Below are 1,153,433 nucleotides of genomic sequence, written 5' to 3'. Positions count from 1 at the left end.
GCGCGAGGTGGAGGCCGCCTCTCTGATCCGATGTCACGTGGTGTGACGTCACGGTGTCACGTTGTGTGACGTCACGGCGTCACGTGGTGTGACGTCACGGTGTCACGTGGTGTGACGTTACGGTGTCACGTGGTGTGACGTCACGGTGCCACGCGGTGTGACGTCACGGTGTCACGTGGTGTGACGTCTAGGGGTCCCACGCCGACGGCGTGAGTGGTAGCTCTAGCAATATGCTTCGCATAATAGTGAACAGGGGATTATCTGCCGGTCACGGTGATCAAAACAGGCAGCAGCATGTGCGCAGCAGGATAGAAGAGCGAACAGACGGGGCAACCTCAGCGCGAGACTCGCATACTGGTCAGCAGCGATGACGATGAAGTGCGGCAGTGCTGAATGGTCCTCATCTTCTTCCTTACAGTGGCCTAGGAGGGAAAGAGTAACAATCCTGGCGAATTACGGTGAAGAGACGGCCAGACAATTTGTACTGCTACCGTGGATTTCCTCGTCACCACGGCGGTGGCGGTCCGAGGAAGGCATGACCAGTGGAGTGGAGTAGCTCAAGTGAGATGTACGGTGACCGACTCGAAGAGGTCCAGGGTACTTGGAGTTAAATTTGCTGCGGAAAGGAACCCAAAGGCAAGCGAAGCAGTCAATGACGAACGTTGGGGCAGGCTGGTCGTGGTCTTGGTAGCCTTGGGTCTCGGAGGTAAAAGTATGGACCAGCTGAAGGGACTCCTCAGGCTTATGGGCGATCTAAGATGGAGCAGTGTACCGAGAAGCGTCACGAATGTGGGGTAAAATCGCGTCGAGGGCAGCGGCGCTTAACGGCCGTATACGAAGAGAATATAGAGAAATCTACTGTGCATTGATGGACGGCAGTTTAAGCAGAAGTTACAAACTGCAGAACCTTGTCCCTGTTGGAACCGTCAGAAGCCACGTGCGTAGCGAGTACGTACCCTAGAGTGGTGTACAATCACTTCTAGATGCCGTTTGTTTGCAGGTGGCACGTTTTGGTCGCACGGCTAACTGCTAGGCAAGCTGAGCGCATTCCCCCAATCACCTTCGACATAACGAAGCTCTATAATCTGACTGTGGCACACTGAAGCTACCTATATCCCCTAGGCGCTCTCGAAGTGGGTATTGACCCCGGGCGAAACAGTCTAAATAGGAGTAAGCGACGTCAAACCTGTCGGGCAGGATGTGCGGCGCTCTCCGTATAACGTGCTAGGCGGTCGAAGGCTACTGGCCGCGGTGGCTCATCGGTATGGTGCTCGTCTACCCAGCCGGAGTACCCGGGTTCGAACCAGACCGCGGCCGCCGCGTTTCGATGGAGGCGAAACGCAAGAAGCGTCCGTGTGCTGTGCGATGTCAGTGCACGTTAAAGATCCCCAGGTGGTCGAAATTATTCCGGAGACCTCCACTACGCATCTCTTTCTTCTTTCACTCCTACCTTCCTCCCTTCCCTTACGGCGCGGTTCAGGTGTGCGCCGAGACATGTGACACGGATGCTGCTCCGTTCCCTTTCCTCAAAACACCAGTTCACCAATTAATCTATGGCTACAATGAAATGAAATGAAATGAAATGAAATGAAATGAAATGAAATCTTTATTTGCCATCAAATACAGATGGGGGGATTGTAGAAAAAAAGCTGTCCTTGGACAGCTTGACGGGTCCACAATCCCTTATTTTGGCAGAGTGGCGGCATCACGTGACATATTCTTGATATGCAAACATATACATACATTTTTAATATGATACAGACTTAGTACTCGTAAACGAAAACAACAGAAAACAACAAAAAGAGTAGAAAACAACAGCGGAACTCACTTCTACAAATCCAAACGAAAACAACAGCAAGGCTAGACAACATTACACAGAAACCAAATACATCTGCCGGAGGTCCTTGTAAGTTGCCGTGAAAAGGTCAAAATGGACAGAATTATAATATATCAAGAGCGTTGGTATTGTGTACTTAAGGCACTGTTTCCCGTAACTTGAACGTGACATTGGTGCTGACCAATCCTCGAAGTGTCTTGTAATGTAACTTGGAGTTCTGTCCTGTAATTGGGATAGGTTACGTATATTGTTGATATTCCTGTGGATTTCTTGTTTATACACATGGCTTAAGCGATATCTATATAGATTGTGAGCTGGAATTACACCAGAGTTGCTAAAGAAAGTTGAGGTGGAAGCAGTATAAGAAGCATTATATGTGTGTCGGAGACACTTTTTCTGTATTAGGTGGATGTGTTCTATATTAGTGGATGTTGTGTTTCCCCATACTAGTTGACAATAGTTCAAGTGTGACTGAAAGAGTGAGTGATAAAGCAAACGTTTGATGTGTGTGGGAAGGATATACCTTAAACGACCTATTACACCAGTTATTTGACTTATTTTGCTTAGAACATGCTTGACGTGATTATCCCAGGACATATTTGCGGAAAAGGTGACACCCAGACATTTGAAATTCTCGACTAAAGCGATGCATCGTGAGTTTATTATAATATCTTGATGCGGAGGTATGTGCTTGTTCTTCGGCCTGAATATAATCGCTTTTGTTTTGCTTTCATTTACCTTCATTGCATTTACTCTCGACCATTCCTCTAAGGATTTTATTGCACTGTTACATTGTTCAACAAGAAGATTAATATCATTGCCAGCAAAAAAAATACTAGTGTCATCTGCATAGATAATATATTTTGCTTTAGGGTTAATAGTGACGATATCATTCAGATAGAGATTAAAAAGTAAAGGTCCTAAAATACTTCCCTGCGGCACTCCACAATTAACAGCTTTAGCTTTCGATGTAAAGGCACCTATTTTCACAACTTGAGTTCTATTGGATAGGTAGGATTTCATAAGAGCTAGTGCCTGTCCTCGCATTCCATACTTACTTAATTTTTCCAGCAAAATATTATGGTTAACTAAATCGAAGGCTTTAGAAAAGTCCACGAAAATGCCAACAGCTATTGCTTTGTTTTCAAACGCCGTTAATATATATTCTTTCTGCTCTAGCAACGCTAATTCAACTGATTTGTTTTTACGGAAACCAAACTGGTGTGGTGTTAACAGATTATGTTTTTCAATGAAATTTGCCATCCTCGAATACAAGACTTTTTCAAACACCTTTGAAAAGATCGGTAAAATAGATACCGGCCTGTAATTTCCCAGCTCATTACAATCTCCTTTTTTGTACAGAACAGTAACTTTTGCGCACTGCATTCTCGCTGGGAAAGTTGCTGATTCTAAACACATGTTAAAAATGTGGGTGAGGATGGGGGCAATAATATCAACTACATGTTTGATTGGGCGTACTTGAAAACCATCGATGTCACAACTGCTAGAGTTCTTTAAGGCTTGTATAACGGACATGATTTCATCCACTGTTACGGGCTGAAGGTATACTGTGTTGTTAATATAAGTGGAAACATATTTGCTAGCATGAGAGGATATAGAGGAAGCAGGAGCGATACTAGTGAAAAAATTGTTAAAAGCATCAGCTAGTTCTGCACCAGATAATTCTTTTCCATCAACTTGTAATTTCAATGAAGGCTTATGCGAGTGACCACGGTTAAGGATGGTGTTCAACCTCGACCATAACAGACTGTTTTGACGGCACTCAATATCCAACAAAGATGAATAATATGCTGCTCGTGCATTTCTCAACTTCTTTGTTAGCTTATTACGATACTTTTTAAATTGGACAAGATCATCTGCTGATCGCGTATGAAGGAAATGTTGATATAGCTTGTCCCTCGTTTTCATTTCACTCCGTAATTCAGGTGTAAGCCATGGTTTGCGTGTTCTTTTACTTTTTTTACGTGTTCTTGACGGGAAACTCTTGTGGTATAGTTGGGTCAGTATATCCATAAACTTATCGTACACTTCACTGGCATTTGTGAGATTACCGATCGTGTCCCATTCCACTGACAACAGGGCGTCACGAAAGGAATTCAGTGTTGTGTCTGTTATTAGTTGGTACATCACTGGTGGGGATTTTTTTCTTATTGACCTGCTTGATTCTGCACACAAGAACACTGGCAAATGATCGCTGATAGAACATGACAAAACTCCAGATTTAACATTCGGCCCCAAGGAATTGGTAATAAATAAATCCAGAGTGGACTGGCCTTCAGGTGTAATCCTGGTTGGTGTGTCAATTAAGTTAGCAAAACCATTCGATAATATGACCATATTGAAAGCATTTGATGATGGACTGTTCACACTAATGTCGACGTTGAAATCTCCACCAGCTATTAGAGGTTTAGAGTTATGATTTTGAAGCACATAAGCCAGGAACTGATCAAAGAACTGCAGAAACGCAGGCAAATCACCATTCGGTGGTCGATAGCACGCAGAAAATACATGTCTAGCAGTGCACAGGGTCAGCATTTCATAGTCTGGTGAAAGCACTGTGTAAGAATCAATGATTTGACATTCTACATCATTTGTAATGAGCAATGACACTCCGCCCCCTCGAGAGTCCGACCGGTTTAGATAGTGGGTATTATAATCAGGCAACCTAAAAACATCACATTCATTAGTGCTCCATGTCTCTGTTAACATAATAACCGAAAATTGAAAAGAGAAACCAGTAAAGAACTCCTCCAGGGATGACACCTTATTTCTGACAGAACGCGTGTTCATGTGGATACATTTTAAGGGAGATGTGAAAAAAGTTTCGACAATTTCATCTACATCATCAGGCAAGTAAAAATCCACTTCGTTATGCATCCTTCTTTTGTTGCAAAAAAAAAACAAAAAAACGCACCTTTTAAAGGTCGTCCAGCTCTCCCTTATCCCTGACGTGAATTGCATTAGCTCCGTCAGCCTTTCGAACAAGGACCTTGCCGTTCACGTACCAAACAAACTTATAGCCTTTTTCTTTTGCTGCTTCCTTTACCGACCTTAGAAGGTCCCTGTTATGCCGAGTCAAGTTTTCTTGAAAGAAAATTGCAGCGGTTTCATTCCTCAGGGCGTTTTTTTCTTAAGCCATGTGTCTCTGGTTCCCTGCTTTGTGAAACGGACAAGAATTCCCGGCACGTTGTCTTGCCTAGCGGGCAGTCGATGCACGGCTGCAACATCAGCCTCTTCAAGCTGAGGTATCTGGAGTTTATCAGCTACCTTATTTAGACAGCATATGAGTTTTTCACCCTCCACAACAGGGATTCCATGGACCTCAAGGTTCATTCGCCTACTTCGGAACTCAAGGTCGTTAACCTGACGTTGAAGTTCGGATTCAACGGCTGCATGCGCTGTCTCTTTTTCCTCCAGTTCTGCCACTCTCTTTCTTAACCCTTTGATTTCAGTATCTTGATTAGCAATCTTTTCTTGAAATTCATCGAATTTCTGCGACAGAAACTGAACTGCCTCTTCCATGCTGTTTGCTTTTTCAACTAGAGCTGGCAGGCGCTCAAGTTTTTCGTTGATTGACGCAAGAACTAAGCTTACATCAATGTCATCCTCACTGCGGCTAGACCGCGAGCCTGCGCTCTTACAAGTCACGCATTTCCAGGCTTTCTTAGCCACCTCATATTTGGATTTGTAGGTTTTTTCTTGCAAACCAGCACATTTCCCGAAGTGGTACATATATGAACACTCACTACATTTCACAGCCCCTTCATCCTGCACAGGCAGCTGACACGATAAACAAATGTCAGACATAGCAAGGAAGAATCAAGAAGAAACAAACGAAAATGAAAACCAAAAGCGAGAAAGTTCCGCAAGGCAACTGTTAAGCAATCCTATTGCATAATTTTATGGCAGTGGTAGTAGTGGCAGCAGCGACAGCGTAAAAGAAGCATTGAAGTGCAAAAGAAGCTTAGGATTACTAACCTGCAACAGCAGAGTACAAATGTTAGGCGTGCTTCCAGATGCTGCCGCCGCTGCCAAATGACCGCCGACCGGGAAACGCCCCACAATTTACAGGCTGCGATGCGTTGAACGGCGCTTGCGCAGACGGTATCCTCGCAGTCGTGAATCCAGAAGCAGAGTGCAGCCTATCGTCCGGATTTCGTCGCAGGAACACTGACGATAAAGGATGGCCGCCGGAAAATAGTGCTTCTGACGATGCCCCAGTAGGTTCGAATGCAGCACGGCTTCAACACGGCCACTGCAACAGCAGAGTACAAATGTTAGGCGTGCTTCCAGATGCTGCCGCCGCTGCCAAATCCATCGATTACTGGCACTCGAAAGCGCGAACGGTACATGGCAAATGCTGCAAAGGGATTGCCGAGCCGTAAAGTGGTGCCTTCCGTTATTAATAGCCTATACACGAGCGAAGCTACCGGCGTTGAAAATTTCGCATCCCACGCCAGTACTCATGGTGACGAAGTGGATATCAGGTTTTGAGGACGCCGGTATGAGCGCTTTCCGGTTCAGCGCGATGGCAGGCAAATATTGATACGTGGCGGCAATCCAAGGAGTAGAGCGACATGATGACCGATTAAATATGATTTGATTGGCTGCGGGCCTAGCGCGAGCGTTCTGTCCCACGCCACAGCCCGCTTCTTCGTCATCTACTTTGTAACATTACCCTGGGCCACCGAGCGATCGTCCCGATCGATTGCGTGAATTCTGAAGCATGAGCTCACGGTGAGAAAGGACAGAAGGAGAGGAAACGGTTGCCACCACGATGGATGAGATGGTCTGATGAAGAGTTGCCCCCGGAGCTTAAGGGCTAGAGGTTCGGTCGCCCAGGGCCGAAGGTCAAGGTTTATAGACTCGCCGTGCAGCTTGGGCGGGGGTGCTCTCTTGGTTCTTGTCGTCGTCGGGTCATAACGTGTCTGGTCCTGGTCGCCGTCGGGTCATATCGGGTCTGGTCCTGGCCGCCATGTCTTAAGTTCGGGGCTGGGGACGGGGCTGGGTGGAAAAGTGGCTGATTAGTTCTGGTGAAGTAGAGCTGGGGAGAGCCGGGCGGCGGAGTCCATGTCCCTTAGGCCGACGACCAAGGCGAGCAGAAAGCGGCGATGCTCCTGGGACTGAATGACGATGCACCCAGCACCTGCACCAAATGATACGTGGCGGCAAGCCAAGGAACAGAGCGTCATGATGACCGATAAAATATGATTTTAATGGCTGCGGGCCTAGCGCGAGTGCTCCGTCCCGCACCACAGCCCGCTTCTTCGTCATCTACTTCGTAACAATATTTTGGTTCGAAACGAGAGAAGGAGGAGCCTACGAAGCTTCGCCATTAATTTTTGACGGCGGTTTTGAATACTCAGTGAAAGTGCGCAGCTTAATAGGGCCAGGTAAAAATCTACGGTTACAGAAGATATGGCCTAGGCTTTTCTACCTGCAGGCACCAAAGCGACATTTTTTAAGGCTGTGTGGAAGATACTGGCGTGTGAGGCAGTCGAGGAACAGGTGCACGCGACTCAGGTGGTTTTCAAATCGGTTGAAAAGACGACGACGCCGTCCAGATAGCAAAGCAGATATACTTTAGGCCGAACAATGCGTACTCCATCATTCACTCTAACTTCACTACGGCGTTACAGCGACCGAACGGCATAACGTTCAATTCATTGATATCCTCTAGGGTGACACCGGTAGTCGGTTCGCGAGTAGCCGCAGCCATAGAAACTTGCCAAAACCTATAGTGCAAGTGTAGGAAAGAAAGAAATATTTTCTCCATTGAATCTAACGCATCGCCGGTGCGCTGGTGCGGATACAAATACCTACGCTTAATCTTCTTGTGGCGGGGATAGCCCGAGGAAACTCGTATGGACCCATCCTTCCTAAAATAAAAAACAGCAAACTACCAGGAATTGAAGGATTCCAGAATAACACCACATTGCTGCATGTCGTCGACTAGTTTAGCGATTACAAGGCGCGCAGATGGTGGCACGTGGTACGGACACTGGTGGAGAAGTAGTTGTACTCCGGTGTCGATGACGTGGTAGCGGATCGTCGTCCGGCCTTGTGATGCTTGCCTGGTGTCCACCAACGAGCGGAATTGGTACAGCAGGTCCAGATGCTGTCAGCGGAGATGCGGCTTCAGGCTGCTACCAGCAGTGCGGTGGGAATGGTCTCGATGAAGCAGATTGAAAGGCACATGACTAGAGGTCAACACGGCATCTCGGCAATCATGTGAATTATTGGCAGTATCAAGGTCAAACATGACGCTCGCAGCCAAATACGGCCAATGCACTTCCCACGAAGCAACGCTGCAGGACACGAAAAAAATTGGTTACAAGAACGACGAAGGCGCCACGGCACAGGTAAAGGAATACGAACGGCAAAGAAACCTGGCGGCGGCGGCAAAAGAGGTTGGAAGCCAAGGCAGACCTGTGTCCTCGGGGGCAGAAGGTGCAGAGAAAGTACCGAGAACAGCGCTGATGGGTGGTATAACTGTGTCCTGACTGACGAGGAGCTTGGGTGCAGAACGACGACCCGTCGCGTAAAGCATGGTATCGGGCTGCACAACACACGGTACGGAGAGTTCCATCTGAGGACTGGCACAGTAAATTACGGCCTGATGATAAGGCGCCAAACTCCCGCCCAGAATGACGTCATTAGATGAAGTGGGGATGATGCAGAATTCGATAAAGTACAGAGCAATGACCATTACAACTGGGGCTGTGCAGACAGCTGTCGTCTGTAGATACTGGGCGGTGGCGATACGTCGTCACCTCACTAAAGAAAGGATTCAGTTTTACAGCGGAAGACCTGCTAGCTTTCTATAAACCATTTAAGAGGTACAATAGCCGCTGCAACGCCTCACATGCTACGCTTTTGATGTTGAGGCGTCAACTGTGAAGCGATACTATTAATGCGCGGTTCTTTTAATCGATACTAACCCGCGGCTCTAACTCACGCCATTCACGGTCTCTAATCGAATGCAAAAAAATACACGGGTGCCTTTCGTCTCTATCGAAGCGCGGCAAGCGCGCTCGGGGTCTAACTCTGGTACTCCAGCTCAATATAAGAGAGCACTTACCACTGAACCACATGGACGGACAAAGCCCAATATTAATATGTTGTTAAACAAGCAAAGTCCATCATTTTCAGGCACATTCCATAAAGCCGCGGGCTTTCAGTATCCAAAGCCTCCGCGCGTTCCTTTACAACCCGCTACTTGCCCATGATGTTGGATAAACGAGTTGCAACCAATTATGTTTGCCGTCCATTCTGATTTCAATTCACGTTATCTCTGATGCCAATTAAACATCAGTTAGTGTTTTCTTAGCACAACGAAATTGCGAAAGCGGGTACACCGAGAATAACTTTCTTGGAGCTTCTCAGCTCTGTAGATGGATGTAGTCGGCCCCGGCGGAACACAAAACTGGGCAGCCGAATAGGGCGTCGAAGGTGAGGCAGGGATTGACGTTTTCATGCGGCGTCGGCAGTTGCTTGTGATGTGTCCAGAGGCTTTGTAAAGAACTGAAATTGTGCGACTGTCTGTTGTGCGCCATTTAAATGCAGCCAAGGGCCCGGGTCCAGCTAAACTGCAAAGGGAACGCTCCAAGGGCAAAGCATACGCACAAGGCGGTGAATGAGATGGCCGAGTCAGTGCTTTTGCAAACGACAAGGCAGCGAGAGGAGCTGGGTGAAAAAAACAGTAGGACCTCTAGCGACAAGGTGGCAATGGAACTAATTTAAATGAATGCAGTAGAACTGCCACCTGCCCGCCGCGTTACTGCTCATCGGCTCCTTGGTCGAGTGATAGCCTGCCCCCCAGAGAACCATCTATGCAAAAATTAGCCTTACGTGAGCTCGGGACGAACAACCTAGGTCTTGTATGTGTTACAACTATCGGCCGAGGAAGAAGGAAATCGGTTAATTGCTGCAGCACTGAGCCAATATTGCCGCAAGGGTTCCGCGGGATTCATGATTATATGAAAGAGAAGGGGTGTTGGTACTTTTGCAGGTGGGGCTCTCTAAGGCCATCGCGTTATACTCTTCTTGGTAGGAGAAGCGCCGTCCAGTTTTTTTAGTTATTTATTATTAGCGCAGTAGACGCTTACGCACTTAGTGAAAAAGTAACTGTCATGAATATTACGGTATAAGCTCTAAGTGTTGTCTAAAAACACAGTTTCATTGGAGAAGACAATAAGAGTCACAATGAGCTTGCCTTCACTGATGCGGACCATCCTCAGTTTCCCCTGTGGTGTATGGAAGATGAGAACAGTTTCCCCTGCCGTATGCGGAAGATTGGAAGTTGGATCGCAATACAGGCGGCTGCTGATCATCTACTCTGATTCCAGCGTTTATCCCTGTAAATAATTCCTTATACGTGAATGCGCGCCGTTGGAATATAAAAAAAAAAATCGAGAGAAACCGTACCAAGCATAAAGTTGCGCAATCTGGCTCTTACGCTTTATATGCGCTGTTTTGCATGAAAGTGCGTCTGCTGTTGCATTTTAAATTTCATGATCTTTAACCAAACCTATGTAATTTATCAAGATTGTAATATTTCTGACGACAGCAGAAGCACACAAGGGCACGTCTACTTGGCATGGTCATTCATTTTACATGATTAACAACTCACCTTCTTAACAGCTGCTTTTTGTCATGTCAGCGCACACTGAAAACAGTAATAGTTCTCCTCGAATGATTAATAATCAACTGATTGAATTATCTACCGGTAATCTTCTGATTCATATCTGAATCTGTTCGTTGAAGTTACGGTAGACAAAAATTTACATCTTATATTAATTATTTACAGTACTAGCAGACTACCGCGTACTAGTGGATACAGTCTACAGGTTCAGCATGTTTGAACATGACGCCGATTGTCCACAAAAGTGGAAGGTTCTGTATTTTTATTAACAAAGTAACACTGACGCAGGGTAATCAAATTTTGTGTGTATCTACAGATTAGAGCTTTCTAACGTCGAAAACGTTACTTTAACAAAAAATAAAATTTAATGAGGCATAAAAAGCCAAAACAAAGAAAGGAGGTGTCACGATCATCGGCTAATTTTGGGAGTAACGTTCTTGCGTCCACAGGATTTGTAGAGCAGATTTCAAGGCCTAAGTTCCACCTCATTTAACTTGAAAACTGCAATTACGCATACCTTTTCGGTGGGAAACGCCAACTTTGAATCGAATGAATACAAAAATTGAAATAGAGCTTTCTCGTTTAGATATGCGTATTTTGTAACCAGACAAGCATCGACGTACACTGAGAAGGCTTTAGGATTGATATTTAGGACAGGAAAAGTTTCGAATGAATTTCTCGCAGTGTACATCTAAAGGAGCTCCGGAAGTGGCTCTCAGTAAAGTCAGTTTGCCTGGAATGACAAAGAAGGCTGCTTGAAGAATATACTTCAGCTATAATTCTTTAATGCATTTTGCAGAACCTAAATTTTCAGAAGTAAAATTTTGAATTTGAGCGTCGTCGAGCCTTTCTGAGCGGGAGGAGGCGCGAGGGCGAAAAAGTCAACGGAAAGGCCTGGCCAACTTTCACTCGCGATAGTGAGTTCTCTGTTGCATGTAGGAGGGTACGACTTTGCTCAGGTACTCGTGACAGCAAAATGCAGTGATTGAGAGAGTTTGTGTACTCTCTTCAGAAGATGTTTGAGAGCCGCTTCAATAAAGACTTTAAAGCTTGATTAAGAAAGAGTGACTTGAATTCGAACAAGTGCTATGTGGTATCCTTCGCTTCAACTGCGTGACACGATTCCTGGCCCCTCGCGTCAGCAGCACTTATCGCCGGATATTCCTAACCACGGTGTCTCTGCTATGGTTTGCCGCAGCAACAACGGGCTATATCTTGTCAGCCCTCTGCACGGGGTCTCGGCTTGGCGCTGCCCTCTATAGGGACCGAATCGGCACTTTCTTTCAGAACACTGAGCTGGCCGCCAGAAGCTCATGCCTCAGCAGAGCCTCCCTGAACAATATTCTCTCGCGTTCTTGATAACCAACTGTATCCTTCCTGTGAGCCCCTTTGTCTCTTTTCGTCGTCATTGACCTTCGCAGGGAAATGCGCACCCCATCGATCGACGGCTGCGAGTGCCGACTCGAACAGCAAGACGACGAAGCTCGATCTCACTGATTCGTGCTACCTACAACTGGTACTGAGCTGAGATCTGCCTTAATTTTATTGGGGTTTAACTTCCCAAAGCAGCTCAGGTTATGAGGGGCGCCAGTAGTGAAGGGCTCTGGAAATTTTGACCACCTGGGGTTCTTTAACATGCACTGACATCGCACAGCACACGGACCTCTAGATTTTCGGCTCCATTGAAATTCATCCACTGCGGCCGGGATCGAAGGGACAGCGCGTTCCATTCTGCAGTGCAATAGCGGATGTGGCTCCTCTTTCAGGTGCTGGAACCGACCGCAACGCAACGGCTTCAACTCAACGCTCCTTCCTCCCTATTCTAACCTCAGCCTTTCCACTGAACTGTTCTCCACTCTGAGGGAATCCGGCGCCAGGCTCTCAAACAGATTTCACTTTTAAGACTGTGATACAACGTTCTTCACAAAGAGGATGGACGGGATGGGCCGCTTCGTCCCGAAACGGCATGTTTTAAAACCATTCATTGCGACTACTTGTTTTATTGGTGCAAAGGCAATAATCCGGTGTTTCAGAGCTTAGCAAAATCGACTATTGCCGATGTATGTCTGCATAAAATAAGATGCGGAAAATGAAATCACATCAATATCCACGACTGGGGCTCCAACCCGCGGCGCCCCGAACAGACCACTCCAAAGGTCACTGCGCGAGGCCGCTAGTCTACTGCCACAGTTTATTTATTCATGGAAATAGGGCCAGAAGGAGAGAGACAGAGGGAGTAAACATTCATTAAGAACAGAGTAACTCCCAGGATCGGGCTGGTCGGGGCACCTAGTCCAGCACTCCGCTCGCAGCAACTGACTTGCGGACCAGCTGGATGGTCCAGGCTTGCTGGTGCAGATTTGCACCGATCAGGGCCTCCTCCCACTGCTCGGGTGGCGGGTGTGGCACTACTAACGTTTTGCCCGGTTGGACTTGGCATTCTCAAGATGTATGGTAGAGCGTGGGGCTTGCTCCGCACCAAGGACAGTAACTTGGGCATTCTGTTGGGCTGATAATCTTTAAAGTGCGAAGACGTGGACGTGTAATCACATTTCGGATAAGGAGAAGCTGAGCATGCTTGCAGTAGTCTTGGGCTATGGGTACCGAAGCAGCCTAACACGCCTCGTGTTATGCTGCACCACACACTAGCGATGCTAATGATGATGTTCTCAGGCTTAATGGCACTAGCGCTCTGCATTGCGCGGCGTCGTCTTGATCAACTTCCCTCTCTTCCGTCTGGCGGCAGTGCCCGATCATCGTCTTCTACATAGCACAAATGCATGTTTTACGCACATCCTCTATAGTTTTTTTTTTCAAGCACTAAGCTTCCCCCTCACGATTCTATCGATTCCTTGACTACATTACCAGCATAACGTTGTTTAAAAGAAGACCCCACTCTTTTCATTGATTGCCACTATCCCGTCGAATGGATGTACAAACCTGCCCTTGATAAATCATTAAATGACTTTCTTTACAAAGTCCAACGACTTTTGACATTACGATCCTATGCCTTTCTCATGACTTTCTGGCGATTTTTTAATGAATTCCTAATGGCTTTGAAAAACGCATTGGCCACCGTGGTTCTAGTGTGTTCTTAATGCATGTTTTTCTAATGGTTTTTTCATGACTCCTTTATGTCCAACCTGCAGTTGCCAAATCCGATCCAAAAATGGGGTTGAGTATTGCAACATAAGAGGCAAAATAAAAAATTGAAGCCAAAAGAAAAGGAAAAAAAGTGTAGAAAAAACTGGCGGCCAAGACGGGGATTCGAAACGCCCTCCTCCAACGGCCCATCTGACCACGCTGACCACTACACCACACCACCACTTTCTTTTTTTCTTCAACATGGTATTTATTACAGTGATGTAATGTTCTATGTACATAAACTATATAAAAGCCATTATGAAAACAGTGTTAAACAATACATATTGAAAAGACCATGCACTAGAAAAGGGGCAATGCAGAGCACATCACTAATAGTGAGGGCCACTCCGGTTCGTACTCAATCTGGGCATACACGTCTCTTAGATGAACAACCATTCGACTGAAGTGATCCTTTGTAGACACAACAGGTTCACAGTGTCTGTCCATCATGCGGGTTTTCCAGAGGCTGTGCAGTCCAATCAGAAAGAACATGTCCAGGGGTTCATCAACAAATGGCAGCGCACTGAGATAGCGAACAGAATGTGGAGTCAGATTAATTGTTTTTTCTAAATGTGCGTTGCAGGATATCCCAGAAGAGTACTGTGTCTTTGCAGCTGATGAAACAATGCTCAATTGTTTCTAGTTCATCACAAAGGCGGCAATAAACGGTAGACACAAAAATGCCCTTTTTCTCTAACCATGTTCTAACGGGCAACGTACCGGTGTGTAACTTAAAGAAAAAGGTCTTTGTACATGGCGAGACTGGCATCTTACGTACTCTGTTGAGCACGTCATGCCCAGGTAAACCAAAATACAGAGAGCGGTACATGGGCGGAGGGAAGAGCATACTAATCAAATCCTTATACAACTTTTTCCTCGACACTAAAAAAAGGAACTCAGGAGAAAAACGAACAAGTAGGAAACGGACAGCCAAATACACCTCTTGCATTATGCCCCACAAACACGGACGGTCACAAACATTGGAAGACACAATGAGGTTGGGTAAAACATGAACTAAATTTGTTTGCAGGAATCAACGTACTATTGGGTGTGTAGTGTCACGGAAAAACATGAAACGTGACACTATCTGTCGGACATACAGGTGAACTAGACCAAGGCCACCAGCGCTTACAGGCCGAAAAAGGTTAACACGCCTCATGAATTCAAAAGACGAATCCCACACAAAAGTAGCGAAAACCCTGTGAAAACGCTGGATAGGAAGTCTTGCGCAATGAATAATTTGCAGTACATAATATATTTTAGTGGCGAGAAACAGATTACAGGTGGTCGCCCTGCCAAAAATTGAGAGGCCATGGGGGACAAACGTTTGAGCATAGCGCTGAAGAGTTGACACGTGGTCTTTCCAATAATGTGCGCTATGCTTATGGGCACTCAAAGGGACGCCAAGGTACTTTGGTGGCCTGCATGTCCATGTTATACCAAAGTCCTCCGTTAAACGAATAGCCTCATCGATGCTTGGCTTATCAGTACAAAAAAACGCAAGGTCATCTGCATAAGCCAATACCTTCACTTCGTGGCCCATTATTCGGAAACCATTGACAGCTCTACTTTTTATAACAGTTATGCAAAGTGGCTCCAAATATAATGCGAACAAGAGCGGAGACAGTGGACACCCTTGTTTCACCGTAGACTGAATTGGGACTTGTTGCGAGAGACAGCCATTAACAATCAAGCGCGTGGTACAGAATTTGTAACAAAGGCGTATGCCAGTAGAAAGTATTGAACCGAGATTGACGTGATTTAAAAGTGCAAAAAGAAATGAATGGCACTCTCGATCAAATACCTTTGCCAGGTCAATTCGCAGCATTGCTAATTGTTCTTGAGCGTCACTGCAATACTGCAACACCGTACGCGCTACATGTAGGTCAGATTGTATTGATCGTCCCCGCAAGCCACGTATTTGATGAGGCCCAATCAAAGTAGACATTGCAAGCTGCAGCCGATTCGACAGTACTTTAGAAAAAATCTTATAATCTACATTAGAAAGCGTGATTGGTCTGTAGCCATCTACAAATCGATGTTTTTCCTTATCCTCGGTCTTTGGTATAAAGACAATATGACTTTTCGTAAATGACTGAGGCAGAAATTCAACATCAATACTTGTCTCAAAAATTTGGAGCAGGACAGGGGCTAGAACGGATTTAAATGCCTTGCAAAATTCTCCTGAGATGCTGTCAGGCCCCGGGGTTTTCGAAAGCGGCCAATGATCAATAGCATCTTGCGATTCACCCAAGCTTAAAGAGCCACTTATTGCCTTGCACTCATCCTCATTGAGTGGTTTTATCATGGACACCAATCGCGCTATATGATCATCATCAGCAGTGCTAGACGTGGCAGCAAACAGAGAGCTATAGTGGTTTTCAAAGTCAGTAACTATGACATCTGTACTTGTGACCAGGGCACCACCACAGTAGAACTCAGAAATTTGCTTGGCAGCCACATGACGACGCTCATCTAGCAAGGCCTGTCTAGTAGGCTCCTCAGAGTGCAGAGCACGGTTGCTGCGGGATCGTAAACGGGCCGCACGATAGCGTTCTGCACCAAACTTCTGAAGGTTGCACTTAACAGCACCAATTTCCTCTGTATAGAAGCCAGGAGCCTCACATTCAAGTGCATGCAGATTATAAAGACTCTGAAGTAACCGTTTCTCCTCACCATGCTTAAGATAAGACTTCACGGAGCCGATCTCAATAGCTATGCTTCGAACTTCTATCTTAAACATCTCCCAAGCTGCAAATAATGGGACATCCATGACGAAGCAAGATTCCAAAGCGTTCATAACTCGCTGCTCAAAATGCTCATCATTTAGAAGCTCGGAATTAAGCTTCCACAGTTCCCACTGCGGCTGCAATTTGGGACGGGCGCATTCTCCAATCCGCGCAATGACCATAGCATGATCTGAAATAGAAACAGGCCTGACGTCACATGAAATGTGCCGTTTAAGGAGATCTACGGAAACGTAAATGCGATCAAGGCGTGAATGTGAGGCTCCTCTAATGTATGTGAAGGCGGATGACAATCCGGCATCAATTAAACCTGCGTTTTCGGTAATAGACAATAATATACCAGAGCTCTTATCGGCGTTTTAGTTAGGACCTGTGCGATCGCGTGGGTCGCACATACAGTTCATGTCCCCATGAAAACGTCATAACGATCACGTCCTAGGAGAGTTGCAATTGCATGAAAAAAACTGCTCGTTGAACCGGATTATTTCAAGCATACTCATTGGTAACCCTCCACGACTCGCCACAAACATGATAGTAAACCTATTGGAACTAAAAGGCCAGTAAGGATATACAGCGCATCAGGGGAGGAAATGAATCCTGTAAAAAGTCCAATTCTTTGTAAATGTCCGTTATTTGTAGCAACATTCGGCTAAAATGAGTTCTGGGCAAAACGACAGGTTCAACGTTGCGGTCTTCATGCGCACTGTGCGCTGCGCTACCTTCTTGTTTCCCAACCTAACTCGAGCTACGCTACTTCCTGCCAACGCATATATAGTCCTCCTTGAATAGGACGCTGGAGAGTGCTTGTAGAAAGGCGCCGAATCAGACAGATGCCCCCCAAACGCCCTCTAGTGCCTCCAGCATTTAAGATTCACAAACAATTGTGTACTTAATTAGCATCTTAACCACACATCAGTGACACAAGCAGCTACACCGCGCTAAAGGCTTTCGCCTCACCGCACTTTAGGTCTACAAAGTGCCCCCCCTCAATTTTTTTCTCTTTCTCTGCTCTAGACGTGATTGTCTTGTGGCATACTGCTGACGTGGAGCAAAAGCATGGTGGCGTCGCTAAAGAATTTTTTGACATATAATCCTTTCGCATCAAAATTTTTACTTGCTTCTAGTTCTCAAGCGGCCAACCGAACATAGATATGACAAAAACTGTGAATCAGCTTAAAGACGGGCTTCATTACTTAATTGCGGTGACAGAAGATCGAGTAAGCTGGCCGAGTTACGGAGGACCGAGCTCGTTTTTTTGTGAGGAAAGGTTCATAGGCACTTGATGTTGCGCCGCAGGTATTTATTGCAAAATTCGCAAGAAAAACATAACAGCCCAAAACAAATGTGAGAGGAAGCCCACACCAAAGCATAGGTTATCACAGGAAAAGCCGATTGAAACTCAAAGAAAAGGCAAAGTGTCTAGAGGATCTTTGAGGAAAACCAATCAAGAGATGATAAAAAATTGGGTCCAGCGTGCCTAGGAGCTTCAGAAGTGCTCATAGGTGGTAGGTGTCCAGGAGGCGGGAAAATGGGGGAGCTCTGGGAAGGAAGAGAAGGCGAGAAAACAAGAGGAGGAAAGGAAAAGAAGATCAATGGGTTAAAGAAAGCAAAAGGAGTTAAAAAAAGAACCGGCTTCCACCCGTAACTGAATGGTTCCACCATGTGTGCGAAGGAATCATTCAACAACTGATTGAAATCACAACAGAAACAATCCTGCCAGTTTGCATGCATCAGGCTTAGTGTGTTACTAATAAAGGAACATAAGGGGCCGAGTTCTGAAGATTAATGTCGGCGAAAACTATTCTGGTATCAACGAAAAATTGTTGTATTGCCCGAGATCTACTGTGATAAAGGACAGCAGGTAAAGGACAGAAGATCAGAGTTGAATATCACACCTGGGTTTTAGCGTGCAATGACGTTCTCAACTTCCCAATCTTTCAAAATGAGACCTGCGAAAAGTGACTGGTGAACTATTGTAGGCCTCATTTTACAGCAGTTTGATTTCAAGTGGCGTTCAAGAAGCCGCTATAAGCATTCCTGACTGTGCCACCCTCGTACGACACAGAATTTTTAGGGCCACACTCTTACCAGCAAAAGCCAGATTTTTAGCATATATTGTGCGGATAGCTAAGTTCCGGTTTATGACGCTTATCGGTCAAGTGGTCTACGGTCCCCTAAACCATTGCCAACACGGTCCCCACTTCGAGTTATTGATCAATTATCTCTCGCACTACCATAAGCTTGCCGTCCCGGTTAGCTGGTTTGGTAGAGCGACTGCGCTGGTGAAGCGGTGGTACTGGGTTCGAACCTCGGATCAGGACGAAGATTTCTTTACACTACGAAGTTTCTGAAAAAGCTGTATAACTTTCCTTTGCAGCTGTATGGCTGTGCTCGGGAGGATGTCAATGAGTAATTACTCCCTTATTATGAGGTGTGTGTTAAAAATTTTTTCTGTCATTAATTTGGTCTAATTATATGCCTCAGCAACCTAAAGCATCACGTTCCCTCCTTTCAGGTCTCTGAGAGAAGGCCGAGCTGAGTGATAGCAAAGGAATCGCTTCGCTTAGTTAATAAACTAAACTCGGAGTAACGTAGAATACAATTTACAAAATTTCAAAGACTCATGCCAGGTCCCCAGGCGCACTGAGGCACTTGTCCTGGTCGCTCGCTAAAAATAAATCTGCGCATCGGTTTTTGAAGCATTTTGGATTCCATTCGGTAGTTTTCTGTTCGGGGGCGATGTTGTACCTACACTCAACTCAGCATTCACTTGGCGGTATTGTTCAAACTGCTTTAAGATCTTCTTCTTGGCAGGAAATTCCTAGCGGACATTCTTGCGTGAAAGAAATACTTCGCAATAATGGCGTCAATTGCGGATAGCAGCTTGAAGTCCATGGTAACTTAGCTTATGTGGCTGTTGTTTGCGGAGGCTTCATAATTTTGTATGCGCAAAGAGAACAGATATTTCTTTGCCGTCGGTGACAGCGCTGATGACTTTAGTTTATTCAATTCCCCGTGATGAGTGCCAGGAAAATAGATATAACACTGCCTTGCAGTTGCGTGTGCAGCATTAGTAATAGATGCACACTACTACATATCTACTCCATACTTCCACAGGCAGTCCTATTTACATCCTATTCCTGGAAGTCCATGTGATTTCTTTTCGCAACTTTTTTCCTGATGACAAAATTGAAAGAGAAGGTGTCTCCAAGCACAGAGACACCTTATAGCGAAGGCGGCAGTTGTCTTGTGTAAAGTACTAACCAGCAAACACCTCATAGGCTTTAACGCTAATTCTACCCAGTAACATACGTTAATACATGTTCCCACTTAAATGAACACCTGGATTACAAGCGAGAGCCATAGGACCGCGCCTAGCAAGCAGCACTAGCCGCGAGGTCAAAGGAAAAGGGCTCCTGTCGGAGGGTAACAGAATTCCTTGAAATCTTTCGATATAGTTTTTTCTGGTTATCTTCGTAGCTGCACTGCTCGGCGTATTGACCCTTTGCGACCATTGCAAGGGCCATCGCAAGGGCCGCCGTCAGCGAACGCTCTAAGAGATGCCGTACTGCGCCCGTTAGCAGGCATTCAAAGCAACCTACAAAGCATGTTTTACCATGCGTATCATCATCGGCATGGCACGGCACAACGCGGGACAAATCTGCATGACTGCTTTTATGCTGTGAAAATGAACAGATTTGGGTCAAGACGCATTCTTCTGCGATATATGCTCATACCCTATCTACACGTTATATGTGCCACACAGGAAACTACGAGATGTGGTAGCTTTTCACATCGCGCAAGATATGTAATCTAGCGCTGGTGTTACGTTACTACTTATGAAGCTTAAATGTTTACTGGCGATAAATATTTCCGCACTCCTTGTTGTCAAGCTTTGGTTATCCAAAAACGATCAATGCTTAAAAAAAAAGTACGAACTCAGATGGCGACTTATGATAATGCCTGCAGTGCTATCTGCACTTCGGCGTAAAATTTTGCATGCACATATCACGCACGTTTGAAACGGAATGTTACCTGTCGCGGCTGTGGTAGAACCTGCACAGGTTTCCTACCTGGGGCGCACTGCTGTGAAATGTGAACACGGTCCATCTTGTCAGCTTGACTGTTCCTTCAGAAGTGTCGACGAACTGCGGCGCAGCCACGCACGAGCTTGACGCCTCTTCTCCCTGCCTAGCTTTTCATCCCTTAGGCTGCGCCCTACCATCGACGATGACATCCAAAGACCTGAGCAACCTGCGCCGCCTTCTGGTGCACGAGCTGACCCCAAGGTCCCTGAGATGCCTCGACGAAGTTATAGTTTCATGTTTTCCGCACTTGCAAGGGCTGGAGCAACGTAACGTAGGAAACGCAATCGCAGACGCTGTGGAAGCACACCCATTCGTGGAAATGCGCCTCTGGTTCATCGCTCGTATCCACTGTACGCTGCTTCCTACGGCCTGGATCCCAATGTGGGAATTTTACCGCCTCACTGCAGCACAGGGGCTGTATGAATGGTCTGGACTGCTCAGGAGCATGGCAAGAGGGCTGCGACATCGCCAGTCCGCCTCTAACACCACTTTTGGTCATAATGTGCGCGGAAACGCCGTGTACTGCTGCTTGATGGCGGAAGAACCGGAGTGCCTCTCAGAGGAGCACAGTGTGGTGTACGTGGTGGTCTGGCCCGGCCACCACCTGCTCGCTTATCACGCGTCAGGGAGCAATCTCAAGGGTCGAGTGGATGCCTGTCTGAGAGACTCGCTGGGCGAAAACGTCGAGTGGTTAAGGACCGTTCCTCATGGAGACGTCGAAGCTGCTTTCCGTACCACGGCCAGGATAGTGGCGGGTTTATGAACACAACAGCAAGTTAACCGGCTCCTTCAGACACCGGCAAATTCATATGCAGGTGGCCTGGCGTCCCCTTCGATATCATTCAGTATACTGCCAGGCAAGTGTCTTTTTCTTAAGATATGTTGCTTTTGTGAGAAAAGAAAATTGTTTGGGAATATGCCGGCGGTTGTTTATGGGCCGTGGTGCCTGTTTTTGTAGACGTACTTCTCCCTATGCTCGCGGCAATTTTGCCTCGAAATGAAACGAAGGCCTCCAGGGCGGAGCGTCATCATGCTTGCCATTGCGCAAAACAATTGGAGAACACGATGGCGTGCCAGGCTGTCTGCTTACGCAGCATGTTCATTCAGTCACGGGGCAGCGCCGACATGCATGAAATTTTTCGTTTAAGCAGCGTTCTGAGTAAATTAGTAGTACTCAAATGGTTTTTGGTCCACTTCCATCTTAGGAAGTGCAGAGTTGTGTTCGAAAAACGTCTGTAACAACGGATGCTAACACAACAGTGTTTTTGACGGGAACCAACGTCTACAAACGGGAATAGTATATTCCTGCATTCTGATTATGCAGTGTTCTCTTTAAGATATCATATTTAATACATTTTATTCTTACTGTGACGAATATAAGCTGGAGGGAAACACAGTTCACCGGAATATTTGGAGCGACTAGTTGGTGAAATAAGCGAGATCGAAAAATGGAAAGTCTGGTATACATCAGACGCAAGTTTCCTGGAGCCGTGCAGCTTAGTCTGATTTGCACAGGTTTTGCTCGTTAGGCTTCGGTACGTTTTTAACTGCACAATCTGCCGTGTTGCTCTAACGCTATTATGTCCCAGGCAGACAGACGTACAGGCCCACTCGGAAAATTTTTGCATGCAAGACACCAGCCAGTCTCTAATCGCTAGCTTTCTCTTGGCGTTTGGCAAATGAATTCCAGCATTCTTTCTGCTAGCATTTAAACTGACAAAGGTCACACCTGAGGCATTGCGTGGAAACACGCGAGACAGGGGACTGTTGAGCGTAGATAACAAGATGCTGAAGTTACTTTAAAAAAAAAGCTATTAGATACAGGGTGTTTTTTTGGGCAAGTCGGTTGAACAGACTGGAATAAGCGGCACTGGCAGAAGACGGACGAAGAGAGGACAAGACGAAGAGCTGCCCTTTGAAAAACAGAAAAACCTGCCACGTCGCTTTTTGACCTCATCAAATCAACTGAATCTCGGGTTGTGCTGAGTGATCGTTTCCTTTGCATTTAGATTTAACCACACAACAGCTAAGCGTCATATTTTCCTCTTTTTATGCTTACAATTGCTTTGCCCCCTTTGATTTTACCGGAATGGCTCTAAAATTTACCGATGAATGATTTTTTTTCCTTTCGCACTTACTATACTGTGTTTAGGTTCACTAGCTTTACCTAATATTAAGCTTGCTGTAAATTTTTAAATCTTCAGAGCATAACTTTTTGGGCTTCAGCGGGAAGTACAATATGTTTAAAAGTATTCTCCTTTATAACTTCATGTGCGTAGCGCAAATACCATATCACATGTTTGTCTAAACACAAAAAACCAATAGCAGGGCACAAACCGGGAAACGCCCGCACTGACTGTGCGCTTTATGTGCGCCAAAAGATGATTTAGAAAATGTAAGAATAAGCAGCGATTAACCAGAGATGATGAAACAAGATCAAGGAAGAAAAATACGTGTGCTACCTACCTCGCTGTCTACTAACGAAGCCGCACTAAAATAAGCGCGCCTTTTTATGTGGCACGTGGTTTATAAGCTCTTTGATGTTGCGACAATTTTTAAATTAAAGAACAGCTGCTTGCTGCAATGTATGCGCCAGGCGATCAGGTGTGTCAGTAAGATGGAAGATATTAACGTATGCCGCATTTTAAGTTGCAAATGCATTCCGGCCTTCGTGCTGTTGGTCATTCAGCCGGTATATATTGCGCGTGCACATGAAAGCACCAACTTATTGACCTTATCACTTTGTAATGAAAATACTCTTGTTACGTTGGAAACAGAGTGGAGGCAAAAACACAGCACTGCTGCCCTGCCGATGCGCGACACTCTTGAGTTGGTTAAAATCCGATGACCCTGTGAAAATCAGGCACACTTCTTGGGGCATTGGTTAATTTTGATAACCAGTCCCGTATTTTATAAATTATCGAAATTAATTACGAAATATTTCACACTTGATTGGCAAAGTTTATAGCTTGCTGTGATCTTATCATCTAAACCAAAATATTAAGGCGACATCTGATTACATGGCCTCTTCAATGCCACACGGAATGACAATTATTAAGAATCTTTTTCTGTGTTTTTCATTTGCAATGTCATAACTGATAACTCAACTGCACGTCGGGTGCATGCTGATTGTCTTTTAAATGGTCTCGGTACTGCCGAGAAAAGCATACAAGAAGAAGCGCGAATAAGGTTCAAGGTTGTTTACAAAGTTTCCGGAGCAGGAGTAACGCATCTCCATTGTATGCTGAATGTGTGGTAATTGCCGCCTTTTTATTTGATTTTTTCAGATATAGCACTATCGGGCGAGGACGACAACTCAGTTGAACCAACCTTCTTCTGTTAGGATTGTAAGAGGACGTTCACTAAGAAATCCAGCTTCCCAAGGCACCGCCGGGAGAGACACGGTGCGGACTGAAAGGGCCTGGTATGCTACCATCGACGCCTTATCACAGAAGACCAGGTGATTCCTTATTCCTGGAATTTCCACGCACGTCACTAGATTTTGAGCAAAAAAACGATGATTGCGTTCACGTTTTTAAACCACTGCTTTCATTTTTTTGAACGACGAGGTAAGGGGCTGAACAGCTTCATTTTATTGCAATAAAAAGAAGATCCGGTCTTAATTTGCTGTTATGACCTCTCACAAAACCCCTCTGGGTCAAGCTAATGACAAAGATGAAAACTGGATATCTAATACCAGCAAATAACCTCACCATAAATGCTCAGTCGTTTAAGGGCAGCTACGAGAAATTGATCAAAATAAATGCATCCCGGGTGCTCCATACGGAGGGATGCGAGAGTCAGCCAAGCGCGTAAAGCTTCTCCGAAGTCAATATCAGAGTTTCGTCCCTTTCACTTACTTTCGTCAATCTGGTATGTGCTTGTGACAAAACTATCTTCAGTTGGCGGTGAGGCCATCAGCACAAACAGAAGTACAGTTTAACCATGGTATGACCACTCTATTAATTCTGTCATTGCGAAGGATAAAGCTCAGTGTTTCCATTTAATTTCAGACCCTCACTGCGGAAAATTGATGAATAGATTTGAAACTAGCCGTCTCGGCATGCTAGCAAAGTTTCATCTGTGCTAAACCACAAAAAAAAAGTTAATGAACACAACGAACGAGCTGAGAGGTTGTATGTGGCGAAAGTTAAATGCCTTTAACTCTGATCTTTTGAAGCAGTGAACGAATATTTCTAAATATTTAATGCAAGCACATAATGTGCAGTCCTAGAGAGGAAACGAAAAAGGGGGAATATATTTGCAGCACTTTTCATTTCAGAATCCTATGCTGCATTGCACACAGCATTAGTAATGAAGGCAAAAATAAATCCAACTGCACAGGACCTGCGCAGCCACCTTCACAAAGCAACAGCTGTCTAGAGGTGCAATATTCGTCTACCGATTTCTTGACATCGTTTCATACGAGGTGCTGCGATTCGTAACAGTTCTGGGCGTCATGCGAAACCGAACAAATTGTCAAAAACCACATCCGGCGATAGACACCGGTGAGCACAAGGACGGCGACTCAAAAGGCTGGTTGATCGCACAGGCACAGGACTTCTGTCGTTCTCAATACAAACGTTGCCTGTCAAGATCGCCCGCGCATGCCCCGTAATGTCAGTTTCTTCCGAGATGCGTTCAGAGGATAGTTATGGCCTTTTTCTCACTTTTATCTGAATCTCAGATAGGCATCGTTCTATTTCGATAAATGTACCGAAGCAACATTTAGGTTCGTTCATTCTTCTGATTGTTTAATGCTTGTGAAGTTTCCTGCTCTTATCACATCTTTCCCAACCATAGTCAATGAAACGTTTGAACATCGGCTTAGTTTTTAGGTCCGGCAATAAAGCGCAAGATGCCTTACCTAGGCCGCGTGATGAGGTGTTTATGTTCATGCAATCAGTGACAGCAGAGTTATTTAACAAACGAATTTATTCTTTTTTTTCAGTTCTTCTTCTTGTTTGAACTTCGACCGCGGAATGTAAAATATCCCCTTGAGATTCCTGACTCGGATTTCAAATTCCACGATAATAACAACTCTTGCTAGATTATTTTTACCTGTGACGAATAAAGCTGATGCCTAATGATTCAAACCATTATAAAGGTGTTCAAGGAGTGGTGTAGCGTCTGTTCCTTTTCTCAGCATTCCGCACAAGCGCTGCTTATATTGAATGACGTGCAGCCCAAATGCGTTTGCCGAAAAGTTGTTCGACGCTGGTTTCCTTTTGTCGGTCCCACCGGCTATTTCAGCATTTATGCGTCAGCAATATGAAGAGTTTCACAGTGGAAATAAAGCGCTTGGCCGAATGTAATGACTTCTACATAAGTACACTGAGTTGACAATATTGTTACGAAGTAGATGACGAAGAAGCGGGCTGTGGAGCGGGACGGAGCGCTCGCGATAGGACCGCAGCCATTATAATCATATGCCATCGGTCATCATGTCGTTCTGTTCCTTGGCTTGCCACCACGTATCAATATCCTCAGTAGCCGCAATGTTATTCGCCTGAGCCTGAAGCCGCACACGAGCATAGTGAAGTGAGTGCCATTGGAAAACGATCCTAATTCCTTCGTTAACATTGCACTGCAAGTTTCTCGAAATAAGTATGGTAAGCCCAGCTGAGTAAGCCAATGTGCTCGGGTCAACAAGACCGCAGCGGTCGCTCGGTTGCGTAGAAGTTTGCTTAATTCCAAATGGTAAATCATGTTGACAGTGATGGAGGTTGATTTACATTCGCAAAATATCTGAATGAGTAATCGCCAGCGTATAAAATTTGAATTTGCGGATTAGATGCCTGATCATGTAGACCGTGTTTCCACTGAGAAGTCCAACACATTTATTACAGACACAGTTCTTTTATCGAGCGCTTCTCGTGTTGTTCTGCGCCCAACCCTTGAAGAAGCGGAGCATGACTGCTATGACGTCACCGCCAAGCCTGAAGAGCGGCGCTTGGCTTGGGCAGTTAAGGTCGCAGAAGACGGGAAGCGCCTTCGCCAAAATTCACTAGCTTTTTTGACGGCTCTTTTGACTACACTTTGGTATTGCTTCACTGTGGCTGATTTGCACCGGAGCGATAGGCCCGGGCTTGTCTCCGGAAACGTTATTTTTAATTTCATTTCTAATGCATTTGTCAGCTTTTGATCAGTACTGTGCCAGGCACCTAGGTTTCCCTCTTACGACTTCACTGGTAGTAATGCAGCACTGCCAACCCTTTACAACGGGCGCCGAGTAGGACATAGAAAGCGGTTAATCTTCAGCTTAGATGTGTTTGGTCAATTGGGTGTGTTACATAAGCACCACTCTATTTAAATGGTATTAATGTTAAACTCTCGCGCAGTGTAGTCAGCATGCACTGGTAAATTAATAATTATCCTCGACCCCACGTAAAGGATGTCGCTGCTCCTTCATTCTGCTCAATGATTGACTAGCACTTTACAAGTTCCACAATATAAAGATCATAATCGAAATTAAAGAATATAAATGGCAATCAAAATAACAATTTAACCTTGGAAATAATCCTCATGATCTATTTATGAGCTATAATATGTGATAAATTCGTTGCATTCATTGAAACTATTCATTCCATATTTTTGTTGTCTTCTATGCTGTTTTTCAGCCCAGTTAAAGACAGTTCATTCCTTCAGCCTGTGTATTTATGATACCTTATTTTATGAATATAATCCACACCATTAAATTTAAATACTATATTTGCAGCGAGATTTTCACTGTTCTTATTTATTGTACGACTCACAACCATAATTCTTAGCAAATTCAATGTACTGCGCACGCTACATATTGTTCGATAAAGAAAATCTATTTGTCCGAGATCGGTGTATTTTTGTCTTGTGGTCGATGGTGGATTTTTCATTCATTGCGGACTGCTATCCTGGTGCGCCGGCGAATAAATATTTCTTTCGCTGGTGAGGGGAATTCAACGCTGGACATTCACGTCGTGATGGAAACACGCAACGCGTCAGCCACACAACCTTTTTTTCTTTCTTTGCAATCAGCCACAGAACCGCTGTGGTTCTTGGTCAAAGAAGGCAAATTTAATACATAGAAGGGGGAAAAATAAAGAGGCAACAAAAAATCAATGCTTTTGCTTTATTTTTACGTCTGTCGGGCATGGTTTACAGTCACGTAGTACCCATGGAGCCCTTTGTCTTCCACTGTTACTATAGTCGGCGAGAACGAGTGCTGGAAGCACATTATAACGAATACTGCTTCGGAGCAACGAATAGATGCGCTTCAACTGCTGCGGCAATAAGCCGCTCGGCATCACCGTCAACATATATACGGCATTCAATTCAAGTGGCATCCCCAAGTCAACTCTAGATGTCGCGAACCATCACAAAAAAAAATTGGGCGGACACTTCAGCTCCGCCTGAAGGGTATGACGCGGTAGGGTCCGTGGTCTGGTCTAAGTAAACAAATAGTCCTCAGCATAGAATCGCAAGATGCCAGTATAAGTGAAAGACAACATGGCGCAGACATAAACTTCCGGTTGTTCCCCACCAATATAAACCCGCCGTCACTAGCCTCATGGAAAGCATGTCTAGGCCGCAACCAAAGGGTCCAGTGTTTGAATACCGCCGAAAAGTTCTTAAAATTTCCTTAACAAAAATATGACTTCACTGGGTTAAATAAGTTGACCTTTAATAGGCAGCAGATATGATCATTTAACTGCTTTCGCTGCACGCGTGACGTCACATTGCACGTGAGTAATGTGGGTTCTTTGAAATTCCCGTGCGAAGTAAGGCGGCTGTGATGTCATGACCCTATCGAGCAATCAGGACATTTGCGTCTCTACGCCACTGACGCCGGCTTCCCCTGCGACGCGAGCCCCTTCACGCTATCGCGTTGCAATCTGGATTTTAGGTTTCCGCGTAATTCACGTGGGGGGACAGGTAACCGAACGAGTCGCCTGAATTCATGAAGAGCTAAAAAAGCTCGAAGTAAGGATGCAGAACTCGGCAGAATGAAGAAAAGAAATTATATTACTCATCTGCTCTTATGCAGTAAGTTCCCACAAGCGCTAGGGGCATCGAAAGATTTTCACTGCCATCGTAGATGTCGGCTAGAATCCCTTAAACTGTTTCAAAAGCAACGCATGCCCTGTGCTGTTTTTTCTTGTGGGCACCTGTTGTGCTCCAGTTCTGTCACTTATCGCTGCAACGTCTAGACCACTTATTTACGCTTTCATTCCTTAAATTCAGAAAAATTCATTGTGCCTCCTGTCCTCGACTGCGATTAGTAGCATCATTTTCGTAGCATGCTAAACGCAAGTAGATAATTCTCGCTTACGTACCAGATTCGATAAAAAGAAAAAAATTGCAATGCAGCGCGGATAATAGTCAATGAGAAATAGATTTCGTTTGGGACAGTTTGGGCATTTGTAACGATACTCACTCTGTAGAAAACACTAATAGGAGACCCATGGAAAGACACGGCCATAAGGTCATGAACGAACTAAGAATTGAGGTTTTTTTTGGTGTGCGGTATGGCAAAGAAGCTAGCAGTACCGCAAACAGAGCATCTTACGACAGGTGCAACAGGTCAACATTAGATAAACGCTGATACGAAGCACTAAAAGAGGCATCTTAATTTTTTCAAGGCACTCCGACTGTCTTTATGCAGAGAATGTTAAATTTTGCGCTTGCGGACAAATTTGCTGTCGTCTATAAAATATATTGCCGCGAATGTTTGTAGTGTTTGTTTGTTCATTCTTCAAAGCTGCCGGCACGCTGCTTTAACGCTTTGTGATGCAAGCCGCGCTTAGGTTTATCTCGATTGATCATATCCAGGCGGAGCCAATTCTAAATTGTTCCACAGTGTTCTAGTAACTTTCCAAGCTTTATCTCGAAAGTTCACTTGCTTTAAAATGAGCATCACCGAGAGCGGCCGGCATTCTGTTCGACGACGACTGAGCTCGTTTCGCTTGTTGCTGCGCCAGCGCGGAGTGATTCAGTTCTTTGTGGGTATAAGTCAGCCGAAATAAAGAGTTTCGTTTAGGAGCCATTCTCGATGTTTTGCTCTTCGCCGGACTGCAGTCACCACAGCGTGACATCTGGTAGAGGTGCTGACCTGCTATCCAGCTACGATGGAACCTGGTGCAGAGCCAACTCCCGTCGAGTTTCGCCAGCCCCGTGAGCCTCCGATTTTCCGTAGAGAACCACACGAAAGTGTAAAAGACTGGCTGGACATGTAGGACCGTGTGGCGGAGATGGACGCCTGGGACGATAGCGCTAAGCATCCAAACGTTTATTTTGCATTAGACGGCCCTATTTTGCATTGGACGGCCCTATTTTGCATTGGACGGCCCTATTTAGTACGTTCACGAATTCAACACTCAAACGAGATCGTGACTGCGTATGTGGAAAATATGAAACGCCTTTTCAGGCGGGCCAAGCACGATATGAATGAAGAAAAGAACCTCTCCTTCCCTTATGTAATACCCCGCGAGGGGTCATTAAGGGCCAATAAATGATGATAATGATGATGATGATGCGTGGCGTGAAAGAGCAACTCTTTGCCGGCCTGATCCGGGATCCCCCAAAAACCATCGCTGAGTTTGTAGATGCAGACCATACAAAACATCCATTGACGCCCGGACCTGTCACTACAATCGACCACTTGAAGTGCTGACGTGAAGCCCACAGGCGGTATCCTTGAAAGCGGGCATATCTTTCGAGATCTGATACGCGAAGTTGCTCGCGAAGAACTTCGCTGACTGCTGCCATCCACAACACAAAAGACGCAGGAGACTCAGGTAGCGTCGCTCACGGACATTATCCGTGACGAAGTACAGCTGTTCATGATGAAAATTTGTGGGCGCGAACAAACAAAAGACACAGAAGAAACCACAGGACAAGCGCCTTGTCCTGTGGTTTCTTCACTGTCTTTTGTTTGTTCGCGCCCACAAATTTTCATCATGAACAACCTACAACTAGCCCAGCTTTCCATTCTGTTGAAGAAGTACAGCATGGACTTGGCTCTCCGTCACCAACGACACCAACGGAAGCTTCAGTCATGACCTACGCCGCAGCACTACGCAGTCCTCCCCCTCGACGAGACCCCCCAAGCCCTCTTCGACAGGCAGGAGGTCTACAAGAACGACGGCCCCTAGCTCTCGCACGCTCACCTTACGAGCGACGCAACGGAACTAGGAAATGCGACCAGTGGAGGACGCCCTACAACCACCTACTGTGTTTCCATTGTGGCCATGCAGGGCACATACTTCGCCACTGCGCGTACAGACTCATCGGCCTACAAGGTTTCGCTATCGACGCCCCACGACCACGGTCAGCGACCACGGGAAATCAACTACTACCTGCGCAGAGAAGAGTACGTGTCGTCAAGCCGTCTTTCCCGCTCGCCGTCGCAGTCTAACGCACGTTTTGCATCACCGGGCCGCAGCTGCGCCGCGGCTGTCCGAGGAAGTTCCTAGCCCCGTAGGGGAACTAAACAAAGCAACCTGTGGAGGTCAAGTTGCTTGCCGAAGAAACGACGAACATCCTCCAGCGACCACGCCGTATGAAGACGTCGCACCCACTGTACCACGACTTGACCACGACGCGAACCGCCTTCAAATGCACGCCGCCATCAAAAAAATCTTCGACCGCACGCCCCACCCATGATTCACATGCCCGACGAAGCTGTGACCCGACGCCGAGGACAACGTGCAACGCCATAACCAGAACATCCGTCTTGGAAGTGGTTATCGACAGCCGAAACGTCACCACTCTAGTCGACACAGGAACGTTTATTCGGTGATGAATGGGCCATTCGCTAGGAAAGTACTGACCGCTGCGACAGCCCATAAATTCGCACTGCAAGGGGCCCCTCATTGCGCCATCAGGACTATGCACAGTTGGAGTGACCCTCAAAGGACATACCTAACCCGTGACCTTGGTAGTGCTACGGTAATGTTCCCGCAAAGTGATCTTGGGGATAGATTTCCTTAATGAGCATCAAGGGATCATCGACCTACGATCGAAGCTGAGCACAATTTCAACGGACGAGACCACCCCTTCGATGAGAACTCCGGAATATAACGTTGCACATAGTGTATGCAGGAACAAGTGAGTGTCCCACACGGCTCAAGCGTCATTTTCACCGCAGGCGGTACGGAAGCCAATAACACTGAAGCATTTATCGAAGTAACATGCAATTGTTACTCGACCGAAGAATCGGCATCGCAAGAGGCATTGAACATTTCCGCAAAGGACAAGCCGAAGTACTGCTCACTAACTTCAGCGAAGAATACCCGCACCTTAACTGGGCAACGACGATTGCTTTCCTGGACGAAATATGCGGCGTACGAGACTTCTTTGCCCTCTCCGATCCATCCGTAGAAAATTCGCCGGCCTAAAAGAACTCGCACACTTTCGACATAAACCCAGACCTCCGCCGGAACAAACAAGACCAGATCCGCTATCTCCTTCGAAGCTAAAGCTTGTGCTTCTCGTCATCGGCGAAGGTTCGACAAACGCGGACTGCCAAGCATCGAATTACACCAGCACCCCCGACCACTCCGTCAGAGCCCCTACCGAATGTTGCCACGAGAACGCCAAGCCATCCGGGACCAAGTGGAAGAAATGCTTCGCGATGACGGCATCCAAACTTGAAAGAGCCCCGGGCGGCACCAGTTCTATTGCGAAAGAAGGACGGCACACTTTGATTCTCCGTTGATTACTACCGCTTGAACAACATCACAAAGAAGGACGTCTACCCCCTCCCCCCCCCCCCCCCCCATCGATGACACACTGGACCGGCTCTGCAACGCTAAGAATATCTCATCGAAGGACCTTAAGAGCGGCTTAAGACCTTAAGAAATCGCGAGAAGACCGCATACATCACTCCGGATGGCCTCTTCGAGTTCAAGGTTATGCCGTCTGGTGTGTGTTCCGCACCAGCATCATTTCAGCGAGTAATCGGTACAGTGCTGACAGGCCCTAAACAAACATCTCGCATTGGTGCTCCTGGATATGCTCGAAAACAACAGCTAACCTACGGACGCCACCCAGGAAGGTGCACTCACACACACGAGGCTGTGTGTTTTCCAGTAAGTCAGACCTACTGTCCCAAGACTGAAGTCTCTCTGCGGGATAGGTTTTTAATAAAGGATGATGACTCCGTAAGCATTAGAATCTTCCAAGGTGAATTTTATAGCAGCAACCGCTTTCATGTGCAACATTCTGGGACAAAAAAAAATTGAGAATACGAAAATTGTAAGATAATGCCATAGAAATATTCAATGAACTGTTCCGACATGTTGCAAAATCTATTTTTAGAGTGTTCCATCGATCGCGTCGAACAGTCATCACTGCCTTTAAAAACCTATGGGGAATAATTTTGAAGACAGGAAAAACTTCAATAGAAAAAATTACGAGACTGCCGTCCGGTGATCTACGAATATATTGATTGTTATAGTAAAATCTTACATTATATTGCCACGCGCCAGGCGCCAGAAAGCAGTCGCAGAGACTCAAGGCTCGAGCTGTTGGGTTGCGGCTAAGTACCAGGTAGTGCTGCGTTATTCCTTGAATTTACGCTTGATTTCTTGTGTTCTCTTCCTATTTTCCAGGGTGACTGAACGCGGGAACGTGGGCTGATGTCCACAAGCTCTCGAGGCCAGGGGAACCCCCCTGGTCAGCTTGCCTCTCCCCAGATGAGCTGCCTCTTGATTGTTTCATCCGTGGCAGAGTAAGCAGCATTCCGGTTGCTCTCGTCCCCGCGGATGAGGGCTCCATCAAGCTGAATAACCCCGAGGCTGTACAGGTAGCTCTTAAATCGACCATCCCTCATTACATGAGGATCACTGAAGTCCGGCAGTTCCGCCGTGGTGGGATAGATTGCAGATCGCCAGACCAGGCATGCGTAGCTGACCTACTAAAGAGTTCGTCGTTTGCCAATCACCCGGTGATCGCGTTCATACCTCCTCATCTGGCGTGTTCGAAAGGGTTAGTCCGTGGCGTAGACCCACGGCTAAGCGCGCCTGAGACACCAGAAAAGCTCCCTTCGGCTGGCGTGATCGCCATTCACCGATGCAGTCGTGTGGTGGACGGAACAAAGATACCGACGGAGACGGTTATAGCTACATTTGTGGGGCTGACCTGTCCATCTGAAGTTAAGGTGTGGCCTTTGGTTTTCCGTGTAGATCAATTTACATCTCAGCCCCTTCAGTGCTGTAATTGCTGCAGGTTTGGCCATAGTGCGAAGGCCTGTAAATCGACTTTCCGTTGCTGTGGGTGTGGAGAGAGCCACGACCCCGCTGGGTGGTCTTCTCAACACGAGAAATGCTGTTTGTGTGGTGGTGGACACTCAGCAAGCCATTCCAAATGCCCAGGGCGGGGTGAGAAAGTTCAAGTGCTAGAGATGATTGACAAGCGCAGGTGCTCAAGACGTGAGGCAGTTGCAGTCATCAAAGATAGGGCATCTGGCTATGCAAGTGTGGCAGCGCGGCATGCAACCATTGTTGAGTCCTCCTTGTCGCAAGCGATTGCTTCGGCGGTAGAGAAATCAATGGTGAGTGCCATGGATCGCATACTCGAAAACCTGTCCGCGTGCATTTCGCAGGTCATGGCATCCCATATGTCCACTCTATTGCAAGCTTCTATTGCCCCTCTTTGTGGCACAATCACTTCTCCATTGGCTGCACCTCCCCAAGCTTCTGTGCCCGTGACTTCCAATCCACTGAGTAAGACTCAATCACAGCCTTCGTCTATTCTTTTTCAACTAGTTATCCACATCACAGTGCGACAGAAATCTCATCTCAAGAGCGCGTTGACATGGAGACTGAGATGCGCGCTCAAAAGCGCAGTGCGTCTCCGTTAGGTGTTGCTGTTCCGTCTTGCTCTCAGAGGAAGAAAAAAAAGAATCACCCTAAATTTACACCCAAAGACAGTATTTTGAATCAGGCGGTCTCCGCTGTGGCACTTCCGGCGATATAGGGTCGTTGAAGGTGTTGCAGTGGAACTTCCGGTCAATTTTTTCTGCTTCAACAGATTTAGTTTGTTTAATCAGTAAATTAAGTCCAGATTTAATTGCTCTTCAGAAAACATGGCTCACTAAAGATTGTAGGTACAACTTACAAAATTATCGTTCTTTCAGGGTAGACCCCTGAAAGCTTGCTGTTGTTCATATTCACAAAATTTTGCTAGAAGGCAACTGTGTCATTTCAATATATAGACAGGCAGTGCGAAATTCAGGCTCTTGATCTGAATATTACTGGATATCAGCCATTCACTCTGGCTAATGTATATTTTCCAACAGGTGTGCATGACATTCGGCCTCTTGACTCGTTTTTATCTAGTTGTAGGAAACAAGTTTTAATTGTTGGAGAATTCAACTCGCATCATTTTCGTGGGGGTTTCGTGGGGGTACGCTCTTATGGGAATGGGCTTGTGTAAATAACCTCATCTGTTTGAATTCGGGTCTCCCCACATTTGTCTGCGGTCAGTCTCACTCAGCGTTGGACTTGTCATTTTCTTCCCCTGTAATAACTGTGTTCTCTTGGGCGCCAGTTGACTGTGCCTCCAATAGTGATCACCTTCCGATCAGTTTCCAAGTTATGTGCCAGTTGACCTCTCCTAACAGCACACGGCGGCAATCATAAATTACGGTATTTTTAAAACGTCCTCAAAGCAGACCTCCAGGAATTATTTCATTCCAACAGTGGAGATAATGCCATCCGCGTTTGTTCAATTTTAGATGCAGCTCGTAAAAAATCTGAGTTCTTGGTCCAAACACATAAGAGAACATCGCCATGCCTTTGGTGGAACGCAGAGTGCACTCGAGATTAGAGGCGCTGAAAGGCTGCTTCGAAGAAACTTCTCCACAATCAGTGTCCCAAAAACTGGATCGATTATAACTTCATTGCAGCTACGTTTAAGCGCACCGTATTTCGTGCAAAAGAGTTGTACGATACTGAACACTACGAATTCCTTTCAAAATCTGGTAATAGGCTTGCTTTATTCTATTACCTAAAATCCAGTAAACTAATCTCGACCTCCATGAACGCTGTCTCCCTAGTTCAGTCACCAGCTGAACTTTCTCAGTCTCTAGAAGAGATAGAGAGAGATAGGTCGGTTTACGGCTCTTCTTCCTTCTCCTGAGATATTTCTTGCCACATTGGCCGATTTCGAGGAGGTCACCCTCACTGAGCTCTCGAACACTATATCCCGCCTTCCACCCGCGGCCCCTGGCCCTGATGGTGTGACTTCTTCTATGATTAACATTTTGTTCAAGGAATCTCCCACCGACTTACTGGCACTTATAGATATATAAGTGGCGTATAGCAACGATTATCATTTTGCTTAAAAAGCAGGGAGATGGTTATGTGTTAGACAATATCAGGCCAATTTCTATAACTTCGAATCGCGTAAAATTAATTGAGAGGGTGTTGCATGGTAGAATAATGTCCGTAATTTCAGAGACTGGGTTTTTGAACCCTTGAAAGATATGTTTCAGGCCAGGATGCTCGATATGGTGTGCCCATACAGTTCTGGAGAGACGCATGCAGTTAGCTCGTCGCCCAAACCAATGCGCAGCGCTTCTTACTTTAGATGTGTCTAAGGCTTAAGATAACGTTGAGCAGAACGCTCTTGCAAACACTACAGGCAGTAGGACTTCCGAGATACTTTGTGGCTTGGGCTGCTGAATATCTTGCTGACAGGGAATTGTACTGCTTCCAGAACGGTGTTTCATCCAGCAGATTTCGACAAGCGAGAGGAGTTCCCCAAGGCGCGGTCCTCTCCCCTGTACTTTTCAACATCTAACTCAGCAGTACTCCGTGCAGTCTTAAGGTGTCCGCCTATATGTATGCTGATGACATTGCCTTTTTTGCTTCAGAGAACGACATTTCCTCTTTGTACCAGTCCTTACAGTCCTACCTGAATGTCCTGGGCGAATGGTTAGGTGACATTAATCTGTCCCTTAATGTCAATAAATGTGCTTTATTGGTTTTTCCGCTTTCTCATCCAGTTAATATCTCTATTGTTTATCAGAACCATGTAATTACTCAAGTGCAAAGTATCAAATGCCTCGGAGTAATTTATGATCCTTCACTTTCCTGGCGGGCCCATGTAGAGCACATCACTGCGAAAGGAGTCCGAGCAGTCGGTATGCTGCGCAGGCTGAGCAATGTTCGTTCTGGCATGAGAAGGCAGACGCTTCTTATGATTTATAGAATGTACGTCCGTCCAGACTTAGAGTTCGGCTGTGCTTTATTCTCTGGTGCACCGGCGTATAAACTTCGCCCCTTGATTCTCTTGGAGCGGGAGGCGTTGCGCCTCTGTTTGGGCCTTCCAAAACTTTTGGCGAATTCCGTTTTGTACCTGGAAGCGCGTATTCCATCATTGCCTTCAAGGTTTCGACTCTTAACGGTGAAAACGTTTGTAAAAATGTGTGATTCGTCGCTTCATGCCTCCAATTTGATCTTCCTTCGTCAGCCTCGGCCATTTTTCAACGAAACCTGGTCAAGTTTCCGCACCCCTAAGATTTGTTCTATGCAATCCCTCCTTGACCCCTTAAACGTCCGCATTTCGGACATCCTTCCGCTATGCGCCAATTCTTCATCTATTCAGATTGTATTCGATGACATCTTTCCTAAACATGCAGAGTTAATGCCTTTTCATTTACTGAGCGGTTTGTTACAGGATTACTTGCTCCGTTTTAAATCTCATGTGCTCATAGTGACAGACGCCTCACAGTGCGAAGAAAAGGCCGGTGTTGGCATTTTCTCCATCTCCCTTGACTGGCCATTCTCACTCCGCCTTCCCGATTACACCCCTATTTATTTGGCCGAATTTCTAGCAGTAGTCTTGGCCTTGCGCAAATTAAACAGATCTTTGTCTTCTGTTATAGTTATGACGGATTCATTATCTTTGTGTTCCTCTCTCGACGCGCCTACATCATCTCTAGCTCTACACTTACTCAAATGTTTGATTCCTCCCCACGTGTGTTCGTTGCGGTTGATCTGGGTGCCTGCGCACAGAGGAATCCATATGAATGAGGTTGCTGATACCCTGTCGAAGGCATCTCTTCAATGCCCAGTCGTATCTGTGCTTCCACCCAGCGCATATATTACTGCGGCCAGATTTCGCAGGTATCTGGTCTTGAAAGAATTCACAGCATCAGCTCTGACCTCCTCTCCCGAATTCCGGCACCTCCTTTACCCGTGGAGCAGTAAAGGATGGCGATCACGCAAGCTTGAGGTTTCCTTCACGCGTCTACGTTGTCGCGTGCCTCACTTAAACTTCTACCTTTACAGATCTGGTCTGGCGGTCTCCCCATTGTGCCCGTTCTGCGGAGAACATGAAACGATAGATCATTTTTTGCTGACCTGCCGCTGTTTCACTTCTTTACGGAGCCGCCTGCTAGAACATCCGTTACGACAGCAAGGTCTAAGTCTGTCAGCTGGGGTTGTTCAGTCTCTTGGGGCTTCCTCCCTTGGGCACAGTAACTGGAATGTGCTCTCCGCTATGCAAAACTTCCTTACAGACACTAAATGGCTGTTATTTAGAAGACAACAACCACAGCGACGGACGTGGACGTGTTCTGCTGGCTCCCCGAGTTCCCAGGCCTGGGCCTCAGCCGCAGACGTCCGGGTGACCAGACCCGGACAGCCGCCGTCAGGAGCCTCAGCCATCAGATCCAGGCGCCTTTCTCCCCGCCCAGCCGACAGCTTCTCGACACGGGCCGCCTCTGACATCTCTGCTGCATACCCAGGCTACCCGACCTGGGGGCCGTGCCGGAGCGCACAGACGCTGATTATTTTAGAAGAACTTGTTGTTGGGCTAGTTGGTAGTTATTCATCATTAAATTCAAAGGCGCCAAACCATACCGCACGCACACGCAGGAGAAGAAAGAAAGACGAGACAGAGCGCCACTCACAACTGATTTAATGTGCAGAAAAACACGTACATATATGTCACTGTCGGCCATGCGCAAGGAAGACATTCAGCTTCATGAAGATAAGCAGCGATCAAAAAACGCTTTTTCAGCCTTATACAGGTTTATCGACGTTTCACTGACGCACAAGTTGCCCCTCTTTTCGATATGGAATGCTTCTATCAGTTCCCTGGCTTTTGTCACACTACTCTTTGCCAAAATTATTTTCTACGGCAGCGTTGAGGCCGCCATGGAGAATGCCGCCAACCGGGTGTCAACAAAGGGAACCCGATACGTGCCTAAAGACTGCCCCGATGCCCAGCCCCGCCTCCTCGCTCGACGCACCGGGCTCATCACTGGGACACAAAGAAATTTAAGTGTGACTCTCCTTTTTAAGGCGAAAGCCTTTAATGTCTCATCGTTGTAAGCAGCAGTTGTCGACAGAGAATGTCACGCTTTTCAGTTGGTCGTAACGGTCGTGACGTCACAGTGCGCCAATTTCAAACGGGGCCAATTGTACTTTGGCTAGTAAGCATGCAACCAATTGAAGGGACCATATAGTGATGCTCCAAGTAAATTGGACTGAGCTTAGTTAATTGCTTAATTACCCAATTAGCCTAATTAACTTCTCTAGTCAGGCCATAAATAACTAAAACCTAGTAAGAAATTGGTCGAGCTCGGGTATCGAACCCCGGTCTTCGGAGTGCGAGACGAGCATGCTATCCACTCCGCTATGCCAGCTCGATGGTTTGGAATGAACAAAGGCACGTCTAGTGAATACGGTGTCTTCGCTCACTGCCATCCTCCTCCCTTTCCTTCCGGCGAGGTTTAGGTGTCCACCGAGATATGAGAGAGAAATACATTTCCTTTCCTCAAAAACCAATTTACCGACGAGCGAGGCGTAGAACCGAATGGGCGATGGCGTTCTATGGACTCCCTGGCAGCGTTGCAAGACGCTCTCGCGTTCTACTCTTAGAGGCGAAGCTTACCATCTTAACCATACATCAGTGACCACATTTTAGGTCAAAAAAAGTGCACCCCCCCCCCTGAATTTTGACGGGTTTCCACCGAGATATGTGAGACAGTTACTGCGTAATTTTCTTTCCTCAAATACAATTTTCATTTTCTTCATTACGGGCCATCTTCGTCTTCCTTCTTTCACTCCCACTTCCTTCGTTCCTCTACGGTGCGGTTCAGGTGTCCACCGAGATCACAGACATTTACTGCGCCATTTGCTTTCCTCAAAAGCCGTTTCGTTGAAACGGCTAGGCATCGCGCCGAACGGGTGGTGGCGTTCCGTGGACTCCCTGGCAGCGCTACAACACGCTGTCGCGTTCCACTCCTAAAGGCGAAGCTTAAGCTTAAGCTTAATTAGCAGTTAATTAGTATTCAGGCATTAATCAGTAATTAACCATTATTAGTGATTTGTCATCATTTAGTAATTAGTACTCAATTACATGTGACGCCACCAGTGCCACAGAAGCATTGAAAGTGGTGCGGAAAACGCTTTCGCCTCTAAGCACTTTAGACAGCCAAAGTACCCCCTGAATTTTTGACTCTCTTCTCGCGAGTGTTTTGTTTTCCTGTTCTTTTTCCTCCTTGTTCTCTTATCTCTTGTTTTCTTTTTCCCGTTTCGTTTCAATACTTAAAATTAGAGTCTCCTTTCCTGCAAATGCCGCCTCGTTTATTTCTTTCCTTTAACGCATGCATTTTAATGCGTAAATTCGACCTGCAGTCTTTCACTACCTCATAGAGGTACTCTAGGTGCCAGAGGGCTTCCAGAGTTGCTACTGCCTTCTGCAAGTGTAACAGTGCTGTTCTTGGCCGTGACCTGACAGCAGCTTCCAACTACAGGCTGTAAGCAGAGTCTCTAAAGCATGTGATCATGGAGCACTTGGTGTTCCACCCTATTTTTCTTAAAGCAGGACAAAGGGCCTGCTGCGCGAAAGAGTTTTTCGCTCAAATCTGCGACATAGATAAGCGGTTGCTACATTGCCACACACTAATGGCCGCGTATTGGGTGATTATCAACGCCATTGTGATATTGGTGACAACAACATTGAAAGGCAGCTAGCTCATAGGGTACAACGGGCTCGGTCTCTTGTTCTCGTGTATTGCTCATATTGAAGATGCAGTGCTCACAGTAGTGGAGTAGTGCACGGAAAAATAAGAATATGTATGAGGTAGTGCTTTTCAGCATAAGTTGTCCAGCATGCAGCATGCAGTGACGGCTGTTCTTTTCGTCATGTGTTTCTTGAAAATAAGAGGAACGTCTAATCTACGACGCAGAAAAGTATAGCTGGTTTTTAAGAACAATGAATTATGCGTTTGCAAAAAAAAATGGTGGAAAAAATGCTTGTGTCAAGCTGGTTTCCAGTACAAACCCATTTCTTGACGTCAAACCGACAGTTAACTATTTTGTGGCAGTGTTACCCTAAACATGGCGTAAGCATTTGATCTTATATTTCTTTGTTCTCAATACCCGAGCTGAGAGTATTCACGTTTGACTCTCGGAGAAAAGGTTTGTGTTAGTTTGAGTAGAGGGCTTTTGGCGGTAGTGATATTAAGTGTCACGTGAACCAACAATGAATTCTTTAGAATGTCTTGTGACACAAGTATTATTATATCTCTTGTTTCTCACATAAAAGAGACTGAAGTCATGGCGTTCATGACCAGTGGTAAACGATAAGTCTGGGGAGACTATTAGTGGTTGCAAAAGCTTAAGCGACCTGCGACCAACTGGAGGTTGCCGTATCCGGGTTTGTCTGGGCTAAGGGCTGAGGTGAGAAAAACACTCGTCATTCAGTCAAGACATTCTAATACCCAGCATGAACGAAAATGCATCCTTTTGTCTAAGCCAGACTTTCAGCTGTGGATTATTGGTTTACCTCGTTGATTTGACATTAATCGAAGACAGTCTTGAACGCAGGATTGTGTTAAATAAGTATGTGTCACATTCCGCGGTGAGAAACTACACTTGTAAGTTGGACGCAACATAATTCATTAAAAACGATATTGTCGGCTTATTTCTAAACGGTGTGCCGTCGGTATATTAAAGGGAAACACTAGTTACCACGTGTTGATGCGGCTTCGAATAACGAAACAGTGCATTCTCAGAAACATAGATATTCGTTGAAGATGCGGCTCCATCCGGACAGGTGGTCGACCAAGCTGCAACTTAAGAAAAACCATCCAAAAAGACGGGGACAAAGGAGAGACGAGGCACAAACAACGACTGGACTATCAACTGTGCTTTATTGAAAAACAGCTAGTCTCCCAGGAAACCTAACAGAGCATGCGCAGCTCAACGGCACCGCAAAACCAGCAGAAAAGACCGCGAGCTCGTAAGATAGTCAAGCTGCAGTGTCAACGGGACAAGTATCCTAATTCCTAGTATCCTAGTATCCAAACTTGTTTCGCCATTGCCGCGATTGCGGGTGCTACCCGTTGTTTTCGAATGTCACTTTTCTCGGTAGAGGCAAGGGTAAGGTTGAGCGGGAAATCCTCGAAGCATTTCACATTAGTAATCATGGAGATAACTGTATTAGCACGGCGTCTATCACGTTGATGCCGAAAGAATTAGTATACTTGTCCCGTTGACACTCCAGCTTGACTATCTTACGAGCTCGCAGTCTTTTGTGCTGGTTTTGCGGTGCCGTTGAGCTGCGCATGCTCTGTTAGGTTTCCTGGGAGACTGGCTGTTTTTCAGTAAAGCACAGTTGATAGTCCAGTCGTTGTGTTTGCCTCGTCTCGCCTTTGTCCCCGTCTTTTTGACTGGTTTTTCTTAAGTATGTACCCACTAACCCAGATTTCAACTCTTCTGCAAGCTGCAACTCTTGACGAGCTGACGTCATAAGGATGCCCTCGCGCTGCAGAAAGGAGAATTACCTAAGACTTTCTACACTGACCACAACAAACAGTCTGGCCAACGGTCTCTCCTATGGTCATGATGACTTGCATGGAAACCTTGCCGCCTTCGGCAGAAGTGGAGTCACAGAATATGGTTTACTTCCTGATGACAGACGCATATGAGACTTTCTGTGCTAACGCTAACCGGGCGGTATCGTTGTCATTCTTCCTCAGTTTGATGGAATTCAAGCATGGAATATTACTTCTTGGGTTATCGCCTATATTCTGCTTTATTGTTCTGGTCCTGGCTGACAAAGTTTGCATAAGAAATTAGTCCTTCAGCACGATTAAAGATTCAAATATGTTCCTGCTAGCAACTTTCGTGCTACATATTTTCCTATGCCTCACTTGAGACTGCGGAGCGAGTTATCCTGCTTAAGAGACTGTTTTTGGTTATCACCGCTTCTCCTATTCTCGAGCTATATGCAAAATGAGCTAATTTCCAGGCTCACCATGCGTTCTCTTCGAGATGCGACTGACACACTGCCGGAGCTCGAGGCGAAGCTGTAAAACAAAAGAATCACTCCATGCGTCATCGAAGACACGTACTTGACTGACCGTCTAGAAAGCGGCACTATATCTGACGGCGTTCATCAAACGCTCAGCTTGGCTTTCCAACTGAACCGAGACACACGGAAAGCTGGTAGTTAATCTCTGGTAAGCATATCTTGACTACGCTCGCGAAAGAGAGAGTGTCTGCTTTTCCTCTAAAAGCAAAAAAACCTCGGTTTTGAAATGAAGTTTTGGTTTTGGTTTATGCGGGGGGGGGGGGGGGGATGTTTAAAGTCATTAAACAAATCAGGCTACGAGGGACGCCGTAGTGAACGGCTCCGGAAATTTCCACCGCCTGCGGTTTTTTACCGTGCACTGGCGTCGCTCAGCACACGGGCCTCTATAATTTCGCCTCCATCGAAGTTCGACCGCTACGACTGGTGTTGAACCCGGGTCTTTCGGGTCAGCAGCCGAGAGCCATAACTACAGAGCTACCGCGGTGGCTACTGACATTGTGTTCCCTTTTTTGATATTCATTCCATTGATGCGCTTGTATTTTCTACACGAATGGTTGAGATCATGTGAGCAATGTGAAATGAAAAAAGCCTCTTTAAATAATTTCTTTCGATGTACTTTTATGGGCACTAATGTGACGTTTTACCCTTATCCAGCCACAGCAGTGCCAAGGCTTCTTCGTTGTGTCAGAATCGTGGTTGTTCTGCAAAACCTAGCTTGGGTTGACAGCACTTCGTCATCTTTTATTCGGCTTTAACTCTAATTGGGAAGATATTATTTCGTATGTCCAGATTCGCATTACCAAGAGTTTCTAAATGTGCCTATTTAATGAATCACACAAGTTCTGCGAGGACAAATGCCTTGGTTACCAAGCGAAATCATTTGTAGAAGCAAAAGGAGTAAAAGAAAATTCGAGCACGCGGGAGTTTTCCATGGCTACGAAAAGGCACGAATATACAGTATTTCACATATTTCATTATAAATCATTTGGAAGGTGCACTGACGAGTAAACAAGTTACAACAAGTAAACAAGCAAAAAGCAAAAAAAAATTGAAAGTCACCATTAAGCTGTGGGAAGCAAATGGAACTCGCAGCCCTGCTGTCGCGGAAAACGCTAATAATGAGAGGAAGGCCCTCCCCCATCATGTAGTCTTGCCTTAAATTCAACAGACAGTCTTCCCCTGCAAAGAAGTTAATTTTTTGTATACTTCTTCCACCGCGGCAGTCTTCGATCATGTTCGCAGATATTTTGTAATGTCGCTGTCGTATATGCCGTTCCGAGGACATCCAGGGTGGTCATTTTGCGCGAAATATACTTTCAATTCATTACGTGCAATTAAAATTACGGAGTGCACTCAACATTTATTAGGTACTTTGAGCCCGTAAGCTTTGTATCCTAGTGACCTCTGTGGCAAGGATCATTAAGGATTGCTTTCTTTCTAATAACACACCTACTCCTAAGCATATCCCGGCAAGGAAACCCGTACACTATACGTTCACCTTTATTCGCCAAGGAGCAACGCTGTTTCGTGTCCTATGGGTTGCATGCCTGTCTCGAAATCTAATGTCTTTGGTTCAGTTCGATGCAGGTTCCAAAGAAGTTATTTTTTATTCCTTGCTCTAGACGTGATTTTTGTACCGCATACTGTTGACGACGAGCGAAAGCATGGAGGCGTCGCTGCGAAATTTTCTGCAATGGGCGGCAACGGATGCTGGCTTTTGTGCTCACGGGATATATAATTCTTTCGCACTAAAATTTCTTCTTGCTTCTTAATCTGCTAAAGTCTAGGTAAAATTCAGAGCCGCAACCCAAACATACATGTGACAAAGGCTGTGAATAAGCTTAAACGCGGGCTTCAGTGCTTGATTGCAGAGACAGTAGGTCGAGTAAGCTGGCCGAGTTAGAGCAAGCCGAGCTTGGTTTTTCGTGAGGAACGGTTCCTAGCCACTTCATTTTGCCCTGCAGCCGATTATTGCAAAACTCGCAAGAAAAACATAACTACCCAAAACATATGTGAGAGGAAGCCCACACCAAAGCAAAGGTAATCGCCGGAAAAACGGATTGAAACTCAAAGAAAAGGCCAGGTGCCTTGAGGAACTTTAAGGAACACCAATCAAGACATGAAAAAAAAAATAGATCCAGCGTGCCCAGGAGCTTCAGAACTGTTCGTAGATGGCAGATGGCGAGCAAGAGAGAGGAATGAGATATTTGGGAAGGAAGGGAAGGCGAGGAAACAAAAGGAGGATTGCAAAAGAAGCTACATGGGCTAAAGAAACGGAACGGGTCTAAAAAAAAGACAGGCTTTCAAACGCAACCGAATGCTTCCTCCGTTTGTCCGGAGCAAGCATTCAACAGCTAATCGAAATCCCCGCGGAATCAATGTTGCCAGTCTGCATGTATCAAGGTTAGAGTGTAATTAATGCTTTGCAGTTCATTGCCTTGCTAATTCTCTCAGGACATGAACTGCAAGCATGATCAATGAGCTCGACAGGCAGAGCAGAACGATGGGGCTAAAAATTAACACGCAGAAAACCAAATTAATATTCAACAGTTTAGCAAGGGAACAGCGGTTCGCAATTAGTTGCGAGGTGTTGGAAGCAGTAAGAGAATGTGTTTACTTAGGGCAGGTAGTGACCTCTGATCCGGATCATGAGAGGGAAATAACTGTAAGAATAAGAATGGTGTGCAGCGCATATTGCAGGTTCTCTCTGATCATAAATGAGTTTAGCAATATCCCTCAAGAGAAAAGTATACAACAGTTGTATCTTACCGGTAATCACCTACGGGCAGAAACGTGGAGGCTAATAAAAAGGGTTCAGCTAAAGTTATGGACAACGCAGCGAGCTATGGAAAGAAGAATGATAGGTGCAACGTTAAGAGCTCGGATACGGGCGGAGTGGGTGAGAGAACAAACGCGGGCTAATGACATCCTAGTTGAAATCAAGAGGAAGAAATGGGCTTGGGCAGGGCATGTAATGCGAAGGCAAGGTAACCGGTGGTCTTTAAGGGTAACGGAGGGGATTCCAAAAGAAGGCAAGCGTAGGAGGAGGCGGCAAAAAATTAGATTGGCGGTTGAGATTAAGAAATTTTGCGACGATGCGGTGGCGGTAACTGGCGAAAGACAGTGTTAATTGGAGAGCTATGGGAGAGGCCTTTGCCCTGCAGTGGGCGTAATAAGGCTGATGATGATGATGATGACATAACTAATTGGGGAACACAGGGGCAGAGTTTTGAAGATTAATGCCGGCAAAAACCATTCTGGTATGAACAAAAAATTTGTTGGTTTAGTGAGATCTACTGTGAAAAAGTACAGCAGGTAGAGGACAGTAGATTACAGGAGAATTTCACACCTTGTATGTAGAGTGCAGTGACGTTTTCAACTTTCGAATCTTTCTTAATGACACCTGCGAAAAGTTACTGGCGAACTATTCTCTCATCTTTCAGCAGTTTGATATCAAGTAGCGTTGAAGCAGCCGCTATAAGCGTTGGTAACTATGTATGTATGTTTATGTATGTATGCATGCATGTATGTAAACTATGACAGAATATTTAGGGCCGCACTATTACCTGCAAAAGACAGATTCTTCGCATATATTGTGCGGATAACTTAGTTCCGGTTTATGACGTTTATCGATTAAGTGGTTTATTGCCCCTAAACCATTTTACCAACACAGTTCCCACTAAGAGTTATTGATCAATTATCTCTCGCCCTGCCATAAGCTTGCCGTCCCGGCTAGCTGAATTGGTAGAGCAACTGCTCGGGTGAAGCAGTGGTCTCGGGTATGAACCCCGGACCAGGACGAATTTTTCTTTAACTACGAAGTTTCTGAGAAAGCTTTATAGCTTTCCTATGCAGCCGTATGGCTGTGCTCGGCTTCGCCCGCGCCGAGCTCTTCTTCGCCCGAGTGCTTGCTCGCTAGTCGGTTAGCCGGCCGTTTCCGCTGGCGCTTGGACGTTGTGGCAAATATAAACCTGCCTACCTGCTTCTGTGACATTTTGGTGGAGCTTGCTGGGTACATCCCATGTCCGAAGAGCTTTTGGGTGCCTCCGAAGCCCCGCTACACACCGTGGACACACCTGGGCACAAGGCCAGCCGCCGCTTGAGAGGCTTATCCCCCGAGTGTGGGCCCCTTCTTTCCTTACCGCGAACCATGACGACTACAGAGGCAAGCCAGCCCATTCACCTTGCAGTGAGTGCCCAGCCGCTGTTCTTCCATGCTCCGCGTGTAACCACGCCGTTCCATGGCGACAAATTTGAGGATGTTGAGGACTGGTTGGCCAACTACGACCGGGTCGCTGCGTTTAATGCGTGGGACAAGGAGCGAAAATTGCGGAAAATTTATTTTTCACTTGAAGACGCCGCCAAGATGTGGTTCGAAAACCACAAGACTACCATCACCACCTGCCAAGACTGCCGACAAAAGCCGCTCAGCACATTGGGCAACGACACAAGAAAAGAGATGGCTGAACTGGCTCTACAGTCCCGAGCGCACCGGCCCAATGAGAGCGTCTTCATGTTCATAGGAGAAATGACGCGGCTTTTCTACCGCGCGCATATGTTCATGTCGGAGGCAAAGAAGGTGCGCCATCTTATGCGTGCCGTTAAAGAAGAGATCTTCGTCGGCCTTGTACGTGACCCTCCACGCACTGTGGCTCATTTTGAGAAGGAGGCGACCAGTATGGAGCGTGCCCTACAACAGCGATTCGTACAATTTGATCGTTCGGCGAACATCACTGCTGTGGACTTCCGCTTGCCGATGAACGGCAACGAGAGTGGCACCTTTCGCGAGCTTGTCCGAAGCATCGTACGTGAAGAACTGCAAAAGCTGCCCTTTCTCGAGCAACACCCGCGTGTTGGAGGCATCTCGGATGTTATACGTGAAGAGCTCCGGCAAGCAGTGGCATCAATGCCATCCCCCCAGCCGCCTGCGCCGCACGTCATGTCTTACAGCGACGTGTTGCGTACCCCTGCTCCAGCACCGCCGGCACCCTACAGGCCCGCTCCTCTCGTCCGTCCTGCACCCCGACATCCAGCTCCGGCTGATGCGCCCGACACTAGACCGCCCGTTCGCAAAGCACACGTGTGGCGCACGCCGAATAATCTACCTCTGTGCTTCCACTGCGGCGAAGCCGAACACGTACATCGCCACTGTCCATACCGTCAGATGTGCTTGCGCGGATTCTCACCGGATGCCCCTCGGCCGCGCTATGGTGAACGACCTCGGGACATCGACCAGTACCTCAGCGCCAGCGTCCCACCTGCGTGCCCACCGCGACGCCAGTCCAGGTCGCCATCGCCGCGACAGTTTTCCCCCAACCGGCGTACTTCCTTCAGGCAGTCCCCAAGTCCGCGCCGGGAAAACTGAGGACGGCGACTCTCGGAGGTAGAGCCGCCGTCGATGAGCACTACGACCAACATCCTCCATTCGCCGATTCCACCAAGCATTCCGACCTCCGACCCCCCGCACCGACCAGCAGTCCGACCACTTTCCAACTATCGCCGCAGTTTTTCTCCGACGCCCCCAATCGACGCACCGAACAACCAACGAGTCCGACGACCTCCCGACGATCACAGAAGCTTACCTTCGACGCAGAAATTCGACGCACTGAACGACCCGTCAGTCCGACGATCCGTGATACGGCGCACTTCGTCGACGGTGAGCTTCTTTCCGCTGACATACCGATCGTCGTTGACAACCACCATACGACTGCCCTTGTAGATACCGGCGCTGACTTTTGCGTTATGACTCGTGGCCTTGCTACAATCCTTCGCAAAGTCCTGACTCCTTGGCACTGCGCGCCGATAAGGATCGCCGGAGGGCATGTGCTGACGCCGCTAGGAGTGTGCTCCACCCGAGTCGAGATTCGCCACGTAACTTTCTCTTGTTGCTTTGCTGTGCTGGCGGAGTGCTCCAAGAACCTGATCCTCGGTCTTGATTTTCTTCGAGAAAACGGCGCAATCATCGACCTCTGTGACCTCATGGTGAATTTTTTTTCCGGGTATGCGATGATCATGTCACACTACCTCCACGCACCAGCATGTTTGTTACAGTGCACTGCGACAACCCTCCCGCCCTTCAAGGCCTCGCGGAAATGAATGGGAATTTATTGTTGAGCCCACAAGTCTGCGTCACTCGTGGGGTCTTTTCCTTGAGTAATAAGCGAACTGAACTGCTTTTAACGAACTTTAGCGCCGAATACCGCCATTTACCGCAATGGGCAGCCATCGCTTACTTTGATGAAGTCGGCGAGCCCTCAGCCTACTGCGCCCTATCGTTGCTCAACAGGAACCCTCCCGAGAGCACTGGCCACACAGTTCGAACTGACGTGAATCCTGGTTTGCCATTTGACCGGAAACGCCACCTACAAGCAATTCGTGACTCTTACCATGACTGCTTTGCCGTCACGTCCAAGGAGAGACAGACGTCAGTAGCAAAGCATCGCATTATAGTTGGCCCCACCGAACGCCCTATCCGCCAACGCCCCTACCGAGTGTCGACTAAGGAACGCGAGGCTATTCGGGCGCAAGTTGATGAAATGCTTCGCGATGATGTGATCCAACCGTCCACAAGCCCATGGGCCTCGCCTGTTGTGCTGGTCGCTAAAAAGGATGGAACACTCAGATTCTGCGTCGACTACAGGAGGCTCAAAAAAATTACAAAAAAAGACGTCTACCCACTGCCTCGAATCGACGACTCGTTCGACCGACTCCGCCATGCCCGATACTTTTCATCTCTCGATCTACGCAGTGGCTATTGGGAGATTGAAGTCGATGAACGTGATCGTGAAAAAACGGCGTACATTACTCCTCACGGCCTCTACAAATTTAGGGTGCTTCCCTTTGGTTGGTGCTCCGCCCCCGCGACCGTCCAAAGAATGATGGACACTGTCCTAGCCGGCCTCAAATGGCAGACGTGCCTCGTCTACCTTGACTACGTCGTCATTTTCTCTGCGACTTACGACGAGCATCTCAAGCGCTTGACGGCCGTCCTAAATGCCATCCGCGCGTCGTCATGTCGTCAGCGCCATGTCGTCAGCGCTGAGGGTATTAGCCCTGATCCAGAGAAGACGGCTGCCGTAGGTGCTTTCCCGACTCCTACTGATAAAAGTTCTGTTCGACGGTTTTTGGGCCTCCGTGGATATTACAGACGCTTTGTCCATGACTTCTCCCGGATAGCCGAACCACTTACTCGTCTAACAAAGGACGACCAACCTTTCATCTGGGCCGACGAGCAGCAAAGGGCTTTCGACGACGTTCGCACACGCCTTCAAACAACGCCCATACTTGGCCACTTCGACGAGGAGGCGGATACAGCATTGCATACCGACGCCAGTAACGTTGGCCTCCGAGCAGTTCTCGTTCAGTGGCAAGATGGTGCTGAGCGGGTCATTTCTTACGTCAGTCACACCCTCTCTCGTGCCGAAGCGAATTATTCTACTACCGAAAAGGAGTGCCTTGCAATTGTGTGGGCGGTGACAAAATTTCGGCCGTATTTGTATGGTCGGCCGTTTAGAGTGGTCAGTGATCACCACTCTCTCTGCTGGCTGGGGAACCTTAAAGATCCTTCTGGCTGGTTAGCCCGCTGGAGTCTCCGCTTGCAGGAGTTCGACGTCACTATTGTGTACAAGTCCGGCAGGAAACACTGTGACGCTGACTGTCTATCCCGAGCCCCTATACCGTGTTCTTCACTTGAAACAGATTACTCCGTTTTTCTCGGCGCTCTCACGACGCCTGATCTCGCTCAACAACAGCGAGATGACACCGAACTGCGGCCCCTCATCGATTACCTCGAGGGAACCGCCTCATCGCCACCTCGCCTTTTTACGCGTGGCCTATCGTCGTTCTGCTTGCGGGACGGCGTCCTTTACACGAAAAACTACGCTTCCACAGGCATTCAGTACCTGCTGGTGGTCCCAACGCCGCTCCGTCCCGACGTTTTGCAGGCATGCCACGACGAGCTTTCTGCCAGCCATCTCGGTTTCTCACGAACCTTGGCTCGTGTACGACAAAAGTACTACTGGCGCAAGCTTGCTGCTATTAAAAAAAATGTAAATGTAAATTGGTTTTTGAGGAAAGGAAATGGCGCAGTAACTGTCTCACATATCTCGGCGGACACCTGAACCGCGCCGTAAGGGAAGGGAGGAAGGTGGGAGTGAAAGAAGAAAGAGAGAAAGAGGTGCCGTAGTGGAGGTCTCCGGAATAATTTCGACCACCTGGGGATCTTTAACGTGCACTGACATCGCACAGCACAAGGGCGCCTCTTGCGTTTCGCCTCCATCGAAACGCGGCCGCCGCGGTCGGGTTCGAACCCGGGTACTCCGGCTCGGTAGACGAGCGCCTTACCACTGAGCCACCGCGGCGGGTTCTATTGTCCAGCGCTACGTTAAGACGTGCCGTGATTGCCAACGTCGGAAGATGCCGCCTGTCAAGCCGGCCGGCCTGCTGCAGCCTATTGTTCCTAATCGAGTACCTTTTCACCAAGTCGGTATGGACTTGCTCGGGCCGTTCCCTACGTCATCATTGGGCAACCGCTACATTATAGTCGCCACTGATTACCTCACCCGCTATTGTGAAACAAAAGCTCTTCCCAGCGGCACTTCTACTGATATTGCGAACTTTTTCATCTTTAACATAGTCCTTCGTCATGGTGCCCCTGGGGTCGTTTTAACTGACAGAGGCACTGCATTTACTTCAGCTCTAACCCAGGAAGTTATGCGGCTCAGTGGGACTTGTCATCGCAGAACAACAGCTTACCATCCTCAGACGAATGGCCTTACTGAGCGACTCAATAAGGTCATCGCCGATATGCTTTCAATGTTCGTCGACGACGACCATAAGAACTGGGACCAGGTACTACCGTATGCAACAATTGTGTATAATACCGCAGTCCAGGAAACGACCCGCTTCACCCCGTTTCGTTTGGTGTACGGTCGCGAAGCCGTTACCCTGCTGGATGCAATGTTACTGCCCGATGTCGCCCTGCCATCAGTTGCCGGCGCTGACCAATTCGTCCAGCACGCTGAGGCCGTCCATCAGCTAGCTCGAATGAGACTCCGGACGCAGCAGGTTACAGACGCTCAACGCTATAACCTTCGTCACAGGGAGGTAATTTACAACCCTGGCGATGAAGTCTGGGTGTGGGTTCCTGTTCGCCAGCGGGGTCGCTCCGAAAAGCTTCTGCGCCGCTACTTCGGCCCGTACGAAGTGCTGCGCAAACTCAGCGACGTCACCTACGAAGTGACTCCGCAAGGAACTGTTCGTACGTCCCGACGGCATACACAGTCGGAAGTCGTACACGTTGCCCGGATGAAGCCCTTCCACGCCCGCTAGGTCAAGCCTACGGTTCTGTTTGACCTCGCCACGCAGCATCGGGACGATGCTTTTTCCACCGGGAGGGGCAATGCCGCAACGCATTACTGGCGCCGCCTAGTAGTCGCGCTCAGGAGGCTGGCACGCGCTCTTCTTCGCCCGAGAGCGCACTCGCTAGTCGGTTAGCCGGCCGGGCTGTTTCCGCTGGCGCTTGGACGTTGTGGCAAATATAAACCTGCCTACCTGCTTCTGTGACAATATTGAGGGCCCGGGAAGCTTTTTGCTTTAAGCTGTTTATATGTGGCAAGAAAGTGAGCTTTTATCGAAAGTTATTCCTAGAAATTTATGCTCTTGTTTTACAGGTAATGGGGTTTGGTTTAGATTTAGTCTGAGGTCGGCCTGTAGGCCTCGTCTCAAAGAGAACCGAACCGCTACTGTTTTCTAGGGGAAAATCTAAATCCGTTTCTATCTGCCCAGGAAGCCAGTTTTTTTATTGTTAGTTGTATCTGTCGCTCACAGGTAGGTATGCTGGAAGACGTGCATGCTATTTGGAGGTCGTCTACATAAACTAAGTACATCATGGATTTTGGGATTACTTTCCCTATGGAGTTCATTTTGATGATGAATAAGGTCGTGCTGCGGATGCACCCTGGGGTACGCCAGTTTCTTGAATAAAAGTGTCGGAGAAGGTTGCGCCTAGGTGGACTCTGAACGTGCGGTTGGTTAGGAAGTCGCTCAAACAGCCCAGCATCCTGCCGCGGATACCTAGGTCCGCTAGGTCACGGAGGATACCGAACCTCCACGTGGTATCGTAAGCCTTCTCCAGGTCGAAGAGGACTCCGATGCAGTGTTGACTGTGGATGAAGGCTTCCCGGACTGTGTTCTCAAAGCGAACTAGGTGATCGGTTGTGGAACATGTCTTTTTAAACCCGAATTGGCACATATCTAAAAGTTGCCGGGACTGAAGTATTATGGTTAGTCTGATGTTTATAATGCTTTCGAATGATTTGGTTTGGTTTGATTTGGTTTTATGGGGTTTAACGTCCCAAAGCGACTAAGGCTATGAGAGACGCCGTAGTGGAGGGCTCCGGAAATTTCAACCACCTGGCGTTCTTTAACGTGCACTGACATCGCACAGTACACGGGTCTCTAGAATTTCTCCTCCAAAGAAATTCTAGCCGCCGCGGCCGGGATCGAACCCGCGTCTTTTGGGTCAGCAGCCGAGCACCATAGCCACTGAGCCACCACGGCGGCACTTTCGAATGATTTTGCTACACAACTAGTGAATGCTATTGGCCTGTAAATGGTGGGACTAGTTGGTGGTTTGCCAGGTAATAGAAGAGGAGGTGTCTCCAAGCACAGAGACACCTCACAGCGAAGGCGGCAGTTATTTGGCGTAAAGTACATAGCCACACATACGTCATAGGATTTCGCGTTAGGCACGGCATTGCGGCACGGCATTGCGGCACAGGGCACGGCGCATAGCGGGACCAATCTGCATGACTGTTTTTATGCAGCGAAAATGAGCAAGACGCATTCAACTGCGACATATGCGCACACCGTATATACCCGTATTACGTACATCACAGAAAACCACGTAATGTGGTCGCTTTTAAGATCGTGCATGATATGTAATCTAGCGCTGGTATTACGTATCTACTTGTGCAGCTGATATGGTCACTGGAGATAAATATTTTCGCACTCCTGGTTGGCAAGCTTTGATTATCTAAAAACGCTGAATACTTCAAAAAAAAGAAAAAAATTACCGACGATTACGTTACTTCCTAATGCGAAATTTGAGCGCAGCAAATAAGCTGTTTCACCTTTTCGATAGATTGAGGCAAAGAAATCGAGCAACACATGTATGCGATATCACAGATTTTTTTTTTATTTTTCACACGTATTCCTTTAACAAAGACTCCACTAACAGTTCTTGACAGTCATGAAGGAAGCTTTGTGGTCGGAGAAATAGACTGATATATGTTCGACTTGGTACACCAATGCTTGATTCTCAAAGACGAGATCTATACAAGTGCCTCGCGAGGTTGTCACAGCCGTGGGACGCGTTACGAGCGAGAGGAACGGGATGTTCTCCCGCATAAGTGTTAGGAAATTGCTGTTTGTCTTTATGTCAACATTAAAGTCCCCCACTACTAACATCGGTGTGGATCGATGGACGGTTAATGCGAGTTGCAGGAAGTGCACGACGTCTTTCGTGAGTGCGGTAGGGGCGAAGTAGGCAGCTACTACCAGCAAGCCGTTGGGCAACTTTGCGGCGCACAGTTCGGCAACTTCATGTGACGTGCCAAACATTTCGACTGGTATTGCAGAGAGACCTGTGCGCAAGTAGATAGCGACTCCCGCCGCTCTGTTGTGGTCTCTGCGAGCACCACAGCAGTATAGGAAATCTATGATTTCGAGAGGCTCTTCGGGATCCATCCAGGTTTCAGCAAAGCAAAGTACAGAGGAATGGCGCAGAATGTGATCGTGGTGTACGTCCTTGGCATGTGCGGCAAGGGAGCGTACGTTAAGAATGGGGTTGTGAATGATGAATCAAGTGCTGCCAGCGAATGACGCGTCCATTGGCTGTCTGCGTGTGTTACTGATGTGTGGTTAACATGTTAAGCTTCGCCTGTAAGAGTGGAACGCGACAGCGTCTTGCAACGCTGCCAGGGAGTCCACAGAACGCCATCGCCAGTTCGGCTGTACGCCTTGCTGGACGGTAAATTTATTTTTTGAGGAAAGGAAATGTATCTCTCTCGCATATCTGGGTGGACACCTGCACCTCGCCGTAAGGGAAAGGGGGAAGATGGGAGTGAACGAAGACGCCGTATTAGCTAGACGCGCCTTTGTTCATTCCAAACCATTCAGCTGGCATTACGGAGTGGCTAGCGTGCTCGTATCGCACTCCGGAGACCCTGGTTCGATTCCCCGACTCGACCAATTTCGTTCTCGGTTTTATTGATTTATGCGGTCTAACTAGAAAGGTTAATTAGGCTATTTCATATTTATATTCTTGTATTTCTATCCATCGTGTTCTGTCATTAACCTGTCAATTGTTGGAACTGTCTAGGATGTTCGACACAACGTATATGAAACGAGCAACGTCTTACTGAGTGGGGAAGTGCGTGGTGGTGGAGGGAGCGCGGCTTCGTACTTATCTGTTTTTTTTTTCAGCAGCGTCTCCTTCCGCGGACGCTGTTGTCGCTGCGGCGCGCGTCTTTCTTTTCTTTTCTTTTCTTTTCTTTTCTTCTGACCTCTTCATTCTCCTCTATATTAATTAGGCTAATTGATTAATTAAGCAATTAACTAAACTCAGTCCAACTTAGTTGCAGCATCACTATTCGATCCCTTTGATTGGTTGCATGGTTACTAGCCAAAGTACAATTGGCCCCATTTGAAATTCGCGCACTGTGACGTCACGAGCATTTCGACCAATTGAAAAGCGTTACATTGGGGGCGGAGCTGGTTACGAGGCCGACGCCGACGCCGACGACGACGCGAAACCCAGGAACGGACGCCAAAGAGCTGCGCTCTAAAAAGTATGAAATCACATGGCGACTTATGATAATGCCTGCAGTGCTATCTGCTCTTGGGCGTTAAATTTTACATGCTCATATTACGTACGTTTGAAACTAATGTTAGCTGTCGCGGCTGTAGTAGAACGTGCACAGGTTTCCTACCTGGGGCCCACTGCTTTGAAATCCGAACACGGACCATCTTGTGAGGGTGACTGTTCCTTCTGAAGTGTCGACGAACTGCGGCGGAGCCACGCACGAGCTGGACACCTGTTCTCCCTGCCTAGCTTTTCATCCCTTAGGCTGCGCCCTACCGCCCACGATGACATCCAAAGACTTGAGCAACCTGCGCCGCCTTCTGGTGCACGAGCTGACCCCAAGGTCCCTGAGATGCCTCGATGAAGTTATAGTTTCATGGTTTCCGCAATTGCAAGAACTGGAGCGACGCAACGTTGGAAACGCAATCGCAGACGCTGTGGAAGCACAGCAGTCGGTGGAAATGCGTCTGTGGTTCATCGCTCGTATCCACTGTACGCTGCTTCCTACGGCCTGGATCCCAATGTGGGATTTTTACAGCCTCGCTGCAGCACAGGGGCTGTATGAATGGTCTGGACTGCTCTGGACCATGGCAAGTGAGCTGCGACTTCGCAAGTCCGCCTCTAACCCCATTCTTGCTCATAATGAGCGCGGAAACGCCGTGTACAGCTGCATGATGACGGAAGAACCGGAGTGCCTCTCAGAGGAGCACAGTGCGGTGTACGTGGTGGTCTGGCCCGGCCACCACCTGCTCGCTTTCCACGCTTTAGGGAGCAATCTCAAGGGTCGAGTGGTTACCTGTCTGAGAGACTCGCTGGGCGGAAACGTCGAGTGGTTAAGGACCGTTCATCATGGAGACGTCGAAGCTGCTTTCCGTACCACGGCCAGGATAATGGCGGGTTTATGGACACCGCAACAGCACGTTGACCGCCTCCCTCAGACACCGGCAAGTTCATATGCAGGTTGCCTGGCGTCCCCTCCGATATCATTCAGTACCGAGCCAGGCAAGTGCCTTTTTCTTAAGGTACGTCGCTTTTGTGAGAAAAGAAAATTGTTTGGGAAAATGTCAGCTGCTCTTTCTGGGCCGTGGTGCCTGTTTTTGTAGACGTACTCCTCACTATGCTCGCGGGCAATTTTTCTTTAAAATGAAACGAAGGCCTACAGGGCGGAGCGTCATCATGCGTGCCATTCCGCAAAACAACTGGGGAACACGATGGCGTGCCAGGCTGTCTGCTTACGTAGCATGTTCATTCAGTCACTGGGCAGCGCCTCCATGCATGAGTTTTTTTGTGTAAGCAGCGTTCTGAGTAAATTAGTAGTGCTCAAATGTTTTTTCGTCGACTTCCAACTTACGAAGTCCAGAATTGTGTTCGAAAAACATCTGTAATAACGAATGCTAACACAACTGCGTTTTAGCACAGAACCAACGGCTACAAACGGGAATAGCATTTCCCTGGATTGCCATTACGCAGTGTTCTCTTTAAGATATCACATTTAATACATTTCATGCTTACTGTGATGAATATAACCGGGGGGGGGAACAATAGCTCACCGGAATATTTTGACAAACGAGTTGGTGAAATAAGCGAGTTTGATCAACGGAAAGTCTGGTGTACATCAGACGCAAGTTTCCTGGAGCCGTGCAGCTTAGTCTGATTTGCACAGGTTTTGCTCGTTAGCCTTCAGTACGTTTTTAACTACACCATCCGCCGTGTCGCTCTAACGCTATTATGTCCCAGGCAGACAGGCGTACAGGCCCACTCGGCATATTTTTGTGTGCAAGCAACCAGCTAGTCACTAATCGCTACCTTTCTCCTAGCGTCGCCAGTCTGGTATTAGTAACATCCATTTTGTTTAGTTTTGCAAATGGATTCGAGCATTCTTTGTGCTAGCATTTAAACTGATAAAGCTCACACCTGCGGTATTGCGCGGAAAGACGCGAGACAGGGGATTGTTGAGCGTAGATAAGATGCTGAAGTTATCTTAAGAAAAGCTGTTTGCTACAGGGTGTTTTCTTGGGCAAGTCGATTTGATATACTGGAATAAGCGGCACCGGCGGAAGACGGACGAAGAGAGGAGAAGACGAAGAGCTGCCGCTTGGAAAAATAGAAAAAGCCGCCACGTCGCTTTTTGCCCTGATCAAAGGCACTTAATCTCAGGTTGTGCTGGGCGATCGTTTGCTTCACATTTAGATTTAACCACACAGCAGCTAATGGTCACATTTTCCTCTTTTTATGCTTAGAATTGCTTTGCCCGCTTTAATTTTACGCGAATGTCCCTAAAATTTACCGAGGTGTGATTTCTTTTCTTTCGCACTAACAATACTGTGTTTAGGTTCACAAGCTTTACCTAATTATAAAGATTGCTGCTAATTTCTGAATCTTCAGAGCATCACTATTTGGGCTTCAGCAGGAAGTACAATATGTTTAAAATTATTTTCCTTACCAACCTCTCGTGCGTAGTGCAAATATCATATTACATGCCCGTCTAAACACCCAAAACCAATAGCAGGGCACAAACCGGGAAACGCCCGCACTGACTGTGCGCTCTATATGCGCCAAAAGATGATTTACAAAATGTAAGAATATTCAGCGATTAACCAGATATGATGAAACAAGGTCAAGGAAGAAAAATGCGTGTGGTACCTAGCTCGCTATCTACTAACGAAGCCGCACTAAAATAGGCGCGCCTTTTTATGGGGCACGTGGTTTGAAAACTATTAGAAGTTGCGACCATGTATAAATTAAAAAACAGATGCTTGCTGCAAAGTGTGCGCTAGGCGATCAGGTGAGTCAGAAAGATGCAACATTTTAACGTATGCCGCATTTTAAGTTGCAAATGCATTCTGGCCTTGGTACTGTTGGTCATTTAGTCGGTATGTATTGCGCACGCACATGAAAGTACCAACTTATTGACCTTATTCACATAGCATCCCCTTACAGCATACTTAACTTTGTAATGAAAATACTCTTGTGGCGTGGGAAGCAGAGTGGAGGCAAAAACTGGGCACTCCTGCCCTGCCTATGCGCTACACTCTTGTGTTGGTCAAAAACCGAAGGCCCTATGAAGTGCAGGCGCAATTCTCTACACTTTGGGTTGATCTCGATAACCTGCCCTTTATTTCCTAAATTACTTAAATTAATCTGGAAATATTTCACTCCCGATTTCCTAACTGCATAGGATAACCAGCCTGCTGAGATCTTATCATACACACGAATACATCAAGGCTATATCAGATTACATGGCCTCTCGAATGCCATAAAGGATGACAGTTATTACGGATCTGTTTCTGTGTTTTTCATTTCCAATGTTATAACGGATAACTCTACTGCGCGTCGGATGCATGCAGATTATCTTTTAAATGGCTACTGTACTGCCGAGCGAAAGCACACATGATGAAGATTGAATAAGGTTCAAGATTGGTTACAGTTTCCGGAGCAGGAGTAACGCATCTGCATTGTATGCTGAATGTGTGGTAATTGCCGCCTTTTTTATTTTTTTCTTCAGCCATAGCACCATCGAGCGAGGACGGCAACACAGTTCAACCAACCTTCTTCTGTGAGGAGTGTAAGACGACTTTTGCTAGGAAATGCAGCTTAACAAGGCACCGTCGGGAGAGACACGGAGCGGAATCAAAGGGCCTGGTATGCTACCATCAACGCATTATCACAGAATACCAGGTGATCCGTTAGAATCTCCACGCGCGTCACTAGATTTTGAGCGAAAAAACGATGTTTTGCGTTCGCGTTTTTAAACGATTGCTTTCATTTTTTACGAACGACGTGGTAAGGGCTGAGGAGCTTCATTTAATTCCGATAAAAAGAAGATCCGGTCTTAATTTGCTATTATGACCTCTAACAAAACCTCTCTCGCTCAAGCTAATGGCGAAGATGTAAACTGGATATCTAATATCAGCAAATGACCGGACCATAAATGCTCAGTCATCTAAAAGCAGCTACGAGAAATTGAATAAATAATTGCATTGCCTTCGCATTACATGCCCTGCCCAAGCCCATTTCTTCCTCTTGATTTCAACTAAGATGTAATTAACCCGCTTTTGCACCCTCACCCACTCCGCCCTTTTCCAATCTCTTAACTTTACACCTGTCATTTTCCTTTCCATAGTTCGCTGCGTTGTTCTTAACTTAAGCTGAACCCTCTTTGTTAGCCTCCATGTTTCTGCCCCATAGGTGAGTACCGGTACTATACAGCTGTTGTATGCTTTTCTCTTCAGGGATATTGGTAAGCTACCATTCATGATCTGAGAGAACCTGCCTTATGCGCTCCTCCCCATTCTTATTCTAGTGATTTCCCTCTCATGATTCGGCTCTGCGGTCACTGCCTCCCCTTAGACGACATATTCTCTTACTACTTCCAGCACCTCACTACCTATTGCGAACTGCTGTTCCCTTGCTAGGCTGTTGAACATTACTTTGGTTTTGTGCATGTTAATTCTTAGCTCCACAGTTCTGCTCTGCCTGTCTAACTGATTGATCATGCTTTGCAGTTCTTGTCCTGAGTGGCTTAGCAAGGCAATGTCATCAGCGAATCGCAAATTACTCAGGTATTCTCCATTAACTCTTATCCCCAACTCTTCCCATTCCAGTCCCCGGAATACCTCCTGTAAGCAGGCAGTGAAGAGCATTGGCGAGATCGTGTCTCCCTGCCTGACACCTTTCTGTATTGGAATTTTATTAAGGCGGAAGCCTTTAATGCCTCATCGTTGTAAGCAGGAGTTGTCGACAGAAAATGTCACGCTTTTCAATTGGTCGAAATGCTCGTGACGTCACAGTGCGCGAATTTCAAATGGGGCCAATTGTACTTTGGCTAGTAACCATGCAGCCAATCAAAGGGATCGTATAGTGATGCTCCAACTAAGTTGGACTGAGTTTAGTTAATTGCTTAATTAATCAATTAGCCTAATTAAAATAGAGGAGAATGAAGAGGTCAGAAGAAAGAGGAAAAGAAAAGAAAGACGCGCGCCGCAGCGACAACAGCGTCCGCGGAAGAAGACGCTGCTGAAAAAAAACATAAGTATGAAACCGCGTTCGCTCCACCGCCACGCACTTCCCCACTCAGTTCGACGTTGCTCGTTTCATATATGTTGTGTCGAACATCCTAGACAGTTCCAACAATTGACAGGTGAATGACAGAACACGATGGATAGAAATACAATAATATAAATATGAATTAGCCTAATTAACCTTTCTAGTTAGACCGCATAAATCAATAAAACCGAGAACGAAATTGGTCGAGTTGGGGAATCGAACCAGGGTCTCCGGAGTGCGATACGAGCACCCTAGCCACTCCGTAATGCCAGCTGAATGGTTTGGATTGAACAAAGGCGCGTCTAGCTAATACGGCGTCTTCGTTCACTCCCATCTTCCCCCTTTCCATTACGGCGAGGTGCAGGTGTCCACCCAGATATGCGAGAGAGATACATTTCCTTTCCTCAAAAAATAAATTTACCGTCCAGCAAGGCGTACAGCCGAATGGCGATGGCGTTCTGTGGACTCCCTGGCAGCGTTGCAAGACGCTGTCGCGTTCCACTCTTACAGGCGAAACTTAACATGTTAACCACACATCAGTAACACACGCAGACAGCCAATGGACGCGTCATTTGCTGGCAGCACTTGAATCATCATTCACAACCACATTCGTGACAGAATGCTGTACTAAGGCTTTCGCCTTGCACCACTTTAGTGGCCAAAGTGGCTCCTAATTTTTGCTGACTTTATGGAGAACTATAGTAGCTGTGCAATCGTTATAAATATCTTCCAATAATTTCACATAGCACTCTTCCACACCCTGATTCCGCAATGCCTGCATGACAGCTGAGGTTTCCACTGAGTCGAATGCTTTCTCGTAATCAATTAAGGCTATATATAGGGGTTGGTTATATTCTGCGCATTTCTCTATCACCTGATTGATAGTGTGAATGTGGTCTATTGTCGGGTATCCTTTACGAAAGCCTGCCTGATCCTTTGGTTGACTGAAGTCCAAGGTTGTCCTGACCCTATTAGCGATTGCCTTAGTAAATACCTTGTAGGCATCACACAGTAAGCTGATCGGTCTGTAATTCTTGAAGTCCTTGGCGTCTGCTTTCTTATGAATTAAGATAATGTTAGCGTTTTTCCAAGCTCTAGGTACGCTCAAGGTCACAAGGCATTGCATGTACAGGGTGGCTAGTTTTTCGAGCACAATCTCTCCTCCATCCTTCAACAAATCTGCCGTTATCTGGTCCTCACCAACTCCCTTCCCTCTCTGCATTGCTCCTAAGGCCTTCTTTACTTCCTCCTTCGTTACTGGCGGGATGTCCCATTGCTGTGCTCTCCTGCCTCCCTCAGTAATTTGATGATTACATTCGTTACTGTATAGATTTGTGTAGAACTCTTCGGCTAATTCAACTATCTTATCCATATTGGTGATGACTTTGCCCTGTTTGTCTTTTAGCGCATACATCTGGTTTTTACCTGCGCCCAGTTTCCTCCTCACTGATTTTAGGCTACCTCCGTTCCTTAGAGCATGCTCGATTTTCTCCATGTTAAACTTTCTTATGTCGGCTACCTTGCGCTTATTTATTAACTTCGATAGCTCTGCTAGTTCTATCCTGTCTCTGGAGTTAGACATCCTCATGCTTTGGGGTTTCTTAATCAAATCTTTAGTCTCCTGAGATAGCTTGCTGGTATTCTGTCGAACCATCCTACCACCTACTTCTACGGCGCACTCTGTACCGATAGCTGTGGGATATCAGTCATTGTTTCAACACTACGGTCGTCTTCTTCAGTTAAAGTGGAAAATCTGTTCTGCAGCGACATTCTGAATTCCTCTACCTTCGCTCTTAATGCTAACTCGTTAATAGCCTTTCGCTTCACCAATTTCCTCCGTTCCCTCTGGGGAACGTTGTAGCGACCATTCTGGGGTCGCTACAACGGACCTTACCGAGGACATCCACATCCTCTACGATGCCAGGGTGAGCACACAGTATGAAGCCTATTTCATTTTTAGTCTCACCATTGGGGCTCTTCCACATCCACTTCCTGTTTGCTCCTTTGCGGAAGAAGGTATTCATAATCCGTAAATTATTTCTACCTGCGAACTCTACTAAAAACTCTCCCCTACTGTTCCTAGAACCTATGCCATAGTCACCTACCACGTGGCCTCCAGCCTGCTTTTTACCTACCTTTCCATTAATGTCGCCCATCAGTACAGTGTACTGTGATTTTACTTTGGTCATTGCCGACCGCTGGTCCTTAAGGGTAACGGAGTGGATTCCAAGAGAAAGCAAACGTAGCAGAGGACGGCAGAAAGTAAGGTGTGCGGATGAGCTTAAGAAGTTTGCGGGGATACAGTGGCGGCAACTGACAAAGAACAGGGTTAATAGGGGAGACATGGGAGAGGCCTTTGCCCTGCAGTGGGTGTAGTCAGGCTGATGATGAATTTTCTTGCAGGTGTTCCATACGAGGGATGCGAGAGTCTGCCGAGCGTGTAGAGCTTGGCCGAATTCAATATCAGATTTTCGTCCCTGTCACTTACTTTTGTCAAGCTGGTATATGCTTGTGAGAAAACCATCTTCAGTTGACGGTGAGGCCATCACTACACACTGAAATACAGTTGAAGAACACTATGGCAATTGTTTCATTTGTCTCCTATAGACATGTTATTGCGAAGGTTAAAGCTCAGTTTTTGCATGTAATTTCACACCCTCACTGCGGAAAATTGATGCATAGATTAGAAACTACAAGTCTCCGCATGCTAGCAAAGCTTCATCTGTGCTCCAAATCAATACAAATGAACAGAACGAAAGAGCTGAACGGTTGTAAGTGATCTTGTGATGCAGTGAAAGAATATTTTCAAGTATTTAATGAAAGCACATAATGTGCAGTTCATGGAGAGGAAACAAAAGGGAGAATATATTTGCGGCATTTTTCAACAACTGAGAATTCTGTGTGGTACTATACACAGCATTGGTGACGAGAGCAAAAAAAGTAATCCAACTGCACGGGACCTGCACAACCAACTTCAGAAAGCAACAACTTTCCAGACGTGCAATATTCGTCTACCGATTTCTTGACATTGTTTCACAAGAGGTGCTGCGGTTAATAACGGTTCTGGGCGACGAGGAAAAACTGAGCAAATTGTCAAAAACCACATCCAGTAATAGACGCAGGTGAGCACAAGGAAGGCGACCCAAGAGAGTGGATGATCGCATAAGCACAGGACTTCTGTCGCTCTCTGACAAACCGTGCCTGTCAAAACCACCCACGCATGCCCAGTAATGTCAGTTTCTTCCGAGACGCGTTTTTAGAATATTTATGCCCCTTTTCTTACTTTTTATTGGACACTCAGATAGGAACCGTTCTGTTTCGGTAAATTTCAGGTGCGGCTATAAAGCGCAAGATCCCTTACCTAGGCCGCGTGATGAGATGTGTTATATTCATGCAATCACAGACAGCAGAGCCATTTAACAAACGCATTTATCCTTTTTTTCAGTTCTTCTACTAGTTTCAACTTCGCCTGCGGAATGCCAAATATCCCCTTCGGATTCGTGACTCGGATTTCTTATTCCATGATCATAACCACTTTTGCTACATTATTTTTACCTGTGACGAATAAAGCTGCTGCCTAATGATTGAAACCATTATAGAGGTGTTCAAGGAGCGGTTTAGCGTCTGTTTCTTTTCTTAGCGTTCCGCACAAGCGCTGTTTGTATTGCCTGGCGTGCAGGCCCAAGGAATTGCTCGAAAGGTTGTTCGACGCTGGTTTCCCTTTGTCGGTCCCACCGGCTATTTCAGCATTTATGCGTCAGCATTATGAGGAGTTTCACACTGGAAATAAAGCGCTTGGCCGAACGTAATGACTTCAACATAAGTACACTGAGTTGCTGAAACCCTCAGCAGCAGCAATGTTATTCGCCTGAGCCTGAAGCCGCACAGGAGCATAGCGAGGTATGTGCCATTGGAAAACGGCCCTAATTCCTTCGTTAACAATGGACTGTGGGTTTCTCGAAATAAGCCCGGCAGAGTAAGCCAATGTGCTCAGGTCACCTAGACCGCAGCGGTGGCTTGGTGGCGTGGTCATCCACCTCTCATGGTGGAGTTTCCGGGTATGATCGCCAGTGCCACTTTGTACCCATTCGCGATACCTTGGCTGCATCATTTTCCTGGCGTGCTCGGCTCCTCTGGTGTGAAACACTTGCAAAATGCGTGTTTAACCGCACCTTGAACTGGAGAAAACCCTTTGCGCCACGACGTTCTTCTTTGGCCGAAAATCTCCTTGCGTCATAAAATCATATCATCGAAAACTACCAGGGCAGCCGCGAAGGATTAGAATTTTGATTAATTGGAAATGGCAAATCATTGGGAGTGAGGCAGGTTGATTTCAATTCATAAAATGGAAATGAATCAGTAATTGCCGGCGTGTAAAATTCTAATTTGCGGATTGGGTGCCTGACCGTGTGCACCGTGTTCCACTGAGGAGAACCTAGTGCAGTTGTTACAGGCACATCTGTTTGAACGAGCCCTTCTCGTGTTGTTCTGCGCCCAACCAATGAAGAAACTGAGCATGGCTTTATGACATCACCGCCAAGCCTCAAAAGCAGCGCTTGGCATTCGCAGTGAAGGTCACAGGTGACGGGATGCGCCATCTGCAAAATTCGGTAGCTTTTCTGACGGCTGTTATGACTACACTTTTGGTATTGCTTTACTGTGGCTGATTCGAAGCAGAGCAACAGGTCCGGCTGATGGTCTGTGGAAATGTTATTCTTAATTTCATTTCCAAGGCTGTAGTCAGCTATTGCTGGTTACTGTTCGAGGCACCCAAGCTTCCCTCTTATGACTTCAATGGTAGTAATGCAGCATTGTGAACTCTTTACAACGGGCGCCGAGTAGGACATACAAAGCTGCTGATCTTCCGCTTAGATGTGTGTGGTCTATTGGTTGTACTACATAAGCACCGTTCTATTGAAATGGTATGACTGTTATACCCTTGCGCGCTGTAGCCAGCATGCACTTGTAACTGAATAATTATCCTCGACCAAACGTAAGGGATGCCACTGCTCTTGCATTCTACCAAAGGGCATCATTCACTCGCAGCTTTGCAAATGCAACAATATAAAGATCATCAGTGATATTAAAGTGTAGAAACGATATTACATATATGTGTGCGTGTGCGCGTGTGTGTGTGCGTGCGTGCCTGTGTGTGTCTGCGCGTGTGTGTGCGCGCGCGTGCGCATGTGTGCGTGCGCGTGCGAAATTGAGGAACGCTTCATTTGGTTTGGTTTTGGTTTTAGGAGGTTTAACGTCCCAAAGCGACTAAGGCTATGAGAGACGCCGTAGTGAAGGGCTCCGGAAATTTCGACCACCTGGGGCTCTTTAACGTGCACTGACATCGCACAGTACACGGGCCTCTAGAATTTCTCCTCCAAAGAAATTCAACCGCCGCGGCCGGAATCGAACCCGCGTCTTTCGGGTCAGCAGCCGAGCACCATAACCACTGAGCCACCGCGGCGGCGAACGCTTCATTTAGGTAAATATTGCGAGTCGACGTTTCGGACAAAGAATGTCCTTTTTCAAGTTTAATGTCGACTCGCAATAAATGTTTGCTTGAATGGAGCATTTCTCAATACATATATATATATATATATATATATATATATATATATATATATATATATATATATATATATAGATATATATATATATATATATATATATATATATATATATATAAGATGCGAAATTGAGAAACGCTTCCTTTATTGGGAGTCGACGTTTCGGACAGAGCCTGTCCTTTTTCAAGACTGAAGTTACATGGTTCTTGCTTCTCTTCTTAAAGGGTCTTCATCTGTACAGGTGTTCGACACCTGAGCCAAAACAAGCCGACGCTGCAGAAGGACGAACGGCTCAGGGAAGAGAAAAAAAGAAAACATTAACAAAAAATACACAAATGGGACAGGGAGTGGGGAGGGTAAATGTCGTCGCCCGCCACCCACGTATGCGGTCGCGGGGAGAAAAGAAAAAAGGAAAAAAAGGGGGAGAAAAAAAAAAGAAGAAGAGCGCGAGGGGAATATGGACAGAGAACTGAGTCCTAACACAGCGGACAGCTAGCAAAGTGTATAGAGACAAACAGTGGCCGACGCACAGCATAGATTTGAGATTGACTCAAATGTTGTCCACTTAAACGAGTAAACAAGATACAATGGAGCAAAAGGGCGGGGGAAAAAAAAAGAAAGACTTCCGCCATGTGCAACTTCTTTGGCAGGATGAGTCAAGGTGGGCAGAGTGGAATTTAACGAGACACACGTGGAGTGTACCTGCACACACCCACATAGGCAACAAAAAAAAGGAAAAGAAAAGGCCGGAAACGGAGGCGACTTTGGGGAAGAATCGTCGCGTGGGGCCACTATGGATGGCGGGGGTGCTTAGGTTCTTTGACGGCGCCGCTCACGTCAAGATGGTCGAACGGGGGAAGGTAAGAACGCTGTGGGCGATGAGGCCATCGGTGTAAGCGTATGGGAGAAAGCTTGCGAGGCCTGTCAGGCCGGCACTCCATGGTCAGTACTGGATTTGAGGGGGCTTATTGAAGACAAAGCGCCCAGGTTCTCATTAATGCCTTGGGCAATTGTTCCAAACTTATAAATAAAGTACGACTCGCGTTGCTCCCGTTCCCGGGTGTTGTTGAACCCACCCTGTAATACTGTTAATTTAAGTGCTTCAAATGGGTGTTTTTTGTCATTAATGTGTTTTGACAAGGGGAGGTTAGGTAGAGATCGGGCATGAGCGCGGTGGTTATTAAAGCGAAATCGTAGAGGGTTAACCGTCTGCCCAATGTACTGCATACTGCACACACCACATTCTAGGAGGTAGATAACGTTGGAGGAGTCACAATTAAAGTCGCCATTGATTTTCCATTTAAAACCTGAGGCTGTGCTTATCGCACAGCTGGTTGTTTGCATATGTTTGCAGACGTGGCATCTACTTTTGGCGAAGGGTCGGCAACCCAACCCAAGGTGGTTATGTGTTTTTGAGTGTACGAGAATGTTTTGAATGTTTTTCGGTCGTCTGTAGACTACGTGAGGGGGAGTAGTGAAAATTTTTGCGAGGCGCTCGCTTTGTTCGAGAATGTTGAAATGTTTTTTAAGGATTTTGTTTACGTTGGGGGGATTACCTGTGTAGGAGAGTACCAAGTTTGCCCGGTGATCTGTTTCTTCGCTGCGTCGACGTCCATCTAGTATTTCATCTCGGTTGAGTTTAGATGCCCTTTCAATTGCATCGTCGACAATGGCGGGGGGATATCTTTGCTTGGTGAGGACTTCTCGCATGCGATTGGAATTTCTCTCGAAGTCTTGATCTTGTGAGCAGATTCTTTTAAATCGGTGTGCCTGAGAGTATGGGATACTTGTTTTGGAGTGGCGAGGATGACAGCTTTGAAAGTGTAAGTATTGTTGACGGTCCGTCGGTTTTCTATATACGCTCGTGTTAAGTGAGCCTTCCGTTACCGAAATCTCGACATCTAGGAAGTTAATTGAGGTGTGGGAGTACGCGTGAGTGAACGATATGTTGGGGTGGACAAGGTTCAATTGTTCAATAAAATGTAGGAGTTCTTGCTCTGTGTCAGTCCAAATTAGAAAAATGTCATCCAAATAGCGTTTGTATAGGATGGGCTTGATGAGAGAATCTTGCAAGAATTTAGATTCAATATTATGCATGAAGATGTTGGCGTAGGCGGGGGCCATCCTTGTACCCATGGCTGTGCCATTAATTTGTAAGTAGTGTTGATCGTTGAATTCAAAGTTGTTGTAGTCGAGTACGATTTTCGCAAGTATTTCTAGAACATGTGTGGCAGGAGACTCCTCTTTTCTATCTTGTCTGTACGCTTCGGTCAGAGATCTGATGCCATCGGAATGAGGAATATTAGTGTAGAGTGAGATTACATCTAATGTTACCAGAAAGGCACCTTCCGGAAGTTTAAGGCCCGCTATTTCGCGAAGGAAATGGTTTGTGTCTCGTATGTAGGATGGGTGGGTTGTTGGAATATGCCTGATTAATGTGTCAATGTATCTGGAAATTGGTTCTGTAATCGTGCCAATGCCAGATACTATAGGGCGGCCAGGATTATCCTTTTTGTGGATTTTCGGTAGTAAGTAAAATCGACCTGGCGACGGGTGTGGTGCGATGAGGGCTTTAGATAACCTTAGGGTTATGTCCCCTTTTTGCGCAAGCTGATCCAGAGTCTCTGCTATATATTGTTGGTATTTTGGAGTTGGGTCTTTTTCAAGAAGCTGGTAGAAGCAAGTGTTAGAGAGTTGTCTCAAGCCTTCCTCAATGTATGCTTCACTATCCATTACTACTATACCGCCTCCTTTATCTGCTGGCTTTATGGTTACATCTGTCCGTCTGCTGAGAGCCTTCAATGCGTCCCGTTCTTTTTTGGACAGGTTCGGTCTCCCTGGAGTGTGGCTTTTGTAAGCGTGAATTATGTCGTTCTGGACCGCATTAATATACATATCCAAGTGTTTGTCTCTTCCCATGTTAGGAGTCCAGTGTTGGTTTGTAACGCAGAATTCTCTGCTGTCTGCACTAAGTTGGGGCCTATCACAAAAGTATTCTTTCAGTCGCAACCTTCGTGCAAAATTGTCCAAATCTTTTAAAACTGAGAATTCATTGTATTTACTTGTGGTGGGGCAGAACATAAGACCTCGAGAAAGAACTGATTTCTCGTCAATTGTTAGGGCGCTGGATGATAGATTAATAATGCTATCCTGGAAACCGGACCCAGAGCATTGTAGCAACAGGTTTATCATTAGTGGCTGCTCCCGCTCCAGAGCGTTCTGCTTGTGTTGTCGGTATTAATGTCGTTTGTGTCGTTGCGTTGAATTTGTTGTTGGGGCTTGCCGTAACAGTGGGGTGATTATTAGTAGCTACCTCCGTTTCGGATTCTTCGCGTTCAGCTGGGTTTGTCCACGCGAGGTGTGAAATCCCGTCCCTAATGAATTTTTTGCGTTTTATCTCGCGTACCTCGCGGGTTCTCTTTTCCTCAAAGAGGGTAAGTTCGGTGGCCTCAGGCGCGGTTAGGGGAATGTGTTGACGAGCACGACTCTCTTCTTTTTTCAGAGCCCCCAAGACCCTCTCAAAATGGCCAATCGTAACTCCAAACAAATCCAAAGAGGCAGATTCTAGTACACGATTCCAATTATCCTTTTCCTCATCACACAGGTTACCCATTGATGGTGTTAGTGAAATTTGTAAACCTTTTGGTGCGATTTTGGATTGCATATAGATCTTTAGGCTATGGATATGGAGTTCGTGCCTTATTCGTTTATCCACGATTTTTCTCAACTTTAAAAATTTGGAATTATTTGAGGAGGGCTGTCGGTAGGGTGAGAAAGAGAGAGTCGGCGTACTCACGCGGCCTGATTGTCAGTGTTGACGAACGCGTTGTGCGGAACCACATCGCTTTCGGAGATCGTAGCGAGACAGAGGGGTGCTTGGGATTTCCGGTCTCGAGCTGGTGTCGGCACCCATGTGGCCTTCCACCGTGGAAGGCGTTTGTCGCTGTGCCTGGTCTGGATGGCCTGAGGCTGCGCCGGGGCTTGCTGGAGTCTTCGAGCTGTTTTCGGTGGGTTTCTGTGCTGTGCTTCGGGAGGTTGGTGTATCTTGGTGGTTATCCTTGGATGGAGGTTGCTGCTGGTGGGGTCCGGAGCGTAGGACTCTTGTTAATTCGGGTCTCTCGGTGGTTCTCTTTCGTGTCGCTTCCCTGGAGGAGGTAGCGGGTATCGTGTTGCTTTCCACATTGGGAAAAGGTGGCCGCGTTGGTGTTGGAAGTAGGGCTCGGCGGTGGGTCACGGATGATGTCGTACTGTCTCCATCGCGCGAAAGCCTTGGGTGCTGTAGTGGCATCTTGGCCCGACACCCAGGTGTTCGATGCTCCTCCACCTGTCGATGCATCTGAGGTGTGGTTGGGGAGTTTTCACCTTGTCTGTCCTTTTTTGGGCGGCTGGTGAGGACCTCCGAGTAGCTAGGAGCTGCTCGATGCTCCATGGTGGGGTGAGTATACTCATCTGTTGTCATTAGATGGTCCTGCCACTCTGTCAGGCGATGCCGATGGTAGTCGAGTAGCAGGTTGTAAATCTGCCACGCCAACACCGAAACCCCACGGAAACTAGGATGCACTCCATCTGCAGCGAGTACACTGATTGGGGGAAAGACCTCCAGAGAGTGGTTAAGAAAAAACGAAGCGAACGGCCGCAGAAACCAAAGAACAAAGGGGAATTTTTAGTATTTATTTTTGTGGTGTGTATCAATGACGAATAGTACTGAATACGTGGCCGCTTAAAGATAATTAATTAGCAAAGTACAAGACAAAACAATCACATGTCGCCGGTTGGAACCGAACCCGCGAGGTCGTGGGTGCCCCTCTTTTATCACTTATCGCTGCAACGTCTAGTCCGCCTATTTACACTTTCAATCCTTAAATTCAGGAAAATTGATTGCACCTGATGTCCTCTAATGTGAGTAGTCGTATTATTTTCGCCGCATGCTAGATGCAAGTAGGAAATCTTCATTCATGTCAGATTCGATAAGAATAATAAAACATCAATGCCGCATAGAGAATATTCCCTAGGAAACAAAAAAATTCTTTTGCCACTGTTGGGGCATTTGTAACGATACTCACGCTCTAGAAAACAGTTACAGGAGACCCATGAAAAAACGGCCATAAGGTGATGAGCCAAATAAGAACTAAGGCTTGATGTCATACGCGGTTTCGACACAAGCTGCACACTGCCGGAAACTGAGAGCATCCTACCTCAGGTGCAACAGGTTAGCATTATAGAAACCCAGATACGGAGGACGAAATTAGGTAATTAAGTTTCTTAAATGCACACCGAGTGTCTTTATGCTGGAGAGCTGAAATTTCGCGCTTGCCAACAAAATTGCTTTCGTCTATAGAGCACGTTTTATCTGAATACTGCCTTGCATTCAATAAAATCGCAAACACAAGCCTGCCACGAAGTTATTCGATGCATGCTTCTGCTACCACTTCATGGCGAACGAATTTTGGACAAGATTGCTGGAAGTAGTTTCTGTCTCGATTTCAAAAGACATCGCCATATAAGAAGCTGGTGATGAAATCCTGGAGCTGGATGCATTGTCGTAATATTGGTTATGGCTTCGCTTAAGGCAGTCTGCGCACCTGTGCGCTGAATGAAGCATCCAACAGCGAAGGAAACGTGGACGAGTCTGCTTTTTGCGCAAAGACAGCTTCTTTTGCGTCTCGAAACTGCATCATATTATTCAGCACCTGGACGTGAATTTAAAGAACCGGTTGCACATCGTGCTCCTACGAACTAATATCGCGTGCAGGCATAGTATTCTTTGTATTTTGTCGACGCCATGTCAAGACATGATGCAGAGTTGCATACCGCAGATTACGGCAGATGCACTGCACCTAATGTGCAGGGAATTTATCCAGAGCTGTAAACAAACTCCCTCTGTTTCTCCAGCGGATGCTGGCACGACTATTCAGGCCTATGTGACCAATCTCTGTTATTGGTTTCTTCCCTCGTGATTATTTTTATTGCTTACTGGGTACATATAACGAATTCTGTTCCTTTATGGCCTAGTGGAAAGTTTCTGTGAAATATAGTGAACAGGGGGTTATCTGCCGGTCACGGTGATCAAAGCGGGCAGCAGCATGTGCGCAGCAGGATAGAAAAGCGAACAGACGGGGCAGCTTCAGCGTGAGACTCGCATACTGGACAGCAGTGATGACGATGAAGCGCAGCAGTGGTGAATGGTCGTCATCTTCTTCCTTGCAGTGGTCTCGGAGGGAAAGAGTAACAATCCTGGCGGATTACGGTGAAGAGACCGCCAGACCATTAGTAGTGCTACCATGGATTTCCTCGTTACCACGGCGGTGGCGGTCCGAGGAAGGCATGACCAGTGGAGTGGAGTAGTTCAAGTGAGACGTACGTTGAACGACTCGAAGAGGTCCGGGGCACTTGGAGTTAAATTTGCTGCGGAAAGGAACCCAAAGGCAAGCAAAGCACTCGATGGCGAACGTTGGAGCAGGCTGGTCGTGCTCTTGGTATCCTTGGGCTCGGAGGTAAAGGTATGGGCCAGCTGAAGGGACTCCTCAGCCTAATGGGCGCTCTAAATTGAGCAGTGTACCGAGAAGCGTCACGAATGTAGGGTAAAATCGTGTCGAGGGCAGCGGCTCTTAACGGCCATATACGAAGAGAATATAGAGAAATCTACTTTACCTTGATGGACGGTATTTTAGGCAGAAGTTAAGACCTGCAAAACCTTGTCCCTGTTGGAACTGTCAGAAGTAACGTACGTAGCGAGCACGTAGCCTAGAGTGGTGTAAAATTACTTTTAGATGCCGTTTGTTTGCAGGTGGTACGTTCTGGTCGCACGGTTAACTGCAAGGCAAGCTGAGTGCATTCCCCCAACCACCTTCGACATAACGAAGCTCTATAATCTGCCTGTGGCACACAGAAGCTACCTATATCCCCTAGGCGCTCTCGAAGTGGGTATTTACCCCGGGCGAAACAGTATAAATAGGAGTAAGTGACGTCAAACCTCTCTGGCAGGATGTGCGGCTCTCTCCGTATAACTTGCTAGGTGGTAGAAGGCTACCCGCCGCGGTGGCTCAGTGGTAAGGTGCTCGTCTACCGAGCCGGAGTACCCGGGTTCGAACCCGACTGCGGCCGCCGCGTTTCGATGGAGGCGAAACACAAGAGGCGCCCGTGTGCTGTGCACTGTCAGTGCACGTTAATGATCCCCAGGTGGTCGAAATTATCCCGGGGACCTCCACCACGCACCTCTTTCTTCTTTCGCTCTTGCCTTCCTCCCTTCCCTTACGGCGCGGTTCTGGTGTCCGCCGAGATATGTGACACAGATACTCCTCCGTTTCCTTTCCTGAAAAACTAATTCACCAATTTATCGAAGGATACACTGACCCATCGATTACTGGCACTCGAAAGCGCAAACGGTACATGGCAAATGCTGCAAAGGGATTGCCGAGCCGCAAAGTGGTGCCTTCCGTTATTAATAGCCTATACACGAGCGAAGCTAGCGGCGTTGAAAATTTCGCATCACACGCCAGTAGTCATGGTGACGAAGGGGATAAGTTTTGAAGACGCCGGCATGAGCGCTTTCCGGTTCAGTGCGATGGCAGGCAAATATTGATACGTGGCGGCAAGCCAAGGAATAGAGCGACATGATGACCGATGAAATATGATCTTAATGGCTGTCGACCTAGCGGGAGCGCTCTGTCCAGCGCCACAGCCCGCTTCTTCCTCATCTACTTCGTAACATTACCCGGGGCCACCGAGCGATCGTCCCGATTGATTGCGTGAATTCTGGCGCATTAGCCGACGATGAGGATGGTCAGAAAGGACAGAAGGAGATGAAAGGCTTGCCACCACGATGGACGAGATGGTCTGATGAAGAGTTGCCCCCGGAGCTTTGGGTCCAGCGGTCGGTCGCCCAGGGCCGAAGGTCAAGGTTTATGGACTCGCCGTGCAGCTTTGGCCGGGGGTGCTGTCTTGGTTCTTGTCGTCGTCGGGTCATAACGGGTCTGGTCCTTGTCGCCATCTGGTCATATCGGGTCTGGTCCTGGTCGCCGTGCCTTATTTTCAGGGCTGGGGGGAAAAGTGCATGGTCAGTTCTGGTCAAGTACAGCTAGGGAGAGCAGTGCGGCGGAGTCCATGTCCCTTACGCCGACGACGAAGGCGAGCAGAAAGCGGCGATGCTCCAGGGGCGGGACGACGATGCACCCAGCACCTCCACCAAATGATAAGTGGCGGCAAGAAAAGGAAAAGAGCGACGTGATGACCGATGATATATGATTTTAATGGCTGCGGGCCTAGCGCGAGCGCTCCGTCCCGCGCCACAGCCCCCTTCTTCGTCGTCTACTTCGTGACATTACCCGGGGCCACCGAGCGATCGTCCCGATCGATTGCGTGAATTCTGACGCATGAGCCGACGATGAGGATGGTCAGAAAGGATAGAAGAAGATGAGAGGCTTGCCACCACGATTAATGAGGTGGTCTGATGAAGAGTAGCCCCCGGAGCTTCAGGGCCAGTGGTCGGTCGCCCAGGGCCGAAGGTCAAGGTTTATAGAATCGCCGTGCAGCTTGGGCGGGGGTGCTGTCTTGGTTCTTGTCGTCGTCGGGTCATAACGGGTCTGGTCCTGGTCGCCGTCTGGTCATATCGGGTCTGGTCCTGGTCGCCGTGCCGTATTTTTGGGGCTGGGGGGAAAAGTGGCTGGTCAGTTCTGGTCAAGTACAGCTGGGTAGAGCAGGGCGGCGGAGTCCATGTCCCTTAGGCCGACGACCAAGGCGAGCAGAAAGCGGCGATGCTCCAGGGGCGGGACGACGATGTACCCAGCACCTCCACCAAATGATAAGTGGCGGCAAGAAAAGGAAAATAGCGACGTGATGACCGATGATATATGATTTTAATGGCTGCGGACCTAGCGCGAGAGCTCCGTCCCGCGCCACAGCCCGCGTCTTCGTCATCTACTTCGTAACAATATTTTGGGTCGAAACGAGAGAAGTAGGAGCCTACGAAGCTTCGCCGCTAATTTTTAGGTGTCGGTTTCGAATAGTCGTGAAATTGCACAACTTAATAGGGCCAGGTAAAACGTACGTTTACACACGATATGGCCGATGCTTTTCTACCTGCAGGCACCAAAGCGACATTTTTAAGGCTGAGTTGACGATATTGTCATGTGAGGCAGGCGAGGACCTGGCGCACGCGGCTCAGGTGATTTTTAAATCGGATTCAGAAGACGACGACGCCGTCCAGTTAGCAAAGCAGATATTATAATTTAGACCGCACAATGCGTAGTTCATCATTCACTCTAACTTCACTAGGACGTTACAGTGACCGAACGGCATAAATTGATACCCCCAGGGCGACACCGGTGGTCGGTTTGCGAGTAGCCGCAGTCATAGAAACTTGCCAAAACCTGGAGTGCAAAAGCACGAAAGAAAAAATTATTTGCTTCATTGAATCCAACGCATCGTTGGTGCGCTGGTGCGGATACAAATCCCTACGCTTAATCTTCTTGTGGCGGGGATAGCCCGAGGAAACCCGTATGGACCCATCCTTCTTAAAATGAAAAACAGCAAACTTCCAGGAATTGAAGGATTCCAGAATAACACCACATTGCTGCATGTCGTCGACTGGTTGGGCGATTACAAGGCGCGCGGATGGTGACACGTGGTACGGACACTGGTGGAGAAGTAGTTGTAGTCCGGTGTCGATGAGGTGGTACAGGATCGTCGACCGGCCCTGTGAAGCTTGCCTGGTGTCCACCAACGAGCGGAATTGGTACAGCAGGTCCAGATGCTGTCAGCGGAGACGCGGCTTCAGGCTGCTACCAGCAGTGCGGTGGGAATGATCTCCATGAAGCAGATTGGAAGCCACATGAGTAGGGGCCAACACGGCATCTTGGCAATCAGGTGAATTATTGGCAGTATCAAGGTCAAACATGACGCTCGCAGCCTAATACGGTCAATGCACTTCCAACGAAGCAACGCTGCAGGACACGAAAAAAGATTGGTTGCAAGAACGACGAAGGCGCCACGGCGCAGGTAAAGGATTACGAACGGCAAAGAGACCTTGCGGCGGCGGCAAAATAGGTTGGAAGCCAAAGCAGACCTGTGTCCTCGGGGGCAGAAGGTGCAGAGAGAGTACTATGAACAGGGCTACTGGGTGGTGTAATTGTGTCCTGATTGACAAGGGGCTTGGGTGCAGAACGACGACCCGTCGCGTAAAGCATGGGATGGGGCTGCACCACACACGGCACGGAGAGTTCCATTTCAGGACTGGCACAGTAAATTACGGCCTGATGATAAGGCGCCAGACTCCAGCCCAGAATGACGTCATTAGATGAAGTGGGGATGATGCAGCATTCGATAAAGTACAGAGCAATGACCATTACAACTCTGGCTGTGCATACAGCTGTCGACTGTTGATATTGGGCGTTGGCGATACGCTGCGATGGGGCTTAAAGAGGCGTCGTCACCTTACTAAAGAATGGATTCAGTTTTACAGCGGAAGACGTGCTAGCTTTCTATAACCATTTAAGAGGTACAATAGCCGCTGTAACGCCTCACATTCTACGCTTTTGATGTTGAGGCGTTAACCGTGAAGCGAGAATATTAATGCACGATACTTTTAATTAATATTAACCGGCGGCTCTAACTCACTCCATTCACCGTGTGCAATCGAATGGAAAAAAACCCACGGGTGCGTTTTGCCTCTATCCAAACGCTGCCGCAGCGTTCGGGGTCTAACTCTGGTACTCCAGCTCAGTATCAGAGAGCCCTTACCAGTGACCCACCGCGAAGGGTGGAGCCCAATGCACTATGTTGTTAAACAAGCAAATACCAACATTTTCTGGGACCTTCCGTAAAACCGCGGGCTTCCAATTTCGAAAGCCTCCAGGTGTTCTTTTACGACCCACTACATGCGCGAGATGTTGCATAAACGAGTTGCAAACAATGATGCCTGATGCCAAGCCCTAACGTCGCCTCTTTCAGTATTAGCCTACCAACTCAAATAATGAATGCCCTCAATGAAAGCAATCCCAACTAAAGCCGTCCAAAAGTACCGTTGCTTTCGAATGGCGCAAATAATGTCTTTTACAAAGTCTTCTGATAATAATAGTGAATGCCAGGAGAAGAACATTTATGAACACCGGAAGAGCTACCCAAGAATATAAACCACTAATGACGAATATATACATCCCCCTTTGTCAGCAATAGCCAGCAAGAATTAATTGGCAGGAAATCAAAAATCAACAGTCAAACAACTAAGGTCCCAAAGCATTCAACTGCTTCCTCTGCCACGTTAAGCGTAATAGCAGTTTGTTGCTGTCGGGCTTCGAGAGTAACGCTGTTCTTTGCGATGGAATTGACCGTTGTTGTGCTCTGATTTTTTTAGCGCATTATGCGCCGCTACTCTATATAAATATGCGGTTGGAGATGAAACGCGACGGCATAATTTTTTTCTAGTTGAAGCGTGACTAGTAGCTAATGAGGTATGTATTCTGCCGGTCAATGTTTTTTTCTCATCTTTACCAATTCAAATTTTTTCTGAAATGTTATTTCAGCTGAGTGAATGAATCACGTAGTTTTATGAACATTTTTGATTAAAACCTGGGTTTATAGGTTGAGTAAATGTAGTAATTTATAATTGCTGATTACCTAAGAAACCAGAGTTTTGTGAACAGTAGATCAGTATGTAGCAAAATATTGAGGCTGCTCACATTTTTATGATCAAAGATGAAAAGATTTTCGTACCGAAATTTTGGTCAATCCTGGTTCCCCAATTTAGATTTTCAGAATAAATTTATCATTAAGAGAGACATCATAGCGACGACTTGCATGTGCTCCAGACGCCCTGCTGCGCTCAGCACGAGCGACCGTTTCGCTTCAAACGATGCTGACTGCTCGTGCACGCTGCTTACTACACTAGAGAAAACCTGATCGTTTGAAAGGTATCTTCGCTCTCCTAGCCATTATATTTTCATAGTGACGGTTGTAAAATCCCCAAAACGAGGAAATTCTGATAGCAAAATAGAAAAGCATGATTATGAGGCACTGAGTGAGTTGGGGACCTATTGTGAATGAGGATAGAAAGCATCCTAAATTCACATCATGAATTTCAGCAGTTTTTAAAAGAAGCCAAGGACAGATTATTAAGCTGAGCATGTGAATTTCCTTAGCTGAGAAGTTTTGGTTTGGTTTATGGGGTTTAACGTCCCAAAGCGACTAAGGCTATGAGAGACACCGTAGTGAATGGCTCGGGAAATTTCGACCACCTGGGGTTCTTCAACCTACACTGACATCGCACAGTACACGGGCCTCTAGAATATATCCTCCACCGAAATTCGGCTCCCGACACCATGGGGTCGAAATCGACTCTTTCGCGTCAGCAGCCGAGCGCCGTAGCCACTGAGCCACCGCCGAACCCAAAAGGAAATCATTCCTTTTCTTACCCTCGACACGTCTTGCAAATTACAGTGGTTAATTGAACGTCACAATAGTATTTCACTCCGCTCGCCTGTGTTCTTCATGCTGAATGGCTCTAATATGAGATTGATGGACTTTTTCACGCTGAATGGCCCTGTGCAAATATTTTTGTTCGCTTGCAGCCGAGAAATTAATACGCGGGCCTGCGTGACTCTCTGTGTAAAAACGGTTCCTTGAGAGTTTGACGTCGTGAAAGTGGAGACGGTAAATGGAGAATGAAAATAGAGAAGGAAAAGGAAAATGGAGAAGAAAAAGCAAAACGCTTTTGCTGCGTTTTGCTTTTCCCGAAAGGCGGTAGCGTCTCAGAGGAATAGTGGGCTGTGATTAATTATAACTCGCTTTATTCGTCATTATGATCCATCGAAGTGTTTTTCTGGTGCTGTCAGCGAGCAGATTATTCAGCAGAATCCTCCTAATTCGGACCCCGATAATGCGAGAATAGTTTCGACCCCCGCCCAATTCGAATCACGGCCACATCAGCGCACATTTAAAATATATTCTACCAATGATGCGCCCATGCAGAGTGATGCGCACGGCTAGTTGCAACGTCATGCGTGGCCTGGCGCAACCGGCTTCCATGGTTGCGGCGCATGCGCTGTGCTGGCCTCCGACGACTACCCTAAATGCGCCACTGTCTACCGAGCCGGTGTACCAGGGTTCGAACCCAACCGCGGCGGCCGTGTTTCGATGGAGGCTGAACGCAAAAGGCGCCCGTGTGTTGTGCGATGTCAGTACACACTAATGATCCCCAGGTGCTCGAAATTATTCAGGAGACCTCCACTAGGGCACCCCTTTCTCTCTTTCTTCTTTCACTACCACCTTCCTCCCTTCCCTTACGACGTGGCTCAGTTGTCCACCGAGATATGCGAGGCAGATACGGCGCCACTTCCTCCCCTCAAAAACCAGTTTAACAATTTTTCTAGCTGAGTGTAGCGTTAGCTACAAAAACCGTAGCGATTAGCCACGACATCGTGTGAAGCGTTCAGTATTTGCACCTGCTCTTATCAATCCGAAAGCATTACTATACTATGTCGTCGGCTTTCTGTCATCAAAACAGTGCCCACAGCGATTTTGAGAAACTATAAAGAGATATCGTATCAAAAGTGGCGATAATCGAACGATGATGTGAGGATGCGACGCAAAAATTTTGGCCCCAATTAGATCAATAGTTAATTAGAGCCAAGAAAGTGAACAAAAGTGGGCGTGACGGGCCAGAAATGACGCGAAATTTGAATCACCGGAGGTGCGGTGCCACGTGACACAACAGGTGATGTACTACGTGATTGGTCACCGTGACCGCAAATGTGGGCGGAGCCAACGCGGGCGCAAAATTTGAATGTCCGACATGAATTCCGAGGCGAAGCGATGGGGACTTTGGAGCTAATCGAAATCTAATCAATAATAACAAATTGTAGAAACGGCAGTAATAGGTCAAGATGAATTAAGGCGCATTGGAGGGAATTGAGATAAATTAATCATAAATTAAGGTTAAATAATGTTTGTATAATATTACTTAATACATTGGAATGAATTAAAGGTGATTGTGAATAATTGGGAATTATGGTTAAATGAAATGAATCAATTTAAAATAAATTAGTTAAGTTCTCATGACTGAATAATTGTGGGTTAATGGTGTGAAAATTTTGACTTAAGATAATTAAGAGTGAATTGAAAGAAATATATGGGATTTAAATAGAACTATATAGAGAAAGCTGCATTAACTGTGGCTTAAGGTGAATTGTGTGATTCGATTGTCACACGCGACGTCACAATCGACATAGAGGCAAAGAGGAGCAACTAGATGCAAAGAGGACCAATTAGAGGCAACGAGGAGGCATCAAGGCTTTCGCATTGCACCAGAGCTGTTTCCGCAGAGCCTCCAAACGTTTTTGACATTTCGCACCGTTGCCTTCTTACCAGGACGACGATCACTTAAAGCGGGGTCCTCTCAAACAACGCAGTGTTTGACCAGAGCCCGACAACCAAAATTTTAGAACCATACTTCCATTACGTTTCGGTGTCATGGCTCGATCATTTGGTTTGGCTTGGTTTATGGGGTTTTTACGTCCCAAAGAGACTCAGGCTATGAGGGACGCCGTAGTGAAGGGCTCCGGAAATTTTTGACCACATGGAGTTCTTTAACGTGCGATGTCAGTGCATGTTAAAGTACCCCGGGTGGTCGAAATTTCCGGAGCCCTTCACTACGGCGTCTCTCATAGCCTGAGTCTCTTTGGGACGTTAAACCCCATAAACCAAACCAAACCAATCATTTAAGTATGTCGCCGCGGTGGCTCAGTGGTTATGGTACTCGGCGGCTGACCCGAAAGACGCGGGTTCGATCCCGGCCGCGGCGGTTGAATTTCTTTGGAGGAGAAATTCCAGAGGCCCGTGTACTGTGCGATGTCAGTGCAGGTTAAAGATCCCCAGGTGGTCGAAATTTCCGGAGCCCTCCACTACGGCGTCTCTCATAGCCTTAGTCGCTTTGGGACGTTAAACCCCATAAACCAACCAACCAACCATTTACGTATGACGTCTTTACTGTATGCAAAGCATTGGCTTCATACGGGATGAATAGCTCTTATTGAGACAATTTATGTGGTAAACACAAGTCGTGAGCGGTTCCGGCTAAATAAAGGAATCATGATGAAAGTTTTTTCACTTTGGGCACTATGCGGGCATTGCATCGTGCATAGAAAATAAAGCGGAATGATCATATCCAGGAAAGAATATTTGCAACAGATAAAAAGACCAATCTTTGGTTCTCATTTCGATACCGAACAAGTCTCACGATATGAGCGAGCTCCCCCAAAATGAAGTTTTGACAACAGGCGTGGAAACTTCTAAACTCGGCGTGTTTTGTTAAGGAAACAACTTCTAGTCGAAGAAAAACACAACTTACCTCATACACTTTCTATACAAGAATACTGTCCCGCATGGCCACACGAAATGGAATATCATGGAGGCTGAGCATGAGCTGCAAGCTGCACCTTGCAGTACCCTTGCTGTGAAGATTGACACAGAGACCTGGGCCCGTATTACGGAACTGTCAAATCAAAAACTCGTCAAAAACTTGTCAAAAAGCCCCGCTGTAGTCGCGCTCCTATTGGTCGGCCATGGCCGGCGGCCATGTTGCTTTCTTGCGTCATGGGTGGCTGTCGTTTACGTCACGGATATGACAGAAGTGGTGACGTTGCACACCTAATTATGCAGGCGCATTCAGCGCGACACCTTAGGCGAGGACGAAGGAAAAAGGCACAACGAGAACTGACTACGTAAAAATAGCGTTGGTGGTCGGCACTCGTCGTGTCTTCTTTCTTCGTTCTCGTGTCGGGTGTCGCGCTGAAGCGTCGCGGCGTTCAGCAGTTTATTTTTCCCGCCAAGCAGCACATAGCGCTGACGTCACGAATATCACGTCACTAAAACACGTGACTTCAACGTCGCGTTTTGGTTTTAGTTATGACGTCACTTTTTAGTTGTCCACGCATTTCGAAGACGGCGCTTGCTGCGCACCATGAGCCGCCATGTTTTGAACGTATGGGCTTCTAAGCAGCCTGCGCTACCATAGTACATCTACCTTGGCACGGCTGCAGCACAGTCACTTTGGGGGGCCGAGACACTTCTATAATGAAATTCAAAAGCACAATTAAAAACGCTATAAAAGAACAAAAACAAATTATTATTTTAATGCCACGTTTTATAAAATAGGTAAATTATTTCAGCAAAACATTACGCCGATTTTTGTAATTTTGGGCAACGCTCCTGTTGCGCCCCCTTTTGATGAGTGTGCGCTGCATTTGCAGCGCGACTTTGCAGGCCTTGTTTCGGTACCCGGCCACAGTGGCCGCGGGAGCTTACGAAGCAATTTCTTATCTCCAGCTGTCTGCTATGGCGCGCCTTGGAAAGCGTGCAAATTAAGCTCGCAGGTCTCGAAATGGCTCCTTTGGGAAGTTTTTGTCGTCCTTCCTCGGCGCTTCTCTGTCATCGTTTGGCAAGATCTGCACCCCGCTGCAGCGCTGCAGCAGTTTTACTGGTTCTATCGTGTCCTTCGGTGTACGGCCAGTGCGAAACCTTTTCCCGAGGCTTCGCGCTCATCGTTTCAAGCGCTTAGCTCTGCATTTCAAGATGAACTTGCGGCATGTGAAGAAACCTTGCTCCGTAGCACATTGTGACAGCGTGGGTTGTATCGTGGGTGTCTTACCAAGACGACACCACTTCCCTCTGGACATTCGCAGGTGAGCTCTTGCCGTTGTTGTCTGCGCTAGATATGCTTTTGTCGGGCTTTTCGCGCCTATTCATAGCTGCAGCCGTTTCATACGCACTTGGCTTCATGTTATCGGGATATTTAAGTAAACTGCAGGGCACGCACTTGCAGTCATAAGGTGTGCAAAAGACACCCATCATATGTCTTATTTATAGCTAATTTCGTGCAGCCGACTGTCACCAACGTGAACTTGATACCGGGCTCTCATGAGCAACCACGTGCCCTCTACTTGCCGCATGGTCAATTTAAAACCAACTGCGCTGCCTAACAGCTCTGAGCATGACATTAATGGGTTTTGCAGCACCGTGAAGCCAATTTGAGGATCCCCTCGCAACTGACAGTATCTAAACTCAACCATGTGTATGTGCGCCGCATTGACTGTGCCTTAACTGAATCCGGCCAGCAGTAGTTATTGCCGTTCTACGTATACATGACCGTCAATGTAGTTTTAAACTCATTTCGCTGCATCGCTCTCGTCACTCTTTGAGCACAGAAAAGCAGCTAGCCGCGTGGTATCAGGCGAGCGTAGCCGCACTCTGAGGCGCGGAGGCTTGGCACGAGCAGTTTCTGCCATAGTTATAACGTACTGCATTTAGGTGAAATGAATCATGGCGTATTGACGTTTCGAGTATATGGTATACTCATTCGCGTGCAGTTGTATAACGTGGACCCTGCATCATGTCCAGGTGAAAAACGTGGTGGGTGCAGTTCTGCCGCAACCTCAGCCTGGAGAAGACGCCGTGCCAGCTGCGTTTCTTCCAAGCAGATCGGGTTTCTTTCAAGCACATCGAACTGTCTGAGTATCTGCGGCCAGGATGGTTGCGTCTCGATGCTATGCCTACTCGAGGAAGGAGTGGCTGGCTTGAATGTCCTTGCACTTCACTTTAAACTGCACTTCATGTATGTTTTAGTTTGATTAGAATTGCTTCAAATTACTTCAGTTGGCGACAAGGAGGTCTCGATGTTGTGCGCAGGCCCTGTGTGTGGTGTAATGCTCTTGCGTTGAGCAGGTTTGTTGATGCTAAAACTTGTTTTTCACATTGTCATGCAGGTGTAAACATAGCTGCTATATTCTTTCAGTTGAAGAAATGAAATGTGAAGAGTAATCCCAGTGCGCTGCATGGTCTATGTGTTGATGCGCCTCCTTATGTCATGTCATGTTTGCCTCAATAGAAGCTGTCGTAGCATTGTTTTCTATACTTTCCAATTTCCTACCTGGCAAATATCGTGCAACTTCAAGACTTTTTCCTATCCGCGCTTTGACCATTGAGATGAATAGCCAGCTTTAAAAAACTACTGCTTGAGCTGCCTCTGAGGCCCATTTTTTGTTGCTGTGCTTTATCACTGTATTTGTTTGGTTGCTGTAATAAACCATGAATATGAAAACAATATTTGCCGTACACTGTATTGCAAACTGTGGACTTGAGCCTGTGCTTTGTGCATCATACCTTGATGTACTCCAAAGTACTAGCACCAGTATTTTCACCAAGGTTTCCACTACGAATCATGCATGCTAAGCCAGCGTCTGAAAGTGTTGTTGCCTTTCTATGCAGCCTTCTTTTCCAGTCACTTTCAATGGGTTCCAAATTGCACATTAACAACGCCGTAACTAGCAGGAACTCGAGCACATTTGACTAGCAAAGGTTGGTGCGCACTGAAAGGCAACCTTCAGGAGATACCGGTTCGAAAAATGCGGGTTCTATAAAAAGACCACTTTATAATTCGCGCCAACAGCATACGTATGCGTGACGTCATCGAAGGTCACTCATACGTAGGTTGCCCTTCAAAATGGGGGCGCTGGGGTGCCCCATGAGCCGCCATTTTTTGAACCAATGGGCGTCTATGGAGCCTTCGCTACCATGGTATATCTACCTTGGCCTAACTCCCGCTCCTTCCGCTAGGGGCGCTGACGTCACAACAGCTGTGAAAGCTGGGGCTCAACTCGTGCGCTCGCTTGCGGACGCAGCCTCCGCCGTCGGTATGCTTCGCATCCTAGGCTTCACCATAAGCTAAGCCAGGCCATTTTTTTCCCTGGGAATCAAGTAGACTTCCCCAGAAATATTTCTCTGATTAGTCTCTTGCGAAGCTTTCTTTTCCTTGTTTCTGCATGCTCATAGCCAGCGGTAGTGCACTGCACGGGCTCGGGGCGGCCCGAAAGCCCGGGGCATGATTTTTTTGCCGGGCCTGGGCCGGGCCCGGGCCTGAAGTTGCGGGCCCGGGCCGGGCTCGGGCTTAAAGCTGCGGACCCGAGCCGGCCTTGGGTCCGTAGAGAAACTGCTGGTGTCCGACTATTCATTCCCTATTGCAGAGTGAAGCACACAACTGCGGCATTGGAGCAGCGACACGGATGAGCTATGGGTTATAGTACGCGCTGAGAAAAAAACTAAGCTTCATTCATTGACTTATTTATTTCCCTATTTCCACGCCGCGGTGGCTTAACGGTAAAGTTTCTTGACTACTGAGCCGGGGAACCAGGGTTTGCTCATAGCCTCGGAGCCGCATTTCTGTTTAGGCGGCAACCAGGACAGCCATGTACTTTATAGTATCATTGCTCATTGAAGAAACCCAGGCGGTCAAAATGATCCGGAACCCTTTGCTTCGGTGTCTCTCATAACCTGACTCCCCTTGGGCCCTTAAACCCCAAAACATAGCTTTTATTTTGTAGCTACATTTATCTCACGAGAGAAAATTCACTAACTAAAGCGCGTTTGTTTTCTTTTTGATCAGCTCACCGGAACATCTCGTAAATGAAGTAGCCACAAAATCTCGCGAGAGTTTGTAAATCTCATCTCATAACCACATCTATCCCTCCTCGCTTCTTCAGCCTGGTTGTCATGACAAGTGTTTTACCCTGTAAGTTATCATATAGCTCGCGCGTTATCTTCTGCTCCACCAGTAAGAGTAAAATACAACGGGCCTTAATAGGCGATTGATCGTTCGTCATCCCAAAACATACCTATACACTATTAGAAATGCATTCGGGGAGAACGTAATAGTTTAGGACGCTTATAGTCCTCAAACACACACCGTGAAACACTAAAGCCTTTTAGCTCCTCGTTTCAGCTGAAAGGAGACCATTTCGGCTATGAGCTCAACCTGAGAGCTCGCGTTCACTAAAAAAAAATGTCATCCCACTGCTTGCTAGGCAGCTTTAATGTTTATACTTCGCGGGCGGGAAAATATAACTGATTTAAATCAAAGGGAAATGCAAAGTAGTCTATTACGCTTGTATGCAGGCCTTTTTATTTGGCTCTCGGAACTTCCGAGTTCATCTTTGCGCACCTACATGAGATAACTGTCCAAAAGGTGGGTCTGGCGAGTACTACTCTTAATCACTTCCTTCTGGGTTAAAAAGAACCAACTTTCTGCAAGCCAAACCGTGGTTTCAGAACTTTTGTCGGCCAGTTCCTTATCGGTCTAGTAGCAGTCTACTTTCTCATAGTGAGCAGTATACTTCAAGCGTTACTGTGAAACGGGCCGGGCCGGGCCCGGGCTGGGCTTCACTCCGGGATTCACGGGCCGGGCCGGGCTCGCTAGAGCAATAATTTAGCGGGCCTGGGCCGGGCCCGGGCTTGAAGCCGCGGGCCTGGGCCGGGCTCGGGCTTCAGGTCTCGGGCCCGGGCCGGGCTCGGGCCTCAGATTGAGGCCCGTGCAGTGCTCTAGCCAGCGGCATGAGGTGTTATCACTGTTTTTGCGACGCGAGACGCGCCCAGATTTATCTGAAATCTTCGATGCCGCTCGCAACTCCTTCGACGTTGTTCTATTGTAGTTGTTTTTAGCCCTTTCTCGAAATTTTCATGGCGACTTCAAATTGAGCCGTGCCAATAGAAGCGAGGATTCTGTTCCCGACGACCGCCGAGCACGCTTGCCGTCGCCTCCACCGAGTGAGCAGTTTCTTTGCGGGCCCACAAAAAAAAAAATGTTGCTCTATCCCATACAGAACGAAGAAAATGTTGTGGATTAGGCTGACTGAACTGATCAACGCTCACTTTGGAGGTTCGCTGACCGTGCTACAGGTTCAAAAGAAATGGAAAAGTTTGGAGCGTTGCTACAAGAAAACCAAAATAAAAAATAACTCGTCCGGACACACTCGGGCCACCTGCGACTATGAGAAGTAAGTATTAGTTCCGTAGCGATTCTTCGTATCGTGAGTGCTTTTGCAACATGTGCGTATAATTTGCAGTGAGTTGGCCGATGTCTTAGAGAAGCAACATCATATGACGCCAACAGTGCTTCTCACTCAAGGGCGAGCTATGGTGCAGCAGGGAGGAGAGCACGCAAGGTCGGAGTAAGTTGCCTTTTTTTGTGACATCCCGAGCAAACACTTATTTACACGTAATTTATAGGGAAGAAGGCATGCCAGAGGAGCCACTTCAGGAGGAGAGGCAAGCCGAACAAACTCCTAGGAAACGGCGCCGCAGGGACACGCCAGTGGAGTCGCTGCTGCAAATAATGAAAGATGCGGAGGCTGCAAAAGAAAAGCGCCACGCGGAGAGGATGGCCCTACTGCGGGAACTGATATCTTTCCTGAAAGAAAAATAAACACTCCCATTGCAGAACTGATGTTGCTGTTTAATTGAGTCATCAACCATGCGGAGCTTCAACACTGATGCTTTGCAATTGTTTGCCTCCGGCTCTCACAGCCTGCTGGAGTATTAATGCCAACGTCTTCACCATCGGCGTTGCCAACGTCATCGACGTGAGGGGTGTCTGAAATTTCTGCCATGGAGTCCCTGTCGGCATTGCAGATATTGTGCAGAACACAAGCACCTAGTACTATTCTGCAGCATTGCAGGATGCTCTTAGAATCAATCAGATAAAGCCTCCTGAATCTCTGCTTTAGAAGTCCGAGACTGTTTTCTATCACGACTCTTTGCTGGCTGTGGTACTTGTTGAAGTTCTTCTTCCATGAATAGAAACCAGCGCCGTTGTCTTTGTAAGGCGTCATTAGCCACGGAAGAAGGGGGTAGGCTGAGTCGCCCAGTATGTATCTGTCCCCGCATTTAGCAGTGGCTGTAGAAAAAAAGTGACTCTCCTTGAGCACGCGAGCGTCGTGTGTAGAACCGGGGAACCCTACGAAGATATCAATGAATTTGTTTCGGTCGTCGCAGATGCCCTGCAAAATAATAGATGGCCATTTTTTCCTATTGATGTAGGAAGCAGTGGAATCTTCTGGCTTCGTTATTTCAATGTGACTACCGTCAACACAACGAATAGTATTTCTAGGTCCTTTTCCTCCACTTTTAGCGAGAAAACGTGCCTTGCTGCGGGCCATCTCTTCACTGCTGGGCCAGCTGATCACCTCGGCGCTTATGGCGAAAAGAAAGTCCAACACTCGTCGAAGGCACAACACAACAGATGATTCCGTGACGTAGAAGCGATCGGCCACAGAGTTCATGCTGTTTTGATTACCGAGGTAGGTCAGGGCGATCAGAATCGTTTCTTCCGCAGAAATTTGACGTCGTCCGTTTGGAGTTTTCGGATATGAGGAAGAAATCTTGAAGCGTTCGCACAACACTTCAAAAGTTTCTCTTGATAATCTGAAAAGTTTCTTGAACTCAAACTCGAAATACCTCGACGTCACCATTTCAAAGTATCCGGTTATACGATTGTGGTCCACACGCAGCAGCTTGCACACTGCCAGGGCAAAGGCACCTTCGAACTCGTCGTCACTTTCGTCGCCGTCTACGATTTCCATAGCTATCTGCAGAATGTCAGCCATGTTCGTCTGATTCCCAGTACACAAAGCACAGTAGTCGCAGTCCCGCTTCGAACACCAGAAGGGTCGCAAACAACGCCAAAAACGCCGGTCCTGGAGCAAAGACAGCCAGCACAGGCACGTCCGGCGCACCCGTGGCCCTGTAGCAGACAACAAGGCTTGCACTTTTGGCACTTCTGCATTCGATTTGGTCGCGCCACACAGGGCGCTGGTGTCGAGCTGCACTCGCACTACTCGCACCTGCCACGAAACTTTTGTGAACTACGTGCCGAAAGTTCAGCCAAGTCGAGGAGACCATGTGAGCGCCTATAACGTAGTTCGCTCCTCCCTACGCTTTGTGTCAGTGCGTTTTTGTTCCAACGCGGCATTCCGTGAGGCCGCGGAGCGAAGCGAACCAAGCAAGCGATAGCGCAGGCCGCCCGTCCGGGCTTCAGGTGACGTCAGCCGTGTGACGCAGAGCGCAGGGCGGAGCGAATACGTCAGAGGCGCTCCCGCCACTGAGTTACGGTGTGAAGATGCCTACCAGGGTGACTTTTTCGCGCCTGGTAACGTGCGTGAAAAATTTTTAATTCAAATTGTTGTTTCTCGTTTGGACTGTTTAGAGGACGATCTCCAATTCTGCGAATACAACATACCCCCTAAAATAAAAATTAAAAAAGTTTATTCAGATATCTAGTTAATCAGCGAACTAATTAAAGCAGTTTTCCTCTTACCTGGCGCCCGCCGTTGCCTCCAGTATAACCCCAGTGCTAAAATAAATCTAAAGCAATTTACCTTTCTTTAAAAATTGTGGACCTTATGAAAAAAAACACCCGGTATAAACAAAACACGCATATGCGAGCGTACATAGTTTATTTTTCCCTAAAAATCGCATTTCATGGTCGTCTTCTATTTCCTATGGAAATACAGACAGACAACCACACATTAGATACTGCAACACTCCACCCTTTAACACTTTTGCTATCGATCGTAAGCGCCTACCAACACAAGCTTACCTCACGCAGTTTTCTTCGATTTCGTGCCAACCGCTCCTCGCAAGTTAGCTCAGCAGACACGCAGCCTTCATTGTCTTGATTCACATTTTTCTCCGCTCTTAGTTCAACCGCACAGTACCTTGATTTTCGACGCCGCGCAAAAAAATATCAAAGCGTGGAACAGCTGTTTTCATACAAAGCGGCTCGTTGACGTTTTTTACCGCCGTCAGCGCACCCCCGCGGCAGCGAAAGTTACCCATCAGCAAATTTAAAAGCCCAACTTCGTACACTTCTTGTCTTCCTTGCTATTTTTCAGCTTTTAACATGCTTTTTGGCAGAATAAAATAACAATTATTTTTATCACTGTGCATTTCTTTACTCTTTTAGCAAAAATATAGCAGACGGTCCCTCGTCGTGCAGACAAATGCCTCCAGGGAGCCGTTCTGCTGTAATTGGCTTATTCCTCGTTGCGTCAATTTTGCGTCAAGCGTCGACGTCACATCGTTTCGTCATTTTGACGTCACTGTCAATAACTTTTGACATAATTTTGACAAAGCTCCGTAATACGGTCGCTGAGTGTGGCTTGTGAGGACGGGTGGACATTCTCGTGCGGCATCTTTTGAGATCGCTCGGCTCTGGATTGCAGAAGATCGTGAAGGCAGGCATCCACTTTCCGCTATATGCTGCTCTCCACTGAGTGAACAGCTAGCCGTGGACGAGGGCAGCAAATTCCTTCAAGAAAAAAAACAAGTAGCCCACATTTTCTTCCCCAGACAGCCACAATGATTCTTCCGTCATCAAGCAAGAGTACAAGACTGTCTCCCACACGTTGATAGCATGGGCAACGCTGCAGGAGCCGGAGCAGCGTTTAATGGCATTGCCCAGACGCCTCAGCAGCGCCACACACTCATCAAGCGTCATCAGAGAATCCAGATTGTAAAATTTCCATTTCGGGATGTACTGCCGCGGAAACAGCCAACAGCGGATGAAGGCAATGCAGCACATCGCTTCTTCCTTTGGCTGGACACCTCTCACAGCCTCGCAGATTGTGCTTCGAACGTCTTGTGTCTGCAGATCTCTCACCCGGGGCAGCCATGAAACCTTAACGTCATCGAGGCATCTCAGGTCCTCTAGCGTCAACGCGTGAAGCAGTCGACGCAGTCTAGTCAGTTCTACGAATGACATCCTGGCTGATCGGCTGTCATAGAGGTGGCGATGACCTGGCCACTGATTTAAGACGCGCTGTTGCCGTGCCGCTGAGCAGCAGGTAGTCGAATTTTGCTACTCGTACAGTTCTTTTGGGTGGGTTGGCGTGTTGGAAGTTTACAGACTGCTCTTCTACCGCTTCGGCAGCTTCCTAGTGATCCAATGTCTACAAACTCGAAATCGACACCAGTCAGAGAAGATAGCGCGAATGAAGAGAACCACAGCGTTTGCGATATGGCGACCACTTCGTGGAGGTTCCGTGGTGGAACTCTAAACCATCTTAACTGTGTGACGGAACACTTTTTTTCATGGCTGAACAGTGAGGTACGAGTGGTTTCTGACTGCCGAGTGGGAAGCGCGCCGGAGTTCTATATAAGCCGAGCGGGACGGGTGCCGGCATTCTATGTAAGACAAGGGAGACGCGTGCAGCGTTCTATGCACGCCGAGTGGGACCCGTGCCGACGTTCTAAGACAAGGGAGACGCGTGCAGCGTTCTATGCACGCCGAGTGGGAGCCGTGCCGGCGTTCTAAGACAAGAGAGACGCGTGCAGCGTTGTATGCAAGCCGAGTGGGACCCGTGCCGGCATTCTAAGCTGAGCGGGACCCGTGCCGGCGTTCTATGTAAGACAAGGGAGACGCGTGCAGCGTTCTATGCAAGCCGAGTGGGACCCGTGTCTGCGTTCTATGTAAGCCGAGCGGGACGCGTGCCTGCGTTCTGCGTCAGCCTAGCACGACGCGGGCGCGCGTTTTTGAAGCGAAAAGCTTCACTAGGCTAGTCAACACTGCGCTTCGGTGAGCCGGGGGCCTGATTTGCCACTTCTGCGCATGCGCGAAACGAGCGATGTCACGGACGGCGCAGGTGGCCGCCGTCGGCGCCGCCGCCAGCGACTTCTTCGCCTGAACTTTCGCCGCCGTCACGCGCGGCTGCGCATGTGGGCCACCGCTTCTACTCCTCGCCACCGGTTGACCTTGCGCCGCAGCAGTGCGGAGTGCCCATTTCAAAAGAAGGGGATTATAAGGCACCCTTGCCCATCTATGGCGAGAGCGAGCCCGGCTTCGGCCGCTTATCTGTTTTTATGCTAGGCATACTAGCCGCACAACCGAGCTCTTCCTTGCTGCGCCGCGCGCGGCCGTGTAGCTACCACTTGACCTACATCGGCGCACCACGTGATATGACATCACAACAGCTGTGAAAGCTGGGGCTCAACTCGTGCGCTCGGTTGCGGACGCGCAGCCTCCCCCGGCGGCCTAACTCCCGCTTCTTCCGCTAGGGGCGCTGTCGTCACAACAGCTGTGAAAGTTGGGGCTCAACTCGTGCGCTCGCTTGCGGACGCGCAGCCTCCGCCGGCGGTATGCTTCGCATCCTAGGCTTAACCATAAGCTAAGCCAGGCCATTTTTTCAGCAGCGTCCGCTTCGGCGGACGCGGTTGTCGCTGCGACGCGCGTGTTTTCTTCCCTTTTTTTCTTTCTTCTCATCTTTGAACTCTCCTCTACCTGCACGTGGCAGCGGTGGTGGCTTACCTCGAGCCAGTAGGCAGGCCCGTGCAATTTCCTTTCATCCTTCTCTAAGTCACAACAACAACAACAACAGACGCGTGGAGGTGGTGACGAAGCGCGGCTACGGCCGCTTATCTGTTTTTATTGCGAAAGCAATACTGCTCGCAGTTTGAGCCCTTCAGCGTAGCACGACGGTGGACACGTTTGGCCTTTAGCGTGACCTTAGACGTGACATCATACTAGCTGCGAAAAGCCAGGGCCCCAGCTCCGCTCGTCAGTGTAGAGCGGCGGTAGACACGGCGGATGGTGAGCCTCCCGCTTCTCCCACTAGGAGCGCTGCGGTCGGAGTGACGTCATACCAGTTGTATAAACAGAGCTCTACCTCGTATATGTCCTCGCTTCGGCCAGCGCGGCTTCGGCCGCTTATGTCTTTTTTCAGCAGCGTCCGCTCCGACTATGGCTCAAAGAAACACGTCTTCTACGTCGACACTGCAGGCCCCTACCGCTCCAGGGGGAATGGTACACGGCTGCAGTCATACACGAGGGAAAACAGGTGGACGGCCCCTCGTTCAGAACGCCCAACTCAACGCATGCGCCCTTGCAGTCTCCCATTCCGACTCTAATGGTGTCTTCGACTGGTCGCTCCCACGATCCGGTTCGGATTTGGCAACGTTAGAGCCGCTCTAGCTCCGAGCGCAGAGCGAGACCGGTCAAGCCGAATGGTCAGCAAGTTTTCAGAGCGAAAGCGCAAGAAGGAGGGAAAGGACCTAACTTCCGGAATCGCCACACCGCAGTGGCGCTGCCGCTGCGGCTGGTGTCAACGACAGCAATCACACAGTCTGCACCGTCCACGCCGCCGTCGCCGCTGAACCTGTATCGCTGCACCAGCAGTTCTTCGTCTTCGGCTCGCGTCGAAAAAAAAAAAATTAGTGTCCCGTTGTACCACTCTGGATATGCCGCGGCAGCCCCCATATGTGACAGCACCACAGACGGTGTACCCAGCTTAATGATTCGTCTGCTTTGCGACATTTCCCCTCACAGAGCCACACAGCAGGGACGTTTTAACTGCGTCTAATACCTAAAGCGCCAAAACTTGCTTCTACGGATGCGTAAGAATGCCTCGCCAGACCGGTCGTGATGTGCCCTGGCTACCCTGGCTTCGCATCCGTCTCCGCGAAACGGCGGAAGTGGCTCTGTCACGTGAACACATCTCGGGGCCGCTCCGACTTTTTTCTCGGAGCGCCTCAGAGCGCTCTGAGCTGGAGGCGGGCGCTCTGAAAGAACCAGCCGAATGTAGTCAGAGCGCTTGATTTCGACCAGCCGAACGTGCGGCTGCATCTCAGAGCGCTCTAGAGCGATCTGAAACGACCAGTCGAAGACACCATAAATTCATCCTCACAGACTCTCGCGGAGCCTGTCGTAACTTTGAGCTCGGTTGGATCACTCCGCTCGCTCACCAAATTTTACACCTCAGTACTCGCGACGGCGATCCAACTCATCGCTCAGTCATATGGGTCCCCGGCCACCAAGGCATGCGAGGTAACGAAGCCGCCCGTGAGGCAGCCCGCGCACTCACTCACCGGGCACCAGGCGTCCCTTGGGAGGAGCTTAACCCAGATCACAGCCCTTTTCTTTTTTTAAAGACATTACTGAGCAATATCGGGCCGAACACCGGCGACACCCAGTTCCTATGAAAGGACTGGGTAAAGGTGGCGAACGAATTCTCCTCAGGCTCTTTACAAACACCTTGCTGTGCCCGGCGGTTCTCAAGCACTTTAATCCTTCTTTTGACGGCCGCTGCTCATTCTGTGGAGAGGTGGCCGACACCTTCCGTATGGTTTGGGCATGCAGAAAAAATCCTTCTCTACCCCCCATCACCCCTTCCCCTACCCGAGACGACTGGGAGGTGGCTCTGCTCAGCTGCCAGGAACTATCGGCCCAACAGGCCCTGGTTCGGCGGACTTGTGTAGCGGTCTCGACCAACGGGATCCCGGAATGAGGGACTCCACCTAGTATTGTAAGGGGTGAGACCCATTAGCGGCCTCTCCCCGAGCACCTGTCCGTAAAATACTAAATAAATGCTTTTCACCACCACCACCTCCGGCGGACGCAGTTGTTGCTGCGACGCGCGTCTTTTCCTTTTTCTCTTTCCTCTGATCTTTTAACTCTCTTCTATCTGCACGTGGCAGCCGTGGTGGCTTGGCTCGAGCCAGTAAGCAGGCCCGTGCAATTTCCTTTTCATTCTTCTCTCAGTCACAACAACAACGTCGGCGCCGTGGGGAGGTGGTGACGAAGCGCGGCTACGGCCGCTTTTCTGTTTTTCAGCCAGCGTCCGCTTCGGCGGTCGTGGTTGTTGCTGCGACGCGCGTCTTTTCTCTCCTTTTTATTTTTCCCCTTAGCTTTGAACTCTCCTCTATGTGCACATTGCAGCGGTGGTGGCTAGGCTGGAGCCAGTTGGCAGGCCCGTGCACTTTCCTTTTCATTCTTCTCTCAGTCGCAACAACAAGAACCGTCGGCGCAGAGGGGAGCGGTGGTGGAGCGAGCGCGGCTTCAGCCGTTTATCTGTTTTTTCAGACAGCGTCGGCTTCGGCGGACGCGGTTGTTGCTGCGACGCGCGTCTTTTCTGTTCTTTTTTTCTTTCAACTGATCTTTTAACTCTCCTCTATCTGCACGTGGCAGCGGTGGTGGGTCGGCTCGAGCCAGTAGGCAGGCCCGTCCAATTTTCTTTTCATCCTTCTCTGAGTCGCAACAACAAAAACGGCGCAGAGCGGTGGTGGACACGACGGATGTGGGCTGAAGAAACGGATGAAGTTGCGTTCGATATTTCCGCGCTTAATCAAGCTTAGCCCCTGCCAATTTTTTATTGCGAAGTCAATACTGCTTGCACTTTTCTGCCATCGATGGAGGTTCATCCTTCGCTCCGGCGCAGCTGCGGAGCGCTACCACGTGACCGCATGACGTCACGACAAGAAGAGAGCTGGGGCCCAACTCGTCTCATCGATCGAGGCTCATCCTTCGCTCCGGCGCAGCTGCGGCGTGCTAAAACGTGACCGCGTGACGTCACGACAAGAGGAGAGCTGGGGGCCCAACTCGTCTCATCGATGGAGGTTCATTAATTCAAACAATATAATTAATGAATAATTCATTAATTTTAAATATTGCCGAAGAAGAATCTATGAGTAGTGCGGAGCAATATAATCACAAGAGAAGAAAACGCCGCGCAGAAGAAACGCCGGAACAGAAAGGAGAGCAGCTTGCTGAAAGATTGCAGTATCCAGCCAAGAAGAAAGACCAGAGCATTCTGGTTATTCGAGACGGTGACATCGTAGCTCAGCGAAGTGAAGAACCAGAGATAAGAATTCGAGAAACGAAACTACCGGCAGAACCAAGCGCAGCCAGGTGTTATTGCTTTCGCAATCAGCCAGGCTTAACCAAGCTGAGCCTCTGCCAATTGTTTTAGGCAGCGTCCGCTTCGGCGGACGCGGTTGTTGCTGCGACGCGCGTTTGTTGTTTTCTTTTTCTCTTTCGTCTAATCTTTGAGCTCTCCTTATCTACACGTGGCAGTGGTGGTGGGTCGGCTCGAGCCAGTTGGCAGGCCCGTGCAATTTCCTTTTCATCCTTCTCTCAGTCGCAACAACAACAGGTTCGAACAGGCGCAGACACTCGCCATGCAAGGAGAAGAAGTAGCAACAGTCGGACGGCGCAGAAACACCTATTCAGAAGTGGTAGCTTGGAAGTTGGCTGAAGAGCAGCGAGAGCTTTCGCTTCGTGATATCCAGGCTTAAGCTTAGCTAAGCCACAGCCATTTTTCTTTCTCTGCGGCGTGCATGCACGGAACCTGTTTGCCCTTTACCCTAGCTGGTTTAAAACGAACAAGAATAAACGACATACGACCGTTGTTGTACCGACCTGGTCCCGACTATTTGCTGACCCAACCGATAGGGCTTCCGCGATGGAGAATCCTTCAATAACTTTGTATTTATGTAGATGCGGGCGCGCTCCAACAAACAGTTGTTACATGCGGGGAAGTTGATAAATAGAATATTTTCTCCTCTTTTGCCGGCGGTTTGCGCTTGAGCGACTTATCTCGAGTGGAGTGGCAAACATTTTGCTTCGTCAAAAAGAGCTAGGCGATCGGATGGCCCCTAGTGCACGACTGTTGGCGACCTCATTGGGTCACTCGACGGGACAGACTTGCGTCCTCGGGTCCTAAGTGGCCAGCACAGCCTCACACCGCCCAGGAGAAGGGATTTGTACCAGATCCGGCGCAGGCTGCTCTTCGCTACAATCCCATAAGATGTGGTCGTAAGCGGCGCGTTCCTCCAGAGGAAACATTGGGTTTCGTATTGCGAGGGGTACATGAGTGACAGTTGCGCGGGTTTCGTCAGGGAGCGCGTCTGAAGCCGTCTCCATGTGGTTTCTTGTGCTTTGGACAGCGTTTTAGCCGGAGGGGGATAAACTCCTCTGCACAAGGTGTGATGGTGGGTAATGTCATGAAAAGAGGTGATGGCGTCTCTCGTAAACACCGGATGAATAGGCGAGCTCCCTGCCCGGTTGACGAAACCTCTGCTGATTTCTCGCACCATAGGACAATACTTCTAAATTGCCCTTGTATCTTCCTGGGTAACGTCACAATATTTTCTGCCACGTCTCTGCGTCGAGTCATGAGGAAAGTTGTCCTGGTTATGCTGGTCTTGCTCTTCCCATTTTTGCTACCTTTCTGAAGCGATCATCAGCACTGGCCCTGTGGAATTCACAACTAACTTTGCAACACTGGCTTCTGTAAATGTTCACCAGCCATTTTTTTTCTGCACGTGATGTTACCGTGTCTCCTTCTAATTTTAAATATCTTTTCCTGATTAGCGAGCGGGTATTGTGATAACCGGTCACTGAAAAGTGAAAGATACTTCAGTAGTGGTTGAGAGCCAATGAGGTTATTTGTCCTTGTGACAGGTCTCTGTTTCGCATGGTTTTAAGCGTGTTTATATTTTGTGCTTAATGATGAGTACAGCTCGCTGGTGGCCCCTCAAGTTTATCAAGCTGGACTTTAGACCTTTCCGCTTTAGATACGGTAGCCTTCAACTCCTCAAAGAGTTGAGGCTGAGGCATGTAAAAGCTATAACTCCAAGTTCCCTGTGTTCTCCTCAAGCCCGCCATGCAAACTTGCGAGCTCTACGAAACAGTTACGCGTAAAAACTTCATAAATAGCTGGAAAGCTGCTGCTTCACAGCTGGAATGTAAACCTAGGGCTAACTTGGTCCTTTGTAAAATACCTGACAACCAGGATGTGATGATTCCTTGTCCCAAAAGCTGTAAAAGCTTTCATTTCGGCTTTCCTAACGAACGTATGAGAAGCGTGGGCCGGATAGAAGCTGCTAAAAAAACTGTTAGCGGTTGTGTTATTGTCACTATCGGTATTTTGAGTACAGAGAACTGAACAGTATTCTCCAGTTCTTTTTACCTTTTGTTTTTAAATTATTCACTGCCACGTTTTCTTTTTCTATGTTCTCTTTGTTGAGTTGGAAACGCTGGGTTCCTTACGCTTTGCAGCTTCCAGACCAGCGATGTATTATGAAGTATTGTGTAGTTTTCAAAATTTCAGCAACAGAAAAGAGGTTTATTTATTTATTTATTCATTTATTTATTCAGAAAAGAGGTTGGAAGTGTCCTAGCGAGCATATCGTTTCTTGCATTCGTACCGTAAAATAAAGTGGCGGTAGTGGTACACAGATGTGCACTCACTTGGCAGTTGGTGGAATCAACATCCCTGACTATCAGCCCCGGTGTGTCGAAAGGTGCAGAACTTGCGGGGTATGAATATTATATCGAAAACGCTACATAGGAGATAATAAGTCGATATTGGTTCGTCATGAATATATCACTGATTGCTCGAGGCCGTGATATGTAAAAGGAATATAAAAAACTGAATCGTTCTGGCTGTGAGCTGAACACGAACCCGCGGCGGCATAAATAGATCAGCTCCGCTAACCGCTGCATTACACGCACGCAAACATTCCGCTTGTTGAGCTCCCAGCTTCTCGCGCTGAACTTAAGCTGTTTGGTTTATGGGGTTTAACGTCCCCAAGCGACTCAGACTATCAGAGACGCCGTAGTGGAGGGCCCCGGATATTTTGAACACCTGTGGTTTTTTAACGTGCACTGACATCGCACAGCGCACGAGCCTCTAGAAATTCTACTCCAAAGAAATTCTGCCGCTGAGGCCGGGATCGAACCCGCGTCTTTTGGGTCAGCAGCCGAGCACCATAACCACTGAGCCACCGCGGCGGCGGACTTAAGTTCTCTTCATCAAGCTCCGTCCGTGTGCAAACAAGTCTGAAAGCAACAGAATGCTGAAAATTCCACATGCGAGCCCAATTTCGAACGCGTAGGCGGCTTAGTGGCAACACAGAATGGTTGGATGAATAGATGGAAGGTACGAGCGCCATGTTTGAAACGGGGTGAGGGCATTGATGCGCCATCTGACGAGTATGCTCAAATAGCCCGGAACAGAGGGAGGTTCGGACTCCGAACTTAAGTGTCAATTGCGTTAATTAACTCAGTAAAAAAAAATATGCTAACAAATTGGAGCAGGTAACTGTAGTTAAGCAACCTTCAATTTTTTTCCTGCATGCCTATTTCCGAGCAATTATGATCACTGCGAAATTTGCTTTGCATGACTGCGGTTCTCCCCTACGCACCCTGACACACATGATCGCAGCGGCACGCATCCTATGAGATTGGTGACGTGTTTCACATCTCTATGCTTAGTTCTCGAGCTGTAACTTAATACAACTGTTAGATTGCTCCATCTGGCTGTGGAAGCGTCAACGCGATACTGCGAAAAGTTCGGTTTGGTTTCATCATCATCATCATCATCATCAGCCTGACTACGCCCACTGCAGGGCGAAGGCCTCTCCCATGCCTCTCCAATTAACCCTGTCCCTCGCCAGCCGCGGCCACCATACATCCGCCCACCTAATTTTCTGCCGCCCCCTGCTACGTTTGCCTTCTCTTGGAATCCACTCCGTTACCTTTAAGAACCAGCGGTTATCTTGCCTTCGCATTACATGCCCTGCCCAAGCCCACTTCTTGCTCTTGATTTCAACTAGGATATCATTAACGCTCGCTTGTTCTCTCACCCACTCCGCCCGCTTCCGATCTCTTAACGTTACACCTATCATTTTTCTTTCCATAGCTCGCTGCGTTTTCCTTAACTTAAGCTGAACCCTCTTTGCTAGCCTCCACGTTTCTGCCCCATAGGTGAGTACCGGTAAGATACACCTGTTGTATACTTTTCTCTTGAGGGATATTGGTAAACTGCAATTCATGATCTGAGATAACCTGCCATAAGCGCTCCACCCCATTCTTATTCTTATAGTTATTTCCCTCTCATGATCTGGATCAGCTGTCACTACCTGCCCTAAATAGACATATTCTCTTACTACTTCCGGCACCTGGCTATCAACTACGAACTGCTGTTCCCTTGCTAGGCTGTTGAACATTACTTTGGTTTTCTGCATGTTAATTTTTAGCCCCACCGTGTGCCCTGCCTGTCTAATTCATTGATCATTTTGGTTTGTTTTATGGGGGTTTAACGTCGCAAAGTGACTGAGGCTATGAGGGACGGCCTAGTGAAGGGCTCCGAAAATTTCAACCAAATAGGGTTCTTTAACGTGAACTGACATCGCACAGTTAAACCTATCATTTTAATTTCCATAGCTCGCTGCGTTGTCCTTAACTTAAGCTGAACCATCTTTGTTAACCTCCACGTTTCTGCTCCATACGTGAGTGCCGGTAAGACACAACTAACGTGTACTTTCCTCTTGACGGAGATTGGTAAACTGCCGTTAGTGATGTGAGAAAACCTGCCATTTCGCTCCACCCCATTCTTATTCTTCTAGTTATTTCCCTGTCATGATGGGGATCAGCGGTCACTACCTGCCCTAAATAAACATATTCTCTCAATACTTCCAGTACCTCCCCACTAATTGCGAACTGATGTTCTCTTGCTAGACTGTTGAATATTACTTCGGTTTTCTGCATGTTAATTTTTAGCCCCATCGTTCTTCTCTGCTTGTCTAACTCATTGATTATGTTTTGCAGTTCATGTCCTGAGTGACTTAGCAAGGCAATGCCATAATCAAATCGCAGATTACTTAGGTATTCTCCATTAACTCTTATCCCCAACTGTTCCCATTACAGACTTCGGAATACCTCCTGTAAACAGGCGGTGAATAACAAAGACCAGATCGTGTCTCCCTGCTTGACACCTTTCCTTACTTTAATTTTATTGGAAACTTTATGGAGAACTATGGTAGCTGTGCATTATTATAAATATCTTCCAATATTTTCACATAACACCCTTCTACACCCTGATTCCGCATTTCCTGCGTGACTGCTGAGGTTTCTACTGAGTAGACTGCTTTCTCGTTATCAATGAACGCTATATATAGGGCCTGGTTATATTCTGCGCATTTCTCTATCACCTGAATGACAGCGTGAATATTGTCTATTGTCGAGTATCCTGTGCGAACGCCTGCCTGATCATTTGGTGGAGAGCGTCTGAGGTCGTCCTGACCATATTAGTGATTACCTTGGTAAATACCTTGCAGGCAACAGACAGTAATCTGATAAGTAATCTCCTTTCTTATGGGTGTAGATGAGTGCTTGAGTGAGCTGGAGTAGCGGCCCTCCTTATTGTCACGTAGTGGTTACTGCAATCTGGCGAAGAGGAAAAAAGCGAGAATGTCTTCAAAACGAAACTCTTTATTTGGGCTGACTTGCGCCCGCAAAGAACTGAATCATTCGGCGGCGGCGTAGCAACTAGCCTGCTCGGCGATCGTCGAACAGAATGCCCGTCGGTCTCAGCCGCGCTCTTTTTAAAGCTGATAGCGAACTCTCCGGATAAAGCTTGCAAAATTACTGGAACACTCGGGAACAACGTAGTGTCGGCTCCGCCTGGAAGCGATCAATCAAGATAAATCTAGGCGCACCTTGCATCGTAAAAAAAGCGATAAAGTGGCATGCCGGCAGTTTTGGAGAGAAAACAACCAAATACTACAAACATTCTCGCCAGTATGATGACAGCTTCAGTGACTGGGCAGTGGCTTCTAGTAGTCGCCATGCTGAAGAGAATGCATCTTTGCCGGCGTCCAGACGGTGCCACTGGATTTCGTGCGTACAATCGGCTGAAGGCAGACAAATGCAGTGGCATCGCACGGTTCTTCTATCAATGTTTTCGTTCCTCTCTCCTTATATCTGCAAGTTTTCGGTACGCTGCTCGCGTCCGTGGGATTATTAAGAAGTTTGCGGGGATAGGATGGCGGCAGCTGGGGGAGAAGAGCGTTAATTGGAGATATGTGCGAGAGGCATTTGTCTTGCAATGGGCGTCGACACACTTGTGAAGATGATGACTTATGTCAGTGCTGAGCATTGACGAGCGCGCTTCTACTGCCACATCAAGCTAATTACCTTATTATCTTTGCCGCCTCTGAAATAAAGACAACGACAGCCAGTAATGGCAAAACTTCCCATGAGATTGATGACACACGCTCCAAAATCAGCCGTTTTTGAACAAAACCAAAAAGAAGCCAAAGTATTCGAAGCAAGCATTGAAGGATCTTCGTTGTTCGTGGCTACGGACACCATTTTTGAGGTAGCTGAGTTCTAACGAAAACCCGGAGTCGTCCACCCTCAGGCCAGATTGGACCGGAAAATACGCATTTTCATTCGGTCTGGGCCGGCCCTGGGTTTTAATGTATGTGAGATTAGTCAGACTAGATGTTGAAGCCGCGGGCCAGAGCCAGGCTCGGGCGCGTACATAGCCGGGCCTGGACGAGATTGGGATGCTCGATTGTCAAGTCATGTAGAGCTGGCGCTATCTAACGACAATACTAGCCGCCATGAAGAAAGGGTAGTCATATTGCGAATCATGAACTGAACACCTTTACCGTTCTTAATTTTGCACCTGTTCTGTGCTTCCTTTGTCTGAAGAAAGAGAAACATTAGGTGTCTGGACTGGTTTAAAAATTTCTAGCAATATAAAAAAGTGGTGCAGACTAGTTGCGGCGATGCTACTTCGAAGAAAATGTAGATAGAGCTTCAGCTTAATTTTGGAACTTTTACGCTCCATCTTCCCATACTCATATACCGACATAGCATATAATGCGTTTTCATCAAATTTCTGTTTACTCTTCAGCTGTCTTTCTTCTATAATGCGAGCATGATTCCACGACGGCAGATAATAACAGGGTCCTGTATCGTGTCTGTCACTAAACGAGCCAGGTAAGTTTTTAAGACGCAAAAAGACCTGCAAAATGTTATCCGAGGCACTTCACAATAAAGATATAAGAGCATGTTACGCATCCCGCGACCACTGATATTAGGACTTTTCGTGCACGAGCAGGCATGCCGCACGTGCTTGGCACTAGCGAACAGCTTTCATGAAAGTGTTCATGACAAGACTTGCGCGTCGTCCACGATCCGCCGAACAGGCTGCGGAACTGGGTGGTGTATGTCAAAGGCTGTCTACGAGTTGAAAACTTACCAGGAATTATCTACAAGGTTTCTTACCTGAACAATAACCATGAAGAAATCGCAGACAGACGTTAAAATTCTCGGCGGGCATAAAGGGCCATCACAGCGATGTGAAGATGAAGAGTGCCGTAACGATCTCGAGGGGGCACGCGCGTGAAACTGGCAACCAGGTTTACTGGGACAACACCTGTCTATTATCCAAAGAAAGGAATCTGACGATCTGCCTTATGTTCTGGTCCCTGTTCACAAAACCATCCAAGCAAATTTAAACAAGTATGAAGGGCTCATTGCAAGCTTCTAAACATCATTATGACGTCATACTCTTCAAATATAAACTTCCCATCAGACCTGACCTGATCAACGTGAACAAGCGATGAGAAACCAATGGGATTTGAAACTACTTTTCTTTTCGACCAAGGTCGCAAACAGTTCTTCATTTCCTCAGATGACCATTGTGTGTTGCACATCGGAACCACTTAAACAAGTGATCTCGTTCGATGTCGGACGAGATAATGAAAATCTTCAGCGTAGCGAAGTCGTGTTACCTGCGACATATGTCGGTGAAACGAATGGCAGCCGCACACGCGCAGTGGCTCCGCCTGTCCCCATCCATGGCACAGCGCGTGAACAGGTCGTGTACAGAAAACCGGTGTCCGTGTCCGCTAGTACACACCCGGCATGCTAAAAACGCATCATGGCGCATGACTATTCTCTGTGCAAGCTTATGATCTGATTCGATAACTTCGGCGATATCTCTTTTCTGGCTTCGACTGCAAAGCTTCAAGGCTGCAACAACGCTCGCATTTTGACAGAGTACGACATCACCTACCTGACTTTCAAGCCACATGATGTTAAAAGATAAAGGCTGTTATCCTATTTTCCAAGGAAGCGTCACTTATGCAAAATCTTACCAGATTTTTCATATCAATGATTTTGCACATATAACTGAAGGACAACAATCGCCATCGATATTGGATACATTGTCGGTTTGAAACCACCAGTCCACTTGGAAGATACCGAAGCGGTAGCAGCGCAATCTGCAACGTTCTAACACTCCCGCCCAGTCAAGAGAACGGCAACCAGTGCAAAAGTCGATTAGTTGCTGTTCAGCACCACTGCAACAGCGCATCAAAATTTGGAGACCAGGTGATCAAACTTGGTACGACAGCTGGTCAGCCGGGATGGCTTTTGTAGAACCGTCGGGACTGCAAATTCTGCTTCACGAGGTGACGCTAGACGACCTAGGATTCCTCGATGACTGTAAGCTTTCATGGCTGCCGCGGATAAGAGGTCTCACGCCACAAGATGGTCGAAGAGCAATATGCGAAGCTGTGAGAGGTGCCAAGAAGAAGAGGGACGCGTTGTTCCGCATAGCCTCGATCCGCTCTTACCTGTTTCCGAGGAAGTACATCCAGAAATGGCAATTTTACAACCTGGAATCTGTGCCGACGTTTGATGAGTGTATGGGGCTGCTGATGTGTCTAGTCAAAGCCACTGAATCCCACTTCGGCGACGGCACCGTAGCCTGTGCTGCCAGCACGCGTGGTACTGGCGTGTACTCCTGCTTGATGGCGGAACAAGTGGATCGCCTGTCCGAGGAACAGAATGTGGTGTACGTGGTCCTTTGTACCACTCTTCCACTTCTGGCTGTTCACTCAATGGTCAAGCAGTCTCAAAACGTGCAGCACGACAACGCCCTCCCGGCATCACCAGCCACACCCAGTTGTCTCTGGCCATCGTCACCGGAAGGATACTGCGAGGTGAAGCTTGCAGCTCTTCCACAGCCTCCTGCGCATTCCGCTTCGGGTGGCCATGGGGAAGAAAATTCTTCTAGTGAGAGCGCACGAGGCAAGTTCTGTCTTAATTAATTAGAAATTGTGTCCTTTGCGAATAACTCTGAAATTTGGTTTTAACATGGCCATCGCCAGATTGTCACATCGGTGCGGCTCTCTGCATTTTATGATAGAAGTTAACCAAAGTTATCCCACTAGTCATACCTAGGTTTGTATTTTCGGTTTTCTTTTCTGAATCGGAACACGGAAGAATGGTTCCGTGTTCAGACTATACAATTAGATTCCTCTTTTTATTCGTGGCGAATGTTTTTTGCAGGGAAGATATTTCGGGCTTTTTTTTTCTATGAACGAACCAATATCCAATTGGTTTGTTTTATACTGTGTCCATTTTGGTCAGTTTATTTTTAAGCAGGAGCTGCTTATGAGCTGAACTTGCCACAAAAATGACCTGTAGAGCAATTCTTGCAGCTAGAAGGTAAACAAAGCTTGGTGGTTGGCTAGTCGGTTAGACATTCTTCGAAATAGGTTAGCGCCAAAAAAGACGAGCACTGGGCGAGAGAACGACGACTCGACACAGACGAGAGCCCTTCTGTGTCGTTTTGTCGTTCTCTCGCCTTATGTTTGTCTTTTTTGGTTCTAACCAATTTCAAAGAAGACAGCCTTACCATAAAGTAACAAAATCGTTACTAAATTATCAGGCATGCACACTGAAACGTAATGAGTCTAGTTTTAAATCATTGATTTCGCTGTTCTCGTGAAATCATGCGTTGAATTAGAAGACCAATAATTCATTGGGCGTTGTCCTGGTACCTGCGATTGGAACTACCCCGTAACCGGGGAAGAATACCTAATACACTTTCTTGCCGCTCATGCATGGCGCCACAGTTCTAGTTGTTTGTTACGGATTTTAAAGACAACCTCTTTGCATGAAATAAAAAAAATGCTTTTCGAAACGATGGCCTTTATACGGTGATAAGGTTGAGCAGGCAGTACTAGCCAAGCGTACTTCGCCTAGTTGGGAACCAAAGCACCGCTTTCTTCGAAGACGTGTCTGAATTCAGGATCTAACGCCTAAAAATGCCAACCAGGGCAACAAATTACAAACAGGCTCTTCTCTCATACCATCGCCTGGGCATTTCACGTGTGGCCTACTGTCATTGTTATTGAATAGGAAGCTAGTTCTTGGCATTCCCCTAAGGAAAGCTGACTTTCTCAGACTGTGTTTCTTTAAAATGAAGGCTCATAATGTTATCGCTGTTTCTTGTTTTAAACTGATAACGCCAACCACCGCTTGCTTGAAAATCGATACCCTTTCTGGAAACGTCACCAAATGTTTCTATTTTTTCCCATACATTCGCCACTTTCAGCCTGCACCATTTCAAATTTTATCAGCAGTGATAGTTTCGAAGTCGTAGAGTCGCGGGTAAAAAAGATTAACACACATGACGGAACACCAGAGCGCCGGAATGACAACGCGTGGCGCTGCGGTTGGCGATAAGGCTGATAACGAGATTGCCGGGCCGTTCCCACTCTACAGTATTAGGGGGGTTCAGCGGACTGTCACGGACAGCAAAATTACTGGCTGAAAGCAGTGCTATCACCTATTGTCTTTGCGAGTTCCCTTTGACAAACCATCGCGGACATAAAAAAACTGTAATAAAAAGAGGCCATCTTTGCTCATGATAGCCGAGCCAAAATAAATGCCGCAAGCACAGTCACGTAGGATCGGCACTTCAACGCTCGGGCGGTGCACGCTTGATAACGCTTACTTCATGCCGTCGCCCCTTACGCTGCAAGCATGGAACGGCCCGTTAGGCAGGTTTGCTTACCGGAGCGCCGCGTGGTGAGGTATACGAATTCTGATCGCCAATGATCTGTGCTAATATTTTTTGCTCGTGACTGTACCTTTCAAAGGTGTTTCTCTCTACTCAGGCGAAGAAAGAATTATCTCTGAATAAAATTGCGGTGTCAGATATCAAATATTAAAAGTCGTAAAACACCTAACCCTTCACATGTGGTCGAAATATCCGGAACCCTTCACTAAGGCGTCACTTACAGCCTGAGTTGCTTTGTGACGTCAATACTCATAAACCATAAACCAACGTTTCACACACTGGCTTTCTTAATAGCGGTGTTTTTTTTTTGTCGGCGGGATCTTTACGCTTCTTCGAGGCACTCTGACACATTGCTAAGAATGAATATGTCGTCTGAGTATGCTTTTGCCATGCAGCCCCTAAATACATGGTGTGGTCTCGCAATAGCATTGTCATTTTTTATGGTCAATAACAGAGTGCAAAATTCAAAGTGGTAAGGAAGGCGTGTTTTACACAGTTTTACCTCACACGCCTAGGAAGGGCAGGGTTTAGTGACAGACGCCACGTTAATAGTATGACTAATAACGTGGACTGCATTAAGGTGGGTTGATTATGCGCAAAAGTGACCGAAAGTGCACATTACGCAGGCATTGTGACGCAGTTTACTAAATACGTGCTCTTTGAACACTGCGGTTTTTATTCCTGCGCTCTTTACTACGTTAAGACCATTACTCGGCCATAATTTACAGGCCGAGGATGTCGACCGCCAGCCAGTCGAGTCAGGTGGTGATGGACAGAGAGGGTGTGTAGGGTAGGAACCCAACTGGTGATGCCGCCGGGAAATAGAAGAGGCAACGGGCCAGGTCCGCATAGATACAGGGGCAGTTCGGACAGGAATGGTTCCTATCGATAGCGATAGAGAAAGAGACGGGACGGGATAATGACTGTATTCATTTGGATGTGCCGAAGAAGGCGAGCCTCCGGCACCGTGATTGACGGATGACGGGGAAGGTAAAGGCGTTTGTCGAGGCGGAGGTCGAGGTAGACTGCCGCTGATTCAGAATAGAGGTATGTGAAAACTATGCTGGCATTATCGGGGTTCGATTTGAGGAGTGTATTGAATCGACTGCCCTCTGAAACTACCTGAACATCAATTAGGTATACCAGAAGGGCGAATTAAGCAATTTCGAATTAGAACAAAAAACACAGCTCCATTATACTTTTCCATGGTCACAGCGCCATGCAGCACAAGCATTTTGCTATTGTTTTCAAATATCTTCTCAGCTTCTCTTTCACGGCGCCAGACTGTCAAGGAACCGTTGTCGCACGGAGATAAGCAGGTCCATCTATCAGTTTCTTGACTGCAGTCACCGGACCTGCACGGAGCAAGTTGTATGAGTAGTCATGTTGGTGCCGGTGGGGAGGTTGATAATGGGAATTTTTTTAATATTACCAAATGAAGTCGAGCACAGCAATTGAAACAGCTATTTATGGACCTCATATTTCAGCGATTCAGCTTGAAAGCGCGAAGGAGCTAGGCGAGCGATGGAATAAAGACTATGGTGAATTTAATGTAACCGCGGTCATTTGCCACGCGTGTAAACGTAAGACGCGGAAATATTCTTATTCTAGCTAAGGAAATTCACTAGTTCAGATAAGTAATCAGGACCTCTGATTTTTTTGAAACCCGCTGATATTCGTGACGTGGATGAACCCAAATTCCTTTCCAATTAAGAAGGGGCCGCGAGCTCGACAATCATTACCTTTGTGCCTGGTTAACAAGTTGTTTCTTCCTGTTGTCATGGTTTCCGCACTCTCCGCAGCAGGGAGGCGTTGGTGAGTGGCGACACCACGGGGTTAACGCGAGCATCCGCAGGGACATTCCAGCAGGGGGATGATGGAGAACAATGCGTCACCACGGACCCGAGCATCCGCGCTTAGCCGTGCGTGGCATCGCTGTGTCCGGGGAAAAGGGGATCCTGGTGGTTGAGGCGATGCCGAGCGTTAGGACCTTTAACGCCCCTCGGCGGAGGCAACGCACCACTTTGGCCCAGCTTCCTGTAGACGGCACCTCCGGCCTGACCCGAGTGGGGGGAAATCGGCAGTCGCCTTTTCCTGTCCTTCCCTTTATCTTTCACTTTCCTATTTTCCTTCTCGAAAGTCTCCTGCCCTCTCCTCCTTTCTTGGTTTTTTTTCCATTTTTTCCTGGCGGCAAGGGTTAACCTTGTGTGACCAACTACCTTGAGTTGAGTCATATTGGGTTCTAGTTGAGGTGCACAGCTGGCGTAGGCAGGACTTGCATGCAAATCCCTGGCCCGTCCCTGTGTTGGGCTCTATGGTGGGCGGCTGCCACCACAGCTGAATAACAACTTTCTTTTATGGATTGCTTTTCTCAAACAAATGATCGCCCTCAGAAACGACGGCGGACCGACGTCACTGCGCAGTTCCTGCAAAAAAAAGAGATCTTCCGCAGATACCATGTTGTACATAGTGAGGTAGCCGAAAAGCAGGCAAGAATCATCTCTCCTTTCATAGTTTCCAAGTCTCTGACAGAATGACTGGACCTTGGCTACAATGTTTCGAAATTAGCCAGTGGGGATCTACTACTCCACATCAAAGACAAATCACAGTATTCCAAGCTCTCAAACATAGCAACCTTTGGAAAAGTACCCGTTTCTGTTAGTGCCCAGGATCCCTCAACACTGTCAAAGGCGAAACTCAGAACAAGACTTTCTCACCCTGACCGAAGCAGAAATGCTGGAGGGTCTCAAAGACCAGAATGCCACAGATGTGCAGCGCATAAAAATCCGAAAAGACTGCAAAGAAATTCCAACAAAGCACTTAGTTCACTCTTTTGCGTCCAGCCAACTCCCCGAAACCATTGAAATAGGTTACATGAAAATAGCAGTCAGACCATACATCCCCAATCCTCGCCGGTGTTTCAAGTGCCATAGATTTGGCCATGAATCCCAGAGTTGTAGTGGCCGCCAAACTTGTGCTAAATGTGCATCCAATGAACATAAATCCGATGTCTGTAACGCAGTGTCAATGTGCGCTAACTGTGAAGCGGACCACCCCGCGTATTCCAGGTTATGCCCATCCTGGAAGAAAGAGAAAGAGATAATAACAATCAAAACCCAAGAAAACGTAACATTCCAGGAAGAACGTAAAAGATTTGTACAAACCCAAGGAACGTTTTTGTTCACAGCAAAAACAAACTTCGCAGATGTGGTGCGAAGGGTCGGGGCATCACACGAGGCTTCGGCACCTGCCCAGGCCACACGCAGTGAGCCTGAGGCAGGGCCATCCGCGCCCCGGGCAGACGCAGCGAATGGTGTCCTGCCACTCTCGAAAGAGGGCTCGTCGGCCTTTGGTTCGGCCGCCCGCAAGGCTTCTCTCAGTCGGGAGAGGCCTCCACTTATTGCAACCGTGGGTTCTCTACGGCGCTCCAGAGCTTCCAGTGAGGCGATGGACGTAAATCCGAGCTCGCCTCCTCCGCAGCGGCGGCGGAGCTCTCTTGACCGCAAAAAGGAAAAAAATCCCAATAACTGGCCCTAAAGAAGTAGGTACCTAAGTTTCCAAAATACATCCCCAAAAATATCATAATGGCATTCCTAATACACTGGAATTGTAGGGGATTATTTAATAATTCAAATGATATCAAAGATATGTTAGCCACATTCTCACCTGTGGCCTTATGTGTACAAGAAACTAACTTAGGTCCCAAACACACAAATATACTCAGAAAACATAGTCTTCCGCCGCGACCGAGAGATGGGAAGCCGGCTCTCAGGTGGCGTTGCCGTCATAGTAAAAAATGATGTCCCAGCTCGTGAGCTTAGACTAAAAACTAAATTTGAAGCTGTAGCTTCCACATTGCTCACATACAAAACAATAACAGTCTGTTGTATATATCTTCATCCTCACGTAACAGTAACAATACAAGAACTAGAAGATCTTGTAGAGCAGCTAACAGAGCCGTATCTGGTAAATGGCGATATTAACGCACATTCATCCTTCTGGGGGAGTGAGCAAATGGGCAGGCGAGGTCAGATTGTAGAGGATTTTATTCTGAGCAATAATATTTGCCTTTTAAATTTCGATAAAACCACATACTGCTCCCCACCCACAGGAAAAATGAGCCGTCGGGATTTGTCTTTTACCTCCCCCTCTGTTTTTAGCGATTTTAAATGGTATTGTATTGACAATCCATATGGCAGTGATCGCCTCCCCATAACAATCAGTTTAATATCCACACCCCAACTCATCCCAACAAAACCCCGATGTTGGAAGCTTCCTTTAGCCAACTGGCAACTTTTTAGAGCAGAAGCCACATTAGAGAAAATAGCTTTAGAAAATCTTGACATCAATGAGATCAATGAAAAATTCACGAATTGTACTTAGCTGCCGCACATTTAGCTATTCCTCAATCCTCTGGAATAGTAAATAAAAATCAGAAATACTGGCACACAAAAGAATGTAAAGATGCAGAAACGAAACAAAACAAAGCCTGGGGCATTTTTCGGAGATATCCAACGCATTAAAATTTCACAAACTTCAAAAAAGCGCTGTATCCATCGCAGTGCCGAGAAGGCATCATGGCGAGCTTTTGTCTCTTCTATAAAGAGCTCAACGACATCAAAACAAATGTGGGAGCAGGTGCGGAAATTCACTGGAAATTTTACTCCTTTTACATTTGCAATGCTAACAACACCCGGTACTCAAACAACATTAGAAGAGCAGGCCAACATATTGGCTGAGCATTTTTCCACAGCTTCAAGCTCATCCAACTACACACACACATTCTAAAAGCACATAACAATAGTAGAAAAACAAAAACTTGCCTTCGGAACATGCATACATGAAGACTACAATCAGCTTATTACAATGCAGGAACAAAACACAGTACTAACATCTGGTAAAAAGACAACACCAGGCCCAAACAATATACCTTATGCCATGCTTGCCCACCTCTCTGAGACTGCCATAAAGGCTCACCTAAAAGTTTTCAATAAAATATGGATGAGTGGAGAAATCCCCCAAGCATGGAAAGAAGCAATTATAGTACCCTTCCTAAAACCTGGCAAACCACCGACTAGTCCCACCAGTTACAGGCCAACAGCACTCATTAGCTGTATAGCAAAATCATTCTAAAGCATTCTAAACATCAGATTAACCTTCATACTTCAGTCCCGGCAACTTTTAGATATACACCAATGCGGGTTTAGAAAGACATGTTAAACAACCGATCACCTAGTTCGCTTTGAGAACACAGTCCGGGAACCGTTCATCCACAACCAACACTGTATCGTTGGCTTCTTCGACCTGGAGAAGCTTACGATACCACGTGGAGGTTCCGTATCCTCCGTTACCTAGGGGACCTAGGTATCCGCGGCAGGATGCTGAGCTGTTTGAGCGACTTCCTGACCAACCGCACGTTCAGAGTCCGCCTAGGCGCAACCTTCTCCAACACTTTTATTCAAGAAACTGGTGTACCCCAAGGGTGCATCCTCAGCACGACCTTATTCATTATCAAAATGAACTCCATAGGAAAAGTAATACTAAACTCCATAATGTATTCAGTCTACGTAGAAGACCTTCAAATAGCATGCGCGTCTTCCAGCGCACCTACTTGTGAGCGACAGATACAAATAACAATAAATAAACTCGCTACCTGAGCAGATAGAAACGGATTTAGATTTTCTCCTCACAAAACAGTAGCGGTTCTGTTCTCTTTGAGACGAGGCCTAAGGGCCGACCCCACACTATATCTAAACCATGTCCCATTACCTGTCAAACAAGAGCATAAATTTCTAGGGGTAACTTTCGATAAAAAGCTCACTTTCTTGCCACATATAAACAGCTTAAAGAAAAAAAGCTTCCCAGGCCCTAAATGTGCTGCAAATACTGCCAAAAAAATGCTGGGGATCTGATAGGGCATGCCTGTTACATATATATCGTTCTCTCGTTCGCTCTAAGTTAGATTATAGGTCCATAGTATATGGCTCAGCAAAACCGTCGTACATAAATTGACTGGATCCTATCCACATCCTTGGTTTAAGGCTGTCTTGCGGTGTTTACAGAACATTCCCAATAGCAAGTCTGTACGTGGAAACCAATGAACCTGCCTTAGAAGATCGAAGAACTGCACTTACTTGTACATACATCCTCAAAATCCTTTCTCAGCCAATTGTCACGAAATGCCCATCCCGAATGCTCTTCAAAAACAAGCCTCACGCGATTAAGCCGTTCCTCCTGCGCTTCGAAGAAAAATGCCAAGCTCTGAACATACTAAACGAAATTAAAAGTATTGCCCCAACACACGAAGCGCTACCACCGTGGTACACTCACTCCACAGTGTGTGACGTCAAACGATCACGCTTTGGGAAAACTTGTACACCACATGACCATATAATACAAGAATATCTAGCACTACAAGAAAAATGCAGAAATTATACTGCATTTTATAGTGATGGGTCAAAAACTCAAGCTCATGTAGTAAGCGCAGTAATATAAGAAAAAAATAAAAATGCAGTACGACTGCCCTCATGTGCTACAGTTTTCACCGCTGAGTGTTATGCCATTTGTGTTGTGGTACAGAAAATAACAAATGAAAATCTCAAAAACAGCATTATTTATACAGATTCACTGAGCGTCCTTGCAGCATTAAACTCCAAAAATGCCACGGAGCCCCTGTTAGGAAGCATCATCCACATTATAGTAAAGGTCACAACACAAAAACATGTTATAAAATTCTGCTGGGTTCATAGTCACGTTGGCATTAGGGATAATGAGAGAGCCGACATGTGTGCTGCACAAGCCAGAACCATTGAAATAAAACATGTGAATTTGCCTCCTAGGGATTACATGAAGTTAGTGCATAGCAAACTATGAGCCAAAAGGCAAGCTTCTTGGGAAAACGAAGGAAACAACAAGCTGCATACTGTAAAGCCCATTTTGAAAGAATGAAAATCATGCCGCCATAAAGAGCGTTTTATCGAGGTAATTTTATGTGGTTTATGCATAGCTCACACACACATCACCCATAGCTTCTTATTAAAAAAAAAGACAAACCTGTGTGTGAAATGTGTTGTGAGGAGCTCACAGTTAATCACATTTCAATTTCTTCTTCGCATCTCAAAGATATATTACTGTATATTACAATGAACACATTCCATTTCATCCCGCATTGCTTTTAGGCGAGCAAACACTCGTCGAGTTTTCGCTTGTTTGTAAGTTTCTAAAGAAAGCTAATGTTTTAAATCTGATATAATGTAATATCTATACACTTAATATAACATTATCTAACCTTGAGTTTGGCGCATGATAGCCATAGTTGATTATGCGCCATAAAACCCCATATAACTAACACACTCACGGCACGTTTTCACGTAATGGGAAACGTCGGCAGCTAGCCGCGGCCAGTAGTACATACTTCTGGATGCGATGCAACGTGCGAGCAATCCCGAGATGCCCTGCAATCGGCTCACCATGACATGCCTGCATAACTTCTTGCCTGAGATTTCTGAGCACGACAAGAAAATGCACTGTCCTGTTGGGCGCGAAGTTCTTCTTCAGCAGGTGATTATTGTGAAAGGCGAAGAACGACAGATGACGATTTAATACTCGTGGAGGCAATGCGGTCTTGCCTTTCAGATAATCAACAAGGCATTGCAACTCAGGATCCGAGCGCTGCTGCTGCGCGAAACAGCTGGCGCTTACCGATCCTATGAAATCGTCGTCGTCTTCCTCTTCCGGTGCTGCGTCGACGGGGGCTCGCGACAAGCAGTCTGCATCGGAATGCTTGCGGCAAGATTTGTAGACTACAGTTATGTCAATTTCTTGAAGACGCAGGCTCCAACGAGCAAGGCGGCCGGATGGATCTTTCAAATTGGCTAGCCAGCACAGAGCATGGTGATCGCTCACTACCTTGAATGGTCGTCCGCATAGGTAGGGGCTAAATTTCAGCGTGGCCCAAATAATGGCGAGGCATTCTTCCTCGGCCGTCGAATAGTTGGTTTCGGCTTTCGACAGTGAACGGCTAGCCTACGCGATAACTTACTCCTGTCAACCATTTTGTTCAGAACGAGGACCGCTCCTAAGTCCGAACTGCTTGCATGGGTAAGAATTTCTTTTTCGGCATTTTCATCAGTGCCCGTGCACAGGAGGAGATACTAAGCGGCGCTTCAGCTCTTTGAAACCTTCCACCTGCGGCGTTTCCCATTTAAAAGGCACATCGGCCTTGGTAAGTTGGGTCAAACGTTCAGCGATGCGCGAAAAGTTCTTAACAAATCGCCGGTACTAAGTACACAATCCAAGGAATATGCGTATAGCTTTCTTTTCACTTGGCTGTGGAAACTCTGCGATCGCAGCGGTCTTCTCAGGATCTGAGCGATCCCCATCCTTGGTTACGACGCGACCAACGAACACCAGCTGGTCGTAGGCGAAGTGGCACTTGTACGGTTGAATTGTCATGCCTGAAGACTTGTTTCCTGCACGATCAGAAGCCTTCTGAGGTGGTCTTCAAAGCTTGAGGAGAAGACAACAACGTCATCTAATTAGACTAGACAAATTTGCCACTTCAAGCCTGCGAGCACCGTATCCATTACTCGCTGGAACGTCTCAGGGCCAGAGCGGAGGCCGAATGGCATCGCCTTGAACTCAAGGAGTCCGTCTGGTGTGATGAACGCAGTCTTGTCGCGAGCTCTCTCGTTGACTTCAATTTGCCAGTAGCCGCTCATCCGGTCCATCGATAACAAGTACTTAGCATTGCAGAGCCGATCCAATGTGTCGTCGATGCGTGAGAGGTAGTAGACATCCTTCTCCGTAATTCTGTTCAGGTGCAGCTAATCGACGCAAAAGTGAAGGGTGCCGTCTTCACTTTTCACTAGGACGACTGGTGCTGCCCAGGGGCTCCTCGATGGCTGGATGACGTCGTCACGAAGCATTACCTCAACTTGCTTGCTGAGAGCTTGGCGTTCTAGCGGCGATACGTGGTAGGGGCTCTTTCGCAATGGTCGGGCGTGCTCATCTGTGAAAATGCGATGCTTGGCAAGCCGGGTTCCCCGCACATTCGATGCTGATGAGAAGCAATCTCTGTACTTTTGAAGAATGTATTTGGTCTTGTCTGCTACGGGGTAATGCTGTGTTGATATGAAACGTGGGTTGATAGCCCTGGTCAGATGGTGGTACAGGTTGGTCAGGGAGCGAAAATATGTCTCTGATGTCTGCCAGCTCGCCGAGGAAAGCAATCGTTTTGTTTAAATGCCGGTATTCTGCGGTGATTTCGGTTAGCAGCACCTGGGCTTGGCCATTTAGGATTTGGGCGACTCCCCTCGCGACGCCCAGTCCTCGATCCAGGAGTAAATGGATGTTCCCCTCGACGACGCCTTAGGCAGTTTCGATGTCTCCAGTGCCTATGCAGGCGACGACACTCGATCGGTGTGGCACGCTCAATGCTTCGTCGATGACGTTTAAGGCAACGTGATGAGGCACAATCGTCGCAGCAGGTATGCCTTTGTCCGTGAAAACCTTGCTCGACTTAGATCGAAGGTCGTGCATCGCCCGCTGTTCATTCAGGAACTCCGTTACCAAAGTCACGTCTCTCGAACATTGCTGTAGGACCAAGAAGGTTGTAGCATATGTTCGCCCATTGACTGCAACTATCACGGTGTGAGCGTCCTGACGGCGTTATACGCTTATCGCCTACGGTGCGGATCAGCGGGCCAACCCAAGACGTTACTTTCCTGAGTCGGACAGCGAGTGGCCCGCTCATAACAGAGTAGTCAGCTCCCGGGCCGACCAAGGCAGTACCCGCGTGACCATCGACGGTATCTTCAAGGTCACTTGTTCGCGTTCTCGTATGCACGTTATCTTCGGTGTTCGATTTCGGCTCCGCCGAGTAGTGCGGCGGCGGTGGGCGTACTCCGAAGTTACTTCTCTGGGCAGCGGTAACGGTTTCAACTCTGGCCGTCCATCGTCGTCGTCGGTGTTGTTTTCGTAGTTGAGGCATGGTCTTGCGTGTTCTTCGATGGAGGATCTTTGTTCTAGAGCTTAGAAGCAACTTGGGCGGCGGTCCAATGCAGCTGGATGAGGGCTATAAGGGCTTGGGTCTCGTCGTCGAGGTGCCGAAAAGCGCACTGCTGCGTCGTAAGTCATGGCTTGGGGCTCCAGAGGCTGCGTGGTTGTCGGCGTCACACCCAAGGCCTGTTGAACCTCGTCTTGTATGACGTCAGTGAGCGATGTAAGCTGCGGCTGCGTTCCCGTTGGCAGCAATCGTCAGAGCTCTTCTCGCAAAGCTTGATATGTAACCTCCCGCAGGTTATCGTTGTTAGCGGTTCGGGCTGCTTGCTGAGAAAACGCGCCTCTTCTACGAATTTCGCGACGGTTTTTTTGTGGGTTGCGGACGAGGCCGGCAAATAGTTACTCTTTAGCTCCTCGCATGAGCAGCTTTACGTTTTCTTCTTCCTTCATGTTTCCGTCGACACACATGAAGAGGCGCTTCATCTCCTCAGTGTACACTGGAACGGTCTCGTTTGGGTGTTTTATGCGAGACTGTAGCAGCTGCTTGGCCCTCTCCTTTCTGACGACGTTTGTGTAAAGTTTCAGAAGCTGCTCCATGAAGGTAACCAGATTCTTCTGGGTGCCTCCAAGGCGAAGAAGACATAGCTAATTTCCGTGGCATCATCCCAGTTGTTAAAGTTAGTCACATGGTGCAACTGTTCCAGTTATTTTTCGGGGTTGGTGCCAGGCGAAGCGTCAAAGGTTTGTGGCTCCCGTGGCCGCTGCAGAATGATTGGATTGGACGTCTGGGGCAAGCTCATGGCCGACGCTGCTGTTTGCTTTCCCTTCCGGGTAGACTCCGGCAGAGTCCCGAACACAGGTGCGTTCCCTAGCAGACGTCGGCTTGCGCGGTGAACTGGAGTCAGGTCCTCCGCTGAATGATTCAGAGGGCTGGCGTCACGCCTTGCAGGGTGTCGCAACATGGAAGGCTAATCAGTATCTCCACCGGATGTCGCGTTGTAGTGACGGCAGTCCAGCGGTCAGGAAGACAGCAACAAGACTTGCAAACGAAATTCTTTATTTGGGCTGGCTTGCGCCCGCGAAAGAACTAAACAGCACGGCAGCGGCGTAGAAAGAGAAGTTTATTTTGTTCTGTGGTGACATAGAAAATACAAAACAAAACGGATGAACTTAATGCTCTGATGAGTCAAGCACATGCGCAGTGACGCAGCACTGAGCACGTCAGTAATGCAGTAAGAAAGCCGATACTCGACCGCCGCGCAGGACGATAAAGAATGTCGACCATTTGCGCAAGAACTCAGCCTCGCTCATTGACAGAGCGTCCACGCATGCTTGTTCAAAGAGGCGCGTGCGGAGGCGCTGCAACATTGGGAACATTGTTCTTTCCGGACGCCCATTTAAGGATGCCACTCCACGCTGCCGCCACAGAACGAACATGCCAACACACAAGCGCATATTTTGAAACACTTCGGGAGAACTAGTGCGCGCTTCCAGGCGGGTTAAAAACATGCTGACACTAATGTCCAAAAGGTGCGCGCAACTACACACTCAAACATTGCGCGCTGCAAAGTTTCAAGGAGTCCGCACTGCGGGCATCGGGCGTAGGGCGCCACGCCCCACGCCGCAAGGCGGTCTCTTGTGGGCAGGACCCGCCAGCCTCGCAGCCAGCCGAAGTCCCTGACATCTGCAGGAAGCGCAGCTGAGGTCAGTTGGCGCCAGCGTGCCCGTCTCGTTTTCTCGAGTTGTTCGCGGGTCAGCGCAGCGACCGTCAGTGCTTCACACATCCTGGAGGGCGGGGTTTCATCAACATCCAGATCGGGCACGCTGGCAGTCAACGACGCAAGTGTGCGACGCACATTAACGAAAAATGCCGGCGGCTGCTCGGCTGTAGGGCCAACCAGGTGTTGTGTAAAAAACACGTTACGCGCTGTACCCAGAAAGTATGTGAGGAGTGTTCTCCCGGGATAGTCTGGGTTGCGTACAAGATCTCGTACTCCTCGCAAGGCGAGCACATTGCGCATGGTGCGGATACAAGGTATACCAAACCCACCCATGTACGATGGAAGGCGCATGAACATTCGTGACACAAGTTCGGTTTTGCCCGCCCAAACGAAAGAGCCACAGGCCGAGGTTAGCCTGCGAGCAAACGTGCGCGGTGGGTTTGCGACGCGGGCGACAAAAAAACATGTGGCTAGGATTGTGGACTTAACTATATAGCAGCGCTCTGCCATTGAAAGGCGGAAAGTTGACGCCACCGAGAGGCGTTTCTCAGCGTTCGTGCGGAGGTTAGTCCAGGTTTCGCGGGCTACTTCTCCGCTGGCGATGAATACTACTCCCAGGACTTTCACTCCCTGCACCCACTCCACCTCGCCCGCAAGGCTCGGTGTGAAGGTGCCAAACCTTAGTGCCTTGCTTTTTCCCGTGTTCAATAGGGCCCCCGATATCTCGCTGTACTCGAGAAACAGCCGCGAAAAAGCGGCGTAGCTATCCTCGTCCTTGAGGAAAAGCGACACGTCATCGGCGTAGGCCGATACCTTGATTTGGCCCTGGCCAGGCAGAGGGAAGCCGCGTATGGATGGGCTGTCGTTAATGCGCCGGATGAGTGGATCCAGGCATAACACGAAGAATGTCGGACGGTAATTTAACGGAGTATCTTTGTTACCGGACTTAAAGACGGGAATGACCTTTCCCACTTTCCAGTCATCCGGTATGGAACCTGTAGAAAGCGACTGTGAAAACAATAACAATAAGTACATTGCAGAAATATTCTTAGTGTTGCGCAGTATGTTGGAGTTAATTTCGTCGACGCCGGCCGATGGTGAAGTTTTAAGGTGTTCAATGAGCGAGGAAATGCCGGCTTCATAAAACGCGATAGCAGGCATGCTGGACACTATATTGACTGCGGAAGTTGAAGTTGGTGGATGAGTTTCAGTAGTGAACACAGATGAAAGGCGTTATTAAAAATGTAAGCGCACTCAATGTCATCAGCTTCTTCTCCAGACTCTTTAGTTAGAGTGATGGTATGTGCCGGGTGCTCACTTATGACCTGCCAAAACTTTCTGGGATTGGAAGTCAACAATTTGGGGAGGTCGTTGTGAAGGAAAGAGTATTTTGCGTTGCGAATTGCTAATAGGTAGGTGTGTTCGGCTGTATAGTATTTTTCCCATGGGCACTCGTCGTATTGCTTTAATTTCGCCGCACGGAAAAGGCGTTTCTTTTTATTGTCGAGCCTTTTTATCGTTTTGATATACCATGGTTTCTGGCGGTCCGAGTGGAAGCTTATTATGGGGATGTGTCTATCGGTTAGTTCGCTAACCTTTTTCTTAAAACGGGACCAATTATCATTTATTGAATGATCGTGAAAAGATGCTTGAAATGTTGTGAGATATTGGTTTAATTCAAGACTAAAGGTTTCATAGATTCCTTTGTCGTAGAGGCGAATAGTTTTGCTTTGATTCTGGCGTCGTGATGGGTGGAACTCAAATGTGGCGTGGATTACTTTATGGTCGCTGATTTCGCGTAGATAAGTGATAGATTAGAGGGCTTCCGGGTAGGTAGTGAGGATTAGATCTAGGATGTTTGCAACGCGGGTCGGTTCAGATACCACTTGAGTTAAGCTGAAGTTTAGGCAGACCTCGATAAAATCATTCGCTTCCCTCTTGCCGACTGCTGTCGGTGTCTGCCAGTTGATTTCTGGAAAATTGAAGTCTCCAAAAAGAATGATATGCGCTTTTGGGTATTTCCTCGTTAACTGGCTGATCACGTCGTTAAGAATTCGAGAGAAATCGGAGTTGGTATTTCGCGCTCTATAACAAACGCCCAGGAGTACGGTTTTGGGCGCAGCGCGACAATGTAGCCGTACTATCTCAAGGTCTGATGGAATATTAATAACTGTAAACGAGAACTGATTGTTAACAGCGATGAAAACGCCTCCACCTCGAGCGGATGTGCGATCTTTGCGAAAAAGGTTAAAATTCGGTAAGTCAGCAAGAACTTCAGTATCGGTGATGCCATTAGTGAGCCATGTTTCGGTAAGTATCAGCAAGTTACTAGCAGATGAGCACACAAGATTAGAGATGATTTCGCGTTTAGGAAGAAAACTTTGTATGTTTGTGAAAATCGCCGATAAAGAGAGATAAGCCGCCGCGGTGGCTCAGCGGTTATGGTGCTCGGCTGCTGAACCAAAAGACGCGGGTTCGATCCCGGCCGCGCGGCTAGAATTTCTTTGGAGGAGAAATTCTAGAGGCCCGTGTACTGTGCTATGTCAGTGCACGTTAAAGAACCCCAGGTGGTCGAAATTTCCGGAGCCCTCCACTACGGCGTCTCTCATAGCCTTAGTCGCTTTGGGACGTTAAACCCCATAAACCAAACCAAACCGAAAAAGAGAGATTAGGCTGGGGGGTGGCAGGTACATGAGCGGCTGGGAGCTGGCGGCGCAGCAACCGCTATGGTATCTCTTTTACAGATTGCGATGGTTCGTCGAAAATATATCGTCGGGAACCGATGAACAGGGTTTTGTATCGCAAAGAGAAACGGTTAGTCTTGCTTTTGGCAGATGTAACAAGGTGTTTGCGCACATTGCGAACGCGGCGTGAAAAATCTTCACCGACGGAGTAGTCAGTGTCCTTGAATTTGCGGACATTAGCTAGAATTTCGTCCTTCGTTTTGAAAAGTGAGAATTTGGCGATTAACGGACGGCAGAAATCAGGTTCGTGGCGCCCAAGACGGTGAGTGCGGTCTATTAAGGCGGAAGCCTTTAATGCCTCATCGTTGTAAGCAGGAGCTGTCGACAGAGAATGTCACGCTTTTCAGTTGGTCGAAACGGTCGTCACGTCACAGTGCGCGAATTTCAATCGGGGCCAATTGTACTTTGGCTACTAACCATGCAACCAATTAAAGGGGTCGTATAGTGATGCTCCAAGTAAGTTTGAGTTTAGTTAATTGCTTACATAACTAATTAGTCTAATTAACCTTTCTAGTCCGACCAGATAAATAAATAAAGCCAAGTAAGAAACTGGCCGAGCTTGGGAATCGAACCCCGGTCTCCGGAGTGCGAGTCGAGCACGCTTCCACTCCGCCATGCCAGCACGATGGTTTGGAATGAACAAAGGTGCGTCTAGTGAATATGGTATCTTCGTTCAGTCCCATCTTCCTCCCTTCCCGTTACGGTGAGGTTTAGGTGTCCACCGAGATATGAGAGACAGATACATTTCCTTTCCTCAGAAACCAATTTACCGACGAGCAAGGCGTAATTGTCCGCGTTTCAGATTGGTCCGAATTGTCGTGACGTCACCGCGCGCGAATTTTGACGGGTGTCCACCGAAATATGTGAGACAGTTACTGCGCAACTTCCTTTCCTCAAATACAATTTTCGACTAGTGTCTACTCAGATATGCGAGACAGTTAATGCGTAATTTCCTTTCCTCAAATACAATTTTCATTTTCTTCATTACGGCCCCTCTTTCTTCTTTCACTCACACTTCCTCCCTTCCTGTACGGTGCGGCTCAGGTGTCCACCGAGATGATGACAGAGAATTACAGCCCCATTTCCTTTCCTCAAAAAGCGTTGCGTTCAAAGCGCATCGCGCCGAACGGGTGGTGGCGTTCCTTGGACTCTGTGGCAGCGCTACAACACGCTGTCGCGTTCCACTTCTAAAGGCGAAGCTTAAGCGTCATTAATTGGCAGTTAATTAATGCACCAACAATATGTGCAGTAAAGAATCACGTAGCAGAATGCAGCACTCAGGCTTTCGCCTTTCAGCACTTTAGCCGCTAAAGTTCCTCGTAATTTTTTGTTTTGGGGTTGAGGGTGATGTCCAAAAATTCGGAGCAATGGCGAATTAGTAGCTCTTCAGAATCGGCCCACGTTTCAGATGGGTCAGGGTTCGGAATGTTGTAGAATATGAGGTTGTTTCTTCGTGATTGGTTTTCTGCTTCGTATATGCGATCCTCGAGATCACAGAGCTCGCGAGTTGCCTGTGTGGTGTGAGTGCTTAGGCCTTCTATTTCTGTGCGTAGTGATTGTATGGTTTGGTAATGACTTTCAAGAGCGCTGATGCGACCTGCTTCGATCAGAAATAAGGTTGTCTGTTGTTAGTAACTGGTTTTTGAGGTCTGTAACTTCCGCGATTAATGTCGACTGACCGGTGGACAATTTTTTAAGTTCCGTAACTACAGTTTCGAGTGAGGCAGGGCCGAGGTTAGTCTCTATATCGCCGGACAACAAAAGCAAGGAAATAATGACATCAGAACACTCAGTGACAATGGCAAGACAGCACTGCGGGCTCGGCAGCTATATCAAAAAGTAATCACTAGATTTCTTAGCGTAAAGACAACATGGCTTACTAACCTGCCTGGCGAGGCAGAACGGGTTAAGCGACTGCATCGTGGCACAGCCACCGAGCCCACAAAGCGACGCCGGTGGCCGAAGCTGCTTAAAAGCTGCAGCGGAAGAGGATGTTGATGGCGATGGTGTTTCCAACTGTCTGTCGAGGGTGCAGTGCACTGATGAGGATCACAAGAGATGCAGAGCGTCGCCTCGCTAAAAAAGAAAGAACGCTAAAAAAATTGTCTTCGTTCGCTGTCCGTCATCAGGTGCCCCTAAGATGGGACTCTCCCCCCCAGACACACAGCAGGCGCGAAAGCAAGCTGACGGGGAGGGTACGAAAAGAGCTAAGGAGAGGGCTTGGATGGTCGGATCGGCCTCATTCGGCAGGCGTTGTAAAAATAGAGGTGGCAACGTCCCAACAAAGAATCGTGTGTGAAGCCTCAGAGTCACTCAGGTTAGCTCGGGTTACTTCGGAGGAACGTCGCGCAAGCTGCAGCCAATGGGAGGGTGACATTGAGGGAGACCCTGGCCAAACCTTTCATTGCCGCTACTAGGTTTGTACCCCACGGCGGAAACAGATCAGCTTCGCTGGCCGCTGCACCAGAGCACAATGCCGTCGCCACAGCCCATCGAGCCTTATGTTAAACAGCAGCGCACTCTCGCGCTGAGCATTGCACATCGTCGTCATCATCAACTCTCATCTGCGACGCGAACCGATCAGAAGAACTTATCTTCATTCAGAGCTTAAAGTGCAACTGCAGCAGCTTTTTGAGAATATTTTATTATTCAAGCATTAAAATCTACGTAGGCTGTAGGTAAAACATACCAAGTTTTCGTGCTTTAGCATTTAAAATAATTCCGTAAACGACGATTGAATTTCGCGCTTCTCCTCAATGCAACGGAGGAGTGCAGAAAAACTCAGCGGGACGTCACGGAAGGCATGATTTCAAATTACCGCTGTCGGCAGCCACATCCGGCCCAGACGCGTTAGACGCTGCCAAACAACGGTCGGCAGGGTTCGCCTTCGGTGGCGTTGCTTTCTTTTTTTCTTCCAACCTGGCGTCTGTGCGTTGGAAATGTACCTATACCTTCGATAACGTCATCTGCGCCCCCGACTTGGCGTTGTGCGCTGCGGAGAAGTTTCAAGGGCATCCAGATTTTAATCGGTGATTACTTCACTATTTCAAGTGCTAGCCCAAAAAGTCTTCCCATGCTTCACCCACAAGTTTCGCACATTCGACCCTCTCAAGCTCGTTGATTTCTAAAACTTATGCAGTTTCCTGTTTAACTGAGTCTGATATCGTCGCCAAAACTGCCGACGACCCAGCAAAGCAAACCGATGACTAAACACATTCTTTCGCACGTGTACTCGGTTTAGCTATGTTGGAGCCCAAACCTATTTTTTTCCATTACGAAGTTTGAGTTTGTACGGAAGGTGTGTAGGCTTCCTTTCGAACCGTATGGCAGCGCTTGGGTGAACGGACGTCAATGAGTAATATCTCCCTTATTACCACTCTGTTCTACCTCGGGGAATTAGTGTAAAATCGGACCAATGATTGCTCCCTGTTTTAAAGTCGACAGCCTTCGAGCCCGCGGTGGGGTTCGTATACTTTATTTCAGTGTTTATCTTTGCATCTGTTCTCTTGAACACTTTCAACAATCTTTCACACGCGCTATACTACGTGCTGAAAATCGCCAGGTTGCAGGATATTCCCTGTCCACTGCCAACCGCATTTTACCAACATATGGTATCGAAGCCTCCGCTACCGTGTTATGGTGCGCTGCCTTATTTCAGTATCCGGTGGGATAACATGTGAGGCCCTTAGAAGCTTAGAATATCTTTGCCATAATTTTACGTGCTAAAAAGCATCCTTAATTCTAGAAATGATAAATGTGTACAATACGTTGCTCTAGTTCTGAAATCAGGAGAAAGTTGTGGGTGTGTGCCGCAAACAAAGATTGGATTTTTACTGGGCAGTCATTTTTTCAGTGTTCGATAGTTGCTCAGCTTTTTTCTTTTTTTCACTCTCAGGGGAAGTTTACAGAGACGTGGCCACTCCTCAAGGGATTCTCTTCTGTTAAAGTTGCTTCGAGGATTTCTCTAAAATGGAAGACTTCAAACTGCACTTGCAGATGGCACATGCGCCTAAAAAGTGAGTAAGGCATTTCTTCTGACAGCAGTCATGTTCAACTACTCCCGGCAAGACGCAATTTCCGGCTTTTCCTAGAGACCACTAGAATAAATACGTACGCTACATAAAAAAGGGACGCTACTTGTCGCTCCAATTGATCCTTTCTTTCTGAGCTGAGGCCGCAATATCATTCGAAATGTCTCACGAATGTCTCACGAAATGTCTCAATAACAGAATGAACAAAAGGCAGCATTTCACAAAACAAAACACAAAAGCAAACAGGAGCTTATAAATTAACAAAGTTACAGACACATACTTATATAAAATTAATAACAGCGTCACGAAATGCAGCAGCATCAGTAATTACAGCAATATTGTGGCTGTAAATAAGTACAATTGGCAGTAAATAAACTAACGGCGTGGGCAGACAGAAACGGATTCCACTTCTCTCCTAAGAAAACAGTTGCCATAATGTTCTCTCTCAAACGAGGCCTACAAGCCAACCTACTCATACACCTGAACAAAACAAACCTACTCGTAAAATATGAACACAAATTCCTAGGCGTAACCTTTGACAAAAAACTAACTTTCCTGCCTCATTTAAATGAACTGAAAAAGAAAGCCTCCCGATCCCTTAACATATTCAAAAGTATTGTCACGAAAACATTAGGGTGCCTACAGGACATGCCTTATAAAAATTTACCGCTCTGTAGTATGCTCTAACCTTGATTATGGATGTGTAGTGTATGGGTCAGCGAGACCATCATACCTTAAACGACTGGACGCAGTACATAACTAAGGTTTGCGTCTTTCCACTGTTGCATGCAGGACGTCACCCACAAACAGTCTTCATGTAGAAACCAACGAACCATCAGTTACAGACCGAAGAACCATGTTCACATGCTCGTATATTTAAAAATCCGCTCGCTGCCCAAACATCTATATTACCCTATAGTGACAGAGTGCGCATCAAGAACACTGTTTAACAACAAACCGTAGCTATAAGGCCACTCCTCCTGCATTTTGAAGAGTTGTGCCAAAACCTCAGTGTAGTAGACACATTACCTGCCATTGCTCTAAGACGAGATCCACTGCCTCCGTGGTACAATTTTCCTCAAATCTGTGATCTCACCCTTACACAGTTTCGTAAAATGCAAGCCTCACAACAGCATATAATACAAGAATTCGTTGCGCTCGAAGAAAAATACGGTAGTTTTACAGATTTCAACAGTAACGGATCAAAAATGGATGTTTATGTAGGAAGCGCAGTGGCATGAGGGAATTCAGAGAACAGTACGACTCCCACACAGTGCATCCCTCTTCACTGCAGAAAGTTACGCAGTCGGTGTGGCCATAGAAAAAATAGTAAACGAGAACCTCCCAAGCAGCATTATTTACACGACTCCTTAAGCGTACTTACAGCTCTCCATTCTGGAAACGTAATAACTCCTTTACTTGGTGACATCATACAAAAGATATTAAGAGCCACAGCTCGAGGACAAAACATAAAACTTTCCTGAGTCCCGAGTCACTTAGGAATAAAAGGCAATGAGAGTGCAGATTTGTGTGCTGCTAAAGCTCGTGGCATGGAAATAAAAGTAGCTATACCTTTCAATGATTGTATGAAATTAGTAGAAAGGAAACCAAAGAGAAAATGGCAGTCGGCTTGGAACAGTGAAGTAATTAATAATCTACACTTGGTAAAACCCGTTTTGCGTGAATATGAGTCGTGTGTGCACAAGGAACGTTTCAAAGCAGTGATCTTATGTCGTCTCCGAATAGGCCACACGCAACTTGCGCAGAACTTCCTACTAACCAAACAAGACAAACCTGATAGCGAAGAATGCCGAGACGAACTTAAGGTTAACCATATTTAATCTCTTGTAGTAAACTTGAAAAACTGCGAAAGAAGTACTTCAGCCAATTTTATAATGAATGTATTCCTTTTCATTCAGCACTGCTCCTAGATGATAGTGCCATAGTTAACATACCTTCAATTTTTAGCTTTATAAAAGAAGCAAGCGTACTCTAAAATTTATAAATAGGTTTGGTTTGGTTTATGGGGTTTAACGTCCCAAAGCGACTAAGGCTATGAGAGACGCCGTAGTGGAGGGCTCCGGAAATTTCGACCACCTGGGGTTCTTTAACGTGCACTGACATCGCACAGTACACGGGCCTCGAATTTCTCCTCCAAAGAAATTCTAGCCGCCGCGGCCGGGATCGAACCCGCGTCTTTTGGGTCAGCAGCCGAGCACCATAACCGCTGAGCCACCGCGGCGGCCAATTTATAAATATTGAACTGCTGGCTCGCTTTATTGCATGATACACTTCAGCCCCTTTCTCAATCTCGAGAAGGAGGCTGAGGCTTTTATTTGATTGCTTGGGATCATCGACATCCTTGCCCAGCCGAGGATGGCCGTTGAGGCTGCATGACCACTTTTTTAAAGCTTTTACTATTAGCCATTCTTAAATCTCGTTTTGTCTGTTATTGCTGGGTAGTTTAACATTTTAGGCCCTATTCACCATTGATCACTCTCCACATTTTTATTAAATTCCACAGAAAAAATTTCCTATTACCTTCTGTTTGGCTCATGATGGCCCGGGACGCCGATGTGCCATTAAACTCATCACAACACAATACACGGGGAGCAAAGACAATAGCGCCAAAACAGCTTGAAGGAAGAAATGGAAGAGGTCGATTATTTACAAATCTATATATTCCGCATTCGATCCATGTATAAAGATAGTCCAACATAGAGGCGAGCGTCCGCCGCGGCAGTGTGAAGCGCTCATGATTTGAGGCTTTACCTTTTATCATGGGAAACCTTGTGGTGGCTCAGTGGCTATGGTGCTCGGCTGCTGGCCCGAAAGATGCGGGTTCGATCCCGGCCGCGGCGGCTGAATTTCTTTAGAGGAGAAATTCGAGGCCCGTGTACTGTGCGATGTCAGTGCACGTTAAAGAACCCCAGGTGGTCGAAATTTCCGGAGCCCTCCACTACGGCGTCTCTCATAGCCTTAGTCGCTTTGCGACGTTAAACCCCATAAACCAACCAACCAACCAACCTTGTGGTGGTGGTGGTGCAAACATCGTCGCGGAGGAATAGATGACCTGGCTCGTTAACTCTAGAAACTGTCTCGCAAATGTCTTACGGCGAACGTCAGTCTCTGCCTGAACTTGTTTTCAGTAATCTGCATTAGCGGGACTATGAAGTGCTGGGCAGTACACACCGATGGAACATCATCATCATCATTAGCCTAACTATGCCCACTGCAGGGCAAAGGCTTCTCTCATGTCTCTCCAATTAACCCTGTCCTTCAACAGGTGTGGCCACTGTATTCCCGCAAACTTCTTAATATCTTCCGCCCAACTAACTTTCTGCCGCCCCCTGCTAGGCTTGCCTTCTCTTGGAATCCACTCCGTTACCCTTAACGACCGGCGGTTAGCTTGGAACAGTTTATGCATATCGAATGACAATACACGTTGACTAGGTAGTATCTAGTGCATGTAATATGACAGCTGCTCCTGCCACTAGAAGCGCTTCGAACGTGTCAATGATCAATTAGTATTATTTTTCGTGAAGATATCTGCTTTCTTCAGCTTCTTAGCATGCTCAGTTCTGTGCTTTAAACCTGCGTGCGCCGCCCCAGTATGAGCGCATTGTGCATTCGTCCAGATAAAAGGGTACTGTTTGCTCATGTCATCTTGTTTTTTCTCTGAAATTTTCTTGCAGGTAAAGATGTTGTCTACATTTATAAGATGCTCCAAAAGCTAGCGTCGCAAGGAGGATGCTCTTCTAATCCCACCCTCAAGCCCCGATAATAACGATTCGAACATTGACTGGCCGTTCTGTTCTTCTCGGTCACATTCTATGTTCTGCGGATAAAGGGTTCAACGTTGAGCTGCCTTAGGATTTCTGAGCGCGAGGAAAAGCTTAACTCTGTTTACCAAGAAAGGCTTGACCGACGGGCCAAATATGGCCAAAAGATTTCATTGAGTAGTTCTTACAAGAAAGCTGCTGTTTACGAATTTTAAAAGTGGTTCCACAGCTTCGCATTTTTCATAAATCGACATTCCACATAATCTGAGCCGCAAGAACTTCGGCGGTTTCTATGTTGCGTCTGAGAACTCGCCAAGCTTGTTAGCGGTGTACAGTGCCCTCACAAAACACAAGGAACACTAACAAAATATGAGCCAGACCTGTGTTTCTCGCCTCTATTCGTCACGACACTACTTCTGGCCTCTCGAAATTTAGATGACGACTGTGACAAAACCTTTCGGATACTTTCGAGCGTTTGTATAAGACAATTTCGACTCTATGGAATGCGAGCTTTCTCGATACTACGCTGATGATCTTTTCAGCTCAATTTTATTCTATTTTACTACTGACAATGCCTTCGTAAACAGCCACACAATCACCCAACAATTGTGCGAAATGGTCTGTATATTGTGTGCAAGTGTCAAGCATTTTGATCATTGTTTTTACTCGGTTTTTGTTTCCTGATGCCGTTTCGCGGCCTTTTTTTTGTTCGCAATGGGAGGAATGTAATCTTGCTCATGCATGCTGATCTGCTGGCTCTGACCAATTCTGATTCTGATTTTCTGTGTTCGGTACTGTTCGCTTTGATATACGTGAGGTGTTGAGGTTGTTCTTAGCGATACGCAAGGAGTGTCGCCAACACTCCGTCCATTAAAATGTGCTAAACTGCTTAATGTGCGATGTCCCATGCATGTACAGGCTCTGTCAAAGTTAACTAGGCTGCAAGTTTTTCTCCTCTGTCGTATATTAAAGCTGTTACGCCAGCCCTCAAACTCTAAATGTCTGTATGGTAAGAAGAACCCCTGTTCTCACATTCAAAGAACTTTTTGATCTGATCTTTAGGGAAGCCGCGAGGGCTCTGCTATACGAATGAGAAGCAAACCATGGAGCCTGGTTACTTCAGACAACGACTGTACATTATTTTGCAGCCATTGTGGTTACAAATAGGTAGAAATTTGGTTGGTCTGTGGTTGTATCTTTAAAATTGTCCCTTTTAACTCAAACAGGCGGATTAAATTGCCCTGACGCAATTTCGGTTGTGCATTGCCATATATAGTTTTGTTTCAAGAAACCCCTAAAGTGCCTCGCCATGAGGGTAATACATAGGAGGATGGGAAAAAATCGAACACGGGGAACTGAAATGAAAAAAAAAACAAATACCTGAATAGTCTAGAAGTAACAAAGTTTGGCTGAACAACAAGAAGCAAAATGAACACAAGGAAAAAAATCAACGGAATAAACAGAACGAAAAAACAAAACTGAAACACATAACGGTGAGCAGAAGAGAACTAAAAGAAAAACTACATATCGCTTTCATTTTTTAAAAGTTCATGAAATGATCTCGTATTCGTTTCAGTGGCGATTGTGGAAGGCAGCCGGTTCTAATTAATAATGCTTTGGGGTTGAACGATTTGGCAAAAGTTTGTGTTGCAAGTGATGCGTTTGATGTGTTTTATCTTGAAAGCATGGTCACGTCGTGGAAACAGTCCTCAGTGTGAGCGAAAGAAATCGTCGTGGAGCAACGGATGATGATCAATTTTGTGGAAAAGAGTTAAGCTAGTGAGTTTGCGATGATGGGAAAGGTTGTCAAGCCCAGCACGAGCTTTTAACGTGGCGACGCTAGTAGAACGTGAGTAGTCTGAAAAATATTGGCAGTGGTTTAGCTCTGGTTAAACCTGGAGAATTGCAAAAGCAACGAAGATAAAGAGAGAGAGCGGCGATGGAGAGCGCGCGGCAGCAGCGGCGGCCGCGGCACGCTAGCTATGCGCCGCTACTACACATTCACAGCTGGCGAGCGCGGCGACGGCACGTCCTAATCACTCGCGCAGCGACTGTGGCGGCGCGCCAGCTGTGCGCCGTGTTACGTCACTGCTCCTCGATGATGCGCAGTATAGCCTTTCGTCAGCTCCGCGAAATTGCTGGGCGACTCGCGTAGTGTTGCTTTCGCAACAAAAATGGAACGAGCAGTGCGCTTCTGCGGGGATTCGATGTCCCCTTTGATGCAGGCTTGATCTGGGTGCCAAATACCTGAAGAGTACTCAATTTTAGGTCTAATTATGTAATAGAAACAATTTTCCGCACGCGTGCCGGAGCATGTTGAAGGTAACTTTTTAAGAGGCCAATTGAGCGGTCAGGAGCTGCTAGAATGAATTTAGTATCATAGTTCCAGTTTAAGTCTGACCGAAGTTAAACTGCTAGATACTTGTATTGGAAGCTGTCGCTACTGTAATGTCAATAAGAAAGTATGTGGTTAGGATACGATAAGAATTTCAAGTAAAAGATACGAGCTCTGTCTTAGAGAGATTTAGGGTTATTAGCCTCAACTGGCACCAAGTGTTAATAGAATCCTGGTGAGTTTGTAAATATTGTCGGTCAGAGCCATTTGTAATGGATCGGTACTCAACACAGTGGTTAGCAAACAGTATATTTCGGAAAAAATTGGAAATTGGCAAGTCAGTAATAAATATTAGAGCAGGGGAGCAAACGCATTCCCCTGGGTTACCCTGGATGCGGCATAGGCCATTGTAGAGTTAGCACTATTAACACAACTGAACCGAAAGCGAGATCAAAGAAGAATTTAACCCATCCTAGCACCTGAAGCTGAATATTGAGGTGCGATAGCTTAAGAAGTATTCTCAAGCTAGAAACAAAGCATCGGCTTGAATTTGGCGTATAAAACTGTAAATAAATCGTCGGTAAAATCTTGTCCGAAAACCGTGGTGATATTTAAATATGACGCTATGACCTTCGAGATAATAACTGATCTGAGCGTGTATGAAGTGTTCAATGAGCTTGGAGAACGTGCAAATCAATGAAATGGGTCTTCTAGTTAGAGTTTCAGAGCGGATGCCCGATTTGAAGGCAGGTATTACCTTGGTTACACGCCAGTTGTGAGTTATGGAGCCAGTTTATAAAGGATGGGAAAAAGTGCACTCAAGACTTCAAAATACAAAAAAATAAAAGATGATTCACATGAAAGGAAGTCATCGTCTAAGATATAATGGGTTAACGATGTTTCATTTAATGCCATTGACAATGTTCTGGAAGAGTCAATAAGCGAGCAGAGGACATCACTTTTCGCTTAAACGCTTTTGATGTTAGTACATAGGAAGTAAATGTTAATTAAAATTTCGGTCCTGGCAAGATTGGCGGTACACAATCAGAAGCATAATCACGCTGTCAATCGGTAGAAGGCTCAGATAGACGCATGGTCCGATTGCCGGCACAGTCCCAGAATAAACATCGTCATTCACATGAAGTTTATGACAATGTTCGTAGAATACCGTTATAGTCATTTATTTTCTTTTTTGCTTCTGTAGCGCAAATTCTTTTGAAGAGCGGACTGCATGTACAGCCTTTGTCAAAAGTTTAGAGCCCAGGGGGTTTGCTTCTGATCACTATTGTGGCGCTCCTGTAGGACTCATGGAAGTCCTGCGTATCAGAGGGAGCAGGACCAAAAATCTTACCTTCAGGAGATTTTGGACGCTGAGGAGGCATTACGAGCAAAGCAGTGTGGCCCAGAAGCAAACGCCCTGGGCTCTAAACTTTTGACAAAGGCTGTACCTTATTGCTTGCACTTCTCACTTCCGTTCGCTTTTTTTTTTCATGCATTGCACATTGTATATAATGTCGCTGCTGCCAAGATGGTTCACTGGCCTTGTCAAGCTGCCTTCACAACAACACGTCTGACCAAGTGTTTCAATAAAGAAAAAAAAACAGGCTTGTCCAAACAGCCATCCCGTTGACACGAAAGTGCCATGAGCAACAATATACGCATACATATATATTGAGTTCTCTTACCGTGAAGCGGTAATAGCTGTCACGCAGTGAATGTATATTACATCTCCAGTGACATATGCTGTCTTATTGGAACGTTGCATCGTTACTGGGAGCACGAATAACATTATACGGTCATGAGTTATGGACCTTCCACGTTACAGCTAGGGCTGAAATGAGCTGCATCTCTGATACTTCGGCCGAGGCAAGGGCAGAAAGTATATGGCAACTCTTTGACACGGCCACCACATCATGAGAAAGAATCGTTTAGAAAAAGCTTTCAAGAAAAACACAAAGCACTTTCTGGCCAAACATACTGGCGAACACTTAAAGGGCAACTGCATATCGTTTTTGAGAATTTCGCAATATTTAATGATTAAAAAATATATAAGCTGTAAGTGAAGAATGATAAATGTTTGTGGACTAGCATTTAAAATAGTGGCGTAATCTGCGAATTATTTTGCTCTTCTACTCACAGCATCGGAGGAGTGCGGGCAAATTGAGCGTGACGTCAAGAAACTATTATTACAAATTTACAAATAACCGCTGCCTTCAGCCACACCGTACCGCTTCTCGTCTCCCCCCCCCCCCCCCCCCCCCCCGCCCTCTTGGCTTTGATCGTTACGAAGAAGCTTGAAGGCCTTCGCAATTTAATCGGCGATTACGTCACCATTTCAAATGTTAGCGCATTGGGCCTTCGCATGATTTACCTGCAAGTTTCACACACTCGACCATTGTAAGCTCGTCGATTTCTAAAACCTATGTAGTTGCTATTTAAGCTCCGCCTTAAGGGCATGGTGTAATAGTGTTAGTCTCTTCAGCGGTTTGGGCTCATCTTTGCCAATCATTTCACCTGTACCGAAATATCGAGACAAAACACGCATGGCCTCAACAAAGCCGAATACACGTGCCTTGACAACGCACGGTTCAGTTTAACATCCCAAAGCGACTCAGGCTATTAGGAACGCCGTAGTGAAGGGCCCCGGAAATTTCAACCATCAGGGGTTCTTCAACGTGCACTGACATTGCACGGCACACGGACCTCTAGAATTTCGCCCACCTTCATTGAAATTCGATCAGCGCGGGCCGGGATCGAGCCAGCGTCTTTCGGGTCAAAGGCTGAGCGCCATAGCCACTGAGCCACCGCGGAGACTAGAAAATTATCTTGAGACCTCATTACGCATAGAGAAAACCTCTACGCATCAATGTCTTCATTCACCGAGGGAGCTTACCACATTATGCACTTCAGGAGTCCTGGGAGGTACGAAAGAATTGCATGAGCAAAGGATTTTCCAGCGTAGCTATGATCCAGGCGTGCCACGACAGCCCACGGGTGGCTCCTTTATGTGATTACGCGACCACCCTCTGCACGTGCCTTCATCTTCTTCAGGGGAGGCGCGAAAAAGAGGAAAATGAAGGTGGGGGCTCCTGACAGCCCCATACATGCAACCTGGCTCTTCGAGCGTTGTGCAATCATTGCCGACATCGGATGACACGCGTGGTTGTGAAGACGCCTTAAACACTTGGAAGCACCTCTCAGACACCGTACGTATCCGGGAGGCGGCAGCCTGGAGAGATGTAACGGGTCCAACATACGCAGCATACGTTGGGACGCTTCCGACAAACGCGCTGCCCGAAAATATCCACAAATCTGCCCACTCGTTTGATAGAATGGGGCAGCATTTACTGCAGCCGACGTTGGGCGGAAGACGCAAACATTTTAATATCGTCTCTTTTTGATTTATGCTGCTGCCAAACGGCCAATGTTCCTAAAACTACATTTCCATAGAACTCACTTCGAATGAAGCACACACAGGTTTTAGCTTGGCCTTTGGCTCACGGGGGGGGGGGGGCTTAACATCCGAAAGCGACTCAGGCTAACAGAGACGCCGTAGTCAAGGGCTCCGTACACTTCGACCGCAAGCCTTCAAGTTTGTTGCACTCCTACTTTGCAATCTAGCCTGTCTGTGTGTGTGCAAGTCCACAGCTCAGTCTGTATTCGCTCTCTGCCCTCCATCGACCTGGATAAAATTATTCTATGCACAAATGTTACCAAACCTCCTGCATTGCACATAACTTCAGCGTCAGCTGCCTCCATTGCTGCCGTAACAGGTGCTCATTGTTCATTAGCGCTCGCACACATGTACGGCCAACCCCGATGAATCATCGGGCTAAACGGACACGCGCACAAAAAAGCTACTATGCAGCAGTCTTGCATCACTTGTGTTAGGCAAATCAACCAAACGCTGACGAAGTAGAAAAAAACACATAATTACAAACTAGGAAGATGCATATTTTAGGCGAAAAGCTTTACGAAGCCAATCTCAGCTGACTTTCTAAAAAGCACACGATACATTGCTTTTGATAATATGGAAGGATTTCACTATCTACGGCGTCCCTCTTGAACGTTAACCCCCTTTCTGCGTTGCACCAACACTATTACAATCTCTTCCCGCAAAACATATCGACGGCTGCTTAACCATTCACTGCAAACGGCGGAAATGCGACAGGTGCCACACTGTGTGATATACCAAAAAGAGTTCGGTGTCGTAGCTTGTGTACAGAGTGAAGGACGTCGACTTATAGTTACAGGCTGAGTCGGGCTCGCCCGCCCTCATTCGCAAGACGGTGTTATTACTGAAAAACCAAGGGTTATTTAAAACCACTGCGCCTGTAATATGCGTGCACTCTTGTCTTCCAGGGCCAAATCTTTCGATTACCACCAGTAATCAATAAGCAGTAGGGTGTAGCGCTGGGCGAGTCGGTGCATGATTGTCGAATGAAAACCAGCGCAAAGGACGGAGACACAGAACAACGAACACAGTGCGCGGCTGGATTATCGTCCGCTTTTATTTCAGTAACGGTCCCATTTATACCCTTCATTGTCGAAACCACACATGCGCGCAAATAACAATTTCGATGAAAAATTTATTGCAGTATCAAAGATGACAGTTTCACAGAAGCCTTCTTCAATAAATGAGCCCATCGAGGAATCCTTCGTGTCTGGCGCGTCACTCACGCTAGTATTTTTGTTGGCACGCATCAACATAATGAACAAACATAACCATCATCATTATCATAGTCCTGACTTTGCCCACTGGAGGACAACGACCTCTCCCTTATCCTTACAGTTAAACTTTTCCTGGGGCCAGCAGCGGTCACCCTATCCTCTCACACTTCTTAATATCATCCGCTAACCTAACTTTCTGCCGCCCCTGCTACGCTTGCCTTCTCTTGGAATCCGTTCAGTTGCCCTTAAGGACCAGCGATTATCATTCCTCCATATTACGTGCCCTGCCCAAGCCATTTGTTCTTCTTGATTTCGATTAGGACGTCATTAACCCGTGTTTGATCCCTGACCCACTCTGCGCTCTTCTGGTCTCTTAAAGATACACATATCACTTTACTTTACATAGCTCGCTGCGCTGTCCTTAGCATAAGTTGAACCCTTTTCATAAACCTTCACGTTTCTGCCCCGTACGTGAATGCCGATAAGATACAGTTGTTATATACTTTGGTTTCCTCTTGAGGGGTATTCGTAAACAGCCATTCATGATCTGAGACAACCTGCCAAATGCGTTCTACCTATATTTTATTCTTCCAGTTATTCCGTGCTGTTTTGTGTGTTCCTCGTTGCCTACGTCCTCGTCTTTTGCGAAGTTTTAACCACTATGGTGTTATTTCGCTCTCCTGATTCAGATTGTTGTCACTATCTGTCCTCAGTAGACTTATTCCTTTACCACTTCCAGCACCAGCACAAAGGCTAGCAGTCTACAGACGGCGACGCTCGATCCGGTCTGGCGGTAACATGCCAACGGATCCCCACACCATAAGCGGAAACAAGCAGGCTCGGGAAGAGTTTTGCAAGGGACCTTTCGTTTGCAGGCACTGATGCCAGTTTAGTGGTTAATTAATTAAAAAAAAGGACGCGTCGCGGGGCTCGTTTTCTGCCTAGCGCGAGGCCCACCGCCACCTCTCCGTCAACACTGTTATGACAACGAGCACTAACGCTATTAGCCAGAAAATTAGTCGCCATGCCAATTAGCGAAAACGACACGTCATCTTCGATATGCGGCAGACAGGTGCGGCGGCATTCAAGACGCGAAGGTCACGTGCAAAGCGGAAAGGAAGAAGGCATCACGCGAACAAGGTATCCTGAATATTTTTGTGGTGTATTCCTTTCTTTTTTTGAGCCAAGCCCTAGGTTCAAGATTGTAGCCTACTTTCAGGGGGTTTGGCTACTTTGTAAATAAATAGTTCATTCGTTAATGGAAGTCTAAGGCGGGTCTCAGAACATGACCGCCCTGACGGATTTATTTATATAACATCAAAATTAAAGAAAAAGCATTTGCACGGCTGTCTAGGTAGATGCCCCGTGTTTAGCCTGTAACTTTTAGAACAACTAAGCTTTGAGTAATACATTTTATCGATAAGTACTTCAATGTAGAGTTCTATCTTTGCGTCCGAATGTGTTTCTTTAAGTAGCAGTTTGCCCAATTTATCTGTGGGACTTCTATTACTCCACCTAAAGGTGGTGGTGGTAGTGGTTTATTTAAAAAATAAAAAAGTGAAGCAAAAGAGTGTTGCCGGCCGCGGCAATTGCTATCTAATATCTTAAGCACCCGAGCTGCAGCCGGCAGAAATGAAAGGGAAAGGAAAAGGATAGTGAGGATAAGTATAGACGGGAGCGACAGCAAGGAAGGACAGGGGAGAGCTTTGTACACTATTTACAAAATACAAAAGTAATCAAGTTCGCGCCGCTCGCGCGCTAATGTCCAAGCATTGTCCGAAAATATGTGCGCGCGAGCGGCCACTGCGCACAATCACAAGAGATGTAAACTCTATGTACATAGCCGCGCGCACGTAGCGTCCTGTCTCGGACTAATCGCGCGCGCGACACACTGCACTAGCGACCGGGGTGGGGCGCCCGGCCGCGTATACCGTCCGAGGTAGCACCAACGGAGCGTTCGTGTCACGCGTGCACTACCTGGCGAAGAGCAAGCGGGAAGTCAACCCTGCCTGCTCGATGAACACACAGAGGCTCACCATTGTTCTGTCGCGGGTGCGCGCACTGCCGCGCGGCCACAGGAGCGCTTCGAGACTGTCCGGGGTGATTCCCAGCGGCCTGTAGGCCGCGAGCATCTCGCGACGCGGCACTGCAGAAACGGTACAGCGAAGGAGCATGTGCACCAATGTCTCCACTGCGCCGCAGTCAGCGCACGCGTCGCTCGACGAAAGTCCGTACCTAAAGTTTTCACTGTAGTGAATTCTGTAATGCTTACGTAACCTATAGTTTTCACTGTAGTAAATTCTGTAAATATAATTTTTTTTCACCATCTGCTCACCGATCGTCTCCTCCTTCATCACCGCCAACTCACCTCGTTTGTAAAGGTCTGAACCCTTATGAGAAAAAGAACGAATCATTTCAAATTTATTGGCGCAGTCCCGACAGTATTCGGCGCTCTACCGAAAGTAGCACGCAGCAAGAGCTTGGCAAGCAGCGGAAACAAAAAGGCGGCTGTGAAAGCTGCAGTCGAGGACCACCAGCCGAGGCGTGAAGTCCGGGCTTTGAGCTACAAGCTGCAGCAACGTTGGTGCCGGCTGAGTGGGATTTATTGCGTCTGGCCAAGGTTGACTTGGCTTGAATTGGAAACATTGAAGGAATAGGCATTCAGGATACTAGAGATGTATGCCTGAACAAAATGGGCTTGTTTTCGTCGGCGCCTAGAGTTGTGGTATTCTATCGGAAGCATCCCGAAATCCTGTGACCGGAAGAAGGGATAATTAAGGCGCCCAAGCGTCGGCATTTGTTTGGAGGGCAGGCTACTACTGCGTCCGAAGCGCAGGAGCAGCGGCAGTCTGACCTTGGTGCCGTGGCTGTGCATTATAGTGTATTCGAGAGCCTGTCTCGGCATCCGATACAAGCAAAAGTTTGAGTGGAGCGGGGCACTCACCTCTCGTTAGAGGCAGAGGGAGAGACAGACAGCACAATAGAGCAGGCTCAGCTAGAGGAGCCAGTTTCAAGGGAGTAGGAGCGCACCTGCATTTGCTAGCTGTGCGAACATAAGAAAGGAGAGTCGCGAAGCTGAAAGTGCAATACCCACACCTCGGAAGTTGCCGGCGGGCCTATAACAGCAGCACCCAAGTGAGACCGCAACCCAAGTGCAGTCCATGGCTCGCCCTACCCTCATAGAGGAAGTGCAGCTTGAGATGGTTAGATGCAGTGACTCGATTTCCGCAGCCGGAGGTAAAGCTTCCTGAGGGCGAGGAAGTGAACCGTAAGAATGGAACGATACGTAAATTATCCTGAATTCCGGAAAAACCCTTACAAAAAGGGTAATAACTTTCTTTAGAATTTATATTAACATTCTATTTACTCTAGTAACCTTCTATTAACTTTTACATTTTATCAACTGTTGTTCATACAAAGTTAGTAGAAAGTTACTTTTTTGTATGTACTCCCCACAATAGAAAGTTGCTATAAAGTAATTTTTACTTTCTGTGCACTTTTGTTAATACAAAGCTCGTGGACTGTTACTTCTTTGTATGCACTCCTGTCAATATAAGTTACTAGAAAATCTGGGTGCACTTTGACATATGGAGAGAAACAAATGAACAGACTGTATGGTGTTTGAGGTGATTAAAACTGTCTTGTTCGCATAATCGGGATGACATCTTGCCTGATTGCATGGTGGAATCTGTTGCAGCTAGTCAACAATTTCTCAGTATCGAAAAGCGACCAACATTATTCGTAGCAAATTCACTTGGAATCAAATCAGGGTATTTGAAAACGTTTTAAAACAGAAGATATATTGAATTTTATTAATTTATGTAATTTATGTACTTGTGACTAGAAATGCACTCAGAAATGAGAAAACACTTTTGGTCATGCGAATAGGTGCCTCAAATTACGTAGTGTAGGCGAACACTTCAAAGCTATTAAACAACCTTGAACACGAAACAAAACATTACATTCACATTCTCTTAGCCGATTGTATTCTATTAACATTTGTTGATAGGAAGTTCATATAATTTCCTTACAGCTTTCTATGTACTGCTGTTAATAGAAATATGCTAGACATCGACAGAACGTTTTATCATGGGAATAAATGCCTAAATTAATTAAGTACTCTAGGCTAACATGTCAAAGCAACTAAAGAAACTTTGAACACGAAACAACCATTAGCAGTCATTTTCTTAGCCTGGCATATTCTTTTAACATTTGTTGATAAGGAGTTCATACAATTTCCTTACTGCCTTCTATGTACTGCTGTAAATAGAAATATACTATAAACCGACAGAACGTTTTATCATGGAAATAAATGCCTAAATTAATAATTAAGTGCTACAGCCTAACATGTCAAAGCAACCAAAACAAACTTGAACACGTAACAAACATTAGCAGTCACATTTTCTTAACCGGCATATTCTATTAACACTTTCTGATAGGAAGTTCATACAAATTTCTTACGGCTTTATATTCTGCTGTCAATAGAAATATACTAGAAACCGAGAAAGCATTTTTGGTCATGAGAATAAATGCCTGAAATGATTAATCAAGTACTGTAGCCGACAACTTCAAAGCGGGAACTAAACCAACCTTGAAGACGAAACAAAAAATTTGCAATCACATTCTCATAGCAGAGCATAAATTGTGTTTTTTTTTAATTTCAGTTCGATTTCCTCAATGCTATCTTTACTGCTTTCGCATTTTAGAATAAGGGAAAAAAGGAAATATTAATAACAGAACATTTACCCCGAAATTCTGAAATGCGCCTTGAATTGAAGACATTTAGTGACACTTTTTGATTGTATGAAGTATTGTTCGAAAAGGTTGCCAGCGAATGAAATCATTTAGGTATCAAGTGAATGAATTCATAGAATGCTCAAGTACTATTGCCTCGCACTTCAGGGAAATTAAAAAAAAAACTTTCTTAGCAAAAAATAGGAGTGTGATATTATGTTACATAAGTACAATGTTGAGTTCGTTACAGCAAATTAATTTCAGTGATGGTTCATTCTACACGAAAACAATGCTTTCTGCTGCGTATTCGGCCTTAAATTTTGTACTCAGGCAGTCATTAAACAAAGTTAACATTTGAGAACTAACAAAGAGTTTCAGCAGAGCTGTGTAACCACTCTGCCAATTCCATAACACGTGGTGTGTCTATTGTTGAAGTCCTTGATAGGTAGTATTTTAACGTGCAGTAGTTACAGTAACTTACCTTTCGACGGTGCTAAAACACTTTAGTGTTAAGAGCGTTTCCCTCTAAGGTTTAAGAGGGATTATTGTTGCGAGCTAAAAAAAAATCAACTTTAGTATCGCATCGATGTGTTTACACTCCATTGAATGACACGTTCTCGCTAGCTCAAAAGGCGCCCAAATAATACCTCCAGCTCCAGGAGGACTCCTTCCTAAACCTCCACCACAAACACACTTTCTTCCCTTCACAATACCCTGCGCACTGCCCGCCATGCAAAAGCGCCGCGCACACTTTATGCCACTCCACCTGGGAGCGCTTAATTTAAACCCTCGCACTTCCCTCCTCCTCGAGCGACCAGGAATGGCTGATCGCACGGGATGGAAAACCCCGCCCGGAAACGGCCGCACCGCTTCGCGCTCCGTGGAAATTCTGTGTAGCGTGTGCAGGCTTACGGCTTCGAGAGCTCAAGTTGCTTCGTTCCTGAGCGGCTGTACACGCGAAATTTCGGGCAAGACAATATGAATTTTAATTTTTTTAATTGGGATGGGGGATGGGGTGTTGCCAGCCTATAACGAATGTACACCAGAAATGAAGCTCAAAAGCGATCTAGGACGCGGGTAATAAAATCGAGTTCATTTAAAGTGTCTCTTATAACCTACGCCTGGTTGTAGTTCATATTCTGAGGCCTATTCTATAAAGAGAAGCCTAGAGAAACAAAACAGGCGACAGCAGCCCGCTGTACTCAACTCCGGCAACTAGGGCTTTGCATGAGGAACGTGCACAGCAAATGGAGAACTTTAAGCCCTCATTCTTGACTTGTTACATTTTTCAATAGTGCTGAGAGACAAAGGAGCTTCCAGTATGGAAAAAGCTAGGGTGAGAGCAGCCCCCGCTTTGAGCACAGCTAAAGCACCAGCCCAGTGCCTCCTCCGCATCTTCACTTGCATCTCCTTCAACGCAAACACGGTACGAAGCTGCGGCGAGGGAAAACGTGGTGATAGCTGTATTTTGTATCTGCCCGTAATGCTATGACTTAGGAACCCGGAAAAAAAGTGTTGGGTTTTAACGTTGTCTAACCGAGTAGACGTGCAAAAGCATGTGTTCATTCTTCGCCTCTTTTTAGTGGCATCAGCGGATGCGAGGCAGAGCCGAGGACCACGACAGGCAGAGGTAAAAATCAATTAAGGTAGCACACAAAATACTACGGTAGCGAGACTGTCAGCGGGGTTCGCTCGAGCAAAGAGCGTGCAAGGTGTCCAATCGCATGATATAGACACACACAAAACAGAGGCGATGCTGCAGCGCAGGCTTCAAATTTTTGCATGTCACCCTAGAGCGGCGTGAGAAAGCTCGCTTTTGAAAGGTACACACGCGTGCACTAAACGGCATGAGCCAAGCTGTGTAGAGTACACTAAGCCACACAATATGTGAAAATAAAAACCGAAACCAGTAGCGTTTGCCAACATCATCAAAGTTCCTTATTCTGCGACGCAGTTACCGAGAACTCGGTAACTGCGCCTTAGAACTAGGTAGACACTGCAGCCGTGCAGCGGCTGCGGCTTTCCTGACCCCAGATGCGCGCCTGTAGCTTCCCGCTTTTTCCAGCTTTCGCTCGCAGCGAGTAGTCGAATTTTTTCACCTCAATTGTTATCAGTTTGCTGACTTTGTTATTGAAACAAAATATTTCGTCGTTTAATGCAGCAAGTATGTGGCAAATAGGGCTTTATCAATTCTTTTTTTAAAGCGTGTAACGTTAGGCGACATTAGTGCCATCCTTCTGTTCGCTGGTGGCGGACTGCGCGTGTCATGTTTACCGCGCGCTACAGTACCTTTTTTAGAACGCTGAAACGACTCTTTGTTGACGGGGTGCGCCGGTTGTGAAGCTCTGGGTGCCTTTCTTCAGTTTGTTTGTGTTGAATGTGCGGCCTCGTTAGTGTTGTGGTTGTGTGACTGAACGCGGAAGGTGACAGATCGCTCCTGTGCTGGGGAAGACGTTCTTACGCGCATGCAGTGCTCGAAAACTGCTCTGACGTACCGCACCCAACCACACCAATTGCGGCTGGCGACCGATGCACGATAGAAGAAGCGGCTTGCCGTGATTGCTGACGAATGTAAGTACAGAACTGGAAAATGACTTCTGCGATGCGTCCGGGGGACGCATGAGGGCTGTGAATGCATTTGGGCTGGTATTCACGTGTTGTTCGCAGTGAGGTGCAAAACGCGAGCACCACGCAATCGTTTGCAGAGAGGGTGCTCTGAGACGCTCACTTGCCAACTATACAACGTTTAACCTGCCACCTTGCGCTCTTTGAGTCAGCTCCTCGGCGGAGAAGTTATGGGATAGAATTTGGTTGGTTTGGTTTTGTGGGGTTTAACGTCCCAAAGCGACTAAGGCTATGAGAGACGCCGTAGTGGAGGGCTCCGGAAATTTCGACCTCCTGGGGTTCTTTAACGTGCACTGACATCGCACAGTACACGGGCCTCTAGAATTTCTCCTCCAAAGAAATTCTAGCCGCTGCGGCCAAGATCGAACCCGCGTCTTTTGGGTCAGCAGCCGAGCACCATAGCCACTGAGCCACCGCGGCGGCTGGATGAATTTGGTTGCACGCTGAGAACTATTGGATGGTGCTTGATTCGTTATTCCAACTGAATAGGAGCAGCGCTTGAAAAGAAGACTATAAGAACGAAAAGTGCTTGTACGGGCGTGCGTCTTTTGACTCTGCTGTCTGAGTGTTTACGGGATATGGAGCATTTCCCGTTCAACGTCGCAGTCACGTCAAGTGCTGTGGTTCTTAATGCTTCTTTTCAACGAAACGACTATTAAAAAATAGCAGAATCATTCCATTGGAGCTGAGGTAATCTCGAAATGGAAGGTTTATTGTCATTTTATTTGAATTACATGCAGTACATTAATGTCATTCCCATATTTTCAGTATGAAGCGATAAAATATAACGTGTTTAGCGAATAATATCTCTAAGAAAAGTATGACTAGCTTTGTAAACATTATTGGAGGCGTAGGCAATTAATCATTAGCCTCTACTCCTGAACACATTTGACTGAACAGCTAGAGGTGGTTATGGGATGTGGCTTCTACGATGATGTTTATGAAAGCATGGCTCTAATGCAGCTTTCTTCAAGTGCCCCCGCAGTCAAGCTTTGTAGAGCTGCTCCACCAGGTTTCATACGTCAACGAGCCAATGCTACCTCAACCTGAGGCAACAAGACCTGCTGGTGTAGCCTGTCAGCCATTGACACTGGATATCATGTACCACTTGTAAAAGGATAGGCACATGAGTGGGTATTTTTTCCTTGTATTTGCTTTTAGCCTGAATAAAATCTTCTGGTCCAGGCTCCCTATCTCTTTCATTTTGTTTTCATCTTTTGAAAGAGGGCCAAGCAAAAGGGAAAAGATGTTGCGAGCGTCATGAAAGCACTTCTCTAGTTAAGCGCATTGTGTTATAATGTATAATGCTTTCTTTATAGTTGTTTCCCTCATGCCTCTCATGCTTGGGAATCTTGACCACAGTATCTGTTTCATGACCTTTATAGAGTAGCCTAAAAGCAGCAAATAAATTTTATAGGTTTACATCAGCAGTACCTTACCTCTTACAAAGTATGGCATGTTTGAAGTGAACCAGTGGTGTGATAACTCTATGCCAGACATAGCGGAATGGGCAATGCATAATTGATTATTAGCGTTCAAGTCGAGCACTCTGCTTTAGAAGCATAGGTGTGGCTAGCATCTATAATTGATACCCTACCAGATTATGCTTGCATTATATGAAACCCTGTGAAGCTTATATGGAAGCTGTACAGAAAAAAGGTGTTCATTCGATATGTCACAAGCATTGCTGAGGTTTTTTTTCACACTCCCTTTGTCACAACTGACTGCACTGTACAGTTTAAATGAATTTGGAATTGAATATTTGTGCATTCTTATTTTTATTGATGCTGACGTTCAGGTACTGGTTGCATTACACTAGCTGAGCCTAAGTCCACAAATACTGCTGTGACCTTAACAAGACCCCTTGCTTTACTTGAACCGATGCATTTGATGTTTCCTCTTTCCCGTGCCATCAAGGTTTGCAATAAGCTGTGTAAATAACTTCTTAAAACATAGTGTCTGGCTAGTTGGTTGTGCATACTGGAAAATTGCAGCGCAGCAGTAACAAGGGCGAGACGAGAAGAATGCAAACACAAGCGCTTTATTTGCTTTCTTCCGGTCTCGTCCTTGTTACTGCGGCGCTCAGTTTTCCAGTAAATAACTTCATTTACTTTCTCGAGGTATTTATTGCTGCATTTAGTGACAGGTAATTGCTTAAAGAACAACCTAAGTATTCATTTTTATGTTCTTTACAACACTTGTTTGCTTGTTTCCCTTGTTTTCTTAGCTTAAACAGATATGAGCAGGCCTCAGCACTGGAGGGATGTGCGGCGGGACAAACAAAAAACTACCAGTCCAGCTGCTCCCTTGGGGGCACGTTGCTGTGGCTTTTATCGCTTCTAGTTCTATGCAGCTAACTTACAAGTACTGTATCCGACGCAGTGTGTGCCTTAATATTTTTATTCATTTGTTTTAGAGTGTGCCACTCTGGTGCCCTTACGAACTTGCTCACCTGTGTAATCTTTGTTCATACATTTTCCCCTAACACCTGGTATAGCTCCAAATGATTGTACATTATCTACAAGAAGGTAAATAAAATGAACAGCAGGTAAAGTAAAGTTACTTTCTCATAGCTACTTTAAGAGAAAGAAACGTATTCGTTATATTGCAATGTGTTGGTGCCACCGCTTTTGAAAACAAAAGCTGCCTGAATTTTTGTACAGACAAGTTAGAAACACGAAACAATTTTCATAATTGATGGCCTGCATGTTATCGTGACATGACTGGAATGGCTAAATATCTTTGTGGTAGCCTAATAAGCGTAACATGTTAATGTCAGTTCCTGTGAATACCATTCAGTCTTCGAATGTGGGGGCAGAATTGAACACAACAGCATGTTATAGCTTTTTCTTGTTCAAGGAAGCATTGCATTTAGCTCTAGTCTTGTGACTGTTGCTTATGCTATTACTCAGCAGCCTTATCAAACTCACTCGGAGTGCTGCATTTTAGTGCACATTTAACTGACCGTTGCTTCTCCATTCTTGATTGTAAAAGAAGTTATTATAACGGTATACCTTGAATGTTTTCTTGTGCAGTTCTCTTGCTGCTGCATTCCGCCATGGAGGAGGCTACCTGTTGGTGCACACGTCTCATCACTAGGACACTACCTCTGCCGCTGGTGATGCAGACAAGTAACGACAAGCAGGCTGCCTGATTTTGAGGACAAGTGTCAGGATAGTGCACCAATAAAGTCGCTTAAGCATTTCTGTGCTGATGTATGTTTATTAAAATCAGCACAAAGCTTGAAATCTACATCGACGTGGACATTAGCATATGTTTCGCATCCTGTTCGACTTTTAATTAACTAGTGTTTGCAGCCTTTAATGTTGGTCTTCAGATAGTGTAAGCATTTTTTCACTGTGAGGGATTATTTAGCGGTTTTGGAGAGGTATTTGTGTATGCATACAGTTTTTTTTTTCAGGTTTTTTATGTGCCTCATGGAACCTTCATGTTACAGAAGAAATTATTTCATTTCTGTGTTGTACAAGAAAGTGACCAGTATTTATATGCACCAGGTGTTTCAGGGAACACTAAGTAGTTTCCAGAAATATGGCTTTTGCTGCATAGTATAACCACTGTTAGCAGACACCAGAAAGCTGTTGAGCTGTATTTAGTAAGCTAGTCCACTAATTTCTGATAATTAACTTTTTAACTAACACAGGTTTGCAACTGGTTGCAGTTAGAGATTTTTAGCCAGTCGTTAGTAGTAGCCATATCAGTTTTTAGAATGTACAAAACATGATTACCCTCACCGCTGTGCCTCGACAAAATTTGGCTGCATCGTGCGAAAATACGTGCGCTTTTCAAAGCACACAGGGAAAGCAACCCCTCCAGTGCATGTAACTGCTACAAATCTCTAAGTGCAACTAGATGCCTAACTGATAGTTAAAAGGTTTAATAATAAGAATTAGTTAACCAGCTTACTACGCAAGACGATTCATCAGTTTTCTGGTGCCTGCCAACACTGGTAATACTATGCTGAAAAAGCCATATATTCATCTCAAAATACCTATTTTTTGAAAATTACCGAGTCTTTGCTGAAACACCTTGTATATATGTGAGAAAAACCTAACGGGTTCAAGACGTTTTCATTCGAGGGCCAGCCGTTTTCAAGTGTACTACAGCATTTGAAGCACACCGCTTTTATTTCGAATGCTGTGCTGTACTCTAAAAAGGCTGCTTCTCCAGCCTGAACGTCGTGAATTAAAACCTGTTATGTTTTTCAATTTCTTTGTGTCAATCATTGTTACCAAGAGGGAAGTGAGGGGAACTGTGCCCAAAGCTATATTCTGTTCCTCTATTGTTCTCCATAAAAGATTTTGATGGGTCATGCATGTCTTGTTGCGCTCATGTACACTTGTGCACAATAAATGTAATAATTTGCATTTTGCTGCTATCATTATTTAAGCAGTCCCGGATACTGTGTTCACAAAATGATTTTGAAGTGATAAAACATTGTTGATAAAATTGTTGTACTGTGTAGTTAACACACACTTTTCCAAACATTGATGCACGAATTATACTTTCTTCGTACTTGAGTCCTTTGAATTGAGGCCAATTGTCGGAAGACAGTTGATAGGGTGTTGGTAGACATTGTCGGTAAGGGGTTAATAGGAAGTGTATAGAAGCTGTCGATAAGGGGTTCATAGGAAATATAGAGATTTTCTACGTACTTGAGTCTTTTGGATTACGGTGGCCAATTGTCGGAAGGCGGTTGATAGGTTGATACTACAACATATAAAACATTTAAAAGACTTTCTATTCAATGTTGATAGGTTCTATTCACAATTGTCTAAAGACTTTCTAAAGAATGTTACTTAAATTTTTTTTAAGGGAAGGCGCCCGAAAGCTGGCTTGGGGGAGGAAAAGTGCAGTGCTGAGGGCACCCAACCTACCCTTAATTGGCATCTTAATAGCCATAATCATCAGAATGGCCAAGCCAAGGTAGAGTAGGGCCGTGGCGTGCTGTAACCGGGCGAGCCCCTCATGAGTCACGCAAGCGCGACAGCAACAGACAGCCTGAAAGATCGGTGGGCACCAGAAAGAAGCTGCAGCAACAAGCCAGCGCCCGCAAAACGACCCCCTCGGTCAGCCAACGAAAAACGACCCCCGCTGCCATGTTGCCGTCCACTGTGCCAAATGCAAGTGCAACCATGAAAGGGAACACGAAAGATGGTTTGAAGAAGGGCTGTTTCCTGACACAAAGATTTCGTTGCAAAAAAATGTAAGTGCGCCCCTATCTACAAAAAGACAGCAGTGCTTTTTCGCGACGAGGACAAGGTGACGCGCGAAGTCATGGAAGCGTATTTTATCCACAATCATTAATGAAAGTGCGTCAGACACCTTTCCGTGATATTGATTGACAAAGAAATAGACTGTCTTGCCAGCCACATGACATAGTGTCGTGTGACTAGGTTTTTCGTTATTTTTTGCTGCATATATTCCACGTGCTGTCTTTCAGTAAAATCAGCTGCTAGCCAGCGCTTGTCTTCTGTGTTTTCCGCCTTTGTTGCGCTGTTTCTCATAAGATGAATACTAACCAACTCGCCCAAATTTCAGCTTTACTTAATATACGTTAGTGATCCTACAGGGACTTCTTCTATTTTGCCAGTTTACATGATGGAGGAAAACCATGATATAGGCTACATTTCCTCAAGGGGCCAATCATACGAACATACCTGGATCTATAGACTAAATATTCTACACGAGTACCGATGGCTACGGGGGAGAGGCAAGTTCTCATGATGTGCATACGGGATTTCTGGCATGGCAGTGGGATTGTAGAGCATCGCATCTGGCGCATTAGGGGTCAAAGTTGGGCATTCTCCAGCCGGCGTAAACTTACTGTGTTACGACAGCCGCTGATTTGCAGTACCACAAATCAGCAGAGTTTTTCACCGTGTAGAGCATGAAGCACAACATCAGGCTTTGCGGCGTGAACATTGATTCCGTCCAGTATTATTCCTAATACCAAATTTTCAAACCAAGTGCCGAATTACCCTGTGCGGAAGTAAGGTAGCGGGGCGTCGATGTATGATTCCGGTCAACCTATTTTTGAGGAGAGTGAGGGAGACTGGCGGTAAGCTCTGGAAAGAGTATCAGGGGCCTACCCGGGTACCCAAACAACTCTATCCCTTTAGTGCCGGCATGGGTGGAAGGCGACCTGGAGCGGAAGCGTTCTCTATCAGTAAAAACAGTGTTGTAAGATGGAAAGCTGCTGATGCGCAGAGCACCCCAGCTACTCGAAGCTTTTTTAAGACCTTGAGCTCGAAATCGGATTCTGATGCCTTTGAAGCGCATGGTTTACAAGAAGATCAGAGTGCTTAAACTGTTACATTGTCGCGTCGTTTGTGGGCAACGTGACTTTTTATTTATTTATTCAATACTGCCGGCCGGGTTTACGGTAGTCAAGGCAGGAGTGGGCTCAAGACGTATACAATGCTTGGTCCGCAACTGATAGCAACAACAATCAAAATTAAAGCATATACATACGCACTGTAAATTTTCTGCAGAACAAATCAGCTTACGAGGGTTAAAGGCGTTACATTTACTTGTAACTACAGAAAGCAAAAATTGCCGACGATTACGATACTTCCTAATGCGAAATTTGAGCGCAGCACATCAGCTCCTTCAGCTTTTCAAAAAATGTAGGCAAAGAATTCGAGCAAGACGTGTGTAAAAATGCAGACAACTTGTTATTTTTCACACATATTCCTTCTTCAAGAAACACTCCACTAACAGTTCTTGATTGTCATGAAGGAAGCTTTGTGGACGGAGAAATATATGGATATATGCTCAACTTGATGCACCAAGGCCTGGTTCTCGAAGACGGGGTCTGCGCAAGTATTTCGCGAGGTTGTCACTGCTGTGGGAGCCGTTAAGAGCGAGAGGAACGGGATGGATGGATGAATGGAAACAACATTATTACACAGAAAAAAATTCTTCGAGGGTGGTCCCCTACTGGTCCAGAAGTCCACGGGCTTGTGCTTCACTTAAAGCCCGATCCACCAGCCATTTCTGGCCGGCGGGCTGAGCGGTCCGTAAAGCAGCCTCCCAGGAAGAATGAGTCGGATGGGGGATGGGGGGTACTGCCTTTGGGGAAGGACATTTCCAAAGGTAGGGGAAAAGTGTGGACCTGGGCATGCCACAGGAGTTACAATCAGAAGGAAAGGTGGGGTGAAAGCTTGAGAGACGGTGGGAGGAAATGAAGCAGCCTGTCTGTAATTGTCGCCATGTCGCGCTGGATAAGGGCGACAAGGTACTGTGAGGCGGTGGCAGTGTAATGCAGCTGAGTTTGTAGAATGGGGTGATTTGACGATATGTAGGGAGGACCCATGGGACCTCTTGCGCAGGGTTGGGTGCTTGGTCATCCGGGGTCCGGGAGGAGAGTTCTCGGGACAGCGCGTGAACGCGCTCATTACCGGGGATCGAGGCATGCCCCGGGACCCACGACAGAGTAACCGTTCGGTCGAGAGGTGGCTGGGGCAAGATTGCGATGTGCAGCCGGCGTCGCCACGCCCTTTAGGTAGTGGCGGTACGCGGCCTGGGAACCTGTGCAAATTTCGGTTACATTTTTGTCAATGGTGGAGGGGGCCAGAGCAAGTACTATGGCGGCTCCTTCCGCCTCTGCAGACGAATTAGTTTGGATAGTGGCGGCGGCCCCCACGGTGCCGTGTTCATAGGCTGCGACTGCCGTGAAATGTCCTGGTTTCGAATTTTCTGCCGCGTCGACATAAAGGATGTCGGAGCGGTTGCTGTCTGTTTTGGTGTAATAGCTCGCTCTTGCCTGCCGCCTACCCAGATGGAGGCTAGCGCTCATATTGCGCGGTAGGGGCTTCTGATATATGTGATCCTGCGTGCGCAGAAAAATCATATAAGGTGTAGGACTTGTTGGGATCGGAATGAGTGGATTGAGACGTAGCTGTCGCAGTAGGCGTTGTCCTGTTTCTGTGCGACTCAGGCGTACAAATTGGTTGGTGCGTTGAGCCTCTGCTAATTCGATCACTGTATTGTCGGTACCAGTAAGCAGGAGACTTTCGTACTAACCGTCCGTGAAAGACGTAGGGCGGAGGTGACAGCCGTGCGTATTAGGATGTCTGCCTGTTTTGTTTGGCTCTGAGTGAGTATGTGGTATGGGAGGCGGTATGTAATGCGGCTAATGATTGCTGCATTTGTCATATTGAGGGTCTCTCGTTCAGACAGCCCATGATTGCGTGCTGCCACCCGCGTGATAAGTGCAGTGACCTGTTTGGTCTATCTTTGCAAGAGCTGAAGGGTGGCGGTTGCATCCAGTGTGTTGTTAATGAGAAGACGAGATTCTTCACCTGAGGCACAATGGGCACTGTATTGCCGTACATGTTCAGCTCAATCTGGGGGTCACTGGAGAGGGGCTTCAGCTGCAGGGGTTCCGCATTATTTGGGCAGCAACGGAGGCCTGTGTTTGCTAAATGGGTGGTGGTGATGTCTATGGCAGATTGCAGGATATCCTGGGCTGTTCCAAGGGATCCTCCCGTTGTCCAGGGGGTTATATATACAGCGTATATGTCTGTGTGGAGCCCTGGGATAGTAGCAAGAGTATTTGCCAGTGGCGCTAGGGCAATGTTAAAAAGAAAAGGTGATATAACCGCCCCTTGTGGGGTACCCCGGATGGGCAAGGGGAAAAGCTGTGAGGCAATATCCCCATGGTGGAGTTTTGCAGTGCGTCCCTGAAGGAAGGCCCGTATATATTGTCATATGCGGGTGCCGCATCCCGTGCTGGCTAATGTCGTGGGCATATCCATGACTTATTGTGACGAAAGCCTTATGAATAACCAGGGCCAGTATGGCTTGCGTACCGGCTGCACATCGCTTAGAGCAAAAGAGGAAGTACGAGAAGTACGTCTTGCGCCGAGATGTTTGGGCGGAAGCTGAATTGAACGTCAGAGAAAAAGCCTGTTGTTTCTAGAAACGGTTGCAGGCGATTGAGAATAACATGCTCGAAAAGCTTGCCGACACACCTCGTTAAGGAGATGGGCCGCAAATTTTGACGGATGAGAGGTTTGCCCGGTTTTGGTATAAATCGCATGCTGGCATTGGTCCAGGCTGATGGGAGCGTCCCAGCTTGCCAGTGGTTAATAAAAAGCACCATGAGTTCCTGGAGGGAGACTTCGTCTCCCTCCAGGAACTCATGGTGCTTTTATTAACCACTGGCAAGCTGGGAGACTGGCAAGCTGGGGAGAGATCCTGGAGGGAGACTTCGTCTCCCTCCAGGATCTCACGGAGCTCTTTTCTTCCGCGTAAGTGGCAAGAAGTTTCCGCTGGTCTTTATATCTACATTAAAGTCTCCACCCACCCCGGCATGTGGCAGCGTTTCTGGTGCAACGTTGTCAATGCCAAAGCATGTAGCGCACATCGGTCACTACCGCCACGTAGCTTAAAGTACGGTTGAGGTGATCACTGTTCCAAGAGGGAAGTTATGCGCCTTCCCTCTGGTTCAGTGTCCGCCGAGATGTTTGAGACAGATACTGTGCATTTACTTTCCTCAAAAACCAATTTACAAATTTTACCGCCTGCTTTCAAAGCCCCCGCTCTATTGCTTTCGCAGCTGTGGGAGGCAGATACTGCGCATTTCCTTTCCTCGAAAACATACCGAAGACACTTTGGCAATTATAAAGTGTGCTTGGCGAAAGCCTTGTGGTAAACCCACTGCCGCTTCCCCGAACCGCTTGGCGCGGAATCACTCGGCCGCTTTGGAGGCATGCGTCTCACTGGACTGCAACGAGATGTCTGGCGAAGGAGCGGCGGTGTAGCTGCCACCGTCGACGCCCGCGCTCGTTCTGCCGCTACTGTGTGACGGCACGGTTGCTATGCACAGCTGCGCCCCCCACTGGCGCGCCGGTTGCTACGGAGGGAAGGAGGTTGTGCTTTTATTTTTCCTTTCCAAGCTCCCGCTCCTTTCCTTTCGCAGCTTAGAAGGTGTCCACTGCTGGTTACAAAGGACAACGGTGGCGGGGGCGTCGCGAAACGCAGAAACGGACGCCTAAGAGCCGCGCTCTAAAAATGCAGACATCTGAACCGTCAAAGCTTCACTAAACTTACTAGAACTGATTGCAGATAAAAATGTTTCTGGTGATGATTAGGTTAACACATCGTAAGCTAACTTGTTCCAATCGGCTAGCGCTTTTGGAAAGAAAGACAGCTTGTATACATTGGTTCTTCACTGATGTAATACTATCGTTTTGTAATGCTTGTGCCAAGTTTTTTTCGTGTTCTGTTGTACTTCATTCAAGAAGGAAAGTCTAATTTATTAGGATGATTGATGATGGCGAATAACATTTTTAAACAGCGCATTTTGTGACAAGATTCCAAGGCGGGCAAACCAGAGTGGCTGAGACGGTCAGATATCGATGCCAGTCTACCATAGACGTTGTATATGAATCGCACTGCTTTGCCTCGAACAACCTCTATACTTTTAGCAACCATTTTTGTATGCAGGTGACACACCACGTGAGCGTATTGAAGTAAGAGACGCACGGCTTAAGTACACGCGACAAGTTTTGTTTTAGTGGACGCAATGTCTTAGCCAGAGTCTTATTAGCCATAACCTTTTTGATGCCACTGAAACTATGTTTTTAATGTGAGCGTTCCAAGTTAGCTTCGAGCTGACCTTTACGTCAAAGTATTTCAATTTTTCACTTGTTCGAGACGGACATCAATAATTGTGCAAGAGTACTTATAAAACTTTTTTGGGGGGTTAATGCCATTTTTCTACACAAAACTTTCTTAAATGACATATTCTAGTTGTGGAACTACACAATCATCAAAAAAAAAGAAAAACAATGTTCTTGCAAAATGCATAGGAGAGTCAGACTTCAAGTTATTTAAATATATAATAAAAACAAGTTGTCCAAGGACTGACGCACTCCTGAAAATGCTGGAGCGATCGGAGGACTTCAATCGGAGGTCTGCAGATACTGCTGCCGGTGCGATAAGTATGAGTCAAACAACTGCAAAATTTGTTAAGTGTGTAGAACGTACTTAAGCTTCTGTAAATGTTTGCACTTTAGTATTCGGACAAAGGCTGTTTAGAAATCCAGAAAAATAGCATCTATTTTTTCCTGCCATGTCAACAGTTCAAAAGTAATCGTTGGAAGTGTATATAAGCTGTGTCACAGTCGATAACTCGCGACGAAAATCATTTCAAGCTTCAGAAAAAGAAGCGTTGTGTTCCAAATATGTGGTGATGTGTTTAAAAATGAATTGTTCCATAACTTAACTTGTAGTGCAAAACAAAGTGGCCTCTAATTAGCAGCGTGGAGCTTATCATCATATTTAGGAACAGGGAGAATATTAACCAGTTCTCTATCATTAGGGACCAAATCTTTACAGAGACTAGTACTGCAAATAACAAAGAGGAATTGCAGGCACCATTCCGCGTACCTGAAAAGAAACACATTCCAAATATCATAAACCTTGATGATTTCTCTATATCAACCTTATATTAAGGTTAAGAAAGGCGGAGAAAATGCTTTCCCCGCTTGGAGTGAGATCAGGTGCGTGAAGGCTCATTGAGATCAAATCAGCAGTCCTGTAATAACCACGCAGAACCACAGAAGAAAAATAGGCCTTAAAAGTTGCTCCATCAGTTGGCTGTCACTGACATCTACATTGTTTATTGTTAATTGGCGTTATCCTTTACTGAGATAGATGAGTCGGCAGTTTTTGCGGATTACTATAAAGGAACTTGTGTATATTTATTTCTTTGGTCTCTACGATGTGACGCCAGAGTACTCTGTACACCCTTCGACACTTTGTGGGAAAGTCGTTTTACACGGCATTTTAAGTGAATTATTTCGCGTGTTATGCATGGACTCTGGCTATAGATTTTCGTGGTCCCTGAGCGTGACCTACAAATGAATACACTTGAGCGCGGTGCTTTAAAAAACCAACCACAACTCATTCGGACTCATTGGCCGCCATTGTGCCTTGCCGCAAAACTGTCGTACTGCTGTTCGAAAAGATCCAAAATACTTTCGTCCTCAACCTTACGAAAGTTATAAAATTGTTTGATTTGCGCGTGATTGGTGGCACCATTTTGGTCTTCAAAATCACTAAATTGTGGTCAGATATACGAGGCATATTATCCACCGTAAAGCACAGCTATCAACAGCATCACAAACAAACACTAGATATAAAAGCGGGCTCATGGCTGCAGGGACCCGCGATGGTTCAATGACAACTTGTTTAAAATCAAATGAGAAAGCAGGATCAAGTTGCAAGTCAGAATGCCGGCATGAAGACGAGATGCTCAAAGATTCCCAGTTTATCTTTTCTAGATTCAAATCACCGCACAAAATGACATCAGACTATCGCTTTTGGTATTCATTCAAGTTTACGAGATCCGAATTCCGGAGCCTATAAATGACGCCAATAAAAAGCTTGTAATTGCAAGCGTGAAGCAGGATTCAGACCACTTTCAACATTGCAAAGCATCGATGAAACCTTTAGAACGGAAAGGCAGCAGCGAATAGCGGAAAGTTCATCCAGCCATCCTCGGATCTAGTTGTGCGGCTTGCTTTTTGGGTGGCCACAGGCATGGATATCGTCGACCGAGCTAGCGCAACAATAGCCATTGACGTCCCGCGTAAGCGGTTGTCGACGGAGCACCTGGACATCTATCCAATTCAACCCTCTGTCTAAAGCTTCCTCCAACCTCTGAGCCACCTCATTTTAATCCCTACTTTGCGGCTTCGGTCATGGGCGTCGGTCATTAAATTTATTTATGCAATATTCCTCATAGGTAAGCAAGGAAGATTACATGAGGGGTGGGCTGACAAATTAGTATTATTTCGCATAAATTTGCAGTGTCAAGGAGTAAAAAGTTTCTGGTGGAACTGAGTATCTCAATAACATCCGCGTCATTTTAATCCCAATTTTTTCATTGCCAACTTAGAGCATTTCGTATAGCTTTTGCGAACAGCATCTGGAGCTTCTAGCGGTGTGTGTTACTATTTCGCTGCTAATTTGTTCGGGGCTTTTAGCGGTCTTGTGATTCGTCGCAAGTCAACGAAGTGGGCCCACAGGAGAAGAGTGACCCCGGCCATCTCTAGAACACTTACGTAATTACATGGGCCACATCGCTGTGGAGTTCGAACCAGGCGAAGCAGCACTGTTAGAACACTGCTGTGCAGTAATCTCACTTTCGAGCAGGTCGCCTTCCATGGCGCAGATTACCTGCTTAACAAGACAAAGAGACAAGGACTATAGGGGCCGTGATCGAAGTGCTTGCCAAATTGAATTCAAAAGCATACTGTTTCATGTTTTCCAAAATATAACGCATCGTAATCTGCTCATTAATTCGTTTCCTTATTTGACCATGACTCTCTGGTGGACAAAGCTCACGAAACCAAACGACGCTCTGCATCCGCTCGCAATACACAGGCTATAACAGCTCTTACATTTGTTTTGTCTGTTCTATGGTGCGCTAAAAGACGTTCGACTAGGCCTGGCGTACTACATAGAGGGCATTCCTTCCGCGTCCAAGAACAGCCCCCTCATTTCTCATGATCCACGCCGCAGGAACTGGTAATGAGTGGACACAAATCCAGCACATTAATGATCTCTGAATAAGTGAGGTGTCTTTCTGGGTATGCACGTCAGCCACATCCGGTTCAGTAGTAACGACGGAGTTGTGCCAAGTCTGGGAAGATGCATTCATGGGGGTCTGACTGGAAAGACTTAGTGCGTAATTTCACTATCGAGCTCCCTTGACATGGGTCCATTTGAGGGCGGAGCTTCTTAAAGAGCTCGCGTGCCGACATGTTCTGTTGGTTGACTTTCTTCGCACTTCACGAAGGGCCTCCTCCAATCAGAAAAGGAACAAAACTGTAAATATGACGCGACTGACGGAGTACCATAGAAACAGCGTGCAGCACTTTATGAGCATACAGGCCGCATTGCTTTTGAAAGGCTAATTGCAACGTAGATTTTTGCCCGGTAGAAAGACATTTGTCTTGTACTATGCAAGCAGGGGTCGAAATACGAGAGAACGTACTGCTACTGCTAATAAGTGAGAGCGTCAGGAGTTGCTCCAAATATTTGTTCGAAAAAGAGTCGCCATAACCAATTGCTCGAAATGATCTACAAATGGACCACTAGGCCTCGTAGTTGTGGCGCTGCGGAGGCTGACTCCTCCCCGCGGAAGCCGCACGGAGCCGGCACGTATTACGTGCGTGTTTAATGACCCGTTAGGTCTTCCAATGCCTATTTCACCCACGAGCCTTTCAGTCCCCGCAGTCCGTATTCCATTCAGTCCCAATTTGACCGGCTTCAAAGTTGTCACGTGGTCCACATCCAGTGCGATGAGAGCCCTCATTGTGCGGTAAGTAGCCACGTGCACAGGTCGTCTAAGGAGCTTTTTAGATCCTTACAATAACAGTACTGGTTTTCTAGGCAGAGCAGGCATTGTCGTCGTTGTTTTTTTTATTTACTGGTGAAATTAGCAATTAGTCTAGCACAAGATAAGTTTATTTGCAAATTGCCTTCAACAGATTTTACAGTTTAAAACTGTTATGAGTTGTGCAGATCGCATGATATTTAAAATGTTAAATATAACAATATAAGTAGCGCAAAGCGCAGTTTCATCGATCTAAACACCTTCATTCAGAAAACATAAGAGACGCGGGCAGCGTTTATGTCTCATGAGCGAAAAGAAGTCATCGCTGAGAAACATTTATTTTTCTTTTGTTTCTAAGCTTCAATTGCTTTGAGCCCATTTGCAGTTTGCTTGATCACCTTGGATTGCTTATATGGTGCTTTCTCGCTGTTTGAGCTGAAGCAACATCTCCGGTGTCCCCTCAGCATCTGGAAAAAATGCATTAGAGAGTGTAATGCATCACCGGGTACAATATCAAGGTGTAATGTGTCGTACTATGTAAATTTCTCTACACGTAGACCGCTTAAAATAAAAAAATGCACTCACACCATCAACGAGTTTAAATAGTTACAGCTCTCAGTCAAGTTCGTTCCGACATGTTTAACTTTATTTCGCTCGAAGCCTCATAGGGTGTTGCAACTTTCTGCGTTGTGAGAAAGCTAATATTGAAACCCACTACAGATTAACTTGGCCCCTTGAAAGTATTTAAAAACTTGATTAGAGTTGAGGAGTCATTCGTTCAAGATTTCACTTGGCGCTCTGTACTCGCCTTTAGAATTCCGCAAAGGCATCAGTTGGTTGCGTCCAAGTTATGCCGCAAAGCTCTCAGCGGTTCTCAGGCAACTATCTGTTTTAATATACTTTCGATATTGACTGAAGAGGAGCATAGTCCATAGATAACATGCGCATAAAAATGATCGGCGCGTCAAAGCGGGCACATCCATTAAAAAGAATTTACCCTGAACTCTCGTTCTCAATGCAGGTTGAAGCAATTTAACACCTTCATTAAGAAACAACTTGTATTGTTCTAATATTTCAATCTGTCCACTTCTTGCTCAACAATGAGAATGTTCGGCTTTTGTCACGGTGTGCTTTATTTTAGTGAATGCATTTTGGGCAGTACGTTCAGCTTTTCAAGAAGCAAGTAGAATGAAGTACAATGCAGAACAATACTTGGGAGCTGCTGTTTTTGAAAGGATTTCTATATCTGTTTTTTTTTCCAGAATGGGATTTTCGAAATGAATTCACTGGAGTTCGTTGCGGCAACGATAGAATTTTTTTCTTTGGTGGGAACGGTTTCACTTATCACGGTTCTGTTAGGTTCATCTTATACTTTGCACTCGTTTAGTGTCGTGTCAGACGCATTCCGCGCAAAAACGTTTCTCTTGCAGATGAAGCCAGATAACAGCACGCCCTGAAAATTATCACCAAAATGCTTTCGCTACAACGCAGTATACAGGTTTTGTGACGCATTAGATCACGGCTCAACGCGCGCTATCGTTGCCGCCAAAGCCGTATCGCCTAGGACCATCGAGCAATTTTTGGGGCGGAATATCCTCGCAAGTCTTGTCACTGGAGAAGCGATCACTCGGAGTGGCAACATCGAATTCGTTATCTGAAATGTTTGACAAAATACAACACATTTCAGCTTCATACCTAAAGGATGTTCAGGGTCAACAGTTCAAACAGTTTTCCTTCTGGCATACTGGTCTCGATTTAATCTTTCTTTTTCCATCTTTTCTACGACAGCGGCCTTTCAACTGTGTAACAAGGCATAATCGCTTGCGGCTTGAATTCTTTTTCTTCAACAGACTGAGTGGGGACGGTGACTGACGAGGACTCATGTGAGGGACGTGTGATTGTTCGCATGATTTGATGACATTATGCAGGCACATGTATCTTATCCCAAGATCTCAGGAATGGAATAAACAAGCCGAATATTGCATCTACTTTTGTCTAGGTGTAGTTCTACTCCGGAGATAAAACACAACAAAGAAAAATTGTGAGAATAAACTTGTCGGTGTGTAGCTGCAAGTGAAGATTTATTCTCCTGACGTCAGTTTCAGTTTTCTATAAATAAGCTATTGTCTGTCTTTATGCCTACTTTATCGTGATACAGGCAGCAAAAAAATTACGGGAACAAGCCTCGGAGCGCAAGAAATCGTACAAATGACGCCGGAGTGAATGAAGTAGGGGTTAGTGCAATGCGTACGAGGCAAAGATAACGGCAGTGTGTTCCCATCACTGGCAATTTCTTCGGCAGTGATCAACCTCGATGCAATTTTCTTACATACTAGCTAAATAAAGCATGCATTGTAGACAACAAAATAATTTTTTTTTCCACAACCAGCGGAGAAATGAGAGAGACAGGAAAAAAAATAATTCATAGAATGGTTAGGCCCTCATTCCAGAAGCCCATTGGCTTTTGCCGCTGTTCTTGCACGGTTCACCAGCAAAACTCAGGTCTTTTGAATGCTACCTGTATAGCGCCGCCTACCAGTCCTCAGTTGTTGGGTTATTGATTCTTGGTATTGTTGCTTTTTTCTGGCATGCCCATACGATATGGTATAAGTTAGCCACTCTAGCGCAGAAGGCGCGATGGTAATCGAAGGAATTTGGAAACATTTAGCTGAATTTTACGATATTTATATAAGTATTCTGATGTAATTTCCTTAGAACGAGCCCTTGCACCCTGTTTAGATTTTTGTGCGGTTCGCAGCATACTTTCCCCGTTAATCTTAAATGTTGGAGTAAATCCTCAAAGCTCAATAGCGGTTCTGAAAAATTATGTTCCTGCGAATGTTAGGAGACCCAGTTAATAGCGCTCAGGCAGAGGCGTCACCACCGCCGTTTTCAGCATGCGCAGTGTCCTGAGAGTGATTTAAGGTCTATCTTTTTTAAGTTTGAGTATTCTGTTTATGCATTTGATTTTCCTTCCTCTAGTGCAGATTCGACATGCCGTCTGGTGTTCCGTAAATACAAAGGAGACCTTCCTGGACACCATCATTAAAGTAATCGCCGCCTCCTCCACCTGTGTGAGTCCCTGGCATCGAATTGATGTCCGATAAGCTAATGTCCCTTGCGCATCCGTTCATTCTGTTGTTGACATCCCTTTGACCGGTCCTGCCATGTCCACGTAAATTGCTTCTTCCATCTTGCCATAGGTTCTCCTGATGGCGCACGACCTATCCTTTCTTCTTTTGTTGAGAAATTCGGGGTGCATATTTTCAATAATGGGCTGCACCTCGATCTTGCTTCTAAGCTGGTCTTTCAATTCCTCCCTGCTCTTCCTAGACCAAATGCATGGGAGATCTAATCTTTCGAGTATATCCCTTCCTCTTCTGCTTCCTGACAGCTGTTTCTGCTGTGATATCGGATGACTGTCTACAGTATTGTGAATACCACATGGCCCATGTGTAGTAGTCTGTAATCCTGTGCTGGCCTGGATACCAAAGGTTCTTTGATATACTTTGCGTATTATGACGTCCAACTTGTTCTCACTTTTATTACATTTCATATATGGTTCTGTCTAAGACATCCTGCTGCCAATAAAAGCCTGTATTAGATTTATGGATACTTTGTTTAATTTTATATTCCATCTTTTGGTTTCATACCCTATATAATCATTCTCCCCACTTGTTCAGTTGTTCCGTGCGATCGCCTAATCACTTCCGTATTGTGGCCCTTGCCGTCATTAACAGAGCTAAGATTTTCTCAAGTTATATTTCTTGAACTTACGCTCTCCTCGCCAAAATTTTAACAGGATCAGAATTTCTTTTTTTCTTAAATATTATTCCCCAGGTAACCAGATATGCTAGGATGAGATGGCGATCTTTGAAACCGCAAGAAACGTTCGGCAGTAAATTTGGAGCCCCTAATCACACAAACGACGGCCAACGCGCCGAACAAGAAGAAGCGCACGCATCATCATATTGCCATGAATTTTTGTAGTGTTTATTTGTTCATTCTTCAAAACTGCCGGCGAGCCGCTTTATCAATTCGTTTGTGGTCGAAGAAGTGACCAGATTTATCTCTGGTGATCGCATCCAGGCGGAGCTGTTTCTACGTTGTTCCAGAATGGTCTAGTAGCTCTACAAGCTTTATCTCCAAATTTTGGAGAGGAGTAATAACCGCTAACTTGACAGGACTGGAGAACGAGAAGAGGACAGGACGAGCGGTAACTAGCAACTGAAGTTTATTGAAAAAAGACATGTTGCAGCAAAGGTTGCATCTGCACATAGCGTACAAGAACTGAGATAGTGACACGTGGAACGCACGAGATAGTTAATGAAATACATCGAAACGAACAAAAAACGAGCAAAAAAACAATGAAATGCCCATCACAGGTTTAACAGAAACCAGGTCTCTTTATCTAAAAGCGCCACGGAAGGCTCACTCACACACATATCAAGCCCAAGTTTGCGCATGTGTGCCGCTTCTAAAATCTCCCTTTCAAGCCTCGACCTGCCCCTTCCGATGATGGTGGTTTTGTTGAACTGTGGGGACCGGAAGTGCTGTCGCAGCCTATATCGTTTAGACATTGACCCGTCTGGCCAACGTATACTCTGCCGCATCGCAACGGGAACTGGTATACCACATCAGTGGCAGAGTTGACATATCTATGTTCATGCTTCGTCGTGCACGCGACCCTGAGCCTACCTTCCGCCACGCGCCCGCAGAGCTGCGATAGCTTGCAAGGGGCTGAAAAAACAATTTGAATGCCTTGCCTGCCTGCCACCCTCTTGAGATTATGGGCCATTTTGTGCACATAGGGCACAACTTCAAGCGGCCTTTAGTCCAGAGGGATCGTCTCCTCTTGGCCACGCACCTTGTTCCGCAGTTTCCACAACAGAGATTCCACCACTGCTTGGAGAACGGGTAGTGGAAAGCCTGACTGCAGCAACTTATCCACTTGGCCCTGAAAACTACCTGCAGCTTTGTGCTGGCATGGCTTCAATAGATCTGACCTCATACAGGTCATGGTTATGCCTCTCTGAATTAGTTTGGAGTGGCAGGAAGAGAAGGGTAACACGGCCTTTTTTGAACGCGGCCTGTAGGCCCAGGACACGTGGTCATTGGCGCTAAATGAAAGCTGCAAGTCTAAAAACAGAATGCACTGTTCTTGCTGTTTTTCAAGGTTGAAGTTTAAAGAATGGGCACAATGCTTGAAAACGGCAAGTACGTCCACCGCGACTGTGTCATGACGGGCTTCGTGGTCAACAATTTAAAAGGACTAAGAATCCTCCACATATCTGCAAACTTTTTCAACACCAAGGTTGGCAGCGTCAAGCTGAAGCTGAAGCCTGCGGTCAAACATAGCAAGGAAAATGTCACACAGGACCGGCGCAACGCAGGATCCAATGCAGATGCCCCCTTTCTGGGTGTACAGGTTCCCTTCAAATTTAACAAAGGTTGCGCAAAGGTAGTACCTTAGTAACTCCAAAAACTCGTCTCTGGAGACACCACAATCGCTTTGGAAAGATACAACCCCTGAAAGATCAATAAGCTCGCTGACCGCGGAAAAAAGTTCGTCGTGCGGAATGGAATAAAAGAGCTCTTCAATGTCAATCGAAATGCTGAAGTTCGCGCCGATGACGCTCTCCTGCAGCACAGCTGTCATGCTAGCCGAGCTCGCATCCTTGAAGGGATCTTCAGGACTGAGGTTGTTGAGGTGCTTCATGAGGTACCTGCTTCGGACACCCTGCCAGCTGCCTTTCTTGGTGACGATGGTTCATAGAGGGCACGAGTCTTTATGCGTCTTTGCAGAAAAGAACACAGACAGGGAATCTGCCTTAATACCTTTCACTTGGTTGTTCAGGGCTTGAGGGTCCATCTCCTCGAGCAAATTCAGTGCAGCTTGCTTGACCTTAGAGGGTTTTAGTCTCGTCACGTTGAAATTTGTGGTCACTGCCTGCTGGGCCTTCTCGCGGAACACACTTTGTGGGAGGACTGTGAAGCCGCCTTCCTTATAGGATAGGAGCAATGTAAGCTCACCCCTGCGCAAATCTTCAGTGACTCTACCCAGGAGATCCTGGCTGTGCGATTTATGAGGAAAACACCTCATTACTACATCCACACCGTCTAAATGGCAGCGCTGACGCTCTTCCTTGGGTGCCTTGTCCGCTATCCGCCGCACGAGTTCGAGCATGCCGTGCTTGCTGACTGGCGCATCCAAACAATATTTAGGCCCCCGCTCGAGTAAAGCTTGTGCCTCTTCCGTGAGGGAAGCTCCATACAAGCAGAAAACAAGGATGCCCTCTCTCCCCAACGTTCTTCGTGTTATGCCTAGATCCACTCATCCGGTGTATTAACAACAGCACATCCATACGCGGCTTCCCTCTGCCTGGCCAGGGCCAAATCAAAGTTTCGGCCTACGCCGACGACGTGTCGCTTTTCCTCAAAGAAGAGGATAGCTATGTCGCTTTTTCGCGGCTGTTTCACGAGTACAGCAAGATATCCGGGGCCCTATTGAACAGGAGGCAAAGCAAGACGCTAAGGTTTGGCACCTTCAAACCGAACCTTGCGGGCGAGGTGGAGTGGGTGCAGGGAGTGGAAGTCCTAGGAGTAGTATTCCTCGCCAGCGGATAGCCCTAGGCCGAGGTACTGTTGCGGCTTCTGCTGCCAGTAATACTTACCGTACTGTTCTTCCCCGTCTGCCTGCTGGTAAGTGGTTTCTAGCTCCGTATTTCTGCATGCGGACCTTGCTGGCCGTCCCTATCGTGCCCAGGCCTTCAGAGATGCCTTACGGGGTGTCGTTGACCTCTGTGACATCAGCTCTATCGGACAGTTTCAGATGTCTCACGTATGGATGATAACATGCAAGACAGCGTTAGCGAAAGCTAAGCTCGTGAGCACTCAGGAGTTACATGTGAAAAACCGCCGTTGTCTAGTGATTGACCCGGAACCGAAGACAGTAAAGCTCAAGATACTTTGGCTCCCTGAACATCTTGAAGATTTTTAAATTCGGGACGCCCTTCGCGCTTGCGGAACGATTACGTCCATCACAGTGGAGCACTGGAGGGTTCCAGAAATGGAGGGCATGGGCACTTTGAATCGAGATGTTGCCTTGACTCTTGCTGATGGCGTCACTGTCAACGATGTGCCTCACATTTCGACAATTTGCGGTGTACAATGTCTCGTTTTAGTGCCAGGAAGGCCACCACTGTGTCTCCGTTGCCACAAGGTTGGCCGTATACGCCCTCATTGCCGCACTCCTCGGTGTGATGATTGTCGGCGTTTCGGCCATACTACAGAGGAGTGCGTAGTGTCGTATGCTAATAAGCTACGCGGTGGCACCCGTGCCATGGACGACGCATTGCAGGAGCACTTGATGGACGCAACAGAAGTTTTGGATGCTGCTGGTGGCACGCCTGCCGTTGCGCCCATGGACTCAGCGACTACTGACCCGCTGTCTGGCCCCGTTCCTGCTGTGCAGCATGAGCCTACCCAGCCTTCACAGATGGAGCAGCTGTCTGCAGATGATGAGCGTCGATGCCTGGCGGAGCAGGATCCAGCTATATGTAGTGTCAGTGATGGCACTCTTGGCGCACGTCCCTGTGCTGTGCGTGGGCCAGACGAAGACAAGGACGACGGTGTGGCTCCGGCGCCGAGTGTCTGCACTGCTACATCTTCTGAGGCTCCTGCCAGATGTGCCACACAGCTAACAGAGTGCCAACCTGGGACTTCACTCCCCGACGGCAACTGTGATGCCGATGAGCAAATTTTAAGTGCGGCCTCGAAGCGCGGTGTGTCTCCGAGTTCTGCCTCCTCTGAGGAGGACAGTGTCCCCGCCAAGCACAAGTCCCGCCGTCGAAAGTCAAAGAATAATAAACCTCCTCGGCGCTCCAGATCAAGGAGAAAGGGCGTCAACTCTAGAGAGGTCTCACCTCCCGGAGTGATGCCCCCAGACACCGTGGATGCCTGATTGAAGCTCCAGTTAGCCACCATGGCGTCTAACCAGCAGTTGACTGTCGCAACACTCAACATATGCGGACTCCGTTCAAGGGAGAAACAGGTACAGTTCCGCCGCTTGCTTTGGGGCAATCGGCTAGACATTGTCGCTATTCAAGAAACTAAGATATAAAGTGAAGTGGATATAGATAGCCCTGCGACCTTTCCTAACAGATTACAACGTCTGTGTGTCGCACTCAGTGGGTCTTTCGGCAGGTTGCTTTCTTTTCTTAAAGAAGAGTCTACCTATTTCTGACTTTAAGTACCAGGTTGACATAGAAGGGCATCTGATATGTTGTGACTTTCGACTGCATGGCGAGTCGTGGAGGGTTATCAATGTGTATGCTTCAAATAATCCGGTGCAACGAGAAGTTTCTTTTCATGCCATTGCAACTCTCCTAGGATGTGATCGTTATGTCGTTTTCATGGGTGACTTCAACTGTGTGTGCGACCCACGCGATCGCACAGGTCCTAAGCAAAACGCCGATAAGAGCTCTGTTATATGATTGTCTATTACCGAAAACGCAGGTTTAATTGATGCCGGATTGCCATCCGCCTTACCATACATCAGAGGAGCCTCACATTCACGCCTTGATCGCATTTACGTTTCCGTAGATCTCCTTAAACGGCACATTTCATGTGATGTCAAGCCTGTTTCTTTCTCAGATCATGCTATGGTCATTGCGCGGATTGGAGAATGCGCCCGTCCCAAATTTCAGCCGCAGTGGGAACTGTTGAAGCTTAATTCCGAGATTCTAAATGATAAGCATTTTCAGCAGCCAGTGATGACAGCTTTGGAATCTTGCTTGGTCATGGATGTCCCATTATTTGCAGCTTGGGAGATGTTTAAGCTAGAAGTTCGTAGCATAGCTATTGAGATCGGCTCCGTGAAGTCTTATCTTAAGCATGGTGAGGAGAAACGGTTACTTCAGAGTCTTTATAATCTGCATGCGCTTGAATGTGAGGTTCCTGGCTTGTAGACAGGGGAAATTGGTGCTGTTAAGTGCAACCTTCAGAAGTTTGATGCAGAACGCTATCGTGCGGCCCGTGTACGATCCCGCAGCAACCGTGCTCTGCACTCTGAGGAGCCTACTAGACAGGCCTTGCTAGATGAGCGTCGTCACGTGGCTGCCAAGCGAATTTCTGAGCTCTACTGTGGTGGTGCCCTGGTCACAAGTACAGATGTCATAGTTACCGAGTTTGAAAACCACTATAGCTCTCTGTTTGCTGCCGCGTCTAGCACTGCTGATGGTGATCATGTAGCGCGATTGGCGTCCATGATTAACCCACTCAATGAGGATGAGTGCAAGGCAATAAGTGGCTCTTTAAGCTTGGGTGAATTGCAAGATGCAATTGATCAATTGCCGCTTTCGAAAACTCCGGGGTCTGACGGCCTCTCAGGAGAATTTTACAAGGCATTTAAATCCGTTCTAGCCCCTGTCCTGCTCCAAATTTTTGAGACTAGTATTGATGTTGAATTTCTGCCTCAGTCATTTACGAAAAGTCATATTGTCTTTATACCAAAAACCGAGGATAAGGAAAAACTTCGATTTGTAGATGGCTACAGACCAATCAGGCTTTCTAATGTAGATTATAAGATTTTTGCTAAAGTACTGTCAAATCGGCTGCAGCTAGCAATGTCTACTTTGATTGGGCCTCATCAAACCTGTGGCTTGCGGGGACGATCAATACAATCTAACCTACATGTAGCGCGTACGGTTTTGCAGTATTGCAGTGACGGTCAAGAACAATTAGAAATGCTGCAAATTGACCTGGCAAAGGCATTTGATCGAGTGTGCCATTCATTTAGTTTTGCACTTTTAAATCACGTCAATCTCGGTTCAATACCTTCTACTGGCATACGCCTTTGTTACAAATCCTGTACCACGCGCTTGATTGTTAATGGCTGTCTCTCGCAACCAGTCCCAATTCAGTCTTCGGTGAAACAAGGGTGCCTACTTTCTCCGCTCCTGTTCGCATTATATTTGGAGCCACTTTGCATAAGTGTTATAAACAGTAGAGCTGTCAATGGTTTCCGAATAATGGGCCACGAACTGAAGGTATTGGCTTATGCAGGTGACCTTGCGTTTTTTTGTACTGATAAGCCAAGCATCGATGAGATTATTCGTTTAACGGAGGACTTTGGTTCGGTGTCAGGAAGTCGGATTAATCGCTCTAAGAGTTGCGGTCTTTGGTTTGGTAGCTGGGGTTCGACACCTGCTGAATATGCTGGTATAACAATGACATGCAGGCCACCAAAGTACCTTGGCGTCCCTTTGAGTGCCTATAAGCATAGCGCACATTATTGGAAAGACCGCGTGTCAACTCTTCAGCGCTATGCTCAAACGTTTGTCCCCGATGGCCTCTCAATTTTTGGCAGGGCGACCGCCTGTGAACTGTTTCTCGCCACTAAAATATATTATGTGCTTCAAATTATTCATTGCGCAAGACTTCCTATCCAGCGTTTTCACAGGGTTTTCGCTACTTTTGTGTGGGATTCGTCTTTTGAATCCATGAGGCGTGATAACCTTTTTCGGCCTGTAAGCGCTGGCGGCCTTGGTCTAGTTTTCAATTTTTCAATTTCAATTTCATTTATTTTCCAGAAAATTCTGGCGGCTGCCTGGACTAAAAGCTGTAGGTATACAGCTTGACGAGGCCCAGGCAGCCGTTACAAGGCATAGGAGCAGACTTTGTTGAGAACATTGACATACACACAAAAAAATAAAACGAACACATAGTCTGGTTACAGTTTTCACAAAAAACAGGACATCCAGAAAGCACAAGATCATCAATAAATTACAATAGGGAAATACAGAAAACATCTTTGCATAAGATACAAGGGAGCAGCTGTACTTGGGCGCGAATTATACGTCAGGAATTATTTTTGAAGAAATAATTCACGCAATGCTTTCTTAGTACGGTTATTTATGTCTTTATATCTATTTAAAATTACTGGAGGATTGTGCTGTAATGCTTGGAACTTATAGTCAGTGCGAAAATGGGGAACAAACCAAGTGTCTGTGTTGCGAGTATTAACTGTGTGATCGTTCTGTTTCAATAGCGCAGTGCCTTCTATCATAGACCTAAAGGATGACGACAGATAAAATGAAAGCAACATTCGGAATTCGTACATGCTTTGAATTTTTAACACACTGAATGTTTCAAAAGCTTGCCGTGTGTGGCTTAGGTAATCAAGATTGTCAATGTGACGTATAGCTTTCTTTTGCAGAAGGTAAATTTTTTCTAGGTTGGCCTTAGTTGTTGTCAACCAGACTAATGAGCAATAGCTTATTTGCGAGACAAATAATGCATTTATATCTGTAGCTTTATTCTGCCAGGAAGGAACGCGCGGCAACGAGCAATTGCACCTGTTACCAACGAGAGGTTTTTTATTATCTTCTCAACATGCGAATCCCATGTAAGGTGTGAAGAAAAAGTTATACCTAGTATGGTGTGTTCGTGAACAATTTCAATTTCTTCACCACCACAAGTGATCTTTTTTTCTAGACGAAAATTTTTGTTTCTTGCACAAAATAACATAACTTTTGTTTTTGCAGGATTAATTTTAGTAGATTAATATCAGACCATTCATGAAGCCGATTAAGAAGTTGATTGCACTTGGTGACTAGTTCATTCACATCAGGACCAGAGAACAAAATCGTGCAGTCATCAGCGTATATAATGAATTTTAAACCTTGGTCAATGTTCACAATACTGTTTATGTAGACATTAAATAGCAGAGGGCATAGTACACTTCCCTGAGGTACGCCTCTGATTATAGGTAGTAGAGATGATTGGTGGTTTCGAATACATACACACTGTTGCCTGTCAGATAAGTAAGATTTTATTAAAGATAAAGGGTTGCCACGAATCCCATAGACTGAGAGCTTATGAGTTAGGATACTATGATCAAGGGAATCAAAAGCCTTACTAAAGTCTATGAAGAGGCCAAAGGTTATTAGTTTCATTTGTATATTATGCAGCGCGTGTTCCTTTGACCCCAATAAAGCTAGCTCAGTTGAACGTCCTTTTCTGAAGCCGAATTGTGAATCAGAAATGAGATGATTCTTCTCAAAGAATCGGTTAAAACGATAGTGCAATATCATTTCGAAACCTTTAGCAAACGTAGGTATTATTGATATTGGACGGTAATTTTTTGGTAAGTTTTTATCGTCTCCTTTATATGTAACTGACACTCTAGACTTCTTCATTGCAGCGGGAAATTCTTCCGATTCAATAGATAGGTTGAAAATATATGTAAGTGGAGCAGTTATGTACTCTAAAATATACTTAATGGGTTTAATTTGGATATTATCAACATCAAGCGCTTTACTATTGTTCAGGGACATAAACGTTCTGTACACTTGTGCCTGATCTGTTGGCTGAAGAAATATACTTTCAGCCCGTGAGTGTCCTATATCTTCGCTAGTAATGTAACTGCTAGCGTGTGCAGAAGATCCGATGAAATGTTTATTGAAAAAGTCGGCAAGAGCACGACCGGTAACTGGGTGGTTTCTATAAATCACTTGATCAGGGAGTGCATCTTTTTTATCTCTTCCTAGTGCACTATTTATTACTCTCCACGCTGCAGCTGGTTGGTGTCTATAGTTGTTTACAAAACGTTTTTCATAGTAAGCAACCTTTGCTCGTCGGAGTTCAGCATTTAATTTATTTCTGGCAGTTTTGAATTTTTTTAACGCCTCAGAACTTCGCATTTTCAGAAATGTATGAAAGAGAGCATTTTTCTGCTTTATAGCTTTTAAATGGTTATGGGTCACCCAAGGTTTTCTTATCTTTTTGATACCTTAAAGGTTTTTATTGGAAAGTGTTTGGAATAGATTTGAGAAATCATTTAAAGAACACTTAAATACGCCTCACTGGCATTCGATTTGCAATACACCGAGGACCAGTTTTGTTGGCTAATGTCATGCTGAAACGCCCTCAGGGAATCATCAGAGTTATCTCCTCAGAGGTACTTTTCACTTTCATTACAGGGTCACAAAACATAAAAATTGGGCAATGATCACTGATGTCAGATGTTACTGTGCCAGCACTGTGAATCGAGGTTTCAGAGTTAACAATAAACAAATCCAGTGCAGATGAAGCGGATAAAGTGACACAGGTTGGTGTATTAATCACGCTTATGAAACCCAGATAATGAATACGAGTTGTAAAGTCAACAACATTTGGAGTATTAAGCAAAGTATTTATATTGAAGTCTCCTCCACAAGTTAACTGAAAGTTATTGCTTCGAACATACTCCAGGAGCCGATCAAAAAATTCAATAAACGGTACCAAGTTTCCTTCAGGTGGACGATAAATAACAGTTATAATTTCCAAGTTATTTTTTACAGTGAGAACCTCATATTCATTCGTAACCTTGCAAAATTCCGGAAGAAGTTCGCACTTTGTACACAACTGTACATAAATCGCAACACCACCACCACGTCGAATTTCACGATTCATGAAAAAATTATTATACCCATCAAGATAAAGCATATCGCAGCCTTCATAGTACCAGGTTTCAGTCATCATGATTATGCTGAATTTAAAAGAAAACTGACTTAATAAAGAAATAATGTCATCATACTTTCCATGAGCAGAACGAGCATTACAGTGGAATACTGTTTTTAGAGAACGTTGCTGTGGTCGAATGCGTTGCGGTAGGACGAAGCTGTGATACTCCATTTTGATTTGATTAAAGTGTGTCTAGGCAATAGCAACAAAATCACGGATTTGACTCAATCTTTCCAAGGTCAGCCTCACAAGTTATTTGTATAGCATCCGAGGTGTCGGACTGCTTAGCAAAGATTTTCCCATCGAAAATCCACACTGACTTCCAATTGTGAGCATACTTCCTCTTTACAGCCATACCCACGAGTCTTTTCAGGGCCGGACAAAGGTGCTCATTAATGTATATTGGGGCCGTGTTTTCAATCCCAATGTCCTCATTTGTTAGACGGGCCATTTTCTCTTTCCTCAGTGCGCTATCACGTTTTACTCGAGACTTGTACTGAACAACAAGAATGCTCTTGTCAGGATTTTTAGTAGGAACTCTGTGGCAACATTCAATGTCATTTTAAAGGATTGGCTCATCAATCTTCTCTCCAATTTTAGTGACAATCTGCAACACATTCTGATCATCATGTTTCACAACACCATGAATTTCTATGTTTGTGTTTCTAGAGTATTGCTCCATGAGGACCATGCGTTTCACAAGTTCGTCTTGATTTTTCTCTAGTGACGTACACCTCGCGTGAAGCTCCCGATTCTGTTCTTCAAGCTTAACATTTTCCAAAATTTCAGCCTCAAGTTTCTTTGTTAGCTCATCTAAAGAGTCATGGGCAAAGTCAAGGCTTTTTGTCATGTTTCGTTGTTCAGTCTTTAGATCTCTGATTTCATTTCGAAGCTCTCTTTCGATACGCTCTCGTGAAGCTTTCACCTCCAGTTTGTACTCTTCCTTCATCTTGGCTAGTTCAGCCTTCAGTTCCTCTTTAAGTTTGGCTATGTCTTTCGCCATGTGATTGAAGACAAGTCAATGCAAACAGGCGCAAACACAAAATGAACAGGAACAGAGCGCACCAACTGGCAGCAGCGACGACGTCAGAAAAGCCTCTATGACCGACAGATAGTGTCACGTTTCATGTTTTTCCGTGACACTACACACCCAATAGTACGTTCATTCCTGCAAACAAATTTAGTTCATGTTTTACCCAAACTCATTGTGTCTTGAAATGTTTGTGACCGTCCGTGTTTGTGGGGCATAATGCAAGATGTGTATTTGGCTGTCCGTTTCCTACTTGTTCGTTTTTCTCCTGAGTTCCTTTGTTTAGTGTCGAGGAAAAAGTTCTATAAGGATTTGATTAGTATGCTCTCCTCTCCGCCCATGTACCGCTCTCTGTATTTTGGTTTACCTGGGCATGACGTACTCAAAAGAGTACGTAAGATGCCAGTCTCGCCGTGTACAAAGACCTTTTTCTTTAAGTTACACACCGGTACGTTGCCCGTTAGAACATGGTTTGATAAAAAGGGCATTTTTGTGTCTACCGTTAATTGCCGCCTTTGTGATGAACCAGAAAGAATTGAGCATTGTTTCATCAGTTGCAAAGATGCAGTGCTCTTCCGGGATATCCTGCAACGCACATTTAAAAAAAGAATTCATCTGACTCCACATTCTGTTCGCTATCTCACTGCGCTGCCATTTGTTGATGAACCCCTGGACATGTTCTTTCTGATTGGACTGCACAGCCTCTGGAAAACCCGCATGATGGACAGACACTGTGAACCTGTTGTGTCTACAAAGGATCACTTCAGTCGAATGGTTGTTCATCTAAGAGACGTGTATGCCCAGACTGAGTACGAACCGGAGTGGCACTCACTATTAGTGATGTTCTCTGCATTGCCCCTTTTCTAGTGCATGGTCTTTTGAATATGTATTGTTTACCACTGTTTTCATAATGGCTTGTATATAGTTCATGTACATAGAACATTACATCACTGTAATAAATACCATGTTGAAAAAAAAAGTGGTGTCGTGGTGTAGTGGTCAGCGTGATCACATGGGTTGTTGGAGGAGGGCGGTTCGAATCCACGTCTTGGCCGGTAGTTTTTTTGTACATTTTTTTTCTTTTTTTTCTTTTCGCTTCACTTTTTTATTTTGCCTCTTATTTTCCAATACTCATCCCCATATTTGGATCGGGTTTGGCAACGACAGGTAGGACATGAGAGAGTAATGAAAAAATAATCAGAAAAGCATGCATTAAGATTACACTAGAATCAGGGTGGCCAATTCGTTTTTCAAAGCCTTTAGGAATTAATTAAAAAAATCGCCAGAAAGCCATGAGAAAGGCATAGGATCCTGATGTCAAAAGTCACTGGACTTTTTAAAGAAAGCGATTAAATGGTATCTTAAGGTAGGCTTGTACGTCCATTCGACTGGATGATGGCAATCATTGAAAAGAGGAGGTCTTCTTTTACAGAACATTATGCTGGTAATGTAGACAAGGAATCGATAGAATTGTGAGGGGGAAGCTTAGTGCTTGAAAAAAAAAACTATAGAGGATGTGCGTAAAACATGGATTGGTGCTTTGTAGAAGACAATGATCGGGCACTGTCGCCAGACGGAAGAGATGGAAGTTGATGACGACGACGCCGCGCAGAGCAGAGCGCTAGTGCCATTAAGCCTGAGAACATCATAATCATCATTGCTAGTTTGTGGTGCAGTATAACACGAGGCGTGTTCGGCTGCTTCGGTAGACTATTGCACAAGGCTGGGCTTGTGAAATCGACTAAAGCACACTCAGCTTCTCCTTTTTCGAATTGTGAATACGTGTCCAAGTCTTCACACTTTACAGATTATCAGCCCGACAGAATGCCCAAGTTACTGTCCTTGGTGCGGAGCAAGCCCCACGCTCTACCATACATCTTGGGAATGCCAAGTACAACCGGGAAAAACGTTAGTAGTGCCATACGCGCCCCCGCCACACGAGCACTTGGTGGAGGCCCTGACTAGCGACAACCTGGACCAGCAAGCCTGGATCATCCAGCTAGTCCGCAAGTTAGCTGCTGCCAGCGGACCCCTGGACTAGGGTCACTGACCAGCCGGCGCCTGGGATTTGCTCTGTTTTAAATAAATATTTACTCCCTCTCTCTCTCCTTTTCGGCACTATTTTCATGCGATTGTACAGAGGAAGATGAGCAGCGGCAGCCGCCGCTCCGCTAGCGCGCGCCGCGAGATCGCTGGCTGGATGACCGAAGCTCGGACCGGCATTTTGGCTAGCTGTCGTTAAGTTATTTTCCCCGGAAATCCTGCTACAATTTGGTGGAGGTGCGGGGTACAGCCTTTGGCCAACGTCCTGGAGCTTCGCAGCAGAACCATCGCTTCAGCTATGTCCACCGACGCAAGCCAGTCATCTTCCCTTTCGCCTACGCCCGTCGTTTGCCCTGGCCCTCTCCGACAGCGGGACCAAGCCATTTTTAGCGGGTCCGATGATCACGACGTGGAGGATTTGCTTGCCTCGTACGAGCGGGTAAGCGGCCACAACCGGTGGGACGACGCCATAAAACTAAACAACGTGGTGTTTTACCTGTCGGACGTGGCCAGCCTATGGCACAAAAACCATGAAGCAGACTTTACCACCTCGTCTACCTTCAAAAGAGCCTTTTCTGACATCTTTGGGCGCCCTTCAGTACGCAAGCTGCGCGCTGAACAGCGCCTGCGAGTGCCTGCGAGCGCCTGCGAGCGCCTGCATGTCCTGCGAGTGAGAGCCCAGCTGCAGGGAGAATCGTTCACGAGTTATATCGAGGATGTCATCAACCTCTGTTCAAGGGTAGACTCGTGTATGTCCGAGGCGGACCGGATTAAGCATGTCCTGAAAGGCATCGAAACTGAAGCATTTCAGATGCTTATCGCCCGGAACCCTACCACCATTGCCGAAGTATTCAACCTGTGTCTGAGCTACGATGAGCTCCGCAAGCAGCGCATTCTGGTGCCACCACCTTCCGTGCAGTCTGACTCGCTTTCCAGCCTCGATGTGACAACCTCTCATAGCTCGCTGCTTGACCAAAAAAAAAACTGTACGTGATGAGGTGGCTCGACAGCTGTCACTTCTTCGCGGCGTGCAGGGGTCTCCCTCCAACCTGGATCCGACCCTACACACTGTGATTCGCGAGCAAGTGACCAAAGCGCTACCACCTGTTCGGCCGCCGGTTCCTGCTGCAGCGCAGCTCACATACGCCGACGCCGTCCGAAAACCAAGGGCCGAACCGTTTGTCCCGTTCTATCCTCCGACGCCGCCGCTGCTCATCTTCCACAATAAATGAACCGCGGCGATAGCCTAGTGATCTTGCGCAGTGACCTTTGGACTGGTCTGTTCGCGGTCCCGCTGGTTGGAGCCCGGTCATGGATATTGATGCAATTTCTTTTTCTGCCCCTTTTTCTATGCGGACATACATCGGCAATAGTTGATTTTGCTAGGCTCTGAACCACCGGATTGGTGCCTTTGGAAAAATAAAACAAAGTCTCAATGAATGGTTTTAAAAAATGCCGTTTCGGGACGAAGAGGCCGATACCGTCCACCCTCGTTGTGAAGAACGTTGTATCACGGTCTTAAAAGCGAAATCTCTTTGAGAGATTGGCGCCGGGTTCTCACAGAGTGGAGAACAGTTCCGTGGAAAGCCTTAGGTTAGAAGATGGAGAAAGGAGCCTTCATTTGAAAGCGTTGCCTTGCGGTCGCTTCCAGCACCTCAAAGCGGAATCATTTCTGTTATTGCACTGCAGAAAGGAAGACGCCGTCCATTCGATCCCGGCTGCGGTGGCTGAATTTCAATGGAGCCGAAAATCCAGAGGACCATGCACTGTGCGATGTCTGTGCATGTTAAAGAACCCGAGGTGGTCGAAATTTCCGGAACCCTTCACTACTGGCGCCCCTCATAGCCTGAGTCACTTTCAGACGTTCAACCCCAATAAAATTAAGGTAGAACTCAGCTCAGTACCACTTGGTTGTAGCAAGAATCGGTGAGAGCGACCTTCATCGTCTTCCTCATCGAGTCGGCACTCGCATACTTCGATCGATGGGATAAGCATTTTACTGCGAAGGACAGTGGTGACGAAAAGGAACAAAGAAGTTGACAGGAAGGGTATTGTTCTTAAGAGAATATTGTTCTGGGAGGTTTTGCTGAGCCACGATGTTTTTGCGGCCAGCTCAGTGTTCTGAAAGAAAGCGCCGCTTCTGTCCATATAGAGCGCACAGTGAAGCCGAGACCCCGTGCAGTGGGCTGAAAAGACATAGCAGTGTTGGTGCTGCAGCAGATCACAGCAGAGACATCGTGGATAGCCATATCCGCCTATACGTGCTGCTGGCTCGAAGGCAAGGAGTAGTGCGAGGCAGGTAAAAGCCACGGAGACCATATAGCACTTGTTCAAAGTCGAATAACTCTTTTTTAATCAAGCTTAAAAGTTCTTAAAACGGCTCTGAAACACCGTCTGAAGACAGTACGCAAACTCGCTAAATCACTACTTTTTGTTGTCACGAATATCTGAGCCATATAGATCCCTCCTACATACAGCAGAGAACTCGTTAGCGCAAGAAAAAGTTGGCGAGGCCTTTTCGTTGCCTTTTTCAACCTCGCGCCTTCTTCCCGCTCAAAAAGGGTAGAAGACGTTGAAATTCAAATTTTTAATTATGAAAGTTCAGCTTCTGCAAAATGCCTTAAAATTACAGCTGAATGATATTCCTCAAGCGGCCTTCTTTTCATTCCAGGCACTCTGACTTTACCGAGAGTCACTTGCAGAGCTCCTTTAGAAGTACACTGGGAGAAATTCATTTGAAAGTTTTCCTGCCGTAAATATCAATCCACTAGCCTTTTCAGTGTACGTCGATGCTTGTCTGGTTAGAAAATACGCATATCTAAACGAGAAAATTCTATTTCAATTTTTGTATTCATTCGGTTCAAAGTTGACGTTTCCCACCGAACAGATACACGTAATCGCAGCTTTCAAGTTAAATGAGGACCAGCTTAGGCCTTGAAATCCGCTCTACAAATCCTGTGGACGCAAACACTTTACTTCCAAACTTAGCCGATGATCGGGACAGCTGCTTTCTCTCTTTTGGCTTTTTATGCCTCATGAATTTTATTTTTTGTTCAATTAAAGTTTTCGAAGTTAGGAAGCTCGAATCTGTAGATACAGACCAAATTTAATTACCCTTCTTCAGTGTTGCTTTGTTAATAAAAATAAAGTACCTTCCACTTTTGTGGACACTCGGCGTAGCTTAACTATGTCACGTTGAAATATGCTGAACCTGTAGACTGTATCCAGCAGTACGCGGTTGTCTGCTAGTACTGTGAGTAATTAATATAAGATGTAAATTTTTGTCTACCGTAAATTCAACGAACAGATTCAGATATGAATCAGAAGATTACGGGCAGATAATTCAATCGGTTGATTATTAAGCATTCGGGGAGAATTAGTACTGTTTTCAGTGTGCGCTGGCATGACAAAAAGCAGCTGTTAAGAAGCTGAGTTGTTAATCATGTAAAATAAACGACCATGCCAAGTAGACATGCCCTCGTGTGCTTCTGCTGTCTTCAGAACTATTACGATCTTGATAAATTACATAGGTATGGTTAAAGATCATGAGATGTAAAATGCACCAGCAGACGCACTTTCATGGAACACAGCGCATATAAAGCGTAACAGCCAGATTGCGCAAATTTATGCTTGGTACGGTTTTTCTGGATTTTTTTTATATTGTCACGGAATCAAGGCAGGAGACACCATTCGCCAGCAGCGCTAACAGAATTGGCTCTCAGGGCGCGTGAGCCAACCCTCACCTGTTTGTCTTCTGATGCCACCTGGGGCCACCTGGTGGCATTATTCCCCCTCCTGGAAAAAAGAAAAAGATTACGGAAAACTACTACGACGCCACGAGCTAACTGAAGGAAGTAGGGGAACAACAATCGAAGGGGCAAAATGACAGGGGGAAAACGGGCCTCTACGAAAAAAAAACAAAAACCGAAACAACTGTGGAAGCGCTGTCAGTGCGTGAAAAAGGCCTTCATACGCAGTACGCGCACTACTTCTGGCTGGGGTCGACGGCGCGCACTCGGCGAAAAACCATCGGGCAGAACTTCATAAGTCACATCTGTCATGCGACGCAACACTCTGTAGGGTCCAAAGTAGCGGCATAGGAGTTTTTCCGACATGCCTGGGCGACGGACAGGGTTCCATACCCACACTTGGTCGTCTGGTTGGTACTCGACGTGGCGGTGTCGCTAGTTGTAGCGGCGTGCATCTGTGCCGTGTTGCCTCCTGATGTGCATGTTAGTGAGTTGGCGGGCTTCCTCCGCATTTTGGAGAAATTCTTCGGCGTGTGGTGCAAGCGCCCGGTCGTCATCAGTACATGGAAACATGGCAACCAACATGGTGTGCACATCGCGCCCATAAACAAGGCGAAATGGCGTAAAGTAAGTGGTTTCTTGTACGGCCGTGTTGTACGCGAAAGTCACGTATGGAAGGATTTCGTCCCAAGTCTTATTTATGCTGGACGTCTACGTACAGTCAGGGACAAAAGTCTCCGGACCATGTGTTCCACAAACGTAGCTTATAGCTCTACTATCAGACAGCGGCTGGAGACCGCACTTGTGGAGATGAAAGAACGAAAAATTAACTTTTACCGCCACAAGTGTGGTCTCCAGCCGCCGACTAATAGCAGAGCTATCGGCTTCTTTAGAGGAACTCGTGGTCCGGAGACTTTTGTCCCGGACTGTACATAGCGAGCATGTCTGCTATAGTTTTGTTGAGTCTCTCGGTGAGCCCATTGGACTGAGGGTGGTAGGCAGGTGATTGTCTTGCGATGGCTGGTATGACTCAACTTGAATACCTCGTGCATGAGCTGCGCTGTGAAAGCCGTTCCCCGATCGGTGATTACGCTGGACGGGGCGCCGCAGAACAATGCCGCAGAACAATGTCGCAGAACAATGCGATACATGAAGAACTGCACAATTTCAGACGATGTGCCACGCGGCACCGCTTTGGTTTCGGCATAGCGTGTCAGGTAGTCTGTGGCGACAATTATCCGCTTATTGCCAGCCAACGATAGGGGGAATGGGCCGAGAAGATCCATGCCGACTTGGTCAAAGGGCGTACGAGGAGGTGCAACTGGTTGGAGTAAACCCGTGGGCTTAAGGGGAGGTGTTTTGCGGCGCTGGCACTCACGGCAACCTCGGACGTAGAGGCGGATGGTGGCAGCAAGTTTTGGCCAATAATAGGCATTGCGTACTCGAGCGAGAGTGCGTATCAACCCCAAGTAACTAGAGGTGGGCTCGTCATGAGTGGCAAAGAGGATGTCGGCACGGAGGTCTGCCGGCACGACGAGGAGATAGGCGCGGTCACTGTGGCTCGAGTTTTTCTTGAACAGTATGCCATTGCGCATGCAAAAAGAGGAGAGGTTCCGCGAAAACTTCCGGGGTATGGTAGCAGTGCGGCCCTCCAATGGTCAATGACGGGTCTTAAGGTGATGTCATCTCGCGGCCTCGCCATCACGTCGGAATCGCTGACCACTCCATGGAAACGACTGTTGTCCTCTATGCTGTCATCAGTTAGGTCGAGTGGTGCGCGGGAGAGCGTGTCGGCATCTTCGTTCTTGCGTCCATATTTATAGGCTATGGTGTAGTCAAATTCCTGGAGGCGGAGGCTCCACTTGATCAAGCGGCCTGATGAGTCCCTTAGATTGGCTAGCCAGCACAAGGGATGGTGGTCTGTGACGACTTTGAAATGGCGGCCGCAGAAGTAGGGTCAAAACTTGATCGTGGCCCATACAACCGCGAGGCACTCCTTCTCCGAGGTAGAGTAGTTAATTTCGGCGCGATAAAAAACGCGACTCGCATACGCAATCACGCGTTCCACGCTATCTTGGTGTTGGACTAAGACAGCACCCAGGCCGATGTTGCTGGCGTCAATGTGGATCTCGGTGGCAGCCTCCTCATCAAAGTGAGCAAGAACAGGGCTGTTGTGCAGGCGTCAGAGTAACTCTGTGAAAGCCTCCTGTTGTTCGGTAGTCCACACGAACGGGGTATCGTCACGCGTCAAACGGGTCAGGGGTTCGGCAATTTGGGAGAAGGCGGCGATAAAGCGACGATAGTAGGCGCACAGACCAAGGAAGCGTTTCAGCGCTAGGAACCGGAAATTCGGCCACGGCGGCAGTTTTGTCGGGATCGGGTTGGACACCGGCGGCGCTCACGACGTGGCCAAGAAAGTTCAGTTGTTCGTAGCCGAAGTGGCATTTTTCAGGCTTGAGCGTTAAATTGGCCGACCAAAGGGTATCTAACACAGTCCGCAGGCGTTTAAGATGTTCGTCAAAGGTTTCGGAGAATACGACCACGTCCTCCAGGTAAACTAAACAAGTTTGCCATTTGAGACCAGCGAGAACTGTCTCTATCATTCTCTGAAACGTTGCCGGCGCTGAACAGAGGCCGAAGGGCAACGCGTTAAATTCATATAAACCGTCGGGACTAATGAAAGCTGTTTTTTCCCGGTCCCGTTCATCAACTTCAATCTGGCAGTACCCGCTCTTTAAATCAATCGAGAAAAATTACCGACGATTACGTTACTTCCTAATGCGAAATTTGAGCGCAGCAAATAAGCTGTTTCACCTTTTCGATAGTGAGCCAACCCCAGCTGCGGAGTTGGTTTCAGGGACAACGCCGCCGATGCCGACACAAACAATATGATACCCTCGCTTCCGCAGCGCTAAGAACCAGGTCTAGCCGTGGGAAAGTGGTCACGTATTCGTCGACGTGCCGGGGCCTACGTGAAATAACCGGCGCGTCGGCAACTGAAGAGCACCCTATCCGCCACACAAGAACAGGGGGGGGGGGGGACCCTTTCCTCCTCTTTCTGCATGGCGGCGACGGTGTTCTATGCAGTCACGTTATCTTGACTCTCTAGCGGCGTCAGCGGCATCCAGCGGTATCAGTCGGTCGTTATCAATCGGTCGCTGCTAGCGCTGGGGGGATGAAAGGGGGGCGGAGCTGGTTACGAGGCCGACGCCGACGACGACGCGAAACCCAGGAACGGACGCCTGTAAGGAGATAGCGCCACCCAGCGGCGTTCGTGAGGAGAAGAAGACAAAGCACGAGGAGCGCGTGCGGAGGGGAACGCGGGTCAGGTCGAAGAGGATTACGTGGGAGAGAAGAGAAGAGCGCGGTGGACGACGGACGTGGACGAGTTCTGCTGGCTCCCCGAGTTACGGGCTTGGGCCTCAGCCGCAGACGTCCGGGCCACCAGACCTGGACATCCATCGTCGAGAGCCTCAACCACCAGGCCCAGGCGCCACTCTTCTCCGACCATCCGTCAGCTGCTCCACACAGGCCGCTTCTGGCGCCTACGTGACCTTTTTCCGGGATACCAGACCTGGAAACCGTGCCGGGAGCCCACAGACGCCGACGCTGCGGTAGCGTCGCATCAACATCGACGTTGGAACGCCAAGAGACTCCCTGACTGCCCGACAACCAGCCAGTCCTCCCCGCTCGTTGCTCGAATAAGACAAGTAGTGTGAACTTTCCTCTTTGACTCTTTTTCCTGCATTTATCATAAGCACTTTGTTCTGTTCCCCCGTGTGTTTTTCCCGTGTATTGTTGCGTTGTTCTCTTGTTCCTTTCCTTTCTTCTCGCTCATATTGTAATTGGTTTCCTTTCCGTTAAAAGCCGCCTCGTTTATTGTTTGTACTTTGGTGTTTGTTGAAAATAAGACCTGCAATCATCTCTCACAGAGTCCTCACAAATTTGGCGTCCACTACGACAGGACAGGACGAGGTCGGTTTTTATCTATTCGCCTGTTGTGTTAATTTAGGAACAATATGAGCGCTTCAGATTTGGTTGCTTTGGGCGAGCGCATGGGCTTGTGCGGCGCGGAGTTACGAGCGTGGGTGGAGGACGAGCTTCGTAAGGCACGGGAAGAGAGAGCCGCTGAGCGTGAAGCTGCGAAGCAGAAATTGGAATTAGAGGCACGGAATTTAGAGGCTGAGCGTGAAGCTGCTAAGCAGAAATTGGAATTAGAGGCACGGAATTTAGAGGCTGAGCGTGAAGCTGCGAAGCAGAAATTGGATTTAGAGGCACGGAATTTAGAGACGGAGCGAGAGGCTGCGAAGGAACGCTTGGAGTTAGAGGCGCGGAACTTGCAGCTACAAATAAGGCTCATGGAGGGTGGCGCAAATCCCCCGAGTGACCGTGGAGAGCGTAGCGTCTCATCGACCAGCTCCATTAACCCGCACAGCCTCATACCACAGTTCAATGAAGCGCGGGATGACCTCGATGCCTACTTAAAGAGGTTTGAGCATGTGGCCACGGGACAGGGTTGGCCAAAAGAAAAGTGGGCAACGGCGTTGAGCTTGTGCCTTGGTGGCGAAGCACTTAGGGTCTTCGGTCGGCTCTCGCCTGAGGATTCCGTGGATTATGACAAAGCGAAGCTTGCCTTGCTTCAGAGGTTTAGGTTCACCGCGGAAGGTTACCGAGAGAAGTTTCGCCAGAGCAAGCCCCAGGATGGAGAAACGGCCTCGCAATATGCTGCCAGGTTGTTTAGCTTCTTTGACCGTTGGGTCGAGATGCGGGGAGAAGGCCGCACTTTTGAGGTGGTTCGCGAGATGGTCGTGAGCGAACAATTTCTGAACAACTGTCATTCTCGTTTAGCCCTTTTCTTACGTGAGCGGGAGGGCAAGACAGTTTCTAAGCTGGCGGAGGCTGCGGATCATTTTCTCGAGGCACAGCGGCAAAATAACTTGTTGTTCTTTAAAGAGGAGGGTGAGCACACGATAGTTAAAGCCAAGGACGAGGTTTCACGTGCACAATCCCGCCTTCGATGTTTTCTTTGCGAGAAGACTGGGCACAAGGCGTCGGATTGTCGGACAAAGCCGAAGCAATTGTATTGCACCTGGTGCCGCGAGGTAGGACATGATGCCCAGTCATGCAAAGCTAAGAGGCCAGGAGACCGTGAGGAGTCCGCCTGTTGCATGACACCTCGATATTCACATCCCGATAGCACTGCAGTGGTAACGCGCGTAGAGGGCCAGTTGGGGGAGATGGTCTGTCCTTCCAACCCGGTGGAAACTGCTATGCCCGTGGCGCACGGTGTGGTGTTCGGCCAGCATGGTTCGGTATTACGGGATACGGGCAGCACCGGTATTGTTGTGCGTGAGTCTCTTGTACCGCCAGCGGCACTAACAGGGAAAAAGGCTACATTATTCTTGGCCAATGGGACCCGTGTAGAAGTTCCGGAAGCGGAGGTGGTGATTTCTTCTCCATACTTCTCGGGTAAGGCCATCGCGCGCTGCTTGTCTACACCCTTATACGACATTATAATAGGCAATGTCCCCGGGGCTAAACCTCCATTCCCGGTTGACCCGCCAGTTCTCACTGATCAGGCAGTTTCCCTTGCCATGACGGGTGCGGTCGATGTTCCTTCCCTTATGGTGACAGCAAAGGTTTCAGAGAGTAGTAAAAGCCCCACTCTGAACACACTCCACTTGTCACGGCCGGAGTTTCGCCTCAAACAGGAAGAAGACCCGAGCTTAGAGGTGTGTCGCAGGAAGTTGGGGCAAATATTTCGTGGTAAGGGACAGACCGCCCACTCCTTTGATACTGATGACGGTGTTCTCTTCCGGACATACCAAGTGTGTCCCGGCCAGGTCGTTGAGCAAGCGGTGGTACCGAAGGGCTTACGCACGCATGTTCTTAAGTTGGCACATAAGAGTGCATTATCCGGCCATCATGGAATACGGCAAACAATAGCTAGGGTGCTCAGTGAGTTTTACTGGCCCGGTGTACACGCTGACATTAAGAGTTATGTCAGATCGTGTGACATGTGTCAGCAGACTGTGTCGAAGGCAAGGGAGAACAGAGTGAATAACATCATAGGACGGGAACATGTAAAATCATGGTGGAAACTGAGGTCGGTGTGGAGAAAACGGTTTCACAAAGGAAAACGGAAGTATTAGCCGGAAAAGTTCTCGCGACGGTGATGTGGTTTGATGGGAACAATGGAATACGGAAGAATGTAGCCCACACCTATTGTTGGAATTGTTTTTGTTTGTTCATGTTTGTTTTTGAGTGTCGGCTATCTACTTTTTATGTTTTCCGTGTTTCTTCGCCCTCTATGGACGCTTTACGTTGACTTTCCATGTGCTCTCTGTGCTGTGTGTGCGAAGGTCTGTGAACGCTTCGAACATTGACGACCGTCGTATTGTGTGTGGTGTGTAGTGTGCGCGCTGTGGTGCGGTGTTCTGTGTTGCGATCATCGAACGCGTCTGGTGTCGCTCTCCTGAAGTCGAGTTCTTTCCCTTGGAAAAAACTTCCGAAGAGGGGGCCTTCTGTAAGGAGATAGCGCCACCCAGCGGCGTTCGTGAGGAGAAGAAGACAAAGCACGAGGAGCGCGTGCGGAGGGGAACGCGGGTCAGGTCGAAGAGGATTACGTGGGAGAGAAGAGAAGAGCGCGGTGGACGACGGACGTGGACGAGTTCTGCTGGCTCCCCGAGTTACGGGCTTGGGCCTCAGCCGCAGACGTCCGGGCCACCAGACCTGGACATCCATCGTCGAGAGCCTCAACCACCAGGCCCAGGCGCCACTCTTCTCCGACCATCCGTCAGCTGCTCCACACAGGCCGCTTCTGGCGCCTACGTGACCTTTTTCCGGGATACCAGACCTGGAAACCGTGCCGGGAGCCCACAGACGCCGACGCTGCGGTAGCGTCGCATCAACATCGACGTTGGAACGCCAAGAGACTCCCTGACTGCCCGACAACCAGCCAGTCCTCCCCGCTCGTTGCTCGAATAAGACAAGTAGTGTGAACTTTCCTCTTTGACTCTTTTTCCTGCATTTATCATAAGCACTTTGTTCTGTTCCCCCGTGTGTTTTTCCCGTGTATTGTTGCGTTGTTCTCTTGTTCCTTTCCTTTCTTCTCGCTCATATTGTAATTGGTTTCCTTTCCGTTAAAAGCCGCCTCGTTTATTGTTTGTACTTTGGTGTTTGTTGAAAATAAGACCTGCAATCATCTCTCACAGAGTCCTCACAACGCCAAAGAGCTGCGCTCTAAAAATATTTGGCACGGCGAAGGCGGTCGAGCGAGTCGTCTATGCGGGGCAGTGGGTATACGTCCTTTTTAGTTGTGGTGTTCAACTTCCTGTAATCGACGCAAAAGCGCAGCGTTCCATCCTTCTTCTTAACTAAAACAACAGGCGACGACCACGGACTCTGAGATGGTCGAATAAAACCGTCATTGAGCATCTCCTTCACTTGTGTTTGGAAGGCCTCGCGTTCTTTAGGTGAAATACGGTACGGCTGTTCGCGTATGGGACGGGCATCTTCACTCGTGATGATGCGGTGTTTCGTAATGGCTGTCTGTTGAACTTTCGAAGAAACAGCGCAGTAGACGGGACCAAGAAGAAGACGAAAAGCAGGCTGTGTATTGGTGTAGTAAGGTACGGGAGCGCGGCGTTGAACCTGTGACAGCTCTGAGCTGATGTCAATGTGATCGAGAGACATGTTCGGAGATTCCACGTCTGTGCACGCAAAACATTAAGAAACATCAGCTAACTGGTCGGCGAACGCGATCGCTGTGGCGCGGCAGAGGTGCCGAAGTTCGTGGGCGAAATTGGTAACCAGTAATTGGGTCCTACCATTGCGTATGTGGACGAGGCTTCAGGCCGTACAAGTGCCATGTGTCAGAAACATTGAAATATTGCCTTCGGCGGCAGCTGTTTCTTCACGGAGCCCATCGCAGTCGACAGTAACAAATATACTGGAGCGTGGCGGGATGAAAACACTCTCGGAGGAAACGCGAAGGGCGGAGCGACATGGACGAGTGTGGGAAGTGTCATCGGTGTTGTCTGTAGAAAAAGTAACTGTGCGCTGGCGGAGATCGATGATGGCCCCATTTTCACGGAGAAAGTCAACGCCCAGGATCAGGTCACGAGAACAATCACGGAGAACCAGGCAGCTGACAACGAACGTGGAGTTGCGGATCTGGACCCGAGCTATACACTGGCCAAGCGGAGTGACGATGTGGCCGCCAGCCTTGCGGATCTGCGTGCCAGACCATGGTGTCGTAAATTTTTTGAGAAGGGCTGCCAATTTTCCGCTTAAAATGGAAAAATCAGCTCCGGTGTCCAGCAGCGCGCTAATGTTGTGACCGTCAATGAGTACAGGTATGTCGAGTGAGAACCGGTCCTCATGTTCTGAAACTGTGGGCGTCGATGTCGTCCCGTTCCCGCCAGCCGATGTTCGCGTTGAGGGGGGACTGTAGACCGCCGAGTTCCAGCGACCCCACCCCCGGAGGTCGCTGTCGTCAGTTTTCCCGGCGAGGGCTCGGCGACCGGCCTTGCGCTGGTCGTGTGAAGTGATGGCTTGCCGATGATGGTGACGGTCGGCGAGGTGACAGCCATCTTGGCTGCCGTCGCTCGGAGGGTGGCAGACGCTGCAGCGACAAGTACTCTTCAATATCGCGGGGTCTTTGACCAAATGGAGGCCTGGACGCGTCGGCGGGGAAGCCCTGCAGGCCGAGCTCACGATATGGGCACTGGCGGAATAGACGGCCGGGCTCTCCACAGTGGAAGCACAAACGCCTTCGGTCGGGGCCACGCCAGACGTCCGCCTTGCGCAGAGGTGGCCGATCATTCGGCAAGTACTGCGCCGGCTGCACGGAAGGTAGCGGGACGTGATGGTCAGGAACAAATGACGCAGATGCTGGGGCAGAGCTTAGCAGGGCCTCAGCGTATGTCGGGCGGTGGTCAGGAACAAATGACGCAGACGCTGGGGCAGGGTGTCGCATGGCCTCAGCGTATGTCGGGTGGTGGAAGTAATTCCGGTAGGGCTGAGGTTTGTCACCCAGCAACGTAGGTCTGATCACTTGCTGCCCCTCCTCGCGGATGACACTAGCAAGAGAGCCGACCGCTGTCTGTGACGCACCGCAAATTTTCTGGAGCTCTTCACGTACAATAGAGCGGACCATGTCCCGTAGGAGGTCAGGGTTGTGTCCGAATGCCGGGAAGGACTCTGTCACGGTAGCAGCAAGTACAGTCCTGTCGTATACGGTGGAACGCCTCTCGAGGACCTGATTCATTGTAACCGCCTCCATCAAAAACTCGGCGACAGTACCGAGGGGTTGCGTACGAGGCCAGCGAAGAGTTGCTCTTTGACTCCACGCATTAAGTGGCGCAGCTTTTTGTCTTCCGACATAGCAGGGTCAGCTCTCCGGAACAGCCGCGTCATGTCTTCAACATACATGCTGACAGTCTCATTGGGCATCTGTATACGGGACTGCAGAACCCGCTGAGCTCGTTCCTGACGATCCGCGCTGGTGTATGTCTCGAGCAGACGACGGCGGAGCTCATGCCATGATGTTAGAACTTCTTCACGATTCTCGTAATATGTACGAGCGCCGTCTTCCATACTGAAGAAGACACTCCGAAGCTTTACGGCGTCGTCCCACTGATTGAAATATGCGACGCGTTCAAACTGCATGAGCCAGTCTTCCACATCCTCAAGCTGACTGCCGTGGAAGGGCTTCGGTACTCGTGGATTCTGAAGGGTGTAGCAATGAGTACCTTGCATGGCTGGTCGTGCGCAAGCACCGAAGTAGAATCCAGTGGCCCGTGCTCTGGGGGTGGTAGTCCTAGGTTGCGGGGACTGACTCGGTGCACTGGTGTGTCGACCGGCAGAGGCGGGAGTTCCACAGTGCGAGGAGTTGTGTGTGACATAGGCCAGGAAAGTACCCAGCGTACTCCACCAAAAATATTTCACGGAACCAAGCCAGGAGACACCGTTCGCCAGCAGCGCTAACCGAATCAGCTCTCAAGGCGCGTGAGCCAACCCTAACCTCTTTGTCTGGATGGATGGATGGATGGATGGATGGATGGATGGATGGATGGATGGATGGATGGATGGATGGATGGATGGATGGATGGATGGATGGATGGATGGATGGATGGAGGGATGGAGGGATGGATGGACGGATGGACGGATGGACGGATGGACGGATGGACGGATGGACGGACGGACGGACGGATGGACGGACGGACGGACGGACGGACGGACGGACGGACGGACGGACGGACGGACGGACGGACGGACGGATGGACGGACGGATTGGACGGATTGGACGGATTGGACGGACGGACGGACGGACGGACGGACGGATGGACGGACGGACGGACGGATAGGAGCTAGGAGCGCCCCTTTGAAACGGGGTGGTGGCAATTCCCACCATGCTCAGCTTTTCTTTCTTTATTATTTTTTTGTTTACTCTGTTGGCAATTCTCATTATGATTCGCCATCATCTTTACCTATCGTTTCCTACAATTCTAACCTTATGCCACATCTCTGCTTTTCAGCCACCAATCCTCCAACCGCTTTTTGCTAACTTCCACTGCAGATTAATTTACCGGACCATTGTTATCTTTAAACCCTAGGGCCTCAGAAAGAGTGACTGTGCCTGCATCGACATCCGGATAGATACCATCATATTTGATTATGAGGTGTTCAATTGTTTCCTCAGATCTACCACACACTGCACATGTGTCATCTTCTTCGTTAAATTTCTTTTTGTAGCTGCGCGTTCTAGACACCCATACCTAGCTTCAGAAAGTAGGGCACTGCTTCTTGAGTTATCATATAAAAATTCTTTCTTGATCTGCCTTTTCCAGTATCGATATAGTTCTACACTTTGTTTCTTTTCCATTGAATTCATCCAATTTTTAACTCCCGCGTTTTTAACCTGTCGTTTAATGTTCTTTCTTTCTCCGTCCTTATGACCGGCATAATTACTGGTTAGTTTTCTAGTTCTTTTCCGCCACTGTGAGTCAGCGCTCTTTCTGTATAAATATTTAAATACCTTAGCTGCCCACCTGTTATCGTCCAATTTCCTCAGGCGTTCTTCATATAGCATTTTACTCTTAGCTTCCCGTGCTTCGAACGATGCCCAGCCCATATCCCCTTGTACTGCCTCGTTTGTGGTTTTGCCGTGGGCACCTAGTGTTAATCTTCCAACAGCTCTCTGATTTACGTCTAATCTCGACAGAACTTCTGCCCTTAAGCAGAGAACCGCATTGCCGAAAGTAAGTCCCGGCACCATTATTCCTTTCCAAATACCTCTTAGTACTTCATATTTGTGTACCCCCCTAGTGCCCTATGTTTCATTATCCCGGCGTCTCTTCGTCCTTTTGCCCTAAGAGCCTGTTCATGTTTTTCCGTGTATATCTGCCCTTCGTTTAGCCATATCCCGAGGTATATGTATTCGGCCACTTTGGGTATTTCGTGGCCTTGTATTGTAAGCACCTGATCAGTTGTATCGTTATAAATCATCACACCTGATTTAGTTGCGCTAAATCTGAATCCTAGAGCGTCTCCTTCGTCTCCACAGCAATTAACCAAAGTTTGTAAATCTTCCTGGCTATCTGCTAACAGTACAATATCGTCCGCATACACTAAACCCGGGAGTCGCTGCTCAACTACATTTCTGCCTGATCTGTACGACAGATTATAACCTACATTACTTTCTTCTAGCCTTCTTTCCATATTTATCACGTAAAACATGAACAGCAGCGGTGATAGAGGACAACCTTGCCTTAATCCTTTGTGCATCCCCACAGTTGTGGTACTCTTTTTCCCTTCCCATGTAATTTCAACTTCATTATCTCGGTAGATTTCCTGTAGAAAATCAATTACCTCATGACCGATACCTAAACCTTTCAATATGCTCCACAGGAGTTCGCTGTTCACGTTATCGTATACACCGCTTATGTCCAGAAAGGCTAAAAACAGAGATCTGTTTTCTGCCTTAGCTATTTCTATGCAGTGGGTAAGCACGAACAGGCTATCATCTAAGTGCCTACCCCTTCTCAACCCATTGTCAAGTTCTCCGAGTTACCGATTACCTTCTACCCATGACTGCATTTTTAAATTCACCGCCTGTATTGCCAGCCTGTACATAGCAGATGTTATCGTAATCGGACGGAAGTATTTTATGTTCATCTTATCTCCTTTCCCTTTTATAAATCAAATTTATTTTACTCTGTCTCCAGCTGTGCGGAATTTTCTGATTTGTTATGACTGTCTCCAATGCTTTTACCAGCGCTTCCTTGCTTCTTGGGCTCATGATCGGTAGCCAGTGGATGATCAGTAGCCGCCGGTATTGCGATCCAACTTCCAATCTTCCGCATACGGGAGGGGAAACTGTTCCAATCTTCCATACACCACAGGGGAAACTGAGGACGGTCCGCATCAATGAAGGTAAGCTGATTGTGACTTTTATCGTCTTCTCAAATTAAACTGCGTTTTTACACAACACTTAGTGCTCCTAACTTAATATTCATGACAGTAGCTTGCTCACTAAGTGCGTAAGCGTCCACTGCGCTAATAATAAATAACTAAAAAAACTGGACGGCGCTTCTCCTACCAAGGAGGGTATACCACAATGGCCTTAGAGACCCCCACCCGCACAAGTACCAACAACCCTTCTCTTTTATATATTCATAAATCCCGCGGAGCCCTCGCCGCACTCCTGGCTCAGTGCTGCAGCAGTTAAATGATATACCTGTTACAAATACAAGATCTAGGTTGTTCGTTCCTAGCTTCCATAAGGCTAATATTTGCATAGATGGTTCTCTGGGGGGCAGGCTATTACTCGACCAATGAGCCGATGAGCAGTAACGCGGCAGGCAGTTGGCAGTTGTACTGCATTCATTTAAAATATTTCCATTGCTACCTAGTCGCTAGTGGTCCTACAGTTTGCTTCACCCAGCTCCTCTCGCTGTCTTGTTGTTGTTTGCAGAAGCACTGTCTCGTCCATCTCACTCACCACCTTATGCGTATGCTTCGCCCTTGGAGCGTTAACTTTGCAGTTTAGCTGGACCCGGGCCCTTGGCTGCATTTAAATGGCGCACAACAGACAGTCGCATAATTTCATTTCTTTACGAAGCTCCTGGACACATCACACGCAATTGCCGACGCCACATGTCGATGTCAATCCCTGCCTCACCTTCGACGCCCTATTCGGCCGCCCAGTTTTGTGTTCCGCCGGGGCCGAAGACACCTATCTACAGAGCCGAGAAACTCCAACAAAGTTGTTTTCCGTGTACCCGTTTTCGCAGTTTCGTTGTTCTAAGTAACACTAACTGATGTTTAATTGGCATCAGAGATAACGTGAATTGACAATCAGAACGGACGGCAAACATCATTGGTTCCAACTCGTTTACCAAACATCATGGGCATGTAGCGGCTCGTAAAAGAACGCGCGGAGGCAGTCGAAAAGGAAGCCCGCCGCTTTATGCAAGATGGCTGAAGAAGATGGGGTTTGCTTGTTTAACAACATAGTCCACTGGGCTCCACCCGTCACGGTAGTTCAGTGGCAAGGGTTCTCTGATACCTGGAGCAGGAATGCGATGTGCAACCAGTGCTTTGAAATGCACGTCTAGGTGCAAAACCATATGACGTAGGCTGGAGGAGCAAAAAAAGCTGTCTTTGGGCAAAAAGAAAACTCGTCCACGTTACCGTTGCTGTTGCATGTTTCATCGGGCGCCCAGATGCGCACACTTGCTTAGCCAAAACCAATATTACGATGATGCATCCGGCTCCAGCATTTCATCACCAGCTTCTGCACATGGCAATGTGTTTCGAAATCGAGACAGCAACTAGTGCCAGTAATCTTGTGCAAAATTCCTTCGCCATGCAGCGGTAGCAGAACCATACATTACATAACATCGTGGAAGAATTGGGTTTGCGATTTCGTTCTATGTAAGGCAGTATTCAGATAAAATATTGGCGCGTGCTCATGGGAGCGCGCTGACGATGAAGACGAAGCGGGTGTGTGGTTCGGACAGCCATCTTGTGAATTCTCTGCTGTGCGCTGAACTATAGTGTACTAGAATATGGGGTAGTGTGTTCAGGGAGGACTCGCGGCTGTCGCTGTTGGTGTCGAAAGCCACGAGATGGCGCCACCAGAGCATGGGCTGTCACTGCATGCATTCCTCCCGATACGCGGCGGTGCGTTCTGTACATCGCACAGAGTATTTTTGGTCCTTTCAAAAGCCAAAACTTCAATAACATGTCCTGTAAATGTTTGTAATTGTACATGCACGACAAATAAAATTAAATGCGAGAGGACAAGTCGCACACGGAAGAAAAAAAAAAGAGCAGTGACTAGCAGACGGCCGCAAAACAGCCAAAATTGCGGAAAAGCAGCTCCAAATTATAGCTGCATTGTGTACAGGCGCAGAGAACTTACAGCGGGTACTGCTGCCGAGGAAAGTTTGAACACAAGGTTGATGAACGAACTATTGTGCATACTGCAGCGAGCAGGAAACGCGACCTCGAAATCGTGACCAATTCATGATCAGACGGCCGCGGTGGCATACTTATGAACATCGTCTGATTTTCGCATGCGGTTTTTCCTTTTCGCCCTGCCTCTCGCGACTGTTTGATGCCCTTGACAAAAAATGACAAGTAGCTAGGGTTATTGGGAAGCAACGTCGGCACGGCGTCCGGCGTCAACTCTGGTCTCCCGCGTGGCATGCGGACTCCTCCGTTTATAACGTGAACGTAATCTCTGAGAATGCACGATGGCTCGAAGTGCAGTTTTCATACCGAGTACGTTTCATCCAGGGTCTTGTCTTTCCGGTGCAAATTCCCCTCCCAGATCTTCCTGCGCGCTTCATCTTTTGGAACAGCGAAAAGCGACGGCTGCTCACCCTTAGTCCAATGGTAGCCTGTTGTGCACACAGGTGTAAAGCAGTGCCGTTGCCGCCGACGATTCGGCATTTCTTCACTGTCGGACGGCCAGCGGCAAATATAGCACGAGAAAGGGATCACATGAAAAACTTTTTGTGAGCCGCGTACCACGCAACCGCGTCAATGTACGCGTACGCGTCACTGACTAGCAGACGACAACGAAAACGCGCCTTTTCCCGACAGGCCATGGCGGCGCTGCTGAAGCATGGGCTGTCGGGTGGCATGTCGGGTGTCGACGCGCGCCGCGACACGCCAATGCATGGTGAGCGGCGGCGCCTGAACACACTACCCCATATCTAGTACACTATAGCTGAACTTCGCTGAAACTGTGATCTGTGCCGGTCCGGTCCTCGTTACATTTTTGGTGGAGGTGCTGGGTACTTTCTAAGATCTACGTGCCCCAAAGGCTGTCTATGAACACGGATTTCACTCCGATTCACCGCAGTGCGAGCCACCCACTCCAAGGTCAGTCACCAGAGTTCGGCCCGTTATCCCCTATGACCAGGGCTCCAGCCGCGACGCGCAGGACTGACGCGGCACCTATGGCTAACAACGGAAACTCAGCTGCTCATTTCCTGGTCATCCAGCTGCGAACGCCGCCGACCTTCCATGGCGAAGTGTTTGAGGACGCGGAGGACTGGTTTGACCAGTTCGAGCGCGTTGCCAGGTACAACGGCTGGGATGCGGAGCGGAAGCTGCACAATGTTTACTTCGCTCTTGACGACTCAGCGCGGACGTGGTACGAGAACCACGAGACAACGTTTCCTTCTTGGGAACGGTTCCGTAGCCAGTTGCTTGCGACCTACGTCAACACCGGCCGTCGGGAACGAGCTGAATCGGCGTTGCAGTCAAGGAACCAGCGACCCAATGAGAGCTTCGCAATGTATTATGAGGACATGACACGACTGTTCAGAAGGGCGGATCCAAACATGGCCGAGGACAAGAAAGTGCGCCACCTGATGCGCGGTATAAAAGAACTGTTCGCTGGGCTTGTGCGAAACCCACATAACACCACTTCGGAGTTTCTATCGGAGGCCACTAGCGTCGAAAAGACACTGGAACAACGCGCCCGCTATTACAATCCCGCCGTGAACACCGTAACTACTGCCGACTTTGCGCCAGCCTCCAGCGACTCCGCTGACACCCTGCGGGAGCTGGTTCGATCTATCGTCAAATAAGAGCTGCACAAAATGCACCTCACTGCCCAGTCGCAGCCGCAGTGTCCGTCGTTAGCACAAATTATCCGAGAGGAAGTGCAGCAGGCTGTCCCTGAATCTGTTTCTCCTGCTGCCCTTACACCAACGCCCCCGCGCCAGACGTACGCGTCGGTACTCCGGCAGAACTGAGACCTCACCCCTTGGTCGCAAGCCCATCTGCTTTCTAGCCGCGGCCCGCGCCTGTCCCTGTGTTGGCAGAAACGAGGCTGCGGAAGACGGACGTGTTGCGGGCACCTGACCAGCGGCCCCTTTGTTACCACTGCGGTGAGGCTGGCCATATCTTGCGGTGGTTTCCTATCGCCGAGCTGGAATTCGTGGATTTCATCCGCGAGTCCCCTGTCCGCTCAATGGCGAACGGCCCCGCGAAATTGAGGAGCACCTGTCAACGCGCTGGGATCACACTGATTTCCCTCGCCCTGACTACCGCCCACCAACCTCTACCCGCTATCGTTCACCGACTCCCCGTCCTTCGACAAGCCGTTTCAGCCGCTCACCGAGTCCTCGCCGGGGAAACTAGACCCAGCGGCCTGCGGAGGTAAGGCCGCTGACGAGCGAACAGCCGAACATCCTCCATCGCGTTCCCGACCAGACGACGGCTCTCAAACGAGGACACGTGACGATAACAAAGGATGTGCAGCTTCGGACTTACCGGTCGATATCTACGATTTAGCAGTTACGGCATTAGTTGATACGGGAGAGGACTATTCGGTTACGAGCAGCGAGCTAGCAAAGGAACTGAGGAAAGTTTTAACCGCGTGGTCTGGGCCTCAGACTCGCACAGCTGGGGGGCACCTAATCACCTCTGTTGGCCGGTGTACGGGGAGAGTTACAATGGACGGTTTTGTTTACGTTTGTGATTTTGTTCTACTTCACTGTTCGCGCGATGTCATTCTCGGCCTGGACTTTCTACAATTGCAATTGCTTGCCGACGCAAGCATTTGAAAGAGCCGACCCCGACGACTCCAGGATGCCCGCCCTGCGTATTGCTGCTGATGACGTGACGGTGCCTCCGCGGCGCAGCATGATGGTCTCCGTGCAAGGTGACTCGCCCGGTGATCGAGACGTTATGGCAGAGAGAAACGGCAGCCTTCTACTCGAGAAAGGAATCTCCGCTGCAAGAGGGCTTGTTCGCTTACGGGATCGCTCTGCGACACTCTTGATCACCAACTTCGGAACCGAGTTCCAGCCCATTGCGAAAGGAACAGCCGTCGCATACGTTACCGACTTCGTTGAGGCGGCAGAAATATGTGCTCTGGAGGTACCGTCGCCGCACGGACGCGATGCAGCAGCCGTTCTGTCTACCGTGGACATTAATCCCGGCTTGTCGGTGGGTCAGAAGCAGCGCTTGTTAGAGCTCCTTCACGATTTCGCAGAGTGCTTCGCCACGACATCAAAGGTAGGGCGCACCCCGGTAGCCAAACACCGCATCATCGACAACGAGGAGACTAGCCCCATATCCCAACACCCGTACAGAGCATCGCCGGTGGAACGGGAGGCTATACGATCCCAAGTGCAAGTAATGCTTGCAGACGACGTAGTCCAGCCATCCACGAGCCCCTGGGCTTCGCCTGTCGTATTGGTGAAGAAAAAAGATAACACCTTGCTATTCAGCGTCGATTATCGGAAGTTGAATCGTGTCACGAAACGTGACGTTTACCCCCTTCCACGTATCGACGACGCCTTGGATCGACTGCGTGACGCTAAATATTTTTCTTCACTCGACCTTAAGAATGGCTACTGGCAGATCGAAGTGGACGAAAGGGACAGAGAGAAGACAGCGTTCGTGACACCTGACGGCCTTTAAGAATTCAATGTGCTACCCTTTGGACTCTGTTCTGCGCCAGCAACCTTCTAACGCATCATGGACACCGTTCTTTCTGGACTGAAATGGCAGACATGCCTAGTGTACCTTGATGATGTTGTCATTTTAGCTCCTAGCTTCGAGGAACACCTCAACCGGCTGCGAATTGTGTTACAGGCGTTCCGTTCGGCACAGTTGACGATAAAGCCACAAAAGTGTCACTTCGGTTTCTAAGAGTTCAGTTTTCTTGGTCACGTGATAAGCGCTGAGGGACTCCGTGCTGACCCGGACAAGACAGCCGCTGTGGCACAGTTCCCGCGCCCAACCGACAAAAAGTCCGTTCGTAGGTTTCTGTTTATTCATTTACAATACCCCTAAGGGCCCTCGCGCGAGGGCATTACATAGGGGGGGGGGGGGGAGCAATACAAGCATAAAAATATGGCACAGGCATTTGAACAAAATACACGTAATAATGAATTAAAACTAGTAATGCACACAAATAACACAATAAACAACGCAGAATAAAATACTCAGTAAATGCATATAATACAACAAAAATACCAAATCTGTTAGTACATGGTTTGCTTTAACGATTGCTGAAATGATTGTAGGTTAACCTCAGGAGCTATGTGTGATGGCAAGTTATTCCAATCTATTATAGTGCGAGGAATTAATGATTTCGCGTAGAGCGATGAACGGCATGTGATGCGTTTTATTTTGTTATCGTGGTCTCGGCGAGGAAAGACTGCAGGGTGTGGCAAAAAGAAGTCGTCGTGGAGGGTGGGATGGTGATACAGTTTGTGAAGTAAGGTTAGGCGAGCGAAATGGCGTCGACAAGATAGCGGTTCCAACTCGGCACGTTGTTTTAATGCTGTGACACTGGTGAAGCGTGAATAATCTGAAAAGATGAAGCGAACAGCACGGTTTTGCAGGGATTCAAGGTTGTTAATGATGTAAGCTTCTGGGCCTCTGTGCCTATTAATGAGGTTTCGTTGAAAACTTTTCCACAAATGCCGAGCCCCTTACAATGCTTACTAGAGACAATGTATCTTTTATGTGGCACGATGGTCAGGAAGCTGCCTTCAACGAGCTACGCAGCCGCCTGCAAACTGTCCCAATACTCGCACATTTTGATGAACGAGCTGCCACTGAAATTCATACTGACGCCAGCAATGTTGGCCTCGGCGCTATTCTCGTTCAGTGGCAGGACGGCAACGAGAAAGTCATAGCGTACGCCAGCCGCTCCCTCTCGAAAGCAGAGGCAAACTATTCTACGACAAAGAAGGAATGTCTTGCGGTAGTGTGGGCGATTAGCAAGTTCCGAGCATATCTCTATGGTCGCCCGTTTTGAGCTGTAAGTGATCATCATTCGTATGCTGGCTAGCCAACCTCAAAGACCCTTCGGGACGGCTTGCGAGATGGAGCCTTCGGCTCCAGGAATACGACATCACGGTAGTGTACAAGTCCGGCCGTAAGCACAATGACGCCGATTGTTTGTCACGTGCACCTGTCGACGTTGCTCCGGCCGAAACGGAGGACGACTTCCCGTTTTTTGCTCTCGTCACGTCGTCCGACATGGCCCGGCGTCAGCGGGCTGACTCAGAGTTGCGTCCGCTCATCGAGCATCTGGAGGGCCTTAACGTCGCTGTTCCGCGTCTTTTCGTTCGAGGTTTGGGTTCCTACGGTCTCCGAGATCGCGTCCTTTACAAGAGGAACTTCGCGTATAACACGGAAACCTTTCTTCTGGTTGTTGCATCCGAACTCCGTCCAGACATCTTGCACGCCTGCCACGACGAGCCATCGGGTGGCCATTTGGGTGTTACGCGGACGTTTGCCAGCATTCGTGCGATGTATTAATGGCCAAAGTTGCTCTCATCAGCCCAGCAATATGTGAGGACCTGCCGTGACTGCCAGCGACGAAAGACACCACAGTTAAACCCGCAGGGCTTCTCCAGCGCATCCCACCGCCTACAACACCTTTACAACAAGTGGGCATGGACTTGCTGGGCCCATTTCCATTGTCTTTCTCTGGGAACAAATGGATTGTTGTGGTGACGGACTACTTAACGCGGTACGCCGAGACACAGGCGCTTCCCCACGCTAGTGCTGCATAAGTGGCTCAGTTTTTTATGACATCCATTGTCTTGCGTCACGGTGCGCCATCAGTCGTCATCACGGACCGTGGAACTGCCTTTACGGCGGCATTAATGCAATCTCTCTTCGAACTTACCCACACCAGTCACCGGAAGACAACAGCCTATCATCCCCAAACAGACGGCTTGACTGAACGCCTCAACCGGACGCTTGCAGATATGCTTGCTATGTATGTGGACGGTGAGCAGCATCGCACGTGGGCCGAAGTTCTTCCTTATGCAACCTTCGCCTATAATACGGCAGAACAGGAGACTACCCGTCTTACACCTTTCCATCTGGTCTACGGACGGTGTGTCACTGCCATGCTGGATGCTATGCTACCCGCTAGTCACAACGATGAAGACATCGGCCCCTACGCTGACGTTGACACATTCGTCCAGCGGGTTGAAGAAGCGCGCCAACTCGCAAGGTGCCGGATTCAACATCAACAACAACTCGACGCTGGTCGCTACAACCTCCGACACCACTACGTTCGGTACGAGCCCGGCGATTCTGTGTGGGTATGGACACCTGTGCGCCGCCGCGGACTCTCCGAAAAGCTCCTCCGACGCTACTTCGGTCCGTACGAGGTGGTTCGTCGTGTTAGTGATGTTACATACGAAGTTGTTCCGCGGGACACGATCTCCTTACCACGTCGGCGCCATCCGACCGAGACTGTCCACGTGGTGCGCATGAAGCCCTACCATGACAGGCTGCAACCCGCCGCTTTACCAGCTTAACAGCTCTCTGTGTTCTCTGCCCTCCGCCATCTATACCGAACATTACCTTTGCCGTCCGTGTTCGTTTCCGGCGTCGGGCCGCCGCTTTGATGGAGGGGGTGATGGCGCGTGCTCATGGGAGCGCGCCGACGATGAAGACGAAGCGTGCGTGTGTCGGTGGACGAAGACAAAGTGGGTTTGTGGTTCGGACAGCAATCTTGTGAGTTCTCTGCTGTGCGCTGAACTTCGCTGAAACTGTGATCTGTGCCGGTCCTGTCCTCGTTACAATATCCTCTATTAACGACAGCAATTTTGTCACAAGCGCGAAATTTCACCTCTTCGGAATAAAGACACTCGGTGTGCATTGAAATAATTAAGGTACCTCTTTTCGTCCACCGTATCTCCGTTTCTACAATGCTAACCTGTTGCACCTGATGTAGGATGCTCTCAGTTTGCGGTACTGTGCAATTTGTTTGCGAAACCGCGTATGAAATCAAGCCCAGTCTTAGTTGGCTCATTACCTTATGGCCGTTTTTCCATGGGTCTCCTATAAGTCTTTTCTAGAGCGTGAGTATCATACAAATGCCCCAACTGTCCCAAATATTTTTTCCCAGGTACTATACGTTGCATTGCAATTTTATTATGCCTATCGAATCTGATAGGTAAGTGAGGATTTCCTACTTGCGTATAGCATGCGACGAAAATAATATGAGAACTCTCAATCGAGGACATGAAGCGCAATCATTTTTTTTTTAATTTAAGGATTGAAAGTGTAAATAAGCGGACTATACGTTGCACCGTTAAGTGATAAAACAGGAGCACAATAGGTGCCCACTGGCAAAAAAGCGCAAGGCCTTCGTTGTTTCGAAAGCAGTTCTAGAGATTCCAGTGGACATCTACGGTGGCCGTGAAATTCTTTTGGCGTCCAGAGCGCTTGTGGGAACTGACTACATATGAGCAGATGAGTAATATCATTTCTTTTTTGTCTGTCGAGTTCTGCATCCTTATTTTGTGTTTTTTAAGCTCTTCATGAATTCAGGCGGCTCCTTCGGTTACCTTTCCTTTTCGTAAATTACGCGAAAGCGTAAAAGCCAGATTTCAACACCCTAGCCTTAAAGGGTTCGTGTCGCAGAAAAGCCGGCATCGATGGCGTAGTTACGCAAAAATTTTCAATGATCGATAGGGCCAAGACATCACCGCCACATCCCTTTGTACGACAATGGGAACTACATAACTCAGCTGGAATACGATGTCACGCGTTGAATGAAAGCAGTTAAATGAACACATGCACTGCCTCTTAAATGTCACCGCGTGTCTCAAACTATTGAACGCATTGAAGCGATATATCTTCATTAAGGAAAATGTGGAAGCTGGGAATAAACTGGAAAAGGCTGGAAATAAAACGTGCAAAGCTGCAAATAAACGAATCTAGTCACCGTACCCGTCAAAGTTAAATGTGGAATGTGCCCACACCACGAGCAAACTACTGCAAAGAATCTTTGTCATACACGCTCCCCTCTTTGTTAAGTCGGTTGGAGGAACAGTCGTTCAATCTTTTTTCTAACCCGCAATCTAAGATAAATTTTTATCGTCTTTTCTTTTTTTGAGTGTGTAGCATGTTTTTAATCTTTCCTAATGAACGTTTTTTGATGACTACTGTTTGTCTATTCTGATTCTTTTTCGAAACTTGCTGTGTGTTGAGTGACTGCTCAATGGTTGCTAATACTTGTTTGTTATTTTGTTTTGTTTTTTTAGCTGTCAAACACTTGTGCCCCTACGGTATATGTATGACTGCCAATTTGTAAGGGGCCAGGACCCGCGTCACGCCGTTGCCACGGCTTTTTGTCCTGTCGCCTCCTCTGAAAAAGGAAATAAAACAAATGAAAGAGCAGTGACATCCATTACGTATGGTCGAGGATAATTATTCATTTACGATTGCATGCTGACTACAGTGCGCAGAGTGTAACATTAATAACATTTCAATACAGTGGTGCTTATGTAGCACACACAATAGACCACACACATCTAAGCTGAAGATTAGCAGCTTTTTATGTCCTACACTGCGCCCGTTGTAAAGAGTTCGCAATGCTGCATTATTACCATTGAAGTCTTAAGAGGGAAGCTTGGGTGAATCGCACAGTAATCAGCAAAAGCTGACTACTGCCTTAGAAATGAAATTAAGAATAACATTTCCAGAGACGACAAGCCCGGGCCTATCGCTATGGTGTGAATCGGACACAGTAAATTAATACCAAAGTGTAGTCAAAACAGCCGTCAAAAAAGCCAGTGAATTTCGCAGATAGTGCATCCGGTCATCTGCGACCTTCACTGCCCAATCCAAGCGCTGCTTTTGAGGCTCGGCGGTGAAGTCATCGCAGCCATGCTCCGTTTCTTCAAGAGTTGGGCGCAGAATAACACGATAAGGGCTCGGCAAAACAGCTGTGTCTGTAATAACTGTGTTAGATTCTTCTCAGTGGCTACACGGTATACATGACCAGCCATCCAATCCGGAAATTAGTGTTTTATACGCTGGCGATTACTGATTCAGATTTTGCGAATGCGAATCAACCTCCATCATTGTCAATATGATTTGCCATTTGCAATTAAGCAAACTTCTAATCCTTCGCGGCTGCCAGGGTAGTTTTCGATAAGACAATTTTATGGCGCAAGGAGATTTGCGGCCAAGGAAGAACGTCATGGCGCAAAGAGTTTTCTCCAGTTCAAGGTGAGGTTAAACACCCATTTCACAACTGTTTCACCCCAGAGGAGCCGAGCACACCAGGAAAATGCTGCAGCCGAGGTATCGCCGATGGGTACAAAGCGGTACTGGGGATCGTACCCGGAAACTCCACTTTGAGAGCTGGATGATTACGCCACCAAGCCAACGCTGCTGTCTCGTTAACCCGAGCACATTCGCTTACTCAGCTGGGCTTACCATACTTATTTCGAGAAACTCGCAGTGCATTCTTAACGAAAGAAATAGGGCCGTTTTCCAATGGCACTGACTTCACTATTGTAGAGGGCTAGCATGCGCCATGTGTGTTTATTCCCCCCTCCCCCCTCTTTTCTTGACGGCTAAGGGAGGTGAGCTTCGCCGTTGAGCGGGCCCCAAGGAGGTCTGTGAATGCTCGCGGTATCATTAGGAGCGCCCATCTTTCTGTCTCCTGTGTCGCCGCTGCAGACCCCGGAGAGCCCCCGGCGGGGGGGGGGGGGGGGGGGGGGGCTGCGAAGTGGGCGCAAAGCGGGAGGCTGCAGTTAGCGTTCGAGGCGGGCAGCAGCCAGAGAGGGAGCGGCCGGCTCTCCTAAGCCTCCCTTTGTCCCCTTTCGGGGAAGGACGCGTGTTTCTCGCCGGGACCGCTTCGCGCCAGTGTAGAAAGAGTCATAAAAATGTCAGCACCACCACTGCATCCTACGCCGACGGCTCACAGCGTCTTGACAAACACCACTTGGGCCCCATTTAGATTCTAACGCTTCGTCGGAGGTTCGACAGCTTTTTTTTTTAAAGAGAACACTGCTAGACGAAGCGGGGTCGGGCGCATCCGGATGAATGGGGGCTGTGAGCGACGGTACAGCTGGCTGGGGTCCGGTATGGCCCCGAGGCTCGCCAACTCGGTCTCAAGAAACGGGAGCGCGCAGAAGACGCCACCGGACAGAACGAGCACAGCCACCTGCTTAATTAGGGAAAGTGACGGCCACTTGAGTTATGACCCCGCCCGGACACCGGAGGACGGCTGCTGGCTCGGAAGTCCATTGTGATCCGACTCGTATAGGAACGTGGCTCGGCGCCCTCGGATGTTGGCGGCGACGGTGCAGCTGGCCGGTGGTCGGTGGTGGCGCCAAAGCTGTAAACTTAAAACATAAACAGTTCTCAAGAAACGGGCGCACGCAGAAGACGCCGCCTGGACCCCGGGGGGCGGCTGCTGGGTCGGCAGTCCAGGGTAATCGGACACGCATGGGTCGCGGTTCGGTGCTCCCGGTTGTGGTGCGCGACAGTCGTGGCTCGCGTTTGGGTCCCATACTTGCCCCAATTCTGAGAACCGTCAAGGCCACGGGTTCTGGGGAGACCAGCGCCCGTGGAAATGTCTTTCTATGTCGTTTTTATGTGTTTTGCTTTTTATTCCTTAGGGGAGAGAGTCTGTCTAATATAGTGGAAGTGTTTTGCTATGTTGTTTTTAAGTATTTTGCTTTCCTTTCTATAGGGTAGAGAGTTTGTATAATACGGTGGAAGTGTGGGGCGTGGCACGTAACCCTGGGAGCCAATCCGTTTCTGTGTCCATTCTCGGAATGTACGATGTTTTAAGCGAAAATGATGTCCTTTTTACACTATGTATATTTGAGATAGGGTTGTGTGCCTTACATAAATTGGAGGGCGGGCCACGCGGCTAATAACCAATCGTATTAAATATTGGACACGATTGGATGCTGAAGAATGTTGGCCGGGCCTGTGTGACTTTAAAACTGGGTCCCGGAGCCCGGAAAAACGGTTCTGGGCTAGGGAGATAGATGTAGCGCATATTCGGCTAAGCCGAGTAGGGACCTCCCCTAAATGTTAGCCAGTTCCACGTTGTTGTTGTGCTCGCTGCTCAACTTATATGTATATATGTAAACTATTGTACTTAAAGCTTCACTTTATATCCCCTGCAAGTTCTCTGTTGTTGCCAAGTATTATCTTGCCAGACCTTCAGCGTTCAACAAATCAAAAGGCGTATCGGACGGGGCACCCCTGGTGCAAAGGAAGAATGGAAGGAAGAGAAAAGAACCTTTTCGCTTTGTTGAGCGAAACTTTACTACTACGCTCCTGTTCGGCTTTAGGCTCAGGCGAATAACATCGCGGCTGCTGAGAATAATGATACGTGGTGGCAAGCCAAGGAACAGAACGACATGATTACCGATGAAATATGATTTTAATGGCTGCGGTCCTAGCGCGAGCGCTCCGTCCCGCGCCACAGCCCGATTCTTCGTCATCTACTTTGTAACATTACCCAGGGCCACCGGCGATCGTCCCGATCAATTGCGTGAATCCTGAAGCATGAGCTGACGGTGAGGATGGTCAGAAAAGATAGAAGAAGATGAAAGGCTTGCCACCACGATGGATGAGATGGCCTGGTGAAGAGTTGCCCCCGCAGTATCAGGGCCAGCGGTCGGTCGCTCAGGGCCGAAGGTCAAGGTTTATAGACTCGTCGTGCAGGCTTGGGCGGGCGTGCTGTCTTGGTTCTTGTCGTCGTCGGGTCACAACGATTCCGGTGTTGGTCGCCGTCAGGTCATATCGAATCTGGTCCGGGTCGCCGTGTCTTATGTTCGGGACTGGAGACGGGCCGGGTGGGAAAAGCGGCTGCTCACTTATGGTCAAATAGAGCTGATGAAAGCCGGGCGGCAGAGTCCATGTCCCCTAGGTCGACGACCAGGGCGAGCAGAAGGCGGCGATGCTCCAGAGACCAGGATGACAATGCACCCAGCACCTCCACGAAATGATACGTGGTGGCAAGCCAAGGAGCAGAGCGACATGGTGACCGATGAAATATGATTTTAATGGCTGCGGTGCTAGCGCTAGCTCTCCGTCCCGCGCCACAGCCCGCTTCTTCGTCATCTACTTCGTAACGATATTATCAACTCAGTGCACTTATGTTGAAGTCATTACGTTCGGCCAAGCGCTTTATTTCCACTGTGACACTCTTCATATTGCTGACGCATAAATGCTGAAACAGCCGGTGGGACCGACAAAGGGAAACCAGCCTCGAACAACCTTTCGGCCAACTCATTTGGGCTGCACGTCATGCAATATATGCAGCGCTTGTGCGGAACGCTAAGAAAAGGAAAAGACGCTACACCGCTCCTTGAACACCTTTATAATGGTTTGAATCATTAGGCATCAGCTTTATTCGTCACAGGTAAAAATAATCTAGCAAGAGTTGTTATTGTCGTGGAATATGAAATCCGAGTCAGGAATCTCAAGGGGATATTTTACATTCCGCGGTCGAAGTTCGAACAAGTAGAAGAACTGAAAAAAAAGAATAAATTCGTTTGTTAGATAGCTCTGCTGTAACTGATTGCATGAACATAAAACACCTCATCAAACGGCCTAGGTAAGGCATCTTGCGCTTTATTGCCGGACCTGAAAAACTAAGCCGATGTTCAAACGTTTCACTGATTATGGTTGGGAAAGATGTGATAAGAGCGGGAAACTTCACCAGCATTAAATAATCAGAAGAATGAACGAACCTAAATGTTGCTTCGGTACGTTTATCGAAACAGAACTGTGCCTATCTGAGTGTCAGATAAAAAGTGAGAAAAAGGGCATAACTATCCTCAGAACGCGTCTTTGAAGAAACTGACAATACTGGGCATGCGCGGGCGATCTTGACAGGTAACGTTTGAACTGAGAACGACAGATGTCCTGTGCTTGTGCGATCAACCAGCCTTGTGAGTCGCCGTCCTTGTGCTATCGCCGGATGTGGTTTTTGACAATTTGTTCGGTTTTCCATCGACGCCCAGAACTGTTACGAATCGCAGAACCTCGTATGCAACGATGTCAAGAAATCGATAGACGAATATTGCACCTCTAGACAGTCGTTGCTTTGTGAAGTTGGCTACGCAGGTCCTGTGCAGTTGGATTTATTTTTTGTCCTCGTTACTAATGCTGTGTACAGTGCAACACAGAATTCTGAGTTGAAAAGTGCCGCAAATATATTCCCCCTTTTTTCGTTTCCTCTCTAGAACTGCACATTATGTCCTTCCATTAATTATTTGGAAATATTCGTTCACTGCCTCACAAGATCACAGTTAAATTCATTTAACTTTCGCCACTTACAACCATTCAGCTCGTTCGTTGTGATCATTTTTTTTTTGTTTTGTGGTGGAGCACAGATGAAACTGCTAGCATGCGGAGACGGCTAGTTAAAAATCTCGTCATCAATTTTCCGCAGTGAGGGTGTGAAATTACTTGAAAACACTGAGCTTTAACCTTCGCAATGACAGAATTAATACAGTTGTCATACCGTGGTTAAACTGTACTTCAGTTTGTGCTGACGGCCTACCGCCAACTCAAGATAGTTTTATCACAAGCACATACCAGCTTGACGAATGTAAGTGAAAAGGACGAAACTCTGATATTGACTTCGGACAAGCTCTACGCGCTTGGCCGACTCTCGCATCGCTCCGTATGGAGCACCCGCAATGCAATTATTTCGACCAATTTCTCGTAGCTGCCCTTAGATGACTGAGCATTTATGGTCAGGTTATTTGCTAGTATTAGATATCCAGTTTTCATCTTCGCCGTTAGCTTCACCGATAGAGCTTTTGTGCGAGATAATAGCTAATTAAGACCGGATCTTATTTTTATCGAAATTAAATGAAGCTGTTCAGCCCCTTCCCTCGTCGTTCGAAAACATGAAAGCAATGGTTTAAAATCCCGAACGCAATCATCGTTTTTTCGCTCAAAATCTAGTTACGCGCGTGGAGTTTCCAAGAATAACGGATCACCTGGTCTTATGTGATAATGCCTTCATGGCAGCATACCAGGCCCTTTCATTCCGCACCGTGTCCCTCCCGACGGTGCCTTGTGAAGCTCCATTTCTTATAGAACGTCGTGTTACAATCCTCACAGAAGAAGGCTGGTTCATCTGTGTTGTCTTCCTCGCCCGATACTGCTATGGCTGAAAAAATAAATAAAAAAGGCGGCAATTACCACACTTTCAGCACACAATGCAGATTCGTTACTCCTGCATGCTCCGGAAACTTTGTAAACAACCTTGAACCTTATTCGCGCTTCTTCTTGTATGCTTTTCTCGGCAGTACAGAGACCATTTGAAAGACAATCTGCATGCACCTGACGCGCAGGTGAGTTATCAGTTATAACATTGTAAATGAAAATCACAGAAACAGATTCGTAATACTTGTCATTCCGTGTGGCATAGGAGAGGCCATGTAATGAGATGTCGCCTGAATGATCTGGTGTAGATGATAAGATCTCAGCAAGTTGGTTACCCTATAAACTTTGCAAATCAAGTGTAAAATATTTCGTAATTAATTTAGGTAACTTATAAATACGGGAATGGTTATCAAAATTAACCTAAAGCGCAAAGAAGTGTGCCTGATTTTCATAAGGTCATCAGATTTTAACCAACTTAAGTGTCGCGCATCGGCAGGGCAGCAGTGCTGTGTTTTTGCCTCCACTCTTTTTCCAACGTAACAAGAGTATTTTCATTTCAAAGTGATAAGGTCAATAAGTTGGTGCTTTCATGTGCACGCGCAATATATACCGGCTGAATGGCCAACAGCACGAAGGCCAGAATGCATTTGCAACTTAAAATGCGGCATACGTTAATATCTTGCATCTTACTGACACACCTGATCGCCTGGCGCATACACTAGAGCAAGCAGCTGTTCTTTAATTTAAAAATTGTTGAAAGATCTAAGAGTTTTGAAACCACGTGCCACATAAAAAGGCGCACCTATTTTAGTGCGGCATCGTAACTAGGTGGCGAGCTAGGTACCACACGTATTTTTCTTTTTGATCTTATTTCATCATCTCTGCTTAATCGCTGCATTTTTTTGTATTTTGTAAATCATATTTTGGCTTATATAAAGCGCACAGTCAGTGCCAGCGTTTCCCGGCTTGTGTCCTGCTTTTGGTTTTTTGTGTTTAGACAGGCATGTAATATGATATCTGCACTACGCACGTGAAGTTATAAAGGACAATACTTTTAAACATGCTGTACTTCCCGCTGAAGCCCAAAAAGTTATGCTCTGAAGATTCAGAAATTTGCAGCAAGCTTAATATTAGGTAAAGATTGTGAACCTACACTCAGTATAGTTAGTGCGAAAGGAAAAAAATTCATACCTCTGTAAATTTTAGAGACATTCGCGTAAACTCAAAGGGGGCAAATCAATCCTAAGCATAAAAAGAGGAAAATGTGACGCTTAGATGTTGTGTGGTGAAATCTAAATCTAAAGGAAACGATCGCCCAGCACAACCCGAGATTCAGTGGCTTTGATCAGGTCAAAAAGCGACGTGGCGGGTTTTTCTTTTTTTCAAGCGGCAGCTCTTCGTCTTGTCCTCTCTTCGTCCGTCTCCTGCCAGTGCCGCTTATTCCAGTATGTCAAACGCACTTGCCCAAGAAAACACCCCGTACCTCAGAGCTTTTTTTTTTTTTTAAATAACTTCAGCATCTTGTTATCTACGCTGAACAGTCCTCCGTCTCGGGTCTTTCCACGCAATACCTCAGGTGCGAGCTCTGCCAGTTTAAATGCTAGCACAGAGAATGCTAGAATTCATTTGCCAAACTAAACAAAATGGCTATTACTAAGTCCAGACAGACGACGCCAAGAAAAAGCTAGCCATTAGTGACTAGCTGGTTGCTTGCGCACAAAAATTTGCCGAGTGGGCCTGTAAATCTACCTGGGACATGATAGAAAGACGCGACAGATGGTGTAGTTAAAAACGTACTGAAGGCTAACGAGCAAAACCTGTGCAAATGAGACTAAGCTGCACGGCTCCAGGAAACTTGTGTCTGATGTATATCAGACTTCCCATTCTTCGAACTCGCTTATTTCACCAACTACTCGGTCCAAATATGCCGGTGAACTGTTGTTCCCTCCAGCTTATGTTCTTCACAGTAAGACTGGAATGTATTAAATGTGATATCTTAGAGATATCACATGCATATCTTAAAGATATGCATAATCAGAATGCAGGAAAATACTATTCCCCTTTGTAGCCGTTGGTTCTCTGCTAAAACACGGTTTTTTAGCCTTCGTTTTTACAGATGTTTTTCGAACACAACTCTGCACTTCCTAAGTTGGAAGTCGACCAAAAAACATGAGTACCACTAATTTACACAGAACGGTGCTGACACGAAAAATTTCATGCATGGCGGCACTGCCCAGTGACTGATTGAACATGCTGCTTAAGCAGATAGCCTGGCACGCCATCGTGTTCTCCAATTGTTTTGCGGAGTGGCACGCATGATGACGCTCCGCCCTTGAGGCCTCCGTTTCATTTCGAGGAAAAATTGCCCGCGAACATAGTGAGGTGCACGTCTACAAAAACAGGCACCACGGCCCAGAAAGAGCCGCCGGCATTTTCCCAAAGAATTTTCTTTTCTCGCCAAAGCAACATATCTTAAGAAAAAGACACTTGCCTGGCTGGGTACTGAATGATATCGGAGGGGACGCCAGGCCACCACCATATGAATTTGCCGGTGTCTGAGGGAGCCAGTCAACGTGCTGTTATGGTGTGCATAAACCCGCCATTATCGTGGCCGTGGTACGGAAAGCAGCTTCGACGTCTCCATGATGAACGGTCCTTAACCACTCGACGTTTCCGCCCAGCGAGTCCCTCAGAGAGGTAACCACTCGACCCTTGAGATTGCTCCTTAAAGCGTGAAAAGCGAGCAGGTGGTGGCCGGGCCAAACCACAACGTACACCGCACTGTGCTCCTCCGAGAGGCACTCCGGTTCTTCCGTCATCATGCAGCAGTACACGGCGTTTCCGCGCTCATTATGAGCGTAAATGGGGTTAAAGGCGGACTGGCGAAGTCGCAGCTCACTTGCCATGGTCCTGAGCAGTCCAGACCATTCATACAGCCCCTGTGCGGCAACGAGGCTGTAAAATTCCCACATTGGGATCCAGACCATAGGAAGCAGCGTACAGTGGACACGAGCGATGAACCACAGACGCCTTTCCACCGATTGCTGTGCTTCCACAGCGTCTGCGATTGCATTTCCTACGTTGCGTCGCTCCAGCCCTTGCAAATCCGGAAACAATGAAACTATAACTTCATGGAGGCATCTCAGGGACCTTGGGGTCAGCTCTTGCACCAGAAGGCGGCGCAGGTTGCTCAGGTCTTTGGATGTCATCGTGGGCGGTAGAGCGCAGCCTAAGGGATGAAAAGCTAGGCAGGGAAAAGAGGCGTCCAGCTCGTGCGCGGCGCCGCCGTAGTTCGTCGACACTTCCGAAGGAACAGTCACGCTGACAAGATGGACTCTGTTCACATTTCACAGCAGTGACCCTCGGTAGCAAACCTGTGCAGGTTCTACTACAGCCGCGACAGCTAACATTAGTTTCAAACGTACGTAATATGTGCATGTAAAATTTAACGGCCAAGAGCAGATAGCACTGCAGGCATTATCATAAGTCGCCATGTGATTTCATACTTTTTTTTCAGGTATTGAGCGTTTTTGGATAATCAAAGCTTGTCAACCAGGAGTGCGAAAATATTTATCTCCAGTAACCATATAAGCTGCACAAGTAGTATCGTAATACCAGCGCTAGATTACATATCATGCACGATCTGAAAAGCGAACACATTACGTGGTTTTCTGTTATGTACATATTACGGGTATATACGGTGTGCGCATATGTCGCAGTTGAATGCGTCTTGCTCATTTTCACTGCATAAAAACAGTCATTCAGATTGGTCCCGCAATGCGCCGTGCCGAGTCGATGATGATACACATGGTAAAATATGTTTCGGTGGGTGCTTTGAATGCCTGCTAACGGGTGGAGTACGGCATGTCTTAGAGCGGCCGCTAGCGGCGTCCCTTGCGATGATCGCAAAGGCTCCGTGCACCGAGTAGCGCAGTTGGGAATATCAGCAGAAAAAACTATACCCGGAGACTTGAAGGAGTCTTGTCACTGTCCGACAGGGGCCCTTTTTTATTGCCGTCGCGGCTAGTGCTGCTTGCTCGGCACGGTCCAGTAGCTTTCTGTGGTAATCCAGGCGTTCATTTGTGTGGGAACCTGTACAAACGTCTGTTACTGGGTAGAATTAGCGCGAAAGGCTATGACGTATGTGTGGCTACGTACTTTACTCCAGACAACTGCCGCCTTCGCTGTGAGGTGTCTCTGTGCTTGGAGACACCTCCTCTTCTATTACCTGGCAAACCACCAACTAGTCCCACCAGTTGCAGGCGAATAGCATTCACTAGTTGTATAGCAAAATCATTCGAAAGCATTATAAACATCAGACTAACCATCATACTTCAGTCCGGGCAACTTTTAGATATGCACCAATTCGAATTTAAAAAGACATGTTCCACAACCGATCACCTTGCTCGCTTTGAGAACACAGTCCGGGAAGCGTTCATCCACAATCAACACTGCATCGGGGTCTTCTTCGACCTGGAGAAGGCTTGCGATACCACGTGGAGGTTCGGTATCCTCCGTGACCTAGCGGACCTAGGTATCCGCGGCAAGATGCTGGGCTGCTTGAGCGAGTTCCTAACCAACCGCACGTTCAGAGTCCGCCTAGGCGCAACCTTCTCCAACAATATTATTCAAGAAACTGGCGTAACCCAGAGGTGCATCCTCAGCACGACCTTATTCAACATCAAAATGAACTCCATAGGGAAAGTAATCCAAAAATCCATGATGTACAGTCGGGGACAAAAGTCTCCGGACCACGTGTTTCTCTAACGAAGCCGATAGCTCTCCTACTAGTCAGCTGCTGGAGACCACACTTGTGGAGGTAAAAGTTAAATTTTTGTACTTTCATCTCCACAAGTTCGGTCTCCAGCCGCTGTCTGATAGTAGAGCTACAAGCTTCGTTTGAGGAACACGTGGTCCGGAGACTTTTGTCCCCGACTGTACTCAGTTTATGTAGACGACCTCCAAATAGCATGTACGTCTTCCAGCATATCTACCTGTGAGCGACAGATACAAATAACAATAAATAATCTGGTTACCTGGGCAGATAGAAACGGATTTAGGTTTTCCCCTTAGAAAACAGTAGCGGTTCTGTTTTCTTTGAGAGGAGGCCTCCAGGCCGACCCCAGACTATATCTAAACCAAACACCATTACCTCTCAAACAAGAGCATAAATTTCTAGGAATAACTTTCGATAAAAAGCTCACTTTCTTGCCACATATAAACAGCTTAAAGAAAAAAGCTTCCCAGGCCCTCAATGTGCTGAAGCTACTGTCAAGAAAACGCTGTGGGTCTGATAGGGCATGCCTGTTACATATATATCGTTCTCTGGTTCGCTCTAAGTTAGACTATGGGTCCATAGTATATGGCTCAGCAAGACCGTCCTAGATAAAACGACTGGATCCTGTCCACAATCTTGGTTTAAGATTGTCTTCCGGTGCTTACAGAACTTCCCCAATAGAAAGTCTGTATGTGGAAACTAATGAAACTTCCTTACAAGATCGAAGAACTGCACTAACTTGTACATACATCCTCAAAGTCCTTTCTCAGCCCAATCATCTCTGTTACCCAATTGTCACGAAATGCTCATCCCGAATACTCTTCAACAACAAGCCTCACGCGATTAAGCCGTTGCTTTTGCGCTTCGAAGAAAAATGCCAAGCTTTGAACATACTAAATGAAATTAAATATATGCCGCCGCGGTGGCTCAGTGGCAATGGTGCTCGGCTGCTGGCCCGAAAGACGTGGGTTCGATCCCGGCCGCGGCGGCTGAATTTCTTTGGAGGAGAAATTCGAGGCCCGTGTACTGTGCGATGTCAGTGCACGTTAAGAACCCCAGGTGGTCGAAATTTCCGGAGCCCTCCACTACGGCGTCTCTCATAGCCTTAGTCGCTTTGGGACGTTAAACCCCATAATCCATAATCCAATCCAAATTAAATATATTGCCCCAGGACAGGAAGCGCTACCTCCGTGGTACACCCTCCCCACAGTGTGTGACGTCCCACTAACACGCCTCAGGAAAACCTTTACACCACACGACCATATAATGCAAGAAATATCTAGCACTAAAAGAAAATACAGAAATTATACTGCATTTTTACTGATGGGCCAAAAACTCATGCTCATGTAGGAAGCGCAGTAATACATGGAAAAAATAAAAATGGAGTACGACTGCCCTCATGTGCTACAGTTTTCACCGCATAGTGTTATGTCATTTGTGCGGCGGTACAGAAAATAACAAATGAAAACATCTAAAACAGCATCATTTATACAGATTCGCTGAGCGTCCTTACAGCATTAAACTCCAAAAATGCCACGGAGCCAGTGATAGGAAGCATCATGCACACTATAGTAAAGGTCACAACACAAAAACATGTCATAAAATTCTGCTGCGTTCCCAGTCACGTTGTCATTAGGGACAATGAGAGAGCCGACATGTATGCTGCACAAGCCAGAACCAAGGAAGTAAAACATGTGAACTTGCCTCCTAGGGATTATATGAAGTTAGTACGTAGCAAACTAAGAGTCAAATGGCAAGCTTCCTGGGAAAATGAAGGAAACAACAAGCTGCATACTGTAAAGCCCATTTTAAAAGAATGGAAATCAAGCCGCCATAGAGAGCGTTTTAACGAAGTAATTTAAGTCGTTTATGCATAGGTCACACACACATGACCCATAGCTTCTTATGTAAAAAAAAAGACAAACCTGTGTGTGAAATGTGTGGTGAGGAGCTCATAGTTAATCATATTTTAATTTCTTGTTCGCACCTCAAAGAACTTACAAAAAAAAATTTACGGTATTTTACAATGAACACATTCGATTTCATCCCGCATTGCTTTTAGGTGAGCAAACACTCAAGGTTTCACTTGTTTGCAAATTTCTAAAGAAAGCCAATGTTTTAAATCTAATACAATGTAACATCTATACACTTAATATAACATCATCTAACCTTGTGTTTTGCGCATGATAGCCATAGTTGCTTATGCGCCATAAAACCTCATATAACTAACCTCTTCTATATTTATCATCAGGAACAAAGCTGCGAAAAAAATAACATTGAAATCCAGGAAAACGATGTAAATAGGACTGCCCGTGGAAATATGGAGCAGATATAGAGTAGTGTGCATCGATTACTAATGCTGCACACACAACTGCAAGTCACTGTTATCTCTATGTTCCTGTGTTCTTGGCGCATACAAAATTATGCATCCTTCGCAGAACAGCCACATATGCTATGTTACCATGAACTTGAAGCTGCTGTCCCCATTTCACATCATTATCGTGAAGTATTTCGTTAACGCAAGAATGTGTGCTAGGAGTTCCCTGCCAAGAAGAGGATGTTAAAGCAGTTTAAACAAAACCGTGAAGTGAATGCTGAGTTGAGAGTAGGTAAAACATGGCCCTCAGACAGAAAAGTTGCGAACGTAATCCGAAATGCTTCAAAAACAAATGAGAAGAATTATATTTAACGAGGGACACGGACAAGTGCATGAATGTGCGTGGGAAGCTGCCATGAGTGTGAAATTTCCTAAATTGTATTCTACATTACTCCGAGCTTAGCTTATTAAGTAAACGAAGCGATTCCTTTGCTATCACTGAGCCCGGCATCCTATGAGAGAGTCGAAACGAGCGAGCGTGATGCTTTAGGTTGCTTAGGCAAATATTTAGACCAAATTCACGAAATACAAATAATTTTTAACATAAGCGCAACAATAAGAGAGTAATTACTCATTGTCATCCAGCCGAGCACAGCCATACGGCTACATAGGAAAGCTATAGAGCTTTCTCAGAAACTTCGTAGTTAAAGAAAAATTCGTCCTGGTCCGGGGTTCATACCCGGGACCATTGCTTCACCCGAACAGCTGCTCTACCAATTCAGCTAACCGGGACGGCAAGCTTATGGCAGGGCGAGAGATAATTGATCAATAACTCGAAGTGGGAACTTTGTTGGTAAAATGGTTTAGGTGGCCCTAAACCACTTAATCGATAAACGTCATAAACCGGAACTGAGTTATCCGCACAATATATGCGAAGAATCTGTCTTTTGCAGGTAAGAGTGCGGCCCTAAAAATTCTGTGTCGTATGAGGATGGCACAGTTTACATACATGCATGCATACATACATAAACATACATACATAGTTACGAACGCTTATAGCGGCTGCTTCAAGGCTACTTGGTATCAAACTGCTGAAAGATGAGAGAATAGTTCGCCAGTAACTTTTCGCAGGTCTCATTCAGAAAGATTCGAAAGTTGAAGACGTCACTGCACTCTACAAACAAGGTGTGAAATTCTCCTGTAATGTACTGTCCTCTACCTGCAGTCCTTTTTCACAGTAGATCTCACGAAACAAACAAATTTTTTGTTCATACCAGAATGGTTTTCGCCGGCATTCATCTTCAGAACTCTGCCTCTGTGTTCCCCAATTAGTTATATCATCATCATCATCATCAGCCTGATTACGCCCACTGCAGGGCAAAGGCCTCTCCCATATTTCTCCAAATAACACTGTCTTTCGCCAGTTTCCGCCACCGCATCCCCGCAAAATTTCTTAATCTCATCCGCCCATCTAATTTTTTGCCGCCTCCTGCTACGCTTGCCTTCTTTTGGAATCCACTCCGTTACCCTTAAAGAGCACCGGTTACCTTGCCTTCGCATTACATGCCCTGCCCAAGTCCATTTCTTCCTCTTGATTTCAACTAGGATGTCATTAGCCCGCGTTTGTTCTCTCACCCACTCCGCCCGCTTCCGAGCTCTTAACGTTGCACCTATCATTCTCCTTTCCATAGCTCGCTGCGTTGTCCTTAACTTAAGCTGAACCCTCTTTGTTAGCCTCCACATTTCTGCCCCCTAGGTGAGTACCGGTAAGATACAACTGTTGTATACTTTCCTCTTGAGGGATATTGGTAAACTGCCATTCATGATCAGAGAGAACCTGCCATATGCGTTGCACACCATTCTTATTCTTATACTTATTTCCCTCTCATGATCCGGATCAGAGGTCACTACCTGTCCCAAGTAAACAGATTCTCTTACTGCTTCCAGCACCTCACTACCAATTGCGAACTGCTGTTACCTTGCTAAACTGTTGAATATTACTTTGGTTTTCTGCGTGTTAATTTTTAGCCCCATCGTACTGCTCTGCCTGTCGAGCTCATTGATCATCCTTTGCAGTTCATGTCCTGAATGACTTAGCAAGGCAATGAACTGCAAACCATTAGTTACACACTAACCTTAATACATGCAGACTGGCAAAATTGTTTCCGCGGGGATTTCGATTACCTGTTAAATGCTTGCTTCGGACACACGGAGGAAGCATTCAGTTGCGTTTGAAAGCCTATCTTTTTTTTTAGACCGCTTCCGATTTCTCTAGCCCATGTAGCTTCTTTTACAATCCTCCTTTTGTTTCCTCGCCTTCGCTTCCTTCCCAAATATCCCATGGCTTCTCTCTTGCTGGCCACCAGCCATCTACGAGCAGTTCTGAAGCTCCTGGCCGCGCTGGATCTATTTTTTTTTTCATGTCTTGATTGGTTTCCTTTAAAGTTCCTCAAGCCACTTGGCCGTTTCTTTGAGTTTCAATCGGTTTTTCCTGCGATAACCTCTGCTTTGGTGTGGGCTTCCTCTCACATATGTTTTGGGTAGTTATGTTTTTCTTGCGAGTTTTGCAATAATCGGCTGCAGGGCAAAATGAAGTGGCTAGGAACCGTTCCTCACGAAAAACCAAGCTCGGCTTGCTCTAACTCGGCCAGCTTACTCGACCTACTGTCACTGCAATCAAGCACTGAAGCCCGGGTTTAAGCTTATTCACAGCCTTTGTCACATGTATGTTTGGGTGGCGGCTCTGAATTTTACCCAGACTTTAGCATTTAAGAGGCAAGAAGAAATTTTAATCCGAAAGAATTATATATCCCGTGAGCACAAAAGCCAGCATCCGTTGCCGCCCATTGCAGAAAATTTCTCAGCGACGCCACTATCCTTTCGCTCGCCGTCAACAGTATGCGATACAAAAATCACGTCTAGAGCAAAGAATAAAAAATAACTTCTTTGGAACCTGCACCGAATTGAACCAAAGACATTAGATTTTGAGACAGGCATGCAACCCATAGGACGAGAAACAGCGTTGCTTCTTGGCGAATAAAGGTGAATGTAGTGTACGTGTTTCCTTACCGGGATATGCTTAGGAGTAGGTGTGTTATTAGAAAGGAAGCAATCCTTAATGATCCTCGCAACAGAAGTCACTAGGAGACAATGCTTTCAGACTCAAAGTACCTAATAAATGTTAAGTGCACTCCGTAATTTTAATTGCACGCAATGAATTGAAAGTATATTTCGCGCAAAATGACCACCCTGGATGTCCTCGGAACGTCATATACGACAGCGACAAGTAGGAAATATTAGCGAACATGATCGAAGACTGCCGCGGTGGAAGAAGGATACAAAAAATTAACTTCTTTGCAGGGGAAGACTGTCTGTTGAATTTAACGCAAGACTACATGATGGGGGAGGGCCTTCCTCTCATTATTAGCGTTTTCCGCGACAGCAGGGCTGCGAGTTCCATTTGCTTCCCACAGCTTAATGGTGACTTTCATTTTTTTTTGCTTTTTGCTTGTTTACTTGTAACTTGTTCACTCGTCAGTGCACCTTTCAAATGATTTATAATGAAATATGTGAAATACTGTATATTCGTGCCTTTTCGTAGCCATAGAAAACTCCCGCGTGCTCGAATTTTCTTTTGCTCCTTTTGCTTCTACAAATGATTTCGCTTGGTAACCAAGGTATTTGTCCTCGCAGAACATGTCTGATTCAATAAATAGGCACATGTAGAAACTGTAGGTAATGCGAATCTGGACATACGAAAAAATATCTTCCCAATTAGAGTTACAGCCGAATAAAAGATTACGAAGTGCTGTCAACCCAAACTAGGTTTTGCAGAACAACCACGATTCTGACACGAGGAAGAAGCCTTGGCACTGCTGTGGCTGGATAAGGGTAAAACATCAGATTAGTGCCCATAAAAGTACATCGTAAGAAAATATTTAAAGAGGTTTTTTTTCATTTCACATTGCTCACATGATCTCAACCCTTCGTGTAGAAAATACAAGCGCATCAATGGAATCAATATCAAAAAACGGAACACAGTGTCAGTAGCCACCGCGGTAGCTCTGTAGTTATGGCTCTCGGCTGCTGAGCCGAAAGACGCGGGTTCAACCCCAGTCGTAGCGGTCGAACTTCGATGGAGGCGAAATTATAGAGGCCTGTGTGCTGAGCGAGGCCAGTGCACAGTAAACAAGCGCAGGCGGTGGAAATTTCCGGAGCCGCTCACTACGGCGTCTCTCGTAGCCTGATTTGTTTCATGACTTTAAACATCCCCCCCCCCCCCCCGTATAAACCAAAACCAAAACGTCATTTCAAAAGCGAGGTTTTTCTGCTTTTAGAGGAAAAGCAGACACTCTCATATTCGCGAGCGTAGTCAAGATATGCTCACCAGAGATTAACTACCAGCTTTCCGTGTGTCTCGGTTCAGTTGGAAAGCCAAGCTCAGTGCTTGATGAACGCCGTCAGATTTGGTGCCTCCTTCTAGACGGTCAGTCAAGTACGTGTCTTGGATGACGCATGGAGTGATTCTTTTGTTTTACAGCTTCGCCTCGAGCTCCGGCAGTGTGTCAGTCGCATCTGGAAGAGAACGCATGGTGAGACAGGAAATTAGCTCATTTCGCATATAGCTCGAGAATAAGAGAATCCCTGATAGCCAAAAACTGCCTATTAAGCAGGAAAACTTGGTCCACAGTCTCGAGTGAGGCGTAGGAAAAAATGTAGCACGAAAGATGCTAGCAGGAACATATTTGAATCTTTAATCGTGCTGAAGGACTGATTTCTTATGCAAACTTTGTCAACCGGAACCGGAAGAATAAAGCAGAATATAAGCGATAACCCAAGAAGTAATATTCCATGCTTGAATTCCATCAAACTGAGGAAGAATGACAACGGTACACTCTTAATCTGGTTCCACTTATGTTCCACATAAACTGAGTCAGCTCACCAGTTTCACTGGAACAAGGGGGATTTTATCTGGATCACGCTCAAATATGTGGAGCCATAAGAATTTTTCATTTATATTTGTTTTTCTTTATGTGGAACAGGCCGTCCCGCAGCGAACCATGCAGGTTTATGTGGAACTTGCTGGTTGTGGTGGTAACACGTTCCACATAAGATCATATGTGGTAACACGTTCCACATAAGATCTCAGAACGCACGTTTGAGAATTTTCTGCATTGCAACCTTTGTCTACACCCCGCAGTGTAATGCACTACGAGGATACTGTTATGGGTCAATGCGCTGCTATATTTGTATATACGCCACCAGAATCGTCTTCACTTTGAGTTGTGGATCGATTCGGCCTCGCTATACCATCAACAATAGCCACGGTTAGCTTCGTTGGAAGAGCGACTGTCCCGCATGTAATGGTGGCCCCAGGTTCGCTTCCTGTTCAGGACTGAATTTTTGAAGCGAAAGCTTTACTACGTCAGGTTTTCAAGAGAGCAGCGCCAGTGAGTTTATCCTTGAATTTCCCCTATTGGTTGGGAGAGGTAATGTTACCTACTGACGTCATCACAATCTGCCCACAGTGGCAGGTGGCAACAGCCCCATCGGACTGTGAGCAACCTTCTTACCGTGGTAGGTGGAGATTAAATTGATTATTGGTTTGGTATGGTTTATGGGATTAACGTCCCGAAGCGACTCAGGCTATGAGAGACGCCGTAGTGAAGGGCTCCGGAAATTTCGACCACCTGGGGTTCTTTAGCGTGCACTGACATCGCACAGTACACGAGCCTCTAGAATTTCTCCTCCAAAGAAATTCGACCGCCGCGGCCGGGATCGAACCCGCGTCTTTCGGGTCAGCAGCCGAGCACCATAACCACCAAGCCACCGCGGCGGCCTAAATTGATTATTGGCCGAGAGGCCACCTGACCTTTTAACTAACCAGCGACGCATAGTCGGAGGCTTCTCCAACTTCGGCACTGGACGCGGAGATGGTTTCAACTGAGATGGAGCGCCGAAAGACTGACTTTGTGATCAGACTCGGCGAGTGTGACGACTCGGCTACGCGTGCATTTCATCGACGCTTTACCGACAATCCGTTCGGCAGTTTGCGTGGCGTTTGTGAACGTAGCCATGCAAAGGAAGCTTCAGCTTCTCACCATGGTTAGCCAAAGTTTAAACCACAGCTAATTTTTCTTGAAGCATTACATTGTTTTGCCTATTTTTTATTATTGCTTTTGCCCCGTGCTTTCGCTGAGTGTTTTGAGGACGTCTGCCACGCGAAATCATTCAACAAGGAGCGGATCATCTGCGTTGCTTGCTTTTTCGGCAGCTCAGTGAGATAACATTAGGGTTTTAATGCATCTGCATTATATAATTACGGTGTGGGAAATCTTCTGGACCTTAATAAAAAAATGATTCACAGTAATCTATGGTCGCAGAGCTGCTTCAGACCTCTGGAAAAAGGTCTCTAAATGCGTAACGTACTTTCATGTCCGGTCACGCAACGAATCCTACTTGTGTTGTAATCTGCTCTGTTAAATTTCAAGACTATTTCACTTCCGAACATGACCAGGACAGAAATTAATAACTGTGCAAGATACTTCTAAAAATTTTTAGTTGCTTCTCACGTGAATGTTTCATTAAGATGATGAACTTTTGCAGTCTTTGAGCGTCATATTGTGCTCTAGCTTATAAACGTCTTTTCTGCACCCACGGCCACAGCACATAACAGGCCCCCTATACGCAATAAGCAGGGCATCTTGCAACTTCTCGTAACATTTTAGTATAGTATGTTAAAACATCTATTTCGTGTTTGGACTCTAAAGTGAAAGAGTTCCACATCATTGCAGCATAAAGCTTGAATATTGTACAAATCCGTTGCTGTACACATCCGTCAATGCGACCGTAGTTTTCTTTTTATTTCAAACGTATACCATGATATCCACACCTAAAGCGCAGCAGCGACCGTAAGATTGCAATGCATGACCATTACGCTCGAAGCGGCAGAAATATTAAAGAGCCACTGACGCTCTTTCCAAGATCGTGGCACTGAACCATGGTAGCGGCGTGCGCATTTAGGTGCCCGCAAAATGCTAAAACAGCCCTGTGCTACGCAGTGTTAGTGCATGTTGCTGAGCCCAGACGGCAGAAATTACTTCCGCGCCATCACAAAGTCGTCAATACCGCCCGCGCACACAGCCCGTACGGAGCTTCGTAGTATGAAGCAACTAACGTTCATGTGCATGCAACCAAACCCGCCATGACCCGCGCCGACGGCCCCGGACATGGAGGAGCCCCGGAAAAACATAACACCATAGTAAAGACAAGTTCCTCCCTTATGAGAGGACATATTTTTTTCTCGGAGCCACTAACACGACCACAGCGCCACCGCTTCGTCAACTCAGGCGCCCGCAGCGCTGATACAATATCTCTCTCGCGCGCCACTGGCGGCGAGCTCCGTTATTTTTGCGTTCATTTTGTATTCCGCACTACGCCGCGATATTTGAGTACCTTCCGCCAAGAGAGGACGCCGTCTCCTTTGGATCGGTGAAAATTGTTAAAGGTAGGCGGTTTTTTCTTATTTACTGTAAGGTTAATTAGTGGCGCATGTGTGTTTTGTGCTCCTGCAAGCTTAGTCAACAATGCAAGAGCGGGGGCTAGTTGGTGCTTCATACTGATCAATTCGCGCTACAAGGGACGTACACACGGAAACACAAACGGACGAAGCGCATACTTTCAACTAGTTTACTTGACGGAAACGTGTCGCTTTTATACAGAGTTGGATGGAACAAATGATCTACACACCAGATAATCAATTCTGCATCTGAACCGCAACCTTCACCTTCCTGTCTACAATCTGGCCAGTGGCCTTAACCAGTCTACTTCTTTACCTTCGAGAGCTACTGATGGTGTGCTGACGCAGTTTTCTATTCCACAAGTCCTGATATTGAAGGCTTCAATTATTTCACGTTCAGTTTTTGTTTTCCCGTGACCAAGTATGGTGGTGTCATCCAGGTGAGGCTTGCATCCTTCTTTTTTGGTATTGGCGTGGCCTTGGATGGCTGCGTCAATGTGATGAGGGTTCCATTTGCAATGGCGACAGTGGGAAGCCAGATTGCCAGGGTGCGTTACCTGGCGGCATGAGTTGGCGTGTTCTCTCAGTCTAGTGTTGATGCACCTACCGGTTTGTCCAATGTATCTCTTACCGCATTGGAGCGGCACGTCATAGATGACTTCCTTGTCGCATTCAACAAATCTTACTTCGTGTGCGATCTCGCACGGCGGCTTTTGTCTGTCGATGTTGTTCGTTTTTGCGCACATTCCGATAAGCTTTCTGCGGGAGGAAAATACTATCGGGATATTGTGCTTGCCTGCGATCTTCTTTAGGCCGTGCGACACCTTGTGGATATATGGTATAACGATGGGCCGAACCTTGTCCTGAGATGATTCTTCCTTTTTTGAAGCCTCAAACGTCATCCTTCTTAGTAGCTTTTCTGCCACTGAGGTCAATGATGATTTTGGATAGCCGCTTTCTTTCAGTCTGGCAACTTGAGCCTCAAGGCTTTTTTGCACCGTGTGTGCACAGGACTTCTTAGTAGCCTGTAGCATGCAGGAGAATGCGACCGATCTTTTGATGAGCTTCGAATGGCCAGAGTCGTAATGCAGGATGGCTTTTTCTCCTTTGGTTTTGTATTGCCAACAAGTGTGCAGATCGCCTTCCATTATCTCGAGGTCCAGGAATCTCATTCGTGATGCTTCGGGGAGTTCGTGCGTGAATTCCAGTCCGGCGAAGACGCGCTGGAAGGCCTCTATGATCGCTTCTGTGTCTACATCTCCTGCTTTTTCCGCAGGGAAACATAGCAGAAAATCGTCCACGTATCTGAAACACGCGACTATTCCCATGTCTTCCAGGAGAGGTTTTAAGCTCCTATTCCCTTTAGCCATGTATAGGTCAGACAGCACGGGTGCTAAGCATGAACCTATACAAATCCCGCCTCGTTGCAGGTAGCATTTCTCGTTCCAGTGAACAAACAAGAAATCTAGGTATGTCGACATCATTTCCAGAAACCCTTCGACACTAGCAGCACAAATGTTCTGGAATTTTGTGCCACCGAAACTCTCGATTGCTTCTTCTACGGCTGTCAGAGCACCGGACTTTGGAATGCTGTAATACATGTCCTTCACGTCTACTGACAGGCAGGTGACTGGTGGGCCTTCCCGTAGGATTGCGGTGATTTCGTCCGAGTTTGTAACCTTGAACGGGTCTTCTACCTGTAATTTTGACAGGTTAGTCTGAAGATACCTTGCGACTTGTTGTTGCCAGGTGCCCTTGTCCTCTACAATGAGTCGGAACGGACTGTCTTCTTTATGGGTTTTGACGGTGAAAAACGGTCTCAGCGCCGGGGTTTTACACCCTCTCACGTCTTTTTCAAGCCTCTCAAGGCTGAGGCTTGCGCAGAGGCTTGCCGCTTTTTGCTTGCTTTTTCTCATTCTCCTGTTGCCTGAGTCGATGAGCACGAAATTCTTCAGAATAGCCTCTTCTGCTTTACGTTCATGCTCTTCTCTCTTTAGAACGACGAAGGTCCCAGTCTTGTCTGAGACTTGCAGCGTAAGGTTGTTTTCTTTTAAGAACCGGACTGTCTCCTTCGGTGCGCAGTCACTCGCACGGGGTTTTGAATATGCCTTGGCGATGCCCACGCCTTCACAAATGCAACTGGCTTTAAACCGCTCAGGCACCCCCTTTGTCACATCGTGTACCATCCCCAGTAGCTGCACGAGATTTCTTTGCCTGGTTAACCTCCCTGCCTTTCCGTCCTTTTCTCTCTCTCTCTCTCTCTTTGCGTGCAATGGCATATTGAACCAGTTGTCAGGGCGATCAGGAAAATGTGATAAAGTATATATAAATTTGGTGTATTGGTTGTCCCGACACGCCTAGCTCAGTCGTCGCCTACCAATGAGCCTCAGTTGCCTCCTCCTTTGCGAATGTGATTAGGACAAATTCTCCTGAGGTCAAATTTTAGCACGGCTGAATAAGCTACTCAGGAATGCTTGTTATTTGAAGTGCACTTGATATTGCAAGGATAACTGCGTGCAATATCACTATATTATATTATATTAAATTATATTATATTATATTTTTGAAAATGAGTAAAATTTGGAAAGCTCCTGTAAATATAATGTAAGCTTTAGATTAGGTCTATTTTGTGAAATAAAGATATCTTTTTAAATATGTTTTGTTTCCTTGCCGAAGTTATGTTTAAAGGATTGTACGAAATGTAAGCGCTGAATTGATGCACTCAGCCTTTTCATATTATGGTTTTCCCCCAGTGCAAATTCATTAGCTCTCTAAGCTCGGCAAAGAAAACAAGAGAACTGCATGCAAAGAAAGTAGCTGCTGCATCTATTGTTCACAATGCGGATGTTTCTCAGCCAGCTGTTTCTCTAAATGATGCCCTGCTTGAATTGAAGGTAACAGTAGCTGTTGTGTTGTGTTGAGTTGGTTTTAATGGCGCATAAGCAGCTAAGGCTATCATGCGCCAAGCTCAGTAACAGTAGCCTTTCCTTACTTATAGCAAATGGTTTCTACCTCAGTAGTATACCTGATGCTGAAAATGCACAGCTTGAAATGGTACGCTGGTATTACAAGACCTTACAGTGACGTAAAAGGTATTGCAATGATATGCTATGTCCTTGAAACTATCATGGGATTTCAGTGCTCACAGTTTTCGGCTGCCGTGTGATTTTGCTAACAATACTCATTGGAATGAATTTTGTAAAAGTTTTTTTTTTACACTTAGGCACTACAAGATGCTGCGTTTGATGCTGGACACTTGAACTTGGCAAGAATGAAGGCCCTTCTGCATGTAACATTTGCAGCTCATAAGGCTGAGACTCCACAACAGCTGCCTGCCTACTTATTGAATGCAGACGTGGTAAGAGTATGCTATTTTGCTTTTGGTTCTTGTCAAGAATTTTGAACAAGCTTCATAGCACAATGCAACCTGCAAAACACTTCAGCACATTCCCTATGAGTAAGGATGAACTGGTAGTGATCACTTTTCTCAGTTCATGTCACTAGTTGCAGATTCCTTCATTTGTAAAGAGCTATCGCAAGTTGCATTGGAAAACAAGAATCTTACCCCCGAGCACATAAATGAATCAGCATATATGCAGTGCATTACAGAAGTGTCATCTGTACAGGTAATGATCGGCAGTATCTGGATCATTTCAGTGGCCTTACCTTTACTTATGTAAGAATAGCAAAGGTAGAGCATCGATTCTGCATTTCGCAAGTTGCCCTAGCATCTCTGCATTTGGTGTCTTGCTGTGTGAGGTCCCCATAGACTCATGAAATTGTCAATATTTTTGATATCTTTGCAAATTATGGGCAGTTTCCTTACGAAGGTCAAATAATAATTTCGGTAACATATGTGCTTAAGTTGGTGTGTTTTTTTTGCAGCTTACACTTGAAGCAGAAATTCTTTTTAAAGCAACGATGCAAGATATGGAAAGATAATAAGAGATGTCCCGCAGTCACTTCACAGGGGAGATTTTGCGGAGCTGGATGGGTATCTTCGACGAAAAAATTCTCAATTCTGTGTGATCGCGCAGGTAAGACAGCATCCTTTTGTAATTACTGCTGATAGACTTAAGCAACAATGAAAATGTATAAAATATTTAGGGTGCCTGGGCAGCATAATAGGCATTTCTGTAATACTTGGCTGAAAATGTGCAGGAACCTGTTGCGCATGTTTATTTTATTGTTTAATATAAATGATGAATTTTTCTTGACAAAAAATGTATGGAGGCTAGGATTCAGTTCTTCCACTGCTATAAAAAATAGCTATTCAAATTAGTTTTCACTGGTATACATTCGAAACAATGCAGAATAGAAATAATTATAGGCAGTGATTAATGTTTTTCATGCTTAGTAAAAATTGAGCTTAAAATCTATAGACACTTAACATTTGGATGCGTGTTTTCTTGCTTGTGGTGATGTGTGAGGCATTATTATGCATGAATTGCCACCCGGTGTTCTCCTACGACTAATAAAATAATTTATAATCGCATTTGTTTCTCGTACTGTTTCGGTTTCAACAGCCGAATTAGGACTTTGACGTCAGTGTGTGCTTGCAGGTCATGTGAGACGTGAAAAAAACTGCAATATCATCACAGCTTCCACATTTGTTGTCATTGTGGCTCTTGAAGAAGGCTGGCTTCAGCAGTGCAGTAAATCAAAACAAAGAAACAGCGACAACATGGACGTTTTTCCATGCCTCACGTGCCACAAAAGCACTTTTTGATGTTACAGCTATCGTTCAGCGGTTGAAGCCGAATTATCATGACAGAAAAAATTCAATTATAAACTATTGAGGGGCCGTAGGCTAATATTACATAGTGATTCATACATAATAGTGTCTTTCGCATCTTTGTTCAGTAATTTAAATGACCATTTATTGTTTCACATTTGAAACGATGTATCATGCAAATCATCGTTTCAAGGCAGTCAATGAATTGTTGCGTATAGCCTGTACTGATTTTGCATTAAAGGGGAGATGCAACACTGACAGGTCCGTACCAGGCCCGTGTATCATTACTGACGACGGACTGATAATGATCATCACCAGGAAGAACACCATTGCCATGGCTCCCGGCTCATCTATGGAGAGTGCTCTTATTTTGTGCCTAGCTTTCTACTTCATTTTGGAGCTTTCTTATCCGCATGCTTTTTGCGAAACTTTGGGACTAGTTCAGATATTGCCGCTGCAAAACGAAAAATTTGATAAAGGGCTGATGTCCTTCAAACTGAAGAGTCTGCTTAAAGGCCTCCGACTTATTTAGACACAGCCATTTTTGTATAGTTCATGATTTTGATAATAAGGGATTGAAGGTTTCAGATAAGCTGTAAGGTAAAGCTTAACACATCAAATATAGCTTCTTAAGAGACAGCTGTCATATTTGAAAATAAAAGCCTCAATTTCCTCCGTGTAATTAAGTATTGTATTTTTTCTGGCAGTGAAATAAAGCGTTGATGTAATGGATGCTTGGGTTCATCAACCATGAACTACAGTGCTGAAGTGCAAGCATAATATCTGTGTATTATTGCCCATTTGTCTGTGCAGGAGGCGATTTTAGGTTGCATGGTGGTGAAAGAATGGTTTTAATAACGCTCATCCCACAACCTCAAGATTTAAACTTAGGGGTGCATCAGACTCTCTTTGTATAATTTGGCTGATGGACTAGGTGTCCAACCAACAGAAATCATGACTGTATACTGTGAATTTCATGCAAGGAGTGTGGTTTAAAGGTACAGGAATATGCATATAGTATGTCTGCTCAGAATTACTTGAGAATGATTTCATTCATATCAGTTGTTTTGTGAACTTTATATTTCACCCTATAGTCTCTTGTGTGCAGCGCACTGCATGTACAATACTATTGTGAACTAATTTTGTTCATATATGGACAAAATTATTTTACTATGGTTTGTACAAACAGTGCACTGCGTGCAAGGAACTGTAGAGTGAAATATGTGGTTCACAAGATACCTGGAACAGGGTTCCAGCTATCTATATGATGCAGCGTTCCTGCTAAATTCCTGGAACGCTGTTTCAGATATATAGGTTTGGTTTGGTTTATGGGGTTTAACGTCCCAAAGCGACTAAGGCTATGAGAGACGCCGTAGTGGAGGGCTCCGGAAATTTCGACCACCTGGGGTTCTTTAACGTGCACTGACATCGCACAGTACACGGGTTGTCAGTGCACTAGGCGCAGCACTGTTCCGGCTAAAACCTCGGAAATTTGTTCCACATATTTTGGAGTATCTGGAGCATAGTTCCAGCTATATAGCTGGAACTTTTTTGCAAAAATGTTCCAGCTACTAAGTGTATCCTTAGGTGGAAGCAGACTAAGAGTGTACCGCCCGGTTAGCGTTAGCACAGAAAGTTTCATATGCGTATGTCCTCAGGAAGTAAGCCATATTCTGTGACTCTACTTCTGCCGAAGGCGGCAAGGTTTCCATGCAAGTCATCGTGACCATAGAAGAGACCGTTGGCCAGACTGTTTGTTGCCGTCGATGTAGAAAGTCTTAGTTAATTCTCCTTTCTGCAGCGCGAGGGCATTCCTTATGACGTCAGCTCGCCAAGAGTTGCAGCTTGAAGAAGACTTGAAATCTAGGTTAGTTGGTGCATACTTAAGAAAAACCAGCCAAAAAGACGACTGGACTATCAACTGTGCTTTACTGAAAAACAGCCAGTCTCCCAGGAAACCTAACAGAGCCTGCGCAGCTCAGCGGCACCGCAAAACCAGCACAAAAAATCGCGAGCTCGTAAGATTGTCAAGCTACCAGATTTCCTATAACTGGGAAATCTGGTAGCTTATGAGTGGAGTCTTATTCTCACTGAATTCGCAGCTTTGGAGAGGATAGCGCCTAGAAATCGCAGATGCTTGCAGAATAGAAAGTCATTCAGAGTGAGCAGAAAATTCATTATGAAGTTTACTCGAAAAAATTCAGGGGGCACTTTGACTGTCTGAAGTGCATAGAGGCGAAAGAATTTTCCGCACCAGTTTCGCTCTTCTGTGCCACTGGTGGCGTCACATATAATTGAGTACTAATTACTAAGTGATGACAAATCACGAATTCATGGTTAATTACTGACTAAAGCCTGAATACTAATTAAATGCTAATTAATGACGCTTAAGCTTCGCCTTTAGGAGTGGAACGCGACAGCGTGTTGTAGCGCTGCCAGGCAGTCCAGGGAACGCTACCACCCGTTCGGCGCGATGCCCTTGCCCTTTGAACGCAACGCTTTTTGAGGAAAGAAAATGGCGCTGGAATTCTCTGTCATCTCGGTGGACACCTGAACCGCAGCGTAGAGGAAGGGAGGAAGTGGGAGTGAAAGAAGAAAGACAAAGAGGGCCCGTAATGAAGGAAATGAAAATTGTATTTGAGGAAAAGAAATTACGCAGTAACTCTCACATATCTCGGTGGACACCCGTCAAAATTCAGAGGGGCACTTTTTTGACCTAAAGTGCGGTCACTGATGTGTGGTTAAGATGTTAACCTTCGCCTCTAAGAGTAGAACGCGACAGCGCCTTGCAACGCTGCCAGGGAGTCCATAGAACGCCATCGCCCATTCGGTTCTGCGCCTCGCTCGTCGGTAAATTGGTTTTTGAGGAAATGAAATGTATCTGTCTCTCATATCTTGGTGGACACCTAAACCTCGCCGGAAGAGAAGGGAGGAGGATGGGAGTGAGCGAAGACACCGTATTCACTAGAGGCGCCTGTGTTCATTCCAAACCATCGAGCTGGCATGGCATTTTTTCGCGACGTCACAGACCCGTTCTTGCGCACCGTGTGCCAAGTGAAGCTGCGACGATTGCTGCCGGAGTTTGTGGTATCCACAGAAGGGCTCTCTGGTGGAACTTTTGGTTACTACAAAGAGATTGTAGCAAGCGTTCGGTTTCTTTCGGCACGTTTTTCCACCGATTATTTGCGGAAAAGTAAAAGGAAAAAGTTGTACAATGATCTTTGTGATATTGTTTTCCCAGAGCCCATGTACAGGGCCTTTTACAGTGGAGGCCCGGGAGGGGATGTTTTAAAAAGGGTGAAGAAAATGCAGGTGCCACCAGGAGTAAAGACTTTCTTTTTTAGGTTACACACCGGGACGTTACCAGTTAAAAAGTTTCTAGAGGGAAAGGATATCTTTTTACCGTGGGGACCGAACTGCTTAATTTGTAAAAAGCCTGAAACAATAGACCATGTTTTTTTGCATTGCTGGGAAGGGGTTTATTTTTGGGACGTGTTACAAAGTACCATAAAGAAAGAGCTACCACTTGACGCGCACGGAATTTGCTATTTAAGCACTGATAATGAGGATGGGGCACCTTTTGATCTCATAATGCTCTTGGGCCTCCACTGTATATGGCGCTCCAGAATGGCAGGCTACCATTGTGACAAAGACGAACGACCGGCCCGAATTTATTTTCGGGAAAGCATGGACTGGTTTCTTGCAATCCAAAAAGCAGCTGCGGAGCCTCCCGAGTGGCTCTCAAGACTAGAGCCGTTGTGTATGTTGCGGAAATTTTAAGCTGACGAAGCCAGTCTCGTGCTGGCTGACCACGACAGTGTCGTATGTATATAATGTTATGTGTATTTTTGTTGTGCAATGTCATGAGCCAAAAGCAGGCAATAAAGAAAAAAGAAAGCTGGCATGGCGGAGTGGATAGCATGCTCGTCTCGCATTCCGAAGACTCGGGTCCAATCCCCGAGCTCGACCAATTTCCTAATCGGTTTTATTTATTTATATGGCCTGACTAGAAAAGTTAATTAGGGTAATTGGGTAATTAAGCAAGTAACTAAACTCAGTCCCACTTACTCGGAGCATCACTATACGATCCCTTCAATTGGTTGCATGGTTATTAGCCAAAGTACAGCTGGCCCCGTTTGAAATTCACGCACTGTGACGTCACGACCGTTTCGACCAATTGAAAAGCGTGACATTTCTGTCGACAACTTCTGCTTACAACGATGAGACATTAAAGGCTTCCGCCTTAATAATTAATATTTATTGCCCACGTGACCAAACGAAAAAAAAAGAAATAATGCGTCGGCCAAACCATCTCAATTTTATCTGATGTCGGCTTTGCCGGAAATGGTAAGCTATTTTCCAGGGCACAAGTTTAGGATATCTGATGAATATTCATGCTGAAAAAACGGAGAAACTGAACGGGATACAAAGCAGATGGAATATACCGCATGCGCAGATTGGAGGTGAAGGTTGTCGACGGAACTGTTGGCCTTTGGGGATTAGCATTCGCCATGCATTCCGGAGGCGCTTGGTCAGATCCTGCAGCCGCCATGCACCAACCGGATTTCAAATGGGTGCAGTGTTTTTCTTCGGTTGGTACTCGCTATTTCTGAGGAGAGATGCTTGACAAAGGATCATGGATCAAGCTCATTGATCATGGTCATTCATTCGTTGCGCCGTCAAACAAAAGAAACCGCTGATGTTCGAAGCATTCAGTGCCAGGCAGCTAATCATACGGACATCCTGTTCTCTAATGTGGCCTTGCTGTGGATTAAGTGGTTAGGTATCTTCCGGTTTCGCTGCCTTGCCTTCTAGCATACATTAGGCGTTGGTGACGCTATTAGTTACAGATTATTGGCGCACTGTGCCGTGGAAAACATGCCAAACATCGGCATCATTGAACCAAAGTGTTGTCAGTTTCCATATAGTATTGAATAAGAAACACTTTTTTGCCTTTGGGACCGAAGCCTTGTCGAGAGCGATGGGCTGTTAAGTACTCCAGTATCTTTCCAGTGACACATCAAAGCCGTGCACAGGTGCTGACACTTTAAACCGCAGCTCTCATACGCCCGTTCGTGAGTTCAGCCGCGTTGCCCACGGTGTAACTAAGCACGAGGGGAGCGCTTTCGCGTTCCCCTCGAGACCGGTTGTGCCGAGCGAACAAAAGTACCACGACCCGTTCATAGATAGCACAAAAGTTGTGCGCGCCGTAATCAACCAGCACTGCATGTGCGGAAGTAAGATAGCTAGCAGAGCAGACGTTTGTCTGCGCCGGCATGCCCATTCACGCGTTGGCTTCTCGCATCCACGCCACGCTCTGCCCCGTTGGCGGGTGTTGCTGTGAAATATGCTGAACGCCGCGTCAACCACGCCACTCACAGCACTGTGTTCCTAATACAGCAGAAACCGTCAGTTTATGAACTAAGCTTTTGTGCAGCAGAGTGAGCATACTTCCATCAATTTCTCCGGCCCCAAAACAACCTTCATGGCAATCAAAGGCTTGGAGAGAAGTATTAATGGAAAGATTGTTCATGTAAAATAAAGACTTTGTAAGTGAACCTACATGCACGTCTCAAATAGTTTACCCGAATATATCTCACAGGCAAAAAACGTGCAGAGCTGCGCTCAAATTTCGCATTAGGGAGTGTGGTAGTCTTTCTTAGAAGTTGTTTTTTGTCGTGTATCATAACAACACGACATGTTTAGATGCAGAGGGAAGAGAAGAGATATTTTGCGGTGTTTGCATAGGTCTGTAGATAATATCGTGGTTGTGACGCCGATTGCATTGGACATCCTGATTACTGTCCCCTGAACAGGAAACTTCACTGTGTCTTCGGCCGACAAAGTTAAAAAGGACACAGCAGATGATGCTTGTGCCTATCTCAGCTTTCATCGGAGTATAACGTTAAGTTTGTGGTCCATATGCCAGACTGGGTGCATTCTCCAAGGAACGTTCTCCTTTTCGCAGCGGGTGAGTATTTTGTTTTAGAGCTCTGTTCCATTTGAAAAGTGCTTCGGAGTTTGTCTTTGCCTACATAGTAATCATTATGCCAAGCATTCAAAACTGTTTCCGCTTGGCAAGAGTTGTTGACGGTTTGGTTTATAATTTATGTAGGTTTTACGTCCCAAAGCGACTGAGGATAGATGGCTGCAGTTATTCCCTTTAGGCGCTACGGTTATTTCTGCCGGCGTTTGGGCTTAGCGCTTAGCACTGTTGTCGCAGTAATAGTTATAAAGCTAACTGAGCTATAAATACTGCACGGGGTTTCTTTCGTCACGGCTGAATCAAACTCATCCCTCTTCATCTAGGCTTTATTAACCGCTTATATCGAATTTCACGGCCAGCTACATGGCGCTCAAGGGGATAACAAGGTGGGTCGCCGGACGGAGTACAGCAGCATTACAGCCCGCATTCTCTGGAAATACGTTCATATTGAAGTGATTCGACCGTCAACTTTTGCAAGCGGGACGGAGCAAAGGAGAAAGAGCTCAACTGCGGCACGGAACAGCCAATCAGAGGTGCGCGCCATGCATGACTTCACATTCGGCGCTGCCAATCAGAGAGCACTCATCCCCGCAGATGACGTCACTGGCTGCTCCCTCGAAGCTTCCGCGCTTGGGGCACAAGGAAATCCCGTCTGGCTTCGCAGTCGCAGCTAGGCGTGTTTGAACCCATTGTGAAGTGGTTTTACGTTTTCGGGTTTTTGTTGCGGCACAAAGGCTTCTAACTAGTATTTCGTCGTCGTCTGTCTGAATGCCTGAAGCCCGCTTGAAGTCAACTTCGGTAAATTAAAATGAAATAGTTCTTAGAATGAGCGGGTTTTGTACCCACAGCGCCGTGAACTAAAAAGTTCTATTGACACTGCATTAAGCAATAAAACTACGCAGAATTAAATAAAAACATGGTATTTATTACACACAAAATTTTTCTATATACATGAAGTGTATAAAAACCTTTTAAGAAACGTCCCGAAAGACATCTCAAAAAGAGACAGAAACAGAGCACAAAACGGGACGTAAGGCCAGCACATCATCGAAAGGCAGTGCCACTATGGGCTAAAGTATGTGTTCAGTCTCTTCCATCTGATGAACAATAACTTGGCAGAAATGAGATTCTGACGAAACAACTGATTCACGGTGTCAATCCCTGTTCTAGTTTGCCATTATCTTTGTAGTCAAATAAAAAATTGCAGGTCGCTTAAGCTTCGCCTTTAAGAGTGGAACACGACAGCGTATTGCAGCGCTGTCAGGGAGCCCACGGAGCGCCATAGCCCTCTCAGCGCGGCACCTTGCCCGCTGGACCAATCTAAAATTGTTTTTTTTTTGATGAAAGGAAAAGACGCAGTCACACACTCACTTATCTTGGTGGACACCCTTACAACGCATGATACATTTTTACGCAGCCTCCGTTGTAAGTCGCCGGTTTCCCCGATTTTAGGTCAGCGCTACGAATCCCTGCCGCGAGTTGGGCTCTAACTTAAACAGTAATTTATGTTGCACGAAACGCTGAATCATATGACACTATCTGGAACATTCTGCTCAGCTCTCGAGCTACAAATGCAAGCCAATTCCTTCGACCAAAAGGGGCTCAGGGAGGATGGCCCCATTCGACCAAATTTATAGGATTTAACTAGTCACTCTTCAAGCCACCGCACTATTTCAGCGCGTGCACATAAATCGATGCCGCTAACGCGTAAAGACAGAAAATCAACGCGGTAGCTTCGCAGTGCCCGGGCACAGCTGCGGTGCACGAAACCTCTGTATAGAGGAGAGCAACAGAGCGAGCCACAGCAACAAAACAGGCTTCCAACACCGCAAAAAAAAGACATTTGTTCTCCCCGCTCCGAATGCTGGAATCGTACAAACATGTTCCCACAACAGGGTCATTGATTTCTAAACGCATTGCGATGGCCACGCAGTTAGGTCGACCGTTTCAAACACAATAGTTGTGCTTTCGTACTTGCTTCTTATTTCCTTATATGCACCGCCAGCAATCTATATTTGATGGGGGACCACCAGGGGGAGCCGAGCGGAGCGGACGCGCTTCACATGGCCGCTGTGAACTTTCGCCTTTATTTTCCCACTTACCCATCATAGCGCCCTAAATTCCTACCTCAGGCTTTCGTGAAGACCCAAGAGACCTTTACGAGGACTCCTTTGTCCGTGAGTACGCTGTATTTTGCACAAGCACCTTACGAAGACCTCCGAAGCGGAGTCGCCGCACTAAGCCTAACCCCTCTTGGCGGCGCACGGCGGAGCGCGTTCCACGTTAACGCCGCCTCGGCGCGCGGCGGAGCGGCGTTCCACGTCAACGCTTCATATGGCCGACGCCGCTGCCATCCCATCCAGCCACAGCGGGTCGTGCTCGCTGTCCACGGTTTCCTGTCTCCGACGGTCGGAGCCCGCTGCGTATGGTGGGTGGTCGGGCATCCCGTGAGTGGGGCCGCACCATTGGGCAATCTCGATGCTCTCCCTGCCCTGGCCAGGCAGGCCAGTAATGGAGTCGAGATAATTGAAGGATCAGAGCAAAAAACTCGCTGTCCCCATTCCCTTCCCACGTCCCATTTCCCTTTCCGCTACTTCCCAGGGGAGGTCAGGGGAGCCTCCCCGGGCCCGCTCTCTCGGCTGTTGGTCGCTACAGTAGCTTTTCCCTTTTATTTTACTTTTCCACCCGCGGGTGGTGAAATTACAACTTGCCTACGGGCCTATTCTTTTATTTTACAATTGGATTAAGCCTGTTGTACGTATGTGGTGCAGGCAGGGGCTTATTATTTTTATTTCCTTTTCGGTTGCCCCAACCTATTTATTGTTCAGTGTCCACGGCAACGGAGGGAGTCCACGAACTTGCCGACATGGATACCCAGGACGCCATGCCCGGAATTTCTACCACCGACACAACGGAGGGGGGCCTACCGCACGGGACGCAACGAGACAGGACTGAAGCTTACCCGAAGGCGACGCGATGGTTCAGGATGATCGACGCACGCAAAAAAGCGATTCAAACCTGTAACGGGGGCAGAAGCACACACACCTGCCGAAAGATCACGACCCGCACGCCCCATCAAATTACCGAGGCTGCCGCATGATGACTACAGGGTGGTAATACGTCTGCGTGGAGGGGTGACGCTGCATAACAACTCCGGTAGGTCACTTCTTGCTGCTTTGCAATTCAAGCTCAGCCGCCAATTGACCCACGAGGCCAGAGTCAGGATCAAGCCAGAGCAAAACATCGCTATTCTGAGCACCCCAGATCCGAACCTCACTGAACAGATATGCAACATCCAAGCAACCAATCTAGGAGGAAAGGAATATTCAATGAGCGCTTATGCAGCCTCACCAGATAACTCATGTAAAGGCATCATTACCGGCGCCTTACCGATACCTTCAGAAGAGGAATTACTAAACTGCACGGAAACATATCCCCAACAAATCAACATCATTCAAGCGAGGCCTTTCGGCACCAAGGGGGCATGTCTATATACCTTTGAAGGCAAAGCAGTGCCACGGTTTGTCTACCTCAGCGGCATCGAATACAGGTGCAAACCATTCCGACCAGTGATGCAGGTTTGCGGATGCTGCCTGAAAATAGGGCACCGTGCTGACATTTGTCCCACTCCGCAGGAGAAAAGATGCTACAATTGCGGAGTACGCAATCCTCCACCAGGACATGTCGATTGCAAAAAGTACTGCATCGTCTGCGACACATCGGACCACTCCACCATTGACACGAACTGCCCGGCACGACAGAAGAACTACACCACAAGAGGGAAAAAGACAAGCAAAGCTGATGAAGCCGTAATCCGACGTCATCATTATAAAGACATTGCTGCACAGAGCCAAATGCAGAAGAACCAAAAGCCTCCCTTACAAAAATTTTTAGTAACATTCTTTAGAAAGTCTTTCGACAATTGTTAATAGAACCTATCAACATTGAATAGAAAGTCTTTTAAACGCCTTTGTACATTGTAGTAACAACCTATCAACCGTCTTCCGACAATTGGCCACCGATATCCAAAAGACTCAAGTACATAGAAAGTCTTTATACTTCCTATCATCCCCTTATCGAGTTTGTATACACTTCCTACTGACCCCTTACCGACAATGTCTACCAACACCCTATTAACGGTCTTCCGACAATTGGCCACCGTTATCCAAAAGACTCAAGTACATAGAAAGTCTTTATACTTCCTATCATCCCTTTATCGAGTTTGTATACACTTCCTACTGACCCCTTACCGACAATGTCTACCAACACCCTATTGACGGTCTTCCGACAATTGGCCACCGTTATCCAAAAGACTCAAGTACATAGAAAGTCTTTACACTTCTTATCAACCACATACCGACAATGTCTACCAACGCCCTATGAACGGTCTTCCGACAATTGGCCACCGTTATTCAAAAGACTTAAGTACGAAGAAAGTATAATTCCTACATCAACTTTTGGAAAAGTGTATGTTAACTACACAGTACAACACTTTTACCAACATAGTTTTATCACTTCAAAATCATTTTGTGAACACTATCCTGGAGTGCTTAAAGAATAATAGAAGCAAAATGCAAATTATTACATTTATTGTGCACAAGTGTACATACGCGCTACAACACATGCATGATGCATCAAAATATTTTATGGAGAACAATAGAGGAACAGAATATTGCCTTCGGCACGCTTCCCCTCAGTTCCCTCTGAGTAACAATGACTGACACACAGCAATTGAAAAACATAACAGGTTTTAATTCACGATGTTTCGGCTGGAGGACCAGCCTTTTTCGAGTATAGTATAGCATTCGAAACAAAAGCTGTGCGCTTCAAATGCTGGAGTACACTTGAAAACGACTGGCCCTCCAACCAAAACATAGTCAATTAAATCCCGTTAGGTTTTTCTTACATATATACGAGGTGTTTCAGGGAAGACTAAGTAATTTTCAAAAAACAGGTATTTTTAGATGAATGTATGGCTTTTTCAGCATAGTATTACCAGTGTTGGCAGGCACCAGAAAACTTGTGAAGAGTCTTACGTAATAAGCTTGTTAGCTAATTTTTATTAATGAACGTTTTCACTATCAGAAACTTTGTTAAAACATTAAGTTGGGCTAGTTGGTAACGGCTTGAAGGAATCATACTCTTAGCGGTAAGAACACACACAACACCAAGACACACACACACAGGACACCCGCTAGACTTCAACTATCGTTACTGGACACTTGTACGACATAAATATGTATCACTGAGCACACGCAGGTGCCTCGTCATCGGCATCAGGTCTAACTACGCCCTCCCCTCTCCTCCAAGGCATACGGTTGCGCCGATAAACAATCCCCTTTTCTGCCAATGCCAGGGAGGGAGTGCTTACACACATGTCACCCGCCTCTTGAATACGAAAGGCCTGGGAGCCGAGAAAAAAGAAAGAAAAATTATCGAAGTCTTTCGTATTCAAGAGGCGGGTGACGTGTAAGCACTCCCTCCCTGGTGTTGGCAGAAAAAGAGATTGTTTATCGGCGCAACCGTATGCCTTGCAGGAGAGGGCAGGGCGTAGTTAGACCTGTTGCGGATGACGAGGCACCTGCGTGTGCTCAGTGATACATATTTATGTTGTACAAGTGTCCAGTAAAGATAGTTGAAGTCTAGCGGGTGTCCTGTGTGTGTGTGTTTCTTACTGCTAAGAATATGATTCCTTCACTATCAGAGTTAGGCGTCTAGTTGCCATTAGAGATTTGTAGCAGTTACATGCACTGGAGGGGTTTCTTTCCCTGTGTGCTTTCAAAAGCGCATGTATTTTCGCACGATGCAGCCAAATTTTGTCGAGCCACAGCGGCGAAAGTAATCATGTTTTGTACATTCCAGAAACTGATATGGCTACTACGAACAACTGGCTAAAAGTCTCTAACTGCAACCAGTTGCAAACCTGTGTTAGGTAAAAAGTTAATTATCAGAAATTAGTTAACCAGCTTACTAAATACACCTCACCGGCTTTCTGGTGTCTGCTAACACTGGTAATATTATGCAGCAAAAGCCATATTTTTGAAAACTACTTATTCTTCCCTGAAACACCTGGTGCATATAAATACTGCTCACTTTCCTGTACAACACAGAAACGAAATAATTTCTTCTGTAACATGAAAGTTCCATGAGCCACATAACAAACCCGTGGAAAAAAACTGCATGCACCCACACACATCTCTCCAAAACAGCTAAAAAATCCCACACAGTGAAACAATGCTTACATTGTCTTAAGACCAACATTAAAGGCTGCAAACACTAGAGAATTAAAAGTCAAACAAATGCCAAACATATGCTAAATGTCCCCATGGATGTAGATATCAAGCTATGAGCTGATTTTAATAAAAATGCATCAGCACAGAAATGCTTAAGAGACTTTGTTGGTGCACTATCCTGACACTTGTCCTCAATATCAGGCAGCCTGCTTGTTGTTCATCATCATCAGCCTTACTATGCCCACTGCAGGGCAAAGGCCTCTCCCATGCCTCTCCAATTAACCCTGTCGTTACTTGTCTGCATCACCAGTGGAAGAGGTAGCGTCCTAGTGATGAGACGTGTGCACGAACAGGTAGCCTTCTCCATGGCAGAATGCAGCAGCAAGAGAACTGCACAAGAAAACATTCAAAGTATACAGTTATAGTAACTTCTAATAGAATCAAACACGGAGCAGCAACAATCAGTTAAATGTGCACTAAAATGCAGCACTCCGAGTGAGTTTGATAAGGCTGCTGAGTAATAGCATAAGCAGCAGTCACAAGACTAGAACTAAATGTAATGCGTCCTTGAACAAGAAAAAGCTATAACATGCTGTTGTGTTCAATTCTGCCCCCACATTCGAAGACTGAATGATATTCACAGGAACTGACATTAACGTGTTACACCTAATTAGGCAGGCTCGAGACAAGGCGGTAGGTGACTATAGGTTCTAGGAACAGTAGGGGAGAGTTATTAGTAGAGTTCGCAGATAGAAATAGTTTACGGATTATGAATACCTTCTTCTGCAAACGAGCAAACAGGAAGTGGACGTGGAAGAGCCCCAATGGTGAGACTAAACATGAAATAGACTTCATACTGTGTGCACACCCTGGCATCGTAGAGGATGTGGAGGTCCTCGGTAAGGTCCGTTGTAGCGACCACAGAATGGTAAGGTCTCGTGTTAGCTTAGATTTGAAGAGGGAACGGAGGAAACTGGTGAAGCGAAAGGCTATTAACGAGTTAGCATTAAGAGGGAAGGTAGAGGAATTCAGACTGTCGCTGCAAAACAGATTTTCCGCTTTAACTGAAGAAGACGACCGCAGTGTTGAAACAATGAATGATAATCTTGCAGCTATCGTTACAGAGTGCGCCGCAGAAGTAGGTGGTAGGATGGTTCGACAGGATACCAGCAAGCTATCTCAGGAGACTAAAGATCTGATTAAGAAACGCCAAAGCATGAGGACTTCTAACTCCACAGACAGGATAGAACTAGCAGATCTATCGAAGTTAATAAATAAGCGCAAGGTAGCCGACATAAGAAAGTTTAACGTGGAGAAAATCGAGCATGCTCTAAGGAACGGAGGTAGCCTAAAATCAGTGAGGAGAAAACTGGGCATAGGTAAAAACCAGATGTATGCGCTAAAAGACAAACAGGGCAATGCCATCAGCAATATGGATAAGATAGTTGAATTAGCCGAATAATTCTACACAAATCTATACAGTAGCGAATGTAATCATCAAGTTACTGAGGGAGGCAGTCGAGCACAGCAATGGGACATCCTGCCAGTAACGAAGGAGGAAGTAAAGAAAGCCTTAGGAGCAATGCAAAGAGGGAAAGCAGCTGGTGAGGATCAGGTAACAGCAGATTTGTTGAAGTATGGAGGAGAGATTGTGCTACAAAAACTAGCCACCCTGTATACGCAGTGCCTTGTGACCTCGAGAGTACCAGAAGCTTGGAAGAACGCTAACATTATCTTAATTCATAAGAAAGGAGACGTCAAGGACTTGAAGAATTACAGACCAATCAGCTTATTGTCCGTTGCCTACAAGGTATTTACTAAGGTAATCGCTAATAGAGTCAAGAAAACCTTGGACTTTAGTCAACCAAATGATCAGGCAGGCTTTCGTAAAGGATACTCGACAATAGACCACATTCACACTACCAATCAGGTGATAGAAAAATGCGCGGAATATAACCAACCCCTATATATAGCCTTCATTGATTACGAGAAAGCATTTGACTCAGTGGAAACCTCAGCTGTCATGCAGGCATTGCGGAATCAGGGTGTGGAAGAGTGTAACATTATCTTAATTCATAAGAAAGGAGACGTCAAGGACTTGAAGAATTACAGACCAATCAGCTTATTGTCCGTTGCCTACAAGGTATTTACTAAGGTAATCGCTAATAGAGTCAGGAAAACCTTGGACTTTAGTCAACCAAATGATCAGGCAGGCTTTCGTAAAGGATACTCGACAATAGACCACATTCACACTACCAATCAGGTGATAGAAAAATGCGCGGAATATAACCAACCCCAATATATATCCTTCATTGATTACGAGAAAGCATTTGACTCAGTGGAAACCTCAGCTGTCATGCAGGCATTGCGGAATCAGGGTGTGGAAGAGTGTTATGTGAAAATATTGGAAGATATTTATAACGATTGCACAGCTACTATAGTTCTCCATAAAGTCAGCAATAAAATTCCAATACGGAAAGGTGTCAGGCAGGGAGACATGATCTCGCCAATGCTCTTCAATGCCTGCTTACAGGAGGTATTCCGGGGACTGGAATGGGAACAGTTAGGGATAAGAGTTAATGGAGAATACCTGAGTAATTTGCGATTCGCTGATGACATTGCCTTGCTAAGCCACTCAGGACAAGAACTGCAAAGCATGATCAACCAGTTAGACAGGCAGAGCAGAACGGTGGGGCTAAGAATTAACATGCAGAAAACCAAAGTAATGTTCAACAGCCTAGCAAGGGAACAGCAGTTCGCAATTGGTAGCGAGGTGCTGGAAGTAGTAAGAGAATATGTCTACTTAGGGCAGGTAGTGACCGCAGATCCGGATCATGAGAGGGAAATAACTAGAAGAATAAGAATGGGGTGGAGCGCATATAGCAGATTCTCTCAGATCATGATTGGTAGCTTACCAATATCCCTGAAGAGAAAAGTATACAACAGCTGTATCCTACCGGTACTCACCTATGGGGCAGAAACGTGAAGGCTAACAAAGAGGGTTCAGCTTAAGTTAAGAACAACGCAGCGAGCTATGGAAAGGAAAATGATAGGTGTAACGTTAAGAGATCGGAAGAGGGCGGAGTGGGTGAGGGAACAAACGCGGGTTAATGACATCTTAGTTGAAATCAAGAAGAAGAAATGGGCTTGGGCAGGGCATGTAATGCGAAGGCAAGATAACCGCTGGTCCTTAAGGGTAACGGAGTGGATTCCAAGAGAAAGCAAACGCAGCAGGGGACGGCAGAAAGTTAGGTGGTCGGATGAGATTAAGAAGTTTGCGGGGATACAGTGGCGGCAAGTGACAAAGGACAGGGTTAATTGGAGAGACATGGGAGAGGCCTTTGCCCTGCAGTGGGTGTAGTCAGGCTGATGATGATGATGACCAAATTAGGCTACCACGAAGAGATATTTAGCCATTCCAGTCATATGAAGATAACATGCAGGCCATAAAATATAAAAATTATTTTGTGTGTCTGATTTGTCTGCACAACAATTCATGCAGCTTTTGTTTTCAAAAGTGATGGCACAAAGACATTGCAATATAATGCACATGTTGCTGTAGATAATGTATCATTTGGAGCTATACCAGGTGTTAGGGGAAAATGTATGAACAAAGAGTACAAAGGTGAGCAAGTTCGTCAGGGCAAGAGTGGCACACTCTAAAGCAAATGAATCAAAATATTAAGGCACACACTGCGTCAGATACAGTACTTGTAAGTAAAGCTGCATAGAACTACAAGCGATAAAAGCCTCAGAAACGTGCCCCTAAGGGAGCAGCTGGACTGGTAGTTTTTTATTTGTCCCGCAGCACATCCCTCTAGTGCTGAGGCCTGCTCGTATCTGTTTAAGTTAAGAATACAAGGGAAACAAGCAAACAAGTGTTCGAAAGAAGATAAAAATGTGCACTTAGGTTGTTCTTTAGGAAATTACCTGTCACTAATTGCAGCAATAAATACCTCGAGAAAGAAAATAAGTTATTTACACAGCTTATTACAAACCTTGATGGCACGGGAGAAAGGCAACATCAAATGCATCGGTTCAAGTAAAGCCAGGGGTCTTGTTAAGGTCACAGCAATATTTGTTGACTTAGGCTCAGCTAGTGTAATGCAATCAGTAACTGAACGTCGGCATGAATAAAAAAAACAATGTACCAATACTCAATTCCAAATGCATTTCAACTGTACAGTGCAGTCAGTTGTGACAAAGGGAGTGTGAAAGAAAACCTCAGCAATGCTCATGACATCGAATAAGCACCTTTCTTCTGTACAGCTAAAATATAAGCTTTGCAGGGTTTCATGTAATGCAAGGATAACCTGGTAAGGTATCAATTATTGATGCTAGCAACAAATATGCTTCTAAAGCAGAGTGCTCCACTTGAACGCCAATATTCAATTATGCATTGCCCGTTAGGCCATGCCTATCACATCACTGGTTCACTTCAAACATGCCATACCTTGTAAGAGGTAGGTACTGCTGAAGTAAACCTATAAAATTTATTTGCTGCTTTTAGACTGCTGTATAAAGGTCATGAAGCAGATAATTGTTTTAATTTGGTCTATATAGTGGTCAAGATTTCCAAGCACGAGAGGCATGAGGGAAAAAACTATAGAAAGCATTTCACACTATAACACAATGCACTTGACTAGGGGAGTGCTTTCATGACGCCCGCAATATCTTTTCCCTTTCTCTTGGTCCTCTTTTAAAAGAAAAAAAAACGAAAGAGAGAGGGACCCTGGACCAGAAGATTTTTGGCAGGCTAAAAAAGACAAGGAAAATATACCCACTTGTCTACCTATCCTTTTACAAGTGGCACATGCTTGATATCCAGTGTCAATGGCTGATAGGCTGAACCAGCAGGTCTTGATGTCATTTGCCTCTGGTTGAGGTAGCATTGGCTCGATGACAGATGAAAGCTCGTGCAAAAGTAGCGTGATGATACCGGTGGAGCAGCTGTACAGGGCTTGACTGCGGGTGAATTTGAAGAAAGGCTGCATTAGAGCCATGCTTTCATAAACATCACAGAAGCCACATCCCATTAAAACCTCTAGCTGTTCAGTCCAATGTGTTCATGAGTGGAGGCTAATTATTAATTACCCATGCCTCCAATAGTTAGCAAAAAAATGGTTTACAAAGCTTGTCATACTTTTCTTAAAGCTATTACTCGCGAATCACGTTATACTTTTATCGCTTCAGACTGAAAATGGGGGAATGACATAAATGTAGTGAACGTAAAAAAATAAAATGACAACAAACCTTCCATTGTGCGATTACCTCAGCTGCACTGCAATGGAATGGTTCTGCTATTTTTAATCGTCGTTTCGTTGACCAGAACTATCAAGAAACACAGCACTTGATGTGACTGCGACGTAGAACGGGCAATGCTCCTTATCCAGTAAACACTCAGGCAGCAGAATCAAAAGACGCACGCCGCTACAAGCACTTTTCGTTCTTATGGTCTCCTTTACACGCGCTGCTCCTGTTCAGTCGGAATAACGAATCAAGCAGCACCCCATAGTTCTCGGCGTGCAACCAAATTCTATCACATAACTCCTGCGCCGAGGAGCTGACGCAAACAGCGTGAGGCGGCGGGTTAAAAGTTGCATAGTTGGCAAGCGAGCGTGTCAGAACACCTTCTCTCTGCAAACGATCGCGTGGTGCCCGCATTTTGCACCTCACTGCGAACAAGACGTGAAGACCAACCCAAATGCATTCGCAGCCCTCAATCATACCCCCGACACATCGCAGAAGTCATTTTCCAGTTCTGTACTTACATTTGTCAACGTTCACGGCAAGCCGTTTTTTCTATCGGGCATCGGGCGCCGGCCGCTCTCGGCGTGGTTGCGTGCAGTACGTCAGAGCAGTTTTTGAGCACTGCGTGCGCGTAAGAACGTCTTCCGCAGCACTGGAGCCATCTGTCACCTTCCGAGTTCAGTCACACTACCACAACACTAACGAGGCCGCACATTTAACACAAACAAACTGAAGAAACGCACCCACATCACAACCGTCGCACCCCGCACCCCGCCAACAAAGAGTCGTTTCAGCGTCCTAAACAAGATAGTGTAGCGCGCGGCCAACATGAGACTCGCAATCCGCCGCCAGCGAACGGAAAGGTGGCGCTAATGTCGCCTAACTTTACACGCGTTAAAAAAAGAATTGATAAAGCCCTTTTTGCCACAAACTTGTTGCATTAAACAACAAAATATTTTGTTTCAATTACAAAGTCAGCAAATTGGAATGATTGCGGTGAAAAAATGCGACTACTCACAAGCATCTGTTTCTGGCGGCGCTGCGAACGAAAGCTTGGAAAACCGGGCAGCATGCCGGGCAGCTACAGGCGACGCATCTGGGGCCAGGAAAGCCGCAGCCGCTGCACGGCTGCACTGTCTGCTTAGTTCTAAGGCTATAACTCAGCTTCCCGTAACTGCGTCGCAGAATAAGGAATGATGATGATGTTGCCAAACGCTACTGGTTTCGGTTTTTATTTTCGCATATTGTGTGGCTTAGCGTACTCTACACAGCTTGGCTCATGCGATTTAGTGTACGTGTGTGTACCTAGGGAACACGAGCGTTCGCACGCCGCTCTAGCGTGACGCGCGAAACTTTCAAGGCTGCGCTGCAGCATCGCCTCTGTTTTCTGTGTGTTTATATCACGTCATTGGACACCTTGCACGCTCTTTGCTCGAGCGAGCCCCGCCGACAGTCGCGCTACCGTAGTCTTTTTGTGTGCTTCCTTGATTGCTTTTTGCCTCTGCCTTATGCGGTCCTCGGCTCGGCCTCACGTCCGCTGATGGCAGTAAGAAAAGGCGAAGACTGAACACATGATTTCGCGCGTCTACTCCGTATGACTACGTTAAAACCCAACACTTTATTCCAGGATTCCTTAGTCATTGCATTACGGGAAGATAGAAAATACAGCTCTCACCACGTTTTCCCTCGCCACAGCTTCGTACCGTGTTTGCGTTGAAGGAGATGCAAGTGAAGATGCGGAAGAGGCACTGCGCCTGTGTTTTAGCGGTGCTCAAAGTGGGGGCTGCTCTCACCCTAGCTTTTTCCATACTGGAAGCTCCTCTGTGGCTCAGTACTACCGAAAAATGTAACAAGTCAAGAATGAGGGCTTATAGTGCTCCAATTGCCGTGCACCTTCCTCATGCAAAGCCCTTGTTGCCGCAGTTGAGTACAGCGGGCCGCTGTTACCTGTTTTGTTTCTCTATACTTCTCTTTATAGTATCGGCCGCCGAACATGAATAAAAATTAATATTGCCTTGCCTGAAATTTCGCATGTACAGTCGCTGAGGAACGAAGCAACTTGAGTTCTCGAAGCTGTAAGCCTGCACACGTTACACAGAATTTACTCAGAGCGCGAAGCGGTGCGGCCCTTTTCGCGCGGGGTTTTTCAGTCCCGTGCGATCAGCCATTGCTGGTCGCTCGAGGTGGAGGGTAGTGCGAGGGTTTAAATTGGGCGCTCCCACGTGGAGTGGCATAGTGTACCGGGCACTTTTGCATGGCGGGCAGTGTGCAGGGAAAGTGTGCTTGCGGTGCAGGTTCAGGAAGCTGGTTATATAATTTGGGCGCCATTTGGGCTAGCGAGAACGTGTCATTCAATGAGTGTGGAAACACATCGGTGCAATGCTAAACTTGAATTTTTTTGTAGCTCGCAACAATAATCCCTCTGAAACCTCAGAGCGAAACGCTCTTAATGCTAGTGTGTTTTAGCACCATCGTACGGTATATCACTGTTCAACTGCACGTTAAAATATGACCTATCAAGAATTACAACAATATCAACACCAACGTGTTTCGAATTGGCAGAGTTGTTGTACAGCTCTGCTGAAATTCTTTGTTAGTTCTGAAATGTTAAATCTGTTTAATGACTGCCTGAGTACAGAATTTAAGGACGAATACGCAGCAGAAAGCATTGTTTTCGTGTAGAATGAGCCATCAGCGAAACTGATTCGCTGTAACGAAGTCATCATTGCGCTTATGTAACACAATATGTCACTAGCTCCTATTTTTTCTTAAAGTTCTTTTAATTTCCTTGAAGTGCAAGGCAATAATACTTGAGTATTCTATGAATTCATTCACTTTGTACCAAAATTATTTCGTTTGCTGGTAACTTTTTTCGTAGACTTTATACAATCAAAAATTGTCACTAAATGTCTTCAATTCAAGGCACGTTTCTGAATTTCGGGATAAATGTTCTGTTATGAACTTTGCCCTTTTCCCCGCACTCAAAAATGCGAAAGCAGTAAATCTAGTATTGAGAAAATTGAACTGAAATTTCTAAAAATCCACAGCGTGCTCGGCTATGGGAATGTGATTGCAAATTTTTGTTTCGTCTTCAAGGTTAGTTAAGTTGCCGGTTTGAAGTTGTCGGCTACAGTACTTGATTAATTTTGGCTTTTATTTGTTTATTCGCATCACCAAAATGCTTTCTCGATTCGTAGTATATTTTGACAGCAGTATATAAGCAGTAAGAAAATTGTATGAACTTTCTATCAACAAATGTTGATAAAATATGCCCTAAGAAAATGTGACTGCAAATGTTTGTTTCGTGTTCAAGGTTGCTTTAGTTGCATTGACATGTTAGGCTAGAGTACTTAATTAATTTAGGCATTTATTCTCATTATAAAACGTTCTGTCGGTGTCTATAGTATGTTTCTACTGACAGCAGTACATAGAAAGCAGTAAGGAAATTGTATGAACTTCCTATCAACGAATGTTAATAGAATATGCTTGGCTAAGGGAATGTGAGTGTAATGTTTGTTTCGTGTTCAAGGTTGTTTTCATAGCTTTGAAGTGTTCGACTACAGTACATGATTTGAGGCATCTATTCGCATGACCAAAAATGTTTTGTCACTTTCTAGAGTATTTCTGCTCACAGCAGTCCGTAAAGAACATAAAGTATTAAAATGGAATATATCTTCTGTTTTAAAACGTTTTCCCATATCCTGATTACATTCCAAACGCATTTGCTGCGAATAATGTTGGTCGCTTTTCGATATAGTGAAATTGTTGACTAGCTGCAACAGATTCCACCATGCAATCAGGTAAGATGTCGTCACGATTATGCGAACAAGATAGCGTTAATCACCTCGAACACCATGCAGTTTGTTCATTTACTTCTCTGAACGTGTCAAACTGCACCCAGCTTTTCTAGTAACTTTCTATTGACAGGAGTAAATACAAAGAAGTAACAGTCTACCAACATTGTATTGACAAAGGTACATAGAATGTAAAAATTATTTTCTAGTAACTTTCTATTGACAGGAGTACATACAAAGAAGTAACTTCTATCAACGTTGTATGAACAATTGTTGATAGAATGTAAAAGTTACTACAAGGTTACTAGAGTCAATAGAATGTTAATACAAATTCTAAAGAAAGTTGATATCCATTTTTGTAAGGGCTGAGCAGAAGCAAAAGAATGCACAGAAGAACAAGACTGAGCAGGAGCACAAGACTGAGCATCGGCCCAAATTTAACCAAACCCAAGCCGACCGGCCGGGAGAACTTCAAGGATATAGCAATAGCACAACACTTCCCACGAAACGGAATCAGAAAAACGGTCCATGCAAGGCACTCGCCATCCATCCAAAGAAAGCTTGGAACCAAAGCACAGAACAATGGCCACCCCTCCCACCACTGAGGAAGGAAAACCAGTGGCCACCACGGCTGCCCCAGACACCTTTGGAGCAGGCCATGAAGACCGAGACCTCAGAACCGACGGACAACCAAGATAGCAAAGACCACACGGAAAAGCGCAGTGTGGACACCGTGAACGCCGGATATAAAACTTTACAACGCGATTTCGCACAATTTCAACCCCTTCGGATGGCCAGTGGTACCGAGACAGACGCCACCGAGCCACGGGCCTGTACCTCGAAAGCCAGTTATTGCGCATCCCACATCCAGGAGACCCAGGAGACGCAGTCACTTCAAAACGCTACACCCGAGAAAGAAGCCGGCTCTGCTAAAAGCGGTGAGTTGTCCGTCCAAGCAGCCTCCACTCCCACCTCTTTTCGAAACCCTGACTCCCCTATTACACCTCAAGAGGCGGTTAAACAGTACATACGTTCCGCTGAATTTCGCTCAGAAATCACTACCATAATAAATACTATAGTTGCTGAACAACTCGGAGCGATGCAGCAACAGCTCATACTAGCCCAGGCACAGTTGATACAGTCCATGGCTGACAGGATAGAAGCTACGATTAACACACGCTTGGAAAAACATGAAGCCGGCATCAACAAGCTTTTCGAACTTGTACCGCATCAGGAATTGCCTCGCAAGCAGCGCGCAGTTGAACCCGCTGCCTGTTCTCATTCACTCTCTCCAGACCAGCAACATGGCGCAGAACAATAACACGCGAAAACGTCGGCGGCGACACCAGTCCTACACACCAGCAGAAACAATTATATGGCAATGGAACTGTCGCAGCATACGCCGAAAACAAGCACAACTAGCCGCATATAAAGCAAACTCCCCTAATCCCCCCCATGTCATCGCTCTGCAAGAGACGGAAACAAATCACATTCATATCCGCGGTTATCACACGGCAGCCCTTACACCACGTACGGCAATCCTGACACTCGCATCCATGCCGGTACTAGACCGCACACCGACAAACACGCCCGACAGCAAGGGCACTCAATATACCGCGATAGACCTCAGCTCACCAGGACACACATATGGCCTCACTATTATTAACATATACAGCTATCCTAAAGATAAAGGCAGAATTATTCCGGGTATCCTGGGCTCCTTTCGTTCCTCAAACTTTCTTGTGGTGGGTGATTTTAATGCATGTCACACGCACTGCGGATACAACTCGGATACCCACAAAGGTAACCTGATTTCTACCGCAATGGCTGATTACAACCTTAGCCTGATCACAAACCCCACCGTACCCACTCGCATTGGCACAAGCGTCACCCGCGACACCACACCCGATCTCACATGGGCCACACCGAACATAATCGTTAAATCTCACACGGTGCTCCAGGATAGCCTTGGAAGTGACCACTTTCCAGTCTCCACACTTATATCTTATGATTCCAAGATTTTCAACCCTCGTTCGCAGCTTCTCACTGACTGGGATAAATTGCGCTCATATTTGGCAACTGATTCTACAGAACCCCGTACTGTCACTGACTGGACAGACCGTCTGGTGAAGGCCATCCAGGCGAACAGCAAAAGCATTAAAAATACCCCTAAGGCACCGCAGGTTGATCCTCATCTGGCTCATCTATGGGAGGCCCGACAGGGACTTCTCAAGCGCTGGCGTCACCAGCGACACAATCGTAAATTGAGACTCCGCATAGCCGCTCTCACTCGTGAGGCAGAAGAATACGCGAACACGCTAGCCCGCGCAAACTGGGCAACCTTTTGTAACGACCTCAAGGGTACATTAAGCACTAAACGCACGTGGTCCGTCCTACGCGCTCTCTTGGATCCAACAACCACTAAATCTCAGACACAAGTAAACACACAACGTCTAATACAACTAGAGCTCCAAAAGGGCACCGACGTAATTGGCCAACTAGGGGACATTTATGTACCGACATCTCTTCAGTCGGCAGATCCACCCAATCTACCTCCACCTAACCCAGAACTTGATGCCGACATCACCTTAAACAAAGTCCGCCGAGCACTCTTTAGTATTCGCCGCTCTACGGCGCCGGGGCCGGATGGCATAACGTACAAGGCACTACTCAATCTGGACGATGTCTCCCTCCAGGAACTCACGGAGCTCTTTAATAACCACTGGCAAGCTGGGACGCTCCCATCAGCCTGGACCCATGCCAGCATGCGATTTATACCCAAACCGTGCAAAGCCCTCACTCTTCAAAATTTGCGCCCCATCCCCTTAACGAGCTGTGTCGGCAAGCTCTTCGAGCATGTCATTCTCAATCGCCTGCAACCATTCCTAGAAACAACAGGCTTTCTCTCAAACGTTCAATTCGGCTTCCGCCCAAACATCTCGGCGCAAGACGTACTTCTCGCGCTTTAAGAGTCCCTCTTTTGCACTAAGCGTCGTACAGCCTCTACGCGAGCCATACTGGCCCTGGATATCCATAAGGCTTTCGACACAATAAGCCATGACCATATCCTCACGACATTAGCCACCACGGGGTGTGGCACCCGCATATGGCAATATATTCGGGCCTTCCTTCAGGGGCGCACGGCAGACCTCCACCTTGGGGATATTGCCTCCCAGCCTTTCCCCCTGCCTAACCGGGGAACCCCACAAGGGGCGGTGCTATCACCTTTACTCTTTAACATTGCCCTAGCGCCACTGGCAAAGGCCCTTGCTGCTGTCCCAGGGCTCCACACAGCCATATACGCAGATAATATAACCCTCTGGACAACGGGAGGATCCCTTAGAACAGCCCAGGATATCCTGCAATCTGCCATAGACATCACCACCACTCATTTACCAAACACAGACCTCCGTTGCTCTCCAAATAAATCGGAACTCCTGCAGCTGAAACCCCTCCCCAGTGACCCCCCGATTGAACTGCACATGTACGGGAATCCAGTGCCCATTGTGCCTCAGGTGAAGATTCTCGGCCTTCTAATTAACAACACACTCGATGCAACCGCCACCCTTCAGCTCTTGCAGAGACAGACCAAACAGGTCGCTGCACTTATCAGGCGGGTGGCAGCACGCAATCATGGGCTGTCTGAACGCGAGACCCTCAATATGACAAATGCACTAATCATTAGCCGCATTACATACCACCTTCCATACCACATACTCACTCAGCGGCAAAGACAACAGGCAGACATCCTAATACGCACGGCTGTCACCTCTGTCTTACGTCTTCCACGGACGGTTAGCACGAAACGTCTCCTGGCCACTGGTACCCACAATACAGTGATCGAATTATTAGAGGCTGAACGCACCAGCCAATTAGTCCGCCTGAGTCGCACGGAAACAGGACAATGCCTACTGCGACAGCTACGTCTCAATCCACCAATTCCCACCCCAACAAGTCCTACACCTTACATGATTTCTCTGCGCACGCAGGATCACATATATCAGAAGCCCCTACCGTGCAATATGAGTGCTAGTCCCCATCACGGTAGGCGGCAGGCACGAGCGAGCTAGTACACCAAAACATACAGCAACCGCTCCGATATCCTTTATGTCGACGCGGCACAAAATTCTAAACCAGGATATTTCACGGCAGTCGCAGCCTATGAAGACGGCACAGTGGGGGCCGCCGCCACTATCCGAACTAATTCGCCTGCAGAGGCGGAAGGAGCCGCCATCGCACTTGCTCTAGCCCACTGCATCATTGACAAAAACATAACCGAATTTTGCACAGATTCACAGGCCGCGTACCGCCACTACCTAAAGGGCGTGGCGACTCCGGCAACACACCGTATTTTTACCTCGGCCACCTCTCTCGACCGAACGGTTACTCTGTCGTGGGTACCGGGGCATGCCTCGATCCCCGGTAATGAGCGCGTTCATGCGCTGGCCCGAGAACTCTCCTCCCGGACCCCGGAGGATCAGGCACCCAACCCTGCGCAAGAAGCCCCATCGGTCCTCTCTACATATCACCAAATTACCACATTTTACAAATTCAGCCGCATGACACTGCCACCAGCCCACAGTACCTTGTCGCCCTTATCCAGCGCCACATGGCGGCAATTACAGACAGGCTGCTTTATTTCACCCCACCGTCTCTCATGCTTTCATCCCACCTTTCCTCCTGATTGTAACACCTGTGGCGTGCCCAAATCCACACTTTTCCACTACCTTTGGGAATGTCCTTCCCCAAAGGCAGTACCCCCCATCCCAAATCCCACTCATTCTTCCTGGGAGGCTGCTTTACGGACCGCTCAGCCCGCCGGCCAGAAATGGCTAGTGGATCGGGCTTTACGTGAAGCACAAGCCCGTGGACTCCTGGACCAGTAGGGGACCACCCTGGAAGTTTGTGTGTGTGTGTGTGTAATAAAGTTGTTTCCATCCTTTCATCCATATTTGATACTGGCCGTAATTTTTAACGCCCGATAGGAAATGATGCAGGCTGAACACTGGCCAGCGTCAGAGCACTCGACACACGCCGCGCACATCGCACACAGCGCTCCATAACCCAGCTGCTTTTTTTCCTCTGTCTCTTAATCGATGCGCAGCGAACACGGTGCTGGCAAGATCACTTCTTGTACTTCCAGTAGGATGTCAAGAATATTAAGGCGAAAGCCTTTAATGCCCCATCGTTGTCGACAGAAAGTTGTCAGCAGGAGCTTCTAAGGAGAGGTGTCACATTTTTTACGGGTGTCCACCGAGATATGTGAGACAGTTATTTGCGTAATTTCATTTCCTTAAGTACAATTTTCATTTTCTTCATTGCGGCCCCTCTTTCTCTTTCTTCTTTCACTCCGACTTCCTGCCTGCCTGTACGGTGCGGTTCAGCTGTCCACCCAGATGACAGACAATTACTGCGCCATTTCCTTTCATCAAAAAGCTTTGCGTTCAAAGGGCATGGCATCGCGCCGAACGGGTGGTGGCGTTCCGTGGTCTCCCTGGCAGCGCTCTACAACACGCTGTCGCATTGCACTCCTAAAGGCGAAGCTTGAGTGTCGTTATTAGCAGTTAACTAGTATTTAGCCATTAATCAGTAAATAGTCGTAAATTAGTGATTTATCATTACTTACTAATTAGTCATTAATTATGCGTGATGTCATCCAGTGGTGACGTCACCAGTGCCACAGAGGCCTCTACGCACTTTAGACAGTCAAAGTGCCCCTTGAATTTTTTAAGCGCTCTGAAAGGTTACAAAAGCTCGCTTGTTGTGCATGACACAAAGGAACTTCGTAGCGATTTGGCAGCCCAGCGTAGGATGGCGCATGTTGCCTAGGTTTGAGGGCACGCGCGAAGCGGTACCGGTGCGAGAGTATCGCACTCTGGTCTATAGGCGAGGTGAAGAAGAAGAAGTGGACGGCCCCTTCCCGGAGCAGCAGCCGTGGCGCCTTCGGCCCGAGTCGTCGCGCCGCGTCCTGCCGCTCCGGCGGCCGGGGAGGACCGCACCAGAGACAGCAACATGGGCAACACTATGTTGTACGTGACGCGCATAACATTCTGCGTGTTCGTGGTGTTCGCCATGTGCCTGTTGGGAATGCTCTTCTACGCGCGAACCGCGGGACAGCAAAAACCCGTCGTCATCTACCAGAAAGCAGCTCCGTGTGCATCCGCCGCCGCTGTTAGGAATGCCGAAGTAAGAGCCGCATCCTCCTTAAAGCTGTCTTCCACCACCCTGACCACCCGTGCGACGTTCGCAGCGCCTCAGAAGCCCACAGAAGAGCAGCAACACCTTTTCTGCTTCTTCAACAAGTCGGCTCCAGCGAACTTCGATGTATCTAAAATTCCTGTCGGCCTCTGCACTCATCTCGTCTACAGCGCTGTCAGCATAGACTCGTCGACATTCTCAATTCGCCTAACGGACTCGGAACAAAGCAAAATCGAGCGGTTCGCCGCGTTTGGACAGCCCAGCAAGCTCCTAGTTCTAGTGGGACACTCCCGTCAAGACTGGCGCGCCTACCACGACATAGCGTCTGACCGTCACCTGGCCCGGGACTTCGGCCTCAAAGTGCGTAGCTGGCTCCAGGAGCAGACCCTGGACGGCGTGGTCATCGACTGGCCCAATGGTGGGGAACAGGGGGCCTTGACTGAAGTCGTGAGCGGGGCCAAGCGTGCCATGGGCGACGATCAGCTTCTTGCAGTTCTGTTGCCGCACGACCAGAAACGACGCCGAGCCGCGTTTGACGTCCGAGGTCTGGTAGCGCTGGCGGACTTCCTACTGTTCCGCATGTACGGCTCCCACGGCCTACAGCGCACGGAGTTCCCGATCACTGAGCAGGACGTCGCTTTGTTTCCAAAGGCCGTGCGATCGGAGACTGGCCGCGAGGAGTTCAGCAAGGCGTGCATGATTCTGCCTTTGGCGGGTTTGAAATTTCAGCGCGCGAGAGTCTCGCGGGGGCGCGGACCTCGCGACTACTCTGGTCATCTTGTCGGGAGCCTCGCCTACCGGCACCTGTGCACGGCGAACTGGACGCGAGCGCGAGCCGGCCACTACGGCTCCTCGGCCTCAAGGGGAGGAGTGTGGGTCGGATACCACGACGCAGCCCAACTGGCCGGGATCGTGCGTGTGGCGCGACGGAAACACGGGGTGCGCTGCTTCGGCCTGTGGGCGCTCGAAGACGACGACTTTCGAGGCACATGCAGCGTTACAAGATTCCCGCTACTGCGCGCGGTCGCAGACGAGTGCAAAGTGTCCAGTAAACGTTCAAGGTTACGATCGCACTAACAACGTCTTTCGAGCGTCATCACTCTATTGCTTCAAATAGTAGTTTCCAGGGCAATATTTCCAGCACTAGAAAAATTCCATCGCTTGAATACACTGCATGCAAAGAATAGATATTTATCGTACTGGATATTGTAAGCTGATACGTAACGACAGTAGCTAACGAATGCAGTGAAGGAAATCTGCCGAGCCGCTTTGAAATGTCACTGAGGAATTTGGAATTTTTGCTGGAGTGTTTAGGCCCGACTTGCGAACTGCGCTATTCGAGAGAACGCTAGTTCCAATACAGATATAGCACCAGAACAAAATTCGACTTTTTGCAACGGAAGTGAAAGGCTAAATATTCACAAATTGCAGAAGGAATTTTGTGGTGCTTTATAAAACGACTCCCTCAAAAAACCGGTCTTAAATATTGTTCGCAACTTCACCGAAAGAAACTGTCAGCGTTCTCATAGATCTCAGAGATGCTTTATAGCAGACTCTTACCGTCAACTGCAGTGGCACATAACCGACAGTTGGGGATTGGGCAGGGCGTCTTGCATATTCAAACGGAAGGGACACATTGAAGCAAATAAGGTACTCTTGGGTGAGCAGGAATACGGACAGGAACTTTTGCTTCTCTTTCCAGCAGTTGTTCGACTGCAATAAACTAATTTCGTCCCAACCGTATCCGGTAAGGTGTTACAATTTCCAATTATCAAGGAGCCGGAGTTTGTAGCTACCCTGGGTAAGCGTGAGCTGGGAAGAGTGCCTTAGTTTCACTGGGTTTCAGCGTTTTAAACAGTACGTGAATCATAAAGGTTCAGTTCCTAAAGAGGCTTTCTGGCTTCTCTGGCGATGACGAAATTTGGTCGTTTCTGAATGGATAGAATCAAACTGAGGCATGCTATTTACTGGTCATTCTTCATGTGCACTTTCTTCATGGCCCCAAAGTGGACCTGTTTCTTCCACCCATCTAGTGATGGCAGCCTGAGTGAATGTTGGTTTCGCCCTCGCCGACTGCTGCAAAGTAATATCCTGGCTTTCATAAGTGAGTTCCACGAACTTCTTGCTGACTAAAGATACAGCAGTGCTTTCATGTGCACTCAGAAACACCCAGCCGCTGAAAGTGGCCACCCGCATCGCCTTAGGAACTCCCGTGAGCGTCATTGCGTGTCAGTATATTGTCAGTCCCATATCATGTGCGCACTAGCAGCGGCGTTACCAGAACGAAGACTCGCAGCCAAACGCAATAGACAATATGAGAAAACTGCTTTTCGGTCAGATAGCACCGCGCCCACAGCTACTGGTTTCCATCTTGCTTCGGTCGAGCTTGTCGAGCTGGTGCGCCGTTTGCTGTGCGCCCTTTCGTGATACCGGTGTAGCTCTCATTAATTTTGCGAGCGGAATTGCAAAAGCCAAGCTTCAGCTGCTGCGCTGCTTGACCTGCTCATCTTTCCAAATCTAGGTCCTTTCAATAAGCGCCAAAATACTCCCACTACGTCCTTAGCTTCGCTTGAAGTTTGACGCTGATGATGGCAAGAATCCGCACTGGGAAGTCGAACCCTGTGCGGGTTTGGTTTCAATGCTCGTATTTAAGCACCGGTTCAAGCGTCGAGCTTTATCATCGCTGTTTTATTTTTAAGTAGACTCGAATTGACCTGTCAGGGTAAAAAGCGGTTATTTCGGTCTGAGTGCATAAATCTATTGACCAGCTTAGGTGGCAGTGCAAGCTTGCGTGAGCGCCAGCGCTTGCAGTTGCGCGTACTGCAGAATAGTCACATAAGACTCTCGACCAGCTAGCTAACGTCACTCCTTTACTGCGGTATGCAGTGCACATCTATGGTTTTCAAAGTGGCCGTTTCTGAGCCCGGCGTCGGTGGTCGTGTTGATTTTCGCCGCACTTTCGCCGAGGCGTACGCCTCGGCGCAGCCGTGTTTTGGCTAAGAGTCAGTTGGCGCGCATATCGCGATATTAGCAGTCAATATTGATAAGAGGAAAGCAGTGATATATGATTTAAATAGCCCAAGCAAAGGCTCAGTTTACAAAGTGATATCGTTAAAGGCTCCGTTCACCAGAAAATTCGGTGTCGGCGTTGTCGGCGTTGTGAATGAAATATCAAGAACATGGCTCTGGCTGGTGGTTCCCAGAGCGCGACCTAGGAGGCAGGTGGGCTATCTAGGTCACGTAACTTTGCGGCGCCATAATAACCTGCCCACTGGATAGCGAGAAAACTGCCCGCCGTGGCAAGTGGGTATTAAATTGATGACTGGTCGGTTTTGAAAAGCAACCTGGGCCTCACAAGACCAACCACTGGGAGCACCTACCATTGCAGGGCAGTGGCGCATCGATTAACCGCAGCAAAACTGCGCGAGTTTAGATTCATAGACTTTCATGGATCTATGAATGTAAACTAGAGAATGACCTCCCGCATATATAGGAAATAACTCATTAAGCTAACTCGTCATAACCTTAAGGCTATGCTTGGGTGTCCTCTCCAATTTTTTTTTACATTTAGTGCTTGCGATATTCTATTGAAATATATTGTGACTCCCATGAAAAGGCAATACCCATTCTGCGTGGTTGGCGTTGCTGGATAAGCCGGAGATGAGGAGAACGAAGTTGGTGGCGTCTCGTGCTCGGCAAGCGGACCCAGGTGTTTTTCGATCCTCCGTCCCGGTCTTAATAAACCACTGGGCGTAACATCTTGGTGGAAGGTGCCGGGTATTCAGGTTCCTCCGAAGACGGATCCCCAGATTCACATTCGCCGCAGTCGTCGCATTGTTGGTCTGCCGCCTTCTGTGCCAATGATGTCCCTGGACGGCGACGCTTCGAGGTCTGTGCCCAGCAGTTCGTGGCAGCATTACCGGGAGCCACAGTCATTCGCGGGTTCATCTAGCAACGACGTCGATGAATGGCTCACCCACTACCTACGGGTGAGTCGCTACAAAAAGTGGAACTCCTCCTCCTGGCTTGCGAACGTCGTGTTTTCACTAACCGACACGGCCCTAACGTGATTTGACAACCACGAGGATTCCCTCACGACTTGGGACCGCTTTGTAGAGGAGCTGAAGAAGTGCTTCGGTGATTCAGTCGCGAAGAGGAAGCGGGCTGAACAAACACTTGCGCAAAGGGCTCAGCTCCCCGGTGAAACATGCACAAAGTATATTGAGGAAATCGTGAAGCATGCAAGGTCGTCTCTCCTGCCATGACAGATGAAGACAAAGTTGGCCATTTGCTCAAAGGATTCGCCGAAGACGTCTACAAGTTTTTGATTGGAAAATAAAGTCTCGAGTCCGTGTCTGACGTCATCAAGCACTGCCGGACGTTCGAGGCGTTGAAAATGCGTCGCATCACACCGAAATTTGGACGTTTGGCCGGGGTGACGACGGTGGCAGCTGTAGACACACCATCGTCATGCGATCTGGCTTCCACAATCCGCCAGATCTTTCGCGAAGAGTTAACCAGGTCACTGGAACTCACTCGTAATTCATCAGAGCTCCCTCCTGTGTATCTCACGCGTCCTACTCCGCCAACCGACGTTAACACAGCGGACTTTGAAGATCACCGGGTACCCCGAGGGCTGCGGCCTATCAACACACCGCGATGGCCCCCGGAGCACCGGTCCGGCTTTTACCAGCCTGTGCCGGCCACATACGACGAGAACTTTCGGCCCAGTCCTTCGTATGGTGACTACTTGCCGGCGCAGCCTGCTCCCGGTCCCTCTCTTGTGTGTTACTGCTGTCGTGAAGAAGGACACATCTCCCGATTTTGTTCCCGGCGATAACCATCCCGTTACGGCTCCTCGAACTATCCTCGGCTTCCGGACTACCAACCCGGTCCTTGTCTATACCCGTCCTGCCCGCCTGATAATGGCAATTCATGGCCTGCACAAATGCGGAATCATTCGCCGGCATCGGACAGAAGTGTGACGCCGCCTTCAGCTTTCCGAACACGTCGATCTCCATCACCCCGACGCCGCTCCTCCTCGCCTCGGCCGGAAAACTGGTCGGCGCGACCGATGCGGGTGAGGTCGCTGGAAGTCTCCCGCCGGAAGTGATACCCTTGCCTGTAGTTATGTTACAGAACAAAGTGCATGTGCTAGTGGATGGTGTGCCTGTGATGGCTTTAGTGGATACCGGTGCTACTAACTCGGTTATGAGTGCTGTGTTTAAGTGCCTCCTCAGAAGAAAAGTTTTGTTTCGTTGGGACAAAATTGTCCACTTTTGTGGCGTGTGTGGTGTACCGTTGCCAGCAGTTGGAGTGTGTAGTGTTAAGGTTTCTTTGGGTGGTGAAGTCTTCAGCTCGGAAATGGTGTGCTCACCCGGTCGACGCCCGACGTTATTCTTGGCCTCGACTTTTTGCAGATGTGTGGCGCTAACGTCGACTGTCACACAGGTGAGCTCAACGTCGGCAAGAGTTCCACCACTGATCTTCTAGAAGGCTCGTGCAGTGGAGAGAGAGTGTTTTGTGTTGCCCGAGATACTGTCGTGCCTCCTTCTTCGGCTGTGTGCGTACCGGTTTCCTGCCCCGATACCGCTCTAGACGTGTTTGATGTGGCTGTGGAACCGAACCACTTGAACTGCATGAAGAAGAACATCTTGGTTCCTCGTGCCATGGTTTCCGTCATCAACGGAAGAACTGAACTGTGGACAGTGAACAGTTCGACGGAATCTGTAGTTCTGCCTGAAGGCCTGAAGCTTGTGTCATGCAGCCGATACACGCCGGTATCCGTTGCATTGGTTACCGACGCCTTGGCCGCAGCAGCACCAAAGTTTTACGACGAGTCGCAGTTGCTCCAAATGATCGACAACTCGCTTTCCACGCATGAGCGCTGTGCACTGTTGGCCATCCTCCAGCGATACTACACTGTTTTACTTTTCGCAGCCCGGCGGCCCATCTTCCATCCCCTCGTCTCGAACCCTGCACAGGGTTGACACTGGTACCACACATCCGATCCGCCAAAAGCCTTACCGAGTGTCACCGTCTGAACGCAAGGTTATCAATGACCAAGTGCAGGAGATGCTAACCAAAGGCGTTATACAAGCGTCCTCAAGTCCCTGGGCTGCTCCAGTAATTCTTGTTCGGAAGAAGGATGGATCATGGCGTTTTTGCGTGGATTACCGTCGTCTGAATGCCGTCACGAGAAAAGATTTATATCCCCTACCTCGAATCGACGATGCCATCGACTGCCTTTTTTCAGCGTCCTACTTCTCTTCTATTGATCTTCGGTCGGGATATTGGCAAATCCCCATGCATCCCGCGGACAAAGAAAAAAATTTTATTACAAATGATGGCCTTTATGATTTTAATGTGATGCCGTTTGGCCTTTGCAATGCGCCCGCCACGTTCGAGAGATTTATGGACACTATACTCCGCGGTTTGAAATGGGAAATCTGCATGTGCTACCTCGACGACGTTGTCATTTTCGGAAAGACGCTCAGTGAGCACAACGACCGTTTAGCTCTCGTTGTCGACTGTATGCGCTAAGCTGGCCTTGTGCTTAACTCTAAAAAGTGCCACTTTGGTGCACGTCAAGCGTTAGTGCTTAGACACCTCGTTTATAAAGACGGCGTCAGGCCTGATCCAGTCAAGACTGCAGCTGTCGAGTCGTTCAAGCCACCACAGTCTGTTAAAGGGCTGCGGAGTTTCTTGGGCTTATGCTCTTACTTTCGCCGCTTTATTCATCGCTTTGCGGATGTAGCTCACCCTCTGACAGGTCTACTTCAGAAAGATGTGGCTTTCGAGTGGACACCTGAGTGCGACTCCGCCTTCCGCCAACTAAAATTCCTTTTGACGTCTCACCCTACACTTCGCCACTTCGATCCCTCCGCTCCCACATAGATTCACACCGACGCCAGCGGTGTTGGCCTCGGCGCTGTTCTCGTCCAGCGATGCGACAACAAAGAGCCCGTTGTTGCGTATGCGAGTCGCTCGCTCTGCAAGCCGGAGCGCAATTATACAGTCACCGAGCAAGAATGCTTAGCCGTCGGCTTCGCCACGCAGCGTTTCCGTTCCTATCTGTACGTACGCCCGTTCACCATCGTCACCGACCATCATGCCCTCTGCTGGCTCGTTAACCTTCGTGACCCGTGCGGACGCCTTGCACGGTGGGCTCTCCGGCTACAAGAGTTCGACTACACAGTCGTCTACAAGAGTGGTCACCGTCACGCTGACGCGGACTGTCTTTCGAGGCTGCCCTTCCTGAGTCGGAGTCTAACATCGATACTTTGGACCACTGCGTCGCGTCAGTGTCACCTGTTTTTCCTGATGTCGCAACGTTCAAAGCGGAACAGCAGAAAGACTTAACCCTACAGTCTCTCCTTGCGGAGGCTAAAGACCCTTCCAACGTCAGCCACTTTTGTGTGCGAGATGGTCTTTTGTGGAAGAAAAACTATTCTTCTATGGGCCAGCGCTTTCTGCTGGTAGTTCCGAAGAGCCTGTACTCCTCTGTCTTGCAGACCATGCACGATGACCCTACATCTGGACATATTGGTTCGGCACGGACGCATCACCGTGCCCAGGCACGCTTCTATTGCCCAAAAATGCGGGCCACGACTAAGCGGTACGTCGCCAGTTGCACTCAGTGTCAACGATACAAGCGACCTACTAGCCTTGCATCCGGTCAGCTTCACCCTGTGACACCGTCTGCAGCACCGTTTGAGCAAGTGGGCATAGATCTGCTTGGCCCGTTTCCAAAGTCCTATCATGGGAACCGCTGGATAGTGGTTTGCGTCGATTACCTTACCCGGTATTGTGGAACGGCAGCTGTACCCTCGGCTACAGCGTATCATGTGTCCTCTTTTCTGCTGCGATTCATAGTTCTCCGTCATGGACCTCCAAAAGTTATCATCAGTGACCGTGGTCGGCAGTTCACCGCTGACGTCGTGGAGCAGCTTCTCCGTTCCTGCGCATCGCATTTTCGCCATTCCTCGCCTTACCATCCCCAGACGATGGGCTCACTGAGCGCACGAACCGCACGCTCACCAGCATGCTGTCAATGTATGTTGATTCAAGGCACAAGAACTGGGATAGCGTCCTGCCGTTCATCACGTATGCGTCCAATACCGCGCGCCATGAGACTACTGGCTACAGCCCCCTCTTTTTACTCTATGCTCGCCCCCCACGCTACACCCTGGACACCATAATACCATTTTCTCACGAGCTTCATGAAGATCCCTCTATCGCTGAGACACTCTGTCTCGCCGAAGAAGCCCGGTGCCTTGCCCGCCTTCGTATTCTCGCCTCCCAAGATCGGTCAAAAGCGCGCTACGATGCCCACCGCCGTCGCGTTACTTACAGCGCCGGTGATTTAGTCTTGTTTTGGCGGATTATCAGAAAGCGAGGGTTATCTCAGAAGCTGCTGTGCCACTACGATGGACCCTATGTCATTATTGACCAACTTAGCGAGCTCAATTACCGCATAGCTTGTCTCACGGCAAGCGGCCGTCGTTCAGTGCGAACCGAAGTCACTCACGTTGCCCGGCTGAAGCCGTACTATTCGCGCGGCGCTTTTTAACTCGCCCAGCGGGCTTCGGCTGCGTAGGGGGAAGTGTGACGCCCATGAAAAGGCAATACCCATTCTGCGTGGTCGGCGTTGCTGGATAAGACGAAGATGAGGAGAACGAAGTTGGTGGCTTCTCGTGCTCGGCAAGCGGACCCAGGTGTTTTTCGATCCTCCGTCCCGGTCTTAATAAACCACTTGGCGTTACAATATCTTTATTCTGCAGCAATGTGTTGCAAGGAATGCCAGAAGAAAGTTTCATAGGAAGCATGAGAGATACTGAGTTCCTCTTTACACAACAGTATTGAAGGTGGCGCGGATCCTTCGCTGCTGACATGAAGAACGTGCTTGATTAGAGAAAGCTGTTACGTTTCGCCTTCGTTGTGTGGAAGAAAACGGCGTGGCTGCAGCGGGACGCCAATTAGCCCCGAAAGGCACGTTGGTGAACGCCTGGATTACCCACGGAAGCCGCGTCCGTCTGCCCGGATGAAGTTTTGAGCGAGCGTTTCCCCACACCGCGTGCGAACGAACGTTCGAACGCATGAAATGCGCGGGAACGCCACTTGTTGACATTCCAGCGTCTGCGCGACGTGGATGGCATCTTTCTCCCTCTCCCAACACGTTACGGGGGGCGGGATCCCTCAGGAGAGAGTGTGTGATTGGTGCCACTGTCAACTTCCTTCCTCTGCAGGCCCGGCCCCCATCTAGAGAACCTAGGGAAAGAGGCCACTTTAAAAACTCGACAACGAGTACGGCCGAGAGGTCTCATCAGATGGTCTCATCATGGGCTCTCATCATGCAGCGTTTCAGCATTGACCGTCTCGTCATCAAGCTGCTTTGTAAATAATGTAAATTTAATTGTATAAAGTTTTCTCTCCTTGTCTTTTCCCGCATCCTCGTCTCCGACCTCCCTCATTCCCTCTACGGTCCGACCATGCTACCTGATCTTTAACAGAGCCTACAGCAATAGGAGCATGAACGGACTCGATACGGTGGTCAAGCTCTGTGCGCAGGCTTGAGGAGGAGGAGAAAACATTTATTGTTGCACTGTACTGAATTGCTAAAAGGAAGGTGTGGATGGTCGTTTACCTGGGTGGCAGTCAGTCCCTATTCCAGGACGCCATTGGCTGCCGCCGCTGCCCGTGCTCTCTGGACCAGGGCCCGCTGGGCCTCCAGGTCCGAGCTGGACAGGGCCGCCTCCCAGCCCTCGCTAGTTGGCTGATTTATAACTGATATATTTGTATTTAACTGGCAGGCCCACACCATGTCGTATAGGTCAGCATACTGCCCGCAGAATTTGCACCTGCCCGTGAAAGTCGGGTCTACGTGTTTTAGTACGGCGGGATTTAGGAAAGACCCGGTTTGGAGCCGTCTAAGATGGCAGCACTCTTCAGTTCTGTCGAGAACCTTTGCGGATCCCGGGAGTACCCTCCAGCAGAGGCGTAAATGGTTTGTGATATCCGCGTAAGAGAGTAGCGGAATCGGTAAGTTTGCCGCGGCAAAACCGGGGAATTGAGTGGAACCCGGGGGAAAGAACGCTCGGCCAGCCGCGTGAGCAGCCTCGTTTCCCTCAACCCCCTGGTGACCGGGCACCCATACTATCTTAACTCGCTTGCTCCCAACGCTAGACAAATGGCCTTGTCGCGGAGCCAGCTGTTGCAGCTTGGCGCAATGATAACAATACAAGACGACCTGAAGCGTTTTCAGCACACTGTCGTACATACTTTGTAGCTTAGAAATGCGTCTCTCATTCACGATAACAAAGCTCGATGGTTTACTTTTTGAATAGATTCTCATCGCAGCAGATATCAATTGTAAGAATCATGAAAACGAAAACAATGCCACCTCAGTGATATAGCATGAATTTCATCACAATGGCGCATTAACGCGCATACCATATGCAGGCGCGATCAACGAGATTAAAAAAAAAACAGTGCGTGGGACCTTGCAACAACTGCATGGTCGAAAGAGCCTTCTAGCCCATCTAAAACTAACTGAACGCATAGAAAACTGAGCAGTTATCGCCACATGGCTCTTTGAGTGCACTTATTTCATCACGGCACGAGCGATCGAGGCTTGAAGATGAATCGCACTGAATGCCGTTGGCAATGATTCTCTGCAACGAAAGCTTTCCTAAACATAGCGCATTTAGCCGCCTTCTCTTTTTCAGTCACTGATCTCAAAGTCTTTGTTTACTTTTAGCACCTGTCAGTCGCCGCCTGTGTCTTGGCCAATCCCCCGCAGTGGGTACGCGCCATTATTTTGAGGACAACAACAACAGCAACAATTTGCCACACAAATTAATGGAGCGAACTGGACTAGGCGCTTGAGCAGCACAGGCATAGATAGGGTGAAGTCATCTCAATCATCTGTTACGTTGTTCAAGTATGCGTCGACACACTAAAGGCTCCCTGAAAAGGGTGCCCCAAGTTGGCCATAGAACGCGTGCATTACCTAGAGTATAGACAGCCAAGCGTTCATGCCACGTAAAAGACCTCAAAGAGGAGCCGATTGTTTACAATATGTTTTTCAAAATTCGCGCTTCTACGCCTCGGGGCGACTAGCGGTGCGGACTTTCGCCCGAATCCGCTCGCAATGTGCCATGCAGTGCTCATTCCGACAGCAGCTGAGGGCTATCATTGGTTCACCCTGCCAACTCTTTCTGGCGTCACGCAGCTACCATGGCTGCGGCCGGAAGTTCCGCCTCTTGGGAACTGCCGCGCGTTTCGTCAGCCGGCGGAGGGGTTGAATGGGCGGGGCCGGCGGAGAGTGCCGACATTACAATTTGTAAAAGTGACGAGAGGGGAAATGCGCGGAAACGTGGAAATTCAGATTTTGACAACAGAGAACTCAGCTTCCGCAAAATGACTCACTGGAGGCGTAGCAACAAGCGTGCTCGGCGGTCGTTGAACCGAACGCCCGCCGCTCTCGGCGGTGCTCAATTCAAAGCTGATAAAGAGCTTTCGAGATAAGCCATGCAAAGTTACTACAACATTCTGAAACAACGTAGAATCGGCTCCGCCTGTAGGCGATCACTCGAGGTAAATCTGGTCGCGTCTTCCATCAAAAACATAGGAATAAAGCGGCGTGCTGGCAGCTTTGAAGAATGAAGAAACAATACAAAGATACGCGGCGATATGAAATACCGCACTGCGTGTAGCGGTTTATACGAATCCAGCAGCACGGCTTTCTTTAAGCTGCACTTTCGTCGTAGGTGGTTTCTTTAAACGTTTTGCATGGTAGTCCAGCCAGGTGGACATTGATGCGATTACTTCCATAAATACCCTAGCAAATTATTTTTATAGATAGTGAGAGCAGTTAAGCACCAGTGCCTTGGTTTCGAGTCTGAGTAGTATGTGTATAACCAGGATAAAAACCCGCAAACTAGAGTTAACGCACAAGAGAAGGAAGCAACGAGAACCTGTGGTGTCCTTTCTCGTGTGCGTCCCGTCTAGTTCACGTTGTTTTCATCAGGGTAGTATGTCGTCTTTAGTAGTCGTCAGCCTAACCGGTGGTTACGTTGCCGCGGCAACCTATCGGAGGGTAGTTATCATGCAAGGAGGGAGGTACGAAGTTAACGGAGTAATGCATAAACGGCCGGTGCTTACCTCATTAACCATCCGGGGGTGGTTACCGTGGAAGGAGAAGGAAATAGTGACAGAGGACAAATCCGCAACTGTATGATGGTTATCTGGGAAAGAGGACGGTATGGCAACAGCGTACGAAGGCGCCATCGGTCGACGGTTGTAACCGGAACTCCCGGCAGTGTAGGTACCCTGGAACGACGAGGACGGCTACGAACGAAAGTAGCCTTATTGCGAGAGCATAGTAAGGCGTAACTAGAGGAAGGCTACAACGGAAACCGTCCGATATGTGGTTACCGGGGAAGGAGGGGGGGGGGGGGGGGGGGTGGCGAAAGCGGAGAAATTCCTGACTGAAGGATGATTAACGTGGATGGTGGAGGGTATGACTAGAGCGAAAGAACGTGCAACCAGTATGTGGTTGTCGCGGTGGGTAGTTACCCTGGATGGTAGTTACCCTGGAAAGAGAAGGAGGATTGTCATGTAGTGAAGGTACGGCGAAAGGAGGAGGTTATGGCGAGAGTGTAGAAAGGCGTACCACGGTAACCATCCGAAACGTGGTTACCGCGGAAGGATGTGGAATGGTACTACGAGAGCGGACAGACGTAGCATGGTCCATATGCGGCGGCTGTTGCGAAAAACGCCACCCGTAGGGAGGATGGTTTCGAGAGCTGCGCTTCTAGAGCATCGGTCTGGAGAGGAGACCTAAATGAAAAACGACTATGTGTGGAGAACAACACAGAGCTCCTTAAAACTACAGAGATGGGAGGTAGCTCTCATATTCTATAGCATAGCAGATCGTAAAGGATACCTTAATTGGTGTCGCTGAATTTTGCGTTAACCACTGGTAACTGTCCTGTAAATGTTTTTAAAGCCCTTGGGCCTCTTCGTAAATGGTCTCTAAGCTATTTTCTACAGGAATAAATTTGAATATGCTTCGGATTTTCTTCATTTATTACTGCAGTGCTTACCTTTTGCCTCTTTTTTGTCTTGTGCTCAAAAGTTCAAGATACGTGTGCTTGGAAAACCTAAATGGTTATTTCACTACCACGTCGGCGAAGAGACGATAAAGTCGAACATTATTCTTTAAAATATGCAAGGAAAACAAGAAACAACCAAAAGGTTAAACGGATTAAGGAGGGAGAAGATAACGTGCCATAAGGCCCGATTCCGTCGCCTGACAAGGCTAAGACGGGCGGAGCTGTATACAACCAATAGGAACGCAATGCGCACAGTCACGTCGTATTCAAAATTACACCTATGCGGATTTTATGGGAATGCGCAGTGCTTGACACACGGACTAGTATTATTGAAAACCCTCAGGCGGAACGACTTTTGACCATAAAGAACATTTATGCACTACTAAATGAGCTGAAAGCTAAAAGAACGAAGAATAGAATGCTACCTCCGTGAACGCACAGGACGGTAATCAAAAATAACGTAACTAAATTTCTTCGTAAATATAAGCCGGCAGCTCCGGCTGTTATACGCTCAGGAACATGAATAGTATATATGGACGAGTCGTTCGTGTAGAAAGAGGACGATAGAACTCCTATTGCTCGCCTGACTCACGCGGCGCTCTTCCAATCGTGCACTATGGGCAACTTGGACCCGCTTTTGTAAGACATTCATGCTTCCCGTGAGGCCGTCAAAGCTATAGTTAAAATTATTTTATTAAAGAAACCCACCAACTCCTTGAAATCAAAGGAAGAATTCAGGTGATTCATGCTTTCAGTAAGAAAATACCAATACACTTCCAAAAACATTGGTTGCAATAAGACGGTCAGAACGGTTTAAAGAGGAAAGCTTAAGCCCGTACAAATCAGTTTCCGAATCCTAATGTCAGCGTTCCTTAATCTCCGCTCCATTCATCCTATTTTGTTGTCCTATTTAAGAAGGATTACTCATGCCCTGATACCCCAGAGGGCTTGCCCTATGCCTCATGATGGGATTTGAACAGGTGAGTTTCAGAAGGATAACGGCTAGAAAGTGGGCTCTTCTGTGCTGATGGTATGCCGATGGGATCTCAAGAAAACACAGGCGGTCCAGTGATGATGATGATGATGGTGTCCTCGGGCTGAATGGCACATACCCACGGCGGGGGATTGGCCAGTGTGCATAGCGGATACAAACGCACTCATGTGCAGGGAATGGAGTATATTTAAATCTAAAATTTTGGGACGCAGAGCTAGAATTTGTACAAAACAAAAAATACGGAGAAAGAAAAGTTGTGAATTCACATTCTAGCAGAGGAATCTACCAGATGAAATTATATAATCGTGAATAGAATCGAACACTGGTTTTAGGGCGCTTGGCGCTTGCCCCGAAGGATAAGAGAATCGGAAGAGATAGAGGAAGCCCAAGCCGAGCGAAGGGGATCTCCAAGTAAATTCTACGGAGAGCAGCGAGCCGCCGGCAGGAGAGGAAAAAATGTTCTATACACTCAATTTCGCCACAAGACTCACAAAGGTTGGATATCGAAAGCCCCGATCGGCATAAATAAAGATTTAGCCGCGGTATCCTGCAGCGCAAAAGGGTCATGGACACCTCACATTGCCTCCAACTGCACATCCGCACACTCCAAGGAAATGCCAGGTGTTGAGAATCCGCTGCAGCGAGGAGAGGCTCATGGCTCAAGGTGTGGAAACGCTGGAATTGCTGAAAGCGTGCTAGAGTCAAGTGAACAGTATTTGGGACGAAAGGGACAATAGGACCATCAAGGGCAGATTTTGCTAAAAAATCAGCCCTCTCATTAGAAACAATGCCACAGTGCCCAGGGACCCAGTGAAAGCGAACTTCTGAAACATGTGGAGGAATAACAAATTGAAAGGAACGGCTCATAGGAGTATCACTCGTGGTTTCGAGCGCTGCCAAAACAGAAAGGTTGTCTGAGAGTATAATAACCCGGGTGATACTGCAGGGAATCCTTCTTAAGGCCAACTCAATGGCCAGAAACTCAGCTACAAAAATAGGGGTATAGTCAGGGGCCCGAAATGAGTAGCTCCAATCAAGAGCCCTTGAGTAAATACCAATAGCGGCCTTTTCATTTTGCTGGGATGCATCTGTATAGACGGCAATATGGTTAGGAAAATTGTCTAGGTACTCCTCTATGAGCCCATTTAACATATTGGCGGGCAGGTTCTTAGCATTCCTTGGGAGGGTGTTGTCAAAGAAGACTGCCGTGTCAGCCCGCCTGTGGTTGACTAGTACTAAAGATCTCATTGATACAGAAATATTTGACAGCAGGGAGTTAGTAAACACCACCTGAGGGAGCTTATACCGAGGCCAGGGAGTACCAAAGAAGAGAGTTGGGTTCGTTGTAAATATAGGGTTAGCCAATCCAGGAACAGCCTCCAAAGACCTTAAAAATGTCCGCACAGTGATAAGCTCAAACCGGCAATTGAAATCAGGTATTCGCGCGTCCAAGTACAACACAGCATTAGCTACTGATTTAGGCAGACCTAACCAAAGGCGCAGAGCGCGTCGCTCCATAACAAACAGGGGTTCACGCTTGTACTTTGGGCACCCAGAAAAGAGAACGGAGCCGAATTCAAGGATTGGCCGTAGATATGTCTTATAAAGAAGTAGTAGAGTGTCTCGTAGCATACCCAATTTTTTGTTGCTGATCCTTACCAAGCGGACAAAGGCACGCTCACCCTTAAGCACAATGCTTCTAATGTGTGGCCGCCAGTCTAAATGCGGGTCAAATATTATACCCAAGTATTTTGTTGAATACCTTGCGGGATGAGGATAGAGTGATACGACAGAGAGATGTAAAGAGGGGTTGCTTGTGGGAAAACAAGGACGGCACACTTGTTCATATTTACAGTTAACTTTATGCTGTCTAGCCAAACTTTCAGAGCATTTAAATACTCTTGCAATAATTGGTACAGGATATGAATGTCTTTGGCAGAAGCGAAAAAAGCAATATCATCCGCATACACAAACTTTTACGGCTGGGTGAATAGGGATATCACGCATTAGTATGTTAAACAATAACGGAGAAAGAACGCAGCCTTGTGGGACACCTCTAGACCGGGCGTATGTTGTAGAAGTTAACGTACCCTTAGAACAAAAGAACGCTCTATTCTTTAAGAACTCTCCTATCCACGGAAAGAGGTACAAAGGAGGTTGTACATTAGCCAGTTTATGAAGCAAAATGCTGTGTTCAACGCTGTCGTAAGCCTATGCAATATCTAAAGTAACCAGAGCTGATACCTCATTTTGCCTCGTAGCAACCTTAATACGGGTCTTCAAGTCTATGTGCGCGGTCCAAAGTGAACACCCCCGGCGGAAGCCAATCTGAGCCTCGATAAAACCTTGAAGACTCAGAATATGACTCGTGAGTCGGCTAAAGACTACCCGCTCTACAAGCTTAACCAAATTTGATGAGAGAGCAATCGGCCGAATATTGTCGAGATCAAAACCCTTCCCCTGCTCTTTCAGCAGTAAAATAATTTTCGCTGTTTTCCAATTTTGTGGAATCCAGGCTTTTTCCAAAGACCAGTTCACAATCTGCTAGAGGTGCGGGGCAAAGTGTTGCATTAGGATTTTAAGCATGCCAACTGTTACTCCGTCAATCCCAGGGGCAGCAGATTGCAGGCAATTAACTTCAGACGCTAAATCAGATACAGATACCTTAGTGAAGTCTCCACCCAAATGAAACGGGGTTGATGGAAAGGTAGTGCGAGCTCGAAAACGCACAGCAAGGCCTTGAGCTATGGACTCTAGTTTATCTTTTCCGCCCCGAGGTGGCAATACTGTGGACTGAGAGATGTGAGAAGAGGGCAGTACATGAATACGTTCAATGAATCTATAAAGAGACTTTCGGTTGACAGGATTAGACAGATAGGTGTTCAGGCTGGCATAGTAATCATCCTTAGCCTTAGATATTGTTCTTTTAAAAGAGGCTGCAAAGAATTTGTAATTTATCCAGTTCTTTGGGCACTGGTTGTGCGTTAGACTCTTCCATGCAGCTTTCCTTTGACGATAAGCTTTTTCACAGTCGTCATTCCACTAACTGGAAGGAGTCTTATTTTCAACGCCTGACCGAACTGTAAAGACTGCTCGCCGCGAGGCGTCTAACACAGAATTTAATACTTGAGGGCCCCCGTCAGATTTATCGGAGGGGGCAACAGACGAGAGGGCCTCACCTAGGAGGTTCTTAAACAGTGTAGTATTTATAAATTTTTGTGGCGAACCAGTCGCCCTGACTGCACTGCACGCAATAGTGAAAGTGATTGGGCAGTGGTCACTGGACGTACCGCAGTCAACTGTACACCACGAAGATACCGCTGTACCATTAACTGCTAGCGTTAAATCTATAGCTGATCGAGAATTAGCGCTCGTGTAAGTTATGGCGCGACTATTGTAACAGCACACGCCGTTTGTTGACATCCAAGACCAAAGTAATTTCCCGCTAAAGTCTCATCTGAAACCCCAAATTACATGATGAGAATTGAAGTCCCCAGCTAGAACTACTCGTCTGCTGTTGCGCAGTAACGCATCGAGCACATCCGTCGTACGGACTCCTGCGGGGAAGTAGATATTCGCCACCGTAACCGGGGCGCACTGCGGAATAATGATCTCAACGGCAAGTATCTCACAATCAGGTCTCATAATTTTGTGAGACACTTTAGCACGATGATACAGTTTCGTTGAAATCAATGTTAGTAATCTCCCACCCCTGCCGTTTGGGCGATCATTTCTAAAAATGGAGAAATTTTTAATTGCAAATGGGCGATTGGGATTGAGCCACGACTCCTGTATTAAAATAATGTCTGGACTATGTTTTAGTATAAGCTGCTATAAATCGGGGAAAGAAGATGATATAGAGCGACAATTCCATTGGAGAACATATATTCCCGCCATTATTATTGCTTTAAAAACGTAGCCGCAACAGCCTCTTTCAACACATCTGTTTTCTTTGAAATTCCAGGCGAACTTTTCTTAGTCTTACCATGATGATTGTCAGATTTCGAAGGAGAAGAGGAAGCACGACGCTTCTGAGATGGAGTAGTCATTTCAACATCTGACTCACAAACGTTAGAGAGGGGGACTTGGTCAGAGTCATTTACACCCACGGACGTGGAGGCAGAAGGGGTGGTGGGCTGAATAGCAGCAGTGGCAGAGGAGGGAGGACAGGTAGACGAGTTGAGGTTACTTAAAGCCGATGAAGCAGCCTGCGCGGAAAGGACCTGGGACAAGGCATCGCTGAACGTACTGATCATGCGGTCAAGTACGCCAGCAACAGCCTTCTCCACCGCAGCAACAACGGACTTAGTTAAGGCTGCCTCCACATCAGCAGTGGTCGTGCGGGCAATACTTGCGTATGAGCACTGCCGTCTGTCAAGGCGGGCGTATGCATCAGCGCGAGAGCACCTGTCACGCTGAATAATGTCCAAGACGTTCTGCTCATCGGCACGCTTCGGGCAGGTGGGGTCGTCAGCTGTGTGATCAGAGTGGCAAAGGCAGCAGCTAAGCGACTAAGAAGTGCAAATGTCGTGTGCATGATCACCGCCACAAACGCGACAGCCCGTTGCGGACTTGCAAGATTTGGCACTGTGACCGAACCGCCAGCAATTCTTACACTGTAAAGGACGGGGCTGCAGTGGGTCTACATGGTACACAATAGGCCAAACTTTGATCTTGGACGGACAAGAGTACCGTGCAAATGTGGCAATAACCGACTCCGTTGGTGTTCGGGAGCCTCCAGCCTCTCTCCTGCAGCGGTAAGGTAAACTGAAAGGATGCCAACACCGGCGTCATGAAAGTCTGCAAGAATTTCCCCTGGTATAGCGGAAGGATCCACACCGCGGATAATTCCTTTTACGCAGGCTAGCTGCTCAGGAATGAATACCTTCACCGGTAGTGAGGCGAAAGAGGTGCACTGCAGCAAATCGGCAACGCAATCCAAGTGAGCCGATTTGCATAGAATTCCTCTCTCGCAAAATGGTCGCACCCCCGAAATCTCAAGATAGTGGCTGGTGGCTGCCTTCAGCTGCTCCTGGATCAGTCGAGAGTTTTTTATTTTAATTACACCATCTCCTACAGGGACCAGCGCCACAGGGATTAGCTTGACACCGTTCTGACTAAAAGATGTTAGCGGCAGATTTTCAGCCGGTAAACTGGCGAACCAGGTTACCGGACCTGAGCCCGGGGAAGACATAGCCATGGCGGAAAACCTGCAAAGCCTTCGAACCTACATCCAAAGGGGGAAAGACCTGACCAAATCTCCCACTCGCGGAACGGCCTCACCAAAATTTGAAGACGGCCAGAAGACGCAGAGGCAGTCCGTGGGAGAGCAGCACCAACGGGGAGGAGAGGGAACAGCAGAACTCCGTGAAGCCGTGGCACACGATGCACGGAGTCCTGCTGTTCCTGATGCACGTTAGAAATGTTCAATTCTGGAAACTGATATGGCGTTCGCTACCCGATGTGGACGTGCGCAGTAAGTAAGGACTCATTCAGATTAAAATTACGAGAAATGGTGGATAAGGCTGCAAATATTACTGACGGTGGACAACGATGGCAGATGTAGCCTACCGACATTTCGGCCAGATAATATCCTCTACTACTATCCGTATTATATCATCGACATTAATTTATGCCATAAAGTGTAACCCACTGGTACCCGATGTATAAATTAATGCACGGAAATGACACCGTGATAGACATCAACCGGTCTCGTGGCACCGGCCCCGAGACAGCACGCGCGGAAGAAGAAGAGAAGTGCATGGTTGGTGCAGCGGTTTCCACTGCTCCGATTTCTTTATTCAAGCGCTTTGAGCAAGACTAGTGCTGCCAATCTTTTATCATCGAACAAAACGAGTACAGGCATTTTGACTTCGATCGGGTGCTATGGAGTCCGTCTTAGTGGCGGGCTCAGAGGAACGATTCTCAAGGCGACAGGATACCGACGGCTGGCCGGGGCTGCGCAGGGGCGAAGACTCCGGAAAGCGTCGCAAGCAGCACAACGCGGTGACCAGAGGTGACCCCGGTCCTGACTTGTGGCCTCCAGCAGACGCCTCGCACGCTGGTCGTTGGCTCCGCTACACTTCGTTCGTGGTGGGCCTCGCCGCGGCCGCGTCCGCGAAGCTGCTCGTGACGCCCGTCGTACTTATGGACCGGATGGCAAACTGTAAGCAGGGCTGCTTCTCCCTGGACGAAGACCTGAGGCGCTCCCTGGACCGCAGCGTGCATTCGTGCGACGACTTCTACAGGTGAGAATCGAGATCTCGCCTTTGGGCTGTGTTCACCTTAAGCTAGCAAGGTGATCTCTCCACTTTTACCAACTATAGCTTAATGAGCAGGTGGTGTGAGATCAGCCTGTATAAGACGAAAACTTCTGTGCACCGAATTACGTTTCTATGCACATGTGAGTACTTACCACCGCCTTATTGCACCTGCTGTTTCTTTAGTTATGTCAAGTACCATTTTCCACGGTGGTGAAGATTTCTATTTCTTAAATTATTACCAAGGATAAAGGCCATGCGCTTATAGTTGCTTTGACATCATCCTCGGTTGAAGAAAGGAAGAAGGTGTAGATGTAGAGCATAGCGTGATAGGACGTTAAGCTTAGCCGCGCGGGCTGGCAGTTGTCCAGAGATGCTTGAAATGCTCTGATTCCTCTAAGCACGAAAACTGAGGAGGCGCTCGGACGCGGAGGACGAAACGCGGGTTCACTTATTTGTTAGTTTGCTCCTATTTTTGGCACTTTTTTGTTTCATTGTGAATGTATTATCTTTTTGTTTGATGAATTCTGCTCTATCCCGCTAGGGCGCTTTGGTTAGTCTACATTGAAATTACTGTCAGTTTTTAACTTGAAAAACAATCTTTGCTTAGCGTCTGAGTTGCGTTGTAGAAGAGGGTCCGCGTTATTTTCGAAGATATTGTGTTCTCACCGAAGCCAATAATATGTGTATGTGTCTATGTGGTCTGTACTCCTTGCGATTTTGTGACCACTCCACTCAGCCATTGCGAGAGTTTGTATTTAAGGAACATTGAGGACAAATATCTCCTGTTCTCATCCTTCCTAGAAATAGAGTATTTTCTATTTCTTTCAATGTTCACGTTTTCTCGGTAGGCAGAGACGCATTTCTTGCCTTTAAATTTGAATTCTGTATACAATCATGAACCTTACGGCTAAAAATAACTCCCTAAATAATAAACCATCGCCCTTCCTAGGAAAATGACCGTATATTCCAAAGTTATTATACAATTTTCATTCCAGCTTTGCACAGGTGAAGGCTCAAGCGGCGGTAGCGGCAACTAGTGGCGCTGTTGTAGCGAATTTCGCGCTGTTGTCGCGCATCGAGAATATATACATCGCCTTCGAGTAAGAAGTGCGTACACAATCATTATGAACTATCTTGTGCCACTCCTCTGCTAGGCTGATATCAGCCCCATTCACTCAGGCTGAGTGATCTGGACACTTTGGCTCTACAATCTGCGAACTGGCCACATAGGACAATACTGGATGAAATAACAGGGAAGACGTGTATAGATTTGTGCTCAAGAAATCTAACGGTAGACTGCATAATTCCCGATACTGTTATCGCTGGGGAAAAACATGGTAGCAGCGTCCTGAATGGTGCAACAAGCTGCACAAGCAGCTGTTGAAAACTTCAGCCTCTGTCACAGGCCTTGAGAGAGTCATAATGAAGCATGCAGGTGGCATTAATATCTGTGCGCCCGATGCGCTAGGACAAACTCGACTAACAGGTGGCGAAGTATGAAGGCTGAAGATAGGCCCAGTTTTTTTTTTTTTGCGATAGCACCACTAGGGGCATTATTCGATTTCAGGCATGCATACTTACGCACTTAGGTCCCTGAAGCCTGCTTAGTGGCAGGCAGCCCACCTGCGCACCGTGGTTGTGAGGGACCTCCCAGCTGTGTACATCGGGCACGCCTTCACCTTGTGCCATCAGAGCAAAGGTGTTTAGGCCAAAAACCTTTATGGTAGAGGCCTTCAGTTAAAATTCTTTCAGACAAAAGACCTTTACTGTTAAGATGTTCAGTGTGCAAAAGATGCAAGATACAAAAAGCTTTCAGGTCAAAGAGTGCTTTCACATTCAGAGCACAGACCTAGAGTGCCCACCATAACTAGTTTTATTGTATCGGTTTCCGCGCTTATCATTGCTAAATCGTCTTTTGTAGCGAGAGCTACACTACGCCAGCTCTTCGAGCCTTTAGCGTGGCACCACTTGAGCTCCGTGGTGGTTGGTCACGTGGTGCGGAGCAGCTGCTGCTGCCGGCGGTGCGATGCGCCGGCGAAACCGTGCTGCAACAGTTGTGCATATGCGCCGTCTCGAGTGGGAGGGGGGGGGGGGCAGTCGAGAGGAGGATAAGTGCCGCAGCTATATAAGTAGGCGACTAGGCGGAGGCACCGGGGCAATTATGGAGAGTGGAGGAGAGGACGAGCTGAGCCGCGTCACTCCAGATTTAACCAGAGCTAAACCACAGCCAATTGTCTTTTTCGAAGGAGCTGCTATGTACACGTTATTTGTTTCTCCGACGGCAAATTGCACGTCATCGCGACGAAAACAATAGCATGAATTAATAGGAGCCACAAGATGCAAACAATCTGTAAAGGAAAGCCGTTAGAACAAGAAAGAGAGCGCAGGAGAAAAAACACAGGGAGCACATAGCGATAAAGACAGCCCTTTGAGAAGTTTTAGGCAAAGAAATTGAAATAACGCTGGTTGAGCTTCCACCTTTGTAGCGCCTGGCGTTCATGACCCAAATAGAGAAGTCGAAATCAAAGTAGGCGATACCTGGTGGGGCGTTCTGAACACATCTCAGTGCTCGCGCACAGAAACACTTTAGTCATAACATACGATCCATGTGAAGTAAGCGCTATAACCGCCGAAAAGAATTCAGAAACCAATGTGCTTAGAACGCATGAGATGCGGATTAATGATTGGGACAATCGACATATAAGAAGGTGAAGGGCGTATTGTCCGGTACCATGTCATTCGTGCCAACTTATGTATGTGAACCGTTGTGCCCTACAAGGGGGATGGATTTTTGAACTTTATACCAATACCAGCAATGCGAATTCTTGTTTTGTTCACATCGAAAAAAAGGATACACGTTCAGTTAAGAGTGCGATGCCTCCTTTCTTTCTCGGACACGCAGCATAAGAAGCGCGACACAAGTAGGAAAGCGCGACTGCAGCGCCATTAGATCCAGCGGCGTTCTAAGAAGCTGCGCCAGCTATCCGGTGGTAATGGGGAGTTGAGAAACTGATTGCCCTATGCAGATATGGTTACATAGAGGGGGTGGCTCTTAGGCCAAAACAGAGGAGGAGGATCTGCAGAGGATGGTAATAGGCCGTGAAAAAGGCGCCAATCCTTGGTGATATACAGAATCATGTTTAGCATTGCACTTGAACAGTTAGATTAAGAACGTGCCCCCCCCCCCCCCCATCTCATGAAAACAAAAACTGTTTTCAGGTAACTGCAGCTTGCTTCTAAAAGGAACAAGTGGTGAGAAAATCTACATTTCATTATCAGAGAAAAACAACATGTTAAACCTTCGTTTTTATTGAAGAGACACTCTTTGACACTGGAGCACTGAAGTCTGTTGGTTTTGGCCAAATTTATTTCTTCTCACTGTGCCTTAAGTCGGTTTGAATATAAAATCCGTTTACGTCTTTCTCTCTGCAGGCACGTGTGCCACGGCTCGGACAGCGCCAAGAACCGGTATCCCGCCCCCCTGGACAAGTACCGCTCAGCTTTCAGCAGGCGGATCGTCAAAGAAATCCTCCTCCACAAGGTTCCTCTGCACTCCGCCAAGGCCAGTGGAAAAGCTGCAGGGTTCCTGTTCCGCTGTCTCAGCCAGGTGAGCTACGCGGCTATGGGCGTTTTGTTGCGAAAGCAACACTACGCTAGTCGCCGAGCCATTTCGCGGAACCAAGTCGCCGAGCCATTTCGCGGAACCAAGTCGCCGAGCCATTTCGCGGCGATACTGCGCCTGCGCAAGGAGCAGTGACATCACACGGCGCATAGCTGGCGCGCCGCCGCCGTCACTGCGCGGGTGGCTCATAGGTGCCGGTGGTAACGTCCAAACCTTTCTCCAAACAGTCCCATTGACATTACCCGAGCACGACACATTCGAAATTGAACTCCTGAAGTAGTCCCTGCTGGTTCTATCAAAGCATAGGATGTCAGGCAGGCTACTGAGTGAGTTTCGCTGTCAGTGGACCAGAACAACCGTCACTCATACTTAGGCCAGTCACTTTGCCGCGACACACTACAAATTCACCAAGAAAATACAACCGCATGTCGGTCGTGCTTCTGACAGGTTCCTGACGAAGATTTCTGAGGTGTCGGTCCTTTGTTTGCGTTTTCGTGATTACAATGCACCATCACATGTCTATTCTATGAATCTCTTGAGTAAGCGGCGTAGCGAAACCCAGATTTTGAGCTTAGATTTGAGCGCTTGTGCTCCAATTTGGTTGATTGCTTTTAGGGCAGTGTGTGCATTCTGGCACTTCATATTTATTGTATGCCAGGCTTTATATGTTCGGCCATAGGAAAACTTGAACTGGTTATGTCACTCCGAAGGATACAGGCCACGAAGCGTTCCAAACGAAGCTTTTTGATTTAAAACTTTGTTTGTGTCCTTTTAAGTTTTAGATAGATAAGACAAGTGTCTGCATTTTTTTTATTCAGCCAGGTTTTTCTGATGCGCTTTAAAAGGTGAAGGGGATCGACCACGAAAACAGTGCCTGTGAATTGTGTGCGGATGGGCATGCACTATGTCAATTGTTAATTTTGTCTTGTTTAAGCATGACATTCCCTTTCCTATTTTTATCGCTTATAGAGCTAAGTAAAGCTGTGTAGGGGGCTAGTTGGCCGTGTATACGGAGATTGGGCAGCGCTAGTTTCTAGACAAGGGAACCACACACACACAGGAACAACACGCTCGTGTCTCATGTTGTTCCTTTGTGTGTGTTGTTTCTTTGTCCAGAACCTAGCGCTCCCCAGTATCAGTATTATCGCTTATGACCACAATAACCTTGACTCCCGCTATTTCAACCCTAAAGTAACATTTTTAGAGATGCCAGGCAAGTCACCTGCCTCATTACTGAAGACTGGCAGGATGTGTGCCATATCCTTGTGCATGGGTTGAACCACAGAGTCATGAATACGTACGCAGTCTTGGAAGTTTCAAGGAAGTGGGATGCTGTGGCCGTGAGGGAACATCCTTTATAGTCAAAATATTGTGGTATATAGGTTTCACCCATCATGAGAGCTGCCGTTCACTCATGTAGTGAAAATATCTGCTTTTCTTGTTACGTACTGTAAAAATCTCTGATCCCTTAGTTCACCCTCAGGAGTAACGTTGGACTTTTTACACAGTCTTGTGAATGCACATAAATTACCCAAGATTAAAATTTGTAGAGCTGCTAACAAATTTGTATGCATGCGGGCTGGTTGTGTAGAATATGCTTGACTAAATGACATGTTCTGAGGAATACATCAATGAGCTCCCTTCATTTAGAAGCATACAAAGCTGCTCTTTTAAAAATCCCAGAGTTCCCATCTTTTCTTGAGGACGAAAGACGCGATCAGACTTTCAGCTTTTTCGCAGCGTTCAAAAGCTCACAACTGTTGCACACTTTTGAGAACAGATTACAGTCTGCGCATGTCTTCCCATCTCTTGGGAACGGCCACATCACCACCGCGTAGCCCGACTTTTCCGCAAAAAAATTAACCTTCAGTAAATTATTGACTGCTATGAAGCATTATAGTTCTTGGTGCTTTTCAGCAGCAGTGTCAGTTTTCCAACATAGTTACAGCGCGAGCGACAGGGCAAGAGAGGACGACAGAACACAGCGCAGAATTGCAACTGAAGACTTTATTGGCAAACCAGTCACTATAAATGCCCTACTGTGGCCAGAAGCCACAAGGTACAGTTGTTGCATATAAAACATCGACCCTCAAAAAGCAACCTGCTCGTGTCATCATTCACATTCAAGACAGGCTCTTTCTTTCTCTGACAAAGCTATAGAAGGCATGCTAATACATTTATTTATTTAATTTCAATTCTCTCAAGGCCCGGAGGCATTACAGAGAGAAGAGGCATTCAAAATCAGAAGTAATTTTCTTGAAATGTTCGACATCGGTGATTGTACCGATGAAGGCAGGGAGGTGGTTCCAGTCATTTGCAGTTCGAGGAATAAAGGAATTGAAGCAAAGGGTGGTTTTGCAGTGCGGGATTCTTACCTTGGAACTATGATAAGTGCGCGAGGATATATAAGATGGAGGAAGCAGCAATTGATTTCTGAGAATAGGGTTAGTATAATAAATCCGCTAGAAAAGACATAAGCGAAAATATTTGCGGCGCAAAGAAAGAGCTTGAATACCAAGGGCTGACTTTAGTGCAGATACGGTTGCTGTTCGTGAGTAATTTGAAACAATAAAGCGGGCGGCGCGGTTCTGAACTGAGTCTAAAGTGTTAGAGATATTTGATAGGATCCCAAATAGAGCATGCGTATTATAGTTTCGGTCTTCTTAACGTCCTGTACAAATGCAGCTTAATGAAACTATCTGCAGCTGTGAAGTGACGCGAGGTCATCGCGAAGTCATCGCGGAGTGGCGTTATCATCAGTGTTTCAATGATTTCTCTCGCCAACGCTTCACGGTTCCTTCCTGTAACACTTCAGCGTTGATGTAGGGGCTCGAAATGATTATATTCAGAGTCACTTTCATCTTTTCTTGCAGTCTCTGCAGTGCTTTGCACGCGCTCTGGGGTGCCAACACATGAGCCGTTTTATTCGTGTTATTTTAATCTTTCATTAAGGCATCGCCCACGTCGGCCGATGTACTTATTCCCACCGGACACTGGCAAGGAATAAATCACCCCTTCCTGGAAGGGACGAAACGTGTAGCGTGCGTCTTCGAGCAGCCTTGAGGTTGGCTCTTCAATGAATTCATTTTGCAGACTAGACTAGACAGTCGTTTAGGCGCCGAAAATAACCGCATCCTCTCCCGCACGCTTCCCAATTATCTTTATGTGGCGAGAAAGCGGTGCCGTTATGGCACGATAGCAAACTTTGTTTGTTTTTTTCATTATACTTTTGATTTTGTATGCCCTTCCTACCTGTAATGCCTCCGGGCCTAGCTTCTCTGGGAACGATCGGTTGAGTTTCGGGTGGTTGGTTGAGGTTTTTTCTCCCTGAGCCTTTGCGCTTATCGTTTTGTGGGCATCAAGAACACGGTGAGGCCGTAAGCCCGGGGTTTGTCTACCCAGTCTCCCGGCCAGGGGAGCTCCTCCTGGTCGGCATCTCTTTCCCCTGATGTCTTGCCCTTGGAGGCTTTTTTGCGCAGTGGCGTCGGCAGCATGCCTGTTGCGCTGGTGCCTAAGGATGGTGGCACCATCAAGATGACCAACCCACGAGTTGTTCGGGCTGCGCTCCAATCAGCCACTTATCATTATGAAGCCATCAGTGAGGTCCGGCAGTTTGGACGCGGCGGTATTCTCTGCAGATCCTTAGACCTCGCCTGCGTCAGAGATCTCCTAGCTTCCTCGTCTTTTGCATCTCTCCGGGTAAGCTCTGTTATCCCGCCACACTTGGCTTGTACGAGGGGCATGGTTCGAGGCGTCGACTCTTCGTTGTCTCCAGCAGAGACCCTTGATCTGCTGTCCGCAGCAGGTGTCATTCTGTGCACCGCTGTAGCCGGGATGTTGGCAACATCCGGGAGCCCACAGAATCGGTGATTGCCACCTTTGCCGGCACGTCTTGCCCCAGTGAAATCAAGGCCTGGCCTCTATTTTTTCGGGTCGACCAGCTATCGTCTAGGCCTCTGCAGTGCACCAACTGCTGGCGCTATGGCCATAGCGCCGGCAGTTGCAAATCCACCTTGCGCTGTTGTTCATGTGGAGAGAGTCATCACACGAGCACTTGCTCTGAGCAGAACGAGAAGTGCTGCCTTTGCGGTGGTGCCCACGCTGCTAATTCTTCCAACTGCCCCATCTCGTGCGCAGGAGATTCAGATCTTGGAGCTTATAGACAGGAAACGTTGTTCGCGCCGAGACGCTATATTGGAGATTAAGGAACGGGCCTACGGGTATGCAGGTGTGACTGCTGTGCAATTGCGTCAGCTGTGGAGGCGTCCATTACAATAATGGTAAAGAGAATTGCTGCAAGTGTTTCCGAATGCCTCACTAACGTCCTGGCTTCCCAGGTTACCAACGCTGTGCAGGCCAGTTTGGCTTCTCTATCGAATGTAATTCCCCCTGCTTGTGTCCGTTCTTCACTATCTGCCACATCTTAGACCAAGGAACAAACTTCTGCCCTTAACTCTGCACTTGCTTCGGGTACTTACAGTAGCGCTGGAATTATTCCGAGATGATGGCGTCTGATGCGCGGGTCCTCAGGCGCAGCGGGTCCCCGATATCTCCTTCATCTATTTCTCCGCGTTCACAGGCCAAAACAAAGAAGCAGCAGCTTGGCACTAAGCCGAAGCACACCATTTTAGAGCAGGCACTTGCTGCTGCTCTGCTTTCGAAACCATACCGTCGTTGCGAGTTCTACACTGGAACTGTCGCTCTATTCTTACAGCTTAAACAGATTTACACTGTATTTCTTCCCAGCTTAATCGGGATGTCATAATTCTTCAAGAAACGTGGCTTTCAGCCGACAAACATTTTCATTTTAAAAATTATCGTTCATTTTGTCTAGATCGCCAGTCACGAGGGGGGGGGGGAAGGGGAGGTTTGCTAACGTTATCTTCAAAACTTTGGCACAGGGCTAAGGTATTTTTTGAGCAAATGCCCCGTGACTGAGATTTTGGCATTAGACTTTGTTCTTCCTGGGCGCTCCCCATTTTCATTAGTAAATATTTATTTCCGCTATGAAGTCCAGGATACCAGACCACTAGATTCGCCTCTCGCTAGCTGTGGAAACCCAGTTCTCATGGCTGGCGATTTCAATTCACACCATGTGTCTTGGAGTTACCGCACAAATCTATGTGGAAAGCGCCTTTGGGACTGGGTTTCTGATAACAGCATTATGTGCTCAAATTCTGGATCGGCCACTTACCTTCGCGCTTAGTCTAAACCTGTTTTAGATCTTACATTCACCAGTCCTGGAATTGGCATAATGAATTGGTCGACTGTTGATTGCGGCTCCTCTAGTGACCATATACCTATTCGTTTTGATATCATATGTCATGTAACACCTGCGGCTCGTTCTTTGCGGACGCATGTAAATTATGACAAATTTCAGACGATGTTGGGCTCTGCCTTCGCGTCAGTTTCTAACATCGCCGAGGACCACCAGTCAACAAGCATATGCCTGGCTATAGACGAATGCCATAAAATGTCGGAGTTCATGGTGCGGCCCTCAGAAGGGAATTTCTCTAATCATTGGTGGAACGCAGACTGTGCGAGGGATTACAGGCGGAGGAAGGCAACATGAAAAAAGCTTCTTTATAACCAATTCCCAAATAACTAGAAAGATTATCAATTCATAGCAGCCACCTTTAAACGCACAGTTTCTCGTGTGAAAGTGAAATATGACTCTGAACATTTGATTATCTTTCAAATTCGGGCAAGCGACGGGCATTATTTGGCTTTGTACGGTCCAGAAAACAGGTCCTGCCTTCTCGTAACTTACAGTCATTAGTTATGTCACCTAAGGAAGTTATTGAGGCGGTTGAATCAATTGCCGCGGGCCTGCATAAGCGGTTCTCGTCTCTATTTATATTATGTCCTATGTTGTTTGCGCCAGTGACGCCAAATAATTATTTCGCTAAAGTTACTCTATCGGAGCTTCCTCAAGTTGTTCAGAGATTACCAGCTTCTGCTCCCGGTCCTGATGGTGTCACTTCAGAGATGCTCAAGAGTCTATTTGAGGCGTCTCCCGACTCCTTGTTACACCATGGATCCCTGCTGAGTGGAAGCTGGCCAGGGTGATCCCTTTACTTAAAAACCAGGGTGGTGGCTATGAATTGGGATTATTAGGCCTATTTCTCTAACATCAAACGTGGTAAAATTAATAGAAAGGGTGTTACTTATTCGGGTTTCTGCCTTCGTGGACCACAGAACTATTCTCAGCCCATGTCAACTAGGCTTCCGGCCATGATGTTCGATATGAAATGCACATATAGATCTTGAGAGTCGTATTCTCCTTGCTCGTCGTCAACAGCTGTATGCTGCTTTCGTTACGCTTGACGTCTCTAAAACTTACGTCAGTGTAGAGCATTCGATCCTAATACATAGGTTACAGTCCCTCCAGTTTCCAGATTAATTAGTTGCTTGGATATCTGCATTTCTCTATAACAGGGAATTTTTCTGCGTCCATAATGGGGTGCAATCCGAGAGGTACAAACAGACGAGAGGTCTTCCGCAAGGAGCTGTCCTTTCGACTCTGCTGTTTAATATTCTTCTGAGCTCCATTCCTCTGAACCTCCATGTTTACACTTCTTTGCGGACGACATTGCATTTTTTTGCGGCTGCGCCTGATATACATTCCCTCTATGATCAACTGCAATCATATTTGAGTTCTCTTGAGCACTGGTTGAGCAGTTTACACCCCACATTAAATGTTAACAAGTGCACCGTCCTTGTTTTTCCTCTACAGGATCCTGTTGTGGTCGCTCTTTCATGTAAATTTCAACCAGTACCCCAGGTTGAATCCCTTAAATACCTAGGCGTCATTTATGACGACAAACTCACCTGGCGGCCTCACATTGACCATGTTGCTGTGAAAGGGGCTCGTGCCGCAGGCATGTTACGGAGGTTATGCAGTCACAGGTGCGGTATGCGCAGGGATGCACTCCTAATGATTTGCATATTGTATGTCAGGCCAATTTTAGAATTTGGCTCTGTGTTGGTTTCAGGCTCGGCTTCATACAAACTTCGTCCTCTCATCCTTTTGGAGAGGGAGGTGCTTCGGCTGTGCCTTGGCGACCCCAAATTCGTGGCTACCAATGTGCTGTACCTTGAGGCCCGCATTCCCCCTCTCTTATTCCGATATCACTTTCTAACTGGGCAGACTTTCCTCAAAATCTTTGAATCCCATTTTCATCGTTTGCAAAGCATTTTCTGTTGCCAGCCGACCTCCTTTTTTGGTGTCCACTGGCCTCGTTTTCATACCACACGGGTTGTGTTCGTGCAAAGGCTACTTGAGCCTTTAAACGTGCAGATTTACAACATCCTTCCAGCACTAAGCAGTAGGTCCTCTTTCCACATTGTTTTCGACAACATTTTTCCTCAAAACGCGAAACTTTTACCACCCGTATTTTAAATGGACTATTAGAAGATTTTTTAAGGTTCCTACCTACAAAAATTGGAATAGAAACCGATGCCTCTCAGTGCAACGAAAAGGCAGGGGTGGGAATTTTCTGTCCGAGTTTAGACTGGTCCTTTTCCCTGCGCCTTCCGGATTTCACCCCTATTTTCCAAGCGAGTTTCTGGCAGTAGCTCTGGCTCTGCGCAAGCTTGATCCTTCTATTTCTGCAGTGGCAGTCATTACCGATTCTTTATCTTTGTGTTCGTCCCTCGCAGCGCGTGTTGACTGTCCCACTTTAAGCACTTTTTTATCGCTCCTTCCTTCGCATTTGAGCCTTGTTCACTTGATATGGGTACCCGGCCACAGCAGCGTGACTGTAAGTAAGATCGCGGATAACCTTGCGAAGCCTTCCCTAGGCGGCTCCGTGTTGCCCATTATCCCGGCTACAGCGTATATCACAGCATCTAGGTTCCGGCGACGTGCGTTATTAAGCGCGCAAGACACAGCACTTTTAATATCGGCGGAATATGAGCATCTGAAATGTTCCTGGAGCAGGAAAATTTGTGAATCTCGGCAGCTAGAAGTATCTCTGACGAGGTTGCGCTGCCGTATCCCCCCTCTAAATTTCTATCTGCGCAGATCTGGTTTGGCGTTATCTCCCTTCTGTGCATCTTGCCGTGAGCCTGAATCTATCCATCATTTTTGGCTCCATTGTCGTCGTTTCAGCTCTTTGAGAAGAAGACTGCTGGAGTTGCCCTTACAGCATCTTGGCCTTAGTTTGAGCAGCTCACTCTTGCTACCATTTCGCGCCACAACATTTGGGTTGAGCCACAGGTCTGTTTGTGACGCTGTTCGAAATTTCTTGCTGGAATCTCACCGACTGCCTTGCTAAAGCTTTCAGTATTTTCTGTTTTATGCTTCATTATTTTTCGAATTGATCCCTCTTTTCTCTCTCTTTCTCTCTCTCCAATCCAAACTCCTATAAATATATATAGTGGAATGAAGAAGATGATTCAGCACCGCCACCAACGACGACGAAGCGCTAGCGCCGCCCATGGAAGGCTCGTGCTGGAGAACTGCCGCTTGTGTGCCGGGCTCTCGCCTCGCTGGTTCCTACACGACTTGCGCCCGGGTCTTTGTCGCCAGCGCTTCAACGTGCCAATAAACCACTCTACATTTGGTGGAGGTTGCTGCGTTCACCGTTCCCCATCACCGTGGACCTTCGCAGTCGCACCATCCCGATGTCCAAGACCAGTCAACAGCCCGCCCCCCGCCGCAGGCGGTCATCTGCTCCGGTGCCGTCCGGCAGCGCGACCCCGCTGTTTTCAGCGGCTACAGCGACAAGGATGTGGAAGATTGGCTGAAATTATACGAATGGGTGAGCCGCCATAACAACTGGGATGACAGCGTCAAACTGACCAATGTTATATTCTACCTGAGCGACGTAACGAACCTGTGGTTCCGAAACCACGAGGCCGACATTCCCACCTGGGCCGTTCTAAAGAGCAGACTTGCGGAGCTTTTCAGCCGTCCCGCCGTGCGGAAACTGCGCGCTGAGCACAGCCTGCGTGTCCGAGCTCAGCACACGGACGAGACTTTCACGAGCTACATTGAAGATGTAGTTCACCTCTGCAAGCGTGTCGATCCGGCTATGTCTGAGGCTGACAAGATTAAGCACATTATGACAGGCATCGACGACGACGCTTTTCAGATGTTGTTGGCGAAGAGCCCTACCACCTTCGCCTCCGTTTATACCGTGTGCCAAAGTTCCGACGAGTTGCGCAAGCAACGTCTTTGCGCTCGTCGCCCTCCCCCGCCTTCCGACTGCATCTCCGGCCTGGGAATCAGCCACGACTTACTCGCCACCATCAATGACTTCGTGCGGGAGGAGGTCGCCCGGCAGATCTCGCTCATATCTAACCCACACCCGTCACCGCCCGTCCTCAGTCCTGAGATTCGGAATGCCATCACGCAGGAGGTCGCCGATGCACTTCCTAGTCTTCGGCAACCGGCACCCTTGGCTCCCCAAGCCGGTCTTCTCCCGATCCAGCCCACCCCAGTTGCCACCCCGTTAAGCTACGACCCTCCAGTAAGCGTGCCGCCTGCGCCCGCACCCGTGCCTCTGACGTATGCCGAGGCTGTCAGAAGACCACCGCGGCCGCAGGCCTATGCATATGTTCCTCCTGCGTTGCCTGCGCCTGTTGTTTCCCGACAGGGTTTCGCGCCCGCTGCCTTCAATCCTTAACGAACGGCTGACAACAGACCGATCTGCTACGCCTGCAATTTTCCAGGCCACGTCACTCGCCTGTGTCGACGTACTCTGCCTGCGCCTCTCCACCCCCTGCCGGACTACCGCGATACGGATCGCACCTTTCGCCCACCTTTCGAACCACCCCTTCAGGGGACCTCACCTGACCGCGCGCTTGGTCGCCAGCCCTACGTTTCCCACCGCTCGCCCTCCCCTCGCCGCCGTTCCTTGTCGCCCATGAGGCGTCGCCCGGTCCCCGCCGATTCGGAAAACTAGCAGCCGCAGTTCCTGGGGCACGAACTGCGCTATCATCGCCCTGCTTAAGTCCTTGCCTTTCACCGCCGAATCTTCTTGACGTGTTTGTAGACGGCGTCAAAACACTTGCGCTTGTGTACACTGGGGCCACCGTTTTTGTCATTAGCGAAAACTTCTCCCGTTCGCTTCGAAAAGTTACCACCCCATCTTCTGGACTCTCCCTCCGTACAGCTAGCGCCGAGCCCGTTCATCCTTCTGTCGCTTGCACAGCACGCGTAGTCATCGTCGATGTTTTCTATTTTGTCGAATTTTTAGTTCTCCGTCCAAGCTCCTATGACGTCATTCTTGGCTGGGATTTTCTATCCCGCCACAGCGCCGTCATTTACTGCGCCCGTGCGCATGTCGTCTTTTCTACGCTCTGTGATGCGCCCTCCCGCGAGCCTTCGATTCGCCGTGATGCTAAGCTTGCTGTCGTCGAGGACACTCACATTCCCCTTGACAGTGCTGTGCTTGTCCCTGTTTGCGCCGCCTCTGTTTCTGACGCCACGGTTCTCTTCACGCCTCCCCCATTCTTGCTTCTCGCCGACGCCTCTCTGTTCCTTCGCCGTCATCGGCATTCAGCACGGTGCTGCCTCCATCCTCGTCTCTAATACCTCCTTCTCTGCATTCTCCCTGCTCCGTGGCGAGTGCCTTGGCCATTTTGAAACCGCTCACTTGATCACTTCCTTGGACACCGATGTTACCTCCTCCAGTCCCGACTTCGCTGCCCTCACCCCACGTGGCGCTACTCCCGATCACCCACTGCCTTCGGACATTTTCGACCGTTCTATTGACCCCGCCCTCGACAAAGCTCAACACGCGCAGCTTCTTGCCCTGCTCAACCAGTTTCGCTCATCGTTTCACCACCAGTCCTCTTCTGTGGGCCGTGCGACCACTGTCGAGCACCACATTGAAACCGGTACCCATACTCCTTTCCGCCAGCGCCCCTACCATGTCACTTCCCGAGCGCCGCCTCACCGCTGAGCAAGTGGACGACATGCTACAACCCGAAATTATTCAGCCATCTGCCAGTCCTTGGTCCTGGTGTAGAAGAAAGATGGCTCTATACGATTTTGTGTGGACTATCGCGGGCTCAACAAAATTACGCGCAAAGACATCTACCCGCTACCCCGTATTGACGACGCCCTTGACTGCTTGCAAGGCGCCGAATTCTTCTCCTCTCTGGATCTCCGTTCCGGCTATTGGCAACTCCCGATGTCTGAGTCCGACCGTCCTAAAACGGCATTCGTTACCCCTGACGGCCTATATGAATTCACCGTAATGCCATTCGGTCTCTGTAACGCTCCCGCCACCTTCGAACGAATGATGGACAACATCTTGCGCGGCCTTAAGTGGAACATTTGTCTCTGCTATTTGGATGATGTTGTTGTGTTTTCGGCCGATTTTCCGACTCATCTCCAGCGCTCGCGCCAGATATTGAGCTGCCTCACATGTGCTGGCCTTCAACTTAACCTCAAGAAATGCCACTTTGGCGCCCGGCAACTGACAATACTCGGCCACCTCGCATCGAAAGATGGCGTCCTACCTGATCCTCACAAACTCCGTGCTGTGGCTGACTTCCCTAAACCGACCTCTACGAAACAGGTGCGCCGATTTGTGGGCTTCTGCTCCTATTTTCCGCGCTTTGTCCCTAATTTCGCCACTATCGTCGCGCCCCTTACGAAACTCCTCAATTGTTCCGCCGACCTGTCTACGTGGGACTCTCCCTGCGATGAAGCTTTTCCTGCGCTCCGTCGACTTCTTACTTCACCCCCTATTCTTCGGCACTATGAACCCAGTGCTCCTAGTGAGGTGCACACCGACGCAAGCGGAATCGGCCTCGGTGCTGTCCTGGCCCAGCGCAAGCCCAGATTTTCTGAATACGTTGTTGCGTACGCCAGCCGTGCTCTCACCAAAGCAGAGTCGAACTACACCGTGACTGAAAAGGAGTCTGGCCGTAGTGTGGGCTCTCACGAAATTTCGCCCATACTTATATGGCCGCCCGTTCACCGTCGTTACTGATCACCTCGCCTTGTGTTGGTTGGCCTCCCTCAAAGATCCCTCAGGACGCCTTGGCCGCTGGGCACTCCGTCTTCAGGAATTCGATATTACCGTAGACTACCGGTCGGGCCGCAAGCACTCCGACGCCGACGCCTTGTCACGCTCGCCACTGCCCTCTCCTGCGCCCTCTTCCCTCGTATTTGATTCCCTACTCGCGGCGCTCACTACTATGGACATGCACAATCAACAACGCCACGATCCATGGATTTCTTCCTTGCTCGATGTCCTTCGTGCACACTCTACGTCCTCCTTCCCTCGGGCACTTTGTCGCCAAGCTTCCCATTTCGCCATCTGCGACGATCTCCTGCACCGCCGCAACTATCGTCCGGACGGCCAAAAGTGGCTCCTCGTGATTCCCCGACATCTTCGGTCTGTGATATGTGCGCACTACCATGCCGACCCTCAAAGCGCTCGCGCTGGATTACTAAAAACCTACGTGCGACTAAGCCAAAGGTACTACAGGCGGGGCATGTACAACTTCGTTCGTCGCTACGTTCGCTCCTGCACAGCCTGTCAGCAGCGTAAGTCGCCACCTCGACCCTCCACTGCCCCGTTACAGCCATTACCGTGCCCGGCTCGACCTTTCGATCGTGTGGGCATCGACCTATATGGGCCGCTCCCCTTCACGACAGCCGGGAATCGATGGATTATAGTCGCCGTCGGCCATCTCACTCGGTATGCTGAGACTGCTGCCCTACCTGCGGCTACTGCTCGCGATGTCGCCTTCTTCCTTCTTCATCACTTCGTCCTGCGTCACGGCGCTCCGCGAGAACTTCTCAATGACCGCGGCCGTATTTTCTTGTCTGAAGTTGTTCGCGAGCTTCTCGATGCGTGCCGCTCAGTCCACCGTACCAGTACCGCTTACCAACCCCAAACCAACGGCCTCACCGAACGATTAAACCGTACTCTTGGGGACATGATTGCCATGTACATTAGCTCCGACAGCTCTAATTGGGATCAAGTCCCTCCGTTCGGGACGTATGCATATAACACCGCATCGATATTTAGAAAAGCCATCAAACTGGCCGGCCAGAGCCCGTTGGTGATCGTGAAGGACTTTAACGCGGCACACCAGGAATGGGGTTACGCGAGGCAAGATCCGAAGGGCAGACATCTCCTTGAGGAGTCCCAAAATCTCGGACTTACCTTGCATACCGACCCATGTGCGCCCACTAGAGTAGGTAGCAGTGTAAGTAGAGACACCGCGCCGGACCTCACCTTCAGTAAAAATGCAGGCAGGGTAGAATGGGCAAACACCAGAGAAAATCTGGGTAGTGACCACTTCATCGTAGCTACGAAGCTGGGAGAAGGAATCAAGCTACGGAAACTCAAACAGGCGAGAATAGTGGAATGGGACAGTTCCTGGAGATTCGCAGAAGCCACAAAGCTAAGGAAATTGGAGACATAGGAGACTGGGCAAAACAGCTGAGGGGAGATGCCAGGGACGCGGAAGCAGTAGCTGAAGGGGAAGATGCACCGGAGATAATGGATAGCAAGCTAATGAGCATGTGGAAGGAGAAGGAAAGGCTCGAGAAGAGACTCAAGTCTCAAAAATGGAACAAGAATTTAAGGCGTTCGTTAGCCACACACACCAAGGAAATGGAAACGTATGCTATTAAACTAAACGGGCAAAATTGGTACGCCAGGTGCGACGAAATGGAAAGGGGCATGAGCCTAGCAAAGACGTGGAATATATTGCGGCATCTCCTCGACCCGGGAAAATCTAAACAGGCAGCGAGCGCTAACCAAGTGAAAGCGAGACACGCTTTCCAGGGGACGGACAAACAGCTGATGGACAGGCTCAGGGACATTTACTAAGGGGACGCGACAGAAGTACGACAGGCAGAATATGGAGGAGCAGAAAATGAAGATCTAGACGCGAACATTACGGTAGCGGAGATCAGAGCAGCTATCGCTGAGCTAAAAAATCGCTCGGCCCCTCGCCCGGATAAAATATCCAATTTCATGCTCAGGAATCTAGACAACGACTCGATAGATGCAATTGCGCGGTACATGAACAAAGTATGGACGGAAGGTAAATTGCCAGAGGAATGGAAGCAGGCAGAGGTTGTTCTCATCCCCAAGCCGGGAAAAGAACCAACATTGGAAAACCTAAGACCGATCTCGCTAACGTCTTGCGTGGGGAAACTCATGGAGCACGTATTGCAAACGAGGTTAACGAGCTACATGGAAGATGGAAACCTATGGCCGCACGAGATGGTGGGCTTTAGACCTAAGCTCAGCACGCAGGATGTAATGCTCAGACTCAAACATGGCACTGTAGACAAGAAAGGATTAGATGCCAACGTGATCCTAGGTGTTGACCTCACGAAGGCCTTCGACAACGTCCGACACGAGGCGGTGCTCAGAGGTCTGGAGGAGGTAAACGTGGGCAAGAGAACATACGAGTACATCAACTACTTTCTCCAAGGGAGGAAGGCGGTGATTAAATTTCACCACGCAGAGTCCCCCGGCATAAGGCTGGGCAGCAATGGTAGCCCGCAAGGCGCCGTACTGTCCCCCTTCTTATTCAACATAGCAATGAGAGGTCTCCCGGCCATGCTGAACAAGATCCCTGATCTAAAATTCAGCATGTACGCGGACGACATAAACATGGGGATGAATAATGGAAGCGACGCGGAAATTGAGTTGAGTCTTCAAAGGGCAGCAGACGTAGTGGTGAAGTACGCGGCCGAAAGAGGCCTGGCGTGCTCACCGCAGAAGTCGGAGCTCTTCGTGTACAATAGCGACAGCAGGAACAAGAGAGACGTAGAAATTAAAGTGGTGGTGGGAGGACTGGAGGTGCCCAGGGTCGAGGAAATGAGGATCCTAGGCATGTTTATCAACAAGAAAGGAAAGAGGATAGGCAGGCAATGCGGTAGGCATTGGGACCGACCGGCGCACCGAGCCAGATTCACGTGATCGCCACTCGAGTCGCGGAGGCGACTGCCGCCGCCTGGGCGGGAGCATAGCGCCGATGTGGAATTGCGTCATAAAATCGTTTACAATACCAACTCGCCCAAATCGCATCCTTCATTAAAATGTACCGTCGTGCGTTTTACGCATGCTCTTTTGTACGTATGCAAAAAAAAAACGCGCGCACACGCATGCAAACGATCAAGAATTAGCGCTGGATTACCCCAGTATTATCGCACCTAATGACCCCAAACGACATACGGCAACAATATTCTAAAACAAATATTCTGGATAACCAAACTTTTGGCACGAATCCCCGCGCAATAGGTGAATGGGGCACTCAAACTACTGAACCACATTTCGCTTCGAAGGGCACTCAACGAGGCTTAGGAATGAAGCTGCTCTGGCAAAGAAAGAAAATACGCACTTTGAGAAGCATAAAATAAATGGCATCGCAGGTCGCTATTCTGCATATGGTAAAAAATAGGGCCACTCACCCAATTCCGCCATTCCTCCATGAACCCCAGGAACGTGATTGCAGTAGTCGCAACGAATAGCGCCGGACGCGGAGCTGTCCGCTGAGCACACAACGACGTAGCGTCACAGTCACATTGAGGTTCGTTGCAGCTGCTGCGCAGCGTACCCCACAGGTCCATGCTGCTTAGCGCCATTACCCCAAACAAACCACTTCAGGAACGCCACCAAAAGACGGCGTGGTTCACGAACGGTTCCAGCTCTCGGTTCCAACGGTTCCAAGAACAAAGCAGCCTCCGCAACGCTGCAACTTCCGAGCCTTCCCGCCGTCCAGACTTGCCGGCGTGCAACGATGCCAAGTGTTTGAAACAGAAGCGCCGCTTTTCGTTGGGTGAAGCGCCGGCCATCTGCGCATGCGCGTCTCACGCATACTGGAGCGGCCGTCACGCCATATTTTGAGTAGTTCTTTGCCAATTACTCGTTTCGTATAGGGGCCGCCGTTTGTACCGTGGGCGCATTACGTTTTCATTTGTTATATATATTTTCCACCAGAACTGATGCATTGGAAGTGTATGAAGAGAGCCACATGAAGGGAAATCGAATAGCGCACTCGGCGGCCCGCAAATGCGGTTACGTCCGCTGTCGCCTTTCCAGGCGCTCCCCTTCCATATGTCTGCTTTTTTTACTTCTAATTGCGACCGTTGCTATCGCGTATCGGTTCGAGGAAGATGAGAAATAGGCTCTAACCGAGTCATCGAGAAATTACACGGAATTTGAAATATTTGTTTATTGACGTTTATTCGCGCAATAAAATCGGTACAGAACATGCTTAGACAAGTAGCACGTTGGGTTTCTTTGCAAAACTCATGTTCTTCCTCCTCCTCCTCCTCATGGATAGGAATCAAAAATTCAAGATGTCTTCTCATATACAGCCGCAAAATAGTGCATTTGCATTGCATTCGCAGCCTCCTTTGGTAAATGTGAAGGCAGATATCTGATAACGCGCGATTCAATGTGGCTGCGACCTAAAACAGCTGTATCGAGCTCATGCGATAGCTTACGTTGATGTCTCCCCCTTGCGGTCGAAACCGCAGCCCCATTACATCCGAAAAGCACATTCCCACACATAAAGCAGCATACGTCCTCTATATATGAGCATATCTCCTGGCCTGACGACGCATATAGGTTACCGTGCTGCGCAAAGGTTACAGCGCAAAGTTTACTTGGCAATTTTTTCATCGTAACCTTTGAAACGGTTGACTTTTGACCGTTGTAACCTTTGGGCTCCACAAAAATAAAGAAAACATAATGAAAACATCAAAAAACGTCAATTGTAACCTTTGTGACAAAAGTTACTCACGTCCAAAAGTTACGTTATAGGTTACTGTGTTTAGAGTGTAGCGCTCGCTTGGGTCGGTACCAAGGCCACGACGATTTTAAGTGACAGCAAAACTGCAGTAGGAAACTTCGCGAAAGGAAGAATCTCGGAAGAGGCCAAACACGTCCTCGAGGCGAGGCCGATAGAACGTAACATAGAGATAATATGGATCCCAGCGCATGAGTCTATTGCAGGAAATGAGGCTGCACACGAGCTTGCCCGAGCTCTCTATCACCGGGCGGCCGCAGAGCAGCCCTCCCGCATAGACATGAAAGATAGCCTAATTTCGTACCACGAGATCACGGAACATTATCAGCTGAGCAGGAGGGTCTATCCGCCGCCCGACCGTTCCCTCGCAAAAGAGGAGGCAATTGCGTGGAGAAGATTGCAAGGGGGAAATCATATAAGCCCCTTCTGGGTATACATAACAATCTCCGAAGAGGAGAAAGACCAATATTGTATAACGTGCGGGGAGAGGGGCACTCTCGACCATGTCATATGGGAATGTGCTGGAAGCCCGGTCGCCGGGCAAAAGATAGAAGATAGAGAAGCCTGGGAGACCCTGCTGCGGAGCGAGGACCCCGCTAAGCAGCAACAAGCCATCCGCCTGGCGGCTGAGGCCGTGAAGAGACAATGTGTCTTCACCAGACCATAGTTTGCGAGGCTCCTAAGTAGGGCTCCCTTAGGCCTGCGTGCCGGGGGGTCCAAAAAGGAGTCTCATTTCGGTGGAAATAAACGTTTTGATGATGATGATGATCTCAAGCAACCACCGGCTTTTCCCATTCTTTCTTTTATTTGGGCGCGAGCTTTCCTGTCTGCTGGACATAACCCTTCCCTACAACCCCGACAGCTCAGAATATACTTCCCTTTCTGAAATTACCCGGCAGGCTGAGCAGTGCCGCAAGTTGGCTCGCTCCTTCACCGCCGAACGTCAAGGGCTCCGGAAACATGAGTCAGATCAAGACACGCCCGCTACACACTTCTCCACTGGATCATTGGTCTGTCTCTCTGTTCCGGCTGCGTCCAAATATTCGGCCAAGCACATTGGTCCGTACCGCATCTTAGAGCGTACGTCACCTTTGGACTATATCATCGAACCGGTGACACCTTCTTTGGATCACTGCCGCCGCGGTCGGGACGTCGTTCATGTCAGGCGCTCGAAGCCTTACTACAACCTCCTCGTCGTCTCCTAGCGTTGAGTCGCCAGGCTGGTTCCCTCTTTCCGCCGGGGCAGTTGGAATGAAGATGATTCAGCACCGCCACCAACGACGACGAAGCGCTAGCGCCGCCCGTGGAAGGCTCGTGCTGGAGAACTGCCGCTTGTGTGCCGGGCTCTCGCCTCGCTGGTTCCTACACGACTTGCGACCGGGTCTTCGTCGCCAGCGGTTCAACGTGCCAATAAAGCACTCTACAATATATATATATATATATATATATATATATATATATATATATATATATATATATATATATATATATATATATATAGGTTGCGAAAGCGTGAAGTACTAGACTGCTTATAAGAATATATAGCGAAGTATACGCTTCGTTAAAGGAAACATATTTATTAAACTCGACGTTTCGATCGGAACACCGATCTTCTTCAGGAGTGATTTTACATTGTGAATGCATCCCCTTTTATAGGGGCGGGCACAGAACAGGTAAGTGGGAAACACAAAGCACATAGCAGAAAAATACGCATAAAAAATTATTAGAGGCAGTGCGACCCACACACACATACACCAAAAAAAAAGATTGCGAGGAACAGGTACTCAGTAAGAAAATACAACGTCCAGATGCGGCCTCTGCTTTGTTAAGCACCACAGGCTTGCTTATTGACAGTCGTGTCCAGCTGGGAGGTGCTCGACAGGTGCGTGGCCGTGCAACAACTTTCGTAGAAAAATGCGAAAACTTGTTCCTTCTCCTGGCCGCGAGAGCAAAAAAATAAAATATGACCCTCCAACAGAGAGAGCAGACAACAGAAAAAAAAGTAGAAAAAAAAGGAAAATGAACAGAGGAAGGAAGAAACATCGAAAAAAAAGTGAAATAGGTAAAAGAAAACGTTTAAAGTAGTGCTTTTTCTTCGCACCCAGCTATAGAGCACCCACCCCTGGTTGAGGGGAAGTATTGGAAGGAATGTAAAAAAAGAAAAAAATATAAGAAAAAAAAATGTGAGCTTACATAGTAATATTAAAAAGGAAAAAATAAAAAAATAAGAAAAGAAATTGTGCGGCATTCGCGTGACCACAAGGTGAGCACACCCGGGGGGGAAACGATCGGAAGATTTTCACGAAAATGCTAATCGCATGCGGGACACTCTAAAAAAACATTACCCGTCTTCTATAATCAACGAGGCCATTAAAAAGGCAGAAGCAACTAATATTAATCATGTCATTAAGGAATCTCAGCCATCATCACAGCGCTGTAATCTGATACTAACCTTCACAAAAAATCTCCCGAATATTAACAACATCCTAAAAAACACTTTAATATCATAGAACAGAGTGACCGTCTTTCAAATATTTTCACAACGGTCCCCCAAGTAACATATATGAGACCAAAAGATCTGCAAAACCATGTTGTCCATTCGACAGTCAATAAACCGAGAGCTGTAGGTTGCACACCATGCAAAAAAAGCCGAAGTCAAGTCTGCAAACACATGGAAACCACGGCACTGGCTAAAAGCACCCATTCAAATTTCAAGCATTCTATCCGGGAAGACCTGAATTGCGATTCCAGCAACGTAGTTTACATGCTCGAGTGTGGCGACTGTCGAATGCAATACATAGGCCAAACAGACAATTCCTTCCGTTTCAGATTTAATAACCACCGCTCACATACACAATCCCTCCCCAACCTCCCTCTTTCGAAACACCTCCGCGAAAAAAGTCACGAGTTTGACAAACTAAAAGTAACAATTCTACAGAGTGGCTTCAAAAACACTCGTGAGCGCGAGCAACGAGAATCATATTTTATTTTTAAATTTAACACAGTGCAAAATGGCATTAATGAAACTTACGGCACCCTCACCTCTCTTCCGAGGTCAGAGGCCTACGAAATTAAACAAAGCAACACTGACTAAGTCGTCTGAGGTCATACCCCTTTCTGCATGCCACACCTGTGCCACACCTGTGCCGTTTCCCCCCCGGGTGTGCTCACCTTGTGGTCACGCGAATGCCGCACAATTTCTTCTTTTATTTTTTTATTTTTTCCTTTTTAATTTTCCTATTTAAGCTCACATTTTTTTTCTTATATTTTTTTTCTTTTTTTACATTCCTTCCAATACTTCCCCTCAACCAGGCGTGGGTGCACTATAGCTGGGTGCGAAGAAAAAGCACTACTTTAAAGGTTTTCTTTTACCTATTTCACTTTTTTTTCGAGGTTTCTTCCTTGCTCTGTTCATTTTCCTTTTTTTTCTGCTTTTTTTTCTGTTGTCTGCTCTGTCTGTTGGAGGGTCATATTTTATTTTTTTGCTCTCGCGGCCAGGAGAAGGAACAAGTTTTCGCATTTTTCTACGAAAGTTGTTGCACGGCCACGCACCTGTCGAGCACCTCCCAGCTGGACACGACTGTCAATAAGCAAGCCTCTGGTGCTTAACAAAGCAGAGGCCGCATCTGGACATTGTATTTTCTGACTGAGTACCTGTTCCTCGCACTCTTTTTTTTTTGTGTATGTGTGTGTGGGTCGCACTGCCTCTAATAATTTTTTATGCGTATTTTTCTGCTATGTGCTTTGTGTTTCCCACTTACCTGTTCTGTGCCGCCCCTATAAAAGGGGTTGCATTCACAATGTAAAATCACTCCTGAAGAAGATCGGTCTTCCGATCGAAACGTCGAGTTTAATATGTTTCCTTTAACGAATCGTATACTTCGATATATATATATATATATATATATATATATATATATATATATATATATATATATATATATATATATATATATAAATATATATATATATATATATATTGCCGCGAATCTTTGTAGCGTTTGTTTGTTGTGTTTATTTGTTCATGCTTCAAGGCTGCCGGCACGCCGCTTTATCGCTTCGTTTGTGATGCAAGACACGCCTAGAATTATGTCGATTGATCGCATCCAGGCGGACCCGATTCTACTTTGTGCCAGAAAGTTCTAGAACCTTCCACGCGTTATCTGGAAGGTTCGCTATCACCTTTAAAAAGAGCACGGCCGACAGCGGCGGGCATTTTGTTCAACGTCCGCCGAGCACGCTTGTTGCTACGCCGCCGCCGAGTGATTCAGTTTTTTGCGGGCGCGAGTCAGCCCGAATAAAGCGTTTCGTTTCGAAGACGTTCTCGCTGTTTTTCTGTTCGCCGTACTGCAGTCACCACTACGTGACATCTGGTGGAGGTGCTGACCTGCTATGCCCCCCAAGATGAAACTTGGTGCACAGCCAACGCCCGTCGTGCTTCGCCAGCCCCGTGAGCCACCGACTTTTCGTGGAGAACCACACGAAGATGGGGAAGACTGGCTGGACATGTACGATCGTGTAGCAGCGCTGAACGCCTAAGACGACAGCGCAAAGCTTCGTAACGTTTATTTTGCATTGGATGGCTCCGCCAGAACGTGGTTCGAAAACCATGAATCTTCCCTCACGACCTGGGCAACCTTCAAGAAGCAACTACTGGCTACGCTCACAAGCGTCGTACGCAAGGAAAGAGCGGAGATCCTGCTGCAGTCGCGATTTCAACGCCCAAACGAGACCGTGACTGCGTATGTGGAAGATATGAAACGCCTTTTCAAGCGCGCCAACCCTGACATGAACGAAGAAAAGAAACTTTCCTTCCTAATGCGAGGCGTGAAGGAGCAACTCTTCGCTGGACTGATCCGGGATCCTCCAACAACCGTCGCCGAGTTTAAAGCTGAAGCTTCAACCATCGAAAAGACCCTGAACGCCCGGACCCGGCACTACAACCGACCACTTGAAGTACTGTCGGCGAGACCCCCAGAAGATACCCCTGCAAGTGGAGGTAACCTTCGTGATCTCATACGCGAAATTGTTCGCGAAGAACTTCGCCGACTGCTGCCATTGCCAACACAGCCGAGGCAGCACACTCAGGTGGCGTCGTTCACGGACATCATCCGCGAAGAAGTACAGCATGCACTTGACTCCCCGTCACAGACAACACCAACGGAAGTTGTAGCCATGAACTACGCCGCCGCACTACGCAGTCCTGCGCCTCGACGACACCACCCAAGCCCTCTTCGACGCGCACCAGCTCTACAAGAAGGACGGCCCCAAGCTCCTGCGCGCCCACATTACGACCGACGCAACAGCTTTAGGAAATGCGACGAGTGGCGGACTCCCGACAACCACCCACTGTGTTTCCATTGTAGCCACGCCGGGCACATACTTCGCCACTGCCCGTACAGACGCATCGGGCTGCGAGGTTTCGCCATCGACGCCCCTCGACCGCTCCCCGGCCAGCGACCACAGGAAATTGACGACTACCTACGTAGAGGGGAGTACGTGTCTTCAAGCAGTTTTTCCCGCTCCCCTTCGCCGTCCACCGCACGATTTCCATCACCGGGCCGAAGCTACGCCGCGGCTTTCCGAGGAAGGTCCCCTAGCCCCCGTAGGGGAAACTAAACAAAGCAACTTGTGGAGGTCAGGTTGCTTGCCGAGGAAACGACGAAGATCCTCCAGCGACCACGCCGTATGAAGACTCCGCACCTACTACGCCGACGACGCATACAACAACCTCGAATACGACGGAAACCGCCTTCAAAACTACGCCGCCATCAAGAAAAGCACCTACCACACGCCTCACCCACGATTCACATACCCGACGAAGCCGTAACCCGACGCCGAGAACGACGTGCAACTCCAGAGCCAGGACATCCGACTTAGAAGTGGTTCTCGACGGCCGGAAAGTCACCGCTGTAGTCGACACAGGAGCCGATTATTCGGTGATGAGCGGACCATTCGCTGCGCAGCTGAGGAAAGTAACGACCGCATGGGACGGCCCACATATTCGCACCGCAGGGGGCCACCTCATTACGCCATCAGGACGATGCACAGCGCGAGTGACTCTCAAGGGACATACCTATCCGGCGACCTTCGTAGCGCTACGCCAATGTTCCCGCGAAGTGATCTTGGGCATGGATTTCCTCAATGAGCATCAGGCGATCATCGACCTGCGATCCAAGATGATCACACTTTCCACGGACGAGGCCATTCTGCCGATGAGAACTCCGGAACATCATGTTGCACTTAGTGTCCTGGAGGAACAAGTGAGTGTCCCACCCCGCTCAAGTGTCATTGTCACTGTAGGCGCCACGGAAGCGAATAACACAGAGGCCGTTATCGAGGGGAACATGCAGTTGCTTCTCGACCGAGGAATCGGCATCGCCAGAGGCATCGCACATTTCCGGAAAGGACAAGCCGAAGTACTCCTGATAAACTTCAGCGAAGAATACCTGCACGTTAAGAGAGGAACGACGATTGCTTTCCTCGACGAAATATCCGACGTACGAGACTCATTCGTCCTCTCCGATACATCCGTAGAAGATTCACCTGACCAAGAGAACTCGCCCACTTTCGCCGCCGAGGATAGAGCGAAAAGCTTTTGCGACGCTATTTCGGCCCGTACAAGGTTCTTCGTCGGCTTGGTGAATTGGACTACGAAGTCGTCCCTGACCAAATGACTGCATCCCAGCGACGCCGCGTACGACGCGAAGTAATCCATGTTGTACGCCTAAAGCCCTATCAAGCACGCTAAAGGACGCCGTGCTTCCGCATTTGGTGCTTTTTGCACACACAATCCGTTTATGATTGTTGATAGCCGCATTATGTTCTAAAGCATCTAGTCGATGCTTCTTTGAGAGGGGAGTAATGTCGCGAATCTTTGTAGCGTTTGTTTGTTGTGTTTATTTGTTCATGCTTCAAGGCTGCCGGCATGCCGCTTTATCGCTTCGTTTGTGACGCAAGACACGCCTAGAATTATCTCGATTGATCGCATCCAGGCGCACCCGATTCTACTTTGTGCCAGAAAGTTCTAGAACCTTCCACGCGTTATCTGGAAGGTTCGCTATCAGCTCTAAAAAGAGCACGGCCGACAGCGGCGGGCATTCTGTTCAACGACCGCCGAGCACGCTTGTTGCTACGCCGCCGCCGCCGAGTGATTCAGTTCTTTGCGGGCGGAAGTCAGCCCGAATAAAGCGTTTCGTTTTGAAGACGTTCTCGCTGTTTTCCTGTTCGCTGTACTGCAGTCACCACTACGTGACAATATATATATATATATATATATATATATATATATAATTATTATTTTTTTTTCTCTCCCTGCCCTTCTTGTGGTAGACTCCCCCGGTGTTGCTCTCCCGTGTGCTTTCCTTTTGCCTTTACTATGTACAGGTGAATACCAACCTTTACCACCCGATTCTTGGCCGATCCCCCAGTGTGGGTATGTGTTATTCTGTCAAAGGCTACAACAACAACATATACTGACTAATGTGCCAATAAAGGCTTTTGTTGCGAGTCAGCGCTGTGTTCTTTCGTCCTCATTTGTCTTCTCTTTCGCGCTGCAGCTATTTAGAATCGTCACCAACTCGCCCAATAGCTGGCTTTGTCACTTTTCCTCATCACCCAGGAGTCTGACTCTCGAAAGCCTTCAAAGAACGAAAGAAGTTGCTCATACGATGAAATCCTCTGCCTCTGCTTCTCTTCTCCCTATTTCCTATACATGTATAGGGTGTTTTTGTTGTACAGGAAGGGAATTATTAACACTATCATGCGTTCATGGAACAATTCAATCCATGGAACCCTGTGATGTAGTGAAGTGACCAATCTGTCTTGCATAAGTGAGGGGCCACAGAGCACAAGTGTTCAGTAACCAGCTTCACCGTTTCGCGTTAGCAAACGCAGCTCCACATACGCCTGTGCGGTGCTGAATATATACTGCTCAAAGATTTTGCTATGAGCATGTTTTCCAGCTTTAAGTGCAAGCTAATTCTTATTATATTGACGCTTGATTTACCCCTTTAGATTTACCAATCCATACTTCCAAAGAGAGTGCTTTTCAAGAAACGCATCATGAGGGTTGCCCGTTTTTACAAGTCTGCTATTCTCAGCCTTTATGCCCCACACTAAGATTGTGTTCGTCAATGGATTTCCTCGCGGTTGCACCAGCCATTTCAAGAGAGTTTCGGAAAGGAGCATGCGATGAGTGAATAGAATGTTATATGCCGGGGCTGTGTCAAGTTACAGGATTGCGGAAACGTATGAGCGGCTGCATACCTCAAAGGAAGTACCCAATAATCATAAGATAAGAGTTTGAAGAAATAGCGGGACCCGATGTCACGTCGCACGTAAGAATATGTAAATGTGCTCCATCAATCTCTCTGTGAAGATTTTCATTTTTTGGCACAGCAAACCAGCAACGTGCTTGCTAAAGATTTCCAGAGTGCAAAAAGAAAACTTGAAATTACTTCCCAAAGCTTCACAAAAGTAAAAAGTAGTTTAGTAGGGCAAAATTCTATATAGTTTACGCCACTGGATTTAACGTGCCCTAGAAAGAGGACCGCTACACAAGTTTGTAAGCAACTTCAATCTACGTTTAGGCTTCCTTCGGTTTTAAGGTCCTCGCATCCGAACATGTTTTCTACTTCAATGCAGATCGCCATCGGCAATGTCGCTCTACCGGCTGTCACCCGTTTTCAGCAGACTTTCAAGTGCGGGCCGGCACATCGCCTCATCACAAACTTCACCTGGCCTGAGACCCCGGGAGCTTCTACCATTGGGCCATCCTAGCTTCCGCTGAGTCCCACATTTATGACCGATATTGCTGCTCTCGAGAGAAACATTATGGTCCGGCGATGTGCCTGCATCTAAGACTTCGATATACACGTGATGTGATTCGAGAGGTTATCAGGACAACTTTATACTCGTTAATGTTTTCTTAATGCGCTTGTATTTTCTTTGCTGCCTCGGCCGAGTACTCGATTGCCTTGCGTGCCTTTGTCAAAACCACGTGCAGTTATCAGACAACAGTGTCAGCCTGGTTGAAGCACTGATGAAGACGTTCAAAATGGACTGCTGCCGGGAACAAAGCCGACGCCATTCTCCTTCATTTGGTGTTTGTGAAGAATGCGGCATTTATTGTGTTTTTGTAAACGAACAATACTCGGCATATTTGTCTTGTGGAGATGCTGGAGGGGACTTTTGCTTTCGATTGTTGATATCAGCCTCACGTGTTTAGCTTCCATTTTTTGTGTTTTTAATGATATCAAGTTCCTTACCATTTCGTATTTCTTGAGGTGTACCTAGGCGCAATAGCGCTTCGTAAATTCACAAGAAGATCGAGATCTTTCATTATATAGGCCTATGTACTAATTTGCTTTTCGTTACTGCTTTGAAGCTGAAATCGGTATCGCCATCAAAGTGCGTTTTTTCTCCTTCCTGAGCAACATATCGGTATATTGGTGTCTTTTTCGTTGCAGTATATTTCACTCATATAGCTCATACGGCATTTTCACCTAGACCAAATTTCGCGCTGTACTTTAGAGTCTTCCATCACAAACTGGGCGTTTATTGCAGTTTATAATAATGAAGCAAGCACCATAACTTAAACAGTGTATGATAAGGAGGCAGTGTCAGATTTTCATAAGCAGTTCGAAGTACTGGTGGAGTTGCACTGAAGTGAAGCTTTTCAACAAACTTTGTACACGGAGCCGAGCCTCTCGGATTTTAATCATGTCGTTGTTGATAGTTTTATACATGGTATGCTCTGAAGGTTCTCGGCTGGTTAGCAGGAGTGCATATAAGAATTTATCGCGTTCCTTGCTGCTATTTTAGCGACGACGCATTTTTATTTTGTTGCCTTGTGGGTCCTGTCCTTCGCTGTAATTGTTTTTAGTACTGCATACTTAAGTGCCGCTACACTCGAAATATGCTGTGCAATAAAAGGTGTTGTAGCACTTACTGGTCGGTAGTTTCTATTCATGTCACTTTTTGTACCGTAAACCAGTGGCGTCCTCCTACTTTTGTCACTCCTCATACAACTTCTTTTCAGGAAATGCAGTCGCTCGAAATAAGAAGGTATAACAATAGCTTTAAACCTCTTCAGCTGAGGTAAAACTATGATAGCTATAACGTACATATTTCCACATGAAGGGTGCCGGGCGTAGCGCGACTTTACCCCAATGTACTGCTGTTTCTTACTGGGAAAGCTTGCGACGTTAAAATACAAAATAATCCAGGAAACTAACCTCTACTCCTGCCCACATAAAAACAGCGAAAGGGTTCATGGAAAAGGGCGGGGGGGGGGGGGGGAGCTGATGAGCGGGAGCTTTGAAAGAAAAGGAAAGGCGCATAACTGGCTCGATTGGACAGTGGACTCCTTAGTCATGCTTTAAGCCACGTGGCGGTAGCGACAGATTTGTTCTGCGTGCATTGACATGGAGAACGTTGTGGCAGAAACGCGGCACTGAAGCCATTTCAATCATCTGTCATTTGAAAATATTCGATTGTTGTTACCTGACTTAGTATCACGTCACATTTCATTGTTGACAAGTGACTAGATATTAGATATGACTCCATATAACGCTTTTTTCACGTTACTTGTTATGGCGTCATGTAACATCGTTGTCAGATGACATACGTTGAGTTGTGACGTGAGATGGTGCCGTTTTCTGAAAATTTGATTTGAGTAAAGGAATTGACGCAGTAACTGTCACTCATTTCTCGGCTGGCACCCTTACTGCGCTGTAAGGGAAGGGAGAAAAGAGGAAGTCAAAGAGATGTAGTGGCGGTCTCCAGTATAACTCCCCCCTCCCTGGGGATCTTTAACGTATAGTGGCAAAGCCCAGTAGACGGGCAAATTTTCTGCTTAAAGCCGCCGTGGTGGTGGTGGTGAAAACTTTTATTTGGTGGAATATAGTTTGGGAGCCACAGAGTGGCCCCGCCACTGGGTCGGCGTCCGTAGTCCGGGAAACAGCATCACGAGGCCCCGTCTCGAGCCCGTTTCACCAGAGCCCTTTGGGACTCAAGCGAGCAGCAGTTGAGGAGGGCAGTCTCCCATGCTTCTCGGGAAGGGGTAGGGGAAGAGGGGAGGTGGGGATCTTGAGTACATGACCACACTATGTGGAAGATATCACAGGTCTCCCCACAATGTGGGCACCGCCCATCCGTGTTAGGATCGTAATGCTTGCTGATCGTAGAACCGAGTAAAGTACCTGTCTGAAGGCGCTTTAAAGTTCGCTTCTCCGGCTTACTCAGCCCCTTTGGAAGGGCCGGGAAAAGGCGGTGGTTGCCGTTATAATGTGTGATTTCCCTGAATCACAGCAGCGGCTCGTTTGTCTCCGAGCCAGAAGAGCAGGGATGAGTAGCGAGGTAAGTGAGCGCTCGGGCAGCCGTGTCAGGGCCTCATTACCTCCTAAGCCCTGGTGGCCAGGAGCCCAAATGACTTTTTTCGGTGTTGGATCAGTGACAGTCCGTCTTATAATACAAGCGGCTAAGGGCGACATCTCCCCTGCCAAGTAATGATCACGTGCTTTTCGGGTGTCCGTAATCATTCTTGAATTTGCGTTGGCGGCATCAAGCGCTATCGCTTCTTCCTCGGCTCGCATTGAATTCTGGGCTCGGAAGAAGAGTCCATCAATGTGCATTTCCTGGTGAACGACATCGGCCGTGTAAAATCCCGTGGGCGATGGCCTGCTGCGTCTACATAGTATACACCAGGTCTGAAGCCGCGTCGTCTGTCAAGAGCCCGAGCCCGCGCTTTTCTGTTTTCTTGCATTTTGGTGTCCATGTAACGGGAGAGCGTGAAGACACAGAACTGTGGAGATGACGCCACAGTTCTGGGATACGCTCCGCCTCCTCTGTAGTGCAATCGTGTTGGACGTGTAAGCGGTTTAGCAGGAAGCGTCCGTGGCTAGTCTGCATGAGCAGCGTGTATTGGTTGGCGAGGTGGGCCTCCCGCAGCTCCTGCTAAGAGTTTAGCACCTCCAATGCTTTGAGTTTGGAATTAGAGGTAGCCACCGGGAGATCCAGGGCTCGCTTAGTTTCCTAGCGGATGGTGGCGCCTATTCGGGCGTCTTCTTGCTTAGTAGTGCAAAGGTATGACACGGCGTTGAGAATCCGGCTAGTCACTAAGGAATAGACGAGCCGAAGCGCGTCCCTGCCCCGGAGACCGTCCCGCTTGTTGGAAACGCGGTGAGTCATGCGCACTACATGTTCGCATTAGTGGAGTCCGGTATGAGTCTGTGGTGAATGAACAGGCCCCGAACCCGGAGCTAATCCACCTCTCCAATAGAACCTCCTGACAGAGAGGTGTATTGCTGTCTTATCCTTTGGGTTCGCTCTGACCTGCAGAAGCTCTGTTTTTGCTCGAACACATTGGAGCCCACAGTCAAGAGCACACGCATCGACTATGGAAGCGGCCTGCTGAAGATGGTCCTCCATGTCTCCAAGGCTCCCCTCGGTGGCACAGACTGTACTGCCATCTGCATACAACGCGTGCTGAATGCCTTTCACCCAGGCCAGTTGGCTTGGGAGGCGCATCATAGCTATGTTGAATAGGAGCGGTTATAACGCCACTCCCTATCGGGTATCCGGTGTTCCGGTCATGTCAGGGCTATAACCCTCGTCCTCAATCCGAAGAAAGGACTGACGATTAGTCAGGAAATTTGTAACATACCCGTTATCCCTAGCCACAACTAATGGCGCCGGCAATAACACCGGCTTTTCTGCAACACGAGGCTCTTAACGCTCTTGCGTTAATGACCACCGCACTCATGCCATATTTCTACCCAACCTCCCCTTGTCAAAACACATTAATGAAAAAAACACCCTTTGACACATTCAAATTAAGTCTTACAGGGTGGGTTCAACACAAGCCGGGAACGGGAGCAGCGCTATTCTTACTTTATAAGTTTGGAACAGTTGGACCAGCATTAGCGAAAGCCTGAGCGTTTTGTCTGCCATCCACCTATTTCAAAACCAGTGCTGGCCTCCTGAGTACCGACCTGACATGCCTCGGCCGTTCCTCACCTTTCGAATCCTTTTCAAGCTTCCCACCATTCGCTTACACAGATGCCTTCATCCCAGACCGCAATCTTCCCTTTCCCATTTAGCCCATATTGACGAGCGCGGCGCACTCAAAGAACCCTCGCTTAAGCACGCCCTCTATTCATAGTGGCCCTATGCGACTTTTCTTCCTAAAGACACGTATGTTTCCGATTTTTTTTGTGTGGGTGCGCGCATGTGTGCGCATCTAGAGCCCACATGTGTCTAGTTAAATTTCGCTGTGCCCGTTTGACTGATCGTGCTGAAGGAGTTCCATATGGCTGAAGTACCCCGCCTTTTCCACATTTGTGTCGTTGTATTTTGTTTACTCGTTTACGAGGTATATTAGAAAAGTATCCGACCTTTGGCCGTTGAAAAAAAACTTGCATAACTGGAGCGTTGCAAACCTAGTCATCTTTAGGTGCACTGAAGAGGAATCTGAACTTGTCTTTTTGCCGCGGGAACTCGATCTACACGTTCCCAGCATTCTTAGAAACTGCGACTTAATGCCCTGTATGGCCGATTTCTCAAATTAAATCGAATTAACGGCCGGCTCCCACCCTTTTTTTTGAATTCTGCCTCGTACGGTGGGCGGAGTCGACCAACGCGTGGAGTGCCTTTCACCCAGTCCCGTGGCGGCTTGCCGCTCTGCCATCGGCGGAGTAATACGTAGTAGTCCGTAGTAGCAAATAGTCCGCCCGTATTTTTATTTCTGCGGGCTTATTTTGGGGTTATATTATCTGCGAATGAAACTATTTATTCATGGAAACCTAAAAAACAAAATAAAGCGAAAGCAAAGCCTCCACGGAGCTGGCTGAAAGGAACTTCACGCGTTGGTCGACTCCGCCCATCGTACGAGGCAGAATTCAAAAAAAAGGGCGGGAGCTGGACGTTAATTCGATTTAATAGGGAAATCGGCCATACAGGGCAATAAGTTGCAGTTTCTAAGAATGCTAGGAACGTGTAGATCGAGTTCCCGCGGCAAAAAGACAAGTTCAGAATCCTCTTCAGTGCACCTTTAAAGTAGTCTACTTGGGACTCCACACACTTCTTCCAGCGGTGCTGCCATTGTGGGAAGTATTCCGAAAAGGCCCTTTTCGTAATTGAGTTTAGCTCAGCTGTCGTTGCAGCCATAATGTTCTTCCTTGTCTGAAATCGCGCTCCTTTCAAGGGTTTTTTGATTTGGGAACCAGCCAGAAATCGCAGGGGTCATATAGGACAGTAAGGAGTCTGTTGAACTACAGGAGCCTGGTTTTTCACCAAAAAATCTGATTCGAGTGCGAGGAATGTGCAGGAGCATTGGCGCAATGGGTGCGCCAATTTCCTGTTGACCTCAGCTCCGGGTTCTTGCGCCGCACAGCATCACGTAGGCAACGGAGGACATCCCTGTAGTACTCTTTGGTCATTGTTTGACCCTGTAGAGTGCGTACTCGTGGTCTGCCCCACAGAGGGTGTCAAAGAAAGCAGTCAGCATCATTTTCACATTGCTGCGCAATTGGCGGGCCTACTTAAGTCTTGGTGACGTGGAATGCTTTCACTCTGACGACTGGGATCTGGTTTCCGGGTCGTACCTTTACACCCAAGACTCGTCACTAGTGATTATGATGTTGATGAAGTCGGGGTCACTGTTTGCGGAATCCAGAATGTCCTGTGAGACTTCAACACGAAGCTGCTTTTGCTCCACTGTGAGCAGCTTCGGCACGAATTTCGCCGCAACTCTTTCAATGGCCAAATCTTCGGTGATAATGGAATGTGCGGAGAAATTGCTCATGTCCACCTCTTCCTCAATTTCTCGGATAGTCACTCGACAGTCCCGCATCACCATAGCGTTTAGTTCGGCAATGACCTGGTCATTTTGGCATGTTGATGGCCGATTGGAGCGTGGCTCGTTCTCCACCGATGTGCGGCCATCTTTAAAACAATTGTAACACTGCTTAAACTGTGTGCTGCTCACAGCATCTTCACCGAAAGCCGCCTGAATATTTCGAATGGTTTCCACTCGGCTGTCGCCAAGTATGGCAAAATTTGTTGCAGTAGCGCTGCTCCTTTCACTCCGCCATTTTCCTTGCAATAAAAAACTGACGAGAGCACTGCACACTGCCTCACTCAAACGCTGCTTCCCAGCGACTGACGCTATCTGCAGGCGGGAAAAAATTCATGCATGCGCATGAAGGTTCAAGGTCGCCTGATGCAAGCGCGCTTTTCTCATATCCATCAAGTGTTCGCAAAAAAAATAATGCCGGATACTTTTCTAACAGACCTCGTACATCGGCAACAAGTGAGTGCATCTCAAACCCACCTTTTTTTTTCTCCCTGCGGTCACAGCAGTGAGTTGCGGGCGCAGACACTTATTCTCCCCCTTCTTCTTTCGTTTTTTTTTCATTTTTTTTAAGTCGTCCTCCTCTGCCACATGAATTGCTTGTTGTTTTGCTTGATGTGTTGAGATGCCAACCCTTTGAGTACAAAAGCAATAACCGTGTAACTTCAGTCTTGAAAGAGGAGAGGCTCTGTCCGAAACGTGGACTCGGAGTAAATGGTTACCTAAATGAAGCGGTCCTCAATTTCGCATATATATATAGGCTCTGTCCGAAACATCGACTCCCAATAAACGAAGCGTTTCTCAATTTCGCATCCTATATATATATATATATATATATATATATATATATATATATATATATATATATATATATATATATAGCAAACAAGGGAAGGGAAATGAGGGGCTCGTTATAAATATGACAGAAGCCAACAGCCACAGAAACCAAGGGACACAAGGGATTTTTTATTTTTTTTATTTTGTGGTGTTGATCAATTTACAATATTACTGAATATGTTATCGCTTAAAGCTAATTGGTTAGAAAAGCAGAAGAAAAAACAACCACATCCCACCGGCGGAATGTGGCTGTTTTTTCTTCTGCTTTTCTAACCAATTAGCTTTAATCGATAACATATTCAGTAATATTGTAAATTGATCAACACCACAAAATGAAAAATAAAAAAATCCCTTGTGTCCCTTGGTTTCTGTGGCTGTTGGCTTCTGTCATATATATATATATATATATATATATATATATATATATATATATATATATATATATATATATATATATTGTTACGGGGATGTTACGGCGGTAAGTCTGTGTTGGCGGCTGCTCTGAGATGGCCAGCACTCAGCTCAGACACCGAGGGCCCAGCTACCAACTGACAACGTCGTCGTCGTTCAGCGCACCGCCACTTCTTCGTTCACGTTCCATCGGTAACACTATCCCCCTCGGCTGAAGGCAACGTCCCGGTGCGTGTTAGGCGTGCGATGTCGATCGTGGGTGATAGGGCTTGAGGCGAGCTACATGAACGACGTCGGACTTCAGTGGAGCGGACGTCGACTTTGGGTGCAGCGGCGTGATTTCATACGTGACGTCGGTCACTGCCCGTAATACACGATAAGGACCTGTGTAGCGCGGCAGAAGTTTTTCACTGAACCCCACACGACGGGATGGGAGCCACAGCAAGACGAGGGATCCGGCAGGGTAGCGCACATCACGGTGCAGGCCATCGTAGCGGTGTTTTTGAGCCTCTTGGGAGGCGGAGAGCTTGTGAAGAGCAACCTGGCGGGCGGCGTCTGCTCGGGCGATAGCGTCATGCGCATATGTAGTGACAGGGCCGGCTGTGGGCAGCAGAGTGTCGAAGGGCAGTAAGGGGTCTCGTCCAAAGAGAAGATAGAAGGGCGAGTAACCAGCGGTATCATGGCGCGACGAGTTGTAGGCGAAGGTGACAAAAGGCAAGCTTATGTCCCAGTCCCGGTGGTCGTCGGATACGTACATGGCGAGCATGTCTGTAAGCGTGCGGTTGAGACGCTCCGTTAGGCCGTTCGTCTGAGGATGATAAGCAGTGGTGAACTTGTGACGAACGGAGCACGAACGAAGGATTTCGTCAACAACTCGGGAGAGGAAGCAGCGGCCACGGTCGGTAAGGAGTTGACGGGGAGCGCCATGGTGTAATATGACGTCGTGCAGAAGGAAGTCAGCGACGTCAGTGGCGCAGCTGGTTGGTATGGCGCGAGTGATCACGTACCGCGTGGCATAATCGGTGGCGACGGCAATCCACTTGTTCCCCGAGGAGGACTCCGGGATGGGCCCAAGTAAATCTAGCCCAACACGAGAAAACGGGTCGGTCGGGAAGGGAATCGGCTGCAGGTGTCCAGACGGCAGGACAGCGGGCTTCTTTCGGCGCTGACAGACGTCGCAAGCGGCAACGTAGCGTTGGACGGAGCGGTACAGACCAGGCCAGAAGAAACGCCGGCGCACGCGGTCGTACGTACGGGAGACACCAAGATGACCAGCCGTAGGTGCGTCATGCAGTTGTTTGAGGATAGTGGAACGTAGGTGTCGGGGAACAACGAGCAAGTGCTCAGCGCCATCAGGTCGCATGTTGCGGCGGTACAGCGTGTTTCCGTCGAGCAAAAACCGGGCCAGAGAAGTGTCGCGCCGGTCGGTGCTGACGCGGTCGATGAGAGAGGTGAGGGCGGGATCCAAGCGCTGTTCGTCGGCAATGTGGGAGAGGTCGGAGATGGAGAGGACACAGGCATCCGACTCACAGTCTGTAGAAGGAGGATCGACGGGATAGCGTGACAGGCAGTCTGCATCTTGATGAAGGCGACCGGACTTGTGAACCACGAAAAAGGTGTATTCTTGCAATCGCAATGTCCACCGGCCAAGGCGGCCAGTAGGGTCCTTGAGAGAGGAGAGCCAGCACAGGGCGTGGTGGTCGGTGATAACAGTGAATGGGCGGCCAAACAAGTATGTGCGGAATTTTCCAACGGCCCAAACAAGAGCCAGGCACTCGCGTTCTGTGATAGAGTAATTCTTCTCGGCGGAAGAAAGAAGACGGCTGGCGTACGCAATCACGCAGTGCTGGCCGCGTTGTCGCTGAGCAAGGATGGCGCCAATTCCGTGACCACTGGCATCAGTGCGAAGTTCAGTCGGGGCAGACGGGTTGAAATGGGCCAATACAGGAGGGTTAGTGAGGACGGCGATAAGGCTGGAGAATGCAGTAGCCTGATCTGGGCCCCAGGAAAAAGGAACGCCTTTCTGCAACAGATTGGTGAGAGGGCGAGCGACGGCTGCGAAGTTCGGGACGAACCGGCGAAAGTAGGAACAGAGACCGATGAAGCTGCGGACATCGCTGGGCGAGCGGGGACAGGGAAAAGCACTGACGGCACGAACTTTATCAGGGTCAGGTTGTATGCCACTCGCATTCACCAAATGGCCGAGGACTTTGAGTTCGCGGCGGCCGAAAGTACATTTTTTTTAGTTGAGTTCAAGACCTGCGCGGCGGAAAAGTGCCAAGATGGACGAAAGGCGAAGCAGGTGGGTTTCAAAAGAGGGCGAGAAAACAATTACATCATCTAAGTAACAAAGACAGGTCGTCCATTTGAAGCCCCGGAGTAACGAATCCATCTTCCGTTCAAATGTGGCAGGGGCGTTACAAAGGCCGAAGGGCATGACCTTAAATTGGTAAAGGCCATCAGGGGTGACGAAAGCTGTTTTCTCGCGGTCTCTTGCGTCAACAGAGATTTGCCAATACCCGCTACGAAGGTGACGGCAGCAGTGCTGCCATCGGCAACGCGAACGGTGGGCGAAGCGGCAGGGGTCTGAACTTTTTTGAGGCGACGGCAAAAGGATGAGCTAAGAACCGAGACTTGGGCACCAGTGTCAATGAGGGCAGAAACAGGAACACCGTCCACAAAAACGTCGAGCAGATTACAGGGCGAAGGCTGGGTCAGTAGAGGATTTTCAGGTCGGGGCACCAATGCAGCATCACCTCCGGGAGCTGCACTGGCTAGTTTCCCGCGAAGCGGCCTGCAGAGGACGGTGAGTAACTGCGGTGCGGAAGAGGTGAGCGGGAACGGTGGGCTGTCGGAGAGGGAGAGCGGCTGGTTCTGCGAGGAGGCGGTGTGGACTCGGCGCTGGGTGGGTCATTCCAAGGCGTGAAGCGACGGGGTCCATAGTCATAACGGCGGTCGACGTAGGGCAAAGGTCGGGGAGGTGCGGACCAACGGCTGCGGCAGTGGCGAGAGATGTGGCCTACGCGCGAGCACGTAAAGCAGATCGGCCGGTCGTCAGGAGTACGCCACTCATCGGGATTGCGATACCTTGTGTAACTTGGGACGAAGGTGTTGCGGGCCGTAGCAGTAGCGACCACGGGAGAGATGGGGCTCGCACTCCGTGGTTCGACGGGACGATGGCTGGAGGGCATGCCCAAGTTGGCGACCTCCTGGCGGACGACAGCTTGAATAAGGGATATTGTGGCCAGGGTGTTGTCCGACAAGGGCGCGTTGGTCGTAACAGGAGCCAGGGCCTCCAGTTCACGGCGCACGATGCGAGTCACGTTGTCGGGGTTTGAAGGCTGCCTCAGTGTCGGCAGATCCTCGCACGTGGAACTGGCAGCGGTGTTAGGCAGGCGATCAAAGCGGTGTGCAATGCGCCGGTGCTTGGCCTGCTCGAAGCGTCGACACACCTGCAGAACGGAGTCAACCGTAGAGCAGTCCCGGCATAGAAGAAGGTGGAAGGCATCGTCGGCAATGCCTTTAAGAATGTGGCCTACCTTATGGTCCTCGGTCATGTTGGGATCGACCTTTCGGCACAGTGCCAAGACGTCTTGAATGTATGTAATATATGATTCGGTGGCCGTTTGGGCGCGAGCTGAAAGTTCTTTTTTGGCAGCAAGCTGACGGCCAACTGGTTTCCCAAACAGGTCGCGGAGCTTCTGCTTGCAGGCATCCCACGTGGCAATCTCTTCTTCGTGGGTTTCGAACCACACGCGTGCGGTGCCGGCAAGATAAAATATCACATTGGCCAGCATCAGCGTGGCGTCCCACCTGTTGTGCTGGCTAACACGCTCATAGAGCGAGAGCCAGTCCTCGACATCCACGCCATCTGTACCGCAGAATGTGCCCGGGTCGCGAGGGTGGGCTACGACGACAGTTGGCGTGGCAGGCGCAGACGGAGGGGCCGGGTCGGTAGTCATCTCGCTCGTTCGGCCCGTCGTCTCGTCGGCTCGTCGGGTCGTCGGCATGTCGGCTCGAACCCGCGACCTCCACCAAAAGATGTTACGGGGATGTTACGGCGGTAAGTCTGTGTTGGCGGCTGCTCTGAGATGGCCAGCACTCAGCTCAGACACCGAGGGCCCAGCTACCAACTGACAACGTCGTCGTCGTTCAGCGCACCGCCACTTCTTCGTTCACGTTCCATCGGTAACACTATATATATATATATATATATATATATATATATATATATATATATATATATATATATATTAGTGATTTCTTGGCAGCTGATTGATTAATATCACATAGTCACCAGAAATTGAAAGACGCAAGAAGATTTTTATTTCACGACTTTTCAGATGGAGGGCCAGGTTTTTTCGAGTATGAAAAAGGCTGGCCGTCCAGCCGAAACGTCGTGAGTTAAATCCTGTTGTGTTTTTGATTTTCTCGTGACTTTATAAGAGATATTGCTACGGCATACGACCTACGCCGACCAAGAGCGCGCTGCGCTACACTTACGCTGACCAAGAGCGCGCTACGCTACACGAATAAAAGAAGAGGCGCGGGGCGTGCGCGGGGCGAGAGCGCGCGGTGCTAGCTAGAGGGGTATGGAACGAAAGAGAATCGCCGCGGCCGGTCGTGTTTTCCCGGGTCTCCTGCGTTCCTGTGCGGCTTTGCGCGTGCCCGCCATCCCGTAACATTTGGTGGCAGCGGTGGGGTCATGCCGCTCACCCGCTTCCAGAGTAACGTACCCGACGTGCCAGACGACAGGACTCTGCCACCAGCCGATGGCGCCGACGACGCAGCAGCCGGCGCAGGTAGACCGAGGCGCTCGGAGGGGCTTGGTCCTTCGCATCAGCTGGACACCGGTATTGAGCCCCTCCTGTATATAGTTACCCAGCGGATGGACGCATGGGAGGCCCGTCTGACTGCCCAGGCTAGGGAGATGTAAGCTCTGCGGCGCGACTTCCGTCACCTTGTGCCAGCCGTACCGAACACGAGTCAGGTGTCTTTGGGCGTCCCCGACAACGCTGTCTCCGGCTCTGCCGTCACTGGGCTTGTGGTTGCAGCCGCCAATAACGTGCTCGGCGCGGGTACATCATTGGACGCTGTGGAATTATCCACGTTTGACGGCACTATCTCGTGGGATGCACCACATCTAGCTGGACGGTACAGCTGCGGCGAGAGACTGGGGAGTGCAAATAAAGGCATGGATGCTCGTCGCCAATGTGGGTAGCCGCCGGACTGACCTGCTGCAGAGCGTGCCGCCCGACCTGCTGGGCTCTTACACTGTCCTGGTGGGCCTCCTCGCCGACCACTACAGTCCTCAGGTCACCCCCGTGAACAGCACCACCGCTTGCGATGCCGTCGTCAAGAGCCCGGGGAATCATGCCAGTCCCTCACCGCTGCCACTGAGCGCCTGGGTCTGCAGTCGCTACCGGGGGCGCCTCAGAACGCAGTGGCCTTGGTCGGCACCGAGGCGTTTGCCAACGCCATCCGACTCCCTGATGTGCAGCGCTTGGTCCGCTCTGGACGTCCTGAGTTCATCCGCGCCGCCATGGCGCTCGCCATCGAGGCGGAATTGACTTTGCTGATCACGCGGGGGCCGCCATCGTCTGCCGAGCGCAGCATACCGGTGGAGGCTCCTCGATTCGCAGTCCCTACAGCGGCCTCTACCCGACGCGTGCGTAGCGGCACCCGCATGACCTGCTTCCGATGCGGCCTGAGGGCACCCTACGCGAGGGATTGTGCTGGCACACTGTCGCGAATCGGGGTGGACGCGTCCCCGACTGCTGAAGGGGAACACTTTCGCGTGCAGATTCGAAGAAAGGAACAAAAAAATCTAAGAAAACAAAACGAAGCCGTGTATATATTTTTAAGGAAAGGAGCCAATAAAAGAAGCGAAAACACTTAGGAAAACACACACTAGACACTCGTAAAACAACAGATAAAAAGGAGAGAGTTCACCGGCTACAAAGCGTCCCAGGTGGTGCGGGAATGCCTTGCAGGTAGCAAAGACGCGGGTTGGCGAGTTGCGATGCGTCGCTGGCGTTGCGTTCAGGGAGGCGATGGTAGAGAGCCAAGAGATGAGGAACGGAGATGGATACGGGAGGCGCTGACGAACTCCTGTCAGTCGCCCCCAAGAACTGGGAAGTTGCAGCAGGAAAACTGTAGCCAGGTCCTGTCGACGGCGTTCCGCAAACACCGTAGGCTTGTGCAGCCCATCCAAGGAAGCCTTGGCAGCACAGACCCGAAGTCTGACGGCTGCCACCTCCACGCTTCAATGAGGTTCAATGGTCTTGCGTCATGATCCAAGGGAAGTCACTGGCAGCTCGAACCCAACGTCCGACCGCTGCCACTTCCACGCTTGAACGACCAGACTTGTGGTGCGGTTTCTTCCTTTACACATCGGTTTCCTGACACGTAGCCTCCTCGTGCCTGCCTCGCGCACACCACTCGCACGCGCACACGCGCAACGCGGGGCTGGTACGCACGGTGCTCCGATGTCCGACGCACCACTGCCGCGTTCCAAAAGTCCCTCGACAGTGTGGTGTGGACATCACATATGCCCCCCCCCCCCTTCGGAAAAGTTTTTTCGCAGAAAACACTGCCGTTGGTGCACACAACGCTTGTGTTCATGTAGTAAAGATAGAAGTTAAGTTTCGTTGAAGTCCACGAAGGCACTGTACACAGTCACATATGGAGGCACATGGAAACGCGCACACAGGGAACATGGGGTCAAACATTATACATCTCTCGAAAGACAATATAAAAACCATACGAAACATAAGGCACAAACTTTAAACACGTCTATACCATACAGATTAATATGTACACACACACCGAACAATCCATAACCGGAGAACGAAGGCAGAAGAAAAACAAACCATATGCTCTACTAGAATGCATTTGCACAGATTTACAAACACCGGATTGTAGCACTGTATGTACATTGGGCATCATCCTCCGGCAACTCACAAACGATCTCTTAGAAAATGGGCTCTTAGGACAAACGCTCTTCATACCGTTTGAGCATATTGATATGGAACAGCTTCTTACTGTGCCCCAAGTCGATCCAATACTCCACGTCATTCTTTTTGCCGGAAACTACGAATGGACCTTGCCACTGCATCAAGAGTTTATTGTGGCTACTCGGCAAAACAATGAGGGCACGATCTCCAACCTTTAAATGCCGTTTTTTGCTAGTCCTGTCATAATATCCCTTCTGATATTTTTGGGCGCACTCACAGTTTGCTCGATACGCTCTTTTAAATCAAGGATATACCCATATGTCGTCTTTGTCTCTTCCCCCAGCTGTTCCCTTGTCCAAAGCTCTCTGAGAACTGCGAGCGGTCCTCGCACATGTCGGCCAAATATGAAATCAAAAGGAGAAAACCCTAGACTTTCCTGTGCCACCTCTCTGTGTGCAAACAGAAGCGGAGCGATATAACGATCCCATGTTTTGGGCTGCTCTTGACTGAGCTTCCGCAGCATCTGCTTGAGTGTGCCATTAAATTTCTCCACCATCCCATTGTACATTGGATGGTAAGGGGTCGCGCTGAGATGTTTCACCGCCACGAGATCATTGAGCTCGCTCATCATTTCTGAAGTGAAACAGGAGCCCTGGTCACAGAGGATCTCTCTCGGAAAACCTATTCTAGCAAACATCTCCATCAACCCTTCTGCCGCGATTGCTGAATCTACCTATGGCAGAGCCACGGCATCGGGATACCGCGTGGCGAAATCGACGAGAGTGAGAATATACCTATTCCCTTTCATCGATGTGGGAGACAGCGGACCGATAAAATGGCTGAGGCTTAGCTTAGGTTAAGCCTAGTCAGATGCGAAGCATATTGTCGCCGAGTTGCATATCGAACACGCCGCTTGGCTAGACGTTCTTCACGCTCTTCATCAGTCTCTGTAGCACGCCGCAACTTTTGCTTCTCATTCCAACGAGCAGCCCTGTGTCCAGGAGGCATCTCTATCCCGTGTACGCCTAGCAGAGGCAGGCGCAGCCCCTTGTATACCGCCGCTCCAGCATCACGTGTTCACTACAGCGCACCTAGCGGCAGAAGCAGGAAACACATTGGTCGCGACGCCTCGCGCGACGGCGCGAGCTGGGGCCCCGTTTCTCCTATGTCATTACGTCACGCATCACGTGGTCCTCCTTGGTCGCGACGCCTCGCGCGACGGCGCGAGCTGGCCCCTGTTTCTCATCTGCTGTGACGTCACGCACCACGTGGTCTTCCTTGGTCACGACGCCTCGCGCGACGGCGCGAGTTGGGCCAACACCACCTAGAAGTGACGTTGCGCATCACGTGGTATGTCATGGAGGTCACGAAAGGTCAATGGTAACGACACCGCCGCGCTCGAGGAGCTGGGTTGGGCTATTTTAGTATGCTTCGCATAATATCGACAGCGACCCTATCAAAAGGAGTGTCGATAAGTGGCATGCGTCCAAACGGGGCCTTCTCTACTTTGCCCTGCGGGCACGTCCTTTGGCAGGTGTCGCACGACCTTACGTACCTTTTAATCTCCTCCTGCACTCCCGGCCAATAGAATTCTTCCAGAACTCGGTCTGTGCTCTTCTTAATGCCCTGATGTCTCGCCAAAGGGCTATCGTGGGCAAGCCTTAACACCTGCGGTCTGCGAGACTTAGGGAGTGCAACCTGTCGAACCTCTCTGCCAGAGGCGAGATGATAGAGGCGGTGCAGCAAACCCTTTTCGAGAGAATACGAGTGCGAGCTGCCGTGTTTGTCATGAAATACCTTTCCTATTTTCAGCCAACACGCCTTCAATGAACCATCCTCTCTTTGCTCTTTTTCTAACTCCTCCTTGGTGAACTGCATGGGACCGACGCTTAAAGCATTATCTTCCCTACTTTCCTTTCCAGCCAATACCACTTTTGGGCCCTCGCTCTCGCTATTTTCGCAGGATTCCTCGTCATTGGCTATACCAGGACGTAATTTAGCTACGGGCATTGATTTCTTCCAATTAGTATCTGGATTTCACGGCTCACGGGCCTCTGGTATATTTCCAATTATGACATCGTATAAGGGTGTCTCCATGCACTTCATCAGGGCCGTCCCAGTGAAATAAGGGGAAGCGATAGAGACTTCTGCCTCAGGAACTTCCAAACTACTACCATCAATGAAGAACACCGTAGATCTCGAGCCGGTGAGAGCGGAGTCAGGAACTAGAGCCCTCCGTACAACCACCGTATTGCTCCCCGTGTCCCGTAAAACACGTACGCATAGGCCACGGAGCTCTCCCTCTAAGACAGGCATGTGTTGTGCGTCTGAAAGATTTTCCCGGACAAGCCCGACCACCACCTTATCCTCAGCTGGTTCAGGCATACCTGCTATTGTGTACATCGCTTAAGGCGCAACACACTCTGGCTGAACGCAACAGGAGAACTGGTTTTGATTTTCTTGCTTCTTGAGCAAGAACTTAATTCATGTCCTGTTTTCCGGCAATAAACGCAATAGAGCTGTTTTGGCTTTGAGCGACAGTCGGCAGCCTTATGTCCTAAACGATTACAAAGGAGGCAGCTTACTGACTGTCTATTTGATGAAGCATCCTTCTCTTTCGGAACGCCAATCTCGAAAAGATCTTTGAACAAAGAGAGGTTTTGTTTACCGCTGGGCCTGTGGAAAGTTGTCTGCTGCCTTAGCCATTTTGTTCAGCGTCTTGCATTCCCTTTCCCGAAGGAAAAATTCAGGGGGCACTTTGACTGTCTAAAGTGCGTAGAGGCGAAAGCGTTTTCCGCACCACTTTCAGTGCTTCTGTGGCACTGGTGGCGTCACATGTAATTGAGTACTAATTACTAAGTGATGACAAATCACTAATTAATGGTTAATTACTGACTAATGCCTGAATACTAATTAACTGCTAATTAAGCTTAAGCTTACGCTTCGCCTTTAGGAGTGGAACGCGAAAGCGTGTTCTAGCGCTGCCAGGGAGTCCACGGAACGCCACCACCCGTTCGGCGCGATGCCTTGCCGTTTCAACGCAACGGTTTTTGAGGAAAGGAAATGCCACAGTAAATCTCTTTCATCTCGGTTGACACCTGAACCGCACCGTAGAGGAACGGAGGAAGTGGGAGTGAAAGAAGAAAGACGAAGATGGCCCGTAATGAAGAAAATGAAAATTGTATTTGAGGAAAGAAAATTACGCAGTAACTGTCTCACATATCTCAGTGGACACCCGTCAAAATTCAGGGGGGGGGGTGCACTTTTTTGACCTAAAGTGTGGTCACTGATGTGTGGTTAAGATGTTAAGCTTCGCCTCTAAGAGTGGAACGCGAGAGCGTCTTGCAACGCTGCCAGGGAGTCCATAGAACGCCATCGCCCATTCGGTTCTACGCCTCGGTCGTCGGTAAATTGTTTTGTGAGGAAAGGAAATGTATTTCTCTCTCATATCTCGGTGGACACCTAAACCTCGCCGGAAGAGAAGGGAGGAGGATGGCAGTGAGCGAAGACACCGTATTCACTAGACGTGCCTTTGTTCATTCCAAACCATCGAGCTGGCATGGCGGAGTGGATAGCATGCTCGTCTCGCGCTCCGAAGACCGGGGGTCGATTCCCGAGCTCGACCAATTTTTTACTAGGTTTTATTTATTTATATGGCCTCACTAGAGAAGTTAATTAGGCTAATTGGATAATTAAGCAATTAACTAAGCTCAGCCCCACTTATTTGGAGCATCACTATATGGTCCCTTCAATTGGTTGCATGGTTACTAGCCAAAGTACAATTGGCCCCGTTTGAAATTGGCGCACTGTGACGTCACGACCATTTCGACCAACTGAAAAGCGTGACATTCTATGTCGACAACTGCTGCTTACAACGATGAGACATTAAAGGCTTTCCTTAAAATCGCCAGACGAGTATGACAGTTCCTCATGAACTGTTCGGCCACCACAAAATCACATAAATCGTTGTACGTTGTGGCCGTTCCCGACATCTCTTCCCATCGATTGAAAAGACTGAGCAAGCGCGCTGCGTATTGCTTCCCTGTTTCTTTATCTAGCGGCTTACTTTCGCGAAACCTTTCGCGATAACCCTCTGCTGTGAACCGAAAATGTTGGAGCAGGGCTAGCTTTGCTTTATCGTAATACATTGAATCTGCTGGAGATAGTCGACCGAACACATGGATAGCCTCCCCAGTCAAACACAAACTGAGTGCTGTAGCCCATTTTCGCTTAGGCCAGCTGTGCCCTTCCGTGATACGCTCAAAGCGTTTCAGGTATGAATCCAAGTCATCCCTGCGATCGTTGAAAGGCGGGATCAACTTATAGGGGCTAACCGCTGCTGAGGGCCCCGGTGCGGCTCTCGATTACCCCCACCAGCTTCTGCGAGCCTTAATTGGAGCTGCAATCGCCGCTCTTCAGCCTCTGCAAGCGACTTTGCATGCTCGCGTTCGGCTTCAGCTTGAGCCTTCGCATGCTCGCGTTCGGCTGCACGTGCAGCGCGTTCATTCTCCTGCTCAGCGGCAACCCACGAACGCAGCTCGGAATCTCTCAACCCCATCTTTTCGCCTAATTCAACCAACTCCTTTAGCGTTGCCATCGTCTCTCTTTACAGACTCACGAAAGGAAAAAAAAACGCGGCTTCGTCCTGTCGTGCGGACGCCAAATGGTCGCGAATCGGGGTGGACGCGTCCCCGACTGCTGAAGGGGCACGCTTTCGCGTGCAGGTTCGAAGAAACGAACAAAGAAATCAAACAAAACAAAACGAAGCCGTGTTTATATTTTAAAGGAAAGGAGCCAATTAATAGAAGCGAAAACACTAAGGAAAACACACACTAGGCACGCGTAAAACACAACAGATAAAAAGGAGAGAGTTCACCGGCTACAAAGCGTCCCAGGTGATGCGGGAATGCCTTGCAGGTAGCACAGACGCGGGTTGGCAAGTTGCGATGCGTCGCTGGCGTTGCGTTTAGGGAGGCGATTTTAGAGAGCCAGGAGATGAGGAACGGAGATGGATACGGGAGACGCTGACGAACTCCTGTCAGTCGCCCCCAAGAACTGGGAAGTTGCAGGAGGAAAACTGTAGCCAGGTCCTGTCAACGGCGTTCCGCAAACACCGCAGGCTTGTGCAGCCCATCCAAGGAAGGCTTGGCAGCACAGACCCGAAGTCTGACGGCTGCCACCTCCACGCTTGAATGAGGTTCAATGGTCTTGCGTCAAGATCCAAGAGAAGTCACTGGCAGCTCGAACCCAATGTCCGACCGCTGCCACCTCCACGCTTGAACGACCAGACTTGTGGTGCGGTGTCTTCCTTTACACATCGGTTTCCTGACACGTAGCCTCCTCGTGCCTGCCTCGCGCACACCACTCGCACGCGCACACGCGCAACGCGGGGCTGGTACGCACGGTGCTCCGATGTCCGACGCACCACTGCCGCGTTCCAAAAGTCCCTCGACAGTGTGGTGTGCACATCATACCCACCGACGTCGGAAAACAATTTTGGCGGAAGTCCGGGGGCACAGCTCCGCCGAATAATGTACAACAATACACAGACTCTCATCTGCATGCGTTGCAAATAATAGCCCTGCAAGAAGTGAATATGGAGGCTAAGATCAGAGGATACTCAACACACCAAACAAATCCCTCAATATGCATCTTGGTCCACAAATCATGCACGGCAACCACTGTGGACCTTAATCTAAACAGCGACATTCAATATACCTTCATAAAACTACTGCCACAGCACAGAAACAGCAAGGGCACCTATATACTCAATATATATAGTCGCCCCAAACAGCCCCGCGTAGCCTTCGACGGGATCTTTCTTAAAGCCCTAAGAGAAGCCCAAAAGCTCCCCTAGCTGTAGTTGGTGACTGATGCTTCTAGCCCCCTATGGGGTTTCCCCAGGGAAGACGCGAAAGGCAGAAAACTAGCATCCGCCATCGCTGACATGGCCCTGACTCTACTCACGGAGCCGCAGCACCCGACGCGAGTCGGCACCAGCATAACACGGGATACTTCCCCCGACCTCACGCTCGTCCGCAATGCCCGCAACTATGAGTGGCTCAATACGGGAGAGACCCTAAGCATCGATCACTACGTGCTGCAGACCACCTTCGTAAGCAACAAGCACAGCAAACCACGAGGGCAAGCCAGAATTACAGACTGGGAGACAATCAGGAAGGACACCAAACTAGCTACATCGGAGCAAAAAACCAGCTACGAAGATTGGGCGGCTTTCATTTTCGACCTTAAAGAAAAGCTCACAATGTCCCTCGCCACCACAGAGGACAACCCAGCCTATACGTCTACACAACCTACACAACCACCTCCTACACTTCTGGGAAGCAAGACGTAGTCTTAAAAAACGGTGGAAAAAACGAAGAGACAATCGGAAACTACGACTTCGAATAGCCAAGCTTACTATTCAAGCAGACCAATACGCATGGGACCTCGCTCGCACCAATTGGCTAACGAAGGGCGAATCCCTCAAAGGCCGCCTAGACACCAAGTCTACATGGAACCTTCTGCGATGCCTAATTGACCCTCCAAAAGCGAAGAGTGAACAGCACAGAAATTTGCATCGAGCCCTACACAGCTTTCAAGGCACGGATCACGAACTCGTGGATGAACTCACGCGTCGCTATATCTGCACCGCGAGAGACCCACAACCTTACAATAAGGAGTGCCGTGGGGAACCGAACGAAGACCTAGATAGAGACTTCACTTTAGAGGAAATCATTGCAGCACTAGCAGATATGCGCCGAGGCACAGCCCCGGGACAACACAAAATTACGGTCGGACTTCTGGCCAACTACGGCACGGAAGCTCTGCAGGAACTCACGGATTACATAAACGAATGTTGGCGTACTGTCACCATTCCACCAGCATGCAAAACAGCCAATAAACACTTTATCCCCAACCTGGCAAGAAAATCAGCATCGAAAACTTGCGCCCCATTTCCCTCACGTCGTGCGCAGGCAAACTCATGGAAAAGGCATTCCACGCGCGGCTCTCCAATTATCTTGAGGACAATGAGCTACTGCCACACACGATGTTTGGATTCAGGGCACACTTGTCCACCCATGATGTGCTTCTGCAACTTAAACGCGAAGTCATTGATCCCGCACGCAGAAACAGTGACCGAGCGCTTCTAACTCTCGACCTCAACGGAGCGTTTGGCAACGTCGAGCACTCTACCATCCTAAATAACCTCCACAGCACGAACTTTGGGCAGCGAGTTTACTCATACATCTGCGATTTCGTTACGGACAGAACCGTAAACATCAGCACCGGCACAAAACAAACAACTCAAGTGAAGATGGGTATGAGAGGCACTCCGCAAGGGGCAGTACTATCCCCAGTTCTCTTTCACATTTCACTCCTAAATCTACCACCCCTTCTCAATCAGGTACAGGGCATACGCCACGCCCTGTACGCTCATGATATAACCATCTGGACAACCACGGGAAGTATGGCAACGATTGAAGAACCACTACAAACAGCGGCAACAATAATTCAAAATTATGCACGGGCGTGTGGACTAACCTGCTCTCCCGAAAAATCTGAACTCATAGTCTTCCGTCAACGCAATAATCAGGACACCATTAACATCAGCATTGACAACTCATCCATCAAGGAAGTTCAGACCCTCAAGATATTAGGTCTGTACATAAATAACAACGGCAACAACCTCCTCACCCTCCAGAAACTACGGCTCGTGAGCGAGCAAGTCGCCAGTATGATCGCCAGGATAACAACGCGGAAATCAGGGATGCGAGAAGAAGATACCCTGCGACTGGCGCAGGCTTTCGTCGTAAGCCGCGTCGTCTACGCAGCACCCTACCTCTGCCTCAAGAGGCGTGACATCTGGAACCTAGACGTCATAATCAGAACAGCCTACAAGAAGGCACTGGGCCTCCCTCATGCGACATCGACAGACCGGCTCTTACGACTGGGAGTGCACAACATGATAGATGAGCTGATAGAGGCACACCTTACGGCGCAGGTAGTACGGCCCTCCACTAGTCGGACTGGCCGACATTTTCTCGCTGATTTAAACATCAATTGCCCCCGTCAGCTAGACTCTAAAAACGACATTCCAGCCTCATGGAGAGGACAATTCAAGGCAGCTCCACTACCCAGAAATATGCACCCCGATTTTCACCAGTCAAGACGACAAGCACGAGCCGAAGCTATGGAAAGGCACTACGGGGGGCGCGAGGGCGTGTTCAATGTTGATGCTGCGGGTCCCGAGCAGGGAATGACGGCCGTCGCGGCAGTGCACCAAAACAAAACAATGGACGGACTAGTACTCGCTAGCCAGGACATACTGGCTGCGGAAGAAGTGGCGATTGCTCTAGCTGCAACACACTCCAGCTCAGAATACATTCTCACAGATTCACAAACAGCGTATCGCAATTACCTCACGGGCAGGATCGCACCGCTAGCAGCTAAAATCCTGCAAGATAGCTACACCCGTGGCTACCAACCCACACACAAGCACTTAATATGGGTACCAGGTCACCAGGGCATCCCAGGGAACGAGAGCGCACATGCCTCAGCCCGAGCATTTCTCCCCCGGGAACCCATTGCGGATGCCGTGGAACCTCCTACCCCACTACTGACCTACAACGACATACTTCAGCACTTTAGATTATCCCGTCGGGTATACCCTCCGCCGGCTAAGACACTGGACAAAGGGGATGAACTACACCTCCGAAAGCTACAGACCAACACTTACAATAACACACGAAGACTACACGCAATAGACCCGGAGTCATTTCACTCACACTACAAATTCTGCGGGGAGAAGGCGGACCTGTACGATATGGTATGCGCCTGCCAACGAAATCAGGCGGTCACTGTAAAAAACCAGCCAACGCAGGAGGGGTGGGAGGCAGCTCTGACCAGCTCGGACGAAACGAGTCAAAAAGAACTCATCGAAAGAGCGCGGACAGCAGCCTACTCCAATGGGGTTCCGGACTGAGAGCTGCACCCGCCGCTACAACCTTCTAAACAATTTCATTAAAATATTTTCACCACCACCCACACTCCTTCGTTCGCCGCTTTCCCTTCTTTCGTCGACTTCGATGAAAACTGAAGCTCCCTACGTGCTCGTCGACGCCGCCCTGCTTGACCGGTACGTAAGGGCCTTGGTCGACACCGGGGCGGCTGTCAATGCACTGGACAAATCGTTTGTTGTTAACGCGCCCCACCTGCTTCTTCCAGCCGCCAAAACCCGGCTCTTAGCTTTTAACGGCGCCCCGGTGGAGCAAGTCGGACGTGTCATCGTCAACCTGACAGCACTCGGAAAGACCATATCTACAGAGTGTGTTATCACAGGCAGTAGTCCTTGGGAGCGGGTGGTGACACCAAGCCGGAGTCGTCCTTAATTTTGCCACAACAGAACCACGGGCGAGCCGAACTCTATGTGGGCCGGGTCGGCTTAGTCGAATTTCCAGTCTCGGTGTCGCCCTGTGGCAGTCCCTGGTGTCGGCGACCAAGCGTGCCTCAGAATCTGTGCGGTACCTCGCAACGAAATGGCCACGTCGAGTGAAGCCGATCGACGTCACTACCGTGACTAGCGTACGCCGTGACTCTGCCACGGGGTGCGGCAACGTGGGTGTATGCCAATCTTGAGAGTACGATCACAGCGGACGTGCTTTTCGAACCCATCCGATGTTCAGATCCAGCCCGTAAGATGGCCTCCGCTCGAAGCCTTCTCATCATCATCATCATCATCAGCCTGACTACACCCACTGCAGGGCAAAGGCCTCTACCATGTCTCTCCAATTAACCCTGTCCTTTGTCAGTTGCCGCTACTGGTACCCCCGCAAACTTCATAATCTCATCCGCCCACATAACTTTCTGCCGTCCCCTGCTACGTTTGCTTTCTCTTGGAATCCACTCCGTTACCCTTAAGGACCAGCGGTTATCTTGCCTTCGCATTACATGCCCTGCGCAAGCCCATTTCTTCCTCTTGATTTCAACTAAGATGTCATTAACCCGCGTTTGTTCCCTCACCCACTCCGCCCTCGTGCGATCTCTTAACGTTACACCTATCATTTTCCTTTCTATAGCTCGCTGCGTTGTTCTTAACTTAAGCTGAACCCTCTTTGTTAGCCTCCACGTTTGTGCCTCATAGGTGAGTACCGGCAGGATACAGCTGTTGTATACTTTTCTCTTCAGGGATATTGGTAAGCTACCATTCATGATCTGAGAGAACCTGCCATATGCGCTCCACCCCATTCTTATTCTTCTAGTTATTTCCCTCTCATGATCCGGATCTGCTGTCATTACCTGCCCTAAGTAGACATATTCTCTTACTACTTCCAGCACCTCGCTACCAATTGCGAACTGCTGTTTGCTTGCTAGGCTGTTGAACATTACTTTGGTTTTCTGCATGTTAATTCTTAGCCCCACCGTTCTGCTCTGCCTGTCTAACTGATTGATCATGCTTTGCAGTTCTTGTCCTGAGTGGCTTAGCAAGGCAATGTCATCAGCGAATCGCAAATTACACAGGTATTCTCCTTTAACTCTTACGCCAACTGTTTCCATTCCAGTCCCCGGAATACCTCCTGTAAGCAGGCAGTGAAGAGCATTGGCGAGATTGTGTCTCCCTGCCTGACACCTTTCCGTATTTGAAGGAACGCGGGCCGGAAAGAGGGTTTTATTGATTTTAACATGGACACAAAAAGAGAAGCTGGTGCCTGAGGATGGCACCAGCAACTCCTTTTCGGAATAAAGGCGTACACTGCGCTTAAACTAGATTAGTAAAAGCTAAAAAAAGTTTGAACAATGTTACAACACACACAATTCCCAATACATATCTTATAATGGGCACGCCAGGTATCCTGAGATAAAAAGAACAATATGCTATATGGAATGATTTGTCATAATCAACGTGAGCGATAAATAATGAATACTAAAAACAAATGAAGGAGGACCAACAGAGGACGACGACAACGTTGTTCTAATATCCTTAACACAAGACAATAAGATGCAAAATTAATTCTTGGGGAACTCCTGATCATGTAACATGCAAGCCAGCGTTGCTAAGCTATGATTGGTTCTTTCTCTAAGGGATATATCTGCCCTCAATGCTATATCTACCGGAGAAAAAGGACAGCTTTTATCCGAGGTAGTCAAACCGCTGTTCAATCAGCCTTTAAGGTATTATGCTCTGAGAATCTTATTACAGATGAGTTACATCGCCGTCTTTTTGATGGCATGCCTACCCTGCATTGTGTCGTGAGGGCTCTTTCTTGACCGCAAGTGGCGAATGCGAACTTTCATTCTTGTGTTCAACCTTAGGGGGACTGCCAACCATCGCAGGGGTCAGTTCGGTAAAGTGTACAAGCTGCATTATTTGTCTCCAACCAACATCGAAGGGCCGCTGCGCCGACTGCGAAGATTGGCGCACCGTGCGTTACGGTGAGCAAGCCTGCTTGTGATCGATGAGCAGCTCGGGACATTAGGAAGCGTTATACCTTTTTCTAATGTTGGTTCCATCCGAAGGCACCGTCGGAAATTCGAATTCAGATAGCGCGAGCAGAAGTCGCAAAAGTAGAGCAGATACGAATTATCGACCTAGTTCTCCAGTCTCATGCTCACAAAGCCGATATTCTAAAGCGACTGAAGAAGCACGCGAGGTAGACACTTAGCCTCATCTGGCGGGTTGTGAAAAAACGGTGGGGATTAAAAGAATGTCGACTTGAAGTCGGCGGAAAACATGAAAATTGACGGTATAATACGTAGATGCGTCATGCGCGCTGGGCCTGCCCAAGTGTACATCCACGCAGCAACTCCTTTCGCTGTGGATGCAAAACACTTGCGTGGAACTCCCGGAACCAGTGAGCGCCTCTCAGATTGCGAGAGTGCGCGCAACCAAAACGGGCAGGACTATCGTACCTAAAGTAAGAATCAATCCGGACAGGGGCCCCACCACGAAGGCATAGGTTAAGGAGGGAATCAGCAGGTGCCTAACCGTCCCCCCTTTACCTAAGAATATGCACTCGAGCACAACAAGAGCTGAGGAGCAAAAGAGCGGAGTCCGTCAGTCTCCGGTATAGTGAGATGCCCTCGGAGCATGTACCGTATGCGAACGCCGCGGGTGGCCACGACGGACGAGCGGTAGCAGCGGTAGTAGAAAGCCGCGGAAATGTCATTACGGCTGACTCCCTATGGGCGCGCTCCGATGCAGTGGCGGAGGATGTAATCCAGGGTTTGACGGAATTCCGTCTGGTTAGGTAGTGACATAGTGGAATCTAAACTTGGGTCACTGACCACGTCAAAATGGAGTTAGTTGACGTTTCGGAACCACTACTCGTTCCTTGTTCACAAGGAACAAGGAACAAGGTTCGAAAACGTGGTTCGAGTGGTTCGAAAACGTGAACTAACCCTCTTTTTGACGCGGTCAGTGACCTAATTTTACATTCTAATAGTAGCGGAGGAAGTTGCGGTGGCATTAGTATGCGTCGGCACGGAGGTAAATTTCTACATAAGCGACTGCAAAACTGCCCTCAAAAATTTTAGTGCATCGTTCGCGGCGGCGAAGATTCTCGACCAGCGACAAACTGCCAGGAAAATTACGTTGGTCTAGACAATGGCGCGTGCCGCCGTCCCCGCCGCGGAGGCGGCTCACGAGTTAGATCGAGATTTATACCCACGGGCTAGTGAGGAACCTTTCGGGCAAGGCAGCGGTGAACGCATGACAAAATATGGGGAAATAACTGAACATAACAGATTGCAGCGTCGGCTGGCGCCCCCACCAGACCGGTTGTTAAATAATACGCTGGAAGTCGCGTGGAGACGACTCAAGACATACATGTACCCACAACCGATCCTGGCGAATCACATGTTTCCGGAAGTAAGATTAGACGAGTGCTCACACGGCGGGTTGAGAGGATCCTTCGATCATATAATCTTGGATGCCAAAATTCTCCTTAGAAGATGGTAATTAGAATCCTGGGAGACCATCCTGCGCAGGTTTGAGCCAGAGCTCCAGCTCCCCTTCGACCGACAGGCGGAATAGGCCAATAGGAAACAAATCCCCCCGGCCTGCATCTAGATCTATGCCCCCTACCTCCCGGCCTTGTGCCGAGAGGCGGGGGGGAATGCATTTGTTGGATGATAAATGTGCTTTCCTCCTCCTCCTCCTTGAGAGTGCTGTCGCAGTCTGGGATCTTAACTCCATTGCAGTGCTAAAAAAAACAGAATCTGTTTAAAATAGGGTTGCTCATTTCGTTACTAACAATTGCATGTTTGATGCCAGTGTGACCGCAGTGAAGAAAGCACTTTCATAACAAGCACTTGACACACGCCTCTCCCTATGCTGGATCGCATTGCTGTAGCAAGCGCCGGGGGGGGGGGGGGTGTTCACCGCAATCTTTATACAAAGCCGCCTGAGTTTATCTCGAACAGGAAGGAGCGCAGTTTCAAAACACGTGAAATATCTTGCCGCACCTCTGCGTACACCCGACCAAATCTTTTAACTGTCTCGGGTGGGTGTTGCATCGCTAAATGCACCTTGTAAAAGGTTCTTTCCGGCTACACCGCTGGCATATTCAGGTTGTAATTTGACGCGTGAGATGCCATTGCGTCGCTTCTTTTTGTCCGTAAAATCTTTCAGTGCAGTACCTGAGTGTTTAGATCAAAGGTATCAGAAATATTGATCGTCTGCCACTATGAAGCGCCAAAACAAGCGGCATGCGCAGATGTGGTTCTGGTCCATGTGGTCTCCTCGTCTGGGTAAACTACCACTCCTTTCATAGCAGTCAAGCCGTTTACCTAGAGTAAGCGCAAATGTGTCACCAGAACCATTGCTGAGTATTCCGCTTGGTTCGGCTCTTCGTAGTGGCAGAAAAGGAATATTTCTGATGACTTTGATCAAAACACGCATGTACTCCGCTCAAACATTGTATGAACAAAAAGGAACCACGAATTGCCATCTGACACGTCAAATTAAACCATGAATATGCCAGCGGTGTAGCCAAAAGAACCTTTTACAAGGTTCATTTCGTGATGCAACACACGAGCCAGATAAATATTTGGCCGGGTGTACCGATCGCCATTTCTTGGCGTACAATAAACCAATCCAACCGGCTAACAATATGCGTCCTTTCAGACGTTGACGACACTTTTCCAGTTCTGCTGATGAGCACTTAAAATAACCGGTAGGAAAATGGTATTCTCAAATTTGTTTTATTCTTCTTTAATTTTGATACGCACCTACTATACCACTCACCGGATATATTTTGCTGAGTAATGACCCACTCAAGTACATATTCATAAACCGGCTGTAAAATAACACCTCGTTTCAAAGTAGAAAAGTACTGGATGCGCGTTTTCGCGTTTCATTTTGGCATGAATGTACATGAAAAAATGAATGATCATATTTCAATACAAAAAAATTCACCTAATTCTGAAGCCATGTGTTATTAAACATAGTCGTCACTCAAAAAGCTTTGCTGCGTGCCACTCTTAGTCCTGCTAGGGATATATAAATCACGGTGAACAGCAGTCCACACAAGTTGAAATATTTGTTAGTATATCCAGCGGACTATAAGCTTATAACAATGGAGCAATGCGACTCCTGGGCGATGAAGAAGCAACCAATAGGAGTTGTACAAAGGATGGAAGCGGAGGTTTTCCTGAAGAGAAAGTAAAAGAGACCGTAGTTTCCTAATTAGAGACAACTAACTTATGTTCCTGTCCTTGAAATATAGCAAGTGTAAACTCTAAACGGTGTCCGCATATACAGGGACTATGTATGTTGCGTTTTTTTCCCGCTCCCTTTTCCTACGACGCTGTTATTGAAGAGCTTTCTTTGACAAATTGTGCACCGTGAGTCAGCAAGTCTGCTGGTTCTTTGCACTGTAAGCCACCTGCAACCGCATTTCTCGAAGACATGCGAACTGGCTTTCTGCTGATACAGCAACAACAAGTAGCCGTCATCACTCGTTAACCTCTAGACTGTCCTCAAGAAAAAGACGATATTTCCGCCGTCGCTGTGAAACAGCATGGTACGAAAGCGCACAGGTCAAAACGATGAAAGGTAGAGATTCATAGAGTTCAAAAAAGATTGTGTATTTTAACGGGCAAGGGCGTCTGGGGCCAAAAAGGGCAATGGCACAAGTTGTTTCCACCTTCTCAAGGACGGGTCAAAAACACATTTCCGAGCATTTCATCCTAACGAAGCAGAACATCAGAACAGAGAAAAGCTGATCCCCATTGTTTCAGTGGTGAGAACCGTGTTACATTGCAAATCCAGCGCTGCACATAACACGTGCGAGTCCACCAGAGCTCGAAAAGCGGTGCGCCGTAGCAGCACACTGACGTCACAACTCAGAACAACACTGCACAGTGAAGAAGAGTAGCAGCTCGCTAATCAAAACTGAGAATATGGAGTAATGTGATGGAAAGAAAATAAAAACAAGCGGTAAAGCTGTCAGAGAATGCTACAGGATATTATAACGGCCGCTCCCGACTGGAGTAGAGCAGCTTAACTGCCCATAACTTTTTTTTTTCTCACTAAGTAACAATCACGTGGCGTATGCTTGATGAGTGCATTATATTTCGTCGCTGTGTGTTTTTTGCCATAGGCTTCGGAACCCAGGATAAACTGTTCCCCCTTACGAAGCCTGATAAAATAAAGAATTATTAAAATACTGTTTGTGGGCCACGTCCAGTCGATTCGTGTGCATGTGAGGGTGTATTATGTCGCGTTGCGCGGAACTGTTGTTTCATATCCGCCTGTAGATTTTTGCAGCTTTCACATACCCAGACATCTCTGCGAAATTAGAGGTCTACCGGAGGCCCTGTTATCTGTCTCCGTCCGCAAAGGAGCCGGTTTCATTAGCTGGACAGCAATTTCACAAGGTCGTGCAATCCTGTAGCAATGTTCCCTGCAGAAAGACATCCAGAGGAAATTAGAGACAGCGTCAGTAGCAAACAAAACTGTTACAGCTTGTCTTTCGTACCGTTTCCGTCTAGTATATTCGGTTGTATTTTCGCGAGGACGTGCAATGCTGTTGCAATGTTCCGTGCCGACAGATATCTGGGAAAATCACTCAAAAAGGAAATCGCAAAGAAAAGTGTTCCGGTTTGTGTTCCACACAGTTTCCCTCTGTAATATTCTGCTGCGCTGTGCAGTATGTGGCGCTGTGCAGTATATTGTGCCCAAAACTTCCTCCTGCCTAATCCATTTTCTTTCTTCCTTGCTTGTTCAGAGCACCGTGCACTTAGCTCTGCTCACTACTTTGTCACTGCGTATGCTGGTCTGCATTTGTTTGATTTATTTATTTCTTTAGTTTTAGTGTAAGGTGTCCACTTACAGCCGTAGACCTTATACATTGGTGCAGTAAGAGCTATGATTGAGAAAGGAGTAATCAAGGGAATGAGAAAAGAATAAGCGGAGCAGCAGCTGCGCTGATATTTCGGAAAACTTGATGAACTATAGGGCAGCCCTAGGACACGCAATCACATGAAAAATGAATTACGTCGTGAAGAAAACTTCTGATTTATTTATTTTTTTAGTTGCGAGATACTCCTGTCTTGGAAGACCAAGCAGGTAGGAGCATACATTCACAAATTTTTCATAGCACTGCTTCAGGAGCACATTTCAAACGTGAGCTTGGTTGAAGAGAAGGCACTAAAAATGGCATCCACAAAGGCTTATCAAGAGCGCGCACGCGCGCGCATGCGCACATAAACACACACACATACTCTCTCTCTCTCTCACACACACACACACAACCAACAAACAAACACACACACACACAAACACACGCACACATAGACATTCACTCACACGCGCGCGCAAGCACACACGCACACGCACTCAAAAAGGGAACTAAATTTTGACAGGATTGTACATTGGTAACAAAGCCTTACGCGAAAAAAAGCTAGAGAAAGAAAGTTGAATACGGAGCTGCTCTTGCGCAAAAAAATCAAACTTATATCATAAAGAAACCTGAACCGTGAATCACAATCGAAGTGCAGCGGTTAAAGCACAGTATGGATTTTCCGATGAAAAACAGCAGGAGGCAGATCATTGCAGTCCGTTATAGTTCGCGACAAGAATGAAGGCTCGAACAAGTTTGTGCGCGCAGCATGGGAGAGCGAACTGTGGACGGGGCGATCCCTGGATGAACGCGATAGAAGCGGCATAATATAAGTGTTTAAAATTTTGGCGCTTTGTGTGTATGGCGAAAAAAATCCTTAGGCACGCAATATTCCTCCTGCTTTCTGGTGTTCCGATGTTATTGTTTGCGAAGACGTTTGAAATAAAAAGCGCTGCCTCATATTTATTCAATTTAAATCGAACGGCGCGCCTTTGAGCGATTTCGAACTTTTGCTTATCTTTTATGTAGTAGGAACACATACCACTGAAACGTACTCGAGTTTTGGCAAAATAAATGCTTTATATGGTGGAAAATGTAATTCCGAAGGTACCTGTTTTAACTTATGTTGTAGAAAGTCATGTTTGCATGTTGCAAAAGGGCCAGTGTAATTTATATATATAGACCACGAAAGAGTATTACCAAGTGCAATTTCTAGGCATTTATATTCCTTTACTTCCTTTACAGTGTTCCGATTAATTGGTTTGAAAAGGGATAACGACGTTTTTTTTTTATTTGTGACACTAAGCATCAATGTCTTCTTCTAGTTCAATGTCATACCCGACCTCATACACAATTCATTAATTTTTATTAATCTGCTCAATAGGTTTTTGATCATTTTTTGATCATATGCTTGTAGAGAAGGCGGTCCTCTGAAAATAAGCGGATGTTAACATAAGGATGAATTTTAGTAGTTATGTCATTACCCATATTAAGAAAATAATGGGCCCAAATACACCTCCCTAGGGAACTCCAACTACATGATCCTATACCGCAGAAACAAGACCGGCGCACTTTATAACGTTTAATATAAGGTTTAAGCTCTGCCAGTTCTGTAAGATACTCAATTATGATCGACAGAGAACATAGAGAGAGTGTATATGAAGCGCAGCAGCAAAAGACACAAAGTCTTCCGCATAGGCGTAAGTGTGAACATGGCTTTGGAGAGGAAGGGAGGTCAGTAATATATTAATCCGCACAGGAAAGACAACAGCTGCTTCCGGCATACCTCTCTTTTGTGTTTACCGCCCGAGTCATACGCTATTATGGACGTAAAAAGACTGCTATACAGAAATGCCTATATCCCATCAGCTAAATAAACGGGCAAATGAAGAGGCTGTAACCTGTGTAAAAGCAACGAGTGCCCATTACTGTTGTAATGTTTGGATACGTCTAGCCAGAGCAGTTGTACAGTTGCTGGCGCCGAGCAAAGAGAATTCAACTCTCAAGGCAGACATATGAGCCATCAAGGCTGTAAGCTGGGAAAGTTGGTGTGTCATCATTAATTAAAAGACTGAAGCATGTAGGCTAGCGCATTAGCGTTCGTCCTGTCTTCTTCTATGCGTGTGTCCTAATTACATGCGCTAGCTTTTTAATTATTGATATGAACCATCCGTTCAATAAATGCGCTTCATTTAAATTGCCTGTTTTTCCATATCGAACATCGTGGCCAGAAATCGAGTTTGGTGGGATTGAGGACTTTCTTGAGGTGCAAAAATTCTGAAAGAGCTATCAACTGTCAGCTATCCTTGGAAGCTATCAGCCTCCTTCAGAGCTTCTCTTGGTGCCAACACTAAAGAGTATAAATTTCGCAAGGCCGTCAGCTATCTTCCAGGGCGTAGAAAACCTAATAGTACACGTCGAGTTTCCGAATTTGAAAGGTAATCGAAATGCCCAGTCTGATATTGTTTTTTCTCGCGGGAAATTGTTCGTTTAAAGTGGCTGCCATAAACATATAATCAATCCAGTATTTTCTTTGGCGTTTTGCATGTGGAGAAAAAATTTTTCCGTGCCGCCTTCCTCCCCCTGTAAACCCTTGTGCAGTCCGGATTCTGCCAACAATTAGAAGTATTCCGTTTTGAACGCAGCACCAGAAAGTCCGACTTCTTACGGCATATTGCTCTATAGGCAGGTTGATTGGTGCTCCTCGGTTATGGCTAAAATTGACCCGAGGACAGAGCTCAAAGTCTTCTGAAATCGGTCATAATTTTCATCTGACCGCAAATAAGAAGTCGCAGGAATTATGCAACAGATCGTATCAACAAATTATAGCTATATAGTCAGTAGAGGTGCCGCAATTATTAGGCAACCAATTCATTGCGTCAATGCCAGGACTGGCGAATGTTTGATGCCACAAGCTTGAGTCTGGTAAATGTTGGGTACAAGTCTGGACACCTATTGTTTGTTCTTTTTTTTCATGCATAGAGAGCACAGAACAACTACAAAACAAACAATTGTAAGGGCGTTTTTTTATTAATGCACCATATCAATGCCCTTTTTGATGTCAGCCGCTAGTTTTGTAGTTAGCCTGCGCCAGCGGCATTTGAAAATGAGGCATCAGAATCCCGCCCAGGCACTGCCATGTAAGGCGAGAGCCCGGCTCGGGTCCTCCGTTTCAAAGAACGAGTCAACCGAGGACCGGTCCTACCCAGCAAAAATGCGTATATTCTGGCCCAGTTTGGCCAGAGGGGTGAGGCAGTACGGGTTTTTAATTAGGACTGAGCTTTCTCACAAAACAGAGCGCGAAGCAGCCAGCATCAAAGATTTTTCTCAGCTTGATCTGGAAACTTGTTTTTCTTTTTTATTTCATTCGAAAACAACTGAGTTTGGAAGCTATCTGATTGATCTCATGATATCCTGCCACTTCTGCCTACCGGTGCCTTTTTTTGGGAATGTCAGGGTAGTTGCAACGCAAGTCTGCTCTGACGCAAAAAAAAAAAAACAAAAAAACCTGTGCTAACTTAATGGGGTGTTTTTGGGTGAAACTAAGCGATAAAACTCTCATAAAGCAAATCGGCGAAAAAATTCACCAGCACGTTATCACAGTACTGTCCAGAGCCCTATGGTATAAACAAACCTTTCCCTATGTTTCATCTATAATACCTTAATGGAAGCCGCGTACAAGGTTAATAATTTTTTTCCCGGCAAAATACGTTGTACACATCAGCATTATGTCAGAAAGATAAATTGAGAGGCTCGGCATATCGAGAGTAGAATGAACGGGCTATTCAAAGCTGAACCATTTATGGACATTCGTATGTTTATTCAACAATGGCTAGCATATCAGTTCTTCTAGTTTCAAAAACGCAGGTATCCTCGGCGCTGCAGACCAACAAATTCTCCACATATCGCGCCAAACTGTATGAGCATAGGAGCGGCTTGCAGGCAAAGCAACCCCTCCAGTGCATGTAGCTCGTCAAAGTAGCGAAAGCTTCTCGGCCCACACTGTCGAGGGTGACTGCATTTTCGAAATTCTAACAACTCACATTATTATTATTATTATTATTATTATTATTATTATTATTATTATTATTATTATTATTATTATTATTATTATTATTATTATTATTATTATTATTATTATTACTGCCATCGAAACCTGAAGCACATGCGCTTCGGCTAGAGCTAGCTAGAAAAGAGTACGGAGAGGGAAAGAAACTGGGAGCGATTGAAAGGATAGAGGTAGGGCGGCAATGTACACTACGAGGGGGTACCCAAAAGACACCGGACTAATTTTTTGAATCGGCACAGCTTCTAGGGTACCGCGTTTTGCCGCTAGGAGCGCATAGAACGAACATTTCAGAGTCAGTAAGCCGAGTGCCGTCGCTGAAGGAGGTCAGACTAATTTAGACAGAATTTTAGAGTGACGACTGTCTTGTGTTAGTGTCGTTTTCGCAATGGCTGATTTTCGTGAACAGCGTGCGCCGGTGAAATTCTGATTCGTTCTCGGAAAAAGTGGAACGGAAACTCTTGAAATACTCAGAAAGACGTTCAAGGACGATGTTATGGGGACAACTCAAGTGTTCCTGAATTAAATCCTGAATCAAAGCAACAGCCATGCCAATGGAAAACTTCAAATTCACCTCGCCTCAAGAAAGCTCGTCAGGTGAAACCAAACCTCAAAACAATGCTGATTTGTTTTTTTCGACGCGAGAGGAATCGTCCATTCAGAATTTGTTCCGCAGGGTCAGACAGTTAACCAGGCTTTCTGCTTGGATGTTTTGAAAAGATTGGGCAACAGTGTTCGGTGGAAGCGGCCTGATTTGTGGCAGACGGGTGACTGGTTTTTCCACCATGACAATGCCCCTGCTCACACAGCCCTGTCTCTACGACAAATTTGGATCAAAAATGGCATGACCTCTGTTCCTCAACCCTCATACTCACCCGACCTTGCCCCGTGCTACCTTCTTTGTTTCCTAGAATGAAAAGACAGGTGAATGGAAAACGTTTGGCTGATGTTGCTGAGGTGAAGAAAAAAACGACGGAGGGACTGTCAAGCATAACAATAGATGAATTTAAACAATGTTTTGAAGAATGGAATTAAACATTCGACAAACGTATCATTCTAAGTGGAGAGTACTTTGAAGGATATTGAAGGTCTGTGCTGAAAATGTGAACAAATAAGTTCAAACAAAAATAAGTCCGGTTTCTTTTAGATACCCCCTCGTATATACAAATAAAAATATGCGGATATCATTATGGTGGGCCACACGCCCCTCGATAGATAAGGAGACTAACAGTAACAGTGAAATAGTTATTAGTTAACTGGAATTCTTATTAATGAGCACATCCTGGATGTATTCTGATGCGCTACACAGCTGACAATCCTATACCGAAAAAAGAAAGCGCTAACTGAAAACGCCTATTTCTAAAAAGTGCGGAACAGATTAGTTGAAACGCCGGCTTTAGCGGAAATTTCAGATGCGCTGGAATAGCGCGCACGTGAAGACATGGGCACAAAGAGAGATCCGAAAAGCGACGAAAAAAAAATGGCGACAATTACGTTACTAGATCTTTGCGTTACTGGATTACGCTCTGGACCTGTGCTGGAATCGTTTGTAATGCTTGCGTGATGTCAGCAGGCATCGTCAGCTGCGACTGCGATAGTGGATCTGTGGTCGTGTGACGCCAGTGTATAAACCTGAGTGCGATAAAAAACAGGGCTTCTTTCATCACCTGGGAACACGGTGTCTGGTTTAGGCAACCTCAGTTCTTTAGAGCATGCACGATTTTCTCCACGTTAAACTTCCTTATGAGGGCTACCTTGTGCTAATTTACTAACTTCGATAGCCCTGCTACTTCTATTCTCTCGGTGGAGTTAGACGTGATCATGCTTTGGCGTTTCATAATCAGATCTGTGCGGGGCCTCCCGCGCGGATGTTCACCTTGCTTTCTTTATCGCGCGGACGCGATCTATCGCCTGGCCTTGACATCTGAGCGCCGCCGGCGGAGTGGCGAAAGCAGGGACAGGAAGTGGCGGCCGGATAAAGCGGGACATTACTGGAGATTTTTTTCTTTTTTTTGTGTGTGGTCGTATCAGCTTTCCACAAAATTAGGTATCGTAACCGCCCCTCCCCCCCCCCCCCCAACCTCCACCCGTCTTTTTTTCTTTGCAGATTCGTCGCAGTGCCCGCGTCGTCTTGTTGACTACGTATTGGCTCACTGCGTAAAGACCATGCTTCAAATTGCGACCGTGATATGGTCGCAATTTGGTCGAAACAAAATCATTGAAAGCATTGGCAAAAAATAAAAAAAAGCAGGTAGAGCATCCACCTCACGTGCAAGAGGACCGGGGTTCGAATCCCGGAGCCTCGCAATTCTTCACCCGGTTTAACAAAAATCCGCCTGTCGATGGAATTGCATTAGCAGGAATGGAGAGTAGCCTGATCTAGGTGGCCAGAACCGACAACGCACTTCCTCACCAGAATAAGACTTGGCCACCGTGGTGTTGTATATGACCGCAACCATCTATGAACAAACCAATTAGCCCTCTGCCCTCAGTCCACAGCGGCTGCGGAGCGGCTGACCAGAGCGGTGCTGGGATATGTGACGCAATGGAGGGTGCTAATAATGTTTTGCTCCGGACAGCCCGCCATTGAAAACGGAACCTGGCAACGTTTAACGCTGCAACCATATCCAGTGAGGCTAGCTTGGCAGTGCTGTTGGTGAATTAGCTGGTATTAAATGGGACGTCATAGTACTTAGTGAGGTTAGGAGCAGAGATGAGGCCTATACGGTTAAAGGGCGGGCACGTACTGTGCCATCAGGGACCAGCAGACAGAGGAGAACCAGGTCAGGGATTCCTCATCAATCACGATATAGCTCGCAACATAGAGGAGTTTTATTGTTGAACGAGAGGGTAGCATCTATCGTAATTAGGCCTAATGAGAGGTACAAGCTGAGGGGGGTGCAGGCCTACGCGCCTACATCAAGCCGTGATTACCAGGTTGCTGAACGCTTCTATGAAGATGTGGAATCGGCAATGTGCAACGTAAAATCCCAGTACACTGTACATGGGCGGCATCAATGCAAAGGTAGGCAAGAAGTAGGCTGGAGACCAGGCGGTAGGCGACTACGCGGCAGGTTCTAGAAGTAGCAGGGGAGATTTGTTAGTAGAGTTCGAAGATAAAAATAATCTACGTGTCATCAATGCCTTCTTCCGCAAACGTGCAAACAGGAAGGGGATGTGGAAGAGCCCCAAAGGTAAGACTAAAAATGAAATAGACTGCATACTGTGCGCTCACCTGGCACCGTAGAGGATGTGAAAGTCCTCGGAAAGGTCCGTTGTAGAGACCACAGATTGGTAATGTCTCGTATTCGCATACATTTGAAGAGCGAACTGAGGAAACTAGTGAAGCGGAAGGCTATTAACTAGTTAGTGTTAAGAAGGAATGTAGAGGAGTTCAGGATTTCGCTGCAGAACTGATTTTCCACTTTAACTGAAAAAGGCGACAGTAATGTTGAATCAATGAACGATAATCTCAGAGCTATCATTACGGAGTGTGCCGCAGAAGTAGTTGGTAGGGTGATTCGACAGGATACCGGTAAGATTTCTCAGGAGACTACATATCTAATTATGAAACGCCAAAGCATGATCACGTCTAACTCCACAGACAGAATAGAACTAGCAGAGCTATCGAAGTTAATAAATCAGCACAAGGTAGCCCTCATAAGGAAGTTCAACGTGGACAAAATCGAGCAGGCTATAAAGAACGTAGGTTGCCTAAAAGCACTGAAGAAAAAAGTAGGTATAGGAAAAAACCAGATTAAAGCCCTACGAGACAAAGAGGGCAATGTCATTAGCAATCTGTGTAAGATAGTTAAAGTAGCTGAGGCGTTTCACAAAAAGCCATAGAGTAGCGAATATAATCAGAGCATTACTGAGAGAGGCAGTCGAGCACAGCAATGGGACATCCCGCTAATACCTAAGGAGGAAGTAAAGAAAGCCTTAGGAGCAATGCAAAGGGGGAAAGCAGTTGGTTAGGATTAGATAACAGCAGATTTGTTGAAGGACGCAGGAGAGATTCTGTCAGAAAAACTATCCACGCTGTATACGGAATCCCTTGTGACCTAGAGCGTACCAGGAGCCTGGAAGAGCGGTAACATTATCTTAATTCACAAGAAAGGAGACGTCAAGGACTTGAAGAATTACAGACCGATTAGCTTACTCTCAGTTGCCTATAAGGTATTTACAAAGGTAATCGCGAATAGAGTCAGGACAACCCTAGGCTTCAATCAACCAAGTGATCAGGCAGGCTTTGGTAAAGGATATTGGACAATAGATGGTATTCACGCTATGAATCAGGTGATAGAGAAAGGCGCAGAATATAACCAACCCGTATATAAAGCCTTATTTGATTACGAGAACGCATTTGACTTAGTGGAAACCTCATATGTCATGCAGGCATTGCGGAATAAGGGTGTAAAAGAGTGTTATGTGAAAATACTGGAAGATATTTGTAACGATTGCACAGCTGACAGCCCTCCATAAAGTCAGCAATAAAATTCCGATAAGTCAAGGTGTCAGGCTGGGAGACACGAACTCGCCATTGCTATTCACCGCCTCTTTACAGGAGGTATGCCGGGCCTTGAAATGGGAACAATTGGGGATAAGAATTAGTGGTGAATATCTAAGTAGTTTGCGATTCGCTAATGACATTGTTTTGGTAAGTCACTCAGGACATCAACTGCAAAGCATAATCAATGAGTTAGACGAGCAGAGCAGAAAGGTGGGGTTAAAAATTAACACGCACAAAACCAAAGTAATGTTCAACAGTATAGCAAGACAACAGCAGGTCCCAATTTGTAGCGAGGTGCTGGAAGTAGTAAGCGAATATGTCTACTTAGGCATGTAGAACCGCTGGTGCGGATATTGAGAGGGAAATTACTAATTATCACCCAACTTCACGCATATTTAGCGTGGCGTTCCCAGGCACCCTTAGAGCGTGTCGGGGTAGTGGTCTGGGACTCAAAGGAGATGCCCTCGACTCAGCGTGGTAAGCTCAGCGGAGACCAGCTACCAAGTGACAACAGGTTTTTGGTCGTTTGGTGCGCAATGTTCACCGGTCGCAAGCCAGAGAATGGGTCGGAGCTAAAGGTTCCCAAACAAAACAAACAAAGTTTATACAGCAATGAGACGGTACAGAGGATTTTACAATCAGTAGTACAAACAGGCACAAAGTGGGTCAGAAGACAATGCAACTCGTGCAAAGTTAAACTCGAGAGAGACTACAGCACAAAAGGGATATTGCACCTAAAGTGCACTAACACGAGAGAGGCAAACAAACAAAACCCAATTTGTTCTCTGGGCACTGCGACATTCGGACGACCAGAGGTTCTCGACGATGCCGTCCGCAGACTGGCCCACGCTGCCTCGCTGGACCGTGACTGTGCGAGTGGTGTTTTCCGGGGAGTCGAACGGCTGCGCTTCCCTGAACCTTAAACGGCGGCTCGGGCTAAACTGACAGCGGTCAACGTTCTTCTCATATAGGCTTAGTCCGCGTCTGTTTGTTGTACGCGCCAAAGTGGGCGCCCACATACACACAGCGTCGGCCGTGCAGTGTCCTTTTCCTTCTCGCGCCGGCAGCGCGTCCTCATTGGTAAAAAGTCGGGAGTCGCTCGAGGAGCATCTCGTAATTTCTGGCGTGGCGCCACCGCCGACGTGCGAGTGAAGACGAGGGGGACATATCTTAGCGCACGCAAGCTTATGTCCTCTCCGTCAACATCGCGTAGAAGCGACTCCGGGATTCTAGAAAAATCGACGGCATGGCTGACATTCCCTCCCCGCACGCCGTGTCGGCGAGCGGTGGTGGATGGGGACGCCACACACACAAGGCTAATCGCTCACCGCGGTTTCTTTCTTCACCGTTTTACGACCCTCGCTGGCGAGATGCGTCCGCGCAGCGCTGTTTGTTTCTTTTTGCTTCAAAAATGCGCTTAATTTTGTTACACTAAAAGAATTGCCGCCGCGGTGGTTCAGTGGCTATGGTGCTCGGCTGCTGGCCCGAAAGACGCGGGTTCGATCCCGGCCGCGGCGGCTGAATTTCTTTGGAGGAGAAATTCGAGGCCCGTGTACTGTGCGATGTCAGTGCACGTTAAAGAACCCCAGGTGGTCGAAATTTCCGGAGCCCTCCACTACGGCGTCTCTCATAGCCTTAGTCGCTTTGGGACGTTAAACCCCATAAACCAACCAAACCAACACTAAAATAATAAGAATGGCTTGGAGCGCATATGGCAGGTTCTCTCGGATCATGAATAGCAGTTTGCCAATATCCCTCAAGAGAGAAGTCTACAACAGCTATACTTTACCGGCACTCACCTATGGGGGAGAAACATGGAGGCTAACAAATAGGGTTCAGCTTAAGGTAAGGACTATGCAGCGAGGTATAGAAAGAAAAATGATAGGCCTAACGTTAAGAGACCTGAAACGGGCGGAGTCGGTGAGGCAACAAACGCGGGTTAATGACATCCTAGTCGAAATCAAAAAGGAGAAATGTGCTTGGCCGTGGTATGTAATGCGAAGGCAAGATAACCGGTGCTGCTTAGGGGTAACGGAGTGGATTCCAAGAGAAGGCAAACGTAGCGGGGAACGGTAGAAAGTTAGGTGGGCCGATGAGATCAACAAGTTTGCGGGGATACGCTGGCCGCAACTGGATGAGTTGAGGGTTGATTTGAGAGACACGGGGGAGGCCTTTGCCTTTCTAGTCTCACCATTGGGGCTCTTCCACGTCCACTTCCTGTTTGCACGTTTGCGGAAGAAGGTATTCATGATCCGTAAATAATTTTTATCTGCGAACTCTACTAACAACTCTGCCCTGCTACTTCTAGAACCTAATCATACTCGCCTACCGCCTGGTCTCCAGCTTGCTTCTTGCCTAACTTCGCATTGATGTCGCCCATTTACAGTGTACTGGGATTTTACTTGGGCATTGCCGATTCGATATCTTCATAGAAGTGTTCAGCAACCTGCTAATCATGGCTTGATGTTGGCGCGTAAGCCTGCACCGCCTTCAGCTTGTGCCTCTTATTAAGCCTAATTAGAATCGATGCCACCCTCTCGTTAATGCAATAAAACTCCTCTATATTGCAAGCTATATCGTGATTGATGACGAATCCCACACCTAGTTCTCGTCTGACTGCTAATCTACGATAGCACAGTTGGTGCCCGTCCTTTAGTACCGTATAGGTCTCATCAGTCCTCTTAACCACACTAAGCCCTGTGGCATCTCAATTAATACCAGCTAATTCCTCCAAGACCACTGCCAAGCTAGCCTCACTGGATACGGTTGTAGCGTTAAACGTTGCCAGGATCAGCTTTCAATTGCAGAATGTCCGGAGCCAGAGACTCTTAGCACCCTCTGCTGCGACATGTATCTGGCCGCTGCCTTGGTCAGTTGCTCCGCAGCCGCTGAGGACCGAGGGCCGAGGGCTAATAGGTTTGTTCATAGATGGTTGCGTCCAAGTACAACACCAGGGTGGCCATATCCTATTCTGGTGAGGAAGTGTTTTGTTGGCTCTGGCCACCGAGATCAGGCCGCATTCCATGCCTGGTTATGCAATTCCATCGACAGGCGGATTCTTTTTTAAAACTGGGTGGAGAATTGCGTGGTACCGTAATTCCAATCCCGGTCCCCTTGCATGGGAGGTGGATGCTCTACCTCCTCGTCATCGCTGCTTTTTTTTCGAACAAATTGTGAATAAAATGTTCGTCGCGATTCCACGCATGGTATTTACACAGAGAGGCAATACATAGACGACACGGCTGATACGACCACAAAAAAAAAATCTCCAGTGAAGTCCCGCTCCATCCGGCCGCCACTTCCTCTCCAGGCTATCGCCACTACTCCGGCGGCGGTCAGATATCAAACCGAGGCGACGGACGGTGTCCGCGAGATAAAGAAGGCAAGTTGAACGTCCGCGCAGGGGTGCTCAGCACGCAAAGGTTCAGCGTGTAATCGAGTTACGTAAAGATCCAGTCACGTAGTTGTCGCCCATTTTTTTTTCGTCTCTTTATTTGTCGTCTTTTGTGGCTCTCTCTATCTCTTCACGAGCTCGCTCTTCCAGCGCATCTGAAATTTCCGATAAAGCGGACGTTTCAACTAAGATGTTCCGCACTCTTTAGAAATGGGCGTTTTGAGCTAGCGCTTTATTTTTCCGGTATAGTATTGCCAGCTGTGTAGCGCATCAGAATGCATTCAAGACGTGCTCATTAATGAGCGTTCTGGTTAACTAATAAATATTTCACTGTTACTGTTAGTCTCCTTCTTTATCGAGGAGCGTGTGGCACCCCGTAAGTGATAGCCGTACACCTTTATTTGTATACAGTGTACATTGCCGCCCTACCCCTATCCTTTCTTCCTATCTCTCCCCCTTTCTTTCCCTCTCCGTGCCCTTTTCTCACTCTAGCCGTAGCGCATGGGATTCAGGTTTCGATGGCAGTTGCCGCGGTTAGGAACATCTTTTGCTTCGATTGTTATTTTTATAATAATAATAATAATAATAATAATAATAATAATAATAATAATAATAATAATAATAATAATAGTAGTAGTAGTAGTAGGAAGAAGAAGAATGTCAGTTCTTAGAATTTCGAAAATGCAGTCACCCTCGACGCTGTGGCCCGAGAACCTTTCGCTACTTTGACGAGCTACATGCACTGGGGAGGTTGCTTTGCCTGCAAGCTCCTCCTATGCGCATACATTTCGGCACGATGTGTGGAGAATTTGTTGGGCTACAGCGTCGAAGATAACTCCGTTTGGAAAAATAGAAAAACTGATATTCTACGCATTTGTGGAATAAACATAAGAATCTCCGTACATTGTTGACCTTTGACTAACCCGTTCTTTTTATTACCGAAATGCCGAGCCTCTCAATTTATCTTTCTGACAATATGCGGATGTCTACAATGCTTCTTGCTGGAAAAAAAAATATCAACCGTGTATGCGGCTTACTTTAAAGTATTATATATCAAATATGGGTAAAGATTTGTTTATACCACAGGGGTCTGGACAGTACTGTGATAGCGTGCTGGTGAATGTTTTCGCCCATTCGCGTTATTCGCAATCCGTGATGAGGATACAATGCGTACAATATTCCTTTATCTGCGCGACATGAGATAACTCTGGAAAAATTACCGAATATGGGTACATGGTTTGGTCACACAATCACAACACTATGTAGTATTGAGAGAGAGCAAATGATGCTCCTCACTTTGCCGCTCAAGGCCTCCGATGAGAGTTTTATCGCTCACATTCACCCAAAAACCCCCATTCGGTTAGCACAGGCTTTTTTTTTTGCATCAGAGCAGACTTCCGTTGCAACTACCCTGACATGCTCCAGAAAAGGCACCGAAAGCCAGCAGTGGCAGGACATCAAACGTGATAAATCAGATAGCTTCAAATTCAGTAGTTTTCGAACGAAATAAAAACGAAAAACAAGTTTCCGGATCAAGCTGAGCAAAAGTATGTGATGCTGGCTGCTTCGCACTCTCTTCTTGGAGAAAGCGCAGTCCTAATTAAAAACCCGGACTGCCTCTCCTGTCAGGCCAAACTGCTCCGGAATATACGCGTTTTTGCTGGGTAGGGCCGGTGCTCGGTCGACTCGTTCTTGAAACTGTGGGCCCGCGCCGGGCTCGCGCCTTAAATGTCCGTACCGGGACGTAATTCTGATGCCTCATTTTCGAGTGCCGCTGGCTGAGCCTAAATACAAAACTAGAGGCTGACATGAACAGGGGCAGTGATATGGTTCATTAATAAAAACGCCTTTACTATTGTTTGTTTTGTACCTGTTCTGTCCTCTGTGCATTAAAAAAGTTACACACAGTAGGTGTCCGGACTTGTACCAAAAATTTACCACACTCAGTCTGTGTCGCATCAAACTTTCGCCAGCCCTGGCATTGGCGTAAAATATTGGTTGAGTGTTAATTGCGGCACCTCTAGTGAATATACAGCTATAACGATTTGCTACCATCTGTTGCTTAATTCCAACGACTTCCTTGTTGCGGTCACATGAGAATTATGACCGATTTCAGAAGGCTTTGAGCCCTGCCCTTGCGTAAATATCAACCATCATTGAGGAGCACCAATCAACCTTTCTATAAAGTTATATGCCGTAAAAAGTCGCACTTGGTGGTGCGGCCATCAATAAGGAATACTTCTAATTGTTTGCAGAATGCGGACCGTACGAGGATTTGCAGGGGGAGGAAGGCGGTACGGAAAAGTTTTCTCCACAAGGAAAGCAAAAAAAAAAACTAGATTTACGATATGTTTATCGCAGCCATTTTAAACGCACAATTTCACGCGCGAATGAAAGACATGAGATTGGTGACGGCCTTCCTAAATTTGTACTCCCTAGTTTGGCACCAAGAGAAGCTATCAAAGAGGCTGAATCACTTGCCAAGGTAATGGAAAAGCAGCTCTCGTCTCTGCTACAATTAAGACCAATGTTGTTCGCGCCAGTGAGGCCAATTAAATTATGACCATGAAGTTCATCTATGGGAGCTTTCTTAGGTTTTACTGAGGGGGCCATCTGCTGCTCCCGGTACCTATTGCGTCATTTCGAATATGCTCAAGATTCTATTTGGTTAATATCCTGACCCTTGGTTATACCTGGTTAACTATCAGAACCGGCTTGGATTGCTTCCGAGTGGAAGTTGGCAAAGGTGATTCCTAAGTTTAAAAATCTAGGTGTAAACTCCGCTTTGAAAGTTTTAGGGCGATTTCTTTATCATCACATACGGTACAATTAATGAAAATATCCTACTAATTCCTCTTTCAGAATTTTTGCACCGCATGAAAATTCTCACTCCCTCTAAACTCGATTTCCGGCCATGATGTTCGATATGGAACGAACAGGTAATTTAAATCAAGCGCACTTATGGAGGGCATGGCTCACGTCATTAATTTTAAAGACTAGCGCATGTAATTAGGACACCCACATAGAAGAAGACAGGACGAGCGGTAATGCGCTAGTCAACACAAACGAGAGGTGTGCCGCAAAGAGCTGTCCTCTCTCCTCTGCTAGTTAATGTACCACTGAGCTGCCTTCCTTTCCAAAGCCATGTTTGCACTTGCGCCTACGCGGACGACTTTGTGTCTTTTGCTGCTGCGCCTGATATACACTCTTCTCTATGTTCTCTTTCGATCATGTTGTAACGTGGCGGCCAGCCGAAGAAGGAGGCGTGATGAACCATGAAGAAGAGATGATTTAATGGCCGCTGGCCTAGCGCGAGCGCTCCGTCCCGCGCCACTGCGAGCTTCATCGTCTTCGTCACAATATTTGTGTTCTCTAGAGAACTGGCACAGCAGCTTAAATCTTATGTTAAAGGTTAGAAAGTGCGCCGTTCTTGTTTCTGCGATATGGGATCATGTTGTTAGAGTTTCCCAGGAAGGCATTTTAGGGCCCATTCTTTCTTAAGGTATGTCGCCACCTTTTTCAATTTTTTTTTTAAATTTTGACCGTTAAATTTTTATTTCACATTTACCTTATAAAGCACCATTTTATATGATATTCAAAAGCAACAAAAAATTCAAAAAAGCCATGCTGGCATTTATTATTCACAAAAAATTGCCCAAACATGGCTGTTATGCAAACATTCATAACTGGTAAACGAAGTGCAGGAATTGCAAACTTTTTGGCACAGAGTTAGCCCCTAACCATACTGTACAACCAACTAGGATCTTTGCCATCCGATAATTGAGAAAAAAGTTATAGCAAAAATGCTAAAGAAAACAAAAAAATGTGTCATTTTTGCCTACATTCCGTGACATAAAACACGATTATATCAAAACTCACCGTTAGATTTCATTTATCCTAGTTCATTGCACAGGATAGTAACAAAGGAACGAGCGTGCAAAGTTTCCTTGAAGAATATTTATGCATTTGGAAGTTATCACTGTTTGCGCAACACGAAAGTGCGAGAAATAGAGTTTTGAGAAAAACAAGATTAAAGTTTTTCAATCCCTGTAGAAACAAGGTCATCATGCCCTGGAAGTTAAAATCGTCCAGGTTCATAGCTAGGGCCCTCCTTAGCTGACGCGAGCTCTCTTTTGGCATTTGTTGCTGCCCGTCTTTTCTTGCAGAGATGTTTCTCCTCCCCGTTGATTGACGCTGGGCCTTCATCACACGGCAATGGTCACTGGTGCAACATGCTATGAGAGTGTGGTGGCCAGATTCGATGCCTGCTTCCCTGAAAATATCTGCTGTACTTCTGCTGCCATCATTGAAGGACGAATCCGGTAGCATTCAAAGCGAAAGCGTGAAGTGCGCACAAAATAAACAACTGAGACGCTTGTAGCGTCTTGCATCCCCCTTGCGGAAATTTAAAGCAATGTTTAAAAAAAAAGAAACCTTACCAATTGCCTTTGAATATTCTTTTACATATCAGACATAAACAAAACAGAAAATTTTCAATATACGCCGCTGATTATCGCTGGGTTATCATTTTCTGTTACCAAAGCACATCAGTTTCGGTTTCAGAACTGTTCACCACCTGTTCAAAAGTTGGCTATAACTTTTGAACAAACTAAGATACGAACATTATTCTTTCTTCAAAACATTTTTGAATGTCTGGGGATTCCCTAAACATAAAAAAGAAAAAATGTCCTTTTTTACAGAAAAAAAACGATTTTTCAAAGGTGGCGACATCCCTTAAGATGTGTTAATGACATAACTACTGAAATTGATCCTTATGTTAACATCCACCTATTTGGATATGACCGCCTTCTCTATAAAAATATAACTTGTGAGAATGATAAAAAAACCTATTGAACAGTTTGACAACAATCAATTATTGGTGTACGAGGTCGGGTATGACTTTAAACGGCGAGTAAACATTGATGCTTCGTGTTACAAATAATAAAAAAAAGTCCTTTTCATACCAAGTTAATGGGAATACTGTGAATGAAGTTAAGCAATATAAATACCTAGAAAGTGCACTTACTAACATCCTTTCGTGGTCTATATATATTAAATACGCTTGCGCTTCTGCTACATGCAAACTTGACTTTCTACAACATAAGTTAAAACAGGCATCCTCGGAATTAAACCTTCCACCCTATAAAGCATTTATTTTGTGAAAACTCGGGTACGTTTGAGTGGTATGGGATCCTACTACATAAAAGACAAGCAAAAGTTGGAAATGGCTCAAAGACCCGCCGTAGGTTTTAAATTGAATAAATATGAGGCAATGCTTTCTATTTCAAAGGTACTCGCAAACATTAACATCAGAACACCAGAAGCAGGATGAGAATTGCGCGCTTAAAGGGACCATGAAAAGAATTAAAAGCCGCTTGTAAATGTTAGAAGTGATGCTCAGAAGCATTGACACCAAGTATGAGTCTTCGGAACTGAGCCGGCAATTTATTATGAATTTTTAAAAATCGTGTTTTTTAAAATTCGCGGGCCGCTTCGTGTCTTCGTAGGGAGCAATTCTGAAACCAAAATCGGGAAAACAGACGTCACTAGTCCCATGACGTCGGCAGGTCACCACACGCTGTCATTCGCTAGAGCCGCGGCAGCTTCGACGTCACGGGCACACTTCCGGTAGCGGTGAAAATCGTCTGCTCGAGCTGCCGCGCGACCCCCTCGGGCAAGTGCGAGCGAGGGCATTGCCTTCGCGCATATGGTTTTAATTTACCTCTGCCGCCTCTTTCTGTCGCGAGTTCGGGAGCCACTCGCAGTGCCTTTTTCGACCGCCCAAGATGAATACGCCTTGCTGTGTCGTCGGCTGCAAACCCAGTGACTGGCGAGGTGTTGAACTCAGGCATGTTATTCCTAGAGACGTGCGTGAGCGAGCAGCCTGGATGAAGCGCATCGGACTGCCAGCGTCGCACGCCCGCCGAAGACTCCGCGTTTGCGGTCGACACTTCGCACCTGACGCTTACTACTATAACCCAGCGCTCGTTCGACAGTCAGGCATGAATGTCAAGCACCTGAAGCTTCGACCGAAGTCGCTGCCGACACTGTTTCTTCCCGCCGGGAAGGCGAGTTTCCAGCTTACAGCGATCGGTATGAACGTTTACACGATATGATCTGCGATGGAAGATAATTTTATCTACGAGAACTTAAAAAAAGGTGCCGCATTTACTTAGGGCACAGGACGAATTCGAAGCGTTAGCTGTTGCGGAGGGCCTTGGCCTGACGGCTACGTACTGCTGCGGTTCACATTCGGCTGCTGGTTCGACATGCAGACTCGGTCCCGACCTTCTTTCACTCTCCCGTCCGTTTTACGACCGTAATACCGTATGTTCCTTGTGTTCTAAGTCGGGCAGCGCGATTTTGCGATTCCGCAGCCGGGTGTCCAACATCATTCGACAGCTAGGCTCAGTATATGCACGGTGTTTCACGCCAAGACTTGGCAGCATCGGTGTGACGGCCGAACTAGCGCACAAAAAAAATAAAACATTGTGTGAGCCGGGAACAGGTCCGGGTCCATTGTACCAACTAGCAAAGAAACCCGACGCGCGCCGCAATCCAAGAAAGCGCCGAGACTGGAGAGACGCTGCCGACGCACGCTGCTCCTCGGGAGTGCGACAACTGGAAGTTGTAAACCGAACGTCAGCGAAAGACGTATTCATGGGCGGAGCCCAGTCCCGGAGCTGTTTTCTTTATTTTTTCTTGGTGCCCCGCGCGTACGAGTTGAGGGGGGAGAGGAGGAGGGTGATTTTTAATCGCCTATAACTTCGTTGTTATTGATGCTAGCTAAAAATTCTTGCGCTGGAGTGACGAGTGATGGATTGCCTATCTTTACATAATCTCAATTAATTTGTTTCATAGTCCCTTTAAGGTTTTATTTGCCATATACACAAAGCGCCAAAATCTTACACTTATATTGATACGTGGTGGCAAGCCTAGGAAAAGGAGGACATGATGACAGATGATAATATGGTTTTGATAGCTACGGGCCTAGCGCGAGCGCTCCGTCCCGCGCCACTGCCCTCTTTTTCATCTTCGTAACATGACCCGGTCCTCCGAGCGATCGTCCCGATCGATTGCGTAAATTCTCGAATGACTATGATCACAAAGGATAGAAGGAGATGAAAGGCTTGCCACCAAGATGAACGAGATGATCTGGTGCACGGTTGTCCCCGGAGCTTCAGGTCCAGCGGTCGGTCGCCCACAGCCGAAGGTCAGGGTTTAAGGACTCGCCCGACAGCTTGGGTGGGGGTGCCGTCTTGATTCGGGTCGTCGTCGGGTCATGCATCGTCTGGTCCTGGTCGTCGTGTCTCGTGGTCGGGGCTGGGGACGGGGCGGGGGAAAGCGGCTGGTCGGTTCTGGTCAGTTCGGGCTCGGGTTGAGCCGGCGGCGGAGCCCAGGTCCCCTCGGCCAACGACGAAGGCGAGCAGAAGGCGGCGATGCTCCAGGGTCCGGGATGACGAGGAGGAACCCGCACCTCACACCAAATGATACGTGGTGGCAAGCCTAGGAAAAGGACGACATGATGACAGGTGATAATATGGTTTTAATGGCTACGGGCCTAGCGCGAGCGCTCCGTCCCGCGCCACTGCCCTCTTCATCTTCGTAACAATATTATGCCGCTTTCATCGCGTTCATCCACGCATCGCCACGTCCACAGTTCGCTCTCTCATGCCGCGCGCACATTTGGATTGGATTGGAAAACGTTTATTGTCAGCATTGAGCCCTAGTGGGCATTATACTAGGTGGCTTCGAGCCCATGGCCCTTGGCGACCTTGTGAGCCCACTCAGTGGCCCGGACTTGCGTCAACGGGTCTGAGCTGGCCAGTATAGCCTCCCACCGCTCTAGAGAAGGGACTGGTAGTAGGTCGGCCGGTGGCGGCGCCTTTTTGCAGCTCCATGAAATGTGGTCATATCCGGCTATGTCGCCGCATTGTTTGCAAGTAGCGTTGTATTGTGTTGGATACATGTGTGCTAGTCTCGACGGGCTAAAGAAGGCTCGCGTCTGGAGCCGACGCCACGTTACCTCCTGGCTTTTGTCGAGCTTATTGTCTGGTGGCGGATAGATCCTCCTTTCCAGTTTAAACTGATTGGTGTATTCGTGAAATGATATGAATGCATCTCTCGTGAAATTTGGGGACTCAACCCGGCTCACTGCTCGGCTGACATAACCTCGAGCTATACTGTGAGCCAACTCGTTTCCCCTGTTCCCCGAGTGTGCCGGCACCCATATTAGTTCCACCTCTCTTTGGCCCCAGTCTTTATGTCTTAATATTCGTACTGCCTCCTGGGAGATCATACCCCGCGAAAAATTGTTGATAGCCACCTTGGAGTCGCTAATTATGGTGACTGCTTTGGTGCTGGCCATTGCCATGGCGACAGCCGCCTCCTCCGCTGTCCCTGAGTTTTTTGTTTTGACCGAACCGGCCGTTAATGTTTCACCCGAGTCGTTCACGGCCGCGACCACAAAGGAGTCGCCTCCTTCGTATTCCGCCGCGTCTACATAGGTTGTGTATTCCGAGCCTTCGAGCTTGGCTTCAAGGGCCTTTGCTCTGGCTCTCCTCCTGCCTTCGTGAAAAGCAGGGTGCATGTTTTTTGGAAGTGGTTTAATAGTGAGTGATTTTCTAACTTTGGTCTGTAATTTTGCCTGCGCATTTCTTTCTGGAATTCTATCATGTAATCCGAGGTTGCTCAGGATCTTTCTCCCCGGGGGTGAGGTCGCAAGCCTCCTTAATTGCGCAAATATATGTGCCTCGCATAGTTCCGTGGTGGTGTTGTAGATCCCCAGTTTAAGAAGTCTTTCCGTAGGAGTGCAGTGGAGCACTCCATTGGGCAACCCCAATGCTGCTTTATATGCCTGCCTTATGATCCCATCTATTTTGTTCTGTTCCGCCAGCCCTAGCCTGAGGTAGGGAACGGCGTAAACTATTCTGCTTATCACGAAAGCCTGAACCATTCGGCAGAGATCTTTCTCTTTGACTCCCCGTCTTTTGTTAGCTATTCGCCTTATGAGCCTGGTTGTCATGTTAATTGTGGACTTAAGCCTGTTTATTGTCTCTGTGTTCTTTCTATTGTCCTGTATTATAAGTCCTAGGACCCTGATTTTGTCAACTCTGGCTACCGGAGTCTCATTTACCAGTACGCGAATGTCTCCTGCGTTGGTATCGCGTTTGCTAGCCCCCCGGATCACCAGAAGTTCGGATTTGCTTGGCGAGCATTTTAGTCCTGCCCATTCTGCGTAATCCTGGACAATATCGATCGCGTGTTGGAGATTTTGTTCTATTTCCCCATAGTTTCCTGTATGCGTCCATATTGTTATGTCATCCGCATATAGCGTATGGTTTATACCCTCGACAGTCTTCAATAGCGGCGGTAGGTTCTTCAACGCCAGGTTGAATAAGAAAGGAGAGAGCACTGATCCCTGCGGAGTTCCCTTGTCTCCCAGCTTAATAGTTTCTGACTGGATGTCTCCTAGATTTATTTCTGCGGTTCTGCCGGTTAGAAAGTCCCTTACGTAATCGTAGGTCCGCTTTCCAGGGGCAATCTCCGCGAGATTAGTTAGTATGACCTCGTGTTTGACGTTATCGAAGGCTTTATGTAGGTCTAGAGCCAGTATAGTTTTGGCGCTTCCTTTGTTGGGCGGGTCTATGATGTCTGCTTTGAGCTGGAGCATGACGTCCTGCGTGGACAACTTGCTCCTGAAGCCTAGCATCTTTTCAGGAAATACCTCCTTTTCCTCTGCGTATTCCTGGAGTCTGTTTAATATGACATGTTCCATCAGCTTCCCCAGACAGGACGTTAGCGATATCGGCCTGAGGTTGCCCAATTCAAGTTTCTTCCCAGGTTTTGGAATAAAGATTACTTTGGAATGTTTCCATTGTGAAGGTAGACTACCTCGTTTCCATATCTCATTTAGGTAATTTGTGACTGCCGTGACCGAGACTAGATCTAGGTTCCTTAGCATTTTGTTGGTTACCCCATCTGCCCCCGCTGCCGACGTGGTTCTTAGTTGACTCATTGCTCTCCATACCTCCGCTATCGAGATGTCCTCATCTAGCTGTGTGTTCTCTGCTCCTTGGTAAGCTGGAGATGAACCCCCTTTGTCTGTGTTAAGGTACCTGCTCTTCAGTTCCTCTATTAGGTCCGCGGCTGTTCCCTGGTATTTGTGAATCAATCGTTTAAGCTGGAGATGAACCCCCTTTGTCTGTGTTAAGGTACCTGCTCTTCAGTTCCTCTATTAGGTCCGCGGCTGTTCCCTGGTATTTGTGAATCAATCGTTTAAGCTGCCCTTGTGCCGCTGACTTTGTCCTGGGTCTAGTAAGTGGCGAAGAAGATGCCACGTGTTCTTGCACCCTAGCTTTCCATTCATTTCTTCGCAAATTTGTCCCCAGTGTTGACGCTGAAGCTCGTCTGTGTAGTCTTCTATCTGTTTTTCGAGTGTCGATATTCTCTTCTTTAGCCTTCTATTGTGTTTCTGTTTTTTTCCACCTCTTCAAGAGGCTCTCGTGGGCTTCCCACATGTGGGCCAGCCTCGAGTCTGTGATGTCATGTTCGGTGGTTGGGGTCTGTCTAGTGTGACTGTTTACGTCTCTTTTGAGTGTCTCAACCCATTGATTTAGATCCGATATCTCCCTCGGAGCGGTTCTGTCTGGACTTTTCGGAGGGTGTTCCAGTCTGTCAGCTTCGTTTCGCGCTGCTTCCCCTTCATCGGCCTGGTTTGTGTTTCAATCTCTATGATGTAGTGATCGCTACCCAAGGTGTGTCCTGTGTTTGACCATCTTTCACCCTCGAGGTCTTTGCCTAGCGTCAAGTCTGGGGACGTGTCTACGCTGACGCTATTGCCTATCCTCGTGGGGTCTTGCGGGTTGTTTAGTAGCGTGAGCCTTAAGTTTTGGATTTCTGTCCATAGTTTGTTTCCCTTAGGGGAGGCCGTCCGATATCCCCATGCCGGATGTGGGGCCTTGAAGTCCCCCGTGATTACTAATCCCTTCTTATAAGATAGTCTAATGGCTTTACGCAATAGGTCCGCCAGCCCTGTGCCCCGGTTTTTCGGTGAGTTATATATATACAGAATAAAGAGACTGTTGTCCCCTTTTCTGTTTGGGATTATTTCTAACATCACGTAGTCCTCGCTTGTGTTTTCGAGTGCGTGTTGTGTTGCCGTTAGATTTCTTTGCACTAGCGTGGCCGTGAACGACTTGGGTTTGTGCTCTTTTTGCACTTCTAGCGGGGTGTACGCGGCGTAGCCATTTAATTTGACCATGCCGCTTGCCTCCTGCAGCGTGATTACGTCCGGTGTGGTTTTGTTTTTTTTTAATGTATGCCTGCAGGTTCCATCTTTTGGACTGGAAGCCTCTGCAGTTCCACTGCCAGATTCTAATTTGTTGGGGAGGGGCCATGATGTCCTATAGAGGCTGCTGCTGCGGTTGCAGCGAGGGGAGGGTGTTGCCGGCAACAGGGGGAAGCCTGGCTTCTATGTTTGCTAGTTGTTCCAGAATTTGCTGGAAGCAACCCATGGTTCGTTCCCTGAACATGACGAATTCCGCCGTCAGATTGTCAGCACGTTCGGCTATTTTGTCTACCCTAGCGGTAAGGGCATCAATTCTAGCGTCTTGAGCGTCAACCCGCTTCAGTAGTGTGTTCATGTCCGACCTAACCTTGATGTGGGTTTTTGGCCAACTAGTTCGAGCCTTTATTCTTTCCGCGAACTAGAACAGACTGAAATGATCTGCCTCCTGCAGGTTTTCTTCGCAAAATCTTTAGTGTGCTTTAACCACTGCACTTCGATCTTGATGCACGCTTGAGGTTTCTTTTTTATATAATTTTTATTTTTTGCCCAAGCGCAGTTCCGTATTAAACTTTTTTACTCTGTCTTTTTTTCGTGTAAGCCTTTGTTACATACATGAATGTATATTCTTATCAAAATTTAATTCCCTTTTTGTGTGCGTGTGGCTGCTTCTCTACAACCAAGTACAAGTTTGAAATGTGCTCCTGAAAGCAGTGTTATGTAAAAATTTGTATCTCTATGCTACTACCTGCTTGGTCTTCCAAGACTGGAGTATCTCTAAACTAAAAAAAATAAATAATTCAGTAGTTTCCTTAACAACGCAGTCCATAATTCATGTGATTTCATGTTTTATGGCTGCCATATAGTTCATTAAGTTTTCCGAAATATCAGCGCACCCACTTTATTCTTTTCTCATTCCCTTCAGTACGCTTTCTCATTCACTGCTCTTACTGCACCAGTGTATACGGTCTACGGCTGTAAGTGGACGCCTCACACTAAAAATAAATAAATAAATAAAAGAAAGAAATGAACAGAAGGATAGGAAGTGACAACGTAGCGAGCAGAGCTAAGTGCACGGTGCTCTGACCAAGCAAATCAGAATGAAAACGGATTATGAAGGAGGAACTCTTCAGCAAAATGCCAAAAACCTGTGCGCAGCAGGGGCGAAGCCACATGCTGCAGAACGCAACCGAATATTCTAGACGGAAGCGGTGTGGAACACAAGCCGGTACACTTATTCGGAGTGCATTTATTCGGAGTGCATCGCTACCAACTTTGTTGTGGGGTCAGGGGACCCAGCCAGGTACAGGTATTGTACCTTTTGTCCCCGGCCCTTAGTTTTCTGTACTGAGAACTAAAATGTTAATAAACTCAAACTCAAACTCAAACTTTTCTTTGCGATTTACGTTTTCTGTGGTTTTCCCAGTTATCTGCCTGCACAGAACATTGCTACAGCATTGCACATCCTCACGAAACTGCAACCGAATATACTAGACGGAAACGGCATGAAAGACAAGCTGTAACACTTTTCTTTGTGACTGACGTTTCTCCGATTTTCTCCAGATGCATATCTGCAGGGAACATTGCTACAGGATTGCGCGCCCTTGTGAAATTGCGGTCCATCTAACGAAACCGGCTCTTTGCGGACGGAAACAGATAACTGGGCCTACGGCAGGCCTTTACATTCGCAGAGAGGCCTGGGTATGTGAAAGCTGCGAAAATCTACAGGCCGATTTAAATCAACAATACCGCGCAACGCGACTAATACACTCTCACATGAACTCGAATCGACTGGACGTTACCCACAAACAGTGTTTTAATAATGTTATCAGGCTCATCCCTCCGGAAGAGAGACCGATTTTTCCTAGCGTTTAGAAAAATATTCAGAAGCCTACATCAAAAAACACAGAGCGACCAGATATAATGCACTCATCAAGCATACGCCATGTGATTGTTACTTAGTGAGAAAAAAATGTTATAGGCAGTTGAACTGCTCTACCCCAGTCGGAAGCGGCCGTTATAATATCCTGTAGCATTCTCTGAAACATTTGCCGTTTGTTCTTATTTTATTTCTATCACATTATTGCATATTCTTAGTTTTGTCTTAGCGTGCTACTACTCTTCCTTACTGCACAGTATTGTTCTGCGTAATGACGTCAGTGCGCTGCTATGGCGCACTGCTTTTCAGACTCTGTCCGACTCGGACGCGTTACGTGCAGCGCTCGATTACCAGTGCAATCCGGTTCTCACCAGTGAAACAATGGGTATCAGCTTTTCTCTGATATGCTGTTCGGCTCCCTTAGGTTTAAATGCTAGGAAATGGGTCTTTGATCCCACCTTGAGAAGACGAAAACTACTTCAGCCATGCGGCAAAGCTTTTTTAGTGACGACTATGTTCAAGAACATATGGTTTTCGGAATTAGGTCTATTTTTTTAGCACTGAAACATGGTCACTCATTTGTTCATGTACAGTCATGCCAGAATGAAAAGCGAAAACGAGCACGCAGTACCTTTGTACTTTGCAGCGAGGTCAGAATGTTTATCAATGCGTACTCAACTGGGCCCGTTATCTGGTGAATGCTATAGTAGGTGCGTATAAAAATTAAAGAAGAAAAAAAAAAATTTGAGAATACAATTTGCTCCCGCATATTGTACGTTCGGAATTAGGTCTATTTTTTTAGCACTGAAACATGGTCACTCATTTGTTCATGTACAGTCATGCCAGAATGAAAAGCGAAAACGAGCACGCAGTACCTTTATACTTTGCAGCGAGGTCAGAATGTTTATCAATGCGTACTCAACTGGGCCCGTTATCTGGTGAATGCTATAGTAGGTGCGTATAAAAATTAAAGAAGAAAAAAATAAATTTGAGAATACAATTTGCTCCCGCATATTGTACGTGCTCATCAGCAGAACTGGAAAAGTGTCGTCAGCGGCTGGACCGACACATACTGGTAGCCGGTTGCAATGGTTTATTGTACGCCGAAAAACGACGATAGGTACGCAGTGCTGTGGCAAGCTATTTCATGTATATTGCGACTGCTCCCTTTTCTGTTCGAGATAAACTCAGGCCGCTTTATATAAAGATTGCGGTCAACAACCCCCCCCCCTTCCCCCCGGCGTTTGCTGCAGCAATGCGAGCCTGCTTAAGGAGCGGCGTGTGTAAAGTGCTCATTAAAAAAATGCTTTCTTCACTGCAGTCACACTGGCATCATACCTGAAAGTGTTAGTAACGAAATGAGCGACCCTGTTTTAAATAGATTTCGTCTTTTTTACGGCCGCAATGAATTTAAGATCCCAGACTACAACAGCACTCTCTGTGAGGAGGTCGAAAACATATTTATCATCCAACAAATGCATTCCTCCACCCCAATCGGCAGTAGGCCGGCAGGCTTATGTCTAGACGCTGGTCGGGAGGTCTTGAGTCCCGGCGGCATATTCCACCGGTCGGACGAAGCGGAGCTGGAGCTGTGAGTCCGAACTACGCAGCAGGGTGTCCCAGCATTCATTAAAATTCATATTTAGCGCCCTGCTAGGAGAATTTGGGCATTCCGAGATTATATAATAGAAGGACGCCCTTAACCCGCAGTGTTAACAATCGTCCGATCTTACCTCCGGAAACATGTGGTTCGCCAGGATCGGGTGTGGGCACATATATGTCTTGAGTCGTATCCACGCGACTGCCTGCGTATTAACAACAGGTCTGGCGGGTGTGGCAGCCAACGTTCCAATCTGTTATGTTGAGTTATTTCCCCATATTTTTCCATGCGTTCCCCGCTCCCTTGCCCGAAGGAGTCTTCACTAGCCCTCTGGTATAAACCTCGATCTAGCTCGTGAGCCGTCTCCTCGGCGGAGACGGCTTCAAGCGCCAGGGTCTAGATCAACGCAATTTTCCTCGCAGTTTATCCCTGGTCGAGAATCTTCGGCGCCGCAAACGATGCACTACAATTTTTGATGGCAGTTTTACAGTCGCTTATGTAGAAATTTACCTATTTGTCGTTGCAAAGCAATGCTACCACAACTTCCTCCGCCGCTGCATCGGAGCGCGCCCTTAGGGAGGCAGCCGTAATGAAAATTCCGCGGCCATCTACTACCGCTGCTACCGCTCGCCCGTCGTGGCCACCCGCGGTGTTCACACACGCTACCTGCCCCGAGGGCATCTCACTACACCGGAGATTAACGAACTCCGCTCTTTTGCTCCTCTGCTCTTCTTGTGCCCGGAGTGCATATTCTTAGGTAAAGGGGGGACGGTTAGGCACCTGCTGATTCCCTCCTTAACTTATGCCTTTCTGGTGGGGCCCCTGTCCGGATTGATTCCTACTGTAGCTACGATAGCCCTGCCCGTTTTTGTTGCACGCACTCTCGCAATCTGAGATGCGCTCACCGGTTGCGGCTGTTCCACTCACATGTTTTGCATCCACAGCGACAGGAGTTGCTGCGTGGATGTACACTTGGGCAGGTCCAGCGCGCGCATGACGCACTTACCTATTAAACCGTCAATTTTAATGTTTTTAGCCGACTTTAAAATCGAGATAAGGCGAAGAGTAGCTAACTCTGCAAATATGAAAGCGTGCGTGCAGGAGCTTCAGTAAATATTTTTTCTTTTAATCCCCACCCTTTGCTCCGAACCCGCCTGATGATGCTCAGTGTCTACATCGCGTGCTTCTCCAGTCGCTTTAGAAAATCGGCTTTGTGAGCGTGATACTGGAGAACTATGCCGAGAATTTGTATCTGCTCTACTTTTGCGTCTTCTGCTCGCGCTATCTGAATTCGAATTTCCGACGGTGCCTTAGGATGGAACCAACATTAGAAAAAGGTATAACGCTTCCTAATGTCACGAGCTGCTCATCGATCACAGGCACGCAGGCTCACCGTGAGGCACGGTGCGCGAATCTTCGCAGTCGGCACAGCGCTCTTTCGATGTTGGTTGGAGAGAAATAATGCTGCTTGCACATGTTATCGAACTGACCCCTGAGTCGGTTTGCAGTCCCCCTAAGGTTGAACAGAAGTCTAGAAATTCGCAATCACCGCTTGCGACCAGGAAGCAGCACACAGGACACAATTTCTACAATGAAATCGGCTACCACACCTGCACGATAGATGTGCAGTCAAAAGGACGGGAATGTAACTGATCTGTGGTTGATTTGGTTTATGGGGTTTAACGTCCCAAAGCGACTAAGGCTATGAGGGACGCCGTAGTGAAAGGCTCCGGAAATTTCGGCCACCTGGGGTTCTTTAACGTGCACTGACATCGCACAGTGCACGGGCCTCAAGGATTTCTCCTCCAAACAAATTCAACCGCCACGGCCGGGATTGAACGGGTCAGCAGCCGAACAATATAACCACTGAGCCACCGCGGTGGCCCATAACTTATCTGTAATAAGATTCCCAGAGCATAATACTTTTAAGGCTGATTGAACAGCGGTTTGACTACCTCGGTTAAAAGCTGTTCTTTTTCTCCGATAGATATAGCATACAGGGCAGACGCATGCCTTAGAGAAAGAACCAATCATAGTTTAGCAGCGCTTGCTGCATGCTACATGATCACGAGTTCCCAAAGAAGTAGTAGTGCATCTTAGTGCCTTGTGTTAAGGATATTAGAACAACGTAGTCGTCGTCCTCTGTTGGTCCTCCTCCATTTGTTTTTGGTATTTATTATTTATTGCCCACGTTGATTATGACAAAACATTCCTTATCGCATATACTTGTTCTTTTTTTATCTCAGGATGTCTGGCGTGCTCATTATATGACATGTATTGGGAATTGTCTGGTAGTAACATTGTTGTGGCTTTTTTGAGCTTTTATGTCTGTATTTTCAGCGCAGTGTCTGCCCTTATTGCGGAAAGGAGTTGCTAGAGCCGTCCTTGGGCACCAGTTTCTCTTTTTGTGTCCATGTTAATAACAATAAAAACCCTCTTTCCAGCCCTCGTACCTTGGGCAGCTTACATGTAAATGGCGCCACGCTGTCGCTATATCAGCGTGTATTTGGATACGTCCTGTGCAGTGCGAATCCGCCTCCCTGTTCGTTGTTCATCGGTCACTTGTGCTAACTTTTTGTACTCGCTCCTGTACTGATCTAGGGTTTACAGATTAATTGTGACGTCAGCATTTTTTCAGAAGGCACTACTTACTGGTCAAGGCATCTGGAGTCACCGTGAGCACGCTGAAAAGTGTCATAAAAGTTGAAAACAAATCAGGGAGGTTTTCAGCACCTTTGTCACCCTTTGACGCCCGAAATGGCACTGAATTTTACTTATTCTACAGCGTCGTGTCAACAATAGTTTAAGGCTGTCTTATATCGAACTCTCAATGAAAAAACATACAAATCACCGGACATGGTTCAGGTTTCAGTAACATGTTCATTCTACTCCCAAAAGTTTGACCCTCTCAATTTCCTTATCTAACATAATGCTGATGCCTGCGATGCCTCCCTTAAACAAAATTAAACACACAGCCTTAAACACACAGCCGCGCAGGCCCGCACGCACGCACACGCAAGCACACAGGCACACGCACACACACGTCCACACGCACGCACACACGCACGCTCACGCGTGCACACAGACGCACGCACACGCGCACACACACAGAGACAAGCACGCACGCACGTGCGCGCAAACAAACACACACACGCACACACGCACGGAAACACGCACGCACAAATCCATACAAACACACGCGCACACACGCGCGCACACACGCGCGCACACACACACGCACATCCACATGCACACGAATACACGCACACGCAAACACACACACGCACGCATCCACACGCTCGCACACACACGGACGCACAGGCGCACACACACACACACCCACACACACACACGCATGCACACACCCACACAAGGCAAGAGAACGGGAAGAACGTTCTCTTCCCGTTCATATTCATTTCTAAATGTCCATATTGAAGCATCTTTGCAGGAAGTAATAGCAACTGCGGTCTCTCCCGGGATTCAGTGAACTGGGATGTTAACACTTCAAAACCTATACACCTGATATGCATCGGTTAGAGGGATGAATTTCCTTGAAAATCTTTTAAGAGATCCCAGTAGCAGTTCGACAAGGCAAGAAAATCAATTTTATTGGTCAATTTTGTTTTGGTCACATGGAAATGCATATAAGGACAGGGTAAAGCCCGATCATTGCTTGAAGCGTGTTAATTCTTTGCATAAATAATGTTGCAAACCTAGCTTCTGTTTTCCAATAATAAATTCATCACGAGATGCCTTCGCAAGTCCTCATACCAGAATAAGAAGTTTAAGAGGGACAGAGATACCATTTTTGACAAAAATGAGATATATCTGATTATTAATAGGACATTTCGTGTCCCGATGGAGGCAATACGCAGATACGTGCGCCACTTAGGGCGGCCAGATTATATTTGACGATAAGTAGAATTTTGTAGGTTTCCTAGCGGTGGCGGGTATAACTGGCTGTCAGAAAGGTCTGGAAGAAAGGGATGCCGGAGCCGACCTTTTTTACTGCCTTCAACATATAAGCTTGAACGATATGGATCTGTAGCGCGCGTTCCTGGTCGGCGACTAGGCGGAGGAAGCACTGGCCGTTATTTCATGTCGACTGCAACCTTCCAGAAGAAAAAAGAAACAACGCAGATTCTAGTCCACTACGAAGTAACATCCCGGATGAGGCAGCATGACTCACTGCTCCTTGGCAGCAGTGGCAGCGCAGCGGACTCCACACCCTGAGCCTTCATTCCACTTTTTTTTTGCAGAATCTTGATATCATCCCTGTACAAGTCGATGCGGAAGCAAGAAAAAAAAAGCTGTTATCGGAATCGTCCTCAGTCTACTGGCTGGTGGTGTAAAAACAACCGTCGCTTCTGCGTAGTGAGACTGACGTCACCAGGATCGTCAAAGCGAATAAAAGGAGCCAGCCCGGCATAGACAAATCTCACTGGCAGCAGCACTGAGAGCGCAGCGGACTGCACACCCTGAGCCTTCATTCCATCTGTTTTGCAGGTTGGTTTGTCAGCCCTTATTTGTCAGCCCTTATATTTAGCACGTTGCACTTACCTTTTTGTTCCCTGCCAATGTCGGTATTGAGTACCCTTGAGACAGTGCGTAAGAAAGATACTTTGCTGTGCATTTTGTTCAAAATGAGCAAACAAATCAGTGATCTGAGGGAACAACTGCGGCAGGAGATAAAGGCGGCGCGCGAAACAGTTAAACGGGATTTAGGTGCGGTTATGCGAGAACTGCCCGATTATCACCGCGCTAAACTTGCTTATGTCCACTAACTTGCGTTTATTTATTAATCTCTATAGCTCTGCTATTTCTGTTCTGTCTGCGGAGTTAGACGTCGTCATGCTTTGGCGTTTCTTAACGAGACCTTCAGTCTCCTGAGACAGATTTCCGGAATCCCGTCGAGCCATTCTACCGCCTACTTCTGCGGCGCACTCCATAAAGAAAACTATGAGATTACGTTCCTTGTTTCACCATTACGGTTGCCTTCTTCAATTCAAGCGGAGAATCTTTTCTTCAGCGAAGTTTTGAATTTTCTACTTTCCCTCCTAACGCTCACTCGTTAATAGCCTTCCGCTTCACTAGTTTCCTCCGTTGCCTCTTCAAATCTAAGCTAATACGAGACCTTACCGTTATGTGGTCGCTACAACGGACCTTTCCGTGTACCTCTACATCCTCTACGGCCACAGGGTGAGCGCACAGTATGAAGTCTGTTTTCTTTTGTAGTCTGTAAATTGGAGCTCTCCCGCGTCCACTTCTTGTTTGTTCGTTCGCGGAAGAAGGTATTCATGATCCGTAAATTATTTTTATCTGCGAAGTCTACTAATAACTCTCCCCTACTATTCCTGGAGCCTATGCCAAACTCTCCTACCACCTGGTCTCCAACTTGCATCACGCCTACCTTCACACTGAAGACGCTCGTCAGTACATTGCACTGTGATTTTAATTTGGTCATTGCCGACTGTACATCTTCTTTGAAGCTTTCAACGATCTGGTTATCATGGCTTGACATACGCGCGTAGGCCTGCACCACCTTCAGGTTGTACCTGTTATTAAATCTAATTACGATATATGCCACCCTCTGGTTAAAACAGTAAAACTCCTGCATGTTGCCAGCTATATACTGATTGTTGACGAATCCCGCACCTAGCTCTCGTCTGTCTGTTAATCCACGATAGCACAGTAGGTGCCTGCCCTTTAGTACCGTATAGGCCTCATCAGTCCTCCTAACCTCACTAAGCACTCTGACATCCCAATTAATGCCCTCTAATTCCTCCAACAGCACTGCCAAGCTAGCCTCATTCTATAAGGTTCTAGCGTTAAACGTTGCCAGGTTGTTTCCAATGGCGGCCTGTCTAGAGCCAGTTATTCTTAGCACTGTTGAGCCATAGAGGTGGTCCCGTTGCGCTCGCCACCCGTTTCGTGACTGAGCGTTGCCAGCTCTCTTAGCGGTAGCGAAGACTCCGAGTCAGGCGTCGGTGAGACTAAGAAAACGCTTTATACATTATGTACAGGGCATAATATAGTTCAACATCGGCACGGGGGCTGAGAGCTACACAACGCGACTGTTCTCGCACAGCGACGATCAGCGAGACACCAGCACGTCACACCATCCGACTCCACTCGTGAGCAGCACTCGACTCACGGTGGGTCGGTCTCTCGGTCACTCCGTCACTCAGTCACACACTTCCAAGCTGCAGCGTTGGGGCTTATATAGCCTGAGTAACGGTGGCCCCTCAGAACTGGCCAATCCAAAGGCAGCACTCGACGGCAGTCCGAAAGGACCAATCAGCGATCGCGCGGGCCAACCGCTTCAAATTTTGCCGCGCGCGGAAGCGTCCGGGAGAGAAGGAAACCGGCGCCTCACTGTCTGGCTTCTTGGGACAGGTCCAGGCGTGTTGCTTGCAGATGCTTCTCCTTAGGACTCCGCTGCCGTACGGCGCAGCCTCGTGGCTTGTCAAGGGAGCGTTAGGGCGCGTGCCTTGCGGCGCAGCACCAGGGCTTCTCAAAAGGGACGCTCGTAGGAGAAAGTTAGCGGCCGGCAGAATTGGAATCCGGGTGGGTTTCCCGGCATGACAGCACCCTCCGCTGCGTCACGGGTTGCACCGCCGCCTTGGTCAGCTGCTCCGCAGTCGCTAGGGACTGAGGGCTGGGGGTTAAATGTTTTGTTCATAGAACTTTGAGCCCAAGTACTACTCCTGGGTGGCCAAATCATGTTCGGGTGAGGAAGTGTGCTGTCGGTTCTGGTCACCTAGATTAGGCCGCACCCCAGGACTGGTTATGCAATTCCATCGAAATGCGGAGTTTTTTTTTCGTTTCCTTTTTAAAAATCCGGTGGAAAAATGCGTGGCACCGGATTTCAAACCCTGGTCTTCTTGCACACGAGGCGGATGCACTACCTCTACGCCAGCGTTGGCCTATTTTCTCAGCACGTTTCCGGACCTGTCAAGCAGCTTTGGCAGCTTTGCCTGAAACCTGACCTTTCTCAAATGTATAATGCTAACGAAAAAATAAAGCACTTTTACTTTACTTACTGAGAGAAAAAAGATAGCATAAATGTAGAAACGAGAAAGCTAGACATAGGAAAAGCAAGATCTATGCGCTAAGAGACAACGAGGGCAATGTCATTAGCAATATGGTATGGATAGCTAAAGTTGCCGAAGAGTTTTACGCAAATCTATACAGTAGCAATGTAATCAGAACGTTACTGGGAGAGGCAGTAGAGGACAGCAATAGGACATCCCGCCAGTAGCGAAGCAGTAAAGAAAGCCTTAGGAGTAATATAACATATAGATGCAAAGGTTAGGAGTAATGAAAAGGAGAAAAGCAGCTGGTGAGGATCAGCTAACAGCAGCATTTTTCAAGGCCGGAGGAGAGATTGAGCTAGAAAGACTAGCAATCCTGTATTCGCAATGCCCTCGTACCAGGTGCTTGGAAGAACGCTAACATTATCTTAATTCATAACAAAGGAGAAGTCACAGTCTTGAAGGATTACAGGCTGATCAGGTAACAGCCCGTTGGCTACATGGTATTTACTAAGGTAATCGGTAATAGCGCGAGAACAACCTTAAAGTTCAATCAACGAAGTGATGAGGCAGCCATTCGTAAAGGATACTCGACAATAGATCATCTTTACGCTGTGAATCAGGTGATAGAAAAATGTCCAGAATAACCGACTGCTAAATATTGCTTTTATTGATTACAAGAAAGCATAGATTAGAAGCAGTTACAATTATTAATTTGTTGAAATTGCTTGCAGGTCTAGCAAAATACACCCATACCTATCCTAGGCGCAAGTGCGAAGAATGAATGTGAACAAATGCCATACTGGTTATAGAAATCATAAGTGAAAATTTAGGCTGTTGACAATGTTAAATGATATCTCGAAGGATGAAAATACAGATATAGAGTCTATTTCATTGAAAAACCAACGAACGAAATTTATATCGAACTAGAATGTCAGTTTGCTTTTGTTATTCTTTAGAACGATTTTATATTTTATCTTTCATTTACGTTTGCATTGCTCTTTATACCTGAGTATACCAACCGTCTCGGACGAAAGTCTATAATTTGTGCGCACTTTTGTATGTTAAGAGAACAATTTCATTCCCTATGTATCTTGCTTATTGCTGATTTCACATCCTGGACTTTTGTATGTTTCACGTTCGCTTAGTAGTTTGCTTCACACTTTTTTTCTCACTGCAGCAGTAGCTGCAGATAGTTTTTGTGTCTTTCTTTCTGTCTTTTTTCTTTTCTTTCCTATGTGATGCCTCTCTTTGCATAAGTATTGTACTACGAACCTAGTCAAGCTTTCAGCAATCTTTTTGTCCGTCCTCCAAACACCCTTGAAGTATTGAATACAGATTTTATTATGTGTGCAGTGGTTTGGGACGAAAGTTGCTTTCTCAGAAACACGCAGCCGGGCTTACCTGATCGCTTCGGTCTTGGCTAAAAGAAAACATTTCTTAAGTAATTTTTACAAGAATTTTTCTCATTGATTCATTGCCTCCCGTATTATTCGCATCTGCAATGAATATAAAACTTATTGCAGGGGTTTTCTCCATAGGGGTCTCATTTCATTACTGTTTCAGTGTGCTGGTTTCACCTGCAGTAGAGAGGAATCCAGGAGAGCACTGAATCCTTTTGAAGAATGACGCCTCCATTGGAGATGGCAGTGTTGTCGCTGGTTCTTTTGTTGATCACTATCCCAAACTGGGTTTCTTCCGAGCAAGGTAAATAATCTCGACTTTTACAAATGTGCAGTGTTAACTTGCATGAGAGTTAATTTGCAAATATTTTCTTCGGTAATATGCACCTGCATGTGAAATTGAACTTGCATGCTATTAGTAGCCGTCATTTTGATGTGAGCTTGCACAAAGGGTCATGGAGATTGCTTACGGCGGAAGAAAACATTCGTGGATATGTTCGAAATGATTTGTAATGTCGATTACGTTCATGGAGTTGCTTTCTAGCTTGTTTCATTTAATATAAGCCCTTACAGATTATTTGCACGATACAGATGCAAAGCAGTGGCTTTAAAAAGCCTAAAAGCCTTTGCGCATACGGAGACAAGAAGGCGGATGTCTTGTTTTCCGTTACTCCACTCAGGTGCGAATGCAATAAATATCCAAGTGGTAGGCTAAAAATTAGCATTTTTTTTTATTAAATGTATACTGAATACAGGTAAAATATCTCAAAGAGCGAGTTGAACAGTTCTTCATGAAATTAGGTAAGGTATTTCTTACAAAGCGCCGTCATTCAGCCCTCCAGAGAAGAATCCGCCCAATTGCGGGAGCGGTATCAATCATGTGTAATCCTTGGGGCCCCAGGATTGTGCAAAAGACGTCACTTCGTCGTGATTCAGTGTACGGTCTGCCGAGCGGCAAATGATAATGTTGATGATGATATCCTCAGGCTTAATGGTACATACCCACGGCGGGGGATTGACCAGGCAAAACAACAAAACGTGGCAGTTCTTGTCCTTCTTATCTATTGTATACCACTCAAGAAGTACAAACGTAAACAAAAAATGTGAAAGAAAGCCCGCACCAAACAAGAGGTTACCGTAGGCGAACCAAATGAAAATAAAACAACAGGGGTCAACGACCTAGAGAAAATTAAAGAAAAAGATTAAGAAAAAACAATCTTTTTGCAAAAGTCCTTCCGAGAATGCTTACTAGCTAGCTGCAGCAAATTGAGATGCAAGTTTGCAAAAACAGTGCAGCGCACTGCCACAGAAATACGTGAGTGAAAGGCAACCGCGTAACGAATTTCTATTTGGTCGCCTAACGCGATATGGTGAAACATGCTTCCTTGAATGAGACGTGCAATGTGTCCAGGGTTGTACAAGTGGTCTGAGCCCACGGCGCCCGCCTTTGGAGCAATATAGTCAGGAAACTACTGATGAATACTATGTCTGGATTGGTGACAATATAATTCCTCCTCACCATCTCTTTGTCGTGAGCTTCGGGAGGTAGTAAAGCCTTCATTACAAAGCTGTATATCAGACCCTGCTGCCTGGAAAGTTTTGACCAGCGCCTTGGCGCTCTCGCAAAAAATATTGAACACTCTGCAGTTGTATTTCTACCACGCCATAATTGCTGGCCATTGTGAAATCTACTCTAAGCAGACTTGTTCATCGAAGGGAAGATATGTACGCAGATGCATTTTGTATACGTGCCGAAGAAGAAAATTATCTCCCGTCGTTAAATTACAGAAAATATTTTTTTCGGACCATGACATAATTCTATTTAGTATGGCAACTTGAAAACGTGGTGTGCAAAGGGTAAAGTCCCACGCTTTGGAGCGCTCTCTCATGCTATTTGTACCCTGAGCCATATGCAGCAGCTCGCAAAGTTTGGTTATACCTGTCGTGAGATGCTCTATAATAAGACCGAAATGTTGCATTTGAAATGTTCATTGTGTTTTCAAGAACACAAGGATGAGGCGTTCGGTGAAGTGAACAGAATAGTAGACAGATTTACAACAACGGGGGCATATACCGGAATACTGCCGACCTACTGCGCACGCCCACTGGCAGGTCAGCGACAAGTTGGATAACCGCGCGTGCGGTGCCGGCATATGGTAAACTGGTGTACGTCTCCGCTAGGAGGGGAAAACATTTCTTGTAGCACTGTATTGAATTCAGAACGAAAGCTGTGGATGGTCGTTGACCTGGGTGGCAGTCCCTATTCCGGGACGCCATTGGCTGCCGCCGCTGCCCGTGCTCTCGGGATCAGGGCCCGCTGGGCCTCCAGTTCCGAGCTGGAAAGGGCCCCCTCTCAGCCCTCCCTAGTTGGCTGACTTATAACTGCTATATTTGTATTTAACTGGCAGGCCCACACCATGTGGTATAGGTCAGCATACTGCCCGCAGAATTTGCACCTGCCCGTGAATGTCGGCTCCACGTGTTTTAGTACGGCTGGATTTAGGAAAGACCCGGTTTGTAGCCGTCTGAGGTGGCACTCCTCGGTTCTGTCTAAACCCTTGGCAGGTCCCGGGAGAACCCTCCTGCAGAGGTATAAATGGTTCTTGATATCCGCGTAAGAGATTAGCGGAATCGGTATGATTGCCGCGGCAGAACCGGGGAATTGAGTGGAACCCTGGGGAAGAAACGCTCGGGCAGCCGCGTGAGCGGACTCGCTAGTAGTTCTCCGCTAGGCTAAATAGCTCAATTGTCAGCCACTCGTACAAATCGAAGAATGCCGAATGGCGAAACACTTAATTACAGAGGCGTAACAAAAATTGTACCCCTGGTTATAACACGCCAGGATATCTGGTATAAAAAATGAAAGTAAAAAAAAAACATGCTTACGACAACGGACTGGAAATCGAATGCTAAATACAGTGGTCTCCTGTTCTATCAAAAAAGGGAGTAAAGCATTTAAATTTTTGCTTTCTATATTTTTTACATGAATGTAAAACTGAGGAAATCATAAGATACGCTCGTACTTGTACTAAGTATGTAATATCTCCAAAACTTTCTGCACCGGCGGCTTGTCCAAAAAACGGCTCTGTGAATACTCCAATGGCTACGACATTTTATGCGTAAAGAAAACTAAGATATCTCTCTTCTATATTTAGTTACCCGAAGGAAATCCTCGTTGTCATTCACTAAAAAGTTAAGCCAAATTTATTAACTTCAAATTTAAGGTACACAGAATGCTCTAAATCCGCCGCAACCGTTTCGGCGAGGCTCGCATTACCGATATGCCTTAAAGATATTGGACTTATGCATGTTAAAGACAATTATACCCTGAATATGAAAAATCTTGGTGAATACTGTTTTCACTTTCTTATAAAAATCGTCAATAGACAGTCTATAGACTATGATTAGACAAAAAGCAATATCTATAGGAAGTCAATAGAGTCAATAAGAAGTCTATAGACTGTCTATAGACTTCTATAGATATTGCTTATGTATAATCATAGTCTGTAGACTGTCTATAGTCAAGAGTCTACTAAAAGTGTATGGCCATAAATCTATAGACTGTCAATGGACTGTCTTTGGCATTTGTATTGCCTATAGACTGTTCTCTAGGATTTGTCTGTAGACAGTCTATAGAATTCATAGACAGGAGTCTATAGACACTCTATAGACTGTCTAAAACTTTTTGTAAGGGCTCCTTGCGAGGAGAGCTCATTGAGAGTTGCTGCGTATTGTACGCAAGACCCATGCAACCACAAATGACGCTTATGTTCTAGTGTTGAAAAAATCGCACCAAATGACTAGGAAAAAACGCTCACAGTAAGCAAAAAAGAAAAGGACAAAGAAATATACCCAAGAAGCGTTCAATTGGCAGCACGCGGTCTATAGAGCACACTCTTTTACAAAGAACCGCGAATGGCTGCCAGTCCTGTACAGAAGACGCCACAATTTAGTTGAGTGCCACTAAATTTAAGATAGTCAAAAGGTAACTAGCACAAGAGTTTTGAACTAAATTGTCAAAGAAACAGCAGTAATGGGGAAGCGAGAGACAAATACAAAGTTGGCATAAGAAATAAAAGCGTAAAACATTAAAGAAAAAGGTTGAGTACCTCTATTTGCTTTTTCTCCTCTCAGCATGCTACATCCGTTATACGCGTCTCTAATGAACACTAACTTTGTCCTGCAGGGCAGTAAACTACGAAACATTCTTAAGTGCCGAAAATCAGGCGTGTGCACAAGAGGTTGTCGAATATTTACTCGTTTGCATTAGCGGATTGGAAAGAATAGTTAACTGCTCCGATTTATCCGTCCCTCGCTTCACGCACAGAGCTCCGAGGCTGCACTGGAGAAGTTTTGTAGTTGTGCAAGGTTATGCGCTCTTGATGATGATGATAATGATGTCCTCGGGCTTGAATACTTCATCAGGAGCTCCTCTTTTTCTTTCTCTATCGCGATAGAAGAGAGTGACAAGGAAGAGTCTTGCGCCGAGGAAACAATTTCTAGGTGCTACGCAAGCTATCTTGACGTACTCACGTCAACATTGTCTCTGCCTCCGGACGAGAAGTTCGTAAAGACAGCGGAGGGTGCGGATGAGCTGAGAGTGTGCAGGTGTGTATATTTGCTATTTCTTAAAACAAAATGGCACCATTTCATGAAATGACCGAGGCGACACCTATTTTTTTCCAGAGATGTGCTGCAACAGCTAAGAAAAAAGAATAGTACGCATTTCTTGGAGGTTATTGCTTAAAGCACTAGGAAAAATGTCACTTTAATCATGAAGGAATGCTAACGAGCTGTAAAACCTTCGGAACACATCAGCTAGACTGGAAATTCAGGCGATAGAGATTATATTCAGCCAATCAGCAAAAGTCATCACAAAAGATGAACTGAAATTGTATAAAAACAAAAAAAGTCATGCATGTTTGGTTGCACAAACCTAACCCATTTTCTGAAAATAATTAGCACCCTTTTTTGAAAATTTATAAGCCTCGCGTGGCTGGAAATGTGGAGCGGTCCTCGCTAGTTTAGCCCGCGAATTTCAATATTTCATTTATCATAGAGGTAGTCGAGCTCAGCCAGACATGAATTAATTCACGTTACTCTGTTTCTTTAGGACAACATCGACAGCTTCAAACAGAGTAACTTTAACTGAGTGGTGTAGTCTTCAGTAGTCTTAATGGAACCCTATGGAAGTTTAGCCTAGGATAGCATGAAAACTTTAAAAATGAGAAATCTTATACCGAGAACGCAGAAATCAACTCAAGGCGCCCACATTTTTACCTCTTGAAATTGGGGTCAGTGCTATGTTTGCCAGAAGAGATTTGAAGATGAGCTACAACTAGATATTACCCCTGAGTGAAACTTGCTCTGAAAACTGCGACAGCAATTATCGTCAAGTGGCCTCGCAAGTGTCGACAAACCAGCAGAGGCGCATTTTTAGTCCTTTTTCTCAAATTACAACTGCGGACATACTAACTCTATAGCATCTCTGTTTGCGCCAGCCTGTTTATTCAACCACGCACACGCTGGCCAATGCAGTCCAACTTAATTTTTTTTATTGCATAAATGGAAATGCTGGTGGAGACGAAATTTCAATTGATAGATTGGTAAGAGGATAGACGTGGTTGGCGATCCTAGCCCGGTAGTCGTGGGCTGTTTTTGCTGCTTGTGCTTTCTCGAGGAGCTGCTGCTGGTCGCCGAAAAATTTGAGAGAAATGGACAGTAAGGATTCCAATCTTAATTAAATTATGGCATGAAGCGGTGACCAAAAGTTCGATAAAGTTCAACGCCCAGCCCAACATGCAGGTCCAAGTGGTGTTTAGGTAATGTTTCTCTGTCCTGTCTTGCAGTTATTATTCTTTGCGGTCATATGTGTGCAAGCGGGAAAGAGACCCACACGTTTGTTTGTATAAATGCAGCAGGCGAACTATTTCTTTTGCAGCCGCCTGAAGGAAAAGTTACCTTGCCACAAGAGGATCGAGCGTTGCCCAAAAAACATTACTAAGCGATTTGCCCGGCAAGAGGAAAGCTACAGATATATTGAAGATGCCTTATGTGGTGAAAGCGTCGGGAATGGTAACAAAATTCTTCCTCCGCAATCTAGACACACTATCTCAAAATATAAAAATATTGCCTCTGTAGAAATATTTCCCCGTGTGGAAAACATCGCAATAATGGGAGCCCGGGTAAGCTCGCATCGGAAGGTTATATCTTCCTAAAAGGTTATAGAAATTGTCGAGTAATTTAGGAGATTTTAGAAAGGCTAACCATGTCCATAAATACCCGTGCTTGTGAGATGCATTTACAAGCTATATTCAAGATAAGAAAAGAGTACAGGAGCCTAACTTAAGAGCGCTGACTTCATTCCAAATCTCTGACTACTGAAGTAGCGTTTGAAACTTATAACCCGTTTCGTGAAAAAATTAAGCTTGGTGATTGTCGTCAAGGAGGACCAAGGAGGCTTCCGTACACCGGTATAAATCCTGGGCGTTTGTTGTGGAAAATTAGTAAAGTGCGATGGCACAATACACTATACTCACCTTTTGTTAAACGACGTAGCACATGAGAGTTTCTGAATTCACTGCTCAGAGAGGAGAACTAGTAGAAAAGGAATTGTGTTCCGCAAAGCAGTTCGAAAAAATCTTTAATACAGCGAAACAAAGTTGCTCAAACTGCAGACAACGGTACGGAGCCGCAACAGTACCACATACAGAAACAACATACACGGAGTTGTTCTTGCCTGCTAAATTGATCGCCAGGAAAAGTCGCATAATCTAAAGCTGCATCTCTCCCGTAATTACATTTCACTACCAGCGGTCTCAATTAACAACTTTGTGTTGAGCACAGTTATCGATGCTGGTATGGCCCCCTCGCGAGATGTAATCAGCGCCATAAACTAAACCATTACCTAACCGATTTCGAAGCGAAAGAGTCGATTCACATCATTCGTGATATACTATAGACCTTGACAGAATTGCAGAATATTTATCAAAATTCAAGTGGCAAAGTGTGTCCTTATGGAGCATTTTGAGTGCGTCCTTTTGCGCGGACAGTGTTACAAATTTCAAAAATTTACAGCACCTCACCTCCGCCCCACTACAAACTGAAGTACATAAATGCGCCGAGCAACACTGTGCTTTACAGAACAAAATCATACTCTCGGTTCTTCAACGCTGGCAAAGGGCGCACTACATGCCATAAGGGCTCTGGCTGAAACTAGTTCCTGCTTAAAATGCACCCCTAATTGTTTACCTGAGTTCAAGAACAAAACATGCGTAAGAGGATAGAAAATAAGTCGTTAGCACAATAAATAAACGCAAATCGGCTAGGGTATTTGCATACAAAGCACTGAAACGGTCGATGTGGGAGCACAACACACAAATTTGTGACTTGGTAAAAAGAGGTGAATATTAGGTTTTCCCGAGCCGAAGAGAAGTGAGGTGAAATAAAGCGTGCGATAATAAAAATGGTTCCTTTGAGACCTGATTACCATATTCCTTCTTGATATACTACCGTCACCAACGCTGAAAGTATTTTTATGGTCACCGGTTTTTGCTTAGTGGTCTTGACACAGTGCACGGCATATTGCACAGTGCGGCAACTCTGATGTCAGTGACATCGATTAAAGTCTAATTGAAATAAAACATGTTTATAGTAACGTAAGCTCAGTGGTAAAAAATTTGTATCAGTGCGTATAGTTACCTATTCTTTCCCGTTAACATGAACGAAAAGGCCAGCTAGTTAAGGACTTCATACACGTCCACGGGGCCTTGGGAGACTTTCAAGAATTGTTGCCTGTTTTCGTTTTCTAGACCGGAAAAGACGTGATGCCATAGACATAGTGGCAAAGTGCGTGGACATCGAAAAATTCGTGAAATGCAAGTTTGAATATTTGGCAAACATTCCGAATTGGAAAGAACTACCAAAGGCCATTTTGTGCAAGTAAGTGTGAATGCGTTTTCCTTTACCTTCCTGCCGTAGTGTCGTAGTACATTGTAACAAGATAGAGTTGCCGGTGAGTTGGTATTGGATCTTGAAACAACGAAGCAGCGAAACTAAAACGAAGGACCAGGGAAAGGAAAGACACGCAAAGGAAAAAGAGGCTTGTACGTGATTCTCTTTTCTCTGCTCCTTTGCTTCTCTGCTCCTTCGTTTCATGCCATGCCGCTTTTATTTCTATAATTCTTCTGAACAGCCACACATTGCTGTGCAACGTTCAGTTCTGGTGCTGTCACTCAGGCCTGAAATGCTTACAGAGCGATTAATAATAGTTTATCGGCTGAGAAATGCTATTGCTCAGGTATTGCATCATTATATAAAAAATCAAGAGGACAAGCTATGTTTCGCTTGCATATTTTTTCCCTGTCTTTTAAATCGGCCCAGAAAACTTGTAAATCTGCATCGCTGAGACGTCGGAGACACCATTTTCTTTACTCAGGGGGTAAATAATGCGTGTAATCAAATCCTGTGTTCCATCTCGAACTTTTCTCTACATAGAACGGTGATTCGAGGACAATTCTTGTCACCGTGTCGTGTATAACACCTGGAATAAAAGCTGCGTTCACATCCCCTACGTTTCGAAATGCACATGTTCATCGTTGAAGCTAATTCCTCCTTTGACAGCCTGCCCCAAATACGCGCGTAAGGTTTTACTGGCGTGCTATCCTATGTTTTCATATATGGTGGTCTTGTACAGTAACAGGTACATGCCGGTATTGCAGAGTGTATTTTAATAAAGGACGCCATATTTCAGAACCGGTCAGACTGAATGTCATTCAAGGTATTTTAAGCTTGTCGGCCGCACGCGGAAAGAAACAAGAAGGGGAAAAGAAGTGCAATTAAACCAAGAAGGAAAGCGGGTGAACTACATACTTTATTAAATATTCTATTTTTCCATCTCGATGTTCTCGCACTGTGCACATACGTACAGCCGGCCAAATCTTTAGCTGGCGTGCGTGACGGCCGCGTTTTCCGGGCTCCTGAAGCTTATCACAGAGCAAACTTGTGAAAATATCAAATTTAAGCCCAGGCTCACTAAGCCCGTGCTTATTATTGAGCTTTCCGCACGTTTGCTTCATCCCAAAGCGCAGGAGCACAGAAACAGCGGCGGTCGCGCACGCGAGCTAAAAGATTTGGCCGGCTGCACCTTGCACGCATAAAATGCGGCTGATGTAGTTAAAATGCTTTTAGCTGCTTGAGAATACAAACAGCTCCTGAAAGCGATACCAAAGAGAATAAACGAACGTCACCGAACGTCACTTGCTCTACCATCTCTCAGCTACCAGCTAACTTGCTCCACCACTAATATCAATTTCAAAAGCTCAAGTCTTCGTGAAATAAAGAGCAGGGAACAACGCACAATTCATTGCAACAAACTTCACCGAAGCGCGCAGAAGGCGCCAAGATTTAATATTTGAGGGAGCACCGAATCTCTTTTCCGACGAGGCGAAATATGTGCATCCGTCAGTGAACACAACCTAATCTTCTACACAAGACTGATACAGTATGCTTAACTATGCGCGCAAACCCGCTTCTATATACGTTGATCACATTGATTGATTGAGAAATTGTGCTATGCTTAAGCGTATTCGTTTACTGCGGGACACCTGCATTTGTATCTCATTGTATATTTGTAGAATTTGATAATACGTGCACTTTCAGCCCGCTTTTGTGACGCCAGAAATGAGTTAGACGAAGTCACTGATACGTTGGCGCGAGACGTATTATTTGGGAAAATCGTATCAGCACTGTCACATATCAAAACAGTTAAGGGACGATCATAGGTCGGATGCTAAATTTGTGCGCATGCATTCCGATTTACCCTCGATGATTGGTTTCGTGCTTTTACTGCTCACATGGCTTCACACACGCGGCAGATGTTTTTGGGGAGGGTTTCTGGTGGGCGTTGTTTCTGAAGAGAAGTTGCCTTTCCGACTGCATACCTCAATTCGATTTCGCCGTCGCTTTTTCGTTCAGCACCTGTGCGGACGTCTATGTGCGGAGCATTAGTGGAAGGTGGGGGTAGGTGGGTTGGCGGTAGTAGCGCTTCTGGAGGGAACAGTCGGGTGGATAAGGGCGAATGAAGCTTCTGGAAAGGGAAGCAGGCCGTCGCGGTCGGCTGTGAACCCAACCGCGGCAGCCGCGTTTCGATGAAGGCGAAACGCAATAGGCGCCCGTGTGCGGTGCGATGTCAGTGCGCGTTAAAGATTCCCAAGTGGTCGAAATTACTTCGGAGACCTGCACTAGGGCAGCTGTTGCTTCCTTTCTTGTTCCACTCCTACTTTTATTTCTTTATCCCTTCCCTTACGGCGCGGTTCGGGTGTCCACCGAGACATATGAAACAGTTACTGCTGCATTTACTTTCCTAAAAACCAATTTTCATTTTTTTTATACCAAGTCACAAGGCACTCTCACTGTCCACTAAAATTGGCCATCGAAATTTTCGTAGGTCCTCCAAGTGCATCACTTGCGCACGGCAGATTTCAATGATCAATCAGTGAGTAGTGATCAGTGCGTAGTCATCAGTGAGTGGTGATTTCCTGACTGGCCTTATATGTGTAGAAAAAAGCATATCAGTATATTTTCCGCAAAGGCAGCCGCCATACGCGTTATATTAAGTGGTGGAATGGATGCTGTGTCGACTTATTTTTTGTGTTTTTTTATAAAGTACGTCTATTCGCGGCAAACTCGACCTCGAGGAATGGAGCGATGTATGACTACATTTGGCAAGATGGCTTGTTTACGAAGGTGTGTCTGTCACTTGCTGCTTGAAAACGTATTGATTTTTGGCATCTCGAGAATTGAGAGGTGCTCCGTAGATAGCGATCACGTTTTTGGCATTGAGCATAGAATCCCGACGTCCTCTAATATCACCGCAAGCAATCAGATCGAAGTTGCAGCATTTAAGCGTCACAGATGAGCACAAGGTCACCGTCTGATTGAGGGCCGCTTCTACGGAGCTTTCAGAAGAAGGAAGGATGTGCCACTGTCCGGTGCGAGGCTCCGGAGAACGGAAGCACTTTAGCACCGTGTTCACTAGTTAGGAAAGGTAAAGCCCTCGGCGCTTTTGCAATTGATCAACGTGAAAGCTAAGGCGCTGCGACCACCGGAGGTCCATTGGTTTGGATTGGTTCGGTTTATCGGGTTTAACGTCCAAAAGCAACTAAGGCTATGAGAGACAGCGTAGTGAAGGGCTCCGCATATTGGGACCACCTGCAGTTGTTGCACCTGCAGTGACATCGCACAATACACGGGCGTCTAGAATTTCACCTCCATCGAAATTTGACCGCCGTGGCCGGGATCGAACCCGCGTCTTTCGGGTGACCGAGCACCATAACCACTGACAAACCGCGGCTGACGGAGGTCCATCGGCCGTAGCGCTTTCTTCAGTCCTAGCGCTTTCTTATGTGCCGCGTTCACTGCCGCTGAATTTTTCATAGCTATTAGCAGTAGGTCAAATTTTGAATCTACGCCTTATATTTTATCAGAAGAGCATATGAAGTTCTCTGCGGCGAGAAGGGAGGCCAAAAGTCCAGATTTGAATGGGGACGTCGCTTTAGCATAAGAAAAATATTTATTACAGGAGATTTTCCCTTCTGGATGGATAGAGCATATTGATTCTCAGTACATATTCACAGTTGCCTCTCTCGGCGCCTCCCACGTTTGCTATTGTCGAAGGGGCTGATCATCGAGGAAAGCTGAGAGAGCTGTGCTCTACCGTCTACAACCGCGCGTACTATGACGAGGCGAGCGTGATAAGTTATACTCTCCTTATCTGCGTCTGCTGCGCAGCCTCTTCTTTGCATGGGCGTGCATTGGGTCGATCGGGCATCATAAACTCGTCCCCGGCCGAGGACGTCCCGCAGTCTGGCTTCAGCAGGTATTTTGTTAGAAGCCCATCGATAAACACTGTGCGTTAATGCGCGATGTGGCCCATCTGGCCGGGCTGTACGTTTCGACCACATAGGTCGAAACGGATGCTGAAAGAAGGTTAGAGAAGGATAAGCTTAATGTCTTCATCGTGTCTTCATCAAATGTACAAGACAGCCATTATATTGCACCAGTTTTCCTCAAGTGAGTGTTCTTCTGACGAAACTGTTCGTTTCTTATGCAAATGCTATGGGATACAAAATGTGCTACCGAGATAGAGTGGTCAGGGACGCTGAAAAGTTTCTTTCAAAAGCATGAATCATTTCAACAGCATATAAATGACACGACTCGCCTTCACGCCACCTGAGAGGCCGCTTTGTGATGGTTGTTTTTCGTGTGTCAGTCTGCTCTATGACGGCACTGCATTCAACGTATTCGATGCCTTCATTGCAGAATTACAGAACACCCCCGTGAAGACAGATTTCAAGAAAGTAAAGTGTTGAGCTCGCCTGGTGGCCACTGGTTACACACAAAGGCGGTTCTGAAACTACGCAATCGCCAAACTCAGCTCCCTGCTGATCGGTTTAGAGGACATCCATGTTCGCAAATAGCACTCAGATAGTACATTGGTTTATTGGGGTTTAACGTCCCAAAACAACTCAGGCTATGAGGAACGCACTCAGATAGTAGAGCACAGCCACTCAGCAAGTACGAGATAAATCTGCACGACGTCCAGCAGAACGCCGTCAAAATGAATCCGAATTATTCAGCTAAACAACACCGAGAACGCCATGTGCAACACATATTTTTCCTGCTTGAATTTTGGTTTCCTAACTTCACAATAATATCTACTGTCAAGAAGGCTTAACGGCCGTTTAATAATACGCATGTCTTTACTGCCTGTCAGATTTCATGCCTAAATTACGTATAAAGCGCATCTTTTACTAAGCAGTCACTCTTGGTTCGTGTAGCCAGGCAAGATTTCACTTGAACATAGTCCATGCACTTGACATTCCACAGTGCGTGAATGTTCGCCAGTATCCCGTGGGTATTGGTTGTTGACATTGATATGGATTTGAAAACTGTGCTTTAATATGGGCAGTGATGCCTTGGAACTGAATGGTTAGTATAATTGGTCTGGAGTGGTAACTAGGTGGTAGAGGTATTTAGATGCCATAAGATGAAAATGTCATTTTTAACAATAGATAATATTTCACAATACGTTTTCCTGGGCAAGTTGAAAGTAAATCATATTGGCGACCAGTGCAAAACGGACAATGAACCAAGAGAAGACGACACGGGGGCTGTGACGACACAGCGCCCGTGTCGTCTTCTCTTTCCTTGGTCCATTGTCCGTTTTGCGCTGGTCCACAATATGAAATAACATTTCGAATTTGGTATGAACAATAGCGTGCTTAATTATTTGTTTGCTCTGGTGTTTTCGTGAGCACTATATGTTTAAGTCCCAGTGGCATTGTACTCCGTGCCGAAAATAAGAAGAGGGTCAATTATTGCGTTTGATTTGGGTGTTTGAAGCGAGAACTGTGGGTAAATCTCTTGCTCTATAAACAGAAATAAATGCACTGTGCCCATATGAGTATGCTGAATTATGGAAAACTACGAAAAGTCATTATCAGGGCAAGCCCAATAAAACTATGCTGTAGTTGTGGCTGGAAAACACGGTGTAAATATCCCAATTTGAAAGATCATCTTTCTTGAAACACTACAAAGAAGACAGGCACGCAGTCAAGAGACGTAGACACGAGAACTGACCCACGACCAAAGAGCTATCTACCGCCCACGCCTTTACTCGGCAATAGGTAATTTTAATGTGCACCTATAATCGATGTGAAGGCATGTGGTTGAAGGACTGTTAAAGTGACGGTGCATAGACTATGTGCGTGCATAGTAACCAGCGGCTGCTGTAGTGACCTCTGCTACAGACAAGAGTGGCGCGGGTGACCATTCTCAAGGGCAGGCTGCACGTAAGCAACATACTGCAGAAAGCAGGTTATTGCAGAGCCGCCGCCGTAGCTAAGCAGGTAGATCACTGCACGTGAAATTCGAATGTTTTGGTTAGGATCCCCCAGGTAGAATGTGGTTTTTTCTTTCTGATTTTTAGTCAATTTATTTCAAGAGATAAAGTAGTTACGCTGTTCTTTTTCTTATGATCATCACCTCCAATTAATAAACATAGAAAGATGCCAATTAGCACCTTCGTTTCAGGCACTGATGATTTTCTTCATATATGCCCCTAAATATGTGTTCTAAATTAATACCGATTTGCGCCTGTCAAATTGCCGGCCACAAAAAAATGAATATTTGGTAGATACTTGCATTTCCATGCTAAAAGAAGTTATATGACCACAAACTTGCAGAATGCAAGTTTTGTGAAGTTATGTGTCACATGTGGATGAAAGTGGAAATAAAAAAATTGGTGTTCCGTTGTCTTTTACCCTTTAAAATGTTCTTGGCCTTTTCGCCTTCTGTGACGATCTTCGTTTTAGGCCTGCTAAGAAAAGCACGGCTTTTCTGCAAATAGTTTGATTGTGGTCTGTGGATTAGTAGCCGCTGCCAGTGAGTGGCTGTTTCATATTTTGTTTTAGGCGTCTGTTGTTTGCTAGAGCTGTTTTTACCGCCCGAGGTGGCTGGTAGTTAATAGAGGGATGATTAGTTCAGTGATGCGTAAATGTCGTCCGCACATTTTTATCGATGAGTGCCTTCTCAGTCCTCTATACTCTATAAGCAAGAACCGACGTCTTTTTCGAGTTCCATTTTAGCCCAGACTCGCTTGCCGACTCTCGTTTTCTTTGCCGCTTATCACAGCCGTCCCAGTTCAGCTGTTCAAGTACAGACATATCTAGAGATTGGATGTGTCTGCCCATTGCTTTTCCGTATATCGTAGGGGAAATTGGCCGAGGCAGGAGCGGCCATCCTTTGGCCACCCTTTATAGAGCGAGAGTTTTACTCCTCGCAGTACAACTTCCAATTTCGATGTGTATGAGACAATGACCTTCACTTCCTCTCAAAGTCAAACCGAACTTAACTGTACGGTGGTAGTACCCAAGTACTGGCAGTGTGACCACGTGATCATATGACTGTGAACACTGAATGCCTCACCCTCACCCTTGACCTAGAGACTTGAATTGAGAGAATGGGCACATCTACAATTACCTTCAGTGCCTCGCAAGGTAAAGCAGAATTTTGCTGCCTGCTAGTATCTCCCACGCTATGGCAGTATGACCACGCGGTCATATGACTATGGCCACCTGACATTGATGTTTTACGTTGACCTTTGATTTGAGACAATGGAGACCATGCTTAACATGATTTCGCTCGTGTGACTAGGTTCTGTTGCTCTATAATAATCATTACGAAAATAATTTATTTTTTTTTATTTTTCAGTCCTGTTGACACGTACCGGTGTCTGGAAAAATCACTGAAGTTCTGGTGTTCCGTACCTCACAAGTTATTGAAACCGGCAATTGACTGGGCTTTGCAGCTCCTTGCTGGCTGCGAACCGAATCCCTAATGCCAAGCTCCTTGTGTGCACGTGCTCCTAGTGGCAGCAACAAGTGTTCTATGCTGGACGAGGGCTTCTGACCAATGCTAAAATAAATGGATGTTCATGAATGCCTTATAATAAGGAACAAGTGGTCTGGTTTTTTTTCTGCTTTTTTTACTGACTGGCAATTTGCGTAAAAAATAACTTTATTTGAATGCCGTTACTTCGCATCTGTTTTGAAAGTACAGAGGGCAAAACGCTTGTCTAGAACGCGTTCTGGGCGCGTATTGGGCTGAGCACGTGACATGTCGCCATACGTTTTGGATAAAGATCGCCTCGAAGTAAGCATATGCAGGTAAACTCACAGGATCATATCGTTATTTTTGCTTTCCTGCTCGCAGCGGCTTTAGGAGCTGTGGAACACACAGTTATGCCGTTCTAGACCTTCGTTTTGCCCTCTGTACACCACGAAGTTTCCAGCAAAGTTGAAAGGGACTTCCCAACATCAACCCTCTTTACGTATTCGGTGCTGCTTTTCTAAATTATTTCCTGGCGTGACGCAAATCCTGCGTCCATACGTTCAACTTTTAATTACGAACTCAAGAGCCGAAAGCAAGCCAGTCCATGACCCACCGGAATAGGGTGACGAAACGCAGGCTGTTGTCATGGTAAGCATGATGGCTGTTGCGCTGAGTATAAGGTAAAATACCTCCATTACTCTGCTATGAACATTGCCAATAAACAGATTTATTTTTCAGTAAAATGAATATGCTCAATGTCAGATGATCGCAAGTAATCGAAACCAAGAAACCTCGCCCATCCGTCGCTTAAATGGCTTCGCTGCGGATTCGAACCCGGGCGCAATTTATAGAAGAAAATGCTGAGTTCAAAAAATATGAAAATGCATGTTAGAGCTTGTTCTGAGTTTTACTGTTGATCTGCCTTATTTGTGGGAAAACTAGCCGAATCTACTCATTGTCGTGAAGCCGGTGGTGAAAACGCATGCTACCTTCGGTTCGAGACCTTTTGAGAGCGAAGTGTTTGAAGCGAATTCCTTAAGAGGTTGGGGCAACGTTGGTGCCATACCGACGTTGTCTCCTCGGACGAATGCGAAAAGTTCAGGAATGACGGGCCCTAGAAGGAGAAATAAAATTACTAATGCTTAGGAGTTCGTGATCACTGTCTTGCCGCTTGACAGCGCCCACTGCGCAGTTGAACTGCCCATTCCCTCACGGCGCGTTTGAAGTAATCACAGTAATATAATAATAATTGGTTATTGAGAAAAGGAAATGACACAGTATCTTCTCGCATCTCGATGTACACCTGAACCGGGCCGTAAGGGTAGGGAGGAAGCTGGGAGTGAAAGGGGGTGCCAAAGTGGAGGTTGGTTGGTTGGTAACAACTTTATTCATAGTCCTGCATAGCTTTCGCCGACGGGGCCTTAGGTCTCCCACGTGGGGACGTCGAGGCGCTGCCTTGCCGTCGCCTCGCGGGCCTGCTGGACGGCCCAGAGTAGGTCCCCGAGGCTGGGGCTGCGCAAGGCAGCGGCCAACCGCGGCGGGAGGGTTCCGGAATTAGCACCGTGAAGGCTTTTGTTACAGTCCCAGAGCATGTGAGTTAAAGTGGCTACATTGGCGTTGCAGACCTTGCATAAATTTGTCGGGTATGTACCGGGGTAAAGCCTGTGGTACAGTTCCGGGTTGGGGTACGTGAGCGTCTGCAGTTGTCTGAGGGTCACTGCGTGCGCCCTGTCCAGCTTGTCGCTGGGCGGAGGGAAGGTTCGGCGGGCCAGGCAGAGGGCCTTGGCAATTTCGTTGTAGCTGGTCAAGCAGTCTTTTGTGCTATTCCACGGACGACGGTCGCCGGCGCGGTTCGCGAGCTCGCGCGCCTTGGCGTGTGCCGTCTCGTTGCGGTTGCGATACGTCCTCGATACTTCTCCCATGTGCGCCGGGAACCATTGAATTCTGGTTTGGAATTCTACCTCCTGCTGGACTTGTCGGTTCCTCGGGCCGCTCTCTGTGAGATCCATCCTTTGGCGAAGTTTCTAACCTTCTGAAGCGAGTCGCAGAGAACCATGGTGCACGTCGGATCCGTGAGGGCGAGTGCCACCGCCGCTTCCTCCGCCTCTTCTGTGCGTTCGCACGCTACACTTGACGTTATGCGCGTTTTGCCGCACGAATCGACGACCGCAACCGCGAATGGCGAGCGTTCTGCGTATTCCGCGGCGTCAACGAACCTTGTCCCCGTATCGTCTCCGTGGCTGTGCAGGAGAGCTCTGGCCCTGGCCACTCTTCTTCCCCGGTTGTGTTCCGGGTGGACGTTTCGTGGAATCGGGTCGACTCTTAGCGTTTGTCTGATCGCGTTTGGAATGGCGACTTTCTGGCCTTGTTTCTCCGGTATAATTTCGACCACTTGGGGATCTTTAAAGTGCAACGACATCCCACAGCACAGAGGCGTCTTTAGCATACCGCCTCCATCGAAGCACATCACTGCTGTCGGGTTTGAACCCGAATGCTCCTCCTCGGTAGACGAGCGCCTTGACCACTAAGCCACCGAGGCGGGAATGTTGAAGTTTAGCTACGAGAATTGAGACTGTGACTGATCCTTCTCTTTTCGGTTTTCACTCCCTCGCCTCGAGCCTTCACCCACCGATGATCAATTTCTCTCAGGACATAATTACTATAGCTAGGGCATTAAAATATAATGTAGGGGTCTTGCGCATGTCTCCTCACCGTCACTTCTTTTGCATGCAGAGCAAGATGCGCGAATGTCTGTGAATGAATGTTGCTTTGATGGTAAAAGTCGCCTTATAAGCCTACTTACAAAATTTCACAAGGTACCTATTGCGACCTATGATTGTTCTATTCAGTTGCCCTAAAGGACCTTTTGGGCATTACATAGCGGGGCGGGGGGTACCATATAAGTTTAGAACGCGGAGAAAATACACAAACAGGCGAGCGCACACAAGGTACGTCATTGCAGGTAGATATATGCGGCTCATACAACTTTCACAGCCCCAGGAAGCACTTCAGACTGTTGACAAGTGTGACGTGGTCTGTGATGGACGCCACGTTTTCCGGGAGCTGATTCCAGTTGCGAATGGCCACGAGAAGCGGTGAGTGAAAAAACAGATTTGTGCGGGCGAAAACGGGTCCCACTTTGTGTTGGTGATACTGTGGCGGAAATACTTGATTAGCTGCTAAAACGACGCCGGGTATCAAACCACCCGGGCCTTCTGGGTGAAAGCCAGATATCCTAGCCGCTAGATATCCTCAGCCTTATCCTACTTTTTGCTCGAGAGATAGTAGGCAGCTTGTTTCTTAATACACACAGAGGAAAAAGGGAGGAAAAAGCCTCCGGCTCCTGCCAATGTTTTGACAAGAGAGCTTGTCATCGTTTTGGTAGAGCTTTCTTTATTGGAGGAAGAGAGCATGAAGTGTAAATGGTGTTAGAATGGAAGCGTGAATCTTGTCCTCGTACTATTGCATTTAAAGACAATTATCCGGTTGACTTGCATTAAAGTAAGCATGACAGCTCTACAGAAAGAAACCCGCGGTTCTGGAACATGACAGATAGCGACCGTCGGCTTGAAAGGCTGCGTCCAGCTGCGACAGGCGGTTTGATAAGACTAGCTACATTTACCTGAGAAACGAGGACGAAAAGAATTAGGGAGCACGGGAGAATGAAACAACAGCCGAACAGAAAAAGCAAATGAAAGAATAATCGAAAATAGGGCCGAGTTCGGAGTAAACTCTAAAGAACGAGATGGGGGGGCGGGGGGGGAGTGTGGAGCCCAATGTTTCAGAATTGATTCCACGAAGTGCTGGGAATAAGTTAAATGTAGAACAATAAATTAAAGAAAGACAGAAAGAAAGGTTATGAGCGAAAAGGGTGATTGAGGAGGAAATAGATCAGTTTTTCCTGAGATCAGAACTGCCTTGCAATCAAGAAGTGATCGTTCTAACCGGCAAACGATCGTCATCATGTGAAGAAGGATCCTGACAGCGCCCAGCGCAGGGCAAACGCCTCTCCCATATCTCTCCAATAACCGGATTCCGATTCAGCTGCGGCCTCCTGATATACATAACCTTACTAATCTGATCCGCCCATTTAATTTCCCGCAGCCCTCTGATACGCTTCTCTTCCCTTGGAATCTCCTTTGACATTTATGACCAACTGATGTCTTGATATTCATTACACACGCCGCCAATGCCCACTTGTTTATTTGGACCAGGGTGTCACTAAGTCTTGCTTGTTCTCTGACACACTGTGCTCTTCATGTCTCTGAACATTGCACTTATCAGATTCTTTTTCTCAGGTCGCTGCGCTGTGCTCAACTGAAGTTACACTCCTTTCATTAACTCCGGCGTTATTATTTTTATTTGTGTAATAATACAGCGAACCCTTATTTAAAGGTCATTACGGGGAAGTAAACACGAAAAACAGACGAATAAACATTACACATTGCCAATGCGTAATACTGCTTTACAAAAAGCGGAATTAACATCAATGTTCAGCTAAACGATATATAAAATAAATTAGTAAATTTCAGGTGCATGCACATCAGTAGAGAAGTGATTTTTAGATATATTGATTAATTACTTTTGAAAATTCTGCTTCACTTCTGGACTCAATCGTTTGAGCCGCCAATGTATTCCACAGCTATATTGCAGCACGAAAAAAAAAGAGCAGCAAAGGACATCAATTGGGGTCATGTATGACCGGACTGAGTTTAGATGGCTCAGGTGTGATTTCAAATTCCCTATAGGTTGTAAATATATATATATATATATATATATATATATATATATATATATATATATATATATATATATATATATATATATATATATATATATATATATATACATATATATATATATATATATATATATATATATATATGAGGTTTTCAATCTTCCCATGAAATACGTGATAGAATAATTTAATCTCTGCTTTTTACGTTTTGTTTCTATGCGCTAGACCGCATGAATTTGATGTCTGAATTACTGAAACTTCTGCTCTATATTTTAAAGTAATGAACAGCACATTGAACAATTACTTTTCACTTGACTTTATTAATACCCAAAATGTGATTATTTTAAGATACAGCTGTTATTTGCTGTTTTTCTCAAGTATGTCATATATATTTCCATTCGAAATATATGATGAATAATCGAATGCGCTCCACCCTTAATCTTCTATTTATATGACTTTCGTGGTTCGCATCTGCGTTCACTACGTGCCTTGGACAGATGTATTGCGCCGAACGCGCACCCTGTTGGCGGTTGTTAGAAATACTGACAATCATTGTCAGGTTTCGGCTTCCGTAATGTAAACAGGTAGTGCACGTCCTAGCACAGAAAGATGAGTGAAGGTAAGGATGGCTTCTTAAAACAAAATAAACAAGTTCATTAATTATGAACCTTGTTCATTCACATCAAAATCGAACTTGTATCGCTCGTATGCGCAGGCGACAGTAGTCTTGAGCACTAAGCGAAGTATTAGTAGGTTACTGAAAAATGAGGGTGCGACCGGGGTATCAATGTATGCGTACTAAATGCTAGAAATCAAACGCGCGCAAGTGAAGTGAAATTGCAATCCAAGAATCAACAATATTAGCTTCTGGAGAGAAATTACATGTGAATTTTATTGACTTTTACAAAGGACGGTCTTCACACCTTCTAGGTGATGATAACTGGGACTACTGTACAGCTTCGTCCTCCCAAAAACATTCAATTTTTCTCTGCGTGTTTCAGCTGTCTATATCGTGGTTCATTTTTTTTTTTTAGAGCTTAGCTCTTTGGCGCCCGTTTTTGCGTTTCGCGGAATCGCCGTTGTCCGTGCCAACCAGCAGTGGACACTTTAGTCGTGTTTTAGGCTGCGAAACCAATGGAGCCGTAGCTTGGAAAGCAAAGGCGCATAACTGCCCTCTTGCAAAAGACCCCTAAATCATGCTTTAACCTACGTTGCGGTAGTGACAGATGTGCGCTGCATGCGCGTACATTGACAACGTTGTGCCATTTTAAAGAGAGGAAGTGCGCCTAACTGGCTGCCTGCGTCAGTAGACGCCTGAATCGCGCTTATAGGTACGTGGGGTGATCAGAGAAAGATGCGGGCTGCAGGCATTGACAACATTGTGCCAGAAACGCGGCGCTGAAGCCATAAACCGTCGCCGTTCATTTTGTTCGTCAGTGGTGGTGAAAATGTTTTATAGAAATAGTTTAGGATTAGGAGGTTTCAGCCGAGGTTGGAGCCCTCAGTCCAGAAATTCATTGGCGTAGGGCTGCTGTCGGGGCTCGACAGATGAGTTGCTTTTGACTAGTTTTGTACGACCTGGTCAGAGCTGCCTCCCACCCCTCCTGCGTTGGCTGGTTATTAAGAGTGACAGTCTGAATTCGTTGGCAGGCTCATACCAATGGTACAGGTCCACCTTCACCACGGAGAATTTGTACTGTGAGTCAAATGACTACGGGTTTATTGCGTATTGTCTTCGCTGGTTGTTGTATGTGTTGGTATGTAGCTTTCGGAGCTGTAGTTCCTCCATTTTATCTAGTGTCTTAGCCAGCGGAGGGTAGACCCGACGGGATAATCTTAAGTTCTGAAGTATGTGGGTCTAAGTTAGTAGTGGGGTAGGAGGTTGCACGGCATCCGTACTGAGTGACCGGGGAAGAAATGCTCAGGGAGAAGCATGTGCGCTCTCGTTCCCTGGTATACCCTGGTGACCTGGTTCCCATAATAAGTGTTTTTGTGTGGGTTGGTAGCCACGGGTGTAGCTATCGTGCAGTATTTTAGCTGCTAGTGGTGCGACCCTACCCCTGAGTTAATTGCAATAAGCTGTCTGCGAATCTCTAACAATGGATTCCGAGCAAGCGTGTGTTGCCGCTAGAGCAACCGCCACTTCTTCCTCAGCCAGTATGTCCTGGCTAGCCAGTGCTAGTCCGTCCGTTGTTTTGTTTTGGTGCACTACCGCGACGGCCATCATTCCCTGCTCGAGACCCGTAGCATCGACATAAAACACACCCTCGCAGCTGCTGTAGTGCGTTTTAAAGGCTTCGGCCCGTTCTTGTCGACTTGACTGATTAGAATCGGGGTGCATATTTGTGTGTAGTGGAGATGCCTTGAATTGTCCTCTACATGAGGCTGGGATGTCGGTTTTCGTGTCTTGCTGTCGTGGGGCAATTGATGCTTGAATCACTGAGGACTTGTCGGCGAGTCCGAGTATTGGAGAGCCGTACTACCTGCGCCGGGGGGGGGGGGGGGGGGGGTGCGTCTATCAGTTCGTCTATCGTGTTGTGCACATCCAGTCATAAAATCCGGTCTGTTTATGTCGCAAAAGGGAGGCCCAAAGACTTCTTGTAGGCTGTTGTGATTATGACGTGGAGGTTTTTGATGTCACGCTTCTTGAGGCGGAGGTAGGGCGCTGTGTAGACGACGCGGCTTACGACGAGAGACTGCACCAGTCGCACAGTATCTTCTCGCATCCCTGATTTCCGCGTCGTTGTCCTGACGAGCCGTGGTTTCTAGAGTGTGGGGAGGTTTTGCTGTTGTTATTTATGTACGGACCCGCTATCCTGACGGTCTGTACTTGCTTGATGGGTGAGTTGTCAACGCGGATGTCGATGGTGTCCTGATTCAGATTTTCGGGAGAGCTCATTAGTCCACACACCCGTGCATAATTTTTAAATCTTGTTGCCGCTGTTTGTAGTTGTTCTTCATTCATTTTCTTATTGACCATGGTTCCACAGATGGTTATATCAGCATACAGGGCGTGGCGTATGCCCTGTACCTGATTGAGAACGGGCGGGAGATTTAGGAGTGCAATGTTGAAGAGAAGTGGGAATAGCGCTGCTCCTTGCGCAATACCTGTCGTGCCCACCTTTACTTACGTTGTTTGTTTTGTGCCGGTGCTGATGTTGACGCTTCTGTCCGTAACGAAATAGCAGATGTACGAGTAGGCTCACTGGCCACAGTTCCTGCTGTGGAGGTTTTTGAGGATTGTGGAGTGCTTGACGTTGTCAAACGCTCCCATGAGGTCGAGGGTTAGAAGCGCTCGGTTACTGTTTCTGTGTGCGGGATAAATGACTTAGCGTTTGAGTTCGAGTAGCACATCATGGGTGGACAAGTGTGCCTGTATTCAAACATAATGTGTGGCAGGAGGTAGTTGTCTTAGCTAGAGCGAATTGAGAAGCGGGCAGCAAGGTTCGTAACTGGGAATTATAACTTTTAGGTTAGAAGTTCTGAACTTAGGGAAGCTCTTGGTTGGAAGTTATTATCCCACCGAAGAAACGATTTCAGACTAAAGTTTTTGCCCGACATTTACAATAATAAACCATTAATTAATAAAAGCGTCTATTTAAGGCAGCCTCACTACATTTCGAGTAGAAGGGACAATACCATGAAAATTAGACGCTATAACTGCCCGATTAATATATTTAAGTATTACTTTTTTCCCAGCACAATAAGTGACTGGTACCTGCTGCCTAATGAAGTGCTTGAGAGTGAGAATTTCCAGGCCGCAATTGACAACGGAATAATCTCATTACTGACTTACTGACTGAAAAACTTAATATATAAAATATGTACAGGGAGTGAGGGGATCGGTCCTTAATGGGCCGTCCCTAACAAACGCTAGGTGGGCTGCTCATTACAGGAGCCCATTGGCTGTAGCTGCTGCTTGGGCGCGCACGACCAGGGCCTTTTGGCTCGCCAGGTCAGAGCAGCCGAGCAGGGCCGGCTCCCAGTCCTCCCGGGTAGGGTTGGGGATAGGGAGAACGTGCGGGATTTATTGGCATGCCCACACTATGTAGTAAAGGTCCGAAGACTTTTCCCTACAGGGCGGGCACTCCCCTGTGCACGCAGGGTCGAAATGTTTGATGACTGCCGGGCACAGCACTGTTTTAGTACAAAGGCGAAGGAGTAAGCGTTCCTGCGCCTTCGTAAGGCCCTTGCAGGGCTTAGGATAGATTGCATGGCCGAATTGGTAATTTTGGATGATTTCCTTGAAGGTAAAAGCCGGATTGGGGTCGGCGTCCGCATCGGGGGGAGGGGAGGGTGATGCCCGAAGAGTGAGCACGCGGGCAGCGGCGTCGAGCGCTTCGTTGCCCTCGAGACGCGTGTGCGATGGAGTCCATACTATTGTGCGGGACGCGGGAGCCCAGAGATAATTGCTGTTCTGAAGTATTCGGTATGCCAAATAGAGAATAAAGCCCATTTCGATGTTCCTGCAGGCCCCTAGCGAGTCGGTAATGACGACCCGCGAGTCCTGATCGGCGGCGGCGGGCGCGATTGCCACCTCTTCCGCATGAGTAATGTCTTGTGCTTTGAACGTAAGGCTGTTCACTGCGGTGTTTTGGTGGACGACTGCGGCCGTGTACCAACCCCCATGGTGTAGGCCGGTGGCGTCCGCTTAAAATACTCCGCGTTTGTTTCCATAGTAGCGTGCCAAGGCTCTCGCCCGCGCGAGGGGCCGGCCACTAAGGTCGTCTCGTGTCATGTTGGCCGGAAGAGGGCGTACGTGCAGGGCGTATCTCCAGATTTCGGGGATACGCACGCGCTCTTCCGTCAGTGTTGGGTGTTGGATGTGAAGTCGGGCAAGCAGGCGGCGACTCGATGGCGTCTTTGAGAGTCTTGTGTAGTGGTTTGTCAAGTGTGCTTCTCGGAGCTCCACGAAGGTGTTGACCATCCCCAGAGCCAGGAGGCGCTGGTTGGATGTGGTGACCGAAGAGGTGGACGGTACGCTTGTAAATCTTACGGAAAACCACCTCAAGGGCTCTCTCGTCACATTTGCGAAGGTGGAGGTAAGGAGTCGAGTACAAGACTCGACTGGTTGCGAATGCGTGCGCCAGTCGCAAGGCATCTTTGCACCGTAACCCACCGCGGTTATTGGAAACCAGGCGGATCATGCGGCCCACCTGGTCCCCCACCTTGAGCGGTTTGGCCAGTGTTGTGTCGACACGGCGGTGTTTATTGATAAACAGACCCTGTACCCTGATCTCAGCGTGTTCTGGGATGGGTCCTCTCGATAAGGACTGTTCGAGTTTGGTAGTGCACTTCGACGAGGGTCGAAGGTGCACAAATTCCGATTTGGCCGGGGAGCATTCAAGGCCGCAGCGGCGGGCCTAGGCGTCCACAATATCCGCCGCTTGCTGCAGGTTCACTTCAATGTCTCCTACCGATCCGTGCTTAGACCAGATGGTGATGTCGTCGGCATAGAGCGTGTGCTGTATGCCTTCGACACTTTCCAGTTGAGCTGGAAGTTTCATCATTGCCAAATTGAATAGTAGGGGTGAGAGGACCGCGCCCTGCGGGCTTCCTCTCGTACATAATTGGTAGGGGCCGTGTTGTTCATCTTGTATACGGATATACGATTGCCGGGCGGAGAAAATTGTCTAATGTACTGACACGTGTTGTGTTCACAGTTGTTTTTGGAGAGGGGCGTGAAAATGATGTCGTGTGTTGCATTGTCGAAAGCCGCCTTCAAATCGAGGGCGAGTACTACCTTGTCATTAAGGGGGTATTCGACGGGATTCAGAATTTCGCGGTCTAATTGAAGCAGGACATCCTGCAAGGACCGGTGCGGGCGGAACCCGAACGTGGTGTCAGCGAATACATTTTGGTTTTCCAACAACTCAGACAGCCTGTCTCGCACCATAGTCTCCATCAGCTTTCCCGCACAAGACGTGATGGAGATGGGGCGGAGGTTGTCCGTGTTTATGGCTTTGCAGGCTTTAGGAATGAAAGTGACCAGGGCGGTCTTCCATTCGATTGGGAGGGGTGCCTCACCTAGCCAGATCGAGTTTATGTATGCGAGGAGCGCCTCATAGGCCGGGTCGGGAAGGTTCGCAAGTAATTTCACAGTTATTTTGTCCCTTCTGGGCGCCGTTCCTCGTTTCATTTTACTCAAGGCCGCCTTCAGGTCGTGGAGCCGGAACGGTTGATCCAGTTCCGCGTTCTCGGAACCTGCATACGAGTACGCTGACCCTCGGGGGCCCTGTTGGATGCAGAGGTATTGATCGCGTAATTTACATGCTAATTGAGAGGTATCTCCACTGAAGCTGTGGATAGCCCGTTGGCAGGGTTGCCGTTGGGAATTTTTCAAAAAGAGCCAGAACTGAAGCTAAAAGTAGCCAAAAGTAGCCACGTCACCTGATCTTGGCGCCAAATTTGTAGCCAAGTAGAAAAGAACCATTATTATAAGCCACTTTTATGCGAAGCATACTACTTTAGCTACCACTTCAGCCCTTCACCGTGGTTATGCGCGCCTCCAAATCACGTGATACATGACGTCACACCACGTGACACGATGACGTCACGACAGTAGAGAAACGGGGGCCCACCTCGCGCCGTCGCTGTGGTTGTGCGCCTCCAAATCACGTGATACATGACGTCACACCACGTGACACGATGACGTCACGACAGTGGAGAAACGGGGGCCCATCTCGTGCCGTCGCTGTGGTTGTGCGCCTCCAAATTACGCGACACGATGATGCCACACCACGTGACACGATTACGCTGACACGAAATTATGCTGGCAGAGGGAGAACGATGTCATCGCACAGACGCCGGAATGTCCTCGAGCGGCATTCCCGCGCATTTCGCACGCGCGTTCACACTCGGTGTAGGTGAAACGCTCGCTCCACCGGGCAGGCGGACGCGGCTTCCGTGGCAATCCAGGCGCTCACCCAACGCGCGTCTCGGGGTTAGTCGGCGTTCCGCTGTAGCCATGCCGTTGTCTTCCCCACGACGAAGGCTTCTAGTGGTTGTATTAAAATTACCAAGTATTCAACCAAGGAAAGCCATGTATTACCAAGCCTAGCCATCAATATGCTTCGCATCTGAGTAGGCTTAACCTTAGCTAAGCCTCAGCCATTTTTTTAATGAACAATAAATAATATCATTTTGAATGAACACAAAAACACAGAGTAAATAAAGAACATGGAATTTTGGGCCTCTTGCTCGGCCTTTTTCCATTCTTCTCGAAACGTGCGCTTTGCTCTTGCGTCTTATCCCATGGTAGACGCCGGTGTCGGCAAGCCGAAGGCACTAAAACAGAAGTTTTGTCGCCTTGCGGTACACAAGTGTTATTCCACCGGTACCGTGCTGCTCGTTCCTCTCCTGGTGTCATGCCGTTCCCACGGCTGCACCTAAACGCATGGTTTCCGATGCATGATCCTAACGGAGAAAGTACTCTAGATGAGCGTTATTTTCTCGAGATGGAGCGCAGTGTCCGCGCGGCCTTTGCTTCGCCGTGCACTTGAATTAGCGTTATTTTCTCCACATGGCGCACAACGTCCTCGCGGTCTTTGCTTCGACGTGCACCCATCACCCAGAGTCCGCGCGTCTGCGCACCCGCGTCGGCGAGTTGGTATAATAGCTCTATGTGCGCACCGCCGGCGGAGAGAATATACGCGTCGAGGACGCGCGCGCGCATCAAGGCGACCGGGACAGCCACGAGGACAGCAAAGCTAGGAAATAATAGTTCTTCTTTGTTCTTGCTTACTATTGTATATGCAATTGCAAAAAAAAAATGGCTAGTAAATGCGCCAAAATAGAAGTTCAAAGTTGCCAGAAAGTAGCCAAGGAGCCAACGTGAAATTTTCACCGCCAGACGGGGTCCAAAAGTAGCCAATTTGGCGCAAAGTAGCCACCAACGGCAACCCTGCCCGTTGGCGATGTTTTTGTGTTTAGGCTCTAGTTTTAATCAGATCGATTAAGGCGCGAAAGAGACACCAAGTTCATCGGCTAGACATCTGTCTAGCGGCCGTATTGCAGCGGTCCACCCAATTCGAGTCGGCGAGCTGGGAAGCATACTCAGCCGCTCGCTCGGTGAGCTCGGCGATGCGAATTTTGAGTTTTCGATTATGTTTTTAGCGGCGCCATCTGCGGACGAGGCTGTGGCGCGCCTCCCAGAGGTGCAGGAGGTGGTTGTCCACCTCCGGCGTGACCTCTGATAGTTGAACTTGAGTTTCTACCAAACGAAGATGTTTAACCAAATCTTGTGACCACGCGTGGTAGCCTTGTTCGTGAATAGGGGCCGAATTAGTGTAGGTGTGCCGGAACTTTGTCCAGTCAGCCCATCTTAATGCCAAATTTGGCATGCCTAATCGCTCGAGTCATGGAGGCTACCCTCTCTATAATTGCTCAACCCGTCGCGCCTAACCCCGCCATTTTCGCAGAGCCGGGCCTCTTCAGGACGTATATGGTCGGCCCTCCAGATTATCCCGCCGAGTCAGTGACCTCGACGATGACGAGGACAGCTGCCCCTTCTAGGTGCTCAGCTTCAGCCTCTGGTATCTGGCTCGGGGGCAGCCTCACTTCCACCTCTCACCTCTAAATCTGAGCATGGCGGGACACCCTCGGTGTAAGCGCTCCCCCCTTTCCAAATCGGCTTCCCCCATTACGATTACTCAACGGAACTGTCGGGGGCTCCGGTCCCGTTCCAAGCGGGCCGACCTTTGGCTTTTCTTTTCAACGTCTGAGAATTTGCCAACCGTGGTTGCCCTCCAAGAGCCAGGGAAAGACGCCACACTAACAAATTATACGACGTGCCAGCAGTACCCCTCCTCTTATCTATGATTCCATAGAAAGTATACAGCCACACAGGTCGACTTAGACGTGCAACTTGAACACCCCTCTGTAATGGTGACCCTCCTCCCACTCCGCAAGAAGGACCCACCGTTGGACATACTCAGTGTATACTACAATCCTAAATTCCCGAATGTCGGTATCATTCGCGGACATCTTTAGCCGCGTGCTGAGAGTTGCGGGTCGGAACACCTTTCCTAATTGTGGGTGACTTCAACGCTCCCGCTCGCATCTGGAGTTACTGCCGTGAAAAGAAGCGGAAACGCAAGTTGGCGTAGCTTGCGTCAATGATGGGCTTCAATCTTCTCACTGGCCCCGTCCACCCAACTCGTATAGGCAACTCAACGAATAGGGATACATGTCTGGACTTGACCATCACCGCAATATTCGGTATACAAAATGGGTCAACACAGATGAAACACTCGGCAGCGACCACGGCCTCCTGAACACTACGATTAGGATACATCCTTTCGCACGATCAACAACGCAAGCACGGCTCCCAGATTGGTCCAAGTTCAGGCAAAATTATAATGCTGCCACAACCATACAAGAGCAAGGTGACCAGTCTTGGTCAGAACAATTGGTCTCTAGCCTTCGCTCCTCCGAAACTAAAATTCAGCTCTCAGAGGTGGTCTCGGATGTGAACAATCACCTGATCCGCCTCTGATGGAGCTGTCAAGTGCCACCACCGCCCCCACACGGCGGCCAGCAGAAGCAAGCCCGCTCCCATGACAAGAATGGCGCGGCCGGTTCCTGGGCCAACGCAGTCTATAATGGCAAACAGGTGAGCAGTTCAGGCGAGGTTGCCTCCTCCTCCCACCCCCTCTCCCCTCCCCCTCGCTCGGCAGCTGACGCTGAGCTGCACAGCCTTGTGGCTTCTCTCCGGGCACAAAACGAGGTGCTGCTTCCAAAATTGAAGCCTTAGAGGCTAGAACAACTTCCCCTACCCCTAGTACCCCCGACACGGACGCGCAGAACGAGACGGCGCCGACGCCGGCTCTGGAACCTTCCCTTGCCGACGCTGCCGGGGTGGCGTGGCTGCCTGCCCGTCAAAATGGATTTCCCGCCTTTAGGGGCGGCTGGCTTGTTGGAACGGTAATTTGCAATTCAGTCCCGCGAGTTCGTGGCATGTCCACCACCACAAAACCACACGCTTGGGCATACAGTCGTGAGGGGCCCGCACCCCCTCTTCTATGGGTGCCTGCTGTCCACAGAGGCCACACTTATCTTGGGTTGGGTTGGGGAAAGTGTCTGCCCGATGTTCGAAAGTTCCACACAAGCTGCAGGCCTGAATAGTGCGAAAATATGGCTGCACTGAGACGATTTCAGGGTTGTAGTGGACGTATCTAGCCTTCACTGTGCAAGCACATTTCAGCAGCGCCTTGTTTGAGTTGCCGAACTTGCAGATATCAAGCAGAGTTCCGTTCCTCCACTGCACGCAAGACTGAAGAGATTCAGACGTCTCACGGTTGACCACCGTAATGACCCCATAGCAGACGTCCTCTTCATGTTCTTTGAGATGGCCAGTGAGAGGCACATCTCCTTTGGCCGATTTGATAGAAAAGTCACCTAGAAGACAGTCTGCGACGTGAGTGTTCCAGGTGCTGGGCAAGGTTAAAATTTTTTTCTTTGCTTAAAAGGAGGCTTAACTCGGCCGCCTCACTCGCCCCGAGGGAAGCGCCGAACGCGGCGCCGAGCTCACCACATTGAAAGGCGTCCGGATGCCCAATAATTTCCGAGGCTTTATGATGATGACAAAGTGGTCTCGGTAAAATTTTGGGGAAGGCTTGGGCCTCAACTTGGTAACGGGGTCGCGGCCCTTTAGGTCGGTGTCCTTCGCCGCTTGCGAGGCAGGAGCTTGGCGGGTAGCAGCATGCTTGTCGTTAGTTGGCGTGGCGTTAGCCGCTATCTTGGCCTCTCGTCTGGAGGGGCGCTCAAGCAGACGCAGAAGATTTTCATTGCGGATCGGGTCCGCGGGTGCCGACTTGGGTTGCACAGTGACGAGAACGGTCGACCAAGACATAGCGTCCGGGTCATAGCCGCGTTGGAGAAACGTTTCTGCCATCTTGCCGACAGAAGCGGCTCCCTCGCAGCCGAAATCCGGAGTAGCCGTTGGGCTTCGGGTCGGCGCTGGAGGCCGGAAGGAAAACCCGCTTTAAAGTTTGGAAACCTGGGCTCATCGACATGAAATTAGTGTCCACGGATGCCGATGAACTTGCCTCAGCTAAAGGGTTCAAAATTGATGGCGTTCGATGATTTGAGTCGTGGGGTTTGTCAAAAAATGACGGAGACGAAGCGCCACACATCTGGCAGACACGATAAGCGAGCATCTTCTTCATTCCGCCGTCCAGGCGTGCCCCAACGCGTTCTGGCGTGGCGCTCCACGTCAATACAACAAGGCTGGCATGCACGGCCCAGTGCTGGTTCTTCGACACCTCGGCCACCAGCGTGCGGGCCACCATGGTGAGTGCACTCGAGGAGCCAGAGATGAGGCTCCGGCTGCGCATGTATGCGAAATGTGTGTTTGCGAAGCAGCGTCCGAGCGCCGCCACCATCAGCACCCACGCCGCGCTCAGTATGATTAGTCTAGACAGCGCTTGTCCTGTCGTCGCCTGTACTCTTGTATCTAGTCTTTTGTGCGCTGTTTTTCAACCATGATTAGTCTGCTGCTGACGACGGCCATGGCAAATCCAGACGCAACCAGGATTCCCAAGGCGCCAGCCTGTCGGCGCCTCCACCGAGAGTGGAGTGGGCGACCACTTCGTCGTAATGCTATTGGATGTACCTGAAGAACTCGATGTTGTAGGGGTCGCTCGGATTCCGTAGATGTTGCAGAGGGTTTTGTTGGTTTGTTCAGTACGCAGGGTGACCAGACCTTTGGGAGTCGCGGATTGAGTGTATTTGGCACGAAGCAAACGGAACGACACACACTGTCAAGCTGCCATTTTTTATTAAAACAGAGCAAAGAAAAGGTTTAAGTTTAGGTTTATTGGGGTTTAACGTCCCAAAGCAACTTAGGCTATGAGGGACGCCGTAGTGAAGAGCTCCGGAAATTTCGACCGCCTGGGGTTCTTTAAGGTGCACTGACACTGACAGAAAAGGTGAAACGGCGACGGCGCACCAAGGAATACATGGCGCCATCTCGTTACTGGCCATTACACTACTCACACTCCGCCTTAATGGTCTATCATTGCGCCCAAACTTTTGATGCCCAAACATTCACAGTGCTTGAGAGTCATTCTTCCATTTTAGGCCTTAGTGAAGAGGTCCGCAAAGTTGTTCGGCGACTCGATGTATTGGAGTTGTAACTCTTCGTCTCTTCTCTCGGGAAATAATACTTGAGGTCTATGTGTTTGCTTGTATCTGAAGCTATTTGGCTTTTCGCAAGCGCAATTGCACCCTGGCTGTCAGCCATTAAAATCTGTGGTTCGTGCTATTAAGTTTCCTCATGAAATTTGGAGCCACATTACTTCCTTTGTAGCGTGACATATTGCTAAATATTCGGCTTCGACTGTTGACAATGCAGTGGTCTGCTGCTTCTTGGTACTCCAGGAAATCGCAGTACCAGCTAGCGTGAACACGGACCCGCTGAATGACTTCCTGTCAGCCTTGTCACTAGCCCAGTCTGCGCCGCAAAAGGCTTGTATGCACTTCCGAGTTATCTGCTAGACTAGCGCATTATTCACTGTGTGTTTCACATAGCGAAGAATATATTTTTGCCATGCCAATGTTCTTCTGTGGAATGTTCATTGAACTGGCTTATGTAAGTAGTCGCAAAAGCCAAGTGCGGCCTTATTCCTCCGACGAGGTCAAGCAATGCCCCAATTACTTGCCTGTACTTGCGAGGTAGATCCTCACTTGATGGATATTGTTGTCTCCTCTTTGGTACTTGCTTCCAGGATCAAAAGGAGATGATGCTGCCGTTGCGTCTGACATGCCAAACATCTCCAGTATGTCGTTAGAGTAGGCCGTCTGGTCCCGTGTTAGTTTTCCATCTCTTTCTTTCTTCATTCGTATGGAAAGAATGTGGCTAGCCTCACCCAAGTATTGTGCATCAAATACTTGACCCAAGCCGCTCTTGAAGTCGGCAATCTCTTTCTCATCTTCTGAGATGATCAGCAAGTCATCAACGGAGACTCCTGCGATGAAGTTATTATTCTTGGTGAATTAAACACAGGGTTCTGCTTTTGATCTTGTCATCCCTTGTGACGAGCATTTTGTCCAAAGCAAAGCTCCGTTTCCTTCCACACTGTCGTAGCCCGTAAAGGCTCTTCTTCAGAAGGCAGACTTTATCCTTCTTACAGTCATTTAAAGGCTGCGGTTGTTTCATGTAGACTGTCACCTTCAGAATACCATTTAACTCTTTCCCTACCGCACCCATTGAGCAACGTTAGCCCGCTAACGATCATTTCATGCCCCGATTTCTGTTTCTGGGTATTGCAATCAATATTGCATGCAATAGGTTTTGCAGAAACAAAAATGTACTGAAACCTTCAGAAAATGGTCATTTTCCCCATGGTAGGGAAAGAGTTAAGTATGCTGCCGTGATGTCCATCTCGTGGATCTTCCAATTTCTCTCAACTGCTATGGCCAGCAGGTCCTGATGGACTTCAGCTTCACTACAGGAGATAAGGTTTCCTTGCAATCGGTAACTTTCACTTGTGAGTATCCGCGTGCAACCAACCATGATTTGTATCACTTTAGGTCACCCTTTTCGTTGTACTTCTTGCGGAACACTCACTTTCATTTTACCACTTGTCTGTCTTTCGGTCGTGGCACTAGCTGCCATGTATTGGAAGCTTCGAGGCTGTCCAGTTGATTCTGTATAGCTGCTTTCCGTTCCTCCTTGTCTGGTGCAGATATGGCTTCGTGTAGAGTTTCTGGGTTTCTTTGTCTGTTTTGCTTGCTATGCAGCAGCCGTGACAATCACTGTGGCGTGGTGTCTTGTTTGCTAGTCTTTCCGACCGTCTTAGTACCCGTGTACCACAGCCACGCTGGACAGTCGCTGCGTAGCTCCTTCCTCCTATGTAGTTGCCTCGTCTTCATCAGCTGATGAGCCAATGTCTTCAGCATTGTTGTAATCAGTGTCATTGCGATCTGAACTACCAACATCATGTGGCTCGCTCAAGCTGTCTTCAACTTGTAACGTGACTGTGCAATCAGTGTCGCTATGTGCTTCAGTCTTTATACTTGCAACTTGGGTAATATTGCGTGGGAAGCACTCTTCTTCAAAGGTAACGTACCGACTTCCAAAGAAGCGATCTTCCTTCTGGTTCCACAGCTTGTACCCTTTCACTCATTCTGGGTAGCCGACGAATATGCACTCTTCTGCTTTCGGGTCCAACTTGCTCCCATTGCCTCGTATGTTTCGAACGCTCCATGCTCTGCATCCAAACACTCTTAGGTGGCCCAGTTTCACTCCTCCCCCTGTCCACAGAGCATCTGGTGACTCTCCTCCAACCGCCTTCGATGGGCACTTATTTCTGATGTGACTTGCAGTGACAACGGCATGAGCCCCGAGCCTCTTGGTGACACTTGAATCGATGAGAAGGCACCTCATCACGTCAAGCAATGTTTGGTTCATTCTCTCTGCGCCTGCATTCTGCTCAGGCGTGCCAGGAATGGTCAGCTGGTGCCTTATGCCATGCTTGGCCAGGTACTCGTTGAACTCTTTGCTTGTGTACTCTCCTCCATTGTCACTGCGCAAGGTTTTCACCTTCGTGTTGTGCACATTTTCCGCCATGCGTCTATACTGGTCCAACCTCTCAAGCACTACGCTTTTGGCCTTCATGGTGTACACCACAGTATATCTTGAGTAGTCGTCTGTGAAGGCAACAAAGTAACTGGAGCCCCCTTTGGTAGTTGGTGTGATCTTTCTAACCACCTCTGAATGCACCAGCTCCAGTGAAATCTAAGCCCGTGTTCCCTCGCATCTTTGGTAAACTGCTTCACCTTAGCTTTCCCAGACAACATGGGGCACATTTGTCCTTCACAGGGTCTTCACTAGCTCCGCAGAGGCATCGAACAGCATCCTGGTGAAGGTGGCCTAGTCGTCTGTGCCACAAAGCTGTGTCTTTTGTCTTTGCCATCTTCTTCGACATTATTTATTATTTAACAGAGTACAGTCTTCTCGATTTGCAGTAAGAATCAGATCACCGCTGTCCTTTGGAACTTCGGCTTTGCCCCCGGCGAACGTCACGTGCAAACCACGGTCTTCAATTCTTCCGACTGCTGATAGTAGGTTGCCGTTCAACTCGCGCACATAAAGGACATCGTCTACCGTGATGAATGACTCACCACACTCTTCAGATAGTTGAATCTAGACTCTTCCTTTCTCCATGACACTCAGGGATTATTTGTTTGCAGTTTTCACTCATGACTCGCATGGCTTGAAGTCAGTGACCTTTGTCTTGTGCGATGTCACGTGATCTGTAGCACCGCTATCAATATGCCACACATGAGGAGGCGCTGATATCACATTTTTGGCACATATGGCCATCTGTGTTGCAATCTGTGACTGTGAGGAGTTTCTCCTCTTCTGGTCATCCCCTTCGTCTTGAAACTGGTTACAATATTTGCTATATGACCAAGGTTTCCACAAGGAAAGCATTGCACCTTCTTCTTTTGCGTACTTGAGGTGCATTGACGAACCTTCTCGCCCTTCCTGACAGTGAGTTGATGATGCACCTTCTCATTTGGTTGCTTGCTCTCAGTCTTTAATCGAGCTTTAGTGACCAGGGCCCTTGTCTGACTCTTTTCGTCGCCTAACCGATCTTCATCACGACGGAGCTTTCTCTTTACTTCGATCAGCAGCCTTGTCTTCACTACTTTGGTCTGGAGGATTAGTTCGTCTTGCTCAGAGTTCAGAATTACCGGTTCATATGTGTCACGAAGTCCCATTAGAATAACTAATGCAACCTCTCTATCTGTAAATGCATAGCCTGCATTTGACAACTTCCTATGCAGCACCATCAATCTTCCTAGGTAATCTTGCATTGACTCCTTTCTTCATTTTTACGTTGAAAAACACACGCATCAGCTAGAGTATATGCAAGAGTCCAAACTTTGAGTGCATTTCCTGCAGCGTATTCCAGGCTTCTTTTGCAGTTCTGCAAGTTCCGGTGTCATCCAGGTAGTTGTCCTCGACGACAAGGAACAGAAAGATCAGGGACTTGTTGTCAGTCTGCTGTTGTCAGTCTGCTCGCTCGTTTATTTCTCTATTCGAGAAAACAGGGTCGATCGCTTCCCAGCATCCCTTCTGTAGGAGAGCAGCTCTTGGCCGTATCGACCATGTGTAATAGTTATCCGATGACAACTTCGGCAGTCTAAACTCGTCTAATGCCGACATAATCGCTGATCCTCGAACGCAAGAGGGACAACGCACTTCTTCTTCGGAGCTGGTTAACAATCAGCGTACGCGAAAACGATTTGTCGATCACTTCTTCCCGAAAAATTTCGCCACTAACATCCACTGAAAAGATTGGCAGTCACTTCTTCCCGGCAATTTTGCCGTAGTCACGCCGGACGTGTCGAGGCGTCTTCCGTGCACATCCAACATGGAGCAGTCAGCAACGCCGGTGTCACGTGACGGTCCGTCTTTCTTACGAAAAAACGCACTGCTTACTTTTCTTCACGGGCACACACCACTTGTCAGTCGCTTCTTACCGACGGTTTCATGATGCTCACGCCTTTCTAAACTTCCGAAGACATCGGCACGACGTCGTGAAGGCGGTGTACCCTTATAAAAGTGGTCTATAGACTTTCTATAGACTTTTTATAGACTCTATAGCCATCCTATAGACTTTTCCTTTTGTCTATAGACAGTCTATAGAAATTCTATGGACTAAAGTCTATAGCTGCTTCAATTTCCTTTTGTCTATAGACGGTCTATAGACTCTCTATAGACTAAGGTCTATAGCCGCCTCAATTTCCTTTCGTCTATAGACTGTCTATAGACCATCTATAGACTAAGGTCTATAGCTGCCTCAATTTCCTTTCGTCTATAGACTGTCTATAGACTCTCTATAGACTAAGGTCTATAGCTGCGTCAATTTCCTTTTGTCTATAGACTGTCTATAGACACTTTATAGACTAAAGTCTATAGCTGGCTCAAATTTCCTTTTGTCTATAGACTGTCTATAGACACTTTATAGACTAAAGTCTATAGCTGGTTCAATTTCCTTTTGTCTATAGACGGTCTATAGACTCGCTATAGACTGAAGTCTATAACTACCTCCATTTCCTTTCGTCTATAGACGGTCTATAGACTCGCTATAGCCTAAGGTCTATAGCCGCCTCAATTTCCTTTTGTCTATAGACTGTCTATAGACTAAAGTCTATAATTGCTTCAATTTCCTTTCGTCTATAGACGGTCTGTAGACTCGCTATAGACTAAGGTCTATAGCCGCCTCAATTTCATTTTGTCTATAGACTGTCTATAGACTAAAGTCTATAATTGCTTCAATTTCCTTTTGTCTATAGACGGTCTATAGACTCGCTATAGACTAAGGTCTATAGCTGCTTCAATTTCCTTTTTTCTATAGACGGTCTATAGACTCTCTATAGACTACAGTCTACAACTACCTCAATTTCCTTTCGTCTATAGACTGTACACTATAGATAGTCTACTGCCTATAGACCAGTCTATAACAATCGTAATTTTATCTAACAATGTTCGATACACTGACTTTCGACTAAGTCCAGAACAATGTCAATTCATTTTTGCACTGCATGTTGAGGGGACCTGCATCTAGTGACCGCAACTATGTCGGGAGTCACCCACCTCCTTCGCTATTACGGAAATTAAAAAGTATTGCGTAAAGCCATTACAACACCCTCCTGTATATTGTTTTCAGGAGCATTGACAAGCTCCTTTTCGTTATACCGTGACGTATATTGTCAATACAATTAGATATTAATGCTAACAAGTAAGCCGAGGAAAGGCAGCCGTTCTTGAAGTAAGGGCGCCCGCAAACTGTACTACATCGAACGAATACGCTGTCCCTTAAAGGAATCGCTCTACACAATTCCATTCCATCTTTCGATCGTTACTGTCGAACGCGCTGAAATCAGACACATTTCATCAAAGGTTCTACATTTCTCTTTAAAACGTCGTGAAAATTAAGGGGAAAATACGGGTGTGAGAATTCAAGGAAGCGCCCATCCCTTAGAAACACTTTAGATTAATCTCAAAGAGCCTGGTCCTCTGTACGATTAACATCTGCCATTTCTACCTTTGCAGTTTGTATTCACGTGAATAAGTGCTGGGACGCAACAATCACAAAGCCAGTATTTTTTCGTTCCTGTCCTTGCACCTGTTGCTTCGGAGCCGATGACACGCTGATGTGGCGCATATCAGTTTTCTTAACACGAACACACGCAAAAAAGACGTTATGCTATGCAACCTTATAATTATTATTTGAGAATTGTACCACATGCTATTCGGTGGGAGATGCGGCGCGTATACCGACAAGAAGTTAGATTTCGGTTCTGTTTTCACAAAAACAATAAGATATTTAGAGGGTAGCGAAGAATTTAAGCTTATAAACCAATTGCCTTCTGTGGTCTTGGATATCAGATCAAGCTGCACACGGCAAGAGTGCGAGCGATAAAGATACGACCGTGAAATGGGTTTCTGTTTCACGTTTTACCCATTTTACCGCGAGACGGCGGAAAATCATTCGGGCTGCAAACAACCCTGTGCGTGGTTGCATCAATGGCGTTGGCGTGTTTTTCGCGGATTACGTTTTCTTCAAAATCCAGCTTCATCGTCCGCTTAAGGTAAGTCTACACGTTTATATTTTATTCATTTGGTCTCCTAAACCACTCTAAGCAGAGCTGTGTGTGCAGAACAGATTATGTGCGCAGTTACAAACGTCCTATCTTCGTTTATAAGGCGGAAGCCATCGGGTTCTCGACTAATGCCGCTTATCTCTGTCCCGCTGTCTTTACTAACGCGCGGAAAGGCAGTCTGTGCGATGCCCTTGATGATAAGCCGCTCCTCGCGAGCTGTCTACTAGATTTTTCGTGTTTCAAGGTAGATGCGCGGCCAGAAATGTCGTTTAGCCTGTGAATGACGGCCGAAATGGAACTGTGTGTTATTTAGCGCCCTGTGAGCTCAATTTACTTTGCACCTCCGAAAACGTACTTACATCCAGTCTCGTTCAGTGGTGGATTACATTTATTTTCTTATCTTTGTGTTATCGCCTGTCTGGACCATGGAGTGCTGTTCTTTTTGAGGTGTGCATTGCTTGCTACGTATGGACGCTCGCTCGGTGCGCGTCGTGGACGCCGACGTTTCAGCAAAAGTGTCTTGTAACGCTATAGACTGGAGCGCGAGACGTTTGTCAAAGTTGTATTCAAGCGGCGCTGGAGGAATGCTTGTAGTGTGATGGGTGAATAAAATTCGTTGCCGGCGCGAATGGCCGGCGTGCTCAAACACCGCGAAGAACCCACGAGCTCCATCCCATCTCCCCTTCGTTGCACACGTATGGATTCGTCCGTGTCTGTCATCAGGGCCGTTGGCCGCCGCCGCTGGCTTGCGGGCGCTTCATTTTGAAAGCTGGGTAAAGGTCGGCTCGACAAGAGGTGGCTTACATTTCGTTCCGAGTGGTTCGTTCATGAATCCCGCTCACGCGTGCACAGATTTGTAGAATACCATTTGCGCGAGAGGCAAAGTATGTGTTTACGATTTCAGACTGCTACGTTACGAAAGCGCCGATGTGACTCGCCGCTTATTTGCGCCTAAAATTAAATTAAGCTCTCGTGTTATTATAGCTGCGCCTGTTGAAGGCGTTAATTGTTTTATTGAAATACTTCCTACTTTGAGCACGTTAAATGCTTTCGCTGATTTTTCTAGCAGCGTTGGGTTAGGCTGCCTCCATGCAAGAAACACACCTCTTTACTGCGCTGTTGGAGCTGCACTTGAAGGAAAAACTAAGTGAATTTCAGGCGGTATTTTATCGTGACAGTAATTTGCTGTCTCAACCTCGCGACTGCTTTTAAAACGGCGCAGCTGCAGCCTCTGTGTGCTGTATTAGTTTTCTGAATAATGAGCGCGGCATGGAAGCGCTGCAACCCGCTTGTTTCTAAGAGCGCGCGCAGATGTACGAGTATGCTGTTCCATCTTTGTGCTTCAAGTTATAGGCGCAAATCTGTGGTGAACTGGTTGCTTCTGCCTGCTGGTTTTGTATAGCTTGTGCCCGTTTGAGTATCGGCTTACGTACACTCGGCCAAATCTTTAACTGGCTTAGGTGTTGCATCGCTAAATGCACCTGTAAAAAGGTGCCTTTTGGCTACACTGCTGGCATATTCATGTTGTAATTTGATGCGTGAGATGGCATTTCATAGTTTCTTTTTATTAATATAATGTTTCAGTGGAGTACTTGCATGTTTAGACCAAAGTTATCAGAAATATTCATCGTCTGCCGCTACGAAGAGCCGAAACAAGCAGAATACGCAGCAATGGTTATGGTGGCGCATTTGCACTAATCTGGGTAAACGACTTGTCCGCCATGAAAGAAGTGATACTTTACCCAGAGGATGAGGCCATATGGACAAGATCCATTGCTGCGTATGCCGCTTGTTTCAGCTGTTTGTAGTGGCAGACGAATGTTTCTGATAACGTTGATCTAAACACGCAAGTACTGCACTCAAACATTATATGAACAAAAAGGAACCACGAAATGACATTTCGCTCGTTAAATTACAGCATGAATATGCCAGCAGTGTAGCCGAAAGGCACCTTTTTTACAAGGTGCATTTAGCTATGCAACACCCGAGCCAGTTAAAAATTTGGCCGGGTGTACCAGGCTTAATTCACGCAGGGTATTCTGAAGCGCTTCTTCTATAGCGGTTATAAGAATAAATGCTGCAATATTCTCCTTTTTGGATCCCTGTGTAAGGTGCACTGAATCTCTGTTTTATGGAGGTGGCATTCTTAACAGCCCCTTGCGAGTCAATGCAGATATGTGGCACAATTGTTCGAAGTCTTCTGTTACAAATAGTGTAAAAGGATTGCCATGAAGAGATCAGTATTGGCTGTAACAGTATTGCCATACAGAAATCAATATCAGTACTGGATTCAGAGTAGAGTGCTCCAGGGATTAGGGGTCTTTGTTACAATGTTTTATGACGACACTTATAATCTGTCGTGTATTTACTGAAATGATTGAGCTGGCGTGGTAGCTCAGTGGCTATCATGTTCGTATGGCGACCTGAAAGATGCAGGTTCGATTCCGGCCTAGGCGGTCTCATTTTAATAGAGGCAAAATGCTAAAGGCCTGTGTACTCTGCACAGGTGACCGAAATTATTCCCCAGCCTTTCACTTTAGCGTCTCGTAGCCTGTGTCGCCTTGGGTCTTTGAACCCCATAAAACCAAACCAAAAGATCAAGGTTGCCTTTCTAGAATGGCATAGCCAGGATATGCCTTGCATTGTAAAGCACATGTGTAGAGATGGAATGGGATTTTTTTTTCAGTTCCTCTTATATTATTTTTTTTCCTTCGTGCTGTGCAGGTGAACATGCCCGGATGATTTACTGCAGACAACAGGCCACAAGAATGCTCCTGAGGAAACTACCCGGACTGTTACTTCCAACTTTTATGTTACTGTGGTGCATTCTTATGGTGCATGTATTGCATATTCCCTGCCTGGATAGCTTGGAAATAAACTAAATTTGTAAGTATATTGATTGTTTCATGTGTGAACTCTGTCTGGTGACCTTTTTCAATGATTGTGGACAGTCTATAGGCAGTCTATAGATAATGGTCTACTAATAGTTTAGTAGACAGAGGTCTATAGACTGTCTATAGACAAAGGTCTATAGCACTGCCAGGCCACACACCTATGGAATGTCTATAGACAGTCTATAGACATATGTCTACTGGACCAGTGGACTTTTGTCTGTAGACTGTCTATAGACAGTAATCTACAGGAAGTCTATGGCCATAAGTCTATAGGTCGTCTATAGTCCGTCTATAGACAAGTGTCTATAGACGGTCTATAGACAGCTCTATAGGAAATGCATGACCATAAGTCTATAGATCGTCTATAGACTGTCTGTAGACCTGTGTCTATAGACTTCCTATAGACCTATAGACTTTCAGTAGACATTTGTCTATAGACTGTCTATAGACAAAAGTCTACTAAAAGTGTATGGCCATAAATCTATAGACTGTCTATAGACCAGTCTAAAGGATTTGTCTATAGACAGTCTATAGACTTCATAGACTAAAGTCTATAGACAGTCTATGGACTGTCTATAGAAATTTTTATAAGGGTAGCTTGATGTTTTCTGCTTCAACGTGCTCCTTTTCATCACTCAATCAAGGCAATCCGTCTTTCTTCCAAAAATGCGGTCGATGCGTCGTCCTGGGCAAATAACCTGTCGGTTTGTACAGTACGCAGGGTGACCAGATCTTTGGGAGTCGCGGATTGGGTGGATTTGGCACGAAGCCAACGAAACGACGCACACTGTCAAGCTGCCATTTTTGTATTGGCACAGAGCAAAGAAAATCTGACACGGTGATGGCGCACCAACAGATACATGGCGCCATCTCGTGACTAGCCATTAAATTACTGACAGCTTTAGCGTCCGTTGGTTTCGACGTGAATGGCAATCTCTTTCGAGGCCGCTATCGAGAGACTGACGTCCGCCGTGTTCGCACAACAGTGGTCTAACTCGCTGGCGAAGAGCGGGAACGCGAGCGTGTTCGAGGGCATGGCCCCCACGGAGAATACGGCTAAGAACAGTGTACCTCTCTGTAAGTTCCCGTAGCCGAAGGCATCCGCGCAGTCAAACGCCTTGCTCGGCTGTGAACCGACCGCGACAAAGCGGGACCGGAACGTTCAGCATGGTTAGCGCGGAACAGGCCTGGCGGCTGGAGTTATCCCCGCTGGAATGCTCAAATAAAATGGCACATACCCACTACCTTGGAGTGGCATCCGTCTCATTGATCTTTATAATATCTCTTTATAATATCTTCTTTTGAATATTACTCGCAGTAGTATTATACCGCTGTTGCCAAGGGTAAGCATTGTGTGTACTCGGTGACCAAGATTTATTCCGATATTTGGGCAGCATTCCCTACCCCTAACGGGAGTGCTGGTACAGGACTGCTGCACCCTTTTTACTAAGCTTATTCATGTGTAGAATGTGCTCTGAAGCCATCGGGTTGGTGAGAGTTTTTGTGGCGCTGACCGCTGAGAATTGAAAATTGTTCGCGTATCGCCGCACATCACCCGTGTGTTATAAAACCAACGACTCTCACAGCGACTTTTTTTTCGTAGGGCCACGGTTAGAGTATTTACTTTGTTTAACGCACGACGGTGCTCTCTACTGTCACCGTAATGATCCTCGCACACGAGAGTGGGAGGAATGGCGGGAAATATTAGAGGAAGAGGAAATATTAGAGGAAATTGTATGCGGAAATATTGAAAGTATTGGTTAATTCTGCTGATATGCAGCAAACTCTTCCTTTTAAAGCGGTTCCATCGATCGCATCAGTCAAGACTGCCATAGAATACCGATGGTCAAGAATGTCACAGAATATCATTCGAGAATGTTTTTGACGACAGAAAGAACGTTATTAGAACAAAATGTAAGATAGCCGCCCGGTGATCTGCGGATATATTGACATTTATAGTGAAATCTTACATTATATGACAAAATTTTGTTCGTGAGCGCTTTCCAAATCAAAAACGTTTTTTCCAGATATGCTTCGTATGCTTGTCAAAAACATAAATTAATATTGGAGTAACGTTGCTAATGCCATGAATAAACATTTGAACACCTTAAATGAAAGTTCCTATAAAATGGCAGAGGTACTTCACAAGACCATGCACGTCAGCCAGTTGTGTGGCTGCCACCTGGCCATGAAGCATGGTAAATGATAAGAAGCCACTGCTAAAGTCCCTCCAACACCACTGGCCACCCAGTTTGTCCGATATAGTATTCATCCCCTGTGTTTTTGGGGGCAGTGCCCTTCAGCTCCTCTCTTTTAATGTCCAGTATTAGAAGAGAACATGAAAAGCCACTGGATTTCACTAAGAGCTCTTGCGAAGAGGCGCACAGCTTTTCTGGCGCTCATAGTCACAACGCAGGAAGATAACTTCTGGCCTTGTTACATTCCGAAAATTCCGCCCTAATGACAAGTGTTGAGTATTAAAGTCTAGCTTCAAAATAAATAGCCGATATCCATATTAAAGAAGGCACATTGCAGAGCGCGCGAAGCCTGCAATCATGGTTGGGTACTGCTGCAATCCTAAATCATCGGGCGCAAAACAAAGTCGTCCTCGAAAAAAAGGGCGTTTGTGTCATGTACTCATGCAATGCACTTGCGTCCCTTTACCGAGCAGCCTCTTAGTCTTTCAGCAGCACGCAGTCAGAAACTTCTCGCGAACCACGAGTTTTTCGGAAGATCAAGCAGACACATATCACAAATCACTCACGAAACACCAATAACCACGCAAATAACACCAAGGCCCCACTATTGCGCTCGGACTGCGCCCAGGTGCGCTAAGAATCGAAAACAGCGTCCCAGTAATTAGAATTGAACTGTTCCGCATAAAGTTCTACAGCTTGCTTAAAATATTGAATGTAACTGTTTTGCGTAAAGAATAGCGGCAAAATAATTTAGAAAAAAATGGTAACATATATCAGGAAGCCATCAAATATTGAAGAAATTTAACACTTGCTTTAGGCTTTAGGGGACTATGAGAGGAAGGAGAATATCCCCTAGGACATTTGCTTCCAATACATCATGCCCAACAAATGTCGCGCAAGGCAGATAAAAAATATCATGATATCAAAGAACAAGTAAAATCAAAATTCAAAGTGGAAAGCTAAAATCAGAGTATCAAAGTGAGCAAGACAAAACCATCAGACATTTTGTCTTAGACTGCCTGGAAACAGCTCGGCCTCAGCCGATACCTCTCAGTTGGCTGAAATGCGAGCTCAGATTCTTTGGCGCAGTTCAATGATGTTCCGCGCAGTCGTCCTGCAGGGTGAGGTCGGTGAAAAAAGTGTCGCTAATGCTTTGATTCGGCACACATTTTCGGCAAAAAATAAAAGATTATATCACCACTTAGGACCGCGGCTTAAGAATCGTCTTGTGCAGCAGCGTTAAGCACTACTGCTACGGTAGGCACTGGTGCGCGACGAAGTCCTCCCGGGTGACGCAATCGAACACGGCGCCGAACTCAGGCATGTTGTGCACGGGCAAGAGGCAGTTGGCGCGGGGTGACAGTGGCCTGGGCGTCTGGTCGGCGTCGCACGACAGCAGGCAGAAGCGGGCGAAGAAGGCGGCCTGCGCCTCGGCCCAGAGCTGCCGAAACCCGTGGGCGGCCGCCGCGGAGCCGAAGCTGGCCACCAGGCCGTCGTACGCCAGCCGCAGTCCCTGGACGCGGAGGAACATGTCGCGCTGCTGGTGCTCGGCACTGCCGCTCAGGTGGCGCCGCAGGCCCAGGCGGTAGAGCAGCCGCTGCAGGCACATGGCGGTCCCGTTGTACTGGTTAATCGCTTCTGGCGTCCACCAGACGTCGCTGAGTCTGCGGTGCGCCTGAAGGTAGGAAAACGTGTGTGTGTGGGGGCGAAGGGGGAGGGGGGAAGCGATTGGGGGGAACCATGCCCAGTGTTCTAAGGGTCATAAAACGTAAAGTAGAACAACGTATACAATTAACACTGGACATAACGAAGCTTGATTTGAAGAACTTCACAAAGTAACGAATAAATTTTCCTTCCCCAGCAAGTACCCATAGGGTTCAATGTTCTCATCAACGCGAAATAACGAAACTAACTTGGGCACCAAACTCGATCTAAGGAAGTTTTTCCAGGAATAAGTCAGTAAAAAAAAAGATATGATTTATATTTATTTCGCTGACAATGTCTCGGAGCTTGTCGGTAGCATAAGAGCAAGAAATTGGGGGACATTTAGTATCCTAGACAGTGCAATGCGGTAGCTTGTGGCGGGCGATGCCGCCGCAGGCGAGGACACAACAGAGGCCTTAGCTGGCGAATGTATCCACCAGCCTGTTCCCAGTGCACAAGAGGAATCGGAAGATGTGGACGATGCGGAAGACGCCGAAGCTCTCGTGCCCTTTTAACAGTTAGCTGGGGTCCACAGGGGAACCCAAGATGCAATAAAAGTGCTTCGGGGCTATGAGAACTGCATACGCCCACTGCTGTTGAAACGCACGCAGCCGAAGATTACGGTTTTCTTCGCGGCAAAATGAATTCGCTGTTCTCTCCAGAACTCTGCCACGCACAATCGATCCGCCCTGCTCTGGCGGACGCGCAGATGCGAGCTGGCGGTAAATAAGATGCCGTGGGAGCTTTTGGGTGTCACATACATTTTTAGATTTTGAAGAACCAAAAAATGCCGTTCTTTATTTTACGAATTTCCTGATATAACGAAATAATTGGAGCCTCCTCATCACTTTGTTAAATAGGGTCTGAACTGTACAACGGAGTAACAGCCTAAGTATTAAGTAAATCATGAAATTACAATAGAGACTGAAAAGATATTAATTTACATTGTGTAAAAAGTATATGGCACCTAGGTATTAGAACGTACTATGTATAATAGTATGTAAGCTACTCAGGCGCATTAACAGCTACCAATTATAAATGATATACCCTTCTTTATAAAGTTGGCTCTGCATTTAACCTGTTTTACAGCACAGCCCTTAGGCGCCTGTTCCTGAGATAAGCGGCGTGCCTCGGCGTAACCGAGCGAACGACAGAGCAAACGCAGAGCGCAGCGGAGAATGAAAGAGGGCGATAGCGGAGATATTGCGAGGAGAAAAGGGAAGGAGGAAGGAGCGGCGGAAGCGTGAAGAACAGGGAAGAACGCGCTGGTCGTTCGCTCTAGGCGAGGATCATCGGTGGAAGAACACTGTGCGCACTGCACAAGTCGAAGCTCAGAGCCGTCTCCGTATGTGTTGCCCACGGTTGCAGTACCAAAGCAGCTCCCCTCATTTAATCGCATAACCTACAAGCATAATTGTCGGCCAATTATTCACACAAGTACCGTTAAGAACAGCGGAAACTCCTTCAGAGCTTATGCAATGCCGTCGTAGGTTACAGCCATGGATAGCAGATTTATTTCAGAAAGGCTAAATAAGGTCAAACACGCGGTACCTCCTTCGAGGAAGAGGGTAGGGTTGTGCGAATAGTACTTATTTTCCCTAAATCGAATCGAATAAGAATAGTTCAGACAAAAACCGAATCGAACACGAATCGAATGTGGAGAGAATAGGACACGAATCGAATATTTTTACGAATATTCGCTACTTGCGCGAATATTCAATGAGCAATCGTGAGAAACAGCGATCACAGTTATTGCTGTATCTATTAAAAGACGCAACACTGATTACCATGACAGAGGTGGGGCACGAATTAAGTGAATAAACTTTACCATTGTCATGGTATCAGGATAGGTATCATGGTATCAGGTGTCAGGTATCAGGAACCTTTCCTGTTGATAATGGTTGATAAGAAACGAGCGCAATATCCCAGAGCATGAGATGGGCCAGAGATACGTATGACGCATGAACTCTGAGGTCAGGCATAAAGATCGGGTTTGCTGAACATGACTGGGCCTTACCTCGTCGTCAACCTCTGAGGCCCTGTATGGGGATTATGAACACCACCACTTGAAGTGGCCGCACCACGGCGCCGAACCTTCCATCCAACGCTAACTGATCGCTTGAGCATAATACGCGGCATGAAATAAGGCAGGTCTTATCGAGAAGAATTCAAAAACTTGGATTTATTCGATTCGTTTCGAATAATTTCGAACATACACCATTTCATTCGTTCGAATAACCGAATGGGAAGATATTTGAGTCAGTATTCGACACTTCTGAATATTCGCAAACCCCTAGAGTTTGGCATATCTACGCCAAGCTATCGGCATTTATCAAGCTTTGAGACGCACTCCTGTGAGAAAACCATGCGTTCAGAGACGCCGTTTGCATTTGGATTCTGAGCGTCGTAATAGTAATAATGAAGTAATTACCCATTAGCATTAACCCGAGCGCAGCCATCTGGTTGCAAAAAAAAGCTATACAGTTTCCACTGAAACATCGTAGACGAAGGAAAATTCTTCCTAGTCTGGGGTTCCAACTTGGGAGAGACCACGGCTTCACCGAAGCAGTCTATCTACCAACTGAGGTAAACAGGATTGCTAGCACTGCTAGGGCAAGAACGAATTGATCAGTAACTCAAAGTGATAAAGATGTTGGAGCAATGTTTAGGGGAGCCCACCGAGACTTACTAGATTTGTAATAAGGAAGTAATTACTCATATGCGTCCACCCATTTGCGACCAAACGGCTACAAAGCACATAATCGATTTATTTTATGGGATATGTTACCCATTGAACAAGCATTTAATTATTGAGAAAGGAGTGTTCGGAGGCCCTTGTTCCTGAGCAACACGAGTGTTTGCTCCGAATGGGTAATGTTGGCTCATTCATCGTACGAGTCGCTACTTCAACGCTCCAGGCCAACAACGCCCATTGCAGAATAAAAGCCTCTTTCACATGACACCCGCTAACTCCACAGCGCAAGCTTCGGCCGCCCTGTCTGCGAAAACTACCTAATGTCATCCACTGCCACCCCTTCGTGCGCCACCCCTTGGTACGTTTGCCGACGCGTATACTCGGCGACCAATGCGGCTACTGCTGAAAGCGTGACGAAACCACTCTGCTCATTACCGTTATTTAATGCGAGAACTGCCCGGTTGCACAATTCCATAGCCATATATGTCCGAGCCTTATTAAGGAATGCCTCCTCTGCTACCGCAACCCGCATTCTTCTTGAATACCCGGCGGACCCTCCCCCGCGGGGCTCGAAGCTGCTGACCACCTGGGAGGAATGGGCAACGCTAGTGCGCTCGACAGACCCTGTCAGGCAGAAGATCGCCACTGACCGGGCTGCCCACGTCCATGAAAGTCCATGAACTCATGATCGTAAAGTGCCGTTGGGCCGTGCGGGGACACTGAAGCCTAACTGCCAAAAATTGCTCGGTTGCATAAAATTATTTCCCCTTCATGCTTATGCTTCTAATTTTTCGATACACACCAGAACAGAAGTTCATTTGGTGAGCCTTTTTAGACAAGCAACGATGCGTTACCGTCTCTGCCGGAGAGAAGAGAACCGGCCCGACGACGTCGACGATGCTCGACTCCAGCAGTGCACCAACGGTGGCGTAGTTGAAGTAGGTCGGTACGCCCGTCGCGTACAGGTACGCTGTGGGAACAACCACGGACTGCGTTGTCCTCGAGTACGCCAACTCGCTGTGCCGCTCAAGCCGCGAGATGGCGGAGAAGGCGAACGTTGGTGGACTTCGCAGGCGCCTTTCGTGCGTCACGCTTAGTACCTTGAGGTAGAACTCGACAAAGTTCCCCTCACTCTCGCTGATGCCGCCGAAGACAGCCGGGTGTTCCTCATCCATCCACGCTGGCTTCAGCTGCGGTATTGACGACGCGGTGAGTATTGACCTAGCTGCGCATTTACTCGGCGACGGCCTCAGCAGTTGTTGGGCGGTTATGGCGCTCAGGTGATGACCCGAAATACGCGGGTTAGATCCCTGCCACGGCGATCTAATTTGGATGGAGGAGAAATTTCAGAGGTCCGTGTGCTGTGCGATGTTAGCGGACGTTAAAGAACCTCAGATTCTCGAAATATCCGGAACCCTTCGCTACGGCGCCCTCATAGCATGAGTCGTTCGGGACGTCAAACCCCGGAACTATAAAATATATTCTGCGATGGATGCATTCAAATGGCAACAAAAGCACGTTACAGAACAGTTGGTGAAGCTTTTCCTGCCCTCGAAGATGCGCACCCCAACCACTTCTAAAGTGTTAAACAATTTCTGACGACACTATTACATAGGTACGCGATGGAATTGTATGTAATAATAGGGCTTAACATCCCAAACCTGCTCATGGGTTCTGACAGACATCATAGGCAGTGTAGGGCTCCGTATTAATTTTGACCACCTGTACATCCTAAATATGCACGAACATCGCACTGCACACGGGCGTCCGTTGGCGCTGCGGAGATTGAACCCCGCGACTTTCGACTCAGCAGCCTAACTCCACAGACTCAGCACCACGGCGACGGGTAGTCATGCACCCGAATGCACATTTTGTAAACAAGAATTGCCTATCCATATCCATTGTTGCCACTTCCGGCTAGAAGCTGGAGTCCATGGCCGGGGTCGAATAGGTGTCTACCTAGAAGTAGCATCAAAAAGGATTCACGCTTCAAATTCTTCCATAATGCCGGCACTATTAAGTTTGGGACATGAATCGTTAGAAAACAGTAAAATATTAGTGGAGATTCACTGCTGCAAACCTACTCTCTGGAGCTCCACCCTTGAATAGTACGAAGCATGCGTTTCATGGAGCAACGAAACGTAGCACTCACCGACATGTCTTCAGAAACGACCGACAGCACCACTTTCTTAACCTTTTCTTCAGCATATGGACGCATTTCCTTGGGCAGCCACGTGAACATGACGGATTCTTTAGACGCTTGTTGAAGTTGGCTGTACATCGTCTCAAGCCCTTCTCGTCTTCTGCCTGACTTCAGAAGCCTGGGAGCGAGTTGCGGCCACAGGAAGGCATGCGACCTCTGCACCAGCTCTAAGCAAAAATGCGCGGTCTTTGCGCGGTCTGACGACACCTGGCTTCTGGTTAGTTCGACAGACAACACCTCGGCGTCCAAATGGAACGCTAGGTACAAGGATATGTCACCAATACTACGTTGGGTGGTAATGTTCTTGAACAGCTTTCGGATATTACCTATGCCAGATGCCAGGGCCAGGTCTGAAAGCCGCATGGCGTAGATATCCAATGGCTTGAGTACATCGTTCACTGCCGCTAGCCAGTCAGTCGCCTTTACACCAGGAACAATACCGTCCAGAAACTCCTCCAGAAGTCCATGCGCTTCTTCGCTTGGCTCTGTCCCTGTGAAATCAACAACGTCTAGATCGCGCTCGACGAGTGCATCTATTTCAAGGATTTTGGGCAGGTCTTTCGCCTGGTCTTCCATTACACTTCGAAAAATTGTCTCCAGGTGTAAGGGACCGTTAATGTACGCGGGGTCATCGGAACGCGGCTGGGGGCGCTCAAAGCGAAGCGTCTCCTATTTGGAGCGCGGCCGCTCGCGAACGCGCCAAGAAGTACGGGTGTCCACCCCGCCCCGCGGTACCTATTCGCGCACGTGCTGGCACGAATGTCTATTTGTGTTTGTTTTTATTTTGTGGTGGAGAGAGTGCTCTACCTTAAGGAAGCTGGAGGGCTGGCCATGCCCTGGATGAACCAATGGTGTTGAAACCGCAACATGATTGGAAGCTACGGAATGTGGGCCGCGCCTTTAGGGCTTTAAAACTGGGCTCCGGAGTCGCAAGCGGGGTTCTGCGCTAAGGTGAGATGCTACGCATCTTCGGCTACGCCGAGTAGGGGCCTCCCCTAGTATTAGCCAGTTCCACCTTTTTGTTGTTTTGTCCTTTGATGTGGGCCGGGCCTTTAGGGCTTTAAAACTGGGCTCCGTAGTCGCAAGCGGGGTTCTGCGCTAAGGTGAGATGCTACGCATCTTCGGCTACGCCGAGTAGGGGCCTCCCCTAGTATTAGCCAGATCCACGTTTTTGTTGTTGTTTGTCCTTTTGCCGTTTAATTTGTCTCGAGTGCCTGAACTTGTATATACAATGTAAATATTTGTATATAAATCCTCAAGTGTTAGCCTTACCCCTGCATCTCGACTCATCACGAGAGCGTCTCTGACGGGGCACCCCGGTGCGTGAGATCAAGTTTCAGTCTTCGAGTTAAACCAACAGTCTCTGGCGGGGCACCTCTGGTGCAAGGAGAGTAGAAGAACCTGAACTTTACTGGCGCAGTCGACAGGATCCTACGGCCATGGGAAGACGGCGCAGGAATAAGATTGAACGCAGGGAGAAAGGCGACGGTCAGGCAACAGCAGCGTTCGAGAAAGGACCTGCGGAGAGACGGCGGCAAGGACGCAAGGACCACAGCAGTAGTCCAGCGACGCGGGACTGCGTCCGGTCAGGGAAGCAGCGCGTCGGGAACTTGACGGTCACCGGCGGGTCGCAGCAAGTGACGACAGCGGGCACAGGACCAGCGGCGTGCGACAGCTCATCGCAGCGTCCGGTGAAAGTGGCGGTGGACTGCGACGCCAAGGAGCTGGCAATGCGGATCGACGCATCGAAACTGTGAGTTTCCTTCGTCGCATTGTTAGCGTCCCTGTGCATGTGTTCGAGCCGGTAGGACAGTTGAGGGGTACAGACGGCGGTATGGAGGGTTATCCATGCCGGCCCTCATTCGATATGAGCTACCGAGTGGAATTGGCAAAGGCGCGCTTGGCTTATTTTCAGGCCGAGCTTGCAAAAGTAAATGGAGGAAAGGCGCCGCTGTGCGAGGAAAAACCTCAGGATTTTAAGTGCGTCTTGGAGGTATTAGAAGCAAAGCGCCAGCAGCTAGCGCTGGAGCTCGCTGAGCTCGAGGAGTCTAGGAGAGCCAGTGAATCAGCCAGGGAGAACTGCTCCGAGTCCCGAGAGGTGAGGCAGCCTGTGCTGGAAGAAAAAGGATTATGCTTGTCATGCACAGGTCAGGGAAAAAGCAGTGAGGACGCTGAAAGCAATCAGCCGGTATGCAGGAACGCATCTTTGTTAGGAAAGGCCGCAAAAGGTTCAGGAAGTAAAAAGAGGATTCCTGAAAGACGCGGAAATATCACAGCTTTTCCGCCACCGCGGGCGGCTAGCAAAGAAAAAGAGCAGCCCAATTCTGATGGTCTAGGGCCAATCGAGACCAAATTGTCCGAGACCAAGCAGGAGAGTGATCTAATTCCTGCAGGCTCTATGAATGAGATTGCGATCTCTGACACGGAGCTAGTGACAGCAGAAAGCCTAACTTTGCTGGAACGGCACACTGTGTCGGTCATAAGGCATGAAGGGCCTCGTAGCGTTGCTGATGGCAAGAGCCTTTCATCCGAGCCAGAGAACGGAGGTAGGCGTGTTGCGCCGACCGGGCAGAGCGCCGCGCAATTGTCGAACGCACCCGGTGTGTGTCCGGCCAGGTCATTTGAGGACCCAGAAATGAGTGGCGACTTGCCGCAAGGCAAGCTCGGGTTAAGTGACTGCGAGGGAGCTCATGGAGCCTCGGAGTTAGACGATGCCACGAAGCCGGCAAATGCCTATCAAGCAGGGAACGGCAACGTCAGTGTTTACCTGAGCAGGAACGGGGCAAATGGCTCCAAGCGAGGTAGAGTAACAGGAGGCAGGTGCGTGGCTTTCACGGCGGAAGTCGGCGCGGGGAACAGTACGTCCCGTGCTGCAGAACGCCAAATCATGTGTGGCAAAAGTGGTCGCACTGATATGATTAGGCTGGACAGGGACTATGTTCCTCACGCAGTACGCGTTTCGAACCGGCGCGCCGGAGAAAGCTTGCCGTCAAGTGTGTCGCGTGCTGAAGTATTTGGACTTATCGAGGATCAGGACGTTGTTTTCGATCCTGGAGGGCAGCAATTTTTGAATTCTTGCCCCGCTGTGGCACCGGCCTAATGAGCGTAGTAGCCATTGGGCGTTGATCGTATCGATTGAGACGCGTGGTGGCTCGAAACGCACACAGGGACGCTCGGTGCGACTAAGGAGGCTCACGTGGCCACTTACGGACGTCTTGCGAGTGCTACTGAACGCTCAAGTTGCGAGTGTCTGTGTGTGTGTGTGTGTGTGCGTGTGTGTGTGTGTGTGTGTGTGTGTGTGTGTGTGTGTGTGTGTGTGTGTGTGTGTGTGTGTGTGTGTGTGTGTGTGTGTGTGTGTGTGTGTGTGTGTGTGTGTGTGTGTGTGTGTGTGTGTGTGTGTGTGTGTGTGTGTGTGTGTGTGCTCGTTCGCGAGCAGGACGAGGGTGTCTACTTGGAGGTGGTGAACTGGGTGCAACCCATCAACTTGGACTCCGTGTTACGGCGCACGGCAGGCATGCCACTGTGCGTATTTGAGTGTGCATTTTGCGTAATGTTGTGTTCGTGCCCGTGTGCATTTATTGTTTTTGGTTTTGTTGGTGCCAGTGCTGGTGTAGCAGCGGCATGTCACCCACAGGGTGGTTTTGTGCCCCGTACCGATCTCTTTTGTTATAATTCTAAAAGTGGCATTTGAGCCCTTTGTAGAATCTTGGGAAGGGCGTGTAAGAGATCGTTAATGTACGCGGGGTCATCGGAACGCGGCTGGGGGCGCTCAAAGCGAAGCGTCTCCTATTTGGAGCGCGGCCGCTCGGGAACGCGCCAAGAAGTACGGGTGTCCACCCCGCCCCGCGGTACCTATTCGCGCACGTGCTGGCACGAATGTCTATTTGTGTTTGTTTTTATTTTTTGGTGGAGAGAGTGCTCTACCTTACGGAAGCTGGAGGGCTGGCCATGCCCTGGATGAACCAATGGTGTTGAGACCGCAACATGATTGGAAGCTACGGAATGTGGGCCGGGCCTTTAGGGCTTTAAAACTGGGCTCCGGAGTCCCAAGCGGGGTTCTGCGCTAAGGTGAGATGCTACGCATTTTCGGCTACGCCGAGTAGGGGCCTCCCCTAGTATTAGCCAGATCCACCTTTTTGTTGTTGTTTGTCCTTTTGCCGTTTAATTTGTCTCGAGCGCCTGAACTTCTATATGCAATGTAAATATTTGTATATAAATCGTCAAGTGTTAGCCTTACCCCTGCATCTCGACTCATCACGAGAGCGTCTCTGACGGGGCACCCCGGTGCGTGAGATCAAGTTTCAGTCTTCGAGTTAAACCAACCGTCTCTGGCGGGGCTCCTCTGGTGCAAGGAGAGTAGAAGAACCTGAACTTTACTCTAGGTTTCCGCGGTGATTGCTAGTGCTCATGAGCTTCTGGTGCAGCGACCTCCCCCAAGAAAGTCGCAAGACAGCGCGGCCATCCTCGCTGAGGATTTCTAGGATCATGACTGAGTGGAGTCCAGCCAGCAGCGACATCTGTACCTGGAGCCTTACAAGTTCACGGTAGTCACGACAGCCGGCCATTTTGGTCCAGTTCAACGGCTTGCGAGCAGACTCCAGAGATTCCTTCAGCGAGGCAGTGGTCGGCTTATCGGAAACGTATCGGTGGCACAGCCGATAGACGCGACGCACCAAGCGGGTGTCTTCCGATTCATCTGGGTGAGATTTTCCAAGAAGAAATGTTTGTAAATGTAAAGCAGTGAAGAAATGTAAACAAGTTTACATCCGTGAGAGTGTTTTACACTGTAAAAGAGGGTGCTTTCTGACAAACCTGCTGAATACACGTCTGAGGTGTAATGTTAAGTAGTGGTTGTGATTGGGCTTGTTGGAACTTTATTTTCACGACGAAGGCGCGTCTAAAACCAATAAATCAAGAATAAAACACTGTGTGATTTCGCTGTCCCCGCAGACGGACATTAATAGCGACGGCTGATGATTATACTCCAACTACTGCGAGATTTCCTGAGTCTCTATTCCAAGGACCATCTCCATCTTATGACTAAAGGTTGCGCCTTCTGCAGAGCACCCAGCAGCCGGGCTATGTGCTGTGCTTTCTGTGCGAATGCCCACATGAATGACATTTTCTTGGGGCCAAAATGTAATATAACGACGATGGCGAAGCAATTATACCGAAAAAAAAATCAGTCGTCTGAGGTAATATGACGGCAGTGGTCGAGCTATTATACCTTAAAAGCTCAGCTATACAGCCGTCGTTCTAACAGCAAACTACTGCGTTACTGTTATATTACCATGAAACAACATCAAAAATCGAGAAGCATTAACAAAGAAACGCCTTGACAAAAAACACGGCATATCGCATATTAGGCGCAATTTTATTTATCATTACCAGTAATGTCCGTGCATAAGCAATTCCATTAGTCATTAGTTGATGAAATTCTCTATAAGGCGAACAAAGGAATGGAGATTTATTTATTTATTCATTTTATTTATTTATTTACCCTAAAGACCCAGAAGAGGGCATTACATAGGGGGGAATGATTAAAAGAAAGCACACATAACAAATCAACTCATAACAAATGATGGTAAATATACACAAGGCAGAGTTTGGGTAACATTTGGGTAAGTGCAGTATAACACATTGAAACCGCAAAATTCAACACGTTCAAACAAGTGAGTAATAATTAGGGCAAAATAAGTAACTAAATATACAATGGCACACAAAAGAGGCTCCAGAGCTGTTCAGCACAAAAGAAATGGCAAAGCAAAAAAAGGACCGCCAAAAAGTCACGGACACGGTAAATCATCTAGCACTCTATGATGCATTTTCCGTGTTCAAAAATGTTAGTAAAGCTGTTTGAAACGATGATAATTCAGTATGGCCGACAATGCTGGATGGATATGAGTTCCATTCATTTATTGACAAAACCAGCGGTGACTTCTGATATTTTAGTGTGCGAGCGAAACTCAGACGTACCTTATGCGCATGATCCAGGCGAGCTGAACAATGAGGTGCAGGAAAGATATGATTTCGGGAGAATGGCGTTTCACTATAGTATAAGGTGTGCAATAATGACAACCGGGCGAACTTTCTACGTGTAGCAAGAGGTTGAAGATTCATGGCTTACTTCATTGCTGATAAAATAAAAAAACAACATGATCCGACAAAGCGTTGACGCGAAACAGTTTCTTGCATCATCATGATCATCATAACCAGAATTCACTGACCATCATCATCAGCCCCACTATGCCCCACTCCATCATCACTATAAGCCCCACTAGGCTTAGGCGTCTACCGTATCTCTCCAATTAACCCTTTCCTGTCCCAGTTGACCCTTTCGTTGATCATACCGAGAACAAAATTCATTCATTAGGTTCCGGCTTGCCAGACACTGAAATTACAACGCCCTGTGGTTAAGTTCCCCTAAATTGAAGCTCCGAAATTACAGGTATATGTAATAACCTGGATTCACGAAATTTTGGCCACAATTTACACTTCCGAGATCATGTCAATCTAGTTACTGTGACTGCTAAGCAAGGGCTACACAAGAAGCCAGACGACAGCTAAGGCGAAATACATTCCATCGCACTCCAGTATTACCGCTCTGCCTCCCGTACCTTCCTCGCCCTCCTACGAGCCAAAGAGTGATGAGCCTACGCATAACATTAAGAGGGAGGCGAAAAAAAAAGGGACCCGCCCATCGAAGTTCCGATGAACGCAGCAGGCATAGGCTGTATCGGAAACGCATGCATCTTAGTTACTATATTTACATAGGTATTAGCTGTATCACTAGCCAGAAATGAAAGTATCGTAATGTCGGTATCGAAAATATATATTTAGTGTGTCATATCTATTCAGCCATACTGGATACTCAAAAAAAGTTGCGCTTGGCACCTAAGGACCTTACGTGCTGCGAATGCGAAAGAAATCTTGGAGATAACTGAAGTTGCGCAATGACCTAGCTTTAACTATTGACAATAACAGCCAAACTTACGTCATACTACTCGACTTTGCTAGAGCCTACGACTGCGTATGCCATTCTAAACTAATAGTAAAACTAAGGGGTTACATCGGTGATGGGGTACTTTTGGCTTGGATTTTAGATTTCTTGCCGCAACGTTCGCAATTCGTTTTGTATCCTAACATTCAGTCTGAAAAAGTACCAGTCACATCCGGAGTTCCTCAACGCTCTGTCCTTGGGCCACTGTTTCTTATATTTATTAACGACATTACTACCGACATTACGTGTGACATCAAACTCTTTGCAGGCGATTTATAATTTACAGAGAAATAAGAAGCCACGAAGATCATGTCATCCTTAACAGATCACTGCAAAAACTTTCGGACTGGTGTAATGACTGTCGTATATCAATTAACATGGTGATATCTGCAGTAATTGCCTTAGCTAAAAAAAGCCATCAAATGTTTTGTATAGAACCAATGCTACTCCACTGGCCTTCGTCAAAGAACACAAACACTTAAGAGTTACAGTAACTAACGATCTTGGATGGGGAAAGACATCGACAACATTACTTCAACTGCATTACGAAAGCTGTTTTTTCTTAAAAGGGGTCCTCGTCTTGCGCCAATAGAAACTAAACTTCTAGCTCATAAAAGGTTTGTTAGACCTGTTCTAGAATATGCTAACACTGTTTGGTTTCAACTAATATTTCCCGACTTGAAAGAATTCAACGTAAAGCAGTAAGGTTTATTCACAACAGGCACAAAAAAAGCTGATTCACTAACAAAACAAGCTGTAATCCCTGACTCAAAACACTATCAACAAAGGCAAAGCACGCGCCACTAAAATTTCTTTATAAGCTTCTTAATAACACTTTTAAGTTCGATTCATCAAAGTACTTTTCACTGTCACAAAAACGTGCATTAAGAAACTAGCACGCGTATACGCTGACCGAATATCCTTATCAAAGTAACATTTTCAAAGATTCTTTCTTCACGCTAGTAACAAGAGAATGAAACCATCTAGACGCATCTATAACTAATACTGATTCATTTTCATATTTTTGTTCCCATATAGAAGGCGTGTTTTAAAACTAGAGTGTTGGTTAGAAAGCTTTTCTTCATTTTTGTCTATTTCAAGGCGTATACGATGTGTTGTGCCCATGTTTACGTTATGTTTTTGAAATAGTGTGTTTTTTTTCTTTATGTTACATGTGCAAATTTGTGAAACATCTTTTCAGTTTTTCTGTGCTATGAATTGTCTACATTATAGTTGTGCTTTGCACAGCCGCTTAAAGAAATTTTATCCTTTACTATGATACATGTAATGCCAGCCTGCAAAGCTCTCAACCAGCGACTGGCAGCATTCCAAATAAATAAATGAGTAAATAAAGGCATTTACCCTAAAGGCCTTAACCATTAATACCTTTGAGCTAAAGGCCTTCGCCAAAAAGATGTTTGATCTAATCTAAAGGCTATTACCACAAAAGGCCTGGGATTCAAACGCCTTCAACCTATAGGCCTTTACCCTGACGGCCTTCACCCTAGAGGTACTCGACATAAAGATTTTTATTGCTACCATTGCAATTTATGACCCTTCTTTTCTGCAACGAGCTGCTGTTGTGGCTCAAAGATTATGTTGCTCACCTGCTTACCCAAAAGAAGCGGATTCGACCCCGGCCGTAGTCGTGGCATCTCGGTGGAGGCGAAATTCTAGAGGCTTTTGTCCTGTGTTTTGTCAATGCACGTTAAAGAGCCCCAGGTGGTCGAAACTTTCCGCAGCCTTCCAGTACGGTGTCCCTCATAGCCCGCGTCGCTTTGGAACACTAAACCTCATTAAAAATCAAACCAAAACATTCTTTAGTAATGTCCTTTATCATTCCAAAACTACTATCACTAACTGTTCCTATCGCTAACGGCTATTATTTCGCTTTGCTCTATTTCCTATGATCCCCCATCACTATCTTATGGTCCCCTGCTGACAGGATGCCACTGTTCTTAGTCAACGTCGCCTTTTTTAGCTGCTGATGAGTGCTATAATGCTTCGACATTGATAAAATGCGGCGCAGATTTTTAGGCCGCTGTCAGTAACGCCTGCAGCATTGGTTCAAGTGGTAGCGCAGAGAAAAAAATGATGGAGTGGTATTATAAAGAAACAATCCCAATGCTGTTGTCCGGGCAATGTCTTCTTTCTCCTACGTCCGTTGTTTCGAAGATAAAAGACGTACACATAGGGCTTTTCATATTCGCTGACCGAAGGAACGAGCAGACAGGGTCACCTTTGTGGTGGAAGCTACACCCCTTCGCCGCTATTTCAGGATTGCAGGAATGGGTGACTTTCATCGTCATGCTCAGAAGATGACAGAAATTTCTTCGTTTAATTTGTGAGGGTGCTATAGTTTACGCACTCTAAAACATGCAGCATTATGGGATATTCAGCGCGGGCAACGTCAAATGCATCAGCTAACGCATTCCTTTCCTTTGGAGAAGAAACGTTGCAAGCCTTAGGTCTCAAGAGGCTTAAGAGGCCACTGACTACCCTCTGGTCGAAAATACTCTCTACCTCTCTTAGAGCCAGCCACCTCTCCTTCCGTTCCCTCCCCGAGATATTTCTCTCTCGCGCCTCGCCGAGTACGCTTCGCAAGGCAAAATCACCCTTCCTTTTTTGATGTTACCCGGAAGCGTGGTGTCTGGTGGAGTGCGTCACATGTCTACGTGTTGGCCCCGCCTTGAATAGAATATTTTTCTTGGTTTTTGCTTGCTGCCCGGTCAAGTAAAAGGGGGGGGGGGGGGGAGAGAGCTGCGGGTCTCCCAAACCCTCTCTATTTTCCTCTTTGGTCTCCTTGTGGTGTTCCGTCACGTTTTTTTCTTTGTCCTTCCTTTCCCCAGTTGCTTGGGTCATGGACTAGTCGTCCGGAGCGAAGTGTCTACCGCAAAGAACCACATTCATTACCATCGTGTCAGGAAGGCCGATGCGTTGGAGCCAGACACGACTCAACTCACAACTCCTGGAAATCTGTGCCGGATCGTGGTTCGACTCTAGTCGCTGCGTGCGCATCCAACGACGAAACAGCGTGGTTGCATTTTCTCTCCACACTGAACGATCGAAAGGCGCGACCGGCTCGACCACCTACACTTGTTAGCGAGCGCATCCTTTCATACATCTGTTTGTAAACTCCAGTTAGCGAGCCACCTTTTCATTTTGTTAGGCCTCCCCATCGTTTCACGACCGGAGGGTCAGAAGCCGGGTTTGTTCGAAACACGGGGCAAAGCGCGGGCCCGGCAACCGCCTGTTTGCTTTTCTACGTGTGTGTTTATGATTTCTGTGTGTTTGTGACTTTTCTCCGCTCCAAAGCCCATGTCGTTCATTGGAGTCAAGGCGTACGCAAGATGCACGAAGGGTAAGACGTGTGTGTGCGAAGCGGTTAAGTGGACGAGCGAGGGAAAGGCTCTACTGCACTATTAATTAAAACCTTGTTTTGGGGGGCTTGCATGGAAGAAAAAAACTGAGAAGGGAGCGCGCGCGAAGAGGGCTATCTCATGATTTAATCACGGCGGGGGGCGAGCCGACTCTCTCAGTTTTACTATATTTTATAGTCTTATGACTGGGTTTCAAGGCTATCGCCGAACGCTCCCTCCGCATTTTTTTTTTTGTTGTTTCATGCTGGTTTGTAGGTATGTCCCAAAACGGAAGGCGCTGAGGAAAGCGTTGCGCAGACAACACGACGCGCAGGCTACGCCCAACCTTCTCCCCATCAGGCAGAACAATGCACCAATGGAATGCCTTTAGTGAAAGTAACCCGTAAGACGTCAAAAAGGAGCAGAATAGATGGCGGGGATTTGCTTCTGGAAGAAAAGAACGAGCGGGCTTTGATTTGAAGTTTTGCAGGTTTTCGGGGTGCACATGGCTCTAGTATTTTGCAGAAGTAATCTTCGATGCCTCATCTATGCAGTGGGTTGTTTTTCAAAAATGCCCCGACCCTGGAAAGGTACCCGTTGGTTGAAAATTGAGTGTTTTAACAATACCGCCAGGATTCTTGAGGCAACGTGGCTATACGTCACTCTTATTCGTTTGTTAAAAGAATACAACACGGCAAAATGCTACTGTGCACCTGTAGACAGGCTTCTTTGCATTTCCTCCGCTTATAGCGCGGATGCATCGAGGAGGTGTTTCGGTCCGGCGGTTCAAGAATATGCTGTTCCTTAATACCATTAAGTAAAAGTAAAACCTTCATAACAGAGGTGACGAAATATGTTTTTTCTACAAACATTTTCACCCCTGTTATTTTTTGTTAATTTCCTTCTAGCTTTCACAGCAGCATGTTTAACTTAGTTAAACGTCTGCAAAACAGTGTTCCCTTAAAGAGGGCTCGGTTTTCCGAAGCGCAAGAAACTTTCCCCTTTTATCACAGGGCGAAGGCAGAGGAAACTCAGTAAATACGGCAGTAACAGCGAAAAGCTTAAGAAAAATTTCCAAGTATATTGTTAAGTCGTCAAGTGCTCACAGAGTGGTTCGCATAAGAACTCCAGCTCCAGAATAGATTTTGTATTGCCCTTATGCAAGGGATCATTTCAACATCACGATGGCTACTGTTCATTACTAAAGTTCAAATGAAACCAGTTGCTCTAACAGTGGAGCTTAAAGAAGTCTTAGTTTAAAGGAATATAGATATCAAATTTTAGTTCAACCTCCGCTCTGCCAGCTGCGGTTACCCCATTCCCGCAAACTTATTAATCTCATCCACCCTCCCACATTCTCCCACACCCTGCTACGCTTGCCCTCTCTTGGAATCCAGTCCGTTACCCTTAACGACCATCTGTTATATTGCCTTCCCATTACATGTCCTTCCCGAGCCAATTTCGTCCTCTTTATTTCAAACAGGATGTCATTAACCAGCGTTTGCTCCCTGACCCACTCTGACCTCTTCCTGTCTTTTCACGTAGCATTTACCATTTCCCTTCCATAGGACGAAGTGTCGTCCTTCGCTTACGTTGAAACCTTTTCGTTAGCCTCCAAGTTTCTGCCCCATAGGCGAGTACCGGTAAGATTCTCTGAGGAATATTGACAAACTGTCATTCATGATCTCAGATAAGCTGCGATATGCGCTATACCCCTTTCTAATTCTTTCAGTCAGTTTGTCCTCGTGATACGTATCTGCGTTTACAACCTGCCGTAAGTTGACGTATTTCCTTAACACTTCCAGGACCTCGTTACCAGTTGTGAACTGCTGTTTCCTTCCAGGACTGTTAAAATTATTTCGCTTTTCTGCATATCAATTTTCGACACATCCTGTAAGACACGTAAAAACGTGTCTTACATGATCTCTGTTCAGATCATGTAAGACACGTAAAAACTTTCAGTATAAGCGCTGATAAGTACTTTTAATTCACAACACTTAACCAGTTTGCTTCAAGAGTTGGAATAGCATGAAACGACGAATCAGCAGCTTTACTGCCACATTTTTATCGTGTCTCGCGTGACCTAAAGGTAAAGTAGACGCCAAAGCCATTATTCGGTTGATGAAACCGAAAGAGCGTTAAGAAAAATTCAATTAATCCAATTACAAGTTATGGAGCGGCTGTAGGCGAATGCCACACAATATTCCACTTTTACTTTGTATAAAATTTCTTTTAAAGAAATTCGAGCGGTCGGAATTCGTTAACACTCTATCAGATATGGTGCTCGATATGGAATACACCAAACATTCCAGATATCAAGGAAAATTTTCAGAACTTAGGTAATCCTATAACCAGCTTTACTAATACTCGCGAATTCAATGATGTCACTAAGTATTGACGAAACATTATCGAGTAAAATATGAATATTAGTTTTTGAGGAAAGGGAGTGGCAGAGTACCTGGCACAGATATCTCAGTGGACACCTAAACCACACGGCTCAGGAATTAATTTATAAAACCGGGATCTTCGAACGCCCATCGACGTTGTACAGAACCCCAGCGGTTTCACATTTGGCCTTCGCCGAGCTGAGCCCGACATAGCTCTGATTACAATCCATGACTATGCGCTCAGCAGCCACCGCGACAGGCCAGTTTTTTTTAAGGGTTTGTGCTGTAATTTTAATAGACAAAAGAAACCTCTGTAGCTGCCTCTGTTACATTTGGCGAGCTAAATCATTTTTTTTTTCAATATACCAAACCCAAGGGTTTTTGATTCTGAGTCTTGCAGCGCTGTTCCTTTTGCATTGTCAGTAATTCAAATCTCTCGAACGTGGGAGGAAATTGCGTTTTCGAACCTCGCAAGCTTAATATTGCCAAATCAGCTATAGTAGGATACAACTTTAAAAAACAGCAGTGGCTAACACTGGGCCGCGGTCCGCGGCGTCTTTTATTACTCCGCTGGGCAATAGCAACTGTAAACGAAATCAGCTTTGTAATGTTTGACTATATCAAACAATACAAGTATCAAAATTCTAGAACTCATAATTTTTTTCACGTGATAAGCTTCTTGTTGACGTAATAAGAAACGTTTATGAGCAGCGGACTACTTTTTCGTCGTGGAGGAATTCTGTGCGCGGAGGCTGAATGTGGGTGGAGCTTCACTGCAGACTTAAGTTGTACCACACTATAGAGAGACCCACTCGGCGGCGTAGAAACAAACTCCTTGGTCTGTAAATTATTGACGAAGGCTGCACCATTCGCCCAATGGTCAACATGGAACATAAAACATGGAGGAAGACTGTTTGCCCTCACAAATCTCTCGTATTATACGGAAGTTCTTCCTGTTCTCATAGATGCCATGAAATGTTGCTGCAAAAGATGACCTCGGCTACCACCAAGGAACATTAACAAGGCTGCGGAAAGGAGGACGAAATAGGAGGACGAGGACAAAATAGGAAAGTAAAAGAAAAGAAGTGCACAGCTAATCGTGAGACCACGTGGCATGAAGAAGAGCGCCACACATCAACTCGTGACGACGTGGTCCTGCAGCGGGGTAGCGGCTAAGTACCTGGCGGTGTTGTTCTAACTTGCCCTATTTCTCTTGTTTTCTCTGCCTGCTCCTGTTAAAGGGTGATTGGGCGCGGGCGAAGGCTTGATGTTTACCTCTTCTTCCGGCCAGGGGTTTCCCCCTTAGTCAGCCTCTCTTCCTCAGGACCAGCTCCCCATTGAGGTCTTTTTTCGCAGTTGAGTAACCAGCATTCCTGTGGCTTTAGTTTCTTCAGATGGAGGCGCGATCCGTTTTAACAACCCGGAGGGTGTACTGGCGGCCCTTCAGACTACATCGCCTCACTACATGCGGATCACAGATGTGCGGCAGTTCAGCAGGGGTGGGATATTTTGCAGGTCCCCGGACAAGGATTGTGTCGCCGACCTCTTGAAGTGTACCTCCTTCGCCATCCACCCAGCGAGCGCATATATACCGCCTCATCTGGCGTGTTCCAAGGGCTTTGTCTGAGGTGTCGACTCTCGATTGAGCCCTTTGGAGACGCTTGAGAGCCTCTCCTCTGCAGGCGTCATTGCTTTCCATCGTTGCAGGAGAATAGTAGAGGGTGTCAAAATTCCTACCGAGTCTTTGATAGCCACATTTGCAGGAATAGTGTGCCCTTCCGAGATCAAAGTGTGGCCCCTGGTCTTTCGAGTGGATGCATTTAACTCTAGACCACTTCAGTGTCAGAACTGTTGGAGATTTGGTCACAGCGGCAAAGCCTACAAATCGGGCTTAGGTTGTTTGCATGCGGCGAAAGTCATGCTAGAGAGGACTGTCCCGGACAGCTAGAAAAGTCTCTGTGTGGGGGTGCCCACTCTGCCAATTCGCCAGACTGTCCTGCACGAGCTCAACAAGTTCAGGTTCTAGAGCTAATAGACAGACGCCGGAGCACGCCACGAGAAGAAGCCTTTGCCGCAGTGAAAGAGAGTGCCTCTGGTTATTCTAGTGCGGATGCCAAATGTCCACCCGTAATGGCTGCCTCTTGGTCAGAGGCAATCACAGCGGCAGTTGAAAAAGCAATGACAAATGCAATGGAAAGCATTATGCCTCTTGGTCAGAGACAATCACAGCGGCAGTTGAAAAAGCAATGACAAATCCAATGGAAAGCATTATGGAAACCGTATCCACGTGTGTATCCCAGGTCATAGCTACCCAGATGACCAATCTGCTGCAGCTCCCACCGCTCTGCTCTTGTCCTCTGTGGTTTCGAAAGCTCCTCCACCATCTGTGCTCATCAATAGCGCTCCACAGGGCCAAGGTAAATCTGAGCAACAAACTACTGCTGAAGTATCTCTCCATGACAGCGTTATAGACGCGCTCTCTGTTGAACGTGTTGACATGGTACTTGTTCTGCAAATGATCTCTTCATTTCTGCAAATGATCCTTTGAATCCTTGTCAAATTAGTTTCAAGCCGGGCTGTTCGATTTGGTGTGCTCATACTGACTTTGAGAGCCGTATTAAATTAGCTCGCAGCATAAACAGTTCGCCGCGCTAGTCACCCTGGATATCAGTGAAGCCTACGACAGCGTCGAGCACTCGGCACTGTTACACAGATTACAAGAACTTAATTTCCCAAACTATTTCGTAGCCTGGACCTCTGCTTTCTTGAGAAACCGAGAATTTTATTGCTGCCGAAATGGTGTTTCTTATACGAAATTTCGAGAGACAAGAGGTGCACCGCGAGGGTCAGTTCTTTCCCCTGTTCTTTTTAACATATTTCTAAGCTCAATTCCATACATCCATAATGTGAAAGCATACGTGTACGCCAATGACACCGCATTTTTGCCTGTGCAAGTGATATTCACTGTTTATCAAACCTTGCAGGATTACCTCATTATTCTTGACACCTGGTTAGGAGGTATTCATCTGTTCCTCAATGTGAACAAATGCACCTTGTCCGTCTTCCCGGTTTCTCATCCTGTAAACATCTGTGTTTCTTATTGAAATCACATAATTCCTCATATTCAAACAGTGAAGTATCTTAGAGTAATATGCGACTGTACTCTTTCCTGGCGGGCACATATTGAGCAAGTTTCTGTAAAAGGAGTTCGGGCCATTGGCATCCTGCGTAGGCTTCGCAGTGCGAGGTCAGGCATGTGACGGCACACACTCCTGCTGATATATAAAATGTATGTCCGCCCAATTTTGCAGTTCGGATGTGTTTCATTCTCCGCAGCTCCAGCCTATTAACTTCGTCCTCTTGTGCTCTTGGAGCGTGAGGTTTTGCACCTCTGTTTGGGACTTCCAAAATATGTAGCCAATGCTGTCCTGCACCTTAAGTTGCGAATTCCAACTTTATTAGCTAGATTTTGCCTTTTAACAGACCAAACCTTTTTAAACTTGTGCGACTCACCTCTTCACATCTCCAGTATAATATTTCTTAGTCAACCTGCAGTCTTTTCAAATGCCACCTGGTGTCGTTCGCATACTCCGCCTATATGTTTCGTGCAATCTCTCCTTGATCCCTTAAACATTCATTTCACAGATCTCCATCCAATGTATAACATCTCCTTCAGTCAAGATTGCATTTGATGACATTTTCCCACCGAAGGCACAGCTGCAGCCCTTTCCTCTTCTTCACGGTTTGTTGCAGGACCACCTAAGGCCCTTTCCTTCTCATATTCTCATTGCTACCGATGCCTCGCAGGATCGTGAAAAGGCAGGTGTGGGCACTTTTTCACCTACATTGGGATGGTCCTTTTCTCTCTGTCTTCCAGACTTCGCACCAATTTATCTCGCCGAATTATTAGCAGTAATTTTAGCCTTACGTAAATCAGATCCCACCGTTTTCCAAGTCATGGTTATGACGGACTCTCTATCTATTTGCTCTACATTATCATCACCCACTGAGTCTAGGGTATTACGCCTCTTTAAGCAGCTGATCCCGCTGCATTTAAATTCGGTGCGGTTGCTTTGGGTACCGGGGCACATGGGCATTCAATTAAATGAGGTTGCCGATTCCTTAGAAAGGGTCTCTCTCTGTGGCCCAATAATTGCTGTCCTGCCAACCTGCGCATATATAGCTGCGGTGAGGTTTCGCAGTTACACATTATTTCAGAAATTTTACCTCCGCTAAATTTTTTCCTTCACAGATCTGTTCTGGCGGTTTCTCCACTGCGCCCATTTTGTGCCGAGCCTGAGACAGTGGGTCACTACCTGCTGTTCTGCCGCCGCTTCTCTTCTTTGAGGAGGCGCCTATTAGCAATTCCGTTTCACCAGCTGCGTCTGCGTGTGTCCACTGCGGTTGTTCTTTCCTTTGGCGCTTCTTCGCTTCGACGAAGCAACAGCAGTGTGCGCTGTGCTGTTCAAAATTTTCTTCTAGAAACGCAGCGACTCTCATGCTAATTTTAATTTTATTTTATTTCTATTTTATTTTTAATCTTATTTTTCTATTCATTTTTGTTTTTCTCATTTTCAAAAATTTATTTCATTTGGGTGGCATATATTCTGGCGTCCGCGGACAGGACGTTTGGTGTTTTCTAAGCGCAGGGAACGAAGAAAGAGTCGGAAGGAGTTTACAAAGAGGTGGTAAATGAGTGTTAGCTGCAGAGTGATATTGTGAAGTGCCACCCCGAAGCGGTTAGTGACGTTCACCGTGTAGAGGTATTCGTTGCCTTGTATATACAGTTCGGTCTCCAAATATGAGCTTAAAGGAGCTAAAAGAGCTAGTAGAGGCTGGCATCTAGATGGGGATGACCTGAGCCGAACTGCGAAAATGGGTGGACCAGGAGAGAGACAGAGCTTATAAAGAAAGAGAGAAAGACATCCTGCTAGAGACGCCACTGAGAAAGCGAGGCAAAGGAAACGTGAAGAAGAGAGAGAACAGAGAAAAAGAGAGAAAGAAGCCGGAAGAGCTTTTGAACTAGAGATGGCAATCATTCAGAGGAAGCTTGCTGAAATTCGGCGTTTGAAGAACATCAGGGAGCCAGTGGAGCTTAACCACGGAGAGGCCGGGTAGAAGACTAAGGAGTCTGATTTGTTGGGAACCACGGAAGTGGTGGTAGCTAGCTCCCGAGTCAAAGCCTCGTTGTGGAACAGGCAGTTCCTATACCTTTGATTACGGAGAGTGAAGACCTGACCGGAGTGTGGATTCTTCAACAAAGTGAAAGTGTAGTTACTACCGAGGTAGCAGCAAGCAACCCAGGAGAAGGCCAACCTGTCGCTGCAGTTAGAGGGCACTTTAAGCCAGTCCCCTGAAGATCAGGAAGAAAGCTGGAGCTACAGCTAAACGACAGAGAAGTGCTGGAGTGAATATTGCTGTAGTAACCGTGAGACAGAGCGGTCAGTTGTCGAGGAGAAAGAAAACAAAGAGATAAGCAATAGCTGAGGAGAGCGCACTCAGTGAAAACCCGGAAACCATTCCAAGTGAACCCTCGAGCAGCGAGGAAGGCGACAAAATTTGTGCCTATGACGAAGCCAACGAAATTTTCGCCTCTGAGGAAGGAGTAGGTGCAGTAGAAGGAAAGCCTTTTTGTGACTGCACTGCAAGTGACCAACTGACAAGTTTAATGATGAATCAGAAGGAGAAGAATTCAAAAGGTTCTCCAATTAGTGACGAGCCGTGCTTCGAGCACTGTGCACGAAACAATGTCAAAAATAGGAAAAAAGATAACACGTCCTAACAAGAAGAAAGCTCAGTTCTCGAAGAACAAAAAGGAGCATAACTAGTGGATTCATCGCGAGAGAACAACTCGGATGACGCAATGTTCTGTAAACTGTGCTCGCCACAAAGTAGAGTTCGGAAGAAAGCAAAAAGAAAGAGAAGTGAATCGAGCACTGCCGATAGAGGTGAAATCGCACCGGACGAATCTCAGAGAAAGGTTAAGAAGTGAATGGAAAGAAACAGAACAAAGCTGAAGACAAAAGAGTCAGATGCAAGAAGAGCTGCACGAACATCGCAGAAAAGTGAGGAAGAAGGTGAGACGAACGAGCCAGTCAGCTTGTGATCTTTGTTCTTCTCGCGTCTTCTACACCGAAGAAATCCCGCTGAGGTTCGAGGATCGTGTGCCACGGCTGCACGGAGTCCTGCGGTTCCCTCTCCTCCCCGTTGGTGCTGCTGTTCCACGGCCTGCCTCTGCGTCTTCTGGCCATCTTCAAATTTTGGTGAGGCCGTTCCGCGAGTGGGGGATTTTGCCAGGTCTTTCCCCCTTTGGATGTAGGTTCGAAGGCTTTGTAGGTTTTCCGCCATGGCTATGTCTTCCCCGGGCTCAGGTCCAGTAACCTGGTTCGCCAATTTACCGGCTGAAAATCTGCCGCTAACATGTTTTAGTCAAAACGGTGTCAAGCTAATCCCTGTGGCGCTGGTCCCTGTAGGAGATGGTGCAATTAAAATAAAAAACTCTCTATTGATCCAGGAGCAGCTGAAGGCAGCCGCCAGCCACTATCTTGAGATTTCGGAGGTGCGACCATTTGGCAAAAGAGGAATTCTATGCAAATGGGCTGACTTGGATTGCGTTGCCGATTTGCTGCAGTGCACATCTTTCGCCTCACTACCGGTGAAGGTATTCATTTTCGAGCAGCTAGCCTGCGTAAAAGGCATTATCCGCGGTGTGGATCCTTCCGCTACACCAGGGGAAATTCTTGCAGACTTTCATGACACCGGTGTTGGCATCCTGTCAGTTTACCGCTGCAACAGAGAGGCTGGATGCTCTCGAACACCAACGGAGTTGGCCTGAAAAGCGGCACCCTCAACCATTTTATTTCTCTTACATCTGAATGTTTACGGGGGACAATATCATCACTTGTTTGTGTGGCACATTCAACTATTGAAGTAGCCGGGCGATGATTTTCAAATTCCCGAGGATCAGCCTGAAGAGCGCAAATAAGTTTTTGGCTGTTTACAGCAGGTAAGAGTAGATAGCTGCTTTCTTCATGGCCCTCTGTTGTTTTCAATTTTTTCTTTCTAAAGCAGTTCATTCGGCTCAAAGGATCATTTTTTGGGGGAACTGCGCAAGGTGGTTCTCCTGTCCCAACTTTCGCCGTTTTTATTTTTGCTATCTGCGGCTGCATATGCCTTGGGTATAAAAAAAAAATACTGGGTACAGCCGTCCGCTTAAGATTCCCGATCTTTGCAGATTCAGAACGGTAGTCATAGCTCAAGAACTGCAACGAGCAAACGACACTCCTGGAGGACTTTTCATTCGGAGTAAAATCTTTCCTCACTATAGCTTTAAGCCATTTTTCCTCAGAGTTTCATCAACTGGGAATTCATGGAAGCTTAAGTCAAGCTTTTTTTTGTGCTGGATTTGCAGCATGAATCGCAGAAATGTTCCATGTTCCTGAAAATGCAAGAAATTATCCATTACTTCGAAGTCCCTGATTATCAAAATAATGTTTTGTCTGAATCTAAGTGATTTGAGCAACGCGATAATACATAAACATGAGTGAAAGTAGCAGAGCCCCTTTAGCAACAACACTTGAAGACTGCGGAGCCTAGCCCCAACACCACTCAAGATCGCTTGCAGCTACAAAATGCAAAAAAAAAAGAAAAGCCATGCGTGGAAGGGCCCCGAGTATATAATTTGTCCAGCACGAGGCTAGAAAAATGCACGTCAAAAGAGAGAGCCAGCAGGGGGCACTTTCAGCCCGTCGCATAGCGAGGCCGGTAGCTACCATATTAGCATATTGGATTGAATTGGATTGGATTGCATGGGATTGGATTGGATTGGAACCACCAGCTACACTACCAGCTGAACCATGGCATAGCTACGGATATTGCTTTCGCAAGTACCGGGCTTAACCAAGATAAGCCACAGCCAATTTTTTGTTCAAGGGAAAAGAGAGATAACAAAAAGGAAGACGAGCTAGGGGCAGCGTTTAGGCAAAGCGGCAGCTCAATCGCCAGAATGGATATTTCAAGCCACGTGCAATGCGGCACATGAAGTCATGTATCAACGCAGCCTCAGCAGCGTCACGATGGTATTATGCTATAAAAAAAAACGTGCACTGCGTAAACCCGATTTAAGGATATACAGCGACGTACCATGGTTTCCTTGTGGTTTCTTCTGGCTGCCAACACATTTTAGAGCGAAGCTGACGTCAGATTGTACACGTGCACCTTCCGATGTATGCCCTTCACCAAGCCATGCCGCGAAGCCGTCGGCAGGAGTGGAAACTTCTGCCATTACGCCTTAACAATGGGGTGCGCACTGCATGGGACGGCCGGAGGTCATGATATTTAATTCGACATTCTCGTTAAATTATGCCGATGCTCAGAAAGCGCTCGTGCTGTCACCACCGTCATTGGTGCTCCATCGGAGAGCAAACTTTTTGGTTAACATCAAGCACTAGGTGCACCTCTAGCATGCAGTTCCAATTGCAATGGGTTCTTAACCCTTCCTGCCGGCCACAGAGCACAAACAAAATAAGGCTTTGTTGTACCCTGCGTGGCGGTGCGCAATTTGCATCAACAAATTATCGTTGTGAGTTGCCAACAGGGCCAACAGGAAACAAAGTTTGCGATCTGGCGCATATATACGGGCATATTATTCTATCTGGCGCATAAAAACGTATTTCCGCTTAATTTATCAATGCCTGAATAAATACTAGCAGAGAAGGAAGCTTTCACGAATTCTGCGGCCCGTAGTCGCGTCTGTTTTATAGGAATCTCTCGGCGCGTGTGACAGGGTCGCGAGCCCTTTGGCCAAGCGCCATAGAATGTAATAAAATCATGCATATCTTGCTGTGATTCAGGCAGCTACCAACAGCAGAAAGCTACCACTGTCAGCCCTCTACCCCGCGATCTTTTTGACATGCGTGTGGAAATAGCAACTTAAATTGGCAGCGGTCGTGCTTACATTCCCGTGCACGGAATGTGTTGAGTGGGAACAAAAGCAAGCGCAGCGCATGGATGGTGAAGACGTGCTAGCCATCGAGGAGACGCGCCTCGCCTGAACTACCTTCAGTCTGCAGCTGGCCGATCCTTTACCTTCTTGCCTTCTTGTGCAAGAATTTACCTTCTTGTGCAAAATTATTGCAGATGCTAGCGCACGTTAAAGTCGGCAACAAACGACACCCCACCGCAGAATTCTGCTAAGTACCGTTTCCAGTCGGCACCCTTACCTGGTCTACTACTGTCGTATATAAGCTTAACGGGTAACAATGCGCGTCAGATAACCGCAGTACAGTTTGGTAGAGGAAAAATGTCTGCAGTGATCCACAGCACACACCTACATACGTTAGGTGATGGACCGCTTCAATGACGGAAGCAAAGGACTCTAAAGACGCCTCCTACGCCCGGCGCCGGCGTGACCAGCAGTCCACCGCGCCGCGCTTTTCGGCAGAAGGCGACTGGTGTCGAGAGTTGAAGCGCGCTCGCGGCCTTCGTGCGAGGGTAAAAGAATCTGGTCTTAATCTTTTATCCTCGCACACAGACGGCAGGTGCTTCTACTCTCGACACCAGGCACTGCCTCTCGGCGTGGGCTGCGTAGGTGCCATCCAGGGGACTGTGCGTGCTAATTTCTGCGTGCCGTTTGATCGGGTCGTTAATGAGTGGTTCGAGTGAGTAGCAATGATGTACAACCACTAATGGTCGTGGCGGCACTGCGCCGTCATTGGCTGCAAGAACAACCGACGTAAACGCAAGCATCTGATGCGTGAAAACTGCTCCGAGCATTAGTGCAAGAGATGTGCGTGTATGTGCGGCGTGTACTTGTTGCAAGGATTTCCGGCTGTGCCTGAGAAGTGTGGGGAGTGCAAATCACCCTTAACTGCCCTTAACTGCAAGAGCATGATGGCCAAGCAACTCTGCATGTATAAGTGTACAGTGTATGTACTGTGTATGTAACTCTGCATGTATGAGTGTACTGCACGTACACTTGCTCATATACACAGTGCCGCTGATGCCGTTGCGTGTTTTTTCTTTATTGCAAGTCACGTTTGGTTCAAGCGATATCACATGTACAGTTGTAAATATGTGTTCATTCATTGTCAAATATGCATTCAATAAATGTCCTTCCTTCCTACCCGCTGATGCAGGTTCTAAGCTGTCCTTCAGAAAAGGGAATGCAGCACGTTCATCCGGAGAGTAAGCTCTAGCTCTCACCTACACTCAGTGCAGATGAGAGGCCTATGCAGGTGGTACTGGACCCAAGTTTCCTCGGCAGCCAGCTGCCGCAATTTCGCTCGGTGCACATTGTGAAGAGCTCGATAGAGGCAGGGCAGTTTGAAAATCCTCCGTTAAGCCTCCGCGCTTAACAGGAGTTTTTCAGAAGGGAGAACTTCGAAGCAATCATCAGAGTCTACTTACTGTTTCGTCTTCGCTCAGTGAAACCAGTGAAACTGTTGACAACGAAATGAAAACGTCTAGTTTATGCTCAGAATTAATGACCTTACCTTCGGTGAGCACTGACATGGACGAGCAGGATGGAGGAAATGGAGCTGCTGAGCCGTATTTGTTGACCATTACTTCCCCTTCTAATTCGGACTGTGAGGTAGCACCCGAGTTTGCGTCTCAGATCTGCTCACGGAACCTTCACAGTGACCAAGCACTGCTAAAAGTGGTCTGTATCTGTCTTTTCCCCCTGTTCTGCGCTTAGCTGTTGTACTGAGTTGCCCGACATTGAAGGAGTCAGCGGCTCCGGATCTGAGTGCTGTGGGTTGAAATTTGGTGTATGCATAAGAAGCTGCGTTTCAAGAATTAATACAATTGGCTCTTTATCCTTAGTTGCTGCAGCCGGCACAGCAGCTTGTGCATCATCACCCTCAGGCAGGCCAGGCAACGTACGCGCGTCTGCAGTACGCGGCCGCGGATGCATTGGATGCTGTTTTCTCAGACCTAATTTCTCGGGCTCATGTCCATCAGGTCTTACAGGTGCTGAAGCACCTGTAATTTCGTGGCGTCGGACGTCTTCACGATTCTTCTTCTCGAGCACATGCCGTGGAATCTTCTGAATCATCTGCTGCAGTCGATTTAGGATCTTGTAAATAAGCATCTTGGAATTCATAACCTACTTTATATGCATCTAGAGTAGTGCCAACTTGAACTCTGGAAGAATAATTGCTGTTGTCGTCCCGCAAAGGTCGTCCTTAAAACCATAGTTTACGTTACCATCGCCCTTGATTGCCTCCACTTCAGCATCTAGCTGTTCAGCTTCTCTATCAATGTCAGAAGCATTATCACGTTTTTGTGCGAAGATCTCAGATTCCAATTTATTGAAAATCTTCTCATCAGAGACTTGAAGTAGCGCACACAGGTTTGGAGTAGTAGGTGTTGGAGATCCCGGTGGGTTTGCTCCATGAGTATATGTATTGCACTGATTTTCATTAACAGCCTTTCTGGCTAGTTGAGTGTCAGTGACGTGGAAGACTTCGGACAGGGCTCCTGTGTCGGCAGTAGGGGCCGATGTTAAAACTGGAATAACTCGCGTTGCTCCTTGCAGATGTCATGCACGATAGAGGAGCTCAAGGTTGCAGTGCGCTCAATTTTTCTTTTAGCAAAAACTGAAGGTTTTACTATTCTGGCAGCATGAGACATATTTAATGCGGCTTAGAAAAAGCTCCGAATCCATTTAATTTGAACAATATTCCATAATTAAAGACATCAGTGAGCGCACTCGCACCTGTACTCGGGGGCGACAGATGTCTAGGAGATCTTGCTTCACGCAGAAATGTCTCGTGTTCATCGTCATGAGCTGCCGCAGCCGCTGTAATATTTTGCGCGTGAGAATCCTGAGAGACGTCAATGACTGCACGCGCATTTCTGCTAAGCGACAACTTCGACTCAGACTGATTGTTGTCTTCGTGTAAATGTCATCCTGGACCATGGAGCTCAAGAGTGCATCATGGTGGAGTTCGTTTTTCATATAAAATAGAGGTTCAGCAATCTTGTGAAACCCACAAATATTTTAAGAGTGGTAAACAAAAGCTGCCATTATATTTCAACAAATTGATTGTCATAGCTGCTGGTATCCGGCAAATATACTGATTGGTTTCTCGTCTCCCAGGGGACTGTTTTCTTCCAACTGGGTAGTGTAGCATGTCGCACACTTCCGATTGATGTCAAAGGCTACCTTCGTTACGGTCGTGCGAACGGCTGCGAAGAATGCCTTCCACAGGAGCACGCACTTTTGCACCTCTACCGTAAGTGCCGAGGTGGGACATCCCCAAGCTATGCTTGGCCTTTTGACGAACAGACCTGACAGCAGCATCGGAGTGTTTTGAGCGAGTTGGTTGCTCAAAGTGGCTGGAAATTTTTAACACAACAATTATGGACAAGAAAAGAGACACACACAGGCGCAAAGACGAACACATGGAAAATAGCGCGATTTATTAGAAATGTAATTTATCACCGCTACGTATCGAGTGGGTTGGTTTCTCATAGCGGCTGAAAATTTCGCACAGACAACAAACAAGGACAAGAACGGAGAGACACACAGGCGCAAAGATAAGCACATGAATTCATTAGAAATGTAGTTCAGCATCGCTGGGTTTTCGCCGTGTTTGTCACTCCGATTCATTAGAAATATAGTTCACGATCGCTGCGTTTTGGCCGTCTTTGTCACTCATAGTGGCTGGAAATGTTACATACAAAACAAACAGACTAGATAGGGGACCCACACAGGCGCAAGGATAGACACATGGAAAATAGCCCGATGCATTGGAAATGTAGTTGAGCGGCGACTGGCCTGAAAAAGTTATGGCGTTCCAGTCAAATACCATAACAGTGCCTGGGCTGGCATGCTGCACGATAGGAATGGTGAATTACGCATGTGTTGCGAGACTGTTGTCTTCAACAATGAAACAGTCTACATCGTCACTGCTATCAATTGTTATCGGGGATACATCTTCAACCTGGCGCGTCCGCGGTTCCTCACTGCAATCTCGAACGCCGAGTGCATCTTGTATGTCACAAGTGCCGTTATTAGGCTCACCAGAAACTTCGTACTCAGTATCCTGGTGAGAGCGCTCATTTACCTCCTCTTGGCACTGGCTGCTGCCTGCACGGGTCACACCATTTCCGTCGCGTGAAGCCCCAGCTGAACGATCTGATATTCTCATAGAAACCATATGGCTGCTCCTCTCAGGATCACTCCTGAATTCCAAACAGTCTGGCCAAAACAGGCTTCGATCCTTCCAGTTGCCGAAATGAGAAACAACGCAACCGGGCTCCTGCAGGCTTTGCGGCGCGCTCTTTTCAAAGTAAAGGCCATAAAAAGAACTGCTGTCACAGGATGAATTCTCTTCGGGGTTGTATATAATCTGCTGCGGACTTCGCGGTGGAGATGTCGAGATAGTCCTTCTTGCAGAAAATTCAATAAATATAGAAAGAAATGACTTGTCGCCACTTTCTACTGCCGCCTCAGGCTCGTCGCTATTGCTAGACTGAGCCTTCCTACTTGCCGCTCTGAGCCACTGCAAGCGTTGCGATGCGATGTCTTCAAAGTCAAGGCCATAAAAATAACTTCTCTCACAGGATGCATCCTCTTCTTGGCTGTTTATATTCTGCTGCGTAGTCGGTGCAGCAGAAGGCGAGGTCTTCCACCTTGGAGAAAATTCATCTAGAATAGCTAGTAATGACTCGTGGTCGCTTTCTGCTGCCACCCCAGGGTATTCGCTATTGCAAGAGTGAGCACTTCCCCTGGCCACTCTCCGGTACTGTACAGCATGGCTCATGTTTGAGGTTTCCGGGCTAGGCGTGTTAGGAGTCTTCAAGTGCTGCCGCTCCCCGCCTGTCGAAATGAAAGTAAAAAAACAAGCAAGTTCTTGTTAGCATAAAAATTCCGAGGACACTAAGTCTGTTTATCTGGAAGAATGCAAAATCATGTGTTTTGTGGAAAGGAAAGATTTTTGAGGAAAGGACGCAGTAGCTCTAAAATCTCTACATCGCGATAGACACCTCAACTGCGCCCTAAAGCATGCAACTGAAGGTACATAAGTCATCACACTGAACCCCTGTCGCAAGCTAGAATCCAGCTTCACATCTCGACATCTCGTTGGACACCTAAACTGCACATTTAGAAAAAATTTAGTCTCAGAAAGCATGCAATTGATAGTGCTTAAATCAATCGTCGGAACCCCTGTCGCAAGCAAGCCTCCAGGGTGATTAAAATATGGAAGCTATATGCAAAGAGAAATGCAAGGATACCACCCGGAATGCTGTATGACGGACGCATGGTCAAAATTTTGGTGAATGTATTCGGGAATTTGTGCCACCCCATTGAGGTCAACCAGTGATGACATCGCCCGGATTTCTTCGGCCGGTAGGTAGGATACAGCTGAAATATCTTTTTCTCCTGAGGGATACTGGCAAATCGCCATTCATGACTTTACAGAACCTGCGTAACCCGCTCGGCGCCTTTCTTATCCTGGGGACGGCAGACGATGTCTGCCGTCGCCAGGCCAACTGCCGTGCTCGGGAAGACTAGGATGGCAACTGCCACTCCATCCGGTCTGTCCGGTAGTGGGCAACAGCCTGGCTCCTTCTGCGGTCCCTGCTTCACGTCGGCACCAACCGGAGCACGGAGCGGCCATCGACCGAGGAATGCCTTATCGGGGACTGGCGGAGCAGCTGGCCGACCACTTCTCCAAAGCAGCCAAACCCGGCCCTAGCCTCCCGCTGCCCCCCCCCCCCCCCCCATACCCAGACAACACAATGCTGCCCTCCCGTACCTCCATGCTCTGCATGTGCGACCACGCTGTGCAACGAGCCGATCACCAACCACAAGCTCCACAGGACCCTAAACCGGTCCAAAAAGAACAGCGCTCCTGTCGCAGACGGGCTCACGTTGCAGATGTTGCGGAACTTGAATGCCCCGGAAAACGCTCGCCTCCTGGTCGTGTTCACCGACATCTGGACGAGTCGCACCTTACCGACGTGCCGTACCACAGCCTCATGGTCCTCATGCTCAAGCCCAGCTAGCCATCCAGGGAGCTCTCTTGCTACAGACCATCTCACTGACCTCCCCCGCCAGTAAGACAACAGAGAGGGCGGCCCTCTAGCGACTCACCTGGATCGGAGAGGTCGCCAGTTTCTTCCCCGAGAAGCAGACAGTGTTCCGCAGGCATCGATTCACAGCATACTGTATCGCGGACGTGGAGTCCTCCCGCTAGGACGCGAAGCATCATGGAGACGTTACCCTCTAGTCCTCCTGGACGCCGAGTCGGCATTCGACTGTCTGCTATACAGCACTATCGGGACGGAACTGCACGGGAAACCTACGACGCTTCATTACCTCCTTTTTCTCGGATCGTTTTTTGTAGGTGTGGGTAGGGGGCACCATAGCACTTTCCACCTCATCACCTCCGGGGGACCTCAGGGGATCGGTCCTCAGCCTCTTGCTGTTCAACCTGGTCATGGCAGGCCTCTCCATCTCCATCCAGCAGGGCAACCGCCACAAGGTTCTATGGTCTGTATGCGCGGATGATGTGGTTCTCTTGGTTCGAGAATGGAGGAGGCAGATCACCTCAGTGAGGCAGGCCCTCCAGCGTGCTCTCTGTGGGGTGCAGCAGTTCCTGGCGACCAAGGGCTTGTCACTAGCGGCCACGAAGTCCGAGGTCCTGTTTGTCAATCTGAGGGGAGCACGTGCCACGGCTCAAGTTGCTGCCCTCAACATCAATTGGACTAACCTCCCTTGGAAATCCTAGGTGAAGTACCTAGGCCTCAATATCGACCACCGCCTCACCTGTCTCCCTGCTGACAAGGCCCTCCTGACCCACTTGGATCCTGATGGTCGAGCAGCCCAACGCCTCCTCGCCCGATGCAACGGCTGCACCCCCACCAGGGCCATGCGACTGTTTCAGCAACGGCCACATTAGCCATCCAGCACATGTCGCCTCTTGTCCCCCTCCGGCCTACCAGCCCTAATCGCGTGGAACTCTCCCGCAGTAGATGGATTCGTCACCCACAGTCATCGCAGGCACTGGCCACCGTGGCAGATGCGGGAGCCTACCCGCTGAGCCACCTGCTGCTGCAAAGAGGCCTGATCCACATGGACCCGCTCTCCCACGTTCCAGATGGTGGGGCCCTCCCTTAGCGTCTGCACGGCAACCCCAACTCCAGGATGGGGAAGGTGTCTACAGCCCATGTAGAAACACTTGGCCCTCCCCTGGCGCGCCCGATCCTCCCTCCCCTGCTGGATATCCTGTGCCTTGATGGAGTGACCAAACGTCGCTCCCCTCCTACCACACTCCATTAGAGCACCGCAACCTTCTTGGATGAGTGCTAAGGTTCAACCCTCTTCTAAACCAACGGCTCCGTTCGACCAGCCGCTGTGCAGGCGGTAGTGACTCTGACGATGGCCCAGTCGGAGCAGACCCGGACCTGCAGGCTATCCTTCCCGGGCAGCTCCACAGAAGCTGATAGACCCTCCTGGCTCCGTTATTGTCCTGTGTGATTCTCGGCCAGCCCTCCAGTTCCTGAGCAAGCCCCACAGCTCCCAGACCTCGACCCACGTCCTTCGTGCCCAGCGTCACGCCCTTGAGGTCACCACCTGTCATACGTCTCTCCAGTGGCAACCTGGCCATGCCGGCTATCAATGCTACAAGGACGCCGACACCCTTGTGCAGTGCAGCCGACAGCAACAGGCTGCCTGTGACTACGAAATAGCCCCCACGACTTTGCCCGTCCGCTACTGAAGCAGGTGGTAAGCCACCCCGACAGGTGCATCGCTGCATACCGGCCCTTCCACAGACTTTCCGACAAGATCCCTCGCCGGGAACGACCCCTCCTGCTGCAACTGTGCATCGGCTGCTCCTGGACGCCAAAGACCAAGTTCGTCTTTGGCCTGGCACCCTCCCCTGCCTGCGCATCGTGCGGCCATGCCGGCACTTTGGGACACTTTCTGTGTGCCTGCCCAACATTTCAACTGCACCGTCGCCGTTTCTTGCAGGTTACCGGGCTCTCGAACTGTCAGCCGACACGGAGGACCAGCCTCTGTCCCCGGTTCGAACCCACCTCCCCGCCCACCGCGTCCTATTGATCTACCTCGAGGAGGCCGGCCTGGACGCCCAGCACTAGGCCTGCGGCCTCCCTGGACGTGTGCCCCCCCCCAGACCTGCGCCCCCCTAGACCTGTGAATCCTAGGACCTGGACAAGGACAGCAGCAACGAAGTCGACGCTGACTGCATCTTCCCCTCAACAACCCCTCCACAACTCCTTTCCCCCTCCTCTAGATGACAAGAGGGATCCCACAACTAAGGGTACATAACCCGCGTCCAGTATATTCTCCCAAGAATACCCCTAATAACCACCACCACCACCACAATGTCGGGCAGCCACGAATGTGGCATGTGACGCCGGATCTAGAATGCCGAGTCGGTGCTGTATCGGTCTGTCCTTTCGGTGTCTCGATTGCCTCTTCCTGGTCGCCACGCTAGCTCTTTACTCTTTCTCTCTCAACGTTTCTCTCTTTCCCGATCGGCTCACCGTTCTCTTCCTCTTGTTCTCTGCTCCTCTCCGAATACTTCGTCCGGATATTGCCATTTTCTCTTCCTGTTCCTTTCCCCCAAATCGCCGCTTCTCTTTACATCTCAGTGGTGAGGCTTCATACGGAAAGCACCAACGCCAAAATTTTTTTCGAAGTGGTGCTTCTAACGATAACACGATAAAAAAATGTAATCGTTCCTAATGATAGCTTAACGGAGGAAATGCCAAAGTGTTCAGGTGTTCTCTTTTGCCGTCAACGTAGTAATTCGAAGGACATTCCTGCAATTAAATTGCGTACCCTTCGCCATCACCAATTTACATAGAAGCACAAATAGAATCACAAGAGAAAGGCCGATATACGGCTGCCCAAACCGTTAGTTCGTGGGAGACAGACATTTGGGTCCACATCGCCGAAGATATACCATCGTTCTCTGCCAATAACCGCTTAAAACAAGGCTTTTCCGCCGACTATGGGAGCTTAAACTATGTCAGGTTGGCCGAATGCCAATTCTAGTGGTGGGCCAAGTGGATGTTCTGGGATGGCAAACTGGCAATTTTTTAGACGTAGGATAATACTGAAATTTTGGGAGGTGGGACAAGTGCCACATTTGGTGGTGAAATGTTTTGGAGATGGGCTAACTTCCAAAATTAGTGGGTCGGCCAACTGCAAAATATTTTGAGGGTGGGTCAACTCCAAAATCTTGAGAGAAAGCCAAATGCTAAATTTTGGGTGTTGGCCAAATACCAAATTCGGGAGGTGTCCAATTGCCAAATTTTATAGGCGGGTTAAAAGGCATAATTTTGGGCCATGCAAAGTGCCCTATTTTCGAGCTGGGCCAAAAGTAAAATTTTATGTGCTGGCACCTGCCAATTTTGGAAGTGCGTCAAGTGCCAGAATGTCACGGTGGCCACCAGCCAAATTTTAGGGCCAATTGGTAAATTTTTGTGATGTCGGCCAAATGGCGAATTTTGGGGGTCTTTTATAAGCTTAAATAAGCTTAAATATATCAGTGCTCTCTGATTGGTCTCTGTAGGTTCACGTGATCATGATGATGTCATGTCCAAATTGACCTATCAGGGGATTACTTTGTGGAGAAACCGGGTGGGTTTTGCAAGGCGGACCAAAGGAGAAGTGACAGCATTTTGGCAATCGCCGAGGCGGAATTTGCAGGTCACCAAGTTGTCGGGAGTGCTCAGCTACGGATGCACCCGTGCGCAAAAGTGTAGAGACCACGCGAACTGACAGAACTGCGCGCCAGCGCTTTCTCACGGCGCAGCGCCTGCTTTCGAGATATGCACAGGGTGCCTGGCCAAATAAGTTAACCCGCCTTTCTACCCACTTCTTCCAGACAGCCTTTATACACAGACAAATTGCAACCACCGCCATTCCCGTGGTCCCTGCACTTTTTCGCACGACTGTACATTGTTTGTGGTCCAAACTAGTCAGGGCAAATTTCGGGGCTGTCCCGGACTAATTTTTTTAAATGTCTCATGCCAAACTTGGAGGTCATCATCGCGTCGTGCACGGTGTATTAGGATGGACACTGATTTTGGACAAAATCGGCCAAGGTCAGTCTGTTGCTAGGATTTTCGAGGTTAAACAAAGGTGAAATCAGGCACGGAATGGTGACCAACTTTCGCGTTTAGTAGAGCTACCACTCTTAAATGCCCACTCAGTGTATAATCGCTCTGTTCACACCTACACTTGTCAAAAATCCATCCGGAGGGGCTTCAAGACAGTCGCTGCCGCGGGAACGAAAATTCAGAGGGCAGCTAAGGCTGATTAAGTGCTGGGAAGGCGAAAGCATAAGTGTGTCATCATGAGCGTTTGGCCTCGACTCCGGTTGCGCAATGGGAAATGAAACGTCCGAACATTGATCACACAAACGCTGAATCCACAAAGGTCCGAGTGAAACGACACGGTTCGAATGCCTGCCGCGAGCTAGCCTCTCAGCTAAGTAAGAAGCGTATGCTATATCGAGCGGGAAACCGTATGAAAGTACCCCAACGGTGCACAATGAAGGATCCCGTCGCAATTTTAATACCCAAATGGGTTTTTGAGGAAAGGAAAGGGCGCACAAACTGTCTCATATCTTTGTGGACACGTCAACCGCGCCTTCAGGGAACAGATAATGTAGAGGAAGCCATACAACTTAATGTGCACATGTCATCGGTTCGAATCTTTGTCGCAAGCTAGCCGCCAATTTAGCTAGAACATGTCAGCTACATGCAAAGAGAAATGGTATGACACAACCCGGAACGCTGTAGGACGAACGGTTCCTGAAACGTTTGAAACGTTTGTAGTCGGTAATTCTGCCACAACGTTGATGTTGTCCAGGGTTGCGGGGATATTTAAGCCGAATCAAATTTACATCTGTCCGAAGAGGGAGGTGGGGTCGAATCGCGGCCACGGCCGCTTTTCTGTATTTTCAGGCAGCGTCCGCTTCGGCGGACGCGGTTGTTGCTGCGACGCGCGTCCTTTCTTTTAAGGCGGAAGCCTTTAATGTCGCATCGTTGTAAGCAGCAGTTGTCGACAGAAAATGTCACGCTTTTCAATTGGTGGAAATGGTCGTGACGTCACAGTGCGCGAATTTCAAACGGGGCCAATTGTACTTTGGCTAGTAACCATGCAACCAATTGAAGGGATCGTATAATGATGCTCCAATTAAGTTGGACTGAGCTTAGTTAATTGCTTAATTACCCAATTAGCCTAATTAGCTTTACTAGTGAGGCCATATAAGTAAATAAAACCGATTAAGAAATTGGTCGAGCTCAGGAATCCAACCCCGGTCTTCGGCGTGAGAGACGAGCATGCTATCCACTCCGCCATGCCAGCTCGATGGTTTGGAATGAACAAAGGCGCGTATAGTGAATACGGTGTCTTCACTCACTCTCATCCTCCTCCATTCCCTTCCCGCGAGGTTTATTTGTCCACCGACAAATGAGAGACAGATACATTTCCTTTCCTCAAAAACCAATTTACTGACGAGCGAGGCGTAGAACCGAATGGGCCATGGCGTTCTATGGACCCCTTGGCAGCGTTGCAAGACGCTGTCGCGTTCCACTCTTAGGGGCATCAGTGACCACACTTTAGGTCAAAAAAGTGCCCCCCTGAATTTTGTGAGACAGTTACTGCGTAATTTCCTTTCCTTAAATACAATTTTCATTTTCTTCATTACGGCTCCTCTTTATCTATCTTCTTTCACTCCCACTTCCTCCCTTCCTCTACGGTGCGGTTCAGGTGTCCACCGAGATGACAGAGAATTACTGCGCCATTTCCTTTCCTCAAAAAGCGTTGCGTTCAAAGGGCAAGGCATCGCGCTGAACGGGTGGTGTTCCGTGGACTCCCGGCAGCGCTACAACGCGCTGTCGCGTTCCACTCGTAAAGGCGAAGCTTAAGCGTCGTTAATTAGCAGAAGATTAGTATTCAGGTATTAATCAGTAATTAACCATTAATTAGTGATTTTTCATCACTTAGTAATTAGTACTCAATTATATGTGACGCCACCGGTGCCACAGAAACAGGGAAGGTGGTGCGGAAAACGTTTCCGCCTCTACCCACTTTAGACAGTCAAAGTGCCCCCTCAATTTTTCATCTTTCCCTCTGATCCTTTAACTCTCTTCAATATCTGCAGGTGGCAGCGGTGGTGGCTCGGCTGGAGCCGGATGGCAGGCCCGTGCATTTTCCTTTTCATCTTTCTCTCAGATGCAACAACAACATCTGTCCGAAATTGCGGCGGTCGGCTTGCTGTGTTCATCCTACGGCTGCTTGATGTAAAAAACACTACCTAGACAGGCGTACTACCGCGGAGAACTTCAACGAACGTGTTGCTCTTGCTATGTTGCCTAGGGAATGCTATTACGGAAATGAATGAAGCTGGAAGCTCCTCTAGCTCTCGTTCTCAAACATTCATACTCGGAATGGCGATAAAGAGTTGGTTTACTCACCAAAACAGGCGCAGTCGTACTAATTCTCGCGTCTTCGTATCTCTTCGCTGGCTCCCGGGAGCCCCACGACGACTGCCTTTCAGTGAACGTTCGCAGAGTCACGTTCGATGATGATGATGATGTCCTCGGGCTGAATGCCAAGGTAATCTTCTTCTTCCTTCAGTGAGTGGACCCGTTCTAATTAGTGGCTTCCACTTCAAAAGCATGGCGGATACATAAACAGACCAAAGAAGCAATCGGAGAACGGGTCAATAGTCTTAAACGAGTTTTTGGTTGTGTCGGGCTCACCAAATTCTACCACGACTCAATAAGTCACTTTCCAGGTGACACTGCACCGTGGCGCCACCAATGTTGGTTAGTTCGGCGGCGCTGGTCGGGCCGTATTGCATACGGCGCCCGTTTTAAAATGCCGAATTCGCGTCTGTCTGGTCCTCTGTCATTAGTCACTCAGAAATACCCGCGGATTTCAAATGTCTGTAGAAAGTGACCCCGCCATTGGGTGGTAGGCGACCGGAACGCACCATTGGCTGGCATCGGCTGCGATATGCAGCCACTGGTGAGCAACATCGCTGTGAGCTGTGTCCCCAGCAGGCGAGCGGACCTGCCCGCTGGCATGACTGCGAAGTGCAGCCAACGATGAGGTCCGGTCGCTTCTACCCAATGGCCGGGTAGCTTTGCACAGACGCTTGAAAGCCGCTGGTATATCTGAGTGACCAATAACGGCGGAACAGACTGACGTGAATGGTCGTCTTAAGAAGGCCAGCTTCTGGCATACGGCCCCAGGTGCGTGTTTTGCGTGCACGTTCAACCTGAAGCCCCTAAAACTTCGTAAAGTAATGCCAACCTTTGAATAATTGCGCCCCACACAGACCCTTCCGTCCTCTATTCTCTCTCACGCTGGGTGCGGCCGTCGGGCACCTAAACGTGCACCTTCCCAGGCATGCTTTGCACGCTATTTTTGATGCATAAATAGACGTTGCTGCATTAAAATGAGAGGAGGAAGCAGAGGAGGGGAGGCGATGTGTCGCTACTTTACCACATTTTAGGGGCTTTATTTCGTTGAGCGCTGGCGTCCGTGTATAAGCTATACAAGGCGCGCCACCTATTTTTAGACAAAGGTTAAAAATATCTCCAGGCAAGATAAGTGGAGGGAAATACAACCAATTTTAGCTTGCCACTAAAGTGTTCTTGCACTTCGTTCAACTGAATAATCGAAAATTGAAAACTTTTTAGCTGCTGCGTTTCCAGTGAGAATTCTCCTGCTAAAACATACAGCGTGCCAAGAACAGATGTCTAATTCTTCACTTTGTGTATGTTATACGATTAAAAACCTTGTTTATTTTTCGTGCTGTGTGCTCTTGGTGAGTTTTTCTTGCGTTAAAAAAAAGTACGTGAAACGCCCGCGAACATGCGTTCGCGTGACACGACAGCAGCGCTCTCAAACGCAGTATTCCTGAACGAGGCCCCGTTCGAAGATGCCGCGATGGTGACTGGGAAAATACAATGAAGTAAGCGCTTACGGCAAATGTTGAAAATCACCTGTGACTTGGCGGCGTTCCGTGCGGAAAAAAAAAACGGAGTGCTAGTTCCCAGTTCCAGTCAGCAGATAGCGTTTCGTGTATGGAGTCTCACATAAGGCATCTTTTACTTGCGACGAAGGGCTTTCAGTGTGAAATTGGCGCTTTTTCTCCGGCCCGATAGACGGAACGCCCGACCGAGTGCCTAAATTTATTCAAAGCGCAGCTTCCACCTAGATTTCGAAGAAAAGGAATCGCCTTTGCTAGCTTCCACTCGGAAGGAATCCCAGCCTGTTTGACAGAATGGTTTACCTGGTATCATAAGGAGGCAGGAGGTTCCTCAAATGAATCTTCAGCACTTCTGAAGTGCCGCCATCGGTGCCGGGGAAGCAGGCGCAACGTCAGTACATCTTGACTAAGCATGGATAGATTAACGAGAGAGCCGTTATTGATTGACGTCACTGGCGCGAACACCATTGCTTTCAGTTGTAGTAGAGCCGCGAAGTGCTTTTCCAATACCTTGACAATTGATTAAACCCTCTTGATAGCTTCCCTTGGTGTGAACACTAATGAGAGTAAATTTCAACAGGCCGTGAGCTTTCTTCAAGGCCGTACAAAAGCGAATAGCACACGTCGGTTTCCCGAATTTTAAAAGGAATCGGAATGATTGGTATATTATTTATCTTTCTCACCGGTAATTGTGCGTTTAATGTGGCTGCGATGAACTTATACTCATTCCAGTTTTTTTTTGCATTTCTTGTACACAAGCTTGAAAACAATTAGAATTATTCTTTTTCGATGGCCGCTTCCGAAAGGGCGACTTTTTACGGCATTCCTCTATAGCCAGGGAGTTGCAAGATGTTTGGTGCTGCTCGGAGATATATAGAAATGTCGCAAGGGCACAGCCCAAAGTCTTCTGAAATCGGTCATAAATCAGGTGTGACCGCAACTAAGAAGCCCTAAGAATGAACGCACAGTATATCGAATACTTCCAGCTCTATGTTTACTAGAGGTGCCGCAATTAACAGTCTACCAATTCATTACACCAATGCCAGGGCAAGTGAATGTTATATGTGACACAGATTGAGTTTCATTATTGTTAGGGACAAGTCCCGAGACCTGTTTTTTGTGTTTCGCCATGCACAGGGAGCACAGAACAGATACAAAACTATAAACTGCAAAGGCGTTTAGTATTCGCTTAACTGTATCCCTGCCCTCTTTCTTCTCAGCCGCTAGTTTTATACTTAGATTGTGTTAGCTGTACTTAAAAATGAAGCATCAGAATCCCGTCCAGGCCTCGCTATCTAAGGCCCGAGCCCGCCTAGTGTCCGCGGTTTGAGGAACGAGGTCATTAAAACCCAGTGCAGGGCGAGACACCACGGAAACGCGTATTTTATGGCCCTGTATGGCCTCAGGGGCGGAGCAGTCCGAGTTTTTGTTTAGGACGGAGCTTGCCGCCAGCATAACAGGTTTTTCTTTAACCTCCGCACAACTTTTTTTTATTCCTTTCAAAAACTGCTGAATTTGTTATTATCTGATGAATCTCATTGGAGGTCCAGTCACTTCTGGCTGTCCGTGTCTTTATTTCAGGGCCACTAAGAAGTTTAAGCTCGTGATCTTTGTTTGGCAGTGGAAGAGCGTTTTTCAGACTTCAGAACTGACGTAACATCCCAGCAACGCAATGAGCATTTCGAAAACTTGCACATCAATAGAGGAAGAATCGAAGCTTGGGATTTTTAAGAAGAGCCGTGCGTGGCGCCGCATTCGTCAGCCTTCAGCCGGCTGTACGTACGGTATTCTGGGGCTCCATCTGGACGCCGGCATAGAAACATACTCTTCCGTAAGAACTGTTTTAAGCCCACTGCCCGGCCGCTGGGGTGAGGTCCTTCTTTCTCCGACGAAAATACCGCGTCAACCCCGAACAGAAGTACTCCGGTGACGAACGCCCCCCCCCCCCTTCCCCCCCCCCCCCTCCCCCCCCCCCCCCCCTCGTCGGGCGTCGGTGGTATAGTGGTTGCATAGCTGCCTTCCAAGCAGTTCACTTTGGTTCGATTCCCGGCCGACGCAGTTTTTTTTTTTAGCTTTCGCTTATATTTCGCTCTAGCTGCCCAAAAGTTTCTTTTCCTTTTCAATCCTATGTTTTCCTATGACATGTATCCAGGGATTCATTCAGTGATACGATCTAAACGTTTGTAAACTCCTGCAATTTATTTGACCGCTTAATGCGTTGCTAGTACGCTCAGCATTAGTTAATACTCTTTCGCGCCACTGCACATACAAACGAGCCTAACATAGCTAGGAGCTGCATTTATTGTTTTCTTTCATGAAAATTATGAGTTAGTGTTGTCTTTCTTGCAGTCGGCTTTCTCATAGGATGGTTTGTGCTGCGATCTTCTAGTGTTAGGGAGCGTAGTTCAAACCTCTGGCTGCTCTGTATCACTTGAAACATGCTCGTCAGATGGTGCTTCCATGCGCCCTTTTTTTTTTTGCTGTTACCACTAAACGGGCCATGCGTTCGAAACTGGGCTCGCATATATCAAGTGCCCGCGTTTTGTGGCATTCAGACTGACTTTGCGCCCAGATTGATGTTAACATCTAATGCACAGCTCGAGGAGATGGCAGTTTAACACCCGGTATGTTTTTCTGCGTGTAATGAAACGGCCAACGTAATTCAACGGTTATAGCTTGCAGCTATAACCTTTCAAAGTTCTCGCTATTCTTTAGTCATCACACGTGTTCGAGCAATCAGTGATATTTATCACGAACCGTTGCAGAGATTTCTCCGATGCGACTGTTCTTGCTATCGTATTCATACACCGCAGATTCTACATGTTTATACACAGCACAATTGATAGTCGTGTAAGTTTATTCCATCAATGGCAAAGTGCACGTCTGAATACTACTTCCGGCAATGTTTTCATGACACAAGTCTCAAGGAATCAGTTCGCTGGGCATTTTCAATCTCCTTTTTGTGAATGAAATATTTAAAAGTCCGCAAACATTTTCAACCCATCGTTGGCGCGGTTGCTCCATGACGTAAGGCACCCAACTTTGCGAGTACAACAGAGAGCACAAAGAAAACGATTCATTTCACAAAGATGAAAAAGCACTAGATAGCATCGAAGAATGCTCTCTACTAAGAGTACGGATAATGACAGCTGACAAAAATAACCACAAGCAATTTCTGCAGCGGCTCTTATCGGCCTTTGCTTCTCTTGCATCCTGTGGAAAAGACGATAAGAAACATTTTACCGTTCTCGGCTTACGGAGCACCACATTCGTGTTATGTATTTTACAAAGGAGTCAGTCAGCTGCAGGTTTACACTCCAAAAAGGAGGCTACCCCTTTCAAGCCTTTTATCAACTTTTGAGGCCCAAGCATTTCTTAGAGCCCGCAACTCTTCATGCTGGCCTATAGGTAAACAGTGATCACACAGTGATGAGGTTTACACGCCTCAAGCCTCTAATCTATCAGCAGTATAAGGGTATCAGAATATAAAGCAGAAGGCCTAAATTCCAGCTTGGTCAGCATAAGAAAAACCAGAGAACGGCTCGCATTTTTGCATTATCAAGCTTAAAGCACAAATATGATTATAAACACCCCAACAAGCAAAATATCATTCTCTTGAACAATTTTGAACTATCAGGATTTTCAGCCCCCCGGTAATCAAAATACTCCCTCGCTAGTAATGAAGAGAAGTTAAAAACGAAAGAACAACACTATAACATCTGATGCAGGACAGCGAATAGCCGATGAACACTAACTCTAGAGAATGTTGCAAAGCTAATTGTAATTGCCACAATGCCACTACTGATTAGCACTTATCAACGATAAAAACATTGGGAAGAGCATGACCTGCATAACGAGGACTACTTTCCCCACGACGAAACAGAGCGACGAAGTTTAGACTTCTGTGAAGCTGCTCGCGAATACAAAAGGATAAAGCAGAGGTACTGTCCTGTGATGCGACAAACCACCGTTTGTATACAGACAAATTACTCGCAAAATTCCGCAAGTGGCACGGCCAGCTGAAATCTGCAAGAGCCAAGGGACTACCAAATTTTTTTTACAGTGTCTACATACCAGAAAGTGATGAATGCGCGTGCTCACCTTATTGGAATAGGTTGCTCCATATAATCAATACGCATGCTGGCGACTATGAAATTAGACTCGGCTGTCTAATGGACCGGAATCTTAACTGGTGGGCACAGGTTTACGTGCCATGAAACTGCGAATGTAGGGTTGCGCTCCCAAAAACGTATAGCATTTTTAGCAGTGTTCAATACGCACATCACGAATATAGTATTTTGGTCAAAAATATCTGCGAGGAATCAGTTCGGTGTCCATGTTGTAAAGGAGGTAATTGTTCACATGCACACTGCACGCCGTTACTCATGCAAGGCTTCACAGGTTCCTCATAACTGCTTGCCCTCAGTGGAAAAAACAATTTCCTTTCGCAATTAGGAACTGTTCTACCTTGTAGGAGAAAAGTGTTCACTACGGTCAGAAGCAAAACACAAAGGTGAGAAGTAGAATGGCACCAATAGTTAAGGGTTCCTCGTAAACATGGAAATAACAATGTGAAACGAATGTGAAGGTCGCCTCTTCAAGTAGTTCCAAGGAAGTGAGTTATCCGTCAGATTGGCCACGTGAGCGGAACTTTGAGATGCTGCTACAGTGCTGCGGTTGGATTTCTCCCGATATCGGGCCAGGTGAACTCTGTGGCAAGCCGATGTTGTGGGCCGCACTTGAACGCTCGCCGGAAACGCTGCACCGCTGAAAGAGCGACGTTGCAGATGGCAATCTGGGAGGAGAATACGCGAGAGAAAAACACAGGCGTTAGTCATAGAAAACGTCCACTAAGTACATGTTCCTCAACAACGGTTACCAACCAAAACCAATTTTTAATTTTTACCAAAGGACGCGGGGAAAATTTTGGACCTGTTTCGGCGAAGGCAGAGCGCAGAAGGCATCCTCGTGCTCTGCACAGTTCGCTTTAGAGAATGCAAGATGGTCGAAATTATTCTGCTGCCCTCCACTCCAACGCAACTTTCTCTTCCATTTTCACACACTCCTTTTCCTCCCTCCTATTTTTTCACTGCAATAATACTTAAGCTGGCATCATGAAATTTCCGATCTCTCCGTAAAGAAAGCCCCTGAAGTGGTATTTTGGGTGGCGTGGCCATTACGATGTCATCAAAATTGTATGACCCAGAGTGAGCGCTCAGAGAACAGCACAAATTTTGTAATTACCTGATTGGTCATTTGAGAGATGACGTCATCAGGGTCACCTGACCCCAAATTAAGCAGATAGCATCAAAAAATTTCAATTTTTGAATGATAAATCGAAAGATAACATTAACTTGCGGCGTCGGCACAACCTATCTATGAATGCGGCACAACCGCGATCTATGAATGCGATTGAGATAGTTGGTACATCAATAACGCCACTTGATCGCCGCTACGCCAATCATAGTGCGCCGCAAACTTTCAAAATTTGCAAATGAACGCACCCGCGAAGGTACCAAGAAACCCCCCCCCCCCCCCCCCGATATCTCGAAGGCCAGCACTAAAAAAGCAATGAGGTGGATCGGCGTGCATTAGTTGCTGCATTATGGTGGAGTCGTTAGTCAGATTAATGTAATTCCAGATGGTAATTTATCAAAGGTAAGGGAATGTTCTAAGAAAGATATGACTCATGCATACCATATCAGGACAATGAAACCGGTTCCAATCGTTTTTAGGCGCGTGAAATCGCAAGAACATTAGACACTCAATGTAAGCATCATAGCAGGCAGTCTAAATGCTATCGCATTTGCTTGGTGGCAATGCTGTTAAGAAGCGCTTCACTTCCCTCACGGCGCGGATAGGTCTCCATCGAGAGTGTCACAGATGTCATGTGTCAATTAAAGCACTACACACGAACTCATAGAGGTGCACAGACAAGCATAATGCACTCGCCTAGCTTAACCTTTGACACAATGTCACATAGTTGGCACTCTCCAAAGTCGCATGCCAGCAACCAAGCTCACATTACTACTAATCCCCCGCCTCGTACACATACAGCTGCTGGTAAAACTCCATCGGAAAACCCATGCCACCGATCACTCGGCCCGCCGCATAGCCCACGCAGAAGCTCTCCACAGAGTCTACAGTTCGGAAGTCGGCGCCCGATGGTTAAAGCAGCCTGCATGGGCGAAGGCACGGCAAAGGCAGTCGCTAGAACTTTTTACTCCAACCCATCGCCACTCTTCACGGAAAACCCAGACCACGTATCGCTCGCTCGGCTTGCCTCATAGCCCCTGCAAAAAGCTCTCCACAAATAGTGCAGGTTCGAAGACGACGTCATATTGGTGAACGCAGCCTGCACAAGCGAAGACTCGGCAACGGCATTCACTAGAACTACACACTCCAACCCATCGCCACAGTTCACGGACACTCACGCCACCCATCACTCGACCGGCCTTAGCCCGTGCAAAAGCGCCCCCCAAATACTGCAGTTCGGAAGCCGACGCAGTACAGGTGGACGCAGCCTGCTTAAGCAAAAACGCGGCACTTACAGTCATTAACTCGACACTCCAACCTATCGCCACTCTCCACCTTCGTGCATCCACCCCAGAATCCTCGGGAGAGGCAGAACTAGCGCTAGTGCTTACACTAATGCCTGGTGTGTCCTTACCGATTCAAAATCTCCACTCTAAATTTTGCAAGAGGGCAAATCCGTGAGAGCGCTGTCCGCATCCTCAAACTCGCCCCTTTAATACCCCCCCCCCCCCCCCCCATGTGGAGCTTATCTGGGTACCTGCTCACTCTTGGAACCAAGGCAAAGAAGTCGCCAATGACCACGCCCGAGGTCTTATCAACCGGGCGGAGGTAGTCAAAACAACTTACAAGAACCAGGTGGGATGCCTAGTCAGGCACCACATTGGTGGTTACCGTAGCCCGAGCGCGCTGCGTTAAGGCCCTTTAGGCATCGAGGGTGCCGCGGCCGTACATGGTCGCCTCCCAGTCCTCTCAGATGGGGATTGGGATGGTGGTTAGGGATTGGCTCTGCTGGCAGATCCACACTATATGGTAGGTTGCAGACAACTCCCCACAGTGTGAGCACCGCCCGTCGAATTGGGCATCGAAATTAGAGCACTGCACGGGCCTGAATTTGAGGCCCGAGCCCGGCCCGGGCCCGCGACCTGAAGCCCAAGCCCGGCCCAGGCCCGCGGCTTCAAGCCCGGGCCCGGCCCAGGCCCGCTAAATTATCGCTCTAGTGAGCCCGGCCCGGCCCGTGAATCCCGGAGTGAAGCCCAGCCCGGGCCCGGCCCGGCCCGCTTCATAGTACCGCTTGAGGTATACTGCTCACTCTGAGCAAGTAGACTGCTACTAGACCGATAAGAAACTGGCCGACAAAGGTTCTGAGTTTGGCTTGCAGAAACTTGGTTCTTTTTGACCCAGAAGGAAGTGATTAAGAGTAGTGCTCGCCAGGCCCTCTTCTGGACACTGATCTCGTGTACGTGCGCAAAGGTAAACTCGGAAGTTCCGAGAACCAAATAAAAAGGGCTGCATACGCGCGTAATAGACTACTTTGCATTCCCCTATGATTTTAATCAGTTATATTTTGCCGCCCGCGAAGTATAAACATTAAAGCTGCCTAGCCAGCAGTGGGGTGACATTTTTTTAGTGAACGCGATCTCACAGGTTTAACTCTTAGCCGAACTAGTCGCTTTTCAGCAGAAACGAAAAGCTAAAAGGCTTGAGTATTTCACGGTGTGTGTTTTGAAGACTATAAGCGTCCTAAACTAAGATGTCCTTCCCGAATGCAATTCTAATAGTGTATAGGTATGTTTTGGGATGACGAACGATCAATGGGCGATTAATACCGGTTAAATTTTACTCTCGTTGGTGGAGCAGAAGATAACGCGCGAACCACGTCATAACTTACAGGGCAAAACACTTGTCTTGTCAACCAGGCTGAAGAAGCAAGGAGGGATAGATGTGGTTATCAGATGAGATTTACAAACTCTCGCGAGCTTTTGTGACTATTTCATTTATGAGACGTTCCGGTCAGCTGATCAAAAAGAAAACCAAACGCGCTTTAGTTTGTGAATTTTCTCACACGAGAAAAATATAGCTATAAAATGAAAGCGATGTTTTTGGGGCTTAAGGGCCCAAGGGGAGTCAGGCTGTGAGAGACAGCGAAGCAGAGAGCTCCGGATCATTTCGACCACATAGGTTTCTTCAAATAGCAATGATAATACAAAGTACATGGCTGTCATGCTTGCCTCCTAAATAGAAATGCGGCCGCCGAGGCTAGGAGCAAATCCTGGTTCCCCGGCTCAGTAATCAACACCTTATCCACTAAGCCACCGCGGTGCGGAAACAAGGAAATCAATAAGTAAATCAATAAAGCTTAGTTCTTTTCTCAGCGCGTACTATAACCCATAGCTCACCTGTGCCGCTGCTCCAATGCCGCAATTTTGTACTTCACTCTGCAATAGTGAATGAATAGTCGGACACCAGCCGTTTCTATACGGACCGAAGCCCGGCTCGGGTCCGCAGGTTTAAGCCCGAGCACGGCCCGGGCCCGGCCCAGGCCCGGCAAAACAGATCATGTCCCGGCCCGGCACGGCCCGCGGGCCGGGCCGGGCCCGGGCTTTCGGGCCGGCCCGAGCCCGTGCAGTGCACTAATCGAAATGCTTTAGAGTTCCCAAGCACAGCATGGTGTAAGCGAGCAGGCGCAGGTGTACCCGCTCGTTGGCCTTCCTCAGCACTTTGCACGGGGTGGGAAGAGTTCGGTGCGTGCATTTGTAATAATCGCATAATAAGCCACTAATGGTCGTGGCGGCACTGCGCCGTCATTGGCTGCAAAAACAACCGACGTAAACGCAAGCATCTGATGCATGAAACCTGCTCCGAGCATCAGTGCAAGAGATGTGCGTATATGTGCGGCGTGTACTTGTTGAAAAGATTTCCGGCTGTGCCTGAGAAGTGTGGGGAGTGCAAATCGCCCTTAACTACCCTTAACGGCAAGAACATCATGGCCAAGCAACTCTGCATGTATAAGTGTGCTGTCAGTTGTCTCAGGGGACACTTGCTCATATACACAGTGCCGCTGATGCCGTTGCGCGTTTTTTCGTTTATTACAGGTCATGTTTGGTTCGAGCGATATCACATGTACATTTGCAAATATGTGTTCATTCTTTGTCAAATATGCATTCAATAAATGTCCTGCCTTCCTACCCCCTGATGCAGGTTCTAAGCCGTCCTTCAGAAAAAGGAATGCAGTACGTTCATCCGGAGAGTAAGCTCTAGCTCTCACCTACACTCAGTCCAGATATCTGAGAGGCCTATGCAGGTGGTACTGGACCCAAGTTTCCTCAGCAGCCAGGGTGCACATTGTGAAGAGCTCGATAGAGGCAGGGCAGTTTGAAAATCCTCCATTAAGCCTCCGCGCTTAACAGGAGTTTTTCAGAAGGGAGAATTTCGAAGCAATCATGAGAGTCTACTTACTGTTTCATCTTCGCTCAATGAAACCAGTGAAACTGTTGACAACGAAATGAAAACGTCTAGTTTATGCCCTTCCCTTCGGTGAGCACTGACACGGACGAGCAGCACGGAGGAATTGGAGCTGCTGAGCCGTATTTGGTGACCATTACTTCCCCTTCTAATTCAGACTGTGAGGTAGCACCCGAGTTTGCGTCGCAGATGTGCTCACGGAACCTTCACAGTGACCAAGCACTGCTAAAAGTGGTCTGTGTCTGTCTTTTCGCCCTGTTCTGCGCTTAGCTGTTGTACTGAGTTGCCCGACAATGAAGGAGTCAGCGGCCCCGGATCTGAGTGCTGTGGGTTGAAATTTGGTGTATGCATAAGAAGCTGTGTTTCAAGAATTAATACAATTGGCTCTTTATCCTTAGTTGCTGCAGCCGGCGCAGCAGCTTGTGCATCATCACCCTCGGGCAGGCCAGGTAACGTACGCGCGTCTGCAGTACGCGGCCGCGGATGCATTGGATGCTGTTTTCTGAGACCTAATTTCTCGGGCTTATGTCCATCAGGTCTTATAGGTGCTAAATCACCTGTAATTTCGCGGCGTCGGACGTCTTTACGATTCTTCTTCTCGAGCACATGCCGTGGAATCTTCTGAATCAGCTGCTGCAGTCGATTTAGGATCTTGTAAATAAGCATCTTGGAATTCATAACCTACTTTATATGCATCTAGAGGAGGTACACTTGAACTCTGGAAGAATAATTGCTGTTGTCGTCCCGCAAAGGTCGTCTTTAAAACCAGTGTTTACGTTACCATGCGCCCTTGATTTCGTCCACTGCAGCATCTAGCTGTTCAGCTTCTCTATCAATGTCAGAAGCATTATCACGTTTTTGTGCGAAGATCTCAGATTCCAATTTATTGAAAATCTTCTCATCAGAGACTTCAAGTAGCGCACACAGGTCTGGAGTAGTAGCTGTTGGAGATCCCGGTGGGTTTGCTCCATGAGAATATGTATTGCACTGATTTTCATTAACAGCCTTTCTGGCTTGTTGAGTGTCAGTGACGTGGAAGACTTCGGACAGGGCTTCTGTTCCGGCAGTAGGGGCTGATGCTAAAACTGGAATAACTCGCGTTGCTCCTTGCAGATGTCATGCACGATAGAGAAGCTCAAGGTTGCAGTGCGCGCAATTTTTCTTTGAGCAAAAACTGAAGGTTTTGCTATTCTGGCAGCATGAGACATATTTAATGCGGCTTACAAAGCTCCGAATCCGTTTGTATGAAAAATATTCCATAATTAAAGACCTCAGTGAGCGCACTCGCACCTGTACTAGGGGGCGACAGATGTCTAGGAGATCTTGCTTCACGCAGAAATGTCTCGTGTTCATCGTCATGAGCTGCCGCAGCCGTTGTAATATTTTGCGCGTGAGAATCCTGAGAGACGTCAATGACTGCACGCGCATTTCTGCTAAGCGACAACTTCGACTCAGACTGATTGTGGTCTTCGTGTAAATGTCATCCTGGACCATGGAGCTCAAGAGTGCGTCATGCTGGAGTTCGTTTTCCATATAAAATTGAGGTTCAGCAATCTTGTGAAACCCCCAAATATTTTAAGGGTGGTAAACAAAAGCTGCCATTCTATTCCAACAAATTGATTCTCATAGCTGCTGGTATCCGGCAAATATACTGATTCGTTTCTCGTCTCCCAGGTGACTGTTTTCTTCCAACTGGGTAGTGTAGCATGTCGCACACTTCTAATTGATGTCAAAGGCTACCTTCGTTACGGTCATGCGAACGGCTGCGAAGAATGCCTTCCACAGGAGCACGCACTTTTGCACCTCTACCGTAAGTGGCGAGGTGGGACATCCCCAAGCTATGCTTGGCCTTTTGACGAATAGACCTGACAGCAGCATCGGAGTGTTTTGAGCGAGTTGGTTGCTCAAAGTGGCTGGAAATTTTTAACACAACAATTATGGACAAGAAAAGAGACACACACAGGCGCAAAGACGAACACATGGAAAATAGCGCGATTTATTAGAAATGTAATTTATCACCGCTACGTATCGAGAGGGTTGGTTGCTCATAGCAGCTAAAAATTTCGCACAGAACACAAACAAGGCCATGAACGGAGAGACACACAGGCGCAAAGATAAGCACATGAATTCATTAGAAATATAGTTCAGCATCGCTGGGTTTTCGCCGTGTTTGTCACTCCGATTCATTAGAAATATAGTTCAGCATCGCTGCGTTTTGGCCGTGTTTGTCACTCATAGTAGCTGGAAATGTTGCACACAAAACAAACATGGACTAGATTGGGGACCCACACGGGCGCAAGGATAGACACATGGAAAATAGCCCGATGCATTGGAAATGTAGTTGAGCGGCGGCTGGCCTGGAAAAGTTATGGCGTTCCAGTCAAATACCGTAACAGTGCCTGGGCTGGCATGCTGCACGATAGGAATGGTGAATTACGCATGTGTTGCGAGACTGTTGTCTTCAACAATGAAACAGTCTACATCGTCACTGCTATCAATTGTTATCGGGGATACATCTTCAACCTGGGGCGTCCGCGGTTCCTCACTGCAATCTCGAACGCGGAGTGCATCTTGTATGTCACAAGTGCCGTTATTAGGCTCACCAGAAACTTCGTACTCAGTATCCTGGTGAGAGCGCTCATTTACCTCCTCTTGGCACTGGCTGCTGCCTGCGCGGGTCACACCATTTCCGTCGCGTGAAGCCCCAGCTGAACGATCTGATATTCTCATAGAAACCATATGGCTGCTCCTCTTAGGATCACTCCTGAATTCCAAACAGTCTGGCCAAAACAGGCTTCAATCCTTCCAGTTGCCGAAATGAGAAACAACGCAACCGGGCTCCTGCAGGCTTTGCGGCGCGCTCTTTTCAAAGTAAAGGCCATAAGAAGAACTGCTGTCACAGGATGAATTCTCTTCGGGGTTGTATATAATCTGCTGCGGACTTCGCGCTGGAGATGTCGAGGTAGTCCTTCTTGCAGAAAATTCAATAATTATAGAAAGAAATGACTTGTCGCCACTTTCTACTGCCGCCTCAGGCTCGTCGCTATTGCTGGACTGAGCCTTTCCACTAGCCGCTCCGAGCCACTGCAAGCGTTGCGATGCGATGTCTTCAAAGTCAAGGCCATAAAAATAACTTCTCTCACAGGATGCATCCTCTTCTTGGCTGTTTATATTCTGCTGCGTAGTCGGTGCAGCAGAAGGCGAGGTCTTCCACCTTGGAGAAAATTCATGTAGAATAGCTAGTAATGACTCGTGGTCGCTTTCTGCTGCCACCCCAGGGTATTCGCTATTGCAAGAGTGAGCACTTCCCCTAGCCACTCTCCGGTACTGTACAGCATGGCTCATGTTTGAGGTTCCGGGCTAGGCGTGTTAGGAGTCTTCAAGTGCTGCCGCTCCCCGCCTGTCGAAATGAAAGTAATAAAACAAGCAAGTTCTTGTTAGCACAAAAATTCCGAGGACACTAAGTCTGCTTATCTGGAAGAATGCAAAATCATGTGTTTTGTGGAAAGGAAAGGTTTTTGAGGAAAGGGCGCAGTAGCTCTAAAATCTCTACATCGCGATAGACACCTCAACTGCGCCCTAAAGCATGCAACTGAAGGTACATAAGTCATCACACTGAACCCCTGTCGCAAGCTAGAGTCCAACTTCACATCTCGACATCTCGGTGGACACCTAAACTGCACATTTAGAAAAAATGTAGTCTCAGAAAGCATGCAATTGCTAGTGCTTAAATCAATCGTCGGAACCCCTGTCGCAAGCAAACCTCTAGGGTGATTAAAATATAGAAGCTATATGCAAAGAGAAATGCAAGGATACCACCCGGAATGCTGTATGACGGACGCTTGGTCAAAATTTTGGTGAATGTATTCGGGAATTTGTGCCACCCCATTGAGGTCAACCAGTGATGACATCGCCCGGATTTCTTCGGCCGGTAGGTAGGATACAGCTGAAATATCTTTTGCACCTGAGGGATAATGGCAAATCGCCATTCATGATCTTAGAGAACCTGCGTAACCCGCTCGTCCCCTTTCTTATCCCGGCGACGGCAGACGCTGTCTGCCGTCGCCAGGCCAATTGCCGTGCTCGGGAAGACTCGGATGGCAACTGCCACTCCATCCGGTCTGTCCGGCAATGGGTAACAGCCTCCTTCTGCAGTCCCTGCTTCAGGTCGGCACCAACCAGAGCACGGAGCGGCCATCGACCGAGGAGTGCCTTATCGGGCACTCGTGGAGCAGCTGGCCGACCACTTCTCCAAAGCAGCCAAACCCGGCCCTAGCCTCTCGCTGCCCCGCCCCCCCCCCCCCTCCCATACCCAGACAACACAATGCTGCCCTCCCGTACCTCCATGCTCTGCATGTGCGACCACGCTCTGCAACGAGCTGATCACCAACCACAAGCTCCACAGGACCCTCAACTGGTCCAAAAAGAACAGCGCTCCTGTCGCAGACGGGCTCACGTTTCAGATGTTGCGGGACTTGAATGCCCCGGAAAAAGCTCGCCTTCTGGTCGTGTTCACCGACATCTGGACGAGTCGCACCTTACCAACGTGCTGTACCACAGCCTCATGGTCCTCATGCTCAAGCCCAGCTAGCCATCCAGGGAGCTCTCTTGCTACAGACCATCTCACTGACCTCCGACGCCTGTAAGACAACAGAGTGGGCGGCCCTCTAGCGACTCACCTGGATCGCAGAGGTCGCCAGGTTCTTCCCCGAGACAGACAGGGTTCCGCAGGCATCGATTCACAGCATACTCTATCGCGGACGTGGAGTCCTCCCGCTAGGACGCGAAGCATCATGGAGACATCACCCTCTAGTCCTCCCGGACGCCGAGTCGGCATTCGATTGTCTGCTATACAGCACCATCGGGACGGAACTGCACGGGAAACCTACGACGCTTCATTACCTCCTTTTTCTCGGATCGTTTTTGTAGGTGTGGGTAGGGGGCAGCATAGCACTTTCCACCTCATCACCTCCGGGGGACCTCAGGGGATCGGTCCTCAGCCTCTTGCTGTTCAACCTGGTCATGGCAGGCCTCTCCATCTCCATCCAGCAGGGCAACCGCCACAAGGTTCTGTGGTCTGTATGCGCGGATGATGTGGTTCTCTTGGTTCGAGAATGGAGGAGGCAGATCACCTCAGCGAGGCAGGCCCTCCAGCGTGCTCTCTGTGGGGTGCAGCAGTTCCTGGCGACCACGGCCTTGTCACTAGCGGCCACGAAGTCCGAGGTCCTGTTTGTCAATCTGAGGGGAGCACGAGCCACGGCTCAAGTTGCTGCCCTCAACATCAATTGGACTAACCTGCCTTGGAAATCCTAGGTGAAGTACCTAGGCCTCAATATCGACCACCGCCTCACCTGGCTCCCTGCTGACAAGGCCCTCCTGACCCACTTGGATCGTGATGGTCGAGCATCCCAACGCCTCCTCGCCCGATGCAACGGCTGCACCCCCACCAGGGCCATACGATTGTTTCAGCAACGGCCACATTAGCCATCCAGCACATGTCGCCTCTTGTCCCCCTCTGGCCTACCCGCCCTAATCGCGTGGAACTCTCCCGCAGTAGATGGATTCGTCACCCACAGTCATCGCAGGCACTGGCCACCGTGGCAGATGCGGGAGCCTACCCGCTGAGCCCCCTGCTGCTCCAAAGAGGCCTGATGCACATGGACCCGCTCTCCCACGTTCCAGATGGTGGAGCCCTCTGTTAGCGTCTGCACGGCAACCCCAACTCCAGGATGGGGAAGGTGTCTACAGCCCATGTAGAGACACTTGGCCCTCCCCTGGGGCGCCCGATCCTCCCTCCCCTGCTGGATATCCTGTGCCTTGATGGAGTGACCAAACGTCGCTCCCCTCCTACCACACTCCATTGCAGCACCGCAACCTTCTTGGATGAGTGCTAAGGTTCAACCCTCTTCTAAACCAACGGCTCCGTTCGACCGGCCGCTGTGCAGGTGGTAGTGACTCTGACGATGGCCCAGTCGGAGCAGACCCGGACCTGCAGGCTATCCTTCCCGGGCAGCTCCACAGAAGCTGATAGACCCTCCTGGCTCTGTTATTGTCCTGTGTGATTCTCGGCCTGCCCTCCAGTTCCTGAGCAAGCCCCACAGCTCCCAGACCTCGACCCACGTCCTTCGTGCCCAGCGTCATGCCCTTGAGGTCACCACCTGTCATACGTCTCTCCACTGGCAACCTGGCCATGCCGGCTATCAATGCTACAAGGACGCCGACACCCTTGTGGAGTGCAGCCCACAGCAACGGGCTGCCTGTGACTACGAAATAGCCCCCACGACTTTGCCCGTCCGCTACTGAAGCAGGTGGTAAGCCACCCCGACAGGTGCATCGCTGCATACCGGCCCTTCTACCGACTTTCCGACAAGATCCCTCGCCGGGAACGACCCTCCTGCTGCAACTGTGCATCGGCTGCTCCTGGACGCCAAAGACCAAGTTCGTCTTGGGCCTGGCACCCTCCCCTGCCTGCGCATCGTGCGGCCATGCCGGCACTTTGGGACACTTTCTGTGTGCCTGCCCAACATTTCATCTGCACCGTCGCCGTTTCTTGCAGGTTACCGGGCTCTCGGACTGTCAGCCGACACGGAGGACCAGCTTCTGTTCCCGGCTCGAACCCACCTCCCCGCCCACCGCGTCCTATTGATCTACCTCGAGGAGACCGGCCTGGACGCCCAGCACTAGCCCTGCGGCCTCCCTAGACGTATGCCCCCCCCCCCCAGACCTGCGCCCCCCTAGGCCTGTGAATCCTAGGACCTGGACAAGGACAGCAGCAACGAAGTCGACGCTGACTGCATCTTCCCCTCAACAACCCCTCCACATCTCCTTTCCCCCTCCTCTAGATGACAAGAGGGATCCCACAACTAAGGGTACATAACCCGCGTCCAGTATATTCTCCCAAGAATACCCCTAATAGGCACCACCACCACCACCACAATGTCGGGCAGCCACGAATGTGGCATGTGACGCCGGATCTAGAATGCCGAGTCGGTGCTGTATCGGTCTGTCCTTTCGGTGTCTCGATTGCCTCTCCCTGGTCGCCACGCTAGCTCTTTACTCTTTCTCTCTCAACGTTTCTCTCTTTCCCGATCGCCTCACCGTTCTCTTCCTCTCGTTCTCTGCTCCTCTCCGAATACTTCGTCCGGATATTGCCGTTTTCTCTTCCTGTTCCTTTCCCCCAAATCGCCGCTTCTCTCCACATCTCAGTGGTGAGGCTTCATACGGAAAGCGCCAACGCCAAAATTTTTTTCGAAGTGGTGCTTCTAATGATAACACAATAAAAAAAATGGAATCGTTCCTAATGATAGCTTAAAGAAGGGAATGCCAAAGTGTTTAGGTGTTCTCTTTTGCCGTCCACGTAGTAATTAGAAGGACATTCCTGCAATTAAATTGTGTACCCTTCGCCATCACCGATTTACATAGAAACACAAATAGAAACACAAGAGAAAGGCCGATATACGGCTGCCCAAACCGTTAGTTCGTGGGAGAAGACATTCCGGTCCACATCGCCGAAGATATACCATAGTTCTCTGCCAATAACCGCTTAAAACAAGGCTTTTCCGCCGACTATGAGAGCTTAACCTATGTCAGGTTGGCCGAATGCCAATTCTAGTGGTGGGCCAAGTGGATGTTCTGGGATGGAAAACTGGCAATTTTTTAGACGTAGGATAATACTGAAATTTTGGGAGGTGGAACAAGTGCCAAATTTGGTGGTGAAATGTTTTGGAGGTGGGCTGACTTCCAAAATTAGTGGGTAGGCCAACTGCAAAATATTTTGAGGGTGGGTCAACTCCAAAATCTTGAGAGAAAGCCAAATGCTAAATTTTGGGTGTTGGCCAAATACCAAATTCGGCAGGTGTCCAATTGCCAAATTTTATAGGCGGGTTAAAAGGCATAATTTTGGGCCATGCAAAGTGCCATATTTTCGAGCTGGGCAAAAAGTAAAATTTTTGGTGCCGGCACCTGCCAATTTTGGAAGTGCGTCAAGTGCAAGAATGTCACGGTGGCCACCAGCCAAATTTTAGGCCCAATTGGTAAATTTTTGTGATGTCGGCCAAATGGCGAATTTTGGGGGTCTTTTATAAGCTTAAATAAGCTTAAATATATCAGTGCTCTCTGATTGGTCTCTGTAGGTTCACGTGATCGTGATGACGTATTGTCCAAATTGACCTATCAGGGGATTACGTTGTAGAGAAACCGGGTGGGTTTTGCAAGGCGGACCAAAGGACAAGTGACAGTATTTTGGCAATCGCCGAGGCGGAATTTGCAGGTCACCAAGTTGTCGGGCGACCTCAGCTACGGATGGACCCGTGCGCAAAAGTGGAGAGACCACGCGAACTGACAGAACTGCGCGCCAGCGCTTTCTCACGACGCAGCGCCTGCTTTCGAGATATGCACAGGGTGCCTGGCCAAATAAGTTAAGCCGCCTTTCTACCCATTTCTTCCGACAGCCTTTATACACAGACAAATTGCAATCACCGCCATTCCCGTGGTCTCTGCACTTTTGCGCACGACTGTACATTGTTTGTGGTCCAAACTAGCCAGGGCAAATTTCGGGGCTGTCCCGGACTAATTTTTTGAAATGTCTCATGCCAAACTTGGAGGTCACCATCGCGTCGTGCACGGTGTATTAGGATGGACACTGATTTTGGACAAAATCGGCCAAGGTCAGTCTGTTGCTATGATTTTCGAGGTTAAACAAAGGTGAAATCAGGCACGGAATGGTGACCGACTTTCGCGTTTAGTAGAGCTACCACTCTTAAATGCCCACTCAGTGTATAATCGCTCTGTTCACACCTACACTTGTCAAAAATCCCTCCGGAGGGGCTTCAAGACAGTCGCTGCCGCGGGAACGAAAATTCAGAGGGCTGCTAAGGCTGATTAAGTGCTGGGAAGGCGAAAGCATGAGTGTGTCATCGTGAGCGTTTGGCCTCGACTCCGGTTGCGCAATGAGAAATGAAACGTCCGAACATTGATCACACAAACGCTGAATCCACAAAGGTCCGAGTGAAACACTCGGAGACACGGTTCGAATGCCTGCCGCGAGCTAGCCTCTCAGCTGAGTAAGAAGCGTATGCTATATCGAGCGGGAAACCGTATGAAAGTACCCCAATGGTGCACAATGAACGATCCCGTCGCAATTTTAATACCCAAATGGGTTTTTGAGGAAAGGAAAGGGCGCAGAAACTGCCTTATATCTTTGTGGACACGTCAACCGCGCCTTCAGGGAACAGATAATGTAGAGGAAGCCATACAACTGAATGTGCACATGTCATCGGTTTGAATCTTTGTCGCAAGCTAGCCGCCAATTTAGCTGGAACATGTCAGCTACATGCAAAGAGAAATGGTATGACACAACCCGGAACGCTGTAGGACGAACGGTTCCTGAAACGTTTGAAACGTCTGTAGTCGGTAATTCTGTCACAACGTTGATGTTGTCCAGGGTTGCGGGGATATTTAAGGCGAATCAAATTTACATCTGTCCGAAGAGGGAGGTGGGGACGAATCGCGGCCACGGCCGCTTATCTATATTTTCAGCCAGCGTCCGCTTCGGCGGACGCGGTTGTTGCTGCGAAGCGCGTCCTTTCTTTTAAGGCGGAAGCCTTTAATGTCGCATCGTTGTAAGCAGCAGTTGTCGACAGAAAATGTCACGCTTTTCATTTGGTGGAAATGGTCGTGACGTCACAGTGCGCGAATTTCAAACGGGGCCAATAGTACTTTGGCTAGTAACCATGCAACCAATTGAAGGGATCGTATAGTGATGCTCCAATTAAGTGGGACTGAGCTTAGTTAATTGCTTAATTACCCAATTAGCCTAGTTAGCTTTACTAGTCAGGCCATATAAATAAATAAAACCGATTAAGAAATTGGTCGAGCTCAGGAATCCAACCCCGGTCTTCGGCGTGACAGACGAGCATGCTATCCACTCCGCCATGCCAGCTCGATGGTTTGGAATGAACAAAGGCGCGTCTAGTGATTACGGTGTCTTCACTCACTCTCATCCGCCTCCATTCCCTTCCCGCGAGGTTTAGGTGTCCACCGACAAATGAGAGACAGATACATTTCCTTTCCTCAAAAACCAATTTACTGACGAGCGAGGCGTAGAACCGAATGGGCGATGGCGTTCTAGGGACACCTTGGCAACGTTGCAAGACGGTGTCGCGTTCCACTCTTAGGGGCATCAGTGACCGCACTTTAGGTCAAAAAAGTGCCCCCCTGAATTTTGTGAGACAGTTACTGCGTTATTTCCTTTCCTCAAATACAATTTTCATTTTCTTCATTACGGCTCATCTTTATCGATCTTATTTCATTCCCACTTCCTCCCTTCCTCTACGGTGCGGTTCAGGTGTCCACCGAGATGACAGAAAATTACTGCGCCATTTCCTTTCCTCAAAAAGCGTTGCGTTCAAAGGGCAAGGCATCGCGCTGAACGGGTGGTGTTCCGTGGACTCCCTGGCAGCGCTACAACGCGCTGTCGCGTTCCACTCGTAAAGGCGAAGCTTAAGCGTCGTTAATTAGCAGATGATTAGTATTCAGGTATTAATCAGTAATTAACCATTAATTAGTGATTTTTCATCACTTAGTAATTAGTACTCAATTATATGTGACGCCACCGGTGCCACAGAAACAGGGAAGGTGGTGCCGAAAACGCTTCCGCCTCTACCCACTTTAGACAGTCAAAGTGCCCCCTGAATTTTTCATCATTCACTCTGATCCTTTAACTCTCTTCAATATCTGCAGGTGGCAGCGGTGGTGGCTCGGCTGGAGCCGGTTGGCAGGCCCGTGCATTTTCCTTTTCATCCTTCTCTCAGATGCAACAACATCTGTCCGAAATTGCGGCGGTCGGCTTGCTGTGTTCGTCCTACGGCTGCTTGATGTAAAAAACGCTACCTAGACAGGCATACTACCGCGGAGAACTTCAACGAACGTGTTGCTCTTGCTATGTTGCCTAGGGAATGCTATTACGGAAATGAATGAACCTGGAAGCTCCTCTAGCTCTCGTTCTCAAACATTCATACTCGGAATGGCGATAAAGAGTAGGTTTACTCACCAAAACAGGCGCAGTCGTACTAATTCTCGCGTCTTCGTATCTCTTCGCTGGCTCCCGGGAGCCCCACGACGACTGCCTTTCAGTGAACGCTCGCAGAGTCACGTTCGAAATGCCGAGGTAATCTTCTTCGTTCAGTGAGTGGACCTGTTCCAATTAGTGGCTTCCACTTCAAAAGCGTGGCGGATACATAAACAGACCAAAGAAGCAATCGGAGAACGGGTCAATAGTCTTAAACGAGTTTTTGGTTGTGTTGGCTCACCAAATTCTACCACGACTCAAGAAATCACTTTCCAGGTGACACTGCACCGTGGCGCCACCAATGTTGGTTAGTTCGGCGGCGCTGGTCGGGCCGTATTGCATACGGCGCCTGTTTTAAAATGCCGAATTCGCGTCTGTCTGGTCCTCTGTCATTAGTCACTCAGAAATACCCGCGGATTTCAAATGTCTGTAGAAAGTGACCCCGCCATTGGGTGGTAGGCGACCGGAACCCACCATTGGCTGGCACCGGCTGCGATATGCAGCCACTGGTGAGCAACATCGCTGTGAGCTGTGTCCCCAGCAGGCGAGCGGACCTGCCCACTGGCATGACTGCGAAGTGCAGCCAACGATGAGGTCCGGTCGCTTCTACCCAATGGCCGGGTAGCTTTGCACAGACGCTTGAAAGCCGCTGGTATATCTGAGTGACCAATAACGGCGGACCAGACTGACGTGAAATGGTCGTCTTAAGAAGGTCAGCTTCTGGCATACGGCCCCAGGTGCATGTTTTACGTACACGTTCAACCTGAAGCCCCTAAAACTTCGTAAAGTAATGCCAACCTTTGAATAATTGCGCCCCGCACACACCTTTCCGTCCTCTATTCTCACCCACGCTGGGTGCGGCCGTCGGGCGCCTAAACGTGCACCTTCCCAGGCATGCTTTGCACGCTATTTTTGATGCATAAATAGACGTTGATGCATTAAAATGAGAGGAGGAAGCAGAGGAGGGGAGGCGATGTGTCGCTACTTTACCACATTTTAGGGGCTTTATTTCGTTGAGCGGTGGCGTCCGTGTATAAGCTATACAAGGCGCGCCACCTATTTTTAGAGAAAGGTTAAAAATATCTCCAGGCAAGATGGGTGGAGGGAAATACAACCAATTTTAGATTGCCACTAAAGTGTTCTTGCACTTCGTTCAACTGAATAATCGAAAATTGAAAACTTTTTAGCTGCAGCGTTTCCAGCGAGAATTCTCCTGCTAAAACATACAGCGTGCCAAGAACAGATGTCTAATTCTTCACTTTTTGTATGTTATACGATTAAAAACCTCATTTATTTTTCGTGCTGTGTGCTCTTGGTGAGTTTTTCTTGCGTTAAAAAAAAAGTACGTGAAACGCCCGCGAACATGCGTTCGCGTGACACGACAGCAGCGCTCTCAAACGCAGTATTCCTGAACGTGGCCCCGTTCGAAGATGCCGCGAATGTGACTGGGAAAACACAATGAAGTAAGCGCTGACGGCAAATGTTGAAAGTCACCTGTGACTTGGCGGCGTTCCGTGCGGAAAAAAAAAATCGGAGTGCTAGTTCCCAGTTCCAGTCAGCAGATAGCGTTTCGTGTATGGAGTCTCACATAAGGCATCTTTCACTTGCGACGAAGGGCTTTCAGTGTGAAATTGGCGCTTTTTCTCCGGCCCGATAGACGGAACGCCCGACCGAGTGCCTAAATTTATTCAAAGCGCAGCTTCCACCTAGATTTCGAAGAAAAGGAATCGCCTTTGCTAGCTTCCACTCGGAAGGAATCCCAGCCTGTTTGACAGAATGGTTTACCTGGTATCATAAGGAGGCAGGAGGTTCCTCAAATGAATCTTCAGCACTTCTGAAGTGCCGCCATCGGGGCCGGGGAAGCAGGCGCAACGTCAGTACAGCTTGACTAAGCATGGATAGATTAACGAGAGAGCCGTTATTGATTGACGTCACTGGCGCGAACACCATTGCTTTCAGTTGTAGTAGAGCCGCGAAGTGCTTTTCCAATACCTTGACAATTGATTAAACCCTCTTGATAGCTTCCCTTGGTGTGAACACTAATGAGAGTAAATTTCAACAGGCCGTGAGCTTTCTTCAAGGCCGTACAAAAGCGAATAGCACACCTCGGTTTCCCGAATTTTAAAGGGAATCGGAATGATTGGTATATTATTTATCTTTCTCACCGGTAATTGTGCGTTTAATGTGGCTGCGATGAACTTATACTCATTCCAGTTTTTTTGGCATTTCTTGTACAGAAGCTTGAAAACAATTAGAATTATTCTTTTTCGATGGCCGCTTCAGAAACGGCGACTTTTTACGGCATTCCTCTATAGCCAGGGAGTTGCAAGATGTTTGGTGCTGCTCGGAGATATATAAAAATGTCGCAAGGGCACAGCCCAAAGTCTTCTGAAATCGGTCATAAATCAGCTGTGACCGCAACTAAGAAGCCCTAAGAATGAACGCACAGTATATCAAATACTTCCAGCTCTATGTTTACTAGAGGTGCCGCAATTAACAGTCTACCAATTCATTACACCAATGCCAGGGCAAGTGAATGTTATATGTGACACAGATTGAGTTTCATTATTGTTAGGGACAAGTCCCGAGACCTGTTTTTTGTGTTTCGCCATGCACAGGGAGCACAGAACAGATACAAAACTATAAACTGCAAAGGCGTTTAGTATTCGCTTGACTGTATCCCTGCCCTCTTTCTTCTCAGCCGCTAGTTTTATACTTAGATTGTGTTAGCTGTACTTAAAAATGAAGCATCAGAATCCCGTCCAACCCTCGCTATCTAAGGCCCGAGCCCGCCTAGTGTCCGCGGTTTGAGGAACGAGGCTATTAAAACCCAGTGCAGGGCGAGACACCACGGAAACGCGTATTTTATGGCCCTGTATGGCCTCAGGGGCGGAGCAGTCCGAGTTTTTGTTTAGGACGGAGCTTGCCGACAGCATAACAGGTTTTTCTTTAACCTCCGCACAACTTTTTTTTTATTCCTTTGAAAAACTGCTGAATTTGTTATGTATCTGATGAATCTCATTGGAGGTGCAGTCACTTCTGGCTGTCCGTGTCTTTATTTCAGGGCCACTAAGAAGTTTAAGCTCGTGATCTTTGTTTGGCAGTGGAAGAGCGTTTTTCAGACCTCAGAACTGACGTAACATCCCAGCAACGCAATGAGCATTTCGAAAACTTGCACATCAATAGAGGAAGAATCGAAGCTTGGGATTTTTAAGAAGAGCCGTGCGTGGCGCCGCATTCGTCTGCCTTCAGCCGGCTGTACGTACGGTATTCTGGGGCTCCATCTGGACGCCGGCATAGAAACATACTCTTCCGTAAGAACTGTTTTAAGCCCACTGCCCGGCCGCTGGGGTGAGGTCCTTCTTTCTCCGACGAAAATACCGCGTCAACCCCGAACAGAAGTACGCCGGTAACGAACGAACGCCCCCCCCCCCCCCCCCCCCTCGTCGGGCGTCGGTGGTATAGTGGTTGCATAGCTGCCTTCCAAGCAGTTCACTTTGGTTCGATTCCCGGCCGACGCAGTTTTTTTTTTTAGCTTTCGCTTATATTTCGCTCTAGAGAGAGAGAGAGAGAGAGAGAACAACTTTTCTTTAGAAAGCCTGCAGAGTCGGTTAGGCTCCCTCCAAGCAGGGAGGACAAGCTTTTGAGGTCTCCTTGAGGTCTTGTTACGTCCCTCGCGACTTCCGCGGGTTCGAGAGGGCCGCCGCCCCCTTCCTGGGGGTGCCGCCCCCCTCTCCTCGGTTTCGCTCTAGCTGCCCAAAAGTTTCTTTTCCTTTTCAATCCTATGTGTTTCCTATGACATGTATCCAGGGATTCATTCAGTGATACGATCTAAACGTTTGTAAACTCCTGCAATTTATTTGACCGCTTAATGCGTTGCTAGTACGCTCAGCATTAGTTAATACTCTTTCGCGCCACTGCACATACAAACGAGCCTAACATAGCTAGGAGCTGCATTTACTGTTTTCTTTCATGAAAATTATGAGTTAGTGTTGTCTTTCTTGCAGTCGGCTTTCTCATGGATTGGTTTGTGCTGCGATCTTCTAGTGTTAGGGAGCGTAGTTCAAACCTCGGGCTGCTCTGTATCACTTGAGACATGCTCGTCAGATGGTGCTTCCATGCGCCCTTTTTTTTTTGCTGTTACCACTAAACGGGCCATGCGTTCGAAACTGGGCTCGCATATATCAAGTGCCCGCGTTTTGTGGCATTCAGACTTACTTTGCGCACAGATTGATGTTAACATCTAATGCACAGCTCGAGGAGATGGCAGTTTAACACCCGGCATGTTTTTCTGCGTGTAATGAAACGGCCAACGTAATTCAACGGTTATAGCTTGCAGCTATAACCTTTCAAAGTTCTCGCTATTCTTTAGACATCACACGTGTTCGAGCAATCAGTGATATTTATCACGAACCGTTGCAGAGATTTCTCCGATGTGACTGTTCTTGCTATCGTATTCATACACCGCAGGATCTATATGTTTATACACAGCACAATTGATAGTCGTGTAAGTTTATTCCATCAATGGCAAAGTGCACGTCTGAATACAACTTCCGGCAATGTTTTCATGACACAAGTCTCAAGGAATCAGTTCGCGGGCATTTCCAATCTCCTTTTTGTGAATGAAATATTTAAAAGTCCGCAAAAATTTGCAACCCATCGTTGGCGCGGTTGCTCCATGACGTAAGGCACCCAACTTTGCGAGTACAACAGAGAGCACAAAGAAAACGATTCATTTCACAAAGATGAAAAAGCACTTGACAGCATCGAAGAATGCTCTCTACTAAGAGTACGGATAATGACAGCAGACAAAAATAACCACAAGCAATTTCTGCAGCGGCTCTTATAGGCCTTTGCTTCTCTTGCATCCTGTGGAAAAGCCGATAAGAAACATTTTACCGTTCTCGGCTTACGGAGCACCACATTCGTGTTATGTATTTTACAAAGGAGTCAGTCAGCTGCAGGTTTACACTCCAAAAAGGAGGCTACCCCTTTCAAGCCTTTTATCAACTTTTGAGGCCCAAGCATTTCTTACAGCCCGCAACTCTTCATGCTGGCCTATAGGTAAACAGTGATCACACAGTGATGAGGTTCACACACCTCAAGCCTCAAATCTATCAGCAGTATATGGGTATCAGAATATAAAGCAGAAGGCCTAAATTCCAGCTTGGTCAGCATAGGAAAAACCAGAGAACGGCTCGCATTTTTGCACTATCAAGCTTAAAGCACAAATATGATTATAAACACCCCAACAAGCAAAATATCATTCTCTTAAACAATTTTGAACTATCAGGATTTTCAGCCGCCGGTAATCAAAATACTCCCTCGCTAGTAATGAAGAGAAGTTAAAAACGAAAGAACAACACTATAACATCTGATGCAGGACAGCGAATAGCCGATGAACATTAACTCTAGAGAATGTTGCAAAGCTAATTGTAATTGCCACAATGCCACTACTGATTAGCACTTATCAACGATAAAAACATTGGGAAGAGCATGACCTGCATAACGAGGACACTTTCCTCACGACGAAACAGAGCGACGAAGTTTAGACTTCTGTGAAGCTGCTCGCGAACACAAAAGGATTTAATCAGAGGTACTGTCCTGTGATGCGACAAACCACCGTTTGTATACAGAGAAATTACTCGCAAAATTCCGCAAGTGACACGGCCAGCTGAAATCTGCAAGAGCCAAGGGACTACCAAATTTTCTTTACAGTGTCTACATACCAGAAAGTGATGAATGCGCGTGCTCACCTTATTGGAATAGGTTGCTGCATATAATCAATACGCATGCTGGCGACTATGAAAATAGACTCGGCTGTCTAATGGTCCGGAATCTTAACTGGCGGGCACAGTTTTACGTGCCATGAAACTGCGAATGTAAGGTTTCGCTCTCAAAAACGTATAGCATTTTTAGCAGTGTTCAATACGCACATCAAAAATATAGTGTTTTGGTCAAAAATATCTGCAAGGAATGACTTCGGTGTCCATCTTGTAAAGGAGGTAATTGTTCACATGCACACTGCACGCCGTTACTCATGCAAGGCTTCACAGGTTCCTCATAACTGCTTGCCCTCAGTGGAAAAAACAATTTCCTTTCGCAATTAGGAACTGTTGTACCTTGTAGGAGAAAAGTGTTCAGTATGGTCACAAACGAAACACAAAGGTGAGAAGTAGAATGGCACCAATGACTAAGTGGTCCTCGTAAACATGGCAATAAAAATGTGAAATAAATTTGAAGGTCCCCTCTTCAAGTAGGTCCAAGGAAGTGATCCGTCAGATTGGCCACGTGAGCGGAACTTTGAGATGCTGCTACAGTGCTGCGGTTGGATTTTTCCCGATATCGGGCCAGGTGAACTCTGTGGCAAGCCGATGTTGTGGGCCGCACTTGAGTGCTCGCCGCAAACGCTGCACCGCTGAAAGAGCGACGTTGCAGATGGCAATCTAGGAGGAGGACAGGCGAGAGAAAAACACAGGCGTTAGTCATAGGAAACGTCCACTAAGTACATGTTTCTCAACAACGGTTACCAACCAAAACCAATTTTTAATTTTTACCAAAGGACGCGGGGGAAATTTTGGACCTGTTTCGGCGAAGGCAGAGCGCAGAAGGCATCCTCGTGCTCTGCACAGTGCGCTTTAGAGAATGCAAGATGGTCGATATTATTCTGCTGCCTTCCACTCCAACGCAACTTTCTCTTCCATTTTCCCACGCTCCTTTTCCTCCCTCCTATTTTTTCAGTGCAATAATACTTAAGCTGGCATCATGAAATTTCCGATCTCTCCGTAAAGAAAGCCCCTGAAGTGTTATTTTGGGTGGCGTGGCCATTACGAAGTCATCAAAATTGTATGACCCAGAGTGAGCACTCAGAGAACAGCACAAATTTTGAAATTACCTGATTGGTCATTTGAGAGATGACGTCATCAGGGTCACCTGACCTCAAAGGAAGCAGATAGCATCGAAATATTTCAATTTTTGAATGATTCATCGAAAGATAACATTAACTTGCGGCGTCGGCACAACCTATCTATGAATGTGGCACAACCACGATCTATGAATGCGATTGAGGTAGTTGGTACATCAATAACGCCACCTGATCGCCGCTACGCCAATCATAGTGCGCCGCAAACTTTCAAAATTTGCAAATGAACGCACCCGCGAAAGTACCAAGAAACCTCCCCGATATCTCTAAGGCCAGCACTAAAAAAACAATGAGGTGAATCGGCGTGGATTAGTTGCTGCATTATGGTGGAGTCGTTAGTCAGATTAATGTAATTCCGGATGGTAATTTATGAAAGGTAAGGGAATGTTCTAAGAAAGATATGACTCATGCATACCATATCAGGGCAATGAAACCGCTTCCTACCGTTTTTAGGCGCGTGAAATCGCAAGAACATTAGACACTCAATGTAAGCATCATAGCAGGCAGTCTAAATGCTATCGCATTTGCTTGGTGGCAATGCTGTTAAGAAGCGCTTCACTTCCCTCACGGCGCGGATAGGTCTCCATCGAGAGTGTCACAGATGTCATGTGTCAATTAAAGCACTACACACGAACTCATAGAGGTGCACAGACAAGCATAATGCACTCGCCTAGCTTAACCTTTGACACAATGTCACATAGTTGGCACTCTCCAAAGTCGCATGCCAGCAACCAAGCTCACATTACTACTAATCCCCCGCCTCGTACACATACAGCTGCTGGTAAAACTCCATCAGAAAACTTATGCCACCGATCACTCGGCCCGCCGCATAGCCCACGCAGAAGCTCTCCACAGAGTCTAAAGTTCGGAAGTCGGCGCCCGATGGTTAAAGCAGCCGGCATGGGCGAAGGCACGGCAAAGGCAGTCGCTAGAACGCTTTACTCCAACCCATCGGCACTCTTCACGGAAAAGCCACACCACGTATCGCTCGCTCGGCTTGCCTCATAGCCCCTGCAAAAAGCTCTCCACAAATAGTGCAGGTCCGAAGACGACGCCATATTGGTGAACGCAGCCTGCACAAGCGAAGACTCGGCAGCGGCATTCACTAGAACTACACACTCCAACCCATCGCCACAGTTCACGGACGCTCATGCCACCCATCACTCGACCGGCCTTAGCCCGTGCAAAAGCGCCCCCCAAATACTGCAGTTCGGAAGCCGACACAGTACAGGTGGACGCAGCCTGCTTAAGCAAAAACGCGGCACTTACAGTCATTAACTCCACAGTCCAAACTATCGCCACTCTCCACCTTCGTGCATCCACCCCAGAATCCTCGGGAGAGGCAGCATTAGCGCTTGTGCTTACACTAATGCCTGGTGTGTCCTTACCGATTCAAAATCTCCACTCTAAATTTTGCAAGAGGGCAAATCCGTGAGAGCGCTGTCCGCATCCTCAAACTCGCCCCTTTAATACCCCCCCCCCCCCCCCATGTGGAGCTTATCTGGGTACCTGCTCACTCTTGGAACCAAGGCAACGAAGTCGCCAATGACCACGCCCGAGGTCTTATCAACCGGGCGGAGGTAATCAAAACAACTTACAAGAACTAGGTGGGATGCCTAGTCAGGCACCACATTGGTGGTTACCGTAGCCCGAGCGCGCTGCGTTAAGGCCCTTTAGGCATCGAGGGTGCCGCGGCCGTACATGGTCGCCTCCCAGTCCTCTCAGATGGGGATTGGGATGGTGGTTAGGGATTGGCTCTGCTGGCAGATCCACACTATATGGTAGGTTTCAGACAACTCCCCACAGTGTGAGCACCGCCCGTCGAATTGGGCATCGAAATGCTTTAGAGTTGCCAAGCACAGCATGGTGTAAGCGAGCAGGCGCAGGTGTACCCGCTCGTTGGCCTTCCTCAGCACTTTGCACGGGGTGGGAAGAGTTCGGTGCGTGAATTTGTAATAATCGCATAATAAGCCACTAATGGTCGTGGCGGCACTGCGCCGTCATTGGCTGCAAGAACAACCGACGTAAACGCAAGCATCTGATGCATGAAAACTGCTCCGAGCATCAGTGCAAGAGATGTGCGTATATGTGCGGCGTGTACTTGTTGAAAAGATTTCCGGCTGTGCCTGAGAAGTGTGGGCAGTGCAAATCGCCCTTAACTACCCTTAACGGCAAGAACATCATGGCCAAGCAAATCTGCATGTGTAAGTGTGCTGTCAGTTGTCTCAGGGGACACTTGCTGATATACACAGTGCCGCTGATGCCGTTGCGCGTTTTTTCGTTTATTACAGGTCATGTTTGGTTCGAGCAATATCACATGTACATTTGCAAATATGTGTTCATTCACTGTCAAATATGCATTCAATAAATGTCCTGCCTTCCTACCCCCTTGTCACTGTCTGTCTAGGACGCGAGTCAGAAAACCAGAGAGGTGTACGTCTCCAAAAACAATGTTTACTGCAACGATCAAGATCAACTACAAAACTAAAAAAAGCAGAGGTTACATAACATAGATGAACATGCAACAATCAGGCAGAGTTCCCACACGCAGGTGGTTTCTAAGAACAACGTCAAATAATTCTAATTAGAGTCTTTTGAGTCCATGTAGCAATCGAATGAAGGATAATGAAAACAGTCCAATCGGTACTTAAGGTGGATGAGGAATGTCGCTAGAGGAGACCTCGCCGGGGCCTGCGGTGCGTAGCCGTAGGAGCGTCACGACGGTCCGGATCGTTGCCGGGATGCGTCGGCCTGGGAGGGCAGCCTCAGAGCGTGTTTCCTTCACCAGCGTCAAAACTCGAGTCCCTTTGTCTACCCTCGGGGCGGCCGCACGGAGGGGACGCCGTGGCATACCGACCTCCTCGCCCCGCGGGTGCGTTGCGCCCATGTATCTTCGCGGCCGTGGTTTCACACGCACTTGCGGTCCCCAAAGCCGCGCGCCCACGCCGTCTGGTTTTCTTCGGTCTCCGTGTAAACGATTATTGCTTCCGCGCAAACGCGCGCACTTTGCACCGTCTGCTTCGCTCTTTCCCCGTGGCTACGTCGGTTTCGTCCGCTGCGTGCCACAGTTTCTATCTTCTTTTCCTTTCTTGGCGGGGCGTCTCGCACTCAGCCGTGACAAGTACCCCCCCACTTAAGAGTTTTCCTACGAAGGAAAACTGCTCACTCGCGTAATATGCACAAACACGCACACACAAAAGTCACAAGAAACCGCACAGTTCACACAGTATGCACACAAAGAACAGCAAAGCACGAACATATATAGATACTTCTTTCCTGCGGATATATATGCATGCTAAACACGCTGAAAGCCACCCTTAGTTCAGCCTACTAAGGAAGTCTGCTCCCAAGTTTTCTCTTCCTTTTATGTATTCGATATGGAACTCGTACTCCTGGAGTGTTAAGCTCCATCTCATCAATCTTCCGTTCGACCATTTGGTTTTTGTCAAACACTGTAGGGGCTGGTGGTCTGTTTGCACCCTGAAATACGTTCCATACAGGTACAAATGAAACTTCTTTATTGCCCACACAAGTGCTAAACACTCCTTTTCTACAGTCGAGTAGTTTTGTTCGCATGCACTGAGCCTCTTGCTAGCATAGGCCACAGGGTGAAGTATTCCGTCTTCCTCCTGCATCAGCACTGCGCCTAGGGCTGTCCCTGATGCGTCTGTGCGTAAAACAAATTCTTTGTTTACATTAGGGGCCAGCAAGACGGGCGGTTGCGCCATTCTTTCTTTAAGCTTGTTGAATGCTTCCTGCTGTCGGTAACTCCAGTTTACTGTATTTGGTGCCCCTTTCTTTGTCGTCTCCACCAGTGGGAGAGCTATGTCTGCATAATGTGGAATGAATTCTCTGTAGAATCCAGTTAATCCCAAAAAGGACTGCACCTGCTTTTTGGTTGTCGGCCTTGGTGCCGCCTGGATTTTCTCTACATCTGGCTTCGTCGCTATCCGCCCCATTCCTATCTCGTGTCCTAGAAAGGATACCGATTCAAATCCGACCTCGCACTTTGTGGGGTTCACCGTCAGGTTTGCTTCACGAAGTCTCTCAAACAGGGTTTCAAGCGCCATCAAATGTTCCTCCCACGTGTCTGTGGCCACCAGAATGTCGTCTATGTAGTGGTGTACATCATGAAGACCACCCAGTACCAGTCTCATTAGCTTTGTGAACGTGGCCGCTGCAGTCTTCAGGCCAAATGGCATGAATCGAAACTGAAATAGGCCGTTAGCGCATGAGAAGGCTGTTTTTTCCTTGGAACCCTCCTCCATAGGTATCTGCCAATACCCTTTCGCGAGGTCGAACTTCGAGAAAAATTTCTTTTGTGCGACGCTCGCAAACACCACGTCAATTCTTGGAATGGGCTCACTATCGGGGATTAAGACGTTGTTGAGCCGCCTGAAGTCGACACACAGTCGATTGGAGCCATCTGTCTTCTTGACGACTACGAGGGGTGAGTTATAGGCGGACTCCGTGCGCTCAATTATGCCCAGTCTAAGCATTTCGTCTACTTCTTTCTCGACTGTCTTATGTGTAACCAGTGGCAAAGGGTACTGCCTGACGTGTATAGGCTGCTCAGTGGTCAGGCGCAGCTTGCACTCAAGAACCTTCGTCTTTCCAGGCAGGTCTGAGAAAACGGTGTCGTATCGTTCGAGAAGACGCTTGAGTTGCGCCGTCTTTTCTACTTCTAGGGCTGGGTTAATCACCGCGTCCTCTGGTCCCGATGTCTTCCTTGCATTGAAAGTGGGCACTTCCTCTCCATCCGGCTCTTCACTGATGACCATGCAGGCGATCATCTGGTCGGCATTAGGGCTCCTTTCTTCATATCTCTTCAGCATATTTATGTGGAAGATCTTCTTGTTTCCGTTCACTAGCAGCTCGTAGTCTACTTCATTCTTCTTCCTTGTTACTGGAAATGGACCTTTCCACTGCATAGTGAGCTTGTTCTTGTCACTCGGCAGCAGGATCAAGGCCTTTTCACCTGGCTTTAGCTGTCGATTCACCGACTTGCGGTTATAAAATTTCCTGTACTTCTCCTTGGCAGCATCAAGGTTGCGGTGCGCAATCTCGCATGTTTTATCCAACCTCTCTCTCAGCTCCAGCACGTAAGTATACGTGGTTTTCTGTTCGGCTTCCAATTCCTTATTTGACCAAAGCTCTCGAAGGATAGTCAGTGGTCCTCTGACGGCTCTGCCGTACAGCATTTCGAATGGCGAGAAGCCCAAACTTGACTGTGGAACCTCTCGGTATGCAAATAGCAGTGCTGGAAGGTAACGATCCCAATCAGCAGGTCTTTCCTGGCACATTTTCTTCAACATGTGCTTGATGGTCCCGTTGAAGCGTTCAACCAAGCCATTACACATCGGGTGGTATGGGGTTGTCAGCAGCTGCTTCACTGACAGGAGACGACTTATTTCCTTCATTAAATCTGAAGTGAAATTTGATCCCCGGTCCGTGAGCATCTCTTTCGGTACTCCGTACCGCGAGAACATTTCAAGCAGCGCTTCTGCGACTTCGACTGTGTCAATAGATTTTAGCGCGATGGCTTCTGGATATCTTGTCGCCACGTCCACCAGGGTGATGATGTAGCGATTTCCTTTCCTCGATGCAGGAGCTATGGGTCCAATAATATCGACTGCCACTCTCTGGAATGGCATTTCAATGGTAGGCATGGTTCCAAGTGGCGCCTTCCCGACTTTTCCTTTGGGTATCGTCCTTTGGCATATGTCACAAGATTTGACATATCGCTTCACGTCACTTTGAATGCCTGGCCAGTAGAATTCTTCTGTTATTCTGTTTGTCGTGTTCTTGGCCCCTTGGTGACCAGCCATAATCGAATCATGGCCTAGACACATGACAGCCGGTCGCAATTCGTTGGGTATCACTAGCTGCAGCACTTCTCTTCCTGAGCTGAACTGACAGTTTCTGTATAAAATGCCGTCTCGTATGAGAAACTGAAATGTCGTTCGGCATTTCTTTCTTTTTAGAATTTCCCCAACCCTTTTGAAACAGTCCGCCAGTGACGAGTCGTCTCTTTGCCCCTCCGCTACACTCTCGGGAGTCACCTTCAGCAGCTCCGCCGCAGGTACCTTCAGTTTAGATGTCTTTCCCTGCGCTGCTTTTCCTGCTCTGGTCTGTACAGCTGACGAAATCATCGGTGTTTCGTCCCTTTTTTCTTCCGCGGGCTCCAAGCTGCCATTTCCCTCGAGCGAAACTTCGTACGCGCGGGTCTTTACAAGTGTTTCCTCTTCACTTCTCTCCCTCAGGCCTGGGTCTTGTTCCGCACTGGGGGTCCAGTTGGCATCTGGGTCGTCAACCTTTCTTACGCCCTTGATATTCCCTAGCACTAAGTCGTACAGCGGTTCGTCTAAGCATTTTGCTACCACAGGTCCCGAATAGTACGGAGTAGAAATGCAAATAATTGCCTCCGGAAGGTAGCGAACCGTGCTGTCCACCAGTAGGACTGACGCCAACTGACCAGTAAGCTCCTCCTCTTCAACGAGGCTCCTTCTCACTAGGACAGTATTTGTGCCACTGTCTCTCAAAACGGTGATGCGGTGTCCATGAATTTCGCCCTCGACTACTGGCATCGGTAGCTCTCTGACAGCTGCGTGCTTAGCTGTTTTGCTTTCCGGTATCTCCCTCTCGGCCTTTGCGTCCGTCTTTCGGTCTTCCTCGGCGCCCGTGTCATCTTGTCTCGGATGCACGATACACGCGGCCTTCTCCTGAGTTCGACATCTGCATTCTTCAGCTCGGTGGCCTCTTTTGTTGCAGTTTTGGCAGATTAATTGTGTCTGCCCTCTATTTCCTCCAAACCTACAATCCGCGGCGCGGTGTCCAATACGATTGCACAGGAAACACCTCGGGGGCTGCTTGAATGCGCCACATTGTACTCCTCGCTTTACCGCGTCTGCATCGGAACTTCTGCCGACGTCTTCATTAACCTTGCTTAGGTTTCTATGGCCTTGGGCTTCCATGAACTGATCTGCGTACTCAGTCAATTCTTCCACTTTCTTCAACTTCCTCTCTTTTAGAAATACGGCCAGCCTTGGGTGACAACAGGACAAAAACTGCTCTGCCACCATGTGGTCTTTCACCCCCTCGTACGATTTTTCTACCTCGGCCATTTCCAGCCATCGTTCAAAGTAGTTCGACAATCTCGATGCGAACTGCTTGGCTGTTTCCGCATCGTTAGGTTTGCTACCTCGAAACCTTTCACGAAAACCTTCTGCGGTTAAGCGGAACCTCTGCAGAAGTGTCTTCTTCACCTTATCATAGTCTGTCGACTCTGATGCGGGCATTCTCCCAAAAACTGTTAAGGCCTCTCCTACCAAACAAAGGCTCAAGGCTGTTGCCCACTCGCTCTTATCCCATCCTTGTCCTACTGCTATTCTCTCAAAGCGATGCAAATAGGCATCCAAATCGTCACGCTTATCGTCAAAAGGAGCCATCAGCTTTCTTGGACAAACAGCTGTTGGGCGTGGAGCCACAGTACCTGACGAAAATCCTGCCGCCTCTGGCATCGCTTCCACGCTAGCGTTAGCAAGGCGTAACTTGAGCTCAAGCACTTCTTTCTCCTGTGTCATTCTCTTTTCTTCTAGTTCTGCCATCCGCTTAGCTCTCTCTTCTGCTTCAACTGCCTGTTCACGAGCCCTGTCGCTCTCTTCAAGCGCCTGCTTATGCGCCAACTCCCTTTCCTCTTTGTGTCTCGTTTTCTCCTCCTCATAAAGAGCCATCGTTTCCTCTTTCGTGAACCCGAGCTTTTCGGCTCTCAACATAAGCTTGTGGAGGTCCATCTCTCTGGCCTTAGCACGAACACAAGCGTGTTGACATTAACGTTAAGACAGAATGACAAAAGTGGATCCTGGCAGGCTCGCCATTAATTTTATGTCACTGTCTGTCTAGGACGCGAGTCAGAAAACCAGAGAGGTGTACGTCTCCAAAAACAATGTTTACTGCAACGATCAAGATCAACTACAAAACTAAAAAAAGCAGAGGTTACATAACATAGATGAACATGCAACAATCAGGCAGAGTTCCCACACGCAGGTGGTTTCTAAGAACAACGTCAAATAATTCTAATTAGAGTCTTTTGAGTCCATGTAGCAATCGAATGAAGGATAATGAAAACAGTCCAATCGGTACTTAAGGTGGATGAGGAATGTCGCTAGAGGAGACCTCGCCGGGGCCTGCGGTGCGTAGCCGTAGGAGCGTCACGACGGTCCGGATCGTTGCCGGGATGCGTCGGCCTGGGAGGGCAGCCTCAGAGCGTGTTTCCTTCACCGGCGTCAAAACTCGAGTCCCTTTGTCTACCCTCGGGGCGGCCGCACGGAGGGGACGCCGTGGCATACCGACCTCCTCGCCCCGCGGGTGCGTTGCGCCCATGTATCTTCGCGGCCGTGGTTTCACACGCACTTGCGGTCCCCAAAGCCGCGCGCCCACGCCGTCTGGTTTTCTTCGGTCTCCGTGTAAACGATTATTGCTTCCGCGCAAACGCGCGCACTTTGCACCGTCTGCTTCGCTCTTTCCCCGTGGCTACGTCGGTTTCGTCCGCTGCGTGCCACAGTTTCTATCTTCTTTTCCTTTCTTGGCGGGGCGTCTCGCACTCAGCCGTGACACCCCTGATGCAGGTTCTAAGCCGTCCTTCAGAAAAAGGAATGCAGTACGTTCATCCGGAGAGTAAGCTCTAGCTCTCACCTACACTCAGTCCAGATATCTGAGAGGCCTATGCAGGTGGTACTGGACCCAAGTTTCCTCAGCAGCCAGGGTGCACATTGTGAAGAGCTCGATAGAGGCAGGGCAGTTTGAAAATCCTCCATTAAGCCTCCGCGCTTAACAGGAGTTTTTAAGAAGGGAGAATTTCGAAGCAATCATGAGAGTCTACTTACTGTTTCATCTTCGCTCAATGAAACCAGTGAAACTGTTGACAACGAAATGAAAACGTCTAGTTTATGCCCTTCCCTTCGGTGAGCACTGACACGGACGAGCAGCACGGAGGAATTTGAGCTTCTGAGCCGTATTTGGTGACCTTTACTTCCCCTTCTAATTCAGACTGTGAGGTAGCACCCGAGTTTGCGTCGCAGATTTGCTCACGGAACCTTCACAGTGACCAAGCACTGCTAAAAGTGGTCTGTATCTGTCTTTTCCCTCTGTTCTGCGCTTAGCTGTTGTACTGAGTTGCCCGACATTGAAGGAGACAGCGGCCCCGGATCTGAGTGCTGTGGGTTGAAATTTGGTGTATGCATAAGAAGCTGCGTTTCAAGAATTAATACAATTGGCTCTTTATCCTTAGTTGCTGCAGCCGGCACAGCAGCTTGTGCATCATCACCCTCAGGGAGGCCAGGTAACGTACGCGCGCCTGCAGTACGCGGCCGCGGATGCATTGGATGCTGTTTTCTGAGACCTAATTTCTCGGGCTCATGTCCATCAGGTCTTACAGGTGCTGAAGCACCTGTAATTTCGCGGCTTCGGACGTCTTGACAATTCTTCTTCTCGAGCACATGCCGTGGAATCTTCTGAATCAGCTGCTGCAGTCGATTTAGGATCTTGTAAATAAGCATCTTGGAATTCATAACCTACTTTATATGCATCTAGAGTAGGTGCACACTTGAACTCTGGAAGAATAATTGCTGTTGTCGTCCCGCAAAGGTCGTCTTTAAAAGCAGTGTTTACGTTACCATGCGCCCTTGATTTCGTCCACTGCAGCATCTAGCTGTTCAGCTTCTCTATCAATGTCAGAAGCATTATCACGTTTTTGTGCGAAGATCTCAGATTCCAATTTATAGAAAATCTTCTCATCAGAGACTTCAAGTAGCGCACACAGGTCTGGAGTAGTAGCTGTTGGAGATCCCGGTGGGTTTGCTCCATGAGTATATGTATTGCACTGATTTTCATTAACAGCCTTTCTGGATTGTTGAGGGTCAGTGACGTGGTAGACTTCGGACAGGGCTCCTGTGTCGGCACTAGGGGCCGATAATAAAACTTAAATAACTCGCGTTGCTCCTTGAAGATGTCATGCACGATAGAGGAGCTCAAGGTTGCAGTGCGCTCAATTTTTCTTTGAGCAAAAACTGAAGGTTTTGCTATTATGGCAGCATGATACATATTTAATGCGGCTTACAAAGCTCCGAATCCATTTATATGAAAAATATTCCATAATTAAAGACCTCAGTGAGCGCACTCGCACCTGTACTCGGGGGCGACACATGTCTAGGAGATCTTGCTTCACGCAGAAATGTCTCGTGTTCATCGTCAATGACTGCACGCGCATTTCTGCAAAGCGACAACTTCGACTCAGACTGATTGTTGTCTTCGTGTAAATGTCATCCTGGACCATGGAGCTCAAGAGTGCATCATGCTGGAGTTCGTTTTTCATATAAAATAGAGGTTCAGCAATCTTGTGAAACCCACAAATATTTTAAGGGTGGTAAACAAAACCTGCCATTCTATTTCAACAAATTGATTGTCATAGCTGCTGGTATCCGGCAAATAAACTGATTGGTTTCTCGTCTCCCAGGTGACTGTTTTCTTCCTACTGGGTAGTGTAGAATGTCGCACACTTGCGATTGATGTCAAAGGCTACCTTCGTTACGGTCGTGCGAACGGCTGCGAAGAATGCCTTCCACAGGAGCACGCACTTTTGCACCTCTACCGTAAATGCCGAGGTGGGACATCCCCAAGCTATGCTTGACCTTTTGGCGAACAGACCTGACAGCAGCATCGGAGTGTTTTGACCGAGTTGGTTGCTCAAAGTGGCTGGAAATTTTTAACACAACAATTATGGACAAGAAAAGAGACACACACAGGCGCAAAGACGAACACATGGAAAATAGCGCGATTTATTAGAAATGTAATTTATCACCGCTACGTATCGAGTGGGTTGGTTTCTCATAGCGGCTAAAAATTTCGCACAGACAACAAAGAAGGACAAGAACGGAGAGACACACAGGCGCAAAGATAAGCACATGAATTCATTAGATATGTAGTTCAGCATCGCTGGGTTTTCGCCGTGTTTGTCACTCCGATTCATTAGAAATATAGTTCAGCATCGCTGCGTTTTGGCCGTGTTTGTCACTCATAGTGGCTGGAAATGTTGCACACAAAAGAAACATGGACTAGATTGGGGACCCACACAGGCGCAAGGATAGACACATGGGAAATAGCCCGATGCATTGGAAATGTAGTTGAGCGGCGGCTGGCCTGGAAAGGTTATGGCGTTCCAGTCAAATACCGTAACAGTGCCTGGGCTGGCATGCTGCACGATAGGAATGGTGAATTACGCATGTGTTGCGAGACTGTTGTCTTCAACCATGAAACAGTCTACATCGTCACTGCTATCAATTGTTATCGGGGATACATCTTCAACCTGGGGCGTCCGCGGTTCCTCACTGCAATCTCGAACGCCGAGTGCATCTTGTATGTCACAAGTGCCGTTATTAGGCTCACCAGAAACTTCGTACTCAGTATCCTGGTGAGAGCGCTCATTTACCTCCTCTTGGCACTGGCTGCTGCCTGCACGGGTCACGCCATTTCCGTCGCGTGAAGCCCCAGCTGAACGATCTGATATTCTCATAGAAACCATATGGCTGCTCCTCTCAGGATCACTCCTGAAATCCAAACAGTCTGGCCAAAACAGGCTTCGATCCTTCCAGTTGCCGAAATGAGAAACAACGCAACCGGGCTCCTGCAGGCTTTGCGGCGCGCTCTTTTCAAAGTAAAGGCCATTAAAAGAACTGCTGTCACAGGATGAATTCTCTTCGCGGTTGTATATAATCTGCTGCGGACTTCGTGCTGAAGATGTCGAGGTAGTCCTTCTTGCAGAAAATTCAATAATTATAGAAAGAAATGACTTGTCGCCACTTTCTACTGCCGCCTCAGGCTCGTCGCTATTGCTAGACTGAGCCTTTCCACTGGCCGCTCCTAGCCACTGCAAGCGTTGCGATGCGATGTCTTCAAAGTCAAGGCCATAAAAATAACTTCTCTCACAGGATGCATCCTCTTCTTGGCTGTTTATATTCTGCTGCGTAGTCGGTGCAGCAGAAGGCGAGGTCTTCCACCTTGGAGAAAATTCATCTAGAATAGCTAGTAATGACTCGTGGTCGCTTTCTGCTGCCACCCCAGGGTATTCGCTATTGCAAGAGTGAGCACTTCCCCTAGCGACTCTCCGGTACTGTACAGCATGGCTCATGTTTGAGATTTCCGGGCTAGACGTGTTAGGAGTCTTCAAGTGCTGCCGCTCCCCGCCTGTCGAAATGAAAGTAAAAAAACAAGCAAGTTCTTGTTAGCACAAAAATTCCGAGGACACTAAGTCTGCTTATCTGGAAGAATGCAAAATCATGTGTTTTGTGGAAAGGAAAGATTTTTGAGGAAAGGGCGCAGTAGCTCTAAAATCTCTACATCGCGATAGACACCTCAACTGCGCCCTAAAGTATGCAACTGAAGGTACATAAGTCATCACACTGAACCCCTGTCGCAAGCTAGAATCCAACTTCACATCTCGACATCTCGGTGGACACCTAAACTGCACATTTAGAAAAAATGTAGTCTCAGAAAGCATGCAATTGATAGTGCTTAAATCAATCGTCGGAACCCCTGTCGCAAGCAAGCCTCCAGGGTGATTAAAATACGGAAGCTATATGCAAAGAGAAATGCAAGGATACCACCCGGAATGCTGTATGACGGACGCTTGGTCAAAATTTTGGTGAATGTATTCGGGAATTTGTGCCACCCCATTGAGGTCAACCAGTGATGACATCGCCCGGATTTCTTCGGCTGGTAGGTAGGATACAGCTGAAATATCTTTTTCTCCTGAGGGATACTGGCAAATCGCCATTCCTGACCTTAGAGAACCTGCGTAACCCGCTCGGCGCCTTTCTTATCCTGGGGACGGCAGACGATGTCTGCCGTCGCCAGGCCAACTGCCGTGCTCGGGAAGACTAGGATGGCAACTGCCACTCCATCCGGTCTGTCCGGCAGTGGGCAACAGCCTGGCTCCTTCTGCGGTCCCTGCTTCAGGTTGGCACCAACCGGAGCACGGAGCGGCCATTGACCGAGGAATGCCTTATCGGGCACTGGCGGAGCAGCTGGCCGACCACTTCTCCAAAGCAGCCAAACCCGGCCCTAGCCTCTCGCTGCCCCCCCCCCCCTCCCGTACCCAGACAACACAATGCTGCCCTCGCGTACCTGCATGCTCTGTATGTGCGACCACGCTGTGCAACGAGCCGATCACCACCCACGAGCTCCACAGGACCCTCAACCGGTTTAAAAAGAAGAGCGCTCCTGTGGCAGACGGGCTCCCGTTGCAGATGTTGCGGAACCTGGATGCACCGGAAGAAGCTGGCCTCCTGGTCGTGTTCAAAGACACCTGGACGAGTGGCACCTTACCGACGTGCTGTACCACAGCCTCATGGTCCTCATGCTCAAGCCCAGCTAGCCATCCAGGGAGCTCTCTTGCTACAGACCATCTCGCTGACCTCCGCCGCCTGTAAGGCAACAGAGCGGGCGGCCCTCTGGCGACTCACCTAGATCGCAGAGGTCGCCAGTTTCCTCCCTGGGAAGCAGACAGGGTTCCGCCGACATCAATTCACAGCATACTCTATCGCGGACGTGGAGTCCTCCCGCTAGGAGGCGAAGCATCATGGAGACATCACCCTCTAGTCCTCCTGGACGCCGAGTCGGCATTCGATTGTCTGCTATACAGCACCATCGGGACGGAACTGCACGGGAAACCTACGACGCTTCATTACCTCCTTTTTCTCGGATCGTGTTTTGGAGGTGCGGGTAGGGGGCACCATAGCACTTTCCACCTCATCACCTCCGGGGGACCTCAGGGGATCGGTCCTCAACCTCTTGCTGTTCAACCTGGTCATGGCAGGCCTCTCCATCTCCATCCAGCAGGGCAACCGCCACAAGGTTCTATGGTCTGTATGTGCGGATGATGTGGTTCTCTTGGTTCGAGAATGGAGGAGGCAGATCACCTCAGCGAGGCAGGCCCTCCAGCGTGCTCTCTGTGGGGTGCAGCTGTTCCTGGCGACCAAGGGCCTGTCACTAGCGGCCACGAAGTCCGAGGTCCTGTTTGCCAATCTGAGGGGAGCACGAGCCACGGCTCAAGTTGCTGCCCTCAACATCAATTGGACTAACCTCCCTTGGAAATCCTAGGTGAAGTACCTAGGCCTCAATATGGACCACCGGCTCACCTGACTCCCTGTTGACAAGGCCCTCCTGACCCACTTGGATCGTGATGGTCGAGCAGCCCAACGCCTCCTCGCGCGATGCAACGGCAGCACCCCCACCAGGGCCATGCGACTGTTTCAGGCAACGGCCACATTAGCCATCCAGCACATATCGCCTCTTGTCCCCCTCCGGCCTACTCGCCCTAATCGCGTGGAACTCTCCCGCAGTAGATGGGTTCGTCACCCACAGTCATCGCAGGCACTGGCCACCGTGGCAGATGCGGGAGCCTACCCGCTGAGCCCCCTGCTGCTCCAAAGAGGCCTGATGCACATGGACCCGCTCTCCCACGTTCCAGATGGTGGGGCCCTCCGTTAGCGTCTGCACGGCAACCCCAACTCCAGGATGGGGAAGGTGTCTACAGCCCATGTAGAGACACTTGGCCCCCTCCTGGGGCGCCCGATCCTCCCTCCCCTGCTGGATATCCTGTGCCTTGATGGAGTGACCAAACGTCGCTCCCCTCCTACCACACTCCACTACAGCACCGCAACATTCTTGGATGAGTGCTAACGTTCAACCCTCTTCTATACCAACGGCTCCGTTCGACCAGCCGCTGAGCAGGCGGTAGTGACTCTGACGATGCCCCAGTCGGAGCCGACCCGGACCTGCAGGCTATCCTTCCCGGGCAGCTCCACAGAAGCTGATAGACCCTCCTGGCTCCGTTATTGTCCTGTGTGATCCTCGGCCAGCCCTCCAGTTCCTGAGCAAGCCCCACAGCTCCCAGACCTCGACCCACGTCCTTCGTGCCCAGCGTCACGCCCTTGAGGTCACCACCTGCCATACGTCTCTCCACTGGCAACCTGGCCATGCCGGCTATCAATGCTACAAGGACGCCGACACCCTTGTGCAGTGCAGCCCACAGCAACGGGCTGCCTGTGACTACGTTATAGCCCGCACGACTTTGCCCGTCCGCTACTGAAGCAGGTGGTAAGCCACCCCGACAGGTGCATCGCTGCATACCGGCCCTTCCACCGACTTTCCGACAAGATCCCTCGCCGGGAACGACCCCTCCTGCTGCAACTGTGCATCGGCTGCTCCTGAACGCCAAAGACCAAGTTCGTCTTGGGCCTGCCATCCTCCCCTGCCTGCGCATCGTGCGGCCATTCAGGCACTTTGGGACACTTTCTGTGTGCCTGCCCAACATTTCATCTGTACCGTCGCCGTGTCTTGCAGGTTACCGGGCTCTCAGACTGTCAGCCGACACGGAGGACCAGCTTCTGTTCCCGGCTCGAACCCACCTCCCCGCCCACCGCGTCCTATTGATCTACCTAGAGGAGACCGGCCTGGACGCCCAGCACTAGGCCTGCGGCCTCCCTGGACGTGTGCCCCCCCCAGACCTGCACCCCCCTAGACCTGTGAATCCTAGGACCTGGACAAGGACAGCAGCAACGAAGTCGGCGCTGACTGCATCTTCCCCTCAACAACCCCTCCACATCTCCTTTCCCCCTCCTCTAGATGACAAGAGGGATCCCACAACTAAGGGTACATAACCCGCGTCCAGTATATTCTCCCAAGAATACCCCTAATAACCACCACCACCACCACAATGTCGGGCAGCCACGAATGTGGCATGTGACGCCGGATCTAGAATGCCGAGTCGGTGCTGTATCGGTCTGTCCTTTCAGTGTCTCGATTGCCTCTCCCTGGTCGCCACGCTAGCTCTTTACTCTTTCTCTCTCAACGTTTCTCTCTTTCCCGATCGGCTCACCGTTCTCTTCCTCTCGTTCTCTGCTCCTCTCCGAATACTTCGTCCGGATATTGCCATTTTCTCTTCCTGTTCCTTTCCCCAAATCGCCGCTTCTCTTTACATCTCAGTGGTGAGGCTTCATACGGAAAGCACCAACGCCAAAATTTTTTTTTCGAAGTGGTGCTTCTAACGATAACACGATAAAAAAATGGAATCGTTCCTAATGATAGCTTAAGGAAGGAAATGCCAAAGTGTCTAGGTGTTCTCTTTTGCCGTCTACGTAGTAATTCGAAGGACAAATCCTGCAATTAAATTGCGTACCCTTCGCCATCACCAATTTACATAGAAGCACAAATAGAATCACAAGAGAAAGGCCGATATACGGCTGCCCAAACCGTTAGTTCGTGGGAGACATACATTCGGGTCCACATCGCCGAAGATATACCATCGTTCTCTGCCAATAACCGCTTAAAACAAGGAGGAGGAGGAGGATATAGAAGAGGAAAGGCAGGGAGGTTAACCGAAATAATAATCGGTTTGCTACCCTACACGGGGGGAAGGGGGTGAGGGGATAAAAAAAAGAAAGAGAAAGGAGAGTAACAGAAAATTGAAGTCACTATAAAACGTCACTGTTCGTTAAAGTCACAGCCTATCGTGCAGGCCAGAAGTTCTCAAGAAGCGGAGCAGTGCCTTGCAGGCCTTCTCCGCCGACGACCGCCGCGGCCAGGGGCCGAGAATCTTCATTTCCGTGAAAGGGCGTGTATCTAGGCGCTCCAGCGCACGGCTGAGAGACTGCCTTTCGGTGGTGTAGGCAGGGCAGTCACAAAGAATGTGGGTTATGGTCTCGTCTTGCCCGCAGATGGAACATGCAGGACTATCAGCCATACCGATTAAGAATGAGTAGTGATTGGTGAACGCTACACCAAGCCAGAGGCGACACAGCAAAGTTTCTTCTCGTCGTGGTAGGCCTGATGGTAGCCGGAGCTTCAGGTCTGGGTCCAAGGATTGTAAACGGGAATTGCAAAATTGGCCGGAATTTGGCTTTTCCGCCGACTATGGGAGCTTAACCTATGTCAGGTTGGCTGAATGCCAATTCTAGTGGTGGGCCAAGTGGATGTTCTGGGATGGCAAACTGGCAATTTTTTAGACGTAGGATAATACAGAAATTTTGGGGGGTGGAACAAGTGCCACATTTGGTGGTGAAATGTTTTGGAGGTGGGCTAACTTCCAAAATTAGTGGGTCGGCCAACTGCAAAATATTTTGAGGGTGGGTCAACTCCAAAATCTTGAGAGAAAGCCAAATGCTAAATTTTGGGTGTTGGTCAAATACCAAATTCGGGAGGTGTCCAATTGCCAAATTTTATAGGCGGGTTAAAAGGCATAATTTCGGGCCATGCAAAGTGCCATATTTTCGAGCTGGGCCAAAAGTAAAATTTTATGTGCTGGCACCTGCCAATTTTGGAAGTGCGTCAAGTGCCAGAATGTCACGGTGGCCACCAGCCAAATTTTAGGGCCAATTGGTAAATTTTTGTGATGTCGGCCAATTGGCGAATTTTGGGGGTCTTTTATAAGCTTACATAAGCTTAAATATATCAGTGCTCTCTGATTGGTCTCTGTAGGTTCACGTGATCGTGATGATGTCAGGTCCAAATTGACCTATCAGGGGATTACGTTGTGGAGAAACCGGGTGGGTTTTGCAAGGCGGACCAAAGGACAAGTGACAGCATTTTGGCAATCGCCGAGGCGGAATTTGCAGGTCACCAAGTTTTCGGGCGTGCTCAGCTACGGATGCACCCGTGCGCAAAAGTGGAGAGACCACGCGAACTGACAGAACTGCGCGCCAGCGCTTTCTCACGGCGCAGCGCCTGCTTTCGAGATATGCACAGGGTGCCTGGCCAAATAAGTTAACCCGCCTTTCTACCCATTTCTTCCAGACAGCCTTTATACACAGACAAATTGCAACCACCGCCATTCCCGTGGTCTCTGCACTTTTGCGCACGACTGTACATTGTTTGTGGTCCAAACTAGCCAGGGCAAATTTCGGGGCTGTCCCGGACTAATTTTTTGAAATGTCTCATGCCAAACTTGGAGGTCACCATCGCGTCGTGCACGGTGTATTAGGATGGACACTGATTTTGGACAAAATCGGCCAAGGTCAGTCTGTTGCTATGATTTTCGAGGTTAAACAAAGGTGAAATCAGGCACGGAATGGTGACCGACTTTCGCGTTTAGTAGAGCTACCACTCTTAAATGCCCACTCAGTGTATAATCGCTCTGTTCACACCTACACTTGTCAAAAATCCCTCCGGAGGGGCTTCAGGACAGTCGCTGCCGCGGGAATGAAAATTTAGAGGGCAGCTAATGCTGATTAAGTGCTGGGAAGGCGAAAGCATGAGTGTGTCATCGTGAGCGTATGGCCTCGACTCCGGTTGCGCAATGAGAAATGAAACGTCCGAACATTGATCACACAAACGCTGAATCCACAAAGGTCCGAGTGAAACACTCGGAGACACGGTTCGAATGCCTGCCGCGAGCTAGCCTCTCAGCTGAGTAAGAAGCGTATGCTATATCGAGCGGGAAACCGTATGAAAGTACCCCAATGGTGCACAATGAACGATCCCGTCGCAATTTTAATACCCAAATGGGTTTTTCAGGAAAGGAAAGGGCACAGAAACTGTCTCATATCTTTGTGGACACGTCAACCGCGCTTTCAGGGAACAGATAATGTAGAGGAAGCCATACAACTGAATGTGCACATGTCATCGGTTCGAATCTTTGTCGCTAGCTAGCCGCCAATTCAGCCGCCAACATGTCAGCTACATGCAAAGAGAAATGGTATGACACAACCCGGAACGCTGTAGGACGAACGGTTCCTGAAACGTTTGAAACGTTTGTAGTCGGTAATTCTGTCACAACGTTGATGTTGTCCAGGGTTGCGGGGATATTTAAGGCGAATCAAATTTACATCTGTCCGAAGAGGGAGGCGGGGACGAATCGCGGCCACGGCCGCTTATCTGTATTTTCAGCCAGTGTCCGCTTCGGCGGACGCGGTTGTTGCTGCGACGCGCGTCCTTTCTTTTAAGGCGGAAGCCTTTAATGTCGCATCGTTGTAAGCAGCAGTTGTCGACAGAAAATGTCACGCTTTTCAATTGGTGGAAATGGTCGTGACGTCACAGTGCGCGAATTTCAAACGGGGCCAATTGTACTTTGGCTAGTAACCATGCAACCCAATTGAAGGGATCGTATAGTGATGCTCCAATTAAGTGGGACTGAGCTTAGTTAATTGCTTAATTACCTAATTAGCCTAATTAGCTTTACTAGTCAGGCCATATAAATAAACAAAAACCGATTAAGAAATTGGTCGAGCTCAGGAATCCAACCCCGGTCTTCGGCGTGAGAGACGAGCATGCTATCCACTCCGCCATGCCAGCTCGATGGTTTGGAATGAACAAAGGCGCGTCTAGTGAATACGGTGTCTTCACTCACTCTCATCCTCCTCCATTCCCTTCCCGCGAGGTTTAGGTGTCCATCGACAAATGAGAGACAGATACATTTCCTTTCCTCAAAAAACCAATTTACTGACGAGCGAGGCGTAGAACCGAATGGGCGACGGCGTTCTATGTACTCCTTGGCAGCGTTGCAAGACGCTGTCGCGTTCCACTCTTAGGGGCATCAGTGACCACACTTTAGGTCAAAAAAGTGCCCCCCTTAATTTTGTGAGACAGTTACTGCGTAATTTCCTTTCCTCAAATACAATTTTCATTTTCTTCATTACGGCTCCTCTTTATCTATCTTCTTTCACTCCCACTTCCTCCCTTCCTCTACGGTGCGGTTCAGGTGTCCACCGAGATGACAGAGAATTACTGCGCCATTTCCTTTCCTCAAAAAGCGTTGCGTTCAAAGGGCAAGGCATCGCGCTGAACGGGTGGTGTTCCGTGGACTCCCTGGCAGCGCTACAACGCGCTGTCGCGTTCCACTCGTAAAGGCGAAGCTTAAGCGTCGTTAATTAGCAGATGATTAGTATTCAGGTATTAATCAGTAATTAACCATTAATTAGTGATTTTTCATCACTTAGTAATTAGTACTCAATTATATGTGACGCCACCGGTGCCACAGAAACAGGGAAGGTGGTGCGGAAAACGCTTCCGCCTCTACCCACTTCAGACAGTCAAAGTGCCCCCTGAATTTTTCATCTTTCCCTCTGATCCTTTAACTCTCTTCAATATCTGCAGGTGGCAGCGGTGGTGGCTCGGCTGGAGCCGGTTGGCAGGCCCGTGCATTTTCCTTTTCATCCTTCTCTCAGATGCAACAACAACATCTGTCCGAAATTGCGGCGGTCGGCTTGCTGTGTTCGTCCTACGGCTGCTTGATGTAAAAAACGCTACCTAGACAGGCATACTACCGCGGAGAACTTCAACGAACGTGTTGCTCTTGCTATGTTGCCTAGGGAATGCTATTACGGAAATGAATGAACCTGGAAGCTCCTCTAGCTCGTTCTCAAACATTCATACTCGGAATGGCGATAAAGAGTTGGTTTACTCACCAAAACAGGCGCAGTCGTACTAATTCTCGCGTCTTCGTATCTCTTCGCTGGCTCTCGGGAGCCCCACGACGACTGCCTTTCAGTGAACGTTCGCAGAGTCACTTTCGAAATGCCGAGGTAATCTTCTTCTTCCTTCCGTGAGTGGACCTGTTCCAATTAGTGGCTTCCACTTCAAAAGCATGGCGGATACATAAACAAACCAAAGAAGCAATCGGAGAACGGGTCAATAGTCTTAAACGAGTTTTTGGTTGTGTTGGGCTCACCAAATTCTACCACGACTCAATAAGTCACTTTCCAGGTGACACTGCACCGTGGCGCCACCAATGTTGGTTAGTTCGGCGGCGCTGGTCGGGCCGTATTGCATACGGCGCCCGTTTTAAAATGCCGAATTCGCGTCTGTCTGGTCCTCTGTCATTAGTCACTCAGAAATACCCTCAGATTTCAAATGTCTGTAGAAAGTGACCCCGCCATTGGGTGGTAGGCGACCGGAACCCACCATTGGCTGGCATCGGCTGCGACATGCAGCCACTGGTGAGCAACATCGCTGTGATCTGTGTCCCCAGCAGGCGAGCGGACCTACCCGCTGGAATGACTGCAAAGTGCAGCCAACGATGAGATCCGGTCGCTTCTACCCAATGGCCGGGTAGCTTTGCACAGACGCTTGAAAGCCGCTGGTATATCTGAGTGACCAATAACGGCGGACCAGACTGACGTGAAATGGTCGTCTCAAGAAGGTCAGCTTCTGGCATACGGCCCCAGGTGCATGTTTTGCGTACACGTTCAACCTGAAGCCCCTAAAACTTCGTAAAGTAATGCCAACCTTTGAATAATTGCGCCCCGCACACACCTTTCCGTCCTCTATTCTCACCCACGCTGGGTGCGGCCGTCGGGCGCCTAAACGTGCACCTTCCCAGGCATGCTTTGCACGCTATTTTTGATGCATAAATAGACGTTGCTGCATTAAAATGAGAGTAGGAAGCAGAGGAGGGGAGGCGATGTGTCGCTACTTTACCACATTTGATGGGCTTTATTTCGTTGAGCGGTGGCGTCCGTGTATAAGCTATACAAGGCGCGCCACCTATATTTAGACAAAGGTTAAATATAGCTCCAGGCAAGATATGTGGAGGGAAATACAACCAATTTTAGCTTGCCACTAAAGCGTTCTTGCACTTCGTTCAACTGAATAATCGAAAATTGGAAACTTTTTAGCTGCACCGTTTCCAGCGAGAATTCTCGTGCTAAAACATACAGTGTGCCAAAGAGATGTCTAATTCTTCACTTTGTGTATGTTATACGATTAAAAGACTTATTTATTTTTCGTGCTGTGTGCTCTTGGTGAGTTTTGCTTGCGTTAAAAAAAAGTACGTGAAACGCCCGCGAACATGCGTTCGCGTGACACGACAGCAGCGCTCTCAAACGCAGAATTCCTGAACGTGGCCCCGTTCGAAGATACCGCGAACGTGACTGGGAAAACACAATGAAGTAAGCGCTGGCGGCAAATGTTGAAAGTCACCTGTGACTTGGCGGCGTTCCGTGCGGAAAAAAAAACCGGAGTGCTAGTTCCAAGTTCCAGTCAGCAGATAGCGTTTCGTGTATGGAGTCTCACATAAGGCATCTTTTACTTGCGACGAAGGGCTTTCAGTGTGAAATTGGTGCTTTTTCTCCGGCCCGATAGACGGAACGCCCGACCGAGTGCCTAAATTTATTCAAAGCCCAGCTTCCACCTAGATTTCGAAGAAAAGGAATCGCCTTTGCTAGCTTCCACTCGGAAGGAATCCCAGCCTGTTTGACAGAATGGTTTACCTGGTATCATAAGGAGGCAGGAGGTTCCTCAAATGAATCTTCAGCACTTCTGAAGTGCCGCCATCGGGGCCGGGGAAGCAGGCGCAACGTCAGTATAGCTTGACTAAGCATGGATAGATTAACGAGAGAGCCGTTATTGATTGACGTCACTGGCGCGAACACCATTGCTTTCAGTTGTAGTAGAGCCGCGAAGTGCTTTTCCAATACCTTGACAATTGATTAAACCCTCTTGATAGCTTCCCTTGGTGTGAACACTAATGAGAGTAAATTTCAACAGGCCGTAAGCTTTCTTCAAGGCCGTACAAAAGCGAATAGCACACGTCGGTTTCCCGAATTTTAAAGGGAATCGGATTGATTGGTATAATATTTATCTTTCTCACCGGTAATTGTGCGTTTAATGTGGCTGCGACGAACTTATACTCATTCCAGTTTTTTTGGCATTTCTTGTACAGAAGCTTGAAAACAATTAGAATTATTCTTTTTCGATGGCCGCTTCAGAAAGGGCGACTTTTTACGGCATTCCTCTATAGCCAGGGAGTTGCAAGATGGTTGGTGCTGCTCGGAGATATATAGAAAGGTCGCAAGGGCACAGCCCAAAGTCTTCTGAAATCGGTCAAAAATCAGGTGTGACCGCAACTAAGAAGCCCTAAGAATGAACGCACAGTATATCAAATACTTCCAGCTCTATGTTTACTAGAGGTGCCGCAATTAACAGTCCACCAATTCATTACACCAATACCAGGACAGGCGAATGTTAAATATGACACAGATTAAGTCTCAGAATTGTTAGAGACAAGTCCCGAGACCTGTTATTTGTGTTTCGCCATGCACAGGGAGTAAAAAACAGATGCAAAACTATGAACTCCAAAGGCGTTTAGTATTCGCTTCAATGTATCACTGCCTTCTTTCTTCTCAGCCGCTAGTTTTGCACTTAGATTGTGCTAGCTGTACTTAAAAATGAAGCATCAGAATCCCGTCCAGGCCTCGCTATGTTAGGCCCGAGCCCACCTAGTGTCCGTGGTTCGAAGAACGAGTCTACTGAAACCCAGTGCAGGGCGAGACACCACGGAAACGCGTATTTTACGGCCCTGTATGGCCTCAAGGGGCGGAGCAGTCCGAGTTTTGGTTTAGGACGGAGCTTGCCGCCAGCATAACAGGTTTTTCTTTAAACTCCGCACAACTTGTTTTTATTCCTTTCAAAAACTGCTGAATTTGGAATGTATCTGATAAATCTCATTGGAGGTCCAGTCACTTCTGGCTGTCCGTGTCTTTATTTCAGGGCCGCTAAGAAGTTTAGGCTCGTGATCTTGATTTGGCAGTGGAATAGAGTTGTTCAGACCTCAGAACTGACGTAACATCAAGCAACGCAATGAGCATTTCGAAAACTTGCAGATCAATAGAAGGAGAATCGGAGCTTGGGATCTTTAAGAAGAGCCATGCGTGACACCGCATTCGTCAGCCTTCAGCCGGCTGTACGCACGGTATTCTGTGGCTCCATCTGGACGCCGGCATAGAAGCATTCTCTTCATTAAGACCTGTTTTAAGCGCACTGCCCGGAGGCTGAGGCTGACCTCCTTCTTTCTACCCGTATGGCTCCTGCCCACGAAAATACCGCGTCAGCCCCGAACAGAAGTACGCCGGCAACGAACGCCCCCACTCGTCGGGCGTTGGTGGTATAGTGGTTAGCACAGCTGCCTTCCAAGGAGTTGACCCGGGTTCGATTCCCGGCCGACGCAGTTTTTCTTTTACTTTCGCTCTAGCTGCCTAAAAGTTTTTCCTTTTCAATCCTATGCTTTTCCTATGACATGTTTCCAGGGATTCATTCAGTGCTACGATCTAAACGTTTGTCAACTCCTGCAATTTATTTGACCGCTTATTTGACCGCGTTGCTAGTACACTCTTTTTTTTTATTCGAGAAGTCTGCCATGAGGCATAAGTTGAGAAAAGGGGAAGTGGAATGTAGGTTATAGAAAGTTAAAAGAAGGAGTGTATACCAGTTTCGGCGAGGTACTCGCATAGGCTGCTTGTGAAGTGATTGTCCATAGTCCACTTCACATAGTCCCCGTCGCGGTTCCACCACAGGCCGACCTCCCTGAGGAGCCGTTTTCCAATAGGGGCCGTCGCTGGGCAAGTCCACAACAGGTGCCGCACATCACAAATGTCCGGTGCAGCGCCGCAGTGAGGGCACCTGTCAGTTGCTGGCAGATATTTATCACCCCACCGATAACAAACAGACGGGGTCAGGGCCGCCCCTGCCCGAATCCGGCGCACTGATACCTCCTCCTGCCGAGTAAGACTACGGGGGAGAGGGTGCGAACACGGAGGAATTAGAGCGCGTGTTCGCTGGCGCAGAGCTTGTGAATCGGAGACATGGGACAGGAACGGATCTGGGGGAAGAGGGGAAGGTGGCGGATCGTGTGATGTGTCAATGTGAATCATAGCATCTGCTTGAATGTTATGTGGATCGTGTGCTACGATCTAAACGTTTGTCAACTCCTGCAATTTATTTGACCGCTTAATGCGTTGCTAGTACTCTCAGCCTTAGTTAACACTCTTTCGCGCCACTGCACATACAAACGAGCCTAACATAACGAGGAGGTGAATTTACTGTTTTATTTCATGAAAATTATGAATTACTGTTGTCTTTCTTGCAGTCGGCTCTCTCATAGGTTCCTTTGCGCTGCGATCATATAGTGTTGGGGAGTGTAGTTAAAACCTCGCGCTGCTCTATCACTTGAAACATGCTCGTCAGATTGGGCTTCCATGCGTCTTTTTTTTTCTTGTTGCCACTGAACGGGCCACGCGTTAGAAGTTGGGCTCGCACATTTCAAGTGCCCGCGTTTTGTGGCATTCAGACTGACTTTGCGCACGGATTGAAGTTGACATCTAATGCACAGCTCGAGGAGATGGCAGTTTAACACCCGGGATGTTTTTCTGCGTGTAATGCAACGGCGAACCTAATGCAACGGTTACAGCTTGCAGCTATAACCTTCCAAAGTGCTCGCTATTCTTTTGACATCACACGTCCTCGAGCAGTCAGCGATATTTATCACGAAAAGTTGCAGAGATTTCTCTGATGTGACTGTTCTTGCTGTCGTATTCATACACCGCAGATTCTAAATGTTTATACACAGCGCAGTTGATAGTCGTCTAAGTTTATGCCATCAATGGCAAAGTGCACGTCTGAATACTACTTCCGGCAATGTTTTTATATGGCACAAGTCTAACAAACAATCAGTTCGCTGGGCATTTCCAGTCTCCTTTGTGTGAATGAAATATTTAAACGTCCGCAAAAATTTGCAGCCCATCGCTGGCGCGGCTGCTCCATGACGTAAGGCACCCAACTTTGCAAGTACAACAGAGAGCACAAAGAAAACGATTCATTACACACAGATGAAAAAGCACTGGAAAGCATCGAAGAATGCTCTCTACAGTACCGATAGTGACAAGAGGCAAAAACAAACACTAACAATTTTTTCAGGTGCTTGTACCGGGCGCTTGCTTCTCTTGCATCCTGTGGGAAAGCCGATAAGAAACATTTTACCGTTTTCGGCCTAAGCAGCTCCACATGCGTGTTGTTACGTATTTTACAGCTGCAGGTTTACATTCCAAAAAGAAAGCTGCCCCTTTCAAGCCATTTATCAACTTTTGGGGCCCAAGCATTTCTTAGAGCCCGCAACTTTTCTTACTGGCCTACAGGTAAACGCAGTGATCACACAATGATGAGGTTCACACGACTCAGCCTCAAATCTATCAGGAGTATAAGATTATCAGAATATAAAGCAGAAGGCCTATATTTCAGCTTGGTCGCCATAAAGAAACACCAGAGAACGGCTCGCATTTTTGCATTATCAAGCTTAAAGCACAAATATGATTATAAACACCCCAGCAAGCAAAATATCATTCTCTTAAACAATTTTGAACTATCAGGATTTTCAGCCGCCGGTAATCAAAATACTCCCTCGCTAGTAATGAAGAGAAGTTAAAAACGAAAGAACAACACTATAACATCTGATGCAGGACAGCGAATAGCCGATGAACACTAACTCTAGAGAATGTTGCAAAGCTAATTGTAATTGCCACAATGCCACTACTGATTAGCACTTATCAACGATAAAAACATTGGGAAGAGCATGACCTGCATTACGAGGACTACTTTCCTCACAACGAAACAGAGCGACGAAGTTTAGACTTCTGTGAAGCTGCTCGCGAATACAAAAGGATAAATCAGAGGTACTGTCCTGTGATGCGACAAACCACCGTTTGTATACAGAGAAATTACTCGCAAAATTCCGCAAGTGGCACGGCCAGCTGAAATCTGCAAGAGCCAAGGGACTACCAAATTTTCTTTACAGTGTCTACATACCAGAAAGTGATGAATGCGCGTGCTCAACTTATTGGAATAGGTTGCTCCATATAATCAATACGCATGCTGGCGACTATGAAATTAGACTCGGCTGTCTAATGGACCGGAATCTTAACTGGTGGGCACAGTTTTACGTGCCATGAAACTGCGAATGTAGGGTTGCGCTCCCAAAAACGTATAGCATTTTTAGCAGTGTTCAATACGCACATCAAAAATATAGTATTTTGGTCAAAAATATCTGCGAGGAATGACTTCGGTGTCCATCTTGTAAAGGAGGTAATTGTTCACATGCACACTGCACGCCGTTACTCATGCAAGGCTTCACAGGTTCCTCATAACTGCTTGCCCTCAGTGGAAAAAACAATTTCCTTTCGCAATTAGGAACTGTTGTACCTTGTAGGAGAAAAGTGTTCACTACGGTCAGAAGCGAAACACAAAGGTGAGAAGTAGAATGGCACCAATAGTTAAGGGTTCCTCGTAAACATGGAAATAACAATGTGAAACGAATGTGAAGGTCACCTCTTCAAGTGGTTCCAAGAAAGTGAGTGATCCGTCAGATTGGCCACGTGAGCGGAACTTTGAGATGCTGCTACAGTGCTGCGGTTGGATTTCTCCCGATATCGGGCCAGGTGAACTCTGTGGCAAGCCGATGTTGTGGGCCGCACTTGAACGCTCGCCGGAAACGCTGCACCGCTGAAAGAGCGACGTTGCAGATGGCAATCTGGGAGGAGAATACGCGAGAGAAAAACACAGGCGTTAGTCATAGAAAACGTCCACTAAGTACATGTTTCTCAACAACGGTTACCAACCAAAACCAATTTTTAATTTTTACCAAAGGACGCGGGGAAAATTTTGGACCAGTTTCGGCGAAGGCAGAGCGCAGAAGGCATCGTCGTGCTCTGCACAGTGCGCTTTAGAGACTGCAAGATGGTCGAAATTATTCTGCTGCCTTCCACTCCAACGCAACTTTCTCTTCCATTTTCACACGCTCCTTTTCCTCCCTCCTATTTTTTCAGTGCAATAATACTTAAGCTGGCATCATGAAATTTCCGATCTCTCCGTAAAGAAAGCCCCTGAAGTGTTATTTTGGGTGGCGTGGCCATTACGAAGTCATCAAAATTGTATGACCCAGAGTGAGCACTCAGAGAAAAGCACAAATTTTGTAATTACCTGATTGGTCATTTGAGAGATGACGTCATCAGGGTCACCTGACCCCAAAGTAAGCAGATAGCATCGAAAAATTTCAATTTTTGAATGATAAATTGAAAGATAACATTAACTTGCGGCGTCGGCACAACCTATCTATGAATGCGGCACAACCGCGATCTATGAATGCGATTGAGATAGTTGGTACATCAATAACGCCACTTGATCGCCGCTACGCCAATCATAGTGCGCCGCAAACTTTCAAAATTTGCAAATGAACGCACCCGCGAAAGTACCAAGAAACCCCCCCCCCCCCCCCCCCCCGATATCTCGAAGGCCGGCACTAAAAAAGCAATGAGGTGGATCGGCGTGGATTAGTTGCTGCATTATGGTGGAGTCGTTAGTCAGATTAATGTAATTCCAGATGGTAATTTATCAAAGGTAAGGGAATGTTCTAAGAAAGATATGACTCATGCATACCATATCAGGACAATGAAACCGGTTCCAACCGTTTTTAGGCGCGTGAAATCGCAAGAACATTAGACACTCAATGTAAGCATCATAGCAGGCAGTCTAAATGCTATCGCATTTGCTTGGTGGCAATGCTGTTAAGAAGCGCTTCACTTCCCTCACGGCGCGGATAGGTCTCCATCGAGAGTGTCACAGATGTCATGTGTCAATTAAAGCACTACACACGAACTCATAGAGGTGCACAGACAAGCATAATTCACTCGCCTAGCTTAACCTTTGACACAATGTCACATAGTTGGCACTCTCCAAAGTCGCATGCCAGCAACCAAGCTCACATTACTACTAATCCCCCGCCTCGTACACATACAGCTGCTGGTAAAACTCCATCGGAAAACCCATGCCACCGATCACTCGGCCCGCCGCATAGCCCACGCAGAAGCTCTCCACAGAGTCTAAAGTTCGGAAGTCGGCGCCCGATGGTTAAAGCAGCCGGCATGGGCGAAGGCACGGCAAAGGCAGTCGCTAGAACGCTTTACTCCAACCCATCGCCACTCTTCACGGAAAAGCCACACCACGTATCGCTCGCTCGGCTTGCCTCATAGCCCCTGCAAAAAGCTCTCCACAAATAGTGCAGGTCCGAAGACGACGCCATATTGGTGAACGCAGCCTGCACAAGCGAAGACTCGGCAGCGGCATTCACTAGAACTACACACTCCAACCCATCGCCACAGTTCACGGACGCTCACGCCACCCATCACTCGACCGGCCTTAGCCCGTGCAAAAGCGCCCCCCAAATACTGCAGTTCGGAAGCCGACGCAGTACAGGTGGACGCAGCCTGCTTAAGCAGAAACGCGGCACTTACAGTCATTAACTCCACACTCCAACCTATCGCCACTCTCCACCTTCGTGCATCCACCCCAGAATCCTCGAGAGAGGCAGCACTAGCGCTTGTGCTTACACTAATGCCTGGTGTGTCCTTACCCATTAAAAATCTCCACTCTAAATTTTGCAAGAGGGCAAATCCGTGAGAGCGCTGTCCGCATCCTCAAACTCGCCCCTTTAATACCCCCCCCCATGTGGAGCTTATCTGGGTACCTGCTCACTCTTGGAACCAAGGCAACGAAGTCGCCAATGACCACGCCCGAGGTCTTATCAACCTGGCGGAGGTAATCAAAACAACTTACAAGAACCAGGTGGGATGCCTAGTCAGGCACCACATTGGTGGTTGCCGTAGCCCGAGCGCGCTGCGTTAAGGCCCTTTAGGCATCGAGGGTGCCGCGGCCGTACATGGTCGCCTCCCAGTCCTCTCAGATGGGGATTGGGATGGTGGTTAGGGATTGGCTCTGCTGGCAGATCCACACTATATGGTAGGTTTCAGACAACTCCCCAGAGTGTGAGCACCGCCCGTCGAATTGGGCATCTAAATGCTTTAGAGTTGCCAAGCACAGCATGGTGTAAGCGAGCAGGCGCAGGTGTACCCGCTCGTTGGCCTTCCTCAGCACTTTGCACGGGGTGGGAAGAGTTCGGTGCTGTTGGGACTGAGTGTCCGAGCCAGGAAACGGTCGAGGCGACGGTGAGTAAAAGGACGTTTATGTACAGTATGTACAAGGGCTTTTACATGATACAAGGGCCAAGAGCACCACGGGCTAGCACAAAGAAGAAGAGCGGCCCCGGCGGCGAGCGTAGCTCCGGCGTGATGGCTCTTCTGCTGCCCGTCTGCTGCTCGGGTTCAGCGCGGCTCCGTTTTTATAGCCGCTGGTAACGGTTACGGCAGCCAGCCGTTCAAATCCTCCAATCACTGGCCACCGTTCAAATCAGACCAATGGTCGAGAGCCGGCGAGCGTCTGAGGAGTTCGCACCGACGGAGAGGAGGAGAGGAGGAAGGGTCCGTGTCGGCGCCGCGGCGGCAGGATGAGTCACGCTGCATGTCGCTACTTGTCCGAGAGTCAGGGCCTGCTTTGAGCGCCGGCGGGCGCGCAGCGCTGGTCTGGAAAGGCCCGCCAGCGAAATGTGGGCTCCGGCACTACAGTGCGTGCATTTGTAATAATCGCATAATAAGCCACTAATGGTCGTGGCGGCACTGCGCCGTCATTGGCTGCAAGAACAACACACGTAAACGCAAGCATCTGATGCATGAAAACTGCTCCGAGCATCAGTGCAAGAGATGTGCGTGTATGTGCGGCGTGTACTTGTTGAAAAGATTTCCGGCTGTGCCTGAGAAGTGTGGGGAGTGCAAATCGCCCTTAACTACCCTTAACGGCAAGAACATCATGGCCAAGCAACTCTGCATGTATAAGTGTGCTGTCAGCTGTCTCAGGGGACACTTACTCATATACACAGTGCCGCTGATGCCGTTGCGCATTTTTTCGTTTATTACAGGTCATGCTTGGTTCGAGCGATATCACATGTACATTTGCAAATATGTGTTCATTCATTGTCAAATATGCATTCAATAAATGTCCTGCCTTCCTACCCCCTGATGCAGGTTCTAAGCCGTCCTTCAGAAAAAGGAATGCAGTACGTTCATCCGGAGAGTAAGCTCTAGCTCTCACCTACACTCAGTCCAGATATCTGAGAGGCCTATGCAGGTGGTACTGGACCCAAGTTTCCTCAGCAGCCAGGGTGCACATTGTGAAGAGCTCGATAGAGGCAGGGCAGTTTGAAAATCCTCCATTAAGCCTCCGCGCTTAACAGGAGTTTTTCAGAAGGGAGAATTTCGAAGCAATCATGAGAGTCTACTTACTGTTTCATCTTCGCTCAATGAAACCAGTGAAACTGTTGACAACGAAATGAAAACGTCTAGTTTATGCCCTTCCCTTCGGTGAGCACTGACACGGACGAGCAGCACGGAGGAATTGGAGCTGCTGAGCCGTATTTGGTGACCATTACTTCCCCTTCTAATTCAGACTGTGAGGTAGCACCCGAGTTTGCGTCGCAGATGTGCTCACGGAACCTTCACAGTGACCAAGCACTGCTAAAAGTGGTCTGTGTCTGTCTTTTCGCCCTGTTCTGCGCTTAGCTGTTGTACTGAGTTGCCCGACAATGAAGGAGTCAGCGGCCCCGGATCTGAGTGCTGTGGGTTGAAATTTGGTGTATGCATAAGAAGCTGTGTTTCAAGAATTAATACAATTGGCTCCTTATCCTTAGTTGCTGCAGCCGGCACAGCAGCTTGTGCATCATCACCCTCGGGCAGGCCAGGTAACGCACGCGCGCCTGCAGTACGCGGCCGCGGATGCATTGGATGCTGTTTTCTGACACCTAATTTCTCGGGCTCATGTCTATCAGGTCTTATAGCTGCTAAATCACCTATAAGTGCGTGGCGTCAGACGTCTTTACGATTTTTCTTTTCGAGCACATGCCGTGAAATCTTCTGAATCAGCTGCTGCAGTCGATTTAGGATCTTGTAAATAAGCATCTTGGAATTCATAACCTACTTTATATGCATCTAGAGTAGGTGCCAACTTGAACTCTGGAAGAATAATTGCTGTTGTCGTCCGGCATAGGTTGTCCTTAAAACCATAGTTTACGTTACCATCGCCCTTGATTGCCTCCACTTCAGCATCTAGCTGTTCAGCTTCTCTATCAATGTCAGAAGCATTATCACGTTTCTGTGCGAAGATCTCAGATTCCAATTTATTGAAAATCTTCTCATCAGAGACTTCAAGTAGCGCACACAGGTCTGGAGTAGTAGGTGTTCGAGATACCGGTGGGTTTGCTCCAAAGTATATGTATTGCACTGATTTTCATTAACAGCATTTCTGGATTGTTGAGTGTCAGTGAGGTGGAAGACTTCGGACAGGGCTCCTGTGTCGGCAGTAGGGGTCGATGTTAAAACTGGAATAACTCGCGTTGCTCCTTGCAGATGTCATGCACGATAGAGGAGCTCAAGGTTACAGTGCGCTCAATTTTTCTTTTAGCAAAAACTGAAGGTTTTACTATTCTGGCAGCATGAGACATATTTAATGCGGCTTAGAAAAAGCTCCGAATCCATTTAATTTGAACAATATTCCATAATTAAAGACCTCAGTGAGCGCACTCGCACCTGTACTCGGGATCGACAGATGTCTAGGAGATCTTGCTTCACGCAGAAATGTCTCGTGTTCATCGTCATGAGCTGCCGCAGCCGGTGTAGTATTTTGCGCGTGAGAATCCTGAGAGACGTCAATGACTGCACGCGCATTTGTGCTAAGCGACAACTTCGACTCAGACTGATTGTTGCCTTCGTGTAATTGTCATCCTGGACCATGGAGCTCAAGAGTGCATCATGCTGGAGTTCGTTTTTCATATAAAATAGAGGTTCAGCAATCTTGTGAAACCCACAAATATTTTAAGGGTGGTAAACAAAAGCTGCCATTCTATTTCAACAAATTGATTGTCATAGCTGCTGGTATCAGGCAAATATACTGATTGGTTTCTCGTCTCCCAGGTGACTGTTTTCTTCCAACTGGGTAGTGTAGCATGTCGCACACTTCCGATTGATGTCAAAGGCTACCTTCGTTACGGTTCATGCGAACGGCTGCGAAGAATGCCTTGCGCAGGAGCACGCACTTTTGCACCTCTACCGTAAGTGCCGAGGTGGGACATCCCCAAGCTATGCTTGGCCTTTTGACGAACAGACCTGACAGCAGCATCGGAGTGTTTTGAGCGAGTTGGTTGCTCAAAGTGGCTGGAAATTTTTAACACAACAATTATGGACAAGAAAAGAGACACACACAGGCGCAAAGACGAACACATGGAAAATAGCGCGATTTATTAGAAATGTAATTTATCACCGCTACGTATCGAGTGGGTTGGTTGCTCGTAGCGGCTAAAAATTTCGCGCAGACAACAAACAAGGACAAGAACGGAGAGACACACAGGCGCAAAGATAAGCACATGAATTCATTAGAAATGTAGTTCAGCATCGCTGGGTTTTCGCCGTGTTTGTCACTCCGATTCATTAGAAATATAGTTCAGCATCGCTGCGTTTTGGCCGTGTTTGTCACTCATAGTAGCTGGAAATGTTGCACACAAAACAAACATGGACAAAATTGGGGACCCACACAGGCGCAAGGATAGACACATGGAAAATAGCCCGATGCATTGGAAATGTAGTTGAGCGGCGGCTGGCCTGGAAAATTTATGGCGTTCCAGTCAAATACCGTAACAGTGCCTGGGCTGGCATGCTACACGATAGGAATGGTGAATTACGCATGTGTTGCGAGACTGTTGTCTTCAACAATGAAACAGTCTACATCGTCACTGCTATCAATTGTTATCGGGGATACATCTTCAACCTGGGGCGTCCGCGGTTCCTCACTGCAATCTCGAACGCCGAGTGCATCTTGTATGTCACAAGTGCCGTTATTAGGCTCACCAGAAACTTCGTACTCAGTATCCTGGTGAGAGCGCTCATTTACCTCCTCTTGGCACTGGCTGCTGCCTGCACGGGTCACACCATTTCCGTCGCGTGAAGCCCCAGCTGAACGATCTGATATTCTCATAGAAACCATATGGCTGCTCCTCTCAGGATCACTCCTGAATTCCAAACAGTCTGGCCAAAACAGGCTTCGATCCTTCCAGTTGCCGAAATGAGAAACAACGCAACCGGGCTCCTGCAGGCTTTGCGGCGCGCTCTTTTCAAAGTAAAGGCCATAAAAAGAACTGCTGTCACAGGATGAATTCTCTTCGGGGTTGCATATAATCTGCTGCGGACTTCGCGCTGGAGATGTCGAGGTAGTCCTTCTTGCAGAAAATTCAATCATTATAGAAAGAAATGACTTGTCGCCACTTTCTACTGCCGCCTCAGGCTCGTCGCTATTGCTAGACTGAGCCTTTCCACTGGCCGCTCCGAGCCACTGCAAGCGTTGCGATGCGATGTCTTCAAAGTCAAGGCCATAAAAATAACTTCTCTCACAGGATGCATCCTCTTCTTGGCTGTTTATATTCTGCTGCGTAGTCAGTGCAGCAGAAGGCGAGGTCTTCCACCTTGGAGAAAATTCATCTAGAATAGCTAGTAATGACTCGTGGTTGCTTTCTGCTGCCACCCCAGGGTATTCGCTATTGCAAGAGTGAGCACTTCCCCTAGCCACTCTCCGGTACTGTACAGCATGGCTCAAGTTTGAGGCTTCCGGGCTAGGCGTGTTAGGAGGCTTCAAGTGCTGCCGCTCCCCGCCTGTCGAAATGTAAGTAAAAAAACAAGCAAGTTCTTGTTAGCACAAAAATTCCGAGGACACTAAGTCTGCTTATCTGGAAGAATGCAAAATCATGTGTTTTGTGGAAAGGAAAGATTTTTGAGGAAAGGGCGCAGTAGCTCTAAAATCTCTACATCGCGATAGACACCTCAACTGCGCTCTAAAGCATGCAACTGAAGGTACATAAGTCATCACACTGAACCCCTGTCGCAAGCTAGAATCCAACTTCACATCTCGACATCTCGGTGGACACCTAAACTGCACATTTAGAAAAAATGTAGTCTCAGAAAGCATGCAATTGATAGTGCTTAAATCAATCGTCGGAACCCCTGTCACAAGCCAGCCTCCAGGGTGATTAAAATATGGAAGCTATATGCAAAGAGAAATGCAAAGATACCACCCGGAATGCTGTATGAAGGACGCTTGGTCAAAATTTTGGTGAATGTATTCGGGAATTTGTGCCACCCCATTGAGGTCAACCAGTGATGACATCGCCCGGATTTCTTCTGCCGGTAGGTAGGATACAGCTGAAATATCTTTTTCTCCTGAGGGATACTGGCAAATCGCCATTCCTGACCTTAGAGAACCTGCGTAACCCGCTCGGCGCCTTTCTTATCCTGGCGACGGCAGACGCTGTCTGTCGTCGCCAGGCCAATTGCCGTGCTCGGGAAGACTGGGATGGCAACTGCCACTCCATCCGGTCTGTCCGGCAGTGGGCAACAGCCTGGCTCCTTCTGCGGTCCTTGCTTCAGGTCGGCACCAACTAGAGCACGGAGCGGTCATCGACCGAGGAGTGCCTTATCGGGCACTGGTGGAGCAGCTGGCCGACCACTTCTCCAAAGGACCCAAACCGGGATCTAGCCTCCCGCTGCCCACACCCCCCCATACCCAGACAACACAATGCTGCCCTCCCGTACCTCCATGCTCTGCATGTGCGACCACTCTGTGCAACGAGCCGATCACCAACCACAAGCTCCACAGGACCCTCAACCGGTCCAAAAAGAACAGCGCTCCTGTCGCAGACGGGCTCACGTTTCAGATGTTGCGGAACTTCAATGCCCCGGAAAAAGCTCGCCTTCTGGTCGTGTTCACCGACATCTGGACGAGTCGCACCTTACCAACGTGCTGTACCACAACCTCATGGTCTCATGCTCAAGCCCAGCTAGCCATCCAGGGAGCTCTCTTGCTACAGACCATCTCGCTCACCTCCGCCGCCTGTAAGACAACAGAGTGGGCGGCCCTCTAGCGACTCACCTGGATCGCAGAGGTCGCCAGGTTCTTCCCCGAGACAGACAGGGTTCCGCAGGCATCGATTCACAGCATACTATATCGCGGACGTGGAGTCCTCCCGCTAGGACGCGAAGCATCATGGAGACGTCACCCTCTAGTCCTCCTGGACGCCGAGTCGGCATTCGATTGTCAGCTTTACAGCACCATCGGGACGGAACTGCACGGGAAACCTACGACGCTTCATTACCTCCTTTTTCTCGGATCGTTTTTTGCAGGTGCGGGTAGGAGGCACCATAGCACTTTCCACCTCATCACCTCCGGGGGACTTCAGGGGATCGGTCCTCAACCTCTTGTTGTTCAACCTGGCCATGGCAGGCCTCTCCATCTCCGTCCAGCAGGGCAACCGCCACAAGGTTCTATGGTCTGTATGTGCGGATGATGTGGTTCTCTTGGTTCGAGAATGGAGGAGGCAGATCACCTCAGCGAGGCAGGCCCTCCAGCGTGCTCTCTGTGGGGTGCAGCAGTTCCTGGCGACCAAGGGCCTGTCACTAGCGGCCACGAAGTCCGAGGTCCTGTTTGTCAATCTGAGGGGAGCACGAGCCACGGCTCAAGTTGCTGCCCTCAACATCAATTGGACTAACCTCCCTTGGAAATCATAGGTGAAGTACCTAGGCCTCAATATCGACCACCGCCTCACTGGCTCCCTGCTGACAAGGCCCTCCTGACCCACTTGGATCGTGATGGTCGAGCAGCCCAACGCCTCCTCGCCCGATGCAACGCCAGCACCCCCACCAGGGCCATGCGACTGTTTCAGGCAACGGCCACATTAGCCATCCAGCACATATCGCCTCTTGACCCCTCCGGCCTACCCGCCCTAATCGCGTGGAACTCTCCCGCAGTAGATGGATTCGTCACCCACAGTCATCGTAGGCACTGGCCACCGTGGCAGATGCGGGAGCCTACCCGCTGAGCCCCCTGCTGCTCCAAAGAGGCCTGATGCACATGGACCCGCTCTCCCACGTTCCAGATGGTGGGGCCCTCCGTTAGCGTCTGCACGGCAACCCCAACTCCAGGATGGGGAAGGTGTCTAAGGCCATGTAGAGACACTTGCCCCCCCCCCCCCCCCTGGCCTTGATGGAGTGACCAAACGTCGCTCCCCTCCTACCACACTCCACTACAGCACAGCAACATTCTTGGATGAGTGCTAACGTTCAACCCTCTTCTAAACCAACGGCTCCGTTCGACCAGCCGCTGTGCAGGCGGTAGCGACTCTGACGATGCCCCAGTCGGAGCAGACCCGGACCTGCAGGCTATCCTTCCCGGGCAGCTCCACAGAAGCTGATAGACCCTCCTGGCTCCGTTATTGTCCTGCGTGATTCTCGGCCAGCCCTCCAGTTCCTGAGCAAACCCCACAGCTCCCAGACCTCGACCCACGTCCTTCGTGCCCAGCGTCACGCCCTTGAGGTCACCACCTGCCACACGTCTCTCCACTGGCAACCTGGCCATGCCGGCTATCAATGCTACAAGGACGCCGACACCCTTGTGCAGTGCAGCCCACAGCAACGGGCTGCCTGTGACTACGAAATAGCCCCCACGACTTTGCCCGTCCGCTACTGAAGCAGGTGGTAAGCCACCCCGACAGGTGCATCGCTGCATACCGGCCCTTCCACCGACTTTCCGACAAGATCCCTCGCCGGGAACGGCCCCTCATGCTGCAACTGTGCATCGGCTGCTCCTGGACGCCAAAGACCAAGTTCGTCTTGGGCCTGGCACCCTCCCCTGCCTGCGCATCGTGCGGCCATGCAGGCACTTTGGGACACTTTCTGTGTGCCTGCCCAACATTTCATCATTACCGTCGCCGTTTCTTGCAGGTTACCGGGCTCTCGGAATGTCAGCCGACACGGAGGACCAGCTTCTGTTCCCGGCTGGAACCCACCTCCCCGCCCACCGCGTCCTATTGATCTACCTAGAGGAGACCGGCCTGGACGCCCAGCACTAGGCCTGCGGCCTCCCTGGACGTGTGCCGCCCCCCCAGACCTGCACCCCCCTAGACCTGTGAATCCAAGGACCTGGACAAGGACAGCAGCAACGAAGCCGAGGCTGACTGCATCTTCCCCTCAACAACCCCTCCACATCTCCTTTCCCCCTCCTCTAGATGACAAGAGGGATCCCACAACTAAGGGTACATAACCCGCGTCCAGTATATTCTCCCAAGAATACCCCTAATAACCACCACCACCACCACCACAATGTCGGGCAGCCACGAATGTGGCATGTGACGCCGGATCTAGACTGCCGAGTCGGTGCTGTATCGGTCTGTCCTTTCAGTGTCTCGATTGCCTCTCCCTGGTCGCCACGCTAGCTCTTTACTCTTTCTCTCTCAACGTTTCTCTCTTTCCCGATCGGCTCACCGTTCTCTTCCTCTCGTTCTCTGCTCCTCTCCGAATACTTCGTCCGGATATTGCCATTTTCTCTTCCTGTTCCTTTCCCCCAAATCGCCGCTTCTCTTTACATCTCAGTGGTGAGGCTTCATACAGAAAGCGCCAACGCCAAAATTTTTTTTCGAAGTGGTGCTTCTAACGATAACACGATAAAAAATGGAATCGTTCCTAATGATAGCTTAACGAAGGAAATGCCAAAGTGTTTAGGTGTTCTCTTTTGCCGTCCACGTAGTAATTCGAAGGACATTCCTGCAATTAAATTGTGTACCCTTCGCCATCACCGATTTACATAGAAACACAAATAGAAACACAAGAGAAAGGCCGATATACGGCTGCCCAATCCGTTAGTTCGTGGGAGAAGACATTTGGGTCCACATCGCCGAAGATATACCATCGTTCTCAGCCAATAACCGCTTGAAACAAGGCTTTTTCGCCGACTATGAGAGCTTAACCTATGTCAGGTTGGCCGAATGCCAATTCTAGTGGTGGGCCAAGTGGATGTTCTGGGATGGCAAAGTGGCAATTTTTTAGATGTAGGATAATACTGAAATTTTGGGAGGTGGTACAAGTCACATTTGGTGGTGAAATGTTTTGGAGGTGGGCTAACTTCCAAAATTAGTGGGTCGGCCAACTGCAAAATATTTTGAGAGTGGGTCAACTCCAAAATCTTGAGAGAAAGCCAAATGCTAAATTTAGGGTGTTGGCCAAATACCAAATTCGGGAGGTGTCCAATTGCCAAATTTTATAGGCGGGTTAAAAGGCATAATTTTGGGCCATGCAAAGTGCCATTTTTTCGAGCTGGGCCAAAAGTAAAATTTTTGGTGCTGGCACCTGCCAATTTTGGAAGTGCGTCAAGTGCCAGAATGTCACGGTGGCCACCAGCGAAATTTTAAGGCCAATTGGTAAATTTTTGTGATGTCGGCCAAATGGCGAAATTTGGGGTCTTTTATAAGCTTAAATAAGCTTAAATATATCAGTGCTCTCTGATTGGTCTCTGTAGGTTCACGTGATCGTGATGACGTATTGTCCAAATTGACCTATCAGGGGATTACGTTGTAGAGAAACCGGGTGGGTTTTGCAAGGCGGACCAAAGGACAAGTGAAAGCATTTTGGCAGTCGCCGAGGTGGAATTTGCAGGTCACCAAGTTGTCGGGCGTGCTCAGCTACGGATGCACCCGTGCGCAAAAGTGGAGAGACCACGCGAACTGACAGAACTGCGCGCCAGCGCTTTCTCACGGCGCAGCGCCTGCTTTCGAGATATGCGCAGGGTGCCTGGCCAAATAAGTTAACCCGCCTTTCTACCCATTTCTTCCAGACAGCCTTTGTACACAGACAAATTGCAACCACCGCCATTCCCGTGGTCTCTGCACTTTTGCGCACGACTGTACATTGTTTGTGGTCCAAACTAGCCAGGGCAAATTTCGGGGCTGTCCCGGACTAATTTTTTGAAATGTCTCATGCCAAACTTTGAGGTCACCATCGCGTCGTGCACGGTGTATTAGGATGGACACTGATTTTGGACAAAATCGGCCAAGGTCAGTCTGTTGCTATGATTTTCGAGGTTAAACAAAGGTGAAATCAGGCACGGAATGGTGACCGACTTTCGCGTTTAGTAGAGCTACCACTCTTAAATGCCCACTCAGTGTATAATCGCTCTGTTCACACCTACACTTGCCAAAAATCCCTCCGGAGGGGCTTCAAGACAGTCGCTGCCGCGGGAACGAAAATTCATAGGGCAGCTAAGGCTGATTAAGTGCTGGGAAGGCGAAAGCATGAGTGTGTCATCGTGAGCGTTGGGCCTCGACTCCGGTTGCGCAATGAGAAATGAAACGTCCGAACATTGATCACACAAACGCTGAATCCACAAAGGTCCGAGTGAAACACTCGGAGACACGGTTCGAATGCCTGCCGCGAGCTAGCCTCTCAGCTGAGTAAGAAGCGTATGCTATATCGAGCGGGAAACCGTATGAAAGTACCCCAATGGTGCACAATGAACGATCCCGTCGCAATTTTAATACCCAAATGGGTTTTTGAGGAAAGGAAAGGGCGCAGAAACTGTCTCATATCTTTGTGGACACGTCAACCGCGCCTTCAGGGAACAGATAATGTAGAGGAAGCCATACAACTGAATGTGCACATGTCATCGGTTCGAATCTTTGTCGCAAGCTAGCCGCCAATTTAGCTGGAACATGTCAGCTACATGCAAAGAGAAATGGTATGACACAACCCGGAACGCTGTAGGACGAACGGTTCCTGAAACGTTTGAAACGTTTGTAGTCGGTAATTCTGTCACAACGTTGATGTTGTCCAGGGTTGCGGGGATATTTAAGGCGAATCAAATTTACATCTGTCCGAAGAGGGAGGTGGGGACGAATCGCAGCCACGGCCGCTTATCTGTATTTTCAGCCAGCGTCCGCTTCGGCGGACGCGGTTGTTGATGCGACACGCGTCCTTTCTTTTAAGGCGGAAGCCTTTAATGTCGCATCGTTGTAAGCAGCAGTTGTCGACAGAAAATGTCACGCTTTTCAATTGGTGGAAATGGTCGTGACGTCACAGTGCGCGAATTTCAAACGGGGCCAATTGTACTTTGGCTAGTAACCATGCAACCAATTGAAGGCATCGTATAGTGATGCTCCAATTAAGTGGGACTGAGCTTAGTTAATTGCTTAATTACCCAATTAGCCTAATTAGCTTTACTATTCAGGCCATATAAATAAATAAAACCGATTAAGAGATTGGTCGAGCTCAGGAATCCAACCCCGGTCTTCGGCGTGAGAGACGAGCATGCTATCCACTCCGCCATGCCAGCTCGATGGTTTGGAATGAACAAAGGCGCATCTAGTGAATACGGTGTCTTCACTCACTCTCATCCTCCTCCATTTCCTTCCCGCGAGGTTTAGGTGTCCACCGATAAATGAGAGACAGATACATTTCCTTTCCTCAAAAACCAATTTACTGACGAGCGAGGCGTAGAACCGAATGGGCGATGGCGTTCTATGGACTCCTTGGCAGCGTTGCAGGACGCTGTCGCGTTCCACTCTTAGGGGCATCAGTGACCACACTTTAGGTCAAAAAAGTGCCCCCCTGAATTTTGTGAGACAGTTACTGCGTAATTTCCTTTCCTCTAATACAATTTTCATTTTCTTCATTACGGCTCCTCTTTATCTATCTTCTTTCACTCCCACTTCCTCCCTTCCTCTACGGTGCGGTTCAGGTGTCCACCGAGATGACAGAGAATTACTGCGCCATTTCCTTTCCTCAAAAAGCGTTGCGTTCAAAGGGCAAGGCATCGCGCTGAACGGGTGGTGTTCCGTGGACTCCCTGGCAGCGCTACAACGCGCTGTCGCGTTCCACTCGGAAAGGCGAAGCTTAAGCGTCGTTAATTAGCAGATGATTAGTATTCAGGTATTAATCAGTAATTAACCATTAATTAGTGATTTTTCATCACTTAGTAATCAGTACTCAATTATATGTGACGCCACCGGTGCCATAGAAACAGGGAAGGTGGTGCGGAAAACGCTTCCGCCTCTACCCACTTTAGACAGTCAAAGTGCCCCCTGAATTTTTTATCTTTCCCTCTGATCTTTTAGCTCTCTTCAATATCTGCAGGTGGCAGCGGTGGTGGCTCGGCTGGAGCCGGTTGGCAGGCCCGTGCATTTTCCTTTTCATCCTTCTCTCAGATGCAACAACAACATCTGTCCGAAATTGCGGCGGTCGGCTTGCTGTGTTCGTCCTACGGCTGCTTGATGTAAAAAACGCTACCTAGACAGGCATACTACCGCGGAGAACTTCAACGAACGTGTTGCTCTTGCTATGTTGCCTAGGGAATGCTATTACGGAAATGAATGAACCTGGAAGCTCCTCTAGCTCTCGTTCTCAAGCATTCATACTCGAAATGGCGATAAAGAGTTGGTTTACTCACCAAAACAGGCGCAGTCGTACTAATTCTCGCGTCTTCGTATCTCTTCGCTGGCTCCCGGGAGCCCCACGACGACTGCCTTTCAGTGAACGTTCGCAGAGTCACGTTCGAAATGATGATGATGATGATGATGATGTCCACTTCAAAAGCGTGGCGGATACATAAACAGACCAAAGAAGCAATCGGAGAACGGGTCAATAGTCTTAAACGAGTTTTTGGTTGTGTTGGGCTCACCAAATTCTACCACGACTCAATAAGTCACTTTCCAGGTGACACTGCACCGTGGCGCCACCAATGTTGGTTAGTTCGGCGGCGCTGGTCGGGCCGTATTGCATACGGCGCCCGTTTTAAAATGCCGAATTCGCGTCTGTCTGGTCCTCGCTCATTAGTCACTCAGAAATACCCGCGGATTTCAAATGTCTGTAGAAAGTGACCCCGCCATTGGGTGGTAGGCGACCGGAACCCACCATTGGCTGGCATCGGCTGCGATATGCAGCCACTGGTGAGCAACATCGCTGTGAGCTGTGTCCCCAGCAGGCGAGCGGACCTACCCGCTGGCATGACTGCGAAGTGCAGCCAACGATGAGATCCGGTCGCTTCTACCCAATGGCCGGGTAGCTTTGCACAGACGCTTGAAAGCCGCTGGTATATCTGAGTGACCAATAACGGCGGACCAGACTGACGTGAAATGGTCGTCTTAAGAAGGTCAGCTTCTGGCATACGGCTCCAGGTGCATGTTTTGCGTACACGTTCAACCTGCAGCCCCTAAAACTTCGTAAAGTAATGCCAACCTTTGAATAATTGCGCCCCGCACACACCCTTCCGTCCTCTATTCTCTCTCACGCTGGGTGCGGCCGTCGGGCGCCTAAACGTGCACCTTCCCAGGCATGCTTTGCACGCTATTTTTGTTGCATAAATAGACGTTGCTGCATTAAAATGAGAGGAGGAAGCAGAGGAGGGGAGGCGATGTGTCGCTACTTTACCACATTTTAGGGGCTTTATTTCGTTGAGCGGTGGCGTCCGTGTATAAGCTATACAAGGCGCGCCACCTATTTTTAGACAAAGGTTAAAAATATCTCCAGGCAAGATAGGTGGAGGGAAATACAACCAATTTTCGCTTGCCACTAAAGTGTTCTTGCACTTCGTTCAACTGAATAATCGAAAATTGAAAACTTTTTAGCTGCAGCGTTTCCAGCGAGAATTCTCCTGCTAAAACATACAGCGTGCCAAGAACAGATGTCTAATTCTTCACTCTGTGTATGTTATACGATTAAAAACCTTATTTATTTTTCGTGCTGTGTGCTCTTGGTGAGTTTTTCTTGCGTTAAAAAAAAAGTACGTGAAACGCCCGCGAACATGCGTTCGCGTGACACGACAGCAGCGCTCTCAAACGCAGTATTCCTGAACGTGGCCCCGTTCGAAGATGCCGCGAATGTGACTGGGAAAACACAATGAAGTAAGCGCTGACGGCAAATGTTGAAAGTCACCTGTGACTTGGCGGCGTTCCTTGCGGAAAAAAAAAAAAAACCGGAGTGCTGGTTCCCAGTTCCAGTCAGCAGATAGCGTTTCGTGTATGGAGTCTCACATAAGGCATCTTTTACTTGCGACGAAGGGCTTTCAGTGTGAAATTGGCGCTTTTTCTCCGGCCCGATAGACGGAACGCCCGACCGAGTGCCTAAATTTATTCAAAGCGCAGCTTCCACCTAGATTTCGAAGAAAAGGAATCGCATTTGCTAGCTTCCACTCGGAAGGAATCCCAGCCTGTTTGACAGAATGGTTTACCTGGTATCATAAGGAGGCAGGAGGTTCCTCAAATGAATCTTCAGCACTTCTGAAGTGCCGCCATCGGGGCCGGGGAAGCAGGCGCAACGTCAGTACAGCTCGACTAAGCATGGATAGATTAACGAGAGAGCCGTTATTGATTGACGCCACTGGCGCGAACACCATTGCTTTCAGTTGTAGTAGAGCCGCGAAGTGCTTTTCCAATACCTTGAAAATTGATTAAACCCTCTTGATAGCTTCCCTTGGTGTGAACACTAATGAGAGTAAATTTCAACAGGCCGTGAGCTTTCTTCAAGGCGGTACAAAAGCGAATAGCACACCTCGGTTTCCCGAATTTTAAAGGGAATCGGAATGATTGGTATATTATTTATCTTTCTCACCGGCAATTGTGCGTTTAATGTGGCTGCGATGAGCTTATACTCATTCCATTTTTTTTGGCATTTCTTGTACAGAAGCTTGAAAACAATTAGAATTATACTTTTTCGATGGCCGCTTCAGAAAGGCCGACTTTTTACGGCATTCCTCTATAGCCAGGGAGTTGCAAGATGTTTGGTGCTGCTCGGAGATATATAGAAATGTCGCAAGGGCACAGCCCAAAGTCTTCTGAAATCGGTCATAAATCAGGTGTGACCGCAACTAAGAAGCCCTAAGAATGAACGCACAGTATATCAAATACTTCCAGCTCTATGTTTACTAGAGGTGCCGCAATTAACAGTCTACCAATTCATTACACCAATGCCAGGGCAAGTGAATGTTATATGTGACACAGATTGAGTTTCATTATTGTTAGGGACAAGTCCCGAGACCTGTTTTTTATGTTTCGCCATGCACAGGGAGCACAGAACAGACACAAAACTATAAACTGCAAAGGCGTTTAGTATTCGCTTAACTGTATCCCTGCCCTCTTTCTTCTCAGCCGCTAGTTTTATACTTAGATTGTGTTAGCTGTACTTAGAAATGAAGCATCAGAATCCCGTCCAGGCCTCGCTATCTAAGGCCCGAGCCCGCCTAGTGTCCGCGGTTTGAGGAACGAGGCTATTAAAACCCAGTGCAGGGCGAGACACCACGGAAACGCGTATTTTATGGCCCTGTATGGCCTCAGGGGCGGAGCAGTCCGAGTTTTTGTTTAGGACGGAGCTTGCCGCCAGCATAACAGGTTTTTCTTTAACCTCCGCACAACTTTTTTTTATTCCTTTCAAAAACTCCTGAATTTGTTATGTATCTGATGAATCTCATTCGAGGTCCAGTCACTTCTGGCTGTCCGTGTCTTTATTTCAGGGCCACTAAGAAGTTTAAGCTCGTGATCTTTGTTTGGCAGTGGAAGAGCGTTTTTCAGACCTCAGAACTGACGTAACAACCCAGCAACGCAACGAGCATTTGGAAAACTTGCACATCAATAGAGGAAGAATCGAAGCTTGGGATTTTTAAGAAGAGCCGTGCGTGGCGCCGCATTCGTCTGCCTTCAGCCGGCTGTACGTACGGTATTCTGGGGCTCCATCTGGACGCCGGCATAGAAACATACTCTTCCGTAAGAACTGTTTTAAGCCCACTGCCCGGCCGCTGGGGTGAGGTCCTTCTTTCTCCGACGAAAATACCGCGCCAACCCCGAACAGAAGTACGCCGGTGACGAACGCCCCCCCCCCCCCCCTTCCCCCACCCCCCCCCTCGTCGGGCGTCGGTGGTATAGTGGTTGCATAGCTGCCTTCCAAGCAGTTCACTTTGGTTCGATTCCCGGCCGACGCAGTTTTTTATTTTAGCTTTCGCTTATATTTCGCTCTAGCTGCCCAAAAGTTTCTTTTCCTTTTCAATCCTATGTTTTTCCTATGACATGTATCCAGGGATTCATTCAGTGATACGATCTAAACGTTTGTAAACTCCTGCAATTTATTTGACCGCTTAATGCGTTGCTAGTACGCTCAGCATTAGTTAATACTCTTTCGCGCCACTGCACATACAAACGAGCCTAACATAGCTAGGAGCTGCATTTACTGTTTTCTTTCATGAAAATTATGAGTTAGTGTTGTCTTTCTTGCAGTCGGCTTTCTCATAGGTTGGTTTCTGCTGCGATCTTCTTGTGTTAGGGAGCGTAGTTCAAACCTCGGGCTGCTCTGTATCACTTGAAACATGCTCGTCAGATGGTGCTTCCATGCGCCCTTTTTTTTGCTGTTACCACTAAACGGGCCATGCGTTCGAAACTGGGCTCGCATATATCAAGTGCCCGCGTTTTGTGGCATTCAGACTGACTTTGCGCACAGATTGATGTTAACATCTAATGCACAGCTCGAGGAGATAGCAGTTTAACACCCGGCATGTTTTTCTGCGTGTAATGAAACGGCCAACGTAATTCAACGGTTATAGCTTGCAGCTATAACCTTTCAAAGTTCTCGCTATTCTTTAGTCATCACACGTGTTCGAGCAATCAGTGATATTTATCACGAACCCTTGCAGAGATTTCTCCGATGTGACCGTTCTTGCTATCGTATTCATACACCGCAGATTCTACATGTTTATACACAGCATAATTGATAGTCGTGTAAGTTTATTCCATCAATGGCAAAGTGCACGTCTGAATACTACTTCCGGCAATGTTTTCATGACACAAGTCTCAAGGAATCAGTTCGCTGGGCATTTCCAATCTCCTTTTTGTGAATGAAATATTTAAAAGTCCGCAAAAATTTGCAACCCATCGTTGGCGCGGTTGCTCCATGACGTAAGGCACCCAACTTTGCGAGTACAACAGAGAACACAAAGAAAATGATTCATTTCACAAAGATGAAAAAGCACTAGACAGCATCGAAGAATGCTCTCTACTAAGAGTACGGATAATGACAGCTGACAAAAATAACCACAAGCAATTTCTGCAGCGGCTCTTATCGGCCTTTGCTTCTCTTGCATCCTGTGGAAAAGCCGATAAGAAACATTTTACCGTTCTCGGCTCACGGAGCACTACATTCGTGTTATGTATTTTACAATGGAGTCAGTCAGCTGCAGGTTTACACTCCAAAAAGGAGGCTACCCCTTTCAAGCCTTTTATCAACTTTTGAGGCCCAAGCATTTCTTAGAGCCCGCAACTCTTCATGCTGGCCTATAGGTAAACAGTGATCACACAGTGATGAGGTTCACACGCCTCAAGCCTCAAATCTATCAGCAGTATAAGGGTATCAGAATATAAAGCAGAAGGCCTAAATTCCAGCTTGGTCAGCATAAGAAAAACCAGAGAACGGCTCGCATTTTTGCATTATCAAGCTTAAAGCACAAATATGATTATAAACACCCCAACAAGCAAAATATCATTCTCTTAAACAATTTTGAACTATCAGGATTTTCAGCCGCCGGTAATCAAAAAAATTCAGGGGGCACTTTGACTGTCTAAAGTGGGTAGAGGCGGAAGCGTTTTCCGCACCACCTTCCCTGTTTCTGTGTCACCGGTGGCGTCACATATAATTGAGTACTAATTACTAAGTGACGAAAAATCACTAATTAATGGTTAATTACTGATTAATACCTGAATACTAATCATCTGCTAATTAACGACGCTTAAGCTTTGCCTTTACGAGTGGAACGCGACAGCGCGTTGTAGCGCTTGCCAGGGAGTCCACGGAACACCACCCGTTCAGCGCGATGCCTTGCCCTTTGAACGCAACGCTTTTTGAGGAAAGGAAATGGCGCAGTAATTCTCTGTCATCTCGGTGGACACCTGAACCGCACCGTAGAGGAAGGGAGGAAGTGGGAGTGAAAGAAGATAGATAAAGAGGAGCCGTAATGAAGAAAATGAAAATTGTATTTGAGGAAAGGATATTACGCAGTAACTGTCTCACAAAATTCAGGGGGGCACTTTTTTGACCTAAAGTGTGGTCACTGATGCCCCTAAGAGTGGAACGCGGCAGCGTCTTGCAACGCTGCCAAGGAGTCCATAGAACGCCATCGCCCATTCGGTTCTACGCCTCGCTCGTCAGTAAATTGGTTTTTGAGGAAAGGAAATGTATCTGTCTCTCATTTGTCGGTGGACACCTAAACCTCGCGGGAAGGGAATGGAGGAGGATGAGAGTGAGTGAAGACACCGTATTCACTAGACGCGCCTTTGTTCATTCCAAACCATCGAGCTGGCATTGCGGAGTGGATAGCATGCTCGTCTCTCACGCCGAAGACCGGGGTTGGATTCCTGAGCTCGACCAATTTCTTAATCGGTTTTATTTATTTATATGGCCTGACTAGTAAAGCTAATTAGGCTAATTGGGCAATTAAGCAATTAACTAAGCTCAGTCCCACTTAATTGGAGCATCACTATACGATCCCTTCAATTGGTTGCATGGTTACTAGCCAAAGTAAAATTGGCCCCGTTTGAAATTCGCGCACTGTGACGTCACGACCATTTCCACCAATTGAAAAGCGTGACATTTTCTGTCGACAACTGCTGCTTACAACGATGCGACATTAAAGGCTTTCCCCTTAATACTCCCTCGCTAGTAATGAAGAGAAGTTAAAAACGAAAGAACAACACTATAACATCTGATGCAGGACAGCGAATAGCCGATGAACACTAACTCTAGAGAATGTTGCAAAGCTAATTGTAATTGCCACAATGCCGCTACTGATTAGCACTTATCAACGATAAAAACATTGGGAAGAGCATGAGCTGCATAACGAGGACTACTTTCCTCACGACGAAACAGAGCGACGAAGTTTAGACTTCTGTGAAGCTGATCGCGAATACAAAAGGATAAAGCAGAGGTACTGTCCTGTGATGCGACAAACCACCGTTTGTATACAGAGAAATTACTCGCAAAATTCCGCAAGTGGCACGGCCAGCTGAAACCTGCAAGAGCCAAGGGACTACCAAATTTTCTTTACAGTGTCTACATACCAGAAAGTGATGAATGCGCGTGCTCACCTTATTGGAATAGGTTGCTCCATATAATCAATACGCATGCTGGCGACTATGAAATTAGACTCGGCTGTCTAATGGACCGGAATCTTAACTGGTGGGCACAGTTTTACGTGCCATGAAACTGCGAATGTAGGGTTGCGCTCCCAAAAACGTATAGCATTTTTAGCAGTGTTCAATACGCACATCAAAAATATAGTATTTTGGTCAAAAATATCTGCGAGGAATGACTTCGGTGTCCATCTTGTAAAGGAGGTAATTGTTCACATGCACACTGCACGCCGTTACTCATGCAAGGCTTCACAGGTTCCTCATAACTGCTTGCCCTCAGTGGAAAAAACAATTTGCGTTCGCAATTAGGAACTGTTCTACCTTGTAGGAGAAAAGTGTTCACTACGGTCAGAAGCGAAACACAAAGGTGAGAAGTAGAATGGCACCAATAGTTAAGGGTTCCTCGTAAACATGGAAATAACAATGTGAAACGAATGTGAAGGTCGCCTCTTCAAGTAGTTCCAAGGAAGTGAGTGATCCGTCAGATTGGCCACGTGAGCGGAACTTTGAGATGCTGCTACAGTGCTGCGGTTGGATTTCTCCCGATATCGGGCCAGGTGAACTCTGTGGCAAGTCGATGTTGTGGGCCGCACTTGAACGCTCGCCGGAAACGCTGCACCGCTGAAAGAGCGACGTTGCAGATGGCAATCTGGGAGGAGAATACGCGAGAGAAAAACACCGGCGTTAGTCATAGAAAACGTCCACTAAGTACATGTTTCTCAACAACGGTTACCAACCAAAACCAATTTTTAATTTTTACCAAAGGACGCGGGGAAAATTTTGGACCTGTTTCGGCGAAGGCAGAGCGCAGAAGCCATCCTCGTGATCTGCACAGTGCGCTTTAGAGAATGCAAGATGGTCGAAATTATTCTGCTGCCTTCCACTCCAACGCAACTTTCTCTTCCATTTTCACCCGCTCCTTTTCCTCCCTCCTATTTTTTCAGTGCAATAATACTTAAGCTGGCATCATGAAATTTCCGATCTCTCCGTAAAGAAAGCCCCGGAAGTGTTATTTTGGGTGGCGTGGCCATTACGAAGTCATCAAATTTGTATGACCCAGAGTGAGCACTCAGAGAACAGCACAAAGTTTGTAATTACCTGATTGGTCATTTGAGAGATGACGTCATCAGGGTCACCTGACCCCAAAGTAAGCAGATAGCATAGAAAAATTTCAATTTTTGAATGATAAATCGAAAGATAACATTAACTTGCGGCGTCGGCACAACCTATCTATGAATGCGGCACAACCGCGATCTATGAATGCGATTGAGATAGTTGGTACATCAATAACGCCACTTGACCGCCGCTACGCCAATCATATTGCGCCGCAAACTTTCAAAATTTGCAAATGAACGCACCCGGGAAAGTACCAAGAAACGCCCCCCCCCCCCCCCCCCCCCCCCGATATCTCGAAGGCCAGCACTAAAAAAGCAATGAGGTGGATCGGCGTGGATTAGTTGCTGTATTATGGTGGAGTCGTTAGTCAGATTAATGTAATTCCAGATGGTAATTTATCAAAGGTAAGGGAATGTTCTAAGAAAGATATGACTCATGCATACCATATCAGGACAATGAAACCGGTTCAAACCGTTTTTAGGCGCGTGAAATCGCAAGAACATTAGACACTCAATGTAAGCATCATAGCAGGCAGTCTAAATCCTGTCGCATTTGCTTGGTGGCAATGCTGTTAAGAAGCGCTTCACTTCCCTCACGGCGCGGATAGGTCTCCATCGAGAGTGTCACAGATGTCATGTGTCAATTAAAGCACTACACACGAACTCATAGAGGTGCACACACAAGCATAATGCACTCGCCTAGCTTAACCTTTGACACAATGTCACATAGTTGGGCACTTTCCAAAGTCACATGCCAGCAACCAAGCTCACATTACTACTAATCCCCCGCCTCGTACACACACAGCTGCTGGTAAAACTCCATCGGAAAACCCATGCCACCGATCACTCGGCCCGCCGCTTAGCCCACGCAAAAGCTCTCCACAGAGTCTACAGTTCGGAAGTCGGCGCCCGATGGTTAAAGCAGCCGGCATGGGCGAAGGCACGGCAAAGGCTGTCGCTAGAACGCTTTACTCCAACCCATCGCCACTCTTCACGGAAAACCCACACCAAGTATCGCTCGCTCGGCTTGCCTCATAGCTCCTGCAAAAAGCTCTCCACAAATAGTGCAGGTCCGAAGACGACGCCATATTGGTGAACGCAGCCTGCACAAGCGAAGACTCGGCAGCGGCATTCACTAGAACTACACAATCCAACCCATCGCCACAGTTCACGGACACTTATGCCAACCATCACTCGACCGGCCTTAGCCTGTGAAAAAGCGCCCCCCAAATACTGCAGTTCGGAAGCCGACGCAGTACAGGTGGACGCATCCTGCTTAAGCAAAAACGCGGCACTTACAGTCATTAACTCCACACTCCAACCTATCGCCACTCTCCACCTTCGTGCATCCACCCCAGAATCCTCGGGAGAGGCAGCTCTAGCGCTTGTGCTTACACTAATGCCTGGTGTGTCCTTACCGATTCAAAATCTCCACTCTAAATTTTGCAAGAGGGCAAATCCGTGAGAGCGCTGTCCGCATCCTCAAGCTGGCCCCTTTAATCCACCCCCCCCCCATGTGGAGCTTATCTGGGTACCTGCTCACTCTTGGAACCAAGGCAACGAAGTCGCCAATGACCACGCCCGAGGTCTTATCAACCGGGCGGAGGCAATCAAAACAACTAGGTAATCATAGGGAGAGGTATTTGGTATCGTGACCATAAGGGTGAAGCCCTTACAAGAACCAGGTGGGATGCCTAGTCAGGCACCACATTGGTGGTTACCGTAGCCCGGGCGCGCTGCGTTAAGGCCCTTTAGGCATCGAGGGTGCCGCGGCCGTACATGGTCGCCTCCCAGTGCTCTCAGATGGGGATTGGGATGGTGGTTAGGGATTGGCTCTGCTGGCAGATCCACACTATGTGGTAGGTTTCAGACAACTCCCGACAGTGTGAGCACCGCCCGTCGAATTGGGCATCGAAATGCTTTAGAGTTGCCAAGCACAGCATGGTGTAAGCGAGAAGGCGCAGGTGTACCCGCTCGTTGGCCTTCCTCAGCACTTTGCACGGGGTGGGAAGAGTTCGGTAAGTGCATTTGTAATAATCGCATATTTCCTTAAACGTGTAAACCGGATTGAAATCCGAGTCCTGGTCAGCATCGGGTCCCTTGGGCGTTGCGCGGAGAGAGAGAGCGCGGGCGGCGCCGGCTGCCTGGTTTCACTGCAAGCCTTGGTGATCTAGAGCCCAAACTAGAGATCGGTGGGCGGGATCCGAGCCTCGGCTACAATCTTAGCAGATCCGATAAACCAAGGAAGTAGTCTGCCCTTGCTCGACGTATCAGCCAGCCCCTCGCGAGCCGGTGATTATGTATTTGGAGGAGGAGTCGGAGGCTACGACGGCGATGGCAACCACTTCTGCGTCAATTTCTCACTGGGCCTTGAAAGTAAGGGCGCCTATATACTGTTTTGCCGTCGTTGACTATCGCTGTCCTGTACCATCCCCTGGGGTCTGGGACGGAGGCGTCCCTGTAGAAGACTCCTGGTTTGCTCCCAAAGCGGCGGTCTAAGGCTGCCGACCGCGCCAGGTGCCTACCATTGTGGTCCTCTTTGGGCATGTTGGTGGGGAAGGGCCGCACGTGGAGGGCGCGTCTCCAGTGTACGGGAAGGCAGCACCTCTCCTCTGCAGATTGGGTGTGCTGTATGTAATGTTGGGCTAGAAGGCGGTGATCCGACCCTGTCTTTGTGAGACGAGTGTATTGGTTGTTTAGATGGGATTCCTGAAACTCCGTAGAAGTGTTCACCCGCAGTTCCATGAGGTGGCTGGAAGAGGTAGAGACCGGGAGGGCCAGCGCTCGTTTCATGATTTTGTTTCCGCATGCGGATATAGGGAGTCGAATACAAGATTCGACTGGTCACGAATGCGTTCATCAGCCGCAAGGTGTCTTTGCATCGAAACACATCGCGCTTGTTGGAAACCCGGCGGACCATGCGGCAAACCTGGTCCTTCACCTGCGGGAGCTTGGCGAGTGTTGTGTCGCAGCGTCGTTGGTTGTGCGTGAAGAGTCCGACTACTCTAGTTTCCTTGGATACGTGAATGAGACAGCTTTGCAAGGAGAGATGGCGGATTAGAAATCGGGCTCTTCTTGGGAGCGCTAGCTTTCCTTCAGCGAGCTGACTGAGGCATATCGCGGCGAGCGCCAGCGATATCCCCCATCCCACCAATTCCTTGACAATTACCACCAAATATTATGGCACCAACTTCAGACCTTCACCCTTCCCTCCTCCTATTTGCTGTTCCGCATCCACGCGGGGGCATACACCTCCCCCCTTACCCAGTGCACCCACCTCCTCACTACACTTAGCTACACTTACCGACATTTGAAGTTTGCAGTTTATTTTACCACAAAGGAAGAATTGATACATGAGATGTGGTAGGGATGGCGGGAAAAAACTACACATTAGTAGCTTGACTGGCCCCACTTCCCAATAAATGACAGCGGACGCTTTGACAAAGGTGAGTAGCAATGATTCATGCAACAAATATCACAACTACGAAGCTAGTTTGCAAGCAATAGACATCAAAATCAAACAACTCTATTGCATAAGGAATTGAAATAAACAGAGAAGTGTTAGCAAGCATTACACAAAAGTGAATACAAGTCAAGTTTAAAAAGTTCGCGCAATTTCTCTATTGTGACGTGGTATTTATTTAAAATTTGTGGAATTCTAGACTGAACCATCTGAAATCCACAATTTGTGCCCGATCTTGGAACATGCCACAGTTCTGTGTGCCTCTTGAAGCGTAAAGATGAGTTACTTTTCAAATTTCCCAATGTTGTGAGTGTATGTGTGCCTTTACGTATTTCAGATTTAAGTGTTGACAGTAGCTTAGTCATACAGGTTCTGGAATTTCACGATTTTGAGTTTAGTGAATAATGGAGATGTGTGGGCATCATAAGGCTGCTTTGAAATCACTTGTAGACGTTTTTTTGATTATTATTAGGTGATACATTGCCTTCATGGTGCCATTTCACCAGGCTAAATGGCAGTAGCGCAAATGTGATTCAAAGAAGGATACATATATTAGACGGTTTTGGTGGATCGGGAGAAAAAACATACACTTCATTAGCATACCTGAAGCTTTCAAGAGTTTAGTGCGCAGTGGGATGGTGCCAAAGCATAAATTTATTAAATATCACTGCCAGGTATTTAGCATCAGGAAAGATTTCAATAACAGAGTCATTTAAGTGTAGCATCTCATCAAACGTACGTGGGACAGATTTTGAACGGAATAAGACAGCTTTTGTTTTAGAACAATTTATTAGAAATGAATTACCGAGGGACCATGCACTAAGTTTACTTATAATAAGATTTCCATGCTTTATTACGTCAGTAGCGTATGTTCCTGCTAAAAAGATACTTGTGTCATCTGCATACGTAATAGAATTAGCGGATTTTTCAATGTTTACAAGATTGTTGATATACATAATGAGCAAGAGTGGCCCCAGGATACTGCCTTGGGGAATGCCACGTTAAATAGCGCGGGCAGTTGATCATTCTCGGTCACCGCCAACAGATTGATACCTTCCTGATAAAAGCTCCTTAGCAAATCAGCTGTTATACCTCGAATTCCATAACAAAGCAGCTTTTCTAACATATTGTGATTTATTCGGTCGAAGGCTTTCGAGAAATCTATAAAAATGCCTAGTGTTAACAGTTTATTCTCAATATTGCGTAGTATTAATTCCTTTTGGTGTAATAAAGCTACCTCCGTTGATAAACCAGGTCTGAAGCCATACTGAGCTGAAGTAATAAGGTAATGCCTATCGAGGAAAGTGAGGAGTCCAGAGAGAATGATTTTTTCCAACGGTTTCGAAAACAACGGCAAAATATATATAGGCCTATAGTTACCTAAATTATTTTTGTCGCCGCTTTTGAACAAGGCTATTACTTTTTCTATCTTCATTTCTCTCTGAGTGCCATGCGGACTCTTCTCTGTGGGGCCTGGAGCTCCCGAGCAGTCGGGAAAAGTGGGAGATCCGACTGCGCTCTGTGGACCCGGCCATGCAGCAGACCGCCACCGGCCGGGTCGCCCACGTTATGAAACGCCATGAACTCAAAACGTATAGAACAGTGGGGTCGTGGGGGGACCTCTGTGTAACAAATCATTTTTGTTATTAAAGTTAATTATCTCGCTCCCTTCGTCGAGAAGTCTGAAAGTTTCCTTTTCCCACAACCCTTATTTTGCCCTGGTGGTGGTGGTGAAAAACATTTATTTGATATTATTTGCATGCGTGAGAAAACAAGGCGCGGGCCTTAAGGGCCAGCTCCTTACAAAGGCTAGGAGATGTCCCTAGTCCGACACCACTGTGCTTCCACGGCAGCTCGGGCCCCAGCCATGAGAGTACGTTGGCTCTCTAAGGTAGGGCGGCCGAACAGCGCAGCCTGCCAGCTCTCTCGGGTAGGTGAACGGAAAGGGGGTTCGCGGGGTTCGAGGGGCAAGCCCCCACCATAGAGTATGCTTGCGAAGAGGCGCACCCGCAGTGCGGGCCTTCTCCGTTAAAAGCCGGATTGAAATATTGCCACGTATCCTTGTAGTATCCGTTCGTTCGTGCAAGGCCGCAGGCAAGGGGTGTTATCATTTTTGTTCGTGACGCGAGAAGCGACCGGACTAATCTCGATTGATCACAGCCATGCCGAGCTACATCTACGTGTTTCCAGTTTACTCTAGATGATCTCGACCAGTTATCTCGAAGTTTCCTTGCCGGCTTTAAAATGAACGATGCCGCGAGCAGCGGGTATTCGTAGTTCGACAACCGACGAGCACGTTTGTTGCTTACGCCGCCGCCGAGTGATTCAATTCTTTTGCGGGCGCAAGTCAGCCCAAATAAAGACCTTCGTTTCCAAGACTGGTTGGTGTCTTCCTGACCGCTGGACTGCCGTCACTACAACGTGACATCTGGTGGAGGTGATAGGTAGCCTTCCATACCGGACACCCCCTGCAAGTCGTGACGCCAGCCCTTTGAGCCATTCACCGGAGGACGGGACTCCAGTCCACCGCGGAAGCCGAAGTCTGCTAGGGGACGCACCTGAGTTCGCGACTCTGCCGGACCCTACTCGGAAGCGAAAGCCAGTAGCAACGTCCACCATGAGCTTGCCCCAGACGACGACTCCAGTCATTTTTCAGCAGCCCCGGGTGCCACCAGCCTTCGACGCTTCGCCTGGCGCCGACCCCGAAGAATGGCTAGTGTGGCTATGTTTAACCAATGGGACGATGCCACGAAATTAAGGTACGTCTTCTTCGCCTTGAAAGGTCCAGCAAGAATCTGGTTTGAAAATGAGGAAGCTAGTCTCACGAACTGGGAAACCTGCAAGGAGCAGCTTCTGAAGGCCTTCACAAACGTCGTGCGAAAAGAGAGAGCCCAGCAGCTGCTACAGTCTCGCATACAACACCCAAACGAGACCGTTGCAATGTACACTGAGGAGATGACGCGTCTCTTCCGGCATGCAGACACGAACATGAAGGAAGCATGCTTACGGAAGCATGCTTCCGTAAGCATGCTTACGGAAGAACATGCTTACGGAAGCGATCACTTCAACATATATATGGCTTCAGTCCAAATTGAAGTTCTAACAAGGCCAACTGCGCAGACAGCGGAGCTTCAACAGATCCATGCGGTCGGATTCATTTATAAGTCCTTTCAGAAGAAGTGCTGTATAGAATTACACTAAAGGTGACATAAACCCCGCGTACATTACATTTCTTAAGTTCGCCAATTATATTACCGGCATTATTAGACAGTGATTTCAGTTATGTAAACTTCGTTAGTCGCAATATAACCTGTATTATATTTGATATTTTAGTGATGTATCGAAGTATCGACGATACAGTATAGAGCATCTGTCTCGAAAATCGATTTCTGTTCTGCATCTTGTATCGGTATCAGAGATACAATTTTCAAAAGTATCGAGTATCGTATCGAGGATACTATTTCGATGTACCTTGCCGAGCCCTGCTATCTTCACTCATTAGCCATCACTCGCAACCTTTGAGCCCTGGTGATGTCTAATCACAAGTGTCAAAAAAGTCTGGCAGCGGAGCCCCTACGCATTCAATATTATTTAGGATGCGAATATGAGCTTGGACAGGTGCTTCAAAAAACATTTACGAATCTGAGCGGGAGATAAAAAATGGTTAGCGAGACAAATTTACAAATTTACGATACTTCCCCTGCTGAAAAAAAGTTCTACGATATATCATACAGATTGTATGATATGTCATACAGATTGTATGATATTCTATGATGAATGATCTATGAGGTTATTGCATCATAGAACTTTTTTTCAGCAGGGTCGCCTCCTTCATTGCATGTCTACCATGCTGCAGCTTCTTCTTTAGACCGCACAACACAATGTAAATTCATAAACAGCGATGTCGGTAGCAACAGCGATCCTTCAGGAACTATCGTATTAAAAATTAACAGTACTTTCATCAGTTACTCAGGCGCGAGCAGAATATTCGTGTTGCGGTGTCAACTGACAGCACCAAGGTCGAAAGGGTTAACTGTGACAATGCGTCGCCCATGATTGTATACAGGATGAGTGTTTTTCGCGAGGGGAATACAGAGCGAAGATTTTACCGGGAAGGTGAATGTGCAATCAACTTACGAGTTGCTGCCCGGGTATTGTGCCTGAGAACCCTTGGCATTGGCCCAATAAGTGTGTTTCGATTAGCTCTTGACATTTTGCCTCCGCTGAAACATCTCAACGGCTTCCGGGGTATGATCCCGCTTCCCCAGGCTTTTCCGCCGAATGTTATATTCAGTGAGCCGCGGGAGCTAGTGTCGCTGAGGAGCTAGTGATCGTTAGTGCGCTTCAGTTAGCGAGAGAGACCTTATAAATGCAGCGAGCGACGTTGACGCGTTGGTTGGTACGAAAAGAGACCCGGGGGAAATCAGCAGCTATTAAAGATGAATTTTGTGACCGGCGCAAACATGAAAAGGAGCTGGCTTCAGCATGTGCTGCAAGAGCACCTGGATTTCTCTTCGGTTAGAGGGCGCTGCCGCTCCGTCGATTCGAAGACACAGCATCTGCAAGAAATGTCCTCCGGGCCCGGCAGCTGACAGCGATCGCGATCTGCAACGCTCAGCAACGTCACCTCTTTTTTTTCTGAAACCGGCGCTGATGAGGCAGGTTGCCAAGCATCAGAAGCGCCGAATAGCCAGTGCACAGCTGCTTGATACACAAAGCTATAAAAGTTGCTGGTCAGGACAGCTCCAAGACTCAAATACAGCCTCCAGCATGCATAAGGTTCCCTAGAGAGTGCTAAACCTTTTCTGCAATGCATTTGAAACCAACTTCCACTATCTATGACGAGATCAACAGTAATATTTTGTGTGGTAATTATTTTTTTTTCAGGCGACTCAAAATATTATTTTATGTGTTTCTTGCAAAATACCTCCTAAATTAAAACGAGTGAAGCTGTTAGAACCTTACCTCTCAACACTGCTAAGAAAACCAATGCATCATGCTACCATACGCTACCATCTCGCAGCTGGAAGCTGCGCCACCCGCCGAACTTCCGCCCGCGTCGACAGCAGGCGGAGAGGCCGAACTGGCGGCGCGGAACCGCGCCGACATTTCAGTGGGGAAAAGCGACGTGATTAGAAAGGCGCGAGAACGCAGAAATTGAAATTTTAACTGCATATCACTCAGATTGCACAAAACGATTTAAAAAAAAAACATTTTGGAGGATGCTAGTCGGCAGGCGTCCCTCAACATCCCAGGCACACGGAAAAGTTATCGAGAGCTCGATTTATGTCCATCAAAAAAGTCCATCAACAAAGAGTTCAATTACGCTCTTTGAGGCATATACAGGTAGATAAGTGCCCGGGCATAGTAAACGCCTGAATTACGTGAAGTAGTCCACAATGTAATCCTAAAGGCAATGCCAGGAACAGAAGAAAAGGAACTGAAAGACGAAAGACAGTGAGCAAAGAGTGCTGTGTGTATTCCGAGTTAGTGTGGAAAACGACGCGTGAGCTCAAGCGATGTGTCAGATCATTGACAGCGCGTGTAATGCAGGTGGTCACACCGGTGCTATGGCGGCAGTAGAATTCCTTTCCTTGGCGATAACTAACACGAATGGAAGGAAAAGGGCGAGGTAATCAGGAACACGACCACGTATGTGGCTGCCAAGGAGCTCCGTGCCGTAGTAGCCGAATAACTGTTTCGATGTTTACACATTGGCAAAACGAAGATAGAGCTAGACGTGAGCGGAGATCCAGGGGAACGAAACATACTCTGCCTCTGGTAGGGCGGTGGTAGGGTCCAACATTTTCTGTAACAAAATCATTCGACCATTATTGAGTTTACTTCATTTCTACACACTCGTGTTGTCGTAATGTCGTGATTAGTTTTGAACGTTAATACTTGCGGCAAACGCATGCGGTGAGTTTATTAATTATGCACATGAACGCTCGGAACGAAAGAGTTGTCTGTTCAGCGCCTATCAAAGACATATTTCTCTTTAGCAGGGTGACGCATGCTTTCATGGTGGATGCATGATGAAAATTGATGGTGCACGCATTTCAATTTCACTGGGGTGGCGAATCAAACTTAGCTGTAGATAGGGAGATATCTGGCGATTCTACTAGTTGCAAGGCTAGTGCCAAACGCTATAAAGGTGCTAATGCATTCTTAGCACGTTTGATGGATTATCGTTTAATAAGATACCCAAAATTCAACCCGAGGTATGTGGCATTTAACAAGCACGCTTTTTGCTAAAGTACGGTGTTGTCTCCTTGATTGTACCGCCGAGGTGTTGCATGGGGTGTTTTCTTCTTGCACGAGCAGTTAAATTGGCCATGCGGACTGACATGTCAGGGCATATCTTTAGCAGCAAATGCAATATTTAATTAGTAATGGCGGCTAGTTCCTGGGTATGCAATGCAAATGGTGAGCACATATCAAAGCATTTCTTTCATAATCATGCTGATCTTTGCGGAGCCGAAGTAATGGAGAAAAATATATCGTCTACCAGAGCCCGCACCGCTAACATAAATTCACCAGCCAGCGATCTGCAACCAACATGGCTCGTGAAGTTCATAGTACTTGGTTTCATGAGATGACATGTTTACTGCGCGGAGCCCTTTTGTTCGCTAGCGTATATGTTTCACGCTCTTGGAAACAAAGATGCGATTGATCACATGCACGTTTTTTTTTTGTCCCTTTCTTCGTGTTTCGTCCACAGTTACTGTCAAGGAGCATAATTTAGCATTCTTCTGCAGTTTTGATGCATCTTTTATTCACGTCTTCGGCAAAGCGCTATTGCGACCTTCCTTTTTTCTCGCAACCGTAAGGGCCTACGGGAAAAATAAGCGTGGCGTGCCATTTATTTGATGCATTTAAATGTGAACTGAAATGCCGGTGATTACATGCTGATCTGTAAACGTTTAACAGGAATATTTAGTGATGCACTTAAGCAGTGATCCCTTTGGCTCTAAGCCTCCCTTTGGCTCTAAGCCGTCGCGGTGGCTCAGTGGTTAAGGTGCTCGGCTGCTGACCCGAAAGACGCGGGTTCGAACCCGGCCGCGGCGGTTGAATTTCAATGGAGGCGAAATTCTAGAGGCCCGTTTACTGTGCGATGTCAGTGCACGTTAAAGAGCCCCAGGTGGTCGAAATTTCCGGAGCCCTCCACTACGGCGTCTCTCATAGCCTTAGTCGCTTTGGGAAGTTAAACCCTATAACCAACCAACCAACCAACCAACCTTTGGCTCTAATTGCGACACTGTTCAAAATGTGCTAGCGGCTTAACTTTTTCCGATAACCTTGACGGAAATTATACATGTAACAGATATGCGCCTTTTACCAGAGTATAAATTATAGGAGCTTGCTTCACGTTTGTGTTAAATGAGCACAATGCCATCAAACGTCACTCATACTAACAGCTTCTGCCCCAGCACAGCTAACCCACGTTGTTCTCTTCTTCAGATCACGGACTGCTATCGTCATTCGTTTCAGACGAAACGCATACTCTTCTTCCACCAGGCTCTCATCGCCTTCTTTTCAGCTAAAATTGGATCTCCGTAAGGTTCTATTAAGGTTTCCAGCAGAAATTTGTTTTCACAGACTGGCGCGAAATTCCTTTCGTGTACAAGTAACAGTAGCCACCCAACTTCGCATTCATTAGTCATTTTTACAGCTAGGACGGCGCTCGAATACATCTTTAATCAAGGCGAGAAACTTTATAGATGTGGGAGTGCCTCTTGGCGTTATGAGAGCTGCGCTGCTGCGATTTATACGATCAAGGGTTAAGGGAGACGGGCATGAACAATGAATTCATTCGTGTTCGTGTACACTCAAGCCACAGAGATCACGTGCAATGCATTTCTATGGACTTCAGATTAAGGATGTATAATATTCGTCTTGAATCCTCTTTGTAATTATTAAAAACAGATCAGGCACAGCAACGGCACAAACAAAACAACGCAACATTAACAACTTCTTTTTTGAGGGGTATTAGTTTTTACGAACCAAAGTAAAACCTTCAATTTTGTTTCCCAAAACTTGCCCCATTTACATCTTTGCTCTATAAATGTTTGATGTTTCATAAGGAGTGTTTACATGCAATTATGGCAGCATAATTTAATGTTTATATGTGCTCTCATTGGCCATTTAATCTTTCTGTCCATGAAGCTTTTAAAGAACCTTTTAAATGTCAGCCAACGCATTAATATTTTATAAAACCTTTTTCGAGCACCATTTCATACCCTTTAAGAGCATTACAGCAGTAAAAACAATATGTTGCAATGATGACTCCTAAAAAGCCGAAAAAAATGTGATCAGTTTTTTTTTTTTGCTTTCTCTCAAGCTTTCCGTGACGCCGCCAACTGGGATATTACGCATGCACTGTAAGGTACAGTCAGGCCGGAATGAAACGCGAACACGCATATGTCATACATTTCTGCTTTGCAGCGAGATATTCTATTACAACCTATTTTCGATTATGCATTTCGGTAGGCCCTTTGCCCAGACACATGAATCAGGCTAGTTGTACACCTCAGCTGAAAGTAGGCAGCTAAAATATTTCGTTTTCTTGACATGCTCTGTTCGCGTTTCATTCCGGCCTGACTGTACTTGGGTAAGATTTATATCCCGCACTGCAAGCCGAGGCACAGTCTCCTGCTATCGCTACTCTGATAGCCTCTGCTGGCTTTAAAGGACCACCTGCACGGGCTCCCCGCTATCAGTTTGTAACCTGCTTGCTTCCTACCAAGTAGCAGCAATAAACGTTCCTTGGATGCTAAGTCTACGCCGCCCAGTTCTTGGAAGCCAGACATCGCAGTTTAGTCTCTGTGTACTGAAATCTGCTTCCTTCAAGGCAATCCCAAAAATAAAATAGCGACCACCTATAAAAAGGCACTGCCCTGATATTTGCTGCACATATCATTATTTTTTGATTTGGTCACATTAGACAGTCAATGGAATGGGGAACGTTGGTATGGAGAGCGGCAACTAATACAAACTTAAACAAATTAGAAAAATAATAGGTAATGTGAATAATAGCTAAAGTAATCTACGATTCTCACATACAAAGAATTTTAAAAAATTTGAAGTTATCAAGGTACCGCAATATTATATTTACCAGCTTACTGCATCATACTACGCACCTGTAAAGAACAGCTATCGTTTCTATGACAACACCTAGCTATTCAAGAAAGCAGTTCTCCCATAGAACAGACGTCATCCAGATTTGTATTTGATATCAACCCAGCACACGATGCCTTTCAAGCATTAACATATTGTCATGGCTTGACGTAGAGACCGGCGGTGAGAACAGGTGAAAACAGGGGCACAGAAAAACATTCAGGTCCGCCAGCAGCAACGTCGTCGTCGGCGCGCGGCGATCGCTCTTCGACTTTTTTTTTTCACTCGCTACACTACCTCCCCCTATAAGGAAGCATCGTCCCGATGCTAACAAGATAGCAAAAACACACGGCAGAAGACCACACACGTGAACAGCATGTCCTGCTTGCCGATGTAAAAGGGAGTGAGAAAATCAGTTCGGGGGCAGACGATCATCGCGCGTAATGCGGCGTAAGTCGTACTACGTGCACAATTTCAGGCCGGGGTGAACGACGTGATGACGGTCGCGTTCCTTCCGGCAGCACCTCGTAGTTAAGTTCACCGATGCGACGAAGAACTGTATACGGGCCGAAGTAGCGCTTCATTAGTTTGTCGGAGAGACCTCGACGGCGTACCGGCGTCCGGACCCAGACCTTGTATCCACGGTAAAAACGGACGTCGCGTCAACGGAGATTGTACCGACGAGCGTCGGCATGCTGTTGGTGTTGCATGCGGTGTCCAGCCACTTGCCGAGCTTCTTCCACGCGCTCACAGACTACACGGGCATCACTGGCTACGTCGACAGGCGGCTCGTGCGGTAACATAGCGTCAAGCATCGTGAAAACCTGTCTTCCACGGGCCAGCTGGAAAACGGGACATACTGTCGTCTCCTGCACAGCAGTATTATATGCCAATATAACGTAGGGCAGCACCTCGTCCCAACTGCGGTGGGCGATGTCCACGTACATGGCGATCATGTCGGGCATTGTCTTGTTCAGCCTCCCCGTCAGCCTATTTGTTTGCGGATGGTGCGCAGTAGTTCGGCGGTGGCTGGTGCAGCTGAGACGGAGGATCGCCTGTGTGAGCTGCACGAGAAACGCGGCCCCCTGCTCTGCGATCAAAACGGCAGGGGCACCGTTGCGGAGCACAATGCTCTTAATAAAAAATTGGGCGATCTCAATAGCTGTCACCTACAGAAGTGCTCGGGACCCCGTGCATCGCGTAAGGTAGTCCATCACTATGATGTTGTGCCTGTTGTCCGACTGCGACGTTGGAAATGGACCAATAAAATCTATTCTGACTGTGCGGAACAGGAAAGGGGGGAGTTCGAGTGGCTGGAGAAGACCAGCTGGTCGCGTGGGCGGTGTTTTTCGCCTTTGGCACACTGGACAAGTTCTTATGTATTGAAGGACGTACTTAGGAAATGTCAGCCACTAGTATCTTTCTCGAATACGTGAAAGTGTCCGGCTGTAGCTGCATGATCGTCATGACAAGCTCCGGCGACCTCGGCGCGCAGGTCTTCTGGCACAACAAAGTGTCACGGCCTCGGGCTGCTGTCGAAGTGCTGCTTGTACAAGACACCATGCATAATCCTGAACACCGGCACAATGCACAGGAATTTGCGAGGTACCGCCGCTTCGTGGTCTTCCAAGTGCGCCATCATTGACTAATCTGATACATTGCGTTGCCCGGCAGCCAAATCTTCCATGTCCAATGGTCCAAGGATGCCGTCCTCGTCGTCATTTTCGCCTCCCCATGGCGGTTCCACGGGGGCTCGAGACAAGCATTCAGCATCATGATTTTTGTGGGCGGATTTGTAGATGATGGTGACGTAATACCCCTGTAGCTGCTGTAGCCTGCTGGATCCTTAACATTGGCAAGCCAGCACAGCGAATGGTGATCGGTGACGGCACGAAAAGGGCGGCCGGACAGAGAAGGCCGGAATTTGGTGATGGCCCAGATGACAATGAGGCACTCTTTTTCATTTGTCGAGTTATTGCCCTCCCCCTGCGGAAGAGCTCGGCTGGAATACGCAATTACCCTCTCAGCGCCGTCCTGAAATTGCACAAGCACTGGTCCTAGTCCTTTGTTGCTGGCGTCCGTGTGGAGTTCAGTGTCGGCGTCTTGATATCTTCTTAAAATATGATATGGTAAATGATAGATGATATGCAAGACAGCTTCAATACTCAATTGGCTAGGCTTGATGCCGCAGGCTTTCCTGGGTCGGTTGTTTTGGTGGTGGCAGAAGAGCTCCTGAAGAAGATGAAGCCCAGAGGGCACGGGCCCAGCCCGTGCCCTTCTTGTGGTAGACGCCCCCGGTGTTCCTCTCCCGTGTGCTTTCCTTTTGCCTTTACTACGTACAGGTGAATACCAACCTTTACCACCCGATTCTTGGCCGATCCCCCAGAGTGGGCATGTGCCATTCTGTCGTAGGCTACAACAACAACAACAACAACCCCTCCGCAGGATAAATACGGCCTGAAGTGATTCCTTACATGCACAAGGTCTCCCATGGCCTCAAGAAGGTGGCAAACCGGCACAAGGTGCCATTTTCCTTTTCAGCATCACCAGTGACAACAGAAAGCCTGGATGCAAAAAAAGGCATGGTGACCGCTTTGTGGATTGCGCCACTGGCGTTGTGTACCTAATTACTTTGACATGTGGCAGATGGTACATCGTACAGACAAAACGTTGCATCGATGACCGGCTCAGGGATCACGTAAAAGATCTAGAGAAAAGGGAAGGGGCCAGCCTTGTTGACAATTGCAGTACTTAAAAGGACTATACTCCGAGGTTTTCGAGCTTGAAGATTCTTAGCAGGAGCAAACTGCAAACCACACGTGAAACGTTAGAGGCGTATTATATCAAGAAAGCTGGTTCTAAATGCGCTAGTGACACGTCAGTTGTAATGGCTAAAGTTGAAATGTTTAGCCGTTATTTTTCATCTGTGTTTTTGCCACCAAGTTCACGTTCTGTCTGTTTTGCATTACCTATTGAAATAGATTGCTTGCCGGAAGTTAATTTTTGTGTTGACGGTGTGCGAAAGTTATTGAAGGATTTGAACCAGGCTCAGGCTTATGGCCCTGATGACATTCCTGCAGCAATTTTAAGGAATTGTGCAATACATTATGTCTGTATTTAACCCGGCTGTTCCAGAAGTCCCTTAATGAAACCGACTTGCCTGCTGATTCGAAGGTAGCGCGTGTCGTGTCCATACATAAGAGTGGTATACGAAATTGCGTTCAGAACTACAGACCCGTTTCTTTAACCAGCATAACCTGTAAAATTATGGAGCAAGTAATATATAGTTGCGTTATGGCAGTCTCCTATGCACTAGTCAACATGGTTTCAGGCGTGGATTTTCCTGCAGTACGCAGTTGGTAGAGTTTGTTCATGATTTAGCATCGGCAATAGACAAGCAACAAGTTGGGACTGCGTTTTCTTGGATTTCCGTAAAGCATTTGATGCTGTCGCGCACATTCTTCTTCTATCCAAATTGAAAGCGTATAACTAGGATTGTAAAGTATACATATATATAATTGCGTGGATTGCAGAATATCTGTCGTTACGAAAACAGGCTGTTGTTTGGAACGGTACTTCTTCACAGTATGCACAAGTTACGTCGGGAGTTCGCCAAGGCTCAGTATTGGGACCACTTTTGTTTTTGCTGTATATTAATGATATTTCAATTGGCATACAGTCTTCATTCAGGATGTTTGCCGATGATTGTGTTGTTTACAGAGTAGTAAATTCCACTTCTGATTCGCAAATCCTGCAAACTGATTTAGATACCGTAGCAGACTGGTGTGTGCGTTTGGATATGTCCTTAGATATAAACAAAACTGTTCACGTCACCTTCTCAAGAAAACGTGCTAATCATCCGTATAGGTATAAAATTCATGACTTTACTATAAACATAAGCAAGTCATTTAAATATCTAGGCGTCTTTTTTACATCCGACTTACAATGGAATAAGCACATTAATTATATTGCGAATAAGGCAGCATCACGTTTCGGTTTCCTACGCGGGAATTTTAGCCATTTACCAAGTAACTTAAAAACACAGCTGTATTTCAGTCATGTACTCTCCATACTTGAATATGGATGTGTTTGCTGGGACCCACACACATATTAGTGTGTAGGCAAATTAGGGAAAATTCAGAATAGGGCTGTTAGATTTGTTCTTGGTAGTTTGTATGACGGAAAGCAAACGAAAACTTAACTGGCAAGAGTTCAAAGGCCGTAGAAGGTACATCAGAATGAAATTTTTCCATCAGATTTATTATTCGAAAACTGGTATAAACCGCGAACAATATATCCAGGCACCTCATTACATCTCAAAGCGACTGAACCACTGCTTGAAGGTCAGGGAATTTTCTTGCAAGAGTGACGTCTTGTGTTATTCTTTTTTTGTTAGAACTGTTCGGGACTGGAAGAGTTTGCCATCGAGCATTGTATGCATCACATCTAATGGTGCATTTTTCCATGCACTACAATAATTCTTTTATACCTATAATGAAGTCCGTACTCCTCTGCTGTAATGCCCTGCGGGGCGATGCAGGTAACTAATAAATAAATAAATAAATAAGTAAATAAATAAATAAATAAATAAATAAGTATCGCGCAGAAAAGATAATTCTTTCAAGGTTTCTGAGATAGACGTGTAATGGTTTTCTCCCTTTTTATTCCTTGCCTCCCCCTGTACGGAGTGCGCCTGCGTTGGTCTGAGGGTATTTAAGCTCTGTAGGTGTCTATAAATACAGAGTTGTCCGTCATCACTGTGTTCGTCTTCCTTTCTGTCCTTCTTCTCTTTTTCTTTGGCCTTGTGCCTTTGCGGTGTTCACAATGAGCTTAATTAGCGTGTATAAAGCACACGAAAATATTAAATATTACACGTAAGTTTGCAATAAACAAGAAAGATATTCCCCCATTGGTTTGGTTTGGTTTATGGGGTTTAACGTCCCAAAGCGACTCAGGCTATGAGAGACGCCGTAGTGGAGGGCTCCGGAAATTTCGACCACCTGAGGTTCTTTAACGTGCACTGACATCGCACAGTACACGGGCCTCGAATTTCTCCTCATTGACTTGATACAAAATAACAAAGTAAAATCCTAACAAATGGTTAGCACAGAGACTGCGTGGTTCTTAGTTTATTCGGTTCAACTATTCTAGGCGGCAACAGCGGATACTTTAAAGAGTTCTTACATGAGGGGAAATGAGTTATTAGATTGTGTCTTGGCCGAGTAGTTTATCTGGAAGAAAATGATGTGGTTCCTGTTATGTGAGTCTTGTGACGCTTCTAATGACTACTATAGGAGCTTACGGTGGCATCAACAAGTTCTTTGTTCCAGGGAAGAAAGGTGACCCCATTTAAAAGATCTCTAACGTAAGCGCTCAGAAATGTGCTATAATTAAAGTTCGTAGCTCTCCTTTGCACCTTTTTCTACTGCTACAGTGTTTCTCAAGACTATGAACCAACGAGCCCACAAAGCCACACTACTGATCTAGTTTTGTGATGTCAGTTTCCGGTAAAGGGCCTGCAATCATTACTGCGTAGTGTAAAATAGGCAACACAACTGATTTCCAAGCCTGGAGCCGTACAGAAAGAAAAAAACTTCACCGCTTTCCTAAGAAAAAAAAAAGATCTGTTCGCGTTCCTACTTACCCAGTTAATATGAATAGCCCAGTTAAGCTGGTTTGAGATCCACACCTCTAACTGCTTTGAGCAACTAACTTCTGCGAGGAAAGTATTATTACTACTTTTTAAGTCCAAATAGAAACGTTCTTCTTCTGTGTTGTTCTCACTAAAAAAAAAAGGTTTTCAGCAGTAATGACACTGGCTACTCATCACAATAAGAACAAAATTTTCAAGTGGGCTGTTAAAGAACAAATAGTCCTATTTGTGTTTGTTTCCGGACTGCAAAAAGTGAGCTGCAGTAAAGTTTCATGTTAGCTGCAATTTCTTGAAGAATATCGTTAATATAAATAGCGTACGGCGGAGTTTAACACACTGGTAGCAGTCAAAAACGCAGCAGTGTTCACCTGGTTTCGCAGCTCGCAGTCTGCCGGTCGGCAGCGCTTCTCTTCTTCGACGTCTAACCGTCCCGCACAACTTCTACACTAAAATCTGGCCACCGCAGGAAAGGGGAAGACATCCTGGCGACTCAAGGCGACGAAATAATAGCGGGGCTATAGTATGGCTTAACCTGCCGACGTGGACGATCTGACAGCCACAGCGGCAAAAGTAGCTTGAGTGGGAAAGAGGTTCAGCGACTTAGTTGACAGTGGAAGTCTTTTGGATTACGCGATAGTTACCGTGATACCTGGAAACCAGCTTGCTCGACAGGACCGCTGGCGTCGAAGGGATCCTAAGCCAGACGCTATGATGGGGAATAATGGTGTGGGCGGAGTGACTGCTGGTGTGGGCGGAGTGACGCGGAGTGACGCCATTTCTTATTGACACTGATCTTCCTATGTCAACGAACGGGTCAGCTGGCGGCACTCGTCAGCGTGCCCGGCAGCTTCCGAAACCTAGGTGTACTCAAAGATGTCCGGTCGGTAGGGCAGGATGGTGTCTAGCGGACACGAAGGCTGACAACCATACAGGAGAAAGAATGGAGCGAAACCGCTGGTTGCTTTCATATCAGCATATCACTCAGTATGACTAAAGCGTTCTGTAAGCCCACTAGTTTTCTTGTGGGCGGTAAGCGCTAGTGGTGCGGTAGACTGTGTGGAATTCATGCAGGAGCGCTTCAACAACTTCAGATAACAGGGATGTCCTCTGTGCTGAGAAGTTCACAAGGGGTGCCGTGCCTCAAAATGAAGTGGCAAATAGGAAAGGAGGCGATGTCGGTGGAGGTGGTGGCCGGTAGTGCCGCAGTTTCCGCGCCGCGTAGCGCGTGGAGTGATCGACGACGGCCATGATGAGCGATTCTCTGCTGGTGTGTGCGGGAGAGGCGCATAGAGATCAATATGGACACAAGGCCCTCTCTATGCGGCCCAATAATTGCTGTCCTGCCAACCTGCGCATATATAGCTGCGGTGAGGTTTCGCAGTTACACATTATTTCAGAAATTTTACCTCCGCTAAATTTTTACCTTCACAGATCTGTTCTGGCGGTTTCTCCAGTGTGCCCATTTTGTGCCGAGCCTGAGACAGTGGGTCACTACCTGCTGTTCTGCCGCCGCTTCTCTTCTTTGAGGAGGCGCCTATTAGCAATTACGTTTCACCAGCTGCGCCTGCGTGTGTCCACTGCGGTTGTTCTTTCCTTTGGCGCTTCTTCGCTTCGACGAAGCAACAGCAGTGTGCGCTGTGCTGTTCAAAATTTTCTTCTAGAAACGCAGCGACTGTCATGCTAATTTTAATTTAATTTTATTTTCATTTTATTTTTTATATTATTTTTCTATTCATTTTTGTTTTTCTCATTTTCAAGAATTTATTTCATTTGGGTGGCATATATTCTGGCGTCCGCGGATAGGAAGTTTGGTGTTTTCTAAGCGCAGGGAACGAAGACAGAGTCGGAAGGAGTTTACAAAGAGGTGGTAAATGAGTGTTAGCAGCAGAGTGATATTGTGAAGTGCCACCCCGAAGCGGTTAGTGACGTTCACCGTGTAGAGGTATTCGTTGCCTTGTATATACAGTTCGGTCTCCAAATATGAGCTTAAAGGAGCTAAAAGAGCTAGTAGAGGCTGGCATCTAGATGGGGACGACCGGCGCCGAATTGCAAAAATGGGTGGACCAGGAGAGACAGAGCTTATAAAGAAAGAGAGAAAGAAAGACAGCGTGCTAGAGATGCCACTGAGAAAGCCAGGCAAAGGAAACGTGAAGAAGAAGAGAGAGAACAGAGAAAAAGAGAGGAAGAAGCCGGAAGAGCTTTTGAACTAGAGATGGCAATCATTCAGAGGAAGCTTGCTGAAATTCGGCGTTTGAAGAACATCAGGGAGCCAGTGGAGCTTAACCACGGAGAGGCCGGGTGGAAGACTAAGGAGTGATTTGTTGGGAACCACGGAAGTGGTGGTAGCTAGCTCCCGAGTCAAAGCCTCGTTGTGGAACAGGCAGTTCCTATACCTTTGATTACGGACAGTGAAGACCTGACCGGAGTGTGGCTTCTTCACGAAAGTGAAAGTTTAGCTACTACCGAGGCAGCAGCAACCCAGGAGAAGGCCAACCTGTCGCTGCAGTTAGAGGGCTCTTTAAGGTAGTCCCCTGAAGATCAGGAAGAAAGCTGGAGCTCCAGCTAAAAGAGAGAGAAGTGCTGGAGTGAATATTTCAGTAGTAACAGTGAGACAGAGCGGTCAAATGTCGAAGAGAACGAAAGCACCGACATAGCAATACCTGAGAAAAGCGCACTCAGTGAAAACCCAGGAACCATTCCGAGTGAACCCTCGAGCAGCGTAGAAGTCGACGAAATTTTGACCTCTGAGGAAGGAGTAGGTGCAGTAGAAGGAAAGCCTTTTTGCGAGTGCACTGCAAGTGACCAACTGGCAAGTTTAATGATGAATCAGAAGGAGAAGAATTCAAAAGGTTCTCTAATTAGTGACGAGCCGTGCTTCGAGCACTGTGCACGAAGCAAGGTCAGAAATAGGAAAAAAGAGAAACCATCCGAACAAGGAGAAAGCTCAGTCCTCGAAGAACAAAATGGAGCTGAACCAGTAGACTCATCGCGATCTCTCGCGATGAGTCTACTGGTTCTACAACTCGGATGACTACAACTCGGATGACTACAACTCGGATGACGCAATTGTCAGTCAACCGTGCTCGCGACAAAAATAGAGTTCGGAAGAAAGCAAAAAGAAAGTGAAGTGAATTGAGCACTGCCGATAAAGGTGAAATCGAACCGAACGAATCTCAGAGAAAGGTTAGGAAGTGAATGGAAAGAAACAGAACTAAGCTGAAGACAACAGTGTCAGATGCAAGTAGAGCTGCACGAGCATCGCAGAAAAGTGAGGAAGAAGGTGAGACGAACGAGCCCAGCGTTCAGTAAGGACACCGTCTGGAGACGAAAGCGCAAACAGAAGAGCGCGCACCGAAAAGAAAGAAAACACACGTTGCGGAGCCATCATATGCGAACTGGAGTTAAATTTGTTCGCAAAAGTCGCGCTCGCCGCAGGAAAGGAACAAGGGCACAAAGTCTGGGCACAGAATCTGACAGGAGTACGAGTAGGAAGCGGAGCCAAAACTGTGTTCGGAAGAGAAGCCTCAGCATAAGGCGGAAGAAGACTAGAGCACCTGACAGGAAGAAAACACAGAGTCCCGTAAGAAAGAGAACCAGGAGTACCCCCGAATTATCAAACCGGGCCGGTATGTTTAGTGTAAACTCAATAGGCCGAATGTGGAATTATAAGCAAAAGTAGGTATCAGACTTGTGTGCTGCCATTGTGTCACTGTACTGCCGAATTTCGGCGTGTTTTAAGTGCACTGCGAACAATGTGTTATGTGTGTGAACACATCATTGTATTGATGTACGTATGTTGGCATTCGCCATTGAGTTTGTGAGCGCATACATCATCATCATCTGACACACTGCTTTGATCACCTGCAATATCGGATGGTTAAGACAAGCTGAAAAACAGAACGGTGCAAAAACTAGAAGTTGGTTACCACTATATGTGGTGTACAGAAGTAAAGGAACCAGAGGAAGCGCGCGTCCTTATTGGAAAACGTACATGAAATAAATGGCGCCACGGCAGATGTGCATACCTTAGTAGTGCACTATTGGATGTAGCCAAGAGGTTCTGAGGAAAGCTCGATGTGTTCAGTCCTGAAGATGTCCTGCTCAGCACTGCTGGATCAACATTGCTCAAATGGGTTGATGATGTAGAAGCACTGTATATGCTGCAGAACTAAAAAAAATGAAGATGACAAATGACATCAGAAGGTTTGGTTTGGTTTTGGGGTTTAACGCCCAAAAACGACTCAGGCTATGAGAGACGCCATAGTGAAGGGCTCCGGAAATTTCGACCACCTGGTGTTCTTTAACCTGCACTGACACCGCACAGTTCACGGGCCTCTAGAATTTCTCCTCCAAAGAAATTAGACCACCGCGGCCGATATCAGAAGGAGAAACAGCCAAGAAATTTTTTTTTGCATGGTCAGCTCGGACTAGCATTAGTAAACAAGTGAAATTAAACCACAAGAACTTGACATATAGCGAAATACACTTAATTTTGCAGCAAAACTTGCGTGCTTACCTCATAACACTCTGACCGTTTCCCACATTTGATGCCTGCGAAGCACACAGGATGCCAGTCCGCCGTAACTTTTGAAGGCCGAAGGCTGCAGCTCTAGCGTCTAGACAGTCATTCAACCAGCCATTTCGCGCAAAGCGCTGAGGAGGGCCTGAACCGGATCACTGGACAGATTTCTCGTGAGGACATAAAGGAGCCCACTTTGCAACAAGTACTTAATACAAAGAACAGAAGGCTTGCCTGCGAGCAGAAGTGCCTCGTAAGCTTCTGCGCTGAAGAATTTTTTTCCACTTCATTTGCAGGCACAGTGGAGGCTCTAAAGGCACTGCTGGAATTCGTCCTCAAGCCAGTTCAAGCGTTCATCTGCCGCACAGAAAAAATGCATGTGGCATGTCTTGTTTAAGTGCAAGTGGGTTCTTTTGTTGGCAACATCATGCATAGCAAACTACTTGTGGATTGCCTTCATGAACTGCACAGTTGCATCAGCATTCTTGGGTGATAAGTTGGGAACACCATAAGAAAGGAAACTGCAACAACTACCTCATCCGAGAAAAGCTGCTCTGCCCTCCCAACATTCATTTTCTCGAAATTGCTCAGATCCACGTGCTTTTGATCTAGAAAACGAACAGGCTTCGCAACCTCATTCTTCTGGAGTTCATAGAGCTTCTTTATGAACAATCCGGTTATTGGCAGGCTTCTATATGTCACTTAACCTTCAAGAAACAGATGTCGCACATTTTTTATGATGTCACATTGGTCAAAGGACAAAAATAGTGACCAGCTTGGGTCACATGGGTGACTGACAGCAGGCCTCAGTGATCCATTTCCAAAATGGCGCATCAAAGTCACATTAATTTTGTGGCTGACTGTAACGATTCGTACAACATGAAGACCACACTTTTCGGCTTCTTCGATCACATGCTTTGTCAGTTTGTGCAGCATTTTACCACTTAGCCGGTTCGCGAAGAAGAAGCCGCATGGAATTCTGTAAGATGTTGACAGGCCTGCAGCCACAAAGCACAAAACCTTATTAGCAATAACAACATTGCTTGCATTTTCCTGGCTGATAGTGTCAGGCTTTGTTGCTTCATGACCAAAGAAACAGTCCATTTTGCGCTCGTATATATAGACGCTTTACAGCGCGGGAGCATGGGCGCCGCCATATTTGGTCACCTGACCATTCCGCCATCGCCGGCCTTCCGGCCTTCTCGTTTCGACGGTTGCCAGCGCGCTGGTGCCAGTGTTCAAAACGCTTCTCCGGCTCTAGTTGCGGATAACGAGCTGCCGGACGCCACACAAATTTCGTGTGAGTGCGTATATAACGTTTTGGTGCTGAAGAATGTTTGCTTCAACCACATAATTTACTCGCCTCCTTCAGAATGTCAGCATCGGCTCGAATGTGTTGACAAAGCGTGATCAGCTACCTGCGCGTTCATATTTATTCAGCCAATTCACCGTCTAATGCTATTTGTGCACTGCATAACTTGTTGCCAAACTGCACATTAAAAGCGGGAATATGTCTGAAAGCGCGCTTTTTGGAGCTCCATATTTTTGCCGAATGGAGGAATATGTGTTCACAGCTATTAAGTACGTTCACTACTCAGCACTGTGCACGCGACGTACGTCGAACGTGCGCATGCGTGTGATCGCCGGTCGATTGTCCAGATATTTCCTTTATCCTCTGTTAACATTCCGGCTTCCAAAGAAAGAGTATGGATGTTCTTCGAGGGCTCCTTCAGAAGCTAGGCGACGTTCGACCGCGCTTTCTTGCTAAGTGAAACTGAAAACTGCTCCGGAGTTCAGCCCCCGCCGATGCAGCCAGCCGGAATGATCGGAAATATACAAAGTCCTGTCAAGATAAATTTCACCGCTGTCCCATGCATTAGTGCACTTCTGTAGAGCTTTCCACTGGGGCGACAGAACTGCACGCCGAAGCGCCTCCTATGAGGACTTTTCCAAAAGCTCAGTTGCCGCTTCTACCGTTCTAGCGTTTAGTACGCACGACAGTTTGGTGAACACTGCGCCGACGCCAAGGAAGCACTTATTGCAAAGGTCTGAAAAAGCACCAATCATTCGATGCATTGGGCCTGCGTTTCACGAAGGTGAGAAAGGTGACAGGCATGTACTATCAGCAATGAATGAAACGAGAACAGGAAAACTGAGGTGACATCTGAAAGACACCGCAACATCAGCTCCTGGAGTGGAATTGCTAGCCAGGTTGATTAACACTTCTGGAGAAGAGTCTTCGCGCCTTCCAAGTCAAAAGAACCTGAGCAAGCATTGAGCGCCCCCGGGCTAAAATAATCTTATTTTGCGTTTCGTGGCTCAGCTACCTTGTTAGCGTTTCATTCCTTGCTGATAGTACGCTCGTTCTGCCATTCCCGCAGCTGCTGCTGGCGCTGAACTAAACTGGCGCGCGGCGTTTGTGATACGTTTATTGTTTCGTGGAACAATACATTAACGGTTGGTTGGTTTATGGGGTTTAACGTCCTAAAGCGACTAAGGCTATGAGAGACGCCGTAGTGGAGGGCTCCGGAAATTTCGACCACCTGGGGTTCTTTAACGTGCACTGACATCGCACATTACACGAACCTCTAGAATTTCTCCTCAACACATTAACGTTCTGTTCTGCTTGCAAGCAGCATGAACTCGCAAGACAGCTATTCCAAAAAAGGCGGCAATTGTGTCGCGGTCTCCTTTTTTAAAAAGCGCGTCTATTTTTCCGACACTAAAGAACAGGGATATTAGCTCTAGATATTAATTCAACGAACAGCTAAATTAATTCAACAATACGCATGACATCCGCGTAACAGCTGGCTTGTTTAAGAGTAACTTGACGTCCGTACACAAGCTGCACAGAAGCGTTTCGCACTGCGCGCCGATGCTGCTAACGCCGGCTTCGAAGGCCAGAAGTGGCGGACCTCCTAGTGGCGCCATCTGTCGTGGACAGAGCAAACTGCTCTCTGTAAACGGTCTATATATTGAGGTTATAGCCATTTTATCAATAATTATCTGAACACATCTTCGCTTGCTCTTTTAGCTGCTTGATTTCTTGCATGAGACCCTCTTTCATCAGCGGTGTGACTCCACTCTAATTGCTGGACTTCCCAACATACCGGAGCAAAGCATTTTTTGAGGGTAGCTTAAGAAGGCCTTGGGTTATGTATGTAACGGTAGGTCTTTGGCGATAGGTAGTATAGGACTCACAGTCCTTCACAAAGTTCGGTGACGAAGTAGGACGCTGCCTTGAAGCGTTTGCTAGCTGCTCAACTATAGTCTTCCAGGCAAAACTTAGCTGTGCCCACTTTTTGCAAGCATTTGCTCAATGCAGATTGCACTGTATTGGACTTAAAATCACTTAGTTTTTTTTAAGCTTTCATTTTCTGTGCGAAGTTGTCGAATTGATTTATTTTTCCTGAAAAGCGGCACCCTCAACCATTTTATTTCTCTTACATCTGAATGTTTACGGGGGACAATATCATCACTTGTTTGAGTGGTGCATTCAACTATTGAAGTAGCCGGGCGATGATTTTCAAATTCCCGAGGATCAGCCTGAAGAGCACAAATCAGTTTTTGGCTGTTTACAGTAGGTAAGAGTAGATGGCTGCTTTCTTCATGGCCCTCTGTTGTTTTCAATTTTTTCTTTCTAAAGCAGTTCATTCGACTCAAAGCATCATTTTTTGTGGGAACTGCGCAAGGTGGTTCTCCTGTCCCAACATTCGCCGTTTTTTTTTTTGCTATCTGTGGCTGCATATACCTTGGGTATAAAGAAAAAATACTCGGTACAGCCGTCCGCTTGAGACGCCGGATCATTGCAGATTCAGAACGGTAGTCATTGGTCAAGAAGTTCAACGAGCAGACGACACTCCTGGCGGACTTGTCATTCGGAGTAAAATCTTTCCTCACTATAGCTTTCAGCCATTTTGCCTCAGAGTTTCATCAACTGGGAATTCATGGAAGCTTAAGTCAAGCTTTTTTTTCTGTGCTGGATTTGCAGCATGAATCGCAGAAATGTGCCATGTTCCTGAAAATGCAAGAAATTATCCATGACTTCGAAGTCCCTGATTACCAAAATAATGTTTTGTCTGAATCTAAGCGATTCGAACAACGCGATAATACATAAACATGAGAGAAAGTAGCAGAGCCCCTTCTGCAATTCCAAAATCGAGAACAGTTATCACAGACTCTCGCCGGGCCTGTGAACATTATCTTGCCGGCGAAATATCCCCTCTTGCCTCCCAAATTCTAAGACGCGCTCCCGCCGATCCAACTCGCACAAAAGTGATCTGCGCTCCTGGCCACCAGGGTCTACGAGGCAATGAGGCCGCTGATGCGGCCGCCCGAGCGCTCACACACCGGGCTCCTCATCCTAGCTCTCCTGGCTCAGAAGCTCATAAACCGCTTCTGCGGTTCCGCGAAATCCTAATTCATTGTTGCGACAGCCACCGTCTCTACCCAGTACCTGCCAAGGGGCTGAGTAAGGCGGAGGAGCGAACTCTGCGGCGCCTGCAGACAGGAACTCTTCTCTGTCCTGCCATAGCAAAACACTTCGATCCGAACACAGATGGGCCTGCCCTCACTGTGGAGAGATCTGCGATATCTTTCACATGGTGTGGGCGTGTACTCAGAATCCTCACCTTCCCCCTTCCCCCACCCCCACCCGAGAGGCATGGGAGACTGCCCTCCTCAACTGCTCCACACTGGAGTCTCAAAGGGCTCTAGTAAAGCGGGCGCGAGACGGGGCCTAGTCGTGCGGTGTCCCGGACTAGGGATACCGACCATATAGCAGGGTTTTTTACCCTCAAACTCTCTTTGTAAATTAAAGTTTTTCACCACCACCACCTTCAGCAACAACACTTGAGGACTGGGAAGCCTAGTCCCAACACCAACTCAAGATCGCTTGCAGCTACAAAATGCAAAAAAAGACATGCGTGGAAGGGCCCCGAGTATATAATTTGTCCAGCACGAGGCTATAAAAATGCACCTCGAAAGGCAGAGCCAGCGGACGGTCAGAGGCCACGTTTAAAGGTGGGCTCGGAAAGAGTAATGTTTTATTGCGAAAGCAATACTAGTTGCACTTTCAGCCCGTCGCGTAGTGAGGCCGGTAGCTACCATATTAGCATATTGGATTGCATTGGATTGGATTGGATTGGATTGTATAAACGATGCATCACCACAAGTCTAACCCCAAGCACCACCACCAGCTACACTACCAGCTGAACCATGGCGTAGCTATGGATATTGCTTTCCCAATTACCGGGCTTATCCAAGCTAAGCCACAGCCAATTTTTTTTGTCAAGGGAAAAGAGAGATAACAAAAAGGAAGGCGAGCTAGGGGCAGCGTTTAGGTACAGCGGCAGCTCACTCGCCAGAATAGATATTTCAACACACGTGCAATGCGGCACATGAAGTCATGCATCAACGCAGCCTTAGCAGCGTCTCGATCGTATTATGCTACAAAAAAACAAACAACGTGCACTGCGTAAACCCGATTTAAGGATATACAGCGACGTACCTTGGTTTCCTTGTGGTTTCTTCTGGCGGCCAACACATTTTAGAGCGAAGCTGACGTCAGATTGTACACGTGCACCTTCTGATGTATGCCCTTCTCCAAGCCATGCCGCCAAGCCGTCGGCAGGAGTGGGAACTTCTCCCATTACGCCTTCACAACGGGGTGCGCGCTTATCATATTTAGGTAATCATATTTGGTTCGACATTCTCGTTAAATTATGCCGATGCTTAGCACTCGCTCGTCCTGTCGCCACCGTCATTAGTGCTCCATCGGAGAGAGAAAGTTTTGGTTAATATCAAGCACTAGGTGCACCTCTAGCATGCAGTTCCGATTGCAATGCGTGTTAATCCTTCCTGCCGGCCACAAAGCGCCCACAAAAATAAGGCTTTGTTGTCACCTGCGTAGCGGTGCGCCATTTGCATCAACAAATTATCCTTGTGAGTTTAACCGAGTCGCAGGGGCAACAGGAAACAAACTTTGCGATTCGACGCATATTTACGCGCATTTTAGTCTACATGGTGCATAAAAACGTTTTACGCTTAATTTATCAATGCTTGAATAAATACTAGCAGAGAAGGATGCTTTCACGAATTCTGCAGCCCGTAGTCGCGTCTATTTTATCGGAAGCTCTCGGCGCGTGTGACACTGTCGCATAGCCCTTAGGCCAAGTGCCATAGAATGTAATAAAATCGTGTATATCTTGGTGTGATTCAGGCAGCTACCAAAAGCAGAAAGATGCCACTGTCAGCCCTTTACCCCGCGATCTTTTTGACATGCGTGTGGAAATAGCAGCGTAAATTGGCAGTGGTCGTGCTTCCTTTCCTGTCCACCGAATGTGTTGAATGGGAACAAAAGCAAGCGCAGCGCATGGATGGTGGAGACGTGCTGGCCATCGAGGACACGCGCCTCGCCTGCACAACCTTCAGTCTGCAGCTGGCCGATCCACTTGCACATCGCTGCACCATCGAGTCAAACTAATAAATTTACCTTCTTATGCCAAAATTATTCCAGATGCTAGCGCACGTAAAAGTCGGCAACAAACGACACCCCAGCGGAGAAATCTGCTAAGTACACTTTCCAGTCGGCACCCTAACCTGGTCGACTACTGCCGTATATTATCTTAACGGTTAACAATGCTCGTCAGATAATCGCAGTAGAGTTTGGTAGAGAGAAAATATCTGTAGTGATGCACAGCACACACCTACATACGTTAGGTGATGGAGCGCTTCAATGACGGAAGCAAAGGACTCGTAGAGACGTCTGCTACGCGCGGCGCTGGCGTAAAGAGCAGTCCACCGCGCCGCGCTTGTCGGCAGATGGCGACTGGTGTCGAGAGTTGAAGCGCTATCGCGGCCTTCGTGCGAAGGTAAAATTATCTGGTCTTAATTTCTTATCCTCGCACACAGACTGCAGGCGCGCTGCTACTCTCGTCACCAGGCACCGCCTCTCGGCGTGGGCTGCGGAGGTGCCATCCAGGGGACTGTGCGTGCTAATTTCTGCGTGGCGTTTGATCGGGTCGTTAATGAGTGGTTCGAGTGAGTAGCAACGATGTACAGCCACTAATGGTCGTGGCGGCACTGCGCCGTCATTGGCTGCAAGAACAACCGACGTAAACGCAAGCATCTGATGCATGAAAACTGCTCCGAGCATCAGTGCAAGAGATGTGCGTGTATGTGCGGCGTGTACTTGTTGAAAAGATTTCTGGCTGTGCCTGAGCAGTGTGGGGACTGCAAATCGCTATTAACTACCCTTAACGGAAAGAACACCATGGCCAAGCAACTCTACATGCATAAGTGTACAGTGTATGTACTGTGTATGTAACTCTGCATGTATGAGTGTACTGCACGTACACTTGCTCATATACACAGTGCCGCTGATGCCGTTGCGTGTTTTTTTCTTTATTGCAAGTCACGTTTGGTTCAAGCGATATCACATGTACATTTGTAAATATGTGTTCATTCATTGTCAAATATGCATTCAATAAATGTCCTTCCTTCCTACCCGCTGATGCAGGTTCTAAGCTGTCCTTCAGAAAAGGGAATGCAGCACGTTCATCCGGAGAGTAAGCTCTAGCTCTCACCTACACTCAGTGCAGATATCTGAGAGGCCTATGCAGGTGGTACTGGACCCAAGTTTCCTCGGCAGCCAGCTGCCGCACTTTCGCTCGGTGCACATTGTGAAGAGCTCGATAGAGGCAGGGCAGTTTGAAAATCCTCCGTTAAGCCTCCGCGCTTAACAGGAGTTTTTCAGAAGGGAGAACTTCGAAGCAATCATCAGAGTCTACTTACTGTTTCGTCTTCGCTCAGTGAAACCAGTGAAACTGTTGACAACGAAATGAAAAGGTCTAGTTTATGCTCAGAATTAATGACCTTGCCTTCGGTGAGCACTGACACGGACGAGCAAGACGGAGGAATTGTAGCTGCTGAGCCGTATTTGGTGACCATTACTTCCCCTTCTAATTCAGACTGTGATGTAGCACCCGATTTTGCGTCGCAGATCTGCTCACGGAACCTTCACAGTGACCAAGCACTGCTAAAAGTGGTCTGTATCTGTCTTTTCGCCCTGTTCTGTGCTTAGCTGTTGTACTGAGTTGACCGGCATTGAAGGAGTCAGCGGCCCCGGATCTGAGTGCTGTGGGTTGAAATTTGGTGTGTGCATAAGAAGCTGCGTTTCAAGAATTAATACAATTGGCTCTTTATCCTTCTGCAGCCGGCACAGCAGCTTGTGCATCATCACCCTCAGGCAGGTCGGGTAACGTACGCGCGCCTGCAGTACGCGGCCGCGGATGCATTGGATGCTGTTTTCTGAGACCTAATTTCTCGGGCTCATGTCCATCAGGTCTTACAGGTGCTAAATCACCTGTAAGTTCGCGGCGTCGGACGTCTTGACGATTCTTCTTCTCTAGCACATGCCGTGGAATCTTCTGAATCAGCTGCTGCAGTCGATTTAGGATCTTGTAAATAAGCATCTTGGAATTCATAACCTACTTTATATGCATCTAGAGTAGGTGCACACTTGAACTCTGAAAGAATAATTGCTGTTGTCGTCCCGCAAAGGTCGTCCTTAAAACCAGTGTTTACGTTACCATGCGCCCTTGATTTCGTCCACTGCAGCATCTAGCTGTTCAGCGTCTCTATCAATGTCAGAAGCATTATCACGTTTTTGTGCGAAGATCTCAGATTCCAATTTATTGAAAATCTTCTCATCAGGGACTTCAAGTAGCGCACACAGGTTTGGAGTAGTAGCTGTTGGAGATCCCGGTGGGTTTGCTCCATGAGAATATGTATTGCACTGATTTTCATTAAGACCCTTTCTGGCTTGTTGAGTGTCAGTGACGTGGAAGACTTCGGACAGGGCTTCTGTGTCGGCAGTAGGGGCCGATACTAAAAGTTAAATAACTCGCGTTGCTCCTTGCAGATGTCATGCACGATAGAGGAGCTCAAGGTTGCAGTGCGCTTAATTTTTCTTTGAGCAAAAACTGAATGTTTTGCTATTCTGGCAGCATGAGACATATTTAATGTGGCTTACACAGCTCCGAATCCATTTATATGAAAAATATACCATAATTAAAGACCTCAGCGAGCGCACTCGCACCTGTACTCGGGGGCGACAGATGTCTAGGAGATCTTGCTTGACGCAGAAATGTCTCGTGTTCATCGTCATGAGCTGCCGCAGCCGCTGTAATAGTTTGTGAGATTCCTGAGAGACGTCAATGACTGCACGCGCATTTCTGCTAAGCGACAACTTCGACTAAGACTGATTGTTGTCTTTGTGTAAAAGTCATCCTGGACCATAGAGCTCAAGAGTGCGTCATGCTGGAGTTCGTTTTCCATATAAAATTGAGGTTCAGCAATCTTGTGAAACCCAGAAATATTTTAAGGGTGGTAAACAAAAGCTGCCATTCTATTTCAACAAATTGATTGTCATAGCTGCTGGTATCCGGCAAATATACTGATTCGTTTCTCGTCTCCCAGGTGACTTTTCTTCCAACTGGGTAGTGTAGCATGCCGCACACTTCCGATTGATATCAACGGCTACCTTCGTTACGGTCGTGCGAACGGCTGCGAAGAATGCCTTCCACAGGAGCACGCACTTTTGCACCTCTACCGTAAGTGCCGAGGTGGGACATCCCCAAGCTATGCTTGGCCTTTTGACGAACAGACCTGACAGCAGCATCGGAGTGTTTTGAGCGAGTTTGTTGCTCAAAGTGGCTGGAAATTTTTCACACAACAATTATGGGTAAGAAAAGAGACACACACAGGCGCAAAGACGAACACATGGAAAATAGCGCGATTTATTAGAAATGTAATTTATCACCGCTACGTATCGAGTGGGTTGGTTGCTCATAGCGCCTAAAAATTTCGCGCAGACAACAAACAAGGACAAGAACGGAGAGACACACAGGCGCTAAGATAAGCACACGAATTCATTATAAATGTAGTTCAGCATCGGTGGGTTTTCGCCGTGTTTGTCACTCCGATCATTAGAAATGTAGTTCAGCATCGCTGCGTTTTGGCCGCGTTTGTCACTCATAGTGGCTGGAAATGTTGCACACAAAACAAACATGGACTAGATAGAGGACACACAGGCGCAAGGATAGACACATGGAAAATAGCCCGATGCATTGGAAATGTAGTTGAGCGGCGGCTGGCCTGGAAAAGTTATGGCGTTCCAGTCAAATACCGTAACAGTGTCTGGGCTGTAATGCTGCACGCTAGGAATGGTGAATTGGGCATCTGTTGCGAGACTGCTGTCTTCAACAATGAAACAGTCTACATCGTCACTGCTATCAATTGTTATCGGGGATACATCTTCAACCTGGGGCGTCCGCGGTTCCTCACTGCAATCTCGAACGCCGAGTGCATCTTGTATGTCACAAGTGCCATTATTAGGCTCACCAGAAACTTCGTACTCAGTATCCTAGTGAGAGCGCTCATTTACCTCCTCTTGGCACTGGCTGCTGCCTGCACGGGTCACACCATTTCCGTCGCGTGAAGGCCCAACTGAACGATCTGATATTCTCATAGAAACCATATGGCTGCTCCTCTCAGGATCACTCCTGAATTCCAAACAGTCTGGCCAAAACAGGCTTCGATCCTTCCAGTTGCCGAAATGAGAAACAACGCAACCGGGCTCCTGCAGGCTTTGCGGCGCGCTCTTTTCAAAGTAAGGGCCATAAAAAGAACTGCTGTCACAGGATGAATTCTCTTCGGGGTTGTATATAATCTGCTGCGCACTTCGCGCTGGAGATGTCGAGGTAGTCCTTCTTGCAGAAAATTCAATAATTATAGAAAGAAATGACTTGTCGCCACTTTCTACTGCCGCCTCAGGCTCGTCGCTAATGCTAGACTGAGCCTTTCCACTGGCCGCTCCGAGCCACTGCAAGCGTTGCGATGCGATGTCTTCAAAGTCAAGGCCATAAAAATAACTTCTCTCACAGGATGCATCCTCTTCTTGGCTGTTTATATTCTGCTGCGCAGTCGGTGCAGCAGAACGCGAGGTCTTCCACCTTGGAGAAAATTCATCTAGAATAGCTAGTAATGACTCGTGGTCGCTTTCTGCTGCCACCCCAGGGTATTCGCTATTGCAAGAGTGAGCACTTCCCCTAGCCACTCTCCGGTACTGTACAGCATGGCTCATGTTTGAGGTTTCCGGGCTAGGCGTGTTAGGAGTCTTCAAGTGCTGCCGCTCCCCGCCTGTCGAAATGAAAGTAAAAAAACAAGCAAGTTCTTGTTAGCACAAAAATTCCGAGGACACTAAGTCTGCTTATCTGGAAGAATGCAAAATCATGTGTTTTGTGAAAAGGAAAGATTTTTGAGGAAAGGGCGCAGTAGCTCTAAAATCTCTACATCGCGATAGACACCTCAACTGCGCCCTAAAGCATGGACCTGAAGGTACATAAGTCATCACACTGAACCCCTGTCGCAAGCTAGAATCCAACTTCACATCTCGACATCTCGGTGGACACCTAAACTGCAGATTTAAAAAAAACTGTAGTCTCAGAAAGCATGCAATTGATAGTGCTTAAATCAATCGTCGGAACCCCTGTCGCAAGCAAGCCTCCAGGGTGATTAAAATATGGAAGCTATATGCAAAGAGAAATGCAAGGATACCACCCGGAATGCTGTATGACGGACGCTTGGTCAAAATTTTGGTGAATGTATTCGGGAATTTGTGCCACCCCATTGAGGTCAACCAGTGATGACATCGCCCGGATTTCTTCTGCCGGTAGGTAGGATACAGCTGAAATATATTTTTTTCCTGAGGGATTCTGGCAAATCGCCATTCATGATCTTAGAGAACCTGCGTAACCCGCTCGGCGCCTTTCTTATCCTGGCGACGGCAGACGCTGTCTGCCGTCGCCAGGCCAACTGCCATGCTCGGGAAGACTGGGATGGCAACTGCCACTCCATCCGGTCTGTCCGGCAGTGGGCAACAGCCTGGCTCCTTCTGCGGTCCCTGCTTCACGTCGGCACCAACCGGAGCACGGAGCGGCCATCGACCGAGGAATGCCTTATCGGGCACTGGCGGAGCAGCTGGCCGACCACTTCTCCAAAGCAGCCAAACCCGGCCCAAGCCTCTCGCTGCCCCCCCCCCCCCTCCCGTACCCAGACAACACAATGCTGCCCTCCCGTACCTGCATGCTCTGTATGTGCGACCACGCTGTGCAACGAGCCGATCACCACCCACGAGGTCCACAGGACCCTCAACCGTTTTAAAAAGAAGAGCGCTCCTGTGGCAGACGGGCTCACGTTGCAGATGCTGCGGAACCTGGATGCACCGGAAGAAGCTGGCCTCCTGGTCGTGTTCAATGACATCTGGACGAGTGGCGCCTTACCGACGTGCTGTACCACAGCCTCATGGTCCTCATGCTCAAGCCCAGCTAGCCATCCAGGGAGCTCTCTTGCTACAGACCATCTCGCTGACCTCCGCCGCCTGTAAGGCAACAGAGCGGGCGGCCCTCTGGCGACTCACCTGGATCGCAGAGGTCGCCAGTTTCCTCCCTGAGAAGCAGACAGGGTTCCGCAGACATCGATTCACACCATACTCTATCGCGACGTGGAGTCCTCCCGCTAGGAGGCGAAGCATCATGGAGACATCATCCTCTAGTCCTCCTGGACGCCGAGTCGGCATTCGATTGTCTGCTATACAGCACCATCGGGACGGAACTGCACGGGAAACCTACGACGCTTCATTACCTCCTTTTTCTCGGATCGTTTTTGGAGGTGCGGGTAGGGGGCACCATAGCACTTTCCACCTCATCACTTCCGGGGGACCTCAGGGGATCGGTCCTCAACCTCTTGCTGTTCAACCTGCTCATGGCAGGCCTCTCCATCTCCATCTAGCAGGGCAACCGCCACAAGTTTCTATGGTTTCTATGTGCGGATGATGTGGTTCTCTTGGTTCGAGAATGGAGGAGGCAGATCACCTCAGCGAGGCAGGCCCTCCAGCGTGCTCTCTGTGGGGTGCAGCAGTTCCTGGCGACCAAGGGCCTGTCACTAGCGGCCACGAAGTCCGAGGTCCTGTTTGTCAACCTGAGGGGAGCACGAGCCACGGCTCAAGTTGCTGCCCTCAACATCAATTGGACTAACCTCCCTTGGAAATCCTAGGTGAAGTACCTAGGCCTCAATATCGACCACCGCCTCACCTGGCTCCCTGCTGACAAGGCCCTCCTGACCCACTTGGATCGTGATGGTCGAGCAGCCCAACGCCTCCTCGCCCGCTGCAACGGCAGCACCCCCACCAGGGCCATGCGACTGTTTCAGGCAACGGCCACATTAGCCATCCAGCACATATCGCCTCTTGTCCCCCTCCGGCCTACCCGCCCTAATCGCGTGGAACTCTCCCGCAATAGATGGATTCGTCACCCACAGTCATCGCAGGCACTGGCCACCGTGGCAGATGCGGGAGCCTACCCGCTGAGCCCCCTGCTGCTCCAAAGAGGCCTGATGCACATGGACCCGCTCTCCCACGTTCCAGATGGTGGGGCCCTCCGTTAGCGTCTGCACGGCAACCCCAACTCCAGGATGGGGAAGGTGTCTACAGCCCATGTAGAGACACTTGGCCCCCCCCTGGGGCGCCCGATCCTCCCTCCCCTGCTGGATATCCTGTGCCTTGATGGGGTGACCAAACGTCGCTCCCCTCCTACCACACTCCACTACAGCACCGCAACATTCTTGGATGAGTGCTAACGTTCAACCCTCTTCTAAACCAACGGCTCCGTTCGACCAGCCGCTGTGCAGGCGGTAGTGACTCTGACGATGCCCCAGTCGGAGCAGACCCGGACCTGCAGGCTATCCTTCCCGGGCAGCTCCACAGAAGCTGATAGACCCTCCTGGCTCCGTTATTGTCCTGTCTGATCCTCGGCCAGCCCTCCAGTTCCTGAGCAAGCCGCACAGCTCCCAGACCTCGACCCACGTCCTTCGTGCCCAGCGTCACGCCCTTGAGGTCGCCACCTGCCATACGTCTCTCCACTGGCAAGCTGGCCATGCCGGCTATCAATGCTACAAGGACGCCGACACCCTTGTGCAGTGCAGCCCACAGCAACGGGCTGCCTGTGACTACGAAATAGCCCCCACGACTTTGCCCGTCCGCTACTGAAGCAGGTGGTAAGCCACCCCGACAGGTGCATCGCTGCATACCGGCCCTTCCACCGACTTTCCGACAAGATCCCTCGCCGGGAACGACCCCTCCTGCTGCAACTGTGCATCGGCTGCTCCTGGACGCCAAAGACCAAGTTCGTCTTGGGCCTGGCACCCTCCCCTGCCTGCGCATCGTGCGGCCATGCAGGCACTTTGGGACACTTTCTGTGTGCCTGCCCAACATTTCATCTGTACCGTCGCCGTTTCTTGCAGGTTACCGGGCTCTCAGACTGTCAGCCGACACGGAGGACCAGCTTCTGTTCCCGGCTCGAACCCACCTCCCCGCCCACCGCGTCCTTTTGATCTACCTAGAGGAGACCGGCCTGGACGCCCAGCAATAGGCCTGCGGCCTCCCTGGACGTGTGCCCCCCCCAGACCTGCACCCCCCTAGACCTGTGAATCCTAGGACCTGGACAAGGACAGCAGCAACGAAGTCGACGCTGACTGCATCTTCCCCTCAACAACCCCTCCACATCTCCTTTCCCCCTCCTCTAGATGACAAGAGGGATCCCACAACTAAGGGTACATAACCCGCGTCCAGTATATTCTCCCAAGAATACCCCTAATAACCACCACCACCACCACTACCACCACCACCACAATGTCGGGCAGCCACGAATGTGGCATGTGACGCCGGATCTAGAATGCCGAGTCGGTGCTGTATCGGTCTGTCCTTTCAGTGTCTCGATTGCCTCTCCCTGGTCGCCACGCTAGCTCTTTACTCTTTCTCTCTCAACGTTTCTCTCTTTCCCGATCGGCTCACCGTTCTCTTCCTCTCGTTCTCTGCTCCTCTCCGAATACTTCGTACGGATATTGCCATTTTCTCTTCCTGTTCCTTTCCCCCAAATCGCCGCTTCTCTTTACATCTCAGTGGTGAGGCTTCATACGGAAAGCGCCAACGCCAAAATTTTTTTTCGAAGTGGTGCTTCTAACGATAACACGATAAAAAATGGAATCGTTCCTAATGATACCTTAACGAAGGAAATGCCAAAGTGTTTAGGTGTTCTCTTTTGCCGTCTACGTAGTAATTCGAAGGACATTCCTGCAATTAAATTGCGTACCCTTCGCCATCACCAATTTACATAGAAGCACAAATAGAATCACAAGAGAAAGGCCGATATACGGCTGCCCAAACCGTTAGTTCGTGGGAGACAGACATTCGGGTCCACATCGCCGAAGATATATCATCGTTCTCTGCAAATAACCGCTTAAAACAAGGCTTTTCCGCCGACTATGGGAGCTTAACCTATGTCAGGTTGGCCGAATGCCAATTCTAGTGGTGGGCCAAGTGGATGTTCTGGGATGGCAAACTGGCAATTTTTTAGACGTAGGATAATACTGAAATTTTGGGAGGTGGAACAAGTGCCACATTTGGTGGTGAAATGTTTTGGAGGTGGGCTAACTTCCAAAATTAGTGGGTCGTCCAACTACAAAATATTTTGAGGGTGGGTCAACTCCAAAATCTTGAGAGAAAGCCAAATGCTAAATTTTGGGTGTTGGCCAAATACCAAATTCGGGAGGTGTCCAATTGCCAAATTTTATAGGCGGGTTAAAAGGCATAATTTCGGGCCATGCAAAGTGCCATATTTTCGAGCTGGGCCAAAAGTAAAATTTTATGTGCTGGCACCTGCCAATTTTGGAAGTGCGTCCAGTGCCAGAATGTCACGGTGGCCACCAGCCAAATTTTAGGGCCAATTAGTAAATTTTTGTGATGTCGGCGAAATGGCGAATTTTGGGAGTCTTTTATAAGCTTAAATAAGCTTAAATATATCAGTGCTCTCTAATTGGTCTCTGTAGGTTCACGTGACCGTGATGACGTCATGTCCAAATTGACCTATCAGGGGATTACGTTGTGGAGAAAGCGGGTGGGTTTTGCAAGGCGGACCAAAGGACAAGTGACAGCATTTTGGCAATCGCCGAGGCGGAATTTGCAGGTCACCAAGTTGTCGGGCGTGCTCAGCTACGGATGCACCCGTGCGCAAAAGTGTAGAGACCACGCGAACTGACAGAACTGCGCGCCAGCGCTTTCTCACGGCGCAGCGCCTGCTTTCGAGATATGCACAGGGTGCCTTGCCAAATAAGTTAACCCGCCTTTCTACCCATTTCTTCCAGACAGCCTTTATACACAGACAAATTGCAACCACCGCCATTTCCGTGGTCTCTGCACTTTTGCGCACGACTGTACATTGTTTGTGGTCCAAACTAGCCAGGGCAAATTTCGGGACTGTCCCGGACTAATTTTTTGAAATTTCTCATGCCAAACTTGGAGGTCACCATCGCGTCGTGCACGGTGTATTAGGATGGACACTGATTTTGGACAAAAGCGGCCAAGGTCAGTCTGTTGCTATGATTTTCGAGGTTAAACAAAGGTGAAATCAGGCACGGAATGGTGACCGACTTTCGCGTTTAGTAGAGCTACCACTCTTAAATGCCCACTGAGTGTATAATCGCTCTGTTCACACCTACACTTGTGAAAGATCCCTCCGGAGGGGCTTCAAGACAGTCGCTGCCGCGGGAATGAAAATTCAGAGGGCAGCTAAGGCTGATTAAGTGCTTGGAAGGTGAAAGCATGAGTGTGTCATCGTGAGCGTTTGGCCTCGACTCCGGTTGCGCAATGAGAAATGAAACGTCCGAACATTGATCACACAAACGCTGAATCCACAAAGGTCCGAGTGAAACACTCGGAGACACGGTTCGAATGCCTGCCGCGAGCTAGCCTCTCAGCTGAGTAAGAAGCGTATGCTATATCGAGCGGGAAAGCGTATGAAAGTACCCCAATGGTGCACAATGAACAATCCCGTCGCAATTTTAATACCCAAATGGGTTTTTGAGGAAAGGAAAGGGCGCAGAAACTGTGTCATATCTTTGTGGACACGTCAAACGCGCCTTCAGGGAACAGATAATGTAGAGGAAGCCATACAACTACATGTGCACATGTCATCGGTTCGAATCTTTGTCGCAAGCTAGCCGCCAATTTAGCTAGAACATGTCAGCTACATGCAAAGAGAAATGGTATGACACAACCCGGAACGCTGTAGGACAAACGGTTCCTGAAACGTTTGCAACGTTTGTAGTCGGTAATTCTGTCACAACGTTGATGTTGTCCAGGGTTGCGGGGATATTTAAGGCGAATCAAATTTACATCTGTCCGAAGAGGGAGGTGGGGACGAATCGCGGCCACGGCCGCTTATCTGTATTTTCAGCCAGCGTCCGCTTCGGCGGACGCGGTTGTTGCTGCGACGCGCGTCCTTTCTTTTAAGGCGGAAGCCTTTAATATCGCATTGTTGTAAGCAGCAGTTGTCGACAGAAAATGTCACGCTCTTCAATTGGTGGAAACGGTCGTGACGTCACAGTGCGCGAAATTCAAACGGGGCCAATTGTACTTTGGCTAGTAACCATGCAACCAATTGAAGGGATCGTATAGTGATGTTCCAATTAAGTGGGACTGAGTTTAGTTAATTCCTTAATTACCCAATTAGCCTAATTAGCTTTACTACTCAGGCCATATAAATAAATAAAACCGATTAAGAAATTAGTCGAGCTCAGGAATCCAACCCCGGTCTTCGGCGTGAGAGACGAGCATGCTATCCACTCCGCCATGCCAGCTCGATGGTTTGGAATGAACAAAGGCGCGTCTAGTGAATACGGTGTCTTCACTCACTCTCATCCTCCTCCATTCCCTTCCCGCGAGGTTTAGGTGTCCACCGACAAATGAGAGACAGATACATTTCCTTTCCTCAAAAACCAATTTACTGACGAGCGAGGCGTAGAACCGAATGGGCGATGGCGTTCTATGGACTCCTTGGCAGCGTTGCAAGACGCTGTCGCGTTCCACTCTTAGGGGCATCAGTGACCACATTTTAGGTCAAAAAAGTGCCCCCCTGAAATTTTTGAGACAGTTACTGCGTAATTTCCTTTCCTCAAATACAATTTTTATTTTCTTCATTACGGCTCCTCTTTATCTATCTTCTTTCACTCCCACTTCCTCCCTTCCTCTACGGTGCGGTTCAGGTGTCCACCGAGATGACAGAGAATTACTGCGCCATTTCCTTTCCTCAAAAAGCGTTGCGTTCAAAGGGCAAGGCATCGCGCTGAACGGGTGTTGTTCCGTGGACTCCATGGCAGCGCTACAACGCGCTGTCGCGTTCCGCTCGTAAAGGCGAAGCTTAAGCGTCATTAATTAGCAGATGATTAGTATTCAAATATTAATCAGTAATTAACCATTAATTAGTGATTTTCAGCACTTAGTAATTAGTACTCAATTATATGTGACGCCACCGGTGCCACAGAAACAGGGAAGGTGGTTCGGAAAACGCTTCCGCCTCTACCCACTTCAGACAGTCAAAGTGCCCCCTGAATTTTTCATCTTTCCCTCTGATCCTTTGACTCTCTTCAATATCTGCAGGTGGCAGCGGTGGTGGCTAGGCTGGCGCCGGTTGGCAGGCCCGTGCATTTTCCTTTTCATCCTTCTCTCAGATGCAACAACAACATCTGTCCGAAATTGCGGCGGTCGGCTTGCTGTGTTCGTCCTACGGCTGCTTGATGTAAAAAACGCTACCTAGACAGGCATACTACCGCGGAGAACTTCAACGAACGTGTTGCTCTTGCTATGTTGCCTATGGAATGCTATTACGGAAATGAATGAACCTGGAAGCTCCTCTAGCTCTCGTTCTCAAACATTCATACTCGGAATGGCGATAAAGAGTTGGTTTACTCACCAAAACAGGCGCAGTCGTACTAATTCTCGCGTCTTCGTATCTCTTCGCTGGCTCCCGGGAGCCCCACGACGACTGCCTTTCAGTGAACGTTCGCAGAGTCACGTTCGATGATGATGATGATGATGATGTCCTCGGGCTGAATGCCGAGGTAATCTTCTTCCTTCAGTGAGTGGACCTGTTCCAATTAGTGGCTTCCACTTCGAAAGCATGGCGGATACATAAACAGACCAAAGAAGCAATCGGAGAACGGGTCAATAGACTTAAACGAGTTTTTGGTTGTGTTGAGCTCACCAAATTCTACCACGACTCAATAAGTCACTTTCCAGGTGACACTGCACCGTGGCGCCACCAATGTTGGTTAGTTCGGCGGCGCTGGTCGGGCCGTATTGCATACGGCGCCAGTTTTAAAATGCCGAATTCGATTCTGTCTGATCCTCTAGTTACAGCTCCTTCTCTCGAGCGGTGGGAGACCGTGCTGGCTAGCTCTGACCCCAGAACGCAAGTTTTGGCGGTGGAGTGGGCTGACAAAGTCGTCGAGGGCTATGTACTCTCGACCACTTAACGCGACCTCTTGCCAAGCTCTTCCCGGCGAATAAAATGTTTTACAATCAATGATCCTCTGTCATTAATCACTCAGAAATACCCGCGGATTTCAAATGTCTGTAGAAAGTGACCCCCCCATTGGGTGGTAGGCGACCGGAACCCACCATTGGCTGGCATCGGCTGCGATATGCAGCCACTGGTGAGCAACATTGCTGTGAGCTGTGTCCCGAGCAGGCGAGCCGACCTGCCCGCTGGCATGACTACGAAGTGCAGCCAACGATGAGGTCCGGTCGCTTCTACCCAATGGCCGGGTAGCTTTGCACAGACGCTTGAAAGCCGCTGGTATATCTGAGTGACCAATAACGGCGGACCAGACTGACGTGAAATGGTCGTCTTAAGAAGGTCAGCTTCTGGCATACGGCCCCAGGTGCATGTTTTGCGTACACGTTCAACCTGAAGCCCCTAAAACTTGGTAAAGTAATGGCAACCTTTGAATAATTGCGCCCCGCACACACCCTTCCGTCCTCTATTCTCTCTCACGCTGGGTGCGGCCGTCGGGCGCCTAAACGTGCACCTTCCCAGGCATGCTTTGCACGCTATTTTTGATGCATAAATAGACGTTGCTGCATTAAAATGAGAGGAGGAAGCAGAGGAGGGGAGCCGATGTGTCGCTACTTTACCAAATTTTAGGGGCTTTATTTCGTTGAGCGGTGGCGTCCGTGTATAAGCTATACAAGGCGCGCCACCTATTTTTAGACAAAGGTTAAAAATATCTCCAGGCAAGATAGGTGGAGGGAAATACAACCAATTTTAGCTTGCCACTAAAGTGTTCTTGCACTTCGTTCAACTGAATAATCGAAAATTGAAAACTTTTTAGCTGCAGCGTTTCCAGCGAGAATTCTCCTGCTAAAACATACAGCGTGCCAAGAACAGATGTCTAATTCTTCACTTTGTGTATGTTATACGATTAAAAACCTTATTTATTTTTCGTGCTGTGTGCTCTTGGTGAGTTTTTCTTGCGTTAAAAAAAAAGTACGTGAAACGCCCGCGAACATGCGTTCGCGTGACACGACAGCAGCGCTCTCAAACGCGGAATTCCTGAACGTGGCCCCGTTCGAAGATGCCGCGAATGTGACTGGGAAAACACAATGAAGTAAGCGCTGACGGCAAATGTTGAAAGTCACCAGTGACTTGGCGGCGTTCCGTGCGGAAAAAAAAAACCGGAGTGCTAGTTCCCAGTTCCAGTCAGCAGATAGCGTTTCGTGTACGGAGTCTCACATAAGGCATCTTTTACTTGCGACGAAGGGCTTTCAGTGTGAAATTGGCGCTTTTTCTCCGGCCCGATAGACGGAACGCCCGACCGAGTGCCTAAATTTATTCAAAGCGCAGCTTCCACCTAGATTTCGAAGAAAAGGAATCGCCTTTGCTAGCTTCCACTCGGAAGGAATCCCAGCCTGTTTGACAGAATGGTTTACCTGGTATCATAAGGAGGCAGGAGGTTCCTCAAATGAATCTTCAGCACTTCTGAAGTGCCGCCATGGGGGCCGGAGAAGCAGGCGCAACGTCAGTACAGCTTGACTAAGCATGGATAGATTAACGAGAGAGCCGTTATTGATTGACGTCACTGGCGCGAACACCATTGCTTTCAGTTGTAGTAGAGCCGCGAAGTGCTTTTCCAATACCTTGACAATTGATTAAACCGTCTTGATAGCTTCCCTTGGTGTGAACACTAATGAGAGTAAATTTCAACAGGCCGTGAGCTTTCTTCAAGGCCGTACAAAAGCGAATAGCACACCTCGGTTTCCCGAATTTTAAAAGGAATCGGAATGATTGGTATATTATTTATCTTTCTCACCGGTAATTGTGCGTTTAATGTGGCTGCGATGAACTTATACTCATTCCAGTTTTTTGGCATTTCTTGTACAGAAGCTTGAAAACAATTAGAATTATTCTTTTTCGATGGCCGCTTCAGAAAGGGCGACTTTTTTACGGCATTCCTCTATAGCCAGGGAGTTGCAAGATGGTTCGTGCTGCTCGGAGATATATAGAAATGTCGCAAGGGCACAGCCCAAAGCCTTCTGAAATCGGTCATAAATCAGGTGTGACCGCAACTAAGAAGCCCTAAGAATGAACGCACAGTATATCAAATACTTCCAGCTTTATGTTTACTAGAGGTGCCGCAATTAACAGTCTACCAATTCATTACACCAATGCCAGGGCAAGTGAATGTTATATGTGACACAGATTGAGTTTCATTATTGTTAGGGACAAGTCCCGAGACCTGTTTTTTTGTGTTTCGCCATGCACAGGGAGCACAGAACAGATACAAAACTATAAACTGCAAAGGTGTTTAGTATTCGCTTAACTGTATCCCTGCCCTCTTTCTTCTCAGCCGCTAGTTTTATACTTAGATTGTGTTAGCTGTACTTAAAAATGAAGCATCAGAATCCCGTCCAGGCCTCGCTATCTAAGGCCCGAGCCCGCCTAGTGTCCGCGGTTTGAGGAACGAGGCTATTAAAACCCAGTGCAGGGCGAGACACCACGGAAACGCGTATTTTATGGCCCTGTATGTCCTCAGGGGCGGAGCAGTCCGAGTTTTTGTTTAGGACGGAGCTTGCCGCCAGCATAACAGGTTTTTCTTTACCCTCCGCACAACTTTTTTTTATTCCTTTCAAAAACTGCTGAATTTGTTATCTGATGAATCTCATTGGAGGTCCAGTCACTTCTGGCTGTCCGTGTCTTTATTTCAGGGCCACTAAGAAGTTTAAGATCGTGATCTTTGTTTGGCAGTAGAAGAGCGTTTTTCAGACCTCAGAACTGACGTAACATCCCAGCAACGCAATGAGCATTTCGAAAACTTGCACATCAATAGAGGAAGAATCGAAGCTTGGGATTTTTAAGAAGAGCCGTGCGTGGCGCCGCATTCGTCTGCCTTCAGCCGGCTGTACGTACGGTATTCTGGGGCTCCATCTGGACGCCGGCATAGAAACATACTCTTCCGTAAGAACTGTTTTAAGCCCACTGCCCGGCCGCTGGGGTGAGGTCCTTCTTTCTCCGACGAAAGTACCGCGTCAACCCCGAACAGAAGTACGCCGGTGACGAACCCCCCCCCCCCCCCCCCCTCGTCGGGCGTCGGTGGTATAGTGGTTGCATAGCTGCCTTCCAAGCAGTTCTCTTTGGTTCGATTCCCGGCCGACGCAGTTTTTTTTTTTTAACTTTCGCTTATATTTCGCTCTAGCTGCCCAAAAGTTTCTTTTCCTTTTCAATCCTATGTTTTTCCTATGACATGTATCCAGGGATTCATTCAGTGATACGATCTAAACGTTTGTAAACTCCTGCACTTTATTTGACCGCTTAATGCGTTGCTAGTACGCTCAGCATTAGTTAATACTGTTTCGCGCCACTGCACATACAAACGAGCCTAACATAGCGAGGAGCTGCATTTACTGTTTTCTTTCATGAAAATTATGAGTTAGTGTTGTCTTTCTTGCAGTCGGCTTTCTCATAGGTTGGTTTGTGCTGCGATCTTCTAGTGTTAGGGAGCGTAGTTCAAACCTCGGGCTGCTCTGTATCACTTGAAACATGCTCGTCAGATGGTGCTTCCATGCGCCCTTTTTTTTGCTGTTACCACTAAAGGGGCGTTGCGTTCGAAACTGGGCTCGCATATATCAAGTGCCCGCGTTTTGTGGCATTCAGACTGAGTTTGCGCACAGATTGATGTTAACATCTAATGCGCAGCTCGAGGAGATGGCAGTTTAACACCCGGCATGTTTTTCTGCGTGTAATGAAACGGCCAACGTAATTCAACGGTTATAGCTTGCAGCTATAACCTTTCAAAGTTCTCGCTATTCTTTAGTCATCACACGTGTTCGAGCAATCAGTGATATTTATCACGAACCGTTGCAGAGATTTCTCCGATGTGACTTTTCTTGCTATCGTATTCATACACCGCAGATTCTACATGTTTATACACAGCACTATTGATAGTCGTGTAAGTTTATTCTATCAATGGCAAAGTGCACGTCTGAATACTACTTCCGGCAATGTTTTCATGACACAAGTCTCAAGGAATCAGTTCGCTGGGCATTTCCAATCTCCGTTTTGTGAATGAAATATTTAAAAGTCCGCAAAAATTTCCAACCCATCGTTGGCGCGGTTGCTCCATGACGTAAGGCACCCAACTTTGCGAGTACGACAGAGAGCCCAAAGAAAACGATTCATTTCACAAAGATGAAAAAGCACTAGACAGCATCGAAGAATGCTCCCTACTAAGAGTACGGATAATGACAGCAGACAAAAATAACCACAAGAAATTTCTTCAGCGGCTCTTATCGGCCTTTGCTTCTCTTGCATCCTGTGGAAAAGCCGATAAGAAACATTTTACCGTTCTCGGCTTACGGAGCACCACATTCGTGTTATGTATTTTACAAAGGAGTCAGTCAGCTGCAGGTTAACACTCCAAAGAGGAGGCTACCCCTTTCAAGCGTTTTATCAACTTTTGAGGCGCAAGCATTTCTTACAGCCCGCAACTCTTCATGCTGGCCTATAGGTAAACAGTGATCACACAGTGATGAGGTTCACACACCTCAAGCCTCAAATCTATCAGCAGTATATGGGTATCAGAATATAAAGCAGAAGGCCTAAATTCCAGCTTGGTCAGCATAAGAAAAACCAGAGAACGGCTCGCATTTTTGCATTATCAAGCTTAAAGCACAAATATGATTATAAACACCCCAACAAGCAAAATATCATTCTCTAAAACAATTTTGAACTATCAGGATTTTCAGCCGCCGGTAATCAAAATACTCCCTCGCTAGTAATGAAGAGAAGTTAAAAACGAAAGAACAACACTATAACATCTGATGCAGGACAGCGAATAGCCGATGAACACTAACTCTAGAGAATGTTGCAAAGCTAATTGTAATTGCCACAATGCCACTACTGATTAGCACTTATCAACGATAAAAACATTGGGAAGAGCATGACCTGCATAACGAGGACTACTTTCCTCACAACGAAACAGAGCGACGAAGTTTAGACTTCTGTGAAGCTGCTCGCGAATACAAAAGGATAAATCAGAGGTACTGTCCTGTGATGCGACAAACCACCGTTTGTATACAGAGAAATTACTCGCAAAATTCCGCAAGTGGCACGGCAAGCTGAAATCTGCAAGAGCCAAGGGACCACCAAATTTTCTTTACAGTGTCTACATACCAGAAAGTGATGAACGCGCGTGCTCACCTTATTGGAACAGGTTGCTCCATATAATCAATACGCATGCTGGCGACTATGAAATTAGACTCGGCTGTCTAATGGACCGGAATCTTAACTGGTGGGCACAGTTTTACGTGCCATGAAACTGCGAATGTAGGGTTGCGCTCCCAAAAACGTATAGCATTTTTAGCAGTGTTCAATACGCACATCAAAAATATAGTATTTTGGTCAAAAATATTTGCGAGGAATGACTTCGGTGTCCATCTTGTAAAGGAGGTAATTGTTCACATGCACACTGCACGCCGTTACTCATGCAAGGCTTCACAGGTTCCTCATAACTGCTTGCCCTCAGTGGAAAAAACAATTTCCTTTCGCAATTAGGGACTGTTGTACCTTGTAGGAGAAAAGTGTTCACTACGGTCAGAAGCGAAACACAAAGGTGAGAAGTAGAATGGCACCAATAGTTAAGGGTTCCTCGTAAACATGGAAATAACAATGTGAAACGAATGTGAAGGTCGCCTCTTCAAGTAGTTCCAAGGAAGTGAGTGATCCGTCAGATTGGCCACGTGAGCGGAACTTTGAGATGCTGCTACAGTGCTGCGGTTGGATTTCTCCCGATATCGGGCCAGGTGAACTCTGTGGCAAGCCGATGTTGTGGGCCGCACTTGAACGCTCGCCGGAAACGCTGCACCGCTGAAAGAGCGACGTTGCAGATGGCAATCTGGAAGGAGAATACGCGAGAGAAAAACACAGGCGTTAGTCATAGAAAACATCCACTAAGTACATGTTTCTCAACAACGGTTACCAACCAAAACCAATTTTTAATTTTTACCAAAGGACGCGGGGAAAATTTTGGACCTGTTTCGGCGAAGGCAGAGCGCAGAAGGCATCCTCGTGCTCTGCGCAGTGCGCTTTAGAGAATGCAAGATGGTCGAAATTATTCTGCTGCCTTCCACTCCAACGCAACTTTCTCTTCCATTTTCACACGCTCCTTTTCCTCCCTCCTATTTTTTCAATGCAATAATACTTAAGCTGGCATCATGAAATTTCCGATATCTCCGTAAAGAAAGCCCCTGAAGTGTTATTTTGGGTGGCGTGGCCATTACGAAGTCATCAAAATTGTATGACCCAGAGTGAGCACTCAGAGAACAGCACAAATTTTGTAATTACCTGATTGGTCATTTGAGAGATGACGTCATCAGGGTTACCTGACCCCAAAGTAAGCAGATAGCATCGAAAAATTTCAATTTTTGAATGATAATTCCAAAGATAACATTAACTTGCGGCGGCGGCACAACCTATCTATGAATGCGGCACAACCGCGATCTATGAATGCGATTGAGATAGTTGGTACATCAATAACGCCACTTGATCGCAGCTACGCCAATCATAGTGCGCCGCAAACTTTCAAAATTTGGAAATGAACGCACCCGCGAAAGTACCAAGAAACCCCCCCCCCCCCCCCCCCCGATATCTCGAAGGCCAGCACTAAAAAAGCAATGAGGTGGATCGGCGTGGATTAGTTGCTGCATTATGGTGGAGTCGTTAGTCAGATTAATGTAATTCCAGATGGTAATTTATCAAAGGTAAAGGAATGTTCTAAGAAAGATATGACTCATGCATACCATATCAGGACAATGAAACCGGTTCCAACCGTTTTTAGGCGCGTGAAATCGCAAGAACATTAGACACTCAATGTAAGCATCATAGCAGGCAGTCTAAATGCTATCGCATTTGCTTGGTGGCAATGCTGTTAAGAAGCGCTTCACTTCCCTCACGGCGCGGATACGTCTCCATCGAGAGTGTCACAGATGTCATGTGTCAATTAAAGCACTACACACGAACTCATAGAGCTGCACAGACAAGCATAATGCACTCGCCTAGCTTAACCTTTGACACAATGTCACATAGTTGGCACTCTCCAAAGTCGCATGCCAGCAACCAAGCTCACATTACTACTAATCCCCCGCCTCGTACACATACAGCTGCTGGTAAAACTCCATCGGAAAACCCATGCCACCGATCACTCGGCCCGCCGCATAGCCCACGCAGAAGCTCTCCACAGAGTCTACAGTTCGGAAGTCGGCGCCCGATGGTTAAATTAGCCTGCATGGGCGAAGGCACGGCAAAGGCAGTCGCTAGAACTTTTTACTCGCACCCATCGCTACTCTTCACGGAAAACCCACACCACGTATCGCTCGCTCGGCTTGCCTCATAGCCCCTGCAAAAAGCTCTCCACAAATACTGCAGGTCCGAAGACAACGCCATATTGGTGAACGCAGCCTGCACAAGCGAAGACTCGGCAGCGGCATTCACTAGAACTACACACTCCAACCCATCGCCACAGTTCACGGACACTCACGCCACCCATCACTCGACCGGCCTTAGCCCGTGCGAAAGCGCCCCCCAAATACTGCAGTTCGGAAGCCGACGCAGTACAGGTGGACGCAGCCTGCTTAAGCAAAAACGCGGCACTTACAGTCATTAACTCCACACTCCAACCTATCGCCACTCTCCACCTTCGTGCATCCACCCCAGAATCCTCGGGAGAGGCAGCACTAGCGCTTGTGCTTACACTAATGCCTGGTGTGTCCTTACCGATTCAAAATCTCCACTCTAAATAGTTCAAGAGGGCAAATCCGTGAGAGCGCTTTCCGCATCCTCAAGCTCGCCCCTTTAATCCCCCCCCCCCCATGTGGAGCTTATCTGGGTGCCTGCTTACTCTCGGAACCAAGGCAACGAAGCCGCCAATGACCACGCCCGAGGTCTTATCAACCGGGCGGAAGTAATGAAAACAATTAGGTAATCATAGGGAGAGGTGTTGGGTATCGTGACCAGAAGGGTGAAGCCCTTACAACAACCAGGTGGGATGCCTAGTCAGGCACCACGTTGGTGGTTGCCGTTGCCCGGGCGCGCTGCGTTAAGGCCCTTTAGGCATCGAGGGTGCCGCGGCCGTACATGGTCGCCTCCCAGTCCTCTCAAATGGGGATTGGGATGGGGGTTAGGGATTGGCTCTGCTGGCAGATCCACACTATGTGGTAGGTGTCAGACAACTCCCCACAGTGTGAGCACCGCCCGTCGATTTCGGCATCGAAATTCTTTAGAGTTGCCAAGCACAGCGTTCAAGCGAGCAGGCGCAGGTGTACCCGCTCGTTTTCCTTCCTCAGCACTTTTCACGGGGTGGGAACAGTTCGGTGCGTGCATTTGTAATAATCGCATATTTCCTTAAATGTGTAAACCGGATTCCAATCGGAGTCCTGGTCAGCATCGGGTCCCTTGGGCATTGCCCGGAGAGAGAGAGCACGGGCGGCGCCGGCTGCCTCGTATCACTGCAAGCCTTGGTGATCTGGAGCCCAAACGATAGATCGGTGCGCGGGATCCGAGCCTCGGCTACAATTTTAGCAGATGGGATAAACCAGGCGAGTAGCCTCCCCTTGCTCGACGTTTCAACCAGCCCCTCGCGAGCCGGTGATTATGTATTTGGAGGAGGAGTCGGAGGCTACGAGGGCGATGGCAACCACTTCTGCGTCAATTGCTCACTGGGCCTTGAAAGTAAGGGCGCCTATATACTGTTTTGCCGTCGCTGACTATCGCTGTCCTGCACCATCCCCTGGGGTCTGGGACGGAGGCGTCCCTGTAGAAGACTCCTGGTTTGCTCCCAAAGCGGCGGTCTAAGGCTTCCGACCGCGCCAGGTGCCTACCATTGTGGTCCTCTTTGGGCATGTTGGTGGGGAGGGGCCGCACGTGGAGGGCGCGTCTCCAGTGTACGGGAAGGCAGCACCTCTCCTCTGCGGATTGGGTGTGCTGTATGTAATGTTGGGCTAGAAGGCGGTGATCCGACCATGTCTTTATGAGACGAGTGTATTGGTTGTTTAGATGGGATTCCTGAAACTCCGTAGAAGTGTTCACCCGCAGTTCCATGAGGTGGCTGGAAGAGGCAGAGACCGGGAGGGCCAGCGCTCGTTTCATGATTTTGTTTCCGCATGCGGATATAGGGAGTCGAATACAAGATTCGACTGGTCACGAATGCGTTCATCAGCCGCAAGGTGTCTTTGCATCGAAACACATCGCGCTTGTTGGAAACCCGGCGGACCATGCGGCAAACCTGGTCCTTTACCTGCGGGAGCTTGGCGAGTGTTGTGTCGCAGCGTCGTTGGTTGTGCGTGAAGAGTCCGACTACTCTAATTTCCTTGGATACGTGAATGAGACAGCTTTGCAAGGAGAGGTGGCGGATTAGAAATCGGGCTCTTCTTGGGAGCGCTAGCTTTCCTTCAGCGAGCTGACTGAGGCATATCGCGGCGAGCGCCAGCGATATCCCCCATCCCACCAATTCCTTGACAATTACCACCAAATATTATGGCACCAACTTCAGACCTTCACCCTTCCCTCCTCCTATTTGCTGTTCCGCATCCACGCGGGGGCATACACCTCCTCCCTTACCCAGTGCACCCACCTCCTCACTACACTTAGCTACACTTACCCAGATTTGAAGTTTGCAGTTTATTTTACCACAAAGCAAGAATTGATACATGAGATGTGGTAGGGATGGCGGGAAAAAAACTACACATTAGTAGCTTGACTGGCCCCACTTCCCAATAAATGACAGCGGACGCTTTGACAAAGGTGAGTAGCAAAGGTTCATGCAACAAATATCACAACTACGAAGCTAGTTTGCAAGCAATAGACATCAAAATCAAGCAACTCTATTGCATAAGGAATAGAAATAAACAGAGAAGTGTTAGCAAGCATTATACAAAAAGTGAATACAAGTCAAGTTTAAAAAGTGCGCGCAATTTCTCTATTGTGAGGTGGTATTTATTTAAAATTTGTGGAATTCTAGACTGAACCATCTGAAATCCACAATTTGTGCCCGATCTTGGAACATGCCATAGTTCTGTGTGCCTCTTTAAGCGTAAAGATGAGTTACTTTTCAAATTTCCCAATGTTGTGAGTGTGCGTGTGCCTTTACGTATTTCAGATTTAAGTGTTGACAGTAGCTTAGTCATACAGGTTCTGGAATTTCACGATTTTGAGTTTAGTGAATAATGGAGATGTGTGGGCAGCATAAGGCTGCTTTGAAATCACTTGTAGACGTTTTTTTGATTATTATTAGGTTATACATTGTCTTCATGGTGCCATTTCACCAGGCTAAATGGCAATAGCGCAAATGTGATTCAAAGAAGGATACATATATTAGACGGTTTTGGTGGATCGGGAGAAAAAACATACACTTCATTAGCATACCTAAAGCTTTCGAGAGTTTAGTGCGCAAGTAGTCAGTGGGATGGTGCCAAAGCATAAATTTATTAAATATCACTGCCAGGTATTTAGCATCAGGAAAGATTTCAATAACAGAGTCATTTAAGTGTAGCATCTCATCAAACCTACGTGGGACAGATTTTGAACGGAATAAGACAGCTTTTGTTTTAGAACAATTTATGAGAAATAAATTACCGAGGGACCATGCACTAAGTTTACTTATAATAAGATTTCCATGCTTTATTACGTCAGTAGCGTATGTTCCTGTTAAAAAGATACTTGTGTCATCTGCATACGTAATAGAATTAGCGGAGTTTTCAATGTTTACAAGATTGTTGATATACATAATGAGCAAGAGTGGCCCCAGGATACTGCCTTGGGGAATGCCACGTTAAATAGCGCGGGCAGTTGATCATTCTCGGTCACCGCCAACAGATTGATACCTTCCTGATAAATAGCTCCTTAGCAAATCAGCTGTTATACCGCGAATTCCATAGCAAAGCAGCTTTTCTAACATATTGTGATTTATTCGGTCGAAGGCTTTCGAGAAATCTATAAAAATGCCTAGTGTTAACAGTTTATTCTCAATATAGCGTAGTATTAATTCCTTTTGGTGTAACAAAGCTACCTCCGTTGATAAACCAGGTCTGAAGCCATACTGAGCTGAAGTAATAAGGTAATGGCTATCGAGCAAAGTGAGGAGTCTAGAGAGAATGATTTTTTCCAACGGTTTCGAAAACAACGGCAAAATAGATATAGGCCTACAGTTACCTAAATTATTTTTGTCGCCGCTTTTGAACAAGGCTATTACTTTTTCTATCTTCATTTCTCTCTGAGTGCCATGCGGACTCTTCTCCGTGGTGCCTGGAGCTCCCGAGCAGTCGGGAAAAGTGGGAGATCCGACTGCGCTCTGTGGACCCGGCCATGCAGCAGACCGCCACCGGCCGGGTCGCCCACGTTATGAAACGCCATGAACTCAAAACGTATAGAACAGTGCGGTCGTGCGGGGACCTCTGTGTAACAAATCATTTTTGTTATTAAAGTTAATTATCTCGCTCCCTTCGTCGAGAAGTCTGAAAGTTTCCTTTTCCCACAACCCTTATTTTGCCCTGGTGGTGGTGGTGAAAAACATTTATTTGATATTATTTGCATGCGTGAGAAAACAAGGCGCGGGCCTAAAGGGCCAGCTCCTTACAAAGGCTAGGAGATGTCCCTAGTCCGACACCACTGTGCTTCCACGGCAGCTCGGGCCCCAGCCATGAGAGTACGTTGGCTCTCTAAGGTACGGCGGCCGAACAGCGCAGCCTGCCAGCTCTCTCGGGTAGGTGAAAGGAAAGGGGGTTCGCGGGGTTCGAGGGGCAAGCCCCCACCATAGAGTATGCTTGCGAAGAGGCGCACCCGCAGTGCGGGCCTTCTCCGTTAAAAGCCGGATTGAAATATTGCCACGTATCCTTGTAGTATCCGTTCGTTCGTGCAAGGCCGCAGGCAAGGGGTGTTATCATTTTTGTTCGTGACGCGAGAAGCGACCGGACTAATCTCGATTGATCACAGCCATGCCGAGCTACATCTACGTGTTTCCAGTTTACTCTAGATGATCTCGACCAGTTATCTCGAAGTTTCCTTGCCGGCTTTAAAATGAACGATGCCGCGAGCAGCGGGTATTCGCAGTTCGACAACCGACGAGCACGTTTGTTGCTTACGCCGCCGCCGAGTGATTCAATTCTTTTGCGGGCGCAAGTCAGCCCAAATAAAGACCTTCGTTTCCAAGACTGGTTGGTGTCTTCCTGACCGCTGGACTGCCGTCACTACAACGTGACATCTGGTGGAGGTGATGGGTAGCCTTCCATGTACCGGACACCCCCTGCAAGTCGTGACGCCAGCCCTTTGAGCCATTCACCGGAGGACGGGACTCCAGTCCACCGCGGAAGCCGAAGTCTGCTAGGGGACGCAAATAAAGTTTTTTCTCTCTCTCTCTCTCTCTAGGGGACGCACCTGAGTTCGCGACTCTGCCGGACCCTACTCGGAAGCGAAAGCCAGTAGCAACGTCCACCATGAGCTTGCCCCAGACGACGACTCCAGTCATTTTTCAGCAGCCCCGGGTGCCACCAGCCTTCGACGCTTCGCCTGGCGCCGACCCCGGAGAATGGCTAGTGTGGCTATGTTTAACCAATGGGACGATGCCACGAAATTAAGGTACGTCTTCTTCGCCTTGAAAGGACCAGCAAGAATCTGGTTTGAAAATGAGGAAGCTAGTCTCACGAACTGGGAAACCTGCAAGGAGCAGCTTCTGAAGGCCTTCACAAACGTCGTGCGAAAAGAGACAGCCCAGCAGCTGCTACAGTCTCGCATACAACACCCAAACGAGACCGTTGCAATGTACACTGAGGAGATGACGCGTCTCTTCCGGCATGCAGACACGAACATGAAGGAAGCATACTTACGGAAGCATGCTTCCGTAAGCATGCTTACGGAAGCTTTCACTTTAACATATATATGGCTTCAGTCCAAATTGAAGTTCTAACAAGGCCAAATGCGCAGACAGCGGAGCTTCAACAGATCCATGCGGTCGGATTCGTTTATAAGTCCTTTCAGAAGAAGTGCTGTATAGAATTACACTAAAGGTGACATAAACCCCGCGTACATTACATTTCTTAAGTTCGCCAATTATATTACCGGCATTATTAGACAGTGATTTCAGTTATGTAAACTTCGTTAGTCGCAATATAACCTGTATTATATTTGATATTTTAGTGATGTATCGAAGTATCGACGATACAGTATAGAGCATCTGTCTCGAAAATCGATTTCTGTTCTGCATCTTGTATCGGTATCAGAGATACAATTTTCAAAAGTATCGAGTATCGTATCGAGGATACTATTTCGATGTACCTTACCGAGCCCTGCTATCTTCACTCAATAGCCATCACTCGCAACCTTTGAGCCCTGGTGATGTCTAATCACAAGTGTCAAAAAAGTCTGGCAGCGGAGCCCCTACGCATTCAATATTATTTAGGATGCGAATATGAGCTTGGACAGGTGCTTCAAAAAATATTTACGAATCTGAGCGGGAGATAAAAAATGGTTAGCGAGACAAATTTACAAATTTACGATACTTAATTCCCCTGCTTAAAAAAAGGTCTATGATGCAATAACCTCATAGGTCATTCATCATAGAATATCATACAATCTGTATGACATATCATACGATCTGTATGATATATCATACAGATTGTATGATATGTCATACAGATTGTATGATATTCTATGATGAATGATCTATGAGGTTATTGCATCATAGAACTTTTTTTCAGCAGGGTCGCCTCGTTCATTGCATGTCTACCATGCTGCAGCTTCTTCCTTAGACCGCACAACACAATGGAAATTCATAAACAGCGATGTCGGTAGCAACAGCGATCCTTCAGGAACTATCGTATTAAAAATTAACAGTACTTTCATCAGTTACTCAGGTGCGAGCAGAATATTCGTGTTGCGGTGTCAACTGACAGCACCAAGGTCGAAAGGGTTAACTGTGACAATGCGTCGCCCATGATTGTATACAGGATGAGTGTTTTTCGGGAGGGGAATACAGAGCGAAGATTTTACCGCGAAGGTGAATGTGCAATCAACTTACGAGTTGCTGCCCGGGTATTGTGCCTGAGAATCCGTGGCATTGGCCCAATAAGTGTGTTTCGATTAGCTCTTCACATTTTGCCTCCGCTGAAACATCTCAACGGCTTCCGGGGTATGATCCCGCTTCCCCAGGCTTTTCCGCCGAATGTTATATTCAGTGAGCCGCGGGAGCTAGTGTCGCTGAGGAGCTAGTGATCGTTAGTGCGCTTCAGTTAGCGAGAGAGACCTTATAAATGCAGCGAGCGACGTTGACGCGTTGGTTGGTACGAAAAGAGACCCGGGGGAAATCAGCAGCTATTAAAGATGAATTTTGTGACCGGCGCAAACATGAAAAGGAGGTGGCTTCAGCATGTGCTGCAAGAGCACCTGGATTTCTCTTCGGTTAGAGGGCGCTGCCGCTCCGTCCATTCGAAGACACAGCATCTGCAAGAAAGGTCCTCCCGCCAGTGTTGCCACGACACATAAAAAAATAGTAGTAGATTTTTTCGCGAAAAATCAGTAGAAATCAGTAGATTTTTAATTTCAATTTTTGTACTCAGTTTATGAGCCCACGAATTCAGCGCTTATATTAGTACTCTGCTGTATTGTAGCTTCTAAGAAATAGTACAAAAATTGGCCACGAGATTCTTGGCGATACTTTTGAAAAACCCGGGGATCCAGAGAGCCATTGTCAAGCACGAAGTGAAAAACAGTCAAGCCCTCGGATAGCATATTATCTTCCATAGTATAGTATAGTATCTTCCAGACAGGGGTGATTGGGAGATCGCTGGGAGAGGCCTCCGTGCTGCAGTGGACATAAATATAACCTCGACGGGTGAATCACTAAATTATTAGTTCTGGTTCGAAAGTTTTGGTTTCATTGTTGTGGACTTGTGGCTTCATAGTTGTGGGGTACGGTAGTGCACCCACTTTCACAAATTCACCGCCTCACCTTTTCCCCATTTTGCTCAAAGACAGAGGTATCGCCACGTTTGAGAGCTTGTTTGAGAGTCTGGAAACGCAAGAATGTATGTTAACCATGGAGGAAGGAAAGAATGATGTTAACCTCGGAGCCAACCGCATTTTTTTTTGCTCTCTAGGTGGCATCACATTAATACAAGTTCTGTACTGAAAAAGTCATAGAGTTAATATAACCAACTGGAAAAAGTAGCAGCTTTTGCTTTCGTTTCAGTAGAAAAGCAAGAAAATCAGTAGATTCAAACACTTTATCACTGAATCGGCAGAAAATTTTAAAAAACAGTATATCTACTGATAAATCAGCAGCCGTGGCATCACTGCCTCCCGCCCCGGCAGCTGACAGCGATCGCGATCTGGAACGCTCAGCAACGCCACCTCTTCTTTTTCTGAAACCGGCGCTGATCAGGCAGGTTGCCAAGCATCAGAAGCGCCGAATAGCCAGTGCACAGCTGCTTGATACAGAAAGCTATAAAGTTGTTGATCAGGACGGCTCCAAGACTCAAATGCAGCCTCCAGCATGCATAAGGCTCCCTAGAGAGTGCTAAGCCTTTTCTGCAGTGCATTTGATACCAACTTCCACTATCTATGACGAGATCAACAGTAATATTTTGTGTGGTAATTATTTTTTTTCAGGCGACTCAGAATATTATTTTATGTGTTTCTGGCAAAATACCTCCTAAATTAAAACGAGCGAAGCTGTTAGAACCTTACCTCTCAAGACTGCTAAGAAAACCAATGCATCATGCTACCATACGCTACCATGTCGCAGCTGGAAGCTGCGGCACCCGCCGAACTTCCGCCCGCGTCGACAGCAGGCGGAGAGGCCGAACTGGCGGCGCGGAAACGCGCCGACATTTCAGTGGGGAAAAGCGACGTGATTAGAAAGGCGCGAGAACGCAGAAATTGAAATTTTAACTGCATATCACTCAGCTTGCACAGAACGATTAAAAAAAAAACATTTTGGAGGATGTTAGTGAGCAGGCGTCCCTCAATATCCCAGGCTAACCGAAAAATTATCGAGAGCTAGATTTACGTAGGCGAGGCACTACCCAAGTCCATCAACAAAGAGTTCAATTACGCTCTTTGAGGCATATACAGGTAGATAGATGCCCGGGCATAGTAAACGCCTGAATTACGTGAAGTAGTCCACTATGTAGCCCTAAAGGCAATGTCAGGAAGAGGCGAAAAGGAACTGAAAGACGAAAAATAGTGAGCAAAGAGTGTTGTGTGTATTCCGAGTTAGTGTGGAAAACGACGCGTGAGCTCAAGCGATGTGTCAGATAATTGACAGCGCGTGTGATGCAGGTGGTCACACCGGTGCTATGGCGGCAGTAGAATTCCTTTCCTTGGCGATAACTAACACGAACGGAAGGAAAAGGGCGAGGTAATCAGGAACACGACCACGTATGTGGCTGCCAAGGAGCTCCGTGCCGTAGTAGCCGAATAACTGTTTCGATGTTTACACATTCGCAAAACGAAGATAGAGCTAGACGGGAGCGGAGATCCTGGGGAACGAAACATACTCTGCCTCTGGTAGGGCGGTGGTAGGGTCCAACATTTTCTGTAACGAAATCATTCGACCAATATTGAGTTTACTGCATTTCTACACACTCGTGTTGTCGTGATGTCAGTATTAGTTTTGAACATTAATACTTGCGGCAAACGCATGCGGTGAGTTTATTAATTATGCACATGAACGCTCGGAACGAAAGAGTTGTCTATTCAGCGCCTATCAAAGACATATTTCTCTTTAGCAGGGTGACGCATACTTTCATGGTGTATGCATGATGAAAATTGAAGGTGCACGCATTTCATTTTCACTGGGGTGGCGAATCGAACTTAGCTGTAAATAGGGAGATATCTGGCGATTCTACTAGTTGCAAGGCTAGTGCCAAACGCTATAAAGGTGCTAATGCATTCTTAGCACGTTTGATGGATTATCGTTTAATAAGATACCCAAAATTGAACCCGAGGTATGTGGGATTTAACAAGCACGCTTTTTCCTAAAGTACGGTGTTGTCTCCTTGATTGTACCGCCGAGGTGTTGCATGAGGTGCTTTCTTCTTGCACGAGCAGTTAAATTGGCCATGCGGATTGACATGTCAGGGCATATCTTCAGCAGAAAATGCAATATGTTAATTACTAATAGCGGCTAGTTCCTGGCTATGCAATGCAAATGGTGAGCACATATCAAAGCATTTCTTTCATAATCATGCTGATCTTTGCGGAGCCGAAGTAATGGAGAAAAATATACCGTCTACCAGAGCACGCACCGCTAACATAAATTCACCAGCCAGCGATCTGCAACCAACATGGCTCATGAAGTTCATAGTGCTTGGTTTCATGAGATGACATGTTTACTGCGCGGAGCCCTTTTATTCGCTAGCGTATATGTTTCACGTTCTTGGAAACAAAGATGCGATTGATCACATGCACGTTTTTTTTTGTCCCTTTCTTCGTGTTTCGTCCACAGTTACTGTCAAGGAGCATAATTTAGCATTCTTCTGCAGTTTTGATGCATCTTTTATTCACGTCTTCGGCAAAGCGCTATTGCGACCTTCCTTTTTTCTCGCAACCGTAAGGGCCCACGGGAAAAATAAGCGTGGCGTGCCATTTATTTGATGCATTTAAATGTGAACTGAAATGCCGGTGATTACATGCTGATCTGTAAATGTTTAACAGGAATAATTAGTGATGCACTTAAGCAGTGATCCCTTTGGCTCTAAGCCTCCCTTTGGCTCTAAGCCGTCGCGGTGGCTCAGTGGTTAAGGTGCTCGGCTGCTGACCCGAAAGACGCGGGTTCGAACCCGGCCGCGGCGGTTGAATTTCAATGGAGGCGAAATTCTAGAGGCCCGTTTACTGTGCGATGTCAGTGCACGTTAAAGAGCCCCAGGTGGTCGAAATTTCCGGAGCCCTCCACTACGGCGTCTCTCATAGCCTTAGTCGCTTTGGGAAGTTAAACCCTATAACCAACCAACCAACCAACCTTTGGCTCTAATTGCGACACTGTTCAAAAAGTGCTAGCGGCTTAACTTTTTCCGATATCCTTGACGGAAATTATACATATAACAGATATGCGCCTTTTACCAGAGTATAAATTATAGGAGCTTGCTTCACGTTCGTGTTAGATGAGCACAATGCCATCAAACGTCACTCAAACTAACAGCTTCTGCCCCAGAACAGCTAACCCACGTTGTTCTCATCTTCAGATCACGGACAGCTATCGTCATTCGTTTCAGACGAAACGCATACTCTTCTTCCACCAGGCTCTCATCGCCTTCTTTTCAGCTAAAATTGGCACTCCGTAAGGTTCTATTAAGGTTTCCAGCAGAAATTTGTTTTCACAGACTGGCGCGAAATTCTTTTCGTGTACAAATAACAGTAGCCACCCAACTTCGCATTCATTAGTCATTTTTACAGCTAGGACGGCGCTTGAATACATCTTTAATCAAGGCGAGAAACTTTATAGATGTGGGAGTGCCTCTTGGCGTTATGAGAGCTGCGCTGCTGCGATTTATACGATCAAGGGTTAAGGGAGACGGGCATGAACAATGAATTCATTCGTTTTCATGTAAACTCAAGCCACAGAGATCACGTGCAATGCATTTCTATGGACTTCAGATTAAGGATGTATAATATTCGGCTTGAATCCTCTTTGTAATTATTAAAAACAGAACAGGCACAGCAACGGCACAAACAAAACAACGCAACATTAACAACTTCTTTTTTGAGGGGTATTAGTTGTTACGAACCAAAGTAAAACCTTCAATTTTGTTTCCCACAGCTTGCCCCATTTACATCTTTGCTCTATAAATGTTTGATGTTTCATAAGGAGTGTTTACATGCAATTATGGCAGCATAATTTAATGTTTATATGTGCTCTCATTGGCCATTTAATCTTTCTGTCCATGAAGCTTTTAAAGAATTTTTTAAATGTCAGCCAACGCATTAATATTTTATAAAACCTTTTTCGAGCACCATTTCATACCCTTTAAGAGCATTACAGCAGTAAAAACAATATGTTGCAATGATGACTCCTAAAAAGCCGAAAAAAATGTGATCAGTTTTTTTTTTTTGCTTTCTCTCAAGCTTTCCGTGACGCCGCCAACTGGGATATTACGCATGCACTGTAAGGTACTTGGGTAAGATTTATATCCCGCACTGCAAGCCGAGGCACAGTCTCCTGCTATTGCTACTCTGATAGCCTAGCTTTAAAGGACCACCTGCACGGGCTCCCCGCTCTCAGTATGTAACCTGCTTGCTTCCTACCAAGTAGCAGCAATAAACGTTCCTTGGATGCTAAGTCTACGCCGCCCAGTTCTTGGAAGCCAGACATCGCAGTTCAGTCTCTGTGTACTGAAATCTGCTTCCTTCAAGGCAATCCCAAAAATAAAATTGCGACCACCTATAAAAAGGCACTGCCCTGATATTTGCTGCACATATCATTAGTTTTTTATTTGGTCACACTAGACAGTCAATGGAATGGGGAACGTTGGTATAGAGAGCGGCAACCAATACAAACTTAAACAAATTAGAGAAAATAATAGGTAATGTGAATAATAGCTAAAGTAATCTACGATTCTCACATAGAAGGAATTTTAAAAAATTTGAAGTTATCAAGGTACCGCAATATTATATTTACCAGCTTACTGCATCATACTACGCACCTGTAAAGAACAGCTATCGTTTCTATGACAACACCTAGCTATTCAAGAAAGCAGTTCTCCCATAGAACAGACGTCATCCAGATGTGTATTTGATATAAACCCAGCACACGATGCCTTTCAAGCATTAACATATTGTCATGGCTTGACGTAGAGACCGGCGGTGAGAACAGGTGAAAACAGGGGCACAGAAAAACATTCAGGTCCGCCAGCAGCAACGTTGTCGTCGGCGCGCGGCGATCGCTCTTCGTCTTTTTTTTTCAATCGCTACACTACCTCCCCCTATAAGGAAGCATCGTCCCGATGCTAACAAGATAGCAAAAACACACGGCAGAAGACCACACACGTGAACAGCATGTCCTGCTTGCCGATGTAAAAGGGAGTGAGAAAATCAGTTCGGGGGCAGACGATCATCGCGCGTAATGCGGCGTAAGTCGTACTACGTGCACAATTTCAGGCCGGGGTGAACGACGTGATGACGGTCGCGTTCCTTCCGGCAGCACCTCGTAGTTAAGTTCACAGATGCGACGAAGAACTGTATACGGGCCGAAGTAGCGCTTCATTAGTTTGTCGGAGAGACCTCGACGGCGTACCAGCGTCCACACCCAGACCTTGTATCCACGGTAAAAACGGACGTCGCGTCAACGGAGATTGTACCGACGAGCGTCGGCATGCTGCTGGTGTTGCATGCGGTGTCCAGCCACTTGCCGAGCTTCTTCCACGCGCTCAGAGACTACTCGGGCATCACTGGCTACGTCGAGAGGCGGCTCGTGCGGTAACATAGCGTCAAGCATCGTGAAAACCTGTCTTCCACGGGCCAGCTGGAAAACGGGACATACTGTCGTCCCCTGCACAGCGGTATTATATGCCAATATAACGTAGGGAAGCACCACGTCCCAACTGCGGTGGGCGATGTCCACGTACATGGCGATCTTGTCGAGCATTGTCTTGTTCAGCCTCCCCGTCAGCCTATTTGTTTGCGGATGGTGCGCAGTAGTTCGGCGGCGGCTGGTGCAGCTGAGACGGAGGATCGCCTGTGTGAGCTGCCCGAGAAACGCGGCACCCTGGTCAGCGATCAAAACGGCAGGGGCACCGTTGCGGAGCACAATGCTCTTAATAAAAAATTGGGCGGTTTCAATAGCTGTCACCTACAGAAGTGCTCGGGACCCCGTGCATCGCGTTAGGTAGTCCATCACTATGATATTGTGCCTGTTGTCCGACTGCCACGTTGGAAATGGACCAATAAAATCTATTCTGACTGTGCGGAACAGAAAAGGGGGGAGTTCGAGTGGCTGGAGAAGACCAGCTGGTCGCGTGGGCGGTGTTTTTCGCCTTTGGCACACTGGACAAGTTCTTATGTAGTGAAGGACGTACTTAGGAAATGTCAGCCACTAGTATCTTTCTCGAATACGTGAAAGTGTCCGGCTGTAGCTGCATGATCGTCGTGACAAGCTCCGGCGACCTCGGCGCGCAGGTCTTCTGGCACAACAAAGAGCCACGGCCTCGGGCTGCTGTCGAAGTGCTGCTTGTACAAGACACCATGCATAATCCTGAACACCGGCACAATGCACAGGAATTTGTGCGTCCCAAGCTTGAGTATGCTAACGCTATTTTTGATCCGCACCACAATAATCTTACTAACGCCCTCGAATTGGTTCAGAACCGCGCAACACGATTCATTCTATCTAATTATTCCTACCACTCAAGCATCTCAGCACTAAAAGCTCGAATCAACTTGCCCCCCCCCCTAGCCTCGCGCCGTAAGATAGCACGTCTTAACCTTTTTCATAAGTTTTTCCATTCTTTGCCTCTTGATAACCCCTACATAAAAAGAGCCCACCGCATCGCCCGGTTCAGCCATAGTAACGCAGTGTAACCCCTACAAGCCCATACTGTGACATTTCAGCAGTCATTTTTTCAGCGTACTGCACGAGACTGGAATGACCTGCCCACCGAAGTTGCCATTATCATCAACCAACTAGAATTCAAGCGGAGCGTCGCCAGCCTTTCATCTTAACATTTTTTACCATTGTTTGCCAGATACCGTCCACTCCCTCATGTAATGTCTCAACCGAGACCTTTGAGGAAATAAATAAATACATAAATAAATTTGCGAGGTACCGCCGCTTCGTGGCCTTCCAAGTGCGCCATCATTAACTAATCTGATTCATTGCGTTGCCCGGCAGCCAAATCTGCCATGTCCAATGGCCAAGGATGCCGTCCTCGTCGTCATTTTCGCCTCCCCATGGCGGTTCCACGGGGGCTCGCGACAAGCATTCAGCATCATGATTTTTGTGGGCGGATTTGTAGATGATGGTAGATGATGGATTTGTAGCTGCTGTAGCCTGCTGGATCCTTAGCATTGGCAAGCCAGCACAGCGAATGGTGACGGCACGAAAAGGGCGGCCGGACAGATAGGGCCGGAATTTGGTGATGGCCCAGATGACAATGAGGCACTCTTTTTCATTTGTCGAGTTATTGCCCTCCCCCTGCGGAAGAGCTCGGCTGGAATACGCAATAACCCTCTCAGCGCCGTCCTGAAATTGCACAAGCACTGGTCCTAGTCCTTTGTTGCTGGCGTCCGTGTGGTGTTCAGTGTCGGCGTCTTGATATCTTCTTAAAATATGATATGGTAAATGATAGATGATATGCAAGACAGCTTCAATACTCAAATGGCTAGGCTTGAGGCCGCAGGCTTTCCTAGGTCGGTTGTTTTGGCGGTGGCAGAAAAGCTCCTGAAGAAGATGAAGCCCAGATCTTGCAAGGAGGAAATAACCCCTCCGCAGGATGAATACGGCCTGAAGTGATTCCTTACGTGCACAAGGTCTCCCATGGCCTCAAGAAGGTGGCAAACCGGCACAAGGTGCCATTTTCCTTTTCAGCATCACCAGTGACAACAGAAAGCCTGGATGCAAAAAAAGGCATGGTGACTACTTTGTGCATTGCGCCACTGGCGTTGTGTACCTAATTACTTTGACATGTGGGAGATGGTGCATCGTACAGACAGGGCGTTGCATCGATGACCGGCTCAGGGATCACGTAAAAGATCTAGAGAAAAGGGAAGGGGCCAGCCTTGTGGACAATTGCAGTACTTAAAAGGACTGTACTCCGAGGTTTTCGAGCTTGAAGATTCTTAGCAGGAGCAAACTGCAAACCACACGTGAAACGTTAGAGGCGTATTATATCAAGAAAGCTGGTTCTAAATACGCTAGTGACACGTCAATTGTAATGGCTAGAGTTGAAATGTTTAGCCGTTATTTTTCATCTGTGTTTTTGCCACCTAGTTCACGTTCTGTCTGTTTTGCATTACCTATTGAAATAGATTGCTTGCCGGAAGTTAATTTTTGTATTGACGGTGTGCGAAAATTATTGAAGGATTTGAACCAGGCTCAGGCTTGTGGCCCTGATGACATTCCTGCAGCAATTTTAAGGAATTGTGCGATACACTATGTCTGTATTTCACCCGGCTATTCCAGAAGTCCCTTAATTAAACCGACTTGCCTGCTGATTGGAAGGTAGCGCGTGTCTTGCCCATACATAAGAGTGGTATACGAAATTCCGTTCAGAACTACAGACCCGTTTCCTTAACCAGCATAACCTGTAAGATTATGGTGCAAGTAATATATAGTTGTGTTATGGCAGTCTCCTATGCACTAGTCAACATGGTTTCAGGCGTGGATTTTCCTGCAGTACGCAGTTGGTAGAGTTTGTTCATGATTTAGCATCGGCAATAGACAAGCAACAAGTTGGGACTGCGTTTTCTTGGATTTCCGTAAAGCATTTGATGTCGCGCACATTCTTCTTCTATCCAAATTGAAAGCGTATAACTTGGATTGTAAAGTATACATACATATAATTGCGTGGATTGCAGAATATCTGTCGTTACGAAAACAGGCTGTTGTTTGGAACGGTATTTCTTCACAGTATGCACAAGTTACGTCGGGAGTTCCCCAAGGCTCAGTATTGGGACCACTTTTGTTTTTGCTGTATATTAATGATATTTCAATTGGCATACAGTCTTCATTCAGGATGTTTGCCGATGATTGTGTTGTTTACAGAGTAGTAAATTCCACTTCTGATTCGCAAATCCTGCAAACTGATTTAGATACCGTAGCAGACTGGTGTGTGCGTTTAGACATGTCTTTAGATATAAACAAAACTGTTCACGTCACCTTCACAAGAAAACGTGCTAATCATCCGTATAGGTATAAAATTCATGACTTTACTATAAACATAAGCAAGTCATTTAAATATCTAGGCGTCTTTTTTACATCCGACTTACGATGGAATAAGCACATTAATTATATTGCGAATAAGGCAGCATCACGTTTCGGTTTCCTACGGCGGAATTTTAGCGATTTACCAAGTAACTTAATAACACAGCTGTATTTCAGTCATGTACTCTCCATACTTGAATATGGATGTGTTTGCTGGGACCCACACACATATTAGTGTGTAGGCAAATTAGAGAAAATTTAGAATAGAGCTGTTAGATTTGTTCTTGGTAATTATAATCGGCAAGTTAGTATGACGGAAAGCAAACGAAAACTTAACTGGCAAGTGTTCAAAGGCCGTAGAAGGTACATCAGACTGAAATTTTTCCATGAGATTTATTATTCGAAAACGGGTATAAACCGCGAACAATATATCCAGGCACCTCATTATAGCTCAAAGCGACTGAACCACTGCTTGAAGGTCAGGGAATTTTCTTGCAAGGGTGACGTCTTGTGTTATTCTTTTTTGTTAGAACTGTTCGGGACTGGAACAGTTTGCCATCGAGCATTGTATGTATCACATCTAATGGTGCATTTTTCCATGCACTACAATAATTATTTTATACCTATAATGAAGTCTGTACTCCTCTGCTGTAATGCCCTGCGGGGCGTTGCAGGTAACTAATAAATAAATAAATAAGTAAATAAATAAATAAATAAGTATCGCGCAGAAAAGATAATTCTTTCAAGGTTTCTGAGATAGACGTGTAATGGTTTTCTCCCTTTTTTTTCTTTGCCTCCCCCTGTACGGAGTGCGCCTGCGTTGGTCTGAGGGTATTTAAGCTCTGTAGGTGTCTATAAATACAGAGTTGTCCGTCATCACTGTGTTCGTCTTCCTTTCTGTCCTTCTTCTCTTTTTCTTTGGCCTTCTGCCTTTGCGGTGTTCACAATGAGCTTAATTAGCGTGTACAAAGCACACGAAAATATTAAATATTACACGTAAGTTTGCAATAAACAAGAAAGATATTCCCCCATTGACTTGGTACAAAATAACAAAGTAAAATCCTAACAAATGGTTAGCACAGAGACTGCGTGGTTTTTAGTTTATTCGGTTCAACTATTCTAGGCGGCAACAGCGGATACTTTAAAGAGTTCTTACATGAGGGGAAATGAGTTATTAGATTGTGTCTTGGCCGAGTAGTTTATCTGGAAGAAAATGATGTGGTTCCTGTTATGTGAGTGTTGTGACGCTCCCTAATGACTACTATAGGAGCTTACGGTGGCATCAACAAGTTCTTTGTTCCAGGGAAGAAAGGTGACCCCATTTAAAAGATCTCTAACGTAAGCGCTCAGAAATGTGCTATAATTAAAGTTCGTAGCTCTCCTTTGCACCTTTTTCTACTGCTACAGTGTTTCTCAAGACTATGAACCAACGAGCCCACAAAGCCACACTACTGATCTAGTTTTGTGATGTCAGTTTACGGTAAAGGGCCTGCAATCATTACTGCGTAGTGTAAAACAGGCAACACAACTGATTTCCAAGCCTGGAGCCGTACAGAAAGAAAAAAACTTCACCGCTTTCCTAAGAAAAAAAAAAGATCTGTTCGCGTTCCTACTTACCCAGTTAATATGAATAGCCCAGTTAAGCTGGTTTGAGATCCACACCTCTAACTGCTTTGAGCAACTAAATTCTGCGAGGAAAGAATTATTACTACTTTTTAAGTCCAAATAGAAACGTTCTTCTTCTGTGTTGTTCTCACTAAAAAAAAAAAGGTTTTCAACAGTAATGACACTGGCTACTCATCACAATAAGAACAAAATTTTCAAGTGGGCTGTTAAAGAACAAATAGTCCTATTTGTGTTTGTTTCCGGACTGCAAAAAGTGAGCTGCAGTAAAGTTTCATGTTAGCTGCAATTTCTTGAAGAATATCGTTAATATAAATAGCGTACGGCGGAGTTTAATACACTGGTAGCAGTCAAAAACGCAGCAGTGTTCACCTGGTTTCGCCGCTCGCAGTCTGCCGGTCGGCAGCGCTTCTCTTCTTCGACGTCTAACCGTCCCGCACAACTTCTACACTAAAATCTGGCCACCGCAGGAAAGGGGAAGACATCCTGGCGACTCAAGGCGACGAAATAATAGCGGGGCCATAGTATGGCTTAACCTGCCGACGTGGACGATCTGACGGCCACAGCGGCAAAAGTAGCTTGAGTGGGAAAGAGGTTCAGCGACTTAGTTGACAGTGGAAGTCTTTTGGATTACGCTATAGTTACCGTGATACCTGGAAACCAGCTTGCTCGACAGGACCGCTGGCGTCGAAGGGATCCTAAGCCAGACGCTATGATGGGGATAATGGTATGGGCGGAGTGACTGCTGGTGTGGGCGGAGTGGGCGGAGTGACGCGGAGTGGGCGGAGTGACGCCATTTCTTATTGGCACTGATCTTCCGATGTCAACGAACGGGCCAGCTGGCGGCACTCGTCAGCGTGCCCGGCAGCTTCCGAAACCTAGGTGTACTCAAAGATGTACGGTCGGTAGGGCAGGATGGTGTCTAGCCTAGCGGACACGAAGGCTGACAACCATACAGGAGAAAGAATGGAGCGAAACCGCTGGTTGCTTTCATATCAGCATATCACTCAGTATGACTAAAGCGTTCTGTAAGCCCATTAGTTTTCTTGTGGGCGGTAAGCGCTAGTGGTGCGGTAGACTGTGTGGAATTCATGTAGGAGCGCTTCAACAACTTCAGATAACAAGGATGTCCTCTACGCTGAGAAGTTCACAAGGGGTGCCGTGCCTCAAAATGAAGTGGCAAATAGGAAAGGAGGCGATGTCGGTGGAGGTTGTGGCCGGTAGTGCTGCAGTTTCCGCGCCGCGTAGCGCGTGGAGTGATCGACGACGGCCATGATGAGCGATTCTCTGCTGGTGTGTGCGGGAGAGGCGCATAGAGATCAATATGGACACGATCAAATCGGTGGTCCGGGTAAGGGACCGACAGTAGTGGAGCAGGCGAATGTGGGGGAGGAGGCTTGCAACGATGGCCGTCGGTAGGCGATCGCACATACCTAACTGCGAAGGTATACATTCTGCGCAACTAGAAGCACTGTCGCAACCATTCATCACTCTTGAACAGTCCCGCGTGGCCACATTGGAGGTCATTCAGGTAAGAAGCACCGATTGCACTACGGAAGTGGCGAGGTAACGACGAGGATCCGCTCACGACCATCTGACATATAGCTGCGTCTTTAGAAGAGACCGTCACGAAGAGCGAAGTGTTGGTCTTGACGACGAAGGGCACGAGAGGCCAATTAGGCCGACGACATGGGGAGAAGATTGATGAGACTCGGCAGCCATAAATCTTTGAGTTCTTGTGCCGCCATGTCGTCGACGGAAAGGGAAGATAAGACGGAGCTGGGAGCACGCGGCAACAGGACGTCAGGCGGCACCGGTGAGTGGGATAAAGCGTCGGCATCACTGTCTGTGCCCAGTCTGGCAGATGACGCCAATATCATATTCCTGCAGTCGAACCGACCAGCAGGAGCGACGACCAGGAGGCTCTTTCAGTGAAGATAACCAGCACATAGATTGGTGGTATGTAACAACATCGAATGGGCGCCCGTACAAGTACGGCCGAAATTTCTGAAGCGCCCAAACGATGGCGAAACATTACTTTTCGGTGACTGAATAACTGGTCTCGGCCTTCGGTAGAATTAGATGGTGTAAGCCGTGAAATATTCTGCTGCACAAGATTTTTGTTTGGTTAGAACACCGCCGAGCCCGGCGATACTGGCGTCGGTGTGGACTTCGGTAGGCGCAGCCGGTTCAGAGTGGCGTAAAATGTCAGGCGAGGTAAGTATCGTGCATAATTTCGTAAACTCAGTGTCGCAAGCCGACGACCAGGCAGAAAGGTAGTGTTGGTCGCGAAGAAGTTGCGTCAAAGGGGCAGTGTAGGTCGCAAAGTTCTGGACGAAGCGCCGAAAATACGAGCACATGCCATTAAAGCTGCCGGATTGCTTGATTGAAGTCGGCTTTGGGAACGCAGAGGCAGCTAGAAATTTAGCTGGGTCAAGCAGGATACCAGTTTTTGACACCGAATTCCCTATAATGGTGAGTTAGCAGGCGGCGAAACAGCAGTCCTTCAGAGTAAGCTGCATACCGGCATCAACAAGGCACTTCAAAACGGTTTCAAGGCGAGCGGGGTGGGCAGCGAAGTCGGAAGAAAACACCACGATGTCATCCAAGTTCCAAAGAAACATGTGCCACTTCAAACCATGAAATATAGTGTTCATGATGCGTTCAAAGGTCGCGGGCCCATTACATAGGCCGAATAGCATTATGTTGAACTCCCACGTCGAACTCACATAATTACCTCAGGGGCAGGGTCGTATCCCTAGAAGCTAAAATCCTGCAAGACAGCAACACCCGTGGCTACCAACGCACACAAAAACACGTAAATATTCAGAGGGCACTTTGATACCAGGTCATTAGGGCATCCCAGGGAACGAGAGCGCACATATCTCAGCCCAAGTATATCTCCCCCGGGCACCCAGTACGGATGCCGTCGAACCTCCTACCCCACTACTTAGACCGACCTAGTTCAGCACTTCAGATTATCCCGTCAGGCCTACCCTCCGCCGGCTGAGACACTAGAAAAAGGGGAGGAACAGCACCTCCGAATGCTACAGACCAACACTTACAACAACGCACGAAGACTACACTCTATAGACCCGGAGTCACTTTGACTCCAAATGCAAATTCTTCGGGGAGAAGGCGGACCTGTACCATATGGTATGGTATGGGCCTGCCAACAAAATCAGGCGATCGCTGTTAATAACCAGGCAACGAAGGAGAAATGTCAGGCAGCTCTGACCAGCTCGGACTGAATGAGTCAAAAGCCACTCATCGAAAGAGCCCGGACAGCTACCTACGCCAATGGGGTTCCGGACTGAGAGCTCCAACCTTCGCTACAATCTCCTAAACTATTTCATTAAAATATTTTCACCACCACCACCGTGTATTGTGGGATGTTAGTGCACGTCGAAATTTTTCCCGGAGAACTCTACTATGGCACCTCAATCTCTCTTACTTCTTTCACTACCGCCGTCCCCCTTCCCTGACAACGCAGTTCAGGTGGCCACCGAGATATTCGAGACAGATATGGCGCCATTTCCCTTCCTCAAAAACCAATTTATTTATTTGTTACAATGATAACGACGCACCACACTTCCTAATGGCACTTTAGTCCAGCTTTGCATATCAGCAGGTACCTTTGGTCATTCCAATAAATTTACTGTCAACCATTACTGCCCCAAACGCGTTCTGGAGCGCTCCTGTGAACGGCGTTGCAGAGCCACCTTACTCAAACTCCCGGCCTTCAGCGCCGCGGCTGCAAGACAACATTTCTAGTGCTTTAAGCTGTGAAAGTTTTATTCTACCCTCCTAATAGGTCGCTCTGGTGGCTCCTGTTCTACTGGAAGTGATTTTGAGGAAAAGAAGGACAGTTCCCTCAGTGGCATGGATATTACAGCGCGTGTGCCGGGCTCTGTTTCCTTTTCAACTGCTTTCACTGATGCTCAGATTTTCTAATCCTGATACTTTTTATGATTTTTAGGTCTCCAAGCACAACATGAGCGGAATTCAGATACAGGGCGGCCTAATAGAATTCGAATTACGGAGGTAAAATTGCTGTGCTAAATTTATTACTATGGTTGTTAAGTTGTGCAGCTCAGCATGGTTTTTTTCGTGCAAGCTGCTCGATGGAGACTTTTTTTGTGCCTGAGGCAATTTTTCAGACTATGTGATGCGCTGGAACAGCTTAAGAACGCCAAGCATTCGGACACGCTAAGAAGGAAAGGTGAAGCACACTGAATATGGAAGAATTCAGTTATTCTCAGCTCGAATGGCTCTTTGTGGCCCTTTGACATGCTGTAAAAAACAGGCTGTGAATTGTAGTTGCTTGCGATAAAGCAAACTTTTTTTCACTGAAAAAAATTTTGGTTCTTATTCAGTACATTAGCGTTAACCGTGCTTATGTGTTCTTCTGAGCAGTTGTTTCATCCTTAGCGGCAGCACAAGAAAAAGTGATTTCGATGAAAGAGCGCACTTCCAATTTTTTTTTATTTTTCAAATGCCTTATTATGTTTTGAAGAGCTTCTTTGATTCTAGCCTTTTACGATAAAGGGAATTGTGCTTTTTGAGAGCGTTTGCAAGCCGCGGGAAATCTTGGTCTGGGAAAACAATCCACGAACACAACATTTAATTTCCACACTGAACACGAAACAGGCTCAAACAAAGTGCGCCGGCAACGTTAAAATCCAATTTTTTTTTTATTTTTCAAATGCCTTATTATGTTTTGAAGAGCTTCTTTGATTCTAGCCTTTTACGATAAAGGGAATTGTGCTTTTTGAGAGCGTTTGCAAGCCGCGGGAAATCTTGGTCTGGGAAAACAATCCACGAACACAACATTTAATTTCCACACTGAATACGAAACAGGCTCAAACAAAGTGCGCCGGCAACGTTAAAATGTTCTTTTTCGTTTTTGAAAGTCATTTCGGTAGATTGCAGCTAGAAAGCTGAGTCGACCGTAGAGCAACTATAAAGTATTTGTAATCATTTGGCCTCATCGGTTAAAAAGAAGACAGCCAAATTTGGGCAAACCCCCGCACTTGAGCAGGCATTGTCCACTCCCAACCATTTGTTTCGTAATCCTTGTAGAATACAACATGCAACTGCCCTTTCAAATGTGCACCTTTTCATACTGAAAGGTCTCAACAAAAAAGAATGCTGCCGATGCATTCTGTATGGTGACGCTGTGGTAAGGGTTTTTAATTTGACAGGAGCAGTCGCCATGCTAGGCTCCTTTTAATGCGAAAGCACTACTTGACGAGGTCCAAGCAGATCATCGAGTTTGTGCGAAGCTTTAGCATGAGGGTCACTTTGGTCCCACCATAAGTAATGCTACAGCAAATGGGATCCAAACAAGCGGCGACGCCAATTCCTCTGCTTCGCTGGCCACTGTACGAAAACACTATGGTATCACTGCAGCCGATCACGCCTTGTGTTCAACTGCAACACGCACTCGCGCTGAGCAATACACATTCCCATGTTCATCAGCTAATACTACTATCGAAATAAAACCGTTGGCAAACATGCCAATAACCCAGCAAAACAAAACCATGAGCCAACGAGGCTAAACTTATGCTTTCGCACATCTACTCGGTTCACCAATGTTAAAATCCTACGACTTGTTTTCCGAATAGCGACCCACGATAAGGCTTGGAGTGGTTACTGGGCTTAGGTAGTAGGGCTTAGTGAGATAACGAGGAAAGATGAGGGATTTACAGTACTAAGCGGTGGGCGCGTACTGTTCTATTGTGGATTGGCGGAAAGAAGAGAACTGGGTGTGGGATTCCTCATCAATCTGTGTATAGCTGGCAACATAGAGGAGTTCGGTGTTCTCAAAGAGAGGGTGGCAGCTTTTGTAGTTGAGCTTATTAAGAAGTACAAGGTGAAAGTGCCGCAGGCCTACACGCCTACATCCAGCCATGATGACGAGGCCAATAAAAGCTTCTCTGAACACGTTGAATTGCAATGAACAAAATAAAATCACCGTACACAGTACTAATTGCGACTACAATACGAAGGTAGGCAAGAAGCAGGCCAGAGGCCAGGCGGTAGGCAATACTGAGATAGCGTTCGGCAATAGCAGAGAGAGGTTTTTAGGAGGGTTTGCAGGAAGAAATAATTCGTGGATCATAAACACCTTCAGCAAAGGAGACAACCGAAAGCGGACAAGGAAGAGCCCAAATGATGAGACCAAAAAATTAAATTAACTTCGTACTATGCTCTTCTTCTGGTACCGTGCAAGATGTCTACATCCTCGGAAAGGTACGTCGTAGCGTCCACAGAATGATAAGATCTCGAATTAGCAGAGAGTTGAAGATAGAACGGAAGAAACTTGTGAAGCAGAAGCCCATTAACGAATTAGCTTTAAGAGAGAAAGTTGAGGAATTCAGTATATTCGGCTAGAAGTGAGGAAAGCGATTTTAATGTTCATACAATCCAAGATAATCTCACAACAATCATAACGAAGTGCACAGTGGAATTAGGAGGTAGGGCGGTTCGACAGGATCCCGACAAGCTATCTCACGAGACGAAATACCTGGTTAAGATACGACAAAGCACGAAATTTACCGTAAGAGACAGAATAGAACTGGCAGAGCTATTAAACTTAATAAGTTAGTGGAAAGAAGCCGACGTCAGGAAGTATGATAGAAGAACAACCGACGATGCCTTAAATTACAGAGACAGCCTAAATGCGATGAAAAGGAAGCTGAGCATTGGTAACACCCGGATATATGCGTTAAGAAACAAAGGGGTCAATGTCATGAGCGATAAGGACAAGATAGGTAAAGTAGCGGTAGAATTCTGCACAAATATATATTCAGCTGCCAATGTAATAAGAACGTTAACGAGTGACAGTACCACAGAGCAATGGGTAACCCAGCGAGTAAATTTTTAGGAAGCAAAGAAAGCTTTAGAAGCAAAAGTGGAAAGTAACTGGTTAGGTTCAGGTAACAGCAGATATATTAAAGAACGGTGGGAATACTGTGCCAAAGAAACTATCCACCCTGTATGTGCAAGCACTCATGACCTGGAGTGCGCCAAAATCTTGAACTTAGTATTCAGTAAGGAGACGTTAGGACTAGCAAATTTACAGACCGATCTGCTTACTGTCTGTTGCCTACAAGGTATTTACTAAGGTAATCGCTAATAGTCTCACAGAAACCATAGACTTCAATCAACCAAATAAGCAGGCAGTATTTTGTGGAGGTTACGCCATAATTGACCATATTAACCCTGTCAATCAGGTTATAGGGCGCACAATATCCCCAACCCCTCATTGATTACGAGAAAGCATTTGACTGAATGGAAACCTCAGAAGTCAAGGAGGCATTGCAGAATCAGGCTGTAGAATGCTCTTATGTGAACCTGTTGGAAGATATCTATAACGACTGCACAGCTACCGTTGTCCTCCATAAAGTCAGCAATAAATTTCCAGTACGGAAAGTTTCAAGTAAGGAGACGCGATCTCATTAACGCTATTCACCGCCTGTTTACAAAAGTTCCTCTCGGGCCTGGATTAAGGACAGTTAGGAACAAAAGCTAGTGGAGAATATCTAAGTAATTTTGGATTCCTTGATGAGATTGCCTTGCTAAGTCACTCAGGAGATAAACTGTAAAGCATGATCAATGAGTTAGACAAAGGGACCGTAAAGGTGGGTCTAAAAATTATCATGGAAAACCAAACCGATGTTCAACAGCCACACAAACTAAGTTCAACAGTCTCGCCAGGGAACAGCAGTTCACAATTGTAAGCGAGGTGCTGGAAGTGGTAGAGCAATGCGTCTAGTAAGGCAGGTAGTGAGCGGTGATCCTGTTCGTATTTGGTTGGTAACAACTTTATTCATAGTCCTGCAGAGCTTTCGCCGACGGGGCCTTAGGTCTCCCACGTGGGGACGTCGAGGCGCTGCCTCGCCGTCGCCTCGCGGGCCTGCTGGACGGCCCAGAGTTGGTCCCCGAGGCTGGGGCTGCGCAAGGCAGCGGCCAACCGCGGCGGGAGGGTTCCGGAATTAGCACCGTGAAGGTTTTTGTTGCAGTCCCAGAGCATGTGAGTTATAGTGGCTACATTGGCGTTGCAGACCTTGCATATATTTGTCGGGTATGTACCGGGGTAAAGCCTGTGGTATAGTTCCGGGTTGGGGTACGTGAGCGTCTGCAGTTGTCTGAGGGTCACCGCGTGCGCCCTGTCCAGCTTGTCGCTGGGCGGAAGGAAGGTTCGGCGGGCCAGGCAGAGGGCCTTGGTAATTTCGTTGTAGAATGAGAATGACGTGGAGCGCATACGCCAGGTTGTCTCAGATCACTAATGGCAGTTTAACAATATCCCTTAAGAGTAAAGTATACAACAGGTTTGTTGTATACAACACTTAACAACACAGCCAGCTTTGGCAAGAAAAATGATCGGTAATGTTGAAAGACCGTAAGCGGGCAAAGTGGCTCAGAGTACAAACGCGGGTTATGACATCCTAATCGAAATGAAGAGGAAGAAATGGGCTTGGAAAGGGCATGTAATGCGAAGACAAAATAACCGCTGGTCCTTAAGGGTAACGGAGTAGATTCCATGAGAAGGCAAGAGTAGCAGGAGGAGGCAGAAAATTAGGTGTCCGGGTTTGAGATTAAGAAGTTTGCGCCGATACTGTGGCCGCAGGTGGCTACAGACAGGGTTTTTTGGAGAGACATAAGAAAGGGCTTTGCTCTGCAGTGACCGTAATCAGGCTGCTGATGACGTTGAAGAAAATGAGCTACCTATCACAGGTTTACTGGTCTATCATGCTGGTTTTGCATCAGCCCTCGAAGAACTCATATTCTTAACTTAAAAGTCTCAACTTAAACTGCACTGCAGTGAGTTAAGTTGTTTGATGCTGCAGGTGGAATTAGACTTGCTTATTCTGCCGGCAACTGCAGCACTGTAGCGTCACTTATATGTTAATAATGTCCTCAAAACGGTCAGATCTGCCCCGCTATGCACACAGTCGCTCATAATTGAAAATAGGCCACTCCCGCAGTCACCATCTATGCACACATTCACTCGAAGCTTAAGAGTATCCACTCCAGAAGTCACCATCTATACACATGTTCACTCACAGTAGAACATAGTTCACTGCAGAGTCCACTAGAGCTCCGCGGCTTGGATATACACAAAGACAGATTACTTGACATTTCTTACGTCTCTTGTTCTGTGCCCGTGTAAACGCCAGCAGTGCAGCTGTGACATCTCCAAAAGAGACTTCTCAATATCTGACCTTTCCGCGCCGAAGAGAAAGGTGTTCCAGCGCGTTCCCAGGAGTATAGCGATTAACAACTGCTACGTTTGCTCGCTACATTTTTTTCATATGAGGAAAATCTTTCGCCATTTAGTGAAAAGATATGTCCTGTTGAAAACCTTTGTAGAATAGTTTGCACCGCCCTTTTCGCTGAAAAGAAGATGAAAGCCATTAAAAGAAAGGAAATTATGTGTTTCTGCTAAAACATATAAACATAGGTGTCGTGTTCAGAAGGTAGCGACGTCGAGAGAGAGAGGCTCTTTAATGAAGAGCAGAGAATTTAGCCGGCGTTTAAAAATCGCTGGAATGCTACTCTGCGTAGGGAGGGAAATTTGGGAGATAAAGACAGAAGGAGAGGAGAGTGGAAGAGGTAAAAAAAAATGAAGATAAAATGCGGCCATGAAATGGGAACTAAGGATGCAATGGCGAGTATTGATGGAACCTATGGAGTGATGGAGTGCATAGTCCGTCAAATGGGCTGACGAAGTTCACTGCATGAAGAATGCATGAAGGTGACGTGCAAGTGAATTTAAAGCTTATCGAGATGCCCAATGGCTTTTAAATATGTGAATAGAAAAGTCATTGCAAGTCTCTGTTGCCTAAGGCAGGCTAAGGGACCTAAAACTTTGTCCATTGTAAGGGGCACTGAGCAGAGCTTCTGCATGCAATGTTCGTAGTACGAACGCTCGTTAGCATATGCAGGGCACTCAAGCAAGATATGCTCCACAGTTTCTATCGCGGCACAGTTGTCACAGTGCGGACTGTCCATTTGTCTAAAACGGTATCGTAATCCGTTTGTATATGCAGCATTAAGACGAAGTCGATGATAAAGTGTTTCCAGATGTCGAGGAATTCTGGGTGAGAGTCTTGATCTAAGATGTGGGTCGATTGAGTGAAGAAATTGGCACTGATATGTCGGCAAACTCCAAAGCCGATACATTTCTTCGGAAGCAAAACTTTTGGCCACCTGGGACGCATCAGATTTCGTAAAAAAGTTCTAATGTATCTTCAATGTTGATGGCCCTTACGGGCCGCTTCATCTGCTTTTTTCATTAGCCTGAATGCCACAGTAAGCAGGTACCCACTGAAATGTTATGCAGTGGCCTGCGGCAATAGCTAAATGATGTAGATATCCGATGTCCAGGGAAACTGGCTGGTGATTCGCTTTCTTCAGCAGGTTGGCCAGGATCTGGAGAGATGCTTTCGAATCGGTGAAGATAACCCAACGGTCGGCGGTTCGGCGCAGGATGTAAGAAACAGCTTCCTTAATGCCGTGAAGCTCAGCTGTCGAGGAGGATGTCCTCCGCTGCAGCCGGTAAGAAAGGGCATGGCCTGTTGAGGGCACATAAAGGCCACATGAAGAGGTTTCTTTAGTAGTTGAACCATCGGTGAAGATATGGGTGTGCTGCCTATATTTCTGCGTTAAGTAGGCGATAGTAGTTTGCAGAAGCGCTGCCTGTGGCATGCGGCTCTTTGCATTCACACCTGGAACAAACTTCCTCACCTTTAGAGGAGAGAGCCGTCCATGGAGGAAAGGCCAGAGGTAGTAGTTTCTATGGCTGATTATAGTAGGGATGGGCAGGAGCTGCACTGCCTTGCCAAAGCTAGAGTTGCTGTGAGATAGGTGGACACGGTGCAGGAAGTGCTTCTTCCCTTGAAGAACATGGCGGAGATGGTTACGCATAGTTTCCTGGGCGGCAATCACCTCTAGTGGGAGACATCCTGCCTCCGCTACTGTTCCTGATGCAGAGGAACCCTTTGGGAGGCCAAGACATATTCGCAGGCAGTTGTTCCGTGCGGCAACGAGAGACTTATTGCTTGATGTAGATAATCTTTGAAACACTCGTAGACAGTAGCGCAAGGTTCCTTCAACGTAGGCTTTTTCAAGCAGAATCATTGATCGGCAGTTGCTACCCCACCTTGTTCCCGCCGTGAACCTAAACACTTGCGATGCTGCAGTGATCCTCTCGCGGAGTTTTTTGATCTGAGGTGTCCATGACAGATTATAGTCGATTACAACACCAAGGAATCGCTGAGATCGTGCATATGGTAGCGATCGGCCGCCTAGGAGCAGCGGATATCGGGTCATCGTTTTTCTTGTAAACGCCATTGCAACACTCTTTTCTGGCGAGAGACGAAGACCTCTGGAAGCCAGGTACATCGAAATGTGCAATAGCGCTCTCTGTAGACGTTGCTGAGTGATATAGCGCGAGCGTGATGCGGTCCAGATGCAGATATCATCAGCATAAGTTGTTATACGGACCCCTCGCGGAAGGTTTCTTCTTATGTGTATAAGGGCAATATTGAACAGGAGAGGGCTGAGCACCGCTCCCTGTGGTACGCCCCTCTCTACTGCGTGAAAGCGTGTCGGACCGTTTGGAGTGGTCATAAAAATTTGCCGTTCTTTCAAATAATGCCCAATCCATTTGTATAGCTTTCCTCCAAGGCCAAGACTGGCAAAGGCGGCGAGAATTGCATGGTGAAAGACAGAGTCAAAGGCGGCCTTGATGTCTAGGAAAACGGCTGTCGGGATGTACCCAGCATGAAGGTACTCCTCAATTGATTAGACGAGGGCGATGATATTGTCAGTCGCAGACCTGTTTTGACGGAACCCGTTCATATCTTGGGGGAACTCATTTCGGCTTTCTAGGAACCAAGTTATGCGTTTGCAGATCATGCGCTCCATGAGCTTACCTACGCAGCTCAGTAGGGCAATGGGCCGGAATGACGCGTAGCTTGTTGGCTGCTTACAGGGTTTCAAAACAGGCACAATTTTCGCCAGCTTCCATTCCGTGGGGACCTCACGAGTCATCCAGGAAGAACTGTAATACTCCAGGAGTCGAAGACGGGAGGTGTGGGGTAGCTTTGCAATGGCTTCATAGGTCACCTCATCATGACCCGGAGACGTGTGTCTATTTGTCTCCGCGATAGCTGTGGATAGTTCTTCAATTGTGAAAGGCAGGTCTAACGCTGGCACTGCCGCCTTTGGGATGCCTGATTGACCATTTGCGGAGAGTGTCGAATGCCCTGACCCTGCCGACAGTAGCCTGCAGTATTCTTCTGAGACTTCTTTTATAGATTTTTGTTCGTGAAGGGAGAGTGCAGCGAAGGGGTGGAGTTGGTGAGGTGGCGTGCGCATACCTCTAACTATCCGCCAAATATTGGTTACTGGTTGGCGCACATCCAGCGTAGAACAAAAGTCACGCCACTTTTGCCGACTGAGTTTATCCATATAGCGTCGAATGTGACGTTGTGCCCGTCGGCATGCACATAGGTCATCGAGGCTTTTTGTGCGCAGAGCTTTCCTTTCAGCTCGCCTGCGTATAGCGCAGAGCCTTTGAAATGTGTCATCATTTGAAGGTAGGCTATCATTTTTAGTTGTAATTTGTCTACTCGCTCTCAGGCAATACGCCATTGTTGATGCTAATTCCTCATTGCGAGTTGCCGCAGTAAATCCTCTGCTTACAGCGCCCTTGTATGCGTCCCGGTCTGTAGATTTTGTAAGGAATTTCTTTGGGTTCGTCTGCGCATGGAAAGCCGATATGAGGATTGGGTAATGGTCGCTTCCGCGTGTCTCTAAATCAGTGCACCAGCCAAAGTTGTGGGCGAATGAACTTGTGACAAATGTCATGTCGATGCTGCTGGTAGTCGTCGGGCCTCGGAGGTAGGTGATGCTGCCATCATTTAATGGCTGAACTGAATGCTTGGAGAGAAGTTTTGCAAGCTTGGCAACTCGGGCACATGTATGTGAGCTGCCCCAAATTTCATTATGAGCATTGAAGTCTCCGCAAAGAATATGCGGTGAGGGCGTCCTTGCTATCAAGTTATCAAGTCTCAACGCATCAAATGGCGTGCCTGGCTCAAGATATACTCCAATCAGACTGTACTGTTGTCCGGCAATAACTTTGACAGCGCACACGTATTCATTGTCGCTGTGAGGCGGCACATCAACCGATGAGGCCGGGATATCCTTGCGAAAGCCTATCAGCAATCTGCTGACGTTATCGGGTCGTTGTGAATGATGGAAATAGTATCCGTGGAGTCGGCAAGTTTCCTCGACGCGTGATTAGCAGATGACTATGAAGGGGAAGCGGTACGCTCGCACGAGCTGTCGGAAATCTGAGAGTTTAGAGCGTAGCCCGCGAGCGTTCCACTGGAAAATGGTGCATGTACGAAAGATGGTGTGGATTGTCAGCTGCGGCGAAGTTCTCGCTGTTGAAGCCATGATTACTGAAGTGTGGTATTACGCCCCTGCGGAGCGTAGGAGACCGACACCAACGGCTCCATTGCAAGGACAGCTTCTACTTCTGTGAGTCCTCCTGACGAGGGGTTTGCACGGATAAGAGCCTTGATGGCTGCAAACAGCATCGGAATGAGTAGACTTGTGATATCTTGTTCAGAGTTTCCGGTTTGCTGCCTGTCGCTGATCTTCCTGTCATGTTGTGGCGCCTTAGGCTCAGAGCGAGCGACGCTGTTTGTCGGGTCTTGTGCAGTGCGCTGCAGCAGCTTTGATGGAGAAGAACCAACGGACTTCCCACGCTTCTTTTCTGCATCTGCGTTGGTCTTGTCAAGTGCTTTCCCACGCTGTGTTAACTGATTCTCGGAAAGAGCTGCCGTAGTCGTGAAAACCACGTCGGGGTTAGGTGGTGGTTCATGGCGCTTAGGGGGTTTTCCTTGTGTTTGCTCTGCCGTGCGAGCAACTGTGGCTGCTTTCTTTCTATAACACCCTCCATAGGAAGCAGGGTGAGGGCCACCGCCGTTAGCACATTTAGGTTGTGCTCTCTAAGTGCATTCTTTGTGCGAGTGGGGGCCAGCACACACTTTGCAGCGCACGGGGCCGTTATAATGTCTTGATATGTGGCCATGCCTCTGACATTTATAGCACTAAGTTGCTGCTCCGACGTATTCAGTTACAGGGTAACTACAGAACCCAAGCGTTACTCTTTTTGGTAGCGGCGCATCTTTTGCGAATTCCAATATAACTGCGCGACGGCGTACCTCTTAGATCTTTCCACCATCCTCAGGAGTGTAGGCGGTTAGCCTCCTTGCTGAAAGGACACCTTGGTCACGTAGATATTCCTTCAGATCTTCGTCTGTGTAGGTGACAGGTACATCTTGTATTTTGCCATAGCTTGCCATGTAAGAGTATGGGACTCGGGCCTCTACGGCCACTCCAGCCAGCTTAGTTACCGTGAGCAGACGGTTGGCGGCGGGCAGCGTCGATACTGTAACCATCAGGCTCCCATCCTTGTGAATGCGATGGCTAAGGACTTTTTCTTTTGCCGATGCTACAACCGCCGAAGCCACAGTGTTGGGGTTGGCTTTCCATAGGCTTCCTCCTTCCTCGGTGGGCCTGAAGACTACAGGAGTATGGGACTCGGACCTCTACGGCCACTCCAGCCAGCTTAGTTACCGTGAGCAGACGGTTGGCGGCGGGCAGCGTCGATACTGTAACCATCAGGCTCCCATCCTTGTGAATGCGATGGCTAAGGACTTTTTCTTGCGCCGATGCTACAACACCCGAAGCCACAGTGTTGGGGTTGGCTTTCCATAGGCTTCCTCCTTCCTCGGTGGGCCTGAAGACTACAGGAACACCGGTAGCTCTCTTTTTCTTGTACGAGACAACTGTGAACGATGCTTGGTCCATGTCCTCTGGATGGTCGGTCAGAGGCTCGTTGCTGGCTTGGTCGTCACGCAGCCTCTTGTTTGCCGGGCCCTGGTCTGTAGCCGCAACTACAGGGGCCGCTGGACCCGCCGCTGCCGCTGCTGCCATCAGTGCAGCATGGAGTTCAGCTGGTGGGGATGTTCCGTGTCGGCGTTGATACGGCGCACAGCGCCGAGGAGGTCGCTTGACGTGCTTTTGCCGGCGGCCAGGGACCCCCAGGTCGTCGCACGTCGAGAACACACGCCACAGAAGAGTGAAAAACCTCTGTAGTGCGAAAATAAAGCCGAACATTACGGACCGGTGTCATACAGCCGGCCCACTAATCATCGTCTTCATCCTAGCGACGTCGGTTAGCTCTTCTGGCGCTCTAATTAAAAGCACGAATGCAGTTAGGGTGAATTTGTGCGGGTTTTTGCACAAATCTAAATGAACTCTCTGACAATTATTACTCTGAAATGCTAAAGATATATTTGCTATTTATACAATTCTGCTCCACATTTCCAGGACATGTCAAGCCTCAAGCATGTGTGCCTTAAATTGTAAAGCAGTTTATGAAACCTGTGGCAAATCGAGCCACAAGGATCACTGGTCAAGTGCAGCCCCAAGGATCATAGAATTCAGGACCTCGCCGCCATCCAAGTTTGGAATGAAATAGACAAAAAAATGATGCGCCATATTCAGTTTTCTTCTGTCCACTTACTGCTGAGAGAACAGAGGGAAGGTCGCAATTGCGCTTTGCCCGAAGACATGAATAAAAGATGCATCAAAACTGGCGAAGCATGCCACGTTATGCTGCTAAAGAGGCACTGGGGGCGAAAGGCGAAGACAGTAAAGAAACTGTGCATGGCGTTAATCACAACCTTTTTCGAAGAACTAAAGGAATTCACGCTCGCGAACGAAAGGGCACAGATAAACTGAAAAGCACATAAATCAAAGAAGTATGAACTACAAGACGTATGTTGGTTCCAGGTCGTTGGCTGGTGAATTTATGTTCGCGGCGGACGATCTAATAAGCGATGTTTTTTTTCACATTTCTTTGGGTCCGTAAAGATGATGATGTGAGAAACATTACAACACATACTCAATGTTTGAACTGCATGGTCAAAAACTAGCCGCTGTTAGTAAATAAATATTGCATTAGGTCTCCTGACATATAAATCACTGCAGCTCGCATAACCTTTCGTACAAGAAGGCAGTTTATGCAACACCTCCACGCTACAAGGCAGATGACTAGTTCGCATTTTATAAAAACTTGCTTCATAAATCGCACGTAATTTGGGTTGATTTTTGAGTGTTTTAATAACAGTTATTTCATTGCATAAAAATCTCTGTTACGTCAAACGCTCACTTACCCAGCTCCGATCAGCGCGGAACGCAAAAGGCGCCCTAATGCTGCGATGTCATTGCATGTCAAAGGTGATCCAGGTGGCCTAAATGATTCCGGATCCCTCCAGTACCGCACCTCTCTCTTCCCATCTTCTTTCACTTCCTGCTGTATTCTTTCTTTGTATCAAAACTTGCTTGTATCAAAAGATGTAACAAAACATGCTTCGCCAGTTTTGATACATCTTTTATTCATGTCTTCGGGCAAAGCGCAATTGCGACCTTTCCTTTTTTTAGCCAAACAGTAAGCGCAGATTCTCTGCCATTACTGCAACTGGCGTATCATTCCTTTTTTCTATTTCAATGCAAGTTTAAATGCCAGTGTTTGCGTCCTCATTTCTAAAAGGTGATCCTCGTGGCTCTAGTTGCAACAACTTCTATAAACTTCCGTAGTTCTTAAAGCGTATATGCTAGAGGCTTAACATTTTCTCAAAATCTGGATCAGATTTTATGTCTATAACGTATATGTGTTTAACATATTTCAGCATAGTAATTGTCAAAGAGTTCCTTTACATTATGTATAACCCGCATAAATTAGCGCTTGACCCATTCATGTTAATGATTGCAGCGCCAGCCGCGATTCTCAGTGGTTATGGCACTCGGCTGCTGAATCAAAAGACGACGGTTGCATCCCAGCCGCAGAGATTTAATTTCGATGGAGGCGAAAATCTAGAGGTCTCCGTAATGTGCGATCTCAGCGCATGTTAAAGAAATTCAGGTGGTTGAAATTTCTGGAGCCCTTCACTGCGGCTTCCCTCGTAGCTTTGGCCAGTTTGCGACGTTAACTCTTATGAACAAGGAGTTATCCTCTGATCCCAAACACCTGTCCTTGTATGTTTTAGCAGAAACGCATATTGTCCTTTCCTTCAAAGGCCTTCGCCGTTTCTTTCAGGCAAAAATGGCAGTGCAAACTATTCCACTAAGATTTTCAGCAGGAGATATCTTTTCACTAAACGGCGCAAGATTTTCTTCACATGCTCTCCCAAATATTATGAAATAGTGGTCGAGAAATACATTATGATTTTTAAGAGCGTTGGCTGACACATAAAAGCTTCAATAAATACAAAATTGCTGAAAATATACTTGCTAATGAGAAATTTGAGCGCAGCTCATCAGCTGTTTCAGTTTTTCGATAGATTGAGGAAAAGAATTCGAGCAAAACATGTGCGTGCAATTGCAGACAACTCGTTTTTTTTCACACATTTTCCTTCTTTAAGAAACACTCCACTCACAGTTCTTGACGGTTGTGAAGGAAGCTTTGTGGTCGGAGGAATAGGTGGATATAGGCTAGACTTGCTGCACCAATGCCTGGTTCTCAAAGACGACGTGTATGCAAGTATTTCGGGCTGTTGTCACAGCCGTAGGAGGCGTTACTAGCGAGAGGAACGGCATGTTTTCTCACATAAGTGGTAAAAATTTCCTGTTTGTCTTTTTAGGTACATTAAAGTACCCCCCACCCTGCCAACCTGGAAGGTATCAGTTAATGGTTGAGCGCGAGAGTTCGCGCACCGTTCTTAGCGCTAACGCATGCAGCCCACATCTCCCGCTGTCATCACCCCACGTACCTATATGCGCGATTCAGGAGTCCATTGATCCAGGGAGCCAGTTATGCACACTTCGTTTCCTTAAAATAATGGGGGTGTAAAACGTTGTCAACGCCGACGCCAATGAACACAAGGAACGCCGACGGCCTATGGGTTCAGCACCACATTTCAGGCAAAACGTTGTCAATGCCTGCAGTCCACATCTCTCTTTCATCACCCCTCGTACCATATAGCGCATGTCTGACAATACCGCCACGTAGCTCGAAGCACGACTGAGGTGTCCACTGTTCCAAGACGGCAGTTATGAGCCTTTACTTTGCTTTCCAAGCTCCCGCTATATTGGTCCAGCAGCTTAAAGGGAGACTGAAGCACTATTTTGAAAATCAGGCTGGCACCGGCGTCCTATAGTTTTTCATGCTGTATACTGGAATATCGCATCCAAATAAGGCAAAAACAAGCGCGAATTGCCTTTTTTAGCAGAAATATGCGGCCTGTGCTGCGGGGCACGCCGTGCGGCGCGCCGCCGCCCGTGATTGGTCAAGAGAGGTCGTGACGACACTTTGAGGACTGGAGAAGCTGCCGATGCGGATCCGGCGCGGCGTTGAGTGCAGATCGCAGCTTTCCGTGGTGTTGTAAAAGCCAATATGGCGACTATTTTTTTACTCACCGCCAAAGAAAAGTATACTATAGTTTGTTCATTCCACGTATCACCTGAAACCAAAAAAGACACAAGCAAAAAATTGTACTCCTAGCACAAGCATACGCCAGCGTCAAAGACATGTATGCAGACCATGCGTAAAAGGTGCCAGTACAACCTCGGCTCGTATTCTCGGAAAGGAAGGGGTGCGAACAATATTCAAGCCAATTACCACCACGGGACGCCTCCTGGCTCGCCCGAAAATCGTCATCCTAAAGAAAAGGCCGAAAGCACTGTGTCGAAAAAATCATGTTCTCAGGAGCCGGCGTTGTAGGTTGGGGCAAGAAAGTATTTCAAAGAAACGATGAAGCAGCACAAAGCTGATGTCAAAATGAGAGAAGCGCAGTGGCCAAGCACTACCAGGCATGTGACCACAGGATAGTGACGTAATCATTGTGCGCTAGAAACCAAGCCAAATACGCGCGCAAGGCCGCAGTTTCACTCATGGCGCGTTCAGCAGATGCCAGAAAATATTAATCGCTCCCTCGGAAACGTTCGCCTTTCCTAGGTTTGCATTTTAGGTTGAGTGAAGTGGTGGCCAACCAATGTGCATTTAAAAGCCAAGCTAGCTGCAACTCGCCCACTGCCCCAACTTGATGAAGATAATGAATAAGGTTCCGAAACATGGTGTTTTGTTTGCAAAAACTTGGTTGGCATTCATTTCTCTCTTAAATTTGCATCCGAAATCAGAACGTCGAACTCTTTCATTTTAATCGCTTAGCTACGATTAAACGAGATGCCGCATATGAAAAGCTTCGATGCTTGCTTGCTTGCTTGCTTGCTTGGACACGTCGAACAGAGTATAAAATCACAGCCTTGCTGAGCACGCCTCGAGTGGTCTGGCCATCACCTAAGGTGAGGAGAGCGACACATGCTTGAGCCTCTATAAGGTTTCTGCCTTCGGAACGGTGACACGCCTCTCATGCGCAAGAAAATCGAGGGAACTGTGTCATGGTTCAGCCGCGCCTTTTCGACAGAAATCTCGAGAGAACACTTTAGGGACAAGCCCTGCATGTAGCCGCACTTACGAAAGTTCTTCGAGCAGAGTACGCTTGCTTTGGTCGGCTCGGATTCTTCGTCACAGCAGCGAGCGCTTGCGCTGCTAGCTTACGGCGGAAAACAGTTGAAGACGACACAGTCGCGGCCGTGGTTGTTCGCATACGCGAACGCAGAGTAGTACCTCGTGCTTAACATGATTCTCAAGGTCGGCTGACACGCTTTGTACGTCACAACGCACGCAGTACGAAGAACAACGCATGCAGCACGAGAAACAACGCCCGCTGAAAGCTCGCTCGAGTGCGCCGAAGTATCCCCGGCACCTCATCATGACGTCACGTTGGCCGACATGGACGAGGTTTCCCTCTCCGCTGTTCTCCTCTCCTGAGCTCGCGCGGGGCGCGGGAGATTTAAACATCGCGCTTTGAATTGGTGATTGCGGCACTGTTTTAGCCAAAATTGAAAAAATAATTTCACAGGCGTGGTCAGCAATGACACTACTTCAAAACCCTAAAACATTGGCTGATTCGAACACCGCCTCAGTATTCCTTTAAAGCGCGACTTAGTGTCCACTGCCCGTTACAGCGGACAACGGCGACGGCGACGCCGCGAAACGAGGAAATGGGCCCAAAGAGCTGCGTGCTAAAACTCCTTTCAAGAGTGAAAAAATGAATGGCCAATAATAGCGTGTATTCAACACTAAATTATGCCACAAAAATTGTATGTAAATCATCCTAAAGAGATTTCAAACATTCCTACCGCAAACATGCAAATGAAGCAAGTTGCTGTAACGTTACTTTAGGTTGAGTTTCTTTTTTAAAACTAAGGACACAAGAAAAAGACGGTGGTAATGCCACCTTGTTCTAGCTGCGCTGTTTCTGGGACTCATCTGTTCTTATTTGTTACAGAGCGGAATCAATCCCAATAAGGTCTATTCTTAGCTTGAACTGCACTGCACCGCAATGCACTAGAGCTCTGCGGTTTGGGCATACACGAACACAGATTTTTTTATGCTTCTTACGTCTCTCTTATTCTGTGGCCGTGTAAATCCCAGCATTGCAGCTGTTATATCTGAGAAAGGCACTCTACAATCTCTGACCTTTCTCGAAGCTAACGGGGGGTGCGTTCCCTGAAACAGTGATTTATGATTGCGAAGTATAGCCGCTAGTTATTTCATGTGAAGAAAATCTTGCGCCAGTGAGGGAAAAGACGTGAACTGTTGGAAATCTTAGTAGAATAGTTTGCAGTGCCCCTTTGTGCTGAAGAAAACGCGGAGGCCAATCGAAGACAGTAAATATGCGTTTCTGCTAAAACATACGAAAGGAGTTCGTGATCTGAAGGCAGCTCCGTCGGTTACCTCTTCTGCTGTTGCAATTTTTTGCACGAGTGCGGTTTCCGTGAATTTGCGCGAATTATATATGTTAAAGAACTCTCTGACAATTATTACCCTTAAATGTCAAAGGCATATATGCTATTTATACAATTCTGCTCCAGATTTTCTGAAAATGTTAATCCTCTAGCTTATATGCTTTAACCACTACGGCAGTTTAAGAAACATGTGGAAAATAGAACCACACGGATTACTGGTCAAATACAGTCACAAAGATCACCTTTGAGAAATCAGGACATAGTCACTGGCATTGAAGCTTACATTGAAATAGATCAAGGAAATTGTACGTCAGATTCCTCATTGTAAAAGGAATGAAACATAATAGCGGCCGGCCCGCACCGCTTAGGGCACAACGGGCTTAAACCAATGTAATATAAATAAAAGGAAAAAAAAATCGCATTGCAAAAAAAGAAAAAAGAACAAAAAAAGGGGGTCTACCATCATCAGTGAAACCACACCTGAGGGGGGCCCGGCTCAACGGTGTTTATTTCTATGTTAACTACACAACTAGTCTTGGCATCTTGACACACATGTATCTTGCAGATTTTTCTTGTTTGTCTAGCTACATTTATTACACCTCTATTTTTGGCATCTTGACGTACAAGAGTCTTGATTTTTTTCTGTTTGTCAGCTCGTGCTGTGATGCTGTCGTAGGTAATGGTATACCAGAGTAAAACACGTTTTTGGGCAAGTTGGTAACATTTTTTATTCATATTGCAGCGAAGAAGCACAAACACACGTAGAAGGAACCCGCAAAAAACACGGACAGCAGCGTTCGTCCGTGTTTTTGCGTGTTCCTTCTACGTGTGTTTGTGCTTCTTCGCTACAATATGAATCAAAAACGGTATACCAAGTGATGGAAATCGCTCTGTTTTCCGAAGTACCTGATTTCTTCCTGCAAACCTTGTAGAGCTCAAGTAAGCATTGGTTTCCTCTTAAGAGAAGAAAAATTAATAGGAAACTTAATATTTTTACATATTAAACAACTAAAGAAAGTAAAAAGCAAGACGAAATAACAAATAACACCGAAAATAAATAAATAAAAGCATGATGTATATTGAATTTATTACTTTCTGTTGATCAATATTATTTACTATTGTCGGTTTTAAAGACAAGAAAGCTGCCCTATAGCTCTCTGGTTGGATGCAGTCTTAAGTGATTTAAAATATAAAAATACTGTAGCGAATTTATTAAAAAAATAGTGTGGATGAAACAATAAGGAACAGTATAGAAGTTGAATATAAAAATGTTAGCGCAGTTTGACTGATTAATGCTTTGTGTTTAATTATACATTCAGCTTTACTAACGTTTCTCTCGTTTTTAGGACATTAAGATTAATAATGTATCTTGTGCTACTGAAGGTTTGGATCCCTTTTCCTTTTTGTTTTTTTTTTCTTTTTTTCTTTTTAAATGTGGTGGAACAAGATTTTTCCTTTTAATATGCCCCTTTTTTCCCCATTGCACTGACCGAGAAACATGCCTGCCTAGGGGGTTAGGACTTATCCCCACTCTGTGAAACCAGGGGAGGGAACAGGCACTCCTTCGGAGGTTGCACAACCCGAGGGGAGCGACTTCACTCTGGCAGAGCTCCGAAGTTCCTTAAGTTACTCTACGTGAACGGAGCTCTCATGATAAGGCGAGCCCAGTGGCTCAACCTAGTGAAAGTAGATAAAAGGCTGGTATAGGATTGGGGGTCCATGAGCAGGACTGCCCTGTCTTTGTAAGGGTGAAGAGCGCCTGGGAAGTGCAAAGCTACCTATCAGCCTCTCAGTGCTCTTCATGTCAGGAGCCGATATGCCAACTCTGTCGTGGGTAGTGTTACATGTGCGAGACACTCTGTCTCTAAGGGCCGAGGATGGCTGGGCAGTGAAGAATTACCTGTGAGCCCCTCAGTACTCTTCCCATTGAGAACCGCATAGCCCATTCAGTCGTGGGCAGCGTTGGGCTGTGATTGCCTGCACATGACAAGCTGCCAAGCTGTCTTTGACAGTCGACAAGTAACGTGGTCAAAAAGTGCCTTACGAAAAGATCCCCACTGCCAGTGTCTTCCCTCATTCCCGGTCAGAGCTTCTTCAATTCTTCAAGTCCTTGACGTCTCCTTTCGTATGCATTCAGATAACGTTAGCGTTCTTCCAAGCTTCTGGCGCGCTCAAGGTTCTAATGCGTTGCGTATACAGGGTGGCTAGTTTTTATAGCACAATCTCTCCTCCATCGTTCAACAAATCTGCTGTTACCTGATCCTTACCAGCTGCTTTCCCCTTTGCATTGCTCCTAAGGCTTTCTTTACTTCTTCCTTCGTAACTGCCGGGATGTCCCATTGCTGGGCTCTACTGCCTCTCTCGTTAACTTTGTCATTACATTCGGTGCTGTATAGATTTGTGTGGAATTATCCGGCTTATTTAACTATTTTTTCTATATTCCTAATGACGCTGTCCTGTTTGTTTCTGAGCGCATAAATATGGTTTTTACCTATGCCTGGATTTCTCTCCACTGCTTTTGTCGTATACCTTGCGCTTGTTTATTAAATTTTATAGCTCTTTCATTTCCATTCTATCTTTGGTTCTTGATGATTTCATGGGTTGGCGTTTCTTAATGAGATATTTTCTCTCCTGAGATACTTGTCGGTATCCACTCGAATAATGCTACCGCCTACTCTACTGCGCGCTCCGTAATAATAGCTGTGAGAGTATTGTCGTTTTAAGTCATTTCAAGTACTTTCAAAACACAATGGTCAAAGCCGGTGAGCGAGAAGGTTTATTCTTGGTCCCATTCTCTCAATGAAGCTTCGTCTTCACTCTGTGCGGGAGCTTTGCCCTAGGCGCCCTCATGGAGCATCAAGCAGATGGCACGGAAGGTTGTCGGCGTCCTCAGTGAATGGTATCGCGATGAACACGGGAAGGAGGGGGGCAATTTTCGCCTTTGATTGCCTTTTTTGAGCGCCAATTCGCTGAGCGACTATCGCGTTCCTCTGGAGCGATATTTTGTTTCAAATCTTTCCTATGGGATAGTCCCTCAATATTTTCCTTCCGATTGGTTTAATAAGCCCGTTATATCTCGTGGCACGGGACGGGGCATTTTTTAAAATTCTTTTTCCCAGCCCCATCATAGCCTTTGTTTTTGGTACACAGGGGCACACAGAAGAAGGTGGCAATGTTGGTATTGCCTATTCATAACGAATATCGGGAGAAGCGAAAGCGCGGCCCACCGCGGCAGGAAATCGAGGGCTTTAGTTTCAACTGCACGCATGTCACGCAAGTTATACAGTGCGCGTTGCTGGGACTGGGCCTCCGAGCCAAGAAACGGTCGAGGCGACGGTGAGTCAAAGGACTTTTATGTACAGTATGTACAAGGGCTTTTACATGATACAAGGGCCAAGAGCACCACGGGCTAGCACAAAGAAGGAGGGCGGCGAGCGTAGCTCCGGCGTGATGGCTCTTCTGCTGCGCGTCTGCTGCGCGGGTCCAGCGCGGCTCCGTTTTTATAGCCGCCGGTGTCCGTTGAGGCAGCCAGCCGTTAAAATCCTCCAATCAGGTCACGGCACTGGCCACCGTTCAAATTAGACGAATGGTTGAGAAGCGCCCGGCCGTTGGAGGCCTGCAGACAGGAACGGGCGGCCGGCGAAGCGCCGCAGGTGTACGAGCCGACGGAGAGGAGGGGGAGGAGCAAGGGTCCGCGCCAGGCGCCGGCGAGACGGGATGATTCACGCTCCAAGCCGCGACATGTCCGAGAGAGTCTGGGCCTGGTTTGAGCGACGGCGGGCGCGCAGCGCTGGTTTCCAGACAGGCCAGCGAGCGAAATGTGGGCGCCGGCACAACAGCGCCGACGAATGGATTGGGGACGCTGCCGTTGTCCATTGTGCAGCGCGATATTCCGAAACTCAAGCCGGACGCCGCACCGAGGCTATTCGATGGCCTCCCGACGTATTTGTTAAGATTAAAACCTAAACCTCGCTCGAAAAAGCAACTAAACTCTGCGAAACGTCCCCGGCAGCCGTCAGCTGGCCAGGAGGAAGCGTAGGCTGTGCCGCTGTTACGTGTCGAATGTCATTCGACTCGACTGAGGAAGATTCGCTGCTGCACGATGTTTTTCAGCGGCTTTCGGTTCGGATGTCATTCATGTCGACGGGGCCCCGCTGAGGCATTCGAGATCTTTGAATGCCTACTAGGTGCCGATCTGAGATGCAGTTTGCTTCCAAAGATTAGGTGGCTAATGCATGTTAGTGTACTGTGCCTTGTTACAAATTCGGTCATTGGAATGCAATGTAAGAGCGTGGCAACGAAACGATAGTTGGATGAACGAATGTTTGCTTTTATCTGGTCTGCAGATGGTGAGATCACTGTAAATAAATGTATAGAAACTTGATTCCAAGCATAAGCAGCTGCATGCTGCGCCTCGGAACTTCTGAAATTCAAAACGAAGATGCAGTGCACTGCCTGAATCATACTCCAGTTTCTCGCGCTTTACGCTGTCGTTACAGCATTCTTTTTCCACCGATTTTACGCGGAGCGCGCGGGTAGAAGAACGCCGAAAGAGCATTCACTTGTCCACTGCCTATTCCATTCGGCAGTCGAGTGGATGTCATTCGGCTCGACTGCGGAACTTTCGCTGCTACACTATGTTTTTCAACGAAATTCGGTTCCGATATATTTCGAGACGACGAAGCCCCCCGGAGATATTCGAGATTTCGTAAGGCCTTCGAAGCGTGAGCAGTGTGTCCGCGTCGGCCAACAGGCGTCGCCATCGCTTTGCCCCGCCCATTCCACAGCCGCGCAGTGCATCTCGTAGGCTCTGTGTGATTTCGATATCAGGTGATGTCGGTACCTCATGATAGCTTTTTCTGGTGCTTTTTTAGCAAGAAGCCTTTGTGCCCGTTAAATAGGTGTGTCAAGACAACAGTACGCCGCTCAGAATTTGCCACTTGAGTGCATTTTTTCTAAGGAATGCGGCCATGACAATGACTGTATTCCAGTACGACTGTTGATCGCATAGACATAAGCACCGACTACCTGTTTGCATGACATAAAAGGAAGCTGCGTTCTACTTTTGTTAAATGATATCTTCTCGTTTGCAAAGTCTTGTGTACGCACTGCAAAATGTCTGAAATGTCAATGTGATCACCCGCCTCGGAAACACCAGATAGTTAGGTTGTTGACTTCGCGTAGGTTCAGCGTATCCCACTTATTGTCCCTGCTTTCTTCGATAAGAGCCACGCCTGGCTTTAAAACACTTTATCCAGAGGTATGTTCGGCCTCATGTGTTTTTCTCATGTCACACCGACGACTGCTGTCGCCCGCCTAAAGCATGACTCGGAAGTCTGGGTCACACCAGGCGCTTCCCGTTCATTTTATGCGCGTCTTAGATTGTAAGCAAACCATCGATTTCCGATCACTGCTGGAAAACTACGCTCGATGTCTGTTCGCAGTCGCTAAACCTTGTCAGTTGGCTTTCCACAATCGTAGAACTAGCACAGTTGAAGCCCGCGACTCCGAATGCCATTTGAAAATCAGTGCAGCACGGGTACAAGACGTGTGATAATCAGCGGGCGAAATGTTGACGATGTCCTCAAAAATATCGAAGAAACATATTTTCATACGGCCACTACTTCGCACAGTAGAAACTGCACCCGTTTGTTGCTGCAAAAATTATCGGTTCAAGATTTGATTTTGCCGCCAAGTCGCATATCAATTTCTCTTGCACATGAATTTCCTTCCTATGATCTCCCTTGCAACACATTGTACACGTCACAGGTGCATGTAAAGATGTTCCATAGTTGCCACTTGTGTGATCATAAAGCGCAGCAACGGCACCGCTTCGATTCCCAGATGAATAGATAGCTGTAAGGAACGTCTTCTACATTTTCGGTGTCTTTTTTTATATTTCTCTAACCCATCAGTGAAATTAAAATATATTACCTATAAATTCGACATCTTTCTTAAGAAACTAGCAGTGACCTGTTCAGCATGCAGGGGTGTCGGCGAAGACTGCGATATTTGTTCAAAATATTAGATATCAGTGAAACACCAGCCGTAATCATATGCGCTTCCGCAAACCAGATACTGTCGACCTGTCAGCGTAGATGAGCTAGGTACAGACCATCTTTATGTGTTGCAGATTGTTGGCTTCTTTACAATCTTTCTCTACCCCTTTCCACCCGGTAGTTTGAGTGATCTTGCAAACAAAAGTTTGTTATTGTTTTGCCTACGCGGATTACATTATCTTGTGTCATCTTAACTTAACTTATCTGAACTAATCTTACCGTCCTTGCTTTGGGGGATTTGTGCCTGAGGTATATTTTACCTGGCGTTTTCTGGCAGTCCGTTTTTCAAATGAGTTCTAATTTTCAGTGACGCATTATCGCTTTCACAAAGGTATGATTTCGAACGATGTCCCTCCTCCTATTTAGCGATCAATGCACTTTGTATTGCCGGGACATGATGTTCGTATGCGGGAGCGAAAAATATTAGTTTAAATGTGCGCGAAGACTTTCATCTACGATCTACACACAAAAACATTGCCCGAGAAAACTTGGGTTCAGAAAAATGACATTTGTTTTTTGTAATATGTGAACTGCCGAATCTGCGAGGTTCCTGGAACAATTGAACATTGCTTCATCGATTTAAGTACGGAATTGTTTCCTCGGATATCTTGGAAAATCGAATTTATTTGACTTCCCATACAATACAAGACCGTACTGAAGTGCAATGTGCTCATAAACATCTTGATATACATTTTGTGATTGCACTACAAGCTTATGGAAACTATTTGTATGGCCTGACACTGTTAATCAGTTGTTTCGAGAAAATCTCACTTTACCCAAATGACTGTTCATAAGAGGGAAGAGTATGAACACAGACTTTAGCCCGCAGTGGAATCCCTTTTGCCGACCTGCTCAACCTTACCTCCCATCCAGTCCTCTTTTTGTCTGTCTTTTTGAGACATCTTTCGTGGCGTTGCCAAAAGCTTTGCAAATACGTCTTGTAAATAGAACATTTTTTTCCGTGTAGTAAATATGGTGTTTAAATAAAATTCGGCGATGGTCTAGTGTTCTAAGGCAGTGGCCTGCAAAACTTATCTATACGTGCCACTGCGAATTCAAAAGTAACTCGCACCATCAAATATTTTATTTTAGCTTATTTTATTTTAGGTAAAGCAGTCTTCAGGCATGCAGACAGACCTTCGTGAAATCTGAGATTGGAAGCCTTAGCGCTACACTAAAAACGCGAGAAGCAAAGCCACGGCACAATGTCATTAAGCACGTCTAGCTGGTAGTGCGAAGTGAGATTCCTTCCTACCCGCAAGCGTGGCAGCTGCGATGGAGGAACCTGTGACGTCCCCTTTGGGAGCGAGCGCTCCCTGATTTGCTGCGCCGTCTGTGACGTCGCGTATGGCGAGCAACTCTGATTGGCTGTTCTCTTCCACAGCTGTGCTCCTCCTTTCCACTGTACGCGCGCGCAAAGGTCAAAAGTAATGCGTGTAGCAGTACTACTGCACTAAATACGCCATCCGGCGACAAGCCGTGTTATGTCCGGTAGCGATACGTAGCTGGCCGTCAAGAATTGATCATAAAGGGCTGATATAGCCGAAATGAAATCCCATCAGTTTGCTTCAGCCACGGCAAAGGTAGCACTGCGCAGCAATCATCACTAAATTACATTTATAATTATTACTGCGACCGTGCTCTGCAACAACACTGGCAAGCGCTAAACCCCGCACGTCGGGATAACTTAATTTAGCGCTTAAAGGGAAACATGCAGCCTACTCAAGAGCCCTTGCCAAGCAGCAACAGAGGCAGGCGGTGAATACTGATTGATTTGCAGACATTGTTTAAGTCTCACTTTATCACTGATAATCAGTGCATTGTCCATCGTTGGAAAGTGGCTGGCAAAAACAAACCTCGAACCCTTTGCCATGGGAAGAGATTTCCAGAAGAAAATGCTCACCTTCTACGAACAGGTGAACGCTAATTGACCAATATACCCACTTTCCAATATTTATAGCAAACTTAATTTTAGGCGGTGATGAATTCTCAGACAGTCGCAAATGTCATCTGCTGTGTCCTTCTGAACTGTGTCGGCAGATTACAAAGTGGAGTTGCCTGTTCGGGAGGACCGAAATCAGGCTGTACATGATGCGAGGCGTCACAACCACGATTTTATCTAAAGGCCTATACAAACACCGCAAAATATCGCCTTCTTCCTTCCCTCAGCAACTAAACAACTCAGAAGTCCGTTCGTCAAAACTACTATGATACCTGGCAAAAAAAAAAAACGAATTCTGATGAGGACTTCCATACGCCCCAATGGGACATTTTATTTTAGCGTAGCTCTGTTGATGTTTTAGCTTCGAGATATGTTGAGGTAAAGAATCTGAGAGATAGGTGCATGTATGTGCGCTTTAAATGGAGACATTATTTTCCACAAACTCTCTTTCAAATAACGCTCCTCTCTCAGTCTTTGATTGTCATGAAGGCGGCTTTGTGGTCGGAGAAAAGAATGCAGACCTGTTCATCCTGCTGCGCCAAAGCTTAGTTCGCAAGCAGACGTTCTACACTAGGAACACAAAGCTGGGAGTGGCATGGCCGACATGGCGTGCAGCACATTTCACACCACTGCCTGCCAACGGAGCAGAGCGTCGTGCGGCATAGCGCGACTACGAAGAGGCAGCGCGTGGGTGCGTGTGCAACCACACACAAAACCTCCCCTCCCCTTGCCACTCTACCTCCGCACATGCAGCGATGGTAGAAGTGGGCGCACATGGTGCCCATCGCTCTGGCGTCATCTATAATCGACTGGCTGCACTTCAGTTCGCTCGGAACAAGTGGTCTCGAGGGGAGAGCTCTAGCGCTCTGTTTGTTCTCCTCTCCTCCCCTCGCGTTCGATTGCGCCAAAGGCGGCGGCGACGCAGCTCAAATCACGAACGGGCGGATAACAATTGTTATCTAAAATCCTAGCACCTTTGCATGGCATTGATGTGTCATTGGCAAAGGATACTTGGTATACTAATCATCCCGTCTCTCTAGACGACGCTTCGGCCTTAAAGGCAAATGAGTGTTTTATATTGAATTCCATAAGAACTTAAGAATCCTAGGGTGCAAACGATGCCACTTTGTGACATTTTTTGCGACACTCATCGCAGTACATGAAACGTACTCATAATATTCACCGGACAGGAGCTCCATATTTAATGGTAGTGCGTCTGGACTCTGTAACTAGAGGTGTCTTAGACACCTGATGTTTCTTACAAGGCACCAAAAATCGAAACATACCTGGCCACTTAATCCATAGCAAGTTCACATTAGATAAAGGTAAGGTCGTAATCAGCAGCTGCGTGACAGTGAATTTTGCCGTTGTCAGGGCTTTTCTAAGAGGGGACAACAAACCTACTACTTTAATCGAGCACATCCAAAACGAACAGCAAGTTGCCCTAAATATCACCCAACTCGCGAGGCATATACTTTCTATTCGATGCCTGCTACAGAAGCTTGTAGCGCGCAAGTCTCCCAATGCTCCGGATACACTGGAGTAGAGAAGATCTTTCATGGTGAAGAAAACAGCATTAACTTAACTGGACACAGAGAAGACGAAATATCACACGCGCTCACTCACAGCTGGATGTTTAATTGAAAAGGCGATCGAAAACACACAATGAAACCAACGGAAACTGCGCACATCGCTGCCTCGTGAAGACAAGTTAACATGCGTGTTATTGAAGTTTGCGCACTAAAGGCAAGAGTCAGGAGCAAAGGGTAGCTGGTTATCTAGATAAGTAATGAGAGTTTTTCCGAAAGGGCCACGTAAGGTCGACGGGCGCACAGGTTTGCGTGTCAACTAGGAAACAACATATCAGAGGGAAATGGAAGCAAGCTTTTAGCGTACCAGACGGATCTGAGATGTTCGACGGCGGAATGAACCACTGACCCGTCAACGCAATGGTTTGGTCCACGACCTTTTTCCATAAGCTGCTCGCGGAAAAGTGGAGCACTAGGCCCGATGCAATCTTGTACCCATTGTAAAAGCAGTGGGTGCCTTCGGCACTGAGGATCGAGCAGAACACCTGCCGAATGCGGCGCGGGTACATCTTCCGAAGGCCCTCGATACGTTTCTCAAAAAGGGACATTATTGCGATTTAGTGCGTGGGAAGAATTTAAGTTTTTTTGTCGGCGCAAGGAATCAATGACCCATCAGGGCGAGGCCTGATCCGTGAGCCTTTTCCCAAGTATCTCACCTCAAAAATGCCGAGTACCAGGCCGAGGTAACTATTGCTCCCATTCGCAAACCAGTTGGTACGTCTCAGCTGAGGAGATCTGACCAAATGCATCCGAAATGTGAGGCGAATACTCAGCCAAAAGTTCACTGCTTTAGCTGAAAATCATCAGTGGCAAGTCGGCGCATGTGGTACATTTCTTCTGTTGTGCGTCCCGTCCAGTTTTCTTTGTTTTTTGTTCAGAATGAATATTCATCAGCTATCCCAAACTTGTGTTCTTGAGAGTGCTTAGCACATTCTATCAAAAGGTAAAATTCAGCAGCTTTGGCCGGCGCATTATTTATTAAGGCAAAAGTGTTTAATGGCTCATACTAGCGACCATGACTCTCTCCGTCCGTCCGTTACACCTGAAGTGAAAGTCATACCTAGTAAATTCTAATCACAAGTCATGATTAACAAGTCATTAACAAGAAAAAAATTCTAAAATCTTGTGCATCCCGTCCAGTTTCCGTTGTTGTTTTTTTTTTTCAGAATGAATATTCATCAGCTATCCCAAACTTTTGTTCTTGAAAGAGTTTAGCATATTCCAGCAAAAGGTAAAATTCAGCAGCTTTGGCCGGCGTGTTATTTATCAAGGCAAAAGCCTTTAATGGCTCATACTCGCGACCATGACTCTTTCCGTCTGTCCGTTACACCTGAAGTGAAAGTCATAAGTAGTCAATTCTAGTCACAATTCATGACTAACAAGTCATTAACCAGATAAAAATTCTAAAATCACGATTAAAATAAAACCGCCACCCTTCCGTTCCATACACGAGCGTGCTACCCGCAATGCTACGCCGTCTGCCCGCCAGTGCATATGTAGTTCTCCTTGTCTAGCGTAAGGACGGTGAAGAGCGTTGCGGGAAAGGCCTCGTCACTCTTGATTTATTTATTTATTTATTTATACAAAATACCCCTTATGGCCCTCAGTTCTAGGATATTACATGGCGGGGGGGGGGGGGGGGGGGTGCAGGCATGTAATCAAAAGTAAACAAATTAACGACAACTTGAAGAAACTACAACAAAAAACAGATAAAAGCATATGAGTCTTTGCAAGAAAAATACAAAACGCAAAAATTGAACATTGAAGCGTACAGGGGAAAAACAAAATGTTGAACAGAGCAGCAGACAGTAACGGTAATATAAGTTATACAATGTCTCACAAACGACGGCATGAAAGTAAAACGAGGATCATCAATAACAGAAATACAAGACAAAAGCCTAATGCGCTAGTAAGTTAATGTACCCAAAAAATTTAAGTAGAGATACCGGCAGCCAATAGGTTGTAAAATTTATCCGCATCAGTGACGGTAGCAACGTGTGAAGGCAGAGCGTTCTAGTCAGTTATAGTACGGGGTATGAATGAATGCGCCTAGTTAGATGTACGACATGGCAAGCGCCTAACTTTAAATAGATGGTCGTGGTGGTGAAAAATGGAAGAACGCAAGGAAAAAAGTCATTATGAAAAGTTGAGTGATGATAAAGTTTAAGAAAAAGCGATAAACGTGAGACTTTAGAACGGAGACATAGATCCTGAAGATCAGCGCTTCAAGGCTTCAAGGCTGTCATGCTGGTGTGACGCGAATAGTCAGAGAAGATAAAACGAACTGCACGATTCTGCAAAGATTCGATGTTATTTATTAAGTATGCTTGATGAGGGTCCCAAATAGCCGAAGCATATTCAATTTCGGGGCGAATAAGAGTGGTGTAAGCAAGTAGTCGGAGGTGGGAGGCAGCATGCTTTAAGTTATGTTATGTTTTGAAAGACCTAAAGACCGATTAGCGGATGCAAGAATAACGTTAATATAGTGGTTCCATGTTAGGTCATGAAGAGCGTGAAGACCGAGGTATTTGTACGTGGTTACCAGCTCAACTGCAGCGTTATTTAAAGAATACGCTGTTTGAAATCTAGACATCCGGTTAGTAAAAGACATGAATTTTGTTTTAGAAAGATTAAGTTGCATAAGCCAAGAAGAGCACCATGCTGTTGCTGTGTCGAGGTTGGATTCAAGGGCTAGGCGATCTTTGTTAGTATAAATTCTGCGATAAATCACACAATCGTCATCTAAAAGTCTGATTCGGGAAGATGTTGAGCTAGGTAAATCGTTAATAAATATCACGAAAAGAGAGGAGCCAAGCACGCTTCCTTGTGGAACGCCAGAATGAACTAAAGTGTGCCCTCGAAATAATTTTTCCATTTACCTGCTACAACTCTGCATGATAATTCTTCCCATCAGCTTTCTTAAAAGTTTTCAACTTTCTCGGCGCCCTTTAGAAGAGATTCTAATCTGCGAGCACCTTCGATTTCTAGGCGCTATTCTAAACAAAGCTGCGAGTTCAATGAAAATAACACACCAAAGATAGGCTAACGTGTCTGCTACTTCTGTGCAGACTTTTGCATTTTTCCACCCAGTGATTTGTTCTAGAGGCCTTTGTCCCTCTTTCCCACAAATATTTCGATTGTGTGAAGCGCGCAATAGTTTCCCCGCTCCCAACTTTATGGCGTAAACAGCAATTATGAGCTGTCGCCTCTGCTGAGCGCATTCCACGTGAACATGACGCTGTCGAAGAAGCATTCCCGAATGCATGCACGCTGGCATGAAACGGCAACGGCAATCGCTTCGTCGACAATGAAACTGGCGCCGTGGCGCCTGGCACCGAAGGCATTATCTCCGAGTCTATAAGAAGGTGGAAAGTTGGGCGAATTGAATCTTATTCATGAGGTAGCTTGAGCCAAAAACGGGGAACAAGGTGGGAGAAAGACACAACAAAGGCGCTCGTGTTGTGTATTTCTCGCACGTTGGTCCTCGTTTTTGGCGCTAAAAACATCATCGATCTACGAGTCAGTTGAAAGGAAGGTTTTCAAATGAACGCAGGCTAAATTATGGCTTTTGTATTGATGCCACCGCGTTCGCTGTTCCAGGCCGCACTGTTTTTCTTGTTGTAGGACCTACTCTAGATGAGACAGGACTTCCACAGTAGTGGCTCCTTTCTGGCGCAAGCGTAGCAGATGCTGGTTTTGGTCGTGGACTGACTGCAGCGTCCAATTGCGCGCAGTAAGCAGCGTCTCGAAAGCATATGAGCAGGGTGCACCTGATGTTCCACCCTCTCTTTCTTAATGCAGGACAAAGGGCCAGCTGTACGACTGCGCTTCTCGTCGCGCCACTCTGCGGTGAGGATAAGCACCTGCTGGGCTACCACACACCACTGGCTGCGCACTAGGCGCTTATCAAGGTCGCCTTCACACCGGTGGCTAACACTGAAAGGCAGCCATTTCATAGGGTACAACTGGCGGGGTCTTTTTTCCTCTTTATTGCTCACATTGATGATATCGTGTTCAGAGTAGTCTAGCCGCTTTGAAAGTTAATTTGCGAGGAACGACAAGAATATGGATGAGATATTCCTTTTATCCATAACTTGTCCGGCATGCGCCATGCAGTGAGGGCTGTTTTTTCCGTCACATATTTCATGAAACAATAGCAACATGTAATCTACGATGCAAAAAAGTGCACCTGGCTTTTAAAAGCAATTGAATGTGCGTATTTGAAGAATTGGCGGAAAATATACTTCTTTCAAGGTGGTTGCCAATGCAGTGGCATTAATTGCCTTCAAACCGATATTTCTTCATTCTGCTCCACTGCAACTATAACATTTTCATGTGATTGCTGTGTATACCCAACACCTGTGCTCACAGCATTGACATTATAATTCATCACAAAAGTCTGTGTTTATTTTTTTATATTTTGGACTTCCGCGAAGAAATGATTATGCTTAGTTTAAGCCGCTGCCTATTGGCGCTTGTGGTATCAAATGTGATGTGCACGACAAATGAATCCCTTAGAATCTCTAGTGAGAGAAATATTACTTCTCTTGCTATCCACATCAAGCACCACGAAGATACGGCGCTAATAACGTGTGGTAAACAATGGGTTTGGGGAGATCATTCATGGTTGCAAAAGTTTATGCGGCCTGTGACCACCTGGAGGTTGCCTTATCCAGGGTTACCGGGGCTAAAGGCGTTCGTGAGAAAAAACACGCATGATTCAGTCAAGACAAACATCCTAGTAGCAAGCATAAACGTAAATGCATCATGGTGTCTGAACCAGACATTCAGCTATGCGTTATTCGTTTACCTGGTTAACTGGATATTAATCGAAGACAGCCTTGAAGGAAGGATGTTGTTAAGTCGGTATGTGGCAGAGTCCTCGGTGAGAAACTTCACTTGTAAATTAGACGCAACACAATTCAATAAAAACGATGCTGTCAGTCCGCTTCTCAATCACCTGCCGCCAATATATTCACGGGGATGCAGTAGCAACCGTGAGATCATGCCACCTCTAATACCTAAATATTCCCTTCTTAGAAACACAGATATCCGTGTAGGGTGCAACGATATCCCATGGATGCGACCAGGTGGTCAACCAAACTGCAACTCTTGGCGGGCTGACGTCATCTGGAACGCTCTCGCACTGTACAATGTGACAGTAACTACAGTTTTCTATAGCGACCGCAACGATCTGGCCAGCGATCTCTTCTACGGTCATATTGACGTGCATGGAAATCTTGCCGCCTTTGGCAGAAATGGAACAACGGAATACGGTGCACTTCCTCTGATAACATACGCGTATGAAACTTTCTACGCTAGCGCTAACCACCCTGTACCTTTGTCATTTTTCCGGCTTTTGATGGAGTCCAAGCTCGGAATACTGCTTCTTTCATTATCGCTAATATTCTCCTTTATTGTTCTCGTTATGGCTGACTGGGTTCGCATGAGAAATTCATCGTTCAGCAGGATGGCAGATTTTTTTATGTTCCTGCTAGCATCCTTCTACGCTACATCTTCGCCTATGCCTCGCTCAAGGCAGTTCGCCGTGGCAACCTGCGTAGTATGCAGTTTTTGGCTGATAGATCTTCTGCCATTCTCTAACTACTTCCGAGGCGAGTTAATTTCTAGGCTCGCCATGCGGGCTTTTCCAGACGTGATTGACACGCTGTCGGAGCTCGAGACTGAGCTGGACAGAAAAAGAATCGCTCCATGCGTCATCAAAGACACATACTTGCATGACCGCTTAGAAAACGACAGCAGGTCTTACGGCGTTCATCAAAAGCTGAGCTTGGCTTTCAATCGGTACAAAGACCGTGGAAAGCTGGTTGTTAATATCTGGTCTGCTTGTCTTGACTGCGCTCGACAAAAAGACCGAGTCTGCTTTTCCTTTTCGATGTCATCATGGGCGTTCAAGCCCGGTAAAGGAGTTGTTGAGTCCAAGGAAAGGCTAAGCCTAGTTTTTCTTACGTTCTCTATCCGAAAGAGCTACCCTTTAAAGGGAGCCTTGCGAGACTTTGTTAGAAGACTTATTGAATGCAGGCTATTTCAGCCACCAAAATATATTGCTCGGCACGATGTTTTGGACGGCAATACCGATAATGATATTGGATATCAGGAAGCTCTGCAGTTTTCGGAGCTCTCATCAGTGTTTGCAGCCCTTGCTGGGTTGTTGGCACTGTCAGCAACAATTTTTGTTTTTGAGATCGTTATACGCGGAAAGAAACCAACGGACAGATGGGTTTCTCCGTAATTTTCATTTTTGTTGATGAGGTTGCGGATGGAGTTCAAGAAAGAACACCTTCACAGCAGAATTCAGCTTATAATATGCTATTCATATGGTGTGAAAGTTAGTGGCTTGGGCTTTTTGCGAAGCGCTGTTCTGTCACGCTCAGCAAATTAGTTAGAACAATGAAAGAAATGTTCCATTAACTCTGCCCACAAGGTGTACACACACCAAAATATTTGTAGCCTATTTCTACTTCGAATGATGCATAATACAGCAGTAAACATTGAACTGCGACGTGAACTTCATTAAGGCTCTGCTCTGAACTTGCTTATTTTGATGTACAGCAAGCATCAGTGCTGCCTAAACAGGAGAGGGTTACAAAAAATAAGTTTTTAAAATAATGCCGGGAAGTATTGAGTAGCAAATTCAACAACCAAAGCAGGCAGGCGGTTTGATTGTTCGACTGTGTAAGAGAAGAAGACTTCTGGTATTGTCTTGTGCTTGCTTAATATGGCCGTATAAATTTGTGTGATTCAACCTTGATGTTTGTTGATACGCAGAAAACAGGTATGTTTCACGTGGAAATCCTGTTTTGTGATACATTAAGCACAAAAATTTTAACCTCACTATCTGCCTTCCCAACAGAAGCGGCTCCAACTTATGTTGCCACATAATATTAGTGACCGATTAACATTTGCATTAAATGGGTGAATTGAACTCGGCTTTATTTTGTTGGATGTGTCCATTGGCTCGATGCTTTTGGTATAGTATGGATACCACACCACAGACGGATACACTAGGACTGGTCAAATCAACATGCGATTTTCTTTTTCAACTACTTACCCTGCCTCCAAAAATTCGCGCGTTTATCTAATATGGCCGTGTCAAAATCATGGCAAACCGAAATGTTTGGTCGTGTCAACTTGTAACGATTTTGCAATAAAAGCTTTGTTTCATTTTAGTGAAAGAAGAGGCAATGACTGGCTTGAGCTTATCATCTTTATCTTTACCCAGTCTGAGCACTCTTCCGAAGCTTTTAACTGGAACAAAGAGCTTGTGGCTAAAGATTTCGAGTAGATTTTTCTTTAAGGCAGCAGCAATTTCGTCGTGTTTGTTAGGATGAAGGAAAATTATGAGGTTGCGGTGCGAGCCTCTGTGTCCGACGTCATCGAGTTTCTTTTCTTGTCCGGAGAGAAAAAAAAATTTTTAGTAAAGAAACCTCAGACCATAGATATAATTCTTTAGTGTGCTGAGATGTGACCTAGAGTGTTTCATTCAGTTATGTGAATTTTTCGGTCACTGTTGTTTCAAGCCTACTTCGTTAGGAGCCCTTACAAAAATTTTTAGTAACATTCTTTAGAAAGTCTTTCGACAATTGTTAATAGAACCTATCAACATTGAATAGAAAGTCTTTTGAACGTCTTTATACATTGTAGTAACAACCTATCAACCGTCTTCCGACAATTGGCCACCGATATCCAAAAGACTCAAGTACATAGAAAGTCTTTATACTTCCTATCATCCCCTTATCGAGTTTGTATACACTTCCTACTGACCCCTTACCGACAATGTCTACCAACACCCTATTAACAGTCTTCCGACAATTGGCCACCGTTATCCAAAAGACTCAAGTACATAGAAAGTCTTTATACTTCCTATCATCCCCTTATCAAGTTTGTATACACTTCCTACTGACCCCTTACCGACCATGTCTACCAACACCCTATTGACGGTCTTCCGACAATTGGCCACCGTTATCCAAAAGACTCAAGTACATAGAAAGTCTTTACACTTCTTATCAACCACATACCGACAATGTCTACCAACGCCCTATCAACGGTCTTCCGACAATTGGCCACCGTTATTCAAAAGACTCAAGTACGAAGAAAGTATAATTCCTACATCAACTTTTGGAAAAGTGTATGTTAACTACACAGTACAACACTTTTACCAACATAGTTTTATCACTTCAAAATCATTTTGTGAACACTATCCTGGAGTGCTTAAAGAATAATAGAAGCAAAATGCAAATTATTACATTTATTGTGCACAAGTGTACATACGCCCTACAACACATGCATGATGCATCAAAATATTTTATGGAGAACAATAGAGGAACAGAATATTGCCTTCGGCAAGCTTCCCCTCAGTTCCCTCTGAGTAACAATGACTGACACACAGCAATTGAAAAACATAACAGGTTTTAATTCACGATGTTTCGGCTGGAGGACCAGCCTTTTTCGAGTATAGTATAGCATTCGAAACAAAAGCTGTGCGCTTCAAATGCTGTAGTACACTTGAAAACGACTGGCCCTCCAACCAAAACATCGTCAATTAAATCCCGTTAGGTTTTTCTTACATATATACGAGGTGTTTCAGGGAAGACTAAGTAATTTTCAAAAAACAGGTATTTTGAGATGAATGTATGGCTTTTTCAGCATAGTATTACCAGTGTTGGCAGGCACCAGAAAACTTGTGAAGTCTTACGTAATAAGCTGGTTAGCTAATTTTTATAAATGAACCTTTTCACTATCAGAAACTGTTAAAACATTAAGTTGGGCTAATTGGTAACGGCTTGAAGGAATCATACTCTTAGCGGTAAGAACACACACAACACCAAGACACACACACACAGGACACCCGCTAGACTTCAACTATCTTTACTCGACACTTGTACGACATAAATATGTATCACTGAGCACACGCAGGTGCCTCGTCATCGACATCAGGTCTAACTACGCCCTCCCCTCTCCTCCAAGGCATACGGTTGCACCGATAAACAATCCCTTTTTCTGCCAATGCCAGGGAGGGAGTGCTTACACACATGTCACCCGCCTCTTGAATACGAAAGGCCTGGGAGCCGAGAAAAAAGAAAGAAAAATTATCGAAGTCTTTCGTATTCAAGAGGCGGGTGACGTGTAAGCACTCCCTCCCTGGTGTTGGCAGAAAAAGAGATTGTTTATCGGCGCAACCGTATGCCTTGCAGGAGAGGGCAGGGCGTAGTTAGACCTGTTGCGGATGACGAGGCACCTGCGTGTGCTCAGTGATACATATTTATGTTGTACAAGTGTCCAGTAAAGATAGTTGAAGTCTAGCGGGTGTCCTGTGTGCGTGTGTGTCTTGGTGTTGTGTGTGTTTCTTACTGCTAAGAATATGATTCCTTCACTATCAGAGTTAGTCGTCTAGTTGCCATTAGAGATTTGTAGCAGTTACATGCACTGGAGGGGTTTCTTTCCCTGTGTGCTTTCAAAAGCGCATGTATTTTCGCACGATGCAGCCAAATTTTGTCGAGCCACAGCGGCGAAAGTAATCATGTTTTGTACATTCCAGAAACTGATATGGCTACTACGAACAACTGGCTAAAAGTCTCTAACTGCAACCAGTTGCAAACCTGTGTTAGTTAAAAAGTTAATTATCAGAAATTAGTTAACCAGCTTACTAAATACACCTCACCGGCTTTCTGGTGTCTGCTAACACTGGTAATATTATGCAGCAAAAGCCATATTTTTGAAAACTACTTATTCTTCCCTGAAACACCTGGTGCATATAAATACAGCTCACTTTCCTGTACAACACAGAAACGAAATAATTTCTTCTGTAACATGAAAGTTCCATGAGCCACATAACCCGTGGAAAAAAACTGCATGCATACACACACATCTCTCCAAAACAGCTAAAAAATCCCACACAGTGAAACAATGCTTACACTGTCTTAAGACCAACATTAAAGGCTGCAAACACTAGCGAATTAAAAGTCAAACAAATGCCAAACATATGCTAAATGTCCCCATGGATGTAGATATTAAGCTATGAGCTGATTTTAATAAAAATGCATCAGCACAGAAATGCTTAAGAGACTTTGTTGGTGCACTATCCTGACACTTGTCCTCAATATCAGGCAGCCTGCTTGTTGTTCATCATCATCATCAGCCTGACTATGCCCACTGCAGGGCAAAGGCCTCTCCCATGCCTCTCCAATTAACCCTGTCGTTACTTGTCTGCATCACCAGTGGAAGAGGTAGCGTCCTAGTGATGAGACGTGTGCACGAACAGGTAGCCTTCTCCATGGCAGAATGCAGCAGCAAGAGAACTGCACAAGAAAACATTCAAAGTATACAGTTATAGTAACTTCTAATAGAATCAAACACGGAGCAGCAACAATCAGTTAAATGTGCACTAAAATGCAGCACTCCGAGTGAGTTTGATAAGGCTGCTGAGTAATAGCATAAGCAGCAGTCACAAGACTAGAACTAAATGCGTCCTTGAACAAGAAAAAGCTATAACATGCTGTTGTGTTCAATTCTGCCCCCACATTCGAAGACTGAATGATATTCACAGGAACTGACATTAACATGTTACACCTAATTAGGCAGGCTCGAGACAAGGCGGTAGGTGACTATAGGTTCTAGGAACAGTAGGGGAGAGTTATTAGTAGAGTTCGCAGATAGAAATAGTTTACGGATTATGAATACCTTCTTCCGCAAACGAGCAAACAGGAAGTGGACGTGGAAGAGCCCCAATGGTGAGACTAAACATGAAATAGACTTCATACTGTGTGCACACCCTGGCATAGTAGAGGATGTGGAGGTCCTCGGTAAGGTCCGTTGTAGCGACCACAGAATGGTAAGGTCTCGTGTTAGCTTAGATTTCAAGAGGGAACGGAGGAAACTGGTGAAGCGAAAGGCTATTAACGAGTTAGCATTAAGAGGGAAGGTAGAGGAATTCAGACTGTCGCTGCAAAACAGATTTTCCGCTTTAACTGAAGAAGACGACCGCAGTGTTGAAACAATGAATGATAATCTTACAGCTATCGTTACAGAGTGCGCCGCAGAAGAAGGTGGTAGGATGGTTCGACAGGATACCAGCAAGCTATCTCAGGAGACTAAAGATCTGATTAAGAAACACCAAAGCATGAGGACTTCTAACTCCACAGACAGGATAGAACTAGCAGATCTATCGAAGTTAATAAATAAGCGCAAGGTAGCCGACATAAGAAAGTAACGTGGAGAAAATCGAGCATGCTCTAAGGAACGGAGGTAGCCTAAAATCAGTGAGGAGAAAACTGGGCATAGGTAAAAACCAGATGTATGCGCTAAAAGACAAACAGGGCAATGTCATCAGCAATATGGATAAGATAGTTGAATTAGCCGAAGAATTCTACACAAATCTATACAGTAGCGAATGTAATCATCAAGTTACTGAGGGAGGCAGTCGAGCACAGCAATGGGACATCCTGCCAGTAACGAAGGAGGAAGTAAAGAAAGCCTTAGGAGCAATGCAAAGAGGGAAAGCAGCTGGTGAGGATCAGGTAACAGCAGATTTGTTGAAGTATGGAGGAGAGATTGTGCTACAAAAACTAGCCACCCTGTATACGCAGTGCCTTGTGACCTCGAGAGTACCAGAAGCTTGGAAGAACGCTAACATTATCTTAATTCATAAGAAAGGAGACGTCAAGGACTTGAAGAATTACAGACCAATCAGCTTATTGTCCGTTGCCTACAAGGTATTTACTAAGGTAATCACTAATAGAGTCAGGAAAACCTTGGACTTTAGTCAAACAAATGATCAGGAAGGCTTTCGTAAAGGATACTCGACAATAGACCACATTCACACTACCAATCAGGTGATAGAAAAATGCGCGGAATATAACCAACCCCTATATATAGCCTTCATTGATTACGAGAAAGCATTTGACTCAGTGGAAACCTCAGCTGTCATGCAGGCATTGCGGAATCAGGGTGTGGAAGAGTGTTATGTGAAAATATTGGAAGATATTTATAACGATTGCACAGCTACTATAGTTCTCCATAAAGTCAGCAATAAAATTCCAATACGGAAAGGTGTCAGGCGGGGAGACATGATCTCGCCAATGCTCTTCAATGCCTGCTTACAGGAGGTATTCCGGGGACTGGAATGGGAACAGTTAGGGATAAGAGTTAATGGAGAATACCTGAGTAATTTGCGATTCGCTGATGACATTGCCTTGCTAAGCCACTCAGGACAAGAACTGCAAAGCATGATCAACCAGTTAGACAGGCAGAGCAGAACGGTGGGGCTAAGAATTAACATGCAGAAAACCAAAGTAATGTTCAACAGCCTAGCAAGGGAACAGCAGTTCGCAATTGGTAGCGAGGTGCTGGAAGTAGTAAGAGAATATGTCTACTTAGGGCAGGTAGTGACCGCAGATCCAGATCATGAGAGGGAAATTAATAGAAGAATTAAAATGGGGTGGAGCGCATATAGCAGATTCTCTCAGATCATGATTGGTAGCTTACCAATATCCCTGAAGAGAAAAGTATACAACAGCTGTATCCTACCGGTACTCACCTATGGGGCAGAAACATGAAGGCTAACAAAGAGGGTTCAGCTTAAGTTAAGAACAACGCAGCGAGCTATGGAAAGGAAAATGATAGGTGTAACGTTAAGAGATCGGAAGAGGGCGGAGTGGGTGAGGGAACAAACGCGGGTTAATGACATCTTAGTTGAAATCAAGAAGAAGAAATGGGCTTGGGCAGGGCATGTAACGCGAAGGCAAGATAACCGCTGGTCCTTAAGGGTAACAGAGTGGATTCCAAGAGAAAGCAAACGCAGCAGGGGACGGCAGAAAGTTAGGTGGTCGGATGAGATTAAGAAGTTTGCGGGGATACAGTGGCGGCAAGTGACAAAGGACAGGGTTAATTGGAGAGACATGGGAGAGGCCTTTGCCCTGCAGTGGGTGTAGTCAGGCTGATGATGATGATGACCAAATTAGGCTACCACGAAGAGATATTTAGCCATTCCAGTCATATGAAGATAACATGCAGGCCATAAAATATAAAAATTATTTTGTGTTTCTGATTTGTCTGCACAAAAATTCAGGCAGCTTTTGTTTTCAAAAGTGATGGCACAAAGACATTGCAATATAATGCACATGTTGCTGTAGATAATGTATCATTTGGAGCTATACCAGGTGTTAGGGGAAAATGTATGAACAAAGAGTACAAAGGTGAGCAAGTTCGTCAGGGCAAGAGTGGCACACTCTAAAGCAAATGAATCAAAATATTAAGGCACACACTGCGTCAGATACAATACTTGTAAGTAAAGCTGCATAGAACTACAAGCGATAAAAGCCTCAGAAACGTGCCCCTAAGGGAGCAGCTGGACTGGTAGTTTTTTATTTGTCCCGCAGCACATCCCTCTAGTGCTGAGGCCTGCTCATATCTGTTTAAGTTAAGAATACAAGGGAAACAAGCAAACAAGTGTTCCAAAGAAGATAAAAATGTGCACTTAGGTTGTTCTTTAGGAAATTACCTGTCACTAATTGCAGCAATAAATACCTCGAGAAAGAAAATAAGTTATTTACACAGCTTATTACAAACCTTGATGGCACGGGAGAAAGGCAACATCAAATGCATCGGTTCAAGTAAAGCCAGGGGTCTTGTTAAGGTCACAGCAATATTTGTTGACTTAGGCTCAGCTAGTGTAATGCAATCAGTAACTGAACGTCGGCATGAATAAAAAAAACAATGCACCAATACTCAATTCCAAATGCATTTCAACTGTACAGTGCAGTCAGTTGTGACAAAGGGAGTGTGAAAAAAAACCTCAGCAATGCTCATGACATCGAATAAGCACCTTTCTTCTGTACAGCTAAAATATAAGCTTTGCAGGGTTTCATGTAATGCAAGGATAACCTGGTAAGGTATCAATTATTGATGCTAGCAACAAATATGCTTCTAAAGCAGAGTGCTCCACTTGAACGCCAATATTCAATTATGCATTGCCCGTTAGGCCATGCCTATCACATCACTGGTTCACTTCAAACATGCCATACCTTGTAAGAGGTAGGTACTGCTGAAGTAAACCTATAAAATTTATTTGCTGCTTTTAGACTGCTGTATGAAGGTCATGAAGCAGATAATTGTTTTAATTTGGTCTATACAGTGGTCAAGATTTCCAAGCACGAGAGGCATGAGGGAAAAAACTATAGAAAGCATTTCACACTATAACACAATGCACTTGACTAGGGGAGTGCTTTCATGACGCCCGCAATATCTTTTCCCTTTCTCTTGGTCCTCTTTTAAAAGAAAAAAAAACGAAAGAGAGAGGGAGCCTGGACCAGAATATTTTTGGCAGGCTAAAAAAGACAAGGAAAATATACCCACTTGTCTACCTATCCTTTTACAAGTGGCACATGCTTGATATCCAGTGTCAATGGCTGATAGGCTGAACCAGCAGGTCTTGATGTCATTTGCCTCTGGTTGAGGTAGCATTGGCTCGATGACAGATGAAAGCTGGTGCAAAAGTAGCGTGATGATACCGGTGGAGCAGCTGTACAGGGCTTGACTGCGGGTGCATTTGAAGAAAGGCTGCATTAGAGCCATGCTTTCATAAACATCACAGAAGCCACATCCCATTAAAACCTCTAGCTGTTCAGTCCAATGTGTTCATGAGTGGAGGCTAATTATTAATTACCTATGCCTCCAATAGTTAGCAAAAAAAATGGTTTACAAAGCTTGTCATACTTTTCTTAAAGCTATTATTCGCGAATCACGTTATACTTTTATCGCTTCAGACTGAAAATGGGGGAATGACATAAATGTAGTGAACGTAAAAAAATAAAATGACAACAAACCTTCCATTGTGCGATTACCTCAGCTGCACTGCAATGGAATGGTTCTGCTATTTTTAATCGTCGTTTCGTTGACCAGAACTATCAAGAAACACAGCACTTGATGTGACTGCGACGTAGAACGGGCAATGCTCCTTATCCAGTAAACACTCAGGCAGCAGAATCAAAAGACGCACGCCGCTACAAGCACTTTTCGTTCTTATGGTACTCCTTTTCACGCGCTGCTCCTGTTCAGTCGGAATAACGAATCAAGCAGCACCCCATAGTTCTCGGCGTGCAACCAAATTCTATCACATAACTCCTGCGCCGAGGAGCTGACGCAAACAGCGTGAGGCGGCGGGTTAAAAGTTGCATAGTTGGCAAGCGAGCGTGTCAGAACACCTTCTCTCTGCAAACGATCGCGTGGTGCCCGCATTTTGCACCTCACTGCGAACAAGACGTGAAGACCAACCCAAATGCATTCGCAGCCCTCAATCATACCCCGACACATCGCAGAAGTCATTTTCCAGTTCTGTACTTACATTTGTCAACGTTCACGGCAAGCCGTTTCTTCTATCGGGCATCGGGCGCCGGCCGCTCTCGGCGTGGTTGCGTGCAGTACGTCAGAGCAGTTTTTGAGCACTGCGTGCGCGTAAGAACGTCTTCCGCAGCACTGGAGCCATCTGTCACCTTCCGAGTTCAGTCACACTACCACAACACTAACGAGGCCGCACATTTAACACAAACAAACTGAAGAAACGCACCCACATCACAACCGTCGCACCCCGCCAACAGAGTCGTTTCAGCGTCCTAAAAAAGATAGTGTAGCGCGCGGCCAACATGAGACTCGCAATCCGCCGCCAGCGAACGGAAAGGTGGCGCTAATGTCGCCTAACTTTACACGCGTTAAAAAAAGAATTGATAAAGCCCTTTTTGCCACAAACTTGTTGCATTAAACGACAAAATATTTTGTTTCAATTACAAAGTCAGCAAATTGGAATGATTGCGGTGAAAAAATGCGACTACTCACAAGCATCTGTTTCTGGCGGCGCTGCGAACGAAAGCTTGGAAAACCGGGCAGCATGCCGGGCAGCTACAGGCGACGCATCTGGGGCCAGGAAAGCCGCAGCCGCTGCACGGCTGCACTGTCTGCCTAGTTCTAAGGCTATAACTCAGCTCCCCGTAACTGCGTCGCAGAATAAGGAATGATGATGATGTTGCCAAACGCTACTGGTTTCGGTTTTTATTTTCGCATATTGTGTGGCTAGCGTACTCTACACAGCTTGGCTCATGCGATTTAGTGTACGTGTGTGTACCTAGGGAACACGAGCGTTCGCACGCCGCTCTAGCGTGACGCGCGAAACTTTCAAGGCAGCGCTGCAGCATCGCCTCTGTTTTGTGTGTGTTTATATCACGTCATTGGACACCTTGCACGCTCTTTGCTCGAGCGAGCCCCGCCGACAGTCGCGCTACCGTAGTCTTTTTGTGTGCTTCCTTGATTGCTTTTTGCCTCTGCCTTATGCGGTCCTCGGCTCGGCCTCACGTCCGCTGATGGCAGTAAGAAAAGGCGAAGACTGAACACATGCTTTCGCGCGTCTACTCCGTACGACTACGTTAAAACTCAACACTTTATTCCAGGATTCCTTAGTCATTGCATTACGGGAAGATAGAAAATACAGCTCTCACCACGTTTTCCCTCGCCACAGCTTCGTACCGTGTTTGCGTTGAAGGAGATGCAAGTGAAGATGCGGAAGAGGCACTGCGCCTGTGTTTTAGCGGTGCTCAAAGTGGGGGCTGCTCTCACCCTAGCTTTTTCCATACTGGAAGCTCCTCTGTGGCTCAGTACTACCGAAAAATGTAACAAGTCAAGAATGAGGGCTTATAGTGCTCCAATTGCCGTGCACCTTCCTCATGCAAAGCCCTTGTTACCGCAGTTGAGTACAGCGGGCCGCTGTTACCTGTTTTGTTTCTCTATACTTCTCTTTATAGTATCGGCCGCCGAACATGAATAAAAATTAATATTGCCTTGCCTGAAATTTCGCATGTACAGTCGCTGAGGAACGAAGCAACTTGAGTTCTCGAAGCTGTAAGCCTGCACACGTTACACAGAATTTACTCAGAGCGCGAAGCGGTGCGGCCCTTTTCGCGCGGGGTTTTTCAGTCCCGTGCGATCAGCTATTGCTGGTCGCTCGAGGAGGAGGGTAGTGCGAGGGTTTAAATTGGGCGCTCCCACGTGGAGTGGCATAGTGTACCGGGCACTTTTGCATGGCGGGCAGTGTGCAGGGAAAGTGTGCTTGCGGTGCAGGTTCAGGAAGCTGGTGATATAATTTGGGCGCCATTTGGGCTAGCGAGAACGTGGCATTCAATGAGTGTGGAAACACATCGGTGCAATGCTAAACTTGAATTTATTTGTAGCTCGCAACAATAATCCCTCTGAAACCTCAGAGCGAAACGCTCTTAATGCTAGTGTGTTTTAGCACCGTCGTACGGTACATCACTGTTCAACTGCACGTTAAAATATGACCTATCAAGAATTACAACAATATCAACACCAACGTGTTTCGAATTGGCAGAGTTGTTGTACAGCTCTGCTGAAATTCTTTGTTAGTTCTGAAATGTTAAATCTGTTTAATGACTGCCTGAGTACAGAATTTAAGGACGAATACGCAGCAGAAAGCATTGTTTTCGTGTAGAATGAGCCATCAGCGAAACTGATTCGCTGTAACGAAGTCATCATTGCGCTTATGTAACACAATATGTCACTAGCTCCTATTTTTTTCTTAAAGTTCTTTTAATTTCCTTGAAGTGCAAGGCAATAATACTTGAGTATTCTATGAATTCATTCACTTTGTACCAAAATTATTTCGTTTGCTGGTAACTTTTTTCGTAGACTTTATACAATCAAAAATTGTCACTAAATGTCTTCAATTCAAGGCATGTTTCTGAATTTCGGGATAAATGTTCTGTTATGAACTTTGCCCTTTTCCCCGCACTCGAAAATGCGAAAGCAGTAAATCTAGTATTGAGAAAATTTAACTGAAATTTCTCAAAATCCACAGCGTGCTCGGCTATGGGAATGTGATTGCAAATTTTTGTTTCGTCTTCAAGGTTAGTTAAGTTGCCGGTTTGAAGTTGTCGGCTACAGTACTTGATTATTTTTGGCTTTTATTTGTTTATTCGCATCACCAAAATGCTTTCTCGGTTCGTAGTATATTTCTATTGACAGCAGTATATAAGCAGTAAGAAAATTGTATGAACTTTCTATCAACAAATGTTGATAAAATATGCCCTAAGAAAATGTGACTGCAAATGTTTGTTTCGTGTTCAAGGTTGCTTTAGTTGCATTGACATGTTAGGCTAGAGTACTTAATTAATTTAGGCATTTATTCTCATTATAAAACGTTCTGTCGGTGTCTATAGTATGTTTCTACTGACAGCAGTACATAGAAAGCAGTAAGGAAATTGTATGAACTTCCTATCAACGAATGTTAATAGAATATGCTTGGCTAAGGGAATGTGAGTGTAATGTTTGTTTCGTGTTCAAGGTTGTTTTCATAGCTTTGAAGTGTTCGCCTACAGTACATGATTTGAGGCATCTATTCGCATGACCAAAAATGTTTTGTCACTTTCTAGAGTATTTCTGCTCACAGCAGTCCGTAAAGAACATAAAGTATTAAAATGGAATATATCTTCTGTTTTAAAACGTTTTCCCATATCCTGATTACATTCCAAACGCATTTGCTGCGAATAATGTTGGTCGCTTTTCGATATAGTGAAATTGTTGACTAGCTGCAACAGATTCCACCATGCAATCAGGTAAGATGTCGTCACGATTATGCGAACAAGATAGCGTTAATCACCTCGAACACCATGCAGTTTCTTCATTTACTTCTCTCAACGTGTCAAACTGCACCCAGCTTTTCTAGTAACTTTCTATTGACAGGAGTAAATACAAAGAAGTAACAGTCTACCAACATTGTATTGACAAAGGTACATAGAATGTAAAAATTATTTTCTAGTAACTTTCTATTGACAGGAGTACATACAAAGAAGTAACTTCTATCAACGTTGTATGAACAATTGTTGATAGAATGTAAAAGTTACTACAAGGTTACTAGAGTCAATAGAATGTTAATACAAATTCTAAAGAAAGTTGATATCCATTTTTGTAAGGGAGGAAACTATGAAAATCTGCAGAGCTGCATGCATTTCCTGTAATATATTTCTAATGTCATCGGGTTGAGGGTCGGTAGCAGACTCCAGATTAGTATCACCTCTCCAGCAAACAAGAGCAAAATAATGCTCCAGGTGTCCTCAAACATCAAAATGCACTTTGTCGGGCAGGACAGCACAACAATGCATTGATTGTCAGTACGGAAGCAATGAATGCCATAACTGAAACTAACCTGTGCAAAGAGTACAAAACGGTTCACTGCGTCCATGGCGCTCCCGCCGTTCTCTCTTATGATTCCAGCCGCGTACTGGTTTTATGTTCGAAAGTGGTGGCGCTGATGCTGTCGGGGGAGGGCCTGCTTGCGTCACGGTTCCATGACTTTCTTCAGATGCGCCGTGTTGTGGTTGATGACGAGCCAGGGGGGATGCCTGCAGAATTTTTTCATGTATGTTCCTCGGCAGTACACAACGTGACCCGTGCAAACAGGAAGGAATGGTTCATTGCGGCCGTGTCAGTCCCGCTGTGCCCTCATTTCTATAAAATATTTATTCGTTCACGAAGCTTGGGTGTCGGTATCAGCAATCAACGAAAGTTCACGACGTCACAATTGAGCATCATATTGCGTAAGACATAAGAAATCTACACAAAAATAGCTTTGTGTTCACATGCTACACTTGCGAATGCTGAAGCAGTTTAGGGTAAGAGTTGTAGTCAATTAAAATGCTGAAGCAATTGTTAACTGACACGTTTTGTATGCCTTAATCTCATACCATTTGTGGCATCACAACCATCTTTTGCAAAGGGAACCTAAACTAAAACTGGAAAGGAAACAAAATAAATGAATAATTCAGGCCAGAAGATTTATGATTGGTCACCTATGCTTACCAATGTCATAGCCATAATTCCACGGGAAAAACAAATTCCCCATAATTGGATGTCTCCACTCCTCTCAACCCATTTTGCCATTGTGAAAAAAAAAAGATTCCGTCATCATCCGCAGAGGCAATATGAGGCGTTGCTAAGCCTCTAGAGAATTCTAGTGAAGTCATGGAGGTGATGTCAACGTTGGCTGGTCGTGTAAATGCCCTCTATTCGAAATAGCTGTTTAATTAATCATTTCTCCGCATTGCCTAGCTTATGAAAGCTGTCTTTCACAGAAATAGATTCCTTTCTGATAAGAATGAAACAGTCAATCAATAAAACTTTACTTGAAGTCGTCCTCAGCGTTATTTTAGAGCGAGAAGCTGTACTCCTCCCATCCTGAGCCTGAAAGTCATCTGGCTCTCAGATTTCACCTCTAAGGGAAGGCGCGCTGCATATGCAAAATCGCGCATGCCAGGTACCTCGATCCTCATCTTAATCTTCACCATCGTCGCCACAGCTGCGCGCTTCGCCGTCACGTCCACCGCTGCGCAGACTGCTGCTCGGCCGCTCCTCCTCGCTAGTGGTGGGGAGTGAAGCGTCAAGTGATTCGCTCGTGCGCTTGGCAGTCACGTCCACCGCTGTGGCGACCACCACTCTGGACGCTCGATCTTGCACTTGTGACATGTAATGCATTGCATCATGTGCTCTCTCTGATACAATTTGACCACGCTGAGCAATTGGAGAATGAATATGAGCCAAACCTAAGCAGTGTTTCACTATACTTAACAGCATTTCGCTCTGTCTATTTGGGCTCAGCTGAGTTGAACCACAGCCACTCGTGAGTGAACGCATACAGTCGATGGAGCATGTGTGCCTTTTGCAGCGTCACCGTTGAAGCTGGTCTTCAAGAACGACTGCTTCTAGCCAATAGTGTCCTCGCCACGCTGAATGTTGGGGGCGTGTTGAAGTGAGGTTTTGAAGTCAATAATTGTAAATCTTGTCGTAACTAACGCCAAGGTCTGTGAGGGTTGAAGGTTGCCGCTTTAATGCTTTGGTGTTGAGTGCCATAGCATAAAGTAATGCTGCACAGTGGGTAAAAATACCTTCCCAAGCTCTGCGCTTCGTAGAATGCCAACTGTGCTTTTTAGAAATCTGTACATCGCCGTCTTTGGGTTTTGTTTGTTTGGGTTTTCTGTATGGTGAGGGCTTCAATATTACGCTCTCTACTGAGCAGGTTTTTCCGCTTCATTAACTGTGTTTCTTTGCATTTGTAAAGTGGCGACGTTAATGGCGGTGTGCTTTCCTTGAACAGCATCGGAGCCGCGTTTTGAGAGACACAACGTTTTTGATAATGTCTGTCACTTTGTGAATAGTTTACCAACAGGATTCTTTTTCAAGGGCCTAACATATTGTTCAGGATACAGACACAGGAGCACGTGGTGTGTCTGTGGCTGTGATACATAAAGACGGATGTCTGGACAACACGTGAACATTGTTTATCATTTTTTTAGACAGCGAACAATTATTTAAATTAAATTTGATTGATTTGAACGCAGTGCTGTATAAATGGAGGCTCAATTTTTCGGTTTCAACTTAGACAAGTATCCTTAAACAAGGAAAGAACTTAGACAAGGAAAGCCCCTTTTTTTTTATTACATTTCGAGCTGAAAAAGCTTACTATTGTCGGCGGGCACACCACAGCTTATGACCCGCCCTAATCCCGACAATTTTGCGAAGTTGCTTTGTTCGCAATTTTTATTTCGTGTATTTAGCAGGAATACGTTTGATCTGAAACACATCATCACTCGCTGAAGAGACGAGACAGTGAAAACAAAACAACATATTACGGCAAATATACAATCACTAAGGGAAATGTTTACATTTCGAGCAGGATGCAGGAAGCAGGATCAGGAGCAGGGTTTGGGCGATTTCGTCACTACACTGATTTGGTAAAGAGACTTCCTGTGCCTAGGAACGACCCCATTCGAGCGGAAATTGTTTTTTTTTTCCTGCACACTCGACCATAATTTTTCTTCACTCAAGGTGGTTTTCACTCTATGTTGTCACTGGGCTCGCACACAATGTGCCTATTTTCTCTCCCCTTTCGATCGATGTCTTGGTTAACGCTGCAGGAATGCACATTTTCCTCCGTCGCATAGGTGAACAGCCGTGTCAACATCAGCTTAAATAATTATCTGAAGTAAATTTGCCGTATGCTTGTTAGTCTGTGTATCGCTATTGTATAGAAAAACTCGTCAAAAGTTTGCGCTATGAGTCAACCGTAGAGGTCTCTTCATCTTGTGAGGGAACCTGTACAGTGTGTCGGAAGACAGGTGTTAAAGGTCTAGAAATCTTTGTGGCCTCGGCATGCCGTGATGTGTATTCTATGTACAGAAAATCAAACACTGATATTTATGATTAAGTGGAAAGGAATGCTGCGGCAAGTTATGTACTGCTACAAAATATTTCTTATCTTACACATTTTTAGCTATTCTCCCATGTACAGCGTGTGCTTTCCACAGACCGCACAAATAACAATGTTTCTGGCGATAACAAGCGATATGTGTGTTGTCTAACCCATGCCCACCTGTGGCTTCTGAGCTTTCCGCACCGATATGTATGAGAAGCTCACCCATGCAATTTTGATGTTTGGAATTTCTGCACAAATAAAGATGCTTTGGCACCAATTTTGTTCTGATGCTTTCTTGGTTTCAATTGCTATTGCACAACCAGTGGAGGAAGGTTCAGATATAAGCAATAGCTTGCGAAAAAATTGCACAAAGCATACTATTGCAAACAAGAACGTAAAAGGCAGAAAAGTAAAAATAAAGGTATAAACCTGTACACACACACCCACCCACACACACACACACACACACACACACACACACGCACGCACGCACGCACGCACGCACACGCACACGCACACGCACACGCACACACACACACACACACGCACGCACGCACACGCGCACACACACACACACACACACACACACACACTGCCGATTGCAGGGTTCAAGGGTTCTGCTATAGGAATGGGCCCTGGATGACAGCAAATTGCATTTTTTCTCGAGCGTCGCGTTTCTTAACTTTACCAAGGTGGGTATACCCGTAATATAAATTTTGAGAAAAACTACCCTCTCTCTATACAACATTAAGGATTGAAAGCAGGAAAATTCGGATGCGTAATAAGGTGTTATCATATTTGTTTGTGTTATCATACTCCGACGTTACTTCACTGGGCAGCGGTAAAAGCTTCAAGTCTGGCCGCGTCGTCGTCGGTGTTGTTGACGTAGTTGAGGCATGGTCTTGTGTTTTCGTCGATGGAGGATCTTTCCAATTGCGCTTAGAAGCAACCTCACCTCCAGAGGCTACTTTATTCAGTTTAACCTTCGGGGGCTAGGGGAGCGTCCACGCACGGCGTAACCTCGGCTAGGAGATGAAAAGCGCGGGGACGATGGTGACGGGGAACGTGATAGCTGGCTCGGCGATGAGAATTCTTCCCGACGCAAAACCTCTTCGATTTCGGCTGATCGCTGGCCGGGTAGGGGTCGTAGGGCGTCTTAAGAAAACCCTTGGATGCCCATTCTCCTGTATGGGCAGTAAAGGAGAATGTGACCGGCTTCGCCGCAGTGGAAGTAAAGTGGGCGGCGCTGGTCGGGTGTTCTCCACTCGTCGCATTTCCACGGAAGTGTGCGACTCTCGTAGGACGGGCGGGTTGGGGCGAGAGGGCGGCGGTCCGGCGCAGCTGGCTGAGGGCGATAGGGGCTTGGGTCCCGTCATCGAGGGGCAGGACGGCGCACAGCTGTGGCGTAAGTCATGGCTGGAGGCTCCAGAGGCTGCGTGGTGGTCGGTGTCACACCCAGGGCCTGTTGAACCTCATCCCGGATCACGGCTGTGAGCGAAGTAAGCTGCGGCTGCGTTCCCGTTGGCAGCAATCGTCGGAGCTCTTCTCGCACAATTTCACGTGTAACCTCCCGCAGGTTATCGTTGCAAGCGGTGTCCATGCAGCTTGCTGACAAAAAGCGCTGCTGGCGGTCACACTGGCGGGCTCTGGCATCAAGAGTTTTTTCCATGGTGGATGCCTCTTCGGCCAATTCCGCGACGGTTTTTGGTGGGTTCCGTACGAGGCCCGCAAAGAGTTGCTCTTTAACTCCTCGCATAAGCAGCTTGACCTTTTCATCTTCCTTCATGCTCGAGTCGGCACGCCGGAAGAGACGCTTCATCTCCTCAGTGTACACTACAACGGTCTCGTTTGGGTGTTGTATGCGAGATTGTAGCAGCTGTTGGGCTCTCTCCTTTCGCACGACGTTTTTGAAGGTATTCACAGGCTGCTCCTGGAAAGTTTCCCAGTTCGTGAGACTAACTTCCTCATTCTCAAACCAGAATCTTGCTGGTCCCTGCAAGGCAAAGAAGACATACCTAAATTTCGTGGCATGATCGCAGTTGTTGAAGACATCCACACGGTCGAACTGTTCCAGCCATTCTTCGGGGTCGGCGCCAGGCGAAGCGTCGAAGGTTGGTGGTACCCTGGGCTGCTGAAGAATGATTGGAGTCGTCGTCTGGGGGTAAGCTCATGGTGGACGTTGCTACTGGCTTACGCTTCCGGGTAGGGTCCGGCAGAATCCCGAACTCAGGTGCGTCCCCTAGCAGACGTCGGCTTGCGCGGTGGACTGGACTCAGGTCCTGCGGTGAATGACTCAGAGGGCTGGCGTCACGACTTGTAGGGGGTGTCCGGAATATAGAAGGCTACCGAGCACCTCCACCAGATGTCACGTTGTAGTGACGGCAGTCCATCGGTCAGAAAGACATCAGTCTTGGAAACAATGGAAACAAAGCTCTTTATTTGGGCTGATTTGCGCCCCCAAAAGAACTGAATCACTCGGCGGCGGCGTAAGCAACAAACTTGCTCGTCAGTCGTCGAACGATGAATGCCCGCCGCTCGCGGCATCGCTCAATTAAAAGCCAGCAAGGAAACTTCGAGATAACAGGTCAAGACCATCTACAGTAATCTAGAAAGACGCAGATGCAGGTCTTCTTGCCTGTGATCAATAGAGATTAGTCCGGTCGCTTCTCGCGTCACAAACAAAAATGACGCACCCCTTTCCTGCGGCCTTGAGCGCGAACGAACGGACACTACAATGATAAGTGGCAATATTACATTACATGTAATATTACATGTAATGTAATATTTCCACTTATCATTACATTAAACATTACATGTTCAATGTATTCTGAGTACGTTTTTTGGTTTATGGAGTTTAACATCCCTAAGCGACTAAGGCTATGAGAGACGCCGTAGTGGAGGGCTCCGGGAATTTCGACCACCTGGGGTTCTTTAACGTGCACTGACATCGCACAGTACACGGGCCTCTAGATTTTCTCCTCCAAAGAAATTCAACCGCCGGGGCCGGGATCGAACCCGCATATTTCGGGTCAGCAGCCGAGCACCATAACCACTGAGCCACCGTGGCGGCCTGATTTCTGAGTAGAAGCTGCGAACAGCGAAGTCCTGAATTGCTTTGTGCGTATGAAATTGAATTTCTTTCGAGAAAGGGCTGGAAAAATAATATATCTCGCTAGCTCCAAACGCTTGCACCACTCATATATCTGAATATAAATAGCACTTATTGCCAGACGTCACATTAATCTGGCAACGATATATGTCTATTATATCACAAGTGTTGTAATCACCCTTGTATTAGCTGGTGAGAGGGAGAACGGGGGGAACCGCGGCGGCGAGTGGTGCAATGATGACATAAACTTATAATTATGGAAATTTCCATGACCTACAGAATCCTATATACAGACATACAATGTAAGCTTGTACAGTAGTTTACATATGAAAAACCATTTTAATGGGAGCTTGAGGTATTTCAAAAAAGAAAGCAATTGCTTAAGGTATTCATTACTCGGGGGATGCTTACTCAAAGATACCTGTCATCAAAGCCGCCGCTGTGGCCCAGTGATTATAGCGCCCACCAGCTGACCGGAAAGACGCGGGCTCGATCCCGGCCGCGGCGGTCACATTTCGATTGAGGCGAACACACAGACAACGGTTTAGTGTGCGATGTCAGTGCACATTAATGATCCTCCGGCGGTCGAAATCATCACAACCTTCCTCTACGGCGTCCCCCAGATCATTAATCGCTTTGGGATAAGAAACCACCGGAAAACGTAAAATTTTTACACAGCCGACAGCACATTTATTGGGCTATGTTTTAAGCGCAGACAGTCGAGGAAAAAACGAAAGTGAAAGGGCAGAGTCAATGTCATTTAATCCTGTACTGTGTTTCCGCTCTTAAAACAGTTCAAGTGAAGCACCATCTAGACTGCAGAAGCAACCTTGCACTTTCGCGGTTTTAGGGGTATTCACACACCCCTTAAACTAGAGCGAGCTCTTTTGTACAACTTCTTGAGCCTTCGTTCACTCTTGCCTAGCGAACGCAAGGAGTGTAGCAATGAGCCGGTGACACATACTTTAGCAGGAGCCGATTTTCGCTATTTCGAGTGTTCTGGGCACCATTCCAATAATTTCAGAATTTGCTACTCTCTTTTGGCACCCTATAACCCAAGCCTGTTTCATCACTTCAAGAGAACGTTGAGGGCTCCATAACCGTAGCTTTGTTCCAGATGCAAGCCACTGCGACGCACTGCGCTCTCTGAAACTGAAAACCAACACGCAACAGCAGAATGGCTCGCCCCTTTCTACCAAGAAAGATTGGGCGCGGTAATACATTGGGGTAAAGATTGGGCACGGTAATACTTCTTAATCTCATCCACCCAACTAACGTTCTGCCGCCTCCCCCCTGCCACGTTTGCATTCTCTTGAAATCCACTCCGTTACCCTACATGCTCCGTTAGTCCATTACACGCCCTGCCCAAGTCCATTTCTTCCTCTTGATTTCAACTAGGATATCATTAACCGGCGTTTGTTATCATGTATGTGTACCATCATGTGTATCGTGTAGTCCTATGTATTGCAATATCTGCATGCTGCCGTTCACCAGTCTGTCGCAAACGTCACTGTTAGCCGTTAGCAAACGTGGCTTCTCTCGTTTGCAGAGCACGCTGCGGAGCAAGTCGCAAACGGTAGACCTATACTCTCACAGAGTTTTATCTTCCCTACCTTCCGACGTCCCACAGTCAATGGCACACGGCGCACAGCACTCCGAACCCTTCTTACACGACGTCCTCCAAGTAGTAGGCTCCGGCCCCGTAAGAACACGGTTATTCTAGCAAACCGCAGCGCTAACTGCAAGCGCATTTTCGTTCTTACACCTCGTGTCCCTGGGCGGTTTTACGGACGTGAGGCATTGTTGTGCGGCTTTCCGTATCTGGCGGGACAGGCTCGTCGATGTTTTGGTTCCAGGAGCTCCGATTTTGTGAGTGGTTGTCGCTTGCGAGACCAGATCTCAGCTTCCGGTTTATGTGACACTGCTAAGGAGATAAGGCTATTTTCTGCTGGTCCATCTGCGGTGAGGTCTCCTTGGCGCTCTTACTTGAAGGTCGGTCCGGGAGCGCGCGTCTTATAGACCGACTCATCACGAAATCTGGATGACGTAGTCAACGAATGCTGCGACGTTAAAAAGGTAGACCCCGAGTGCAAGGTTTGAACGGGGCATTGTAACCGAGAATCTCCATTTTCCGACTCCTTAGAGTAGAGAGGCATCGATGCAGCATCTTTCTTTAGAGTGCATTTCTTAGGCGCCCGTTCATATATTCGAAGTCGTTGTCGCCGGTGTCTTCCTTGGCGGCGTAGTCGGCGCAAACACACCGCCTGACAAGTGCCGCGTGTAGGCGAGTGACAGGTAGCGTGTAGCAAGTATCAGCAGAATCAAACGCCACCCGCCATAGCGAGAGGGGAGGAATGAACAACCGGAAAGTGGCTGTCATGGGAAGTCCCCGGAGGGGGACTAACAATGCAGCATGCTACTTGAAAGTATGTGCAGAGCTTCTCCCCAATTTCGCATTACCGACTATCGCAGTCGTCCGTCCATTTTTTATCTATGTTGTGTGGAACAACAATAACGCTGTCTTTACTCTAACCATACAAAACCGAACTGCTTTCTCACAACCTGTCGTACATTTGCCCACCATCATCGCGCTCAGTCCAGCCGCACACAACATACAGCATACACAGACTCACAGACTTCCATCAGAAAGGGTAACCGGTCACGAGGCTGATCTTGTCACAAAGCCCATAACTCTCGCAGCAGAGACTGCGTTGAACGGGCTGATTCTCCCTCTGGTTGCAGCATTGTGTCTTAACTAAACATGGAACAGCCACCAAGGAACCATAGGTGGCGATTCACGGACCTTGATATAAACTTTTTCTTGCTGAGAAGGCAGTCTTCAGCAGAAAATGTCGATATGGAACGATGAATAATTTAATAGCTTTTTTTCGCCAAATTGGATACGGACCTACGGCATTCACTTCTTACACCGTTCTCACTGCTGTCGCTGCATATACTGTTGGGGAGGAGACTAGAGGATGTGATTTGGTATGTAGAGGCTGCAGTGACAAAAGTTTAACACCCATGCTTCCTCATATTCAACATTTATCTACTTTTAAGTAACCCCGGGACCTTTATTAGGTAAAGGAGGGACACAAGGAATAACGTCATAGGGCACGATCAGTAATCACAGTTGCAATCAGGAAGGATACAAAACAAAAAATTGCATCAACCACGCTGACAGGCGCGGACAAGCACAGTACGGAAAACTGAAGATAAAACAAGAAGAGGACCTCCTCTTAACGGGCTTAACGGGACCCAGGTTATGAGGGACGCTTTATTGAACGGCTGCGTAATTTAAGACCACATGGGGTCCTTTGACGTGCACTGACATCGCACAGCGCAGGGGCCTCTAGAATTTCGCTTCCACCAACGGCCGCCGCGGCTGGGATCGAACCCGTTTCTTTCGGGCTAGCAGCCGAGTGCAACAACCACTGAGCCACCGTGGCGGCTCAGCTATGCGGCGGCTCAGGTTTTCAGCTATGGTATCAGCGATTGCCGGAAATTACAGGATTGTTATAGATAGCAGCACAGGCAGGTAATGAATTCGATTTTCCTGAGGCAACGGGCAGGCATTATTTATTAAATGCGTTAGATAAGGCGTGCAGCCGTACGGTTATCAAGGAGCTGAAGAGCCGGCCCGATGTTCTGAGGGGAGGGTGCACGGGGTGTCCCGAAGTGATGGAAAGCAGTAGTAAAATTATTGAAATTAAGATGAGCAGGTGTATTTCCGCCTCTTTACCACACGCTAGATGACATTCAATAATGTTGTGCTGGCAATACTGGTGGGGTTGTCGTCATATGAAATGATGTGTGTCGCACGGTTTTAGATTGCTTGTAGACTGTCAAACGAATAATCAAGATGGGGGTTCAAAATTGGGCAGGCAAATTCTGGTTTAGTGTGGACGAAAGATTGGTAGTCCAGGCTGCGGCCGGCAGGCGGGGAGGAACTCTGTTGCCATCTGATAAACCCCAGTGAGTTTGAACTTGGAAGTCTATCCTGCAAGTTTCTCGATCAGCTCGGACCTCGCCAGGTGGTCGGGGATGTGGATTCAAGGATACTGGTGCCTTCCACTTGGGAACCAGTTGTTTATTTCAACAAATATGCTTACCTGAGGTTAGTGCGCTAGCGTGTTACCTGCGTCTTTTTGCATTAAGACAACTCAGCTTCCTGACAGATGTGAAATACCAGTTTTCGATTATTTTAACTCATTCTGAAGCAGTCGCTAAACAGTTTGTGTGGTTATGTGGCGCACAGAACAGAGCCATCCGCGAAAAGAAGGACGTACGATGTAATGCCGGCTGGTTGATCGTATAAAAAAAATTAAAAACAGAACTGGGCCAAGCACCAAAGCTTGCTGGACTACAGATTAAGTTTTTGTGGTAGGTGAGTGATTATAACCGACAATAGTAAACTGACAGCGATCCATTAGGAAGCAACGAATCCACGTTAGATATCTGTTGCCCGAGGCACAAGGATGAAAGTTTGTCTATAGGGTGATTATGGTGGGCAATCACAAAGGATTTCGAGATGTCCATACGGATGACGTCAGTCTGAAGTGAAAAATCAAAATATGTGTAAAGGTCGCTATAGATTTGTAAAAGTTGGATATTGCGTCAGTAATTGCATTGGAAGCAGTGGTGATTCGGAAAAAAAGGGGAGTTCTAATCAAGATGAGTTGCCGCTTGTGAACATACAGCGTATTCAAAATTACACTTTATTAGTTTTTTTTAATGCGAAACGCCGTATGCCAATGCCTGTTTCGCACCTTAGTATTGCGGCCAGCCGGACGCAAACTGGGGTAATATTTCGCCCCGAAAATTCAGGAATGAACTATAATTTATTATTTAACTATATATTGGCCGAAATTAACGTGCATATTTATAATGAGAACATGGAGGCAGTTGCTTTTAAGGGCTATTCTGTTTTGAAGAATGTTCGCAACGCACCTATGCCCTGAAATACGGACGTCTAAAATTTCATCACAGTTCGTCCACCCATGCGAGACAGCGGTTGTAGGCGTGACGCACCTCCCTCGAGAGAAGCAGCTGTTGCGTATGACACTCCGCCCTTGAAGAGTGTGTAGCGAGCGGAGACGCGGATGACTTTTCGCTCTGATCTGCCGCTTTTTTTCTTGGCGATCAAAAAGATGAATCTCAGTGCTGGTGGCGGATTAGATCCAGTGATGACTTTCAGACTTTGAGACTAGGCGTTGTGCCACCGTGTAAACATGAATGAGATAAAGTGGGCCATGCGATGCTTTCTTATGTTAATTTTCCTTTTTTATTGCGGAGGTTTGCAGAGCCACTAAAAATGAAAGCGGTTTCATCATAGGTGAGCTCTGTTTGGTGTGTGAAGGCGCATGGTTTCAAATATTAGCGCGTGGTTTAGCTATCTCTGCTATTGTTTAGAAATGCCGTTGTCAAACCAGGTAATTCTATAACTACACTTTAACAACAAATGGCAAACGAAACGCTACCGCCTTATCTTTCCACATGCCGAGATGAGTCAATGTCTTATCAACCCATAATGCAGCCATGTATAGCAATGCTTGAAATGGTTTGGTCCCCTTAGCAACGATAGGCTCGGCACATGGACGAACACCGGTTAAATGGGTTTTCACAGCTGCAAGTGCTTTCGCAATGATATTGGGCAAGAGCACAGCGACAAGCGAAGGCGACAACTGTTAGCACTTTTTCAGCGAGGGTATTCGGCACAACCGTCTGATTTGGGGGCCCTTCATTCTCTTCATCTGAGGAACTGCTGGAAAATCTAAGAACAAGTGTGAGGGGATGTGCATTTTTCTGATATGAGTGACGAATATTTGTGTTTTCCCAAAAGTGGTGAAAGAGACGGGCATCAATTTGTAGCGAACGCTGGCGACTTCGCGCTTTTTGCTTTGTGCGGCCTTTGCGAACGCCTGTTGCAGCTATCCCCGTGCATTGAAATAAGCAGATCGCACGCTGAAGCCTTCTTCATTGGAAAGTGGCTAGGTCAAAGTATTCGACAGCAGAAAAGATCAAAGTCGTGCTGTCGATGGCAAGAAATGAATTGGGACGCCTCATTGGCAATGAGCCTACGCGCATCTCGCCATGGAAATCGGCGGGCCTCAACTAAGCCGTTGTTTTACAGCATTTTGAGATGTTTTTGCAAAACAGGCTCAGTTTACCAAGAAAGCCACCAAAGAAGAACATTATTAATGAGGACACCACAATTAATGTCTTTGCCCATGTGAATGCAATACCAAATGCAAGTGTCAGGGGGATTTCTGAACGATGCTGAATATGTGTTGGAACAGTGCTGAATGTCCTGAAAAGGACAGCTATCATCCCTGTAACATCAGGCTTTATCAGGGCGGAAATGCTCCTGATTTTCAAAAACGGGTAGTATTCAAAAATTTGGCCGGCATAAAACTTTACCTAGACGAGAATTTCCTGCTTAAAGTAGAGTGGACTGACGAGGCTCGATTTTACAGCAACAGAGGTGTGACCATTAATAATGCTCACTACTGATCCTTCGAAAAAGCTCACTACCTGCGGTGTCACAACCACCAAATCCGCGGGAGTGTAAATATTTGTTGCGGCATACTTGACCACAGAATATTTGGCATACATATTCGAAGACAACCTGAGGAGAAACAAATATGTGCGCGACATTCTTGCTGGAGTAGTCGAGGAATTCACCTACAGCTTTTCTCTTAAGGAACTACGGCAACTGTGGTTCCAGCATGGCGGATCTCAAGCACTTTTCTCTTCTAGTGCAAAAAACTGGTGAAATATTCAAAACCCTTTGTTCTTTCTGATGAGCGTTGGAAATGCGCCTTTGCTTAGAGAAAAACTGCGCAGTAGAGAATGCCAGTCCGTCAAATGCTTTCCCAGGCAAAGAGCATGCAAAGCTGTGAGGTTACTTTTCCGCATGTGCCTGACGACACCCAAAACTTAAGAGCCAATAAACTGAGGTAGTGCTCTCTGGTATGTATTGCCCTCGTAGTGAGCTGCACACTGAAATAATTCTTTACATTACAAGGCCACCGACACTAAAAATCAAATTTGGCCATGTTTTTTGGCTGCTTTTTACTGTCTGCCAAATGTAAAGCGGCATCGCGTCTTTCCACCGGCGGTAGAAGCAAGGGCTTAAAGAAATAGCTCTCCCTATTCACCGACCGAGCAGTGATTCATCGGTTTCCGTCGCCAACAAGGAGAACAGTGGCCCAGAACAAAAAGTCATACGCACCGCCGCTCGCTACGCACTCGTGCAAGGTGGAGTGCCGTACAAAACAGCTGCGTCACACAAGGGAGGCGCTTCACGCTGAGAGCCGCTGTCTCGCATGCGCAATTAAAACGAAGTGGGAGGAAATTTGAGACGTGAGCATCAAAGGCCACAGGCGCGTTACTAGAATTGTACAAAATGAAATTGCCCTCAAAAGCAACTGCCTCCAAGTTCTCAATCTAAATATGCACGCTAACTTAAGCCGATAAAAGTTAATTAATAAATTGCAGTTAATTACTGAATTTACAGGCACAACTGTTGCCCAGTTTTTGTCCGCCTGGCCGCGTTATCAAGGTGCACAAGCTGCATTAGCTTACGCCATTTCGAAATCTGAAAAAAAAAGTCAGTAATGTCTAAGTTATAACACGCTGTATAATGTGCTCAAATAGTTTGCAGGCAATGCATGTTATTTAAATCCGACGGCACACGAAGGAGAAAAGTTGCAAGCTCTGAAAACCAAAACGACTTAGATTCCAGACGAGTAGAACTCAATCTGTGGCAACCGAATGCGTGAAGAAAATTGGCAAACCTTGGCTGCAGATATCCTTGCTCCATTTCAGTGACTTAGATGTTATACTATCTGCTCTGGCCGCTTGGTATCTTAATCTTATTAATGAGATTTGCGACACTATGAGCAGCGACAAAATAGATGGAATCGGCGAAAACGTGAACTAAGATATTGGGGGGGGGGGGGGGGGGGGGGGTATTATGGTAGGTTCAGTGGTAAAAGCAGAGGAAAAGAAAGAATTGAGTTTATCTGATAGAACCTGGGAACAGTCGTGATTGATATCCAGCAGATCACGTTGATGAAATTTTTTTTGAGCTTCGCAGTAGTCTGGTGTATTCGCTAAGACACGACATATACTGTTGTCACCGTACAGCGCTGTGCGAAAGCTCTGCTACATCAATTACGGGTCGTTCGTTTTTTCTTTAAATTCACCGATGGCACTGGAGAACCAGGGTTCACTGGCGTCGTCTCGAATTCATAAAGGGCCACAATAGACCGACGAGTGATATTACTTATTGTTTGAAGCGCAAAAAAAAATTGATGTCTTCTTGCAAAGGAGGACAACTGGAAGTGATGATAAAACTTCTATACCTCAGTGATAATGCATAGAATGCTGTCTTTCTTATAGTCTTGAATATTGACAGTTGACGAGTAGCAATGGGCACAGATGAGGTGAGCAATCAGCTGCAATGATCACAGAAGCAGGTAATGCTTGATAATGTCTGTACAAATTCAGATTTAAGCAAGAACAAGGTTAGGTACATTGCTCTTTCCAGTTGGTATGTCGACTGCCGGCGTAAGGCTGAAGTTAGAACTAAATTAAGGAACTGTGCGAATGAGTTAAATCAGTTAACGTCAGGGAGTTTGAATTCACATCAGCGTAAGTTTCAAAGTGAAAGTGAGCTTTTAGGTGCAGTGGTATTGAATGCAGTACGTTAACCAAGTAAATTTCGCAGTCTCAAAAACGATAGCCTGCAATCATTATGAGGCTATCAGCGACAAACAGGCTTCTGCGGGTTGCGCAAGTTCAGCGCGCAGAAAAGGCGGAAATTTTTTAAGTCTTCTGGAATCCCAGTGAAAAACATAAATGCATCTGTGATCCTTGTGTTGCTTTAGGGAAAAAGAAATAGTTTATCTGAAAGCAAGATTGCCCATCGCGAGAGGTTAGTTAGTAGAATAAAAACGCACAGATTCGAAAGCATGGAAACAGACTGACCTTTACATTTCAAACACCGAAGCGCAAAGTAATTTAGTTTTTGGATTTGCGTTCAATCTTTTGTGGAGAACACGTCTGTTGAGCGCGCGTACTACGCCTGCAAAAACAATTCTTGCATTATCACTCGGGACATGGCTATCGGATGCCAAGAATCTTCACTTGTTAAATCGTGGGTCTATTAAGCGCGGGACACCTTTTATAACCCTTTTGGAAAAATTTTAATGCATTAGCAATAGGAGAGCCATCGTTAGGGCAAGGCAGTGTCAGTCGTATCTGCGTGAGTGTGTGTCTTTAGTGTTGCGACTCTGTTTAAATAAATAAACAAAAGCCTCGAAAAATTATACTCGCGAGCGGGATTTAAACCCGCACTGGCGCGAACAAGTCCGCTTGGTTGGCAGCAGCTGTACAACACTCGGCTATCTCAACCGCCTTTCATCACCCGAGCTATATTGCCACGCTCTCACTCTGCGTCGACACTGGAAGCACTTGTTTCCACAAATGCGCTCAGAGGACGTCACAGGTTCAAAGCGCACGCGCAAATTGTCGTGTGGAAGGTGTCCGGGGTGGATCTGAAGTGTTTGTGGAAGTTATTTGCAGTAAGTGGTGACGCATAATAACTCCTTTGTAGAGGCATCGATCCAGGACCTTCTCCTGTGCATACTAGATGCAAAGCGACAGCATATAATCCTAGCATATATATCCTAGCATATATTCATCGGATAATCGTATTTTTGCGGCCCAATTTTTTTTGGCTACGCGGTACTCTTTGTTGGTTGCAGCGGCTCTTGCGTAGACCGCCCTGAAAACAAGTGGTCAAGCACAACAAATTCAAAGAGAAGAGAAGGTGAAAAGACTGCGGCTGGAAGTGGTTCCGCAAACTGCACAAAGTGTCGCACAGCATTAAGAAGGTTTCGAGCAGGTTTGTTGGATCAGTATAATTTTCGGTCACGAAAAAGCTTGCCAAACCATGCTGTCCGGTCGCGGGCAAACAAACACAAAGAAAAAAGCTTACCTGGCACACTATGCAGAGTGTATCAGGATTGGCGCATGAAATATTTTTGTCGTGCGAAAATCCTGCACCGCCGAATTTCGCCGATGTGTGAATGACGGGTTAAGGAAGCAAGAACGAAGTTTAAATCATAAAAAAGTGCTCTTCACTGCGATTGCCTGCTTTTCCAGCAGAGTTCGCCACATTTCCAAAGTGTGAAGAGTCTACGTGAGAGGGAAAACGAGACAGGAAACTAGCGCATACAAAGACGAACGCAACAGATGATGGACACAGGACAGACGCTCTCCTGCATCCTTCTGGCGCTATTGTTTCTCTTCTCAAATAGCGTGCACAATGTAGCCCAAATAGAAGTTCTTCTAAACTAACGACGGAAACGTGCGTGATCTGCTCGAAGCTTGTCACGCAGCTAATAGGGCTAATGACTGATTTGGCCATGCCTCAATATTCCTCTACGGATCGGAATGCGGGCTTTATTTACTCTGCGCAATACATCTTTCTTAAGATGTATGTCGCCTCTGTGTTTTCCGTACACATATTCGTGTACCCTCTGCACCCATCGCGACCCAAATATTATCTTTACATGCTTCGCTGCAATAATGCAGTTGTGAGTGCAGCGTTTCCCGGTGTGCGTGTTTCTTCCTTGTGTAGACGTGCTTCTTGCGCTTCAGTTGTTTCTGAAGATTTAGCTGTCGATAAGACGACGATCATCTTCCTAAGGTAGAATGAAGAAGCATTATATACTTCAAAGGTCAGACCAGTATTTTAAAGTACGCACTCGTAGACTTGCGAAGATCAAGAGATTTTATTGTAAGTGGAATTTTGGAAAGCCATCTCTTCGTCTTAGTGTTAATGGCATTACTCCATCTTGGCGACAGATTTACTTGCTTAAACAGGAGTGGATGGCAAGGCAAAGGCGAGCAACAGCCGAAGAAGAAATATCATAGAGACCAATAATCATTACAGAGCAAAGCAACAGAAGCAACAAAGCAGCGCTAGTCAAAGAATATTTGGTTAACATAGCCGAGGCGAAAACCTCCAGCGACAAGCACTACAGCGGCGAACAGTGTAAATATTAGAGAGTAGATTCTGGTAAATAGAAAAGAAACAAACAAAAACTTTTAAATATGCGCTCAGGCAATTATTGGCAGGCCTTGATATGAACGATGCACTACCTTTATTTTGATATAATTCAATGATTCCGCTGGAGGAGACATGCTTCACCCGACCCGTAGCGCTTATCGCCAGTGATTATTTCATTTGGGAATTGATGTGCGAGTCTACTTTGCATATGAAATGTAGCGCTTGAATTTCGTTAGATTGATATGAAACTAGTGCATTATATCCAGCATGCAATACATCCACCACGCATTATATACAGCATGCATTAGAGTGCATTATGCCCAGCATGCAAAGAAGACGCACACATGAATTGACAAATAAAATAATCACTGGCGAAACGACGCTACGGGTCGGTTGAAGCAAGTGGCCTCTCGCGGAATGTTTCAACTCGCCTGCAGCGTTTTCCCCTTTCATTAAAGCAACTTCGTAGAAAAACGCTGCGTTCTGGCTTCGGTTATCAATATTCTTGCTTCAAGAGCGGCAGATTCCCGAACCGAATCAACGTTCTATTTTTATTCACTGCTAGCTTCGCGACACTGTTCCGAAAGGATTTCCGAAAATTTTGCTGCTTAATAAAAGTAGTTTTGTAAAGCATGCCATTCCAAAAGATGATGAACAGGCAACCTGCGTGCATGCGCTAAATTCTCTTTGCCCTAACCCTTATCTCGATAAGTAGATACTAGGCGTCGTGCTAACTTCTGTACTTTATGTACGTTCCGCTACATTGGACTGCCACTGATACTAGCCACTAATAGTGGCTACTGGACTTACCACACTGAATTCTCCCCTATTAATGGCGGATCCAAAAATATTTTACAGGACACGAAATTTTCCCTGTCACCGCTCCTACCACATACCAACATCATCAGTATTCATCGAAGGACCCGTGCTTCGTTCTGCAGTTGTTCCGTCATATGAACTACACTACGAACTGTGTTGCGGCCGCACCATGTGCACGACGCCGCACGACATAATCATTTTCGAGACAAGGACAGAAAAACGTGTTTCCAGAAAAACGTGTTTATTTGCTTCAGACATGCTGAACGGAACGTATACCGATAGCAACTCTTCTACGGGGAGATGCCGCCGTGATCAGAAAGTGTACTGCGGCGGCCACACTGCTCCGGCCCGAATTGAATCATGAATGAAGAGAACCAGACGTCTTCGAGAATCGTAGTACACACTCTAGATACATACTCCAGCGATGTAAATCATACCCAGTAGTCCATCAATCATTTGCGAGATAAGTATCTTATGGATAACAGAGTGTGAGGGTGGAAATGTGCGGTGACAATCACGATCGGCCTAAGTGTTAAGATTATCGCAAAATGCACTGCGTCACCAGATACGCAAAGTTGTTGGCATTTGTTCGGGAAATCTATTACCACCGCATGAGGGATCGTCAGTAATAAAATAGATTAAAAATTGTGTTGAACGAAGATTCAGTCAGGTAACGATAAAACGCTAATTCATGTTCGCAGTTTTCAAAAGCATAAAATGTTCTGTAGCAGTCTATATATTATTGTAACAATGACAAGTCCAAAGTTCGTGATGCAGTAAGAGGCACTGTTCCCTCGAATAAAGTTTCATTCACGGCGGCAATCACTGCTGGAAACGAAAGAAAACGTTTAGGATTCACCATTTCGTTGCCGAACTAACCAGATCTTCTACGCGCTACTCTTCCTGTGGAGGTTCAGGTTTTGTGCCAAGCAGAGGTAATGCGGCACCCACGTTCCTGCTAAATTCACCGTGAGGCAAACCCTCCACCCGCACGGCGCTGCCACTCACCACGCTACGTAGAGCGACATGCACTCGCCACCAAAGGGTTCTGCCCAGAGAGTGGAATGCCAGCATGGGCTGCCCGGGCCACAGTACTACATAGATGACATGCTGCTCGGAGGAGGTGAATTCCGGGTCTTCCGTCAGGAGACAGGCGTAGATGGCGCCTCCACGCAAGATGCATGCGATGGTCGCGTCGCGATCTTCGATTCGCAGATTGGATGCCATGTCTCCCAATAAGGCGGTGCCAGATTCCACGTCCGGTGCTATGTGAAGGCGATAAAGGTGCCAGGCACGCACGTTCTGCTCCGGGATAAGGAAGCTGCAAATCAAAGCTACTGCCCGCAAGCGTTCTTCAAAGGGCAGGCAAGTGCGGATAGCTTTGCAGACCGCACATGGGACGCTGTGCTGTGATAGCTCTCGTAGATCCGGGAACCAGAAAATAATTGCATCCCGTTGGGGGCAAAGGTCTTCGGGCGCCAGGTCGTTAAGCAACAAATGTAGCCTCCGTACCTCTGTCACTATCATCCTGTCCAGAAGGCCGCCTTGGAGGACTTGAAACCTGGGACGGTGATAGGAGCCCATTGCTGCTGCCGTAAATCTTGGCGAAAGGGACGCACTACGTGGAAAGACGCTGTCCGGTCGCTGAGGATCTACGCGTTAAGCCGTGGCTGGCAGATTGGCCTCGCCGCTTTTTAGGGTGTGCCGACGTGAGGATGGTTTTTATGTCACTTCTCAAGAACTCTTACGTCCGCACTGTCATGCTTCCTGCTCTTCCTTCCCAAATACACGCGCTGATTAGGAACGCCCGTTACAAAGCCCTAATGCGAACTCGGTCATGCACATTATCAGACGGTATCTTGTCGTGTTATGCTGATTTCTGGTGAGAAACATGCGCCCTTCAGAGATTATAGGTCTACAACCAGGAAACATAAAACAATATTGCGCCTGAACGATAAGCAGCGTGAAATGATATGTGAAGCTGCATATCGGAAACCTTACAGATTGAATAGAATCATTAAAGCACATGCGGTTTCCGCTTCATAACTATTTATGTTCAGTGACACGTTCTGCAATGACAGAATATTCGGGATGGCAGCCTCGGATTTCATATCCACGCCGTGCATGCAATGATACGCATCTGCTGCTTTTGTTCATATTAATGCGCGCAAAAATTCTGGTTGCCCAGCTTCACCAACACGTTTTAAAGCGAAAGCCTTTAAGGTGGCGGTTCCACTGCCGCCATCTTGCGAGTAGTTCATATTCTGCCACCAGGCTACGACACTGATCCATCACTGAGAAAGTGTCTACCCGTCTTGCCCCCAGCGACCCGAGACTGGTTTTGGTTGAGATGTTGAGATACGTGTCCGGTCCTTTCTTGACCCGTGCACCCGTGCTGCGTGAAGGCTTTTCTTTTGTTGCTGCGCCTGCCTTCAGAGGATTACAAACGAACCATGGCAAGCCCGGCTGCTAGTCCCCGTCGTGCGTGGGGGGAGGTGTTGGCTGGGGTGGTTCCGCATGCTTCTTTCTCTGCCTGTCCCTCGTCAAAGCCAAAGAGAGTGGGGCTTCCTTTATTCGGTCTATGGTTCCCGAAGGGTGCAGGGAAAAAGTTGGAGAGCCGGGGCAAAGAGGGTACCGTCTTTGTCCAAACGGCGTCAGAGGTGGGGTGATCCTTGTTCGGGATAAGGATGCCAGCACGGGAACAGAGGACCCTTTCCTTCTCTCTCTTGTTTAGCCTTGGCTAAATAGCCGCAGAAAGCTGTACCGTCGATGTTACTATCTGGAGGGCCTCCTTTGAGGGAATGTGCCGTTTCGTTCTTGAGTTTTACCCGACTACAGACTTTCCTGTTTTCAATGTCGTGACATATATTAGTGGGAGCAAAGAAAAAGAAAAAATAATGCTGCCCAGCCCGCATCGCAAAATGCACAACGTCGACACAGTGGAAACTTGGGAGAGTTAGTGATAATTGTCGACATAATTGCACAGAGCAAATTAGTAAGTAAGCGAAAAGAGGAAGCGGACGCCAAAAATAAGGAAGGTGTGAAATAAAGAAAATTAATTATGCTTATGTCCCATGTATATATTTCTAGCGTTTTTTGTTTTGTTTTTTTCAATGAACCTTACAGTTGAAATCGGTGCCTTTCTTGTGTCCTTCCTTCTGCCCTCGTCTTTTGCGCGTTCAATCACTTCGTCACTGTTGATGCATAGCAATATTAGTAGTAGTCGGAACACTCCTGGTCTAGAGTGTAACCTGCTAACTATAGCGCTGAAAAAAAAAATATATTTTTTTATCAAATGATATTGCATCTGTGATAAGAAAACTATAACAAAGACAGCTATACAATTTAGTCAACGCTCAGCGTATGCCTGTCCAACCTTATAAACTATGGTTGGTAAAGAAAAAGGCAAAGAGAAGTGGGCAATTGTCAATTTCTGTTTACCCTTGAGATGAATCGACATTGCGCAAGAGACGTGAAATTGCTATTGAGAGGGTTAGCACCGCAGGGTGTCGGAATGTGTTTACCTCAGAAGCAAATATTCGTCGTACATGCGGCGGCACCTTGCAACCAATTCCGATCAACTTCGACGGAATTTTGCCAAGGCTCACAAAAATGCAGTATACAGATGCATACCATTCACGAGGCGGACTCGAGACTTTTTTAGACATTGTACGAAGAAGAACGGGGGGGGGGGGGGGGGTGCAGAAATGCTGCCAGAAAAAAGGGGTCGGCTACAAAGCGATAGTTCTGTAGGCACTTAGGGCGACCCCCTCCCCTCTCTCGTTTGGACCCTCAACTGCGTGCTCTTATTCATTTAGACGTACGTCTTTCTTGTATCCAGTTTGCATCATTAGGTTACTTATTCCCTTCAGAATTTTCCATCGCGTGCTGAAATGTATATCTTTCTTGCCTTGCGTCGATTTGCCTCGATTTGGTTGGATCAAAGATTGAAAAAGTGCGCCCGCGCATGTGTGTGTGTATGCGTGCGTGTCCACGCGCGCGTACCTGGAAACTGTAGGAACAGCTGCTATTTTCACACCGCCTATTGTCAGGAAACTGTAGCCTCGTTTACATGAACCCGACTTCGGCGGGTCGAGCCAGGAGATCGAGTTGAGCAAGCTCAGCCCAACTTGACTGCATGTTTACATGAACTCGATTTTAGCGAGTCGCGACCGGTTCAACAGCAGCGGCACCAAGCGTCGAACGGCGCAGCGGGAAAGGGCAGTGGCAGCCGGGAAGATTGCGGCATGCACGGCTGCCTCGCAGGCGCTACGGCGCAAGCGGATAACAGGTTCGCATTTATCACCTCTCCTTCCACTAATCCGACTCAGACCGGTTTACGTGCTATCTGCTGTTGGGGTCGAGTGAGTCAACTCACCCCCTGCAGCGGAGTTGACTGGACTCGCTCCTTCGACTCCCGGATCCGACTCGTTTACATGAACCCAGTAACCGGTTTTCAGCTCAAATCCTCCACTCAACCCGTCATGTAAACACCGCTTATAACGTGCTTGTAATCATTTTCCGAGAATTCCTTTTCCTGCGGCGCTAGTGTACCCCGCCTGCAGGAGGGGCGCGCAGCAAGGGGAGGGGGCGGTCCTTTGTGCCAGTTCCGGAAGAGGGGACCTCACAGCACTATAGTTGGTTACAACTAAAGAACCAAGCGGCACATGTAACTCAGAGGGAGCCCTCCAGCCAGTCACGTCGATTTCTGTGGCTGTGCATGCGGCCAAGCCTGCGAAAGAGAAGGAAGGAGACGGCGTTTTGTCCCCGTGTAGCCGAGAGTGGATGTCCTTTGTTCGGGATAAGGCTAAAAGAATAATAACGCAAAAAGAAAGGAAAAGATTTTGCTGCGCCGGCATCCGCCATCGTCTCTAGGAGCACCTGAGCTGGAGCAGGGGAAAAGACGGGGAGAAAGGCGAAGGTACTAGTAGGTGTGGTGCGCCCGTTTATTGTCTCAGCTGCACTGGCCACTAAAGGGGGAGGGGGGGGGGGAGAGGGCTGGGCTGCTCACCTTTCGCATAGATCCGCGCGAGAGCGTCTTTTTCGCAAAAGCGCTGAATGTTACAGGTGGGGTCATGTTCGGCATCAGACGGTCGTGGCGGCTTCAGTCTCCACCGGTGCTGTCGCGGCGCACCGGTGGACCGGTGGAGACCGACTGTTCGGTCGACGCGCTTGGCTGGGCGGTCTCCTTTGATGGGCATGTGCTGCTTCGTTCTTGAGTTGTACCCGACTTATATGCCACATGGATTCATTTCAGCGGTGGAACATGGCGCCCTCTGAACCACGGCATTCGTTTGAAAGAAGCGCGAGTCTAGTTCAGGAAAACTGCACCTGCTCCATGGTTAGTGCTGAAATAGTGCAGCTGCAGCCGCCATGGAAGCAGATGATGGTTTGCGGGTTGTGATAAACGGCGGAGACTCAAGTAACTTTCACTCGTCGGCAAGCTAGAACGCTGCTCGAGTTCTCCAAAGAAACGGATCGAGGCTGGTTCATGGCAACATGTTATTGGGATGTGCTGTTTGCACATTTCTTCATGAGATACGAGAGGTTGGCTGCCGCTGATGTAGGCTGTAAACAGCTGGCTGCAATTCATTGGCATCGCAAAGGCTAGCGACGACCAGGCCTGCACTCGACCATCCGTTTGGAAGCAGACAGTGCCAAACTGCGCTCAAAGTGCCGGAACTAGCGGTACACACCCGCCGCACCACCGCTGCCGCAGAACTTTGCCGAACTGGTGCATTGCGTGCAGGCGAATCGAGCGCTCTCCAACTTCCCCTCCACAACGCTAGCCGGAACAACGAACAACCGACAGCACGAAGCGAAAGCCTGTCTCTTCCCTTTCCTGTCGCTTTAGCAATGCCTGTCCTCGAAAAATAATACGACGCCCAGAATGCGTTTCGTAGCGTCAGGTGAAAAAAATTGGAAGTGGCTTAGCTCTGCTATGCCTGGATATACGTAGCGTAAAGTGCTCCGTTGTTTCGGCCGCACGTTTCGCCTTGGCTGCTCGACGGCGAACTGCCAGGCGACAACCTCGGGATCGGAAGAATTTACATTTTCCAGTCTTCTGCGCCGTTTGGCAGCGGCTCGACTCTCCTTAGCTTACCAGAGCTTACATGTTGAGCGCGACCGTCATTTCTCCGCGCACCCTCCTCGCGCATGCGCAGTAGCGCGCGGCGCAACTGTCGTAAACACGAGGTCACGCGGTGGAGAGGAGCGCACGCTGGCGGCGCCGGCAGCGAGGAGCTCGCACCGGCTGTGGCGAGGAGGCGACGCACCTGCGGACCTGCGCCTCTCGTGACGTCACGCGGTTCTCGCGCATGCGCATAACAGGCGGCGCACACTCGCGGAAAACTCGGCTCTGACCCGCGTAGTGTGGCTTTACTAGCTTTACGCTACAAAACAATCCAGCAAAGCAATATGGCGGAAATCTGCTTGGAAGTTCGACACACACTACATAGGGCAAAATCGAGGGAAACGTGCAAACATCGTAGAGGTATCGTTCCCTCTCGTGAACACCTCCTGATTGTAAATGTTTAGCAGCGCCACACTCGTTATTTTTTTGAACTGTGATTATTTAGTACACGTGCATGTGTGTAGATGGCGCTACTTACTACATTTATCTACATTTATCGCATGTCGCTGCGTTATTGCTATTATTGTTTGTATTCTGTGGACTTTGTTCTTGACAATTGTTACAAGTTGATTAAAAGAATGAGAGACCGACATTTTAAGAGTATATTTGCCAGAAAAAAAGAAGCCGCGGAACGTTTCAAGAGCTTGTGTCCTTCATGACGATAACAAAAAAGGTAGCTAAAATCAACTAGACATTGCGCATTCCCCAAAAGCCGTAGAGTAAAGGCGATGCTTAGCCGCGTAGAGCGAAGTATTAAGCTTCTTCACGCAAAATCTCAAAACTGCCACGCGCTGGTTACCTGAACAGTATTGCATTCCGTTTTTAACTATTTCAAAAAAACGCTAACTTTGATCAGGAATAACTTTTAAACTAAACAAGGCAGACGGATGAAATTTTCAGAATGGAAGGGCGATTAGACGATCTCAAACTGTACAAAAAGGCGCCGCAGTGCAATGCACATTCCAAACGTTATTGCGGATTACATTGTTCTGTTTTCTATGCTTTTCAAACATGCGTGGCTAATAAACTAATCTATACACGTACTTCTAAATGCTTAAATATGTTTATTAGCATCCGATCTCAAAGTATCTCGAAAGATATTTCTCTAGGTGCAAGAGGTTTTTCACAATTTTGCATTTCCTGAGACAAGTTGAGCTCAACTGCCAGTTTTCATCTTTGCGTTTTCTTTTACAGTTGAAACAAATTTGCAGCTACCGTTAAACAAAATGCATCTTTTGAAAGCAGAGAAAAGTAGCTTTTCGGAGATATCTGAACCATATTTATGAAGCGAACGAGCGAGGTACAGTCGACGTACAAATATCACCAAAAATGGTTCCCGCTCACCGTCAGAGTGGGACCGCCACCTTAATGGCTCATACTGTCGTCTGTCCGGTAACAAAGCCTGTCATGTGCGTTTAACTCGGGAACTAAAAAAGATAGAAGGAAACCAATGGCTGCTTCAGATAGAGGAAAACATGTATCTAGAAGCGAAGTTTGATGACTGTAGAGTAATTAGTAATTAATAAAATACAAGAATGTCGAAACTGTGTCGAAATATCTCTAACGTCGATATAGCCACGGAAACTGTGTGACGTCACATCCACTGCAAGTCGTCACTGCAAAGTGAAAATTACCACAGAATGCTGGGAAAAGCATCGGATTTAGGGCGAATTAGATATATAAAGGTGTAAAAAAGCGTAATTAACACTTAAACCCCCCCCGAAAGATGCATAATTTGGGTATCAATATCGCCATGGGAACGATGTAACATCCCATCCACCGGAAGTCGTCACGGTATAGAGTCCTGGGCTTCGCCCCTCAACGCTTTAGTTGCCAAAGTGTCCTCAAATTTTTTTTTTTTTTGTCAGGAACTAGAGCTCTTTTCAGTGTCTTTTTATCCGCAGCGCCCAAAAACAACACTTTAAAGTTTTTCAAGTTCATCAATGGACAGGCGATCATCTGGCGGGATATAAAGGAAACGAACGGTCATTATTCTGCCAAAAGTTATGATTGGTATCGCCACCGTCTCTACTTCAGTAACCAGTGGACGATATTAAGAGGAAATCAAATTCGGAACCACAATAGCAACGCAGCCTGATGAGTGGGCACCGTCTTGCCTGCACTTACGGTCTACTACATAATTTTTAGAAAGTTTGTATGTGTTATGTTTAAGTGAGGCTATTGGAAACCAAATATGTTTGATTGGAATTGCTCGAGTATTTCGTATATGCCATCCAGGTTCTTAAGTAGCCCTCGGCAGTTCCAGTAAATAAAGCTGTTGACAGCCACAGTTCTTAGTGAGGAAGCGAAGGCTAGCGGGAGTCATTCAGATGTCGCCGCATTTATCAGGCGGCTTGGCTGGCAGATGTGTTTTCTGTTTAGGGGAGTCTAGGAAACTCCGCCTCTTTTTCAGGGACTCCCTCAGAGTCTCCGACGCTCCGAATCCCTCTCATGATGCCGAGCGCTCGTCAGGAAAAACAACCGTCAGAGAGAGTGAACCGCGTATATGACGCGGGGTTAATTTTTTTTTTGCGCAGCTGATTTCAGTAAGTACATGTATTTTTGTTCCATAAACAGACTTCTAATTTTCTTAGTTGGGCCAAAAGCCGGTATGGCCAGTACATCTAGGAGCTCGGTCCATCATTTGGCGATAGTTGTTCGAAAACGAAGCATGCCTGCGCACAAAAGTATCTAGCATTCGTAGCGTCTATATACAAGATGGTAACCATGCAAATGCGGAAAGGCTTAAACGCCGTCTGGCGATGCTAATGACAATGCTGTAGTTCTCAGCGCGCTTTTATATTCGACTGTTACGCTCAAACTGCTGCGAAGATCGATTTCATGTAAATAGTGGGCGTTAAAATTGGCTAAATACGCTTCATGACGCGCTTGAAACCTACACGCAAGGGTATTGAATCCACAAAAAAAGGAAGCTTCGTACGAAGTAACAAAAATTATTTTTTTTTAACGTCTTTATTTCTGCATTTAGTAGGCCGATACCTTGCGGCAGAACTAAGGTGCTTCATGGAGGTTGGGGTGGGGGAGTGGTTAAGGGTGGGGGTGAGGATGGGGGTGGGGGTGAAGGTCGGAGTGCGGGTTGGGGACCGGTGTCCACTTCTTCCTCGAGGTAGTGTCGTCCCGAGGTCGGCTCCGCGAAGTGATGGCCTGGCCCTTCATCTTCCTTGAAGTAGGAAAGAAAAGTTCGCCAGAGCCGGAGTGCGTCTGATGGCCCGATGTGCGATGGCGGATCGACCCATTCCTGCAGGGTTCCAGGTCGAAGCCCGCCCAGGGACTGGCAGCGGCGACAGCGACCAAGCAACCTCGGCTCAAACGCGTCTTTCCATCAACTTGCAGAGCATATCAAGCGCTGGCCACATCATCAGGATAACAGCTGATCTCCGGACCAACGACTGAGCGGTTCCATTTGGACGTCACGACCTGCGTCACCGACAAGCCAAAGCGGTCCGCTAGGTGCGGTCTCTACTTAAGCAAGCCACGAGCAAGCCAGCGTTTTCACTGGCAGCGGCGACAGCGACCAAGCAACCTCGGCTCAAACGCGTCTTTCCATCAACTTGCAGGTTAGCACTTTGTTTTTCGGCATAGTTACCAGCTGTTGCTGCTGTTTTTTGCTGTTGCTGCTGCCAGAGACTGACGTTGCATTTGTGCTATCAAACTTCGTTTTTTGTTGCTTTCTTGCTATGGCACCTGATGTGATTAAGCTCATAAAAGATGTTCGAAAAGATATACAAGATATGCGAGCAGCTCTCGAGAGAGAATTCAGAAAAGAGTACAGGGAGGTGAAAGCTAGCCTTGAATTCTTTAGCAAAACCTTTGAGGACATGACCGATAAGATGAAAGTGATCGAAAATGACAATGCAGAACTCAGGACAGAGAACGCTTCACTGTCTTCTGAGTGCGCAGTCCTAAGGAAGCAGATGACTGAGCATGAAAAGAAAATAACAAATCTTGAACAATACTCAAGGAACAGGAACCTGGAAATTAAAGGCGTTCCAGCAACCGAAAATGAGAATTTGCCGACCGTCTTGGAAACCATAGGTACTCTGATAGGAGAGCCGATCAACAGCTGTGATGTGGAAGTTTGCCACAGAGTGCCTAAGAAAAATTCCACTGAGACTAACATCATTGTTCAGTTCTGCAACCGCTCAAAACGGGACGCTGTTTTTGAAAAAGCACGGAAAAAACGCGTTTGCACAACTGATCTTGGCTTTGAAGAATCGTCTCCTGTGTTTATCAATGACCACTTGTGCCCGGAACTAAAAAAGCTTTTGGGGATGACTGTCGCGAAAAAGAAAGAAATGAAGTGGAAATATGCGTGGACGACTGGCGGCAAAATTTTTGCAAGAAAGACTGACAGTTCAGGCGTACTGCACGTCACGTGCTTAAGTGACCTCGATAAGATAAACTGATTTCTGGTATCAGATGATGCCGTGTGCTTCCTCGGAAATGAACAACGCCTATCGAACTCCAGCCGAAGTAGGCGCTTTGCGCAAGAATAATCATGTCAGTCTTTCTTTCATACACATCAACGCGCAGTCGGCACGCAACAAGGCAGATCAGATTCTTGCACTTATTTCCACCTTCGGTTTTGAACCCGATGTGATTATGATCACCGAAACGTGGTACCGGGATGAGTCTGATGTTCTTAGGCCTCCTGGCTATACAACGTACTTTCTCAATAGAACCTGCCGGAGGGGAGGTGGCATTATGGTGATGGCAAGAAAAGAGATAACATGTCATTTTGTATCGAGTTACAGCTCCATTAGTTCCGATTATGAAATACTCACTATCCGTTCCAATAAAACTGTATTCTGCACTTTGTACAGACCCCCTGCAGGCAGCACAACAAATTTCATTAGCTTTATCGATGGTTACTTGGGATGGATAAACGACAATGGTTATGAACTAATACTAGCAGGAGATTTGAACATTGATTTGAGCAGAACTTCTGTGCCACAGGTTGAACTTCACAGATTGCTAGACGCAAATGGATTTTCCAATGTTATACATAACCCAACGCGCATTTCAGGACCTTTCCTCGACGTTAATCGATGTCTTCATAACAAACATTCATGACTCAAAGCTTATATCGGGTGTTGTAGGTGCACATATAAGTGATCACTTGCCGATATTCTTAATGACCACTCACTCGACTCACACGCTAGAAGTACAAGAAAATATTGCTGTAAGAGTAAGAGACATAAACGATTTCACTCTAGATACTTTTCGTTGCAATATAGCAAAGGCCGACTGGTCAGAAATTTTGAGCATGAAGGACCCTGAAGCTGCTTACAGCTGCTTTCACACAAAATTTGTCAGTATTTATGATGAGCATTTTTTGTATAAATCATTCAAGCCGTCACGCAGAGCAAAGAAACCGTGGATCACAAGGAACTGCATAAAAGAAATGCGCAGGAAAAGTAAATTGTACCAAGTGTTTTTAAAGAATAAAAACGATAACACGCTCAAAGAGTTCAAAGCACAAAGAAACAAAGTAAACAGCCTACTGCGCTACGAAAAAAGAAGGTATTTCCACAACTTATTCAATAGTGAAGTAATGAAAAAACCTGACCTCGTTTGGCAGCACCTTAATCGCGTTCTCAATCGTAGCCCTGAATGTGCAAGCAAAACACACTCGATTACTTTAGAAGGCGTAGTAATATCAAACGCACGTTTGGCAAACTCATTCAATGAATATTTTGTATCGCTATCAAGCAGTACTCATGATTCAAGCTGCGTGCAATATTTAGGTGCAGGGAGGAGCGACAGTGCGTTTTTAGCGCCAACTGATACAAATGAAGTTTTCAGCACTTTCATGTCAGTCAAAAACAGCAACTGCTGCGATATTGACGGGCTTCAAATACGACCGGTCAAACATGTCTTAGACCTAATCTCTCCTATACTCGAACATATTTTTAACCTCGTTTTTCAGCATGGCATTTTTCCGAAACAGTTGCAGCTTGGAAAGGTAACAGTTTTGCACAAAGGCGGTGGCAAAAACGAACTCACAAATTACAGGCCTATTTCAATTTTACCAGTTTTTTCAAAAGGTCTGGAAAAAATAATCCATTCCCGCGTAATGTCATTCGCAACAAAACATAAACTAATCACAGATGCGCAATTTGGGTTTATGAAAGGGCTATCTACCGAGACGGCACTTTTGACACAGAAGGAAATAATATTAGACGCTTTCGAGCGAGAAATGTGCGCATTAGGCATATTTATAGATTATTCTAAGGCCTTCGACACCATTAACCACGATACCCTGTTATTAAAGTTGCAACATTATGGCTTCCGTGGCGTTTTTTTTCAGTTGCTAAAATCCTATCTTCGATACCGCCGCCAGCAAGTTGTTATCAATAATCATTTGTCTGATGTACGAGCAGTTCACGCAGGAGTACCTCAGGGAAGTATTTTGGGGCCTCTGCTGTTTTCTTTTTACATCAATGATCTGGTAAACATTGACAACACAGCAAAATTCATCATATACGCTGATGATACCAGCATACTTTTAATAGGGTCTGATGCCGAGCTTCTTATCTCACGCGCAAATGTACTTCTAAATAAACTACATTCCTGGAGTACCGTTAATTCGCTTGCCATAAACAACAGTAAGACAAAAGCTGTTTTTTTTCAGGCCGAAAAACCGAAACATAGACACGCAGGCCATACTCCATCTCGGCACTGCAGATATTCAGATAGCGTCGCAAGTTAAATGTCTTGGTGTTCTGTTCGAAAAAAACATGTCCTGGAATGCTCACATAGATGCAGTTGCAACTAAAATTTGTCGCATTACAGGGATCCTGTGCAAATTGCGATATTTTGCTCCTGTTTGCATTAAACGCCTTATTTTCAGTGCCCTTTTTACTTCACATATTAACTACTGTCACCTAGTGTGGGGTACAACTACTTTGTCAAATATTACTAAACTTCACCTCCTACAAAAAAAGGCAATTCGTATAGTTGCAAACGCTGCATACGATAGTCATACTGCACCTCTCTTCAGGGAACTAAACATTATCGCACTTCCTGACATTTATGAAACAATGCTCCTTAAGCGTTATTCTAACGGAATTAAACAGAATAAAGACATTCTAGGCGGCATAGCAAACCTGACACCTAAACGAAAAACACGAAATACCCGCAGTACTGAACTGTGGGAAATACCTCGAGCACGCACTAACTATGGATACCAGATGCTACATAATATGCTCCCGTCGCTTCTAAACAAACGAGTTGTTTCATAGCCACAATACTGTTTTTTTTTTTTGTAAATATATCATAGCCACAATAATTGCACTTTCTAACCTTTTTCTGTATTGCACCGTACATTGTATACTTCATTAAACACTCTACTAATCTTGTAATTGTTTTGCTTATGTCTTGATTTTGTGCCACATCCTCCCATGTCTGATGCGTTGTGTTTTTATTCTAGTTTTGTTGCCAATGCCGTGATTTTTAGGGGCCGTGAACCCCGTCAAGCCCAGTTAGAGGCTTTTTGTTCACGGTCCTCAGCATCTGTAATGTTGATGTTGGAATAAAATGATGATGATGATGATGATGATGACTTGAGTGCTCTTTCCCGTACTGCGTCAAAGGTAGGGCAGCTCCACAGGAGATGTTCGGCCGTGCCTCTGGCAGGGCACGTCGGGCACTGAGGAGTCGGATATGAGCGCGGGTTTATGAGGTGCAACTTCGCTGGTGATAGAAGCTGGCCGGTCTGGGCTCGGCGAAGGAGCACTGCTTCCACTCTCCTTAATGCGCTATGTGGACGGCGATATAGTTGCTCAGGGTTGGCCAAGTGCTGGAGTATGCTGCGACGATAGCGTTGTGCGCGATGCCATGTCTCCGCCCTATCCATATGGGGCGATGACGGGTGCGCAACGTCATCAGGGGGCCAAGAAGCGGAAACGAATGTGGATCCAGGCAAAGGTGCGGAAAGAGCTGCTGCGCGCGCTGCCTGGTGTGCCTTTTCGTTTCCAGTGATTCCTTCGTGTGCAGGAATCCATTTGATAATGACAGTGTAGCCCTCCTCTCGCAGGCGACGGGCTTCTGTTCGAATAGTGTTGAGAACGGCATAGTCAGCTCCCCCTGCGCGGCAGGCGGTGTACGCTGCTTGTGAATCTGTGTAAACATGGTAGGTGCAAGGAGCCGGATCTTGTCTTTCTACTATTCGAGTAATGGCAAGTCGTATGGCCATGAGTTCGAGATTGGTGACGGTGTGTTCCTCGGAAAGCCATTGAACTACTGAGGTATCTGACACAGAATCGTGACAAGCTATAGCGGCACAATGTTGAAACTGAGCGGCGTCCGTGTATAGTTGGATGGCTCCTTCCTGGGCTAACTTGTGTGATGTCTTATCGTGCCGTTTGGCGGCAGCTTTGCGCCTTTGAGGATTAGCCGAACTCATATTCTTTGGTAATGGCATACCATCTACTAAGTCGATCAGTTCCCATGGCGGGGCAGCAGACGAAAGTGGCTCTAAGTTGTCAACGTTGTAGCCTAATGCCCGCAGGATCTGTCGGCCAGCCGCCGTTGTGGAGAGACGGACTCGCTGGGCTAGCGATTGCTGCTCTGCCAGATCCTGTAGGGCATTGATTTTGCTGCATGCGTGTAGGTTCACTACTGGGCAGTACTGCGGCAGACCAGTAACCAGGCGCATCGCCTTGCGATTGATTCGCTCAAGCTTAAGGCGTTGGGTTGCGTTAAGCCGCATGTACGAATATGCGTACAGGATTTTTGATGTTATGAGTGCCAGGGTAATCTGACGGAGCCCCACCTCCTTGATTCCCCATCCACGCGCAGAGACGCGGCGCATAAGGTGTAATGCCTGATGACAGCTATGCATCGTGTTGTGAAGCCAGCTTTTGGCTCCTCCATCGTCGTCAATAAGCATGCCGAGTATACGGATTGTTTGTTTCCGGCAGATAACTGAGTGCCCTAAATGAAGAGAGATAAGTTTGCGTTCGGCCTCGGCTCGTACCCGCGAACCATTTAAGACAACCACATACTCGGTTTTTTCGGGAGAGGTTTCCATTCCACACTTCTTGATGTATTCATGGACGGCATTAAGGCCTGTTTGTAGGGCTAGTTCTTGCTCTGCAGGGGACCCTGAATTAGTCCACAACGTTATATCGTCCGCATACACGGCAAAATTAAGACCGGGTATCGACGACAGCATTGGCGGGAGACCTGACATAGCAATGTTAAAAAGAGCCGGTGATATGACAGCGCCTTGGGGGACACCTGTTTGGTTATGTTGCCATTCACCCTGAGTATCTCCAACCATTACCGAGAAAGTTCTTTCTGCAAGAAAGGCTTTCACGAAGCGGTAGAGGTTGCCGCCTATCCCCACTTCCTGTAGCCGGCGAAGTATGGTCGAGTGGGGCACGGAATCAAACGCCTTTTTGACGTCTACCCCAACAACCACTCGGAGCTGTGCGCTGCTAGGGTATGCGAGAACGTCGTTATAAAGCCTTCTGAGAATGTCTTGGGCACAGAGCCCTCGACGAAAACCTACTTGCATAGGAGACAGGACGTTGTACTTGTCTAAGTACCATTCAAGTCTTCTTAGAGCCATACGTTCCATGACCTTACAAAGGTGGACGTCAGCGATATTGGCCTGAGGTCTTGTAATGTTCGACTTGGCTTGCCAGGTTTTGGAATTGGTATTACCACTGACTTCTTCCAGGCAAGAGGAAGATCACCGTTGGCCCAGTACTTGTTCATCTCTTTCAAGAGGGCAACTTTATGTGACTTGGGAAGGTTCAGAAGTGTTGAGTAGCGTATATCATCCGGCCCTGGAGCGCTATTGTGATTGGAGTCATACAGAGCTGCCTCCAGTTCGTCTAACGTGAAGGGAACGTCGTAATCGTTTGATGTACCTGATACGGGGTCCGCAGGCAAGACATCTGCATTTTCAGGTTGGGGAAAAAATACCTTCCCTGCTTGTATAGCTAACTTCGCCGGGGAGACATTCAATTTCAAGGCCATGCATTGGGCAGGGGAAATTGGCTTCTTGCGTCCAAGGATGGCTCGAAATATGTGCCAGGCCTTCGATAAGTTAGCTGCTCCATTGAGTGAGTGGCACAGCAGCTGCCAGTCTTGGAGAGCGAGCTGCAGAGTATACTTCTCAACTTCTTGACTGATGCGAGTGAGAGCACGCCTCCGATGGGGTGTCCGGCCTGATCGGCGATACGCCTTGAGAGCCCGAAGCCTACGATTCCACAGATTCAAAAGGTGGGAATCCGGCTTTGGGGCATCAAACTTGACTGAAAGCTTCGTTGTAGCTTTCTTCTTGGCATCGCTGATCTGAGTAATGAGCTCGTCTAACCCTGTGGGAGCGTTCACCGTACCGAGCATTCTACGAAAATCGTCCCATGAGACGTGCTCCTCTATTCGACGGCGTTGTTGCCGCTGTAATGACTTTCGCCCTCGAGGAGCCCATGAGACCACCACGGGATAATGATCAGTGCCCATGACATCATCAGCCCTCGACCATAGGATCTCACTGGGATGAGACACTAGTGTCAAGTCGGGGGAAGTGTCTTGTTGACCTTTGTGCTGGCCAAGGCGAGTAGGTAGCGTGAGGTCGTTGGCTATGGTCAGTTTCGCTCTGACAATTTGCTGCCAAAGGTGCCTTCCCCTAGCATCTGAGTGATGATATCCCCAGCTGCTGTGCATGGCGTTAAAATCACCCCCAACTACAACGCGATCCTGGGGATATATCCTTAAGAAGTGTTCTACAAAAGACATATCTACTCGATATGTCGTAGTACCGAATGATCGCGCATAGATTGAAAAAACTAAGGCTTGTTGGTCGCCATCTAAGCTAAGGCGTACTCCCGCTACCTCCTGCGTCTGCGTGCACCACGCGGAAGTATCTAGTTCAGTGTGGGCCGTGCGCGAGAGAACAAGAACGCATGCCTGCCCATTGGCTATTGGAGGCGCAGATCGCGATCCTGGCCCGGGACGCCGGTGCTCTATGGAAGGGGTGCAGTAAGGTTTGTACCCTATTAGATTGGGTTTATTAATGCCAGTCTCCTGAAGCAGGACAGCTAGAGGAGGCGTTGGCGTGATGGACAGTCTCCTCTGAAGTTCCGCTTGTTTGCGACGGATTCCCCGGCAGTTCCATTGCAAGAACCATATAGGAGAGTCCGAAGCAAAAATGTCATGTGGTTTCGCGCTAATTCCTGCCATTATTAAACTGAAAGGTACGCGGAAGTGAAGATGATGTGTGCCCAATTTCGGGCTCTTGGTTCGGAGAAACCGGTGACATTCCCAAGAGTGGGAGCATACGCTTGATCACCTCGGCAGTGACCAGTTCGATAATGCGCGTGAGCTGGTTTTCATCTAAGTGTAGCGTACGCGAACTATCTTTTGCAAGATTCGTTTGCGCGTCGCGTTGCGTATCACGGAGTGTTTCAGCGTACGCCCGATGAATGCGCGCTTGCTTTGGTGCCATCGCGGTATGCTCAAAAACTGCGGTTAGAGATGAGGTGGCATTCCTTTGACTATTGCTCTCAGATTGTGTGGAGGGCTTGTGCGCGCCTTGCCGTTTACTTTTATGTTCGCTGTCTCGTGTCTTCTGCTTCGGCTGACTTTGTAGTGGAGGGAAGTCCTGATTAACAAGCACAATTGACTCCGAGGCTGATTGCTGTGTACTGACAGGGCTCTGGGGCGCCGTCGTCGACACCGTTTGGTTACCACGTAGAATCTCGGCTTGTTGTTTGCGTTCTTTTCGTCGCGATACTCGGATACGACGGAAAATGCCATTCCTCAAGGTTTTTGTGGCCTGCCGCCGAGCAGGGCACTTTGGGTCCGTGGCTACGTGGGGACCTCTGCAATTGCGGCATAGTGGTTCCGTCGGGCAAACCTCGAGGTTTCCATGTGCAAGGCGACCGCAGTACGAGCATCGACGTTGGTCGACCAGTGGACACGAAATTGCCCTGTGTCCGATTTTGTGACAGGTGTCACATATGATAGACTTCGGGTGATAAGGTGTCACCGGAAGCAGTATGCTGTACAGATGAATTTTTCGGGGAAGTCTCGAGCCCTCAAACGTGATTAGAGCTGCTCCGTTCTTGCCCATAGGCCTGGCGTTTATTATCCTGCACGAGTAGCCCCTGAGGTTTGCCATGAGCTGTTCGCTTGTTAACCCGTTGGCACGATAAATGACCCCGCGTATCTGGCCGGGGCGTATGGTTTCATAAGCTTGGATAGGTGTCTCCTTTCCAGAAATTAGGAGAGACTGCAGTCCAATCAGATGGTCTCTGGCATGCATATGCGATATGTCGACAGCAAACTGATTGCTTCGTTCAAGAGGCCGTACTTGAAAGCCAGAGTGAAAATGAATTTTCCGAAGCTCATTAGCAACAGCTTCGTGCAGCCAGTGTGCGGGGAGTGTCCCTAGTTGTCCAGGTGAGGTTAGCTTAATTATCACAGTGTATTTAACACTGATTGGATCGGCGGCTGCGGCCTTGTTCTTTCGCCTAACAGGCTGCCAATCATCTTCTTCAGTATGATCATTATCAGCCAATTGATCGATTCTGCCCATAGGGGTGACTATGGACGCTGAGGCACAGCCTAGCGATCGATAATGCGCATCCGTGAAGCGAGCATTTATAGCTATCTGCGAGTGGGCATGTTTTACGCCGTGTCGTTTGTTCTCAAAGCGAGTGCTTTCTTGAGCCATCCGCGAGGTGCCTGACCCCATCCTAGGTTGCTTGGCAAATTTCGAAAACGGAAAAGTGCAAGATCCTACCTCGGAAGGGGCGCTTCCCGGCTTGTTTTCCGTGGAAAGAACAGAGAATGGGTTGGAGACAGGTATCGTCGCAACCACTTGAATGGCTTCGTCATCTGCCATGCTTTCGTCGGCGCCGAGCACGGCGTCAGGTTGGGCCGCGTTATCTGTGCCGCTGCAAAACGATGTTACCGCGGCGTCTTGCCGAGGCTGCTGCGAAGCCATGTTGGCGGCTTCGGCGGTAGGCGTATCCGATGCATCCGGATGGTTTCCTGGGGTAGTCGTTGACTCGGAAGCGTTGAAACCGTCGTCCACAGGTGGAGAGGAACACGATGGGGGTGGCCCATTCATTTTTGGGAGCCTAGCACAAAAACGTCCGGGCCAAAAAGCTTCAAAAAGTCGGAGCGATGCGAACGTGCGTCTGTTCGAGACGGCTGCTTGCAGCGCCACCCAAAACAAAAATTATTATTGCTCAAGCCTGCCCTTAAGCACACTTTAAGCCTGGGAACATACCCTTAAATCCGGGACAAGCGGGTTCTTTTCAGACAAAAGTTTTTCATCGTCGATATTTCGTGGCTTATCTCAAGATTGCAGTACTATCTGCTCTTATTTGTCAAAAGCCTGTCCGATTTGTTTTTATAGCAGTCTTAGCTAGCCGATGAGGGTGCAGGAGGGACTTTAAAACGCAATTTTTCTTAAGCATTACACTTTGGAGCATTCCAGTAGAAATGTATATAGGGTTGAGTTGAGTTTAAAGGAGCATAAGCGACTAAGGCGATCATGCGCCAAGCTCAGGGTGAAGAAAACTGTATTATGTAGGGAGTTGTAAAAAAGTGTAAATCACCGGTGTTACAATGGGCCTAAAAAGTTATTTCGTGCAACCTAGTAAAAATGTCAGAAAATTTTAGAAGTGACATATGGTAAAAGCTTTAAAGACGGCCAGGTAACCTATGCAACCATCCTTGGCTGTGCAAGCATGTCGAGGCTCCCAACAAATCGAATAAAGCCCTTAGCCTTCTACTCACGACAAGGGGATGGCTGAGGTGTGACCCGAAAAAATCCGCAAGTTTTAAAAAACTGACCATAATTTATTACATTTACAATGTGTTTAAGAACACCAGCACTATTTATAAACTTAAAAACCTGTGAACTGTCACCAAGCGCATGTTCGCCTAAGAGAATGTCGGATGGAATTGCATGTGTTCGCTATAAAAAAACTCTGAAATGCTCTTTCCTCAGTCTTTCTAGTTTTCGGCATGAAAAAAAAAGATAGGTTATTGTTAACTCATCCTCGCATATTTCACAATGTGCCTTGTCTTGTTTTGTTAGTAGGAAATTATGTGTGAGATGTGTGTGACCTTTACGAAGACGACAGATAACCACTTCTTTGAAACGTTTCTGGTGGATGCAGGACTGCCAATCACCTAAAACTGGCTTTACTGAGTGTAGTTTGTTATTTACTTCATTGTTCCACGATGACTGCCATTTTTCTCTTAATTTAGACTGTATTAAGTTCACGCAATCTATAAAGGGCATATTTACTTTATTTATTTTTTTTGCCCCGAGCTTGAGCAGCGCAGAAATCTGCTCTCTCGTTTCCTTTTATTCCGACATAACTCGGGACCCAGCAGAGTTTAATGTTCTATCCTTAACCTGTGGCTATTACTTTGTTATGTATGATGTTACCAAGTAGCGGAGTGATCGCATTTCTAGAGTGGAGTGCGGTAAGTAAACTTAGTGAGTCGGTGTAAATAATACTGTTTGTGAGCTTCTTGTTTACCATTTGCTGAGTGGCTACACAGGCGGCTTAGCTTTCGCAAGTGAAGATTGATGCAGATTGCGGAAGCCTAACTATTTGATTCCAATTCTCGTGTACCACTGCGCTTCCAACGTAAGCATCAGTTTTTGAGCCATCTGTATAAAAAGGTGTAAAAGAACTGTATTCTTCCTCGACTGCAAAAAATTCTTGTATTATATGCTGCTCTGGGGTTTCTTTTTTACAGAACTTTGTAAGGGTGAAATCGCAGATTGAAGGGAAAAGGTACCATGGAGGTAATGGACCTAGTCTTGGAGCATTGCCAGGTAATGTGTCCAGTATGCCGAGGTTTTCGCACATATCTTCGAAACGCAAGCGCAGTGGCCTAGTAGTCAGCGGTTTGTTATTAAATAGTGTTCTTGGTAGCACTTTGAGACTATTTGGTGAAAGATGTGTTTAGGTAATGAACGGATTTTTAATATGCATGAACACGTGAGCATCGTTCTTCTGTCTGTAAGTAATGGTTCATTACTTTCTATATAAAGGCTATTTATGGGCGAAGTACTGTATGCACCAGTGGAAAGACGCAAACCTAAATCATGTACCGGGTTCAGTCGATTCAAGTACGATGGTCTCGCTGACCCATATACAACACATCCGTAATCCGTAATGTTGATAGGAGAATCATACAGTGCTGCACAGTTGCCTTACAATTAAATGATATGACAATTAGGTCGAACTTGTAACTTCTTTTGGAGGCTACAGATTTACTGAATTCGCCATCCTTCAGACGAGGCTGAAGCACTTTTGAGGGTATCTGACACATGCATAGTAACTGGCAGCTTCGATTTTAATGTCAAAGATCAGTTGCTCTCCTCGTAGCAATAACCTAGCACCTGAGCAACGTTATCCGCAGACAAATAAACAGACGCCTTAAACGTAATAAAGAACTTGTATTGAGAATTTTTTGCTGGCAAGAATTTCACCGGTCCTACACTTTCCTCAAGGTTCCTTCAAGACTATCAAGATTGCTCACAATTGAGAGAGAACGGTTTATAGGCATCGAAACTGCGTGCTGCCCTGAGAGACTGGACGAAAAAGGAGAAAAACCCACAAACCTGCCAATATACACTCGTCATTTTCAAAAGCAATGTGGCGCTGCTATCGCGCACCAGGCAAGTTGTAGGCAAGAACACAGCCTGCCTGTACTGCGCCACGCGAGGACTAGCTTCGAACTCCACTCGCGTCGGCGAATGCTTCAAGGCGTGTGCGTATCTTCTGTTCAGAAACACTTTTGTAGTTGCCAGGTGAGATGTACAAAACTATATCAGCATGTTCGCCGGACGAAATTGCGCCGTACAGCGCTGCATCGGCTTCCTTCCCCTCTCGCAGTTGGAAGCAGCTGATAAGGAGGGCCGCTACACTGACTTATTCAAAGGAATGTACAAAGCGCGAAGGATATAGCGAAAATAATCGTCTACAGTTTCAACTTCGGGGCCGATACAGCATGCCCGGTTGTTAAGTGCAGAAATAACACCAAAGCATGCATGACTCGAAGCAAAGTTTTCATATGAAGAAATTTGTCATGTTCTTCCTTTTTACGCCGAGCCACTTCAATGAATGTCACTCAGAATATTACTGAGCACTATAGTGATACAGTTACCTGGAATATGGCGTTCGAATGCATTGTCTCTTGTTTGGAAATTTGTCGAGTGCGCAACAAACTGAAATATTTTATTCTGTTTGATTAAATAGACCTTTCTTGTAGGAGTCGAGGTCTCTCTCCACAGGAGTTATCCGGGGGAATCTTATCAGCTTTCTTGGCTTTGGCAGAGCGCCACCCACGGACGCAGAGGCGGTTTTTTCGCGCTTCCAATCAAATTTTTCTTTTCTCTGCCCAGCAAAGTAATTTTGATTCTGCTTATTTTAAAATTTACATACATGAGCGTTCCTCGTTTTTCTTCATAGAAGTGGCTTTTAATGTCGCATTTGCTCTTTTGCCCTGGTTTTGATACACCGTAAATGAAAAATTCAAGGAGTGTCGCAAATAACACTGCGTGACTGCCGAGATGCTGGTGAGTCAAAATTGTTTTCTTAGACCGCTGTTGAAAAGACACTTATTCAAGCTCACGAAAGTGAAAATAAGAAAAACTGTGTCGTACGTACGTCGTGCATACGCTTCACAGTGCTGCTTCAAACGTCGCGCTTAGTGGCTCGCTGTGACCGCCAAAGGCGACTGGCAGCAACAGTTTTGTGTGTGTTTTTTCAGCACGACGAGCTGCGTGGAATATAGTCGGGGTTATTGGCGTCTGAAAATTCCCCCCTCTGCTCAGTTTATGTTCACACGCGCGCGGTATACTTCGTGTAAAGTTCCCACAATCAAAGTTCCATACATCAAGAACTGGCAGCCGATGATTCTTGCACTGTTGGCCGCGTGACTAAAGAGCCACCATGTACAGCTGCAAAGGAAAAAGAATGGCACAAGTGAATCATGACCGGAGCGAAAAAATCGCGACACGCGGCGCTATTGTTGCCGAGTACGCCGATAGCGAGAGTGCCAGGAACATTCCATTTCCTAAAGCGGGGGTGGCTGGCAGAAAGCAGCCCACCTAGACATTCGCCCATCACAAATGCAACATCTTAAACGAATGCCTGTAGATGTCTTATCAGCCAAACCATATGCTAAGGCGGCTAAGCACAAAATCTCGTTTTATTTATTTTTTATTTTTGCCTTAGCGTGGCGAGCAACGTTATCTTTATAACCGTTTTCCTTTAAAACTGTGCTGAGGATGCACTGTCAAAAGTAACGTGTGGCAGTGCCTGCTTTCGGATGGGCTACTTTCTGTCGGCCACCCCCACTTTGGAAAGTGGAATGTTCCAGGCACTCTCGCCATCTGCGCATACGGCTACAATAGCGCCGCGTCTCGCAATTTTTCCGCTCCAGTCATGAGTTACTTGTGCTAATCTTTTTCCGTTGCAGCTGTACATTAGGAGACACGAACTGTCACATTTAGCTGTAGACATCAAATACTAGCCGTGCAACCTATCCGTCGCCGAACTGGTCCCGCTCCACGGCCGCTGCCCATCGCTTTCGCCACACTCCGACTGCGATAAAGTTGTGGAAACGTTTGCTGCGGTGTTTCTTCAGCATTGTGGCTCAACCAACAGCGCCAGAAATTGACGTGATATCGCGAATTACGCTCAGAAACAAGCAAGCGCTGCATACACATGGTGCACGCTAACGCTTTCTGCCCACTCATCGAAAGTCACAGCTCACGCCAATGCCGCCCATCTAGTGTACGTCACGGCCTTAGCCTTCGCTATACCTAAGAACGCTAAAAGGCACACATGGCCTGCCACACGAATGCTGGTTGGTTGGTTTATGGAGTTTAACGTCCCAACGCTACTAAGGCTATGAGAGACGCTGTAGTGGAGCGCTCTGGAAATTTCGACCACCTGGGGTTCTTTAACGTGCACTGACATCGCACAGTACAGAGACCTCTAGAATTTCGTCTCCAAAGAAATTCCACCGCCGCGGCCGCGATCGAACCCGCGTCTTCCGGGTCAGCAGCCGAGCACCATAACCACTGAGCCACCGCGGCGGCCCACACGAATGCTGCGATTACGTTGATGGCTTTGTGTGGAGATCCCTGCTGCTAGACCTCACCGCTCTGCCATTCGGTGGAGTGATCACAGAATCCGAAGTACATTCGGCGCCAATATCGATGCCAGGGGATTGGAAAAAGTGAGAAAGTAAGTATTCAATGTTTAACGGTAAATGTTTCGGCAATAAACAAGTATTTTGCTGCTCAGTGTACAATAGAACGAAAAATATATATAAAGCCTTAAATTTTACTCCCCGCCGACATCAGCTTCCTTGTAGATGCATCAAACAAGCACCTAGGAAAAACATAAGCTCATAAGGTGCGAAAACCACAAGAATGTGACGTACTTGCTCTCAAGGTAAATAACAGAGCTGTTATTCTCTTTTTGCCGAGAACAGAAAACGCCCGTTTACACTGTAACTGGGACACATGTCTTAAATAATGCAGGCGCCATAGGCCGAGTAATGCGTTGCTTACAGACTGCATGCGGTCGAAGACGCTTCTTATATAGCGATTCAATTTCTTTTATTCGACCTTACGTATAGTTTTTACCTTCAAATATTGCAATATTTTCTCCGAAGCAGTCAAGTTTCACGCTTGAAATGGGCGTGACACGTCAGAGTATCGTGTGATAAAGCCGGCTTTATTGCTCGCATTGCTTCGTTGAAATATGCGGTGTCACCATCATGTGAGCGCAGTAGTTAGCACCATCGCAGCCTTCGCGACATCACTGATATTGACCCTTGAGTTTAACATTAAAACCCTGCCCGCAAAAAAAAAAAAACGCTCACAGCGCCATTTACCAGCAGCGTGCGCGGCGAGTGGTCAGAATCCGATCGACCGGACGACGTCTTTTCCGGCATTGATCAAACCTAGCCGTGATTCTCGGAAGCAGATACAGGACTGCCGTCTGAGAGCCTTTCGTAAGGTACAGGCCGCGCTGTCACTAAGATGGCGGCCTACTCTTTGATGAGGCTACATATGACGCTCAACACCCTGACACCAGTGCAACGGTGGCTTCTAGGCAGTATCACTATTCCGTGGCTTCCGCGCCTTCAAGATGCGTGCATGCAAAGGATCCCAGACACAATATGTGAAGATATCTCCTCAATCCAACCCTATGAAGAGTTCCAGCGCTGCATAGCGTATGTTGATGGCTGGCTGCTGCCGCTGCTGCACGTACAGGCGTGGGAGTTGTACAGCCTTCGCGAAGCACCGACGCTCGGCGGCTGCGTCGAGCGGTTGGAGCGCTTGGCGTCCGCTTTGCGAATTGGCCACCATGACACGGTACTCGCTTGGGCTATCGATACAATCGCCGTCCAAGCCTTTCTGCAGACGGAATACCAGGAAGGCTCGACCTTGCAGCTGGATATCGTGTACGTGGTCCTTTGGCATGGACGACCTCTTGTTGCTTTCCACTCATTGTACGAAGTGGTACGGCGGCGAGTGCGTGCTGTTCTCCGAGGCGACTTGAGCGACGACTCCGCGCGGAGGCAGGGCTTCCCACCCGGCCACTTCATCATGGTCTACCGCGTCGCTGCACGGCTTCTGGATGAAGTATATCGGAGGACACGACGCCAGCAGCACGTAGAGGTTGAGGTAAATTTTACATGGGGTGATGACAGCGCATAATCTACGTCTTACTTCGAAGGGAATAGATCTCATCGTGAATGAAACTATTCCTCATGGCGCCTCTTTCTAGCGACTGGGACTCCTAGTATTCATAGTGACAAAATGTTCCAGAAGCTTTCGCGAGTTTGTAGAAGACAAACTGACCCTACGCAAGCCGCGCATTATCGAGACTACCCTGAAGATATTAGCGCAATTTACACCATTTTATTGCTGACGATGCCTTCCAGGGTGGCCGCACAAACACCCAACTCTTGATTACAAAGGGTTCACATATCAAGTAATAATGCTTTTTTATGCTCATAGAATTTTAAGCCGCAGCGGTGGCTCTCTAGTTATGGTTACGCTGTCCCTCCCCGGACGCCTGCGTGCGGACCCGGAGGGGCACTGGTCTTTTTCTGGCGGAAAGAAAGTTTCTTCACTAACTCACTCTAATTATGGTGCTCGGGTGCTGACCCGAAAGACGCGGGTTCGATCCTGTCCGCGGGATTCGTATTTTGATCGAGGCAAAATGCTAGAGGCGCGTGTATTGTGCGATATCAGTGCACGGTGAACAACTCCAGTTGGTCGACATTACCCGGAGCCGTCCACTACGGCGACCCTAATGGCTTGAGTCTCATTGCAAAGTTAAATCCCATAAAACAACGGAACCAAACCTTCTGATTAGTTTTAACTGGATTCATGTTTGCTGACGTCGTATCGCTACCTTATTTATGCTCGTCATGGGAATAACATTGTCTTGCGCGTGCTTGATCAACTGCTGGCTGTGACTGATAATAATAAGCTTGATTCTGCAGTGTTCGCAACAGTTGGCGGAGATGTAGGTCTATCATTTAGCTTCGTAGTGATAAGCAATCAGTGTCACCTACAGGTTCGCTCATTTAAATGCACTGAGACGACACATATGCTATGTCCCATACCTGTACTATATGTTATGGCAAATGTAGACACAAACAAATATGGTGCTGTCGAAGTATTCGTTAGCCTGCTGTTGTGCTTGTATAAGTTATCGTTTCTCAAAAAAACAAGCAGAAAAAATCGTCCCAAACAATTTCTGGTGTAGTATTTACTTATGTACGTTGAGAGTTTCATATTCAATGATTTCCTTTTCTACTTTGAAAGGATAAATTGTGTCCATGAACGGAGTGCATATATATATTTCTTGCATTTGTCACATGCATTCGTTCTTTTGCAAATTGTATGAAATGACGCTGCCGCCGAATTGGTTGACTGGCTTTGTTAAGCCGTCATCCCAAATTTTTGTCAATGCAGCCATCAACAATGTAAAGCGTTGAAAAATAAACTTCATTTCCTAAGTGTGTTCACAGCGATGCACACTAAATAGAGACACATTCGTGCTACTGATGGGCATAGGCAAGACTGAAGCAGTAATTGCCAAGGAAAACTGCAGACTGTCAGCAGCATGCTCTTGGATTCATTCTATCAGTCGAAGTATTCCGATAGCTACATTATAATAAACATTCATTGAGCACCTTCCCTTACACTTTGCAAACATTCACAAAATTTTCTCTAGATATTTGGGATATAAAGCGTCCAAAAATGCTTTCACCATCCTTGTGTAAATGCTGATTATTAGTAAAGTTGTAACCTCGACATTGAACTTCATCGTAAAACTGCGAATTGAAGATGAAATATTGTTTTTTATCAAATCCTTCAACAAGAGCAAAACTCGCCCAGCAAAGCAAGAGCTTTGCTGGGCGAGTTGGTTCATTTTGCTTGAGGGGATGTTTGTACGCGACAAAAACTGACAAGGGACAGAAGACGAACGGGACAAGAGCTTGCCGGGCGAGTTGGTTCATTTTGCTTTAGGGGATGCGCTTGAGGGGAAGCGCTTGTCCCGTTCGTCCTCTGTCCCTTGTCAGTTTTTGTCGCGCTACAAACATCCCCTCAAGCAGAGTGAATTACAACGAAACGAGGAAAATGGTCACAGTCATGTCGGGTACTGGTGATGGTTTCATCGGTGTGGTTCCTTTTCAGGGCCGGTCAGTTTTTTGGAAGAAGTAGTAGTTATGCGATTTGGGTATGCTGACCATTCCTGAAATGTCGCCTGTGTTGCACCGTTTATTCACCGGAACGTCACGGAGCCCCCCGAATGGCAGAGAGACGGGGAGCCCGTTGGCCGGAGGTTGACCATGGCCCCGACCCCCACCGTTCATGGTTTCTGCTCTTCACATTAAAACATATCCCCACAGTGCGAATGACAGTTTCGGTATGGGGGATGATAGTCCGTGGTCGCGCCAAGCATTCTCGCCTCGACATTCAAGGTGCCCTTGCGGGTTATGTAAAATTTTGAAGCCGCGCTTATCCTGTTTTCACTGCGCCAAATGCTGTTGACTGAGTCGCTTGTTGATGCAAACAGGAAGATGCATCAACAAGCGACTCATAGAACATGAGAACACCAGAAAAAAAGACCCCCTGTCACACGTGGCGGTCCACTGCAGAAAGTGCAAATGTAAGCATGAAAAAGATTACGAAAAAAGAAAATCAGAAGGAGACCCTCTCGCTAAATGTGCATTCCGTTGCAAGAAATGCAAATGTAGCCCCGACTATAAGAACACCAACATCGTGTTCCGCCATAGTGATAAGATGACGCGAGAAGATATTGAAGCTTTTCTTATACGTGAGAAGGGCGCAACGTGCATTAGTTGCCCATCGGTCGCCCTTTCCGAAGGGAAGATTGGGTATCTGGCGTCACATGTGGCATGAGTTGACTATGGTGGCGATTAATCTTTCCTAACTCTGTCTATATATTTGTGTTTTTTTTCAATAAACGCAGTTGTTAGTCAGCGCCTGTTTGTCTTTACCCCTCAGTTTCCACGTCCCGTCTTTGTTGCGCTGCTTCAAAAATGAGGTCTCTCTTCACAGGAGTTATCCGGAAGAATCCTATTAGCTCTTTTGGCATTGGCAGAACTCCACTCACACACGCAGAGACGAGTTGCTCGAGATTCCAATGAAATCTTCCTTTTCTCTGCCCACCAAAGTAATTTTTATTCTGCTTATTTTAAAATTTTGTATATGTGAGAGCTCCTCATTTTGCTTCATAAAAGTGGCTTTTACTGTGGAATTTTCTCTTTTCTCCAGGTTCTGATCTGTCATAAATGAAAAATTCAAGAAGTCTGGGAAATAACACTGCGTTACTGCCGAGATGCTGGCGATGCAGAATCGTTTTCTAACACCGCTGTTGAAAAGACACTTATTCAAGCTCACGAAATTAAGAATAACAAAAACTATGCGTTCTGCGTACGCTTTGCGTAAAAAGAGTGCTCCTTCAAACGTCGAGCTTAGTGGCTGGCTGTGACCGCCAAAGGCGACTGGCAGCAAAAGTTTTGTGTTTTTTTTTTGGCACGATGAGCTGCCTGGGATATAGTCTGGGTTATTGGCATCTGGAAATAGCTCCCTGCGTTCAGTTTACAATCACACGCACACGGAATACTGCGTCTAAACATCCCGTAATAAGAGCTTGGCACAACACGATCCACTGGCAGCATATGATTCGTGTACTGTTCGCCGCGCGACTAAAGGGCAACCATCTTGTTGCCGAACTTGTCCCGCACCACGGCCGACGCCCATCGTTTTCGCCACACTCCGACCGGGATAAAGTTGTTCAAACTTTTGCCGCGGCGTTTCTTCAGCCTTATGACTCAACCAGCCGCACCAGAAATTGACGAGATATCGCGAATTGAGCTCAAAAACAAGCAAGCTTGCATACACAAAGTGCAAGCTACAACCTTTTGTCTAGTCATCGGAAGTCACAGCTCATGCCAGTGCCGTCCATCAAGTGTACGTCACAGCCTTAGCCTTCGCTATACCTACGAACGCGAAAGACACACGCGGCCTTCCACACGAAAGCTGCGATTACGTTGATGGCTTTGTGTGGAAATCCCTGCTGCTAGACAACACCGCCCTGCCATTCCGTTCAGTGGCCACAGAATCCCAAGAACATTCGGCGCAAATATCGACGCCAAGAGATTGAAAAAAGTGGGAGAGAAAGTATTCAATGTTTAACGATAAATGTCTCAGCAATAAACAAGTACTTTGCCGCTCAGTGTCAATACACATAAAAATATATATAAAGCCTTAAATTTTACTACCCGCCGTCATCAGCTTCCTTTTAGATATGCATCAAATTAGCACGTAGGAAAAACTTTAGCTCTCAAGGTGCGAAAACCACAAGAACGGGACGTACTTGCTCTGAAGGTAAATAACAAGGCTGTATTTCTCTTTTTGCCGAGAACAGAATTCAAACACTAACAGAAAGCTCCTGTTTACGCTGTAACTGGGACACATGTCCTAAATAATGAAGGTGCCATAGGCCGAGCCATGCGTTGCTTACAGACTGCATGTGGTCGAGGACGTTTCTTATATACTGACTCAATTACTTTTATTCTACCTTGCGTATGGTTTTCACCTTCCAATATTGCAATATTGCCTCCGAAGTATTCAAGTTTCACGCTTGAAATGGGCGTGACACGTCAGGATATCGTGTGATAAAGCCGATTTCATTGCTCGCATTGCTGCGTTGAAATACGCGGTGTCACCAGTATGTGAGCACAGTAGTAAGCAGCATCGCAGCCCTGGCAACATCACTGATATTGACTCATGAGTTTACATTAAAACCCTGGTCGCAAAGAAAGCCGCTCACAGCACAACTTTCCAGCACCCTGCGCGGAAACCGGTCAGCAAACGATCGACCGGACAGCGTCTTTTCTGTCAATGATCAAACCTAGCCGCGATTCTCGGAAGCAGATAGAGGACTGCCGTCTGAGAGCCTTTCGTAAGGTAAAGGTCGCGCTGTCACTCCCAATGGCGGCCAACTTGTTAACGAGGCTACATATGACGCTGAACACCCTGACACTAGTGCAACGGCGGGCTCTACGCAGCATCAATATTCCGTGGCTTCCGCGCCTTCAAGAGGCGTCTGTGCAAAGGATCCCAGTGACGATATGCGAAGATATCTCCGTCATCCAACCTTATGAAGAGCTCGAGCGTTGCGTAGCGTATGTTGACGGCTGGCTGTTGCCACTGCTGCACTTATGGACGTGGCAGTTGTACCGCCTCCGCGAAGCACCGACTCTCGACGAGTGCATCGCGCGGTTGGAGCGCTTGGCGTCCGCTTTGCGAATGGGCCCCCATGACGGGGTACTCGCTTGGGCTATCGATGCATTCGCCGTCCATGCCTGTCTGCATACGGAATACCAGGAAGGCTCGTCCTTGCAGCTGGATATCGTGTACGTGGTCCTTTGGCATGGACGACCTCTTGTAGCTTTCCACTCATTGGACGCAGTGCTACGGCGGCGAGTGCATGCTGTTCTCCGAGGCGAGTTGAGCGACGACTTCGTGCGGGTGCAGCACTTCCCGCCCGGCCAATTCGTCATGGTCTACCGCGTCGCTGCATGGCTTCTGGATGAAGTATGGGTGCTCGCTCAAAGAAGCAGATAAAGTTGCCCCCAAGCAATTTCAGGTGTAGTATTTACTTATGTTCGTTGCGCAGTTTTATATTCAATGACTTCCTTTTGTTCTTTGTAGGATAAATTGTGTCCATGAACCGAATGCATATATCTTATTGCTTGCATTTGTCACTTGCGTTGGTTCCATTTTTTATTCATTGCACATTGTACGAAATGTCGCTGCTGCCGCAATGGTTGACTGGCTTTGTTAAGCTGTCATCCCAAATGTTTGTCAGTGCGGCCATTAACAATGTAAAGCGTTGAAAAATAAACTTCATTTCATAACTGTATTCACAGCGATGCACACTAAATGCAAACACATTCGTGCTACTCATGGCCATATGTAAGACTAAAGCAGTTATTGCTACAAAAAAACTGCAGAATGATAGTGGCTCGTTCTAGGGTCCTTTCTATTAGACGAAATATTCCAATAGCAACCCTATAATAAACACTCCTTGAGCACCTCCGCTTATACATTGCCAACATTCCTAATATTTTCAGTAGATATTTGCGAGGAAAAGCGTCCAAAAATATTTTCAACACCCTTGTGTAAAAGGCGATTATTAGTGAAGTTATTTCCACGACATTATACTCCATCGTAAAGAACTGAAGTTAAAATATCGTTTTTATACCGAAGTCCTCAACAAGGAAAAAAAAATAAACCTGTAGGCTTCATTCAGGCTGAACTGATGTCGCTGAAAGCATGGTCTAACGTGGTATCTTCTACATTTGTGTAATTGCGTCACGTTGGAGAGCATCTTACCTAAGCTTGTGCAGCTACTTAGAAGCGCCTCAGCTTACAAAGCAGTCTACGCCGGTTGCACTACCTGCGCTTGCGCTCTGGTCTGTTTCGCCAGCGCTACGAGTGGGTTCTCGGCTTCAAAAAAAGAACGTCCCTGCTCCGTCCCCTTTATCAGCAATGGTGGCACTCTGAGCAGAGGCTTACACGTATCTCGTACGTTTGCAGATTAGTGTACAGCATTCGTGTTACGCTGAAGTTGTTGCGTTTTGTAACTATCACCGCAGCCACTTTGACGCTGTGTTGCTTTCTTTCCTAAACGTACGAGTTATAGAGACAATTTGCTATGCCTATAAAAATCGAAAAACGTCGAAGCTAACACAGAAAAGAATTTGGGAAACAGATTACAGTGGCGCGTAAGTTTAGTTCCAGTATATTACGCACGACAGCGACAATGCACAGCAATTCCGACGCATAACACTACTAGAAAACATTCGGGAAACATAGTAAGCCAGCGCTCATAGGGCCCGCATTGCTGCGAAGAAGAGGCACTGAATGGGGACGGTGTATCTATCATTACCATTTACTGACCCTTAAAGACCCCTGGCGGGGTATTACATAAGGGGCGGGGGCGAACATAGAAAAAAGTAATGACATTATTGGGTCAAAAAAAATACAGTAAAACAGTGAAAAAAAACAGTGAAAAAAATGGCTGAGGCTTAGCTAAGGTTAAGCCTAGTCAGATGCGAAGCATATTGATGGCTAGGCTTGGTAATACATGGCTTTCCTTGGTTCAATACTTGGTCATTTTAATACAACCACTAGAAGTGTAACAAGGATTGCCGTGGCAGCTATATACGGGATCATTGGTGAATTCAATGCAGAGTGTACAACAGCTGCCCTAGCACCGGCTACAACAGCATTCTTGGCACCCATGGAAAGTACATTGGAAATCTGAGGTAAGCTCAGCTTTATACCGCTGCTGTAGCGTCACGTGGTCAGCTGCGGCGCCTCTGATGTGGAGCCTCCACCGCCGCGGCCGACCGCGCGAGCCGGCAGCCCATCTCTCCTCTGCTGTGACGTCATGTTGTCACGTGGTCAGCCGCCACGCCTCTGATGTGGAGCCTCCACCGCCGCGGCCGAGCGCGCGAGCCGGCAGCCTATCTCTCCTCTGCTGTGACGTCATGTTGTCACGTGGTGTCACGTGGTCACGCTAAAGGTCAATGGTAGCTCCACCGCCGCGCTCGACGGGCTGTAGTGTAGCTCTATTAATATGTTTCGCATAAAAAAGTACACAGTGAAAAAAAAAGTATACAGTGAAACAATCGTTGCTTGGGAAAGAGAAAAAAAGAAATACACGTTTATAAATCAGCCAGACAGGTGCAGTAGTAGATCAAACAATCATAACATAAAAATAAAACGCGAAGGCAACAGTTACCCACATTGGGATTTCAAGTGAAATGACAGCATTTGGCGGAATTTAAGAGCATCGCGTTCAGTGACAATACATTCGGGTAGTGAATTCTATTCTTCAATGGCAAGAGGCAGAAATGACTTGTTAAATGCCTTTGAGGAGCCATGGAGTCTTAGGATGCTCATGGAGTAGAAAACACGGCGTGATGTTCGGAGGGGAGGGAGCAGAAGGGAGTCTCGAAGTGAGGGAAAACAATAGTACAATTTATGCAATAATGATAAACGGGCAATTTTACGCCTATGCGCGAGAGGCTCGATTTCGGCAGATAATTTTGTTTTGCTAATGCTAGAGCGGGTGTCATAGCTGGAGGAAATAAAGCGGTGTGCACGGTTTTGGATAGCTTCTAGGCTGGCTATTAAATAGGCTTGATGTGGGTTCCATATTGGAGATGCAAATTCAAGTTTGCTACGGACGAAAGTTTTGTAGGCTAGGCTGCGAATGGAAGAAAGGGAGAAACTGAGGTGACGTCTGATAAAGCCGAGTGTTTTCGATGCATCAGCAGCAATCTTCGTGATGTGCTCGGACCAAGTGAGGACGCTCGTGATATGGATTCCAAGATACCGGTGTGATTCAGCTTTAGTGAGGATGGTTGCATCTATGCAGCCTAAAAGCAGCCCGTTGCGGTAGAGTGCAACTTATGTAAAAGTTCAAGAAAACTAACTAAAAGAGATGAGCACTGCAGCAAGAATTTAGGTTATTTGCTCAAAATTTAAACTTTTTTCAAGGAGCCAAATAAGGCACTAAGAATATCATAACCCTGCAACATCATCTAGATATGATGCACTGAAGAAGCAGCATTTTAATTTGGAGCAACTGGTAACAGTTCCGCCGCAGTATTCCTGAAATAAAAACGCTGAAATTAAGGTGCTGTTCATGATGCTACATGTTCAAGAAGAACAAGAGTAGCGAGAATGTAGTTGCGCAGTTCAAAACTCGAACAAAGCATGACACTGTGCTGGTGAAAGCAAAGGAAAAACTTGCAGCAGAAAACGTTGGCCATAGTTGTTCGAATCCTGTATTTTGAATGTACACTTGTGTCCAATACTGAAGAAATTTCTGGACGTGCCTCAAGCATTGGAGATGTACCAGACGTGAAAATTTGTAACAACGCTAAATGGGCAGATTCTCTCCAAGTAAACTGATGGATCGAGACTTGTTGGTGTAACTTGTATAGCAGCCATAGATAAGGCAGCCTTGATGTCAAGTTGCCGCTAATACCCATGCCTATTTAAAAATCGATGTCCAAAAATGGCCGAAATCTATTTGACCTCTTAGGCATAAGCGGCAGCTCGTCAGAAAAAGCAAACCTGCGTCCTTCTTTTATATTTTATTTGTAAATTTTGCGTACGAAATGTGACGAGTGCGAAAAAATTTTTGCTCAATGAACTTTCGCTTCCATGGTATAAAGATTGCCAAAACTTGGTATAAAAATAGTACTGAATTAATGCACCTCTCTCGCAGCAATATAACTGTGCAGAACTGCACTAATGAACGGGGCGGCGGCTTCGTGACCTTAGGAAAACACGTTCAAATGCCGCATTCTTGATTGGCTTCCGTGACAAATTACAAAAGGAACCATTTCAATACGCTATTTGCTTTTGGTGAGTGTTGAGTACCGTCATGTATCACGAAATCAGGCGCTCTTTTCCCTGCTCTTGTCAGCCGGCTAGAACGTTACAACTGAGGCGTTCCGAAGCGGCAGGAATCTATTCTTCGTTATCTACCAGTTTCCTAAAAGCAGCGTTTTCAACTTTGTTTCCTTTCTTGATAAATCTCTGGAATTGATCACGGAAAGCAAGCGTAATCTAAGGTTAGGTAGCGTTGCTAACATAAACTTTTTACATCATCTGCGTGTACACGCGAGACCGACTGCAGATAGCAGATCTAGATATTCACTTATATCATAAATAAACGGCCACGGCCGCCGGCAGCGGCAGCAATTGATGTGTTAATATTTTGCTATCAAGGTGACTCTCATAATTAAGGAGTCATTAAGGACTAGGCAAATAATCGCCTGCCATATTCAAGCTTATAGCTTCATTAATCCCTTAAAAAACAACGCATGTTTCTTGCGGTGCTATATCGGCGTATGAACCACCGTTGGCTGGAATGTTAGGCTGTGGTTATGTAATATAGAAGACGCTTATGCCACCTTCATTGATTGATTTATTACGTTAATGTCAAAAAGTGGTCGGCTTTTAACGAATCTAAACATAGTAGAGGTGCGAAAGCATGTGTTTAGCCTCTTTGGGTTACGGGTGTGATTTTCTGGTCCGTCGGCACGCCTGGCAACGGTATTGGACTCCGTCTAAGCTCTGATCGCGGCTGAGTTGAACTGATCTGTTCGCGCTGCAGGAGAAAGTTGATGAAGAAGACAACATGTAATGCACAGCGCGTGAGCGTGTTGCAGTTTAACTCGAGGCGCGATTGGCTGCGGTGATAGCATAGTCTCCTCGTAAAGTGGGTAGCCAATCTAATCTATTCACGCCTCCAAGTGTTCAAAACCCAATCGCGGTAAGCTTCAGACAAGCCAGGTGAGCCGGTTAGGCATCACGAGGTAGTGCTTTCGCTGTAAAATATCACTTGAAAGTTGTAAAAACCCATGCAAAGCCCTTAAAGTGTGCACAACAGAGGAATAACTTTAATTCATTATACAAAAAAAAATAACTCCTTTAAAGTAGCCATATCCAAACATGATCTCTCGATGACATTTTAAGGCGTGTCTTAATAAAGGCATGCCTGTTCTCTCCTGAGAAAGACAAGAGTATCGGGAAAAGTTACTGAACGCAGCCCTATTAAAACGGTTGAGATTTTGCGGAAAACTGTAAATCAGATTTGATTCTTCTTGGACGTGCTAGCGGCATGCTTGGTGTATTTGGAAGAAAAAAAAACACTGATTGGTACAATATCGGCATATAAATTCAATAATTACTTTACGTCTCTGAAGATTGCAACATGGCCCCTTGGATGTGAATTGCCGTGACATTGGAGTCCCTACACTGTATTCGTGATGTCAACGGATGCCAGCGACATTAAAATTTCTCTCTTGGCTTTTGGTTAACCCTGCCTTTCCCCCTCTCTTTATCTCTCTCTCTCTTGGCTTTGAGCAGTACCAAGTAGTGCTAACAAATGCTGTCGTCACCCCCACCACCGCAGACCCGGCGAAGCAACCCGAGCTATCCGGAACCAGCAGAATCCGGAAAAGCTTGAGAAGCTGTCTGAACCGGCGAATTTCGCCGATGTGTGATATACCGGTTAAGGAAGCACGAACGAAGTTTAAATCATAAGAAAAGTGCTCTTCGTTGCGATTGCCTGCTCTTCCAGCAGAGTTCGGGACATTTCGACAGTGTGAAGAGTCTACGTGAGAGTGAAGACGAGACAGGAAACTAGCGCATACAAAGACGAACGCAGCAGATGCAGGACACAGGACACACGCTCTCCTGCATCCTGTTGGCGCTATTGCTTCCGTTCACAAATAGCGTGCACACTGTAGCCCAAATCGAAGTTTTTCTAAACTAACGACGGAAACGTACGTGATCTGCTCGAAGCTTGTCACGCAACTAAAAGGGCTAATGACTGATTTTGCCATGCCTCAATATTCCTCTACGGATCGGAATGCCGGCTTTATTTACTCTGCCGCAATACATCTTTCTTAAGATGTATGTCGCCTCTGTGTTTTCCGTACACATATTCGTGTACCCTCTGCGCCCATCGCGACCCACATCTTATCTTTACATGCTTCGCTGCAATAAACCAGTTGTGAGTGCGGCGTTTGTCCGTGTGCGTGTTTCTTCCTTGTGTAGACGTGCTTCTTGCGCTTCAGTTGTTTCTGAAGATTTAGCTGTCGAAAAGACGACGATCATCTTCCTAAGGTAGAATGAAGAAGCATTATGTACTTCATAGTACAGACCAGTATTTTACAGTACACACTCGTAGACTTGCGATTATCAAGAGATTTTATTCGAAGTGGAATTTTGGAAAGCCATCTCTTCGTCTTAGTGTTAATGGCATTACTCCATCTTGGCGACAGATTTACTTGCTGAAACAGGAGTGGATGGCAAGGCAAAGGCTAGCAACAGTCGAAGAAGAAATATCATAGAGACCAATAATCATTACAGAGCAAAGGAACAGAAGCAACGAAACAGCGCTAGTCAAAGAATATTTGCTTAACATAGCCGAGGCGAAAACCTCCAGCGACAAGCACTGCAGCGGCGAACAGTAAATATTAGAGAAAGATTTTGGTAAATAGAAAAGAAACAAACAAAAAGTTTTAAAGATGCGCTCAGACAATTATTGGCAGGCCTTGATATGAACGATGCACTACCTTTATTTTGATATAATTCAATGATTCCGCGGGAGGAGACTTGCTTCAACCGATCCGTAGCGCTTATCGCCAGTGATTATTTCATTTGAGAATTGATGTGCGAGTCTACTTTGCATATGAAATGTAGCGCTTGAATTTCGTTAGATTGATATGAAACTAGTGCATTATATCCAGCATGCAATAGATCCACCATGCATTATATACAACATGCATTAGAGTGCATTATGTCCAGCATGCAAAGAAGACGCACACATGAATTGACAAATAAAATAATCACTGGCGAAACGACGCTACGGGTCGGTTGAAGCAAGTGGCCTCTCGCGGAATGTTTCAACTCGCCTGCAGCGTTCTCCCCTTTCATTAAAGCAAGTTTGTAGAAAAACGCTGCGTTCTGGCTTCGGTTATCAATATTCTTGCTTCAAGAGCGGCAGATTCCCGAACCGAATCAACGTTCTATTTTTATTCACTGCTAGCTTCGCGACACTGTTCCGAAAGGATTTCCGAAAATTTTGCTGCTTAATAAAAGTAGTTTTGTAAAGCATGCCATTCCAAAAGATGATGAACAGGCAATCTGTGTGCATGCGCTAAATTCTCTTTGCCCTAACCCTTATCTCAATAAGTAGATACTAGGCGTCGTGCTAACTTCTGTACTTTATGTACGTTCCGAGACAGTGGACTGCCACTGATACCAGCCACTAATAGTGGCTACTGGAATTATCACACTGAATTCTCCCCTATGAATGGCGGATCCAAAAATTTTTTACAGGACACGAAATTTTCCCTGTCACCGCTCCTACCACATACCAACATCATCAGTATTCATCGAAGGACCCGTGTTTCGTTCAGCAGTTGTTCCGTCATATGAACTACACTACGAACTGTGTTGCGGCCGCACCATGTGCACGACGCCGCACGACATAATCATTTTCGAGACAAGGACAGAAAAACGTGTTTCCAGATCGTCGTGTTTATTTGCTTCAGACATGCTGAACGGAACGTATACCGATAGCAACTCGTCTACGGGGAGAGGCCGTGGTGATCAGAATGTGCACTGCGGCGGCCACACTGCTCCGGCCCGAATTGAATCATGAATGAAGAGAACCAGACGTCTTCGAGAATCGTAGTACACACTCGAAATACATACTCCAGCGATGTAAATTATACCCGGTAGTCCATCAATCATTCGCGAGGTAACTTTTTATGGAAGACAAAGTGAGGCCGGAAATCTGCGGTGACAATCACGAACGGTCTAGGTGCTAAGATTATCGCAAAATGCACTGTATCACCCGATACGCACAGTTGTTGGCATTTGATCGGGAAATCTATCACCACCGAATGAGGTATAGTCAGCAATAAAAGAGATTAAAAATTGCGTTGAATGAAGAATCAGTCCGGTAACTATAAAACGCGAATTCATGTTCACAGTTTTCAAAAGCATAAAATGTGACGAAGCAGTCTAATAACTATTCTAACCATGGCAAGTCCAAAGTTCGTGATGCAGTAAGAAGCACTGTTCTCTCGGATAAAGTTTCATACACGGCGGCAATCACTGCTGGAAACAAAAGAAAACGTTCAGGATTCACCATTTCGATGCCGAACGACCTACAGCTTCTACGCGCTACTCGTTCTGTGGAGGTTCAGGTTTTCTGCCGAGCAGAGGTAATGCGGCACCCACGTTCCTGCTAAACCCACCGTGAGGCAAACCATCCACCCGCACGGCGCTGCCACTCACCACGCCACGTAGAGCGACATGCACTCGCCACCAGAGTGTTCTGCCCAGAGAGTGGAATGCCAGCATGGGCTGTCCGGGCCACAGTACTACGTAGATGACGTGCTGCTCGGAGGACGTGAATTCCGGGTCTTCCGTCAGCAGGCAGGCGTAGATGGCGCCTCCACGCAAGGTGCATGCGACGGTCGCGTCGCGATCTTCGAATCGCAGATTGGATGCCATGTCTCCCGATAAGGCGGCGCCAGATTCCACGTCCAGTGCGTGCGGAGGCGATAAAGGTGCCAGGCACGCACGTTCTGCTCCGGGATGAGGAAGCTGCGAATCAAAGCTACTGCCCGCAAGAGTTCTTCGAAGGGCAGGCAAGTGCGGATAACTTCGCAGATCGCACATGGGACGCTGTGCTGTGATAGGTCTCGTAGATCCGGGAACCAGAAAATAATTGCATCCCGTAGGCTGCAAAGGTCTTCGGGCGTCAGGTCGTCAAGCAACAAATGCAGCCTCCGTACCTGTGTCCCTATCATTCTGGATAGAAGGCCGCCTTGGAGGACTTGAAATCTGGGACGGTGATAGGAGCGCATGCTGCTGCCGTAAATCTTAGCGAAAAGGACGCAGTGCGTGGAAAGACGTTGTCCGGTCGCTGAGGATCTACACGTTATGTACTGGGTAGCAGATTGGCATTGCCGCTGTGTAGGGTGTTTCGACGTGCGGATGGTTTTTATATCACTTCTCAAGAGCTCTTACATCAGCGCTGTCATGCTTCCTGATCTTTCTTCCCATATGCACGCGCTGAATAGAAACCGTTGTTCCAAAGTCCCAGTGCAAACTCAATCTTGTACATTATCAGCCGCTATCTTGTAGTGTTATGCTGATTTCTAGCGAGAAACGTGCGCCTTTCAGATATTAAAGGTCTGCAACCCGGGAACATAAGCCAATATTGCGCCTTAACGATAAGCAGCGTGAAATGATATGTGAAGCTGCATATCGGAAACCTTACAGACCGAATAGAATCATTAAAGCACATGCGGTTTCGGCTTCATCCCTCTTTATGTTCAGTGACGCGTTCTGCAGTGACAGAATGTTCGGGGATGCCAGCCTCGGATTTCATTTCCACGCCGCGCATGCGAGGATACGCATCTGCTGGGTTTTATTCATAATAATGCGCGCAAAAATTCTGGGTGCCCAACTTCACCAACAAGTTTTCAGGCGAAAGCCTTTCAACCCTCATACTGTCGTCCGTCCGTTAACAAAGCCTGTCATACGCGTTTAACTCGGGAACTAAAAAAGATAGAAGAAAACCAATGGTAGCTTCAGATAGAGGAAAAACGTACCTAGAAGCCAAGTTTGATGACTGTAGAGTAATTAGTAATTAATAAAAGACAAGAATGTTGAAATTGTGTCGAAATAGCTCTGACGTCAATATACCCACGGAAACGGTGTGACGTCACATCCACTGAAAGTCGTCACTGCAAAGAGAAAATTACCACGGAATGCTCGGAAAGAGCATGGGATTTATGTCGAATTGGATATGAAAAGATGTAATAAAGCGTAATTAACACTTAAGACCCCCGAAAGATGTATAATTTGGGTATCAATATCGCTATGGGAACGATGTAACATCCCATCCACCGGAAGTCATCACGGCATAGTGTCCTGGGCTTCGCCTCTCAACGCTTTAGTTGCCAAAGTGTCCTCGAAATTTTTTTTTGCCAGGAACTAGACCTCTTTTGAGTGTCTTTTTACCCGCAGCGCCCAAAAACAACACTTTAAAGTTTTTCAAATTCATCAATGGCAGGCGATCACCTGGTGCGATATAAAGGGAATGAACTGTTATTACTCTGCCAAAAGTTGATTTGTATCGCCACCTTCTCTACTACAGTAACCAGCGGATGATATTAATAGGAAATTAAATTCCGAATCACAATAGCAACGGAGCCTGATGAGTGGGCACTGCCTTGCCTGTACTTCCGGTATACTACATACTTTTTTAGAAAGTGTGTATGCGTTATGTTTAAGTGAGTTTATTGGAAGCGAAAAATGTTTGTTTGTTACTGCTCGAGTATTTTGTATATGCCATCCAGGTACTTAAGTATCCCTCGGCAGTTCCAGTGGATAAAGCTGCCGACAGCCACAGTTCTTAGTGAGGAAGCGAAGACTAATGGGAGTTATTCAGCTATCACCGCATTTATCAGGCGGCTTGGCTGGCAGATGTCGTTCTGTTTAAGGGAGTCTAGGAAACTCCGCCTCTTTTTCAGGCACTCCCTCAGCGTCTCCGACGCTAAGAATCTCTCTCACGATGCCGAGCGCTCGTCAGGAAAAGCAACCCTCAGAGCGAGTGAACCGCGTATATGAGGCGGGGTTAATTTTTTTTTTTTTTTGCGCAGCTGATTTCAGTAAGTACAGGTATTATTGTTCTATAAACGGACTTCTATTTTTCTGAGTTGGTCTAAAAGCCGGTATGGCCAGTACTTCTCGGAGCTCGGTCCATCGATTGGCGATAGTTGTTCGAAAACGAAGCATGCCTGCACAAAAGTATCTAGTATTCGTAGCGTCTATATATAAGATGGTAACCATGCAAACGCGGAAACGCTTAAACGCGGAAACGGTTCACATATCAAGTAATAATGCTTTTTTATGCTCATAGAATTTTAAGCCGCAGCGGTGGCTCTCTAGTTATGGTTACGCTGCCCCTCCCCGGACGCCTGCGTGCGGACCCGGAGGGGCACTGGTCTTTTTCTGGCGGAAAGAAAGTTTCTTCACTAACTCACTCTAAATATGGTGCTCGGGTGCTGACCCGAAAGACGCGGGTTCGATCCTGTCCGCGGGATTCGTATTTTGATCGAGGCAAAATGCTAGAGGCGGTGCACGGTGCACGGTGCACGGTGAACATCAGTGCACGGTGAACAACTCCAGTTGGTCGACATTACCCGGAGCCGTCCACTACGGCGACCCTAATGGCTTGAGTCTCATTGCAAAGTTAAATCCCATAAAACAACGGAACCAAACCTTCTGATTAGTTTTAACTGGATTCATGTTTGCTGACGTCGTATCGCTACCTTATTTCTACTCGTCATGGGAATAACATTATCTTGCGCGTGCTTGATCAACTGCTGGCTGTGACTGATAATAATAAGCTTGATTCTGCAGTGTTCGCAACAGTTGGCGGAGATGTAGGTCTATCATTTAGCTTCGTATTGATAAGCAATCAGTGTCACCTACAGGTTCGCCCATTTAAATGCACTGAGACGACACATATGCTATGTCCCATACCTGTACTATATGTTATGGCAAATGTAGACACAAACAAATATGGTGCTGTCGAAGTATTCGTTAGCCTGCTGTTGTGCTTGTATAAGTTATCGTTTCTCAAAAAAACAAGGAGAAAAAATTGTCCCAAACAATTTCTGGTGTAGTATTTACTTATGTACGTTGAGAGTTTCATATTCAATGATTTCCTTTTCTACTTTGAAAGGATAAATTGTGTCCATGAACGGAGTGCATATATATATTTCTTGCATTTGTCACATGCATTCGTTCTTTTGCAAATTGTATGAAATGACGCTGCTGCCGAATTGGTTGACTGGCTTTGTTAAGCCGTCATCCCAAATTTTTGTCAATGCAGCCATCAACAATGTAAAGCGTTGAAAAATAAACTTCATTTCCTAAGTGTGTTCACAGCGATGCACACTAAATAGAGACACATTCGTGCTACTGATGGGCATAGGCAAGATTGAAGCAGTAATTGCCAAGGAAAACTGCAGACTGTCAGTAGCATGCTCTTGGATTCATTCTATCAGACGAAGTATTCCGATAGCTACATTATAATAAACATTCATTGAGCACCTTCCCTTACACTTTGCAAACATTCACAAAATTTTCGCTAGATATTTGGGATATAAAGCGTCCAAAAATGCTTTCACCATCCTTGTGTAAATGCTGATTATTAGTAAAGTTGTAACCTCGACATTGAACTTCATCGTAAAACTGCGAATTGAAGATGAAATATTGTTTTTTATCAAAGGCTTCAACAAGAGGAAAAATAAACCTGTAGGCTTAATTCATTCAGGCTCAATTGATATCGCTGAAAGCATGGTCTAACGTGGTATCTTCTACATTTGTGGAATTGCGTCACGTTGGAGAGCATCTTACCTAAGCTTGTGCAGCTACTTAGAAGCGCCTCAGCTTACAAAGCAGTCTAGCCGATTGCACTACCTGCGCTTGCGCTCTGGTCTGTTTCGCCAGCGCTACGAGTGGGTTCTCGGCTTCAAAAAAAGAACGTCCCTGCTCCGTCCCCCTTATCAGCAATGGTGGCACTCTGAGCAGAGGCTTACGCGTATCTTGTACGTTTGCAGATTAGTGTACAGCATTCGTGTTACGGGGAACTTGTTGCGTTTTGTAACTATCACCGCAGCCACTTTGACGTTGTGTTGCTTTCTTTCCTAAACGTACAAGTTATACAGACAATTTGTTATGTCGACAAAAATAAAAAACCTCGAAACTAATTGAGAAAATAATTTCTGAAAGTGACGCGTAAGTTGCGTTCAAGTGAATTACGCACGACAGCGACAATGCGCAGCAATTCCGACGCAAACACACTACTAGCAAATAAACGAGATACATAGTAAGCCAGCGCTCATACGGCCGGCATTGCTGCCAAGAAGAGGCACTGAATGGGGACGGTATTTCTTTGCAGCCTAAAACCAGCCCGTGGCGGTAGAAAGCGACTTATGTAAAAGTTCACGAAAACTAATTAAAAGAGAGGAGCACTGCAGCAAGAAGTTAGGTTATTTGCTTAAAATTTAAACTTTTCTCAAGGAGCCAAATAAGGCACCAAGAATGTAATAACTCTGCAATATCATCCAGATATGTTGCATTGAAGAAGCAAAGTTCTAATCAGCACCAACTGCTAACATTTCTGCCGCAGCATTCCTGGAATAAGAACGCTGAAATTAAGGTGGTGTTCATGGTGCTACATGTTCAAGAAGAACAAGACTGGCGCGAATGCAGTTACGCAGTTCAAAACTCGAAGAAAGCATGAAACTGTGCTGGTGAAAGCATAGAAAAACTTGCAGCAGAACACGTTTGCTATATTTGTTCGAATCCTGTATTTTAAATGTACACTTGTGCCTAATACAGAAGAAATTACTGGACGTACCTCTTACACGGGAAATGTGCCAAACGTGGAAGTTTGTAAAAACGCGAAATGGGCCCATTATCTCAAGGATCACTGCTTGGTTGGTTTGGTTTGTTGGGGTTTATCGTCCCAAAGCAACTCAGGCTATGAGAGACGCCGTAGTGAAGGGCTCCGAAAATTTCGACCACCTGGGGTTCTTTAACGTGCACTGACATCGCACAGTACACGGGCCTCTAAAATTTCGCCTTCATCGAAATTCAGCCTCCGCGGCCGGGATCGAACCCGCGTCTTTCGGGTCAGCAGCCGAGCGCCGTAACCACTCAGCCACCGCGGCGGGGTCAAGGATCACTGATTCATCGAAAATTGTAGGTGTCAATTGCATAATAAACATAGATAACACAGCCTTGATGTCAAGTTGCCTGCAATACCCATGCCTATCCGAAAATCGATGTCCAAAAATGGCCAAATTCTTTTTGCGGTGTCCGGAGAAAATCTGAAGTGTTTGTGCAATTTATTTGCATTAAGTGGTGTAGCATAACTCCTTTGGAGAGGCATCGATTCAGGACCGTTTTCTGTGCTTGTTAGACACAAAGACACAGTGAAAGAAAGCATACAAAAGAAAAGGAGCTGTAATCCTAGCATATAATCATCGGATAACCGTATTTGTGCGACCCAATTATTTTTGGCTACGGGATAGCTTTTGTTGGTTTGTTGGTTGCTACGGCTGTTGCCAAAACTGTCCTGAAAACAAGTGGTCCGGCACAACGAGTTTGCAGAGAAGAGAAGGTGAAAAGACTGCGGCTGGACGTCTTCCCCAACCTGCACAAAGTGCCGCGCAACATGAAGAATGTTGCGAGCAGGTTCGTCGTATCCGAGGATTTTTTTGGACACGAAAATGCTTGACAAATCATGCAATTCTCTCTCGGGCAAACAAACACAAAGAAAAAAAGCATACCCGGCACAATATGAAGTGTTTATCAGGGTTGGTGCATGAAACATTCTTGTCATGCGAAAATCCTGCGCCGACGACTTTCGTCGATGTGTGGATCACGGTTAAGGAAGCACTACCGAGGTTTAAATTATAAGAAAAGCGCATTTCTTTGCGGAAGGCGTGCTTTTCCAGCAGCGTTCGCCAGATTTCGACAGTGTGAATAGTCTACGTAAGGGTGAAGGCGACGCACGAAACTAGAGGATACACAGACGAACAGAACAGAAGAGCAGCACAAGACAGACGCTCTCCTACATCCAGTTGGCCCTAACGTTCCCGTTCACAAATAGTGTGCACCATGTAGCCCAAATCGAAGTCCTTCTAAACTAACGACGGAAACGTACGTGAACTGCTGGAAGCTTGTCACACAAGCAAAAGGGCTAATAACTGTGTAGGCCATGCCTCAACTTTCCTCTACGGGGCGGAACGCGGGCTTTACTCTGGCCCAGCACAAGATGTTTCTTAAAGTGTATGTCGCCACTGCGTTTTCCGTGCACGTAATAGTGTACCCTGTGCGCCCATCGTGACACACATTTTATATTTAATATACTTCGCTGCAATAAACCAGTTGTGAGTGCGGCGTTTTTCCGTGTGCGTGTTTCTCCCTTATGTAGACGTGCTTCTTGCGCTTCAGTTATTTCTGAATATTTAGCTGTCGAAAACGAGACGATCACCTTCCTATGGTGGAGTGAAGAATCATTATATACCTCATAGTTCAGACCAGCAGAGCGACAAAAACTGACAAGGGACAGAAGACGAACGGGACAAGCGCTTTGCTGGGCGAGTTGGTTCATTTTGCTTGAGAGGATGTTTGTAGCGCGACAAAAACTGACAAGGGACAGAAGACGAACGGGACAAGAGCTTGCCGAGCGAGTTGGTTCATTTTGCTTTAGGGGATGCGCTTGAGGGGAAGCGCTTGTCCCGTTCGTCCTCTGTCCCTTGTCAGTTTTTGTCGCGCTACAAACATCCCCTCAAGCAGAGTGAATTACAACGAAACGAGGAAAGTGGTCACAGTCATGTCGGGTACTGGTGATGGTTTCATCGGTGTGGTTCCTTTTCAGGGCCGGTCAGTTTTTTGGAAGTAGTAGTGGTTATGCGATTTGGGTATGCTGACCATTCCTGAAATGTCGCCTGTGTTGCACCGTTTATTCACCGGAACGTCACGGAGCCCCCCGAATGGCAGAGAGACGGGGAGCCCGTCGGCCGGAGGTTGACCATGGCCCCGACCCCCACCGTTCATGGTTTCTGCTCTTCACATTAAAACCTATCCCCACAGTGCGAATGACAGTTTCGGTATGGGGGATGATAGTCCGTGGTCGCGCCTAGCATCCTCGCCTCGACATTCAAGGTGCCCTTGCGGGTTATGTAAAATTATGAAGCCGCGCTTATCCTGTTTTCACTGTGCCAAATGCTGTTGACTCAGCGCATTTTCAACCATCTGACAGAGCCGAAATGTCAGCAGTCATGCCGGCACTGCGAAATCATAGTGTACAAAAGCGTTATGCAAAAATGCTGGAAGATATATATAAAGCCTGCAAAGCCACCATTGTCCGCCGTAAAGTCAGCAAAAATACTTCCATCATGAGCAGAGTCAGGCAAGGGGACGCGCTCGCGCCTATGCTATTCACCAACCTGTTTAGCTGAGGTATTAGGAGGCGTGGATTGGGATCAGCTGGGGATCATATTTAATAAAGAATAACTTACTATTTCCAATTCGCTGATGACGTTGCCTTACTAATTCATTCAGGAGATGAATTTGAAAACATCATCAAAGACTTAGACCGGCTGAGTAGAAAGTTCAAATGCAAAATTAATATGCATAACCATACTAATGTTTAATAATATTAGCGCTAAACTTACAACAGATGAAGTTCTTCAATGAAGTTCCTACAAAAATATTCCTCAGCAAATTATCTTGGAATGCTAAGGTTTGAAATTGACTTTGAAGCCTAATCATCTGTGTTGGAAATTCTCTCCTAGGAATGTAAAGCCAGTTTTAAACTACTGATCTTTTGATTCGAAGGTTGCGAAATGTGCGATTGTGACAGGGTGTATTTTTATGGCTGTTAGAAAAATGTTGTCCACATCAAATGTTCAGTATTCTTTTAGCTCAAGTCCAAACGAGGAGGAAGGCAGGTTTCCCTGACTCAATAATTCGGGCAAGTGCTTCGTGGGTTCCGCGAGCGTTCAGATGCACGGGACAGCATAGTAGAACCGAAAAAACGAAGAAGGTTGCTGTTATGCCTAATGTATATTCCTGGTCGCATTGTTTTAATAGAGTGGGGACCAAGTATGGCGAAAATGTACTTTTCTCCACTCGTAATAAACGTGACAAGGTAAGAGCAGCTCTTCAGAGAAAGCGGGAGGGGCTGCGACATAAACCAAGCAAATAGGGCTTGTTCCCTGCAAGATTCGCATGCTATATCAGATTCCTTTGTCGTGCGGCCTCACACACATAGGCCAGAATAGCCGTTGCATTAGTATTAGGCTCATAGAGGAAGCGAATTTTTTGAAGAAGAACGCAACAAACCCAACAAAACATTGCAACACATGTAAATCTACCATTCTTTGTTGAAACTGATTTGTTTTTAGGCTAGTTATGTACAGGCTCCATTAGTTCTGAAGTCAAACTTTTTGAGTTCCACCTGCAAGATTATGCCATGCTTCACAATGGATAGCATGTTAAGTGGATGCAACGCGTGCGTTGGAGCGGCTAGATATTTTTATTTGCAAATTTCTATATCCCTGTGTGACATGCGCATTTGCGACCGCTTCATGCACCTATAAATTGACTGCTCACTTTGAAAAAAAAATCTACCTCTGAGTTAAGTACTGCGTTTGTCTCTGATTGCTTGTTGTCCTGGAGTCCTGAGGTTTGATTAAGCTTATTATGCTTTAAATAGTTTGTGCGCCAGGTATTTCACCTAATTTTCGTCACCACTGTGTGGCGACGCTTTTGCGCCTGCGCTGTGCAGTTCGCCTTAATCGCAACGCACGATGGGCTCAAGCTCCTGCAGATGCCAATAAATACCGACGATGCCTTTCTGGGGGTACATCTAAAGCGTATACCCGCGGGCCATAACTATTTGACCATATCTATGCGATTGTAAAGCAGCCTCAATTTCAATGCGCACGTGAAGAAAGCGAATTTTGTCCAGAATCAGTAAGCGATGCTCGCATCGGTTTTACAATTGCTCACCTTTCCTCCCTTTATGCTTATTGACCGACATTGCAGCGCGGGGCACCTGGACGTAAAAGATGCGTAAGACCATAATTTATAGGCGAGTACGCGTGGGCATATGGACACGAAAGGCTATACACAGTGCGTCTTCATCGCTTTCTGCACTCGCCAGCGATACGTCGCATTGATCTGATTGGCGGCAAACGGATTTGCAAGCGGTCCTGTCGCTTCAGATTCCGGGCCGATGTACGCTACGGATTTCAGGGGACATACGAGTCACGAACAGGAAGTTATCTCTGACGATAGCGAGCGCTCGTTGGGAAAAGCAGCCGTCAGAGCGAGTGAGAGACGTATATGACCTGTGGTTAATTTCTTTCGTGCAAATCATGTGAATAAATATATGTAACTTATGTTTTAGAAATGCACCTCTATTTTTCTTAGCAGGGCCAAAAGCCGGTATGGCGAGTACTTCTCGCGACTCGGTGCATCAATTAGCAATAGTTGTTAGAAAACGAAGCTTGCCTACACACGGAAGTATACTAATTAGGGCTCAGCGTCTATATATGAGATGATTACCATGCAAACGCGAAAAGGCCTCAACGCCGTCTGGTGATGCTAACGACAATACTGTAGTTCTCAGCGAGCTTTTATAATCGGTTCTTACGCGCGAGCTGCTTTGAGGATGGATTTTTATGCAAAAATATGTGCTAGAATCGGCTAAATACGCTACATGACGCGCTTAACAGCTACACGAAAAAGGTATTGAATCCATGAAAAAAAGCAAGTTTTGTATGAAGCAAGAAAATTTATTATGGCTCCAGGCTACCCTTCGAACACTTTAAGCCTAGGAACATACCCAGAAATCCGGGACCGGCGGGTTCTTTTGAAACAAAATTTTCCCCGCCACTATTTTTGGCATTTTTGAAGATTGCGCTACAATCTGCTGTTAATTGTCAAAAGAGTGTCAGATTTGTTTTCTATGACATGCTAGCCGATGAGAGCGCAGCACGCACTTAAAAACCTAATTTTTCTTAAGCATTGCAGTTTGGAGCATTCCTGTAGAAATGTTGATAGGAGAACCATGCAATACTGCACAGTTTCCTCCCAATTAAATGAGATGCCAATAACGTTGCACTTCTAATTTTTTTCCGAGGCTACAGATTTACTAAATTCGCCATCCTTCAGTCGAGGTTAGAACACTTTTGATGATATCTGACGCATGCATAGTCAATGGGAGCTTAGATTTAAATGTCAAAGATCAGTTGTTCTCCTAGCTATAACCTAGCACCAGAGCAACGTTAGGCGCAGACAACTCAATAGACTCATTATACAGAATAGACAACTTTTCTTTAGAACTTTCGTGGGCAGAAACATCACTGGTCCTTCACTTTACGAAAGTTTCTTTTAAGGCTATCCTGATTGCCTCGCAATTTAGAGAGAACGGCTTCTGTTCATCGATAGCGCGTCCAACTCTGCTAGAATAGACTGAACAAGGAAAGCGCGGAACATATCCATATAAAATTGTCATGCTTCTGAACCAATGTGACGCTGCTGTCGCGATCCAAGCAGGGTGTAAGCTACAACGAGCATGCCTACACTGCGCCACGCGAGGCTAGCTTCGAACTCAACTCGCGTACGCCAATACCTTAAAGTGTGCGCGATCTTCTGTTCAGAAAAACATTTTTCTGATGCAGCACTATATCAGCATGTTCGCCGGACGAAATTACGTCGTACAGCGCTGCATCCCCTTCGTTCTCCTGTCCTAGTTGGAAGCAGCTGATACGGAGGGCGGCTACGCTGACTTATTCAAAGGAACGTACAAAGCCCGAGGGATATACGGGAACTAATCGTCTACAGTGTCAACACCGAGGCCCATACAGCATGCCCGTTTGCTAAGTGCAAGAAATAGCACCAAAGAATGCATTACTCGAAACAGGGTCTTCGCAGGAAAAAATTTGTCATGTTCTTCCTTTTTACGCCGAGCCACTGCAATGAATGGCACTCAGAATATTACAGAACTCTACAGTGATACAGTTAGTTTGAATAAGGAGTGCAAATCCCTTCTGTATGTTCTTTGGAACTTTGTCGAGTTCGCAACAAACTGAAAGGTTTTATTCTGTTTCATTATATGGACCTTTCTTGTAGGAGTCGAGGTCTCTCTTGAGTAAAGCAGAAATTTGGGCAAGTTGGTACGTATTTATTTTTGAAACAGCGCAACAAAGACGGGACGTGGAAACTGAGGGGTAAAGACAAACAGGCGCTGACTAACAACTGGGTTTATTGAAAAAACACACAAATATATAGACAGAGTTAGGAAAGATTAATCGCCACCATAGTCAACTCATGCCACATGTGACGCCAGATACCCAATCTCCCCTTCGGAAAGGGCGACCGATGGGCAACTAATGCACGTTGCGCCCTTCTCACGTATAAGAAAAGCTTCAATATCTTCTCGCGTCATCTTATCACTATGGCGGAACACGATGTTGGTGTTCTTATAGTCGGGGGTACATTTGCATTTCTTGCAACGGAATGCACATTTAGCGAGAGGGTCTCCTTCTGATTTTCTTTTTTCTTAATATTTTTCATGCTTACATTTGCACTTTCTGTAGTGGACCGCCACGTGTGACAGGGGGTCTTTTTTTCTGGTGTTCTCATGTTCCATGAGTCGCTTGTTGATGCAAACAGGAAGATGCATCAACAAGCGACTCATAGAACATGAGAACACCAGAAAAAAAGACCCCCTGTCACACGTGGCGGTCCACTGCAGAAAGTGCAAATGTAAGCATGAAAAAGATTACGAAAAAAGAAAATCAGAAGGAGACCCTCTCGCTAAATGTGCATTCCGTTGCAAGAAATGCAAATGTACCCCCGACTATAAGAACACCAACATCGTGTTCCGCCATAGTGATAAGATGACGCGAGAAGATATTGAAGCTTTTCTTATACGTGAGAAGGGCGCAACGTGCATTAGTTGCCCATCGGTCGCCCTTTCCGAAGGGAAGATTGGGTATCTGGCGTCACATGTGGCATGAGTTGACTATGGTGGCGATTAATCTTTCCTAACTCTGTCTATATATTTGTGTTTTTTTTCAATAAACGCAGTTGTTAGTCAGCGCCTGTTTGTCTTTACCCCTCAGTTTCCACGTCCCGTCTTTGTTGCGCTGCTTCAAAAATGAGGTCTCTCTTCACAGGAGTTATCCGGAAGAATCCTATTAGCTCTTTTGGCATTGGCAGAACTCCACTCACACACGCAGAGACGAGTTGCTCGAGATTCCAATGAAATCTTCCTTTTCTCTGCCCACCAAAGTAATTTTTATTCTGCTTATTTTAAAATTTTGTATATGTGAGAGCTCCTCATTTTGCTTCATAAAAGTGGCTTTTACTGTGGAATTTTCTCTTTTCGCCAGGTTCTGATCTGTCATAAATGAAAAATTCAAGAAGTCTGGGAAATAACACTGCATTACTGCCGAGATGCTGGCGATGCAGAATCGTTTTCTAACACCCCTGTTGAAAAGACACTTATTCAAGCTCACGAAATTAAGAATAACAAAAACTATGCGTCCTGCGTACGCTTTGCGTAAAAAGAGTGCTCCTTCAAACGTCGAGCTTAGTGGCTGGCTGTGACCGCCAAAGGCGACTGGCAGCAAAAGTTTTGTGTTTTTTTTTTTTGGCACGATGAGCTGCCTGGGATATAGTCTGGGTTATTGGCATCTGGAAATAGCTCCCTGCGTTCAGTTTACGATCACACGCACACGGAATACTGCGTCTAAACATCCCATAATAAGAGCTTGGCACAACACGATCCACTGGCAGCATATGATTCGTGTACTGTTCGCCGCGCGACTAAAGGGCAACCATCTTGTTGCCGAACTTGTCCCGCACCACGGCCGACGCCCATCGTTTTCGCCGCACTCCGACCGGGATAAAGTTGTTCAAACTTTTGCCGCGGCGTTTCTTCAGCCTTATGACTCAACCAGCCGCACCAGAAATTGACGAGATATCGCGAATTAAGCTCAAAAACAAGCAAGCTTGCATACACAAAGTGCAAGCTACAGCCTTTTGTCTAGTCATCGGAAGTCACAGCTCATGCCAGTGCAGTCCATCAAGTGTACGTCACGGCCTTAGCCTTCGCTATACCTACGAACGCGAAAGACACACGCGGCCTTCCACACGAAAGCTGCGATTACGTTGATGGCTTTGTGTGGAGATCCCTGCTGCTAGACCACACCGCCCTGCCATTCCGTTCAGTGGCCACAGAATCCGAAGAACATTCGGCTCCAATATCGACGCCAAGAGATTGAAAAAAGTGGGAGAGAAAGTATTCAATGTTTAACGGTAAATGTCTCGGCAATAAACAAGTACTTTGCCGCTCAGTGTACAATACACATAAAAATATATATAAAGCCTTAAATTTTACTACCCGCCGTCATCAGCTTCCTTTTAGATATGCATCAAATTAGCACGTAGGAATAACTTTAGCTCTCAAGGTGCGAAAACCACAAGGACGGGACGTACTTGCTCTGAAGGTAAATAACAAGGCTGTATTTCTCTTTTTGCTGAGAACAGAATTCAAACACTAACAGAAAGCTCCTGTTTACGCTATAACTGGGACACACGTCCTAAATAATGAAGGTGCCATAGGCCGAGCCATGCGTTGCTTACAGACTGCATGTGGTCGAGGACGTTTCTTATATACTGACTCAATTACTTTTATTCTACCTTGCGTATGGTTTTCACCTTCCAATATTGCAATATTGCCTCCGAAGTATTCAAGTTTCACGCTTGAAATGGGCGTGACACGTCAGGATATCGTGTGATAAAGCCGACTTCATTGCTCGCATTGCTGCGTTGAAATACGCGGTGTCACCAGTATGTGAGCACAGTAGTAAGCAGCATCGCAGCCCTGGCGACATCACTGATATTGACTCATGAGTTTACATTAAAACCCTGGTCGCAAAGAAAGCCGCTCACAGCACAACTTTCCAGCAGCCTGCGCGGAAAGCGGTCAGCAAACGATCGACCGGACAGCGTCTTTTCTGTCAATGATCAAACCTAGCCGCAATTCTCGGAAGCAGAGAGAGGACTGCCGTCTGAGAGCCTTTCGTAAGGTAAAGGTCGCGCTGTCACTCCCAATGGCGGCCAACTTGTTAACGAGGCTACATATGACGCTGAACACCCTGACACTAGTGCAACGGTTGACTCTAAGCAGCATCAATATTCCGTGGCTTCCGCGCCTTCAAGAGGCGTCTGTGCAAAGGATCCCAGGGACTATATGCGAAGATATCTCCGTCATCCAACCTTATGAAGAGCTCGAGCGTTGCGTAGCGTATGTTGATGGCTGGCTGTTGCCACTGCTGCACTTATGGACGTGGCAGTTGTACCGCCTCCGCGAAGCACCGACTCTCGACGAGTGCATCGCGCGGTTGGAGCGCTTGGCGTCCGCTTTGCGAATGGGCCCCCATGACGGGGTACTCGCTTGGGCTATCGATGCATTCGCCGTCCATGCCTGTCTGCATACGGAATACCAGGAAGGCTCGTCCTTGCAGCTGGATATCGTCTACGTGGTCCTTTGGCATGTACGACCTCTTGTTGCTTTCCACTCATTGGACGCAGTGCTACAGCGGCGAGTGCATGCTGTTCTCCGAGGCGAGTTGAGCGACGACTTCGTGCGGGAGCAGCACTTCCCGCCCGGCCAATTCGTCATGGTCTACCGCGTCGCTGCATGTCTTCTGGATGAAGTATGGGTGCTCGCTCAAAGAAGCAGATAAAGTTGCCCCCAAGCAATTTCAGGTGTAGTATTTACTTATGTTCGTTGCGGAGTTTTATATTCAATAACTTCCTTTTGTTCTTTGTAGGATAAATTGTGTCCATGAACCGAATGCATATATCTTATTGCTTGCATTTGTCACTTGCGTTGGTTCCATTTTTTATTCATTGCACATTGTACGAAATGTCGCTGCTGCCGCAATGGTTGACTGGCTTTGTTAAGCTGTCATCCCAAATGTTTGTCAGTGCGGCCATTAACAATGTAAAGCGTTGAAAAATAAACTTCATTTCATAATTGTATTCTCAGCGATGCACACTAAATGCAGACACATTCGTGCTACTCATGGCCATATGTAAGACTAAAGCAGTTATTGCTACAAAAAAACTGCAGAATAATAGTGGCTCGTTCTAGGGTCCTTTCTATTAGACGAAATATTCCAATAGCAACCCTATAATAAACACTCATTGAGCACCTCCGCTTATACATTGCCAACATTCCTAATATTTTCAGTAGATATTTGCGAGGAAAAGCGTCCAAAAATATTTTCAACACCCTTGTGTAAAAGGCGATTATTAGTGAAGTTATTTCCACGACATTATACTCCATCGTAAAGAACTGAAGTTAAAATATCGTTTTTATACCGAAGTCCTCAACAAGGAAAAAAAAATAAACCTGTAGGCTTCATTCAGTCTGAACTGATGTCGCTGAAAGCATGGTCTAACGTGGTATTTTCTACATTTGTGGCACTGCGTCTCCTTGGAGAGCGTCTTGCCTTAGCTTGTGCAACTGCTTTGAAGTGCCTCAGCTTACAAAGCAGTCTACGCCGGTTGCACTACCTACGCTTGCGCTCTGGTCTGTTTCGCCAGCGCTACGAATGGGTTCTCGGCTTCAAAAAAAGAACGTCCCTGCTCCGTCCCCTTTATCAGCAATGGTGGCACTCTGAGCAGAGGCTTACACGTATCTCGTACGTTTGCAGATTAGTGTACAGCATTCGTGTTACGGTGAAGTTGTTGCGTTTTGTAACTATCACCGCAGCCACTTTGACGCTGTGTTGCTTTCTTTCCTAAACGTACTAGTTATAGAGACAATTTGCTATGCCTATAAAAATCGAAAAACGTCGAAACTAACACAGAAAAGAATTTGGGAAACAGATTACAGTGGCGCGTAAGTTTAGTTCCAGTATATTACGCACGACAGCGACAATGCACAGCAATTCCGACGCATAACACTACTAGAACACATACGGGAAACATAGTAAGCCAGCGCTCATAGGGCCCGCATTGCTGCGAAGAAGAGGCACTGAATGGGGACGGTGTATCTATCATTACCATTTACTGGCCCTTAAAGACCCCTGGCGGGGTATTACATAAGGGGGCGGGGGCGAACATAGAAACAAGTAATGACATTATTGGGTCAAAAAAATACAGTAAAACAGTGAAAAAAACAGAGTGAAAAAAATGGCTGAGGCTTAGCTAAGGTTAAGCCTAGTCAGATGCGAAGCATATTGATGGCTAGGCTTGGTAATACATGGCTTTCCTTGATTCAATACTTGGTCATTTTAATACAACCACTAGAAGTGTAACAAGGATTGCCGTGGCAGCTATATACGGGATCATTGGTGAATTCAATGCAGAGTGTACAACAGCTGCCCTAGCACCGGCTACAACAGCATTCTTGGCACCCATAGAAAGTACATTGGAAATCTGAGGTAAGCTCAGCTTTATACCGCTGCTGTAGCGTCAAGTGGTCAGCTGCGGCGCCTCTGATGTGGAGCCTCCACCGCCGCGGCCGACCGCGCGAGCCGGCAGCCCATCTCTCCTCTGCTGTGACGTCATGTTGTCACGTGGTCAGCCGCCACGCCTCTGATGTGGAGCCTCCACCGCCGCGGCCGAGTGCGCGAGCCGGCAGCCCATCTCTCCTCTGCTGTGACATCATGTTGTCACGTGGTGTCACGTGGTCACGCTAAAGGTCAATGGTAGCCCCACCGCCGCGCTCGACGGGCTGTAGTGTAGCTCTATTAATATGCTTCTCATAAAAAAGTACTCAGTGAAAAAAAAGTATACAGTGAAACAATCGTTGCTTGGGAAAGAGAAAAAAAGAAATACACGTTTATAAATAAGTCAGACAGGTGCAGTAGTAGATCAAACAATCATAACATAAAAATAAAACGCGAAGGCAACAGTTACCCACATTGGGATTTCAATTGAAATGACAGCATTTGGCGGAATTTAAGAGCATCGCGTTCAGTGACAATACATTCGGGTAGTGAATTCCATTCTTCAATGGCAAGAGGCAGAAATGACTTGTTAAATGCCTTTGAGGAGCCATGGAGTCTTAGGATGCTCATGGAGTAGAAAACACGGCGTGATGTTCGGAGGGAAGGGAGCAGAAGGGAGTCTCGAAGTGAGGGAAAACAATAGTACAATTTATGCAATAATGATAAACGGGCAATTTTACGCCTATGCGCGAGAGGCTCGATTTCGGCAGATAATTTTGTTTTGCTAATGCTAGAGCGGGTGTCATAGCTGGAGGAAATAAAGCGGGCTGCACGGTTTTGGATGGCTTCTAGGCTGGCTATTAAACAGGCTTGATGTGGGTTCCATATTGGGGATGCAAATTCAAGTTTGCTACGGACGAAAGTTTTGTAGGCTAGGCTGCGAATGGAAGAAGGGGAGAAACTGAGGTGACGTCTGATAAAGCCGAGTGTTTTCGATGCATCAGCAGCAATCTTCGTGATGTGCTCGGACCAAGTGAGGATGCTCGTGATATGGATTCCAAGATACCGGTATGATTCAGCTTTAGTGAGGATGGTTGCATCTATGCAGCCTGAAACCAGCCCGTTGCGCTAGAGTGCAACTTATGTAAAAGTTCACGAAAACTAACGAAAAGAGATGAGCACTGCAGCAAGAATTTAGGTTATTTGCTCAAAATTTAAACTTTTTTCAAGGAGCCAAATAAGGCACTCAGAATGTCATAACCCTGCAACATCATCCAGATATGATGCACTGAAGAAGCAGCATTTTAATCTGGAGCAACTGGTAACAGTTCCGCCGCAGTATTCCTGAAATAAAAACGTTGAAATTAAGGTGGTGTTCATGATGCTACATGTTCAAGAAGAACAAGAGTAGCGAGAATCTAGTTGCGCAGTTCAAAACGCGAACAAAGCATGACACTGTGCTGGTAAAAGCGCAGTTGTTGGAATCCTGTATTTTGAATGTAAACTTGTGTCCAATACTGAAGAAATTTCTGGACGTACCTCAAGCATTGGGAATGTACCAGACGTGAAAATTTGTAAGAACGCGAAATGGGAGATTCTCTCCAAGTAAACTGATGGATCGAGACTTGTTGGTGTAACTTGCATAGCAGCCATAGATAAGACAGCCTTGATGTCAAGTTGCCGCTAATACCCATGCCTATTTAAAAATCGATGTCCAAATATGGCCGAAATCTATTTGCCCTCTTAGGCATAAGCGGCAGCTCGTCAGAAAAAGCAAACCTGCGTCCTTCTTTTATTTTATTTGCAAATTTTGCGTACGAAATGTGACGAGTGGGAAAAAATTTTTGCTCAATGAACTTTCGCTTCCATGGTATAAAGATTGCCAAAACTTGGTATAAAAATAGTACTAAAGCAATGCGCCTCTCTCGCAGCAATATAACTGTGCAGAACTGCTCTAATGAACGGGGCGGCGGCTTCGTGACCTTAGGAAAACACGTTCAAATGCCGCATTCTTGATTGGCTTTCGTGACAAATTACCAAAGGAACCATTTCAATACGCTATTTGCTTTTGGTGAGTGTTGAGTACCGTCATGTATCACGAAATGAGGCGCTCTTTTCCCTGCTCTTGACAGCCGGCTAGAACGTTACAAATGAGGCGTTCCGAAGCGGCAGGAATGTATTCTTCGTTATCTACCGGTTTCCTAAACGGAGCGTTTTGAACTTCGTTTCCTTTCTTTATAAATCTTTGGAATTGATCACGGAAAACAAGCGTAATCTAGGTTTAGGTAGCGTTGCTAACATAAACTTTTTACATCATCTGCGTGTACACGCGAGACCGACTGCAGATAGGAGATCTAGATATTCACTAATATCATAAATAAACGGCCACGGCTGCCGGCAGCGGCAGCAATTGATGTGTTAATATTTTGCTATCAAGGTGACTCTCATAATTAAAGAGTCATTGAAAACTAGGTAAATAATCACCTGCCATATTTAAGTTTATAGCTTCAATAATCCCTTAAAAAAGAACGCATGTTTCTTGCGGTGCTATATCGGGGTGTGAACCACCGTTGGCTGGAATGTTAGGCCTTGGTTATGTAATACACAAGAGACATATGATACCTTCATTCATTGATTTAAGTATGTTTATGTTTAAAAATGGCACGCTTTTAACGAAGCTAAACAGAGTAGATGCGCGAAAGCATGCATTTACCCTTTTTGGGTTATGGTTTCGATTTGGGGGTTTGTCGGCACGCCTGGCAACGGGATTAGACTCCGGTTAAGTCTGATCGAAGCTTATTTGAACTGATCTGTTAGCGCTGCAGAGGGAAGTTGATGAAGAAGACAATATGCAATGCACATTGCGAGGTCGTGTTTCAGTTTAACACGATGCGCGATTGGCTGCGGTGATAGCATAGTCTCCTCGTAAAGTGGGTAGCCAATCTAATCTATTCGCGCCTCCAAGTGTTCGAATTCCAATCGCGGGAAGCTTCACACATGCCAAGTGAGCCGGTTAGACATCTAGAAGTAGTGCATTGGCAGTAAAATATCACTTGAAAGTTTTAAAAATCAATGCAAAGCCCTTAAAGTGTGGATAACAGAGGAATAACTTGAAATCGTTATACCAAGAAAAAATTACCTTCTTTAAAGCAGCCAAATCCTAACAAGATCTTGATGCTTGATGTATTGGGTAAGAAAAAACCACAGAGTGGTAGAATATCGCCATATAAATGCAATGATTACTTTGGGTCTCTGAAGATTGCAACATGACCCCTTGGATGTGAAATGCCTTGACGTTGGTGTCCCTGCACTGCATTCATGATGTCAACGGATGCCAGCGACGTTAAAAGTTGTCTATTGGTTTTGAGCCGTACCAAGTGGTGCTAACGAATGTTGTCTTCACCCTCACCACCCCAGACCCGACGAAGCAACCCGAGCTATCCGGAACTAGCAGAATCCAGAAAAGCCTCAGAAGCTGTCTGAAGCGAGTACGCACTGCGAAGCAGTTGCATCCAGATGAGTTCACGTAAATACGGACGACTTCCGGACCGCAAGCGAGCACGGAAGCACTCAACACAGCTCACGTCAACGAAGACTATACTAGCCTCTTTTATTTTGCAACAGACCTGATTTCCGCTTTGTTTCAAGGGTTCCCCGGACGACGATACCGAAGAATGGCTGGACAAACTTGAGCGTTTGGTCGCATTCAAAAGTTGGTATCGCCAGACCTAGCAGAACGGTAGTCCTTAAAATTATTATGCAGAAAATGAAAGTAATGTGGAACACAGTCTCGCACGGAAACAGCAGTACACAATTGGCAGCGCGGTGCTCGAAGTGGTGAGAGATTAAGTCTACTTAGGGCAGGTAGTGGCCGCTGATTCGGAACATGAGCGAGAAATAACTAGAAGAATAAGAATGGCATGTAGCGCATATCGTGGGCTCTCTCCGACCATGAACGGCAGTTCAGCAATATCCTCAAGAGAAAAGTATACAACAGCTGTACGTTACCGGAACTCACCTACGGGACAGAAACGTGCTCGCTATCAAAAATGGCTCAGCTTACGTTGAAGACAACGCAGCAAGCGATGAAAAGAAAAATGATAGGTGTAACGTTAAGAGAATGAAAACCGGCAGAGTGAATGAGCAAAACAAACGATGGTTGATGACGTCCTAGTCTAAATCAAGAGGAAGATATGGGTGTGGGCAGGGCACGTAATGCGAAGGCAAGATTACCGCAGGTAGTTAAGGGCAACGGAGTGGATTCCAATAGAAGGCAAGCGCAGTAAGTGGCGGCAGTATTTCAGGTGGACGGATGAGATTAAGAAGTTTGCGGGGATACTGAGGCCGCAGTTGGAAAAGACAGGGTTAACTGAAGAGACATGGGAAGGCCTTTGCTCTGCTGTTAGCGTAGTCAGAGTGATGATGATGGTGTTCAGACGAAAGTGGGAGACGTCTTCGATCTAAACGGCTTATCCTGGACATGGTACACGACTACGAAACTCCTTGGCGACGCAGATATGGTTCCAAGAGGAGTTCTTGGCGACTTTCGCAACCTTAGTCTGGAAAGAAAGAGAGCAGCTGGTTGTGCTGTCCCGTGTGCAACAGCCAAATGAGAAAACCGTTACGTATATAGAAGTATTCTGCCGTCTATGTGGCCGCTAAGACTTAACAACATATAGGAGATGTTGCGTTCTTGATGAGGGGCATCAGAAAAAAACTTATCCTGGTTCTTCTCCGGGTGCCTACGATGGCTAGAAAGCCATCTACAACAGATATCGGTACTAAGAGCAAATGCTAGCAGTATCCTCCACGAGCCAAGCTGATACTACAGTGACCACCAATCACAGTTTACGGAACATCATACGCGAGATCGCCCGGGAGGAGCTTCGCCACCGCCTGCAGTATTGTTTGCCGCCTCAGGTTGAGTCGGATATGGACACGGTTCGTGAAGTTGGATCCAAATGAAGATTCCAAAATAAGAGCCTCATGGTATGTGCTACAAATCCGCGCTGCGCAGCGAAAGGCGCCATTTTGGTCAAAACATCGCGCCTTACGAATCACCCTCACGTCCACGGCCAACCACCCGCCCGCCCATGCTTCCGCCAGCGACGTTAACAAAGTCTGACCTTTCAAGAGAAGTTGACTAGGCCGACCCCTCCGCCTCGGCTGCGGAGAATCCAGACATACATATGTCACTGCCCATACAAAAATGGTGTGGGTTAGTTTTATAGGGCTTATTTTAACAGGGCTCCGAATAATTCTGACCACCTCCGGTTCATTAGTGTACGCTGACATCAAACAGTACACGGACATCAAAAATCAAGCGCCGCTGCCTGAATCTAACCCGCGTCTTTTGCACCAGCATCCGTGCACCATAAGCACTTGGCCACCACGGCGGCTTCCATACCAAAGCATGGCCCCTCGAGGCTTCCCATGAGACGCTACCGGGACCTCACCTCGGACAACGACCTGGAGCGATTCTCAACTACGTACATCAGAAAGATTACTTATCCAATCGTCCTTGAACGCCACCGTAGTCAGCTGCACGGTTTACGTCGCCATGCCCCAGCTACGCAGCGAATGCCCGCGGAAGGTATCCAAGCCCTTTTAGGGAATCTAAACAAAGCATCCTGTGAAGGTCAGGTTGCTTCCAGACGATGCGACGAAGAACCTCCAGTGAGCACTCCCCATGAAGACACCGCATCCTCTACGCCGACGCCTCATAGAAACACAAGGTCGACCACGGCGAGAACCGATTTGAGGACGACGCCACCACCAAGACAAACCCCGCGGACGCGCCCAACCCACCATTCGCATTCGCGGTGAAGCCGAGACTCAGCACCGAGAACGACGTGCAAGGGAAGAGCCAGGACAAGTGACTTGGAACCAGCTATGGATGCACGTCATGTCCTCGCACTAGTCGACACAGGAGCCAATTATTTGGTGATGGGTGGAACATCGCCCAGCTTAGGAAAGTCATACTTGCTTGAGACGGCCCATCAGTCCACACCGCAGGATGTGAGATTATAACACCGTAGGGACGTTGCGCTGCTGAAGTGACCGTCCACGCACATGCCTATCTTGTGAACATCGCTGTGCCACAGAAATGTTGCCGTTCCACCTTCCACTTGGTTTGGACGTGTAAGCCAAACTCAACTATCCACCCGCCAACCCCACCAGAGAGAACCGGGAGGGAGCCCTGCTCGGTTGTCAAGACCTCAAGGCCCAAAAAGCCTTGTCTCTACGGACACGGGCAGCGTTGCTTGCCAAGGAAGCCTCGGAATAGGTGCTCCGCCTAATAATGTGAGGAGAAGGGGCCAGTAGGGCTCTACTCCAATCACCTCACCATAAATATTTAATGGATGATTGGTTTTGAGGAAAGGAAATGCCACAGTAACTTCTCACCTATGTCGATGGATCAAAAGCCACGCCGTAGTGGAAGGAATAAAAAGGGGAATACAGAAAAAACAGAGAAAGAGGCGCCATAGTGGAGGTCTCCGGAAAAATTTTGATCACCTGGGGATCTTTAATTTGCACTGACAAAGCACAGCAGACGGCAGCCATTTTGCGTTTCGCCTCCATTGAAACGCGGGCTTCATAGAGGAAATTAAGGAGAATCACACCTTTCCCATAATGACATCTCTTATTCACTTCAATTCGTAAATACATGCTCCAGCCCGCGTAAGCGTTATAGCTTGTGTGCGTAGCTGGGCAGCCGAGGCGTGAAGTACATGACTCAGCAGTGAATAAAATACAAAAAAAACATAAAAAGGAACACGAGCCAGATGCAGACTCAGAAATTGCTTCCGCGATGCAAGGCGAACCAATGTACAGGAAACGTGCAGTACAAGTAAGTATTCCACCCTTATCACTTTCATACACGAAATTACAACGCCGGGAATCTGGCAAACAAAATGAGAAATAGATTAAAAGTTTATCACTCTATATTATTGTTAGCCACGATGGAAGAAACTAGTTAAGTTGTTTTAACCCGTTAATTCCCGGGACGGTCTGTATCCTATTGAAGCAATAAGGAACATAATGAATGAGAGTTTTTTATTCTCATAATTAGCGAAGATGCGGGGTATGACGTATTTTTCTGACTGACGGAGAGGCCGTAATTTAATGTTGTCAATTTTAAAGAAGCTGTGGAAGAAATTTGTCGGCAATATGTCAAAAATAAATTGCTTGTTTACAGGTAGCATTTCAACATGCAACGTACTGGCTATTTCTGCTTTATCACGGTAGTTGGTTCCGTAGGAGAGATTAGTTGTAATTCTGAACAGTGTGCGGCTTAGTGTGTTAAGTTTTGTATAATGATGAGGTTCCGTAAATTGTTATTCCATATCGCGATATGGACTCTCGTAACCCCTTATAGACCATTTTTTTAACCAGCATCACGCAAACAGATCGTAGGGCATACATATATACACACACAAGGCGCAAACGTTTGACCAGCTCTTGAATATGACAGTTCCATGACAGAGTTTCGTCAAATTTCACTCCAAGATACTTGAAACTCAATTTAAGTTCTAAAGGTGGGCATGCGTAGCATGTACAGTTCCTGTCATGAAGTTATATATTAGAGCATGCTCGAAACAGTTTGTATGGATTCTAGAAGTGTTTGATGAGAGGCTAGTTGGTAAGACATTCTGAAGACATAAAACTACGCAGGAGACAGGACACAGAAAAGATGCAGACAGGACGAGCGTAGACTAACTGATTTATTGGACGAAAAACGACCTTCCTTCAAGAGCAACGCATGCGCAACCAAATTTAACGCCCAAAGCAAAAGTACACAATCTAATCAACCCAAAAAGTCAAGTTCCTTCTGATACAGGTGAATTGACGCCTCGCTAACACATTTTTCCGCACCGTATCTAGCAATTTGCCAGGCTTCAAAAATCTCGCGTGCCTTCCGGTCCTTCGCGCAGCCTATAATCTTCGTTTGCTTGAAAAGCGGCGTACAAAATACTTTTTTCTTCTTGTCATTGATCTTACAAGACTGGCAGTGCCTTGCTAAATGCTGCCCACCGTGCTGGCTCAAAGAGTTATTGTGCTCCTGAAGGCGTTTATTAATGCAGCGCCCCGTCTGTCCTGCATAAACGGAACCACAGCTGAGTGGGATCTCGTAGATAACTCCCATCTTACAGGCTACAAACTTAGGTCTGTGGTTGACTCCGCACCCTACTTTCTTTTGCAGGTTGTTGTTAGTTAATCGGCATAAACGAGACAGTTTAAATGGGGCGAAAAAGCCGCTTTTCAAGCAAACGAAGTTTACAGGCTGCGCGAAGGACCGGAAGGCAGGCGATTTAGCAGATGGCATCCCAGAACACTGTGGCTATAACAGTTCCTGTGGAGGGTAACGCTGAATTTTTTCGTCACTGGGGAACTTCTATGCCTCAACGTTGCTGAAGCGGCCTTGGTTTCTGGGCTAAAGTTGAGCACCCATGTCTCCTCGCCTATGGTGACTCAGAGCAGGAATTCATTTGGCTTCCGCGCGTACCGTGTCACATGATCGAGGCTGATCTTGATTCTTGCACTGTCGTGATCTGGGGTAAGTTTTCTGAGCACCCATCTCGCATACACTTTGCGGTCACCCAAAACATCATAGAGTATGTGATTAACCTAAGCACTACCAATACGCAGTGTGGACGCCACGTCTTACAACGTTATGCGCCTGTCAGCTAACACCATGTCCTAGACGGTAGCACGTGCCCATTCATACCATATAACAGCAAGCACTTCCATTCGCAACCACGCTTCTAAAAAACATGTCTTCGATCGCGATTTGTACTTGAAAAATCTGGGTCACGTCGGTCTCCTGGTACTCTCTGTTAGATGTCTGCACATGCGTCATTCCTCCACCGCTGACGCTCCCACCTTCGTTGAACCACGAACTTGTATGGATTCTTATGGCGTTTGTTTGTTTCACCGGGTGTACCATTTTCTGTTTTAAAAATGAAACGTACGTACTTTCAGGACGTCGTTAAGATGATATGGGCGCGTTTTCTGTTGATCTGCAACTATCATTTAGTTAGGCTTCGGACAATGCTAGTGGCAGTCAAGTCTCCTTATATAGCATCAAGCCAATGCGGTGGCTCAGTGGTAAGGCGTTCGGCTGCTGGCCTGAAGGACAAAGGTTCGATCGCAGCCCGTAGCGGTTTCACTTCGATGGAGTCAAAACGCTGGAAGTCCGTGTACTATGCGATGTCAATGCACGTTAAGGCGGCGGTACCACGCTAGCGGCGGTCAGCAGCCGTTTTTTGTCATGTTTGTGTGAGCGGTGTGGCTCATCCGTTTGCGCTAGAAAAATGATATTGAGCGCATTGTAAAGATAATTGTATCTTCTTTGCGATGGTATGTGTCGCTAAAAGCTATTCACGTTAGTATGATAGCAGTGAGCAAAAGAGCGAGGGGCATAAAACGATATTTTTGCTCGACTTGCCTGCGTTGGATTTGCTGTTGACGAAAACTACTGCTCCGAAAAGAAAACTGCTTCTGCCGCTTTTAGATTAAGTGTGACTCGAGAACCTTACAGGCAATTTATTGAGTTATATTGGGTGGTTATTTAGAACTGGTGCCATAAAAAAGTGTGAAATTTAAAAGAATGGCGCATTAATAACTCCTAGTCCAGTTCATAAATCACAAACATATTTAGCAGGATTGTAGATAGTACCCATGTTGTTAATTCTTGAAAATTTCATTGAGCTACATGTCATAATTTTTTAGTTTTCATTGTTCAAAGTTGGTCGTAACCTAGAAACTGCGCTTTTTTGATCTGAGTTTTAGAAGGAAGTAAACGTCGTATAGGGAACAAATTTTGCACGCGAAATATTTAGGAAATATTCAAGGACCTGCTCAAGTCCGAATTTCGCTATGACAAACAGAACGGTATTACTGCGCCATTCAATTGCGCTATTTTTTGGTGCGCCGTAACCTCCGCAAAATACATCCAGCGCGAAAGATCACTGTTATATTCCAGGCTTTTTTGACAGGAACTGAAGTCCCTGGTCTTAAACTACCAGTGATGTAAATTTGGGTATGATAAACGACTCATGTTAGCTCGCACTCGCCCCGTTTGTTGGTCGACGGGGCTGCTGCATTTGAATCTCGCGGGCGTTTTGACTCAACAATGGAGTTCCGCCGGTCAACGACAGTGGCGCTGTCAAACATTTTGAAGCAAGACGTACGAGACAGTAACTATTGGGGTTTACTGAAACGTGTGCGCAGCGCCTCCCCTGTGTGTGTGACGCCCGCAACTCTCGCCCCGGTATTCTGTACCGGCATGTACCGGTACGGACGACTGACTACGCTGAAGCCTGTCCTGCCTTTCGGTCGCTTCTTCGGCTGCTCCGCAGGCTGTCATCGGTGTATCGTGCTGTTTTGCTTGTTGGTGTTTTTTTTTACTGTGCTTTTGTATTTATGTGCAGCGCCGTTTTTTATCACGTTATCTTGCCAGTTTTTTTGTGTGTAAAAGTGTCAAATGGGGAATCGGCGGCGATACCTTCAACGCAAAAGGTCGACGATCACAAAGCTTCGTACGCGCATGGCTGATGTCAGGGCCAAACGCAGGTGAGCCATTCGGACCGCAATTTTGTTATTAGTAGGTGCATTGAAGTCCCAACTGTACCTGTGTCGCGTGCGTGAGCTACCTCGTAGTGTGTGTTATCGAGTGCGGTTTTTCATGAACGCGTGTGCAAGATTAGCAGTGTCACGGCACTGTGACATTTCGTAAGGCGCCTAGTCGTTTGCTCTTTTGCAACAATATAGTTTTTCTTTCCGCCCTCCTGTTATGGCCTCGTAGGTGAGTATATGTGAGGTAAAATCATTATAGAGGGTATTTTTGCTATAAACTTATCACTTGTTTCATACAAATGCTTGAAAGCTACACAGCCCTCGTTGAGTTGGGTGTTTTACTTAGCTAAAAAGGCGCTGAAGCACATTTGTGGATGAATGCACTCTAAATATGCTTGTAATTGATTTTCAAATGTAACCGTTGAGATCCCTGCTATATGAAACATGAAACAGTGTGTTTTCATTTCTTTCCGCTTTATATTTTCAAAAATGTGGGGCTTTTATATGTCCGTTGCAACGTCACTGTTGAGTTGTTTCTTTTTCCCAAGTATAGCTTAGTTGGACATGCTGTACTTCTTATGCCTGCTCCTTTCTTCTGTTCTATAGCTGCGTCTTTTCTTTTGCTACTAGCCCGCTTGTGGCGTTCACTTTCCTTGGAAGCACAGTATCAATATACACTTTCAAGGGATATTCAACCTCACAGCTCACATTTTTCTGCTTGTGTGTAATGGATACAGCCTTCTGCTGGTAAGCTTTTTCTTCGTGAACTGCTGGTGACATCAAAACAAGCAGTGTATCATTGTTCCAGCAGCTTTGTATCACCCTGTATGGAATAAGCAGAATATGTTTCTATCGTGCTCAGCAGGCTTTTATCCTAACATATCTGCTCTCATTGTTACAGTGGCAGCAAATTACTTAGATGTATGTAAGGACTTTTCAGTCCACTTGCTATGTTTATGCACATATTTTCTTTCCTTTTCCGTTACTGCCCTCACATTTTTGTATGACGGGAGGTAAGCATATGTGTTTGTGTGTTACTGAAACACTAAGTCAATGGAAAGTAACTGCAATGGTTGAGCAGTAAAGAACAAGCTAATACCCACTTTTGAGCACTGACATTTCCTGTCACTTCCTGAAAATAGACTCACATATGACATTGGTATGGTCTTGTTTGCTTGCAGGCTGCCACCATGATGTGTGGGGGAGTTGTGCAAGACATCTGAACGTGCTTAGCAGATGTTGCAATAAAATGGTCCTGTTTTTATAAGGAACATGCGTTTGTCTTTTGAAAATGCACATCAATGGAAGTGAATGAAGCCTTCTGCTTCTGCCTCTACCAGTGGCGAAGTGCATGTGTGGACAGTGCGATTTCACTAGCATTGTAGTGGCAAAGCATGCCCCCAAAATTATATGTCAATCACACACTGCAAGAAAAAAGAATGCACGGATAACATTCTTGAGCTGGTGATATGCATGCGCGCAATGCAGCAAAAACAATGCCAGCATCTCTTGCCATTGTTTGCACTGCATGAAATACCAGTACTTTCCCTCAGCGGTGTGCAAACCACGGATACCGAAATCGTTAGAAATGCAATCAGTTGTCAGTCTCGGCTACAGGGTATTATGATTCAAAACTAGCTCTTGTAAATGGCGGTTTCCGGAAGAGCTGCTCCACAATAGTACAGCGACATTTGCTGCGCATGGCGCTGCACGATTGCGCGTGTAGTGTCTAGATAGGAGTAGGTGAGTTGCATAAATATGGAAGTCTGCTATGGTGGGCTTGCTGCTCGCACCGCTGGCACTTGCCACGTGCCAGTGCAAGTGCCAATCTGCTCGCGGGTGCTCAAAAGCGGTGGTGTCCCTCATTGTTAGTCATGGCTGGAATTCCGCTCCGGTCAAGAATGGAGAAAATTGTGCTGCGGGCGTGCGGGGCAGCTTGGTGTATGCGAGTGAGAGGGGAGCTTGCGGAGCGGGCGAGCGTAGTGTATGTGTGTGTGAGAGAGAGAGAGTGCGGTCGCCCTCTCCCGAAGTGCGCGCCTCACGTGTCAGGTCGCCGGCAACTTTCGCGGTCCTTCCCACTGGCTGTATCGCCTCGCGTAATGGAAATACAAGCAGGAGGGAAGGTTTTCCCTCTCTCTCTACCCTTTGTTTTCCCCTTCACTGTCATCTCGCTTTCCATTTCCATCCCCCAGCCCCAGCTCAGGTGCTTCTAGACATGATAGCAGATGCCGGCGCTGGCAAGAATCCTTTTACCTTCTTTTTCATTTACAATAAAAGCCACTTACTACTACTACTCAGGATAGTTCCGTGAACACGAGGGGCCGAGAGCTTCTGGTGAAATTTATTGGAAACCGGTATGAAGTCCTTTGGCTGGGTGGTCTGTGGATGACATTGGTGAAAACATTTTGTCTAAGAGCTATTTTTCAGCAGATTTCGAAGCTCTCTCAGCAAAACCATCAAGGACTTCAGGATAATTCAGCAAGGTTATGTGGGAAGCAGGTTTTACATCGCGAATTGTTTTTTGACCTGGTTTACAAAGCGGGGAACATAATATGACGTTAGTGTCGATCCGTATTTACAAATTAGAAGAAAGACCATAAATATTTTCAAAATGGTGCTCGTCTACCTGATAAACATTTACGACCAGATTTTCATTAGCGTGGTTATGAAAAAACCCTAATTGGAAGGGTCCGGAACTCTACATTTTACCAGATCTGACGAACGCTTCAGCCTCTTGCTCAGGACGGTTCCTCATGCTTGTTTACAAAAAAGCATACAGCAGCAGCATGCTTGCATTGTCTTCGCATTCCGGCCTTGAAATAGCATTTGCCACAGCGGTTGCTTTTGTGTGCATGGTCATGAAACGTGAAAAAAATCTGCCATCATTTACACACACATCTATTTTCCTCAATATTTCATGACATTCTAAGATATTACGGGAGTAGGCATTGCTCTGGCTGAATGTAACTTCTAAGTCAAAATGTTTGCTTGCACATGAATGAGCACATATAGCGATGGCTCTGCAAATAAAGTGTTCCCGCATGCGCGGTAATCTCTTCAGCTTCGCATATCTGTTTAGAGGCACTTTATGTTCGCATAAAGATTGTGTTTATTATTATTAGCGCAAAACGTAACAAAACCCCATTGTATTGGCCTCGAATTTCAAGTTGATTCACTCAGGACACACACTTTCTGTCACTTCCCCATGGAGGTAGTTTTCATTGACAATCTGCTCCACTGAGTGCACGTGATCAATTAGCAATTTTCGCTCCTTCAAGTTGACAGAAAAAAAATTGTTTTCACTATTTTCTGGGACACACATCTTAGGCTCTACATTTTTCTCACCTGAAAAAGAAAAAAAACGCGACTGCGCATACAGATTTGCAGGCAGGCCAACACGTGCAAAGAAAACTGGCTTCCTTCAAGACACACGTCATCAACGCACGTGCTTCTGGCCCGAAGGGCAAAACATGCGCCGTACCGAGAAGGCTCACACTGGGAGAAGAAGGCTGCCAGGCGTTTCGAATCAGGGAACAAAGCTGGTGGGGGAGTGCTCGGCACCTGAAAAACCGGTTCAGAACCGAAATTCGACGATTTTGCCCATCGGGGCACACCTTTTTGACGTCACACTGTTTACATCAGGGAGAGGTCTATTATGAGGCACCGGCCGGATACACTGGCGCCCGGAGCGCGCTCCTGCCACCCGGCCTAAGTCATTCAGCGCAAGCGTTTCCCCTCTTCTATCCTGTGAGGGCCGGCGAGGCGTCTCGAATCGGGGTAAAAAGGCGGCGAAGGAGCCCTCGGGACCAACAACACCGGCTCAGAACCAAAAGTTGTCAGTTCTGCCAACCGGGCCAAAACTTTTTGACGTCACGCTGTTTACAATAGGGAGGGGGTTTTACAGTTCTGCGAAGCTGATGTTTTGCGAAGGCGATTGACATGCGGCCGTTCCAATCCAAGGTTCTTCTGCAGCCAAGGCCAGGCTAGAAAGAGGAGACAGACCTGTGTGCCTCTGCTGCGGGGAGTGGGTACAACTTGTCAGGGCGCACCCGCCCTGGGCGCAGTGGGGTTTGTAATAAAAATCTTTAGCGCGGCACCCAACCCTTGCTCTCACCGTCGTGGTGAAGCGGTGCGTTCCGCGTTTCTTTCCAGGAACGACGCTTGCTCCGTCAACAACTGCGGGGGGTGGGGGGAACGTACACTGCCAGTAGCCTTTATGCGCTCGCAGTTACATGCGTGGTCCTGACAGTCAACAGACTCGAGCGACAAGACGCGGTCAGGTTCGCCAGCGTAGCCTTGTAAAGTGCACCGGGGAAGGCGTGTCCACAGATGACTCACCCCTTTCATTTCTGCCTATTGAAGCCAGCACTGCCCGTTACTGCTCTGGAGACCACCTGCACCCACAATTATAAATGCATTTTCGCAGAAAACATTCAAGGGCGTTCAGGCAACCCTGCAAACGCGTTTCTGAAGAACGGCAGATTGGGCTACTTGGAGTTGATACATAGGGATTGAGTGGACAACAGCCCTGCCAGACACTGACACAGAATAAGATGAGACACACAGAAGGAGCCTCCTTGTACGTCGTCTTTTTCTCTGTGAGTGTCTGGTATCGCTGTTGGACCACTAACATAAAACGTGCTCCGCCTGGCGGCCGCTAGGAGGGTACGCTAATCGAAAACTTGGCATAATGCAATACAGTAAGCCGTTAGTACTGGCTCGAGTATCCGAACTGCTGACATGATAGTACCAACACAGCAGCTTTTTTTTTCTCTGCCTGCTCATGGATACAGCTGCGGACATATAACAAGGCGAAAATAGCTACACACACACAAATACGCGAGGCCTTGCGCGAGTGCGTTTGTTGAGTCCATGTGGAGAAAGAAAACAAAGCAGTGTGCAGGGGCGTTATTGTTCATTTCCCCTATCCCCCTAGCTGACAGAGTCCCATTATCTAAAAGCGACCGTCCACCCGGAAAGACGTGTAGTCGATTTTTTTTTTTCGGCAGCAGTGAAGAGAAATCAGGGCTGAGAGCCTACATGTTGCGCCGCCGGGGTGGGGGGGGTCTGTATGCGCTGCAGGAAATCTAGAAATCTGAGTTTACCGTAGGAACTTCGTCCAGCGTACTTGTATACACGTGACGATAAAAAGTTATAATTTCTGAAAATGAAGTGGCATCATGTTTGAGTTGTAACTGCTACATTTTGATAGTTTTCAAACGCAATTTAGTGACTTTTCAAAAATGGTTTACTGTGTATGATCGTACACGGCAAAGATATTTTTGAAACCGTACCATTTTCCGTGTTTGAATGTGTTTGTGCGCGTGCGTGGGGGGATTTATACCCCTGTCACACGGCAACTTTAGTGATACTTTCACGAAGCGCACTCCCCATGAACGAATGGCACTTTCATTGCGTTGTCACATGGCAAAAAGAGGTGCTATTTGGAAATGATGATAGTGACGATGGGTGTTGCAGGTAGTGACGATCGGTGCTGCAGCACATTGTGAAAATTAGTTTGTTTTCGCAAATATTTGCAAAATATGTCATAGCAGATGTAATTGCTTTCGCGTCTGATCGCATGCTGTTATCTAAGAAAACATCACGAGCCTGAGATTAGCAATATCTCTGCTACACGGGCGTTTCAAATACCTTCCAACCGAGTGTCATTCGAGTCGGATGTCGCCTTGTGCAGCTGCACGAACTATTCAATGGCATTTGGCTGACATACTATCAAGTCAATGGAGCTCCGCGAAGGCATTCGAGATTTTGGAATGCCTTCGAGTCACGAACACGGCCCGCACTGACGTCGCCATCCCTTCGCTCCGCCAATAACACAGGGCGACTGCACACCAGTACTCCTTTTTACAGCGCTGTATGCAAACAGCTATGTTTGTTCGCGTGAGGTAAAACGAGAGCTACGCTTTTGTTTTATTAATCCTATTTGTGTACCTGTTGTTCCTTTGCTTGTTTATGCAGCGCGACAACTTTGTAGAAACCACCGATGTGATCGCGCGCCTCGGAAACATTCGGTGGCCGGATTGCTGACATCGCGTAGGACCGACGCTTCTAATTGTCCCTGCTTTCTCCTATGTGATATTCAATTTTGAATCGCTTTATCCTGAAGTACGTTCGATGGCGAAATAAAACGTCCTTATTCCTAATCCACAAGCGACGCCGGTGACTGCTGCTGGCTGCCCAAGAGCGCGGCAGTCTGGGTCCGACCAGAGCTTTCCTTTCATTGCATGTGCATCCTGCACTGTGAAAATAGTCGATATTAGGTCACCGTTGTGAAAACTTCATTTGTTGGCCATTTGCATTCCCCAAAACGTGAATTCGCGTTCGATGGTTGCGGAAATTGCACACACGAAACCTGCGGAATCGTTAGACCTATCGCGGAAAGGGGTCGTCGTCACTGGCAGAGCGAGAGTAGCTCTATTCAGGTATGTACATTATATTTAGTTGCTCATTACCAAAAAAAAAGTTCGCACTAAGAACCAGAATAAAAAATAAAACTTTATTTACAGCGGAGCACGGCTGCTGAGACTACACACTCGCCGATATCACAAAACGATATCACAAAAGCAGGAACGTTGCCTCGTGTGGCAACAAAATGCAGTTCCAATGAATGGATGGAAATGCTATGCTAAGGCCACAGTAGGGAGAAACCTGACGCGATTGTAATGAGTACTTATTAGCTCTTGCCAGCTATGTCCGGCAGTCTCCAGTGGAAGTTTCGCAGCCAGTGTTTCCTTTTCGTTTTTCGAACCTTGGTGGTGGTAGTAGTTTATTTGACAATAAAAAGTGAACGAAAAGAATGTTGCCGGCTGCGGCCCTAAGCGCTTTCGGGATTTTTGTTATCATACACGGATGCGCGGGCGGAAAAAAAGAAAATCAGCATTACTTGCAACGTATCTCAACGTCACAGACTACCTCTCCGCAGCTACTGACCCAACGACTTGAACGCAATATGTTTGTACCATTCTGATATGCCTTATTCTGCCCATTTTCTCTTATTTACTGTTACCATATCAGCTGTCTCTTAGAATTCTACATAGCACTGGCAGTGTGTGAGTAAAAAATAAAAACACTCGCCATGCTTCGAAATCTCGGGTTGATGTTTCACTGCTGGTGTTTTTCCTGTAATTGCGAAATAAACGTTTGTATGGTGAACGGGAATCAATAGCACACAAGCTACGCGCCACGCGCCTTTGACCGCAGAAAAGGCTGTGACAACACGCATGGCAACAACCCTTTGAAACCAAGAGGTCATCTACTATTCCGCTGCATCCATTTCGACATCATCCATAGTTTTACGAAGGCCATAGCCAATAGATGTCTTGTGGCCCTTTGTTATGGATGCCAGTGGAACCTACGAAGCTTTATTTTGTAATATTGCTTGCCGTGGCTGCCGCTGCTAGTCATCAAAATATTTGTCAGGGTCGTGAGAAAAGAATAACTATAAAACAACGTGTACAACTCTGGAAAAAATGGAAACAAAATATAATTTCTGTAAATGTCACAGATATAGAGACTTCGTGTTCAGGAAAGTAAAAACAGCGCTAAATTCTACACAAAACACACAGAAAGACGGACAGGACGGGCGCTGACTCCAACTGGACACAATGTCACATCAACTAGCCCCGCAAAAGGTCACATTCGAAATAGTGCCTCCTAAAAAAGAATCGCCAGGTACCACGGCAGGGCCGCCAAGGGGTGGGTAGGGACGAAAGAAGCAGTACCCGTGTGCCAAACACGTTCGAGCGCGGTCGTCATTGTCATGGCGTTTATCCCCCTCCGTGACTAACCGCCTCCTTCTGCCACAACGCGAGGGAGAGGAGGTCAAGGTAACGCAGAGAGGAGGACCAGACCGTCTCGAAGGAGCGCTTTTTCGCTTCCACGGACAAGTGGAGCCGCCCTGGTGGTTCAACTAACGTCTTGTCCAAGATGGCCGCCGTGGTACCCCCGCCTTAAAGAACCACAGATAGTCGAAACTTTCCAAGCCCTCTACTACGGCATCCCTCATAGCCTAAGGAGCTTTGGAGCGTTAAACGTGAGAAATCTAAACCACCGGAGATTACTGGAAGGCAAAGCGCCACTTCGCTGAAGAGCACCTACTGTATCTAAGTCACATCGCAATCAATGAGCGAGTACAAACAGACTCTTAAAATCACTGGTTTCGCAAAGTTTCCAGAGCTGACCGACGAGAAGGCGGTGTGTAGATTCACGGGGTCTTCGGTCAATTCTCGACGATTTTGAATAAACTTTTCGCCCCCTGCCGCACCCTTGCCGCATGATACGAAGCCGGACTTTGGAATTCCAGCGGTATGGTCCGCAGGATGAAGTATTCGAGGAAGTTATGCGTTTCTAACAGTTGGCGCCTGCGCTTGCATACTTCGATTAGAACGCCGAAAGAAAAATGCCTAGAGAAAGCATGCAGCGTAGGGCAAGGCGCCTTGCGCGTCCAGAGGGTGCAAGGCCGTGAGCGAGGGAAAGGAAAAGCTAGCCGCTCTTTTGTCAAAAGCAGCAGCCGACTATTCAACGATGGGAAATCACTGCCTTGATATAGCGCGGGAACGTCGAAATTCTGCACGTACTTGTACAGCAAGCCTTTCAAGTTGGTCGCAGACCATCGCACGCTGTGCAAGCTCGCCAGCTTAACATTCGTCTGGACCATCAACGGGCCCAAGCGCACATCTCATCATTCTTCGGTGAAATGCACACAAAGAGAGCCATTTTCCAACCTTGTTTTCATCCAGGCACTACCAAATCGTGCTTTTCTGCAGTGAAAAAATGATATCTGTGTGCTTTACGATTTTATACGAGCAATATAAGTGGCAGCACTCTCTTCTAGTGCTAAAGAGCTGAAATGCTAATTGTAAATGGAATTCACGTGTATGACCTTCCTTCTTACCTAGAAGGAGTAGCTGGATCACTTCGCCGCGGAGTATTTCTTTTGCTCGGTCCCGGATGGCTTCCTAATCTCACGGCGACACATGGTAGGGACTATGGTGGAGAGGCCGGTTGTGCAGCTTGGTTAAAATTTATTTTTGGCAATCGGCGTTTGTCGGACTTTCGGTGATGACGAGAAGCACTCGCTGTAGTTTTGAAGCAGTCTGCGGATCTAGTATTGTTTCTTTTTGGGCAGGGCTCGGTTCGTGGCGAAAACGGGCGTGTGATCTTTCTTAGCTGAGCCCGCAGGAGCTCTGTCGGAGAGGTCGAAGGCGTCATGAACATGTTATATTTGTTCTAAGAAAGCGATTGTCGTTCTATTGCTGGCGTAACGGATCCTTTGCTGAAGTTCATCAGCATCACTTCAGCTTGACCATCGCGGAAATGGGCGGTGCTTCTTTCGTTCCCGATCCTTCGGTCTAGAAACAACTCGTTGTTCCGCTAAATGATTAATGGATAAATGGACATTAATGGATAAAAATGCCGCAACCGCTGTGTGGCGGTCATCTAGTGACGAGTGCCGAGCGAAGTTGGCAGAAAAAAGGCTTGGTTTATTGTCCCTGGTTGATCAGAGATATTGGATGAACAACTAGCCTCACAGCAAGTGTTACACATATGATATCTTTTAACTCCGTGCCCAAGACGCGTGATCCAATCCCGAACGAGATGGCCTCAGTGCGGTCGAAGCGAAACAGTAAAGCACTCGTGAGATCTGCGATGCCCATACACTTCGAATAGCGTCATGTGCACAGCCTTTTTCATGAACCATCTATTACTGCGTCTCTTGCTCACTTGTGGTTTAACAACTTCAACTCTATCTATCGCACATTACCTTCAGTTGCGGAGTATTTCGGCCACGAAAAAAATCGATAAAAGTTCTCTAACAGCTTCGCAATACCTGTGCGGTGGGTGTCGCTTCCAGGTGGAGGACCGAAACATCTCAGTGTTCACCGCCCACCTCAAAGAACTTGGCCTCTAGTGGCGAAGCAAATCTGCCGCAACTCAATACCAGCTTCTCAACACCCTGGTTCGGTCTTCGTTGCAGTATGGCATGCCAATGTTCTGGGGCTTCTACGTCGGTCGGCACTTTAACAGGTTACCTCCAAGTGTTCGCCGGGCAAAAACTAAATACAAAATAAAAAAGATGCTGCGATACATTAATTAGAGGGTTTACGACATCATGCATGTGCTTTACCACCTGTCAAGTAAATCTTGTGATGTCATTGGTTACTGCTGTAATTATTGCACTGATCTGAGGTATTGTTATGCCACTTTGGTTTTTCTTCCTTGCGATTTAATCTGATGAGGATTTTTTTTTTCCTTCATGTATCATGAGTCTTGTGTCTATTTTGTTCTCACCGTCATACTAATTTGATGTCCGTTATTTTGAATGTGTTTTTTTTTTGCCTGTGTGTATGTCTGCGCGGTTCCGCTGCCTGTCGGGCTCTGCCGCTCAAGCCCTATGAGGCGTTGGCAGGCCGGATTTCTGTACATTTTTTTAAATATTTGGCGCAATAAAGAATTATTATTATTATTATTATCCGTTTCTACCCGCTGAGAACACCATATACATGACGCTAGACCCCCGCTGCACACAGTGGATCCGCGACATTGAGGCACTGTCTGTGAGGGGCAGCGCAGATGACTACCTTAGACGGTGCGCCGAGATTGTTGGTGGTACAGGTCAGTCCTACTCGACAATGATCCGACATGTGCTGAGCACTCACGAAGAAGTGGCCGAGATGGTTCGCCTTTTTTGGGGAGAAGACACGGTACCTCAGTGCCACAACTTGGGCGAGCCCGAACTGCGGCGAGCTGTCAACGGCCATCTGCCAGACGACTCCCAACTGTAACCCGTGGACGAAATGGTGAACCTGCACCCTGAACTGTACTCACAGGTTGACTCGCAGCTGTTGAACCGCAGCAGCGAGTCCCGGGAGCGTTTCAAACTTTTCTTGGGTGCGTACGTGGTATGGGCGCTGTCGCCAATGGCCTTTGGTTATTTGACGAACACCATGCTTGCAGATATGGGCCGTGAACGGAGCCAGCACAACTTCCAACTATTCAAGTGCATGAAGGCCTTGGAGATGGTGATGCCTATGGTGAAGTGGCAGATGCTTAGGGATGTTCAAAAGAACCTAGAGCCCACGTGGAACATCATGCGCCTGTCGAAGCTGTCAATTCAGGCCTTCGCGCTCTTACAGTGAGTCCTTAATTCATCAAGTCAGCTCAATTTTGGGGCTCGTAGCTGTCAGTGCCTTCAATATGACGAGCTCCTGGGAAATGCTGGATGACGCCTTCGCCTACCTTCCCAACGACACAGCGCCACGATTCTTTCAGCTGTATTGAAGAGCTGCGCAGGCCGCTGTAACCTTCTTCAAGCAGTCGCTCCATCGGCCGGGACACAGCATCTACCACGTGCCAGGCATCGCCTCAGTCCGCGCCTATCGGCTGGTGGTCGGGCGGGAAGTCTCTCTCTACCACTTCCTGACCTCAGCGCCACTGTACGAGCCTTCCCATCCGATGGCCGTAATTTCAGCACTTGCCGGGACATTACTAGTCGGCCAGATTAACGTATTGCTCCGGCTAACACTGTTCTACGACCGCGAATTCAAGGTATGTTGTTCGATACTCAATGAAAATATATTAGAATTACTTGCAGTGAAGTAACTGCGCTTTCGATAACGATCGGTGCAACAGAGGGGCTTTTTGTGCATATATGCCTGCCAAGGTTATCTGCTGACAAAATTTGGCATACTGATGTGTTGCATGCCACATCCCTTAGGACAACTATATTAGATAATAGAGCAGATATAAGGCACAGTTGCTCTGACAGCCAGCTATAAACTGTACTCTAGAGAACGAGGCATGCCGACAAGTTCACCTGTGCTTTATTGAAATAGATCACGGAATGGATACTTGTTCGCAATTGAAGAAAACAGATAAATGAGACGGTAGTATTCGCAGTCTACTGTGGGTCCGAACTTTCCATGCTATGCTTAGAGGTCATCCCATGGAAAACGGGTCACGCGCTGCATGTGAAGCCAAGCACATTCTTTAATGAAACTTCTTAGAGACATTCATAAAAGAAGTGCTATAGTCTGGTTTGGCTTATGGGATTTTAACGTCCTAAAGCGTCTCAGTCTATGAAGATAGCCGCAGTGAAGGGCTCCGGAAATTTCGACCACCTGGGGTTCTTTATCATACATCCCACAGTACACGGGCCTCTAAAATTTCACCTCGATCGAAATTCAACCGACGCGCTTATAATCAGTTATGATCCTATCCTAAAGGAGCTGACACCTGGTGCTCGACTACGGATGCTAAAACATGGCTCCGTTATTTGGCACATTTTCAATAAAACTGCGGCTAAAAAAAAGATATAGTTCGTGTAAGAAACCGCTTCGCTTTATTTCTGTTACGATGCACTTCAGTTATATTTCTCTCTAGGGAGGGCTCACATCCTGGTGACAGTAGAGAATTGTGTAACATGGCTGAAATTCCTCTATTACTCTTGCACCGGACATTGTAAATGTATAAAAATATATTTCTAGACGTGTTTTTAGCGGAACTTTTTATTTGTAGTGTCCTTATGCTAAAAGGCAAAACGTATCAAGTTCACTTATAGTACAAAACTTCTCATTTCAATATTGTTCTCCGTGATCGGCAACTGATTGGAGCCCTCTAATCCTATTGCTCCACTTTTTGTTGTCAGTGTACTTATCGCTCTTGTTAAACGTTTTTCCGTTCGTCTAACCAAATGCTTGACCTTTTTGAGTCTGATTTATGACCTTGTTTTCGCGAGGATCATTGTGCGCATTTTTTAATTCGGCTTCCATATTTTTGGACATAATTCTCTTAGGCGCCGCTGCACTGTCTGAACTTAATACAAAACTCTGGCACTCTTCCGGTAAAAAAAACGAAGCGTTTTCACGAACTGAGGGAAAATAGAGTGGAGTTTGACGTCCATGGCTAGCCAATTTATGTTCAGCGTTGGGAACAAAACAGAGCCACGATATAAGACATAAACAAATATTGTGCTCTTTGTAGTACACGAAGGCGAATTCAGCTCTTGATATTCATTCAAGCAGTACGAGGCAAAATTTACTAAAAGAGAGTTATAGACGCATACTTACATAGTATTCTAGTACGCCCTTACCTAACGTAAATTAAAGAATAACGATTACAATTCTCGAAGGCAGTGACGCAACAGAAGGCGCGTGGCGAGCAAAATGGGGTGTGGTCAACGGCTTGGGGTTTCGGAAGTGGTTGGAGACGGTTTACACTCGGAGGATGAGGTCCAAGTTGGCTATGGTCGGGTCTCCGGTTATAGGCGTTGTCAGCGAATGCACGAGGCTCTGGTGGACATTGTTATTTTTTCTACACTAATTACCTCACCCCCTGCCGTCATGTCGCACTGTGGCAAAAGCCGCTGGAAATCAATCATTTCGGCCTGGCCCTAGTTAGTGTCACCTTGCTATCAAGACAGCAAATCACAGAGAGAAGAAAAGATATACGTGCTTGCTTCCGTAGGTCTAATGTTAGGTGTCTGCTTGAAGACAAGGGCACTGCTGAACGGTGGGAAAGCGTGCCATCGGCTGTGGGCGGAGCTGGACTCGAGCGGCGCATCCATGCTTGGCGGTCAGTGTGTCCCCGCTTGCAATAGAGCGGCAGTTCGCAAGCGGCGTGCGCGCCAGCTAAGTTTTCTCACTTGTGTCTCCTACTTTCATTTGCGCATATCTTCGGCTTAAGGAAACTTGACCAGTGCCGGAAACAATGTTGCTGCGACGACGACAGATACAGTCGATAGCAACCGGGAAACCGTGGGCTGGGATACAGTGACAAGGTAGCTGGTGACAACTTGGCAGGTCCTCGCACCGTAAAAGCGATGGGGGCAAGAAGTCGCTGCAGCAACGGCACGGGGTAACCTCGTCCGTCAGGGCAGCGGTGCAACGGCAGCATAGACAATAGTTCCAGCGCTGCAGGCTTCGAAAAGCGCTATCTCGCGAGAAACTCGTCGTTGAAAGGCTCTATTGGGTACTGGCGATTCCTCAGCACTCGCCGCTCCGGGTTCGCTCGAATTCTTCCATTAACGCCGTGAATTGATGAATCGGAAAAGCGGTCGTCGTACTCGGTTGCAATGTTGAGTTGACGAAACTGGCTACTAAGGTACAGCGGGGGCTACATTTGCGAGCGCGCTCTTTCCATGGCCAAAAGGGCGGCTAAAGGTGCGATTTAAGGGTAAGGTTGGTTATGAAACTCGGAAAGGAGCCGCGAAGGTAAGGACCTCGAAAGAAAAGGTAAGGGTTGGTTTATGAATACGGGGATAAGACCCCTACAAATTAAACGGAGCACGACGCGGACGAAGTGAACAGGCCGGGAACCAGGTATCAACTGCGCTCATTCTACTCCGCACGTGGCCCCAAGTAGCCAGCGCGAGCGCATGCCACGAGCCGATGCGGCGCAGCACTGCCGATGGCGATAGCGTCGCTTCAGCCTTATAGACTCGAGCAGAGCTGTAATCCACGCGACAGAATTACATGGCTCACCGGCAACGAAACTCGGCGGATTTTACCAGCAGCAGTGGACCGAAAACCCGTCAGTGACGTCACCATTATCTGGCGTGGCGGCAACAATATATAATAAGACAGTGTCGTCTAGAGGAAAGAAAACAATTTATTCTGAAGGCGCGGGGAATTGAACCTCGAACATTGATTACTAGGCGAGCAGGCAGTCCATAGAGACACAACATCATGTTATATCTTGGCGAATAACGGCGAACTCAGTGTACGCCTTTCCGTACGACTGTATACTATATAGCAGGAGCGTCATTAGAAAGGAATGAATCTTTAATGAACCCGTCAACATAGCACACGGTGAAACAATTTTTTCGAATTCAAAGCAAGTGAGTAGACTGAAGAGCTCTCCGTAACTTCTAATTTCCTTATTTCCGGACCCTACTAACGGGAGCGAAATGATAGAAGCGTAGCAAACCATATAAAATTGCTTTCTAAATCTCATAAACAACAAGTTTTATAATAAGCAGCATGATCGAAGTTCATGATTAATTCGATGGCCTTCGGTGCGTGCTTTATCCATAATGCGCTTTTGCGTGTCGTGCATATTTGACGGAACTTGATCCTGAAGATTCGAGCTAATATCGCTTGCGCCCCTCAGTTGTCACAAAATGCCTTCAAAAACATTTAAAGACATAATACACTGCATACATTCTATTTTGAAGAACGAAGCCTAACTCTGTTTGGAAGCACATATCATGCGAATGAATGAATGAATGAATGAATGAATGAATGAATGAATGAATGAATGAATGAATGAATGAATGAATGAATGAATCCGCTCGTTTTATTGCCAATGCAAAAAGCGTTGCCCGAAATTTTTTTCCCGCTGCGTATCCAGGCATACCCGCCCAAAACCATCGATTCAGGTGCGTTGCGTCTCTACGTGGACACACTGCGCTTAAAGGCAGGGTTGAACGCTAGCGGCCTGTTGCCGGACGCCAATCCCCAAGAGTCCCACGAGGTGTACCTGACTAGCTACGCGGCGCTCACCGCTAGCAACGTACCTGACCTTCAGACCTACGCCGGCGCTGGCGGCGACGCTGGCCACTCGAAGGACCGGCAAAAGTTGTTCTGGGGTTTCCCACTCGAAAATCTGTTCTTCTACCTGCAGTGCTTCTCTCACTGCGGAGCGGAAGGCCGCGAGCTTCAGAAAAAGGTTTGTGCCTAGTATTCACGTACGCGCTGAGGTCCAATTGCGGTCCTTAGTGTTCGTCAAAGCTTTAAAGCACTGAGGCGAAAGCTGTAGGGGATAAGCAACGCCAAACCGCATCGTCATTGTCCTGCTGTACCTATGCTCTTCAACTCTTCTTTTTGACAGCCATTTGTTCTCGATATGCTCTCCATCCATTTCATATTTTACCTGCAATTTTGATGTACGACCGTCATGATCTTTGATTACATGCAATCAGGTGGCGTCTCCTCTGTACACTTTTCCGTTGCCCTATTGTTCATCGTGATTCGCTGACTCTCTATGCTGAGCTTGAAAATGTGACTTTCATCATGACTAGTATTTTTATGGCTACCGCAAATCTTAGATGCCATAAAGAACAGCTCCTCTTGGTCGCCATATTCAGCGTACGAACAGCCCCTCAGCAGAATAAAGGACACGGTCATCACCATCAGGTTCGCAATTCGTAGCGAAACACTTCCGTGTTCAATACGGAGCCTGGGTGGGAACATTCTCGAATTAATCCGGGGGGGGGGGGGGGGGGCGTGTGTCATCAGGAAATTGCAAAGAGAAAGTTTCGTGTAATGTCAAAGGGCTGCTCTAGTTTTATGGCTACACTTTGTCTTTGGGTTCCTTCTTGCTAACCTGAAAAAACATTGAATCCCATTGCAATTTTGTTTTCAAGTGAAATCCTAGGCATAAAGAAATTAAATTTTCTTACTGTATTCCAGCAAATTGCAAAGCCTCAAGAGGTCGTCTGCAATCTGATCTCAAATCTGATCTCAGTTGCAAATACCGGCTACGTTCCAGTAATATCTTTCGAACACAATCATTAATAAAGCAGGTTAAAATATTTGTCTGGTAATTCGCACCAGCGATTTGACATTGCGCAGTCCCAAGGTATGTTAAATGTTGAAAGGATGTTGTTAATTAGCGTGTCCGGCCGCCTTACGGCTCTCAGAAAACTGGCGGCCACAAGCCTTAGCCACTGCATTTGTCGACTCCTTAAGCACAACAGTTGTTTAGAAAGGTGTACTAAGTAGACGTTTTCTAAGACGAACGCCTGCATTTTTCTCTTGCCTGTCCTCCTCTCAGGTTGCCATCTGCAACGTCGCTCTTCCAGCGGTGCAGCGTTTCCGGCGAGCGTTCAAGTGCGGCCCACAACATCGGCTTGCCAGAGAGTTTACCTGGCCCGATATCGGGAGAAATTCCACCGCAGCACCGTAGCAGCATCTCAAAGTTCCCATCACGTGGCCACACTCATGGGTCCCGCCCTCGTCAAAGTTCCCATCACGTGGACACACACATGGGTCCCGCCCTCGGACCTACCTGAAGCGGGGACCTTCAAATTCGTTTCGCATTGTACAAGGACCAATTAGTCATTGGTGCCATTCTACTTCTGACCTTTGTGTTTCGTTTGTGACCATAGTGAACACTTTTCTCCTGCAAGGTACAACAGTTCCTAATTGCGAAAGGAAATTGTTTCTTCCAGTGAGGGCGAGCACTTATGAGGAACCTGTGAAGCCTCGCATGTGTAAAGGCGTGCAGTGGCGCATGTGAACAATTACCTCATTTACAAGATGGACACCGACGGCATTCCTTGCAGATATTTTTGACCAAAACAATGCATTATTGATTTGTCTATCGAACACTGCTAAAAGTGCTATACGTATTTGAAAACGCCGCCCTAAATTCGCAGTTTCATGGCACATAATACTCTGCCCACCAGCTGAGCTTCGGATCGATTAGACAGCAGAGTTTTTTTTCATAGCCGCCAGCATGCGTGTTGATTTCATGCAGCAACATATTGCAGTGCGGTGAACGCGCGTTTTTCTTATCACTGGCTTTCGGGTATGAACGAAATATTTTACTCTTTTGGCTGTTAGAGATTTCGGCTGACCGTCCCACTTGCTTAATTAAGCGAGCTATTTGTCTTTATACAACAGCGGTTTCTCGCATCAGAGGACTGTACCTCTTATTTATCCTGGTGTCTTCGTCAGCAGCTTCACCAGAGTCTCAACCTAGTCGCTCAGTTTCGTCATTAGCAAAGTAGTCCTCGTTGTGCAGGTCATGCTATTCCCAATGTTTTTACCTTTGTAGGGTGGTGATCAGCAGTGGCATTGTCGCATTCACGACTACCTTTGCAACATTCGCTAGAGTTAATGTTCATCCGCCATTGTCCGTTGTGCACGCGATGTTATTGTGTTGCTCTATCGTTTTTAACATACTTTCACTACTACCGAGCGGGTATTTTGACAGCCTGTGACTGAAAATCCTGGAGCTTCAGAACTGGTTAAGAGACAATGATGTTATTTTTTCTTGTTCGGATGTTTATATGCATATTAGTGCTTTATGCTTGATAATGCGATTATGCGTACCGTCCTGTAGTTTTTTCTTTATGATGATCAAGTTGAAATTCTGACTTTGCTGCATTATATTCTGATAGCCATATACTCCTGATAGAGTTGAGCGTGAGTCCTGTGAACCTCATCACTGTGTGATCAGTATGTTTACGTGTAGGCCAGCATGAAACGTTACAGGCACTAAGAAACGCTTGGGCCCCAAAAGTTGATATATAGATTGAAAGGGGCAGCTACCTTTTTGGTATGTAAATTTGCAGCTGTACATTACATGACAACACGAATGTGGAGCTGCTTAAGCCGAAAACGGTGAAATGTTTCTTATCGACTTTCCCACAGAACGGAAGAGAAGCAAGGGCCCGATACGAGCCGGTGAAGAAATTGTTAGCGGTTGTCTTTTGAGTGTTCTGACTATCCGTGGTGGCAGTAAGTAGCATTCCTTGGTGCTGTCCGTGCTTTCCATCTTTGTGTAATTAATCCCAGCAAAGTTTTCTTTGGGCCAGGGATGTGTTACAAATTATTGTAGCGGTTTAAAAATTTCGTTCACAGAAAAGACTGGAATTTCCCAGCGAATTGATTGTTTATTAGATTCGTGTCATAAAAAAATGTCGGAAGGGGTATTCAGACGTACACTTTGCCATCAACGGAATAAACTTCAAGGACTATCAGTCGCGCTGTGCATAGATATGCAGAACTTGCGGTGCCACATCGGGGAAAACATGTCGGCAGCGGTTCGTGATAAATATCGCTCATTGCTCTAGAACTTGTGATGTCAAAAGTATAGTGAAACCTTTGAAAGGTTATAGCTGCAAGAGAGATTGGAACCCGCGGCGACGCAAATCAGTTGCGTTGGCCGTTGCATTGCACGCACAAAAACATCCCGGCGTTAAACAGCCTCTTGAGCTGTTCATTATATATTAGCTTCGATCCGTGCGCAAAGTCAGCCTGAAAGCAAAAAAACGCGGGCACATTATACATGCGAGCCGAATTTCGGACGCGTGGCTGGTTTAGTGGCAACAGCGAAAAAAAAAGCGCATGGATGCGACATCTGACGAGCATGCATCAAATGATAGTGCAGCGGGCGGGAGGTTTCAGCTCGAACTTCAATTATGTAAATTAACTGAGTAAAAAAATAATAATACTATCGTTCGTCAGCTGATCACAGCAGTTTTTATTTATGTACATTTTCAGAATTCGGTGTGCATTACTGCGATTCTTCATTAAACTCCCTGACACTGCATGACCGCAGCGCAACGCAGCCTGCGAGAATGGCGACTCGTTTCTCATCTCTGTGCTTGGTCCTCGAGCTCTAGCTTAACGCGATTGTTGGACTGCTCCATCTCGGCTTGGTAGCTTGAATTCTACTGCGAATAGTTAAACCGAGTAAGACGTTGTCAAACCTGGTAGACGAGGGAAAGCATGTGCTTAGCGTTATTAGCTCATGGTTTAACTTCACCGGGTCGTCGGCCCCTCTGGCGACGATACTTGACTAGGGTTAAGCTCTGATCGAGATTAAGCCGATCTGATATGTTCGCTTCCAGGTAGTAGCTGATGAAGACGACGATGTGTAATGCACATTGGGAGAGAAAGTGCGGCAGTTTTAACGCAAGGGTTATCTGCTGCGGCGATAGCATGGTGCTCTCGTGCAGTGGCCGGAAAACTGATCTGTTCGCCCATTCGTGGCAATAATTATTCCATTTAATTTTTATTCAAGGTCAAGGGTGAAGCGATATTCAAGGTGAAGACATAAATCTGCTTTTTGCAGCATTGGTCATGAAGTAGAGCTTTCACTCTCAAACTAAAATGGGTTCTAACAATGTCATGCCATATAGGCTAGACTCCCCGTGTCCTATGCTGAGACTTCTTATGGCTGTCCCTAGGCGGCGCCTTGTAAGCCAGGTTAATAAGCGTCACATCGCGCCGGCCTCGGGCTTTAGATGACACAGGAAGCACTGCAAATACGATAGCTACCATCAAAAATGCACTTAGTTCAGTTCGGCAAATGCGACGCACATTCCTCTTTCTGGACGGCAGCAAGATTTTCAAAGTGGGGGCGTGCGGACTGCAACAACGACTTAACACGAAGTCATATTTCTACACAAATAACCCAATAAAATAAGCTCCTCGCGATGTTAGGCTCGCGGACATGAGCAGTGGCGTGAAAGAATATTAACTAGCTGAGTGCCCTAGCAACGTAGAGCGGTCAAATAGATCACAGGAGTTTAGCAGTGTTTCGGTCGTATTCATGATTTGTTCCTATTCTATTTTATTATCACTGTTTCGCCGAATGAACCCCTGGAAACATGTCATTATTGGAAAAACATACGACTGAAAAGGAAAAGAAAAACTTTTCGGCAGCTAGAGCGAACCATAGGCGAAAGCAAGAAAAAAAATTGCGTCGGCCGGGAATCGAACCCGGGTCAACTGCTTGGAAGGCAACTATGCTAACCACTATACCACCGACGCCGGACGAGGGGCGCGTGGGTCACCGGCGTACTTCTGTGCTGGGTTGACGCGGTATTTTCGTGGGGAGCACCGAGCAGGGAGAAATGAGGTCAGCCTCAGCGGCCGGGCAGTGCGCTTAAAACAGGCCTTGCGGAAGAGAATGCTTCTTTGCCGGCGTCCAGACGGAGCCACTGAATACCGTGCCTACAGCCGGCTGAAGGCAGACGAATGCGGCGACACGCACGGCTCTTCTTAAACATCACAAGCATCGATTCTTGTGCCAGGTTAATCAGCGTCACGTCGAGCCGACTTCAGGCTTTAGGTGACACAGGAAGCACTGCAAATAAAATAGCTGCCATCGAAAATGCACCGGGTTCAGGTCGACGAATGCGTCGCACATTCCTCTTTCTGGACGGCGGCAAGGTGTTCAATGGGGGGGCGTGCCGACTGCAAGAACGACTTAACACTAAGTCATATTTTTCATCAAATAAAGCAATAAATGAAGCCCCACACTATGTCAGCCTCGCGGACAAGAGCAGTAGCGTGAAAGAATATTGACTGAGTGTGTTAGGAACGCATTAAGCGTACAAACCGACTGCAGGAGTATACAAATGCTACGATCGTATTCATCGTGTCGTGGTAGTTTTTTTTTATCACCGTTTCAATGAATGAACCCCTGGAAGCATGTGATGAGAAAAACATACGATTGGAAACGAAGAGAAAAACGTTTGGACAGGGAGAGCGAACCATAGGCGAAAGCAAAAAAAAAAAAAAAGATGCGTCGGCCGGGAATCGAACCCGGGTCAACTGCTTGGAAGGCAGCTATGCTAACCACTATACCACCGACGCCCGACGAGGGGACCGTGCGTCGACGGCGTGGTTCAGTGCGCAGCTGACCCGGTATTTTCGTGGACAAGAGCCATACGCATAGAAAGAAGGAGGTCACCCTCAGTGGCCGGGCAGTGCGCTTAAAACAGGCCTTGCGGAAGAGAATGCTTCTTTGCGGGCGTCCAGATGGAGCCCCTGAATACCGTGCCTACAGCCGGCTGAAGGCAGACGAATGCGGCGCCACGCATGGCTCTTCTTAGAGATCGGAGGCTTCGATTCTCTTTCCATTAATCTGCAAGTTTTCGAAATGCTCACTGAGTTGCTTGGATGTTACATCAGGGCTGTGGTCCGAAAAACGCTCTTCCATTGCCAAATCAAGAGCACGAGCATAAAATTTTTTGCGGCTCTGAAATAAAATTACCGACAGCCAGAAGTGCCAGGACCTCCAATGAGATCAGTCAGACACATTGTAAATTCAACAGTTTTTGAACGGAATAAAAAAAAAGTGTGCGGAAGTTAAGGAAAGACCTGTGATGCTGGCTTCTTCGCACTCTGTTTTTTTGAGAAAGCTGAGTCCTAAACCAAAAGCAGGACTTTTCCACCCCTCAGGCCACGCGGGGCCGTAATATACGCGTCTCCGTGGTGCCTCGTCCTGCACTGGGTTTAGTACCGTGGGCACGAGGTAGTAGTACTAGTAGAAGACCTCTATTCGACCGTAATTTAAAGGCCGAGCATGTCGACCGCTTGGGCGACCAGAAGTCGCTGTTCTTCCTACCGTACAGCGCCAAGCCAGTCGAGCCAGGTGGTGATAGATAGAAAATGGAAAAGGGGGGGGGGGGGGGGGGTACACGACTGCTGAGCGTCCGGGCAATAGAAGAGACAATTGGCCAGGTCCGCATAGATACAGGGGAAGTTGGGATAGGAAGGGTCCGATCGATAGCGATAGAGAAAGAGGTGAGACGGGGTGATGTCTGCATTCATTTGGATGTGCCGAAGAAGGCGAGCCTCCGGCACCGTGAGTGATATATAAGGGGGAGGGTAAAGGCGTTGTAAGTGGTGTGGCTGTAGTGGCATGGTAGGCGCGGTAGGCTGGGACATTGCGGGTCGTCCGAGTCTCCTGGAGAAGGAGAAAAAGGGGCAGAGAGGGGCGGGTGAGTATATACTGGTGGAAAGGGGTCTTATTATGGCAAATATTTTGGCAGTTCCACCGCACAACCTAGAGGTCATTGCCAAACCCCATTATGATAGTGCAGAGGTAGAAGCTCGTGAGGGTACGCGTTTCTTCTTTTTGCCTGGGAGCTGTGACTCATGTACGGAGTGAAGCATAGAATTCAGGGATTCCAATTGCTTGGATTGTGCTTGGAGGGTGGTAATAACCTGCAGAACCGAGGTCTCTAGCTGAACTAAGCAAGTGTGGTGTGCCTGTGTGGTGATTTCGACAAGATCAGCCAAAGCGGCGCCCTGGGCGGTGGAGGAGAGAGTGGTGAACGTGGCAGGGTGCTCATTTAGCTTGGTACGCTGGGAGGCAAGAGAGGAGGTGGTTGTCTGGAGGGTTTGAGTCAAGGCATGTATCTGCTGTTGTAGATCGTGGGAAATGCGCTGCTGCTCTCGCTGCTGGCGTTCCAGCATTTCGAGACGGATGTCGAAGGAGCGGCTCTCGCTTGTAAAGGATGGAGAGGTAGGTGTGGAAGGAAGGGACGCTGGAACAGAGGATCCTTTAACTATGGCGGCGTAAGAGCCTGGTGGTGACGTGATCGGAGCTGATGGAGGTTCGTGATTCGAGGAGGAGGGCGAGGTGGGTTGAGTGGTCCGGCACAAAGCCAGGCGTCAGAGGTATGCAGCTTTGGCACACTCACTTTGTTTAGCAAGGAGGAAGGGGCAAGTGGGGTCGAGAGAGGAGTGGGTGCTTAACTGGCAATGAACGCACCAGGGCTGGATACATACATGAGCGGAAGGGTCTGCGCGTGGACGAGCAGCACAGCGACGGCACTTGGCCGGAAGGCTGTGCTGAGGGCATTGGTGGGCGCGGTGTCCTAGAGCGAGACAACGAGTGTAGGTGGGAGGCTTAGATTCAGTATTCGTTTGTCTATGTCACTGCCCTCTTTCTTCTCAGCCGCTAGTTTTGTAGTTAGATTGCGCTAGCAATACTTAAAAATGAAGCATGAGAATCCCGTCCAGGATTGCTATTAAGGCCCGAGCCCGGCTCGGGTCCGTAGTTTGAAGAACAAGTCTAGCTCGTGTCTTCGGGGCTCATAGCTTTCGCTGGTACCGCAATCCCCCACTTTGTATATTTTAAATGCGTTGCACTCCGATGCCTTCCTCATTAACGCAATGCACAAGCTAGACTCGTTCTTCAAACCGCGCACCTAGCTGGGCTCGGGCCTTACACAGTGAATCCTGGATGGGATTCTGATGCTTCATTTTTAAGTACACCTAGCGCAATCTAACTACAAAACTAGCGGCTGAGAAAAAGGAGGACAGTAATATAGTAAAGGAATAGTAAACGCCTTAGCAGTTCATAGTTTTGTATCTGTTCTGAGCTCCCTGCGCGTCAAGAGACACAAACAAGTCTTGGGACTTGTCCTTAACAATTATGAGACTCAATCTGTGTCACGTCTAACAATTGCCAGTCTTGGCATTCGTGTAATGAATTGCTGGAATGTCAACTGTAGCACCTCTAGTAAACATAGAACTAGAAGTCTTTGATGTCAACTGTCATTTAATTCTTGCGAGTTCTTAGTTGCGGTCACATGTGATTTATGATCGATTTGAGAAGGCTTTGCGCTGTGCCCTTGCGTCAGTTTCAAATATCGCCGAGGAGCACCAATCATCTTGCATCTGTCTGGCTATAGAGGAATGCCGTAAAAAGTCGACCTTTCTGGTGCGGCCATCAAAAAGGAATACTTCTAATTCCTTTAAAGCTCCTCCACAAACAATGCAACAAACTGTAATGACTAAGTTCACCGCAGCCTCTTTAAACGCGAAAGTTCAGGTGGGAAAGAAACATGTGATATCAATCATTTGTACCATTGTACCGATTACCATTGTACAGGTAATCGGTACAGCTATTGTACGTGTACTATTCTGTTTTCTACAGCCTCGAAAACCGCTCCGGGCTTTCATAATTTAATTTACGCTCAATAGTTTTGACACCAAGAGAAGCTATCAAGAGAGTTGAATCAATTGCCAAGATATCGGAAAAGTGGTTCTCGTCTCTACTACAACTGAGACGAATGGTGTTCGCGCCAGTGACGCTAATTATTTCTCTCGAGTTAATCGATCGGAGCTTACTGAAGTTGTACTGAGGTGGCACTTGCTACTCCCGGCCCCGATGGGGTCATTTTGAGACTAATTCTCGTTGCTCGAAATCAACAACTGTACCACTGATTTGGCAAGACGTATCCAAGCCTTACGAAAGTGCAGAGCCCTCCATGCAATTGCCCATTTCACAGACTCTTCATTTTTTAGTTCTTATAATGGCGTTTATATAAGCATTCCTCTATAACAGTCTTTTTGAATCCAGAATGGCGCACGTTTCGGGCGGCACAAACAATCGAGAGGTGTGCCGCAAGGAGCTGTCCTCTCTCCGGTGCTATTTAATGTACTACTCAGCTCCCTTCTTCTCCAACGACACATTCGCACTTACACCTATGCCGGTGACTTCGCGTTTTGCGTTTTTTTGCGGCTGCACCTGATATATGCTTTCTCTATGTACTCTTGCGATTATATTTGAGTACTCTAAGAGCACTGGCTGAGCAGCTTAAACCTTATGTTAAACGTTAAAAAGTGCTCCGTCCTTGTTTCACCGATAGAGGAACCAGTAGTTGGCTATAAGGAATATCAACCTCAACCAAATGCTCAGGTTGAGTCTTTAAATGCCTGGGTGTCACTTATCACAATCATCTCGCCTGGTTGCCTCACATCGACCACTTCACGATGACAGGAGCACTTGCCGTGGCCATGTTGCGTGGGATGTGCAGACATCCGCCCGTATTGCGGAAAGATGCAGTATTAATGATTTAGTAGTAGTAGTAGACTTTTATTCGATCATAATTTACAGGCCGCGCATGTCGACCGCCTAGGTGACCACAAGTCGCTGTTCTTCCTCCCCTTCAGCGCCAAGCCAATCGAGCCAGGTGGTGATCGATAGAGAGGGTGGGGGTAAGGAACCCGACTGCTGAGCAGCCGGGCAATAGAAGAGGCAATGGGCCAGGTCCGAATACATACAGGGGCAGTTGGGACAGGAAGGGTACGATCGATAGCAATACAGAAAGAGGCGAGACGGGGTGATTGCATTCAGTTGGATGTGCCGAAGAAGGCGAGCCTCAGGCACCGTGACTGATGGATGAGGGGGAGGAAAAAGGCGTTGGTCGAGGCGGAGCTCGAGGTAAACCTGGGCATTCAGGGATTGACGGCAATGAGTTGGCCCATCAGCTCGCCCGCGACACCCTTTTTCGGGCGCCATTGATCCTCTGTTCCAAGTCCTCGGAGGACGGTGAGACACCCAGCCTTCGCCGCACCATAAAAGATGTTTAATGATTTATATACTGTATGTAAGACCCACCTTACGATTCGGATCTTTGTTTCTTTCAGGCTCGGCTGCTTACGAACTTCGTCCCCACCTCGTTTAGAAGCGGGATGCGATTCCGATGTGCCTTGGCCTCCCCAAATTTGTGGCTACCACTGTGCTGTACCTTGAAGCGCGCATTCCTCCTCTCTTATGTGGACTTCAGTTTCCAACTGTGCAGACTTACCTCGAGATCTATGAATCGCTTTTGCATCATTCACAAAGCATTTTAAGTTGCCAGCCACGCTCCTTTTTTTGGTGTACACTGGCCTCGTTTTCATATTCCCCAGGTTATGTTTGTGAATAGCCTATTTGAGCCCTTAAATTTGCAGATTTATGGCCTCCTTCCAGCGCTACGCAGTGGGTGGTCACCTCAAGTTGTTTTCGACGGCATTTTCCCCAGAATGCCAAACTTCTACCACCTGATACTCTAAATGGACTATTACAAAATCATTCAAGGACACTTCCCACAGACACTGCGTTACCAAAAGACGCCTCGCAATGTAACGAAAAGGCAGGTGTGGGAATATTTTTCCTGCCTTTAGAATTTTGATTTTCACTGCTTCTTCCGGAAGCACCCCAATTTTTCAAGCAGCGTTTCTGGCAGTAATGCTTGCTCTACACAGGCTAGACCCCTCTTTTTCAGCGGTGACAGTCATTACTAATTTTTTATCTTCGTATTCCTTCCTCGTTTAGCCTGTTGATTCTCTCATTCTAAATACATTATTACCCCTGTTTCCTACCCATTTGAACCTTTTGCATGTAATTCGGTACCTGGTCACAGCAGCTCAACAGTAAATGAGGTTGTTGGTAATCTCTCATAGGGATCTCTAAGCGGCCCTTTGTTGCCTATGCTCCCGGCTACAGCGTATATCAAAGCAGCTAGATTCCGTTTTTAGCGCCCAGAATGGAGCATTTTTAACATCAAAGGATCATCAACACCTGAGCAAGAAGTTTCGTGGAACTCGGCACGATGAAGTCTCTCTGAGAGAGTGCGCTGCCCTATCAGTCCTCTAAATTTCCGTCTGCACTGGTCTTCTTTGGCGCTATCTCCCTTCCGCAAATTTTGCTTTCAACCCTAATCTCCACTGAAATCAGAAAATTAGTTGAGAGATGACTAATTATCAAGTGGGCGCCGAGTGAATGCCATATTTTTTATTTTTGTCCATACATCACCTAGAAGCTATTAACTGAGTTCGTACCTAAAAGAGCAGAGTGATTTTTGGAAACTGGGAGATATTGACTGTAAATGAGAATAGCGAAGTTTAATTCATCATTTTATGTTGATTTACCCAAAAGACAGATTTTTTGATTATTACAAGTTTAGATGTAACTGTTAACTTATGAACGCTTCATTTATTCATTTGTTTTGCCGATATTTGTATCACTTAAAATTCCCTATGCATCGCTAATTTATTTATTAGTGGCTTTTAATAAAACACTAAAGGAAGGAAAAGATATCGCCAGCCCGGCATCTGCCAACGAAATATTAAGAGCCTAGGCTCCGGCTTGCGTGAGAAAAAGGACAAGGAGAGGGAAAGAAAGGGGGAGTGATAGAAAGAAAGGTTAGGGACAGAGCGGCAATGCGCACTATATACCCATTACCAACAGTGTCATCTGCTGGCTTTACAACTCTCGAATTACAGGCACACTAGTCACAAAATGGCGTGGCCATACACTAAACTTTCAAATATATCCCAAGACCTGTTTTTATCGGGGCACATGCACGCGCACCTACCCAGAACGACTCAACAACATGAAGTTATTTTGCTCGCGAGGCGATACGCCGAAGAACCCGGTCAATGAAATCACCACCTAGCCACCGGATTCGTCAGTCACTAAAGCCTGACTGCCTGCCTGTAAGGAGATAGCGCCACCCAGCGTCGTTCGTGAGGAGAAGACGAAAAAGCACGAGGAGCGCGTGCGGGGGGGTATGCCGGGACAGGTGGAAGAGGATTACGGGGCAGAGAAGAGAAGAGCGCGGTGGGCGACGGACGTGGACGAGTTCTGCTGGCTCCCTGAGTTCCGGGCTTGGGCCTCAGCCGCAGACGTACGGGCCACCAGACCTGGACATCCATCGTCGAGAGCCTCAACCACCAGGCCCAGGCGCCACTCTTCTCCGTCCATCCGTCAGCTGCTCCACACAGGCCGCCTCTGGCGCCTACGTGACCTTCCCGGGATACCAGACCTGGGAACCGTGCTGGGAGCTCACTGACGCTGACGCTGCGGTAGCGCTGAAGGCCAACGGGTGAAACGCCGGCAACAGTGCATCGACACTGGAACGCACAGAGACTCCCTGACTGCCCGACGCCCAGCCAGTCCTCCCCGCTCGTTGTTCGAATGAGAGACAAGTAGTGTGACTTTCCTTTTTGACTTTCTTTTTCCTGTATTTTTCGTAAGCTTTTTGTTCTGTTCCCCCGTGTGTTTTTCCCGTGTGTTGTTGCGTTGCTCTCTTGTTTCTTTCCTTTTTTCCAAGCCCATACTGAAATTGGTTTCCTTTCCTATAAAAGCCGCCTCGTTTATTGTTTATACCTTTGTGTTTGTGTAAAATACACACTGTCCTCATAAATTTGGCGTCCGCTACGACAGGACGAGGTCGGTTTTCATTTCTTTGCCTGTTGTGTTAATTTAGGAACAGTATGAGCGCTTCAGATTTGGTTGCTTTAGGCGAGCGCATGGGCTTGTGCGGCGCGGAGTTACGAGCGTGGGTGGAGGACGAGCTTCGTAAGGCACGGGAAGAGAGAGCCGCTGAGCGTGAAGCTGCGAAGCAGAAACTGGAGTTAGAGGCACGGAATTTGGAGTTAGAGGCACGGAATTTGGAGACGGGGCGTGAAGCTGCGAAGGAACGTTTCGAGTTAGAGGCGCAGAACTTGCAGCTACAAATAAGGCTCAAGGAGGGTGGCGCAAATCCTCCGAGTGACCGCGGAGAGCGTAGCGTCGCACCGGCTAGCTCCATTAACCCGCACAGCCTCATACCACAGTTCAATAAAGCGCGGGATGACCTCGATGCCTACTTAAAGAGGTTTGAGCATGTGGCCACGGAGCAGGGTTGGCCAAAAGAAAAGTGGGCAACGGCATTGAGCTTGTGCCTTGGCGGCGAAGCACTTAGGGTCTTCGGTCGGCTCTCGCCTGAGGATTCCGTGGACTATGACAAAGCGAAGCTTGCCTTGCTTCAGAGGTTTAGGTTCACCGCGGAAGGGTACCGAGAGAAGTTTCGCCAGAGCAAGCCCCAGGATGGTTAAACGGCCTCGCAATATGCTGCCAGGCTGTTTAGTTTCTTTGACCGTTGGGTCGAGATGCGGGGAGAAGGCCGCACTTTTGATGTGGTTCGCGAGATGGTCGTGAGCGAGCAATTCCTGAACAACTGTCATTCCCGCTTAGCCCTTTTCTTACGTGAGCGGGAGGGCAAGACAGTTTGCAAGCTGGCGGAGGGTGCCGATCATTTTCTCGAAGCACAACGGCAAAATAACTTGTTGGTCTTTAAAGAAAAGGGGGAGCACACGATAGGTAAAGCCAAAGATGAGATTTCAGGTCCACAGTCCCGCCTTCGGTGTTTTCTTTGCGAGAAGACTGGGCACAAGGCGTCGGATTGTCGGACGAAGCCGAAGCAATTGTATTGCACCTGGTGTCGCAAGGTAGGACATGATGGCCAGTCATGCAGAGCTAAGAGACCAGAAGACCGTCAGGCGTCCGCATGTTGCATGACACCTCGGTATTCACGTCCCGATAGCCCTGCAGAGGTAACGCGCATAGAGGGCCAGTTGGGGGAGGTGGTCTGCCCTTCCACCACTGTGGAAACTGCTATGCCCGTGGGGCACGGCGAGGTGTTCGGCCAGCCTGGCTCGGTATTACGGGATACAGGCAGTAACAGCATTGTTGTGCGTGAGTCCCTTGTACCGGCAGCGGCACCCACCGGGAAAAAGGCTACGTTGTTTTTGGCCAATGGGACAAGTGTAGAAGTTCCGGAAGCGGAGGTGGTGATTTCTTCACCATACTTTTCGGGTAAGGCCATCGCGCGGTGCTTGTCTACACCCCTGTACGACATCATAATAGGCAATATCCCTGGCGCTAAACCTCCATTCTCGGTCGACACGCCAGTTCTAACTGATCAGGCAGTTTCCCTCGCCATGACGAGTTCGGTCGATGTTCCTTCCCTTACGGTGACAGCAAAGGTTTCAGAGAGTAGTAAAAGCCCCACTCTGAACACACTCCACTTGTCACGGCCGGAGTTTCGCCTCAAACAGGAAGAAGACCCGACCTTAGAGGTGTGTCGCAGGAAGTTGAGGCAAATATTTCGTGGCAAGGGACAGACCGCCCACTCTTTTGATACAGATGACGGTGTTCTTTTCCGAACATACCAAGTGTGTCCTGGCCGAGTCGTTGAGCAAGCGGTGGTACCGAAGGGCTTACGCACGCAAGTCCTTAAGTTGGCGTATGAGTGCATTATCCGGCCATCAAGGAATACGGAAAACAATAGCTAGGGTGCTCAGTGAGTTTTACTGGCCCGATGTACAGGCTGACATGAAGAGTTATGTCAGATCGTGTGATATGTGTCAACGGACTGTGTCGAAGGCAAGGGAGAACAGAGTGAATAACATCTTAGGACGGGAACATGTAAAATCATGGTGGAGACCGAGGTCGGTTTGGAGAAAACGGTTTCACAAAAGAAAACGGAAGTACTAGCTGAAACTGTTCTCGCGACGGTGAAGTGGTTTGATGTGAACAATGGAATACGGAAGAATCGAGCCCACACCTCTTCTTGTTGGAATTGTTTTTGTTTGTTCATGTTTGTTTTTGAGTGTCGGCTATCTACTTTTAAAGCCTTCCGTGTTTCTTCGCCCTCTATGGACGCTTTACGTTGACTTTCCATGTACTCTTTATGCTGTGTGTGCGAATGTCTGTGTGCGCTTCGAACATTGACGACCGTCGTATTGTGTGTGGCGTGTAGTGTGAGCGCTGTGGTGTGGTGTTCTGTGGTGCGATCGTCGAACGCATTTGGGGTCGCTCTCCTGAAGTTGAGTTTTTTTCCCTTGGAAAAAACTTCCGAAGAGGGGGCCTTCTGTAAGGAGATAGCGCCACCCAGCGTCTTTCGTGAGGAGAAGAAAAAGCACGAGGAGCGCGTGCGGAGGGGTATGCCGGGACAGGTGGAAGAGGTTTACGGGGCAGAGAAGAGAAGAGCGCGGTGGGCGACGGACGTGGACGAGTTCTTCTGACTCCCCGAGTTCCGGGCTTGGGCCTCAGCCGCAGACGTCCGGGCCACGAGACCTGGACATCCGTCGTCGAGAACCTCAACCACCAGTCCCAGGCGCCACTCTTCTCCGTCCATTCGTCAGCTGCTCCACACAGGCCGCCTCTGGCGCCTACGTGGCCTTTCCGGGATACCAGACCTGGGAACCGTGCTGGGAGCCCACAGACGCTGACGCTGCGGTAGCGCTGAAGGCCAACGGGTGAAACGCCGGCAACAGTGCATCGACACTGGAACGCACAGAGACTCCCTGACTGCCCGACGCCCAGCCAGTCCCCGCTCGTTGCTCGAATGAGAGACAAGTAGTGTGACTTTCCTTTTTGACTTTCTTTTTCCTGAATTTTTCGTAAGCATTTTGTTCTGTTCCCCCGTGTGTTTTTCCCGTGTGTTGTTGCGTTGCTCTGTTGTTTCTTTCCTTTTTTCCAAGCCCATACTGAAATTGGTTTCCTTTCCTATGAAAGCCACCTCGTTTATTGTTTATACCTTTGTGTCTGTGTAAAATACAACCTGCAATCTCACACTATCCTCACACTGCCACACTGCGACGACATCCGGTTGTCGGCGAAAATTTTTGGCATCGTCCGCCTTGTGAGTGGCCTGTCGATCTTCTCGCAAGTTGCTGACGTTGGCTTCGCGTCGGCAATGCTGATGTATCTGCCTATTTCAATGCGTTTTTCAAGCAATCCATCTCTGTCATCTATATGGTCATATACACAATTATATGCAATCAGGGAGATCTGGCAATTTTTTGGCTTTTCACAATTTACACACTTATGGTTTTTAATTACGCATCTTCTCCATACTGTATCTCATACAAAGCCATATGACATTTTTTCATCAGGAGGTCTTGCTGCTTCGTTGACAGAAATTTAGCCGTCTCTGCCATGAAATTGAAAAACATATTGCACCGATGGGGCAGCTCTCGCTGTGTCACCGCTTTGATGACATCCAACAGGGCTCCGGCCACCTTGTCAATATCATCATTGGAAGGCTCTTCCGGCTTTTTCCTGAAATAAATATAACAACTCATTTACCACTTCTATATCGGTAAATGTTTCGTTCCAATCCCACTGCTACGCTGCATTGGTACTGACTGTATCAGTCAAGGAAAATAAAGGATTTAAAGACTATGCTAGATGACGGAATCGTTCGGAATGTGTGCACACCAAATTCGGGATCCGCTGTGCTTCTTTTTTAAAGATGTGATGTTTCATTGGTTCATGAAATGCCTTACGCGCTAACCGGCTAACCGCCGAATTCATAAACCCGCCTCTACTCGAACTTCAACTCCAATCTGCCCTGGGGCCTTATTTTGCGCTTCATAAAGCAAACCTCCACTCGAATCGCTCCTCCGGTGGATTAAAACTTACACATCTTTGTCGAGACTCTCGAGGTAGCACCGAGGCTACCTTGAGCGTTTATCGACCACCTGTTTACTCGTAAAACATATCGGATGTCGCGTCATCTGCAGGCAGTGTGGGTTTCGGTCCACTTGTATACAAAAGCTTTTCACGAACGTGCACGCAGTGCGGATGCACGAAACCCTGTGCCGAAGCGTCGGCTGAGTGACGGCCTCAGTCCGTTCGACCCGTAAATTCCTGGCAAGACATTGTTCTGCGAAGACGACCGTGGCGATATCCTTCTGATGTGGATGCTTGCCGATGAGGCCGAGCCCGGATAGTCGTCGTCAATCGCTGCCTCCAATGCACTTGTTCATCGCAACACGCGTAAGGAGCACGGGCAAATTACAAGTCGTCATCGGCAACCGGAGAAACGTTTCGCAGCCCACCATGTGGAGAGTTGCAGTGCACGCCGCTCTTCACCTGTATTGTGAAGTTTCTGCAGATGGCGGTGCACTTCTAGGGAACGGCGTACAGCGGACTCTGAAGGCTCTGGAAGCGCGGTTGTGAAGCGGGATGCGTCGCTTGTACCGCCGAAAGGATATTCGCGATCAGGATAACCGGAAGGCCATTCAAGCGCATTGAAAATTACGGCTGCCAGCTGGCTATTAGCCAGCAAGCATTGTTTCGTCCTTGTGTGTCACCCAACCATGAAACTATTTCCATTTTGACACCATTTCCAAATGGGCCCCGTATACGTGAAGCTAACTGCCGGCGAAGGTAGCCAGACGCACAAGCTTTTCGGGCCATTTTTCGAAGCTGCATTGGTTTTTCACAACAGGGTCGAGAAATAAATCTTTTCTCTCTCTTTCTCTCTCAAAATTTTTACAGAATGCCAAGGTTCATTGTGAAGGTTCTTCAGATGGCATAAGGTAGCAAAATACGGATGCAAATAAGAGGGACATGCCGTTTTACAGCTAACGTTTCGCCTTAACCTCTTCCCCAAACGCCATCCCGCTTCCTCAAGGGAGAGGGACTGGAGGAAGCATTATCGAATAGCTCCTCGTCGCAAGAAACGCCAAGTGACCTTCTTGAATGCCAACCGTCCTTCGAGCGGCGGAGCGGCTCTTTCCTCGACTACGCAGGGTGGAGGCGCAGCGTCGAGTCTACGTGCGTTTTTTTATGAATTCGGCGGTAAGCCTTTCCCGCTCCGGTGCGTTCACAGAACTTGTGTCACAGCCCTATGCATTTGGACTAAACGTTAATGGCAGGATTACTCAGTTTTTAAGTATACGACCTGTACAATTCCGGCGCACCACATACAAGTATATAAAAAGGATTAAGGGATGTTGAGTTATTTTTTTGAGAAACCAGTAATTCGTTTCATTTAGCGCACGAATTGAAACCTTGGTTAAACCACTCACTCCAGTAAAGGCTGCACGACCATGTTCGCCCTCTGTAGGCTGGAAGTGCTGTTTGTACGTGCACGTTTTCTCTTGTGGTTGGCGGGCTCTGGTAGGATTTCTTCAGGCTCTTCGTCATCGCCATCTTCAAGTACGTAGCTGAAAAATCAAGCATCGATCCTGCAGAGTGGACAACTGCCTTGCACATCACTTCATGTTCCGGTAATAAATTAATAATGTGGTGAACTGTCGTCAAAACAGCTGAAGGAAAGCGACATCCGAAATTTGCTTATCCTAGTCACTGCGCCGTGAAGAACTATCAACGTCGGTTGGAACATGCCGTCAAGAATCTAGTCACAGATACTCACGTATGAAACGTGAAGCGTGAATAGTGCACATTATGTGGACATACCTTTCGTGGTCATCATCTGGTTCCTGGTGGCAAATCCTACACAAAAAAAATTGACCAACCGTCAATTTCGCATTTTATGATGCGTTCAAATAACCCTAGTGCGGCCGAACAAGGTACTTATACTTATCGAGGCCGATAGAGACTTGAAACATATATTTGTTATTCTGAATTGGTATGTGTTGGATTTTAGAAACTCTCAATGTGGAAAACATGAACTGACACCTTCAAACGCAATAACGTTCGGAGAAATAATGTACTCTTTTGAAGTTTACGCTTGCTCATACACACGTTGCCCAGATACTGGGCCACTGGGGGCGTTCCCATAAATGCATAAAGGCAGACTATCAGCTTAAGTATTCAGCTCACTCATTTTTCAGGCTGCTAGGTCAGGCCTTAAAATTTGTTTCACTAAAAGGCTGACTGAAACCGTACTCATGAATTCAGCAAAAATTATGTTCAGGACTTAAAGAATTCATCTCCGTGACGATAGTTTAAAGCCGTAGCCAAGTTGATTGGGCTCGAGTGAATTGAATAAACTTGCCTGTCGTCATTGGATGCATCCAGGTGCACCATAATGTTCTCGCTGGTTCTGAAATGAACGAATGACAGCAGTGTGCATTATTAGAAGTGGAGAAGAGAACCCGCCACTTGAGGAAGAGCTAGAAATTCTGAGCACTTGAACAGGGCCGCTAGGTACGATAACATCCACTGTGAGCAGTGGCGTAGCCAGAAATTTTGTTAAGGGGGGGGGGCTCATGTTGCAGCGCGGACTCCTCATAGAATTTGTGGAGGGATCAAACGCAAGAATAATAACTGCATTTCCACATTGACAATGCAATTACGTATTAGATAACGCTACGCACTGTCCGGACAAGTGAAATATGTATTCTTTAAGATAAAATAATGTATTCATATGTCTTAAATATCATAGAAGACATAACTGATACCAATGCTTCCATGTTTTTGCGTATTTCATAAGTAAAGAAAATATCACGTGATGTCTAGAACTATATCAGTCCGAAACCAGCAAAGCAGTGCATGCCGCTGATATGAAAAACGTAAAGGCCATGAAATTTGCAAGTAGAGGACCAATATTTTAATGAATCTTTGTCGTTCAAAGAACCTTTACATTTTCGTACATACGCAACGGCCAGGAAAAAAATCTAAACGGCGCTGTCCTTCGTTCCAGTCTGCTGCGCAGCAGCAGCTATCACCGGTCATGTATTGCGAGTAATTGCACCGAAATTTTAGACGAAACAACGAGCACATGTAGAAACGAGGAGTTCTGCAAAATATGCTAGAAGTGCGAAGATAAAATGGAGTATTAGAAATGCGAAGAAACAACTTAATAAAAAACAAAAAAGTGTCAATGGAAACAATGTCACTGTATATATACGCAAAACCTCGTAACGATATATTTAAATACACCTATGTCTCTATTAAATCTATGTATCTAAGCAAAAGTCGATCTATATAATGCGTAAAACAAGTCAAATAAAAGTCTTGCGCAATCACAGATTACAAACTTTACACACGGAAAGACAGACGCCACAGGCAAGAACAAACTATAACAGGTCTCGATACACAGGGTGTCCACGCTAACTTTAGCCAAGGGTTAAAAAATAACATCTTCGAGGTACGCGAGGGAAACCACTTACATACAACTGCCAACCGGCTTGCGCATCATAGGCAATTTTTTGTTTTTAAATTAACTAATTAGCAATCAAGATAATTTTTCTAAATGCGTAAATATTGACTTCAGACAGCAAATGTGAATAGCAAAGTTGGAGAGCACCTTCTGAAACCCCCAGTCCATTTATTTGTGATAAAGAAAGCCTCACGTGTATCTTTTTTTCCGAGCTCCAAAGAAAGCCCGCGAAATAAAAAAAAAATCACGTGACTAGCGCATTCGAGGGTAACGATTGTGCTGCTCTCAACAGTGGCTTGAGTCAGCGCCTCCTCTATTTTTACAATGCCAGCCGCATCGCCCGCTTCGCAATGGAAGCCGTCGGTACACCTCACTTCAGTTAGTTGCCGCGTTGCGGCGCTAGCCAGATGATAGCACTGCTTTCGTCCTGCTTGCGTAATGGCGCGCGGTAGTGATAGCGCTGTCCTACTCCCACTCCTGCCGTCTGCCAGGTTGTTGCTGTCTACCCCTTCTTGTGTAGCTCTCGCTTCATCCGTGGCGCGGCGCTTTTTCCAACGGCAATCGGCTGGAGCGGCAGCTTTGCTCGCCGTTTGCAGAGGTGGCCTGTGGCGATAGCTCCGCGTATCCCTTGAGGATGGCGGCTGGCATACTTGATGCGCTGTTTGAGGCGCTTGCGCTACTTATTGCTCTTCCTTGCCAGACGAGTAGATTGTTATAAGTTTTAAGGCTCGTTCGTTTCGCGGCACCATTGTTAACGAAAATTGCTCTGCGCGGGTAAATGGTGTGGTCCCGACGCTGACGAGGTGTCCTCGCAGCAACAGTAAAATGGCACCAGATAATTATCTGCAGCAGGGCTGCTGCTTTCAGTTTTGTGTGAAGAGTGGGCAATTTTACGCTCGTTTATGTGGAACTGAGGAACTTCGCTGCACAGACAGTACAAAAGAAGTTGACGTTTACGTGCATTTATTCACATATATTTACAACAATTTACAGTAATAGCATATGCAACTCTTTGTATTTATAACCATTTACATTTATAGAATCGGTATCTATTTGCTTGTATTAACAGGTATTTACAGCTTTAAAAAGTTTGCATTGTAGCGCAACCACTTTTGTACGCAGGAGGAGGACAAAGCATCTCGTGCGCGAGCGGAGCTCAACAAGAATCAAAACAAACCTAACGCCCGGGTGGACACCCCAGTTCGTACGCCCTCATGTGTTTGGTCGCCCTCTCTTGCGGGGCCGAACGACAACGCCGGTAGAAGAGACGCTGACACGGCGCCGAAGAAACTCTGCCTTGCGGTTCGGCCTTTACGGTGACTGCGCCCCTGAACACGTGCTGAAGAGATCTCGATTTCCGTTTTATCTGCCTCCTTTTCTTCAGGTGCTTTTCTTTGTTTTGCATCATTTTATTAGCGTTTAGTTGTAGTCAGGACCAGGCAGCACTTCCGATATGCTTTGGCAACAGCTGCTGCGCCGTATATTTGCGAATGAACTTCATTTTTCGCTTCTCAAAACAATCGTATCTGCAGGCTGCCAAGGACAGAGAATAATCTTTATCTAGTCGTCGTAACAATGACAGCTCATCCTGACAAAGTACAGCTACCATTTGAAAGCTATTGCTGTCTGGTAGTCTTGAAAAATGCCTTGTCGTGAAGATTTGCCATGACCTCTTTATTTCATTCTCCGATTTTCCTTACTGAACATCACTGAATGCAAAGCCAAAATAGCATAACTTATTACTAAATACGCTTTGCCATCTGATTTCATTTTTCCGCCAAGCAGTTCCAGTTCCTCTCCCGGAATGTTTCAGCGTTGTAGCTTAGCTAAAAGACCGACATGATTCGGCAAAGCCGCCACAGCATTCCGTTGCAATGAAAACGCCGCTGCGCCGCTCTCTCTGTGACTACTTTTAAAACCAGCGCCTGCAGCGGCTGCGCGATGAGCAGCGCCACGAACAGCGCGATCAATGACGCGTCCACACCTGACAGGCAGCCTGCTGACCATGAATAAAGTCACTGGAACTCTGAAAGTACCGCAACCAGCGGGGCGGCGCGCAGGCAATATTGGGGTGTTGTTGCCAGAGGTGGTCCAGCGCGGCGAGCGCGTCGTCTGCTAGGCGAAGAAAGTCTCCCTTGCGGCGGCCTTGTTCATCAGTTTTGCGCAAAAATTAATGAAAGTATTGATGATTGAGAGCTTAGATGAGGTGAGGGTTTCGAAAACCTTGAAAGCGTCGCACGACAGCCGCGCAGCCTCTCGTATTCTTGAGCCCATGGGTGTGAGCTAACAACGCAAAAAGCAGGCTTGTCCTATCGCTTCCGCGAGAGGCTCGCTACTGCATGTTTTCGGGACACGGAAAACTTTAAAGCCGGCAGGCTGCGTACTTACCAGCGGGATATAACAAAACGTTCAGTAAATCGGTTCACTTGGAAGTCTGCTGCGTATAAAACGTTCCCTTTACGCTTACTCTTTCCTGCCGCCGGTTCTTCCCTCCGTGTGGTCAGTAGCCGGTCGGAGGCTTGTGGGAGGCAGTTGGGCGACCCTAAAGTCGACGAGCTCTCCGAAATCTCGTAAAGCAACTTCTCCGAAGACATTTATAGCTGTCACACTCACACAGACACACGACGCACAGAGACACGCACACGCACGCACACAGACACACGCGGTGCACAAAGACACGCGCGCTCACAGATACGCACGCAGACACACGCACTGACAGAGACGCATACACAGACACACGCGGTGCACAGATACGCACGCAGACACACGCACTGACAGAGATACGTATACACAGACACACGCACGCACACAGACACACACGGTGCACAGATGTGCACGCAGACACATGCACTGACAGAGACACGCATACACAGACACACGCACGCACACAGACACACGCGGTGCACAGATACGCGCGCAGACACACGCACTGACAGAGACACGCACGCACACAGACAAACGCGCGCGCAGCACACTGCGCGCACACAGACACACACGCGCGCGCAGAGACACGCACACGCACCAGACATACGCTCAGATAGAGGCACGGACACGCGCGCGCACCCTAACCATGAAGGATGCAGAGCGCCGCCTCACGAAGAAAGATAGAATTGATAAAAAAAATGGCCTCGTCCGCTTTCCGCTGCCTGGCGCCACCCAGATGGTACTGTCCATGGAGGAAAAAAAACTAAGGAGGGAGCGTGACGTCACGCGGCCAGCGTTCGCAAGCTGAGTTGTTTTGAAGTCGTTTTCTCCCTCAGTTTTTCGCTCTCCGAGTCTGTCCCTAATGTTTTGGTGTCGGTATGTTTTAGTGCGCGCGTCTGCTGGGCCGCGCGTCCCACGGCGCAGCCGTCCGCAGTGGCGAGCTCTTAGCCGCTTTTTTCTGGTTCGGTATGTGCGGTCGTTCGATGATTCCTATCAGATTTATGAGAGGTAACTTGTGTTTTTGGTGCAACGTGCATGTCATTCACCAAACTAACAGCCCTTTTCATACAAGAGAGCATAAAATGGGCGCTAGCAAAAGCGTACGTGTCTCACGGCGAAGGCTTACGCGGATACTTACTCAGTCGAAAGGTGAAGCAACTCTTTCCGAAAGCTCTCTCTTCTTACTTTCGCTTACATTTTCACTGTACTATATGGTTTTATGGGGAAACAAGTAAATGGAGGCGTCCGCCCGGGATGACGCGCGGCAGCGTTGCCTTAGCATAGACACCTTTCCCAGTCATCCAGCATAAAACGTGGAAAGGATCTGCCGTAAATTGTTTACTTGGGTTGTTAAGACACACCTGCTCCAGACATGAAGAACGAGGCAACCGCTCGCACGTTATTGTGAACGATCCCAGCCGAGGCTTCGCATCTCAGTGGAAGCTTGTCGGTGACCCGTGTATGAGTGCACGTTAACGATCCTGAGGTGGTCAGTATACTGTGGCGCCCATAGTCTAGTCGTTTCGGGACGTTAGATGAACCCAACAAATCACGCGACTGCTGGTGTTATCTGTGCTGCTCGTAAGATAGGTAGCTGTGAAGGGCGGCTTGGCTAGTTTGTTTCGTCGTCGCCGTAGACGATATAAATATGCGTCTTTTTTGATAAAACCAAGGAAGTACCCCAAATGTGGTATAAAACATCAATACTGGCGACCCAAATTCCATTCGTCTGCAAAATTTGAGCTCGAACAATTCACTGGTTTAGCTCAAAAAAGCATTACACGGCGCGCCACATATATATGCAAAACTTGTGTGTAATTAAATCAAACCTGTGTGGATGCATGTGGTGTCATACGAACCAAAACGGCAATGTGTTAAGGAGTAAGCAAGACACTTTATTTCAGAGGTAGAATGCACAATTTCGAGAACAAAATGTAACCTATAGAAAACATGAAATATTATGATACATAAGAATAAAATGTATATTATGGGCTCTCATCCTTGGATAGAAGTAAGGTTGAGCTTCCATATCAATACACAGTTCTGAAGTGATTGTAATTGTTACACAATGTAACACAGGTACATATATAAGTATATTCTTTGACTTCCAGTAGCACTTGGGCTGTAGAAGTGTTGTTTGCTTTAATTTTTTTTAAATAAAAACATGCATTATAATGCTTGCGTGATCTTATGAGGGTGTTAAAAACAATAACATTGCTTGCCCGCACTTCTTAGTATGAACTCTTGAACAATACACAACATTTGGAGTTAAGGAACATACAGCCACAGCAGTATACTCTGTATTTAGTAAACAGCATTGTCAGTTCACAAAACAACATGATGACATAAACCAAGATATGAATATGAAGAGTGAGGACACGTAATGACATCTAAAATAAGTTACTATCACCCTCTAAAAAATACACTCCTCGACATGCATTCGAAGCTCTGCATGGTAGTGTGCCATGCATCATATGAAACACAAAGACACTTTGTTCAATCACAACACACACACTTTGCTCAAATAAATTATGTTAATCATATAACACAATTTCCCTAACAACTATTAAGTCAGTGCTTAACAATTAATATTACGTATATTTATTTTTCACTGACCTCAAGACAAGAAGCAGCTGCTATAAAAATGCCTTGACAGCTTGACAGGGCTGATAGCCCATGACTTAAACATGTTACTGCACTAATATTTGTGCCCCATAGCACAGTATTGCCTTTTCAATCAATTTTCACCATAGAAGTGCACGCTAGTAGCATTGACACGTAAATGTATGACTCCATATCCGGTACGCATCGACAGTCACATCATTTCTTACTGCAAATCTCATCGTTTCCTAGGGATCCTGATCGACCGCAACTTATCATGGAGCTCGTATTGCACTCTACTGAAAAAGAAGCTAACATCTATCGCTCATTTTCTCCGATTTCTGGGCGGAAAATCATGGGGCTTGTCGGTCCAGTCAATGCTGGAGTTGTACAGAGCTCTATTTCTGTGATTCTTGCGGTACAGTACACCTGTACTCTCAAACACGCGCAAGACTAACATGCGTGCCCTCCAGACAGTGCAGGATCAGGCCCTTCGCACATGCCTAGGCCTCCCTCGGAGCACATCAACACTGGGAAGCATTGCACTCGCCAAAGACCACCTGATCTCGACTTATATTGTCCTAGACTCCTTGCGAATGCACATACGACACATTTCAAGGATTCCACAGCATCACCTTGCGCCTCTGCCACTGCAGAGACCAAATTCTGCATTTGCAAAGGTGATAGCAACTCACAGTCGTCGATCCCACAACAGTTCACTCTGGCAGCACTACCTCCCTCTCCTCTGTGGTGTACGCGGCTCCAATGTGTGCGCCTTGCTATTCCGGGGATAGCAAAGAAATCAAATTTATCAATGTCAGTCATTAAGCAACTAACACTGTCCATGCTCCACTTCGAATATTGGGACCGTACTCACGTCGATATGGATGGCTCAGTAACCTCTACTAGTTCTGCTTGTGCTGTGGTCGTTCCTGCGCGACGGATTCAAATTCACCAACAAATTTCGCATCGGACTACCTCTACTGGAGTAGAATTGGTCGCACTTCTTGCGTATATCTTACACCAATCACAATCTCACACAGTATATCTCACAACAATCACCTCAAAAATGGGCTGTTTTCTGTGATTCAAAAGCTGCCCTACAATGTCGTCAATCTGCCTTGAGACATAGCGACCATGAGCAACTTGTAGCAGAGATACGATATCTGCACCACCAGGCAATCGAACAGGATCATGAAATCATCTTCCAGTGGGTACCAGGCCATAGCGGCATTGTTGGTAACGCCTTAGCTGACGATGCTGTTCGATCAGCTCACAATACAGCCAACACTGTCCGCATACCACTAACAAGAGCTGACGCAGCAAGGCACCTTCAACTACTCGCCTGAAACGTGACTGCACAGTCATGGTCTAACCCTGGAGGTTGGACACCCCGCTCGCACCACTTCGACCACTTGCTTCAACATCATATACCATTCAGCCTCCCCCACGGTGATACTACGCTGTTGTGCCGCCTGTGGCTGGGAGTGGCGTTCACAAATGCCTATTCTGATCTCATCGCAATGGCAGACTCTCCAGCGTGTGAGCAGTGCGGTTGTGATGAAATGATCGGACACCGCCTCTGTGACTGCCCTCGTTTTGAGCGAGAGCGCTGTTTCCTGATTGCTGCTCTGTACCGCTTGGACTCGCGTCCTCGAACACAGTCCAACGTCCTGGGGCCTTGGACACAACCTTCCTCACAAAGGAAAGCGGTGAAAGCACTCCTGAGATTCTTAAGAGACTCGGGATTGTATTCCCGTCTATAATCTTTTAAGTTTTCAGTGCGCGCCCTCTGTACCCGTGACATAGTGGTCGCTGGACACTTGGAAAACTCATTTCATTGCTGCTCTTTTTCCTTTTTTCCCGCCGCTGCGGTGGCTCAGTGGCTATGGTGCTCAGCTGCTGACCCAAAAGACCGCGGCGGCTAGAATTTCTTTGGAGGAGAAATTCTAGAGGCCCGTGTACTGTGCGATGTCAGTGCACGTTAAAGAACCCCAGGTGGTCGAAATTTCCGGAGCCCTCCACTACGGCGTCTCTCATAGCCTTAGTCGCTTTGGGATGTTAAACCCCACAAAACCAAAACCAACCTTTTTTCCCCTTTGTTCCCCTCCCCAAGTGTAGGGTAGCCTACTGGGCATCGCCTGGTTAACCTCCCTGTCTTTCCGTCCATTTCTCTCTCTCTCAATCAATTTTTTGACTACTGACCTCTGAATTGTGTCAGCTTTGTGTGCTTTTGTCGAACCTTTTCTAGGTGAAGTCGCTGTGTGGTTGTTTTGGCAAGATAATGCATCCTAATGTCCAGATATTTTTGTACAATTGCCCTCACAAGGTGGGATGAGTGGTTTTCAAGGGGGAGGTTATCAATCATGTGTTCATTAAGAACTCTGAAAAAGTCTTTACCTATAAATGCTGTCATTGTAGCCACTGCAACCTTGTCTGCAAGCCCTCGTGACATTAAAGGAGAACAAGCTATGGCTCGACGCAGTTCCTTCTCACATTGCTGACAGATTTTGAGGACATCGTTTGAAGGGTAGATTAAGCCACCGTGCGATTTCCTTCGAATCAGGGAGTAGGTTTTCTTCACATGATGTGATGCAGTTAGTGCAGATACACACTCATGACATTTTAGGCTGGCTTGTAGATTCCTTACTACAAATCCAGCAATGTATGCAATTACAACCTCTGCAGTTTCTGAAATTTTGCCTGGATCAGAGCAGTAAGCATGCTCTTCAATAATGCTCGACACTCTTACAACAGAAGGCTCATTTTCTGCTAGGCTTTTGCGAGTGGTGGTCATGTTGATTATTTCTGTTGAAGATGGCCTCACAGATGAGCTCACGTAGAGAATGCTGATGTGCTCAAGTGGAAGGCAGTTTCCACTGGCAACATCTTTTACCTCATTTTGTACTATAAGCCGCTTGAACGCTGCTGCAAACTGCCGGGCAGTTGGGTTATCATTGCAGCGCCCGAATGAACGTATCGCTGCAAAGAACAGTTCAAGATGGTCCTGGCTCAATTTGGAAGTAGGCAGATATGCTAATACTGCATTATCCTGAACTAAATTGGTGTACAAGGAAATAACAGTCTGCATGCAAATTAAAAAGCCAATAAAGCCTGTCTTTCTGTTAGTTTCTGTGATCAGTTTTTTTTTGTGCTGGATCTCGAATAGAGGAAAAGTATTCCTTTGCTTTTTGCAAGTATGTAGTGACAGCAGCCACATTTTCAGGGCACAGGGGCTTTTTCCAGCCTCTTTGTTTCAGGTGTCGTGAATTAAGAATATCAAACACATTGTTCACATACCTTATAAACTCCTCTGTGGCTGCAGAATCGCGCAAGCTTGTTACTTTTAGTGCCCTGCATTCTTCAATAGCATCCGCTACAGATGTGCTGAACACTTGCGCTGCTAGCGACACTTTCATTGGCTGAGATTTCCAATTGATGTGGGGTTGCCTCAGTTTGTTTGCCAAATGCAGTCCCTCTGAGTATTGCAACTCATGCAGCTGTTCAATATGTTTCCACATTATTAGGCCTCCATTGGCATTTTCTAAAACTTTTTTGTCACATAGTGTGTTTCTTAGAAGTTTAAGCATGTGGCAGGCATCCAATAGAACAAATATTGGCCGATTTGTGTCAGGGTGAGGAAAAGCTGTGTTCAGGTCTCCCAAGACAAGCTTGCAACCAAGGTTGCGCAGCATAGAAAAATTCGCAGCTGCACCATCGCAAGTTAAACTCACTACATGTGCACCCTTTTCGTGTGCAAGGGAAGTAGCCTGGAGAACTATGTTGCTCCGTTGCTCTCCTCCTAAGCCATCAACAAGGAAGTACCCTAAAGGTAGCTTCCATCTCCCATTGACTGCCACCAGCATAGCAACAAAGGCGTCTTTAGCAACAGGGAAGCTGTCATCATTCACTTCAGTTCCCATGTCCACGTGCCCATGAAACCTCCTGCCATCCCATTCGACATGTCGCCTAATTGCCATTTCATCTACAACCAAGTTGCAGAGTGTAGAATGGCCCAGTTTCGAATTTTCGTCTACTTTCATTCCAAGTGCAGCTAGTGCTTCTTTAGAAAAACCAGGGGATCCATCAACATGCGCAAGCCATTTTGACAATGTCTTTGGATGAGGCAAACATGTGTCGAAAACAGCCCTGACATAGTTATATGCTCTAGGTGAGTAAAAATGCAAAGTCAGTGCAAAAGCTCTTAACTCAGGAGAGTAGGCTATTGAATGCGGTTTTCCCGATTTTTGGACAATGTGATGCATCAGTAAGTTTTCTTTGGAGCCCGCAAGGCTTTGGAGTGCAGCTATGTTTTCCTCAATGAGAATTTTTTTTTTGAGAGATCATCAATTACATTTGAAAGGCGAGCAACCTTGCGTTGAAGACGGCGCTGTGCTTGCTGCAGTCTTTTTATTTTCTTTTTGCTGGCGACATGGATGGCAGCATAGCGCTTCACCTGACGACGCAGGAATGCCTTTTCAGGGGTATCCTCCATTGCTGGAGGCTGGCAATATATAATAATAATACATGCAAATATAAAAAAATTTCTCATTGCACTTTATTGATGTGTTGAAGACATGATTGTATATATCACTCCAAGTTTCAGTACACAGGCAAAAAACAGCGAGCAATTTTTTTTTTACCACAAAAGCCTGAGCTTATGCAAGGATATGATGGGAATTCAATGATGGCTCAGCCATGAGAACCACTTGGTTTATGAAAGCAAACATTTGAGACTCAAGTACTTCTCACAGAAAGCCTGCTAGGAAAGGTTATGGGCATATTAAAATACAAGAGCAACAGTAATTTGTAAAGCTGTGTTTCTAAGAACTCCAAAATATTCCTTCATAAGTTTACATCTGTCACATTGCTCTTCATAATCAAGCCTGATGAACAAACAAAGCTGTACAGTAGACAGATTAAGACTGGAGGGAATCAGCTTCCAGTAATATTTATACTCGATATAATTTTTGCAGCCAGCGTGCTATCAGAAATTAGAAAGTACTTCCTGCAGTGATCCTTTCAAGAATTTGTAATTGTAGGGGCACTCAGCCTTCCAGGTTTGTTCTTTAGTCTAAATCTGATTTTTGTGTTCAGTGCACACATAGCTTCAGTATCGAGTTATCTTGAGATAATTTCAAGTTCAGAACAACGGCACATTCCATCGCATTTATATTTAAAGAAATGTGCATCATAAGCGATTGTGGCATGTTTTAAAGGCAAGAGGCATGGTACAAAAAGTATGGGGAGGGAGAACTGCCAAATTTTTTTTCTGCATTTATTTGAACACCTAGGCTTAAAGAATGACTTGATTTATAATGGAAAGCCTCACTGTTGCTTAGGTCTGAACACGTTATAATTACTCTGACAGAGCCATCTATGAATTGTGAAATGCAACCTCAGAAAACCTCCTTCACTTTTCATTAATAAGTTCAAAATCCAGAATGCATTTCATTGCAACTTCAACATGTTACTTCCAACTGAACATTTTCAAAGTACAGTACTGTTCCTGAAGTAGTTATAATGATCCATCCATGTACTAAACAGGGATTACAGGTGTCCCACTGTGTTCCACTTGTTGCTTTGAGTGAACCCAAGTAATGTCTGGTAGCCTTCTCACCATGCCTGCTTTTGATGCTGGCGCTGTGACTGCAACCCTCCTGGCTTGCAGAGATGGTCCTGCTGTGACTTCTACATTTCCATCGCCTTGTCTTTGATCAGCCACCTGGACAAGAACGCACAACTATCGTGAGAACACACAAAAGCAAGTCAACTTTACATTTTCGCTCAGAATGCTACCAAATAAAAAACAAGAGCATGAAGCTGCAGACCGCAGCCTTAAATGAGAACAAGAAAAATAATCTAAAAGTGTAATCTGTTACTTAGGAAATAGAAAGGTTCTTTGCAAAAGTGGGCTGTACTCATTGGACAACTGGCATAGGCAAATAGTGTAGCATACTTCTGCATAATGCAGAAGTGTAAATGAAGCAGTTAAAAACTTTTTTATACTCACTGCCGCTTCGTGATCACTCTGGCTGCGGCCGAAGGGCAGCTGCCTGTGGCAAGGTTTCTTTTGCATCAGAGGGGACACAGGAACTGGTATTTCCTCTTCGGCAGATATGGTTCCTGAAGAATCTGTTTCCCACTCCATCGGTTGTTGTTCCATCTCCTCTGGCAAAACACTGTGTTGCTCTGCAAGCAGCGTATCTTTGTGAACAGCAGCAGTTTTGCCTTCCGAGTCACCCTGCGAGGGACCAGCATTTTCAGCATCACCGCTGGCATCGCATGGATACTGCATCTGCAGCCATAAAAGCAACAGAATCAGCTGATATCAAAGAATTCAGAACTGAACTGTGAGTGCACATTACCATGTTGGTCTCAATATATACCATATAAAACGCATTTGCGAAATCACAAAAAACTGGCCAATCAACTGTAAGCTTGGATGAATTCTCCATGTAATAGTGCTGTCTGAAACACCTCTATATAGAAGGGTCTGCAATATGCTCCCTTATGCATGTATGTTGCACTAATGAAAGTGCATTAAATGTTGTAGTTCTGAGTGTATTGATTAGACGTGTGCAATGTCCTCTGGAGAGACCAGTCGTGATACTTGCTCTCACTAAACGAATTTTCACAGGTGTACTTACTGGTTCATTTGAGGGCTGCTGGCTTGTTTGCATCATATGCTCTTCATGCAAAACTTCTTGTTCACGGGCCGTTGCTGCAGCTGCTCTCGAAGCTTCTACTGTATGTGACTGCATAGAAGAAATAAAACACGTAATAAATATAAGGCAGCACGCTTGCTGTTACGGCATAAAGAAACATGCTTTGATGCGTGCTTCAGAAGTGACATTACACAAAGATGCGGGTTGGTAAATCAGAATTTGGAAAAATTTTTAGAACTGAAAGCTTTCTATATGCAGCATTTTAGAGCTGAGGAACGGCGCGCTTTCAGAGCTAGAATTTATAATCAGGAGCTCATTGGGGCAATCGAACGTTGACGTGGAAACATTCTGGCACATGTAGGTTAGTTTCCAAATCTCTTTGATTGGCAAAGAATGCCAGAAAGCTATGATGTACATTTGAACCCAGTTATATAGAACATGACCATTGCTCGTCGCTTGGGTGTTGTACCCAGAAATTCACAGCAAGTGGACTGATTATCGCAGCAAGTGGACCAAACAGTTTTTTTGCATATCTCTTGTTAACGCAATAAAGTTTCCATTTAAGAAAAAACATGAACAAGTCGTTTTGAGAAACTCCTATACAGTGCTAATTATTGCCCATGAAGCACAACTGCTAACTTTGCTCCTGGCCAAGAGCTACACCAGCAGGGAGCTCGATTTTTTTAATGCGAAAGCATTTCTTGCCTCATGAGTGGCGTGCACAGGATGTCACCGTGAGCTGTGGACGGGAAGTGTGGACAGAGCTTGTCCTCATCAAATGTCGGTAATCCAGTAAGAGTGTAATTTTGATTTTTAATGATTAATGATTGAATGGAAAGTTTAAATGACTCAATTACAAAATAAAATAATTTTATTAAATAATGAGGCAATTAATTTCTACAGTTCAGTGGGTACTTGACAAAATTTGTGAATTGCTAGTATTTTCTTCAGAATTGAATGAGCCATAAAATTAATAGCGAAATTATTTGATGTATAATTATAAAACTAATAATCAATGCTTTTAAATTATTAATCAATTATTAATTCATTTATAATCAATGGAACTACTTGATCACTTAATTACCATCAGCGATTAATTACATTGCTAAGTAACAGAGGAGGCAACGGAACTCGAAATGATTTCGCATTTCCGCACGTAAGGTAGTGGTAGTGCTCATATGTCTTATGGAATCGCTGGTGTATGCGTGCGCCGGAGGCTATAACTGATGCGACTGACAAAAATGTCCCAACTTTTTTTTTGTTGCGCTTGCTTCTATAAAGCGCGCCCTTTCTTGGTCTTCGGGCGAAAAGCGACATCAAAGCCCACGTACGACGGCGCAGCAAGTCCGAATTGGTACGCGAGCGCCTGGAGCTGTGCATGTTTGCTGCAACTGAATTTTGTGTCCACGGACGTTCTCATACTCAGCGCAGCAGCATCAATCGCAGCGTCGTTATTCGTATTAAAGGAGTGTTCGTTACGTACCGTACGTTATCAGCTTCGGCTAGTATGCTGCACATGTAAGCTGCCGCCATATGTTTGCGCGTATGTGGGAGGTCTTTAACAAATACTGCCATCATACTTAAATGCAATCTTTGACTAACGTAGGCTAGGTCTAATCGACGGCCGTATCAGTGCCGAGGAAGTGAGATAACACCTCATAACGAGAAGCGGCGTATGGGCCGGGTGGGGGGAAGGGGTAAGGAAAACAGGAAAATACAAGTAACAGAACCAGATAACGCTTGAAAACGAAAGAATGGGTGGAGAAGCGTGTCACTGCTACTCCGTAAGAAATAACCATCCTAGAAGGCCGGCATACTCGCAGACCTTAACGCTACAGCCATGGGCGAGGGTTACGTTTCAAAACTTTCCTCGTCCGCTAGCGCGCGCGCGCGCGCGCACGCACGCACGCACGCACGCACGCACGCACGCACGCACGCACGCACGCACACACACACACACACACACAAACACACAAAATGCTAGGCAACGAAGCGGGCTGACTTTGCCTGTCAAAAGGCCAGCCGTTGAAGAGATAGCATATCGCTTTTCGTGATGGAAGCCAACAGTGGGGGTTCCTCATGGGGAGGATTATCGGTCTCAACCCGGACGCGCTTTATTGGCCCATTGGCCTTCGAAATTATCCAAAGCGAAGATCGGCGCCCTGCGGAAACAACGCTAAAGGAAGGGTTTTACAGCAGCACAGGAAAGAACCTTTGAGAGCTTGGAGGCTTTTCAGTGACATGTGATTCAATGCAGTTGCCGACAGGCATACAGGCTGAGGAGGCACATATACAGGCGCGGACAAGTAAACGGAGCACGCAAAACTGTCTTCGAATATAATTAAAATTTCCAGCAGTGGTACGCGCATGCTGGTGGCGGAGGTTGGTGGGCTTTCTTGTAGACAAACAACGCTTCTTCATCACCAATGGAGAAAGCGTGATTGCACTTCGAGTGCTCCGTTTACTTATGGCCGCGCCTGTATACGTTGCTCGCCGCAGTGGCTCAGGTGCTCGGATGACCCCATGGCTGACCCCCGTATTCGATATCCCGGCAGCGGTGGTCGAATTTCGATGGAGGCGAAATTCTAGAGGCCCGTGTACTGTGCGATATGTCAGTGCACGTTAAAGAACCCCAGGTGGTCGATTTTTCCTGGGCCCTTCGCTACACGGCGTCTCTCATAGCCTGAGCCGCTTTAAGAGCAAAGGATAGTTGAGTGCAGCAAACGATCGCGTGGGAGCCTGCAAAAAATTGAAAACTGGTGTGGAGAAAATTTAGGAAATGGCGCAGTAGTATTAACTCTCTCAGTTACCAAACCAAACCAACACTCAAGTTCAGTTTAGCAAAATGATTATGATAGATGAAACTGGTTTCACACCGATATTACCATGTCCATTAATTGTAAACCCGTATTTGGGAACTAGCGTATTCGTGCAATATGACAGAGCAGATCGATAATGCTGTAGATTTTAAGCTTGGCATGACAGCTAGTATATGCGATGAGCTTTACTTTAAATTGTCATGACATATATATAGCCACGAACGGTGGTCGGCAGACCTCCTCCAGGCTGGTGTCAAGTTCTGTCGCGATAGTTCCGAGAGTGCTATTGCAGTCCTGCACGTACTTTATAGGAGCATTCACTCTCACTGAAATATTAGGGTGACTAAGCACGCAAAGATGCCGTCCTGCAGTTATGCTGACAGTCAGCTAATCGCTAAAAACTCCTGCTGTTAATTTATAATAATATACACGCATGCTACTTACTGAAGTAAGCGAAAGCGATGGCACAGCACTTTCTGTCAGGCGGCGAAGATGGCCTGTCGCAGGCTTGAAGTCCTCTGCACCAAAATGCAGGGAGCATACAACGCTCCATTTTGTCGGTAACCAATTATCTGAACGTTGCAGTGCGTCAGTCCACCGTTTTCTGGCTGCAGGGTCATTCGGAAACCTGTCGCGCAATATTGAAAAAAAAAAAAAAATTGCCCATTCGGCTCTTTTCCATGCAGAGCCACAGCGCATATTTTCATCGCTAGTACCATTGAAGAAATATTCACTCACCTATGGAACGAAACCTCCGAACAAACGATTTCTGTGCGGCTCCTGCACCCGGGCACGCAGCACTTCATGATGCAGCGCCTGCCTGAGCGCTTTCAGTTTCGGTAGATGGTTTCAGTTTCGCCGCTCGCGCGCGCGGCGGTGATAAAGATCACCGCACGCCATCACGTGATATGGTCACGGGGGGACCGACTCGCTTTTTTTTGCATGCTTTTTACTTTTTATTACCCGGCTTCAAGGTTCTCGCCGGACGCTCCCTCCTCAGTTTTTTTTCCTCCATGCTCTGTCCACACTTCCCGTCCACAGCTCACGGTGACATCCTGTGCACGCCACTCATGAGGCAAGAAATGCTTTCGCATTAAAAAAATCGAGCTCCCTGCTGGTGTAGCTCTTGGCCAGGAGCAAAGTTAGCAGTTGTGCTTCATGGGCAATAATTAGCACTGTATAGGAGTTTCTCAAAACGACTTGTTCATGTTTTTTCTTAAATGGAAACTTTATTGCGTTAACAAGAGATATGCAAAAAAACTGTTTGGTCCACTTGCTGCGATAATCAGTCCACTTGCTGTGAATTTCTGGGTACAACACCCAAGCGACGAGCAATGGTCATGTTCTATATAACTGGGTTCAAATGTACATCATAGCTTTCTGGCATTCTTTGCCAATCAAAGAGATTTGGAAACTAACCTACATGTGCCAGAATGTTTCCACGTCAACGTTCGATTGCCCCAATGAGCTCCTGATTATAAATTCTAGCTCTGAAAGCGCGCCGTTCCTCAGCTCTAAAATGCTGCATATAGAAAGCTTTCAGTTCTAAAAATTTTTCCAAATTCTGATTTACCAACCCGCATCTTTGTGTAATGTCACTTCTGAAGCACGCATCAAAGCATGTTTCTTTATGCCGTAACAGCAAGCGTGCTGCCTTATATTTATTACGTGTTTTATTTCTTCTATGCAGTCACATACAGTAGAAGCTTCGAGAGCAGCTGCAGCAACGGCCCGTGAACAAGAAGTTTTGCATGAAGAGCATATGATGCAAACAAGCCAGCAGCCCTCAAATGAACCAGTAAGTACACCTGTGAAAATTCGTTTAGTGAGAGCAAGTATCACGACTGGTCTCTCCAGAGGACATTGCACACGTCTAATCAATACACTCAGAACTACAACATTTAATGCACTTTCATTAGTGCAACATACATGCATAAGGGAGCATATTGCAGACCCTTCTATATAGAGGTGTTTCAGACAGCACTATTACATGGAGAATTCATCCAAGCTTACAGTTGATTGGCCAGTTTTTTGTGATTTCGCAAATGCGTTTTATATGGTATATATTGAGACCAACATGGTAATGTGCACTCACAGTTCAGTTCTGAATTCTTTGATATCAGCTGATTCTGTTGCTTTTATGGCTGCAGATGCAGTATCCATGCGATGCCAGCGGTGATGCTGAAAATGCTGGTCCCTCGCAGGGTGACTCGGAAGGCAAAACTGCTGCTGTTCACAAAGATACGCTGCTTGCAGAGCAACACAGTGTTTTGCCAGAGGAGATGGAACAACAACCGATGGAGTGGGAAACAGATTCTTCAGGAACCATATCTGCCGAAGAGGAAATACCAGTTCCTGTGTCCCCTCTGATGCAAAAGAAACCTTGCCACAGGCAGCTGCCCTTCGGCCGCAGCCAGAGTGATCACGAAGCGGCAGTGAGTATAAAAAAGTTTTTAACTGCTTCATTTACACTTCTGCATTATGCAGAAGTATGCTACACTATTTGCCTATGCCAGTTGTCCAATGAGTACAGCCCACTTTTGCAAAGAACCTTTCTATTTCCTAAGTAACAGATTACACTTTTAGATTATTTTTCTTGTTCTCATTTAAGGCTGCGGTCTGCAGCTTCATGCTCTTGTTTTTTATTTGGTAGCATTCTGAGCGAAAATGTAAAGTTGACTTGCTTTTGTGTGTTCTCACGATAGTTGTGCGTTCTTGTCCAGGTGGCTGATCAAAGACAAGGCGATGGAAATGTAGAAGTCACAGCAGGACCATCTCTGCAAGCCAGGAGGGTTGCAGTCACAGCGCCAGCATCAAAAGCAGGCATGGTGAGAAGGCTACCAGACATTACTTGGGTTCACTCAAAGCAACAAGTGGAACACAGTGGGACACCTGTAATCCCTGTTTAGTACATGGATGGATCATTATAACTACTTCAGGAACAGTACTGTACTTTGAAAATGTTCAGTTGGAAGTAACATGTTGAAGTTGCAATGAAATGCATTCTGGATTTTGAACTTATTAATGAAAAGTGAAGGAGGTTTTCTGAGGTTGCATTTCACAATTCATAGATGGCTCTGTCAGAGTAATTATAACGTGTTCAGACCTAAGCAACAGTGAGGCTTTCCATTATAAATCAAGTCATTCTTTAAGCCTAGGTGTTCAAATAAATGCAGAAAAAAAATTTGGCAGTTCTCCCTCCCCATACTTTTTGTACCATGCCTCTTGCCTTTAAAACATGCCACAATCGCTTATGATGCACATTTCTTTAAATATAAATGCGATGGAATGTGCCGTTGTTCTGAACTTGAAATTATCTCAAGATAACTCGATACTGAAGCTATGTGTGCACTGAACACAAAAATCAGATTTAGACTAAAGAACAAACCTGGAAGGCTGAGTGCCCCTACAATTACAAATTCTTGAAAGGATCACTGCAGGAAGTACTTTCTAATTTCTGATAGCACGCTGGCTGCAAAAATTATATCGAGTATAAATATTACTGGAAGCTGATTCCCTCCAGTCTTAATCTGTCTACTGTACAGCTTTGTTTGTTCATCAGGCTTGATTATGAAGAGCAATGTGACAGATGTAAACTTATGAAGGAATATTTTGGAGTTCTTAGAAACACAGCTTTACAAATTACTGTTGCTCTTGTATTTTAATATGCCCATAACCTTTCCTAGCAGGCTTTCTGTGAGAAGTACTTGAGTCTCAAATGTTTGCTTTCATAAACCAAGTGGTTCTCATGGCTGAGCCATCATTGAATTCCCATCATATCCTTGCATAAGCTCAGGCTTTTGTGGTAAAAAAAAAATTGCTCGCTGTTTTTTGCCTGTGTACTGAAACTTGGAGTGATATATACAATCATGTCTTCAACACATCAATAAAGTGCAATGAGAAATTTTTTTATATTTGCATGTATTATTATTATATATTGCCAGCCTCCAGCAATGGAGGATACCCCTGAAAAGGCATTCCTGCGTCGTCAGGTGAAGCGCTATGCTGCCATCCATGTCGCCAGCAAAAAGAAAATAAAAAGACTGCAGCAAGCACAGCGCCGTCTTCAACGCAAGGTTGCTCGCCTTTCAAATGTAATTGATGATCTCTCAAAAAAAAAATTCTCATTGAGGAAAACATAGCTGCACTCCAAAGCCTTGCGGGCTCCAAAGAAAACTTACTGATGCATCACATTGTCCAAAAATCGGGAAAACCGCATTCAATAGCCTACTCTCCTGAGTTAAGAGCTTTTGCACTGACTTTGCATTTTTACTCACCTAGAGCATATAACTATGTCAGGGCTGTTTTCGACACATGTTTGCCTCATCCAAAGACATTGTCAAAATGGCTTGCGCATGTTGATGGATCCCCTGGTTTTTCTAAAGAAGCACTAGCTGCACTTGGAATGAAAGTAGACGAAAATTCGAAACTGGGCCATTCTACACTCTGCAACTTGGTTGTAGATGAAATGGCAATTAGGCGACATGTCGAATGGGATGGCAGGAGGTTTCATGGGCACGTGGACATGGGAACTGAAGTGAATGATGACAGCTTCCCTGTTGCTAAAGACGCCTTTGTTGCTATGCTGGTGGCAGTCAATGGGAGATGGAAGCTACCTTTAGGGTACTTCCTTGTTGATGGCTTAGGAGGAGAGCAACGGAGCAACATAGTTCTCCAGGCTACTTCCCTTGCACACGAAAAGGGTGCACATGTAGTGAGTTTAACTTGCGATGGTGCAGCTGCGAATTTTTCTATGCTGCGCAACCTTGGTTGCAAGCTTGTCTTGGGAGACCTGAACACAGCTTTTCCTCACCCTGACACAAATCGGCCAATATTTGTTCTATTGGATGCCTGCCACATGCTTAAACTTCTAAGAAACACACTATGTGACAAAAAAGTTTTAGAAAATGCCAATGGAGGCCTAATAATGTGGAAACATATTGAACAGCTGCATGAGTTGCAATACTCAGAGGGACTGCATTTGGCAAACAAACTGAGGCAACCCCACATCAATTGGAAATCTCAGCCAATGAAAGTGTCGCTAGCAGCGCAAGTGTTCAGCACATCTGTAGCGGATGCTATTGAAGAATGCAGGGCACTAAAAGTAACAAGCTTGCGCGATTCTGCAGCCACAGAGGAGTTTATAAGGTATGTGAACAATGTGTTTGATATTCTTAATTCACGACACCTGAAACAAAGAGGCTGGAAAAAGCCCCTGTGCCCTGAAAATGTGGCTGCTGTCACTACATACTTGCAAAAAGCAAAGGAATACTTTTCCTCTATTCGAGATCCAGCACAAAAAAAAACTGATCACAGAAACTAACAGAAAGACAGGCTTTATTGGCTTTTTAATTTGCATGCAGACTGTTATTTCCTTGTACACCAATTTAGTTCAGGATAATGCAGTATTAGCATATCTGCCTACTTCCAAATTGAGCCAGGACCATCTTGAACTGTTCTTTGCAGCGATACGTTCATTCGGGCGCTGCAATGATAACCCAACTGCCCGGCAGTTTGCAGCAGCGTTCAAGCGGCTTATAGTACAAAATGAGGTAAAAGATGTTGCCAGTGGAAACTGCCTTCCACTTGAGCACATCAGCATTCTCTACGTGAGCTCATCTGTGAGGCCATCTTCAACAGAAATAATCAACATGACCACCACTCGCAAAAGCCTAGCAGAAAATGAGCCTTCTGTTGTAAGAGTGTCGAGCATTATTGAAGAGCATGCTTACTGCTCTGATCCAGGCAAAATTTCAGAAACTGCAGAGGTTGTAATTGCATACATTGCTGGATTTGTAGTAAGGAATCTACAAGCCAGCCTAAAATGTCATGAGTGTGTATCTGCACTAACTGCATCACATCATGTGAAGAAAACCTACTCCCTGATTCGAAGGAAATCGCACGGTGGCTTAATCTACCCTTCAAACGATGTCCTCAAAATCTGTCAGCAATGTGAGAAGGAACTGCGTCGAGCCATAGCTTGTTCTCCTTTAATGTCACGAGGGCTTGCAGACAAGGTTGCAGTGGCTACAATGACAGCATTTATAGGTAAAGACTTTTTCAGAGTTCTTAATGAACACATGATTGATAACCTCCCCCTTGAAAACCACTCATCCCACCTTGTGAGGGCAATTGTACAAAAATATCTGGACATTAGGATGCATTATCTTGCCAAAACAACCACACAGCGACTTCACCTAGAAAAGGTTCGACAAAAGCACACAAAGCTGACACAATTCAGAGGTCAGTAGTCAAAAAATTGATTGAGAGAGAGAGAAATGGACGGAAAGACAGGGAGGTTAACCAGGCGATGCCCAGTAGGCTACCCTACACTTGGGGAGGGGAACAAAGGGGAAAAAAGGTTGGTTTTGGTTTTGTGGGGTTTAACATCCCAAAGCGACTAAGGCTATGAGAGACGCCGTAGTGGAGGGCTCCGGAAATTTCGACCACCTGGGGTTCTTTAACGTGCACTGACATCGCACAGTACACGGGCCTCTAGAATTTCTCCTCCAAAGAAATTCTAGCCGCCGCGGTCTTTTGGGTCAGCAGCTGAGCACCATAGCCACTGAGCCACCGCAGCGGCGGGAAAAAAGGAAAAAGAGCAGCAATGAAATGAGTTTTCCAAGTGTCCAGCGACCACTATGTCACGGGTACAGAGGGCGCGCACTGAAAACTTAAAAGATTATAGACGGGAATACAATCCCGAGTCTCTTAAGAATCTCAGGAGTGCTTTCACCGCTTTCCTTTGTGAGGAAGGTTGTGTCCAAGGCCCCAGGACGTTGGACTGTGTTCGAGGACGCGAGTCCAAGCGGTACAGAGCAGCAATCAGGAAACAGCGCTCTCGCTCAAAACGAGGGCAGTCACAGAGGCGGTGTCCGATCATTTCATCACAACCGCACTGCTCACACGCTGGAGAGTCTGCCATTGCGATGAGATCAGAATAGGCATTTGTGAACGCCACTCCCAGCCACAGGCGGCACAACAGCGTAGTATCACCGTGGGGGAGGCTGAATGGTATATGATGTTGAAGCAAGTGGTCGAAGTGGTGCGAGCGGGGTGTCCAACCTCCAGGGTTAGACCATGACTGTGCAGTCACGTTTCAGGCGAGTAGTTGAAGGTGCCTTGCTGCGTCAGCTCTTGTTAGTGGTATGCGGACAGTGTTGGCTGTATTGTGAGCTGATCGAACAGCATCGTCAGCTAAGGCGTTACCAACAATGCCGCTATGGCCTGGTACCCACTGGAAGATGATTTCATGATCCTGTTCGATTGCCTGGTGGTGCAGATATCGTATCTCTGCTACAAGTTGCTCATGGTCGCTATGTCTCAAGGCAGATTGACGACATTGTAGGGCAGCTTTTGAATCACAGAAAACAGCCCATTTTTGAGGTGATTGTTGTGAGATATACTGTGTGAGATTGTGATTGGTGTAAGATATACGCAAGAAGTGCGACCAATTCTACTCCAGTAGAGGTAGTCCGATGCGAAATTTGTTGGTGAATTTGAATCCGTCGCGCAGGAACGACCACAGCACAAGCAGAACTAGTAGAGGTTACTGAGCCATCCATATCGACGTGAGTACGGTCCCAATATTCGAAGTGGAGCATGGACAGTGTTAGTTGCTTAATGACTGACATTGATAAATTTGATTTCTTTGCTATCCCCGGAATAGCAAGGCGCACACATTGGAGCCGCGTACACCACAGAGGAGAGGGAGGTAGTGCTGCCAGAGTGAACTGTTGTGGGATCGACGACTGTGAGTTGCTATCACCTTTGCAAATGCAGAATTTGGTCTCTGCAGTGGCAGAGGCGCAAGGTGATGCTGTGGAATCCTTGAAATGTGTCGTATGTGCATTCGCAAGGAGTCTAGGACAATATAAGTCGAGATCAGGTGGTCTTTGGCGAGTGCAATGCTTCCCAGTGTTGATGTGCTCCGAGGGAGGCCTAGGCATGTGCGAAGGGCCTGATCCTGCACTGTCTGGAGGGCACGCATGTTAGTCTTGCGCGTGTTTGAGAGTACAGGTGTACTGTACCGCAAGAATCACAGAAATAGAGCTCTGTACAACTCCAGCATTGACTGGACCGACAAGCCCCATGATTTTCCGCCCAGAAATCGGAGAAAATGAGCGATAGATGTTAGCTTCTTTTTCAGTAGAGTGCAATACGAGCTCCATGATAAGTTGCGGTCGATCAGGATCCCTAGGAAACGATGAGATTTGCAGTAAGAAATGATGTGACTGTCGATGCGTACCGGATATGGAGTCATACATTTACGTGTCAATGCTACTAGCGTGCACTTCTATGGTGAAAATTGATTGAAAAGGCAATACTGTGCTATGGGGCACAAATATTAGTGCAGTAACATGTTTAAGTCATGGGCTATCAGCCCTGTCAAGCTGTCAAGGCATTTTTATAGCAGCTGCTTCTTGTCTTGAGGTCAGTGAAAAATAAATATACGTAATATTAATTGTTAAGCACTGACTTAATAGTTGTTAGGGAAATTGTGTTATATGATTAACATAATTTATTTGAGCAAAGTGTGTGTGTTGTGATTGAACAAAGTGTCTTTGTGTTTCATATGATGCATGGCACACTACCATGCAGAGCTTCGAATGCATGTCGAGGAGTGTATTTTTTAGAGGGTGATAGTAACTTATTTTAGATGTCATTACGTGTCCTCACTCTTCATATTCATATCTTGGTTTATGTCATCATGTTGTTTTGTGAACTGACAATGCTGTTTACTAAATACAGAGTATACTGCTGTGGCTGTATGTTCCTTAACTCCAAATGTTGTGTATTGTTCAAGAGTTCATACTAAGAAGTGCGGGCAAGCAATGTTATTGTTTTTAACACCCTCATAAGATCACGCAAGCATTATAATGCATGTTTTTATTTAAAAAAAATTAAAGCAAACAACACTTCTACAGCCCAAGTGCTACTGGAAGTCAAAGAATATACTTATATATGTACCTGTGTTACATTGTGTAACAATTACAATCACTTCAGAACTGTGTATTGATATGGAAGCTCAACCTTACTTCTATCCAAGGATGAGAGCCCATAATATACATTTTATTCTTATGTATCATAATATTTCATGTTTTCTATAGGTTACATTTTGTTCTCGAAATTGTGCATTCTACCTCTGAAATAAAGTGTCTTGCTTACTCCTTAACACATTGCCGTTTTGGTTCGTATGACACCACATGCATCCACACAGGTTTGATTTAATTACACACAAGTTTTGCATATATATGTGGCGCGCCGTGTAATGCTTTTTTGAGCTAAACCAGTGAATTGTTCGAGCTCAAATTTTGCAGACGAATGGAATTTGGGTCGCCAGTATTGATGTTTTATACCACATTTGGGGTACTTCCTTGGTTTTATCAAAAAAGACGCATATTTATATCGTCTACGGCGACGACGAAACAAACTAGCCAAGCCGCCCTTCACAGCTACCTATCTTACGAGCAGCACAGATAACACCAGCAGTCGCGTGATTTGTTGGGTTCATCTAACGTCCCGAAACGACTAGACTATGGGCGCCACAGTATACTGACCACCTCAGGATCGTTAACGTGCACTCATACACGGGTCACCGACAAGCTTCCACTGAGATGCGAAGCCTCGGCTGGGATCGTTCACAATAACGTGCGAGCGGTTGCCTCGTTCTTCATGTCTGGAGCAGGTGTGTCTTAACAACCCAAGTAAACAATTTACGGCAGATCCTTTCCACGTTTTATGCTGGATGACTGGGAAAGGTGTCTATGCTAAGGCAACGCTGCCGCGCGTCATCCCGGGCGGACGCCTCCATTTACTTGTTTCCCCATAAAACCATATAGTACAGTGAAAATGTAAGCGAAAGTAAGAAGAGAGAGCTTTCGGAAAGAGTTGCTTCACCTTTCGACTGAGTAAGTATCCGCGTAAGCCTTCGCCGTGAGACACGTACGCTTTTGCTAGCGCCCATTTTATGCTCTCTTGTATGAAAAGGGCTGTTAGTTTGGTGAATGACATGCACGTTGCACCAAAAACACAAGTTACCTCTCATAAATCTGATAGGAATCATCGAACGACCGCACATACCGAACCAGAAAAAAGCGGCTAAGAGCTCGCCACTGCGGACGGCTGCGCCGTGGGACGCGCGGCCCAGCAGACGCGCGCACTAAAACATACCGACACCAAAACATTAGGGACAGACTCGGAGAGCGAAAAACTGAGGGAGAAAACGACTTCAAAACAACTCAGCTTGCGAACGCTGGCCGCGTGACGTCACGCTCCCTCCTTAGTTTTTTTTCCTCCATGGGACAGAGCTTGTCCTCATCAAATGTCGGTAATCCAGTAAGAGTGTAATTTTGATTTTTAATGATTAATGATTGAATGGAAAGTTTAAATGACTCAATTACAAAATAAAATAATTTTATTAAATAATGAGGCAATTAATTTCTACAGTTCAGTGGGTACTTGACAAAATTTGTGAATTGCTAGTATTTTCTTCAGAATTGAATGAGCCATAAAATTAATAGCGAAATTATTTGATGTATAATTATAAAACTAATAATCAATGCTTTTAAATTATTAATCAATTATTAATTCATTTATAATCAATGGAACTACTTGATCACTTAATTACCATCAGCGATTAATTACATTGCTAAGTAACAGAGGAGGCAACGGAACTCGAAATGATTTCGCATTTCCGCACGTAAGGTAGTGGTAGTGCTCATATGTCTTATGGAATCGCTGGTGTATGCGTGCGCCGGAGGCTATAACTGATGCGACTGACAAAAATGTCCCAACTTTTTTTTTGTTGCGCTTGCTTCTATAAAGCGCGCCCTTTCTTGGTCTTCGGGCGAAAAGCGACATCAAAGCCCACGTACGACGGCGCAGCAAGTCCGAATTGGTACGCGAGCGCCTGGAGCTGTGCATGTTTGCTGCAACTGAATTTTGTGTCCACGGACGTTCTCATACTCAGCGCAGCAGCATCAATCGCAGCGTCGTTATTCGTATTAAAGGAGTGTTCGTTACGTACCGTACGTTATCAGCTTCGGCTAGTATGCTGCACATGTAAGCTGCCGCCATATGTTTGCGCGTATGTGGGAGGTCTTTAACAAATACTGCCATCATACTTAAATGCAATCTTTGACTAACGTAGGCTAGGTCTAATCGACGGCCGTATCAGTGCCGAGGAAGTGAGATAACACCTCATAACGAGAAGCGGCGTATGGGCCGGGTGGGGGGAAGGGGTAAGGAAAACAGGAAAATACAAGTAACAGAACCAGATAACGCTTGAAAACGAAAGAATGGGTGGAGAAGCGTGTCACTGCTACTCCGTAAGAAATAACCATCCTAGAAGGCCGGCATACTCGCAGACCTTAACGCTACAGCCATGGGCGAGGGTTACGTTTCAAAACTTTCCTCGTCCGCTAGCGCGCGCGCGCGCGCGCACGCACGCACGCACGCACGCACGCACGCACGCACGCACGCACGCACGCACGCACGCACACACACACACACACACACAAACACACAAAATGCTAGGCAACGAAGCGGGCTGACTTTGCCTGTCAAAAGGCCAGCCGTTGAAGAGATAGCATATCGCTTTTCGTGATGGAAGCCAACAGTGGGGGTTCCTCATGGGGAGGATTATCGGTCTCAACCCGGACGCGCTTTATTGGCCCATTGGCCTTCGAAATTATCCAAAGCGAAGATCGGCGCCCTGCGGAAACAACGCTAAAGGAAGGGTTTTACAGCAGCACAGGAAAGAACCTTTGAGAGCTTGGAGGCTTTTCAGTGACATGTGATTCAATGCAGTTGCCGACAGGCATACAGGCTGAGGAGGCACATATACAGGCGCGGACAAGTAAACGGAGCACGCAAAACTGTCTTCGAATATAATTAAAATTTCCAGCAGTGGTACGCGCATGCTGGTGGCGGAGGTTGGTGGGCTTTCTTGTAGACAAACAACGCTTCTTCATCACCAATGGAGAAAGCGTGATTGCACTTCGAGTGCTCCGTTTACTTATGGCCGCGCCTGTATACGTTGCTCGCCGCAGTGGCTCAGGTGCTCGGATGACCCCATGGCTGACCCCCGTATTCGATATCCCGGCAGCGGTGGTCGAATTTCGATGGAGGCGAAATTCTAGAGGCCCGTGTACTGTGCGATATGTCAGTGCACGTTAAAGAACCCCAGGTGGTCGATTTTTCCTGGGCCCTTCGCTACACGGCGTCTCTCATAGCCTGAGCCGCTTTAAGAGCAAAGGATAGTTGAGTGCAGCAAACGATCGCGTGGGAGCCTGCAAAAAATTGAAAACTGGTGTGGAGAAAATTTAGGAAATGGCGCAGTAGTATTAACTCTCTCAGTTACCAAACCAAACCAACACTCAAGTTCAGTTTAGCAAAATGATTATGATAGATGAAACTGGTTTCACACCGATATTACCATGTCCATTAATTGTAAACCCGTATTTGGGAACTAGCGTATTCGTGCAATATGACAGAGCAGATCGATAATGCTGTATAGATTTTAAGCTTGGCATGACAGCTAGTATATGCGATGAGCTTTACTTTAAATTGTCATGACATATATATAGCCACGAACGGTGGTCGGCAGACCTCCTCCAGGCTGGTGTCAAGTTCTGTCGCGATAGTTCCGAGAGTGCTATTGCAGTCCTGCACGTACTTTATAGGAGCATTCACTCTCACTGAAATATTAGGGTGACTAAGCACGCAAAGATGCCGTCCTGCAGTTATGCTGACAGTCAGCTAATCGCTAAAAACTCCTGCTGTTAATTTATAATAATATACACGCATGCTACTTACTGAAGTAAGCGAAAGCGATGGCACAGCACTTTCTGTCAGGCGGCGAAGATGGCCTGTCGCAGGCTTGAAGTCCTCTGCACCAAAATGCAGGGAGCATACAACGCTCCATTTTGTCGGTAACCAATTATCTGAACGTTGCAGTGCGTCAGTCCACCGTTTTCTGGCTGCAGGGTCATTCGGAAACCTGTCGCGCAATATTGAAAAAAAAAAAAAAATTGCCCATTCGGCTCTTTTCCATGCAGAGCCACAGCGCATATTTTCATCGCTAGTACCATTGAAGAAATATTCACTCACCTATGGAACGAAACCTCCGAACAAACGATTTCTGTGCGGCTCCTGCACCCGGGCACGCAGCACTTCATGATGCAGCGCCTGCCTGAGCGCTTTCAGTTTCGGTAGATGGTTTCAGTTTCGCCGCTCGCGCGCGCGGCGGTGATAAAGATCACCGCACGCCATCACGTGATATGGTCACGGGGGGACCGACTCGCTTTTTTTTGCATGCTTTTTACTTTTTATTACCCGGCTTCAAGGTTCTCGCCGGACGCTCCCTCCTCAGTTTTTTTTCCTCCATGGTACTGTCCCCCACAGACGAACAGCAGGCGCGAAGGCTAGCCGACGGGGGAGAGTAGGAAAGGAGGACAGGAGAGGGTGTTGGACGGTCGGGTCGGCCCTACTCGGCAGGCATTGTAAAATTAGAGGAGGCGCTGCTTGAGTGAACGAAATCAGCTGCAGGCAAGGCGCGACGACCTCAGTGCACCGGCAGGCCGATATGTCAATAGTGGTTGCGACGCCCGCGCGAGTCAGTCTTCAAGCGTGACGGTGCAAGTTGCATTGTCTTGTTTTGCCTCTCAGTGGCGAATAAAACTCGTCGAATTTGTGTTTGTCACCTTTGACCATGTTATAGCTAACAATGCCCAGCGCGTTCGCTGCAACTTGCACCGTCATGCTTGCAGACTGGCTCGCGCGGGCGCCGCAACCACCGTTGACATTTTGGCCTGCCGGCGCACTGAAGTCGTCGCGCCTTGCCAGCAGCTGATTTCGTTCACTCAAGCCACGGTTGAGAGCAGCACAATCGTGGCGCGCGAATGCGCTAGTCACGTGATTTTTTTTTGTATTTGGCGGGTTTTCTTTGGAGCTCGGAAAAAAGATACACGTGAGTTTTTTTTTTACCGCAAATAAATGGAATGGGGGTTTCTGAAGGTGCTCTCCAACTTTGCTATTCACATTTGCTGTGTAAAGTCAATATTTACGCATTTAGAAAATTTTTCTTAATTGCTAATTAATTAATTGCAAAACAAAAATTGCCTATGATGCGCAAGCCGATTGGTAGACGTATGTAAGTGGTTCCCCTGGTCTACCTCAAATATTTCATTTTTTAACCCTTGGCTAACGTTAGCGTGACACCCTGCATACTTGGGCCATGCTGCGGTCACGAGAGCACCATATGGTAAGAATAATAGAGGAACAAGGCAGAAATCAATACGAAAGTGCGTATTTTTTAACTGCCTGAACAGCGACAATTATTCTGCACCCATATTTACAGGAGGGTTTTCCTTTGGTTCAAAGAAAAAGTAAAAACAGTTAGCTAAAAAGGAAAGAGAAGGACAAACGAAAGCCACGAATGATCCCGCAAGTTGAAATAACCAATATAGAAATGTGTATCTTGGGAAACGCCGCGTGGGCAGGGCTTTCAATAAGCAAGGTCAATCAAGAACGGTTATTGATGTCCTAAAAAATTTTCGTATTCGGATGGTAATTTTGATCATGATGCTAACTCCAGGTGCATGGAGTCCATTTCTGTCCATTTCTTAGTCCTTTCATGTGGTGTGCCTTTTTGCGCCATGAAATTATTTTTTAGTATGAACCAACAAGCCCTGCATCAAGTACTTTTGCAGGAGCATGGCGTTGCCACGAAATCCAACACTAATTAGCAAGGTTCACGCCAAAATGTCTTTTCTAGTCTGAAAAAGAGATTGTAGGTGACAAAATCCAGAACGACTTCCGGTGCCGGTGGTTGGTTCGGTCAGCGGTGGGTGACAGTTCAAAAAAATTTCGTGGGGGGGGGGGGGGGGGGGGGCTGAAGCCCTATAAGCACCCCGCCCGGCTACGCCCCTGACTGTGAGCACATAATGTTGTGCTGTGATGTGGTATACTATAATGGAGTGTGCTAAGTGCAAGCGGTCGTTAGCTTTCCAAAACTCCAAGTGGTCTTTGAGTGATGCCGTAGTGGCGAACTTTGGACTAAACTCGACCGCCAGCTGTGGCCGAAACAAACACGAGGATTTTGTAGCTGGATATGCATCAGCCTAAAAAATTAAACTTAGAGAGCCCGACATCCCTAAACAATGTAAAGATGCAAATAATGATGGTATTTCTGCTAACTTGTGCCGTCGTTTGAAAAGCGATAACCTGCTGCACAAATATTTGATCAGTGCAGGGTTACAGGCAATCTCTAGGCCACGCCAGGATATTACAGTAAATAATTGCCGTGGTACCCGTCGGCGTTAATGAAACACAGCCCGACAGGTCACGCGAGAAGCCTGAAGGCAGTTTATTTATTTATTCATTAGTATCTCAAAGGCCCTGTTAAGAACGGGGCCACACAGCCCACCGCTGGAACCAGTGTTGGAGATGGGGCTTCTATCCCACCGCTGGAACCAGAGTTGAAGACGGAGGGGTCCTGGAGATGACTAACTCGTTTAGCCCCACAGGTACCGGCTCCGAATGACGATGTCGGACTGCGTTATCGAGGAAACTGTACAGAAGGGTTTATTCTACATATTTACAGATGAGAATCGAATGCCATCCTCCGATCACACAACATCCCGTTAAATACGGTTCGCGTTCCCCAAATCCCTGACTAGGGAACTTAGGTCGAATAACGTTGTCCAATCGGATGGGCCATTGATGACGCTGGCGGTACCACCCCCGGCACGGGGCGGTGCTGAAGCTCTCTCGCTCTCTCACAGCTTGGGGGATGAGAAGGGGAAGACAGTCATCAAACACAGATGCGTCACCTTGACCACTGCCGCAAGTGTTCTGTGCGTTGCCTCCGTGGGAAAGCAGAATCCCGCAGTCTCCTCGCAGGTGGTTTAACCTTCTCGAACTCCCCCGCCGGATGGCCGAAGCACGAGACCCCTTCGACACAGCGTCTTTCAATTAGCAGCCTCGCTCAGCGTGACCTTGCGTAGCATCATCCCGTTCGGTGACCCGAAGGCCGACTCGGCCAACGTATACCGCTGCTTTCGCCGTGCTTCCTGTGCATCTCTGCTTCCAGCGTTGTTGCTGCTGTGCCAAGTTCTCGCCGCATCTTTGCCTAACGACGACACTCGTCTGACAGTAATTTCTCCCAGGCCCGTGGGAGACAGCGTCCTTCGATCGGTTCGGAGGTTCGGTGATTTGGAGAGCAACAACCCCCGTCCGTCGTCGTCTATGCTTCTGCCGCCGGCGCCAGGTCTCGTCATATCCCTTGCTTTGCGATGAGACACACCCGGCTCTCAGGACCACGTTGTCCACTCTTAACAGCCCACTAGGGGCATTACATGAGCGGTGGGCATACATATCATTTAAATAAATCAGTGATGAATGATTTCAATGATTCCAGGCCAGGATGGATGAAAGCTTCAGCGGGCAGGTCGTTCCAGTCTCTTGCGGTCTGGGCGAAGAATGATTTCAGGTGCGCAGAAGTGGATGCTCGAGGTGTATGAACAGCTTTCGGATGACTGATGCGAAGTGAAAGGCGGTGTGCAGGGGTGATAACGGAATGACTCAAATGCGAATGATAAAACCTGTGGAAAACGCAGAGTCTGGCTATTTTTCGACGGGATTCAAGGCTGGGGAGGTTAGCTTTTATTTTCAATGCTGTTACGCTCGAATGATATGAATAATCAGAATATAAGAATATTATTGCGCGGCTCTCGACGGACTCAAGGGTTTTGGCTAGGTTAATTTGTTGGGAGTCCCAGATTGAACATGAATATTCAAGTTTAGGACGAACAAGAGTTGAATAGGCGGACAGTTTTACGGAAGCAGGTGTCAAGCCCAAGTTACGCTTTAGATAACCAAGAACACGGTTAGCTTCGTTGGTTATGTTCATTATGTGGGTGGTCCAAGAGAAATCCTGCGTTTCGCTAATACCTAAATATTTATCAGAAGATGCGTGTGACATCATGGAACCTCGAAGGGTGCAGTTAGGAGTAGGTTACGATTGACGACGATGAAATGATACTAACCTTGTTTCATTAACGTTTAAAGACATTAGCCAGTTTGCGCCCCACTCTTCCATAAGTTTTATGTCGCACTGCAGATGGTAAGTGTCTCTGTTACTAGTGATACTCCGGTAGATGACGCAGTCGTCGGCGAAGAAACGAACAGTGGAAGATAGATTACTTGGGAGGACGATGATGTAATTTAAAAATAATAGAGGCCCTAAAGCCGTGTCTTATGGTAGGCCGGAGGTAACAGGGGAGATGGAAGATGCGTGATTGTTAGCCCATACAAACTGTTGGCGGTTAGTCAAAAAATTTCGGAGCCAATCATACACTATTGGGTGGAGGTTTAGGCGCGAAAGTTTAAATAAGAGGCGCTAATGGGAAACTTTGTCGAAAGCTTTTTCAAAGCCTAAGAAAAGAGCGTCCACGGGTGTGTTCGTGTCCATACTGGAACTCATGTCGTGAGTAAAGAGGGCCAGTTTGGTAGAGCAGGATAGGTTTTTCAGGAATCCCGGTTGAGAACAGTCAAAAAAGTTGACAGACTGCAAGAAGGTCATGATGTGTGAGTAAATTACGTGCTCCATTAATTTAGAGGGAACGCTAGTGAGGGAGATGGGACGGTAGTTCTTACTAGACGATGGGGGGCCTTTTTTGTGCACTGCGATGATTTTTACAAAGTTTTTAGTATTCTTGAGAACTTTTGTGTTAATTCCACCTATAGTAGCAGATGAAGTTAGTTTCATGGAATCGATCAACGCGATTATTCCGATAGCGTCGAAACTTATACCTGGCACAGGAGGCTAATCAAAACACGGATAGTCAGGCATGTCGCCTCCAGGATCGTGGGTAAAACTGGACGAAAATGTATAATTAAATGCTTCAGCGTGTCAGTGTGTGGAATAGGTGAACCGTGTTCGTCGTAATGCGATATTGGCGGGGTTGCTTTTGGGTTTATAGCCTTCTAAAATTGCCTGGGTTTGTTGTGAAGCATATCAGGCAAAGTGGATGAGAGGAAGGTTTTTTTGGCTTGCGTTGCGTGAGAAAGAAAGTTTTTTTCGGAAGCATGATAATTTTTCCATGCGCGGGCGTCATTAGAAAGCTTTGCAGATTGAAAGAGCCTTTTCTCTTTGTTAAGCAGCCTTTTTAACTTTCCGTTGAACCATGGCGATGATGACAGTGCGGTGACTGTTTTAGTTGGTGTGTATGTGCGGATGAGCAAGCGCATTTTATCAGTTAACAGAGACCAGTTAGTTTCGACAGATCGATTTGAAAAGTTTGAGAGGAGAGAGCTACAGAATTCCGCCAGGTCGTTATTCATGGCATCTTAGTCACCTTTGTCGTAGAGCGTCAATGTTTTCGTTAATTTTTCAGGGCGTAATAAGGGACTGTGATAGGTGCGGTAGAATACCGGTCACCACGTGACCAGCACCGTGACCACTTAAGAAACCGCCCCCACGTGTCCGCGCCAGCCGCTTCACCCCGTCGTGACATCAACGCACACGGAGCCGTCTTTCGCACAGGCCTTCCTGCCACCCACGGAAATGCTGTGCCGCGATGTCATCCCGAGCATGGCTCTAAAAGATGACGAAGGGCACAGTGGTATGTTGACTGACAAGAGAGAACAGCCAGGACAGCAGCTTGGGCATGTTGGTTATTCATTCTTGATGGAACAGCGCAAAACATCGGGACAAGAGACAAGCGCTTGTCTCTTGTCCCGATGTTTTGCGCTGTTCCATCAAGAAGAGAGAACAGTGTGAATCGCGAAATCATACAACAGCAGCGCCAGATGAACACATCAGTGTAATCGTCCAGCCATATTTTAAATGAATCTGATTGACTTTTTAAAAACATTTAGGTCACTTTTGTAGGCTTCCTTAGCCACGCAGTAAAAACAAAAGGATCCACTTCATACAACGGCAGCACAACCACGGTATAGTTTCGCTCTGACAGTTCCGAGGAAAGAGAGTTTAAACAGACCAGCCCTGCAGTAATTTTTTCTCGACATATTTCTGACATCTAAATTTACGAAATACCGGGTGTTTTTTTTTAGGTCCAAAATTTTTTAAAAAAGGTAAATTGCTTTAGATTTATTTTAGCACTGGGGCTATACTGGAGGCTACGGCGGGCGCCAGGCAAGAGGAAAACTGCTTTAATTAGTTCGCTGATAACTAAATATGTTAATTAACTTTTCTAATTATTGTTTTAGGGGATATGTTGTATTCGCAGAATTGGAGATCGTCCTCTAAACAGTCCAACCGAGAAAAAACAATTTTGATTAAAAATTTTTCACGCACGTTACGAGGCGCGAAAAATTCACCCTGGTAGGCATCTTCACACCGTAACGCAGCGGCGGGAGCGCCTCTGACGTAGTTCACTCCGCCCTGCGCTTTGCGTCACGCGTCCCGGACTGGCGGCCTGCGCTATCGCTGCATATCTCGCTTCGCTCCGCGGTCTCACGGAATGCCGCGCTGGAACAAAAACGCATTGACACAAAGTGCAGGGCGGAGCGAGCTACGTCACAGGCGCTCACAGACGCTGTGTTACAGTGTCAAGGTGCCTACCAGGGTGACTTTTTCTCGCTTCGTTACGCGCGCAAAAATTTTTTTCATGAAAATCTTTTTTTTTTGGCTGGTCTGTTTGGAAGACGATCTCCAGTTCTGCTAATACAACATATCCCCTAAAATAAAAATTATAAAAGTTAATTAACGCATTCAGTTAATCAGCGAACTAATTAAAGTAGTTTGCCTCTTACCTGGTGTCCGCCGTAGCCCTCAGTATAGCCCCAGGGTTAAAATAAACCTAAAGGAATTTACCTTTCTTTGAAAATTTTGGACCTTCTAAAAAAAACACCCGGTATATTAGGACGCTCAGCACGAATTGAACTCTTTCAATTAAGGTTCTTCAATGAAAATATTCTTAAGCAATTCGAGCCGAAGACACCTGCGTTCATCAAATCTTGCACTCCCCGAGATGACTTCCTCAGTAAAAAAAGTCGAATTTCTTGAGCAGGTATTGACGAAGGAACGAAAACATGTCATGACCTAAGGCTAGGCTTTCGATGTCAGCCATTACGTGCGGGAACTACCTTGTCGAGCTCGAAGTAACAGCGCGAAAAACATAGAAAGGACACATAGAAAAAGAAGACACCACGAGCGCTAACTTACAACAAGTTTATTTCGAGGAAAACATTGCCTGATATAATGCCTACACTCAGCACGTGACACAGATACGTGAGTTCTGCCGCCCGTGTCATCACTTCCCCCCAGAGTCATTGCGCGTACAACAGCTCCAGTTCTTTTGTTGTCAGAAGTACAGATGGCTTCCTGATACAGTCGTCTCCAAGCTTCATTTTCTCGGCTGCCTCAATTATATCGCGAACGAGCTGATCGGTGTGCTTTTCTATCACACTGCACTGTGCATACTCAGCCGAGCAGGTTTCTGATGGGCAATCCCTAACATGAATTCCAATATGCCTGCGTGCTTGTTCGACGTTAATTTTACGCTCTTTCAGCCTTTCGTTGGTGCATCTGCCTGTCTGGCCTATGTAATTCTTCCCACATTACACCGGAAGGGAAAAAACAACGCCTTCCGCGCATTCCACGAAGCGGGTCTGGTGGTTTGTTGTGCACCCGCGCAGTTTTTCCGGCTCTTCGGCGTTCACGCGCCGACAAATGCTTTTTAGTTTTCTCGGGGCTGTGAGCACGACATTAACACCAGTTCTTCGGCCAATCTTTTTGAGACGGTGGGAGATGTTGTGGATGTAAGGGAGGACCACAATTTTTCGTTTGTCTTTAGGCCTCCTACAGCTATCACGCAGTTTAAGTTACTTGCTTAATCGTTCGGCGACGGACACAAGTATGTGTGAGGGGTACCCTGCTACCAAAAGACGTTCTATCTGACGACGAAAGCACGCTTCCATCGTGTGGATGCACGATTTCTTGAGCGCGTTTGACAAGCATAAGTTTGCAATGGCCCTTTTTACCATCTTGGAGTGCGCCGATTGGAAAGGCAGTGGTGCCTTATCAGCCCTTGGTTCATAGGCCTAGCACACGTTGCCCTTAGTGAAATGCAGTCTCAGATCAAGGAATCTCAACGACCCTTGTGCAGGAAGCTCGTGTGTAACTGTTAATGGCTGAAGAGCACGACTAAAGCAGGCTACAGCCTCTGAGGTCACGTCAAGGGTGGCAGCAGCACGAACACCCTTGACGTGACCTCAGAGGCTGTAGCGAATACCACACGATTCTGGTTCTTGGACACTTGCTTCGATTCCCATATCTGGCTTTACTCGCAACACCTCCCGTGAATTACGTTGCTATCCAGAAGACTGCGTTTTAACATTTACTTTTTTGATGGATATTTTCAGCTTCAAAAATAATTTATAGAATACAGCTTGTTGTGTGCCAACTGGCAGATGCCTTTAACATCCCAGAAACCGTTCTGATTTGCGCTTACAGAATGATTCTGCTCGAAAATTGGCAGCAACGGACCTTAGAGTGATGAATATTTACAAACATTTTTGTCCGGCTTTTTCACCCAATATATTCTTGTGAAACGCGTTAAATAGATTACATGCATGGCAATGAAGGAATTACAACACCTCCGTTGCACATGCACTTGAGCTCCGGAAGATAAAAAGTTTTAAGCCAGCCGTCATATAAACACTCTTATAAATCTGGAGTTGGCGCCAGCAATAAGAAGCGAAAGAAGTCGATCCAAATGGTCAAAAATCAATTCGCTTTATAATCCAGCCTGTATAAAGGGTGCAATAAGGAATTTTCGGTTTCCGCAGCGCTCTTTTCTCTAAATTTGCAAGCGTTTTCCGCTCAGCAAAATTAACGCATCCGATTGAATGGTTAACTCCGGCGGCTTCCGGTCGATGGCTAACTAACTTCTACCAAACCGTCAGGAACAAATATATTCGCCTGCAGTAACGAAGTTACCAAGATTTACTTTCCGTGTGGAATACAGAATTTATTTACCTTGTACCGCTCTTTCTTCCCTGTAAAGCCACTTTAACGTAATAGCAATTGCGTATTTTGCTTTTATTTTCATTTCTTCTTTGTCTTTTTTTGTGTGCATACTTCGCTTGGTATCATAGCCTGGATCTTGCGATTGTTGCTTTACTCACCCACTATTGTAACTGCAGCATCTAGTTATAGCTTCCAAAAATAAAGAAATAAAAACTTAGCGGTGTAATGACAGGCCGGAAAACAGGTAGACTCCAAGATATTGCGCATGAAACAGTTTTAGCGTCCACTCTCAGTAATCTCAGTCTAACGTCTTTCGACAATACCGCAAAAGTAAAGGCGAAACTTAAGCAGGAACTGTCAGGAATTTCAAATACTAAGGCTGTCATAGAGGGAAAAAAAATTGTGAAAAAGCGCTACCCGCTGGTTTACAAGCCATGCCGGCGCGAACCTAGCAAATCTTCCTCCACTGACACCTTTGACTACGTGGCAATTCCTGCAAGAATGAAACACGCGGTTCCAGTAGACATTTCTACACATGGACAGCATTCCCCAGATGTTGGGGAGGTCGTGCCAATTCAAGACTGCAGGTAATCACATTGATAACACGCGGGATTTATGAGAAGGTTAGCTAGCGTTACCGAAATTGCGAACACAATAAGGTTTTGACGCGGGAACACACAAGCGCTGGGCCGATCAGCAGCGTCTACTTCGTGCGGCCGAAAGCGAGCATGAAAAGAGAGTTGATAGATTCGGTGATGATCAAATGAAAGCAAAAAAAAAAAAACGCTGCGCCAAATAACGAAAAGCACCTTTCAGCAGATTTAGAATGTCGTATCCCATTCCTAGTATGCACTCCATGCTATCAGTTGCTTCCGGTGACAAGATAGACGGCAAATACTCACGGTAAGGTTATGGCGAGAAGTCGCTTCCATTAATATGTATTTCAGTTAGAGAGGGGTTGCTTTATCGAGGAACACCTGTGCGCTCCTTTACGTGAATTTGCAGCATGTCGACATTTTCGCGCTACGCAGCAACCATCCTTGATGCCTTGTAACAGCATGAAATAATCTTACAAGGTAAATCTATTCGCGAAATGGCCATATACACGGGGTAATGGAACAACCTTCTTTTTTCGTAGTCAATACAGCTGACCTCAAGCGACATCGAACCAAATGTATCTACTTTGCGGAACTGTCTGTTAAACCGCACGCTTGCAGTCGTTAGAAATTAAAATATTCTGATATCCTCCAAAATAACTGAAGAAATTAATTACCAGAAAATCGATTTCCAGTAAACAGCGATTTAGCAGAAACGAAATGTACAACGGATAGCCTGTTAAGACAATAAGCTCAAAAAGAAATCATCCTCTCATGCTCAGATGCATTTCACTTACGTGTCTTGCCGGTCCTTTGACAGCATCTCATCGAGTGCATCATAATAACGCCACGTGATTTTTGGCAGATCCTCTCCGCCAGGTTTCCTTGATGCCTCCACCAAGTTCTTGAGACGCCTCCAGCGGTCTTTCAAGTTGGCAAACTTCTTCGCTGCGACTTTGCCTGCAGAAGAAAACGTCACGCACTGTTTGTCACAGCTCGCAGAGAATACCTGTCCCGCAAACAACTCACCTGTTAAGCCCATTTGCTTTCCTATTATTTCCCAGCGCCTTTCCTTCATCTCAATGTCTTTAAAATTGATCTCCCTATTGTCGTAGAGAAATCGGTAGGGCCTCACAAGCGCTATGAATATGTGGGCGTTGAAACGCGGTTCAGGGAGAGCCACCATGGCTGCCGCGCCGAGAGCAAAACGGTTACGAACAGGGCGAGACTGCGTCGTTTGCGCCTCGGGGAAGGAGCGGCGCGCCAGACGCCGTTGCCGTGCCGGGGAAGGAACGCGCGATGGCGGTGGCGCGCCGTTCAGCGAGGAGGAGAGTCAGGCGGGTAACCCTCCTCTCCCGAGGCGGCAACCGGTTCCGCGACGGCAACGAGACGGGGAAGAAAACTGCGTTGGGAACAACGAGGCCCACGAACGTCGCCTTCGTCTGGAGGGTTGCAGCGCAACGCATGCGATAGAGGGAAGGGAGTGGGCAGGAAGGGGCACCCGTTCACCTTGGTAGATCGAGCGCCCCTCCGTTCTCTTCGCTGAGAGATAGCAAGCAGCCGGGGAAAGCATGCGCGGAGCGCGGTTCTTTTGAACAGATGTTCTCGTGCGCCAACGTATGAGAAAAGCTGCAAAGAGACGTCCGGCGCGAAGCGGCCGCTGTCATGCACGAATACCGACGATCCCAAACGTGAAAATTAGAATTAGATGTACACCACTTTTTAAATGCTCGGTAAGCGCTCTACGCAAATTCGAAATAGTTTCAAAGCAATTGTTGTAGCTTTTACACGTAGAGCTCTTTTACTGCACTCTTTCGAAAACGAAAATCTAACACGCTCAACTAATCATTTTTCTAGTTACCGGTGTTTCTTTTCTATTAGGATAACATCAATAATTACTTGCTAAGAATGAGTTTAATTAGTTCCCATCGGAGTAGCCATTTCAGTTCGTTTCACCAGTTCGATGCAGACTCTTCTAACCCTGGTTCCGCAATTCCTGCATGACAGCTGAGGTTTGCACTGAGTCAATTGCTCTCTCGTAATCAATGAAGAATATTTATAGGGGCTGGTTATATTCTGTGCATTTCTTTATCTCCTGATTTATAGCGTGAATATGGTCTACAGTTGAGTATCCTTTACGAAAGCCTGCCTGATCGTTTGGTTGACTGAAGTCTAAGGTTGCCGTGAGTCTATCAGCAATTACCTTAGTAAATACACGGTAGCCACGGACAGTAAGCTGATCGGTCTGTAATTCTTGAAGTCCTTGACGTCTTTTTCTTATCAATTAATATTATGTTTGTTTTCTTTCATGCGTCTGGTACGCTCGTGGTCACAAGGCCTTGCGTATACACGGTGGCTACTTTTCTAGCACAATCTCCCCACCGTTCTTCAAGAGATCTGCTTTTACCTGACACTCGCCAACTACTTTGACCCTTTGCATTGCTCCTAAGGCCTTCTTTACTCCCTCTTTCGTTACTGGCGGGATGACCCATAGCTGTGCGCTACTGTCTCTCTTATTAACGTTCTCATTACGTTGGCCACTGTATCGATTTGTGTAGAAATCTTCGGCTACTTTAACTAACTTATCCATATTGCTAATAACATTTCCCTCTATATCTCTGAGCTCATACATCTGGTTTTAACCTATGCCTGTATTCCTCTTCACTGCTTTTAGGGTACCTCCGGTCTTGAGAGCATGCTAATTTTCTCCGTATTGCCGCGAATCTTTGTAGTGTTTGTTCAGCCTTCAAACCTGCCGGCACGCGGCTTATCGCTTTGTTTGCGATGAATGACGCGGCCAGATTTATCCCGATTGATAGCATCCAGGCGGAGCCGATTCATCGTTCTTCCAGAACGTTCTAGTAACTTTGCACGCTTTATTTCGAAAATTCTCTAGCAGCTTTCAATTGAGCACGGCCGAGAGCGGCGGGCATTCTGTTCCACGACCGCAGAGTACGCCTCTTGCTACGCCGCCGCCGAGGGATTCAGTTCATTGCGGGCGCAAGTAAACCCAAATAAAGAGTTTCGTTTGTAAGCCATTCTGGCTGTTTTCCTGCTCGCCGGACTGCAGTCACCACTACGTGACAATATTAGGATTTCTTATGTCGGCTACCTTGGGCTTGTTTCTTAACTTTGATACTCTGCCATTGTTATTCGGTCTGTAATGCTTGACGCTTTCATGGGTTAGCGTTTCTTGCCGGAATACTGTCGAACCATGCTACCGCCTACTTCTACTGCGCCCTCCGTAACTATACATGTGACAGTATCGTCATTTTCAGTGCTTTCAGAACACCACGCTCAAAGGCGGTCACCGAAGAGGCTTATTCTTGATCCCACTCTCTTAATGAAGCTCCGTCATCACTCTGTGCGGGACGTTTGCGCTAAGCACCCTCATGGAGCACCAAGCAGACAGCACGGACGGTGACCGGCGTCCTCAGTGAGTGGTATTGCGATGAACTGATATCGTGGGGGGGTTGGCAATTTTCGCTTTTGATTGTCTTCGTTGTGCGTGAATTCGCTGAACGATTATCGCCTTCTCCTGGCGGCGATAGTGCGTTATAAAATTTTCATAACGGATAGACCCTCAATATATATCTTCCGATTGCTTTGAGTCCCGTATATCTCGTGGCATTTTTTTTATCATTTCCTTTTCTCAGCACCATCATAGCGTTTGTTTCTTGGTACGCTGTCTTTGAATGTCGGAAAGGACGCCGCACTCGTAATGAATACTTGGCTGCCATTCCAGCTATTGGCGAGTGCAGAAGAAGGTGGCAATTTTGGCATTGCCTACTCATTGCGAATAACGGGAGAAATGAAAGCGCGGCCCACCGCAGCAGGAAATCGAGGGGTTTAGTTTCGACTCCCCTCATGTCACGCAAGTGATACAGTTCGTGCCGACGGATGGATTGTGGACGGTGCCGTTTTCCTTTTCCAGTGCCATATTTCGAAACTCAAGCCGGACGCCGCACCGAGGTTATTCGATTGCTTCCCGACGTATTTGTTACAATTAATGTTAAAACCTCGCTCGAAAAAGCAGCTAAACTGTGCAAAAGGTCGCCGGCAGTTGTCAGCTGGCCAGGAGGAAGTGGAGGCTGTACCACTCTTGCGTGTCGAATGTTATTCGACTCGACGGCGGAAGTTCCGCTGTTCCACGATGCTTTTCAACGCCACTCGGTTCGGATTTCATTGATATCGACGGAGCCCCGCGGAGGCATTCGAGATTTTTGAATGCCTACGAAGTGGGCCTCTGAGATCCAGTTTGCCTCCGAAGATGAGGTTGCTAATGCATGTTAGTGTACTGTGCTTTGTTACAAATTCGGTCATTGGAGTGCAAGGTATGATCGTAACAACGAAACGAAAGTTGGATGAATGAATGTTTGCCTTTTATCTGGTCCGCATAAGCTGAGATGACTGTAAACAAATATATAGCAATTTGATTCCAAGCGGAGGGAGCTGTTTGCTGCGCCTCCGAACCAAGAAAATTCAAAACAGAAATACATTGCACTGCCTCATACTCCAGTTTCTCGCTCTTTATGCTGTTGTCCCAGCATGCTTTTTCCTCGCATTCTACGCGAAGCGCGCGGGAGAGCTTTCACGTGTCCGCTGCCTATTCGATTCGGCCGTCGAGTAGATGCCGTTCCACTCGAGTGCGGAACTTTCGCGGCTACCCGATGTTTTTCAACGACATTCGGCTCCGATATCACTTGCGTTGACGGAGCCCCTCGGAGATATTCGAGACTTTGTAAGGCCTTCGAAGCGTGAGCAGAGTGTCCGCATCGGCCAACAGGCATTGCCATCGCTTCGCCCCGCCCCGTCCGCAGCCGCGCAATGTATCTCTCAGTTTTCGTTCGTACAAAAGTTAGCGCAAAACACAAGACACTCACAAGAATGGTGGACAAGACAACGCGCTACTGACAACTGATCCTTTATTGAAAAGAAACACGTAATATATAGGCACACCGTCACACCACCTATCAGCTGCAGCAAACATCAGAATGATGTAAAGGGTCATAAAAGCGATAAAAGATACAAATACTAAGAACACGATGTAGCTAAAAACGATAAAAAGCGGCGAAAGAACATTAAAAGCATGACACGTGGTGTACAGGGCCAAAGAAACGTGACTGAATGGAATCCAACAGGATGATAACAAAACGATATTGAATAAAAAACCGACTAGCCCAGCAACAACTGTTACTTGAGTATCTTTCCAATACTGTGGGCCCTTTTCTAAGTGTTTGATCACATTCTTCACAAGTGTCAACCATCGTCACCCACATATCATGGGCAGTCTGCCTCGCCAGGCACATCACTTTTTGTATCAAGAAGGGATTGGTGCCTGGTGAGATAATCGCTCTTTTCGGCGCAGTCCGTCCTTCCTTTGGGCACGTTAAACGTCTGCGCAGAATCCTAAGGTCGGAGCTGAGGAAGCAAGTGAGACTCTTTCATGACTGGCTTCGTGTCGTCTGCTATAGACAAGACCCTGAATGGTTAGCGGAAAGGAAATTCCAGGCACATAGGAAGCTCGCGGAACAGTCCACAGAATTACTGTGGCGCCATTTCTTGATCAGCTCACCGAGATCTCCAGGAAGGCAGAAGGCGAATAGCGGTTCTCTGAAGCTGCTGGGTGATGTTGAAGTCCAGGAGGAAGTCTTCAAGGTCTTGGCAGAAGGACTGAAGTTCAGTCTTGAGTCAACTACAGTGGCTCATGAGATCCTGGCTCTGAACAGGCGAGTGGCTGGGAAGGCACCACCGGAGGATCGTGAGTGATGCCTGTTGGATGGAGTGGACGCGCTGGCTAGGACGGCTACCCAGAGAGCCGGCGGATATGGGTCTACGGTCAACAAAGCGGTGAATTACTTCAAAGAAAACGACATTATTTTGCTTCAAGCCGACAATGAGGGTGGTTTCGTGGTGGTGCCGGAAGGGGTTTATAACGAAAAAAATGGCTGAGGCTTAACTTAGTTAACCCTGGTCATATTGATGGCTAGGCTTGGTAATACATGTCTTTCCTTGGTTGAATACTTGGTCATTTTAATACAACCACTAGAAGCCTTCGTCGTGGGGCGCCTGCATTGCCACGGAAGCCGCGTCCGCCTGCCCGGTAGAGCGAGCGTTTCACCTACACCGAGTGTGAACGCGCGTTCGAAATGCGCGGGAATGCCGCTCGAGGACATTCCGGTGTCTGTGCGATGGCATCGTTCTCCCTCTCCCAGAGCGTGACGTCATGTGTCACGTGGTATGTCACGTGGTGTGTCGTCACTGTACCACGTGGTCTGCACGGCGTGCAACCACAGCGACGGCGCGAGGTGGACCCTCATCTTCCTCTGTCGTGACGTCATATGTCACGTGGTATGTCACGTGGTGTGACGTCACTGTACCACGTGGTGTGCACGGCGTGTAACCACGGCGAAGGGCTGTAGTGTACCTCCGTCTTCCTCTGTCGTGACGTCATGTGTCACGTGGTATGTCACGTGGTGTGACGTCACTGTACCACGTGGTGTGCACGGCGCATAACCACGGCGAAGGGCTGTAGTGTACCTCCGTCTTCCTCTGTCGTGACGTCATGTGTCACGTGGTATGTCACGTGGTGTGACGTCACTGTACCACGTGGTGTGCACGGCGCGTAACCACGGCGAAGGGCTGTAGTGTACCTCTAGTAATATGCTTCGCAGAAAATCCTGTTGTGGCGCTGACAAGAACTTTATACAGTCCAAACTCAAGCCCGTGAAGGCCGAGTCAAGAACCGTCGCCCTCTGCAGCGAGTTGGAACTGCAACGGCTAGCAAAGTCTTTAAAGGGCCACTGCCCACCCCCGGGCAGCAGACACTCTCTACCTCTCTTTGAGCGAGCCTCCTCTCCTTCCATTCCCTCCTCGAAATTCTTCTCTCCCGCTCCTCGTCGAGTAGGCTCGGCAAGGCAAAATCACCCCTTCCTTCTCCGATGTAAGCCGGAGGCGTGGTGTCTGTGGAGTGCGTCACAGGGGCTATGTCATGGCCCCGCCTTCAATAGAATTCTTTTCTTGGTTTTTGCATTTTCTCGGCACACTGAGCGATCGAGAGGCGCGATCGGCTCGACCACCTAAGCCCTGTTTACATGAACCCGACAGGACCGGGTCGAGTCAGCGTCGGGTTACGCGACTCGCCACTGACTCGCCCCGCTTGGTGTCTACATGAACTCGGTTCAAGCGCGTAAGCATCGCAGCGGCACCTAGTGTCGAGGTTCGCAGTTATCGTGCAAGCTTCCGGCAATTCCGGTTCTGGTTCTTGGCCCAAGTTTTCCCGCGCGTTCGCGATGGCCGTGTCGACTGTTCTGTTGATCGCAATCCTTAAACTCCATCAGCTTTATTTCATGGCCCTTTTGATTCCGCTGCCGTCGGCTGTCGAGCGCCTCGCTGACTTTCTTTTCGTTGATCAGGCCAAGGAAGCATTCCACTTCCCGGTCGGTCCAAGAAGCGCGAGTAGACATTGCGCGGGGGCTGACGACGGCTGCCGTTTTGGTCGACTGATCACATGACCGGAAGCTTTCCGAGAGTTACCCGACATGCTTTTAGAAAGGCGGGTCAAGCGAGTTAACCTACCCCCTGCAGGCGAGTTAACTCGACTCGCTCCGCCGCTTATTTTACTCGACCCGACAGCGTTTACATGAACCCGACAACTGGTTTTTTACTCTACAAGCAAACTCGACTCGACTCTGTCGGGTTCATGTAGACGTCCTTATAGACTTGTTAGCGAGCGCATCCTTTCATACATCTGTTTGTCATTCCCAGTTAACGAGCCACCTTTTCATTTTTTTTTAGGCCTCCCCACCGCTTCACGAGCGGAGGGGCGGAAGTCGGTTCTGTTCCAAACACACGGCGAAGTGCGGGCCCGGCAACCGCCCGTTTGCTTTTCTTCATGTGTTTGTGTTCTGTGTGTATGTGTCTTTTCTCCGCTCCGAGGCCCATGTCGTTCATTGGAGTCAAGGCGTACGCAAGATGCATGGAGGATAAGCGGTGTCTGTGCGAGCGGTCAAGCGGGCGAGCGAGGGAAAGGCTCTGCTGCACTACTAATTAAAACCTTGTTTTGGGGGGCTCGCATAGAAGAAAAAAAACTGAGAAGGGAGCGCGCACGCAGAGCGTCTCGTGACGTGATCACGGGGGGGGGGGGGGGGGGGCGAACCAACTCCCTCAGTTTTACTATTTTTTACTCTTTATGGCTAGGGTTCAAGGCTGTCGCCGCACGCTCCCTCCGCAGTTTTTTTTTTTGTTCCTTCATGCGGGTTTGTAGGCATGAGCCAGAACAGAAGGCGCTGCGGAAAGCGTTGTGCAGACGACGCGACGCCAAGGCTACGCCCAACCTTCTCCCGTCAGTCAGAACGATGCACCAATGGAGTGCCTTTAGCGAAAGTAGCCCCCCATGACGTCAGCGGGGTTCAGAGTAGTGGGCCGGGCCCGTTTTTGTTGAAGGAAAGAACGAGCGGGCTTTGATTTGAATTTTCGCAGCTTTTCGGGGCGCGCATGGCTCTAGTATTTTGCAGAGGTTATCTTCGATGCCTCATCTATGCAGTGGGCTTGTTTTTCAAAAATGTCCCTACCCTGGGCAGTGGCCCTTTAAGTGACTGGAGGGGCAAAAGTGAGCATGTTTTTTTACAGCTAAGACCCAGAAAGAGGATGTACCATTCCGTTACATTATAAGCGAACGGGGATCTTGGCAGCGCCTTGTGAGTCAGTTCTTGAAGCAGCTTAACCAGCTTGTGGTCACTGATCCTTTCGCAACAAAAAACTGTTTGGATATTATTGAATTTCTTCAAGATAAGCAGCAAATTGGGTATATCTTTTCTGTTGACGCGAAAGATCTTTCCTATTCCATTCCCCATAAGGAATTGTTCACAGCCGTTCAAGCATGCATTGAGGAAAGTGGGGTTACGTCCATTCAAAACGCAGCTGATGTGCCACTAGCGAATTTTATGTCTTTGTTAGTATTTTACCTTAATGCTACAGTGGTAGAGTTTGACAGTGGTTTGTTTATAGAGAAGAAAGAGATTAGTACTGGTTCCTGTGTTGCGCCGGTTCTGAGCAATATTTTGCTTTCAATGATTGATCGAAGTGTGAATCAGCAGTTAGATAAAGATAAGGTATTGAAAGTTTTTAGGTACGTCGATGATTTTTTAATCCTTCTAAGTAAGCAGGACACACAGTCCTACTTAGGCACAGTTAACGAGATTTTAACAATTTTTACTGAGAACGGAGAAGGATTGGAATTTACACAGGGGCAACCGGAAAGTGATAAATTAGAGTTTTTAGACCCGGAACTTTCCATAACCAATGAGAGGATGTGCTGGATGATCGACCCTCGTGCCCAGAAGGTATTCTTGTCTTATAAATCGGCGCACTCTAAGACTGTGAAGCGAGTCATTGCCGTGTCAGGTTTAAAGGCCGCCATTGCGAAGTCCTGTTGCCATACCATGGAAAGAAGCTTCCAGTTTCAGATGGTAAATCTTCAGGATGCAGGCTTCCCACAGTCTGTCCTGACAAGTGTGGTGGAGTCCGTTCTTCGCAGCATAAAAGGCGTGGAACGAAAGCAGCCTAAGCTTGTTGAGGAAAGAATTAAGCCAGAAGTGGTTCCGTACTCCCACCGCGTTGCCCATAATCTAAAAAAAGTTGCATCTAAATTTAAGGTTCCAGTAGTATTCGCCGCTCCCTGTAAGATAGCCTTGTTGTGTCGTGGTGTCAACTCGGAAAAACGACGAGAAAAATCCTGTAAAACCAGACATACCCGTAGGTACGTGGAATGCAGTTAAAGGGTTCTATATCAGATCCCACTCACATGTGAAAAAGTGTATGTTAAACAAACGGGGCGTTGCCTCAATGAAAGGTTGAGCGAGCATGAACGTTCGATGGATTCTGGAACAGGTTCGAATCTGCCTCTTCATTGCAAGGACTGTGAACTAAACTCCTGTCGGCCCATTCTTGAAAAAACCGTTGTTTTAGGTAGAGGCCATTATCGAGTCTCCCGTGAATTAACAAAAGCTTTTTTTGATCAGAAAAAAAAGGGCATAAATGCTGTTAGCGATGCATCTATCTTCTTGTACAAAACTGAAGAAGGCTTTTTAGAAAGCTTTTCCTGAGTACGAGCATGTGTACAGGTGTTTTTTCCCCCTCAATGTAATCTGAAGAGTTCAGTGCACAGGCCTTTTTTCATCAGGGTTTTCTTGCTTCATGTGTTTTTTTTACTGCATTTGTTACGTTTCTTATGCAATATTGTTTTGTTATCATCCTGATGGATTCCATTCAGTCATATTTATTTGGCCCTATACACGACGTGTCATGCTTTTAATATTCTTTCGCCGCTTTATATCATTTTTAGCTACGTCGTATTTTTAGTATTTGTGTCTTTTATCGCTTTTATGACCCTTTACATCATTGTGACGTTTGCTGCAGCTGATAGGTGGTGTGACGGTGTGCCTATATGTTACGTGTTTCTTTTCAATAAAGGATCAGTTGTTAGCAGCGCGTTGTCCTGTCCACCTTTCTTGTGAGTGTCTTGGTTGGTTGGTTGGTTGGTTTATGGGGTTTAACGTCCCAAAGCGACTAAGGCTATGAGAGACGCCGTAGTGGAGGGCTCCGGAAATTTCGACCACCTGGGGTTCTTTAACGTGCACTGACATCGCACAGTACACGGGCCTCGAATTTCTCCTCCAAAGAAATTCAACCGCCGCGGCCGGGATCGAACCTGCGTCTTTCGGGCCAGCAGCCGAGCACCATAGCCACTGAGCCACCGCGGCGGCGTGAGTGTCTTGTGTTTTTCGCTAACTTTTGTACGAAGAATAATGCACCGACTACCCCAGCAACAAGTGTTACTTGAGTATCTCTCAGTCTCTGTGGCTGTCAATTTCGATATCTGATGCTAGTTTTTTTCTGCTGCTTCTTTAGCAGATAGCCTGTATATCCGTAAAATAGGTGCTTCAAGGCAAGAGTAGGAATTTTTCGTAGGAATGCGCCCGTGACAACGACTGCATTCCAGTACTACTCTTGATCATACAGACGTAAACCGCGACTGCCTGTTTGCATGACATGAAAGCAAGCTGCGTTCTACTTTTGTTAAATGATATCTTCTTCTTTGCAAAGGCTTGTGTACGCAGTGCAAAATGTCTGAAATGCCAATGTGATCACCCGCCTCGGAAACACCAGACAGTCAGGTTGTTGACTTCGCATAGCATGAACGTTTTTCTCTTCTCGACCCCGCTTTCTGCGATAAGAGCCATGCCTGGTTTTAAAACACTTCATCCAGAAGTATGTTCGGCCTGATATGTTCTTCACATGTCACACCGACGACTGCTGTCGCCCGCCTAAAGCATGACTCGGAAGCCTGGGTCACACCAGGCGTTTGCCCTCATTTTATGCGTGTCTTAGATTGTAAGCAACCATCGATTTCGGATCACTGCTGGAAAACAACGCTCGATGCCTATTCGCATTCGCTAAAACTTGTCAGTTGGCTTTCCACAATCGTCGAACTAGCGCAGGTGAACACGTTGACTCCGAATACCATTTGAAAATAAGTGTAGCACGTGTATAAGGTGTGTGTTAATCAGCTGGCGAAATGTTGACGATGTCCTCGAAAACGTTCGAAGAAACATCGTTTCATATGGCCACTACATCGCACAGCAGAAACTGCACCCTTTTGTTGCTGCAAACATTTTCTGTCCGAGTTTTGGTTTTGCCGCGAAGTCGCATAGAAATTTCTCTTCCACACGAATTTCTTGCCCATAATCTCCCTCGGAAGAGACTGTAAACAGTCACAGGTGCATGTAATCATGTTTCTCAGCTGCCACATATGCCATCATAAAGCACAGCGACGGAATCGCTTCGATGCCCAGATGAAAAGCCGTAAGGAGCGTCTTCCTTGAAGCAAAGGTCAGATGGTCGTAACAAAAACAAATGTGAAACATGAAAATGACACCCGCTAACAGTTCATATGACTAATTATTTCCCTTTTGGGGTGTCGGGGTATCTCTTAGAGGCTCTAGGGTTTAGGTATAAAAAAAGGTAATGTTAATGAATTTTCCGGTATAAGTCAGAGAATATGAGTGACGGCTGCAAGGTTGGTGGATCAAAAGCAAGGCGGTGACTTAAGGTTGCATTTTCATGATTAAAGTTGTATAAAAATATGGGAAGGTTTTACATAATGCCCTAAGTGTCGGACTGCGTGACAGAATATAAAGGAAAAAAAAGTTGCCCATGGTCGCAACCGCCACCACCCCAACTAAAGGGCACTCTCAAATCTTTCATCGATCCATTAAACTTACTGGTGACCAGAACTTTAATGGCTCATCGCTGTCCGTTCGTCCGCGGAAACTGTAACATATAGCTCTCAATCATCTGATCACGTCGTCGCCACGTGGTTGGCGGCGCCCGCACCGCTGCCTACTGCGCATGCGCCTTGGTGGCGCCACCGTCGTGTGGCGCTGACATTCCAGCCGACCGAGTCATACGTCTCTTTTGAGTCGCGCCAGACGGATGCTTCCCAAGCGCTCTTCCATTTCGACAACAACCAAGCGCGCTCACGCTGCAGAGCGTCAATGGAAATCCCGAGAGGCCAATTGGGTGGCTCGCTCACCTACCTATTCTGCAAACCCCTCGAGCCACACATGAGGGAATTCAGCATGATTGAGCCAAATGCATCAGTTGGATGATTCAGCCAATAAAGTCAGTGTGGCAACAGAAGCGTAGTCTTACATTTGCAGACAACGTGCAGTCAGCAACAAAGGCAGTAAAATCGGCGCGGAAAGGCTTTCACAATGTGCCCTCTTAATTTTTGTGCTTTTTTTGTATATTTTGTTCAACTCTTTTTGCAGACATCCCCCAAAAGCAACGATGTCTCCAAGAAACAGGAAACCATCCAGCCATACCTTGTACGGAGTGAGAAAATTGTGAACCGATTTTGCATTAGAGAGCCATCATCGCCAGGCTTAATTCCGATTCCTGCAACATGCTCAGAAGTAATGACATCTGCCTCAACAGCCCATGGACAGCTCTCCTAACACACGAGTATGTATTTTTTAATCACTGACACCAGAGAATTCCTCCCTCTCGTTGGGTTATGCCGTTTTTCTAGTTATTTTTGCTTACCATGTTTCGTTTATATGCTGCCTCACGTGTGCAAACAATCATTTGGTTGCTAGTCACCGCAAGTCTCTGTCTCGTTCCCTCTTTCTCCTCTGAAGCTCTGTTGCATCATCTCCGTCAATGTGTGCCATCCAGCCAGCATCAGCCCTCTTTGAAAGACAATAGAGGAGCCAAAATTTTTTGTTTTTCTAGATATATCTTATTGATTAGGAAAGTGCCACGAAAACTGGAAGAGAACACAAAACTCTACTTGAGATGCTGAGAAAAAATAATTTGGCACTTTTATGGGGTATCCATGCATTCTACGTAGCATTTTTTCAGTATTCAATGGAATTAAATATCTGCTGCATAATACCGGCGAGATGAAATACCGAGCTGGCTACCCCGTTAATACGTCTTCGTTACTGAAATTAACAAAATTTAATTCCTCCGGAGAAAAAAGCACAAATTTGCGAAAACTTTGTTTTTGGCGTATAGAAGATAATTCTCCCAGGAAGCAGCACTTTCATCCTCCGAAATTTTATTCTACATGAAACGCCCTGAAGGCACGTGCCCAGTATACTGCAATTGCTTTTTTTTTTTGTTCTGAATGGTAACAGGGCATTAGCCAGATTTCCGGCGTTGTCGAAATCTCAGTTCACAGTTCACCTACGAACGCTGTACTTACATTTTCTAAGTATTTTCTCCACAAAATGGCCTCCTAATGAATTATGCGTCAGTTGTATTTATTTGTTTGCTTGTCGGCAGCAGCTTCAGTAAAGAAACAAAACGTCGTTTACTAAGGAGAAAAGGAAGTTTCCATGAACGCTAGAAAAGAAAGTTTTATTTTATAAAAGGTTGCGCATTATATACTGCAGTTTGAGCTAGAGTGGAAAAAATCACGAACGGAATGACTACTTGTGGTCATTGAAAAAAATGATGACGCAGCACGCGAGTGTGGCGGCCCTGAGGCAGTTATGCACGTGCATGCACTTAAGACGAAAAGTGTGTTCTTGGGGGACGGCGAGGGTGTTGCGTGGAGAGCGTTTTATGAATGTTTTGTTGATCTGTTTGTTTATTTTTCGAGCCCTGGTTTCGAGGCTATGCCCAACCCACAGGGCTGTGGCTACAGCACAAGTAGCGATTGGTTATTCAAAGACTAGGGCGGGTCAAGAGAAATGACAGCCCCAGCGCCTTTGTTTATGTAAGTAATAAAAACGGAAGGAAAAGCCAGGAATGGCAGTCCCAACCAGGCTCCGTGCTTAGCACGTACGGAAAACTTCTAGGCTCTAACCGAGACCGCCGATCGATGAGTAAGATTTTGGCGAAGTTGTATCTCTGTGTGAGATAAGTGCCTTCTAAGTTGCAGTACTTGAAATGTCTGTGTGACTCCATGCTTCTGCAACTGAGTTTGCCTTCTATATACTCAGTAAATATAATTTCCCTTTCGTACCTTCTGCTTCTGGACTCCTGTGCTTCAAACACCACCGAACTACTCATGTTTGGAGGAGGCTGAACTCCCCCGAAGAAAAGCAAACGAACCTGAAGAAAGCAAAGAATTTACTCTGTGGGGAAAACACAAAAATGTAAATGAGCGCAGTTTATGTCAGTCTGCTGTAGACAAAGAAACTTAGTAAGGCTTTAGAATAAATCGAATAGAAAAAAGCTGGGAGTGAGGGTTATTTTCAATAAACACCGCGATATATGTTCTGTCATGTAATTGGTAAGAAAATTTTCTATTGACGCAGTGAACACTTTGCATATATGCTTCCCATAATAATATATATGGTTATATATAGTTCATTCTTCCGAATTTTTTGTTTGTTATGGCCGCCACAGAAAATTTGCGTAACCAAAGACACTTCTTATAGAGATTTCATGTACATTTTACCCAGAAGAGAGATGTAAAGCCGAGGACAGAAGAAGGAAAAGAATTGTCCGTAATGATTTTCCAGAGAGGCTCTCTAATGGAAACAAGACGTCTGAGGAACCGGGATACTGAAAACAACTTTCTGTTTTTTTATATATTCCCGCTTACATATCTTACTCACTCCTAGAGGAGATTTTCACCCGCCGCGGTGGCTCAGTGGTTACGGCGTCCGGCTTATGGCCCGAAAGACGCGGGTTCGATCCCGGCCGCGGAGGCCGAATATCGATGTACGCAAAATTTTAGAGGCCCGTTAACTGTGCGATGTCCGTGTATGTTAAAGAACCCCAGGTAGCCGAAATTTCCGGAGCCCTTCACTACGGCGTCCTTCGTAACCTGAGTTGCTTTGGGACGTTAAACTCCAATAAACCAAACCAAAACATTCCTGCAGGCGCTTCTTTCAAGCCTTATGTTTTCTTTCATATTTCTTTGCCTGCTCCTCTGTGCGTATATCAAAAAGTGGTCAATATTTTCCCACCATTAGGCGAGTTCCTTGTTAAACTTAAAAATAAAAGAACGCTTTTAAGTGAAGGCGCCCTCAAGAACTTTTCAATCTGCTTGCGAATGTACGTGTACTCACAAGGTCGTGGCCAAGGCTAGAGGGCTCTTTGCAACTTTGGCCAACAACGCCGATGAAGGAAGGCGTGGCACAAGAAAAGCACAATGGCTGCTTATGTACATTCAGAGCCACTCCTCTCGGAACAAAGGAAGCGCAGTTAACTTGTAGAGTGGTTTTTCATAGACCTATCTCTTTGAAAAACGGTGGGTTCATTTAACAACTATAGTATAGCGTGTTGCAATCGGTGCTTCCAAAAGGACTCTAGCGCGATGATACTGACGGCCTCAAATCGTATGTAAAAATGGGCTGTTGGTTTCCTGTTTCAAATATACGATGCAATTCTTAGGAGATGTATTCATACACTGCTTAAGCAGTCACCCATTTAAAGACCCCTCGATCAGCCCCCGTAACCACCATGCTTACGCGATACATTGATTCGAACTGCTCGTACATCAACGATTGCCAGTTTTTGTGCGATGAGTTGTACACGCTTGTCATAACACTGCAATAAAGGCACAGTCGCTTCTCCAAACATTTAGCGTCTCTTATAGCTTTAAAAAAATTTATCAGCAAAGGTTGCGATCATAATGTTAGCGCACGCCTAGTATTTATACTAGTCGAGAACTCCATCATTCATAATCATGAGTGTGGATTTCAGACTTCTACTCAGCGAAAATTATTCCGCCTGACAATGTTGACGGAATTTATTGTGCGAAGTGAGCAGTGACTATCTGTGAATTGAAGTGTTAATGCGAGTCGCCGGTTGCTAACAGCCAGCCTTGTACTTAGTCATCTTTCCCGTTGAAAAAGCATCTGTTACGAAATGGAAACATGTAACTCTCCAACATTATCCATCTGCTGGAACAGAAAGGACGGTAGCTCGCATGTATCGCATATTTGGTGTTATAAATAGCTTTTGAAATTCGTTTAGGGTCGACGTAACACATACATGAAAAGAAGACGCTGAACCGACACCGGTTGCAGTCCTCTTGTTAAAAGTAAATTTGAGGGACTCCGGGAATTCGAGTCGTTACCGAAAGCACAACTCTGTCGCCGCCGGTGGCTTCTAAAACACCGCCACATCGTCATGCTCCGTCTTGTTGCGCTCTTTGCTGTTTTTTATCGGTTACAACTCTGTACATTGTTTTAGAACCTAGTACATTAAACAACAGTTTTCTTCTTATCTTTTGTGGGACACTGAGGAAATCCTGTAACGCCGTAACTGCCACTGTGTTCCGCGATCTATATTACAATTGTTCAGTATTATGCGCACTCTATTCCTGCGAGGGCTTTCGTATTCTCTTAATAGGGGTACAAAATACACTATATTGTAATTTACGCTAAACACGTCTTTGTCTATTCACCTGCTCATTAAACGGCAACATCGGAGATTTCACGGCCGCATTGAATTTAAAATTTTACTGTAGCAACTTCGCTTCCCAACTAACTCGTGATAGTATGTGTTAAAGGATTTGAAGAGAAGACCATTGGTGCTGCAACAGATGTTATGCGTGTTTGACAGTTTCTGGGGTCGCATGGTTTATTTACGTGCTGAATAAATCAAAGTTTAGAGAGGCTGTCTCGTGTGGTAAGTGCAAACCGAGCTCAATATTCAAAATCTGGAGGTTATTTTTCCCGAACTTAGCACCAGCTTTTGAGAAAATTGTAATACACCCGGTTCCACGGTGTGATGCAACGTTAATAATATGAGCTATGAAGGACGTCGCAGCGAAATGTTTCTGATTTTTCTGAATACCAGATGTCCTTCTACGCGTTCTGCAGTGCACAGCACATGAGCGCCACATTCATTTATCAGAGAAAAAGACGCACCCGCCGCTGCAGAAACTTTGGAAAAAAGAGCTTTTTTACTTAAACAGCCATAAAAAAAATTGAGAAAAGGGTTGGGATTTCAAGCCAGTTCTAAGCAACGACAGATTCTAGCAGAATTAGAACAACAGCAAACAACAGTTGGTCTGCATCCTTTCTTCACGGCAATCACATGGTTTCCCCTTCGTGCTGTATATCGTTCAAAACATCTGAAACTTTCAGGTAGCGCCTCACGTGAAACCAGCAGTCTTCGTTGAGGTCGCACAACTGCGGCTTGTTGTTTTGCCGCTTCAAGCATGTTACTCGCTCTTTAACGACACCCGCCACTCGCATGAAGACATCCATTTTTTGCAGGTTCCTGAGGCAGCATCGAATTTTCTCAGCGGCTTCATGTTCCGCCATACCTGACAGCTGACAGAGCTTCTCAAGCAATGCAGAATTCATGCCTACAAGATCTAAGGCTTCTGCACAATACCTGCTGAGATCTCCCATCACATAGTGCGCGGCGCGAGTGACCAAACCCAAGTTACGCTGAACAATGTCATTGATAGCAAGCAGTTTTCGCCGTATATCTTCTGAAAGTACAGCGGGTACAAATCTTTGCACAGAAAAGGAAGTCAAGGTAAAGTTCCTCGAGAACCCTTGCAACAAATAACTAACAAGCAAGCCAATGGTTTCTTCGTCAAAAAGCACAGAGCAGTCAAGCATGGTAGGACTGGAACAAATTACATTTGCCATAATCGCAACTTCTTCCTCAATGAAACTTAAATTCGTCACGCGTAGTTTTTTCATGTTCTTGTTTTCCAAGAGAGCTCGCAGTACAATCATAATGATGGTGCAAGAATCCGGGTCTTCTTGATTTGCCAAACGATCGAAAATTAGCGTGATTTCTTTCGGTCCGTTACCTGCTTTGATGCAACTGCTAATTGCAGACACCACTTCCTCCTTACATTCATGAGAGAACTCGAATGTGACTGACGTTATGTTACATGAAACGCAAGCTTTCAGAGCCATAAGTGAACTGGACCTCTGAAGGCTATAATGTGGAAAACGAACGTCTTGCAGTTGCTGGCACTGGGCCAATATCACGTCAGGTAAGTCTACTCCGCGCCCCTGCCAACCATGATACTCACATCGCCTGGACAGGTACAAGCCTAGGTCCTCTACTACAACCTTCTTTAGGGTACTGTTGTCCCTAAGCCTTTCTAGAAACGCCTCGCATTCGGCCGGAGAAAAGGCAGACAACTTCAAACAGAGCTCTTCAAGCCCGGGACTGTTTTTTAGGATCGAAAGCCAAGGCCGGATGCGTCCTGAGAGCTCACCGAAGTCTTTCGTGCAGTAAACGTAATACCCACCTCCGATTTCAGGTGGATACCAAGAACAATCACTGAAATGGAGGCTGCGCAGCGTCGTGTTTTCAATCAGCATGTTTTCAAACGCGGCCGCTGCCTCGTCATGAATGGTGCAACTTTGGAACGTGGCGCTTACGAGTGTCTTGTTTGTACGCAAGGCGTTCGCAATGTTGCTCAGAAATCTCGACGGTCCATCATGAAGTGTGAGTGTCGTCAGCGCCGTGTTTCTTGCAAGATGTCTCTCTAAGAGGTCGGAAAAGCCTGTCTTTACAGTCTGGAAGCAGTCAGCGCGGACGTTTAGTGTTTTAAGAGTAGTGGTCTTGTCCAAAGCATCCAAAACCATTTTGAATGCTGGAATATCGCCCCAATAATGACGTCTGCGATGAAGATAGGCCAATCCGCACAACCGTCGGTTACTCCTTGGGACTTCGTAAGGAAGCGCTTCTATGACGGATAGTTCATCAAGGTCATTTAAAAATGACATTGAGGACCCGAAGTCTGTCTCTGATATCATGGTTTCGCCATAGCGCAAGACGTGACGAAGAGTCTTCCCCGCTAAGCATGATCTCAGACCTGAACTGAGTAGTCTATTGTAGTCTAGCAGCATTGGAATGGAAGCTTTCAAATGGACCGTGACGACGCAGCGGTGCTCCGTAAGGAGCCAGTACACGAGAGTACACGTCTGATGACTTTCGGGTCCAGTGCGAGGAGGAGGACTGTAGAAGTAACAAGGAACGAGGCTGAGCTCTCCGGGAGCCTCCTCTCTCAGTTGCAGGTCAACGATGCTAAGGAAGTCGTTCCACACTGAAAGTTCTTTAAGGATGTGACAGGGTGCGCCGCCTCCGCCTGTGCAGTACTCTGGGTTCTTGAGCGCTGATGCCTTCAAGGGACTTAGGCAGCCTTGTAGGTCGGCCAGATCAGGTACTGGTTCCGTATCGCCCATTGCGAAACAAATATGCGCAGGTATTCTTCTCGAATGTTTCAATTTCTGGTGCCCACCTGAAACAGACGAGAGTTCGCTTGAACACCAAAGAGTTTTCTTTTTTTTTTGTCTTTTCCAAAGAAGCTCTTCTATGTACGCAAAAAGCACTGATCGAGGCAACTATGCTATGATGGGGACTGTTTTGCAGAAGCATGCGCATTTATCGCTGCAGATAAAAATTAATCATCAAAATACAATGCATTCTGGAATTCTGGCCTTGTATGTGTAGCTCACAAAGGAAGAAATTCTCACTGCAGTGGATGAATTAGACTGGTTTTGTGTTTCAGTTACAGTCGAGGGCAACAAGGCTCCTCAGAAATATTAAAGGAACGTTTTTCAATTTAAACCGCCATCTTCAAGCAGTGTCTACTCCCTGCGTAAAAGAGGGAGCTCAAAATGTGATCCATGAAGCGCATTGCTTGCTGACAAGAAATATTTCCAGCCGCCGAAGTAGCTTTAATTACCCTATGTTTTATGCTCCAATTCCATTCAGCTCTTTTGAATAGCTTTGCATATACAGCAGAAAAATGCCATTCTGCTAAGTGTGATAACTGTAAATAAAAAAAAACGTAGGAAACTGCACAAATAAAATAAAGAAAGTTTAATATGGAGAGAATCGAGCAAGCTCTAAACAATGGAGGTACTGAAAAATTGCATCGAAACAAGAGGACTATGCAGAGATAAACACAAGGACGAGTGCTGCTCAGAACTGAAGTTTCATTCCAAAACCAAGCAAATGTAGACAGGAAAAACAAAGCAAGACCAGAGCAAGCTATCATCAGGAACATCACGTGTCATCCCCTGTGTACCCGAGTGATTTGGCCAAAAAGCGGAACTCCCTATCAGAGGGACTGCCTAGCCCAACTTTCTGTCTCCTAAATGGAGGTAGCCCTAAAGCAGTGAAGTGGAAACTAGGCACACGTAAAAACCAGATGTATGCGCTAGAGTACAAAGAGGACAATGTCATTAGCAATATGGATAAGATAGTTAAAATAACCGCAGAGTTTTACACACATCTATTCAGTAGCGAGTGTAATTAGAACGTTAGTGAGAGAGGCAGTCGAGCACAGGAATGGGACATCCCGCCAGTAACGAAAGAAGCAGGAAAAAAAGTCTTAGGATCAATGGCAAGGGGAAAGTAGCCGGTAAGGATCAGGTAACAGCAGATCTCCTGAAGCACGGAGGGGTGATTGTGCTAGAAAATGCCTTGTGACCTCGAGCTTACCAGAACTTTGGAAGAACGATAACATTACGTTAATTCATAACAAAGGAGACGCCAAGGACTTGAATATTTAAAGACCGATCACCTTACTCTCCGATTCCTACAAGGTATTCACTGAAATAACAGCAAATAGCATCAGGGCATTGCTTAGACGTCAATAAACCAAATGATCAGGCTGCCTTTCGTTAGCTGGGCGTAGAAGAGGCTTATGAGTAAATACTGGAAGATATCTGTAACGACTGCACAGCTGCCATTGCCCATCATAAAGTAAACAAAATTCCAATAAGGAAGGGTGTCAGGCAGGAAGACACGGTCTCGCCAATACTATTCGCCGCCTGTTTACTGAATATGCTCTGATGGTTGGATTGGGAACACCTGGTGATAAGAGTTAATGCAGAATGCCTAAGTAATTTGCGTATCGCTGATGACATTGCCATGCTAAGTCATTTTGGAGTGAGCTGCAAGGCATGTGAAAACAGTTAGACAGGCCGAGCAGAACGGTAGGTCTTAAAATGAACAAGCCGAAAACCGATGTAATGCTCAGCACTCTCGCAACGGAACAGCAGTTCATAATTGCTGTAGTGCGGTGCTGGAAGTGGCAAGGGAATGCGTCTACTTGGGCCAGGTAGTGACCGCTGATCCGGATCATGAGAGGGAAAGAACTAGAAGAATAAGAGTGAGACGGAGAGCATGCGGCAGGTTCTCTCTGCTTATGAATGGCAGTTTACCAGTTTCCCTCAAGGGAAAATTATACAACAGCTGTACCTTACCGTTATTGACCTACGAGGCAGGAACGTGAAGGCAATGAAAGGGGTTCAGCTTAAGGTAAGCATAACGCAGCGAGCTATGGAAAGAAGAATGATAGGTTTAACTATACGAGACCAGAAGCGGGCAGATTGGGTAAGGGAACAAACTCGGATTAATGATACCTTATTCGAAATCAAGAGAAAGAAATGCGCTTGAGCAGGGCATGTAATGCGAAAGCAAGATAACCGCTGGTCTTTAATGTTAACGGAGCGGATTATAGGAGAAGGCAAGCGTAGCAGGGGGGGGGGGGTGGCAGAAAGTTAGATGGGTGGATGAGATTAAGAAGTTTGCGGGGATACGGTGGCCGCCACTGGCAAAGGGCGGGGTTAACAGGAAAGACCTGGGAGAGGCATTTCCCTGCAATGGGCGTAGTCAGGCTGATGATGATATAAGAAAAATGGGTATGCTACAGTGTGTAGGAAGTTAATGCTTGAAAGTTGATATTAGCTTAAATAAAGAAAGGTATAGTCGGATAGAACACGTGAACGAAGTGGCAGATGCTTTTGTAAGGAGACCCTTCAGAAAATGAAGTCGAGAGACTTTCAAGGCGCCATTGTTAATCTGATTAAAACTTTCTTAGCCATCTTAGCATCATCTTGGTGACTCCTCATCAAGCACATTTCTGTGCACAAGGCACCGCGTTTTGTCTGGGGCGTGTTCTGGAAACATTTGAAAACGGTAAGCTGTCGGGTTTAACGTCCTTAAACGACACATAGGCTGCGAAAGTGTAGTGAATGGTTCTGGAGCACCTGGACTAAAAACATCAGCTGACATCGAATAGCACACGGCGGTCTTTGTATTTCGACTGTTTCTGTATACAGCCGCTGAGGCCGGGACAAAAAACAGCATCCCTTGAATCTTTAGCCGGATACCAAAGCAAATGAGCCGCGACATCGCGGTATCTGCCCACACCTCCGGCTAATATTGCGAATATTTTAACCTAATTGGTGCTTTAAAAATTATGAATTCTCGAGTTTAATTGCACATTCTAGTACCATCACGAAATAGTTGTGTTTTGCTATCGGTTCACGTATTTTTGAACAAGGAAGCAGATGAGAGTTCCTCGCGTCTTGTGGGCTCCCAGCGAACTCATGCTGAACGCAAAAATTCTCTAATTCTTTTGAGCTGATTGAATTGCCGAACTGAAGCTCAACCAAGACTGCTTTACGTAGTCGAGAGTTACTTACCCTGGTTACATGAGGTCCAGCGGAGAGCGGCATTCAGTAGTGCTGGACAGTCGCGTGACTTGGTCAAAGAAAACGCCCCGACGGCGGCGGTTCCCCAACTGCTGTTTTTCCTGATGCACTCGACACCGGAGCGTTATTTATGTGCCTACGTCGATAGCGCTTATCAGGGTGTCACGATGGATTCGTGACAGGAAAACGCAGATAAGAGCGAGAAAGCGAATACAAAAAGCTTAGGACCTTTTTTTTCTGGTGTGTTGATAGGAAGAGGGTGGTGGATTTTGTTCAGGCACATAATGCAACCATGATGCTGCTTGTATTTTCATATGAAGAAATTTTTTTTTCATATTTAATGCAGTACAATACCCCTTCACTGTGCATCTCCGCCTAGCGTTTTCTTTCAACACTTCATGTACTCGTGCTTGGTACCGTGAGGAGCGAGAGGTAATCGGCCAGAGAAGTTTACCGTATTCTGGCTCCATCGAGTGTTCAAAGCACGCACCATCTGATGAAAAACTAGACAAAGAATAAGGAATACCGCTCAGAAGAATGCAAACAAACACGTACTTAAGCCCCAGCGAGATTTCACGCAATGCATTCAGAAGATTCAGCCGAAATGCCACGCTGTGGCACAGACGCGGACATAACTATGTGGTATGACCCTTCCAAGAGAACACGGAAATTGAAAGGTTAAAACAACCGACCATTGAGGGGTGGGAGGAAATGCCGTCCTGTTCAGCCACGAAAGCTGAGCGGGAGCTTACTGAAATGTCTAGAGCGGTTTCAAAATGCAATGTACTGCCGGAATAGGGTGCCCGTCCACCAGTTTAAGTTCCAATTTAAACATTTGCATCTTTATTGTCTGAAGTGCAAACATTCTCCGTGCCATTGTGTCATTTGTTTTCTGGTATTAAAATCACCAATATGAAAGTGCAGGCAGTATGTAGAGCGCATTAGCTTTATCTGTGTTAGGAAATGAAGATGCTGAATATTAAACAAATAGCGTAGAAAAGATTTGACTGCCCCATGACTTCTTCAAGCACTTTGAAGATGTTGTTTATTTTTATTATTTCGGTTAGCGACACACACGTTTCCAACGATTTAATATATTCAGTCAGATCTTTTCTTAACAACGTAAACCATTTTTCGTCTCATTGCATGTTTTAGGTCAGCCGTATAGTCCAATTCCTTTTCCGAAACGTCAGCATTTCCATTGCTCCTTTTGCTATTCTTTTCTTATTTGCTTGATTACACTTTTCTCATACACCGCTCTCAGTGCCGCACTGCATAATGTCTATGGCTGTTAGTGGGCATCTGGCAATAAATAGAATGAATAAAAATTAAAGAAATGCAAAGGAGGATAGGGAACGGCAATAACAAAGTCAGGAGCAGAGCTTAAAGCATGGTGTCTGACCAAGCAAGTCACAGTGAATACGGACTGAGCAGGAGTTAGGTTTGTTGGGGTTTAAAGTTCCGAAGCAACTCAGGCTATGAGGGACGCCGTAGTGAAGGGCTCCGGAAATTTCGACCACCTGGGGTTCTTTAACGCGCACTGACATTGCACAGCACACGATTGAGCAGGAGTATCTTTTCACTACTTGGCAAAAAACATGTGTACAACAGGGGCGAAACCACATACGGAACAAGCCAACCGAATATACTACATGGAAGCGGTATAGAACGCACGCCGGAATACTGTTTCTGTCAGACTGACGTGTCCTGTGGTTTTCCCAGTGTGCACTGAACATTGCTATAGGATTGGACATCCTTGCGAAAATGCTTTCCTGATATAGAATCGGTTGCGCAGCGGACGGATATAGATAGCAAGGCTGCGATAGATGTTTACGCTCCTAGAGGCAATTCTCTTGCTCATAGTTGCTTTGACGTGACAGGGGTTGTGGCGAGTGTAGAGGGCTAGCATGCGCCATGTGTGTTTATTCCCCCCCTCCCCCCGCCTTTCTTCGCGGCTAAGGAAGGGGGGCTTCGTCGTTGAGCGGGCCCCAGGGAGATATGGGGATGCGCGCGTCTCATTAGGAGCGCCCATCTTTCTGTCGCCTTTGGTGTCGCCGCTGCAGAACCCGGAGAGCCCCCGGCGGGGGGGGGGGGGTGGGGGGCTGCGAGGAGAGCAGCAAAGCGGGCTCACCCAAGCCTCCCATTGTCCCCTTTTGGGGAAGGACGCGTGTTCCTCGCCTTTGTGCCAGTGCACAAAGAACCAAGAGCATAAAAAGGTCAAGCCGCCGTTTCATCTTACGCCGAAAGCTCACCGCGGCTTCACAAACGCCACTTGCGGCCCAATTAAGTTTCGGACGCTTCGTTCGGAGGTTCGACCGCTTTTCTTTTGAGAAGAGAACACTGCCGAACGAAGCGGGGTCCGGTGCGTCCGGATGAATGGGAGCTGTGGGCGGCGGTGCAGCTGGCTGGCGTCCGGGATAGCCCCGAGGCTCGACAACGCGGGCTCAAGAAGCGGGCGCGCGCAGAAGACGCCGCCGCACAGAGCGAGCACTGCCACCTGCTTAATTGAGGACAGTGGCGGCCATCTCGACTTATGTCGCCGCCCCGACCCCGGAGGACAACTGGCGGCTTCGGCAGTCCATTGTGATCCGACTCTTATCGGAAAGGGGATCTGCGCTCCCGGGCGATGTTTGCGACAGTCGCAGCGGGGTTGGGGCCGACAATTGCCCTAGTGCCGGGAAGCGTCAAGGTCACGGGTACTGGGGAGACAGACGTGGGAGTGTCTTGCTATGTTGGTTTGTGTGTTTTGCTTCTTCCTCCTTAGGGGAGAGAGTTGGTCTGATATAGCGGGTGTGTTTTGCTATGTGGTTTGTAAGTATTTTGCTTTTCTTTCCATAGGGGAGAGAGTTTGTTTAATACGGTGGGAGTGTGGGGCGGGGCACGTAACCCGGGGGGCCAATCCGTATGTGTGTGAATTCTCGGAATGTACGGTGTTTCAAGGGAAAATGATGCCCTTTTTACAATATGTACATTTGAGAGAGAGTTATGTGCCTTAAGGAAGTTGGAGGGCGGACTACGCGGCTAAAAACCAATCGTGTTAAGGGTTTGACACGATTGGATGCTGATGAATGTGGGCCGGGCCCATGTGTGTTTAAAACTGGGTCCCGGAGCCCGGAAGAGAGGTTCTGGGCTACGGAGACAGATGTAACGCATCTTCGGCTATGCCGAGTAGGGGCCTCCCCTAAATGTTAGCCAGTTCCATATTGTTGTTTTGCTCACTGCTCAACTTGTATATATATGTAAACTATTGTATATAAAGCTTCCAGTATATATCCCCTGAAAGTTTCTCAGTTGTTGCCGAGTACCGTCTCCTATAGACCTTCAGCCTTCAAGTCATTATAACAAGCCGTCTCCGACGGGGCACCCCTGGTGCAAAGGAAGAAAGAAGAGGAAAAGAACCTATTCGCTTTTGCTATCAGAAGGAAGCAAGAGCGAAACTTTACTGGCGCAGCCGACAGGATCCTGTTGCTATCAGAAGGAAGCACAGGAAAAAGGGAAGGCAAAGAAGGGGAGACGTCCAGGCATCAGCAAGTCGAACATCGGCGGTTCGAGAGGACAAGGTGCAGGCGGAGAGAAGCGGCAGCTGTCGAGGAAGCCAGGCCTGGTCATCGGAAGTCAACTGACGTCGGCACCAGTGGAGCGGCGACAGTCGAGGCCACCGGGCGGCAAGGGACAGCTGATCGCAGGCGGCCAACTTCAGGAGGGACAGCGACGATCTACGAGGGACAGCAGTGCTCCGGTTCAAAGGGGTGAGTCCTCTTCGTTCTTCGCATTGGTGCGAACGCCGCTGTCCGAATAAGGCTTCCAGCGTGCATGGAAACACGCTTCGGTCACTTAAACCCCGACAGACAAAAACTCCAGGAAATGAGTGACGAGGAGTACGGTGAGGGGGCCGGGACGAGTGATGTTCCGGTGGAGCCGGTTGCGTCTAGGGACCAGATGTTAGATAAACAGATACTGCTCGTAGAGCGACAAATTGAGCTTGCAAAACTGCAGTCTATGCTGCGTAGAGGCGGAGGAGAGAGCTCGGGCTCGCCAGAGGCATGGGACGCGCACGGGGAGTTGAGGCGCTTCTCGAAGCTACTCGCAGGAGCCCTCCCAAAATTTCCGGCGGACGCCGAGGTTCCGGTGTGGTTCGAGTCCGCGGAGAACACGCTCCAGGCGTACGACGTCCCAAGAGACCGATGGGGGCAGATCATCTTCCCGCTAATAGCGGAAAAGGTGCAGTTTCTCTCAACTAGGCTGACGCCATCTCAGCATAGAGATTATGACGCGCTCAAAAGGGCGGTGCTGGAAGAGCTGAGGCTTTCCGCTGGAGAATACCTCAGCCGCTTCCGAGGCTCGCACAAGAGAGCGAACGAAGGGTGGCGGACGTTTGTAACGCGCATCCAGAGTTACCTCCACTTGTATCTTGAGTCGAGAGGAGTCAAAACCCTAGAGGGACTAACCGCGTTGCTGGTGGCAGATCAGGTAAAGAGCCACCTGTCGGAGGAAGCGCTAAAATTCATTATCCTTCAAGAAGGGAAGGAGTGGGTGAAGGCGCCCGAGATGGCCGCGCTCCTTCAAACGTTTGAGGAGGCGGAGGGTAAGAATAGCGCCGGCAAAAAGTCCGAGCAGAAAAATTTCGAGGGTCCCAACGCACGAGGTATCGCGCCAGTCAAGGAGAGGGGTAAACCGTTGAAGCTAAAGTCTCAGGTGCCGAACGCTAACTCGCGCTCCATCAGCTGCTTCAGGTGCGGCTCAACAGGACATTTGAAATCGACCTGTCCGCATAGCTCAAGCCAGACCATCCCGAAGGCACTCAATGAGAACGCAAATAGCCTGTCCGCTCGGGTAGCTATGGGGTGTATAGGAGGCGGGCGTAGTGAGCTGACGGCCGTGGCACTCCGTTGCAAGGGTAAGGAAATAAACGCTATCCTCGACACAGGCGCGGAAATTACGGTTGTGAGGGAAAGTCTCGTACCACCCGGGCTGACGAAGCCTCACGGGAAAATAAATTTGATATCCGCATTCGGTGAAAAGGTGGAAGCCAAGCTGGCGGTATTGCCGATGACTATGCACAAGGATACAGGAGTTATCGCTGACGTAATGGAAGCCGTACCTGTGCACTGCGCCCTCACCGAAAAGTTGGTTACGCAAACCGATTGCCTGCTGTCGCAGGAGGCATGGGAGTCCCTCGAGGTGGAAGGGAAATCCCAAGGGATTAAAGCTTCTGAGGAAAGGGGAACCGCAGACTTCATACAGTCATGTGATAAAGAGCAAGCCGCGGGAGAGACAGGTGGTACGCCAATCGCCCAGACTTCTCTACGCGACGAAGGAGTAGGCTCTGAGGAGAGCGAAGTTGCCGGACCCATAGTAACGCTAGGGAACGCGAAAAGCATGGCGGAGGTGTTTAGGGAGGAGCAAAGGCAAGATGAGACTTTACAGAAGGCCTGGAAATATGCGCAGGCAGGCAAGGGAGGTATGTCGGTAGTCGATGGGTTTCTCTACCACACGGATAGGATAGAGGGGCAGCCGGTAATGCAGCTGCAAGCGCACTTACGGCAAGCGGCGGAAGCGGCGGAGCTGATCAGAGAAAAGCAGCAGAATGTGTACGCCCGCCAGTACAATCAGCGTGCTTCCGTCAGAAGCTTCGAGGCTGGGGAAGCGGTGCTCGTGTTTGACGATCAGCGCGGAGGGAAAATGCTTCCAAGATGGAAGGGGCCAGGTACGGTCGCCGGCAAGTACCGCGACCATTCATACTTTGTACAGGTGCCTGAAGGGGGTAAAAAGCTCGTTCATGCCGGGAAACTCCACTCATATCAGAGTAGGGTAGTGGCGCTCAGCGTCATGTTTGAGGAGGACGACGCGTTCGGGGAAGTTGAATGTGCACCTAGCCCAAAGAGTTCCCAGCCAGGAACAGAGATACTCTCTGTGGAAATGACCGCACACATGCCGGAGAGAAACCGAAGTGCGACCCGGGACATATTTAAGAGATACCGAGACCTGTTCGACGAGAAACCCGCGGTGGCTAAAGTAAAAGAGCACGACATAATCCTGGCAGAAGGTTTTGCGCCTAGAGCGTCGCATGCGTACCGGGTGCCAACCAGCTTGAGAGGGGAGGTGGGCAAGCAGGTAGATGAGCTGCTGAATCTCGGCTTAATTGTCCCCTGCGAGAGCCCGCACGCCCATCCCGTCGTCTGCGTATCAAAACGGGATGGCAGCATAAGGTTATGCGTAGACTTCCGCATGCTGAATGCGGGAACGGTCGCAGACGCCCATCCTATGAAACCACCGGGAGAACTGATGATGAGAGTAGGTAGGGGAGAGTATGTGCGCAACTACGCTGAGGTGGTGAGGCCGTTGACAGAACTGACGGGAAAAAGGGTCGCGAACAAAATTCCGTGGTCTAGCGAGGCCGACAGCGCGTTCCAACGCCTCAAGGCTGCGCTTTGTGAGGCCACTGCTCTTGGGACGCCGGACCCGGACAAGCCATTTTGGCTTTACACAGACGCCTCCGCGTTCGCCGCCGGGGTCTGCCTTTCTCAGCGGGATGAGGACGGTGCGGAGGTCCCGATCGCCTTCGCGAGCCACGGGTTCTCTCCGACGCAAACCCGATGGTCCACTATTGAGAGGGAGGCCTTTGCAGTAATCTGGGGCCTAAAGAAGTTCGACATCTGGCTTTTCGGCGCACCGGTCACAGTCGTATCGGATCGCAACCCCCTTGCATTTCTAGCGCTCAGCACTCCACACGGGGCTAAGCTAACACGTTGGGCGCTAGCGCTGCAAAGGTACAATGTAGTGGTGCAGCACCGCAAGGGGAGCTCGCACAGCAATGCTGACGCATTATCTCGGCTACATAACTGTTGCTGGCATTCGGACGGCGGCGTACGGGCCGTGGCGGAGGACGGGGAGGAACCCTTGGTGTCATCCGCAGCAGTGATGTGAACGTGTGGTGAAAAGTGCGAACTCTGCCAGCGGCACAGTTCAGACATGAGAACACTGTGCCGCGGGCTGTGAAGGACACTGCATGCAGTCCGTGAAGCCGTAGCTTTCATTGTTTGTACGCGCGTTGGTAAGCACGGCTTGAACGGCAATTCCTCGCTGGCATGGACAGCAAGTGCAGAGTGCCGTCTCTTTGTCACGCGCCATGTGTGTACGCGACGTCGTTTGTTGGCCACGCGGGAGGGAAACGACCGACCGCAGCCGCAGGGGTAGCGCGTAGCGCGGAAGCTGTAACCGAGTTGCGGGACTGCTGGCGTTGTAGTTAAGCCACTAGCCCTTTTGTTTGTGTGTTTTATTCATCTAAGCGTGCTGCAACCCTTAGATGAATTTTGAGGGGGGCGTGTAGAGGGCTAGCATGCGCCATGTGTGTTTATTCCCCCCCTCCCCCCGCCTTTCTTCGCGGCTAAGGAAGGGGGGCTTCGTCGTTGAGCGGGCCCCAGGGAGATATGGGGATGCGCGCGTCTCATTAGGAGCGCCCATCTTTCTGTCGCCTTTGGTGTCGCCGCTGCAGAACCCGGAGAGCCCCCGGCGGGGGGGGGGGGGGGGGGGGCTGCGAGGAGAGCAGCAAAGCGGGCTCACCCAAGCCTCCCATTGTCCCCTTTTGGGGAAGGACGCGTGTTCCTCGCCTTTGTGCCAGTGCACAAAGAACCAAGAGCATAAAAAGGTCAAGCCGCCGTTTCATCTTACGCCGAAAGCTCACCGCGGCTTCACAAACGCCACTTGCGGCCCAATTAAGTTTCGGACGCTTCGTTCGGAGGTTCGACCGCTTTTCTTTTGAGAAGAGAACACTGCCGAACGAAGCGGGGTCCGGTGCGTCCGGATGAATGGGAGCTGTGGGCGGCGGTGCAGCTGGCTGGCGTCCGGGATAGCCCCGAGGCTCGACAACGCGGGCTCAAGAAGCGGGCGCGCGCAGAAGACGCCGCCGCACAGAGCGAGCACTGCCACCTGCTTAATTGAGGACAGTGGCGGCCATCTCGACTTATGTCGCCGCCCCGACCCCGGAGGACAACTGGCGGCTTCGGCAGTCCATTGTGATCCGACTCTTATCGGAAAGGGGATCTGCGCTCCCGGGCGATGTTTGCGACAATCGCAGCTGGGTTGGGGCCGACAATTGCCCTAGTGCCGGGAAGCGTCAAGGTCACGGGTACTGGGGAGACAGACGTGGGAGTGTCTTGCTATGTTGGTTTGTGTGTTTTGCTTCTTCCTCCTTAGGGGAGAGAGTTGGTCTGATATAGCGGGTGTGTTTTGCTATGTGGTTTGTAAGTATTTTGCTTTTCTTTCCATAGGGGAGAGAGTTTGTTTAATACGGTGGGAGTGTGGGGCGGGGCACGTAACCCGGGGGGCCAATCCGTATGTGTGTGAATTCTCGGAATGTACGGTGTTTCAAGGGAAAATGATGCCCTTTTTACAATATGTACATTTGAGAGAGAGTTATGTGCCTTAAGGAAGTTGGAGGGCGGACCACGCGGCTAAAAACCAATCGTGTTAAGGGTTTGACACGATTGGATGCTGATGAATGTGGGCCGGGCCCATGTGTGTTTAAAACTGGGTCCCGGAGCCCGGAAGAGAGGTTCTGGGCTACGGAGACAGATGTAACGCATCTTCGGCTATGCCGAGTAGGGGCCTCCCCTAAATGTTAGCCAGTTCCATATTGTTGTTTTGCTCACTGCTCAACTTGTATATATATGTAAACTATTGTATATAAAGCTTCCAGTATATATCCCCTGAAAGTTTCTCAGTTGTTGCCGAGTACCGTCTCCTATAGACCTTCAGCCTTCAAGTCATTATAACAAGCCGTCTCCGACGGGGCACCCCTGGTGCAAAGGAAGAAAGAAGAGGAAAAGAACCTATTCGCTTTTGCTATCAGAAGGAAGCAAGAGCGAAACTTTACTGCGAGGATAGGTTTTGTATTCGTTCTCAGCGCAGTTGCCTGGATACGTAATAATAACAAAACTCTCAAAGAGAAAGCGCAGCAATGATGCCGATTAATGGGACAGCAACACGCTCCGACATGAATGCATATGGACTGGACGTCACAAAATAATCATATTTCTATAATGTTATATGTCTTCAGAGGTATCGTTTCACAAGGAGGAACTAGTTATCCTGGCATTTTAGAACAACAATAATAAGCGTACACCAAAAAGAAGTCAGCGCTTAAACCTCGGCGCACGGGCACCCGTCGCGGTGGGTCAGTGGTTACTACGCTCGGCTGCTGACCCGAAAGACGCGGGTTCGGTCCCGGCCATGGCGGCCGAATTTCGATGGACGCGAAATTATAGAGGCGTACTGTGCGGTGTCAGTGCGCGTTAAAGAACTCCTGGAGGTCGGAATTTCCGGAGCCCTTCACTACGGCGTTTCTCATAATCTAAGTCGCTTTGGGACGTTAAACCCTAATAATCCATAAACCAGACCTTCTAGGCGTACCAAAAATAATCCACTCCTCACGCATGCACCAAATGATTGTTACTCAAGTAAGAAAAATTTTCAAACAAGCGACAAAATCTCCTAGTTAGGTGCTCTGACACTGTTGCTAGCAGCCGTCAGATTGACCTATAGCACAATCTGAATAGATTTATCATTGTTTTTATTTTCTTTGCATGAAATCACTGCATATTATTCGTTTGTCATAGAGCCCGCTGGGCTGTTCTTCATTGTGCAGTTTTGTTCGAGGGCCTTGGCTTTCGGGGGCCGCTCCGGACCTCTACTCTTCGGACTCACTGTATCTTTAACTGTGCTATTTGGACCTGTGCGCTATTAAGTCGTGCTCTTTCAAAGCCAATTCCGATGTATCCTGAGTTTCTGACATCCATGCTAAGAGAAGGGTTACGGCATTCATCGTCAACTTGAGGACAAATCGAAAGAACTAAAAGTGATGACGGTTGCCCTTTGGTTTCCAGTCCATATGCCCTCAAGAGCTACGGTTACGGTTGGACGCCAGAGGAAAGAAGAAGCAGGTTTGCTGGCTCTGGGAGCACAATTTATGGAATGGAGCTCCTCACTGACGGTGTCGTGGGAAACGGAAGCGCGAAAACACACACACATGAATGCATATTCATGTGTGTGTGTAGCTGTATGTGTCTACCCCGTGTAGCGGTTGCACTGGCTGCAATTAAGTTTGTAATTTGAAATGAACAAGGCACTCACTCTAATAATTATCCCCCTCAAAAATTTTCACTTCTGTCCTTTGCCCATATTCTATCGGTTCAATCTTTGCCGTTTAGGGATGTTAACTTTCCTCATCCACACTTGTGATGCTGCGGTAATACTAAGCAATATTGTCCCTTCTGTGCTCTATTGTAAAGCGTGACTTGTATACCGAGTAACATTCAGGATGGTATGTTGCAACACTGTTTCAGTAAAAATGGGTAGAGCATTTATTGGCTTCAGAATATGCTATCCTCTATTACACTGAAACGTGATCATTAACACTATTATGAGAGTTAACTGAGCGGCAGGTATGACAGGCAGCATTCGGGGATCACACAGAAACCAGGTCACACGCGGACTACCTGTAACTTCATCGTCGGCAATAGTTCCGTTACAGCACAACGCCCTCGCCGTCTAGCAAATGCCTTCCGCCCAACTACAACCCCTGTTTCCCCGCGGTAGGAGCACGGTACCCGTGCTACTAAACTGGGCGGCTCGAATGGTATTGTTTCAGACTGGCGACGTACACAACCTCTGGGAATGGTGCTGCAGAGGGATGTATGGAGAGCCGGGGCGCGATTTCTTCGGTCACGTTACTCAGTTGCCTCAAGACGAGGTAAGGACACACGTAGCGAAGCAGCATTATCGCACACTGGCACACAACGCATGCCGGAAGCCAAATGAAAAGGACGGATGTTGTGCGTGCGGCTCGTTCTCTTCCAGCCCCGAAGACGGAGGTAGGGAACGCCACATGTCTGGGCGCCGTGTGCTTGCGTGTGCATGTTCCTCTCTCTTGGACTCCCTTGCTGAACAGCAAAATTTGACATCGGAAGAAGAAACGAGTTACAGCTACTTCTGAGGACAGAGCTGCGCAGTATTACAAGAAACCGGGAGGAGATATCCTTCGTCCATGTCCCCAACGTAAGCGATGCCGCTTGCGGGAAGGAAGCAGTCGTCCTTCTTGCGCCCTTTTGTCCGTACTGGACGGCGTCGCTGCTGGAAGTAGATGGTGTTTGTTGGGGCATTCCAGGATTTCGTTCTGTCAACAATTTGGTTCGCACTAAACCTTCGCAAACGCCTATCAGCACTCGCTTATTCTGAACTAAGCCGCGCGGTCAGTGGAGGCCAGTTTTCGGACAGGCTGTGTTAGCTCGCGGACAGCGCATACGATTGTCTCCGACGTTTTAGTTGATAATAAAGTGATGACGCAGTTTGCCTTCGGAACAGGTTTTTCGGGGAATCTGTACATACCATGCTTGTCTTTTGTGAGTGTGTAAATTGCCGAAGCATCGGAAAACGAGGATGTTCGCTAGATAGAGTAGAAAGCGAAATTTCTAACGTATTATTGGATGGGAAACGCTTGCTTTCTTTCCCATAAGTTTTATTTGTAGTGTCGCCCTCTTCCCAAGCACTGATTGACCTAACGCTTCTGAAATTACAGAACTGGTTGGTGTCCCCTGAGAGGGGGGGGGGGGACAAAGGGTTTAAGACAGGTGGTTTCGGAAGGACCAGGGGTTTGTTTCGTCACTTCTATCTGCCAGGCAGTCATGTATATGCTGTTTCCTTCTTACTGCTCTTGCATTCTATTTTATTTCTGTTTTCTTATGTGTAAATATACAGTGGACTCTCCTGAAGTTCACTTCGAGTAAGGTGACCGAGCAAGTTCGAACCTTGAAGACGTTTTGTATACTTTTACCATAAACATTCTTTCCCTATCAGTGTCATTAAGAGCGAGGGAGAGAAGATCACAACTAAGGAGACAGCAGGACAGTGGGCGTTAGGGTGGTGAAGATAGTTACGGCATTTTCGAGCAGTCTGAAAATCGTCGAGCAAGTCCCGAGCAATTTCACGAGCGGCATCCGCGCGGACCGTAAGCACTCGCAGAAACATTATGAGGCAGCAAGCTAATTAAAGGCAGCATAGGGTCGCGTCCAAAGAGTACACACAAGATACAGTATCATGTGGAATCGCAACCAGAGCATCTGTCTGCGACCATCACGAAAGGTATACTGACATCTCATTCAAGATGGTGGTTGGAAACATGCATAGGTATCATGTCCTTGAGGGTGCGGGTAAGGCTGTGAATAAGGCCGCCGGCCGTCTTGGGATCATAGGCCGTGGGGAATTGTGACGGGTGAAGGGTGAGCAGAGAAGTTCGTAAACCACTTTAGAAAGAAAGCAGCGGCTTCGATCCGTAGGAAGTTGGCTGGGCACACCATGAAACAGGACGTCGTCATGCAGAAAAAAGTCGGTGACATCGCAGGACCTCGTCGGGAAAGCCCGCGTTATAGCGTACCAGGTGCTGTAGTTGATCGCTACAGCAATCCATTCGCAACCAGAAGTTGATCTGGAAAAAGGCCCAAGCATGTCGAGAATAACACCGAAAATCTGGTGAGAGAGAACTGCGATGGGCTTCTGGGGACAACTAGGCTGAAGTGGGGGCTTTTTCCTGCGCTGACATAGCTCGTTAGCAGCAACGTAGCAGTGGACAGAGCGATAAAACCCAGTCCAGGAAAATCTTCACACGCTATTATGCGCGGGTAACATGACAAGGTTTCCGAGTTGAGGCATCGTGAAGTTAGTGGAGTGGAGCGAAGATAGGCCGGGACGAGGAGCAAAAGGTCCGCGTCATCTGGTTGCATACAGCGTCGGTATACAGTATCGTGATGCAGCACGAACGAGTTGAACGTGGGTCGATTATGGGGCGCAGAGGCGGATAGCGACGCTATTGGTTGCCGGTTTGGAGAAAGTGCGAAACGGACATGGCGCGAATGTCGGCATCGCGGTCGTGAGACTTGTGAGGATAGACAGATGGGAGGATGGCGGATGGGAGGATGGCGGTACGAGTAGTCAGCGTATTGCTGGAGTCGGCCCGACTTGTCGACAACCCTAAAGGGGTACTTCCCGCGCATGACCCAGGGACCGAGGCAGCCTGTAGGGTCTGTAAGAGATGACAAAAAACACAAGGCATGGTGTTCCGTAAGTATGCAGGTCTTCGCAAAAAGGAAGGACGGATGCCAAGCACTTCGGTTCCATAGTTGGCTAGATGCTTTCGGATGGAGCCATCAGGCTGCTGGCGTAGGCAATCACATTGTTGTGATTGTGCTGCCACTGGGCAAGGAGGGCCCCAATGCTACGGTCACTGGTCTCTGTACGATTTTGCGCAGGTGCAATAGGGCTCAATGGGCCAGCACAGGTAAATCGGTGAGGGTCAAACTGAATGCTGTGAAGGCGCTAGCTTTGTAAAGGCCCTAAAAGAAGGGCACGTCTTTCTACAAGAGGTGGGGAATTGACCTTGACGACCTTGAATTGACGAGGGGAACTGACCTTCCCTGCTCTGCTTAGGATGATGAGTGCACAAAAAATGATTGTTAATATTATTCAGCACAATGGCGCTACGAGTATTGTAGAAACGGAAGGAATTAAAAAAAAAACTAGAAACTTTTTGAGCATGTGGAGAGGTAGTTAAAATGTACACATAAAAACAGAAAAATGAATTCTAACAGTTTTTACTGTAGGTAATCAGGGAATCTACCGCTTTACAATGTTGAAGTCACGAACATACTCATCAGCCGTATAGATCTCATATCCCCTGCTGTTCGTACCGAAGAATGGACGAAGTGAAACTGGAAGAGGGAAGCCGATGCTCGCGAGAATAGTATCAAGAGTACTCCTCCTCTGAACTGCAAGCAACCGTTAAGAGAATATGTGAATCTCTTTAGATTAGACTACCGATTACGAGCAAAGCCCTGCTCAAACAGTTCCATCACGCAAGCCGTTGCAGCATCGGTCACGTCTTCATCGCTATTCGCGGCCACAGTAGCATGACGACCCTGAAGCAGAAACATCATCTCGGTGAAGTTGATTTCGTTTTGTTGAAGGGCGGGTGGCAGGATTGCAGGTGCCTAACTTGTGTGACGTGCAGCAGCATGGAAAAACGATTGAAAGGAAGATGGCGAAAAGAGAAAAAGAGGGGAAGTGCGAGAGTGCAAAACTCACCTGGACTCTCAGGTAATCGGCCCATCGGATATTGTCCAGTGTCTATATGCTGCTTCATTAAAACTTACTGTTGGGCGAGTTGGTACTTCATTTTGATGTAGAAGGGTTTATAGCGCAAACAAGCACACGGACAAGAGAGACGAGAAACACACGCAAGCGCTATGTATGTGTTTCGTAGCGCTTGGGTGTGTGTTTCGTCTCTCGTGTCCGTGACGTTGTTCGCGCTATAAACCCTTCTACATCAATATGCTGCTTCCCGCTTGGCACAAAAACAACGTTAAATCAATAATGCACGCAGATTGTACATCCGTCGGTTTAAAGTTTCGGCACCGTGGGACGTATTCACATTTCCTTCTTGCAGTCAGTCAGTTTGCGTGAGGCTTTAAGTAAGGTGCCTCGGCTTAATAAAGTACCATTAAAGAGGCAGCCAACAATATGGGGAACAATCATGAAGTGTTTTGTGTGAAAAATCGTAGAAGTTCTTCAACTATTTGTGTTGTGTGCTCATTCTGCGAATAGAACCTACGAACTCTACCACATATGCGAAGCGGCGCTTGATGCGACATATAAGGTGCTCAGTTGTTTTGCTTTTTATCAGCAACAGATGGCGAGGAGCCTGTTTTCATTTCCGCTTTTTCCATGGCCCGCCACCGTGGCGCAATTCGCTGGCGCGTTCGGCTGTTAACAGAAAGGTTTGGAGTTTCAAGCCCTTCTGGGGCGCAAGGTTTTTTTTTTTGTATTTCGATTTTTAAGAGCTGTGCTGGTTATTCTATCACAATCTTGCGACAAGGCCTTGATAAAAGTAGAGTGAAATGGTCGCAATTGGAGCGTTCTCTAGGAGGGGGGTATAGAAATAAAATTAAATGTTTGAAGGTTACGTTGTGAATTTCTGCTAAGCTCTCTGTTTCACCACCCTCGCTTTAAAGTAGTTATGCAGGCGAGTGAATTTTTTAATTCCTACCAGATTATACAAGAAGCCTGCCTGTCATAGCTGCCTACTGTTGTTTTTTTAATTCCTCATTGTGCGCCACACATTCCAGTGAGGAATTATGCCATTAAAGAGACGGAGAGGAAGAAAGTTCACAGGACCCATTATTAACGCTGCCTGAGGACATCATTATCATCATCATCATCTATTAACGTTGGTTTAAAATTATACAGGGTTGAATGGCAAATAAACCTCGGCGGAAACATGTTTCCCATTCTTGGATGGTTGCGGGAACAGAAGTCCTGCCGTGTAGTACTTTAGAAGAAAATTTGACTCAACTGTGTAGCATTTCGGGCTAGTTAGTCCACGATAATCCTTCAAAAGCCTACAGAATGCGGGGGACAGAATGAAATGAGCTGAATACCCTGGCTCTCAATTCGAGCTGATTTCTACTTTAATGGAAGACAAGTTGATTGCAAATAAACTGATCCACCAAATGTTCTGAACAATATGCTGTAGTTAAAAAATATAAAAACAATATCATAGCACAAGTCTCTAACCACAAATTTATAGGTGTTTGGCTCAATGAAAGCCTTTCATGGAATGAGCATATTTTAAATTTAGTGAAAGACCTCAGTAAAACTATCGAATGTCTTTATAAAATTACTAACCTAATACCCACTTGGCTCAAGTTGCTCTTTTTTATTCTAAAATATCATACTGTATTTTTGTTTGGGGAACCGCTGGATTTGGCAACTTTAATAGGTGTCTTCTTCTCCAAAAACAGCTCTAAGAGCCATTGAAGGTTATTATGGGAGGCCGCGATGTTTGCCTACAGAAGCGTTTTCCTAGAAATATTCTATTCTACCAGTAAAACAAATTTATTATTTTCGTTTACTGCAGTGTATTCATCGTAACAGATTGTATGCCACCCTACCTTACAGGCCCGCCAGAATGTACCATTTGAGAATACGAAAAAAACTTGTACCCATCACTCGGACTAACTACGGGAAACAGAGATTAACGTTCCAGGTGCCATTTGTCATCAACCAAACTTCACTAGAACGGGAATTCTTGCCATCAACTAAGGTGTTTAAAAAATGTATAAAAACATATTTGTAAGAGAATCCTGTATAGTTTTGGGGCCTATACTCGCTTTAATACACGTTTTTGACTACTGGCTTTGTTTCCATGAAAACGTTCTGCGGCATAAAATTTGTCACTGATGCATATTCATTACATTCTTCACTCTAACACGTATATGTACTGCTACTTTATTTGTATTCTCTGATTGAAGGTATCAGGTGATGTATTCAATTCATGCTTGTTTGTGTCATATTGTTGTTATATTATTTGTTGTCATTGATGTATTCAATTTATGCTTTACGAATTGGAAAAACAGCGCGATCAAAGACGACACAGGAGAAGGACAAAACACCAGCGCTGACTAACAACCAAATGGTTTATTGCTACAGGTGACGCAGCATATAAATCAAATGGCCCGGGTAAAAACACAAAATAAGCATGAGAGAAAGATACCACGCAACCACAAAACTTTACTAAAAAAAAGGCACGTCACTGATAAAGATACGCAAGTTCCTTAGGTAGTAGATTTATCGATGGGCTGCTGATCCAGGTGTTACCTAGCTTTTTGATATGGAAAGCCTCCGAAATGAGCCTTGTGGTCTCATGTTTATAACGGCCGATGATAGTGGTCCGATTGAGGTGCGCTTCGCAATCTTCACTCAGCACAGTGCACAGCAAGATGGTTTCTGCTAGACTTGTTCGCTATATCTTTTGCATGTTCACGCAATCTATTGTTGATGCATCGTCCCGTCTCACCGATGTAGAAACTGCCACAAGAGGTCGGGATCTTGTAAACGACACCGACACGACACTGAACAAACTTCCGCTTACGCTTCTTCTGGCAGCCTTTTTTCCTTCCATCCTCATTAACACGTTTGCACAATCCGCTAAATTTATTCCTGGATGAAAAAACCAGCCTTATGCCTCCTTTGCTCACCCTGCTTCTTTAGATTGTACGAAACTTTGTGCACATAGGGGATGCACACTGTTCTTTTTCTTTCTGCCAGACCCGCATCGGTGCACTCGATCTTTCGCAGACTACATTCAGCAAGCAGAGACTAAGCAACATTTGGGTAGTCGCGGGAAGTCGCTATTTTCTTGCAGAAGTGCCTTTCTCACCTGGAGGTGGACGATCCATTCCTGATCAGGAAGCCCGAGACTGTTTCAGACTTCCTTCAAGAAGAGTGCCCACCACATGTAAGCAATTTTTCGGTTGATGTGAAGGACCTTTACTATTCCTTGCCTCAGCGCTCTGTGACCGCAGAAGTCAGCCTTTGCATCGAACGCTTTGGCGTAACAAAATTCCAAAACGAATGTGGGATGGGCGTTAGCAGGTTTTTAGAATTGCTAACTTTTTACATGAAATCAACCTTTGTCACTATCGACGGCAAACTTTTTATCTAAAAACAAGGAGTTTGCATTGGCTCGAGCATCGCTCCTGTACTAAGTGATTTACTTCTAGCAAGTTATGACAGGCGTCTTCGAACTAAGCTCGGTGAACCGCCCATTTTTAAGATAATGCGATATGTTGATGACTTTCTAATTTTATATCGCACTAATGACGCACAGCAAACGGCTGCAGAGAATTTTGACGTGTTCTGTTATGAACTTAATGACCTCCAATTCACTTCAGAGCTCCCCTGTAATACTAGGCTCAGGTTTTTAGACATGGAACTGACAATTTCTAACAAGCATATTTGTTGGGCATACTCGCCGCGGTCCAGGAAGAGCCTTCTCCCTTTCCGGTCAGCTCACTCGAAGATTGTTAAGCGCGGTATCGCCAAGGCATGCCTAAGAGCCGCACTGCAAAGATCATGTCTGCATCAGACAAAAGACAGTTTCTACGCACAGGTGAACAAGATATTTGCAGCAGGATACCCCACGAAGATGGTGTCAAATGTTGCTTAGTCGGTGCTTGCTGAATGTAATCTGCGAAAGATCAAGCGCACCGATGCGGGTCTGGCAGAAAGAAAAAGAACAGTGTGCATCCCGTATGTGCACAAAGCTTCGTACAATCTAAAGAAGCAGGGTGAGCAAAGGAGGCATAAGGCTGGTTTTTTCATCCAGGAATAAACTTAGCGAATTCTGCAAACGTATTAATGAGGACGGAAGCAAGAAAGGCTGCCAGAAGAAGCATAAGCGGAAGTTTGTTCAGTATCGTGTTGGTGTCGTTTACAAGATCCCGACCTCTTGTGGCAGTTTCTACATCGGTGAGACGGGACGATGCATCAACGATAGACTGCGTGAACATGCAAAAGATATAGAGAACAAGTCTCGCAGAAACCATCTTGCTGTGCACTGTGCTGAGTGTGAAGATTGCGAAGCGCACCTCAATCGGACCACTATCATCGCCCGTTATAAACATGAGACCACAAGGCTCATTTCGGAGGCTTGCCATATCAGAAAGCTAGGTAACGCCTGTATCAGCAGCCCATCGATAAATTTACTACCTAAGGAACTTGCGTATCTTTATCAGTGATGTGCCTTTTTTTTAGTAAAGTTTTGTGGTTGCGCGGTATCTTTCTCTCATGCTTATTTTTTGTTATATCCGGGCCATTTCATTTATATGCTGCCTCACATGTAGCAATAAACCATTGGGTTGTTAATTAGCGGGTGTTTGGTCCTTCTCTTGTGCCGTCTTTGATTGCGCTGTTTTTCCAATTCGCAAAACATGTACCAACCAGCCCGTATTTCCCCCTTCTAGAATTTATGCTTGTTTGTGTCATGTTGATGTTATATTATTTGGTGTCGTTGTTTGTCCTGCATAAGCGCTAAAGGTGTGTGCTGCCGCCTGTATCTGGGAGCCAAGGCCTAGTCAGGCCTACCGCCTTTTGCTTTGGCTTCCCCTTTCATTTTGAAAGAAAATAAACACCAAAACAGCAAAACCAAACATACTAGTTTTTTAGCAATTTTTGAAATGGCACGTGTGACGTCTCGTTTCAAAAAAAAGAAACAGAAAAAATGGTGACGCGACGGGCACATTACACTGTCAGGCATTAAATTAAATCTCATTTTTAAATTGGTGGCTGTCTCGTTTCCACTTTTCTTTTTTCCCTGAAATTTAGCTTCTACACTTCACGATTTTGAAGGAACTGCAAAGGTTGGCCAAGCGTAGTTTTAGACTTGATTTTGTTGTTCCGCTGAATAATAAATCTATTGTTAAGGTCGCACGTGTATTCGTAGAGATTATTTAGGTTTCTGGACAAACGAATGAACGGGTTTATTTGTACTACAGAGCTCTGGACAGCACTGCGATGGTTTGCTGGTGATTGTTGTTTTTGACCGTTCTTGTTATCCGTAATCATTCAAGAGCAGATTGCTCATTTCTCGTGTAAATCATCACTTAGATCTTTTTTTAATACGAATACTCGGACTGGTGAAACACTCAAAGCCATGCGTAGTATCAGGAGAGGGCCAATAGTGGCACTAACATGCTGCCATACAAGGCGGACGATGGCATGATCGCCCACGTTATCTCTTCCTGAGAGATACGGTCACGGAAGCTTCTATATGGAGTGGAATGGCCTACAAGTATGTCAATGCATTTTTCGACGGTAGTTCTGGTGAGAATGAGTGGGGGACATAACTGCTGGCAGAATGCCAAGTGTGATCTCACATGAGGATAAATGAGTCACTAAAGAAATAAAATGTTTTTAATTGGAAGGTAATGAATCAGTCTCGCGGTAAGACCAATTGCAGCGATTTCCGGATTTCCCTGATGTGAAAAGCAATTGTTTTCGATTTCTCACGGTGTTTTATTGTACTGTACTATAAATGTAAGGTGTCTTGTCACGAGGTCTGTATTCTACATCGTTAAGGCGAAAATTTCATCTCTGTCTTAACCACTTGTTTGTTCTGAAAGCCACAAAGACAAGTGTTTAAGAAAAGGATAAATCCTTACGGCAGTGGCTGCGCCCTAAAGCTTTAAGGACGCAAAAGCTAGGCACAGAGGTGCTAGTGCTGCTGCATGGAGTTTTATTGAGTGGGCAAAAGTGAATTCAATTTTTCTCCTCCGTAACTTCATCGTCCTTTGTGTCAAGTTACCATATAAAGAACCTGCGCCCCTTTGTTACCATAAGCGTCTGAATTTTTAGGCTCTTCAGCCGATCCGCCAATGAAGGTATGAGCACAAACTTTTAACCGCAGTATTTTAGCCAAAGTGTAATATAATCAAGGAGCGAAAGTAAAAGCAAATCGCGCCATAGTCCGTAAGGACAAAACATTTCCTTATTTCCCATAGATGGAGACTACACCATCGTGCAGTCAAGATCAATTTTGCATGCTCCAGTATGAAAGGCGCCGCATTTATCTCCATTTCCAAACGTAGCTTGAGCGGCTCGGGAGGAATTTACGAAACAAAAACAAGTCACCAAGCAGTATTTTACCCAATGAGCACCCTGCAACATTACATTACGGTGCCCAGTGCTGCACAAACGTTTACAATATATGCGGTCCACTCTCAACTGCGCTCAATAATAAGTAAATGTCAATAGTCAGAGCAATCTGAGCTATGCTCGGTAGTCACTGAGTGTAGTACTGTATCACATGTGTTTACTATGTGCAAAACAACCATTTAATGTAAAGGATTAGACTGCTCATCAACACGAAAACACGGCATCGCTCAAAAATTTGCGGTGTTACAAAACTCACGTTTAGTTCAAACGGTGGCACGTCAATTAAAGCGAGAGAGTATGAAACGTGCAACTTCATTTATTCTACGCATTGAAGCTCATGAGGGGGCGACAAAAAAGGGGACGCTTGAAAGCTCGAACCTCCTAATACATAAGGGAAAGGGTACAGAGAGTACAAGCGGTACGTGAAAAATAAAGAAGTAACACCGCTTGTGAACATAACTGCCTTTCGTTTACACCGGCCATCCCGCCATCCGCCTTCCTTAGTGTTAACAGTGATGTTCGCAGGTGATCCCGCTCGTGTCTTGCTTGCCAGGCCGCCAAAGTGACCCGCCACACGAAGACTCCCATCCAGTCGCTACTGCCAGCTGGCTGACAGACCACGTGCATTTTGACTTGAGTGGAACACTTCCTCCCTCTCACGAGTGCTAGAACTTTGTGACAATGATTGATCGCTTCACCTGTAGTCTCGAAGCCGTGCCCATTCCGGACGTCACTGGAGAAATTGTTGCCGAAGCCTTTTTCTTAAACATGGGTTCTCTCTTCGGTTACCCTTTTATTGTTACACCGGAGAGCGGCCGGGAACTTTATTGTACCCTCTTACCTCTCTCATCGATCTGCTTGGCACTAAACACTGCCGCACAACAGCATACCATCCATGTGCCAACGGCATGGTCGACCGGCTCCATCGCCAGCACAAGGCTGCGCTCACTTGCACCCGGCCCAAGAGCACTGGGTCGACTACCTGCCTGTGGTGCGTCTTGATCTACGTTCCGCCGTTCCTCGTGACGTTGGCTGTTCAGCGGCCGAAGTCGTCTTCGGTGCACTCCTTCGTCGTCCCGGAGATTTATTCCTTCTTTCTGCTTCCTCGCTACTGCCTCTGAAATACCTTCAACGCTTACAAAATTGCATTCGACATCTGCGCCCGGCCCCGCGTCGATCTTCTGATCATCGCATCTTAAAGCACCCAGACCTTGCGTCTTCCACGCATGTTCTTCTGCTGGAAGCTGTAAAGGGGCCCCGTGCAGGCGCTGTAAGGCGCTTGGCTGTAAAGGCGCCTCGAGGTGCATCCTAAGACGGACCGCAACGCGTCCTACACAAGAGGCTAAAGTCCGCGACCATCCTTCTGAACGGTCGCGAACGGGGGGTCTCGTTAAACCGCCTCACTCGAGGAAATTTGCACGGAGCTACTGTCGGAAGTCGCCGGCGTATCCACCGGTCTTTCTCTCGCCAAGACAGCCCCATATTTGTTTCATCGGCGTGTCCATTTAGCCATTCAGTTTAGAGGGGCAGGGGGGGGGGGGGGGGGGGGATGTAACGATCACCGGCGCCGTAACGTGGTGACGCTCAGTTCGGTGTTCCTAGCTGGTGCCTTGCTGCCAGCTACGCTATACAGGAGAAGATGAATATTAAATGGAGCGGCGCGTGCCTGGTACGCAAGCCTGCTATGTTGAATGTCCAGTTCCGGCGCTCCACTCCAGCCCAGCGACTACCCGACGAACTGTAACAAGCTTGTAGGTCCCAGGTTGCGTGGGCTTCGACAGTGGTTGTAGTGAATGGCAGCGGATTGGGTTCGTCCACAAAGGGTCCATTAACTTCGTCTGCTGTCTTTTAGCTGGGAATCTTCAGCGGATTTTTTCGCAAGTGAAATGTCGACGTCGAGGATTAGTTCTTCGGAACTTGGGACGAGGTGATCAGTGCTATATGCACTTTGCGTCAGCATTAAATAGTAGACAAAGCGACAGCAAAATAGACGGGGTTGTACGGAGTGTTTCAGGGAAGACTTCAGGTGATTTCCAAAAATTTTTGAAATATGATAGGCGCGTTAGCGTTAGTGAAAATAAATCCTCCATTAGCCCTGACTCCTTAGCTCATCGAAGGAAGATTTCGCGGCTGTGCCTATTTCATAATGCATGTTATATTCGACCTCGCTCTCACCTTCCTTTCAATGCTATCTGTAAGAACATCATGTCGTCTTTTCAAACATATGATCATGCAGTCCATAACTGGTTCGACAACGAATGGAACTCCTAGTACTATAATTTCTGTGAAACGCTGCGCGCTCTAGAAGCCGTTGCTCCAATTGCTACGGTGTGCTCTGTTTTCCTGCATCTGCTATACGTATTTCGCTAGCGTTACGAAAGCCTCTCATCGTAGACACTCCGTTTGAAGCTACGGTCGCCTGATTTCACGCGCCCCAGATGCGGGGCATATTTTTCGTTGCGTATCTATTGCTCCAAGAGGAAACTCCGCGCAAGCATTCACATCCGCCTTTATCGGTGTCCCAGCGCCATCCGGCCTGCGTTGTGTGTGTTCTCAGGATAATATTGTAAATGGCTTGAGAGGCATGTGACCGAAGACCATAGAAGTTGCGTAACGGATATTAGTGCGAAAGCACTGTTGCAATCGGTAAACCCCGAGCAAGATCTTTGCAATGTTCTAAGGTTTGTGCCAAGTGAAATCAATACACAAAAATAAGTGAAACAAAAGAAGCCGCGACTGATGTTAGAACAAATAGAACAGCTTCTCTGGCCAGTGCACGTGAACACTACGCTATGGTCGCAGCCGATCACTCCTATGTTAAACTGCTACACACTCTCGCGCTTTGCATTGCTCGTAGTCGTCTTCATCAGCTTCCATCTGCGGCACGAAGACAAAGAGAATTCTTCGTTTTGAACGTCTGGTTATGGTTGATATAATTATGCTTTCTGACGGTTGCAGAATTGAGCCAAAAATTCTCTGTCAAAGTTTTGATTAGGTAGCTTTTTAATGCTATAAGCGGAGGTTTCACTGCGCTGTCTTGGCCTACGTGCCACCTTTTGTCGTGACCTTGACTGTTCAGCAGCCGAAGTCGTCTTCGGTGCACTCCTGCGGCTTCCCGAAGACTTCTTTCCCTGGGCTCGCTCGCTACTGCCTCTAAAGTACCTTCAACGTTTACAGGATTGCATTCAACATCTGCGCCTGGCCCCGCCTCGATCTTGTGTCATCGCATCTTCGTACACCCAGACCTTGCGTCTTCGACGCCTGTTCTCTTGCGAGACGCTGTAAAAGCGCCTCGTACACCTTCCTAAGACGGACCGTACCGCGTTCTACACAAGAGGCTAAAGTCCGCGACCATCCTTCTTAACGGTCGCGAACAGGGGGTCTCGTTAGACCACCTCACTCGAGGAAATTGGCAGGGAGCTACTGTCGGAAGTCGCCGGCGTATCCACCGATCTTTCTCTCGCCAAGACAGCCCCATATTTCTTTCATCGGCGTGTTCATTTAGCCGTTCAATTTAGAGCACAGGGGGGGGGGGGGGGGGGGTAAGGGGGGGAGGGGGGTGTAACGCCCAGCAACGCCGCAACGTGGTGACACTCGCTTCGGCGTTCCTAGCTGGTGCCTTGGTGCCAGCTACGCTATACAGCAGAACATGACTATAAAAAGGAGCGGCACGTGCCTGGTGCGCAAGCCTGCTGTGTTGCATGTCCAGTTCTGGCACTCCGCTGCAGCCCAGCGACTACCCGACAAACTCTAACAAGCTTGTAGGCCCGAGGTTGCCTGGGTTTTGACAGCGGTTGTAGTGAATGGCAGCGGATTGGGTTCCACCACGAAGGGTTCATTAACTTAGGCTGCTGTCTTCTAGCTGGGAATCTTCTTCGCATTTATTCGCAAGGAAATGTCGACGTCGATCATTAGTTCTTTGGAACATGGGCTCAGGTGCTCAGCGCTATAAGCACTTTGCGTCAGCATAAAATAGTAGACAAAGCGACAGCAAAGTTGACGGCATTGTATCGGGTGTTTCAGGGAAGACTTTAGGTGATTTCCCAAAAACTTTTTGAAAGATGATAGACGGGTTAGCGTGAGGGCCATTAAATCCTCCATTATCCTTGACTGATTAGCGCATCGAAGGAAGATTTCGCGGCTGTGCATATTTCATAATGTGTGTTTTATTCGCCCTGACTCTCACTTTCCTTTTAGTACCATCTGTATGAAAATCACGTCGTCTTTTCAATTCTATGAGCGTGCAGCGCATAACCGGTTCGACAAGCGCATTTAATAAGTAATTCTTACCCTTGCCGAAAAAAGAATGGAACTCGACTCCTGAACAAATAGTCCATGAACGTTACAATTCTGAATTCAGGCAGTTAATATCGGCTCACTTTGCCAAATAACCTCTTTATTAGTAAACATTTTCTGCTTGACTCATATATCAAACGCGAACTTTGCTTTGTATAGGTCTTCCCTAAGCCAATGTGCATGTCATATTTTTTACTTTGCCTTGTATGTTTTTCTCTTTCGTTGTAAGAATTCTGCATATAAAACTCTATTGAATATCTTGTAAACATATGTGGATATGGATCGGATGGGTATTCGTTTCCTATTTTTTTCGCGGTGTCCTTTCATTACCTACGGTTTTATAGAAATGTACAACGTTCCCTTGCCTCTCTGCTTTTCATTTTGCTGTATAATTAGATGCCCACGTGCATACTTTACTCGTTACCTACCCCCTTATGTAATGCCCAACCCAGGGCCCTTAAGGGACAATAATATGTCTTTCGCGGCATGGAATTGCCAGGGTTGGCGGACACCAGAAAACTGGTGAATCATCCTAACTGCTAAACTGGTTAACCTATTCCCAAAAATTATTTTTCTAGGTATTATAGTTAGGCGCCTCGTTGCAATTTGAGATTTAGAGGCGGTCGCTTGTAAGCGCCATATCAGTTTTTAGAATTTCGAAAACGCGATTACCCTCGGCGTTGTGCTTTGAGAAAATTTGTCGGTTTGGACTAATTACGCGCAATGAAGGGGTTGCTTTTCCTGCACGTCCTTCAATTGCGCATGCATTTTGGCATGATGTAGCCAACATTTGTTGGACAACAGCACCGAGGGTAATTACGCTTCCGAATTTCTGGAAACTGATGTCAAAGGTTACAAACGACACGCTAAAAAACTAATTGCAACGAGGCGCCTAATACTGACAGTTTAAAAAAAAAAAACTTTAAACACTTTAAATAATTAAAAATAGTGAAAAGGCCCTAACTCTAAATGTTAATAATTGCAAATTAGTTGACCAGCTTACTAACTACAGTGATTCACCGGCTTTCTGGTGTCCACCAACCCTGGCAATGCCATGGCGCAAACGCCACTTTTTTATCTCAAAAATCTTATTTTGGAAAAACAATTTGCGTTCTCTGAAACCGCCTGTATAGTGGATAGTGAAAAGTGGACCAAACTAGTATCCGAAAGCATCGCACAGAAGTACATTTTAGGTATTCGTACTGTAATTTCTGTGAAACTCTGCGCGCTCTGGAAGCCGTTGCTGAAATTGAGTCGCTGTGCTCTGTTTTTCTGCATCTGCTATACGTACTTCGCTAGCGTTACGAAAGCTTCTCATCGTAGACACTCCGTTTGAAGCTACGGTCGCCTGATTTCACGCTCCCCAGATGCGGGGCATATTTTTCGTTGCGGATCTATTGCTCCAAGAGGAATTTCCGCGCAAGCATTCACATCCGCCTTTATCGGTGTCCCATTGCCATCCGGCTTGCGCTGTGTGTGTTCCCAGGATAATATCGGAATATGGCTTGAGAGGCATGAGTCCAATCACCATGGAAGGTTCGTAACGGATTTAGTGCAAAACCACTGTTGCGATGGGTAAACCCCGAGCCAGAACTTTGCAATGTTCTGGAGTTTGTGCCAAGTGAAATCTATACACAAAAATAAGTAAACAAAAGAAGCCGCGACTGACGTTTAAACCCGCGGCAGCACAAAAAGAACAGCTCCTCTATCGTCACAGCCAATCCCTCCTATGTTAAACTGCAACACACTCTCGCGCTTTGCATTCCTCATAGTCGCCTTCATCAGCTTCCATCTGCGGCATGAAGACAAAGAGAATTCTCCGTTTTCAACGTCTGGTTATTGTTGATATAATTATGCTTTCTCACGATTGCAGAATTGAGCCAGAAATTCTCTGTCAAATTTTTGATTAGGTAACTTTGGAATGCTATAAGCGAAGGTTTCATGTTGCTGCCTCGTCATAATCAGCATCATCAGCCGGACGACGCCCCCAGCAGGGCAAAGACCTCTCCATGTGCCGCCATTTAAACATGTTCTTTGCCAGCTGCGGTACCCTGATCCCCTCAAACTTGTTAATCTCATCCGCCCGCCTAATTTTTTGCTGCTCCTTGCTACGCCTGGCACCTCTTGGAATCCACTCCGTTACCTTAAGGACCAGCGGTTATCTTGCTTTCGCATTACATGCCTTGCCCAAGCCTATTTTTTCCTCGTGATTTCGACTAGGATGTCATTAAACCGCATTTGATTCCTCACCCATTCTACCCGCTTCCGGTCTTTTGAAGTTGCACCTACCATTTTTTTTTCCGTAGCTCGCTGTGTTCTCAACTTAAGCTTAGTCCTCTTCGTTGGCCGCCACGTTCGTGCCCTATAGATGAGTCTCTTTAAGATACAGCTGTTGTATTCTCTTCAGGGATATTGGTAAGCTGCCATCCTCAGCTCGGAGAACCTGCCATATGTGCTCTACCCCACTGTTATTCTTCTAGCCATTTTCCCTCTCATGAACCGGATCAGCTTCCACTACCTGCACTAAACAGACGTACTCCGTTACCACTTCCAGCACCTCGATACCAACTGTAAACTGCTGTTCCCTTGCGAGACTGTTGAGCATTACCTTCGTTTTCTGATTTTAATTTTAGGACCTACTGTTCTGCTCTGCCTATGTAACTTATTGATTATGACTTGCAGCTCATCTCCTGAGTGACTTACCAAGGCATTCTCATCAGCGAATCGCAAATTGTTTAGATCGTTTTTTGCTCTTATCCCCACTGTTCCCAATCTAGGCATCGAAATACCTCCTTTAAACAGGCTCTGAATAGCAATGGCGAGATAGTGTCGCCCTGCCTGACGCCCTTCCCTATAGGAATTTTATTGCTGGCCTTATGAAGGACGATGGTAGCTGCGCACTCGTTACAGATATCTTTAAGTATTTTCATGTAAGACTGTTCTACACCCTGATTCTGCAATACCTGCATGAGTGCTGCGGTTTCCGGTGAGTCAAATGCTTTCTCGTAATTAATGATATATATATATATATATATATATATATATATATATTGGTTATATCCTCTGTCACCTCTTTGATAGTGTGAATATCGTCTATTGTCGAGTATCCTTTACAAAAACCTGCCTGATCGTTTGCTTGGATGAAATGTAACGGTCTTGTAATTCTATTTGCGATTGATTGCCTTAGGGAACACCTTGTCGGCAAATGACACTAATCTGATAGGTCTGAAGTTTTTTCAAGTCCTTGACATCTCCTTTCTTATGAACTAAGATATTAGCGTTCGTCTAAACTTCTGCAATCATTCCTTATAGACTATTATTCTTTTTATCTCAGGATATCTGGCGTGCCCGTTGTATGATATGTATTGTGGATTGCCTGTGTTAGATATTGTGGTTTTTTAAACTTTTATGTCTCCAGTTCAGTATAGTGTCTGCCTTTATTGCGAAAAAGAGTTCCTAGTGCCGTCATTAGGCACCAGCTTCTCTTTTTGTGTCCATGTTAATAACAATAAAAGCCCTCTTTCCTGCCAGGCTTCCTCGAGCAGCATATATGGGAATGGCGCGGCGCTGTCCCTATATCAGCGTATTCGGATACGTGTCGTGCGGTGCGAATCCGTCACTATGGTCGTCGGTCGCTTGTGATAATCTTTTCTATCCGCCCCTGTACTGACAGCTACCAAGGGTTTACAAAGTAGGATGTCAGTCTGTTCTCAAAAGGCAGTGCTTACTGGGAAAGACATCTGGAGTCACCTTGAGCACGCTGACCACATTATGGTCAGCTTTGAAAGAATTATTCAGCACTGTTTATCAGAATACATTCCCACAAAGCTCAAGCCGGTACATAAGACAAGCCCTTGAATAACAAGAAAAATTATACAATTAATGCGCAAGATTTTTAGTGTTAGGAAACTGAGGACTAAACGGTCGCTACCCGTCTGCACTACTAAATTACGCGAACAGTCTCATGCACTGCAGGCAGCTATAGAAATGTTAATGATGAGTACATCAACGTCATGGTAAGTAACTTGATCAGAGTATTTTTTTCCAAATTTTGGCGGTACCTCAATTCGAAGCCACGTCAGGAGAGTAACCCACCACCCACCGAAGCTATCGCGAAGGCTACAGACTCCAATTATTACTCAGTACTTACGCACTCAGCATACTCAGTATTTACGTCAGTATTTACGCACGACAGTGGAAAAAAACCTCACCTGGAATCTCCTCCGAGTAACTCCTTAAAATAGATGATTTGGACATAAATGAATCGGGCATTCTTTCCCTCTTACATGAAATAGATCCTAAAAAATCTGGTGGTCCGGACAACATACCAAATGCATTTTTTAAGCGTTACGCAGAATAGATGTCAAAGTTCTTGTTGATTATTTTTGAAAAATCACTGCCAGCAGCCGAAATCATGAAGAAATGAAAAATTGGTAAGTTCATTCCTATACATAAATCGGGCGACATTACCAACTCATCCAATTATCGACCAGTCTGGCTTACTTGTGCGGCCTGCAGAATCCTCGAACATTTAAATCTTAAGCATATCCTATCATTTGTAGAATAAAATAACATAACTCTGCCTAACCAGCATGGCTTTAGAAAAGGTTTGTCTATGACTACTCAATTAATAAAGACAATTCACGACCTAGCGTTTACAATACACAAATGTGGCCAAACCGACATGATATTCTTAGACTTGGCCAAAGCGTTCAAACGGGTCTCCCACCCTAAGCTCTTCCAAAAACTTTTCCATTATCTCGGTGACAACAACATTACCAAATGGCTGAAAGACTACCTCACAGGCCGGCGCCAATAAGCACACTTTTAAGGGCACTCTTGTGATGTGTGATGTAAACGGCACGCCATGTGATGTCTGGCGTGCCACAAGGCTCTGCTCTGGCCCCTATCCTCTTTCTTCTCTTTATCCACGACCTGCATAATAACACTAACGTAGCAGTAAGAATGTTTGCAGACCACTGCATCATTTACAAAGAAATAACCTGCCATGCAGACCAAGCAATTCTAACCAGTGCCCTTGAAAGCATAGCACAATGGTGTGAAACGTTGCAGATGGTGATTGATGCAGAAAAAACGGTTAATGTAGTAAAATATAGGAGAGCGCCAATAAACTTCCCTTATTACCTACAAGGACAGATGTTAAGGAAAGTGGAAGAATATAAATATTTCGGATTAATGACTTCCTCGGGTCTGAAATGAAACATGCAGGTAGCATATACATGTATTACTAATAAATCACCGCCAGCTCTCTACTCGATTAAATGCTCGCTTAAATCCGCATCAGTCGACACTAAGCTCCTAGCATCCACGTCACTTGTTCGCTCTATAATGGACTATGGAATAAAATGTTGGCTCCCCTTCCGCAAACAATACATAGAAAAATTAGAGGGCGTACAACGGAAAGCGGTTACATTTATTTAAGAAAAAATCGCCGTCTTGACTCTCCTACACAGCTGTTCAGACAAGCCGACCTTCCCACTATACAAAACCGAGCGAGACTACTGCGCCTCAATGTTCTTTTCCTTAAGCTTAATGGCGGTATGAAAATCGATACGAGTAAGTGCTTAACACAGTCAAACACACTCAGTGCCAGAACAAAACACCAAACGCACTTAACTGAGTACAAATTTCACAATGATATATTCAGGTACTCTTTCTTCCCACAATCAATTTGTGAGTGGAATAGTCTGCCTTGCTATGCTGTCAACTGTGCATCAGTTGAAGATTTCATCGCCAACATATCACGCTTTGTTTTGTAATGACCACTGCGATGCGGGTGCGCTGTACTCTTGTACACTTTTTTCCTTGATGACGATGACTTCCTGACTTTCTTACATGACTTGTTTTTTTTTAACCTTATTGTTCGTTACTCGCAACAGTATCATTCGTCAGCAGCTTTAGTTTGATTTATTGCTCCCTATCTTTAAAACTTGTCAACATTTTCGGGACTGTTTTTGGTTTGTCTTTGTTTTTGTTTTTCATGTGCCTAAGTTCTCAAATATGCGACTTGCTTCTGTTTTGTCATTTTGTTTTATCGTTTTTATAATGCGTATATTGCTTTGCTAGACTACGATTGCCTTTGTGTTCACACATACTTGAACTGTGTTATTTTCGTGTATATGATGTCCCTCTCCTGCGACGACCTCAAATATGAGGCTAGCAGTATGTTAAAATAAATAATAAATAAAGTAATAAAAGTGTTCAAAAAGTTGAAAACAAATCCAGGAGATTTTCAGCACCTCTGACACCCGAAAAAAGATTCACACCGTTTTTAGGGTGGCACTGAATTTTGCTTATTCTGCAGCTTCGTGTAAAGGATGTTAACCGTCGCTGAATAAACATACGTATCACCGCACATGGTTCAGCTTCCAGTAACATGTTCATTCTACTCCCGAAATTTCGACCCTCTCAATTTCTCTTTCTGATATAATACTGATGTCAACGATTGCTGTGTTCAAGAATATTTTATTGCGAAAGCAATACTACTTGGACTTTCACGCCGTTGCGTGCCGCGGCCGGTGACCACCATCGTGCCGCGGCAGGTGGCCACCATCGCGCCGCGGCGGTGACCACCATTGACATTCATTCGACCTTGATTGCATTACATTGGATTAGATTGTATTAGATGGGATTACATTGGATTAGGTTGGATTAGATTAGATTGGATTGTATTGGACTGGATTGGATTCAATTTGATCAGATTACATTAGATTAGAATAGATTACATTGGATTGGATTGGATAGGAGTGGATTGGATTGGAATGGATTGGATTGGAGTGGAAGGAATTGGATTGGATTGGAATGGAATGGATTGGATGGGATTGGATTGCATTGGATTGCATTGCATTGCATTGGATTGCATTGGATTGGATTGGAGTGGAGTGGATTGAATTGGATTGGAATGGATTGGATTGCATTACATTGTATTGGATTGGATGGGATGGGATTGGATTGAATTGCATTGGATTGCATTGGATTGGATTGCATTGGATTGAATTGGATTAGATTGTATAACCGATGCATCACCACAAGTCTAACCACAAGCACCACCACCAGCTACACTACGAGCTGTACCATGGCGTACGTACGGATATTGCTTTCGCAATTACCGGGCTTAACCAAGCTAAGCCACAGATTTTTCGTCACTGGAAATCTGTTCTTCAAGAACAGAATTTAGCCGAGAGGTCTCTTATCCTCGTCATCGCCAGCGGCAGACATGCAAAAACTTTTTCAGCGACAATTATTGACAATAGTAATTGAACAGAGCAACCTCTGATTGCAAATGGCATAACATTCAGCAGACAAGAGAGGGGAAAAGAGGGACTCGTTATGACATAAACGACGGAAGCCAGCAGTCACCGATACCAAAAGACCATATGGGATTTTTTCTCCGTAGCAGTTGGTGTTCCTATGTGAACATCACATATTAGAGAATAATAAATCCTCTATGCTTCTTGCTTATGGAAAATGTTTGCCTGAGCCATGTTTGGCATAATAGAGTGCTTTAAGCGTTCTTGAAAACAAGACAACTGCTAAATTGAAATAAAATAAAAAACAATTTCTAAATATCCATATCAAGGCATGTTTACAGGAAGTAATAGCAACTGCTTTCTCTACCGGGATTCAGTGAACTGGGACGTTAACAATTCAAAACCTCTATGTATACCTGATATGCATAGGCCAGAGGGATGAATTTCCTTACAAACTTTCTAAGCGAAAGCGATATTAAGGCGCGAAAGCAAGAAATTCAGTTTTTATTGGTCTATTATCTACTCCTCACACGTAAATGCATATAAGGACAGGGTAAAACCCGCTCATTGCTTGAGGCGTGTTAATTATTTGCATCAGTAACGCTGCAAAACTAGCTTCTATGTTTTCCGATAATATATAATTTATTAGGAGATGCCTTCGCACGTCCTCATACCAGAATAAGAAGGTTAAGCGGAACAGAAGTACTTTTATGATAAGAATGAGGTATATCTCATTATTAATGACACATTTTGTGTCCCGGTGAGGGCAGTACACAGATACGTGCGCCACTTAGGGCGGCCCGATTACATTTGACGATAAATAGAGTTTTGTACGTTTCCTAGCGGTGACGGGTATTTAACTGGTTGCCACAAAGGTCTGGGAGAAAGGGATGTCGGAGCCGTCTTTTCGTTCGGCCGTCAACAGATATGTTTGAATGAAATGGATCAGTAGCGCGAGTTCCTGCTTGGCGATGAGGCACAGGAAGCACTGGCGTTATTTCCTGTCGACTGCATCCTGAGACAGCGTGACTCACTGCTGGCGTGCAGTCCTTTGGGACGAAAGTTGCCGTCTCAAAGACTCGCCGCCAGGGTGTCCTGATCGCTTCGCTCTTGGCTGAAGGAAAACAACATTTCGTAAGTAATTCTTACATGTCTTGCACATTGATTCGTTGCCTTCTGTATTATTGTTCGCATATGAAATTAATATGAAACACTGCGTATGAGGATTTTCTTCATCGGGGTCTCGTTTGATTACTGTTTCAGTGTGTTGGTTCCACCTGCATTAGAAAGGAAACCAGGAGAGAACTGAACCCTTTTGAAGAATGACGCCTCCATTAGAGTTGGCAATGCTGTCGCTGGTTGTTTTGTTGATCATTAGCCCAAACTCGGTTTCTTCTGAGCAAGGTAAATAAACTCCACTTTTACAAGTGTGCAGCGTTCAATTGCATGACAGTTAATTTGCAGTAATTTTGGGGGGATTCGCCCACTTTGTTAGCATGTACCTGCATGTGAAATTGAACTTGCTTGTTTTTAGAAGCCTTCATTTTGATGTGAGCTTGCACAAAGGCGCGTGGGCATTGCTGACAGCGAAGGAAAGCATTCGTGGATTTGTTTGATCGGCATGGTACAAAATAATTTTTAATATCTATTACGTTCAGGAAGTTCTTTCTAGCTTGTTTTATTTATTATAAGGCCTTACAGATTATTTGCTTAAGTTAAGCACAACGCAGCGAGCTATGGAAAGAAAAATGATGGCTGTAACGTTAAGAGATCGGAAGCGGGCGCAGTGGATGAGAGAACACACGCTGGTTAATGACTTAATAGTTGAAATCAAGAGGAAGAAATGGGCTTGGGCAGGCATTTAGTACGAAGGCACGATAACCGCTGGACCTTAATGGTAACGGAGTGGATTCCGAGAGAATGCAAGCGTAGCAGGGGCCGGCAGAAAGTTAAGTGGGCGGATGAGATTAAGAAATTTGCAGGAATACGGTGGCCGCAACTGGCGAAGGACAGGGTTAATTGGAGAGACATGGGAGAGGCCTTTACCCTGCAGTGGGCGTAATCAGGCTGCTGCTGCTGCTGATGATGATGACAGATGCCAAGCATAGGCGTTAAAAAGCCTAGAAGCCTTTACGCTATGGAAAGAAGAAGGCGGATATCTTGTTTGCCGTTAGTCCGCTCTTGTGCGAATGGAATGGATATTCAAATGGTAGGCTAAAAATTGGCATTTTTTGTATTAAATGTAAACTGAATAAAGCTAATATATCTAAGAGAGCGAGCGAGGCGAATGGTTCTTCAAGAAATCAGGTATGTTTGCGATAGAACTTAGCGATATTATTGCGAAGCGCCGTCGTTCGGCCGTTCAAAGAAGAGTCCGGCCAACTGCTGTAAGCGGGATCAATCTTGTGTATAATCCGCGCTCGGATTATGCAAAAGGCGACACTTCGCCCGGAATAGGTGTATGGTCTGGCGGACCACAAATTGTAAAAAAAAAACGTGGTAATTCTTCTTCTTCCCCTTTGTTGTAAAACTTTCATGGGGAAAAAAAAAAAACTAAAAATCTGAAAAAAAAAGCACGCTCCAAACTAGAAGTTATTGCAGGCGAACCAAAAGGGGCCAACGCTCTAGAGAAAATTGAGAAAAATCAATCCAAAAGAGAAGAATTTTTTGCGAAAATCCTTTCGAGTATGCTTAGTGGCTCGCTGCAGCAAATTAGGATGCAAGGTTTCTACCACGATGCAGCGCACTGCCACACAAATACGTGAACGAAAGGCAACCGTGTAACGAATTTCTTCGTGCTCGCCCAACGCTATGTGGTGAAACGTGCCTCCTTAAATGAGACATGCAATGTGTACAGGGCTGTACAAGCGTTCTGAGGCCACGGTGCCGGCTTTGGAGCAATATAGTCAGGCAATTACAAGATAATACTATGTCCGCATTGGTGACTAAATAATTGCTCCTCAGCGTCTCCTCGACATGAGCTTTGGAAGGTAGTAAAGCCTTCACTAGAAGGCTCTATATCACACTCTGCTGCCTGGAACATCCTGCAATGGTATTTCTACCACGCCACATTTTCTGGTGTTTGTGGAGTCTACATGGAGGAGACTGGTTTATCGAAAGGAAGATATGTACGCAGGTGTATTTTGTATGCTGCCGGACATGAAGAAAGTCTTAGCTTGTTAAATTGCAAAACAAAATCGAAACATTTCTATTTAGTATGGCAACTTGCAAGCACAGTGTGCAAAAACTTACGTCCCACGTTTTGAAGCGCTCCCTCGTGCTATTTGTACCCTGGGCCCTTTGAAGCAGCTCGAAAAGTACGTTTATACGTTAAGTGCGATGCTCTTTAATGAGACGAAAATATTTATTTTAAAATGTTTATTCTGTTTTAAAGAACCCTAAGATGAGGCGTTCTGTGAAGTGAACGGAATAGTACAGAGATTTACAACAACGGGGGCGTATACCGAATTGCTGCCAACCTACGGCGCACGTCCACTGGGAGTTGAGCGGCCAAGCGGGATAACTGCGCGTGCGCTGCCGGCATACGGTAAACCGGTGTAGGTCTCCGCTAGTAGTTCTCCGCTAGGCTGAACAGCTCGATTGTCAGCCACTCGTATTCGTCGAAGAATGCCGAATAGCGAAACACTTAATTACAGAGACGTAACTAAAAATTCCACCCAACGTTATAACACGCCAGTATTGCAGGTATAGAAGCTGAAAAAAGGCAACGACATTGCACTACAAATTGAGTACAAATTAAAGCGGTCTCGTTTTATATCAAAGAGAGAATGAATACAAAAGCAAAGAAGTCATATGAAACGCTCGTAATAGTAGCAAGTATGTAATGCATCCAAAGGTTTCCGCAGTCAGACGTGTGCACGGAGTGTTATCTAATGTTTATTCGTTTGCATCAGGGGATTGGTACGAATAGTACACTGCTACGAGTTATTCGTCTCTCGCTTCACGCACAGAACTCCGAAGCTCCACTGGGGATGTTTTTTTTGTTGTGCAATGTTTCGCACTATTGAGTATACTTCATCGGACGCTCCTCTTTTTCTTTCTCTATCGCCATGGAAGAGAGTGACAAGGAAGATGCTTGCGCCGAGGAAACAATTTCTAGATGCTACGCAAGCTATCTTGACGTACTGACGTCAACATTGTCTCTGCCTGCGGACGAAAAGCTCTCGCAGACAGCGGAGGGTTCGGCCGAGCTGAGAGTGTGCAGGTGTGTATAATTGCTATTTGGTAAAAAGAAATGGAATCATTTCTTGAAACGACCAAGGCTCCAAATATTTTTTTTTTTGCCAGAGGTGTGCGGCAGCACCTAACAAAAAAAGATGATACCCATTTCTTGGAGGTTATCGCTTATAGCAGAAGGACAAAATCTGATTTAAATATTGGGAGTATATTAAGTAACAGTCACACCCTTAAAACACATCAGCTGGACAGGAAATTCAGGCGAAAGATATAACCTTCAGCCCGTCAGTAAAAGTCATCAGAAAAGATTAACTTAAATTATAGAAAAAGAAATAAAAATGTTACGGTTGGGTGTCAAAGGTAACCTATTTCTTGAACAAATTTTCCACCCTTTTTTGGGAATTTCCAAGCCCCACGTGGCTGCAAAAGTGGCGGGGTCCTCGCTTGTGCAGCCAAAGCATATCAATATTTCATTCATCATAGAGGTGGTCGAGCTCACCCAGCCATGCATTCATTCATGCGATTCTGTTTCTTTAGGACAACATCGAAAGCTTCAAACAGACACAGTAACTTTAACTGAGTGGTGTTGCCTTCGGTAGTCTTAATGGCACCCTATGAGAGTTTAGACCAGGATTGCATGAAAACTTTGCAAATGAGAAATATTGAACCGTGAACGCAGAAATGAACTTAAGGTACCCACATTTTTACCCCTTGAAATTGGAGTCAGTGCTATGTTTGCCAGGAAAAATTTGCAAATGAGCTACAGCTAGATATTACATCTGAGTGAAGCTTGATCTGAAAATTGCGACAACACGTACCGTCTAGTGGCATCGCAAGTGTCGATAAACCAGTAGATGCTTATTTTTGGTATTTTTTTCTCCAACTACAACATGGGGTTTCTAACTCAGAATCATCTGTGTGTGTGTCAGCCCTTTTAATCAACCGCGCACAGGCTGGCCAATGCGGTCCAACCTTAATTTTTTATTGCATGCATACAAACGCTGGTGGTGTAAATTTTGATTTGATAGATTGGGACGGGGATAGACTTGGTTCGCGTTCTTAGACCGGTGATCTCGGGCTGTTTCTGCTGTTTGTTCCCTCTCCAGGAGCTGCTCCTGCTCACCCAGAAAATTGAAACCACAACTAGAAATGGACAGTAAGGATTGCAATTTGAACTAAATTCTGGCATCAGGCGGTGCCGAAAAGCTCGCTACAGACCAACGCTCTGCGCAGCATGGAGGCACAGGTGGTTGTTGGGTTATGTTTCTCTGTTCTGTTTTGCAGCTGTCATTCCGCAGTCCTATGTGTCCAAGCGGGAAAGAGTCCCGTACGTTTGTATGTACAACTGCAGAAGGCGAACGTTTTCGTTTGCAGCCGCCTGAAGGAAAAGTTGCCTTGCCACAAGAGGATCGAGCGTTGCCCAAAATCCGTTACGGAGCAGTTTTCCCGGCAAGAGGAAAGCTACAGATATATCGAAGATCTGTTTTGTGATGGAAGCGCCGGGAATGGTAACAAAATTGTTCCTCCGTGATCTCGCCACACTATTTTAAATACATAAAAATATTGCCACTGTAGAAATATTCCACTCCGTGAAAACATCACATTAGAGATAGCCCGGGAAAGCTGGCATCAGAAGGCTATGCTTTCCTAAAAAGGGTTAGAACTTTTTGAGCAGTTTAAGTAACTCTAAAAAAGCCAACAATGCCTATAAATACTGTTGCTTGTGAGATGCATTGACAAGCGATATTCAAGATTTGCATCTTTCGACTACTTAAGTAGCGTTAAAGACCAGAAAGCGCTTCTTGAAAAAAAATGAGTTTGTTGACTGTCGCCAAGGAGGACCAAGAAGGCTGCCGTATATCAATATATATCTCGCGCGTTTGTCGAGCAAAATGAGTACACTGCGATGGCAGAAAATACTAGAAGCACCTTTTGTCAAATGACGTGACATACAGGAGTTTCTGCATTCATGCTCAGAGAGGAACGAACACTCGAAGAAAAGGCATTCTATTCCTCAGAACTGTACAAAAAATTCTTCAATACGGCGTCGCAAAGTATTCAACCGTCTGACAACGATACGGGACCGCTAGAATTTCACATGAAGACAAAACAAACATGGAGATGTTTTTTCTCGCTAAATTGATCGCCCGGAAACGCCACATAAACTAAAGCTTCATCTCTCCCATAATTACATTTCACTACCAGCGATGTCAACTAAAACTTCGTGTGAAAACTTGCATAGCGGACTCGAGAGATGTTGTGAGGATCTGTGAGATTGCAGGTCTTATTTTACACAAACACAAAAGTACAAACAATAAACGAGGCGGCTTTTATAGGAAAGGAAACCAATTTCAGTATGAGAGTGAAAAAAGGAAAGGAACAAGAGAGCAACGCAACAACACACAGGAAAAACACACGGGGGAACAGAACATAGTGCTTACGAAAAATACAGGAAAAAGAAAGTCAAAAGGGAAAGTCACACTACTTGTCTCTCATTCGAGCAACGAGCGGGGAGGACTGGCTGGGTGTCGGGCAGTCAGGGAGTCTCTGGGTGTTCCAATGTCGATGCAACGCCACCGCAGCGTCAGCGTCTGTGGGCTCCCAGCACGATCCCAGGTCTGGTATCCCGGAAAGGCCACGTAGGCACCAGAGGTGGCCTGTGTAGAGCAGCTGACGGATGGACGGAGAAGAGTGGCGCCTGGGCCTGGTGGTTGAGGCTCTCGACGATGGATGTCCAGGTCTGGTGGCCCGGACGTCTGCGGCTGAGGCCCAGGCGCCACTCTTCTCCGTCCATCCGTCAGCTGCTCCACACAGGCCGCCTCTGGTGCCTACGTGGCCTTTCCGGGATACCAGACCTGGGAACCGTGCTGGGAGCCCACAGACGCTGACGCTGCGGTAGCGTTGCATCGACATTGGAACACACAGAGACTCCCTGACTGCCCCACACCCAGCCAGTCCTCCCCGCTCGTTGCTCGAATGAGAGACAAGTAGTGTGACTTTCCCTTTTGACTTTCTTTTTCCTGTATTTTTCGTAAGCACTATGTTCTGTACCCCCGTGTGTTTTTCCCGTGCGTTGTTGCCTTGCTCTCTTGTTCCTTTCCTTTTTTCACTCTCGTATTGAAATTGGTATCCTTTCCTATAAAAGCCGCCTCGTTTATTGTTTGCACTTTTTTATTTGAGTAAAATAAGACCTGCAATCCCACAGATCCTCACAGATGTATTCAGGGCCATAAACTGGACCTTTATCGAATCAACTTCGCATTGAAAGATTTTATACACATATTCGCGGTATACAACGACCCTTACCAGAAACGCTGAGTATTTCTAAAAATTCTAGCAGCAAGCAGCCTCCTTATGGACCATTTTGTGTGGGTCTTTTCGCGCGGACAGTGTTTCAAGCTTCAAGAAATTGACAGCACCTCACGCCCGCTCCATTCAAAACTGAACTACATAAGTGCGCGCAGCAGGACTCCGCTTTAAAGAACAAAATCATACCCTCGTCCCTCCACTCTGACAAAGGGTGAACTGCATGACATCAGGGCTCTGGCTGGAGCCAGTTCCCGGTTAAAATGCACCGGTAAATATTTACCTGAGTTCAGGAACCAAACACGCGTAAGAGGAAGAAAAAAACAGCCTTTAACACAATAAAATAAACGGAAATCCGCTAGGGTATTTGCATGCAAAGCATTGAAACGGTCCATGCGAGAGCACAAAACAGATGTACAACTTGGTAAAAGGAAGAGCAGATTACGTTTTATTGAGCGGAGGAGAAGTGGGCTTAAATAAAGCGTACTGCAAGAAAAATGGTTCCTATGAGACCTATATTACCGTCACCAACGCTGACAGCGTTCTTATGGTTGCTTGTTTGTGCAAAGTGGCAATGACACAGTGCACGCACAGTGAACAGTGCGGAAAAGCTGATGTCAGTTACATAGATCAAAGTTAAACGCAAGTTCATGATATTTCATAATTCAAACAAACATTTTTATAGTGAAGTAATTTCAGAAGTAAAAAACTTCCTATCAGTGCATATAATTACCTATTCTTTCACGTTCACATGAACGAAAACGACAGCAAGTTAAAGGCTTCGTACATGTTCACTGGCCCTTGCACGTCTTTCTAAAATTGCTGCATGTTTTCTGCTTCTAGACCGGACACGACGTGATCTACTGGCAAGCTGCATAGACATCAAGAGAGTCTTTTTATGCAAGTTGAGAAAGTTGGGAATGTTCCTGACGTGGAAACAGCAAAAAAAGTCCTTTTTTTGCAAGTAAGAGTGGATTAGTTTTTCCTTAATTTTCTGCCGTAGAGTGCGGATTGTAGCAAAAAAGTGTAGTGGGTCGGTTGGTATTGCATCTTGAAAGAACGAAACAGCGCAACTAAAATGAAGGACCAGGGAAAGGAAAGACATGCAAAGGAAACACGTGCTTGTACGTAACTTTCCTTTTGCTGCTTCTCCGTTTTATTGCACCCTTTCGTTCTTTCAAAATGAGTGGCTGTCTTGAAAGCTGAAGATATAAAGGAATATTTCTATCTCTGAATTTTTCAGGCCATGACACTTTTGTTTCAATAATTCTTCTCTAGAGCCAGACATTGCTGTGCAGCTATAGTTTTCTGAAGCTGTAAAGAAACCCTGAAATGCTTACAGAGGCTTAATAGTAGTTTTTCAGCTGAGAAATGGCAGTGCTGGTATTGCATATTTTTTTCGAAAATCAAGAGCACATACTCTGTTTCGCTTCGACATTTTTTCGCTCGCTTTTAAAGCGGCCCAGAAAAGTTGCAAAACTGCATCACTGAAACTTCGGAGACACCATTTTTTTTTACTCACATGGTAAACAAGGGGTGCATTTAAATGCTGTGTTCTGTCTCGAACTTTCTGCTACACAGAACGGTGATTCCAGGGTAATTCTTGTCACCACCACGTGTATGGCGCGTGGAATAAAAGCTGCATTCACATCATGTACGTTTCGAAATGGACATGTTTATCGTTCAAGCTGACTCCTGCTTTGACAGCATGCCCCAAATACACGCGTAAGGCTTTACTGGCGCGCTATCCTATATTTTCCTATATGGTCGTCTTGTGCGGTGTCTGGTACATGCCGGTGTTTCACCTTGTATTTTAATAAAGGCTGCCATGTTTCAGAACAGGTCAGCCTGCATGTCACTCATAGGCATTTTAAGCTTGTCGACAGCGCGCGGAAAGAAAGGAGAGGGAAAAAAGAAGTGCAATTAAAACAAGAAGGAAAGCGTGCGCCATACATACTTTAGCAACTGATTTTATTTTTCCGTCAAGGTTTTCTCGCAGTGTACAAATACGTTATCGTGCGCGCATGAAACGCCGCTGATGTAGCGGGACATGTACACAGTAAAATGTGGTTTTAGCTTCGTGGGAATACAAACAGCTTCCGAAAGCAAAATAAAAGAGAAAAACGAGCTGTTGGAATTCAATGTCGCTTATTGTTTTTTTGTGCGAGCTCTAATATATAACACACCCCCTGCATGTGGAAGTGTAAATTTTAAACCGGTATATTCTACAAATCGTTGCACTCACATAATTTCAGCGAATACATGGCGCTCGCTTCAACCATTCCTTTGCCGTATCGGAATAATATACTGATCTCGTTATAGTGCCGCCGCGGTGGCTCAGTGGTTATGGTGCTCGGCTGCTGACCCAAAAGACGCGGGTTCGATCCTGGTCGCGGCGGCTAGAATTTCTTTGGAGGAGAAATTCTCAGAGGCCCGTGTACTGTGCGATGTCAGTACACGTTAAAGAACCCCAGGTGGTCGAAATTTCCGGAGCCCTCCACTACGGCGGCTCTCATAGCAAGTCGCTTTGGGACGTTAAACCCCATAAACCAATCAACCAACCATCATCTCGTTATACTACTCAATAATTGCTCACTTGCTCTACCATCAATATCAATTTCAATAGCTTAAGTTTTAGTGAGTTAAGAAGCAGGGAACTACGCGCCATTCATTCCAACCAACTTCACCGAAGTGCACAAAAGGCACAAAGATTTAATATTTTATGAAGCACTGAAATTCTTTCCCCACGAAGCGAAAAATATACTTCCATTATTTAAACACAATCTAACCTTCTGCATGAGACTCGCACAGTATGCTTATCTATACGCGCAAACCCTCTTTTATATACGTTCATCACATGAGTTGATTGATAAAATTTACTATGCTCAAGCATATTGACTCCCGGCGGGACCCCTGCATTTGTATGTCATTGTATATTGCTAGAATTTGCTAAGACGTACACATTCAGCCCGCTTTCGTGAGGCCAGAAATATGTTAGGCCAAATCGCCGCTACATTGGCGCGTGACGAGTTATTTTAGAGAATCGTATCATTACTGTCGCATATCAAAACAGTTAAGGGCGATCGTAGATCGGAAACGAAATTTCTGCGCATACAGTTAGATATACCCTCGATGATTGCTTCCAGGCTTTTACTCCACGTTTTGGCTTCACACACGCAGCAAATGTTTTTGGGGTAGGGTGGCTGGTGGGCGATGCTTCCGAAGGGAAGCTGCCTTCCCTACTGCATATTTAAATTCCATGTCGCCGTCGCTCCTTCATTCTGCACCTACGTGGTCGTCTAGGCGCGGAGCATTAGTGGAAGGTGAGGGTAGGTGGGTTGCCGGCAGTGGCGCTTCTGGAGGGAACAGTCGGGTGGATAAGGGCGAATGAAGCTTCTGGAAAGTGAAGGAGGCCGTTGCAGTAGTGTGCGAACCCAACCGCGGCAGCCGCGTTTCGATGGAAGCGAAACGCAAAATGCGCCAGTGTGCTGTGCGATGTCAGTGCATGTTAAAGATCCCCAGGTGGTAGAAATCATTCCGGAGACCTCCACAACGGCCCCTCTTTCTTCCTTTCTTCTTCCACTTCTACCTTTATCCTTTCCCCTTACGGCGCGGTTATGGTGTCCACCGAGATACGTGAGATAATACCGCGCCGTTTACTTTCTTCAAAAGCCAAGTTTCATTTTTTTGTACCCAGTCACACGGGAAATCTCAGTGCCCATTGAGTCAATGCCCATAGAAATTTTCGTAGGACACACGGATGCATGGCAGCCACACAGCAAGTTTCGATGATCACTGACTGAGTAGTGTACATGCGCCTCGCATACATCCTGAATGGCCTTATATGTGTAGAAAAAAGCGTCAGTATATTTTCTGCCAAGACAGCAGTCATACGTGCTATATTAAGCTGAGAAACGCATTCCGTGTCGCCATATTTTGGGTGTTTTTTTTTTGTTTGTAAAGTACGTCTATTCGCGACAAACTCAACTTCCAGGGTCATATTGAAGCATGGCTACATTTGGCAAGATAGATTGTTCATGAAGCTGTATCTGTATCTCGCCGCTTGAAAATGTCTTGCTATTTTTGCCATCTGGCTAAATTAGAGGTGTCTTCTGGATAGTGGTCACGTTTTTCACATTGAGCATTGAATTATTACATGCTCTAGTAACACCGCAGACAGTTAGATCAAAGTTGCGGCATTTGGGCGTCACAGATGCGCAAAAGTCCACCGTCTGACTGAGGTCCGCTTTTACGGAGCGCTCAAAACAGGAAAGGATGTGCTTCCGTGTCACACGAGGCTCCGTAGAACGGGTGCACTTTGTCACCGTTTTCAATAGTTAAGAAAGGTAAGGCCCTCGGCGCTGTCGCGACCAATCAATATGAAAGCTAAGGCGCTGCGCCAGCCGGAGGTCCACCGGTCCTACCGCTTTCTAATGTGCCGCGTTCGCTGCCGCTATTTTCATAGCTATTAGCAGTCGACCAAATTTCGAATCTACTCCTTAATATTTACCAGAAGAGCATATGAAGTTCTCTGCAGCGGGAAGGGAGAGCAAAATAAGCCGAGATTTGAGTCGTGAGATGGCTTTAGCATAAAAAAATATTTATTAGAACAGATTTTCTCTTCTGAATGGATCGAGAATTTTGATTCGCATTCACAGTACATATTCACAGTTGCCTCTCTCGGTGCCTCTCATGCGTGCTAACGTCGAAGGGACTCATCACCAAACGAAAGCTCAGAAAGCTCAGGTGGTGGATATTGGTCTGTACCGTCCACATCCGCGCGTATCATGACAAAGCAAGCGTGATATGTTATACTCTCCGGATCTGCGTGTGCTGCGTAGCCTTTTTTCTGCATGCGTGTGCATTGGGCCTATCGGACATCATGAACTCGTCCCCAAGCGAGACCGACACGCAGTCTCGCTTCACCAAGTATTTTGTAACGAACCCCTCTATAAACATCGTGCGTTCATACGCAACCTGGCCCATCTAGCCACTCTTTATACCTCGACCACATACGTCGAAACGAATGCTGAAAGAAGCTTCGTGAAGGAGAAGCTTAACGTTTTCATCGTGGGCCTGCGAGGAAGTAGTCGATTGTTTCGAACTAAATTCTGACATGTCGCAAATTTTTATTGAAGAAAACGGGAGAATTTTTCCACGGATTTTGCTTGAAAATCACTTTGTGAAGTTTGTCGCCCTGTGTGCACCTTAAGTTTTATTCATCCCGAAAACAGATACATTAAACACTTTGGTTCTTTGAATAAAATTTCTTAAACCAAAATTTTGTTTTTGTGCAATATCTGTGACTCTTAGGGCTTTTCATTTACAGCTATAAATGTTCAATGTTCTTACTGTGCGTTTTTAACAATGCAGCTAAAAAAGCCTGCCATTAAAATCCAACAATTTCATTGGAACTGTTTAGGCACTAAGCCTAAGAACTCGTGCTGAAAGCTGAACGATTACATCCTGAAGAATACATTCACACTATCAGTCAGGTTATAGAGAGAGAGAGAGGGAAATGCAGGGATGTTAACCAGAAAGGATTCCGGTTGGCTAACCTGGACAGGGGAAGGAAATGAGGTTATGGAAAAATGTGCACAACATAAGCAAACCCTATATATAGACTTCAGCAGTTATGCAGGCATTGCGGAGTCAGAGTTTAGAAGTGTCTTGTGCGAAAATACTAGAATATGTCTTTAAAGACTGCACAGCTACTATATTCGTCCATAAAGAGAGAAAATAAATTCCAATCAAGAAGCTGTAATCTCGCCAACGGTATTCACCGCCTGTTGACAGGAGGTGCTCGGAGGCCTGGATTTGGTAACTTTCGGGGATAAGAGTAAATAGAGATAAAGACAGGGGTTCAAATGTACAAGGCAGGCATTATATTGCACGAATTTCCCTCCAGTGGGTGTTCTTATGACGAAACTGTTCGTTTGTTATGCAAATGCTATGGGGGACGAGAAGTGCTACAGAGTTGTAGTGGACAGTAATGCTCACAGATTTTTTTCTTTAAACTATGAAGCACTTGAACAGCAGGTAGATGACACGAACTCGCCTTCACACCGCCCGAGAGGCCGCTTTCTGATTGTTACTTTTCCTTTATCAGTGTCCTCTATGACGGCACTGCATTCAAGGTACTCGCTGCCTTCATTGCAGAAGTATAGAACACGATATTCAAAACAGAATTCCAGAAATAAAAGTGTTGAGCACGCCTGGTTGCCACTGGTTACACACGAAGGTGGTTCGTAAACGACGTAATCGCCAAACTCAGCTCCCTGCAGCTCGGTTTAACGGGCATCCACGTTCGCAAATTGCACTCATATAGTACAGTACAGCCGCACTACACGTACGAGTTAAATCTGCACGACGTCCAGAAAACGCCATCAGAATGGATCCGAACTTTTCAGGTAAACATTATCGAGAACGTCATCTCGAACACATATTTTCCGGCTTGACTAATTTGGTTTCATAACTTGAGAATAACGTCCGCTGTCAGGAAGGCTTCATCCTGTAGATGTGGCTGGAAAACCCCGTGTAAATATACCAAACTGAAAGATAATCTTTCTCGAAACACTGAAAAGAAGAGAGGGACGCAGCGAAGCGACGTAGACAAGAGCAGTGACACACAACGAAAGTATGATCTTCCACCCAAGCTTTTATATTGGCAATAGGTAATTTTAATGTGCACCTCAAATCTACGTAAAGGCATGTGGATAAAGGACTGCTAAAGTGACGGTGCAGACTCTGTGGGTGCATAGTAGCCAGCGGCTGCTTTAGTGACCTCCGCTATGGACAAGGATGGCAGTGGTGAACATTTTCAAGGGAAAGCTGCACGCAAGAAAAATACCCCTGAAAGCAGATGATTGCAAAGCCGCCGCCGTAGCGAAGTTGATAGATCACTGCACGTGAAATTCGAACGTTTTAGGTTCGGATCTCACAGGTAGCGTGTGGCTCTTTTCTTCCGGCTTTTTAGACAATTTTGAAGCGGTAAAACACTTATTATATTGTTTTTCTTATGATGATCACCTCCAATTTAAAAAATATATACATTCCAATATGCTCCTTTGTTTCGGTCACTGCTGGTTTCCTTACTATATGCCCCAAGATGTATGTTCTTAATGAACACCTATTTGCGCCTGTCAAATTGTCGTCAGCAAAAAATAACTATTTGGTATATACTTGCATCTTCATTCTCAAATAAGTTATAAGAAAGCAAACATATAGAATGCAAGTTTTGTGAAGTTATGTGTGATATCTGGACGAAAGTGCTAATAAAAAAAAATTGGTTATGTGTAGCGTTTCTAGCCTTCAAAATGTTATCGGCTGTTTCGCGTTTTGTGTTTATCTTGGTTTTTAAGCTTGCTATAAGAACCACCTATTTTCTGTAAATCGATTGGTTGTGGTCTGTGAATAAATCGCCGTTGCCAGAGAGTGGTTGTCCTATATTTCTTTGGAGGTGTCTGTTGTTTGCTAGAGCTATGTATTTGCCATCAGAGGGGCCTGGTATTTCATTGAAAGAAGAATTCGTACATCACGCGTATATTTTGTCCACACGTTTTTATCGATCATCAAAACACCAATGCCCTCTCAGTCCTCTATACTTTATAAGCAAGAACCGCGGTCTCTTTCGAGTTCCATTTTAGCACGGATTCGCTTGCCGACTCTCGCTTTCTGTGCAGCTTATCAAAGCCGTCCCAGTTCAACTGTTCTAGTACGGACATCTCTAGCGATTGGATGTGCCTTCACGTTGCTTTTCCGTCCCTCGTAGGCCGTGGCAGGAGCTGCCATCCTTTAGCAACCCTTTTAGAGAGAGAGCTTTACTCCTCGCAGTGCAGCTTCCGATCTCGATGTGTATGAGACAATGACCTTCATTGCCTCACAAAGTCAAACCGAATTTAACTGCATGGTGGTAGAGCCCCAAGCACTGGTAGTATGACCACGTGATCATATCACTGTGAACACTGGATACCTCAGCTTGACCTAGACACTTGATCTGAGGCAATGGGCACCACATCGACAATGACCTTCAGTGACTCACAAGGTAAAACAAAATTTAACTGCGTGTTGGTATGGCCCACGTTGTGGTAGGGTGACCATGCGGTCATATGACTATAACCATTGGGCCATTGGGTACCTGAGCTTGACGTTCTGCCTTGACCTTTGATTTGATGCTTAACATGCTTTCGCTCGTGTGACTAGGTTGTGTTGCTCTATCATAATCATTATGAATTTTTTTTTTCAGTGCCCTACATACCACCGGGGGATGTGTGGAAAGCTCACTGAAGGGCGCGTGTACCATACCATACAAGATTTTGAAAACAAAAATTGGCACTGCTTTAGCCCAGCTCGCTGAGTGCCCACCACCACCACCACCACCAAATCGCTCATGCCAGACTCCTCGTGTGCCAGTGCTTCTAGTGGCAGCAACAAGTCTTTTATGCTGGATTATAGCTTCCTTCTGACCAATGCTAAAATAAATAGACGTTCATGAATTCTTTGTAATAAGGAACAAGTGATCTGGTTTGTTTGTGCGTTTTTTTTTTTTGCTGACTGCGAATTTGCGAGAAAAAAAACTTTATTTGAATGGTGTTACATCTCATCTGTTCCGAAAGTACTCCATGAAGTTTCTACCAAAATGGAAAGGGGCTTCCCAATTACAACCCAACTTACGTATTCCATGCAGCTTTTCTAAATTACTTGCTGGCGTGACGCAAATCTTTAGTCCATTCGTTCAACATTTTCTTAAGCACTGAACAGTCGGAAGCAGGCTATAAAGCCAGTCCATGACCCGTCGGAAAAGGTGACCAAACGCACACTGTTGTCATGGTAAGCATGATGGCTGTGTCGCTGAGTATAATGTAATATGCCTCCAGTATATTGCTATTGACTGTATATTGCTATTGACAGTGTATTGCTGTTCCGTTATAACTTTATTTTTCGGTATAGTGAATGCGCTCAGTGTGAAAGGATTCTAAAAAATCGAAACCATGAAAGCTGTACAAGGGGCTCCATCAAGGGGACTGTTTCAAGAAAACTGTATCAGTGGGAACGGAGGGATGTCGTCCGTAAAGAAGAAAGAAAAGAGAAAATCCTGTTGCAGACTGCGCAACAGCATTGTACGCGAACGTAGTATACGGGAGAATCAGGTGCCAGTTCGTGTGGTTCAAACCGACGTACAGAGCCAGCATGTCCCCCAGAGAACGGTTAAAGCGTTCTGTAAGGCCGTTTGTCTGAGGGTGGTAAACAGTGCAAGTCCCATGCATGACGTTGCACTCACGGACCAGAGCTTTGATGACGTCACATAGGATGACGCGGCCTCTGTCTCTGAGGAGTTGACGAGGGGCACTGTGTCTAAAGATGAACCGACTCAGAAGAAAGGATGTCACATCCTGTGCTGTGGCAGCAGAGAGTACAGCGGTTTCAGCATGTCCAGTCAGATGATCGACGGAAACAATGACCCGTCGTTTGCCAGAACCAGTATGCGGGAGGGGTCCATATAAATCAATGCCAACGTGGTCGAAAGGGCGCCAGCAGTACGGTTAGTGGGTGCCCTGCGGCGTTGGCAGTCGAGGCACGAGCGTAGGTATTTAAAAGCGAAGTTGTACATGCCAAGCCAGTAGTATCGGTGGCGGAGGCACGTGGAAGTCTTCAAAAGGCCCGCGTGACCACATTGTTAGTCAGCGTGAAAACAAGCGCACATACAGGGTGTTTCACCTAAGACTTTCTGCAATTTTTAAAAATAAGCTATTTGAATTAGATGCGCGCTTTTTCTGGCATAGCATTGTCAGTGGTGTAGTACATCATAATGCAGCTAAGATGTGCTAACTAGCAGGCTTGCTAACCAATATTTAATAGTTAACTTTTAAACTATAACCGTTGGGCTGCTTAATTATTGAGAGGCATGCAGTTCACCGTAAGTAATGTCCATATCCGTTTTTAGAATTTCGAGAACGCCATTATCCTCGGCGCTGTGGCCCAGAAAATTTCGCCTACATCGCTCCAAAATACATGCGGTTTGAGAAGCTTGCAGGCAAAGCAACCTCTCCAGTGAACCAAACTCGTCGAAATAGCCAAAATTTGTTGGGCCACAGAGCTGAGGATAATCGCGTTCTCGAAATTCTAAAAACGGATATGGACATTACTTACGGTGGGCTGCATGCCTCTCAATAATTAAGGAGCCCAACGGTAATAGTTTAAAAGTTAGCTATTAAATATTGGTTAACAAGCCTGCTAGTTAGCACGTCTTAGCTGCATTATGATGTACTACACCACCACTGACAATGCTATGCGAGAAAAAGCGCGCATCTAATTCAAATAGCTTATTTTTAAAAATTGCAGAAAGTCTTAGGTGAAACACCCTGTATAGGACCGGAGGTGGTGTGGAATGACGAGGAGCCATTTTCGTCTATCATAATGGTAATTACGGCTATAAAGCAGGTTATCTCTGGTTTGAAACTGTAAAGCTTGACATGACATGCCTTCCGGGCCGGATTTCGTGAGTCCAACCTGAGTACGAACCCAGGCCTGCCTCCGCCCAGGCATCGGACCTCACGCGCGCGACTGGCCCTCACAGTCGCCTGGGAGTCGCTGCCACTCCCATGGGGTTTTGCGTCCCCAGAGGATGGGTCCCGGCCGTCCCATCCCCACTGCTGGCGTTGCACCGGAACAAAGCCTAGTAGCTGAAACTACACCGGCCCGTATCCGGTGGCGGGGGGGAGGAGGCCACGAGCAGACCGCACAGTAGGATTTCCCCCCCACGTGTGTGTCAGTCAGCGCCCATGTTTGCGTTCTTTTCTTGTCACGTTCGTGTTGCTACACCGCTTTAGTCCTCAATTTCCACAGCCAGCTTGCCAGCCATAACGTATCAAGGCAAATTTAGAGAGAAAAAAAATTGCCGACGAGTCCACTACTTCCTAATGCGAAATTTGAGCGCAGCTCATCAGCTGTTTCAACTTTTCGATAGATTGGGGCAATGAATTCGAGCAAGCATGCATGTACCGTTACAGATGGCTTATTATTTGTCACATATTTTCCTTCTTCATGAAACACACCATTAAAAGTTCTTGGCTTCCATGACGGATAAAGGGATGGATATATGCACTCGGCCGGGCACGTGTTGCCGCTGCTAGTCACAACGGACAACGGCGACGGCAACGGCGACGCCACGAAACGCAGAAACGGGCGCCAAAGAGCTGCGCTCTAAAAAAATGAGCGGACAACGCAGGCACTGCCTTTTCGCGTGTTTTCATTTCTATGACAGACCTATTTCTAAGTTGTGCCTTCGCAATTTTCAGATGGGCGCCTGTGATTTTCTGTTACAAATAGAAAGAAAAAGGTAGGGACGCGGCTGGTATAAAAGTTTGTCTCTCACCAATAAAAAAATTCCACTGGGAGCAAGTCCATAAGTCGCTTTTGAATTTCAGACTGGGGTTGACGCATCAGTGTACAAAAAGTGGGTGGACAAGTATGTACAGAAAAAAACAAGTGAACAGTGAGTAGTGAACAGGACGCGGGCAGACTTATGCCTCAGTTCATGGAGAAGGAAGACGACCTATATAGAATACAACAAAAAGAAACAACAACACGCTCAGAGGCCTCCAAGTGTCAAAGCAACCCTTGCATCACATCCTGGCATCCGGAAATTGCACATAACAATCAGCAATGAGGTGGCATTTCTGGAAGCAACACTGTAATGGCCGAGTTACATTGGTTTTGGATGACCTCTCAGAATGTCTTTGTTGTTCTTTGGTTCACTCTACAGAATACGTTTCAACTAAGAGTTTACACAATTTTTAAAAATAGGCTTTTTGACTTAGAAGGCGCTTTTTTTGTCATAGCATTTTAAGCGGTGAAGTACTATCGGGGACAAAGGTGGTATACTGGACCAACGGAAAACTGAGTTGTAACGCCATCTGCAGGCGGCAACTGGTATCGAGACGGCCAATGCGGGACCTTTATTATCAGCAGGCATGTCGCTCGGCTCGTTTCAATGTTTCGTTCTTGAGCTCGCTTGAGTTTCGTTCTTGAGTTCTCCGTTGCTCCGGCTCCCACAGCGTGGAGTATACCACTTTTGTGCCCGATAGTACATCAAAATACAGCGAAGACGCGCGGACTAACACTTTCGCTAACTAATAATCAATAGTTGGCTTCAAAACAATTACTTTTAGGGGTTTTATTTATTGACAGCCATGCAGCTAACTGTAAGCAATATGCATAGCAATTTTTAGAATTTGGAAAATGCAATTAAGGTCGACTTTGTAGCCCAACAAATTTTGGCAATTTCAGAGTTACGTGCCCTGCGCAGGTTGCTTTGCCTGCAAGCTTCTCGAAAGCGCATATGTTTTGGCACGATGTAGAGGAAATTTGTTGGGCCACGGTGCCGCGCGTAACCATGCCTTCGAAATTCTAAAAAGAGATGTTGATATCTCTTATGGTGGGCCACACGCTTCTCAATAATTATGGAGCCTAAATGTAATACCTAAAAAGTTGAGCATTAAATAATAGTTAACCAACCTGCTAGTTAGCACGTCTTAGCTGCACTACTCTGCTGAGAGTGGTGTGCCCAAAAAAACGCTCGTCCAATTGAAAAAGCCTAATTGCCAGAATTATGTAATGCCTTCGGTTAAATACCCTCTATACATCCTCTTTCATAACATTAAGCTAAATTGTGAGTCTGCAAGCGTACCGTCCACCAACAATTTTTTGTTCTTTCAATGGGATAGCGCTGTTCCCTAAGTTTCAAGATTCGGTTTCGTCTGCTCGTTTTTGTTCCTCTCTCGTCTTAAGGTTGCTGCTCAATAACGTTTTCAAAGACTTGCACAGAACAAGGCTGAAGCGTGAGGCGCAAGTTGCTGTCAAGCTTACTCGGAAAAACAAATTATTGACCGTGTATGCGGCTTAGTCTGAAGAAAGACGAAAGCCTTTAAAGGCTCATACTTCGTCCGTTAGCAGAGGGTGACACACTTTAGCAGCGTTTAACTCGGGTTAACTCGGGAAGTAAAAAACATAGGAGAAAACAAATACCTGCATCGGATAGAGAAGGAAAAAATAAATCTAGAAGCCACGTTTGATGACTGTAGATCAATTATTTATTTAATTATAGTCAAAAATGCCAAAATTGCGTCGAAATAACGCAGACATCGATATAGCCATGAAAACGGTGTGACGTCACATCCACCAGAAGTCGGCACGGCATAGTGGAAATTGTCACAGAATGGTCGGGAAAACGCCGGAGTTGTGTCAAATTACATGGAAAAATGTGTAATTAAGCTCAATTAACACTTAAGTTCCCCAAAAGATCTATAATTTGGGTATTGATACAGCCACCGGAACGGTGTGACGTCACATCCACTGGAAGTCGCCACGGCATAGTGTCCTCGGCTTCCGCCTCTCAACACTCTAGTTGCCAAAGTGTCCTCAAAATGTTTTACACACGAAAATCGAGGAAAGGTTCGTTTATACCCCAGGTGTCTGGTCAAAGATGTGATAACGTGCTGGTGAATTTTTACGCCAATTCGTGTTATTCATAATCAGTGATGAGGATTCAATGCGTAGAATACTCGTTTATCTGGCAGCATGAGCTAACTTTGGAGAGGATAGGATAGGATAACTTTATTTACCTCTAGAGCAAGTGTTCTTATGCGGTTCAGATGAAAAAGTTCTGAATATTTGTATAGAGAGTTGTCGCAAACTCACAGCATTATGTAGTATCGAGAGAGATAGCAAATGATGCCCTACACTCTGCCCGCTCAAGGCCGCCGACGAGAGTGTTATCGCCCACTTCACCCCTTTCTGAGAGATATGGTCCCGGAACTTCCTATTCGGAAACGTTGTACTCCAAGTTTATCGGGCGGTGTCTTTTTGACGACAGCCACGCGGTTTACTGAAGAGTTCGAATGCTGGCAAAATACTAACCGCTTTCTCACAGAAGGACCTATGAGTCACTGAAGCGGTGTGCTGGCTTAACCGGCAAGATACTGAATCCGGCTCGCAGTGCGATGGAGTCGAGCGATTTACGGCTCTCAAGAAGTGAAAAGCAACTCATCGGTTCGTCACTGTGGATTACTTTCTGTGCAATTTATGAAATGTATGTTCGAGGCGTCTTTAATTAGGGAAAGATGGCGACCGATTCAGTGAAGTTCGAGGCAGGTTTCTGGCGGGAAATCCTTAAGTTGAAGGCAGTGTGTCCTAAAAAGTGGAGGAGGAGGAGGAGGAGAAGTATTTATTATAACTAACGAGATAATGGATCTCGTTCGAGTGGTCGAGTAGGTGGCTTTCTCATTCCATGAATCCACTGGCCACGGCTGCTCGAAGAAATTCATAGGCGAGCGTTTCTTGTCCCGCCAGGGTAGCTCCCGGAATGTGTGCCTCCCACCACTCAAATTATTTGGTAGATGCCTTTAAGAGTTGAGGTTCGCACCCCCCCCCCCCCCCCCCCCCCCGAGATGTGGAAGAGTGTGCGACGTGTGTCGGTGCACCAGCGGCAGACGCCACGATATATTAGTTCGTTCATCTTGCTGTATCTGTGCAAGTGTAGGAATGTGTTTTTTGAATACATCTGAAAACTACGGCGCCTTCAGTGCTGAGTGTTTGTGAGGGGAGGTGTAAATCATGCGGGTAAGCCACTGGATCTTGAGGCCGTCGCCGTAACTGAATTGCAGGCGCACGAAGGCAAAAGGTGGGTGTTGATCGGACGATAGGTTTTGCCCCGCTCGATTGGTTAACGCTCGAGCTAAGGCGTTCGTTCTTTCGTTTCCCTCCAGTCCCGCGTGGAAAGAGTCCACGGGATTTTATGGTATTCTTCCAGTTTTGGGCCCAGGATGTAAGCCGCCAGCACGTTATTAAAGCTCTGGCAAGCCTGTTGTGAGTCTGTGATGACGTGAACTTTCCTGTACACACTGTAGTGGCGCTTGATAACTAGCGCTGCGGCTATGGTTTAAGCCGCAGCCGCAGTTTAAGCCGCAAGGCCAAGGTGTTGTCTCATGCTTTCATGGCGGCTACTGCAAACAGACCACCTTCGGGGTACACCGCCAAGTTCGAGTACGTTGCGTGCAGGTCGCCCTTGAATTGTCGCCATTGTCGGTCAACGGGAGCTTTGCGCCGACGTTGGTGGACTTCGTGGTTCATGTGGTTTGGGATGGTGCTCTCCTTGATTCTGCTTCTGACCTCGGCCGGGAGCGACGGTCACCCATGGAGAGCGCCGAAGCCGTTCCGATCCGGTGGAGGACTGCTCTGCCTGTCGCCGTGTTCTGCAGTTTGGCCTTTTGCGAAGCCGTCCGACTATCCTGTGAAGATGTGGATCCCGAGACCCGTTAACTTCTCGTGCCTCTTTCTCCGCGAGGGAAGCCTTGGTGGTAAGAGCGTAAAGTTGTGGGCTTACAGGGCGTTACACAGGCCCGGAATCTTCCGCAGCTCCTTGGTCAACGCCAGCATAGAGATGTCAAAGACGACTGGGGCGACAATCGCCCTTGGCGGCGTTGCTTTCTTCGGCAACTCGATTTTGTCCAATCAAATGTGACCTATTGTAATGTTCGCCGCCCGGCATGTCAGGAACGATTTGCGATAATCAAAGATGCGTTCTCCGCAGCCCATGTCATTCAGTTCCTTAAGAATGGCCTCTTGAGAGATTTGGTCGAAGATCCTCTTTCGTAGCGGCGGCATGCCTCATTACTGTGTAATATTGGCTATTTCATTCAAACCCAGATTGCTTTTGGCTACTCTATAGATTTCCGTAGAACACTCTTTAACTACCATATCCATATTGCTGTGACGTTCCGTGCGTGAGCTACCAGGGCCCATATCTTCGGCGGAATCTTCTCTGTGCTCAACCGTCCTACTCCCTTGTCTCCCCTTAAACGGTCCGCGTTCGGCGGCGCCGCATAGACGGAGCCCCCAGCGGCGGCAAAGCCACTGAAGGGGTACGGTCCGCGTTCGGCGGCGCCGCGTTGACGGAGCCCCCAGTGGCGGCAAGCCACTGAAGGGGTACAATGGTACAAAGGCGCCGGCGGGAGGGAAAGCCAGCCCAATTAGGCTGCCTGGCCGTACAAGGACACAGGAGAGGCTGACAACCCGACAAGAGAAGAAAGCTGCCGGCGGGAGACAAACGACATTCCAACGAGGGAGGTCGGGGGTGCCGCGGCGCCGCCGTGGAAAGGAGGAAGAAAGAAACAATCCAGCCTGGGAGACAGGAGATCGGGCGTGGCCGGCGGAGCAGATATAGCTGGCGAGTGCGGACGAAAGGCACGCTGAGGACGAGATCGTTCACGAAAAAGGGTCCTTGAGCGCCGAAGCCGGACGGCGCGCGGTTTCTGCCAGCAACCGACGGATCGCAACTCCGGAGCCCCTCCATCGCCCCCATGACGGCGTCGCCACGTAAGCTCGGGCACCCCAGCCTCTGATGTACAATGTATAATTATTGATTACATCATTTTGTTTAAACTGAGCCATACGGTGTCTTCTTGCCTCTCCGTCCCGTGTGGACCTGCGCATTATGTGGGGTCGTCACACTGGTGTCAGAAGTGGGGTCTCAAAAGCAAATGTCCTCTGAATGCTGCGACATTCATGACTTCAAAATTGTAATCAAAGGGGAATCACGGGACTGATTGTGGGACTTTGAGCCCCATTTGAGAGGCTTGAGGCACCGGAAGGCTGGAGCGAAAAAAAAAAATCTCTGCAACTGACGGAGCTCCCACTCCACAGCCGTCGCTCGGAGCAAGCATGCTGGCATTAGGAAGCGTCATTCCGACGTTTACGGGGGATAAGACAGGGGTTCCAATCTGCGATTTCTTTTCCATGCTAGAAGAGATTGGGAAAAGGGGGGATGGTCCGATGCTCAAATGCTGGGAATGGCGAGGTGTAAGATGGCAGGAGCTGCTCATGATTTTGCTTGGCGAGACGAAAAAGTAAAATCCACAAAATCATTTGCGGAATTTAAGAAGCTCGCGTTCGAGCATTTCGACACTGAACCACGTCATGTGCGGGTACAGATGTTCCGTGACGCCTGACAGATGGTAGGGGAGGACGTGCGAACGTTTGCGTCGCGGCTTCAGCGCCTAGCGCGCGATACGCTGAGTAGGGAGGAGGGAGAGACCAGCTAAAGAAGAAATACGCGGAGGAACTACTTAAAGAGGAAATGACCGCTTTGTTTGTGGCTGGTCTGCAAGACCCCGTGCGCCGGTTCGTGCTCTCGCGCAAGCCGAGCAATTTCGACCAAGCCGTGGCGGCCGCATTGGATGAGGAACGAAATGAGGCGCTAACGGCGGCCGCAGCGAGAGTTCGCGTCATAGAGAGAGCGGTGCCCAACCCTGAGGTTGCTCTCTTGACAGAGCGGTTAGATCGCTTAGAGCAGCTGCTATCTCAGCAGGTGGAACGCCAGGTTGAAGCGGGCGCTCAACGGCGCCCATTCGCTGGAAACCGGAGACCGCAACAAAGCTACAGGCGCGGTATGCGAGATTTTGAAGAAATCGTGTGCTTTGCGTGCCAGGGTCGCGGACACATCGCAAGGTTCTGCCCAAACGTGCGCCGTGGGGAGCCACAAAGAGAAGCAGGCGAGACACGCCCGAAGCAAGCCTACAGCGAGGCTCCAGATACAGGGACAAAAAACTAGGTTGTCCTCCCCATCCTGATGAGCGTGGGGAGGGAGCAGTGGGTAATGAGGTGGTGGTGGTTTGTGTGGCCGACGAGGCATGCCCTGTTGTGCGTTGCAAGTTAAACGGTTGTTGCATGGAATTGTTGATAGACACGGGGTCAAAGGTGACCTTGCTTAAGGAAAGCAGCTTTAACACGCTTCGAAGGAAAGGGAACCGCGAGGTGTTGGAAGCGTCTGGTGGTATGGCAACCAAATTTGTAGGCATAACGGGGGATCCTCTTGGCATATGTGGGCTCTACCGGTTACACTTCACTCTCGGCGGAATTGCATTGGAACACCCCTGCTACGTATGCCCGGACACGGTGTCTCTGCCAAACGGAGTGTCAGGTATATTAGGGCAGGATTTTTTGAGAAAAGGGAAGGTAGTAGTCTCATTCTCTGAGGAAGAAGTTAATGCGGGGGGCTCAAAAGTTTCGTTTTTGAACAGGAGCAGGGCTGAGATTCGCAGTACCGATATTGACACCCGTCAAACAGAGGGATCATTAGAGAAGGTATATTCGCGGGTTGCCGTGAAGCTGGTCGATGAGGCGGTCGTCCTTCCGTGGTCGGAGCACATTTTGTACGCTTATGTGCCTGCAGATGTAGAGAGCGGCGCCGTGGGAGTGCTTGAACCGGTCGACTCTCTTAGTAATGGCCTGAAGGCAGCCGCGTGCCTCGTGACTGTTAATGACGCCCACAGAGTGCCCCTACGGGTGGTTAACTGTAGCCAGCAGCCACTGAGCCTTCCCAAGAACAAAACATTGGCTTTCTTCACATCTGCGATAGAGAAACATGAGCCCACCGATACGGTACTCGCAACTGTAGAGCATGCTAGTCCTTCGGCTCCTCCAAATGCGTTGTTCGATCTTTCCCACGTAAAATCCAGGGAGAGGGAGGCTCTGGCTGGTTTGCTGAACGACTACTCAGAGGTATTCGCCGCGTCCAACCTGGATTTGGGCTGCTGTGGCGTTATAAAGCACAGAATAGAAACCGGCACTCCATCGCCCGTTTACCAACGTGCGTACAGGATTCCTTACTCCCAACGTGAGGAGATGGAGCGGCAGGTGCAGGACCTTATTGATCGCGGCATTGTCGAACACTCAAAGTCACCATGGGGAGCACCGGCACTATTGGTGGAAAAGCCAGATGGCTCGTATCGATTGGTGGTGGACTATCGCAAACTAAATGCCGTAACTCGCATCGATCCATACCCCATTCCCAATATACAGGAGACGCTTTCTCAGCTGGGCTCTGCCAGGTACTTCACGGTAGTGGACATGGCGGCGGTATTCTGGCAGATAGCAATGGATCCGGCAGATGCTGAGAAAACGGCATTCAACACGCCCTCAGGGCACTATGAATGGAAAAGAATGCCGATGGGTCTGGTCAACAGCCCTGCTGTCTCGCAGAGAACCGCTGATGTTATCCTGGCGGGTCTTCTGGGGAAGCTGTGCTTCGTGTATATGGATGACATAATCATATACAGTGACAGTTTTGAGAACCACTTGCGCGATATTGAGCAGGTTTTGGTGCGACCAAGAGGAGCTGGTCTCAAGCTGAAGCCTTCTAAGTGCCAATTCCTCAAAAACGAGGTGAAATACCTCGGGCACGTTGTTTCAGCTGACGGCGTGCGACCGGACCCTGAGAAACTAAGGTGTGTCTCGGATTTTCCATCCCCGACTAGTGTCCGCCAGGTCCGGCAGTTTCTCGGCCTGATCGGTTACTACCGAAGGCACATAGAGGAGTTCGCCAAGCTCGCTAAGCCGCTCACTGCCTTAACAGCCAAAAATGTCGCCTTTCGCTGGTGCAAAAACGAGGAGGATGCTTTTGGGGCCCTGAAGAGGAAGCTAATGAGTGCACCGCTGTTGCGCCACCCGGATTTTAATTTGCCCTTCGTTTTGGCCACAGATGCGTCAAAGTTCGCAGTTGGTGCTGTGTTATCTCAGGTTATCGAGGGCAAAGAACATCCCGTGGCTTTTGCTAGCCGACAGCTGAGCCCCACAGAGCAGAAGTACGGAGCTACAGAAAGGGAGTGCCTCGCCGTTGTCTGGGCAGTAAAGCACTTCAGATGCTACCTTTACGGCCGCCAATTCAAGCTAGTCACAGACTGCCATCCTCTGAAATGGGTGATGAGTGTCAGGGACCCTTGCTCGCGACTCGCTAGATGGAATCTACAGCTGCAGGAATACTGCTTTGAGGTGGAGCACAAGTCAGGAAAGACACATCTGAGTGCTGATGCGCTCAGCCGCACAGCTGCCGTGTCAACTATAGATGAGTTTGTCCCCGTAGTCGACCCCGCCGAATTACGCACAGAGCAGTGCAAAGATCCTGACCTGAAGCGAATAATCGAAAGCTTAGAGGGCGCACCATCTCAACCCGAACAGCTACGTTATTTCATTGCCAAAGACGGCACCCTGTGTCGGCGCACGAGGCCAACCAGGAAAGGGAGACCAGATAAAACCGCTTGGCAGAGAGTCGTCATACCTCGGTCGTGGACAGAAAGGGTTCTTCGCGCGTTCCACGATGCGCCGTGCGCCGGTCATTTTGGCGTAGCGAAGACACGCAGGCGCGTCGAGCGTTTGTACTTTTGGAGTGGCATGCGACAGGATGTTAGAGACTACTGTGCGAAGTGTCATTCCTGTCTGGAAAGAAAAACACCCAAGGGACGCAGGCCAGCACCAATTCAGCCGTTCCCTGAGGTTTCGGCTCCTTTCGAGCGGACAGGTATGGATATAATGGGCCCATTGCCCACGACCACTTCTGGAAACAGGTACATTTTAGTATTTGTCGATCACCTTTCAAAATACGCGGAAGCGGTAGCACTCCCAGATCAGAAAGCAGACACGGTTGCAAGAGCATTTGACGAACAGATCGTGCTCCGACATGGATCTCCGAGGCAACTCTTGACAGATCGGGGAACGAACTTCGTGTCGCAGCTAATGAGGAGAGTTTGCGAGCTGCTTAAGACCACTAAGAAGCAGACAGCACCGTACCATCCGGCTTGCAACGGCGCGGTGGAGCGACTGAACCAAACCGTGGCCGGGTTCCTGTCGCATTTTGTTTCGCGCGACCAGCGGGACTGGGACTTGTGGCTCCCGTATGCAATGTTTGCCTACAATTCCGCAGCACACGAGAGCACGGGCGAATCGCCATTCTTTCTTCTCTACGGCCGAGACCCGGACCAGCCTAGTGAAGTGCCAGAGGGTCCCCGTCGCGTCCCATACGCTTCACTGGACGACTATAAGGTTGAGCTAGAATCGCGCTTGCAAGTGGCGAGGGACATCGCAAAGGAGGCCTTAAAGAAAGCGGCGAAGCGCAGGAAGGAGGTGCACGATCGCAGTGCTAGAGACGCGCCGTTTGATGTGGGGGACAGCGTGTACATCGAAAACTGCCAAAGACAGATTGGGTTGGCTCGTAAGTTCCAGACGAGGTGGAGAGGACCGTGCGAGGTTGTCGAGAAGCTTTCTCCGGTAAACTTCAGGGTCCGAGACGTGAACCGCCGCTTGATAAGGATACACGCAAATCGCCTCAAGTCGGCACCGGTTCAGTATTCACGAAATGAGGAGGGGGAAAGCGCAGATTTTGATGGGGACCGAAGTGAAGCGGAGCGCGCAGATTGTTCGCAAGAAACGCCCTCTCCTGCATTTGTTCGGCAAGCGCCAGAGGTTACGGCAGGAATGCCACCGGATTTACTTCATGCATTGCTGGAGGAAGAAGCGCGCGAGGTTGCCGCGCAGATAACGCCAGGAGAGGCTCCTGCCACGAGCCCTCGCGAGTCTCAAAGCAGACAAGGGGTCACAGAATTACTTGGTACGACTCATGAACGCCGATATCCGCTTCGAAATCGGAAAGCTAAGTCGGACTAATGGCGTAAACAGAGCGGAGTTGGGGACTGGTTAAGACTGTGTAATGCTGCAGCTCATAACATTGCTATGTGCTTATGTGTTAAGATATCGGAGTTGCTAGTTAAGCCTTTCTGTCATTAAGTAACACTTTTACACAGGATGCAGAACATGCCCGACTTCCTTTCGTTATCTATATATTTTTTTTGTCTGTGCCGTGATTGTGCTGGAAGTGGGAGCTCCTTTGTAACTGTGGTAAATTGATTTCGTCCAGTTTGGACTAGCAAGGAGAGGCTTGGGTGCTGAGTTTCATGTTCGTCTGTGAAAGAAGATCAGTGCTGCCCCTGGAGACGCCAGTTATGACAGCTGCGGCATATGGTGCAGTGCAGTGGTGTTGTGTGCAGCGAAAAGTGTTTTGTCGGACGGAATGTGCGAGGCGATTCAGAAAAAGAAGGGGAGCTGCCTGGACTCAAATGTTCGGAGAACATTCTTCTGGAGGGTGAGCGAGTGTGACGTTCCGTGCGTGAGCTACCAGGGCCCATATCTTCGGCGGAATCTTCTCTGTGCTCAACCGTCCTGCTCCCTTGTCTCCCCTTAAACGGTCCGCGTTCGGCGGCGCCGCATAGACGGAGCCCCCAGCGGCGGCAAAGCCACTGAAGGGGTACGGTCCGCGTTCGGCGGCGCCGCGTTGACGGAGCCCCCAGCGGCGGCAAGCCACTGAAGGGGTACAATGGTACAAAGGCGCCGGCGGGAGGGAAAGCCAGCCCAATTAGGCTGCCTGGCCGTACAAGGACACAGGAGAGGCTGACAACCCGACAAGAGAAGAAAGCTGCCGGCGGGAGACAAACGACATTCCAACGAGGGAGGTCGGGGGTGCCGCGGTGCCGCCGTGGAAAGGAGGAAGAAAGAAACAATCCAGCCTGGGAGACAGGAGATCGGGCGTGGCCGGCGTAGCAGATATAGCTGGCGAGTGCGGACGAAAGGCACGCTGAGGACGAGATCGTTCACGAAAAATGGTCCTTGAGCGCCGAAGCCGGACGGCGCGCGGTTTCTGCCAGCAACCGACGGATCACAACTCCGGAGCCCCTCCATCGCCCCCATGACGGCGTCGCCACGTAAGCTCGGGCACCCCAGCCTCTGATGTACAATGTATAATTATTGATTACATCATTTTGTTTAAACTGAGCCATACGGTGTCTTCTTGCCTCTCCGTCCCGTGTGGACCTGCGCATTATGTGGGGTCGTCACATTGCTAATAATACTGCCCTCTTTGTCTCTGAACGTATTCATCTCATTTTTGCGTATGCCTAGGGTTCTCTGTACGGCTTTTAGGCTACCTATCTTCTTTAGAGCATGCTCGATTCTATCATAAACTTCCTTATGTTAGTAACCATGCGCTTTTTGGTTAAATTTATTAGCTGTGCCAGTACTATTCTCCCCATGGGATTAGTTGCTTTCATGCTTCGGCATTTTTTCATCAGATCTTTCGTCTTTTGTGAGAGTTTGCCGGTCTCCTGCCGTACCTTCCTACCGCCTATCACTGCTGTGCTCTCTGTAACGATAGCTGTGAGATTACCGTTCGTAACTTGAAAAGTAAGTTGATGGTCATCAGTCAAATCCGAATATCGGTTTTGTATCAATATTCTGAACTCCTCTACTTTCTCTTTTATCGCTAACTCGTTAATGGGCATCCGCTTCACTAGTTTCTTCTATTCCCTATTGAGGTCTAAGCTGATTCGAGGCCTTATCATTCTGTGCCCGCTGCAACGCACCTTTCTGCGGACCTCCACACCCTGCACAATGTGAGGGTGACTGCATGGTATGAAATCTTGTTCATTTTATTCTCACCATTGGGGCTCTTCCACGCCCACTTCATGTTCTATTGTTTTCAGGGGAAGGTACTCATGATACATAGATTCTTTCTCTGTGCGCACTGTATTAATAACACCCTCTGCTATTCCTGGAGCCTATTCCATAGTCGCCTACTGCCTGGTCTCCACTCTTTTTCTTCCCTACCTTGGCATTGAAGTCGCCCATAACTACAGTGTACTGAGTTGTACTTTCCTGATTTTCGATCCAACTTCCTCATTCAAGCTTTCGACCACTTTGTCATCATGGCTCGATGTGCGCGTGCAAGCTGTACTACCTTCCATTCGTACATCTAATTCAACCCAATTACGATGACGGCCATCCTCTCGTTAAGACTACAGAATTTCGCTATACTGCCAGCCCACACCTAGCTCTCGCCAGTCCGCTAATCCACGATAGCATAGTACGTGCCCACTCCTTAGCACTGCATTCGCTTGAACTGTCCTCCTAAGATCAGTGAGCTCTTGGACATCTCATTCCACATTCGTTAGTTCAATAATTAGTTCAAGAATAATTTATATATTCAATATCAATCAGCACTGCTAGACCAGCCTCGTAACATGGCCAGGTTCAGTTTTCAATTTCGACCTGTCCTGAGCCAGAGATTCTTAGCACATACCACTGCTTCACAGGTCGGACCGCCACCTTCGTTAGTTGCTGCGCAACCACTGGGGACTTTGGGGAGTGGGTTAATTGGCTTTGTCATATTGGAGGTTGTGGCCAATTGCTACACCAGGGTGGCGAAATCCTGTTCTGGTGAGGGAGTGTGTTCTCGGTTCTTGTCACTGCGATAAAGCCCCACCCTAGCCGTTGTTATGGAATTCCTTCAACACGCAAGTGTTTTCTTCCTTTTCAAATCGGATGGAGAATTGCGTTACATCGGGATTCGTACGCCAGTCCTACGGCACGCGAGGAGCATGCTCTTCCGCTGCGCCATCGCTGCATCCCCTGCTCTGAACGCCGATTCCAACGGCAATGTGGCACGTTCTACCCTGTGGCGGGATCAAGAGAAGGTCGCACTTTTGTGGTGGCCAGATGTGGCCTGCCTTGGCGACCTCTTCCTGTATTACGATCACGGGTGTTTACAGCGTTTCTTCGATTTGGACGTGCAATCCTTGGGGCAAAGTTCACAGTGCCACCATCCACATATGCCCCGTCAGTCCCCGTCCACACGAAGCACTGAGATCATCTGGCTGCCCAGCGCACTCGAGAAACCCAGGCAATGAGGCAAATACCCCCCCCCCTCTTCCCTTTCTACCAGTAAGCAACACCTACGGCGCCGCCTGCACACTCGAACCATATCTTTCCTTCCCTTCCCCCCACTACCGACCCATTCCACCTTGCTTCGCTCTGTGCAATGCACCGAAAGCAAACCTCACCCATATCCTCCCGCCTGTCCAGCTTCTACTTTCTTCGGTGGGCCAGCACCACGCCAAACCTGGGTGAACTGGGAGACCTCTGCACTCCATGGAACCAGCAAGGCTAAAGATCGCCGCCAGCGGGCTGCTAGCGGCACGGACATAGTAGTCGTGAACACCTGAGTATGATGGGGTCGTGCGGATACGCAGGATGCGTGGGGGTCCCGAATTCTCTTGCTATAATAATGATTTGTAGACTCGACTTAAGTCTGTAATTAATTCGTGAAGCACTTCAACTCGTCAATCGGAACACTTTTATTTACCTTGTGGTTTGGGGAGAGAAAGGAAATCCGCAGTAACTGTCTCATTACTTGGTGGACATCTCAACCACGCCGTTGGTGAAGGGATGTAGGTGGAAGCCAAGGTAGGAAGAGAATATGATGGCCGTAGTAGAGGGCTCCTGCAAAATTGCGGAGGGCATTTTAGACCACTTGCATACTTTGTAGACAAAATGATTAATTTTTACTATACATTATATCCCTCTTTTCAAGTGACACCGAAACTGAACAGCATACAGCCGCGAGCCAACACATACATTAGCTTGGCCTTTATTGTCCGAGAAAGCGCAGTTTTGTGCCCTATGAATTGCGTGCTCGCCTCGCAGTCTGACGGTGCTTGCTTCAAAAACTCGCCCCTTCGGAAGGAAATTTTATGTATGCTAATGACGTCATCAGATCTTTATGGGTCGCTTTTCCTGGAGGCCAGAAGCTGGGCTTTCTTTTGTCTATGATCAATATAAGGTTTTTACCTTAAAATTTCGACCACCTGCGGATCTTCAACGCGCAGTGACATCGCAGAGCTCGCGGGCGCCTTTTTAGTTTTGCCTCCATCGAAACTGAGCCACCGCGGTCTGGTTTGAACTCGGCTCGTTGGCTCGGTAGCCGAGTGCCCTCACAACTGAGCCACCGTGGAGTGCTAACATTAACATTCAGATACGATGTGCGCGAGCGCCAACCAAAATGGAGTGACATGAACCGCTGTGAACGAAACCTAGCACGTCTCGTGAATCACCAGTGGTTTTAGGAAAGAGGCCGTCACGAGGGAAGCGAAAAAAGTAGAGCCCTGGCGCCATCTACTGTAAGGTTCTCAAAGAGCTTGATCTCCGCAATTCGAAGGGCATTTTCCCATGTAATAAAAGATGAATTGAAACATGAATAAATCATGATGAAGTTAGAACCAAAAACGAGGACCAAAGTAGGAGAGACACAACACGAGCGCTTTTTCGCAACTAAAACTTTAATGGAAGAAGACATGACATATATACCCATCTCGTGAAGTAAATCAAAGGAACATACATGATAACGTCAAGATAAACCTTGGAGGGCGATACATCTGAAGAGTGCTCAGGAAACATAAAAGGTGCAAAAACAGGAAACTTCATGGACACAATCACGAAGAGCAAACCCAAATACCCAAAAAAAACAGAAAGGAGGAAAGGAAATTAGGGGTGTGCGAATATCAAATTTCTCGAGTACGAATCGAATACGAATACTTGGTTCCGAATATCGAATCGAATATCGAATAATCAAGGACAGACACATTTAACCACTACTAAACATTTATTTCAGCACCGAACATCATCACAGTTCAACTATCAGTGATGAAACGAGCACAAAAGGTGTGTGTGGCTGCACAAAAAGTATCAAAGTCTCGAACATTGTTCTTAGAAGAGTGGAAATATCAGAGAAGTTGTCTAGTACACAGCATTGATCAAGGCTAGCTTGCCATAAGCACAAAAGCACGTTGCTGGGATGAGCATAACAGGTTGTCGTGAAGGAAAACCGCTTGCTCCACATGGTCAGGCAGAAGTAGTTCCCTTCTAGCTGAAACGACTTCTCCAGCCACAGAAAATGCCCTCTCAATTGGCACTGAACTGGCACGTATTGCGAGGTATTTCGTGCACAGCTCTGACTATACCAGCTTCGCAGGTATAGCCACAAAGCTCACCAACGCAGTCAGCTACTGCGTGGCCCAACGTTACGCATTGCCGTGTTGGGCGCCGCCGTGTTGTTATGTCTCTGTCGATAGGACTTGCGGACCGAAATGAACGCCGGTGTTCGCAATAGAATATTCGGCTAGGCACGAATATTCGCGCAATTCGAATGTTCGAAACAACACGAATACTTGGATTTCAAACCGAATACGAATACTAAAAATATAATATTCGAATTATATTCGAAAATTTCGAATATTCGCACACCCCTAAAGGAAATATTAATTCCACGTGTGGTCCAGGTATGCAAGCTCCTTTCCTGTTAAAGAAATTGACGGTGCGCTTATGCATGAATTTCCCTGTCGCGAAATATAGAAAGCCCCTGTAATTTCGCGCTAACTTCATCATAATTAAGAATCAACTCGCCCAACTTTCCACTTTAATAATGCATAAATCATTATGAATTGCAAGAAACACGTTGAAATCTAAAGCGCAGTGCCATCTCAACCACAAATGCTTCAGGTGAGCAAAAAAATTAGCTGAGGTTTAGCACTGGTTAAACCGGGCAAGGTGCGTAAGCAGCGTCGAGAGCGCGCGACTAGGCGCGCGGCTGCGGCGGCGGTGCAGCGATAGTCCTGGTGCCTGGTGAAGCGCGGCTGAAACGGTTGCTATGGCAACGGCTCTCGGCGCTGCTTCCGATGGCAGGACCGTCGCTGCGCCGCCGCCGCTGCCGCGCGCCTAGTCGCGCGCCCTCGACGCTGCTTACGCAACTTGCCCGGTTTAACCAGCGCTAAACCTTCGGTAATTTTTTTTTCTGTGTTTATTTTTATTTCTTTTATTTGATTGATGAAACACACGCATTCACTAGATGCGCCTTTGTTTATGCTGATACCCTGAGCCTTCGTGGCTCAAAAGGGTTAAAAGAATGCCAGTTTACCCATCTTTGAAAACTTTCTTCTTCAAACTTCATACCGGAACTCTGTCGGTCAAAACATGGAAGCATGATAAAGGACTTTTTGTCCCTTGGTCAACAGATTGCTTTCTATGTAAAAAACCTGAAACATTAGATCACGTTTTTTAGATTGTTGGGATGCGGTTTTTTTCTGGGATGTGCTTCAAAGAACATTAAAGAAAGATTTACCGCTACACCCGCATGGCATCAGGTTCTTACCGGTAGGAAAACAGGGACATCCCTTATGACACTATTATGCTCCTTGGCCTCCATAGTTTATGGAAAACAAGGACACAATTCAACAATGCAGAAGTAGTTGTGAGATCTCCACGCGAGCATTTCATTGAAGCTGTCATACGTCTGAGGGAAGTGTATCAGGCACTGCCTGATCAGACAACTTGGTTAAATGTGTTGGATGACTTGGTTGAACTGAAAAAAAATTAACCTGCTGTGTCAGTGCAAGTGTTGCTGACAAGTTTTACTTCTTTGTACCCGTTGTGAAAATGCAATAAAAAAAAAGCCTTCGTGGCGGAGTGGTATCATCTTCGCTTCAAATCCCGAAGGCCCTTGTTCGATTCTCAACCTCGACACAGTTTTTTATGTAGTGACGCCCAAACGCTGAAACGGTTGCGTTGGCTACGGCGTTCCAACTCTTTGACCTCGCTGCTACTAAAGGTTAACCGTGGCCACCGCCGGGAGCTACGCGATGGCTCGAAACCTGGCGCAGTATTGCTTACGCAGTAAAAACCAACTAGAAACATCAAAGGCAAACCTTGTAGAGAAATACAAGTTGCTCAGAGGCAGCGCTTACAGGCGAACAAGCATGGGTATGAATCTGAAAAAAATCGTTTACCTTTCCGAGTTTGTCCGTATACGTAGGGACAGTAATTTCCAGCAGAAACAGACCAAAATTTACGCGTTAAATACATTCCTCATTTCAAATGTTATTTGTTACGAGTAAAGCTTACTTCTGAAGTTGACAAAAGCTTTACTGGCTGCATGTGTTACTGGAAAATTTGTAAAGAGTACAAAGAGACACGTTTCTATGGTGGCCTATGTGAGTACAGCGCCGAACTCCCATCGCAGCTTTTTTTGTTGCTGTTGTCAGTAGGCTCCTTGCCGTTATCTTGAACTGCGAGGCGCCTTGCTTTCTTCGGCGTATTTCATGGGTGCTGTTTATGCAGCTTATCGCGCCGCCAGCGTTGTGGCCACCTGTATACCACTCGAGAGCGGACTTCGCTCAAGGCCTGTTCAACGAAACCTACTCTGAAGGCTTGTGTCAGCAGGTGTCAAGTGTCCATTTGTCAGCTGCGCATTCACCCTGCTCTGATTCAGCTTGACGCCATTGCGAGCGGCCCAAGATATTCCTACTTCTCTAGAGATCTTTTCACTAAGGCAGTGGCATACTAGGTAGCGATTTTACTAGGTATGCTGCATGAGGAGATCCTGTGCGTGTTTGCCTTCCCTCGTGCCTGTTTCCTTCTATGTTACGCGATAACGAGTTCACTGGCAACCTCATTTAGATATCACGATCATGTGCCATTAAAACGACGGTATTATTCTTATCATTGTTGTTTAATCATTCTCGTTCACATGCTTTTTCTTCTGCAATATTTTTTTGTTTACGGTGGTTATGAGTGAGTTATTGCTCACAGATGATTTCCGATTTTAAATTACCATTCATAGGTTTTGCATTCAGTCAAATGCCTTCGTGCTTTCAGTAAGGCGTCTATAAGGGTAACAAGGCTTCATGATAAAAAAATCTTTCAAAAAGTTTTGTGTTTAATTTTTTTTTTGAAAACGATCATTGTGCATTAAAAAAATAAACACTCCATTTTATTTAATAACATACAAAAAGTTTCGCTACAAGAAGTCCACAGGAGATCATCCGATGTCTTGGGACAAATCTGCATCAGCAGTAGTGGTTGCACATTTCGCACTCAAAATTAATAGTTTTGCCAATGTGCCTTTCCTTATACTTTCGCTGTCGCCTGTTCCTTCCACTGCTTCGTGGGCCTCTGGTGGACGAAAACTTCGTCAACGTCTTTGATATTCGCCGCCATCAATCACGCAGTATAACCTTTCCACCTAAAACCAGGAACGAGAAGTTTATTCTTATTTTATTTTCGTTACATAGTAATCTAAATATTGTTCGATATCAGTTACGCAATGTCCTCCTTGCTCCACAATTCATCTCAACACATTGCTCCGGCGTATATCTTCCAGTTTCTGAAATAAATGCAAATAAAGGTTAAACAAAATCACTGTGTGGAAAAAGCAGCATTCTAAAATATTACCTTAATACAGCCGCTGTGGCTCAGTGGTTACGGTGCTCGGCTGCTGACCCGAAAAACATTGTTTCGATCCTGACCACGGCGGTTGCATTCCAAAGGAGGCGTAATGCTCGACGCCCGTGTACCGTGAGATGTCACCGCACGTTAAAGGACCCCAGGTGGTAGCAGCGGCGTTCCTCACAGCCCGAGTCGCTTTGGAAGGTTAAACCCCATAAACCTAAACCACTAATAAGCAACTGCCGATGTTCCTGAAGGGAGCATCGATGGTAATTTTCAATCAAGTATACATTCTTAGATATTTCTACAACGGCATATTGAAGGCATTCATGACAACTGCTTCCTTTCGCAGTATACCACGAATCGGGTAGTTAAGAATCCAAAAGCTGTTTGGGTGTCCTCCGCGGTTGGTGATGAAGTCCTTTGGAAGCCGTCTTGGAAAATAAAATTATTAGGACGCCAAAGGTAGGAGATTAAGTTATTCATTAAATGATGTTTATATTTCACACCTTGATGTGTAACGAAGACCAAGGAGAAACTCGTTTATTGTTCGGCTGCATGAAGAGTCTGAATGATTAACGTTGGAAATCTTGCTTATTAGTTATGCGATAATCAATTAATTGCGGCAATAGTCTTGTATGTTACCGTGTTGAAATGATAGGCTTTTGAAGAATAGAAAGGCGCAAAAATTAGGCACGTGAAGTTATTATACGCCGGTGACTGACTGTTCTAAAATTATGTGTTGTGATAGGTGGACAGAACCTTAAAGATTCTCTTGTAACAAGAGTTGTGGACGGCATGTCGCAAAGATCCGGAAGCGTTTTTGCTGCTGAGTGTTTCTGCGACTATCAGCGAGACATGTTTGAAAGGGAAGGGCGGCTCTGGGGATCTTCTGTTTGGCTACGACGCGAAGCGCTGATTTTAGCTTCCTCGAGATTGGAGCCTTTCAGGTGAGTCAGAAAAGAGGCGGTTACCGTTCGTTGCTAAGAAGTGATATGCCGTACGACGAAGGAAGTCAGTGTACTTATAAGAGGGTACGTGCGGCAAGGCGCTTTATCAGGCACTGGAACCCAGAGCGACCTGTTCTTTTTGCTCTCTGCTACAAGTTAAATGCTAGCCGTAAGTCATTTTTCACACCAATTTTTTCATCACCTCCATTACTATTTTTATTATTCGCGCATCTAGTGAGTCCATATCTGTATGTGAAGGTTTTGCTGCATACACGTTCATTTTATTACTATTTCAGATGGTTGGTTGGGTCTGAACTACAAATAAATCCAGGCGGTAACTGGGCGCCTTTGAACAATGAAGACTTCCTTAGAGTTGGCAAGACTCTCGTTTATTTTTTTGTTGATCGCATGTCCTAGCTTGCGTTCTTCTGGTCAAGGTAAATAGTCTGAAATGTTACAAGGCTGTGGTGTTCTGCAGCGTGAAAATGAACGTATATTTATTTTTTCAACCTTTGCTCCCTTCTTTAATATGCACCTGTATTTGAGTGTCCATGCCTGTACAGAATTGGAGAAATCACGCAAACTGACTGACCTGCTGCAAGCGACTCTTCCCACTTGCTCAGGTTTGTACACTTCCCATTTTTTTTCAGTCCAAAATTTTAAAAACGCAATTGCACAGCAACATGAGGGCTTTTATCGCCGTGATTGAAAATATACTGAGATAAGGTTTACAGCATGGCTTGAAAATAATTCTAAAACTCTTTCGATCCCTGTGGCAGTTTCCTGGCATGTTGTTTATTTGAGTTTCCGGACTATCGGCGCAGTACAGATGTCTACAGCTGGGTTTGTATTACATAAAAGCCCTGACTTAGCAGTCCTAAATACCAACTGTTATATGTGGTTAGCATCCGCGTTTGAGTGCAATGAACAGTGACGTGGCAGGTTATCAACTTTTGTGTGCTGCTTGTCAGATGTACGCTTTCAAACGTTAATAATCCTTAAAACGCGAGAAGTAGGTGTTCTTCCAGTATTTACGTGCATGAGAGCACACCTTCACGACGAAAATCATGAAATGATGTCAAAAACTTGTCGATTCAAAAAAGGAGGCCACAGAAGTGCGGGTAGCGGGATCCAGCGTGTGTCGAGATCGCGTCGAGCGCATCGTCTACTAGGACACACTTGTCTTTCCTAGATGCACAACCTGGCGTGAAGAAATGCAAACATAAGTTTGTCTTTTGATGGTAGGGTTCATCCGTTTTGCTGCACAGTGATGCTGAGCATACATTTCCATCTCAACAATTGTCAAGGTTCCTTACCGGTTTATTGAATCAAAACAGCAAATGGGGAGGAGGGACTTCAGTCAGAAAGAAGGGCACAACCGTCCGAAGGCGTGAAAAAAAAGGAAAACTGTAATATGCGTTTTTTTTTTGGGTGTCTAGCACATATGGCGGGAGAGAGAGCGAGAAAGAAACTATTTAATGAAGAGCAGAGAATTTCACCACCTTTTAAATACCTCTGCCAAGCTACTCCGCGTCGGAAGGGCAACTGGGAAGAAAAAGACGGATGGAGATTGGTGAAACGCATGCTAAAGTGAAAGGAATTTAAGAAACGACGCCACCTCTGAATTTCTTCTGAGATACCTCAGTTAGTAAAAGAAGATGGCAAAGAAGATAACGAGCCCCTCATCCCCTTCCCTTGTTTGCTTAATTGCTTAGCGAGGGCCTCGGTTCTGGCAGCCTTGATGCCATAGGAGGCATAAGAGGGTTATCACGCAGCTTCCACCCTCTCCGTTCGATGACGTTCTACGTCACACTCTGCGGTAACTCAGGACGTTCTACGTCCGCCGCTTATGAACGTGGGTGGCGCTGATGAACACTCTCAAGGTTAGGTTACTTGTAAAACATAAATACCCCCGAAAGCAGAAGATTTGATAGCCGTCGCCGTAGCTCAGAGGTAGAGCACCGGACGCGTAATTCGGAGGTCGTGGGTTCGGATCCCACCGGCGGCATGTGGTTGTTTTTTCTTCTGCTTTTCTAATCAATTTTCTTTAAGCGGCAACATATTCAGCAATATTCTAAATTGATCAACACCACAAAATAAATAAAAAAAATCCCCTGTGCCCCTTGGTTTCTGTGGCTGTTGGCTTCTGTCCTATCTCATAGTTATGCACTGCATAAGTTCATATATGCCGACTACTTTAATAGATGTATAAGACTGGCCAATCCTATATAAAGGTCTGAGGACGGAGGTTCCGGTCTGAGCCGTTTATTCCGGCAATTAGAGCGCCTTCAAATGCAGGAACGTCCGGATGGGCGATGGTGGAATTCCTTTTTCCCCCTCCGTGCGGTGTAAGAAATCCTCCACTATATAAGTGAAAAGCAGACGGAGTGGCCTCAGCGATTTCCACCCAGTTATGCGCCTAGTCGTTTGCGCAATCGTTGGCAACCATTATGTAATAGTGTTCCGATGTCCTGATTAATTCTGGTCACGAAGGACCTATTCGAAACAACCTGAGGGTTACCGAGGAAAACATATGCGCACGCATTTTTCCGGGGTGTCGGGGAGCAAAAATACTTCTTCGTAAACTTATATATAAAGCAACTTCTCAAAACGTGGCACATAATCATTTAGTATGTAAAGCAGCTTAAGTAGTGTAGAAAAAAATTAAGTCCAATATTTCCAAGAGATTCTAAATGACATATTTGTCGTGGAGGTGTTGCGGTATGTAAAGTGGGCAGGGTATACTCAGATGCTCGTATACATCTCAGGATGTCGAGCAGCGAGAAACTTATTTACAGAAGCGTACAGTCAGGCCGGAACAAAAGGCGAACAGTGCAGCTCAACAAAACAAAATATTTTACCAGTATAATTTCAGCGGTAGAGTAAAACTAGCCGGATCAATGTTTCTGTGTGAACGGTTGTTGCTGTTGTTGTGACTGAGAGAAGGATGAAAAGGAAATTTCACGGGCCTGCTACTGGCTCGAGCCAAGCCACCACCGCTGCCACGTGCAGATAGAGGAGAGTTAAAACCTCAGAAGAAGGAGAGAGAGAAAAGGAAAGACGCGCGTCGCAGCAACAACTGCGTCCGCCGGAGCGGACGCTGCTCAAAAAACAGATAAGCGGCCGAAGCCGCGCTCGCCGAAGCGAGGACAGATACTCTGAACGGTCTACAGAAGTAGTACATGTACATGAACCAGTTGTAAAGGAATATCTGGCTGCAAAGAAGAAAACTGCAACATTTACGTGTTTGCTGTTTATGCAGGCTCGTCCGTGCATGATAACTGTAATCTTGGATATACAATGCATAAGATCATAAAAAGACGAAGCAATAAAAGGTTAAACGAAGAATGGAAGGAAAGGAAACATGACACGAAAATAAAATAAAGCGCACACGGGCTGTACAAGTAAACAAATTCACTCGTAGACAGTTATCTTTTCGTTTGAATTTTGTACGATTGTAAAACCGTAGAGTGAATATAAAACCCTTCTTAGGGTAGCATATTCGTACTGCATTTGAAGCTTCTGTTCAACATCTTTATGCAACTTAGCTTCCCGTTTGCGCGGCTAATGCAATGCCTTCGGCATTACAGGTCTGCAAAATGCAATACATTTCTCTGCGATACTTGCGCTATTCGAAGAAAACTCCTTTTCCGTTCCTTTCCAATATGCCTCAGTTTTAAAAAGGAAAAAATCAGGGATTATTTAATGCACGAGATCAGACCTAAAATACTTTGCGCGCTTCTGCAATACCTCTATGGTTTATACAGGTTAAAAAAGCCTTAGGCCTTTAGTATAAGGAAGTCTTGAATATTGTTGTCACTAGATTTCATGTGAATATACGGATAATGCGTATATGCATACTATGGGCATCAGCATGTGACCGCAATAGAAGGGTACACCTCAAGTATCCAAGAAATTGTGCACTACTTTACTGAAATAGCTCAGCGCAGGCATACAACTTACTGCACGAGCACTAACTTTGGGTTTAAGATTTTTTTCGAACGTCTACTCACAAGAAACGCGCGTATGAGGCCGCTCTCATTCAAAACATTAAAGAAACTAATAGATTACAGCTAAGTCTGCGTTGGTAAAAAAAGATCAAGCACACGATTTGAATTGTGCAAGAAAACATGAGAAGTGCATATAGACAGACAAAAAAGCACACGAGAGCTCAAAGATGAGCGAAATATATTAAAAAGAATGTTAAAATTGCAGGCTATTAAAGGAGTAAACAAAAATTAAATTTTATATAGAAGAAAGAACGCCGTTTTGGCGCTCATATCGGTATCGGACTGATGCACTTCCTCTACCTCGGTTTTTTGTTTCTTTAAGAAGCTATACATCTAGCTTCCAAGGCAATAAACATTACAAAATGCCAGCAGGCGTTGATATTGAAGCCCCTATGGAAAGTTTTCGAAGATTTCCTTGTTTGTGTGAATGAATAGACCATATTATTGAAATTCTCTGGTAATTTAGATTATATTTTCGCGGACAGAAGATCGAACAACCACTGGACATGCTTTGCTGCTGACATGTAGTTTTTACTGGTACATCATATGCACTTCTTTTTTTCATTCTATGTCTCGGTGCTAGAGATTGACGAGGCCGAGCTTTGTGCAAAGGAAAAGATTTCCAGGTGCTACGCCAGCTATCTTGATGTTTTGGTGTCTACATTGTATGTGCCAGCAAATGAAAACAACCTGACGACCATTGAGGGCGCGGATGACATGCGAGCATGCCGGTATGTACATTCACTACTTGGTTTGATCAAGAGAAAAGATGCTACTCCCTTAGATGACAGGGGCGCCAGCTATAAATGCTTTCAGTTCCGCTGGAATGCTAAGCAATAACTTTTTTTCAAGGAGATTTGTGCTAGCACTGTGAACTGAATTTGTTCTAATATATGAATTGATCTAGAGCAATATCTGACTAATATTCCTCAGAATTCTGAGGAGCAGTCCCTCCAAGAAAACGCACCAGCAAGAAGCGCATTTCAGCGCAATACTTATATCCTCAGCCAAGGATTAAAGATACCAAACAGAATTTAGTCAAATGGAAAAGAAAGAAAAAATAACAAGTCTATATCAGTCTTTTCGGAAAGCACATCTTATTTTCGAAACATGTATACTGGCGCTGCCTGGCGACAAACGTGTCCAGATCATCACAAATGCAGCCCACACCCAGCAAGATTTTCCTCTTTGTGGAGCTGGTCAAGCTCACGCAAAAATGCATTCACTCATGCTATCTTGTTTGCTTTTTTTTTCGGTAGATATCGCATACTGTAAACAGCCGGAGGTACGCTAACTGGATGCTGTGGCCTTATTCCGTCGTCGTAGATTCGCGATAGCACCCAGAACGGTATAGCATAGAAAATTAGAGAGTAACGAAACCTAAAGTAGGAACGCTGAAATAAACATGCAGGCTTCATCTTCGTGAAGCCTTAAAGTGTCTTTATTGAAATTTTCTCAGAAAATTGCGTCAGTGGGCACTTACCCGTCTTTAAGCTAGCACGTGCCACTCGTGGCATGGGGCAAGTGCCGTTCAACTCTCTCCACCGACTACATTTGTGGACATGCGACCTGAGCGGCACCTGTCAGCGCTTCCGCTTTATTTTGTGTTGAGTTCCATGACATTATAAAACTAAAAACGGAAAGTAAGAATAACGTTTTTTTTTTATGTCTCAAATTACACCGCAACGAAATGCTGAAAAAAAATATGGTGAAGGTCCACGACCGGCAGAACATTAACGAGACGTTTTTATATTTTTCCTTGCTATCTTCGCGCCGAATATTTCTCGACAGTATGTGGGCGTCGCTGCAAAATGACACGTTTCTTTGATCAAGGGCTAACGTCGAACGGTTTCTTTTGCAGCCGCCTGAAAGAAATGTTACCTTGCCACAAGAGGATGGACCATTGTCCAAAGTCAATTATGGAGGGATTCACCCGACAAGAAGAGAGCTACAGATATATTGAAGGCGTGTTTTGCGACGGAATCAGAACGAAAGGTAAAGAAATCATACCTCCATGATGCAGATGCCGTTTTTTGAAATATTCACAATAACCCTGCAGCAATGTTTATGGCACTGACTTTAGGCAATATCGCATAAGGATAACGCGTCAAAGCTGGCATCGCGATGTTGGATTTCTAGGAATAAAATGAAGCCACAATCGGCCGAGTAGCTTTAAGAGATTCAGGAAACTAGTCATGTCAGTAAAGTATCCCTCATTAAAAGGTTCAGTCAGATGCAGTATAAACACATAAACTTGCTTTATCTCGCAAAATGTTTCCGGGTAGGTTGTAAACCACTTTTGCAGGAAAGAACTGCGTTATAGCTTGCACACTTTGTGTGCTAACACCAATATCTTCGGTCGCTGCAAATTGCCCATGGTGGTAAGGGAAGAGTGGGGCACAACTGACGCATAGGCGGATGACTGCATTCCTTATGAAGAGTGCTATGGGCTCCCTGGCGGTGAAAATGGACGCATAGTATAAACGCAGTACGCTTCAAAAGAGAGGGGTACTTTTTAAGGGGTAAATTCTACGCTCTCGGCTGCAACTTCTAAATAAGGAAGATGAAATGGGGATAAAATGCGGAGCGAAAACAACCGATGGTCTTTAGTAAAATGCAAAGGCCTTTTTTTAGAATCATTCCATGTACATAAGAGGAAACATGCTCTTAACAGGACACGTGGAAAGCTTAAGAAATCTGCAATCGGTCACTGCGCAATTTGAACGGCACTTACACCATCGTTACATGCAGCGCTATATGTGATCACGGGATCGGTACAGTGTGTGTTTGCTGTTTCTGCGGTAACGGACAGGATTCGAAGCGAAGGCAAACGTGGCAGGGGAAGCAGAAAGTCAGTTGGAGGATGAGATTAGTATATTTGCGGAGAGAAGGTGGCCGTAGCTCGCACAGGAGTGAAGAGCGAATTGGCGGGCTAGTTGGTTCTTTTGCATGGTTAGGGAACAGCGCAAGGACGAGACACAAGGAACATTCAAAGAAACACACGGGTGCAGCGCCCGCGTGTGTCTTTAAATATTCCTTGTGTCTCGTTCTTGCGCTGTTCACTAGCCATACAGGAGCGGATTAGGTGGAGAATTATGGGAGAGGCCTTTCTCCCGAACTGGGCGCAGTGACACGCTCAGAAGCAGTGCTCAAGCCTGAGCACATAAAATGCAAAGCTTCATCGCCTCTATGTGCCGGTCAAACATAATTTACTTTCTCTCTCCTGACCCTAACTACCTCTTCGAGGAGAGGAACATCAGTGCAAAGAGAACATGCGCCCATTTTTACTCGGAACCTTGGGTACGAAGTTTTGCAAGCATCTCAGAAACAAATATCAGCGCGTCACCAGAGAATAGCGTGCGAGACCCGACGAATTTTAAGGTACTAACTGTTTCTTTAATTGTTCAGGCGAATTCGCACGAAACGCAAACACATCTGAAGACTTCGAGCGACAGAAAGTTAGCAGACGATCAGGATTGTCGGAATGTGAAATTTCAGCCCAGCTGTTTGCACGTATGTGCCACCACTGGCAGGTGGCTTGATGCGCTGCAAGCGAACCTCCGTGATCTTCCCCTGGTAGCCACCTTCCGGTTGTTACGCCGGCGACCACGACGCGGAATCCACGAACAGGCGCCTGAAAGCTGCACTCTAAAATCAACAAATTAGGATAGCAGGACTTTTGGAAACAAGTAAATCGCTGACAAAATGCTTCCAGTGGTTTTAGCGTACACTTACTTGGTCCGTTCCTAGCGTGGCATCCCCCAGAAGGGGGATAGTTGAGGCCAACTACTTTACGCTCTATGCTGACGTCAAATCCCTGCTCCCCAGTACCGGGACATATGTAGCCAAGGCATCCGTTGAATTGTCCTTCTGCGCCAAGGTGCACCGAAGTTCTGATCACAGGCAGGAGAACGTATTTAAATACGACCTCATGAAAGCCATTCAATTGCAAGGGAACAAGCCACCGGTGAAAAACTGTTTGCCATCCCTAAAACAATGGCTGCACAAAGCGCTCATACAAAACTATAGCACACATGCGCAGCTAGTACTGAGAACTGGAGAGAATGATCTGCACTGTCATCTTGTGCCGCATAGTTTTTGCTTAAAAAGCCACTCTGGTGCAGTGGACCCAGATAACACCCATCAACTTGACCATTGAAGGAAAGCACCATACACTTCGCATGCTATGCTATCGAAAATACAGAGAAACGGAACCTCGACGACAGCGCATTTTTATAGCCCGCAGAAGAGGCTTGAGAGCTCGTTGGGTTTTGAATAAAGTACCAACATGGAATGGCGTGCAGGCTGTAAGGTCTACGGACACGCGACAGATGATGCAAGCCAGGCGACCGCGTGCGGCTGTGGTCACCAGTGCTGGCCAAAATATTGTATGCCATCTGTGTACGAGTGCACTATAGGCGATAAAAAGATCCGGGTGGCTGTACACGACACAAAACTTTTTATAAGGCACTTCAAAACAAAGAGAAGGCGTATCTGACGGCAAAAAGGAGATCAAGTCATAACGACGACTTGTGATTCATAATGCTGTTACAAAAAAATGTCGTTTCTACAATCTTCTTGAAGTGGTGCCGGATGGATGAGGCGTCGATGCGAAGAGTCATGGCATTGAAGCGACAGTTTCCATGTGGTGACGAAGAGATCTTGGCACGGAGAAACAGCACGGCGCGGCAGTTGCAGAGCTCTCATGGCTAGCAACACTCATTTGGCAGACGGGGGCATGTGAGCAGCATATTACTGCTTCTCTTCGGTGAGGCGCCCGTACTGCTTCTTTTCACGGGGAATAATCCTGAGACCGGAATAGAAGCCTTCGTTGGCATGTCTGGTTAGTAGGCCCGTTTTGATGTCTGGAAATACCTGCCCGCATCCCACGTCGTCTTTCAGTGAACCAATCTGTCAATGAATCAATCAATCAATTATTCAATTAATAAATCGTATTTCATTTTCACAAATGAAGGAATGCAGGCTGAAACAAAGGGACAGAAGAAAAAGCTGTACAGCGGAGCTTCACAGCGCTCAGGCCACAGCAGCAGCACGCACACGGTGTTCATTCAGTAAAAGAGCATTCCTGTGATAATTTCACGTGAAATAATGATTACACTGACGTATATAAAAGGCACATTATACATATTGTAAATTTTGATTTTCTTCAAAATACTTATTACTTATTACAAAACATCTAAAAATAAATAAATATAATGCACAGTATGCCCACCGACACGGCGCTTGCCTAGAAATAGTATATTTCCTGTGCATGAAGCATTAATACGAGCGTTAACGGAGGGTCTTGGATCTTTCTCGTTTCTTCAGGCAGCTTCGTATTTAACAGAAAGCTAAAACCCAGGAATGTTGTATGTTTAATATGTTATTCATGTTCTCTGCTGATCGCCGCCGGGAAGCTAAGGTCTGTTTTTACGCGACACGTGAACAGCGTTACGAGCAAGGTGAGGCAGCTGTTATCTAGCGCCCCACAGCGTTGTGACGTATGCTTCTTCAGTGGGAGGAATCGATTCTTGTCTGTCTGATCGTAGCGATAACGGACCGTGTTTGTCAACACGAATCAGCTCCTACAGAAGCTTCCGCCCACGTTAAACGCCAAGGTGTATCTATGTTTTTTACGCTTGTTCTGGAACCATGCAAAATTGCATTAGAACTCTGCATTAGGACCATGCATTAGAACCATGCATTAGAACTCTGTGGAATAGGCCATAATTTAGAGCACTTCTGGGGTATGGAAACACGACTTTCAGAAAGCCTTGTGTTCCAATCGCTTCTTTTAGTGGGCTGAAATAGGTATGGTATTGGGCTTTCCACTACTCAATGGTCTGTGTGTCCAAATAGGCATAATGTCTAAAACTGATTTTTTCCACCACTGCGTTCACTCATTTCACGCTGCTGACAATGGTCTAACCCAACATCGCTCAGAAAATGAATATCTAAGGTCGAACCTTGCCTACAGCATTACTATATTCCCTATAGAAGTAGTAGCGACCTTTCTGGAAGACATTTCCGGCGTACCATGTCTTCCAGAAAAGATACGAGCATGAAACTGATCAATCTAAATCCATGGCGCGTCCTGGGAAGCCTCATGCACAACAGTAGCCGCACTGCAATACGCACCAGGTTTACTGAGTAGAGAAGGCTACACCCTTCTCATGCCACGTTCTTTTATCAGAGCTAAGCAGAGCGCCTAAACCCCCTAGCTGTTCTTCATAGTTTGATTAGTTTGCACTGCCAGCCACATTTTTCGGCTGGGGTGCCACAATACCTTCTTTTACAGCTTCAGGTGCTCCTCATTTTGAGGGCGTTCAGACGCGCTTATTTTTCCTACTGTGGACAGCGCTGGGCGTCTCTGCACTCGCTCTTTGATGCGCCATAGCGCTTAACTGCAAATTATCCGTTCTTCAAACGCATTTTGGCGCATTCTCACCTCCCTCTGTGCCTACGCGCAGCTCACTTTGGTAACATCAGTGATTCTACCGGTCACCTGACTCCCCTCGTTCAATTACACAATAACAGCTGTCCCGTGGGAAATAGCAGCCGGAACGACTAACGAACGGATTAAACAATGAGGAACACGATCCCCTACGCCGCACTACAGTATATAGTTAAATACGCAGCGCGGGAGGCTGAGCATCTAGCCTGAGTGGTGTAAAGCGGTCTAGACCATTATAAAAATATTTTAAAGGCTGTCTATATGCTTCTTATGGACTCTATTTCCTTCCTATGGATATTTGCAATTGTCTATTTACAGCCAATAGACTGTCTATAGACGAGAGAGAGAGAGAGAGAAAAGGACGGAAAGGCAGGGAGGTTAACCAGGCGATGCCCAGTTGGCTACCCTACACATGGACGAGAGTTAACTAAAAGGGCATGGCCATAAGTTTGTTATTGCCTATAGATTTTTTATAGCATTTGTAGTGCCTATAGACTGTTCTCGAATACAGGTCTATAGAGTCTATATAGAATTTATAGACAAAAGGCTATGGAGAGTCTATAGACTGTCTAAAGTAATTTTTGCCTAGGGAAAATGCTTCAGCTCTCTTCCGCCGGCGCTGCTTTGAATCGCGCTCGGGACTTTAACGGGGGTGAACGTTAAATTTTCTGCCTACAATTTTGGCTGAAAAAGTTTTTAGTATTTCGGATTGTTTCAGCTTCGTGTTCGCCATATTCAGGTTCATGTTTTCTTTAGGTTCCGCTTAATGATCCTGTTCAAGTTTGGAAAATGTTCGTCTTAATCTACCGACAATAGGAGCTCCGAAGATTTGATGTTCAAAGGGCATTCGCACTGGACATTTTAAAGAAGTTCGAAATCACTGCCGGCATTTGGAATGCCGCATGCCAAAAGTCGGTTACGTCTTTAAACTGAGTGTGGCCGATAGCCATGGTGGCTCATTTCTCGATGTCCGTCGGAAGCGCTTGTCGCTAGCGCCATTAAGTTGCCTTCTCCTTGGAGGCACATGATCGCCATATCAAAGTGTTTCCTTTGATACCTATTTGCCGTATTCTTAGTTGAAGTACTACTATCACCAACAGTGACAACATATTTATGGTCACCTGTTAATGCAAAGTGGGGACAGCAGAGTGCTTGAGCAGGACTGATGGTGTGGACAATGTCAGTGACAGAGATAAACGTTCTGTGCTAGGTCATGGTATTTTCGCAAATTAAATAAAATACATTTAGAGCAGCGTAAGTTCAATGTTCAAAAACTTTGCATCGGTGTGCATATCAATACTTATTCATTCGCATTCACATCTGCAAAATAAAAACAGTAGTGTTACAGCCCTGATTCATTTTCCTCGGCCCAACCACCGCTCCTTGAAATTTGCCGCATATTTTCTGCTTCCAGTGCGGTCATCACGTGGTATTGAAGACGTGGTGGAGCGCTGCGTAGACGTCAAAGAACTCATGAAGTGCAAGCTGAAAAAGATCCAGGAGTGGAAACAGGAAAAAGGACCTGATGTTTCTACGCCCCTTATTTGCAAGTAAGCAAGAATTAATCTCTCATTAACACCATGCCTTGAATACGAATTGTTTCAAAGCCGAAAATTGTAAAGATTACCTTCCGAGCCAGCCACTTATCATTTGTGTATTTTTTGTTCAGATCCAAGCAAGGTTGCGGTAACGCAGAAAGGCTGACGTAGTCTATAATTTTAGCTGGTCAAGCTAGCATTTAAATTAGGTAGCGTTTAATTCAAAAAACCATGCAAGAAGCCGGGATTTCCTTAATAGTCTGGCGCAAGGTTGCAAAACTGCATGAATATATATATATATATATATATATATATATATATATATATATATATATATATATATATATATATATATATATATATATAGTGATACGTGCATCCGAAGAGACAGAAGTAGTGCATGCACGAGAAGAGGAAGAAGTTAGTTGGCTCTCGCGCGCGCGCTCGAACCTCTGTGGGACCATCGCAGGTTTTTGCGGCTCTGCGCTGGTGTTATTTTTGGCGTTGCACGCTACAGTTTGGTGGAGGTGCTGGGTACGCTTCCTGACCTGCACACTCCGTACAGCGTCACTACGGACCTCACACCGGTTCACCAGCGACCCAGCCGCCGTCTCCGCGGAGAGTCGCCTGAATTTGGGCCCCTTCCCCCGCCAACAAGGACGACGCAGCCTCGACCGCCGAGTCCAACTGACATGGCCACTGACACCAGGACCCCGCCGCCGATCCAGCCTCTACCGTCGAGTCCAACTGCCATGGCCGCTGACACCAGGCCCCTGGCGCCGATCCTTTGCCACCCACCGCGAACACCGCCATCTTTTCACGGTGACGTGTTCGAAAACGCTGAGGACTGGCTGGAGACCTTCGAGCGGGTCGCACGCTACAACGGCTGGTGCGACGAGCGCAAGCTCAATAACGTCTACTTTTCCCTGGAAGAGTCTGCTCGGACGTGGTTTGAAAACCACGAGGCTACCCCTCCCACCTGGGAGACGTTTTGCCGGAGTCTCCTGGCTACGTTCCCCAACGCTGACCGCCGGGAGAAGGCTGAAGCTGCGCTGCACTCCCGAAATCAGTGCACGAACGAAAGCGTGCGCATGTACACCGAAGACATGGCCCGTCTTTTCAAGCGAGCCGACCCCAACATGACAGAGGAGAAGAAGCTACGCCATCTCATGCGTGGGGTTCCATCCCGACGCACCCTGCCCTCAGAACGGCGAACGTCCGCATGAGATTGCGCAGCATCTATGGGCACGCCAGAACCCTGCCTACTCAGGAAGGCGCGAGTCGCGTTCCCCTTCGCCTCTCCGCTATCGCTCATCCAGCCCTGGCCGCCAGAGTAGCTCTGCTGGCCGTCGCTCGCCGTGTCCGCGTCGGGAAAACTAACACCAGCGACCTCTGGAGGCAAGGCCGCTGACGTCGGGACGTGTCAAGACCCTCAATCGCGAAACCCTCGAGCCGACGATACCTGGACAGCGAGAGGCAGCGACAGTATCAGATACGCTGCATCCGATTTGCGTGTGACAGTTGATGGCACTGAGATTACCGCGCTGCTCGATACCGGTGCTGATTATTCTGTTACGAGCCGTGTCTTTGCTGGAGAACTTAAGAAAGTTCTGACACCGTGGACGGGGACCCCCATTCGCACCGCTGGTGGCCACCTAATTTCCCCTGTGGGCAAGTGTACGGCTAGAGTTGGGATTAGTGGTTTCACGTACGTTGGTGAATTTGTCGTACTCCCCGAGTGTTCCAGAGACTTGATTCTGGGGATCGACTTCCTGCAGTCGAACGGCGCTGTGATTGACTTTCAGGAGGCACGTGTCGTTCTCGACCAAACAGGCTGTGGCGCGCTTTGACTCCCGCGATCCCTGCAGCAACGCCCTGCGCATTGTCGAGAACGACGTTACGGTGCCGGCGCGGTGCAGTGTTCTGGTGCTCGTGCGGAATGACCTCTTTCACGACTACGAGGGCCTAGCGGACAGCCATAGCCCACTGCTGCTTAAGCGGGGACTCGCCGTTGCAAGAGGTCTCGTCCAACTACGTGACGGCCGCACCCACGTCCTCCTGACTAACTTTGCCAACGAACATCAGCACCTGGCCAAAGGCATGGCTATTGCCTTCCTCCACGACGTTGCTGAGGTTCCAGGTTTGTGCACCGTGGGAGGACCCACTCCGGAGCATGCTGGCCCACATCACGTTCTTCAGTCCGTCAGAATAAATCCCGCCCTGCCGTCGGTTCAGAGGGATCTTCTGTCGGACACCTCTTGGCAGACTTTGCGGACTGTTTCGCTACGTGCTCGAAGGTCGGCCGAACTCCACTCGCCAAGGATCGTATCATCACTGACGAGACTACGCGACCCGTCTGCCAGCGCCCATATCGTGTTTCCCCGGTGGAGAGAGACGCCATTCAGAATCAGGTTGCCGAGATGCTTGCAGACGATGTCATTCAGCCGTCCACCAGTCCGTGGGCATCGCCTGTGGTTCTTGTCAAAAAAAAAGGACAATACTCTGCGTTTCTGCGTGGACTACAGGAAACTTAACAGCGTGACCAAAAAGGACGTTTACCCGCTGCCCAGGATAGATGACGCACTCGACCGATTGAGGAATGCCCGATACTTCTCGTCATTAGATCTTAAAAGCGGGTACTGGCAAATCGAAGTGGACGAACGAGACCAGGAGAAGATGGCTTTCGTGACGCCTGACGGCCTCTATGGGTTTAAAGTGCTTCCATTTGGTCTGTGCTCAGCACCGGCCACGTTCCAACGCATGATGGACACTGTTCTCTCCGGCTTGAAATGGCAGTCCTGCTTGGTGTACCTGGACGATGTCGTTATATTTTCGACCACCTTTGACCAACACTTGCAGCGGTTGCGCATTGTGCTACAAGCGCTCAAATCCGCGCAACTCACCATCAAAGCCGAGAAATGCCATTTTGGCTTTGAGGAACTTCGCTTTCTTGGTCGCATTGTCAGCGCACAAGGTGTTCGCCCGGACCCTGATAAGACCGCTGCCGTCTCAGGTTTTCCACGCCCAACTGACAAGAAGGCCGTTCGCCGGTTTTTGGACCTGTGCTCCTACTATAGGCGCTTTATTCAAGATTTCTCGAAAATCGCGGAACCGCTGAACGCACTGACCCGTGACGACGCGCCCTTCCTGTGGGGGACCGATGAAGAGGCTGCATTTACCGAGCTTCGCAGCCGTCTGCAAAGCACTCCGATACTCGGCCATTTCGACAAGCATGCTGCCACGGAAATCCACACTGACGCCAGCAATGTTGGCCTTGGTGCAGTGCTGATACAGTGGCAAGACGGTGCAGAACAGGTCATCAGTTATGCTAGTCGAACACTTACGCGCTCCGAGACCAACTATTCTACGACGGAGAAAGAATGTCTTGCAGTGATATGGGCCATCTTCAAATTCCGACCGTACCTCTACGGACGACTCTTCCGTGTAGTAAGCGACCACCACTCCTTATGCTGGCTGGCGAGCCTCAAAGACCCCTCAGGACGCTTGGCTAGATGGAGCTTACGCTTGCAAGAATACGACTTAACAGTAGTTTACAAGTCTGGCCGTAAGCATCAGGATGCGGATTGTCTGTCGCGCGCGCCTATCCCAATCAATACCGAAGAAACCACCGATGATTTTCCTTTCCTGGGCTCTGTTAGTACCACCAAAACGGCGCAGCTTCAGAGGGCAGACTCGGAGTTGGCGCCGCTCATCGATTACCTCGAAGGCAGTGAAGCTCCCATTCCGCGTGTTTTTCTTCGAGGGCTTCACACCTTCACTTTACGGTCTGGTGTCCTCTACAAGCGCAACTTTGCCAACAGCGAAGAAGTGTTTCTACTTGTCGTACCATCACAGCTGCGGTCGGAGATCTTGAGTGCCTGCCATGATGCACCATCCGCCGGCCACCTTGGAGTCAGCCGTACACTCGCGCGGTTTCGACAAAAGTATTATTGGCCCAGGTTACTCCCATCGGTGCGGGCCTACGTAAAAACGTGCCGTGAATGCCAACGTCGGAAGACTCCTCCATTGAAACCAGCCGGATTTCTTCACCCCGTCGATCCACCGAGGACCCCTTTCCAACAAGTGGGCATGGACCTCCTTGGTCCATTTCCGAAGTCTTCGTCTGGAAAGCGTTGGATAGTCGTTACGACTGACTACCTCACACGGTACGCTGAGACCGCGTCTCTTGCCAAAGGCACTGCTGCTGAAGTGGCGCAGTTCTTCGTCCACAACATTGTCTTGCGTCATGGAGCACCCGCCGTTGTTGTTACTGACCGCGGAACTGCTTTCACGGCCCGCTTAACTCAGTCCGTGATGACTCTCACGCACACGAGCCATCGATGTGCTACGGCGTATCACCCGCAGACAAACGGGTTGGTAGAGCGACTCAACCGCACACTAGCCGACATGCTATCAATGTACGTTGACGTCGAGCATCGAACTTGGGACACCATTTTGCCGTACGTAACGTTTGCTTACAACACTGCCCTGCAGGAAACAACCCGACTGACCCCCTTTCAGCTTGTCTTTGGTCGCCAGGTGACCACTCCGTTGGATGCTATGTTGCCCGTCGATCCTTACTGCGACTTTGACGCTGACCTCGACGTAGATACCTTCGTTCAGCGTGCTGAGGAAGCGCGTCAACTGGCCCGCCTGCGCATCCACCGTTAACAGGAGACTGACGCCGCTAGGTACAACTATGGGCGCCGTTTCGTCAGTTATGCGCCCGGTGACCTTGTGTGGATTTGGATACCTGTTCGTCGCCGCGGGCTCTCTGAAAAGCTGCTGCGCCGATACTTCGGCCCTTATGAAGTAGTGCGCCGCATCAGTGATGTGACTTATGCAGTTGCTCCCGCCCCGACAGCTTGTTCATCGCGCCGGTCGCACCGAACTGAAGTCGTACACGTTGTTCGCATGAAGCCTTACCACGAGCGGCTACCTGACTGAACTGCGGTCCACTGCAGCTGTGTTGTACCCTTTCCCTGACTTTTCCCTCCTAGTCGCATCGTGTCGATGCTGCAGAAGAGGGGGGCAGTGATACGTGCATCCGAAGAGACAGAAGTAGTGCATGCACGAGAAGAGGAAGAAGTTAGTTGGCTCTCGCGCGCGCGCTCGAACCTCTGAGGGACTGCCGCAGGTTTTTGCGTCTCTGCGCTGGTGTTATTTTTGGCGTTGCACGCTACAATATATATATATATATATATATATATATATATATATATATATATATATATATATATATATATCACGTACTTGTGAGATCTGCAAATTAGAATGCTATGCACGTATGTATAGACAGTATGAAACTAAAATTTCCAAGCTCCTGAAGTCCATAACTGCACCCTTCAAGTCTGAATCTAACATATTTTCTGCGGGGAGTAATACAAACCCCAGCATGGAGGGGCTCCCATATTGCAGAGATATTGTCCAGATTTTATGCTTTCGTGAAACGCTCCAAACTGCACACCGAGGTGTGGAAAGTAGGCGGGGATGATGACATCGAAATGAGTTCAATGTCAAAAGGTTGGCGGAAACTGTCAAAGAGAAATGTCGACAGGGATCATACTTCCAGTTCTTGTCTTGAGAGTGAGAAAGAGGGATGCTTAAGGATTGCTTTTGTTGCTGGCTGTTTACGAGAACCACCCCTTATCAAAAAGTTGCGCATGTAGCAATCACCAATCCTATAAATAACTGCAGCAATGTCTCAAAAACGTCAGTTTTCGAAATTAAGGAAAGGTAAACTTATGAAGCAATATTTGTATTCTCATTTTAGTCAGCGCCTTCCATTCATTAGGTTTTAGGATCGATGAAAAGGTCGTTTAGCTGGCATGCCAGTGTTCCGTATCGGTTCATACCTGTCGGACGCTTAGTACGTCTTATGATGCAAAACGTGCGCGATGTCACAGCAAAGCTCAACCTCTCGGTTTGGTCCAGAAGCACGTAACAGGTAACCTTACAGACGCGTCATAGCACTTTGTAAGGGCTGAAGTAGTGGCAAAGCACCGTCGCGGACACCTTCTCGGAGGAGCCCACGCGGAGACTTTCTCCCACAGTTTGTACTCACCACGTCGATGGCGAAGTTTGTAGCGGCACGAATCTGTCCCGGGCTTGTTTCCGATGCGCATTCTGGCCAGCTGACGGTCTTCTTCAGCGCGTCAGGCAATTTCCTGTATGCATGGTGCGATCTGCCCATCGTTTGGGCACGGGAGCATGTCATCAGGCATGCTCTGGACATCACGTCCGTGCAGAAGTCGAGACGGCATGAAGCACGTAGTTTCCTACAGGGCGGCGTGGTAGGCAGATGTGACATACGGCACGACCTCATCTCAAGTTTTGTGCTGGACATCTACGTATACTGAGAGCACGACCTCAATAGTCCGGTTCATTTTTTCGGTAAGACCATTGCGCTGCAGATGGTACGCTGTGGTGGTGCACCTCACCTGAAAAATGTGGTCGATTAGCTGCGCTGTAACCGCCGTTCTTCTATAGGTAATCGTGCGCGAAAGGGCCCCAAGCTGCAAGAAAATGTGCGTTAAAACCTCGCCGATATTGGAAGAAATGCTACGAGAAATAAATGCCCTTGGTGCAAGCGTACGTACTAAGAAAGTCAGCCACGACTATGATGCACCTGTTTCCGGACAGCGACAAAGAGAAAGGGTCGAGGAGATACATTCCTATTTAGTCGAGCGGAGCACGAGAGGCTGTAACGAGCTTGAGAAGCACCGCTGGCTTAAGTGGTGCCGTCATTCAGCGCTGGAAATCCCGGCATCTTTTAACGTAGCGTTTGACAGCAGCAGAAAGTCCAGGCCATTAGTACATGTTCCGCACTCTGGCGACCGTTGATAAGATCCAAATGGCCTGAAGTGGACTTAGATTGCAGGTGAAAAGACTTTGCGTGCGAATATAATCTGGAATTACGAGAAGGTAAGCTCTTTGTTGGCTTCTCGAGTTGTTGTACAGGATACCCCGCCGCAAGCACAAGGGGCCGAGAAATTCGAAGAAGTGTCGAGGTAGAACCGTATCGCTGTCTTCGACCTATTATATGAGAGGGCGAATTTCCGCGTTCAGCCCACTGCGGATTCACCGCCTCTGAGGCGGTGACGGTACCAAGGAAGCCGCTATCGTCATCGGGTGCTACGCGGCCAGGATCGACTGCTGTGCGCGACAGCGTATCAGCGTCTTCGTGTTTCCGGCCCGGCTTGTATGCATTGTGTGCAGTAGTCATGTGAAACCCCTGAAGCAGTAAACTCCAGCGTGCCAGTCATCCAGATGGCTGTTGCAAATTTGCCAGCCAGCATAAACAGCAATGATCGTTTACGACTGTGAATGAGCTGACGCATGGACAAGGGCCAAATTTCATGGTCACCCACAAGACAAGGCATTATTTTTCCGACGTCTAAGAGTAATTGCTTCCGGTCCGGAAGGGATTGCGGCTTAAGGTACTGTAGACGAACAGCACCAATACCGATTTGGCTGGCGTCGGTGTTTACCTAGGTGTCGGCCTGTACGTCGAAGTGCACAAGAGCGGGAGATACTTGATGATGGTTTTGTTCAACCGTCTCAAAGCTCGCGGTCTTCGCTTCTTGTCCTCGTTGAAAGAAGAACAACAACCTCCGATTCCGTGTAGACCGTCGAAAATTGAACAATGTCACCAGAAAGATCCTCTACCCGTTGCCGCGCTTTGACGACTCACTAGACAGATTACGACACGCTAAGTGCTTCTCAGCGGTTAGCATGATGATTGATTATTGTTCAACCAATGTAGACGACCGTGACCGCGAAAAAAACCGCTTTCATGTCTCAAGGTGCCCTTCATGAATTCAAGGTTTTTCCTTTTGGCTCAAGCTGGGCGCCGGCAGCAATTCAATGGTTTGGTTTGGTTTATGGGGTTTAACGTCCCAAAGCGACTAAGGCTATGAGAGACGCCGTAGTGAAGGGCTCCGGAAATTTCGACCACCTGGGGTTCTTTAACGTGCACTGACATCGCACAGTACACGGGCCTCTATAATTTCTCCTCCAAAGAAATTCTAGCCGCCGCGGCCGGGATCGAACCCGCGTCGTGACCCGCGCAGTGTCAATGGATAACTGACACTGCGCTCCGCGGCCTCAAGTGGCGATGATTTCTTCTGCACCTCTGGGATGACATCGTCGTACTACTTTCGTAAATGTTGACCCAGTAACTCTATCAGATTGCCACGTACTTGTTGTAAAAGGGTGCCTTATAACCTGGAGCCAGAGAGGAGGAGACAGCGATGGTAGTTTATATAGGATAGCTTGACTGTTTGCGACTGTACTTCCTCTGCTTCTCTGTTCCAGCCCTAAGAAACTCAGATCCAAACAAAAAATCGTGAGGAAGGATCTTGTCAACAACGGGTGCCCGCAAAATATGATATCACCGCAGAACACCGCTGTTCACGTCAAACGTAGAAACAACAGCCACCGAGAAAATCAAGCGGGCAAGCATCCCCTACGCTCCAAGAGTCAGCCAGACCTTATCCTGGGTATTAAAGGACTACAATATTCATATCGCCCACGTGCAATCAAGTAAACTGAAGCACGGAACAAAATGCCTTGCCTTAACACTGTCAAGCTGTATCACATGCCGTCAATTGGGACAACACCTCAGTCATCACGGCGAAGTATTTATCGTCCCGCCTATTTCTCGACTGAATTCACATCCAAACTGCACCGCATGTTTTTATCCAAACGCGGTCTAACCTGGACCGCATATAAGTCACCACCTTCGTCCATCCGCGGCCGTTGTTAACGGATCCGTACGGGCCCCGAAACGTTGTTTTTCCTTTTTTCTTTTTTGGCGAGTGCTCCTGTCTTCTGCTATTATGTTTCCTCCTCGCCAAACGGGATTCCGTCAAACACTCGTCTAGTATACATATATTCTATTAATATAACGCTTCGAGTGACGCAAACCAAAATTAAAATGAGCTTACCACTTCTGGACCCAATATGAACATATGTTTCGATTACGTGAGGTGCATGGTTTGAAACTACCATGGCCATCAAGTAGAATGTCAGCATTCCAAGTTTCTCACTGGCTTGCAGCAGTTGATTATGTTTATTTGCGAATGAAGCAGTCTGCGAGTTAGCTGTAGAGGCTATGTAAGTATACTGATTAATCCTATTATTTACACCCAGGTGTATAACCGAAGTTGGCTCACTCGTTTTCTTCCTTGCTTAAATTTATTTTTAAGTGCTTCTATTGTTACTTTGGTCAACTTCAGAGTCATTTGCTTTTTCGAAAAACTGTTCCCCACTTTATTGCTGAATCTCGCTTCTCACTTCCGGTACAGCCTTGTGGCGGCCCCCCTTCAGTGGCTGGAAATATACCGCGTAGCATGACAAAGCCGTTGTAATAGCGCTGAATCATAATATGCTGATCACTTCACTTCATTCATGGGAAGCGTATGCAGATTTAGAAGCACAAACAATTTTTTTTCTGGTTTACATATTTGGGTTCTATTCTTGACATGCTTCATTCGCTGAGCTAAGATTTACTTAACACAGAAAACTATGCGGCCAGAAAATCATTCAGTCTAATGTTGCTGTCATAATGTGGAGCGTGTGTCATTATAGCATAAAATACCGCTAAGATGAACGAAAATATCTTTCATTCATAGCGAAATGCGGCAGCTCTAATAAAGCATTCTAGTAGTATCATTTCTAACATGGCTGACCATACCGCTTGACAGACTCCTGAAGTAAAACCATAAGTTGTCAGTTCGCCGGTAAACAATCAAAAACTAATAATCTACACAAACTGAGGCAGATCCGGGGAAAGTCTCGGTGTACCTGCTGAAATCGATAGCGTAGATGCCTAAATAAGTTATTATTGTCTGTTGATTAAAATGAGAAAATATTGTGAACGGCAAGAGTTTTTTCAATATCAGCAAAAGGATGACAGGAAAAGTAATTTGAGGGATTAGCAGTTACCTTCGGCTTATTGAATGTATAAGTAGTAACAATCGCGAATTGCCTGGCAGCAGTTAGTTCCGCGATTTGAGGGAACGATTGTAGAATATTGTGTGCTTTTACATGAAAAAATACATCCTAGCCTAACGCAATTTTCCAGTGCATCTCTTTGTTCCCTAAGTTGAACCACATGAGCGCACTCTGATCCTTGAACACCACTTTGCATCTCAGCCTACTTACGCGACGAGAAAGATGCAAGACATCACGTTTGTCGCTTTTCAGCCCCGGAATTTTTAGGTCTGTTCTCTTTGCCTTGAGGAAAAAAAAACTTCATGTAGAATTTTATATTGTTTGCAAATTAGGCAAGCAGGATGTATACATCAGGAAAAAACATTAAGAGCCCTGGAGTGCTGGAAGGTATCCTCCAAAGTTCCTGTATTGGACATATCTTCTACGCTGTTATGATGTTGTAATGCAGTGAATGTGAAACGAGGCCTACAAAAAGAACAGGAAAGAGAAATTGTATCGCCTACGAGGTGAGATAAACCTTCAATTACCTCGAACTCACCGCCAGTCCCAGGAAGCTCAGTGCTTCACAATACAACACGTCGAGCGTTGCTCCAACCTAGTGGTTTCATGAGTGAATAATGCCCATGGCCAAAAAGAAGCTGATGAGCTCGGTACCAAAGGACGACTCATGACCTGGACACGACAATGAGGTCCAGCCTACGCCGAAAGCGCACTACTCTCCCGTTTCTGTAGAACAAATGACACTGTTGATGAGTGAACATGGTTTCCCGAACCACCATTTCATTTGATTCGTATGTGCGTTCTTGCAACTGCTGAATTTTTAACCATAAACGAGGCCTCAGGTGAACGTAAAGGAGTTCGAACACTCAGAAACATATTCAACACATTATTTCAATGGCATGTTTCGCATGCACATTAGGTGTAAGTACATGTTGTGACTTGCAGTCATGGACAAAAGATTGCGAGACGCTGATTCGCAGGAAAGATTTTTTTTTCTTGTTTTCCTCGCTAGCCAGCCAGGTCGTATTCTTCTAGCCGATGGAGCACGCATGCCTCCTCGTGCTCTATGCATTTCATCGAGCAGCTGTTCCCAACGGCGCCGCAATAAATTTTTTTTGGCCGCGAATCTGAATTCCTCAAATTTTTTTCCTTGAATATGCTCGAAGAATACACTACAGATGAAAATAATAAAAAAGAGCTTTCAGGTCAAACCGGAAACAATGCAGTCGCCAAGTTAGCAACGATAGGAACTACAAAGGTGCTCACGAAATTTGCACTGAGGAGTGGCATTTCTGATTTTGTGACAAAAGGTCTATCATCAAATAGGTAAAAGCACTGTTGCCGCAGATTCGTTCAGGTTAGACTGAAGTTAAAACCTACGGGCTGAGGCCGCAATGAAAGGTGTATCTGTAGATAAATGAAAATGCTTGCGCCTGAAATTCGTTGAGGTGCCATTGCAGTCAAAACTTATAGAGGCACATACTGCGGCAAAATGCGAAGCTCTGTTTAAATCAAATCACTGTTGCCATAAATCCGTTGAGGGGCCAGTGCAGTGAAAATTTTGTGGGGATTGTTCATGTTAGCATTGAACAGATTTCCTGATCTGATGTTTTCGTTTTTTAACACATACTATTATCTACTAAAAACTCTAACTGTTAAGAACAGTCTTAGCCTCCTAGTTTAGATTGTCATATATGCCTGCCTTAAGCTATATGTTCTAATTGAGGACAAGCTTAGCCGTATAAATGTAACTCCATACACAAAAACTCAAAAGCTGTTTGGTTGAAAATTTTGTCCGCATAAAAATATAAGAAATCCAACCGATCAACTTATTGTGGGGAAGGCTTCTAATCTTTTAATTTCTGAAAGTTTATCCGCTTTTTCACGTTTTACCTTCTTAGTGGTTTTTATGCCTTTCATGGTGAGTGAGGGGAATTTTTTGCAAAGATTTTTTGGGCTTTCTGAAAGAATCGCCTTTGGAGGTGAGCGAGTGCCCTACGTTTCCTGCGACATGCCTTTTGTTTGCTTGAGAAGCGATTTCAGAATGAGACGAGCAAGCATTTCACTACTGGACAAATCTCCCTCTCATGTCGGCGTATAGTAGGTAGTCTTCGCAATCTCCTGCAGGTTGAGGTAGAAAACCCAAATGTCCTCTCAGTCCTCTATACTATGAAATCAAGGAATGGGGTCTCTTTAGAGTGAAGTTTCAGCAAATGCTTGCATCCTTTCCTGCTCTTGTTCACTATATCAATTCGGCGCTTCTTGAACGGAAAGCTCTAATGATTTAGTGTGCTGTCCCATGGTCCCATAACTTTTCAGTCTTATTTCTTAGGCGATACTGGCGGAGAGCAGTTCTCCAGCCGCCATGTTCTCCCTACGTCACCGACCCTTGTGTGCCCACTCTGCCGCAAAGCTGCGTGATACGATATCCTCTATTTCATATATTTAATTTCTCTTTACCTTCCAGCCTACTCAACTCCGGTAAATGTGTGGCAAGTTCACTGAAGAGCGTGTGTTCCATACCGTACAAGCTTTTCAAAACTCCTTTTGATAAAGCTGCCAACGCTCTGGCGGAGCTTGCCGACTGCGTCACCAACGGCTCATGTCCAACACCTTTGGCGCCAGTGTTCATGTTGGCAGCGACTAGTGTGCTATGTAGTATGAGTTCTTCCTTTTGGCCAAAAATAAAATAAGTTGGCATCCACGAACTTCTAAGACTAATAAATACAAGCTCTGGTGTTCTTTTACTTACTCACTGGCATTGTTTCTGAAATGAGCTTCATTCCAGGTCCTTATTTGCGCTCTGTGGGAGGTGTTCACCACAAAGCTTTCACCTGAAAGGAAGGACACATATTCCGAAAACACCATGTATTCTGACGCAACGCGTTCTGTACTGCTTTAGATTTAGAAATTCCCTGCGGGTGCGACACAAATCTTCCATCCATTCATCGGGTACTTAAGAACTGAACGCTGGAAAGCCCGCTAGTAAGCCAGCCAATGCACCTCCGGAATCGGCGATGATACACATAATGGTGAGCATAATACTATTCCGCTGAGTTAGTGCTTTCCGCCTCTGCCACATTCCAATTAACTTTACAATAGAAAAACCGGTCCCGTGCTGGCAATTTATTTTTTTTTTAGCGCGTGCGAAAGCATTACTTTACAGTTTCAAATCTAATTAGGAATCCCAACCAAGAGCCCAAACAACAAGTGTTGAACTTGATTTCTTAGGATGGCGTTGCGCACACGAACAAACAATCACAGGAAGGAGCAGAAGGCAGAAAGAGCGCAAAAGAGAGCGTTGCGCACACCTGTCGCAACGCCATCCCAAGAAAGCTACGCACCAACTCGCCCAGCAAGAAGTTCTTCTACATTATTTGTTGCAATTGAGGATGCAGAAATAAAATAAATATTACCATTACTGAGTTTCGAGCTCCCGGCGGCGCGAAGGCCACTTCAAGGGTGCACTATGCTATCGCCCCAGGCGATCACACGTCGTATTAAACTGCAACGCTCTCTCGCGCTGAGCACTGCATATCGTCATCTTCGTCAACTTTCATCTGCGGCGCCAACAGATCGGGTCAACTTAGCTTCAGTCTAACTGTCGTCAGACGTGCCGACAATCCAGCAAAGCAAAACCATGAGCTATCCAGTTAAACACATGCTTCCGTACGTCTGCTCAGTTTAACTACGTTAAAAGCCAGCCACTTTTTTTCTGATAATAGATTTTTCGCAGTGTAAAATGACTGAAAATAAAAGACACCAAGAAAGCTCGCCATCAATCATGGAAAAAACGATCCTTCGCATCCGAACACGGAAACAACCATAGAAGGCAAGCCAGAGATATAAGGTCTCGATCTGTATTCTACGGCTGAAGGCTGTATTGATCCCTAGAAATACGGATGCGCTTTACTTTCATAATGTGGGGGCAATGCGTTTGCATGAGGTCTTCTTATCTTTAATTGCTTCTCTTACGTGTTGTCAGTTGGCAATTCCGGCAGCTGTCTCTTGACACCTGCCAGATGGAAAATGTTCGGAGTCGTAGAATAATATACAGTACGCCGACATTTCTTCAACTTCCAACCTCTCACTCTTCTCCCCAAATCGAGGAGAGGAGAATTTCTCTTGCAGATTCACCTGCCAACCATGGTAGTTGACAAGTGAATACAAGAGTGCGCCACCTGACGTCGGACACTTTTAATGAAGAAATACCTTTAGCTGCTACATTATATTTATTTATTTATTTATTTATTTCTGACACCCTAATCGCGCACAGGGCATTGTTCAGGGGAATGGTACATAGACAAAAAAATTAATTGGTTGCAGTTGAGGGCAACGCATACAAAAAAAAATTTGAAACTCGGAGCAAATTGCGATACACGCCGGAAATGTGAAATAGGAAAAATAACTTATCGATTAGTACAAGTATTAAGCACCAAAATGGAGACGTAGCAGAAATCATTACATATAGTAGATTGCATGGTTACAACAAAATGAAACACAAAAAAAGTTTAAAATGGACTATGGTAAGCAATAATTAATAATAATAATGTAATTAATAATGTTATTAAGCAATAATAACCGTCAGCTCGTTGGTCCGTAACCCTCCCTCCAGTTATTTGCATGCTCATGGGCGCTAAGAAAGATCAGCGCTTTTTTGCTAAGGTGTGCGGATGTCTTGCTAACACATTTATGAGCCCATGAGCATGCCATTAACTGGATGGAAGGTTACGGACCAACAAGCTGACTGTGCCACGGGAAGTGAGTTGTTGTTTTCCTGTGTTGTCACGGACTGGGCCTATATAAGCCAGTTCAAGGCAAAGACTGACACAAACACAGGCCCTCACTGACAACATGGTTGATTGCCTTGAACTGGCTTATATAGGCCCAGTCCCGTGACAAAAAAAATGCTGAGGCTTAACTTGGTTAAGCCTGGAGAATGCGAAGCATCATCGTGTCGCGTAATTTGGAGGCGCACAACCACAACGACGGCGCGAGGTGGGCCCCCGTTTCTCCACTGCCGTGACGTCATCGTGTCACGTGGTGTGACGTCATGTATCACGTGATTTGGACGCGCACAAGCACAGCGACGGCGCGAGGTGGGCCCCCGTTTCTCCACTCTCGTTACGCCATCGTGTCACGTGGTGTGACGTCATGTATCACGTGATTTGGAGGCGCACAACCACAGCGACGGCGCGAGGTGGGCCCCCGTTTCTCCACTGTCGTGACGTCATCGTGTCACGTGGTGTGACGTCATGTATCACGTGATTTGGAGGCGCACAACCACAGCGACGGCGCGAGGTGGGCCCCCGTTTCTCTACTGTCGTGACGTCATCGTGTCACGTGGTGTGACGTCATGTATCACGTGATTTGGAGGCGCATAACCACGGTAAAGGGCTGAAGTGGCATAAAACAGAAAAAACAACCGCTCACTTCCCATGGCACAGTCATCTCGTTCGTCCGTAACCTTCCCTCCAGTTATTGCCATGCTCATGGGGGCTTAGAAAGATCAGCGCTTTTTTGCTAAGGTGTACGGGTGGCTTGCTAGCACATTTATGAGCCCATAAGCATGCCAATAACTGGAGGGAATGTTACGGACCAACGAGCTGACTGTGCCACGGGAAGTGAATTCTTGTTTTCCTGTGTTGTCACGGGACTGGGCCTATATAAGCCAGTTAAAGGTAATAAAACATGTTGTCAGTCAGTGCCTGTGTTTGTGTCAGTCTTTCTCGGCCGTGTTCCGACCGCGCTGTTGTTGTCAAGATATGAATCGAGTTCATAAACCTGTCTTTACTGACAACGTTCGATGTATATTCATGTGAACCAAATCCACCGAAGCGAGCCTGCATAATTCTAGGGGACAGAAAAAATCCTCTACTTCCTACATCCATCATGCACACGTTTAAGCCCTTCCTTGGCGATAGGCTGTCACTGCAGATAGCGCGCTTTTGAACAAGAATGTTACCGTAAAACTTTGAAGGCGCTGCATTGCAATACGGTAGACAGTTCGCAACAAATATTGAAAATATATTAAATACAAACAAAATAACGCAGAAGCCGGCCATTTAGGGTTTCTCAATAAGATTACGTTTTCCTACTCTCACGCTGATGCTGCCAATTGCTCAATACTATGTGTGGGGTATCTATATGAGATCTAAACTGATACAAAAGCTGGTTGCACATGCTTCGACGTTTTTACTGCAGCCTTACTACTGAATAGAATTGCCTGCGGTAGTTAGCATATGTAGACGCAATGATAGCTGGTGATCTTGCTGGAAGGGTTTCTAATTATCGGCAGCTATTGCTGAGGGGTGACTTAAGACTTCGTTTCTGAATTGCATCTGTGATAAGCCGTTCGCAAATGCCTTCGCGCGAGTGTATTTTCCGGAAAATACCTATAAAAGCTAATATCTATTTCGTCTAGGCACTTAAACGTGCTTGCGTTTTCCGAGCAGCGCTCCAATTTGAAGGTAAAACGCGATCGTACGCATAATTCTTCCTAAAGTTCTTTACTTCAACAGACTCTGAATACTGTGCCGGGAAGGGTAATTTTCTTTTTCGTCTCTTTGTTATTAGTACAAAAGTCACTTTTACCACTCCTTAACTATGCCATGGAGAATCCAAGAAAGCATAAATTTCTTGTCATCAATATCATAAACCAATCCGTAAACTCAGGCAACGACTTCCGCAAAAACCACTCTTTCCTACTCCTCTATGTTTTGGAGAGTTTCAGAATTGTGGGCGAAGTGCACAGAATGCAGCCATTTCGTTCCTGGATTTCCGGATTTTTATAAGCACTAAACGCCGGCGCATGCCGTGACTGTACGTCTGCGGCGCCCAAACAAGAAATAGCAAGAAGAGCAGCTCGCGGCTTTGAAAAGTTGTGTTGACAGCTGCGTTTCGACTTTTGTACATTCCTGCAGGAAACAGCTGCTCTGTGTCGCATACCAGACGCCACGCCTTAAGCTCACAAAGGTTAGGCACTTGCAGCTGCAGCTGGATATGGGGGGACTTCGTTCATTGTTTCTGTTCTTGGCACCGAGCCTAGCGTCCCGCCTCCGTGGCGCAATCGGCTAGCGCGTTCGGCTGTTAACCGAAAGGTTGGAGGTTCGAGCCCTCCCGGGGGCGAGCAATTTTTTTTTTTACTTAACTGTTTAAATAAAGTACTTTGGAGTGTGAGGATTGCCTGCTATGGGAATGATACAAGCGAGGTTCCTGTCCGTTCGGCAAGTATCTTCTCCAGTTCAATTCAGTTCATATTTTCTTTCAAATGAAAGCAGAAGAGAAGGCAAAAGGCCTGAAGGCTTACAAGCACTTGTCTACCGTCTCAAGTTGACAGCAGCTAACTCTTTGAAATACAATCACAGGAAATACTCCTCGTAATAGTACAACATAAAACATAAAATGTAAAGGACGCATGAGGATAGAGTACAAGCTATGGATTAATACAACTTATGCTGTGAAACAAACACTTAATGCAATATCCGACAACAAATATTAAGAAAAAAGGTTAGCATCTAGCTAGATACACCATGTTCCCGGCCTCTTTCTTCTGCATTAAAATGGCTCATGCGTTCCCCATGAAAGTCGGTACACTTAATGTTAGGGGACTGGCAAGTAAGAAGAAGCAGAGCCAGGTGTACCGCCTTTTAACTGAGCACGACATTGACGTCCTGGCAGTGCAGGAAACGAAAATTGACGGGGAAGAGGAGACCGGGAGCATGGTGAGACGTTTCACGTCTAGGTTTTTTGCAGTTGTCGCCCACGCTGTAGGAACGTCTGCGGGTTGTGTCATCTTTGTAAAGAATGTACCGGGACTTGAGGTTCAGGCATATACGGCGTGTCCTTCGGGTCGATTTGTTTTGGTTGACCTCCTGTACGACAAAACATATTGGCGCATCATTTGTGTGTACGCCCCAAATGCGGTGGATGAGAGGACAGCGTTTTTTCAACGCGTACAAAAGCACTTCAGTTGTGAGAAATGCCTGATCGTAATGGGTGACTTCAATTGCGTCCTGAGGGGCTGTGACAAAACCAGTGCAAGGGCATTTAGGGACAGAAGCACTGAAGTACTCTCAGAAATTATAGACACGTGCAACCTCGATGATGTGGCCGAATGTTTAGAAGGCGAGCGTTGTGTGAGACTCACCCATTTTCAACGGTCAAGCCATGCACGGCTAGATCGCATTTATGTGTCACCGAACGTTATTTCAAAATGCAGTAGCTACAATGTAGTACCGGTATCATTTTCGGATCATTGTTTAGTGAAGTGTGGGATAGGGACAAAGAAACGAGGAAATCAGTTTTCTTGGGAGATGTGGAAATTAAATAATAAGCTCATTACAGACGACATCTTTAGCAGGAAAGTAAACGAAGAAATCAGTAAATTAAAGCCGAGCGGGGAACTGAAAGTATGGCAGCAGTGGGAACTTTGCAAACAACAAATAAAAATAGCAGCAATCGAAAGGTCAAGTTGCATACGACAAGAGGAGAAGCGTGAGGAGGACAATTTAAGATCTTTACTAGCTAGACTTCTCGAAAGAGAAAGCGAAGAGCCTGGCAAATGGATGGATGACATTAGGAAAATAAAAAATAAGATTGAACTCTTTGACGAAGAACGCTATCGTGGCGCACTGGTGCGGGCTAGGGCGCAAGATATAGCTGATGGGGAGACACCTTCAAAACGAGCGCTAGGAATGGAAAAAACGCATGCTCAACGAAACCACATTGAACAGATTGAATGGGGCGGGGCTTTATCTGGAGAAAGCGGGCATATCCAGCAGGCATTTCTTGAATATTATCAGGCGCTGTTTGCAAAGCAAGAAGTGGATGTGAGCGCATTCAAGGAAAAGTTTCTTGGCGCTTTGCCGCGATTAGATGACGAACAGAGTGAAAGGCTGCAGCTGTCGATAACTGCGTCGGAGGTCGAGCAAGCGATAGAAAATTTGAACCTGGGAAAATCTCCTGGACCTGATGGGTTAAGCGCCGCTTTTTACAAAGCATATAAACGCGAAATAGTGCCAGTACTGACAGCAGTTTTTAACGAAGCCTATAAAGAAAATGAATTGCCCCCGTCTTATGGTAAATCCCATACAGTGCTAATCCCTAAATCCGATGACGCAGAAAAGTTAAAGCAGGTCACAGCATATCGTCCTATCGCCCTCACAAACGTGGATTATAAAGTTTTCATGAAGATTTTAGCCTGTAGACTACAGTCAGTAATTCAGGATATAGTCGGTCCCCACCAGACGTGTGGGATCAAGGGACGCTCTATTGTTTCCAATATTCATAAAGCGAGGTGTGTGCTGGAATGTTGTGATTACACAAATAGCTGTGTAGCCATCCTTCAGCTAGATCTTGAGAAGGCATTCGATTGTGTTTCGCACGATATCCTGTTCTGCATACTCGACCATGTGAATTTAGGGTCCATTATTTGTGAGGGAGTGGCCTTGGCGTACCGGAGCTGCACGACAAGATTAATTGTAAATAAGAGTTTGGGGGCCCCCATTAGCCTGCAGCGTTCGGTGCGCCAGGGTTGTCCCCTCAGCCCTCTTTTATTCTGCATTTACATTGAAGCGTTGTGTTTGAATATCATGGAAAGTGAAAAAATTCGAGGATTCCAGCTACAGGCAGCAGAAGTTAAGCTGCTGGCTTATGCGGATGATGTCGCGGTGTTCACAGTGAACCGGGAGGGTATAACCGAGGCCGTGGCATGCGAAAAAGAATTCACCAAGATCACCGGTAGTAAAGTGAATTGGTCAAAGTCCCTGGGGCTTTGGCACGGAGAATGGCCAACGAAGCCCGGCAATTTTGCAAACGTGTCCTGGGTGACGACCCCAGTAAAGTACTTAGGCGTTCCACTGGACGGTTATCGCGATAGCGATTCGTACTGGAAAGCACAGACGCAAGCCACGCGTGAAAAGGTGGAAAGGTGGAAAGGGCGACACCTTTCAATTTTCGCAAGGGCCACAGTGTGCAATCTGTTTTTTATGTCTAGGCTGTGGTACGTGATGCAAGTGTTGCATTGTGCAAGGATGAACGTACAGAGACTGCACCGGATCTTTGCCGTTTTTGTGTGGGCTGCGGACTGGGAACGCTGTAGCCGGACCAATTTGTTTAGGCGGGTGAAGGATGGCGGCCTGAGTCTGGGACACTTATTTCTGCGGCAGATTGTAAGCAGATTTTGTTTTGTGCGCGATGTAAGCGATCCGTTTTTGCGCACTGTGTGCCAATTAAGGCTCGGAAATGCACTGCCGGACTTTGTTGTCACAACCGAAAGGTTCTCGGGACGTATTTTTGGTTACTTTAGAGAGGTTGTCGTGAGTGTTCGATTCCTGTCTGTTCGATTTTCGTATGAATATTTATCTTCTGTTAGCAGGAAGAAGTTGTATAAGGATTTGTGCGATGTAGTTCTCCCACAACCTATGTACAGGGCCTTATACAATGGAGGCCAGGGACGCGACGTACTTAAGCGTGTGAAGGCGATGCAGGTGCCGCCAAGTGCAAAAACTTTTTTCTTTAAATTACATACCGGAACACTACCAGTAAAGGAATTCTTGGAAAGGAAGCAGTTATTTCTACCTTGGGGATCACATTGTTTAATTTGTAAACAACCAGAAACAATAGACCACGTTTTTTTGCACTGTTGGGAGGGGGTATACTTTTGGGACATTTTGCAACGGACTTTAAAAAAGGAATTTCCGCTCGACGCTCATGGTATTCGGTACTTGCCTGTAGAGAGTGAAGATGGGACACCATTCGACCTCATTATGCTAATGGGCCTCCATTGTATTTGGCGCTCCAGAATGGCAGGATATCATTGCGATCCTGATGCACGGCCAGCACGGATCTATTTTCGGGAGTGCATGCATAAGTATATTGAAGTTCAGAAACTTGCTCCTGAAGCTCCCGAGTGGCTCGAAAGAGTCGAGCCTTTGGTGACGCTTAAGGAGTTTTAATATGATGAAGCCACGCACCCCCGGGCGGATAGTGTTGTTAATTATTGCTCATTGCGCTCTGTAAGTGTATTTGTGTACTGTGGTTCTTGCCCAAGTCAGGCAATAAATAAATAAAAACCGCCTCCGTGGCGCAATCGGCTAGCGCGTTCGGCTGTTAACCGAAAGGTTGGAGGTTCGAGCCCTCCCGGGGGCGAGCAATTTTTTTTTTACTTAACTGTTTAAATAAAGTACTTTGGAGTGTGAGGATTGCCTGCTATGGGAATGATACAAGCGAGGTTCCTGTCCGTTCGGCAAGTATCTTCTCCAGTTCAATTCAGTTCATATTTTCTTTCAAATGAAAGCAGAAGAGAAGGCAAAAGGCCTGAAGGCCTACAAGCACTTGTCTACCGTCTCAAGTTGACAGCAGCTAACTCTTTGAAATACAATCACAGGAAATACTCCTCGTAATAGTACAACATAAAACATAAAATGTAAAGGACGCATGAGGATAGAGTACAAGCTATGGATTAATACAACTTATGCTGTGAAACAAACACTTAATGCAATATCCGACAACAAATATTAAGAAAAAAGGTTAGCATCTAGCTAGATGTGGAAAGATCCTGAAGCTGATAATTTCATGAGAGCAACCTGGAAAAATTATGGGTGACATGATAGTAAGTTCTGATGAGTGCGCTATATGCATAAAATATGTGCTGTGGTCAATAAAAATTATTTATACTACAATTTCAAAGGATGAAATGGTACCGTTAGATTGCTGTGGCATTCATCGTGATTATGTAACTTTATTACTTGATAGTCACGGCCCTGTTTTTCACAATTAGTTGTGACTCTTCTTGATCTATGTACACAGGTTCGAAAGCGATAGTTTGGAGATATAACTGTATGCATTGTGTAAACCTTTTTTTTTCTCTAAATTAATTGCGTCAGTTTGAAGTAATATACCTTATTGGCCGGTAGTAAATCACATCATAAGAACAGTGGCTGGGTTGGAAGGTCACTTATTCTTCTCGTTGTTACTATGTTCATAACATTTGATTGGGAAGCACTGGTTCGGAGAGAACCAATGTCTAGTGTGCACTCTTGTCCGCTCTGTAAATGAGAGAACAAGGGAGGACAGAATAGTAACGTGAAGGAGCAGGATTTTGTGTGGTCATTCTGAGGCAGGTAATACTGCCCGGCTTACCATGAAACTGACTTTAAGCCTCTGCTCGATGGCCGCATTTGCTGCGTCATTTTTCCCAGCCGGATTTTTCTTATGTTATAATGTGCACGAATGTTTTCTTGCTCCCCTCTAAAGCGAGGTATCTTGTTTACATTCAAATTTTTTTCTTTTCCTTGTCCTGCCTGCAGTTTTTTAGCATGGTTGTTCTGTAAAAAAAAAGACTTTTAAATTATCGTCGGAATTCAATGTTACTTTTTTTCTGATTTACCTACCTAATCTCTTCCAGAAGTCCTGCTATCAGACCCCAAATTCTAAATCACAGGCAATGGAGTGGCATCGTACGTGTAAGTAGATTATGTGTTGATTTTTTTCTCCTTAGCCGTTATTTCTACTTTCATCTAATTCTTCTTGAAGGAATGAAATTTGCGACGCACTCTTTATCGATGTACGTAGCTGGAGCAAAAGAATGCAATATTTAAAATACGAACCTCATTTCAGCGACCTTGACGTAGTTTTTGAGCACTTTCTAAAGTCGTGCTTTACATTTTTTTAGAAATTTATATCTGTGTAAGGAGCACACGGTACCTAAAGCTGGCCACAAGACACTGACTGCCTTAGAAGAGATTTGTGCGCACAAGGCAGTAAAATGACGGGGACGAATATTTTGTAGGCGTAATATAATTCGTGCGGGAAGAGTTTTGTCTTTGAGCTCTGTAGGCAAATTGAATGGCAGTATTTCATGATCCTCTATGCAAATACGCGCAGCAACAGTATATATTGGCAGCATTTTTCGTGGAATTATCCTCAAATTTCAGGTAACGTGTACAAACTCCAATTTCCAGTCTTACGACCGCCGGTAGTGGGTGGGGGTGGAATTCCAATGTTTTCTTGAAATTTTAAAGTCGTGCACAAGCGAAAATTGAAGTGTCCACCTCCGTGCTCATGCCTATACCACTCTAATTCGAGCCGCCGCGGTGGCTCAGTGGCTATGGTGCTCGGCTGCTGGCCCGAAAGACGCGGGTTCGATCCCGGCCGCGGCGGCTGGAATTTCTTTGGAGGAGAAATTCTAGAGGCCCGTGTACTGTGCGATGTCAGTGCACGTTAAAGAACCCCAGGTGGTCGAAATTTACGGAGCCCTCCACTACGGCGTCTCTCATAGCCTTAGTCGCTTTGGGACGTTAAACCCCACCAAAACCAAACCAAAAACTCTAATTCGACCTAAAATTGAATATGCCTCGGCTATTTGAGACCCTTACCAATCTTACCTAATAAATAACATTGAATCATTGCAGAACCGCGCCGTTCGTTTTATTTACTCCGATTATTCACGTAACACCAGCGTCACAGCCTTAAAGAAACGCGCAGGTCTCCAGGATTTATGTCTCCGCCGTAAAATTGCACGACTGTCACTTTTTCATAAACTTTATCATCATCCATCACTTCATAACGACTTTTTTTCTTTGCCTACTTCGATTTTTGACCGCCGCGATCATCCCTTTAAAGTTAGACGTTTCACGTGCAGAACATTTATCTATGCGCATTCATTCTTACCACGCACAATATCTGACTGGAACACTCTGCCTTCACATATCGCAACCACCACTGATCCTGATAAATATTTTAAACTTATATCTTCAATAACTACTGCTTAACTCTTCGCATACATTGTTATTTTATTTGTTCATGGCTTCCTTTTTTGCAGGGTTTGTGACTAAAAAGATTCATTGTATTAGTATTCTGTTTGTATAATTTTAATACTGCAGTAATCTTCGTTCTTTGCCGCGCTGCCATTCTTTTGATTCTTTTGCTTACTTATATGTCATGCAAAGTGTCTTATTTGTGCTTTTGATTGATTCTTTTGCTTACTTATTTCATCCAGTGTGTCTTATTTGTGCTTTTGTTGTTTGTTTTATATTTGTGGTTTTTCTTTTATTCTGTTCAATTGCCTGTGCCCCCCCCCCTATGTAATACCCTCTCGAGGGCCTTTAGGGGTATTCTGTATAAATAAAAAATAAATAAAAGTATTTATTCTGAGGGTTCCCGCCACATGCATGTTCTATCCGCCAGAACGGCTGCAAATTATCGGAGAATTTTGCTTTATCATTATCCCCGATTCCATGCCTCAAGAATGAAAGCTAAGTAAAAAAAAAGTAGTTGCTTGTAAAGTTGTGAGTGCGAGTAAAAGCGTAATGCTTGTGTAGATTCGCACTGCTCGTCTGGCATGGAGCTCAATTGGTTGTTGAGACTACTCAGTCGGACGCGTGCTGCTTTATGAACTTCTATAATGGAAGCATTTGCACTGTAGCACTAAAATTAAGAGCATTTTTAAACTCCAGACAAAGTTGTTCACCATGTGCTCGTACAAATGTGTAACGTTTGCTTATTCAAAGCTCTTGCACTCCAGCAACATTACTCCTCAAATGGGCACAGCTAGAGGACAAAAATAGGTTGCTGTGCATAGGTAGATTGCCGGGTTAAAAAGAAAAAAAAAAGGTAGCTTAGGGAAAACAAAGCTCTTCTAAAGGCTAAAATGCCAAATAACAAAATAAAGGTGTCTCCGCTGCCGGCCGTTTTTCTAGGCAAACTCCCGTGCCTGATGATAGCTATACCAGGTGTTCCAGGAAATACTTTCAACATTTTTCAAAGATAGGCATGTTTGGTTCGAATTATGACTCTTGCGGCACATTATTGCCAGTGTTGGCGGACACCGGAAAGCCAGGGAATTGTCTTAAGTCGTATGCTGGTTAACTATTTTTTATAACACTTTTTAACTATCCCATATAGGCAACAGATTGCAATTAGTGATTTGTTGCCGGTCGTTAGTAATAGCTTCAGTAAAACGGCGATTCGAGCGAGTTGGTACATCTTGAGAAAAAAACAGCGCAGGAACAGGGACACAAGAAAAGAAGACGACGAGACAGGCGCTGACTAGCAACTGTTTGTAGAGTATATTTTTTCGTGTTCCGTGCAATAAACCTTCAGTTGCTAGTCAGCGCCTGTCTCGTCGTCTTCTTTTCTTGTATCGCTGTTCCTGCGCTGTTTTTTTCTCAAGTTAGTAATAGCCATATGAGTTTTTAGAATTCCCGCAATGCGATTACTATCACCGCTGTGGCCGTCATAATTTGGCTGCATAGTGCGAAAATACATGCGCTTTTGATAGCATGCAGGCAAAGCAACCTCTTCAATGCACGCAACTACAAGGGTGGAAACTTGGGAGAGGCGGTAATGGTGATCCATGGTATTATAGGTAGGGCAAAACGGAGCAAGGGACAGAGAAAGACGTGCACAACACAGGCGCTAAACTTCGACTGACAGAAACCTAGGCGATCAAGACGAGCGTGATCCGTGAGGGCAAACAGGCGCATGCGCCCGGAAAAAATGTAATGAAAATCTGGTGATCAAGAAACTACGGACATGCACGACTGAGCGATTGTTTAAAGCCAAATCTCGTTTGGACAGGCAGATAGACGTCTTGCTGACGCATTTATCTTCCAAAGCAGCGATACGCGCTGCTTCAATAATTTTACGTGTTCACTGATCTCCGTGTCTGGTCACTATCGCGCACTTATCCGAAAAATGACACATAAACACACTCTTTACTGTACAAAACCAGATTACTGCCAGTAAAAGTTTTCAAGCTGTTTCTGTGTTCAAGAAGCCTGTGATTGACCAGACGGACCAACATACCGCTTGCCACAATAGAAGGGGATGTCATAAACAATGCCTTCAGTACATTTTATGAATTTTTTCCTGTGATTAATGGTGCACTACACCTTTTGGGGACATTTATCGACCGAAAAGTTTATTTTTTGGATAACGCACTTACTTTTTCAGGCGCTGAAAAAACCGCGTGAAAATTCGCTTTCGTCCCTGCTTTCTCGAGCTTGTGGGAATCTTGAGGTTGTGGCTTGTGCGCCTTGCCAGGTGGTAGTTAATGGTTGATCGCGAGAGTCCGATCACCCAATGAACGCTGCAGCCTATTGCTGCAGTGCCGCGTGTCTGCCACAACGTTGTCAGTGCTAACGCATACAGCCCATATCTCTATCTTACCACCACGTACCTCAAAGCGCGATTCAGGCGTCCACTGACCTAGGGAGCCAGTTATGCGCACTTCCTTTCCTTAAAGTCATCGGAGTCCAAGACGTTCCAAACGCCAACGCCAATGAACCCATTGACGTCATCATCAAATCATTGTCACGTGGTTATCGCACGATAAGGACGCCGAACTGAAAATGTGCATTGTTTACCTTTGATCTTAACCTTGACTTTAGGCACCATAGGGTAGCACACCACAGCGACACCATAAGCTCTTCATAGTTTGCCCTCTGGCTCACTTGAAGGTCAACCGGCTGTGGACGGCGCCTTTGGCTTTACATGGCGTAGTGAAGCTCTCGCTTCGAAAATTGGAGGAGGCACTTAAGCTCCGCCGTAAAGTGTATGATGCAATAGCGTAATAGGTTCATTCCCACATATGCAGCATTGGTCAATGACCAGTTTACATTCATAGATATCTGGTAGTCCGCACACCACTCCTGGCACAGTGGCACTATGAATAAGCGATGTGCCACTGCCCTGTGATGGCAAATAATTCAACAGCCACCTGCGGTGAATAATGAAATGGAAATAGCTAGAATGAAAAAAATGGAGTGGAGCGCATATGGCAGGTTCTCTCGGATCATGAATGGCAGTTTACCAATAGCCCCCTAGTGAAAGGGATACAACAGCTGCATCTTACCAGTGCTCACCTATGAGGCAGAAAAGAGGAGGCTAACAAAGAGGGTTCAGCCCAGGTTAAGGACAACGCAACGAGTTATGGAAAGAAAGTTGGTAGGCGTAACGTTAAGAGACCGGAAGCAAACAGATTGGGTGAGGGAATAAACGCTGGTTAATGACATCCTAGTCGAAATCGAGAGAGAGAAATGGTCTTGAGCGGGGCATGTAATGCGAAGGCAAGATAAAAGCTGGTTTTAAGAGTAACGGAGTGGATTCCAAGAAAAGGCAAGCGCAGCAGAGGGCGGCAGAAGGTTGATTGGCGGAAGGATAAGAATTCTGCGGGGATACGGTGGCCGCAGCTGTCAAAAGACAGGGTTAATTGGAGCGGCGCCTTTGACATGCAGTGAGCGTATTCAGTCTGATGATGATGTACCACGTTGCGCACTACGCTCACAATCCCGTGGGCAGGTTGTGATGACCTCTGAAAGATGCGTGAGCTAGACGGCTAACTTTCCTTCTCTGAGAATTTTTCGATTATTATTTGGTCAAAGCCAAAGCCGCCGACAATGACGTCGGATTTCCTTGCGACACCAGCTCCTTAACACTATCGCTTTAAAACATGAGTACTGTAATGCTGCTCGAATCTTTTTGGTGTTGCGTGCCATTGGCCACATGTATCCTTGAATTTACAAATGCTATCCAAGCAGTGGCTTCCTGCAGCGTGTTCTGAAAGCGGTTTGTTTGTTGGCACGAATTCGGGAAGCTGGTTCAGCTCACCTGGACGTGGTGCGTGACGAGAAAACTAAAGGCACAAAACCCTAGCGGGCTTTAATTTTTATTGCGAAAGCAATACTACTTGCACTTTCACGCCTTTGCCGTGCCGCGGCCGGTGACCACCATTGACCTTTATTTGACCGTGATTGCATTAGATTGGATTAGATTGGATTGGATTGGACTGGATTGGACTGGATTGGACTGGATTGGATTGAATTGGATTAGATTAGATTAGATTAGATTGGATTTAATTGGGTAGGAGTGGATTGGATTGGATTGGAGTGGATTGAATTGGATTGGATTGAAATGGATTGTATCGGATGGGATTGGATTGGATTGTAAAACCGATGCATCACCACAAGTCTAACTACAAGCACCACCACCAGCTACACTACCAGCTGTACCATGGCGTAGGTACGGATATTGCTTTCGCAATTACCGGGCTTAACCAAGCTAAGCCACAGCGAATTTTTTTTCTTTCCGCTGACGCCCTTTCTGAAAAGCGATGTTCGTTTTTGAACAAACGATAAACGTGGCACCCAGGCACCGATCTAATGGACGTGTGGGGGAGATCACCTCAAATTGAAACCTGATGGAGAAGCAGAGTTCGATGCCTCTGCTTTTATCTCCTAAACCGCTACTTCTCCTATTGAAGCAAAACACGCCACAAGGCTTAGCGACGCTAGCTGGTAGGTTCGAAACTCGTGATAACGCAGATTTCTCACAAAAGGAAGGAATAGAAAAAGAGATACAGTTTTCACAGATAACAAAAGTTGAAGTAATGCTAATACGACACCGGGTCGTTTATGCTTCACATCCTGCTTCACTTTTTTTTCCGGCCTGGTTTTGCCTCCTGATTCCGAACAACCGTGACGCACAAATTTTGCATCAAAGCCAATAATAATCTTATCGTGATGAATTTCCTCTATGATAGGATTCGCCCCGCGCAAATATTTTGCCTTTAAGCCATCACCATAGGAAATACCAAGAAAAGCATTCAAGGTCGTCCAGGCGTCAACCCACATGCACAACTATACTAGCCCGGACGCCCACACAATGCAAAAACGGGAAGACATTTTTTAATGAGTGAAATTCAGAAAACTAAGGTGAAATTATAGTGTCAAGGCAACCAGATCCATACATATTTGGTTCGAAAAACTGCTATAATAAACTGGTCCCGGTAAAGTCTAGAAAACCGTCGCGCAAATCACATCTTTCAAATGAAGTGTGACAGGTCCTGCTGTTGAAGGGACAAGTGCGCATTCTTTGGAGCACTCTTTTTCAGCTTGAACCTGATAGCTTGGAGTATTCTGAGTGTGGCTTCATTCATTTCTCCACCGATAATTTAAGATGCATCACCGTAGGATGTAAAAATATCGGCGGAATTTCTGGGCCCCGAAGACAATGATAAATATTGGATGCCTAGTCTCGTCGCTGACAAAACAATGATGCGCCACTGCTCTACCGAACGTTAAAGTTCTTAGTTCAGATAGTTGCTACCGGCTCCTTAAATTCAATATTACCAGACTAATGGCAAACGTAGAAAGGAAACGGCAGGATAGCTGTTTTGCGGTCGTAATGTGCCATGTCGGCGTATGCCATTTGACGATTAATCAGGAGTTTATAACACTGAAGCGCAGTGAAAGAAATTTCAGCTTCTACACATTCAACTTAGATTTCTTTCCGATGCCGAAGTGTTCACACAAGAAAAAAAAGGCGTTCACTTGAGGGCTTCTGTCAAAAGGCAGGTATTCACATTCGCTTGCTTGCATTGCTGAAGCACAGCATTGTCCTTTGTTGTGCACAGTTAATGCTGCAATTGTTTTTCTGCTGATTTCAGTGGATAATCATTTCAAGCATTATAATCAGAAACACAGTTGCAAGTGCTGTTGTAGAAATGAAGTTTATGAAGTAAATGTTTTTCATATCTGATGCTACCATCCTAAAGACCGAAATGCAAAGTTAACATGGAGGTATTTGCCAAATCATTTGCATAATTTTTCATGAAATGAATGTTTTGAGTGCCTATGACCAACCTGTAAAGCGTACTGAATAACAATGCCAATAAAAAACTTGGGTCTTTTTCTCAGCTGCTGCTCAGGTCGATTCGGCCAATTTCGAGAAATACTCTTGAAATGTTGGCAGGATGCTTTGGTTCTTTTCTGTCGCGAAAATCTTGCAAGCCTTGAAGCCTCCACTATAATATCAGCCTGAAGGATATATCTGATTATAAGCACATATTGATTTGTTCTTTGCGATGGGGTTCGAAAACACTGCGAATTTATTTTGTAGCGCCTGCCCTTCCATGGTGAATTCGTGTGCTCACCTCGCTGTAAGTGTGTGCTATTGCCTCATGCTTGAAATCAACATTTGTGCGTGTTGCGAGGAGTACCATTCCCATTAAACCCCTTGCCGACTCCATGAAGATCAGTCTTTAGATCGAAGACTATACGACTAACTGAAGCAAACCGATGTCAGCATACTAGGGTTTTTATTTATGTTACTTTTCAAATGCCAGAAAATCCTTTTTTTTAATGCTGACGGACACGGTAAAAGCGATGCATTAGCAACACATGTGCGTTGAAGCTAAGGGGCGCTTTTTAAATGTTCAGCCTCGCGCTGTTAACAGATTTCGAGTGTCCCATAATCTACTGCAAAGTGTTCTGAATATATTTACATCTATTTAGTAAGAACCGAGCAGAGGCATAGAGGGCACCACGGAGCAGAGGCGTGTTTTTCGTCGGTGTTGACCGCCGTCCACCTGTGGATGTATGAATGCCCCACCTTCTAGTTACCACGGTGCACGATCTGCGTCTCCTACTGACAAAAAAGACCTCTTACAAAAATGCTTCTTGAGACTGTGTTGGAGCTCTCATGAGCAGACTCAACATGCCATGAAGAATTTGTGTTGGGACCAGGATGGCTTAGTGTTGGTGAATTGTTGAGGACGAGTTGAACCTCAACGTAAAAGTGGCCACCGTGCTAGATTTGAGCATTCTCAACAAAATTTCTGCATTGAGTGGAAATTATTGAGGTGATTCAACACATCATTCTGAATCCTGGCTGTGGTAAAAAAAATTCTATGAATACATTCGAAATTGCGCCTGACGGACCAACTAACAATGCAATTTTCGCCGGTATATCATATTTATTGCGGCAATTTTTTGTTAACGTGACGCCGACATCCCCTGTCGTGTAGTGCTCCACACATACGCACAAACACGCGTGTGTGCCTATGTATACATAGATACACGCACTGTCGCTTTATACAAGCATGGAACAGTATTGCACACGAGGCTTTACCACGAGCGTGAAGAGAAGTTTAGTTGTACCTTGGAGAATACAAGGGACAGCCGTCCCTCTACAAAACAGAAAGCACGAACTGACTAAGAGGAGATAACGTTTCCATCTCAAGTGAAAACTTAGCTTCACCCTTACATAGTACTACACAGGGGTGTTCGGATCTGCGCCGGTAGTGACCTGTAGATGAGCAAAGTTATGTCAGTTCTTACTATTAATATTTATTTATTTTATGTGGAGCAGAAGTAATCAAGTTAACTTGCAACGTTCTGTTAGTTCAAGACCTTGATTCATTCATAAACAACAGAAATAAAGCACTGATTAAGCGCCCTTTTTTATGATCGCACACACGAATCCTTCAAAATAAGTATGCCTGAAAGAGCATATCGCACCACTAGCCCTTTTTTCTGTGCAAGGAAATGGTTTTGAGCTGTTTACGAGAGTCTTAACAGGTGCGGCATGCGTTCTTAACATGTATACTGCGATAAGATTCTGTTTACACGACGCGTGTCGAACTGATTTCATTTAGTTAGGCTTAGATACGGCTGCCTTGAGACTCGATTGAACATAAATTCAGCAGAACTCTATGTGTTGACTACGTCCAACAAAAATTTCTTTAGCAGATGTTGAGTAGGCTAAACATACAATGGGTTCATGTTGGTTTCCAGTTGATTCAACAAGAGCTCAACAAGGCGTCAACTGAAGCTCAAAAGCCATTTTTGTAAGGATCCACAAGCAAAAGAAAAACGCCGTTTTGTTTTTGTTTGTTTTTGTTAGGCGACTGAAGACCTCTCACGGATACATTATAGTAGGGGGCAGTAGCGCTCAGCCCTAAACGAATCTGTTGAGCTCAATGCTGTCGCATAAGCACGTACCTGGCCGACACGGAGGGAGCTAGAGACTACCCGTTGGAGTAAATGCCGACGCCGATGACATCTGTTGTGTGGGCAATGGGGCCAAGGACAAATTACTGTCTAGACAAGAACAGAAGTCATAAGGGGCTTGCAATAAAAAGAACATAAAACGTATTTGTATTGGCTGAGTGTATTGTGGGGGAAAAAATTCACAAACCGGGAAATTAGTTTTAATTCATGGAGTGATAGAGAAAAGTGCAGTGCATGTGCACGGAGAAACCATGAAGTACAGCTTTTAGAACTATTTTCTGCAGCGCACGTATTGTAGCCCAGTATTGAGGATGTTAGGTCCAGTAACATCCCCTAAGTCGCTATCATACCCTGAAGAGGAAAGCTGCCCGAGACAGGTGGTGATCCTGAGTTCTATACTGGCATCGAGGTGAATTTGCCTTCAAGTTCGAAGATTCCAAGATAGTGCTAAAGCTTTACTTTGTAGCACTAAGGCTGCGCATGGGTGCATGCTAAGGATATGTACAGTGGTGAGCAGCCTTGTCTAGAGCGCTTGAGCAGTGCGCACTTGGTAACAAAAACCGAAATTAGAGAGCAGCCCCTCATTACAAGGCAAAGTTTTCGTGCCTGCTTTGTTTACGAGGCTATCTGGCGCTACTTCCGTGCAAGCGTTGCAGCTGGACCCTAGAGGCTGCCACAAAATCTGGATTTGTTTGCAAGGAAGTGCACCGCCCGAGCGCTCTAGACAAGGCTGCTCACCACTGTACACTGTTGTTAGAAACTTATTCGGCTCTCGATAATTATTTTTCAGTTAATCAACTTGGACGGCCAGCTCCCGCTTCGAGTTCTTGAACAATTTCTACTCCTCCTGCCGTCTCCCGCCTGTCCTGCTTAGCGCAGCTGGTAGAGTGACTGCCTCCAAAAACCGGTGGTTCTGAGTTAAATCCCTCAGCCACCAAAAATTTTTCTTCAAACAAGAATTTTCTGGGAAAGCTGCATAGCTATCTTTTTGTACCAGTATGACTGTCAATGGCTGGATATAAATGAGAAATTACTCGCATATTACAAGCGTGCACCACTTTAGGAACTCCGAAAACCGACTGGACTAACAGTTATAACGCATCGTCGCTTACGAATCGCATACGCGGAGTCGCTTCGCTAGTTACGACAGTAATTTAACACAAAAATAGGGGGTAGGAACTTTTATCAATGCTTTGCTAGGGTTTTGATGAGCGAGCGAAACTTACTAGGCTATAACTTCAGGCAAGCTATAGTTCGTCAAAACAGAGGACATGACAACGTTCGATCGGTTGGAACCGGATCCGTGGCTTCCACATGCACCGTGTGGGCATTTCGCACGCTTCCACAAAAAGCACATACAGAGTGTTTGGTGTGCTTCAGTAACTATCCACCGCAAGGTATCAAACACAACCATATGTAGGATTTACCAGCCCAATCCAATCTTCAGGCATTTTTTGAATAGGTTGCCGTACACCAAGGCATCACATGGCACGAAAGTCATATGCTGTCTCGGCTAAAAGTATATTCCCCTACTACTTTTAGCGCTGGCCTGAGGGCTACACATTTTTTGAAAAAACCCAAAAACGCTCAATGACCCCAAAATTTTGTAGAATGGCAAAATACTGCCACCTATGCTGCTACCCTCGCACGCCGAGGAGGAAAATGCGTACACCTCCGAACACAAATGATTTCACCCCCACGTGATTTACGAGGAAACTTAGTAGAATTCCACCGTAATAATCTTCTCCATAAAAATGAGTTTTAAGGCTATCTTTTTACTATGTTGATGTTTGCACGGCAGCAAAAAAGCACAATTTTTAATAAGAAGATTACTTTTAAAAATTCACCCCCTTCCCTTAAAACTCGTGAAACCTACACCTGAAAAGAACTCCGTGACCAGCGTTTTCGAGTCAATGGCAGCTAGCTGAGCTTCTGGGAGCCTCGCGCGAAGATTGCGTCAACGTTTTCTGCCTAGTTGCGAAATGAGCAGTGTGACGGCGATGAATGTGTTTTATTTTTCGGCCATCTGTAGTGATCAAATCTCAATGTTCAGTTATAGTAGGGTCTTCGCCATTAGGACGAAGTAATAAATCTGTACAGACTCCAACTTTTCTCTGCGTGTACTTTGAAACAAAATATATTACCCGACCTAAATATCCTCCTGCTTAGATCTGTTTTGTTATAGTGACAGAAATTACACGCACTGAACTTGTCCCAGCAACCAACAGCAACCACGCACTCTTATGTCACATCCCATTTCCTACGTGTATAAAAGGGGAAGTTGGGCCGATCCACTACACACACTTGTCACATCTGAGGTCTCCCTTAGCTTAGCACACTTCCCGAGTCATAGACCCTACAGTAGCCACTTCCGTTGTCCCTCTCAGGCTCTTCTGTAGACCAACGAGACCATATTCTGGAAAAACGATACGTGTGTAATCGTCAGTCGTAGAAGGGTATATGCTTGGGCTTGTTGGTTCATATTTGAAAGGTGAAAAACGTAGCGCAAAGAGACGAGGACACAGAAAGACGGACAACACACGGCGCTAACTTCCGACAATGGTTTATTTCAGAAAGAAAGGTGGTTTTATAACGACATCACAACCAACACGCCGTCAAACCATGTGCTAGCAAAGCGTATCAGCCAGATATGCGAGCTCTTTTGCCATCAATGATACAGAGACGGTACTAACACAATCATCTTTCAAAAGTGATATCCATTCCGCTTCTATGATTTCTCGTGTCAACCGGTTATTGTGCACTTTTAAAACCATGCATTGTTCAAGAAGCGGTATGCAGTGACACGAACGGCAGTGGGCTGACAACCTTTTTCCACGCATATCACTACGTCACGCCCATGCTCTCGAAGCCTATCATTCAGGCATCTGCCGGTTTGCCCTACATACTGCTTGCCACAGGAAAGAGGAATCTGATAAATGACATTTTCAATACAATTGACAAACTTTTTCCTATGTTTTTTTCGTACAACCAACACCCTTTTTAGATTTTTTTAAATGTTTCGTACACAGATGACTCAACTTCTTAGGCGCCGAAAAAACCACTCTGGCTCCCGAACGTCGCGCTATTTTTTTAAGATTATGAGAAAACTTATGAAAATAAGGAATGACGGCAACTTTTTCTTTCTTACTCATGGCTTCCTGGTTATCCTGGCCTTTTTTATTGCAGACTTTTTTTATTGCAGACCTCAGTCGTAGGTCTCATTCACTTACTCCATCTCCATTCCTAGCCTTTGTATATGCTACCTATTGCGAAAATGAACTTCTCAGCGCTTGGCTGAATTTCAGTTTAGTCCTACGTTCACGGCTTATTTGGCCCACGCTTCTACTAAGTACAAGTGATAACGAGGCAGAGTTGGCATCCAGTTTCATGATGCATAATTAATCAGCTTAAAATATTCATCCGCCAGCTTTAGGCAGCTGCTTAACGATGTAAAAAAAAAACTGAGTAAGCTGCGAACACTGTTGCAAATTTTCAGGAGCTAGAGGCGGAGGCTCATCTGTTCCGACATCACAGCGCTACGAGGGACTGCTTTTGTGGCCTTCCTTGATAAAATCACCATATTTTCTTAAATATAGAAATGACTCCTGCTTCTTTGTTGAAAGTGACAACCTCCTGAAATCCGAACCTTTTTCAGGATCGAAGGTGGAAAGGAACAAACTGAATATAAGGAATAATTCACTTGCTTGTGTTTTGGAATGACCCGGCGTGAGAGAGGAGCGGTAGAGGGTCAGCGGGCGCTTAGGCGAAATTTCAACCCCATGTTACAGCGGCAGTTAAGACGAGTGGCCCAGCGAGTGGATGACAGAACTAGAAAGGTCATTTCGTGCGCTTGACAAAAGAGCTATGAAGATAACCGACTTGTAGTCGTGATGTTTGCCCAGAAAGCAAGCGAGCGTCAACCATTGCCCTCTACAGTGCCTTGAAATTCTTTTAATAAACTTGTTACGTGTTGGGATTTATTGTGTCCGTGAATATTAATGGGCGCTTGCGACAGTGAATACCAGCAGAGATCTATAATCATGTTTACAGGAGAAAAATGAGAAAATCAATGTGGCCTACTTCCCCGCACTTTTTTCTCTGAAAAACGCGCTCTTTACGGACTTTAATTTTTTTAAACGGTGCAATAACATGAGGCAATGAATGTCCTCTTTCTAATAGAAGCTTTGGAATGTAATTTTTGTCATGTAACCTTCTTATGCAATTTTTCCATCCGGTCACTTTCTATTCTTGACATCTCCGCTTGTTTGAAAATTTGACCGTACTGGGATCTAACGCGTAGATCGGTGTCAAATTCCGAATAGAAATACAATGAAATGGAATCGGAAAGAAAAAAACCACGTCGCAATAGTCGTTTAAGGGCTGTCGCTTCTGAGATCACCCTAAACAAATCAAAGTGCTTAAAGTTCTTGCACCCCAAAAAGACCCCTTAGTGCGGCACTGGTAATGAGGCAGATTATATGACGAGAAATATCAGTCGACCGACGCTAATCATTTGAAGGAAATTTGTGGCCGGCTTTTTCCTCTGGTGAAAGTGCTTAAAATTTTCGACCGCAGCGCTTAAACTATTTTTTTTTTCTGTAGCTCTCTAATCTCGCTGTCGTCAGAAACAAATGGATAACACTCACAAGGGTTTCTGTTTCTTTACTTTGAAATCATTTAAGTAGCAGCCCTTTTAGAAATTATTTTTTCTTTGAAATCTTCACAAGACGTATCAGTCGCCATGATAAATGCAAAATAAATGGCGAAAGCGACGTGAGCACTAATTAGTCTTCGAACGTTTCTCAGCGTGGATCTCGCGAAAGTCGCCAGCTGAAGCGGGAGTAAGTCGAATATGCTACCATGACATTTCTGATTTCTCTGCAAGATGGATACGACACAGCGCCGAGGAGTCATCGCGTTTTCTCTTAAATTCAAAAGCCGTTGCACGTGACAGGCTCTCAGAAATGGAACCGGGCGGCCCAGATGCGCGAAATTGGAAACCCAGCAATGGTGCTTCGCCCTGGTTGACAAGTCAACGCTGTAGCTATACCACGCACGTAAACCCATGACAAAGACACGGGAAGTGCAGTGCTTCTTGAAGCGCGCGGAAGCTCGTCAGACAGGTTTCCTATATAGGCAGCACTTTGGCACATCCCCAACGGTGCAGTGTCGTCTGCAGAGCGTGTGAGGAGGCTCCGAAAAGTGCGGAGTACAACACTGTACATTGTGTTTGGTTGTCGATCGCACATCTAGAGGGCCCCACCCTCTTTCGGGATTCGCGACCCACGACCGCATCGCGATGTTGTCTCAGTGCTGTGAGGACTTAAATCGAACGGGCCTTAATCAGCCCGCTCTAGCCGATCGAGCAATCGCAGGTGCTCGAAGCAGCTTTTCTCACCGCGGAAGATGTTCTGTTGACGTTGGCGGTTCTGCTTACATTACATTTCCTGATTCTGCCATGTCAAGAACCAAACAGAGGATACCACTGAAATAAACTCTTTTAGGAGGCCTGCTCGAAGACCTCAGCCCTCCGAACACTTAACTCCAATGGGCCTTAATTAAAAACTGATTTCTAAAAAGTATCATCAATGAGAAAGGAAGGTCCGAGGCGCATTAATGGTCAAAACACTCCTGCCCAATGAGCAACAATAGAGAGCCTGCGCGAAATCTCTGCAAGCAGCAATCAGCGCATATTTTTTCTTCGTGCATAAATAACAATGCTCACAATCAAACCAAACGCAAAAACCCTTCCCAAACGAGCTCTGCATTCAATGTCAGGAATATAAATCGCACGTCACCATATTCATATTCGTACATAGAGCAGAAGAGGGCGTGTTGAATGTATTTTCTTTTCTTAAGCTTTCGCGTTTTTTGCGTTCTCTTTTTCTTAAACGTTAGTGGCAGTCATTGCTATTGGGATAGGTTCCTGTTAGGCGAAAAAGACCTATGGAATAACTTTTTGGCGAGGGACTTGAAACGAATGTGCTTAATCGCTCATATAAGTTTCGTTATCGAGGTTGGTAATACAATTCAATGAAAAGAACAAAGCGCGAAAAAAACGGTCGAAGTGCTCCAATGGTGCATAATTAGAACATCTCTAATTTACCGGCACTTATGCTAGATATTTTTGTGATTTTTATTCATAGACATCTTGTAATTCTGAACGCCGGCCTTCGCGGCAAGATCGATGTTATGCCCGAAAGAAGCATATTGATGCATGCTGATATAACAATTAAAAATGAACTATGATGACGGCGGCATGTATCTATTATAGTTATTTCAAAAATATGCACATATCAATCGCCGTTTGACGCCGCTCGTTTGTTCGGCGAAAAACCTAAATTCCGAAGATAGCACGAGCCATTAGTCCGCCTTTCCCAGAGAGAGAGAGAGAGAGACTCTTTAATGAAATGCAGAGAATTTAGCCGGCGTTTAAAAATCGCTGGCATGCTACTCTGCGTAGGAAGGGGAATTTGGGAGAAAAAGACAGTAGGAGAGCAGCGTGGAAGAGGTAAAAGAAAAAAAAAACGAAGATAAAATGCGGCCATGAAATGGGTACTAAGGATGCAATGGCGAGTATTGATGTAACCTATGGAATGATGGAGCGCATAGTCCGACAAATGGGCTGACGAAGTTCACTGCATGAAGAATGCAGTCCTCCCCGTCTTCCCTGACACCCTATATATCTTTCGACGTTTGTGCGTTAGACGGCGACTATTAGCCTCGGGGTACAAAAGTGACCGAGATTTAGGACAGTACTTCGGGTGGAGAAATGAACAGTATACGACCGGTAACCAGCAACTGAAGATTATTAGAAAAGAACACGGCGCAGCTACACTGTGCACCTGCACATAGTGTACAGAGCCGTCCACTCTTAGTGCGAACACGCGAGCGCGTGGCCGCACTCTTTAATGGGCTACTGTATGCAACACAGCCGCTCATCGCAGGACACTGGCGTAGGAGAAGATGGACATGGACGTGGTGCTTCGTTTTATTTGGCATTTCGCTTCCATGCGCAACCATTTCGCACGCAGTGGTTCTCCAAAGAGCACGGCATTGCGCTCGCATGTTCGCAATAAGACAGGACTACTCTCTACATGTTGGGCCAACTGTCCCAAAACTCCACCCTGTTGAACTTCGTCTGGGACACCAGCGACCTTTTGGTGTGACGACAACTCCAAGGCTATAACATTAGAACAACTTTATAAGTTTTCCTATTTTAAAGCGCTAGCGCTGAAATCCCTGAATTTCCGATTTAGCCGATGGTTGGCAGTCGAAAACCTATCTTCGTGATTGCGCAACCTTGATCTCACAAGCCTCGCAACTGGCCACCGCACCTGCCACCGCAGGGAAGTGAGTCGTTTAAAAGCTTCACCACTGCGCCAGGGATGGTATAAACACTCCCAGCGATATATGAATGTAAAGCAGAGGATAAAAACTTCCGCATATATGATCATTATTAGCCCATTACCTCTATCGCGTCGCATCCCTCAGGGGAAACCAAAGTTAGATTTCATCTATCTTTGCCTGAAGCCTACTTCACCATAAAAACCGAGCCTCGAACTAAAACGGAAGTGAAAACTAAAAAGAAACTGCTAATTTGCATTCGACCTAACCCGGCTAAATCGCCGTCCTTGCTATTTACCATTTCTCTTCTCGACACTAATGGCGCTTCTTCAACAAACCCTATCATGGCGAAGCCAGCGGCAGGAAACTTCTATATACACCCTTTTCCAGCAAATACAGAGGTTTGCGCCTATTCATCCCATAGTCGCCGGAGGGAACCGAACTAGAGCGTCGTATCGTCGTCATGGCAACGGTATCTAGCGGAAAAAACTTCATCCCCGAGTGGGATTCGAACCACCACCGTCGAAAACAGAGCAGCTTCGTATTCCGGTCACTCAGGCAATTCGTCACGGCCGCTTTTTTTTTCTTTTATTGCCTGTTGGTTTTACGTGCATACACGTACAAAGTGCACAGGAATTCAATACTTACAAGTCAATTCAGGGGAAGGTACGTGTTAATTCTATAAAAAATGCGCTGTTCTTTAGCCAGAGCATCTTGTTTAAAATGACTTTATAGAAGAAAGTTGGCCAAAGGCTGGCAGCCAGTCTGGGGGCTCACCAAGAGCCTTTTACACATCCCGAACAAAGAAAAAACTTCAGGGGGGCGATTTCTTGACCTAAAGTGCGGTGAGGCGCAAGCCTTAAGCGCGGTGTTGCGGCTTGTGTCACTGATGTGTTGTTAAGATGTTAAGCTTCGCCCCTAAGAGTGGAACGCGACAGCGTCTTGCAACGTTGCCAAGGAGTCCATAGAACGCCATCGCCCATTCGGTTCTACGCCTCGCTCGTCGCTAAATTGGTTTTTGAGGAAAGGAAATGTATCTGTCTCTCATTTGTCGGTGGACACCTAAACCTCGCCGGAAGGGAATGGAGGAGGATGAGAGTGAGTGAAGACACCGTATTCACTAGACGCGCCTTTATTCATTCCAAATCATCGAGTTGGCATGGCGGAGTGGTTAGCATGCTCGTCTCGCACTCCAGAGACCGGGGTTCGATTCCCGAACTCGACCGATTTCCTAATCGGTTTTATTTAGTTATCTGGCCTGACTAGAAGAGTTCGTTGGGCTAACTGGGTAATTAAGCAATGAACTAAACTCATTCCCACTTACTTGGAGCATCACTATACAATCCCTTTAATTGGTTGCATGGTTGCTAGCCAAAGTACAATTCACCTCGTTCGAAATTCGCGCACTGTGACGTCACGACAGTTTCGACCAATTGAAAAGCGTGACATTTCTGTCGACAACTTGCTTACAACGATGATGCATTAAAGGCTTCCGCCTTAATATTTTCCAAAAAGTATGCCCTGGCTGACTTAGCTTCCACATTCGTATTTCCGCAATCTGGCCTTTCCAGATACTATGCATACATTCGGCCACGTCCGCAGCCTTATCGCGCTACGTGCGTCAGGAGGAATCATTCAGTCTTAAGCATCAGTACACCTCCATTCGCCAGGTGCGCTGCAGTACTTGAAACCGAAACTAACCGGAGTTTCCTACCCCTGCCTGCGCTGCATGAAGAGAACCGATATTCTACAATTCAGCGGGGTGCCTGAATGTTTCCACATGGCGAGTTCCATAATTACATATTCTTCCATAAGAAATTTAAAGGAGAAAGTGTGAAGCATATGAACTCGCTCGTTATGGAGAATATGGAAGCAAGCACAGAAATTAGCGGACTCCTAATGTATATTATATAGAAACCGTATGGAAGTTTTTTGGAATACTTAAGGATTCCGAATAGACGATATATGGATTTTTATAATTCTTCATGTATTATGGACTCAATATTCCCATAATTCCGCACGAGCGGCTCATATAGAACGTTTCAAGGAGGGTGCCCGCTCTTACCTTAGGGCCACCAAGCCATCGGGCTCCCTATTCTAAAACTCTGTTTCAATAAGTGAACTACCTGCACCTTTCAGAAACCGTTTTATCCAAGATGCGAAATACTGCTTACTGCACCAAAGGCACTTAAGCAGGGGTCCACATCTAGGGCGTAACCATCGCTTGGTTTGCTGTTGCACCTAAGCCCAGGCCATAAAATTTGCCAAACCCATAGCTCCTAAATATTCATTCGTTATTTCCCTGTGAATTGAATATCTTTTGCAGTCTTTAGCTTCCAGAGTTAGAACAACATAAATCCGAGAAGTGCTGTCGTGAGGATCAGGTGCCATTACGTTAGAGACAGCACACCAGTGCATTTCCTCCTTTATGCTGCGTAACATGCACTAAATTAAAAACTGCCCAAGGAGGACGGGGGGGGGGGGGGGGGGGGGGGGTGCACAGACAACTTTAGTCCTCAAAACACCCCATTGTTACTTAAGTTTGTTTAGGCACTCCTCTTGCCGCAAATGCATTCCTTGCGCAAACTCAAGAAAGCAACTGCAGAGAAAGAGACAAATGGGAGTACGAAACAAATCAGAGCAGCAATTACATTCCCTCGGCAACAAACATGACGGCGCTCTTCAGGGCAGGACCCCACGGGTCCTGCCCTGAGCGGGTATGTAATAAGAGTAGTCGTAAATTAAGCTGCTCCAAAGCACTAAGGAAATAACGCTTCTCTTGCCGTTTTTCTTTAAACGGCGGCTCCCGGGAAATAACTCTTCCACCCCTTTCCTAGTTCCTACCTTCCTAGTTTCCTAGTTCGACCTTCTGCAGCTATTGCCCAAGACACCGGAATAAGACACTTTGCAGTTAGTCCCAACATACCAAACAGTTAGACCCTTCGCATTTAGTCCTGTAAAGGACTATTAGTAGAGGCAAAACAGTTAGTCGTCAAAAACACTAACCTCTCGCCCCCGTTCAGCCTCCTTCCTAAACTCTATTCACATGCACTGATGTCAGTGCACGTCAAAGAACCCCAGGTGGTCGAAGGCCGGGAAATAACTCTTCCACCCCTTTCCTAGTTCCTACCTTCCTAGTTTCCTAGTTCCACCTTCTGCAGCTATTGCCCAAGACACCGGAATAAGACACTTTGCAGTTAGTCCCAACATACCAAACAGTTAGACCCTTCGCATTTAGTCCTGTAAAGGACTATTAGTAGAGGCAAAACCGTTAGTCGTCAAAAACACTAACCTCTCGCCCCCGTTCAGTCTCCTTCCTAAACTGTATTCACATGCACTGATGTCAGTGCACGTCAAAGAACCCCAGGTGGTCGAAATTTCCGGAGACCTTCCCTACGGCGTCCCTCATAGCCTAAGTTGCTTTGCAACGTTAGACCCCAATAAACCAATAAACCAAACATGCACTTTATCGACGTCGCTTTTCCCGCCCAACAGACGCGCGGTTTTTGCCAAGAGAAATGACCCAAATTAGTTGAGCCACAGCAGCGAGGGTAACCGGTTTTTCAAAATTCTATTAACTGATATGGCTATTACAAAATCCAGGTACAAACCTCAAATAGACGATATGCGAAATGCGCAGCGCCATCTCTTGGCGCTCCGTGAACTAAGTCCTCCATGTTGGTACGGTACAGAAAACTAAACCGCGGCCCTGCGTTGGGTTAAAACGGCTGCGATTCGTTTGAAAAGTTGAATGACGATGCGCTCATACGCTATGCTGTCCACTATGCAAAGAAACTACGATGCGTGCCAGAACTAGGTGCGTTCCAGCTTTTCGCTTTTCTATTTTTTGTTTACTCTGTCCCAACGTTTTAGTAACAGCAAATGCCATGTGAGGTATCGTGTGTCAGCAAGCCATTCAGAACACAGCTTGCGCTTTCTGCGCTGATTTTTCACAAAGCTTTCTAGGTGATTTGCGTTTACATTAAGATACGGACCACATCCTTTGTTGCCTCTTATCAAAATTAGAAGACGATTTAGTGCATTTATTAACTCTCCGGTTGGGCGTGAATATATGTAGACGCATACTTGAGCAACGTAATAGAGAAGGTAATTTTTTTTGAGCGAGCCTACGCCTGTGTTCCTCAAGCGTGTATTCCAGTCGCGAAGAAGCACATTCATTAATGTGCAGGTAAATCGCGGCCATGGGCACTCATTGCGCTCCATCTAAAAACCTCGATTGCTCATGCCGTGGCGTACTAAGCGCACTCGAAGAACCACACGCACATTGCTGCTTTTGTTACGTGTTCAGTTAAGTTTTTCCCGTGTTCAATTAGTTTTGGAAGGGCTAGCAATCTCTCTGGACCATGGGGTTGTTGCAAGATCCCACACATTGTTTTCTTATAATGTCGTACGTGATCGCGCCCGCATATGTTATTCGCGTTAACGCGTCTTTGTGAGGCAATACATCCTACGTATAAAAACTGAGGTGCGAATGTTTTATTTTTTGAGGATTCCTATGAATTCGATATCTCCGGCGGCGAAAGTCTGAAAAAAGAAAGCTACATTACTGTGAAGGCGGGACGCATTTGCAAGCTAGAAAGTACGTGCAACATTGTACTGAAAACTCTTCAGGCCATCAGATTTTATCGTTGTGGCAAGCTGCAACAGCTTGCTTCGCAACAAAGAAATTTGTGTAGGTTTGGGAGGAAGCGAATTAAGTGTCGGATGCAACCGAACATGCTAATTTCACCCCCGCATACACAGCTTGACCAGCGTATCGAGTCCGTGCAGGCACCTACAGCTGTAGGCTTTCTCTAATCAAGCCGCCGCGGTAGCTCAGTGCTTATCTAAAAAAAAAAAACTGCGTCTTTGCTTACAATATTTTGAATTATTTGTGCCCTCTTTACTCTTGTTAATATCGACTGACAACATCGCAATACTCGCTTCAACTGCGTCTTAAGCAAGACGCGGTTTCAACCAATTGCGGCGAAAACCAGCCGGCGCCGGGCTCTGAAACGGTGACGTTGAAAACCGCGGATGTGCATTGTACATTGCACTAAAGGAATCACATTACGCAGCTGGTCGAGGGTCCTGTGTGAATATACTGCAATGCACGAAGCTCCTGGCGTCGGCGCGAAAGAAAGTTCACACTGTCACAGAAGTTTGTCAAGACATCTGTGCACTCAGCGCAAAATAACCGCTCGCTACCCCACCAGATGAAATCGCGTCCACCTGGGAATGAAATAGCCGTGATAATGCGTGATGCTTGAACCGGTACTTTAATGCGCGAATTAAAATGACAGTGATGCAGAGTTCGACTTGCCAACACACTTCCCAGTGCCGATTCTGGCTATCATCAACGCCAGATTTCAAGCGAAGCTCAGGGCGCGGTAGGAGGAAGTTGTCGCTTACTGAGAGTACCTACATTTGGTAAAAGATCAGCAGTGAAAACAACGCAGCAGCTGAAGCTTGCCTGTTGAAATTTCACACGCAAGATTCATGACAGCTATACCGATATCAAGAATGTACGCATAGCAAACGATGCACCAGCTCGACGAGCTCGCCCGAATCAAGATGGAAACCGGAAGTTGTGGGCGCGGTGTTGCCAGACCACCAAGCAATTTCGCATATCGTCTATTGGGCTTCGGCGCCTCTAATTATTTAGTTCACAAGTTAACTGTAAGAATTTAACTAATCACTTCATTAGTTAGCATGGTTCGCTTATTTTTTGACGTCCGAAAACACTGTATTGTTATGCCGCAAAAAGCTTTTATGGGACCAAAGACCTACATTTAAAAATTAGAGGACTCGCATACTAGGAACTTCTTGTACACAGAGTACTGTTAGGCTCCTTAATTAACGACATACGTGTAGGCCACCATTAGTAATCTTCATACCAGTTTTCAGAATTTCGAAAACGCGGTTACCCTCCGCGTTGTAGCCGAACAAAATCTGGCAATATCGCACAAAAATTCATGCGCTTTCGGTAAGCTTGCCGGCAAAGCAACCTCTCCAGTATAGGTAACCAGACGAAATAGCGGAAAACTGTTGCGTCACAGAGAAGAAGGTAATCGCATTTTCGAAACTTTAAACTCTGATATTCATGTTACTTATGGTGGGCTACATTCCTCTCAATAATTAAGGAACCTAACAATGAAAGTTACGAAGGTAAATATTCAGTATTTGTTAACCAGGTGCTAGTCAGCACTTCTTAGCTGTAATCTGATGTACTACACCGTTGGCAATGCTATGCCGAAAAAAGCGCTCTTCTAAGTCAAAACTTTTTCAGAGTCTTAGGTTAAACACCCTGCATATACATATATTAGAGGGTTTTCAAATTTGGATTCCCTGGATGTTTGAAAAAAATATACAGACGTGTACACAAAAGTTGCTTTTTCATATTGGTTATGCTGCCAGGCGCACGCAAAATATGAGAATGGTTATCTTCGTAATAACAGCAATTAACTAGATTAGATAATGAACTTTTTGTACATGGCAGTTAGCATGCATGTTCGTGTTATCTAATGACTATTTTATTTTGGGCATCCTCAGTAACACGACTCGTAATTTTTATTTCCGTCCGATTCTCTTCCTTCCCCCCCCCCCCCCCTGCTCATTTCGGGATCACTGGGGGAATTGGGCGCAAATCAAAATTTCCCTGCCGGATGGAGGCAAGCCCGCCAAGGTCCTGTTTGCGGGATTGACGCCAAGCAAAACGGTCCTTGACGGCATGCGTGAGGAGTTCACTGTGGCTTAGTTTCTTGCAGTCATAGACCAGACGAAGCTGTGCAAATTTCATTGCCCAGATAGACTTACGTATGATGTTTTCAAAATACCATAGGACCGGCTTTCAAAGCTTACTTGAGGCCCCGAACGTAATTTGGACTTCCGGAGACGTCCTAGACTCGTGGAAACATGGTGAGGTATTGCCGATCCCAAAGCTCGGAAAGCCTCCTAGCAAGTTAAGCAATCTTCGGCTGAAACGCTTACATTCACACCATGTAAGCTACTAGAACGAATGCTGGCTACTCAGCTCTCATGGTGGCTGGAACGGTATCACTGGTACTACCTAGAGATAGTCTTTCGCCCTTACTTTGGCGCTAAGCAGGGGTATGGCACATATTAAGCATGGTGCTACTCGTAGGCAGATCTCGCCAAATCCACGCGCTCCTAACCATGAACGTTTGCAAGGCATATGACAGTGTCATCCACTAAGTGATATTAAGGCGGAAGCCTTTAATGTCTCATCGTTGTAAGCAGCAGTTGTCGACAGAAAATGTCACGCTTTTCAATTGGTGGAAACGGTCGTGACGTCACAGTGCGCGAATTTCAAACCGGGCCAATTGTACTTTGGCTAGTAACCATGCAACCAATTGAAGGGATCGTATAGTGATGCTCCAAGTAAGTGGGACTGAGCTTAGTTAATTGCTTAATTACCCAATTAGCCTAATTAGTTTTACTAGTCAGGCCATATAAATAAATACAACCGATTAAGAAATTGGTCGAGCTCAGGAATCGAACCCCGGTCTTCGGCGTGAGAGACGAGCATGCTACCCACTCCGCCATGCCTGCTCGACGGTTTGGAATGAACAAAGGCGCGTCTAGTGAATACGGTGTGTTCACTCACCCTCATCCTCCTCCATTCCCTTCCCGCGAGGTTTAGGTGTCCACCGACAAATGAGAGACAGATAGATTTCCTTTCCTCAAAAACCAATTTACTCACGAGCAAGGCGTACAACCGAATGGGCGATGGCGTTCTATGGACTCCTTGGCAGCGTTGCAAGACGCTGTCGCGTTCCACTCTTAGGGGCATCAGTGACCACACTTTAGGTCAAAAAAGTGCCCCCCTGAATTTTGTGAGACAGTTACTGCGTAATTTCCTTTCCTCAAATACAATTTTCATTTTCTTCATTACGGCTCCTCTTTATCTATCTTCTTTCACTCCCACTTCCTCCCTTCCTCTACGGTGCATTTCAGGTGTCCACCGAGATGACAGAGAATTACTGCGCCATTTCCTTTCCTCAAAAAGCGTTGCGTTCAAAGGGCAAGGCATCGCGCTGAACGGGTGGTGTTCCGTGGACTCCCTGGCAGCGCTACAACGCGCTGTCGTGTTCCATTCCTAAAGGCGAAGCTTAAGCCTAATAAATTAGCAGTTAATTAGTATTCAGGCATTAATCAGTAATTAACCATTAATTAGTGATTTGTCATCACTTCGTAATTAGTACTCAATCATATGTGACGCCACCGGTGCCACAGAAACAGCGAAGGTGGTGCGGAAAACGCTTCCGCCTCTACCCACTTTAGACAGCCAAAGTGCCCTCTGAATTTTTGGCCTTGTACGTCACGTCAGCTTCATCTCCCTCCCCAAGTACGCAACTTTGTGAGTTCGTTCATGGAAGATTGTTCCACTGCCATATGCATCCGCAACGAACGTGTTGGCCACTTCACCGTAAAGAGGGGTGTACCTCAAGCATCCGCGCTGGTCCCAGTATTATTTAACATCGCCCTGCTTATTTTGGCATTGCAACTGGCTACAATTCCGGATATCTTTTATTTGATGTATGCGGACGATGTAACCGTTTGGTCAGTACACAAGGACCTTATTCGCCAAGAAGTAGTCCTTCAGTCTGCTCTGAACAAGACTTCTCAGAAGTGCACCGAGATTGGCGTGACGCTATAGGTTGAAAAGACGCACAAACCGATAGGAAAGGCGTTGCCTTTTGCTAACACCTATACAGATGCCATCAGACAGCCTCGTCGACGTGGATGCTAGGTGTCGACCTGGACTGCTCTGGATCTGCAGCATCGTGGGTTCGACCAGCGCGTCAGAAGGCCACTGGAACGCTGCACTTATTTCTCCCTTTCCCCAGAAAACAAGTTTTACATGCTCTAATATGGTTTGAATGTTAGCCCGCTCTATGTTGCAGCCTTGACCTGATTATCAAATTGAGTTCCACCGCCTTACCCTCAGAGATATGGACAGCTTGCAAACAGTCAACAGAGAGGCCATGCGGGTTATCAATATCCTTCGTCGCTTTACCCCTGTTCACACACTTCAAGTGGAAGCTCAGCTGAATACCATTGATGGAGCAACGTCGTAGTGCTCGCAGCCTGAAACTACAAAGAACCCCCAGCAGCATCTTCCCCGGCAAATTACTTTGAGCCAACTTATCCGCTTCTTCTAGCAACTACTTTCGAACCGCCTTCTTATCAGCGTCACCAGGTCACCGTTACCCGACCCCTGAGTGCCATGCGTAGTGCTCATCGTTTAGTGAGAGATTGGTTTATTGGTTTGGTTTATTGGGGTATAACGTCCCAAAGTGACTCAGGCTATGAGGGACGCTGTAGAGAAGGGCTTCGGAAATTTCAACCACCTGGGGTTCTTTAACGTCCACTGACATCACACAGTACACGGGCCTCTAGAATTTCGCCTTCACTGAAATTCGGCCGTCGTGGCCGGGATCAAACCCGCGTCTTTCGGGTCAAGAGCTGAGCACCGTAACCACTGAGCCACCGTTATGCACGTGTTATGCATGTGTTTAGTGAGAGAAACAGAGCCTCGCCTCCCAGCAGTCTCCAAAAGCGCGTTTCCAACTTACGTGGACGCAAGCACAAAAGAACACAGTTTTCAGAACAGTCTCCTCTGTCCAGCTCTCCCTGATGTACGGCAGACATTTTCCTATATCCCAAAAGCACCACTTTCCTCTGTGATCGCAGAGCTCACTGCCATTCATGACAGTTTGTATATTTTAAAGGGCCGCCTCTGTTTACCACCACCGAACCGTCTTCTCATGTATACCGACTCAACACAAGTAGTAAGGGTTTTCCGGCGCGTAGCCTGTCCCTTGGGGATCGTCGCCAATGTATGCCCTGTCGACGCCCTGTCCGACTTGTGTGGGCTGGACGTAATACGCACCATTTTAGCGGACTGCATATCCCATCCATTGCAAGTGACATACCCGCTGCCTCTAATGAAATTATCCGCAGGGGACGCAATACCGCCTCAAAAGGAATTTCTCCACCTCTCCACGCGTGCTTTAATTCCACCGCATGGATCCAACCTTCCCGCCAGATCTGCTCGCCGTCGAGAGGTGGCGTTGAGGAGAATCTGCGTGGGTGCTGACTGTGCTTACTCCTGCTGTCAGAGCCTCCTGGCTTGACATCGCAGGCGTTTCTTCTGAACTGCACCTTCTGCGCCGCTACCGCTTCATAGGCGACTTTAGCTCCAGTTCATGCTAACTTGCCATGGACTACGGGGGACACACAAGCGACACCTCGGCATTCATGGTTATCACACGAGCCTACCATTTTAAGCACGAATCTAGAACCATGGGCCCCAGCATCGGGCCTTGTTGGCATTTATAGACGACATCGACCACCTATGTATATATAACTCTCTTACGCTGAATGGCATGCTCGCGTGATTAAAATAAAAGTAATGTGTCTTTGTCCTGAAATATGCACGTTGAAAGTTTCAGCCCAATCCGTATAATTGCACATGCCAGAGCGCAACACGCACTGTGAACCGCCTCCCTTCTGTTATGCAGCTGTTGCCTGTGGCACTGCTTCTCACATGACTGTGAACTGACAGGCGACGGTGATTACTTTTCGTTCTTGGACAGCATTTTCGATTTTTGCCTGCCAAACCGAAGAATGACTGCGCGAGTGGCGAGAGGTGCGCCCTGTTGCTTTAAGCGATTGATATTAGAGTGTGTGATAAGACGTGGTGCCGCTTCACACTTAGCATTCAGTCAAAAGCAACGTTGTGCCACGCTGGCAAAGAGCGAAAAGTTATCACCGTCGCCTGCCACTCTACAGCTGCGACACAACAAGCAGGAACTTTATGCCGAGTGCGCGTCTCGCATGCGTAATTAGATTGATTGGGCTGAACATTTAGACATGCATATATTACGAGAGAGACGCGTTACTGAAATTCTACAAACTAAAATAGCCATGAAATTCCATAATCTCTAATTTTTTCAATATAAACCTGCATGCTAACTGCAGTGAATAAAAGGTTGATTGTTGCGTTTACTTAATAAGACTATAATGGCAATTAGCATCCTCCCGGCCGCATATCCATACACAAAAACAACTCTTACTGCGAAAGCACTCATAAGCTCAAGAAGACGGACCATGAATCTTGTCAAACCGATATCACGGTCTCGAGCCCTTGCCTAGCGACGGTGACGCGGCGTTAAGTTTCTTGTGTGTAATGAGATAAATATTTCCGCGACTCGGATTCAACCCTCGCCATCACGAACAGATCAGCTTCGCTGGCCAGTGTACCAGAGCACTGTGCCGCCGACGCCGCCCACGCCTCGTATTAAACTGCAACACACTCTCGCGATCACCTGGGGTTCTTTAACGTGCACCAGGTGGTCGAAATTTCCAGAGCCCTTCTCTACGGCGTACCACACAGCCTGAGACGCTTTGGGACGTTAAACCCCAATAAATAAATAATAATATAACTCTCGCGATGATGATGTCCTAAGGCTTAATGGCGCATACCCACGTGGGGGATTGGCCAGGGTGCCTAGCGGGTACAAACGCACTCACGCACACAGAGTGGAGTATTTTTATAGTGCTGGTGCATTGCACATCGTGATCTTCATCGACTTCCATTTGCTGTGCGAACAGATCAGGTCAGCTTAAGCTCAATCAGAATTTAATTTGAGCCTAATATTGTCGCCAGACCTGTCACGACTAGGCAACCAACACCATGAGCCAATCAAGCTAAACACATGCCTTCGCATGTCTACTCGATTTAAATACGTTAAATCCCTACCATTTCTTAATTCGGATAGTCCTCTCTCAAGTGAAAGCCAGAGGCTACAGTCATTCGAGATCCACAATTCTACCTATACCGCATGGGCAAAATTCCATAGAACGAAAGCGAACGACGTGGCTCTTCAGTGTCAGCTTGGCCTCGGCGGCAGCTTAGGACGCCACCTATTCAAGGGTCCTGCTACATATCTAGTTTGCTAGGCTGCTGTGGGCATGCCAGGCAAAGGGCTTCAATTTAATACATATTTTGCGCTTGCCTACTTAAAACAACCTTGTTCAGTTAACTGGACGTCCCTCTGAGCTCACACTCACAATCCACGCTATAATGCCAAGTCAAGCCGCAATATTGGTCGCTAATATTGTTCGTGTTAACAGATGTTCGTCATTGTTACTTAAAGGTGCACTGAAGAGGAATCTGAACTTGTCTTTTTGCCACGGTAACTCGATCTACACGTTCCTAGCATTCTTACAAACTTCGGTTTATTGCCCTGTGTGGCCGATTTCCCTAATTAAATTGAGTTAATGCCCGGCTGGCGCCTTTTTTTTTTTTAATTCTCCCTCGTACGGTGGGCGGAGTCGACGAACGCGTGGAGCGCCTTTCACCCAGTCCCGTTGCGGCTTGCCGCTCTGCCATCGGCGGAGTAATACGTAGTAGTCCGTAGTAGCAAATAGTGCGCGCGTTATTTCTTCGGGCTTATTTCGCGGCTATATTATCTGCGAATGAAACTATTTATTCATGGAAACCTAAAAAACAAAATAAAGCGAAAGCAAAGCCTCCACGGGACTGGGTGAAAGGCGCTCCACGCGTTGGTCGACTCCGCCCACCGTACGAGGCAGAATTGAAAAAAAAAGGCGGGAGCCAAAATTGAGGAAATCGGCCACACCGGGCAATAAGTCGCAGTTTCTAAGAATGCTAGGAACGTGTAGATCGAGTTCCCGCGGCAAAAAGAGAAGTTCAGAATCCTCTTCAGTGCACCTCTAATGCGTTAATATTAGAGGTCGCAGCCGGAAAAATCCGGTGTCTGTCGTGTGTGAGTATGTGAGTGGTTGTGCAGTGCTCGAACCCTGTTTCAATAGATAAACAAGAACTTCCCATATTTATATCAGCGAGCGGGATTCGAACCCGCATGAGAGGGAACTGATCACCTTCACTGGCTCCTACCTCAAACCACTCAGCAATCGCCGCAGCCTCTCATTGCACAGGCTAAACTGTCAGGCTTTCGCGTCCCGATCACCATGCCAGCACTGGCTTTACCACCTGCACTTAAAAAGCGCCGCAAATTTTTGGCGCACGCGCTGGTTACCGTCTGGAAGGTGTCCGGAGAAGTCTACAAATGGTATTGCTAATTATTTGTTTAACGTGGCGTGGCAGTTTAGCAATTATGTGGAAGTATGGATCCAGGACCTTCTAATGCGTATATCAGATGCAAAGCTACTGCAAAAAAAAAGCACAGGGAAGAAAAAAGGACGATAATCAAACCAAATCAAATTTATTTTTTCATGATTGGTACAATGTTGATGGCTTCCCTGAAAAAAAGCTGTGAACACAGTTCGACAAGGTAAATGAGCCATTTTGGCAGCACCAACTTTGCATACACAGCACAATAGTTGAAATAGAACTGAATATTGCTATAGAATACATACAGTTACATACAGAGTACAATAGTTGGAATAGAAGTGAATATTGCAATAGAATACATGTGCTCCATTCATCGTCATAATTAAGCTACAAAAAAAACACTCTGCGTAAGGGTAAAACTGCGCTACAAACGAATGAATTAGTACTATAAAGCGTTGTAGTTGTATATTTCGGATCCTGATCAGAAGACAAAGGACACACTCACTTCGCGCGTCCAATCCCACAATTTTTGCGACAAAATAAAAATTGAATGCTAATAAACTTGCCAAACAACAAATATGTCCCGCAATGCTATATGAGTTAGGTTAATGGAACCAGAAAAATGTGTTTTCAGCTTCTTTACCACAAATGGTATATTGTACGTTAATGTTTATAGAAGATAATTTGGGCGCGCCTCCGACACAAACCATCCCTCAGGTTACCTGGTTTTAGTGCGCGCCCTCTGTCCCTGTGACATGGTGGTCGCTGGACACTTAGAAAACTCATTTCCTTGCCGCTCTTTTTCCTTTTTTCCCTTTTGTTCCCCTCCCCAAGTGTAGGGTAGCCAACTGGGCATCGCCTGGTTAACCTCCCTGCCTTTCCGTCCTTTTCTCTCTCTCTCTATGTGCGAGTTTGCAATGTATTATATAATTTCTTCAGGATCTGCTGGTAGTATGCGCTTGAAAAGTGCCCACTTGTTAACGGTAATTGTAAATTTGCTGTATGCTAACTCGAACTGAACAAACAGCTCATGAGTGTGGTGACAACATGCTATACGTATGAAACAGCTTTCTTTTCAAGCCGGTGTAGTATAGTTAGACTTTTTGTAGTAGTGGCCCAAAAAGACGGAGTGAAAAATTTGAAGTTTAATGTTTGTTGGAAAAATGTCTCGCAGTCGCTGTATTAAGCCAACAGCGGAAGAGACCTTTTTGACCAGTTGCTGTATATGCGCATCCCAGTTGATACGGTGCGACAGTACCGCTCCTAAATCTTTGCGCTTTTCTACTATATTAGCTGTAGAGCTGCCCGAGCGGAGCCCCCCATTCAAACTTAATGGTTAGTTTTTTGAAGCACAATAAACAATGCACAATCCAAATTATCGTCTGATAATGTGGTCTGCTCAAACTAATATTTTTATTTTTATTTAGTACCGATCTAGCTTCAATTTGCAGCACGGCTGACAAGAAGGCATGCATTTAATGAAGTGCTGTGGGTGATACGAGACGTACAGTATTAAACGAGAGAGGGGAATGTGCATCATGCGTGCTATACCAATGAGTTCCGTCAAACACCGATGTTTCATATTTTCCTAACCCTTTTCATTTGGACAAAAAACACCTAATAATGTGACACACATGAAATCCTGAATGTAGTAGGATCATTCAGGTGATGCACTGTCCTAAAAGCATACATTGAAATTATGAATTTTAACGAAATGGGCTATAGAGGCGCACTCGTGTAGGCGATTATAATTAAATTGGCGATTTGGCAGCGTGTCATGAAAACGTAGAGATAGGACCGTATTACATTATAGCTTCTGGTGAACACTTTTTAATGGAATAACAGTATTTTTCAGCACAATACATAGAACTATTTGCCCCCTCGGGGAACAAGCGGATGTCTGGGCGGCGGCAATCCAAAACGAGGCAGTTGCAGTCCTCGGAGTGCGCAAAAGTAAGAATCTCTATTTTGTGGGTGTCGCACGCACCAACAACCAGGTGCGCACGCGTGTTCTCCCTGCAGTGGATGGCACTGAAAAATAAAGACAGAGGACTTTGGAAGCGACACAAGACATTGCCTTCAATATGACGTATCTTAACGTACACTGATACCTCAGAAGCTCGAGCCGCCAGCTAGCGGCAAAGACCTCACACTAAGAGCAGCAATGCGTTCGCAGACAACCGAGCGATTCAGAACCCCATGTAATTAAGCTGAAAGCGAACGTCAGCAACTGGCAGGTAGTGCCACTGGGCTTGTAGATCGCTGCTTAGGAGTCCTAGCAAGCTTCATTTACGAAAGCTTGGAAGTACTTTCTGATATTTTAAGATTCTAAAAGTTGACATTCAACCACTGCCTTCATCAAAACCAACTAACAAGAAAACAAAAATTAGCACCCTTAAAAAGCTCTGAAGCCTTCCGAAGTACATCGTAATGTGCACTGAATATTTTTACATATATTTCCAATACATACAACAAGAATAAAATCAAACTATATATGATCCTACTAAATTGAAGAATTAGGCATTTCTATCCAATTAGATTGCTGACAATGCAGACCTAGCAGCATTTGGCGGACATCCATTAAACACGTCGTAGCGAAGGCTCTTAAATTTATTCAAAACTCGGCGCAGCTTTAGTATTCTTCATAAATAAAGTACTATTTCTTTAAAACACAGTGGTGTAATTTATGCTACGCCGACACTACCCAACTGGGAGAATTCTAGCCTGCTGACCCGTGTTTCCACTTCCGATGGCGTTCCTGCTCCTCGCGCCAACTTTCTTTTTTGCAGAAAAAGATATAACTTAGGCCCCATATCTCTACCTAAGCAAGCCTTAGACAGCTTCTGAGATAATATGAACCCCCGTCCGGTAACCAAGTCCTAAAGTACAAAACGTAGTAAGAAATATCTATGCGCGATGTGCGCACAAAACATATGAATCGTGCGAACCAAAGGTATCCTTTTCTTCTATAAAGCCTGAAATTAACGATTTTAAAGTTTATATTTGGAAGAGTTTTTTTTTACATTCGCATTTCAACAAGATGCAAAACATCACTGAACGATTCCACTCTTATATCAGATACACTAAGCATCAAAATAAGCCTGAAACACACACACATACGCATAATTATGAGTTCAGAAACATTCAGTGAATGCAATCATAGTAACTCTCAAGAAGACTATATAGATGATGGCGGTTCTTTAGCGCAAGGGCACCTTTAGGAAAGAAGCGTTATGACACAAGGTATTTCCTGCTCTCAAAAGGTAGAGTGAAAGACCGTTTTTGTGTATTTTGCCCCAAATAAGCACAGCACCAGGTGAGGGGACAGATTGGACTTGTTCTATTCCCAGTGGGTACCCGGTGGCACTAGGATCGACCCCCTCACCTCCTTAATACGAAGCGGATGTTCGGTAAATATTTAGCAGCCTCAGAAACTCCCGGAGCTGTCGGACATCGAACTATCAAAGCAGCGGACAGCTTGCACTTTTCTGACGTTTTCACGCGATTGCCGAGAGCTTTCACGGCGCTGACGTCCAAGAAGCACTTGGCTGGTTCTACTGTTAGCCGAGTCGAAACCAGCTGTCTGCTTATTGTCGTGTGCCTCCCGCCATACTATTTTTTGTTGTTGGCCTCTGGTGGAATGGCGGATTGGCCAGAGTGCGTTGAGAACTCATACTGACATAACTGAGTTATAGTGATTGGTTAATTTTTTGAGTTAAAAGCAATTATCACGTAGTAATATAGTAAAAGTATCACCATGAAAGGCAGTTTCTTAAGCTAACGCAATAAATACAATCCATGGTAGAGAGATGGCTGACAGATGGTTCTTAACAATCGGTTTGTGATTGTAGCGAATACAATAAGCGTTGAGCTTTCGCCAGGCTACGCTCTATGATGTGGTGTCGGCCTCATGTGTTGCCTCCGGCCACGAGCTCTCAGCAGCTAGGTAAGCAACTGCGCAATCCTCTTCGAGTCGGGAAAGGATTGATAGGTAGTCTTGAGCGTGTTCATCAGGCGAAGAGCTGTCGTTCACCCGGTTATCGAAAAAGCGGACACGAAGTTCATGCAACGAGTGACTTTTTGAATGTTGCTCTAGAATGTTTGTGCAGTGTTCCACGGGCCAAAAGCCATGCAAATGCACATCGAAAGACAAGAATGCAATAATGGCTCTCTTTTGCGTAAACAACCTCCCCAAGACTCTGTTCGTAGGGTTATAGAAAGCCGATCTTTGAGAAAATGATCGCGCCGTGCTAAACAGACGCCGAATCGTGGACGGAGCGTAGTGGACCCCTATCCAGGACTGTACGGATCGTCATAGTGACGCTTCGCTTTGGCTTCAGGTTTCGACACCGTTGCAACGGTGACGACCAGCATCTTGATGGCGATGAAATGGTTCCCATTTCCAGCTTGTATTCTCTGCGGGCGATAGAGTGTAGGTCTCCTACGAGACGACCAGAGGAGAAAACACTCTTTTTTGCTTTATAACAATGGGCTGCGTGATGGTGTGTCGGAATAGGAGTCCCAGATTCCAGAACTTCTTTACAGCTGGAAAGCCAGCCCACATCGCTGCGAATGCGAATGACAGCACTTGCAAGGGGCGTCGGTTGGTGGTGCTGGCCGTGGACGTGAGGATGCCGTGTGCAGGTGAACTGGGGTATGGTCCATGACTCGCTGCGAACGGAGGTCGACGTTCAGGACAAAAGTGGCCTCCGGTTATAGTGCACTCCTTTCGTTAATACTGTTTCCTAAACTAGCACCTCCTCACCATTCTCTTCATTTCGAGCAGAAGCCACGAAGGACTTTTGATATCGACTTACATCCTAAAACACAAAGCCGGTGATAGCCATAAACGTGATTGACTTTATATAAGTATTTACCTGATTTCGATAAAGCTTACATAGCACCTTCTGTCATTTTATTTTGTTAAAAACAAAATGAATCTGACAATTGTGAGAAGCTTAACTGAAGCCATCCACATTCGCACAGGTCTGCCGAAGAACACACCTCTCAAAGAACTTTACGCGCACGGCGGTGTGAACATGACTTAACAAATTGCCGAACAGGCGAATATCTCCCAAAGGAACCGGCTGAGCTGCACGCTAGCAGGACTTCTTATCTTCGAAGAACTTCATGCTCCTCCAAACAGGGAAGTTCGTCTCTCAAATAATCACGTCCTACTCCATGAGCCCATACAGTTGCACTCACGGACGCCAGACTATTGCCACCAAGTATGGCTCCACGATTTGGCCAGTCGGAGAATGCAAGTGTTCCGCTAAGGTGCTTGCTTAGCTTTGCGCGCAAACTTACGGCTACCCCCCTTTATTATATACACCGATATGACAAAGACTATGCTCCCCAAAGCTCGTGACAATTTGCCATCGAGTGTGTAGTCAATACCTATTTACGGATTCTTCTCGCGCGTATGAAATGTGCGGACGAATGAGAGCGAGTCCGTCAGCATACCGTACTAAAGCCGGTAATATATTAGCGACATTCCAGCAACTGTACCTTCTAACGCTCTGATATCCTGGGTACCTGCACACGCAGGCATCGAAAACAGTGAGTGGGTCAACAGCGAGGGGCAAGCAGCATGCAACATTACACCCGCGCAGAACGCACAAATGACTTCGGCGGAGAGAAACACTTGCCTGCTGGACCCTGCGATCTTCAAAGTAATCGCGCAAAGAAGGGACGGTGCAATTTCCTTCAGCACCACCGTGATGAACAAAAATAACACTGCGGAGCAGGCGCGCCCTATTCCGCCTATGCCGGAGGAGCTACCGAGCGACATGCAGAATCTAGACCGTCACCTCACAACCAATACTGAGTTAACCCCGTCATTAGGAGACAAATTTTCCAGCAATGACCCCGACGAAGCGCTGTGCTGTTGATGCCGAAGGCTTGCGATCGCTATCCAAATCGTCTAGGAATGCCAAGATCATTCGGAACTACGCTGAGGGAAGCTTACAGAGCGTCGTAATGCCATCCGCACTGCCACGTAGAGCAACTGTTGTGTTTCAGCAGCACACGACAGCGCAGCCATTTCTCTGTTTGTGGCAGATCTCCGGGAAGTGGTGACAGAAGGCCAGAGAAACAGCCTTTAAGGAAGTCGGCGGCGACCAAATCAGCACCCTACTCGGCCGCATGACAGCGCTGGGGCCACACGCCAGCACAGATGCCACGAGCAATGTGCACGTGGAGGGCTTTTTTAAAGGACGCGCTTCAATTACTCAATCAATCCTATTAATTTTTTGTGTACTTACTGGAATGAAACCGCACTGTTCTATATGGTTCTGAAGAAGAGGGTCTAGCATGGGAAGACTCCTGAAAGAAATTCGAAGTGAATTGCTGGTAAAAAAACTGTACACTTAGGATTCCAATGGATGGACTAAACTTTATTCTCCAAGCAAGCCAAATGTTCAAGAGAAAAAAAAATTACCAAGCTCGGGCAGGAGAAAGTTTACGGCATTCTTAGAAAGACGTCTTGATTTGGACCCGACAGACAGAATCTCTGTTTTCACACAGTTCTGCTGCATGTAATTCCGACAATGAAATCAATCTTTGGCATTTTTATCCTAAAGGAAAGGCATCGCATGAACAGGAGCCTGAACCAAGAATGATTACCAGGTTCGCAGTGAACGAACACACTACAGGTTCTTTTTTGTGTTCTTCCTCCTTTGTCGCTTTATTTTTTGACTATGCGAATCATAGGCCACAGCCTAAAATATATCTGAACTTATGCGGAGGAATCAAATATAGCGTGACACTAATACCAGTGCTTTGCGCTTACCCACACCTGGAACACCGAAACCGAAACTATACACCCTAAAAAAAGACGACATAACGGGCAGCATTTTTCGTTATTAGCTCAGGGAGACCCATATTTCCGCGTTTATTTATTCTTCGTACCCGTTGCTTTTATGAAGTGGTTCAAGTATGAAATAATATAGAAAGGTCTTAGCCTCCTCCGTCAATATCCAAGAAGATGTAAGAAAGTGGACTTGGGAATTCAAAAGACGAGATCTGTTGGGTCATATAAGGGAGGATCAACCTAATGCTTTACACAATATTTAGAACTTGGAATTTCGAGTTAGAAGAGTGCTTTTCCGGCATGTCATCTTCAGTGGTGTAGTACATCACAATATAATTATGAAGTGCGAAGCAGAAGGCTGATCAGCTAATACTGAATAGCGAACTTTTAACTAATACTGTTTGGTTCCTTAATTATTGACATTTGTGTAGCCCATCGTAAGTTATATAAATATCAATTTTTTAATTTTGAAAACGCTGTTCCGCACGGCGCTGCTTCCCAGAAAATTTTCGGAGTTTCGACGATTTACGTGCACTGGAGAGGTTTCTTTGCCTGCAAGCTTCTCGAAAGCGCATGTATTTTTGCGCGATGTAGCCAAATTTTGTTCCTGTTCACAGTACCACACAAAGATGCAGCACCTGTGCCTCCTGCCACAGTTCAGCACTTGCAATACTTGGGTGACTTTTGCAGCCAAAAAGATCGCGCAGATTTGCGCACGCGCAAAGTAGGAATAACTGCTTACGCACGGCGTATACTCGCGTGCGCATACATTGGCTTAGAGCCCAAGAACATGTGACGTAATCGTGGTGTGAAAATATCAATCGAGATAATTTCCCCTTTGCTAGAACACTGAGTGTTCAATAATTAAAAGCCCAGTCCCTGTTCGATATGAAGCTGATGGAAAAAAGTTATTCGAGATCAAGATCCTTGAAAAATATTGTTTTTGTCTCCTAAAATGACTGAAAATTTTCGTCATTTGCGTGAAAACCTACTACTTGAACTTTTATTGCATTTCGAATGAACGCCAATCCAGGCATCACGATGTCGCTGCCTTTTAAAGCGTGCAGGAGCTCACTTGGAAGCTAAATCGTATGGAGAAACCCAATGCACGTTTAGTTATTTTCTCGTTTAGTACTAAAAACACTTCCCCACTGAAGGTCCACAGACTGAAATACAAAGCGGCGCTGGCTAAGAGGTGTCCGATCTTATTGATAACAAGTTTCAAGCTCCTGCGAGTGTGTGGCACCCGCAGAGTACTATGGTGACCTAAAGTTTACGGGACCCGAGTTTACTGAAAAAAAGAAAGTTTTTGCGGCGCTGTCGTGTAATCCAGACACCCGAAATGTGCCACAGTATAAAACGACCTGTATGCTGTATGCACTGGTAACAATGCTGCGCGACTTAGTGAGGAAGTAGTGGTCTAATAAACTTTTTTTTCTGGGAGAGTACGCGCCTTTTCTTGTACTTTCTTCCATAATCAGAACGCGCTTCTTGGAATAAAAAGGAAAATAAAAGGTTGAAAAATTGATACGAAAGAATTGTTATATCTGCCGCAAAAAAATACATTTTGAGTGCTGGTCAAAAATTCATTAACAGCATGATGCCTGGTAGGAGGCTAAGCATGTAAACACATTTTTTTGCCACTAGGCTCTACGTCGCAAAGTCATTTTGTGGGAAGCACAGCTGTCGCGCTGAAACAGGGAAACTAAAATTAATGCGAACCACCTCCCTGCAGTGCATAGAGCCAGAGCGGCTGCTCGAAATAAGTTTCTCAGCAGTGGTGACAGAACTCTCGACCGAGGAGTCTTCTTTATGAATTAAGGATTGCTTACGAAGTAAAATTGCTGCTGCTATAGCATGATATCCAGCTCGTATCCATGATCGTGCTTACCTTGGATTGCCTGCCTCTGCTATGGCAAAAAACAAACAGAGGATGGCAATAAAATAGAGTGACTTCATGCTCCAAGCCCAAAGAACGTGTGCACTGAAATCTCGATCCACCGGAACTTTCCTGCAGCTTGACTCCTATACAGTTTAAATACATGCTCATATCGAAAATGCGCATGGATCAAAATGCCAAGTGCGCGGCCCAACATCAATTAAAGCGCATCTTCTGTACACGTGCCAAAGTCACGAATCTGCGTGGGAGGCTGTGCAAGTTGTAACGAGCTCGTGTTGTCGATTGACTGCCCAAATTGATAAGAATTTGTGCATTATTCAATAGATGACGTTGAATGCAGAAAAATCTGTTTCTATCACTGCATCGAGAAGAAAGAACCTGCTCATTTTTCCCTATGAAGTTGAAAACCACTTTTTAGAAGCAGTCAAAGACTTCAAATATCTCGAAGTGGTCATCTCGTCTTATTTGAAATGGAGTAAAACATATGCAATATGCGTCGTAAAACACATTTTGCGCGCTTTCTTTCTTTAAACGAATGATCCCGTTTGCCTCTACCGACATCAAGTAACTGGCATACTGTTTTCTTTTCCGTTCTCTCCTTGAGTATAACATCCTGTGTTGATTGCCATATGCGCAGCATTAAATAAATAAGTTATAAAGCGTTCAGCGGAAAACAATGCGGCGATATTTAGCACATAAAGTAGTAGTAAATCTCCCACTCAGCTCTTACGCAAAGCACGTTTCACCACTATTAGTAACGGCACCCAAACCTCACGTCTGAAGTTTGCCTCTCTTCTCATTAGCGGTGAGCTAAAAAGAGATTTCGAGCTTTACTTAGTTCCTTCATATAAACGAAATACTAGAGCAAAATATTCACAGCACTTTGTTAAGAGTATAAATTCTATGCAAAAGCATTACGTTAGTCATTTTTCCCCCTAGCGATCAACGAGTTTAATATGTTACTCGAGAATGGTATTATTTCTGAACCTCTGGGCAATTTTCTAACCTATCAAAACTGTTGATTTCAACAGTTCTACTCTCGCAATGCATGTACCAGTTTTCATGAAATGTTATTTTATATGCCGCAGAAATATTTCATTGAAATGCATAACATCTGTTTCGAAAATACGGGAGCTGATAACTTATCTTATTATGTTCCTATCTCCTTGTGTGAGTTTCCTTTTTGTGGACGGCCTTTTTGTGGCGCAGCCGCCGCGGCGGCTCAGTGGTTATGGTGCTCGGCTGCTGACCCGAAAGACGCGGGTTCGATCCCGGCCGCGGCGGTAGAATTTCTTTGGAGGAGAAATTCTAGAGGCCCGTGTACTGTGCGATGTCAGTGCACGTTAAAGAACCCCAGGTGGTCGAAATTTCCGGAGCCCTCCACTACGGCGTCTCTCATAGCCTTAGTCGCTTTGGGACGTTAAACCCCATAAATCATAAACCATAACCTTTTTGTGGCGCGTCTAAAAACATCATATTCCACCCATTTTCTGCAACAGCGTCAAAGCGGCTAGCAGTGCGGTCCAAAATAAACATAAATAAATCAATAAATAAAAAGCTGCACCGTGACATGTCATTAAATGTCAAGAATATAAATGACAGGTAGAAAGTAGATATTACGGATACCGAAAAGCATGTTCGTATTTAGAGTTTTATATTCTTTAGGGCTTAGTCTCCCTTACCTTTTTATTTTCTTGTCATCGAGAGTCACTGCGATTCTATTCCAAATATGTGGCATACACATGCGTCTATTCCACATACGTGGCATCCACATTAGGCATATGTGGCAGGCCTAACAATAAAATAATCAAAGAATGGTTTCCATTTTAAATCTTTAAAAAAATGGTGAGGAATAGAGTCTGCCGACCCACCGTCGAGGCTCGGTACCTTTGGCGTTCATCTAATGATCCCAAGGAGGCGGCTGCGATCCTGCTGTGACAGGCGCAAATCATTAGAGTCTAAATGCAAAAACACCCATTAGAAGTGCGATGTTCAAATATAAATAACCCGAAGGGCTCTAAATTGATCCAGAACCCTTCACTACGGCGTTCATCATAAGCTCAGTCGCTTCGGCACGCAAAAACTGTCCAAAAGAATCTACATGATGTCATTGTGCATCCCATGGCGTTGAATATTTGGCCTCTAATACATACGACATGACAGGCAAAAGAAGGAACACGCAGTACAGGCGCTGAGATTCCTGCTCCACGGCACTAGAATTTAATTAAGGCGGCGATTTGAACAAGTTAACATCGCGGGAAGACAGGACAGAGGAAAGAAACAACACGCAACACAACGCTTTTGTTTGTTAGTTTTTTCGTCTGCCCTGTCTTCCTGCGGTGTTTAACAAGGAATCACTACCAATTTTCCCCAACCGCAGCCCTAATTATATTGGTTTTTTATGGTTTTTAACGTCCAAAAGCGACTTAGGCTGTAAGGGACGCCGCAATGGAGGGCTCCGGACAATTTCCACCAACTGGCGCTCTTTAATGTGCGCTGACCTCGCACGGTATACGGGCCTCTCGCATTTCGCATCCATTGAAATGCGATCGCTGCGGCCGGGTTCGAACCACCACCTTTGAGGTTACCAGCCAAGCACCTTTAACTATGCTACCTTGGCGGCTCAACCTTAACTGAACCGTGCTACGACTGGATTACCCGTGTGTTGTACGCCATGCATACGCAGTGTATGCTGTCATTAAACTAACCTTTCCTCCAACGTTAAGGAGAATTCCACAAGGTGGAGTAGACATGTAATGCGCATGTAATTAGTCATTACTGTCCCCCAAGCCTAGCCATACGGCTTAAAAGGAAAGCCGTTCAGCTTTTACAGAACTCTCGCCACCGGGACGAACTTCTGGTGCGATAGCACTACTTCGCGGGATTAAACACAAAAAAGAATCTTGTGTGAAGCGATCGGAGTAAATCGGGTAACTCGGGTTAGTTCGAAGGAGCGTCGCGCCAGCTGCAGGCAGTTGGAGGAGGCCGTTGCGTCAGCTGCAGCTGAGTGGAGAGAGGGTGCGAAGATGAAGAGTGCGAAACGAGGTTGCATGCACATGCAGATGCCAGAAAGAAGAGGCGAAGAATGAACAAATACCCGCCGCGGTGGCTCAGTGGTTAAGGCGCTCGTCTACCGAGCCGGAGTACCCGGGTTCGAACCCGACCGCGGCGGCCGTATTTCAATGGAAGCGGAATGCAAAACCTACGGAAACCTACGGATTTGCCTTTTAGAGCAACAGATCAAATTCCTAGAGCAGGAAAATGTAGCAAAGAGAGACACATCACTATGTGGGCTAATGAGGTTATGAAATATCAGAACAAGAACTAAAACGAACACGTGGAAGTATGAGTTAAAAACAGATTTCAGTTAGTGTTTTCCATAGCAGAGTCAAACTCATTTCTCCCACCAGCTTCGATTGGGCAAATTTAACTTTTCTGAGTTCCAAGTCTTAACTTGTGGAAAAACTCGGCAGCCAGTGAGGAAATGGTTCCACGTTTTCTTCTGCAGCAATAAAAAAGACTATTCATGCTGTTCAAGGCAGATGGTCCAGTATGGAAACGTATGCGCTACTTAGAAACACATGGGGCTGGACGGTACCAGTTTCTTTCCAGAATTTTCAACGCGCGCAAGAAAATTGATTGTGGCTTCAATGCCAGCAACGGCACGACTGTTGAAATATTCAGCAGCCAACTGTTCTTCCGCTTTTAGAATTCACCAATCAAGGATGCACGACCATGTGCAAATTTAACTTGCTCAGCTCTTCGGCAAAATAAGTTCTACTTAGCCTCGGCGGCCAACAAAAAAAAAATGCCGTCTGGAAGACGTTGAAGTAACGAGCGTTAGCTGTTCGGTAGCGCTATCTATCGTCCATGTGATGTATTGCCACGTGATTAGGCTACTTTTCCATACCTTACGGCGAGCGGGCGCCTAACGCCTTGGGGTCGGATATTTTGGACCACATTGGGCCGGAAAAGTTTTTATACTCTTTGGAGGGCCATTTTTCCTTACCTCAAGGCGGTAGGTGCCCGGTCGCCATGAGATATGAAATTGTGAGCTGCTAGATTTCGAAGCATCTTAATGGCGATGTGATCGTTACCAGTGGCAGCAGTAGATTTGAATTGATTGCGGGTGGCCCGGAAATCCGAGTGATGTCTCCGTCCATTTCTAAATTAAGGTTAACGGTGTAGCCTGATGGAAAGAGAATGTCGCTGGACGTGTCGAGGTATTTGCCTTTCAGGGTGGCCAGTAGATTCTCATCAGTACGGGGGAATGAACAGATGATTCTGTATAAATTTTTTGCGAGACAAATTTTGTTTGGGTTGGGTCGAGAAGATGCCTGTGCAGGAACCATGTGTTTTTACACCCTTATTTGATTTTTAGGCGGTCACGTGTTTGTAGCCACTTTTTCCGACTTGATTTATGAAGTAATATTCAATGCCCTGCCCAAGCCCAAAGAGCCGGCGCTGATCTGGCGGTTCTGTTTATTGAGTATCCATCGGGCGTGCAGCCTACGGTGGCCTGCCGGGATATGGGAGTGGATCGCCATCCGCCAAAGCTAAGGTGGAGGTGGTATTTGCAGCGCCTTGGAGACGCGTCGCTGTCCATGTGTTGAGATCCTCTATGCGCTATGCGAATGTTGAGTGCGTACATATCGCAAAGCGTCCCAGTTGGTGTGTTTATTCGTGCGTCGTGGTGGTCTGTAACTAGAGGATGGGATGGTGGCGCGAAGTACAAATGGGCAGTGCCGATTTTAATGTCAATGTTTTCTCACCTAGCGCCAGTTAGATTCTGAGCGAAGGTGAGGTCCGGCCAGGTCTCATGGGTGACACTGTTGGTGATTCAGGTGGGTCCGCTCGGGTCCAGAAGAAGCGTGAGGCCGAGTGTCTGTGCTGTTGCCCAAAGCTGGTCTCCTTTACGGCGACAAGCTATACTAGGGTATCTCCATGCATGACAGCGGCGACATTTGTACATCTATAACAAGATGTCACCAACACAATACAGAGCAAACTGCCCCTGGTGCGGCGACACACCCACACTATACCACATCACATGGGAGTGCGAACGAAATATAGCATTCCACCAACACGAATTCTCGAGTGCGGAGCAATGGGAGAGCCGGCTCACCAGCAGCGAGCTCGCGGCCCAAAGGGCCTTAGTGCGGCCCTTTGGGCCCTAGGTGGTGTTCTAGGGCTCTGAGCCTTGCTAGGAAGCCTCAGCAGCTCCATTGCCAGACAACAAGTGGGGCGCTAGTCATCGCGTTTCGGTTCGGTGTAAGGCACTTCGTTGGCGCTACAGCGGCTTTGAGAATGTCTTCTGCAGGCGAGCGTGCGGCGGCATTTTAGGGCGCTGTGGGCGGTTCGGACAGGAATGCATGCGAAAGTGTGTCTCAGAGGTGAACTACATAATAAAGTAGTATGAGTTAGCTGAGACGCAATGTAAGGGTGTGAAGTCCAGTCGCTGTGGCATTATTGCTATTGAGCTCTTGCTCAATGTTTCAGGTCACTTATTAGAAGAGGTCCTCAAGGGTAGTTTGTCGGGTCTCTAGGGCTGCTAGTCTCGCGTCCACGTCAGTTTTGGGCGAGGGAGGGGCTTTGCGTTTGGTACGCGGGGGCTGCTTAGAGTTTGAGGTGGAGGGGGGGGGGGGGGGGACAGACGCGAGCACGAGTGGTCTGCGCTGGTTGGAAACGAGAATTTGTCTACGCTGGTTCGAGGCTGTGAATTTTGCCGTTAGCTTGCATTAGTTGGAGTTTTAGCTATTTGACTGTGTCTGCAAGATCCCTTACCTGAGGGTCGGGTGGCTGGGGAGTCGTGTTCGTGGACGTCTTCCATCCTAGTTGCTTGGCGGGCTTATCTCCGGTTTTGCTTTGGTGGGTGCGTGGAAGGGTAAATGGTGACGATCTTACGTAAGTGGTAACTATTCTGACTATGCGAGCGGGATTGAGGCTCAGTGGACGAGGTATCTGCTCCCACATGAGTGGCAGTAGAGGAGGATTTGGATGTGGGGTGAGCTATAGGCACGAAGGGGTCTTTACAAGGGGTCTTTACAACTCCTGCTACTTGTGGGGTGTGAGCCTTTGGAAATGATACACGAGGCCTCGCAGGTGTGTGGTCGCCCAGTTAGAGGTGGTTCGTGTGTAAAACTGCAGCATCTTCAGGTGGGTTTTCGTGATTGGGGGCACACATCCATCCAATGTCCTAGCTTCCGGCAGCCGGAGAGGGCTTTTGGTCGTCATTGAAGGAGAACACCTCGAAAGTGAAGCTTAAGTAGCGAACATATTTGAGTAGTCGGCTGCTAGCAAGAGTGATGAAGAAATGGCGTGATTGCCCTATGCGACGTTCCCGGTGATAAGGAGGTCAAGACTGCGGCCTTGATGCCCCGCCAGAATTTACATATCATTTTCATAGCTCTAAGCGGAGTAGCTGATGCCCCGAACAAATTTGTCAGGGACGAGGATGTAAGCAGCCGCGGAGGTGGCAGTAGGGTAGTAGTGATGATGGGGACCTAAGATTAGGCCAATGCGAGAGTACGGTCAGGCGTGCTTACGGTGACAGTGTTGTTAGTGGGGTGTATGGGCATTTGGTCCACAGTTACAGTCAGGTGTTTGTCTATTTCGGCGGCTTCCGTGATGGCCACAGCCAGCCTGACGGGGCCGACTACTCGGAGGTCTTATTTGTCTTGTGGGCTATCTTGAGGTCTTCCGGAGGTATGCGGGGGAGCGGGCGCTTCCTGGTGAGTGGAGGAGGGTGGCGTTTTTGTCGCTGGCTGGGCGGCGGAGAAGTGGCCGGGTCTAGCGGGGACGTGGCCATGCGTTCAGCTTGGTTTGCAGATTCTGACGACGATAGCGTCGTTGCATATCGAGAGCCCAAAGCGGCCGAGAGCATCGACCCAACATTGAAAATGTGTTGGCAAAGGCAGGTCCTCTTTGCCAACACATTTATAATATTGGGCCGATGCCCTGTGCTGCTTGGGGCGGTGTACATGCCGTCCTTCAGTTCTGATTTGTGATCGGTTGTCCCTCGAAGACATAGGGCATGTTGAGGCGCCGGAGGTCGACGGCGCGACGCAGCACCGCAGCTGCGAAGGAGAGCCGCACTAGTCGATGCAACCGTTGTTAGGGTTAGCAGCGTTGAATGTCTGGCACAGCGAAAGGGGCCCAAAACTGGGGCGAGTGCTGCTTGCCTGGGGCTGTGGGTCACTCCGACTCGTGTTGGTTAGAAGTGGAGAGTCCATGAGAAGATTCAGGAGCGTGGGGGCTTTTATTTATTATTTATTTCATTACAAACACCTCAAAGGCCCTCGAGTGAGGGCTTTACATGAGGGGTGGGCTAGCAACTTGGTGTTAATAACAGATTTTTTTCGGTGGCTTTCTTGAAATCGTCCGGGTTTGTATGAAGGATGGTACTTGTGGGAAGACTGTTCCAGTCAGGCGCTGTTTGGATGAAGAAGGAATGAAGATGGGTCACGGGGCGAGCAGGAGGTGTATAAACGGCATTTTGGTGGCTTGTGCGGGCTAAAGAACGATGAGCAGGCTGGATAGGACAGTTGTAAGTAAAGTTATGATACATTTTGTGGTACAAGCACAGCCTTGCAACTGTGCGACGTTGCTTGAGGTTAGGTAGGCATGCATTATTTTTGAGGGAAGTAACACTGGCGGAGTATGAGTAGTTTGAGTAAATGAATCGAACGGCGCGATTTTGGGAAATTTCAATACAGTTAGTTAGGTTAAGTTGAGCGGGGTCCCAGGTGGCGCATGCGTATTCAAACTTTGGCCGAATTAATGTTTTATAAGCTAGTAATTTAACTCCTGGTGAAGCTAGACGTAAATTACGACGAAGGTAGCCGAGAGTTTTGAGAGCATTCTTAATTATCCGCGTTATATGGACAGACCAGTTAAGGGTACTCGAGATGTCAACATCAAGATACTTAATGGAACGGCGGGGTAAGACACTAGAACCGTTCAGAAGATAAGTTGGGGTAGGGTAATTTGGTCGTCTGTGGAAGGAAGCAAGCGCAGTTTTGTTAGTATTTAAGACCATCATCCATCTTCGACACCACTCTTCCAGTCTTAATAGATCACATTGAAGGGCATTAATATCTGCTGCACTATTAATAGGACGGTAAATGACACAATCATCGGCAAATAAGCGGATGTTTGATGAAATATGATTAGGCAAGTCATTGATGTAAATTAAGAAAAGGAAAGGGCCAATAACTGTGTCTTGCGGCACACCAGAGAGTACGTTAGAGAGTGAAGAAGATTTGTTGTCGGCTTCTACAAATTGCTGACGGTTAGTGAGGAAGTCCTGTATCCAGTTGAAGACGAGTGGGTCAAGATTTAGTTGTGAAAGCTTTAGTAGTAGGCGTTTATGAGGGACTTTGTCGAAAGCCTTCTCGAAGTCGATGAAGACAGCGTCAACGGGCGTATTAAGGTCTAAATTAGTACTTATGTTGTGAAGAAATAGCGGAAGTTGGGTGTCACATGAAAGTCCTTTTTGAAATCCGTGCTGGTTAGGGTTAAAGAACTTAACAGATGTAAGGAAATTTGTGATTTGCGAATAAATAATGTGCTCCATAATTTTGGAACAGACGCTGGTTAGAGATATGGGCCGGTAGTTTGTAGGACCTGGCTTAGGAACTGGAACAATTTTACCCACTTTCCAGTCATGAGGGGCGATGCCGAATGATAACGACTGCTGAAAAATGTGGGACAAAATAACACTGGTGATTTCCTTCGTGCTTTTGAGCACTTTGGCATTGATGCCGTCGACGCCAGCTGATGAAGTCAATTTTAAAGATTCAATCAGTTTCAAGATTCCTTGGGGTGAAAATTTGATATCTGGCATCACGGGGTGGTTATACGAAGAAATATACGGGAGGTTATCATCTGGTTCTCTTGTAAAAATAGAACTGGATTGTGCCGAGGAAAAAAAATTGAAACGGGATTTGTGCCGAGAAAAAACGGAGCGCATATGGATCGCGTCCGTGCCCCTTCAGAGGCGCGCCTTCTATAAGTACATGTAGGAGTACACATACACACACACACTAAGAGACGCCGCCGGCTTTTCTCGTAAGGGGGCTGGTAAGGCTTGTACCTTAATAAATCAAAGATATGTTCGCGACTAGGGTTCAGTGGCAGAAACACAGCACTGGAGCATTTTACTTGTTGTCGCGGTCGGGTGCGAACCCGGCTACTCCGGCTCGGTAGACGAGCGCCTTAACGGCGGAGCCAGCGTGGCGGGTGCAGTAGGACTGCCAAGCAACATTTCAGCTACCAGCATTTCAATCCCCGCCCTCCGTATGCGTTCCTTCCCAATGGGTTCGGCTCCAGTAAGGTTCTCGCTGGTTAATACCTACGTCATGATTAGGGCCCGTACAATTAGGCACAAAAAAATCCCGAAATATGCAGGCATCTAGGCTCTAAAATATTGAAATAGGCGCTATAATGCAAAAATAGGTGCTTTGAATAATACTCTTTACTCATAAGTACAAGATTTGTAAGTCAAGCACGGAGAGTACGCAGTCCTCAGCTGAAACAATAAAGCGCATTCTCAGGTGTTCGAACTTGAAGCTCCTTCGGTTTTTGCTAAGCATCGTTTTGTACTTTGAAAGCCTTCTTTTGACATCACAGAAACTTAGTGGCGCGAACCTAAAACATAAGAGTTGATAAAGGCTTAGGTCTTCAGGTAGTGTGGCCGTATCGTCTACGCGCAGAAAGTTTTTTATTTTGAGAAACTCTCTCAGGAACTTTTTTTTTTCTACAAATTATTGCATCTTCGTAGAAGCAGTAGCGCCCTTTCCTTCCAGTCCCCGAAGTGTTGCTGGTACTTCTGCCACTACCTTCAACGACTCATCTATTGATAGTCCAGCCTTTTCCAACTTTGTCATCCTTTTCGTCAATGTTGAGAAGTTTGCACTTATGTATGTCAGGTGTCTTTATAAACTCGCCGGTTGCTACACTTCGAGATAAACACCTCGTTACACTGCTTTCAAGTTGCAATTCGAGAGAAACGGTCGGCGAGACTCGCGCCTTGTTTTCGTGCATCGGCGCGTGTCTTTCATCATACATTGAAAATTGAAAAACGGCACTAAGGACCGAAGAGCCGGATTTAGGCATTTATTGGCAAAAGGTGTGGTTAAATAGGTAGTATTTACTAAAAAATGATAAAAAGGCAGGAAAGAGCAAAAATCCCCCGTTTAGGCATTTACAGGCATGTTTAGGCAAGTGCCTAAATTTCCGGGCCCTAGACATGATCGGTAAGTTGTCTAACTGCGCAATACGCCGCACGGCACGAGTCGTCTGCTAAAGAGCTTTTTTAAGCGCTGATGGTTCTCCAATAAGTTTAAAACGCGCTCAAAGGAAGTTTGATAACGTACCGAAAATAATAAAAGGCATTTTAGTGAAACTAAAATTTTATTGCAGCTAACTTTTAAGTGGTGCAGTATTGTGAAAATGTAAATAATTGGCAATAAAACAATTACAGTTACAGCCGTAAACAAAATTATAAAATTTGGGTAACCACGGGATTACTCAGCAACTCGTATGCAAGATAAATGCGTGGAATGGATATTTTGATAGATTTATTACAACCTATACCTAGCTGTATTGGGCGCTTTGCATTTTCGTGACATTTATTCATCGTAAAACTGCTCGAGTGCTGACAAAGACTCGGCAGCCATTAAGTGCCACAGAAGGGAAGACTGTTTGCTGCGTAGTCCAAAGCACACGCTGGCTTTCCAATAAGAAACGCCATCTAGCGCTAATCATGCTTCAATTTTATTAAAGATGGAAGTATACGCGCATGATTAAGCAAAATAGACAGTAATCAATAAGGAGTTCTTTTACTGCATGATTTGCTGTTACAACTCAGAAGAAGATGGCGCAAACAGAGTAATTAGTAATTCTATGCCGCACCGGTGACTAATTCCGCCCGAATGCGGGAAGTGCCAGGGTTCCTTCCCAACTGCCTCTGCGTACGCAGCAGATTTTAAATTGGTAATAGGTTTCCGTAGGCGGTTGCTCTGCTTCGATGGGTTAAAACACTTCGCAAGATGCGTCATCGTCCCCAACTAGCACAGATATACCACGCTAGGCATGGCGTTATCGGCCAACGTTCTCTTGTGCCGATAAAATGAATCACCATAAATTAGGAATTTTTAGCAGCCCCTTCCTGCCCCATCTCGACTACCAGTTTACCTTTACCCCAAATGACGCATATTGAGCTCCAATACAGATCATACGATTACAACAAGAGTCTGAAATGACGTTCTACAAATATATATTTAATCTCTTCCAGAAATCCGTGTTGTGCTGCTACGAATATATTGAACCAAATTTTTTTTATCCTGCATATGCGGTTCGATTGCGCTGCGTGTTTGACAGTGTTATTTTCTTCACCGCACTTTGAGGTCCTATTGCTTTGCATGTTTGACGATGTTGTAATGGAGATGCATTTTTCAAGCCGTCGTTTAGACACCATTAAAAGGCCATGTGTGGTCCGGAAGTTTCATCGCTTTTTGAGAATCGTAATAAGGAAGTAATTACTCATTGACGTCCACCCCAGCGCAGCCATACAGCTACAAAGGAAAGCTACACATCTTTCTCAGAAACTTCGTAGTTAATGAAAAATTGGTTCTGAATCATTACATCAAATGCGACTGCTTTTAACGCTGCTAAAGACAGCGATTTCTAATACATAGACTTACATGCGCGTGCGCGATGCTAATTGCCTGACAACGGCTGCCACTCATCAGGAAATGTTTTATAGCTGTTCCTACATGTTTTTCGAACGCCCTTTAATGCAATGGATGGACTCTGGAGCTATTTCGCTCGTACTTTCCGCGGAGTCGGAAGAATGAATCGTCATGACGACTGGCAGCATGTGTCTTTTCCCGAAGTCTGAAAGCGTGTCCTGTTATGCCTCGCTACTAGCTTGACAGTTAATGCCGTATACAACTTAATTTTGTCGCTAACGGTTAAGGCCACCAGAAGAGCTTTTGAGCAGTTGAAGCTTTTGAACAGTTAAACCTTAGGTAGATTATGACGGTGCATGTGCGCAAATGGTTGCCATTGGATTAACGACGAATTGTTGTAGTCGATCGAAGAACGAGTAGACTCTATTTGCTCAAAATATTTAAAGCTAGATGAACAACTTACTTTGAAGCCCGCGACTGAAACTCTGTAAAGTGTGGTGAATGAGATTCACTGGATTGTTGATAAACTTTCCAAAAACTTGGATGATTACTTACCAGGCTTTTCACAGCGTTCTCTTTACGCTAACTGGGATTTGTTCAAGGATATCGTTGAACATCTCATTAACACTTTTGTACCATTAAGATCTTTGAAGTGCGATCGGGAATCACCTTGGTTTAATAATGTTTTAAAAAGACTCTCCAATAAAAAGAAGCGCTTGTTCCGCTCTGCGAAGTTGTTGAATTATAAACAACGATGGGAGGCCTACTTTTCCGCAGCTGCAGAGTACAAAGGTGCGCTAAAAAACGCAAAGGACACATTTTTTAACCACATACTGCCTGATATGCTGGTCAATAATCCAAAACAATTTTGGAATGTAGTTAACAAGACAGACCCTTCCACAATACTACTTACTTCTTCTGATGGTGCTGCCTTTCCTCCATACGAATGTGTTTCTGTTCTAAACAATATATTTGCTGCGGCATTTTCTAGCAATGTTTCTCTTGTTCATCGCGTGTGCCCTGTTTTTGATGCTCTTTCTATGGATCCAGTTATATTCGACGCGTCAGGCATCCAGTGCATCATAGAAAATCTTAAGGTTTCCTCTTCCTGCGGTGTTGACAACATTAATTCGAAGTTTTTAATTAATACAAAGTACTATTGTTCCATAATTCTTTTTAAATTGTTTGAACAGTCTCTTGCAACAGGTTGTATTCCCAAAGATTGGAAAATTGGGAAGGTGATTCCACTGCATAAGTCCGGAAGTAAACATTCTCCTGATAATTTTGGGCCTATATCGCTCACTAGTATTCCGTGCAAGATCATGGAACACGTCATATATTCTCATCTCATCTCTTTTTTAGAATCTAACTCCTTTTTCAGCATTCCCCAGCATGGTTTTTGTAAGTCTTTTTCATGCGAAACTCAGCTAATATGTTTCCCACATGACCTTCATTGCATCCTTCACCACGGGTCTCAGGCAGATTGCATATTTTTGGACTTCTCGAAAGCGTTTGACACTGTTTCACATGAGCTTCTCTTTCTTAAATTAAGCAATCTTAACACAGACCGTAATGTCCTTGCATGGCTACAATGCTTTCTTTCTAACCGTTCACAATTCGTAACAGCGAACAATATAAACTCTCATTCTTTGCCTGTCCGTTCCGGCGTGCCTCAGGGGTCAGTTCTTGGTCCCCTCCTTTTCCTCATCTATATAAATGACTTACCGGCTAACATTTCTTCTTCAATTAATCTTTTGCCGATGATGGTGTTATTTACCACGAAATTAAAGATGGTAATGATGTCTCTTGTCTTCAATCCGATATTAACAAGGTTCTTGACTGGTGTTTTACTTAGAACATGCAACTAAACATTAATAAGTCTAAACATGTACGCATTTCTCGTCTCTCTAATGCCCCTTCTTCTTATCACATTAACAACGTGTCTCTCGAAACCGTGTCATGTTATAAATATCTGGGTGTTTACGTTTCTTGTAACCTGTCTTGGAAACCACACGTTGAATACATAATGAATAACGCTGATCGCATGCTTGGGTACCTTCGCAGAAATTTCTCACGTTCACCTACTTCAATAAAATTATTACTTTATAAAACATTGGTACGGTCCAAGTTAGAATATGCTGCATCTGTCTGGAGCCCTGGCATCGATTCACTCGTTTCAAATTTGGAAGCTGTGCAGAACCGCGCATGCCGTTTCATTCTTTCTAATGATCACCGAACAAGCAGTGTAACTGCCATGAAGTCAAGTTTGTCCCTATCACTTCTTTCCCACCGCAGATCAATAGCCTCACTGTGTCTTTTTCATAAAATTTACCGCAACAGCTTTCTCAATACTAAGTTACTGTCTAGACCGTGTTACATATCAGCACGCGTTGATCACCGTCATAAAGTTGGAATCCCATCTTGTCACACCAAATGTTTTCATGACTCATTCATACCCCGAACTTGTGTCAGCTGGATTCACCTTCCCCACGACATCGCAGGTATTTCCGATATCAATGCATTTCGTAAAGTCCTTAATGTTTCTTTCTGAGTTTGTCGTTTATTACTGTATAAAAATTGCCTTTCACTGTCTACACACTGTTTTAATATATCCCCACTGCATTCTAATCTCATTGCCTTCCTGTGTTTTCACTTTTTATGTATTGCTGGTTTATTTTTGTTTTCTCTCCTTGTTGTTGCTGTTTAGGCTGAATTTTTATGTATTCCCACTCCCTTCTGTAATGCCTCGGGCCCTCAGGGTACAATAAATAAATAAATAAATAAATAAATAAATAAACTACGGCTCGCCTCTGGCTCTGTCTATGGCTCAGGGCAATGCCAGTGATACCTTGATTACGGCGTAAGTCTATGTATTAGAAATCGCTGTCTCTAGCAGCGTTAAAAGCAGTCACATTTGATGTAATGATTCAGAACCAATTTTTCATTAACTACGAAGTTTCTGAGAAAGATGTGTAGCTTTCCTTTGTAGCTGTATGGCTGCGCTCGGGTGGACGTCAGTGAGTAATTACTCGCTTATTACGACTCTCAAAAGCGATGAAACTTACGGACCACACATGGCCTTTTAATGGTGTCTAAACGGCGGCTTGAAAAATGCATCTCCATTACAACATCGTCAAACATGCAATGCAATAGGACCTCAAAGTGCGGTGAAGAAAATAACACTGTCAAACACGCAGCGCAATCGAACCGCTTATGTAGGGTAAAGACAATTCGGTTCAATAAATTCATATCAGTCCAACACGGATTTCTGGAAGCCATTAAATGTATATTTGCAGAACGTCATTTCAGTGTCTTGTTGTAATCGTATGATCTATATTGGAGCTCAATATGCGTCATTCGAGATAAAGGTCACGTGGTAGTCAAGATGGAGCAGGAAGGGTTTGCTAGAAATTCCCAATTTATGGTGATTCATTTTATAGGGGCAAGAGAATGTTGACCGACAAAGCCATGCCTAGCGTGATATGTCTGTGCTAGTTTGGGACGATGACGCATCTTGCGAAGTGTTTTAACGCAGCGAAGCAACCGCCTGAGGAAGCCTATTACCAAATTAAAATCTCCTGCGTAGGCGGAGGCAGTTGGGAAGGAACCCTGGCGGAATTAGTTGGGCGGAATTAGTCTCCGCTGTGGCACAGAATTACTAATTACTCTGTTTGCCCGATCTTCTTCTGAGTTGTAACATGCAAATCATGCAGTAAAACAGCTCCTTACTCATTACTTTCTGTTTTGTTTAACCATGCGTGCATTCTTCCATCTTTAATCAAATTCAAGCATGATTAGCACTAGATGGCGTTTCTTATTGGAAAGCCAGCGTGTGCTTTGGACTACGCAGCAAACAGTCTTCCCATCTGTGGCACTTAATGGCTGCCGAGTCTGTGTCAGCATTCGAGCAGTTTTACGATGAATAAACGTGACGAAAATGCAAAGGGCCCAGTACAGCTAGGTATAGGTTGTAATAAATCTATCAAAATATCCATTCCACGCATTTATCTTGCATACGAGTTGCTGAGTAATCCCGTGGTTACCCAAATTTTATAATTTTGTTTACGGCTCTAACTGCAATTGTTTTATTGCCAAATATTTAAACTTTCACAATACTGCACCGCTTAAAAGTTAGCTGCAATAAACTTTTAGTTTGACTAAAATGCCTTTCATTATTTTTGGTACGTTATCAAACTTCCTTTGAGCGCGTTTTAAACTTATTAGGGAATCATCAGCGCTTAAAAAAGCTCTTTAGCAGACGGCGCGTGCCGTGCGGCGCATTGCGCAGTTAGACAACTTACCGATCATGTCTAGGGCCCGGAAATTTAGGCACTTGCCTAAACATGCCTGTAAATGCCTAAACGGGGGATTTTTGCTCTTGCCTGCCTTTTTATCATTTTTTAGTAAATACTACCTATTTAACCGCACTTTCTGCCTATAAATGCCTAAATCCGGCTCTTCTGTCCTCGATGCCGTTTTCCAATTTGCAGACATCTGTCTATGTATGGTGAAAGGCGCGCGCCGATGCACGCAAACAAGGCGCGAGTCTCGCCGACCGTTTCTCTCGAATTGCAACTTGAACGTAGTGTAACGCGGTGTTTATCTCGAAGTGTAGCAACCGGCGAGTTTATAAACACACCTGACATACATAACTGCAAACTTCTTAACATTGACGGAAAGGATGACAAAGTTGGAAAAGGCTGGACTATCAATAGATGAGTCGTTGAAGGTAGTGGCAGAAGTACCAGCAACACTTCGAGGACTGGAAGGAAAGGGCGCTACTGCTTCTACGAAGATGCAATAATTTGTAGAAAAAAAAAGATGCCTGAGAGAGTTTCTCAAATCAAAAACCTTCTACGCGGTGACGATACGGCCACATCACCTTTATCAACTCTCAAGTTTTAGGTTCGCGCCACTAAGTTCATGTGATGTCAAAAGAAGCCTTTCAAAGTACAAAACTACGCTTAGCAAAAACCGAAGAAGCTTCAAGTTCGAAAACCTGAGAATGCGCTTTTTTGTCAGCTGAGGACTGCGTACTCTCCGTGCTTGACTTACAAATCTTGTACTCATGAGTAAAGAGTATTATTCAAAGCACCTATTCTTGCTTTATAGCGCCTATTTCAATATTTTTAGAGCCTAGATGCCTGCATTTTTCGGGGTTCTTTAGTGCCTAAATTTCCGGGCCCTAATCATGACCTAGGTATTAACCACCGAGAACCTTACTGAAGCCGAACCCATTGGGAATGAACGCATACGGAGGGCGGGGATGGAAATGCTGGTGGCTGAAATGCTGCTTGGCAGTCGTACTGTACCCGCCACGGTGGCTCCACGGTTAAGGCGCTCGTCTACCGAGCCGGAGTACACGGGTTCGCACCCGACCGCGACAAGTAAAATGCTCCAGTGCTGTGTTTCTGCCACTGAACCCCCGTCGCGGATGTAGCTTTGATTTATTAAGGTACAAGGCTTACCAGCCCCCTTGCGAGATAAGCCGGCGCCATCTCTTAGTTTGTATGTGTATGTGTACTCCTACATGTACAGAAAGAAGGCGCATCTCTCAACGGGAACGGACGCACTCCATATGCGCTCTGTTTTTTCTCGGCACAAATCCCGTTTAAAAGCCCCCACGCTCCTGAATAATCTCATGGACAATCCACTCCTAACCAAGACGAGTCGGAGTGACCCACAGCCCCAGACAAGCAAGACTCGCCCCAGTTTTGGGCCCCTTTCGCTGTGCCAGACATTAAACGCTGCTAACCCTAACAACGGCTGCATCGACTAGTCCGGCTCTCCTTCGCAGCTGCGGTGCTGCGTCGCGCCGTCGACCTCCGGCGCCTCAACATGCCCCATGTCTTCGAGGGACCACGGATCACAAATCAGAACTGAACGACGGCACATACACCGCCCCAAGCAGCACAGAGCATCGGCCCAATATTATAAATGTGTTGGCAAAGCCTGGTCCTTTGTAGCCCCTGCCTTTGCCAACACATTTTCAATGTTGGGTCGATGCTCTCTGCCGCTTGGGGCTCTCGATATGCAACGACGCTATCGTCGTCAGAATCTGCAAACCAAGCTGAACGCATGGCCCCGCTAGACCCGGCCACTTATCCGCCGCCCAGCCAGCGACAAAAATGCCACCCTCCTCCACTCACCCGGAAGCGCCCGCTTCCCCGCATACCTCCGGAAGACCTCAAGATAGCCCACAAGACAAATAAGACCTCCTAGTAGTCGGCCCCGCCAGGCTGGCTGTGGGCATCACGCAAGCCGCCGAAATAGACAAACACCAGACTGTAACTGTGAAACAAATGCGCATGCACCCCACTAACAACACTCTCACCGTAAGCACGCCTGACCGTACTCTCGCATTGGCCTAATCTTAGGTCCCCGTCATCACTACTACCCTACTGCTACCTCCGCGGCTGCTTACATCTTCGCACCTAACAACTCTGTTCGGGGCATCAGCTACTCCACTTAGAGCTATGAAAATGGTATGTAAATTCTGGCGGGGCATCAAGGCCGCAGTCTTGACCTCCTTATCATCGGGAACGTCGTATGGGGCAATCACGCCATTTCTGCATCACTCTTGCTAGCAGCCGACTACTCAAATATGTTCGATACTTAAGCTTCACTTTCGAGTTGTTCTCCTGCAAAGACGACCAAAAGCCTGCTCCAGGTGCCGTAAGCTAGGACATTGGACGGACGTGTGCCCTCAATCACGAAACCCCACCTGAAGATGCTGCAGTTTTACACACGAACCACCTCTAACTGGGCATCCACCCACCTGCGAGGCCTCGTGCATCATTTCCAAAGGCTCACACCCCACAAGTAGCAGGAGTTGTAAAGACCCCTTGTAAAGACCCCTTCGTGCCTATATACGGTGTCCCACAAGGGTGGGACACCGGCAATATACGGCAATATACGGTGTCCCACAAGGGTCTATTTTGGGCCCAGTATTTTTCATTCTTTATATCAACGATATAATAGCCATCCCTCGAACTCCCACAATAATTTTATATGCAGATGATACCAGTGTATTTTTTTCTGGCATGCATCTTAGTAATATTCAGGCTGAGGCAAATGCATGGTTACAAGAATTGTCTTTATGGTTGAATATAAATAAACTAGAGTTAAATGTTAATAAAACAAAGCTTATTGTATTTAAGGCACGTAACAAGCCTGATAACAGTGAAATTAATCTTACATTCAAAAATAGCGTAATTGAGCGTGTTTCTTCCTACAAATTTTTAGGCATAATCTTTGAAGAACACTTGAGTTGGACCCTGCATATTAATAAGATTCCTGCCAGCATATCAAGGTCATTATGTGTATTATATAAACTTCGAGACCTTGTTCCGAAATGGCTGAAGTGGCAGTTATATTATACCCTAATTCAATCACATCTTCATTATTGTTTACTTGTTTGGGGATCTACAACGAAAACTAACCTCACGAGGCTGATAACATTACAGAAAAAAGCAATACGATATGTCGAAAACCTTGCATACAATGATCATACAGGTTTGTACTTCACTAAGCATTCTATTCTAAAAATCAATGAATTATTTGAGTTGAAACTGCTTTCTTATGTGTTTAACGATTTTAAACATCATCCCTCTAAATATGTTCAATTAAACTCTAGTAGTGACGCGCCTTATAAATTAAGGCACGTCAGTTACAGAGTACCATTTGTAAGGACTAACTATGGAACCGAAATGCTTTCATATTTAATTCCCAGTCTTCTAAATAAACATACACAGGCCATAGAAATTATTCAGAAATCTGTTTCCCAAAAGTCATTCAATAGAAATGCTAAAGCTTACCTCCTTTCTCGCCCGAATGATTAAAATTCTTGATGTCCCTGTTTTTCCGTCAACTCTTTGAATTCTCGTGTTTTTCTTGTTGTGATGTGTCTTGTAAATATTTACTTTAATTATGTCATTGCAAAAGTATGCACCTTCCTCCTACTTTTACCTTGTATAATTATGTGTTGTTTTTTCTAATGAGAGTGTATGAAGCTCTTGCTTCTTTTGCCGCTTGTCGTGAGCATTGTGTCGGGTGCTTGGGCCCCGTCAGGCAGAGTGCATCTGCCTTTTGCCCCTGCATCCGAGACCTTGTTGTCTAAATAAAGATCTATCTATCTATCTATCTATAGCTCGCCCCACATCCAAATCCTCCTCGACTGCCACTCATGTGGGAGCAGATACCTCGTCCACTGAGCCTCAATCCCGCTCGCATAGTCAGAATTGTCACCACTTACGTAAGATCGTCACCATTTACCCCTCAACGCACCCACCAAACCAAAACCGGAGATAAGCCCGCCAAGCAACTATGATGGAAGACCTTCACGAACAAGACTTCCCAGCCACCGGACCCTCAGAGCTGGCAGACACAGCCAAATAGCTACAACTCCAACTAGAGCAAGCTAACGCCAAAATTCACAGCTTTGAATCAGCGTAAACAAATTCTTGTTCCCAACCAACACAGACCACTCGTGCTACCGTCTCTCCCTCTACCCCCCCCCCCACCTCAAACTCTTTGCGTACCAAACGCAAAGCCCCTCCCCCCCCCCCCCCCCCCCACTGACGTGGACGCGATAGTAGCAGCCCTAGAAACCCGCTATACTACCCTTGAGGACCTCTTCTAATAACCGGCCTGCACCGTTGAGCAAGAGCCAATAGCAATATTGCCACAGTGACTGCACTAGATATCTTTACATTGCGTTTCAACCAACTCACTCTACTTTATTACGAAGTTAAACTCCTAGACTCCCCTTCGCATGCATTCCGGTTCGAACCACCCACAGTGCCCGAAAACGACACCGCGCGCTCGCCTGCCAAAGGCATTCTCAAAGCCGCTGTAGCGCCACGCAGCGCTTTAAACCCAACCGAAACGCGATGGCTACCGTACCACTTGTTGTGCGGCAGTGGAACTGGGGAGGCTTCCGAACCAAGCCCAGAGCCCTCGAACACCACCTAAACGCGGCATCTTACATACCACCATCATTGCACTACAAGAAACATACACTGATGGCAAACTCACCAGCTACTCTGCATACAAACAAATAGGAGCCCCAGTTCACCAGCCCTCAAATGCAGTCCTGGTGCATCGAAACCTCACAGTCAACCAACTTGACTTAGAGTACCTAAACGTTCCCTACAGCTTTGTCCAGATCCTCCCTAACGACCGAACCCAGTTTTCCCGACATATCCTCTATGTTTGCACCCCCCCCCCCCAGTGATAGAAGTGTAAAGGTCGCCTCTCTCATGGCTGTCGATACCCCAGTATAGCTTGTCGCCATAAAGGAGCTCAGCTTTGGGCAACAGCACAGAAACTCGGCCTCACGCTTCTTCTAGACCCGAACAGACCCACCTGAATCGCCAACAGTGTCACCCATGAGAGCTGCCCGGACCTCACCAACGCTCAGAATCTTCCTGGCACTAGCTGGGAAAACGTTGACATTAACATTGGCAGTGCGCTTATGTACTTAGCGCCACCATCCCATCCTCAAGTTACAGACCACCACGACGCATAACTAAACCCACCAACTGGGTCGCTTTCCGATTAGTACGTGCTCAACATCCCCATAACCGCATAGAGGATCTTAACACATGGACAGCTACGCGTCTCCAAAGCGCAGCCAACACCACCTCCTTTTTAGCTTTGGCGGATGGCGATCCACCCCCGGACGCCAATCTCTCCCATATGACGGCAGGCCAGCGTAGGCTGCGCGCCCGATGGTTACACAACAAGCATAACCGCCAGCTCAGCGCCGGCTCACGCGGCTTGGGCAGGACATTAAAAATTACTTCATAAAATCAAGTCGAGAACCGTGGCACCAAACACGTGACCGCTTTAATGTCAAATAAGGGTGTAAAAACACATGGTTGCTGAACAAACATCCTCTCGACCCAACACAAACGAAATTTGTCTCGCAACATATTTATACAGAATCACTTGTGCATTGCCCCGTGCTGATGAGGATCTTGAAATATACCTGCGCTTAAAAGACACGGACTGAAAGATAGAGACACACACACATAGCGCTGGACTTACAACTGAATCTTTATTCGGGAAACACTGCTCATTATGCACACCAGCAGCTGATAAAAATGGAAGATCTTTCAGTCCGTGTCTTTTAAGCGCAGGTATATTTCAATATGGCAAACCAACTCGCCCAACAAACCACTCTGATGAGGATCTACTGCCACACTAAAATGCAAATACCTCAAGACCTCCACCAACATTCCCGTTCCATCAGGCTACACCGCTAACCATAATTTAGATATCCCTTTGCATCCCGAATATTTTTGTGGGCGAGAAAAAAAATCGCTGGTGGTTTTTTGCGGTTAAGAAGGTATTAAAGAGCGTGTGAAAAATTATGAAGACAGTAAGTACAGTGGTTTTCAACGGAGAACCATGTCCAGTATACTGGACACTGGGATTTATTTGTTGCACATGATCTAGTTTGCTCGTTGATTGAGCAATGCTGTACGTCATCTCAAGATCTTAGCTGTTTTTAGAATCACAAGTACAGCAGTGCCAGACTTAAGAAAAAGAAGTAACTTGCACTAGGAGCGACGTATTCTTGGAGTATCGTCTTTGTGCTTGATGAAACATCCAAACTACTCTGGCGCTTATTTGCTGTGGAAATCGCGAAAACAGTTTTTGCCTGCCTTCAAGAAAAGAAAGACTTTGCATTTTGTGCACTGAACTTATGACTTTGCCTAGCATTCGGAGAGTCGACACCTGGAGAAATTTGCCATCACTTGAGGATCTGGCCAATGGCCTTCTTGATCAAAACGCACGTCAGGGCCTGGTATTTGCACGGCAGCCCTGTGGTGGTGTTCATGTTGCACAGTAGCATCTGCAGATGGCCTACCACGCCGTTTTCTTTCTTGGGAGCCCCTGATAAGAGCTTCTGCTACCTGCATCCTGAAGTCTAGCAGGTGAAGCACTTGACTCTTCATGTAGCCTGCCTCTTTGGTGTCTTCTTTGTAACTCAGCCAGCTGTTAACCAAGGCGAGATCCGCGAAGTGGAAAATGACTTTTACAGACCATTTCTTAGTTTTCATTTTTATGCGATACAGGTTGATGAGCAAGTCGTTCAGGTCTACTCCTCCCTTGTGATTGTTGTAGAATCGGACGCTTGCCGGCCTTTCGACTTCCAACGTATTTTTTCTGTTTCTTGTCGTAACGCCTTGTAGAGTCAACTGACTCAGCTCTACAACATGAAGACAGCAGCGTAACTGACCGCGTATCCATCCATTTCACCGGTGCTTTCGATGTCAATCGGCGCGGTAAATGCCTGTGCCGTCCACCACTGTGCTACTTTTTGGCGTGAAATTTGCGCTCGCATTCCTTTGTCAAACTTTTCGTTTTGGTCATTTTCATCCCAACTTGAAGAATCGTCGCTGCTTTCTTCCAGTGGAGATTCTGCCTGGAATTTCTCCACCTCGTCTCCAGAGTCCGAATCGACGTCTAGGTCGGACTGGTCCCCGAACAAAAGCTCTTGAACTTCTTCATTAGTGAGCGCCTTTTCTGCAAATAAAAGAACCAAATAGTGCTGAAAATCATATTACTTGAATGAAAAACCCCACCAAGATATTTCTAACAAGACATTAGGAGTTATGCAATTTTGGCGCCAGAAAATATTCAAAATCAAAAGCAACCTGCTTTGCACGGGTACTTGAACAAAACGCGCCAGTTGAATCCTAGTGTCCAGTACACTGGACATAAAAACATTGTCGCATTGCGGAAAAACTACTCATAGGGCACACTTTTAACCACATTGTTTCAAACAGAGCTTAGTTATCTCGCACGAATTTATTTATTTGAATTGAGTGAGGACAAAACGGTAAAACAAATTACTTACTTGAGCACGTTGCACATGGCCGTTTGGTCGCGGAGGGCGCCATTACTCTGTGCTGCCCTCCTGAGAAGATGGGGCCGAAAGAGGAACTATCTCGATCGAGATATTCCTCGTCTCTTCTGGAAGCCGTGGAAGTGGTTTCGGTTTTGATTTTGGGTTTCGTCTGCTTTTTTCATCGCTTTGTTTCTTATGTCCAGTGTACTGGTCGCTGGGTCGGAAAGGGATATGGACGGAGACATCAATCGGATGTCCGGGCCACCCGCAATCAGTTGAAATCTACTGCTGCCGCTGGTAACCATCAAATCGATATTAACATGCTTCGAAATCTAGATGACCAATCATCGAGGCCTTAGCCACGCTCTTTAATTCCTACTGGCAGTCGGGACCTATACCCGACTCTTGGGACACACACAACTCATCTACCTCCTCCGACTGGGCAAACCACTCGAGCTGGATAACATCCGCACCATCTCCCTTACCTCCTGTCTGCATAAGGTCGTCGAACATGCTATCCTCCAGCAGACTCCGTGTGTTCACAGACAAGGAGAATGTTCTTCCTCGCTTTATGATAGGTTTCCGCGCAGGCCATTCCATCCATGACGTCATGTGGCAAATCACACATGGCATTCTTAATCCCGGCCCCAGTCGTTCTACGCGCACCATCTTCGGTCTCGATGTAAGTTGTCTTTGTATCGCATGCATGTATCCTGCAGAACCTCTCACAACTCAATGTCGCGCACTGCACCTACAGCTGCATCGCTAGTTTTCTTCACAACTGCACCGCTAAAGCTGGACAAACTGATAGACAGACAGACAAACATACAACGGCTAAATGCGGGGAACTGCACTATAAGTGCTCGCGCACTAAAAGCAAAATTTCTCTTCCTTTGCGGTCACCCCTACGCAAATTATACTATTTATTTCCGTACAAGTTATGCAGGCAATATTCTGTAAATTCTAACTGAAGGGCCAGTGTTATTTACCACGTTTGCTCACGACAGTGCGTCACTTACGTGTAACTAAATGCTTTACAGACGACGTAGTACGTGTAGCGCACGTAGACTTTTCGTGTTTGCGAGCGTATAGACTCTACATACGTGTAACTAAAGCTGTCTAATAACCTTGCGGGCTTATTTGTCCATGCTTATTTCTTTCCATTGGTATAACCCGCTTAAAGCTCTTATTCGACAGGCATTGCTTCGCGTTTAATTCTGCGTACAATGGCGTCTGCAGATTATACGGCATCACAAAAACGCTACCAGCTTTTTACTTTTTGGCACAAAAAAGTTTCTGCTTCGGTGATAAAAATTCACCTAAGCTCCTCCCTCGATTTTTTCTTCCGCGTGTCCTCCACGCATCACGTGCGAAGCCCGTAGTGGAAGGCTCCAGAATAATATAGGCCACTTGAGGCTGTCTGATGCGGGGTGATAATGTGCACCACATGAGCGTCAATAGCATTCCGCCTCCATCGAAATGCAGGCACTTTTTTCTTAGTTTGATGCCACGCCCTTGGGAGCAGCCTTGAGATCAGCGGCCCTGACCTACATTTTCAATCTACATGCACCTCGAATTCCCCTTTAGGGTCCCTTTAAAGCAGTATAGATTTTAAAACATCAACTTTAAGATATGCGTTTTTATCAGCATATCTGCAAATTTCGTCACTGGCCACACAATGAACAGGCATTTTTTTTCGGTGGTGGAATAGTTGACCTCGGAGCGGGACACTCATCCTGCCTCTGCACAAGGACCACACAGAGGCCGATGTTGCTGGCGTCCGTGTGCAGTTCAATCTCGGTTAACTCGTCCAAGTATCCAAGTATGGCACACTTTGGAAAGGAGTTTGGAGGTCTTAGAAGCACTGTTGTTGCTCCTGGTCCTATGAGGACGGTTCGGCATCTTTCGAGAGGCGGGTTAGGGACTAACAACAAACACGCCCGTAGGTTCAAGTAATTTGAAAGCGAATCTAAACAAATGCTATATATTTGCCATTTCAATCGACTCTCAAGACCAATTTTCCAGTAAAACGAATTAAATTGCTCTGCAATGCTTTGGCATCGTACGAAACATTTACATCATAGACCTTCTTCCCTTACGTTAGGTACAAGAGCAATGCTTGCAGGAATTCCTCATGTAGTCGTCGTTGCATCACAACCATTTCCCAAAATTTCGCTGCTATCTTCGGTGCTATCTGTAAAAAGAAAATATTGACTCCAAAATTTCCGCTGAAAGTGGTTTTAAACGTAGTCATAAATAGTCAGTATGCGCATCACGAGTCCGCATCATCTAATGATAAAGCGCAGACTACTGTCACGAAACTGGTGGGGATACATGAAAGAAAAAGGCCGCACTCTCAGCGTGCACTCGAACCATGCCAGGAGGAAATGAATGAGAGAGGGTGAAAGCAGCAGAGAGGTAAAGGCACCATAGTCGGGCAATTTGTTTGGTTTCAGGGGCGCTGGATGGTAGATAATTTTTATTATTATTGCTTTCTTTATTTTTCTTTCCTTGTACTCTTTTTTTGTATTACAGTTCAATTATGGCCCTTGCCCGAATTATTTTATTGTACCCTTTTTCAGTTCCTTACTTTATCTAGCCGCGGCATCTGGTTGGAGCGGGGAGCTCCCGTTCTTTCGGACTTATCTATTTCCTGTCCCTCTCATGGCAGCTGCACTCGCTCATGATCCTAGAAATGATCGACAGATGTCCCCACGACCTGTTGGTGCGAACGCTGGCATGTGCTTTAGAATAGCTGTATGCCGCTTTTAAAACTGGGTCTTTTTGCTCACGAGGAAGAGGCAGTTGCTTGGTATTATCTGTCATGCTTGCTATTGAAAGCGTTCTTCAATACTGTCACTGCACCAGCAACGCGGTTACAGCACTAAACGGTGTAACACGGCCACATTTTCAGTTAATCTTCCTAAACATCGCCATTACTACGCGGGTTAAGCTTATTTTCAGAACCATAAGGCTTCCCAGTAATCACGAACTGCCGCTTTCTTGCACGACGCACGATCCCCTTACCTCAGCAAACGCCTTATTCGTATCGTTCCGCCTGACTCGTTCCCATTCTCGATTGCGTTTCTCTGTTTCAGAGCGACGGATTGTCAGCGTTTCCGAACGAAAGAATCAACGAAAACGCGAGGGCGTCAAGCACTGAGTGAGGGGTTCTACCTGTTTGGCACGTACCGACGTTCACGTCCTCTTTGTAATCAAGATTACCGGGCATTGTGCTCCTCGCGCTATCAGCGTACAGCGGCCGGGATAAGAAAGACAGCAGGGCAACACACTTCAGCAGACAACGCCCGCCGTGTAGACTGCCGCCTCCAGCGAGCAGTTTCCTACATGCTGCTTTCGCGGGAAGCCAGGTGTCTCGTCTTCATCTTGTCGGCGGTGTTCATCGTCATCACACGTGCCATCCCGGTACCGGAAGCAGCGCAGGGCATCACTTCCGTTCCGACGACTCCGCTTCCTGACAAAGGCAAGATGCATAGTGCGCACTCTTACAGCGCTGCTTCTCCATATACATTAAATGCATGCAGCTATAATCAAGACTGTTTTTTTCGCTTTGAATATTCCCTGTAATCGAAACAGCGATTCTTGAAAAAATTTGGTCACAAATTGTGCTAGCTTCGTTCTGAGCTAAAACATCTTCCTACTGCAAACTTAAGCACAAACTTATGTGTGCAACATACATGAGCGTTGGTCAAATGTTTAGGGGAATCCCCCAAGGTGGAGTAGATGGCAGCGCGTGGGTGGATGTCAATGAGTAATTACTCCCTTATTACAAATCTACTCCGCCTTGGGGGATTCCCCTAAACATTTTACCAACACTGTTCCCACTTTGAGTTATTGATCAGTTCGCTCTCGCCCTAAAATAAGCTTGCCGTCCCGGTTACCTCATTGGTAGAGCGACTGCTCCGGTGAAGCTGTGGTCCCGGTTTTGAACCCCGGACCAGGACGAATTTTTCTTTAACTACGAAGTTTCTGAGAAAGCTGTACAGCTTTCCTTTATAGCCGTATGGCTGCGCTCTGGTGGATGCCAATGAGTAATTACTCCCTTATTACATGAGCGTTGTAGCTACTATATACCTTTCCATATGGTGTATGTGACGGCTGCTGGCCGTACGTCAGCCGCACACAACAGTCCAGAAAGGAATATCGCGGCACCCGAGGGAACGCTATGTGAAAGGGGCTATACTCTTAGTGTCTCTATTCTTCCTATTGATGTTTAATTTATTTTCGGTTTCAACGCCCCGCGGCGCTACGTTCGACTACACGGGGGGCATCTTCCGGAAGACAGAGCAGCTGTAGTGCGGCGCCTTCTTAATGAACCACCGGCACATTTTCGAGAACAGACCAACTTACGCCTATTCCACCATATCACCTGCTATACATTAGAAAATTAAAATTGCTGCTCTCGGGCTCTATGCGGTTTCAGTGAGCCTGTCAGCAAAAAGGTGCCACGTCCACTACTTGCAATAAATGAAACCTTTCTTTTCGGGTCGCGAGCCTTAATGAAGACAGCATGGTCTCAAACAACCCACTTTTTACGGTCACAGTGACTAACGTAGCGAAGTTGAAGGTACTTGTTGTTTCATCAGCAGGAACCCAGTTCTGATTATGATTGATAGATTTCACTTGAAAATTCCGCCGGCATCACAAGAAAATCCAGACTTTCTGCCAGTGTCACTAAACACTGCGGTTCAGTGAGAACATTCGATATTTTCGCAATAACTATTCGGATAAGGAATGGACTTGACTTTTCTGCAGGATTTCTTCTCTATTTATTCTCCCGCACACAGTGAAGGCAGCGGTGTTTCGGTGCTTTACTACGACCATATGAAAGAAATAATATATGTCACGCCACAATGCGGCAGTGGATTGGTCGCGTTCACCCTTCAAAATCCCAATTCTCGCCCATCCTGGAATTATGGTCATGACAGGTGGCCTGTTTGTCCACTGAGGCTTTCTGTAACCAACTTCCTTAAGTCCCAGCACGTTTAAGTCTCCGGACATATAACACAGGGGCTTATAGCCGCGTGGCAATATTCAAATATCATGGGTGACATATATGCAGGGAATGACACCACGCTAAATTAAAAGTTATTACTTTAAAAAATCCTAAATTTTTCAACACACTGCTTAAAATTTACACTCAAAATTCACGATGAAGTTGCCAATATCAAGTTATCTATTTCTATACATTATTTAAAAATCAGGCGGTATAAGACATTTCTCAACAGGCTATAATGATTGCCTATATCCCGGCAATAGTAAAACCTTTGTAAAGCACGCTGCTTTATTTTATATAGCGTCATTCTACTACGCTGAAACAATACGAAACACTAAAAGCACATCACGTATCAACGACATGGATATCGTTGACATTGCAAACAGCAGATGCTCTCTAAAAATTCCTATATATACTCCTTCTTCCTCTCCACCTCGCAAGAATGGAACGAAGTTCAGGAACGTGTAGTACTGGCTAAATGCACTGGAACTATTTTCTGGAGCTTCACAAACTATTAGTGCGACCATGCGCCATATCCATGCTGCTCTCGGCCTCATTCTGTCGCAGTTAGTACTATGTTTGATAGAACTGCGAGTGTTCTTGTGGAGTTTAGAATGGTTGTCCATAGAGCATGGTTTTACCAGCTGTCATTGATTATACAGCGTTCGTGCACTTTTAAAATTAAATTTCATTGTTTGCAACGCTTCTATCTTATCCTTGACAGGGCCTGTAGGGCCATTAAACACTTCAATTGCACCAAACAAACAAGGTTTTATTTTTCAAAGTCAGGTTCATAGCCTCTTCTAAAGTATTATATGACATGGAATGGTCGGGCGTCCACGCCAGTTGGTTTGTGCGCGCCATATATTAGTCTGGGATCAGTAACTCATTTCTCTGCAGCTAAATTCATATATAGATGTCAAAACCCGATATGCATTGTGAACACATAGGACAATTTGCTTATCAGCCGCCGGTTTGACCCTCCGACTAATCCTGCTAATTGCTGCACTCCGACCCCGCCAGTCTAGATGGCCGTGCAGCAGAAATGATTCCCCCCTTTTTCATCAAAGAATCCCGTGTACTACCCGCCGAGGTGCCAAACGATCAGCATTTCTTTATTCCACATTAACATATAGGCTCAATCTCACAATTCTCTCGCGCGAAAGTTACAGCCGCAACCTACTCAATGAGGTAAAAGCCGAATGTTCAAACTATCATGCACGTTACAACGATCCTTGGTTGGCTAGCATCATTCACTGGCAATCATGGTATCCCGGCTCACGACCAGAAAATCATGCACTACTTATACAAACACCATCAATGGTTTGTAATTTTACCTTTCTTGCCGTGTCTACTGTCATTATTTGTAAAGAGAGGAAACAGACAAAATTTTGTGCACGCAACATGACTTGGACACAGTGTTAAGTATTGTTGGACTTGTAATAGCTCGAGGGCAATTGGTCAAGGCCGGGGGGCTTTTGACTTAATGCGCTCGGCATTATAAGGCAATTTTTGGCTCTAAATAACCCTAAGCTTTTATTGAAGTACTTCCGATTATACTCTTTTCAAGGAACCTTCCACCAGTCCAGAAATAAATCGAGGTGACATAGACCTGGACTAGTTCTGGTTCCACTTCTTGGTGCGATATGATGCACCCGGATGTCATGAATGACGTGCCAACTAGATTCCTAAGACATAACGAGCAAACAAACAACAAACCCCTACGAGCAGCTACGATAGCTCCATGAAGTTTGCATAGACGGCAAGCACAGCTTACTGAAAAATGTATATAGTCAGCCAAGAGAATTACGGTACATTCGGTATGGCTTTGAGGGACGCTTTAGTTGAGAACTCCAGATAATTTCGACGCTCCATGTAAAATAACGGGCACTGAAATCGCGCAGTACCCGAAAGTCGCGGTTTCGAACCCGCCTGCGGCGTCGCATTTCGATGGAGGCAATGTGCTGGAGGCCCGAGTAGAGTGCGGTTTCAGTGCACGTTAATTAAGCGCGGGTGGTCGTAATTATCCGGAGTCCTCCACTGCGACGTCCCTATAATTGTAGAAACTTACGGGCGCTAATCCTATAAAGCCAAACCAAATGTTCCATAATCCTAACTCCTGATACATTCAAAGAAATTCAAACACAATTTGCAATAGAGCGAAGGGGCTTGCGCACATTTCAGTTTGTCCTGCATGGTGTCTGCAAGCAGTCCCGTGACATTCTCCGACCTTTGTGTTTCTGTGACATGCATTTCACCGATTTTTAAGTTATTAACGATCCAGCACACCTACAAGTTCTGATGGGTCTCCTTTAGGTCTGTAGTGGCGGCTCATGCGGCTTTGAATAAGAAACCTGACTAAAGTCTAAGAGTAAAGCCTTTGAAAGGGCAGCATGACGGACCGTATATCTGTGCTTACCAGAAGGAGAGTGCTGCGCCCCGCGTGGAGGGAGACACGGAAAGCCGGTAGGGTTAGGCGGAGCCTGCAAATGGAGCGCCCAGTGTCCACCACACAGCGCCTGCATCCGGAACGTCTGCAGGAGGTGCCGGGTCGACGACGACCGCTCCAAAGGTGCATGCGCTTACTGGAAAGGTGAGTGAACAAGATGACCTGTCTTTAATACGGTAGCATGAGGGTCCTGAAGGCGAAAATAGTACTGCGTAAGCCTGAAAATAGTAAGCCTCGGTGTCTGTGTAAGGCCTCCACCTGCTAGGTAGTATTTGAGGAGATTTGCTTCTCTCCACCTGCCGCCTGTCAATCGTTCCCCTCTCCACTTGTTGGAGAGGGGAGAGAGAAGCCGAGCGAAAAAAACTCAGCAAACACGAAGATGACTAGGATGAAAATGAGTAATACGGGAGTAATTATTCATTGCCATCAACCCAAGCGCAGCCATACGGCTACAAAGGAAAGCTGTACAGCTTTCTCAGAAACTTTGCAGTTAAAGAAAAATTTGTCCTCGTCCGGGGTTCGAACCCGGGACCACCGCTCCACCGGAGCAGTTGCTCAACCAAGTGAGCTGACCGGGACTTTTTTTTATTTCATGGTATTTATTTACATGGCTTTAGGCCCACGGTTCCCAAACATCTACTCCACCTTGGGGGATTCTACTAAACTTTTGACCAACACGATTCCCACTTCGAGTCAGTGATTAATTTGCTCTCGCCCTACCATAAGCTTGCCGTCCCGGTTAGCTCAGTTGGTAGAGCGACTGCTCCGGTGAAGCGGTGTTCCCAGGTTCGAGCCCCGGACCAGCAGGAAATTTTGTTTTACTGCGAAGTTTCTGAGCAAGCTGGACAGCTTTCCTTTGTAGCCGTATGGCTGCGCTTGGGTGTATGCCAATGAGTAATTACTCCCTTATTACAAATCTACTCCACCTTGTAAGATTCCACTAAGCATTTGATCAAGAAAATGACTCGAACAACAGTGAGCCTCCTGAAGAAGTTTGTGTGCAGAAGGGAGGCTTGCGGGAGCTCTTCCTTCTCGCGTTGTTCGGGAAGAGCAACCTGGTTCTCAAACTTCCCACCGGTGGCTTTGTGTCCCCTGCCATTGCAGTGGCTTATCGTCCAGGAGCTGCGCCACTGCGCCGGTAGTGGTATGAGGACTCGCCGCGACCTGGCAATGTGACACATTTTGCGTAGTTGTGTTGTCGCAACTGGAATAGAATCCGAATTCATTAAGTCTGGAGGGTGAAAGTAGAATGCTATCGCGTTTCCTTCATCGCCCCTAAAGTTTGTTTGTTTGTTTTATTGGTCCTACTGCTTTAGAAATAGAACTAAAGCCTTTCTGAGGAGCGACTCTTCACTAGGCAGGGTACATTCACTACAGAAGTTTTTTTTTTTCACGTAAGCGCAGGTCATGAGGTACAATCAGTAGTATGGAGGCAAAGGTGTGTCCTTTTGGGTCATCCTACCTGCCTTGTATGTAGCCCCACCTGGGCCTTTAAGGGTATAATAAATGACGTTGATCAGGTATCGGCCGCGTTTCAAATGCCTTGAAGGAAAGAGGAACCGGCATGCTTACTCCCCAAAAGTTTATAAGGATTTTGCAAGAGCCCCACTACACAGATGTGGAAAGAAGCGCGTTAAGCTCCTTGATTTTCACAAATGGAGTGGAGGCGGAGAATGGGTACTCTCAAAGAGGTGCAACCTGTGGTCATTTTCTCAAGATGGTCTCGGTGTGGGTTCAGTCTTGGAGCCGCGGGTTGGGTACAGAGCAGCTATAGAAAAGTAAAAATTTTCCATTTACCTCCTCCCCACCACCGACACAACGCCTAGCCGGTCGCGTACACAATGTACCCGATTATCAAACGCTGGATATTAACTTCCATTTGATGCGCTTTATTCCCCGCGCAGCTCACCTTTAGCTTCCCTATCCGTATATCCACCAGCCCTAAAGCGGCAGTGATCACTTAATGGTCGTCCAGTTTCTGTAAATGCAGCAAAACGAAAGTGTAGCGTTTACCAAGTGCCGAAAGAAAGTCAACAAAAAGACTGCGGCGCACCCTAAGGGTTCGTCTTTCCGACACATGTCCTCGTCGTTTGGTCCCGACGGGCCAGTGGCCGATGTCGGCTTGGAGAAGGACGACCGCCACCCTGCACAATCATTCAATTACGGCCGTTGTGCAGCGAGGGGTGCCTTTCATTCACTGGGACTCGCGCCCTTCGTCTCTGCGCCAAAGGGAGCGGGCCAGCCAGTGCCGTTCACCTGAACAGTCTCCCGGTGTGGCGGGTAGGAACTGGGTTCCTACACCTGCCAACCTGCCAGCCTATGCCGTTGTTTTAACTGTTCGGCCACAGCGCTGGTGATTACACACGGAGTATACGAGCTATATGTATCTATGAGGTGAAAATATTGTAGCCCAGGTTGGCAGTAGATGGGGGTTGCATTACTCCCACACTTCTCTAACCCCATGCGCAAAAGTTATGGTCACAGATGTACCAATAGCCCCTCCGCCCCCCCCCCCCCACCCCCCGTCAGGCGCACTACCGCGCACTGCAGGGTGCTCCCTCGAAGGCCTACCTTGATTATGTCCATTCTTGACCGGCCTCACAAGCGCACAACTCCCCAAAGTACATGTTTGTTGTAGCTCACACCTGTTAGTGGAGAAACGCGGGTCTTAATTGTTACGACGTCCGAAAAAGTTTAGAGACACAGTGACGTCATTTCCGCCAATGTGAAATCAAGAGCTCGCAAATATTTTATTCCTCCTGCAGAAGTAATGCGCTGGCTGAGCAGCACAGGACCAGACAACATTAAGAACTGCCCTCTAAGAATATCAAGAGCAAATTTATTCCATACCTCTCTCGAACTGTGGCGGCATAAAATGGTCCCATGCTTCTCGTTCTCCATATCTTTCAGATAAGAGACAGCACTCGGTCCAGATGTACAGGATGGCAATGATAATCGCAGCAAGTGTCATCGCCGCGCTACTGGGTTGTTTCCTGGCCTGCGTCATCGCCAAGTGAGTGAACCACTTTTCAGTGTTGCCCGCTTTCATGGCCGAAAGGGTGAACATGTGATGAACTGAAATAAAAGCTCAGCAGAGCGTCACTTTAAGGTGTCCACATTATAGCGCACATGCAAGAAGGACAGGAACCATGGCAGCTCCCTTCGCTGCCTTAACCTTCTGGACAGATTGCAAGGGTCCATATAGCAGTAGTTTCAGAGAAGCTCAGCACTAATTTTTTTTTAATAGGGTCTTTAAGGTACGCGGATGTTCTCTGAAGGAGAATAATGCCTCGTCAGCAGACACCACAACACAGGTAAATAATGTTAACTAGTCAGCTGGTTAACTTTCTGATAATTGCCTTTTAAGCGATCACAGGCAAATGATTGCAGTAACAGATTTGTAGCCGGTGGTTAGCCGGTAATAGCCATATCAGTTTATATAACATCGAACGCGCGATTACCTCCGCGCTACAAAAAGACATTTTGGCTATATTATGCCAAAGTACATGCCCTTTCGAAAAGCAGCCCCTCCAGTGCACGTGACTAGTCGAAATAGCCAAATTTTGTTGGGCCACAGTGCCGAGAACAATAACGTTTTCGAAATTATAAAAGCTAATATGGTTATCACTAACGTCCGGCTACAAATATCTAATTGCAACCAGATGTCTACGTATAATAGTTAAAAAAGTTAATTATTAGATATACCTGCTATAGAATAATCCCTCATATTTTTTATATAATAATCAGGTGTTGGCTGTCCTTACCTTAGAAACCCGTCAGGACTACTTCAGAAACCATGTCGAAGCGAACGGTGTCCTTGTGATGCACAGCTCAAAAGCACCACTGTCAAAAAGTGTCCTCTTGAAGATCCACACACACCCCAGTGAAAGCTGTAATCCGCTCTTCCTTCTACTCATCTAGAAGAGTTCCCGCATCCAGGCTCACAGGCTACTGCCATGGATTGCGTGACTGCAGTCCTGTATCATACGATCAAAGATGGTAGACCCTCACTGGCCAGTAGGTGACCACGTGATCCCGAAATGGAGGGGATGGCTTTGAGTTTTTTTTCTTACGAGGACAAAGTGCCACTTGTGCAACTAGACCGCCGAAGCAACAGACTTCCTACATTATCTTTTAGAGCTATCGCTCTGAAAGCACTTGAAAGTAAGGAAACACTCACCGAAAAACAATAGATGGAGGAGGAGTGAGAAAGAAGCTTTAATTAATACAGGAGTGTTACGGTATGAAGAAATCCTTGTCAGTGAGATGCAAACGTATGCAGCGCCTCCCAGGTATGTGTGTAGCGTAGCTTGTGTGTAACGTTGACAAAAATTGAACAGCTAAGTGTGCCGCGAAAGAAAAGAAAAACTAATAATGTCTTCAACTCTAAACTGACACTCTCTGCAACTGTTTCTTTTGTTCAATTTTACCAACATGTATGGCTGGCATAACTGGCTGGTCATAATGGAATGTTCAGCACTGGAAGACGAAGGACATAGACGAGAAGGAAACATAATTGCGCAGTTGTGGGCCCTTCTCGTCAGTGTCCGTCGTCTACAGGCGCCAAACCTTCCATAGTTCAGTCTTGTACTTGAAATACTCAGGTCATTAAGTCCCACCACTTGCTTTGATCTTTCCCTAATTTCTGTGGAATATTGCAGGAAGAAACATTATATTTCGGAGCTTAAAGGGTCAGTCTACTCACCGAGATGAGTGTATAAATAATGGCATATTCTGGTAGTTGGCACCCTATAACATCAATAACTAGGGGTCTGCGCCCGGTTTAGGCAGGAATTTATATTTTATTTCGGCGTTAAAAGTCGCGTAAAAAAGCATGGTGGCGACCCCAAACGTCCATTTTGTTCAAGAAAGTGGTAGTCTTTTTTTGTAGAAGCATAAGTGAATATACTACGTACCCTTTGTATGCCCAAATGTCAGAGAAACGCACGTTTTGTTCTAGTCAACTGTAGAAGGCGTACCGCTCGCTTTTTCTGTAAATCACATGAATATTTATAGTTACACGTACGCAAAACATAGGCACATTCCCACTTTTACTTCAGCGTATGCTAGCAGAGACGCAAAAATAAACTCAGCCTACAGTGGCGCCATCTGGTCGTCAGGACGGGAACCATTGCTGTAAACAAACCGACTCTCCACTTAAGCCTAGGAGCGGCAGAATCGTCACTCTAATTATTAAAATAAAGCAAATTTATCTCTTATATGTTTTCTTATAGGCGAGTTGAGACGAAGCGAAAGACAGGCACCCCATTTATGGCCAGTGAACGCACTGAAAAAGGCAGCAACAACGATAATTCAGTCCGAAGCGAGAGGTCCGGCTTCGACGGGCACCGCTATGTTTGTCGCCGCGCGGCGGAAATCCAGATGGTTGCCAGATGAGACTACCATCTCATACAGATGTGTTCCCACATTAATAAATTCTATTTTAAAATGTTCTACCGCACTCCTTGGCACCAAAGCTGGCTAAACGGTAATTTGAGTAAAGAGCTATCGGTTCCCGCAAAGAAAATATGGTCGATAAAATTCAGTAGACTGACCCTTTAAAAGCTGACCTCGAAAGCACACTTTTGCACCAGTCTATTATGTATACAGTGCTCGTACGAACTGCATCAATGACTCCAGACAGATCGATGAGCGACTGAACATCGGGTTAGTTCGCTTCGTGAAATTAGTGCAAACTAAGGCCAGAGTGAAGGCAGATGCTTCCAACAACACGTTTGCTGTTTTCACAGAAAGCGTTCCACTTCCAGGAAAGACTTTGACCGCTTAGTCTGCGAATGCAGTGCTCCGAAAGGAAGGTTCGGGGACTGATTTGCTTTCTTTCTTCACTTCTGTGAACGTATGATTGTAAAATATGCACATCAGTCTTCTGCAGGAAGGAAGGCCCACAACGGGCTACATAAAACTGGCTTCTCCAGCATAAATTATCGATGAACCGCGAAATGAAAAATATTATTGGAAATACATCTTTTTTAGCAATTGTTACGAACCGAGGGTATGAACCTGTATCAGAGTGTAATGTGTGGCACCTGTCTTAGGGCGCAGAAATTACCGGTGATGGTGCATAGTCGGTGCATAGCACGTGAAGTGCAGTCTGGGGGGTAGCAAGCGATTGATCCTAATGCAGAATAAAGAAAGGAAGCTTCTTCGATCTGTGCTGAAATTGGCTCAAACAAATATAGAATGACATAGCAGGACATTTGCGTTCTGCTGTCACTGTCAGTTGACTGAGCGCAGTTGGAAGCCATCAAAAGCCTCCCGGTCCAGACAAAGCCGATTTAAAAGAACATTGTATCACTGGAGATCCAACCACAGTGCTCACAGGCGACACACACAAAGCCAAAGCGTCTGTTCATGAGCCTCTCGGCGAACTCGGCGAAGTCAGTAGCGCCTCAGTATTTCGGTAGCTTGGTACTTTCCTCTTCGATCGATGCTTTGCCGCATTCTTGGTCTCTTTTTGTCACCCTTCGGCAATCTCGCAGTTCAGAGGCTACTTGAGTTACCCCCGTCGTCACCTCTACCTCGGCGTACCTGTTAAATCTGCGGAACACAGGAGTGCGCGTTTGTGGCCTATAAGAGAACACTCTGACATAAACGCCCAACGAGCTGACAAAGTGAAGCCACGTCGCATAGCATTGCGGGCAAACAATTGCGGAGGACACTTAATTAAAACTACTTACGTGCTTTGAATGCGAAAGCCTTCTTTTTTGTGTTTTTTTTATTTTTATTTGCTATCTTTTTTACGTTTCTAATAGCACACCTACACATTCGCATACAGTCGTAAGGCAATTATTACAAAAGGTTCACCTTTTTGCGCCAAGACCTAGCGTGGTTTCCTGGACTGTGAGGTTGCGAGCTCACCTCGCAAGCTGAGAGTCCTGGATTCCATACCTTGCGGCTTTGGAAGAAAGATTATATTTATTTGCTGCATTTTGGGACGCGATTTTTTCAGCCCGTCCAGTTTTGTTCCTATGAGGCATATAATCCTTTCCCACTAAGGCGCCTGCAATCAGCGCGCTGCAGAGGCTTGCAGTCTCCTCGCTCGTTTCTTAAGGTCGAACCATAAATAGCATGCATTTTAGTGTTTATTCTTTTTTGTAGAGATCTGCAACGGACTATACTTGTTTAATCCTATCTCGCTCAACGCTTTCCTATAGTTAGTGTTCTGGGGGTTTACCAGAATCATTCAATATGTTCCTTGTTAGGCGGAAGCTTCATGACAAGTCTAAGGATATTGAAGAAATCTGGCTGTATCTTCGGTTCCTGCTCAGGGCGAATAGTTTCGTAAGTTATTTTGCGCAGGTCCAAGGTTTTCATAACGTGCTGAAAAATCTTGGGAAATCAGTCATATACAACATAGTCTGTGTTAAAATGGCTGCCGCGTTATCGATAACTTTCGTGCCTTAGGTCAAAAACATTCAGCGCACCAGCACCATAATATAATTGTTGCGCCCTGCCACGGTCATATTAAGAGCAAACTGCGGAGTTCAACTCTTTTCGCTAGTGGCCTTCCTTAGTATTAGCCATTTCTTGCCTAGGTTTCTTATGTGTGTGTCGGATTCGACAGAGTAGCGCAAAGAAAGACTGCGTCAATATTTAATCTCTTGAACTAATGGCCTTCCTTAGTATTAGCCATTTCTTGCCTAGGTTTCTTATGTGTGTGTCGGATTCGACAGAGTAGCGCAAAGAAAGACTGCGTCAATATTCAATCTCTTGAACTAATGCAATATTATTTTCGTAGTGCTTATGAAGCGCCACTAGTCAGCCAGTAACCACAAGATTCTTAATTGAAAAAGCGGAAAAAAAAGTTAGGGGTACTATTAAAACTGCATAGTTGTATTGCACAGGTTAGGACACCTACATTAACCTAATAATCCTTTCCTTCAACCTATCTTCAGCCGCCGCGGTGGCTCAATGGTTACGACGCTCGACTGCTGACCCGAAAGACGCGGGTTCTGTACCGGCCGTGGTCGAATTTCGATGGACGCGAAATTCTAGAGGCCTGTGTACTGTGGGACATGAGTGCAGGCTAAAGACGCCAAAGTGGTAAAAATTTCCCGAGCCGTCCACTACGGCGTCTCTCATAGCCGTAGTCACTTTGGGAGGTTAAGCCCGAACAATCGAAAGTATTCAATATATTTATTCATGTAATATTTGTATCCTCTTAAGAAAAATGCTATAAATCGCAATAATCATTCGGAACAATTACACATCAGTGAAGTGATGCAAGCGCGTAATATTTTACGTGAAAAAAAAAGAGTCCATGGAGAGATTATAGCTGATATAGAATCGGAAGAGGCTCCTCACAACACTGCGGATCCCACTCGCAGGACCTTCCTCAGCCGTGCCGAGCCCAACGACACGGCCTCTCTAGTCTCTACATCATCTACCGTCGAGCGAAGCCCGGGGAACCAGACGGAAAGGCCGCCCGCCTACAGTGAAGTACTCAGCCAACAGGTGCTGTGCCTCTCCACTCACCATCTCGAAGTGACCCGTATTTTATGCATGCGTTGACAATAGTTCAATACAGAGAAGACTGTGCCTGTTCCAGTAAAGAACAAGGCACTTTTGCATTTAAAAGGTTAATGTAAGAGTAAAAACACTAATATTTTTTACAAGCACAGACGCAGAAAACACGATTTATACAATACGCCTGCAAGCAAACAGCAACCAAAGGGGCAATTTCTGCAGATTGATGCGCTTTCAAACTGGCCATTGCAGTGCAAGACGACAGGAATTAAGTGGTAGTCCGATCCCGCGTCTTTCCTGTCACGTTGTACTATAAGCATGATATAACACTACGCGCGGACAGCGCACAGGGACTGAGGACTTTTGACCGTGCGTGTACGTATAACAGCACGATATATTCATGATATGCTGTATCAAATGGTCCAAGAAGAAGTTTAGATACATTCAAAATACTTTGTGACACCTTCTTGTTTTCTTTTCTCATGGACATCGACTGTTGACATCGAATAAACCGCGAGGCACTGCTCATTTCTCCTTCGGGTTATGACCTTAATGTTCGTGGATTATTCAGCGACTAAGAGCGAAAATCAGTCTACTAAAAACATGCAAGCGTTTTGTTGTGGAGGGATTTCATTTCAAGTCAGCGGTGGACCCATTGTTATAGATGAAATAGCGAGCTCACCGCACGTACAGTATTTAAGAGGCATTCTGCTGTCGCTATTGCGGCCGCAGATGAAAGAGATAGTTGCCCCCCCCCCCCACCCCCCTCTACAGTCAGGGTAGTCCACTATCTGCAGTGCACCCATTTACAGCAATGCTTTCGCATTCCCACTCGTTGAGTGACCGTGACGTACTGTTTTTATTTAATATTTCATACCGCTTTTCCTATGCAGACTTTCATTCTTTTAGCCCCTTCTTAACGTCGCGGTGGCACAGTGGCGCTCATCTACAGATACTGAGTCCCTTGGTCTGAACCCGGCCGCGGAGGCCCCTTACACTGAAGGCGAAACGTAAAAGGCGCCCGTGTGCTGTGCATTGTCAGTGCACTTTAAAAGATGCTTTTGACATAGCGCGGCGTACCGCACTCCTCCACTGCTTATGCTCAGATCGCCCTGAGGACGCCAGATGGCGCCACGCTCCCGTCAATTGCTGTGGAGACGAAGGCGACGCTCTAGGATTCAGTTTTAGCGCAACTAAATCAGGTGTGATGATTTTTAACGATACAACTGATCAGGTGCTTACAATACAAGGCCACGAAATACCCGAAGTGGCCGAATACAAATACCTCGGGATATGGCAAAACGAAGGGTAGATATACACGGAAAAGCATGAGCAGGCTCTTAGGGCAAAGGGACGAAGAGACGCCGGGATAATGAAACATAGGGCATTATGGGGGTATCAATCCCGCCGAGTCGCGCGAGCCAAAGCTCTCCATAAAGAATATGGCACTTTAGAGGATGTGCGCTGGGTGGACGCCGCGTGTGGTACAGACCGTTCAGTAGCTGTGGCTTATCATCCAGCAGCCCCCCCATTTACCCATTTCATAGACCCACCTTGTACCCCGGAAGAAGCAGAGGAAGCAGCTATAGCAATAGCCATTGCCCAAACCAATGCGGCTTATATACTAAGCGATTCCAAAACAGCCATTCTTAACTTCGCCCGCGGACGCGTCCATCCCCCCGCGTGGCAGATATTGAGAATGTGCACCCTAAATCCCGATAGGCGTGTTGAGCTCGTGTGGGTGCCGGCTCACTCTGGCAATCCCGGAAATGAGGCCGCCGATAACATAGCCCGAGGACTTATTTGCCGGGCAAATGGCGACCCCAGCCGGGATTTCTCGAGGGAGCGGGCACACACGTTCTCAGAACTAACTCAACAAGCACGCCTTGCCCGTCGACTCTATCCCCCTCCCCACCCCCGCCTATCCCACTCCCAACAAATCCTCTGGAGGCGACTCCAGACCCGAACTCTTCCTACCCCTCAGCTTCTATCCCACTTCCGCCATGTTTCCCCAGAGTGCACTCTCTGCGGAGAACCGCACGCCACCCTAGACCACATCCTCTTCGGCTGCCCTGCCGATCCTCCCCCGCAGGGACAGCCCGCCATCGGTACATGGGAGGAATGGGAGGCCCTCCTTGCGTCGCAGGACCCGGACGCGCAACTTCGCTGTGTGAACCGGGGTGCCAGTGCCATGGCCCTACGTGGCCTGGACACATGCGCGTAATGTGAGGGCTGTGCGGTGGCCCTGAGATCTTGTACGGTCCAAACTCACTTGCTTAATAAAGTTTTCCATCCATCCATTATGGGGGTACAACAAATATGAAGTACTAAGAGGTATTTGGAAAGGAATAATGGTGCCGGGCCTTACTCTCGGGAATGCGGTTCTGTGCTTAAGGGCAGAAGTTCAGTCGAGATTAGACGTAAATCAGAGAGCTGTTGGAAGATTAGCACTAGGTACCCACGGCGAAACCACAAACGAGGCAGTACAAGGGAATATGGGCTTGGCATTGTTCGAAGCACGGGAAGCTAGGAGTAAAATACTATATGAAGAACGCCTGAGGAAATTGTACGATAACAGGTGGGCAGCTAAGGTATTTAAATATTTATACAGAAAGAGCGTTGACTCAAAGTGGCGGAAAACAACTAGAAAACTAACCAGTAAGTATGCCGGTCATGATGACTCACTGCATGACTGCTTGGTTCAAAGCTCACTGCATGAGCACACACGCAACTGACAGCAATGAAATCCTGTGACGAAACGATAGCGTATGATACCACATAGAGCGCTGTACAACGAATGGTCGCTTCAGAATTATGATGCAAAGCCTGCGAAGGCATACAATTGAATCAATCAATCAAATCAATCAAAATTCTATTTCTTTCTTCCAATTACGATAAGAAGGAGACTATAAAGAAGGAGGTCCCATAGACTTAGACTGCATCGGGACCTCCTATATTAGAAAGTACTAATGAGTTTTGAAATAAGATGCCGTAGAATATATTTAGAAATGCTAGCTAAAAAAGCAGACGTACAAAAGCTTCAAAGCAAGAAAAGCTCTACGTTACAATAAATATGAACAATAAACGGCCAAAACTGAGCCTCGTGAAAATGTTGTACTGAGTAGACAAAGCTTTGATTTCTTCTTATATTTCCACACCGTTTTCATGATATTTAGTTCAAATGATAATGAAATCCAAAGCGAAAATCATGAAAAGAAAGCTGTCTGTTTACCAAGGTTAGTGCGGACTTTAAGTCAAATGGAGTTCAAAGCTAACCAGGTGTTGTGGCATTGAGGAGCGAACTCGGGGAAATTTGAGATAAAGAAACTGGCGCATTGAGGAGTTTATACACAACAATGCCTTTATAATTAAGAAGTTGGGCTATTGAAAGAATGTTGTTGGAATATAGTAACACTTTTCCATTATAACCGCGAGGTCTAGAAGTCAAAATTCTAATTGCCTGCTTTTGAACTATTTAAAGTGACTGGAGGTGAATCCTTTACGTGTTCACCCAGCAACTAATGCAATAGCTAAGTTGCGAGCAGTTACAAGCTAAAGACGACACCTAAGAGTGATGACTAATCGCTCGGTGTGATAGCATGGCATTAAACCAATACGAGGGTACAAACGTTAGCTATCGTTGACGAGAGTTGAATAATGCAAACTTAGCTTTTCCCAGATTAATCGTCAGTTTGTGATTGCTGCACCATTTCACTGGGTTATTAAGGGCTTGGTTCAACTTCTGTGTGAGTGCATATATGGAGGTATGATAGAAAATATTGGAGTATCACCAGAATGGAGTATACATTTAGAAAATTTAAAAGAATTCGGGAGATGATTAACATAAACTAGGAAATAAAATCACCCCAAGAATGGATACCCGCGGCACTCTTGTGTTGGAAAAGTCACAGTAAACACCAAACATTTTGATGATTTGAAGTCGCTTGAGCAAGAAGTTATCAGTAGTCAGGGTGCACCCACTATACCTATTGTTTCTAGTTTATGAAAGTATATTAGATGAATAATTGCATCGAAGGCTTTTGATAAGTCAATAAAAACCGGGCCAGAAACCATTCCTTCATCTACTAACATTTTCAGTTGGTCTCTTATAGCGATAACAGCGTAGTCAGTTGGCATTCCAGGGCTGAAACCATATTGTGACGAAGTCTATTGAATTGTTTCAAGAATTTCGTTTGGCGAATTTCAAAAAGTTTTTGATTTTACTGAAAAATGACAGCATGCAAATTGGTCTATAATCTGCTCGTAATGTGCGGTCACCCTTCTTAAAAACTGGAAGTATCTTCCCGCGCATAAGCTCTTCAGGAAAAGTTCCGGACTTCAATATTAAGTTAACAATATGAGAGAGCCCATCGGAAATGGCGTAATATCTCTACGGCTCGTATATGTAACATAATTGCCTAATATTATCGATATCTCCTCTCTTCTTCTTATTCGTGTTTAGAAAAAAGTTTAAATAGGATTGTATTGAATAAGGTGCCTGTCTCCTTTGTTCGAATACCTGTCGCAAGCTAGCCCCAACTTGACCAGCACAAGTCAGCTACATGCAACGAGAAATGAGATGGCATCACCCGAACCGCTGTAGGACAAACGGCTGCGTCAAAATTTCGGTTCGAATGCCGGGAAAACTGATGCCACATCGAGGTCGGTCAGTGGCGAGTGTATATACACGAACGACATGTATAAGAATGTCTGAAGTGGCCTTGTTCGGCTTACTGAGTGCGCCTTACGGATACTTGATGGTGTCGCCATATTTTGTCTTGCCATGTGTTGTTGGGGGTATAGTTAATCAGATTCTTCATTCCTCATTCAGATGCTTCATTGGACGGCACATAGACAAGATGACAGGATGAGCGCAAATTAACAACTGGTTTATTCAGTGGTTTACAACGACAAAAAATTCAGGGGGCATACGGATACTTGATATGTCACCATATTTTGTCTTGCCATGTGTTGTTGGCGGTATAGTTAGTCAGATTCTTCATTCTTCATTCAAACGGTTCATTCGACGGCACATAGACAAGATGACAGGATGAGCGTTAACTGACAACTGCTTTATTCAGTGGTTTACACCTACAAAAAATTCAGGGGGCACTTTGTTGACCTAAAGTGCGGTGAGGTGAAAGCCTCTAGCGCGGTGTTGCCGCTTGAGTCACTCATGTGTGGTTAAGATGTTAATTAAGTACACACGTGTTTTTAAATCTGAAATGCTGGAGACACTAGAGGGCGTTTGGGAGCCATCCGTCTGATTCGACGCCTTTCTGCAAACAATCTCCAGCGTCCTAGACAAGGAAAACTACATATGCGTTTTCAGGAAGTAGCGTAGCCGTTAGCCCGCACGTCTGCGGAACGGAAGGACCGTGGTTCGAATCCCATCGTGCAGAAAGATTTTTTTTTTCTGGTCTGACTAGAAAAAGCGTATCACCTCTGCTGACAACCTTCTCCCAACAACGATGAGGCATTAAAGTCTTTCGCCTTAATATAACACAAAATTTGTCCCAGAATCATCATATACTCGCTTGCTATGACTGATAAACGTGCATCACCCCACCCTGCAATAAAGATTTCAATAAGGCGTCCTAGTTTCTGTACAAGGCCACAGATGCGTCACAGACGCAGTTATGTGGTCTTCACCAGAAAGGCTGCAATTATTTCGCGTGTTTCGGCATTGCTGCCCCACCTTGCCATCGCTGGGATTTTATGTACTATCTGCGAGTACACAGGCATACACAGACACGCCCGCGCAGCCGGTTTTTATCATAATGGCAGAGCGGAAAGCTGGGCAAGTTGGATAAGTTGGATCATAATGGGACTAGTAATGCCCTGGCACTAAAAGATTTGGCGGTAATTATGACGGACGATGCCTGGAAGAGTTAAACATTTTGCAAATCTTGTTCAATAACTAAACTTTCAATTTCAATTTGATAATTTTCCGTGCGCAAATATCAGGTTAAAACAAATTTTTCTATCCCAACTTGTGCTGGCAACTTTGAAAGTACCATGATGGTGCGTCTTCCTGTAAGGAGGAAATAGTCGGTTTTCCTTAAAGCTTAGGAGGGAACGTGGCGTCGTGATTTTAAAGCATATTAATAAAAAGTAAACGAGAGGAAGTCAACCCCAAGTGATCGCTTGTAAGGTGGCTTTCCGCCGAGCAAGAATCGGCCGTCACGAGGAGCCAACTTTGGCGTGGACGGAGAGAGAAAGAAGATAGCGGCATCAAGAGCACTTGGTTTGCTGAAGTGAGTTCCATGAAGTAACGCTCCCTGCTAAGTTTTTTATTATTATTTCGTCCTCTATTCTTTCAAGATTATGATGTGTAAGAAACAATATCGATCAAGTTGCAACGCACGGTAATACCCTAAGAAGAGTGCTGCTGGGATCTTTTAGAGTGTAAAAAATTCAAAAAGCATCTATTGATATCTTTTTCTGATGAGCACCCAGTTTGGATCCCGACCGCGTTTCGGTGGAGGCGAAACTCAAAAAGCGCCCGTGTGTCCAGCGATGTCAGTGCACGTTAAAGATCTCCAGGTGGTCGAAATTATTCCGGAGACCTCCACTACAGCACCTCTTTCTGTCTTTCTTCTTTCACTCCTTCCTGCCTTTCCTTACGGCGCGGTTCAGGTGTCCACCGAGATATGTGGGACAGTTACTGTCCCATTTCCTTCCCCCTCCCAAAAGAAACTATTTATTTATTTATTTACTCAATGAGGTCACATGTGCATCGAATACACCTGTGAAGATGTGACCGTTAAAGCGTTATAGGTTGGTAAGTTTGTCTTAGCGTTTTTCCCATCTCTGCATGCCGCGACTGTGTCTTTTAGCCGGCTAGTAAGCAAGAATTTACGGTATGACCCAGGAGACCAGCAGACGGGGGCTCCGGAAGAGAGTGGGCAGTGGGAGCCCAGCCAGAAGTCTCCCCGTGGGGGCAACACCCGCCCAACCTCGAACCTTCGAAATGTTCGCACTATTAGCAGATTTATAATTCACACACTCCTACTGTAGGATGCCACCAATAAAAAGAACCAGATTGGCTGCTCGTATTTCCTACTTAACCAATTATATAAAGCTTCATAGAGCACTCAAATAGGATCGAATCCCGACAAAAATATGGGTTGATAGGTGCCACTTGACCAGTGCAATGGCCGCAACTAAAAGAGATTATGCGCCCTTACTTTTTTAATCTAGTCAGGTCACTCTTCAGATGCACAATTTCATTAGGAACCACGTTTTTAATCTAGTCAGGTTACTCTTCACATGCACAGTTACAGTCAGCGATGGTCGGTTCTTAAGTTTAAAAGTTTAAAAGTTAAAATTTTAAAAGTTTATAGGTTGAACCAGGGTCTAAAAAATGCACTGCAGTGGTGCCCTCGACTACAGTTTACGATGCAGTTTTGCATGAAGTAATAGTGAATAGCATAATACGGACAAGAAAATTTATGTGGACATAGTAAGGCCGCATCAGGCACCCTAGCATAAATTGCACCTGTCTGACAAGTTTTATGATTGTGACTAATACAAATGCTGAAAAATGTGGAGGGAATATTCGCACACCCGTATTCCGTAGCTTAGGTAAGCTTTTTTAATAAGAGCGAACATCTTCCAGGCGTATAATAATTGCATGCGTCTGGTTGTTGAGCTCACTCTGCGGTAAAATTATATTCAGAAGTACGGTTCATTGGAATTAACTGGTTTTTATGTCTAAGATAGCAAGCTATTGTCTCTATAATAAGAAGTTTTCTAGAAAGACAGCATTTCGAATATGTTCCCGCAGGAGTCAAGCAATAGGAACAGTCAACTGATTTTTAACGAGTCACAGCCATGAAGATTCACATTTGTGCCAGGGTGAACAATTAACGCGAACTGTTAAGAAACCGCAGTTACTACGCGACCGTAACACTGCAAGCAAGTTTATTCTTCCTCCATGGCTGCAAGCCACGCGCCACCGCCTCGCGGACTTCCCGGCGCCTTTCAAATCCTGCGCGCAGGCTGCCAGGTCACGTGACAGGGCGAAGCTTGACCACTCGTGGAATTCATGCGTGTAGTTAAAGCCAACCCCTCACGCAGAATCTTGGAAGAAAGAAATGCGCAGAACATTCACATAGGGTAGTGAGGGTGGCAGCTGTTGCAGAAAACCGCTGAGGACATAAGGTTGCGCCCTCAAGCGGCGTTGTAAGCAACGTAACAAACGTCATGTCTGTGGAGGTGGTCGTTAGATGACGCCACTTGCATATTGTGCACTATGATACTTTCAACCACTACATTGCCTTGGCGCGCGATATGAAGTAATCGTACGACCCCCATGCTTTCGGGAAACTTCTGAAGCTTAGTGAGCAAGAGGAGGAGAAAATAGACAAGTTAATACGAAATGCATACAAAAGAGTTCTCGACATCCCGCCGAACTCCTCAACGGAGAAACTCCTTAGAATGGGAGTCCACAATACCTGTGCGGAGATCACCAGGGCAGTAAGAGAAGCGCTAATTTGGAGGCTTAGCTCCTCACTAGCAGGCAGGCAGATCCTCAATGACCTAGGGGAGAGCGAGAGGAAGCCCCCGTATACTGCAGAGCTAATCCCCTTAGATATACGGAAGCATCTCAAAATGGCCAGCATACCTAAGAACATGCACCCGGAGCATGATAAAGAAAGGAGAAGACATAGAGCTCGAACAATGATGAACAATCTTGCCCGGGGCCCGCCGGGTAACATAGCCTTCTGCGACGCAGCCTGTGGGTCCGATGGCGCCTGCGTCATTGCCGTCGTTGATGGGAATGGGGAGAAAGTGACTGCAGCATAGATTAATACTAGGAGTGCATTAGTAGCAGAGGAGGCTGCTATTGCCCTTGCGTGCGGCAGTACCAAAGCTAAGATAATCTTGTCTGACAGTAAGGCAGCTGTTCACAACTTTTGTAAGGGGGTGGTCTCCAGTCAAGCCACTAAATTACTAAGAAGATACCCCTCAAGCAGAGAGGTCTCCCTCATATGGGTTCCTGCTCATGAGGGCATTCCGGGGAATGAGGCTGCTCACAGCCTCGCTCGAGAATTATACATCCGAGCTGCTCTGGAAGTGCCCCGAAGTGGGAATAAAGACCCTCTCATAACGTATAAAGAGATAACTGAAACACCAAGACTAGGTAGGAGAGCACTCTCACTTCCGGATAGGACACTCACTCCAAAGGAGTGCAGGGCCTGGAGGAGGCTTGAGGTCAACAGATTCTTTCCCTACTTTATACTACACGATGAAGACACTGGGGAGTCTGAGCTCTGCAGTAGCTGCCACAGAATCACTTCGCAAAATCACTTAATTTGGGAGTGTCAGGATTCTCCTGGGGCTAAATCACAAATCATCCCAGACCTTGCCACCTGGGAACAGCTGATCCGAAGCCACGACCCGGATCAGCAAAGACTCATCATCCGTCAGGCGGAGACAGCTTACCACAAGACTCTCTCCGTGGTCTCCGGTGCTGAGAGCCGGCTGGCAGGCGCCCCCTCCTAATTGCTGCGCCCCGACCGTGAGGCCCCATGATGACGGAAATAAAGTTCATTCATTCATTCATTCTTTCGGGAAACTAACGCCATCTCCTGAACCGTGCCATTTCCTGCGACATGCCTCTGCAGTCTGATGTGATCGGCCGCTCATAGAGCATGCTCATTGGTTTACTGAGTTTTTTTTTCTCTATTCTAGGCTCTATTGAAACCTGCTATGACTAGCCTCGTACAATTCGTGACGCCTTTGGTCTAACTACTCAAACCGATGCACTCATGACTGAGTACAGCGGTTACAGTAGGGTACACATCTATTCAGAAGCTGCTTATTAGTGAACTCGGACGACGCTGAATTTGCAGGGTGTTCGATAAAGAGGCTTCCTATGCCGTGTATTCTTACCGAGATCAGTCAAGGTTGCCATATCTTATACCGGATACAGCAGCCGTGCTCCGAAAACGAGCTAGCACATACTTTAACGCTAAATTGCGAACGAACATTTATTCAAGAATGCACAAAACCCAAGTAATACGCATGTGCAGCCGCACGATACCACGCAATAGATCAGCGTAAGAACACAAGCATTCTTCCAAAGAGAGTTAGCAAAAGCACCCAAGAAGAGGGGGGAATTCAACCAACGAGAAAGCGTTAATGGCAAGCAATGTGAGCAACAAAACACGAAACCATGCGCACTAGACAAACAAGGACGCAATAATTAGTTTAGTTGTAGAATATCTTCAGTTAATGCACATTAAATCTTTATTAAAAAGGTACACCCAACCACCCAAATTAGAATATTAAGATTATTCCCCTTGACTTGACCCGGATCTAAAATATCTCTTCCAGCTGATTATTACATCTGTGTCATGCAGCTATGCCTTTACGCCATCAGCCACGTGATATAAAATTCCCAGTATATAATAAACTCCTCACAGATTAGAGCAAAGCATTTTACTGAGTAGAAACCTCTAGCTTCCGGCAAGCATACTGCATAAAGAGGCATATATAAAACCGCTGGAAAATACGTATAGCGGTTCCAAAGCGACCACAGTCCTTCACATAGAAAGTGATAAATCCTAATCAGGAAGCGTTTCAGGCATAGAAAGACATGATCTCTGCACTACTGTTTATCGTGGATTTATGGGAGATATTCGGTGAACTGCATTACAGAATACAGAGAGAAGTCCTCTTGTCGAAACATTGACGGAAAAAGGGAAAATCATTCGTACTCTCCACTTTTGTACCTTTTCTCTCTTTGTGCATAGCCTGGATAGAAATAATAGTTTCAGGTAGACACACCTCGTTCCCCCCAGAGACCTGAACCGTTTGTGTATGGGAACTATACGTGAAAGTGTGGTTCATGTGTTCATGTGCAAGATTAACTACATATTCTAATAGATACTTTGCATTATTTCAATGCTGCAAATGAACTTTCCGACTTGTTACACTATAATTTTTGTAATTCAGGAAGTCAACTTGCGATTTATAAGTAATTCTAACTCTGCTACGAAGCGATTTTGGTGGGGGACTGGCGAGCATGGTGCGCAACTTTTTTTTTTTGAACACAGAAAACTTCACGATATGCCGACCGTCTTGCAAACCACGCCACTTTAATGACTTTTTTTTGGCGGCTACGATAATTTATTTATTTATTTATTTTCAGTGCTAGCCGTAACAGTACGCCTCAGGATATTTGACAGTCTGCGTTTAGTCTTCGCGATGAATATACCAAGATACCAGCCAAAAAATCCACAGCTGTCCACCGGGGCATTGTTTCCTACCTGTTACCTGTGTGCTCGTTTATTTAGTTGAGTTTATTTCCCTTTCACATGAACCCGCCGCGGTGGCTCAGTGGTTACGGCGCTCTGCTGCTGACCCGAAAGACTCGGGTTCGATCCCGGCCACGGCAGTCGAATTTCGGTGAAGGCGAAATTCTAGAGGCCCGTGTGCTCTGCGATGTCAGTGCACGTTAAAGAACCCTAGGTGGTCGAAATTTCCGGATCCCTTCACTACGGCGTCCCTCATAGCCGTAATTGCTTTGGGACGGTAAACCGAAATAAACTAAACTAAACTATTCTCTTCCACGTGCCAGTAAGATCCAATGTTCCTGGCATATTCGCAGTACTATGGCCGCCATTTGCTGTATGTTTACATTACGTGGCCAATATTTCGTACTGACATCTCTACAGGTACAGCCATTTTTGTACCTGAGAAAAAAAAAAAGAAATATGTCCCTGCATGGCGCTGTGCAGTGAAGCCAATGGCCACCCGTGTTGTGAAGGCGGCAGGTGACGAGACGTAACGATTTTACAGAGCTTTATCTTTTAAACAGCGGCAATAACATTTAAGTGCAGACGAATGAGTATGTCTCAATGCTAAACCTGCTCAAACAACCTCGAAATAAATGCGATGGTCCATAAAAAAGAGCGGAAGTTCAGAGGTGAATCGTTCAAACTCTGGCCGATTGCCAAGAACGTCGTCGAATTCCTATGATTGCATCTCTAGTGGAGTAATGCCAACTTATTTTCTGGTGTTTTTCTTTCGAGGTTAATGTCCACAATATGTTTTAGTGCTTCGCTGTACTTATTGGATGTGTTGTACGCCCCTTTAAACACTGATGAGCCTTTGCTTCCGATGACGCGTGAGCCTTGGTTACTGAAGGTTTTCTATTATAGCTGAAGACATTATCCGGACGTAGCCCTATTATTATGCGTAACCTTTAGTCGCTAAAATTCTGCATAGTTTTACATGTATTAGCAATTTTCCTTTCATGGTACTCGCATTTCTTGGTATGTTCCGCTTTCGTCTTCACTACAGTTGTCCTATTTGCAATTTTTCTTGTTCATTACAATACCACAGTTACTCTCTTAATATATATCATTCCGAACAACGTTGATGTCAAAAGATGTAGTGGAAATTTCCAGCAGCTTCAACCGAATTATTTAGAGAAATAATAGCTTTGATAACACCACCAAAAGTGCCTGCTTTCTGTGATGCAAAAAAAATTTTTAGCTCGAGGTATTCGTTGGTCAAAGTATCGAAACTCTGGGCTGTTTTATGCAATAACAGAAGCAACATTCTTGTATTTCGAAATTTCTGGAGTACCGTTACTTTTCGTTCTAAACCTAACGTTATAAATGTTTTGCGAACATTTTTACCAAAATTTATATTAGGCAAATGTTTTAGTTAGATTCACAAGAACCATGGAGAAGGATTTCGCTAGCGGGAGTAGCCCTTGGTACAACGATGTCAAAAAATTACGGGGGGCAGTTAAGGAACTTTCGTATGTGCGTGTAATGCGAAAGCTTTGCCATTCTCTTCCCTATCGCCTTCAATTTTATTCCATACTTATTCCAACTTTATTCTATTTTTTCGTAGTATTTGCAGTTGCAAGTAATAGTGCTAAGTATTTCTGATTGACATATCGTATTTTTCCGCCTTCGTTGACGTCACATCGTTTCGAACAATTGCGAGTTTTGTAACGGCACCATTTCATGGGCGACACCGGTTTTTCGTGTCGATGAACCATCTAACGCTTCTGGATTAATTAAACCTCTGGCCAGTACCCATATTTTAGTATCTAACTTCCGAAACCTAATGTTTGAACTTAGCCTTAATTTAAATCCTCATGAATAGTAAGCATTACAACAGGTTGACAATCATCAGTCAACTAAAAGCACATCACTGGAATAAGGGCCACATAACTGCCGGTGAACACTCTCAAGGTTAGGTAAACATAAATACCCCCGAAAACAGAAGATTTGACAGCCGTTGCCGTAGCTCAGAGGTACAGCACCGGACGCGTAATTCGGAGGTCGTGGGTTCGGATCCCACCGGAGGCATGTGGTTGTTTTTTTTCTTCTGCTTTTCTAATCAATTAGCTTTAAGCGATAACATATTCAGTAATATTCTAAATTGATCAACACCGCAAAATAAATAAATTAAACAAAAAAATCCCCTGTGCCCCTTGGTTTCTGTGGCTGTTGGCTTCTTTCATATTGATAACGAGCCCCTCCCCCCTTCCCTTGTCTGCTTAATTCCTTAGCGACGGCATCGGCTCTGGCAGCCTTGATGTCATAGGAAGCATAAGAGGGTTCTCACGCAGCTTCCACCCTCTCCGTTCGATGACGTTCTACGTCACACCTGCGGTAACTCAGGACGTTCTACGTCCGCCGCTTATGAACGTGGGTGGCGCTGATGAACACTCTCAAGGTTAGGTAAAAATAAATACCCCCGAAAACAGAAGATTTGACAGCCGTCGCCGTAGCTCAGCGGTAGAGCACCGGACGCGTAATTCGGAGGTCGTGGGTTCGGATCCCACCGACGGCATGTGGTTGTTTTTTCTTCTGCTTTTCTAATCAATAAGCTTTAAGCGATAACATATTCAGTAATATTCTAAATTGATCAACACCACAAAATAAATAAATTTAAAAAAATCCCCTGTGCCCCTTGGTTTCTGTGGCTATTGGCTTCTTTCATATTTATAACGAGCCCCTCCCCCCTTCCCTTGTCTGCTTAATTGCTTAGCGAGGGCCTCGGCTCTGGCAGCCTTGATGCCATAGGAAGCATAAGAGGGTTCTCACGCAGCTTCCACCCTCTCCTTTCGATGACGTTCTACGTCACACCTGCGGTAACTCAGGACGTTCTACGTCCGCCGCTTGTGAACGTGGGTGGCGCTGATGAACACTCTCAAGGTTAGGTAAAAATAAATACCCCCGAAAACAGAAGGTTTGACAGCCGTCGCCGTAGCTCAGCGGTAGAGCACCGGACGCGTAATTCGGAGGTCGTGGGTTCGGATCCCACCGGCGGCATGTGGTTGTTTTTTCTTCTGCTTTTCTAATCAATAAGCTTAAAGCGAAAACATATTCAGTAATATTCTAAATAGATCAACACCACAAAATAAATAAATTTAAAAAAAATCCCCTGTGCCCCTTATTTTCTGTGGCTGTTGGCTTCTCTCATATTTATAACGAGCCCCTCATTCCCCTTTCCTTGTTTGCTTAATATTTGTGCAGTCTTTTCAGGCCTTTGCACTGGAAGGCTGCGTTCTCTAGAAGGTGAATTTTAAAACATAAATGCTTTTTTTAATGAACACAAGTGTATGTCATGCGGTTTCACATATATGTTCAGCCCGTGAGGTCCTTGTGAGTCCTAAGCATTCTTAATGCCTTTCGGACGCGCCAGTTTATAGACGCCAAATTTTTTCCAGTACACAGGCAACGACATCAAGGAGGGCAGAGGAGGGAGAGGGGGGGGAGGGGGCTTTGTTTTTCTTCTAGTGCATCTTCACGAGTTGTGCATTTAAAAACTACTTTCCCAGATTAAAATAATTCGTTAATTACCTCGCCATGAGTTAAAGGAGAGACCTCTGAAAGGGTGACTGGTAGTGCTCTGTCTTCCTGTTATCGTGTTGTCGTAAGCGAAATAGCGCGCTTTATTTTTCTGCTGAACAGTAGCGCATATAAGTTATTCTGGCGCGTCGCTCTGTTCCATCCAACAGGAGGAACTGCCCTCGTACGTGGAGGCCATGAGGCGGCCGCTCAACTCGATGCCGAGAGCCAATCCGGCCTACGTCACCGAAGTCACCTGACCATTCAGTGGAATAAAAATCCTATACTTCTCGAAACGTTGCCATTATTCTAATGAAAAGCTGATTGTCTCACAAGCTTCAGTCATTCCTGAAATTCGCATGCCGCGAGGGAAGGTATAGGTGGGCAGTAGTGTGTGTTCTGAGAAGAGATTTCGCCAGCAGGATAAACTATCGGTAAATGTTTTAGCTAGTTTTTATTATTTCGTGTTCGGCATTGTAAACTAACAGGTTTGCCGATGCATTTTGTCGACGCTGCTTGTCAAATAAACATTCAATTTGATTTTACAGATAGGACCTGGTGGTGTGCTGAGAGACTAATTGAAACATTCACCAACTTTATAACTACTAGAGAGTGTTACTACAAATGAGAGGTACCCAGATTGGCCGCAGCCCTACCGCTTGAGATTTTCAATGGATTAAATGAATACCAGGGTGAAGTACCTGAGGATGCACCTCTATTCGGCATGGTCTCATCTAAACATTTTAAAGAGAAACACAGATATCAGGCAATCATAGGTTCTACGACCTCGTGCTTTGGCATTGCAGCTCTTGAATGTGCCCCACCGGTTCCAACCGGTTACGTATCCAGTGACAAAAGTGCTCCACTCGTTTGACCTAGGTTTCCCTCAGGGAATATTGTAACGAAGAAGACGAAGCTGGCAGTGGGCGGGACAGAGCGTTCGCGCGAGGCCAGCGGCCATTAAATCCTCTCTTGGCCATATTTCGTCAGGCCTCATTCTGCGGCTGGCCGCCACGTAACATTTGGTGGAGGTGCGGCGGTCCCTTAATCGCCATCCTGGTCCCGGAGCTTCGGAGTCCTGCGCCTGCCGTGGACGTTGGCCGTGAGTACAGCCGGCCAAATCTTTAGCTGGCGTGCGCGACGGCCGCTTTTTCTGTGCTCCCGCGCTTTGGGATGAAGAAAACTTGCTGAAAGCTCAATATTAAGCACGGGCTTAGTGAGCCTCTGCTTAAATTTGATATTTTCACAAGTTTGCTCCGTAATAAGCTACAGGAGCACGGAAAACGCGGCCGTCACGCACGCCAGCTAAATATTTGGCCGGCTGTACCTGGTCCACCCCGCCCGGCCGTGCCCCAGCCCGCCCGACCTGAACCGACTTCGCCGCTCACCCCAGCCCCGTCCCCCGCCCGGCCCACAGGACACGACGAACTGACGACGTTGCAGCAACCAGAATGACCCGACCGACCCAAGACCCTGCCCATAGGCGAAGACACCGCCCCCTGCCCCTGCCGTTCGGTGCGTCCAAGGATCTCAGCTGTCAGCTCCTGGCCCTTACGGCCCGGATCCTTGGTGGACAGGGAGTCATTTCCCTATCGTCTCATCCACCGCGGCGGCCAGCACTTCACCACCTTGCCATTTCTGTTCTGCCCTGGAAGCCCATCACCGTATCGCGCGTCCCTTCATCGATGTCTTCTTCTATTCACGATCGGGACGATCACTCGGTGGCCCCGGGTAATGTGACGAAGAAGACGAAGCTGGCAGTGGCACGGGACGGAGCGCTTGCGCTAGGCCTGCGGCCAGAGAGAGAAAGAAAAAACTTTCTTTACACAGGAATTCGGGGCACACCCCAGGGTCCCCGCACGACCCCACTGCACTCAAGTGTTTATGTTCCGAAGGTCCATAACACAGGCAGCACGGCCGGTGGCGATGGCCTGCACGGCCGGGTCCTCCGAGCGCAGCAGGGTCTCCCAGTCCTCCCAGGTCTTGAGGTTCTCTAGGTCCCGCGGGGGAGGGTTCGCCGGGCAGAGGGATAGGATGTGGAGGGAAGAAGCGAAGGGTTCTGGGCATAGGGCACATGCGGGAGTGGGAAAGGATGGATGATAGTGGGCTAGGTTAAGGGGTGAGGGGAGAGTGTGTGTCTGTAGTCTGCGCCAGAGTGTTGCGTGTTTGTTATCTAGGGAGGGGTGGGGCGGGGGGTAGAGCTGGCGTGAGGCTCTGTATGCCTGGGTCAGCTCACTGAATGTGTGCATGCGCTCCTTCGTGAATCCTCGATCCGACGCCACCTGAGCCCGGTTTAAAGAACCTCGGGCTAAAAGGTTGGCAGCCTCGTTTCCGGGATTCCCGGAGTGCGCAGGCACCCATATCAGCTTCACATGGCGGGGCGGGGGTGCATCGGGCGAGTCCAGTATGCCAAAAGCAGGGACATGAACTCGGCCTCGAGCAAAATTTTTAGAATCGCAGTTTTGGAGTCACTTAATATATACTGGGCTTCCGTGCGAGTGGTAGCTAGTGCAATGGCGGCTTCCTCTGCAGCCTCTGGGGACGTGTCTGGAGGGAGAGGTAGTGTGAGGGGGGCGGATAAAGAGGAGTCCACCACAGCTGCTGTCGCTTCATCACCCGTGCAGGCAGCGTCCACTTATACGGCGTCCGGCTCGGGGCCGTACGCTCGATGGAGCGCCTTCGCACGGGCTCTGCGGCGGTGCTCATGATGCGACGGGTGCATATTCCTCGGAAGCGGCCTAATGAGAAGCTCCTGGTGAAGGGGTCGTGGGATGGCGAGGAGGGTTGGGTCGTTGGCCGGTATTCTGATGCCGAGGGAGTCCAGGATATACCGACCTGTGGAAGTTTGTGTCGGTGGGCCTCCATCAGTTCTCCGATCGTGTTGTGGAGGCCCAGGCCCAGTAATCTTTCTGTGGGTGTGTTGAGGGGAAGATGAAGTGCTACTTTGAATGCCTTGCGAATCAAAGCATGCAAAGCGTTTATGTCATGTTTGGACAGTTGTAAGTATGGGGTAGTGTATAGCACACGGCTGAGGACAAAGGCATGAATGAGGCGACATAGGTCGCGCTCCTTCATGCCTCTATGACGTCCCGAAACGCTGCGGATGAGGTGCGATATCGCGCCTACAACCTGCTTGAGCGGCCACTATATCATCTCTTGTCCACCGTTCATCACGCGTCATTCTTTGGCTGACCACCACGTAACAATATTGCCACGCGCCCAACGCGCCGCGCGGCCTCCGCGCTGAGTCGAAGACGACGACGAAGCGGCGGTGGGCTCTCGTGGCGCGCTGTTCTGTTCTGTGTCGTGGAAGCTGGCTCCATAATTAAAAGAAGGCTCCCGGTCTTGGGTTCTTCCCGACGTCTACCTTCACGGCTCCTCTGGTCGTGACAATATGCGAAGGTGACGTACGGCAAGACCTCATCCCAGGTTTTGTGTTCAACGTCGACGTACATCGAGATCATGTCCGCCAATGTTTTGTTGAGCCGTTCCGTTAGACCATTGGTTTGGGGATGATACGCTGTTGTTGGTCGATGAGCAGTATGGCTAAGCTCTAAGATGTCGCGTAGGAGTCGGGCTGTAAACGCCTTGCCTCGGTCAGTAATGATGGCCGAAGGGGCGCCGTGTCTAAGCACGATGTCGTGCATAAAGAAGTGGGCAACTTCGGCGGCAGTACCTCGCGCAAGGGTTTTCGTTTCAGCGTAGCGGGTCAAGTAGTCTGTGGCGACTACGATCCACTTGTGGCCGGACGACGAGAGAGGAAATGGCCCCAGAAGGTCCATGCCGACTTTGTCGAATGGTATTTGTGGCGGCTCGATGCACTGAAGCAGTCCAGGAGGCTTGAGCACGGGTTTTTTCCGCCGCTGGCATTTCCGGCATGTCCGGACATAATGCCGAACACTTGAAGTTAGGTTGGGCCAGTAATAGTTCTGCCGGATTCGGGATAAGGTGCGGGTAACTCCAAGGTGGCCGGAAGTCGGTTCATCATGGCAGGCAAGGAGGACTTCATCCCGCAGATCAGACGGTATGACGAGCAGGTAAGTTGTCGGACTTGAAGTAGAGTTCTTTTTATAAAGCACCCCTCTCCGCAGGCAGAACGACGATAGTCCACGAGCTAGGTTTCGTGGTATTTCAGGGCACCCACCTTCGAGATGTTCGATGAGCAGACGGAGCTCGGCGTCGGCACGCTGTCTGGAAACGAGCTCAGATGTGCTGACCGCTCCAAGGAAGCTATCATCGTCGGTGGTGTCTTGCGGAGGAGGTTCGACGGGAGCGCGTGACAAGGTATCAGCATCGGTGTGTTTCCGGCCTGACTTGTAGGTGACGGTGAAATCGAATTCCGCCTAGCCCAACGTGCTAGGCGGCCGCAAGGGTCCTTTAAATTTTTCAGCCAGCACAGCGAGTGGTGGTCGGTGACGATACGAAACGGTCTGCCATAGAGGTATGGGTGGAACTTGGTGGCGGCCCAGACTACCGCTAAACATTCTTTTTCCGTGGTGGAGTAGTTCAACTCAGCACGCGACAGTGCGCGGCTGGCGTAGGCAATTACTTTGTCGACACCGTTTTGCCGCTGAACTAGAACGGCGCCAAGACCGACGTTGCTCGCATCCGTGTGCACCTCCGTATCGGCATCTTCGTCGAAATGTGCCAGGATGGGCGGTGATTGGAGTAGGCGTCGTAACTCGTCGAAGGCACTCTGTTGTTCGTTGCCCCAGGAAAATGACGTGTCATCACGGGTTAGGAGCGTCAGAGGGCTGGCGAGCTGGGCGAAGTTTCTAATGAAGCGGCGATAATAGGAGCACAGGCCCAGAAAACGTCGGAGTGCTTTTTTGTGGGAGGGGACCGGAAAGGCAGCAACGGCAGCAAGCTTCTCTGGGTCAGCGCGGATTCCGTCAGCACTAATGACGTGCCCGAGGAACTTCAATTCGGTGAACCCAAAGTGGCATTTTTCTGGTTTGAGGGAGAGGTTGGCGGATCGAACGGCTTTGAGGACAGTCCTGAGGCGGTGCAGATGTTCCGTGAACGTTGCGGAAAAAATGATGACATCGTCAAGATAAACAAGACAGGTCTGCCACTTCAAACCGGTGAGAACGGTGTCCATCATTCTTTGGAACGTGGCAGGAGCACAGCAGAGCCCGAATGGGAGGACGCGAAATTCATACAGCCCGTCTGGTGTAATGAAGGCGGTTTTCTCACGGTCCCTCTCATCAACTTCTATCTGCCAATAACCACTTCTGAGGTCGACCGAAGAGAAGTACTTGGCTTGACGAAGTCGGTCGAGGGAGTCGTCGATACGCGGGAGCGGGTACACGTCTTTCTTGGTCACACTGTTCAGCTTCCTGTAGTCGACGCAGAACCGTAGTGTCCCGTCTTTCTTTTTCACGAGGACGACAGGAGACGACCACGGACTGCTTGACGGTTGGATGACGCCGTCTGTGAGCATCTCTTCGACCTGTGTTTGAATAGCATCTCGCTCACGAGGGGACACACGATAGGGCTGCTGATGGATTGGTCGGGCTCCTTCATGCGTGATAATGCGGTGTTTAACTATCGACGTTTGGCGCACTTTGGACGACGACGTGAAACACGCACCAAACTCCCGCAAGAGGTCCTGGAGTTGCCTCTTTTCAGTGGGTGGAAGGCCAGGATTTATGTCTACGCTGGTGACCGCTTCGGCGTCAGCTCCAGGTGTGTCCTCCGCACAAGCAAAGCATTCGGCCACTTCCTGAACATGGTCGACGTAAGCGATGGCTGTGCCACGGAACAGATGTCGATGTTCGTTGCAGAAGTTGGTGACAAGGACCTCTGTACAACCGTCATGAAAGGATCCAAGGCCCCGTGCCACCGCAACCCCCTTAGTGAGTACGAGGGAGACATTAGGCTCGACAACCCGGAGTCCCCTATGTGGCTCGTCGCAGGTAACTCTCGTGAGAATGCTGGCACGTGGTGGCACCGTAACGTTATCGTCGGCGACTCGCAGGGCGGACCGAGAACCCTGGTGCGCAGGCTCTTCTGTGGCCATTGCGGTAGAAAACGTCACCAAGCGGTTCGGGAGGGGTATGATCGCACCGTGCTCGCGAAGAAAGTCGATGCCAAGGATGACATCGCGAGAACATTCGCGGAGAACGAGAAAAGTGGCAACGAATGTGCAGCTTCGAACCGTAACCCGGGCCGCACACATGCCGAGTGGTGCGACAAGATGTCCGCCTGCCGTGCGTATGTCGGGACCGTCCCAGGGTGTCGTCACTTTTTTCAGGGCCGTCGCAAGCCGTCCGCTAAGGATAGAGTAATCTGCGCCCGTATCAACCAACGCGCTGACCTCCTTTGTGTCGACGAGAACAGGGATATCCAAAGAGACCCTGCCTTCAGCACGGCCCGTCGATGGCTGTTGTGGAGGATTCAGTCGGTGCGGCGGCGGAACCTGGTCGGCGACTGGGGTTGCGCTGTCGGAGCGATTCAAGCGGCGCGTTGGGGGAAACTCTTCGGCGATGCGGCGTTCGGCGTCGGGGCGATTGGGTCGGTGCGGCGGCGGAAGCGGGTCGGCGTTTGGGGTTGCGGCATCGCGGCGATACGAAAGGCGCGTCGGGGAAAACTGCAGCGATGCGGCGTGCGACGTCGGGGCGATTCAGTTGCTGCGGCGGTGGAAGCTTTGCGTCGGAACGGCGTTCGGCGGCCTCGCCTCCAAAGGCCGCCGGAGCTAGTTTTCCCGACGAGGGCTCGAGGAACCACGTTGTCCCGAGGCGAAACGGGACCCAGAGGGCGAAGACCGGCGTGGAGAGGGCGATCGCGACTCGCGGCGCGGAGGAGATGGTGAACTACGCTGGCGGGTGACATACTCGGCGATGTCTTGAGGGCGCTCTCCAGGGCGTGGACGGGGGCTGTCGACAGGAAAACCGCGTAGCCCCATTTCGCGATAGGGGCACCGCCGGTAGAGATGGCCGGCCTCACCACAGTGGTAGCAGAGCGGGCGTTGATCCGGAGTGCGCCAGAGGTCAGTCTTCCGCGGTGCCTGGCGCCTATCCGCCCAGTAAGGAGTCGGCTGGGCAGAGTGCACCGCGACCAATGGTGCGGTGTAAGGCGAAGGCCCAGGAGATGGGGCCGCGCGGCGCACGACGTCCGCGTACGTGACTGGCTGGACAGGAGTCGGGTACGGCGCGGGATCGTATGGGGTAGGTTGCGGCGCCGGCACAGCTGCAGCGTCTTTTGCCCTGAGTGCCTGTCGGACTTCCTCGCGGATGACGCTGGTGACGGAATCGACGCGAGGGGCAAAGGTGGCTTGAAGGTGCTGCAGCTCCTCGCGGACCACGGAACGGATGAGTTCGCGAAGGGAGTCCGGATTCGTCCTGGGGTCATGGTCGAACCGGTCCAACGTTGATAGAGTCGACGTTTGGCGCAGTTCCCGGTCGTACTGATGGGATCTTTGCCGCAGCAATTTCTCCATGTGCACGGCGTCGGCCAGGAACTCCGCGACGGTGTTGGGCGGGTTCCGCACGAGGCCGGAAAAGAGCTGGTCTTTTACGCCGCGCATCAGGTGCCGCAGCTTTTTTTCTTCAGGCATGGCCGGATCGGTGCGATCACAAAGACGCTTCACATCCTCGACGTACATGGCAACACCCTCATTGGGAAGCTGAATTCGAGAGGACAGTGCACGCTCTGCGCTCTCCCGGCGGTCGCTGTTGGCGTACGTACTCAGGAGCTGACGTCGAAAGTCCGGCCACGTAGAGAAAGTAGTCTCATGGTTTTCGAACCACGTTCGTGCAGAGTCTTCAAGGCTGAAGTAAACGTTACGCAGCTTTGTAGCGTCGTCCCAGCAGTTAAAGGTCGCGACCCGTTCGTATTGAGCCAACCAGTCTTCGGCATCTTCAAACAGGTCGCCGTGAAAGGGCTTAGGCGTGCGTGGAGTCTGAAGGGTGAGATAGGTGGGGCTGGCTGCAGGGACAGTCGTAGGCAGGGCGGGCAGTGGCGTCGCCATGAGTGGAGTGGTAGTTGAAGGCGCGTTGACAATAGGAAGGGCCTCGGGGGACAGGCCGCGGATCCTCCGGCTGGCACGATGGACAGGGGTGGTCACAAGAGGCGGACGCGTCGAGTCGTCCTCAGGAGTAGGGAGCATCGGCCGCACCTCCACCAGTGTCACGACCAGAGGAGCCGTGAAGGTAGACGTCGGGAAGAACCCAAGACCGGGAGCCTTCTTTTAATTATGGAGCCAGCTTCCACGACACAGAACAGAACAGCGCGCCACGAGAGCCCACCGCCGCTTCGTCGTCGTCTTCGACTCAGCGCGGAGGCCGCGCGCCGCGTTGGGCGCGTGGCAATATAATACCGCGACGCAGGAAACCACCCAGTTCACCCCGTTCCGTCTCGTGTATGGCAGAGAGGTCCGCATGATGCTAGACGCCATGCTGCCGTACGGCGACGCAGAGCTTCCCCCTGAAGCTGGCCACTTCGTGGAGCAAGCAGAGCAGGCCCGTCAGCTGGCCCGCTTGCACATCAAGGTCCAGCAATCCGCCGATGCCCGACACTATAACCTTCGGCACAGGGACGTGCACTACGATCCGGGCGACCACGTGTGGGTGTGGACACCAGTGCGCCGCAAGGGATTGTGCGAAAAGCTTTTAAATAGATATTTTGGCCCGTACAGAGTCCTGCGCCGCCTGAGCAGCGTCAACTACGAAGTTGTCCCCCATGGAACTGTGGTCGCCGGCCCTCAGCGTCAACGGCCTGAAATCGTGCATGTAGTGCGCTTAAAGCCGTACTTTTCGCGTGACTGAACGCTGTGTTCACGCTGTTTCGTACCTTTTCCCCTTACCCCACGTGTGAACTTGACTCTCCCTGCATGTTCATCTAGCGCGCGCTGTATAGTTCACCTCACCCCCAGTCTTTTTTTTGTTCCTCCTCCCCTCACTGTACATACCCCATTCCACATCGAGACGATGTTTGCTTTCGCGGGGGGGAATAATGCCACGCGCCCAACGCGCCGCGCGGCCTCCGCGCTGAGTCGAAGACGACGACGAAGCGGCGGTGGGCTCTCGTGGCGCGCTGTTCTGTTCTGTGTCATGGAAGCTGGCTCCATAATTAAAAGAAGGCTCCCGGTATTGGGTTCTTCCCGACGTCTACCTTCACGGCTCCTCTGGTCGTGACAATATGTTCTAACAGGTCGTCGTATTGGTCTATAAGAAAAGGGCGCTATTTTGGCTTCCCGCTTGGTTCGAGGTGAAAAATTACCCATTACCAGGAATTCAGAACAAGCGCTTCTAGTTCTCTTGGATCCCACCAGGCGACTCAAGGCTTTGAACATTCAAGTGTAGAGCTCTGACGTCATATTTGACGTAAGAAAGAAAATGAATGATTGAGAGGTGAAGAAGAAGAAGAAGATAGAGATATACCGCTGGGCTCAGTGGCACTGGTTAGGGGCTTTCCCGAATTCCTGCTAATGCTCCTAAAACTAAGCGATCCTTCCGGAATTTTTAGTCAAACCTTTATTCTGGTTCTGTACAGGTTCGTCAGTCAAGATTTACGTTAGTGATGGATATATAATGCGATATGTGCCTTAAAGGTTTGGTCCGAGACAACAGCCACAGTCGGTGCAATTACAGGGCGGTTGGTTTTCACCCAAGTCCAGAATTCTCGGACATAAATTTGAATTGTGAGGCAACCGTTCAGTATTGTGACGTACTGTTATGCAAATATTGAACGTAATGATCCATTCTTACGGTGTGTCGCAAAATCTTTCCTTAAAGTTTATCCATCGACCGCATCGAGTAGTTAAGACCCCCATAGTAAACCATTTGGGAATGTTTTTGAGGATAGCAAGAACGTTAAAGGGATACTGAGGCGGTTTTCGAATCAGCTAACCTTCTAGGGTTTTGAAGTAGTGTCATTGCTGATCACGTCTGTGAAATTATTTTTTCGATTTTGGCTAAAACAGTGGCGCAATCACCAATTAAAAATGCGATGTTTAAATTTCCCGCGCCCCGCGCGAGCGCCGGAGAGGGGAACAGCGGAGAAGGAAACCTCGTCCATGTCGGCCAGCGTGACGTCATGTTGAGGAGCCGGGGATGCTTCGGCGCACCCGAGCGCGCTTTCAGCGCGCGTTGTTTCTCGTGCTGCATGCGTTGTTCCTCGTACTGCGTGCGTTGTGACGTACAAAGTGTGTCAGCCGACCTTGAGAATCAGATTAAACAGGTATACTCTGCGTTCGTGTCCACGAACAACTACGGCCGCGACTGTGTCGTCTTCCACTGTTTTCCGCAAGATCACAAGCTCGCAGCGCAACCGCTCGCTGCTGTGACGAAGAATTCAAGTCGACTAAAGCAACCTTACTCTGCTCGAAACACTTGCGTAAGAGCGGCTACAGGCAGAGCTTGTCCTAGTGTGATCTCAGGAGATTTCTGTCGAAAAGACGCGGCTGAACCATGACACAGTTCCATTGATTTCCTCGCGCATAAGAGGCGTGTCACCATTCCGAAGAAGCGCCTCTTTTAAAAGTAGAAACATGCTCACTTAGCCCCTGAAGAAACCTTATAGAGGCTTAAGCATGCGTCGCTCTCCTCAGCTTAGGTGCGGCCAGACCGCCTGAGACGTGCTCAGTAAGGCTCGGTTAGTGATTTTATACTCGGTTCGACGTGTCCAACCAAACAAGCAAGCAAGCAAGCAAGCAGAGCAAAGCACCATAAAGCAAAGCAAAGCAAGCAGCATCGAAGCTCTTCATATGCGGCATCTCGTTTAATCCTAGCTAAGCAATTAGAATGAAAGCGTTCGACGTTGATTTCGGTTGCAAATTTATGACAGAAATGAATGCCAACCGAGTTTTTGCAAAAAAACACCGCAACCTTACTCGGTTTCTTCGTCAAGTTATGGCAGCGGGCGAGTTGCAGCTAGCTTGGCTTTTAAACACACATATAGTTGGCATCTACTTCACTGAACCTAAACTGCAAATCTAGGAAGGGCGAACGTTTCCGAGGCAGCGATTAATATTTTCTGGCATCTGCTGAACGCGCCAGGAGTGAAGCGTATTTGTGCGCGTATTTGGCTTGGTTTCCAGCGCACCATGATTGCGTCACTATCTTGTGGTCACATGCCTCGCAGTGCTTGGCCACTGCGCTTCGCTAATTTTGACACCAACTTTGTGCTCCTTCATCGTTTCCTTGAAATACTTTCTTGCCCCAACCTGCAACGCCGGGTACTGGGAACGGGATTTTTGGACACAGTGCTTTGGGCCTTTTCTTTAGGATGACGCTCTTCCGGGCGAGCCAGGAGGCGTCCGGTGGTGGTAATTGACTTGAGTATTGTTCGCACCCCTTCCTTTCCGAGAATACGAGCCGAGGTTATGCTGGCACCTTTTACGCATGGTCTGCATCGCGTCTTTGACGTTGGCGTATGCTTGTGCTAGGCATAGAATTTTTTGCTTGTGTCTTTTTTGGTTTCAGGCGATACGTGGAATGAGCAAACTGTAGTATCGTTTTCTTCGGTGGTCAGTTAAAAAAGATAGTCGCCGTATTCGCTTTTACAACGACGCGGAAAGCTGCGATCTGCCCTCAACGCAGCGCCGGATCCGCATCGGCAGCTTCTCCAGTCCTCAAAGTGACGTCACGACCTCTCTTGACCAATCACGGGCGGCGGCGCGCCGCGCGGCGTGCCCCGCGGCACAGGCCGCATATTTCGGCTAAAAAAGGCAATTCGCGCTTGTTTTTGCCTTATTTGGATGCGATATTCCAGTATACAGCATGAAAAACTATAGGATGCCGCTGCCAGCCCAATTTTCAGAAAAAGTGCTTCAGTCTCCCTTTAATAGCAAAAAAAAATCTTTGACTGCCGAGTAGAGATCTGATTGATTCTTTGAGTAAAATATTAACACTTGTGAAAAACTTGCGTTCATAAACTGTACCCCGCTGAAAAGCGTTCTTTTCCAGAAATTCTGGGTATGGTTCACCTCCACGGCGATGTGCAGTCTGCTTCAGAACGACCAGATGGAAATATCGACCACAAACATTCTCGCTTCTGCGATCTGAATGTTTGAATGCGTCCTGTAGACGGTTGCCGTGACATTTCACATAATACTGCAGAGCAGATTATGATGCCGGGACCGTCATTAATAATACCAATCATATCTCTGTCACAACGTGCACCCGCAACTACTGTTGTGACGCATGCACGCAAACACACAACTACTCAATATGTATTCATGAGTTTCAAATCACTTTTACTGCCGCTGGCTCGATGTTAATTATTTTAGCTGACGCGAGATACACCAGCCAATATTTTTTTTCCCTTGGCTTGCATGTCGTGTCGCCTCGTTACGATTTCACCAAATGACAGTTCACATTGTGTGCCAATTTTATATGCAACCCATTTAATTGCACTAAAGCACATAGTGCTGCCATGATAGCGTAGCAGTGGTGCAGGCTTTTTAACGAAGCATCTCTGTGCTAAGAACACAGAGGTCAACAACTTCCAATTAATTTCTTAAAGTGAATCGATTTGATGGCTTTTTTCGCCATGCTGATCTTTGTTAGGCGGCAAAAGATTGCACTTATTTATGAGAAAATTGGAACAAATATTCTATCGCAAATCGCATCGAACTCGTGATTTTCATCCCGAAAAATACTCCGTGATCACTGTTTTGAAATGATTACCGATATAGATTGTCCTCCGGGACCCGTGCCGAAAACTATGTAGACGTATCCAGTGGCGGTCCTAAGTGGGGGGGGGGGGGGGGGCGGTTAGGGCGGTCGCCTCCCCTTCCCAAAAGCCTTTGGACATCTTCCCGAACGTCAGTTTTAGGGCTCTGATAGGGCGAGATGCGATTTTTCACGTTGAACTGCAAAGCTTTTTCGTCTGTGATCCGTCAAGTAGTACCCTACTTTGGGCGTTCACCGTGTTAGTGGGTGCCTTATTTCGCACAAATCTACGTTCTACAGGTTGCTCGTTATATGTGTGCCATTTCGAAGTAATTGTCGAAATATCGTGGTCCTGCCGTGCCCCCACCGTTGTCTTGCTTTGCCGCCGACGACTGCGGCGGCGGTGCCATTCACCTGCGGTTGCGGGGGCAGGCAACCTGGTCGGGGCGACGAAGAGCTGTAGCGCCCAAGCGCAGGTGCTGCGATCGGCGTTACCAGCCCCCGCTAGAGGAAAATAAAGATGGACAGCGCGTGCTCGGGGCGCACGCCCGGCACGGGCAGTTCGGAACTAGAAGCCTGCCACGCTGGTCGTCTCTCTCTGTTGCTCCGCTGCGACCCCGCAAATCTTCAGCAGTGGTGACCCGGCGAACCGTGCCTTCTATCCCAGCGGCGTCCTAGTATGGCGTACTGGCAGGACCCAAGTTTCGACCCGCCGCTCCCAGCGTTCCGGCCTGCCGGCGTCGGCGGGTGGTTCGCCCAACTGGAGGCTGCGATGTACCTGAACGGCATCACCATCCAGCCGTTCAAACACGCAGTCCTTTGCGACATCCTCCCGCCCGACCTCCTGCGTCGGCTCACCTACTCTGCCTTCGGCGGCCGGCCATACGATACGATGAGCTGCGTGCGGCCGTCTTGGCGGACTTCGGCGCCTACTACGTTCCGCCGCCGCTCTACGACGCAGCGGACCCGTTTTCGCCGCCGCCAGCCTCTGGCCCTGCACCGGCCTCGCTCGCGCCCACGCAGCCTTCATCAGAATCTGGCCCGCCTCAGCAGCCCCTCGCCGCCTCGCCGCCACTCCAGTCCAGCGCCTCCGGCCCGGCTTCTTTAGCACCGACCGCACCAGACGCTACCGCATCGCTTCCGGCAGCACATCCTGCTACCCCGGTTTTGCTAGCAGCACTGTGCGACGACTCCACGGCCCGAAGTCCGCAGTCATTCCCTCAGCAGCTCGTTGAGGTGCCTGGCCCACCGCGGTTTTCCACGTCAGCGAACTCAGCGACCGATGCGCCTCGCACCTCGCACCACCCTGTTCAGCGCCTCCGGCCATACCGTCTCCCATACGGACGATACAGCATCTACGGCACAGCCCGGTGAGCAACTTCTCTTATCTGCAATAGTGCCGCCGTCAGTCGAGCTCTTCCTCGACGAGTGCCCCACTCCGCCAACTTCTGTACCCTACTGCGTAGCATCGCTGCCAGCCGAACGCTTACCTGCCGCCTCATCGCTCATTCCGCTAAAGTCGTCAGTCACTGGCCTGAGCGATCGTGCTAAAGGCGAAGTGAGTTTGCCGCCACCGCAGCATATGCTACATACCAGCCCCACTACCCTGGCGACCACACCGCCTGCCCAAGAGGCCCCACCCCAAGCCCTCAGTACGGTCAACCGCTTCTCGGATTCTGACCCTGGCAGCTCGACACCGCCGCAGCAAGCGTCTGCTTTGGTGCCTGACTTAAGCCACCTGCGGCACCGAATGGTCGAGCTACCCACACCGAGTAGTGCGGCAGTTGTCCATCCAAAAGCTGTGTTTTTTGCTCCCAGCCAGCAATCTGATGTAGCAGTCTCAGCTGCATGGCCTGTCACTGCAACAACTTTTTTGCAGCCACCTACCGCCGACCATGCTCACACGCGCATCATCCCTGGCCAAGCGCTCCAGACTGTCGATCCCGCTTCACCCAAGCACCTGACAATGAGCCCTGAAACTTCCTCCGCCATCGTCATGGCTCTCACCGTTGTGTCGACGGTCACACCTGTGCCAAATATTGTTACAGCTGCTGCTGTCGCGGCAAAGCTTCTGTCAGTCCATGGAGCCGTTTCGGCCGCTCCTGTGCTTGTGACCGCGTATTCGGTGCGTCAGATTCCCATCGACATCAGCTGCAACGTTACAACACTGATGACACTTGTGTCAGCGGGCAGCACTACAGTCGGTGACGGCCCGACCATGGCCTCCCCTGCCCCCATGTCCATTGTCAGCTCGGCACTCTGCATCATTCGCCCGCTTCGCAGAGCCAACTCAGCGTGACGTCACGGAAGGTATGATTTCAAACTACCGCTGTCGTCAGCCACACCCTGCCCTGACGCGTTATACGCTGCCAAATAACTCTCGGCAGGGTTTGCCTTCGGTGGTGTTGGTTTTTTTCTTTCAAGGCAGGCCTTTGTGCGTTGGAAATGTACCGATACCTTCGATGACGTCATCATGCGCCCGACACTTGGCGTTGTGCGCTGCGGAGAAGCTTGAAGGGCGTCCGGATTTTAATCGGCGATTACTTCACTATTTCAAGTGCTAGCCCAAAAAGACTTTGCATGCTTTACCTCCAAGTTTCACACATTCGACCCTCTCAAGCTCATTGATTTCTAAAACCTATGCAGTTTCCCTTTAAGAATGGAAATTTGAGGTGGTCTTTTAGAAGCGATAGCTTCACTCTGCTAGGTAAAGCCGGGTATCGCCGTCTGTGCAACAATACTCTGGCAGGTGGTCTCCTAAGAGCAGCCCACGAGGCAGGTGGGCCGCCTAGGTCACGTGACCTTGAGGCGTCATCACAACATTCCCATCGAATACTGAGCAAACTGCACACCCGGGTAGGTGGCGGTTAAATTAATTATTGGCCCCTCGGGAAGAGCAACCTGGGTCGCACAAGGCCCACCGTTGGGCGCACCTGCCATCGCAGGGCAGTGGCGTAACGGTTAACCGCTGCACCACTGTGGGAGGAGTGGTATGAGGACTCCGAGGGATCTGTGAATGTAAAGTAGAGGATGATCTTCTGCATATATGGGAATTAATCAACTACGCTATCGCGTCATAATCTTAAGGCGGAGCTTAAATGTCCCCTCCAATTTTTTTTCTTAAAATCTGCTTTCGTCGCTGATAATTGCGCCAGTATGTGTTTTCTGAGGAAGAAGTACCAGGAAATGTGGTGGAGGGTGACAGCGATTAAGGTATGAGAGTCTGCTGAATTAGTGCTGTTCCAAATATCACTACTTCATCATCATTTATTATCCCTTAAGGGCCCTGGTTTGGGCATTACATAAGGGGGGGGGGGGGACAAGAAAGTATGGCCATGGTCATATTTATACATAGAAGAAAAAACACAACGAGGCATGGTGATGTACGTGCATTTCTATGATCCGTGCATTTTGAAATATAGGGAAAACAAACGGACGAAAATTACACAGGCAGTTATGCTCCGCATACTTTTAACAAACAACAAAACAGTTGTTTGTTTTAACAAACAACAAAACAGTAGGTACCTTATATAACTTTCACACACTAGGGTCACAGCATGGTCGAATATGATGTATCTAACGCTTTCGAGCTGGAATCTAAATTAACATTTACTTTCGTGAAATGACTGAGAAAAAAGTTCCATCAAGACTGTGCTCTCTCCTCCGAGTTCAGAATGCAGTGCTTAACGCTGTTAGGCAAAGCCTTACGTCGTCTTTCTTTTCAGTAGGTACCTTATATAACAATAGCTGTACCTTGTGACTTCCTCTGAAGGACGTGGCGCAGTTGTAGGTGTGGTATCTTTTGTAGATAAATTCGTCGCTCTACTATCGGCAAATCAAGATTCAGGTGGGCTCGGGCTGAGTGGGCCAAAACGCCATCTGTCGGCTGGTGATGTAATTACACTCGGGACAGAACATTCGGCCCTGGAGAATAGGGGATGGGCAGCGCTGCTTTAATCTCAAAGCACCACCAGGAGGACGGCAATCCTCGCTAGAATCCTTACGGCTGCGGCCGGCTAAGCTGCTGGATATTCTTGTTAAGCGAGTGGAGAGTTAAGTTATATACAAGAAAGCAAGTTGACTTAAAGCAAGATACATCAACCAAACGGCGTTTGAAACAGTATTCAAACCTTTATTACAAAAAATTTTGAAGATTCTTGTGGCGATACGCCCAGAACAGTGGACGGTACAACGTACAAAAAAGAGCATTGACAATGCAACTAGTATGATGTCGGTTTCATAATTATCAACAGTCACCTGTTTATGGCAGAGTCACAGGAAGATCAGAGGTGGAAAGCTCTGGTGCAATCGGGTTCTATCAGGCAGTGCAATCTGAGCAAGCTAGACGTTCTATAGCAAAATAACTGCCACCACTCTGCTCGTGCACTCTTGGGTGCAGTGGGAGTAAATCTGCTTATTGTAGATTTCATTTCACAGAACAATTTTTCATGAACACCGCCTCATAAAAAAATTAATTATTGTACTTGCTTTATCACGAGTCGCATACATAATGGAAGAATAAGCTTCTAGCAAGGTATCGAATGGAAACTCAATTCCGTTCTCCTGCAAAACATTTTTCTTAGGCATCAGCAAGAAATTTACCGAGTGGAATGCAAATTTAGTGATGTACACCGCAATGCAGCCGTGCAATGATATTTCCACAGCTTTCTACAGCGAACAAACGTCTTCGATACTTTGCTCAGAGCATGCTGGGAAACCAATTATAGAGAATTTCTTAAATTCAGAAAAATCTCAGGAAATTTGTTATCAAAGACGCACTCAAAGCAGACCTATTCAGCAGCCCGTCTTACGTTGGTAGATAGATATATAGATAGAGAGGAGAAAGGAAGGGATGTTAACCGAAAAGGATTCCGGTTGGCTACTCTGCACAGGGGAAGGGAATGAGGGGATTAAAGAGGGAAGAGAGAAGGAACGGGAAACAGACACAATCGGTCAGTTACGTTGGTAAATTTTCGCTTCACACTGGTGATCTGTAGTACGCTCTTTCTGCATCAATGGAGATTTCATGTTTTCAAACAAAATTTGTTGTGCATGTCTAGCTGCTAAGGACACCACGCAATATAAATACTCTTTGAGACTGAGGTTATACATGAAAGATACATTTCACGATAAACAAGGCGAGGGAATGTTGAGACTACGCGGCATACAAGGTAAAGCAATAGAGCCTTCCGAGTAAACGTAGCACGTAGAGGAAAATTACGCTTCCCGCTGTGTACAAAAGCTTCTGCGATAACGTATAAGCGCCATCCTTCCACCTCAGGAACTTACCTTGGCAGCTGTTCACCTCACAAGGCAATCACAGTATGAAAAGGCTCTGCAACTGCATTCCACCCTTGAGACCATTTCCTCGTTTATAACAAAGTTACGTATGTCACAGAACCTAACAGCCACATGCTGTCGGAATGATCATCCACACTACCACACAGAGTAAAACTATTATAAAAATAAACAACTTACTAACAGCACTAAGACAAAAAAACTCGCGTCCTCACACATGTCAGCCACATTACACCGTGTTGTAACGAATACTCCTCACCTAAGTTTAAAAGCCCACAAACGACAACGAGACCGGATATACAAGAAGCGTGTGTATAGTGGGAGCACACGAGAACGTCAGTGAAATTCACATGTAAAAATCATACAATAAGGGACATCGGGCATTTCTCTCAAATTTACACAAATGAGTAAAAAAGAGCTTAGACCATTTAAAACACAAAATTTGAGCAGAGATTCGATGGAGGTTAACGCAAGCGTGATACCCTGATTTAACAAAAAAAGGCCAGCTCTTTATGTACCCTTCCTCACGAATCCAGATCACTTCAACTTATGATCACAGTGCTTCAGTCAAGGCAAAATCGCACACACTTTGGCGGGGACAACAAAAAGAGCCAATTTAAACAATTTTCTACGGCCTCAGCAGTGACTTCAAAGCAAGCCGCTCCAACGTGAGCGGTATCCGCCCGCGGAAGGTGGGAAGAATGAAATAGATTCGAAGAAAATTAATCTTTAGGTGGCACTTGCCGCCTATTGCCGGGCGAATGATTTTACTGTGCACGTCATTTCCCAGAGGCGCGAGTATTACTGCATGTGAAACGCATGTCGAATGGCCTTATCTTTCCATAAGAAACAAGAACACTCACTTACGAAGGAAAAAGAGGGCAGAAACACGGAACAAGGAAGAACACGACCACGCAACGTTCTGAACAAAAAGATTGTACATGAAGGAGAATGAAGGAAAGGGCCCAAAGAACTAGAAATTAGCTGTGTTAAGGCGGAGGCCTGGAGAAGTTGGTACATGTTTCTCTTCCTGCGCTATTTTTCCTTCTTAAGGAAGAAGTACCAACTTGCCCAAGTTTCCTCCTGAACAACTCTCACTTCAGGACAAAAGAGTTTGTTCTGACATGGCCAGTGTAAAAGAAGCAGCGCAGTCTGGTGTTCAGCTGCATAGCAGGTGATGCCCGGTCGAGGAACAGGTAGGTACACGGAAAAGGCACATTGAAAGATTGCGCAGACTGAATCCAGAGCGCATCTGTCACTGGACCAGAATAATGCCACTTGTTGAGACTTCAGCTGAAGGAGACACGTGGTGAAAACAATAGATGAAAACGTGGACCTTAATTTGTCTAGGAACCGGCTTGGAACACATGAGCATGAAATTGCACAAGCCAAAGAATCGGTGTCCAGAAATGCAATGCCCACCCATTTTGTTCTCCACTACGTGTTTGCCAAGAGCTGAAGGAAAAAACTGGTTTCCTTTTAATGACGTATGGTAATGTAGCTTCTGTCAACTAAATAAACTAAGTTTCTTGCAAACCGCTTGTCTGAATAGGCGAGTTGTGCATAGCTATGAGCCGAGTACAACGTTGACTAAGAACTACTTCTGCCATTTCGGATGAAACATAGTTGCTGTGCCCGCGAATCACGTTTCACGTAGTGAGACGCCACCTGATAGGTTTCTTGGAAACTACAACTGCCACTTGGCACCTCCCGTTGCAACGTAACACGAGTATTGTGCTCACGAATAATTTATGGAAGTGGCGTTCATCTTAAGTAGTGTACGCTGCAGCGGAACACGCTGAAAAAAAATGTGGTATGTTTAGCCTCATTCGTTTTCTATCACTTTTCTCCATTCTCCCACCAGGCTGGACATAAATCACGCGAAGGTTGTATTCAGCTTCATTCACCCTGGAAACCGAGTAAATACTGTTCGCTACGAGCACAATCTCAATTTTGCAACAGAAAAACTCCTAAGTGAGTTTTTTACATCGTGCCCCTCGTATTTCAATTAGCCCGTTGAGCAAAGCAAACTTTTGCAGCTAGCCCGTGTCAGTGGATCCAACAATAAAATCGGTGGATGTTTTGTCACCCCCCGTGGCTTGAGTTGTCCAAAAAATGGCACGTATAGTCGGCGTCATCCTTGTTTCGAGCGCTCTGGCGGTGCACTTCCCTGCAAACAAATCCAGATCTAGTCGTAATCTTCAGGGTCCAGAGGCAACACTTGCGCGGAAGCAGTGCCAGATAAACCCGCGAACAAAGTAGACACGAAACGTTTTCCCACAAAGCAGGGTCTGCTCTATAATTTCAGTTTTTGTTCTCAGGTAGGCACTGCTCGAGCGCCCTACACAAGGTTGACGCGGACTTTACATTACGGCACCTAACGCTTAAGCCTGCCATTTGGGTCACGTCGCGTACCGAATCGCAGTTAAGAGCCATGGACCATGAGTCTGGTGACTTTATGGCGCCGAATCATACTCCATCGTCCTTCACAAGCCTCCCGGCGACACGATTAGGTCCTCCTGCATCACGTGACACTTGGTCGCACGGCAAGAGCGGGAGGCACCCTTTAATGGTCGCCGGACGTGATCTAATACGTAACGTGGACCCACCTCTACTTACACAGTCATTCGAACAGGCAACACAGAGACTAACGTAGCAACGTGAGCATGATATCGAAGTGTTCTTCGCTTCATAGAACCTAGTTCCTACAGTCCAAACTGCTGTTCTCAAGTCCTCTGGATGCAAGCCTTGAACACAGCCTTTCGATCACTTAGCAGTTGCATCACGGCGGAGAGGCAATGTTTTCGCAGTTTTTCAAAGTCCAGCCTCTGCCTGAATGCACGCACATGGACACCCACTGCTGATGCTCGTCGTGGAGGGAGCTGCTGACTTTACAGAAAGCGGCACAGCCGCTGAGGTGGCTCGCTCCAGTCTCAAGCCGCAAGTCCTGGACAGGCAATAAATGTCTCTGTCTCTAAGCTTGGCATCGATGCTCCTGACGGTTTCACTGCAGCAGCGAAGCGACGGAACTGTGGGTTCCGTTATAGGCAACCCGCACTGGGTCCGTAGAAGTTCATCGTCGCTCCTGGAGGCGTGCCTACGCAGGCGTGTTGGCGCAGCAGAGAAGTCAGGTGCTGCACCTCGAGACGCAGCATCTGCATCTCCCGGCGAAGCTCGGCGTTGCCCCTCTGGAGCCCTTCCGACTCCTGCGAACCACGAACAAGGACGCTGTCGGGACTTTGGAGTGACAAGGTAACAAGAAGTAGTTCAACAAACGCGGATGCGCGCAGGTACTGCTTCGTGAGTGTTTCCGAAGGCCCTAAGAATCGCAAGCATTACACCACATCTTCTCATTTCACAAGCTCGCACTTCTCGAGTTGTGTACGCCTCCCTTACCGTAGCATGCCGCTGATAGCAGATAATGCAGAACCCGTGCTACGAGTCCTAACTATCGCTGGCCTACGTTAGAGGATTAGCATGCTGCCAGCACGCATACAAGTTCTCGATGTAGTTTTTCGTGCATGCGCAGACGTTTTGTTTTCTGTAAAAGAGATTTGTCAGAGCCTGGTCATTTATGAGATACCTAGGTTGTCATGTTGCCCGCTGCAGTCGCATATCTGGACGGCACTTATTAAGAGCAAAAATTTTGTCTAAGGGAATTACTTTGGAAGATAATTTTTTCAGTACTTGGTTAGATGAAAAAAATTGGTTGTGAAAACTTGTAACTATGCAGCAGCTATGCCCAGCAAATCTGGACAAAAGCTTTTTCCAACGGGAAAGAATTTACAAACGCATTTTTTTCATATATTGTATTGTAGTATTTCACTATAATAATAAATATATCCGCCGACCTCCCATCGGAAGACTTGCATTTGTTTGCGATAAACGTTTTTTCTATCGACGAAAACATTCCTCATTGATTTTCTATAGCAGACTCAACTGGTCAATACGAGCGATGGAAACACATTAAAAGAAAAATTCTGCAACGCACCCGAACAATGGACTATTATTTACATAACAGTAGATCATAATATTCCAATACTTAAAACTTTTGTCCAAGAATGCTGGGCAAGCACTCGAATTATAATTTCATTTGTGCCAAGCTGCCCACTAAGCGTAGTGTTATTCATCAGTTCGAGGCAATGCAAAATCTGCTAACGGATAATATGAAAGCGACAATAAACCACAACAGTTTGAGTGACTTCAGTTCATGGCAAACCGGATACAAGCACGTAAGTGGAACGATGTGGACAATAATCCGTTACAAGCCACGAGCCGCAGTCACTTCTCAAGGAGCATTTTGCATGCATGGTTTTTTTGTGACAAGTAATGCTACTCTTCAAAGGCGATGCGCCCGCGTGACTTGCACCCACCTTCCTGTCATCAAATATAAGAGCTGACCATCAACGCAAGCCGCAGAGCAAGTAATCCTGAAGCGGTAACTCCGAGGAAAACCTTTCGTCATGCGAAAAAAGACAATAATTTCAAACATCAGCTGTCATTGAGCCTTAGTTACCTGTTATGACTGAGCTGAGGTTAAAGCAAGAATATAAGATTTGGATGTGACGCCCAGCATGCAAGTAGAAAAGATTTTGCGTTATTACAGATTTCGATCGATGGCCTCCGTGTTCAATATTGTTCAGCCGGTGATCTTTTCTATATTTCGCTGAAACTGCTCATTTGGAAAGCTGAATCCCTCAAAGGCACAGGGTTTCGTAACGTTATCAGGCCAGTTCACCTGTGATAACATCTGTACGGTTATCAAGCAGCGCTCGGAGTTCTTTAATGCATCTAATGCTTTAGAAGATGCATTTGACAGCGATAAAGATAGTTCTGCTCACCAAAGTAAAAAGGCCAAGTGATTAGATAGACATAAGTTACCAGCCACTCATCCCCACGATTAACCACTTAGTTAGGTAGGTAGGTAAACTTTAATCATCACAACCAGGGGAATGTTCCTTGAGGATTGTGGATGATGTCCTCATTCCAGGACTCCACTGGCTTGAGCTGTCAGACGGACCTATTTTATGAAGGCTCTTTGGTCCTCGATACGATAGTAGTTAATATATTTTAACTTTGAACAGCACTGTGAATTCAACGCGTGGAACAATGTTTTCCTCCTCCTAGGGCTCTTCTTTTTTTTTCTGGACAGCGCAAAGCCCGGCGTTCAGCGTGTTTCCGGCGAGGAGAGCAGAGCCATGGCGGAAGTCGCACCTCGCATAGCCTGACGGTGCGCTCCTTCTTCCGGTTCCGGCACTTGGAGGCGGCGATCTTGTTCCGCTCCCGGCGCCTCCTCCGCTTCTCCTCGTCCTCCTTGGTCAGCTGCGCACGAGATTGGCAGGCCTTAATTAACGCAGAGACGTTTACTGCAGCTATAGCATGGCTAGATGGTTCTGCCGGATTCGCACTTCATCGTAGTCGGGTACAACTCAAAAACGAAGAGGCAAACGCCACTAAAACGAGCCCCTCCAGCCAATGGTGACAACCGATTCTCCCCCTCTCCCCCTTGACAGATACCTTTGGGCCGGTTACAGTGAAATAGCACTGGGTGGTAGGTGAATGGGGGAATAACGATAGGTTTATCGATTTAACCGCAGCGCCATGAAAATCAGTCGAAGCCATTGGCTGCAGGATTTCCTTTTAGGGGCATCTACCGCTTTGTTCGTGAATTGTATCTGACTGTAGTCGGATTTTATTCCGGCGCTCTCGACTCGTACACTTGTCGGGGCAGTTGCAGTGGTGTTAATTGTTTGTGATGTAGGACGCTTCACTCATTTCGCTCATAATTGCTCGAGTTTTTTCGCTCTTCTTTTAGAAGACAAAATGTATAAAACTGCTAAGAAAAGCGTTTTCTGCCGCGGAATCCGTTCGTATCCAGCAAACTCAAAGTCGTTCCAGATGAAGAAGAGAGCACTGCGAAAGGTGCAAAGCTCAAAACAATGCCATACAAAATAGAACAGTACTACACAACCACACAGTAAGGCTTCCACGTCACAATTCTGCAACGTTTTCCTCGGCACATGCCTGCAACGCATGATGAGCGCTGCTGCTTGTATGAGAAGCTACTGACGGTAACCACTGCAACCGATTAACATCGACGTCGTACAGCAAGCATATGCGGGCGGCTCTTTTCTGCTTAACCTTCTTTAAGCTCTTGCCAAATACAGCAGTAAGCTTTAAGGCGTCAGATTACCTGCGAAAACTAAGCTGAAACAGCAACCGCTCCCTTCACGTTAAGCTCTGTTGGTACAAAGCAACAAAGACAACTGAAAAAAAATACACTGCACTTCATCACAGTGTGCGTGCCTAAGCTCTCTTCTCAGACCTATAGGAATCAAGAAATGCCTACTATACGATTTCAGGGAAAGCTACAAGGGCCATACGGTGCAATCAGCGTCGATCCAACACCAATATAATGCAAGTAGCAGTACAACATGTTGTAAGCAGCAATCGCGAATTTATTAGACGCCGGCAAACCGAAGCCTCTTTCCGTAATCATTCGACACTACAGCCGGATACAAGTAAAGAACAAAGCAGCTTTTCCCCGTCAGAGTACCCATTCCAAGCAATGGCGTCGGCCGATTCTCTTGAACCTGCAAGCGTACCAATGCAGAGAGTGGCAGATGGAAGAGGATATTCCCCTTCGTGTATTGTCCGAAGAGTTCCCTCCCTCTATGTCACGCCACCCTTGGCCGACGACACTGGCTGGAAGGAGTCCTTTGGCGGAGAAAAGGCCCTTTTTGCTTGACTTGTATCTGATAGACATTTTTAGCATACCGGAGACGTATACCGGTTTACCGGACGCCGGTATACGTCAACACTAGTGAGCCTCCGCTACGCTAATTATCTCTATTATCGAAGACGTATATCGGTTTACCGAACTCTTCCTGCGCATGTTCAGTGACATGGGCGCGGCCAGGCGGGCCACTGCGCATGTGCAAGAGGGGTCCTGTGCACATGTACATGTCTCCGCTAATACGTCTCCGGTATGCGAAGAACGTGTACTTTTATTTGGGCGTACCCAGTGAACTTACCTACGCAACGACTCCGCGGGTAGAGAATGCCATGCGCGGAACGCAACGTATCTGACCACGTCTTTTGCGTTATGGTAATCGTCGACAAGATGGCGGGGCACTGTTCATCCGCTTCGGAACAGATACACATCGCCACTCCATTCTTCGACACTATGCCTCGCTGTAAATGGTGGCACTCGCTTTTACTTCGTACTCTCCCGCCCACACATAGGAGTATGGACGATAAATAGCCATTGTTTTTCAGATAGCAGAAATAGTCTAGCAATGCACCCTCTCTTATCAACCGGTGAAAAGTGTCTTCAGCCCAGCGATAATGTGCTTCAACTACTTGTCGCTAGATGGCGGTACTATGTGTACTTGCGGGAAGCTACAGCATGGCAAAATTAAAGGTGTCGTATTTGCGCCGTTTACAGTGCACGCAACGCAGTGAGCGATGCGTGTGCAAGCTTACTGCGTACGCCCAATTTAAAGTGTCTAGTGAACTACCGGATCCGGTAAGATCATGCAGGGTCAGACGAAAGTGTTACCAGCGCTGGTATAAAATAAATTCGTTTCGGCTTTCATTTTCTTTTCTTTTTCGCGCCTTTTGTCACGCAACGAAGCGACGCCATGCCTTTTCTTTTGATCATCTTAATCCGCAGATACAGGAAAACTCTTAAAATATGCGCTTGACACAATACAGAAACCAGGTAGTCGAAATTATTTCGGAGTCCTCTACTGCGGCACCTCGTCCTTCCTTTCTTGTCAGTGCCTCCTTCCTCCCTTCCCTTAATGCGTGGTTCGGGTATCCGCCGAGATATGTGAGACAGTTACGGCGCCATTTCCTATTCTGAAAAGCAATTTTCATTTTCATGCCCTTGCTATAATTTGAGTAATAGCGTTCCGAGTGGCAACAGCAAATTAAATGATTTGGTAATTTTTCCGAGGCGCTAATCTACGTGCAGAAGGTGAGCGAAAAACTTTTGAAGCTTCAAACTTTGGCGATTTTTCTCGATGCTTAAATTCGAGGACAGTCTCTTAGGAAGCGCCTATATAGCGTCAGTGACAATGAGACGGCTGCTATGTTTCAGGTCACGAGGATAAAACGTCTATATCCATAGTTTTATCCCACAATTAAACGCCTTTCCGAAACCTTAAGCATCGTTATTCGAGCAAAGCATCAGCGGATTGCATAAGAATGATTTAAGCCGGGAATTATACATCGTTCAAAGGAATATATACATGTGTTGTGCACTCTGTCACAGCGGTAATGAAACCTTTCACTCGTCGCCTTTCTACGACAATCAGACCATGCGATCTTTCTCCGTGTCCACGCGAAAATTGCCGGCTGGAACAATTATTTCATCCGCGGCCGTGTTATAGACACCTCTACTAATATGGCGACCGCTGTGCAGGTATTTAGGCAAAAATAACAGTTTCCCACAAACCGAGGACCGTGTAGAGACGAAATTTAGAATGTATATCAAATTATGTGAACTCTATTATCTTTCCACCAACATGAAAAGGTCATTCCACGTGCCTTTTTGCTGTAATTTCTAATATTTTTGTATAATTATTACCACCTTCCAAGAACAAATAATATTTCTGCCTAGCTAACCGAGCACACCTACACCACTACGCAGCAAACTGCGGCTATTTCGTTGTACTGATCATTTCTTTATAGGCGGTTTTGCCATGCGGACGTCGTTTATTGTCTTCGTATATTCTTTCCTTCCCCTAGCGGACACCGTGACAGGCCGGGAGGAGCAGCGAAGCGCCCACGCGGGACCCCATCGAGCGTCAAGGCTGGCTCAGCGCGAGTCTACGAAGAAGAAGGCGGGAGGGCGATACACCGGCCGCGTTTCAAGCAAAACACACATGCCTTAAAAACTTTCGCTTTTCAAAACGATTGCGCAACCGAGAGTACAGTCATTCGGCAGCCCACTGCGCGGATCATTCACGACCCCCTCCTACCCTTTCCTTGGCGGCTGACGGAGGTAACGCCGTCGAGCGAACGCAACAGCGGGAAGCGATTTCCATACCTCGCTGCGACCGCTAGTCACTCCCGCTACCCTTGACGGCGCGACGGGCGGTACCGTGTTAACGCGAATTCAAGCCTATCATGCTTGCGGGGCTTCGCCATGTTGCTAGTCTTTTCTGCAGCGAGAGCCGTTATACGGAGCCGATCCTAGACCTTCGTGAAGCCGTGGTCCGTGGATGGCGCCAGGAGGTTAAACGCATTAGAGGGTGCTGTAGTGGGAGAACACCCTCTCAGCTGGTACCCTCCGGTCCCGGAAAGTGCTTCCGACGGAATTTTATAGGGTGGGAGCACCACCGGGAACCTTCTGGGCGCGGAGGGTACCCGATGTTGTCCCGATCCTCTGCGACCCCCAGGGGCGCTGGTTGCGGTGCCCACCCACACGGCGCCATTCTCCAAAACCTCCACCATCCGCCTTCAACCGCCACCAGCTCGGGCCTCTTCGATGGGTGCCAAAGTACAGAAACACACACGAACACACACACACATGCAGGGGAGACCACGACGTCTTCGCCGAAACGGGTGGACCTTCAAGTGTCATCTCGGACGAGATTCATACAGGCCGTGCAGCAATGAGAGTAAAGGAAGCCTTAGCGCTAAGTAGCTGCCTCCAGGAACCGCGTCAGATTTGCGGCCAATGACAGCTCTCGTCGAATCTGTTAACCAAGCCGTAGGCTAGCTTCTCAGATTATTTTATTCGCAGTCACAGCTATCCCTCTATTATAGGCAAATGGCGCAGCGCCTGGGGTACTCTGCCGCTATAGGCACGACGTTGCGAAAGGAGTGGCAGCATTTCGATGGGGCCAGAATGAAGAAAGAAAGAAAAGGCCCGGGAGCTGTAGGACGCGAGTGCACATAGTGAAATAACATGAGGTCAAAATTTAGCAACATCGCTCCAATACGACGTCCCTCGTGGCCCAAGAGCATGTCTCGGGACATTGAAGTTATATATCACAACATACGGTAGTGTGTATTGGACCGAAACATTGCATGTAACAAAAGCGATTCGACATATGAGCTGTGTAAACTTTTTCCTTACTGCGCTGTCACTTCCTTCTTATAGGTCACAAAATCAAACATGTGTTCAAGTGAAATTTTGAAACTTTTTTTTTTATCGGAGGCAGGTCACATTAGGAGGCGATGCATTTCACCGCCAGTTCCTATAGGTTTTGCACACCGCCACAGAAGAATGAAGGCAGCAGTCGACGACGCCAACGGTACACTGCATTGGTAATCTCTTCATCGGACACGAACCGCGTACCCTTTCATCGTTCATTCATCTTAATACAACAGCCGGAAGTCCAATAGCGCCCAAATAGGGGGTGTGGTATGGGCGAAACAGAAATGTACCCTTTATTTTTTTAAGACGGCATGACACACAAGAGCACCAGGAACGGGACAGCGTCGCTAACAGTGAGCCGTGTCGGTATAGGAAAGTGACGAGCCCAAGAAAACTTGCTGGCCGGCTAGCTGGTTTCGGGTCATTCTTGGCCGCTGTGTTTATCAGCGAATAAGGGAACAAAAGCCAAATGTGGAAAAAAATTCGCGGAGAGACATAAGCTTCACCCTAAAGGCGCCCTAAAGTGGCATCTGAACTCGCCTTTTTACCGCGGGAACTCGATCTACACATTCCGGCCATTGTTAGAAATTTCGAATTATTGCCCTGTGCGGCCGATTTCCCGAATTTAAATCGGATTGAACGTCCAGGCTCCCGTATTTTCTGAACTCACCGCTGACGGTAGGAGGAGTCAACCAACCTTTCACCCAGTCTCGTGTCGGCTTGCCGCTCTGCTATTGGCGGAGTGATACGCAGCGATCGGCGAAAGCGAAAAGTCCTCGCGTATTTTTATTTCCGTGGGCGTAATTTTCAGCTATGTAGCCTATGACTGCAACTATTTATTGGCGGAAACCTAAAAATGAAATTAAAAGCGAAAGCGAAGCAGCCACGCGAATGCCTGAAAGGCACTCCACGTGTCAGTTGACTCCTCCTACCGTCAGTGGTGGGTTCAAAAAAGGGCGGGAGCCTGGACGTTTAAGGCGATTTAAGTGAGGAAACTCTATAGCACAGGAGAACAATTCGACGTTTCTAAGCATGCTCGGAACGTGTAGATCCGAGTTCCCGCGGTAAAAAGACGATTCCTCTTTGGTGCACCTGTAAAGGCATGATGCGCTATGGTTAATGGGTTAATGCCCATGTATGCGGAACTGGACGTTGTCTACTTGACGTTCATAGATCCCTCGTTGCACTTATACCACCGCTGGCGCAGTTGTGCAGCCGTTAAGCAATGCGCCACTGCCTTGCGATGGCAGGTGCAACCACCGCTGGGGCTTGATCGCTCATTAATTGAACTTTGCCTGCCACGGTGGGCAATTTGTGTACAATCCAGTGGGCAGGTTGTGATGACGCCGCAGGGTCATGCTACCTAGGATTACATGAGAATGTCACGTGACCGGCCCATTTTCTTGAACATGGTGGGTTTCGCGAGGTCGAGCAGAATTGTGTGCGCTATAGGTTGGCCTGGCCACCTTGGCCACCCTACCCGGTCGATTTCTCGCTCACAACGCCGAAGACTACGCTGACGATGACGCTGACGACGCCGCATTTCCTGCAGAACGGAATCCTTAACGCTATCTCGTTATTAAGGAAGGTGCGCGTTTAGCGATGAACATCAAATTGCACACTTTCTGCTATTGAGAGCCACGCTTTACTAGAGTACGAATTCTCAGCACAAGCCAGAACAAAAGGCCCGGGACTGACTGAAGTGTTTTTTTTTATATAAAAGAAAAAGGCAACTTGTGTGTAAGAGAAACTTAAATTTAATCGTATATAGAAGAGGAAACCATGTGGTTTCTCGCTACCATATATATGCCGTCTGTACAACAAAATTGGTTGAAAGTGGTGCGTCTTTTCCTCGCCTTCCTTCTCGTTCCGCCCCCACTTTGGCGCCTTTGAAGCAAGACTGATCATCGTGGCAGGTGGCAGTTAAATTAGTGAATAGAACCGACAGGTTGCTCTACAAGAGCAACCTGGGTTCCACGAGCTGCGAGCACCTGCCATCGCAGGTCAGTGACGCATCGCTTAACCGCTGTACCGTTGCTCCGGGACCGATATGAGGACTCCCGAGTAGAGCACTGCACGGGCCTCAATATGAGGCCCAAGCCCGGCCCGGGCCCGAGACCTGAAGCCCGAGCCCAACCGAGGCCTGCGGCTTCAAGCCCAGGCCCGGCCCAGGCCCGCTAAATTATCGCTCTAGCGAGCCCGGCCTGGCCCGTTAATCCCGGAGTGAAGGCCAGCCCGGGCCCGGCCCAGCTCGTTTGCTCAATCTGAGCAAGTAGACTGCTACTAGACCGATAAGAAACTGGTCGACAAAGGTTCTGAAACCGCAGCTTGGCTTGCAGAAAGTTGGTTCTTTTTAACCCTGAAAGAAGTGATTAAGAGTAGTGCTCACCAGGCCCGTCTTTTGGACAGTGATCTCGTGTAGGTGCGCAAAGATAAACTTGGAAGTTCCTAGAGCCAAATAAAAAGGGCTGCATACGGGCGTAATAGACTACTTTGCATTCTCCTATGAATTAGTTATATTTTGCCGCCCGGAAGTATAAACATCGAAGCTGCCTAGCAAGCAGTGGGATGACATTTTTTAGTGAACGCGATCTCACAGGTTGAATTCATAGCCGAACTGGTCGCCTTTCAGCAGAAACGAAAAGCTAAAAGGATTGAGTATTTCACGGTGTGTGTTTTGAAGACTACAAGCGTCCTAAACTAATATGTTCTTCCCGAATGCATTTCTAATAGTCTATAGGTATGTTTTGGGATGATGAACGATCAATGGCCAATTAAGACCGTTTGAATTTTACTCTTACTTTTGGAGCAGAAGATAACGCGCGAACCACGTGATAACTTACAGGGCAAAACGCTTGTCATGACAACCAGGCTGAACAAGAGAGGAGGGATATACGAGGGTCGTTCAATAAAGATTTCCCCTGACCCACTTCCTTTGGACGGAGAGCAACGAAACTTTGCAGATTTATTAGTCCTTCTGTACATAGGTGCCACCCAGGGACACACACTTCTCCCATTTTTTTATGCATCTGTAAACACCTTGCTTGTAGAAGTCAACACGTAGCTCCAAAAGCCATGTTGTGACTTCGGAAATCAGAGTCTCATCATCTGGAAAATGCTTGCCCTTCAAATATGACTTCATTGTTCGAAAGAGGAGGCAGTCCGATGGTGCGAGGTCGGGTGAATAAGGGGGATGCGGTAGAATTTCAAAGCCGCAGAAGCGTGCTTCCATCTGGGCAACATGAGAGTTGTGAACTGAGGCATTGTCTTTCAGAAGGCGGACACCTTTGGTGAGCATGCCACGTCTCTTGCTTTCGATGGACTCCCGCAATTTCCGCCGCGGTGAAGCATAGTATGCCCCAGTAATCGTGGCACCATTTGCTACGAAATCCATCAAGACTACTCCGTGCTGGTCGCAAAAGACTTTGAGCATGACCTTGCCCGCCGAGGGCTGGGCGCGTGCCTTCTTTGTAGGCGGTGAGTCCAAGTGCTTCGATTGCACCGACTGGACACTAGTCTCCGGATCATAGCAATGGACTCAGCTTTCATACTGTGCAATCAGTCTGTTGAAAGAGTCCTCCTGGTTTCCATGGCACATGGTCAAAATAGCCTGGGAGCATTCGACTCGTTCCGGCTTTCGGAAATGTGTGAGCAGCCGGGGAACCCAGCGAGCGGATACCTTACGCATGCGAAGATGGTTCTGAATGATTTTTTCCACGGACCCCACACTAATCTTGATATTTTGGGCTAGGTCTCGAACGGTTACGTGGCGAATTTCTAAAACGGCGGCCTCTACTTGCTGGATGGTGTGTTCGTCGATAATGGAGTGAGGTCGCCCTGCAATCGGAGCCGTTTCCACCAAAGTCCGACCACATTTGAATTGACGATGCCAGTTCTTTACTACACCATATGATGGGGAATCCTCCCCATAAACCTGTTTTGTCTCATCGAACGTCTCCCTTGGAGTGTGGCCTTTCAAGTACCGGAACTTGATGACTGCTTTGTATTCCACTGCATCCATTATCACACCTCACACCACTTCAGCACCTGTGAAAGGAAGACCGTTATTAGTTAAGAGTTGCATATTAGCACGTGACCTATAGGGACTTAAGTCATTACACATGCGCAGTTTCAGCATCCTGCAATAAGTAGAAGTGAGTCAGGGGAAATCTTTATTGAACGCCCCTCGTATGTGGCTACGAGATGAGATTTACAACCTATCGCGAGCTTTCGTGGCTATTTCATTTAGAGACGTTGCGATCAGCTGATCAAAAAGAAAACCAAACGCGCTTTAGCTTGTGAATTTTATCACATGAGAAAATTACAGCTATATAATAAAGGTTATGTTTTTGGAGCTTAAGGGCCTAAGGGGAGCCAGGCTGGGAGAGACACCGAAGCAGAGGGCTCCGGATAATTTCGACCACCTGGGTTTCTTCAACGAGCGAATGATACTACAAAGTTCATGGCTGTCATGCTCGCCTCCTAAATAGAAATGCGGCCGCCGAGGCTAGGAGCAAACCCTGGTTCCCCGGCTCAGTAATCAAGCGCCTTGACCACTAAGCCACGGCGGCGTGGAAATAAGGAAATAATTACGTCAATGAATAAAGCTTAGTATTTTTCTCAGCGCGTACTATAACCCATTGCTCATCCGTGTCGCTGCTCCAATGCCGCAGTAGTGTACTCCGCTCTGCAATAGAGAATGAATAGTCGGCCACCAGCCGTTTCTGTATGTACCCAAGCCCGACTCGGGTCCGCAGCTTTAAGCCCGAGCCCGGCCCAGGCTCGCAACTTGAGGCCCGGGCCCGGCAAAACAGATCATGTCCCGGCTCTGCCCGGGCTTTCGGGCCGGCCCGAGCCTGTGCAGTGCACGGGCCCAGGCACTACTCCCGAGGAGCTATGTATGTAATCTAGAGAATCACCAATACGCATATATGGGTATTAACACATTAACTCAATCGCATCACACCCTTAAGGTGGAGTTTAAGTGTTCCTGTGAATTCTTTTTTTTTTTTTTGCTGCCAACCTTACTTTAAAATTCAAATGTACGCTGTCTTTTGCACCTTGTGGGGACGCCTTCGTCCCCTGCGTTCACTTTCCCGCACTGCACCCCACTGTTGTTAGCTGCCCCCGAAAAGCACTCCCTTTAGTTTGGTTACTCTAGCTAACAGGGGAGGGCGCTCGCGTCGCAGCGACAGCAGCGCCACGGATGGCGTGTTTGGTCGCTCGCGCGCAGGGGAAGGCTAGCTCTCTTCTCTCTGGGATCGGGAAGCGAGCAGACGTTTCGCTCGCAGCTTCGCTCTTCGTCGACGGGCGCCTCTCGGTCGGAACTTACTCCCGCCGAGCCCGTCCCGCTCGACCTCGGAGTTCCCTTTGCCCTACCGTGGGCGGACGTTCGCTCGTAGCCGTGCTGGTGAGTCGGACATCCTAGATTCCTCAGTGTATTTTGTTGCTAGCTGGCGTTATTGTTGCTATAGCAATAAATGCCTTGTTTGTGTCAGCCAGTGTGTCGTTCCTTTGTTCCCGCAGAGCAAGGCCCGCCGTGGTCGGCGTGCGCTCAGTAGCGTACGCGGCCACGGGGTGGGGTCCGCGCGGTTTTGAACTGAGTCAGCCGCGCTTAAACGGGGAGAACGTATATATCTCCCCAGTTTTAAACCCCACAACCTACAGCTGTATCACCGGGATTGTCCGAGCTATAGCAGACCTCCATAAGGGGTAAGCGAGTAAGCGAGCATTCCCTTCGTCTGAGGCACAGATTTGTTCTCTGGATATTCTCTCCATACATCAGGCTGTAAGAGCTCTAATATGCCGGGGACCAGTAAATTATCGTCCATATTAATTTAATGATTTCAACCAAAAAGAAAAAAGGCCTACCACTTAGCATTAAGTAAAGCGACATCAACAAAAAGACTGCGGCGCACCCTAAGGGTTCGTCCTTCCGACACATGGCCCTCGTCATTTGGCCCGACGGGCCAGTGGCCGATGTCGGCTTGGGGAAGGACGTCCGCCACCCTGAACAATCATTCAACCACAGCCGTTGTGCAGCGAGGGGTGCCTTGCATTCACTGGGACTCGCGCCCTTCGTCTCTGCGCCAAAGGGAACGGGCCAACCAGTGTCGTTCACCTGAACAGCCTCCCGGTGTGGCGGCTAGGAACTGGGTTCCCAAACCAGCCAGCCTATGCCGTTGTTTTAGCAGTTCGGCCACAGCGCTGGTGATTACACATGGAGTATTTGAGCTATTTATATCTGTGAGGTGAAAATGACGAAGCCCAGGTTGGCCACACAATAGGCTCACTCTGCAGAGCGTTACAACGGCTGGAAAGTGTATGGTCAGAAGACTACGATTCTTAAAATGAGCACTTGAGAGATCATGGACTGAATTTTTTTTTCTTTCTGTGAGAACTCTGCCAGAGCCAAGTCGCCAGTTCACTGTTCCGAAAAATATAATTCACTGCGTTGGATAACCAACATAAAGAAAGAACCTAAATGAATACTGCTACTAAAGTCGCCAGAAACAAAGGAATCACTGCTGATCACAGTACACTCTGAGAAAAAGCTCTTAGATCCCAATCCACACAACTGTGTACTATACGTGTTACAATGTTGAAGAACGATGGTTCAAAAAAATAAATAGACCATAGGCTAAGCTCATGTTAACACGGTATACATCACTGCAACCACTCCCCCCCATCGCGCCTCCCTCCTCTCCCTAGTGTTCCACTCTCCCTTCTAAGGCGAGCTCTGCTAAGTCCACGCTTCACGGTCGCCCGAGGACTCCTGCACACACACACCTGCATCTCCCCACAATAAAGCAAAGGCGGTATACGTACGTACGCAAAAGCTCGAGCGACACGCTGCGCGCGCCGTTCTTGCCGAGTGAGGCAAAAATTGCAAAACCCGATGCGCTCCCCACTCTGCGTACGCTCGGTCTTCGCGGGCTCGGTGACACGCGTCGATTCCGCGAGCCTCGGGTCTCTCTCGGCGTGTCATTACGGCTGGCACGAGTGGCGAGATTCGGCAGGGTCGCCGCCGCTTTTCTTTTTCTTTTTCCTACGCGGCATCGCGAAGAGCCCGCGCAGAAGAAGCCTCATGGTCAGGTGCGGAGGAGGAGAGGCATTGACACGCGACAACACAATGCCCGTCCCCTGCTTACGACACCCTTTTTCCGTCTCTGCTTCTCTCCCTTACGATACGCGTTTGCGTGGCGATGTTAATCGCGTTGGGAGAAAAAGCGAAGGCGAAAAAAAGGAGGAATGTTAATCGCGTTGCGCGACAAGAAAGTAACAAAGAAACAAGCTATATTACGCGCGTCCTTAATCACACTGCCACATAGATTCTCCGCGTTAGGCGAAGATGTCCGCTGTTCGCCGTTCTCCAGCGAATTCCTCTTCGAACATCTTGTTTGATCTTCCAGTAGCACTTGTACGGATGCCAACAATGTAAAAAGCCGATAGACTTTGCCAACGCGAAGATAGAAGTGAAGCTTTCTCTTGAGAGAGTATTATCCGCTTCAGCGCACACCGACGCATCACTGAAGACGTTATCCGAACGCACGTCCAGTGCAAAAAGGACGCATATAACTACAAGCACATTCCACTGAGACAAATAAAGACGCGTACAGCTTGCCGCGTCTTCTACAGGAATGCAAACGAACTATGACATCGTCAGCGGTATCTTTCTCGTATAAAATTAACATATTCGCTCGACACTTTTATCGCTGGCGTAGCACTTTGCGAGGCAAAACGATGCTAGCGCGATTTTTTGACGCACGTTTGAGTGCGTCTAATAGGTCTCAGTTTGTTGCTTACAATTCCGGTGGCAACAGTAAAAAATGCAGTCCTAATGAACAGTTCAGTCAATAAGTCAGCAGGTATAAATGCATGCCCACAAGACACTCCAATAACCTGCAAGGCTAGCCCATAAGCTTTGACCATGCCAGGTCAGTCACGTTATATTTTATCAGCTGAATGTCTTCGACACTGGTAACAAAGTGAAGAAGGCTGTTCGATCTATCAGGTATCGTACACAAATATTCCCTTCAAACATGGGCACAGGCACAGTTAGTCAGAATTAATAAGAGCATGTTTTTTTCAGTGTTGGTGGTGTATCTTTACTCATACGCACAAAACTTTGCAACCGCATGTCCAGAAGGTTTTTCCTACAACTTCTCTCTATGCCACGCCCTGCGGGGCTCTATACCTTCACATACACTACGAATAGCACCTTCCACCTTCCATAGCGGATCTACGTAATCATAATTGAGACAGGACATGCGTCTCAATGAAGCTACAAATCAGAAGAGAGTAAAGCGTACATGCATCTTGGACGTAGCGTAATCGCTCTGGACAGAAACCTGATGTAGATAAAGCAATGAACAACGGCGACTGCTCAGAGTACCGTTACCTGTCCATTATTCTCGAAATGGTAAGTATATGGAAGCCTGGTAAATATCACATGTCCATCAAACAGCACCAATGATGCCTAATGGGCGAGCCACCGCTGGGGTAGGTCCTGCTGCCGAGTGTACTGTCGGCTATAGGCATGCGACTTAGGAAGCATAAAGCAAAGTGTAGGCTGTTAACTCCTCGGGTAGCTAAATTTTTTTCATGGTACTAAACATGCTTCAGGGATGTATGCTTTTTCACGTAAGTTTTATCGTAGGTTATCTTTTCACATGCACGATTTATATTTGTGCCCATATGGACATAAAAGATGCTATTGCAGAAAATTAATTCACATGCATAAGTCTTACGTCAACACGTTTCCACGTGTTTTTGCAGCGTTATGCCAACATCGCAAATCCATAGCGCATTCCAATATTCCAACGTCGAAGTCCTTCGAGCTAAAGCACTAGATATAGATTTACTGACGTTTCGAGTTGAGACCTGTCTCCGGAGTAAGGACCAGACTGAAGAATGGAAGAACAGCGACACACAAAGGCTGTTAGTGTGTACCAAGGCCGTCTAGCTAATTTCTTGGCTGATGGCGCAGGCTAGAAGACTTCGAGTTTCGAAGTGCTACTACTGCCACAAAGTTAATCCTGAACAGCAGGCCACCGCAGGCCGGCGGGATGATGTAACCTATGCGAACGGACTCCCACGCGTAAAGCAAGAATGCATTAACGAAGCCAACGAGCGCTCCGGAAGTGCGCGCACGGAAGCTACCGAACTCGCGCCTTTTGACGGCAGCTATCGCTCCTGCGGTACATTTCCGCGGAAATACGAGAAAAACAAATTGAAGCCATAGCGGACACCGACAGGGGCTCTGAAGGCATCTTGGCCCTGCGGCCTCTTCACTGAAGGGGGAATCCCAGCATGCTAGAAAATATAAACTCGATTAAGCAGCCTCTGTCTTGAAACAAATGCCAATGGGGTAACCGACGCCCATCATCCAACGCCGACGTCGGCGCGCCCACGTGTAGAGTCCGTCAGGAAAGAAGAGAAATGCGTCTGGCGCGGGGTGAATCCGAAGAAGAAGAGCGGCCCTCACAGCATGCATGCTCGTGGACGGTGAGATCGAAAGATCGCCCCCCCCCCCCCCCCCCCCCCCCCCGCGTAAACGGGACCGGGCCACCGACAGAGCCGTCCATCTTAACGACGTGCCTTCGGCTAGTGCACTATCGGCCTCTGGGCCACGCCCCGTTCGTTTCGCTTCCGGTACGCACCACCGACCTTGCCTCGTACAGTACATGGCCGCCGCCTGCGGAAGTTGGATCAATCTCATCGAGTTTGACCTATTACGCTGGAGTGCTGTCGACAGAAATACTGCAGTGTTGAATTTACGGGCGCTGCGTACGTTAGAAAACAAGCTCGAGTAATCGGTATTCTGGCGGAAGCCAAGATGTGGTAAAGGACTTGAGCCGCACATGTGATGCGAACACATAGTCGGTGATCTCTCGGAGTACCAAAGTGATTACTGGGGGAAGATACAAGAATTATAGGGGACACTAGACAATAGGCAGATATACTAGGAGAGAGTACTGCGGTCGCAGGCAAGAACAGCAAAGACTCTGGAGGCGAGGTGAAAGTAGAAAAAGTAACGAAACAGGCAAGCCAGCAGTGGCCACCCTATCCCTAGCCAGCCTCATGCACGACGCCTTTGTATTGCCGCTATTGATTTTAGCTATTGATTACAGTGAAGTCCAAAATGATGGTGAAGCTCGCACGTGTTAAAAGTAAACGCTTAGTGGCGTGCGACAATGTTGCCGGAGTCAGAATTGCATGATGCGACATCAAGCATTTCACGTCGTCCCTCCGCAAAAAAATGCAGCCGCATCGCTATCGCAACTGTCATGAACTACACACTGCAGCTGACTTCTGTTGCCTTGCAGAGAAAATTACTTAATTTCTTTTTAGTATGGAAAAGAATTTATCACAATCCTTATTTATACCGTAAGTCTAGTATTACGTCTAGGATTACATAACTCCAGACGTGAAATCGGCATTACGTGCTTACAAACTAAATCTGCGGCGGATTTCATGGTCCTTTCGGCAGCAAAAAAGACTGGATCCACGTTCCCGCGATCGTCGATTGCTACCTTTATGTTCTTGTTTCAGGTGGCGTTGAATAATAATAATAAGCAGGCCAGCAGACCTTTACTCCGCTACTTATCTTTTTGCTACTTGCTGGTATTTAACCACTGCGTCCTTGATTCCCACTGATCTTGGAGGTATGATAAACAAATAAATCACCTTGGAGATCAGTCATCAGCCTTAGGAACTAACAAAAAGAGTATGACGAGTTTAGTACGTATTGACGTGTTTCGACGGGAAGGTTTCAAGTGCAGATAGCAGTAACCAGGTCGACACGATGAGGTAGAAACGCAAATAAAGAAGCATGGGTTCATTTTTTTTCACACATTATTAGTAGCACATATTCAAGATTAACAGCCTCATAAGGCATATAAATCAAATGAAATTTAAGCGCACACGAAAAACGCACACAAGAGGAGGATACACACAGGACAGGCGCTATAAGGCAGTATGCTGTAATAAGGCAGTATGCTGGGATTCACACTCACAAATGTTACAGCTCAGTGGTTCAGACCTGGCGGCTGGACTCTTCAAATAAACTTGAAGTTGATTTTAGCGCACGTTACAGAGCCCAGGTGGCAAAAATTAGTCTGCAGCTTTCCACAACAGCGCGTCTCAAAGGTTGCAGTATCATGCTGGAACGTAAAAGAACCATTTGTAAGTGATACCTTAAGCACAGTGCTACGAAAAATGTATCCAGCTCAAAATATTTATTCGTCACTCTAGAAAACCAAAAAGAAATTAATTTTATGGTCATGTAAACTTCTACTAATTTTCACAATAAACGCTTCCTTACTTTTGGAATCCATCTGATTATGTCGAGTTAAAACACCAGCGGTCATATCAAGATACCAAAATTATGTGCACATCCCAGGATTCGATGCATCGTAACGGTCTTTACTTCGAGCTGTTCCTGAAAGAAAGCTAACCGAGTCCAGCACCAGCATCAGAATGCAGAGTAATGCACGCCTTTTCATTCCGGCTTTTAATGTATCAAGCCTGCGGCATATCCTAAAGTTACGTCAGGTTTGATGTGCAGAGCAAAATGCAGTGGAAACCCAAGACATTCCGTAAGTAAGTCGGCAACAGGAAGTGCAAGGCAGAAGCGGAGTTCCCAGCAAGATACAGCTGTTGTATACTTTTCCCTCAAGACAAACGTATGTAACAGCGTTATCTTACCGGTACTCACCAATGGGATAGAACCACGGGGCTTTCGAAAACGGTTGAACTTAAGCTGTGAACAACGCATAGCGCAATTAAAAGTAAAATGATAGGTGCAACGTTACGAGACAGGAAGAGGATAGAGTGTATGAATGAACAAACGCAGATTAATGACATCCCAGTCGAAATGAAGAAGCAATTGTCTTGGGCAGGGCATGTAATGCGGAGGCAAGAAAACTGATGGTCGTTAAGGGTAAGCGGATGAAGCAAAGAAGTTTTCGGGGAGGGTTACCGCAACTGGCACAGGCCAGGGTTAACTGGAGGAATATTGGAGAGCTCTTTTCCCTGCAGTGCGAGTAGTCACGCGGATGATGATTATGATGACTCAGTAGCGGCTGCAGTCTTCCGCAGGCAACCTCGGTCCCCTGATCAATATGAGTTCGCAAAGGCAGAGTAGCTAGGCGAAATGTTTGCATGAAGTTCAACATACGCGATGATTATGCTCAGTTTACAACAAAGTGAACGAGAAATAAGTGTTCCCACCAACTTTTGGACATCCCTGACTGATTCAACGTTGAGGTTGAAACCACCGAGCAAATGGTCGCTTTTCAGTTGTTTCCAAGCAATGCATGCCGGAACTATGAGTATTTCCATCGCTTTATTTCAATAAATTACTGTCGCGCCTTTTTATCTGTGCATTCTTGCAGCTTCCATTCTTGCGTGGGCAGAATGGAGTCATGCTTACGGCCTGCTAACTCTGTTCGAGTGAGCGGATCGCCACCGCCGCTGTCGGGAAATTTCTGCATAACGACAAAGCCTGCCCACCGCTACGGAGCCGTGCAGAAACTATGCCACACAAACCGTGTCGATCAGCTAAATTAACCTCCGCATTTTGCTCCTCCAGTGACGTCTACAGCAAGCTCTTTTGAACACGCGACGTCTCGTGTGCAAGGAATTCCGATGACGAAGAGTCCGGAAGTAAAAGTGATCGGCAAGGCACACCACCACCCTCCAGCCTGATATCGCCGAGTCAGTAAGTCAGAACACTGTGCCATTTTTTTTTTTCTCGAGATTGCCCACGCCTCACGTCCTTCACTCTTTTCCAGTTCAGCACCGACGGTAAAACCCCCCCGGTCAATGTAAACAGAATATTTTTCTTGATGCTGGTGGCTTTTGGGTCAGCCCCGAGACACCTCGCGACCGCTGTGAGCAAGGGAATCAAGCACGAGAGGTGAAGCTGTATCCCGCTGTGGCCAGCGATCCTGCGGGCCGCTCTTGCTGGGTGGAGCGAAGGAAGACCATGACGTGGACGGCTCCCCCAGGCGCCCAGCGTGTGTCGGCGTTTGCGCAACAGGTCGACAGCCAAGCGCAGCTGGGGACGCGGGGGTACCGACGGTCTAGAGATGCCCGCATTCGCAGTAAACAGTGGCGCGCGTACAGGTGCAATGATTAGCGGACGGCCGGGTGTAGAACAAGTGTACCTGTGTACTTGAACCCCGGACAGCTCTGTGTAGGCAGGTTGCATAAAGGCGCAGTATTCCACCAAATCGATGGAAAGTTCCGCCTCTCAGGAGGTAAGCAAAAGGATTCTTGCGCAATTCTAGGGCGCAACAACGTGGCGGGTGCCAGTGTTCTTCAGTTAAGACACCTGCAAGCTGCTGTTTAGAAATAGCCCTGCAAATTTTAGCCAAATGTCCCTTGTAGTTTATACACAGAAGATAATAAGGCCTTATTCGCTAGCACTGCCATTGCCACCAAGATTAAGTTATCTATCAAAAGTGCTTTAATTGCTCATTTCATTTTCTTGCTAAAGCATCGATAAGCATGAAAGCGAAAACGCCTTCTGCCTTCGAAAACGAAGACTGAACAGTGCCCACAAAGACCCGAGTATGTCTTTATATCAAGGAAATCGAAATCAATGGCACTCGGAGAGTCAGACCAAGAAAGATAGAATGTTTTTTCGGCGCCGATGATATATTCACTAGACAGTCGCCAATGTGGCCTATACTGCAGCAAGAAATAGAGCTTTACTGACTTCAGCGCATGCCTGACATCGCATGTGCCCGGTTGATTGTTGCTCAGCAGACACATCGAAAATATCCGAAGGACAAATTTGTCATGAGGTCGAAGCCGTCGTACAGCATCAACATTTTGTTTCGCATTGGGCGGGTTTTTTCTCCCACTAAACGCGTGATATGCTCTGCAGTCGTGCTGCTTACAAATTTATTTCTTTTTATACGATCAGGGCCCTAAATCATTACAGAGGGGATTGGCAGGACATATATTTGGTAACATACAGTGTAGCGAGAAGAACAATAATTGGTGTAAGGAAGCAAAAAAAAGAGAAAAAAAGAAGAACAGTAATGATTAACAAGGCAAAAAACACTTTTGAGCAAGCACAAATGCTAGAGGACTTATAAAGAGAGATTACATACGGTAGTCTTAAAAGTGTTAAAGTAACATCAGCTACATAATTGGGTAGGTGGCTCCAACTGTCACAAGTGTTGGTGACAAATAAAGCAATGTTTAGTATGGCATAAAGGAACGCCTACTTCATGGCGATGATCAATGCGGTCTGAAACATACGTAGGGGGAGTTAGTAGCCGGCTCTTTAGGACAAGATGCTGATTGTAGATCGTTCAAAATAGGCACAAGCGAGAAATTAATCTGCTGCGTGAAAGCACTGGCAACGATAAAGAACTTTTCATAGCAGTCACACCAGAGACACGGTCATAATTGGAAAGTATAAAACGCGACGCTCGATACTGAACAGACTCAAGAACAGATGCTAGGGATTCAAGGCCAGGGCCCAAGACAAATGCTGTGTATTCCAATTTAGGCCGAACGAGTATTTTATAAAGAAGTTATTTCACGGAACTAGAAGAAGGATGGAAATTTCGACGAAAATAATCCAACATGCGGTTTGCGTTGTTAGCAATGAATTCAACATGCAGTTTCAAAGAGAGAAAAAGTTATATGCACACCGAGGTATTTGTACAAAGAAACAGTTTCCTTCAGGGGTGTTATCAAGCTCACAAGTGGCTGTTACGGTGTTACATCAAGAAACACGCATATGTTTACACTTCTTAACATTGAGTTCCATATGCCATAACTTACACCAATCGGGAACTTGGTTAATATCAATTGTTCTCCTCTATTTATGCATTATTGTACGTTTACCCTACTCATGTCTCGTTTGCAGTTGCATCTCATTGCTTTTACGCGAGTTTTGCTCATTATTTTTTATAATCTGTTTCAATTTTATCCGCTGTTGTTTGTACATGGTGATTTTTTTTTGTAAGTTTGTAACAGGAGGTCCCCTGTGCAGCCTTTGGCTTTGGGACCTCCTCCTGCATTTAACAAATATGTGTGCGTACTGTTTGTTCGTTTAAATAAACTGCTTTTGATTCTGATTCTGAAGGAGAGAAGCGTCAGGTTCATTGTTAATCTCACGGTAAATAACGCAATCCTCTGCAAGAAGACATACTGAAGAAGCAATAATATTAGGCAAATCATTTACATAAATGAGAAAAAGTAAGGGCCCTAGAACCGTACCGTAGTTAACACCTGAAGCAACTAGAGAGGAACGAGAGTTAGTATAATTTGCAGTCACAAATTGAGAAGGATTAGGCAGGAAAAAATAGAGCCATGAAATAACGCTGTAGTAGGATACAACTTAAACAGCAGTTGGTAACACTGGGCCGCCGTCCGCGGCGTTTTGTGTTACTCCACTAGCGTGGCATACCAGTAAACGAAATCGGCTTTTTAATTTTTTATTTCATTAAGAAACTCTAGAGCTAATAATTTTTTTCTTGTGATTGGCTTCTTGTTTAGGTAACAACACAATTTTTAACAGCGGACTACGTTTTTGTCGTGGAGGAATTCAGCGCGGCGGCCCTGAATATGGGCGACACTTCACTGCAGACTTAAGTTGTATCTGACTACAGGGTCTAGATTAGGATTACTCAATTTGAAAAGAAGTAATGGGTGAGAAACTTTATAGAAGGCTTTAGAGAAATCGATGAATATGCGTTCTGCCGTAGAACCCCCATCAAGAATGAAATGCAGATCATGTGTAAACATGGAAGCTGAGTCTCGCAAAAAAAAAATATTTTAGGAAACTCGTGTTTGCAATGACGGAAAAAAAGAACATGACTCAAGAAAATTGGCAGGATAAGAGTAGATGACATATTCCATGATTTTAGACGGGACATTGCTAACAAGTGAATCGGGTCGACAGTTTCTAGAAGCGGACTCAAGCGATTGTTGGAATAAATTAGAAATGATAATAGCACCGTAGACTTTCGTATTTCTTAAACGTTTAGAATTGACGTTATCAACGTTACAAGATGATGATATTCTTAGCTGACCAATTACTTTTTCGATGTCAACAGGGTCTATAATAATAGAGCATATTATAAATTACGTTGTCGATGTCAACAGATCTACATTTATAGGGTATATTACAAAGAAGGTGCCGGGTGGCTAATGAGGATAAGCAATATTTATACTCTTAGTAAAAACAGCCATGAACACATCGTTTAAAACATCAGTGCGCAGTTCACTCGCAATGAATTGGTCATCGGAAGTTTGTGGAACAATGGTTGATGGATCCGTTTTTTTAACTACGTACTGAAATTGCTTTGGGACATTTATTAACACTGAAGGGAGAGTAAGACAAAAAAAAAATGACTCCTTAGTTGTTTTTTTGTGCTTATTTGTAGACAGAAGTCGCGGAGTTGTATGCATCCGACCGAGACGGAGAACTGAAAATTTTAGCGGAGCGAAACAGACGTTTCTTCTTGTTAGACAGCCTTTTCAGTGGATAATTAAACCAGGGCGAACGTCCGTTAATTAATAATTTTCTCAGCGGCACATAGTAACTTGTCAAGGACTCAATTTTAAGCTTTAAAAGGTTCCAGGTAGTTGTAATTGATGACAATAGTGATAAAATGCTGCGGGCGCCGGCTTGTGAATAGAAATGGCCGTAAAGGTGAAATGGCCAGGAATCACACGGAGACTTTTGCCTCGCAAGCGACACGATGTGCAACCAGGATTCATTGAACCCTTCAGGTTTCACAGCGCACTATACTACTCAAACTTCCTGTAGTAACATACTCCTTATGATTTTCCTTTCTACAGCACTCCTAGTCTATTGAAACGAGAAATTCCAGCTTTGTCCAACACAGATTCAGAACAATACGCCTGGCAGCTGAACAAAGCATTCCGAGAACGTCTTACCGTGACATGAGTAGAAACGGTAGCTTTCGAAAGTGTACACCGTGACTATACTTTCCGGTCCTAAAAAAAAAAAAAAACTCCACCCTTATGGTGTGCCGGAGTGTTACAAAAAAAAAGCCAGTTAAGACGGATAAGCAATCGACTCTACAGCTGTTTCCTCCTGGCAAAAGCTTGTCCACTCTGCGCACGGTGGGCCCACGTGACCTTTGCCGCTGACAACGCGCGCAACCACCACTCCTCGTGTTTTTCCTCCTACCTATCCAGCCAGGTGGAAGAGAAAGACGCGCAGTTCAAAGTTCGAAGCCTGCCTCGAAAGAAGCCGTTGCACACACACACACATAGACACACAGAGACGAGCGGTACGGCTGCCCGAGCAGAGAGCCCCAACCTCTCCAGCGTCGCCGCTACAGCAGAGACCCGCGGTGTCAGTCAAGGCCATTACACTCGGCACGGCTTTGCCGAACGACCGGCACTCTTTCTTTTCTCGGTTTCGTCAGGCGAGCGCGCATAAATTAACGGGATCCGCTAGCCGCGCCTGTCAAGGACGCATATCTCCACCGCTGCTTCTCGACGCGGCTTCGGCTAGTTTAGAATGAAAAAAAAAAAAATTCCCGCATACAGCTCGGGCTATATCCTCTAGAAGGATAACCCGAATAGCTTTTAGTAACCCGACTCGTAACGAAGTAAGGCTCGGCTAAATAAGACGTAGGATAAAGGTCATTATAAGGTGCCGGCTGGAATGACTGCACACAAGCAGGAATATGAATGAAATGAATTTGAAAATGAAGTCTTTCGACAGGTAAAGATGACTATCACGATAATCATCATCATCATCATCAGCCTGACTACACCCACAGCAAGGCAAAGGCCTCTCCCATGTTCCTCTAATTAACCCTGTCATTTGCGGCCACTGTATCCCCGCAAACTTCTTAGTCTCATCCGCCCATCTAACTCTCTGCCGTTCCGTACTACGTTTGCCTTCTCTTGGAATCCACTCCGTTACCCTTAAGAACCAGCGGTTATCTTGGTTTCGCATTAGATGCCCTGACCAAGTCCATTTCTTCATCTTGATTTCGACTAGGATGTAATTAACCCGCGTTTGTTCCCTCACCCACTCCGCCCTCTTCCGATCTCTCGACGTTGCACTTATCATTTTTCTTCTCATAGCTCGCTGCGTTCTCCTTAACTTAAGCTGAACCCTCTTTGTTAGCCACGATAATAGTTACCAGTATAAAGTTCCCTGCCAGCCTTCGCAATTGTACTTGTCCTGCGCCACCCATGTCCACCCAAAACGTAACATATCTATCTATGATAACATACCGGTCCCAACTATATGTTTCTGTTATTTATTTATTTATTTATTTCATAATACTGCAGGCCAATAGATTGGCCCATGCAGGAGGGGCTATACAAGGCATTGAAAATGACAAATCCAACCACCCTTTACGTACCATATGTCCTTCTGGTAGCACTCGTTGTTTTTTTTTTGTTTTCGCAAGAATATCCATTCAAATCTATTTACGCCTGTCATCCACCTTTCTGTTCGTCGTGCCTGCCCTTTAAACATTTTCGTTTCACTGTTTTAAGTCAGTCCTAAAACCTGCAGGTGCCCAACTGTTCATTATACTGCTTATGGATTCGTGGAAGAGCGGTAAGCAAACGTTCCAGCCGAAGCAAACACCACCACCAAGGACTTCAATATCCCGGACAGTAAACACATCGATTGTGCCCTTTAAAGTACGTGGCTTGAAAGCTGCGAATCTTAAAAATGATAGACGAGTAAGCAGCCGCAAAAAAAAAAAAGAAACGCAAGCTCGCGCCACGGCCGCTCAATCTCCCGTATAGCAGCCGTGTTCGGGCACGCGCGCTGGAGTACAGAAACGAGGAAAACCAAAACTCTAGCAAACGCGGACTTGAGCGCGAACCAAGGGTAGCTAGCCAGGAGTCAAGAGGTCCCATCCACTCTCCGTTTTTCGCGAGAAACTTCTCGCAAGAGCGAAAATAGCGTCTCGGTGCTTAGCGTCTTCTTTCCTTCTGGCTTTCTACTCGTTTAAAACCCAGTGAAAGAAACATGCTCAACACCGTTCCTAATAAATACCCTGGCTCATGTAAGGACCTGAAAACACGTCAAACTGTACGAAATGCCTTTTGACTGCAGGACGCTCTCTTTTGGAACAAATTACGAACTACTATAACTACGATTGAAACTAGTCATGATTTAAACGGCAGCGTCCTGAAGATTGAGTGTTGGTACTTTAATACATCAATGATTTGAATAACAGTTGTGTTGTCCTCCAAATATACAGTTCACTTTGTTCTGAGAAGCCAAGAGATATAATTCTGGCTGAGGGAATTTACTACAGGGTTGTCTGAAGTGCACCTCACACTTGAACCTCCCATGCTTCAATATCGCCTGACTGGATGACACGTGTGCTGTATTCGCACCGGTACATCGGGCAACACCCATGGCTAAAACCACCGAACTGTTGTTCCGCAGCTCCCGAAGCCGCTGCGACCAGGAAGAAAAAAATGGAGATAAACACCGATGAGGTTAATTGCACACTCTTACGTCAAGACCATTTTTGATCAATCTTGTCGCTAGATATTGGGTGTTCAGCCCGAAACACGCCCAGAACGTGTTCTAGACAAGCGTTTTGCCCTCTGTACAAGTGGTCTGCTGTTCCAAAGTAAAAAACTTCAAAACAGGGAGGCCGACTTGTATCCTAAATTTTGAAAGCGCTCGGAAAGCGAAGGACAAGTGAACTGCACAGGACAAAGGCTACTAGCAACTGCGTTTATTCTGAACCTTTCCTTTGCTGACCAGAAAAGGTTCGGAATAAACACAGTCGCGAGTAGCCTTTGTCCCGTGCCGTTCTCTTGTCCTTGTCTTTCCGAGCGCTTTCAAAATTTAGGATGCTAAACCAACTAGCCCAGCAGACAACTTTGTTAACAAACCTTCATGCTGGGCTAGTTGGTAGGACATAGTTGAAACTTGGTTCAGCGCAAAAGACGAACACCGAGAAAGGAAACGACACACACGAAGCGTTCCGTGTGTGCCGTGTCCTCTCTCTCTGTTCGTCTTTTGCGCTGAACCAAGTTTCAACTTAGTTAAACCGACCTATATGATAGTCGCTTTATACATCAAGCTCCAAAGTTGCTTTGTATAGCTCCTGCAAAGAATTTAGCATATGGGATGGCTCAGCGCATATCCCTGACGGCTTCTGCTCGCAGAAACACGGTACTTTTAAAAACAGGCAAGCCCGCCCAGTACAGCGGTGCGCCTTTGACGCTTTTGAAATGCGCTGTTCGCATACGCGGCTAGCCCCTCACGTGCGCTATAACGGAGGCACGCCTCAAGGACCGTTCGCCGTCGTCTTCTCAGCGCGGGCCTTGGCTTTTCACCTCGCAAGGCGCAGCCGGCGGAATGCGAATACGACGAGAGAAGCGCGCTCTTCTCCGTTCCTCTTGGCACCAGACTCGGGCCTAACCCCCCCCCTCCTACAGAGCCGTGAAGAGTGGCCGCATGGTACGCACTGTATATAAGGGCATTATAACGAGGGGGAGGCAATCATTTATGCCTGCTTCCTTCTTTCGCCTAATTATCCTCGTGCAGGGGAGCTTTTGGCACCGCGCGTCGTTATCGGCGGTAAATTACAATTACGACTGCCTGGACATTTTCTCTGGAGAAACACTGGTCGACTGCGAACACGGACGCTGTGATCAAGACCCGCTTTCTACGGCGTGTTTAAGATGAGAAAGTTTATATCCAGCAGACGGGTCATCATTACCTGCGCACGCGATGGTTCTGCGCAGGGCACGAAACAGCGTCCAACGACTTGTTATAACAAGCAAAAAACGTGAGTATATGCATGGCCAAAAGGAAATAGTCAGCTCGAGAAAACCAACTTCTCTCTCATTTCACTGCAAAGGTTCTAATACCCCTGCTACACGGGCGTTTCGAATGCCTTCCAACCGAACGTCATTCGACTCGACTGCCAAACGTGCGCTGCTACACGACGTTTTTGAACGGCATTCGGTTGGAATGACTTTCCAGTCGACGGCGCTCCACGAAGACATTCGAGATTTTGGAATGCCTTCGAAACGCGACACAGCCCGAATCAACCAATAGCCGTCGCCGCCGCCGTCGCTTCGCCCCGCCCACCGCCGCGCGACTGCTTTCGGCTCTGTGGCTGTTCATTTCGACACCCGCTACTCGCTTTTTTCTGCTGTTTGTTTAGCAAATAGTTCGTGTTCCGTCTAAGTGAGTGCTTGCAGATAATAGTACACCAATGAACATTTACCGCGTGTGCATGAAATTTCCCCAGGAGTGCGCCGATGAGGACGACTGCAGTCATACTGCTGTTTACATTGGTTTACATCGCTCCGTATGAACAGCTTGTGCTCGTTTGCAAGACACAAAACGAAATATGCGCTTTAGTTCTATTAAATAATCTCTTCTCTTCTGTACCGGTTGTACCCGTGCTTGTTTACGCAGTGCGACAATCTGTGGGAAGCGCCGACGCGATCGCTCGCCTGGGAAACTCTTCACAGCCAGGTTGTTGACATCGGATGATCGGCGCTTCTCGCTAATTTTCCCGGCTTCCTCCGACATGCCCAGTACTTTATTTTAAACTACTTTATCCAGAAGTATGTTTGGTGACCGTTCGCGCCAACTGATACGGCCTAACTTGTTCACAAGCTAGCGACGTCGACGACTGCTGCTGGCCGTAAAGCACTGCTCGGCAGCTCGAGTCACACCGCCGCTTCCCGTTCATCGTATGCGCGTCCTGCGATGTAAGCAAAAGTTGATTTCATGTCACTGTTGTCAAAACTACACTCGTTGACCATTTGCATTCGCTAAAACTTGTGAATTCGTTCTTCACAACCACCGCAATCACCGATCCAACCTTGCGGACTCGCTAGGCCTAGTCGTCGCTGAAGGAAACGGAGTCGTCGTCGACTGAAATTAATTTGGCAAGTGGTTATCGCTCTTGAGTGTCCAAGTGTGCACATGTGAAATATAGCCGTTCGTTTCGCTTATTTCCAATACGGATAATGTATAAGCGCGCATGTATTTGCACTGTCCCCTCATCAGCGTGTTTTCGCTCGGCCGCCGAACTCCCGAGGGCATGAAGGCTGACCGTCCGCCGATCGGATTCGTCGGTGTCGTTTAGCCAAAAAAACTTGTCCCACTACAATAATATTAAAGTGAACTGGATAGTTCACTATAATCACATGATGCTGTTCACCTTGATAGTGCCGTTGTCGGACTAGTGTGACCGTCGTCGTCATTGTACACTGAAAACGAGCTGAGAATTTCGAATGCGTTTGGAAAGTGCCGTGTAGCACCGCGGGAGTCCGTCGAGTTCGAATGCCATTCGAAGTCTCGACTGCCATTCGACTCAGATGTCATTCGAAAGTACCCGTGTAGCACAGGTATAAGATTGGTGTTCTAGCTAAACCGTTAACTTCCTTGTGAAGTTAAACACATCAAACCGCAAGTGCTGGATAGCAAAAAAGGTTTTATTGAAATATATGTCACAATTAACCTTATCTCAATAATGACACGTCATTTTAATCAGCAGCGAATACTTTTGTTTACCTTCTCTTTAATTAATTTTTAGTATCTTGCTTTTATCTCGCCAATTCCACTCAATATAAATAAAAAAGGAGTCCCCTGTACTGTCCACTTCCTTTTTCTTGTTGTCACGCGTTAATCAGCGCAGTGGATTTTTTATTGTTTTTCCTGAACGGGAGAAGCACACCATCATTCTTATGCCCAGTACAGTATTATCATTTCGCTTTTAAACGGCTGATAAGCATGTGTGCTTGAAGACACACACAAAACGCACAACCACAACGAGATAAAATGCGCACCTTCTATTTCAAGTCTCTCAGTTATCTTGCGCATCGTGTAGAACGAACGATTACGAAAAACTGGAGCAGTGAGCAAGCTCACTTCTTTGCCGGCTTCAGTGCAAAGCTATGAATCGAAATGCACACCACATCTCAATACTGTGTACGGCTCTCGAAAGAACGGTTCCGTAGCCAACAAATCGACACATGGTCGCAAATGCAGAGTCCCAGAGACAACCCTCGCGCGAGAGCGTAGCGATATCGACCCGACATGCAAATGAACTAGCCCCTCAAATACAATATAACAATGCGACCACTAGGGCAGGTTGGTATTTCACTTTTTGAACTGCAGTAGCAATGCGCTGAGTATAAAAATAACGAGATGATACGAGACTGGACGAAGTCTTCTTTTTATATGAACCTCAAATCAAGGTAGACATGAGCCCCTTAAGTTCTTTTCATGAGCTGTGCACTTTTCAATGTCTTCAGTACACTGCCCTAACGCTAAACGAACGCTTGTACTCACTGCCCAGTGCAAACCACAGCTCCGTTCGTGACCGCTACAGTGCGAGAAAAATTCAGGGAGCACTTTGGCTCTCTAAACTGCTGCAAGGCGAAAGCGTTTCCTGGCCACTGTTTGTTTTTATTTACTTTTTTATTTTTCATATTGTGTTTTTTATTTATTTTTGCTCCTTTTCTTAATTTTATTCTTTTTTATTTTTATTTTCACTTCTTATTTTTTATTTTATTTTTATTTTTCTTTATATTCTTATTTTTATTTTTTATTTTCCTTGTCCTGACTTTACTTCTTTTATTTTATTTATGAAGCCCATGCATTCACTAGATGCGCCTTCATTCATGTTGGAACCTTGAGCCTTTTAAGCAGTGACGCCGAAAGGCGTACGAATCTGCCGACGCGTCTGTCGACACTCCTGCCGACGCGTCTGTCGACACGGCTGCCGACGCGTCTGCTAACGACAGTATGAGGCATTAAAGGCTTTCGCCTTAATAGTATACGCACTCAGGGCGCCCTGAAAACCTGCACCATCTGCGATAGTCACTGAACGTTTCTTCCCAACGGGACACGCTCACAGGGCACTGGTCAACAATGCGGCTCACTGTGCTATGGTGGGCCCAGCTGACCTGATCCGGTCCCGGGGACTTGTACTCCGGCTCGATGTCCCCGAGGCCCAGCGCCTCCCTGCGTTGCCGGATGCTGAGCTTGAGGCAGTTCTTGATGAGCAGCGACCGCTCCTGCGGGATGCACTGCAGGGTCTCCTCCTCCAGGAACCGCGGCGTCGCCTGCGGAAGACGCGGGAAGGACGCGTCTTAAGGGACTGAAATATCGGCCGAGAATCACAGCAGCCATGGCACTCCCTTGGCAGGTAAGCATATTAAACTTGTTGCTCAGGATCTAAGCGAATAGTGCTGTTTGTCACAACTAACAAAAACACGCAAGTATTTTGATGTTGCTGTTAGGGCGTCCCCTGGTTTTTCCTCACAGCACCTTCCCAGAAGTGTATCCACAGCGAAATCCAAGCGATCTTTGGCAAGTACAGGGCCAATCACACTTAGAGGGAACACGGCTCCCCGTGGCCACGTACGTGCGGAGTGCCATTGCATCTAACCCGTTCGTTAATAAATGCATAGTGGCGCACGAGAAGAGGGCCCTCGAAGTGGAGCTTCGTGACATCTGCCCCTTTGCACGGGTTTGGTCGCAATAGTGCTCCGTATGTGCGCCGCCACGCGGAGCCGTGTTCCCTCTAAGTGTGATTGACCCTGTACATTATTTTTCACTGCTTCCTGGTCGATGAGAAGTCGCACAGACAGACATTTATGTTTGCTCCTGCTTCACACCCGGAAGGCATCACACACAGAGTGGCAAGCTTCCCGCTGCCATATCTTCAATCGTCGTTAAGCCTAACACTTTTTCTAAGCCTAAACATCTGCCACCTGCTGGTCCGCACCATTTCAAAGTTACGAAACCTGTATATTCCATAACTACAGGGGATTCTTCCTTAAAAAACGAGCCAGGCGCACAGCTTGGACTTAGCGGTTTCTGATTACAGTTTTCTTTCACATTTCTAAAGTACACATGAAACGAACACTTTCTTACCCGTAGCCAAAGGCTAGCTCGGGTTCTAGTTCAAAAGTACTAAATAGCAAATTCAAAAGGCAGAACTTATTCAGTAATCAGCAAAGAACATCCGCTGCCGAATGCTTCCTTTTTAAGTGATAGCAAACAACGATGTTCGTCCATATTACATGCTCGATAACAGTATGCACATGGCCATTCTAGAAGCACTCCTTTCCGTGCGTATCACTTCTGTTAGAGCCAATCGGATGGTGTATTTTGTGCCCAGATTCTGGGCATATATTATGTACTGCCACAACAATCGAGGACGACAGGAACTAGTGGGTTTAAGAACAGTTTTTTTCCGAATACTGTCGAGGAGTGGAATGGTCTTTCGTTGGGTCTATGAAAATCTAAGTATTCCTTTGGGCCTATGTAAATCTAAGTATTTTGTGAAGGAGCTGGAGAACTTATTGTATGGCTCCAAATATCTTTGCTTGATGACTCTGGATTTGTGTCCTGTTTATTGTCTTGCGGTGTTGTAGCTAATGCTCTTATAGAATTTTTTTTAGTTGTATGCCCCTCCTGCTTGGGGCAACTCTGGCTTGCAGTATACTGAAATAAATAAAATAAAACAGCAAACTGATCGTCCTGCTGCCGACACGAGGCAATCATTAGCATGCGGGAGGCAATAGCCGAGTAGGACAGGTGGCGCACCCAGGAGTCGTCGCAGGGTGCCCAGGCGGCCTGGCTCTGGGCTTCGTCCTCTTCCTGCGGCGGCCACTCGGACATCCCCGTGGCGACGGCCAGCATGGCGTCCCGGTGGCGGGGCTCCTGCTGCGAGCCGTACATGGCGGCCACGTCCTGGCCCTGCTGGTCTTCCTGGTGCTGGTACGTCGGGCCTCCCACAGCTGCAGACGGCGCAGCGCCCGCGCTGCACCAGGTCGGCCGGTGCCAGGGCAGCGCTGGTGGGGCCCCCGCGAGGCTACTGCTGCTGCTGGTGCTGGCACTGCACTGAACACCAGGAAAGGAAAGTAGCGTTGAGCACATTATGAGACAGAAGACATAAGAGCCCCTTGAGCCCAATGAAGACACATTGGTAGGTGGCCCTTGCAAAGGTTAGTACACGGGGAGAGGAAGGAAAGACCGAAAGGTGGCTGCCGCGGAAAGACCCCTGTCACATGGCAAGGTTGGTGCACGGAAGAGCTACCTGCAACCTTCCACTTTACACGAGGCAAAGTTGAAACAGAGAGGTCCCCCTTCCCATTGTGGTAGTGCATGACAGCTCACAACGAAGTCCTTACGCTATCACACTGTCACAGCTAACGATAATTAGGTAACACAAGTCTTTCTTTGTCTACCTATATGTGGATAGAATGGCCACTATCGTCAGGACCATGGACTAGAGTACAGTATTTTTCTTTTTTTTTTAAGAGTGAAACGCATATCAACTGATTCACATGACGCGACATCGTGTAATCGTTGTCAATACCGAGGTTTCAAGTTTATTTTCACTATTTAAGGCTATACTCGTTCTGCACAGCTATTTTTTTCTTTCTGCATGGCTCAGAACAGTAGTTCGCTTGTTTTATATTATCGTAGACCAGTATACGTCCTTGTAATAATTTTCCGGCTTATGATAAGCTGTGATTTCCAGTTTTTGCCGTGGACTCAAAATACAGGTAAATTAGCAATTCATAGTGTTTAATGACCTGCCTGTACGTCCTTTTTTAGACTTCAGAGCGCAATTACCCCTTTGATATAACCAGAAGATCATAAAGATGGCAAATACCGCACTACATTACGCGGCACTTTGTTGTTAGAAATGCCATTGCTTTATCCAGTAATCCAACAGAGCCATAAGGTCAACAAGTCGTAATTATACGGTAAAATAACGAAAGAAACTAAGTTGAATTCAAAATTTTCTCTATAGTTTCCGCTCTGCGACCTCGTCCAGTGATTGGCTGTTGTTAAATGGGCTCAAACAAAACTTTATGCACTGCTCTGAAGGCATGGAAAAAAACTGCTATTTCATGGTAATTATTCTCATTATGTACCCTTCGCATTTACAGCAAAAATAAGTGAGATATCACTCTTGGGGCATTGCAAGCTCTGCTGCACGTTTTGTTACGCCTAAGTGCATATTTCCAAACAGCGTTAACAACGTCAAACTTTTTTTCGGTGGCCTCAGCTTACGTCACACCGCGCGCATGTTCATATCTCATTTTCAGCAAGCCCACATTTTAATCACTGTGCACAAAACAAAGACGCTTATCTAATGTCCCCGTCATTTATCTGCTATCAGTTTGACCACATACCTGAGGTAAGAAAAAGGTCAAAACGGCACATTGCTTTTATGAGATAATTTTTCTCACTCACTGTCAAACAATGAAATCAGCTTACTCGAGGCGACATTCAAGTTGCCGCCTTGGTAAGTTCTGTGTTGGTGAGAAGAATTTTTTTTTTTGCTTCTAGAAGAGTCACATATCTGTTTCATTTCATTCCAAAATTAAATTAGCTGCTCCTCTAGTCATCATATTTGTGCGCGTGGGTGCGTGCGTGCGTGCGTGCGTGCGTGCGTGCGTGCGTGCGTGCGTGCGTGCGTGCGTGCTTGAGTTGTATCTGATTCTAGAAGCGGCAGAGGCCTGAATGCTTCAGCTCAAATGTTGGCCTGCATTTTCAGTCAGTTAAGAAATGAAATTTAAAAAAAAAACGATCACTGCGACGAACACCACTGGAGCAATGCGAAAGCGAAATACCCACATGCTATATCGACGCCCGTGGTTGTTCTGACGTCCAATTACTATATCTACGTCCATGGCTGCGTTTACGGGCACTTACTACATCAACGTCCACGGCTACGTAGACATCCACACATTGTATCGACGTCCATGGCTACTTTGTTGGTTCGTGTTCGTGTTTTTGAGGAAAAGAAATGGCGCAGTATCTGTCTCACATATCTCGGCGGACACCTGAACCGCGCCGTAAGGAAAGGGAGGAAGGTGGGAGTGAAAGAAGAAACGCCCAAGTTCAATTTTTTGGCGTTTTTCGCCTACAATAAGCTAACCAGATCTCATCGACCAAATCTTTCCCACAGCAACATTTTATCATACCCTATTTCACACATTCATCTTGAGAGTGACGTGATCATGCGGACAAAATGGCGGACACTTTGTGCGGACGCGACAAAGCTATATAATGTCTTCGCACTAATAACAACGTACAAAGATGAGAGCGCTGCCGCGACACCTGGCGAATCGCGTCCAGTACAGGCTCCCTGCGTGTCCCTCTGTGTCTGCCCCAGGAGGCGGCGGCCTCGGGTGTGATGCCTGCCTCGCGACGAGGCGGTGGCAGACGCGAGGGGGTAGCCCCCCGCCGGGGGCCAAGGCGAGCCGAGCGCGCGCTACTCGCGGCGGGACGCAACCGTGCCGCAGAAGCGTCCAGCCCCGCACCGGCTCGGAGGCGGCGTGACGGGACGCCGCGCACAGCTGCTGTCGGAGTGGCCGACTCGCGTGCCACGTCTCGACGCGTTCGACTTAAACTTGTGTAACCAATGACGTCAGCGCAGGTCTGTCGCCAGCACGGGTGTATGTACGAGCGGAGGATGCTTCGTGGGAGAGCCGCATTCTGCACCGGAAAAACGGTGCAGCGTGCACAAATTATGGACAGACTTAACGACGCGCTTTCCAGTTGAAGTGGTGTCGCTGGCTACCGTCATTCGCCAAGGCAAGACAGGCCTCCGTACGGAGGCACTGTTCGCGAACATGAGAACTTCCCTGGCGAACCGCCAGGAGGCTTTGCATTTTGGTCTGGTGTGAAAGGTGATAACTAGCAAAGGCCACAGCAAAACAAAAATGAATAGGGAAAAAATTTCAACAGAAGACGTGCCCGAAATGGCCTTGGGTGTCGAACGGCAGCGTCCAATGTCGCACATAGCGCCGATGAAAGCAAAAAAAAAAGGCAACTAAGGGCTTGTGACAAGCCGGAAGGTTGAGAATTTCCTCCGCGTTCGATAAAATATGCAGTACATATAGAAGTGAAGGTAGAAGGTAGGTGCTTGAACCTTTTGGGAAACTTTTGGCGTACATCACGAACGTACAATCAGCGCCAGTTCAGACGTATTCAAGCAGTACACCGTCAGTCAGCACCTGCCATTCTTGCTCGTGTTACCTTGGGCACCCAGATCTTTGTTACTGACTTTCATTGCCAAGCGACGTTTGCGCATTTGCACAAGTCACGTGTCAGCTACCATCCGCTTAGCCGCGACTAACCGGAAGAAAGGTTCCTACATCTGAAATGCAGAATGCTGGTAAAGGGACTCCTCTGACAATACTGCAAAGTATGCAATCTTTCCTGCAGCGAATATATTCGGGAATATATATATATCAGGCTGTATTTGGGAATACACACATGATTGTAGTGAAGTCGAAGTGCAAGACCAGTTAAAAATGACAGGCAAGGCATTTACAGATAGGGTACACAGTCCCCATGACTGTTCCCTAAGCGCCTTTTCTGTCTTAGTTTGACATGACACGAAAGTAGTACAACTTTGTTATGGCTGTCCTGAGGTCAAAGTCAACCATATGATCCCATCATGCCCAATTCTGGTATCTTTTGTAGCGTCAGCAAATAGCATGCCCCTCGACTACGTATCTGTTATTTTGTCAATAGGCAGTGTCAGTAACAGCGTGCAGCCGTAGTCTTTGACAGTACAGTGGTGAGCAGCCTTGTCTAGAGCGCTCGGGCGGTGCACTTCCTTGCAAACAAATCCAGATTTTGTGGCAGCCTCTAGGGTCCAGCTGCAACGCTTGCACGGAAGTAGCGCCAGATAGCCTCGTAAACAAAGCAGGCACGAAAACTTTGTCCTGCAATGAGGGGCTGCTCTCTAATTTCGGTTTTTGTTACCAAGTGCGCACTGCTCAAGCGCTCTAGACAAGGCTGCTCACCACTGTACAGCAGCCATGAACGCAAATGAAAAAAAGACGAAAAACAGAAATTCAACATTGGATTACTCACTCATCAGAAATTCAGAACTTGTACTGCCCACAGTCAGTAATTTCAATTACGTGACTCGCGTTGCCAAGTGTACACCGGGTGGAAAAAGATATACGAGCGCGGCTGAAATTAATGAGACGCGCTCGAACAAAGGCTGAAGGCTCGCTCTCAAGCTTCGAAGTATGCACCAAGAGGGACCAGTGCTCGGACTCCAAGGTTTTGATTCATAAAAAGGACCTTGCAACGGGTTCGCGGATGCGAAGCCCGCTTAGGAAAAAGAAGTGAGCGAAACGCCTGTGTTGAGGGGATGACACGTTATGTTTCATGTATGATTTACGCTCACTTCGAGGTGGTCGGGGCGCGAGAGCAAACGAGCGTCACGAATCTGTAATGACTCAAGGAGGCCCCCAAGCAGCGCCAGCGCAGGAATACATTCCCCTTTGCAAGCGTTGCTTGAGGAATCACCACTCATCATACAGCGAAGTCTTTAGCTGCCCTAATGCCGAGTACACTGAGTACATACTCTGTTAGCAGAATCAATTTTTCATAATGCCTACGAGGTCGCAGCTCATGCTAGAGAGAAAGATGTGCGTAGAAAGAAAGAGTAATGAATGACAATAAACTTCCTAAGTGCTCTCCAGTCATACGGCACTATGTAAGCATTTTTACTGCTATTAGTACATGACTGATGCCTTGTTTCTGCAGGCTCTCGCTTGTTAAATCAGCCAGCAATGCAACTGGCACATTGCCTAAATATTACACGCTAACTTAAGGCAAAATTCCATTGCTTCTTCGCAAGAGAGCAGAAGTTCGAGGTAGGTAGTTGTCATGCTATCCCTGTTCCTGGTAGGACGCTCTGCTCGTCGCTAGGCCGGCCAACCAGCGAAGAGTACAGTCACGCGGGTGAGGCGAGGCGCGAAGGTGAGGGCAGCGATTGTTAGGAACCCTTCTAGGCAGTGTACCACTCGTTCTCCTTTACTATGCAGACACAACTAGCCAAGCCCGAAGGCGCCACTTCGGGGCGTTTTTGAGAAGTGATCAGACGGCTAGATTCGCTTTCAATGCGTGTAGTGGGGCGCTTGTAGAAAGATGTAATGCCCCCTACGTAATGCCCCAATAGGGGCCTTTAAGGGTAAAATAAATAATGATGATGAAATAATGATGAGACACAATGTAGTTAAATAATTGAAATTAATTTCGGCCACGTGTTCTTTGGATGGCATTAACGAGCGGCGATATCTGGGCACACAGGATTGTTTGTTCATTTCACCTCTATCCAAATGTGACTATCATAGCGGGAATCGAACTCAGGAGCTTATGCCCAGATGCCGAACACCAAAGCCGTTGAGCCACTGCGATGGGTATTGCGAGATTTTTGTCTTCTTTTCCAACGTTATAGCTATTTAAGGTTCGTAATAAGGGAGTAATTACTCATTGGCATCCACCCGAGCGCAGCCATACGGCTACAAAGGAAAGCTATACAGCTTTCTCAGAAACTTCGCAGTTAAAGAAAAAAAAAGTTTTCTTTAACTGCGAAGTTTCTGAGAAAGCTGTATAGCTTTCCTTTGTAGCCGTATGGCTGCGCTCGGGTGGATGCTAATGAGTAATTACTCCCTTATTACAAATCTACTCCACCTTGGGGGATTCCCCTAAACATTTGACCAACCTCATTAAGGTTCATGTACTTAACTTGGTACTCTGTACACAGCGGATACAGTGAAATCAATCACCGCGTCCAATGTATCCTGGTTTCGCACTGAATAAAAGGAACAGTCGTCCTCTTGTCGCACAACGGTGCAGTTATTCTGCGCTCAAGGACTTCACGAAGGTGCAGTGTGGATGTCGGCGCCGTCACTGTAACATTCCTCTCTTCGCAGCAGATGACACTTTTCCCATAAATTGGATTTATTGGACAACACCGCAATATATGTGCGAAGGCCGCTCGTTCGCACACACACACCTTCCCTCAGTCCTTCGGTCCTTCCCCTTAACGTCATCTACTTGAGACGCTGAAAGAAAAAAGTGTTGTGCTGCTGGCAGAGCTAGACCCATGTCAGGAAGGTATAATAAGTGCAGCATGTGACAGTCGTCGTTTACAGAGACCCTTATCATTGCGTTCGATGAATTTCTACACTTTTCATAGCTTGTTTTCTTCTAGCCAACAAAAGTATAACAAAAAACTTTCGAGCGCGCAACGTACAAATACCTACTGCGGCTCGAACGGTAGGTTTATTTTGCCGTTAGCAATTTCAGTTTTTAAATTAGGCGTTTTGAACAACAGCCATCGTCTGAACTTCTTTTTAAATATTAGGAGACCGCATGTAATAAGGACAAATAAAGGATGGCGGCAGACGGCAATGTAGGCAAACTGGACCCTGTAGAATATCGACCTGAAGTGTGCAGTCTTTTCTGTGGCTATTACATGACTGCTTTCTACTCTGTACAGTAACATCGCAGCGTTACAAAGAAGACCGTAACCAGAAAGAAGCCCCTCAGCCTTGAACTGCATGGCTATACAACTGAGCACCGACGCCAGAGGAGCTTCGGCTTTCCAGTGCCGAAGCGTGTGATGTTACAAGGAAGAAGCGTCTCGTAAAGCGGAGTTGCTGCCAGTTGAGCGTGCGAGGCGTTTAATTCTCGGAACGTGAAAAACGAACCTCGGCGGAAAATGCAAACACCGAGGAAAGTAGCTAGCACGCGCGTTTGTATTCGCTTTCGCACGTGTATATTTATACAGCCGCGCTCAAAAGCGCCTCTCGCAAACACCTCCGCGGCGCGGCGGGCGAAATTTTGGCAAGGGACCCTCGTCTTTCGTTCGAACACATTTTGATTTTCCTCCTCTCCGCGAGAAAGAGAACGAGAGGGAAGCGCGCGCGTGCGTTCATTTGTCAACTTGATCGGCTCCGTGCGGAACAAAGGCGACCCTCCCTTCTCAATCTTCACAGCTGTGAGGGGGACGGTCTTATACACAATCAGCGCGCGCCCGTTTAATGGGGGGTGCCGCAACTTTGGGCTCGTTTCCAGCAAGACCAGCTATAGCGTGCGTGTCGAAGGGCGGTGTTGTGAGGAAGCGCGTTCGGTACAAGCCGCTTCGCTAACAGAACAAGAGGAGAGGAGGCAATGCGTCACACTGGGTCCCGCTAATCGGAGTTGCCCGATGAGCCGAGAGCGAAGACCTTGATCGCACGGCCTTGGGGAGCGACCGCTGTTAGAAGCACAGCCTCACCGGACGACGCGCGGGCGTTGTGCACCAGCATTGCCGCCCCACCTGTGATGCATGCGATACGGGCGGACAACGTGGCGGATAGGTGTCCTTTTGTTTTGTGGCTTTTGTTACTAATATCCGGTTTTCTCTGCAGCTCCGTCTTATTGGACATGTCTACGACTCGGCAGTGAGGATCGGAAGCGGGATGAAGAGATGCGCTTCCGGTGGGAAGACGCGACAGGTGGTCGTTCTTCGATGTGGGCGTCCGGCCAAACTCTTTCTGTTCGCTTCGGCCTTTGTTTGGTTAGGTTGCTGACTTTTATTGTGTATGCGCCGCAGTGAGGCCCGTATTTCATGGTGTTCGAGGCTTCACCGCATGGTCGGTTTCGTTCTACATCAGGAAGTAAAAAAATGCGGACCATAATTTTTTTTTTTTTTTACAGAAGCTGTGTTGTGTTGGGTTTAATGGCGCATAAGCGACTAAGGCTATCATTCGTCTTACAGAAGCAAGAACTATATATAGCTGTCTTCTCTCCACAACAGTAAAAGGGGAAACATCCGAGAGATTTTTTTTATCGACTTCCATCAATTACTCTGATCATAATTCTATTAAGAACTTTCAAAGAGCGACAATAAATTTATTTATTTGGCGTCATGACGAATACAGACTCTTGATATAGAAAAAGGGTGAAGCTACTTACAGGCCCAACAAGCCTTAGTCGGGCGCGCCCGGGCGGCGGCCGCCGCCACTGCGGTACCATACTAGGGACCTCCACCTAGTGTTTGTAAGGATCGGTCCCTTACGGGCTAATCCAAACATACCTCCTGTTCATTCTTATAAATGTTTTCACCACCACCACCAGCTCCGAATCGAAGAGGCACAACGCTGCCTGCTTAAGAAATGGGAGAGGAGATAAGGAAGGGAAATACTGCGTTATGTGACGACACTCGTGGCACGTCTAACACTGAAAAACAGACCGAAATCATGAAGACTGCAACGCAAAGTGTGAAAACGGTACACAGGGTAGAAGTAGTAGTACACAGGTGTTATAAGAAAACGCAAATTTCTCACCTGCTTCAACATTGCTTGGCCGATTTAGCCCTGTTGTATTTACTTTTGAGCAGGAGCAATGCAAGGCGGGCAAAGTGATAACGCATTAGGTTGCCGAGTTTGCGCAGCTTGTAATTGCGCGTTCTTACTCCATTACCTGCCGCGGTAACGCAGGGTGTTACGTGTAAGAGTGCGAGTGAGTGGTGCACGATTTTAAATGCCGCGCACTGTACAAAAGAGGGCCGGTACTACAATAACGTTCTATTGAATTGATTCTATTCCATCTCTATCAGGTCAGAGACGCGGACACGCTTCAGCGAACAATGACGGACAGAAAGAAACAGAATAGAATGTAAAATCATGAAAATACGATTATCGTATTATTGCTGTCGTAATTTCAGGAGTATTGAGTGTATATTCAGGGTCATCTGGCTGGCAAATAAAGGCACTACTGTACTGCCTCCGAATGTCTTGCGTAAGTCTAACAAAAATTATGCATGTGGGGCGAGTACTTTGGTGGAAAAAAGAATTGGGGACCACTGCAGTCTGCAGCATTGCAGAAATGTGGAAGCATTTGCGTTTGAACGTCAGCAACGTTTTTTGAAAGTCATCGTTGTCACGTGACACTTATCACGTGACCATTGGATGGCGTCGGCAACTTCTTTTGCAAGTCATCGTTGTCACGTGACGGTTATTATCTGACCATTGGATGACATCGGCAACTTTTTTTTTTTGAAAGTCATCGTTGTCTAACATCAGTACACATTCCCAACACACTTTAGCTTAGTACACACCACAACGCGTTCACATCGTTCCCCTCTAATACGCTTGAAGTGACGACCCTTCGCGGCGTATGCGCTCCGTGCCCGCCTGGCACACAGAGGGCCTGGTTTGCGAACCGCAATGGCGGCGAATTTCTTTTTCGACCAAATATTTAGGAGAATCCCCCAAGGTGGAGTAGATTTGTAATAAGATTTGTAATAATACACTGTTCCCACTTCGAGTTATTGATCAATTCGCTCTCGCCCTACCATAAGCTTGCCGTCCCGGTTAGCTCAATTGGTAGAGCGACTGCTCCGGTGTAGCGGTGGTCCCGGGTTCGAACCCCGGACCAGGACGATTTTTTCTTTAACTACGGAGTTTCTGTGAAAGCTGTATAGCTTTCCTTTGTGGCCGTATGGCTGCGCTCGGGTGGACGTCAATGAGTAATTACTCCCTAATTTCTTTTTCGAATGGCCATTTTCGTGCGGACACGCCCTGTCGACACGCTCTGCTGAGAGCTCCTGCACACGCCACTCATGAGACAACAAATCTTTTCACATTAAAAGTGATTGCAGTTAGCCGGAGGCCTCTACGGGCAACGACTACAGCATCTTCCTTTGCTCTCTTGGACGTCATTCGTAACAAACCATCCATCACGAGCGGAAGAAAGGGTTTGACTTCAAAGCCGAAACAAACGAGTTTTCCAAAAAGTGATGGCACTTCCGTTGCACTGCAGCGAGTTATTCAAACGTTCATTGTCGAGGTATAACTTTCTGCCATTCAACACGCGCTTACCAAAGCTTGCAGACTCATGCTGACACAAATTTGCACTGATGTGGTGCAAACAATGATAGACATCGCAGGTGTTCTTCCGCTGATTGAGGTTGTATTACTTTCGCCGACTGCACTACGCGCTTGAAACTCGAAGCGAAAAGCAAGGCCATCCTCTAGTTTAGCCAGCTTCCTGGACTCAGTGCGCTGACAGACCTGACACTGCGGGGAGGAGTCACCCGACGTAGTCAGGGAGGCCACGGTTCGAATGAAGGACGCAGCCATGTTATACCAGCGTACCACCCACGGCCCCTTCGGCTAGCCAAGGCTTCGCGCGCTGGTTAAGATGCGGGGGCTCACGCGTCTTCTCGCATAGGCGGTGACCCCTTTATTACCAACCTAGTAAACATATCCCTCCTTACGAACAGCAGAGGCCTTGTTCTCGCCTTAAGACTTTGCACACTCTGGCTCGACTTTCGATGCATGGCGCGAAGTACACGAGGAGGGAATGCAGACTTACAAAAAACGGCACTTCATCCTGTTTATTTTTCGAATATGGCACTTAGCCATGGAGCAGATGGATGGCCGGAGCATGTAGGCGGTAATTAGCATTTATTTCCTTTATCTTTCTTGTTATAAATACAGTTTAGAGATGACCCTTCATCTTGAATCCACATTTTATTCTGCGAATAAGCCAACCAGCACCTTAACCACAACGAGTCTGTTCGTTGTTAAAGCAGTTAGCATCTACGCAATATCCTTCAGCAATGCGCCACTAAGTGAGGTAAATGCGATTCTCCCATGCTTGTTGCAATTGCGCGCATCGTTCTCGATGTAGCTATATCGTAGAGCTAAGCTTAGAGAGACCTTCAGCACGCCTTCATTGCCCTTCAGGATCTCATTCGTTTTGGAAAGTTTGCGTCGAACTGGCGGTGATAAATGTGGGGCGTTCCGGGACCCGTGTCACTGCTGATTCAATTCCTATTAAACATCGCGAGCCATCATACAGCTCGTCCAGGAGCCCTGCCTGTCCTACTGAGCGCGTCTTCACAGTCTCAACTGATCTGAAGAGGTTCGTTTCTTGCTCGGACTAAGATCACTGACACCGAAGAAAACACTTCAAAGGAACATATCAGAGTAACGCTGCAAACTCTGGACCAAATATAGGTATAAAAGTTGAGGGCCTTCTAAACATCATCATCATCAGCCTGACTACGCCCATTGCAGGGCTAAGACCTCTCCCATGTCTCTCCAATTACCCCTGTCCTTCGCCAGTTGCGGCCAACGTATCTCCGCAAACTTCTTAATCTCATCCGCCTACCTAACCTTCTGCCGCCCCCTGCTACGTTTGCCTTCTCTTTGAATCCAATCCGCTACCCTTAAGGACCAGCGGTTATCTTGCCTTCGCATTACATGCTCTGTCCAAGCCCATTACTTCATCTTTATTTCTACTAGGATACCTCACCCACTCCGCCCGCTTCCGATCTCTTAACGTTACACCTATCACTTTTCTTTCCATAGTTCGCTATGCTGTCATAAAGTTGAACCCTTCTCGCCAGCCTCCACGTTTCTGTACCGGCAGGAACTCGGCCTCTGGTGGCGAAACTGAGAAATTTGAGGTGGTACGGTGGCAGACTGTGGTCCAAAACCTGCGTAACGAGGGATGCAGTGAAGCGCCTCGCTCTGTGCAGTTTGCTTCTGGCTCCGTTACACAGGCGTCTTCAGCGACAATGAAGCTCAACGGCAGCTGACTAGGACTCCAACTGAACATGGTTACACTGCAGAGTCAACTGCAAGTTGAGCTCTCAGTGGCAATTCGCCCCAAGTGAGGTTGATGTGGGGGTTTCTGTTCAATGGTCAACTGAAGAGATTATGCTTGACGAACTCGCCCAGTTGGCCCAGTTAGCAACATATGGAGCTGCGCGGTTCTCTGAGATCGCGAGAACGGTTTCTGTCCTGGTTGGCGTAGGATATCATCTAGCATTTCTACTAATCACGTGCTTATAAAAACACACGAAGCTGAATAAAAAAAACTGCGATCAAGCGCTAAAGCCGAAAGAACCCCAACTGCACTGTAGTGGCCTTTTTCAGTGCGTAGCTTCCTCATACGGCGGGCAAGAGCTCTAATGCGCCAAAATTGAAATTTAGAAAGATAAAATGTCAAAGTTCAGTCAATAAAACACGTTGTTGGGCTTATTGATGATAGATTTCCATTTCCTGAATTTGAACAGCGCTACATATTTGGACGAATACATAGAAATACATGAAAAGACGGACGCTGTCCTTTCATGTCTTTCTGTGTATTCGTCCAGGCATTCTCATAAAGACTATTTCGTACGTATTAGTGCGAAGGTCGCTTCTTCCTCTCGTTCTAAATAGTCTTCCTCTTAACTGATAACACCCATAAGGTATTGTCAACTTCAGTGTAGAATTAAGAACAGAATTCCTTATTGAGCACAAACTCGTACTTCCCGTGCATGTATTAAATATGGTAATATGTAAATATATTTATTAGAGTGTACCTCCCCCTATGTTTTCTAATTGTCCCCTCACCTCTTTCATTTCACTTCTACACACTGCCTGCCATCCTTTATTTCCGCTGCCCCAGCTCAGGTGCTTCCCGCAGCGATAGCAGATGCGGGGCCAGCAAAATCTTTTACTTCCATTTATCATGTTTTTTATTCAAGCCATTTACTTACTACAAGACAGATGCTGTCTATAGGTGAACAACACGCGGCTTTCATTGCAAACTTAAGATGTAACTAAGCTGTCTTCGGAGGCAACATTAAGCCGCGTACAGCATCAACGCCGCGGTCAGCAGAAATGCGCCATCGCGACACTGACGTCACGGAGCAAGGCGGCCATGACTGCGGGGGATTGCAGAGACACGCGCGCCGCAGTACACAACGAGGTCAGCCCCGCGTTATGCGCCGTCGGGGTCTTTAACCCGTGGCCTTGGCACCGTCCGAGCACTCGCGGGAGCTACCCCAGCTGTCACATCTGTCCACCTCTATCATTGTCTACAACTTGACTCGCTCCATGGGCAGAGTGAAGCAGAACGCATTGATCTCCCGCGCTGCGGGTTCTACCAACATCGCCCCTGGAGGTCCGCCGTCGATTGCCCCGCTCGGAGAAATCATTTCCGCCGACAGACATTATATGCCCTGAGTCGCTGTAGTTTCTTTCGCGTCGCGCACGTCACGGCATCAAACTGCTGTCTTAAGCCCAGGTCGAGCCTAACTGGAAACGATAACTCGATTTGGGAAAGGGCGTACAAGATTCCTAAGGAAGTACAAATTAGCAACGACCATCCTACAGATGCTGCGAATACTCGCGCTAGCATTGGTATTAAGAATTTGACGGAAATACGTGCATTCCCTTCATAATCAGCAGTTAATTGGTATACCGAAGATATGCAGCTTTAGGATCGTTGTTGGTAATTATTTTCGTCGGTGTAAATGGTTAGCTATTAAAAGACAATAATGTGAATTATTGCGTACGGCCACTCCGTTCGTTACCCCGTGGCTCTTCCGCTCGTTGCTTCTTGAATATATGCCTATTTAGTGGGGTGGTAATGCAACCCTCATATAATGCCAACCTGGGCTACAACATTTTCACCTCACAGATACATATAGCTCGTATACTCCATGTGTCACCACCAGCGCTGTGGCCGAACAGTTAAAACAACGGCATAGGCTGGCAGGTTGGCAGGTGTAGGAACTCTGTTCCTACCCGCCACACCGGGAGACTGTTCAGGTGAACGGCACTGGCTGGCCCGCTCCCTTTGGCGCAGAGACGAAGGGCGCGAGTCCTAGTGAATGCAAGGCACCCCTCGCTGCACAATGGCCGTAATTGAATGATTGTGCAGGGTGGCGGTCGTCCTTCCCCAAGCCGACATCGGCCACTGGCCCGTCGGGACCAAACGACGAGGACCATGTGTCAGAAGGACGAGCCCTTAGGGTGCGCCGCAGTCTTTTTGTTGACCTTTCTTTTAATTATAAACAAAAAGTAATTAATTATAGGCTATTATTGGTGTATTTGGAAAAAACCAGCCGATGGTTTACTGATCACTTCTGTAATATGGAAATTGTACAACGGTGATATGCATCGAGGGTACAGTAGAAGGCTGCGTGTCGCTAGAAGGGTGCATTTCAAACTGAAGTTCTTTTCCTGATGATAACTAAATAAATAAATAACAGTCTACTCCCATGTGTGCAGGACGCGCAGAATTGTGTCTTTTATTGCGAAGAACTGGGACCTTCTAATGCAATAGCATTCAGAGTGTTGACTAAGAAAAAAAAAGGGCTGAGGCTTAACTTGGTTAAGCCTGGAGAATGCCAAGCATCATCGTGTCGCGTAATTTGGAGGCGCACAACCACAGCGACGGCGCGAGGTGGGCCCCCGTTTCTCCACTGTCGTGACGTCATCGTGTCACGTGGTGTGACGTCATGTATCACGTGATTTGGAGGCGCACAATCACAACGACGGCGCAAGGTGGGCCCCCGTTTCTCCACTGTTGTGACGTCATCGTGTCACGTGGTGTGACGTCATGTATCACGTGATTTGGAGGCGCACAACCACAGCGACGGCGCGAGGTGGGCCCCCGTTTCTCTACTGTCGTGACGTCATCGTGTCACGTGGTGTGACGTCATGTATCACGTGATTTGGAGGCGCATAACCACGGTGAAGGGCTGAAGTGGTAGCTAAAGTAGTATGCTTCGCATAAAAAATTTCCGGCTTCTCCGTAACGAAATTCCCTCATTAGCCAATTCCCTGACGACGTCATCAGGGTCACATGAAATCACAATTTAGTGGACCACAGCGCCAAGGGTAATAGCGTTTTCGAAATTCTAAAAACTGACATGGATGCCACTTGCGGTCGTCTACGCGCTCTGAGTAATTAAGGAGACGAACAGTAATAATTTAAACGTTAACTATTCAATATTAGCTAACCAGCCTGCTAGTTAGCACGCCTTGGCTGTATTGTAATGTATTTCACCGCTGACAGTTTTATGCCGAAAAAAGCGCTCTTCTAACTTAGAACGCCTATTTTAAAATAGTGTGTAAAATCTTGGGAGAAACACCCCGTGTCACGCCCATCATGCGGAAGCGGTAATTCTGTACTTACTGCTTTCTTTTCGGCCAAGCAATTCTCATGCAGTTGAATGAGATTGCATTTTTTTAATTTCCACCGGCCACGGGAGGCGGATTTCTCACAGCCCGGTGAGCATGTTGGTACCTGAGACGCTGGGATGGTCGTGATGACGTCAGAAGATTACGTGACAGCTATCAACCATCAATTAATTAAACTGCTACCTACCAGGGTGGGCAGGCTATGATGACGTAGAAAGCTCACGTGATCTTTCTCGACCAATCACCCTGGCCCACCGTGGCAAGTGCGCCACCTGCTTTCTTGTGGCACGCACGGACGGACGGGCGGACGGAAGCCGGCTTTTCTCCAGAATGGGAGCTATAACGCTACCGCATCAAAATGGGGAAAGGGTTCGGAGCTCCTCGGGTGGCGCTTTCGTCAACTAATGGGTGACGCCTTCCTTGTGCAAGGGCTTCGCCTCTGAGAAATCCGACCGCGAGGCCGGGGGTCGATGACGTGTATGGCTGCTGACGACCCTGTTTAGGGGTAGATGAGCAGGTTCACGGCGGCGAAGGGATTCGAACCTAGTACAACCCATATGCCATGCGGATGTTCTGCCATCAGGTGTTCGGGCAGGTAACTTATTCTGTGAGCGGTTAGAAGCGGAAGGCGTTGAAGAGCCAGTTCTACGGGAAGGACTACAGGCTCTATGAAACTGGGGGCTTTGGAAGAGATAGAATGCTGCTTTCGGGGGATTGAACGAAGAAATTAAGGATTGTCGGTGTTGTAAAGGTAAACAGCAGACATCTCAAAGGTCCGACCTGCACAGAGTAAATTATGAATCATTGGGATATACAAACACATGTCACGACTTCTGCACGTTAATTTTTTTTTTCGCCGAGGTAAGCAGATTGCGTTTTCGATCATCGTCCGACTCCATGCAGCAAGCAGTCCAGGAGCCGCCCACGGCAGTCCGGCTATTTATTCGCACATTATAATAGCGGGCGGCTAAGGCACACCAAGAACCACCCTCCTAGCACACCGGTGTATAAAAAAAAGCCCACAAAAAGAGGCGATTGTGCCCTCTCGCCGACATCGTCCTTGGATTCGCTGGCGGCATCGCACGCGTGTGGTCGGCGGCGGCGGCCAAAGCTAGACAAGGGACGCGTGGGCGGCGCTGTGGGATATGCGATCGGGCGAGCTGCGCGGAATACCCGATGAGGAAGCGGGTCGCCCGCGGCGCCTACAAACGAGGCGCCATCCCGATCAAGCTTCGCTGATTGCGCGGAATGCCACGTTAGCTGGACAGTGGTGCCACATCTACACGGTATAGGCGAGCAGGTGATCCGCGATGACATGTGCGTCGGAACAGTGAAGATGCGAGATCGGTATCGTGACGTGGCCGTGTCGTCCAGCTACGCGAAGTTTTTATTTTAAAACTTGTTAAGCGTTCCCGGATAATGCAAACAAAGGGCTAGCCGTGGACAGAAATAAAAAAAAAGCCCGACTTCGTTCTCGTCTCGGGTTAATAAATGAGAGCGATGGTACTCGGTGGTAACTACCAGTGATAAATATCGTTCATAATTATCCCTGTCACCAGAGATAGTTACACCGCTTTCTCCGTTCGTGCTCGTGGGAAGAGCTGTTGTATGAACACACGGCTACTGACCAGCAATGCATAGAAGACCGTGTCGAGGTTATGGCTGTCATGAATATTCGGGGCCGCCTGCCTAGGAGCTCCTTCCCGAACCCTCATTTACTTATTACTTTCACTAACTACTACTACTACAACTACTACTACTACTACTACTACTACTACTACTACTACTACTACTACTACTACTACTACTACTACTACAACTGCCGCTGCTACTACTTCTACTACTACCGCCAGTACTATTACCTCCAAGACCACCGTGATGATAGGACCCCAGCTTTCAAAGGTAGTCAAGAGGGCCCGCCCTCTCACTTGGACGTCTCTTCTATGCCACGCCCAGAAAATCAGCAATATTACATCAGAATTGTAACTTTGGCTTAGGACGCCGACACGGCTTGCTCACTGTGTAAAACTGTGTAACGGTGTGTAACAATGCGTAATCGTTGTGTAGCAAAACACGGTGAAGGGACTGCCGCACGGAACTCCGTCCCACCTTAATTCCGGGTACAACGCAGCAGCGTAGCTTTTTTATATTTACGCACCCGTTCGCTCACCGTCGCAAGATGTTTTTATTCCCCAAATAATGGTAATAATACAAAACTACATTCGTTCGCAATTTTTTTTTTAATAACACGTGGTAGCAAGCTCTTAGTGAAAAGCAAACATTCCAAAGGGTATCCTTCCACAGGGCATGCAATGTGGCTCAGTGCGCATCTCCAGTGTTGAAAACCTCTTGAAGATGAGATGAGCTCTAGCGCTTTCGAAAATTCGGACTTCCACAGTTGCTACAGAAGCTCCACTGCACAGCTTAGGAGCAAACCACTTAAGCCTTTTACTTCTGACGAAAGCTGTAGATGATGGCCGCGCGACACGAAACTGCTACTGGAATCCATGCATTTCTTTCCTCTTTTGCATGGCTGCGTTCCCTTGTGTTTTCGTACTTGTGAATGAACCAATTTGAACTGCCTCTTTCTTTATCTACATTTTTTTTTATTCATAGGTGTTTATTGCTAATATTATGTCGCACTTTTTAAATGTTTGTTAATGTTTACTTTAACGTTGTCGCAGTTTGGTTATTAATGCTGTTTTTCCTAAAGTCTTTGTATACAACTTGCTGCTCTTCGACCAAGATGACTCACAAATGTTCACTGCCGTAGGAGAAGTCACCGCGTATTCATTTTCTTTGCATGTAATACCATTCCAACCCCACTCCCCTTTGGAATGCTTCGGCGATTGAGTGTATTGCAAATAAATAGATAAATCCAAATTCATCTCCCTTGCTTCTTTTGCAACTCTGGACTAAAGAGTACAGCTTTAACGGAAAAATATTGTCTAAAAAATAAATGCCACAAGTTAAACCTGTCGCAACAAGGGCGAAGTATTTTCAGGACGTTACAGGTCGTGACGACGCCACCGCCCCGACAAGCCACTCTTGTGTTTAAAACGAATTGACGCCTCTTTTGCTGAGAGAATTCCTCGGATCCACCTTTCTGTCATACTGATAGACAGAGTCGATCTGTGTAGTGCAGCTCGAATTTACGACAACATGACTGAAGAGTCACACTTCATTGATCGTCAGCTATAATTACAGTAAAAGCACAGGTTTCAAGGCCTGACGAGCGATTGCATCGGAACAGAGCAAGTTTGCCAGCGAGCTGCGCCTATAGGTAACACTAAGCGGCTACCGCGACCGGGTCTTGGGCGGGTAGCGTGTCCGTGTACGGCGACCATAGAATGACACGCCCGGCCCAAGTTTTCCTAATGCTGGCGCTCACCTTTCAATCTGGCACAGGTTGCGGCATCTGCGTTAAGCACGCCCCATGCCAGCGTGTCAGTCACGCTGTCTTCGTGTCAACGCTGCTGTTGCTAGCTGTTCCCTGATTATACCTACACAGGCTTTCATTATAGTCTACAACTTCAAGGACGCGGAGGAGTTAGTTGCCACCTTTGCCCAGCGCAAATATTTAAGTGGTTCCAAGGATTACCATGTCGAATCTCGAAGAAGCCTAAAGTTATAACTTTGCAAAGGAAAGCAAAAGAAACCCGCAGACTCTCCGCCCACCTCCACGACGAAGTGACAACAATTGCTCCACACAACCTCCTTCCCCAAAGCCCGCCTTCCGCTGCCCCCACATCGTCATAGCGCCCACACCGAGCCCACATCAGCCGGCCGAACGGCGCTAAGCAAACACTAGCAATGTATGCGGTAACGCTACGACGTTATCGACTGAACAAGTCGCGGAGAGCGTTTTCTCAACACGCTTGACTTAACCAGCAGCAGAGGAATACAGTGAGCATAGCGCTTCCAAATTGCTGTTAAGAAATGTGGTACGATGTTGCATAATCACTCAACACCAGGAAAGAAAAGTACCTTGGTAACCACCCAGGTTGGCGCCAGTCAATGTTGTCCTCTTGTAATTATTCCATCTCTTTCACAACTGCCTAACACACGTTACAACAGACCAATAAAGCTTTACAGTTGTTCGCGGCATTACGAACCCTGTTTAGTGTTTTTTTTTTTTTTTTTGCAGTAACCGAGGTTGCAATAACAACGACCAGTGAGGAAACACTCGGCCGGGAGACATGCCGCTGATGCTCGCTGTTCTGTGAATGAGATTTGCACATCAAAAAAGCGATTCTACTAAATGGAAGTTCACCTTGTGAAGAAGATCGTACTCAGTGCAGCAGCAGCGTTTACGTGCCGTCCGTGATTTGCTGCGGGCTGGCGCTTTTTGTTAGAGGAAAGTTCCGTGCACTGTCAAATGTACAAAGCAAAAAATAAATAGCTGCAGGAAGTTCTTGTGTTCATTGTAACATTAACCAGGGTGATGCTGAAATAACCAATTTGAAGGATAAATTGCCAAAAGTAGGTCGATCTCCGGTTTTCTCGGCTATGCGGAAACTCCTTTTTATTCTGTCAGCAATGTGTATGAGTATACGAGAATAACTTCGCTGTTAGCTAACTACCTTCACTCGACATCCATCACCGCGAAATTGAAGTTGGTGGACATATTTCTAATCACAAACCTGGCAAAAGCGGGTCCAAGAAGCTGCGTTGTAACGACGAGAAAACGAAAAAAACTGGCTGTGCCTTAGCTTGGTTAAGCCTGGTAATTGCGAAGCAATGCGATAGGTTTGACCGTTTTCGTCGGGCTGCATATTGAGCACGCCGCTTGGAAAATCGTTCTTCTCGTTCTTCTGCCGTCTCCGTAGCTCGCTGATGCTTCCTCTTTGCATTCTGCCGAAATGTCTTCTGCCGCCGTTGGTGCCTACCAGCCTCGCGCTGCGACGGCGCGAGATGGGGCCTCGTTTTTACACAGATGGTATGACGTCATGCCAAAGGTCATGCCAAAGGTCAAGTGGTGCCTACCACCGCCTCGCGCCGGAACGGGCTGAGGTGGTAGCTAAAGTAGTATTGCTTCGCAATAAAACTCTTCACGAGTCGACAAGTGTCATCTGTCCATGTATCGAGAACAACGTCACAACACACGGCTTGAGATTTCTGTACTCGGTGGGAAAATGAGAAGCCTCCTATATCGGCCCGGAGAAACCATGCTGTTTTATTGAACTCGATGAACAACCGGTCAGCAAAGTTTTCTTTCCAGCAGATTCCTCTCGTCCACCCCGATCGAGTATCGCAAGGTGCAAGAAGCGTCTCGAACAGCTCGCTTGTCTTACCTCCGTGACGTTGCACCGGCCAATTAGCGGCAGCCTTATCAGCAGAATGAGGTAAATCCTCTGTTGTACTGCCTGGACTCTGGCGAAGTAGTCGGCAAATATAAGCTCTATAATAAGGGAGTAATTACTCATTGACATCCCCCCAAGCGCACCCATACGGCTACAGAGGAAAGCCATACAGCTTTCTCGGAAACTTCGTAGTTAAAGAAAAATTCTTCCTGGTCCGGGGTTCGAACCCGGGACCACCGCTACACCGGAGCAGTCGCTCTACCAACTGAGCTAACCGGGACGGCAAGCTTATGGTAGGGCGAGAGCGAATTGAGCAATAACTCGAAGTGGGAAGTGTGCTGGTCAAATTGAAAAACAAATGTAAGCTATAAACGGAGTCAGGCGGTCGAAGCTCTATGCGCTTAGTGTAATGCGTCTTGGAGCGCTCAGTGAATAGGGAAGCGAGGACCAGTCAAGCTGCAGCTTTTAGTCTCGTCTTCCCCCATCGCTGATGGAAAAGAAAAATAAAACCTTAGCTACGTATCTGGCACCCCCAATGTACATTTCAGTGTACACACGTCAACGAATGCATCAAGCTGTGATGTGCCATTTTGGTGACATTTGGGCGAAAGAAGCGTTTGCTGTGCTTCAACTACTCGCCTGGTTCACTACACCCCCCTCCTTTATGCATGAACAACACGCACGCCACGTAGCAGAGTTTCCTGAAAGTGACACGCTCGTATACGGTCGATTTTCATCAATTCAGCCCTGCACATTGTAAAAGCTGCGACGCTCAATAAATCATTCAATAAATCAGTCAATCAATACCTATTGACAGAAGGTAGGTACATGTATGTTTTTTTACGACAATAAACACACAAAGTTCAAACGTGGATTCGAAGATGGCAAACGTTTTGTCCTGCGTGCGTGCGCCAATGATAATTGTGTCTAAGGAAAACCGAAATGTCATACAATCATTGACTCAATTACGCAAAAACGGAGCGACCCACCAAGTTGCACTCGAATATGACCAGCAACAAAGAGCCGCTCTTGTCTGCTAATACCTCGTTTTAGGCTGGTGCCAGAGCTCCTTTCACCCCCGCTCCTCGATTATAGCTAATCGTAGTACAAATACTGTTCCGCGCGTTGAATCTAATCAGGCAATTAAAGGCGGAGAGCCATCGGCAGGTTCGCAGAGTAGTTAAAAACCAATAACAGCAAAGAAATCAGGGACCACCCATATGAAACGACAAAACAAACAAAGGTACGTGTATCACTGCATTTCGGACGTAGAAATCTAGGAAACGATTTTCGCGAAAAAATTACGGAGAGCTCTTACTGCTACTTACGTGCTTTGAATGCGAAAGCAATGTGTTTTTTTATTTTTATTTCATTTGCATATTTTATTATTACTTATACATACAGTTGTAAGGGAATGCATAGATAATTATTATTATTATTTAGCAAATACTGCCGGCCTGTGCTACAGGCGTTAGGCAGGAGTGGGATACAGATATATTGATAAAAATGACAAGTACATTGCAAAAGAAGCAGCTAGCGAACAGAGTAAAAACAGAACATAGAACATAAAATTGATTACAAAGGCAGAGAACATGTAATGACATCGGACTTGGCAGCAAACGAAGGCATCGAACTTGGCCCAAAGCAGGGATACATAACAGCCCTATGCTTCACTCAGAGCTTGTAAAAATGAATTTACCGATTGCAATTGACAACGTGAGCCGGTAAACCATTCCCCTTAGTGATAGTATGGGGAAAGAACGAGTACTTAAAAACATTTGTTTTACATGAAAATATTTGTTTTACATACTATATTGGTTTACCGTTCTTCGCCGCGGAAGCAACGCGATCTTGCGGCCTATGGTTTGCGAGCGCGTCTCGGGGCCTGAAAGTCTGGATTTAAATTCCCCGCATCTGCGGAAGAAATTTTATTTTTCTTTGATGCTACTGTTACGTCCTCCGGTAACGTTGGGACCACGCCGACGCTGGGTTTCGTTGCCATTTAGCCATACAGTGTTTTCACATGAAACGTAGAACTGGCGAAGGCGCACCAACATACATTACTAAACAGCGCTAAGAGCATCGATATTACATTTATGGGCAAAAAAAAGTGTTTTAATGACACGAACGAGCACCGAACGCTTGCCTACATTGTGATACGCTGATTAAAATCCATTTCAGCATCGTGTAGCGGCAGCTTGAAATGCTGAACTCTTGCCCATCAAATAAACGCCCCTCACGAAAAAGCAATTACGTTTATGAAACCCAGTTGGCAGGAATTGGAATTCCATGTCTCGCTTAACAAACAAACTTTTGCGGCAGTGTACCACAACTTCCTCTTTTAAAACGTGATCTGCGACTAAGTGCCTGCAAATTATGCAAACACGTGCTCACCCGGAACTATTGCACTAAGTCGTAATCAATGGCGCCAATATTGACAATGCGGTGGTGCCCATACGAACGAGATATACGGTTATCTTTCCCTCTTATCGCATCCCTGACCATGACAGGCTAACTCTTAGTCAATAATTATGCAGGGCCGCTCCCATCATGTGTGCACATAGCTCATAGTTCCGTGCACATAGCTCCGTGCTTCTCATCTCTAGTGACGTCAAAGTCGAGTCCATTCTTTCAGCATCCCTTGCAATGCCAAGGACGCGGCGACAACGAAAGGACAAATGATATGCAGCAGCCTCAATTTCAAATATCCACTCTATTTGATGCACGATCGGTGGTCAGAAGTTTGCAGGGCACATGTGCCGCCGAAAAACGTTATTTACGTGTCACGAGGGAAAACAGCTCCAAGGTGAAAAAGGCTGTGCAGAGTTCTCGCACTAAAGCGCACGGTACAGATATTGATTTCAGGATACACCCAGTGGCTTCTACAAAATTTACTTTTGTAGCGGGAGCTACAGTACGCCAGCTCTTCGAGTCTTCAGCGGCACCCCTTGAGCTCTGTGGCCTTGAGCCGGCTGGTCACGTGGTGAGGAGCAGCTGCTGCTGCCGGCGGCGAGGCGCGCCGGCGAAACCGAGCTGCAACAGCTGTGCGCATGTGCCGTGTAGAGTGTGTGGGAAGGGAGGGGGGGGGCAGTGACATTGCAATGTCCTTCCATGACAATGCAAAATCCATAAATCCATAAGTCTAAAAAAATACAAGAAAATTTTGCTTCCTAAAGTTCCCTTAACACCCTCGAACTTTCCAGCTTCGCCAAATTTCCCTCCTAAAATTTTCTGAAAAAGAGAGAATTCCCCGAAGGAAACGCAACCCCTATCAGCACGTGGACGCGCTATCGAAATCCGGCAGCGGTGGCCGCATTTAGATGGAAGTGAAATTTAAATATACTCCATTTGCGTAAATTGGCGTTCAAAAACTCAACCTGGCGGTGATTATTGGTGACCCCCTTCCCTCGCCCTTCACAGGATATTAAATACTGCAAGCACAACTCCGGGACGTTGAAACCCATTTACCTTTGCACAATACAAGAAATCATGCGCAGGATAGGTCATAATCAGGAATAAATACCTGAGACCAAAATACGCGCGTTATACCATACGGCTGCTAAACTGCTGTACTTGCGTGTTCTGTCCCGTAGCTGTCCCGCAGCGAGTTCTGTTACGCAATTTCCGTGTTGCATTTGTATAGTTAATGAATATCGGTTCTCCGGGTCGGCGCTCTTTCGGTCGGGGTGCCTTTGCGCTTTAGAAACCCGTAATCATCAAATATATGCATAATTTTATAAAGAGCAAATTCGTCATTGTCCCATTAAAGAAACACTCCGATCCTTAGAGTTGCGACTGAGAAGCAAGGGCTGAACTGTATCGATCTTAGGTAGGTTAGAGCGCCAGTGGCATCCCCTCTTGAGCTCAGGATATCAAAAATACACGACATGAACCTGGTACAGTTTAACCTCTTTATAACAAACTTTGGAGGGAACTGCGATTAATCAAAATTGCTGATTGGGCGAGTTGATGGGACATGATTCGAAATGACCAGCGCGAAAACAGACGGAGACAGGAGAAGAAACACAGACGACAGGACGGGCACTGACTAACAACTGTTACTTGTTAGTCAGCGCCCGTCCTGTCGTCTGTTTTTCTTCTCTTGTCTCCGTCTGTTTTCGCGCTGGTCATTTCGAAGCACGGCGATTACTTCGTTATAGCCGTAGCTTCGTTACAGCCCGTGTTGACCGAGCTTCCAAGGGGAATTCACATTTCTTTGTTGTATCGCTGATTTCGTTATAAACCCTTTCATTATAACGAGGTTCGACTGTATGTCAAGGCTGTGTCACGCACGGAGGGAAACTGGGAGCGAACTGGGAGAACAGCCGCCGGTGAGTGGCAGCGAGTATTGGAACCTCAAGGCGCATGCGCGGAAGAGAAGCTGGCCGTGTTCCCTGCGCGTTCGCATTTGCCGCCCATTTTCCGCGGCTTTCGGTGGCAGCGCTTCGCGATGCATGCTGGTCACGCATTCTCAGTTTCCCACAAAGTGTAAAACAGCCTGTACAGGGTAGTGAAAATGGCGCGTTAAAGGTACAGACACCATTACACCCTTTTTGTGCGCCAGTACGCAATTGGCGCAAACGTAATTAAGCATCCGCTACATAACCGACAAATATGCTTTCAGAGCAGCGACCAGCATTCTGCGACCGAATTTGCTATGCAACCTTTCTACTAATTGGTACTAAACTTGGCGGTTTTTTTTTTTTAAACATACTTTAAGTCGCTTCAACCGTATTCTCTAGGCAAACGTCAGCATTCCCAAGCATGGCATATATATCAATTCCTTCAATTCCAGCCAACTCCTGCCACCCGAAAAGAACTCGAGTCAGCGTTTTCACACTCTAGCGAAAGGTCGGGAATTTTAAAAAACCTCACATTTACTGCCTGGTCGCCAACTATCAAAAGCTGTACCTTTTTCAGCTGGCACCCAATCCTGAACTAATTTTCTTTCTATGCTAAGAACAGAAGGAAGGAGCCGGTTTTTGATCTAGAACATTTCTTCTTCTCTAGTATCTGGCACAAACCATCGGAAAAAACGGCTCGCCACAAAAGTTGCAGGAAGTTTACCAGTCCAAGAAAACATTTTTCTATTCTGTTTTCCTTCGCTAGACCGGGCACCAGTGCCCAAACTGAACTGCTTGATTCTTTTTTTTTTTTTCAGCACTTTGAAAACTCTCAATAAAACATACGAGTTTATCGTCGATACTTTGTATATAATGCAAAAATTACAATTGCAACCTCCTTTTCATAAACCCCAAAGCCCTATTGGTTTTTTGTTTTCGTGAAAATGACATCAAGCGTTGAACGGGCATCTAAATCTCAGTGCCCAAAGTCTCAAAGCTAAACAGTACAACTACAGGCCCCTTCTCATCGCATTCATTAAGTTCGTCGACCAAAAATAGCGCAGGAACAAAACAAGGAGAAGAAAGGACACACACGAGCGCTAACTTCAAACAGTTTATTATGAACCGCAGGGCGGTAAATATACACGACGTGGCGATACATTGCGCAGGCGCAGGACAAAAATTTAGAAGTTTCTCAGATAATATAGCTCTTTTCGAGATAATCTATCAGACGGTTTTGCGATGCACAAGTAACCTAGGCTATCTATGGCTTCTGCTTCAATAATTTCACGGGTAAGTTTGCTAGGGTTCTTGGTGATTACATTGCATGATTCATAAAGAGGTACAGAATCTTCACAGTTTCGGCAGCGGACATCAAGAAAACCCCCTCTTTTTTTCTTTTACATTGTAACGATGCTCGCGAAGACGTTCGTTCAGGCACCTTCCACTCTGACCTATATATTTCTTTCCGCATGTCAATGGTATGCTGTACACAACTGATTCCATACATTCAACGAACTTTGTTCCATGCTTCGTGGTACACCCACTCCTTTTCGCAGGGCCAGGTCTTGTCAACTTGCAGAGTTTCTGCAGCTTTTCAGGAGCTGAAAAAATGACTTTGACATTGGCCCGTTGTCCAATCTTTTTTCAAGCGATGAGACAAACCGTGAATATATGGAATAATAGCAACTTTTTGCTTATTTTCTGAAAGAGGAGGGACATCTAGAGGGGAACAGATCTGTTTCAGGAGGATTTCAGCAAAACTTTCAAGGACATGCATAGGAAATCCAACGTCAGTTAGCCTCTGTACTTGATCAGCGAAACTTGCTGCCATTAGCTGTGGACAGGACTTTTTTATGGCGTTAGAGAGGCATAGCTTTGCAATTCCTCTATTGACAAGTTTGGAGTGCGCAGAATCATATGGGAGCAGTGGTTTGTTGGCACGTGGCTAATATTTCCAGAAAATCTGATCGTCCTGGAACAAAAGGTTGATATCAAGGAACCAGATACTCTCCCCTGATGACAACTCGTGAGTAATGACTAAAGGCGAGAAGCCTGTGCGTACGAAATCTAGTGTGTTAGTGGCAAGTGATTCGAAAAAACCAGAATCACAGTAAAGGAAGATTAAATAGTCGTCAACGTATCCAAAAACTTTTGTTACTTTTAAGTCAGCGAGATGGCTGCACAGCGCTCTGTCAAGTTCGACCAAGTATAGATCGCTAAGCACGGGGGCAATTCAAGACCCTATACATATTCCCTTTTTCTGCAGATGAGGCGACCCGTCCCACTGAATAAAAGTTGACTTGAGATACAGACTTAAAAGTTCCAAAAAGCCACTGCTAGACGTACCCGATGCATTCTGGAAGGGAATGACTCCAAACTTGTCAATGCAGGTTTGAACACAAGAAAGCAATTCAGCTTGCTCCAATGAATAAAACAAATCCTTGATATCTATAGAGAAAGCTCTTAAACCCTGGAGCGGTGGGGACATTACGTAGGTTATGACAGCATTAGAGTTCTTGACTAGGAAGGGATCGTCGATTTGCAACAGGCTGAGCTTGTCCTGTGCCTACGCAATGTATCGCCGCGTCGTATATATTTACCGCCCTGCGGTTCACAATAAACTGTTGGAAGTTAGCGCTCGTGTGTGTCCTTTCCTGTCCTTGTTCTGTTCCTGCGCTATTTTTGTTGACATGTGTTACCAACAAGCCCAAGCTGCCACCTTAATAGACTTCATTAAGTTCGGGGGGGGGGGGGGGGGGGGGAATATCCGCAAATATTTCGGCCCTTGCTGACTTACTAAAACGTTAATATAGTGCGCATCACTGCTGTCAGAATGCGCCCAGAAAATGGGGCACTAGTGAGGAATCTGCAAGGAAGAGAGGCGTTCATTAATATTACAGCATGAAATGCAACTGCGCTGCTTATCAGCTTTCATAATGAAAGTGCCTTCCGCTCGCATAAAATTTTGGCACGGCGTCAGCTGTGAAATTTTGGCCAGCTGTCAACCCTAACATTTGGAATCATTCCGACCCTCTTTCACGGTGCTGTGCAGTGCCCCGAAGGCTCCAGTTCTGGCGATTTCTTGTCTCAGGGGTTCCCGGCGTTAGCAGTTCTTGTATAGCGCGTTTTTCGATTAGATTTACGAGGAAAATCCGCCATACTGTACCACAGCATGGCAACTCTGACGCGCATAATACTCAGTACATTTTCGAGGCTTTAATGAGACCAACCAGGGATTTACAAGTGCTAATTAACGTAGTTACACAAAGAGTGACTTCGGGCGTGCATAAGTATCGTTTTACAGAATGTAGATGGGAATTTTGAAGTTATTGCAATTTTTTGTTTAATTTGTGCGAAGACACAGGCGAGTGACGTGCTATGACTTTGCAACACCACCTTGCTTCGTATTTTTCGTTCATTTTTGCACATCTGGCTTAAACAGGTTTGGTAGATTTTTGGAATTTTTCGCACTGATTTTCTTCAGTCGCGAAATACAAATTGTATGCCTACTCGCAGTCGGCTGCGACCGTCGTCAGACGCACCGATATCTGCCGCGAAGCTTCAGACCCAACGCAAATTGATCACGCTATGGCTACACGCTATGGAGCCCCATCTCTCAGAAATACTCGAAGAAATACCATTTCATTTCACGGGCACCGGTAAATACGGTCCTCTTGAATACGCGGTCTGGATGTATGCAATATAGCCTGATCATCCCTTCAACTTCGCTTCTGGAGCTAACCCTTCAGAGCATAGAATTCAGGCTGCACAGAATTTATGGAAGTGAGTAATCGCAAAAAAAAAAAGAAGAAAACATGGAACTGCGCGAGGTCCAGCTGCCTTCAAACCGTTCGACTGGAAAGAGATTGCGAGAGCACGCGGACAAACAAAAGGCACACAGAGGAAGGCTGTCCCGATGTTTCAAGGGCGCCTGATTCACGCTGCCAGCGGGGTGTTGACTGATGCATCGGCCGATAGGAGGCACGTTCGCGTCACGCCGAATCTGTGCCGCGTCGATGCGCACCCAGCGTCCGCCTCACTACCAAGGGAAGGTGAGGAAATGCGAACGACTCGCGATGAGGCACGGGGTTGGCTGGCCGTGCCTGCCTGCGACGATGATGAGATATTTAAGGGTGTACGCAATCGTAAGGCCCAACTCAGCGAACTTCGGAAAAGAGCGTTGCCAAGAGAGAAGCGGCGATATCACAAATCTTAATAAGGAGGAAGATGACAGAGGCGACAGTGGTTTCGTCATGAATATCATTTTTCCCAAAAAATATGCAAATATGCACATGTTGAATTGAATTGATGCCCCGCCTGGAGAACCACAGCAGAGATACAGGGGAGAGGATGCAGGGGTGCGATGACGTGGCACAGCCGGGGCAAATCTCATTAAAGTTACTTTTTCATGCGCGCATTGTGGAGGAGCTGCGCGATGCTAAGCTGCATATCCCGTTCAGAGCGCATGTCCGCAGCGTGGGTCAGGCACGCGTTCGGGTCGGTCGCTAATCAGAGGAATCTTACAAGACGGCATGTTTTGTATAGTTATTCTTAATAAATAGCTCTTTTACATAAAAAGCGCATAAACACAGAGAAGACGAGAAAAAGGCTGCAGATTGTCCTTCCCATTTTTACTGTGATTCTCCGCTAGTTACAATATCTTCTCTTCTACAGTCTGAATAAATTCTCCCTTCATGTGTGACTGTACAAACGTCCGTTCACGTGTGTGATCAGATTTCACTAACAATTGTCGCTTTGCGCGCCCATTCTGCGTATTACTTCACTGACACCGCACTGGTTTTTTTATACAATATGCCGGGGTTAGTTGGCGCTGTATCGGCTTTTCATCAGCGCATAGCAACAAGCGGATGAAACTCTAAAAGTTTGTCGTCGTGTCACTTTAGTGTATCGTCCTCGTCTTGCTATGCACTTAGTAAAAACTGATATTGCACTCCTTGCACAAATGTCCAGTTCTGTGGCTTACATTTTTTTTTTAATTGCGGCGGTATCCGGCAATAAATTAAAGCAAAACCCTAACCCTGGATAACTGTTCACATCCCAGATTTCAGTTAACACAATGCCCGTAGCGCGAGGGGTGGTTAACGTGCTGCGCTGTCAATTCATAAGCAGGAGAACTTGCGGCAAACAAATAAATGCAGCCGTGTTGCCAGATTTCTACGAGTAACTCAAAAAGCCCACCGCCTCTTATTCGATCAAGAAGAAAAGAGAAAACAGGTTGTTGGTGGCTGCGATTGCCCCATGTGCTTTAAAAACCATAAAGCGTTTACCATTCCCATGGTAACGCACACTAACACGCATCACTTTAGATAATGCATGTAACTGGCAAACTGCCTCCAGGAGCAATTCCGGGAATAGAAAAAACTGCATTTTAGAGCAGGCAAAACGAAATTTCGAAGCAGGTTTGGAACACTGAAAACCTGTCTCCACAAAGTTCCACAAATTGTATTCTAGAACAGTATAAATCTGCTGGCAAATTCGAATCGTTCGCAGTCACTGAATTATGCTTTGATCATACAGCGTGCGGTGAACATAACTACGTGCCCCCAAATAACCGGTTCACGACAGGTAAAACTTGCGCTGCCACTATTCCCGACTGCCGGCAATCTCTACCATGGCTGCATGAGAAAACGAGATACCATCAAGTTTGAATAGCTGTTATATGTGTCTCCCGCATTTGGCAAGCTGCTTTTTTTACACGGTCGGCAGGGCAGAGCAAAGGCATTCGCATTTTTATAAAGCCGTGGAAATTACGACTGTATGCCACCATGCAACGACAAAGATTTATCTGCCGCTGCCGTGTAGCCGTATTTTTCTTCTGACATGAGGGTTACATCCGCATTTTATTAGGCAGTACGAAAAAAATTCCCGACCACATTCTTTGAAGCGGACACAGCAGCTTACGCCACCGACCTATCACACGTATATCATATATTGCACGGAAAGATGATTTCCGATCTTCGATAACATGAAGAATTTTTTCTATTGATCATTACTGTTCCACTAACCCAAAATGCGGCCATTCGACAAATGCGCCGTTAAGGAAGTGCGTATGGCAAGTTTTTTGACCATGCTTCCTTTTTACTTATCACAGGCGTGTCGCAGCACTCAACTAATGCCCGATTACGTTGCAAATTAACCCACCGAATGAGCTTGTGCAAGCACAAACATTCAGAAACATTGGCATGCGACTTGCTTTCGCCAACAGGACTTGCTAAAGCTTGGAAATCAATTCGTGACATTCCTATTTGTGAGAACAGTTTTAACTAACCCGGAACTTTATAAATGGCAGAAGTCGCAGGAGCCGGTTTTCTAAAGTTTGCAGACCATATGTTGTTCGAAACGTTTTAACTTCCCATGTGTCCTTATTTCTTGTTCTATGGCTTTCTTCGCGCTTTGTCAAGGCTGAAAGTTTTTGAATAAAGGATGTTTTATTCAAAAGTTCCCAGTTGAAATACGTTCGGTTGAGACGATAGTCATAGGTTTCTGTTACTTGAATAATTTTTTGTTCTAAAGTACTTTCCTTGTGTAACGTAACCTAGGTACTTTCTTAACAATCCGTAAATCTTTCTTTTGGAGTACAGCAAATTTGTTGAGATTTTCCTCCGTTGTAGTTTCCAAGATAAGGCTATAGCACCTAAAAAGAAAATGGAATAAAGAGTAATACACTAACAACTTAACATGAGACGGTAAGATTTATTGACAAAGGGGACCAGTTGTATGTGACAACTTTGAATCAATGCGTGACACGTGATCGTACCAGGACATTTGTTGATTAAACACAACGCCGAGAGTTTTGAATTGTGCTACTATTTCCACCGGACACGCTCTAAAACATGCACGTTTCGTCACAGTGATTTGCTTATTATTGGTTTCAAAAATCGCTCCTTTTCTTTTTCCAACAGTAATTTGCGAACCGGTTTTTTTTTTGTGCGTGTGTTCATTCGTCTAGTTGTTCAAGCATGCAATTTGACCTATCTATTACATCATCGACTTTTTCACCAGATAGAAAGATGCTCGTATCGTCTGTGTATATAAATTTTACGAGGGGAAATACATAGATGATGTCGTTAATATAAACATTAAAGAGGAATGGTCTGAGTATACTACCTTGGGGAACACCGCAGCGGGCAGAGCGAGTTTGTGATACAAAGCCGTGCACAGTAACTGCTTGTCGTTGATATTCTAGATACGATTGACAAGTGACGCTGCGTGCCAACGGAAACCGTAGCGTTCAGTCTTCTGGAAAAATAACTGATAATTTATAAAACGCCTTTGTGAAATAAACGAATATGCCTAGAACTACTCTTTTCAGTTCAAATCGTCTTAATATATATTCCTTGTTCTCTAACTGTACTAATTATCTTGAAAGGTGCTTTCCAAAACAATATTGTGATTTGGTAAGTATCAGGGGTATAAATTCTAATTCTTTAGCTCCTTTTTCTAATGCCTTTGAGAATACTGGCAGTATGAACAAAAAGGCGGTCATTGCCTAAGTGATTGCTATCACCCGTTTTCAAATGGAAAGAACAGCGGGCAACTGACATAGCTCTAAGATAAACAATAATTTCAATGCAAAAGATTTATGATACGGGTGATATATGGTAAAGTGATGTTCTAGGATTAATCTTATCGACCGTATTCGTAGGCTGTCTACAGCATATGAAATACGATTGTTCGGATCAGCCGTGGAACGCCGTACACGCTTAACGATCGCGGCGGATAATTGGCGTTCGTCTATGCAGTGAAAAGGCAAATTGACAAAGGAGCGGCACTGTACTCCTGAGGAAAGCCACACACTTGCTTCGAACGCCATGTAATGGGGCGAAACACTAATGGGGTCTCAATCACAAAATAACCGTTGCCTTCCTGCCCCTCACAGGTACTGAATATTGAGACGTATAAGTCGACTTCGAAAGTAAGTCGATCCCCGAACTCGTACTCCTCGCTGGTACAAAAGAAAAAAAGTTGACTTCAAATATAAGTCGACGCTCCCGCTACCCAATCTAGGCGGGAACGTGGCCCCGCCAGCAAAAAGTCAAAACAGAAACTAGGCCTAAGTTTTTAGCGCTACTTTTTCTGCGGGGCGCAGGGTGGCGCCATTGTGGATGCAGGGTCTGTGCAGTTTGGGCAGTGCGGGCGCAGGGTGGCGCCAAGGCGCAATTCACCGCCCATGGCGCACGATGGCGCCAAGAAATTATGGCGCAGAAATTCCACCCCTGCTCATAATGATCACGTAGAAAATAACTCTTTAATGCTGAAAGTTTCCATTTTAAGAAAAGGGCACCACGAAGTATCACAGTGTATAAGAAAGTCGTGCTATACTATGACAGGTGCCTAAATAACGAGGCTATACGTGCTTCACATTGACGAGACCAGCCCGTCAGTAGCGTGCGAAAAATATGATAGTTTTAGTTAACATTTACTACGGCGGACTGTGCTGGAATTGAAGAGGATTGAACGAAGTGAAGTGTCCGAAATCCACTTCTGTAAAACTAAGCAGAACAAGCATCTTAAGATCTGCAGTTGGAATTTACCGTGCGCGTCTTGAATCCCTTCTATGAATCGGAGTTCATTGAAACCAGATTTTGACTCCCAGCATGAATACAAGGCATCATTCACCATAACGTTTCCCGTGAGTTCGAAGTAGTTTTTCGACAGACACGGCCGGAAATTGAGCCTCGGGTATGACTCTAATCGTTGAGTTCTCTCCGCTGCTCCAGGAGATGTCATGTAGCGCTAGGGTGACAAGGTCTTTGCACTGATTGATAGCGCTGGTGTAGAGTTATTTATAGTGTGAAATCAAAACGTTACGTGTTTTTCCGCTCCATCTCTAATTCGCAACAGAGCCAAGCTTATGTATCGAATGGAATGCACCTTACCTTAAGGTCATATAACCTTCAAATACTTCTCGTTAAACTGCGCCTAATCACAGCCATCACCCTTGCACGCACACTGCAAAAACGCAACTTGGCACCTTGGTCCAAGGCCTCATGTAACACATAGTATCTCTTCGAATGCGCCCCACGTCGTGCATTCCTTGCATGCCGCTACCGTCTTATGGAAATCGCATTCGTTACTAAAGCCACCCTTCCGAGCAGGTTAGCTGGCACTGTATAACAAACAGCCAATTTATCTTCCACAGCGGTAACCTTCCTGCAGCCATCGGCCTGTCCCTTTTCCTAACGAGTCGCAGCTTCAAAACGCGGTGTTCTTGGACACACTCAAAAAGGTGTTCGGACAAGCACAGTGTCATAAACAAGCTGGCTCGCGAAGCGGTTCGCTCCGTTGGTATCACAACAACCTTAGCCGCCATTAACAACCGCAACGCAATTAACAGCGGGGTGGTGCCGTGCCAAAGCGCCAAGAGGAGATGATGGTGGCCGTTGTGCGACCCGCGGGTCGGACTTGCAATTATCTGCCAGCGCATCTCTTCAACCTATAATCCCAGCGTTTCCCGAATTGGCACGTCATCTCCTTGCCACCGGCCAACGATGGCACTACGTCAAAAAGGGCTATCTGACAGTCGCACTGCTTGCTACGCTGATCACGCCTAGCAAAAGTGGGCCGCGGACAGAAGATGCGTCCGGCAGAGACCACGATGCAGAGTCAGTTTCCACTAAGGAATGTTATGAGAGTTGAGCAAAGGCACGGCGCCACTGCTATGAGAAACTTCCGTGCGTATCGCTTTCTGCACAGAAACTCTTTAGAATACGTCCCACATCGGCACGACTTAGTAACATTAGCCCTCAAAACATGGCAGATTTTAGCTGTTATTCTTTACTTGACGATAACCTGCAAAAAACACAATGATAGGTGTAACATTAAGAACAATATGAATTACAGGGCAAGCGCTAGCGAATATTTCGACAGAAATTCAAGGAGCTTTAAGCATGGCAGGAGATATAATAGGCGCTGATAACAACCGGTCCCTCTTTCCAGTTTCATATTCAACACCCATGGAAGCGAGACCGGGCCTAATAGAGACCCCTTGCGGGATGTAGTACATTCGTTTATGGTCCACTAATAGAGCAGCTTTTTTTATGCGTAGCATATTGCAATCACTCAGTTCAGCCCTAGGGCGCGGCCGGGCAGCCACCAAACCGCGTGACGTGACGTCACGACAGCCGGAGGGAAAACCGTAGGTAAAGATGATGGCGATTCTTGGTGAGAATCGCAAACACAGTAAAAAGAAAAAAAAAAGAGGAAAAAAACAAAAAAATCTGAGCATGGTGGCGGTTGCCACCGCCCCGTTTCAAAGGGGGCGCTCCTATCCCTCCATCCATCCATCCATACGTCACGGAGGAAAAGCTGCTGAGAAAATCGAGTGCCGCCAAGCAATACCTCGCGCAAAAAGACCGCGCAATATGCAACGCATTCTTGGCTTAACCAAGCTAAGCCTGGGCATCTTTTTTTCTAAAAAACCCTACCTACAGCATCTAACCTAAAGCATTGTACTGCACAGCCCTTTAACCTACAGCACAGCATGTGGTGTGCATCTGAAACAAGCCGTAACGGATAAGTCGCGCCGGCTGTTAAACGTATTAGGAAGTATGCTACATCAGTGCGAGTGTGGTCAGATTCTTCATGCCGCTTTCGTGAGTGGTTGCAGTGAAAAAATCTCTGGTCGAAACGAAGCCAACGAGGCCTGATGAGGTCATTTTGAAATCATATGTTGTCTATTTATTAATTTCTGCGTACTTGTACTACAATATAATTTACTGTTCTTTGCATTCCCTGTGTCTAATAATATAAGCAATACCTATTACGTAAAGCACGACCGCCTTGTACAAGGGGTCATGGGCCTAGTCAAGCTGTAGAGACAGCTTTTAGCCCTTGACCCTTTCCAGGATGCATTATTTCTGGTAGAAATAACCTTAACTGAATTTAAATGCTGGCCGTAAATCAGTCATGCTCACAGTACGAATAGAAAATCCATCACAAAGCGGCGCTACGACAAGATCTTGACAGTCTTCGACATATCGGCACATCTCAAAGACAACCTGCGTTCGTACTGTCCTGTCGCCTTTCTTCTCCATTTTTTTCGTAATTGTAAATATTCGCATACAAATTGCAGCGTTGCATTACGGTCCCATTTTTCGCGCTTACAATGTAGTGATTGCAAATGCCACCAGCTACCTGAAATACCGCGGTGTATTGAGATTTTGCTCACAATTTTATATACTCTCTTTACTCATTTAAGCCAACAATACAAAAAAAGAACAGGAAGCTATCATTGTTGTCGCGCACAATCGTTTTACGGAAGTGTAGCCTCATCAGCCTTGCCTTGAAAATCGTACGCACGTCTCGGAGGCAATAGCTTGCAGTAAGCGTAGCTGTACGTAGATGCCGCTGAACACAAACCACACAAAACAAAAAAATAATAATAAAGAAAGAAAAGCTGAGCATGGTGGCAATTGCCACCACCCCGTTTCAAAGGGGGCGCTCCTATCCATCCATCCATTCATCCATCCTGTAAAGACCCTCATTAATCACCTGTCATGATGTGGAACTTTTTATAGAGGGACGGGTCGACCTTGACCGACATAAAATACCGTTAGACAGAATGCGTGGGCGAGTCATATACAGTCAAAAACCGCAGAGAACTGCAGTAAGGAATTTACATCACGTAAATGAATCGTGCCCAGTGCCGTTCTACGTAGCCTTTCGCGCTATTTACTGCAACGAAGCTCCGCTGTGCTGTTTACTAACTCAACTATGTACTACATCAAGAGGTGCCAAAATGGAAATCTTTGAACCCAGCCAGCATGTTTCGACCGGTAATAAACTTCTTCATTTGTATAGTGAGTCGCCCCTTGTTCTGTGCGTAGGGTCTGGCTCCATCGAAGGAGGGACGGGGGGTAGGTCTGTAGTGATTTGAGCACAGGTGGAGAAGAAAATAAAGAGGGAGAGAGAGAAAGCGGCCAGCGGCAAATTGTACACATCGTTCTATACAAAGCGGAGATGTCATTTTTAAGGGTCGTTGTTTGCTCAGTTTAGACCATGAATCACAGTTACCGACTCGACCAAGTTTGTACCCTTGTCAATTACGACACAGACCTGAAACAAGCGATCCGCACGGTGTGCCAGTAGGCTCGTTGTTGTCTAGACTTGGAGCTGAGTGGCCAGCTATGGACTGTTCTCCGTATCAGACTTTAAAAAACATGTTACTGATTCTTAACTAAAATCACTGTGAAATTTGCGAAATAGTAGAGAAGGAATGCTCCGACCACCACTGACACGAATAAGAAGTGCTTGCCTGTTTCTGATTCATGAAGTCCCTACATACTAGCACGGGGGCTTAGATTCCTTGTCAGTACTGGTGGGGTGTTTGAAACCACCCGAGACCCCCGAAGACCTTCCCTTGTTATATGATGGAGGTACCGGAATTTAAAACACCGCGGTGACCTGAATGCATAACGAGGAATGTGTTGATAGCAGAGATGCACTACACCATCACGAAGAACAGATATAAGCGTCGTATGTAAAGAAGGCTATGAGAGACGCCGTAGTGGAGGGCTCCGGAAATTTCGACCACCTGGGGTTCTTTAACGTGCACTGACATCGCACAGTACACGGACCTCGAATTTCCCCTCCAAAGAATTCCATACCTTGAGTACACTAGACTCAGCGAATCTCCTTATTCAACACTTGATGCACTGGATGGGAAAGTTACTCCAGGTGGCAAATTGGTTGGACTTCTGTAATGCCAGACGTCAAAAGCGATGTAATTTTTGATTACCTTTTGATTATCGATGAAAGTTACTAACAGTCATTCTTGATTGCAATTAGAAAGGCCCTAGTTGAATGTCAGGTTGCGTGACCTGTGACATATAAGGGTGCTAATTTCATCATGCAAATGCGGGTGTCTTTATTGCCAAGTGTTTAAGAACTTTTTCTTTCGGTGCTTTTTTTCGTCTCGCTTAGTAATCACATTTCTCACACAAACAGGTTGCCGCACCACAAACGACCCTCCTTGTATCAAGAATGGCCGCTTTCCTTGTTTTAACGACACAAAACTTGCAAACTGCAATATTCAAATGCATGCACTTTGCGTTCAATGCAGTTAAAGTGCAGTATATGTAGCTCATCGGGTTTCATTTAGGAACCAGGTTTGTTTTTGTTTTTTTTTTTAGGGGGGGGGGGCTTTCTTTTTTGTTTTGGTTTTTTTTTGCCGAAAGTTGGCCATAAAATAGTTATCTTCACTGTGGGTAATTTTTTGTAAGAGAAGCCAACCCGTTCCTTTCACCTTGTGCTGAGTTTCTATGACTGTCTTTGTTTTGTGCTGCAGCATTTCTTTGGAATGTCAAGGCTAGACCATTGTCTTTAATGCACGATATTCCTGTCTACTCTTCGAAATGTTAGTTACGATATCATCAACTGTGCCATTTTAATTTCACACCACACTGCTCATCGCACATCCGCTCTGAGTGTGTCCCTATTACCCTCGCAGAAACGGGACAAAGGCCTTGTCACGTTTCCTAACAGCTGCTTTCCTTTCGTCATTAATTCGTTCCGAAGGACATTTAGGCAATTAGCTATTTCCATCCTTAACCAATCACATCCATTCTGCCCCAGTGATAGAGCTTCCGAAAGGAATTTCGTGAGCAGGAAAAGCGTAGAAGATGTGTTTCCTAGCGGTTAGGTGAACACGTCTCTCCACATGAGCATATCAGCGTACCCCGCTTCCGCAATGAAAGTTTTAATTCAACGCCGTCTATTCCGTCCAGGCAGCTAGAAAAATGATCTATCTTGCTATCCTTATACGTTATCTAGGCATGCCCGTAAACAAACCGCTCTGCGATATGTAGATAAGCCAATAATCTGACCTGTACCAGTGCTGGCACGTGGGCGATAGGAGAAAGATAACGCTGCCTTACACCGTTCACCTGAGCACATAGGATTCCTGGTACGCAGTTAGATCTAGTTACTGAGCTCTATTACCGCTCGGTGTTAGAGCGCGTCTACTGAGACTAGAAATGCACTAAAGCGACGGGAGAGACCTCGCCATGCACCCGGGGTCTTGCTTCTTTATAAGTAACCATTTACAACAATGAAGTGGCTGGCTTTGCGGCATTAAATATTCATTACTTCTGAGCAAAAGCTGTTTGAAGAAACACCGCGCTAAATGATGGAATGTTATCGGCAACACACAAAAGAATGTAGGGGACTAGTGGTTTGGTTTGGTTTATGGGGCTTAACGTCCCAAAGCGACTCAGGCTATGAGAGACGCCGTAGTGAAGGGCTCCGGAAATTTGTACCACCTGGGGTTCTATAACGTGCGCTGATATCGCACAGTACACGGGCCTCTAGAATTTCGCCACCATCGAAATTCGACCGCCGCGGCCGGGATCGAACCCGCGTAGGAGACTAGTACACGACTGGTTATTACATGGCCGCAGAACTGAGGATTGGACTAGTTGGTGGTGATCCATCGTAAAAAAACCAGCGCTTAAGAACACGGACAGAGGACAAGGTGAAACAAGCTGACAGCGCCGTTTTGGCTGACAGCTGGTTTTTTACGATGGATTATTACATGGGTTTGCTGGCTTTGTGGCTTTGCCTTTGCTGGTTTCTGTGCACCCATCATCGATGCCTATATTGCACGTCTCTTTGCAAGGGACAACAAAAAGTAAGATTAGAATACGAGTTCAGGAAATGTGACGCGGAAGAGGCCTCAATAAATATCAACTGCTCTTTGATCATACGATAAGAGATAAAATTCCTGCTTTAATACGGCGCACGCTAGTCATTATGGTGGCAATTTAGGCTGTCTTGGTATTGTTGATAATGACGAGGCTGCTGCCGGTGTTGATGGTACACGTATTCTGGAGTACTTTGGGAAAACAAAGCCACAAACAAAGCAATATCTCTTCGCCGCCCTTTCGTATCTCCGAATATAGCTGTCTCTGTTCCGAAGTTGACATCACCACTATCGCCAACATCTGTCCGCTATATGCACAGTACAGAACAAGTGAACTTCTCACTGAGCTCTAACTGATGATGATGATGATGCATATTTATGTCGCAAGGGCATCTGTGGCCAAAGACCACCATGGGACAAGGTTTTTTCTTCTACTCAAGGTGGGGTCATAGACCCATTTCCCAAGCATTTCAGCATAAAGAAGCCGAGCACGAGGCAGAAGAAAGCTTGTACCCTGTATCATCGGTGGCTACCCGGCTGCACTGGGGATCGAATCCCGCTCCTGCCGCATGCAAGGCGGATGCTGAAAAGACTAGGCCATCATTGCGGTCAGCTCTAACTGCTAAGCAGTGTAATAAATCATTATACGATAAGAAACGTTGCTTTCGTGGAAACACAGGTCACATATAAGTATCATGTCTGATGTCGATCAAGTGCAACTTAAGTGTAAGATGTAACCAAAGCCTTTATTTAGTTCAGATGAAAGTATAACCCAGCAGCACAAAGACAAAGTGCCGTATCTCTTCAAGATTTCTATTTATCCTGACAGTGATCCCTCGTGCTGTAGCTTTCCAATAACGGAAGCATTAAACGCTAGACACACGCCCTAACGTACTGAAATCCCATACCGAATCTCCTAATGTGTTGCCGCTGAAATCAAATCTTGCGTCCAAGAACGCTCGATGGTAGCAAGACCCTCACCCCTGACATCATCAACTAAGGTTGCCCGGCGTACTGACAGCAAAAGTGTCGGCCGATCACGCAGACTTTTAATTGAAAATCAGTTAATATCTGGTGACTGATGTCAGCAGGATTTTAACTAAGGCCTTAACTTGTTTCCCAAGGAAATGTATTGAAAAGTCTCAGAATTGCTCGAACTTACGAATTCCTTCAGAGCTCCGTCGTCCTGCAAGTAAAACCTGCCAATAAAGCCTTTATATTGCACTAATTCGCGTGTTCAAAGAGGACAAAACTAACACCTCAAACAACGTTGTCACTACATGAAACTGTCACGTGCTGACTGAGATCTGCGAGCATAGTGGCCATAAGTGTACAACAAAAAGTCAAAATTTACAACGTCAATTTTGTCCTGATTTTCTGCACTAAGACACCAAGAGGTAGCACAATTACGACATCTACTTTCCCACGTAGCTTCCATCTCGTGAAAAGAAAATTGAACTTTTGTGTTCTTTTAAATAGTGTACGAAGCTCTCCCCAGTCCCTCTCACTATCACTCCTCTCTCTGTTTGACCTCGCTCTCACTGTTCCATTTATTTACTCTTGTCGCAGATCGAGTGCTCAAAAATATTAGAGAGCAATAGCCGAGGCCGGCCACATCTTTTCCGTCATTTATGATTTTTTAACACACCCCTACTACTACTACCGAGCCTTCAAATTCTGAAATTAGTGAACTCTTGTTTTCGCTGTGTAAAAACTGACTACTGAAATTCAACATTATGCTTTTAATGGATGCCCGATTTCGACTACAAGCTGACTGAATTAGAAATCACAGTGAATTCCCAGAGACACTCATGCCCGCAGTCATTGTTCTTGCACGACACAGGCATTGTCGGTTGTTAGAGGTTTGGTGCTGCCTAAACAAAAAGCTAATCCCGAGAGAACAATACAAGCGCAATAATGTTGATAACTTTCAATGGCTTGATCTAGCGAAGTATTAAAATGTTTATTACCGTTCAATGCTGTTACTGGTTAGCAGAGCAATTCAGAACGGAGTAGTCCACGGGCTGTTGCTGCCAACTGTTCGTTTTGCGAATTACATCATGCAGCTGCAAGGCTCTAATTCCTGTTATAGTCAGGATGATAAAAACAGAGAGCCAAAGCTGATGTTCGAACTTCCTACGGTACTATCAAGACGCCAAAACTTTATAGTCAATTAAAGCTCCACATTTCCGAAAGAAATCATAAATGAACTGAATATATATAGCACGAAACATAAAGCTTACTTTTAGCCAAATTAATTGTCCGGCTGCAGTTTTATTGCGATGAATGCCTCCACAAGGTAACCGGAACGTTAGTGCGTTAGAAAATTACAGCCGCTTAACCTCAGGGTTGGTACTTGAAATTATTAACACAATGACGCCACCATCCATCACTTCCACTAAACTACCACTCAACAAACACAAATAGCTGCATAGGCTCTGAATGATCCGGCATATTTGCAACTGAGGGGAAATGTACTTTGCATCACGGTGTGTGTTAGCGCCTCCGGTGCGAATATGGTTGCCTGAATTGGCCTTCACTGGAGGTTGGAATCCAGGGTAGAGTGGGCTTGGGTGGCTGTGGACGACGACGACAATGCAAAATCAGAGGAACTAGGCTAATGCAGATAGCGCTGTAAGAGTACCAACTTTCTTTGTCGCCGCTCGTGCCTTCTTTTTCTCTAGTTAATTTCCACATCTATCCAGCAATTACGCTCCTTCATCCAAGGTCTGAAACAACAAAGTTCGCCTTGCAGACCACAGCTTCTGACGCGGTGTCCAAAACACACCCTTTACAAGCCCAGTCGGAAAAAGAAAGGTGGGCCAGACTATTGTTCATACCTCCAGCTTGCATTTATGCCCGCCACCACGCTTTTAAAATATACAGTCATTAAAGGCACACCGATTTTTGCGCACGGATAATTCACTTATTATATCCTTCGTAATAATCGCATTATTCCATTCATTAACAAAATACCGACGATTGGGGCAGGTTCGTATGACATGCTGAATGGGACAGCGCTAACTTGGACAAATTAAAACGAAGGACAAAGAAAGAGACAGTACGAGCGGTTACTTGCAAGTGATTGTTTTCTTAGCGGGTGAAGACATTTTATAGGAAAAATTGAGGGGCGCCCACAATAGCATTTACTTCCAACAATCACGTGGGCGGACTGATGGGGAACATGTTTCCGACTTGTTGATTTCAAACAGCAGAATTCTTTCTTGGTGAGCGCGATAGATGGGCACTCACGCATTCATCCTCTTTCATTGTCATTACAAAAATGCTGCAATTATTCCTCCTGCTCTCCTGTCTTTTGATTTTTGAGCCCCTTGAAAAGGAAAAAAAAAAAGCACGGAACCCTGTGTTCGGAAAAACCAACCTTTTGGGAAAAACCAAGAGTAGGAAAGCAAGAAAAATATTTAAAGTGTTTTTTTTTTATGATGACAATGAAAGAGGATTTATACGTGAGCACCCCATCTATCACACTCACCGAGAATAAAAATTTCTGCTACCTGAAATCAAAAAGCAATGAAAACATTGCCAATATTCCACCCATGTGTTCCTTCGTGAAGAAGTCGGTGTGTGTGCCCCACCCACTTTTCTTTAAGGAAGCTTTTATCCGGTCGAAAAATCTACATTTTCAAGCAGGAACTCGCCCTGTTTCTTTCTGAGTCTTTCGTCAAAATGTGTCCAAGTTAGGGCTGCTCGATTAAACATAACGAAATCAAACACGAGAAGGACCGAGATGGGGAAAAGGAAATTCGGGGAGGTCAACCGAAAGAACGTCTTGCTACCCTGCACTATGAGGAAGAGGGTTGAAGATATAAACTGAGAAGGAGAAGAGACATTCTAGTTAAAAAATGGAGAAGCCAATGTCCTAGAGATATAACTTCAAGAGCTAGAAAAATCACCTCGGTCAGAAAACTCAGGCTTATTCGACCACGTTTACTGGCAGATCGTATACAGCTCCGTAGATCCCCACCTTGTTGTACGCATGGGGAAGTCGCAAAGCACGTTAGCACGCATCTTTTCAAACGTCACCTTGAGGTCGCAATCCACGACAAGTCTAGTTCTAAGTGTGATCGTAACAACACAGCATCATTATTTTTAACTGCTAGCATGGTGGTGTATTTTAGAGAACTTACACAATCTTAGATTTATACCAGGGTGCGGCGCTAGGGCGGCAGTGTTTTAGGCTAATCTCTCAAACTTATGTAACTGTAATGCGAAACCTAACAAGTTTGTAGCACGAGGAAAAAAAACATTCCTGTGAATTTCGGCATGATAAGGCCATCGTTCGAAGCATGAACTCAACAGTAGACTTCTTCGTCATGACTTATAAGAAACAAGCCGTAGCAAATCACCAAACGTGCTTTCGTCTTAACCGGCAAGAGTACATAGAAATATGAATGAGATCTAACAGCTTTCAGCGGGCGAAAGCTCTCCAGGGTTGCCGAATTCGTGGCTGCCGCGCTACTGTCAACCCCCCCCCCCTTCCACGCGCGCACACACATACATCTTCACATATATCTATTCGGTCTGAATACTTGCGTACGAGTACGATCACCAAAGCTACGCAAGTGAGCTTAGGCCGCCAATTTGACGCATTGTCAAATACTCTATCTTTGTATGATTAGATACTTGATGCGAAAGGCGGATTGCACTTGTCAACGAGCAGGAAGCTGAGCACGACATTAAGTCGTAATAGAACCCGATAACTTTACTTTAAGACACAGCCACTCCTAATACTATAATACGCGTAAGAAATGCATTGAAAACATTCAACTCCCATATCACGGGAATACACACACTTTCAAAAACGGCTAATATGTTTCCTGGGTGAAGCATTATGCGAAAGGACGTGTCTCATCACATTTATTTTCAACTTTTTTGAGACGGTGAATGAAAGGTATCCCTATGAAGGCGGAAGCGAGACGAAGAGAACAATGAAGTACCGCGACATTTCTTAGGTGGGATGTGAAAGTTACACAACATAGCAAGATTATCGCTTCACTCAATAACAATGAACAGATAGAAAAACGTCGATGAATTTCCATTAGCCATTCTCAGTTTCCAATCTCTGGCAGGTACGTATAGTAAGCGACTATCTCTGGTAATAATGACACACGATGATCAGTAAGGCAGAGGGTACGAGTAGCATTGGCGTAATCAGAGCTTCTTTTGTCACTGCAACATATTTAAGGCTTAGATAACATATGTCCAACAATCTCAGAAAAATATTTTGGAAATCGGAAAATTTTGACACTGTTCTGGAAATACTGAAGATAATGGTTCATTCTTATGATATGTAGCAAAATCTTTCTTTAAAAGTATTTCCATCGATCGCATTGAGCAGTCGTAAACGCTTTTGATCATAGCAAAAACGTTAGGGGGAAAAAATGCAACACTACCGTAGGCTGATGTGCGGATGTCTTAATTATTATAGAGAAATCTTACATTATATGAAAAAATTGCGTTCATAAATGGTTGCCCACTCGAAACTTCTTTTGTCCACAATTGTTGGGTATAAGGATGAACCGGCCTGCGTCAGAAACGTAGAGAGCGCGAACACTTTCCGAAAGGCTCTATCTGTTCGTCGAGTAAAAACCCATCAGGAGCGACATTACCGCGCCGATCACCTCTGCAAACCAGACAGAAACACGACAACAATAAAACATTCTACTCAGTATGAACGGCAGTGGGACACAGTCTTGACCAGCTGTGGTCTGAAGAACCAATGTCAGATCGTCTAACGGGTTCAGACCTCAGCGTAAGTCACAGGAGTCCCGAACAGAGCAGTCCGCCACCCCTGAATCGACCAAAATTTAAAAGGCGCATAAAGTTTTATCTCTCGGTATGAATAAGAATCCCTTTAGTCTAAGACATGAAATGCGCGTGTGTGGGGAGATAAACATTGCTTATAATGGTAAGAGCAAACTGTTTATAAGAGTAACGACGGAAGACGTGAGGAAAATGGCATGTCGGAAACATGCAAACGACAGGTTTTCGTAGGTGTACAATTTTCCGACTACTGCGAATTTCTCGCGCTTATACCACCGTGGACAGCGAGACAAAAATTTTGACTCCCATAATGAATTTGATTGCAGAAGACAAATAAGTATTGTTAGAGAAGCACAAGTGATAGCGGACGCAACTATCTATTACATAACGAAACAGACGGGAACACCCACCACGGTAAGGGGCTGTATAGACAACATTAAACGATGTTCAACCGTGCAGGGTGGCATTTTCCGCAGCAATCCAAACGCTGGTAGGTCGGCTTGCAGCCCAGGTACAGGCCGATAAGTAATCTGTGGGTCACGCTACCAACTGCGTCAATATTTACCCGAGTCCAGCAACGCGCGCCTGCGGTTAAGCCGCGCCGTAAGCCTTAACCATCGCAATCTTTTGGTGAAGTTGGTTAAACACGTCTCCGTAGGCTTGACAACAGTCCATCATAGGCGACCTTTATCAGAGGCTTAAAGTCTTTCCACGAAAACCTGTCTCTCTTTTGTTTTATGTTAGAGGGAAGACTGACTTACCGTGGCGTTGCCGGAGTACATAGTTGACAAAGTAAGACCAAGTTGATGATCATTCATGATCAGTGTGCGGCGAGAACCAAACACCGCCAAGAAGGAACGAGCTAAGAACATCGGGAAATAACTAAACACTTGCATCAAAGCTTTTCAAGCAATGCACGACCTATGAACGGCGATAGAGAACTATCATCGGAACAGAGCTAGCACAGATAAAAAGGGCTGTCCGACTCACGGCACTGGCGATGGTCGACTGCCAGTGGTTACCTCCTGGAGGCGTTGGCAAGTGGTGATGGGGCGAGAAGTGATGGAGGCGGTGATAGCTTGGATCACACACACTGTCCGGCGACGATTCCACCGCACCACACGAACCAACAGCCGGCGCGAACGCTAACCAACCACCAGACGCTAGACCGCGTGGCACGCGTCGGCTACACAGGCGCGCGCGTGTGTGGCGTGCGCGCGTCGCGGCGTCGCTTCACCACCGCGTGGGCAGCGGCGTTATGGGTCACGTGGTCGTCGCCGCCTTCCGGTCAACGCGGCCGCCCCCTTCGCTTTCCCGCCATATCGCCGTCATTTCGCGCGCTTCCGTACGCGCGCTTTCGCTTTCTCCGCCGCCGCTGCTACATTGGAGAGAGGAGGGTCGCCCTAACGGCGGGAAACGACGGAGCGGGGTAAGTGCATGCATGGTAGTGAGACGAAGGATGTTTTACCCCGCCGGAGATGATGCTAAGCGGGTGAAGGCTGGCCCTCTTTTATTTCTCCTGTTTGTCTGTTTATTTCGGCGTGTTTTTGTGTGGTGTGTTTCACTCTGACGAGGGTGTACGGGAGTGTACGGCAAAACGCTGCATGCTCGGCGTTATGTAAGCGAAGACGGGGCCAGCGCATCTCAAGCAAAGCACGTCCTTCACGGTGGCGTTTCTTATCGTGTCAAGTTTATTTAGTTTTCATCGTAATGCCTTTCGTTCATCCTTGTTTTCTTGGCGTCATCACTGCGGCAAAACAGATTTGCCTTCACTTACACCCTTGGTACAAAGAAGAGCTCTTTGCAAATACCCAACAATTTGGACAAAAGTACTTTTGAACGGGAAAGAGATTAAGAACGCAGTTTTTTATACATTGTAAGATTTCACTATAACCGTCAATTTACCCGCAGATCTCCCGTCGGGAGGCTTCCGGTTTTTTGGGGGGGTTTTTTTGCTTAACTGCTCCATGCCAGCGATGGAAAAACTTTAAAAGAAAGATTTTGCTACACATCGGAAAACGGATCCTTACCGTCAATATTTCCATAAAAGTAAATTGCGATTTTTCAATGTTTAAAATTTTTGTCCAACAATATTGAACATGAATATCACATATTATATAATTTTCCTGCGATGCTATATTTCGCTACGTTATTGTGAAGCGACCTTTGCCAGGCAGGTTAACTAGCGGTGAACGCGTTCTAAGACGGACCAGTGATTCCGTCTCAGGCGGCATTCTCGAAAAATTCTCTTCTCCATTCATTCTTTTGCCCCTGCATAATTTTGCAGCTACTGCCTGCGACCTCACGGCTGATTGGCAGCGAGCAAAATCATTCCGCGGATCAAGTGCCAAACAAAGAGCGTATCAATCCCGAAAAGCAAAGTAAGCGTCAAATGAAAATCATTATGAAGTAAGGCCCCCGCTGCTTATGAAATTTTTAAAAAGGAAACCATGGTCGCCTCTTACATATTTAGCGGGTTCAGTTTTTATGTATTTCGAAATTTTTTCAAATATTTTGAATATTTGTCAAATGTTTTCAAATATTTATTTATTTATTTATTTTATATGCTCTCCGCAATTAATCGCATTAAAGAAAGGAGTCGCAAACGACAAAACATAACACTGGACAGAGCAATAGAAATAATAAAATTACGAAAGGCACTTCAGACCATTACATGCCGTGAAGGCGAAAGCATGCACGGCACCTAAGTCGATAATTACGGTAGCTTAATCAACGGCAGTGCTATAGTGCCGGAATCGATAGGGGGGTAGCAGTAAGACGGAGATGAAAATGAGTATTAATATTAACAGCAACTATTGTAGCCACTAGTGCTATATATGTGGATATCGTTAAAAATGCCTCCACCTATTTTACCGCCAAAGTCACAGGAGGAAGTCTCCCCTGGGCAAACGGCACCATCTTAGTATGTCATAACACAAAACTCACGTAGTCTAGGTGTAGTCTCTTGTGTGTACCTCATGCATTGTGGGTGGATCTGGAACTAAGTGGGCCCATGAGTTTCGATGGTTGCGATGGCGCGACCTGGTCCTCTTTTCTGTCCTACACATTTTAGAGCAAGAGCTCTGAGGGCTGCTGGTCGCAGAAAAGCAGGCGCCGTCGGCCGTGAGCGAAAAATCCACGAAATATCTCCAGAGGAGCAACCTAGAGGCACGTGGGCCACCTCGGTCATGTGAAATCGTGACGTCATCCCAACAACCAGATAGTGAGCAAACTGTCCACCATGACAGGTGGCATTTCAATTAACGATTAGCCGCAACAGTTTCCTCGGGAAGAACAACTTGGGTCGCACAAGGACCACCGCAGGGACCGACTGCCATCGCAGGGCAGTGACGCATCCCTTAACCGCTGCACCACTCCGCAAGGAGTTGTATTAGGACTGTCAACTATCTATGAATGTAAAGTAGATAATGGCCAATTCCGAATATATGGGCATTAGCTCATTAACACACCCGCGTCGTACCTTTAAGGAAGAGCTTAAGTGCCCGCTCCAGTTTTTATGTACGCTGTCACCAACTTCCCTTTTTACGGCACAAGATAAAGTAAGTTACCTCAGAGTTACAACTTCTCGTGTATAGAACGTTTATTACCAAAACTGGAGTATTATTACGCGGTATGCGATCCTTAAGACAAAAAAGAAAGACGCGAAACATGGAAACGGTTCAGAGACGCGCTGTTTCTTATCTTAATAACTAAACTTCTTCTGTCGTTGTTTTGGAAATGGAATGAGTCGCAAACATACCTACACCGAAATTTAGAAGGAACATAGTGTAATAAGGAAGTAATTACTCATTGATATCCACCCGAGCGCAGCCATACGGCTACAAAGGAAAGCTATACAGCTTTCGCTGAAACTTCGTAGTTAAAGAAAAATTCTTCTGGGTCCGGGGTTCGAAGGGACCACCGCTCCACCGGAGCAGTCGCTCTACCAACTGAGCTAACCGGGACGGCAAGCTTATGGTAGGGCGAGAGCGAATTGAATAACTCGAAGTGGGAACTGTGTTGGTCAAATTATTTATTTTTCTTGCGTTAAGTGCGTCTCTTCGAGGGTATTCTTGTCTTAAATTTTGTTGAGTAATGGAATCATCGCGCCATATAATTTTTGATGTCCCTCGCTTTTCGCCCAACCACATGTTTAATGCATGCATCCTTCCTCATACGCATGTTTGTTGGCAATGTATATCTTCCTACTTCCTCCGTTTTACTAGACTGCGGTTCATATTAATTAAATGAATAAACATCGCTATCGCATTGACTTCATCTTACCGGTAAAGGAAAAAAGCTCTGAACGTTCATATCACCGCCAGCTAGTTACGTTCTAGATAAACATAATATCTCTATCATTCATCACGCACGTAACATGCTAGTTAATCTGTCCGACACAGCAGTGGTTGTCGGGCTAGCTGAGGTATTCAGCATTCCTTCTACTCGCGCAAAAACCACCTCGTCGAAATGCAGCAGACCGCCAAGAATGAAAATTCGCTGCCGGTGTCTGAAGTGCGAACAAGATGCGGTTAAAAGTTTGACGTCCTTGTTTTGCTACCAATTTACGGCCGCCAAGGACGTTACCTCAACGTCCTGATCGCAGAGTTCTTAATCTTTAAATCAACGCAATTACCGCGTTTACATATTTAATAACACATTGCAATGAAGGAAGCAAACATGGTTTCAGGTGGAAACTAGCGGTGTCTTTGCCGACCGATCCAGAAGCGAGACTTTCCTGAGGGGAAATTGATCTCCCATCCTCGACCTCGAGGGGACGCGTTCCCGCTAGCCTCATCGGCAAAAAGCCAGAAGTCGCGCGACAAGAACGGTATTAAGCAGCCTTCATGAGCGCCCAGGGTCCTACTGCAATAGCCGATCCATGTGCATGCATAGCCGGGAAAGATGACCGTGGTGTCTTTTTCAGACCAACTGTTTGCACCCAGTAGTAGTGGTTGGAAAAACTGCTCTTCTCGTGTACAAGGGCCAGAAAACTGAGACAGAGCATTCGATTGGCACTCATCGGAGACGGTAGCTTTGTTTACAATGTATCACTCAGGCGCCGATGATGTCGTCCTGAGCCAATTAGCCACCAGGACCAGATGGTAACGACCCGTCAAGGAAGTTTTACTTCTCGATCGGCCAGCAAAAGCACTGCTAGGTTTCATATCAAATCGTGTTTACTTCCTCCTTTTCAGTAGTGTGACATTAGGTATGCTAATGCCGTAATTAACTTGATAAAAGATAGCAAGCACTCTGCAACCTGCACGCTGAGGTACGCTTCTTGGTGAGCGTCACTTTCTACCAACACAAGGACACCAAACTAGTGACTTCACATCGTGTAAACACTTCAGGCGGTAGCAGCGAGTTTCTTTTATTGGTGGTCTACTGCAGTTTCATAAGGTGGTGGTCATCCTGCTGGTCGGAGGCAAGCCAAGGAATACAGGTTGGAGAAGGGGGTGAGGGAGAGGTGTGAAATGAAAGAGTTGTGTTGTGTTGGGTTTATTGGCACATAAGCAGCTAAGGCTATCATGCGCCAAGAACAAGGTATGGAAAAAATATGCTTGAGCAGAGTTTGAAAACAAAGTGGATAAAAACGTTGGTGTAAAGGGCCTAAAGTTTACTTTTACTAACTAGCTGATAAAAGACAAGAATTTTAAAAATGTCTGATAGAGAAACTTTTAAAGGTTGGGTTACCTCCGCAGACATCCTTGGCTCGGCAAGGATTTCGAGGCTCCCATCAACTCAGAAAAAGACCTCAGCCTCCTTCTCATGATTGAGAAAGTGGCTGAGGTGTATAGCTGTATGCAGTGAAGCACAGGGTGAGTAAATTAGAGTTGATGAATACTGGCTTCCCTTAAAAAGCTAAAAACACAGGGTATACTGACAAGTGCATCTTTGCCTAAAATCAACGCTGGATGGAAAGGAATGTGTTCTTTGTAAAAGGTAGTAAAATGATTTTTTCTTAGTGATTCAAGTTCTGTACATGAGAATAATATGTGGTTTACTGTTAGTTCATCTCCGCACTTTTCACAAACAGGTTTGTCTTCTTTTGTAAGTAGGAAGTTGTGTGTGAGATGTGTGTGTCCAATACGGAGACGGCATAAAATAACTTCCATGAATCGTTTTTGGTGTGAGCATGATTTCCATTCGCCTAGGATGGGTTTTACTAAATGCAGCTTATTTTTTCTTTCAATATTCCATTGCGACTGCCATTTATTTCTTAGCTTGCACTGTACCAACTTCATACAATCATTGTAGGGGTTGTTCACTTTCTTTATTTCTCTGTTCCGAGCTTTTCAAGTACATTCATCTGCTTTCTCATTGCCAGCGATTCCAATGTGGCTGGGAACCCAGCAAAATTTTGTCTTGTCCCTGTATTGTGGCGCTTGTTATGTTGTGTATGATATCACCAATTAGTGGTGTCACTGCATTGCTATGGTGAAGTGAGGTTAGTACGCTCAGAGAATCAGTGTAAATGATGCTGTTCTGAATGTTCTCATTTATTATTTTTTCTACAGCCACCGAGACTGCGTAACACTCGGCAGTGAAAATGGATGCACACTCAGGTAGCCGTACTATTTTTTCCCAATTATTCTGAACTACAGCACTTCCGACGTAGTGTGCTGATTTTGATCCATCAGTATAAAATGCTTCATATTTTCCGTAGTTTTCATTTAGTGCTAAATATTCTTGTAATATCTGCTCATGCGGTGTGTGTTTTTTCCGAAATTGTGTTAATGTAAAGTCGCACACAGATGGTAGGCAGTACCAAGGCGGGAGTGGATCAGGTTTGCGGGCAATATTAGGTAATATGTTCATTATGTCTAGTTCTTGGCATTTCTCTTCAAAGCGGAGAAGAAGTGGTCTGATTGCTAGAGGTTTGTTGGTAAATAGTGTTCGAGATGGACACTTTGTAACGAGTGGGTAACAGATGTGTTCAGGCTGGGAACGGATCTTTAAAATGTATGAGCATGTGAGCATTGTTCGTCTGTCTGCAAGTGGTGGTTCATTAGTTTCTACGTAAAGGCTTTTTATTGGTGACGTCCTGTAAGCACCAGTTGAAAGACGCAAACCCATATTGTGCACAGGGTCCAGTCGCTTCAAGTACGACGGCCTTGCTGATCCATACACATGCAGCCATAATCTAAAACAGAACGTACTACAGAGCGATAAATCTGTAGAAGGCATACCCGATCAGAACCCCAGTGTTTGCGTGAAAGGACATTAAGTATGTTCAGTGATAGCGATGCTTTCTTCTTTAGTGCGTTTATGTGAGGCAGGAAAGTAAGCTTTTTATCGAAGGTGATGCCTAGAAATTTGTGTTTCTTTTTTAAAGGCAGTTTGGTTTGGTTTAGGTGTAATGTGGGATCTGTGTGCAAGCCTCGTTTGAGTGAAAAAAGTAAGGCTACTGTTTTCTGTGGTGAGAAGTGGAAACCATTCTTGTCTGCCCATGTTGCCAGTTTGTTGATTGTAAGTTGTACTTGTCTTTCACATGTAGATATATTGGAAGATGTGCACGCTATCTGAAGATCGTCAACATAAACTGAATATGTTATGGACCTTGGTATTATTTTGTTAAGAGAATTCATTTTTACAATAAAAAGGGTTGTGCTTAAAATACACCCTTGAGGTACTCCATTTTCCTGAATAAAATCCCTCGAAAGGGTTGAGCCTAGACGGACATTAAATGAACGGTTAGTCAAAAAGTCTTTAATTGAGTTCAGTATTCTGCCACGGATGCCAAGCTCAGCTAAGTCCTGGAGAATCCCGAACCTCCAGGTAGTATCATATGCTTTTTCTAAATCAAAAAAGACGCTAAGACAGTGTTGCTTGTGTATAAAAGCTTCTCTGACAGTATTTTCAAGGCGGACTAGGTGGTCTGTAGTGCAGCATCCCTTTTTAAATCCACATTGATGGATATCAAGAAGTTCACAAGATTGAAGAACAAAGGTTAGTCTTATATTTAGGACACTTTCGAAGGATTTGGCAAGGCAACTGGTCAGGGCTATGGGTCTATAACTGCTAGGAGAACTCGGGGGTTTACTAGGCTTAAGAAGCGGTACAATAATAGCTTTCTTCCAGGCTTCTGGTATTTTCCCAGATATGAAAATTGTGTTAAAGAATCTTAAAAGTGAGTCCACGGCTGGCTCGGAAAGATGTGCAAGCATTTCATAATGTATTTCGTCGGGTCCTGGAGCAGTTTTTTTGCCGGCAGATAGTACTTTATTGATTTCTTGGAGGAGGGTAATTAGACTATTGTATTCTTCATTTGTGCCTCCACTTGTTGGGAGCCTCTGTTTTTCAGCTGTGCTTTTGTATTTTAAAAAGACTGTGTATAGTGAGATGAACTTGAGACTGCAGCAAAATGTTCCCCTAATATGTCTGCCTGTTCCTCTATGCTTGTTTGTGTGCCTGGTGTTGTTAAAAAAGGAATTGTGAATGGTGAAAAGGTGCCATTTAATTTTCGAACCTGCTCCCACATTTTTTTAGATGGGATCTGACTGTTGATAGATGAAACATAATTTTGCCATGAAGCTTTCTCGGCACTGCGACGGACGTACCGAGCTTTAGTTTTTGCCTTTTTAAAATTCAAGAGATTTTCATGTGTCGGATACCTGCGGAATTTACCCCACGCTCTATTTTGCTGTTCTTTTGCTTCTTTACATTCCTTTGTCCACCATACTTTATGGTTTTGTCGCGCTACTCCTGACGACTGAGGAATAGCTGTGAGTGCAGCAGTTATGATACAATTAGTGAACTTTTCGTTAATCTGGTCAACGGTGAGATTATCTAAAAGTAGATTTTCTAAATTTGCATTTGCTCTAAAAAGTGACCAGTCGGCGAGGTGAAGCTTCCAGCGCCCAGGTTTTGTTGGCATTATTTCTGGTGAGGAAGTTAAAGTGATTAGTATAGGGAGGTGGTCACTGCCATAAGGGTTGTCAATAACGTCCCAGCTAAAATCGTTAAAAACAGAAGGTGAACTAAAAGACAAATCTAAACAGGTCATTTTCCCTGAGGCAGAGGAGCAGTATGTGGCTTTTTCTGTATTTAAAAGGCATACACTATTTGTGAGGATAAAATCTTCGATTATTTGACCCCTAGAGTCACAGCGCTCACTTCCCCAAAAAGGGGAGTGAGCGTTAAAATCCCCGACTACTAGATATGGTTCTGGCAGTTCATTGATGAGTTCCTGTAGGTCACGGACTGTTAATGTTATATGTGGAGGAAGATATACAGAACAGATAGTTATAGTTTTGTAGCTGACAATGCTGACCGCAACTGCCTCCAGTTTTGTTGTGAGTCTGATCTCTTGAGCAGGGACGTCGCTTTGTACGACAATCGCGACGCCTCCCGAGAGTCTATTTGCCTGCTCACGATCTCGTCTAAAAGTTCTATAATGCTTTAATGCTTCAGGATGTTCATATGTTGTGGACCTAGATTGGTTTCCTGGAGACATAAGGCTACGGGTGACATTGACCCTAAAATGTTTTTTATGTCATCGTAATTTCTCAACAATCCTCTACAGTTCCACTGAACTAGAAAAGCCATGTTTATGTTTGGGGTAGGGATAATAAAGTGTTTACTTATTTTCTGGGCCCGTTATGAGGGCCCTGTCCTTCTTCCGCTCAAGAGAGCTGTTCCGCCGCTGTAAAGCAGGCGGGCTGGGGGTTAGATCCATCACCTCGTCAGAGGTGCTGGAAGACCGCGGTGAAGCCGCGGGCGTATGGGTTTCAGGCCTCCCCCGACGGGGGGAAGTCCTGCGGGATGCTGGCCCATGGGCCGGCATTCCCTGCTTTGGGGTTGGCAGAGCAGCCTTCGCTGTCTCTGCCTGGGGCGTGGATGGCCCTGCCACAGGCGCGGTGGAAGTGGCCGCGGCAGGTGCCGGAGTGCTGCGTGGTGCTACGCCCCTGCGCATCACATCAGCGAAGTTTGGTTTCGCTGTGAAAGAAAAAGTGTTCGTGACTGCGAATCGCTTTCTTGCTTTTCGAAATTATATATTTTTCTTTGTTTTTATGGTGATTATTTCCTTCTCGTTCTTCCAGGACGGACATGCCCTGGAGTACGCAGCATGGTCGCCTTCACAGTTAGCGCAGCGTAGAGCTGCGTCACATTCCTCAGAATGGTGGTCCTTTGACGCGCATTTCGCGCAAGTTTTGCGGCCGCGGCAACTCTGTGAGCCGTGGCCAAACCTCTCACAGTTAAAGCATCTTCGGGGGTTAGGGATATAGTGTCTAACATTTACTTTGAGGTATCCAACGTCGATGGTTTCTGGCAATGTGCATGTGTTGAAAGTCAGGACCAGGTGTTTGGTATCTATATCTTTGTTGTCCTTGCGGATTTTGATTCGGTACACATCAATGACGTTTTGATCGGAAAGGCCTTCCAGCATTTCTTTCTCTGTGAGATGTAGAAAATCATTTTCGGAGATGACGCCACGGACAGTATTGAGGGATCGGTGTGCTGTGATGGAGACAGGTGTCTCCCCCATACACACTATGTTTGCGAGTTTGGAAGTTTGAACATTATCTCGGAGTTCCAGCAATAGATCGCCGCTGGCCATTTTTGATACTTTGTAGCCGGGGCCCAAAGCCTCTGTTAAGCATTTCGATACGATGAAGGGGGATAGAATTCTGGCCTGTTTATCTTGCACTTCACTGTGGACGACATGGAATTTGGCGAATGTTGGTTTCTTTTTGGAAAAAAAGTACTCTGCTTCGTTCCGCACTCTTTTAAGAGAGCGATCAGGTTTGGAAAGGGGGGGAGCCATAAAAAGTGATGTTTTTCGGTCATGGTGCCAGCCACCCACCATGGAGTCCAACAAGGGACGCGACAGGAACTTGAAAGAAAGTCCTGCCCACGCCAGCTGTACACCTTAACTATAACCTAATATGACTCAACTCAGGGTAGTTGGTCACACACGGTTAACCCTCGCCGCCAAGAAAAAGAGGAAAAAACAAAGAAGAGAGGAGGATACAGGAAAGCTGTAAGAAAGGAAATAGGAAAGTGAAAGATAGAGGAGAGGACAGGAAAAGGCGACTGCCGATTTCCCCCGGTCGGGTCAGGACGGAGGTGCCGTCTACAGGAAGCTGGGGCCAAAGTGGTGTGTTGCCTCCGCCGAGGCGCCTTAAGGGTCCAAACGCTCGGCATCGGCTCAACCACCTGGATCCCCTTTTCCCCGGACACGGCGATGCCACGCACGGCTAAGCGCGGATGCTCGGGTCCGTGGTGACGCATTGTTCACCATCATCCCCCTGCAGGGATGTCCCTGCGGATGCTCGGGTTAACCCCGTGGTGTCGCCACTCACCAACGTCTGCATGCTGCAGACGCCTCCCTGCGGCGATGAAATGAAAGAATACAGGCGATTAAAAGAGGCAGTGCTTGGCGGTAGCATGGATCCTTCCAACAGTCTACTAGAAAAATCTGCCATCTCACACCGCGACTGGAAGTAACCTTAACAAGTTTCAGGACCTCCTAATAGAAATATCTGTCTAGCATTGCTCACTCCTTATTGCTCACCAGCAGTTACCTTACTTCGCTGATGCATTTTTTTTTGTTTTTTATTGGTTATAATCAAGGAAGTTTGTGATTTGTACTACCGTTAAGTATTAATGCATTATTATGTGTTTACCTGTGCTTACCTTGTGTACCGATGCTTCCCCTATGTAATGCCCTCGACGAGGGGGCCTTTAGGGGTGTACGGAATAAATAAATTTGTTTACACTTCTCAAGCTAACTTGAAAGGACATTCAACGACTCACGCACACAGATTGGTTTATGGGGTTTAACGCCCCAAAGCGGCTAGGGCTATGAGAGACGCCGTAGTGGAGGGCTCCGGAAATTTCGACCACCTGGGGTTCTTTAACGTGCGCTGACATCGCACAGTACACGGGCCTCTAGAATTTCTCCTCTAAAGAAATTCAACCACCACGGCCGGGATCGAACCCGCGTCTTTCGGGTCAGCAGCCGAGCACCATAACCACTGAGGCACCGCGGCGGCTCACGCATACAGAGTAAATAATCTTACGGTAAAGCTGAGTACGCCGCAGTGGATGTTGGCTTCAAATTACTGTGTCTCCGTAATGTTGTTTGCCCTTTTGTAGCCGGCTCCGAAAGTAAACGCAGCGGGTCGATGATCGCTGATGACCGTTCCAACGATTTATTTCGACTCTCAATTTATCACAGGCAAAAAGTTCACCATAATCAATAAGCCTTCTTGTCAACACCACGTCATCTCAGCGTCCAGCTCCTGTCGGCGCTGCCACTGCAGTGCGAGTCCAATGAAGCACTGAGCTGACTGACGTATTTTGACGGCGGTGCAAAACTGACCAGACAACCATGAGATGTCCCAAATGCATCACAAGCAACAGACCACACCGCTCTTCCGCGTTAGTTTGTCAGGACCGTTACCGAGCTACCTATGCTGCGTTGCTTGTTAACCGACGTTCACATCAGAATTTTACTCTAGTGCAATGGTGCTAAAACGTGCAATGGTTTCTTCACTGCTCTCAACCAATCGCATAGCTTACTTAGCAATCCCAAGCAGAACAGGTAATCGACCCAATATTGGAAACGTATCGGCAAAAGGCCGGTCCAACAAAGGACCAGAGTGAAACCACGTATTTGCAATATTGGGCTGATTACCTGTGCTGTTCGGAACGTAAAGAATGCATGTTCACAAAGGGCTCCATACTCTACACCCTTGCACTGCATTAAATAGTATAGCAGTATTTAGGATTCGAATTCACTCGTGTCTGTTATTTCTTGTATTTCTGTATTTCAGCACCACTGTTTGCACCAGCCTATCAGTATCCATCAATGTGACCCAGTTTTTGGTTTTTTGGTTGCCTTTCCCGACTGTGTTATCGACATGTTTTGCCAAGCTGAGGTTTGATGTTATTGACGTTGAAGACACATCGAGGTAAATAATTAGTTACACGAAAATAGATTAGGGTCATGGATAATCTTCATCCATGGAAGTTACCTTTTCTGGTGTGAGGAAATCTGGAACTTCGTACACCAGTCCTCTGTCTCCAACAAAAAAAATCATTTACCTGACCTTAACACTCAGTCCATGTGATTTTGTTCGAACTTATCCTGTCGTATATGAATAACCTTGCCGTAACAGCTGACTCCTGAAAGAAGTCATTGATGTACATTAGAGACAACAGGTCAAGAACGGACTCATATGGCATCCCTAACATAACTTCTCGAAAATCTCTCCTATCGTCTCGAACGTGAACATATTAATCGCGATTGCTAAGGAAACCATCGGATTATGATATTATCCCCCGAAATAGTTTTAGACGCTTAATAGAAGTTCGCGATAGCTCGCGAACTTAATAAGATCGCGATAGCGTTCATGGGTTAATGCCCACACATGCGAAACTGGACATTATGGACTTTGTGGAGTTTTTGTGGGGTTTTCATTGGGGAGCTCAATAAATGCGTTCTCCCACGATTAAGCGCGGCTGACCCAGTTCAACACCGCCGGACCCCACCCCGTGATCGCGTACGCTACCGAGCGCACGCCAACCACTGCCGGCCTTGCCCTGGGGGCACAAAGGAACGACACACTGACTGACACAAACAAGGCATTTATTGCTACAAAACAATAACGCGAGCTAGCAACAAAATGCGCTAAGGAATCGAAGAGGTCCGACTCACCAGCACGGTTACGATCGAACGTTCGCCCACACCAGGGCAAGCGGGAAACTCCGAGGCCGGACGGGACGATCTGGCGGGAGCAAGTTCCCCACACGAGGCCGCCCGCCGGCGAAGAGCGGAGCCTTGCGCGTGAACGACCGCGCGCCCAACTTCCCGAGCCGAACAGAGCCGTCTCCTCCGCGCGCGCTGCAATCACGCCATCCGTGGCGCTCGTGTCGCTGCGATACCGGCGCCCTCCCGTGTTATTTAAGGTAACTAACCAAGCTAAGGAGGGTGCATCGCGGGGAAGCTAACCAAAAGAGGAAGACGACGGGAAAAGTCCCCACAACTTTACATTCATAGCTCAGTCATCATACCACTCCTGCCGCAGTGGTGCAGCGTTTAAACGATGCACCGCTGCCCTACGATGGTAGGTGCTGCCACCGGTGGGACTTGTGCCTCTCGCGACCAGTCATTATTTAACTGCTACCTGCCACGGTGGTCACTTTGCTCAAAATCCAGTTAGCGATTACGTCACAAGCTCAGGACACCTAAGTTACCCTCCTAGGTAAAATGAAGATAAATGCAGGTCAAAGGCCTAATCAGCCTTTTTTCTGCAGCCGATGTAACTGGGTTGGCGGTAATGATATATACCTCCATTTGGGCCCAAACTAGACTTCGGCTACGGTTGAAAGCAGATTCCACGCAGGTCTTGTATCTAATATTTTCGAAGTTATGCAAAATTAAACTCATACTGATCGCATTTTCCAGCTGCAAAGAACTGACAATGATTCTGCGCACTGCCTGCTTACCCGCGTCTAATATAGGCAGAATAATTACGAGCCGCAGTTTGGCGCTATGACCGCAAGTGGCGAATTTCCTAGGGCGCCTCAGTATAAAACGGAGAAATAAAGAGCTTTAAAAACAATGTCTAAAGGGATGACGGTGCATAGTGCATTAATTGTGAAATCAGTGTCAAATAACTTTGCAATCAGAAAACTGTTTTAGAAACTAATGCTTCCATGTATTCCTATGGGCTATACTTTTCACACAAAAGTATTCCCCTAGTTGCTGCATCCGGCAACTGCAGCGCCACCGCATCTTTCTTACTTCAGAGATCGGTGTTGGTCTACAGAGACAAAACGCATTGAGCATTGCAGCACCCGCCACCATCCAGCTTCAAAGGTGACGCTCCTAGCATCCATCTATGCCCTACCTAAAGTCTCGAGAACTCGGCGCTTTTGAGAACGTTCGTCTGCAATCGCGCAAGCTGAATGGGTCTCGAAGAGGCCTGTACACAATCGTCCTGCCACTTCTTCACATAGGAGGAAGGTGAAAACGGCGGGAGTAATGCAACCCTCATCTACCTGCCAACCTGGGCTCCCTCATTTTCACCTCATAGATACATATAGCTCATATACTCCATGTGTCACCACCAGCGCTGTGGCCGAACAGTTAAAACAACGGCATAGGCTGGCAGGTTGGCAGGTGTAGGAACTCTGTTCCTACCCGCCACACCGGGAGACTGTTCAGGTGAACGACACTGGCTGGCCCGCTCCCTTTGGCGCAGAGACGAAGGGCGCGAGTCCCAGTGAATGAAAGGCACCCCTCGCTGCACAACGGCCGTAATTGAATGATTGTGCAGGGTGGCGGTCGTCCTCCCCAAGCCGTCATCGGCCACTGGCCCGTCGGGATCAAACGACGAGGACCATGTGTCGGAAGGACGAACCCTTAGGGTGCGCCGCAGTCTTTTTGTTAGCTTTTTTTACAAATGGTAGTTATTCTACATTTTATGGATTTATCGGTGACACGACCAGACAAGTAGGCGGTAGTTTCCAAACTGCCGCCTTCATGCATATTCTATTGCACAGCCATGCTGTGAGCAGTTACCAACGCATCAAGCTTGCCCTCTCCCTAGAGGGCAGAGGCAAATTAGCTAGCTAGATGCGTGTGGGGATCATTCGGAATAGTGACGAGGAATAGACGAAAGCAGCCTTATTTGGCGAAGCAGCTGCAGTGAAGGTCGGCCTCTTCGCCACACGAGACGGACATCAACCCATTCCTTGAGGACGCTATTTTTCGCATGTTGGTGAAAAATATCCCAGCCAGAGGGTCTGCTTGTGTGCCCTGTTATGGTTCAATTACTAAACCCCGAACCTAAAACCTCTTGAACCTCACCCTCACCCCTGAAGACCTCGGTAGCTTCATAAGCGCCGTAACTGGTTGACTATAGAGCTCAATCTCGCAAAGTAGGCCTATCTTTCGACCAATACTGTAAGTCCTTATCCATTTTTACTCGTCAACAAGATCGTGATGCCTAGGCAGTTGGCTCATCAATCGATCGCTGATATTGTGTTACGAGTTCTAGGTTCGGAAATTCAGGAGCGGTTCCGCTTGCGAGCCACAGTTAAACGGGGCACATTTTTGTTTATTAAAACAGATCATCGTGCCTATCGCTGATCACAACCATTAACTCCCAAGTTTAATTGGTGCCAAACGTCAAGGATGCCCAGGCGATCGCGAATCATGATGGACCTGCGGACAAAGCAATGGATTTTATTAGTATGCGTCACCAGTGGTGACGTGGTTCGGGTGCACCTGGGAGAAGGTGCACTATGGTAACTGTATATTATTATTGAGGCGTTGAAAGTAAACAAGAAAAACAGTGCCTGTGCACTTACTACTCTTGCATAACATGTTTTCGTGCAATTTTAATGATAAATGACTGCGTCGTAGAGTGGACAAATAAGTTTTGCGAACTGGAAGATCGAAAATAAAATTATAGAGGAATAGCTACTAGTACTACAGCGACCCCGAGCATAGGGAGCAGGCCCAAGGAGACTCCCCTTATCTTTTTTCTTTATTATTCGAGATGTTTGCCATCAGGCATCATGCTGGCAAACATCTCATAGATGATGAGCCAATCATATTATACAATTCAAATGTTTTACAACGAGTACAGTCAATAAAATTCCTTGGAGTTATATTTAATGAACACCTGCTGTGGACTGCCCATATTAATCAAGTAAGAAAAACAATTTCGCGATCAGTGGGCCTTCTAAATAAATTTAGACTTCTATTGCCAGTATGGCTCAAAAAGCAACTTTATTTCAGTTTAATTCATTCACATCTTCACTATTGTTTACTGATATGGGGAGACTCAACACAGACTAATTTAAATGCTTTGTTTTTACTACAGAAAAAGGCCATACGAGCAATTGCTAATCTAGGCTACTTGGATAGCACTAACTTGTGGTGGAACAGCTTGGGGTTACTGACAATTTTTCAATTAAAAACTCTTCGGCTAGCACTTGAAACATATAACAGATTTCATCATGAAACTAATTTTTTTGCAACACCAGAACTACCACAAAACCCATATCCCGTTCGACACATGACAATAAGAGCACCAAAATCAAAAACAAATTACGGATTCCAAACGATTAGATATCAGATGACTACCTTTTTGAATGAAAACAGAAATTTTCATGACCTCCTCCATCAATGCAGAACCCAAAAAATATACAAGAGAAAAGTGATTGCACTGTTGACTACAATGACTAACCGGTACATCCTGTGACATATTGTAAATTGATAACAGTTAACATGATTGTATATATTTTTTTTCCTTTTTATAATTCCCTGTAACCTTACAGCACGCATCTTAACAACTTTGAAGATATCTTAACATTGTTGTACCGTTTTTCCTTTGTTTTTTTTTTCTTTTAACATGCCAGCAAGTGTAATGGCGACCGCTACATTTATTGTATTTGTATATTTTGTGTATGTGCCGAATGCAGTTTGCTTACCCCCAGGGAGGAAGGCCCTCGTCAGGCACCACGCCTTTTGGCCTCCTTCCTGAAGTGTATGAAACACTTCAAATAAATACTTTTCAACTTTCAAAAAAAAATGTAAAAGGGAAAGAAAGTTATAAGGACTGTAAACAAGCCGCGCTTAAAAAGTGGCAAAAAATCACGATAAAGCTAAGTGGAACTTAGCTTGTACGGATGGGTCGTAAAGCAAGAGAATTGTATTCGGATTTGGGACAGCGTGAGACTTGGCAACACTTCCGAACAGAGTCATGCTCCTTTTCAAGCCTCCGTGGGGGGCAAGCATTCGCTCTTTACTCCACAGGCGGCCCTTTGCCTCCAAGCATACTTTCATACGACAGAGCACTCACCTAACCGGGATCTCCGGCCCTCCGAAACAGGGAATCCTTCACAAGAAGAGATCTGGAACCCCCTCCCCAAACCCGGTCCCCCCCCCCTTCCCCCTCGCTCTCTCACCTTCCTCAACTACAAAAAACCGGTGACTGGTAAGTGGGCATCAGAAGACTGGGGGCGTCACAGTGATAAAGCCGGAATTTTCGGCGTAGTGCCACTGTTAACTGCTCTCACAGTAAAATGGTCGCTTCTTGCCGCGAAGACAGTCACTAAAACATTCTGGCGTTGACAGAGGCGTACTGCAATCGAGATTAACCGCCTTGAGCATGAGAAAAATTCGAGGAAGAATTGAAGTAGATGTCTGGTCAGGAACCAACATAGAACAGACTGCAGTGTAATCAGTGGTCACATTTCCAATATTACTTTGCTCTAGAATGAAATGGGCGGTATTCAACAATTGTGACTACTCTGTAGTGAACGCCTATAAGATGACAGCACTCATCTTAAAGGTGAGTAATGACTTCCTCTTGCAAAGTGAGTAATGTGAGAAATGCTAGTAACGAATGTTGCACAGTGAATGAGCCCTTTTCAGCACATCAAGCCGCGAGGATATGAGGTATGTGGAACGAATCCTACGAATATTTATGAACACGAAGATATGAATCCTGAAATTAAACCCGTGAACATGTTCTGCCACCCGAATTCACGGAGTCAATGGAGGCAATGATGAAAATCTTTGCTTAGCACTTGTGAAAGGCGGGGCAAATTCAATTCATTTTATTTAATCCGCCTTGAAGCGCTGCCCTTGTGCACCACACGTCTTTTCTTAGAAATTGCTTGTAATTTTTAAAATGCCTATGGAATATTCTTGTTGTGCTAGTTTGTTGGCTGGTGTTTCTGGCATTTTTATCTTTCTCAATATACTAACAAATTGGTAATATATGTTTGTAAGAATGTATTTCTTATCAGCTTTATTTTGCTATGCTAATCAATTAATGTAGCCGGTTCCAAATTCTTAAGTTCGGGAAAAATTAGATTACCGGAACTGTTTGGTCAACCACAGAGCCTTTTCCCTATCACCCTGTCCCTAAAGAACGGCAGAATCTCCAGCTAGTTCCCCCTGTCGACGCCCGTTTTACGCGTGCACCTCTAACAACCATACAGCGCCAGCATAAATCGGTGTCCTTGGCGAGCCACGATGGCGGTTAAAGGTATTCCGCGAAGCTGTTATGTTATTAAATAATTATTCCGAGACCAATTTTCGCTGCATAAAGTCCATCCGTAATCCTGAATTCGCCGTCCGCCCGTCCATGCGTGCATGGTGGCGGAACTACACACTTAAGCATTGATTCGCGCAACTATTGACCTACGCAGGTACTCGTTTCCTTCTGTCTCACAGGCCTCATAGTCTGTGCCCGGGCAGCCTCCCACGAACCAGGTCTACGAAGTTTGTAACTGAGCTTTACCAACGTCCCATCGAGCGTATACGTGGTGAACATAATGGAAGACTCTAAACCATGCACACAAAACGATGGTCTTCTGTCAAGCTTGTAATACGCTACTGGCGGCGATACTCTCAAGTTTCTAAAAGCTTCTTCTAATTAACACGAAGCCAAAATCTTGCCTCAGAAAAAATGTCGGTAAAACCTGACATCGAGATATCGGTGAAGGTATTAAATATCCTAGCCTTATCTGTATACCGCGCAGCTCAACAAGGTTGTATACTTACAAACGCAGCTTAAATATCGAAATGCGTGCTCAAGGGGCTAGTGCGTTACTAATTGATGCGAATGGGGAAGGTAGTTTTGCGTAATTCACTTCAGCAGTGTATTAATTTGGGTGCGGACAGCAACATGAAGATGTAATACACTTCAGCATTGCTCTACTCTAGGTGCGGATAGTCACAGGGAGATTACTGCAGTTAGCAGTTAATGCACTTAACTTAATGCACTTACTTATTACTGTTAACTGATTAATGCACTTACTCTGGGTGCGGATAGCAAAAGGAAGATGTAGTTCACTTCAGCAGTGCGCTACCCTGGGTTCGGATAGTAACAGGAAGATTTAATTCACTTCAGATGTTCCCCGCAGGGAGGCGTCTGCAGCATGCAGACGTTGGTGAGTGGCGACACCACGGGGTTAACCCGAGCATCCGCAGGGACATCCCCGCAGGGGGATGATGGTGAACAATGCGTCACCACGGACCCGAGCATCCGCGCTTAGCCGTGCGTGGCATCGCCGTGTCCGGGGAAAAGGGAATCCTGGTGGTTGAGCCGATGCCGAGCGTTTGGACCCTTAAGGCCCCTCGGCGGAGGCAACACACCACTTTGGCCCCAGCTTCCTGTAGACGGCACCTCCTGCCTGACCCGACCGGAGGAAATCGGCAGTCGCCTTTTCCTGTCCTCCCCTCTATCTTTCACTTTCCTATTTCCTTTCTTACAACTTTCCTGTATCCTCCTCTCTTCTTTGTTTTTTCCTTCTTTCCTGGCGGCGAGGGTTAACCGTGTGTGACCAACTACCCTGAGTTGAGTCATATTAGGTTATAGTTAAGGTGTACAGCTGGCGTGGGCAGGACTTGCTTTCAAGTTCCTGTCGCGTCCCCCTGTTGGGCTCCATGGTGGGTGGCTGGCACCATGACCGAAAAACCTCAATTTTTTATGGCTCCCCCCCTTTCAAAACTTGATCGCTCTCTCAAGAGAGGGCGGACCGAAGCAGACGACTTTTTTCAAAAAAGAAAAGTATCATTTCCAAAATTTCACGTCATCCATAGCAAAACAGAAGAAACGCAAGCAAGGATAATATCCCCATTCCAAGTCTCAAAACGCTTGACGGATGCCTTAGGCCTTGGCTACAAGGTGTCAAAAATGGCCAGTGGCGACTTACTTCTTGAACTGCGCGACAGCATACAACACTCAAAAGTTGCAACAATTGTATCCATTGGGGACATCCCTGTCTCTGTGACCCCACATCGGTCTCTGAATACTGTACGAGGCGTCATCTCTGAAATAGATTTTGTCCACCTTTCTGAAAAGGAAATGCTCGAAGGACTTACTGACCAAGAAGTTATAGATGTCCACCGGATCAAGATCCGGAAGGATGGCAAAGAAGTGGACACCAAACACCTGATCTTGACATTCAACTTGAGCACATTGCCCGAATCCATTGAAGTAGGCTACCTGAAAATAAATGTAAGACCGTATATTCCCAACCCACGCAGATGTTTCAACTGCCAGAGATTTGGCCACGGCTCACAGAGTTGTCGCGGCCGCAAAACTTGCGCAAAATGCTCTTCGAAGGACCACCAATCCGAAGAATGTGTTGCTAACCCACGGTGTGCAAACTGTGAAGGAGACCATGCTGCCTACTCCAGAGCTTGTCCTTCATGGAAAAAAGAAAAAGAAATTGTTACTCTCAAGACTACTCAAAACATTTCTTTCAAAGAAGCACGAAGGCAATACGCTCAGACAAACAAATTCTCCTTCACTGCAAAAACAAACTTCGCCGATGTGGTGCGTGGGCGCGGCGCACCACACCAGGCTTCGGCACCTGTCCAGGTCACACGTAGTGAGCCTGGGGCGGGGCCATCCGCGCCGTCTGGTGGAGTAGCTCACGCTACTCCGCCTACCCCAAAGGAGGGGACGCAGACCCCCGGGTCGGCGGGCCCAAAGACCTCTTCCCACAGGTCGAGGTCTAACTCAAAAATCAATGTGCCTCCTGCACGGTCGTCCAGTGCCTCTGCAGAGGCGATGGACACGACCCCGGGCAGCCCCTCACCGTCCACGTCGGATGGTCGGCGGAGCTCCCTGGATCGGTCAAAAAAAGACAGGCCCCGAGTCACGGGGCCATAAACAACTTGATCTAGCTTTTCAATCAGTACAAACACAAAACTAAGATGGCTTTCATAATTCAATGGAACTGTAGAGGAATGTTGAGGAACTACAGTGATATAACTCATATTCTAGGGTCAGTGATGCCTCTAGCCCTATGTCTCCAGGAGACCAATCTTGGTCCACAACATTCAAATATCTTAAAACATTATACAACTTTTAGGCGTGATCGCGAGAATGCAAATAGACTCTCGGGAGGCGTCGCAATCATCATCCAAAGCGGCGTCCCGGCTCAAGAAATCAAACTGAAAACAAAACTTGAGGCGGTTGCGGTTAGCGTCATCAGCTACAAAACCATAACAATATGTTCTGTATATCTTCCCCCACACATCACATTAACATGCCAAGATCTAGAAGGCCTCATCGATGAACTGCCGGAGCCATTCCTGGTAGTTGGCGATTTTAACGCTCACTCTCCGTTTTGGGGAAGCGAACGCTGTGACTCTAGAGGCCAAACAATCGAAGATTTTATACTTTCGAATAATGTCTGTCTTTTAAATACGGGAAAAGCCACATATTGCTGTCCAAGCTCAGCAAAAATGAGCTCTCTCGATTTAGCATTCGCATCACCATTACTTTTTAACGATTTTAAATGGGATGTTTTAAATGACCCCATGGGCAGCGATCACTTACCTACCGTCATCAGGCTCTCATCGTCCACTCCAATCATCCCCACAAGGCCACGGCGCTGGAAAATTCAGCTCGCCGACTGGTCACTTTTTACAAAAAGTGCCACTCTGGAAAAGGAATTTTGTGACGACCTTAGCACAGATGAAATTAATGAGAAGTTTACTGAATGCATAATATCGGCCGCAACACTCGCTATACCACAAACAACAGGACTTGCACAAAAGAAACACAAAGTGTGGTGGACAAAAGAATGCACATTAGCAAAAAAACAACAAAACAAAGCCTGGAGCGCTCTGCGTCGATATCCCACTGCAGAGAACCTACTCACTTTTAAGAAGGCAAAAGCCAGAGCGCGGTATGTGCGAAGAAATGCAGAGAAAACCTCTTGGAAGAAATATGTCTCCTCAATAAATAGTTCAATAACATCAAAGAAAATGTGGGAAAAAGTTCGTAAATTTACTGGTGACCATACCCCTTTCACACTTCCTCTCTTGACAGCACCCGGGACACAAACATCTTTAGAAGAACAGGCCAACATACTGGGCGAGCATTTTGCTGAGATCTCAAGCTCATCCAACTACACAAACACATTTCAGAAACACAAAGCAATAGCTGAAAAACAAAAATTTCCATCTGGAGCAGGTGTTCATGAGGATTATAACCAGCCTCTCACACTACAAGAATTAAATAAGGTACTATCTTCTGGCAAAAAGACAGCACCGGGACCAGACAACGTGCATTACGCTATGCTTGCACATCTCTCCGAGGCTGCTGTAGAGGCACTGTTAAAATTCTTTAATAAAATCTGGATAACTGGAAATATACCTGACGAGTGGAAAAAAGCAGTCATAATACCTTTTCTCAAACCCGGAAAACCACCAACAAGTCCTAGCAGTTACAGACCAATAGCCCTCACCAGCTGCATTGCTAAATCTTTCGAAAGTGTAATAAACATTAGATTGACCTTCATACTTGAATCTCGGCAATTATTAGATACACACCAATGTGGGTTCAAAAAAGCATGCTCGACCACAGATCACCTTGTCCGTCTAGAAAACACCATCCGGGAGGCGTTCATCCACAAGCAGCACTGTATTGGGGTCTTCTTCGACTTGGAGAAGGCCTACGATACTACGTGGAAGTTCGGCATCCTCCGTGACCTAGCAGAGCTAGGTATCCGCGGCAGGATGTTGAACTGCTTGAACGACTTCCTGGCTAACCGCACATTCCGAGTCCGCCTAGGAGGAACTCTCTCCATGACTTTCACCCAAGAGAACGGCGTACCCCAGGGGTGCATTCTAAGCACGACACTCTTCATAGTAAAAATGAATTCTTTAGCTAAAGTAATACCCAAGCCCATAATGTATTCAGTTTATGTAGATGACCTACAAATAGCATGCACGTCCTCTAGCATATCAACCTGTGAGAGACAAATACAAATCACACTAAATAAACTAGGTGCTTGGGCAGACAGAAATGGGTTTAAATTTTCTCCTCAAAAAACAGTAGCTGTTCTTTTTTCATTTCGACGAGGCCTACAGGTCGATCCCAATCTATACTTGAATCACACTGCGCTACCCATTAAACAAGAACACAAATTTTTAGGCGTAACTTTCGACAAGAAACTCACATTTCTACCACACATTAACAACCTTAAAAAGAAAGCTTCTCAAGCCCTCAATATCTTAAAAGTGCTCTCACGGAAGCGGTGGGGGTCCGATAGAGCAAGCCTTTTACAAATATATCGCTCTCTGGTGCGCTCCAAGCTGGACTACGGGTGCATAATATATGGTTCGGCAAGAGCATCCTACTTAAAAAGATTAGACCCCATTCATAATTTTTGTCTGCGCCTATCATCTGGAGCATACAGAACATCACCAGTAGCCAGCCTTTACGTCGAAACTAATGAAGCCGCTCTTGAGGATCGAAGAATTGCCCTTACATGCTCATATGTCTTAAAAATCCGTTCTCTTCCGAAACATCTCTGCCATCCAGTTGTCACCAAGTGCCCATCTAAAAGATTATTCATCAACAAACCACATTCTATCAGACCATTACTGCTGCGCTTTGAAGATAAATGTGAAGAGCTAGTAGTACTAGATGCCCTACCGAATATTGCACAAAGGAATGAATATTTACCACCATGGTACAGCCTGCCTTCAGTATGTGACCTCACAATGACACATTTAGATAAAAAGCAAACGCCAAATGAGTACATATTACAGGAATTCTTTGCACTACAAGAAAAGTATGACACTTACATTGAATTTTATACCGATGGCTCAAAAACAGAAAGTCACGTTGGAAGTGCAGTAATCCAAGGAAAAAACAAACAGATAATGCGACTACCAGAATGCGCATCTGTTTTTACTGCTGAGTGTTATGCCATCTTTGTAGCTGTGGAAAAAATAGTAAGAGAGAATATCAAAAATAGCATCATTTACACCGATTCCCTGAGTATGCTCAAAGCACTGCACTCCAGAAATGCTGCTGAACCCATAATAGGTAACATCATACATAACATTGTTAAAATCACAAAACAAAAACATAACATTAAATTCTGCTGGGTTCCTAGCCATGTTGGAATCGTAGGTAATGAAAAAGCAGATGTATGCGCTGCACAAGCCCGGAATGGCCAAATAAAACAAGTGAGCATACCGCACAGGGATTGCTTAAAGTTTATCAACAGTAAACTCAGAAATAAGTGGCAGGCCGCATGGCAAGATCACGTAAACAACAAATTAAATTCTGTGAAACCAATTTTAGGAGAATGGCAATCATGTAGGCATCAAGAACGTTTTACCGAAGTTATTTTATGTCGGCTCCGCATTGGACACACCCACCTCACGCACAACTTTCTGCTAGCCAAACAAAACAAACCTCTCTGTGAAATGTGTGGTGCTGAACTCACAGTGAACCACATTTTAATTTCATGCATAAAACTAGAAGAACTAAGAAAGAAATATTTCACAACATTTTACAGGGATAGCATCCCATTACACCCCATGCTACTCTTAGGTGATCAAGCACTGGTTGACATTTCATGTATTTTTAGGTTTCTCAAGGAAGCCAACGTTTTAAACAAACTCTAAGTATTTTTAAAAAAGCTTCACCATTAACAAAAACTCTAACCTTGTGTTTGGCGCATCATAGCCTCAGTTGCTTTTGCGCCATAAAAATCAATATAACTAACTAACTCACTTCAGATGTGCGCTACTCTGGGTGCGGTTAGCAACAGGAAGGTGTAATTCACTTCAGCAGACCGCTATTCTGGGTGCAGGTAGAAACAGGAAGATGGATTCGCTTCAGCAGTGCGGTAATCTTGGTGCGGACAGCAACAGGAAGATGTAATTCACTTCAGCAGTGCGCTACTAGGGGTGCGGACAGCAACAGGAAGAAGCAAAGACGCCAAGCACAGGCGGAGTGTGCTGCCTTTTAATAGCGTTCACGAGTTCCCGACTGCATTACAAGCTGGAGGAAGCAAAATCGTTTCAGAACCCAACACGAGTTCGCATGAGCCAGCTGGGTCACAGTTAACTCTCTCATGGAATGACTGAATGTTAGTGTCGTGCTAGGAAGGTAGCGAAAAAATTTTTCTGCTGTGTCCTTGTACCAGAACAACCGGATAAGCAAAAGGGAGAGAGAAAACGTCTCATACTTTCCATCTGATCCAGATCGAGGAAGTGACACCGGTGACTGTACCGCACAAAGACGTCCAGGACAAGTAGCTACGTATGCAAATTCTTATTCGGTCACCTATTACAACAAGTAGCCAGTGACATGTGAATGACCCGTTCGCAAACAACACCGTCGTAATCGCTGTGACGCTTCAAGAATAGAACCATCGAAATTACTTTGTGGATTCTCTGCAGTTCGACAGGAGTACATACGAGATATATATGACATGATCGACTCTGCAGTAAACCCTTCGAAAGTGCGCTATTGTTCACATCGCTTCTTTACTTGCGATTCAGCAC

At 47.0% G+C, this 1,153,433-nt stretch overlaps 10 protein-coding genes, 2 long non-coding RNA genes, 6 other non-coding genes and 4 pseudogenes across 33 annotated transcripts; 10 read left to right on the top strand and 12 right to left on the bottom strand.

Annotated features, from left to right (window-relative positions):
* Positions 1-120,786: 120,786 nt before the first annotated feature.
* LOC149328457 (uncharacterized) lies at positions 120,787-122,934 on the bottom strand (annotated as a pseudogene).
* Positions 122,935-237,326: 114,392 nt separating this feature from the next.
* On the bottom strand, positions 237,327-243,925 carry LOC149328456 (uncharacterized). Its single transcript, XR_016285816.1, has 3 exons — positions 243,670-243,925; positions 242,683-242,863; positions 237,327-238,288 (listed from the first exon to the last, which is right to left on the bottom strand). It is a non-coding gene; the product is annotated as an uncharacterized LOC149328456 (long non-coding RNA).
* A 9,041-nt stretch (positions 243,926-252,966) lies between these two features.
* LOC149328455 (chitinase-3-like protein 1) lies at positions 252,967-254,217 on the top strand. Its single transcript, XM_089558998.1, has one exon. The coding sequence runs from the start codon at positions 252,967-252,969 to the stop codon at positions 254,215-254,217; it is 1,251 nt and encodes a 416-aa protein (XP_089415124.1).
* An 18,921-nt stretch (positions 254,218-273,138) lies between these two features.
* LOC149328447 (uncharacterized) lies at positions 273,139-751,378 on the top strand (annotated as a pseudogene).
* LOC149328454 (uncharacterized) lies at positions 312,560-313,947 on the bottom strand. The gene has a single exon (XM_089560363.1). It carries the CDS (start codon positions 313,945-313,947, stop codon positions 312,760-312,762), a length of 1,188 nt encoding a protein of 395 aa, XP_089416489.1. The 3' UTR covers positions 312,560-312,759.
* Positions 368,653-383,881, top strand: LOC149328453 (uncharacterized). The gene is made up of 5 exons (XM_089558891.1): positions 368,653-368,761; positions 372,915-373,065; positions 374,399-374,532; positions 376,269-376,398; positions 383,731-383,881. The coding sequence occupies exons 1-5, from the start codon at positions 368,680-368,682 to the stop codon at positions 383,855-383,857; spliced, it is 624 nt and encodes a 207-aa protein (XP_089415017.1). The 5' UTR covers positions 368,653-368,679; the 3' UTR covers positions 383,858-383,881.
* LOC149328452 (uncharacterized) lies at positions 392,478-396,930 on the bottom strand (annotated as a pseudogene).
* LOC149328451 (uncharacterized) lies at positions 413,554-442,161 on the bottom strand. Its single transcript, XM_089561105.1, has 5 exons — positions 442,143-442,161; positions 423,281-423,599; positions 418,853-419,021; positions 417,555-417,890; positions 413,554-413,976 (listed from the first exon to the last, which is right to left on the bottom strand). The coding sequence occupies exons 1-5, from the start codon at positions 442,159-442,161 to the stop codon at positions 413,554-413,556; spliced, it is 1,266 nt and encodes a 421-aa protein (XP_089417231.1).
* TRNAG-UCC (transfer RNA glycine (anticodon UCC)) lies at positions 506,058-506,129 on the top strand. Its single transcript has one exon. It is a non-coding gene; the product is annotated as a tRNA-Gly (tRNA).
* On the bottom strand, positions 553,752-565,117 carry LOC149328449 (uncharacterized; annotated as a pseudogene).
* On the bottom strand, positions 639,577-646,184 carry LOC149328448 (uncharacterized). Its single transcript, XR_016285813.1, has 3 exons — positions 645,554-646,184; positions 644,566-644,746; positions 639,577-640,511 (listed from the first exon to the last, which is right to left on the bottom strand). It is a non-coding gene; the product is annotated as an uncharacterized LOC149328448 (long non-coding RNA).
* Positions 751,379-754,905: 3,527 nt separating the features above from the next.
* On the bottom strand, positions 754,906-754,977 carry TRNAG-UCC (transfer RNA glycine (anticodon UCC)). The gene has a single exon. It is a non-coding gene; the product is annotated as a tRNA-Gly (tRNA).
* Positions 754,978-755,733: 756 nt separating this feature from the next.
* TRNAG-UCC (transfer RNA glycine (anticodon UCC)) lies at positions 755,734-755,805 on the bottom strand. Its single transcript has one exon. It is a non-coding gene; the product is annotated as a tRNA-Gly (tRNA).
* Positions 755,806-765,751: 9,946 nt separating this feature from the next.
* On the bottom strand, positions 765,752-808,903 carry LOC149328443 (uncharacterized). Of its 10 annotated transcripts, XM_089562009.1 has the most exons (7): positions 785,356-785,896; positions 782,075-782,182; positions 781,438-781,722; positions 781,045-781,149; positions 769,293-769,340; positions 768,752-768,787; positions 768,398-768,498 (listed from the first exon to the last, which is right to left on the bottom strand). In XM_089562009.1, the coding sequence occupies exons 1-5, from the start codon at positions 785,608-785,610 to the stop codon at positions 769,299-769,301; spliced, it is 795 nt and encodes a 264-aa protein (XP_089418135.1). In that variant the 5' UTR covers positions 785,611-785,896; the 3' UTR covers positions 768,398-768,498; positions 768,752-768,787; positions 769,293-769,298. The 10 variants fall into 10 exon arrangements, with proteins under 10 accessions (XP_089418137.1, XP_089418135.1, XP_089418133.1 ...); XM_089562011.1 differs by lacking the exons at positions 781,045-781,149; positions 781,438-781,722; positions 782,075-782,182; positions 785,356-785,896 and adding exons at positions 765,752-766,603; positions 808,305-808,467; positions 808,537-808,903 and having other exon boundaries at positions 768,361-768,498; XM_089562007.1 differs by lacking the exons at positions 768,398-768,498; positions 768,752-768,787; positions 769,293-769,340 and adding an exon at positions 774,681-779,928 and having other exon boundaries at positions 785,356-785,539; positions 785,650-785,896.
* On the top strand, positions 785,935-794,102 carry LOC149328444 (uncharacterized). 3 transcript variants are annotated; one of them, XM_089562018.1, is made up of 5 exons: positions 785,935-786,709; positions 787,062-787,346; positions 787,635-787,739; positions 792,428-792,482; positions 792,581-794,100. In XM_089562018.1, exons 1-4 carry the CDS (start codon positions 786,596-786,598, stop codon positions 792,452-792,454), a joined length of 531 nt encoding a protein of 176 aa, XP_089418144.1. In that variant the 5' UTR covers positions 785,935-786,595; the 3' UTR covers positions 792,455-792,482; positions 792,581-794,100. The 3 variants fall into 3 exon arrangements, with proteins under 3 accessions (XP_089418144.1, XP_089418143.1, XP_089418142.1); XM_089562017.1 differs by having other exon boundaries at positions 787,116-787,346; positions 788,856-794,102; XM_089562016.1 differs by having other exon boundaries at positions 788,856-794,102.
* Positions 808,904-863,619: 54,716 nt separating the features above from the next.
* On the top strand, positions 863,620-878,559 carry LOC149328442 (uncharacterized). The gene is made up of 6 exons (XM_089560463.1): positions 863,620-863,704; positions 863,834-863,974; positions 866,648-866,795; positions 868,142-868,275; positions 870,917-871,037; positions 878,319-878,559. Exons 2-6 carry the CDS (start codon positions 863,893-863,895, stop codon positions 878,536-878,538), a joined length of 705 nt encoding a protein of 234 aa, XP_089416589.1. The 5' UTR covers positions 863,620-863,704; positions 863,834-863,892; the 3' UTR covers positions 878,539-878,559.
* A 22,498-nt stretch (positions 878,560-901,057) lies between these two features.
* Positions 901,058-925,609, top strand: LOC149328441 (uncharacterized). Its single transcript, XM_089558997.1, has 7 exons — positions 901,058-901,126; positions 901,254-901,394; positions 901,521-901,580; positions 905,551-905,698; positions 906,829-906,962; positions 912,836-912,971; positions 925,384-925,609. Exons 2-7 carry the CDS (start codon positions 901,313-901,315, stop codon positions 925,607-925,609), a joined length of 786 nt encoding a protein of 261 aa, XP_089415123.1. The 5' UTR covers positions 901,058-901,126; positions 901,254-901,312.
* A 4,361-nt stretch (positions 925,610-929,970) lies between these two features.
* TRNAN-GUU (transfer RNA asparagine (anticodon GUU)) lies at positions 929,971-930,044 on the top strand. The gene has a single exon. It is a non-coding gene; the product is annotated as a tRNA-Asn (tRNA).
* Positions 930,045-933,993: 3,949 nt separating this feature from the next.
* Positions 933,994-934,067, top strand: TRNAN-GUU (transfer RNA asparagine (anticodon GUU)). The gene has a single exon. It is a non-coding gene; the product is annotated as a tRNA-Asn (tRNA).
* Positions 934,068-1,000,711: 66,644 nt separating this feature from the next.
* On the top strand, positions 1,000,712-1,028,524 carry LOC149328438 (uncharacterized). 2 transcript variants are annotated; one of them, XM_089562002.1, is made up of 5 exons: positions 1,000,712-1,000,931; positions 1,004,890-1,005,057; positions 1,007,824-1,007,926; positions 1,013,262-1,013,388; positions 1,028,399-1,028,524. In XM_089562002.1, the coding sequence occupies exons 1-5, from the start codon at positions 1,000,796-1,000,798 to the stop codon at positions 1,028,486-1,028,488; spliced, it is 624 nt and encodes a 207-aa protein (XP_089418128.1). In that variant the 5' UTR covers positions 1,000,712-1,000,795; the 3' UTR covers positions 1,028,489-1,028,524. The 2 variants fall into 2 exon arrangements, with proteins under 2 accessions (XP_089418128.1, XP_089418127.1); XM_089562001.1 differs by having other exon boundaries at positions 1,000,714-1,000,931; positions 1,004,887-1,005,057.
* A 20,533-nt stretch (positions 1,028,525-1,049,057) lies between these two features.
* Positions 1,049,058-1,128,324, bottom strand: LOC149328436 (uncharacterized). 4 transcript variants are annotated; one of them, XM_089561996.1, is made up of 5 exons: positions 1,128,119-1,128,324; positions 1,081,834-1,082,130; positions 1,080,162-1,080,344; positions 1,051,358-1,051,465; positions 1,049,058-1,049,349 (listed from the first exon to the last, which is right to left on the bottom strand). In XM_089561996.1, the coding sequence occupies exons 2-5, from the start codon at positions 1,081,966-1,081,968 to the stop codon at positions 1,049,185-1,049,187; spliced, it is 591 nt and encodes a 196-aa protein (XP_089418122.1). In that variant the 5' UTR covers positions 1,081,969-1,082,130; positions 1,128,119-1,128,324; the 3' UTR covers positions 1,049,058-1,049,184. The 4 variants fall into 4 exon arrangements, with proteins under 4 accessions (XP_089418122.1, XP_089418125.1, XP_089418123.1 ...); XM_089561999.1 differs by having other exon boundaries at positions 1,080,186-1,080,344; XM_089561997.1 differs by having other exon boundaries at positions 1,081,834-1,082,125.
* Positions 1,102,543-1,102,616, bottom strand: TRNAT-GGU (transfer RNA threonine (anticodon GGU)). Its single transcript has one exon. It is a non-coding gene; the product is annotated as a tRNA-Thr (tRNA).
* Positions 1,128,325-1,153,433: the final 25,109 nt, after the last annotated feature.

This window comes from Amblyomma mixtum, chromosome 9, assembly GCF_055824585.1.
Source record: "Amblyomma mixtum isolate Tamu chromosome 9, ASM5582458v1, whole genome shotgun sequence".
Classification (NCBI taxonomy): Eukaryota; Metazoa; Arthropoda; class Arachnida; order Ixodida; family Ixodidae; genus Amblyomma; species Amblyomma mixtum.
This window is presented reverse-complemented; position numbering and strand designations above follow the sequence as displayed.

What these genes read in the sequence shown, in the direction of transcription:
- LOC149328436 (XM_089561996.1), bottom strand. Translation starts at nt 1,081,968, where the DNA reads ATGTACGGCTCGCAGCAGGAGCCCCGCCACCGGGACGCCATGCTGGCC. An exon ending in CACCCTGCGACGACTCCTGG is followed by an intron (nt 1,080,345 to 1,081,833) that starts GTGCGCCACCTG and finishes CGTCTTCCGCAG; the next exon opens with GCGACGCCGCGGTTCCTGGA. An exon ending in GCACCGTCAGGCTATGCGAG is followed by an intron (nt 1,049,350 to 1,051,357) that starts GTGCGACTTCCG and finishes CGTGGTTCGCAG; the next exon opens with GAGTCGGAAGGGCTCCAGAG.
- LOC149328455 (XM_089558998.1), top strand. Translation starts at nt 252,967, where the DNA reads ATGTTGTACGTGACGCGCATAACATTCTGCGTGTTCGTGGTGTTCGCC.
- LOC149328444 (XM_089562016.1), top strand. Translation starts at nt 786,596, where the DNA reads ATGCAGTCACATACAGTAGAAGCTTCGAGAGCAGCTGCAGCAACGGCC. An exon ending in AGCAGCCCTCAAATGAACCA is followed by an intron (nt 786,710 to 787,061) that starts GTAAGTACACCT and finishes TTATGGCTGCAG; the next exon opens with ATGCAGTATCCATGCGATGC. An exon ending in AGAGTGATCACGAAGCGGCA is followed by an intron (nt 787,347 to 787,634) that starts GTGAGTATAAAA and finishes GTTCTTGTCCAG; the next exon opens with GTGGCTGATCAAAGACAAGG.
- LOC149328453 (XM_089558891.1), top strand. Translation starts at nt 368,680, where the DNA reads ATGACGCCTCCATTGGAGATGGCAGTGTTGTCGCTGGTTCTTTTGTTG. An exon ending in CTGGGTTTCTTCCGAGCAAG is followed by an intron (nt 368,762 to 372,914) that starts GTAAATAATCTC and finishes CTATCGCGATAG; the next exon opens with AAGAGAGTGACAAGGAAGAG. An exon ending in TGGTGAAAGCGTCGGGAATG is followed by an intron (nt 374,533 to 376,268) that starts GTAACAAAATTC and finishes TTCGTTTTCTAG; the next exon opens with ACCGGAAAAGACGTGATGCC.
- LOC149328451 (XM_089561105.1), bottom strand. An exon ending in AATCACCGCGGAAACCTAGA is followed by an intron (nt 419,022 to 423,280) that starts GTAAAGTTCAGG and finishes ACTCGCTCCCAG; the next exon opens with GCTTCTGAAGTCAGGCAGAA. An exon ending in TCTTCTCTCCGGCAGAGACG is followed by an intron (nt 413,977 to 417,554) that starts GTAACGCATCGT and finishes TCCTACCTTCAG; the next exon opens with GCGCACCGCAGACTCAGCGA.
- LOC149328438 (XM_089562001.1), top strand. Translation starts at nt 1,000,796, where the DNA reads ATGCTGCTTTCGCGGGAAGCCAGGTGTCTCGTCTTCATCTTGTCGGCG. An exon ending in GACTCCGCTTCCTGACAAAG is followed by an intron (nt 1,000,932 to 1,004,886) that starts GCAAGATGCATA and finishes TGTGCTTACCAG; the next exon opens with AAGGAGAGTGCTGCGCCCCG. An exon ending in TGCATGCGCTTACTGGAAAG is followed by an intron (nt 1,005,058 to 1,007,823) that starts GTGAGTGAACAA and finishes CATATCTTTCAG; the next exon opens with ATAAGAGACAGCACTCGGTC.
- LOC149328443 (XM_089562006.1), bottom strand. Translation starts at nt 785,610, where the DNA reads ATGCGCTGTGGCTCTGCATGGAAAAGAGCCGAATGGGCAATTTTTTTT. An exon ending in AGCAGCCCTCAAATGAACCA is followed by an intron (nt 781,723 to 782,074) that starts GTAAGTACACCT and finishes TTATGGCTGCAG; the next exon opens with ATGCAGTATCCATGCGATGC. An exon ending in AGAGTGATCACGAAGCGGCA is followed by an intron (nt 781,150 to 781,437) that starts GTGAGTATAAAA and finishes GTTCTTGTCCAG; the next exon opens with GTGGCTGATCAAAGACAAGG.
- LOC149328441 (XM_089558997.1), top strand. Translation starts at nt 901,313, where the DNA reads ATGAAGACTTCCTTAGAGTTGGCAAGACTCTCGTTTATTTTTTTGTTG. An exon ending in CGACGGAATCAGAACGAAAG is followed by an intron (nt 906,963 to 912,835) that starts GTAAAGAAATCA and finishes TTCTGCTTCCAG; the next exon opens with TGCGGTCATCACGTGGTATT. An exon ending in TCTACGCCCCTTATTTGCAA is followed by an intron (nt 912,972 to 925,383) that starts GTAAGCAAGAAT and finishes TTTACCTTCCAG; the next exon opens with CCTACTCAACTCCGGTAAAT.
- LOC149328454 (XM_089560363.1), bottom strand. Translation starts at nt 313,947, where the DNA reads ATGACTACCGACCCGGCCCCTCCGTCTGCGCCTGCCACGCCAACTGTC.
- LOC149328442 (XM_089560463.1), top strand. Translation starts at nt 863,893, where the DNA reads ATGACGCCTCCATTAGAGTTGGCAATGCTGTCGCTGGTTGTTTTGTTG. An exon ending in GCCGAGCTGAGAGTGTGCAG is followed by an intron (nt 866,796 to 868,141) that starts GTGTGTATAATT and finishes TTTCGTTTGCAG; the next exon opens with CCGCCTGAAGGAAAAGTTGC. An exon ending in AAAAAGTCCTTTTTTTGCAA is followed by an intron (nt 871,038 to 878,318) that starts GTAAGAGTGGAT and finishes TTTTTTTTTCAG; the next exon opens with TGCCCTACATACCACCGGGG.